The 1,066,008-nt window shown below is 45.3% G+C and overlaps 83 protein-coding genes and 2 long non-coding RNA genes across 179 annotated transcripts; 48 read left to right on the forward strand and 37 right to left on the reverse strand.

The window, feature by feature from the left end:
- Positions 1-4,538: 4,538 nt before the first annotated feature.
- Positions 4,539-29,545, forward strand: LOC143214959 (uncharacterized). Of its 10 annotated transcripts, none has more exons than XR_013010245.1 (19): positions 4,539-4,696; positions 4,895-5,199; positions 5,772-6,788; positions 7,500-7,595; positions 7,698-7,877; positions 7,946-8,155; positions 8,213-8,472; positions 8,564-8,753; positions 8,891-9,083; positions 10,397-10,491; positions 10,617-10,640; positions 11,106-11,150; positions 11,279-11,345; positions 11,485-11,652; positions 12,292-12,436; positions 12,518-12,625; positions 12,695-12,847; positions 13,515-17,010; positions 17,249-29,545. XR_013010245.1 is itself a non-coding variant. In XM_076436594.1 (19 exons), exons 3-18 carry the CDS (start codon positions 6,018-6,020, stop codon positions 12,987-12,989), a joined length of 2,733 nt encoding a protein of 910 aa, XP_076292709.1. In that variant the 5' UTR covers positions 4,540-4,696; positions 4,895-5,199; positions 5,772-6,017; the 3' UTR covers positions 12,990-12,994; positions 13,515-29,545. The 10 variants fall into 10 exon arrangements, 7 of the variants coding, with proteins under 7 accessions (XP_076292707.1, XP_076292708.1, XP_076292713.1 ...); XR_013010247.1 differs by having other exon boundaries at positions 13,515-16,723; positions 16,839-29,545; XR_013010248.1 differs by having other exon boundaries at positions 13,515-16,446; positions 16,839-29,545.
- LOC143214987 (uncharacterized) lies at positions 20,848-25,365 on the reverse strand. Its single transcript, XM_076436638.1, has one exon. The coding sequence runs from the start codon at positions 24,210-24,212 to the stop codon at positions 23,502-23,504; it is 711 nt and encodes a 236-aa protein (XP_076292753.1). The 5' UTR covers positions 24,213-25,365; the 3' UTR covers positions 20,848-23,501.
- On the reverse strand, positions 29,242-29,931 carry LOC143215010 (uncharacterized). Its single transcript, XM_076436681.1, has 2 exons — positions 29,771-29,931; positions 29,242-29,693 (listed from the first exon to the last, which is right to left on the reverse strand). The coding sequence occupies exons 1-2, from the start codon at positions 29,837-29,839 to the stop codon at positions 29,445-29,447; spliced, it is 318 nt and encodes a 105-aa protein (XP_076292796.1). The 5' UTR covers positions 29,840-29,931; the 3' UTR covers positions 29,242-29,444.
- A 2,907-nt stretch (positions 29,932-32,838) lies between these two features.
- On the forward strand, positions 32,839-42,999 carry LOC143215449 (uncharacterized). The gene is made up of 6 exons (XM_076437582.1): positions 32,839-32,997; positions 33,547-33,888; positions 40,236-40,345; positions 41,525-41,648; positions 41,718-41,855; positions 42,506-42,999. The coding sequence occupies exons 1-6, from the start codon at positions 32,983-32,985 to the stop codon at positions 42,770-42,772; spliced, it is 996 nt and encodes a 331-aa protein (XP_076293697.1). The 5' UTR covers positions 32,839-32,982; the 3' UTR covers positions 42,773-42,999.
- A 139-nt stretch (positions 43,000-43,138) lies between these two features.
- On the forward strand, positions 43,139-48,426 carry LOC143214979 (tubulin beta chain). Its single transcript, XM_076436627.1, has 5 exons — positions 43,139-44,267; positions 44,784-45,248; positions 46,108-46,412; positions 47,397-47,694; positions 48,061-48,426. The coding sequence occupies exons 1-5, from the start codon at positions 44,211-44,213 to the stop codon at positions 48,277-48,279; spliced, it is 1,344 nt and encodes a 447-aa protein (XP_076292742.1). The 5' UTR covers positions 43,139-44,210; the 3' UTR covers positions 48,280-48,426.
- A 5,716-nt stretch (positions 48,427-54,142) lies between these two features.
- LOC143215007 (uncharacterized) lies at positions 54,143-54,775 on the forward strand. The gene has a single exon (XM_076436675.1). It carries the CDS (start codon positions 54,245-54,247, stop codon positions 54,584-54,586), a length of 342 nt encoding a protein of 113 aa, XP_076292790.1. The 5' UTR covers positions 54,143-54,244; the 3' UTR covers positions 54,587-54,775.
- Positions 54,776-56,801: 2,026 nt separating this feature from the next.
- On the forward strand, positions 56,802-59,249 carry LOC143214999 (uncharacterized). 2 transcript variants are annotated; one of them, XR_013010250.1, is made up of 4 exons: positions 56,802-56,960; positions 57,042-57,416; positions 58,752-58,834; positions 58,920-59,249. XR_013010250.1 is itself a non-coding variant. In XM_076436668.1 (3 exons), the coding sequence occupies exons 1-3, from the start codon at positions 56,949-56,951 to the stop codon at positions 59,022-59,024; spliced, it is 492 nt and encodes a 163-aa protein (XP_076292783.1). In that variant the 5' UTR covers positions 56,802-56,948; the 3' UTR covers positions 59,025-59,249. The 2 variants fall into 2 exon arrangements, 1 of the variants encoding a protein (XP_076292783.1); XM_076436668.1 differs by lacking the exon at positions 58,752-58,834.
- A 2,492-nt stretch (positions 59,250-61,741) lies between these two features.
- On the forward strand, positions 61,742-69,140 carry LOC143214956 (uncharacterized). Its single transcript, XM_076436589.1, has 8 exons — positions 61,742-62,446; positions 62,929-63,157; positions 63,236-63,406; positions 63,852-65,063; positions 65,249-66,007; positions 66,160-66,331; positions 67,368-67,725; positions 68,496-69,140. Exons 1-8 carry the CDS (start codon positions 62,271-62,273, stop codon positions 68,854-68,856), a joined length of 3,438 nt encoding a protein of 1,145 aa, XP_076292704.1. The 5' UTR covers positions 61,742-62,270; the 3' UTR covers positions 68,857-69,140.
- A 2,382-nt stretch (positions 69,141-71,522) lies between these two features.
- Positions 71,523-72,416, forward strand: Rpb5 (DNA-directed RNA polymerases I, II, and III subunit Rpb5). Its single transcript, XM_076436653.1, has 2 exons — positions 71,523-71,979; positions 72,066-72,416. The coding sequence occupies exons 1-2, from the start codon at positions 71,678-71,680 to the stop codon at positions 72,394-72,396; spliced, it is 633 nt and encodes a 210-aa protein (XP_076292768.1). The 5' UTR covers positions 71,523-71,677; the 3' UTR covers positions 72,397-72,416.
- A 1,211-nt stretch (positions 72,417-73,627) lies between these two features.
- Drk (growth factor receptor-bound protein 2 drk) lies at positions 73,628-78,066 on the reverse strand. Its single transcript, XM_076436652.1, has 6 exons — positions 77,206-78,066; positions 76,363-76,460; positions 75,831-75,950; positions 75,579-75,744; positions 75,323-75,496; positions 73,628-75,239 (listed from the first exon to the last, which is right to left on the reverse strand). Exons 1-5 carry the CDS (start codon positions 77,281-77,283, stop codon positions 75,323-75,325), a joined length of 636 nt encoding a protein of 211 aa, XP_076292767.1. The 5' UTR covers positions 77,284-78,066; the 3' UTR covers positions 73,628-75,239.
- Positions 78,067-84,171: 6,105 nt separating this feature from the next.
- On the forward strand, positions 84,172-89,662 carry LOC143215002 (uncharacterized). The gene is made up of 3 exons (XM_076436671.1): positions 84,172-85,920; positions 86,352-86,396; positions 86,481-89,662. The coding sequence occupies exons 1-3, from the start codon at positions 85,887-85,889 to the stop codon at positions 86,798-86,800; spliced, it is 399 nt and encodes a 132-aa protein (XP_076292786.1). The 5' UTR covers positions 84,172-85,886; the 3' UTR covers positions 86,801-89,662.
- An 8,299-nt stretch (positions 89,663-97,961) lies between these two features.
- Positions 97,962-112,230, forward strand: Amun (protein amun). Its single transcript, XM_076436634.1, has 4 exons — positions 97,962-99,779; positions 106,181-106,277; positions 106,356-106,671; positions 107,576-112,230. The coding sequence occupies exons 1-4, from the start codon at positions 99,631-99,633 to the stop codon at positions 108,013-108,015; spliced, it is 1,002 nt and encodes a 333-aa protein (XP_076292749.1). The 5' UTR covers positions 97,962-99,630; the 3' UTR covers positions 108,016-112,230.
- Positions 112,231-112,369: 139 nt separating this feature from the next.
- Positions 112,370-120,794, forward strand: LOC143215011 (uncharacterized). 4 transcript variants are annotated; one of them, XM_076436683.1, is made up of 3 exons: positions 112,370-115,219; positions 118,772-118,887; positions 119,975-120,794. In XM_076436683.1, exons 1-3 carry the CDS (start codon positions 115,160-115,162, stop codon positions 120,033-120,035), a joined length of 237 nt encoding a protein of 78 aa, XP_076292798.1. In that variant the 5' UTR covers positions 112,370-115,159; the 3' UTR covers positions 120,036-120,794. The 4 variants fall into 4 exon arrangements, 3 of the variants coding, with proteins under 3 accessions (XP_076292798.1, XP_076292797.1, XP_076292799.1); XM_076436682.1 differs by having other exon boundaries at positions 118,772-118,879; XM_076436684.1 differs by lacking the exon at positions 112,370-115,219 and adding an exon at positions 115,468-118,683 and having other exon boundaries at positions 118,772-118,879.
- Positions 120,759-128,602, reverse strand: Asun (integrator complex subunit 13 asun). Its single transcript, XM_076436610.1, has 9 exons — positions 128,387-128,602; positions 128,227-128,301; positions 127,532-127,818; positions 127,367-127,457; positions 127,100-127,307; positions 126,430-126,809; positions 125,839-126,000; positions 125,085-125,416; positions 120,759-123,976 (listed from the first exon to the last, which is right to left on the reverse strand). The coding sequence occupies exons 1-9, from the start codon at positions 128,600-128,602 to the stop codon at positions 123,691-123,693; spliced, it is 2,037 nt and encodes a 678-aa protein (XP_076292725.1). The 3' UTR covers positions 120,759-123,690.
- Positions 128,603-129,619: 1,017 nt separating this feature from the next.
- LOC143214972 (uncharacterized) lies at positions 129,620-131,957 on the forward strand. Its single transcript, XM_076436616.1, has 2 exons — positions 129,620-130,105; positions 130,415-131,957. Exons 1-2 carry the CDS (start codon positions 129,791-129,793, stop codon positions 131,711-131,713), a joined length of 1,614 nt encoding a protein of 537 aa, XP_076292731.1. The 5' UTR covers positions 129,620-129,790; the 3' UTR covers positions 131,714-131,957.
- A 653-nt stretch (positions 131,958-132,610) lies between these two features.
- On the forward strand, positions 132,611-135,534 carry Sta (stubarista 40S ribosomal protein SA). The gene is made up of 6 exons (XM_076436636.1): positions 132,611-132,765; positions 133,266-133,427; positions 133,502-133,707; positions 134,505-134,792; positions 134,885-135,112; positions 135,392-135,534. The coding sequence occupies exons 2-6, from the start codon at positions 133,295-133,297 to the stop codon at positions 135,464-135,466; spliced, it is 930 nt and encodes a 309-aa protein (XP_076292751.1). The 5' UTR covers positions 132,611-132,765; positions 133,266-133,294; the 3' UTR covers positions 135,467-135,534.
- Positions 135,535-136,071: 537 nt separating this feature from the next.
- LOC143214978 (cyclin-dependent kinase-like 4) lies at positions 136,072-144,327 on the reverse strand. The gene is made up of 7 exons (XM_076436626.1): positions 144,027-144,327; positions 140,900-141,153; positions 139,933-140,127; positions 139,007-139,298; positions 137,753-138,143; positions 137,038-137,352; positions 136,072-136,950 (listed from the first exon to the last, which is right to left on the reverse strand). Exons 2-6 carry the CDS (start codon positions 141,065-141,067, stop codon positions 137,052-137,054), a joined length of 1,347 nt encoding a protein of 448 aa, XP_076292741.1. The 5' UTR covers positions 141,068-141,153; positions 144,027-144,327; the 3' UTR covers positions 136,072-136,950; positions 137,038-137,051.
- LOC143214986 (zinc finger CCHC domain-containing protein 24) lies at positions 144,256-149,596 on the forward strand. Its single transcript, XM_076436637.1, has 4 exons — positions 144,256-144,987; positions 145,118-145,390; positions 147,431-147,595; positions 148,814-149,596. The coding sequence occupies exons 1-4, from the start codon at positions 144,760-144,762 to the stop codon at positions 148,922-148,924; spliced, it is 777 nt and encodes a 258-aa protein (XP_076292752.1). The 5' UTR covers positions 144,256-144,759; the 3' UTR covers positions 148,925-149,596.
- Positions 149,597-150,080: 484 nt separating this feature from the next.
- On the reverse strand, positions 150,081-157,437 carry Garz (Sec7 domain-containing protein garz). The gene is made up of 12 exons (XM_076436572.1): positions 157,151-157,437; positions 156,718-156,916; positions 155,679-156,515; positions 155,206-155,597; positions 154,945-155,122; positions 154,760-154,875; positions 154,327-154,515; positions 153,924-154,259; positions 153,633-153,841; positions 153,303-153,548; positions 150,710-153,245; positions 150,081-150,233 (listed from the first exon to the last, which is right to left on the reverse strand). The coding sequence occupies exons 1-12, from the start codon at positions 157,268-157,270 to the stop codon at positions 150,132-150,134; spliced, it is 5,460 nt and encodes a 1,819-aa protein (XP_076292687.1). The 5' UTR covers positions 157,271-157,437; the 3' UTR covers positions 150,081-150,131.
- Positions 157,438-158,146: 709 nt separating this feature from the next.
- Positions 158,147-159,587, forward strand: LOC143215008 (uncharacterized). Of its 2 annotated transcripts, none has more exons than XM_076436676.1 (3): positions 158,147-158,456; positions 158,900-159,040; positions 159,275-159,587. In XM_076436676.1, the coding sequence occupies exons 2-3, from the start codon at positions 158,909-158,911 to the stop codon at positions 159,470-159,472; spliced, it is 330 nt and encodes a 109-aa protein (XP_076292791.1). In that variant the 5' UTR covers positions 158,147-158,456; positions 158,900-158,908; the 3' UTR covers positions 159,473-159,587. The 2 variants fall into 2 exon arrangements, with proteins under 2 accessions (XP_076292791.1, XP_076292792.1); XM_076436677.1 differs by having other exon boundaries at positions 158,155-158,456; positions 158,919-159,040; positions 159,275-159,586.
- A 111-nt stretch (positions 159,588-159,698) lies between these two features.
- Positions 159,699-162,157, forward strand: Gxivspla2 (phospholipase A2 group XII). Of its 2 annotated transcripts, XM_076436655.1 has the most exons (4): positions 159,699-159,862; positions 159,957-160,171; positions 161,320-161,387; positions 161,457-162,156. In XM_076436655.1, coding segments are annotated over exons 1-4 (603 nt in total). In that variant the 5' UTR covers positions 159,699-159,860; the 3' UTR covers positions 161,775-162,156. The 2 variants fall into 2 exon arrangements, with proteins under 2 accessions (XP_076292770.1, XP_076292769.1); XM_076436654.1 differs by having other exon boundaries at positions 159,699-160,171; positions 161,457-162,157.
- A 115-nt stretch (positions 162,158-162,272) lies between these two features.
- Positions 162,273-163,605, forward strand: LOC143215003 (uncharacterized). Its single transcript, XM_076436672.1, has 3 exons — positions 162,273-162,417; positions 162,520-162,807; positions 163,001-163,605. The coding sequence occupies exons 1-3, from the start codon at positions 162,353-162,355 to the stop codon at positions 163,014-163,016; spliced, it is 369 nt and encodes a 122-aa protein (XP_076292787.1). The 5' UTR covers positions 162,273-162,352; the 3' UTR covers positions 163,017-163,605.
- On the reverse strand, positions 163,133-198,867 carry Enok (histone acetyltransferase enoki mushroom). 9 transcript variants are annotated; one of them, XM_076436555.1, is made up of 7 exons: positions 198,158-198,867; positions 197,071-197,898; positions 188,865-189,716; positions 176,787-177,253; positions 175,191-175,279; positions 171,053-171,456; positions 163,133-170,440 (listed from the first exon to the last, which is right to left on the reverse strand). In XM_076436555.1, exons 3-7 carry the CDS (start codon positions 189,408-189,410, stop codon positions 165,908-165,910), a joined length of 6,039 nt encoding a protein of 2,012 aa, XP_076292670.1. In that variant the 5' UTR covers positions 189,411-189,716; positions 197,071-197,898; positions 198,158-198,867; the 3' UTR covers positions 163,133-165,907. The 9 variants fall into 9 exon arrangements, with proteins under 9 accessions (XP_076292670.1, XP_076292669.1, XP_076292668.1 ...); XM_076436554.1 differs by having other exon boundaries at positions 171,053-171,552; XM_076436553.1 differs by having other exon boundaries at positions 173,508-175,279.
- A 142-nt stretch (positions 198,868-199,009) lies between these two features.
- LOC143214983 (uncharacterized) lies at positions 199,010-217,839 on the reverse strand. Of its 3 annotated transcripts, XM_076436633.1 has the most exons (8): positions 217,681-217,839; positions 215,120-215,282; positions 214,418-214,963; positions 213,286-213,569; positions 200,247-200,454; positions 199,888-200,163; positions 199,405-199,813; positions 199,010-199,325 (listed from the first exon to the last, which is right to left on the reverse strand). In XM_076436633.1, exons 2-8 carry the CDS (start codon positions 215,261-215,263, stop codon positions 199,198-199,200), a joined length of 1,995 nt encoding a protein of 664 aa, XP_076292748.1. In that variant the 5' UTR covers positions 215,264-215,282; positions 217,681-217,839; the 3' UTR covers positions 199,010-199,197. The 3 variants fall into 3 exon arrangements, with proteins under 3 accessions (XP_076292748.1, XP_076292747.1, XP_076292746.1); XM_076436632.1 differs by lacking the exons at positions 213,286-213,569; positions 214,418-214,963; positions 215,120-215,282; positions 217,681-217,839 and adding exons at positions 200,889-201,158; positions 201,225-202,386; positions 202,633-202,789; XM_076436631.1 differs by lacking the exons at positions 213,286-213,569; positions 214,418-214,963; positions 215,120-215,282; positions 217,681-217,839 and adding exons at positions 200,889-202,386; positions 202,633-202,789.
- A 263-nt stretch (positions 217,840-218,102) lies between these two features.
- Tkv (serine/threonine receptor kinase thickveins) lies at positions 218,103-229,459 on the reverse strand. 5 transcript variants are annotated; one of them, XM_076436617.1, is made up of 4 exons: positions 229,298-229,459; positions 220,727-221,726; positions 220,337-220,652; positions 218,103-220,251 (listed from the first exon to the last, which is right to left on the reverse strand). In XM_076436617.1, exons 1-4 carry the CDS (start codon positions 229,386-229,388, stop codon positions 220,123-220,125), a joined length of 1,536 nt encoding a protein of 511 aa, XP_076292732.1. In that variant the 5' UTR covers positions 229,389-229,459; the 3' UTR covers positions 218,103-220,122. The 5 variants fall into 5 exon arrangements, with proteins under 5 accessions (XP_076292732.1, XP_076292733.1, XP_076292735.1 ...); XM_076436618.1 differs by lacking the exon at positions 229,298-229,459 and adding an exon at positions 222,201-224,555 and having other exon boundaries at positions 218,188-220,251; XM_076436620.1 differs by lacking the exon at positions 229,298-229,459 and adding an exon at positions 221,804-221,940 and having other exon boundaries at positions 218,191-220,251.
- LOC143215004 (uncharacterized) lies at positions 222,004-224,992 on the forward strand. Its single transcript, XM_076436673.1, has 3 exons — positions 222,004-222,144; positions 223,429-223,700; positions 224,773-224,992. The coding sequence occupies exons 2-3, from the start codon at positions 223,483-223,485 to the stop codon at positions 224,912-224,914; spliced, it is 360 nt and encodes a 119-aa protein (XP_076292788.1). The 5' UTR covers positions 222,004-222,144; positions 223,429-223,482; the 3' UTR covers positions 224,915-224,992.
- A 2,014-nt stretch (positions 229,460-231,473) lies between the features above and the next one.
- Positions 231,474-248,690, reverse strand: LOC143215012 (uncharacterized). The gene is made up of 3 exons (XR_013010252.1): positions 248,016-248,690; positions 239,516-239,656; positions 231,474-238,469 (listed from the first exon to the last, which is right to left on the reverse strand). It is a non-coding gene; the product is annotated as an uncharacterized LOC143215012 (long non-coding RNA).
- A 149-nt stretch (positions 248,691-248,839) lies between these two features.
- On the reverse strand, positions 248,840-250,018 carry LOC143215006 (large ribosomal subunit protein eL34). Its single transcript, XM_076436674.1, has 4 exons — positions 249,933-250,018; positions 249,700-249,771; positions 249,059-249,256; positions 248,840-248,968 (listed from the first exon to the last, which is right to left on the reverse strand). Exons 2-4 carry the CDS (start codon positions 249,762-249,764, stop codon positions 248,881-248,883), a joined length of 351 nt encoding a protein of 116 aa, XP_076292789.1. The 5' UTR covers positions 249,765-249,771; positions 249,933-250,018; the 3' UTR covers positions 248,840-248,880.
- A 1,082-nt stretch (positions 250,019-251,100) lies between these two features.
- Positions 251,101-257,318, reverse strand: Aub (aubergine). 2 transcript variants are annotated; one of them, XM_076436601.1, is made up of 11 exons: positions 256,938-257,318; positions 255,705-255,957; positions 255,009-255,041; positions 254,514-254,604; positions 254,334-254,450; positions 254,040-254,248; positions 253,782-253,967; positions 253,524-253,694; positions 253,180-253,459; positions 252,748-253,106; positions 251,101-252,668 (listed from the first exon to the last, which is right to left on the reverse strand). In XM_076436601.1, exons 2-11 carry the CDS (start codon positions 255,939-255,941, stop codon positions 251,622-251,624), a joined length of 2,730 nt encoding a protein of 909 aa, XP_076292716.1. In that variant the 5' UTR covers positions 255,942-255,957; positions 256,938-257,318; the 3' UTR covers positions 251,101-251,621. The 2 variants fall into 2 exon arrangements, with proteins under 2 accessions (XP_076292716.1, XP_076292717.1); XM_076436602.1 differs by lacking the exon at positions 255,009-255,041 and having other exon boundaries at positions 256,938-257,317.
- Positions 257,319-257,683: 365 nt separating this feature from the next.
- On the forward strand, positions 257,684-260,743 carry LOC143214969 (HEAT repeat-containing protein 3). The gene is made up of 7 exons (XM_076436611.1): positions 257,684-258,186; positions 258,312-258,572; positions 258,647-259,587; positions 259,675-259,960; positions 260,030-260,203; positions 260,275-260,369; positions 260,608-260,743. The coding sequence occupies exons 1-7, from the start codon at positions 258,043-258,045 to the stop codon at positions 260,651-260,653; spliced, it is 1,947 nt and encodes a 648-aa protein (XP_076292726.1). The 5' UTR covers positions 257,684-258,042; the 3' UTR covers positions 260,654-260,743.
- A 480-nt stretch (positions 260,744-261,223) lies between these two features.
- On the reverse strand, positions 261,224-278,023 carry LOC143214970 (uncharacterized). Of its 2 annotated transcripts, none has more exons than XM_076436612.1 (7): positions 277,762-278,023; positions 266,542-266,869; positions 264,202-264,278; positions 263,857-264,106; positions 263,650-263,781; positions 263,303-263,579; positions 261,224-262,230 (listed from the first exon to the last, which is right to left on the reverse strand). In XM_076436612.1, exons 2-7 carry the CDS (start codon positions 266,733-266,735, stop codon positions 261,247-261,249), a joined length of 1,914 nt encoding a protein of 637 aa, XP_076292727.1. In that variant the 5' UTR covers positions 266,736-266,869; positions 277,762-278,023; the 3' UTR covers positions 261,224-261,246. The 2 variants fall into 2 exon arrangements, with proteins under 2 accessions (XP_076292727.1, XP_076292728.1); XM_076436613.1 differs by lacking the exon at positions 277,762-278,023 and adding an exon at positions 267,502-269,122.
- Positions 278,024-282,908: 4,885 nt separating this feature from the next.
- Positions 282,909-285,365, forward strand: LOC143214976 (activating signal cointegrator 1). The gene is made up of 10 exons (XM_076436623.1): positions 282,909-283,117; positions 283,186-283,298; positions 283,366-283,481; positions 283,548-283,647; positions 283,737-284,004; positions 284,059-284,371; positions 284,443-284,606; positions 284,683-284,804; positions 284,930-285,121; positions 285,194-285,365. Exons 1-10 carry the CDS (start codon positions 283,050-283,052, stop codon positions 285,262-285,264), a joined length of 1,527 nt encoding a protein of 508 aa, XP_076292738.1. The 5' UTR covers positions 282,909-283,049; the 3' UTR covers positions 285,265-285,365.
- Positions 285,344-290,384, reverse strand: Tamo (PUB and ZnF_RBZ domain-containing protein tamozhennic). Of its 2 annotated transcripts, none has more exons than XM_076436614.1 (5): positions 289,835-290,384; positions 289,462-289,602; positions 289,201-289,400; positions 288,940-289,119; positions 285,344-288,841 (listed from the first exon to the last, which is right to left on the reverse strand). In XM_076436614.1, exons 2-5 carry the CDS (start codon positions 289,592-289,594, stop codon positions 287,504-287,506), a joined length of 1,851 nt encoding a protein of 616 aa, XP_076292729.1. In that variant the 5' UTR covers positions 289,595-289,602; positions 289,835-290,384; the 3' UTR covers positions 285,344-287,503. The 2 variants fall into 2 exon arrangements, with proteins under 2 accessions (XP_076292729.1, XP_076292730.1); XM_076436615.1 differs by lacking the exon at positions 289,835-290,384 and adding an exon at positions 289,680-289,823.
- A 1,266-nt stretch (positions 290,385-291,650) lies between these two features.
- On the reverse strand, positions 291,651-293,828 carry LOC143215009 (DET1- and DDB1-associated protein 1). Of its 2 annotated transcripts, none has more exons than XM_076436679.1 (4): positions 293,688-293,828; positions 292,969-293,107; positions 292,824-292,885; positions 291,651-292,744 (listed from the first exon to the last, which is right to left on the reverse strand). In XM_076436679.1, exons 1-4 carry the CDS (start codon positions 293,697-293,699, stop codon positions 292,634-292,636), a joined length of 324 nt encoding a protein of 107 aa, XP_076292794.1. In that variant the 5' UTR covers positions 293,700-293,828; the 3' UTR covers positions 291,651-292,633. The 2 variants fall into 2 exon arrangements, with proteins under 2 accessions (XP_076292794.1, XP_076292795.1); XM_076436680.1 differs by lacking the exon at positions 293,688-293,828 and adding an exon at positions 293,380-293,521 and having other exon boundaries at positions 291,654-292,744.
- Positions 293,476-297,760, forward strand: LOC143214966 (TBC1 domain family member 31). Its single transcript, XM_076436606.1, has 5 exons — positions 293,476-293,621; positions 293,708-295,616; positions 295,819-296,288; positions 296,350-296,579; positions 296,639-297,760. Exons 2-5 carry the CDS (start codon positions 294,234-294,236, stop codon positions 296,902-296,904), a joined length of 2,349 nt encoding a protein of 782 aa, XP_076292721.1. The 5' UTR covers positions 293,476-293,621; positions 293,708-294,233; the 3' UTR covers positions 296,905-297,760.
- Positions 297,173-298,100, reverse strand: Aprt (adenine phosphoribosyltransferase). The gene is made up of 4 exons (XM_076437583.1): positions 298,000-298,100; positions 297,539-297,770; positions 297,388-297,493; positions 297,173-297,312 (listed from the first exon to the last, which is right to left on the reverse strand). Exons 1-4 carry the CDS (start codon positions 298,098-298,100, stop codon positions 297,173-297,175), a joined length of 579 nt encoding a protein of 192 aa, XP_076293698.1.
- Positions 297,632-303,196, reverse strand: Lrt (Leucine-rich tendon-specific protein). Its single transcript, XM_076436686.1, has 6 exons — positions 302,816-303,196; positions 301,709-302,023; positions 301,225-301,557; positions 298,631-300,879; positions 298,000-298,369; positions 297,632-297,770 (listed from the first exon to the last, which is right to left on the reverse strand). The coding sequence occupies exons 1-4, from the start codon at positions 303,176-303,178 to the stop codon at positions 299,512-299,514; spliced, it is 2,379 nt and encodes a 792-aa protein (XP_076292801.1). The 5' UTR covers positions 303,179-303,196; the 3' UTR covers positions 297,632-297,770; positions 298,000-298,369; positions 298,631-299,511.
- On the forward strand, positions 301,426-310,917 carry LOC143215014 (IQ and AAA domain-containing protein 1-like). Its single transcript, XM_076436687.1, has 10 exons — positions 301,426-302,752; positions 302,822-304,125; positions 304,194-304,346; positions 304,474-304,607; positions 304,992-305,252; positions 305,327-305,628; positions 305,867-306,374; positions 306,510-306,859; positions 306,932-307,180; positions 308,085-310,917. Exons 2-10 carry the CDS (start codon positions 303,977-303,979, stop codon positions 308,529-308,531), a joined length of 2,553 nt encoding a protein of 850 aa, XP_076292802.1. The 5' UTR covers positions 301,426-302,752; positions 302,822-303,976; the 3' UTR covers positions 308,532-310,917.
- LOC143214952 (uncharacterized) lies at positions 309,840-320,088 on the reverse strand. Of its 10 annotated transcripts, none has more exons than XM_076436569.1 (13): positions 319,755-320,088; positions 319,488-319,696; positions 319,169-319,211; positions 318,898-319,028; positions 314,071-318,819; positions 313,836-313,999; positions 313,552-313,756; positions 313,355-313,477; positions 312,981-313,283; positions 312,651-312,880; positions 311,943-312,556; positions 311,563-311,688; positions 309,840-311,308 (listed from the first exon to the last, which is right to left on the reverse strand). In XM_076436569.1, coding segments are annotated over exons 2-9 (5,547 nt in total). In that variant the 5' UTR covers positions 319,490-319,696; positions 319,755-320,088; the 3' UTR covers positions 309,840-311,308; positions 311,563-311,688; positions 311,943-312,556; positions 312,651-312,880; positions 312,981-313,153. The 10 variants fall into 10 exon arrangements, with proteins under 10 accessions (XP_076292684.1, XP_076292683.1, XP_076292681.1 ...); XM_076436568.1 differs by lacking the exon at positions 311,563-311,688 and having other exon boundaries at positions 309,840-311,134; positions 311,219-311,308; positions 311,868-312,556; XM_076436566.1 differs by having other exon boundaries at positions 309,840-311,134; positions 311,219-311,308; positions 311,563-312,556.
- Positions 320,089-320,336: 248 nt separating this feature from the next.
- Positions 320,337-323,200, forward strand: Herp (Homocysteine-induced endoplasmic reticulum protein). Its single transcript, XM_076436630.1, has 4 exons — positions 320,337-320,471; positions 321,084-321,466; positions 321,543-321,878; positions 321,961-323,200. The coding sequence occupies exons 1-4, from the start codon at positions 320,337-320,339 to the stop codon at positions 322,244-322,246; spliced, it is 1,140 nt and encodes a 379-aa protein (XP_076292745.1). The 3' UTR covers positions 322,247-323,200.
- Positions 323,201-324,170: 970 nt separating this feature from the next.
- On the forward strand, positions 324,171-327,588 carry Coq8 (ubiquinone biosynthesis protein COQ8, mitochondrial). Of its 2 annotated transcripts, none has more exons than XM_076436607.1 (12): positions 324,171-324,311; positions 324,673-324,889; positions 325,021-325,548; positions 325,617-325,836; positions 325,909-326,033; positions 326,109-326,193; positions 326,274-326,389; positions 326,467-326,629; positions 326,689-326,891; positions 327,007-327,159; positions 327,241-327,341; positions 327,414-327,588. In XM_076436607.1, exons 2-12 carry the CDS (start codon positions 324,698-324,700, stop codon positions 327,586-327,588), a joined length of 2,061 nt encoding a protein of 686 aa, XP_076292722.1. In that variant the 5' UTR covers positions 324,171-324,311; positions 324,673-324,697. The 2 variants fall into 2 exon arrangements, with proteins under 2 accessions (XP_076292722.1, XP_076292723.1); XM_076436608.1 differs by lacking the exon at positions 324,171-324,311 and adding an exon at positions 324,421-324,599.
- A 382-nt stretch (positions 327,589-327,970) lies between these two features.
- Positions 327,971-329,150, forward strand: LOC143214998 (gamma-glutamylcyclotransferase). 2 transcript variants are annotated; one of them, XM_076436666.1, is made up of 4 exons: positions 327,971-328,111; positions 328,190-328,488; positions 328,614-328,718; positions 328,824-329,150. In XM_076436666.1, exons 1-4 carry the CDS (start codon positions 328,007-328,009, stop codon positions 328,840-328,842), a joined length of 528 nt encoding a protein of 175 aa, XP_076292781.1. In that variant the 5' UTR covers positions 327,971-328,006; the 3' UTR covers positions 328,843-329,150. The 2 variants fall into 2 exon arrangements, with proteins under 2 accessions (XP_076292781.1, XP_076292780.1); XM_076436665.1 differs by having other exon boundaries at positions 328,868-329,150.
- Positions 328,798-332,223, reverse strand: Leurs-m (Leucyl-tRNA synthetase, mitochondrial). Its single transcript, XM_076436603.1, has 8 exons — positions 332,006-332,223; positions 331,611-331,818; positions 331,157-331,550; positions 330,199-331,082; positions 329,775-330,131; positions 329,457-329,697; positions 329,144-329,381; positions 328,798-329,025 (listed from the first exon to the last, which is right to left on the reverse strand). The coding sequence occupies exons 1-8, from the start codon at positions 332,111-332,113 to the stop codon at positions 328,801-328,803; spliced, it is 2,655 nt and encodes an 884-aa protein (XP_076292718.1). The 5' UTR covers positions 332,114-332,223; the 3' UTR covers positions 328,798-328,800.
- Positions 332,224-332,615: 392 nt separating this feature from the next.
- Rpl13 (ribosomal protein L13) lies at positions 332,616-334,076 on the forward strand. Its single transcript, XM_076436642.1, has 4 exons — positions 332,616-332,767; positions 333,208-333,357; positions 333,427-333,676; positions 333,751-334,076. The coding sequence occupies exons 2-4, from the start codon at positions 333,215-333,217 to the stop codon at positions 334,015-334,017; spliced, it is 660 nt and encodes a 219-aa protein (XP_076292757.1). The 5' UTR covers positions 332,616-332,767; positions 333,208-333,214; the 3' UTR covers positions 334,018-334,076.
- Positions 334,077-334,311: 235 nt separating this feature from the next.
- LOC143214963 (kinesin-like protein KIF23) lies at positions 334,312-338,846 on the forward strand. The gene is made up of 14 exons (XM_076436604.1): positions 334,312-334,468; positions 334,914-335,489; positions 335,558-335,728; positions 335,815-336,013; positions 336,087-336,225; positions 336,301-336,500; positions 336,578-336,682; positions 336,747-336,832; positions 336,894-337,024; positions 337,089-337,297; positions 337,360-337,506; positions 337,567-337,716; positions 337,782-338,018; positions 338,135-338,846. Exons 1-14 carry the CDS (start codon positions 334,458-334,460, stop codon positions 338,324-338,326), a joined length of 2,553 nt encoding a protein of 850 aa, XP_076292719.1. The 5' UTR covers positions 334,312-334,457; the 3' UTR covers positions 338,327-338,846.
- On the reverse strand, positions 335,733-339,943 carry LOC143214992 (dual specificity protein phosphatase 3). 2 transcript variants are annotated; one of them, XM_076436651.1, is made up of 6 exons: positions 339,721-339,943; positions 339,427-339,614; positions 339,126-339,349; positions 338,947-339,053; positions 336,414-337,011; positions 335,733-336,338 (listed from the first exon to the last, which is right to left on the reverse strand). In XM_076436651.1, exons 1-5 carry the CDS (start codon positions 339,748-339,750, stop codon positions 336,997-336,999), a joined length of 564 nt encoding a protein of 187 aa, XP_076292766.1. In that variant the 5' UTR covers positions 339,751-339,943; the 3' UTR covers positions 335,733-336,338; positions 336,414-336,996. The 2 variants fall into 2 exon arrangements, with proteins under 2 accessions (XP_076292766.1, XP_076292765.1); XM_076436650.1 differs by having other exon boundaries at positions 338,812-339,053; positions 339,721-339,941.
- An 869-nt stretch (positions 339,944-340,812) lies between these two features.
- Shrb (charged multivesicular body protein shrub) lies at positions 340,813-346,222 on the forward strand. 2 transcript variants are annotated; one of them, XM_076436645.1, is made up of 5 exons: positions 340,957-341,137; positions 341,386-341,563; positions 341,661-341,905; positions 341,998-342,054; positions 346,083-346,222. In XM_076436645.1, exons 1-4 carry the CDS (start codon positions 340,957-340,959, stop codon positions 342,051-342,053), a joined length of 660 nt encoding a protein of 219 aa, XP_076292760.1. In that variant the 3' UTR covers position 342,054; positions 346,083-346,222. The 2 variants fall into 2 exon arrangements, with proteins under 2 accessions (XP_076292759.1, XP_076292760.1); XM_076436644.1 differs by lacking the exon at positions 346,083-346,222 and having other exon boundaries at positions 340,813-341,137; positions 341,998-342,512.
- LOC143214960 (pyruvate dehydrogenase phosphatase regulatory subunit, mitochondrial-like) lies at positions 342,655-346,385 on the reverse strand. The gene is made up of 11 exons (XM_076436600.1): positions 346,069-346,385; positions 345,764-345,995; positions 345,373-345,636; positions 344,862-345,306; positions 344,504-344,806; positions 344,291-344,430; positions 344,015-344,220; positions 343,815-343,956; positions 343,394-343,663; positions 343,149-343,321; positions 342,655-343,067 (listed from the first exon to the last, which is right to left on the reverse strand). Exons 1-11 carry the CDS (start codon positions 346,383-346,385, stop codon positions 342,803-342,805), a joined length of 2,757 nt encoding a protein of 918 aa, XP_076292715.1. The 3' UTR covers positions 342,655-342,802.
- A 283-nt stretch (positions 346,386-346,668) lies between these two features.
- LOC143214997 (uncharacterized) lies at positions 346,669-351,370 on the forward strand. Of its 7 annotated transcripts, none has more exons than XM_076436657.1 (9): positions 346,669-347,072; positions 347,162-347,194; positions 347,265-347,309; positions 347,399-347,473; positions 347,555-347,686; positions 347,966-348,037; positions 348,110-348,179; positions 348,284-349,586; positions 349,665-351,370. In XM_076436657.1, exons 1-8 carry the CDS (start codon positions 346,983-346,985, stop codon positions 348,337-348,339), a joined length of 573 nt encoding a protein of 190 aa, XP_076292772.1. In that variant the 5' UTR covers positions 346,669-346,982; the 3' UTR covers positions 348,340-349,586; positions 349,665-351,370. The 7 variants fall into 7 exon arrangements, with proteins under 7 accessions (XP_076292772.1, XP_076292773.1, XP_076292777.1 ...); XM_076436658.1 differs by having other exon boundaries at positions 347,414-347,473; XM_076436662.1 differs by lacking the exon at positions 347,265-347,309 and having other exon boundaries at positions 347,414-347,473.
- LOC143215001 (uncharacterized) lies at positions 348,400-349,897 on the reverse strand. Its single transcript, XM_076436670.1, has 2 exons — positions 349,695-349,897; positions 348,400-349,387 (listed from the first exon to the last, which is right to left on the reverse strand). The coding sequence occupies exons 1-2, from the start codon at positions 349,807-349,809 to the stop codon at positions 349,104-349,106; spliced, it is 399 nt and encodes a 132-aa protein (XP_076292785.1). The 5' UTR covers positions 349,810-349,897; the 3' UTR covers positions 348,400-349,103.
- Positions 350,750-403,252, forward strand: Liprin-alpha (PTPRF interacting protein alpha). 15 transcript variants are annotated; one of them, XM_076436573.1, is made up of 23 exons: positions 350,750-352,145; positions 352,249-352,544; positions 385,625-385,726; positions 385,840-386,004; positions 386,483-386,557; positions 388,137-388,232; positions 389,440-389,667; positions 390,949-391,236; positions 391,345-391,488; positions 392,376-392,535; positions 392,613-392,974; positions 393,046-393,288; positions 393,484-393,666; positions 393,741-393,833; positions 393,915-394,075; positions 394,424-394,468; positions 395,882-396,113; positions 396,295-396,440; positions 396,506-396,736; positions 396,936-397,199; positions 397,277-397,433; positions 397,635-397,751; positions 397,826-403,252. In XM_076436573.1, exons 2-23 carry the CDS (start codon positions 352,296-352,298, stop codon positions 397,913-397,915), a joined length of 3,831 nt encoding a protein of 1,276 aa, XP_076292688.1. In that variant the 5' UTR covers positions 350,750-352,145; positions 352,249-352,295; the 3' UTR covers positions 397,916-403,252. The 15 variants fall into 15 exon arrangements, with proteins under 15 accessions (XP_076292688.1, XP_076292692.1, XP_076292689.1 ...); XM_076436577.1 differs by having other exon boundaries at positions 350,750-352,544; positions 396,524-396,736; XM_076436574.1 differs by having other exon boundaries at positions 350,750-352,544; positions 395,885-396,113.
- Pldn (biogenesis of lysosomal organelles complex 1 subunit pallidin) lies at positions 402,713-407,116 on the reverse strand. The gene is made up of 6 exons (XM_076436669.1): positions 406,804-407,116; positions 406,547-406,638; positions 406,363-406,473; positions 406,189-406,276; positions 406,031-406,117; positions 402,713-405,820 (listed from the first exon to the last, which is right to left on the reverse strand). Exons 2-6 carry the CDS (start codon positions 406,609-406,611, stop codon positions 405,704-405,706), a joined length of 468 nt encoding a protein of 155 aa, XP_076292784.1. The 5' UTR covers positions 406,612-406,638; positions 406,804-407,116; the 3' UTR covers positions 402,713-405,703.
- O-fut2 (O-fucosyltransferase 2) lies at positions 403,505-405,660 on the forward strand. 2 transcript variants are annotated; one of them, XM_076436625.1, is made up of 8 exons: positions 403,505-403,789; positions 403,852-403,988; positions 404,066-404,191; positions 404,249-404,516; positions 404,577-404,769; positions 404,966-405,143; positions 405,222-405,351; positions 405,431-405,660. In XM_076436625.1, the coding sequence occupies exons 1-8, from the start codon at positions 403,635-403,637 to the stop codon at positions 405,579-405,581; spliced, it is 1,338 nt and encodes a 445-aa protein (XP_076292740.1). In that variant the 5' UTR covers positions 403,505-403,634; the 3' UTR covers positions 405,582-405,660. The 2 variants fall into 2 exon arrangements, with proteins under 2 accessions (XP_076292740.1, XP_076292739.1); XM_076436624.1 differs by having other exon boundaries at positions 404,066-404,516.
- A 1,591-nt stretch (positions 407,117-408,707) lies between the features above and the next one.
- Positions 408,708-409,741, reverse strand: Polz2 (DNA polymerase zeta subunit 2). Its single transcript, XM_076437531.1, has 3 exons — positions 409,532-409,741; positions 409,159-409,456; positions 408,708-409,095 (listed from the first exon to the last, which is right to left on the reverse strand). Exons 1-3 carry the CDS (start codon positions 409,548-409,550, stop codon positions 408,789-408,791), a joined length of 624 nt encoding a protein of 207 aa, XP_076293646.1. The 5' UTR covers positions 409,551-409,741; the 3' UTR covers positions 408,708-408,788.
- Positions 409,333-491,842, forward strand: LOC143215415 (ubiquitin carboxyl-terminal hydrolase 48). 8 transcript variants are annotated; one of them, XR_013010380.1, is made up of 18 exons: positions 409,333-409,471; positions 410,571-410,710; positions 410,797-411,000; positions 411,084-411,410; positions 411,591-411,827; positions 412,000-412,250; positions 412,508-412,986; positions 413,047-413,148; positions 413,222-413,625; positions 413,742-414,105; positions 414,232-414,416; positions 427,888-427,995; positions 430,403-430,509; positions 440,811-440,941; positions 441,288-441,407; positions 444,766-444,891; positions 449,308-450,296; positions 465,806-465,891. XR_013010380.1 is itself a non-coding variant. In XM_076437526.1 (18 exons), exons 2-18 carry the CDS (start codon positions 410,577-410,579, stop codon positions 491,707-491,709), a joined length of 3,375 nt encoding a protein of 1,124 aa, XP_076293641.1. In that variant the 5' UTR covers positions 409,879-410,067; positions 410,571-410,576; the 3' UTR covers positions 491,710-491,842. The 8 variants fall into 8 exon arrangements, 4 of the variants coding, with proteins under 4 accessions (XP_076293641.1, XP_076293640.1, XP_076293643.1 ...); XR_013010379.1 differs by lacking the exon at positions 409,333-409,471 and adding an exon at positions 409,879-410,067 and having other exon boundaries at positions 465,806-465,884; XM_076437526.1 differs by lacking the exons at positions 409,333-409,471; positions 449,308-450,296 and adding exons at positions 409,879-410,067; positions 491,699-491,842 and having other exon boundaries at positions 465,806-465,890.
- A 1,282-nt stretch (positions 491,843-493,124) lies between these two features.
- Positions 493,125-708,767, forward strand: LOC143215416 (zinc finger protein rotund). 2 transcript variants are annotated; one of them, XM_076437530.1, is made up of 6 exons: positions 493,125-495,087; positions 565,474-565,752; positions 603,978-604,046; positions 604,130-604,181; positions 625,657-625,832; positions 707,146-708,767. In XM_076437530.1, the coding sequence occupies exons 1-6, from the start codon at positions 494,911-494,913 to the stop codon at positions 708,292-708,294; spliced, it is 1,902 nt and encodes a 633-aa protein (XP_076293645.1). In that variant the 5' UTR covers positions 493,125-494,910; the 3' UTR covers positions 708,295-708,767. The 2 variants fall into 2 exon arrangements, with proteins under 2 accessions (XP_076293645.1, XP_076293644.1); XM_076437529.1 differs by lacking the exon at positions 493,125-495,087 and adding an exon at positions 555,881-558,953.
- A 10,774-nt stretch (positions 708,768-719,541) lies between these two features.
- On the forward strand, positions 719,542-724,728 carry Vps11 (vacuolar protein sorting 11). The gene is made up of 16 exons (XM_076436121.1): positions 719,542-719,714; positions 719,806-719,874; positions 720,251-720,424; positions 720,491-720,687; positions 720,749-721,007; positions 721,084-721,238; positions 721,311-721,544; positions 721,623-721,923; positions 722,181-722,369; positions 722,432-722,554; positions 722,618-722,745; positions 722,819-723,031; positions 723,100-723,272; positions 723,337-723,634; positions 723,712-724,034; positions 724,115-724,728. The coding sequence occupies exons 1-16, from the start codon at positions 719,700-719,702 to the stop codon at positions 724,516-724,518; spliced, it is 3,255 nt and encodes a 1,084-aa protein (XP_076292236.1). The 5' UTR covers positions 719,542-719,699; the 3' UTR covers positions 724,519-724,728.
- Positions 724,729-725,042: 314 nt separating this feature from the next.
- On the reverse strand, positions 725,043-726,608 carry LOC143214758 (uncharacterized). Its single transcript, XM_076436129.1, has 2 exons — positions 725,604-726,608; positions 725,043-725,543 (listed from the first exon to the last, which is right to left on the reverse strand). Exons 1-2 carry the CDS (start codon positions 726,606-726,608, stop codon positions 725,253-725,255), a joined length of 1,296 nt encoding a protein of 431 aa, XP_076292244.1. The 3' UTR covers positions 725,043-725,252.
- A 260-nt stretch (positions 726,609-726,868) lies between these two features.
- Positions 726,869-730,673, forward strand: LOC143214756 (activating signal cointegrator 1 complex subunit 2). Of its 2 annotated transcripts, none has more exons than XM_076436123.1 (14): positions 726,869-727,004; positions 727,120-727,197; positions 727,357-727,517; positions 727,912-728,296; positions 728,372-728,592; positions 728,666-728,851; positions 728,916-729,071; positions 729,158-729,251; positions 729,308-729,484; positions 729,547-729,678; positions 729,741-729,889; positions 729,999-730,122; positions 730,195-730,372; positions 730,465-730,673. In XM_076436123.1, exons 1-14 carry the CDS (start codon positions 726,963-726,965, stop codon positions 730,602-730,604), a joined length of 2,223 nt encoding a protein of 740 aa, XP_076292238.1. In that variant the 5' UTR covers positions 726,869-726,962; the 3' UTR covers positions 730,605-730,673. The 2 variants fall into 2 exon arrangements, with proteins under 2 accessions (XP_076292238.1, XP_076292239.1); XM_076436124.1 differs by having other exon boundaries at positions 729,744-729,889.
- Positions 730,674-730,735: 62 nt separating this feature from the next.
- LOC143214759 (bridging integrator 3 homolog) lies at positions 730,736-732,275 on the reverse strand. The gene is made up of 4 exons (XM_076436131.1): positions 731,984-732,275; positions 731,768-731,875; positions 731,516-731,690; positions 730,736-731,253 (listed from the first exon to the last, which is right to left on the reverse strand). Exons 1-4 carry the CDS (start codon positions 731,989-731,991, stop codon positions 730,744-730,746), a joined length of 801 nt encoding a protein of 266 aa, XP_076292246.1. The 5' UTR covers positions 731,992-732,275; the 3' UTR covers positions 730,736-730,743.
- A 100-nt stretch (positions 732,276-732,375) lies between these two features.
- Rpii18 (RNA polymerase II subunit RpII18) lies at positions 732,376-733,450 on the reverse strand. Its single transcript, XM_076436132.1, has 3 exons — positions 733,289-733,450; positions 732,939-733,091; positions 732,376-732,729 (listed from the first exon to the last, which is right to left on the reverse strand). Exons 1-3 carry the CDS (start codon positions 733,315-733,317, stop codon positions 732,519-732,521), a joined length of 393 nt encoding a protein of 130 aa, XP_076292247.1. The 5' UTR covers positions 733,318-733,450; the 3' UTR covers positions 732,376-732,518.
- A 257-nt stretch (positions 733,451-733,707) lies between these two features.
- LOC143214761 (uncharacterized) lies at positions 733,708-734,718 on the forward strand. Its single transcript, XR_013010207.1, has 2 exons — positions 733,708-734,116; positions 734,426-734,718. It is a non-coding gene; the product is annotated as an uncharacterized LOC143214761 (long non-coding RNA).
- A 1,677-nt stretch (positions 734,719-736,395) lies between these two features.
- LOC143214757 (uncharacterized) lies at positions 736,396-746,983 on the reverse strand. Of its 7 annotated transcripts, none has more exons than XR_013010204.1 (19): positions 746,771-746,982; positions 744,717-744,822; positions 743,972-744,137; positions 743,069-743,319; positions 742,590-742,621; positions 741,260-741,591; positions 740,899-741,184; positions 740,756-740,821; positions 740,225-740,287; positions 740,068-740,133; positions 739,899-739,964; positions 739,764-739,823; positions 739,624-739,686; positions 739,481-739,546; positions 739,338-739,403; positions 739,200-739,262; positions 738,485-738,559; positions 737,814-738,279; positions 736,396-737,721 (listed from the first exon to the last, which is right to left on the reverse strand). XR_013010204.1 is itself a non-coding variant. In XM_076436126.1 (18 exons), the coding sequence occupies exons 1-18, from the start codon at positions 746,789-746,791 to the stop codon at positions 738,229-738,231; spliced, it is 1,899 nt and encodes a 632-aa protein (XP_076292241.1). In that variant the 5' UTR covers positions 746,792-746,982; the 3' UTR covers positions 736,396-738,228. The 7 variants fall into 7 exon arrangements, 4 of the variants coding, with proteins under 4 accessions (XP_076292241.1, XP_076292240.1, XP_076292243.1 ...); XR_013010206.1 differs by having other exon boundaries at positions 736,396-736,684; positions 737,008-738,279; XR_013010205.1 differs by having other exon boundaries at positions 736,396-736,684; positions 737,001-738,279.
- Positions 746,984-754,508: 7,525 nt separating this feature from the next.
- LOC143215291 (trehalose transporter 1-like protein) lies at positions 754,509-767,921 on the forward strand. Its single transcript, XM_076437313.1, has 6 exons — positions 754,509-755,051; positions 755,757-756,268; positions 757,455-757,511; positions 761,178-761,313; positions 762,443-762,762; positions 764,141-767,921. The coding sequence occupies exons 2-6, from the start codon at positions 756,206-756,208 to the stop codon at positions 765,080-765,082; spliced, it is 1,518 nt and encodes a 505-aa protein (XP_076293428.1). The 5' UTR covers positions 754,509-755,051; positions 755,757-756,205; the 3' UTR covers positions 765,083-767,921.
- Positions 767,922-768,487: 566 nt separating this feature from the next.
- On the reverse strand, positions 768,488-827,073 carry LOC143215290 (cytochrome P450 307a1). 3 transcript variants are annotated; one of them, XM_076437311.1, is made up of 6 exons: positions 826,571-827,073; positions 817,134-817,247; positions 778,913-779,144; positions 771,893-777,193; positions 769,261-770,055; positions 768,488-769,163 (listed from the first exon to the last, which is right to left on the reverse strand). In XM_076437311.1, the coding sequence occupies exons 4-6, from the start codon at positions 772,290-772,292 to the stop codon at positions 768,835-768,837; spliced, it is 1,524 nt and encodes a 507-aa protein (XP_076293426.1). In that variant the 5' UTR covers positions 772,293-777,193; positions 778,913-779,144; positions 817,134-817,247; positions 826,571-827,073; the 3' UTR covers positions 768,488-768,834. The 3 variants fall into 3 exon arrangements, with proteins under 3 accessions (XP_076293426.1, XP_076293425.1, XP_076293427.1); XM_076437310.1 differs by having other exon boundaries at positions 771,893-778,682; XM_076437312.1 differs by lacking the exons at positions 817,134-817,247; positions 826,571-827,073 and having other exon boundaries at positions 771,893-783,381.
- LOC143215287 (uncharacterized) lies at positions 816,392-829,596 on the forward strand. The gene is made up of 13 exons (XM_076437306.1): positions 816,392-817,270; positions 817,707-819,319; positions 819,384-819,475; positions 819,894-820,115; positions 820,235-820,377; positions 820,857-821,020; positions 821,122-821,207; positions 821,606-821,733; positions 821,878-822,090; positions 822,602-822,944; positions 824,402-825,940; positions 826,007-826,500; positions 826,616-829,596. The coding sequence occupies exons 1-13, from the start codon at positions 817,160-817,162 to the stop codon at positions 826,856-826,858; spliced, it is 5,391 nt and encodes a 1,796-aa protein (XP_076293421.1). The 5' UTR covers positions 816,392-817,159; the 3' UTR covers positions 826,859-829,596.
- A 6,690-nt stretch (positions 829,597-836,286) lies between these two features.
- On the reverse strand, positions 836,287-855,021 carry Gbeta13f (guanine nucleotide-binding protein subunit beta-1). Of its 4 annotated transcripts, none has more exons than XM_076437320.1 (7): positions 854,480-855,021; positions 841,737-842,273; positions 838,944-839,089; positions 838,565-838,858; positions 837,833-838,034; positions 837,398-837,614; positions 836,287-836,427 (listed from the first exon to the last, which is right to left on the reverse strand). In XM_076437320.1, exons 2-7 carry the CDS (start codon positions 841,791-841,793, stop codon positions 836,321-836,323), a joined length of 1,023 nt encoding a protein of 340 aa, XP_076293435.1. In that variant the 5' UTR covers positions 841,794-842,273; positions 854,480-855,021; the 3' UTR covers positions 836,287-836,320. The 4 variants fall into 4 exon arrangements, with proteins under 4 accessions (XP_076293435.1, XP_076293432.1, XP_076293434.1 ...); XM_076437317.1 differs by having other exon boundaries at positions 838,565-838,861; XM_076437319.1 differs by lacking the exon at positions 854,480-855,021 and adding an exon at positions 844,161-851,293 and having other exon boundaries at positions 838,565-838,861.
- Positions 855,022-856,069: 1,048 nt separating this feature from the next.
- Mccc2 (methylcrotonyl-CoA carboxylase subunit 2) lies at positions 856,070-858,764 on the forward strand. The gene is made up of 9 exons (XM_076437309.1): positions 856,070-856,211; positions 856,487-856,740; positions 856,808-857,079; positions 857,178-857,325; positions 857,497-857,912; positions 857,979-858,113; positions 858,185-858,321; positions 858,380-858,465; positions 858,524-858,764. Exons 1-9 carry the CDS (start codon positions 856,098-856,100, stop codon positions 858,639-858,641), a joined length of 1,680 nt encoding a protein of 559 aa, XP_076293424.1. The 5' UTR covers positions 856,070-856,097; the 3' UTR covers positions 858,642-858,764.
- Qsm (Zona pelucida superfamily protein qsm) lies at positions 858,675-887,486 on the reverse strand. 2 transcript variants are annotated; one of them, XM_076437316.1, is made up of 8 exons: positions 887,104-887,486; positions 865,011-865,112; positions 864,789-864,898; positions 864,045-864,220; positions 860,436-860,663; positions 860,212-860,359; positions 860,000-860,144; positions 858,675-859,934 (listed from the first exon to the last, which is right to left on the reverse strand). In XM_076437316.1, the coding sequence occupies exons 1-8, from the start codon at positions 887,174-887,176 to the stop codon at positions 859,690-859,692; spliced, it is 1,227 nt and encodes a 408-aa protein (XP_076293431.1). In that variant the 5' UTR covers positions 887,177-887,486; the 3' UTR covers positions 858,675-859,689. The 2 variants fall into 2 exon arrangements, with proteins under 2 accessions (XP_076293431.1, XP_076293430.1); XM_076437315.1 differs by having other exon boundaries at positions 860,436-860,666; positions 887,104-887,485.
- Positions 887,487-888,399: 913 nt separating this feature from the next.
- Conv (insulin like growth factor binding protein acid labile subunit convoluted) lies at positions 888,400-903,909 on the reverse strand. 2 transcript variants are annotated; one of them, XM_076437308.1, is made up of 12 exons: positions 898,245-898,416; positions 896,888-897,143; positions 896,521-896,808; positions 896,216-896,453; positions 895,911-896,157; positions 895,430-895,684; positions 895,036-895,352; positions 894,662-894,959; positions 894,109-894,589; positions 893,763-894,029; positions 893,074-893,302; positions 888,400-892,998 (listed from the first exon to the last, which is right to left on the reverse strand). In XM_076437308.1, exons 2-12 carry the CDS (start codon positions 897,141-897,143, stop codon positions 892,662-892,664), a joined length of 3,213 nt encoding a protein of 1,070 aa, XP_076293423.1. In that variant the 5' UTR covers positions 898,245-898,416; the 3' UTR covers positions 888,400-892,661. The 2 variants fall into 2 exon arrangements, with proteins under 2 accessions (XP_076293423.1, XP_076293422.1); XM_076437307.1 differs by lacking the exon at positions 898,245-898,416 and adding an exon at positions 903,621-903,909 and having other exon boundaries at positions 891,466-892,998.
- Positions 901,809-907,308, forward strand: LOC143215295 (uncharacterized). The gene is made up of 4 exons (XM_076437321.1): positions 901,809-904,741; positions 904,797-904,840; positions 905,589-905,854; positions 905,930-907,308. Exons 1-4 carry the CDS (start codon positions 904,696-904,698, stop codon positions 906,036-906,038), a joined length of 465 nt encoding a protein of 154 aa, XP_076293436.1. The 5' UTR covers positions 901,809-904,695; the 3' UTR covers positions 906,039-907,308.
- An 805-nt stretch (positions 907,309-908,113) lies between these two features.
- Positions 908,114-916,616, reverse strand: LOC143214775 (uncharacterized). Its single transcript, XM_076436156.1, has 3 exons — positions 915,481-916,616; positions 912,129-914,988; positions 908,114-911,053 (listed from the first exon to the last, which is right to left on the reverse strand). Exons 1-3 carry the CDS (start codon positions 916,522-916,524, stop codon positions 909,288-909,290), a joined length of 5,670 nt encoding a protein of 1,889 aa, XP_076292271.1. The 5' UTR covers positions 916,525-916,616; the 3' UTR covers positions 908,114-909,287.
- Positions 916,617-921,112: 4,496 nt separating this feature from the next.
- On the forward strand, positions 921,113-926,551 carry LOC143214945 (uncharacterized). Its single transcript, XM_076436543.1, has 3 exons — positions 921,113-922,183; positions 922,929-923,063; positions 924,439-926,551. Exons 1-3 carry the CDS (start codon positions 921,970-921,972, stop codon positions 924,630-924,632), a joined length of 543 nt encoding a protein of 180 aa, XP_076292658.1. The 5' UTR covers positions 921,113-921,969; the 3' UTR covers positions 924,633-926,551.
- Positions 926,552-926,695: 144 nt separating this feature from the next.
- LOC143214946 (uncharacterized) lies at positions 926,696-929,965 on the forward strand. Its single transcript, XM_076436544.1, has 3 exons — positions 926,696-927,273; positions 928,295-928,392; positions 929,566-929,965. Exons 1-3 carry the CDS (start codon positions 927,078-927,080, stop codon positions 929,779-929,781), a joined length of 510 nt encoding a protein of 169 aa, XP_076292659.1. The 5' UTR covers positions 926,696-927,077; the 3' UTR covers positions 929,782-929,965.
- Positions 929,966-930,106: 141 nt separating this feature from the next.
- Positions 930,107-934,564, forward strand: LOC143214944 (uncharacterized). Its single transcript, XM_076436542.1, has 4 exons — positions 930,107-932,708; positions 933,294-933,425; positions 933,501-933,680; positions 933,771-934,564. Exons 1-4 carry the CDS (start codon positions 932,576-932,578, stop codon positions 934,163-934,165), a joined length of 840 nt encoding a protein of 279 aa, XP_076292657.1. The 5' UTR covers positions 930,107-932,575; the 3' UTR covers positions 934,166-934,564.
- A 2,650-nt stretch (positions 934,565-937,214) lies between these two features.
- On the forward strand, positions 937,215-942,883 carry LOC143214938 (uncharacterized). Its single transcript, XM_076436533.1, has 2 exons — positions 937,215-937,693; positions 942,022-942,883. Exons 1-2 carry the CDS (start codon positions 937,390-937,392, stop codon positions 942,378-942,380), a joined length of 663 nt encoding a protein of 220 aa, XP_076292648.1. The 5' UTR covers positions 937,215-937,389; the 3' UTR covers positions 942,381-942,883.
- A 2,291-nt stretch (positions 942,884-945,174) lies between these two features.
- On the forward strand, positions 945,175-948,915 carry LOC143214939 (uncharacterized). 2 transcript variants are annotated; one of them, XM_076436534.1, is made up of 3 exons: positions 945,175-945,385; positions 946,273-946,479; positions 946,882-948,915. In XM_076436534.1, the coding sequence occupies exons 1-3, from the start codon at positions 945,278-945,280 to the stop codon at positions 947,098-947,100; spliced, it is 534 nt and encodes a 177-aa protein (XP_076292649.1). In that variant the 5' UTR covers positions 945,175-945,277; the 3' UTR covers positions 947,101-948,915. The 2 variants fall into 2 exon arrangements, with proteins under 2 accessions (XP_076292649.1, XP_076292650.1); XM_076436535.1 differs by having other exon boundaries at positions 945,176-945,385; positions 946,276-946,479; positions 946,882-948,912.
- LOC143214936 (uncharacterized) lies at positions 947,338-958,923 on the reverse strand. 3 transcript variants are annotated; one of them, XM_076436527.1, is made up of 5 exons: positions 957,998-958,920; positions 952,330-952,454; positions 950,572-950,796; positions 950,240-950,386; positions 947,338-949,457 (listed from the first exon to the last, which is right to left on the reverse strand). In XM_076436527.1, exons 2-5 carry the CDS (start codon positions 952,432-952,434, stop codon positions 948,939-948,941), a joined length of 996 nt encoding a protein of 331 aa, XP_076292642.1. In that variant the 5' UTR covers positions 952,435-952,454; positions 957,998-958,920; the 3' UTR covers positions 947,338-948,938. The 3 variants fall into 3 exon arrangements, with proteins under 3 accessions (XP_076292642.1, XP_076292646.1, XP_076292643.1); XM_076436531.1 differs by lacking the exon at positions 952,330-952,454 and having other exon boundaries at positions 957,998-958,923; XM_076436528.1 differs by lacking the exon at positions 957,998-958,920 and having other exon boundaries at positions 952,330-957,974.
- Positions 958,924-963,607: 4,684 nt separating this feature from the next.
- LOC143214941 (U-scoloptoxin(01)-Er1a) lies at positions 963,608-968,726 on the forward strand. Its single transcript, XM_076436538.1, has 5 exons — positions 963,608-963,796; positions 964,198-964,269; positions 967,194-967,316; positions 968,022-968,123; positions 968,198-968,726. Exons 2-5 carry the CDS (start codon positions 964,198-964,200, stop codon positions 968,273-968,275), a joined length of 375 nt encoding a protein of 124 aa, XP_076292653.1. The 5' UTR covers positions 963,608-963,796; the 3' UTR covers positions 968,276-968,726.
- Positions 968,727-971,674: 2,948 nt separating this feature from the next.
- On the forward strand, positions 971,675-998,656 carry LOC143214930 (uncharacterized). Its single transcript, XM_076436518.1, has 8 exons — positions 971,675-972,019; positions 985,212-985,258; positions 988,843-988,967; positions 990,801-991,028; positions 994,603-995,267; positions 995,345-995,544; positions 995,665-995,833; positions 996,359-998,656. The coding sequence occupies exons 2-8, from the start codon at positions 985,222-985,224 to the stop codon at positions 997,917-997,919; spliced, it is 2,985 nt and encodes a 994-aa protein (XP_076292633.1). The 5' UTR covers positions 971,675-972,019; positions 985,212-985,221; the 3' UTR covers positions 997,920-998,656.
- A 196-nt stretch (positions 998,657-998,852) lies between these two features.
- LOC143214940 (uncharacterized) lies at positions 998,853-1,007,445 on the reverse strand. 2 transcript variants are annotated; one of them, XM_076436536.1, is made up of 4 exons: positions 1,007,309-1,007,445; positions 1,002,444-1,002,644; positions 1,001,880-1,002,060; positions 998,853-1,001,344 (listed from the first exon to the last, which is right to left on the reverse strand). In XM_076436536.1, the coding sequence occupies exons 1-4, from the start codon at positions 1,007,382-1,007,384 to the stop codon at positions 1,001,323-1,001,325; spliced, it is 480 nt and encodes a 159-aa protein (XP_076292651.1). In that variant the 5' UTR covers positions 1,007,385-1,007,445; the 3' UTR covers positions 998,853-1,001,322. The 2 variants fall into 2 exon arrangements, with proteins under 2 accessions (XP_076292651.1, XP_076292652.1); XM_076436537.1 differs by having other exon boundaries at positions 998,853-1,001,601.
- On the reverse strand, positions 1,002,821-1,006,930 carry LOC143214942 (uncharacterized). Its single transcript, XM_076436540.1, has 2 exons — positions 1,006,642-1,006,930; positions 1,002,821-1,006,337 (listed from the first exon to the last, which is right to left on the reverse strand). The coding sequence occupies exons 1-2, from the start codon at positions 1,006,928-1,006,930 to the stop codon at positions 1,006,252-1,006,254; spliced, it is 375 nt and encodes a 124-aa protein (XP_076292655.1). The 3' UTR covers positions 1,002,821-1,006,251.
- A 564-nt stretch (positions 1,007,446-1,008,009) lies between the features above and the next one.
- Positions 1,008,010-1,011,584, forward strand: LOC143214935 (tetratricopeptide repeat protein 12). The gene is made up of 6 exons (XM_076436526.1): positions 1,008,010-1,009,118; positions 1,010,145-1,010,157; positions 1,010,538-1,010,619; positions 1,010,678-1,010,872; positions 1,010,951-1,011,343; positions 1,011,418-1,011,584. The coding sequence occupies exons 1-6, from the start codon at positions 1,008,952-1,008,954 to the stop codon at positions 1,011,459-1,011,461; spliced, it is 894 nt and encodes a 297-aa protein (XP_076292641.1). The 5' UTR covers positions 1,008,010-1,008,951; the 3' UTR covers positions 1,011,462-1,011,584.
- LOC143214934 (UPF0415 protein C7orf25 homolog) lies at positions 1,011,320-1,013,293 on the reverse strand. The gene is made up of 4 exons (XM_076436525.1): positions 1,013,144-1,013,293; positions 1,012,532-1,012,970; positions 1,011,905-1,012,455; positions 1,011,320-1,011,843 (listed from the first exon to the last, which is right to left on the reverse strand). Exons 1-4 carry the CDS (start codon positions 1,013,291-1,013,293, stop codon positions 1,011,757-1,011,759), a joined length of 1,227 nt encoding a protein of 408 aa, XP_076292640.1. The 3' UTR covers positions 1,011,320-1,011,756.
- Positions 1,013,294-1,013,595: 302 nt separating this feature from the next.
- LOC143214932 (zinc finger protein 346) lies at positions 1,013,596-1,019,336 on the forward strand. 2 transcript variants are annotated; one of them, XR_013010241.1, is made up of 9 exons: positions 1,013,596-1,013,736; positions 1,016,024-1,016,458; positions 1,016,795-1,016,868; positions 1,016,999-1,017,148; positions 1,017,220-1,017,314; positions 1,017,701-1,018,011; positions 1,018,226-1,018,294; positions 1,018,420-1,018,545; positions 1,018,995-1,019,135. XR_013010241.1 is itself a non-coding variant. In XM_076436520.1 (8 exons), the coding sequence occupies exons 1-8, from the start codon at positions 1,013,697-1,013,699 to the stop codon at positions 1,019,147-1,019,149; spliced, it is 1,329 nt and encodes a 442-aa protein (XP_076292635.1). In that variant the 5' UTR covers positions 1,013,596-1,013,696; the 3' UTR covers positions 1,019,150-1,019,336. The 2 variants fall into 2 exon arrangements, 1 of the variants encoding a protein (XP_076292635.1); XM_076436520.1 differs by lacking the exon at positions 1,018,420-1,018,545 and having other exon boundaries at positions 1,018,995-1,019,336.
- The last annotated feature ends 46,672 nt before the right edge of the window (positions 1,019,337-1,066,008 follow it).

The raw sequence follows: 1,066,008 nt of genomic DNA on the forward strand, positions 1-1,066,008 counted from the left end.
TCGTCGAAGTATGCGCCGTGTTGTCGATGGACCGCGAAGCGTTGACCGCCGATCGCGTCTCGTCGCCGTTTCTCACGCAGGATTATACCTCGAACGACATCGAAACGAGAGACAGAGAAAATGGAACGAATCGTTCGGGAGCGTCGTCAAAACGAAAGCGAGACGCGGATGACGTTTTATAGGACCGATGCACACGAGCTATGCAATGCCGCAGCGATTCCCGAACACGTTCGGAACGGCTGGAACCGAGATAAGGAAAGTCGCGAGTACATATTCAAAAGTCAGTATTAATCGACCGGTATCGGTTCCTAATGCAACGCCTTTCTACAATTCATGCTTCACATTTTTACGACCGCTTTCGGCCGAACTTTTACTCACGGCTGGCCCGAACGTGTACGAACGCAGCTGTGCAATGTTCCGTTAATCCTTTCGTTACCAACGGCGACTCTGATTCGGTCTATTATTAAAATTTAGAACCTTTCAGTTTTATTTTTGAAGGTACTTCTCGCAGACTTGTTAGTAGATTGCGGATTTTATGCATTTCAAGAGATTCTTAAAACGATGGAAGAGAAATGGGAGAGACAATTTTGATTTTGCATAAAGATCCGCGCAGGCTACTCAGCAGTCCCTCCGACTGTCCCCAATGTAACTATACTTGAACTACCGGACGTTGAGCGATTCAATGTCGATTTTGATACTCTGGGTCGAAGTGTACGGAGGATTAATTTGAGATAGCTTGATCGGAGATCCTGTGATTCTCGCACGCGTTCGATGCGCATCGGAAGGTCCCATAACGAGAGGGTTAAAGATCGCGTGGCTCGAGTGCATCGGGATTGTATAGTCGCCGACTGTAAACAGATATACAGACGGGGGCGACTACACGCGCGGGACACAGCGTCGTCCAATTCGCATTCTTCGGATGGTTCGAATAGAGAATGCACGCCGACGTTTCGTTAATCCGCGCCGACCCGCTCCGTCGAGCCTCGAGCGACGAGAAGCGATCCGCCTCGCCGGATGGCATGATTTTTCGCCACCGGAAACCATCGTTGTCGCGTGCGGCTCGGATGCGCGCAGCTCGACAGAGGCGAGATCGTCGATCGGTGTCGGCGACGGATCTTTGTTCTCGAGCGAGACGACAACGACGGAACGGAAATGTATCCCGGACGCATCGAAGGGGAGCTCGACGAGGCACACCAGAACCGCGTAGCGTATTATTTTGCTAGTATTTTAAGTGATCGCGGGACCCGCGAGACAACAATTTGTACGAGAAAATACGTTTAGCAGCGTTCGTGCGCGCTGAAAGCGAGAACGAGCGAATGGGAGAGAGAGAAAGAGAAGTTTGAATCGATGCCGAGCACACTGTTTCTTAAGACGTATCTTGAAAATATTTGTATGTAAATTGAATGACGAAACAATAAAAAGTATACGCCGAACATACCTGCCTGTAACATCGCGCGCACGCATGGCCCCGGGAACCTGATTGCACCTGCGCTTATGCAACCGCTTCAAACTTTCTACTATATCAGAGGTAATCACCTACTTCCTTTTTCTTTAATGCGATTAGACTGCGGATCTTCCGGTTATTTCAACGGCGCGACGAATTTCTATACTTCCCATTCGATTTTTCTATCCTAGATACTCTTTTTCAGATTTTTATAAACTCTTCGAAGGAATTTACGCGCAAAGATTCGTGGTCCAGATACGACACGTGTCGTCATACTCGTTCACCGATTGCTCCAAAGGGCGCTCTTCTTCCTCCGCTCCGATGTCATTGGCCCCGGAGCAACGCGGACCGCTTGTTGCTCCTGTCCCTGATCGGGTCCGCCAAGACCCGCTGGAACGTACGGAAATACACGAAACTTCGACTTCCAGCAAGAAACTGGTAGAACTAGTTGTTGGACAGACTGAAAAATCTTGGGATTTGTTTCGAGCGGGAGTTGAGTCATCGACGAATGTACTCGCGCGTTGCTGCCTTCCACAGTGCATCGATCGACGAATGTACTGCTGGCCGAGCTAGTCAGATTCTGGTCTCTTCTTTATAAAAAAAATAAGAAAAAGGAGAAAATAATTTTTTAGGCATTATAGTGACTGTAAATAAAAGCGTGGAGCGCTAAACTATATTGACGTAATCTTCGTGGGTGCTCCACGCTTTTATTTACAGACACACTAATGCCTAAAAAATTATTTTCTACTTTTTAGTGTATTTTAATATAAGCGTGGTTTTCAAAAACGCAAGATATGGAAATACGCGAGATAGAATGAGTCCGAAATTGTTCAAAATGGAACTGAATGAACGAAACATCACAACCTCACTGAGCTCCTCCGGTGCGAAGTGAGCCAGTGGAGTGGGGATGAGTCGGAGCGGGAACGCGTAGCGGAGTAGGGAGCGCTGGCGAGCGGAGTGGGGATCGCTGAGCGCGATGACGTATTAAAATTTTTTTCTCCTAGACACACAGTGTTTTTTAAAATTTGTTTTTTTTTATATTGCATTGTCATCCAGTTCTGAGCTATGTTTAAAGTTTCAAGTCTCTAGCTCATCGGGAAGTGATTTAAAATTCGATGTTCAAGCTAATATAAGCGTGGTAAAAAGAATTTATTCAGAAAAGAAGTAGGTGCAATTTAGAACTGTAAAAACATTAGAAGAATTTAAAAACACTGCTATATTACTGCCAGCAACTATGTCGGTCACGGGCGCCATAGTGATCATTAGACTGCGGATCTTGATGTATTTAAAATCGAGCAGGTAAAATTCAAAATTGTTGAGAAATTGTTTAAATTTAAGATGACAATACACAAAAAGATCCGCAGTCTAGTCATCATTCTTTAAAGTGCACAAAAATATGATAAGCTCTTCGAATGTCACGCTGTGTGCTATGTTGATTTTCTCCAGACAAAAGATGAGATCACAGTTGTTGCACATATGTGACGCCGGTAGTGAACGCGCGGAGAGAGAAATAAAATGTTCCGTTCGCTCGAGCTCGTCGCGATTCAGGTAGAAAGTTTTTGCTTCGCATAAAAGTCTTCTCCGGATCGACTTCATTTTGACGTTCGATCGGAGCTTAATGCGACAGGTAGAAGAGGAATGTCTAGTTTAAAAATGCGCGCACGTGCGGTAAAAGATGACGGCAAGGCTAATTTCGTCTCGGCTAGGATCGCAATGGAAGCGTGCGTGATCGTCGTCGGCGATCTTTGACCGATCGTGGTTACATCGGTGATATTACACGTCGCCGGTCGTCCAGAGAGCATGACGCAAGGTAACGGAACGGCGGGTGGGAGTGGAACAGATGGGCGAGGAAGGCATGGGGGGAGAAATGAATGACGCGTGAAGTGGGATAGCGGGGAATCTAGTTTGGTCGATCGCGAGGCAGAGCGGTGTTTGTTGTTTCCGTTCGCAGGATCGGGAGAGGCCGCACCTTCCAGAGGCCGCGTGGCCGAGACACGCGCGCGCACGTTGCCATAAAGACAACCGGAGACAGAGAAAGAGAGAGAGGGAGAGTTAAAGGCCGCGTGCTGCAACGTGGTGCCACGGCTGGGTTCCGTGGGTGCGTCCTGCGGGTGTTTTCGCGACCGCGTCCGGATCGATACCGTCGTAGAATCTGGAGCGCGACGGCTAGTCTCGGCTGGTCCGCCTCTAGGTCGAAGGAATCATTGAAAGGGGTTGAAGGGGAAGAAGTTGGCGCCGACCAGGCGGCCGGCCGGCCGGTGTACGCGATCCTCAGGGACTACAGCGTAGGAAGTCGACGTCCTCGCGGGCCGGATCTGCCGGAAGTCGACGAGGACGCGACCGGTTGCAACCGTGAATCGCCTCGCCGGTCCCAGGGAAACCAGGTCAGCCGAGACGGCTCGTGCAGAATTCCGGAGGAACCAGCGACGAATCGAACGTTGTTAAGGTAAATCCGCAGCAACCCGTGGTGTGCCGAGCGCGCTTGCGCCCCTCGGAGCGACGGTCCAGCGTGTGCGACAACCGAGTGTCGGAGAACCGCAGAGTCGCGTCGAGCTCGACCGCAAAAACTAGCCCCGCTAGTTAGCAGGGTTAGAAGACCAGGGTGGCCTGGGATTCGGAGTTGGATCGATCGATCGGCAACACGGTGTGATGCGTCACGATACAATACGAGTGCTCGTGAGGTCGCAGATCCGAGGCCGAGATTATGCGTCGGCGACGCGCCACCCTCGCCGACTGCGTCACCGACCGAACGGTTTCGGGGGTTGGTCGCGTGGATAGACGATTGTGATAACTTCCACCTCGGACGATTCTGCTCGATTCTCGCGATCCTGTTGGTCAGTGGATCCGGCAACTCAACGGTTCGTGTTTCAGAAACGCCGTGAAAGCGGGGACACTGGATCGGAGCCGATCGGAGAGACCACCGGAGAGGGAGCGAGATAAATCAGCGATCGTGGATCGGAGGAGACTGACGAGAGGGAAAGTCGTGGAGAGGATTCCACGAATAGAAGATGACGCGACGCGCACAGTGACGGAGCATCGGTAAGATACAGCATCGTCGATCCGAGCACGAGGTCCGGTCGCGATCCACGCGGTCAGCGCGGCTGTTTGCGCGCGGTAGAACGAGCTTGAACACGAGCCGGTGATAAGTCGCCGTGGCTTATCGAGGCTTCATTGTCTGTCCGTCGCGAGCCGCGAACGGATCGCGTTCCGCGAGTACCATCGATTCATCGATCGGCGACGCTCTCCGGCTGGGTAACACAGCATTGTTTATATTGTCGGTTTTCTTCGTAATTCTCTTTGCCATGCATCTTCCATGCTACTCGATTATACATTATTCACACAGAAACGCGGAATAATCCGTAATCAGCGCCTTCGTTTGTTTGTCAACCGAACGAGGTGAAATGCAATTGTGTACGCGTTCATCGTCTGACAGTGCGACTCTGGTTTCAGCTCGAAGGGGCGATGAGGATCGTCGTCGACGTTGGAGCATCGCTGGACACCGTGGGAACGGCTCTGGATTCTTATCGACCCGATGACCTCATCGAGAAATCAAGATTGGATTTAGATCAGACTTACAAGCCACTGGAATTTTTCTCGGATGGAAGCGCTCGATGGTCGAGCCAGCCGTGAATAAGCGAGGGATCGGCGCGTAGGCGCGGCCGACGCGTTACGGAATCGACGGCTTTTCAACCTGCTAATCGTGAACGATTACACTTGTTTAAGAGATACAGATCGGTGCGATAATACCGAACAGAGTAAGAATCAGTGGACGAATTACTGATATACTATTTAGACTGTGCAAACATATAGTACAGTTCAAGGCCGCAAGATTGTATTATCCAAAAATAGCCAAAAAACAGTGTAGAGATAACAATGTTAACCCTTGCGCACTCTTCGGGAAATTACAGCATTCGTACAATCGATGGGATGAACCCATTTGCATCGTAAAGCCATGTCCGCACCGAAGCAACTATTTCTTATGTCTTGTTGCGTTCTTCTTTTTTATCGGAGGCGACAGAAAGTTACTCGATTTTGCTTTAGTGTAGACAACGTATCTTTAGGAAAAATGAAACCTAGTGCCATTGTCGATAACGATGACTATAATGTACGCTAATTGTTGCTTCGGATGTTAAGAAGGAAATTAGCTTTGGTAATGACGTGCAGAAAAGTTGAGCGTACATGTGCGCTCTAACGATTAGCTAGTCGCTAGAAAACAGCTTGTGCACGTTCGCTAACGATGCAAATAGGTTAAAGAAATGATAAGTTAACGTCGAGGAGAGAGAGAGAGAGGGGGAAAGAGTCAGCCAATTGTTTTTTCGGTTTGTAGATCGAGAAAGTAAGAGGATCGCTTGGGAAAGCAGTTCGAAGGGAGCGAAGAGGTTGGCGGATCGACGCGGCGGAGGAAAGAGTTTTCCGCGGTGGCCGTCCGTGGCCGACGCTGCACGAGTCAAAATCGAGACGTAGCCAGTGCCGTAGTCCTGGGGGCCCAGGGTATAGGTGCAGCGTATTAATAGCCCGCGATAGGTCGTTGGTGGGGGGCGTCGCGTTCGCTCGCGGGTGAAAATAGAAAAGAATGTTTTTGGAATCCAATTGGACTTGGTTGGTCGAACGATGGGGCAATATGGCCGACTTGGCCGAGCGGGTGGACGATCTGATATGCAGTTTCGACTCGGCTGGTGACACGACCATGGATACGTTATCGATGCTAATATTCGGCTGGATGTTGTTCGGGCTGGTGGTGTTGTGCGTCGGCAAATACGTTTACAATCGGTTCGTTTTAAATGAGGCCGCCTCCGGTACGATAATTGCCGCGAAGGACGGCCATATCGTTCACGGTGATAGCGTTGGTGTCGGTGGTGGTGGTGGCGGTGGTGGCGGTGGTGGCGGTATCTTCGGCAGCAGCAAGTTGCTCTCTTTAGGAAAACAGAAACCAGCATCATCCTCGGGATCGGGCGGATCGTCGGCCGGGAAGTCTTCCGCATCGGGTGGCGCAGGTGGTGGCGGTGTTACCGGTTCCGTTTCCGGAAGCGGACCCGCCATTAGCCACCCGTCTGCGAGTACCGGAAATGTCAGCATTCCCTCCGCGTCTCCCAGCTCTTATGTCCCGCCGACTCCACCTGTTCGGAAGCGTCTCACCGCCAGGAAGACATCCGGCGTTCTGGTCAGCCCCGCCAGGAGCTCCAGGAGCTTGAACCTGCCGACCGCGACCGGTGCCGACCCGGACGCAGTGCGCTGGGTCAACGAGATCATTGTCTGGCTCTACACCGACCCTGCGATCCTCGATGAAGTACTCTCGGTCTGGGTCGGCTCGCTGAACCAGTTTACCGTCAACTCCGTCGATGAGGTGAGCCAGCGGCTGCCAGTCGAGACGGCGATCGACTCGCCACCGTCTCGGAGACGACAAGCTAGTCGCGGGACTAGATAAGGGGCGAGGCGAATTTTTGGTCGTGCGTGGGTGGCCGCGGCACCAACGGAAACTCGACGAGTCTCGTCTCGTCTTGCCTCGTCGCAACCACTCGACGTCGGACAATTTTACTTTGCCTGACAGATGCGCGCACACCGTCGAGGCGCACTTTTACGACTGGAATACATTTAACGTGTCCCCGACCGTTTTTCCCACCTCTGTTTTTTCTCGGCCGCGCTCCGAGTCCGCGATCTATATGACGCGTCTCGTGTCCAAACGTGTTGAATTGTCTTGTTTATCGTCGTACAAAAGAAGCTTCTCGTATTCAAGTGATCCCATTTAACCGAGGCATTCCGCTGCATGAACGGGGAAAAAATGTTTGCGAACGGGTCACTGCCGTGCAAATCGGGTCTTTCTCGATCGAGTATTTCACAGGCATTTAACGCTTTACCTATCAACGATGACTCCATTGTCTCGACAATGAATCACTCGTCTCGACAGTCTATTAATTTGATTTAGGATCTTTACTTGGAAGGAGATGCCAGTAGGTAAAGCGTTGATGATTCCTTTTAACGTATCGTTAAGTTGCACTGGAATGATTTTCGCGAGCAAGCAAGTTCATGGATTTAATCTCGACCACTGGTTTTGCAGCATGGGGTTGGAGTTGAATTTGTCCGGGTTCTCCCTGAAACCTATCCACCCAATCTCTCCAATATATTTTGCGAATGCGACTCGAAGGACGACGTGGTACGTATGCGAGAATCCTTCGATCGACACAAGGGATAAGAGATCTATTCTCGAATCCGGTTAAGCCTGGATAAAGACCGGCCGTCTGCTGTTTCATTACAGACGATCACGTGCGACTGCGAAGCTACACCCGCGCTACAGATGAAAGCGTTCCGCCGCAAGGCGGACAAGCTGGAGGTCAGCCACTATCGCGTCAACGTGAACCGTTTTCGCGCTCGTTTGAACGTCATCTGCATCACCGAGAAGCTTCTTCTTGACCTGAAATGCGACGGGTGGCCGGAGGTTTGTTCATTTAAGTAGCGGATAATCGATCGAGCGATCCTTGACACTGTTCGGATTCGATTCGCCAGGTGAAAGTCTCGCTGGCGCCTGTTGGAACGATCAAGAAGGACCTCGACGAAAGCCACCTGCAGGAGGTCGTTACAGAGATCGTCGTCGGTGCTCTGAGAGGTACCAACGTCCACCTGAACCTGTTCCAGTACCCTAATTGCCCGCGACTATGGAGGGAACAAACATCCAGCCATCCCGGCTTCTCCGTGCCGGTGCATTACGACAGTATGGTAAGATTTCCTAGTCCTGTGCGATGACTCGATTCTAATTCGTTACTCCGTTTGCAGAGCGCGTCCAGCGGATCGTTGCAGGCTCAACAGATGCGTCAGCAGCAGATGCGGACTCGTACCCCGACCCCGAGCCAGAGTCAGTACGTGTTAGGAGAGAAGAGATTGTTAGTGAAAGTGGTGAGAGCGTCGGAGCTTGGCGGTGAGCATGGTGCCACGGAACCGTACTGTGTGGTCGAGCTAGACGAGCCACCGCAAAAGAATCAGACCTCGGTGAAAAAGGATACCCGGAACCCATTGTGGGACGAGGCGTTCTTGTTGTAAGTTCTCTTCAACTGTTTCTCTAATCTTTTCGAAAGGCAAAAGAGTAGACGAAACGAATACAGTTTGACGGTACTTTTTGAACCGCAGCGACGTCACCCGGAACACCACCGAAGTTCTGCTGGAAGTGTACGATCGCGCGAACAAGTCCCAGCGGTTCTTGGGTCTGGGAATCGTCGGGGTGGACGAACTGCTAGCGAATCCTAGTCAGAGACAAATCATACCTCTCCAGTGTCGGCCGTACGAGGAAGAGGACATCACCGGCACCTTGACCGTCGAGGTAAATAAGAATCGTAAACGCGAAACCGAAGAAGCCTCGTCGAACACCGCGTCGCCGGGATGTTGTTCTGTTCACCCGCTTTCTCTCCAGCTCCGTCACCCCCTGTCTCTCTCTCTTTTCTTTCTCTCTTTTCCCAGTTTCTGTTCATCGAGGGTGCAGAGGTGCCTCAAATTGGGAGCAAACCTTACAAGGTGAAGGAGACGCTAAAGCCGGTGTCACCGACTCCTCGTAGCTACAATACGACAAATCTCATCAGCGACAATAATCTAAATTACAACAATGGTAACAGCACACTTATCTTGTACGACTCTACCGTTCAGTCCGATGGGGGTAATTACCAATTACATTATCTGAAAGGCATTGCGTTCCTATTCACGAGTGTGGAATCATAGTGATTAGTGTCGCGTCCGTACACTTCCTCCCACACACCGACGCGTAAAACTGTTCGCTGTTTTTCCATTCGCGAACTACCGTTCTATTCGTTTCACGGCGCAGGGTACCGTTCTGTCAGTCACCTGCCCGTCAAACGAACCTGGTCCGCCGGACTTGCCCTCGTTTTCTTCGGCCAGAGTCGTCGAAACGCCGCTCAGTGTTCCGAAAGTTAGCGCTCCATGTCGTAGAGCAGCGATGAGCAACCGGCGAAAGTAAACATGCTTTAAAATCTAATAATTTGCAAGAAAATCCACTGACACTTTCCATCCGTACCTGCGTCTTAAAGCAATAAACTCGTTAAAGAGGCACTAGGCGGCCGTAGCGTAAACACAGACTTGAATTGGAGCTGGCGACGCAACAAAGTACATATTTAAGTTTCCACTTTTGGCCCACTGCAGTCAGCGGGTTGCTCATCACTGTCGTAGAGCCATGACAAATTATTTTCAAAATTCGCGGTACATAGCTACCGCATCCTTGGATGGCGGCGTCGAGGTTCGAATTTCGGCCAAATTCAATTCAGCAATTACCTTCGAAAATACGTTTCTAACTAAATTTGTAAAGCTGCTGCGAGTGGTACCGAGCTTCGCTATCCGAGGGTTAATAATTATAGAATAATTTTAGTTTCGTCGTAACACTGTGCGTCGTACTCGCATGTAGACATTCTCGTGTAGCGCGTAGATTCTTTGTCTATCCCCATACCTATTCTTTCTTTCCTTAAGCGGCCCATACGAGCGCTAAACATTGAAACAGACAATAACTCTCGAGAGAACAGTGTAACGCTTCGATCGGTCAGAAATCTGCAAAGCGAAGCGTGCCACAACGCGACGAATCGTAACACACGTTTATGGGCCCCTTAACGTTCGTGTTTAACGCCCAGCACGATTTTGAATGATTTTCACGCTCGCCTCCCGATCGGAATGTTTCCCGGTACGCAGTCCTTCAAAAGTTATTTCGGCTACCAGAGAACCGATCTTGACGAGCGACGGTGACAGTAAATCACGATTTACGTAACCGCCCGGGACTTAGCCAAACGCGAAAAATTATCTGGTAAACGAAATGGCCGATGCTTCGTAGAGAAACAATGGACAATGTTCAAGCGTCTCCCGTACACGATCGCGCGACCGATCACACGAGTGTATTTCTTCGCGCTTGGACCGCGAACCAACGAGGACACCGATCGAACTTGAAACGTGTTCTATGCTTTCTCGTAGATTATCTGACCAACGGGAACACTGTCGATTCGCCCTACAGGACCGGCCAGAGCAACGGGAATAAAGGCACTCTGATCGTCCACAGCCAGCAGAGGGTACGTGTCCCATAAAATCTCTGCTTCGATGGATCCGCAACTGCAGCCAATACTTTTTTCCTTTTTCTCGTCTAACTCGTACCTGACTAACTGTACCGTATCTTTTTCTCGATTTTCTTTTGCAGCAACCGGAGCGGCAAGTTGTTAAGGTAACCCGTTACACACTGCATGGCATCATCCAAGACGATAAACTCTCTGCACGCCCACATCACCTCGATTCGAATCGCCGAAAACTCTACACTTTGTTCGCTATCTTCTCCCGGGTCTTTTTTTCTGATTTTTCTTTACGTTTCCTTCGTATCAATCACACTGTCCGACGCATGTTTACCTTTTAGAGACAGATTCTTCACAGAAAGAATTCCTCTTTTAGCTGGGCACTAAACAGGTGTTCGACAGTGTATTTCGTGGTGCCCAAGCGTTGGGTAAAAGTGATTTATGCTTATTAGAATCACAGACCGCACTCGCGCGATACATTGACGTTCTAACTCGGCGGATTACGCGTGATTTGAACCCCGTAGATATAGTTGTACCCCCGTAGCTTTAAAAGCAACCCTCTGTATCACGAGTGCACTAATAATCGTCAGCTGCGTGGCGTGTGTTAACTAATTCGGCAGGTCGCCCTCACGGAACACGGCAGCTGGCAGGAGATATCTCCAGAGGTAATTATACTCGGTGCTCGAATGTCTACATGCTCAATGTTCGATGTCGATTAACTCCTACGTTGCAAAGTATCAATTACACGTGAATACAAGAGTATGGACGATAACGCGAACTGTGTCCGTTTTAGCATGGAACGAAAGACACCAGCGGAACGTCGGGACCAGAAAGCACGCCGAATTCCTCCAATTCCGAAGGTATTTTACCCATCGACCATTTTTGCAAACCTGCGCCATTTTCAATGAAAAAAAAAATGACGTGGGATCCTGCGGGATTGCAAGTCCTAGTTGTAAACGTTCATCCAGCCGAGTCTTTACGATGTTCACTTTCTTGCAGAACGGGGAAGGACCCGAAGAAAACGGCGAGACTTCTTCGGCACCATAAAGAAGCGACTGACGAGATCGAAAACGAGGAGCAGGTCCGTGGGGCCGGAGGGCGATCTAAATCACGAGGATCCTCATTCTAGATCCATATCCGCGGACAGAGCACGCGATCCTGGATCCGGTACGATTCTGCTTAACCCTTTCGCTGTTTCTGTAGAGTATCTTAGCACAGACAGGTGTACACTGTTCAAATTGAATCCAAATACAAAATCATCGCTTAATTCGAGTAGCGTAGAACTAGGTCCATCACTAGCTTAAGTTGAACTTGTCTGTTATGCGTACGAACTGCCTGTGGCACGGTGTGCGCGACGCTCGGTGAGTATTATCATCCGTATCGTTAGCGAGAATGCTATCGGTGTAGCGGGTGTCGATCCCAATCCCGCTGTCAATGGAATTTCGGGCGCACTCCTGCTAATAGGTCTTCTCGCGTCGGTGTAGCTGCCATTTTATTTCCAAGCTGTAGACGTAGGCGAAAGCTTGAGGGGTCTCCCTGCATTGCTAAGCAGCCCTAAGCGGTGCTAATTACCAGAGCGAAAGTTAACACTTTAGCTACTAGACGTATAGACTTTTTGCTATACGAGATGTTCACAGGCCAAATCGATTGTTCGTCTTTGGAGTTGTTAAACAATCTTGAATTACTTTCCTGATTGTAGCGTAAAGTGTTAACTCTATTGCTAGTGCTGGTTTCCTCCGCTATTACTTTCCATAGTACGACTAACGCAACAGAGTGCAAACGATAGTTTGGTTTGGGTTTTTATAGCTCGTTTATCGATACCAGGAAGGGAAGAGCACTCGAGGCGGTCCAGTCTGAGCGAGGCTTCCGGTATAAGCGGCGCGTCGACGAGGACGTACGTCAATGAAGCCTCCACGCTTGTTCTCGAGACCCTTGAGAACGGTATCAGAAAGTAAGGAGCACAATTAATCATTATTCGTCCAAAACCATTCGTATTCAACAGACGGTAAACTTTGTTGTTGGTCCGTTTCAGGCACTATCTGGTACCTCTGTCGCTTGCACAGAAGAGCAAGTGGAGGAAAAAGGGCACCAAGCTTCACATATTCAACGATCACACGTTCATAGCGAAACACATGCCAGGGTAAGCAGAGAAGTAGGTACGATAACCAAACGGAGAAACAGATTTCGAATAACAATCTTCGCGTTTCAGTGGAACGGTATGCGAAGTCTGCAAACGAACGCTGGCGAGACGGCTGGGCAAACAGGGCTATGAGTGCAGGGACTGTCAAATGAAGTGTCACAAGCATTGTCACGTCAAGGTGGACACTACCTGCCCCACATCCACCATACAGAATATCGAATTGTAAGTGAATTCGTTTCCCTGTTCCTCGCGAATGATCGAATTAATCTCCACGGATCAGATCTCTTTCTTTCGATCAGCTAATACTATTTTCTGTTGATTCGATTCTCGCGTAAGGTCCCTACTGCCAGTGCTCAGTGAATAGGATGGGTAAGTCGACGAGAAGTTCCCAGATAGCTGAGCATGATTTCTCGTTTTCTATGATTGACTCCCCTGCGTTGACGAGAGCTGTTTCTTTTCTTGCCTGTCCGACTAATCGTTCGGTTGCTTGAGTCACTACGTACAGCTAGTTACAGAGATATTCAGCATGCAGGGTGGTCCACCTAAACGTAACCACCCTGTATATCTGTCGTATTGACCATAGTTTGTGTCGAAAGATCAGGAACCTATTTAACTGACTGTACTACTTTCGCGATGTATGCAGATGTTCTTTGGTTTTATTTCCTTGTTAGAAACCGGAGTCCTGTTTGTATCCCTGGGCTGCTTGATTTTCGCAAGTAGAGTCGTTCCTGTTGTGGCTACTAATACCTAGACGAGATGCTCGCTCGCGCGTACACTGCGAATTTTTCTATAAAATTCGTGGTCTACTCGCGCGCACAGGCTTGTTGGGTATCGTCCCGCGTGATCGCCTTAGAGTGGCAGTCTCATGAAGCAGTTGTCTATTTTCTAGAACGTGTATAAAAGTTCCACGACTCGAACGGATACCATCCAGCCAGCTCTGCTGACCAGGACCGAGCCGAGCAGGTGCTCGACAGACGTCGGCCGCTTCGCTGGAGTTATCGCCCGTGTAACCAGCGTTGTCATTTTGCCCTGAAATTGTTGTTCGAATCGCTTCGTTGATGACCGTTCGTAATTTTGCAATGAGCAAACTCGCGCCGCGCTTTTGAATACCATGACTATATCGTTAATAGAATGATATGCTGTTGCTTGCCGGAGCAATGGGGATCGAGCCAGCCGCGCGCAAATCAAACAGATAAAGATCGCAGACGAGAGAGGCAGCGCAGCGTGTCTCGTTTGCTGCGCTTCCGAAACCGGCACGAACGAACGACGAAGAATTTATTGAAACGAAACACGCAGAAACAAAACGAACCGAAACGAAACGGAGCGAACAGAATGGAAGAGAATCACGCGGATAGGATCGATACGGCGGCACCTTAACTCTATCGACGAACGAGATAATCATATTTTTACATACCTCTTTCGCCGTGGTCCTCGGACCAAGGCAATCGAAAACGTAGTAACGGCGGACGGTCGACGATCACACCGCGCGGATCTTTACGCGAATACTCGAAAGGAGATTGAATTCTAGAGAGATCACTTGTGGTCGAAACGAGATGAAAATTATGATTGAAAAGCATAAACATCCGCCGGTCTATCGAGGATCGATCGTCCGCCCGTGATTCTAGATTGTCGCGTTCTTTCTCACTCGGATTTTTATGCAGTTTTTTACGCTTCGACGAACACGTATCCTTTTCCATTCTACGTTAAGGCTCGACTTTTCTAACGATATTTCAAGCTTCACGCTTACAAAAACGTCGTGTCTCGCGTGTACACTCTCTCCCATCCAGCCGTTTTCGTCGATCTCGTTTCTCACCTGGTTCTCGTTCGTGCTCGAGAAGCGGACGCGGGAAACGGGAAGGGTCGTCAAGCGATCGGGGAAACAAGATTCGCGAAGAACCGGAGTTCCGCGATAATCAAAACGTGTCGACGATACACAGTGCCTCTACGCGCGAAAGCTTCTAATATTTCGGCTGAAAATAACGTTATTACGATCTGTATGCTATTGCCTCGGCGATCGGATCGAGGATCGTGGATCGAGTGTCGCGGCACCGCGGCAACGATGGAGGAATAGAGACAGAGAAAGGAAAACTTGTTACGGTTTATGATAACGATAGCAATATTGTGTTATAATAAGAAGAATAATATATTACATTATGATTCTACGTTGGTGGATCTTCATTCTCGTCTCAGACTCCACACTGATTCCTGTCCTGCGTCCCTGTGACTCCAATTTACGATCAGTACATCGATAAGTGCAGCATTTATTTATTTGATTCTTATCTACTAGCGTTGCATGTGAAATGTCTGATTTGTAACAGTAACGTTAAACATTACATATTGGTTCGATGAGTTTAATGAACGAATACGATTAATGATCAATACGTTTAATTAATGCTTTGTATGTCTAACAAGCAGTTGCTATTGGCAACGGGACAGAGCAGGGACGGTGATGCTGTTTGCATAAAAGAGACGAATAAAACATTAAAATTGTTTTACGACGTAGAATGCGACAGCTGTAGATTCTCACGAAAAATACGAAGCAGCACCCATTAGAATAGTTTTTTCTTTTTTTGCGAAAGTATTTATTGACGTGATTGCGGATGTTATGACGTAGATTCTTTTTGTTGGTTTACTGTAGAAATATAGAAAATATGTTATTTATCTCGAGTCTTTTCAACGAGACGATTTTCATTATTTAATTTGAGCTAAGATGTCTCGATGACGTAGTTCGCACTGTGGTCGCATTCCGTTCTTCTCTTTGACCAACCCTTCGAATCGTTCGTGTGGGGCTGTTAATCGACGTGAATCTATAAAACGTATTCTACAAATTTCACTTCCCCAAACTTTTTCAATAGAAAATTAATTCTCATACCATAATGTTTACAAATAAATAAAACTCTTTATTATGTACGACGTGTCTATATTCGTAAATCTATTAACAAAATAAAAGGTAGGGAGACGTGTGGCGTTAAATCGCTGCATCAATGCATCTGCAGCCTCGATCAGTTTTTCTTCGAAATCATTACTCAGAGTCATCACTAAAAATTGCTGTACCATTATTCAAAATATTGTTTAGATTATTAAATATGCTGGTATCTCTAATCAATTACTAAACATTTTAGTATTGGAGGAGCTGTTACATCAATTTCATATCCATAAAATTAAAAAAATGATATAGAATGGAATTATTCCAGGTCGGAAGAAATGTTTAATTATCGAGTTAGCCACGTCGTACGTAAATCGACCTTTCCCGGCACTTCGGCCAAACACCCCGCTGTGCGCTGGTTTAAATTCGACCAGGAGCGTCATTTTATTCGGATCCCGAATGATTCGAAAGTACAGTCGAGAATGCTGAAATAAGTGTGACGAGGGGGTGGGACGAAGCGTGTAAAGTAGCTGGGACCGCAAAGGGTTGAAAATCTGTAAGATAGGCAATGTTGGCGGCGAGATATCGAGGTTGGACAGAGGGACGCGGGTCTCGAGTAGCGAAAAATCCCGAAACCGCGATTCGTCGAGCAGCGGAGATGTAGGTTGGCGCATCGCGGGGGGGAAGGAAGAAAGGAAGGAAAGCAGTTCCTCCTCTCATAGGTTGGAGGTTGGAGGTTGGGGCTCGGATTCGGCCCGCTCTCGTTCTCGTTCTCGCTCTTACGTTCGCGCTCTGCCCCAAAGTGGAGCAACGCGGCGACCTAATTCGCGGTCGAAGCCCCAATTTCCAGCGGGTTCGTCGAAGAACGGGCTGCTCGTCGACGACGGAACAACGGGGTATCCATGACGACGTGACGCAACGAGCACGTCATCGGGAAAGCGCAACGACCCGGCCCGTACGTTCTCGCAACGCGGCTACGCCAAGGGCTTGAATGGGCTGCTGCGACGAATTTTCCATTATCCTCGTCCCGATTGATTCGTTGCCCAGTTTACCCGGCTTCCCCCGGTTTCCCCGTTTTCCCCGGTCTCCTCGTTTTCGGGGCCGGAATCCCCATCCGAAACGCGTCCCCGTTTCCTCTTATCCGAACAGACCTACCGGTGACGCGATCCACGGTCGCCCGGAGTGATCCCTAGCCGCAATTTCATTTCTCATCTTTCACAACTAATTAAAAAGTAACAGAAACCATAAAAGTGTTAGCCACTTTCGATAATTAAGATATTCAAAGTGAAACGAATTATTCGAGGAGTTCATTGCACTTGTCAACAGGCATAATTTTATTATTTACAGGAAAGGAGTTCCCGCGAAGGACGCTTCCTCTCGCAAACAACTTTATCAAAATAGAAGAGGTACGCTGCTGAATCGCTGACAAACCAAGGAGAAAACATACGAGGGACTGCGTTACTATTGCTCGCGGAACCGGAGCGATTCTTGCTGGGCAGCTTGTGCGAGCTGTATTCATGTAAGCGAAATCCCTCTCATGATCGTTGAAGTATACAGATTTTCCGCGGCATGTACGGACTCTTAAAACACGAGGAAACGCGACTGTCAATGAATATTAGTAGACAGAAATTCATCCCCTATTTCGGTGTTTGTACAAGAAACAATGAAACGAAACGTCGAAAGTTCCTAGCGGATCTTATGGAACTTATGGAATCCGAGCGATCACACGGAATCCTGTATAAAATTGCATTGCGCAGGAGGGGAGGGGAGAGCCCGGCGCAGGATCCTGCATGAATCGGGATCGAAGGAGGAAGGAAGCGTCGGGGTCCCGGAGAGGCTCGTATGCGTGCGTACGTGCGCGCAATGACGCCGAGTGATCGAAGGATAGGGAGACCAGCTGGAACCGAGTTTATTCAATCGCGAGCTCGGAATTAGGGCGCGTTGTCGGCGGTCTCCTCAATGACGTCGATGACGTCACCTGTTTGAAAGGAAAACTAGGGCAAACGAGGAGAGAAAAAGAAACGCGTTCGAGGGGAGCGATCATCGGCCGACGCCGACGTTGCTGTATGCTCGCTATCTCTTGCCGATTCTTCGCGATCGGCTGACTTATCTTTTAACATTTTTCCAGGAATGTCGTGGCGACCCGATCCCATATCTTCCGCCAAAGCTCTGCGACTTAGAGGTTGTTCTAATACGTTCTGACTTTAGAATGAAATCCATTTTTCGTTGCAAAAGTAATTATTTCAGGGAGGCTAATTTTCGGAGGGAAAGGGTCCTCGACATTTTTTAACTGGCAGTGATAGTTCTTATCATATCGGATAATGTTTACCGGAAACATTTTTCTATTGTGCATCCTTTAGACCTCACTAATGTCTGTATCGATTAATGGGCACTTGACGATGGAAGTACCGAGCAGTTGAACCGATTGAATTCTCGTAGAAACAACCAGAACGTTTATTATGATTAGACTGCGTATCTTTACGCATTTATGAAACAATTGATATCAATTAAACATTAGATAAAATCAGTTCTTGTTTCACTTCTGCTTCCCATGATCAACGCAGAACGATTCGCAGACTAATTATGACCAACAATTGCTCGACAGCTTTCGATATAATTCACAGCTGAGAACTTGTTACCGAGCGTTTCGCATCCAAGCGATCCCCTGTGACATCAGTTTAGAATTTCTTCTAAGTTTATTTTTAGAAAGAAGATCGTTTCGATACGGCACGATCATCGAGGATCTATTAATAGGTTTCCGGTCAGTAGAGAAACTCGAGACGAGTGATTCGGAGAAGATCGGTTGGTTATTGCAGCGTTGAATCTGCGCGCAAGGTAGCCTCTAGGGAAAAGGGCGATAAGCGTAGCCGGTGGGAAATATAGAAACGATCCGATGACGTTTCTCCGACGCTCAGTGCGCTGGAATCGCCAGACGCTGGACTAAATTCTGCCCCTATTAATTATGGATTATTAATTGCTGATTTTATCTATTTGTGAAAACGAATTTAAAGATTATATCGTTCTCTTCAGTTTTTTTGAGTTAACACTAAACCTACCAACAGAGTTGTGCTAATTCAAATACACAATTGAATTACATTTTATTTCAATTATATAGTAATTCAACTACGTCGTAACTGAATTACATAATTCAAACCTTTCAATTAGTTCAAGTACTAAGTATTTTAATCAGATGTGTAATTGAAATACAATATAATTAAAATACAGCTCTCCAAATTATAGCTCAGAACTTTGAAGAAGCGCGATATACTTTTATGTTTTTCTTTCGTATACTTGTTTGTTGTCTATGCGGCGTTGTGTCTATTCCTCGTCCTCCTTCATAATACGTAACGCTATTTTATAGTTGTACTCGAATTGCAATTACGAATTACATTGTAATTTAATTACAAAGTATTTTATAATTGTACTCCAATTGCAATTACTAATTACATTGTAATTTAATTGAATGAAGATCTTAATTATAAATTACAATGTGACTGAATTACAATGTAATGCAATTATAATAATAAATAAACGATACGAACGTAATAAACGATCGAACCGTTGCGCCGAAAACATATAAAAATTTATTAATGTAATTCAATTACTTTGTAATTATAATTCCAGGAGTAATTCAACTGTAATTCTGCACATCTCTGCCTACCAAGCATTAAAAGTATCTGGTAAATGAATTGCTAAATTGATTAAGATCGTCTATAATTTTGCGATATAATAGAAGCTTGGACAAGGAAATTTATTCCATTATTTTCCATAAATGGATTTTTATAATTTCGATAATTGGAGAACATAAAATCGGTCATTTGTCCGTGGTAGGTTTAGTGTTAACTCCATCTGTTTTATATGTATTGCAGAAACGGCCGGTGCGACGCACAGTGCCTGCAATACTCGTTTCTATCACGCGATGTACGATCTTTTGTCAAAACTGCATATTAGGAAGAAATTGATTATTAATTGTATAACAATAATTTTTATGCATAAATTTAGTTAATTTTTTTTTAATTTTTGATTTTGAGTTTTGTCTTACTAGAAAAATTCAATATTCGCGTATATCGCGATATGAAATGCATTGCTTTCGCAAAAAATGCGTATTAGAATAGAAGATAAAGTTTGTTACTTTTTATAAGAAATGTTGTTAAATGTATTAATTGTATTTTTTAATTTAATTTCGTGTGAATAATTACCTATGTACATGTATACATTAGTATCAAAATGTAGAGAAATGCCGAATTTTGGCGATTTGTCCGCACCGTGTGACGTCGCGGCTCCCCAAGGAGACGGTACCTGCAATTGGGGGACGGCGATTCGCGGGATTGGTTAGGGGGTGGCGGTAGAAAGAGGAGGATCGACGAGGCCATGGATCCAACTATAGATCGGGCGCGTGCGGAAGAGTCGCGCCGACGTTTGGCAGACGGGATCTTTGAATGAACTATGGTATTTCATGGGGATGGGCCGAGCGTCGTCCGATCTAGGTCAAAGAAGGGTCGTGAATGGCGTCGCTTGGCTGTAGTGACGTCACGGGGTGTCGCGTGCAAACCCCTGCAAGTGGGTCACTCGTTGACGCTGTCATGGCCGTGGCTATAAACGGACCAGCGGCGTCCTTCCTCGTTTTCGCGTGTTCCTGCGGACCGTTTTCCGGAAGCCGTTTCCCGCGGATCGCCACGGTCCGTCACCTTGGACTTTTGCCGGCCGCAGCGCGTTCCCCCTCCACTTCCACCTACTTCAAAGAACACCGGAACGCAGAGGTGTTGTTCCCGTTGTCTGCGTAAAAATGCCATCGCACCGGCCTTTCGCCTATTCCTAATTAACCCCCGTCCATTTCCACTCGATTGGCCTTTGTTCTTGATTTTTCGAAAAGTCAAAGTTTGCGCTTTTGTCACGCGAAAATACTCGAAAGAGATGATTGCCGTAGGCTAGCAGCAGATTCGAACGACGTCGATCGGTAGACTGCGGATTTCTCTAAGCTCGCATAGATTCTAGAAAGAAGGAGAATGGTATTCAAATAAAGCGAAAGTACTAGTGGTTTTTGGTTAATACAGACGTTTATAAATGCATGGAAATCCACGGTCTAGTGGTGGGACCGTGGATCTTCGCGCCGAGTGAACATTTTCTGGAGTTAGATACAAATTGATAAAATAACATCGTTTCTAAAACAGTCCTATCCTTAAACGGCTATCCTCCCGCAACTCTGTATTCCGCAACATTCATTCATGAAGTAGTCCGCAGCCTAACAAACGTCGAGACAAGGGACGCTCATTCCGGCGTCGATCGAAAGGTAGACACCGCGGCCGCGTAATAACTTCCGGCAAAGACACTGGGGTGCTGTAAACGACGCTCGGGAGACGTTAGAATGAAAAATTCTTTATTTGATAAGTAAACTACGAGTATCGACATAGGTAATACTTAAATACAAAACATTCAGTCCTGAGATATTCTGCCATTCTCGCATTCGCCCCGACGACGACGGAGTCTGTGCTCCGTTTTCCTCGCCTTTTTCTCGAAGAGTAGAACGTCGCGCGTAACGTTCATCATGCCGATTGCTTCGCGACGTGTGTACCGTGCAATCACGTGGCAAATATTTACAAGGCACTGGAAGATCGCATATTAACGTGTGTTCCGCGTATACGCGTGTACACCCTTCGGCCACCGATTCTTCGGTCGAGCCTAACGTCCTCGAGAGCTCAAAATCGCCCCGGCGAGGCATAGGCCCGTTTCAAATTACAGCGAATCGTTGTCCCGCGAATCGCCGAATAGCAACAAAACGATAATTGCCGATCGATGGTCGAAGGGTCGAAGGGCTTGGCGGGCGTCGCGGTTTACTGATGGAACCGTCGAGCAAAATCATTGCAATCCCAGGCATGTGCACTGCCGGGGGGATTAAACGACGCTAAAACACGATCGAACAACGTCGCGCAACTCGTAGGATAAACGGCGACGCTCGCCCCGAGCCCTTTCACGCTCGTTTTCTCCGATCGAAGAGAATTCCCCCACGATAGGTCCGATGACGAGACAAGACAAAGGATGCTCTCGCCGCGTTTCGCCCGCATTCGCTCGCTGCAGCCGTCCGACTTGTCGCCTTCCGACGATGACGACGACGACTGAGAACATGAACGCTACGTCGCGCGAAACGCGCTACGATCTTCGAATCGTGATATGTTTTTAAAAGTACCCTTAACGAACGAGATATTATACTCCGCGGGAGGCTGCGACGATCGTGGTACAATCGGGAAGCTTCGTTTGATTGATCGCTCGCGAGACAAACCGCGGATCCACGCGCGGAGATATCGTTGAACTTTCCATGAACGTTTCACGAAGTCTCCGCGGTCAGCTCGCGCGAGCGGGACCTTTAGGCGCGGGATATAAGTAGAATTGGTAGGCAACGATCGGACGCGGAGGCCGATTTTGATTAATCACCCGGGCACGAAGCCTCGCGCGACAAAAGTTTGATTTTTACTGTTTCCAACTTGCTCCGTAATTTTTTTTTCGTCAGTTTCACGGTTGTTCCGGATCGTACCACCGGCAAATTGTCGCAGTCCCCGCGGTACGTGTAGCCGAGTACACACGATCGAAAGTCGCACTCGACAATGGACTCTCAATCGTTTCCACCCTGTTTGACAGAACGACGCGTCGCGTCTTGTACCGCGCGATCCCAACGTGTCCACATAATTGACTTATAAATATGTATGTATGTTACGTCCGCGCGGCTTACGTGTTCGTAAGCGGCGAGAATTGATTCCGATTCCGTCCCGCGAAGAATAACGATCCGCGCGAGAAGCGCGCGAGAGAGAAATTGGCCTCGTTTCGCGATCCGAGAATAAGAGAGTTTTGTTGCGCAAGTGGGGAAAAAGATCGTCGATTGGTCGCGGACGGCCGCGCGGCAGCTGCCGCCTCGTCCTCGGTTCACCCTTTTGTCCGGGGTGGATTCGCCGCGATTTAAAATAGACAATCTCCGATGCGCTCGTAGGGATGACGGTGCGCGGTTTGATTTAGACTTTACATTAGACGGTACGACGGTAGGTACACCGAACAGGGTACATTTTGACCAATCGCGAAGTCGCAGACAATCGGTAGCGTTGATCGTAGCAAATGAATCGGCCCGTAATCGACTACGACAGAAAATGAAGAGTCCGTGGAGAAGCGGTGACCGTGGAAATTGCGCCGCTTTAAGGTTGTCGACAAACAACGACTATCAAGCGACTTTGTCGGAGGGATTTAGCGCCTTTGGAAAGTATCTAGATATTAAAAGAGACCTATGATACGAGTAAAGATTCCTTGGTAAATTCGTTTCTCACGAAGATATGACTTAAAAGAAGATAGGCTTTCGGTAGAGAAGAGAGCGTGTCGCAGCTGCTCCTCCAGCGCAATTTCAACGTCCGCCGCGGTTCGGGTACTGGTCAGAACGGACCGGATCGTGTTCTGATTCTATCGGAATAACGATATATGTGTGTGTACGCGTCGCGACATTTAAAATCTGACGATCGATTCGTCGAGGTATCGGCTTGTCGTCTCTTCCATAGGCCGATATTCTCGCCGATGTACGCTCGAGATGGTTCGCGCGTGTACCATCTCCGTGTGTAAGTACTTGTGGTTGTACTAACCCATCCCTACAGAAGGTACATAAGTATGTATACGTGGTGGAACGACTATGTTTCTCTCTACGTGATTCTATCCTCGGTGTATTACGAATAGTAGCGAGTAATCTACGACGCTATCGTCTCCGCGCCGCCGATTTTCGAAAACTTCCCGCCTCGCGCTGTCCGGGAAGAAAAGAATCCTCCCGGTTCGCTATGCTCCGTGTTCCCGGTGCGGTTGGATGCCATTGGATTGGTCGTTGGTCTCCGAGATGGTGCTCCGTCTCGCTGGAAACGTGGTTTAGGCGGTGCGAGAGGAGATCTCGATCGCGAGATCCGATGGTCCCACGACGCGCACCGGCGTGGACACGAAACCCGTGCAGGAGGGAAGGCTTCGAGAGGAAGCGAAGAGTCCAACGATGCTCTATCGATAGTGGCCGACGTGTTCCTGGCAGGAGCAGGGCATGGAGAGCTGCTGGGCCACGCTCCTGGGGACCCTCTGGGTCGGCAAGCCGGACAGTCCTCTAACGTAGGTGTAGGTGACGGGGCTGCGCAGGATTCTCTTGGGACTCTTCTTCGCGTGCTTGTTCTCCTTGCCCTCCCACTTCGAGGTGATCTTCAGCGTTTGGAACGCTCTGCGAAGTGTGTCCGCGGTGAACGACTTCTTGAACGAGTCGCTATCGCTGCTGCTGCTTTGCACGTCCGACGGGCTGGGCGAGTAGCTGAGCGTGTCGCTGGTCCTGGCCATGCCTCGGACGTCGCCGGGGCTCCAGGAACGTGATGATTTCGCTCGCACCCGCTCCGTGCTTCTCTGCACGCTCGACAACCGCTCCTGCGAGCGCGTCGGTCTCCCCCGCAACCGGTCCAGATAGCAATGGGTCTTCGGCGATCTGGTAGCTCGGCAGAGCCGTTCGCTGGAACCGCGGCGAGATAGTCTCTCCGCGCTGCCGATGCTTCCGCCGCTGCTACACCCGCTATCCGTGCTACACTCGTCGTCGCCGAAGTCTCGACGACGCCTCGAGGACTCGACCGCGCTCGACGAACTGCTCCCACGTTTGTCTTTACTCTTCTCACTCGGACTACCCCGTCGGCGACGATCCTCCTCCGGATCGGTCAGTTTGGTCGCGTCCTCCATCGTTGTCGGCCCACCGGCGATCCAATCGAAATTGAAAGGCGATCGGCCTCGCGTTCTCGACGTCTCGAACGACGTGGCTTTAGTTTTCACCGCAATCGGTCGCACCACGCACGCTGATCTGACCAAACACTCGCACTCGTCACCGACCGTTAATCCAACTGGCTTGTCGGCACTCGTCGCATAACGTTCACAAGATCTCGTCGCAATAGCTACTTGCCGCGACAGAATTTCTCCGCTCACCCTCGTGTTGTACGCAAACTTCTCTCTCTCTCTCTCTCTCTCTCTCTCTCGCTCACCTTCAACTGTCCCTCTGCCCCTTGTTACGAAGACTTGCCCTCGTGGTATCGGGTTAGGCTCTTCGTAAACTTCCTTAGCTTCTCGCTAGATTGGAAGCCCGTTCGAAGGTCGGAGTCGCCGCTCTGTTCAAGGAGCGCGCGTTGTCAAACAATGCTTCTCTGGTTCGGGTCGGGGTTCGGGTTCGCTGTGGTGGAGCGCGTTTGCGAGGGTGGACTGAGACTCGGTGGTGCCCGCTCCTCTCTTTTATACCCTCGCGTCCCGTCGGAGGGTGCGCGCATGTCCTCTTCACCACGTGAGGGTTACGAATCCTCCGCGAGGACGCTGCACCGCCATCGACGCGCGTTCCACCCTCACGGTACCGACTGCAACTAACCGATCCGAGGACAAACCGTACACCACCGGTACGCTCCTCGCAACCCGCCGATTCAGGAAATTCGATTCCATTCACCAACCCTCCGCGATCCAAATCGAATATCCAGCAGGCTATACCTTTCCCGGATCGGTTGCAACCGGTGCCACGTTGCCGATATAATTTCTTTAGAACAGCGAGCATGTTTACCTGTTTTCGAACGGAACTGATCCTTCGAAAGCAATTGATATTTTCCGGGAAACCATCATTAAACTATATGCTGCCTCCGCTTTATGCATTTATATGTGTATTGTATTTTATTTCCGCTTCAGGGAAACCTTTCCGGTTTGACATTTCCCCATTGTTGCGTCGCATACTTCGATCCTCATCCCCTCAAAATTTTCTCTCGTGTTCATAGATTACAGTTTAGACACGCTTATACGACCGGTTTTATATTTTTAATTTTACAATTATTGAAATTATGATGTTGCTGACATAGAAATTGATTCGATTAATTTCTTTATTCAGCACATATTGTTATAAAAATTCGCATAGAATTTAAGTAAATAGAGTCCTGTTATTTTTGTAACTACGTAAGTAGCTACAGAGACATTTATTTCATTTCTTAATCGTTTCAGCGAGTTGGAAATAATTCATCGATACTTAACAATTTCCTGGAATGTCCTTTGATCCAGCGCGTCTTCCTACTTTCCTCTGCAATTAGCAAGAGAACTAAAAATACCGAGTCCATAATTGAATTTCATTTTGCTGTTTCTCTCTCCTCCTCGATCTTTTTCCGTTGTTCGTGGAACGTACGCGATAACGACGTCGCTATAATTAGTTTAAAAGACTGACATCCTGGACAGAGTCGAACAGAGGCGTTCGTCTACGACGTGTCTATAATAAGCGAGGAACGAGCAAATCAAGAGGAAACGTCCAATTGTTGCGGAGAGAGTTCGTCCCCAAATATAGGCGGATCGATATCCGCGCTCCACGGACACGGGTTCGTTAAATTTAACGATGCCCCGATTTAACGGAGGTACGGTTAAAAGTGTGGCGACGGACTGGGCCAACGATAGGGAAGCGGCCGGATATACTGGGGATGCACGGGGTGGAGCGGGTGCGGCGGGGCTGTGGAGTATTGCAACGTCGTTCGTAAGGAGAGAACCGTAGCGTAGGTCGGTGAACCCGACGCGGCGGTCGATGCCAAGGGGTGGATGCACCGGCCGGAGCTGATCGCATCGTGCGCTGCTGCATCCCGACGATCAATAATTTTATAGAATCATCGGGAGAGAGAAACATTAATCCCTTCTCTGCCTTTCCCGTCCTCTTCACGAGATCTTCAATCCCGATCCTACGGTGATTTATTCGAATCTCGGCCGTGTGCGATTTTCGTTGCAATCGTGCATTTATTTATTTGATATTAACACTATAATTACCGGATGAGTCAAAATCCTCCTGATTTGTTCTTTTAGAAATGTAAAAATTATGAGTATGTTTTTCTGAGACATTCTTTTAGTGGACCTCTAGTGAAATCTCAATGATGCGTACGGAGGCAGAGGCAACAATATACAGTTAGGAGCAAAACTGATCACTAGACTGCGGATTTTATGCATTTATGACGAAAATGGACACGTACAATTTAAAGCAGTGGACACGTTAAAAATATTTAGGGACATCAACGTATTAGTTTCAGCTTAATAGGATAATTGAAAGAAGAATACAATTTTTATTTGGCTCCTGTGTCCTGCAATCAATGCAAACATTTTTTATTTTGCACAAAGGTCTACTGATCACGCTCATTTAAATCAGAATAAGTAAGGCTAGAAGAATTAGTTTAGTAATAGTTACCTCAAAAAAAGGTGAAAAAATGCATTTGGTCGGAATCTTGAAAAACAATACTAAAAATTGATTTTTATGACTTTTTTAACTGGGCCAATAACGGAAATTTAATAGATGTGTTTGGTCAACTAGTATAAATTATATACGCTTCGAAAATTTAATTGAAATTGGTTAATTGGTTTACGAGTTATGATCGATCAAAAGTGGTAAAGGCTAAAAATCTTGAAAAATTGCAATTTTTACCACTTTTGATCGTTTATAACTCGTGAACCAATTAATAAATTTCAATAAAATTTTCGGAGAGTATACAATTCATACAAGTTGACCAAACACATCTTTCAAATTTTCATTATTGGCTCAGCTAAAAAGTCGTAAAAATCAATTTTTACTATTTTTTTTTTTTTAGACGTCATCTACTAAACTAATTCTTCTAGTCCTACAGAGAAATTCAAGTCGTTTGGTCCATTCATAAAAAAGTGATTCTGATTTAAAGTGTGTGTGATCACGTTGCTCTTTATATTGTATTAATAATAATAACCCATGAGTATTATCAATAATTTTATAGAATCATCGAGAGACATTAATCCCTTCACAAGATCTCAAATCCCGGTCCTCCGGCAATCTATTCGAATCTCGTTCAATTTTCGTTGCAACCGTGCATTTATTAATTTAACATTAACTGCAATTTACACGTTGAGTATGTACGATCGTCGCCCTATGCAAAGAATCGAGCGTACAGATACACGCTTCCAAAATCGAATGATTCACAGTCGAAGGCGTCAATCGAATCATACACCCATCAGATCCTATGAAATACGTGCGGAGACGGAAGCAGCATTATATGTTTTGCAGAGATTGCTCTTTATATTGTATTAATAACCCCTCAAGTATTATCAACCTGCACCGTTAAGGCCGTCATCAACCGTGTCCGAAATAGAAAGTCCGTGCTCGAGGATTGTATAAGTTAGTTTGATTTCGTGGTATTTTATGACAGGTGCGGTAGTTACGCGTTAATTGCGATGCGAATAGAAGTCTATGACGGATCGAGCAGCTGACAGAATCCTTGCGGCGAGTGGAAGGAGTGTCGTCACCGGACCGACGACGACGGCGCGTCGCGTCAGAATAGTTAAAAATACGATGACGAGCGTTGGTAGGCTGCAAAGAGCACGAACCCTATCCGAATAGAGGAATCTGTTTGCGAGGGTATGGGCATAAATTAATGAATGCATTGGACACGCGTCATTCATCCCGTTATCGTGGAAAATCAGCTGGTCAGCTCGGAGGGATCGATTCGCAATGAACCGCGAAAAATTGAGGCTGTCGGTCTCATCCACCGTCACCGCCCCTTTTCGTTCCCCAACGACGATGTCCACCTCTCGATGATCACAAAACTGACTGGACCTGACTATAATGCTGCAAAAAAACGCATCTGCTCCGCACCGTTCCCCATCCGTCGCGCACACAGCTGCGAGGACATTGCATGTACCTTTACGTAACCGTTCGGTATTGTTCCTGTTCGTTGCATAATTAAACTCGTCGAAACAAAAGCGCCCGTGGGGGAGCGCAGAGACGCGATCCGCTAAGCTGCGAGTCCCTAACCTTTCGACGGTATTTAATGTCGTTCCTGGATCGTGATTAGCCTTTTCGTTCAATCATCCGCGTGGAGAATGACATGGTATTAGAATTCGTTCGGTTCGTTCGGACGACGGATTTACCGGATCATCCGATTATCCAGGAGTGGTGCGCGAGGCATCCACGAGTCGAGATCCACGCTTCGAATGATAACGAAATCGCTTCCACTCGGGAAACTTTGCGCGGAGAGATCGAGGTAAATAGTCCTCTGCTTTGAGAAGGTTCAGGTCTTGTGCATCGAACAGGAACGCCGACGGTGTCCCACGAGGCGTCGTCCCGGCTTCGCTCGAGTCAAGAGCCACGTGGCCACGCCCACTCTTCGTGGAACCACGCCTACTCTAATCTGCTGGATCAAGAATCCCTTCTTTCATGGTTTACACGAAGCTATACTCTCGGACCTGTGCCAGAGTGCTTGTTGCCTTACCAGCGGACTCTTACGCAAACCTATCTAAACTCGACTCTTCGTTTTCAGCGGAATAAGGCGGCACAGGGACAAACGGGGTCCTCGCTTGCAGCCAATGGTTAGGCCGTGACGTTACACAATTTAGCCAATAATTCGGCTGGAACCGAAAGTGCCTGCGGAATGGCCCAATCAATTCCAGCCAGGAGACTTCTTGCGAGGAGAGTTGCAACTCGAGGGCCACCAGGCGCCAGATACAGTTCTTACTTGTGCACGTATGCACCGGTATGCGAGGGTGGATGTACAACGATCATTTGAAGTGTGATCACGCCCACGTCCGCTGTTGCGCAATCGGATTTATAAAGCGACGGCGAATCGCGTAACGAGTCTCCCCCGCGGCGACAGCCGCTCATTAACAAGCGGGCAATTGAGCGATCGGTTCTCGGACGGTCCGCGGTCATGCCCGAAATCGAATGGAAGGGTTGCGACGCAGAACGACAAAGAACGGCTGCTTTTAAGCGGTTTTATTCACACCGAATTATCGGAACAGAGAATTCCATGGAGCAGTCTGACAAGTAGGTGGAGATGAAAGGATGATTCATGTTCGGGGAATGAACAGAGGGGTCGATCGATCGGTTGGGGCTGTTCGGTAATGTGGTTCGGTACGGTTCGATTCGATATGATTCCGATGGGCCGCGGTCACGGGGCCACCTTAGTAGATCACGTTCTTGTAGATGAGAGACGAGGGCACGTAGCCGTAGTTCAGCGGCGGATAGTTAGCGTAGAACAATGGCGGGGCGATGTTCGGGATGAGAGACGGGGCCAGCGGAGCGATCAGAGGGCCACCGATCAGAGCGGCTGAGCTAGGAGCCGGTGCTGGAGCCGGGGCAGGAGCCGGGGCTGGAGCCGGAACCGGTGAAGGAGCGGCGATGGCCACCGCCAACAATCCAGCGAACAACAACTGTGCCGAGAAAATCACATTAACTCCTTAGTTCTATGTTGTTAGTCTAGCCGTTATTCTTATTGAATGCTACTCACCGTCTTGAACATGGTGGCTACGTGAAGGAGTGATACTTGAATGCACAACAGGCGAGTTGAAACGATCATACTCGAAATCGCGAGGATTCGCAGTTTATATAGGCGAACACCGCGACGAAGATTCTCATCTTTCCGCAACCCCCTCCCCGTCGCGACGGCTTCTCTCCCTCGGGATCGTTCTTTTTACCCGTTTTCATCGTTCCGCGAAGGGCAACAGCCAGTCCTCCGTGCAACCTACCTACGAACAGAGAGATACACTCGCCCCCTTCTCGTTGCTCCGGCAATTTTTTCCAGAGTCCGGCTCGACCAATCGACTCGTCCCTCCCCTCGCCCGGCTCGCCGAGAAAGGTTTTGCGCCCAAGAAACCGCGGATTTCTTCAAGGTCTCGAGAACGCCTCCCCCGGGTTAGCTGTCCGCCAGGCGTGGTCCAACAATGCGCTCGGTTTCCATTCGGTTTTTTCGCCGTTTTCTATTTCTCATTTCTCTCTCTCGCCGTCGCGGCGGCTACCGGCAACGCTCTTTCGGACGAGTTTTTTCCCGCGAAATATCGCAAACTGGTTTTCCCCTTTTCGCGATCCATCCGGCGCACCGGTGTCCTTGCGATTTCGAAAAAACGCCAACTCGCCGATCGAAAACTCGTCGAGGATCTCGTGCCGGATCTCGCCGAACGTTCAACCTCCCTTATCCTTCAGCCTTTGTCCTTTATCGATGCACCGCGCGCGCTCCTTACACAGAAAAACCTTGTCCTCGAGAGCTCGCCGATTTTTCCACGGCTTTTCCTCGCGACCTTACAAGGGCCGAGTTGCGCGAGCAACGATGCTCCCCCCTGTGCGGCCGCGAAATTACGGAACCTGTTTCATTTTTCACTCTTGATCGTTTCGATCCTCGTTTGGATCACGCATAGGGGCTCTCCTAATTGCTGAATCTCTCTAGGCTGGCTCTTATTTACGCTTGTCAAACATTTTTGACAACATTTTCTTTCACGGCAACCCCCAGAATTGTTCAAATAAAATCTGTGCGGAGTTTGAGCTCGATCGGAGTACAAAACGTGCCGCAAATGGATTAAACATTAGAATAATTAATTGGATGCTCATAAAATCATTTTCTTCGAATATTTTCAATTGAGGAAAAAGGCAGACCAGTAACAATACCAGGTCCATAAATATGAAACCGGAATTTGCCCATACATGGCGCTAGCTGTCAATGTAGTTACCGTCAAACCGTGTCATTGATGCCATTTTATGTTTTGACATCTGATAAAGATTTTCAACTCACAACCATACAAGTTTTATACAACAGCATAGTTTTTAATAGCGTTAAATATGTCGAATTTTGTGCCTGGAAACTACGATTTGCGGACAGTATTGATTTTCTGTTACGATTTGAAGAAAAATAAACTCTCTAAAATCTTCTCTCCCTAAACTCTTTAAAATAAACTGAAAATTCGCGTGATTCTATGTACATTTCTTTATATTTCTAAATGAATTGGAGGATAACCAAAAATTAGATCATCGACGAGCACTTCGCAACGGAATGAATGGTCTGATTAGATCCCACGCGATTTATCCACGTAACTCGTTCTAATCTCCTCGACGCCCACGCCGGGAAACAACGGCGTAAAATTTTCATTGAAGGGAGCAGTGCCTTCGACCAGGAAACGCAGGAATTCGCTGGACCAGCGAACAATACGTATATGGATGTCGGCAAGGCCGGAGAATTACCCCTCGGAAAAAGTCCGTGGCGCACCTATGGTGGAAGCAACAGGCGTTCTCCCGTTCTCGACTCGACGAACTTGAACTTGAGAAAAAACCGGGTGCTTCGCCTTGAAGTTGTCCGGCCTTGCGGAAGAGGAGAGAGACAGAGCGAAGACGTTGTTGCAGCGGCGAAGCGAGAGCGAGAGGTAGATCGAGAGAGAGAGAGAGAAGGGCGGCGATCAGCGACCGCGGGACCGAAACGAAACACTGGGAGCGAGCGAACGGATCGAAACTAAATCGCGGAACGGATTCGTTGGAATTGTCCACGGATCACTGGGAATCGCGAGGATAGCCAGCGAAAGAATTATGCAGCGACTGGAGTTAAACGACTGTTTAATATTCTGTCTCGATGCTGTCTCATGTCGTGGATCCTTTGCGATCCTGCTCGATGAAAATAAAAATGACGATGGGCTTTATTGTTGTCAACGAAGATTTTAAACAAAGTCAAACAATAATGAATGCTTTCTTTTTACCCCTCATTTGTGCCTCGTGTCAATCTGAGACACAGTTTTCCCGAAATAAGTTATGTTTATTCTTTTCTCTGTTACAACATTCTTGGAGATAAAGAAGTTTTAATCACCGTGACTGTAAAGAAAATGTTACGGCAAAGGATTGAGGCAACGTCTGTGGTTCTAAAGGCGCTTTTTTACCAGCGTGTCCACTTTTTCTGTTCAACACACTCGTGGAGTGCTGGAAATCTTTCCGAGAACGAAGGATCTACTCTCGACTCGATCGTTTGGTCGACTCTCATGACGTTTCGAATTCTGTGGATCGAAAGGGCGAGAAAGTGTGAACCGGGCTGGCTGAACGCGAGTCAAAGGTGCCGGAAAGTGAATTAAAAGTAATTGAAGCTGCGGATCGTGTGGGAGGCGAGACGCGGCCCGTGTAATCCGTTATAACCTTGTTACGCTTTTCAATCGGACGGACGGATGAACGGACGAATAGTCGAGGGTGTTATACAATTTCTCCGGCATAGTTGCTTACATAATTCGACCATACTGGCGCGGTGCGCGTCCGGTCGCGGCGTCCCTGTTCGGTGATCAAGGTCACCGAAATCGATCGACCGATCCTGCGAGCCGGCGAATGTAACGAGGGGATGAAACGAGGGGATGCGACACCCAGGCTCGTGCAACGAGAACACGGCGGCCACGGGCCTATGGCGGAATCGACGCAGGATCGCGGGCAGAAAGCGCGCACGGAAGCGCGCTCGGCATTTCAATTGCGAGCGCTACCAACGAAATCGATACAGGACGTGCCGTGGCCAGGTATACGTGCGGAGGTCGAGGCTTTCGCAAGTCGCGCCGATTCGCCCCGCTCCGCGCCGCGCGCCATACTTCGAAAATTTTCGTAAGTCCGGCGACGCGCGACAAGAGCGGTGGACATCGGTATAAAGTGAGGACGCCCCGACGATTCTTCACACTCGCCCCAGAGTAACCGAATCGATCGCCAAGCTTCAACATGATCAAGTCAGCGGTAAGTCAAACACGATCCTACACCCTGGATCCATCCACGGTTCGCTATTCTAACTGCATTAGGAGTTCGACCGATCCTCCAAGTATTTCGGTTGAGCTGCCAGTCGTTAGCAAGAATTTTCTTGGACTGGTACCCGGTTGCATTTATATTTTTAATTTGTTTCTACAATTCTGTTCATGTTATCCGACTTTGAGAAGTCATGAAAACTTGCTTGTACTTTTTGATTAATAGACTGCGGATCTTTATGCAAAATATAAATTGTCTGCTTTGATTGCAAGAAATAGAAACTAAATTAGATGTTATTTCTTCCCTTAATGATTTTAATAGAGGAGAAATCATATATTGACATCTTCAATTTTGAATTTCATCTCAATTCTGCTATAAATGCATAAAGATCCGCAGTCTATTGATAACTATTGTCTGAGTAAATTAGTGTTCTGATGGTTTTCTAAGACTGCGGTTTGCAAGTTAGATTCAACTCGAAAGAGCAACTCCGAATGGCGTCCAGTATCGTTTGAACTGCAATTGCATCTGCGTTTGATTTTCCAGTGCCTCATCCTCGCCATCGCCACCATGGCCTCCGCAGGTGTGCTCTCAGCCCCGTACATAGCGGCTCCAGCAGCCCCATTGGCAGCGGCTCCGCTCGCAGCTCTCCCAGCGCCGATAGTCACCGCAAGGAGTAGCCAAGTCGTCGCCAGGAACTACAACACTTTGGCCGCTGCACCGCTCGCTGCACCGCTCGCTGTACATGCTGCTCTACCTGCTGCACCGTACACTCTCCCAGCTGCACCGTACACTCTCCCAGCTGCACCGTACACTTTCGCAGCTGCACCAGCCGCCGCACCGCTGTCATACTCTCCGTTCGCCTACTCTGCGCCATACGTCCTCCCATGAACGACACTTGGCTCATCGAATTCGCCGATCTATTCTCTGTTTTCTGTTCTATTAAATAAACCACCTCTCTAAACACGTAATCAAAAGCGTTCTCGCACTTTGAAACTTGCGACCCTCGAATTCGACGTCCCACGATCCTCCGGCCCTTCACATTCCAAATTTGGACCCCATGCTCGCGAATAATTAACGCGTGTACGTGCTCGACTTTCCCTAATTATAAACCTCCTTGTTTATACTGGGTATATAATAACCGTGACACAACATTATTTCTGGAACACACGAATCGAATCGATACTGCGACGACGAACCAATTTATTTCGGAAATTGCATATAATTCTGTAACAACGATATCTCTTTTCCCGGAACTTCCGAAACGTTTCAGATAATAAAACTCTGTGGAAATGGAACGTGCGATATGGCGCGCGCAAGAACCTATTGCATTTACACGAGGTTTCGATATGAATTAAATCCGAACAATCAGACTTGCCTCGGGTTGACTTTCAATACGGACTTCAGAAATGCATTGATTCAGCGATCACATTTGATTCTCGTGCTTCTCAATATTCATTACACTCATGAATCTTCGAATAGTTACACCGACGACGCGTGGGTCGACAAACATTGAATAGCAATTACGAGGCGTGCTATGGCATTTCCACAGAAGCGTGTAGAAATTGTTTAAACAAACGGAGGAAAGATTAGGTGGTTGTCCGTAAGGGGATTAGAAGATGTTGCGAACAAATCTCCCACTTAACACTGGATTTGCGGGACGCGTTCTAACCTTCATAAACTGATAAACAGGATAAACGGAGAATGATAAATGGATTTGAAAACGTGAGGGGACCAAATATCATTACTAGACTGCGGATCTTTATGCAATTATGGCTTTCGAAAATTTTCAAAAAATGCTAGGATATAAAATATGTCAGATTTCAGTACGATTTTAATTTATTTCAGATCTAAAAAGGGTACTATGTACCATGGAAAATAAGATTCTATTTTATTCTACTTTCTTAAAATTTGTCTACAAAAATTGAAAATTGCATGAACCATCCGCAGTCTATAATCATTACTAAGTAAAGAATTAATGTTTTCTATATCTTAAACAAAAATTAGTTATTTTAATACTTTTTATTTATATAAGAAAAGGAAACATCAATTTTATTTTTAAAAATAAAGTAGTACTAGGTACTTCACATGCTATTTTTATTAACTTCTAGAAAGCAGGAACCAAAAATAACAATTATTCTAAAATTTTCTACGATAAAAATCATTAGTAAAAAGTTGATTTTATTATTGAAATTTAAGATAATGTACTCGAAATATAAAGACAAATTCGAAGAGCAAAATGATTTAAAAATCAAATCAAATCGATTTTTATACTTTTTGGTTATAACAGTTATGGTCCCTGCTAAAAAGCTTGTTTTGTGTCCGATAAAACCGGGTGGGTCACGGTAATCGGAGCCTTCACCCTATGTGGTCGGATAAAAAAATTAATCTAATGAATTTCCATGTAAACAACTTCATAATTTCAATAATTGTCATTTGACCGGCAGTGGTAGACGCTCGAAAGCTGTGAGGCGATTGAAAGCAGGGTGGTGTTGATTGTCTGTACAAGCTAACCGATTCTACTTATGTCTCCTGACGAATTGGTAATCCCGTTCTCTAATCCTCCTACGGTAAACACTGTTATACACCTTCAACGTATTTATGTACGTCCATAGAGACTTGCCCCCGTCACGATAATGTTACGATCGTGGCAACGATCCTTCGTATCTACTTGTGACGGATTGCGCCACGGATTGCACCACGCACGCAACAAAGCGACAAAGGGAAAAATTTGGTTATAAGCGTATATTATTCATAACTCCGCGTGATGCAAACAGGTTAATATAAGCATTCCAGTGTTGGTTACGTTGTGCGAACGTTACGCGTCTATCGACATCGACGGTGTACAACAATAACAGTGTGATCCGCTCTCCTGTTCCATTGCGTCACGTTGTCCAACAGCAGAATTTCGGAATTTCTCACGCGCCGGGTAGATCGTTAACGCGGTGAAACCGGTGTGACAGGGCGACGAAAACCGAATAGTTAATTATACTTAAAATTATATAAAATTAGAGATTCGGAGCGGTGTAACACGCTCTTGTCAACAGGCGCGTTACGTGACAAAATATTAATTAGAAATCAGATATAGATTAAGTTTGCGAGCATCCGCTTTGAGACTCGGTCCGAGAATACATGTTATTTCAATTATAGAATACAGTAGGCTCCCGTTTAACGCGACCAGAAACTTGTTTAAAAAAGCTGTTTACATGTGTGCCCATGATTATGAAAGCGGTCTAAGTGAAAATTAAAAAAAAAATGGGTTTATCAGTTATTTCACGTCACGTTATTTTAAACTAAATTAATTCAATGTAATTTCTACGATATTGTCCAAAATGAACCGCTTATAGTGCTTGTTATTTCAACATTATATGGAATTCATTTAGTGTTAATATCATTTTCCTTCAAATATCTCGAAACAAGAAATATACGGCAAGATCATTCAAAGACGCAGAAATTGCATTATCTTTTCGTCGAGGCCTAATAGTTTCCGAGATATTCAATAAAGTGGGGGTTTCCACCCCAACTTTGAAGGCTATTTTCACCCCCTTAACATGAATGTCGGCAACCATAAAAAAAATACGTTCCAAATATTTTTTTGAGTTCTGTATCACATAAAAATCCATTAAAATCGGCGCGTTATGATTGGGTAACCTCCCCTGCGAGACCATTTTCATAATTATGGGCACATACATGTAGTATGTATTGTATGTTGCAGTAAATGTACAGAACATTGCGTAAGACGACTGTACAGGCTGTATAAAGAGTAATCCGTCCTAGGGGTGAATCTACGCCTCTGGCTCGCTGGACATTTGTAAAAGAAATTTGCCGCAAAATTGTTTGTAACAAAGAAAATTGTTGGTAAAGTTTGTTTTTACATTAATGATCGTGTACGTGCCTCAAGCCAAACGAAATTTAAAGGGACATCCGTCGCTAGGCCCGTACCAAGTGATCGTCTCCCTGCCCATTCGGATCATAAATTGGAAGTTGCATAATATGGAATAATATACCTTATTTCCATTGTTTACATATAAGAATATTAATTCTACATTATAAAAATACTAGTTTCAAGTATAGGTACTTACAAATTTTTCAGAATCTTCTGTTCCTCCATTGGATCAAGTGGACACTGCCATTTGCGCGAATACGTCTTGTTAACGATGAAGCATAAAACACCGCACTTCTACACAATCACTGGACACTACACTACACACTTTCCGAAATCGTGACAGCGAACGTGAAGAATTTACTCCGACCACGGTCAAAATAGCACTGCGGTTGTCACCTCGGTTTCCCATGAATGGTTAAGGGTGGATTTAGGCGGGGAAATGTTGCGTTTGTTAATTGGACGGGGGTGGGTCGGAAGGACTCTAGGTTTAGAAGTGGGGAAACTATCAAAGAAATTCCTTTTGACATTGTTTACGGTCATCAATGACATGATTTATGAGGGTAGTCCGCTCATCGCTACGATGGGTCCGTCGCACGTGTTGTCGATCTGTCGGGGTGGAAGATTCGCATGCGTTTTTTGCTTGCTATAACGTCCTTTACAGGTATATCGCCTAATCCGCTGAAGGAACGGTGATGTACGGTAACATTTTACAATACAGGATTAATATTCTTATAACAATAGATACAAGGTATTCTTTCAGATCTTGCAACGTCGAAGTTGCGAATCTTCACCCTACGAGCGGACTACCCTCATAAACGTCATTGATGACCGTAAACAATGCCACAAGGAATTTCTTTGATAGTATCCCCACTTCTCAACCTGGAGTCGTTCCGACTCACCCCCGTCCAATTGACAAACACTACATTTCCCCGCCTAAATCCACCCTTAATCATTCATGGAAAACCGAGGTGACAACCGCAGTACTATTTTGACCGTGGTCGGAGTAAATTCTTCCCGTTCGCTGTTACGATTTCGGAAAGTGTGTTGTGTAGTGTCTAGTGATTGTGTAGAAGTGTGGTGTTTTGTGCTTCATCGTTAACAAGACGTATTCGCGCAAATGGCAGTGTCCACTTGATCCAACGGAGGAACAGAAGATTCTGAAAAATTTGTAAGTACCTATACTCGAAACTAGTATTTTAAAATGTAGAATTAATATTCTTATATGTAACAATGGATATAGGGTATAACTCCACACAATCAAATTTTGCAAAAACTTTAACAGCTTATATCTCAATAACTATTTGTTTGCGACTTCTTTCAAACTTTTTCTCTTCGGGATGAGTGGAAGGTGGTGGTGTAAAAAGCAATTTTAACAACAATTTTCTTTATTGTACACAATTTTGCGGCAAGCTTCTCTTACAAATGTCTTCCGATCCAGACGTGTAGATTCACCTCTAGCACGGATGACCATTACTTTACTACCACAGAAGATATAGATATTATTATATCATAGCATTATATACAGCGAGTGTAAAAAGTATTCGACGCCCTTTAAAATAAAATATCATTCTTATAATTGTACCAAACGACCTGATTTTTTTATAATCAATTAGAAGCATTAGTTTACGAAATTATATGCAAAATCGATTTTCCAAAAATCATAATTTAGTAGGTTACATGCAAAAATAAAAAAGGCATTTTTTAAAACTTTTTATTTGGGCCCTTAATGAAAACTTAAAATATGTGTTTTGTAGATCTACAAAGCATTCACATTAAGGGCCCAAATAAAAAAGTTTCAAAAAATGCCATTTTTATTTTTGCATGTAATCTTGTAAATTAAAAATCTTTTCAAACCAACGCTTCTAATTGATTATGAAAAATCAGGTCGTTTGGTACAATTTTAAAATAGTTATTTGATTTTAATGGGCGTACGAATACTTTTTGCACCAACTGTATGAGAGTCTACTGTAACTTCTCGTTATCACCGTAACAGAGTTCACGCGGAGGATCGCCTTGAAGCTGCCAAAGCGAAAACGCGCGTTACGCCGAGCAGCTTGAAAACCGGCCGCGGATTAAGACATCAAACTTACGCGACCAAATTAACAATTAAGTTCACAGAGAAAGTCTAGGAATGAAGCCATACCTAGCCGCGAAGGTCGTCGATGCAATTAACCAGAACCTTTCATCGAACCTTCCCCTCTGGCACGAAACACACGATCCACGACCAGAGTTGCGCAAAAATTTTATTTAAATAATCGGATAAAGTGTGTTTAACTCATTTTTGTCATAAACACATAAAATTCGCTGTCTATTGTATTATACCAATATATTTAATAATGTAGACAATATTGTGAACAATGGTGCAGCATTTTTTTACTCCGAGTCGCCCCTCGACGTAGCCGTGGACAGAGTTGGGCAAAAATTTTTATTCAAATATAATTTTTGTACAAAAAAATTGATGTACCATTGTCCAAAATATTGTTTACATTATTAAATCTATCGGTATCTAATTAACAGCGGATTTTATGTGTTTATGACAAAAATGAGTACAGTAGGCTCCCGTATAACACGACCAACAAATTGTTTAAAAAGATCGTACACTCTTTTACTCTCTCGTGGGATATACTTTAGGCGTAATTTAAAACAATGAAAATATCAGAAGAATTTTAAAATATATTACGAAAGAAAATAAATTTGTATTTCACTGCAGAGTATGCAAAATGAAAATTCTCCGCCCGAATTGCAACAAAGATCCGCTGTCTACTAATCAATTACTAAACATTTCAGTATTGTATGAGGTATTGAATCAATTTCATATCCATAAAATGAACAAAATCGTATACAATGGAACTATTCTAGGTCGGAAGAAATGTTTAATTTTCAAATTAAAATAGCTCCGACTGCAAAAGATTGATCGTGCTCGTCTGTGGCAATTTATCGAAATATGTAACAACTTTTCGAGCGAGAGGTCGAGAAATTTTTGCGACTGTTCTCGAGCCTGTTCGCTGCAATCCATCGCGGTTCATCGACACTGCACCTCGCCGGCGATCGTCGTCGCTCTTCCCTCGGGGCTCTCGTGACGCGCTCGGTCCTTGGCCATGAAGATAAATCGTCCGCTTTTTCTCGTCACCCAATTTACCGAAAAAGAACAGTTACGATTCGACACGTTTTTTCCGGGGCGGCGCGGCGGCACGGCGAACCGAGGGAAAGTCTTAGCGTCCGATGGGGAATCGTAGACGAGACGCCATTCCACTAGGAATTCGAGTCACGATCGTGGAACGATCTTCGAAACTCATGGTGTCACAACCTCGCGACGCAAAATATATGTACGCCCGTTTTTCGTATTTAGAACGTGAACGAGAGCCGCACCCAATCTGTATTACTGGTTCAAGTGAAACTGGCATACCTGCCGGCCAACGGTTATGTCATCCAAGGGTCGACGGATGACCCGGCCTCGCGGTGCCGATGACACCGTCCGTCTTCCGAGAAATCCTCGCGCCATTCTTAGAAACCCTTCGGGAAATACTTCTCGACGGGTACAGCATATCGATTCTTCTAATTAACCCTTTGCACTCGAAGATATGTATTTCAACTTGAAAATTAAACATTTCTTGAAACGTGTGAATATTTTGTACACCCACTGTACATGATTTTTTTTTATTTTATGGATATGAAATTGATGTAACACCTCGTACAATACTTAAATGTGTAGTAATTGCTTAGTAGACTGCAGATCTTCATGCATTTAGGCTTCTGACAATTTTCAAAACATGCTGGAACGTAAAATTCCACAGAATTTAGTACGATTTTGATTAATTTCAGAACTACAAAGACTGCTACCACTGAAAATGAGATTTTACATGGTTCCACTTTCTCACAATTTGCCTACAAAAATTTAAAATTGCATAAACATCCGCAGTTTATTGATTAGATACCAACATATTGAGCAATTAAACTGCGGATCTTTATGCAAAATAGAAATTGTCTGTATCGATTGCAAGAAATCGAAACTAAATCGAATGTTATTTCTTCTCTGAATGATTTTCATGAAGGGGAAATTATATATTGACATCATAAATTTTTTAAATATTTCAACAACTTTGAATTTCATCTACTCAATTTTACTATAAATGCGTAAAGATCCGCAGTCTATTAAAAATACAATATTGTGAACAATGGCACAGCAATTTTCTATGGTGACTTTGAGTCACTCCTACACTGCTAAGGGATTGACTTCCAACTTATTTACTTCCAAAGGAAACATTTTATTTCACTGGCAGCATCCAAATGAAATCAGAAAACATAAAGTGAAAGAAATAGAGACTTCTTTGCTGAAGGGACAAAGAGACCGCCTGACACACGGTATAATGAACCTTTCAAATTGAAAATGAAAATTGTCCAGGTACATTTGAGCAACCAAAGGGACAATTTAATTTTTCTACAAAAGGTAGAGCACACACACATCGGAGCAACATTCCAAGCATCACAAAGGACCCGACAAAAATGAATACGAGTCTCCTAAAGAGGAATACGTCGTAAACAAGATCGGGTCCATAGTCCACGATGACTTGAACCCGGATGAACGAGGAGTTAGATTCGATCGAAGATAACCGAGGAATCGATTGGTCCTGCAATTAGTCTATCCACGGGCCATCGATCTCCGGCTCGGAGCTCGGAAAAAACGTGTAGATTCGACCTTAGAGCTCGGCCGATGAAAGTAACGAACCCGGGCGACTTGGTACAAAACGAACAAAGCGATTTGGTATTCAGAAGCGTGTTCCTGGTCGCATCGTGCCTCGCAACCACCTTCCGTCGCCATTAGCACGCGTAGTGGGAGTATGTGTCTCGCGCGGAAACCACCTATAAAAGCGGTCCGCCTAATCGTTTTGGTATCACAGTTTCATTCAACGTTCCACTCGAAACACCCTCGAGATCTCCAACGAGCAAAATGAGTTCCGCACAATTCTTGGTAAGTCGAGTCGCCGGAAACGCGCAGGTCTTTCTGCGAACATTTTTCAAACCAAAAAAGTACAAGTCGTCGATATGTTATACATACATATATTAGAAGAATTATTCTGTGAACATTTTTCAATTCAAAAAGTACAAGAATTATTCTGTGAAGTATTGAGACGTTAACCTCTCGTACTCGAAGGATTTGCTTAGATCAATTGCCAGCAAGTATCGAATGACACTTCGAATAAAATATCGATAAAATGATAGAACGTTGAATATCATCATTTTATATACAGATTGTATCAAAAATTGTAGATCTTGCGAATATGAAGTGCGAAAGCTGTTAATCTAATCTCTACATCGCTATTTTATATTGTTCATTTTTCAAACCAAAAAGTACAAGTCGTCAATATGCTATACATATATCAGAAGAATTATTCTGTGAACATTTTTCAAACCAAAAAGTACAAGAATTATTCAGTGAGTTATTGAGACGTTAACTTTTTCATGCTCGGAGGGTTTCCTCCGATCAATTGCCAGCAAGTATCGAATGACACTTCGAATAAAATATTGATAAAATGATAGAACACGTTGACCATCATCATATCATAAAATATGAAGTGCAAGAGCTATTAATCTAATCGATCCATCGTTTCTCTTCCGCAGATCCTCTTCGCCGGCCTGATCGCCGTGTGCTCCGCCGGTTTGATCCCAGCTGCCGTTCCAGCGGCAGTAGCAGCCCCGATTCCAGCGGCTCTGACTGTTGGAACTTATGCTAGCAGCTACAACGCTCATGCGATCAATCACGCCTTCGCTGCACCCTACATCGCGAGCCCAGTGGTCGCTCATGCCGCTGCACCCTTCGCAGCTCCAGTCGCATCCTACGCCTACGCAGGCTACCCAACAGCGGCCCTGGTCGCAGGCAGACGCTAAGTCTTGTGCGAACTTTAACCCGTTACCTCGAGAAGATGAGGATCCTAGAACATCCGGCTGCAAACGCCATCTCCGCCGAGGAACCCATTCGTTTCCGGTCTTCGTTCTCCAACGACGCCGCAGGATGCTCCAGGAATCGTCTTCGCTAGTTTCCTTTCATCGAATTGGCCATTTCTACCATGTACATTCCACAACGCTTGAATAAACAATCTCTTTACCTCTCTTAATTTTATCTATTGTCTGCTGCGCGCTAAATGTACCCTATTCTTGCACGCTGTTAGGCGTTTTTTCTCAATTTTTTCGAAAACCGTTTGTAAAATAAAATACGCAGCCTGTCCAGATCTACAGGTTTCGTTTAACATATTTTTCGACGCAGTAAATAATTTATTAAGCTAATTGTTTTAATGTTTAATCGAGCTGAAACTTTGCACAGATTTGTTTCAACTATTTGGAACAACTCTGGGGGTGCTCTGGGGGTTGCTGAAGAAGAAGTTTTAGAAAAAATTTTCGACGCAGTAAATAGTTTATTAAGTTAATTGTTTTAATGTTTAATCGAGCTCAAACTTTGAGTAGATTTGTTTTAACTATTTGGAACAACTCTGGGGGGTTGCTGGCAAAGAAGTTTTGGAATAAATGTTGGTCGCAGTAAATTTAAGTTAATTGTTTTAATGTTTAATCGAGCTCAGACTTTGCACAGATTTGTTTCAACTATTTGGAACAACTCTGGGGGTTACTGGAAAAGAAGTTTTGGAAAAAATTTTGGTCGCAGTAAATTTAAGTTAATTGTTTTAATGTTTAATCGAGCTCAGACTTTGAGTAGATTTGTTTCAACTATTTGGAACAATTCTGGGGGTTGCCGTAAAAGGAATTTCGGCAAAAATTTTTGACGAGAGTAAATAATTAGATACACTATGTGGACTCCATTCTTGTTTTAAAAAAGATGTAAAAGTTCATGGCTTCCAGGCGTGTAAGTATAAAGCATAAACGGAGCCGAACAAGAAAAGAAGTTGCTCTCGGACTTTTTACGGAGCGATTCCCGCGGAGACAAAGTAGTTCCGACGAAGAGAACCATAACTTCGAGGCACCTCCGGGAGAGGCGATCCAGTTCGACGTTCCCTGTCGGAAACAAAAGATGCATGGTAACCGGCGAACAAACGACGACTCGTTGATCGTCGTTGCCGAGGTCGAACCTTTCCGTTTTGGTGCGTACGCTCGGGACAATCGCCTCGTTTCGGATTAACTGGTTCGGAAAAACTGGTTCGTATCTCGCTGGTGGGATCAAGCGGAGAAAAATCAGGCGAGTCGCCCTTACCTTTCGTCCAAATCTGTTACACCCGTTCCAAACGAGAGAAAGAGGGACTCCGTCGCGAGGAGAAGGAAACGAATCGTTCATCCCGGATAAAAATCGAAAGAACGCAGCAAAGGAACCGTTGCGAAAATGCGTGAGATCGCGCATCTCCAAGCGGGCCAATGCGGCAATCAAATAGGAGCCAAGGTGAGCCATAAGAACACCATAATTTCCCTTATTTTGAGGAATCGGGTGTGAATCTACTCTAGAGCACGAAAAACCAATCTTCATAATTTCTTACGGGCATCAGACGTCGAAGTGTGCACAAAAATTTGTACTTGATCATTAGACAGCGGATTTTTATGCAAAATAAACATTTTCTACCCGGATTGCAACATTTAAAATAAGGTTGAGTAATAACAATAAGAAGCAATGCCATCGCAATGCTAAATTTGTCTAATTCATTTACTGTTTTAAATTATACCTCCTCATTATTGTCATCAATCCATCAAATCAGCTGTCTAATCCCAGACTGCTCAAAGACGTCTCATTTCAGACATTGAAAAGACGTCGCGTGATCTCTGGAATAATCATCTTGTTACAAAATGACGGCGCTACAGCTTCGCTCTTCTCATTCTCGTGAAAAATTTTAAAAATTGGACTAGTTTTTGCCGTCTTAAACTTTATTCCCGAATTTAATAAATTAACTATGATCCCGAACAGTTCTGGGAGGTGATCTCCGACGAGCACGGCATCGATCCGACCGGAACCTACCACGGCGACTCGGATCTCCAGCTGGAACGCATAAACGTTTACTATAACGAGGCTTCCGGAGGAAAGTACGTGCCCAGAGCGATTCTCGTCGATCTGGAGCCGGGAACCATGGACGCGGTCCGATCCGGGCCGTTCGGACAAATCTTTCGACCAGACAATTTCGTGTTCGGTCAGAGCGGCGCCGGAAACAACTGGGCCAAAGGGCACTACACGGAGGGCGCGGAATTGGTGGACTCCGTCCTGGACGTTGTACGCAAGGAAGCGGAAAGCTGCGACTGTCTTCAAGGCTTCCAGCTGACCCATTCCCTCGGCGGTGGGACCGGAGCCGGTATGGGCACGCTGCTCATTTCGAAAATACGCGAGGAGTACCCGGATAGGATCATGATGACCTTCAGTGTAGTTCCGTCTCCCAAGGTATCCGATGATGACGCTCGTTCGTCTCCCTTTCATCCATTCCGACGCCTACAGTAATGGGCAAAAGTATCAGCGCGGAACTGCCTTTTCAACGAATATCGATAAACACTGAAATTCTCAGAATAAACGTGTTTAACGCACGCAAAAAATGTTGCTTTGAACAAAGTTTGTTTTCGGATATTTTGTCCGCCCACCAGAAATCTACAGGGTGTTGCTGTTGCTAACGGGTCGATCGGAAATTTGGTAATTGTGCGTGAAAGGTCTCACCTCGCCGATTTAGCTGATATTTTAAAATCTAAGATTTAATTTTTAGGGAATTTATATCTTTTGCATAACTACATTTTAATGCTTAAATATTGATTGCATGCGAATCAAATTTCATTTCGTCTAAAAAGAAAGGCGTAACCGGATTAATATTCGGACGCTCCAAAGAAGACGATAACTTTTTAAATATTGTAATGCAATTAACGAAATTTTCAGAATACGTTTAATTGACACAGATCTACAAAACGTATTTTTTAAATTTTTAATGAAGGCCCACATAAAAAATTTGTAAATGCAACTTTTAGCATTTTTTCTACAATCCCGATCAATTGCAATTTTTGAAAAAATTTCTTTTCACATCCTGTAGTAAACTAATTGTTCTAGCTTCCCAAAAAAGTTCAAATGGTATAGTACAATATTAAAAAAGTTATCGTTTTCTTTTTTGGAGCGTCCGAATATTAATCCGGCTCACTGTATGTTAGATTTTGTTAAAATCGTCATTACGACTCTGACTCGTTAAAATACGGCAAGTGGTTAAGATACGAAGCTGATTTTTGAAGTACTATTAACATAGTAATCTCCGATCGTTCCATAGGTGTCGGACACAGTGGTGGAGCCGTACAACTGCACCCTGTCGGTGCACCAACTGGTTGAAAACACGGACGAGTCTTACTGCATAGACAACGAGGCTCTCTACGACATATGCTTCCGCACGTTGAAGCTGACCACGCCGACTTATGGCGACTTGAACCACCTGGTGAGCGCGACGCTCAGCGGCGTCACCACGTGTCTCAGGTTCCCAGGACAACTGAACGCCGACCTGAGGAAACTCGCCGTGAACATGGTGCCCTTCCCGAGACTTCATTTCTTCATCCCTGGTTTCGCACCCCTAACTTCCAGGTGCGCTAACGAAATCGCCCGCTGTTTTGGACCAGAGTTTCTCCACGTGGACATTGTCGTCCTTTGATGGACTTCGAGGAAGCTAAACCTTCAGTTTCTATCATTTTATCTTCTCCCAAACGAACGTTTTAACATTCTGTAATCCAGAGATGGGCAAAACGTAATAATCCGATTAATAAACAATTTAATGATTTCGGCGCCAATGTTATATAACATTTGATCGAACCTGTGGCGCCGAAATCATTAAATTGTTTATTTGCACTATTTACGATCGACATAAAGGAAAATTAATCCGATTAATGATTGAAAATTACGATTAATATAAAATCGAATTATTAATCGTGGCTACCGGTTACTAAATAATCAGTAATTGCTTTATTTATTATTTATGATTTAACCTGCCCTTTTGCTATAATAACAACACTGTTTATAGTCCAGGATTCATGATTAATGATTACTAGACTGCGGATCTTTCTGCATTAATGACAAAAATGGATAGTTGCAATTTAAAACAGTGGACATATTAAAAAATTAAAAACATCACCGTTTTAACAGAAACAGAACATTATTAAAAAATGAAAGAAATTATTGCTTGGCCCTTATTCCGAAATTTAATTATTGCTTGGCCAAGTTCCGCAGTCTAATGATTACAGTTACTACGATTACATTAAACAATCTATTACAAAAGAATTAATTACTGCCCGACTCTGCTGTAATCCCGTACATCCACGAATGAAAGCTTTCATCGTACCGATTTCTAACAGAGAAAAGCGAGCAGAGAGCTCGAGGAAGTTGGGAAACTCTGTTCCACAGCATTGTTACAGGTATAGATGAGCGTAGGTAGAGTGATTACAATGAACGTCAAAGTGAATGGGCTATTCACTTCGCATCGCGTCGTGTTATTGTTTCTTTATCAAAATTTTCAAATTAAATAGTTGCTATTTGAATGAATCTCTGGAATGGTACTGAAACCATCTGTTTCAGAGGATCGCAGCAGTACAGGGCCCTGACGGTCCCTGAGTTGACGCAGCAAATGTTCGACGCGAAGAACATGATGGCCGCCTGCGACCCCCGTAATGGTCGCTATCTTACGGTGGCAGCGGTGTTCCGCGGCAGGATGTCGATGAAGGAGGTGGACGAGCAGATGCTGAACATACAAAACAAGAACAGCAGCTACTTCGTCGAGTGGATACCCAGCAACGTGAAGACTGCCGTCTGCGATATTCCTCCCCGCGGCTTGAAGATGTCGGCGACGTTCATCGGGAATTCGACGGCCATTCAGGTAAATCCTAGGAACATCGGTATCTTGGGAAATCTATGTAAATGCTGTTCGATTTCACTAATTATTTTAAAAAAATGTTCCTAATAATCCGAATAAGGTTTGTGGGGAAAGAAAAATTGGAAAAATTGCCCGGGAAAAATGAGAGTGCTTTTTTCTATGGGATTTTTGTATGAACTCAAGAGCATAACTCACGATTCGAACGACGGATATGCGTAATCCTTTTTTTGTTTTGTTCGTTATGGTCCTGGAAAAGTTTTCAAGAAAAAAATTCGAGGCAAAACCCGCCCGGAGGGCCTGGTTGCGGACTGTGCCGTATAGGCACTCTACGAGCAGTTAGTGATTGATAAAATAAAATGATCATTTTAGGAGCTGTTCAAGAGAGTGTCGGAGCAGTTCACGGCGATGTTCAGGCGGAAAGCGTTTCTGCATTGGTACACGGGAGAGGGCATGGACGAGATGGAGTTCACCGAAGCTGAGAGCAACATGAACGACCTGGTGTCGGAGTATCAGCAATACCAGGAAGCCACCACCGAGGAGGAGGGCGAGTTCGACGAGGAAGAGGAAGGCGAGGGTGAAAATCCGTGAAGTCGACCGTCCCGGCGGAAATTTCCACGCGAATCTCGCCCTGCCTGCAAACCGGCATCGCGACGATCGCGTTCAGATATATCTCTCTTTGCTACCTATCTCTCGCCTCTACTACAATCCGTTTCGTTTTTCTCACGGTACAGCTTCCACGGAATCAATCCCGCCGACTGTATGCACATGCGTGGGCGCGTGTACCCTATCGTACATACACACGCGCGCTCGCACGCATGCGAATGCAGATCGACGCCCTTCTGAATACCACCCCCTACTTGTAGTTGACCGTTTCAGCAGCGTTACACGCGCATCTATCGCGTTACAAACTTAATTCTTTGTTGTGTTCTTGTCACTCGAAACTTGTCGTAATACATCATGTGAAATATAATGACAGCTGTTTCTATCGTACCTGGCTAGCTCAATAAATGGCCCGCTGGTTTCCGGCTCGCTCTAATCGCGGGATCATTTGTCATCTCGACAATGTTCAATCATCCCTTAACACTAAACCTACCTTATTTAGAGTTTGTGTTGGTCCTATTGTAATTGTGCGTGCTCCGCTAAATAGATCCTAGATATCTTTACAATCATTTCTATTATTTCAATATTTGTAAAATAGAGAATCTGGAACTTAATTCCATTGGTGGTAGGTTTAGTGTTAACTAGTCCGCGGATCTTTATGCAAAATGAAAATCTTTTTTGCAACGATTGTGGGCAGCAGGAGTTAAATAAAAATTCAATATTAAAGTCAAAAACAATATTCTTAGATTTGGGTAAATTTTACTTTATCGGACTCAAAATTAGCACCTTTCTCCTACGAATTACGATGTATTTGGTATGTGATCCGGTAGATTTGTACCTGGCGCGGATGCAGATCGAAGTTTCGATCCTCTAGGATCAATAGTTGAGGAGCTATGGTCGAGGATTACATACCAAATGCATTATAATTTGTAGGAGAGAGGCACAAATTTCGAGTCCGGTAAAGTAAAGAGCAGCCTTAGATTTTTCGATAAATGCATCAAAATCCGCAGTCTAGCGTTAACTCTTCGACTGCGTACCATAGATACAATTATCTCGGCAAATGAATTTCGAGACTTCGTAACAAAAGCTGTGGATCGTCGTCACGGTAGACGTGGCTCGCGATTCCACTTCTAGCCGTGACACGTTCCACGTTCGAGGTCTCGACAGAGATAACTGGATGGGGCGTGAACTCGACGAGATCGCGGACACGCGAACAGCATCGATATCGACGGAAACGTGCGTCGGTGGATACGTTTCAAGGATCCCGCGGCGAACGCGCGGACCTTTCTCACGATAGAAACAATACTTTTATTCTCGACCAGCTATCGGGCTCGTTAGAAGTCCCGTGTTTTCAAGGTTCTCCCTGTGGTAGGCGTGTTTCAGGGAAACCGCCTGCGCAACGCCTCGAGTACCGTCAATGAAACGAGTACACGGTGACGACGTTAAAAGCCTCTCGAGATGGAAATGATTTCAATCACCATATTTCCCATGATCAACATTTACAAGTGTCCCTTACGTTGGACTTTATGCAATCGACAGGAAGTCGAGACGACTCGGAAAACTGTATTTCCTGCAACGATCACCGTCTCATCGGACTGTGGTTTTAAACGCCGTATATCACAATTTCAAACAATTTTATTTTACAGTAAAACCTCACGTGTAATTAAAAACGCTACATATTTATATACTTGGTAAATATTGACAGAAAGGAGACCCAGCTCGGATCGTTGACCTTTGAATATGTTGCCAGGTCAATATTTTCAACAACTTCTTCAATATTTGCAAAAAAGCTTTAAATAAATCGGGATTACGAGTACAGTTGTGATTCTGCATGATACTCAAAAATAAAAATAATTATTATGCATGGAGAAAAGTTCTTCGGAACGTTGACCTTGACAACATACGTGTAGATGAAGGTCATCGGAGCTGGATCGTCTTTTGCCAATATTTACCATGTATTTTTGATGTGACACAGTAAATTTGCATATACAAAAACTGTCTAAAAATACTACGCTTACAGACACAAGAGATACATACAGTTAAATCAGAATAACTTTTTTATGAATGGACAAAACGACTTCAATAACTCTGTATGGCTAGATGAATTTGTTTAGTAAATGACGTCTGAAAAATATGTTGAGAAAATGCATTTGGAATTGTGAAATACAATAGTAAAAATTGATTTTTACGCCTTTTTTGCTGGTCCAATAACGAAAATTTAAATGATGTGTTTGGTCAACTTGTATAAATTATATACGCTCCGGAAATTTCATTGAAATTGGTTTAAGAGTTATAAACGATCAAAAGTGGTAAAAATTGCAATTTTTTAAGATTTTTAGCCTTTACATACCACTTTTGATCGTTTATAACTCTTAAACCAATTTCAATGAAATTTTCGGAGCGTATATAATTTATACAAGTTAACCAAACACGTCTTTTAAATTGTCGCTATTACCCCAGCTAAAAAAGTCGTAAAAATCAATTTTTACTATCATTTTTCACAATTCCGACCAAATGCATTTTTTCAACATATTTTATACATGTCATGTACTAAACTAATTTATCCAGCCTTACAGAGAAATTGAAGTCGTTTGGTCCATTCGTAAAAAAGTTATTCTGATTTAAAGTGTGTGTGATCAGTTTTGCTCCTATGTATTATGTACTTTAAAATGCGTCCACTGTACGCATTAATCGAGCTTTAGAGTACAGGATTTACGTATACATTTACCAGAAAAGAAAGCCATGACAACAAATTCGAAAGCCACAGATTTCTGAACGAAGAAAATTTGTCCTAATCGACCAGTGGAAATCTCGAAACGTAGAAACGACTTCGAAAACCCTATTTACCGAGCGAGACTAGTTCGAATGGATCTGTCGGATCTCGGACGTGTTCGATCGTGAGCGAGGATCTAGGCTTGCGTTAGACCGGAAGGAAACCGTGCGCTCGATCGGAGAGTGCGTGCGCGAGGACGATATCGCGGCGCAGGATCAGGATCGTGTCCGAGGAGGCAACGTCCTGGAGCAGGGTTCGCGTAGAGCTTCGACGTCGATACTACTCGGTGCCCTAATAAACCTCCACTGATTCGCGACTCGAGGATGACGGGTTCTTTTATAGCCAGACGTAACGCCCGGTCTGAAAAGAAACTGGTTAACGTTGCTCGCGGCCCTCGTCTTGACAGGACAGGCCAAGGTCTTCCGGATTTGGGCGTAGTTATCGCGCGAGCCGGATCTTCAATCTTTTTTATTTATTTCTCTTGATCGATCAGCCGTCCGTCGACGCGTCAAAACAGCGGCGAATAAACGAGGTTAAAAAACCGGCGAATGAGAAAAAGAACAAACACGAAGAGAGCTGAAAGCACGAGTTTTATCGATAGATCGTTAGCGGTTTCTTCGGCGGGGAGAGCGGCGATTTACGAAATCGTCGACCTTGCTACGAAATCGTTCGGCAAGCGTGGTTGACAAACAGAAGAAAAGAGAGGAGAGACGGAACAACGGACCGGAGAGAGCTAGGAACGGCGACGGGCGCCAGCCAACGGCGAGGGGGAGGGTTACACCGGGTCGACAGGTTCTGAAAAGAACAATCGGGGATTGCTGAAATTACGATACATCGCTCCGGGTACGTAATGTCGGCAAAATTTCATGTTTAAAAAAAACCTCCGATTGATTCTGCAGATTGCAGCCGAGTCCATTGCAGAATCTTTCATGTTTGAATTTCTACTCGGGGTGCAGATATCCAGATATAAAATCAAACCAATGTAATTAACCCTTAGCAAAATTGTTGTACGATTATTCGCAATAATGGTTACGTTATTAAATATTTTGGTATCTAATTAACAGACCGCGGATCTTTATGCAAAATAAAAATTACCTGTATCGATTGCAAGGGATAGAAACCAAACAGAATGTTGTTTCTTCCCTCAATAATTTTAATAGATGAGAAATCATACATTAACATGTTCAATTTTTTTAATTATCCTACAATTTTCAATTTCGTCTACTCAATTTTGCTATAAATGCATAAAGATCCGCAGTCTACTAATCAATTACTAAACACATTTAAGAATTGTACGAAGTGTTATATCCATGAAATGAAAAAATTAAACCGACTTCGAAGAAACGCACTAAAAAAATGCACCAAAAAGTATGAAAAATTTTCCATTCAATTCATGTGAATATACACGCAAACTTAAATACAATACAATCTTTTCGGGGGCGGCAACTTTTAATTGTAATAATGTCGTTGGAATGATTAATTTACAAAAATCGTCCTTTACGGGACTAAAAGGACAAGAACCACCACCGATAAGCGCTAGATAATCTGCAGGAAGAAGTAACAAAAGAGAAATGAAATGCGCAAGACTGCATGCCGTTTCGATTTCGCAATCTTGCCGATCGATCGAGCGCATCGCTTCGCGTCCGCGTCCCTTGGATGCGTTCGGCAAGTCTTGCTTAGGCCCGAGGCTCGTCGGTATGCGCCTCGAAGTGGTGGCGGGTGGGCGTTGAAATGGTTCACTAATTGTTGCGCAATTGTGTTCTGCCGCTCGAAGTAAACACGATGTATAACGTAACGTCATCTGTATTGGCATTAGCATCAACGAGTCCGCGCGCCCGGAGAGAGAGATACTCGTTACGTTATCGTGGAAATAGGGAGACCGAACTAGCGGATGGGGATCGTGTTTATTAATCAACGCTCGGTCAATACGTTAATTAAGTGGAGTTATATCTAAATGCGAGGGTTGATCGCTCGTTATAGACTAGTCGACGGGGGACCGATCCGATGCGCTGCGCGTTATCTAAGAACAATGTTCTCCCGTCTAATAATGCGTCTAGCAGCAGTTTCGGCGTCCAGTCGACGAAATTCGTGTACAAGGCGAAGGGACCGTTGAATGAAAAATGGAAAGGATAGATAAATCGAACGATTAACAAGCTAACAATGCGAGGATCGGGAGGTTGCCAATCTAGCCAGCGTTTTTGAGCAGCGGTGGAGACGAACGACGCTAAAAAAATTCACGGGAGGACTTTTCCATGCGCTGCGCGTTATCTAAGAACAATGTTCTCCCGTCTAATAATGCGTCCAACAGCAGTTTGGACGTCCAGTCGACGAAATTCGTGTACAAGAGGAAGCGACTGTTGAATGAAAAAAGGAAAGGATAGATAAATCGAACGATTAACGAGTCAACAATGCGAGGATCGGGAACGACGCTAAAAAAATTCTCGGAAGGACTTTTTGGTACTTTCTTTAAACCTCGGATCAAAGTTGATAAATGTAAAACCCAAAAAATGAGGAAAATGCAGGGATTTTGATATTGAAGTTCGAGTCTCGATTTCAATAATAAATTGATGGTAGTTTTAGAAACAACGTTTTACAGTTTTACAGGGATCTCAGGCTTTGACGTTCTGATTTTTTTCCATCGGACGACACACTGTGCGGCGGAGCGAAGTTGCCGCGAAGGTGGCGACGGCGAAGAGAAGAAGGAGGAGGAGGAGGGGGAGGAAGGGGTCGAAGGGCCGTTCGAGTACGTTGCACGCGGATCCTGGCTCGCCTGGTCGATCGGTTCATCGTCCTTGACAATGTACTTCCACGGGCGAGGAACGAAACGAAAGGAATCGAAGGGAAGCGAGGCGTATCGGTCGGAGGAGACCCTGAACCGTACGTTGTACTTGTCGAAGAATAGGAGGGAAGTGGTAAAGAGCGTTGCGCAGGCAAGCAGACAACGAGCGTTGTCCCAGGACGAGGAGGAATCGGGGTCGGTGGTGGCGAAACCAAACGAAACGTACAACGATATACGGTGATCGCGTTTCGGGTGGGAGAGGTCAGTCTCGGGCTGGCGGAGGAATAAAAGGCGCTGCTAGTTCGACGGTAGAGCATCATTCGTCTCTCAGCGATCACAGCTGCCTAGTACGAAGCTTTTGTTCTCTCGTTTGAACCAACGTCAACCAACCAACCGCAACCATGTACAAATTCGTGGCTCTGTTCGCTCTGTTCGCTTGCGCTCTCAGCGCACCAGCTCCCGAGCCGGCACCTGGCATCCTGGCCGCTCCAGCGCTCCACGCCGCTCCGGTAATCGCCGCAGCACCACTTGCCGTCGCTCACAGCGTCCCGGTCGCCACCAGCTACGCCAACACCTACAAAGTCAGCGTGAAGAGCCCGCTGATCGCCACAGCCCCGTACTACGCCGCTGCTCCCTACGCCAGCGCTGCTGTCGTCAAGACTCATGCTCCTCTGGTCGCGGTAGCGCCGTCTCACACCGTCTACGCTCACGCCCCGGTCGTCGCCGCCGGATACACCCTCTGAGCAACGTCAACAACAACAACCGACCGGCCTACCGCTCCACCATGGACAACCAGCCGCTCTAGTCGACCCTGATCTGCTCTCCGAAAACACCTCGCGTCCATGCACGCTTCAGCGACCAATCACGAGCCTGTCGCGAGCGATCGCGCCGGCTAATCTACCACAATAAATTTTATCGATACTCAGCTGAAACGATCCGTCTCTTCTTTTCGTTCGTTCCTTCCCCGCTCTCTTCGAATGCCCATTCCTCGCGGCCATCCCTTCGTCCGCAAAAATCACATCGGTTTTAACCACCGGTCTCCTCATTTGCTATTTTAAGCGTCCGAAATACCGCGAATCCGTATGCCGAATTTCACTTTGAGACCGAACACCTCTCTTCGAATGCCCATTCCTCGCGGTCATTCCTTCGTCCGCAAAAATCACATCGGTTTTAACCACCGGTCTCCTCATTTGCTATTTTAAGCGTCCGAAATACCGCGAATCCGTATGCCGAATTTCACTTTGAGACCGAACACCTCTCTTCGAATGCCCATTCCTCGCGGTCATTCCTATGTCCGCAAAAATCACATCAGTTTTAACCACGATTCTCCTCATTTGCTATTTGAAGCGTCCGAAATACCGCGAATCAGTATACCGAATTTCACTTTGAGACCGAACACCTCTCTTCGATTGCCCATTCCACCGTCCGCAAAACTCGCAATCGGTTTTAACCATTCTCCTCATTTGCTGTTTGAAGCGTCCGAAATACCGCGAATCCGTATACCGAATTTCACCGTGTCTAATTCTCACGTGCGGCCTGCTTCAGACCGAACGCTATCAGAATCTGGCGATCGCAGTGATTAGAGTAACGGTAGTTGCATAGTATAGGTGCCACACGCATTTGTGGAAAAGGAGTTGGTCTGCTGCGATCATTTTTAGAGATATTAGAAAGAGGTAGCACTCTCTGTAAAGAGCCGATTTTACAATCTCATCGTAGAGGACGTCCACGTTGGAGCATTGCTCTCCTCGCTGCTTCCATCTAAGCACTCCCATCATTAAACGACACGGGATGTGTATTTTTATGCTCTGCTCTCGTCACCAACGCTTGTCGTTTTCTCACAGTACGTAATAGTCAGCCTGACGTAGCCTGACGATGAGGCTATCATTATGTAGAGATAAGGAGGATGGTACTCTCAGCTTGACAACAAGGTAGTGCCTGACAGAAATGAGAAGGTATTAGAAGATCTCTGTCGAGAAAATCAGGAAAAGAGGAGGATCACCGAGCGTTTTTCTGTGGCGACTTGTCGCTCGAGAAAACAAACACGCCGATTGTTTAGTAACCGAGGAACAGGTCGCCGCGAACTTATTCCATATCTACTGTACATGCATACAAATTGACATATACTCTGAAATCGGCTATGCGGAGCTTCTTTTCCTTGAAACTTATCTCTGCCCTGGAATAACCTCGGCGATACCTGTTGCGCCACTTATCTGTCGCGTTTCATTAAAACTTCCCGAGCGGCTAAAGTAGACCGATCGCGGACGCTTATCGGAAGAGGCAACGGTTCCCGCGAAACCAGTCGCCTACCGCGGAATCTTGCAGGAAACGGATTTTTAATTGATGAGACAGCTAGCTATCCCATTTTACGTAAATTTATACGGCTCTAGAAATCGAGATTCTGCCGGGAAATCTTCTGGAACGTTTGCTCGCGGACGACCGCGCACGGACGGAGTACTTAGCGGCTTCGGGAACCGGTTATAATCATCCCGCTCGATTTTTGTCGTCCGAACCGGTACGCCCTTACCTCCTCCTCGCGACGGGGCGAGTCCCCGAGGAAAAAATCAACGGGAGCGTGTTTCCTCGCTCGCGATTTATAACACGGAATCTGTGAAAAATAATCGGCTGCGTCCACCGTGAAATTTCACGGGTTGAAAAAAAGTATCGGCAAGAAAAAGAGCGTTCCCTCCCCGAAAACTCGCCCGACGCTGCTCGCGAGAGAACCGGCCTCTTCCGAGGTTACGGCCAGGGAGCACTGTCCGGGATGAACTTTTTTTTACGCCGCGGCGCCGGAACGATCGCCGAATCCTGTTTTTCGACGGCGGATAGGCCCGAGCTGGAGGAGACTCGACGCTATTTTCTGTCGCGTTCCGGCACACGGGGGGTTCAGGGTGGAGCGAAGTTATGGGACGATAAGTCCCGCCCCGCGGTTCTCCGGGGCGAACAGCGATGCGCAGGGACTGGTAGGTCCCGGGAACGAGGACGAGTTTCCTTTTTACGGCGCCGGCAGGATCTCTATAAGTACCGGCCTGCTCGCGATGATTCTGGACTCAGCAGTAGTCGTGCGATTTGAGAGGTACCCGCAGAATCCAGCGAAACGAAATCGTCATGTACGCTTACGTGAGTAGTCTTCGTGATAATATTACAAGTCCTCTTCGTAGAAGGAAACCTATCCGTTTCTCTGTTCTTCTGGTTTCGCAGATTCTTCTAGTTGCCGTCATCGGCTCGGCTACCGCCGCTCCGCTAACCACGAAGCCTAGCACGGCGACCAGCCCGGAGATCAAACCCCAAGAACCGCTGGCAACAGACCCGTTGCTGCTCAAGGATGCTAATGTCGCTGCCGCTGCTCCCTTGCTCTCCGAAGCTCCGATTTCCACATCCGCAGCCGACCCAGCCGCGCCTGCACTCGCTGCAGCCGGAGCTGTCGCTCCCGCTGCCGTAGCGGACGCTGCACCCCTTGCCCTCAAGGCTGGCGTCCCGTCTCCGAAGTCTCTCTCCCTCATCTCCGAGATCAGGAGCCCGCTGCTCACGCCACTAATCACGCCGCTCGCCACGCCGATTCTCTCCACTCGCCAGGTTCGTAATATTCTTCACTATTCTTCACTCGATCCTCTATCAGGGCCCGTTCTAGGGGCGGGCAACCCGGACATTTGTCCGAGGAGCTGAAATTTGAGGGTGCCATTTTGGCTGTAAGTGTGAGAAAAATATTGATGTGTTAAATACCCAATTAATAGAAAATTTGCTTTTATCAGAATTTAAATAAAATGATTTGATTTTTATTGAATATAGAAAATATGTTCCTTTATTTAAAATATATTTTCTTAAGGGGCGGTAATTTGTCTTTTTGTCCGGGGCGCCGTAACCGCTAGAGCGGGCGCTGCCTTTATTCACTCGGCAACCGATGCTAAGGTCTCTGGACACCTCAGAGCTGGGTAAAATAGTATTTGGAATACAGTAGGACCTCGATTAACCGGTTTAGGGCGCAATATGGTCTGAAAACCCGTTTTTTTGTGGCAGAAAGTCAATTTTTCAAGGCAAAATGTTCCTTGCAAGAGAGTAGGAACCCTTCGAAGCTTGCAAATCGAAATTATTATTCGTTTCAGAGTACTCTGTGCTCAGATATAACGCTCTGAAGACAAAATCGTAAAATTATCCTCGTTTTTCACACACACGCATCCCCTTTCTAACCAAAATATTAAATAGTATTTGAAATATTCGTTTCGCCAAATATTGCCCACGTCTGGGACACCTACCCGTTTCTCGAGTCGCGGGGTCAACCATTTTGTTCTTCGTTCTAGAATTTCATACCGTTGCAGAAACTTTCAATCGCATTAAACAACACAGTCTGTGGTATATACATTTTTATGAAACGTGAAACCAGAGTTGGGCAGAAATTTAATCAACGATTGACGAATAAATTTCTACTTCAATCGTTAATTGGGAATAACGGTTTCTCTACTTTAGTCGTTAATTCCTTTCAATTGTAATCGTCAATCGGATAATTGATTAATGATTAACTGCTGTAATTTCGAAATGAAATACGGAGTCAATATTATATGAATACTGAAAAAAAATGTAATACAAACTCTGTTTACGTGCTTTTATGCCTTTTTACGATGATTTCTTTTTTTAATCAACGATTGACGACTAACTTCATCAATCGATTGATCCAATCGTCGATTTTTCGATGATTTCTTCTTTTAATCAACGATTGACGATTAACTTCCTCAATCGATTGATCGAATCGTCGATTTTTCAATGATCACCTTTTTCAATCGTACACATTAACCGATCAATCTTGATTAAAATATTAATATCGATTAATACCCAACTCTGCATGAAACCTGTCTGTACAAATTGCAACAGGAGGCAACACTTTGAAATTCTGTAAATGTTTTCACCGTTTTTTAGTTCGTTTCCCCATTTTTGAAGAATGCGTAAAACCAGTGACCAAGAGTACAGACAGAAAAATGAGAATGAGTAGAATAGAAGAGGTACGACGAAGAGACTAATTGTGTACCGAGTATTCGAGTGTCGTAGCTGCGACTTGTCTGATCTATTGGATCACTTTGTTTTTAGATCTCGCCGTACATCTACACTGCTCCAGCGATCGCTTCTTTGGAACTGGCAGCGGCACCTTCCAGCTACTCCGTCGAACAACACGGCTATCGCATTACCTACTGACTTGGCGAATCGGCAGCGATCGGCATTCCCGTTCGCTCCGCGCGGTAACAACGCGTCCTCGCCCGCTGATCCAGCAGATCCAGAACCATCAGTGCATCAGCTACCAGACCCCGGCTTCTCCGCTCACCGGTGATCCTCTTGTACCTTGCATCGATAAATTCATTCGTCTACGCGTGCTCACGCGACCATCAAACTGAAATACATATTCCTTCTGTAAAACGAGAACCTTGTCGACGAGCAACCTTTCCCCTCCACCTCACCGATCGTCCATCGAAATGGAAAGTGACGATAGCTTTCTCCACGAGCGAGCCTTCTCTGAACGTCTCTAATTGTAACAATCGACATCACGTTCTCACCCATCTTCTAAATTTTCTATTCGCTCTCGTTTCGTAAAACGCGATTTCAGAGAAAGTTCGAATTAAATTACAAAGCCCGAGAAAATTAAGAGAAAATGAGCCGATTGCTCTTTCAACCTTGGCATCGTTTGACAACCGCTGCCCGTTAGATTTGCGAAATAGCAACTTGGAAGTTCTTCGAAAAGAATTTTAATGCAACGGGTCGAACGAGTTTCCGGAGAAAATGTGGATCGATAGTGATCTCGCGGATTGAACCGGGTCGAGCGCGAGCTGTTCCGCGTAAAACCCCAAGGGTTACGAGACAGGGTGGAAAACCCAGGTTACGCAACGGCGCGCTCGCCGCGCAGCGTCGGCTTCGATCGTTGAGCTGTTTGACCCGAAATCAAATCAAACGCCGGTTTATCGATCCGCGATCTTCGAGGAAGCTGCCGCTAACCCTGGAAGAGACAATAGCTATCCGAAGAGGACGATCTTCGGTCACGATCGCGAATAGATCCGAGTTTTCGTCAACGCGAGGAGCACTTTCTCCCGGAACTCGTGGGAGTGAGAAAGAGCAAGAGGTTTATGAAAAAGGCGATCGAACACCGCCATTTCGTTTCGGCATCTTAACCTTCGACGAAGCTTTCGTCCGCTGCTAAAATCGGAAAAAGGCTTCCGACTTGGAACAATCATCGGCTCACTTTCCCCGCGCGATGCCGCGAAACATCGCGGAGAAACTTTCTTAAAGCTGCGGCCGTCTCTATGCTAATCGGACTGCTCGTAAACGGAGGATTGCAGTCTTTATGCATTTAGGAAAATATTTTATATAATACCGTCAGGATTCCACGAGAATGCAATCCTCCCGTGGTTCTCGAAACAGTGAACGTTGCCGATTCGCGTGAAAAGAAATTTCTACATCGATCCAGGGTCCTGGAACAGGGTCCCATGGCCGACGCACCTGGGAAGAGTCCCGCTTTCTGGGAACCGGGTCTTCTCGGAGAAACACGCCCGTTCAACGCTTTACTATGCTTCTTAGCGCCCATTGCGTAACCCTATTATCGAAAAGCCCGCGTTACACAATTTGCTTGCGTACGTCGCACGCTCCTACGTAGCTGACGAGCGCGTCATCCATTTTTGGGTGTCCTAATCGCGAGACGCTCCTTCCACCAGCGAATTCAACTTGGACGATTCTTCGGTTCAGTTTTACCCTTTTGCAAATCAAATTTAATCTTCTGCAAATCAAATTCGCCCTTTTGCAAATCAAATTCAACCTTATGCAAATCGATTTCACATTTAAAATGGCTTTCATATTTAGAATTAATCAGAAAATGGCTACAATGAATATACAGAAGCCCACAATTGTACCAAACGACCTGATGTTTTGTAAGCAATTAGACGCATTGGTTTACTAAATTATGTGCAAAAGAATTTTCCAAAAATTATAATTTGCAACGTTACATGCAAAAATGAAAAAGGCATTTTTTAAAACTTTTTTGAGAACTTGGAGTGCAAGACCTGTACAGTGGAATTATTGTAGGTCGGAAGAAATGTTTAATTTTCAAGTTGAAATAGCCCCGACTGCAAAGGGTTAATAAAATTAATTTGACCTTGAAGTCAATTGCACAATCCTGAACATCGCATAGGTGTGACCGTATTAACACTAAAACAACCGAGCACTGAAAGCGATTAAAATGTTTTTAACCGACTTCGAAGAAGGAGGAGGTTACTCAATTCGATCTGTATGTGTCTCTTTTTCCTTTTTCGCTTTTTTTTCTATGTATGTTCACCGATTACGCCGAGATGGATGGACCAACCGGAACGAAACCTTTTGCATCTTGTAGAGTATGTCCCCGGGGTGGTTCCTTGGAAACAAATTCTGCATTTTTTCATTCTTTGCGGTTTTTATTGCAAATAGCCAATAAGACCGACAAACCGTTCTACGGTGTTCTATAAATTCTGCTCGTTCCACTAAAAAGTATGAAATAATTTCCATGTAATTTATGCGAATACACACGAACTTAAATACAATACAATCTTTTTGGAGGCGGCGCAAAATTGAAAATTGTCCAAATGACAGATGTTGCAGATTATGATTTCATTGGAATATGGTGAACTTGGAAATCAGTAGGTGGGAAGAGAAGATACATTAATATGTGAAAGCATGTAGGAGAATTTAAGGTTCTCGTAATTTCCAGTGTCGAAAATTTTCAATTTTTCGCCCCCTCCGAAAAGATCGTATTGTATTCAAGTTCGTGTGTATTCACATAAATTAAATGGAAATTATTTCATACTTTTTAGTGCATTTTTTTAGTGCGTTTTTAGCTGATAAAAATGACAACGCTCTACTTATTTAAATTTCGTGCAATTTTCACTGCAATATGGTCTTGGATGAAGAAATTTATCGAATCATTTTCCATGTAAGCAACGGCATAACTTCAATAATTATAAAATTAAAAATATAAGACCGTTCATTTGGCTAGAAATGCTAGGTTTAGTCTTAACAAAGATATGGTTCGCAGAAGTAAAATATGGATTAATGCGACTCGAGGAGCAACGTTCCCATAGAAATGTCCGCATTTCAACAAGGATGCAGTGGTTTAAGAATCGGAAATGTAGCGATCGAAATGCAGGAGCGATCGATCGGCGGGGTCGATCGAGCGGGGCGAGGCAAGTCGACGAAGTTTCTACTATTGCGATCGCGGGAACACGACCTGGGTGCAGAATAGATTCCAGACACGATCGCCGAGGATTTGGCAAGTGCGTACAGAACGACGAAAACAAGACACGATGCGGTTCGGGGAACCTATTCGAGACGGATGTCCGGCCGCTCGATGACTCACGAGCGTAACCCCACCGTAAGTTCGGCCACCCGTTCCAGCATCTCGAAAAGGGACGTCTATATAAGATAGGCATGGGACCGGGGAAGGCGCAGTGTAACCTCGTTCATGGAGAAAGTGTTTGGTTAAAGAGCGAAACTCCGACAACGCATCGCAGACGTTCGCCAACAGCGGTTCGTTACAGAGATCGTCCGCACGGAGAAATTTCGATCAGGACGCGAGTTAGCGCGAGACGCGTCCGAACTCTAAGGTGAGTTTCCCTCGCGCCTAGAAACCCGAAACTCTCTTTCTCTCGCGGTTCATCCCTTTCGATAAGAACCTTTTCTCTTCGCTTCGATAAGAAATTTTTATATTAAATTTCTGGAACCCGCGTTTCTACGTTCCATCTCGTCGGATAGTTGGGTCAGGGGAGCACAAAGAAAGGACCGGAAGAGATTTCGGTCGCCGTCGCTCGATCGTTACGCAACAACTTTCACCGGGTTCGAAAATTTTCGAAAGAACGGACGCGAAGAAAGAGCCGGGCGTGGGATGAACACAAGACGGAGGCCACGGCGAGGCCAGTTTACCAACTTTCTCCCGACATCCTCTCGCTTTCGTTGGTCGCTCGATTTCTCGGTCAAACCGGCCGGGGGCCGCGTTTAATGTTCTTCGATTCGAGCGACACTTTTCCTGCGGATCGCGTCATCGATTTTTCTTCGTTGACTATAGACACGTCTGACGGCTTGTTTGCAGGATGAAGCTGTGGGCGATTTTAGCCGTATACTGCGCGGCAGCGGCGGGCACCTTCGCGACGCAAGTGCCGATCGAACCGAGTCCTCAAGACTGGTCCTGGCAACCCACGGACAACCTGGAGACCGTGGATTCGGCGTTCGAATCGCAGGATGGTAGCACGGACGCGAAGTTGGCAACAGAATCTACCCCGAACAAATTCTTCGGCGACGATGCCAGGGAACAGAGATCGGTAAGGGATCTTTCGGATCAGCTGAAGAGGAACGTCTTCTCGGAGGAACAGGTGAAATGAAACATTTCTCTATCGCAGGTGGAAGCCGTTGTCGATGAAATCCTGGTGTCCAGTCGGCAGGGTCGCAACATCGAAGGCTACGATCAGGTTTACTCCGATCCGAACGTGAAGAACGCGCTCGAGCTCGGGAACGACACGGTCGCTCGATCCTACATCAGAGACAAGCTGTGCACGCTGGGATTGATGAACGTGAGTAGCTCCGGACTCTATCAACCCCTTGCCGAATTTTATCGAGTCGAACTCGTGACGACGATTTTAAACAAAGTCTAAGAAATATGAATAAATGTTACGCCTTTCTTTCTGGATGAAATCAAATTTGATTTTTTTGAAAGAATTTCCAAAAAATGCTGGATTGTATCAAATTCTTATTTTGGACCTACAAATGTTATTACCAATGAAAATAGGATTTTATTTGATTTGGTACCACTTTCTTAAAAACTTAGTAACCAACTAATAATGAATATTTAAGTATTAAAAAATAAGAGTATCCATACAGAAGATAGAAATTTTCTTTCCTCTTCTCCGACATTTTCCGGGACAACCCCGTTTTAATCGCTGCGACTGCGAAGAAAATGTTACGGGAGGGGTTAAGAGAAGTGATGCAAGCGCCGTATTAACTTTGATCTATTTACAGTGCGAGAACGTCGAAGGACGTCGGCCATATTACTCTCCGCATCGTGGGATATACCCTCAGGACATCATCTACGCGCAACCTGTGACGATAAAGCCAGTGGGTAGACCATTGCCCGCAATCCCCGTGAAGAGACCGTACGGTCCACCGAAAATACCCCCTGGTTTCTCAGGATCGAGCAGTTTCGCTTCTTCCGGCCTGACGTCGGACGTCGTTTACGGAGTCGGCGGTGGGCCGGTGCCTCCTCCATCAATCTCTCATTTCCCTGGAGGACCTGGAGGATTGATCGGTTCTTATCCGGGTGGTCTGAAGAAACCCGGACCTCCGTACCCGTCGTTCGGATCGTCGAAGCCGGTGTACGAGGGATCACTGGGCGGAAGCTTCGAGTACGAGGGCAACGATCGGTTCATCGACAAGAAGCAGATCGCGGTGCGGCCTGGTCTCGCCGGAGCCGATATCCAGCAGCACGTTCATCATCACTATCACCATGGCGAGGGAGGTCAATCCGGTGGGTTCGTCGGTAGCCCTTCGATCGGCCTGGGACCCGTCGGATCTAGCTACGATCCACCCGGCCAGTCGATCTACGCCGGCGGTTTCCAAGAGTCGGATGACTACAAGAAAGCGTTCAAGGTGAAAGCGCCTTCGAGCAGCGGAGGGAACGGACTCATCGGGTCCGACGGTTCCGCGTCGGCGAACAGCTACGCCAATCGGTATCCCGTCTACGAGAAACCGCCTCAAGATTTCACCTACGGGAAAACCGACGGCCAGAAGACCGGCAAATACTACGGAACCGGCAATTACGTCTCCTCGAACGCGGTTCAGGCCGGCTCCAACGATTACTCGTTCGGCTCCAGCAACGTCAACAACAATTACCACAATTACCAGAACGAGAACGAGGAATTCGGGAACGATTTCACCGGGAACTACGGTGGCGGCGCTGCGGACTGCGTGTGCGTGCCCTACGAGCAATGCCAGGCTTCCGAGCACGCCGGTCGCAAGGACGATCTCTTCCTAGCGATCGATCCGCGAAATCTGAACAAGAACATCGAAGCCGAGAGCGCCGACTCGTCGACCGAGACGTCGAACCTCGAAGGGAATGGAACCGCGACCGTCGATTCGACGATCTCTAGCGAAACAGAGGTCAGGACCAAGAGGGAAGCTGCCAAGGAGGAGGACCAGACGGTCGAGGGCAGAAAGAAGAATTCCGGAGAAGGGGTAAGATCGCTGATAAGCTTATTTCACTATTATTTATTTAGTCGCGACCCTTTTCGACGCGGAAACGGGTGCGTTCCCAAATCTGGCGTACTTTCGCCCGCGACTAGACCCGCGACCGATCGGCAACGATCTATCTCGGAGACTGTGGATCTCTATCTGCGTGTCCGTTCGACCCCTGGTTGCAGAGACTCGATGCTAGCGATCTGGACTCGTCGAAATTAAACTTGAAGCCGACCTGGGGGATCAGTTTCGGTCTACCGCAGACCGGCGGCGCCCAGTACCCGATCAATCCTTACGCCGGCAATCCCCTGGTAAACCCGTACGGCGGTTACGGATCCGGATTGGATCAGGGCCTTAATTTGGGCCTGGTCTCCGTGAACCCTCTGCTAGCCGTGCAATTCAGCAAAGACGAGTACGGCGACAAGGTGGTCAAGCCGTTCGTTAATTTCCACGTGACGCCGAATCGGCACATCGTCCAGAAACTCGGTGATCTTCTAGCTCACAAGAAACAGGCGATCTACGGGAACTACGGGCCTGGACCCGCGTACGGGCCCGGTTACGCGCCCCACTATCATCACCCTTCGAAGCCGAGCGTGTACTATGAGAAGCCTCACTACCCCTCGAAACCGATCTACCCGTCTCACGGTCCCGCGTACCATCACGAACATTCCCATCCGCCCCCGGACTATTACGATTATTATCGCGCCGGTGACGATTACGATTACGACTACGACGATCAGTCCTACGGGAGATCGAACGCGAAGCAACCGGCTACCGAGAAAGATCGATCCGAGCAGACCGAAGCAGCTCCGAGTAGAAGCAATTCCGGAAAGGTATCGTTCCCCGGCAGAAGAAAACGCGACGCGACTCAACTGCGAGTGTCGAACGGCACGCTCGAGGTAAGTATCAGCGATGGAGGGTCGTCGTCGGCGAGGATCCAAAAGGTACATGCTCTCGTCGCGAGTCCTCGGCGAGTCTCTCTCTCCGTCGAACATGCCGGCTCGAGCGACTCCCGTTCCTTTATTTTATCCGTAAGACACCGCGATCGCGTATCCAGCTCGTCGTCCAACGAGATCTTTGCTTGCTTTCTCTACAGAGACAGTTCCTCGCCGGACCTCCCAGATCCTGCAGCCCCGGCTTCGTCTGCTGCCGCAGAAGACTGCAACAGAGTTCGAGACCGCGACCAGGACAGTGCGGGACCAGGTACACTCAAGGCATCAACGGACGCATCAAGACCCCCGCCAACGTCGACGGCGACGCCGAGTTCGGTGAGTCTTCTCTTTAAAACAATAGTAATAATTGATTTTTACGACCTTTTTAGCTGAAGTAATAACGACAATTTAAGAGATGTGTTTGGTCAACTCGTGTAAATTATTTGCGTTCCGAAATTTCATTGAAATTGGTTCATTGATTTACGAGTTAAGTGGTAAAATTGCAATTTTTCAAGATGCTCGGTCTTTTACCATTTTTGATCGATTATAACTCGTGAACCTCGTGAAATTTTCGGAGCGTATATAATTTATACTAGTTGACCAAACGCATCTTTTAAATTTTCGTTATTGGCCCAGCTAAAAAGGTTGTACACAATTCCGACCAAATGCATTTTATTCCGACAATTCCAACCAATTGCATTTTTTCAACATATTTTTTAGACGTCATTTACTAAACTAATTCCTTCAGCCTTACAAAGAAATTGAAGTCGTTTGGTCCACATTCATAAAAAAGTTATTCTGATTTAAAGTGTGTGCGATCAGTTTTGCTCCTAACTGTTGTATACGAAATTTTGTGTGTGTACAACGGTGCCTTATCATTTTGTCTACCAGTGTAAGTCACTTCGTCTTGTTCCGAGTTCCAACTTGTAGCTCGCGAGTCATAAAAAAGGCACTTTCCCCGCTTAGGTTCTTCCCCCACTCTTAGACTTCATCGTTATATCGTCGGCCTCATATGAAAACTGCCTGGGTCCATTTTTTATGAAAATTAGGTTTCCAGCTTCGCCTTGTTAGGCACTTCAACTTCTACGGTTTCAGGGTAATAGTTCAGCGATAAATTGTTAGCTTTTTAATTGTTAAAAACTCCTTGTGAAGCAAAATAGTTTCGCTTCGAATCGTTCTTTTCGCCTCCTGTAAAATTTACTTTGTTGATCCTAGGCAATTTTCATATGAGGCCGACGATATGTATAGTAGAATACTGTCGCCCCACTCACTCAGTAACTCTAACCGAGAATCTGCTTAGATCGCAGGATTACTGAACCTATCTTCCTCAAAACTTTGGTGTCTATAATGCTGGATCATTTTATTATTTCAGGTGAGTACCCGTGGCAAGTGGCCCTGCTGAAGAAGGACCCGACGGAGAGCGTGTACGTCTGCGGTGGCACCTTGATCTCGTCCAAGCACATCCTGACTGCGGCGCATTGCGTCAAAACGTACGCTGCTCGCGATCTTCGAGCTCGTCTCGGAGAATGGGACGTGAACCACGACGTCGAGTTTTATCCTTACATCGAGAGGGACGTGGCGAGCATCGTCGTGCACCCTGAATTCTACGCGGGCACCCTCTACAACGACATCGCTATCCTCAGGATAGACCACGACGTCGACTTCGTCAAGAACCCGCACATCAGCCCCGCCTGTCTACCCGACAAACGCGACGACTTCGCAAAGAACAGGTAGCTCTTCTGGTTGATCCTAGTTCACGATAATAACAGGATTTAATTTATTTAGATTTTGTGCGACGCCTTAACCCCTTGCCCTACGATTTATCTTACGGTTTCAGTGCTTAAAACTTTTTTGTAGATCGTAATTTGCCTACATTTCTTGTGCCTACATGTTCTCCAACAGCTGTACATTAACAAAACCAAAATAGAATTTTATTGTGTTTTAAAGCAAATTATTCACATACATTTTTATCAGAATCTGTTCAGAATCTTCATCACGAGTCAGACACGATATTGTAGGACAAGGGGTTAAAGTTTTGGTATAGCTGAAGAAATTCAATTTCCCTCGATCAAACAGAGTAGCCGAACTAAATTTATTTATGAGTCCAAGGTCATCCGAAGGTCACAGTGTACCACATCATCGAACTCGTCTTGACATCAGCTACAACACTGTGAAGTTAAAAATATTCAGTACTATTTAAAAATCATTGTGACCTTCGAAAGACCTTGAAAACGACAACAATCAGAAGATATTTTGTATAGCCACATTTGCCTCATTGTCTCGTGAGGTGTTGACATTTCGATGATCTTGGATTAAAGGGATCGATTGGTTTAATAAAAAAATTGTGTTGTATTAAAGAATAAAGTGCAGTTGCATTTGATGCATCGATGTATCCACATGAAAAATAAGGTCATAGGAAGTTAGGACGTATTATGATATATACGATTCACACGTGTACAATTCGAAGGGGAGGGTTTGTAACAATGATCTGTTCGAGCAGGTGCTGGACCACTGGCTGGGGCAAGGACGCTTTCGGAGACTTTGGAAAGTACCAGAACATCCTGAAGGAAGTGGACGTGCCTGTGGTTAGCAATCAGATCTGCGAGCACCAGATGCGCAGGACCAGGCTGGGTCCAGGGTTCAACCTGCATCCAGGATTCATCTGCGCTGGAGGGGAGGAAGGAAAGGACGCCTGCAAAGGTGACGGAGGCGGTCCTATGGTCTGCGAACGACAAGGTCGCTGGCAATTGGCAGGAATCGTGTCATGGGGAATCGGATGCGGACAACCAGGTGTTCCAGGTGTCTACTCCCGTGTATCCCACTACCTCGACTGGATCCAACAGATCGTGAATCGATACTAAGTAATTTTGATTCGCTGCCAGACTGCTCCTCGGAGCTATTCCCTTTCGAAAATCATTCATGTATCTTTATGTATAATTTATAAAATGTAGAGGGTGTGTAATATACTTGTAAGAATGCGTTAGCGTAAGTCGGGAGAGATTCGATAAATTATGCAGTTCGCGTCGCGACGCGTTCCTGTCGAGGGTGTGATTCGAAATACTTTCGGATCGTTGAGTAATGCATTTTATTTGCAATTTCTTTGTTACGTAATTTTGTTCTAATACATTTAATGTAATATTGTCAACCTGCTCTTCTTTTCTTCCTATACCTACACCTACAGAGCTGGGTAACGTAGTATTTTTAAATAGTAAATAGTAAATAATCCGATTTATTTTTTAAAGAGTGCGTATTTTATTTGAGGCAGTGATTTTTGAAAATAATTAAATTCAGTAACTTTTGAAAACAGTATTTTATTTTAAAAGTATTGAGAATATTCGTATTTGTCTTCATTTGCAATCTTAAATATTATTATTGAATTGCTGTTTGAATTTCGTTCGCGTTGAGCTTGCATAGATATCTGTAAATAATTTCTAACCGGAACAATTTCAATTAATTCTGCAAGAAATTAATTGGTTATTATTCGTTCCCTGAGACATTATATTTATGTTTATTGATGAAAAATCAAAAGTATTGGATATTCATTACAGCAGCAAATGATTCGTGCCGCTTTTCCCATAAGACACAATGTTAATTCCGGCACGAATTATTTGCTCTTCCTAAACGTCCGTACAGCGCCATTTCATGCAGCGGCAAAACGCTCAAACTGTTAGCCAAATGTAGTTCCGAATCTCCCGCTAGATGGCGCTGCAACCAACTTCCTGAACTTCTCTGTCGGTAACATTTGGCTAACAGTTTGAGCGTTTTGCCGCTGCATGAAATGGCGCTGTACGGATGTTTAGGAAGAGCAAATAATTCGTGCCGGAATTAACATTGCGTCTTATGGGAAAAGCGGCACGAATCATTTGCTGTTTTAATGAATATCCAATACTCCTCATTTTGCATGAATAAATTATCTTTATTGTATAATACAGACACAGAGGACTCTCCAGAACACTTTCTGATTGGATTTTGTTAGTCTTTAAATAGTTATTAACAATTTTCCAGATCCCTGTTCAGAAATGAACTCAAAAATATTGACACCATCTTATAAATAAATTATTTTCTGACTCTCCAAACATTATTTGCGAAGATTTATGATCGAAGGAGCTAGAATAGACCTCTAACAACAACCCAGTAGCAATTTTGTATGACTCTGACTCATATTTGTTAGTTATTAACAATTTTTTCAGATGGTATTTGTTTCTCCTATGCCTGTAATGTGTAAGACAAGGACAGAAGAAGGCTCGTTCGTGTCACTTCCATTTTGCAGCGCTTCGAATCTCCTGGTATTACTAGGCGCGCATGCCAAGCAAGGAGGTATCCGGGTATCCGACAAGGACAGACTTATGCTATTGACGGAGAGCGCAAAGGACAGACATAGACCGCACTCACTCATCTGTCAATCAATTGATGATTCATTCATTATTCGACTTTCAGTAACAATTAATGAACTTTAGCGACTGGAAAACATGAGACGAACCTTCTGCTACTTTCACGTATCGTGTTTGATTGGATTTTGTTAGTTGTTAAATATTTATTAACACTCCAAACATAATTTGTGAAGATTTATGATCGAAGAAACTAGAATAGACCTCTAGTAACAATCTAGTTGCAATTTTGTATAGATCTGACTCGTATTTAATTAGTTATTAACAATTTTGCAAAGTGTACTTGCTTCTCCTATGCCCGTAATGTGTAAGACAAGGAGAGGTTGAGTGTGGAAAAGGACAGAGCGAGACTTGTGCCACCTACTTTCGAGGCGCTGCTAATCCCCTGGTCTTACTCCTGGTAGCATGAAACTGTCCGAAAATTCATTAATAACTCGCTTTCCGATAATAATTTATAGCAATTTATGGTCGGAGAATGTAGACTGGACCGTTAGCAACTTTCACGTATAGTTTTTGATCCGATTTTATTAGTTGTTAAAAAGTTATTAACAATTTTCCGGACCTGTGTCCAGAAGTGAACTAAAAAATATTGACACCATCTTAATAATAAATTATTTTCTCACTCTCCAGACATAATTTGTGAAGATTTATGATCGAAGAAACTCGAATAGACGTCTAGCAACCATTTAGTAGCAATTTTGTATAGATCTTACACGTATTTAATTAGTTATTAACAATTTTTGCAAAGGGTGCTTCTTTCTCCAATGCCCGTAATGTGTAAGACAAGGAAAGATTGAGTGCGGGAAAAGGACAGAGCGAGTCTCACTCGCGCCACTCGAGAGTTAGGAGCAGTTTATGTCTGTCCTTGTCGCTCTCCGTAAATCGCATAAGTCTGTCCTTGTCGGATACCTCCTTACTTTCATGTACTCCTACTACTACGCCCTGGTAAGTATCAGGAGATTAGAGCCTACGAAGAAGGAGGTGGCACGAGTTATCTGTCCTTGTCGCACACTATCGCCGTCCTTGTCTTACACATGGGAAGCATAGGGAAAATTAGTTCACAGCCCGCCACCACAGATGGCGACACTGTCGCGCCGCTGTTTCTCTATCTATCCTTGTCGCACACGGTGTGCGGCACACTCAACCTCTCCTTGTCTTACACATTACGAGCATTGGCAGATTAAACAAGCCTTTCCGAATATTGGTTTTTCGTGCATGTGCAGTCGTTTAAATAAAATAACAAATAAACAATAACTAGTTACATATAAGATTAGAGGTAATATTTATTAAAGAGATGGATGACGAAGCCGAGACGTATAAATTATGGCGAATAAGGAAAACAGTGATGCAGCTATGTCACGATCGAGGTTATCTCGTCACTCAGGACGAGTTGGATCAAACATTGGAGCAATTCAAAGAACAATTCGGTGATAAACCGAGCGAAAAAAGACCGGCACGCAGTGATTTAATTGTTCTAGTGGCTCACAACGATGATCCCACGGATCAGCTGTTTGTATTTTTCCCCGATGAGCCGAAGATTGGAATCCGAACAATCAAAACATACTGTCAGCGAATGCAGGAAGAGAAAATTCACAGGTAACGTCGTAATTAGCTTTTAAAACGAAGGGATCATCATATCTATTTACTATTTTACTATTTTATGCAATCGTTTGTCACAATAGGGCTATTATCGTTGTTCAACAAGGCATGACGCCATCCGCCAAACAATCTTTGGTAGACATGGCTCCGAAATACATATTAGAACAATTCTTGGAATCCGAGTTACTCATTAACATCACGGAACACGAATTGGTACCTGAACACATTGTACTTACACCAGACGAAAAGGAGGAACTACTTACCAGGTATAAGTTGAAAGAGAATCAATTGATGCGTATACAAGCCGGCGATCCCGTCGCTCGTTATTTCGGCTTAAAACGTGGACAAGTTGTGAAAATTATTAGGCCATCGGAAACTGCTGGAAGATACATCTCTTACAGACTTGTATGTTAAATAAATATTTTTATACGTAACGACTATGTGAAACATGTGTATTACCTGATAATGAAAGTACCAATGTATCGCATAAGTTTCATAAGTACGATGTAAGATAAAAAGAATGTATAAAATATATTGACAGTTATTTTGTAAATTGAGAAATGAACAACTGTCTTCATAGGTAGTAATTTATAAGAATCAGTTATTTAATATCAGGATTAAAACGGAAAGATTAATTTTGTTCAAACATGTAACTTTATTACATTCGATTATTATACAATTCTTGGTCCAGATACATCATGGTATACCGTTGTCTCGAGACAACTCAATTCCAAATTGGTTTCAAGCAATTTTACACAGATTGTGAGGAAACATTGCTTATAGCGAGTGAATGCGTACCATGCTTCCATATTTTGCGTTAACAATCAATATAAAATATTTAAGAATCTAGAGAGAGAGTGCAAAACATATTGAATGGCTAATGTCTAACGAGGAGAAATTAAAATGAAACTATAATGGAAAAAGTATACACTCTGAGCGTATGCTTGTCAATACGATGTAATCGTCGAATGCGAGATGCAAGTGGATCTACATATTTGTAAAGTCTAAGCTAAAGATTTGCCAAAGTTTTGTCAAATGCCTATTCTATATTTCCACAATTTCTAACTACAAAGATAGAATGAAATTCCTAACAATTTGCATGTTTCTTAAAACCTAATCAAACGATCGCCACTGTTTCAGGATCATTTCAATGTATTGTAATTTTTCTCCCGATTTGATCAGGATAACGCTTGCGTCAATAGGAACTCTATACAAAATACTATAAATTATTTCGGAAAGTATCGACAATATAAAGGGGATTATTAAATAACTATGTATATATGTATACTTTTTAATCTCTTATTCGTAAACGTCCATCGCTGTGGTATTGGATTCAATATTTGAAACCAAATGGTTTTGTATTCTGTAATTATTGCAGTCTTTGAATTAAAAAGAACTTATTATTATTTTAGAATAATTGCCACTTTTGTCGTTTCTTTTACTTATTTTACGTAAATGTAGTGCATGCACAAAAGAGTACCATGCAACTTTCAATTACTATATTATAATGCACTTGTAACACAGTTGTAGAGAAGTGAAATTATACCACTTGGTACGCAACAAGTATCAAAAAGTATCGTGGATTATGGGCGTAAGTAAACAAATCATGCAAGTGTAATTAATATAATATATTGTTATCAATAAAATGTAACATAACGAATAATAATAATAATAATAATTACAAAATAGGGCTACGTATTTTCACTGTTTACACGAAGATAAAAAAAGGTAAGGTGTGCCGAAACAATCTGTTAGAAAGAAAGTATTTAAAAAATATACACGAACCTCTGTTCATTGAAAGAAATTACATGTTTCACGTTATACAGACAAGTCTATTTCGCATGGCCGATTTGTGGAATTATATTTTTCTTTTGGCATGTGCCGAAAAATGCATTACGGAACACAAATTCATCTCGATTCTATGTTTTCCTTGGATCGCTAAATTTATTTCTAACGCGTTACAAAGAATAAATCAGTCGCTCGTTGTCGTCGAGTCCCATTAATATATTATGTGTATAACACGTACCATGATCGTGTAAAATTGGCATTTTGTTTTTTCGTTTGTCTCTCTGTGTCGTAATATATCTTAAAATGAAAAATCACCGTAACATTTCAAGAAGGAAAAGTTTCGTTTCCTTAGGACGATGATCGGTAATCAGAAAAATAAAATTCTCCGATCGAGAAAAATTTGAACCATGAGATGGCGTTACAGGAATTGCAAATGTATCTTCGCTAATACATTAAAAAAAAAAGATTTCCCTCGAATCTTGTCTGAACGATTACTCAACGTACAGTCTGAAAGTACAAGTCTATATTATATGATACACAGCAAGTATATCTGACACATCGGCATCAGATTTGTCTCAATCGTTTTGAGGAATATTACCTTCCTCATCTTACTTGTAAAAATATCCACAACATAGAGGCATAGTGTGCATTTTATGCCAAAAGGCGACGCGTTTTAATGCTATATCTATATAAAGTTCTTGTATCTCGCGTACTAGGCTCTTTATCACGAAGGTCACCCGTTCTTCGAACAGCGAATTCTCGTATGTCGAAAAATACAAATGTTTACGCCAAGTCTTCCGTTAAATCTCCGACTTTCGAAACAAGTATGTATTTTTCGTTTAATATGGCCGATACTCCTTGTTAACCGATGTACACACAAGGTCGATATTGTACCTTCGCGTTTGAACACTCCATTAATGGACTACCAAGAAATAGGAAACACCACTCCATGATTCGTTTGTCACACGTAAATGTTATGAATGTATTTTCAGAACTACTCTCTACTCGATTACTTGTGAAACTGAAATATGAGATGGTTACGGGGGGGGGGATGTGTCTATTTTACACGCATTATGACTATTCATAAATTCGAGTAGTAATATCAGTCTCAGTGAAAAGTTCTCCCGCCGCGCCGCGCCGATTCGATTCGATCGCGAACCTAACAAACAAACAAACAAACTTACTACTTTATCTCGTCGTCTGCTACACAATCAAACTCTACGTCTGTGCATCTGTGTGTTACTAAAGTAGGAGAAACTTTTTCATTGGGACCGATAAAGAGTACTAATGGTGTATCAAGCCAAGCTAAAATCTCGACATCTAGACCACCAATGCATCCTGGTAGCCCATTCGATAGGCGGAGTTTGCAAAATCTTCTTGATCAGTTCTGCTCCAACTCTGATCCTGTATGTAGTACTGGTGGGACGTGGCGGCCGATGCTCTTGGCCTCTGTGCGCGCGACATCAAGTCTACAATCAACAATCGTTTTATCGTTATATTGATCTCGATTGAAATAACAAGTTCAAGATGCGTACACCGTTCTTGTACTTACCTAGGAGTGATAAGGAGTGACGTACGTAGATGGGAAGAGGCCCCGTCTGTTGCCAATTTCTCCATGCCACCAATGTTGATCCGTACGGTCGGTTACAGTAATTACATCGCCTCGTTTGAACTCGAGTTCACCAGGTTCTTGTGGCATGAAATCGTATAATGCTTGTACTAGACACTGAAACGAGATACGGTCACGTGAAAAAATGTAATAATCCTTCTATATTGTATATATTTAATTAGCTTATGTATATAATTACTTCTTCCGGAACCATGTCTCGTAGTTTAACATCCTGCGAGCGAGACACGGACGCGGTACGGTGATATTCTACTAATTCGTTAAGACTGTTAAATTTGACCACCCACAAGAAGAATTTTCCTTGGGCATCCCTCAATACCTTGAAGTGTTGGACACCATCCGAACATCTGAAGAAAACCATTGAATGATTATTGCTCGACCAAAACATTCGGTGTTTAACACCTGCACCTCCTTTTAAAAACGTTTTACTAACTTAACAGACAAGGAGAAATCACCAGGCGAACTTTCACTAATTCTAATAAGAAAAGCGCCTTCTTGTTTGTTCATTAGTAGTCTCTCTGCGTCTGCTCTGGTTATCCTTCCGTAATACCAGCTGTAAAAGATGAACAGAACATGAGCAAACAATGAAACACAGAAGAATTCGATAGCAATTTACAGTAAATTAAGGAGTAGACTCGTTTCCAGAATAATGCAGTCTTTCAGTACTCAAAAGTCAGTTACCCTGGAAAGTCCTATTTTTACGTTTACAAGGCGTAATTTGCATTATTCGGCAGCACATGGCTGTCGTAGCTTTATGAAAATAGCTACATGCATAGCTTTGTGCTTTCAAATAATGCAAATTACTATTGTAAACGTAAAAATAGGGCTTTTGAAGGCGATTATAGCCTAGATTGATCTTTTATCTAGCACTTTTGACTACTGAGAAAGCCTATCTTTGCATTATCCTTGTAATCCTGGAAACAAAACTACCCCCTTAATGAGAATAAATTATATGGGACACCCACTCGTGGTTTTTCATTTCTATGTAGTTACTTGGAATGAGTCCTTCTCTGGAATCTAGTTCAGCTCTGTACCAGTTCATGTCATCCTCCATATTTAGAATCTGCAAGAATAACATAGCTGTTATGCTGTACGTGTTGCGGTAACAATGTTATTTGTTAAATCTATCAAGCCTGACAAGTATATTGCTCTAATACAAAGAAGAACAAAGTATTATTATATCGTGCACAATGGCAGAAGGTTATTGTAGTAAATAGTTTTATCTGGGAAAGTCTCTTTGCCACAAAATATTTCTTTCCCAATACACAACGAAAAATTCAATTGTAGAAAATTAAAAACAATGACTCTGGAAGATTGAACAAGATAAACATCATCTAATGGTACAATGTTATAATCGACTAGTGAATCTTTGAAATTATTCGAATAGTACGGATTGATATAACACGCTATTTTGACGAACCGCAAAAGGAAGAGGAAAAGGAAACGAAATTGTTATCTTCCCGTTAATTCGCGTGTAATTGTTCGACACGCGTTTCGAGCGGAAGCAGCATCGAAAACCAGTCGACGATTGGAAATCAACAAGTCAAGAGCAACAAACTGGCCAAACAACTAGAAGCTCGAGGAAAAAAGTTGAACGGGGTAGCATCGTTTTGCGTAGAACGCGACGCATTGTCGCGAGTATCCTGAAGCGACACGCGACATCCGTTTGCGCGATAGCGGTTCGTAAAGATCCAGGATTGGTGCACCATGTGCCGAAAACTATCAACGGTACACGGTTTTCCCATAATTTTCCGTATTCGATGCATAAACGATAGAGCATATGATCGAGTGTTGTAGATCGTACAAACCTTGAGGATCTGGCTCCTTCGAAAACTAAGCTCATCCTCGGCGGTAGCCGTGAAATCATGCTTTGCTATCGCCTCCATTCTGTTTCCTCGTCCCGCGAGAACAAGAACGACAGAGAGGGAAGGAGAGAGGCGATATTATATATCCCTGTGGTCGAAGGCAGCGCTAAAACTAGCCGCCTTTGTTTGTCAGTGGGAAAAAGTAATGACAGATACTGGCTGTTATTAGTTTCGTAGTTTCTCGTACGGAGGTAGAGGTATTTCTATGGTATCAGTCAAAGACACGTAGGTGGTCACGACAACGGAACGGAACGCGCGACACACACGAGCGAGCGAGCGAGCGAGTGAACGAACGAACGAACGAATGTACGAACGAACGACCACTTGTGCTTTTCTCTGTTGCCTGCGCTGCCTGCGATTATCTGAATCAGTCCTCCTTCGGTTCGCCCGGATCAATGGCACATTGACACGAACATATTAGGCGCAACACGACTGCTGCTCGCGGAACGGCCCGTTTAGCGAGTTCGAGTCACTTTTCAGGGAAGGTGAACTGTCAAAAGCAAAGGTAGGATCACGCGCTCGCACGGCTGTCCATCGCTCGTCTTATCAGACATTACACTCTCGACTCTCCCACTGATCTCGGGGTCTCCGTGTTTCGGTCCACCGATGCGCACTGGCCCACTGCGCCGACAAGCCCACCTCGACGTCCGGATTCGCCTCTAGACAACCAAATTCTAATGCCCTCGAGAGGCATTCGATCACGATACCGATACGTATCACCGATACGAACCCACTATCGGATTCCAACGAAACCAATTCGACGCGCAACGGACGCGGAACTTTTTCCCAACCACGGAGACAGAGAATGCAATTCTACCAGACGAAATCTCCAGCGTACTATTTTTCTGTGGCGCAGGCGCGCACATGCGCACTCTACGTGTACCGCGTCGACTGCTCTGCCACCATTTTGTACTTTATGATATCAGCCGTACGTGTACTATATACAATATACAACACAAATGTTGCGACTTTTCAAAGCTGTACAGTTTTAAATAGATCTCTCTACGCCACGGGAACCTCGTTTTCTATCTTTACCGTTCCGATATCTACCGTTTATGTACTAAGCGTCGTGTACGGGTTCGCGTTTTTCGGACAGATCAAAATCGAAAGCTCGGATATTACGAATCGATAAATCGATTTCGAACGAACTTTCAATTGGATAGAGATTCCTCTACGTGTTTTCCGGTTCATTCAACTTTTTCCATGCGATAGATATTTAGGGTTTGAATATATTCCATTGATAGGGGGGAATCAGAGACCATAGGTAATAAGGTACTGCGCATTTTCCGCTTTCCGTCATTTCCTGCTGTGTGGAATAAATTGCCATCGAGTAATTGGATACTGACCACGCGATAATAGCGAATGAAGTCCGTGTCCGTTGCGTAATTATTTCACTCATCATCGGAAGAAGCACGTTTGCGTTAAATGATGAAATTACGAAACAACGAACGGCTGAAAATTTGACTATGGTTGCGCAAGCGATATCCGAGACGCTGATTATTTTACGTTGGAAAGCGTCTTACGCCATGAAATATGCAGAAGAGAAATAGAAATAGAGAAACGTTCGAGCGCACCGCGAAATACTTGGACATTTCCCGCCGGCATCATTGTCGCCGATCACGTGAGGTTGTCAACAAACGTGCGGTGAAAGCAAGAGAGGTTATAGTATTTGCAGCGACTCCAAGTTCAAATTAGAACTTTCCTCCACGCACATACATACAGTGGGTGTACAGGGTGTATAAAAAGTAATGGTCATCCGTCCTAGGGGTGAATCTATTTACACCTCTGGATCGGTGGACATTTGCAAGAGAAACTTGCCGCAAAATTGTTTATGCCAAAGAAAATTGTTGTTAAAATTGCTTTCTACCACTCGTCGATGAGACAGAACATAATCGTGTGCGTGCTTCGAGACAAACGAAATTTAAAGGGACTCCCTGCCAATTCGGATCATAAATTTGAAGTTGTAAAATCTGAAAGAAAACCTTATATCCATTGTTATAAGAATATTAATCCTGTATTATAAAATTTACCGTCCTCACCGTTCCTCCAGCGGATTAGGCGATATACCTGTAAAGGTCGTTACAGAAAGCAATAAAGGCATGCGAATTTTCAACCCCGACAGATCGACAACACGTGCGACGGACCCATCGAAGCGACGAGCGGACTACCCTTATAAATCATGTTATTGATGACCATAAATAATCCCAAAAGGAATTTCTTTGACAGTTTTCCCACTTCTCAACCAAAAGTCCTTCCGACACCCCGTGCAATTAACAAACGCAATATTTCCCCACCAAAATCCACCCCGAAAAAACCGAAGTGACAACCGCAGTACCATTTTGACCGTGGTCGGAGCAATTTCTTCCCGTTCGCTGTCACGATTTCGGAAAGTGTGTTGTGTTGTGTCTTCATCGTTAATAATAAGACGAATTCGCGAAAATGACACGGTTCACTTGATCCGACGGAGGAACAGAAAATTCCTCAAATAAAAAAGTCATTTTTTATTAAACTTTTTTATTAGGGCCCTTAAAGAAAATTTAAAATATATGTTTTGTAGATCTATGTTAGTTATACACATGCTGAAAATTTCGTCAAGCTACAAGCGATTAAAAATGTTGAAAATCGTAGTTTTGCACGATTTTTGATCAGTTTCTGCTTAAAATCCACAAAATCGTACATCTTTCGATACGTGTCGTTTTTTCCTGCGTCAACCGATTTCGATGAAATTTTCAGCATGTGTATAACTAACATAGATCTACAAAACATATATTTTAAATTTTCATTAAGGGTCCTAATAAAAAAGTTTAAAAAATGCCTATTTTATTCTTGCATGTAACTTTGTAAATTATAATTTTTTGGAAAATCTTTTTTGCATATCATTTCATAAACCGGTGCTTCTAATTGATTATAAAAAATCAGGTCGTTTGTTACAATTATAAAAAAGTTATTCCGTTTTAAAGGGCGTTCGAATACTTTCGTGAGCCACTGTATAAATATACACAAATGTTAAAAATAGGAAAATTTATATTGACGTTGAGATGCGTGCGTTCGCCGTCCACACCTTTATCGCGGTAAACAAAACGATTACTCCTTGTGAAGATGTAGATAAACAATGTACATAGTATAGTAGTCTTTTTTTAATGTTCGTTAAAATTAAACCACTCTTTATTCAATGAAAAAACACAAAAACAAGGTCATCGCAATTAAAAAAAAACTATTGTTTTTCATTTACCAATCGATTCATCTTTGCATTTTATTACAGAAAGTATTAATAACACCAATATACTCGGCACTCTGTGCGACTTGTACGTACGACGGTATCACGGTAAAAATATTTCAAACAAATACACGATCGCGTCGTAGATATACGGGGGCAAAGGTACCCGCGTAATTTCCACGGCGATCTAGGTACCGGAAATTATCTTTCAGTTTACAAAGCGGTGACCGCTCGTTTTTCAACTCTATTTACAGTCGACCGGCGGGTTTCGAGAGACGGATCATCGATGCGTCAGCGTCGGCGTCAGGCTATTGTTACCGACGCACGGTTGTTTTTGAAGCAGAAAAAATCGGCACGATAAAGATACTCGATCGACCCCATCGTTGTTGCGCGATAAAATGCGGTTGAAACAGCGGCGGACACGATCAACAAAAGAATACCACCGCACCGTTGAGAGAGATTATTCTTATTATATTCGTACTTACAGCAGAATTGATAACAACGCAAAAATTAATTATTCCGAATATTAACGCTGTTTACTTCATATTTTTGTTCCAGCGAGAACCGTATTCGAGATCAATGCGCGCCGTCACGACGCGTGTCGCCCGCGAGTTTAATTGTTCGCGCGCGCCGATCGATAATTGTTCGACGTAAGTATGTAGGTGTCTTTAACGAATTAATAAAACGCGCATTCATCGAGCTCGATAAAAGTCCGTTATCGAGACACGCGGAATAATTCGCCGGTTTCTTTCAGCCGATCCTTTCAACGCGATTGAATTCACCAAACCGGAGGTGCGATATTTCGAAGAAATTCGAAAACTTGATTACGATTAGTTTCTCGAACCAATGGCTGGCGGTGCACCGTGTCGATCTGTTGTCTGAGGCTCCAGCGAACGCATTGTTTATTCGAGTTATTGTCTTGGACTGTTTGCTGAAGAACGAACGTTTCCAGAGGAGCGACGGGAGAGTACGGGGCGCCCGTGCGAGCTTGTTGCCGCGGAAATTGAATTACCTTTGTGCAACGGTAGCGTTGAAAGCGAGACTGGATTGCACCGCCTTGCGAACGAGCTTCCAATTAAACGCGGCAAAGTACTGCAATTTGTGCGACAAAGAATCGAGACAGTGACCTATCGTCGATTCTCACCTAACAGCGGCTTTTACAGTTCCGCTAGTTATTATCACCGAAATGATTTTGTGCGGAATAGATCAACGGGCTGCGAGCGAACGAATAAAGGTCGATTTATATTATCCGCATTTGAATAGTCAAATATAAAAACGCATGTCTCAATATTTTGTCGTGTCGGTTACGGTCTATGCCGTTGTACAGTGTAGATCGACCTTTACGCGCGCAATTCGCTTCCCGTTCGAGATTTACGGGCGTCGCAGATCCACGCTTCCGCCCACTTTCAATGAAAGTTCCCGAGAGATTCGCACGCCATTCGATCGTGCTAATTTCTGGCGACCAGAACAATTCCTCGTTCACGGTTGCGCATCAAACTGGTCGTAAAACGTACCAAGTTTATTACCACTTGGGAAGGTCAGACACAGGGGGTGTAATATGCTGATCGAAAAGCCCGCGTGCTATGCTGCCCGTTCGATTTTTGCGTTGCAAATGTCCGCGAGCAGATGGTTCGCGAAGCGTGAAGGTCAAAGAGCAAGGTCTCGGGCACAGGAAGGGTTTCGATTTGCGGGAAATATAAATCGCTATCCGTTCAAATCCGTTTAATTGAATTTAAATGGAATTCAGCAGCGGCCTTTGTTAGGGTTTCTCACGACTCCTACCTGACGCGCCGTTTTAGCGCCATCCTTTTCATTATCATAACCGTTACGTTATCGCGATCTGCCAAAGGACCACACTGTTACACGTTACACACACCCGGGGGGATTGTCATTAACAGGGAACAATTAAATTAACCGCGCGTGCGCGTTGCGTTCCTGTTGGATAACTAATGGCCTTGTTATTGGTCAGTTACTTAACCCAGACCGTAACCCTCTTTGCCATTTAATAATATAATCGACGGGTACGCGGGGAGCACGATATAAATAAACCACAATTTCGATCCCAAATAGTTTAGTCGTTTCTCGGTCGAATTCTAATCGAGCTGGTAAACTGTTGTAGGAACGGGCGGATTTCTATCGGCGAGAGGACACGGGTGTCGTTCCTAGGAATTCGCAGCTTAGACGATGGTCCAAGATTCGTTCGCAGCTTATCCTAAACGCAGGCTGGTTGCACGGTTAATCTCCGACGAGGAGAAACTGGGGTCAACAAACAAGACGCTGAAAGAGAAAAGAGAAAAAGGAACGGGGCATAGAGCGAGGCGAAGAAGAGCCGAGCCGTGCGACAGCGACAGCGACAGCAACAAACGACAACGACAACGACAGGACAGGATAGGGTGAGAGAAAGGAAGGAAGATGAAACGTAACGAGAGATGAAAAGTGGGCGGAGGAGGCAAAGAACGAGACAGGAAGGGGTCTCTCTTCGCGTCTGAGGGCGACCCTCGGTGGAAATGCAATTTCGGTTCTTGTCTGGTGGCGACGTCGCAACCGTGGCTCATATCTTCTACGAGGCGTAGCCCCTTCAAGATCGTTGAAGAAACAGCCTCTCCTGCAGCACACACAGAAGTCTCTCTTCTCTCTCTCTCTCTCTTTCTCTTTCTCTTTCTCTCTCCGGCTGGCGTGTCTCAGCAGATGAAAGACTCCCGTGGCTATCAAAGGGAAAGGGAAGAGGCAAAGGCCCCACCAGACAATAATGGCCCTGAGTTCCAAGGTTTTCAGCCTGCTTGTCCAGGGCTCGGTGGTCCAGTCGCGTGATCACTCGAACCGAACCTGTTCGCCGATTCTACGATTTTTTGCGAATTAGAACGATACATTAGCGCGTTCCTACGACGCACCTACGTCTACGCATAATCGAAAAGAAAGAAAGAGAGAGAGAGAGAGAGCACAGATTTTGATTCCGCGCGAACGAAGACGAGTTTGTGGATGTTTATTTTAAACTACGCGACCGAGCTAGCCAGCCAGCAAGCCGAGCTTCGACGAGGACAGCTTCCTACGCCGAGCGAAACGGAGGAAAAACGCTGCTCGAGGATTATTCACAGAGGAACGTTTCCCCTTTTAACCGATTACGAAACGAAGAAAGAAGGCGGTTCTAAATTTGTATCGGTTCATTTTGCATCCTCACACAAGAGGTGAACGCTCTTCTGGACTAGCGACGCTCTCAACTTCTTCTTCTTCAGCTTCAGGGCCGTCGAAAGCCGGAACAACGGTCCACGATGATTTCCCTACGACCCGTTCTTAGCATCTCTTCGCAATGATTCAGCGTTCTCGATCGATCGACGAGAAAGGGAAACGACTACGGGAAGACCGATGGTGCGCGTGTCTCCTATTACGTTACAAGCTTCATAGTAGGGGATTTTCAATGAAAGCTTTCGGTTTCGACAGACAGGAATCCGATTGGAAATATGACGAAACTCGTGCACACGCTGAAATAGCGAAACTCGAATCCAATCGATGGAAATGTTACCGTAAATCGGCGTTAAGATCGTTGCTGACGTCATCCTCCGAGAAGCAACGTCATCCGACTTCGCAATTCGCGTTATTTCGAGTTGTAATTTCCTCGTTCTATCGCACGACGGTTCTCTTATCGCTGTTAGTCCATCGAAAACTAACAGAACGGACGATTGCGTTCCGACGAATCTCGCCGGACGATTCCGATAATTCGTACAACTCATATCAGAGATATCTGGAGATATCCTTTACTGCCGAAGGGTGGTTCAACATTTCTAGAAATTACTGTAAGAACGGGAAAAATTTACATACACGTTCGAATATGTATCCTCAACTTCCCGCGATTCCTCATTCTGCACAAAGTAGCTTCACTTAATAAATTAAATTGAACAGCGTTGGAACACTTTTCTTTGTTTATGTTTTAATTGTAAGGTAAAAGCACGGGTAAGGTGTAAGATTAGATCGAACACCTTATGGATTTACATCTAACAGTTTACTACCTTACCGACTTGGAAATACCGATGTACACGCCATCTTCCGAGAGAGAGCAGATTTAGCAGAATTTAATTTTCTATCAGAGACAAGATGTAATGGTAGATTCAACATATTGTAAACTTTCGTAGCCTAATATGACTGCCTCGTCGATTTAGAAATTAAAAAACGATTACAAAGAGGAAATTTCACCTTCGCTTACATTGAAACTTCTAAGTTGGTAAAGCAGGCACGTTTGGTTACGAGACCCGTAAGACATTCACTCTATTGTTTCATCTTGTCTATGAAATCAAGATTGTAGGTAATTGCGCGCTCGATACGTGCTGCCATCTTCGACATTGGTGAAAGTATTCGATAAGGTAGAGCTCGGCTGTCACAGAGAAGGATGGCTCGATATGTACGAAAATAAACAGATCCGTCTCACGTTGCTTTGTAACAGGTGTTTTCGCTGTCTGGAGGGGAGTTTGGACCGCTGCTGTTCGTGTTTACATCGTTGATTTCTAGTTTGAGCGCTGTCTTCCTGCTGCAGGAATAAGATCAACAAATTGGTACCTGGATTTGTATTTTACAGAAAATGCGGATGTTTATGCAATTTGCAATCTTTGTAGACGAATTTTAAGAAAGTGGAATCAAAGAAAATTTTGTTTTCAGTGGTGGTAGCATTTGCAGGTCTGAAACAAACAAAATCGTACTAAACTCCGTCGAATTTTATATTCTAGCATTTTTTGAACATTCTCAGGAGCCATAAATGCATAAAGATCCGCGGTCTATCATCACAGATTCGGTGCAAGGAGACAGATAACGACGTTACGTGGAACGAATCTTTATTCCCATGTGTATTCTAAGGACGTTGCGAACAGCTAATTTCTCTTTAGTTTACTCTGCCCACTTTACCCGAAATAATATATGTAATATAAGTAGACTTCGGATCTTTATGCAAAATAGAAATGGTTTGCATTGATTTGTGGGAAGCAGAGTAATATAGCATAAAAATTTCAAACATTCTTGAATTTTGTTAATCTTCATAAATGCATAATGATCCGCAGTCTAGTAATAAGAATATCTTAGAAAACGATCGATGGGATAGATCGAGATTTCTTTTCGTTCAACATCGAGGTTCGAGCGAGGACAACGATTGTCTCGAGCAAACCTGTTGAGGACGTTTAAGAAGTTCATAGGGTGTAGAAATTTGTGGTTTCCAGAAATATTGAAGTCGAGGTAGCAGGTGTGCTTCACAAGGATATGCCAGTAATAAGAAGATAATATTCGAGCCTCGAGAAACAGCAGTGCTCGTGAGTATGAGAGTGTGAGAGACTGTGAGCGAACAGCGTCCTGCACTTTCCTAAGCACCTGCGGACCCAGAACGGATCCGGCAGGTGCAACAAGTGTACAAGGAACCCCGAAGAGTTTTATGGCAACCCTCGCCCTTCTACCGACGTTCGCAGGTAACACGATACAGCGTACGACTATAATGAGAAATTGCGTGCAATCGAAACTTATTCGCCCTGTCGCATTATTCTAGGGTAAATGTACCTATTACTGCGGGTTCACGTTCTGCTGCGATATATATTTCAATAAATATTTTGCCCTGAATAAAGTACAATGCAGTGAGATTGTATTCTCGTTGGCGAGGCAAACAAAATTGTCAATAATTTTTCTTTTCTTCCATGAAATGCTTACACATATTACATATTATATTTCATGATAAATTAGGAATAATATTAAAATAAAGTACGACTGGAGCATGATATGTACTGCAGTAATTGGTAGATACCCTGTAGGTCCCACGAGACATAATGAAATAAAAATAATTTATACGGTCTTGCAACGTTTTTATAGAAAATAATTCGATCATAATTTCTATCGTTCAATGCAGAGTTCGCAGAAAACGGAGTCCATCAGGATCCAGAGAGCCAAGAAGGTACAATTCACGTTATGCAAGGATTACTAACAAACGAATGCATATGAACAAACGTACATGATGTTCTACATATATTTTCTGAAGGCTGCAACAACGAGATTTGGGAACGTGTCTACATATGCAACAATCGCCGGCAGGTAATTAGCTACTACGGTGTCGAAGGGAACGGCTATAACGAGCGATGGCGATGGACGATCTTCCTGTCGTTTCTTGTTTCCTGTTTCCGGCTAAGTTTTGCTTTGGTCGGACTTTATCGTCGGGAAAAAAACTCGTTAGGTCGGCACAGCCCAGCTGGCCAGTTTCCAGATCCCACCGGCAGAGGTCCGTCGTTGCGACGGAGATCGAGCGAGGCCGACTGCGATGGATATCGTGACGTAAGATGCAACAGAATAAAACCACCGTAAAGGCTTGCCGGTTCATTAGCGGAAACCGCGAAGTACCGCGGAGTACCGTCGAGCATGACATGACATCCTTGCAGAAAGAGACAGGGAGAGAGAGAGAGAAAGAGAGGGAATGAGGTTATAATCCATAGTCTGATCCCGGCCTATCTACGATATGCCTTTGAAACGTAAGCTCCGCTGGCACGAAGCTCAACGACGCCGTTACTCGCCAGAGAATCCTGCTTCTCCGCTTACTCATTTTACGCCGGAGTCGTTGAGTCTTCGTAAATCGGAAGAGTTCCACGAAATAGCCACTAAGTAATCGGTAATCATTGATTAATGAATAAGAAAGGAGTCAGAAGTTCGATAAATTCGATAATTTCTACCATTAAATAATCGATTACAAAAGAATTAATAACTGCCCAACTCTGCTTACAACTAGCCTGCTGATTTTATGCATTTACAAACTGCATCGCGCATTAGTAAAAGCTACGCGAGGGGTTGAAGGAATTGAAGCCTGAACTTGTTTCGTAACTGTAGTCCTCGAATTTTTTCAGGTTCTTTTGTTAACCGCGCTATAGTTAAGCACAGCTTTTCTTTGCAAAAGTAGCGACCCTCTCGATATCGATAAGGAATCGATCGGCACCGTATCTCCCCGTCCATGAAAGGCCAATGGAGACACCAGGATCTTTAACGAGGTCGATCCGTTACTAGAACCCGATCGTCGAAGGATAAATCCGGGCACGTGTTCGGTCGGTGCGTGAATTTAAACGGCCCCTTCTTCCTCGTTTTCGTTTTCGTTTCTCGTGTTTTGCAGAAACGCGTTTCAGACCGTTAGAGACGGAATCAGGGGATCGTTCGTGGTGTGGTTCGCGTTCCATGCTGCAGCGAGACGCTGCATTAAGAGTTGTTCAGATGTAATGTGGTTGACTCGGGCTCGAGGAGGTCGGGTAGATAAGCGAGAAGCGAACCTGCGGAATTGACTTTCGCAATTACCGACCGAGACTGCATGGGTACACACATATGTATGTAGATCCGAATGGTAATTGCCGTAAATTATTCGGTTACGATCGGGGTTTTAAACGGTTTGAAAATAACTGTTTAAATCTGTTATACGAAGGCTCTGATTCGAACGATTATTAATATACTTTATTCCATTAGGTCGCATTAGTAGAGATGGGCAGGTACCCTACACGAAAAACGATATTACTTCCGAAAGGACCTAATAACTGTTAGGAAAAACCGAAATTCCCAATTGCTCAGATATCTGTTTCAACGAATTGTTTCAAGCCTTGGTTATACGACCAGGTTCGCAATTCCTGCGGCAGTAAAAACAGTTTCCCGGAACAGGCCCGACGTTATTTCGACGTCGATCGATCGCGATCCTTCTCTCTGCATCGGCAACGCGTGTTCATCTCTGTTCCTCCTGCTCGGATGTTGTCGCTCGGGATAACGTGCATCGCGTTATACATATACGTGCATACGCGTACATTGCGCGTAAAAAATCGATAGCGTGGAGCGTTGCGTAAAATCGGTAAACTGACGTTTTCTATAAAATGACGTCAATCCGTACGTAAGCGTTATCCTGCGAATCGCGACACGACTATAAACTACGCGCAACGTACACGCAGTAGATTTCGCGAACATCGTTTCACCGAACGGATTACAAAATTTGATTCGCTTTTGTATTTCGTAGGAGAATTGCTCGAGTACATTTTGCATTTTACATGGACCAGAAATTTGGGGAAAATTTTGTGGAGCTGAAGAAGGATCGCATATGGACCAGGAGAATTCTGGCAAGCAAGAAAGTACATATTTGATTTCTGCAATGGAAAAAATTCGAGGCTTCGAAAGAATGTAACGCAAGAAGCGCGCGCGTCGCCCCGAAACAGTTCAGTGTCAAGCGTCAGCGATTTGTTTTCGCGATGCACGAACGTTTCGTTGCACAACGGCGATTTATCGCTGACGAGGAGAAGAACGCGATTGCTGTGGCTCACGATCACCGAGCAGCGAACGCGTTATCTTCTCGGTTCTCTCGCAGTCGGTTTTCGAAATCGATTCGACCCCACGCGCCGAGAAACGTGATGCGAGCAACAATGGTAACTGCGTCTACCATGTATGAATCGAACGATTCAGAGGAATAGAAACATTTCAAATATCTTTTTCGCGTCGCGCTCAAAACTTTTCGTGTCTCCAGTAGAGAACTAGCCGGTCCGATTGGGAGCGCGTTATCTTATCAACGGGTAATAGCAACGACAATAGAACCAGCCCAAGTTTTCACCGTCGAAATGCGTGCCAGTGCCAGTGCTTGGCAGATAACATGTCGCCTCGTGGCGCGGCCAATGAGATTCTATTCGAGATCCCTCTCGGTCGATCTTGGAGAAACCAGAATCCGGAATACGAGATGCGGAATACGAGACACGAGATCTCGCGCTCATCTCGATTTCAATTCTCGCGATCGAACGGCTGCTTCTTGCTGCCTTCTAATCCTGTCGAACGAGTCCTTTAGTCGGTGACCTAGACATCCTCTGTACCGCGTCTGGCTAGTAGCATGTACACGACAGACTTTAAAGCTTCCGTGGCAGCGTTCCGATCCAGTTCGCTCCGAAAAAACAGACTTTCTCTTTGTTCCTCGGGCCTCTTCTTTTCGCTTTTCCGGTCCAACTGTGCACGCGGCATATACTTTAGCCCTTAGACCATATAAACCTTAGTTCAGATCTTATTGTTAGACCGAGTAATAAAATAAGATATATGTTACAGCTACAGTTTTCACATACTATATGAATTTATATTTACTTCGGCGTCGGTCTGCTGTGTCAGTCATTTTGAAATTATCTTGTTATTTGGCTTCTTGTTCATGTTCATTCCTGGTATATGGTCTAATTGTAAGAGATCGAAATAAACATTTGTCTTTTGTTTCGACCAGATTCAAACAATTTATTTTCGAACGTTTGATGCAAGAACAGCTCTTTCAATTCCTGGTAATCTATGCATCATTCAACGAGCGGTCTAGAGCACCGTGCTAGTTCTTGATCGATGGAAAACCCTGGGAAAAGTCGAGAGAACACCGAGTGATCCCGATGACGCTATCGTGCCGCGCAATTTACCGCGAACAACGTTCGGATTTCACAAGTATCGCGATGCTGACCTTTTCTTTGAAAAAACAGCATGGCGGCACGACGAAGCTGGCCGTGCACATCGGAATCGAGAGACTATGTTCGATGCGCAGTCCAGAAAGGGATTAAGTAACGATTACGTGAACGCTCGCATGGAGGTTCGAAGCCGCGATTAGATAATAGTCGGAACGATTGTTGCCCGCGAACAGAGCGATATTCTACAAAGAGAGGATGCCACACGCGGTTTGTGCGTTCTTTTTGTCGTCGATCGAGTCCCTTTAAATGTCGCTAGGGTAAATGTACCTATTGCTGCGGGTGTACGTTTTACTGTGGTATTTTTTCCCGATGAGAATACATTTGTACGATTCAGTGAGACTGTATTCTCATTGGCGAGGCAAACAAAATTGTCAATCATTTTTTTTTCTTCCATAAAACGCTTACACATATTAATATTTAATTACAAATTTATCATAAAATAAAGTACGATCGAAGCATGATACCGCAGTGATCGGTACAGTTACCCTATCGAATTCTCGAGGAGAAAACACTCGGAGAAAACACCCGGAGAATCCACTTGCCAGGCTTTATCAGCTCTCGACGAGACGATAGGCGGACGGTCTAATCTGGCGGTGATCCGAACGCTGCTCGGAGGTTTCGCGCCTCGTTGGCCGAATCGTACTCTATTTCCCGAGCGAAGGTCTGGGATCGTGTTTCCGTAGGTCAGTTACAGAGCCGCTCCACACTCCTGTCCGTAGCCGGATATGTAATTCGTTCCCGCCGATTTCCGTATTCGCTCGGTAATGGCATAGATTGCGCCGCGGATCGAGCGCGCTCCGTTTGTTTACAAACGAGACACGAGTTTGTCCTGGGTCAAGGCTGCTCGGTTTTATAATCCAATTCAGATAACGGTAACATAGATTCCTGGACCTTGAGACCGTGCCCCGCTAGAGAGCGAAGGAGGGACGGCCGAACGGAGAAAACAAACCACTCGGTGACTCGTATTCACCGAGTAGTTTGTCAAATCATCTGTGTACCCCTTCCCTCCCCCAAGACCCGCCCGACTCCCTCCCTTGCTCTCCCGATCCGTAGACGGAGCGAGAGAAGAGAGACAGCATGTTTATCGCAAGCAAAGTACGGCGGTATGGGTAACGCGCGCACGTGACATTTCGAGTATCTCGAATTAAACTGTAAACATCGTAGTACAACGCGACTACGGCCGAAGCGCGGCCACGCGGACGGTGTCAATGATCCTACTAATTTATTGGATCGTTGCTTACGCACGCCTCTCCGTTCGATGCTGCGTGTGCGCTCTCGTCCGTGTGTATGTACCTCCGCGTACGTGTATCAGCCGTCTGTATCGACGCCGATAGACGAGGCGCCGGTTCTCCTTCCTTGTCTGGCTTTTGTCAGTCGCGACCTCGAGGGTCGCTACTTCCGCGCGTCTGCCTCTCTGCGTGTGTCGTCCGAATCTCCTTCCGCGAGAGCCATACATTTATCGCGAGGGTTCTCGGGTGGTCGAGTCCTTTTGAAACGCGAGCTACCTTCGTCGGGGATCGGATGGCACGATATGGGCGTTCAGCTGATCAATTAACACTTTAAGTGATTTACAAATATATGTATGCATTGAGCTAGACACAACGTCTGAAGTGATACTCTGTTTCCAGGTGCTGCAATCACAGCTGAACAGACTTCAACAGCCAACGTCTGATTGACAACACATCAGCGGACGTCTGGTAAGTACGCTCCTATTAAAATACTACATGTGTAACGATTTGTATGTACTGACGTTATTGTCGAATGCCATTCAAGCGACAACTTTTGTTGAGTAGTATCGGTGCAGCGCGTGTCCGTCGAAGCCGTTCGAGATTGTCAATGATGGGGGCACGTGGAGCGAACCGTGTTTACTTTTGGCCTGTGTCACGTTCCGACTGGCAACTTTTCAGCTGCGGATGGTAGTACATAGTTTGATCTGGTTCTCGGACGATCTCTGCGCGACGTGTCGATCAGAATAGAAACACGGAGAACGTCTCGGTCCCGAGGATCAACTCGAAGTCGCGAATGTTGCACGATCGTTTGGGTCGACACACGGAGGTATAGGTAAAAGTGGGCACGTGCGTCTACCTCTGCGTTCGCGTGTCCGCAGTTTGTGTCGTTGACTGAGGGTGGTGGCGATGGCGGTAGCGACGGAAAGGGGGAAACGGGGTGGCAAAGGGGGAAAAGGGTGACGGAGAGAGGGAGCAGCCACGTGTGAGGACGTACTACGATTTACTCGCAGATCGGTGGAACGTCTTCCTCGTTCCCTCCCTCGCCTCCCCCCTTTCTCTTTCTCTTTCTCTTGGACGACTCTCTTTCTTTCTCTTCTACCCTTTTCCCCCTATCGCGTACTTCTCTTCCTCGTTCTCCTCCTCCTGTGTTCGCTTCTCCTCCTCCTCCTTCTCCTCCGCCACCTCTTCTCTCCTCCTACCACCGACATTATACTACTACTACGGGGTACTCCACTTTCATTCAGTCGCTTCTAAAAATAAAGTCCCTGATTCACAATGCATGAATGACAATCACACTGAAAGGAATACCGCACAGACTTGTAGCCTTTCTCTCTCCGTCCTGGTGGGCATCTTTGTCGCGCTTTCGATCTCTCGCTCTTGCTCTTACCGGCCCGTGTCCCATCTCGCTCCTCGTGTCTCCGCCGAGTCTCTCCCTCTCTCTCACTCTCTCTTACTCTATCACGTGTCGTTTCACCCGTCTCGCTCCCTTTTTCCAACTCGATCTCTCCCTCATTCCGTCGTCCACCCCCGCCCGCACCCACCGCTTCACCGCGCGCGTCGCTCTCTCTTGTAAGAGAGCGAAATCTCGATTCGCCTGTTGCGTCAAACTATTGGCTCCGTGTAAATAGATCCCGTGGAAATTCCAAGTGCCATTGCCGGCGGGTTGATCGATTCGAGCAGGAACAGGATCGATCGCGCGCGGGATACTTGTTGCTCTGCACGCCGGAATTTACGGGTCCGACGAACCGCAACCATTCCTACGTTCCGCCGTTTGTATATCTTCAGGATCGTGGAAGCTAACGGACGACTTTGCCGTCGCACGTCGCGTTCACGATTCCGTACCGCGCCGCTCTGAAAGAGTTCGTGTTGCGTTCGCGAACGTGTCCCGCAACTGTCGCAGTGCTAAATCGACTGTACGCTTTCCAGATTAACAACAAGGGATAGTCGTTTGCGCGGAGGTAGCAACGGCGAGCGTAATTTCGGAGCACCCGGTCGTTTCTTGCAACGCTCGAGAAATTCGAGGAAATCGGGCCGAGCAACCCGAACTACGGTCGTGTCTCGAGTTCTCTTCGTCCCCGAGCATCCAAGGAGAACTGGTTCCGTACTCATCATCATCGTCACCTAGCCGGCGCGATTCAACGTTCCAAAATAAAAAGCGGATAATCGAATGTCCCTGACTGCTACAAAACATCGGACCCGCTCAACTATTCGAGAAAGTCGACGCGCGAGCGTTGAAAAATGGAGAAACCAACCTTGACTCGTCGCCGACGAATTCTGAGAGCCGGTCGCCGCCGCACGGAATTCCCCGACTCGTTTAACATTAATTTTCGTCGGCTGCGAAAAGCGACAAGGATCGAAGGCGATGCTAAACAGCGAAGAGGGAAGCAACAGGGACGAGGAAACAATCTCTATCGAGAGGCAACAGATTTCTGTAGCGTAGAATTTCTGCGTGGGGGACGGTTTCCCTGCGATGATTATCCGTCGCCCCGAGCTTTTGCCTCTGCTCTAAAGAGACTCCGGTGCTCCGAGCATCAGGCAGAGTTAGGTAGCAGCAGCAGCACCTAACCAGCGGCTCGAGCTGCTCACAGCTAAATATATCTCTCTCTTTAGTACTACTCAAGGTCACAGCGCTCGGATTGGCCCACGATAAAGCCGAGCCTGGTGCCCGTCTCTCGGCCGACTGGCCTTATGCTCCATCCGCACACGTTTCGTGCCGTTGTTGCTGCCGCTCTGCCACTGTCGTGTCCCACATGTTGCCTCTCGACAATGTCGTGTGGCAGCCGCATCGTGAACACGTGTTCATATCGAACGCGGCTATAGCGCCCCACATCCGAGCTCCGTATTTCAAACGCGATACAGGATACAACCAGTCGCGACTACCGTTCGCCCTCTTTCCTATTTCTTCGCGCGCAGAGTTGCATCTTTTACTTTCATACAAATCTATTTATTCGAAATAATCGACGAAGCGCCCTAGCGCCGCGAATCTCTAGTTCGCTGATGTGCGAAGAAAGGAAAGAGGTAGAACGAATTCTCGTCTGGGAGAGACAATGCGGGCTCGAGCCAGAGGGGCCATATTCGAGAGTAGTTTTCGGAGCTTTTGAACGTTGGTCGATTCAATTTCGAGGGGGCTGTTCTGTGGTTCGTCGGCGCTGATAACAACCGAGCCGTGCTCGTTCTGCAGCTGAATTTGAGGTTAGGTTATTGTCCGGCTGTGCGGTGAGCATCGATAACGGCGCGTTGCAACAGCGCGCGCGTCCTGCTTCGGCGATCTGGCAACCGTGCAGCGGTCGACAGTGCCGGGGTTGAATTTCAAGCGCCCGAGGGACAGAGGGGGTCGGCCTCTCTCTTTTGTATAGGGGGCACGAGGGCTTCGCCGATGCTCGGGCTCGGCGCATAACGGTGAGTCGACGGCCGTGATGCGGGGCTTATAGTCGGCTGCCCGGTCGGTTTTCTTGCCTCTTGCCTGCTAAAGCGCTTCGGAAGAAAACCGGCCTTTCTCTTCGTCTTCCCCTTCTGTTCCTCGTAACATTATCCGCGACCCGCGCTCTAGGCCTACGGGGTTGAGTCACGGAGTAATCGCTCGTTTCTCACCACCGAATATTCACCCGCCTATTCGAATTACGTGACTGTCTATCCTCCCCTACCGCGGCGGACATTCGAATCCGATAAACGACCGCGACTCTCGAGCAATTCTTCGTCTTGTAATCGTTATCGAACGAAAACGGGGTCCCTCGCCAATTGCAGTCCTCGTCGCCGTAAAAAGCTTGAAATTCTAGTGGAAGCGGAATCGTAAAATTCACTGCAAAGTCAGCGAATACAAAATTTCTCGGAACGTCGCGACGGGTTCCGACAACGACACAAACGCTGCCGCAACCCCTGGTGGGCACTCGGTGTCCGACTACCTGCACCATTGTCCGCGCGCATACCTGCCGGAACTTGAAATTCCTCCTTCGCAGTTCGACCCTACGATTTCGAAAATTCTCGGGGTAAACACGAGTCCCTGTAATCCTGGTAGGCAACGTCGTAAATTGCCGGAGATACCGAGCGGAGACGTTCTGACCGCGCTAGTAATACGAAGGTCCGGTATCGTTTCAGGGAATAAGGGATGGTCGGTAAAGTGGTCGCGAACACCGCAACCGTTCTCGTGCATCGTTTAAAGGTCTTTGTAAATAGACGCGCCGAGGAAAAGGTTTAGGATACAGGATTACAGTCGAGACTTGGAATTTTGGCGGATTTTCAGGGGTGGCCCGGGAACGCCGACGATCCGAAGGTTTCGCAAAAGATTCCCGACGGGTTCGCTCCTGCGGAGCAACGACAATGGAAAGTTACCGAAGCGCAAGCGCTCGCTCGGCACTTTCCACGGCTATAGCCGACTGGCTAGCGGTTATAGGACGCATCGGTGGTAGTGCTGCTGACATTGGTAGTGAGGCGTTCGCTGTGCCATGGTACTCATGGGCATGGCTCGCTTGGCGAAGAGAGATCTCACGACGATACACAGCGTACATACACGAGAGCACACTGGTATCGCGTACCAGTACGACCGCGCGCGCGCGGCTGATTATATGCCAGCGCTGCTCTGCTGCCACCAGCGTGGCATGTGGTACTGATATGGTGGTGTATGGGCGTATAGCGTATGCTGCCGCTGCAAAGAACGCCCGTTCTCTCACGTATACGTACGCAACGCAACTGAACGAACCCTTCGCGCGAAATGCGTGTCGTTCCGAGGAGCGGTCGCAATTTTGCGCGACGGTCACGGACGCTGGGGGAGAGAGAAAAAGGGGCGTGCGAAACGGGGGACGGGACGAAAGATTTAAATCGATCCGACTCGGAATTCCGATAAGCAACGTGCTGCGGGACAGAACCGATAAAATGTCCAACGAACATCTGCGGGAACAATAGATTTCGTCCGAGACGACTAAGTTCCACGAAGCTCGTTAAGCTCGTGAGCAACTACGGCGGAGCGACAAAATTGCGAAATCATTCGCGTTTCGCAAGCATGCTCTCCGACATCGTGTTCGCCATGGAAAAAACCACAGCCCCTTCCCTTGGATCGCCGTTGTTCCCGGCGAGATACGAAGGCTCGGCAGACTTTTCGAAAATACGTTCGGGTTCGGCGCGAGGGTTGCTTGCCCGCCTCTTCCACAAATGCCCCGTTTCGCGCTTACGTACGTGTGCGTCTCTGTGTTCGAGCCACTTCTGCTGGCACGATCGTACACACAGCCAAACAAGAACGGCACGGCAGAATGCGCACGCGCAGAAACAGGGACACCCGCGCGGACGTATTCGCGGAGCGTGACGCGTCGCACACAAGCTTCGACCTCTTCGTATAGAACGAACCCCGGTCTCTACCCACACGGTTTAACCTTGCGGGGTATAGAGCGGCGGTGTTCGCGCGCATATAGAGGCTCCGGGCGCACACAAGGATCCGCGATCCGTGTGTGCCGGCCCGTGGTACGGCGTACGGCACCGCTGGCACTGGCGCGCCTCTACTCTACCCCGGCTTTAGCATCGATTTCCAGTCGGACGACCCAGCGCGATCGAGCGAACGGTACGCGCCTTCACGAGGACGTATCGAGCGGTTGCCTCGCTCCGAGCGAGCGAGCTGGGAGCTCACGGACGACGATACGCCGCGCGAGAAATCGTACCGCTCGAAACGACGGATACGTCGGCACGAAACGCGCATAATAAAGACACGGATCCATCGGGTTTCTTCGTCCTCGTCTCGCGTCCGACGAAGAGCCGTCAAATGCGCGCGGGGAGGGCGACGGGGAACGGATCAACGTGACAGACGAAGAGGGAATTATGTTTTCGATGGGAGAGGGGGTCACCCGAGTAGGAGCAAAGAGCACCGTCGGTGGGGAGATAGGGTCGGCGCTTTGCGCTGATAGAGTGTCCCGAGGGGCATGAGGGAAGGGGACGAGCCAGAAGGCAGCGAAGGCGCTGCCCCCAGTCGGTCGTCCGTTTCACTACAGTCAGCATACAGAATACTAAGGCATTGTGAGAGCATAGAGGAGAGCGAACGATTGACTATACGTGGTCTACGGCTAAGCGCGCAGTACTACTCTCCGTGTTCCCGTTTTTCGAGGGAAGGCTTCGAGCATCGTTCTGCCCGCTCTTTCGCTCGGTCTCGAGCGAGCGCGCGCGCATTCGACTCGGTTCGAGACTAGACTCACGTATGGTCGCTTCGAAATAGACGGTCGACCGCGAGAGAGAGAGAGAAAGAGAGGGGGAACGCTTGGGGAGAGAGAGAGAGATAGATAGCGAGAGTAAGAGAGAAAGAACAGGCGAGCGAGCGCGTACACAGCCATCGAACGCGGTGATTCGTACCGAGGCGAACGTGCGATAGAGCGTAACCGAGGCCGTTTCTCGCGAAGGAAAAAGACGGTACACGGCGAGACGAGGCGAGGCGAGGCAAGGCGAGGCAGCTCGACTCGAGGCGACCGTACATCGCGCTGTCCTCGTCGTGTTCTCTCGTGATCGTTGCGAGCTCGGTGTCGTCGATGAAATCGTCGGCGGGACTTAGCCGACGTTCGAGCGTTGACTGTTACCACCGAGAGACGACGAGAACGGAGGAAACGGTTTCATGGAATCAATCGGTAGAAGACCGTGTCCTGGCAGAACAGGGAGGACCGACGGAGACGTTCGTGAGTAAATAGAGCGAGAAAGGGGCGCGCGAGAGAGCAAGCAGCGCACGTACCCCGCTGCGGAACGTGAACTGTACGCGCGCGTACAGTCTCGCGACGGCCGATCGAAGCACGCGAGAGAGAGAGAGGGAGAGCGAGAGAGAGAGAGAAAGAGAGAGAGAGAGAGAGAGAAAGAGAGAGAGCAGAACCGTGTATATTCCGAGAGAGTTGATTCGGTAGATCGTCGGTGCTGCATACGTGCGACGAGCGACGTGCAACGTGCGTGTACGAGGGCCGAAAGCGGTGGGGGAAGACCGTCTTTGCTTCGCGGACATCCGGCGGGGAATCCGCACGCATTCGCATTCGTACGAGCCTCTCTCTTGTCGCGGACACCGCGAGAAAAAAGGAGAGGAAGGATCTGGCGCCGAGGGAAACACGGCGCTCTCGAGTTCTCGGGAGAACCGAGGCTGAGAAAGTGAGAGAGAGATCGAGTGGGAAAGAGAGACAGACGGGAGAGAGAAAGGAGGTTCCGAGCCGAGCGTTCCCGGCTCCCGTATCTTGCTTGTTCTCCTTTCCGTCGAGCCTGCGAGAGCTCGAACGGCGAACGACTCCGTCCTCTACGATAATAGAGAATCATCGTCGCCGTTGTTGTCCTCTATCCTGGTATTAACATTGAATTCGACGTGCGCGTGTGCATTCGCACGCCGCCGCTGCAACCGTTGAAATTTTCGGTAGAAATAATAAGGGTGGCGAGAAAGAGGTGGAAGGACGTGGCGAAGGTTGGACAGAGACGGAACGAGAAAGAGAACGATCGCGTCAGCGAGGGGGAACCGTCAGCGAGTAGGGTAGACCGTGAGTGGGTAGAGAGAAGGGGGAGGGAAGTAGAGAGAGGGAGAGGGAGATACACGCCGAGCGGTGCTGCTCCCTATTGGCGACGTCGAGTCGCGCTCCCCACCCGGGACAGTCGAACGAGGTCCGAAGGCGAGTTCTCGTTCTCGGCGTGTAACTACGGTGATTTTCCCTTACGAGAGTGTACGCACGAGACATCGTAGCCGAGCCAGCGTACCTCGCAGCGCGTAAACATTGCCACGGTGCGTTCGATACACACCGCGTTCGATTACCACCCGGTGAATATCGTTTCGGTGACGTAGTCGTTGGAACCGCCGACTGATACCCCATATATACGTGAGAAAATCGAAAAACTCCGAAAGGAAGAGAGACACACGACACGACACACCGAACGGAACGGAGAACGATCGTCGAGCCCATCGTCAGCTAGACAGAGAGCAAAACAGTGTGCCAGTGTGCGGTCTACTCGTCTCGTCGCGTCCCGTCGAGTCTTTTCGATTCGTGCACGCCGTCCAGAGACGTTCGTTGTGTGCGCACCGATCGTGAACGCGTCCCACGCGTGTGTCGCGTATCACCGCCGCCGGTGAAACCGAGAGAATTCGAACGAGGCAGAGGGTAAAATAGGATTTCTCGCGTGGTCGGTCCTCTCCCGAGGCACGCGCGGAGGGGGTGCACCCGTCGGTCCGCGAGAGAGGGAGAGCGCGCACCGACGACGGCGAGCGAGGACAGCCACACACCACCGGAACAGAGGCGAACGGCGAGAGAGAGCCGCTGAGAACGAGCGAACGTGAGAACGTGAGAATAAGAGAAGGAGAGACGATATCGCGCGGGGCGTGAGGGGAGCGGAGAGGAAAGAAAACCGTGTGTCCGAGTCCGCGAGATATATACCCCGCTTCGACGAAGATAGAAGAACCGCGAGCTAGAGGAACGGAGACGCGTATAACGTGCGGAGGCGCTGCTGCTGCGCCCCAACGGCCGTTCCGAGAAGCTCAGTTATCACAATGGCTTCCGTGAAAGACACAGCGACTTTCTTCGCGGAGGGTACCGCGAATCAGTTCGAACACGTCCTCAAGCTTTATCCGCAGGCGCTAAGGCTGAAGGCGGATCGCAAGACGAAAAAACCCGAGGAGCTGATCAAGCTGGACAACTGGTAAGTCGTTCGGTAAACGTTCGTTCTATACCGTGGACACATTACGCCCGACACTCGGGCCCTCCTTTTCAACGAGGGGCTTCCACCACGGGCACCACACGGGACAATGAACCCGTGCCGTGGCGCGCCAGTTGCCACCGCGTACCACCGCATGCCCGTCTACCTCGCGTATGCGTGTGCGTACGCGTACTGCTACTGCTACTGCTCTACGCGTATGTATATGCATACGTGTGTGTTCTGTCCCGTAGCTGCCTACCTCCCTGCGCTTCGTTGTGCCCGTGGCCTATGCTCCTCTCCCTCTCTCATCTATCTTTTTCTTTCTTTCTTTCTTTCTTTCTTCCCCTCTCATTCTTCCACTCTTTGCCTCTCTTTCTCTCTCAGTATACCTGTGTAATCGTACCGTTCCGTTCCGCGCTGTTCCGCGTACCCGTATGGTCCCCTCGCGAGACCAGCCACGATTTCAGATAACATATTTACCCTCTCTCACCGTCGCGATCGGCAACGATCGACACACTGCCGATCTCTTCGAATCACTCCGAGAGATACATGCTTCCACGATCCGTCACGTGTCCTCTACTCCCCGACTCGCGACCCCTACCTCTCCCCCCCCGACCATTGTTCCCCTCGTAATTTTCACGATCTCCACAGGTTTTTCCGAACTCGTCGGCCGATCCCATCGACTTGCCCGTAATCATTTTCTGCCAGCTCATCGAGGAAGTCCCGACGTTGCCGTTACCCAGTTCGCACCTCTCCATTACCTCGATCCTCGTCGCCGCCGTGTATTTAGCCAGGGAGGCACAGTGCTCGCAAAGTACACGCTTGAATATTGAAACGAAAGGGTACCGAGTTTTCGGCGGATTTTTCGAACGGTTTTGGTCGATAGCGGAGCAGATTCGGCCGCGTCGGTCGCGCTGGCAACGATGCCAGTGAAAGAGGCGACTCGCCGGCGTCGCTTTCACGGCGACGCTCGACGCTCGTCTACTCGGCTCCATCGGACACGTCCACGAAAATCTTTCTCCACTCGCGTTCTCGCGGTCCCTTTTTCTCGACACGCGAGACCCCATTCACCCTCCTCAGTGGCCCGTTCCTGTAAAATAGACGCAGCAACTCGCAGCTGTGCCGTCAGACAATTTTTTGCTCGAGGAAGTCGTTCAGCGGTAAACAGACGGCGGATCGTTATGCAAAATACGTGAAACTTGTTTACCTGAATCGTTACAAATTGGAGTAAAATAGAACTTTATTTTCTTTCTTAATGTGTGTCCATTATTATGGAAGCGGTGTAAGTACAACGGAAAAAGTAAAGTAATTTTTAGATTTTTCATCTGTGTCTGCAATGAAACTTTGAAACCTGTGAGTTATGTGCATCTACAAAGTTTCATTGAAATCGGTTGACGCATAAAAAAGCTATGGGCATTGCAAGATGTAAAAATCTCTGAATTTATGGAGTTCTAGTTGGCAGTTATTAAAACCGCTCTTCTTTGTAGCGAATAATGTATATAATTAACCGAGAGACATGTATTTTCGCCCAGTTTTTTGCCATTCTGGTCCACTTCGCGTCGACCCTGTTTCTCCAGCGAAAATAAATAACTCGGACAAAGAAGCGCCCGTCCGTAGATCTGCTCCGCCAGCGTTCTCTCGCTCCATTTCCAATTTCGAGCGATCGTGTTTGTACCGTCGAAAACGAAAGTGTGGTGCCGTCGGTTTCGACCGACCCATCCCGGTAGCTCGGCTCTATCGTTATCGCTGGCAGATAGCGCGCGATATTCGCACACGAACACCGAAATGTACGCCAGTACAGAAACGTCTTTAGAAATCGCGTAGCCGGCTACACGATACACCGTCGGAGAGCGTGCCGGAATTTCTGCCGAGCTTAATCCCTGCAGGCGCGTAAATCTCGGGCTCGCCGAGCCCGAGCCCGTGGTTGGAAGGTTCGCCGCGTCGCGGACCGGTAAGTAGAAAATTTACTGACAAGGGAGGCTTCTCGACTTCGATTTTAACGAGATTTTATACGATCCTACCACGCGGGCTCTCGGTGATAAAATATTGGCAGAGGTCACTCGATAGTTTCACAGATAAAGTTTCATAGCTCTTTCGCTGTTGAACCTGTGATTGAAATATTCAGGCTGTATACACTAAAAGCTATGTTAGTTATTAACCGACTTCGAAAAAGGAGGAGGTTACTCAATTCGGAACGAAATCTTTTGCATCTTGTAGAGTATGTCCTAGATTATTCCTTAGGACTTTATTTGCGAAAATGAATTATTTCACTGATTACTCCGAGATGGATGGACCAATCAGGACGGAACCTTCTGCATTTTGTAGGGTATGTCTCCCGATTGGTCCCTTGAAAACGAATTTTGCATTTTTTCATTCTTTTACCGAAAAACCATCCTATGTTGTTCTACAAATTCTGCTCGTTCCACTAAAAAGTGTGAAATAAAAAATTGTATGAAAAGAAAATTAAACCGACTTCGAAAAACGCACTAAAAAGTATGAAATATTATAATATTAAAATACAATCTTTTCGCAGACGGCGCAAAATTGAAAATTTCGACACCGGAAATTACGAAAATCCTTAAATTCAAACCCTATTTAAACCTTGAAAAAACGCAACTAGAAACTGTAAAAAAATACACTCAAAAACAAAAATATACTCGTGAATGGCTTGCATTGCCAATATATTGATGGATTTCGAATTTCTTGTACTTTCGTCTCCCATTGTACCTCCAGAACATGCTTAAGTCCGTGTGTATTCACACAAATCAAATGGAAATTATTTCATACTGTTTAGTGCATTTTTTAGTGCGTTTTTCGAAGTCGGTTTAATATTTCGTACTTCCAACGTTGTTTGACCAATTAAAGCGAGTATTCGCTAAGAATCCGAGAACCCGCGTATCCGGCGAGAACGTGCAAAATCAAAGTGGGGCAGTCGAGGTTTCTCCCTTTGTTAGGGGAATAGGATTTGGCTGGCCTCGGGCGAAATCCGAGCGTGAAACTTTGAGATTCGCGGCTGAATTTGTACCTGAAATCGTACCTGAAATGCAGAGATGGTTTTCGCGACGAGACGGGACGAGACGCCACGGCTTGCGAGCTTCAATTCCTCTGGCGTCGCGTCGCCTCGCCGTCGCACCGTGTCTGCCTCAATTAATTAAAGGCAGATTCGAGTCTCGTCGAATACCGCGTCGAGGCTTTTTAGTCTTTCTTCGTCGACGAGCCGGAATCGGGCAATGATAAATGGGATCTATTCCCCTGCCGATCGCGTTTTACCGTTCGATTGTTCGTTCCACGAGCATCATCCGCCACGGAGCCTGGAAAACTCATCGCGTCGCGCATTCAAATTTTCGTACGCTGAAAATTACAATGTTCCCGGGAACGACGAGGCTTCTCTCTTGGAAAAATCTCGGCGGTCGCTCCGAATCGATTTACATATTTAGCGCGCCTTTATAATTTTCTTTGTCGCGAGGACGAACGAGACTTCTTGCAAATTACGAGCGGCTTCGGTGCCGCAGTAAACAAAATTTTCTACGATGTATTCGATGATGTTCTTCTTTGTAGTTTAAACGCATATTTTTATTCCTTGAATGTCGAGTAGTCTACGATGATCGAAGAATATACAATCCACAATAATGATGATACTTATCAACAAAACCGTTAGAGATGGCTAACAACAAAAATGATCAATTAAATCATTCAGGACGATAATATAAAATTGCTGAAAATCCCGTTTCGCTTTGTCTCGTGTGCAAAATATTTTTTGGTACTGGATTTCTGAGGCTGATAAAATTTCTGAAGTTAAAACAGGGAGCTTCGAGACGTTAAAAATTCAGAGACTCGTTATTTTGCTCCATTCTCGCGACCAGCAACTTTTTTCGGTTTTTTACGCGATCGATACTTTACGATCGCTCTTTCCTCCGTTTATTTTCCCGATGCTGTAACGCCTGGTTGTGCAACGCGCCACGTGTTTTTCGTGGTCGACGATAGTCTCTCTCGCCTGGTAGTTTTTTCCGCTTCTGCGAAACTGGCGAGTAGGCTCGCGTTAGGAAAACGATTTCGGTTCGAGACCTGGTGTCCTCTGCGCCGTCCCGATAACAACAAATCTCGGTCGCGTTCCGCTTCTGCGACCGAGCCGAATTCAAGGCTCTACCCGGCTGGCGAAAACAGGAAATCGTAAACCGCGACAACCGTCCGGCGGATTTTGGAAAGCTGCGGTTGTTTCGATAGATTCTCCACGACTATGTGTCCGCGAAGGGAAAGTCACGGGTTTCTAGTTAGGTTTTCTCGAAAAGCTAGCGGGGATTCGAGAAACGAGAGCTCTCGAGCAATTCGCGAAGCAGGGAAAAAGCGAGCGACAAAGGAGCCCGGCGGAAAGCGTCGTGGAAAAACAAGCCTCGTCGAGTTCTCGCGAGACACAATCCTCTCGTTGAAGCGCGGCGATTGTGTCAAGGTTGTTTTTGCTTTGCGTTGCATCGCGCGCAGAGTGTACATTGGTACAGTGAAGTGCAAGAGCGCCCAAGGACTGAAAAGATTTCGCGTCGGAGCAACCACCCGTCGTGTTTGGACCACGGACTTCGAGAGGGAATAATCTTTTTCTGCGAATCGCATCGATCCGCGTCTACACGGGCTTCGTGAGAGAAACGAGCGTAGGCTTTCGGCCTCCAGGCAAATCGACTCCGAAGCAGCTTTATTTTCCCAAGTTACCAGAGATCTATCGCGAGCTTATCTTCCCCAAGCGGTGGCATCTTTATCGCAACGGGTAAAGCCACTCCGGAGTTTCGGCTTCCGGGACAAATCGATCGCCGCGAGTTTCTCGAGAACCGGACGAATTTTAACACTAAACCTGCTGGCCATCGAAAGTGACTGATGTGTATCAATGCGATGTTTATTACAGTACATACTGGAATACAGAAAATGTATTCAATCAATTCCCACGAAAAACTAGAAACAATGCATTCATATTTTGAAATTCAGGAGCCAAGTATAGACGCTTCCTTCTTTCTCTAATTACTTCAATCATCTAGAGACAATGCATTCTTATTTTTAAATTCAAGAGTCAAGTAGACGCTTCCTTCTTTCTCTAATTACTCCAATAATATCTAGGAGCAATACCTTCATATTTTTAAATTCAAGAGCCAAGCAGACGCTTCCTTCTTTCTCTAATTACTCCAACAATCTAGGAACAATGCCTTCACATTTCTAAAATTGCTTCTTTCCAATTTTGTCATAAATACACAAAGACCGCAGCCTACAAATTACCGTCGACCAAAGAATTCTGATCGCTCCAGCTGCGACGCAAATGGTATCACGGTTGCAGATCGAAGATTCGTAATCGTCTGCAACAAGAAATTCGTGAACGTTTGAGAAAAGATGGTTTGTTCGTGTGATTAGTATTGTGCCCGGGTACCGGAGGATTATATCGATGGTATTCGCCGGCTCGCGATCGCTTTCGAGCACGCAGTCCATTGATCGAAAAGGTCGCGGGACGCTATCTCGGGCTGGTAATTGTTTCGAGCGGCGTGCCTCGATAATCGTTCCGGCTGCGTACGAGTTAGCGTGGCCTCTTCCGAAGAGACAGGGTGAGAGAACGAGAGAATGCGAGAACACGAGAACACGCACGCGACTGCTCGTCATTCAGGGGAACACGTGTCCAAGTGTCGCATTATTGTGAATGAAATACAAACTATCCGTAACTAAGTTTAGCTCTTCGGCCGTACAGCTGATCGGGGCGACCTCCGAAAACTCTTACCCACAATAAAACCACGCGCAGAGAGAGAGAGAGAGCAAGCAAGCAAGCATGTTTCTCTGTTCGTTCCTCTCCTCTCGTCGTTCGTCTCGCTTCCGTGCACGGCTTGCGGAGCCCGTTGCTCTCCGGAGAAGAACAACGGCGAGGCGAAAACTTGCCCGTGTCGATGACCCGAATAATAGGGACAAAAAGAGGCCAGGGAAAAGGGAGGAGGAAGCGTTACCTGAATCTCGGCCGTGTTCTCTCTCTCTCTCTCTCTCTCTCTCTCTCGGGCACAGGAAACCAGATTTTCGAAAAAAGGGTGGACACTTAAACCCGATCGCGCGCGTTCTTCTGCCCTGCGTCAGCAAGCTGCAGGCCCCCCGGCTCTTTAAATCCTCCCGAGTGACTCCTGATCGTTTCCCAGTACCCGCCGATGAATAATCGGTGACATCACCGTTCGTTGAAGCACGCGGTGCCAAGTCGTTTCGAGAATGTCCGCGCGTCGATTCCCGATCTCCTTCCTCGTCCATTTCGAGAATTAACCGTATTCTTGTCGCACACGTGCGGCCGCCATCGCGATTCTCTTATATGGAGAATCCGGCCGTGAATTTACATTCCAACGCTGAGAAACGAATGGACCGATTAATTCAACTGTTTCGATGTCTGTTTCTGCTTCCAGGTATCAGAATGAGCTTCCGAAGAAGATCAAGTCGCGGGGCAAGGACGCGCATCTCATTCATGAGGAGCTGGTGCAGACGATGAAATGGAAGCAAACAGTGAGTACAGACAACTATAGAATTGTAGTTTTCAGGAGGCGAGATCTATACGATGTCGCATCGTTCGATTGTTCGCAGCGTGGCAAATTCTACCCCCAGCTGAACTACTTAGTCAAAGTGAACACGCCGCGCGCGGTCATGGCGGAGACGAAGAAGGCGTTCAAAAAGCTTCCGAACCTCGAACAGGCGATCACGGCTCTCTCGAATTTGAAAGGCGTCGGCACCACGATGGCGTCGGCCCTGTTGGCAGCCGCGTCGCCGGAGAACGCGCCGTTCATGGCGGACGAATGCCTGATGGCGATACCGGAAATCGAGGGCATCGATTACACCACCAAGGAGTACCTCAACTTCGTCCAGCACATTCAGAACACCGTCGAGAGGCTGAACAAACAGAGTGAGTGTCCCCGCCAGCAAACATGAATCCAGTATCGGGAGTCCGAGTAGATCCTGTATCGTTGGATTGCTAGATTTATTTTCACATAAATATTGCCATTGGGATCTGACATGAGGGCGTGGACAATACACAGCTTCTTTTTTTTTATTCTTTAAGGATGAGAGGAAAAATACCTTTATGTAAACCCTAGAGGGGGGTAGTGTGGGACTCTGAGGGAACAGATCCTCGGTTCCCCCAATACCCGCTAAAATACCTCTCATCCGGGACCTTTTTAGAACAGGCCCCATCCTCCCAGTCCGAACTATTTCGATAACGCAGCACAGGGCCCCGCTTTTTGCATTACTACCTGTGCGACCTTATGTATCGAACTCATGCCACTCGTGTTCTTGGCTGTCGGATAATATGCAGCCTGGTCCACCTAAATGTAGCTACCTGAATATCTCCTTTATTTGTTAATGGTATCACAAGGCGAATGCTTCGAAAATGTCATTCTCTTCTCAAGGTCTTTGTCCCTTAGTTTTCAAGTCATAAGTAACACAAGGTTATTTTTCATTAACACCGTAAGTTCATGAACCGCTCAAACTGTCAGATCCCACGAAGTAACGCACGAAGTGTACTTACATTGCACAATGCGCATACAACAGAAATATCCGGAACTAGAAAGACCGAACGATGGCCGTTGGGAGTGTTAATTGATTTGTAAACCGAGTTATCGCTGGGGGGATAGTGTTAGTCGCGATTGGATCGGAAATCGAAGTTAACCGGGGATTGGAGAGTGTTGTAAGTAATTGGGATCGCGGGGCGAAAGAGAGAGCGAGGTAACCGGGACACTTTGGGTCACAGAACGGGCAGGACAGGGTAGGGCGGCATAGATAAATGTTGGGTATGCATTGCTCGGTTTCAGCGTCGAACGGGAAGACTTGGAGTCCGCACAGGGTGGAGTTGGCGCTGTGGACACACTACGTGGCGTCCGAGCTGAAGCCGGAGCTGCTTGACGGTATTCCAGGATCGACGGAGAACGGGAACTCGCATCCGCCGAGCAACGGCGAGGCAACGGAGCCATCGGACGACAGCAATCAGGAAGTGGCGGTGAACGGCAAAGAGCCAGGCAGTATTGATCCAGCGGCCATCGACGAGAACAGCACGACCACGTCGTTCACCGAGGACTCGATGGACAAACCGGCGACTCCGATCACGGTCGCGGTCGCCAGCGAAGACACGAACGATTCCCTCGCCACGAACGACAACGAGGACAGCAACAACACGCCGCGACCGACCGACAGCGAGGACACCGAGGACTCGCAAGACGCGCAGGAGCCGCCCACCAAGAAGAGCAAGAAGTGACCCACCGCCAGCCAGGGAGCCACCAATGCGAGCAACAACGTCAGCACCCTCGTGTCGGCCGCCAATCTAACGCTGATCGCAGCGAGGCGCTTCTAAAAACCGCCAGGGTCACCGATCAGGGTCAAGGATAGTAGACCTTGTAGCTACCATCGCACCATCACGATCGTTTCTCGATGATTCTCCTTCGTTCCAGCTCTCTCTCTCTCTCTCTTCCTTTCTTTCACTCGTATATACACTCTCCCTCCCTTTCTTGTAGACTCCTCACACTTTGATTCTTCATCTATCTTTCCCCTTCTCGCATCATCGACCACCTACTTCTCGCCAATCGGTTCCACGTCTCCAAAAGCTGTCTCCGTTCATTTCTCCTCCTGCCGTTTTACTTTTATATGATTCTCACGCTTCACGTTCACCATTTAGCCCTGTCTCTTTGCCGACACACACGCACCCCCTTCTTTCTTGAGATTCATGTATAAAATAGAGCGCTCTCGTGCACACGATGGACTGTTACACCTGCGAAAGGGGCACCTTGCCGGTTTTTAGATCGATCGCGGGAGAGGCCTCTCTCGCGATCGAAGGCAGAAAGAAAAGAGGTAAAGCTCTCGGACCAACGTCTCGAAGATGACGCGCGAGTTTTGCTTTTTCCAGTAGCCGCCTCTGGTTCGTTTCGCTTTCTCTCGACGGTTCTCATCGACGGAGTATGTATATCGGTTCCGCTTGTTCCACCGGTGTTGGTGTGTATCGTTTGATCGCGAATCGACGGAGGAAAACACTAGATAAAGAAAGAAAGAGAGAGAGGGATTGAGAGACCGCGGAGCTTTTCCTGATTTTTCTGGTTTTCTGCCGCGGATATTATCCTCTGTTCTCGGTTCGTCCGAACGAGGCGATCTCGATGCTGCCTTTTCCAGCGGATCCGTTTTCCCTGCCTCAAACCGTTAACACCGTCTGCCCCCCACCACCCATTCATCCAGCCCTTTCTCAGCTTTCGCGTCACACGATAGCGAGACCGACCGTAGCCTTTTATCGACGAGAACGATAGTATCATTCCTTTGTACCATGATTTGTACCGCATGTTCAAGGCTGCCGATGAATTACGAGCGCGACTCGAATAGGTCGATAACACACGTTGACACGCTTTTTCGGGTATATACGTATACATATAGAGAAGCATATATCTTCGAGCGTATGTGCGTCGCGTGTTGCTGGAATGCGTGAATGTGCGTATGAGAGAGAGAGAGAGAGAGAGAGAGAGAGAGAGAGAGAGAGCAAACGTGTGTATGTGTGTGCGCGTGCGTGTGTATGCGTGGGCGAGACGGAGATAGAGACGCGTTCTAAAGAGAAGAAAGCGGGAACCGTTTAAGATTAGGTGTTAGAGAGAAAGAAAGATCGAGCAACTGATTCCGTGACCAGCAAAGAGAATTAAACGGGCGGTACACCGGACACACAATGATAATATTAATATTAATAATAATAATTATTATTATAATTATAATACAGAAATCATTACCATAATTTATATACCTAAACGAATCTGCATGTCAGAGCGATGCATGAAGCAAAACCAAATACCTTGTAAGTAAAAGAAACTTTAGAAGGAAATAAAAGTAACGCTTTTTTGAATCCACCAAGAACGAGAGAACGAGTGACAGAGAGTGGCGGCAGAAAAACCTAGAAAACTACAGAAAACGCATACACACAGGTCATACACATCCACAGGCACACACACATATACCCATCCACGCATACAAATGACACGTATATATATAATAAATATATAGATATATATATATAAATATAACATTGAGATACGAAAGCACCTCGGGTACACGCGCACGGCGCGGCGTTTCGACGTGAAACGCGACCACCAGAAACACCGTTTGGCGCGTCGAGGTTTTCGTGTACAGGGATTTAACTAGTATTTTTGCAATTAATTCACGGTTATCGTCGATCGGTTCGAGCGAGCACACGAAACAGATGAGACGACCGCTCGATCGACGAAAACGGGATACACCGGCGACGATGATTACGTCTCGACGATAATCGAGATAACAAAGAGACACGAACCAAGCGAAACGAGTACGCTATACGGGAACTACTTACGCGAAGAGATACTGCGACCGGCGACGAAACACGGAGAGATAGACGTCACGAGAGAAAGAGAGAGAGAGAGAGAAGAACGGAATGAATGTGACAATGCAAGAGTGAACAGTGGATTTGCGTGTGTCCGAATCGTGGAAACGAGAGAACGCGAGAGAGAGAGAGAGAGAGAACGAGCGAGCGATTACGGATAATACAAGAGGAAAAGAAAGAAAACCACTATAGCTTGATCGAAAACGTTCATTCAAATTTTATAAATATACATATTATATAAATATAAATATATATAAATATATATTTGCAATTTAGAACACTGCGCGGCCGAGGGGCTGCCCTTTAGTACCGACCCTATTATTATTTGATATACGCGGCCGCGCTTCTTTCGCTGCACGAAAGAAAACGGAACCGAGAAGATTTCAGAAGTTCCGGTGCATCGATTGTCGGTGTCGTCGCGTCCTCCTCTCCTTTTTAACACACGGAAACGTGACGGCGAAGCAAAGATAACGCGAAAAGAACGGCAAGAGGAAAACATGAACGCGAGGGAAAAAAGAGTACCGGTGACGCGGCTCTAGCGCCGATCAATCTATCCAATAATAAAAGAGAAACAACAACAACAAAACTGTAGCGAACAGTTCTATTTATTTAGCGCCTAATTCATTCCGCATCGATCGTTTCGTTCGCAAGGGATGATGTAGAAAAATATATATAGATAAATTATTTATATATATATATATATACATATATATGCATATACATAGTCGTGTGCGAGTTCGCGGAACGGTGTCGAGGATCCCACGTTTCCAGGATAACGACGACAGCGACCACTACGATCACGATGATCGATGAACGGACAACATTTATTCTAAGGACGATATGTCGAATAGAGAATAAAGCTAGCAATTTGCCCAAAAATCGATTGACGCGCGTCTGCGAGCCACCACGACGAGGGTGATTACGATTGCTATTATAATTACGATTATTATGATCATTATTATTATTATTACCATTATTATTATTATTATTGCTATTACCATTATTATTATTATTATTATTCCATCGTTGTTGCTACTGCTACTATACCGCCACTACTACGAATCATAGCGAGAGAGTATAGTCTTTAGCCGTCTCTTATAAACATAACGGACTTCAGTGTAGCGCAATTGTTCTTTTCTTTGCAAATGAATCTCGACGACCGGCAAAGAGGCAAATTGTTCTTCGCGCACTACATTCAAATACATTCCACGTTCACACACTCGTACGTACAAGCATTCTTCCATTTGTTTTTCCGTTTTTCTTTTTCTTTTTTTATGTTTCGTCGGAGAGACACGATAAAGTAAAATAAGAAGAGTCTCTCTCTCTCTCTCTCTCTCTCTCTATTTCCCTAGGAAAATGGTACTTCGTTTCTCAGTCTCTCGGCAGAGCGGAAATTCGGAGCGTGGTTACGCGACGATCGAGAAAACCGACGAGCTCCACCTCGTCGCGCCTAGGATATAAGCAGATCGGAGAAGCCTGTGGTTTCGCATAAGCTCCAGGAATCGATGGAAGAATCGTCCACCGTGAACGGAGACGGAGGTGTGTTTCCGGCGAGATCGGGGCCGATCGAAAATGTTCGCGTGTCAGGTCCAGAATCCGTTTAAAACGATCGATGATCGACGATCGATCGGGACCGCCTTTATTACTGCCATTTACCGTAACTAAGAAGCGATCGCAGAAAGGGCCGCAACTCCCTCTTTACTGTCCGATTCCCTGCGACCTACGGCCGCAGTCGCACAGAGGGAATCGCGATTTTGCCTTGCTTTCGACATGGACCTCGCGTCTGCGCGGCTTCCAATCGAATCGTTCCGTACACAGACATACATACATACATACAGAACGTCCTACCGACATTGCACATCCCTCGAATTCCTTTGGTCGCGGCACCTGACACCCAGACCCAGAACCCTCGCCCTCGGTGCACCCGATATTCTCTCTAACTTTGTATAGAGCGCTCCAGCGACCGAAAAATTAAAAAAAAAACCGTTTCGTTTCTCCTCGAAATAGCGACGTGTAACTCTTTGGATTCATTGTAAAGTAACGTGATGTCATTACGAAGTACGAGGTTAAATAAATTATTTGAAAACGTTACGAGCTGTGCTGTTATGCCTCCACCGAGCGGGCCCCAAGGGTAGGGCTTGCAATCCCGCAGGATGGACGCAGAATTTATTTCGAAATTAAATATATACGTGTACTATTTGAATAAATGTCGGAAAAAGGAGATTGAGAAATTGTGGGATGATTATGGACAGCTTTAGGCAGTGGCGGGTTTAACGGTAAGCGGACTAGCGGCCCCGGGATATTTTTCTTTTTTGTTAGTCAGTTTATGAGACTTTTCTTGCAACTTCTATTTCTAACTTGAGTTTGAGGGCTCCAAAATTTTTACCGCTTGGGGCTTCCTTGACTTGAGCCGCCACTGGCTCTAGGGGCTAAAATGGAAAGCAATGACCCCACATAAATTTCAAAAATTAGAAAATATAAGAATAAGGTGGAGTGCGGTAAGTTCGCCCGAGTTTTTACAAAGTTGGACTTTAAACTGATGTATTTCAGTCTGGTATGTAAAAACTTAACGTTCTTGGTATCAAACTCTTGCCACAGTTATTACTGATGAATTAGTATTATGTAGCATTCTAATTTTGCTTGAAAATTATCATTTTGATAGGATATTGTACAAAGTGTCAACTAGGACGCACTTGCCCTGAAAATGGGGCAAGTCTGTCTCTGAGAGTTAAAAATGCTTTCGAACCTTATTTCAAGTGCTACGGGGCAAGAAAAGAATTATTATCAAGCCTGCTACAAAATGCTTCTTGTTGCATTAAATTTATTGTTTAGTTAAATTTATAGTTATCCATACACTACGCTACCGAGCACTAAGAGCGACTGAAACGTCTTAGCTTTGCAAAAAGTACAAGGCTCCATTTATTTAGATTCTGTGCAATTTTTATTACAATATGTGCCCGAGTAAAAAAATCTATCGAATCAATTTTCATGCAATGAACTCCATAATTTTAATAATTGTGAAATAAAGAATATGAAACCGGTCATTTGATTGGCAGTGGTAGGTTTAGTGTTAAGAAATGCGTGGCCAAAAAATGACGCGGATCCTACGGGATTGCAAGCCCTAGCCAAGGGCACACGGTTTCGGGCGTTAGTCCAGCGTTGGCAGGTAGAGTTCCCGCAATTCTCTCCGAGAAAGTCGGTCGAGGGAAAATGGAGACCGCCCACACGGCGTGTTTACCCGTTGCTGCTCCCGACGCGATGAAAAACATCGCTATTTTCTTTCTACCGGAGCCTCGACTCGCATTTTTACAGCGAACGCGACCGTCGAGTTTTATCGGATGCGACGCGACAAGCGAGAGGCTGCAACGCGTGTTTTTACCTCGATCGATCCCCCTTTCCCGTCCGCCTTTTGTTAATTTTTAACACGCGCGAAAGTTCACTGGGCTGATTAATCGGTTCTCCGTCGAACGCTCCGTCAACATAGCGTCGATACTCGCTGCAGAGATCCTGTTCTTCATCGTTCGCTCCCCGCTCGACCGCGGACCTCCGGAGAGCTTCGACTCGCTAACCTTGGTCGGGCTTGGGTTTCATTAAATCCTGTCCAGAACCAAACGAAAACGTTCGGAGCTAACTCTCGCGAACCGTGCGTATTTTAGAACGCAAAACACGCGTAATAAATGGCACGGGAATGGTAATTATAAAATATCGATCGGCAAGGTCCACGAGAGTGGCCGAGTTAGCTCCCGCTGTTCGCTGTTGGAAACAGAATCGCGAATAGAGTCTGCAATCCCGCGGGATATTTTCATGTTCAGTCCCGCGGAACTAAGGATTTAGTTCGTCGATCTAATATGGGTGTCTCAGCTGAACGAGGTCACCTAAATATTTCCTTTATTTTTAATGGCACGTGGTTTAATTTAAATGGTATCTAAAGAGGAATATCATACAAGAACAATTTGTTTCGCCCGATTATTTTTTCATAGTTCTTTCAAGGTCATCGTTATTTTTTTATCGGGAATACTTATTTCTCTTTATTCCATCTTATAGCGGCTGAAAAAATACATTTGAATATGCTTAAGTCATTAACAAGATGGAATAAAAGAGAATAAGTTTTGCCGATAAAAAAGAACGATGACCTTGAAAAAATAACCGGACAAAAAAATTGTTCTTCTATGATATTCCTCCTTCGATACCATTTAAATTATGCCATAAATATTTTTTTTTGTGCCATTAATAATAAAGGAGATATTTAGGTGGCCCCCTTCAGCTGAGACACCCTGTAAATTTAATAAGGAAACAAATTGTATTTAATGAGATAATCATTTTTATTCACGGTAAGAAAAATCCATTAACAAAATACTGTGTCCTCATTCGTTCAGTTCTGAACACACGCAGGATTTCGCATCACCTGTTTAAAAAATGACGCGGGTTTCTGCGGGATTGCAAGCCCTAATCGCGAAAGACTCGACCTCCGATGGTTCCAGCGAACGCGACTATAAATCGCGGGCGGCCAAGTTTTCGGAAAAGTCACGGTTACCGCGTGTGTAATCGAGAAAAAGCGTTTACGGTTTTAGGGGGTAATGGTACCACGCGCGCGCTGCTGCAATTACGCGATCGTTAACCGGAGCCCACAACGAACGTTGCGGCGTGGCGCGCAGCCCAAACAAGCCGGCAATCGATTCGAAATTAATCGGACCTAAAAGGAGCTATTATGACCCGCGTTTTGGTGGGAACGGTCGTCTGACGATCTGGCCGATTCGACGGTAACGAATCGATCGGACCGATCGTGATTTAACTGTTAATTGGTCGGTTAATTGGAAACGGAACGGCTCCGATCAAACGCAGCGGCAGTGAAAGAGCTCCCTCGCGCGTATGCATCCAGGTACAATGTGCAAGCTGCAATCGGTGACGGACGAGCGCGCATCCGAATGCAAGGAAGAAGGATCGCGGTTTCGGGGATGACTTCAAACGTTGTTGTCCACGCTGAAGCAACATCGAGCAATTTTTCTTCGCCGAATAAATGAAGAAGAAGGCAACGAGAGGCGGCAAACTCTTACTTCAGCGTGTAACTAATGGAAAGGTATGGCACTTATTAAAAAGTTTATAAAATTAAGTATATACGGTGGGTGTACAAAGTATTCGTATACTTTTTAAAAACCAATAACTTTTTTATAACTGTACCAAACAACCTGATTATTTATAATCAATTAGAATCATTGGTTCACGAAATGATATGAAAAAAAGATTTTCCAAAAATTATAATTTACAAGGTTACGTACAAACGTAAAAAATGCTTTTTTTATTTTTGCATGTAATCTTGTAAATTATATTGTAATTTTTGGAAAATCTTTTTTCATATCATTCCGTAAACCAATTCTTCTAATTGATTATAAAAAATCGGGTCGATTGGTACAATTATAAAAAAGTTATTCGTTTTTAAAAAGTGTCCGAATACCTTGTACACCCACTGTATAGCGCAGTTAGTTGCAAACAAAACTATAAAATTCTTAAGCTACAACAAGTAACATATCCAAACGTGTAAGAATCTCAGGATATCTTTTGCGTCTTTATTATACGTTAATTTGAAGTTTTATATGCAAGTAACAAATAAAACCAGCGTTGAAAATTTATGGAAAAAAGAAAAAATCTACTTTTAGAATTACTATTTGAACGCTGCTCGACAATCAATGTAATGTTATTTGATTTTTGACACTCTAGCGCTGGCGAAATTCTGTACAAAAATCTAAAGGTTGCTTTATGCATAAAAATTATTGCTACACGATTAATAATAACAATGTCCTCCTATATGCAGTTTTTACGAAAGAAATTGATCATAAATCGTGATATATGTATAAACGAGTTGTATTGAGATGTGCCAGGTTCGTCCGCACCGTGCGGCGCGGCGAAAGTGAAAGCCGAACGCACTCCGATCTCTTCGACTTTCTCCGAGAACAGCTCCGGCGTAACGAGCGCGACGTTGTCTTCGACTCCAGCGTCGATCGCGTCGTTGCGACGCGTCGGGAACAGAAATAAAGCGAGCCGGCGAGCTACGTACGTCGCGGGTTATTATTTTCGTCGAGAGAAGCGCTTCCCGAGCGTCTAAAATTAAGGAGAGAAGGTTCGCCTCCGTGGTCCGTTGCCAGGAACGCGAGCCTCGCCGGAGAAACTTTCCTCCGTCGGGAATGCTGCTCGACCAGTGGGATCCTGGTCGGTACCGGCCGCTAATCATCCTGCACGGGAAGGGGTCGATCTTTTGGAGAATCCGATCTCCCTCCCTTTGCCTCGAGAGCCAACGAGATCTCGTAGGATCGCGGAGAGCAGACTCGGATCGAGCACCATAGGGATCCGGGAGAGAGAAGAACGATCCTTGGAGTCTGTCAATTGTCGTTAGAGCAGGATCGGAGCAAGAAATACAGTTGAGAGCAAAACTAATCACATACACTTTAAATCAGAATAACTTTTCTTTTAATGGACCAAACGACTTCAATTTCTCTGTAAGGCTAGATGAATTAGTTTAGTAAATGACGTCTAAAAATGTGTTGAAAAATGCATTTGGTCGGAATTGTGAAAAACAATAGTAAAAATTGATTTTTACGTCTTTTTTTAGCTGGGCCAATAACGAAAATTTAAAAGATGTGTTTGGTCAACTTGTATAAATTATATGTATATGCTCTGAAAGTTTCATTGAAATTGGTTTTATTGGTTTACGAGTTATAAACGATCAAAAGTGGTAAAAATAGCAATTTTTAAGATTCTCGGACTTTTTACCACTTTTACCACGGTATACTTATTAGGGGTGCCGGGTACCCGGAAATTAGGGTTCGGATCGGGGAAAATTCGTGATACGCAGGTACCCGAAGCTTAGAAAGGAAAGGAGAATCGTCGCCGTATCTAAATCTGTATAAATATTTATGGAAACTGTAACTCTAAAATATATTTTTTAATCTTTTAGACAGAGAGAGAGAGAGAGAGGTTGAGACCTGTGGTTTTATCTGGAGATTGTTGATTTAAAGTTTCCTTGAGCAATGTTGCTCCCCACACTTTGAAACGTATAATTAATTTTTCTTCATGAAGTTTGATTTTAGATGTCTTATTGCTTATTATACTATATATTTTATTTTATTATTCTAAGGTCCAATGTATAAGGTCCAAGCTTGGGACCCCGAGAGCCGGCATAATTCGCGATCGGTCCCAAATCCAAGTTCCTTACTAACCGAACGCGTGGACCAACAACCGACAAAGACACCGAGGGGATGAGTGTTTCGGGTCGGAAAATTCGGGGCGCAGAATTAGCTTGTTTATTTCTACACCGCCTCGGAGACAAGTTTTCGAGTTGCCGGCGATAGAAGAAGCCGGGTACGAAGGGACGCGGCGCGGGGTCATCGCGGCCGTTCCAGTGACCTAGTCGGCTCTGGCACGACCTTCGAGGCGATATGCGTTCACCCATTTAAACCATCCTGCCACCCTCTCTTTCTCTCTCGGCCGGCGTTCTCTCTCACTTTCACTCTCTTGCGTCACGAGGAGAGTAGTAGCACACGAGCGAGTCTATGTACGTAGTCAGCCGCGCGTACATATGGACGAACACGGAGAGTGCCGTGACGAGGAGGAGGAGGTGGTGGTGGTGCAGGAGGTGCAGGAGGCGGCGATGGAGGAGGAGGAGGAGGAGGATGATGATGAGGATGAGGAGGAGGGTGCTGGAAAGGGAATTCCAAACACGGTGCTCTCTCGCGAGACGAAGAGCCACCGGGAGCGAAACGGGAGCGAGAGGGAAGGTGACGAGTGTGTACACATCGACGGACAGAGAAGCGAAAAGAGACAGGGAAACTCGGCTAGATAAAGAGGTCAGCGAACATCGGGTACGACGAAGACCGAGTGAGAGAGGCTGTGACGGAGAAGGGGAGAGAGAGATAGGGATACGGGAGAGACAGAGATGAAACGCGCGGGAGTCGGAACAATCGAAAGAGAAGGAGGCCAACGACAGAGGAAGAAAGAACCTAGTCCACGGACGGGGTGAGAGGCTGTGTAGCCCGCGGGGCGGCGGAGGGGAGGGAACGAGCGGGACAGGATGCAACAAAGCACCGACAGGTCGTGTGATACCCCGTTACGTCACAGACGGAACAACTGGTTGCCTCATGGGGAGTTTGCCTCGCCCGCCTCGCCTAGTCGCCTCGACGCGGACGCTGAAAGGGAGAGGAGAGACGAGAGACGATACACACCGGATGGGGGTATTCCCGAGACCGCGGGACAGCGGGGGAATCCCGCGGGCGTCAGGAGGGAGGATGATATATACAAAACACAAGGTCACGAGTACGGCTATAGGTATCTCTCTGTAAACACGCGGTGACGTAGCGAGCACGTGCTACGACGTTACCATGGCGGGGACGATTCGAGGGACACCCTCCACCCTCTGCACCCGCGCCCATAGTCGCACCCGTACCCCGGCTCGTACACCGTTCCTCGTTCTCGTTCTACCTTCTACTTTCGATTTCGATTCCTCTTGCTGACACCACTCGACTCGGTGTCCCGTCGGATGAAACGTTCTATGTATGTATCTCTCTCTCTCTCTCGCTCGCTTCGGACATCTCCGGACTTCTGAATGCTTTCTCTGACATTTTGACTTTTGTCCTTGTAGATCCCGGAAGGAGAAACAAACTTGCCCTTCCCGATACTGCGTTCAAGATCCAGAGACTTGTTCTACGACCACCGTGGAGAGAACAGTCGCTCTTTGTTGCTTCCTCAGGTGAGCAGGTTTGTCTCAAGTGTTACGTTAAATTAATCAGTACTTTATTTATAAGATACCTCGGAACTTAGATGGAAATACGTCGACAATATATTGTAAGTTAGCGGAATATGCAGTAGTCGAAGACAGTCGAACGAAATGTGTATATGTACTCGCGAGAACAGAGAATCTACCCTGTGGAGGGAAAACGGGGTATATGCAGGCTGTGTGATTCTGGGAACTGGGACAGGTTACTGCTCTTTTTTGAAGTAAAAATAGAAAAACGTGATAGAGGAAAAAGTTATATGTCATAATACGTTTACCGATGCATTGTAACATTTGTTTTAAAGTCTGGAAGACGTTTCTCCGCATGTAGAAACGTTTAATATTCCACAATGTATTTTCAACCCTTTGGAGTCTACCGGGACATATGTGTCCCAGTGTTCCACCCATGTATTACGCCTAATGGGACAAATAGATCCCATTTTCCATTACACACGAATATACCAGTCTTAATAAATCGAAAAATAAATCAGATTCCAAAGGGTTAAGATTCAGGAAGGATAAGTAAAACTTAGAACAAACGCCGAGAGAAGTGGTTCTTAGTTTTTCCAACTATTGGGTTTGCAAGATAGTAATTTCAGTATTTTAAGGTGAAATAGAACCCAATTTTTTATTCAAGCAATGAACTTTTTAATGAATAAGATATTTTCCCTTTTGTTCGATGATCTTTTGCCAAAAAGAATAAATAAGAAAATATTTTATTGATCAAACTTCATCGCTTGAATAAAGAAATTCGGTTTTACTTCACCTTAATATATCGAAATTACTTTCTTGCCAACCCAATATGACGCACCGGACTCACAAATTTAAATCTGTAAGTGTGCTCCTTCAATTTCCATATTTTTCGGTCAGAGTTTTGAAGGTGACGCGGTCAGGCAAAGTTTCGAATATAATGCGGCAAGGACAGAGGTCGAGGACGAGTCAGGGATAAAATCATGAGTTTGTATAGTATTTTGCGTGAAAAACAGGAAGCCGGGTATCTGTGTAGAATGAAATGACGTTGGTGTGCAACACACAAGTTTAACAAAACTGTTTGCTTCCTGTTTCCCGGAGCCTGGCAACTGGACTATGGATGGAACGAGTACTACCATACAGAAGAGAATATTCGGAATAGAAGAGAAACTTGAACGTCATCGTTGTTGGATCGTGTGCAACCCTCCAAGTTCGCAGCTAGCCTATAAGGTAAAAGGGTTTTGATTTTTGATAAGGGTTTAAATCTGGCCTGGGCAACACGCGGCCCGCCGGGCGATTTTATATTTCTATTGAAATATTTGTTTTTCATTGTATGTATACAAAAATATTAAATAAATAAAGTGTCATTGTATAGTGCGCAAGTGCGACTACGAACTCCAGTTCCATATATCTGATATCTTTGATATAATCGAGTTACAGTGCAACAAAGAAATGAAACAAATTTTTTCGTCCACATCAAAAATTAATTTTTACAATACTTATATTGCATCCGAGAGATATTCCAAACTTAAGATATTTTGCACAACGAGTTGTAAGTGTTTCTGGATCCACATATGTTTGTGAAACATTTTTTTCGAAGATGAAATTTACAAAGAGTTCATCACTTCATTAACTGATGCCAATTTAGAAAACCAGCTAACAAAAGATGTGCAACGCCGAACATAAATATAGATTTACAAAAATTAAGTGAAAGAAAGGATAAACAAATATCTCATCAATTAAGACTCGAGAGTTAATTATATTGAATCATAGTAAAGTTTTATTCATTTTCTATTTGTATTACATTTTTTAAAAGCATGTATACCTAAAGTGAGGTCCGCGGAACCATTTGGGTTGAACAGGCCTGGTTTAAATAATACATCAATTATTATCTTTATTATTTCACTATATTTTGCTCTGTACTCTTATGAATATTTCCGGACTGTTCCGAACAGGAAGTATAATTGAATCGTACGACGTTACAGCAGGAAGGACTTGTTCGGACCTGAAAGGGTTACAAAATTATAATATAATCTGTTGTTGCGATAAGGTGGAGGGACAACTCCGGAAACGCCGTCCTCGAATTTCTCCGAAAGCTCGGTCTCTGAATATTTCAAGTCGCGAGTTAACGTATTCCATTGAGCCGGAGGAAAGCGTCCAGGACCCGCTTTCCCGCTGCGATCCCCGAGGGTCAGGGCTGTCCCTTTGTCGCCCCTTTTCAATTCTGCGTCTGCCTGCCTGCCTGCTCGCCCGTCCGCTTGCCTGGTTCGCCCGCTGCTCGCCAGCTGCTTCTCTCTCTGGAAGAGACGTTTTTCAAAGTCCCCTTCGTGCTAACGATCACCCGGTCTCTTCCTAGCCCCGATGCGAAACGCTTGGAGGGTCGAAAATCCCGCTGGGAGATTATTTTCCCTCGCTTCTCTCCGCTTCGCCCTGCCTCGCTTCGACCCGCCCGCTTCGTTCCGGCATCTAGCTTCCATCCCTGCCTCGTCTCTCCGACCTGGCCTCTCAACCGGCGAGTATACTCCGTGCGAAATATTACCAGCAGATATAGGGGGACTCTTCTCTGCGAAGACGAAACTTCTACCAGTACAGTATCCAGATTTTTGGATATGCTATTAATCGACTGCGGATCTTTGTGCATTTATAGCAAAATTGAGTAGATGAAATTCGAAATGGTCGGAAAATTTTGAAAATCCAAGAAGTCAATGCACGATTTCTCTATTAAAATCATTAAGGGATGAAATAGCATTCGAGTTAGCTTCTATTTCTTGCAATCGATGCAGACAATTTTTATTGTGCATGCAAGTCCGCAGTCTAGTTAATAATCTCAACGCTTCTAAGTTTTATACTGCGTTAGTACTGACTGTTTAGCTATGTCCAGAGAGTCCTCGCAAGAACAGGAGCGAACAGAAGCCATGGTAACGATGGTAGTTGCTCCGATCTGACTCTGATCTCGCGTTTGACTCTGTCCATCAGCGGGGATCGCGCAGACCAACGATTCCTCGAACGAATTCTGAGAAGCCGAGGCCGATTCCACGAGCGGAACTCGATACAGGGTGAAGCTTCGACCCTGCCCGGAAGGCACAAAGACCAGGAAGCGGAACGACGATGAATTATAGAGTATCTCGACTCTCCGCGCCAACCGTGGGTCGATATCCACTTCGCGGGGCTAGGCAATGCGTACCGCGAATCGATAACGCCATGCATTATCGATGCGTCTTCCTAACGGCCACGCCGACGTCGAAATTACACAGAGACGTCGATCACAATTTATCCATATCGATTCCAACCAGAGATCGTTTTCTATATACATATTTGAATTTGTTATTATAGAGAATGTTCTACGCGATCATCATGCGACGTTACCGATTATCCGGTGGACAGCGGCGGGGATGTTTCTCTTTTCGCTGGCACGTTCAATGACCCTTCGCCGGGATCGATATTTCGGCTAGATAGTCGAGCTAAATTATAAACGGCGGACTCTTCATCGCGGTACCGCCTGCACGTACCGCCGCGCATACCCACCGATCAATATTTCTAATTTACTTTTCCGGCTGCGACGCGACGGTCAATGTTCTCTGCGAAATTATATGAAAACGCGCGGTGACCGCAGCTTGTCCCATCCGACTCTCGCGGTTCACATTGTCTGAGAAATGATTCGATGATTCTGCTGATAGATGAACGCCGTTGTTGATGGTCGACGAGGAGCGAATTACCTCGGAAGAGGTGCCAGACAGTCTCGCGAGAATTTCGATCGGGAAGGAACCGCGAACGAAAATACACGAGCCGCAGCAATCTCGTTGCCTCGTGATCTCGTCACCTCGTCAGTGACCTAAGGCAAGTTGCGTGGACCAGAGGAAACTCGGAGGAGCGGAGGCACGGTGCAACTGGCCGAGGCGAGGCGAAGAACGAGCAAACCAAACAGAGCAATCGCGTGCACGTGTGCATCTCACGTGACACACAGCGATACGGGTTACACGGTTACACGTTGGCTCGCACCGTTGGTGCACACGAATACACGGACACGCGAATAGAAAGAGAGAGAGAGAAAGATCTGAGCGCGAGAGCGAACCGCGCGGCCCATGTATCGAGACCTGTACATAGCGGTGCGTGTGTCCGTGTATATGTACACCATTGACCGGGATATCGTCTGTCTCGGGATGAATGAACCATTACGTCACGCACTTGTACTCTCTGATCCCCTTCCGCCTCTCCTCCCTCTGTGCTTCTCCTCGTCCGTCGATTCTGTCTCGGTCTCTCTTTTCTACAGGCTCTCGTGTTCGCGTTATGTTATGTGCTCTGCACCGTGCCTGCCTGCCTGCCCGCCTTCCTTCCTTCCTCCTTCCTTCCGTACCTTCCTTCCTTCCATCGATTAGCAACGGAATTTCAAGCGGGTAGGGAGGCGGCGATAGAGCTATAGTTTCGATTGGAGGTCAACGTATCGCGGTGGCTCAGACACCCGGCAGACGTGTCTGCTCTGTAAAACCTAGTGGGACGCGGAGAGGGCGAGGAAAGGACGAGGAGAGACCGGAGCGAGTAACGTGTGGGGAACAAGGCCGGCGAATCGCTTTCGTTGCACCACTGATACACTTTCCTGCCTAACTGTGCACTCGTATCTGTGCGCGCCGCCGATCTCCCCATCCTCCCGATTCATTCCTTCGTTTCCCACTTCGCGATAAATCACGCGTTCCCTTCGGAATGGGATAGCAACGCACAATCGTTTCCGTAGGAAAAACGTTAAGTTAAAAAATTATCATTTATCGACAGACTCTCTAGGTATAATCGATCCTCATATCGGACAATACGGTACGAAATGTTCAGCCTTCTAAAATCGGCTCGCGAGGTTCTCGACCCGGTTCTTTCAGGTTTGGATACAACTTCGCCTTGTGACCGTCGCTGTTCACTCTCCCGTGGAAGTCCGGCTTCTTCTCTTTGGGCGCGCTACGCTGCAACCAAATGTCCAGCAAACTCTTCGGCGCGTAGAAACTACCCTTGTGCAGTTGCTTTCCTAAGGACATCGAGGTACTCGGCGGAGGCGACATCGGAGAATCGGTAGTCGCTCTTATCACGCTGGCACGGGCGGTCCCGTCCTCTTTCCCGAATCTGTGAAACACAAGACGAACACGTTCTAATAGTTTCTGTTTGCACAACCGTCAATAAGTCTCCGGACACTTTGTTCAAATTTGGATGCAGACGATTTTCTGAGATGCTAGTCAAAATTGCTGCACCAGTATTCAAAATATCGTTTACATTATTAAATATGTCGGTATCTAATCAATAGACTGCGGATCTTTATGGAAAATAAAAAATGTTTGCATTGTTTGCAAGACACAGGAGCCAAATAGAAATTTCTTTCTTCTTTTAATTGTCTTATTCAGCTGAAATTAATGCACTGATGTTTTTAAATCTTCTTAATTCGTCCACTGCTTTAAATTGGACGTGCCCATTCTGTCATAAATGCATAAAATCCGCAGTCTACTAATCAATTACTAAACATTTCGGTATATTGTGCGAGGTATTATACCAATTTAAAAAATCATTGGGAATGGAAATATTCTAGGTCGGAGAAAATGTTTAATATTCAAGTTAAAATTGCTCCGAGAGTAAATCGAATCTGACCAAAATATCCTACATTTTATAAATTTGAATTATGGTTACTGTAATATTTCTAATTCTTTTAATTTAAGTGGAATATTTGTTTTCCATTTGGCTTCTAGAGCTGTCCATGATCATCCCACAGTTTCTCAATCTCTTTCTCCCAACGTTTATTCAAATAGTATGAATGCCCGATCTTTCGGGCAATGTATAGAATACCTGGGTTAGATTTGGGTTACTTTACCAAATAAAAATAAAATAGGTCTGGGTTTTGAGTTCCATTAAAATGTGAAAGGAGGGCCCTAATCGACAAGTTTAGCGTTATAAATAAAACAATGTCAAGTATGTATTTAACACGCTGCCCAGCGAACCGAGAATATCATAAAATGTCCGGGCAATTTGTCAAATACCTGCCCATTATACACATTAGCCGAAAGACCGGGCATTCTAAGGAATGGCGTCTTTAGACACACAATGGCTACATCTAATAAAAATAAAACGATAAAATCAAGCCGTAAGCTTCTTTAATTACCATGTTGTTAAAGGTACTAAATGTCCGGTGATTTATAGACGGGAGTGTAATCTCTATTCGTGTTCGATCCTCGAGCTTACTTACCCATCCAATTCGCGCAACGCCTGGTCTAATTCGACCTTATCCTTGTCGTCCTTGCTCCGCACGTCCAGAAGGCAAGTTAAAACTTCGGAATGAGCGGCGGAATTGTTTGCATGATGCTTCAGGAACGTCTCCAGTTCTCCCCACAACAGTCTGTAATGTTCTTCTCTACGTACACCGCCTTTCCCACCGCGTCCGCCGCCTATGCTTGGCAATGGCAACGCCTCGTGTTTCGTTTCCAATTGTAACAAGCTAAAAATTACTTGTTTGCATTGTAACACCTCCTCCGCGGTAAGCTCCTCCTTCACCAACAAGTCTGGCAGCGGGTCTATCAACTGAAACACGCAAGTCACGTTAGTACTAGTGATAGTTGTTTTGAATGTGTATTAATAACACAAGTGTATACGTGTACACATGTATGTAAATGCACTTTAGTATGTGTCATTTTAAGCACACGGATAGACGTGTACTATTTCACGTGCATTTAGATACACGTGCATCAATGAATCCTCATTTTAATTCGCATAGTTTTTAGAACATTCATATTAATTCATGTCATTGATGTTATTTGTGATTAGATTTTCACCATACAATGCAAGCACGCTCAAATTTCCACGTACAACTGAATAACAAACTAAATAATAATGGAACTCAATGGTATCGCCGAATCTTTCAGCAGACATTTAAGATTTAATTAAACGAAAGACGCGTAAAACGAAACAAAGGATGAACTGCATTTGGTTGCAACAGAATCTACCTGTTTTAAATTATACATTAGTGTACTGGAAATGGTGATCGGCCAATATTTCGTATGCCTCTCCAATCTGGACCTCATTTTCTCTGCTGGACCTTCGCCATTGGTATTTGTACTTTGTTTCAAAGGTACCAATATGTTATTCCTCATGAGTCTTCCGAAATCCTGTGACAAACGCAGCTGTTATTTAGCGAAGAAACTTACACTCCCGTCCACAAGTCACTGGACACTTGTTCAAATTTGGATGCAGACGATTTTTGTTATTAAAGGACACATATTATGAGATACAAATGGGACTTAATAATTGTTTCTAATGTAGAGAACATGTAAATCAAATCTGACCAAAATATCCTATATTTTCCAAATTTTAATTATTATTCTTATATTTTAGAGCTGTTCATAATCAACCCACAATTTCTTAATCTCTTTTTTCCAACATTTATTCAATAATAAAGTATAATAGCTAAATCTAATCAAAATGAAACGATAAAATCAAGCTGGAAGCTTGTATCCTTTAATTACCATTTTGTTGAAGGCAAGTGTCCGGTGATTTATGGACGGGAGTGTATATTACATACCGTGCATGTTACTTACGGTTATTCTGTAGTCTGTCACCCGTCCACCGCAGCCTTCGCTGATAGACGGTGGATCCTCTAACACGCTTCTGGCAGTAGACAACGTGTGTATAAAGATTTCGCCACCGTGTGCAGCGAGCAAGTGCGATATAGTTTTACCTCCGCTTTTCCGAACCATTTCGAGCATCACGGACCGACCGTTCAACAAGAAATTGATCAAGCAAGACGACGGTCTACTGTTTACATCCACCGGTGTGATCCTATGCATCGCGGTGCAATTTTGCATTTCCGTCGAGCTGCATCCTCGCGGAGTACACCATTTCAAAGTGACCGTTTCGTACTCTGATCCCTCCTCGAATCTTCTGAACGTTTTAATCAAGGCCGAGTCTTGCGGATTTCCTGCAAAAGCCATTAAATTATACGTATTTAACCTTTTGCACTCGAACGGCGATTCTGAGGCGCCAGTAAAAATTGCTATACCATTATTCGAAACAGTTTTAATATGATTAAATTCGTCTGTATTCTATAAATTGTAAAAAGCTCTACTGTTGTGTGTGTGTGTACGAAAAAACAGGTTCAATTCGATGTGCACAATACATCGAATTAAAATGATCTGGGTTGAAAGAAATGTCTCGATTTTGGCAAAGGGTTTCTTACTGCCTTTGCATTTTCAATCAGCGTCAAAGTACCTTTCAGAATCGCGGAATGCGCTGCCGACGAGTGAAATATCTCGACATCGTAATTCGCAGAGGAGCTGGCATTTTGTTCTTCCTTCATGGGTATACCCGTGACTGTTGTACTCGCCAAATCATAGTGAGACAGGATTAAATGAGAAAGTTTCGAATGTAGAGCCGGTGCTTTGATCGAGTGTACTTCCACCATTAACAACGGCGAAACCTAAAGCAAAATACTCTGTAAAGTATGCAAAGAATTTGCAGAAACGCGGATAACAATACCTCTCTAGGTCCTTGGCTAGTAACTTGCGACTCTATATTGTTAGGAAAAATGTTCAGTATAACTAGGTGGCAATAATCCACAGGTATCAAACTGTAACAAACGAAAAACGATTGTAATATCGATATCTGTTAGCATCGAACAATGTTTCTGAAAAGAATACTAACTGATCCGAAGCTAGAGCAGCTTTATTTTCTTGAGCCAACTCGTTCAGGAATATGTTTTCTAAACTCTTCATATTGCTGTTGTCTCTCGCACTGGTGATACATATCACTCTGCCTCTGTTCACTAATTTGCTAGCACTCTCGTTCAAGGACGTTCTCTTCTCGTGCTGAATTTCTGAACATTCGTTCAGCGTTCCTATAGCCACCCTTAAACCGTGGATTACGGAATAATCTTCTCCAGGCTCTGGGGTTTTTGTCGGTACTCCCAGAATGGCAGTGCCATTCATGATCTAAGTTTCAACAGTTGCTTTCAGTCAGTTGCTTAGTCTAAATTCTAGATAATGCAAAGATGGGATTCTTCGGTAATCAAAAGCGCTAGATAAAAGACCAATCTAGGCCACAGTTGCTCTCAAAAGTCCCATTTTCACATTTACCAGGTGCAATTTGATTATTCTGATGCATAAAGCTGCGCAGTAGCTATTTCCATAAAGTTGCAACAGCTACATGCTGTCAAACAATGCAAATTACTACTAGTAAACATAAAAATAGGACTTTCTAGGGAGACAGCGGTCTAGATTGATCTTTTATCCAGTGCCTCTGTCTACTGAAAAATCCCTTCTTTGGATTATCCAGAAATGAGAGTCTACCACCTTAAGAGCAGTTTAAAAAACAAAAGTAAATAATCCACGATAGCTTACGTGATTCAAATTCTGCTGCGAAGGCTTCCATGAGTTCAGTACGTATGCTGCACGATCGGTTACGACAAATCTTATCTAAAATTTAATCGTAAGAATAAACAATTAGTTTTCGAGTTGTACGGATTTTTTAACAAAATTTTATATCACTGAAATGTTGTACCAATTTTCCAGTTGGAAAGAGATCCCACACTATTCTGCAATATTCTAAAGAGGCTTCCACACTGGTAGTCCACAGAGATTTGCAAACAGGTGCTAAAGGAATTAGATTTTGTCCGCGACTCTTTAGGAAATCGAATTCCAGTGGACATTCGGTGGATATACCAAAATACGGTGTATGGTCCAAAACAAAAATGGTCTTATGATTTGCCGGATACATTCTTCTATACCATTTTAAAAATTCGCCTCTTTTTCAAACATAATTCGTTGCAACCCTATTGTTTACACATTCGTTATAAGCAGATTCGTGCATCACGGACCTTCGGATATTATAGGTTAGAATACACGACACTATGAAATCATCATAGTTATTCCCATAGAATTATAACCGTAAAATTACGTTCGTAAAAGAAGAACGTTTAAAAATATCATACATTTGCATTCTTCTATAATTACGTGCCATTTCGTTCAGCTTAATCACTATATTAATGCCTCGATGTAACTGTTACGATTCTCTCCATGTAACAAAACAAACTATTGTTTTAAATTATTAACGTCACCAATATAAAAAAGTAATTATTCATTATCTACAAAGTGGAACATCATTATATGTATATACTGAACTAGAATCATAAATTCATATCTCATACAATTTATTTATGTACACTCGTCTGTTAGCGTTTCAAATTTCCCGGTATAACCTGAGTGTACTTCCGTTACTTTGTTAGTTCAAAGTTATTTATATATTTGATAATTTTCGGTCAACTAATTTTTACAATTCTAGACGTAGTATTTTAAAAATTGTTATTCTATTCTCAGCGCTCGCTGAAGTAAGTCTTTTTACAGTAGAACTAATTATTTTGTTCGTGTGTTGATCGAGTTGTACTTTTGGACGCGCATGCGCGAGAAGTTTGACGTCAGGACCAGTCAGGACCGTGCAAAGTTGGGCTAAAATGGGGACCTTGGTCACTTCGCTTAATTTCGCAAAATTTGTTATGATTTGATTTTGAAAATCAATCGAATATCAATAATAATTTGCCATAATATAATAATAATATAATTATAATAATATATCGCCGTCACAAGAGTCTAGACCAGGCTTGCCATATTCCGCGCGGTACCAGGCCCCACCCACCTCGCCACGCTACTACGCTGAGCCCGCCCCACTCTTCCCACTAACCTGACGCGTACCGTTAACTTAGCTTGCTCCACGCGGTACGCGTCAGTGTAGTGGGAAGAGTGGGGCGAGCTCAGCGTAGTAGCGTGGCGAGGGGCGCAGCGGTAAGGGGCCTGGCACGCGCGGAATATGGCAAGCCTGGTCTAGACCCGCGTAAATACCAATTTTCGTTCGTCTTTGCGCATCTTCGCCCTAATTGGCCAAACTTCTAATTCATACGCCCCCTTACCAATGCGCAACGCATGCGCGCAACTTCGCCAACGGCTAACCGGCCAACGCCAATCGCCTGCAAACTGCAACGGCTGCAACCGCCTCATTCGCATTTCACATTCGCAACCATTCGCATCCATTCGCAACCATTCGTTCGTAGCCATTTGTAGCCTTCCATCGGTTGTACGTACAATTTCCACAGTCTTGATCTTGATTATAGTTGCGCGAAAACTTATTTATGGTTTCAAAGTTCTTGCGATGACTAGTCAACATAAAATGAACAAGCAAGTTGCTGGCCGTTCGATATCTCCTCCTAGGAGAAATCCGTCAGGAAAGGTAAGCTCGTATTATAAATATTTATCATGCATTTCGATACCGTAATCGCGAAATCTTTCTTTTGTCTTTAATCAATTCATGTTAGGATATGGATACTTGAACACGTGTCGGTGTATTAACATTTGAATATAATACAGTAAGTTATATATTAATTTAACAATAATCTCGTGGTCTTTTCTCTATTACCGTTTCCCGCTCAAAGTCGCCAACGCCACCTTTACTTTTTTGTTCCAACAATTAAAAATCTGGATTTGAAATCATGGTTTTTGTGATGTACCTAACGTGTACAAACCTTTTTTCTGTTTCCAGTTCGTCGACTCTGGTCAGAAGGAGATTATGATTAATCTGTACAAATATACAGTTAAGGAAAAGCCGGACATGAAGTATAAGCAGCTCGTTGAGTATCTGTCAAAACAGACCGGGATTGGACGATCGACTGTAGTAAAAACCCTGTCAGAATACAGGTCGACCGGAATTGTCACGTCGCCAAACAAAAAAAGGGCACGTCCTAACATACTAGAGAAGATGTCGGACGAACATTTAGTTGCCATCAGAAAAAAAATTTACGAATTTTGGTTTAGACGCGAAATACCAAATCTGAAAAAAGTTCTGCAAGCTGTGAACAGTGATGACAGCCTACCATCGTTCAGCGAGTCGACGATGTACCGACTTCTAAAACGAATGGATTTTAAATTCTTTGTCAAGAAACGCATCAGTGCTTTAATAGAGGAACCAAATACTATTTGCTGGCGGCAAAGATACATTAGATCAATTAGAGATCTACGTTCGAAAGGGCGTCCGATTTATTTTCTGGATGAAATGTGTATTAATACCGGGGATGGCAGGAGAAAGTCACAGGTGGACACCAGCGACAGCAGCTCGAGCAGCGCTCCCTCTGGAAAGGATAAGAGACTAGTAGTAGCGCACGTTGGGTCATCAGATGGATTCATACCTGGGGCCCTACTCTGTATAGAGGCAAAGAAAAGTACTGGCGACTTTCATAATGAGATCGACGCGGACACATTCTTCGAGTGGTTCCGCAAAATTGTACCCATGCTGCGCGATGGGGCCGTCATTGTGATGGATGACGCTTCGTATCACAGTGTTAAAACAGAACAATATCCAACAAAGAATTCGAAAAGAAGCGATATCATCTCATGGCTGAAAGGTAAGGGGGAAAAGCCTGAACAATGGTACGTCAAGGTTCAATTGATGGATCTGGTTGAGAAATACAAGGCTCATGAGAGCAGTTACGTGATCGATGAATATGCAAAGGAACACGGATGTACAGTTTTACGAATACCCCCTCACCACTGTGAATTCAACCCCATCGAGCATGCATGGGCAAAAATGAAAGAATACATTAAAACGCGGAATACAACTCACAAGTTGGCCGATGTGCGCCAACTTGTGGTTGAAGCTGCCGAAAATGTGTCTGTGGAAAATTGGCAAGATTTCATTGCCACTGCAACAGAGGAGGAATCTAAGATCTACCAGCTCGACCACACAATTGATTCTGTCTTAGACGAAAATGGCGACTGGTTGAACGAGTCTGGTGACTCAGACGATGATACATCGTATGTAGATCTTTGTGAACATAGTTTATAAATACTTTGTAAATAGTCTATAAATAGTTGTAAGTAGTCTGTAAGTGTTGTAATTTTTGCAAGTATAGATATATAAATGTGAATAATATTATCTATATAATAATGTACAAAATTACATTGCAATCCGTTTTATATTATGATTATTAAATATATAATACATTATGTGTGCAAGTAGTCACTATTTCCTATAATTTCATGTTAATCCGTATTATTATTTTACCGTTTACATATAAAGGGTGCTGCGTGCCCGTAGCCGTATTCAGATTTCCTCTCTGCCGTATTCTATTGTAACATATTTGTAACGTGCAGTTTAGGAAAGAGACAGTGGTGCTACTAGCGCAGAATTTCGGAACCTCGAGGTGCTGTTTTTTTACCAATCCATTTTTCGTGTTAAATAATTAATTAATCAACTAGAAATACACATCACCGCCTTTGTACATATCCTAGCTATGTCGATGCAGAGCGATTTTTTCGATTCGAACGATAAATCTCTAAATATTTACGACAATCTGTCAGTGGCAGCCATCTTGTGATATCATGCTTGCGTCGGTTACCTCGTGATAGGCGATATCTGCCGAATGTTATAAATTATTCCTCGATAACGTAAAAATATGCATTTTGGGCTTTGGACAGACATAAATTGGACTTTTTTAGGAATCACAAATGACCGCTTCTGAACTCCTCATTGCGATGTTGAAGCGTCAGTTTGTATTGAAAAGAAACCTTGCACGGGCATCCGTATTATTATTTTACCGCGTATAGTAAAAAGTGGGGAGTTCGTAGTGGAGTGTGAGTTGACGGGTCGTTAGGTTCCCCCTCCACAACATCCAAGCTGCGCGAAACGGGTCTGGACTCTCGTGTTTATTCGTTCATTCCGACACTTTTCCGCCAATAATATATAATTTCTCCCAGTTCCCCACTACATACTTTCTCTACAAATATAGATACGTCCCTGGTTTGGCCGCGCATGCGCGTAGAAAGCACACAATATCCCATCACTGAAAACAACTTCCTTTCCTTTCCGCTTGGAAGTCTCCTAGTGGCATTGATAACGTAAGTGTTCCGTAATATTATAACAATTTACAACAATCATTTACATTTAAACAGTTCAAAGATGTTTTTCACAGAATAGTAAAAGTACGAGGATTAATACTTATATAAATATGAATACGAATATCGAGTACTTACAGTTTATACATAAATATTCAAAACGGTCAGTGCACATGGCATGGTTTCCTCATAATTTTAATAGTAACGATTGTATAACATAGAACCACGAGACTTGAAATTATGCGGTTCACAGTTTAAACTATTTATTTATTGTTGGTGATACACTAATTATATTTCAAACGGAGCACGCTGTTTAGTGGAGGTTAGAAAGTAAGGTTATCTTCCTATGAAAGTTGATCTTCAATTTTAAAAATTTTCCAACAATTTTGTATTTTACCTGCTCAGCTTTGCTTCAAATACATAAAGATCCGCAATCTATTTAGTAATAATGTAATAATTCACGATCTATACCACAATCATCTGTATATTTCTCTTTCGTTTAGGTTAATCGTAAGTTAACCATAACGTTAAGATGTCAGGAGGTCTAGACGTATTGTCTCTCAAAGAGGATGACGTTACTAAAATGCTGGGCGCATTCACCCATCTGGGTGCAGAAAATGTCAACTTCCAGATGGAGCAATATGTCTACAAGAAGAAGAACGACGGTAAATTCTATATTCAATCAAATTAGTAAATTATTAGTAATTATTCCTTGAAAGTATACATGCTCTTTCTTTAGGAGTTAGTATCATCAATCTCTGTCATACTTGGGAGAAGTTGCTGTTGGCTGCGCGAGCCATTGTCGCCATTGAACATCCCAGCGAAGTGTTTGTCATCAGTTGCAGACAAACCGGCCAGAGAGCAGTTCTGAAGTTTGCTCAACACACTGGAGCTACACCTATCGCCGGTCGTTTCACTCCTGGTGCTTTCACCAATCAGATTCAGGTTATTTATCTTTTTATTTCAGTTATTTCTACAAGATATTATTAGGGATGTGATCAACTACCTCGCAAACAGGTTCCAACTTTGATTGATTGTATTCGAACTCCCTACAAGTACTACGAACCTTTTACAGTACTTCGGTAAATGGAAGTAATACTTGCAAGCATATTCGAATCTTTGTCGAACAGATTCGAAACTTTTCTGAATATTGTACCAGAAATTCTCTGATTCCTTTTATGCAGTTCTAATTTACACGATTCGGGCATTATTTGTGAAAGATTCGATTCCTTTCAACATCAAAGCACTTGTAAGTATATTTCGAAAGTTTACTTTTCATTGAATACTTTTCAAGTATAATTATTAGACTGCGGATGTTCATGCAATTTGTAATTTTTGTAGGCAAATTTTAAGAAAGTGGGAACATTTAAAGTCTTATTTTCGGTGGTAGTAGCTTTTACAGATCTGAAACAAATAGAAATCGTATTAAATTCTGTAGAATTTTATAATCTAGCAGTTCTTCTCAAAATTTTTAGAACCTATAAATGCATAAAGATCCGCAGTCTAACAATCATTGAAATATTATTGCTTTGAAGTAGTAATCGAAACCCATCAAATATATTGAACTTGATCGCATCCCTAGTTATTACATCCTATATTCGCACAAATGATGAACAACATTTCCATACTTTTCAACATGTTGGTTTATTGGCTTAATCTTTTCTGACTGCAACCGATAAATCCGAAAAACCTAATTCCTATAGAAAATCGCTGTGTACATAACTTGTAATACTTGATTACAGTCCGCCTTCCGTGAGCCACGTTTGCTGATCGTTACCGATCCATCCAGCGACCACCAGCCCATCACAGAAGCCAGTTACGTGAACATTCCGGTGATTGCTTTCTGTAACACAGATTCCCCTCTTCGTTTCGTCGATATCGCTATTCCTTGCAACACGAAGAGTTTGCACTGCATTGGTCTTATGTGGTGGTTACTGGCAAGAGAAGTTCTTAGACTGAGGGGTTCTATCGCACGAGAAAGTAAATGGGATGTAGTCGTCGATCTGTTCTTCTACAGAGATCCGGAAGAGGTTTGTTCAATAGTTGTGAAGCAAGAAGAATAATTGTTCTGTATCAAATCAAAAGGTCTGATTAATAATAGAACTTTATTCTGTCATTTTAGGCTGAGAAGGAAGAACAAGCAGCTAAGGAGATTGCTCCACCTAAAGAATTTACAGGACCTGTTGAAGTTGCAGCTACTACTGAACCTGGTTGGGTAAATGACATTGAGACCACAGGTACAGTCCCAACAGAGAACTGGGCCGACGATGTTGCTGCACCAACCGCAGCTGCACTTCCAACTGCGGGTGCTGCACAAGCTCTCCCAGCCAGCGGAGATTGGGCTGCTCAGGTAAACAGAGAGCTCTTCATTTGATTAGTTATAAATAGACCGCGGATTTCTATGCAAAATAAAATTTCTCCAAGTCATGCATAAGAAATAGAAGCTAGATAACAATGTATTTCATCTTTCAATAATCTTAACAAGTCGAAAATAATGTAACAACATTCTAATGCATTTACAATTATGCTTTCCACTCATTCATTTTTACTATAAATGCATAAAATTCGCAGTGTAGTTATAAATTTTTAGCAGATGAAATTACTTATTATTCTTGTATTATTTATACAGCCTTCTGAAGAATGGACTACCGCAGCACCTGCCACAACTCAGAGCTGGGGAGGTGCCACACCTGAAAAATGGTAATTCCATTCTCTTTGAGAATTGAATGATACAATTTGTACAATCGACCAAATAAAGTGATTTACAATGTATTTTACTGCTTCTTTATTTTACCCACCCTGTGTATGAATAGTAGATAGTAGAATTGGTTTAATGTCGTCGAAAACTCAGCTTTGTATTAGGAGAACATGATATCGAAGGAGGTGGCACGAAATCCAGTAGTATAGGTCAACGACAAGTCAGACGGTCCAAAATTTTCGAAAATCTCGAAAATTTGAAAAGTATTAGGAGAACATGATGTCGCAGGAGGTGGCACGAAATTCAGTAGTATAAGTCAACGACAAGTCAGACGGTCGAAAATTTTCGAAAATCTCGAAAATTGGAAAAGTATTAGGAGAACATGATGTCGCAGGAGGTGGCACGAAATTCAGTAGTATAAGTCAACGACAAGTCAGACGGTTGAAAATTTTCGGAAATCTCGAAAAAGCGAACAAGTATTAGGAGAACATGATATCGAAGGAGGTGGCACGAAATCCAGTAGTATAAGTCAACGACAAGTCAGACGGTTGAAAATTTTCGGAAATCTCGAAAAAGCGAACAAGTATTAGGAGAACATGATATCGAAGGAGGTGGCACGAATTTCAGTCTTACAACTGAGCGATAAGTCAGACGTCTGAAAATGTTTGTTTTTCAAAGTTTCGATATTTTTGCAATTCCGAATCAGTAGTTTAACCCAATGACAAGTTAGACGGGCGAGCGTTTCTGCGGAAATCAGTAGTATAACGCTTGGAGAAGTAGGACGTTCGGGAAAAGTTGGTGGTTCAATAAATACACTCGCAGGTATATATCTTTTTATTACATTGTCTTTATTTGTTCATCGTAGATTCATACATAAACTGTATTGTACACATGTACATAACTTATATTCTAAACATTTCTAAGAAGAATGTCGACTGGTTGTAATATCTCCCTCAGACGTGATAAGAAGAGGCCCCGTATCACCTCGGTGTTGCGTCCAATGGTGATAGCTCGCGGATTTAGTATGGATTTATAGTGGAGCACGGAGGTGAGCTTTGCGGTGAAAAAAAGGAAAACAATGAAAATACATATGTACTTTTTCTTTAGTATGTGTCGAAATGTTGGATGCTCGCCGCTCCGCTATAAATGCACCCTTAGGCGTATTAGCAAGAACTGAATATTCTGTATACTTTATTGTTACTACAAATGTTGAAGTCTGCGGCTTACCTATGGCGTCCGTATCGCAAATTGAACCTTGTTGAATGGAGTACAAGTGAATATATTACAAAAATAGTTTGTCTCTCAAATTTAAAGCGTTGCCATAGCACATATTTAATAATAATGTATATAAATGTACACTTGCATTACGTGCCTTAATATATAATGTATATACAGACTCTTAAAATAAATTTCAATATGGACGTATCGAATTTCTTTAAGCTCGCTCCTCGAGGACTGTGAAGGGTACAGTTTCTTCTCGCAAATGATTCCTGTACAAGAGATAAATCAAAATAAGAATCTAATTGAATATTTCTATAACAACGAGCTTCGATTCATCAGCGGGGATAATACTCAACTCTGCAAAGATTCTCTAGCGGTCCACGCTAGGTAAATCGATCCTCTTTCTCTTCCCTGTGGTCTTGGCGGTAACGCGGTCTTTCGAAGCGAGGAAAGGCAACGTGCAGTCTTTGGACTCTGCGACGAGTAATCCTTTTTGTTGCAATCTCTTGATATACGTTGTGTTAGGCGCAACGGAGACGGATCCGAAGTAACAGACCTCCTTTGGCCGAGTGATAGATACCGGGGATCGTTTGTGCGACTCCTCTGGCTCTGTAGATCCTTGTTCTGCTTTCTCACTGGTTGGTCCGTCCTTCAGAGTGCTCATATGCCATCTGAAAACGACATACAATACTTAAATGTTCAGTAATTGATTAGATACCAGAATATTGGGTTGGCAAATAAGTTCGTACGGTTTTTTAGAGTGGAATAAATCACAAAAACCGAACGAACTTATTTGCCAACCCAATATTTAACAATATAAACAAAATTTTGAATGATGGTACAGCAATTTTCTATAGTGACTGAGTCACTACTGGAGTGCTGAAGGTTAACACACATTTTCAAAGTTAAATCGTTCTCTCTATATTCCCCATATTCTGCAATATTTCAGCTTTAATGTTTAAAAAACATTTCTATTGAAAGTTCTTCGATTTTGACCCAAACTTCATCACATTCGTGTTGGGCGGAAAAGAAAGGAGAAAACTGGAGTCGACTAGACTGCTGGAAAAATACCTGCCGGTGCTTTGGCGACAAACTCTGACCGGGGTCTCGGCCGAGAGGACGCTGAGCCTCCTCTCTTCGATCCTTTTGGCCATCAAAGGGTTCGCGGAGTTCTCCTTAGCTACGCAAGCTTGCAGCTCGACGAGGAACTTCCCCGCGAAGCCGTTTTGAGTGAACAACAAGTGCTGCAGCAATGCCGGACACTGGGGCCGGAGTTCTGGATCCATGTACAGGCACTGACACAGAAAATCCACCGCCACGTTCTCCCAATTTGGGAACATTCTTTGTAACGCCGAGGCTCCGGACATAGGAGGTCCCATGAGCTCGTCCGCACTCGTGTGCCGCAACAATCTGCCGGGAGCGGCGCGACCCAACAGCGCTACATGCTTTCTGCATAATCCTCCTGTGCAACAGAGTTGAACGGTAATTAGTTCTTTTGTAATCGATTATTTAATGTAATCATGATTACCGGACTGCGGATCTTTATGCATTTATGAAGGAGTTGGTTGGGTGACAAAATTCAAGTATGTTGTATCGTTGCTTTTAATATGACAAAGTCGTTAAGGAATGAAAACAAGTTTTATGTTATTCCCGATTGCCACAATCAATGCAAAACATTTTTATTTTGCATAAAGATCCGCAAATCAGTAATATTTAAATCATTCAATGATTAATTACAGTTTGTACAGACGTGTAATGTACATCTGTACGTTGAAAATCGTACAACTTGCCTTATATGTAGGTTTACAAAGTTTGAAATGCGAGTTGTATCAAAAGCAAATTACACTAAAAATAAATGAGTAACTTTGTTCGAAGGATTTTCTATGTAAAACTACTCGCAGTGTCGTTATCGTAGCAAAAGTACAGATTAAATCAGAATCAGTAATTTCATGATTAATAACTAATAAAGCAATCACGAACATTCATTACAACAACTCCTGATTCCTTCCTTATTCGTTAATCAATGATTACAGATTATTTAATACTCAGTAGTCACGATTAATAATTGGATATCACATTAATCGTAATTTCCCCAACTCTCTCACTCTGTCGTGCAACTACGATTTAGAATTAGATAAGGATTACTGTTATTCCAGCCTGCGTCGAGCGTGGGAACAAAGAATGACGCAATATTGTCGCTCGCGTTGCTTCTTTCCTGCATAATTGATCGCGCGGTTACCGATCAATGTTACTCGCAACAGCTAATTGTTGTACATCGTACATTCTTTATACAGTGCTAGAAAAATCGATCGGGTCGCAGCGTACCGAGGACTCTGGTGATACGATAGAGCTGATCGACGTCACTGTCTCCCGGGAACAAAGGATTTCCGGTGACCATCTCTGCGAACAAGCAGCCTGTTGCCCAGACATCCACCGCTTTCCCGTATCGCGGCTCGCCTAGAAGAAGTTCCGGCGACCGGTACCATCTGGTCGCCACGTAATCCGTGCAAGACTCGTTCGGCCCGGTGATAAGACGAGCGAACCCGAAATCGCATAACTTGATCACCCCGTTCGGCGACACAAGGATGTTCTCCGGTTTGATGTCGCGGTGCATGATCTACGAGAACGCAAACGAACATTAGAAATTCAATTGCAACCACTCTGTTCGCGGGGAAAGACGAAAATTTGGGAACCTCGACAATTGGGTTCTACAAGGTGTCTAAAAATTCCTTCAACATCCGGAAATGAGAGGTTCCTGAGATCATTTGAAGCGACAATATCATGCCACCTCCTTTACTATCGTCTTCTCCTATTAGAAACCCAAGAATTTCCGGAAATTTTCAATAACCTCAAAAATTGAGTTCTGTATTGGGAGAATATGATAACGAAGGAGGTGGTACGAAAATTAAGTAGTGCAACTCAACGACAAGCTAGACGGCCTAAAAATTCTCCGGTTCGATGTCGCGGTGCATGATCTACGAGAACGCAAACGAACATTAGAAATTCAATTAGAACCACTCTGTTCGCGGGGGGAAAGACGAAAATAATTATTCGGATCGATAATTATTCTGCCGTCGTTTCTTGCAATTATTATAGCCGTGCGTCGGTCACGCGATCCTCGACAGTTCCGGAACGTCTTCGAAAGTTGCTGTTAGAACTATATCTGGATCTTTACGAATAGTTGGCGACCGTTTTGCGGTAATGGATTGCGGTCTCCGAACGTTTTCTTTCGAACGGCCTTTTCCACTCACGTTGTTCGCGTGGCAGAAGTTCAAGCCCCGAAGAACTTGGTAGATGTGTCGTTTCGACATTTCCAAATCCAATCCGCCTCCCACGCGTTCCAGCTCCTGCAGCAGAGTGTGGTCCAGGTACTCGAACACCAGGTAGAATCGTTTTCTTCGACGGAACACCTCGATCATGTTCACCAGATTCTCGTGGCGTAGTTTCTGCGGGAAAGTACGCGCGTTGAAAAAGGTGCGCCTTCATATTTCTCGCTAACGTTGACTAATAAAAGATAATGAGAGCACACTTCAATTTTCAAATTTCAGAAACAATGTTTGGACTTTGATGTTTCTCTCAATTTTTTCGAGAACCGTTTGTTTTACGAGAAAAGGTAGTAGGACATAAAAGACGCAGCCTGTCCAGATCTGCAGGTTTTGTTCAACATATTTTTCGAAATTTAATTACAGATAAGAATGGCGACTATATAATTGATTAATAAAGCTATATCTTCTAAAAATATATAAAAAAAACTTATTAAAATGCATTAAAAAGGAGAAAATAATTTTTTTAGACATTAGTGACTATAAATAAAAGCGTGGAGCGCTAAACTATATTGACGTAATCTTCGTGGGCGCTAAGGATGCTCGTAGTTCTAAGGATTCTTACATCTTTCAATGCCTGTCGTTTTTTTCCCGCATCAACCGATTTCTATGAAACTTCCACAGTGCATATAATTTACACAGATCTACAAACCGTATTTCTTAAAATTTCAATATAGGCTTATACAAAAAAGTTGTCAAATGCAACTTTTAATATTTTCTCTACAATTCCGACCAAATGCAATTTTTGAAAAAATTCCTTTTCACATCCTGTAGTAATCTAATTGCTTTAGCTTCCCAAAAAAGTTAAAATCGCATAGTTTAATATTGAAAAGGTTATGGTGTTTTTAAAGTGTCCGAATATTAGTGGGAGTCACGGTACATACCCCCGACGTACCTTCAACATCCTAATCTCGCGAAACGCCATCTTCCGCACCTGCAGGTCCTCCTCAGTCTCCAGGAACCTCTTGATAGCTACCAGCTGGCCGGTATCCCGGTGTCTACACTTCATCACGACCCCGTAGCTACCTTTCCCCACGACTTCCATCATCTCGTACTTATCCATCCTTCAATCTTCTTCTTTTCTTCCTCGGAGAATCGCAGAGTCTTGCAACCGTTAACCTTCGGATTGCGGAGTGTTTCACGGTTCCCCTTTCGACAAGTTCAAGCACGTTCAGAGAGAGATTATCGAAGATGTCGAACAAGTAGATCACAGGGAAGCTTGTCCGCTGTTCGAGGAATACGCGACGAATGGCCGAGGTTCTGTTCAAGAATCCCCTCGTCCATCGTCGTGATTTCGAAGTTGGATCGAGGATCGAAGCTTCGGAAAGATTGTCGCGAATCAGAGAGTAAAGGTGAAGAGGAATACGACGCGACCACGTTCAAGCTGGAACTGTTCCTCGCGAGTCTGCGAGCGACGAGTAGCCCCGTAGACTGCGATGGCAGTCGCGCCGTGGTCGTCGTAGTCGATTATCGATCAACCGGTAATTACGACTGGGATCCCTGTTGGTCGGCCACGCACGACTCGACGGAGGACTGGATATTAAAAGAGGGTCGCAAGGGGTGAGGTTGATCGGGTTTCGAGGGTGACACGAGGAGTCACGACCCACCACTACACCCGACTCTCAATTTCTGGGGAGATACTCTTTTTCAAGCTAACGGGAAACTATGGAGATCAACGAGGACGTCCTAGAGAATTCGGATCGAGACGGAAGCACGCTTCACGGGCTTGTTCGATTCCCGTTTCGGTACTAAAATACACGAGATTTTTAATTTCTGTGGAAATCGTCGTTTCCAAGATAAGAGGAAGCTACGGAGATCGACGAGGTCTCGAACGTCCAAGGGACTTCTGATCGAAACGGTAGCACGTTTCACGGCCTGGTTCGATTTCTGTTCGGTACTAAAATACACGTGTACCTGACTTTCAATTTCTGTGGAAATCGTCGTTTCTAAGCTAACAGGAAGCTACGAAGATCGACAAGGTCCAGAACTCCAAGGGAACTGGAGATCGACGAGGACGTCCAAGGGACTTCTGATCGAGGCAATAGCACGTTTCACGGGCTGGCTCGGTTCCTGTTTCGGTACTAAAATACACGTGTACCTGATTTTCAATTTCTGGGGAAATCGTCGTTTCCAATGTAACAGGAAGCTACGGAGATCGACGAGAATGTCCAAGGGAATTCTAATCGAGACGACACCACGTTTCGCGACCTGGTTCGGTTCCTGTTTAGGTATTAAATACACGTGTACAGGTGTACCTGATTTTCAAATTCTGTGGAAATCTCGTCGTTTCCAAGATAATAAGAGGACGCTACGAAGATCGACAAGAACGTCCAAAGGAATTCTAATCGAGACAGCAGCACGTTTCACGGCCTGGTTCGATTCTTGAATCGGTTTCTGTTTCGATATGAAAATACACGTGTACACGCGGTATTTAGATGCACGGGAAATAGGGATCTCTGGTTGATTTGTAAAGGTGAGAGGGAACGAAATTACCGTGGCTGAACTTTGCGTGCCGAACTTCTCTCGCAGAGGCGAAAGGTCGCTGCGCGCGGTCAGACCGCCGAATGCCAGAAACTTTTCGAAGGTCTTCCGGCTCGAGCGAGGCCGATCGCGATGCCGAGGATCGCTTAAATGCCGGCCTTGTTCTCCGTCCACGAGGTTCGAAACCCGTGCGTTCGTAAGATAATTGTCTCTCGATTGGACGACCAACACGATCCAATTGGATCGAGCAGCGAACAAGAACTGGTGGCTGAGGGTACACGATACAGAATGTTCTCTTACGTCGAATTTACGGTGACGGTTATCCGAAAACGCTTCGCAGACTTTTCGACCGAAGGGATTCGCGATCCGTGACCGCGATGAAGTAATCGCTCTTTACGTTAACGGGTCGATTCGTCGAAACCACGGCGAATATCGCGTTCAATCGATATCGCGGTGTTATTTATAGAAAGGGTTCGCTGACATTTTATAAAATCGTGTGCGACGTCCGAGACAATTACCGTTTACTACGTTCGGTCTCCGCGAGACGTCGAAGAACAATTTCGTGAACGATCTACGGTATAGGTGTACGTATACAGTAAGTTGTCGGCTTACGCGGATTCATTGATACGAGGATCCTTAGGAGAGAATCAGGGAATCGTGAAATTCATTTTTTCACTGCTAGAACGGGAGCTTTGTCGATAAATGTGTGACAGTAGCGGAGATAAGTGTTTGCTTGGGGACAGCGTAGGCATTCAGCTATTTATGAGTGAGAAATTTTCCGTGATCATAGTTGGTTCAAGGCATCTATGTAGATCAAGTGCTCTAAATGAAGTCCATATGATGTTGAAATTACAAGCACTATCTAACGTCTCATATTTTTGACAATATCGTAAAAATCGTATGGAGTTCGATTAGTTTAAAATAATGTCATGTGAAATAACTGATAAACTCGTCTTTTTTTAAAGATTGACTTAGGCCACTTTCGTAATTATGGGCACATATAATGATTAAAAGTTGAATTTGAATTTAGATTTAAATTGGGTTGCTGAGAGCTGAATTAGAATCTAGATTTAAATTGGGTTGCTAAGAGTTGAATTTGAATTCCGATTTAAAATTGGGTTGCTGGGAATTGGAATTTGAATCTAAATTTAAATGTAATGCTTGAAAGTTGAATTTGAACTTCGATTTAAATTGAGTTGCTGAGAGTTGAATTTCAATTTCAATTTAAATTGGGTTGCTGAGAATTGAATTTCAATTTCGATTTAAATTAGTTTGTGCTGCGAGTTGAATTTGAACCTAGATTTAAATATGATGCTCGAAAGTTGAATTCGAATTTACATTTAATTATGTGCGCATAATTATGAACATAGTCGGTTTATTGGAATTTTCCTTTGAAATGAGTACATACACATAGTATGTACAAATCAGATCTTATTAAATAACCTTTCATCGATGGCGTCCATTCGCTATTGGACTTACGCAGTTTTTCCACTTTGGCGGAAATCGCTGGAACGAATGAACCGCGTAAATCGGGGACTTACTGTACAGTTGAACAAAATACACATGAGTTGAAGGAGAGAAAAATCGTAGGAGACACGTAGTAGATTGGGAAAACTCTGGTATGGCTGTTCCGTGGTATCGGGCAGGCTGCTGTGAGAGCAGGCTGTTGCCGTTCCGCGGACAGCAAGCACTGAAATAGCCGCACCACATGGCGGGGGTCTTTAACGCTGCCTAAGATTCGTCTGTATGCGTTTTTACGTATCCCCGCGCCGCGCCGGGCCGGGCCAGGCTGAACCGACACTGTGCAGGTTCAGATCCAAGTCAGTCCCTCCGAGGGAACGCGTCCGTCGTAATCCGGGAAACGCGTTCTTCTCCCGGTTCATCGTGTTCTTCCGATCGATAGATCCTCTCGACAACGAGTTAAAGTGATCTAGGATCAAACGTTCATCGAGGAGACTGCTGAAAAACGCGTCGTGTGCGTGAGACAGTGCGAAACCGTTGGTGCGATCCGAGAAGTTAAAGTCGGACGGGAATTATTCTTCTCGCGAAGTTGCCAGATCCGTTCGGGACGAACTGGCTCGCTTCGTCATCGTCGAGGAATGGTGTTTTCTCGACGAGGACCGGCCGCGACGCAGTAATCGTCTCGTCTTTGATGATGATACGGTAAGAGCGGTCTCCGAGAAATCGTCGGCGTCGAAGATGCGCGGATCTTTCACCGGGAGAACCTCGAAGGGGATGCGTCGACGTTGCGATCGGTGAGACTGATTGCGATCGATGATAGCCCGCGAGACTAAAGGTATGGCAGCCTGTCATCCGAGACCCGCGGTTCAGCAGCTGCGGCTGCAAGAGCCAGCTCAGATCAGCCTCGGACCGATCAACGGCATCAACGGCATCGGTAGCCAAGGACAGAAGCAGCTTCAACAGCCGCACTACTCGCCTCATCTGCTCAACTGGGTGTACCTAGCGATCGCTGATCAGAATCGCGCTCAGCCGTCGGATCAGGTATATCGATCGATCCCCAGAGATCTTAGAACCTGCTTTCCGATGCTCGTAAATGGAGAACAGGAAACAGATGGTCTCGCCGTTGGTCCCGCGACGCCTAATAACCAGAAACCGTCGGTTGTGTCTTCAGGGCAAGCTCATGCCGACGATCTGGAGCGGATTCCCGACGACAGCGTCGCAGCCATATTTGCATCGACCCCGGACAGGAGCTGGCGCGGGAGCAGCGGTCGGATTGAACCCTTCCGGCGCCCTAGGAGGCAACCTGACGGACAGCATCGGCGATCTCGCGGATCACTTCACGGAGCTCGGACTGCTCGATCGTAAACCGAACAAACGACCGCCGCCGAGCTACCTCTGCCACTTGTGCTTCAAGAAGGGCCACTACATCAAAGACTGTCCTCAGGTGTCCTATTACAGATCGTGGTTTCGAACGTGTACTAAGAATACACGTGTACACGTGGCACGTGAACCGCGTAGTAAGAAACTGAGGGGTGTTCTTCGTTCCAACGATTTTAACATCAATTTTATTTCATTCTCTTCAAGTGTAAGGGAACGCACATCGATACGATGTGTCGTGGCTTTATGAAAATGTATCGAGCGACAGCTACATGCTGCCGAATAATGAAAATTACGCCCTGTAAACGTAAATGTAGGACGTTTGAGGGAGAAAGCAACGGTCTAGACTGTAAAACTCCGTCTTCCAATCCCGGAAAGAAGAATACCCCCGTAAATAAAATTGATTTTTGGATTGTTCGAAAGGAGAACACCCGCTTGTAGTCCAGTCAACGAAAAATTGTAAAAGGAAATGAAAGGAACACAATTTTTAACTTTGGGACTTTGTTTGGACTAGTTAAGAGGTTAAGGTCCCCTGTTTCGGTTTTCCGCTTATATCTCGGAAACTATGCGTCCTAGCGATGAGACCATTCCATACAAAATTAAAGCTGACAAAATGTGCCATAAGATTGATTCGATTGAGTTTTCCGCTATCTCGCATAGTTTCCGAGATATCCGCGCTCAAAGTTCACTAATCAGTCGCCGGACTCGAACGTGCCGAGGGAAACTGATCCGCGAATCCGTGAGGACACGTTTCACGTGCCACGTGTACCCCGTAATTCGCGGGTATTAATCATTACACGGATTGAGATCCGAATTCGTTTGAAATTCGTGAAATAGGGATCTCTAGTCCCTTGTCTCGAACGACCCGCGCTGGTCGACGCAAAACACCGCGGTAGAATACGGTGCCCAATTGAACGCTAATTAATTGAAACAACAAACAGTACATCTCTCTGGCGAGCATGACGTCATACGATAGCCATCGGCCGACACGGTCGATGAGTTTGGCCCCATTAACGCCGCGTGCACGCGCTTCGCTTTTCAGAAACCGGAGATGTTCCGTGGGATAAACGCGTAGAGAGTATACAATGGATGTACACAAAGTATTCCTACGCCTTTTGAAAACGAATAACTTTTTCAAAATTCGACCGAACAGCTTGAGTTTTTTTTTGAGACGTTTTAGAAGGGTTAGTTTACTAACTTTTTAAAAGGTGTACGAATAGTTTATACACTAGACCGGATCGAGAAGACATTGTTGTCGGAATCGAGAACGTTCCACTCGGGAAATGTTGTGCTTCGACGCATTAATGACAGGATTAAAATTTTAAAGTTGTGCGACGATGACTTCAAGTTGCTCATTTTCCCTCGATTTTCAAATTTTGGACTCAACGCGCAAGCTGAAGGCATCGTCGCGCAACTTTGAGATTTTGTTTCTGTCATTATCGAGCCACAGCTTTTCTCGTGTGGGACGTTAGTAAACCAATTAACCAATTTCAATGAAATTTTCGGAGCGTATATACAATTTCTACGAGTTGACCAAACACAGCTTTCAAATTTTCGTTATTGGCCCAGCCTAAAAAAGTCGTGACGGTTTTCACAATTCCGACCAAATGCATTTTTTTCAACATATTTTTTAGACGTCATTTACTAAACTAATTTTTCTAGCCTTACAGAGAAATTCAAGTCGTTTGGTCCATTCATAAAAGAGTTATTCTGATTTAAAGTGTGTGGAATCAGTTATGCTCCTTACTGTATGTATTTGTTCATTTCCGAAAATATGTTATAAAATAAATGAGATTCGTAAGAATTGTCCTAGATTTAAATTTCTCGAGAAGTACTGTAATGTCTCAAGAAGTGAGAGATAACCAATTGTAAAATTTCTCGAGAAATTTTCGAGAAAGAATTCTTGATAAGGAACACTAGTTGTTCTGTTTTAAAGGGTGCACGAATGTGGGCCACTGTATGCCGGGAAAAATTGCCCGGCTTCGCGAACCTCTCGCAGGCCCAGACACGTCGGCTCTCCGACGTACATAAGAGGGTTAAAATACGCCGATGAGTAACGCGCTAATTAGAACGTTCCATTGTAAACGACCGTGCGTCCCGATTGCAGGCGCGGCCGAAGGGCGAGGGTCTGACGCCGTACCAAGGCAGCAAGAGATGTTTCGGCGAGTACAAGTGTCCCAAGTGCAAGCGCAAATGGATGTCGGGCAACAGCTGGGCGAATATGGGCCAAGAATGCATCAAATGCCACATAAACGTCTTCCCGCACAAGCAGGTAACTCTGCGTTCCCTTACGTGGCTATCGCTTACGTAAACGCTCGCAAATCGTTAACACCTGTTGCACCCGCTCTCTTTGCAGCGGAGAGTAGCGCGCGTGTTCGATAACGATCGGTGGGTCCGGTGGATGGATGGACGTCTTCGACGAGGAAACAAAACCGCGTAGAAATATCGCGGGAACCGGCGAAAACTAATTATAGTCGCGTAATCGCGCTCCCGTTGATCGCCCGCCGCTGCGCGCAGAATATATGCTCGGCATTGCTCGGACATTTTAAGGTGGAAACGCGGCTGGACGCAGCGTTTTGCGATCCGAAGTGCGTCTGGCTTAAGGATGGCGTGAACTACTTTTGGATCACGTTCGTTCAAATCACGGTGTTTTTTCACAGTGATTCGTGATTCTCGCGGTCGTTTCTGATTAGCAGGGAGCATAACTGTTCTTCAAGTCACAGATTTAACCCCCTGAAGGGGGTAGACTCGTTTCCAGGAATGCAAGGCTGCGGGATGTGCCTTCTCATTTCTCGATAATGCAAAGATGAAGGTTTTCAGTAGTCAAGAGCGCTGGATAAAAGATCAATCTAGGCCGCAGTCGCCTCAAAAGCCGTATTTTTACGTTTATTACCTTACGTTCAGCTATTTTCATAAAGCTGCGACAGCTACATGCTGCCGAATAATGGAAATCACGCCTCGTAAACGTAAAAATAGGACTTTTGAGGGCGACTGCGGCCTAGATTCAGTGGCGCACTCAGGGGGCCAAGTCCCCCCTCCCAAAAAAAATGTTTAGCTTCCGAAATTAAAATCGCGGAATAGCCCTGGGTACCGTTGACAGATATTTTGGCTAAAAAAAGGTCATCACGCAAAACCATAGCTGGGTTCAACTCGGCCCCCACAAGACTACATCCTGGGTGCGCCACTGCCTAGATTGACCTCTTATCTAGTGCTTTCAACTACTGAAAGCCCCCATCTTGCAGTCCTGTAACTCCGCGACCGGAAAACGCGTTGCCACTCGGTCGAGAGCAAACTACTTGGGACCTTCTACCCGACAAATGGTATTTTTAGTTTACGGCGTCGAGCGAATAAAACTTTCGGAATATAAATATCGTTTGGCCGAGTCGCGGGCGAGTCGGAGCGACGGAACCCAGTGTTCCGCTAACGGCTAGCAATTAGGATCGCACGTTTTCGCGCGGGTTACGCAACTGATGGTTCTCGATGGTTTCAGAGGCCCCTGGAGCAACCGGACGGTCTGGACGTGTCGGACCAGAGTAAGGTTCACCCGCAACACCTCTGCCAGAAGTGCAAGACCCTGGGCTACTATTGCCGAAGACGCTAACGAGCGACCGGCCGAAGGTTACCCGCCGCGATCGCGCTGCTCTGTGATAATACGAATCGGCTGGCTGATATATATTTTTCTACGAGACTACCGAAGGCTACCGAGCTCTTGACGCACGCAAAGAGTCTACTGTTTACTTGTCAAACCGGGAGACCGGAATACGATGTAGTCAGGGACGCGCTAAAACGATTCCGGCTCCACCGAGGGGCTAATTATAGTTGCTCCGAGCTTCTCATAGTCGCGCGCGCGTGCCCACGCGTCCGCCGAGAAGTCGCACAATCCTCGGGCCGAGGAATCCACGGACGCCAGACGCGTGGAAACGATGGTCGAAAGCGTCGCCGACGAATGGCCGCGTCGAACGAGTCGAACGAGCGCTGCGCGAATGCTCTCCTCCTCTCTTTTCGATTCTAGTCCAGTCGCCAGGCCGAAAAAAGGGCGTCTACCTGGAAAGTATTCCGAACTTCATTCTACATTCTACATTCTGAACTAGACTGGGAAGTCTAATCTGAGTTTTCGACCTCGAGGACCCTGTGCTAACTTGGGGAGGGGGAAAAAACCACGATTTTTGTTACCTGTTTTTGGTATTTCGTCTATAACTTAAAAACTATGGATCCTACGAACTTTTCCTTTTCATTTTTGAAAAGAGCATTAAATTTCCTTCAAATTTCACTGTTCCAACGTATTTTTGGTCGAAAACTCAGATTAGACTCCCCAGAGTACCCCCAAGAGACGTGCCAAAATTTCATTAAGCTCGGAATACTTTCCAGGTAAAAGTACCTGGCGACTGGACTGTTCGTCGATCGCTCGTTCATGGCGGTCCGTCCGCAGGTCAGCCACCGGTCACGAGACGCGAACGGTCCGTCACCGTCACGCTTGTACAAATTCTAGAACGATCGCGCGCGTCGTTATCGTTTAAAAATAAACACGACCGCGAAACCACCACGAAACACGATACCCGCAAAACACACCGAACTTTCCGTATTTATATATGTATGTATATGTTCTGTATAAGTATGTCTATGTAAATGATATGGATGTATATATTAATAATAATGTCGATTACACCGTGACATGTTATTATTAATATACGCGAGCCGAAGATATCTTTCCCGTTGATCGTACTCCCTCTTGCTTGGTGGGACCAGAGGGCCGTGTACTTCATAGAAATATTTTATATCATACAATATACATAACGAATGTACAGTGGTCAAGGATTGGTCACGGCGAATAGTCGATCCGCCGCGGGATCCTCGCTAAAATACGCCGCAGAATTAAAGATCGTCGCCACCGTAGAGCTTATAGCTGTTGTCTGCAAAGAAAATATTCCGGTTATTCTGGCTGTTGTCGCGCGGCGATTCTACGGCTATTTACTCGCGTTTAGCTACGGCACGATGGAAGCGTTCACTCTAGAGGATTTCGTGCGGATGAGAAGAAGAAGGAGAGGCTAGACGGTAACGAGACTCGGGGAGGGGACGTGTTGCAGGATCGCGCGTAGCGTAACGAAGCGAAACAATAAACGACGTTCATGGTCCAGAGCCTCTTCAGCCCCGGCGAGTCGAGCTCGGTGGTTGCGACATTCGAATTGAACGAGTTCCCGCAGGCGTTTCTCGCCGCTGTTCTCCTCGTGATCTACTCGACGTCGCGCGGCGGGCTGTAAGAGGTCGTGGATCAGCAATCGGAACGAAATAAAAGATGAAATAGCGGGACAGATGAAGGGGAGAACTAGCGCGGGACCAGCCGACGATCCACGGGACATTCCTGCTAAAATGCAAGACATTGATTCACCTCGGACGAGTTCGCGCGATGCGTGGAGTTCACCGTTCCAACGTGTTGCGGTTCCTGCTTATAGAGTAAATGCTGTACAGAGTGCTGTCGAGGCGAGCTCTGCTGTGATTGCCTCTGCTCCTCGTACTCGGCTGCGACCACGTGCTCCTGCTCGTTCTCGATCTTTGGTACTCGTTCGAGATCCTCCTGGCTGGCTATCATTGCCCGATGATCCTCGATAGTCGTCTGGCAGACCATCGACAACGGTTGACACACGTCGAAAACCTGTTGCGCGGCCGGCTGCACCGCGACCGGGCTCGACACGCTCGGGGGCTGTTGATTCACCAGCGTGATCACCTGTTGCGGCTCTCTGTCGTCGAACAACGGAACAGACATCGGAACAGAGACGGCGTTGTTCGTCGTCGTCGGATTCGTAGGTTCCGGTGCAACCTCGACGCTCGTATCCTGCTGCATAAGTTGAATCGGTTCGCCGATCGCGTTGTCCGGTTGCGGAGCTATCGATCCCGGAAACGACGGTTGCTGTTGCTCCACCAAGCTGATCACTTGCGAATTCTGTGACGCCTGCGACGCCGGTGGTGGCGGAGGTGGCTCGGGGAACAGTTCCTCTTTCAAATTCGGCAGGAACATGTCGATGGTCCTCCAGGTGGGCGCCCACAGATTCGAGTTGGACGCGAGAACATTCGTGGAAGACATCACGAGCAACATGTTCTTTAAAGACTCCGGTATAGCTTCGAACAGGAGCTCGCTGTTGTCGGCGTGCATGTAGGCGCGGAGGAGATCCAGGACGGTCAGCCATAGAGGTAGAAATCCGGGAAGAGTCAACAGAGGGGTTAAATGATGAAGAAAGACCTTGGATAACAACATCGCTGCTCTGACCCTCGTTTCCTCCACTCCGATCGGATCGTCCGCTGCTATTGGTTCCAGTAGTTGAGTGAGCAGGGGGAAGAGTACCTGTTCCAGACACTGGGACCACTCGACCGCTGATAATTGGGCTAAGTCGTGAGCCAGCAGCGTGCTTTGTAGATATGTAATGGCTGCCGTGCGAACCGGCCTACGAGCGTCACAGCATAATCTCGCGATACCTTGGAGTAGCGGCCTCCAAGCCTGCGGCCACAGAGAAACCGCTTGCTCGGCGTTGCCTTCTTCCGCCCACCATCGAAACACTTGAGCGGTTCGAGTGTGCAACGTATGCATCAGGTCCAGCAGCTGAATGGGACATTTTTGGTAGTCGGCCGGTTCCTCCGTGATGGTAGCGTGAACCCTGCTTCTCCTACCTGTACACTTGAGAACCGCTTCGGCGAAGGTTCTGACGCAACGGATGCACAGCTCGAAGTTGAAAGGGGTCACGTGCGCCACATCTCTGACTAGAAACGTTAAGCTGTCGCAGCACTTGATCAGCGCAGCCGGGTCGTGCTGCTGCAGGTCGCGATCTAAGATGATCGTGTCGGCGGCTATCGGCAAAGGCGCTTCCGTTCCCGTGGGCGACATCAACATCCATTCCGGCACGGGGCTAATGGGCCTGGGATCCAACACCGACGTTCTTGAGGAGTTCGTTGCCTCGTCCAACACCGTGTTCGATTGCTTCGGCGACAATGCACCGGCGCCGGAGCATTCTAATAGACTGAACACCACCTTCCAATCTTCCGTGTTGTGAATGTTGGCCGCGCCGATCTTTAACAGCTCGAACAATCCGTACGCGATCTGTCTTGCGAGGGGCGCGGTCGTCGCCGAAGGTAAATGGGTCAGCGGTAACAGAGGCGGCAGAACAGTCCACGCGCACTCCTCCCCTCTCAACAATCTAATAGCCAATCGCAACATTCCAACCGCTACTCTTTCCAGCAGGTAGGGATGGTTCTCTCTCGCGGCTGTCGTCAGCAGACTGTCCATATGTGCTTGCACTATCGGCCAAATGCACATCACTCTGTCGCGATTCTGAATGGTCACTTCCAATAGAAGTTCCAACAGAAATACCGACTCGTCCTCGTCCTGATGATTGGTGAAGACCAGAGCACCGACGAGAGACCGAAGCGATTCGATCTGCAAGAACTTGCTCTCCTCGATGATCTGTTTGAGGTAGCAGCCGGCCACGAACTCGATTGCTTTCTTTCTCGTCGACGCTCCCGCCGGTTGAGAGAGGCGGGACGAGTCTTGAGCTATGTACGAGTACAAGCTGGAGAATATTCCTTGATCCGGAGGCGGTTGCTTGGGCGTGGTCGGTTCTCGAAGCAGAGATATCTTCCCGGTCGGGTCTATGAAATCCTCCCCTTCGGTAAGGCTGTTTGGAAGCAATCTTGCTTTGTACAACGACTGCAGGCAGTCGACGATGTTCTTCCACGAGGCTCTCATCGCGTTCCCGTGCATGTGAGTGATTTTAAAGAGGGTTTTCGCGGCCAGCTGACACCTGCCGCTTCTGCCGAGATACGACACCACTTGTTCGGGCTCGCCACCGGTCGCTAATCCCGTGAACTTGCACAAACTGACCACGAGCGTGTCCAAATCGCTACTCATCCCGTAATGAGCGCTTATCGAGGCGCACCTGAAAAAAGAAGATTGCTAACATTTTGTTCGATCGTTCGATAGTGGATCTACGAACCGGAGGAACGTCTCGGCGACTCGACGCTGCAATGATTTATCGGGTGCTTTGTCGTACGCTCGGCAAAGCGCGCTAATGATCGAAGCCCAAGCCTGTTCGGCTAGTTCCTTGTCCACGAATTTACCGGCGTTTCCAACCTTCAGATAGATGCTTTCGGGTCCCGCGCCTCTACGCAGGAGACATTTCCACAAATAATTCTCCTTCACCAATCCCGTCTGCTCCGCTGGCATTACGATTTCCTCGCCCCTATAATGTCGCATATCGTTACACAGGACACCAAACCGCGAATTACTGTGGATTATTGTTTACGTAACGTAAAGAGGTTCGTACTTGATGGATGTATAAATCTCGTCGAGCATATCTTGATCGAAATCCGCGTCACCGTTCACCTTCTTCAAATTCTTTTTAAACGCGTCGGCGGTCATCGGGTTGTTCTGTCGTTTCACATTGTAATTGTGTTGATCGACGTTCAACATGATCACCGCGTATGCCAAAGTAAACGCAGCGTCAGCCGACGCGAATGGCCTGCCATTGCTATCCTGGGTAAACAGACGTCGAATCTTTACGCGTGTGCTCGTTGCGTCATCGTCGACGATAGAAATGTTTCGCTTTCAAACTTACGTGCCAATGTTCCGCGAACTTCTCGAGCAACAAAGAGATAAGTGGCGCTTCGCCAGGAAGCCGGAACGATTCCAAGTAGAGACGCAGAGCTTGATCGACCCGCGTGTTTCTCAGGTCGAAGTTGTGGACAAAACAGTTTAAAACGTTTTTGTTTTCCTTCTTGCTGATGTACTCTCCGATAGCTTTTTTCGCTAAACTGGGATTCTCTTTCAGAAATTTCGCTACTTGCTCCGGATCGGGATTACCCGGGCTACCACCCAATAGGCCGTATTCCGTCAGCTTGGCGATACCTTCGCGCGGGCTCTCGTTAAATTTTTCCGTTCCCATCACCAACCACTGTAAAATCCGTGAAACGGTTCAGCTCAAATGATTCGCGACAGAATCAACGAACGCCGACGCTTACCGACTTATTAGCCTTTATGGCGTGTAATTCTTCTCGCGTAGGCAGTTTCGGCGACGCGCTGTGTCGCGAAGGTTTGCACAATTCGTTGTACCCTGAACATCTCATTTCCATGCCAGATACCAGCATAATTATAGCGTCCAACGAGATGAACTGCATACTGTACATAGTGCCCATAAACGTGGAAGCATTCTATCGGGAAAAATTCTCCGTTTCAATCGTTTCGTATCCCAACACAAAGTATGTACGGGTCACTTTTTGACGTCACCATCGACGATTTTGTTCTAAATGAAATATGTTGTAATCCATGTGAAATTAGGGGGAGTTTAAGTTATAATTTTGCCTGTTTAGAATTTGTTTAGAAATTACAGGCCTTCGAAGTTTGCAATTTTTGACGTCAAAAAGTGATCAATGTGGCATGGAATGACCCGTATACCTTCGAAAGAAGCTTCATCAATTCGTCGTACAAGTTCGTGGAGTACAAGCCGCAATCGTAGTTCAGATATAGTTCTGCCGGTAATCCAGGTATCCTCCACAGCCTCACGATCGCTTCTAAAATGAAACAGAGGAGAGTTCGCGTAAGAACATTGAAATCGCTTGTATCACGCGGTTGGTTCATACCGAGCGCCAATTCTCGTTGATCGTAGGCTATTCTGTTCGAGTCGGAGCACACGATTTCCATCAATTTCGTTATGTAATGCTCCATTTGGAATTTCAAATGTTCCCTTTGCGATTCGAACAATAGGAAAGACACTTGCAAATCGGCTGCGAGGATCGACAATCGATCCGTGCCAAGAAGCTGACGGATCAAATTCAAACGATTAGATTGCTGGCTGAGAATTTCGTGTAAACGCGGGACAGAATGCTTGTCGTTTGCCTTACCAAGATCAGGTTCCTGCAAAGATCGTCTTTCACGAGAGCGAGCAACGACGGAAAGTTGGTGAGAACATCGGCAGCGATCTCCAACGCTACTTGTAACAAACTCAGACCAAGATGGGTCATTTCTCCGGTGTTCTGTTTGTCGAAAGGGTTACAGAGGGACACGAGAAATCGAAATAATTCACGAACGCATAGAGCACCGTACGGGACCAATTGTTGCAGCGGCGTGAAACGAACTCCTTGAGCGTTAATGTACTCCTCGACTTGTTCGATTTCTTTCATTTTCGACGCTTTGTATCCGCTGTTCGTGCTTTCATCTATCGATAAGTCTTCGACGCTTCCTGTCGGAGACTGTATCAATTCCGGGCTCTTCTCGTCGCTGATCGATTGGTTCTCTGCAAAACAACACGTACGAATCATTGTACATACCTTGCTAACTGAAAAAAAACAAAAACTACCGTAATCGTTTTAATTACCCTGGCTCTCTTGCTTCACCACGGAGGATTTTTCCGTTCGATTCTGCTTCTCCTTCTCGTTCTTCTCCTCATTTTTACACTCCTCCTGTTGGACCTGTTCCTTCTCTACAGAATTATTTGTACTTTCTACAGCTCCATCGCTGTTATCTTTACACATCGTTGCATCTTCCGCATCCTCTTCCTTTCCCTTCGCCTCCGAATCGTCTTCCTGTTTCGGACCGTCGCCTTTCCCGTTCGAATCTTTTCCACCGTTCTCCTTGTTTTCATCCTCCGTGTTCTCCGTGGTTCCTTGATCCATCGATCCCTGCATATCTACAATATTTCCTCCGGGAGCAACGGGCGTCGTCGCCAAATGACTCGGCTTCACCCTATCGACGGAGTTCAAGGGCTGAACTTCGCTGTCGTCCGTTTCCTCCGGATTTGGTTTAGGTTTCTGTTTGTAATGATTCTTGTTTCTCCTATTTTTGCTACGAGTATTTTCCATGCCGTCGGTTCTCATTTTCTTCATGTTCAACAATGCCCTCGTGTCGTCCGCGAACTGAGGCAACCGTGTGAACAAATGTTGCACCATGTCCCTCAAACAGTGCTCGGCCGTTTTCCTCAACAATTCGCTCAGATGCGTCCCGAAACATATCCTGAAACAACTGAGCATGATTTCGCAAATGCTTTCGTTCGACAGATAATCTCCGGCCGGCGACAACATGAGGGCTTTTAGAACCTGAAGTATTCTCATCAAAACAACCCCATCCCCGGTGGCATCGGTTCCGACGAACCTCGCGTGCGTTACGGCGTCCGCAACGGCCTCGACGCATTGCGCTACAGCCAGATGTTCTGGATCTGAAACATAGCAGTCTATATTAGTTATAAGTCGCCAGATACTTGTTCAAATTTGGACGCAGTTTACGCAATTTTCAATTTTTCTAGACAAACTTTAAGGGGATAGTCTCGTTTCCAAATACAGGGTTTTTCAGTGATTGTCCAGTGATTTATGGACAGGGGTATACCTTGATTAGGACTCAACAGGTTGAATAGCACTTACCGATCAAGCCATAGGAAATTATTTTATTAACTGCGGACAACGCGAGGCTGGTAACAGGTCCCGTTGTTTCTTCTGATCTTATAATTTCCAAGAATGGCGCTAAAAACACTCCAGGTTCCAACTGAGACAAATCTTTCGCTTCGTTCAGAGCCTCCTTTAAATTAGACAAGCCCTTCACGAGATTGTCCTGGTCTTCATCCTGAAAGACAATCGTAAAAATTTCAAATACACATCACCCTGAAAAAGAGCATGACCGCGTTCGGGTGTTACCATACTGACGGAGTGTTTGAAGGTGCTTGATTCGATAACGATAAAAATAAACGCACGTGATCGCGATAGTCAAACGAATCTACGTTCTACCAGCTACACATGTTTCATTGTTGAATAAAAGAAAAGATTTCAAAGAAGAGCAATTGACAACACGTTCTCTAACCTGATGAGAATGCGAAGACCATCGGGTGACCCGTCTCATAGACGTCACCAGGAGGCAGACCTCGCTCTCGACGACGTACAGACCACCTCCTGGACAGGCCATTTTCGCGATCCTGCTCATCGTCCCCAAGGCTTTGTTTCTTACACCATTTCTACTCCGAATGAAACCTTACAAACAGCTCGATAATTCGTAACGTCAAGTGTCAAAAGAACACTTCCAACGCGATAGTCATCGACTAGTCGGTTGGAAAGATGTTCGACTCTTCAGTCAGCGCTCCGTCCGCCATTTGTGCTGCCGTTTGCCGCGGGAACTTCAAATGAAGAAATCTACAAACTCCAAAAGACGCTGATTTGTGCTACTTAGACCATATATACTTATATCTGCTTATATATACTATATCTTACACCATATATACTTACTTCTATATACTATACATACATATACCATATATGTATATACTTATAGACCCGGCTTCAAATAACATGCCTTGTTCCTAGATTACATCATCTACCAGATGATGGATGCGGGCAAAGTACTAAAGTTTGTCAAAAAACCGAAGTACCGCGAAGCTAAAGCGTTAGAGGTGGTTAGAGGGGAAAGGGGAATCGTCGTCGTATCTCATTCTGTATTTATGCAAACTGTAACTGTATTATATATCTTATTTTAAGACTCGTTCAGTTTTACTTTACTAGTACTAACTCATATTTACTCATTTATAATTTGAAAAAAGTTAAATTCTAATGTAGATGTTGATAATCTAAAATCTGTATTTATTTCCTCACAACTTGCTTTATTAAAAAGAAAAGAATAGTAAGAACAATATAATATATATAAGCAAAATATAGTGAATATGCATTTTTAAAAAAACTAAAATCTTTACATTCTTCGCCTGAGAAAATAAAATATGCGGTATGTACTTCCTGTCTCCCAATCATATTCTCTGCTGTTCTCTGCCCATCTCTGCCTCAAATAGGATCCTGCGTAATTCATGGTCAGATAAAGATAATGTACGGCTGAAAATTAATAGCCTTGCAGAATTAATATACTTGCGACATCCATCGTAAATTAAATTAATATTCGCCGGAAACTAACGTTTTACCAGCCGTAACTTTTGCTTTGTAATCGATTATTGTTTATATACACGTACACGTACACCATTCGCTGGAGCGGGCACTCCCAGCTCACAGTTTCCTTCTGAGTAATTTTTCTCCAATGAATACCTCATAGCACAGATTATCGCATTCCATACGGTAGCCGATACTTTCCAGAGTTTCAACGTTTGTGAACATTTTTGAATAGCGTCAAGGTAAACCAAGTGTTTTACATGAAATTTCGGTAGTTTAGAATCTTTATTAACGCAATTGTCGCAGAAACAATTTAATCAGAGATACGGCGAACGCAACACTTGTCGAATTTATATTCGAATATCACGCGTTAGGCATTTGTTTTTATATCGCACTTTGCATCTTTTATTCGAGCACTAACCTAAAACGTATAAATTGACCCGAGTGGAAACCGTCGATCATGTTTACGTCTATCAAGCAATACCTCAAACTCAAAATGTATAACATATCGCCGAGTTTATTTACTGGCATGGCAAACATCATTTTTGCAACCCGTCCGGATCACGAATGCTGCAACAGCGATTGCAAGACGAGCGAAATAGACCTCTTAAGTTTCAAACAATCTAACGATCTCTTAATTACCATGCGAAAATTGCGTCATTTTTACGGGTAATCGTTTATTTAGACAAACGCAATGGGTTCAGTTTCCAGCACCAGAACATCAGACATGACGGTGACTAAAGAACAAGTTGGCCAGATCATTGCATCGGACAAGGTGGTCATATTCTCCAAGTCAACATGCCCTTATTGCAAAATGGCTAAAAAGGTATTATAGAATTTAGTATAGACTAATCTTTATGCAAAATAAAAATGTTTTACATCGATTGTGGAAAGCAGGAATAATATAAAGTAGATATCATCCCCCTTAACGACTTTGTTACATTAGAAACAGTTTTACATTTCACCCAACCAATTTCTTCATAAATGCATAAAGATCCGCAGTCTAATTCCGTAAGTTACACGTTCTTATCCAAGACTTACCATCCAACAACATTTACAGGTGTTCGATAGTTTAAAAGAAAAGTATACTGCTATCGAGCTGGATGAGAGAGACGATGGTGACGACATCCAAGACATACTTGGTGAAATGACATCCGCCAGGACAGTCCCTAGGGTATTTGTGAAGGGTGTTTGCCTTGGAGGTGGCACAGATGTGAAGAAACTGTACGACAACGGAGAACTCGTGAAGAAATTGTAATGTGTATCTATTGAACTTACATTGACACCACAACAATTATTTATACTGTATTAGTTGATCCTCTTTATTTAATGATTAATGTAATAAACACTGTTAAATACTTAAAGGAACTTGAAACGTTGCAATTTCTTCGAAAATCCCAATTTCAAGAATCTCTGACCAGCACCATGAGACCATGACTCATATCAACCAAAATATCGATTGGTTCGCAAATCCTACAATGAACGCCACAATTTTGGCTTATGAGTTTTTCTGTTTTAACGCGTTAAATCCACGTCAGATGACAGAGCGATTGATGTTATGTATGTACATATATATCGTGTGACGAAATTGAATCGTAAAAAGTACTTCGTCGTTTGCCACCACGTGTCCACGATCCGGAACACCTATGTGAGTTGATTCACCTAAAAATATCCACGGACCAGTGGAACAGTGAGTCGGTAGTGCATCGAGAACGCGTAACAATGGATTTTTCGCAATATAGGAAAGCGCTGATCTACGTATTGACTTTTATGGCGTACGCCTGGTCCGGTTATGGCAGTGGTTTGTTATCGAACCTAAGGGACGCTGTCTTATCCGCGGAATCGGTCTTCGAGGATCTATTCCAAAATGCGATTACCGTGGCTAGGAAAATCAAGGACATACACGAGGTGTTTGATGCCGCGGTCGAAGAACATTGTGTTTTCCAGTGTCCAGCGGGTACGTAATTAACCTATCGCCATTCCATCGTAGTTTATTGTGCCCATTCCCGCGTTAAACCTAGTCCACAGTCCGTCCACGGTCGGGCTGCCATTGGTCGGACCGGCCGACATGTTTGCGTGCGTTATCTTGCACGCGCGTATGAACGAACAGTTTCCAGACGATATCGAGACACATTATTTAACCCTTAGCACTCGAAATTAAATTTAATGAAATATTTGTTTTATGAAATTTAATGAAATAAAGATTGTTGAAATATCACCGTGAAAATTAATTTTTAAGTCTATAGACTTAATAGTCATTAGTTTATAAACTAATGAACCGGTTCCCCATTGTTTAGGAGACATTCACCCATTGTCAGGAGGTGAAAATATTGTTAACTAATCAATTACTAAATATTTAGGCATTGTACGAGGTATTATACCAATTTCATATCCATACAATTTAGAAAATCATAGGAAATGGAATATTCCAGATCGGAAGAAATTTTCCAGTTAAAAAATCAACGAGTGCAAAGGGTTAATATTGATAAGCAACAATGCTAAATGATTCGAGTGGAAGTGTAATGGTTGTCATTCAAAGAAAACGGAGTTTCGTAGAGATTGGCAGACGACGCGTGTTAGGTGATTTGGTCGAATTCGATTGGTCGCTATCAGGGCCGTGCGGTAGATTTTGATGCGAGCCTTCGAAAAATCTGTAAAACGTTTCTCAAACTATCATTTGCGTTTCCTATAATTGGTATTTTGTAAAACTGTATACATATGTTGGTATCTGCACTTTTATACTATTTGAATAAATATTACGATTTCGAAATCGAGGAGGAAGAATTAATTTGTTTCCTTTTTAAATACTGAAATAAGATGCGGCAAAGAAAATTTGAATATTTTTCATCGTTATCATTAAACGAAGTAAATTTACGTTATATGCAGATATTTTTAAGCAAGCTAATCGATGTATTTTTAATTACATTTTTTATAAAAAAAGAATACTAATCCAATCGAGATAAGGAATTAAGATGACAGTAATAAATCATGACGTGATCGTAATAAATCACGGTTAGCGAGTTTGCACGCCATCTCCAACCACTACACGGCACGGCCCTGGCTGCTATTTTCAAATGAAGTGGCGGGTATGCTTTCTGATTTCAGGCATTACGCCGAAACCGGATTGGAACCATAAACCGCAGAGCAACGGCTGCGGATCTTTAGGAATAGAGGTAAGAAGAACAAATTGATCCAATTTGAATTCGCTGCATACTGTAGATGGACAATTTAATTAATTACAGATTAATCAAGAGTACTTACCTTTGGCGGAGATGACCAAATGTTGCGACGCGCACGACATCTGCTACGACACCTGCAACATGGACAAGGAGAAGTGCGACCTGGAGTTTAAAAGATGTTTGTACAAATATTGCGAGGGCTACCAAACAGCGGCTGTGATAAACACGTGTAAGGCAGCTGCGAAGGTGCTTTTCACGGGGACCACAACTCTCGGCTGCAAGAGTTACATGGATGCGCAGAAGGAAGCCTGCTACTGCGGCGACAAATGGAGCAAGAATAAGAAACCGAAAAAGGCTGCACAGGCCGGCGGCGAACTGTAGAATCTCGAATGTGTAAACGCGGTTTCCGTTTGTTGTTCTCTTGTTCGATTAAGTGATAAGTAGACTGCGGAAGTTTATGCAACTTGCAATTTTTTATGCAGTGGTAGTAGCCTCTTTAGATAAATTTTCACTAAATTTTCAGAAGCCATAAATGCATAAAGATCCGCAGTCCAGCGATAAGCCTCCAGCGGAGGTCTCGAAACCTAGACGTTTTCCTCCGAGAATGAAATGTTGAAACCATCTTGATTCGAATTTCTTTCATCGATTTGCTTTTGCTAATTGAAATAAAAAAATAGTATTAGTGAGAGGAATGATGAATCTCGACGTCGATAGCGATAAGAATATGTTTTGTACTCGACCAATAAACATCATAATTTCGAAAACACATCTCCGACCATATTGAAATTCCCCTCGGTATCCTGCGCGGATTTTTAAACAGCGAATGTTTATCCCCGCTTTTGTTTCTGTCGGAAAACAATGTAAAGCAGCCTCCGTCGAGGCCATTTTGTCCACGGTTCTCTTCACAGATTTGAAAATTATCAAGTAATGTTTTTCACGCGATAGAGGGTCGCGATAAAATGGGAAACTCCAGATCCTCGCAGACCGGAAGAAAAGACCGGAAGAAAGACGATTTCGGTGACGGGTAAGACAATTTCAAGCTCGACCCGAGACGAGTCCTGACGTCCCGAGTTCCCGAAGCAATGATTTCACTGACTTACAAGTTACATGTCTTGATTTTGGGTAGCGTAGATGACCGTCCCGGAAGGAATGGAAAGAAGGGTGCTGCTAACCCTTGCGGGAAGGGCCGAAGGGAGACCACCAAGTACCGGGCCACGAATCCTTTCATTATTTTCTTTTTGAGGTTACGCAGCAAAAAGCCGAAGGAACACGTAACTGTGATCGCGCGTGCAGCAGGAAGATTGTGGACACAAATGACCCCGGAACAAAGAAAGAAGTACATAGATCTGGCGAACGCCGAGAAGAAGAGACGAGAAGGAAGGAGAAGAAAGATGAGAAAGTCGAGGAAGTCGAGGTGACTATTACACAGTCCAACAAAAAATGAAACTTTCTTCGTGTCCAACAATTACTGTTGTCTGATTCTAGAGTTTGTCATTCTAAAACCAAAATTGCTCTACCTATCAAATGAAGTGTTAGAGACAGTTCAGGTTTGGGGGAGGGGGTGGTTGTTCTTCGCGATTCTAGTCGAGTGAATTTCCTTTCCGCAGGAGAAGAAGAAGATAGCGCGGACGGGACGAGGAAACAAAATACGAAATTTTCCAAGTGACTGCAAATCGGATCATCCCCCTGCCGTTCTCCCGCCGTTCCCACCGTTCGAAGCTTTTTTGAATCCCAGTAGATATTTTTGATTTCTTTTTATTTGTTAGTAGTTTTTTTTTAGATCTATGTACAATAAATATTGATGTATTTTTACACTATTAATGACCTTTCTTATCCGTTTAAAGAGTTACGCTAAAAACCGGGCAGCGGATATCACTGCCGCTCTCTTTCTCATACAATTCTTATCGTGTCTCGTACTCCTCTGAAAAAATCGAATTCGTTAACGTACTATAAATATATTATTATTTTGTTCGCGACCGTTCCGCGAAGCGTCGCCGACGCGTGGGAGGGAAATTACAATTCAACGTACACGAACGAGCACCAGTTTTATGTATTTCCCCACAGACAGGTCGAAGGGAAACGAGTGGAGCCGCGCGTCTCCCTCTTTTTCACTCTTTCTCTCTCTCTCTCTCGCATCTCTATCACACTCTCTCGCTCGCAATCTCTCTTTCTCTCATCGCGATTCGATACAAAAAATAATTTCCGCATAAATTTTTTTCTCACGACGCTCCGTGGAAGAGTTTTTTTTCTGTGTTATATACGCAGTCATAATCCTTCTCGAATGTGGTATATATATAAATATATATATATATATATATAAATCGGTCCGTGTGAATGTGTGTCTGTCCTGCTCCTGTTTGTTTGATCCGTCTGTCCGTACGTTTGTTTGTTGTGTACGTATGTGCCCTTTCACTCCAAATACTAGCTAGAATAAAAACCATTATTACATACAATAGAGAGTAACGAACGAATGCAATTTGTCGTCTGCGTATGTGTGTGTATGTGTGTGAGCGTGTGTTGTGTGTCTCGATTTCGCTAATTTGTCTCCGCGTGTCCGTGTGTGACGGGCCGCTCGAACCGGATAAAACTATAACTGTATATTGGATTGGGTATCATGATGACGATAATAATAGTAATAATATTAATAATCATAGAAATAATAATATTAATAATGATAATAGTAATCGATAGAAATAATAATAACGACAATCACGATTAGGACGATATCGCGTCAAGAAGTGTGGCTGGTAGGGAGGTAGGGGTACAGAGGTGATATTGGTAGTGGTTGTGGTGGAGGTGATGGTAGCAGTGCCGATAACTGGAGAAAAACGTAGTGTTGATGCTGATGACGAACGATGATAACACGGTAAAATGAGCAACGAACGCGTTCACGATGATCCCGACTTTTTGACAATCGTAATAATTAATTCGCAATAATACAATTCGAATGATCGTAGCGGTAAGTATTTTTATGATACAGTAAAGTACAGTGTGCCTCGAAGAAAACGTAAACAACAACGTTCAACAATCGATAATATCAAACAGAATATTCTTTGTAAGTATTTATACATATATTATATATATATATATAGATAATATACATATTATATATGTAATATACGTATTATATATATACATATATATATAAATAAACATATATATAAATATATATATAACATAGGTATTTTTATATATACATATACGTATATCTGTATATGCACATATATATATATAAAAATACATACATACACATACATATATATATATGTATATTATTATACAGAAAACGTAACACCGTTGCGATTCAAAGAGGGAATGCCCTACTAAAAAATAGGTATTCGCTTTGTCGATCGTAGATCCCAAAACAGAGGGAGGAAGATGTATCTCTTCCGTGACCTCGACAGATCGACAGATCGATCCTCAAGGTACATAATGATTAATCGTTTTGTAAATGCACAGAGTTACCAAGAACCCATGCCACGCAATTTTCCTATCCGATACCGCGATTATATCCCGCACACATATTGTCCGTGTCTCGCAACGTGGTACTAGGAAGGAATGCGACAAGAATTCGCAAAGAAACCGTCCGACTGATCAGGCGCGCACTGAAGATTATCACTACTTCATAGTATCGCGTAATACCCTTCGTCCCTGTAGGGAACTACGTCCCTAGGGTACCACATTGCGAGAAACGTACAGTACACAAATATACGCGACGACAAGTTGCGAATCCCTTCGATGCGAGCTCTCCGCCGAATCCTTCGAGGAGCACGATCCGCGCGGACCTTCGGGGCTAGTTAACCCTTGTGTAGGCAACGAAAATGTATAGATAAACATTTCTTTCGATATTTTCACATTCGCCAATATTTAAAAAATTTTATGTATCTAAAATTGACATAAATACCTCATGCGACACCTAAATGTGTTTAGTAATTGATTAGATCCCGATATATTTAATAATCTAAACAATATTTCGAATACAGCAATTTTCAGTGGCGCCTTAGAGTCGCCATTCGACTGCTAAAGGTTAAAACCTTTCTGCATGTAACTTGCTAGCACAAATTCTCATTACACGGCTATAAATTAATAATTAGCGAGTAAAGAATGGACGTGCAGCGAAATGTCGTGATACTTTTTAGAGGAACATTAATAAGTTATTGAAAGAAATACAGTAAATAGGTACCCGGTTGACTACACAAGGATTAACTTGGTAAAAGAACGCGTCGATACGTTTCGAGAGCGTGGATAAAGAAAACAGGGGGAGTGGGGAAAGCTACGTGTTACCCTCGTCAGTGGTACTATAAAACGAAACGTATTTCATGTGGATTAAAAGAGGTCGCCGCGGTGGCGATCGCTCGAAGGATGATCGAGATCGCATCGCAGAGAATGCCTGCAGTCTTATCCCGGAGAGAAAACAATGGTCGTTGCTAAGCGGACGATGGCCCGCGGGCCTTGTCCGCATCGAAGCTTCGTCGTTGCGGGTGAAGGGGTGTGCGTTTAGGTGAATTTAGGGGCTAGCGGGGCCTCATCGAACTGTTTAGGGGCTGCATAAGGCCTCCGTTGATGTAGCCGTGGTAGGTCGTGTAGACCGCCGCTGGGTTCTGCTGATGTGGGTCCTGAGGATACGGCGCAGGTACGTTCACCACTCCCACGGGGAGTTGACTGGCTTGGTTCATGAAGCCGCCGAGTTGCGCCGCCTGGTTCATGTAGCCGGTGGTCGGCTGACCTACTCGGTAGCCGTACTGAGCCATGAGATTCGTGTTCAGCGCCACATTCGGACTGACCCGGCTGGCGGCGCTCTGCATCTGTGGACAGGTACTTCCGGGATCCAGGGTCTGTCTGTACAGGCTCTCGCTCGGATACGGTTGCGTCAGGGTCGTCATGTTCGCGTTCGCCGAAGACCTCGAGGTCGACCTACTAGGTGGGCCGGGCGTACCAGGCGGTGGCACCGTGTTCACGTTGTAATAGTTCTTCGGGTAGCCGAGCGGCACCTGGGGCGGGGTCGGCAACTGCCTCGACGTTTGAGGGGGCGTCATGGTGTGCGGGATCGGTGGCGGCGGTGTCAAGTTCATCGCCGGCGATGGCGTCGGCGGTATCATCTCCAGACCGTTGGTCAGCTGCTGAAGCTTCGCCAGGCTGCACGAATTGGTGGTCTGGTGGTTCCCGGAGGCCGACAGAGACGGTGCGGGCGTATGCGAGTGCGGTGGCATCGCGCTCGTCTGGATGTAGAAGTTTGTCGCGGTGGTGCAAGGCGTGGGCGCGCCGGATCTACTGCCTCGATGCTGTATCACGTACGTGTTCTGCGTAGGGAAGGTCGGCGAGGCGACTGCCATGTAGTTCCCTTGCGAGATCACGGCCATGTTGTGCGAGTGAGCGGCGTGTGTGTGAGACTGCAGATGAGGCACTGGTGGTACGCTCATTGACGAGGACTGTTGGTACTGAGGCGGTACGTGGCTCGTGTGCGCCACGGTCGTGTGGCTCGTGTGGGAACTCGCATGAGAACTGGTGTGGGAGCTGGTATGTTGAGAGGAGGCTTGAGTGTGTGGTGTTGGAGGCGTGGCTCGATGGGATCTGCTGCTCTGCTGCGCCGATCTTGATCTGTGGGTCGTCTGCGAGCCACTGGCTCTCTTATTGCTGTGAGATTGTGGTTGCTGCTGCTGTTGCTGCTGTTGTTGCTGCTGCTGCTGTTGTTGCTGTTGCTGATGCGTCGATTGTTGCTGTTGCGGTTGCGACTGCTGAGACTGACTATGCGTCATGTTCTGGCCCTGCGTTTGCTGTGCCAGTGACAGCTGCATCGGTTGGGGAGTGTGGGCCTGTGGCAGAGGCTGCGGACTCTGCGTGGGAATGCTCTGCGGCGTGTGAGACTGAGGCAAGGGCTGAGGCGTGTGGGACTGCGGCATTGGTTGCGGCGTGTGACTCTGTGGAAGCGGCTGAGGACTCTGCGTGGGTATGCTCTGAGGTGTGTGCGACTGCGGCGTCCTCGGCTGTTGAAGGGGCTGCGGCGTGTGGGGCTGATGCATCGGATGATGAATGCTGACATGAGCCGTCGGCGTGTGCTGGGGCATCGAGCAGTCAGCGTACTGAACCTGAGGCGATATGTTCACCGCTACGGACGTGGCAGGTGGCGCTATCTGCATCGATACGGAAATCGGAGCGGTGACCGACGCCGGCATCGACGGCAGCGCGCTTGGCGGCCTCTCCACACTGTTCTGAGACGCCAGGTCGCTGGATATCGAAGTCGGCGACTCCAATCCCAGCTGACTGACGTCCAGATCGCATTGGCCGTAGTGCAACGAGTGCACCGAGTTTGTGGTCGAGTCGGGTGTGTACACTCCCATAGAGGGTAGGTCCGGCTGCGAGGGCGGCGTTCGCTTCACCGAGCCCGGATTCTCCAGGTGAGGCGTCGTCTTCCCGCTCTCCGGAGAGTTCTGCTTCATCTCCTCCGGTTGCGTCTGATGCAGGTGCATCGTTTCCTGTTGCTCCATGATCGGCAGCGATTTCTCCTGTGGCGTGAGGGGTTCGGTTTCGGGCGAGGCTATGTTCGAGACGACGACGCTCGTCGGCTCCTTCTTCTCCGTGGGAGTCGCCGGAGAAACCTCGATCTTTGGCCGTGTCGACTCCTCTTTCGTTTCCTTGAGCGTCGTTATCCTCTCGGAAATCGTCTCTTCCTTAGGGCTATCTTTATCCTGAGTAATAGCTTCTAATTTTTCGCATTCTTCCCCCTTGGGCGAAGAAACTTCAGGTACCAATTTCGACGTTTCCGGGCTACGAGAAATCGTTTTCTCGGCCTCCGAATCCTTATCACATTCCTTCGGAGCTTCCGTCGTCTCGCTCTCGACGATCCTCGCTTCCAACTCGACTTTCGCTGGCAGGCTTTTCTCCGTGTCCTCCTCCACGGGTTCCTTCTCGATCTCTGCAATCTCGGTGATCGCGATCGCGTTCGCGTCCAAGGTCTTTTCGGGTTGTTCGATCGGTTCGGTCTCCGGGTTGCTTGAACTCTGAGTCACGGATTTCGGCCTTGGTGCAGGTACTTCTTCCTCCCCTTCGTCTTCGTCACCGCCCTCGTACTCGCCGGGACTCGCGGACGCCGTCTCCGTCTCTGGCGGCACGATCGCGCCATTTTCCTCAACAATCTCGTTTTTGCTCGTCTCGGGACTATTCTCCTTCGAGGAGTGCTGGGACACCAGCACCGGAACGGGTGATTCCTTGCGCTCGGGGGAGTCTGGTTTCTCAGACTCGGTTGACGGCGAACACGAAGTGGGAGGTATCACAGGACTTTGCGGTCGGTCGCCCGTGGACGTTTCCGGCTTCAACTGAGGCATCTTCAGAGATTCCTTCTCGGCTTTGGCTCGTCCTCGCCTCGACATCGGCGGAGTTTTCGTCTCCTTCGATTCCTCCTTGCCGTTGCACTGAGCCTCGTCCGCGTTCTTCTTCTCTTTCGCCTGTTTCGCCTGCAAATATTTGGTTTGCCTGCTCGTCACCTTCAACAAGATGTCGTCAACTTTGCACTGTTTCTTCGTCGGCTTCTGCACCGTCGACGACGGAGTCGACGTCGCCAGCTTCGGTGACGTCTTCTCCGGCTCTGGAGCGTGGTCCTTGTCCCTATCCTTGTCCTTCGGAGAGTCCTTCTCCTTCGTCTTTTCCTTCTCCTTTGGCTTCTCCCTCTCCTTTTCCTTCTCCCGATCCTTCTCCTTTTCCTTTTCTCTCAAAGACTCGCGAGTCCTCTTCCTCGAACTAACCTCCGACTTCTCCTCCTTCTCCTCGGGTTCAGTCTTTTCGGAATGTTTTCGTTTACGGAGAGGCGTCGTCGTGGTCGCCGCCGCCGCCATTGCGCTCTCTAGCGCCAGCGCCTTCGGCGTTCTGATCCTCCGTCTCGAGGATGACAGTATAGGTGTCACTTTCGTCGAGCTTGCTGCCGAGGAATTCGCGTTTTTTGCAGTCGCCACCGATCTCGAGTTCCTCGGTGTTGTCGGAACTGTCTTCGGCTCGACGTCCATCGGTTCTTTGGACGATTCGGACTTCGCGGAGGCGGTGGTCCGGGTCTCTTTCTCGGAGTCCTTGGTCCCCCTCGAGTCCCTCGCCTCCTTTGTTTCTTTCGTTTCCTTCGTTTCTTTCACTTCCCTCGACTCCTTGACCGACTTCGTTTCCTTGGTCGTTTCCTTCGTTTCCTTCGTCTCCTTCGTGTCCCTCGACTCTTTGGAGACCTCTTTCTGTACCGTGACGGCGGCGGACTTCTGCGGACTCTTCTGTTTCAACGGCGACGACCTCCTCTGGCCCAACCTTCTCCCCCTCGGTTTCTTCTTGATCTTCACCTTCTGAATCTTCTCGACGATCGCGGTCGCTTGCTTCGGCTCCGTCACAGGAGAAGTTTCAGAACTGGTGTCGGCGCTTTCCTCAGGGCTTTGGTAAGGGTTCGGGATCTGTGTGAGCAACGGGATCCATCGCAGACAGTCCGGGTCCAGTTTTATGCGGGAACTCTTCCGCACCTTCGCCATGTGTGAGTTCACCTTGCTCCAATCGACCACCACAGCTACTTTGGAGTTCCCCTCGCCAGGTAAATGGACCGATTTGATGAATCCCAACAGCTGCATAGCGGTCGCGATGTCGTGCGCCGACACGCCGGTCTCTTTCGTGATGTCGCCCAACCTGATGTCCGTGGAGTCACGATGGGCGTCAAGGTACTCGAGGACCACGCTTTTCCAGAACGAATGGTACGACACCCGACCAAGATCGGAGAGAGGTTTCTCCGGGGTGCCGGGTATACCCTCGACCTTGGACAACAGGTAACTGAATTCGATGAGAAACCTACCGAAGCCCTGTCTCTGGTATTGCGGCAGAGTCATGATACAGGAGACGTTGTATCTCTGCGCAGGACAGTGCTTCTCCTTGCTGAAGTAGCCGATCAGGTGGCAACCGTACTTGTCGTTCTTGGTCACCGCGTAAAACAGAAACGGCTCCACGTCGTAGTACAGCGTTTTGTGATCCAAGAACAATTTCGCTAGTAGACACAAGTTCTGACAGTAAATCTTGTTCACGTTACCGTCGATCTGAAAGCGAACACAAACACGCCAGATTAGAATAGGACAGCCGTCGTTGATTGTTGCGAGCAGGGCTTGAAACCGTGCATAATATGTTGACCTTCAAATGACCTTTCAAGGAGTTCTTCAAAAAGCATAACTGAAAGTTATGCAACTGTTTTCAAGCCCCGGTTGTACGATAAGAGTTAACACATTTAATCAACAGATTTTGGTTACGGAGAACTACAGAATGGCTATCGATGACCGGAATCTATCTTCGTTTATTCGTCATCGGTTTATTCGTGTACAAAGTGATGACTCGTCGTTCGCGAATAACGATTGAATTCAGTAGGACAGCAAAGTGTCTCTTAATTCTCAATTGTTAGCTAGATTAAAGGCGAGAGCCGAATACGCTCGAGAAACATAGTGGCTTTCAGTGTCGCTAATCAGCAGAATACAGGGTACCGAATGAAGAATTAATGAATAACGATTGAGAAACTGTGGTCGATTAATGAATGCAATTTTCAATGACCTGTGAACTAGGGGGTCTTGCGATGGCGTAACAAATTTAGAGAAACAGAGAAACAGAGAAACAGAGAGAGAGAGAGAGAGAGAGAGAGAGAGGGGGGGGGGATAACGCACCTCGAAAACGGACAGTCCGTTGCACCTATAGATCTCGGTGGCCGGTGGATGCCTCCACTGACACTTGTCCATGTGTCTGTCGAGTACCGCTCGACTCTTGGTGTACTTTAGGCAAAACTCGCAGAAGAATAGTTTCGGTAATCTCGCGTACTCCTGCGGGAATGGACTCGAGTACCACGTCTCCACTTCGTACCGACCGAAAACGATGGCCGCTGGGTTCCTCGCACCGTTTCCAGCCGCAGGATTCCCGGTGCCAGGACTAAGAGCCGAGGACACGGTTTCGTCGTCTTCTCCGTTCGCATTCGAAACGGTGAGTCTCGCCGCCCTGTCCCGGGCGTCCTTAAATAGATCGACATCCTTTTGCGTAACGCCGGGCGGCAAGGTCTGCGGTAGTATCGGCTCTTCTGTAAGCAGAGTTGAAAGGTTGGTTCTTCTAGTGATCGCACAGCTCCGCGGGACGAATAGAACGACGGAAGTAGAGCTCTTCGCTGGGAAGATCTCTATCGAGAGAAAGAAAAATAAAAGACGTTCGAGTAGAGAAATATGGTTCGTTATCGCGACGTTTCTTCCGACACGTCCAGTGTGAAGGAGAGGACCAAGACGAGGAAGTGTTACTACAATACTGTTCGACGTTGACGAGGGCCACGCGACACGGAACACGAAACGATTCGAGAAAAGCGCGGGATCGGTCGTTGGAGAACTCGTCGTCGACCGAGAAACAAAAGCAATGTTACTTTGATCGAACAAGCGTGACAAATATGTTATTCAACCAGTGCACAACCTCGACGTATATAATCGAAGAGTCATTCCATGCCGAATCGATCACTTTCCGACGTCACCATCGACGATTTCGTTCGGAATTAAATGTGTTGTAGTCTGTGTATAATTGGGGGGGTTTAATTCATCATTACATGCGACCTAGAATATTTTCATTCCCTTAAACCACTCTGGCCCATCATCAAACAAAAGAAAACACAGCTCAATCGGACAAACCCTGGGCAAAAATGGGCAAAACTTGCGAACTTCGAAGGCCTGTAATTTTTAAACGATTTCTAGACCGGCAAAATGACAACACAAATCCCCCTAATTTCACATGGACCAGAACATATTTCATTCAGAACAAACTCGTCGATGGTGACGTCGAAAAGTGATCGATTCGGCATGGAATGAGCTCAAAACGAGAACAAAAAAAAACAGTGAGTAATTCTGGCGCCGAATAGAGCTGTTAATAATTGTGAGTACGGTGGGGGGCATCGAGAGAAAAAGCAAAGCTGTGGGATATATCGGGTATTTGTGGAATGTGTTGGCAGAGTATATCGGTAGTCTGGCTCTTCGATGGCAAAAGGGCATTCTCGTATTGCGTTGCGAAGGGCGTCGAGTTTTATCAACAACAACGATGTTTGCCTGCTAAGTGTCAGCAGCAACAGGTAGACGCTCCAGTTTGGACTAATACGGGACCGGCTGAGTGTATCAATAGTATGCCACCCAGTGTCGTATTTCTTCGTCCTGGAAAACTGACCAGTGCGGTTACACGCTTCCGATTATTACGAGGTTAGGGGGGGAGATCAGAGGATACGTGGCTAAAACAACAATTTCTCGAGGAGGTTCGTGGGTGGTCCGCGACCAGGTCGCGAAGTGATGATCCATCATCTGCGAGAGGCGTTACTCGATGCCGAGATTGTTTCGCGTCGACCGGCAAACGCGAAAACGAGGAAGAGAGAAAGAAAGATACAGAGAAAGAGAGAGAGAGAACCGAAGATGAAGAAAAGCGTGTGCGAAACGTTTGCGTGTACGGTCGGGTGCATTGGCAAGCGTGCACTAATCATGTACCCTATAAATACATATATACGGCATGGATTAAAGGAGAGTTAAGTGTGCCAGAGCCAAGTAAGAAACATTATTAGTGACATGCAATAAAACCACGTAAATATTCGTAGCGTGAAACCGATGGAAATCCAAGGAAACGCGAATCCTGCAGCGGCAGCATCATCGTCGTCGATCCGTTTCGTTTCATTTGGAGAATATACGCGAGGCTACCGTGAGAGAGAGAGAGAGACAGATTTCCATCGGTTTTACACCGTGTGACCGATAAACATCCTATCGAGGAACCTGATTGTTCTGTGCTCGAACGCGCGACTCTGTTCCCTCGCGATCGAACGAGATAGAGCAACGAACATTCGTTAACGGTCCCGCGAGCATAGGAAACGCAAAAGATTTTCGATCGGGCGAGATTACACGCATGGTACGAGAGAACAATCACGTTGATCCTGGAAAAGAAGTTACGTGTCAGAGTCACATGTACACACACATATCATATACCACACCACACCGCCAACACATCCACGTGGTGGTGAGCGAGGATTAGATTAGAGGGGAATTCTTCTTTTTTGCGACTTTTTTTGGGTGCATCATCGAGGTTAAGGGACTCGTGAGCGGGTCGGGGATAGACTCTTACCCTTCCTGGTGGAGCAGGGTGTCGCGCGGGGTGTCGTGGTGGTGTTGGTGGTGGTGGCGCTAGTACAGGCTCGTGGATTGGACTTTAGGCTAGGATTTGATTTCACGGAATCGGAACACAGGCCGGACTTCGAAACAGCGGGCACAGGGTGGCGTGTCGTCTGACCGTTGCTGGTTTCCGTGACCGTGTTGTTGTTGTTGTTGCTATTACTGTTGTTGTTGTTATTGTTGTTGTTCCTCTTTCGTGGATAATGATCGTGCCTGTGCGACGACGGCGAAGACGACGGCGAGGACAGAGACTGGTCGTTCGCGGCGCACTTGACGAGCGACGAGGCGTCCTTCATCAACTTTCTCCTCTCGTGCTCGTGCCTCTTACTGTTCACCGCGGTTTTCACCAGGTTCGACGGCGTCATTTTCGGCAGTTTCTCGTTCAACGAGCCGACCACGAACAAACTCTCGTCGGAGGGCGTGAAGATCCCGGGCCTCGGCACCCTCGGCGCTTCCTCCGCCGTCGGTTTCTTCCTCTCCTTTGATTTTCCGCGGACGGGGACGGCGGGCGAAGTCACGTCCCTTTTATTCGCGCCGGTAGACGGCGGCTGAGCTCCTCGCGGAAATTTTGCAACGCTACCGCCGCCGCCGCCGCTGGTTTTCTCGTCCGCGTTAGGCCGTTTTCTCCTGTCCGGGGCGTAATTAGGCGCGGCCCCACCGGACCTCGCCCTACTGTTCGTAGGCACTGAAAAGAAGTGACTCAGACCGTCGAACAAGCCTTTCAGCTGACCAGCGCCGGGCTTCACTTTGTTGTCGATGCCGCCGGTGAAACCGGAAGATGCGACACCACCGACACCACCAACGACCTCGCCACCGACCCCGACCCCAGTCCCGACACCGACGACGTTCTTTTGCTTCTTTTTGCTGTCCGAGACGGTGGTGGCGGTCACTGCCGGTTGTATGTGCAAGCCGAACGTCGGCGTGCCGCCCACGTCGAGCTTTGGTAACGGAGCGCCGAAGGTGTTGTTGATGTTGCTGAAAAACGGCGACTCCGCGTTCAGCTTGGCGGCGGCCGCGGCGAAACCCCAAGGCTTGTCCTCGTTGAGATCACAGGAGAATGGACTCCTCGGTTTCGGGGATTCGATCCGAGAAGATGCAACCCGGTGACCACTCTCGGACGCGTCCTCCTCCTCCGACGACGAGTCGCTCGAATTGCTCGAGCTGTTACCCTCCTCATCGTCGTCATCGTCGTCGGTGGTGTCGCTACCATCCGAGGAATCGCTATCAGACGCGTCGCTGGCGCTGGCACTGGCGCTGGCACTGCTACTGCTACTGCTGCTAGACGCTAACGACGCCCTTTTATTACCCAGCTGTGCAGGTTGCTGTTGTTGTTGCGGCGATTGTTGTTGTTCCCGTTGTTGTTGCTGTTGCTGCTGCTTCTTCTGGTTCGCGTTACCCCGAGTCAACCTAGGACTAACGTTCTGCGAGGACTTAGACTTATCACCGCCCCCCACCCGCTTCAACTTATTGTGCTCCGCGTTAAATGCGCTCAGCCTAAAGAACTTTTGCTTCTCCTTCGAGATCCGGTCATTCTTTTCTTCGAGTAGCCTACCCTGGCCTGCGAGTTGGGCGGGGGGTTGTGGTATAGGAGAGGAAATTAAAGGTGGTTGACGAGGGGAGACAACACCCGCATTACCGTCCGAGCTGCTGTCCACCTGTGCCACTCCAGCAGCGCCTTTCTTTCCGGGAGTCGCGATCGTCAAGCTCTTTCTGGATACCGTCGATCTGAAACACATCCAACGCGACACCACCGTCGAATAAACCGTGTCGATCGATATACATATCGCTTCCACTGGGACGACTGAAGTCCGCAGCTGTATCTACACGCCGCACTGTGGTCGGAAATCGTGAATACGTGGCCAACAAAAAAAAACGTGCTCTGGCACTTTATAAATAAAGTACTACTACACAGATCTTTAAACTACGGAAAAAATTGTTTGCTTTTGGCCACTATTTCGGGCGAACTGACCACTGTACGCCGCATCGCGCCGCGAGGATATTGTTCGCTGCATTTCAATCTGTATTCAACAGCTCAACCGTTAAATCTGCTCGAATACAGTCTTCTATAGTGTTAATTTTTTATCCCTTCTAATACTTACTTAATAGTAGACTGCGCGTTTTTATGCAAAATAAAAAGTGTCTGCATCGATAGCAAGAAATAGAAACTAAATTGAATGTCACTTCTTCCCTTAATGATCTTAATAGAGGAGAAATTATAATATTGGCATCTTCAATTTTTTAAAAATTGTTCATCAATTTCGAATATGATATACTCAATTTTGCTATGAATGCATAAAGTCCGCAGTCTACTTATTAGTTTTTGTTATTTCGTTAGGAAACCTTTATCAACGGATTGGCCAAATTTTTCTGATTGAAACGAGACCAGACGTGAGAGTATTACGATTATAAATATTAGCGGAAATCATTGTATTTATGGATGCCAGATTGAAATTTGGTCGTGTCTACATTGGGCAACTTTAGTTTGAGCGATCGAGTCGATCAGCCTCAAGTTGCCTAATGCAAACGGGGTTTAATCGGTGGTCAGTAGACTGCGGGCCTTTGTAGCAAAATTAAATAGACGAAATTCAAAATTGTTGGAAAATTTTGAAGATTGAGGATGTCAATATACAGGGTGTCTCAGCTGAAGGAGGCCACCTAAATATCTCCTTTATTTTTAATGGCACAAAAAGAATATTTAGGGCATAATTTAAATGGTATCGAAGGAGGAATATCATAGAAGAACAATTCTTTTAGTCCGGTTATTTTGTCATAGTTTTCTCAAGATTGTCGTTATTTTTCATCTGGAAAACTTATTTTTTTTATTCCATCTTGTTAATGACTTTAGCATATTCAAATGTATTTTTCCAGCCGCTATAAGATGGAATAAAAAGAAAATAAGTTTTCCCGATAAAAAAGATAACGATGACCTTGAAAAAACTATGAAAAAATACCCAGGCGATAGAAATGGTTCTTCTCTATGATATTCCTCTTTCGATACCATATAAATTATGCCATAAATACTTCTTGTGCCATTAAAAATAAAGGATCTCTCTTCTATGAAAATCATTAATGGAAGAAATGACATCCAACTCAATTATTTTGCATAAAGATCCGCAGTCTAGTGATCGCGATTGCCTCGCGACGTGTGGACAAAGCGCGTGCAAAGGAAGGAAGGAAGGAAGGAAGGAAGGGCTGGGTTTCGTTCTCGCTTATGGATCGGTAGTGTGCTTACTTTCTATTCTCGCGTAACTTGCTGAATCTCTTCCTCGCGCTGGTCGGCGTGTCGTCGAGCGAGGCCGAGTCCTGCGGCTTGCTCTTCTTCCCGTCGTCCTTAGCGACCGGCGTGTGCGCCGTTTGACAGTGTCGACATCTCCACGGCGCCTTATTCTTCTTGTCGAGGGCGGGATCGAGACAGGTGGGATGGTAACACTTGACGCAGCCGGCGCACTTCACCAGATAGTTCTGCGACTCCTGTTCCAGCTGACAACCGGCGCAAGTCGGCGAACAGTCGTCGCAGGACCACGTAATCCCCCTGTCGACCAGGATCGAGAGCTCCTGCGGAGCGCACACGTTGTGCAGAGCAGCACCGCACACGCTACACCTGCTCAGCTTCTCCGCCGCGTTCCGCTTCGTGTTGTTGTTGTTCCCGGCTATCGTCGCTCCGAGACACTCTTTGCATATCGGCAGAGGAGCCGGCAGCTGCGACAGACAACACACGCCAACGATCAGTACGGTCAATCGGTACAAACAACTCGAGCAATTACCCTTGTCAATAGTTAGGTCTTTACTTTAATCACTTCAGTAATAGTTCAACACATCGATAACAGAGAAATAGAATTCTACTTCGCATTAAGACGGTAGACTCGTTTCCAGGATTCCAAGGGTGTGGGATTCGCCTTCTCATTTCTCGATAATACAGACACGGGGTTTTCAGTAGTCTAAAACGCTAGATACAAGATCAATCTAGGGCGCTATCTCTCCCAGAAGTTCTATTTTTTCGTTTACGAGGCGTAATTTGAATTATTCGGCAGGATGTAGCTATGAAATTAGCTACATGCGCAGTTGTATGCTTCCGAATAATGCAAATTACGAAAAAATAGGACTTTTGAGGGAGATAGCGCCCTAGATCGATCTTTTATCTATCGTTCTCGGCTACTGAAAAATCACAATTTTCTATTATCGAGAAATGAGAAGGCGAATCCCGCACCCTTGCAATCCTGGAAAACGGAGTCTACCTCTTAACCCAGACATGTCAAACACGCGGTCCGTCGACAAGTACTCTGCGGCCCGACCAAAAACTTTGAAACTGTTGCTGACAATTTACAACTGGAATTAATCGAAATGCAGTGTGTGATTCCGTATTGAACTATTTTCAACGATAAAAAATAATAACGAGACTGACACGATATTGTAGGGCAAGGTGTTAAAAACCTTCATCTCGTTAAAATACGGCAAGGGGTTAACAAAAACGAGCAGCATTTATTCTATCGACTCGGCTAATTTGATCAAGAGCCACGTTCTCTAATCGGCGATCGCCGTTACAACACGATCGTAATCGAGTAACTACAACGCGTGGTCGATAAACGTGAAACGCGAGTTTGCGATGGTCTTCCATCGGACACGAAGCAGTAATTAGCGTCGTCCTTCGCGCGAGAATAAATCGCCCCGTAGGATGCGATTATTAGGTAGTAATTAGTTGGTAATTCGCGAAAAGCGAATTTCAATATTCATCAGGATGTTCCAGCAAGTTGAACTTGGCAAGTAAACGGTCGATCCCACGGAAAAATATGAAAACGGAGGAGTAATCGGTGGTCCGTCATGGTTACACGGAATGGGGAAGATCGCGAAGACCGATAGAGTTCGCTCGGCGAAACTGTGAGTGCACGTTGTTGCCGGGAGAGCTGTTATCCCTTTGCACTCGAATGGTGACTCTGGGGCGCCGGTAAAAGTTGCCATACCATTATTCTTATGGGAAACATTGCTTTACATTACTTCTTATGGGAAAGGTAGGTTTGGTATACGTCCTATTCGGTATAAGTCCAAACATCAGGAACGGATTAAGGTCGTACACCGAAGTACCAATGTATAAATAGAATATAATAGAATAAAGAATAATAGAATAAAAATGACCTGGGTCGAAAGATATCTCCTGATTTGGAAGTTAAAATTTCTTCGAGTCCAAAGGGTTATTACGGCTCGATCGAGCTGGCTCTACGAATGTCGTTGGAAACCGACGCGATTCGCGGTGGTGCGCATCAATTTTTCTGTATTCGGTGCGTGTATAGTGTATGGTATCGCGCGCGTTGCATACGAAAGACGACCCACCGACCGACAGACCGACCACCGTAAAACGTAATTATTCATTCCGGTAATAATGCAGCCAGCAAGGTTCCGTATATCTCCGCATCAACGAGGGTGCATCTTATTAAAACCGTGGGCTCCGCCGCGCCACTCGCTCTCGCAGACCCGATCTTTCGCCTCGATACGCCGACTGCACGCGCGAAACGGCCGACCACCGCACCCAAACCTGCCAACAACTTTCGACGATGCCAAACAAATCAAAACTCTCGACGGTACCTGCTGTCTATCGTTGGTAGGTAGTTCGCTATTGATACTGAATATCGAGGAGTTACTGCAGTGGCGGATCTAACGGTAAGCGGACTAAGCGGCCGCGTGGGGCCTCGGGATACCATAGGGCCCCGAATTTTAAATAAAATGAATTTTTAAATAGATTTATTTAATGTGTACCGGTATGAAATTTTTTATTACTTTTCTGTTTTGTTCTCCTTCATTCAACTTCTATTTTTTTTAACTTGAGTTTGAGGGCCCCAAAATTTTTACCGCTCATAAGGGAAAGACCCTAAGTGTCTGACTTCGATTTTGATAATTTTTTGTGAGACCTTTGTATCCACCCCGAACATCTGAATCCCATGAGACTAGCGTGGAAACGCTGCTACAATCCGGTACGCAGTGCTCGTACAAGGTCCCTCAAGGTCACGTCGACAAAGAATGAAAAAAATTAATCGTGAACGGCTAGTTTTCCTTAGTGCGTTATCGGACCAAATGAGCTTCCGGTACTCCAGTGGTCGATAACACTGTACCCCATTCACACGCCGACGTGCGTAGAACGTTGGGGGCTGTCGTCATCAGCTACCATTTTTAGATTCGCGATAAGATCATCGGCCGGTTGAATCAACACAGTCTTTCCAGATCGCTGGTCGTTTACTCCATTAGCTTGTATAGTTTCGTATAGCCGAATTTCTCAGGAGAAAAATCATTGAAGAGAGAAATAAATTTCCATTTAGTTCCTATTCTATTTTATCGTTTCGTAGCCCAATTTCTAAAGAGAAAAATAAACTCCTATTTGGTTCCTATTTTATTTTTTCGTGCCCAACTTCTAAATTGAAAAATCTCTGAAGAGTGAAATAAACTCCTGTTTGGATCCTATTCTACATATTCTCTCCTTTCGTAGCCCAATTTCTGTAGAGAGAAATCTGTGAAGAGAGAAATAAACTCCTATTTGATTCCTATTCTATATTCTACCATTTCGTAGCCCAATTTCTAAAGAGAAAAATAAACTCCTATTTTGTTTCCTATTCTATTTTTTCGCATCCCAACTGCTAAGAGGAGAAAAATCTCTGAAGAGAAAAATAAACTCCTATTTGGTTCCCATTCTATCGTCCCGTGTCCAACTTCTAAACTGAAAAATCTCTGAACAGAGAAGTAAGCTCATATTGTTCGCTACGTCTTACAATGAATAAGGTAACCGCGGGACGTTGTATAATCAACGAGCACGCGCCGCAACGGGAATCTTATCGCGGTTACGCGAAACCGATACACAGTGCGAGCCTAACTATGTATTCGATTAGCGGGCGGGACCTGTTGCGGGCGGTCCGCGCGCAGCCAGCGGAATCGAATTGCGATCGGCCCGCCGATACCAATATCCCCGTTGGATCTATGAATCCATGGATCCAGCAGCAGCAAGGGGAGAATCGGTGAAGCGAACGGCTCTCTCGGATCGAGTTGTCTGTCACCGAGTGACATTTTCGTCGGGGCCTATCTCGGCTGCAGCGAGAGGAATTTCTTCGAACGGAACACGCGCGATCAAGCCTCCGCTTCTCGGACCAACGACCTGTTGCTCGACGACGAAGTACGGCCAATCGTCGAGTAACTGTTACGCGATTGGGCGCTCCGGTGAACCGCGTCCTTACGCTCGACGACGTTTCTCTCGTGCACCGTGCCGCACCGCTGCGGCTGCCCTCTCTTTCGTGTCTTGTCCGCGATTACTGACTCATCGCGCGCTTTCAGTCTCGTTTATCGCCGTGCTCTTCTCGTTAGCGCTGCTACTCGCCGAATCACTCAACCCCGGCGATCGAGATCCACTGATAACGTCCGACTTCTGGCCCACTTCCGGGCCCTGCTAAAACGGCCCGCAGACGACACGATTTATCGTACGACCAACGTCTAAGTTGCACAGACAGTTCGAAAGACAGTGTTCGCTTGTGCTCATAAACGAACGCGCAGTCGTACAGCAAATCGTACGAAATCGGAATCGCGTGCATCATACAGTAAGGGGCATAATTGATCACACACACTTTAAATCAGATAAGTTTTTTATGAATCGACCAAAGGACTTCAATTTCTCTGTAAGGCTAGAAGTATTAGTTTAGCAAATGATGAAAATCCTTACGACTTTTTTAGCTGGGACAATAACGAAAATGTAAAAGATGTGTTTGATCAACTTGTATAAATTATATACGCTTCGAAAATTTCATTGAAATTGGTTAATTGGTTCACGAGTTATAAACGATCAAAAGTGGTAAAAATTGCAATTTTACAAGATTTTTATCCCTCTTACCACTTTTTTTTACCAAATTTCAATGAAATTTTCGGAGTGTATATAATTTCTACGAGTTGACCAAACACATCTTTTAAATTTTCGTTATTCGCCCAGCTAAAAAAGTTGTAGAAATCCATTTTTACTATTGTTTTTCACAATTCCGACCAAATGCATTTTTCCAACTTATTTATTAGACGTCATTTACTAGACTAATTCTTCTAGCCTAACAGAGAAATTGAAGTCGTTCGGTTCATTCATATAAAAGTTATTCTGATTTAAAGTGTGTGGAATCAGTTATGCTCCTTACTGTGTATCTCGAATATTTGTAAACAAGCGTATTCACACCGTAAGCTACTTTCGAATCTGAGAATGTCCTTCGGTTTTGGACTGCACGATGAGTAGATAACGGATATGATGCATTTATTACGAGAATGAGTAGGTGTATTCCAAAACAGTAAAGATATTAACACTAAACCTGCCATTGCCGGTCAAATGACCTTTTTTTATATTTTTCGTTTTACAATTATTGAAATTACGAAGTTGCTTACAAAAAAAATTGATTCGACAAATTCCTTTATCCCAGCATATATTGTAATTAATAGATTTTATGCATTTATGACAAAAATGGGTAAGAACAATTTAAAGCAGTGGACATATTAAAAAGATTTAAAGACATCAGTGTATTGGTTTCAACTTAATCAGATAATTAAAAGAAGAAAGAAATTGTTATTTCGCTCCTCTGTCTTGCAATCAGTGCAAACATTTTTTATTTTGCATAAAGATCCGCAGTCTAGTAATTAAAGTTGATTAAATAGAGCCTCGTCATTTCTGCAAGCTAAAACATTTCGAATTTTCCTTTATGTCGATCGTAGATAGCGCAAATAAGCAATTTAATGATTTCGGCGCCACAGATTCGGTCAAATGTTACTCATTAAGCAATTTTGCAATTTAAATTGTTCTCGACCTTTCGATCCTAATGTGGACCATTTTCAAGAGAAATTTTGCGTCTGTGAAATACTGTAAGCTATAATAATTGTTCAACAAAACCGGGTAATACCAATAAATTATATAAATTCAAAGATGGAACTTTTGAGAAAACTAATTAACACCATACTAAAACATTTCAATCTCTTTTAGTACTCGGTAGATTTAGTGTTAGAAAAATGTACAAATACTATTATCTTATTTTCAACCCACCAAACATTGTATAAGAAAGAAAATAAATTTCTGTTTCACTACGGTCTGTTGCAAATCAGGTGGAACATTCTTATTTCGGATAAAGATCCTCCAATAATGAGATTGGGAAGATAGCAGTGTGATGCGGATGGATCAAGAAGAGACAAAGACGCACGTCGCTGCCGATGGACGGCGGGGAGTTTCGAGTCGAAGAGCGCGGAGGTCGGATCGGCCGAAGGACGGGGAACCGGTAGCCCTTGTTCGGCCAGCGGTCGATCGATGGAGAACGAGCAAGGTGTGTTGGTAGTGGTAGGGAAAGGGTCGGCTAAAAAACGCGGGAAACGCGCAGTGGCGGGAAACTGGCGGTAGCGACGCGACACGGTGAGCCTCTGAAGCAGCTGGAGACAGAGGGAACAGCCTGGTGGCCGTTCGGCCGGCGAAGAGAGGAGAGGAGAGAATTAGCAGAATCGCGTCGGCGCGGTCGTTCTATAACTTTCCGCGCGCGCTCTCTACCCTCTCTCTCTCTCTCTCTTGCTCGCTCACTCTGCGGTCTGACACGCATAAAACGCGGTCGTTAGGAACGCAGGGACACGCGGTGGGGAGAAAACAGCGAGAGAGAGAGAGAGAGAGGGCTCGACAGAGACGGACCGATTCCGTCGGAGTGATTCCGTGCGCGCGGAGGATCAATAAGAGAAGCGATATACAAACGAGTCGCCGGAAGTTGGCCGAGATAGCACATCGTCCCGAGCCTCTCCCCGCTGTTCCCCTCTGTCCCAGCTGGCCCTTCTCGCTCCCCTGGCTGCCCCGTTCCAGAACCTCTCGAAGGCGTGGGCACACGGCGTGACCCGCCAGCCCGCACGAAGAAAGGACCGTAACGACCACGTAATATTTCCCTCGTTGATTCGCGGGAGCCACGAGCCGGTCATGATCCAGCCCGAAGCCCGACCGCGACCATCTTTGCCAGCTTTTATATAATATTATGTCATCCGAGCCACGCCGCGCCGCCGCTCCAAATACCCACGCATCCAGTCTGTCGCTCATCGGAGCGTCCCACGCCTCTCCGACACCCAATTTCTCGCGAGAAACTCCTGCTCCTAACCCTTCGCCACTCAACAACCAAGTTTACTCTATGTAATTGCTCCAACGTGAATCCAGGACCGCAGTGGATCAACGTTTTATCAGCTTCGAAATGCATTTTTTGGGAGAGCAACTTGCAGACTTGTTTGCACATTGTTTCGGTCTTCGACAAGGGAAGATCCCGGATGGTCCTCTTCGATTTCAACCCTTTGCACTTCGAATTTCTCGATTTTGTTGCCAACAAGTCCCTACTATTTTTAAATGTGACTCGACATAAGAATTCCTGCGATAAAAACTGATGTCACAATCGACAAAAGAGTGCAAAGGGTTAATGTACCTTCGCACCGCGGTAACGTACGCTTAATTTATGTGAAATATTTGGTGCAGACGCTCGAAACCGTCGCAAGTGAGCTCAACTTGCCGGGTCGCTATTTTAGAGCCGCTGTAAATTGTTTGATCCTGACGAGAGAGTCCTGACTCGCCGATGGGCATCGAGAGCTAATTAGTCAGCGATTGGAGTGAAATTGGGACGACCGTGCGCCTAGCGAGCAAGCTGCGAATAGCCGCGAAGTGATCCGTTATTTTTCCGCGGCCTGTTTGCATTACGCCGATTACCCGTACCTTCTATGTATATATCTCCTCCATTGCGCCGTTACCGACACGAACACGCATACAACAACGCGTACGAATACGAACACGAGAGAGCTCGTGTGACTCATGCCCTGGAAACGCCACGCCACGCCATGCCGCGTCGATTCTTTTCCTCGTCGACTCACTCTTTCGATCCGGCCACGCGTCGCCTTTTCGACCGAATAAACTCCCTGCCGGCAAACATCGTCCCCGATCGCTCTTTTAAAACTAAACGACGTCGGAACGAAGGAAACCAAGCGGCAGACGAAATGATCTGATACTTCGGGGACGACGAGGAATTGTCAGTTTGCTTCTGTATATGATGCTACAATAATCTTTCGATGAGTCAGGCTTTTTCATATTTTCCCCAGCTGTCTCCGAATTCCAGAAAGCGAACGATAATGTTGGACATAATTAGGGCTGTGTAACATCACCCTTTGCAGTCGAGGGGTGGCTCAGAGTAACCCTAACAATTACTGTATCATTATTAGACTGCGGATCTTTATGCAAAATAAAAAAGAGTTGAGCAAAAATTTAACCAACGATTAACGACTAAATTTCTACTTCAATTGTTAATCGCAATTTACAATTAATCTCCTAGTTTAGTCGTTAATTGCGGTTAACGATTACATTCCTTTCAAATGTAATCGTCAGTCGGATAATTGATTAATGATTAACTGCTGAAACTTCGAAATGAAATACGGAATCAAAACTGTATAAATACTGAAAAAATGTAAACTGAATTTAAGTGTATTGTCATTTGGTCTATACATATAATACAAACTCTGTTTACGTGCTTTTATGTTTTTTTCCATGATTTCTTCTTTTAATCAACGATTGACGGTTCGTACACATTAATCAATCAATCATTATTAAAATTTTAAGCGATTAATGCCCAACTCTGTTGCAGGGCACAGGAGCAAAATAAAAATTGTATTCTTCTTTTAATTATGCTATTAAGCTAAACCTAATAACGTTATTGATGTCCTTAAATATTTTTAACATGTCCACTCTGCTTTAAATTCTACGTGTCCATTTTTGTCATAAATGCATAAAATCCGCAGTCTAACCATTATTCACAATATTGTTCACATTATTAAATATGTTGGTAACTAATCAAAAGACTGTGGCTGTTCTATCTACCCACGTTCAATTTCTTGTTCCTAAATTGAAAGAAATTATATACAATGGAATTATTCTTGGTCGGAAGAAATGTTTAATTTTCAAGTTAAAACAGCTCCGACTGTGCAAAGGCTTAAAATATTGCTCCATGTTGCTGATGTCGGAAAATGCAAGAGAAAAAATAAGGTTCCAATTGTCTTGAAACCGATCTGGAAGATGAAGCGAATCGACCAATAGGTATCGGATAGAGATAGCGAAGACAGGGCAGAGAGAAGAATAGAATGCCGTGCGCGATTTCTCTCGTGCGAACGGGACTCGAAGCTCCTCTCTCGAAAGAGCAGAGAAAGATGCGGCATACCGAACGAGCGGTTGCCGATCGGTTTGCCGAGATTAATGGATCGTTGCGAGCCGACCGGGAACTCGGCAACTTTTTGCTCCGCGACGGCTGACCCCGACTGAACCGCAGCAGTAGATGGAAAGCAAGAATCGAGACGCGGAGATGAGCCACTGGCCGCGGACCAGTTCCGCGAGGAAGCGTCCATTATCGTCGCTCGCGGAAGAGCCTAACTAAGATCAACCGCCGATGCCAGACTGCGGATCTTTATGCGAAATGAAAATGTTCTAAATCGATTACGAGAAGCAGGAATTAGAACTTCTTTGTCTTTACTAATTTCACCGATGAGTACAGAAAATTTGTATCTATTGTATACGTACATTTACTTTAACGCTGGAATATTGATTGCAAAATAATTAAATTGTATTTGCAACAGTCATATTTAGCAGATTACAGTTAGGAGCAAAACTGATCACACACAGTTTAAATCAGAATAAATTTTTGCTGAATGAACCAAAGGACTTCAATTTCTCTGTAAGGCTAGACGAATTAGTTTAGTAAATGACGTCTAATAAATAAGTTTTGAAAAAATGCATTTGGTCGGTATTGTGAGAAACAATAGCAGAAATTTATTTTTATTACGAGTTTTTTAGCTGGGCCAATAACGAAAATTTAAAACATGTGTTTGGTCAATTCGCAGAAATTATATACGCTCCGAAAATTTCATTGAAATTGGTTAATTGTTTCACGAGTTATAAACGATCAAAAGTGGTAAAAATTGCAATTTTTCCACATTTCCGGCCTTTTTCCACGTTTGATCGTTTATAACTGGTAAACCAATTAACCAATTTCAATGAAATTTTCGGAGCGTATGTAATTTATACAAGTTGACCAAACACATCTTTTAAATGTTCGTTATTAGCCCAGCTAAAAAACTCGTAACGATTTTCACAATTCACCACATGCATTTTTTCAACATATTTTTTAGACGTCATTTACTAAACTAATTCTTCTAGCCTTACAGAGAAATTGAAGTCGTTTGGTCCATTCATAAAAAAGTTATTCTGATTTAAAGTGTGTGTGACCAGTCTAGCTCCTAATAATACATTTCAAGTGATCGTCACGATTCCGACTCGTTATTATGCGGCAAGGGGTTAAAAGGTAATTTGGGGTTGAAAGAGCATTTTGGGGGGTGACCGTTCGCCAGTTCGAATGGACCATGTTAATCCCTCGGGAACGGAGGGTTCCACGTGGATCGGCATCAGTTGATGAGAATTTAATTTGGGATGTTGCTTATCGCAAGACTCGTGTTCATTGATACTGGAAGAGTATCGCGCGCAAATCTCACCGCGGTCTAGAAGAGGTCGGACGAGTTCCGGATACGCGTCGGCACGGTTCTAGCACCGCGAACGTGCACCGCCGAGTTCAAGGCCGTGAAAATTCTCGCGATATTCGCGCAACAGTTGCTCGGGGCTCTGCCGAGTACAGGTGGTTCCGAAACTCGTGGACGTCCGTCTTGAACGGTCGCGGTCTCGTCGAACAGGTGCGCTTGCGAACGTTTCCACGGTTAAAAATTTCAGCCAAGCCGAACGACCGTTCGCCTGCTTCGCTCGCTCGATTTGCATTCCCCGGAGAACACGAGTGCGCCAACTCTTCGCGGTTGTACCGAAGCCGCGACATTAACCGGGGCCGAAAGAATGGGGGAAAGGCTGTCCTGCCGTACGAAGGGTGTAACGGATACGCGGGGATTAACCCGGGCCGAGCCAGGTATTTTCCATTCCCGAAGAGACTGTTCGCCAAAAACGGTCCCGTACACTGTCCGACAAAAGTTTCGAACACCTCTGCGTGTGTGCCCCGACTCCGTACGAGAAATAAATCTTACGCTCGGACCAGCCATAACACCGGTTGTTGCGTAGCCGCGAATCGATTATCCCTGCGTTCTACACGCTACCTACTCGATTCACTTTTTTCTTCTGGCGAACGACGAACGCCGACTTAACCCTTTGGACTCGAAGCAATTTTCATCCCAATATGTGGTCGGATAACAAAAATTTAGCCGACCGATTTCCATATAAAGAACTTCACAATTTCAATAATTGCAAAATGAGGAATATAAAACCGGCCGTTTACGGATACAGTAAATCCTCTATCGACGCAAGAAGGTGCTACACGATGGAGGCGAAAAATATATCCCCTCCACTGTAGTATGTAATTTTATCTCGGCTCGGGTATATCGGTGTGAACCACTGCGAATACAGTTCAAAGGCCCGTGCGATTAATTGACGATGAACGTTTCGGACGCAAGGAGGGACAGCGTATGGGAAAGAAAAAGACGCGGAGAGTCGTTGTCCTTCTCTACGTTCGGCTTGGCCTTTGAAGCTCGAAAAAAATAGTATCTCTCTACGATCGACGCAAACGAACCTCCCCGAGGCTTTTGCGTCGATAGAGGATTTACTTCTCATGCGTTTCTACGTATAAGTAGGCAAGACGCATCCTGTGCAAAGGAACTCTGAATATTTGCACAATGTGTGTTTGCTTCATCGAGATATCGCTGCGCCGGAAGTATAATTTCGCATTTTCAGAAGAACAATGACGTATTTACATGGTGCTGGTTACTGTGAGGCTGGTATTTATTATTTTAAAAATTGAAATAACTTAAAAGTTGCAATAATAACCCACAATGTCTATAAACTACTCTCATAGAAGAATTAAACCGAATCTATAGGCCCCACATTCTATTAAAACAAATTGAAATTATTTTTCTTTTGCTTGTCCTGTAAAATTTGAATTTTTGCAGTTGTGTCATTATACTTCCGGAGCAGCGATAAGTCATCTTTTTTATTTTCGCTCGACTCGAACAGGATTTTATCATTTAACCGCGAGTTCTTTGGCCCATAGTTTAACCCGTTTTACGTGTAGACGACCGCTGATACGGTCGCGAAACGACCTCGAGTCGTGCCTCACTCGCGTTTAAACCTCTGCGGTCCTATGGCTAGCGCGACCGGACCGTATATTTCATTGCAACGGGGATAAGATTACCAGCATAACGTTGACCGGAAGGGGTTCAAAGCGAAAATTCTTGAACGGGCTGACCGAGAAACGAAAGGGTTGAAAGGTTCGAATGGACTCACCTTGGGGACAGGAGGCTCCGGCGGTGGAAGGTAAGCGTTGTCCCCAATCTTCTTGAGGTATGGCGGCCTGTCCGGTTGCCGGAAGAGCCTGCCATCCTGAATAACGATGCCCCGATCGACGGCCCTTTTCGCGGATAGCCTAAGCGCTGTCCTCAGATCGCCCTCGGCTTCTTCCTCGACCGTGTGGCTCTGCCTGATGTACTTCTCGATGGTCTTGAGAGTCGAGCCCTCCCTCTCGCCGAGCTCTCTGACCGCTTTACTGAGCACTTTGCTCAGGTCGGAACTTTTGCCGACCTTGAGCGGCTTCGACTGCAAACCGCCCGGATCCTTGTACGAGGACTGTCCCTTGTTGAAGATCTTGAGCACGTCGCCGCGCTTCACGGCGACCTCCAAGTGCTCCGCGATCTCCTCCTCGTGGAAATTGTGATGCTGGCGGATCGCGTGGCATATCCGTTCGACGCTCGGCCTCTGTTTCTGGCTGCGGATCTTCCGGATCGCGTCCAGGAACCAGGCCGACCACGTTTCCGCGGACTCCGGCTCGTCCATCTCGTTTCCGTCTCCGTCGGCCGTCTGCCGACGAGGGCGGCGCCGGCGGCGGCGTACCCACCCGCCACGTACCTGGCCAGGTTATACGCACCCGGTGGACAACGCGAGAGCGCCTCCGGGTCTGGGTCGGCTGTGTCACGGCCACGACATTCACATCCTGCGCCTGCCTGCTGCTTGCTCGCTTGGCTGCCTTCTTCCTCTTCTTCCTTCGTTCTCCCTGTCGAAGTCTCTGTCGCTACGTGTCCTCTACTTTACTTCGTTTACTTATCCAGCTTCTGCGACGCTCGGTCACTCGTTACTTCCAACCTGAAATCATCAACATCCACCACGTCAGTTGATTGGAAATCGACGATGGAACAAGTTCGCGATATCCACTACTCTATAATTCGCTGATAACATTCACCGGGGAAAACCTATGAATCCTAACGCGGCGCACCTTCGAAGTACCCTACGAAATTCCGTTCTATCGGTAGTCATGTTCCATTTGTTCCACTTTCACCTAGCTACCCTGGATTCAGCCGTTCTTCGGGCATTCCGGCGTTGTCACTTTCCTACGGAGCTCGAGCTAATGAAGTTTTCTCCCGAACGGGAGAAAGGTCGACGCCGACACAGAGACGGCAGAGATAGCCCGGCCTGGGGAAAACTCGAGCGCGAACGAGCAGGAATTCGGAGCGCGAGCCACGGATTCGGGAGAGCGCATTTTGTTGCGGTCGCGGAGCGTGCGACTCTGATTAGCACGGGAGAGGGTCGCGAGCGACATTTATCGATCGGTTTCCTCGGGCCGGCCAAGTATTGTTTTCCGTTACAACAACATGCGCGGGGGATTAATTGAAACGTATTCGAGCGTTCCGGCGCGAGCGCCGAGCGTAATACGAATATTATCTTTCCGATTTCTAGGATGGAGAGGATCGATCACCTATGGAGCGTACGCGCGAAAGGCGTTACGCAACCACAGTCGATGAGAAATTGTTCGCGCTCGAGTCCTCGGGAGAGAGAGAACGACCATTCCAATTTCCAGCTCGGTAGCGAACGATCATCGGCCGATTTTCCCCCGAGCGATGAACTTTCTCCTCGAGAGCCCGAGCTCCAGTTAGCTGTACACACGGCGGTCGTGTGGTAGGGAGCGAAATATTTAAAAATCACCGTGATCGCCGTATGGCATTGCGCAACCAGACGCGACCTATAAGCGCGTGGCTTTTCAAGTCAATCGTTCGTGCTCGGAACCATTCGAACTGGAGTCAAACTCGAACGAGAACCGAATCCCGGGAGCCACACGCTCTCCGACGTGTTCTCAAAGTCTTCGAGTATGTACCCGGATAAAAATTCCTCGAGATCGTTAGCTCTGATCGTAAATAGCTGCTGGATCGAGCGATCCGATGACGATAGTCGATCGTCTGACGCTAACCGCTAACCGTAGGAACAATCGAGATCGGCAAGAAACGGAAATAATCATTTATTTGAGGAGATAAAAAATCGCAACCGTTCTGGTGATCGATTCGAGGGTTCCAGGTGCGCGCCGTTCTTCCACGATGATAATTGTAAAATCGGATATTTACAAGAGAAACCTGCGACTCCCCCAGGTCGGTACGCGCTATGAATTAATTGCTCCGCGGGGAGAACGCGTCCCTAAACGCCGGCGATTACGCTCCACGCAGAGCCGAGGAGATGCAGCTGCGATACAAAGTTGACCTAGGCCAGTGTCGCTCTGCTGGTGCCGATGCTGGCTGCGACTCGCGAGAGTGCACGATAATAAATATCTCCGAGCTCGGCCAAAGAGAAGAAGTGTAAAACCGCGAGTTAAACCGGCTCCGGTTGATCCACCGGAAGAGACGCCACGACAGGTCGAGCCACGCCGCGCTCCGATCCCTCTTACGACCTCGTTTCCTCGCCACGTGCACGTTCTATTCTCGAAACCACGTTAGCTACCCCCGTGGCGACGCGGTCCGACAAGCTTCCCGCCAAAACTTCCTACCCTTCTCTCTTTGAAACTGCCTGCTCCGATCCACAAGTGTTACAACGTTTCACAGCTCCCGAAGTTGAGCTTCCCGAACGGATGAACTTGGAACCGTGTGACTAACTCTTCCGAATTCGACATAGCGGTTACTAGACGGCGGATCTTCACGCAAAATTAGAATTTTCGACCTGAATTGCAATCAACTGAAGTCAAATAAAACGTTGTTTTGTTTCTTAACCCTTAGCATACGAATGGTGACTCTGAAGCGCCATTAATAATTGCTGTTCTATGTATAATTTAAAGTATTGTTTGCATTATTAAATATATCCGTATTTAATCAATAGACTTCGGATCTTTATGCATTTATGGCTTCTAAGATGGTTCAATAAATGTTGGAATATAAAATTCCACAGAATTTAATACGACTTTTCCCTATTTCGAATCTGTAAAGGCTACTATCGCTAAAAATAAGATTTTATTTGTTCCCGCTTTCTCTCTTGAAATTGTCTGAAAAAATTAAAAATTGCATGAACATCCGCAGTCTACTAATCTAGCTCGGAATAAATGTTTAGGCAAAGGGTTAACACGTTTAACAGGTCGAAAATAATATGTATTTTGAAACTCTTGGAACGTTTGCACCGTTTTAAATTACGTAAACCCATTCTTTCCATAAACGTATAAAACCCGCTGTCGTAAACCCGAGCGTTCCTGCGATCGCACGCATGACTCACGATCGAACGACGACGATAGCCGAACCGTTTCTCGATCAACACGTGTGTCTCCGGCGCGTAGAAGGTCACGACGGAGCGATGGAGGACCGCCTTCTGCGATTAGGTCTCCCCGGAAAGAGACGCCGATTAGCGTGTATGTACTCTGTCCAACGAGACGAGGCAATAAACGTAAACATGGCCACTCGAGTGCGACAGAGTTGAAGTTAGTCGTGATAGTTAGCGAAGGATGCACAGTGGTACTTCATCGCCTCGTCACGTTGGACAGACGATTGATTCGAGCAACGAGGCCCGCACAGAAACGTCTCCATCGCGATCACCGCGTCCACACTGCTGTTTATCATTGGAGGAACCGCAGCAAACGCTCGCGCCCGTTGTCCGCGACAGGAACTCGCGGGCGGTTGAGCTCGCGAGCGCGGGCGCGGGCGCGCCGATCACGAGATAACATTAATACAATAAGCAAACGTGTAACCAGGGCTGCGCGGAGTGACGCTGTCCCGAGGGAGGATATTTTGACCTGCGCGATTTCGTTCGCGTTTTTTCATGTCGCTCCGTTCCCCGGCGCGTATGCCTGCGAGCTGCTGGCTACGAGCACTGACACTACCACCGCCGGTATTCCCCGCTAATTAGCCAGCGAATGATCGATCGGTGGAAACGTTAATTGAATCGAACGATGAACTGGGCGGTTCTATCCGGCCGAAACGGAACTGTTATTTAACCGCTCGAGTGTTCGATTGGTCGGTACCCCTCGCTATTAACGCTAAACCTACTACCACCGCCAGTCAAATCACCGGGTTCTGCTTTTTTAATCGACAATTATCGAAATTATAACGATGCTTTCACTCTGGAAATGGTTGTACACACACATTTTTGTGTCCAAGCACACTGGGTGGAGGTACCTGTTACCGTGCCCCACCCGGTTATCCGATACAAAACAAACTTTAGAAATTGATAAAAATAACGTGAGCTACCTAGTATTACTTTACTTTGTTTAAGATATAGAAAACAATAATTGAAAACCTTATTCCCCTTATTCTTATGCTAAGAAACTGTAATTCACCAGAGGATAATAAAATAATGTTAGTGCTTGCTATTTCTACATATCCTTTTCCTTTAAAAATGTCTCGAAACGAAATACATATGTGACTTCGACTACTTTCATAATTTTGGACACGAATGATAAATAATCACAGAGAATCTATCGGAGCAGAATTTCAAGACCTGTACATACAATGTTATACGGCACTGTCCAGTTTATGAGAACGAAAATAATACATTAGAAACAAAGTTTCTCAACGGCGAGTACTGTTCTCCTCTTTGTATTAGTTACTTTGTTATGTAAACCTGAGATATAGAAGGCCTGAAAACAATTTATAATTGTCTCAAACAATGTAACACCTATGTAATGTAAGCTACATCTAACAATACTGTAAATACTCTCTCTCTTGCTAAATAAATAAATAAATTCTATGGTGTCATTTTTATAAGGCAACGCATGCGAGCTATTCTTAGAGCTCGGTAGGTTTAGCGATGATATTGAACACCGGTTCCCTATTTTTCTACGAACCCGCGCCCCCGTTGTCCACGCATATCAATAACCTTCGGCGAACTTCTACGGTACACGCGACGCCATCTTTGACGGACGGACGCTCCGCAAAAATCATCGGGTTCGTCGGCGGATTAACCTTGCCGTGTTCCCTCTGGTGCCGGCCGTGAACGCGATTCCGGCGACCGGCGTTGTACTCGAAAAATCGACGAGGTAATTAAGTGGAACAGCAGCGGTAAACAAGGTTACGAATGACGGTGAAGCCGTCGTCAGTAGCTGCTTAATTAAAAAACGCGAAACTCGTCGCCGAGCCGCGGATGTTTGCGCAGATGTAAATTTTCGTCGATCGATTCGAGGGGACCGAGACTAAACAGAAGGAAAGCAAGAAAAAAACCGTTCGCCGGCGAATAAAATGAAAACCATCCGACGATCCAACCGTCGTTCGCCGAAAAATACCGGTCCGAAACGATTCGAAGACACCGTGTGCTAGAAATGCATAAAATTCCGCGCGGCCGGTTCGACATCCTCCGAGCTACGTCGAGGACAGTCATCGCCGATGAGGTCATTGTAAAAAAAGTGGGGGGAGGGGAGAGAGAGAGAGAGAAAACTCTCGATGATTCGGAACGTGGAAATTTTTAAGCTCCGAGCGAGAGAGCAGAGAATAAAAACTGTTGGTGATGCGTGGCTGGCTCGACGACGGTTTGGATTTCCGGCGACGGCTTAAACTTTAAACGTCAGCCTTGGCTCGAATTCATTAGCCGGCCAATTACCGGCACGCTTCCAACGCTCGCCGAGAACAGGAGCGGACGAGCCACCTGACAACTTTCTGTGTCTAACGTCGACAAGCGTTTTACGAGTCGAACGGGTCGTGCGAGAGAGGGAATTCTCGTTCCGTTCGACGGAATCAAATATAAACAGACCGTTCGATAACAATAATAGCGCTGCTACTTACGCAACGAACACACTCTCGCGCTGCTACCGTCGTGCATAACAATCGGGGCACGCCGACGAACACCACGAAAATTCGAGTGTATCTTCCCCCGTCCACAGACGGAAAACTATGTCAACGATTGCTAGATCGTTGAAAACTCGAAACAAAGATCTCGACGAACCACGGCACAGCTGTTCGAAGCGGATTCAGTGCCGCGTTTGCCAACCAGAGAGCACGAATAATTGCACGAACGAGCTGCATCGATTCGCGTTCTCCCGGCGTTGCAATTTTTCCGCGCAACAGTGTAATTCGGATGCTGGCGTGAACGCTAGACGTTAATGAACGCGTGCACGGTTACCGAGCCGCGTCGTATCGTTCCCTTTATCTTTGAGGTTATGTCAGATGATATCTTTGCACGTCACACCACCGTCGTAGTATGCGTTGTTTGACCTGCACTTCTCCGATGTAAATACTGCGCGACTAGCATCAGTTTACCAACAAGTCTTTTCCACTATATCTTGGAGGTTATGTCGAAACGATACACCATTCGCCTCTATGCAAATACTGCATCCACCGTAGCCGTGCAGAGGACTGTACACGTGAACCAATTTCACGGTTTTCGAGCGCGAAACGCAACGGAAACGCTGTCATTGAACCTAACCTAGAAGCTACGGCCCTTATGCTAACCGTAATTAAACGAGAAAAGGTTAAACGAGTAAGGGAGGTACGTATGAAAGAGCCTACGGAGTGGACAACGTTTGAAATGGAAAATATCATTTTGTAAATTAAAGAAACGTGAAGAGGAGCGGAGGAGCGTCGATCGCGACCGGAAATCGCCGGTAACCGGGCCGAACGAGTCGCCGTTTTACAGAGGATCGTTAACGTTCCGCGGAACAACGTAAAGAAAGGAGCGCAACGTTGTGCAATCGCGCGCGCTTCCATTTTCGACAATAGCCGCTCGAAGAAATGTCGAGGACGACGGAGAGAAACCTCGGGTCTCGAAGTGCGGAGTGGACGTTGAGGCGAGGCGAAGTGAGGCGAGACGGGACGAGACGAGACGAGACGAGACGAGGCGATGCGACGCGAGACAGAGAAAACTCGTGACAGCACGGTCGAAGCGTTAAACAGGGAAATCGCGATGGATCGAGAAAGAAGGAGCAGTATTTCTCCGTCGTGTTGCGACTTACGACTCACGACGGGGACGAGGGCGAAGGGAGGCCAGTGAGGCCAGGCCGGCTGGCTCTGTTTGCCGGGGCCCCTCTCACCCGACGGAGGGTCAAAGAGAGAGAGCAGCTGCCACCGAGAAAACGAACGAACACCAACGGCCTAACTGCTGCTGCCGCCCGTCGCTCGTTTCGTCTCCTTTCGTATCGTATCGTATCGTATCGTTCGTATGGTATGGTATGGTGCCCAACAGTATCGCAACGCATCATATGTCGTTTATCCGTCTCGTCTCGTTTCATTTTGGTCGTTCACGTTTTCTGTACGATTCCATATCGCCACGGAAACGTACACGTCGTAAGCGAAACGATACGCGGTCCGACGGCGGTCGATCGATGGAAAATGTCAAGAAGGATGAACGGAATTTGGAATCGCGGTCGCGGTACAAGTAGCGCGTACGTGGACTCGTTGGTTCACGAATGACCACCAGCCGCAAGCCAGAACTGGCTGCCGTCGGTAGCCATTTTAATTAACGTACTCGGACAAACGCGTATTCCACGATCGCCGTGACTGCTTTTACGATGTATCCGGCGGCAGGGCGGAAAAGGTTGTCGCGTCCCTCTCGGCCGAATCACACTTGCACCGTACTCTCGGTGTAACAGACACTGTACACGTTCGACGAACGTTAAGATCGCGACGGCCGTCGCCCACGAACACGTCCGTCGCCACGGTTATTTTCGATCCATCGGCTGTCCGATCGCGACGATACTGACAACGAGGCGTACGTTTCTTCCGTCGAGTCGTGGATAGGCAGGGCCGAGCGCGAGCAAACCGTACGGAACGATGCAATTACGACGTCGAAGCGAAAACACCGAGGACACAAGTTTCTCGAAGCCCGACGGGCAGCCATCTTGGCGGCTAGGCACGGCCAGTTGTCGACCGTTTTCGCACGATTTTTCGCGCGTTCGAACAACGATGCCGCTGAAATACGCCGGTGCCACCGTTCGGCAAGGTACGCATCGTTGTACCGACGCATCAGAATTTATGCCGGGTTCGGGTAACGTCGCTACAATATCGGAAGAAAAATGCAACGGAGTAACACCGCGTATATAGTTGAGAAGGCTGTCTGCGTCTTTCTCTCTCGTTCTATATGTATCTATCTCCCTTCCTCGCACGATCGTTCGGTCTCGCTCTGTCTTACTCCCGCGCTCTGTCCCTCTCTCTCCTACTCGTTCACGAACAGGCGGCAGCAGAACCGCTGCTGGCCCGTATGCATCGGGCGACGATTCGCGTGGTTCTCGGTTGCCGAGAATATAACGAAGAGACGAATTTGTCTTTACCTGGTCGCGGTTGTTCCATGTATAGATCCACAGGGGGACACGCGAGAGCACGAGTCACTCAGGTACCGACACACAGGGCTCGCGTGTAATCACGATCACCAATTATCTCGCGACAACGGCGTCACATTTCACACAAATCAACAAAGGTTACCCACTTGACAAAGATGGCGGTCGCGGGGGTTACACACTGCGCGCACGCGGTGGGGAGCGCACTGCGCACACCGCGCTCTCGGCCACGACGGAATCACGAAGAAACACAGTCGTAGCGGCACGCGTTCTCCTCGACCAATCAAACCTTCCACTTTGACTCGCACACTCTCGTTACCGGTCACACGTGCGTGCGTCGTGTTTCGTTGCCCCTCTCGTTGGCGGGCACGATCGTGCGCGCGCGCACACCCTTCGGGAATAGAGCGTGTTCCTTCTCTTACACAGCTACACACGCACCACACAATTGTACACTCGTAAACACTCCTAAAACACGTATCCACACGTATACCCGTTCGTGTTTATGTTAGTATTCGTGTTTGCACGATGCCCCGTGGGACAGTCTGGAGTAAGAGCTTTACAGCGCGGCCAAGCAGAAGCCGCGACGAATGCGAATACTGAAACCAGCACGATATCGCGGCCAAGACTGCCGTATCTCTCTATTCCTCTGTTCCTGTGCAACTACGCTTCTACCTCCACTATGGCCGCCCACTTCACGCTCGCTTTAACCATTCCCAATCGGCTTCTCGACGCGGCAGCGCGCGCGACTACTACACGACGATATGCCGGCAGCTTTGTCAACGAGCCTCCAGGGCTGTACCTACCCCTCGCCGAACCACGCATCTGCACATATTAAAAAGAAATGTGACCATAATTAAGAAAGTGGTCCAAGTCATACATGCATTTCTTGAATTTTAACACTAAACGAATTCCATATAATATTGAAATAACAAGCACTCTATTCAACGGTTCATTTTTGTCAATATCGTAAAAATTACATCGAATTAATTTCGTTTAAAATAATGTAATCTGAAGTAACTGATACTCATTTTTTAAAATTTTAACTTGGACCACTTTCATAATTACGGGCACAAATAATTACCGAATTGCTGTTGCGATGTATCCGGTATACTAATTCGATTAACGGAATGTTTGATCGTTGCTACTTTATCCTTCTTCTTTTACATACAAAATATACACACAACCCCGTTGCGTTATTTTTGTCATTCAAAATATTGATTGTTTTGCTTCGCACTATCCGGATAAAAACGACATGAAGTTTAGCAAAATTCGAAAAAATCTTCTCGATAAAGAAACGTAAGAAATGTTGTCAAATTTTTGTCATCGGAGATCGTAGTAATACTTTTTTTGAAAAATATCGATATCTAACGAATGTTTCGACGGTGTTTCGCCACGAATTTGATCGCGAACGGAATGCCGTTACTTCTGGTACGGTACAAGCAAAACACACACCATACCGTGTGCAATTTCGTAATGAGATTATTGATTTTTTTAAGGACTGCCTTTACCCCGTCCCACGGCGACCGCGTACGTCTTTATCGCTACATCACCATCCTACTCTATACACTGCATTTACGTAGTGAACGACGCAGGCGTGCCGCGCGATCGCGATAACTGTTTTTCGACTAACATTATTTCAACCAGTGCCCTTACCTTTTATGATACCTGTAAGTATACAACCCAATGGCCACGTTGCAGGTGATTGTATTGATCTTTCTAGTTCCGCATAAATTAAACAGTCATAAAAGGAACGCAACCTTTTTTTTTTTTGAGGACATTGTTTGGGATTTGTCGATGTTTGCGAAATAAAGCCAGATGTTATTTTTTTCATAGTACGAGTGATTAAATGATGTTTCATCAATTGTCGAAAAAACAAAAATACGCAAACGTTACGTACACTATAATGCATACACGCTAAAATAAAATAGATTCGCCTGTCTGCATTAATTTTTATTAGAATATATCGTTGACAAAAGTCGATCGTGTACAAGTAAAATATAAAAATAATAGCACTCCCAAATACATCTAATGAAACTGTTCAGTGATTAAGGAAATCAGGGTAAAAAGTGATAAACCATTTATTAAGTACGTAATTCACAATTACTAATAGATTAAGAATTATCAGGGAGTAAAATTGGGCTTCCCTTCGTAAGTACACCCAGATCTTTGTATGATTTGGGTTGCAGCCCATACTGCACATTTTATGCAGATATCTATGCTTTTACCTTGTATAAGTTGTGCCAAGAAACCTAAAATGCATAAATATTTGTTAACGCCATTGAGAGAATTTCCAGCTTAGTGTTAAATGTAAAGACAATGGAAATCTACCTCCTACAAAAGCATCTCCTGCACAATTGGTATCTACAATTTTTTCCAATGGTATCCTCGTAGTAGGATACTCTATTACACTATTTTCTTTGGCCAGCAACACTTTATCAGCACCTTGTGTTATCACAACAATTCTTGGCCTCTTCTCATTCACTTTCTCCATTTGACATAATTTTAATGCGATCTCTTTCCTATCTGTGGTTTGAAAATCATTGACTTTCGCGAAGGCCTCTGCCTCTGATTCGTTACCAAATAAAATATCAACATATGGGAGAGCCGCCAGCATGGGTTTTTGATAGAATTCGCACAAAAATGGTGCGCTAAGATTCATCATGAACATTTTATTATTTTCATTAGCGTGGTTAGCTACCGCTTGAATGGTCTCTGGACTCACAGTTAAGAAGAACCCCTACAATTTGAAGTTAAATAAATAACTTGATAATAGTAGTTCAAATATATGATTTGAAGTCTTTGCTAACGTACAGACACATAAATATATTCAGCTGCATTTATAAGATCTTTGTTTTCTACTTCCTCTATATGAGAGTATGAAAAGCAATTGGCAGCTGCTAAGTTGGCGCATAAAGATCTCTCGTTTCCAGTTATCAGAACTGCGCAGGTACCTGTGGATTCTTTATTGGTGTACTGGTAGCGTACGTTCAAGCCATCTGCCTGTGCTCTGTCTTCTAAAATTTTCGAATACTTGTCTGTTCCCACGCAACCCATGTATGTGGCCACTTTTGGCTTGTCCAGAAACCACTAAACAAGATTGCATAGATTTATTGGTGTACGAAACTTGGTACAACATTTATAAATAGTCCACTATATTTTAATGAATTTACTTGTGCCACCCTCATAGTGTTCTGCACAGAACCACCAGCAATAAAGTCTGCATTGTATTTTTCTATTAATTCATCGTACATGGGTTTGTGTTTCTCTTCAGCGAGAATTGCGTTGTTCGACTTCAAGTCGTACTTTTTTAAAAAATCGCTATCTACGATCGCTGAAATATCAAGAAGAGGATTGCCCATGCCCAGTAGGAGACCCTCTCTGAAATACATCGAAATTATTACAGCAATCGAACATGTAACTGTTACAGCAGATTATTTCATTAGCACGTAAACGAATTTCAAGAACTTTTGAGAAACGGGTTCCCTATTCTCCTGCTCCAATCCTGAGCGTTACATAACCCGCATCGTTTCTTCCATCATACAGTCAACATTTTGAAGGAAAGTGATAATTATTTAGAAGTAACGACTCGTACGTCATTGAAATTATAGACATTTTTACGAATTATACTTTCATGTCTAACCGCACGTCGCGAATACATTATTTTTAAAAAACGTAAAACATAACCAAATTTTTCGCACGTTCCTCCGAGCACATGATCACAGACGAACATAACCTCTAACATGCATCAAGATATCGTTAACTCGACTCGAAAACAAATGAACAACAATTATTCGTAATTGTAAAATGATTACCGTAAGTCCTGCGCCATTTTTACAGTTTTTTTCGTTACTGGAAATAAAAGAGTTCCACAGGTACTGTGCACGAATGGCGACGATTCACCACTGATATTTCACAGCAATACGGTTCCTTCCTTTACGACACAGGGTCAAGTGACATCACGTGGATTTTTCAGTGGTCTTTTACATCAGAATGTTATCGCTTCGATTGTTGCTAAATCCCACGGAATATTATCTCACGATAATGTACAGTGATGGACAAAAGTATCGGCACGCTACACAACCCTGAATATAAATGTTTTTTCAACGATCCTCTATATTTTGTATGAATGCCTGTTAACAATATCTTACCTGATTACGCACAAAAGCAGAACCATATTGTTTGCATAGTTTATTTTTGTCCAACACTGTATGCCGTAATGCACGGAGAGTCTTGCACCGAAGAACTTGCGCGTCTTCTTACGAACGTTTACCGATATTTGCACGGCTCAATAATAACTTGCAATTAATCGAACAGGTTTAATGCGATTCATCGTATCAACGAGGAAAAACCCAACTGGAATAAATTAACCTCGCGAGATTCGAGTCCTTGAAATAATAAAACGCAACGAACAACATCTTAATGGTATAAAAAAAAAGATAGGAATGACCTTTCGAGCGATATACTTTTAATAAAAAATACAGCACATCTCGTGTTTACTCGCAACATCAGTTTATTTACAAATCAGAATGTCGTCTCGTTCTCTCACAGTTTTTCGACCGACGTGAAAATGCTAAATTTCTTTCGTTGTAATATCCCAGAGCGAAAATCTCCGCATACACGACGCAAACTCTCCTCCGTGTAATACTTTACCTGACGGTTTTGCGCGCGTTACTTACCGCTGTACATCAACTATATGTACAGTCCGTCCGATTATTTCTTTTCGAGTCCGCGCGAAAAGAAAGCAGACAACGCGGAACATTCGAATAAGAGAAAAAAACCAAGAAAACTGTTCCGAACGACAGAAAGATCGACGGGCGTAAAAGCGCCGGAGCGATTCCCGCGCGAATTCGATTGGAACAGCGCGCGCATAATCCATCGAGGCGGCGCGCGCGCGCGCTTATTTCGGATCGATGAACTGGAGAGAGAGAAAAAAGAAATGCGACCGGAAACAGAGGAGAGAGAATATGGATGGATTTCTGCGTGGAGAAGAGACAGACAGACAGAAAGACAGACAAAGATAAAGAAAGAAGTATTCGTTTTTTCTTTTCTTTTTTACGATACCTTCCTTGTTTCTTTTTTTTTTTATCCCGACACAGCTGAGAAAGACATTAGAAAATCCCAATCGTTATAGGCGATATAGAGAAGAAGTATCGGGGAGTGTGAAATGTTGCGCAGCAGCGTCTCTCTCTCGCCATTGCCAATGTTAGAGGAAGCAGTTTAGTCTGGACGCACACCTATAATCGGCACATACGAACTTCCTCGCAATGCGGATGCGTGCGTGTGTGTGTGCGCGCGCTCTAGCCGCATCTCCTGGGAAAGAAAACATGGCTCTCAAAGCGCGTTCGCCGGCTCGTAGAAGAATAAACTGAGAATTGCGAGAGAGAAATGGTAATGCCCGTCAGTGTCAGAGTTATTAGGGAGAACACGTGTATTTTTTTTTTTCGTTTCTCGACTTGTTTTTCTTTTACACGCAGAGACAGAGAGAGAGAAGAGAGAGAGAGAGATATTTCAGAATTGACGATTGATTACTGAGAGGCTGTGATGTGATGGACTTGCCTTGGTACGACGTGGTCTTGCGCAGCTCGTACGTCTCTGCGTTGGCTGCAACAGCGTCTGTGCGTGTGTGTGTGTGTCGTGGCGCTTGTCGCCGTTGTGCCTTGTCAACGGAACACACAGAGAATCCCTCTGCTCTGCACCTGGCCGACAATATTACCTCTCGCCGTCATGACGGGTACGGGACGGGACCGGACACACAGTTGGACCTCTCTCAACCCTCTCACTCTGTTCTGCGTACTCGTGGAACATCATCAAGCCCAGAGCAGCTCCTTCCAAGATTGTCCAGAAGCACGCTTGTTGGGGGGTAGAGGTTATCGTGTCCTATATCATACATCACATTACAATACGCATTGTGTCTTTTTAGATTTCCATGTGGCGCGTGTCTCTCTATTTTTTTTTTTTTTTTGGTAATTGGCAACCGACGACGACCACCCGACGGCGCGAGAGGCAACGTTTTTCTCTATATCGTCGCGCAACGTTCTGAACAGGATTCAAACACACGTCCCGGTCCCGGTTCTGTGCAGAGACTATATACTTTGACTGTTTTTTTTGTTATATGCTCTATATCTCGGTGCTCACGCACGCATTTATACAGAGAGGATACACCGTGTCGTTGTCCCGGTCCCGATTGCGTGTCTACCGGTCGGTCTCTTTTATTATACTGTACTGTTTTTTTTTTTATATATATATACATATATATATACATTATTCCTGCGTTTCGTTTTTTTTCCGTTTCCGTGTTCTACGTTCGTTTTCCGCCGATACTCTTCCGGTTCGCTATGCGACCCGTGTTCTCGTCTCTCGAAAGTCGCGTATCTCATCCGTTTATCGGCCGTCGACCGATCCACGTTCCACGTTCCACGTTTTTCTATGATATCGGTGAGGAGAGACGGCTCTGTCCGAGGGACTCGTTCGTTCGTTAGTTCGTTCGTGCGTGCGTGCGTGAGTGCGTTCGTTTGTTTATACGACGTGCTTGCGGGGGTCCGGAGGAGGCGTGCGTCCCGATCTGCGAGCTAATAGTTCTCGTTCTCGTCGGCGTAGAAGCTTTTCTCGATACACATATGTATATATACACACACATACATATATTTTGAACGCTTTATGTACCATACATACGTATATATATATACATACATATATGTATATATATATAGATATGTGTATATGTATATATGAAAGCATGTCCCCACGTACAACCGACGACCACGCATTTGCACATGACCGGTTGGCAACGGCTTCGAAATATACATGTTCGGATCGAGAGTCTACCAAGAACTGGCTCTGCGTGTGTACTGTGCATATCACCGTGGATTTACGCACGCACATTTTTTTTTGTCCGGCAGTAACCGCAAGATCTTCGAAAGTAATCGGCGTACTCGTATACGATTAGCAGACGTAGTATCACGTCGCGAACCGTGGCGACGAACAATTCGGCGAACGAGGCGTGTGATGTGCGATCTCCATTCAACTCTCGCACCGCCTACAACACGTGTACGGCTCTATGCGTGCTCTAATCCCGTGGCTACAACAGTCCGTTCTCGGCCGTCTTTTCTCTCAAATTCATTCTCGTGCGGATTCCGTGTCCGGTTCTAGACGAGAGCAGCCCGTGTCACCGAAAATCTGCTTTGACGCGCTTCGGCCTCCTAATTACGTAACGCTGGGACGTATATAGACGCGCAACGCGCATCTACGTTACGACGAGCGAAACTATGTACTCGGCGCGTGTGTTGCCTATCGCCGGAACAGGGAACAAGAAAGCAGTGTCGAACAAGGAAAAAAAATATCCGTCAACTCCGTCCATCGACGACGTTACAGTTTCCGTTTCTTTTCTCACCCGCGTCTAGAGAACTCGCCCGCGGTTCGCGGTTTCCGTGCTCGCGAGGACCCAAAGCGTGTTTCCTCCGTTCTCCACACAGTTTTTTTTTTTGTTAACTCTTGTTCTTTACGGCCGGACCGCGGAAAAAAAGAGAATTTCTCGGATCGGAGTTCCTTCTTTTCCTCGGCCGGGGTGCGTCCACGCTCGCTCACTTGCAACATCGAAAACAGACAAGCCTAGCGAAGGACGCAACTGTCGAAATAAAGGTCAAGCGATTCCAGCGTCGATCGATCTATAGAGTTTTTTTTCGACATGTTATTAAATATCGTCGTCGCGCGCGCGTACACCCGCGCGCTGCTACAAATCACCCTCGAACTCTTGGACAGAGCGAAAAGCTTATTCTTAACTTCCTAGTCTAATTTTGAAGCGGACTCGCGCGAGATAGAGTAAGAGCCAATCCGACTCGTCTCGGTCTCTAACACCGGTGACAAAGGAGCAAGGTTTCAATGGCAAACAGAATACTCGTGTGGTTCTAAGCATTGTGTACGAAGTCTCCTTCGCTTCACCATTCCCCCACCCCTTGAAAGAAATTGCTTCGAATAAAAAAGGCGGGCCAAGCTCGATGGAGAGAACAGATCGGACGAGGAAGACATGTCGAGAGGTTTCCGAACGAACAGCGGTTCGGTTTGTTTCGAGTAGATAGAGAGAAATAAAATTAGAGAGATTGTGTGTAGGGACGGAAGAGAAGAAAGACTTTGATTTCGGGTGGATATATCGAGGATGCAGGGACGCGCGTTCATAGATCATCCGCGACACGCAGGAAGCCAGTGAAACGTGCGATCACGACTATCGCGCGAAACGTACACGCGATTCTTTTTTTTCTACTCGCGTGATTGGAATTTGACGGGTGTTTAAAGAGAGACAGACAGAGAGAGAGAGATAGACAGAAAAGGGGTGGACCGGATAGCGGCGAGAAAAGCGGTGACGGTGATGCATAGAATTAAAGAACACGCAAAACGCCGTATTTTTTGTTTTGTGAATTCCACAAGTACATTTGTTATTACATATTCGTTTGTCTTTAATCCATTATCATTACGATTACCATTATTAATATAATTATCATTTGAAAACGCGGGTGTGTCTTATCAACGAAACAAGTAGGAAAATCCATTTGCGGCGGGGGAAGAATAAAAAGGGAGTGTGTTTTGTGTGTGTGTACGTATCTCTGTGTGTGTGTGTGTGTGTGAAGTTCAGAAAAAGAGTGGTGACGAAAAACATGTTCGCGCGCCAAAGGTTTGATCGGAACGAAAAAAATCGGAAGGATAACGGCGATCCGTCGTTATCGATTACGGTACGTACAAGCTTAAACGGAACGCACTCTCTTTATCGGATCTACCGCAATTCGTTTCTCGGTAATTCCTTTTCTGCTTAAATCCTTCGTTTTTGTTGTTTTCTCTTTTACGTCAATTAATCCTAATGTGTTAATAAAACGGTATTGTTACGTGTACTACAGGCTAACGATATAATGTTCGCACGACCCGCTCAGGTTCCCATACAGAATCGACGCATCATCGTTCCTACGAGTATCTATAAGTATCTCGGGAGAGAGAAAAAAAAGACAAAAAAAAAAGAGAGAAGAAACTCTTTTCTCAAACCCTTAAGCATTACTTATTATTTTGTCTCAATTTTGTTGTTGTTCATGTGATTGGCGGAACGATTCGGACAGTCGAACCCGGTACGCTTTTCTCGTCTCGAATGAAAAAGATCTGCGAATTGCTGTGCACGATTCATGTCACTGTAAAGCTTTCTCTTTGACTTCTCGTTCACGCGTGGTTATAAATAAATCGCTAGAGTTCAGTCGCGGCGGCGATGACAGCGGCGGCGACGACGACGACGACACGATCGGTGAAACGACCAAGTTTTTTCGAGAAATATTTTTGTCCGACACACGACGGAGCGCGCGATTTTTGTTTTCTCGTGGTTCCGTGGCGTTCGCGGAAGGTGTCCGAAATCGGGATCAACAGGAAGAGCGAAAGAGGGTTGTTCTGCGGTCTCCACCGATCACGCGCGCAATCGACCGTCCCTGTTCTCATTGCTGCTTCGAAATCGTCGACGCCTTCGAAAAAAACACGCACATCTACACGTCCGAAACGAATCTCGTGTTACAATACTTTTAAAGACGGACGCATATATATCACGGTAGAGGTCCGTTGCTCGAGCAACAGACTGCTGCCTACGGAAATCTACTCTCTAACGCGAGACTCGAGTGTCAACGAAGGAGGTAAAGGGTAAGGGATTTTACTCTTCTTTTTGTTTTCTTTTTTTCACACGATGCTCCGCGGCTGCGACTACGAGTCCGATTTCACCGCGAAAACTCGCGACGATTCTCGCGTTACATTGGCGCGCACATCCGAGTGTCTCGGGCTCGCGACCGAATGGAAGCGGACGCGCGCGCGTATCGTCATCGTCACGTAGAAACGGCGTGTGAGGGGGAGAAACAGCAGAGCACAGAGTGTACATATTCATATATATGTATGTATATATATATATAGTCGCCAAAAGCATCGTCCTACCGAAGCATTCGTTCGAGCGTTGGCCTTCAAAAATTCACAGCGAGAAGATTCTCATTGATGCTTGTTGGCGGACGCGAGAACTGGTCGCGACGGGTGGTGGTCCGATCTCGAAAAGCGAACTCTCGAAGGATTCTCTCGGTAGGAGGATGCCGATGTAGATCGTGATCTCGTTATTACATCGAGAAGAAACGGCGCGTCTCGTCCTCGGCGATGCGGTAAGACTAATTGCGGCGATAATTCGTCTACGGGACGCGGTACAGGGAAACGAAGAGTTCGTGAGTAGATTCCGGAAAGGCTGGATCAGAGAGATAGAGAGACACCGGACCGCGGTCAAAGAAAGGAGCAGGCGAGGCGAGCGAATTCTCGATTAATTGTTTCTTTTTTTTTAAAAAAGCGTCTCGTCCGGCGTACGGCGGGTTTTCTGGGTTTCGATTTTTGCGGTTCGTCTACGGATCGAGGACGAACGTTAGAGGATCGTTACATGTGTGCTTATTTCCGATAGAACGATCGGGCGAGCGTATATGGTGGATCTTCGCGCGTGTAGATCGACAGACGGCCAAGAGTATCTCGGTCCCGAGGCTTCCTGCTAGCGATAGACAGACTCGACAGACTTCGACGACGACGACGACGACGAGGACGACGACGACGACGACGAGGAGGAGGACGACGACAGACAGACAGACCGACACAGACCGATCCCGACGCGACGATTTAGTATGGTGCGAACCGGCGCGACGGCGATGGCCCTCGTAATCCCGGTCTGGTAACCAAAATGAGAAGCAGCCACACGTCAGTTACACGAGATCGAAGGAGGTACACGAACGTGTGTTATATTGTCGTTCGTCTCTGCTTTCGTTCGTTTCATTTCTTTTTTTTTTTTGCTTTAAACACGGGCTAAGAAGTGGGGAGCAACTGGTGGTGAGATACTGAGGGGGCGGTAGGTGGTAGTAGGTAAGTAGACAGGGATGCCACTGTGAAAAGAAAGAAATCAAAAGTTACACTGTACCGATCAACGGAGGGAGAATGTATACCAAAATGGAGTGCGGAGAGTGTTGTGTATATAACAAAGAAAACACAAGCTGTGGATGAATATATCAAGGAAAAATTTGTCGTCGGGAGGATTCGTGAAAAGAGCAAACGGAGGTGTGGATCGAACTAACTTTCTTTCTTTCTTAAACACGGAGACAGAGAGAGAATGAAAGAGAGAGAGAGAGAGAGATAGAAAAGAGAAAAAGTGAGAGAGTAGTAGTGCTTCTTCCTCGTTTTTCTCGCTAACGATCGCGCGCGTAGGAGCCTCTCTCCCCTCGAAACGAGCGGTTCGACAACGGCGATGCGCAAACAACGAGCGACCGTGAGAGTTAAAGAGTTAGAATTTGAAAGAGAGAGAGAGATAGTAAGAGAGAAAGAGGGGCAGAGATAGACAGAGAAAAGAGATAGATAGGAGAGAAATAAAAGAGAGAATCGAACACGCGCAGTAAACGTTCAACGATTTGGGCTTGGTGCGTGAGAGACCCATCGGTACACGTCTACTTACCTACGCTCTTCGAATGAATCTCGGCTGAAGTCCTCGTACATGCCTCTACTATAAACAGCGATATAATAAATAATCGAGTCTACGGAATTGATCAGATCAACATATACCATGTACTTGCTCCCTTGTCCAAGGCTTAACTTTGTGAATTAGTCCCTGTATATTCAACGTGCAACTAATCATGGCCGCGTGCTGCCTAATATGACTGTCGAGGAAGCTGTGCGACACGAGCCGTCGACGTGCGTCGCGCACCTTTCAGCTCTTCAACTTTCCAATATACCCAACGCCCCGATTCCAATTTTTCTAATCGCGCGCGTGTTACGTTAAAAGCCGAGCGATACGAACCGAGCAGCGAATTACAGCGTCACACAGTTTCCCAACTTTCTTCGGCGCCGTTCTCAAATTATTCAAATTATCGTCGACCGCCTGTCGTAATCTGGAAAAGCGAGATTGAATCGTTGGGATACCGTGGTCCACGAGGGACATCGACGAACAGTACAACCCTTTGCACTCGAATAGAGACTCTGAGGCGTTGCGCGGATTGCTATAGTATTATTCAAAATATTCTCTACATTGCCAACCACGGTCCACCCAATTCTATAACACGATTAATTGTGCTCATAATTATGAAAGTGGTCTAACTCGTGTATTTCTATAATGTTGAAATAACAAGCACTATCTAACGGTTCATTCCTGGCAATATCGTTAAAATTAATTTTGTTTAAAAGAATGTGATGTGAAATAACTGATGAACTCGTTTTTTGTTTACTTGGACCACTTTCACAGTTACAAGAAACTCATAGGTAGACAGCGGATCCTTATGCAAAATAAAAATTTCCCACCTGAATTGCAACAAACCGGAGCGAAATTTCTTAACACATACAATAGGTTGAAAATAGTACAATATTTTAAAATTCCTCGAATGTTTTTTTGCTGTTCTAAATCGCACCTGTTCATGTTTTTGATACAAGCGTAAAATCCGCTGTCTACTTATAGAATTCGTACAAATCGGATCAGGAATGAAAATACTCCAGGCAGAAATGTTCAGCTCCGAGTGCAAAGAGTTGACACTTTCGTTGGACTCGACTTTGCCGGTGCTGCCGCACAAAGTGCTCGGGTATAGCTCTCGGTGCTCGATATTTCCGCGCGACACGCGCCTCGGCGTGCACACAACTTTGGAAAGGTGTCTGGAACGAAGTAGAAAGAGAAGCCATAAGCGTTTCCAATCGAGCGGTCAGAGTGCGCGCTCGAGAAGAAACGCCACGCAACGTATAGGCATTGAACACGTGGCAGGTGATTCGAGAGACGCTGGAAGACGTAACCAACCCAACCGACGCACGACTACTGGGGAAACGACCACATTCAACAGAGTGGCGAGCTTCGGAAGAAGACAGAACAACGTAGAACAACATCGGTGAATCTCGAGGAGTCCTAAGCACGCATGTTTTCACGGAGAGAACGGTTTCACTGAGGTTTGAAAAGCGCGTGTAGCCGTAGTCTGAACCGTAGAATACTTTCGAGGAGAACAGTTCGAGACACATCGATTTTCACGGAAGGTTTTTCCTCGAGAGGCCTTTTGCGAATGGAAAATCGTTCGGGAGTCCTTAACCGCGCGATCAAGGGCGGTTACTATCATCCTACACTTTCCTATTATCCTGCCTGACTGCCTATTCACTTACACGCCTAGGGAATTCGAGTGCAAAGCAGCGACGAGTGTTTCTGTCCGCTTTATTTCGGTGCGAGGTACAATCGCTAGAAACGAGTCGCGAATTAATAAATGCGCGCGCGTGTGTCATAGTACAACATATAATACGGTTTTCTTTCTCTTTTGTTTTTCTCAACTGATCTCATTTCGTTCAGTTCGTTTGTTGGCCCAGTCATATGAGGCAGGCAGCGTTAATCTGGATTCTTAACACATGCGACTTATTTCGAAGTGAAAAAGAGAGACAGACAGAGACGTATATATATATATATACATATATATATATGTTCATATACATATATATAATATATATATATCATAAATTCGTGATCAGAGCGTGAACGAGCCATTTGCAGCCCAGGCTGGGATCATGTAGGATAAATAAGGTAACGTGCAACAACAAATTCAAAGTATTCAGAACGATTGAGAAGTTCAATCAACTCTTGTTTCTCTATTTGAAAGTATTTTTGCGAATGGATTTACATACATGAAAAGCTTTGAACCTCGTGAGTAGAAATCAGCTTCAAGAACTATGGATCGTCGAATTTCTCCGGACATGTTTTTTAACACGATGATCGCGTGCCTCGCAACGCGTACGGTGTGTGTGCTCTGTGTTCAACGATATCAACTTCGCATCATCAAAAAATCGTTCTTCCTTTGTTTCTTTCTATATTTTTTCTCTATTTTCGTTTCGAATGATTTGGAGAGGGCCGGTTTCACGGAATATCTCTAGGATCGATCAAGTTCATCTTGGAATTCAAAGCGCGAGCGGCTCAACGGAATCTCGAGGTCGACATGATTTCTCGCTTGAGACGGCACCGGACGATGCCGAAATCTCGAGGCGTGTATAGCTAACGGAATCGATAAATACAATTGGCGCACAATTCGAAAGAGAAAACAACTATTGTTTTATATACTCCTATAGACCGAGAAAGCTCTTACACACGCGCTAATCGAATCGACAGTGATTTTTCTTCGACTTTCAACAGACACAATAATACTTGAAATGGTATGCACGCGTGTTTCGTTAACTCTCCTTCGTGTTTTTCTCTGGTGCACGACCGAAGAATGGTTTCTTAATGCAACGCGACGCTAAATCTATCATACGCTAGAAGAACGTAATCGTTTGTTTCACGACTTGACTAAAGGAAAAATAAACAGTACGCAAATAATCGTGATCGAGAATCGACGAGATATATATCATATATCGTCGTAGTTCAAACTTTACACATATATATACACACACATATTACGTGTATCTATATATACTTGTATATATATATATATTTCTAGAATACGATATAACATACGCGAGAAACGAATGGCGGGTCGTTCTTTAATTGATTCGTGTGAGAAAAAATAGCGTGTCTATGAAACTGGCCTTAACATCTACTTAGAAACGCCGGTATACAAAAAAAAAGACTTACTGTCCAATTCGTCTGGAGAGCTGGTTTCTACTTACGAGACGTTTCAAAGACAATCGATAGGCGCCGTTCCTGAAATTCGCGCCAGCCCTTTTGTTTTTCTCTGTTCTGTGTGTTTGCTTTTTTTTGTTTCTATCTACAGCGGTACCGAGAGTTCGTTTTAAATTGTAGATCGCATATCCTGGCTCGCGGTAGTGCGATCAAGAAATCTAGTTCGCATTCCTTAGGAACGTTTCTTCATCCCAGGCCTCCGCGCCACTCCCGGTCGAGTGATGTACGTAATAGGGAGCGCTTGAAACACAAAGGATTCATGAGAGACATACAGGCCAATCTCGCAGTTAACGCCATGGATCAAGAGAGTCTATGAACAGGGACATCCCTAGAAGAGCAGTCGACATGTTCAAGGCACGATCAGTCGAGACCCGAATCACACACGACGCGATAACTTTTGATCGTCGTGTGGTTTCTCTCTCTTCGAATGCGGTTCGAAAGATAGTCGAATTGGAAATTTATATTTTGTTGCTGCGTCTCTTTCGCAAACATTCTATCTCCGCCGTTGTCGAGACGACAATCGGTCGTTGCGTTCTGTTTTTTTATCGGCGGATTATTTCAAGAAACAAATATAGAACGGCCACCCGATGTACAAACGCGCCAGCGACAAGAACGAGGCATGACTACTCGCTAACAAAAGTGGTCAAAGACTTACTCTTGCACGACTTGTACGTTGGCCCGGGACTGTCTCTCTAGGGTTGCCCGCATTCATGGACAAAGATGGTACGCAGCCTGAGGTGCACTGAAATTTAGAATGTACAGAAACGTCCAAGCGTCATATAATAACATTTGTACTATGCAGACTCTGCACTCATGTGGGCATCGGGTCGACACTTGTACTCAAAAATTCGTTTTACCGAGAAAGAGAGACAGAGAGAAAAGGAGAAATTAGAACCAGTTACTGTAATTACACGTGTGCGCGCGTGTATACGCTTTCTTTTTCAACTAAGTAACGGAACAAAGAGAGAAAAACGATACTCGTATGGCAAAAATACTATATATCATGCTATGTACGCGTCTAAATTACGTATACCGTGCAATATGTAATCGTAGATGTAGATAGAACAAGGAGGGAGAGAAAGTAGTAGCAGCGTATGAACGTAATAACGGCTCAGACCAAAAATCAAATACAAGAGAGGCAGAGAGAAAGAGAAACGGAGAGAAAGATACGAGAGATAGACAGAGTGAAAGTGAAGAGACAAAAAGAAATTGAGAGAGTAAGGGCAAATGTCTGGTAAAATAAATTTTCCATCGCGAGCACGAAAGAGAGAACCCCGAATTGAAAGAAAAGATAATCGATCTCGAGAGAGAGAAGCAACGAGAGAAAATTAAAAAAACTATATAAAACAATAGATATGTATGACATATCGATCATCTGCGAGAAAGGAAGAATGTACGATTACAGAATAATATTGTCTATATGCATGTATGTAAAAGAGAAGTATTATGTCGACGAATCACCGAACCCCAATTCGCATGAGCTGTTAATCCAGCCTGGAACGTTCACAATGTTAAGTCGGACGAATGGGCAGTCGGTACACGATGACTCTACTCACCTGAACCGGCCGTTGTTGCCACTCGGAGGGGGTGATCGGCGGCTGAACATCCCGTACTCGTTGCCACGGGAGAAGCCAGTGTCGCGCATGGATCCCATACCTAGAGGAGGCATAGGAGGCATTGGGTCTCGTCTTGGGGGTAGTGGTGGCATTGTCATTGGTGGAAAGTCAAGCCCGCACATGGAACTTCCCATGTCACAGGGCCCTGTCATACCCGTAAACCGCCTCTCGTAGAGATCCCTCGTGTCCTCGAAGCCCCTCCTGTCGTAGTAGCTTTCGTAGTCCTGTTGACGGAAACAAAACCACGCGTCGCTATCAATCGTCTGACACCGAAACAACCACCCCTCTCCCGCATCATGGTATACATTTCTGAAAAACCCTCGAGAATCGTCAGCTTTAACGTTCACGCTTTTTTACCTACCGATCCTATAATTCTCCACGACTCCTTTCAACCAAAAAAAAAATAGCCTCTTCCATACCAATCCCGTAAAAAATTATTAATTTATCGCCCTCTGCCATCCGTACTCGTTATCAAGCTGATCGGCGTAAGGTGTTAAGGAATAAATCATCTTTCGGTTAGCTTACATCATTCGGTACAAATTAATCTTGGACAAGTACGTTAATACGGATCGGTGAAACAGAAGCGGACAAAAAGCGGAAGCGATCTGCGACTCGGTCGCAAAGTGCGCGCTTACCTTTCTGGTTAAAGTGCGGCGAACAAGCTTTCCGGGTGCAGGCGAAACACGATACTTTCGAATTGGTGTGGAATTAAGTGGTTAGACTCGTTTCCAGGATTGCAAGCATTCTCATTTCTCGATAATGCAAAGATGGGGTTTCTCAGTACTCCAAAGCGCTAGATAAAAGATGAATGTAGGCCGCGATCGCCCTCGGAAGTCCTAATTTTACGTTTACGAGCAGTAATTTTTATCTAGCGCTTTTGACTACTGAAAAACCACGTCTTTGCATTATCGAATGCATCGACGCAATCGGAAACCAGTCTCCCCTTTACATGAAGTTCAGCGTTACGAATTTGTGATGAAGTTAATGGAGGAAGACGCGTGAGAGAGTTATGTATACCATAGTTTGGGACAAAGAGGGAACATCTTGGGAGCGAACGAACGGAGGTACTTACTCCAAAGCGGCCACCACCCATTAGCCGGTCCCGAAGGAACGGTGGTGGCGGCGGTGGAGGATACGGGTCGCGTCCAAACATTCGTTCCCTGTATCCGTTCCTATCCGGTCCTCCTCCCATTCCTCCCTTGGGGCATTCCTTGGACCAGTGACCGCCGCGACCGCAGCGGTAGCATTGTTCAGGATCACCCATTCCTGGCCTCTGACGTACTCTGCTGGTGGAGATTTGAACCTTCATCGGTTGGCCGTCCACCATCTGTCCGTTCAACTCCTTGATGGCGTCATTGACGTCACCTGTTGCTTCTAGATGGACGAACCCGTAATTTCTCACGATATCGCACTCTACAACTGTGCCGTACTTGGCGAAAAGTTCGCGCACTTGCGGCGCCTTGGTGTTGTCTGTGAGATTGCCGACAAAGATTTTGGTCGTGGGAGTGTTCGGTCCCTTGCGACTCTTTGCGGCCTCGCATTTGATCGGCTGACCGTGAACCACGTGACCGTTCAGATTCTGAATTGCATTCCTACCTGCCTCTTCGTTCTCCATATGCTGTTCCGAGTAACACATGATTTCATTAAAACACAAGATATATCGAACAATTTCTCTGTACCTTACTCTCTAATCGGAATGGGAAGAAACACGGAACAAAATGAATGAACAAACGAAAAAAAAAAGAAGAGAAACATTGGAATAAAAGAAACTCACCACAAATCCATAGTTTTTGACCACGTCGCATTCTATGACCTTTCCGTATTTTTCAAACAACGGTTTAATGTCAGCGTTCGACGTCTTGTCGGCTAAATTACCGATGAAGATTTTAAACGTGCCAACGCTACTAAAACCCGGCATTTTCGGCTCGTTCTAGAACCTAATTTCAAGAAAGAAAACACATCGCATATTATTCATTATCGACTGACTCGTGTTTAATCGGATGCGAACAAAAAAACAAACATAAACAATGATACGAAACGGTGTTACGCTCGTTCATTTTTTCCCCGTTTACGTTTTACATATATTCAAATTTCTAGAGTCCGGTCAATCCGCAGGACAGGGAATGTGCTGAGACGCGCATTACTTCAATACTCCGTTTCATTGTAGCGCTAACTACGCCGCATCATGATACGTGGCTGATATGCGTACGAGCACGCGCCGACTAATCTTTATTTATTAGAAAATGTTTACTCCGAGAATGAAAGTCCAAGCGTTTCCGAGACGCGGATGAATTCGCGAAGGATGCTCGATGGCGACGCGGCGATTGTTTAGGTTCCCCCTCTAGCGCTTCCTTCCACCATTTTGCTAACGATCTAAATTTTCGAATTTCGAAGGTCGCCGGATTATTCCTGATTGCTCGACGCGTAAGGCGAAACGAATGCGAAAAATAGGAGCTCCGAATTCGTCTAGCTTTATGAATCCATTCTAAGGTTTTTATTCGCGCGAAACGAGGAAACGCGTAGTTGAACCGCGAATATTCGGTACGCCGTGAAAGCACGCAGTACGGAGAGCGTACCGACCTTGTCGAAATGGCGCACGAATTCTACCAAGCGTGTGGCGATCAAGTTTTCCCCGTGAACCGATGTGCGCACACTTCCCGTTCACACACCAGACTGTTTTCCGCGGCACTAGCCGAATATGATCGCACCGAACCAATTATTCCACCGAAAATCTACCAAAGATGCCGACGATACGCTCGCGAGATGCACACGAACAACTTTACACAAGAGAATGCAATCTAGCAATGGCGTCTTGCCGCGCAGCGTCCGCCTGCGCAGACTGTGGCGACAACAGTAGCCGCAGTAACTACGAACGCCGCCACACGACGACGCGACGCCGACGAGAATTAACTCGATCCAAATCCGATCCCGTACATACGTCTCCTTTTATTTCCCATGTAATCTGCCCGTAATTATGAAAGCAGTCTAACTCATATATTTCCTGTTTCCAGATATTTAAATATTTCCATTTTACACGATTTTCTTAATTTTATCGATGTAAAACTGATATCATATCTCGTACGATATAAGTATGAGTATTTAGTAGTTTGCGGATCTTTGTGCAAAATAAAAATTACCTGCATCGATCGCAAGAAGCAGAAACTAAATTGAATGTTGTTTCCCCGCTTAATGATTTCAATAGAGAAATCATATATTGACAATTTAATCTACAAAATTTTCCTATAAATGCATAAAGATCCGCAGTCTAACTATTCGATGTTATATACAAAGAAATCGTAATCGGATCGAACGTTTGAAATCTGTTCAACAAACTCGTGGCGCTTCGTACGCCATGAATACAATCGGGCGGGAATCCGTCTTTACATTTCCTGTTCCACATTTACCGTTCGTCGAACATCATCGATCACCGCAATACAAACATTTGTTTTGTTCTTTTTAAGTAAAACCTGCTTGCAGCTTGTATCCTATGGACGAATATCGTGACACGTATCAGACACGCTTGCTGTCGTCATGCTAGCCGGTTACCGGCACTTAGCGTTTTTGATCCTAACAAACGATGACGCTGGATATGAGAATGAACGATTTCGAACAATTTATCGATAAAATGCAGTTCTATACAAAATCCCGATCGTTGGCTAGAAAGTTGTAAATTAAAAAGTTTATTCGTCCGTAAGCGTGAATATCGGAGTAACATTTAAAATTTAGTTATCCCGACGAGAACTACATAGAAATAATTGGAAGGTTGCCGGTGCGTTGCAAAATTCTGTATTATTACAGGCCAAGAACAAGATACGCAATACAGGAATGCTACAAACAAGTACAAAGTTTATAGATATAGGCTGCACCCACAGCTGCAAGATAACGGTTTTTTCGAATCGTACACGTATATCGATGCATTTTTCGAAATATGTATAGCCAGAATTGCGAATAGCGAAACTAGCGTGGAAAATTAACAGGACGCTCGAAAATCAAGTTTTGCAGTTATCACTTACGTATGACGAAGAAAGATGTATATAGAACGACACAAAGTATGATCTAATTCGTGAATGATGTTAATCGTTTGAATATCGTTCGCTTCGTACGGACGAATGCCGATCGATTTTCATATATAGCTAGAAGCAGAACGAAATACCGAAAAAATGTTTCTTTCCGGAAAGCCGAGCGACGCGAAATGGCGTGCTCCGAATAGCCTGCATATCGACGCAGCAATGTCGTAACAAATTCTAGAATACGGACGCTTGTTTACTCGTGTGTATTACGTCGAAATGAGAACTCGTAGCATGAGAAATATTTTAGTAATGGTCGAGTACTTACCAAGTCAGTATTTCCGTAAAACAACGCGATAAAACACGACGCGAAATCACACGCTTCCCGAAGTAAAAAATGGCGGACCGAAACAGACTGGGTAGTGGAAAGCGGCGTCCCTTTCCGACTCCGACTTGAGAATCAGTTTCGCCAACCAGTAAAACAGAAACTTCCTACAATTCCCAGCTATCGATGCCGAGCTGAAAAATATCCATATAAATGATTTTTATGCATTTATATGGCTTCTAAAAATATTTTAAAAACGCCAAAATATAAAATTTCACAGAATTTAATACGATTTTTACTTATTTCAGATCTATAAAGTCTATTACCACTGGAAATAAGATTATATTTGTTCCCACTTTCTTGGAATTTTCCTGCAAAAATTAAAAATTGCATAAACAACCGTACTTTTCTTACAGTAAAAGAAAATATTCGTTTGAAATATCGACCTGTGATCTGTTTGGAATTCTAGCGACGCGTTTGGTAAAAATGGCCGACATTCCCCTTCTAGTTTTACCCATGACGCATTGCGCCGATATTCCACATTTTTGCAACGTATAAAAATTATTCAAACTACGAGCATATGAGTTTACTTGTACGAGAAATGTAAAATTTTTGAATTATTTCTTTTCACTCTTTTCTATGATAAATATATTTCATAATCTTCGATTTTAATCAAACGATTCAGAGCTCGTGATAATATTGCTTCCAATTTATAGAAAGTATCGATCTTCTTTGTGCGAAAGATTTCATTGGTTCCCAGCGATTAATGTATACCTCTTTCTTCGCACGAATCGTCTACTTACAATAAAACCTACGTAAGAAAAACTATATATATCCCTCGACGTATATATTGTTATATATTCGCAGTAATATTATACAAACAGCATTTATATACAGCGGATGTCCAGTCACTTTTAGGTAAAAGATAATTTGTTTCACAACACATGTAATAATAAATAAAAATATATCTAGAAAAAGATGATAATGTTTAATACTTGTTAAAAATATAACTTTCATTATTTTCAATCAACTAGCTATCAACTACAATTTTTTTTAATATAATTACAATCCATTTTGTCTAAAGAAGAACTACGATACTATTTAACAGTGACTTCTGTCGTATAATATTTATACAAAAGTCGTACGTAACATAACGATTTCGAGTCAATGTTCGAAAGTCTAGAGACATAATTTACTATTACAATAACAATGTTTGTTAAGACATTCAGATGTATATATCTGTATCGTTCGTAATCCTTATAAAATTTAAAGATATGCTTAACCATTACTTATCGAAAACAATAAGTATAAATAAATAATTTCTATAGAACAGAGTCAGTATTGTAGGGAGTGTTGTGACAAATATATAAATGATCTCGTAAACAAAGTCGTTTATAATCTGGACAATCGACAGTGTACTTAAAATCGTTTTAAAAGCTAGATAATTAAACGTATTCCATTTGTACAAATTAAAAACATAAATTACATACTGTACAGATAATACAGGGTCGTATATGAGACACAGTACTCGAGAGTCAATGATATAAAAAAAAGAAAAATAATTTTCTGCCTTTGAATTAATTTCGAAGCCAGCGTTAAAAATTTATGGGTGTAGGATGGAGTTTAAATGAATTGCATAAAAAAAAAATTCCAAGTAAATTTTATCCAGTATTCCGAACAACAGTAACAGCTAGAATATTCGGAATACCTGCATTCAAGAACATTCCTTTCGCGATAATCATTTCTATGCTATTGGATTTTTGAGAAGATATAGAAATTGTATATATCCTGCAAAATGTCTCGTAGCTCAAACTATATGCGTATTAAAATATCGCAGTTTTCGACGATAAACATTGTATAGAGACATATAAACGTAAATTAGCATGGATTCGTAGTAAAAGGACTTGAATGCGAATGAATATAAAAATCTCATAATATTAGTGTAGATTTAGTAAATGCTATTACCAAAGTGGCATTCACCCTTCCGAAAACATCTCTCGACGTTCGCTAAATTTACTTTAATGTCTCTTTTTCTTCAAGCTCACACGCGTCTAAGAACTCATGACACTTCTTTCCCAAACAATATTATCTTTTCTAAGTAGTAGCTATCGTCGATTATATATTCATCAAACTTCAACACAGTGAAGCGCGTCAAAACACATTGACGCTTCGCGTTTTGTCGCGTTTCACATAAAACAAAAAAAAAATATACATACACAACATGGACTCATTCATAATTACGTTCGTGGCTCGCAATTAATCACCCATTGATCACATCAATTTCTACATTCATACGTCCTCAAGTATATGTAAATCTTAGTACTCAGTCTTCAGGCTTCCAGTCTGTTAATAAACCTATTTACACCGGGATACTATTTACAAGGGGGTTGGGGGGGACAGTTTCTTTTTAACTATGAAAAGAGTTTGAACGAAAATCGTTTAACACTACACGATTTTGATGGTATTGTCAATATGTAGTTTCGACATTGTCTTTTTAACGCGTAACGCTGTCAAACGAACGGCAGGATTCGCGTGCCAGCACTCGGCCATAAGTTTGGTGAGAGCAACGAGGATCTGAAACAGGAAACAGACATCGAATATTTAACAATCTCCTTCTACCAAGAAATCGTTCGGCGTAAACAATCATTCTCCTGCTTACTGGATCATTCTCCCATCGCGCTGGTATCACCGGACGTAATCGTTTTACGCACACCGCTAACCGCATATCTTCAAAGTCTGGATCACTCTGAACAACGTCGTGATAAGGCAACGCGTACGGTTCCACCATTGAATTTTTACCACCGGTTACGCATCTCCTGCACGCTTCCCACAGCACAAGACCCACAGAATACATGTCTGCCATTTTAAAGGCATCGAACGAGGATGTGTTCAATGTTTCATCCAAGACTTCTGGAGCCATGTACCGGCGAGTACCTACTCGCGTGTTAGGAGCGATGTCGATTTCTCCGCTTTCGCTGTAAATCAAATATTACAATCACAATAACCGTTTACTCGTTTTCAATGAAATTGTTATTCCAACGATCCTCACCTTATATACCTGACTGCCAAGCCGAAATCGGCGATTGCACATTCACCGCTCCTCTTCACTAAAATATTCCTACTTTTGATATCCCTGTGCGCTATCGCGGGTTTCCCACGTGTGCCAAAGATTTCCGTGTGTAGATGAGCAATTCCAGATGCTATTGAATGACAAATTGCTAATAGACTAGGATGATCTAGGACCGTGGTTTGCAAGTAGTCGTGCAGCGATCCTCTCTCGTGGTAATCTGTGATCAACAACATCTGTGTCCAAGATCCTGTTCCCTTGATATCAGCAGCGATAAATCCTAAAATATTGTCGTGCCTCATCAACACTGTCTGGTAGATCTCGGTCTCTCTGAACCAAGATGCTTCCTCCAGTGTGAAGAATACTTTTACTGCGACTTTCTCTCCTCTCCATCTTGCTAGCCATACTTCGCCGTAACGTCCTTTCCCGACGCACTGAGATAAGGCCAATTGTTTAGCTATAGTTCGTTGTACTAACAGCGGTAACCCTGATCCAGAACCGCTGCTCTGGTCGATAAAGTCTTTGAGGGTGCCCTGAGAAGGCACCAAGCACGGACCTCTCTCTTTCCTTCTGTATCTATGGTATATAATCACCATAGCTATCGAAATAACCATTAGGCATACAGAAAGAACAGTGGCTAATATTATAAGCGGCGCGCCCGATGCAATGGCCATAGGATTCGGTGCTGCCGTCGGCCTGGGTTTATATTCAGGGAATATGTCTTTGTTGCACAACGCGCTCTTGTTGCAACATATTATACTCTTCCCTTGTAAGTGGGGCACCAAGGATCCCTTACATTGCATGAAGCCTTGTTCGTCCGGTGGTAAACAACCGAACGACCACTCCGGCACGTACTCCCCTGTGTCTGCGTCCCAAACTTCTTCCACCGCGCTGAAACAATGCCCTCCGGGCCTTCCTTCGCAGGTTCCATTCTGTCGATCATCCGGGCAGTGTCCTTCACAGTAGCATGTGATTCCCAGAGCTGAAAAAAGAAAGGTATAATTATCTATCCATCACTCGCCGATGAATTTCGTGTAAAACGATCGGAGCACGGACCACCTGCCGTCATTTCCAATCTCGTCTTTTCACGGTGTAACTGTTCGAACGGCAACGCGAGACGAGCGCATCTTTGAGGTTATATAAAAGTAAACAAAAACACTGAAGAATAACGGTGTATTTCTGGGTAGCGAGAGACGAGGACACGTCGGAGACAGGTTAGGCGAACGACAGCGAGGAAAATCTGCGCAAGATAAGCTACCGAACGATAATCGACGTCGAGTGGAAAGCTCAGTCGTACTGGGCGGATTCGGAAGGAGGTTGCTCGACGAGTTACGACGTGTCGCGTAGGCGGACGGCCATTGCGTCCTACGACACGAGCTGCTGCAACAAATAAGCGGAAGGTGCGCCCCTTGCAACCAACAGAAAATCTGTCATGTATACTAAAGCATATACGCACGCGTAAATCTCGAGCCAGTCATCTCTTTCTACGATTTTTTCGATACTCCGAATATTTTCCTTCGAGCCTAAATACTTTTATAAAGTCCGTATACTTTGAAGTCCCACTCGCGTATATTGTGGAGAGAAAAAGGAATTTTTCGAAGGTGCATCGATTGCGTGGAGCAATCAAGAATCAAGTTTATTAGAGAGGAGTCGATAACTCAATGCGTCACGATCGCAAAGTCGAATGTAACAGCGTAACAGCGATCGAGGTCGATGATATACAGATAGAATTTTTGAACTGCGTCTAGAAACTGGCGCGCAGTTCTATGCCACGGTTCTCTTCCACAGAAAGTGAGTTCTCCGAGCATATAGGTACATATAAGGGTGAACCACGGATCGTGACCAGTAGAGATTACTCTGTTATTAGCAGTCCGATCGAAGATGTTTTCATCACATATAGCATGGTCTCGAAAGAGCTTTCACGTGATTACAGCAATTTACACAAATCTTTTTTATGTTATGATACTTACCGAATTTGCCTTGAAAAACAGATAGTCAAAATTATTTGCAAAAAATTGAAGGTGACCTCGAAAAATCATGAAAAAAGAGTTGACGAAAAATTTGCTATAATCACGTGAAAGCTCTCTTGAAACCATACTATACCTGATAAAAACATTTTCGATCGGACTGCTAACTAAACTGCGGATCTTTATGTAAAATAAAAAGGTTTTGCATTGATTGTGGGAAGCAGGAATCACATAAAAATTGATTTCATCCCTTGACGACTTTGTTACATTAAAGGCAACGTTACAACATTCTTGAATTTTTTAAATCTTTTACTGTTTTAAAGATCCGCAGTCTACTAATTGTAACAGAGTAATCTCTACTGGTCACGATTCGTGGTTCACCCTGTATACATGCATACAAGTACGAGTAGATATGCAGCTGCGAGCGTTCATTCAGAAAACTGTTATTCGCGTCTCGATTTCTTTCTCGTCTTTTATCGGAGACGCGATGGAAGGGGAACGGAATAAGACCCGTAAATACAGATCTGATTACGGGTACGCTGCTCGCAGATGGAAGTGATCGATACGGGAAAGCACGATGGGGCGAGCAAATACGGTTTAAGGTTATCTACCATACGTAAAAATGACGAAGAAGAAGCACGTCGTGCCAGTAAACAAAGAGTGCAAAGTTTATGATGCGTGACTGGAGGGAGAGTTTGAATATGTGAAATGTTTCAGGAATCGTTCCGCCGCCATGTCATTCCTGGCTGTCGCAAACAACGGCGGAGGAGAATGACGTACGAGAAACGAAATGCTTCACGAAGAAATTCGAAAACGAAAGTGGTAAATGGTTGGTTCGTTGAGAGATCGAATTCTGTCTCGAACGCGGGACGAGAGGAATCTAAATCGAGACCGAATGGAGAAACAGGAAGAAAGGTGAAGCCTGGAAACGGCTGGGAGACGACCGCTTATCTTCTGTCGCGGAATTACTCCCTCGCGTCTATTTTACGGTGACCGCTCTATTTATATCACCGAATATCTGGATGACGGATCGATGCTCCATGCGTCCTGAACCCGTTCCACGTATCCTCTTCACCTTTCTACCATTCTATCTGTTTCTCTCTCTGTCCCTCTGTGACCCGAACGGCACAGAGTGTCACTTTCAATCTCCACCGTAGAAAGATACCATTCCACAACGACAGAAAAATACTTTGACAAACAGATACCGGGAGAGCGAGATAATTGTTTCGACCTTATACACTTATAGACCCGACATAGGTATAGGATATACATAGAACGCAATGTTACAAGATAATGCAGCATCTGATGCCTACAAGTGCCTAAGAGCGAGGTATACAAGTATATTTATGCATTATTTCGTATATTAGGTTGGAGGGAAAGTTCAATGATATAATTTACATTATTTGTAACAACTTGTTTTTCATTTACAAGCAAAATTACCTGCTTATTTCAAATACGACAGAACTTTCCCTCCAATCTAATACATTTGCAAACTCGTTGCATAAAGAATTGCAAGGAACGACAAAACCGTGATATGAATATATCTTCTCACAACTAAGTATTTTATACTTAATATCACATATATATTGTTCTTATTAATCCTTTCTTTAAATAAAGTCAGTTGCGAGGAAATAAATACACATTTCATATTGTCAACATCTATATTAAAATTTTGCTCTATCATTTCTTTTTCAGAATCATTCATATCGTTCAGATCATAATCCAGAATCACCCTGTACACGCTCTAAGGTTTTGACTCGGCCGATATGTTCCCGATTCCACGCGCATTTCAAGAATCAATGATCAGACCTTGAATCGGAGTTTTCCAAGAGCGTGCGCGCGGCTCCGCGAGTTTCCTACCAGCCAGTTTCTTGGCCCGAGGCGGCCACCCAACCGCCGTACAAGGAAATCGCCGGTTACACGATTGTCCATCCTTTTCCCAGAGAGGCGAACCGAGTCTCTCATGCCCGAGAACGATTCCCTTTTATTACTTCGCAAAGTGGAGGAGATCGTTCCGTCGCTGTAAGAGTTCGTGCTAAAATTTTCTTTCGCTTTCCACAGACTTGTTTCGACCGCGCGGACATGTTTGAACGAATACGAAGACTCTGATTTCTTGCAACGGAGGACCCTGATGTTCTGCCAGGCGATATCACGCGACATCAAACGAAAACGACGCGACCGGCGTGTACTTTTCCATCGATGATGTTCCGTCAATGAATTAAATTGTCCAACGCTGAGGCAGCACGTCGCGGAGGACTCACCCGCGGTCGCTAATAGAAATCTACAGCTGCACTCGGCGTGTAACGAAGGACACTACACGTTGTAACGGGAAAAAAGAGCCGAGAAAGAAGAAAAGGAATCTACTCTGTAGGAACGCGGGACGAGGCGAGACTGGATAGGACGAGACGAGACGATCACGTTTCTTTTTGCGAAAGAGAACGCGAAAGGAAGAGGATGCCCGAACGCCGAGCGTATATGTATATGCGCGTAATAGGGTGGCCGCGTCGAACCAGTAGTTTTTAGCGAAACAATCGCGTAGTCGGTTGTAATCTCGTGAGAAGGATTCAATGAATCGCGCGCGTCGCTGCGTTACAAACAGGCACTGTTTATCAGCGTGGCATGCAGCAATATCAGCGATAAGCTGCCGTTCCACACCTACAACCTCCAGGGAATCGGTACTGCGCGACTCGTTTTGTTAGAAAATCGAGCGAGCATCCTCCAGCGAGGAACTACTCAAATTTCAAAGCAAAATATTTTCCCTCGGATCCTTCGTCCGTTAGGTTGGTCGTTTCGGGTAAGCGCGAGCGATCGTTCGCAATTACCGAGATCGTTCTCGGTAGCCCGATGATTAAATCTAAATTTCACGATGACCGAGGGAGAACGGAGTGTTCGGATCTCGGGAAACAGGACGCGAACACCTGTTCTTAAACCGCGACGAGAATAAAACCACGAAGACAGGAAAGGAGAGAAGAGCGTGGTCCTTCGTGATCGGGGAAGCGCGTTCGCGCCAATTAACCGACCGCTTCGGAACGGCTTGCGGCGAACTGACTCGAGCGGGAGGGAGAGGCACTTGTTCCAAAGTGTTCGGGCATTTGTCAAGCGAGTCCGTTCAGTAATTCGGTGAATGAATATTTAGCGTATTTATTTGTGCCCCATAATTGCGAAAGTGGTCCAAGTCGAAATTTAGAAAGAATGAGTTTATCATTATTATTTAACAATCTCAGCACATTAAGTTTAGTGCTTCTAGCATACACAAAGGTGCCGTACACACTAGCAAATGTTTATTTTGCATTCAAGTAGTTATTTCACCGAATAAAAATTGATTTATGTTGAAGTCATCTAAAGCTCTAAAGTTAAACTAAATTAATTCAATGTAATTTTTACGATATTTTCAAAAATGAACCAATTTCAACATTATACGAAATTCATTCGTCTATTTTGAATAGGTACGTAATTATGTATAAAACAGTTTAATTATGTTAAAGTGCAATATAAACTATGTATTCTTTTTAAATTTTGCATCTTTTAGAGTTTGCGTGTCCCAATATTTTCGTGACCGACCGTATGTCGAGGGAACGAGCAGAGTGATCTAATTGCTAACCAATGAATGACTCAAGCGACTGGTTTACGTGTGTACTAGGTAAACACGTACAAACACAATTATGCGGTTCTTCCGGGAATAGAACTGTCGCAACTGGTACACATTGGAGATCTGAATGGGAATCGAAATTGAAACAGAGCACAAAAAAAAACAGCGCAGGGACGAGGAGAGAAAAAGTCAAAGCGGAATCGCGTGCGAATGGTAGTATTGACCAGCTAGTGACTGCGTAAACATCGAGTGGGTGGATTTCACGTGCTTTTTTGCCCATAAGGGCGCGTTGACACGTCATATATACCGGGTGCTGTACAGTTTTTCATTGATTCTATTTTTTAACATCGATATCGATTGCCGGTCGATCGGAAGAACGTAACATTTCGAATCTCGAAATGCGAGAACTGATTGTTCTGTAGTTCGGCAAGGGAAATTAGAGAGTACGGCGGCGGCTGTGGGACTGCAGAGAGCCAAAGCGTGAGCGTGGCTCGCGACGATATACGTTTTTGGCTGGCGCATACATCGAGCGTAATTGCAGGTTGCATTTGCGCGCGATGAATAACGCATCCGAGAACTGCGGTGAAAACGACTTTGCGTGTACGCGTAACAATATTACGAGTATAGTTTTCGTGGAAGGACAATCAGACGACGGTAATCCAATCCCACTGTCACTCGTTGGCGCGATTCTCTCGGGGAACTCGTTAGCCGGAAGAAGCAGGTCGTCAATAAAGTTGGAAGCTGCGAGGGGAACGATTCGCGTTCGGCGTCTTCTCTCACGGAAATCCGTCTTACCGAAATCAAATCTTTGGCGATAGCTACGCCAAAAAAGATTATCGAGAATTTCGACTACGAACGAGGTTCTAGACGTGTACCTATAACCGTAGGATAACTGTACCAATTACTGCGGCATCATGTTTCTATCGTACTTTTGTGCCGCGGTAATGAGCTGCTCCTTCACTTTCGTGTACGTAATGAGGGCTTGAATTTTTTATGAAAAAGGCAAGAGAGGTTTCTGTCTATATTCCTGCTGCATCGAAGTGAAGCCAAACTTTTTTGCAAATGTAAATTAATTGTCTGACCATCCAAGAATATAAAAGTGTACAATGATTGTGCTATTTGTGAACAAATAAGTTAAAGTAGTATTAAAAAGAAATTGTAAGTGGACACAGCAATATAAAGAATGCACAATCATGTGAATAACATGTCCTTTGGCGATCGAGACAGAATAAAAATGTTTTCTCAAATCCTGAGATTATAAAAATACGAGATGATTGACAATTCTGTCTGACTCGTCAACGAGAGTACATTCTCATTGAATTGTACGAATTTATTCAGGGCAAAATATTTACTGTTGCGTATTTCAATCTCAATGGGGAAAAATACCATGGTAGAACGTACACCCGCAGTAATAGGTGCATGTACCCTATGGAGTTTCGTATCGCACTATCTGGAATATCAGCATTGCGATAAAAATTAGTTGCGCAGTGAATACTGTGATATTCCTAACATCATAACGATATTTTCTAGGAACGGTTCGCGATGTTGGTTCCCATCGCTAACAGGATTGCATCCTAATGCCAGATCCAATGGATAAGCAGTACCAAAATGGCAACAATTGGTGTACTCGGATACCTCTGTTGTCTGAGCCGATCTCGTTGCGACGTATGGTACTCGTTACCGCGGTGGACCAATTGTTATCGTGAATCAGCGTCGGACAGCATTCCTCGCGAACCGAACCACGTGCGTGGTCTCGAACGGACTCGCTGTTCGTTCTGTTCGCTGTTTCATCGATCGGAGAGAAAAATGTGCCAGCGACGGAGGCGATACGCGCGATCTCGCGCGTCGGTTTCGCGAGAAGAAAGAGAGCGAGCGAGCTTTGCGATCGAGAGAGGGAATCGAGCGTGTTTAGGCGAGGCGGATCGCCGACTAGAAAAAGGAGAACCAAGCGAAACATAGCGAGAGAAAGAGAGCGACAGGCGAAATTCGTTTAGGGGAATTGCAGGGATTCGATCGGGCGAGAGATCGGTTGTTTTTGAGAAAGCAACTTTTAGCCGCGTGGCTAAATTTAATCCGTGGGGATGTTGGATTGGTAGCAGACAGAAGGGACACGCGGCTAGGATCGCGAAACACGAACGATGCCACGAGTCTCTTCGGGCTGGCAACGGTGGAAAAAGGAAGAAAAGCTGGAAAAAGGTTGAAACACCGGGAACGGAGGAGCCGCGGGCATCGGAAGCGGCGAGACTCTCGGCACCACTGGTATTTCAGTGCCTAACCTTAGCGCCTAACCTCTTCGTCTTTCTCTTTCGGTCGTTCTCGCTCTTCCCCACCCTCCGCAGTCCTCTCTTTCTCCCTCGCGAGAGAACGAACACGCTCTTTTCCTTCTGGCTCGTCCGCGAGTCGAGGGTAAAAGAAGAAAAAACAAGACGAAATAAGAAAACAGAGGAGACGTGCATGCCTTTAGCACTGGGATTCCATTCCGGAGAATGTACCGATCGTGCGGCAACAGATACGAGGAACGCGTCGATCTTCTCGTCGAGAAGACAAGCTTCGTGGAAAGTGTCACGTTAGAGGATCATCCGAGTCTCGCTCTTTGGATCCGTGGCGAACATTCAAAGATTCGAAGACGACGATCTCTCCGTTTCGTCGACGAGACTCTGGTGTCTCTATCGAGGAGGCGCGAGAAAGAGATCAGCGGGGGAACGGACATCTGTGCGGCAGAAGGCGGGCACTGGTCTTCGAGGAAGATCGGTCGAGAGGAACACCAGTTAGCATAACACCAGCAGACAGCGATCGTTGCTCGACGAATGAATCTGGCTCGAGAAAGAGAGTCCGCATCCGATCGATTCCGCTGGTCGTGCACCGCACAACACACACGTCCGTGCTCTCGCATTTGCTCGCACGACTCGGTTCTCGGCCACGAGGAAATCCATCGGGGTTACGAATCGGTGGTAACCAACCACACAGGCCACGGTCCACAGCCACGGATCTACTCACCACCGACGAGTCTCGCGATAAACACTCCCAAGCCGATCCACAGGCCGTATTTACATCCGCGCCGACCCGGGGTAGCGGAGAGCGCAGCCATTTTCTACACTCGAGAGCACATACTTCACTGTGACGTAGAGCAGTCAGCGTCGGCAGCAGAGCGCAGGCCGCTCGACTTCGTCGGTCTCCGGCTCGCCACGGGTGGGGATTCACCGTTTTCTGGGGGAACGGTTCGTGTCGGCTCGGCTCCCAGACAAGGAACACCGTCTCCACGTTTCAAGATAGACAGAGACAGGCTGATACGCCGCGGCACGTATCAACTCTGTATCTCTGATTCACGGTACCCCGATCGAACCACGATCGAGATGAACGCATACTCTCAACCGTTCCGAAGGATCGCGAGAGCGGAACCTTATCTACGTCCGAGTTCCTCGAAAACGGAAAGTCCCGCAATACAAACTCCAGCAATTTACAACAATTTACGACGCGACGCTGTCCAATTTCTAATCGCCTCCGCTCGAAACTCCAGTCTTTTCGAACTTGTTCTTCTGTTATACTGATCGATGTATCTTAGGGTGCGGATAAAGTGGAGCGGCGAGGATCGAGGATAGCGGCGAACATCGCGGCAAAATTAAGCCAATGTTATTAAACGCTGCTGTATGTACTGGAGCGGTACATATAGAAACAAAAATTACCGCACTGTTCTTCTCAACGCTATGCTCTCCCCGCTGCTCAACTATGTTCTTGTATTAAGGGGTTAACAAGTAAAACTTGTCGGCCGTCGCTTCGATCAGTCAGTATGTACTTTTATTCGCCTTATCGAGCAGTATCCCGTACGGTGGTGACCATCAGCTTATAGACTATAACGAGTTGACGGGTCAAGAAACCGTACGCGTGAGCAACAACAGGTGGTTCACCTGTCGACGAAAAAGAAAATGACTGGCGATAGGACAGGATGGACCGACGCGACGGGTTCTTCCGAATATCGAGCAACAACTCGCGCTAAATAAATCGAAAGTCGAGGAGCGAATAGTCGTTCGAACTGTTCTCGGCCCACTAGATTTTCCGCATAGCGTTCCCGCCCACCTAGTCGCACACATTTCTACGGCTACGCAGGTATCGGTGCAGGGGTGGTTACAGGTAGCGAGAACCAAGGGGCTGCGCATCGGGGTAGCGCTAGCCTATTGTATATGTAATTTAACGATGTGGTGTATGTACCGTGAATCTAATTGTAAGTACGAGAATATAGTCGAGCGGCGAGGTGAGCGTAGCGTTGAGGAGAGCGGTGCGGTGATTTTTGTTTCTGTGTGCACCGCTTTGCTCTCGTCATCGCTCCACTATTGTATACAGTCGCATTTAATCACATTGGTTTGATTGTGCCGCGATGTTCACCTCACCGCTATCCTCGATCTTCACCGCTCGTCTTCATCGCAGACTCGTGGTGAACATTTCGGACAGGTTCAACTAAATATGTGCGTTATTAATTCTTTTTAAATTTAAATACAATGGTATGTTGTTACAGGGTGACAAGAAATAACAGACTTAAACATTTCTTATTATAATTCTGTCAAATCGACGAATTTTGAAAAAACTTTAAGACCTTTAGTATTCATATATTTAAGAAGTTTCGAAGTGGCCACCCTTTGAGCCGATTTAGAGGCTCAAACGTGTTTTGAAATTTTCGGCTATGGGCCGCAGCTCTTCTGGCGTCATTCGGTCCCACACCCGGCGCAGAGATTTTTTCAGCGACTCGAAACTTTTATGGGGCTGAGCACAGGCCCCGGCCTCCAAAATCGACCGAACGCTGGAGTTCATAGAGTTGAGATCCGGTGAGTACGGCGGCCATTCCGTAGATGTGATGAAACCTGGAAAATGGGATTTGCTACGGTTTTCGTGGATCAAGGGATCAAAATCAACCAAGAAGTGTATCGATGGGACATTCTCGAAGCCGTCGTACTTCTGTGGGCCCAACAGCACCTCGGCGATCCGGAATGGACGTTACAGCAGGATTCCGCCGGCCCACGAAAACGACTCAGGAATGGTGCAAAGCCCATTTTCCAGGTTTCATCACATCTGTGGAATGGCCGCCGTACTCACCGAATCTCAACCGGATGGACTACAGCGTGTGGTCGATTTTGGAGGCCAGGGCCTGTGCTCGGCCCCAAAAAAATTTGGAGTCATTGAAAAAACCTCTGTACGGCCATTTCGAAACTTCTTAAATATATGATTACTAAAGGTCCATGTTATGGTTGTTATTATTTGATTTCTCAAAATTCGTCAATTTAACAGAATTATAATAAGAAATGATTAACTCCGTTATTTCTTGTCACCCTGTAGTCTGAAGCCGATACGTGTTTTTACTGGTACGACGCGATAGTGTGAACATCGCGAACAGGTTCAACTAAATATGTGCGTTACTAATTTCTTTTCAATCAAAATAAAATGGTATGCCGATACGCGTCTGCACTGATACGACACGCTACGTGTAAACACTTCTGTTCAAACGCGTTAAAGAATGTTTGTCCGATCGGTGGTGAACGAGTACGATCAGTGTCTGTGCGGATGGTATAAATCGACCTTAATACTATTAGTGGAAACGCGTCACCGAAGACGTAGACAATTGTATAACCAGAATTTTGACACCCGTAGCGTTGAATCGAACGGAATCGTGGCATGTACGGCTAATAAATAGCGCGCCGAATGGAAGACGCTATTGGAGATGTGCTCGAAAAATCTGTAGCTGGTTGGCGAAAAGAGCGAAGCGACGACACGGGTCGAGTAGAATCGACGAGATAACTCGTCGTCGACACTGGGTGAACCGGTCGAATCGGGGAGATATTTGGGAAAGGCTCGGCCTCGGTCCCTGTCCGCGGAAGCTCGGAATCGGTCCGAGGCTACATCCCTGGCCCGTCAGCGTTGCTAGCGGGGAGTGTGCGACGGCGCCCTACGGGCGCCACCGTGCCGCGACGCGACGACCACGGTCCCGGAGATTTTTCTTTCTTGCTCTCTCCCTCTTTCTCCTTCTCTCTCTTCGGTTCTCTGTTGTCGAGCACGCTCGCGAGCACAGTCGCAGTCGCACCGATGCTCCAGAGCGAACGGAGAGAAGCCACGGGGAGGGTCGGAGGAGAAGCGGCTCCTTGGAAAGGCGCGAATGTCTATGCGTGGCGCGTCACCGCGGAAACTAGAACCCTGCTAGAATCGTGAATCTTTTTCTTCGGAGAACCGGGTGAGCGAGGATAGCGGGCACGAGAAACCGCCGTGATCCTCGAAACGATCCAATCCTCCCTTTACTCTCGCTTGTAGTCGCTCGATTATCGAAACGGATAAGCACTAGGGTATAGCTCTGATTTACTCTTGTCAAAAATTTCTTTTACGCCACCCCTCAGAGTTGTTCCAAATAATTAAAAATCTGTGCAAAGTTTGAGCTCGATCGGATAACGGAAGAGCCTACCCCGAAAGATTAAACGTTAAAGTAATTCGTTTCAAAACCACACTTCTATTCTTGCAACTTGTTCGTTTTACGAAAAAGAGTTATACGACATAAACGTCGCGGCCTGTCCTGATCTACAGGTTTTGTCTAACATATTCATCGACGCGGCAAATAGTTTAGAAGATATCCAAAAAACCGATTTTACGAGCATTAAATACATTATTTTAATGTTTGATTGTGTTTTGTGGCTCAAACTTCGCACAGATTTTTGAATCATCACATTTTAATCATTTCGAACTACTACCTAATAAGCACGCAAACTCGTTTACACCGAGCGTACAAGCGGAAGAGATGGAACGCAACCTCGCGGTGCGTGCGTGTTTCTCGGTATCTGATAACGATCCGATCGGAATTAGAAAACAAGTCGCAGAGCTGTGTTGCAATTAACATTAAGATCGCCACGATGGCTTTGGGAGTCGTCGGTGTTTGAGCATCGCTTACGCCGCGGTGATTAATTGTGAGACAGCCAATCGGCGGAGACGTGGAGCGAGAGAGAGAGAGAGAGAGAGCGAGAACGTTACGAGTAGCAGAAAAAAGGAGAAGAATCGGAGAGAAAGGCGGTGCCGTGTGTTTCGAAAGTGGTGCATTCGCACTTGAACGGCGCCGTTTCGGCGATCGAGGCGACCGGCCCGGAGTACACGCACGCCACAGGGGCGCGCATCACGCTGCGCTTTCAAACATTAACACGCCGCGCGTGCATTTACGCGCGAGACTCCGCGCGACCGTTCCTAACTGGCTCTCGTATGCGTTGCCGGTTGCCGCGCTACGCTTAGCGGTACGCGTCGCGCTTCGTTACATTCTCCGCCGCTCCGGTACTGCTATCGATATCGAATTACCGGTTAATTGCTAACGCAGCGCGTTCCCGCCTCGGGAGATCGCTGCTCCCGGGTTTGCGCCGCGAAACCGTCGCCCACGACGCTCGTCGATCGTTCAACCCGTTCAGCGAACATCGCTATCTCTTTCGGTCGCTTTTGCCGAAGGACATTTTACCTTCGAGGTTATTGTTCGAGACATAATCGTTCCTTCGCCGCTCCTGCACTGTTATCGATATCGAATTACCGGTTAATTGCTAACGCAGCGCGTTCCCGTCTCGGAAGATCGCTGCTCCCGGGTTTGCGCCGCGAAACCGTCGGCCACGACGCTCTTTGATCGTTCAACCCGTCGAACGAACATCGCTAAACCTTCGATCGCTATTGCCGAAGGACATTTTACCTTCCACATTATTGTTCGAGACGTAATTGCTCCTCCGTCGCGGCTGTTCGTGAATCGGCCCGTTTATCGTCCAGTTTTTCAGCGGCCGTAAAAAGATATCCAGGGAAAGGTTGCGAGCAAACGATGCACCCGCGGAACGTAAAAAGTACGAGCCACAGAGCGACCACTGTGGATCGTAATCGAATGCCCATTAACGAAGCCTGTTCCCTTCCCTCAACAAAGGCATATTGTCCACGGGAAAGTCGCGCGCGAGCCTAAGACCGATTCCTTGCTCGGACGATCGCCGCGCTGGTACATTTCCAACACAACCATTTCCACGGAGAACCTGTCTGTCTCGACTGTCTCCCCTGTCCCCTGTCGGGCCGTTCTTTTCCATCCGCGAGATCCACCGATCCAGATCGATTCGCGGCAAGCCGGTCGGCTAGCTCGCGTAAGAACGTCGATCATTATATTTTTAGAGATGATTCTCGTCGCTTTTATGGAATCGCGGTGCCGCGGTGTTCAGCGCCGTCTTCTATATGCGGAACGCGGAGCGATCTCTCCTGTCCGGCGAGCCGTGTGTGCCCGATCGGTCGGATCGAGCGTCGCTCGACTTTCTACGAATCTATCGTCGCGTTGAATTCTCGATCGGTCGGAGTTGTTGCGACTTGATTCCCTTATTTATGTATCGCCGAATCCCGCGATTCGAGTCCCACAAAGGACACTCTGTTTCCCGATCTCCAGTTGTCCGTTTAGGCCCGCTACACACGTCCGTTTTTCTAACGCGCGGCGACCCTGCGGTACCGGAATTGCGGTATGGAATACTGTGGATTCAATTAGGCGCTGCGCATTCCTTTGAACCGTAGTTGCGGCGTCGCAATACAATATTTAACGCAATTCCGTTACCGCACGGTGTGTAGCGGGCCTAACATCGCCGATTCCGTCGCAATCTCGACGCAAGCATGGTTTTAATCTCGATTAGTTCGAGAATCTCGACGTAATCGAGAATCCTGAAATTTTCAAGAACCGGACCCGACTCATCTCGATGTCTTTCCCTACATTTTCGGGTTCTCGCACATCCCTATTTACATGAGCGTCTTCATATTCGTTCACATCTGTCCGCGCGGGCCCACAATCCGAATCGATCGAAAACGAGCAGTTTCCGCCGCGTCTGAATGGGGTCTTAATGTTTGCAGCCGGTCAGGGCCAGCGAACGTCGAGGGAAGCGAGAGAACCCGTCAACGGGTTAATTAACCTCTCTACTAGCCGGTAGAGCAGCAATTTTAGGTCAGATTTGCTTTCAACGGACGGACCTGTCTTCCTAGTATCCAACGTACATCCTCGACATCTCAGTTCCGACGTCGGGAATGATCGCGATTTCTCTCCGTGCGAACACGGATGGGCGGAGGCGAGGTGGACAAAGGAAGCTCGTTTCTCTCGCTGACTAACGGCCGATTGCTAATTGCTAGAAATAGTCGCCGCATCGTCTTGTTAATTGGTGGCGGGTCGAGTAATACGCGTACACTCCGCATACAGTATACGCGGAGGAGCGCGAACGCGACAGCGAGCGGGACTCAACGGTAACGCTCTTCGATCGTGCTCAATTAACATTAATTACCGTGATTATTCGTTGCACCGGATGCGATCCAGTTGAGAGCGGGTCAAATTTTCGCCGGGTAGTAAGCGAGCAAAATCATTCATCGTCAAAGGTCTCGCATGGCAAACTTGGTAATGCAAAGATGGAGTTTTTCTGTATTCAAAAGCCTCAAAAGTCCCATTTTTACGTTCACGAGACGTAATATGTATTATCCGGCAGCATGTAGCTGTTGCAGCTTTATGCTTGCGAATGATGCAAATTACGCTGGCAAAGAATGCATCTCTGCTAATCACGATTCGTGGTTCAGCCTGAATAGCGGTGCACGTAGAAACAAAAATCGCCGCACCGCTCTCCACGCCGCTGCACTATATTCCTGTACTTATCCGGCTCGTTCCGCGAAAGGTTTCACGCGCGAGGAAAAACGGACGGGAAGACCGTCGAATAATATTTACGAGCGCGAACGAGTCGGTAGGAAGCGTCGATGTTATCGCGACAACCGCTTATCGAGGTTGCTGCAAGCTTTCCAAACATGGGCGAGAGGCAAGGGTTGCGAAAAAGAAGAGATATAAATCGAGGAAGTGACGGAGAGAAATGTTTCTCGCGTTCCTCTCGATCGGCGTCTAATGCCTCCCATGCGCGGGGGGTTGATTATCGCAGGGGGACACGGAGACACGTTCCGCAGTGTTCGATAAAAAAACTGCGCTTCGGACAAAAGTGGAAAGTCGTCGCCTCTGAACGCCACGCGCGTTCGCCTCGTTATCGTCCGCGCGTACATGCAATTAGAGGCTCGATCGCGAGCGAGTCGTATTATCGCGAGCACACACACACACAGAGAGAGAGAAGAGAAAGAGAGAGAGAGAGAGAGAGAGAGAGAGAAAGAGAGAGAGCCTGAGTAGAGAGGACCGAGGCCGTTCGGACGCACGGCCACAGATCGCCATAAATGCGCTTACTCAAGGAGAACTATGGGGATAAGATAAAGAAGCCTGCATAATTATCGTAATACCGTATATCATGAACGGTGTCACGCCGCACTACGTCGCGCAGTGGAGAACACGGATTTAGGAGTGCAAAATTGAAAAAACCAATCCTACATTTAATCCTGCTTCTTACGTCAACACACTAGTCTGTAGAAGTTCAATCAATTATAGTTAAGCGTGGCAAAGGACATCCTTTTCGCCTGTTATTTGTGGTATAGAACGTTCATATTGAATCTAATTATAATAGCCGTGTTCAGAAGCATTATTATTGTTTTTCTTGTAAATTTCATCTCTGAAAACTTTTGTACAGAAATGAATTTCACGCAAGTTTCTCTTTCCTGCCATCGCAAATTAAAACTGGTATCCGAAATTGAAATACGTTGCTTTCTCTGCGCTATTCTAACTTATGCAACTCTATTAGCCTTCTTTACACTTAGTTAATGCGTACAGAATACATGTAACACAGAATTATCGGTTATTAGTAGCGTTCCGACTTTTTCACTTCTAAATCCGTTTTCCACACCGTGGATCGGTTGGCTCCGACCGCAGGAACCGCGGCGCGCCCACCACCGCCGGCTCTATTAATTTTACGGCTTCATCAAATCGGCCGGTCTCTTTCCACCGGTAATTTCGAGATCGCGGATCGTCTGGCGCGTCGATCGAGTACGGCGACGATCTCAAAAAGCATTTGAAAAGGTGTCCGCGTTGGGCCGTCGAATCTGAGGCCACCGGAGGCTGAGGCTCGAGGTTCGTGTTAACGAAAAAAGAAGACAGCGCGGCGGAGGACAATCCGACGTGCTCGAAACCGGATTTCGGGATTAGAATCGGTCGGTTCTTTTCTGCGAACCCTTATTCGTTTATGCAGTCGGTGGATGGCGGGTGGCGGGCGACGGAGATCTCGCCTCGCCCCGTCACGTCCCGACCAGGCACGGTTTTGCCGCTCGAGGATCCTACCTCGCGACAATGGCCAACAATGAAGCCGGGGATCAGTAGAGTGTAGTCCGGCGGGCCCCGAAATCACGATCCATTCGTTTCGTTTCGTTTCGCCTCGCATCGCCCCCTAGGGGGAGGAAGTATATTTCATCCGGAGACAGGCAGCGAGCTGACAAAAGAACAGGTCCTCTCTCGTGTCTCGTGTCTCGATGGGAAACATCGTTACCACGATCGAATTCGCGCGGTCCCTGTTTTTTTACCGGCGTGCTATTACCACCGCTCGCGCGCACAGGGCCGATGAAAAATGACCTCGCCTCCGCCGCGTTGTTGTCGTCTATCAAACGAAACAACGTTGTTCGCGCGAACTACGCCGATCGGTTCGCACCGCGCGTCGACTTCCATATCGCTTGCTCGCCGAGATTATTACGCTCTATGAATCCTGCTCGACCGTTCGGAGCGGAGCGACACGATGGTGTAAAAGAGCAACGAGAAATTCGAAAGGCGTTTCGAAGTTGGATCGGTGGATTAGGGGGACGGTAAGTCGATCGTAGGTCCGTCTCGGGGATCGTTTAACGCGTTCTCGCCTCGGCCGACGAACAGACCAACCAGAAAATAAATGCGAGCCGACTCGAGAACGGTTGGAGAGAATGAGATGTGTTGAGAGGGAGAGAAGCGGCGAGGCGCGTATGGTCGGCCCTGACGGGGCCGAAAATCTCGATCCGTTCGGCGCCAGTTACGAGGGCCGTACGAGCTGGAAGTATATTTCATTCGGCGCGGCAGCCCGACGTCGTACGGAGCCACAAAAGAGCGAAATCCATGTCTGGGGCCTAACGTGCCGTGGCGTCCGGAGCTTTGGGTCAGTCCTCGCCCCTTCGACTCCAACTCCGACTCCGACCGCATCAGCCCCGGTCCTATTCAACCGCAAGATCTGATCCAGGCTCGTGCATGTTCACTTTCGACACCCCGCGCTACGTCCCACACGATCCTCCGCGTCTGAAAACGAGTTATCTTTTAGATACGGTTTGCTACACGGATCGTGTTCGCTACCGGGAAGAGGAGAAGAGTACCATGAACCGCACAGTGGAGTAAAACGATGAATTTTCTGTCAAAATCAAAGAACTTTCGATAGGAATCAAATACAGCGATGATTTCTTGATTAAATTAAAGTTGAGATGTTGCAGAATGTTGGAAAATAGAGAGATTACGGTACGAACGTTCTTCAACTTTGAAAATCTGTATTGAACTTATAAAAATCAATATAATGAAGAACGTTTCGAGTTACTCACAAAGCATTCTTGTAATTCGCAAGTTTAACGGACATTTTCAATGTTAAAATACGTTCGTACCATAATCTCTCTATTTTTTCCTCTTTCTGCGATGTCGCAGCTTTAATTCAAGAAAAAGATCAGCGCTCTATCTCATTTCCATCGAAAGCTCTTTGATTTTGACACTGAGCGCCTGCATGGTATAATCCTAAACATCTGCACGGAAAGTTTGCGTCGCGTACACGTGTTTACCAGACCTGGACGCTTCCTCTTTCGAACAATACTTAGTCCGTTTCTGATTTATGGGACCCGGGACACGGTTGTCGTACACTTCGACGCGTCCGTCGAATAAATCTCAAGTTACCACGCTTTCGAATATAAGAACGCATACATTGCTCTCGTTGCGCAAGAATAACATGGAAGAGGAGTATTTTTCGGGAGTACGCTGCGCGCATTCGATCGAGCCATGTAGGTTGTTCGGACGTTCCTTGTTCGAGATTAGTCGGTAGGACGGCACATTGGATAATCGATCGTAATTGCGTCTATTTAACGAATGGGGACCGGTGCGTTCTCGGGCTGTTCCTCGTATTCGATCTGAACGCGGCGTGGTCGACGAACGTTCACCACGAGGTCGACGAGTAAGTAGCAACGGAAACCCGCATCACGAAATTACGACTATAAATCATGCTTCTCGGCTGTCACCGATCACCGAAATCGTCCGTTCTCCTCTCCCCGCTGCTGCAATCCGGCACGGGAGATTACGTCGCCGTTTACTTATGCAAATTTCAGATTCCATTGGCCGGACTCTCTTCAAGGATCCCGCCGGAATTCTCAAGAAACTTCTCTCTCCTTTGACCCTTGTAGTCAAGTGGCGCCTCCTCGCAATTAACTTTCCAGGCCGTTGTCCGCTCCATCCTGAAACAGGAAATAATCTCAGACGATTTCCCTGGGGGATCGATCCGTGCGAAACGAGCCGCGGGCTGGGCAACGTTTAACCCTTTGTAAGTGTTTCATTTGAAATTTACTTCAAAGGAGAGCTCCTTGACTGCGGCTCATTTTAAATAATTTTGTTTACTAATCATATTAAATATTATATTTGTTTTTAAATGTAGTAAAACCCGTTTCATTTACATTTCTCTTTCTCCGATGTCGAGTCACACTCAAAGGAGTGCGAATGTATGATTTTCTTCACAGTAACAGCGATTAAAATGTCGTAGAACGATAGAATCGAATTCTATTCCGTTTAAAAAGAATGGCGTAACACTCGTATCTGTCAGACTTTGTTCAAAATCTTCCTGACGAGTGCGAGACTCGTTAAAATACGGCAGGAGGTTAACAGCGTCGGAAAAAAAGAGGAGGCAAGGACACGGGACGAAATGAATTCGCTCGATTAAGCGCGTAAGAGCGGGCTACCTGCAGCGATAACCGTTTCCTTTCCTTCGGCCGAGCGTGGCTCGTGTGCTCGACCGGGATAACGATATCTTTAGAGCCGGCTTTTATCGCTAAAAGTCAGGTGTGAATTGAGGCCACTGGTGCTCGATCAAAGCGGTCCCGCCGACTGCGATTTGGAGCCCGAGTGAAACCGACCACGGCTATAGAGAAGGAAACCAGCCGAGAGACCGATGTCCCTCCTATCTGCCTACCGCGACAAATTGGAATATATTGAACTTTAACTCGACGACCACCGATTGCTCTCTCCTTTTCTCTCTTTCCCTCGACTAGATAGAAGGAAGTGTTTCATGAAGTTGCTCTGGGGCCCTCCAAGACTTTTCGTATCACTCGGAGCGAACCCAAACCTGCCCACACGCTACCGTACGCGACGGCCAGACTTACATCCGATTTTAATCGATCGTGATGCAACACCGAGCTTAATAAGTTAACGAACCGATGTCGCGCCGTATTTGGACCGGTTGCGGTTGCGACGCGCATCAACTCGAGCCCCGAGAGTTGGGAAAACCTGTTGAATTTTCGTCGCGACCGCACACGGTAAGACGAGTGAGTATATTCGATCTTTTTTGCGCGGTTTGTCGACCGGGCGCGCAGTGAAACCGTGAAAACGCGAGCTAAACTCGTAGCGTTGTTATTTACGCGTTATCTTTTTATGTACAGGATGTGTTTAGGGGTTTCTTGTGGTAGGTAGTTTATGACAACAATTATAAACTACCTTTTGATTGACTGTTTTACGTCGCTTCTTCAACTGCTATGGTTATTAAGCGACAGGAACTTTAAGGTGGGTTCCGAACCATAATTTTAATTATAAACTACCTTTATACAGGATAATCAGGGTTTTAAAGTGCCAAACTTTGTCGGTATATTCTACGGGCCTAATTAAGAAAAAAATGTTATATAGTTAAATGTTGTTTGACGCTTTATTAAAAAGTTATCAACTAAAATGGAGAATCGAGAACAAGATCTCGATGAGGTGTACGTAGGAGTAGACTCGTTTCCAGATAAAAGAAGAATGGAGTTTTTCAGTAGTCAAAAACGCTAGATAAAAGATCAATCTAGGCCGCAGTCGCCCTCAAAAGTCCTATTTTTACGTTTACGAGGCGTAATTTGCATTATTCGGCAGCGTGTAGCTGTCGCAGCTTTATGAAAATAGCTACAGTGACTCTCATTAATATTCGGACGCTCTAAAAAAAGCGATAACTTTTTTAAATGTTGGACTGTACGATTAAAATTTTTTTGGGAAGCTAGAACAATTGGTTTACGACAGGATGCGAAAAGAAATTTTTTCGAAAATTGCAATTTAAAATTTTTAACATAGGCCCACATAAAAAAGTTGTAGAATGCAACTTCTAGTATTTTCTCTGCAATTCCGGCCAATTGCAATTTTTGAAAAAATTTCTTTTCACATCCTGTAGTAAACTAATTGCTCTAGCTTCCCAAAAAAGCTCAAATTGTTTTGTCCAATATTGAAAAAGGTATCGGTATTTTGAGAGCGTCCGAATATTAGTGAGAGTCACTGTGCATGTAAACAAATTATTAATAATGCAAGCTGCCACCCACATGCATGTAAAAACTTACTTCAGACATATGTATAAGAGTTTATCAAAAAATTTCAACCCGAAAATTCGACTTTAGTTCGTGTTTTCACGGAAGAAAGGGACGATCGACGTCCGAAAAGAGGAAAGTGGCTGGATCCGTGGACGGGACGAGGGGTGAGCGTTCGCTAGCTACGATCCTGGCGCAGTTGGTCCTTATTCAGAGACGCGAGAGGCGAGCAAGCGAGGAGGCGTGCAGGCGAGAGAGGACGTGGGGGCCCCGGCATAACAAAGATCCATCGGGACCGGTTTCGTGTTCTGCCCTTTTTTACATTCCCCGAAGAGGCCCCGTCGAGCCGCGGGTGTGAAAACCGACACCCACCCACTTGTTATTTTGTCAAACACGAGCCCTGAAAATTATAGGAATCACGCGGTATCGCGGTTCTCCTCCTCGCTTCAAATTATTCTCGATTACACGCTCTCTCTCCCTCTCTCTCCGTTTCTCTCTTTCTTTCGATGCATTTTATAACCGTCAATTAAACGCGACGCGAACCGATCTCGTGACCCGCTACCGACACACCGCGGTTTCCTTGTCGTTTCGGAGTTCGGAGTCGCGCTCTCGAACCCCCCTTTCACTCGTCTCATTCTTATTCTCGTTCTCCTCGCGTGTACACCTCCGGACATTCGTGTTCCTCGCTGCTGCTGATATCGAACACGATAACAATTGATCCGACGAGTCCTCCGAGCCGCACACTGGGCTAAACCGATGAATTTTCTGTAAAAATCGATGAACTTTTGCTACGAACATTTTTTAAGTTTGAAAATCATGGACTTGCAGAATTACGAGAAAATTGTGGTTTATCCAATACCATGAACGGACAGTACTTTTCTTGACATGCTATACAGTAGTACACATCATTTCCCGTAGATTTTTTCACGCTGATTTCAAATCTGGTTTCAAAATTTTTCTACGACCCCAGGATATTGCAAAATCGATTTCTTGAAATTCTACATGTTTAACGAATTTTCTCAAGGTTATAAAACGTTCGTACCATAATCTCCCTATTTTTCCCATATTCTACAAAGTTTCAGCTTTAATTTAAAAAAAGATTCATCGCTCTACCTCATTTCTATCGAAAGTTCTTTGATTTTGTCTCCGATTTGGACGAAAGGTCCAACTGTGCGCTGTGCCGGATCAATCCTCGCGCTACCGTACGGACAACACTGTCCAACAAATTTCAACTTTTTTTGTGATTTCAATATACTGTTGGGTCCTTCTTATAGAGTTTTTTGCGCTGATTCCGAATCTGGTTTTAATTTTTTCCCTATACGTCCAGTTTTTGAAAATCATGGCTTTGAAAAAAAAACATATTTTTCAACTTTAAACAAATATTGTGATGTTATTATAAAAGATATTGAATTGTTGTTTACAGCAAACGATTCTGTAGACTTTCCCGAATACAGTGATATCCAATATTAATACATTATGATTGTGTAAACATGTTTAAACAATGATTAAAGACGGAGATGCACCACTTTTGCACCAATTTTTGCGGATATTTTCGAATTTATCTCAAAAAATAAGGGTCCAGCGAAAAATTGAACTATACCACGCGAAAGAGCAGACTTTTATCTTGAGAAACCCCCTTGTGAAGTTTGCATGGTCGACGTTTTTACCGAACCAGAAAGCAAAATATCTTCGCCCGACATGCGTTGACGCCAGTGGTGCTCTTCCACTAGCGCGGTCGTTCGTCGGGATACGGCGCGGCGCGCTGCGGTGAAACGGCGCGTGGCTATAAGCGCGCAATTATGTCAGCTTACTTAAATGTAATATTTTATTAAATGTGTTATACTATTGTTATTTATTATTTATTAGTATATTTATTCTGTATAAATTATTTTATGTATTTTTTAATGTTAGTCTCTCGTTTATAGTATATTTAATACAAAAAATACCTTTTGTAACAAAAAAATAATTCATTCACACACTACACTATTACACTATTTACAATGCTAAAATATATGTACACTATTAAGATATAATACACTACTAAAATACATATATTATATACATAACAACTAAAATACTATAAATAACTATAAATGTTTTTTATGAAGTTTTATACGTAGCAATGCAGATTTGAAATGCTTGACACGACTGATTTCAACAAACACAAAGCCGAAACTGAACTCTGGCATCAGTTTTCTTAAGAACCAACACGATATTTTGAAATAAATGACGGTCTAGGGACAACGGAATACATACAATGTAAGGAAAGTCTGCAATGCGGTGACTGAAAAATTTTATTTTCAGTAATTGTCGTCTTATCTATGTATTGTAATTATAGTGCCAATGAACACTCGTGATTCTTCCGAGTAAAATAAGTCCAAACACAATATAAACGGGACTATTTTTATTGACTTAAATACATAATTAAAATAGTTTGCTCCATATTAAATCGATATAGTGTATTATATCTGAATAGTGTACACATATATATTAGCATTGTAAATAGTGTAATAGTGTAGTGTGTGAATAAATTATTTTTTTGTTACAAAAGGTATTTTTTGTATTAAATATACTATAAACGAGAGACTAACATTAAAAAATGCATAAAATAATTTATACAGAATAAATATACTAATAAATAATAAATAACAATAATATAACATTTAATAAAATATTACATTTAAGTAAGCTGACATAATTGCGCTCTTATAGCCACTCGCCGTTTCACCGCAGCGCGCCGCGCCGTATCCCGACGAACGACCGCGCTAGTGGAAGAGCACCACTGGCGTCAACGCATGTCGGGCGAAGATATTTTGCTTTCTGGTTCGGTAAAAACGTCGACCATGCAAACTTCACAAGGGGGTTTCTCAAGATAAAAGTCTGCTCTTTCGCGTGGTATAGTTCAATTTTTCGCTGGACCCTTATTTTTTGAGATAAATTCGAAAATATCCGCAAAAATTGGTGCAAAAGTGGTGCATCTCCGTCTTTAATCATTGTTTAAACATGTTTAAACAATCATAATGTATTAATATTGGATATCACTGTATTCGGGAAAGTCTACAGAATCTTTTGCTGTAAACAACAATTCAATATCTTTTATAATAACATCGCAATATTTGTTTAAAGTTGAAAAATATGTCTTTTTTTAAAACTCCATTTTCTCAAAAACTGGACGTATAGGAAAAAAATTAAAACCAGATTCGGAATCAGCGCAAAAAACTCTATAAGAAGGACCCAACAGTATATTGAAATCAAATTTGGTGTTGGACAGTGTAATTATAGTCGTAAAGTAGCAATCTCGACGCTGGAAACGAGTCATCGAGTTTCAAACCTGGTCCCGTGATTATCGATACACTCTGAAACATGATCATTGTCTTTAATTAAAACTGTTCAACCCCCTTTCAAATTCTTTTCAATTGTCCGCGACTTCGTTGGTTGCATAATGAATTCCGCTGCGCGACCACGAAGCAGATCGAGTTCATCCTGCGGCGCTTTAGTGTAGCGTTAAATACGAGTTCCGGAAATTGATTACAAGCGGACCGGTGCCGTCTCTCGCACCAGATTACGGCGCGCTTGCATTTTCTAGCCGGGTCCGGCAATTAAACGCGACAGGGAGCAGCTACCTTTTGCTACCGACGAGAGGGGCGACGATCCGTGCGGCAACGCGGCTCCGAGCAAATTGGTTCGCCGTGCAATTTCGCGCGGAACACTCGCGAAATTGTATCCGTTTCGTAATTAGTAAACCTGTCCTCGGCAACGACTCGGTCTTCTTGTAGTTCGTTTCTCGTCGCAGCGATGGAAATTAATCGATCTCTTCGACGCCGACAGAAATTTAATTTCGTTTTCAACGAGATACATTAATCCGCGTAATCGAATCTACTCGAACAGCTATATTAGAGTCGCTATACTGTCTTCCCTCGCATAGTGTGACTTTCATTCTTTATTTCCAGAAGTTTCCAGATCTGTGAGATTTCCCTGGTTAAAAAGAGACCAAACTCGACAGAGTTTCAATCATGTTTACCTACAGTGACCCACGAAAGTGTTCGTACGCCCTTTAAAACAGAATAACTTTTTTATAATTGTACCAAACTACCTGCTGTTTTGTAAGCAATTAGAAGCATTGGTTTACTAAATGATGTGCAAAAGAAAATTTCCAAAAATTTATAATTTACAAGGTTACATGCAAAAATAAAAAAGGCATTTTTTAAACCTTTTTATTTAGGCCCTCAATAAAAATTTAAAATATATGGTTTGTAGATCTATGTTAGTTATACACATACTGAAAACTTCATCGAAATCGGTTGACGCAGGAAAAAACGACACGCATCGAAAGATGTACGATTCTGTGGATTTTAAGCAGGAACTGATTAAAATTCGTGAAAAAATTTCAATGAAATTTTCAGTTTATGTGTAACTAACATGGATGTACAAAACATATATTTTAAATTTTCATTAAGGGCCCAAATAAAAAAATTTTAAAAATGCCTTTTTTTATTTTTGCATGTAACCTTGTAATTTTTGGAAATTTTGTTTGCACATCATTTAGTACTCCAGTGATTCTTATTGCTTACAAAACAGCAGGTAGTTTGGTACAATTATAAAAAAGTTATTCTGTTTTAAAGGGCGTACAAACACTTTTGTGGGCCACTGTATATCGTAGTTAGCGAATTATGATCAAGACCTTAAATACATAAATATGGTTCAAGAGTTATATGCCGTATTTTAACTCATTTTAATTAGAAAAATCTCACAGATACGTTGGCAGAAGTTGCCTAAAAAAAGAACGAAAAATAAGAAACTTCCCTATTTGCATTGTAATTTCAATCGACACGCAGCTTTTTTAGCTGTGCCGGCTGCCTCGACCCTCTATGTTTTCCGAGCGTCCAGATCCCTGAGGTAGTAACACTATGCGAGGGAAGACACGTTTCCTGCCGGGAAGAAATCTCTCGGTGCATCGAAAGGAAAAGATATTTCGTGGCGATCGGAGCGAGACGAAAACGTGCCCTCGTCTCGCCTCGCGCGAACATCTCATCCTGCCGGCAACCGCACCGATTATTTTCGACACGGATGGTCGACCACGAGCAAGAAACGTTCCCTCGAAAATTCGAAATCGGCCGCGACTACCATCGGTATTCGGAGCGAGATGGTTTTTTGCTTGTCGACCGTCAGCACCCCTTGTATCCTTTGCTATTATTCTTGCGGCAACCGCCGCGGACGCCCCTTTCCCGTGTTCTTATTTTCGAGAGCAAAGCGAGACGACCGATGATCTGGAAGTAACACCAGTTTTCAGCTGAATTCACGAGAAACCGACCGAGATCGGAATTTGAATCTTCCTCTCGCGTTACTGCCTCTTGTACGAAAATCGATTCGAACGAATAAGAAATTATTGGGGCAACGGCAAATGCTCTGAAATACACGCGTTTTCGAACGACAGAATTCGCGATACGTTTTTCCCGTATCTATTCGAGGAAGATGCGACCGATTTCAGAGTTGCGATGAGCGATAATGTCTCGGAAGGTGAACGAGGCCGATAAAGAGCAGAGCCACGTCGATCATTCGCAATGCCAAAGCCGATAAGCGAGGCGTTATTGTGATCGAGGACAGACGATCGATACGGAGAAAGAGGTCGAAACACGATACCCGTTGCGGCTAAATAAATATTGGAGTTGAAGCGTCGCGCAGCGGTGCCAAATGGCCAAAAAGCGGCAAGAAGTCCGTAAAAATAACGAAACTATCTAACGAATTTGTTACACCGCTTGTTTGGCAAAAATAATTTTTCAATCGAGTTGTTTAACATATTCCACGGCACAAGAAATATGGGAATACTAATCGTCAAGAGAGTCCAATCATTTGTTTTTTAAATTCGAGTACTCCTTCCTATTTTACCGCGTTCCGGCGATTTCAGACCACTGTGCGTCGTTCACGCGAATGACCGATAGCCGTTAATAGCCGATCGAGCGTCTCCCGGAAGGATGGTCGCGCGCTCGAAATAGTCTCTGTCGTATTCAGAAAATATGTACAGCGAGGTATGAATGAATCGAACGTGGACCGAGCGCGATCGAGAAAGAAACGGGGGGAGAGAAAAAAGAGAGAAAGAGATAGAGAGGGTGGGAAATGGAGAGCTAGAACACGTTAAACTCCTACTCCGTGTCACGATAAGATCGAAAAGTTGGAACTGCGATAGGAGACAGCGAACGGAGGTTGTTTCACGAAACGAGAAAGTACTTAATAGCCGACACGCTGTCCGCATTCTCAGGTGACAAACTCGCACGGTTCTCACCTGGGCGATTTCTGCGCCGGCATGGAAACAGCACCGGTCCGGCGCGCATACACGCATACTCGTCGTTCAGCAAATAAGGCACTTGTTAAGTGCAACCGAGGTTGGCGAGTCACGCCGCCCTGGGACGGGTTTCGCGCACTCCTTGACCATAAGCGGAATACAATACTCGCCTCTTATTCCTATACCATGCAGGGAATCGTGTACTCGCTCTAACTATATTGGGAAAGTGAACAGTGCGCCTCTATCCCGTAACATCTACACGCTGTAACGCGTCTCGATTCGAAACGATCTCTCGCTCTCGAAATATTCGACTGGAAGCAGTAGGTTCCGTGTTAGGAAGTTGTGCGAGGTTGTGTCACGAAAAGGTGAGAGTTTCAAGGTAGGAGCACAGGATCCACGGTTCTAAGTTCGGTCCTGCAAATAGGAAAATCGACGGATCAACAAACACGAGTCGCGATCTACGCGGGCAAACGATATTAAAGAAATGCGCGGAAGGAACAAGTCGATGCGACATTCGGACTAGAGATCGCGGTTTTCAACGTGTACTGAAATACACGTGTACACGTGGTACCGCGAAACGTGTAGTACGAATTTAAGGATCGGTATTCGCAGATCTTTGAATTCTTACTACATACACGGTTTACGTACCACGCGTGTATTTACATACACGAGAAATAGGGATCTCTAATTCAGACCTGTTCGGAGAGAAAGCGTTTGCAGGAACTATACCATAACACTGTTGAACGATGGAGGACGTACGACGGACAAGGTTCGAGTTTGTGCGGTAATCCTACAGTTGTAAGGACGAGGAACCATGATGCGTATCGATTTTATGTATTTTATTTAGTTAATAAAAAGCAAAAGATTACTTCTCCGCCTTCGTTTTTGCATTACGCGCTTTCATATATTTAACAACGATCTTCTGTTCTTCGATTAGGAAAGCACGGACGATCCTGGAACAAAATAAAATACGTAGGTGAACGTTATGAGCTAATGAGCGACTCAACCCAGCACAAGCAGTGAAGTCAGAGACGCGAGCATACCTTTCCTTCACGCATTTGTGACACAGAACACCCCCGTAGACTCGTTTGACCGTCTTCTTACGCCTGCACATTCTGGACCTTTCCATTGGTCTGGCCGGCTGGATTCCTCTAAGCTTATCTTTGCATAATCCACATCTCGGGATCTTCTTGGGTTTCTTAAGGTACTGGTATACCAGCTTTCCACCAGGAGTGCGTACACTAGAATCGTCAACAAAATATAGAGCTCATCGGTATCAACTCTTCGCGCTCTGAGTTATTTTAACTGGAAAATTAAACATTTCTTCCGATTTGGATATGTAATTGATATAATACCTCGTACAATACTTAAACGTTTAGTAATTGACTAGGTACCAACATATCTAATAATGTAAACAATATTTCAAATAATGGTAAAGACATTTTTAGTGGTGATTCTGAGTCACGGTTCCCAGAGGTTTCACAGTTTACTATAGCAACCGTATCCTCTTGAACGATAAACCACGCATGGAAATTCGACAGAGAAACAACAACATAACCTCAAACAGTCAGGCACCAACAAACGTACACCTATCCTGATAAAACTAACACCTCGTAACGGATATAGCACGAACGAATAACGGTAATAAACTTTGTTTCTCAATTATGTTTGAAACAATACTTACACGCGTCTCCTGTTGCTTTTTGTGTTGTATGACAACCGTCGACGATAGGTTAACCGTTGCACCATTTTGATCCTGGAATATAAATTCTTCGTTACGAGAAAATATACGAGATATCGTTGGAAATAACATCGTGGAATACTGAAGATCGCGAAATTAATATAAGGATCTTCCTACACACCACGATTCTTTTAGATTATATGGATAACAATAAACTGAATAAAAACCGAACAAACCTATTTCAGATCCAAACGGAAAAGGAAGCTCGAAGGAGCACAAAAATTGAGTCGACGCAAGCGTGACAGGGGTCGACGAGAGCGTACAGACAGGCATCTAGCGGTGGACCAAACGAAGTAAAGGAATCATGAATTTGTAACACCACCGCCATAGACGAGACAGCCAATAGACCAATCACCATATGGGGTTTTGTGTCTCACGATCTGTAATACCGACAGTGCAACAAATCGTAATACAATATTGTACAATATTTTATTTACGCGATGTGTTGCTGAATATAAAATAATGCGGATGTTTCATATTATTTTCAGTGGTAGTAGCCTCAATATATACAGTGACTCCCACTAAATAACTTTTTTAATGTTGGAATATACGATTTGGAATTTTTTGAGAAGTTAGAACAATTGGTTTGCTACACGTGACAAAAATTTTTGAAAACAACTGCAAGTTGTTGGAATTGCAGAGCATTGCAGAGTAAATACTGAAAGTTGTATTTTCCAACTTTTTTATGTGTGGGGCTTACATGGAAAATTTAGGAAGCACGTTTCGCAGATCTGTATAAATTAAACATATTCTGAAAATTTCATCAAAATCGATCGACGTTCTAATGAGCTACAATCGTCTAAAAATGATATAAAATGCAGTTTTTCACGATTTTCGGCCTCCAACTGCAGTAATTCTAAGGTTTCTTACATCTTTCAATGCCTATCGTTTTTTCCCCGCATCAACCGATTTCTATGAAACTTTCACAGTGCATATAATTTACACAGATCTACAAAAATAAAAAAGTTGTAAAATGCAACTTTTAGTATTTTCTTTACAATTGTGACCAAATGCAATTTTTGAAAAAATTTCTTTTCACATTCTATAGTAAACTAATTGCTCTAGCTTCCCAAAAAAAGTTCAAATCGCATAGTCCAATATTAAAAAAGTTATGGTGTTTTTAAGAGTGTCCGAATATTAGTGGGAGTCACTGTATGTAGATCTGGAATATATGCCGATATAAGTAAAAATCGTACAAAATTCTATAGAGTTTAACATTCCAGAATTTCGGAAAATTTTCAGATGCCATAAAAAAATTTAGAAGCATACAAAAAATTGATACTTAAGGCATGTTCAAACTAAGTAAGGTAATCAGTCTTATAAAATAAGTCTAAATTTCCTACGTTTTTATAAAACATTTTAAGATATTTTATTTCATAATTCTTACAAAATACAACATTACAATGTCGATATAAAAACTATGCGATACACGATTGTATTTAATACGGTAACTTAGTATTTCTTTGTGTACTTATAATATTTTTAAAATGATTGGAACATTAGACATACATAGCTGAAATCAAATAAAAATCAAACGATGTCTTTATATGCTCAAATCCGAAATAATAATTGAGCATATATTTTGCATTTGGTATAACTTTGCCGTTTGACTTACGTAAGATTACGTAGGCAACTTGATATGCATATATTCCACTTTTCGAGAAAAGAAAAAAACTTAAAGATACCTGTCATATAAAAATAAAACATATATACTTCTATATTTATTTTATGCATATCGATAACTTCTCGTAAAATTATTATATTTTATCTATTCAAAAACAGATCAATTTCTTAATACTGTCCCTCAGTTGTACTGATCAGTCAGTCGTACAACGAAAGAGAAAACTATGACGTTGGTAGGAAAACTATAAATAATACAGAAGATCCTGCATTTGAGTACTCGGAGGACGACGTATGAACTGTGACACCAAAAATGCCAGTTTGTGAGCGTACTGACAAGGCGCAGGTACCTTGACCGTACCGCTCCAATTATAATACATATGTGTTAACTTATATGTGATCCTTTGAAGCTGGTCTGCTCTCCAGCCTGTCGTGTCCGCGATAACGTTGTACGCGCAAGGAGACACTGTACCTTGTCGTACGCTTTGAGATATAATAAAGAAATCGTATCTCATTGGGTTCGTCACAACGTCATCAACTACTGTACCCGGAGGAGGATTATTCCCATTATAGAAGAATCGGGTATTTATACGTTTCGTGACAATGATAAACGCCATTTTTACCGGAGCCTCGCCATAAATACCTTTCAATTTCGCTTTTATCTGTTCGACTTCGTGGTCGAACACGTGAGAAACCTGACCCTCTCCCACACCGTCGCGATATATTACAATATGCGACGGCAAACACTTGTTCAAATTCCTGTAACAATGCAGAGCTTTGGCCAAGCTAACAGAGAACTCATTCGACAGTTCTTCGCCGGAGGTATGCGCGCTTACAGCGCTGAAGTATCTCGTCAAACTTGTATCTAACGACGCGACCATAGCACCGTAGTCGCGACTCTTATCAGTCGGATCGTGACACACGTCGAAACCGACAACCATTAATTTAATCGGTGGCAATTCGACGCTCCATGGTGAACCGCCCAATTTACACGCCAACTGAATAGCCACCTTCGTAGCGATCGACCTGGCATTTTTGTTAAGATTCTTTGCCAGGAAAACTTGCGACGGGACTGGCCTGTCGATTATACATTTCTTCTTGATCGCGCTGTATCGATCCGCTCTGTTATTCGAAACTACACAATAGACCAGCTCTGGATTAGAGCTGCTCATTATCCTTTCCAAGACGTCCGAATAAGTGTTCGATCTATCGTCGTTGATGTCCCAGATTCTAGGGGGAGCAAATCTACAGCCCATCCCTTGGGCAACTTCTTGTAAGATGCTTATAAATCTCTGCACAGAAAATCGGTTAATAAGTTTCCGTTGCGGATTAACAATGTAGCTGCTTCGTAAAAATCTCACAACGTCTTACCTCGACATCGCGTCTCATGCGGTTAACGCAGATTACAACCCAATTATTTAATTGGACCGGATTGAACATGCTCTTGCTGTGCAGCTCACGGGTCCAATCTGCAAATTGTCCGGAAGAAACTTTCCTGCTACCACCGGCGAGCACTATCGCTTCCTGTGGTAATATACGCGATGGTATTTGCACAAGTTGTTGATCGAGTTTTAAATTCCAGTCATTAAGCTCTTGCACTATCGCGTTTTCAGACCGAAGTCTTCGATTGAACACCATCAATTTGTCTATACGAGATTTCGGAGCTACACGAGTATGCTCCGACAACGCTCGCATTAATTGGAAATTCTCTCTCATCGAGTCGGTCAGACCTGCAACCAAGTATTATTTCGTTATGGAATACAACAGTAATCCTGAGCCAGAAGTTCCGAGTAGAACACAGACCTGTTGCACGGCATAATTCAGGAACTAAATACACTAGTTCGGTTTGACCTGCACGCCGCTCTCTTGGTTTCACTCTCGAAACCAACATCGGCTGCGAATCGTTATGTATTTTGATTTGATATTTATTTTTATAATAATCTCTGTACGATATACTTTCCCCGTTTCGTAATTGGAACGTTGAACTGGGGTTAGTATCGAAATCTATATCGGTTACACGATACGTGTTATTGTTGTAATCCGTAAGAACAACTAGACCTATTACTCGTTCTTGGAACAGTTTCTAAAAATTAAAGCGATCTTATATTAGCACAAGACCATAGACATTATTTACGATTGACGTTTACCTTATACTCTCTACTATTCTCCTGGTAACATTCATTTAGAATATCTAGAAGCGTTTGTTGACGCATCACTTTATGGGTTATCTCAGCACACATAAGTATATGATCCTCGTGTTGCCTTATGGAGGTCGTGTAACCTGGCCAGAGTTCCAATCGATAATCACGGATTTCTACCTATATCGTGATTACATGTACATCGATTATAAAATTGTTTCATATATCGACGAATGAATATTAGAGTTACGTTCAGATTTTGCTTGCCTTGCTACGGGCGTCGAAGTAATCGCGTCCAACTAGTTGGAGGTTCAAAAGACCCAAACATTTCCGCATGATTATGTTGAAGAATTGGATATAGTGTTGATCTCCTTTGACCATGTCTCCGACAAGACGTATAGTAATTTGGATTTTTGTCTCGTCCGATTTTCGCTCAGACCATAGTTCCATGGTCTGTAATTAGAAAGTATTCGTAATTTTGGTGTTAAAAGACTATATAATGAGCTTCTTAGTGTAAACTCTTACGTCGGGCAATCGTCGGCTTGTATAAAGCACAGTTCCATCGAAAACGTATGCTCCGACAGTTTCTTTATGCAGTCTAAGAAGACCTTTACGCACGATTGTGCGATCTTCTTCTGGTGCAAAGTCAACTCTATACTGATAGAGACACCAGTCAGTTGTGGCCAGCAATTTAAAGTAATTCGCTTGCAGGTTTACAGCCTGGCCAGTCGTTCCTACAAGTAGCAATATTTTTCGTAATTAATTTGTAACATTTGTTGAATACAAAGGCAACATCCACTCAAACGGATATATGCTAACCTTTTTTCGTCACTAAACTTGGCGGCCTTGTGTGAATTTCAGCTGTTATCACTCTGCCTCCACGCAGTGCTCCTCTTCCCAGCGATGCTGCATCGCCACTTCCGCCTGCTCTTTCAACTGCAAACGCAGCAATATAAAATTATTGTTCTTACAAATTATTCGACCGATTTTTCAGCTTACCTTCCATTTTCTCAGGTCCAGTTTCCGATACATAGCCAGCCCCTCTATCGCCTCTAGGACCCATACGCTCTATTGCACGTCCAGTACTCTGCTGTATTAAAAAATAAATAATCGTCAAATTTCGTTGTAGACAGCAATATTCTGCGAGTACAGCAAATCCTCGACTTAAGGGGATTCTTAGAAGCGAATCAAAATAACAATTCCAATTTTTTTTAAAAAAAAAGTGTACAGCGTAGGCATTCAGCTATTTATGAGTGATAAATTTTTCCACGAACATAGCTGATTTATTTTAATTTTAGCATTGGCGCTCAGGGCACTATTCGACTTACGCGAAAAGCGCTGCAACTAATAACCGCGTAAAACGAGGACTTACTATATTACAAAAAATGAATTGTCAAGTAAATTTTCAACTTTATTTATAATTACCAGAAAACGCTAAAAAAACATAACTGGAGATTCAAAAAGTACTACCAAAACAATAATTCAAATACTAACCTTCACTCCTTTTAGTGCAGGATATACTTTACTCTAAGTAAAAAAAACATGAAAAAAAGGAAGAACATGAATTAATGACACAGCACCCAACTTATCACCTAGTAATTATTTTCAAGAAGCAGAGTGGATAAAAAAACCAACCCATACTCCATCTTCATAAAGACAAGCAGAACAACAAAGTTAATTTATTTAGAATCATTATAACACCTTATTTATCATTTTTTTAAAGAAAAGCATGCATGCTGTATGGATTTATGAGAGTAGTAGAATGTATCGTTTGTCCACGAAAAAGAAGGTGCACTATCTATTGTATTATATTTATTGTAAAGCAAAGTAAGGGTACCAGGTAGAAATCTTATACTCGTCTTCTTTTTGTGGTCGAACGATGCATGAAAAGTAAAAAGTAACAAGAACTAAAAACAAGCAATATTTAGAAATTTAGAGGAGTAGAGACATCATTGACGCACCAGAAAATAATAAAAAGAAAGAATAATAAATAAAATTTAGAAATTTAGAGAAGTAGAGACATCATTGACGTACCAGAAAATAATAAAAAGAAAGAATAATAGATAAAATTTAGAAATTTAGAGAAGTAGAGACATCATTGACGCACCAGAGAATAATAAAATTATATTTCAGATAACAAGCAGAGTGAATTTGTAAATAGTCTCCTGTGAATAGTCTTCTTTAAGGTACCTGAGTTGGTTGCGTTCTCGAGTAGGGTGTTTGCGCTGGAGGTTGTGTACTAGGTCCTGGTCTCCGACCCCAAGCACTTGTTGAGGGCTGTTGGGAACCACCGGGTGGGGCATCCTGTCGACCAGCAGATCCCTGCTGGTAAGGACCAGGTGTCTGATGTTGCGAACTGCCTTCCTGAGTTTGCCTACGGTCACCACGAGCACGCCCCATTGGCTTACCTCGACCACGGTCAGACATGGCTTATTGGATCCCCCTAAAATGATAAAAAATTCTTTGCTTTTACTTTATCTTTAACACTGGTTTCCCAATATTTTTAATTTATGATTATTGAGATTGCAAAGATACATCCACGAGATATTATTCGACAAATTTAGATTGGATAGATACATTCTCGTTATTTTTATAAAGTAATGTAAAATAATAATTTCTAGTGCCCCGTAGACCTTCTTCACTCTTTTACTTTATCTTTAACACCGGGTTTTCTAATATTTTTAATTTACGATTATTAAGATTGTAAAGATGCACGCACGAGAAATTATTCAACAAATTTATTGCTTTGTGGGAATGTATGTATTAAAATAAGTGACTAAATATTTGGATAGATACATTCTTGTTATTTTTACGAAGTATGATGTAAAACTTTGTTTGTATACGTACACTACCAACCGCACGTGCGTGTTTACGATGAAAAACAAGAACACACTATCGCCGGTTCCAAGGTTATACAGAGACAAATGAAAGTATAAACACGTGTTTGTTGGTCACGACTGTACGAAATATTGTTGCATCAACAAATAATTTCTTATTGATAAATCAAGACTTAATAAACGTGTTACTAAAAGAAATAGAAAAACACGTGCTAAATGAAAATGTAACAAAGTAGGCCACGTTATGCAATACCTTTGTTGCAGAGTACTATGTTTGTATCAAATTTGTAGAGAAGATTGTATGAATAAAAAATTGTTTATGTTTTCTTTCATAATTAAATCATAAGTGTAAGGTAAGCACCTGCGCGTGCATCAATAAGAAAAATGTGTTTATATCCTGGAGACGAAAGAAAAATAGTCGAACAAACGATTTGTGTAAAGAATCAGGTACTAAATAAACACGTAATGCAATGATTTTGTCTGTAAAATAATTTAAGAAAGCAATCTTTTTGTAAAGCAATTTTCGTATAGATAATAACAAGATGTAAAAATAATAATGTAATGTAGAATTTTGAAAAGTTCTTACAATGTCGGTCACGCTGTAGAATGAAAAAAGTCAACGGTACAATTCCTTTGGACTCCTCCACGATAAAACGACGGTTATAAAGTGGCGAGGACCAATTCTCTTGTGCTTTGCCTGCTACTGATCAGATGCTGATGCTTTGAAGATGGAAATCAACTGGTGTGCGTCGTTGGAAACACGAACCATAAAGCATGAATTTTCACAGTGCCGTATTCATATATTCTCAAATTACAATCTTTTTCACTGTTAAAATAGACAGTGATACGCGCACAACTGAAAGAATCTGAATAAAGGTGAAAAGAAGAACGAAATACAGAAATTTCATGAAAAATACGGTTGAAATTAGAAAATTTTATAATATTCCACTGTGTAAATAGGTACGGGGGTGGGTGCGAAGTGTTACTGCGTATGCGCAGTAAAAACACCGGTTGCATTATGGGTAATTTCTTGCAATGTTGACTTCGAACGGGGGTGGCTCTATGGCGCACAAGACGATGGCGCACAGCTCTTTGGCGCAGCTAGAAAGTTGGCGCGTATTTCGAATGCACAAATCATGACGATCGTGCAGAAAAGTCTGAAATTTATTAAGAACATAATTTTATACAATAATCAAATATCTTGAACGTACTAAATTATTTATCGAACTTTCGTGTAACGATATCATACGAGAAATCTCTGTCAGAATTGTGTAATAAATAAATATTAAAAAATCGAACAGAGGTGGCATCTTCTGGTGGAACCGGGAAATTGAAAAGTTCTTATTTTTCTGATTTCATAAAACATGGAAGAACTTGTTCCTAAATCTTCGTATTCATTATAAATACAAAAATTTTAGTACGAACATGTGCTGTTCGATATGTCGGCCATCGATAAATCTAATGTTTGAATGCTCGTAAAAAATTGTAATATTTTACCCAGAAAATGATTGAATTAGTAGAAATAAATTCAAAGCCCTCGTATCGATAACTGCGTATCAAAATATCGTAGACGTTGTTTCTACACAAAACAATTTTTTCTGCACGAAAAAAAGACAAAAGATGATCGAAGAAAGAGAAGATAAAGACAGAGATAACACGTGGATCGGGATCTAAGGACCTAACCTCTGAAAATGGGAAAACAAAGAAGAGAGAGAAGAAAACCTCACAAGAAAAATCCTACAGGACTTTCGTCCGTTAAAGATTTTCAGGAGGAGGAAGCCGCGAATGTTATTGATGAAGATCGGGAAACTGCTCTTCAAAGAGTATACGACGAAGTAAGCTTTGCATTTCAAAATATCACATTTTCTAACCCTAATTCATTTTTGTTCCTTATTGTTTTAATTTCTATTCCTTGCTTTAAATATTGAACAGCGAAATGATTATATTGTAACTGTTATAGATACAATCTGTTAATGTTGAAGAGAAACTATCAGGATTACAGACATTGGAATCAATGTCCTGTGATTCAGGATTAGCCATACAAATGGCACAGGATGGAATTGCTAAAATGGTAGGACCGCTGCTCGTTGATAGCAATGTACTTGTAAGAGCAGGGAGTGCTAGTGCTTTAAGGTACATTGCGGATAACGGAAAAGCTGATGCACATAAAAGCTTGCTGAAAGACGACATCATGACCCCGCTTTGTAGTTTACTGAAACAAGTAAAAGCCTCTTCTACACGAAAATTGAAATTGTATTGTTGCTACAATTAATTACGATTGATTTCTACTTGCAGCATTACGTGGACTGGCAGCCGACATTAAATCAGAGTGATAAAAGCAGAAGAAACGATGAGAAAGAAGCATTTATTCAAGCTGTTACATTATTATGGACACTATGTGAAAATAACGAACTTGCGGTAAAGTATTCCAACGAGGAGGATCTTGTGTCCATTTTAACAAAATTCTTCGATACTGCTATTTATGGTATGGATATTGCTACAGTCACTATGCAGTGTTTACTGTCTTTGTCAGAAGACAATTCTGCTGCTATTCAAAAGCTGCAAGATTGCGAAGATACGCTTCTACAACTGTTATGCTTGGAATCGAGCAATGCAAATTCCTCTGAAGTAATTTGCCTTAAAATTGCTGTAACGGGACTGTTAATTAACATGTCCAACTACATGGGTAGTAGTTCTATGAGTATAGTTTTGAAAGCAATAGCTGTCCTTTCTGAAACGCTTTCTATTAATTGTGAACAACTGTTGTCCAAGTTAACATCGATTTTACCTCATGAAAAGAACGCTTTCTCGAGCAGCCATAAAAAGACTGTACAGGAATGTAGGAAGTTGTTTGGCGCACAACAGCAAGCATTAGAAATTTTAGCTAATTTATGTTCGGATGATCTAGAAAATGAAAATGATTCTGATCTGGAAAATTCGGACTGCGAAATCGAGGGCGTAGATGATGTCTGTATGGATGATAAATTATGTAAAATGAATGTATCCCTGCCTCTAGAAATAATCGAGGCATTCAACAGTTGCGATATTGTTAAGAAAGTTCGGGAGAAAACCGTAGCAGTGGATAAAGACACGGTCGAAATATTGGAACAGAATGTTGAGGGAAAAGCTGTATTATACCAAATGCATACTTTGAGATGTCGAGCGTACCTGTGTTTAAATAATTTAGTATCGATCCTAGAGATCGATGCACTCGGCGGTTTGGAAGATATGTACAGGTGAAATATTATTTTAGTATTTATCTAGGAGTACAATCTGGGTGAAAACGATCGATTGATCCAGGATATTTCTGCATCTCTTTTTAGAATGTGGCTTAACATTGGAACAGTTGTATTCAAAGATGCAAATCCAAGTGACACCGAGCTGTTGGAATCTGCTACCGCAGCTATGAGGTCGATTCTTCAAAGATTGTCCAAAGTGAAAGCAAACTTCTTCAACCAGTTAACTTTAGACGATTTGCAGCCAATGTTAAATGGGGAACGTCAATGCACAAACGCTAATGTTCGAACAAATCTGATACGAATATTGGGAAACTTTGCGTTGATTTTGGTCAGCAAAGAGACGACTCCCGAATCTCGCGTATTAGTCAAAGTAAGATTCGTACTGAAATTCATACTAAAATGTGACCATGAACTTTTCTTCAAAAACATGTTATTCCAGCAAGTAACAGACTTTTTGTTGAACATTTGCACAACGGAATCCAAGGCTTGGGTGATGGCAGAATCTTTGGATGCTATAATGGATATATACGCGGAAGATGAAACTGACCAATTGGCAAACGAAATTGACATAGTAGGAAAGTTGCACGCTCTAGTACCGGCCTTTAAAAATAAGGTATAGTATTTTAAAAATGTGTATTCAAAGAAATCATCGATACCATATATTTGATACTACTTTGCAAACAGATGCGACAACAGAAGAAGACTCTAGGGGACAACGTAGCAATAGTGTCTACAGTAAATGCGAACATCACGAGATTTATCAGATACAAGGAAAAAAGGTTGAAAAATATTTGAAGAAATATGCACCATTAATTGGAACTTACTTCGCTTCGTGTTTTAATTACTATCTATATTCTGTCGAGAAATGTACTAGCGTACATTGTTAGACTGTAATGATATTTACATTTTAATTGCTATTAAAGTATATAGTAGTAATATTTTGAGAATAAATTTTGTAAATATTACAAATAAACGTAATTTGGGATTAATAGCTTTTTCTTCTCTCTTCGTTCGCAGGAAACTCTCGAATATGCACCCAGCTACTGACAGAGCACAAACATAATCGAATTTTCCGGCTTTATTCTATAACAATAAATAACGAAAAACTAAGTAAATGGGAGGACGTGCACAATCATATAATAATCTATGCCCGAAGTCGACGAAAACGATCGTTTCATCGTTGTATTAAGGCTCCAAGTACATAATACGCATACATATTACACTCGTTAACCCTTTGAAGTATCGCACTGCATGCCTCACGGTGTTTTAATTTTTATTGAAAATCATTCACCCTTGCAAAGAAGAGAGTATCTCAAGACCGGAGAGAACGCGAGTCGAGGAGGATGCTTCAACGGGTTAATCGGGGATCTGTAAGCTTAAATAAAGGCACATGTACACAGTGGTCTAGACTCTAGACAGTCTTTAAACAGTATTTCGACTAAGATCAACGGAGACGTCGCCTTTCCATTCAATTTTCAAAGCCGAAACAATTGCACAATGTTCTGTATACACTATACAGTCTGTCGTGAGAATCTTCGTTTAGGAATATTGGTTTAGCTGGAGCAATCTCGTTCCAGCAAGCTTAGGATATTTAAGATTTGCCAGATGCATGAAGACTTTCGTGACGAACTGTATTTATCATGATCGGTGACGGTTCTAAAATGATTTTCCTCTGGTATCGTCGCGGTTGATTCGTTCCTTGGTTGAAACGACGGAGCTGGATCGAGTATCGTTCAGACTCAGCGCGCTGTGTCTCCTCGGTTTCGGTATCGGGTTCACATCCTCGAGGATCTCCGCCTTCTGTCTGATCGGCTCGGATATGTGAAGCTCGATCACTTTCACCGGCTCCCTGGGTGCCGGCACTGGAACCGGTGAGTCGTTCAACCTCACCACGTGAATGTCCTTCTGCTCCCTGGGGAACTCCTTGATTTCTATCTTGATCGCGTCCTTCTCGGTATCGACCAGATTCTGGAAGAAGTGTCTGCGGTTCGCTTGAAGCGACAGTCTGGTGTTTCCGATGTGATCATCCTCCGTCTCCTTGACAGAGCTTCTCGCCTCGAGCGCCTTGATCTGTTTCTCGATCTTCTCGATCTCTTCCTTCACCGAGAAACTGTCGCTTCTTGACAACGAGTCCGAGGAGCTCTTTCTTCTCAAACAAACCTCCTCCGAAGGCGCCAGCTCCTCGACCTCCTTCACGATCTCCACGTTCTCCCGGGAGTTCCTGCGATACTCGACTTGAACGTCTTCCTCGACGTTCTCCGTGGCCTCTTCGAGGGCTTCAGTGTCCTTGTTCTCAGATTTCTCTTCGTCCTTCGTCGGAGAACTTCTTAACTCGGTCTCCAACTTTTCTTCCGTACACTCTGTTCCTTCGGATGGTGGTTTTTCTTCTGCTTTGACTTCCGCCGATTTAACAGGACTGTCTTTCGTCGTAGTTGCTTCCGTAGACGATGAAGCATCGGTAACAGACTCCACCGATTCTCCTGCCTTCCTCTCCTCCGAGACTCCTTCCTTCTCATCGGCGTCGATATCTTCTGCCAAATCTCTGCTCTTCTTCGTCATCTCGTCGATGTTCTCGGCGACTCTCGCTATGTCGCTCGGCTCCACTATTTGGAGCTCGACGCCGGGGGTTTCGGTGATCTTCTGCGGACAGTTGACAGATCAGTAATCGCTCCGGCGAAACTGCAGAACAGCTATCTACCCGCTGATTTCGATGATTCTTGGATATGTTAGAAGATCTCGACATTTTCAACGATTTTTTCTTTTTATTTCTACAACTCATCTAAAGATCATTGAAATCGGAGGGTGGGTAGCTATTTTGCAGGCTTCACCATCAGGGCCATCCTAACCACAGCGCTAAATGGGCTAAGCCCCGGGGCGCAAGCCTTTTGGGGGCGGCAATTTTTATTGGTGTTATATTTTTCTGTTATTAGTTTAGCAATTAGATAAACTTCTAGCAGAAGAACAAAAGAAAAAGTGTGCTTGTGATGACATTTACTGAAAATTTGGGTTTCTGGCCAATTTAAAAAATTTAAATGAAGACACAATTAGAAAGAATGCTGCAAAGTTGTGCGAAACGTATATGGACGATCTAGAAAATAATTTTATTGAAGAATGCCTTCATTTTAAACACGTATATATATTTATTGGAAAATAAAGAAAATATATCTACTGCGGAACTTAGTCGAAAATTGAGTCTACATTTCCTAACGTGGCCATAGCACTGCGCATTTTTTCAAGTATTTCTCAGCACTGAAACGGATAAAAAATTATTTACGGTCTTCTTTGGGACAGAGCAAATTAAATGCTTCGAGTATTTGATCCATAGAGAGTGACGTATGTAATAACTTAAAAATACGTGTGATATTATTAATCAATCTGCAAAAGAAAAAGCTAGGAAAATAAATATATATGTTACTTTTGTGTTTTGTTTACTATAAAGTTTGTTTTTGTTCATACAGGTTTTTTTTTTAATTTTGTATGAATTTTATGTTTTTGTTTAGTGTAATGGTAATAAATTGAGACTTTTCCTAGTTCTGACACTTTTTTATAACTTTGCCGGTCACCTCACTTCCGCTAGCCATCCCGTGTGTTTTCTTATGAAGATGGGCGCATTATTTTTAGTAGCCCACGGGCGCCAAATATCTTAGGACGGCCCTGTTCACCATTGCTTTAACTCTAACTATCAACAAGACTTTTAACATCTCGCAGTTACCTCACTGGTTTCCACTTTTGCGATAGGTCGTGGCGGCTGCGGCGCCCTCCGTTTTTTTCGACCGTACGTGCTCATCGTACTACCAACGGAGGTGCAGCTGTTTATGGAGAGATTGGACTTCCTGACGGCGTCCTGGGTGAACCTCTTGAACACGTAGTCATCGGGAACGTTCTCGTTCTCGTCGCAGTATGCCGCGTCCACAGGACGACCCGCCTCATCCTCCGGGTCCAGGGTACTCGCGTTCGCTCTCTGCGAGGCTCTGTTGCCAAATCTTCGCCTGGAACATCGAATCGTGTTTGTTGGACTTTCCGAATGGACTTTCTTAAATGAAAATTGTGATTCCTTACAGAGGGGGTACAGGAGTTCTTTCCTCATGCTTCTCGCGAAGCGTCACGCTTCCGTTCTCCGTCGGCGACGACTTGATTTCGTAGTCCAACGGTGGGATCGTGTCTGTAGGTTTGGGACTCACCTGGCCGAACCTGATCAAAAATTACGCCGATTAATAAGGAGATCCGGAGATCCGTTTGGCAGTTCAAAAGATCTAGATCACATACCTCCTCGCCGGTGGTTTAGGTGTGAGCTCGTCCATGATGGACGTGGTCGTGTCCTGCGGGCTGCCGTCGTACAGTTTCGCAGGATCATCGTTCACGGTTAAACTCGAGCTGTATCTCGACGAATTGTCCAACGTGTACTTTCTTCTTCTCGCCAGGGTACCGAGAGCCTCGTTGAACTCCTCCTGGTCCTTCGATGGTCGCTGAGGAGCTGTGGGCTTCGGGTAGGACTCCCTTTTGTAGGTCGACGAAACTGTGAAACAAAGGAAATTGTTGTGATATAACTAATTTGATTCTTTCCAGGGTTGACACGTTCATAAACTCGACGACAGTAATTAAATTAGCCACCTGTAGTGATCGTGGACCTCTTTTGCTGCGCCTCCTCCTTCTCCTTCTCGTCCTTCCGTTTCCCGAACAACCCGCTCCTGGAAGCAAACGGCTCGATTTTATACAGGGGAAAGAGAAATAAATTAACGGGCTCGTAACATAATTGTGCCGCTAGTCTGGCGTTCGAGCGTGTTAAGGGATCTGTGTCACATCTGTACGCTGACAAGATGATGAGACTCTGCTCGTCGCTATGCTCTTAACCCATATAGCCCATTCCGCAATTAACACCAGCCAGGCAGCGAGACGACGCTCGCCGACATCGAATTACAATACCGAATCCTACAATCCTCCAGCTGAAAACACAACTTTCCTTGAAACGTGCACCGTCCGACAGGCAAACGCTGTTATCTAGAGCCGGCGAACATTTCTACTTTTCATTCATGATTCACCGTTTATTTGCAGGGAAAACAGCGCGCAGTCGAAAGCGCAACACGCGGCTCTCAATGAACCTCGCCTCGCAGCCAAGAAAGTTAATAATCGCGAGAAGATCGTGAATTTATCGCCTGGTTACCATACCGCGCCGAATGAAATCAAATTATATCGAGTTACAGTGTGATCTTGGTCTGATGATAAAGAATTTTCTGCACTGATTGCGAGAGGCAGGAGCTGAATAGAAATTTCTTACTTCTTCGAAGCATTTCAACGATTCGTTTCACTGTTTCATAGTTCGCACCTCGTTCTCATAGTTTATTCACACGTCATACTTGTGCGACGATATTTGTTCGCGAGCCTCGGAAATTTTGTAGCGCGAGCGGGAGGTGTAAATAAACCTAGGGCCATCGAGCATCGCGTTGCAGCCCTGCTTCAGCCTCGCAAGCATAAGATACATCCGGTTGCAGTACAATGTACAATTGCTGGTGTGTCTCCAGCCTCTTTCAGCGAAATATAGCACATAACCGATTACAAAGCGAAAGATCTGTTGATCGTCGGTGCCCGATCCGATTTAATCTGCGTCTGTTGCGCATCGAACGCGATGGATGGAGATTTCCATGGAGAAACAACGTCGGTCCGCGTCTCCAGTATAGAGAGGAGCGAATAGGACACGAAACGGACGCGTACGTCGAGATCTGCCGACGTCAGGAATACCATTTTCTTATTTTATCCGCGCAACGCAGTGTCGCAATAGGGCGAAAGCGGATTCGTGACGAGAAGCGACCGTCGTCGCGACGATTCTTACACGGTCGAATTGTCATCGTCGCTCCGCTCGTTTTCAACGAGACCACCTCCCGGCGATCTCTAAGAGTCTCCTCGCGCGGGGAGCAAAGGGCAACAAACGGGAAACGGTTTAACAAATTATCAGGGACGTTCCGCCCGGGGACAATGGAACTTCACGGTTCGCTTCTGAAGATAAATCTGATTCACGATCGCCAGTATCTTCAGGACTTCTTTGTACTCGCTGTTCTTGTTGTCCTGGGATCAACTGAGCCTCTCATTTGTCCAACAGAAGCTAATCTACGGTATCGTCGACCGGGCAAGCTTTTCGACGTTCCCTGCGGTTCTTCGATATCTTCCAGCCCTGATAGTTCAGCTAATCTACATATACGATTGCCAGTTCCTCTGTCCTCTGTAATGGTAAAAAATATCTCGAAACACAGAAGCCTTAGAAAGCTGAACGTTGGTACACGGGTAGCCGTTTGCCCGGAGGGGTGCACGAATATGCTTTTACCCCGGAAATCCTACAGCCAGCCATTGATTTTTCAACGGGAATTATGCTACTAGGTTTATAAAAATGATATTAAGGTGAGGATCGCATCTTTTCTAGCCGATCAATTGTATCGGTACCTAGAAGATCGAGTATGGAAAGCGGAAGAATGAAATTCCGAACGGCCGCTCTTCTTTCCGATGATTCGGAGGTGGATTCCGATCGAAGAGCCAGACAAGACGTTTCCGAAGCGAAAGGAAGTCTATAATAAGCGCAGGAAAGCTGCCGGCTAATTTCCAAACGAGTGATTACGCCGGAGAGCAGCGCGAGCCGCGAGCGTTTCTGCAAATAGAAATCGCGGAGACCTTTTCGATGGAACTCGACCTGACGTCGATCGTCTGCTACGCGGCGATTCGTTATTTGTGTAGCTTGGACCACGGCCAGGCGCAGGTACCGGCGAGCTTCGCTCCTAGACCGGTAAGTTCAAGTTCAACAAACTCGCATCTTTCCGAATTTACCTTGGTCTCGATCGGGGAAAAAGCTCGCGCTACTCTGAAGTGCAAACTTCCTCTTGCGAATTATACATTCGTAAGATCTATATGAACTTTTCCCGAGCCGCTGGTCCGCATTTTTGAACGAACGGGACGAAGAGATCGTACCAGGTGGATTTGATGGAGAAGCTGTTGGATCTCTTCTTCCTGCTCCTGCCGAACGTCCAGAACTTGTGCTTCGAGTCCTTGCTTTTCGTATCCTGGTACGCGTGAGGCTGCACATTGTTGAGCTCTTCGTTAAACGGGTTCAAGTGCTCGGGATAGTCGTAGATGGAGACTTTGGTACGTCTCGGCTGCGTCATGATTCACCCTGGTCTCCTCTGGGAGAGCTGGCTGGTGGTGATTTGATCGCAGGAACCGCGTGAGATCGTCGCCGACGCCTCGTCAACCGAGTTCACCGATCTCTCGTCATGATCTTCTTGGCGGCCGCCTCGAGCTGAAAATAGAAAAACGATCTCGGTCATTCTTGTCATTCGAAAACAAACGCCCAAGATAAAAAGCACCCGCTCGCTTTTTGTTCCACGCGTCGAGAACGTCCGCGCGGAGAACGGATTCCTCGTGCACAACGCTGTTGCATTTCCTACGTCGTCGGGTCCCGTGGCGCCTAACTTAACGAGCCGCATTACAATTATAAGCGCCGCGGAGTGTGAGTAATTTCATCTAGTAACCGTGCCGAAAGCATCGAGCACCAGGAATAAAGTCCAGATTTATTTTTAACGGGTTATGTGGACGTGATTCCGTGGATGTCGACGCATGCAGGAAGTTCGACCCGGCTTGCGCGCGATGTTGTCACAAAACAATCGGTCATACAGCATTCCCTTTTTGCACCGATCACTCTTGAACTCTTCGTAGACCGACTCGCGAAGTGCGGACACGGTGGCGTAGTGTTTATCTTTGTCGATTTATCACATCGTAAATATACTAGAGCGCGCGTAAAACTGTATGTTAATTGCTCGACGGTGTTTAGAATCGTGCTCGAGGTCGGCGAAACTCTTTCTACAATTCTCGGAGGAGCGCTTATAAAATTATTAAAATATTTTTGCCGAGGGAATCGCCGAGTCAACTCGCCTGTCCCGATTAACGCGTCGAGTGTCGCGTGGGCCATCGTCCAGCCGACTTTCTGCTCGGTTTTAATGCCAACGGACGAGCTTGTCTCTCTGATTGCGTGTCCTTTATCGTGCTTTCCAACCCATTTTCCTCCGACGTCGCTTTTTCAGTGTGTTATTTAATACATTCTTGGCATTCTACTCGGTTTTTTATCGCTGTCGGCCACCGCAAGAGTTTGTGTGGTCCCTCGACAAGTTCTACACGTCTCACTAAAGATAGCGAGAGCGCAGCGACGCAACCCATTTGTGGCCCACGCAGCCCGAATGGAAAGTCACGTGAATCAAGCTCAGTGCACTAAGAGAGCGATGGCGAAGCAACTCAGTCGCGGAACTTCATTTCCTCTCGATCGATTCATCGACGGAAGTACTATCGCGGAGCGGAGATGGATCAGAAGGAAGCGATTCGGAGCTGCGATATAATTGCTGGCCGCGACTAGCTGCGGCCGTCTCGTTATGCCAATTGCCGTTTCGAATCGAACGAGTCGGCCAATTGGTCATCATTGTGGACCAATAATGGTTGCGAAACGAGGATGAAGCGGGTTAATCCGTTAAACTCGGAAGCGTAGATGCCCCCCGTCGACCCTCGATGAAACATGAAATCAAACGCGAAAACAGATCGTTCGATCTCCGTCAATTGCGCCGTTCCCGGTCGGCCAGAGAAACCGAGAGGAATTATAGACGACCGACGACAACGATGGTCTCGTGGAACTAATTAACCGTGAGCCTCGAGATTTCTCACACGACACGCGAAACGCTATGCCGACGCCGTTAACCCAGTTAACGAGCCATCTAATACTAGATTACGAAAATAGGGAACTCGGTGCGCATCGTTTGCGCAACACGCTGCTCGATGACGCGTCTTGATTACCGTACACACGTAATTCCGCGACGCAGCGGTTTTCGCTTTTCTCGTCCCGTTGCCCGAGGACGCATGCTTTTCCTTCCGCTGCTCGCTCGATCGCGTGTCATCGGGCTCCCGAACGATCTAATCGCAGATGCTTGTCCTTTTACGACGCGATCGAGCCTGCGAAACGATCCTATCGCGATTTTTAACAACTCACGGCCTTGCCTGGCTTCCTGCAACCCCTGCTTCAAATTGTTCTGTAATACCCTTTTAAGGTCCGCACGAGTTAGCCTCCGTGAAGCAGATGGAAATCTGATCGACGGCGAGATTGTAGCCGTTAGGCATAATAAAAATGAAAATGTTCCGATTGCGGGAAACACGAGTTAAATACACGTCGGCTTCGTCACACGATAGTTGCGATAACTTGGAAACTCTTTAAATCTCTCAAACGGACTCGCTTATTCGTTCTTGTCACCGGCGCAGAAAATCCGCAGTCCAGAATATCATGGACTTGGAAATCAGTAGGTGGGAAGAGAAGATACATTAATACGTGAAAGCATGTAGTAGAACTTAAGGATTTTCGTAATTTCCAGTGTCGAAAATTTTCAATTTTGCGCCGCCTCCGAAAAGATTGTGTTGTATTTAAGTTCGCGTGTATTCGCATCAGTTAAGTGGAAATTATTTCATACTTTTTAGTGCATTTTTTAGTGCGTTTTTTCGAAGTCGGTTTTTTTAATACAATTTTTTGATTTCAATTTTTGAATTTGTAGAACACCGTAGGATGGTTTTTAGATGGTTTTATTTGCAATGAAAAACGCAAAGAATGAAAAAATGCAAAATTTGTTTTCAAGAGACCAATCGGGAGACATAGCCCACAAGATACAGAAGGTTTCGTCCTGATTGGTCCATCCATTTCGGAGTAATCGGTGAACATACATGAAATAATTAATTTTTCGCAAATAAAATCGTAAGGAATAAAAAAATGCAAAATTTGTTTTCAAGGGACCAATCGGGAGACATACACTACAAGATGCAAAAGATTTCGTTCCGATTGGTCCATCCATCTCGGTGTAATCGGTGAATATATGTACATAGAAAAAAATCGAAAAAAGGCACATACAGATCGAATTGAGTAACCTCCTCCTTTTTCGAAGTCGGTTAAAAAATGCCATGCAACGAAGCGAGTGCGTTTTTGTGCGAACCCAGCAGCCGTGAATCAGCCGATAAAAGTTTCTATTTTCCAAAACATCCGCAGTCTATTTACGACCGCGTCGAGCATAGTGTGCAGTTGCGGCAACTGTATACAACACGTCTGCAGACGTACAGCGTAAACAATTGTAGCGACATTGAACGTCCAGCAAACCTTGACCGACCGTAATTACAATTTCACATCGGTTTGTATACAGAGCGCTGAATTTCTCTGGCGTCCGAATTTCGTGTTTGTAAAGCGAGGCACTTTCTAAAAATCGCCGGTTCCTCCGGACAGATGGCGGATTCTAAATCCGGATTCTCGTTTAGATCGTCGGACTGTTGCGCGTTCGAAAGAAGAAACGCTCGAGCATAATTATCCGTGCTACATGCTCGACAAACCGGGAACAGGAATGTTACGCGAATTAGTGTCGTCCCGGTGACGATGTTCGGCCGCGAAGACGGTCGTGGCGAGGATCTCGGTGGGGAACAGGAGGTACCTATCACGCGGTTACGAGAAACGCGACTAACGAACGCAATTAGCTCAATTAGCTCATTGCACTCGCAGTTCGCTTCTGATCCGGACCTCGTCGATGGACGAGCGGACGAACGATCCTCGGCAATTGCACTGTCCAACACTAATTTCGCGTTTCAATATCGTTTTTCCTGTGCTCAACAGGAATCCGGAAATCGTCTCCGAGAAATTCCATTTTGAAGAAAAATGTTCAGCTTCGTCCAGTTTAGAAATGAAATTTCGCGTTTCAATATAACTTTTCATATGCTCAACAGAAATTCAATTCTGGAGAGAAATGTTCAACTTTGTCCAGTTCAGAAGTGAAATCTCGCGTTTCAATTTAACCCTTTGCACTCGAAGCAATTTGAACTCCAAAATCAAGATATTTGTGTTTCAACCCAGATCATTTTTGTTCTATGTAATCTTTTTTACATTGCGCACATCAAATTGAACCTGTTTTCTGATATAACTGTTGAGATTTTTATAATTTATAGAATACAGACAAATTAAAGAATGTTAAAACTGTTTTGAATAATGGTATGGACAATTTTTAGTGGCGCCTCAGACTCGCCATTCGAGTGCAAAGGGATAATCCCAACAAAAATATCCTGTAAACAGGAGCCAAGTTCCTATGGCCGTAAAAAGTTGTGAAGATTAATGTTTTGTCAATATTGAGACATGATAGCATTTAACAAGTGTACGAAATTACATCTCTTCACTTGCCTCCAGTGCCGAGTTATAAGCCTCTAAAAAAGCACTACCGTGCACCTAGATCTTTCGTGAGCTCAACAGAAATTCAATTTTGAAGAGAAATGTTCAACTGTATCCAGTTTAGAAATGAAATGTCTCGGGCGAGATCTAAGTATGTACACCGGGCGATAGACACGCGAGATTAAAAAGCATTGGAGTCCCACAATGGTCGTGCTTCTTTGTGCTAGCGTAGTCGGTTTAGAGACAGCGACAATTATCTTGTCCCTCGGCTATCTCTGGTCGACTCGAGCACAATGAACGCTAGAACGGACAGAGGCTGATCGCCCGGAAAATCAATATTGAATTGCACTGTCAGCGCGATAAGATGGCCTGGATGTTTGCTTTTTTTCGTACGCACTAATTGCCGAGGTGGCCAGCACACGTCATTAATCGGCGGGAAACCGTTGCACGCGGTCAAGTGTGTTCGCGGAACCGCTTCTGCGCTGATAACTTCTGAATTTTCTGGGGTTACGGTCGTCGAACAATAGTGGAAAATTATTCACTTCGGTGACGTTGACTTCTTTGTTCATCTCAATAAAGTTGGTGGATTAAAAAGTCGGTAGATTCATAAATTATCGAAATCTACATGAATCGCGACAATAAATATGCTGTAGACAAAGTCGATTGTATTGCTATCGCGAGTGTTCGATATACATATAATGCATTGTCCTTCAGTCGCGAAACTTCTTTTCTGCTTTGAAGCGATAACACCAGTTTAAATCGTCAGCAGTATTATGCGATTACGTTTCTTGTAATTACTCGAATGTGTTGGTAATCCTCCGCAACCTCCGCACATGGCTCGCACGTTTGATAACGTGTCGCGCGAATAATGAGAATGCTAATGATCAACGGTATCCATTATTTCGGTGTTCAATTTAACCGCAGAGTCTCTTACTAAGCTATATCGATTTAAAAAAAGTATATATTACAAGGGAAACCGCCTTTTTATGACGAAACGGTAGAGAACCGGTCGTGATCATAGACACCGCGTTTTCCTCCAAGCTGTCCGAAGAAACGGGTGCCCCGATCATCTCGGAGGAATTCTCGGATCGGTTTCCTTTCGAGAAAGCAATCCCCATCGCCGGGTTTTCACCGAGAAAATTCGAAAAGACCGCGACTCGCCGGAGCCGATTCCACGGTGAGGAATGCTTCTCGCGGCCGTATTAATGGCCGTATCAGCTTAATTCGACGTCGTTTCGAGAGTTCCCCCCGTTTAAACGTAGGAAGGACAATTCTGACAAAGTCAAGTTAATTCGCAGCTAATCTACATCGAACCCTTAACACGTAACCGGCTTTCGCCACCTGACACTAGCGCGCGTCGCTAGCACCAGGAGCACACCGGAGGATCGCCTACGTTCCGCTCGAAATTCGGTCAGCAGGTTCTAGGACGAGATCCTTGCACGAAACCCACGTACACGACCCCGGAGACATTGACAGAAGGCTGTTCCAGTTGCGCGACACGCAAAACTGAAATTCTGGCCGACAAATCTTATCCGGGACGGTTAAAGTTCGCCGGACGGCCATTATAATCGCATTACGTCGTGATCTGATTATCGCAGTCGGTTCGATTACGCTAATTGTACACGGTTCAACTACTCAAAGTCGTGGACTTGTCGCAACAAGGTCACGACTCCGGTTTTGCTGATTTTCACGCCGCTCCTGCGGAAATAATACGGTTCTCGGGAATTCGTGACGCGGAGCGAGCGATTAATAGACTGTGGTTCTTCATGCACGATCAAAATTCTATAGAAAATCCTCGGTCTACGGTTCAGCTGCAATTATCTCAGTTTCGCAGCTCCGTGAAATGAATTTTTCGTTGTTTTTGCGGCAGCATGCGAGCGATTTATTCGCAGAGGCGCCTCGGATTTCGGGCAGGGCCGAGATTTATTGTGCAATCCCGTCCGATCGACCGAGATCCTAAAAATACTTTCGTAAATCCCGTAGTATCTGTGTTTCTGGGTGAAAGCCAGAGAACTGTCGCATCGTTCGCCGCCGGATAGTCTCTGTTGTCAACAGGCGGCCTTTTTCTCTCGGTTTCCCGCTCTTCTCGACTTTCGACTTTGTCCTGGCCGCGCATCGATCCCCAACAATTACGAATCATCCTTTGTGGAAGAAAGATCGCGATACGCGCGTCTGTATTCCTAAAACACGGAGAAAAAACTGAAGGTCGATATCGATCGTAAAGAAAATGATTCCGATGCACCGAGATCGTTGCATCGAGACGCATCTTGCGCTGTTGCAATCGTCGCGGATAGTCGCGAGACTCCGTTCTCTCGTTACGTCCGAGTCTTGTTTAGTATCTTTAGTATCTCCATGCTTCGCTTGTTTCCCAGGTGATGTGCATTGCTTCGGTTTTGTAAAGAACGCGGCGTGCTAACCAGAGTACAAAGACGGACTTCTTCCTAGGAAACGCGTGTCCTTTTCACACGCTTTGCGTCACCGTAGCCGCGATGTAATTATACCCTCTTCTTTTCCCGACTTATTTCCCTGTCGAAACACACGTCTCCCTCGATTGCAGACCATCAGCTGTTACGCTGTCTTAAGGAACTGTGTCGAGGAAGTCGCCGCGGTATCAATCGACTTCGACTTCGTTAATTTTACGGTCCCTTCGTGTTCGCCGGTAATTATGGCAGTATCGATTGGAACTTCCGTGCATTGCCTGGAAGTCGCAATCGTAAAATCTACGAACACACTTATCCCTAAGCGTGTTCCTTAGGCGGTGTGGCTATTTCGCGGCAACTCGTGCCACGAGCCCGAGTCACGGATGCCAGAGATTCTCAACTATGGAAACTGGTTTCTTATTATTCGTCGTGTCGTTGCTTCGAGCGTCACGTGCGCGGGCCCTCCTCCGTTCCCCTGTCGGTAAACAGATATCTAAGATGATTGCAACATCCGTATGTCTTGCTTCCTTCAACAAGTTATCGATTCCCGCGGAGCAGCGAGTTTCGAAGCGAATTTACCCTTTGCGGCAGTTTTCCTTCCAGCTGAATAATTTTGTTCGTAATCCAGTCACCGCACAGTGGGCCCGATTGAAGATGCACGCGACATGTTTGAATAACTCTTAAACCATTGAAGATATTGCAATGAAATTTGAACTGAATATATAAAAAAATAATTCCTTCTCAATGTAACTTAATATATTCCACATTTGTTTAACCGTTTTTATTAATTTCTTTAATCGAATTGTTCTAAAAACAGTTTTATAAATTGTTTATTCTATAATGCATTCAATATTTTCGCTATTTAACGCAAACAGATAAAATGTTCAAGTTTTACATTATTGAGACAAATTTGTTACTATTGGAAATTGTTTCGGAATTGAAATATAAACAGAAATAAAAAGTAGAATATAGGAAATCATTTTTGTCACATTACATAGAGGAAGATTCACTGAAAAGATCCTAACTTGTTAAAAAGTGGGCCCCTGCTGGGACCTGAAAGATAGCGCATGTCGAAGATACAAATTTTTAATGATTATTTTCATTTTGCTCAGTATTTTTTTTTAAATATGTTATATATCATAATTGTCAATGAAAAGTATGATTTCTTATCAATGAAGTGTGCATTTTGATGTAGAGAAAAATTCAGGGCAAGAAGTTGATAAATTATGAAGGGAAAATCGATATTCCTAAACTGTCTAACTTCATGCGTGTATGACAACTAGAACTTTTATCATTTTCGTGGTCGGTGGACATTTTTTTACAAAATGTCGCGTGCTTCTTCAGTCGAGCCCACAGTGCGCCGCGCCGGCGAGCTAGGACCGCGAAGCGTTCAAAGAAAACGGAGTCCCCCTGGAGTTTCCGTTCCTGACGGATGAGAACCGCCGTCACACGTAAAAATAGAAACTTTACAGTTCTCTTCGGCGGGGGTCCCGATCGAATGCCCAAACAATTCACCTCGTGAATGTACTCCATCCCGCGAAGTGGCTCCCCCCAGATATTCTCATCCCGAAAAGAAGGAGTTCGTCGAATTACACTTACGATAGTTCTTATCAACGATGAAGTGTAATAAATAAAGAAGGAAACGAGCGTCGCGGCGATCGTTCAGTATATTTCCTTGGCTATTGATAAGGGACGCACTTGGCTGTTTCCCTCTCACTTCGACTTGCTCGGATATTCTCATTCTCGCAATTGTTAAATACCCTGCCCTCTTACGTAACTAACTAAGTCACGACTAATCGTTCAATGGACAAATATAGACGAAGTGCTGGCTATTTATGATTTTACAAAAACAATGAATAGTGCATTACTCGTTGCGGCCCGACTGGCCCGTTTATTACCAAAGATAAGTTGTTCCGCAATCCGGCGACGATCGAAGACTTTTTTCACGGGCGCGACGCTTTTCCGGCAACGGGGCGCAATCGCGAAAAACGCGAATGGCTCCGATAAAAATTGCGATAATCTCGATAAAGCGTTACCGCGGTATCGAGTTGGAAGGTCATAGGCTCGAGAGGTGCCCGAAACATGTTCGGTTCAATTTATACGTGACATGTAGGTCACTGAATCGCAGCTCGAAATTATCGCGCATGAATTACGCTATGCCGTGACGGTCACGTATCGCTCGGCCACGAAAAAGAAACCGCTCTTCGTCTTCGTTTGTTCGATCGCTTTCCTAATTTACTCCCTACGTAAGGTCCTGATCATTTTCGTTGATCGTTTCTCCGATCATTCATTGATCCCGAATGTTTTTCCCGAGTTTACGTTGCTTCCGGCTCTACGCCGACTTGCTTCCGCTGTCTAATAAAGCGCAATGCGTAGCATGAAATCATCTACACCGTTATCCGCGAACATCAAACGCTTCTACGAGCAAATCGCAGTGGACAATCAACCTAACCGGTGCGTAAAAAGTACGCGACACACGCCACGGCCGGTCTGTCATTTTTTCTTTTGGCTAATTCGTTTGGAAGTTGGGTTTTATCTTTACGGAAACCGTTCCGTACGCATATACTCACATTGAAACACAAATATTTACCGGAAACATCATCGGAGCACACCTCTGCTAAATTTAAGCGATAAGAATGTACCTAGTTCTCATCGTTGGTTTCGTAGCGGTGGGGTAGGTATTACAACTGCGATCATATTGAATTTCGCACATTCATCCTTCCATGCAATGTGATTTAATTGTAGTCATTGGACTGCGGATCTTTATGCAAAATAAAAATGGTCTGCATCGATTGCAAGAAATAGAAACTAAATTGAATATTATTTCTTCTATTAATGATTTTAATAGAGGAGAAACCATATATTGACATCTTCAATTTTTAGTTTCATCTTCTCAATTGTGCTATAAATGCATAAACATCCGCAGTCTAGTCATCATTATTATGTCATCCGCTCAACATTATACGTGAAGTAACATCGGTATTATCACTACTAGACAGCGGATCTCCTGGCAAAATAAACATTTTCTACCTGAATTGCAACGAACTGCAGTGAAATAGAAATTGGCTTTCTTTCTCAATATTTGTTCAATAGGTTGGGTGAACTTGTCGAAACGTTAATTCACAACACTGCAGCGAATTCTGCTCTTTTTAATCGACGGAACACGTGTTTTCCAGTACAAAGCTAACCCAAAATTCGTTAATGTCGGAATTCGCTCGACGCTTTTATTTTTATAGTCACTAATGTCATGATTTTATTTAAATTTATATTATATTTTTCTATCTATTGCGACACTAATTTTATAACAGAAGAAATTTTGAACTAATTGCTTAAAATTATAGGGAAAAATTTAACTCGATTCGGTATTTCATGGAGAACCAGGAAAAAATGATATTCTCCTTTTTAGTGCATTTTAATATAAGCGTGGTTTTTAAAAAGTTTTTTTTATATATTTTATTTTCTACTTTTATTGTCATCGGAAGTATATACAAAATTTCAGCAAGATTGGACTATGGGAAGAGGTTTAAAATTCGAGATTTTACCCATACAACTACAACAACACAGCAAGTTAATATAAGCGTGGTAGGAAACTAGAAGAGACCGTCTGTTATTCGTACAGGAAAAAGTTGTTCAGGTGGTCGAGATTTATATAGGTTGAAAATAATATAACAGTATTTTTGAACTCCTCTAATGGTTCGCTGCCTAATAATTACGACGATTTGAAAAGCGCGCGCTTCCCTCCGCAATTGCGAAATCGATTTCGCGGCAGTTCTTTTTAAAATCAACACCCGCGAAGCAACAACGTAAACACTGTTATCGTTATTTAGCGAAGTAAGCTGGGCGTGTCAAGTTCTGAATGAGACGAACGGCAATTTGAAAAACGTGGGCTTACCTTCGCGATTGCGAAGTCCATTCCGCGGCAATGAAATCGTTACGGGGTTGTTTCGCGCTTGATCGATTCCCGGCAGCGTACATTCACGTCTTTACACTATCCCTTACATGCGATCACGGCCCTGCTTAGTGACAACTTCACGGCTCGCGACAGCTCAATTTGCGAGGAGAAAGAAATTGAGGGAATTCAGAGCGGGAACTATCGCGCCAAGTCCGTTTGATCGATCACGGGGTCGGTCGATCGAACTGCGGAGCCTCGAATATAATCGTGCGACATGCTCCTCGGTTATTTTCGTTATGCTACGCGAATCGTCTAACGATTTTCGGTTCGCGTGCATTTCGGTCTAGCACACTGCGGGCCTCTATGCAAATCGAGCTGTCCGCGGTCTGATTTTTGTGAACGGAAATCGCACGGCGATACAATGCCTATATCGAGAATGTCGTCACGCTAAAAATAAAAGTAATGCTTCGTCAATATTTCATAGATACTCTGTGCTCGTACAATCCCTGCGATTCGGCAATTCGATTATCGATACCGGTCGATCGGAGTTCCCCCGATTGTCGCAACAACGGAATCGTTAACCTAGCTGATAACCTGCTCGGATTATCTTGATAACAATTCACGGAAGATACTGTCAATGTTGTAAGACTTACGTAAGTGCTCCTGGATGACAAGTGACTCAGGTATGCGAGGCAGGTGAGAGGATTCGGGGCTGTCTCGATTGTAGAATTCAACGAGGTTATATCGGGAAGAACACGTTGTCGGTTGCACTGCGAACAACACTGCCTGTCAAAATTTACAAGGGAAAAACACCACCGACACGAGAGATCCAGCGTGTCACACTTGTAACGAGAAACACGAGTCACGTTGTCGCGACGATGTTCGCCGGTCGACTGTGCCGAGTCCTATCCTATACGCCGGAACCGATCGGACGATCTCGGCGAACTTCGTGTCCGTTCGAACGCCGCGGCGAACTTCGCGCCAGTCCCGCAACCCGCCTCGCGCCTGCGCAACTCGCTTAAATCTCCACAAGGCGCACTCTTTAAACACGTACGGGAGAGTTGCCTATATCCTAATTTCTCCACAATGCAAACTCATTGCGAACACGTCTATTAAAGTGTGTTCGTCAGCTTCTAAAATTGCGTTTGCTTAAATATAGTATATTCAAAGATAAATATAGCAATGTAACAGACTCTATATATAATTATGAAAGTGGTCCAAGACAAAATTAAAAAAAGAATGAGTTTATACTATAATAAATCAATTTTTACATTTGTTATTTCACTACTTAATGACTTACATATTTAAATAAATTTTTGTTCAATGAAATAAATACTTCATTGCGAAATAAATATTTTCCGGTATAGACGGCACCTTTATTTATGTTTGAAACACTAAAATATCTCGAAACAAGAATGACTTAGACCAATTTCATAATTGTGGGCAGATTCTAGGAGCTCGACAGTCTTCAGTTTTGTTGAACAGTCCCCGATAGGCGGGCTGAATGAAATCCGTGGATTGTTTAACAAAATAGATCTGCATGTTTACGCGGGCTGACTAATGCTAATTGAATGCGCACGCTGCAGATGCAGGTCTACTATTTACGTAGGTGTTAGTGGAACGTGCATAGAAAGTTGTAAAAGGAAAAATCCGGTATGTGGGTAAATAGTGGGATGGCTCACCTCGGACCAAACAACGATCGTCTCTGATCCATTTCTACGTTATCTTTCGTCTGTTCGATGGAAAGTCGACCGAGTCCGACGAACCATTTAATAGCGTGCATATTTAGCAAGGCCGGGGAATGAAATAAGTATCCAAATACAGCCGTGAATCATCGCGATTGTTTTCCAAGCGGGACGGCCGACTGAGAGCGATCAGATTTAAATGAAAGAGGCAACTCTCTTTGACGAGAACAGAAAGAAAAATCCTCGTCCATCCCTCGGTTTGCCGAATTTTGTTCTGTTATTTGTAGGTGAAGTTGAAAAACCTAAGATGTAAATGTTCAATCTTTTTCACCACTGTGTCAATTTGACAGCGAGGGACAGGTTCAGTTCGTGAAACGAGGAAATTTTCGGTAAACAAGGATCTTATATCCTGAAGAAACTAAAAATTTTATTCTGAACAACGATCATTGCTTTACAAGTAGAGTTGCAGCATAAAATTCAACATGACACAAGAGACCCATGACTCGGGGTTCGCGAATGTAGTTTACAAGCTAAATTAGTCCCTGAGAACCGGAAGCGAGCGGATTTTGTTATTCAATATATTCCGTGGTTAAATTAATCGCTGATTTCATTTGTCGAAGGACTTGATCGCGGATTGCAGTGTCAATATCGATGATCGTCGAGCCAAGGAGCGAGCTAATCTGTTCCAGTCGCCGGTTATCGCGCGAACGAACGAAAAAATGACGAAAAGAACAAGCATAACGAGCGACGTACGCGATATCGCGCTCCGATGGACGACTTGTATTTCGATCGATGACGGTGTCGTGACTCCGCGAATTTCGCATAACTAAATGCAAAGTTCGCGTTATCGGCTTTTCGAATTTCCAGGCGTTCGACGGTTTACCGGGAAAACGAGGTTCCGCGGCTGCTTTCTACAGGGTCGAAACAGTTTTAGAAAGTGACGGCGGCGCATCGTCGGCGATGACAACGGCGCCGTCAGAATTATTTTTAATCGCGGATTCAACGCCTAACGAACCGACAACGACTCGCGGATTCCCCGGCTGGTTAGGGTGTAACCTCCGGTTTTTTTCGTCTCGATCGAATTCTCCCGACGATCGTATCTACCAAAACTGATAAGATAGGTGTTATCGAGCTACGTTTGCTCGTGGCATAGTGTTTACGTTATATCCCGATTGCAGATAAATACTAACAAGTCGCGAAAAGTGGAGTATTACGCAATCCACTCGTTTACTTAACAATTTCGTAGATACCGCTGGATTGGGGAACGAAAATAGAACGATCGACTTCTCGACGGATAATAATCGCCATCGTCGCGATGAAAATCGGTGTAATGCTTTTACTTATTCGCTCCTTGGCTGGACGGTATCGTAAAACACTGAAACATGAATAATTCATTAGTACCTAAACATCGCGTTTCCATAAATTGGTTTTCATTCGAGCTGGGCATTATCCAATGGACGGCAATAATTGTTTGAACGATGTTCGAGCATCTGTGGCGCATAAATTGCTTCCCACAAGTTCGCACAATAGTAAATAAGTGGCAGTTATCGTGCCGAAGACTCCGGCGCTCCTCTGGCCGAATATCTAGCGCAGTGAAACGAATTTGCGCGCACCAATGGCGGATGGCCCTGAGCTACAGCCTCCAGAGGACGCTGGAGGAACCGTGAATCTGTTGAAATCGTTTAAGACGTTATTATGACATAATTCGGGCATTGTACGCGAAGCCTTTCATCGGTATCCGACCGAATGAAGCCCGGCCTGAAAGTCATTACGAAATGATCGCGATGCGGAATGATATAGAAAGTTCATTGGACAAAGACCCTTTATCGTCTAACACGGCAATCGACCCAATAACGTATTGATAAATATAATCAGTCTCGTTCGCATCGTCAACCAACCTACATTCATCGGACCCGCGGACGCGAAAGCCTCTTCAACTAGCATCAACACGCCCCCCGCGCGAACACACAAATATTGAACTTTCTGACTCCAGCCATTTTTACAAACGGCGATCGATTTCCACAGCTCGTCTAATAGAATCGCTTCCACTAATTAGATGCGGTTGCCCCAAGGTTGTTCTCAGTTTTTTTCTGCGTGAATGGCAGGAACATTGCAGTTACCATCAATCTTCCGGAACGTATTCATTGACCATTAATGATCATTTCGCTGTTCGATCCCGTTATTCAATGACTCTATCGTATTAAAACGAAGCTTGAATATTTTCATTGAAACGATCGTTTTGATGAATCGTACGAAACGATGTCTGTTCTGTCGTGGCGAAGGAACGTTTTCTCTCGTCAGGCCTCTTCGAAATCGAATTACGATGTATCGCGATCCATCTTAATGGAACAATTCGCGGAGCGACCTATTTGCATCGTCTTGACTTGAGCGCATACAGCTGCACCGATGCACAATTTCTCTGGTGGCACAGATCGTGTCAAGGCGAGTCGCAGAAAACGAAACCGAGTTTTCAGGCGACATTAAACCGTTCAACGAGGGGACTAACGTCGCTAATTAAATCGAGAACGGTGTGCCGCGAGAGACGAGCTGCAGATTTCGCTGCGATGCAACGGATAACGATTTGTTAATTCGAGCAGATAACGCTACAATCACTCGGATAATAATCGGCGCCGGTGATCATAAACGCAGCTCGAATCGCGTTTCATTGTTACGCATTATTGGACCGCGTATCGATGGAACCGAAATCCCGTTCAGACACGGCGGAAACCGCGCCTTTTCGATCGCTCGGATCTTATTTACATTAGCGTCTTCGTATTCGTTCGCACGAGTCTGCGAAAAGAAAAATCTATTCCATTCGTTTCACTTTTCCCGTTTTCATACTAAGAAAAATAGGAAGCAGAGCATTAACATTTGAAATATCCGAAAGGTGGTTTAATCGCTTTTGCCCGTGGATGGCTGAATCATCTGAATTACAAATTACATACAGAGATTAATAGAGCGCAATACTATTTCTGTTGTTTCGCTTCGCTCGCTTCCGTACTAACAAAAATAAAAACTGGAGTAGATACTAAAATTTGAAACATCCAAAAGGTGGTTAATAGCCTGGGCCTGTGAATGGCTCAATCTGAATTACAAATGTACAGAGATTAATAGAGCATTAATAAAAGAATCCATTCACGTAAGAGCGATGGTTTGTAGGAAGTGGAGAAGAAATAATCGCTTATCTCGGTTCTTTACCGCGTATAATAATCTCGTTTACATTATGGCTTGTACAGTGTATGCAGCACTTGGAAAGTACATATATACACACCAGCGATGAAGCAGGCTTACAGATTTCTAACATTTGCTCGCAGAGTGAAAATAGCGAACGCGTGGATAGATTCTAATGGACGCGTGAAAACGCGAAAATGATGCTGGTCGCAATGCAGTAATTGTTATATAACAACGGCAGAAATCGAGACCCAACTCGTGTATGCACGAATACGTGACTCGGTCGACACGTACCAACAACTCGGTATGCAAATTTAACTGCAGGAAGATCCGTTTGTTAAACGCTTCGAAGGCCTCGCGTTGGCCTACGCAAATTTTTCAACCAACGCGACTCATGAACCTGAAAAAAAGAATGCCACTTTTACTTGACGGTACTTGGATCACCGTAGAAAATTCGTAAGCAACAATTTACCCCCGATTAGCAAGTTACAAAATCGATTCCACTAACGCGATAATACTTACAATTTTAAAATCGTCTGAAAATCGAGTCGATCTTTTCGAAGATTTTTCCGTACGATATTTCGTCGTTCATTTTGGACCTAATTGCGTCTATTGTAAAGTGCCAACTTTCATCTTCAATACGAGCCAAAAATGTCCGAAAATTCCATCGGGAATAAATTCTAAAAATGAGAGAATCTCTCAAAATCGAGTCGATTTTCACCTAACTGACGCGATGGTCGGATTCAACCGATTTTTCAGTATGATTTCGTGATTATTTTTGGACCTACGTGCATTTATCAGAAAGCGCCATCCTCTGCCGTCAATTTAAACTCTCAAACGTTGAAAAATTCCCATCGGAATACATTTTAAAATTGATTCGAAAAATTCCCTCTACTTCGTTTGAATTTAAATTTCAGTACGCCATCTTCCTCCAGAGATCGCTACTGTCCACTAATCGAAATTCGATTGTTCAACGATGCTCATTTGTAAACCGACCGTCCCGTTTATCCTTCAAACTTTGCTGCTTTTCAATTGTCATTTTATTTAGTTCTCGTAAGGAGTATTATTTGAATAGCTCATCGAAAATGAAGAAATGGATAAACACGAATCTATCCCAAGTCTTGAATTTTCCCGTTACAGAAGATCTCGTATCGTAAGAAACTTAACCATAAAAAGTAAATACAGTAAATAAATCGGTATTATACGATCGTTCATTTCCAGATATATCATGTCAATGGAAAATGAGAGAGATTTGAACGAGTACTTGACATCTCTGCTGGATTGTAGTAATCCTAGACACCGGCAATTCATCGCAGAATTGAAAAAACAACAAAGTTCGTATCGTTCATTTCTGTAACATATTTTCCAAGCCAGGCATACATTCACGTTGGTTGTTTCTAGCATTGTACAAAGATCAGGGATACAAGAAAGCAAATAACGTTGACGACGAAAATACGAAGCAAAATGGAAAGAAAAAGGGAAAAGTAAAATCGAAGGAGAAGCAAGAAAACAAACAGGTACATACCCGAAAACATTTCTACGACACTTTGAAGTGGTAAAATGACCGGACATTATTTGTTTAGTTCCAAGAAAATGTAAAGATAGAGAAAGTAGAAAAGAAGAAAGTAAAGTATGTCAATTTATATTCGCAAGATGGCAAGTCTGAGACAGTTTTGTTAAAAGGTACTTTCTAAAAATACAGTAAATTGTTCGCTAAGACGAACAGACGAAAGTAGACTTAATACTCTCTTAATACAAAAACATTTTACTAGGCAGACATAAATGCGATTGCGAAGGGAAGAGACATGCGTTGATCAACAATTGTCTGGAGTGCGGCAGAATAGTTTGTTTGCAAGAGGGAGCTGGCCCCTGTTTTTTCTGTGGGAAGCTCGTATGTTCTCCCAAAGACCAAACGATCCTCTCTCACAGTACCAAACAATCTGATCAGCTATATAATACGTTAATAAATCAGAAACTTCCTAAGGAACTAGAGGACTCCATCAAACAAAGAGATAGACTTCTTGAATTCGATCGTTTCGGGTATGTACTGTATATCGCTTTCTTGAGAGAAAGAAATAACTTGATTTATTGTAGTACGCAGGGTACAAAGGTGATCGACGATGAATGCGATTACTATCAAACGAACAACATGTGGCTGTCAGCTGACAAAAGGGAACAGCTGAAAAAATTAGAGGAAGAAAAGAATGCAAAGAGACACATGTCCCGTCTGGATAGAAAAGTCAATGTAACATTTGATTTCATGGGTAGAGAAGTGGTCGAAGAAAAGCCTATCGATGAGTATGACGAGTTTGACGAAGATCAGCTTGTAGACATTTCTGATGCAAGGTTTTTGAATGAATTTGATGGTTCGAATGTATGCTTGGATGTAGAATGCAGTCGTCCAATTGTAAGAATATTAAAAACAAATTTATGCAATAACGTTTGTTATAGCGAAGGGTAATACAAATATTTTTACAGTATGTAGAATCGGATGAGCCTGAATCGCGTGTTATGAGAAGCAAGGTTTCATCCAAAATAAAAACCATTGTTCAAGATAAGGAATATTTAGAAATGTCTGATTTAGGAGTGTGTTTGAGCATGCATCAGCCGTACGCATCTCTATTGGTAGCTGGGATAAAAATGTAGGGAATCGTGTAATGTAATCATTAAGTCTATATGAAAATATAATAAGGCTCTCATAATCTACTGGATTTATAGGCACGAAGGACGAACTTGGTACAGTTCGCACAGAGGGAGATTATGGATAGCTGCAACAGCTAAACAACCAACTAGGGAAGATATTTCTAGTTTAGAACAGACTTATCGCATTCTAAAGAATGGTTGGCGCTTAATCACTAGACTACGGATTTTTATGGAAATTCAAGTGGTTAAAATAAAGATCCGCAGTCTATTAATTATCATAGTATCGCAATTATCTATTACTAACGATTACCTATTCCTTTAGAAAAGATTCGGTTTCCTGAAAGTTATCCGACTAGTTGTTTATTAGGCTGTGTAACAGTGACTAATGTTTTACCTCAGGAAGAGTATAGAAAAATTTATCCAAATGGAGAGAGCGAAAGTCCATACGTCTTTATATGTGAGAACTTCCAAACGTTGCCAATGAAATTTCCAATATCGGGGAAGCATAAGATTTGTAAGTAAGATTATCGAGGTGCGTTTATCATACCCGTTTTAAGAAGCTTATAATTGTTATCAATGCTTGCAGATAAGTTGGATACGAAAATACATCAAGCAGCTTCTAAAATGTTGGAAAAAGCTATGAAAAATATTAGCTAATAATGGAAGTAGTTCAAGTATTAACGAGTGCGCCGTCTTAAAATTTGATTGAAATTACAAACTAATAAAAAAAATGCAATTTTCTCGCAATATATAATAAATGTTATTTATTATTTGTACACAATAGAATATATATTACAACGTACACATAGTTTTGCAATATGTTACAGCAACCATTACAAGATTTATATTACACTAATCGCTTTTTTTGTATGCGATCAATGAAAAAATATTAGCAGTTTTTTTCTATTATATTTAAAATATCAGACTTCTGCAATATTAAAAGTAGATCTCGGTAAGGTCATCCTACGACAAAAGTCTATAAATTTGAAGTACAAAGGGAACATGTTTCTTTGAAGTGTGGCGTTAGAAATTTTATTGTTCTTTTAAATTTAGAGTACTATATAGTTATACGTATTTTAAAAACATATTGTAAAATCTATCCTTAGTAACAGAAGTCCCGGGGCACTTGAAAATAAAATTTGTACTCGTAAACTAATAAAAAAAAATACGTCTAAAAGCCTAGCGTACAATGTGAAAACACTCGAGCTTAATTGATCGAAACACGATTACATGATTATAATGTGATAAACAATATATTGCATCGCCTAAAATAAACGCCTAAGATAAATATAAATAGAAATAAATTTCGAACAAAAAATGGCTTAAACATTGTTAACAAATAACTCGATTAACTGGGAATGTATAAACGAATATGAAAATATTCTCTACGAATTTTCTCTACAGAATATACAATTATTTGTTGCAGTTTTAAATTCCGAACTTACATACCAACAGGTTGCTTAGTTTGAAATGATACAACTGTATTAATTTGGATATTGTGCAGTCTATCGATGATTATATTATTTAAATTTCTTATGCATAGGTACGCAGGTGTTGTGTTTCTATAATCATATTATTTAAACAATAAATACACAAATCAATTGAAGATAACAAGTTTTTGTATATCCGCGTCAATAACGCAACATTTAATTGAGCTGTTCAAGAATAATTATTTTACGATCAACATTCTATAGACTAGTATTTAGTATTCTTTTTTTTAATAAAATACATTTTTTGATATCAAAATGATTAAGCAAAAAAAGTGATAATATATATGTATAAATAAAGTCGCGTAAAATTTCACAAAAAGAAAAAAAAAGAGGAAACCATAAACGCCTATATGAACTTACAAAGTACATATATGATAACAGTACGGACTAATATGTTTCATTCTAAATAACATTCCAATATATCTCCAATACATATTTTCTCCTCTAAAATCGAATTTTTTTTATGACTCCATACTGTGAATAAAATACAGACGCTGTAGAATAAATAGTTTCCATATAACTTCCAGTATTCTAAAGTATTTAGGCTATCAAATATAATCAATAAATCTTGATTCATTCATAATCTTTAGGTAAACATGCGTATATGTTTAAATACTATATTGTCGAATCAAATCTGTAATTGAAACTTCGCCAACGAACCAGGCTGTAATTACATTCTGATTCTGTAGATACACCTGGATCCACTTTTCATTCGGTGAATGGATAGACATATTTGTTTAATAAACTTTGTTGCGCCTTATAAAATGTGGTTTATTAATATACCCATGTTCCAACAACTTTAAATCATTTGTACAATTTGATCCGACAAAACATGGTATCCGCACATGCCCATTCTTACCCTCTTTCAAACAAGTAATAGGCCACCACAATATTACCACAATACTAATACATCCATATCACAAATCTACTATATTCGAACGACTTTAAATAAATAATTTTTATATCTCCATTATATATTTTTTTCAGACATTGTAAATTCGATTAATATGGTAATACTCTTTCAATTTCCCCTACGCAAAGCGATCAGAAGTAATTGTTAGCACTTATTCGAAACAATCTCGGACATTGTAAGTGTCAACAGATTCTCCTCGAACACTTTACACATATTTGTATATCAGGACAGCTTAATGTATCCAGGCAATGTACTTACCATTTCTCTTTATTTTCAAGCACGTGAAATATTAACCCTAGAACGGATACGTTCATTTTCCATTTACAAATGCGTACATGGGATTTTGTTGCCACCTCACGCATAATTTTCTTTATAATACAAATTTGATACAATGTTACCTCCCAAAAGAAAATCAACAAAGGGAGCATCAATTTGAAAAATGTGCTGTATCCGTTCTAGAGTTAAACGAAGATGCTCGTTTCGAATAATTTCTCTATATGTAAGTAGGTGAATCCTTTAAACTGGTACCACAGGCTTCGCATATCGAGACATTCTGCTCGTTGACCAGGGTGCATTTCGGACATTCTTTTCCACCGCTGGCTAATGGTTTATCCTCGTTCCCTTTGCGTCTAGATTTCCCACACATTTCACAAATATCTCTGGACGAGCAATTAAGGTACGTACAAGTGGCACAGTTCCACTTGTTCTCCACCTGCGTGTCATCTTCCTTCTGCGAATGGGTCAGCTCAAAATTCTTCAATGTGTCCGCGATCTTCGCTATTTGATCCGAGGATCTATGGGACCGTTGAATCGGAAGCGTCTGACTGCCGTGTTTCTTATCTTTATTGTGCGAAGGTAGATGACTCTCAGACGATGCATCGGCACGATACCTATTCGAATCGGTCAAGTCGAAGGACGAGGACTTCTTCTTAAACGGTAACGTATCGTGATGATAATGTCGACCGTTGGTCACGGACAGGTTGGTACTATTCCCATCGGTTCTCGTACCTCTCTTTTTCTCGAATCGGTATCCGCTGTGCTTCTCGTCGTTGTGATTCTGCTTCAACGTTTTCTGTTTGTTCGTTCTAGAGTCGCAATCTCGTTTATGCAAGATGTCCTCTCGATCCCCGAGATCCTTCGAATAGCCTAGACTTTCTAAGTTTCTGTACACGAAGTCCCAAGAGTCGTAATTAATTCTGTCGATGATCGATTTCGCCTTCTTGTCCACTTTCCCGTATTCGTAATGATCTCCGTCGCTGGACTGCTTCCTATAATAATCTACTTCGTCCAAGTCGGGTGTCCGATGGGAGGACTTCCGGTTATGGAGTTTCTCGTAATTCGTGACAGAGACAGGCATGTCCACCTCGATCAATCTACCCGTAGGTACTCTCGAGTACGTCGGCATTGTAGTGTAATAAGAATTCGTGTGAACGTCGCTTAAATATTTGTTTCCGTGCGGCAAACAACCGTAAGCGCTGCACCGGTTCACGAAGCCATGCTCCAACGGCGGAAAGTATCTGGGCGTTGTGTTTGTGTCCTCAATGTATCTGTAATCCGTTTGACAGGCGGACACTGGCATGTTATAATTAGGAGGCATTATGTGATAAGGAACCGATGGTGACGCCGTGTCTATGCACGTAGGCTGGCCGTAATGATAGTCCCTGTAATTCTCTATTTTCGTGCGATTTTGGTGCATCTTCTCGAGGAAACGATAATTCAATGCTCTAATCGCCTGCTCCGGTGTACCAACATGATTTTCCCTGAACTCTAACACCTCCAGCCAGGAAATAGTACAGTTTTGCGAAACATTCTCCCAGATTTGTTTCAATATCTACATCGAAAATCATACAACATATCGGTAAAGATGAATTTTAACGGGTAAGGTAACACCTTTGCAATCCTGGAAACTGGATAGTTTACAGATATTACCTGACACTCAACAAAAGCTACTATCGCGTCTCTGCTCACACTGGATACCTTATCAGGGTCTATAGGACCTTCCAAAGTAAGAACACCCAACCCTGTATGTTTATATCCCATTTGTTCAAACATTAATTCTGCTCCTATTAAATTCGCCTCAACTTCATGTTTATAATATCCGCTATAGGTCTAACGAATTAAAAAGAAATAGATTAGTTACAGTTCTTTATAACTGTGTTTAGTGCAGAAAAATATGAATATAGTATTAACCCTTAACGTTCTATATTCTTTTCTCCAAGGCTGAGCCAAAAGATTGGCAGCGTACAATGAAATCGCACTCCAGGCAGTCACAGCTCTGTAACCACTAAAGGCTTGTAGATTGGCTGCTGATCTATGCAATATATCCGCAGTCTCTTGAAAAACATATTTATTCTCATTCGGGACAAGGCAAAGGTATTCTTTGATAAAACCTGAAACAAATACGAACAAAGGTCAACATCTCGCCGAGGAATTAAACTCTCTGTTAACTACCTTCTAGTTTGTGACGCTGTTGCAACTTTAAAGGACTATCGTCCGTTTGTAAATACACCAAATGGCTTTGCTCTAATTTCATACTAATTTCTTGCAGTCTATCTTTTCCTCTTGTTATTAAGTCATTTGCCATTGTTGTTGCTGAAAAGAACAACTGTCGTTCATTGTCGATACTTACAGGTATACTTACAGGAGTATTTGAAATATTTTATACGCACAAAACACTTGAGAATTATAATATTGCTACGTCGAGTGTAAGACACTGAAAGCTCAGCGAATCGCAAGGAAGTTTATGCAGGAATAACATAAGAATAAAATTGGTAAAAAGCTAATTGTAAGAAAAAGATGTGTATTAGTAGTTGATGTTTCGCACCTATTAGAAACTCCTAGGAATGCAGCTTTAAATCAGAATCTTGATTCAAACTATGGCTAGCTCCAACCTAAAAATAAATCCTATATTTAGAAGCACTGCTGCAGTGTTTATTCCAGAGGCTACCACAATATATTCTCTATTTGGAAGATGCTCCATCTCAGGTCGAACTGGCCGTCGAAGTTTTTATCACGCGTTAAGGACATTGTACATCACTTCATAAACAATAAATATTTTTCTTCGCAACTTTTTTTCTTGGTTATGTTGCAGTTATGTCACAACCACCGAGTATATATACGCTAGAGATCGATGCGTATCTTGGATCGGAGATGTCAGTTCTCCCACTATGCGTAAAAATAATATTATCTTGACATTGTTGCGTGGCCAATTAGGACCAGACCGATGCCCTTGAAATACCGAAACACTCTGCCAGTGACTGCGTAGTTGTAAATCGACAAAAATTTAATCTTTTTAAACAATTAAATTTTGATGCATCAACAAATTATGAACCGCAGCATTAGTCTCTACAGTTGTCTACAGTCTACAATATGTTCAATAAATATATATAGTTACTCTTCACTGGCAATAAACTATATATGACCTTTTTACAAGGAGCTTCGTAAGAATAACAAATTGAACTGTATGGTGTGTATTCGTTATACTTGCTGGCAACATATCTTTTTAATACAATGATGATGTTTTATTATATAATGATGGTACTTGAAAGGATTCGTGTGAATTCTTATGAAGATTGATGTGACTGATTCCGTATTCATATGTTTGTGGCTATTATTTTCGAGTGTTATTCACCTTCATAATATTTCTGTGCGTACCGATAAAAATAATGTTTATTGTATTGAATGATTATTGATTGTTATCAGTAACAAATTTATTTTTAAATGATTTTAATCATTTCTGTTTGTTGCTTCGGACACACGATACACAATTCATATTTGGCGCCATTCAAATTTGTACTACTAGAACTAGGACTATTTCGAAAAATTGTTTTGTGCAATTAGTGTACGAATAGAGAATAGATCCGACTTTTACTATATTTTTTATTAAATAAGTTCTACGCGAATATATAATATCAACATCTGCAAAATTCTATGTACAGCATTGCAGCGGAAGTATTTGAAATAATGGAACTCAAAATTGGTGGGTGCAAATTTTCCAAAAAATAAAATGACATTTATCAATTCTAAGTATAATAGTATTTTTTAAAATAACCACAATCATCGACGAAATAAAATAATAAAGAACATACTGGAGAAAATCCAAAGTTCTATCGCTTTTCTGTTTTCACGAAGTGCTTTACGTCAATAAGTCAATATCCCTTAGAATATTTTCGACGAAAATCAGTCTCATGTAATAGAGACACAGAATAATGGTAGAGGTATACTAGTAAGTTTATACCACCTACTTTTAAGAATGCCCATGCAATCCTAATACTTATTAGGAATGCAGAATAAACGAGAATAGTAGGGGTAAAATATTCGCGCCATCAACTTTTCGAAAATGCTTCTATATAGTTCCCTAATTCGCAACAGAAACGTAGAACAATCATAAAAGTATTAGATGAAGATTTATAATATAACTTAAGGTGCAGTTATAGTGGAGCGGCAAGCATCGATGATAGCGGCGCGGTGAAAACAAACCAACTTCGTGACAACATTTCAACACATACTAAAGAAAAAGTACATATATGTATTTTCTTTGTTTTTCTTTTTCTCACCGCACAGCTCACCTCGCTGCTCCACTATAACTTTACACTTAGAGATTTGTAATTTATTGGGATAGTAAATAACAGACGAACGCAAATAGAAGAAATTACATTACTTAATACTTTATTGTACTTTATACAGGATTTATTGCGATGCGTATTATAATACATTTTCATTTCGAAAACTAAACTTGTCTAATTTCTTTCTCCGTTGAACGATTTACAATTCAGCAAGTTTCTTCTCTTTAAATGTAAGGGAGTTGTTATAAAAAATACAAAATAATTTTCTTAGTAAAGTGTAATATTTGTTTTCATAAAATTAACATACATCTGAGATATTCTATTATTCCACAAATATAAATTTTTCTCGTAATGATTTGAAATTACAGTGTCTGTGGAGACAGTAAAAAATGTATACGTCATATCATGTACACGTCAAAATCATATGTGACACAGATGCGAAGGAATTTTATAAAATGTAGAATACCTTTATAAAATTACTTCTGGATAAATGCTATAACACGTCATTATTTTAAACTAATTCAATATTAATACTTACTTCCTACACAAGACGGTAATTATATCGCTATAATTACACTTTAGGTGTTCTCAGATCGTCAATGTTACACAAATGAACGAATGACGTAAAACGAAACAATAACGAAGGTATTTACTTATATGTATTGTGCATTCTAAGATAATGTATCATTCAATACGCTGCATACTGACTGATGAAATCGGTTTTTGGACATGCAGTACAGTACGAAAAGGAGCTCATGAATTCAACATAACAATTAGTCTTATTTTCATTGCAGTAATTTCACATATCTAAAGAAATATTATTTGAAAACGTTCTTTCCACAATCTTATAATCAATGTTTCATATAACATTTACTTTCAAATACAAATTATACACTTAAAATCTATGGGAAACGTTTTGCAATAATCTTTCTAATACACAGATATGTTCGTAACATTCGAGACTCAATTTGCCCTGTGTGATGTCGTTTTACAGTTGCTTTGATCACATAAAAAAAGTAATCCGTACCGTAATGGAAACCAAACTTTTGCGATATATTCTAAAGAATATTGTTCGCATCAAGACGTGGCCTTTTGCTACGAACTGTGGTTCCAGAATCGTCTTCAGAGTCACCATTGGCAGATAAAAAGTCGCGTTTCCTATCGGTGTTCTGAAATATTTGATTACAAGGTAAATAATCGGAAATAACGATATGGAAAATGTAATTACAAGAAATATATAAGTATTACTTTTTTGTCCCACTGTTGGTGGAGGTACCTTAATAATATAGTTGTTTTTTCAGTAACTATAACTGCAATATACATAGAAACAATAGTAAATAAACTATATTTGAAAATGATAGCTCATCTCGTTCATCATAAACTAAAAATTCACCTTGTTCGGAAGGATGATCTCTCGTTGGTAGATAAACTGAGGGTTTTTTTACACATGTTCTATTTCCATTGTCCGTGTGAAAATTGGCGAAATTATTTTCATTGTGCGAAGGTAAACCCTTCAGAAACTCGGCGACAGACTGCAAACGAAGAAATTTCGTTACGAACAGATAGGTTAACAAACACATCGGAGATCTTGACATTTTTAATGAAATGTACATATAATCAAGTCTAAAACTTCAAGATTCGTTCTTTAAACGTAACACTGTTCGAATGCGAAAAGGAAATCGTTTAATTCGCATGCATTCGTTTTCTTCCAAAATATTTTTCGGATAAACTGTGCATAACCTATAAGATTATTTTGTGTGTCGAGGAGAAATGTCAGAGGACGTGGACAAAGAACGAAGTTTACCATTTCGAAACGATCAAATCACTGCACAAGTTACAACTATAATAAAAAGTTAATTTAAAAAATCATATCCACATCAGAACTACACGTAATATTTGTATACACTCGAAAAATATGTTTAGAATGCTGTAGCTGTAATTAGTACGAAATCAACTACCATCCACACTACAGTCATTTCTTTTAACCACCGAATCGAAAATATCTAGACTCTATTCCACCCACTCCTACCGAGTACTCTTACAAAAGTAAGTCAAGTTCATTTTCTAGTATATATACTATCGTCAATTATTTTTAAATCGCAAACGATCTACCATAAAGTGCATTTTTTCAGCTTCAATTTCAGCTCTTAGAAATCAAAAAATATCAACAGGAATTTTTTATTTGAGTATGAATGATTCCTGCCGCTTTCCTATAGGACACTGTGCAAAATCCAGCAAGAATCATTTGTTTCATTTAAATGTCCGTACAGCGCCATTCCACGTAATGGCGAAACGCTCAAACTGTGACTCAAATTAGTCTCGGTTTCCTCCGATGGATGGCTTCGTACACTATTAAAATGGAGATTCATATTGCCGACATCTTGGTAATAGAGAAATTCTACATTATCGATAGACAGCAATCATTTCAGAAATCAATCGCAAGTTGCGATTGAAGAACTTCTGATTCATGCCACCACTGCTACACCGACGAGATACGTGGTAGTAGTTTGTAGTTTGATGGAAACGAACGGCGTAAACAAAGCCACGTTTGGCGTTCCCGAATGTAAACATAACCTCTACATGTAATTTGCAACTGGGAAATACACGACAAAAGTACAGAAACGAAATTGGTTTATTTATTGTTTGCAAGCCGATAAAATGTATAAAAAGAAGTGGAAGAATCTGCGAGAAATTGATGATGCGTTTGAACTCGAACCGGAAATTGTTCGCAGAACACAGTGTTCTGGCCGAGTTAATTTTGTACACTTGGCATTCGATTGCCATGCGGAGTACCTTGTTGCGATAGACGCAACAGGATACTTATATTATATCGATTTAAATAACACACCGTCGTATCAAAAGTTAGGTAATATTGGACAAGCAACATTAGCGGCATTTAATCCTGTTAATAAATTCGAGATATTAGTTGGCCTTACTACGGCTGATATAAAAATTCTAAGGGTGAATGCAAACGTTGCGCAGTTTTGTTTACTGATCGCTCACAAATTACCACCTACGCATATCTCCTTTTTCAAACAATATTGCTTAACTTGTTCGCGCAAAGAAGTTATAATCTGGTGCCTGCGTTCTTGTAGCAAGGTTCAACAGTTAAGAGTCAACACAAAGAACGTTATAATAAGGAAAGCAAGCTTCACGAGCTTAGGACATATTGTTGTGTTATACGACAATGACACCCTGCAGGCATGGAATTTCAATGAATTGGAAAACGATGTTAAAATCGATGCGAAAACATTTGGTATTAGAAATATTAAAAACTTCATTTTCACGCAAAACGGGAGAGCGATGATCATAGCTGGCGCTCAAAATAAGATGATTATTCTGAGCACAGGTGAATGGAATTTACTCAAGACTTTACTCTTGCCGGATAATATTATTGGCGTAAAGCAAATGGCGTTTATACCGTCACCTTTGGATGGTGGAGCGAATAATGTACTAGCTTGCATCTCATCCAGTTGCACTCTTCATTTTTTCGATCTGACTCGATCTTGTATCGTCCACGCTTTGCAGTTTAAGAAGCCTATTAAAAAGATTGCAGTCTCTGCGGATGGCAGATTTATAGCGATAATAGACATAGAGGGACATGTACAATTGACGATGACCGAGAAACTATACTCGGAAAAACGTAAGCCTACAGAAAAGTTAAGAGAATCGTGTAGACCGGTAGCCCATGGTGTACCGGATCACTTGCAATGTATTAGGCAGCTCATGAAACAAGAATTGCGTCTAGAAAGACTGATACCGATCTTGAAAGAATTCGGCGAATATTCCGAAAAATATCGACTACTAATATGGTCGACTATTTTAAAATTACCGGGCAATAAGAGCGCATATTGTACTTTGGCTAACGAAGCTGCGAACCTACATTTTTCAGCAGAGTCTCTAAAATGTTATCCGTTAGCGAGCAGAAGCAAACAGATACTGTTGACCACAACAATGAATTGCTTGATTCAATGGTCCTCTTTACTGTCGCAGTGCTCATTTTTGCCCAAACTTGTGTTTCCATTTCTTATGGTTTCCCAGGTGAGGGAGCTTGTTTCTGCGATGAAACAAATAATACAGAAAGTTCTATCGTATTTTAAACGAGCAGGTGTTTTTGCTTGTAAATCAAAAACAAGTTGTTACAAATAATGGAAATTATATTTCTTCTTTAAAATACGACAGAAGCTTTCCCTCCAACCTAACATGTATATTTTACATTACAACTTGTTCATTATTTTTGCAGAAGGATCCCCTTCGTGGATTCGAACTCATTGTCAGTATATTGTTAAATTATTGCCAAAAATGGTTTGAATATCACCCTCTGCCACCATTGAATGTGTTAGGCATAATAGAGAATATCCTTCTACAAGCAGATCCAGCTTTGTTAAATATATTTTGCGAGAGAGGAGTAACGTCCAGCGAATACGCGTGGCCACTTTTAATGACTGCGATGAGCGAAATTCTGTCTGGTCCCGAGTGGCTGATTTTATGGGATCATTTGATATCGTATAAAAAACCGTCGCTCCTTCTGATGAGCGTTGTCGCGTACAGCATTTGTTCACGAGACGTTATAATTTCCTCGTTACACACCCCAGAACAATTTAAGCGGTACTATACTAGTCAAGGCCATATCAGCGCGAAAGAGATAATCAAGCTTGCTCAAAGACTCGATAAAGACATACCGTTAAGAGCACATCCTAGTCGTTATCTCCGGTAAGAGAAACTAATTGCCGTTCTAAGTGTCACGTAAAGACTGCTTGTTCTTTTTTTACAGAAATGAATTAATCACATTATCCCCGAATGGTCCGTATTTACCATTCATGCTACACGACTTTCCAAAATTCTTGACCGATGAAATGTCTGTACTCGAGTTGGAGAAAATGAAGGAGAAAGAACGAATTGCACAGGAACATAATCGCAAAGCTGCAGAAATCGCGGAACAGAAAAGACTGAAACAAGAAACGAATGCGTTTATGGAACAAATTAATCGAGCAAGGCTTACCGGTGAGTGATTCTAAAACGATTAATGGTAATCATTTCTAAAATGACTTTGCAATTTTTAGAGGTGGAAAGATGCATCAAAGAACAGTTCTCTGATGAGGATTGGAGACTCGGAAGTATACCACACGTGCATAAATCAGAAATGCAATACAACATTCCAGAATTGGAGATAGCAGCGGTTTCGAGCGACGAGTGCGTTTTAGATTCCAGTAGTAACAAATCAAAACATCATGAACGACTGCAACAGGATGTAGAGAATTTGGAGTACGAAGTATACAGCCTTTTAAACTCTTTGAGATCACAGAAATCAAAATTGGAAGATACTTGATGCTTTCTGTGTTGCAATGTGACAAGCATCATCAGGTAGTATCATCTGTATAAATTGATTGCTAAATCTTTCTATGATATTTATGATTTGTAAATACTATATGAAGCGTCTTTTGTACAAGAGATTAAAACAGTCTCACATTTTTTTATGGATATATACAAAAATATTTGTCTGTATTTATAACTTGCCGCAGCAGTAAGAATAATAATGTGTACAATTTATCATTTTTAGATTGTAGATTGTGCTTCTCACATTACCCAAAAGGGGACTAGTCATACTGAATAAACGAATGGACTGGCGCTTTGAGTTTCTCCCTTCCTTTTAATCCAACCAACTCAATTATTACTAAACATTCTATCACTGTGGCTTCTGCGAATTCTAACAATTCTATAGCAGCAGCCATAGTACCTGAAATCGAATGGTTAAATAAATATTTGTATACTCAGTTTGTCTATACAATGCTCCCAGCAATAGTCTGCTCACCTCCTGTTGCCAGCAGATCATCCACGATCAACACGCGTGCTCCTTTCGGTATAAGATCCACTTGTACCTCAAACGTTTCCTGTACAAAGAAAATCTGTACACAATACTGCGAACAGCGTTAAGAATAAAGAGATCCAAATTCAGTCCTGACCTCTCCGTATTCAAGAGTGTAACTCTTCTGTCTAACGTTTCCTGGAAGTTTGCCCTTTTTTCGAATCGGTAAGAAAGGTTTCCCTAATTCCAGGGAAATTATAGGGCCGAAGAGAAAACCCCTGGAATCCAAACCTACGACCACGTCAACCTCGAGGAACATGATATGTTCCACTATCAAGTCTCTCATTGCTCTCAATGCTACCACATCGCTGAATGCGCCAAATATATCTCTGAAAATAATTGGTTTCTCAATGAGTGACAATTTGAATAAACTGTACAAACTTCCTCAGCAGCATTGATTTAACGCTAAGTTTACACAGCACCATTTCTTTTATAATATATAGCCAAAGATATAAATTTGTTAAACAATTCCTTGTGGATGCAGCTTCGCAATCTCAATAATCATAAATTATTTAGTAAACCTATTTAGTGTTAAAGAGAATTGTGCAGATTACTAACCGAAATATAAAATCTGGTTTAGGGAAATCAGGATAAGTTCGAATTGCGTTCCGGAGTACTTCGAGCTTTTGGCTCTTATCCATCCTGGGTATCGAAGTCATTATAGCTCAATTAACGGTAATGGTTTCCTACGTGCGACAAAGGAGGAACTGAATTGAAGCAATTTTGTATAATGAACGATTGAAACATGCCAGTTAGGAAGAATAAACGGAAGTAATATTTACATACGCGATTCAAGTTTTGATTCCGAAAACCACGTGTATACCAGTGTATACTGCGGTTGAAAATCACGATACAATGGACATCTCGCGTCAAGAATGTCAAGAATTGTAATCCATTAGATAGCTGAAGGTTATCTCGCTCAAATAACCTGCGATTAGATGATGAATAAGTATATATATTTATGTTGTTGAATATATCGAGTCAAAGTATGACTATAGATTATTCTAATCATTTAGAATCTATATAATCTATGTATCTACCAGATAGTTTGGTTTGGTTTGGTTGCCCAAATTGCCCCTTGCCCCTTGCGTAGGCAACCGATTATCCAAACAACGATTTACGATATTTATTTGAATCATTTATTATATATTCTAAAAGGATTAAAAAATAAAAGGAGAATATAACATACGGTGGAAATAAAACTCGATGGTCCACGTATTCAAGCTTGTAACAACCACCACTATGTATTTTACATCGAAGTTGTTAGCTATTTTTATACGCTGCGATTTTTAGAAAACTATGTACACGAATAATCCTATTTATATAGTATTAATAGTATAGTACAATAGGGGATATTCGTTAAAGCGAGTGTAATAAAGGTGAACGTTAATGAAAATATTTACAGGTTTTACGATATCGTTCGTGTATATAGTACGATTTAGGCACGAGACATTTTACTTAAATTGTAAAAATATATAAGTCAGCTTTCTTAATACGTTAGTAACAAGTTTCTAACTTTATACAATAACTAAAACATTATAAATATATAACTGCTTCGCTAACGATCGGCCGAAGTGTATACTTATTATTGTTAATAGTAGACGCGTATCTGGCACCACGAAATCTGATTTATAACAAATTATACTTTAATAATAAAACCAACGGATTATCTTCTCTTTCTTAGAGATATTACAACGGCAGTGTGGAAAGTGGTCACTTCATACATTAACAGATTACCATAACAATTTCTACCTGTCTCTTCTATATCAACTTCTCGCAAAATAATTCCGCGTAGAACGCAAATTCAGTCATGTTCGCCTTTATACTAGAATTCGCTGATACTTCTACATGGAATTATCGGCTCTGTGACTAGTAGCTCATGGGGTCGGTCCCTCGCAATATAATCAGATACACCTTCGTTCGAGAACTTTAAATAATCAACAAGAATAAGCTGTATTATTTACAAAGCGGTCTTGATCGAACGTCAACCACCATGGTCCAAAATCTAAGGCCATCGTACAATCAAATTCCTACAGTTCACCTGACGAATAAAAACCTGCTGACCATGGATCAGACTTTCGTCGTGGCGAGCAGTTTGATATAATGCGCTTTATGAGTGATCTCGAACTCCTGGGCAGGTAAGAAGCATTGCGTTTGTATTCTGGGATGTCTCACCCTCTTGACAACGCTTCTAGCGAGCAGTACCAGCGCTACCAGAAGCGCGCAGCCAGCCCCGATGATCACCAGAACAATGATCTCGGTGTTCTGTTTGAATCCTTGCACTTCGACGCAATGAAGCCGGTCTCGGTCCATGAAGTTCCTGATAACGTCTTCCTCGTTCACCTCATCAAGACTGGCGCAAACCTTATAGCGACCGGGTAGTAAAACCTCTAGGGTCACGAACGTTAAGCTGCAATTCAGCTTCTGTTTGCGAACCGCGGACTCCGCGTCGAAAACGACGATGGACAATTCGCATTCGGGTAGATTGAACTTTTTCGGTGTAGATAAACTAACGTCCACGTGAAGGAACCCCTGATCCGACACGTTCACGTGGACTCCGGTGATCCTGGTGTCCGTAGATTCTGTAACAGGCGTTTCTTGGTCCTTTTGCAGCTCACGTTTCGTCTCCTTGAGAGTTAGCACGTCGCTGCAACCGAGGCCCAAGGACACCTCGTCGTAGCTGCCTGGGACGAGGATCACCACGCAGTAGCGGTAGTTGTGACCCGGTTGCAGGTTCAGTGAAGCCGGGATAGCCACCGGCAGGGAACAGGGATCCCTCATCATCCGGGAGTCGCAGTGAAGAGAACTGGAGACGGTCTGGACCTCGCTGTCGCCTATGGTCTCGTAGACCATCAAGGTGTCGCAGGTGTAATGTTCGGCGCATATCTCCACGTGCCACAGAAGGTTCACGCCGGCCGATTTGTCGTAGTGGAACTCCTTCAGCGTTAATTGAGTGCCGGTGGGAGGCTCTCTGTTAGTGATGGGAGGCGTTGGCTCGCCGCACAACAGGCTACCGGGAGATACCTGCGTCAGGACACCGTTCTCCAAAGCCGGAGGCGTGGCGCAAACCGCGGAGGATTTGTCCTCCTCGTTTAAACTGGAATTGCTCAACCAGTTGGCGAATTCTAGAAGCGTACAATCGCAGTTTAGAGGATTGTCGGCTAGAGAAAGCTTCTTCAATCGAAGCTTCGACGTAGGCACGTCGCTAGCCACCATCGTGATGTCGTTGTCGTCTAACCGAAGGTCCTGCAGGCTCTTCAGCGGCACTACTAAGTCCGCGGTCAACGATCTGAGGAAGTTGTGGGTCAGGTCCAGTGTCGTCAATTTCTCCAGGTGAGCCAGAGAGGCGCTCGACACCGCGACGATCCGATTGTTCGCCAGATCGAGCCTGGTTAGGGTGGACAGGTACTTGAAGGAGTCATCCTCCAGCACGTCGATCTAAAAATAAGAATAGCAACTGTAATATGTGTATAACGAAGAAACGAGGAATAGCTATGATGTACATTAGTATACAGGGTGGTCCATCGAAATATCTCCTTTAACAAACGTTTTTAATGGTATCACAAGGCGAATGCTTTGCAAATGTTATTCTTTTCCTCAAGGTATTTTTTCAGAGTTTTCAAGGCCATCGATATTCTTTTTCTTATTGACATCAAAACGCGTTTAAACATATTAATAATATCACCAAGAACGTCAATATAGCAGAATATCGCAAAGGAGATATTTAGGTGGCTACATTTAGGTGGACCAGCCTGTATATGTACAGAACAGTTTCTAGAATACCTGATTGTGGCTCAGGCTGAGATACGTCAAGTTTCTCAAGCCTATCAGTGCTCCTTGCGTGATGTTAATCAGCTCGTTTTCCGATACGGTCAAGGTCCGCAATCGCGGCATCTTCGGCAGAAGGTTTGGACCCATTGGACCTAGCAACAGGTTGTTCGACAAGTCGAGTTCCTCCAGGTTCTTCAGACCCCTGAAAGCTGACAACGCCGAGATACTTAAGCGGTTGCCTCTCATCTTCAAGGATCGCAACGAGGGCAACGCGACGAAAGCTTGCGGAGATAGTTGAGACAGCAGATTGTCGCACAGATCCAAGTACGTCAGGTTCGACATCCCCTGGGATAAAGTATATCGTAGGTAGGTTCAAACGTGACTAGTTTCAAACATTTAACGAGAACATCAGAAACTGTCAGCGGTGGTTTATAGTGTCTGTAATTGTACACTAACACGCTTTGTTAGTAAAACAATACGAAAAACAACGGATTACCTTGAACGAGTCGGCTTCTAGGGTCTTCAGTTTGTTCTGAGATAGATCCAGTCGTTCCAGGCCGACTAGGTGCGACAAGGCGACCGTGGGCACGGAGTCTAAGAGATTGTTGGGCAGCCCAAGGGCTTGAAGAGGCCTTGTCAACGCTGTGAACGCGTTCTCGTGGACGCGTCTCAGTTCACCCGTGGAAACTACCAAACCATGAAGAGCGACGCCTTCAAGGAACCGTGCTGGTAGCAAGGAGATGCCCGACACGGTAACATCGAGGAGTGAAATAGTTCCCGGACGACTGGATCTCAGGTGTTTGCTGATGGTCTGCAACGAACAAAGTTTCGATCAGTCCACGCAATTTCGATCGTCGAGATGCTAAGCCTTACATAATAATAATGGACGCTTTAAATAATAATTAAAAATAACCCTCGTGTAATTGTAAGTACCGGGCTTCGCGGTATCAACGGATCGTCTAGGTTTCTCCGCTAATTCCAAGATTAATTAGTCATACCGGATTGCATAACGGGGATCATTTGATTCGCGGAGGTATCGCGAGGCAGGATATTCGACGGAGTAATTGGTAACGGGACATTCAACGCAAAGCAGCCAGCGTGCACGCGAGAGGAGAAAAACGGGCTTCGCACAATGGTCTCTCGGATAATACGAACGACTTGTATTTCATCGGCGGTCTATACGCCCACGCCCGCCTGGCGGGTGGCTAAAAAATCGCTGACCTCGATAGCGTGGCAAAATAATCATAATCGAAGACAAAACGGCCGATCAAACTTATTCACGAGTGCACGATCTACAACGATTAGTCGATATTACTTGTAACAAGGGAGGGTAGACAAACTTGCACCTCATAGACGAATATTTCTCTTCTTCGAGATATACATAACTAAAGCAAAGTATTTCTTTTCTTTTTCCAGATTATGTATCAGGAGTCGGAGGAAGTAGAGAGGATGGGTGCGGAACAAGCGTTCTTTGTCCTCGTTTCTCGATACACCCTGTACAATCCAGACGTGGTCGTTAATTTCATTTAAAGGAGCCCACGTGAGTCACCCGTGTGCATACATATATACATTCAGGACAAAGTGTACCACGTGTGAAAATTACCTGCAGCGTGGTTCTATCACCGGTGCATCGGAGCGTGTGTGGAAAGTCGCAGGAACACTCAACGCCCGCTTTTGTAATATTTGGACACTCCCAAACGGTGTCGGGCGAAGGCGAAGGCGAAGAGGAAGGCAAAGATGCGTGGGACGAGTCTTTAACATTCTCCTCGGCCAGGCTTTTTACAACGTTTGACGAATTATTCACCGGTGCCTCTTCAGCATCGTCTGGAACCAACGTGAGCGTCGGGACGCTCGTAGTCGTCCCGTCGAACGCCTTCTCGTCTTCCGTCGGATCCGTCGTCGCGTCCGTGCACGACGCCAGTGTTATCAACACCAAGGTCAACGAACATCGTGGCGTCCACAGCATCCTGTTGGATTCCAAAATGATCTTAGAATAAATATTCTCTTCTACCAACAGTAGAAGAAGATTCAACGATAATTAATACAGTTGTTCTACATAGATTCAACTATGTAGGATTCCAATATTTAGTCATTTTAGAAGAAGATTCAACAATAATTAATACAGTTGTTCTACATAGATTCAACTATGTAGGATTCCAATATTTAGCCATTTTGGAATGAAGATTCTCTTCTGCTAACAATAGAATAAGATTCAACAATAATTAATACAGTTGTCCTACATAGATTCAACAATGTAGGATTCCAATATTTAGCCATTTTAGAATAAAGATTCTCTTCTACTAACAATAGAAGAAGATTCAACAATAATTAATACTGTTGCCCTACATAGTTGAATTTACACTTATACATAGTTTCAGACATTGTAATAGCAATTCTCGAAAGCCACGAACTGAAGATTGTCCCGTTCAGTCTTGTCACTTTACCACCATCCACCCCACTAACCTAACTTTCGGCCCTTCTACATACCTAAAAATTCACCCGTTCATGGCCCCATAGAAGCAATTTCCCTTAACACATTAGCTACCGGCGATTATCTTCAATACTCTTCTACAAATCAGTTTTCCGTAACTAATCTATTAGTTCCTCGATCGATTCTTCCATAGTTCCAACAGTTCCGTTAACCGCGAAGACAAGAGATACTATCAGTGAACAGAAAATAATTAAAGTTCTTCTTGATGGAACATAATCATCGCAAAGCCGGTAGTTAAAGTGTTAAGAGGAAGAGGGAAACTGCTCGAAACCGATGTCGCATAATAATTACTACAACGAGTTATGGCTGGTCGCGAGGAACGACTTGGAGAAGTTGCTGACGCTCGACCGGAAGATACAAGCCCGGGAACGGACAGAGAAACGGGAAGATGGTTTGAACATGCTGCTTCCCACGTATTTGAGGTACACGATTTATACTTTACGCCTGCGATCGATGGTCACGAGTTAGAAGAATCGATCCGGTCTCGCAGGTATCGGAATCTCGTGAAGAGACTGATAGTCTGTCACGATCAAATGGTGCAAACGCAGAAACGGGACTTGATCAAACGAGTTCTGGACTGCGCGGTTGGTCGGATGCTCGACTACAAGAAACGGATCGTCGATCTGAACTACTCGGACTACCAGTACATAAAACAAAGCATTTCCACGAACCGTGAACACCCGATCCCCTAAGTTCTTCACGGGAAACAATGCAGATTTATATTCGCGAGGATCTTCTTCTTACGATAACCGAATGCGAAACCTGTTCAGGTGGCCCGATGACTTCATGAAGCAACTGAAATACACTCCGGACGATGTAGAGATCTTGGTGTCGGCCAGTGGGAAAGATTTAGTTCAACAGCGGAGAAAACGCTTGGAGGAGATGATGGAGAACGCTTACAAATGCACGTGGTGCACAAATTACGCCAAATTCATGACCAAAAGTAATGTTTTCTTTTTAGCCGTTTTGGGGGATAAAAACGCGAGGAACAAGTTCGCGCCTCCCTTTCAAACGACTAAAAACAAACCGTACGTCATTTTGAAGATGTTCAAAAGAGCTTTCAGTGACGAACAAAATTTTCGAAAGATTTTAGACATGCGAGACCTGATAAGGTACTGCTTCGAACATAATGTATCATACAACTAACAACAACTTCGAGTATTTTCGACACTTCGTGTCTTAAAATAAAGAAAACATTTTGTTAACTTTTGGCCGGGATTTCGGCGAAACTTGTCACTGTGAGGTTGCCGTGTATAGTGATATTTCGAACTAATCGGGTTTCTTGTAGTGCCTGAAAAGGCGCAGGAAGAGAAGACGTCGATAACGAGTAGCGAGGGTGACAGAACATCGGAAGGAGCTGTGCTGAGAGGCCGCAGACGTAGGGTGAAAACGGAGAGCTTGGATACGGTGCCGTCGATCCTCCAGATCTCACCGGAAGAGTTAGCAGCTCGGGAAGCTCGCCTCGCAGCAGAGGAGACCATGAGATCGGCAATCTTGCTCATACAGACCCATGAGAGGGCGAGAATCGCGAGAATGGCTGGAACCGAGCGTCGGCATTCTTTTAACGCGATTTACAGAAATCTACTTAACATTCTCACGCGTTACTTTCGATTAACTTTGCAGAGGAGCGAATGGGCGAGTACAGAAAAAGGTTAGCGCGCGGCGAGATCGTCCCGAAGAAGTTGCCTATGGAAATATTCGAGAGAGCAGCTAGGGTGATACAGAGAGCCTGGTGGAGATACTTGAGAAGGAAGAAACAGAAGAAGAGGATGAACCGATTGGAAGAGCTAATAGGGATGTCGATACCTAGCCGGAAGTCCGACCATATCCTGGCGAAGGATAGAGAGAACTTTCAGAAGAAGCTGGAGCATATACCAGCGTTCGCTAAACGCGTTGAAGAGACGACGCAGGAACACCGGACGAAAGTAATAATGCGGGTCTTTATGCAAAATAAAAATTGTCTGTATCGTTTGCAAGGAATAGAAACCAAACAGAATGTTATTTAATTTAATATACATCTTCAATCTTCAAAATTTTCCTACAATTTTGAATTTCATCTACTCAACTTCGCTATAAATGCATAAAGATCCGCAGTCTATGAAATAATCGTCGTGCGAACGAATACAGAGGAATCAATAACAAATATTATTGAATTCTCACAAGCTATGGAAGATCAGAGGTCCAGGTTTGATGGAGGACATCACGGAAGAGATTCGGGAGTGGTTCATCATCTGGTACAACGAATTAGGTCATTTCGACGCGTATCCCGCGGCCAACGTAGGAGGTACCGTACTTGTTATCACCGAAGAGACCATGACCCCTCAAGAATTCTTAGCCCAGAAGGGGAAGAAGTCCGACGAGAAGGAAAAGGAGCAAGCCAAGAAAACGAAAAAAAAGCAAGAGCCATGGATACGGGAAACGAAGGCATTCACTCTTTTGGACACAGCGAATCAGGACTTCATCGCGGATTGGAGCTTCCGCGACGAGTCGGACGATCCTCAGCAGAAGATTTACGAGGATCTGATCAAGAACAAGCTGTGTCACGAGCTACAGCTGGAGACGAGGAGAATAATCGACGAGCTGATGAGGCTCGAGCTGAAGAGACTGAACCAGGCGTTGAAGAGAGACTGTAAAGCCGATGACAGAGAGGCTGTGATACCTAAAACGAAGTGTGAGTTAATTCGATTTCCTATGTCTCGTTCAGACAGCTGTATTTGAAAAATCTGGGATCAGCCGCTAATTAAGAAGCGCGCGTGCCTCGTTGTCTAATCGCGAGAAATAATCAAATCGCGTTTCATTTAACAAGCGGGAAAGAAGGGCGGAAAATGGAAGAAGGGTAGGAAAGATAAGGGGGACAAGTTCACCGTGGAGGAGAGCTTCAACGAGCTGGTTCAAGCGGACATCATCGCGAAGTATCCGACGACTGCTTTGAAGGATTGGATAGGCGATCTGTCCTATCAGAATTACGAAGCAGCGAGGGAGTTTCGAGACTACGGGCACCGAATAGGCGAGATTAGGCAGGTGGTGATGGAGAATTGCGTTCTTCCGTTAAGCTCGAAAGAGATCCACGAAGTTGCGCCGTTGGTGCGATCGGTCAGCATCTGCGGACTGCCTCGACACGGGAAGACGTTCTTGGTGAACGCGATTTGCTCCGAGGTTAGCGTATCTTTGTATCTTCAATATCTTTATACACGTCTCGAAATTGTTGGAACGTTCTATATCGCACAGGTCGGAGCATTGTTGATTAACATGACGCCGACCGTGCTGGTGGACAAGTACATAGGGCGCAAGAACGAGCGGAAGCTGATGGACATGATCTCGAAAGTGGCTCGCGAGCTCGCTCCCTCCGTGATCTTCATCGACAACGCCGAGAAGGTTTGGGCGAAGAAAGTGCCCGCGGAGGAGCGGTTCATCAAACCGAAACGATTCGCGAAGTATTATTTGAAGTTCGTGAAGAGCATCAAGCGGGGCGATCAGGTATTCGACGAACAATATAATAAGCGTCGTTTGATCGTTAACGGTACCTACTCAGGCGATTGATCCCGGCAGGAGTGTCGTTCTTCTGCTAAATCCTCTCAATATTTTATAAAGGAGGAACGTTGCGTTTGATAAAACACGTTTCGATGATGAAGGCAAACATCGAACGACACGCTGCTAGTAATCGTCGACGTATCGATAATTAATTCGTCTCGATGAAAGCACGTCGATTTTTCGATTTGGTTGTCCGCGAGGAAAGCGGCCGGGTGTTGCAACCGATCGGTGTTGCATTGCCTCTCTCCTAAAGTGGCGAGGAATGTTAAAGTTGGTGATCTGGTAGCGCGCGCCCACTTTATGAAATTCTCGATAATCCTGTTTCGTCTCTTTCTCCGACATGAATGAACCACCTGAATAAGCAGCCGGGTCTGGGTGCCCCCACCTCGGGGCCCCAGCCTCTTTCTCATTCCCAAACGATCGTTCGTGCCTGGTCATCAATGAAACACCTCCTACCAAACGGCCGGGACACGTAGGTGGTAGCGAGTTAACGTAGGATTTAGAGTGTCGATGATTCCGGTCGGATACGGGCGACCATTGGCGTAGAGAGATTTCGACGTAACAATTAATATTCATCGTTGTTTGGCAATTGTCATTGAGAGCTCGGGAGGTGGCACGGTCTGCGATTGGTCCGAAATATTTAGTACGACCTTCTTGCATAGATAAATTATTGGTATCAGCGATGTCTCAGATCTGTGGATTATTAAAGGGTTGCGTGAAATATGTTTATAACGCCTCGTTAACTCCCAAGCACTTAACGATACATTGGATCGACCCGCTATAGGATATCGAAAGGCTCGATCGACGGTGAAACGCGTCCAATAAGAGCCCCCCACGTGATACTTTACAGATCCTATTTCTCACGACCTCCTCGGAGCCATATAAAGCATCAGGACCCTTCGTCAGGGTCCACGACAAGTTCATAATGATTCCTCTCACGGACTACAACACGCTGTACATGTTTTACAAAGATCTGTTGATGAGGTACCACGGCGTCGATCGCGAGATCGACGTCTCCTGCCTGGCCAAGATGTCCGCGGGCATTCCACTGGACGTCATAAAACAATCGGTGGAGAACGTGCTGAACGTTCGCCGTAGGATCACCCTCCGGTTCAACCCACTGAATCCGCGTGAAATCATCGAGGAGCTGATGAAGTACGAGCCGCCCGCGAAGAAGACGTTGGACCAGTTCGCGAAATTCGAGTCGCGAACCCCGCTCGGTAGGAGGAGAGCGAGACTGCTGAGGGCCGAGAAGGCGGTACGCGAGCGAGCCAAGCAGATCAAGCCCAAGAAATGATTCGTAGAAACGTATCGGCCGGTTTTTCACCGGGGCAGACCGTTCCGAAGGCTTTCTGTTCCCGCGAGAACCGTTCACCGAAACCGAGGGAACGGCAGCGACGGAAACTTGTCGGCGAAAACGTGGGACGTGAACGCATTCGGAGACAAGGCTGCGCTTTTCAATCGTGGGGAAAATGTTGAAAACGTGTCGCGCGTTCCCTCGCGTCACCTGTTTGCCAGCCGAGAAAAATCGGAACAGAAATTCAAAGGGAACGAGAACGAGCGGGAACCAGTGTCGAAGACGGCGACCTTTCTTGCAGAGAAAGAGAGAGAGAGAAAGAGAGAGAGATGTCCGTGGAAGAAGCGCGGTCATCGATTGAGCGATTCTTTCTTTCTTTCGTGTCGCGATTCGCCAACGTCCGCGTCCGGACGTGAAACTGGTTTTCGTCTTCGTAGGATGCTAAAAACGATCCACGAAAAAGCGGAGCCAGACGCAGCGAGGAACAGCGGTGAAAAAAACTGAACACGCTTAGATAGATCCTGACCGAATACTTGACTCCGCACTCGTTTCAACCTCCTCCAAATGCTCTGTAGAATTTTGTCGAAAACGATCTAACAAGCTGTAATCGTGGGTACACGAATGAAACTGAGAATAAAACTATGAATGGCTAACACGGTGAATTCATTAAGAAGCTATACGGGCAGCGTTGTGGGTGCTTCGATCTAGGTGAGACAACCCACTAGAATGACGCGATCTTTACGCACGTTCCACTTATTGTTAACGTCGCGCTGTGTTTCGAATGTTGCTAGCTGGGCAAAGTCTAAAAATGTATTTTCTCTTTATGCAAATTCTCATTTTCATCTCCAACTGTATGAAAACGAGGGAAATGTTTCTGTCGTCAAGATATTCGATTCTAACATTTTTAAGCATCAATTGCAGGCTACAGAAGCTAGGCACAAATTGATATTCTTCATTAATATATAATTCATTCTTGCATTCTTCCAATCTTTTTACGTGTTTAAATTGTACCTACGCTGTCCGAGGGTTAATTAAAACTATTAGAGATTGACGCATGGTCCAGAAGAACAACGTGGGAGCTGTTTGATCGCAAGACGGGGGTTTGTAAATCGCTAGAAAGGAGCAAGACAGCATTGGTCTCTAGCGGAGGAGGTGTATCCGGGCACACACGTACCTACGGCAATGTGTGTTCCTGCGGTCCGGGTGTTTGCGGCCCCTGCAGCTTCTCTTCACGCTTGGCACACGCACACGCGGTATGTGGTAGCACTGACGCAGGCGCGGCGACGGGCATTCACGCATCCAACCCACGTTGGTTGCGCGCGGGCACCGCTCGTGAGGGCCAATCGCTCGCTCGCCAAACCGAGAGAGCTGTCACTCGGCCATAGGCGCGGACGCTTGAACTTCTTGGTTCGGTTTAGACGAGAGTAGGCGGGCCGGAGCGTGAACCAACAAACGGAGACGTCGACACCGATGCAAGCAACGCGTTCGCCGGTTGCATCTTCCGGTTTGCTTCGGATCCACGTTCGCCGGTGCGAAAAGTTTCAAACGCGTTGTTCCTTCGCGTCGCACTCGCTCGATGACGATGAAGCTTCGATCGGGATAGTTACCCGTTGTAAACGCGACGAAGAACGACCGTACGACGACGTGGGACTAGCTGATACTGTGCACGAGGCACGCGGTGGGCACTCGTGTCGAGAAAACGTCGCCTCCGCCGTGTCCACGCGGTGGGGACTCCGCCGGTGCGTCCGTCTCTCTGTGTCTCTCGGTTTCCACATAGCATAGCCATGTATGGAACAGGGGACGACGTTCTCTCTCCCGGCCCTTACGCCCACTTGAACCGCGCTGCCATGCCGCTCGGTCTTGCTCCCGCTACCAGCCGTTTCGTTCTCATACTCGTACCTAGTCCCGGAGAGCAGGTATCGTCGCTACGACGCGACGTCACCGTTACAGGTTGCCCGACGACGGCTCGACGACATCGCCACCCGTCAACCCTGCTGTCTCCCCTAGACACGGACAGGGATTCCTCGAGTCGATTCCGGACCGGTCCCATCGCGCTCGTTTCGAATCTAGCGTGCCCCATCAGAAAAACATCGCTGGCGACGCGAGACTCGGAACGTTATACAAATTTTATTCAGTTTACGATACGGACCGTGACTTCTTCGCTATTTTTGAGAGGAAGCCTTTCCGTAAAGGGGCGGACTCGCTTTCAGGAATTACAAGGGTGCAGGATGCGCCTTCTCATTTCTCGATAATGTATGCGATGCGGTTTTTCAGTAGTCAAAAGCGCTAGATAAAAGATAAATCTAGACCGCTGTCTCCTTCAAAAGTCTTACGTTTATAATTTACATGTAGCTGTCGCAGCTTTATGGTTCTGAATAATGTAAATTACGCCTCGTAAATGTAAAAATAGCTTTGTCCAGCGCTTTTGGCTACTGAAAAACCCCATCGCATGCATTATCGAGAAATGAGAAGCTGCATCCAGCACCCTTGCAATCCCGGCAACGAGACTACCCCCGTTTAGTTCTTCATTGCCGTGTTCCAGTGCCAGGAAGACAGACTTGGATTTCGCGAAGTTCGATGAAAGAAATCGAGGATACGGCGTCCTGGAAATGCACACCGTTCAATTAAAAATATTTGTCAAGTCTGTTGCGTTGAATGGCTTGCTATTTCTTGTTTAAAAAATACACCTTATTTCCCACTCTGTGTTACTCTGCATAAACGTTTCACAAGCGGTCTCTGAACGTGGTCGGGGCCCCGTTCGTGTACACAAGGGCGTTCTGGAAGAAGGAGAAAGGATGAGAAAGACAGAGACAGACATCCGAAGGCCTTCGGGATCTTCATGAAACGCTTTTTGATACTGGAAATCGGTCTGTCGTCGTTACGAAATCACGTAAAACCGGGCCTTTACGCCCACGCGGGTACGACTTGGCGTAGCCACGGCGAAAGAAAGTTAAACTTCTTTAACGAGTTGAATGTTTACTACGCGTCGAGGCGAAAAGTAGGACTGGACGACGGGACGTGCTGATAATACCTGTCTCATTTCGCGGTGATTTATTGTTCGAAAAAAAGAAGCTCGAACGAAAAAGCTCGCGTTAATTGAGTCGGGTCGTAATACTTCCGCTACGGGTACTCGGGATGCTGGGAACCTAATTGTAAGCTGAAACGACGGAAGGGGACAGCTCGTTAGTTAGGTGAACAAACAAGAAACGAACGAAAAAAAGTAAACAAGCGTGCTTAAACATCGCAATTCCTTTTTATCGATAGACAGCAAATTCTAACAATTCTACGTGAACTGTAACAAACTGGAATGTTTTTACCGTTTTAAATTGCACCTACGCATTTTCTCAAATCTGCTATCTGTCGATAATTGTCTGTTGTTATTGCTGAGGCGCGTATATTGCAATAACGTACACGTCGAGGCAAACGCATGGTCTCCCGATGCATTTTTCTATCTACGTGCTCTAGCAATCTCCCCGTTTCTCCGCGTCCACCGGAAGTTTCGTAGATTCCAGTCCTCCGCCTCTATAATCGTTGTTCTTACTCAACGATTTACGCGGCTACGCGATTTCGAAAATATCTGAAAGATACGACGATGCTTTAAGATAGAAGGCAGGACGGATTATAGGCGGAAAGATAGATACTCTTTTACGGAAGCACCGATCGAAGATGAGGAATGCCGCTCTCGAATGATAACGATCCCACAAGCCATTGAACCAGGCGGCTTGCATCGACTGGAACAAAAGTAATTTTTGCGGGACGAGAAAGGCCAAGGAGAAGCGGCTCCCCGTGGTCCCCGTGACAGCTTGATCGAGAGGTTCATTGTATACAAATTTCCCGGGAATTTAGTCCGTAAATTCGCGGTTTATGTAACGACTTGAACAACGGTCGAAGATGATGTCTGCATCGATCGAACGCAGTAGTTACTTCAGGCTCTCCGGATGGCTCGATCCTGCTCCTTTTAAGGCTCAAAACAGTCCGGATCGAAAGAAAATGTTTACTCGCGCAGTTCTCAATGTTATTTATACCTGTACAATGTTTTATGAAATATTAAAAATTGAAGAACTCGGGGGCGCGAGGCTGTTTTACATAATATGTTGTAGGATGTTGTGGAATAATTACCAGGAAAGTTTGAAAGAACAAAGTAGAGACTGATACGATTCTGCGAACGGAGGCGGCTGTTCACACGATACTATCGAAAGGGCCGCAAATGCTGGAACAAAAAGCTGCTTCGTCTGAACCGGCTACCGGTCAGCTAGTTGATCGACCTTTACTTGTAACTTCAGGCCAGTAGCTCGCCTTTACGAGCGGATATTTAAAAGGCAAGGTGCACTTGTGATCCCTACAGTAATCTGCAAGGAAACATCCCTAATTGTAAGACAAATAACCCATATATCTCTTTTTATCCTAATGAATTTTCAGCATTTTTAAATACCGTACGTGGAACCCTACCTGAGTGAAAAAGTATTACACAAAATTCCGAACCATATATGGCCTCTTGACCACCATATAAAGTTCCGACAATATTTCTTCCGAAAAATATAAAATTCTTTATTATGCAGTTGAAATGCAGTAACAAAATAATATTAAAATAATATAGTATAATTATTCTAACTGGCATATTATTATGATACGTTAGTTGCGAATGCAGACTGCTCCATCAAGTATATATAATCTCGCACATCGTTCATAAACCTTCGCAAAAACTTGTGGTCCTTCTTTATATTCTGCATTAACTTTTTAATCTCCGCCTCCCTGTAAAACAGTAACGGTTATCCGGTGATCGAATTTTCGATACAGCTTAAAAACAGAATTTATTAACAGACCTCACGGAGCCTAATAAACAATGTACATTGATATCCTCAGAGTCAATCTTTGCGAATGGTTTAATGGCCACTGTTACCCGCAATAAAGTATCTACCTCTTTCGTATGAGAATAAAAGGATACACTGGAAAAAAGGAGAGATTACATGTATATTACATGTAACGTAGAACGCATCAATAAATTGTTTTTATTAATTACCTATCCCGAGCGATCTCCATTACATGTAAATCCTCCAATCGTTGCACTTCAAACATGAAACGTGCGGCTAGCTTTACTTCCTTTGATACATAATCCAACATTGACGTAATATCTTCAACACTCTTATACAAATCGATTAGTTTTATGACATCTATACTTTCTAAAATTATCCGGTGAACCATACTTATTAAATTATCTGCATCGTCTGGTGGAAATAATTTTTAATAGGATTTTGTTATTTGTTTTGTAAAACTATTTATCAAAACACTGTCCTACGAGCTCACCTGCCAGACGAGAAATTATCTTAATATTTTTAATAAATTGGCCACCCGAGATATCGTAATCATCCCCCAAGTATACTACTATCAATAACGAACAGGACATGAATCCTGCTATAAACATTTTCTTCTCAATATTTTCATGGTATATTTCCCAAATAATTTCATTACTAAAAATAAAACGTACAAGAATTATTATACACTTTTTAGAAGACTATTTCAACGTTTTCATTAAATATACCTTTCAGCGCAAGCGCGCAATTTCTTTACCAACGAAGAAAACGGATCCAGCTCAATCGAGACATCATTCTCTACAAGAGAAATCTGCGAATCAATTTCTTGCAGGTCTACTTTCATTGCATTACTCGATGTGACTTCGTCGCTCTGAAAATGTTTCTCTTCAGCAGAGTCATCTCTATCCAAGACAGACTGTTCCATAATTTGATTCTCTGTATTGGAATTATTCTGTATTTCCTTATCTCGAGGAGGACTGACGACATTATTTAAAAGAATGTTCTGGTTAATGTTTGTTGTCGACGAGGAGCCCTCAAACGCTTGAACTTCCGTGATAGCACTATCATTGAACGATAGTCGCAATCGATGCGCTTCTAGTCCCTTTTCTTTTCTGGACTCATCTACAACATTTTGCTGATCAAATTCCAGAGTTTTCTCAGATAAATCCTGAACAATTTTTATAAATGAATGGTCTTCCCGACTACAGTTCTTATTCACTGATACATCTTCAATAAAATCATTTAAGCAATGAAACGACGGTGGTGTAATCAACTGCAATTCCTCTACACCAATAAAAGCTTGCGCCTGGCAACTACTTGTATTTTGCACATCATTATTCGTTTTTGTACTTTGACTATATTTATTAATATTATTCGTGAATGAATGATCGGTGTCTAATGATTTTATAGTGTATGTTCTTCGAGGATGCGGTATAGTGTCTTTGCGTGGCAAGCATTCTCTTTGATTCGGATTTGGTGTTACGGTGTGCAAGATATCATTCGATGCAGAGTTAGGTGTAGCGCAAACTGCTCCCGTGTTATCTAAGTTTAAAGCTGAAGCAGAAATATCTTGCACCGGAGAATCATTCAAGGCCGTGTTAGCTTCGATATTTACTAGACTTGGAACTTCGCTCGAAGAAGGTTCGTCGACAATTTTAGCTTCCGAAATTTCTACATTACTCATTGTGCAGTTCTTTTCTTCCGAAGATTCGCTTGAATCTAACAAAGGGGCAACTACTACAGCAGTGATGTCTCTTAGGACATCATCAGGTATGGTAAATCGATTCAAGGAATCTGAGGAAGATCTGTTCTCAATATTCTCGGGTAGCCTCATTCGTGTAACCCCAGACATGTTCGTAATAGCATCTTCTAATTGAGGAATATTCTCGAATAGCGGTATAGCTTTAATCATTTCCATGGTATTGTTTGGAAGCAATACACTTTTGTCTTGAACAGTTACGTTAGATTCATGATTTTCCACCTTCCTTTCAGAGACGTCCATTTTATTTAGAGGAGGTACCACAGCTGTGATTGCCATTGAATTATCCTGAAATATCCTAGTTTTGTCAGTGTTATTTATACAAGACACCACAGCTGTAGTCGTCACCGAATCATTGTGGAAAATCCTAGTTCTGTCAGATTCAACATCCAAGTTACCCGACTGCATTTTAGGTATTATTGATATGGCTGCGGTAAATTCCATTCCTTTGTCATTATACATTACAGTTTTATCGAAACCTCCAGTCCTATGGGAATCTACAAGGCACGTCGCATTTTCAAAGATATTTCTCTTGGCTGATTTCGTTATCTCCATCATGTCATTCATACATGTGATATCATTCTCATTTTGTTCAATCGTTGTTTTTGATAATAATATATCATCGTGAATTTTGTCTCGTTGCACCCTATCTGCGTAGACATTTATTGGTACAGCTTCAGTTACATCCATAGATACATTATGGCAAATGCTAGTCATTTTATCATAGCTAAGTGTTTTTTCTTGCAAATCATGTGATTTAGTTGGTACTGCCGCAGTCATGTCCATCGAAAAATCTTTGAAATTATTAGTGCGTTCCGTGTATGTTTCCTTTTCTTGCAAATTGTATGATCTGGTAGGCACTGCAGCAGTCATTTCCATTGAAGCGTTATTGAAATTTTTCGTGTGCTCCGAGTATGTTTCCTTTTCCAGCACATTGTACCGTCTAGTAGGCACTGCAGCAGTCATTTCCATTGAAACGTTATTGAAATTTTTAGTGCGTTCCGTGTACGTTTCTTTGTCTAGCAAACTGTATGGTCTAGTAGGCACTGCAGCAGTCATTTCCATCGAAAAATCTTTGAAATTTTTAGTGCGTTCCGTGTATGTTTCTTTTTCTTGTAAGTTGTATGGTCTAGTAGACACTGTAGTAGTCATTTCCATTGAAGCGTTATTGAAATTTTCCGTGTGCTCCGAGTATGTTTCCTTTTCCAGCACATTGTAGGGTCTAGTAAGCACTGCAGCAGTCATTTCCATTGAAGCGTTATTGAAATATTTACTGCGTTCCGTGTATGTTTCTTTGTCTAGCAAACTGTATGGTCTAGTAGGCTCTGGAGCAGTCATTTCCATCGAAAAATCTTTGAAATTTTTAGTGCGTTCCGTGTATGTTTCTTTTTCTTGTAAGTTGTGTGGTCTAGTAGACACTGCAGTGGTCATTTCCATTGAAGCGTTATGGAAATTTTTCGTGTGCTCCGAGTATGTTTCCTTTTCCAGCACATTGTAGGGACTAGTAGGCACTGCAGCAGTCATTTCCATTGAAACGTTATTGAAATTTTTAGTGCGTTCCGTGTACGTTTCTTTTTCTAGCAAACTGTATGGTTTAGTATACACTGCAGCAGTCATTTCCATTGAAGCATCATTGAAATTTTTAGTGCGTTCCGTGTATGTTTCCTGTTCTTGCAAATTGTATGGTCTAGTAGACACTGCAGCAGTCATTTCCATTGAAGCGTTATTGAAATTTTTCGTGTGCTCCGAGTATGTTTCCTTTTCCAGCACATTGTAGCGTCTAGTAGGCACTGCAGCAGTCATTTCCATTGAAGCGTTATTGAAATTTTTAGTGCGTTCCGTGTACGTTTCTTTGTCTAGCAGACTGTATGGTCTAGTAGGCTCTGCAGCAGTCATTTCCATTGACGTATCATTGAAATTTTTAGTGCGTTCCGTGTACGTTTCTTTGTCTAGCAAACTGTATGGTCTAGTAGGCACTGCAGCAGTCATTTCCATCGAAAAATCTTTGAAATTTTTAGTGCGTTCCGTGTATGTTTCTTTTTCTTGCAAATTGTATGGTCTAGTATGCACTGCAGCAGTCATGTCCATTGAAGCGTTATTGAAATTTTTCATGTGCTCCGAGTATGTTTCCTTTTCCAGCACATTGTAAGGACTAGTAGGCACTGCAGCAGTCATTTCCATTGAAACGTTATTGAAATTTTTAGTGCGTTCCGTGTACGTTTCTTTTTCTAGCAAACTGTATGGTTTAGTAGACACTGCAGCAGTCATTTCCATTGAAGCATCATTGAAATTTTTAGTGCGTTCCGTGTATGTTTCCTTTTCTTGCAAATTGTATGGTCTAGTAGACACTGCAGCAGTCATTTCCATTGAAGCGTTATTGAAATTTTTCGGGTGCTCCGAGTATGTTTCCTTTTCCAGCACATTGTAGGGTCTAGTAGGCACTGCAGCAGTCATTTCCATTGAAGCGTTATTGAAATTTTTAGTGCGTTCCGTGTACGTTTCTTTGTCTAGCAAACTGTATGGTCTAGTAGGCTCTGCAGCAGTCATTTCCATTGAAGCATCATTGAAATTTTTAGTGCGTTCCGTGTATGTTTCCTTTTCTTGCAAATTGTATGGTCTAGTAGGTACTGCCGTAGTCATTTCCATCGATAAATCTTTGAAATTTTTGGTGCGTTCCGTGTATGTTTCTTTTTCTTGCAAATTGTATGGTCTAGTATGCACTGCAGCAGTCATGTCCATTGAAACGTTATTAAAATTTTTAGTGCGTTCCGTGTATGTTTCTTTTTCCAGCAAATTGTATGCTCTAGTAGACACTGCAGCAGTCATTTCCATCGAAAAATCTTTGAAATTTTTCGTGTGCTCCGAGTATGTTTCCTTTTCCAGCACATTGTACCATCTAGTAGGCACTGCAGCAGTCGTTTCCATTGAATCGTTACTAAAATGTCTAGTGCGTTCCGTGTATGTTTCTTTTTCTTGCAAATTGTATGGTATAGATGATACTGCCATAGTCATGTCCGTCGTGAGATTGTTGAAATTTCCAGGGCTCTCTGCGTGTGCATCTAATTCTACACTAATAGGAGATTTGTTCTTTAAGAGTTGGATCGAAGTATTATGAAGTGTCTCGGGTACTATCCTTTTTCCAGTATAATTTATGCTAGAATAGGTATTATGACTAATTGCTTCTGTAAAGTCCATTTGCGTACTCATAGTACAAGTAGCATTCAATTTGTTCGACTTAAAATTATTTCCATTTGAGTCTTGACCATTCACAACCTTGCTAGATATATTTACATCTGGATCGTGGAATGCAACAGAGCGTCTATGTACATAACTCTCACTATTCACTGGTAAATCAAATGCAAGTACAGATTCTTTTATCTCCCTTGCTGTACTACGAAAAATGTTTCCTGATGAACCTATTAATACCTCCTTCTCTGTCAGTTGTTTGTTTATCGATTCTGTTTCATCTGATGCAGTTCTACAAACTGCTTCATGATCTGTTGCAATCAGATTTGCCTTCACTATTTCATCACGGACAAAACATATGTTAGATTTCTTGGTGGCGCATGTATCAACAGTTTTAGGATTATCAGACACTAAGTCATTACGATGGCCTGTTCTAATTTTTACATTTTCCTTGTATGAACCTTCGTTACAATCATGTTCTTCGTATGTACTGTCCCAGACAGTCCCTTGCTCCAAGGAATTACAGAATTCTCTGCACAACGAATTAAATAATTATACTTCTAGGAAATTTCAGGGAACAAAGTTTTACAGACAAAAAAACGAAACTCACTTTACATGTTTCTTTTCTGCAAAGCTGACACGTCTCTTAAGCTTTGTCGTAGACACCGGACTACTTTCATTGAACGATTCAGTGAAATTTACATTCTGCAATGGCTGTCGTGGTTTAGGAGGCTTAAGAATCTATATACAATATAAAAATGAATAAATCAACAAAGCATGTTGTTAAATCCAAGCATATGCAGTGTACACAAAGCAAAACCAAAAATGACAAACATTCGTGTTAATTCATTGTACTATTGTATGTGTATAAACATACTTACAGAAGATCGCCTCGAGCTACTTGTAGCAGGTTTGGAGGGAACCCTATAAAACATTAAGTAATATAATTCAATTACAAATTCAAATGTATAAGAATCCCTTAACACTATTAAGTTCCATAATTAATACTTCATATACTAAATTTCTCCATAATTCAGTTCATAAACAATGTTATGTTATTGGAGTACATCGGGAATCAAAATTTTACAATTCCCCGTCAAATTCTCGATACTTCTTCGTACTTAACGTTTCCATTTATAATTGGGAACAATATGAATATGTTCAGATAAAATATAATGAAACAAATGACGTTTTACTTACATTTCATTATATCTTATGAACTCGATTCAAATTCAAACGGATTTTGGAAGGTGTCATCTTGACAAGAATCTCTACCAACCACTATTCGCGCTTTAATTGAAGCCATGCCTAGTTTTCATGAACATTTCATGAATTACGAAGTATATCAGAGGCGAAACTCTTGTTGGACTCTTTGATGTTTGTCTCCCTAATTTGGTGTCTTCGATATCCTATTTAAAATTTATATTTGTTTATATTTTTATCTATACAAAATTATTATCATCATACCTCGTACGTAATTGAATATTTTTGCACATTACAGACGAATTGCATTGTTGGAACATTCCCGTAAGCCGAACTTGCGGGCGCACGCGCACTGGGAGTTAGTCACAGAAGAATTATCGGAGTTTCGCTCCTACATATAAGAATTTTCTATTGACAATTTGTCATTGCGATAGCGGCTTAATTAGATCGAACAGAAGACACTGTACATGGAAACGGGGTTTTATCGGACCATAAATAAATCGTAATCTGCAACCAATGATAAGTCGCCAAATATGTGATTTCATTTAGTGACGCTTATAAAAATATATCAGCGATTAAATACTGGTTCCTGTTTTTGCATAGTTGCAGTGGTATATTATTGTCGACTCAGTCCTCCGTTTGAAGTTTAAATAAATGAATACATAGTGGTGCTGGTGGAAGTCAGCAGACGGATCTAACAAATAAAACAGACGCACCGTATAAAATCTTCGAAACCACAGTAATATCAATTTGCCTCGGTATCATCGTTAATTAACACTGTCCAAGTAATTGACAGTGGACGTCCAGCTGAGCGAGAGAAAACGTAGAAGTCAAAGTACCACAATAATGGAAGGTGCCGTGGTGAAACTAATCATAAAAACACCGAATCAGCAAATTAAAGATCAAGTTGTTAATTGTGATATCGAATGGACCATCGGTCGATTAAAAGAATATCTGTCCGAGGTTTATCCTAGCAAACCAGTGAGTCTCGTTTGCTTGCATTTCTGTATTTAATCGTACGAAATTTTTTGTGAAAGTCTATCTCGATCGACGGTGAAAGCATAATGTATATTTACTGTCGTCGTTCAAGAAACACGACAATGTCTAAAACTCTTCTGTTTTTTTTCTTTTTTGACATACCCGAATGGAAACATTTCTAACACTGTATCATTTATCAGATAACAATGTATCTTGTCAATAATAACGTCTGCTCCATATTTCTATTGCATTAACGCATTCGAGACTGGTAATGTAGTTAGTCCTATGTCGTTTAACCCACTGTAAAACTAATGACCATAGCAGCTGAAGAAGCAACATAAAATGATAAAAGAAACGAAAAGCTATCTTAACTCGAGAATTAAACATTTCTTCTTACCTACAATAATTCCATTCTGTATGATCTTTTTTCTTTTTATGGATATGAAATTGATGTAACGCCTCTTTCAATACTTAAATGTTTAGTGATTGATTATACCAACATATTTCGCCACGCGATTATAGACTTTGGTCAGCTAAGCTTCCCATCTGACAACCTCTGGTCACGAATGTTATTCGTACGTTATTTACCGGATTATAATTGATATCTGTTCACAGGAAAGAGCAAGTCAAAAACTAATATATTCTGGACAGTTGTTGAACGACTCCACATGCTTGAAGGATGTCCTAAGGCAATGCGACGGACAAGAAGATCAAGCTTACACCGTTCATTTAGTTTGTGCTTCTCAAAAAATGATGCCAGAACAGAATAAAGAAAGCACAAGTAGTATCGCTTCTTCTGCGAGAAGTACAGTGGAATACACAAGATTAAACGACACGAGCAATGTACAAAATTTGGCTCAGAATATTAATAACTTCACTATACAACATAGTCCTACCCAATTGTACTCTACACAGCAATATTTTGACCCACGGAACAGTCAGCAAATGGCTTGGATGCAACAGGCGTACACGCATTATTTTACACAGTACATGCAACTGTAAGTGAAGTCTCGCTACTCTCTTCTTATCAAATATTAAAAGTATGCAATAATAAATATTATTTCTGTTTTGTAGAATGGCGGCACAAGGAATCCCACTGCAAACTAGCATTCCATATGTACAACAAATGAATGTTAATACCAATGATAGTGTTCAAAATTCATATGGGAATAATACTAGTAATAATAACAATAATAACAATGTAGGTGATGAACAGCAGCAACCTGCTGTTCAAGATGCTGATATTAATGGTGGAAACAACGGTGCTGAAGAGGATGGAGCATTTAACATAGATTGGCTAGATTTCTCTTATACTTTGTCCAGAATAATTATTCTCTTCACTCTTTTATATTTCTACTCGTCTCCGCTGAGATTCCTAATTGTCATGTTTCTCGGCTTCACGATGTACCTGTAAGTTCGTATATTCACGATTCACGTGTAAGTAATCATGCACAATTTGGGGAAAAGATTGAATAGACTCGATATTTTGCAGATATCAAGGCGGTTTCTTCCGAGTACAACCTATTCTTTTGCCAGAGAATAATAACGGCCGAGTAGACAGAGTAGATAACAATAATCAAATATTGCAAAACGAGGCTGCTGGACCCCAGCCCGTAGCTCAGCAACAAAATGGTCAGACACCGACAGTGCACGCAGAACCTATGACAAACGCGAACGAAGAGCACGAAGAAGAAAGACCAGGAGCCCTCGCTTTCACTTGGACATTTTTCAGTACATTTTTCGCATCTATTATCCCAGATCAGCCGAATGCTATATAATGCGACGAGTGCTTACAGCTTCTTGCACTCGCTTCTCTTGTAAAGTTAATTTTCTTGTTGAAAACGTTTTCAGGGCATGACACTGAACCCGTAGCGGTGGTCTCTCTCAGTATAAAAATCGAATAAATATTAACACTTTACCTATTGGAGGTTTATTAACAGTATTTTCAATGAATGTGCTACATCACAAACAAATCTTGGAAATTCTTCAAAATCTTTTGATCGCTTCTTATCTTGTCTCTCTATATAACCATGGCAATCATGTTCGAGTCGCCGGCAATGTATAAGAATAATCCTGTTTCGGGAGTTTTTGTACGTAGCCGACGAGCTGAGATGCTTGAGCTCGGAAAAAACCGTTTGCCAGTCGTACTATTTCTTTTTTCACTCTCGCAGCACCGTCCGTTAGGGCATTGACGAACACGTTTGGTGCTGTCTTGTTCGTACAATTTCAAAATTCCCGAAACTTATTTTTTCTGTAGTTTCATGTATCCTACGTTCGTGGGCTTTTCAATTATACGCAGTTTCATTCTCATCCCGTTTACTTTCATCGTTCAATTCTTCTCATCCATTTCACTGATCATTAGATTTTCGCATTTCTTATACATACCATTTATGTATGATATAATTCTTGCACATCTACTCAGTCTCTTGCCATATTCTCATCTGTCTTCCTCTTCCTCCATTTACTACTTCGTATTCTCTTTCTACCTCCTCTCTTCGAGACATCGCATGCCAGGAAATATCGCTACATCACACTAATGGCAGGGATTTATTATTAGTAAAATGTCTATAAACAATCCTTAGCTGTGAATCATTGAACTTCAGAAAGCTATTAAACAATCACCAGTGGGTAATGTGTTAAGACGAAAATTAACATTGTTAGGAATTCCAAAAGTGACTTTTATACATATTATATATATGTATATATATATATGTATATATATATATATATATGCTTCAAGCAAACTGCATTTTTATATAGATATTTTCATTGGTATATATGTGAACCTTTAAGAGTTATGTCAAGACTACCCCAGGGTTTATACGAGATCAAACAATCGATGATTATATTCTGTAGCAGATGACTTTAGCTTCGAATTCAATGAAAGAGTTTTAATGATCGTCTCAAAATGTCTAGGATTTGTTGTATAATAAACTTTCTGTTTTTGTAGTTCTATAAAGGTACAACGACAAAAAGAGATATATACTGTGTATATAAATAAATTATTGTAGAGCTTGTAAGGTATACTTGATATAAAAATCAAAAAAGGGATGAATAGAAAAATTTCAAGCTGGCCAATTTTTTGTTTATAGATTATTACAGCAATAAGTACGTTGTGCAATGATTATTTCTGTGATTTTAAACGCGGGTGAATTTTCGGATGCACCTTGTACATTGTACAATGTATTATCTTTGAGCTCTGCTCGATATACATATATAAATATATATATATATATATACATGTACATACAGGGTGTCCCAAAAGTCGACCAATCGACAGTTTGCGCGCCGGGCCAACTGATTGGTCCGTGTTTTTCGTTAATAACTCCTAAACAAAGCCGCGGATAACATTTTTGCTAAGGAAAATGTCACTTCAAATGGTCTCAGGAACTTCCCATTTCCGGGATGTTCAGGAATTTTGGGACACCCTGTATATATATTTATATATATGTATACATATAATTACTATTATAAATAATAAGTTATACATACATATATATAAATAATATATTAACTAAAGATGTTCTTAAATTGTAGAATTTCTGTAATTTCTTAAATAGTGATATAAAACCATCATTAATAAATCGTACATAAATACAATACGATAGAAAATAAACGATTTGGAAAAAAATCAGTGAACCTTAATTATTCTTCGGCACTGTGAACATTCTATAAAATTAGCGGCTTTTAAATAAGCTGACCATATAACACAAGAACATGTATTTAATGTACTTGCGAAATTCTAAGAGATTACATTATACAGCCGTGGTATTATAGAGGTTGGTTGACGACACATGTTTCGGAAATGCATCAGTAATTTATAAGTTTCTATCGAATGACAAGGTAGGTATCATTCAGAGAATTGATTATTCCGCTAAAGATATATTAAACTAGAATATGAAATTGTTAAAATCACGAGAAATACCATTCCATTTGATTCTAACCTTATTTGTGATTTTCAAGGTCCGCATTTATTTTAGAGCTCATACATATTTACATACACATGTAGATACCGTCATTCATATTTACGTACTCGCGTATATAGTTTTCAGATTTGTAGCAATCCTTATAAGTAAATGAATAGAAATTACTCGGTACATTACCGAAAAGAAAAATAATGAAATGTTCGAGGTAGCATTAAGAAAATAACAAGCATATTTCATGAATAGTTTTAAAGTTGTATAACTAATTTTGAAATGTTTAGTTTGTAGTCGAATTAAATCACAAAGATGTCTCAACCTTGGATGTCTGATCTCATCGGTGTTCTGAGAGGAGCTAGGGCGGTAACTAATGCTATTATAAAACACCAAGAAGATGCGGTTAAACATTCGATACAGACGTCGAGCTTGAAAACTATGGCTGAGAACTGTACAACAGAGTGTATAACGAAATTAAAAAATATAGAACCAAGTAAGGTCCCTGTAAGTTTTCGCTATTTCTTTCTTAAGACATGGTCCTTACTTCAAGCACTATTAAATAATTGCCAGTAGGTCAGCTATTAAATTGGTACATGTAAAATATAATTTTCTCTTTATTTTATTTGTTTATACAGGGACAAGTGGCAGGGGAGCTGAAAGAAGTGACTGAACGATTGAACGTTGTTGAGAAAGGTTTAATGGCATTTTTTAAGATAAAGTCTAATAACATGATGGGTGTACCATTGGATCACAATGATCCTACACCACCCAAAGAAACTAAATTATATGTCTACAATATTGCAAAAGATCCTAAAGAAGTACCGATCAAGCCTGACATTATAAATGCACAGCAGAACGTTAAATCTGCCGGCATAGAAACAAACAAACCGCAAGATAAACAAGAAAGACCTACAGTAAGAAAATATATGACAGTAAAGGAAAAAATTGAAACGATAACAAAGTTAGAGAACGAAATACCTAAGATCGAACTTTCAGACAAAGATAAAGAAATTTTAAGAAGATTGGAATTGGAGCACGAACAGAGTAAAACGCATCAGACTGCACAGAAAAGCACTATAGAAGAAACTTATTTAAAACAGGATCCTGTGAAGATAGCTCCAGAGAAACCTCAAGTTAGACCATCTGTGAAACCGAAACAAACTGTAAGTATTTCCCAGACATAAGATATTTACATCAAATTTACACTGATCAATCAACTTTTATCCCATAGCTTTCGCCTAATGCGAAAGCTCAGAAAGTTCCATCTACTAGATTACAAAGAATGGTGAGCTTCGGTACATTAGGACTTGGTCTTGGTGTTGGTACAGTCGCCGAATATACACGTAGAACACTCGGGTTTAAAAAGCAAAGTCTCGGCGAGACATTTGATAGTATGTTTCTTACGAAGGCGAACGCTGAAAGAATAGTTTCGACTTTGTGTAAAGTGAGAGGTAAATATTGGCAGTAAGTTACCATATATTCTGGTGATCAACGATTTCATATTTTATGTGGGCCGACAATAGGTGCAGCATTAAAGATCGGACAGATTTTGAGTATTCAAGATGAAACCGTTATAAGTCCTGAACTGCAGAAGATTTTTGAAAGAGTTAGACAGAGTGCAGACTTTATGCCAGCATGGCAAGTCGAGGTACTTCGCTCGCTTCGATCACACTATCCAACATCAATTTTCATTTTTATAAGAATTGTCTAAAATTGCTTCTAGAAAGTATTGGGTGGCGAGCTCGGGCACGATTGGAGGAATAAATTAGCTACCTTCGAAGAGAAACCATTTGCCGCAGCATCCATTGGTAGAGTCTTTCTGCTGATACAGAAATAATATGAAATTACTATTTTATGAACACTTATTAATAACATCGAATAATTCCAGGTCAGGTTCATCATGGTACTTTATTGAACGGTCAAGATGTAGCGATTAAAATTCAATATCCTGGCGTAGCTATGGGAATCGAAAGCGACGTTGAAAACTTAGTAGGAGTGATGAAGGTAACACAAAAAATGTTCCGTTCTCGTTCGTATAATCAATTATAAACTGATCGTAAAAAGAAATAATTTTATTGTAGGTTTGGAACATTTTCCCGAAAGGCATGTTCATAGACAATTTGGTAGAAGTTGCGAATCGAGAACTTGCATGGGAAGTAGATTATGTACGCGAAGCAGAATGTACAAGAAGATACAAGAAATTCATGGAACCTTATATGGAGTATTGTGTTCCAGGAGTGATAGGTATGAATTCAGACGACTGATTCTTTAAGGATAAAATAACTGGCCATTTTCTTATGCAGACGAATTATCGACGAAACAAGTATTTACAACAGAATTGGTAGGAGGCATTCCAGTAGATAAATGCATAAATTTAGATATGGAAACGAGAGAACATATTTGCAGATTGATAATGCGCTTGTGCCTCAAAGAATTATTCGTATTTCGATATATGCAAACAGATCCAAACTGGTCGAATTTTTTCTACAATACTGACACCAGACAGGTGTGTAATGCGATATTCTGTGATCACTTTAAATTTTTATAAACCATAAATGCAGAACGATCCGCAGTCTAGTGATCACTTATAGAATTAACTAACTTTTTCATGTAATTTTCAGTTAGTATTACTAGATTTCGGAGCATGTAGAGAATACGACAAATCATTTATGGATAAATATATCAGAGTAATTTATGCAGCAAGCGAAGGCGATCGCAATACGATTTTAAATTTATCCAGAGAAATGGGATTCCTTACTGGATATGAATCTAAAGTAAACGTTTTCTAATACCGCTGACTCTGTATTCAGTAAAATGTATCGGATCGCATAAACTGTTTATTACATTAATTTTAGATCATGGAAGAAGCTCATGTAGACGCGGTAATGGTTCTGGGGCAAGTGTTCGATAAGAATCATAAGTATTACGATTTTGGAGGACAAGATGTGACTAATAAGTAAGAGTTACTAATCTTGATTATTTTTCTTCGATAAGAAATACTTCAACTAACTATGCTGATTGATTTCAGAATGCAATCTTTGGTTCCAACGATTTTGGATAACAGACTCTGCCCTCCACCCGAAGAAATATATAGTTTGCACAGAAAATTATCCGGAATTTTCTTGTTATGCGCCAAGCTTCAAGTTAAAATAAATTGTTGCGATATGTTCCGCGAAGTGTACGAAAACTACAAGTTCGGTTAATCTAATTACATTGTAAATAAGCAAATTTTAATTACGTATGTCATCGAGATTAATAAAATACTGTTTTTACGTTCACAACACAGAATTACTTAAATATCTATGCATGAACATAAAAATAATAGTTGAGCTTTGTAACATTGCTTTCTGGTGCATAACCTTGCTGATGCTTTAACCTTTTTGAAATTTGCTCTTGTGGTATCATTTGGTTTTATATTATCTTGTGCAATAAAATTTTCTCGAATGTCGACACAATGTTTATTTGATCAATACCTATATGTATGATTATCAGTATTGTCATCTGTAAAGTGTATTTATGTGGTAGGTAGATACACATTGATAAGCAAAGGAGTCTTAACCTCTTTATTAGGTTGCGCGCGTCATTTCTGGCAATTTTTGATCGTCGAAACCAACCGAAAAGATGGTCAAAAAATTTTTATATTTTGCATACGGAAGCAATATGTTAACGAAAAGAATACACATTAATAATCCAACGGCGGAGTGGAAAGATATTGGCCTTTTGAAGGTATTCTATTTAAATACAAGTATTTCAGTATTGTGTAGAAATCAAGTATAATTAGGATTTAATTCTGAATTATATCAGAATTTCAGACTGGACTTTCTAACCCATTCGAAAAGATGGGGTGGATGCTCTGCAACAATTGTCCCAACAGAAAATTACAGTGTGTGGGGTGTTGTTTGGGAATTGCATGAATGCAACATGACGACATTAGATTGCCAAGAAGGGGTTGCAGATAAACTGTATTTTCCTCTAATGGTTGACGTTGAAACACCCAGTGGCCAAATCATAAATTGCAGAGTATATCAGCAATGTAAAGATCCAGATGAACATGTAAAACTACGATTACTACCAAACCATAGGAGGCCTTCCCCGCTGTACATGTACGTTGCGTTTATGTAACTGTACAATTTTTATACAGGGTGGAGCATTTAAAACAGGCCACCTGAATATCAATAGCAAGCAAGAAATTCAGTATAATTAATATATTGTTTTTATTCCACTGCAGAGAAACAATATTGAAAGGTGCAAAAGAAAATAAGTTACCAACTGAATATATAAAGTTCCTAGAAACCATACCACATAACAAATATTCCGGGGAATATAATATCGGGTAAGAATAATCTATATTCTACATATATCATTAGCTTCGTTATGTACAAAATGTATTTACATTTACTTACTCTAGAGTAGTTTCATGTTGCTTCTTGTTTCACAGTCTTCTCTTTCTTCTTTAATATGAAACTCATTTCTGCATCGTAGCCTACCTTTGAACGAAATCTAGTATCAGCGATCGTTCGATCTTTCAAACGCCGTTTAACGTCCGGATCGTTCATGACCACATCGAAGGCTTCCTCGGCAGACATTTTATCCAGCTGGTATCTGGGTACTTTGATCTTTTTGCTGTATTTACCATTTACCTAATTGCAAAGAAATGATGCATTTATACAGTTAATCCTATAGTACACGTAAGATTTTGTATAACAACGAAATTGTAGCAATGTTCCCGAAATAATAAATACGTCCAACTTAACTTACATAGAAATGTATCAGCATATTGTAATCCATGTCGATTTCCGGCCAACTTTGCTCCATTACGTCCTTGTCTAATTTAACTTCGTCCTTATTTATAAGATGATGTTTAACCGAGCAGAATCCTGCCCACAATTCCGAAGCGAAGTGTGGTGCTATTGGCGCAAGCATTATAATTTGCACAGCCAACGCACGTTCGAATTCACGACTTTTCTTCATACAGTCTGTACATACCTTGCGTAAACTTGAAATTGATAATAAAAATGAATGAACAATTGTATATCGATTATATCTTGAAAACAATTAAAAAAATAACCACCTATTCGTAAGCCCTTGCATTCTTGATATCGCAACACTCAGTTGCTGGGAGTCAGTTATGCTAAATGTTGCAGATTTTAAGAAATAATTTCGACTGTCAAACATGTACGCATCGTCAGCTTCGTATTTCGGGTCGATAGATTTTTCTTGTAGTTCTTCTAAACTGACATTGTTACGATAATCCATGAAGGTTTTCATGGTTTTCCATAAACGACTTTGCCAATTAATTATTCCAGGAATAGCTAGAATACAGCAATACATTGTTAGACATTTCACTCAAATATTTTACACTCAATTATCTCTCAAACTATTCGCTTACTGTCATTGCTCCAAACTCTGGTTGACGTTGGTGCTACATCGGCTAATATTAACAATCTGGTTGTGTCGATTCCATATGTATTTAACAATTCAAGAGGGTCGACGCCATTGTGCTTCGACTTCGACATTTTCTCCACAGAAAAAATTACCGGTTCATTGGTACTTCTTTCTAGACATTCTCCTTCTTTTTCTATTACCTCATCTGGTTTTAAATACTTTAGCGTACTTTTTTGTTGGTAAGTTTTATTCATCACCACACCCTGAACAAGTAATTGTTTAAATGGTTCTGGACTAGGTAGTAATCCTTCCGAATGTAAGAAGTGACTCATAAATCTGGCATAGTACAAATGCAATACAGCTACAAGAATAAATATATTTATGATTGAAAGCATCCAATGAATTCGAAATTGCGTTAAATTACTTACCGTGTTCTTTCCCACCCACGTACAGATCAACAGGGAATATCTTTTTGACTTTATCGACAGAAAACATTTCTTTAGTATTTTTCGGATCGATATATCTCAAAAAGTACCATGAACTATCTATAAAAGTGTCCATTGTATCCGATTCCCTTCTCGCCTGTCCTTCACATTTTGGGCAAGAAGTGTTCAACCAATCTCCTGCATCCAACAGAGTGGACTTCTTATTCGAAAATGAAAATGTTATTTTTGGTAGAGCAACAGGAAGCTGATCATGTGGCACTGGTTGAGCACCGCAATGCGAGCAATGTATAATTGGGATTGGAGTACCCCAATACCTTTGTCTGGATACTAACCAATCCTGGAGTCTAGAGCTAACTGGGTATCCACCAATTTTCCATTTTCTCGCTTTAGTTAGCACTTCTGATAGTTTCTCTTGTTGTTGCTCATAATTTCTTATCGAATGTCGTAGAAATTCAATTCCAACTGCTTCGGAAAAGTGGTAATCGTCCATTGAAGCAGAGGGTATTCCGAGATAAGTCTCTCTGAAAGGTTGAAATTCAACTTTATCTGTTACATATACCAATAACTCTTTCCCATTGAATGGATTCAGCACTTTAGCATCCATTATCTTAATTCCCTCTTGCACATCTGAACAGTATTCGGGACAGTTTAATAAACTTTTCGGAGATATCGCGACGAACTTAGCATATTCAATAAATTCTGGATGTTCCGTCCAGACATTTATTGTCTTTGGGAAATTTGGAATATTTGATATCAATTGCAAATCGAAACTAACACCATTGCATTCACCAATCCAGTTCTGTTGCATTTTTATAATGTCTCTCCATTCTTTTAATGTTGGATCGTTTAAGCCCTCCAGTAATGATCTAATAAAAAAATATCCGATTAAATATTACCATATTAAGTATTACAATGTATTGTATAAGCTATGCGATCTTACTTAGCGAATGGTGTAGTTTTAATGAACCATTGATTTAGTAATTTCTTTTCCACTTGGGCTCCTGATCTCCAAGAACAATTATTCGCATCGACTTGTTCCTCAGCCAGCACAGTTTGATCAACAGGATCCCAATTAACAAATGCTTCTTTCTGATAAACTAAATCTTTTTCGAACAGTTTCAAGAACAATTCCTGAGTCCATCTGTAATATTCTGGATCACACGTTGCAAACTCTCTATCCCAATCGAACCCATAATTTAACAAGTTCAATTGACTTCGCATCTTAGTTATGTTATCGTGTGTCCATTCAGTAGGATCTACTTGTTTTTCGTATGCTGCGTTCTCAGCAGGCAAACCAAATGCATCCCAACCCATCGGATGAAGGACATTGTATCCTAAAACAAGTTGTAAGTGTAGTTAAGTATTCACTTGATCTTTAAGCATAGGAGATTTACCTTTCATTCTATAAAAACGAGCAACAGCATCGCTTATTGTATAAACTCTTACATGACCCATATGCAATAGTCCAGAGGGATAAGGGAACATTGATAGTGCATAAAACTTTTCTTTTTCATTGTTTGTTTCATCAAATTTATGCAAATTAATTTTGTCCCTCCAATATTTTTCTATATCTTTTCTAATTTCATGCGTTGCATCTGGATTCTAGAAACGTTTAATACTTTTAATAATATTTTTGTAAGTATGAAAAATTGTTAACACTTTAGCTACAGAAGTAATGATTCGAAATAATCTTTTTACGAACGGGATTACAATTGTTATTGACAAATTTACTAATATATCTTGAGCTATTGATGAAATATTATATTTGTTTACAACATAAACTGTGTACCGTAAATAAATTTACGCCGGTCGATGAATATCGAGTATTAACATGTTTAAAATGTAGATAATTCTTAAAATACGGTATCAAGTTTCGTCGAGACAAATTTGTAAACATAATTGTTAAGTTTTGATGCCTGTTTATTTATATAAATTCTGTTTCGAGCTATATACAAAGAACACGCTGCGATTGAAGTATGGAGGCTGCCATTATGAATTACCACTCTAAACGATATACATTCTGTTTATAAAATTATTTATTAAAAACAACCTTATGCTGAAATATTATTTTACAATAAATATTTTTATAAAATAGCTTAGAGATTAGGCAAAGTAATATCTTATTTGAACGAATCTACTTCAACTTCTTGAAAAGATGCAACTTCCGTTCAGTGTTGGAATATTACACGGGTTTCACGCGCATGCCCGACCAATTGCAGGAACGTATATGTTCGTCCTAAATTTGTGGGGAAAGTGGTGAGGAACTATCACCACTATTACTGGCAGGAAAGTACCGGAAGAGTTCAGAAGTTCATATATTATATGTTATATGTGCATACATATTAAATTTTAATGCAACACACACATGTTATACATTCATATTTCAAAATCAAAGCACAACAAATTTTGTGAAATTAGGCGAGGTGACCAAGGTACCCCATTTTAGCCCAACTTTCTACTTTACTGACGTCGCGCATGCCAACCAATGCCAACACTGCTTCCGTTTCGTTGAACTGATTCCTTTTCCGGTGTGCACCGTATAAACAACTTCGTGAGTAAAATTTCGGAAAAGAAATCCAATGAAATATTTCACATCATAAATTAATATTTCACGTAATAACGAGATATCGATATAGTTTGTGTTCGTGGCTGTGATTAAACAATATCATTGTTGTTATATAGTGTATTAAGTATAATAAGTTTTTTTGACATTCATTAAGAGGTTAAGTCCCAGTATGTATGTCACCGAATACATGAAAATTGATCCTCTTAATCGTAAAACAATATATAAAATGATTACCTTTGTAGAAAATAACATTGTTTTATAACGAACGAAAAGATTTGAGTGATATGTTTATTTACAGTTCATAGTAATAACATACTTTGAACCCTAACCTATCGTAATACTTAATTCAAAGCAACATTGTTACAAATATAAATAACATCGAAAGTTTTAAAAAGTATATTCTGTTATATTTATGTGTATTTCAGTTCAACCATGGGTAAGAGAAATAATATGATCCCTAATGGGCATTTCCATAAAGATTGGCAAAGGTTTGTGAAAACCTGGTTTAATCAGCCAGCCAGGAAATATCGTCGTAAACAAAGTCGTGTGAAGAAAGCTCGTTCAGTTGCACCAAGGTAATTTCGATTGTACAGTCCGCAGAATTGATTTATTTATATATTATTAATTTGTAATTATTTCTGTAGACCTGTCAAACTTCTGAGGCCCATTGTTCACTGCCCAACATTCCGTTATCACACAAAAGTTAGGGCAGGTAAAGGTTTCACCCTGGCAGAAATTAAGGCCAGCGGTTTGAACAAACGATTTGCCAAGACTATTGGCATTGCAGTGGATCCCAGGAGGAGAAACAAATCGGTCGAATCTTTGCAAGCAAATGCTCAAAGATTGAAGGAATACAAATCGAAATTGATTCTTTTCCCATTGAACGAAAAGAAAGTAAGTATTCCTGTGATTGTGTTACATATCTATATCCAATGAAACAAATTAATATATACTATTTGTGTCATTAGCCCAAGAAGGGTGATGCTACTGAGGAAGAAATGAAGACAGCAACCCAAGTTACGGGAGAAATCATGCCTGTAAGGCATCAAGCACCAGCAAAGGCTAAAGCTCTCGCAATAACAGAGGAAGAGAAGAAGTTCTCTGCGTACGTAACTCTGCGTAAGGCTAGAGCTGATGCTAGGTTAGTCGGAATTCGCGCTAAGCGTGTAAAGGAAGCCGCAGAAAATCCAGACGATGTTACAAAGGTTGCTAAGGACAAGAAACCCAAGAAGTAATTTTAAACATCGTATCTTTGTACAAATATAAAAAATAAATTCTCTACTGAGGAAACCAATACCATTCACGTATTTATTTATCTCGCCATTCTGTGTACAATTAAAGTTGTTCGTTCAACGCATTTTATGAACATTTTATCATTGCCAATGTATAATGATATATATTGAAAATCCACTGTTTCAACGTCCACCATGGTCCACCAGTGCACAAATCACGTCGTTTGTTGGCTAGTTTTTTAATACATAGAATCTTCGCGCGTTCGAATGTTGGCAGCACTAGCGTCACGCCATTTTCAATCTAGATTTGAATTTCGAATGTTGTGACAACCGTTCACGTTCACGGTTTGTGGTACCTGATGGTACTCATGTCTATCAAGGGAAGGAAAACAACACAAGTCTTGTGATATTTTCTATCAAGTTGTAAATATAATCACAGGAAAATGAAGTCCGCGTAAGTCTTCGATTTAACGTATAATTTATAAGGAAAAATTCCGATGGAATGTCTTAACGCTAATATCAAGTCAATGCAACAATTTTACGGTTCTCGACGCTTTAGACTTTCGAGTAAATTATTATTCGAATGTACCGATGTATCATATCATTTTAAGGGGGTAGTTTCGTTTTCAGGATTGCAAGGGTGCGGGACGCGCCTTCTCATTTCTCGATAATGCATGCAATGGGTTTTTCAGTAATCAAAAGTCCTATTTTTACGTTTACGTTAAGCATAAAGCTACGCATGCAGCTATTTTCATAAAACTGCTACAGTAAACGTAAAAATAGGACTTTTGAGGGCAATTGCATGCATTTTTTAAAACTAAGAAGGTGCGTCCTGCAACCTTGTAATCCTGGAAATGAGTCTACGTGTGGCTATGCATTGCTAATGTTGATTATTTTAGGCGTTCGAAGCCTCCAGGTTCAGCTAGGAAACCAGTAGGCCGTCCGAAAGGCAACAATATGCTATCCAAGGACCCTGTACAAGTTTACTGTCGTTTAAGGCCGATGCAATATCCCTCGGATATATCATGCATGAATGTTATATCGGATACAACTATAGCTATTACTCCACCAGAATCGGCAATTAATTTTCGTAACTCTAGCAACAAAGAAATTCAAACTACATTCAGTTCTGTATTCACACCAGTTGCTACGCAGAAAGAAATCTTTAATGTAGTGGCTCTTCCGTTAGTTGAAAATGTTATTCGTGGCAGGAATAGTCTTCTGTTCACTTACGGAGTAACGGGAAGTGGCAAAACGTACACAATGACTGGTGGATCGCAAGATGCTGGTATCATGCCACGGTGTCTCGATGTAATTTTTAACAGTATTGCTAATTACCAAACGAAAAAGTTTGTTTTTAAGCCAGACAAATTAAATGGCTTTGATGTACAAGGTGAAGCTGATGCAATGCTAGATAGACAGACCGAGCTTCACGCGGGGCTTATGTCTCATAGAAATGGAAAATCGAACAAGGCGTAAGTAGAACAGATACAAGACGAAGTCACCGATAATATCTTTACACTGATATAAAATATTTTATTAGGAAGAAAGCTGAAAGCGATGGAGATAGTAATCCAATGATAGGCCGTGAAGTTGATGAATCACAGGTGATATCTGTAGATCAGGACAATGCCTATGCAGTATTTGTTACATATGTTGAAATATATAATAACAGTGTGTACGATTTATTAGAGGATGAGGATATTAGAGCCAAGTACGTTTTGATGAATTTGGTATATTTAGAAAAACTTCATATATGCATTTGCAGACAGTATAATAATATCTTGAAATAATCTACAGGACATTACAGAGTAAAATAGTTAGGGAAGATGGTAACAAAAATATGTACGTGCATGCTGTAACAGAGATAGAAGTAAAAAGTTCTGAAGAAGCATTCGATGTGTTCAACCGTGGCCAACGAAGGAGAAGAGTAGCACACACTGCTCTCAATGCAGAATCAAGCAGATCGCACAGTGTCTTCACCATTCGTCTTGTACAAGTAATATCCTTAATTCTATACTTCTCTGTGTTGTTAATATTAATAAATAATACAGTGGTATACCTTCTTATAGGCACCCTTAGACTGCGAGGGTGAACAAGTCATACAAGATAAACGTGTAATATGTATTACACAGCTATCCTTAGTAGATTTGGCTGGTAGCGAACGAACAAATAGAACCAAGAATACAGGACAACGTTTAAGAGAAGCTGGTAATTTTCTTTCAATTATACGTATTGCAATTCTAACGTATTTCTTAAATGTAGCTAACAATTTCAATTAATTAGGTAACATTAACAATTCTTTGATGACTCTTCGATCCTGTCTGGAAATTTTAAGAGAGAATCAAATGCAAGGGACGAATAAAATAATACCCTATAGAGATTCAAAGCTGACTCACTTGTTTAAGAACTACTTCGATGGAGAAGGACAAGTGAGGATGATTGTCTGCGTTAATCCGAGGGCGAACGATTTTGATGAGACAATTGTACGTAAACATCCAATTGCACGAAAATATAAATGTACGATAGTGTACCAATTTTTACATGATCAATATATTTATAGCAAGTTATGAAGTTCGCGGAAATGACCCAAGAAGTTCAAGTTGCTCGACCAACGGTTACTAAAATAGACCTCGGTTTCACACCTGGAAGAAGGCAAGCAAACAAGGTAATACATGAATTGAAAGAGTGTGGAAAAATAAAGTTCTGTTTATAATAAAATGGTCGAATAGTTATTTAAGGAGGCGCGCTGTAAACTGGAAAAAGAAGGTCGTCCCGAAGCTGCTGATTTGGAAGTTGATATTGGTCTTGTATACAGGTGCGTATTTATTCTCCAATTTTTTCCTTTCCTGAATAACTGTAGACATGCTTCGTTACAGTTTGGGCGGTCCATTCCCCGAATTGGAAGTTACTTCTCCACTCAACGATCAGATAATTACTAATCTGATGCACTTTTTGGAGCAGCGTATAAGTAAACGAAACTTATTGCGCGCCGATCTGCAGCAGAAACGTAAGCATTTATCTTTTAATATGATCCAAGTATCATCCAGTATTCGAATGATTATTGCTTGCAGAAAACGATCTTAGGAAAACCTTAATGACAATGGAACAAGAACACATGAACTTAAAAATTGAAAATGCAACTTTGAAGGCGTCCACTTTGCAACAGAAAAAGAAGGTGTCTGCGTTAGAGGGTCATATGTGTAAAAGTGAAGAGCAAATAGATAGTTTGCTTCGGAAATTGAATCATGCGAATGATACGATTCGTAGCTTACAGCAAGAGGTAAATATTAAGTACACGCTAGCGTTAGTTCTTCTAAATCCTCCTGTTTAATACAATTACAGTTAAGGGATAGAGACATGACACTGAACCAACGATTAATAGATAAGCAGAGAGTAAAACAAAAGTATAACACTAAGATACAAGTGGAAACTGATAAAATGAACAGGGAATTGGAGATAAAATTACGTCAACAACGTGAACAGTTACAGGTAATAAAATAAAGCGTATGCTAATTAAAACCATGTATTTACAATCTTCTGTCTTTCTAGAATCAAATGAAGGAGAAAGATAATAAATTGAGGCTAGTGAAGCAGATTTTAGTAGACGACAAAGGCATTAATTCTATACCCGTTACTCCGAAAGCGACGACTACAAATTCCGAAGCGACTGCAAGAGGAATGGAAAGTCGATCGCGAAGGGTCAGTTCTCCTTACTTATTTCTATTTTGTTTAAAGATATAAGATGGAGGAAAGGTTCTTTACAGGATAAGATGACAGTCTCAAATCCAAGGCACAGGCGTTCACAAAGTGCTGATAGGTGGATTGATCACAGACCAGGAGCTCTCGTTCCCCTGGGAACGGTTCTGCAACCATTAATGCGAAGAAGACGCAGCGTTACGAGACTCACATCCCCGAAGGAGATCACAGATGGGGCATCGAGATACTGTCTCGTTGCACAAGAACACGATACGGACGGCGAGCTTGAAACCAAACTGTACAAGGTAATTTATTGTTCAATTAATTGAGTTTGAACCTGCAAAACAGTAGATAGCTGTTCTGCAGGTTTATCTAATTGAGAAAATAATCGAATGTATGATATTGTATAAAATTATGGTAGGGAGATATATTGCCAACTAGCGGAGGTGGAGCGCAAGTAGTATTCAATGACATGGAATGCTTGAAACAACAATCTCCGAAAGCGAGAAAACGCAGCGGTCCCGCAGACTTAGATATCAATGAAATAGGCACGCCCAATCATTCGTCTACGCTTCTGGAGACACACTCTAAAAGGCCACGAGTGATCAATTAACGAGCTTAGGAGTAATTTTTAATACTATGAAATTCAGAGATTTGTGTATCACACCAGCGATTTAATAATTTATTAAATAATACAATCCATTACGCAAAATAACGATATATAAGAAGGTACTTATATACTTCGCGCACAATATTTTAAACAGTGAAATTCAATCATATGACTATGTGAATAGAATCTCACGAAAGACGCATTTTCGCGAAATTTTTTAATATATATTCATATATCTTATGTATATTTTTTATAACTTTTAAGCTACTATTTTCTGTGATTTGTAAATAATTTGGAAAAAATGAGTAGCTACGTTCCCGATCTATTAACAAAGATTTTTTACAAATAGTAGAGTGTATGTATAAACAGTAACAGTATTAATTTAAGCTAACATTTCGAGTGTGTCTATTAAAGCTTTTTTATAAAATGTTTATATACAATACACGACTACAAAATATAATATATGATATAAGCTGTATAATTCTTACAAACTCCAGGAAGATTTTCAACAATTTTTTCAGTATCGGATTTAATTATAAACGTTGCCTCCTTAGTTGATTATCCAATTGTACTAATTGTTGGAGGAAGCCTTCGTTTGGCTGTATGAAGCGATTTTTACGGACCTGCCTAATAGCATCAGCAGCCAGCATTTCTTTCTTGATCATTAAATATGCTAATACGCAAGTTGCGCTTCGGGACATTCCCAACATGCAATGCACAAAAGCTTTACCTGTGAAATTTGCACACCGTTAGATGATACACAGTTCTCATTATTTATATAAAGATCAAACACGAGAATAACCTCCTGTAGAAATAGCCTCGTCGATGAAGTCTGCAGCAGTATAAAAGTATTTACTAATATCTGTAGTGAATAAATCCGCGAGAGGTAAACCGATATACTTGATCGTTGTATCTTTATAATAATTTGCATCGGTGTTCACAAATCCAAATCTCTTTCCTTCGGCGGAATTAAGTAAATGCGTTATACCCAACATTTGAAGATACTCTTTATTCTTTGCTGTGGCACTGTAGAGTATTAAATGTAAATTTTTTTTTCTCAATAAAGTACGACAGAAGTGAAATGTAACTTGGAAGATATTTACGCATCGCCGATGTATATCCCTGAATATACTTCATCGCAATCGATGTTCTGTTGAATACGATAATATTGAGTATCGTCTTTATGAGGATCGAATCCTGGTATGGGCTTGTTCTCTGGTTGTGTTTTATATATAGTCTCTACTAGGAGACGTAGGGTGGTTTCGCCTCCAGGTAATTCCTTCTGAAAATCCTGGTGATGAAAATGTTGTCAGATAACACAACACTATTTTATACATTTATAGAAATATTAAGCTTTGTGTTTATAATATGCGAGATACTTAAATTTGAAATATTACCCGGTCCCTGTCCCTCCACGTACTACGCATCGTGTATCGCGAATGAACTTAAAAAGAACCGGGGAAAGAAGACGGTATTGTTGGCCGCACATATTTATTTTTAAATGTTCTTACGAAATGTTACACACACGAAACGTGGTTTCTTGTATCGCGGAAACCTTCACGAAACGGTGGAAAGTTTCGAAACATTTCATAGTTCGATAATCATGCTCATATGATACACACTTACGGTTCCTTGCTTGTTCTCCATTGACAGAGGTTATTTACAGGGTACTTGCAAGTTGAATTTTATCGAACAATTGTGAAACAATTGTATGAAAAATATTTATATATCTCTGATAATACAATTCACATTATGACGCATCCATTACATCATATGTGTCAGTTAATTCAAAATCTCTGTTTATTTATATACGAATCGAGTCTCTCACACACATGCGTACAGATACAGATAAATAGTAAATACATATAGATTGGTTGTGATTCAAATGACGTTCCTATATAAATATAAAATATATGTAAGTGATTCATATCATGGAGCATTAGCGTATAAGAATTCTCTGTGTACATGCGTACACATACAGTATACACGCGTATACACAATTTTTAAAACACCAATAAAAGGAAACCTTTGAATGATGTTATAAAAATAAAAAGTATCTAACATGACATTATTAGCTATATTTATAGATATATGTATAAACTCGTCATGACAATAGTATGTACAAGATATTTTACTGAGAACTTCTTTCCGAAACTGTGTTTACAATTTTGGTAAATAAATACACTTTCATTCTGAAAATTGATCTGTTACGAACGCAATAATAATTGTCGAACACAGTCTTTATCAATAAAATAAGAGAAAAATAGAATTCAAAGATACAGAAATCTAAAGGATGATTGATCAAGATTGTTGATCGATTTTCGACCGGCTGTTTTCAGTTCCATGATTCATTTTGTGTTCTGATTAGAAAAAAAATCGGTGATTTTGGGGTTATATGTGACAAGCATCGTGATCCTTTTCTAACTCAATGAAATTCAAATGTTTAAAAATGATTCGGCGATGAGTCATGACGTCATGACGTATACGCGTGCGTATACTTCGATGCCAAAAAGAATATGGCGACGGTATACGGTCGGTGTGCAATCTTCTGTTGATTCTGTTCAAGGTGAATAGTGTTCATTGTGTTCATGAGTTTGTTACAATAGGAATTTGATGTACAATCCACTGGAACAATGAGTTTCTTTAGCAAAGTATTCGGTGGCAAAAAGGAGCCGGCTCCCTTGTCAACGGCTGAGGCGATACAAAAATTGCGCGAGACAGAGGATATGTTGATAAAGAAACAGGATTTTCTTGAGACGAAGATAAGCCTTGAAATTCAAATCGCCAAGAAAAATGGAACGAAAAACAAAAGAGGTACCCGAGAACGCAACATTTCTTTATCTAATTATCATTGTTCACGGTTAATTTTCAATGACTAAGATCATCGGGATTACTTGTCATTATGACGTTTTCCTATTATATAGGGTGATCATCAGAACTCGGATAAATCGCAATTTTGTTTTATATTTGTGTACGTTAAAAAGGAATTTGGATAAACAAATTAATTTTCCGCAGCTATTGTAAATGCAAACATATTCACAAACATTTCTGACACGTTGCAGCTGCGATACAAGCTCTCAAAAGAAAGAAACGATACGAGAAACAGTTACAGCAAATCGATGGCACATTATCTACTATTGAGATGCAAAGAGAAGCACTCGAAAGTGCGAACACGAACACAGCTGTCCTGACAACAATGAAGAATGCGGCGGATGCATTGAAATCTGTTCATCAACACATGTTAGTAATGGAATCTTGTCATTTTATTTTCAATGATTTTTTAACTATTTTTCCGCCTCAAATCAGAGTTCAAAGATTACTGATGTATTTTCTTTAGGGATGTTGATCAAGTTCATGACATGATGGACGATATTGCTGAGCAACAAGATGTAGCAAGAGAAATTTCTGATGCAATATCTAATCCTGTAGCGTTTGGTCAGGACATAGATGAAGACGAATTAGAGAAAGAATTAGAAGAGCTTGAACAAGAACAACTAGATAAAGAACTACTTGGTATTGAGCCTACCGACGAACTCCCAAATGTACCAGCTACTGCTATTCCAACTGCACCAGCTCGCACAAGTAATACAGCTAATTCTTTGTTCAGAATATTAGCATGTTATAGTAGGTGACAACTTTATGATTATTTTATAATTATTTTTTGTATTATTCAGAAGCCAAACCAGAAGAGGACGAAGACTTAAAAGAATTGGAAGCGTGGGCATCGTAAGGTGGTATCAAAATGCTTGTAAAAATAAATTATGTAAGGAATTAATAGCTAAAACGAAGTACACATTGCTGAAGAGCTCAACAATGATGCAAAGAATCTTTTAAGATTTTCTATCTTTCAATGATTACAGACTCAATACAGCAGTTTTTTCTGTGCACAGTATAAGAATTAATCAAAATAATAATGAAGCTTTGATAAATGATGTTGCTTTCTATCCGTAAACGAATATTAGCAAAAACATCTGTATTAACATATAAAGAAGCTATATAAATAATAATAAGCAACTATCCTATGTGTATATAAGCTAGACAACATATTTTGTAATTACACTGAAAGAACTGACTAAAACGAACGAATATAAATTCATCTATCCGGTAATCATTGCTGGAAAGATTATATATACAACTTCGCTGTGTAAAAAGTTTGATGAATTATAAATTACCGTTGTTGCTTTTTAAACTTGAATATTATGTTAACTGTTATGTTCTACACTTTGTATAAACGTGTCTGCCACGAAATACATTTCCTCAAATGTATATTGATTCTAGTGTAACTGCAAATAAAGCAGAGATCTTAACAAATTTGAAATATTTATGTATTTGTAGTAAATGTATAAGTACAACGTTTCACTCAAGACAGTAGAAGTATAATACTCAGTTGAAGTTGCAAAATTATAAATACATTTAAATAATTCAGACTATATACAACATTGTCGTCAAAAAAACTAAAAAAATGTTGGCTCTTCCTTTTTAGTGTCGGGAAGCTTCGTTATCGTATGCAATGACAGGAGTAGGGATATACTTTTCATTTAATTTAGTGCCCCATGCTGGTATCGGTAAAGGATAAATATGAGGTTTAATAGGAAATCTGGTACCAGCTATATCGATCTCGTAACGCGCTGTTGGATTCATTATAAAATCTGTTGTAACAATATTCTTATTTGGTTGCGCGTGCCACGATCCAGGTAAACTAATGAAACCAAGACAAATATGTTTCTCAGTAGCAAAACCGTACCTGCAAAACGAACTCATTTATGTCTGGACGTTATGATGAAAAATATATTTTAATATGCTAGAATTCATCGTGTACGCTTACCCAGTTGATGTCACAGTCCCTACAAATTCATTGTTTCGATAAATAGGTTCACCACCCCATGGCCACACATCTTTGTTTATATCCAGTCCATTCACAACGAATAATACTAATCGTTTCGTCACGCCTTGCTCTTTTTGGTATTGTAAAGCAAATTTTCCGATGAAATATTCCTTCTACAATATCAAATAATCTTGTTAACAAAACCATTACAATCTGAATAACTGAAACGTGCGTAACATACTTACATCTAATTTTACACTGTACCCGCTTCCAGCTTCGTACGGGGTAACAAATGGTGTTAACTCTTCAGCCCAAAAGGGAATAAATCGTTCTATTCGCATGAAACGTTGCGTGAGAACGCCCACGTCTCGTACACCATAATCTTTGCCTACTTCCATTAACGTCTGGTACACGTGAAGCGCGTACTCTGAAGGTATATATAAGCAGTAGCCAGATTCGCCAGTATTCGTGAATGACATTATCATAACGTCAGAGGCGTACGCTACGTTTGCAGTCTGTTGACACGATAATTCTTCTCTGAATCATGTTGTTAATTATACAGGTCGTCTCACCTAAATATCTGCCTTATTTATCGTTGTAGATGATTTCATTTAGCCGAGACGCCTTGTATATGTACTTCTTTTTAACCGACCAAGTTGTTTTTACCTTGTACGTGAATGGAGATAGATTGATGTTCGAATTGGAAAGTTCTGATAACAGGCCTGTAGCTTTAGGACCCACTAAATTGATTACTGTATACTTTGAAGTCACGTCATTTAAGCCGACCGAATGATCCGATGGTAAATGCCTACGATGGAAAGCAACAGATCCTATATTTGATTCAACGAATTATACATTTTTTCTACCTAGACATCCATTGATAAATGCGCGTTTGTTGAGACGTTGGTGAAACCATGAAGTAACTGTTCTCTGTCTGTCTTATTAAGAGACAGTCATTCTCGTATCCACCTCGTTCATTTTGCATCCCCGTATGAACTATACCACCAACCGGTATATTCGCATCGTTCGAACACAATTGCTGGAGGTACTCCACAACTTCCCAACGACTAGACTGTACAGAATATTATTGAAATGTAAATGTTCACATAAAAATCTGGCAAACATGTCTTTGGTGTACTTACCTTAATTTTAATCTTTGAGAACGAGCTCATATCTATAATTCCTACTCCTTCTTTGCACGCGAGAAATTCTTCCATCATAAAGTCGAAGAACTTTGGTTTGTAGAAGCTTCCTGGTGGCATGACTGGTTTCTTTTGTCCTCCTTTAATTAATCGATATTTTAATTAAATGTAATACGAGGCAGAAAAAAGATCAAATAATTATTTGTTTTTTACTTCTATAAGTGGAATCAAAGTAAAGCGGTCGTTCGTAGGCCATCTTCACTCCGAAAATTGCACCCCTTTCCTCGAGGACAGAATATAAGGGAGAACAACGCAATTTCCGAGCGTATTTGTACTCGCATTGATGAGGGTATAGAATCGCATAATTTCTACCGACTATTTCTCTCGTTCTTTGTTGTAAGTATCGTTTACTGCTGTGCAAATCGAGAAACCTTTGCACGCTAAAGGGAAGCAGCTCTTGAGTAGATTCGCCGTTTATAAGGCATTCGACTACTTCTTTGCCTATTCCTCCTGCCCCTGCAACAAGATGTTTTATAATTTCAATGCAGAATTTGTTTTACGATCTTTTTACCTTGCAGAGAATTCCCATTCATGCCTACGGCGACGTAGTAATTTTTAACTTCTGGGCTCTCTCCCAGTATCCATCTTCCATCCGGTGTGAAATTGTCGGGGCAGTTGTACACATTCGGTTGTGCTTCACTCAAAATTGGCAATCTGTGTATAACTTTATCCCATAAGGGCTTCCAATGGGAAGAATCAGTCTCAAGATAATTCTTCCAGTTTTGTATAGGGACACTACTGCTTTCAAACGCAGGTCTAGCTTCAGGTTCGAACCAACCAACCAACAAACTTCCTTGCCATTCTCTCACGTACGAATGCGAATCGAAATCTCTTATGCACGGTAGAGTGATATTCGAGTTAGACGGAAAAGGAGAAGCAATCGCATAAAAATGTTCTGCAGGATATGCTGGGATTCTGACTGGTGGACTGCAACGCAATCCTAATTCACGTGCCCACTATAAATCAATTAAGTTTATAAAAGATGATGATTTAAAAGATGATGCATAAAATATCGTCCTTACCATTCCTGCACAGTTAACAAAGTATTCGCAGAAGACTACACCGTATTCAGTCTTCACACTCTTCACAGCTCCGTTCTCAGTGTTAATATTTTCTATTCTACAATTCTCAATGTACCTTGCCCCTCCAGTTTTCGCCAGTTTAGCTAAAACTTCGCAAACTGCACTGGGGTTAGCTACTACATCTTCAGGTACCCAAATTGCACCCTCTATGTCATCGGTATTGACATAAGGATGCAGTCTCTGTAGTTCTTCTTTTCGTAGAACCTACAGAATTGATTACGCTTTAATAGCTTTTTATCTAGGTGTATTGGAATAAGTAGACTGCGGATCTTTATTAGACTGTCGATTTTCTAAATCCACAGTCTAGCGATAAGCGATTAATAAGTGTTACTTCGCAATGCAATCCTGTAGGTGCATTATAAGCCATCCTACGTTTTAAAGCTATCATTCTATCTTTGGTTTGAGCTAAGTTTATACTGCCGCATTGTTTCAATCCAATATCGTATCCCATTTCTTGTAACTGTTGGTATAACTTAATGCTATAGGAAATCAAATTTCTGTGCGATATCGGTTTGAAGAGTCCAAGGGTGCCTGATCCGAAGTGGGATGTGCCGCTTCCAATCCTAGAATAGATCCCAAAATGGTTTATCACATTTTTAGCTTGAACTTATTCTACCTGAAAAAATGAATGCATACCTATCTTGTTCTAGGACGAGCACATCTTTCCATCCATTAATAACAAGATGATAAGCAACAGAATTGGCAACTGTTCCTGCACCCGCAATAACAACTTGCGACTGAGAGGGTAACACAGCCGATCGTGGTGAAAAGTTCGAGTAACTGTTAATGTTTCTGTGATTTTCATTTTTGTTGTTGAGCAGACCGCACGCGAGCATTCCATCTTTATAGGTTATATTATGGAAACAATGTTTGTTAACTTTTAAAACTGTATTTCTCGATAACGACACACGAACGCATTTCGAGCACGCGCGACTTAACATTAAATTCTGCATAAAACAATGATTATCCTGTATTAATGAATCATTCAAAGGTTTACTTAGAAAATGCCTGGCCTCTGAACATATGTATGTTCTATTTCTAGAGTTTACAATAAAAGATATATATTGGTGCGCAACGATGATTGTTATTATTAACTAAACGCAGTATCAAATCCTCCAGATTTATTTTGATGTAGATTAGACATGAATTCCGAAGACTTGAATTATATACAGAGTCAATAAAACACATAATTTATTTAATCTACGTTCGACCTTGTAAAATAGTAACAATATCTGCATCTCGTAATCGCATAATACCTATAAATACTCAAAGCACCGACGAGATCAAAGTTCCTGGAAAATTAGTATATCACTGAAATATTTGAATTCCGCGCGTTTTCATAGAATCGATCGGCAACTCGAAACGTTCAAACAATTCAAAATCGTCGAGTTATCTCGATTCTTGAACTCGAACGATACGATCGGTCATTCCAAATGGGAACCGCGTCCAGAAAATTGTCTCAGTTACTCTTCCCATTCTTTCGTTAGTAAAATGAAGTTCGTTGTAAATTCTAGCTTGTGTAAATAGGATAAAAAAAAGAATCCTTCGTCATGTTGTTCATGTTGGCCATTTACATTTTCAAAATATTGTGTGTGTTCTTGTTTGTCGTGTACTGCGTCGTCACCTTCCTTATGGTAATGGTAAGGATACCTCTTCATTTTCTACTAACGAATATACATACTTGTTTTGTTTGTACTAACTAACAATTGTTGTCACTAATACAACCAAGTACAATGCTCGATTGGGGGAGCTGAAAGAATGCGTAAGTTTTTAACACAGCTTTTCCTTGTAACAAAGTCAAATCATACTAAAAACGATCTCAATCGTCTTAGATCACAGCCAAAGGCGAAATCCTGCAGTCGGATTACCCTCTTAAAGTTAGTTGTAGATATCATTTTTCAAACAATTCAATATACCTAAAGTGCGCGTCTCGTCACATTTATTGTTCCGTTTATCGATACAACAGAATCGACCGTTGCAGATTTACGTAGACGAGAAATTGGGTGTGTTAACCAAGAAGCTGTCGGAAACAGAACACCCGGTGAGCGATCGTGATTTCAGATTATCGTTTGTTTCGATCTTCAATTGTAAAATATAAACACATCTACGATTGTCATTGCAGCGGTCTCATTACGAAATAAGAAATGCGGACAAGGTTCTAACAGATCTGGAAAATAAAACATCGAATTATAGAGACCGATACAGGACGTTGATGTCAGAGTTGAAGAAGGACGTCCGGAAAATCGAGGGCGAGGTGAGTTCGTATTGTTCCCGCCAGATATCAGATTAATTTATGGTTATGTTATCTGTTTACATTGAGATTAGAGCAAAAATGCAACAAAACCGCGTGACACTGTAAAAAATGCGCTGCGAGGCTAAATAGATTATTCGCTGGACAAAGGGGGGCACATAAAATTTCGAATTATGTTGTTCATTTATTACAAGCCGGTAGTCACGTGATCGGTCGTTATTTTTGTATTTTCCGTCAATTTCGAATTGAAACGATAATAATGAAATTTTGTGCTTGTCGCAGGTTAAAACGTTGCAAAATCACATTTCGATTTTGTCGCTTCGAAGAGAGGCTCTTAGGAGTGAAGTAATAAAGGTAATCGGTTTCAATAAAAATAACTATAAATGAAATCAATATGATTTTATAAAGAATTTACTATAATTTCAGCAACAAGAAGACTACCAAATGATGCTGAGCAATTTTACCAAGGAGTTGGAGAGCAAGAAGTCTATGTTCTGTAGGTTCATGCAGTAATAAAGTTTTTCGTACTGTTTCTTTTTTTCGTAAAATTTTCTTTTCTTCACATTTTATTTGTTAAGAATAATTCTCTGATTATTGCAGCTCTGGTGTCTGTGAACTCGACAAAGCCTCGCATAAGTTGTCGTCCGATAAAATGAAACGTTACGTCGCATCTCTGCACGTGCGGTATAGTGATTTTTATTGACTGTTCCACGGTATTGTATAACGTCGATCGAGTCTTAACTTTATTTAGTATTCACAATATGTACAATTGAATAAAATCATCAATATGGAAAATTTTCCGCATTCGGTTTTCCGACGAACAACTACGAAGATGATAATGGAAGAGAAACTTGCAATTAGGTAGAAGAAGATGTCTTGTTTTCGTGTGCATCGTTATACTCGCACATGACCTACCGGCGACTATATTTAATAGTTTTTAAGGATCTGTGACGCGCAGCTGTCTTCATTCTTTTTTGTTTGTCTTTTTTGTTTGTCTCCAAACTTGAAAGAGTCAATGTAGGATCACATATGGTTCCTTTCTTGCGCACCTTTATGTACAGTTCAACAATTAATTCGATCACTAGGACGATCAGGAAACTTGTTTCTCAAGGCAAATGTAAGCGAAGCTACTCCGATCGGAACGGAAACGTTAAAAAATTTTCGTGGAACGCCCTGCTGTTTCTTCCTCTATCTTGTACGTATATAGTTGGAAGCATCCCGACAAGATTTCCTGACGAAACACTCGTTGCGGACTCATTCTTTTCACTTGATCTGATGAATTATTTATTGGTTTCAGTGGAGTTCGTTCGAAGAATTGATATTGCATGTTTCATTGCCTACGTCACAAGATATTTTGCCGCGACGGACAAACGGTTGTTCGCGTCGACATATCATGTCTTCAAAGATGAATACCGCCTGCTTAAAGTTCCGTGTGATGCGAAGGGAACTTCTTCAGGACCGCGTGGTACAGATTATAAAACGTGTAAAAACTGACGCTGAGGATGACGATCAACGCCGCGCCAAATATCCACGAGAGGAAGTTCCCGTCTATGAGATCCGAGTGCTCCTTCCTCTTCTTGGCGCTTATTTCGCCCAGGGTGCTGCCCTTCCGTTCCTCCATCAACCTCTTCATGTTCGCTAGTTTCTCGCGGAGCTCGTCCACCGATTCAGCGATGTCCACGATCGATTCGTTTCCAGCTAGCTCTGAAACTCAGACGAACACAGAATAATTTAAAATAATAGCCAAACTTCTCTGGGCATCGGCACGATGATCTCAAACTGATTGTCATACTTTCTTATCTCAATCGTAGCGATAAAAAGTAGACAGGATTACTTTTAATTTATTCTTTATTGTAGCGAGAACGATTCGGGAAAACCAAGAAGCGAATCATTCACGTTAGAGGTGAGAGGACATATTGTTCGCGAGATGAAATTGCAATCAAGGGTTCGACAATTAATACACGCTCCGTTTATGTTTAAGGGGATTCCGAATTGAAACTGGACCACTTACCGGCAGCTTCTGGTGTGCAAGTATGCGTCACTGTTTTCATGATGCTCGCTTCTGTCTGTCTCTCTCGAGTGCACTCCTCGGTCCAGAATCTGACACAGCGGCCGGTATTGATCATCCAGCATCTCACGTTTTGGCGCAGTCTCCGTCTTCCGGGAAGTTAAGCCTCTCCGATTTTTTCCCTCTCTTTCGTTCCGATCGAAATCGTCGCGATAGCCAGCCAGGAATTCGCACGAGAAATCTTTTCGTATCGAACGTTTCATGATTTTCAACGATACCAATCAGCTGCTAATATTCGTAAATTGCTATATGGTTATTGCAAATATTTTTTACGCTATCAAATTTGTTCATATTTGATAAATTACTCAGCATTTAAGTATATAGGAATGGAGTACTTTATATATTTCGAGACATTCTTTCTTAAAGCTTCGATAACAAAGTAAGAATAAATATGCAATAATACAAACAAAATATTTAAGTATTTTATTGCATCAGTTTCATATGCATAAAATGAAAGAAATTCTACAACATGGATATATTAGGTTGGAGGGAAAGTTCTGTCGTGCTTGAAATAAGCAGGTAATTTTGCTTGTAAATGAAAAACACACGTTGCTAACGAGTCATTTGGAAACAGGAATTGTCAGGCTATCTGAAAGACGGCAACAAGTTGTTACAAATAATGAAAATATTTTTATAAATTGATCGAAACGTTTTCTTTAAAATACGACAGAACTTTCCCTCCAGCTAGGTCGGAAGAAAGTTTGATTTTCGAGTTAGAATAGTTCCGAAAAGGTTTATAAATATTAGATTTGTCACAGTATTTTAGTAGTCAGTGATTAATTTTAATAATAATGAGTGCGTTGGTTTCAGTTGGTCGATCGTATCCTTCAATTCGAATGTCCCGCGTCCGGTCAGCTTTCGCGGTTCGATGCGAACGAGTCCTAAGGGATGATCGATCCCGGCGTTCGATTACAAACCGGACCATCGGTTCTGGTCGTGCGGCGCTCGGGCGGAGTCGGCTGCGCACCGTTCGGCTACAGAGGCTGACGTCACGACGCAAGATGGCCGCCGGTATTGGAAATGGAGAGTAGCGTAGAGGCTGGGCGGTAGGAACGAACCGTAGGTGTGTCAGTGCTCGGCTTCACCGCGATAATGCCATCGAAATGCCGATCGTTGAAGGCTGACCCGTGGCTCGCGCAGTGTTCGTACGCACGATCGGTATCGTTCCGTCGGCCGAGTCTCGGATGGTGAGATATGATAAATCGCGAATATCCCGGAGGAGGGCGAAATTGAGCGGATAGTGTGTGTGGTGTCGTTGAAAAGACCCGACTGTATATTACATATATAACAAGAGAAGAGAATAGAAGGGAATAGTTTCTCGGCGTGTACTGTCGCGGGTGTTCTCACGGAGCATACAGAGAGGCGGCGCGTTCCGATGAGTACGGTGAAATTGCGTCTGAATGAGATCGAAGTGGAAAGTAAACGTTGGCCTGTCGCGCGATCGCCCGGTGCTCGCACGATTCCCGACGATTGTCAGACCCGCTCGGCCGGCACCGTGAGGCAACCTTGTTCGGATCCCCGTTGATCCGTTCCGATTGAAAGTAACACCGCCGCCTTCGAGCTCCCGAGGAAAAGAGAGAAGAAAAAAAACCGAAACAGACACGAAATGGAAAGGGAAGGATTCGCGTGTCGACTGCTCGCGTAAATCGAACCGTGTTTCGCGGCGGTGCGGGTGTGCGCGTCCGGCGAGGTTCCCGTTTTATCGCGATCTGTCAAAAAGCCACCTCGGAACGTCGGCCGTCCGCGACCGAGTCCGTCGTCGTCTATCGATCTATCGGATCGCGTGTGTGTCCAGGCCCCTGAGTTTTCGAGCCCTGCACACCGACGACAATCGATTCGCTCCGAAAGGACTTGCTGCTCTGTGGTGCTCTCCGTTGCAATACATAACCACCGCCGGGAGTGCGAGAGAGAGAGAGAGAGAGAGATAGAGAGGGAGAGCCCGACAGACACACACATACATCGATTATTCCTGGGCCGTAAACAACGGTGCCACCAGTCTCGCGGCGAGAACATCGGAGAGGAAAAAAACAGAATGCTCGGAACCGTGCTGAAAATGAGACATGATTCCCGATCACGGTGAGTCGGCCGGCAGCCGACCAAACACGAGACACGGGAACACAGGCTCTCGAGCGATGATACCGGCCGCGTGTGCTAGTTAACGAAGGGAACGGAACGATTGTCGCGAATTCTCCTCTGATTTAGAGGTTAGGATCAGCCCCGTCCGGTGAACGTTAAGAGAACCGCTGAATCGAAAAATCCACGGAGGTACCGTGACGAAACTGCAGACAGACAGAGAAGTGCAAAGAAGAATAGAGAGCTAGAGAAGAAAAATGACTGATTGCTAAAGAGATCGGAAACAGACTAAAGGACAGGAAGAAAGAGAGAAAGAGAGAGGTTCGTGGTCGGTTGCTGTTTCTGGTTCACGATCTTTTGTTTTGTTTGTTGATTTGCCGTTCTTTGTTGCGTGTGTCGTTCTTCTCTAAGTGGAGTTTTTCAGTGTGGCCCGAAGGGTGATTGAGCACGGTCGGATTATTATCACTCAAAATGTGGAATGTAATGTGCGACGTGATGCCGACGATCGCGGAGGACAGTATCAGCCAGCGGAGCTCGCAGTTCTCCGGCGAGGAGGTGAACTTCGAGCAGCTGATGGTCTCCATGCTCGACGAGAGGGACAAGCTCGTCGAGTCACTAAGGGAGTCCCAGACGCGTCTTCAGGAAACGGAGGCGCGACGCCAGGAGACCGAGAAGGAACGGGACTCGTTGAACCGTCAGCTCAACGCAAACATCCCTCAGGTCAGTCATTGTATGCACAATATTCGTATTCTTTTCTTATGATTTTATTGGAGCCCTAGCAAACATGCACACCTTTGGGCATGCCCATCGCAATACACATCATTCGACTGTTCGCGGGACAGTCTCTCGCGGCGTTAGACGTCTCTTCTGCGTTCCTTACCGTTCGATCGTACGAACCCAACACGTTTCTCTCTGTCTATCGTTTATCCATTCGGCGAGATACTGCCGCGCCGGGACCATGAACAGGGCGCGACGTTTAAAGGGACAAAGACCGCCGACCTATTTGCTTCGGGATTAGCGACCCGAATTTGCTCCACTATTGTCCACAAACGAATTTTTAGAATTTCAATCATTCCGATTCCTAGAAGGAACAGAAAATGTATATCTTATAAATAGGTCTCGTTTGAAAACTCATCGCTATTCTGATTCTATGTTATAGGTACATATGGGGTTAACGCGAATAATGCGTATATGTTATTTTACTCTGATTCAGCATCGGACACATCCTCTAAAAAATTGTATTCTTGTAGGTCCTGACGCGCTGAACACGAATCCGAGAACAGCTCCCCTCTATCATCCTCGGTTTCCTGAGAAGTTTAATTTTAGAAGAAGAGACAAATTTTCAACTCGAAAATGTTCTTTGCACTGGACGATTCCAAGGAGAGCCCGTAGAACTCTCTCTTACAGGAAACCATTTCGAAAAATTGAATCGAACAAAGACTGAAGCTGATGATTCGTGTTCAGCGCATCATGCTCGACAAGCGACGATTTGCTAGCCTGTGCTATTGTCATGTATCGACCTTGGCACTTTTAGAACTCAAAAGAGACCATTGTATAATTGTTCTCTATTCGATTTGACGAACTGCTAAAGAGGAGGATGAAACCTAGAAATGGACGTTTTCGCCGGTTGAAACCGTAGAAAAAGACAATGTCGAGTCTCGGAAGGGTACACGGCGAATCGAATATTTAAGAGGATTGTTCTACGTTGCTAAACGAAACTGTTAAGGGTTCGAAGGTATCGATCAAAGGGACCGGCACTGCTGGCATCGCCGGCCGGAGTGGCTCAAGTCAATTCTGCGTGGGTTTTCGGCACCGAATACAATGAGATCCCCGCTAGATCACGGGGGGTAGTCGGCTGATCCGCATCAGCCTTTCGATGAGTAGGAAAAAAAACACGTGGCGGCTTGCGTCTTCAAGGCTATCGGTGTCCCTCTTGAACGTGTCCCAAGTATGCCACTGTATCCTCACACTGACTTTTGGCTGATCTTTGTCGGCACTTTTGATCTCGCGAAGTACGTCTCCACAAGTAGAGACTCGCTGCCAAAAATTTGCAACCTAAAGAATCGCTGAATCGGAGTCCATGGAGCTTAATCAATTTTTCTCCGCATTCGTGTCAATGCGATCTTACAAAGGAAGGTTTCTCGTTTGCGATCAGCTCTGGGAAGTTGATCTGCGATTTTTCGTCACGGTTTCATTGTACATTGGTTGACACAGTTTGGTACAGTTGCAAGGCATGGAGTTCACGCGTTTTGCAGCGGCGAACGTATTAGACAGAGAGTGAACGGCTCGAGGGAACAACCAGACCGCTTTGGAAGTTTCAGGGTTTGACTTGGAAGGCGTTATATTGCACTTGACTGCGCCGTCTTAGGTTGAAATTGTCCGGCGCGGCTCGACATTGTCCTTTTCGAGCGAAACCGTGTACAATGGCCACATGGTGGACTCGCCGATTAACGGGGAAACGCGGATCAATATTCGGCTCACGATAAAGGGTCAGCGAACAGGTTTCTTTTTATCGCCTAGCCATAAAAATGGCCCCCTCCCATCATTTTTTCGGAGCCTCTCGTTTGATACTTTATCGGGTTGCTTTAGGAGGCTTGCGAAATTTATAATAAAAATGTTAACCGATTCTCTAATGAAAAATTCTAGTGGAAACCCTTAAACAGCAACGACGTCCCGATTAACCCCGTGATGGGAAGCTGCTTCGGCGTTTCTTTTTTCTAATTGCACGATGCTCGGCCGGCTTTGGATCTCTAATTGCTAAAACGTTTACGTAACGATTACGGTGGAAACGATTCAGCCGACGCGTTATCTTCGCAGTGTCCCACTTTTTCGGCGGGGACGAAGAGAGAAAGAGGGACAGACAAAGAGCAGGAGAGCGAGAAAAGGACAGGAGACCGTGTGATCAAGCTCTTCTGCAAACAGAGCTTTGTTTTATTATTACCGACACGAGCGTCGTGTCACCGTGTAGCGATGTTTAGATTGTTCCGTCGCGGCGACAGAGAAAGACGGAGAGTTTGAAACGAACGAGAGATAGCGAAGTTTCGGAACAATTGCCAGGCGGACAACGCGTTAAGAGAATTTTCGAGAGGTTCTACGCGACCATTAAGTCCGCTCGAAATCGCCGAGTCGTGGAAGAAGAGTCACGAGGTCCCGTTAAACCGGCAAGATTCGAGAGGCGGTCTGATCCAGCGCGCACTTGAAAACTGCCTTGATCCGATCTAATCCGACGTGGCCGGTTTTCCCTCGCTAATAATTCTGTATTCAACAGCCAGGCACAAGCCCGCCGGGCTTAAACTTCCTCGAAGAGGCTCGCGATTACCCTCTGGAAGAATAACAGGAGTGGGTTCCGCTGTCTTCAATACCGCGAGAGCCGCCTCTTGCAGCGATACATTCGCTCCGGAGAGAATTTTCAGAAAAATCGCTGGACCGATCGGAGATACATTTTGCAATCTTCGCTGCTCGCTCGGAATAAATGGTGTTGACCGGCGTGTTGCAGTTCGCACTCGTACGCCGCGTAGACACATGCATAGGTATTGCGTCCTTAATCGGTTTCCGAGAAATGCAATGTCCCTCGTGCACTTAACCGTCTGATCTTTCAAAGCACCGTGTAACTAAATTAATGAATGTCAAAGAGAATTATACCGGATTATAGTCCAGATGTTGAATGAACTGTGCGTATTAAATTCTGTTCATTTCGAGCTGTGAATTTGAACGTCTGGCACGTGTTCAGAGCCTGCTTGCACCGCTTATCTCCGTGATAGACGCGTTTCAGATGTGATCGGCGACAAGGAATTTTTCTGTGCAGTTATCGCTGGTTTACGCAACGAAACTATGAAATTGGCAGTGGGATCTCGGCTGTTGCTAGACAGTCTAGCGGCGAATCACTGTGCGGCTTCGAACCGATCAAAATATTGGCAAGTTGACGAAGATTCGCGGTACCAACGGGATCCGCTCTGCGGATGACACCCGCGTAATCAAGATGAAGGAACAGGGGAAAAAAGAGAGTCGCACCGTACGGCATCGTCGGAATGGAAATGGCATGCAACGAACAAAAGCACGGCCCGGCTAAATCCGGCGATAAAAGCGGCGCATTTTCGAGGCTGGCATTGGCAAGATAAGACGCTGTCGAAGCCAATACGGCTTATAGATTTTCGTTGCATCTTGCCAAACCACCGCAAAAATACGCTCGCGGAAGCGTTGTCACGTTTCATCCGCAGGGAATCCTCGCCGCTAATTTTTCCCGACTTCGATCTTCCGTAACGCTTCTCATCGTTCGTCGAAACAACAATCGAGGAATTACTGGTGCCTCTGAATGTTCGACGACAACGAGCGAATAGAACAGATCAAAAATTTTGCCGCAATTCAATGTAAAAGACGAGGAGCGACGATTTCAATGGGGGAGTAACTTGGTTCGTCTAATTTGGGGTTGTTATTTTGAAGAAGATTCTTTGGCTTCCCGTGGATACATCACAGTCATTAAAGAGCCTGTTAACAGGCTTCGCTATTTTAATCATCGAAGCTACCCTGCTTCCCGGTGGACGGAAGAGGAGTAGAAATCTTTTAGAAACACAAGCTCGATGAAAAGCACTCGCTGTTGCGAATTCTCGGTCGACCATCGTTATTTCGGCAGGGAAATAAAGTAAAATACCGGATGCCGATCGTCGACAAGGATTATTGGTTTCGGGATACCATCGGCATTTCTCGAGCGAGATTGATCGAGGTCCCCGGATTTATTATATTCAGAGTAGGTCCGCTCCTCGGGAAGAAAATAGCGGCGAGATTTCAAGCCCTAAATTCATTCGTGGGGATATACGCGCGACTTCACACGGAGGGAAATGGGTGAATAAGACGCGGTGCGTTATGTGCGCCTATGTACGGCTCTATGTGGGCGCACGGGCCTGCACCAAGATCTATGTGCATTTCCGGCGGTTTGCCGTTATGTGCATTCATCGCTAGGAATTGGACCACAACGTGGGTAATATTGGTCCTGGAGACTGCGCGAGAGACCGATCTCACCAGCGAACTGTTCATTTTTCTCGACTATAAAGCATCGGCTACCCTCGATTACACCGTCCAACAAATTTCAACTTTTTTTTATGTTTCCAATATACTGTTGGGTGGATCATATAGAGTTTTTCGCGCTGATTCCGAATCTGTCCTTAATTTTTCTCTTTAAACATGTTTAAACAATCATTAAAGACGGAGAAACGCCACTTCTGCACCATTTCTTGAGGATATTTTTCCATTTATCTCAAAAAATAAGGGTCCAGCGGAAAATGGAACTATGTATACCACGCTTTTATCTTGAGGAACGCTCCGTATCCCGTGGAACGCTTGTTCTAGTGGTAAGCGCCACTGGCAGCAACTCATGTCGGGCGAACATATTTTGCTTTCTGGTTCGAAAAAAACGTCGACGTTCCAAACTTGAAAGGGTGGTTTCTCAAGATAAAAGTCTGCTCTATCGCGTGGTATAGTTTAAACATGTTTAAACAATCATAATGTATTAATATTGGGTATCACTGGATTCGGGAAAGTCTGTAGAATCTTTTGCTGTAAAGAACACTTCAATATCTTTTATAATAACATCACAATACATATTTGTTTAAAGTTGAAAAATACGTTTTTTTGCAAAGCCATGTTTCTCAAAAACTGTGCGTCTAGGAGAAAAATTAAGGGCAGATTCGGAATCAGCGGGAAAAACTCTATAAGATCCACTCAACAGTAATTGTGGAACAAATTTGGTGTTGGACAGTGTTATTCAACGGTGTCGCGTTGAAAAAAATACACAGACCTGTACAACGAAGCTCTGTTCCTTTTCCTTGAACATCGGCGGTTTTATAAGAGGAATAAGAGGTGGTTCGGCGGTGTGAAAATTGCTCAACGATTTTCAATAAGCGATAAACACCGACGAATTGCGACGGGCTCGGACAAATCGCCGAGCCGAGCGAACGTTCGCTCGCAGCGGCCGTTCTTTTTCCCGCGGGAGAATGACTCTCAATTACTGCAGTTAATTGCACGTAACACTCGTCATCCGTGCAGCCGCGAGGCCAGCGTCGCGTCGAGTCGAAGTCGATTAACGCGCGCGCGCGTTTCGATTTCCGAGATCGGGAGAGGAGCAAGCTCGTTAAGCCGGCGGTCAGGATTTCGTTGGTATGCAAATACAGGAGAAAGTTTTCGACGCCGGAGAAACAAGCTCGTCGTTATGCAACGATCGTTTCAGCGGGCCGAACAAGGCGGAGCTGTCGATCGCGTGTAAAAAGTGAAAAATGGAAAACGTTGGCGCCGGATCGCAGTCGATCTTTCGCCGTCGAGCTTTTCGATCGAACGATCCTAGCGAACGAATACTGCCGCTTGAGGTCGCGTGCTTCTCTTCCGGCGAAAAACGGACCGTAATAGCTCGGACGACATCTTTTGAACGGTCTATTAGCGGTTCACGGCCGATCACAATGGCTACTACTCCGGTCCGATCATGCCAATCTCACAATTCGGCGATATCCGAGCACTGAAACACATTTTTATTCAATTCCCATTTCCTGCGATCGACGAAGAAAGTTTTTCCGATTGAAAAACGCACAGTTTCCGATTGCTCCGCAATTTTCATGGGAGATTAGAAGCGGGATTCGGAAGATTTTTAATCCGCCTTTGCCGGGATCCGGTGGTCCCGCCTGAAAGGTTCGAGTATTTCGAGGCGAGCAAGTTTTCCGTCGGAAATTATCTTTTGCGCGGATGCACCGTCTATTAGAGGCATCCAGCAGAATAGTGGCGCGCGTGCATAAAAGCCAATCGGCCGCCGGATGAATCGATATGGCCGTCGGGTTTCTCTCCCTTATTCCACGGATATATCAATGCTGCACATTGTGCGGGCTCTGCGCGCGAGCCCTTCGGCCCTCGGATGGTCTACGACGACTTTCCAGTCTCGATTCGAGGAAAAGATAAACATGATTAGAGAAAGTCTCGCGCGCCACGTCCAAACACTCGTGGCGCTCCACTCTTTCTTTGCGTTCTCGCGGATCCTGCCCAGGGGAATCGTTAATTATCACCTGGGTATTCCTTTGCCGAGGTCTCCGGACCAGGAAACGAGATTCCACGACGAGAATTTCCCCCCTGGAATCCCGGAGATCATCCCCTAAAACGTGAAACTTAGCTTCGACAAATAATTGCACGTCTCCGATACGTTTTTCCGAATGAACACCGGCTTTAAAGCACGCCTTAACGAGTCGTTTCGTCAACATTCGTCGGATTACATTGCGCTCGAGTTCGAATTAACTGCGGAATTTAATTACACGTTCTTTGGTCCAAGCAGTTACAGAAGATCAAAGGTCGAAGGTAACTCGGGGCCGGATTCGGACGATTATACACGGAGAATTTTCATCCGGACCGCGGAATATTCTAGAACCTTCTTTCTTTTCCAAGACAAATTTCATTTCCTCCTACCGTTTTCGGACTCGGAACAGTTTCAGTCGCGGTCGTATTAATTTGGCAAGACCGCTCGACACGATCGTTAGTTATCGGATTAAGATCGTATTAAATTTTAATTACCCGCACGAGAGTCGGCTGCTGCAGCCTAGTAATAATTATTCGAACGTCGAACAACGATGCCGAACAATGAACGCCCTAATTCGAAGCTAATGATTACAACTGGATATCACGCAGAAGTTCCACGATTCCATTAACGGCGTTATCAGTTTCCGAGCCGGGATCGGCAAGCTTTAAGCCGTTGTGTTTTACCTGTTAATACTTTACCCGTGCTTGGGAAACCGTTGATAGACTTCGGCAAGGCTGCGCTTCGAGAAAGAGCTTCTCGGAAACTCTTCCTCATTGCAGAGAGACAAAGTTCATACACAAATTGCACAGATTTGAAATATAATTGAATTCTTCTATTTTAAACATTCTTGAATTTTCTAAATCTTTTACTGTTTTATATTTCTTCATAAATGTATAAAGATTCTCAGTCTGAATATGTATGACGTTGAAGCAAGCTCTAAACTGAAAGGTTAGTCATTATTTTTAGAACAAACGAACGAGTTTACCGATTCGGAGTAGAATCGTGGGTCCACGAACCCCGGGCGAGGTCTTCAACCTCTGACCCTATCTTTCCCGAATAGGAGCCACGGGTAACCGCGGAGCTTCCTCCGGCCAGGATTGAATAATCTCCTTGGCTAATTTACAATTCGCGATTGTCCATCTGAAAATCCACCGGGAGGGTTCTTCCTGGGGCAGGATCCCGCTTTCCTGACCCAGTGCCACGTATCCGCGCACGGAGACAAAAGGGTGGAAACGAGAGAGGGAGAAAGAGAGAGAGAGAGAGAGAGAGAGACTGGCTCGGATGATGAACGAACGTGCCAACCCCCAGCTTCGTTATACTTTCATTAATTAGCCCCGGCGTCCGCGAATAAATACGCGCTGCGAGGAAAAAAAAGAGGCCTCGAACGAGGGGAGATCGTTACGAGCCTGATGTAAACTGCTGAAAATTAACGAATCCTCTCGAATTTGTTTCAGACTATCTACGGAATCAATCTCTTCGATAGATATTCCTGCGCTATTGAAGTGACCAAGAAAATGTTCTCTTTCTGCCTCTTAACGCTGAACCTGAACCACTGACTTTTACAAGTTACTTTATAAAAATGACAAGATCGATTTCGGCTAGGATTTTGCTCGACTGTATTTATAAGTGTAGCGATGGCAAGATTAAAAGCATAAAACCGACCGTTAGACGGCGGTAGGTTTAGTGCTGATCAGACAGCAATGAAATCTCGCGGAAACGCGAGTAGTTTCCGATCGATCGCGATCGGGCGACGTTGAATCGGCGATACTACGCTCGCGAAACGACACCGTTCGCTCGTTGCGAGCCAGACCAATTCCGACGATTACGATTTATCGTAATTGAGCGATACGAAACGACGGCGATAACATCGGCCACCGCGATGCCTCTCCGGTAATTGCGGACCCGTGTTACTTCGACCTGACATATCTAATATAATTTGTCCGACTGCCGCGATAAGCTGCACCGAGCTACTGCAATTCAATGCTTAACACTTGGGTTACCTGTCCGGCGGGGACCTTGATTTTTAAATATTCTACCTACGAAACACGATCATGCACATGTCTGCAAAGGGTTGACGGTCTAATGGAGGCTGCAAGCGCAAGAATCTGTAGGAAGGTAAATTGAAGATCGCGGGGGCAATGAATAATTCGGTGCGAACGGAAAATCCGTAGTCGGTCCGAAGTCGCGTTTAATTTTTGAACGTCGATGTAAAAGTTGTAGAAGCGGCAAGCACGAGGCGGACGTAGAATTCGTGTTTCGTAGGTTCCGGCCGCGGCCACTGACTCGCCTCGTCATTAATTTCGCGTTAGGTGCTGCCGGCTCGGCTCGGCGTCTCTATCGAGTGCACGTTCGAGCGGAATATCGATTCCCGCAACCGCAAACGGCACCGAAACGTAAGCAAAAGCGTCCCACCGGCTGTGCAGTTTGCCTTTTACCCGCGATTAATGCGGTGCCACCCCGGTGCACGAACCTGGACACTCTCGCGAAGACTTTGTACACTTTTAGCACACGTGCGAGCAAATATTCAGTCGACTTTCGAACGTCCATTTCCATTCTTTAATCATTCTGAATTGATTGAGTACATATTGAGTCCTCCCTCGTAGTAATGACATCGTTCACGTGTGTCTAAAGAAATATATAATTTAATCGAAATAAATAAACAATTATCTTCAAATATTTTTTACCTACAACTTATAAATTGTCATCAACAGTTTCAAAATTTTTGGTCGGGCCGCAAAGTGCTTGTCGACGGGCCGCGTGTTTTGACATGCCTGGATTAGGGGAACGAAGAAATCGAGAAGTAGTTTGTTCTCTCGGTGTACAGAATTAATAAATCGCGGATGCGGAAGCGCCGCGAAGGAATCGGATTCCTCGCACTCGGGAACACCGGCGGAGTGGATATTGGATTTCCGGGGGTGGGATCGAACGCGAAATTCGGTCGCCGGATAAGAGATTTGGCTCGGTATCGCGAGTCGTGTGTCGTCGATCAAGATTCTACCGGCGACTCGTCGTCGAAGCTCGAACCCTCTGCCTTCGATCCCCGAAATAAAAAGAATCTCCGGTCTCGAAGCTCGATATCCGGCCGAGTCGTTACACGGAATCGGAGTCTGTGCGAACGATGCTCGGATCGGCGAGCGAAGGAGAACGAAGAGAAAGGTTCGAAGCCGAGGAAGATTGAAGAAACGCGTACCAGTCAATTAGCAACGGGATGTGCGGTGCGGTTGCAGCCGGAGGCGTTCGATTTTCTCTCGCTAATCGGCTCGGGGGCGACCGAGTCGAAGAATTCGAGTCGTTAGCATCCACTTAACGACCTGACACTCGATTTTCGATAGAAAAAAATATCAAGGGATCGAGAATTACCGGCTAGGAATTAGATAAATAGTTTCTCTGCGTTCTGCAGAATCCGAAACAGTTTCTTGGATGTTTGGCGACTCCGCCGGCCGCGGCGATTTATGGAAATTGGCAGGCTTTCCTCGCGGAAACAATAAGACGGCAATATCCGCGGGCAGGGCGAGGGGGCAGCGGTGATATTACTTTCTTTCCCCCTGCGACGACGCCGGACTGCTCACTCTCTCATTAAAAGTTCAATTTAATTCAATCGCTCTGATTCATATTAAGGAGCTGAATTAACTCAAATTGGTATTAAAATTGCTCGTCTTGAGTGATCTGGACTGGTGGCGGCCGGCCGAGGCGCGTCGCGTTCGCAAATACGACACATTTGCCGTACAATCGTAGACACGGATGAAAATTTGTGCAGTAAACTTCTCTCTTATCTATAAAAATCCTTTAGAACCTTGTCTAGGTGCACGGTAGTGCACCAGCCAAGTTCTCGCACTACCTCCTTTTATACGAGACAACTTAGTCGTTTTTTAGAGGCTTATAATTCGGCACTAGAGGCAGATGGAGAGATGTAATTTCGTACACTTGTTTAATGCTATCATGTCTCAATATTGACAAAACATTAATCTTCTAACGTTATTTTTTAAACCAACGGCCATAAAGGGTGTTAGTATGGATTTATAATGGAGCAGCGAGTTGAGCTGTGCAGTGAAAAAAAAAAGAAAAGCAAAGAAAATACATATGTACTTTTTCATTAGTATGTGTCGAAATGTTGTCACGAATGTTGGTTTCTTTTCACCGCGCCGCTATCATCGATGCTCGCAGCTGCACTATAAATCCACCCTTAGGTAGCGGCCAAGTTTGAATAGTTTTTCCCTGCATATAACTCTTTAAAAATTAAATAGCTTTCTTTTAAACTAATTTTTACAAACGCTTTTATCAGTATTGCAAGAGGTATTTCTAAGCTAACGAACTTGGCCGTATTTTGTTTGATCTCTCAACTTTGAACAGCCATAGGAACTTGGCTCCTGTTTACAGGATGTTTTTGTTGGGATTGAATTCAACGAGGAATAATTCGAGGATCTGTAGCTCCTTCTATCTCGCTAGACCTATAGAGGTGAGAAGATATTCATTATAACACGTGGTTAAATAAAGAAGTCGGAGAAATATTTTCCCGGGTGAAAATGGCGCGCCGCGGTAAACTGAAGAAGATATTATTCTTCGACTACGTGTAACAAGCTAAGCCGGCGCTGTTCGTTGCATCGTCGGCGAGTCTTCGCCCGGCGATATTTTCCATGAAAATAGAGCGCAAGCCGGAGAAGCTGGAGAAAAGCTGGGGATTTTTCTAGGAGGAGAGCGTGACGAGACGAGGCGTGTTTGCTCGCCGCAACCGATCCTTCGTCGCGCGTTTGCGTTCACGTTCCACGCGTGTGCAAGATCGGGTGTGGATATCGTGATGTAATTCGCGCCGGATTACAGACAGGCCTCGGAGCAATTGGAGTGCGAAGGGCAGAGTCACTCGAGCGGGGCTCGTGTTACGTGATTTCTGGCTCCCCCGCCCTTCCGCGATTTTCCGCCGGATTTTTATCCGGCCACTTTTAAAGCGGATCGTGCTTTCGATCCGCCGGTAACGAGTTTACACGATCTTCCGAGCTAGATCCCTTCCCTTCCGGATTCAACCTGGAAATCCGGGACTCAACACTGTTGGCCCTCCGATTTCCTTTCACGGGCTGCTATGATTGGATCCTCTTTGATCATTTCTTCGAAGCAGAAGACAATCTATACACATTTCCGTGCACGTACAATAATTATTATTGTGTGTCTACATTTATTTAAAAATTGATGTTTTCCCGTAATAGTTTGAATAGGTTGTAAATACTTCTTCGTGTTGAAGAGACGACAGAGATATTCTATCGATTCTTGCTAGCATCTCCGTAGAAATGCCTGAAGATCCCGGGCAGTCGGCCAACAATTTCTCCGATGACAAACTGCATTCTAGAGGCGGGTTGCGATTCTTTTTAAACGGAGCCTGTTGACGCTGCAGCAAACCGGGGGCAGTAAATCGACCGGTTGATAAGTGCTTCTGAACATTAAATTCGTAACAGGCAGCGTTAGGTGGCAGGTTTCCAGCACAGGTGGAGAAGTGTGCTGCGGATTAGTCGGTGTGAAACGTAGCGTCGCCCACGCGTCGGTACACGAGATTAGCGTTGTTTGCGCAGGTTTAGCAGCGCGTTATCTTTCTCTCTCTTTCTCTTTTTTTCGTCTGAACATGCAGTATAAAGTGGGCGTCCCAATTATCAGTGGCGTGTTCCCCGATAAATTCGCGACAGTTCCAGGCCGAATATTCGGGCAGCGCCGCACACGGGGGAGAACGATCCTGGCGGAATGTCGTCCCGGAAAAAAGGGTTCGCTGCCAAGAATGCTTGGAGCGATCTCCAGGCTGCGGTACGCGATACAAAGACCGTTCCGTTTGTAATACTGCGGAAAGTTTCGTCCTATCTGGCGCAAAAAGAGTAGGATGAGAGAGAGAGAGTGGAGAGAGGAACCATTTTCCTGTCTCTCTCTCTCGTTCTCTCCGGAGAATGGAAGGGAAAAACTCTTTTGTTTTTTTCTTTCTTTTATTTCTCCCTCCACGCGGGCCGGTTTTCCTGCTTCCAACCCGCTCAGCGATCGACCGATGAAAAACTGACCCGCTCGCAGTTTCGGCGCGTAACGCTGGCCGGAGGGCTGGAAAAAACTGCAGGCGGCGGCGGGTGCACCGGAAGTTCGCATTGAACGGAGAGGGAGAGAGAAACGCGTCGAGTACAGGGGTGGCGAGGCGAAAAAGGCGATTAGACCGCCTCGACCCTCCGACCGACCGACCGGAGCGCCGGCTGAAATTCAGATCGGGGTGAAATACTTTCGGCCTGTTTGGCAACTTGTTCGCATTGTTGCAACCGAAAATTTCGCTGCTTCTCGAGAGCTACGCGGGCTCTCTCCCTCTCTCTCCCCCTGCGCACACCCCCAAGGAGTTATAATTAAAAATGTTTCCATCCCCTTAACTATGCAGTGTTCCGTTCCGCGTTGCTGGCTTTCGAAACGATCCGCGGAACCCCAAAGTTAATTCGTTGCCTTTATTTAACACTTGGATGGCCGACCTTTTTTTACGATTGATTGACGATGCTCGGGTCCATTCGCGGCTTCATTTAGCAATTTTTTCGAGCGCATTTTTCAAGGCACTTCTTGCAGCACCGTTAGTCCTTCTGTTGTTCTTCATGTATAATTACTGTTCGTTTTTATTTCACTGCCAGAAACCGTGTAATTTGTAGGGGTGGGCGGGTACCTGGAAATTCGGGTTCGAGTCGGGTCTTCGAACAATATCCGAGGATTAAAAGGGACCAGAAATCGTGGATGTTAATGGGGATTTAAGTATTGTGAATTAAGCAAGAGAGACAATTGAACCTGCAGGTCCTAAGACTGCAAGAACTCGCGATAAAGGCTTCCGTTTGTTCTACAGAGCTCGTTCCTCGGTCGTTATTGCGGGCAGTATAGTCGAAAATTCGCTATCGAAGTGTCGGAGGGCTGCGTGAGAGGAGCCCGGGAAGTTTATCGATCTCTGGCGAGCATGGCTGATTATTCGGTCCAGGAAAAGGTAGCTGAACCGACGCCGACGTGACGATTCGGCTGAAAATTCGTGAAAGGACGAAACGGGACGCGCGCGGAACAGTGCGGAACAGGTTTTCCACGGAAGGGAATGGAAAGGGAACAGAGAACACGGAACAGAATCGGGGTGTAGAGGCAGTGGTGGCGCGGAAGTTTAGGGAGGAGGGTAAAAATTTCTAGGACGAAGCGCGAGCGGGTGCAATGCACCGGCATACGCGATATACGGTGTGCTGCGATCAATACCCACCCCACCTTACTCGGCCGGCGGCGCATGAATGAACCTCGCCTTTTACACACTACTCGCCGGTAGTAGCTCTGTCTACTCGCGCGCGGCTCTCTCGGTCTCTCGGTGCAGCCGTGCACCAGCGCCGGCTGCACCGCTCGCTGCACCGCTCTGCACCACTGCAACGCCGCCTAAAGGCTGAATGCAGCGGCTCTCATCGCGCCTCCTCCGATGCACCGTCTTCTACCCTCGCGATTCTTACAAATAAAATGGAAACAGTCGTAGCACACGGATCGTGGCTTCGATCGACCCTCCGACGCTAGAAATTGAATAAAATAGACAATATTCATTTAACGCTACTAAGTGTTTTAATATAAAATTAATATTGTACAATGAATGCAATTAACCCTCTATCCGCATCCTTATTTTTATCAACGTGTAAAGATCTAGATCGTTTATTATTATTATTATTATTTATTATGAACGGACCGAGGTCCATTTACGATAGAATAAAGACTTAACATAAATTACTAAGAAAGGACATGCACAAAAGAAAAAAAAACTATTGGTATAAAGGTACTGATATTATGAGTTAATCCTGCGTAATTTTTTTTTGAAAGTTTCTAACGACCCATTAAAATAGTCAATACTATTATATAGAGTGTTGGAGTTCGCAATAATTCGATTTATAGGATTTGTTAATCCATATGTGGATTTGCATTTAAGTGTTTGAAAACCTGCTCGAGATCTCAAAGCACGTTCAGGTGAGTAAAAATTGATTTGCATAAGGAGAGAGGTACAATCTATATGGTTATTAATTAAATTAAAAATAAAGCTCTGGTCGGATACTCTTCTGCGAGCAGACAATGTTTCCAGGTTGACTATGGTTAATATTGTGGAGTAATCGTCATCAAAGATTGACATAGGATTACTAATCTTATGAGAACAAAACCTGAGAAATTTATGCTGCACTCTGTCTAGCATGATTTCATAATTTATGTTATTGTTAAACAATTTATGTTTATGTTGACGATTAATTTTATTCTATCGAAAACATTAATCAATGAAATTCCGCTCCGAACATCACCGAGAATGATACATTTTTGTTGCCAGTTTTCCTCAGAAACTTTTTTCGGATAATTTTTTTTCCTCATTCTTGGTCTTTAGTCTTCTCGTCTCTCCTCTTCTCTTTTCTTTCTCCTCTGTTCGAAGTTTTCGCTCGCTGCGGTGGTTCCTTCTTCTTTGTTCGCCGTCCGCCGATCCCTAACCCACTCACGTCGACCAAGTATTTCTAACAAGGGCTGTTACCCAAGTGCCCCCCGCCCCGCGATTTCGATGAAAAATATTCGACGCGTGTTTCTCGCTTCTTTTTTTCCCCCCTCCAACGATCGTTATGCATATTCCGGGGGGCGAAAATAACCCTTCAACTGAGGGATGAATTTAATCTTTTAGCCGCTCGTAAACTGTCGTTTAAACGGTTTCCTGGAGCTTGTAGAAAACCAGCTTTATGCCTGCAGTTTACATTTGTCGTGCTGTTCGCCGGACGAAATTCCTGAAATTAGAAATTCTTCTCGTTCTCCCTTTCGAAATTCATTCGGATTTCGGCGGGGTGTCGGGTAAAGCGGTGTTTAGGATCGCGAATGGCACAAAAGTTCCGAGAACTCTTGAACATTCTTTCTAGTCCCGTCGCAGCTCGTTTTCCCGCAGGCTTTGAGCAAGCAATTTACACCCGGCGAGGACTCGGGACAGTTTTTAGCTCCTCCGGCAAGGACTCGGAATCCTTTCAGGCTGAGACACACTGCGAGACGGTCATGAATAGATGTCGGCAGCTCGTTTGTCCTGAGAGGGTCCTTAGGCATAAATGGCTCAAATCTCTGAGCACAGTTGTACGATTCTCCCAATGATGAATGCGCGGTATTCACTGGATTACGAACTTAGTTGCTCGGTAATAATGTGTGCCAGATACCTTTCGATTTTTCATCGAACCCGTTGCAACAGGAACTCGATCTCTCTGTGAGGACGTACAGGACAAAGGCTCTGAATTATCCTCTGGAAAAGTGGTTCGCGCTTTTTGCGAGCCGTCGAACAAAACGTGGCCCGATTTCGCGGATCTCCGATACCCTGTCCAACAAATTTTAACTTTTCAGCAAAAATCCGACGCGAAATATCGGCTCGAATATTTTTTCACGGAAGAAGGAGGTCCACTCTATCGCGCGTAGTTGGAGATTGCTTTAAATCTCCGATCTTTTAAATACATTTTAAAGAGTCACATCAAATCGAATACTTGGAGGCGTCTCTTTGCAACTACAGTCGAACCTGTTTTTGTACGGTCTTTTTTATGCGATTTGTTGTGCGATTTTTTGATATGAGTATCAGATTAGCAGGATATCTCGGAAGATGTTGTCGTTATCAAAAAAGTGTTCCTACAAAAGTCGTTTGGTATGACGGGCTACATTACGTAGTATTATTGTTTTCTTGTGGGTGGAGTGATGGAGGATATTTCAAGGTCACCTTGACATTTTTAAATGGAATGTCCTATTTTTTATATCATAGATCGATAGAGTATCAACTTCTGAGTATAAAAGTGTTGACCTTCATATGTCCTAAACCTAATAGTTAACGAGATATTATCCAAAGAAGAAAGAAAATTGTTTCGATAATAACTCGTTAACTATTGGGTTTAGGACATATGAAGATCAACACTTTTATACTCGCAATTCGATGCTCTATCGATGTATGGTATAAAAAGTAGGACATTCCATTTCAAAAAATCAAGGTGACCTTGGAATGTCCTTCACCACTCCACCCACAAGAAAACAATTAATACTAAATAATGTAGTCCGTCATACCAAACAACTTTTGTAGGAACACATTTTTGATAACGATATCAATATGTGTGTATTGAATTATGTACATTTTGAACATTTCTCCGTGTTTAAAATGAGAAATTAAAATCTTTTAAAATGTTTCCATGTGTAATTTAATTATTTATTTTGTTTCGAAAGCACTTTCTCGCTATTTCGTAAAGCTTTGACGTATTTTCTAAGTGAGCATTTTTTATGCGGTCCCTCTCCACTTTATAAAAAAAGATTTTCTTTAATATGTTGTGAAGAATTATTTGTTATAGCTATTTACGAAATTTGTGAATATTTCTTTTTTGCGGTTTTTTTCTGCGGTCCCTATCTACCGCACAAAAACAGGCTCGACTGTATGTATTGTTTAAAATTCGGCGGTCTAGTAGAACGTTGATTTGACTCGGGTTTGAGAACCACCTGTTTGGAGTGTGCTCGCGAGACACACGGAGAGCACCGTATATAGGCGGTTCGAGAACGTTAGCCTTCTATCCGCCCACTGCATTATTAGCGACGACTCCGGTTATGCGATTAATACGCGAGCTGAATTCATCCCGCGATCGTCGACTGTGAGCGCCGTCTTCTCTACGAAACTGTTCCAACTTGGAATTAGTATGTCTGGGTCTTGGCGGATTATCTCCAGTCTCCCATTGTGTCGAGGAACTTGCCCGATCTTCGAAAAATCCTCTACTACAGGACCGACGAAAATACGCCAATAACGTCGCGGGCTGTTGTTATCGCGTTTGCTTGCTCGGTAACGTATCCCCGAAAATTTCATCGATTCGCGGCCTCGTGCACCGACGACGACCCTCGGCAAACAGATTGCACCATCGGGATTATGCTATCAGGCTAATCAATTCGAATTCGAGCAAACAATGCTGCTCTAGGTCGCATAGCGTGTCGAACGCGACTCGACCAAAATCAGGAGATCTTTCGGGATTTTTTTCTGGAAAACTATCGAGCCGATTCTCCCGAAAGTTTTTGGGTACTTTGCTGTACCGTCGAAGTAGCTTCCGTAATTTTTTAATCTGCGGTTACCTGGGAAAAGACGTGGCAGAATGTATGTTGTTCGCAGCGCTATAATTGTGCAAGTTTAACGAATTTTTCGATGAAAATATTCATTTACAGGTCTACAGCAGAACGATTATGTCTTATGCTATCGGCGTCGAACACGGCCGTCGTTTTATCTCTAATTTTTGCTAACACGCTCGTTACCTATTTTCCGTGTAAAACGATAGACCGTATTCCGTGTCAGCGAGAACAGAAGTTTGCGCTATATCGATTTCCCCTCGTACAGCCGGGGCTCTTTCCATGTGTTGGTATTGATAATTCACGAGGTATCTGTTGCTCCGCTGTCTCTGTCGCTTCTAGGCGAACGACGAGGATTATTTCACCGTTGCGACTGCGATAAAACGTCTTCTGGATTCTTTGGAATTAGCTGGCCAATCGATCCCGATAAAATTCGCTGCTTTCGTCGTGCACTTCGAACGAAATTTCCTGAACGAATCTGATTTTAAATGATTCAATCTGATTTTGATTTTAAAAATGGCGAAACGTGGGATGTCGAAGTTGCGCAGGGAGTTGTAGAGGGTTAAAACGCGAGAATGAATGAATCGGACGGTAGAACCGGTAGAGAAACCGCGAGAGTCCGCGTATCTGGCCGTTCATTAGCCAGGTATGCGCGCGAGGTGTGGCGGAAAACGGTGTTTCGAGCCAGGTGCCATGCCGCGTGCCTCTGCGACGTCGTTCGCGCTATCGGCGACGGCCAGCTTGTTTAATGGCACCTACGAGAACGAAAGTGCTGCTCACCCACGCGTCCCATCTGACGGACATTTCGATGGCAGGTTACAAGCCGACCGCTGTGTATCCCGTGTTAACCGCTAATTAAACACGGCCGGATGTAAAACACGAAACAACGCAGATAAGGTATCCGTCAGCCTTGCGAAATCGCGTTCGAACGCGGGATCGGACGGAGGAATTGCATCTGTTTCAACTCGCCGCGCTACGCTGTTGAAACACTGCCTGTATGCAATCATTATACCGACCTGTTCAGCGACATCGAGTCGAATCGTTGGGAGCATTTGTTAATCGAAATGACGGGTTCTGGTATTTTTAATTTACGACCATTGAGATTGTCCAGATTATTCCTTTCTGCGCGAAAACGAGGCTGAAAACGCGGCGCGGATGCTTCGTGGGTTTAACGAGGCGAGCATTGAACCGTGCGAGACCTCGCACTTTTTATGGCAGCTGCAATAAGGCTAAAATCCTGCTTGCACGCTTTTGTATTTTGTTTAATCGTAACCGAGCTTGGAAATTGAGAACGCGCAGCTTCCTTTGTGGTCCTTTGTCGATGCTCTTTCGAGGGATAAAAATATTCGTTTGGGCACGGACGTTGTCGCTTGGTGATTAATTTCTGTTCCTCGTGGTTTCTTTTTCCGAACCGAGGACGCTGCAAAATTAGAAGCGTTTCCGCATCGATTCTGTGTTACGCTTCGATCAGGATGCTTGGAAGTGGTTTATTTACGATTCGTATTTTGTCCGCGAGACGACCGACGCCGGACGAGAGGAGAAATCGAAATCCACGAGACGAGTGTGTGGATGCATAGAGAGACAACGTTACGCAACTATGGAGATACGAACGCTGGGCCCTACATACTTGCGCGTAATTTGCATCCTTTTAACACTCGCGCGTGCCAATTATACCTGCGCCAACTGCATGCTCAAGCGATCGGACAACTCCTGTGCACTGTCGCGAGCTTCTTTCAAACACTCGGCGCGAACGATATTCACTTTATTTAACATGCAGATTGTCCTGCAATCAAAAGTATCCATTCCGCAATTACTCGTAATTGGAAACCTGGTAATCGCTCGCCTTACAATTTATTTATTTATTTTTATTGAGCCACTGTAACCTATTATGTATAGGTTTATTTCAGCTTTAACAATTATACAGTAGGCTTACAGTTAGTGTACAATGCAAGCCTTAATAATCGCTAGAGATGTAGATTGCAGTCGTTTAAAAACTGGAAGATATATTCGCAGGGTTTAACATTAGGTTTAGCAAAGAAAATGGCCGCTTTTAATTTTCCGCTTAATTTAATTTAAGTCTTTGGGAATCATAAAGACGACACTACCATAGAACATGATCTAAGTCCTCGGAGCTATAATTACACGTACAACTAGGATCACCAACAATATTTACTCGATACAGAGAGGCAGCGAGATTATAATGATTGGCCCTGATACGGTTTACTGTGGATATAAAACCCCTTTTAATGTAGTCATCAGAATTTTGAGCAAACCAGGGCGTTTGATTTGGGTTGTAGAATTTTTGGAAATAATGTATACCCTTGATGGTGCCTTGTCCAGTAATTGAGGATCGAGTGTTGAGAATGCCTTTTAATCTGAGGTTGATTTTGCAAGGGAGTCCGCATCTTCATTTTCATACACTCCTATGTGCGAAGGGATCCAGAAAAATTTTATGGAATGTGAGTTTTCCTGACAGAATTTCACATACTTCTTTTTAATTTCGAGAACGAAAGGATTTGTTCTGATTTTGAAGCTGATGGAATTTAGACTAAGCAAGGCACTTAGAGAACCAGTGAAAATAGCAAAAGAGCGATTACAACCAACATAATCAGCAATAGCGATTTCGCTACCACCGGTAAATACGGCCGTGGTGCCGTTGTCTATTAAGATCTTTTAAATTTGAGGGTTAGGATCAACTGGATCTCTAAGCTCTGAACCCAGAGTTGTGTTGTTTGGGATGGATGTTACCAATGTATTGAAATCATGGCAATATAAATTGTAATTATTATTAGAGATAATTTTATATTTTAGCTCAGGAAGACAATCGATGCATATGTCAAGAATCTTGTTTTTGAATCTAGAGTTTTTCCTTTTGCCTTACAATTTATCCTACCAGACTTGTAAAGCTACATTTATATTTTGCGGGATTATATTCGCCGCTTCAGGTTTCAATTCGATTTCGCCTCGTATTTCGAGGGACCGGAGTAATTTCTGTCGGTTTCATTATCCCCGAGCGAGTCACTGGGTCAGCAGTGTTTTTCGTCGATGCCCTCGCGGCTGAAGGGGTGGGCGGGACTCGGGGATGGTTTAAATCACGAGTTTTTCCAACAATGCACGATTGTGAGGACCGTCTCGAGTTCGAGCAGCATCTGCAACTGTGAAGCCGGAGACCTCAGGAACAGAAAGGAGATAGAGCTGGCTTTCTCTCTCTCTCTCGTCGGTCTCCGTGTAGACGGGCAAAAACAAATAGTCGGATAAAAGGCGCGAGTAAAACGAGGAAGAAATATGAAGAGGGTGCGACGAGATGGGGTGGAAGAACACACTTATGCACACCAGCCCTCCCGCGTCTGAATCATCACTGCACGCGAATGGCTTCATTCATACACGAATTTAAGGTCCGTTCGCGTGAACCACGGAGAGAGAGACTCGTGCCGATCGATCATGCTAACCGAGCATTCATCCCTCCGGTCGCGAACCAACAATTTAGCGAAAATATCAAGACCGATCGAACCGAGCCGTCTGGGAATTATTATTGCTGCGATTCACCGAAGCTTTTATTGCTCTTTTACTTGGCCAACGTCGAGAATAGAACACCGGCTCGCTTATAGTTGCCTTAACCCTCGCGCCTCGGTCAATACAACCCTGAGAAACATGCCTAGCTTCCACTATAGTCTTGTTAACGAATTACCATCTACTCAATTGATTATATTTAAAAGATAAGCATTTTACCAAAGCTGTATGAATTTCGAAATTGCGTGAACGCCGAGAGCCTCCAACGAAGAGACATTTCGTCATCGATTGAAGTGGGCGAGGCGCCATATAGTGATCTTGTCGCGAGTCGTTTTGTCCGGTTATTACGGGGCTGTGCCTCCGAGAGAATAGACGCTGCGAATTTTTACAGGAAGACACGTAATACGTTATCTCCATCGTGGCAGAGGAGCTCGGTGTTTGCACAGTAGCCAAGCCGCATCGTAAACATCTGCTGCATATTACGGACTCCTGGAAACTGTTCGTCATGAGTTAGAGTGCAAACAGAACTATGGTCTTTATGGGGAACAGTGATATACTCGCGAAGCAGCTTTGAAGGGGCGCGGGCGAAAGATGAGGCTTTCGATTAGTCATAATGAGCTACTGCTCCGGTGACTAATGAACTATTCTTCCGTACATGGTACTTTGAACCTTGCTCGGTTTGACAGACGATCATTCACGACGATATTAACTAGAAATCTTTTACGAGGAATTATTGTAGTTGGAACGCCATCAAGTATCTCAAGTGTTTTGTCATTCGTCGAATGCTTTGGCGACAAAATATACAAAATTGACAGTTACTCGCACTTCATTTTCTATATAACTGTTTAAATGGAACTTTATACGACTCCAACGTAGATAAACTTTTACTCAGTAAAATAACTATTTCAATGCTTCCATTGGTAATGCTTGAAACGCTAAATTTAATGTTTTGAGATTGGAATTATTCGATCTACGATCATAACTTCTGACTGAATTCGAATAACTTCCCTAATTGGAATAAATTTTGGTGCCATCTGAAAGAGCGTTCTTTTAGTTTTAATAGGAGTCGTGATGAGCGCTCTAAGAGTTTCCAGTTCTATGCAACAATTTCAAGCAATATGGCGTGCGAGAAGCATCATTTGCGTCACTGCTTACATTTCAGCTTAGGAAATCAGCTGTTGAAGCTAGTAAAATGGTTTGCGTGGCACTGAAGACAACGCTCTATCTTACAGAACATGTAAAAAGTAATATCAAAGATTTAAAGCCGGAAATTTTAATTCGGAAGACGACGATCATTATTCAGGTGCACCGAGAAATTAGAGGAATTGCTCAACGAAAATCCGACCCAGACGCAAGGAGAATTGTAGTCACCAGACAAGATTTTATTAGAGTAAACTTTACTTTACCGGACTCAAAATTAGTACTTTTCTCCAACGAATTATGATGTATTTGGTATGTATTACAGTAGATTTGTACCCGAGGCGGCTGCAGATCGAAGTTTCGATCCTCTAGGATCAATAGTTGATAAACTATGATCGCTTAAAGTTGAGCATTTTTGACAGGTTTGGCGCCGCCATATTGGTTTGTAGTGACGACCGTGAGCCACTTACCTTGCCGCCCCCTCGACCTAATCCTAACCAACTTAGTAAGCGGCGTGCGACCGTCACTGCAAACCAATATGGCGGCGCCCTGTCAAAAACACTGCAGATTGCTCAACTTTAAGCGAGCATAACTCCTGAACCATTGATCCTACAGGATCGAAACTTCTGGAAATCTACTGGATTACATACCAAATGCATCATAATTCGTAGGAGAAGGCACAAATTTTGAGTCCGGTAAACCGAAGGTACATTTTACGTACATAACACGTAATAAAATCTTGAGTTTCGGAAAAAAGGGGTAAGAACTTATTTGCACAGCTAATACAATACGCGATTAATGAAATGTTAATTGATTCGGCCCGTGGGCGGTTCGCATAATACCAAGCAGTGGCCGTCTCTCACCGTGGATGAATGGATATATTGGTGTCAACGGTCCACGAATGGGGACAATCGATAGAAAGTTGAAGATGATCGGCTCAATCTGGGCGTGATCAATAGGACTCGAAATTGTAAACGCGGCAATTATATCAGTCACAATGAAGCGCCCAGCGTTCATCTTCATTGGCGGAGAGGATCGGCGATACAATTCCTCCAGCGAGCACGTCGATCACGGATTCGCTGTCGAAGTTGTTGACGGGATGAATGCTCGCTCGGGGGGGGGGGGGGGGGGATAGTTAGGATACAGTTTGACGAGAAGACAGCGGCCGTTCAGTTTCTTCTTCGTGCGTTCCACCGATCCGATGAAAATAAACACAGAGTGGAATTCATTTAAATGCAAATTGACGCGGGTAACAGACGAGCGTGAGAGGGACCAGTGAACTGACCTATCCCTTGGTCGGGCCAGACACGATGCAGTAGAACCTGCAGACGCGTAAACAATTTTTTTACTAATTTTAATGCGCTGGAATCCTTGCACCGCTGGAAAAAACTCGTTCATCTTTTATTCATTGTTCTTCTGTCCGACGCCGTGGACCCAGCAATAATGTTAGGGAACGTGCAACTTTTATCGCTGTGGGACGTGGGAACGGCAAGGATATAAATATCGAAGGCTGTCGTAAATTCGGTCCTTCTCGAGATTGCGCCATTGGTCGTGCGGATCGACTGGTTCGCCGTTTTCATGCAGACGGTTTTCAGTCTTCGCTGCGAGTGTTTTTGACTGGTCTTAGAACTCGTCCAGAGATCCTAGAATTTTTCCAGAGGTCCTATGATTTTTCCACGTCGACACCGGCCCTGGCACATGGCAAGGCGAGGCCGCGAAGCAGGCCTCCTTGCCCCCGGGCACGTTGGATTACTGTTAAGTCACGTAATAAAGTGACGGTCATTATTATGCGGCTATTGCGCGTTGCATGCTTCCAACTCATACTATTAAAATAGTAATGAGACACGATACGACCGGAGGATTCCTTCGCCGCGCTAAATACCGCCGGGCGAATAGTATCCTCTTTCACGGTTTACGATCTGGACGCGCCGCTGCTCCGGTCCAGCAGATCCTGCCCGAGGGGAAGATCGTCGTGCGATGATCCATGCCGAAAGATTCGCCGGGACACGCTCCGGGGGGTCCCGCTGGATCCTCGGGAACGATGGAAATTAGGAAATGTAAATTGGAATTTCTCCCCGATACCCGGACCCAGCTCGATATTAAATTCCTCGGCTTTTATTATCGTTTCGAGGCATCCGCCCTCTGGAGAACATCCGTTTGACGTTAATCGGTGTCGGTTAATACGCTGCTGCCGGTTCCTTTGAACCAATTAATCGCTTACCTTTGGTGTAAGACGGTCCACGGAACTGTCCCTGAAAATTTGCTGTCGGTGGATCAGCAAGATTCTTTGTCTGATTCTTCATTTTCGTCTTATGTAAAGAGGACTCTGGACCTATCGCGTGCGAGTATCTCGCGATTTGTCCGAGAATTGCGAGAACGTTTCGAGAGGCAAAATCATGGTCTTCCAAAGAGGTGGAATCTTGTAGGGAACGTCTGGAGCAGGACAGATTTTACGAGGTAGCCGTGCCGCGGTAAAACTCGATCGAACGACAGCCCTCGTTACGATTATCGCTGGACCATTCGTATCAAACCGGGTTCTACAGCTCGTAAAGCGTGCACGGGATCCCTTCGACTCGTCTTCACGGCCCACTGGCCTACATTTCCCTTAATTTCATTCACGAGCGTAAGCGACATCTTGAAAATTCATCGGAATGGTCGGAATCGGGGTTTCAACCCCGTGCCCTCTTTCTCTCTCGAGCATTCTCGACGCGACAGGCACCATCCATGCTGCGTGTGTACGCATCCGACGCCACTATTTATAGAGTCCCATTACCTTGCGAATAATTGAGTTTGGCTTTCGTTCGCATCTGGCACATTCAGCCTGCTCCCGTTCCTCGCAATCAGTACTCGCCGACGTTTTTCCACGGCTAGTCCGCCGACACTTTGATCCTCTCTCTCACGGTTCCACCGCGATATGGGGATCCAGATCGCGAGAAGATCCTTTGCTGGAAAATAACGAGACTGTGGTGGACTGGACTCCAGCTGGAAATGGTCAGTGGCCCCGGAAATCAATCCGTTCAATTTTATTTCGCGATATTCCGTAGCATTCAGAGCTTATTCCCGTTTAAAAATGAGTAGGGAGCAGGAAGAGGTCGGAGAGGGAAGATATTCTTGGCTTTGAAAGGTCGACGACGGTGGCAACGGTGTGGAGTAGGCGTGGCTTGCACCGAATGGGCGTGGCCTCCTTGCTCTCGGTTTCCGTGGAACCCGACCACAGCCCCCCCTTCGATATCTCTAATCTGTTACTAACTAACCAAACATTTTAACATACAATGTCGAGGACAGAATTGGAAGAATAAACAAACAATAAAACGATAGTGCAAGAAAGATAGGATCGCTGGAAGCATGGATTTTGGCAAGGACAGAAAAAGAATGGATAAAAACGTGCGGAAGAAGTCTTGATACGGTTCCGCGACCTCGTTTTTGTTCGGGAGGCCAGTGGTTCGGCAAGAAAGAATATTTACTGGGTCGGGTCGGATTTCTCTCTTGAATTGATAACAATAATCGCGAGCCTAATGCGATCCCCTCGAAGTAGAGACGTCTTTCGCAAACGTTGTTCTCGTTCTGCGAGCGCGCAGCCGGTCGGCGGACGTTGAAAAACGGAACGATAGAGATAAATGAATGAACGGTGGCGAGTGATAAGCGGCGGACTCGGGCCGAAAATAGGACGTGCAACTAGACAACCGGTTAATTAGCGAGCCGGCACCCGGCCGGGTTCTAATTATTTTCCACGGTCGTGTGCTGGGGAATTAAACCGAAACGATCGGCCCGTGCCGCGGGAACCTCTCGCAGGCCGCAAGGCTAACTGGATAATCGCGTAATCGGTAAGAGTTTTCACGTCGGCCAATTGCTGATAATTGTTGACCCTCTTAGGAACAACTGCCAGACGAGACGACGCGGCGCAGAGGAAAAGCAACGTTCGCGATTCTAATAATCCCAAATCGGCTCGGTACTTTCTAATTAATAGAAAGAATCCGCTGGGACTGCTAATGAAATTTAAACTGCCGAGGTCGGGTATTGAATTCCAATCGCACGGATGTGGGAAAGAATTCTAATCGCTGGCCGGATTATGCTAACTTCGCCGGAAAGTATTAGCATCTATAAAAGTTGAATCGAACAAAATGGAGAACATACCGCGAAACTGAAGACCTATGAATAAAAGTGATCGTGTGCTTTCCTCGGTAGAAAATCGTTTTTAGGAAAAAGTGTGAGCACTTTTACAGCGAGATAACGTTTGAACGATAAACGCCTGACTGGTTTGACCGAACGCTCCTCGCCAGAGGTCTAGATAGAAGGCAGTTAATAAATTTAATTGGTTCCGCGATCGAGAGATACTGGGAAAGAAGTCTGCCGTGGAGAGAGTCGGTCTCCACAAATCTTTCGGATCGCAGCTGCAATTTGTTTTCCGGAAACAGAGGCTCGTCCGTTTCCACCGGCGAGAACGCGAATTTCAATATCTCAATCCACGCCGGCCAGGGGTCGTGCACTTCTAACGAACTGCAGCTGCATAACTCTCACAGTCCGTTGCACCGTAGGCGCAAACTGCATGTCCGCACGCGAGTTTAAATCCCATCTTACGTACGCATCGCGTTCGCCAGCGATCGATATCGCGTGGAAATTATCGCTTGTTCCGATGGCGTTTCGATGACATCGTGACTTCGCCCACGCAATCGATAGACCCCCTCCACGCGCCAGCAATTTACCATACTCGAACACCGTAAAAACTTCTCGCTAGAACCGAGTATCTTTACCGGCTTCTCTATTTTTATTCCGTTCCGAAAATTTCGAGAACTGGCAAACCGTGGTCGTAGATATTTAATGAGAAATGTTCAGCTAATCAAATTCTCGAAATCTAGCTGCACGGTAGTGCACCAGCCAAGTTCTCGCAGTACCTCCTTTTACACGAAACAACTTAGCCGTTTTTTAGAGGCTTGTAACTCGGCACTGGAGGCAGACGGAGAGATGTAATTTCGTACACTTGTTAAATACTAACATGTCTCAATATTGACAAAACATTAATCTTCCAACATTAGTAGGTTCCGAGATATAGGACCTCAAAAATCGCTAAATTTGTCACTGACTGACTGATTGACAGATCATCAAAATCTTTTGGGTACTTCCCATTGACCTACAAGCTTGAAATTTGGTACATAGGTCCACCATAACAAACACTCAAAGAAATAATTATCAAAGTTTGAAATTTTACACCTTAAAGGGGTGGTATTGAAAAAAAACATTACGAAATAGGTATAAATAGGTAGTAAAACGAACATGCATTTATTAATTTACTTAATGTCTACCTTAAAGATAAAAAATGTTTAGGATTTAATGAATCAGGGATAAGAATAATATCTACTTGATAATTGATGAAATTTCAACAAAAATGGATGAAATCCCAACAAAAACATCCTGTAAAAAGCGTTTGTAAAAATTAGTTTAAAAGAACGCTATTTACTTTTTAAAGAGTCGCATGGAGGGCTAAATTATTCAAACTTGGCCGTTACTTTTTAAACCAGTGGCCATAAAAGGTGTTAGGTAGCGGCCAAGTTTGAATAATTTAGCCCTCCATGTAACTCTTTAAAAATTAAATAGCGTTCTTTTAAACTAATTTTTACAAACGCTTTTGTCAGTATTGCGAGAGGTATTTCTAAGCTAACGAACTTGGTCGTGTTTTGTTTGATCTCACAACTTTTTACGGCCATAGGAACTTGGCTCCTGTTTACAGGATGTTTTTGTTGGGATAGATACATCTGCTCCACACATTCGCAGAATTTCCGGAACGAGAAACCTCATCGGTCTTTAAAAATTAATTAACCACTCCCGAAGGCAACGTTACAACGTTCTATATGCAGCGATTCTCGATTACGCTGCCATTAATTTTTATCACGTCAGTGTATCTATGTTAAACCACATCGCGCCGGCGTTTATCGCCGCATAATCTTCCCCGCGTTCATTTTATTCCACCCCGCGACGGCATTGCGTTACATAAAAATGATCCGGCTTAACGAGCAGATTGTATTATGAACGATTCATTTTATTGGCTGTCAATAACGATCGGCAAAAACATCGCGACACGCGCGTACACTTTTTCGTTCGCGATTCATTCGCGGAAACGTTAATTGAACGTGTCCGGGTCAATGGAAATGTTACGCTCCCGGCACGGTGATATTACTACAGAATAAATATTTAACTGCGGCGTTAATTACTTCCGATCCATTAACACGTATCACCACACGCCGGCACACTCTCGCGAATCAATTTGTTCGGTCGTGCACGCGGGGAGGGGAGAAACAAAGTTGTTTTTACCTGGAAAATTATTCGAACACCTGTGCTCGGATGTGATCGATTCGCGAGAGTCTATTGCCGAGGCCGGTTCCGAATCGAGTCAATAAACTACCGATTTTATCAGTATTTCGCGGAGGGGTTCGTCGACAACCCATTTCACCGACACTGTTTTCATCGACACGGTCAAATCGTCGACAAATTCATCGACACGATTTGACCGACACTATTCTATTTGTGGAATTATTGTACAGTTCTGTTATGTTTTGTAGTCTGTATATGTACATTCGTAGCATTCGTTCTGTCTATTCACATTTTTTAAATGTATTTACACAATTATGTTTGAAATTAAATGAAATATTATGATTTTTTATTCATTTGTGTATACCTATTAATAAAGTTTGTTTATTTGAAGAAATTCTGATTAATAAAGTAGCGATAAAAACTTTGATCTAAGTAACAATGCTTTGTAATTCTCTTTAGTATTTTTAAACAAGCAACTAAATGCGTCGAGAACATAACAATCATAATAACGATTAGTCTACATTAGCAAGTACGCGAATTTGGTGTCAGTGGAAATGAATGAACTGAAACTTATCGCTAAAAACGGACTGTCGATGAAAACATATGTCTACGATTTGACCGTGTCGATGAAAACAGTGTCGGCGAAATGGGTTTTCGACGAACCAAGGGTAACCCTTCGCGGAGATGATCACGAGAGCTCGACGTTGTTGGTTCGATCATTTCCTTCCTCGTGCAACAAGTAGCCGAAAGATACCGCGCCGGTAATTAAACGGAATTTTTCCCCGCGGCGGGAAATATCGTTCCCACGGCCGGACACGTATTTCCACCGGCGGAACAGCAATTAACGACGTCGCGTCGTTATCTGGAATCCTTCCGATCCCGTCGCGCACGTATCATCGCCATTAATTCGGCGCAGAATTAAAATTTCCCTCCCTTTACCCTCGCTTTTCCTACCGGGACTCGAGGATCGCCGCCTAGATTGCGCATCCCCTGCAAATTCATTTTAATTCGATTATCTTCGTCGTCCGACTGCAGATTCCACGTCAGGTACCATCGATAGCAACTCTCGAATTACCTTGAAATCGTTGGCGGTATTAACCCATTGCGTACTCTGATTTCCGTTTCGAATCGTGCACTAAGGAGTAGCATAAAAATATTTGCTCAAATTTAACCTCTGGCATGGAAAGATTAAGGGGGAAACCTGTGTAAATGGCCCGTTTTTCAAGGATTTTGTTTAAAAAATGTAATGCTTAGATCGATCTAAAATTTCAGGTATTATTTATTGGTTATAGTGTAACAAAAAGTATTTTTTGTAAGAATGAATTGTTAATAATAATTCTGCAATGACGGCTTCAAAATGGCATCCGGTAAATGCACCGTGCAGCGTACAGAGCACAAAAATGATCTGAAACAAAAAAATCCAAATGCAATCGTTAGTTTATGCAAAAACGCTCAGCATGACGTTTTTCTTTTTTAAAATTTGCAAAATTGCAGAAATGGCGACGTTTTGAAGAAAAACGTATTTTCTGATAGAAATAATTGGTAATAACAATATTTTAAATAAAAAATTAAAAAATCGGAGCTCGTCATGCTGAGGCCAATTGTTCATTGAACATATATACCAAGTTTCATAAAGATCGAGTAATTAGTTTTTGAGCTACATTGCACGGCGTGCGAAATTTTGCGTTTCGAGAAAAATGCGTTTAAAGTTTGATTAAAGTAATAGAAAAGCGGTGTTTTGCTAATCTGCGATTCCAGGGCCATAGAACAGATCTTCCTCTTTGTCAAAATGTTGCATTTCAGCCGTTAAGCTTAGCGGACTTCGAGCGAAGCGCTCGCTTCACTTTATTTTGAAAATAACGTACAAGAACATCTCTGATAGCTTTCTAACTTTTCTTATCGTATTCCCGAGGAAATTTCCTATCGATTTAAGCAAAAAAGAAATGCTCAAAAATTTCATTTTACACAGGTTTCCCCCCTTAAAAAATTTGGTACTTCATGGGCTGAGCAGTGTACAATTCGACGTGCTCCGGTAAGAAAGCTCACGAGGGGATATCGATTGAGAACCGGTTTTCCTATTGAGCGCATTTGACGAGCTTCATCGTGGCGGAAAGCTGGCGACGGAATAGTCGCTCGCAATTAGACAAAGTGAGTGGGAGAGTGCCGTGCGGGGCGTCGTTAATTTCCTCGAAATTGGACAATGGTGTATACCGTTGACACGGCTTTTGTTGCCCGTCCCTGCTGCTTCTCTCCTCTCTTTATTCGTGGAAACGCACCACGGGGTCCTCGACTAGATTACCATTCGAGAGGATTAGTTTCTCCTTACTAATCGGCGGCGATGAATGTTGAATGGGCCTATGCCTGCGCGCCTGCCTGCCTGTTCGACGTTCACCGGTGTACAATAACAAATCATTAATTCGTTACCGGGATCGAGTGTACACGCCGCGTCGTTGATCCGCCAGCAACGATTCTCACGCGTTCGCCCTCCGGCAAATTGATACGGCCGTGAGAAACTTTGTTACATGCAAATTAATCTTGCAAAATTGATCGGGGACCGATATTCGGCCAGATTGCTCGGGAATCGTTCGTTCGATCCCCGTGCGTACACAGAAGCACAGCAATCACCGAGACTCTCGCCCCGTGATCGTGTTCGAAGAGATCTCTCACGAGTCGCCGCCGAAATAATTAAGATTCGGGAACTTGTTATTTAAATCGGGACCCTCCTTCTTCGTGTAGCCCCGATCTCATCGGCCCTGCATTTCCCGATGATCTCGCTCGCAGCTCGCGCTGTCGATGGGTTAATAGGATTCCCCCGCCGTCTGTAATTAATCAGCCTCTTCCGGGATAATGAGTTCTTTGCGAGCGGCACATCGATATTCCTCCCCTCTCTCACTTACCCTCCTCCCGAGAGCGATATCCGGCGAAGGCTTAAGGAGACATTCTTCTTTTCGAGGCGGTTTTTCCGCGAATTTTTAGCGTTTTTTTGCCAGAAAAACCACCACACCTGTTGCATTGCCATTTTGCACACGTATTCATTCGTTCTTCAAGTGCACGTGTGAATTTTTTCAAGTGAAAGTAAGAAGAATTACACGAGTTATACAGGGTGTGTCCGTTAAGTTATGTCACCACTTTTTAGGCATTTCCAGTGGTGCAATTAAAAAATGTTTTAGACCAAAGTTTGTCAGTACTTGGTGAGCTACATGTTCGTATATTCTTAAATCTGAAAAAATGCTTTTTACGTAAAAAAGTGATGGTCACCTTGACTTTTTTAAATGGCACCATATGTTTTGGACATCATGGGATTGTTTTTGACGTCGAGACGAATTTGACAGTGTACTATACTATGACCTTTCGAATTGAAATCGAAGATCAAAAACCAGAAAACCCCCCGTTTTCCCTGTAAACGACGTTAATCGGTCAATTTTTAACCGGTTCGAGGTGTTTCCAGCTTTCCGTTCCAAGTCTCGCGGAAATTGGAGCTGCTCGAGTGCTACGGATAAACGGAAAAACAGGACAGAACCGTCTCTCTCTCTCTCTCTCTCTCTCTCTCTCTCTCTCTCTCTCTCTCTCTCTCTCTCTCTCTCTCTTCCGTCTCGTTCGGAGTAGTCGAGATTACTGAAGTTTGTATTACGGAGTAAAGTCGGCTGTTTCCTAATTGGGAGCCTGTCCGTTCAAAACTAGATACCTGCTCCGAAAATATCGGTTTAAAACGGTTACATCAAGCTTCTAATTAAAACAATTATGGCGGACTTTTATTCCGAACAATTGCGACCCGAGAACCGTTTCCAACCTGGTTCTGGTTTATTTTCTGCGATGTATTCCGAGCGTCCAGTCAATGATCTTGTATAAAACAACGCGAAAATTGGCGACAGAAAAGAATCGACAAAAATGTCCTCTTTTAAGCAGTCCCCAGAACTCGATGTTCGATAATCATATTTGTCAGGGTCCACAGGAGACCGTGTTATCCTTTAAAGAGAGCATCCAGCCGGTCCGCGTTGTTTTCCAACAGCGGAGCTCCGGTATCGATCAGCGGCATTTATAAATAAATATACAGCATTCAGCTAGAATGTCGAGCGGAAGTAACGTGTACGAAGATGAAAGTGCAGCCTCCCAGAGGGGCGAACTTTGTGTCGGAGCTCCCGGGTGAGCGGTACCCTAAAATATTTCAGTCTGCGACTTGCGAACTGCTGCTCGACGCAGAAGTAGAACTACTTGTCGAACCGATCTTCTTTGGTAGAAGCTGATTCCTTTCTAATGCTCCACTTCAGCATCGGTCCCGACGAAGACTAACTCGGCTCTTTGTGGTCTTTGCCTCGAAACGTTTTAAATGTAAGAAGATTTGTAGAAGCCTCTGAAGAAAGATCTATTGAATTACCAAAACTTCTTTCTGTTTCTCTGAATAATGCAAATGTATGAACGAATTTGAAACGTTAACCCATCTGCAGATCGTCCGTGAATATAAGAGAAGATTGGTTTGGTGATCGTTAGACAGCGGATTTTATGCATTTGTAACAAAAATGAGTATTAAGGTTGTTGGATAAGATCCGCGCTATCTAGCGATCATTTTCTGGTTTCCCTTGCGACGAAGTGGGTAATGCTGAAGCATTTTTCCACAAAATCGCCAGGGGAGAGAAGATAGAGGATGGTCGCAGAAGGGTTAATAGAGACGCATTTCCGTGGCACGTGGTGAAAGATGCTCCGTTTCTGATTTCAGGAGTTCTCTCAGCTAACAAAGGAGCTCGCAGCGGCCCGCGAGGGCATCCTCGCGAGGGATGAGGAGATATCGGAGCTGAAAGCGGAGCGGAGTAACACTCGCGTACGTAGAGAGCCTCGTTGTCGTCGTGTCTGCTCTAATACTTTTTAGAGTTTGAATGCGGCACTTGTTCCCGCGATATTGCTCATTGTCTGCTGTCTGTTTCGATTTTGCAGCTTCTGCTGGAACATCTAGAATGCCTGGTCTCGCGGCACGAACGGTCCATCAGGACCACTGTGATGAAGAGGCAGCAGGCCACTCAATCCGGAGTGTCGTCCGAAGCCGAGGTGCTTAAAGCGCTGAAAAGTCTGTTCGAGCACCACAAGGCTCTGGACGAGAAAGTAAGAACTTCGGATCTATTGTTTGACGACGTTCCCTCCAACCTTGCAGCCGGATCAACAACGATTCCGGTTTAACCCTGAACCTAGATTCGCGTAGACTCCAACCAACTGAAGGTCGAGCTGGCTAAAAAATCTTCTCTACTATTTCAAGTCGAAAAAAACTAACAAATCGAAAGAATTGGCCAGTAGATCACGGCTTCGCGGAAGAACTCCAGGACCCTCTTCTTTCTCGTAGAACTCTAATTTCGAGCGAGTTGATGGTCCCAAGATCCTCCCGAGATGACTCACGAGATCGCACTCCAGCATCTGGAGGACCTAGACGCTAATTGCAAGGGTAGACGAACGCGAAACAGAGGTTGAACAACGCGAATCCCGTGTTTTAGGGTTAAACGTGGAACGGTCTTGCGGCGGAGGCTGCTAAGATGCGAGATAATAGGTTCATTAAAATCCCCTTTAATAACCGGCAACCAATTTTCAGGTGCGGGACCGTCTGCGCATGGCACAGGAGAAGAACAAGAGCCTGGAGGAGGAACTAGCCATTACCAAACAGGAGGTACCGCTTTCCCTAAGTATTGTCGCTAGACTGCGGATTTTTATAGGCCATTCCGTGGAAACCGCTGAGGAGGGGCGAATTTATTTGATGATCGCGAGACACCCCCTTGCGTGAAAAGTAAAGCGAGAATATTCTTAAAAGCTCGCCGATTTTCTTTGCATCTGAAACGATCAGAACTTCTTTGTCTTTGATAATTCCCTAGAAATCCGCAGTGTAGTTTTATCGTTGGATCGCACAGTGGTCCAAACGGCCGATTTAGGAGTGCAAAAGTCAAAAAACCAAACATGAAGTAGGCATTTAATACTGTTTCTTGCATCAACACACATGTCTGTAGAAGCTAAAATCAACAATTTTGGCATAGGTTGAAAGTAGCAGTATGAAAAGTACATCGATACAAAGGACATCCTTTTCACCTATTATTTATTGTTTAGAACGTTAATATTGTTTCTAATTATAATAGCCGTGTTCAGAAGCATTAGAAAGATATGAAAAAGAAATGAAATAATTTTTCGGAAATGTTTAAATAATGTTCCTCAAGGAAGTATTAAGAAATTTATTTTTTAAGTTTGTTGTAGGAAATATTAATGAGATATTCGCCCGTATTCGCGTTAACTTTTGCATGAATATTAGGAATGGAATATGTAGTTTATGGTTTGATCAAATTTGTTTGCAGAAAATTGCAGATTAGCAAGTTATTTTGTTTTTTCCTGGTATTTTCGGCAATAAATCGTGAAAATCTGCAATTTTTACCATTTTTAAACGTTTGTAGCTTTTTGACGAAATGCAGATTTTGACGAAAGTTTCAGAATATGTTTAATTGACACAGATCTACAAAACGTGTTTTTTAAATTTTCAATATGGGCCCACATAAAAAAGTCAAACCATCAACTTTAGTATTTTTTCAACAATTCCGATCAATTGCAATTTTTGAAAAAATTTCTTTTCACATCGTTTAGTAAACTAATTGCTCTAGCTTCCTAAAAAGTTCAAATCGTATAGTACAATATTAAAAAAGTTATCGTCTTCTTTAGAGCGGTCTTAAACTTTCGTCCGCTACAGTATATAGACGATTAATAGACGTACTAGGCAATAATGGGTAAAGAATGCCTGGTGTTGTGGCATTGTTATTGGAGCGCCGATTGCAGTTATTTTCGCGAGTCGTAGAGAGCGTAAACAAAAAGAGATTGATTTTCTATTGTTATGGGCCACCCACACGAATGTTTCCCATTCTTATTTCATTTCTGAAAGTTATACTTTTGTAAAAAAAGAAGAATTGCGTACAAGTTCCTTTTTTTCTGTCGCTGTAAATTAAAACTGGCATTATAAATTGAAATACGTTGCTTCCTCTGCTATATTCTAAGAAAAAAGAATATTTCAATAAACTTAGGGAACTCCATTAGCCTTCTTTATACTTACCTAATGTGTATAGAATACATGTAACACAGAATTATCGATTATTAGAAGCGTTTAGACTTTTGCACTCCTAAATCGGCCGTATGGACCACTGTGGGCCGGTCCGTTTGAGGGACGGTGATCGAACGGCGGACGATATTGATCGTTTAAATGTCTTGAACCGCAGCTCCAGCAATACATAATGAGCGGGCACGCGCCTAAGGCCATCGAGGACAGGCCGAAGGAAAACGGGCAGGCGGAAGACAGCCAGCAACAGAACAAGGTAGCCGAGAAACGTGGATACGATATACCGCACACCACTACCACCCATGCATAATCGCACTCACAGAATATCTCACACACACTGCCCCCTCATACTTCACAATCATCATGGATACATGCGAAAAGGTGTTCCACGTGTATTGAGCGTCGTGAAAGCTGCATCCATGCGACCTCTTTTTAAGATTTTCATTTTTCGTTCACTGTGCATGCTCATGGGTTTTGATATGATCCAAGCGTTAATCTCACGCCGACGATAAAACTGTCGTTCGATGCGACCACTCGGGGTCCTATCGTACTCTATTTCTCTCTTTCTTTCTCTCACTCTCTGTCTCTCTTTCTGCGATGTAATACACGCTTCTAATCTCGCCGTTGGTTATCGATCGATCCAGTCATTGGTCACAGATTTTAGCTCTCTCGAGATCCTGGAAACCGTTCGATCATTCTCGCGTCACCAAATCCAATAGCGTCACAGAATTCATTCCATGAATCATCGAAGAAAAGCCTTCTTCCTTCTTTGATCCTCTATGCACACGCAGGCCAACAATATCAAAAATATGTAACCACGCGTACAGCTTGAAACATCGATCTCCTAATCGGAATTATACAATCGTTTATATAATCGTATGAGCATAGCGCCGTACCTTGTCGCAGAGAGGATCAAACTTTTATTAGGACTGCAGTCATGACGTATTTAGAATCATATAGCTCGAGAGGCCAAGGTATTCGTGCGGCCAGTTTCAAAAGATTAAGAGAACTGTATTTTGTGCTACAGTGGCAGACACAAGCGAGGAGTCACTGTTTATCCTTTACATTTCTGTTTTAAATCGTATACAATTGACCGTAGAAAATAAACAATGATTTCTCATGTTTGTCAGCCACTGTACTCGCACATTTTGGTTTCCTAGACCAACACTTGATGTGATTTTTACAAACAAACAAAGTTAGCGCGGATGCTACACGAGCACCTTCCTCGAACATGAAACGTCATCGCAGAGCGCGAATCTGTACCGATCGACATCAGAGCTCGGCTGCCACGTGTGCTCGTCAATCACCTCGATCGTTGCATCCATAAGAGTGCGTCTGCGTTAGTGCACGGTAGTGGCTTAGTCGCGTATAGTTGTCTAGCCGTAGTAGTTGGGAGATCGCGCGGCGATGCAGGACAGGCAATGCGAGCGAGGCATTCTGAATGTAGTGTTGTGATCGGGCAGAATGAGACTGAGCAGGCGGCGGGCCAGCAAGAACGCCAGCAACAACAACACCCGCAGCAGCAGCAACAGCAGCAGCAACAACAACAACCACAGCCGCAGTCGATACAAAAACTAGGTACCGAGAGGTCGACTGAAATTGGCAATAGGCTGAGCAATGGCAGTCTGGACCCGGCGGACCAGGACACCACGGCGAGAGTAATTGATTTGCAAGCTACCGTTGACAAGCAGGTATGACAACACGCGTCGATCCGAGCGAAATCGAACTTTGCGTACGTATGATCAGCCTTCTAGAGAGATCCAGGTAGATCTTCGATGAAACGCGGCTCTTTCGACCCCACGCTGCCCAGCTGGACTCGCAATTAGGTCGTCAGAAACATTACTTTCTTCCAAGTAAAACTTCTGAGGTTTCAATATGTTTTCATTCCAAAATCGGACATTTCACATGCGCCAGCGTAACACAATCGAAACTGTTGCTGCTACTGAGAAAAGTCCGAGACTTCAGCATGGCAGTGGAGGGTAGAAAACGTCGCAGACGCGAGTAGGGTGGAGTAACACCTTACGGGAGTGTGTCGCTTGACTGTTCCCGTAATCGTCTGTTGTCAATTCCCATAGCTGGTCCGTGTCAGTATTCCCTTGGTCTGCTGAGAGGCAGGAACGACTGCTCCATTTTCTGTTTCTCAACTGTGCGTCACCAGAGCGAGGGAATACAGCAACCGACTTTGGGAACAAACTTTCCCCGTCCCCCACCCTCTGCATGTGTTTTTGAAGACACAAGTTTGCCGAAGCGTTTTGATATCGAACAGAATAGAAACTTTCCTTGTGCGTTTTCCTTCCACTTATGGTGCATGGTCGAAGATACACTGGAAAGTGTTTCAAGGATACTTCGATAGTCTTGACTACTCTGTAACTCTCCGATAGAACCTTAACGAAATGCACTTGGCGAATCAACTGTTTTCTTCTTTTCCTTTCGAAAAAGAAATTAGTCGATAGAAACCACAACAGATTTTGTGACGTCGTGTATTTCTTTCTGCACAACTGTGGTCTCTTCTGTTGTGTTGCACCATAAGAAGTGACGCAGCCTATGGCATGTTGTGGAATGACTATGACGACGATGTTCGACGTGTTTCGCATGGTTTTTAGTGAACTAAGAATGGACCTTTCTGTCTTTCCCCCCCGTGCAGATATTTTTCTTATGAACAGCTTGGTTTATTACCGTAACAATTCGTAGACGAACACGATACAATACTGAAAACAACGTTAACACATATACAATCTACGACAGACATATACAGTGTATCTGTGACAGACGGTTTGTCGCATAACACCCCTCCCCACACGACTCAGGGACAAACGACAAAAGTTTCTTGTCTCCCGTCGCAGACTATGTATAGTAGCTGTGCCTTGTCCTCGATATGGATAACACCATACTCTTGTTACAAGCATACAACTATAGTCGGTGGTCGCGCGGATAAACAATCAATGATAACAGAGTGAAACCGTTTATTTTAGAGCTCAGAGTTGAGCACGTGGCAACGGCGGGTGGCAGAGTTAATTGGACATGTGGCAGAGTTGGAGGAAACCCTATCGAAAGCGCAGAAAGACTTGCTGAAGACCCAAGAGACGAACGTGAAATTGCAGAGAGATTTGCATGAGAATGTCGCACAGAAAGTGGATCAGGAGGAAAGGATAGCGACACTCGAGAAGCGGTACCTCCAGGCTCAACGAGAGTCCTCCAGTAGCCACGATCTCAACGAGAAATTGGAACAGGAGCTGCAGCACAAGAAGGCCCAATTAAAGGTACGTAACTGTGGCCGTTACTTTCCGACTTAAAAAACGGACACCCTGTTCACATCATTACTCGTTCATTTTTTAATAATCCGTCACTGATTTCCATACCTTCCTCAGCTCCAAGAAGAGAAGATAGCAGCTATACAGGAAAAACTGGAATTGGCAGAACAGAAATTGGCACAGTATTCCAAGCTTCCTGAAATGGAAGAGCAATTAAAGCAGAGGATGGAGGCTCTGACGCAGGTGAGGAGGCCCAACCAGGTACGCAGGGGAATTAAGTCGTTGCATCATCAATTTGTCCTTTTTTTATTCCTCTGCACTTCTGTCGACTCTCCCCAAATATATATTTACATATATATAAATATTACATATATATACAATATCTTTGTCTAGACTGCTTGCCACTCAGATATACGATTCTCTCTACTCTTCAATTCACATATTCGAATTCTCAGCGATGTGTTCTTCTTGTCGCAAATACGCAGAGTGGAGCATTTGAAACAGCTCAGCTGAATATTTCACTTGCTATCGATGGTAGAAGAAAATGCATTTGGTCCTATCAGAAAACCAGCGACACCAGATTGTTAATCAAGTGCATTTCGTCTCGTGCAGTTTTTCTCTGCCGTCAACAGCAAGATACATATTCGGATGATCTTCTTTTAAATGTTCCACCCCATATTATACCACTGTTCACGCAGTACCTGACTTTTGTCTGCCATGCAAACAACAAACACTACTCAGCCTTTTCTTACAGTTTATTATTAACATGATAACAGCTAAGGGCTCGTACAGAGAAGGTAATGTTGGAATTCGTACAATTCTCGTGTCCGAGGGATATCATAATCCGTCCAGTTTTCAATCTAACACTGAATATACCAAACAAACGCAATCGATGTGATTATTTTTTGGAGCTTGTTAGTACTTTATCGTTTCGTTTCTCTGGTCACGTTTCTTTAGAATACTGTGTACGAGGCACGTGTACATTGTTTCACTAAGTTAGACTATCTAGACTCGTCTCGTCTTTTGTCGCTCGGGACTTGAAATAGTTGATAAGTTTTCATGTAATTGTATATCGAAGGAAGGATCATTAAATCATCGTAGCTTCGCGTTTCGTACAGTAATATTAATTATGTGCATCGTTTAATAAGCAGGCTCAAGAAAGGCACGGCAGTGCGGAGGACAGGATACAGAGATTAGAAACGCAATTGGAGGAAAAGAACGCGGAAGTGATGCGTGTCAATCAACGACTTAAAATGAACGAGGAGCATAACACGCGGCTTAGTGCAACCGTTGATAAACTTTTATCCGGTAATTGCTGTACATTTCGCTTCGGTCACCCGTTAAGAAACTCTCGTAATCGATCACCGTTTCGTGTTCCCATTCAGAGTCGAACGAGAGATTGCAGGCGCATCTGGAGGAGAGAATGCAGGCGTTGAAAGAGAAGAATGCGCTGACGCAGGAGCTGGAGCAGACGAGGAAGCTGGCCGAAGACCTGCAGAACGAGAAGACAGAGATAGTGAAGGAGCTGGGAAAAGCTCGGCTCGAGATCGACAATGTGAAGCGACAAATGCTGCAACAAGAAATCGCGTTCAACATCCAACAGACAGACGCACTGACCAGAAGTTTGTCACCCAACGCAGTGGATCCTGGATCCTTCTCGAGGAGTGCGAGTCACAGTAGCTTCGACACGCACTCTCTGCCAAGGAGAACGGCGAAGCGATCTACCATCGACGAGGATACGACGAAAGTATGTATTGGATTGGCAGAGAAACCGACGGTCTCTGTGCAAAGTAAACATTTTCTGACTTCTTCTACCAGAATTACGTACCCCGTACGCTGGCAGAACAAGAATGGGAGAAGCTGCAGCAGGCGCATGTCCTCGCTAACGTGCAGCAGGCGTTTGACGTTTCCAGCGACGCCGAAGGCGACGGGGACAACGAGAGTCTCTTCAGCTGCGCGGCCGATGTAATTAGTCCGACAGATCGTTCGGAAGCTCGAACGTTAGCGGTAATGTTACAGGAACAATTAGATGCAATTAATAATGAAATTATGCTGATTCAGGTAAGCAAACGTCTATGTCTTTGTATCTATACGTACATAGATTATGCTGCCGTGTTAATTCGAATGGGCGTATCTGATGAAAAATTGATTCCGAGAAAGATCACGTGAAAGGAGACTTTCGGCAGATACGCCGATTCGAATTAAGACGCCAGCATAAACGTATCGTGTATTACAGCATGAACGTTTATGTTGCAGCAAGAGAAACAAAGTACTGAAGCACGCGCAGAAGAGTTGGAATCTCGCGTCGGTAGTCTTGAACATATGAACCTATTAGCGAGAGGACGAAGTCTTGAACGAGCATCGCCGCCGTTGAGCGGGCGATCCACGCCAAAATCTCATCATAGTCCTAATAAGGATTACTTGCATAAATATCATACTGTATGTATGCAACCAATCTACTTAATGCTTGTTTCGCAGAGTTGTTGTTTTAATATGTTGATAATTGTTTAAAGGCACCAGCATCGATGTCACCGGCGCACCTCCATCAATACGCCGCCTCATTAACTAGTCCAGGACAACTGTCGGAATCTCTTCCCGCGAGCCAGGTCAGCGACTGTTTTATTTTCCGCGTTAGCGTTAGCTAGTTAGGCGCATCAGAAGACGATATAGTATGTGTAAATTCGCAGTTACAGTTATCAGGTGAAGAATTACATTCGGTGAGCGAAAGAGACAGCACCGGTGGTGCAGGAAGTGGTGGAAGCGATGCGGCATCGCCGTTGACCGCTCGATCGATCAGGCTGGAACGCGTAGTACAGGCACTTGCTCATAGTCAAGAGGAGCTCAGAAGGTACGCACTCGATTTTCTGATTCGTTGCATTATCACCTTGGGGACGGCGTTCGCGAGTCTTATTATACCACTAGCGGGTCACCAAAGTAATTCCTACGATGCCTCCCGTCCCCAAAGTGTTAGCATCTGTAAACAACGTGAATACCTTTGAGAAAGAGACGGTGTAATTCTAAGCAGTACTTTAGCAACCACATCTCTGACCATTGAGGACATTTCGTAAAGTTTACAATTCTTGTGCGCTCGAATCTCAGCGCAATCGATCAAAGTCCTTGGCGTGCGTAGAGATGAGATTGCCAAAGGCAAATCGATAACGTTGTAAGTAGCATTGTACGTTGTTTATGCTGCCAGACGTACTGGACAAACTGGATTTCCCAGCAGTGGTCCTGTTCACAGGTTAATTAAAGATTGTAGTACTGCATGTAATCCGCAACACATGCCGCTGTGCGCGACATATTTGAGTGGTCCATGTGGGCATGAAATGAACAGCTTTGAGGTCGAGAGCTTTAGTGACGACACCGACGGTAACAGGACCCTTTTTGTACCTTTTGCTTGGCGACATGGAACTTGACTCGAGACGATCTCTCTCTTTCTCTCTTCCTTTCTCTCTATCTCTGTCTTTCTCATAGACGTTCCTGCTTCTGTTTTTGTTTTTTGTCCATCTGTCGTCTGATCCCCTAAAGCAACACCGCCTGATGGAATATAGTGTGCAAGGTGTTACATACATGCCCACAGCCCCAATTTTCGAGCACAGTGGTACGGACGAATCATCTGATAGATCTGATAGAAATGAGTCCCTGGAAGAAACTGATAGTAGCTTCTTCCACACATCGTACATTCAAGCCTGCCCAGTTCACGACAGACACCGCTGTCTCAGACAAACGAGGGAATTTAGGCAGCCAAGAGAATTGCATCGAGTTAACACCGCGTCTCGGTCTTCTGTGCGAATAAGGTTGTTTTCTACCAAATAGATTGCAAAGATATAGATCGACATAGCTCAATCAAACAATTGTACCATCCATTAAACGAAATAATAACGACTGTTCGAAACGAATATCGAAAGACCACCATCCTTCTATATCTTTGCCCCAACGAGTACACTTAAATACGACAATCTTATCTCATAAGCAGTGTTCAGCTATATTTCCAGGTTTTTATGCCTTGCCTGTAATACTGAGTAGGTATTACAAATTTCTTATTCTCTCTATTCGGTTCGGGATAGTATATATCGCTTTTTCGTTAGATCGATAGCGAAACAAGCTTGTAGCGATTCTGTCATGATTCAATTATTCAATTAGAATGTAGATAGGATCTCTTTCGCATGCAAACAAATCTATAATTATTGTTCATAATCGAATCCTTTCAAAAATATTGACAAAGGTGCTACAGTATCAATTTGTTAATGTCCCTTGTCGGTGAAAGAACCGTATTGTATACATTTCATCGTTTGAAGCTAAATTTCTGCTTATAGATTCACAAACTTCCCCAAGCGCATACACGACCATACCATCGCTAATATTTTTGACAGTAATGCAATTCACTTGGCTCAGTAAGTTCTTTGATTACACGTGGCCTCATGCAATAAGTAAAGTGCACTAAGAAGTTCAACAACGTATAGTAAAAAAGTTTTGTCCTTCGCATACATTACATGAAGTATTCTTGAGACAAAAGTCTGAAAATATTCTCTATAAATTGCATAGAATCTAGAACAGGCGATATATAAAAAGAAAAAAGCAATATAGTGTTCTTGCGTGGGCCAGAATGCATTGTTTAGAGTAGACATAGAAACTAGATTAGCGCTCCATGCAGCAGGCATGGGCAACATAACAACGGCGCACTCAATTCTGGGACTCCCCCTTCCCCATTGTCCTCACGCCACAGTAGCCAGGACAGTTTGCACAAAAACAACTTGTCCGGCGTTGGATTGCCAATTGGACAGCTATCTAGCCCGCACTTGCACATGCAGGCAGCGGTGGCTGCGGCTCAGAAGAAGAAGGGCATCAAGATCAGCCTTGGCAGATTCTTCAGTAAGAAGGAGAAGGTGAGCAACAAGTGTGTTAGCCATTTTAAATGAAACCTACAGTCTGTCACGGTAACATTGGGACACTATTAAAAGAAAAGTTGACTATCTGACGCGAAGACGTACATTGAAAATGTTCAAAATACGTTTTGTAGATTTCTTCGAATTATATGTATCCTGAAGCATCTTTGATTTTTAACAGATCAAGGGGAAAGACACGCCAATGCCAGGAAACATGTCAGGAATGGGAGGTGCGAGCACGCCTGCTGACCCTGATTATGGTGATAGCGTAGCCGTGGCGGGAACTATGGGCAGCAAGATCGACTTCGACCGTAGGAAAAAGAAGAGGTAAGGAGACAGGAGTCTCCCGTGAGTATACACAAAATAAGCGTAATCAATGTACTTGATTTCAGTCCTAGTATGTTTGGTAGCATGTTAGATTCGTCGCGCCATGAACTGTTGGCGGAGGCGATGAAGGCTGGAACACCATTCGCTTTGTGGAACGGACCGACTGTGGTAGCCTGGCTTGAATTATGGGTGGGCATGCCAACTTGGTACGTCGCAGCCTGCCGAGCCAACGTCAAAAGCGGCGCGATAATGAGTGCCCTAGGCGACAACGAGATACAACGCGAAATTGGTATAAGGTACGAGACTGAGTCTATTTATGAATATACCGTGTGTTTCATGGTCCAAATTAGGTCAGGTCGATCTATAGCTTGTTCTTCGTCTTATTTCCAGTCATAGGATTAACCTAACCTTCTAATTTGTACCATGATTTATGAAACACGACGAGTCGTAACCTTCTAGCAACAAATACTTGATCGGCTCTAATCCTGTCCGCAGTTGTCGTCTCCACCGGCTGAAGCTCCGGCTAGCTATCCAGGAAATGGTGTCGCTGACAAGTCCGTCAGCGCCGAAAACCTCTCGCACAACCTTAGCATTCGGAGATATGAACCACGAATGGATTGGTAACGTTTGGCTGCCAAGCCTTGGATTGCCTCAGTATCGATCCACTTTCATGGAGTGCCTTGTTGATGCTAGAATGCTGGATCATCTCACTAAAAAAGACCTGCGTATTCAACTGAAAATGGTTGATAGTTTTCACAGGTAACGTTAAAGAGTCTAGAGAAAGAGATAAAAGGTCAGAGATCCGGGATTTGATTGAGCTTAATCGATGTTCGCAGAACAAGTTTACAATACGGCATTTCCTGTTTGAAGCGGCTAAACTACGATAGGCAGCAATTAGAAGAAAGAAGACAAATGGCGGAGGACGCGAACGTCGACGTTCTTGTGTGGAGCAACGACCGCGTTATAAGATGGGTTCAATCGATCGGCCTGAGAGTAATTTCAAAAGTTTTTCATTGCATCCGAGAGTCTGATCTCTTATTTGAATCGTGTTTCATGCTACCACAGTTGTTCATATTCAAAGAGAAAATGTATAAACTGAATTATTCATTTTTCCATTGTGTCGATCGGACATCGGGGGACGAATTAAAGTGCGGAGATGAGGGGCCGCGATAAAACATGACTTTGTGTGTGCAGGAATATGGGAACAACCTTTTGGAGTCGGGGATGCACGGAGCGCTTATAGCCCTTGACGAAGGTTTCGATGCGAATAGTTTTGCCCTGGCGTTGCAGATCCCAACACAAAATACACAAGTAAGTTGTAGATCGAAGAATCAATATTTAGGGGTGTTATTAACTTGTGATATATTTTTGTTTGTTTGCAACAGGCTCGACAACTATTAGAAAGGGAATTTGCAAATTTATTAGCGGTAGGAACAGAGAGGCGACTCGATGAAGCGAATAGTATGACATCCTGATCCAACTTATCCAGCAGGCTGCCTCATCTTCAACCACATCACGTCTAGTCCAAACCCCAGCTATTACTACTCTCTGTGCGCAAGTGTGTTGTAAAAGTTGTAAGAGCTTTAAGTATCATTCTAAGGGTATCTTCATACTGTTAAGAATGTAACATGCGGTGGTATGGAGTATTTGTTTCTTCAGGGCATGAACTGTTAAAAAGTAAGAAGGGGGTGTGCGATCGCGCAAGCGTTTACGAAAGCGTTTTATCGATTTTTATATCGCGCGCGTTTCATAGGCCGCATGTTACGCGTTCCGATGAAGAATAACGATGGATTCTGAATCACAATTGCTCTCGTATAGATACCGAAATGTAGTGAGCGGTCGGGTACGTCGTCGTGTGCGATCTGTATACTTTTCTTTTCCTCGAAAGCCATAAGATCAGTTGATAGGTAATTACGACAATAATTCTAATTTATTCTGATTTGTTATAAGAACGGTGATTTTGTAGATTGAAAAACGTGACCGATAGTTTGTAAAAACATTTCCACGACGCGATTACATATTTCTTATACTATATTTGTCTACTTATACTCTATAACGAATAGTCGAAACGATATCTATTTTCATACCATTTACCGCACAAAGTGAAAGAGATCCTGAAATTATACATTAGTGCCATCGCTCTCGAGGAAACTATTTATGTACAAGGCAAAAAGACTGCGTTCTATATTTCTGCATCTATAAGACAGTGACCTAATACGCCATTGTATATGTGTGTATGTATATGTACATATATGTATACATACGCATATATAAATCTTTGTACAGAAGGAGGGTGAGAATTACTTGTTCTCCTCTGTTATTTCGATGAATTTTAAATGTTTGTAGATCACATATAAACACGTAATATATTTAAAACAAATACACCGAAGCAACTATCATAATTAGATTATCAAGAGAAAAAAGAGAAACGAACAAGGGAATACCAGTTGCATGGACGTGTTTGAAAGGCTCGCTTTTTATTTACCATGGACTAGAGACAGACATTTTATACCAAAATATTCGCGCAATATATAAGTACGTGTACGAAGCGTTAGTAGATGTTATAACGTTAAGGAACTTTGTAATTTTAATTGATAAACGGAACTATCGATATCGGTCGAGCATAACTATATATATATATATATATATATATATATATATATCGTTTCATCGTTTCTCATTTCTCGCGATCAGATAACGAAAGAAGTAAATAGGTTTCTCATTCCTCTCTCTAGCATTTCTAGCTCCAGTTTTTTTTATTTTTCTCGTTCGACGAACCCGTCATCGATAGATCATCCGTGATGTATTTGTAATTCTGTTGATTGAAAGTTCCAGAGTGATTGACTGCTACTAGAACTCGATCGGTAGCGAGTGAGTATTCGGCGCGAACGTTATTGTAAATGCGAACGAGAAGCTAACGAGAGACGATTTTGGCCATAGTAGGGAGGCGTCGACGACGCTGACAATGGCCATAAATAATTAACTAAATAACGGTAGTGACGAGTATGCTGAAGACAATGATTGCTATGATAATTAGAATTACCCATTACAAATGTTATCGAGCTGAAAGGTGTGGCAAAAGACTGAGACTTGACGACAGCGACTGTAATCGACGTAACAAAGAAAACAAAAAAGAGGAAAAAAACTGATCACGATTAAAGACGATCACAATAATGATGATAAGTTATAATGGGATGTTGTTAATGTTGTTGATACTTGAGGAATCATTGTTGTTGATGTTTGTTTCCCTGTGAACTACCTAAAACCCCCTGCAAGCTGTTCATTCGTTGTAACTTCATGGCTCTGCAAAGACCTTCCGAATGGGCGCATACGTACCAAATAGTTTCTACCAAAGACATCGCAATACAGTACGATGATTGTACAATCATACACACGTGTATGGGAATTCGAACGTCGGCACTCGAATTATTCGCGCGGTAGAGAGATAGAAAGAATGAGAGAGAGGGAGAGAAAGTGAGAGAGAGCGAGCGAGAGAGAGAGAGAAGATGAAAGATGAGAATATCTACGTGTAAAGATCATTACTGTACAGTTTCATCACATCCTTCGGCGTGTAATACTTTTCTCTCGAGTACCACCGATCAGTGGAAATATTTCTAGATAATCAGAAAAGACTCGCTAAGCCAAAGCAACGTTACGCTACCTCAATACTGAAACATGGTGGTACCCCCTTTTTTTCTCTGTATAAATCTTTATGGTATGATTAATTCATGGGCACCGACCTCTTTGCGTTCATCGTTGCAAATGGATGTTGCTTTCGACTTTCGACTTTGTTGGGAAGCCGGGTTAAAACGAAACGATAGAACAAAGACAAACACAAAACAAATTCACGCATTCGAGAAAAAGGTATAGAAACGTTTTTTTTTCTTTTTTAAGTTATTTAGCACAATACCGAATTTTTCTATACGCATAGAATTATTAGAGGAGAAACTACAATCGAAGTAGAGCATGCGTATCTACAATAGTACTGTATACATGCTCTTTTCACTAATATACATGCTAGACGATTGTACAGAACTAATTTGTACAAAATGAATAGAATTATACAAATGCTGAGGCACTTTGTGAAACAGAATGGCCGTCTCTCCCTTTCGGAAGTGTCCGCAGTGTGTGTAAATGACTGAACTTATTTTTAATGTACGCTAGTTAATAGTGTCCATGGACATTCCAAGGAAAGCAAATGAAAGGAAACCTTCCAAAATGATGCAGCCACGTTTATAATCACTCGAATATGTAAATCATAACTCGGTATATGTAGCAGCTTCGCCGCTTTCTATGTATTTAAGTATAAATAATATACATAGATACAGAGAATTCTCGCCTGAGTCCAGCCTCCGACTGCTCGGTATCGAATAGAGCTTGAGTAAGCAGAACTAATCGTATTTAACAGACGACGAACTTGTGCTATTCGACGCGTAATGTTTTTACCAAGAACATGAACAATTGTCGTATAAAACTTGATCTTGACTTCGGTTCACTTTCATTTCGTTCGTGTCTGCATAGAAGAAAAGCAAACCCGCCATATTTTTTATTCGTATCGACGTCGATGTATTAAATATTGTCTTCAGCAATGCTGGAAGAGTTTTCCTTTGTTGAATGCTTCTTATTGTTAAGCGTAAATAGTGCTTAAAGAAAGACATTTAACATCTAAGTTTCCGCCTATCATCGGTTGACACATATCATAAGATTGTAAAAAGTATTTCTAGGAAGATTTCTATTCGAAGCAAGTCTTTCTTTTCGCTAGGTTCCAATTATCGTTTTGTCCAGAACGAACAACACGAGCTAGCATATGGTAAAAACATACACGTAATATTGTATAATATTGTGATGTAACAATCCGTAGCATGTGTTTATTACTTGATAGCGTTTATTCGTTTCTTCAGATACACACACTTTCTTACGCTCAATTCGGCCGAACTGGACGGAAGAACAATTTCAACATTTATTCTGAATTTTTCGGTACGACATACGTTTGTGAGTGTTACTGCTATAATTATATTGTAAATAAATATGCGCGCTCTCACGCGCGCACACGTGTGAGTATGTGTGTGTGTATATATATATTTCTCTGTGTATATATGAATTATTTATTAACGATCTTGTAATTTTCGAAGGTTTTATTACGAGCCCAATGCAGTTAAATATACTTCGGTCTTGATATTAGTTTTGAGAACAATGAAATGGCTGCCGAGAATGTAAAATCGATTACAATGTCTGATTAATAACAAAAAGTCGCGAGAAGCAGCTTAAATTAACGCGCATTCAAAACTAAAAATGGAAAATAAGTCAATATTCTTTTTTATCGAGTTTATTAGCTGCAGAATGAAGCATAATATATAATTTATTGTACGCAATGATTCCACGTAACAAACTACGAAATTGACTAATATGTATGATTTTATTTTTAATCGACTACCTTACCTGGAGTGTCGGGTAACTGTGCCAGCATATAAAACTGCGATTGTGCTAGTAAGCGGGTAATTGTCAAATGTAATTCTCTGAATGTGAAGTAGTATCAAGCTATATAAATATAAATATATTTGTAACATATATAGTACAATACACAGTGCACCATAACTTTTCAAAGTGCTAGCTTAATAGTTCAATTGATTATCTTGCTGCGAACAATAGAGAAAAACTTGAAAAGACATTCGGTTCTAGATCTATATGGATTACACAAATCAATTTTATGATGTAATCTGTATTTATCTGTTAATAATTAATTTGAGTTTTCTTTGGTACAACAACGGCAATTTTCTGTTAGTATTTATTATTATAAACGATGAGCCAAAGAAGGCAGTTCGATATGGCATTAGGGTATGCGTGTATGCAGAAAACAAGGGGGAGAAGTATACATGGAGAGCGACAGTACGATGTGTAGTATAATTGAATGCGTGCACTGTGCAGTTTGTGCAGAATATTATATTTTGTTTGAAAGTTTACTAATATCGTGTACTACTTCACGTTTTTTGTAATGAATGTAAGATAGTGTGTTTCATGTTGAAATAAGGCACCCTTTTAGCTGTGATGTTAACAATAGAGAATTCATATAGACGGATGCAAAACAAGGAAGAGAATTAGTCTAATAGAAATGAATTTCATGTTATATTTATTATAACAACAATTCAGTATTACAGTATATACCAATGTTTGCTGACTACGAATTCTACTACCGGTTAACGTCATTGCTAATAAAATGTGAGGAAAACGAAGTATAACAAAACGGCACACATTTTGAAGAAATCACAACGAGGCACAAATTTTTGTAAGGGGACAGTTCGAACTTCTGTTACCCCCTTTGTGAAAAATGAAAAGAAAAAAAATGAAAAAAACACACTGGAATCTTGAGAAACCATAAGAATTGGACCTGAAGATTTCCATGCAAGTATACGTGTAGACAAAGTAAAATCAATGAAAGACAAGAATGGTAACAGGACATAGTTATTGGATAAATAATTATAACGATAATACTATTATCGCTATCACTACCGCTGCTAATACTACTACTATGACTATTACTATAACTACAAATACCATTAGTGCTACCACTATCATTACTATAACTACAACTACCGCTACTACCATTACCATTATAAATTGTCCTTGTAATTTTTATATGCCAAGTGTATACTTTAATAGGATAAATGGAAGAATATGGGAAACGAGTCGCAGTAAATGTAACATATAACAGCCCTGCTTTGGTATAAGCAGGACACAAACTATGTTAACTGAACTATGAATTATAAATATTGTATAAGACGATAAATAATAATTATTATTACCATTATTATAAACTATTATCGATTGAATTAGCAAATTGTAATCTACCCATCAACCATTTTTAAGTAAGGGAGATATGAGTCTGTAATTCGTGTGTAACAAAGATCAACCTGTACAATGTTGTTGCTACTGCTGTTGTTTTTTTACTGTCCTTTATCATCATTATTTAAGAAAAATATTACATTGAATAAACCGATTCATTCCAGTTCATTAATCCCAAACGAAACAGCTTCGAACACAAGTCGGAAAAATAGATTTATTTTATCCAAAAATATACAGCTTACACATATTTAGACCGATTGTATAGTGGCATTACAATATTATATTTTACATTGTTTAACATTGTTTTGTGGCAGATTCTTGTACAATATTATACATAACCAATATAACCTCAAAATGTTAAACTTGTTAAGCTTCAAGGCCTTATATTTTATATTGTTTTATATTAATTTTATACAATGTGCAACCGAAAGTACGTTCTGTAATCAAATAGATGAATACGAAGAGACCGATCAAAAATGCGATGTTCAAACACATTACTCGAACAACCGGTACCGAATAAATTTTTTCATTTATCAAAATTAACAATTTTCTGACATAAAATGTTTTTCAGTTACATTCTGTACGATGTTAATCCACCGGAGGGTGTCAATCTCAGACGAGACGTTTATGTGCGTGTAGCAGTTTTTCTAAAAAATTTAATCAAAGATGAAGAAAAATATATGTGGAAATTAGTGTTGCCACCATGGGGTAATTTTATCATTCAACTTTATTGTTATTCAATGTTTGTGAAGACACGTTCATTACATATTTTCATTTCTTTCTAGGTAATTTGTATCATTGGCAATCTAAAAATATAGGACCTCAAACACAACTGCCTTGGAGCCTGTTTTTTGATATTCCCAGTCTCCAAAAGTATATACCAGTCATTGAAATGCATCAATTTTTACAAGGTATAACACTAGCTATTTTACAATGGCTTATGGGATTGGTAATGTTTATATTTTCAGAGTACCCTTCCAAGAAAAAGCATACGCAACTCGATGTTGTCTATATACTGCAGAACGATGAAGAAATGTTTAAAACAGGGAAATTTGAAGACAAAAATGAATTAGTGGAATGCACTGGCGAATCTTTACAGTATAACAAACCAGGATCCGTAAGATATGGTAGATACTTTTGGGCATACCATAATGTAACTTCTGAAACCATTAAATGTATCAAATTCCATGGAATGATGTCAGAATTAAAACACAATCTGCAGCCTTCTAGTTACAGGTAAGAAAATACTTTATATTGTATGTACAAGTTTCGATGCAATTCAATTTATTAACGCAGATCTGTAATGTTCGATCACATGGAAATTGCATTACACGACTCTTATGGATCGCAAGAATATTGGAGAGCCAGACGCAGCATGAGATACAATCCTGAGTTATACAAAGTTGCTAACGAATACAGGAAACATTTTCTTAATTCGACAAATAAAGATGATAAGACTGATAGACCAACTGACTGGACTCAAGAAAAGGTATAAACATGTAATAACTAGACTGCGGATCTTTATGCATTTATGGTTTATAAAAATTTTCAAAAAATGCTGGTGTATCAAGTACGACAGAAGTTAGTACATTTTTATTGATTTTGGACCTACAAATGTTATTACCAACAAAAATTGAAAATTCCATAAACATCCGCAGTCTGGTAATAACGTTACTGAATTACAGAATAGAAGAAACGCTGTTGGAGGACCGTACCTAGCTACTCATTTAAGAAGAGGCGATTTTGTGGTCGGTCGTGCTTCCACAGTGCCAACAATCAAATCTGCTGCTTCTCAGTTGAGGAGACAATTGGATACGCTTGGATTGAATGTTCTGTTTGTTGCTACCGATGCCACAGAAGATGGTAAATTGTTTTTGATATACTACGTACGATTAAAAACAAATAAAAACTTAAAACATTGATTGAATAAATATTTTACAGAATTCAACGAACTTAAAGAATATTTGCCCGAGTATGCAGTACTTAGATACATTCCATCGGATTATATTCTAAATAAATTCAAGGACGGTGGAGTAGCGATTATCGATCAAATTATTTGTTCTTACGCAAGGTATACAAATTTATAACAGTCATATATTTCGTTTTCTTATTGCAAATAAAATAAAATATAGAAAAATATTCTCCTTTAGGTACTTCCTGGGAACACGTGAATCAACGTTCACTTTCAGGATACAAGAAGAGAGAGAGATTATCGGTTTTCCGTCGAAAACAACATTTAATGTTTTGTGTAAAGATCATAAAAAATGTAGCTCGAACGGACAATGGGAGATCGTTTGGTAATATATAAAAATATGAATCAAGTATTAGTTTTAATGTAAACAATGACTGTATAAATATATTGCTCTTGTGTACATTTAAACTGTTTTTCTGTCGTTAATCATCTTTCGTTTGGCTTAATTTTCTTAACTTATTACGGGTTTACCAATTAAATCTTGTTCACGACGAATTTCTTGTTCGCGCTGTTGTTCCCTATTCAAGGCTTCCTTTTGTTTCATTTGTTGTAATCTTAACGCTCGTTTCTGCATAAATAAAATAGCATATTAATAAGCTTTACTGTTCTGTTATTTGTAAGTAAATTTGCCCGAATCTTCGTGACTTTTATTAAGATGTAAATGTTAACTCATCAATTTGAATTAAAATTTGTTATTTCATCGATCTCTTACCACTGTGTCAATTTGACGAGGGTTAAAAATACATATAAATAAAGAATTAGTTATATTCACACTTACTTTTAATTTGAATGTACGTTCGTGGATCGAAGCCATCTCTTTCTTCATGATACTTAACTTCCCTTGATAAACTTTTACCGTTTGAAACTGCAATGTACAGCCGTTAAAGTAATGTACATTTAACAATCGGTGAAGTCATACGAAAGGTTCATTCATACCATTTTATTTAGGTCAACATCTTCGTAAGTTTCCTGAAGCTTTTTATTCTCTCCTTGCATCTGATTAAGTAAAGCCTGTTGTTTGCCTCTGAAAAGGAACAATATACCACGAAAATATAACAATTATAGTAAATGTAATGAATACAATAAAATCTAATAAATGATTTTACTTACGTTACTTCAGTCAGCTCTTTATGAACCTGTTCCAACGGTGATTTATAAATGCTCAAAAGTCCCTCGGCCAATTTCTTCGCCGCTTCCGAAAAATCCTGCTGCTCATCGTCGCTGTGGAACAACAAACAAAGTTATACGCACTGTTTGTAAACAAACAGATTGCATTAGAAAACAAGACGAGCACCCATCACGTGTTACAATCTTCGACTGAACTTTCTTCACCTCTGATTCTTCTAAATCAGTCATCATCTTCAATGATCCTTTATTAAATAGTCACTGCAACATATTAAAAAGACCGTGAGAATTTTAATTAAATAATAACCTGCATCGCCAGTTTGACAGCTGTTAAACACAAATAATAACTGTCATGTAATATGGATTTTTTAACATAATACACCGGATAGAAAATCGATATAATTCGTGAAGAAGATATATACTTACTTAAAAATAAAAAACAATTACTTTTAGACACCGCTGATCGTTTGATTAATATATACACAATCTTTCGGAATAAGTCAGCTGATTTCGACCTCGTGTATATAACACACGTATACACGTGCGCGCATTTGTGTGGTCATCATTCACTATATCAACGTGAAAAGCGTTAATTATTTATTCGGATAATAATCAATTTTAATTTCAATCGTCTGCCGTTTTCCTTAAACATTACGAAACTCGCATCGTACACGCTCGGTACCATTTTGCATTTTAAATGAATTTAAATTTTTATGACAATCGTACCGAAAGTGGCACGATGGTGACGCCACCTACGGCGGCGGGTTTGCGAACTAATTTCCCCTATCCTTCCCATGTGTAAGACAAGGACGGTGATAGCGTGCGACAAGGACAGAAGAGCGTGCCACCTCCTTTTTCGCGGCGCTTCGAATCCCCTGGTAAGTAACAGGCACACATGCTGAGCAAGGAGGTATTCGACAAGGGCAGACATAGACCGATCTCACAAATCTATCAAATCAATCAATGATTCATTGATTACACGCTTCACAGCAACAATTTGTAAACTTTAACGATTGGAGAATACGAGGCGGACCTCCTGCTACTTTCACGTATAGTTTTTGATTAGATGTTGTTAGTTGTTAAATAGTTATTAACAATTTTCCGGACCTCTGTCCAAAAGTAAGCTGGAAATTATTGACACCATCTTACAAATAAATTATTTTCTCACTCTCCGGACATAATTTGTGAAGATTTATGATCGAAGAAATTAGAATAGATCTCTAGCATCAATCCAGTAGTAAGTTTTTGTAGATCTGACTAGTATTTAATTAGTTATTAACAATTTTTGCAGATGGAATTCGTTTCTCCTATGCAAGTAATGTGTAAGACAAGGAGAGGTTGAATGTGCGACAAGGATAGAGAGAGTGGCGCGATAGTGTCGCCATCTCTGGGACGAGTTGTGAACTAATTTTCCCGATGTGTAAAACGCTTCTGCGGCGCTTAGAATCTCCTGGTATTACCAGGAGTACATGATATGCGAGGAGGTATCCGACAACGGCAGCAATGGCGAATCCCACTGAGCCATCAAATCAACCGATAATTTATTAATTACTCGCTTCACAGCAATAATTTATAAACTTTAGCGATTGGAGAATACAAGGTGGACCTCCTGCTACTTTCACATATAGTTTTTCAATGGGTGTTGTTAGTTGTTAAATAGTTATTAACAATTTTCTGGACCTCTGTCCAGAAGTGAGCTAGAAAAATATTGACCCCATCTTACAAATAAATTATTTTGTCACTCTCCGGACCTAATTTGTGAAGATTTATGATCGAAGAAACTAGAATAGATCTCTAGCAACAATCTAGTATCAATTTTGTATTACATATGTTGCATCACTCAATAGAAATCACGAGTATGTATCTCGTCGGTGGTATAGGACATAGGATATGCATAGGACGCAGTGTTCCAAGATAACTGAGTATCTCGTGCCCACAAGTCACGTCACAAAGATAATTCAAAATGATGGATAGCGATATAAAAGCGAGGTATGCTTGAGCCCAAGTATATACAAGTTTATTTACATACAATATACAATGTATTATATATTATAAATATAGATATATATGTATAGTCTATGCTATATAAGAGTTCCACAATATTAGTTTCGACCGATACGTTAGGATGTGATACAGAAATGGTAAGGAGGCTTTAGAGCCCCGCACACGAGAGACAAAAAAATATAATTGGGTGATTAGTCTACTCTTATACGTTATGTGTGGTTCTATTTTAAAAATCACGGAACACTGAACAACTTTGAACTATGTAGCAAGAAACGTTGAAGCTGAAAGATCTTATACTGAACTCTTGCAACTGCTTGCTAAGAAAGGTATAAAAATATGAAAATGCTTTCCACTAGGGTTTTTATTTTATCGTTTAATCTAAAATTGATTTATTTATAAATGTACAATTAGTTCGTTCTCTTATTCTGTTCACATTCGATTACATACATTTGCAAATTCATACAGTCTGTTTTAATAGTTTTCAGTGGTAATAAATTTGTATCGGGCATTTCAGATACTTCTTCATTGATGATCCATGGGAAATCTTCGCAGTTTGGGTTTTCGCTAAGACCAACATGAGCTGCTTCATAAGTTTGAATCTCGATAGAAAAAGTTGAGTCCTCTGGCAATGGTTTCAGATAAGATTCACACATGGACAATTTTAAACAAATTGTTCTGAGTGCCTCCTCTGTTTTTAAATAGTATGGATCCTTCCTGGAACAATGAACAAAACGTTTAGTAAGCCATAACTATCAATTTATTATCTAGTATACGTACTCTGTGTTTTTGGCTTGTAGTTTAACAATATCAAAAGTGAATTTCTCAACTGGTCGGTTGTCTACGCTGTAAATAACAAGATTTACCGCCTTCACACTGTTCTCGTCTTCTTTGATTAGCTCCCTAATAGCATTTAGAACGTGTTTCAGGTACTCGTTCAGCTCAGGATGTTCAGAAACATATACCACTGTACTGTAGATATTCTTTCTTCTGAAGATTTCCTTAGGATATAAATTTCTGAAGTACAATATGTGATTGAACGCCACCTCGAGAAATTCCAGCAAGATATCTACACCGACTACGAATAGTTTCAGTCAGTAATTCTATTTATTATTAAATTTATTAATTCCAACAGTCCAAGCTCTATATTTACCTATCTTATCTTGAGACATATCGAGCTCTGTTATTTTACCACTTAAATAATCACTACTTCGCGGAAGTTTATGAAAATGTATGTTTATAAAAATTTATATGAAAATAATAAAAAATAATTTTAAAAAAACCTATTTTCATGTGAGAATGTTGAATATCGAGATAGAAGCTAATAAAAATATTAAAATAAAATGCATTATCGAAATAGTGAGCTAGAGACGAACGGGTAAAATATGATTTTATATGAGTTTTTCGTATATTGTATTATTTAGAGATTAAAACTCGACGCGCGCATCGAGCAAAACCAATTGCATATGGCGGTCAGTGTACATCGGACGGTTAGAGTGTTTTTATGTGACTTTTTTTTACCTGTGAACAAAAAATATTGATAGATAATAGTGATAATTGGCTTGACGAGCGTGATAAGTGTTCCCTTACAATCAGATAATGTTGTAGGGGAAGAATATAATGTTGTAAAAATAAAAGCGGCGTTTCTCATAACCTCGAACATCAGCAACGAATTCTACCTTCGTGCAGGTATGCATCTTACGATATTTAGGCGTGTTTGATCGTTCGTATATTTTCAATTTCTTACCGATTAACTGTGCTGTCCGTCATTTCTTTTTTATTGTTATCCTCGAACGTAGAAATCTATTGGAATCAGTTGTATCGAGTGCCACTTTCGTTACGTTTTTATTTTACCAACGGAATCGTGATTCTCTCATGGCGCGAAATGAAACGCGTGCATTTTCACGTTGCACCGTTACACCACTGAGCTGCAAATATTTACGCAAAGTGTGATAATTGGTAGATTAATTCACAAAAATTCAATTTCGATCGAAAATTCGATACTTTATTACGGTTTTTATCGAATCAAAATAATATTTGATCTTTCGTTATGAAGTTAGAGCACATAAGTTACAGTAGTTCCGTGAATAAAAACGATCGAGAAGTTATTTAAAAATTAATAATTTCTAAATACAAGGAATTTTTTCATTATTTTATAAAACCAACTAACTAATGCAATTATTGTATTTCAGAGAAGAATGCCGCCAAGCAAGAAGATTGATTTAGATAAACTTGCATGGGCTTGGGTGGAAGGTGTTTTACCCGAAGAAATAGAGAAAGTGCATCTAGAGTCTGCCTACAGGATAGGTTTGAAAGCTTGTAAAAATTGCAAGTAAGTTGTACAATTCCTGAAAGATATTTCGTTAGCTCCATTCTGTTTTTTAAACGGTCCGTATAATTGTGTTTCTCTTTTTCCAGGCGTAACTGCACAAATAATCCGCAATGTCTAACAGGCATAGGCGAAGAAAAGTATATGAAGTCTCAACTGGTAGAAGTAGCATCCTTAGAAAGTTCTTTATCCGAATTACGCGACCCCACAGAGTACGTGGGCTTAAAGAATCTGGGTGCTACTTGCTATGTAAACAGTTTAATTCAAATGTGGTTTCACAACGAAGACATGAGGTATCTATACTTTCTTCAAAATTCGCTCTGCTGGTAAGAACGTTGGTGAAAACAACAAAATGAAAATTGTATATTTTTCGCAGGAGGATAATATACAAGTGGAACATCACAGAGGATCCGGAGGAAAAGGAGGCGGTGTGTCAAGCCGAGATGGCGGGACTACCATTTCATCCGGTGACAGCGGTCGGCCAGTTGCAATACATATTTGCTATGATGCAATTCGGAAACCGGCGTCTACTGGACCCAATGAATCTTGCGGTCGCGTTGTCTCTGGACACTAGAACTCAGCAGGATGCGCAGGAGTTCTCGAAGCTACTGCTGTGCCATATCGAAGGGAAACTGCAACAATACGCGGCACTGAGGCAGATGTTGCAGAGGCTGACACAAGGGAAATACAGCTATATCAATTGGTGGGTTTTCTGAAGTGGAAAACAAATGAGAATTGTCCTAAACGATGATGATGCTGATGATCTTGACGATGAGAACATGGTAGGACACGTTGCTCGCTACGGTGACTGGTGCGATCAACTGATCTGACCGATATGGAAGCTAATACCTCCTAAATAACCGAGGCTTTATGTCTGATGCAGCTGCTCCAAGTGCGGCACCGAATACCCGACCTCGACCACCTTCTACGAACTGGACTTGCAGCTCGCGGCTACCATCAAGGAGGCGATAGAGAAATACTTGTCGGTGGAACACCTAACCGGAGCGAATCAGTATCATTGCGTTACCTGCAACGATAAAAAGGACGCGCGCCGATTTATACGCTTGGAATCCCTGCCTGAAACCTTGAACATACAATTGATGCGTTTCGTCTTTCACAGGTATTTATCTACGCCTCGATATGTCTTAAACTTCCTAAGGGTACAAGTACATTGGAGCTGCGATACGAATGCTTCAATGTGAACGTTTCCTCTCTTTGTTAGTATCGTAGCTTAGATGTACTCGTATCCTAATACTCGTTACATTAATTTTACACGTTGGTCCGTTCGATAGAGATGCCGGTCAGAAAAGAAAGCTGAACTCTTTTATACAGTTCCCGGAGATCCTCGACATGTCCGAGTATGTCAGGTGTCCACCGCAAACACAAGTGTACGGCCTTGTCGCCGTTCTAAGCCACAAAGGGCCGTCCGCGCACTCGGGCCACTACATTGCCAATATATGTAATTCGAACGGAGAGTGGTACCAGTTTAGCGATGACAAAGTAGAGAAAATGCAGAACAAACGGATCGAGGACAGCGTGACTGGTAAGCATTAGAGGGATGCGTGAACACGAGGTCGATGCGGGCATCGGGAGGAGGCGAGTCGGATTCTCGATACATTCGAGAATAATCTCAATCCCGAATAAAATTCTCGACTCACTCGGACCCGACATTTTCGCGTTCTCGCACGCCTCTAGTATGGGTTTTAAGATCCCGTTCAGATGTGTATGAACGGGCTCTTATAGATTGTTGTCTTGACGAAAGGTCTCTGGTGCTCAGTCGACGATTTTCATCGATTTCAGAGACTACAACGAAAGTTGTAAAACGCGGTCGCGTCCCAAAGGGTTACCTGTCGTCCAACACGGCGTACATGTTGGTCTACAAAAAGGTGGCTATGGACGGGCGAATGAACAACGGGAAGAAGAGCAAATCGAGGAAAGTAGAAGCTGAAACAAATAGTCATAACACGGAGACTCATAACGATAAAGAGAAAGCAGACTCGTCGGACGAAGGGAAGCGCAAGAACGGGCCAGATTCTATTCTCCTGGATTCCGGCATTCCAAGCAAAATGCTAAAGCTGGATATAGATAAGAAGACTGAGCCCGAGAATGAATTGTCCCCTTCGGAGATTGTAGAATCCACATCTAATGGGAAACATTACGAACCCGACAACAAGGAGAATCATTGCGAAGTTAAGAGCAGTACAAAAGTCGACTATAAAAGGCTAAACGGTGCTGCGCACAGAGCCATGAGCTGCGGAGAGAGAGACATTTACGAAGAGGTAAGACAGCGTTGTTTTAACTTTACATTGAAAGTATTATACAGGGCTGATTGGTTGCAGATGGAGTTTGAGAGCTGGGAAGTCAGTTGCACGTTACGCGAGTTAGTGAGGCAGGAAAACGTGAAGCACGAATTAAGTTTGTTGGCTATCCAACAAGAAAAAGTATGTACCGGCGAATTATGTGATTTATTCACTTTCCAAAATCCTTCTGACGATCACTCGTATCTTATTCCAGCAAAAGGAAATCGAAGACCAGAACTTGAAGAGACAGCTCGTGATAGACATCTACAACATTATTGCCAACACAGTCTCTTGGGACAAGTATGAGTGGGTCCCGAGCGACTGGTTATCGAAATGGCTAAACGGCCACGCGTTTACCGAAGGTGTACCACCGATAGACAACTCCATGTTGTTGTGTCCACACTTTCGGCTCGATCCACTGAAAGTGAATCGCGCTAAGTGTCTACCTCTGACAGCTGCGACATTAATCTTCGACAAGTACCGCGGTGGACCGCGGTTAGATCAAGATTCTCTGTGCGAGGTTTGCGTGAGGCGGCGGTACAAGCTGCTACGTTTCAAGATCTCGCTGGAGCGCGACTACAAGGAGGTCAGCGAGCTTATTCGGACCTTCAAGGAGCCGTAAGTTGTTGGAATTCGAAGTAGCTTCATCAAGTATAACAGGGGCGACAAACTGGCGGCCTGTTCGTCAATCGTGGAATATAGCAATACGAGAAAAATTATTTTGTTCATCGTAGGACCGAGGAGAGTTATACCGTGGGTGCCGATTCGTGGAGGTCGTGGCGGAGATTAGCGATGGAGAAGTTCCTAGACGATTTGGAGCGTGAGATTCGAAACGAGGATGGTCAGTCATCGAACGGGCCTGAGGAGGATAGTAAAAGCAGCAGTAAAGAGAGCGAGGGGTCGAAAGACGTGGAGGAGAGCGAAGAGAACGAGGCAATACTTTACTTCAACGAGGATCTGCTCTGCGAGCACGGGTCCTTGAAGACACCCGTTTCGTCCAAGAAGGTGGTACCGAAGGAAGCTTGGGTCATCCTCCGGAAGTTCTTTCCAGAGGCGAAGGAGTACTCGAATACATCCCCGGCTTGTTCTATTTGCGCGGTACTGTCGCCATTCACGATATTCCCATTTTCAGCATTAATGAATTGATATTCGATGGCGTTGATTTTATAATCGTAAAATTCAAGTATGCAACTGCATGTACATGTAATCGTTGCGCTGTTACAGGAGAAAATGGAAAACGCACAGAAGGCTAAGAAGGACGACAAGATCAAGGCGAAACAGCAAAAGGATGAGCTGAACGATCTTTACCACGGGCGGAATAAGAACGAGATACAAAGATGCGAGGACCCCGAGAAGTTGTTCTACATCGTGGAGAAAGGCTTCCTGGACAGTTGGCGGTCCTTCGTCCGGTGAGTTTCTTCAAGTAATCGTTATACGGTGCATCTTAATGCGTTCACAGTATTTTTGATCTGCTATTTCATTGTAATTATTATATTCGGGATCGACAAGTGCTGCCGCCATTCTGCGATCGTGTGAACCCGTACGCCATTGCTGACGCTAGATGGCGCGACAATGCTCTCTGAGCAGTTAAACAATTTAAATGATTTAAATAAAGCATTATTTTTGCTAAATCACATCTTGACGAAATAAATTGCTAATGTTAAGTGATCATTAGTTTTTACGGGTTAAAAATGTTAATACATAAAATAACTACTAAAAAATAATGAAAAATCCATTGACTTTTCTGTATATCTCTGTTGTTGGTGGATCTTTCGACTGATTCAATTTTTCGAGCGATAGGAGGCCTCGAATTTAATGGTCTATGGAGCCAAGGGCTCGATGCACCCTCTTTGTTGGGGTGAAACGCCTCGGAGGCATCGAGAGACTCGAGAAAATTTCACTGCATCCGTTCTTCCGAGCGCTTAAACAACCGCGACGAAAGACAACGCGTGAAACGAGCCAGAAACGGCTATAAATCATTCCATCCGGTCGGGAAACGTCCTCGATCTTCGTTCGAGCGCGCAATTAGGCGACGAAAGACGCGGGTTCGGGTCCGAGCAAAGCAAACAGGGGTGGGGAAAAACGGTTCCGGGGACCGTGCGGAAAATCGGTCCTCGGACGGGGGTGGCAACGGGGCGAAATTGCGGCCGCGACGAGCCCCGAATAAGGCGAAACGGTATTAAGACGGCGGCGGATGGTGTTCCTCGAGGCTGATGTATCATTTGCCGGCGGGTCGTTAGGCGGTTTCAATTAGTTTTCCGTGCTGCTCCTGGCCCGGCATCCACACGAGGATGGGGGAGCCCACCGCAGCCCTTAATCGCGCGGTCCAGTTTTTTCTCATAATTAGGAAAAGCTCGTTAATGCGCCCCTGCTGTCCCCGCTCTGCCCTCCTCTTCTCTCTCTCTCTCTCTCTCTCGCCAAATTCTAGGCCCTACAAGATCTTCGTAGAAACTATTCTGCGTTCACTGATTCGCTTGGTTCGTTGATCTTGATCGTCCAGCAGAGGTCCATTGTCCAAGGGTGATATCCTGCGGAAATTATTAGACCTTTTCGATTAAACCTCGGATGGCGGACCGTTTTCGTATCTACGTAATTGATATTCATTGTTAAACTGCGGATCTTCATGTAAAATAAAGGTTCCAGCATTTTAGTCGGTACGTTTCCCGGAATCAATGAATCTTAGAACAATTTTTCTCCGCGCTATAAATCGCCACGAACGCGGGAAAGGGTGTCTGAAAAATTAATCACCGAGAGGCACGGGCGAAGACAATGGCATTGGAAAAATATTCTTCTTTTGAAACGGTTCTCATTCAACTGGCGAATTCCGGGAATCGCGGGGGTGGGATTCGCGGACGTTCCTCGCATTCTTCTAGATTTTTACGCGACAGGGTTGAATGGGTGACGCGCAAAATCGCATTCCCCGTGTCTATTTTCCAGATCCCGTACGAGTTTCGTAAAACGTTTTATGAAATGTTTCGCGTTAAGAAGAAAATAAGATTGCGCGAACCGGTTCGTCACGATCGTCTCGCAGGACCGTTTACCTCGTGTTCACCTAATTCTGCGGAGTGTCGGCCTCGTTAATCGGTCGGGGCCAATTAAAATTTAATCACCGCTCGTTTCATCCTTTTATACCGGGGCGATAAGGCTCGCCCCCTCGTTCGTTGGGGGATGGAACAACGGGCCACTTATTTCGGGTTTTCACGAGCCTTTGGCCGGCACCGAAATCAAGCGTGACATGACACACGCCGTAATCCGCGCAAAGGGTTGATCCCAGTTTAGCCGGCTGTCCGTAAACCGTGGAACCCGCGGGACTTAAGCCCCGGCAAATTTGAATCCGTCAATCTTGACCGTACAGGAGGAAGCGTATAATCAGCCCGCTTCTGCGCTCCCGTAATACCCTCGCCCGGGCATTAGGGGCTTTTTTCCGACGGTGTCAGAAAGATTTAACACCGGTGTTTCGGAGGCGGGCTTAATTTCGCGCCGGGCAACCGTTGCGACATCTTCGCCGATCGTTTTTCTTCGCCGCGAGTCCTCCGGGTCCCGGACGCGATCATCTTCCGTTCCGAACTTGGAGAATTCAATTTGCTACTGGGAATGGGAAGCAGAATGATCTTGGGTGTCTTCCCGCGTCGTTAGTTCAACCGCGTTTACGCATTTGCAGGGTGCGTGATCGTTCACGAGGCACACGGGAAGGTGTAGATTGACGATTTAGCTACCGGGAGGCTATTAGTAGGGATGGGATCAAGTACCTCGCAAACAGGTTCGAACCTTGATCGATGGAATTCGAACAAGTATACTCGAACCTTTGCCAGACAGTTTCGAATCCTTTACAAGTACTGTGGTAAACGTAAATAATACCTGCAAGTATACTCGAATCTTGGTCGAACAGTTTCGAAACTTTCGACATTTTTATGAATATCGTTACGAATTTTCGTATTCTTGCACGCTCCGTGGCAACGTAAGGCTGTTCCGGCGCGGCGTCTCTTTACTTTCTTTTTGTAAACACGCTGTGGAGATGAGAGAGGAAACGGGGTCTCAGAATTTGACATGCTTCTACCGATGATTGTAGTTTGGAATGTACTTTGCGACAAAAACTCTGATATATTATATCGAACATTATCTAGGCGATGTCGAGAACAATCATTTGTATATGTTAACTGCATTATTGGATCCACGATTCAAAACATTGGCTTTTTCTAAAGATAAGATAAGTATCTTTTCGAAACTTGTAAGTACTCATTCCGAGGTTCGATATCCTCGTGTATAAAATGAATACTTTTCAAATATAATCATTGGAACATTATTGCTTTTAAGTAGTAATCGAAACCCATGAAATGAAACTTGGTTATTGAACTTGATTCGGATTCATGAATACATATTGAATTTGATCCCATCCCTAGCTATTAAAGCAACGTTCTTTCGAATAATCCTGGCAGGGCAACCTAGAAGCTGACGTGGTTCATTCGAACGTCCAGGCTCGACTTCAATTTGTAAAGACGCGGTCTTTAGTCCCCGTTGAAACGACCGTCACCCGGTCTCCATTCCCTCGATCAGCAATTAACGAAGACCCGTTAATCGAAAGTCGTTCTCCCCAGAACCGGAGACCTCTTCGCAGCTTCGGGGAAACAAATGGTCCCGCGGATTGCAATCTGTTCGGGTCGCCTCCGAGCTAAAGTCCTCCGCCAATCCGTCAACGTCACCTGGATGGATCCGCGAAAGGATTACGTATTTGCATAGACGATCGCTCAACTTCTATCGGGAAGACCCCCCGTGTCTTTTTATTGCCCCCGATGCGTCGGGAACAGTTTGTTCGGCCGCGGCCGTCGTGCTCCGTTTCGCGGCCATTTTAGCAGAACGGATCCCTCTTAACATATGAAACCTGCGATCTTAAACTTTAAATTTCCATTTCCGCTCAACATCGGGAAGCTGTCTCTCGTAGGAAGATATCCTTTATAGATTTAGAATATTAGAATGGCGGTTTTGGGGGTTTTGGCGTTGTCCTGGTCGTCGGAGAGCTGCCAGGACGGTGGTAGAATAATTAGTCATTTATGAGGCCGTAAGTGGGGCCGCAAATCGCAGATCGGTCCCTCTCGAAGGGACAACGGCGTCGCAGGGACGCGGCGAGGACGGTAGCGGCGGCACTGGCGTTATCTCGAAATTATTAATCACATCGTAACGCGTCTCGCCGACGGAGAAAGAGAGCCGAGGCCCGGGCGAAAGGGAGAAAGAGCCACGAGCCACCGGCTCCATGGACTTATCTGACACCTTAATCAATTCCAAGTTATTAATTACGGCCCCGTGGCCCCGAACGTTGCCGTTCTGGTCCTCCATCAAGCCGGTGGCACACGCTTAGAAAGCCACCGGAGCATTGTCTGCGGCTCACAATGCAGTGTCAACACGATCGGAGTCACATTTTCGGCCGGGTCATTAATAATTATTTAGAGAACCACCCTTGAGGACCTTCGCCGACGATTCCTTCCGGTTCTCGCGTCTTTTTCAGTCTCTCCTCGAGTCTCGAACGTAATTCGCCAGATACTATATAGATTCCCTGTGGTTTTATAGTTTACGTATCTCGTGAAACGTTTTACGATATTTTTCATAAAATTTCGATTGCGACGGATTTGTCGGGCGACGTTAGAGGTTGTGCACCTTGTATAAAGGGAGATTGGGGGTTGGCCAGTGGGCAGTAACGCGCGAACTCGTTCCTTTTAAGTTCAAAGGTCCAGTTCGACCACCGCGCGGCACTCCTTTGAATATGAAACACTCGGGGGAAAAAAAAATTGAGAAACGCCCCGGAATGCAAAATTCTTTGAACGACAACACCTCGCGCGGGTCCATCGATCATTCGACAGTGTCGGCCGCCCATTCTTCTCGCCCTGTTATTAAATATCCAATCATCGACGATTCTCGAACGTCTTAATCGAGATGGAGAGAGAGAGAGAGAGGGAGTCGTTACTTCATATCCGCGGCACTCCATCTTCGTGCACCGGGATTTAAGTTGGCGAGGGGTTGGCTGCGAGCAAATTCCAACTATTTTGCGTACATTTGGCAGAGGGGTGCCGTGTTCGCCGAGGGGTGGGGCGAGGCAGGGGGCGGCAAGGTGGCTGGGTGGCCACGGAAGGAAAACTATAAATCATTCTGCGAGGCGTGCTGCGTCGGAGCTCCTAGGGGATGTAGGGGGTTGCGAGGGGTGGTTGTAGTCGGCGTGCATCGACTCGCGAAATCCAACTACCCTTAAATAAGTTGATTCATTGCAGCAGGCCCTGCAGCCAGCCCAGAGTCGAGACTCGATCCCCTTGTTTCTCTTATGGAAACACTCGACACCTCCCTCTCGTTCCCCTTCTCTTCACCCTTCGACCCCGTGAAAACTTGATATTTTTGCTAATTCTCGAAAGATTCGCGAGTTCACGGGGGTGTTTGTCTTACGGGATATGTTTTGGGAATTAAATATCGACGTTTTCGGTAGGAGATTCGCTTCCGTCCTCCTATAAACTGTCTGTCGTTCGATATCGGCCCTGGGGTGCGTCGCTTCCCGACCACTCTCACGGTAATTGACATCCTCGAGTTTATGAAGCTGTTCCAACTGACGGGGAATACAGAATTCGCAGCCGTTCCTTCGATCAGTTTAATTGAAACACTTGATCTTGCCTGCTTCGCGATCTTCCCGTTCACATTTTTCAATGCGCCAGTCTTTCTTGCTTCGCTGGCTGTTCTTTGTCTCCTATACCTCCGAACGAAACTCGCAAAGAGTTACGATACTGCTCGGACGTTTCACTCGGGCAATTACACCTCCCGTCGACTCCTCTTGCGTTATTTACGCCGTCCGCATCCCCTGCGTCGCGTATTCCTAAATCTGTATTGATTTTTCTTCGTAGTACTCTCAAGATTCGACCAAGTTACGAGACTGCTCGGACATTTCAATCATATTTCTTTTTTTCTCGATATTCCCGTATCACTTAAGGGGTTAATTTGCGTCTCGGCTGCAGCAAATATCCGCCCCTCTAACAGTTAAGCTCGTTTCTCTCGGTAAAAGGGTTTTTCCAGGGGAACAGAGACACAAACGAATCGAACTCGCATTACCATCGACAAATCCCATCCCGCCTGCAGAAATTCCGCACTAACGATCCGCCGCGCGCCGTTCGAGACACAAATGCCCGGTCGAATCGCGTACCGAACGAATTCTTCCGGAATCAGGATGTATCTCCCTCGTCCCGTCTCCGTCTCTCGTTCGCGCAGCTCCCAGCGGGGGTGGCCAGTGTCTCGGGGGCGGTCATATATCATCCACCCCCGGAGGGGTGGTCGCAAGGGGGTTGCGGGGAGCCTCGGCAAAAAATCTTCTGCCGAGCAAAAACTATCATCAGTGCTCGGGCAAAGCGAGCCGAACGCCTCCTCCGTCTACTTCGCTTCTCTCGCCCTTTCGCGGCTCCTTCCTTTTTTCCGTGTTCTCTCCCCGGTCTTTCAGAAGTTGCGGAAAGGGGTGGGGAAAGCGGAACCGAAACCGTGGACCAAGCAGACGAGCTTTCTCGGACCGACCGGGGTTCGTTAGGTTTCCAGCGTGCTCGCTTTTAATGAGAACAGTCTCCGACGGAAGTTGACTCACTCCAGCGGCTGTTTTCCGATTTTCAGGCTTCTCGATCGCTTCTCCTTCGATCCGTGCTCGAACCAACCCCTTCACGGGTCGATAGACTTCATGGAATTATTTAGAAAATATCTGTATCTTTTTATAAGTTGTGTGATGCTTCTTGGGTGATCGTGAAGAGGGTTTAACAGGGAGGATTCTGAGGATAGCAGGATTTTGAAGTAATTTTGTGGGACCACCGTGCTGTTGCCGATTGGTATTCGACAAGGGAGGAATCCGATTGTCGACGATGGCAGGCACGTCCGAGCAGGGTCGATCGTTCCCCGCAACGGTGTCCAATGTAAATAGACGTGAGCGACTGAGCATGGCGGGCGGCTGCGTTTTTCGTGGTGTATCGCGGTAGCCGATGGTCACGCCTGGCGTGCAAGGTACGCGTGTTGCTCCCTGATCGGGAACGGTCGATCGGTTTTGAGAAATCGAGCAAAAACGTAGCGCAGCCGGTGCGGTGCACACCGGTGCAACGCGGTGCAACGATTCGTCGGTTCCCTCAGCCTCTCGCCGCAGTCTCGTTTCGAGAAACGGCCGCATCGATATTTTCCCGGCCTTCCCCTTCGCTCTTCTGTGTCCCAAACTGAAGATCGAAACTCATAATTTTCTAAATTCTTCGAACTTTCCAGCGCGAGTTGAATCGTGACGGTCGCTATTCAATGAAATGTACAAATGTTCAAATTCTCTGGAATTGCCGGGGAGGAGTTTCGAAATTCGTTCAAGTTCGAAATCTCGATCGATCGAAGTCCAGTTTTCAGCTCGGCTGGTTTCATCGATCGCGCCAAGGTGAGCCGATTGACGCGAAGGTCGGATCGCTGCCTCGAATCGCTTCTAGCTCGAGGTCTCGGCGAAAGGCTGTTCGCTCTATTTGAATTTTTTTGCGAGACCGCGATTAATTGATCAACGATCGCGAAACGTGACTGGAGCGGCCGCGGCCGCGCGCCGCCGACTCTTTTCCGCAAGTGTCGGCCTCGAACCGTGTCGAAAATCTTGCACCGTTCTTTTATTCTTTCCTCTTTTTCTCCGGCAAACGGAATATCCTACGAGAACGACCAACAAAGAGAAAGAGAGAGAGAGAGATCCGCTCGCCAATAACTCGTGGAATGCGGGTTTGCTGCGACTCCAGCGATTATTGCCTCCCGTACCGTTAACGAAGCCTCGTTACAAGCGAACTTTGTAAATACCGGACGCCGGTCACGGGGCGGGGATCGGTTTTTCGAACAATGAACGCGAGGCGAACTTCGTCGGAATGCCCGTGCATTAAATCATTCCACGGCGGGGTTAAGCTGAAGTCATAATTAAGCCAACGTCGCATACCTCGGACGTGTTTTGTCATAGGTGATCGGCAATCTGTCGTCTTCCCTGCGGAATCGCTTGGTAATCGCGACTAGGATCCGCGTGCGACGTTCCACGTTCTTCCGGGACGCTTGCGACAGCTTCTTCGGCTACCTCCTCTCCGATTTCCGCGAAACTTGATGATGCTACCGATCTAGGTGCACGGTAGTGCACCGGCCAAGTTCTCGCACTACCTCCTTTTACACGAAACAACTTACAAGGAGAGTGCAAGGTCGATGAGTCTCAGATTTGACTGAAACTTTGTACAGTTATAGATCTCGTTCTTCTGTTAACATGTATACTCCATTATAGGCGCAGATACGCAATAGTTTTTAATATATTTATAATTAAAGGTTTTCATCACCATGAGTATACAGGGTGAACATTATAAAGTTTTCCGTTACTTTTAAAACCAATGGCCATAAAAGGCGTTAGGTAGCGGCCAAATTTGAATAATTTAGCCCTCCATGTAACTCTTTAAAAATTAAACAGCGTTCTTTTAAACTAATTTTTACAAACGCTTTTTTCAGTATTGCAAGAGGTATTTCTAAGCTAACGAACTCGGCCGTATTTTGTTTCATCTCACAACTTTTTACGGTCGTCGGAACTTGGCTCCTGTTTACAGGATGTTTTTGTTGGGATCACATTATCTCCTCGAGAAAGACAATTGATCTGGAGCGATATTATTAGAGGATCTTCACGCAAAATAAAAATGGCGCTTGTTAAGGGTGCCGTTCGAAGATGCGAGGGTCGCGGGCAGATAAGACGGATTTCGACGTACGAGTCCTTCGCGGAGTGACACTAGATAAATCTTTGGGAGCATTCGAGCGAGCCCGAGACACGGAGCGATCGTAAATCGGTACCAATCTCCGGTGGCAACCGATTCTGCCGGGATCGAGGGGATTCAAGGCGACCGGGGAGGACAATACGAGTTATTCCGGCTCGATTAAGCGGATCGAGAGCAATCTCTAAAACAAATCAGACGCAATGAACCGGCCGGAAAAAATGCAAACCGCACGGCGCGGCGCGGCGGCGAGGGAAACGCGCGGAGGATTTCACAATTTCCTCAGGTGGAACGGTATCGAGAGGACAGAGACAGAGAAAGAGAAGGAGAAAAGGAGGGCGCGGATCAAGGCGAGAGAGGCGACGCGCTGGAGTCGTTTGCGGAATCGTTGTCAGCCGGGCGGAAGCCATGCGCGCTAGAATAACGAAAGCTAATTATGCGTTCGGTTGCTGAAAAAGAGGAGGGGCCCGAGTGGAGGGGGCCTCGAGAGGCCCGCAAAAACCGTCGATAATCGACATCCTGCCGCAGTCCGTCGGTCAACTGCGCTACTCGCGGCGGCGTAAATTTAGTCCGGGGCGGCTATCTTCGCGACCGAGGGAGCACAGCCCCCTCGAGCAAACAAGAAGATCGGTCGCGCGGTAAAAACCGAATCCGTGGACGATGCTCTCCGGCGATCACGGTATGCAGCCTCTCCGGGTCCTGGAACCCAGTAGAACTCGGGAGAGAACCAGCCGCGTGCCCGACTCTCTCGAAATCGAAGAGAGACCCGATACCATCGATCCCTGTCCGCCGGAGATCGCCGAGAGGAATCGCGCGGACCGCGAATTCCATCGACCCGCGCCGGGGTTGATTTTTGCCGAGATTTCGGATGGATTTTTACTGGTGGCGAACCGCGAGGATTGCCTGTTAACGGTTTTTAGGAGGATCTACAAATTCGATCTTCCGAGTCCTGGCTCCCGCCGCAAGAAACCGATCTCACTTGTAGAATAAACGCGCGCGCCTTCTATTTATCCCGAGCTTCTCCTCCTCAGGACCGTGTCTCTCTCTCTCTCTCTCTCTGGGGCTTCTTTCTTTCCGTTTCGTTAATTTCGAATCGGTCCCTGTTTCGCCTTGTCCCCGACTACTCGTCTGGCTCGGCTCTTCTCCCTCTGTCTGCTTCTCCTCGTCGACCATCTTTCTCGCTCGCTCGCTGTCCATTGATTGGGTGCACGGGCGATTTCTTGCCGGTTCTCCTTTTCAGCAGAAATAAATCTTGTGTTTTCGCGTATAAGCGGCCTTTTAATATCACCGGGCTTGATTTACCGACCGCGAGGCCATGCATCTACGCGTGGAAGAGAGGCCAAGCCAACCCGCCACCGTACCACACCCGCACCCCCAACTCCCCGCTGACATTTGTCTTCCGGACCGGGAAGAAGGGAACACGACTGTCCCCAGGTTTTCCCTGATTTACCGCTCCCGGCGACGGTATTTGACTAAACGCTCTCTCGGATCGAGGAGATACGACGATCGAGCGATCCTTGGTCAACACGGTTCTTACACGGTATCCTCTTTCCCACGGAATAGCTTGAGACAATGTCCAAATTGTTTCGACAATCCTCTTTTAATCTTCATCGATCCGAGAGTATCCCGAATGATTTTCGAAGCAATTCTTCAAACAAACTCGAACGCCACCCGTGTCCTCGGTGGGTTGGCAAGAAGCCGCAGAAGGCTTCCGTGCGGCGAGACCGCCGCGCGGTAATAACGCGATAATAATTTATAACATAACAATCGAGAGAGAGAGAGACGGCCACCGCGATATGCGCGAGAAAAGGACGGCCGTGGTACACGGGAGATGCATCCTGCGGGTGATGCACTCACGGAGGCCGGGCGCATCGGAGCGTTGCGATCATTACGGTAGCTGGAGAAGGAGTGGAGAGGATGAGGATCAGGAGGAGAAGAAGAGAGAGGCACACCGGAGAGTGTACGTGTCCGTGGTAAAAGGTCCACCGGTGTCCGGCCGGCGAAAAAGGAATCCCAAAAAGCTCGTCCGCGGATCGACCGAGAGCGGGAACGACGGAGAGAGAAAAAGAGAGGGAGAGAGAGAGACGAGGAGGGAGAAAAACAATGTTGCGCCCGGTACCGCGGGACATTCAGAAAACAAGAAGAGAAACGAGGGCGGAGGGAGTCGAGGGGTTCGAGGGTGGAACGGGGGGCAACGGATGATGAGAAACAGACCCCTGGTCTCTCTCTCTCTCTCTTTCGTTCCCTCCCCCGCCCCCCGGTTCTCGGACGACCAGTTGCATCAACGAGAGCGAATTTAAAGCGATCACAGTTCTGCCGGTCCGTTCGTAAATGGAGGTGTAAGGATAAACTGTAAATCATCCGGCTCGTTATCCGAGCCGACGCGATCATACTCGCTTCTATTATTTTCTTGCACTACTTTTAGCCGAGGCCGGCCGGCCCGAGCCACGATAGCGTCCCCGAGTGTCGCTGAACGTCCCTGCCACTCTGTGCTCCACTCGCGATGGAGATGACGCTTCGTCGATACCCCTTCGATGCCCTGTCGTTCACCATTTTTCTCTGTCTCCGACTCTTTCCGATCCACCAGCCTCGGCCGATACGGATCCCACGATTTTTGCGGTCGGCTCCAAACGCGAGCCGTCGGTATCGGTAGATATTGACAATATTGCGATGCTGTCGATAATTAACGGAAAAGTCCCTAATTTTCGGATTACGGCTTGAATTAAAGATGGTACTTTCATGAATTCGGGACTTGGAAGGCTGGAAGCATTGTCTCGGAGGGTTACTTTCCTGCGAGTCGTTGGTTTCGTAGGTTGGAAGCATTAGGTGCAAACGGTTGGTCCGTGAAACAGAGGTGAGGGAGGGAAAAGCTAGGGGAGGTATACGTAACGTAAGGGATGGGGAAGGTTATCGGGGTGTTGGCGAGTGAAACGAAGAGGATTCACCCCTGTTTCGCTCGAATAATCGTGTCGTCCTCGTCGAAAGCGGTTTGCTCGGGCTAATATCGAGCCATCGGTCGCATTCAAAGGGATGTTCGGGGTAGGAATGGTATTGTTGTCCCCTTCGAGGCGATTCTTCTTCGCCGCGTGTCACTTTTGACGTCGCTAATGAAAAGATTGCCGTTCGCTCCTCCGGCTACCGCCAAGAAATTTATCTGTACACGTCCAAACCTTCTATCATCTTTTTCTCTCTGTTCAGCGTCCGGTTGTTCTCTCTATTCAAACCATTTCCCGTAGGAATTCTAATTAACTCGATCGCCGCAGATATTTTCGAAACGATACCGCAGGGATCGTTACGGGCTTCGCTGTTTGTTTTCGCTGGTAGAACAATGATCAGCGGTAACGACAATCGCTGGAAATAATTTGCGTTCGCTACCAGTGTTCGCGGCGCAGCCTCGCGATCAGCGTTCCTTTTTGCAACGAGGAAAATAAGCTATCATCGAAGGAAAAGCGATTTACCGGCGAGCACGGGGAGAGGGCGAGAGAGCTAATACGGCTGACAGCGTGAAATTGAAATCGTTCTGTGTCGTTGCTCGCCGAGAGCAAAGAACCGAGCCCTCCGCGCTCCTCGTTTTCTTCGTGATCTGCCTCGCGACTCCACTCGACTCGCTCTTGATTAAAGTCTCCTCGGTGGATCGCGTTGTCTCCAGGTTCGGTCGTGCATAGAGCAGGATATTGAGCACCGGTACCGAATAATGATATCTCGACCGCAGTGATCATATAAACCGCAATGATTACAAGCTGATCCAAGACGCATCGCGGCCGGTATGTGAATCATCCGACGAGCATCCGAGCTCGCACGGAAAACCCGTCTCGAACTTCCTTCGATTTCTTCTCCAGAAAAATCTAGTTTTCTATCGTTTGATTTTCGACGATTATGCGTGTCCCACGGTTATACGCTCGAATACTTCGAGGGGGTGGTTTCGAAATAATCGAGGCATTTCCAAACGATTTCCTCGGCCGTCGCGAGTGACCGTTTCCCACCCTCCTCGTCGGTCACAGAGAGTCCATCCCCTGCACACGAGTTCTCGACTCCTGTTTTCCTCCTTCTCCAGGGAGCAATAATCGCCGCGGACCGGAAAAATTTCGCGACAGACGTTAAACAAAGCCTCGAACGAGAAATAAAAAAAAATTAGAGAGAGGCGGATTCGTATGCAAGGAAACAGGGGTGGAGAGAAACAGAGCGAAACATAGTGAAACGGAGAGACACACAGAGAGAACGTGTCCCCGAGCCAACTGTAATAAGGGTGACCAATTTTCTCCTCCGCCCCGCGCTCAGCGGACCACCTACGTTCGACTGTGTTTGAACAAGCCTCATAATTAATACGCGTATTCGCTTCTGGAAAACCCGCCTGAGGCCAGCCGGCTGGGAGACATTTTTTTTTAATCCTCCGCCGCGGATATTTGCTCTTCCACGGCGTTCTCGCGGTTTCCGAACGCTTATCGCCTTCCTTTTCCATCCCCGTGGCCGTAGCTCCTCTGCTGTGGACACGTTTTTGCCAGAGTCGATTTCCGGGCTTTACACGTGGCTTCCGAACTCTCGTTCGAACTCTTCCTCCGCATGGCGGAGTCTTTAGAACGTTTTCTAATCATTTCTGTTCTACGCGAATACTTTTCTGATTCGGGGCTGAAAATGGTGAAACGACCGAGGCAGATTTCTGGAAGCTGCGTACCTGGCTCGTTCCGCGGGAGATATCTGTCTTTAAGAGCATTATCTGGATGGCGGACGGGTAGGGAGACGGCAAAAACCATCCGCCCCCTCGTGGTATGTGAAAAATGATGCACAACCCCAATCCCCCGACACATCTCCACCCCCGGAATGTCCCGAAGGAAGCGTTCCTCCTCGTCGTCTTTCTGGTCCACGACCCAGAAGACGTGTCACGGACGAGGTTGCATTATTCGAAACGATTAACTGGCTGACAGTCTCCCGTAAAAAATAATCCTGAAAATATATTTTTAATGCCCGGGGATTTATCACTCGTGTCTCGTTCCTTCGACATTTCTCTGCTGGGACTTTTGGAAAATTTGTTATTTTCAAGTGACTGGCCTTTAAAGAGGAACCACTATTTCCCTTCGAACGTTTATCGTTTATTCTGGCTCGGAGTTGATTTAATTTTGTTATTTTCATGTTGCAGATACGCCGAAGTGTTCTCGAAAGCACCGCCCATAGGAATTCGGAACGCTGTTTTGCTTTGCGTGCAGCACAAAGGGTTTCTCTATCAGCCGACGACCACCAACGAGATGTAAGTAAAACTTTCCTGTATCGAATAAAAATTCGTTTCTGAAATGAATAATATCATTTTTCAGAGTATAACACGATATTGGAAATAGTTCTGTTTCCGCTTTGACAGTGCGACGTCTCAGAGAATGTAGTTTGTGTCTCGGTTCGTTCGGTGAAAATGCCGGTGGAATGTAACGAACTACGGTGTCCATTCCACGGAGACATGTTTATTGAGACGTCTCTTTTTCCGAGAGCAGGGACAAGAGAAAAGATCTTCTCCGGGGGCCACGGTATTATAAAGCGAAAGTGCGTGACCTCCTGGCACTGGTTTCTTCCTTTTCCCCGTCCTCCGAGGCTGCGTGACGTGATGGATACGCGAAAATGTCACCGACACGGCCCCCGGGCGAAACCTTGGCATCCACCCTCTGACCATTATGCTAAACCATTGTCCACTATCTGCCTAAGATAGCCGACGGCTTAAGTCGGCTGTCTGCTCGCGACCCTCGAGCCCGTTAAAAAATCATTTTTCCCGACCTTTTCGCGACGCGCTCTCTATCGAGGGAAAATTGAATCTTGAAGAGTCACCCCTCAACCTTTCGAGTCATTAAAAAATTCATCCCCCCGAATCATTGATTCGAAGCAATTCTATTTCTAATTATGTAATCTTTTTTACATTGGGGCTTTTTGCAATTTGTAGAATACAGACGAATTTAGTAATACTCAAACTGTTTTAAATAATGCTATTATCACTGAAAAATGAGTAGCTGCAATTTAACACGGTGTAAGGATTGAAAGAATTGAATAGGCTATTTTTCCCGACCTTTCCGCGACGCGCTCTTTATCGAGGGAAAATTGAATCTAGAAGAGCACCCCTCAACCTTTCGAGTCATTAAAAAATTCATCCCCCCGAATCATTGACTCGAAGCAATTCTAATTCTAATTATGTAATCTCATTTACATTGGGGCTTTTTGCAATTTGTAGAATACAGACGAATTTAGTAATACTCAAACTGTTTTGAATAATGCTATTATTACTGAAAAATGAGTAGCTGCAATTTGACACGGTGTAAGGATTGAAAGAATTGAATAGCCTATTACGGAAGAATAATTCGACGACGAAATTAGAATTCATTCGGACGATACCCGATTTAGGATTTATCGACGGCGGTAATTATGCTCGATAAAAGCCAGCGATATCGTGTCCCATCGGCTCGTGCGGTTCTTTCTGTCCCCTCGACGATGATTTCTCTGATTCCCTCCCTTTTTCTCCGGTGCCTCCTCGATGCATCCACCATTATTCGGGCGTTAGGCAAATACACGAGGAGAGGCGACAAGCTCGTCCGCACGGTTTTTGCCTCGTGAAAATTCAAATGAGACCGCGGCGGCATATTGCGCTGAATCGAAATTAATGTCGCGCAACTAATTATCGGGCCGAGTCATCATCGTCCCGTATCAGCGCCGCCTCTCTGCTCTTTCTCTCTCTCTCTCGTGCCCCTTTCCCCATCGCGTTCTCCATAAATTCCCCAGCCCTCGGCCGCCGCGACCCGTATTCCCTAATTTTTATTACCCACCGCGATCACTTTCAATTAAATCGTTTAACGAGCCTCTCGCTACCTTTTTCCATCCCGTCCGGATCGCGTTCAATCTCTCTTCGAACGCCTAACTTCGCGAACATTGCCGTCCATTCAACCGTCACACAGCGGCTCCAAAATGAGAATTCCGATTTTTGGAAAATTGTTGTTCCACAGGATTCCTCCACTTACATTTCAGAACTTCTAACATCATTGGATCGTTCAATTATAATTTTAAAATTCGGGAAAATGGGATTTTCGGCTGAATCGATCGGCGAATTTTGGAGGAGGTTCTGCGGTCGGGGTTGGTACGTCGATTTTTCAAAGTGTTATCGATCAAAGGCGGCGCGAGATTCCGGGTTGGTGCGCGCGAGCTTCAGGAACCACGCCAGGATCGGGTGAACAATTGCGGGGCAAAAAGCTGGAGCCGGTGCGCGGCAAGAAATTTCTAATTTGCGGTATAATTAAGGGGGACGGGGCAAAAACCATCACGGATTCTACGCCGTTGTCGGAAAATCGTGAATTCCGGCTTGCGAATACGCCCCTGGCTCTGGCTCGATCGCGGCTAAAGCCACGCCGGTTCTCTCTCTCTCTCTCTCTGCTCCGTTCCTCTGTGTGTATGCGTTTCATCGTTGCACATTGTTCGGCAAACAATCGACCGAAGATCGCTTCACTGTTTCAAAGTGGAGGCAACGCGCGCGAGCGCGACGGGAAAATGAAACGAGAAAAATTGATTACTCTCTTTACACGTGCTCTGCGTTCTGGAAGCTTATTACGTTCGGCTCTGTGTATATTTGTCATCGTTTTCGACGCACGGTTTTTCCCACAGCTGATTGCTTTTTGTCTCACTGTTTGCAGGTACAGTATAGTCACCGCGGAGGAGTGGTCGAAACTGATACAGTTCTACGACGTCGACTACACGATCGCCATCAAGAAAAACGGCCTCGAGTTCTGCACCATTCCTGGTGAGTGCCATCTTCTTTTCCGTTTCGATCGCGATCGAGTACCACTTCGATTGATTGAATAGAGGTACACTGCTTTCGAGTCCTTTTCGAAGAGACACAAGATTACATTCGTTGGGACACAAAATCGATAGTTTCCTAACGATTAGTCCAACAATACATCCACAATCGTATGGTTTAAATCAGGCCTGGCCAACCCAAATGGTTTCACGGGCCACTTTTAGAAAATGTAATACAAATACAAAATGAATAAAACTTTATTGTTATACTATAATTCAATATAATTAACTGTCGAGTCTTAATTAATAAGAGATATTTGTTTATCCTTTCTTTCACTTAATTTTTGTAAATCTATATTTATGTTCGACGTTGCACATCTTTCGTTACCTGGTTCTCTAAATTGGCATCTGTTAATGAAGCACGTGATGAACTCTTCGTAAATTTCATCTTCAAAACAGACGTTTCACAAACATATGTGGATCCAAAAGTACTTACAACTCGTTGTGCAAAATATCTCAAGTTGGAATATTTCTCGGATGTAATATAAGTATTGTAAAAATTAATTTTTGATGTGGACGCAAAAATTGGATTCATTTCATCGTTGCACTGTAACTCAATTATATGAAAGATATCAAATATATAACAATGACACTTCATTTATTTAATATTTTTTGTATATATATACAACGAGAAACAAAAGTTTCAATAGAAATATAAAATCGCCTGGCGGGCCGCGTGTTGGCCAGGCCTGGTTTAAACGAAATAAATCGTGGACGGATTTATCGCGAGAAGGTGAAGCGTGTCAATAAAGGAATTGGCAGAGAGATTAGGGTGTCGAAGTCGCGTAAAAAGGAAAGTCGCGGGAGGATTGAAACGATCCTAACAGCGGGACGGTTATCGTTCGGCTACTGTGCGATAGCCGTATCAATTTCCTGGTGGACTGCGGGCCGAAGACCGATCGGCCGCAATTAACGGCTTTCTCTTTATTCCATCCTGGGACCGTTCGATCTTATCGGCAATTAATTTTCGTACGATTCCGGGGGGGTCATTATGTAAACGATCGTCCCTAGGCGGATCGTTACCGGCTACGGGCGCTCCCCCATGTGTCTCTCCTTCTTTTTCTCCCCGGTTCTGTGTACGTGCCCGGTCTAATTATCGGTACACAATCCAACGCACACCGTCGTCGCTGATTTTCCTTCTTTTTTCATACCGGCTGCTTTCGACCGGATCTCTCTGCGAGCGATGTGTCTAGAATATGTTCGCGGCCTAATCGCGTCGCGCGTCTCGTCATGTACCCAGTGGCTCGGCAGTACTCGACATTTTTTCATCAGGAAACTGAACGTTGAAAATGTGGCAAAATTTGTTTGAAGACTTATCAGTGTCGTTCTCTGATAACTAACTAAAATCTTTACATTTATTTTTATTCGCTGATCTATTCCCCATTGTCTTCTATCGCATTCAACAATGGACTTACCGATTCTGTTTTTAACACTATGCCTATCGAGTATTAAAAATGGCTAATATGTGTATTGCCTTATCAAAATGACAAGATTTCACTTGTCTAGATTTTGCGCGATTCTTATTATAATATGCGATTAGATTGCATGAGAATTTTATAAATGTGTAGATCGTGTTGTCTGTAGGATAGAGCGACACCACACGATTTTGATTTCCTTTCGTCCACGTGTTCGTTGCACAGGAGACACCGCGTATGTGCAACTGAATCCTTTTTCTAAGTCGCAAAGCTTCATTAGAATCGTGATAAATCGCGACCGGCTCTCTCAATATGTCTGGGGCTTATTTGTGGCTTAATCGAGCCGTGAACGTTTCTCGTAAATCGACCGGACTCGATAGCTCCTTTTAGCGGGAGCTTGACCAGAATATCGGATTAATTAGTCAAGTTTCGAAGGGCTTCGTGTTTTCCAGATCATGCTCGCAGATACAGTCCGCGGAACGACACGGGGAACATTTTTCGCGTGAAAGTGTGCGCGTGGTGAATAAGCGCTCGTAGTAGTCTCTCTACACCTGGAACCACCCCCTCGTATCGTTCTCTCTCTCTGCCATGTTCTACCCTCTTCGAAACCCGAAGGAATAATGCCAGAAGACATTAGCCGTCGATTTACATAAATCCCCCCTGCCACGTTTGTTTCGGATGCCTCTCCCTGGCGCTCGCAAAGTGTCTCATTATAATTAAGAAGTATCCTGAAAATTAACCGACAGAAAAACCGGCGCCGCGGTGGGAAGGGGGGACGAGTAGGTGGTGCCAGTCCAAATGGGGTTCTAAAAGTTTCTCACCCCTGGCCCTCGACTGCGGCCTCTTCTCGGTCCTTCGGATGCATTAAAGCCCGGTGTGCATTTACTGCTGCACAGTTCTTTATGCAGTTTAGAATCAATCCTTCATGTTATATTTCTCTGTTTCTATTTAATATCTTTATTAATACCATATTTGGGCACTTTACCCTATATTAAATATTAAATGTTAGAGAATTGAACACCTGGTTCTTGCACCTTAATGAGCTCCTACGAAAATCACCGGTGCCTGTCGAGTCTCTGGTGACTTGATCACCAACTGCAACGTAGTTATCGCTGTAATCAAGATGTAACAAAAATATTAGACGTTATATCTGTGGTTGTAAGGAAGAACGCCTTATGTCACATAATTTCACTTTCTAGATATTGCCGTTTAAAGTTTTGATCACTAATGCTTTGACATAGACATCGGTTAAATTGCATTATTTTGTTGAGCCTTTCGAATTTATTTTCATGACTTCTTCCTGGTAAATACGTAAATCCTATACTATGAAGCTCAAACAATGCATAAACTCCAATTTTTTGAAATTGTGACATGTGGCGTTTTTCCTGACAACCCGAGATATTAAATATTAAATCTTAGAGGATTAAACACCTGGTTCTCGCAGCTAGATCTTGAGAGTGGTGAGATTCGTTCGCAGTGGTTTCGCTCGAAAAAAGAAAGGATTGTAGTCGAATCTCGGTATCGAGGAGAGACAGAAGAGGAAGGAACGGGGACGAAGGAGGGCTTGAAAAGAATCGAGTGATAGCGTGTACGATTCAATTGGTGGTCGAGGGCCGTCCGATCAGATTTACGCGGGCGGGGTTGACTTGTTTGGGGCACGCGCGATCACGGGCACAGGCACAAGCGGCCACTTTGTCGAACGAGTGATCCTTGTCGTCGGGCTGGCAGGCAAATTGGCTCTCGGTTCACGGTAGCACCAGGGGGATCCGATGTTCGACGTCCTCTCCGTTCCTCGAGGAACCGGCGTTTCGAGAGTCCCGAGCCCTCTAAACATCCCATTGTCTTGTCCGTCTCTCGGTCGCGGATGGCGCGGCCTTTTTTCCCCGCGACATTTGTCAAGGCTCTGCCTTCTCTCCGAGGCCCCGGGGATCCTCCATTCGGAGTCATTTGAATTGCAAACTGGCCAACAACAGAGAGAGAGAAAGAGAGACTCGCTCGTCGAATGGCCGACGTCTTCGGGCACGGATGTCCAACCGGCGGATCACGGATCGCCCAGATGGAGATGTCGTTTAAGCTTAAAACCGTGATATCTTCTATCGTCTCGCCTGATCTACATCCTCCGCTTCTTCCCTCCAGTTTGCCGGTTTTATCCCAGAGGTGTTTCAGAAACCGATCAGCAGACAATCTTCACGCGAAATCGAAATTGTGTGAATCGTTTGATCCAATAACCAATCGAACCGTAACTTCGCTGGTCACTTTCTAAGGATCCTTAGATACTGCTAGAACAAACAGACAATTTAGCTGGTTTCGAGGACTATGCTGGACCACAAGGGGTGGTTGGCAAAAAAATCGGGGGTTGGTTTCGGTGACTGATACGGGCCTGACTAACGAGCAGGACTGGCGGCGGACGATCGTTCCACTCGTCCCACTCTTAGAGCCTCGAAGGGTGGTCCCTTGCTCTCTTTTCTCGTCCTTGTCCTTTCTCATTTCTTTCTCCGTCGTTCGCGAAGGCGCATTAGGCACCGTCCAACCTCGTATCAATCACTCGACAACCCTGATCGCTCTCTCGGCGCTGCTCCGTTCGGCTCCGCTCGGCTTCGTCGTCGTCTTCGACTATTCCGGTGCCTCCCGGTTGACAGAACCGGAGGTGACGCGATTGAATACCACCCTATACGTATATCCCTCCGACGATCGACGACGACGTAGCGATCACCGCTGGAAAACCGGGGAAGGAAATGTTTCTCGTTCGACTGCGCCCGGTTAATGGCCTGAGGACAGCCGAAAGATCCACGGGCTAACGATCTTCCTCGTTTTTCCTGATAGTCGGCAACTGCACCTGGTGCGTACGCAGTTTCGAAAACTTTGCACGCGATCTAGTAAATATCAGAAAGGTCTTTCCATCCAGAATGAAACAATTACAGTGGGATTGAAGAAGAAATTCGCAACGATGCATTTCTTATTAATTTCTTGGACCCGTACGAATAAATTTTTCCATTTTCCAGCGGTCTGTACGATTAGCTAGCTTCAGTCTAGACGGCGCACAGTGGGCCAAACCGACGAAATCTGTGTCAAAATCGAAAAGAACTTTCGATAGAAATGAGATAGAGCGATGAAATTTTTTAAAAATAAAAGCTGAAACTTTGCAGAATATGGGATAATTATGGAGATTGTGGTACGAACGTTTTTTAACGTTGAGAAAATTCGTTAAACTTGCACAATTTCGAGAAAATTGTGGTTTTTCCAATACCACGCGCGGTATTTTCCAATACCAAGCATTTTACAATACTTCATTGAGTTTCATTAGAAAGAAGTCCCAACATGTTTCGCGCTCTTCTGCGAAAATGTGATTTTTGATTTTTGTCCAGCTAGATTCGCGTTCGGCACCACTGTGCGGTGCTCGGCCGATGAAGACAGCAAAGTTAGGCAAGCTTGAAGAAGCAAGCCGGGACAGGAAATCGAATTAGTCGCGTCGTCGTTTTTACTCTCGCACTCGAAATCGGTTTCCGGGAAGGCAGGCTTTTCGACGCGATTAAAACCGACCGCGGCGTTTTCGATTCCGTGAACGCCGCTCGTAAATATCGCTTAGGCTGCCACAAATCAGAGCCTAGCTACGGGCACTGTCTCTGTATCGCAAAACCTAGGCGAAACCGTGGAAGCGTCGGGAGAAGAGAGAGAGAGGGAGAGAGAGAGACGTCTCGAAACTACAGCCGAGAGGGTCCGAGAAACAGAGACAGGACACCGGCAGCAGTCTCGAATTAATATTCGGTCGGCGATTTAGATTTAGAACACGAATTTGCTGATTAGTTTGGGCGCGCGCAGTCGCTGCCATGAACGACGGTTCTATGCTTGTATAGTCCCCCGTCCCCTTTGCCCTGGAGATTTAGTCTGCGGGGGTGGTCTTTGCCGGGGGTCAAACGCTTCAGGAGGGACATTTGTTAGAGCTGGCCGGGCTGCGACAAGTGCGCCGGACACGTCTTAATATATGCATTCGCCGACCAATGGACACGACTTTGCGACTTGTTCCCCGGACACCCCGAAATGGATCTCTGTTTGCTCGAGTTTCGCTCGCCCTGCGATCCTGTTCCGCTGTTTGGACACTCGTTCGGCCCTTCGCCCACCGGAAAAACTGGTCATTGCAACATTGACTGGATGTGCTTAATCCTGCGAAGAAGAAACGGCTGCATTACACTTCCTCTTTTTTACCACGCTTATATTAGCTTGCCGAGTTGTCGTTGTTGTTGTTGTATGCGTAAAATCTTGTAATCGAATTTTAAACCACTTCTCGATGAGCTAGAGACTTGAAACTTTAATAAACATAGCTCAGACCTGGATGACAATGCAATATTGTGCGTTCAGGAGAAAAAAGAAATGTTAATATTAACCGTCATACCTCGTCGCACGACGCTCGGTAGTACGTGATCGCGTTCAGCGCTCCCTACTCCACTACGCGTTCCCACTCCGACTCATCCCCACTCCACTGACCCATTTCGCACCGTAGCAGCTCAGTCAGCGTGGTGTTCCGTTCATTCGGTTCCATTTCGGACAATTTCGGACTCCATCAAGAGACGTCGTCTCTCGGAGTCATCCCCTCATTCTATCTCGCGTATTTCCATAACTTGCGTTTCTATATCTTACCATTTCATACCAGTATTACTATATCTTGCGTTCCATTTAAAAAAGACGAAAAAGTAGCATATATACAAATATTAAAGAAAACTTTTTAAAAGCCCGCGAGATTTATGCATTCATTAGAAAATTTCTGGAGATATGCCACTAATTTATTTTTAGCACTTGATCCTGAAGGATTTCCGGGATAAAAACATATTGCTGCATCCCTCTGGGCTAGCTGTGTACCAAATTTCAGCTTTCTACGTCTTCTGTGTTTCGAGATTTCTTACATTTATGAGAAAAATGAATAGGCGTAACTTGAAGAAGTAAAAACTTCAAATTAAATCGGTATCGCGATTATTTCTCAGCTGAAGATTAGGGTTAGGGTGAACCAGTGACATTATCCACGGACAATTAAGAGGACTCATCAGTCGCCACGGTAGATATCGTCGTAAATTCGAGCGGAAGTGGACGCGGAAAGTCGAGCAGGTCAAGTTAGCGAAGGGTCGAATTAGCGACGTCCCGCCGGTTTCTAGCTCTGGACCTGGTCCAGGTCCTGGTGTCCTCTCCCTTCGCGTGTCCTGCTCCTTATCCTGCTGGATATCCCCCACTTGTCTCCGCGCGACGGGGGTTCTTTTCCAACGGGATTAAATGGAGCGCCTAGATGACCGATGCTCGTCCGTTGCTCGCGAGGGGATCGCGGGGCGGTTGGAAAACAAGATAAAACGAGGATAAAGCTCACTTAGAACCTTCCTCTCCCTTCGCTGTCGACTACGGACCTGGGGTTCGCGGCACTGACAGCGACGAGCCTTCGTTAATCCAGAAGCCTAATCGTCCGGATCGCCGGCCTCCAGCCCCGGTGCTCCAGTTCGCTTTTTTCGGCCGGCGAATTTGAGGTTGCTCGAGCAAACGGGGACGCAAACGATGTGCTCTTTTCTTCGTTTTCGAAACGCGCGCGAGAGCCTCGAGATTAGGTTAACGTGACGAGGATGTGCTTCGTTTTAATATTCTGAAATATTCTGAAATTGTTCTACAGGATGTATTTCGGATTGTTGAAGTACTCTGCTTCGAAAAATTCACTAAAATACTTTCAAGTGTGTAGTTTAAGGCTGCGCGATTCATTTTTCCCTCCAGTTCAAAACGTCACTGTCGGTTTGAGCGCTCTGTTTGCCTGTAAATAGAATAGCGAAGGGGTTGTTCGGGGGGATGGAAACCACGGTTCCCGTTTAATTAACTGGTCGATCGGGGATCCATTAGCGGCGGCAGGTCCTACCGATTTCCTCGAGACACGGGAGTCCCGGCTGCGGATCCGGAAAGCCGCGTGTAATGCCCGCTTTTAAGCCCCGATTACACGCGCGACCCGCCCGGATCCGTAAGAGGATTATATCTCGACTTTGTTGTGGCGCTCGAAGACGTTCGTTAGCGAAATCATTGCTGCGACGATCTTCTCCTTCTTCGGCTGGCATTGTTAGCGCTTAAAACGGGAAACCGCGCTCTCTCCTTGGATTCGGTAAATTCCTTCTGTGCTCTCGCGTTCCTCCTCGAGTCGTGCTCCTTTGTTGCCATGTAAACCGACTTTTTACAACGTTGCTCCCGAGATTCGGCAAACAGTCGTCAACAAAATATCTCTTACATTGTCTCCGTTAAAAACTCGTCTTGGAAAACACGTAAGCCGAACGGGCCCGTTCTGATGTTCATTTTAGAGAGGTAGCGAAGGATCAATTTTTCGTTCACGAGGCAAATTCAGGATTTTAAATAAAAGTAGAACAGTTTCTATGCAAAATAAGCATTTTAGATAGAGATAAAAGTTTAAAAGTTTTAAAAGAAGATATGAATTTGTGATGATAACGAACTTGATGAGATCTTTCATAGTTAAAGAATCGAGTCAGCAGAGATTGCCAGTCAGCGAAATAGTCATTGATCTTTTTCGACGAATCGAACACGTTTCTCCTCGGTTTTTGGAGAAGCCATCGATCATCCAATTTCACGGATCGGTCACAATTTCCCCCGAGCGTTCTCTTCTTCCCCTTTCCAACGATTTTTACCCCGCGTATTCCTTTTTTCCGACTCGCTATTACGCTGATCCCCGGGCTTCCGTGTCGCTGCAGCTCCTGCGGGACGTCCGACACGGCTGTCCAACTGTTACTTTGATTTATCGATCTTAATTAGCTCCTATGAAAATCACCGGTGCCTGTCCAGTCTCAGGTGCGATCCGTAGAAATTGCAGGATTCGTTTGTGGGGACAGTGCGAAATATAATTGGGGACCTCGATCACCAACTGCAACGTAATTATCGCTGTAATCTGGAAGGGGATTGGTGTTGGTGATTGATTAGGGAAGTGTCTGATCGATTCTAGAATCTTCTGATTGGAAGAGCAATGGAAATCCTCGTTTCTGGAGGGATGTTTTGGACGAAATAGGGGTTTCACAAGGACGAGCATCGTCGCGTATAATTTGTAAGTGTGTTTGATAGAGAACCGCGGGAATTATGGTGTCTCGAACTCGAAGAAAAGTTCGATTGGGTGTCCCACGAGGGATTTCTGCGCGGGCCGTTTCCTCGCTCGCGATAAAATCCGAAGGAATCGGGGCTGGCCGCAGCCGGCAAACTTCTCCGCTCGATCCCGTCCAAGTTTTTGCCCCCCTCGCGGCGCCCGTTTATGGTTTGACTGCCCTCGGATGGCACTTTAGGGAAATACACGAGGAAATCCGCGCCGTTTCTCCACTCTATCGGGAACCGCTACAGCCTATTGTGTATTATTAGCCAATAAAACCCACTTGCTGTTTGTTCGAGACACGCATCGCTGCCTCCTGCGATTTCTCCTCGACTTTCGGGCTCCCCTCTTTCTTCTCGCGGTGCATCCTCTTAGCCGATTCTATCCTAGCTAGACTGTGGAGTTTCTGCATTTACGACGTGAAATTGAAAATTGAAAACGCGACTTCAAGAAGCTCCAAATCGAACTGATACTCGGGCATTTCGGAGTTAATTGAAACGGTGTCGTTGAAATTCCCGACTCGTTCTAATACGTTTGCTCAAGAAAGCACGGTCGAGCGATCCGAAGGGGATGATTTACAGCGATAGGGTTAAAAGACTTGGAAAAGGGGTTGCACACGGGGCAGCCGCTGATTCTCAGTCGTCCCCACGCGTCCCTGATTAGCCCAGGTTTCCTCGCATTTCCGATTAAACTCGATAGCGGACGATCCTATCGCGTGCAACCCTCCCGCCGGCGATGTAATTGGAGAGGATCCACTCGAAGGGTGGACATTTGAATTCATTTCGAGTATCTACCGGTTCCTACGACCTATCCCTTCGTGATTCCCGGAAACGTTCAGGCGTCGCGACTAAAATCCGATTGTTTCGCTTCTTGCTCGCGCTGCGGGATTCTCCTTTTCCACGAGCTGCAATTCTGCAATCTCGCCAGAAATTAATCCGGTATCATCGCCGAAGAAGTTCCTCGACGTAAATTTCCTTGTGTTCAGAAATTAAAACACAGGCCTTCCAAGAGGGAAATCGATGACTGGTCCCGTTGGTAGTGTGCAGCATCCCCTATTCAGGTCATCTCGAGATCAGGTAATCGTTGGAGAGTCTCTTCTTGCGGAGTGTCGGCGCGCGATACCGCGTAATTAGGCTCCCCCGGGCGCAGCTCGGTGGACATTCGAATTCATTCGGGGTCAGAGCGTTCTCCTCCGTGGGGGTTGGCCGACAGCCCCTTTACCAGGCAACTGTCTGAACATGACGTAACGCTCCTGAAAGCCGTTCAGCCCGGTTTTTGCGGTGTCCGGCCAGCAACAATGGCCGCTTCTTACGCCGCTCTGGTCACCGTATATTATTAATTACTGTATTAATCTCGCCGGCCGTAAGCAATCTATTATACACGGGATAAGAGCCGGCGGCCGAGCCCGGCGTCGGGCGTCGTCGTCGACGTCGCGGTCGTCGGCGTCGTCAAAACGCCCGCCCACGTTCTCCACTACCCTCTGCCCCGACACCCTTTCTCATTCGGTGACTTTGTAACTTCGCTGCTCGATGTAATCTGACCCCTAAGGGTGTTAACGAAGGGTGGCCAACCGGGGAGGGTGTTAAAGGAATCTTGAAATTGGCCGACAACGTTCGACGCCACCTCCCCCCCCCCGAGAGCCATTCGATCGATTTCGGGGGCGGTTTTTCGGAAATTCATGTATCCGATGTACATTTTGTTATCTGTGGAATATTTTCCTGCGTTTTCCAGGTCAGTGTGCAGCCTGCATGCTAGCCAGGGTCGAGCGAGAGCGTCTGGAGAGCCTGAAGTACGACAGAGCGACGATCTACGTGAAGTGTGTGGACGAACACGACGGATCGAAATCCGAAACAGACACCGAGGTGAGTGGAAGCGACGAAGAAACGAACGACGCAGCAACATTGTAGCGACAGGGGATTTTTGTTAATGGGCCAGGGTGCCGAGTCACCGCGTCTCCTGGAACCGGTCCAGATTGATGCCGGTCGATAAGGAGATTGGCCCCATCTCGTCCATTTCACGATAATAATCGTCATTACGTTTCCGTGGCGCGACCTCGGGCCCACCTGCCTCCTTCGTCGAGATCATCTTCCCCCGTTTTTTCGTTTTATTCTCGGGCCGGACCGAAAGTGTTCGCCTGCAACATACGTGGATGAAGACTTTACAGCGATTGCAGAGTGTGTAATGGTTGTGTTCTTTCGGTTCGCTCAGGTGGCTGCGAAGAGACCGAAGATGGACAGCTCCAGGCCTTCGAGGACCAGGAGGAACTTGAAGGGCTCCCACGAACTGAAAGTCTCGTCGGAGATCACCCTCAAGGAGCTGAAACTGATGGTGAGTGCTAACTAGCTATGAGTACCTCCAACTTGGCACAATTTTCGGTCATTTTCTAGATTTAATTCGTTTCTTCGCGACCAATTGTAAATTATCTCCATTCGTGTTGAAACGAGAGTCGATTAACCTAACCGCGAATGGGCATCGGCCCGTCCAAAGAATTGCTCGCAATAGTCTCGAATGTTTGACTTCCGGAGGACCAGTGTCTCGTATTGAATTACGGAGAGGGTTAACCGTGGCTCCACGATCGAGCGTAGTTGCTGACAATGACAGTGATCACGGGGTAATTGAAAGAGATTGCTGTAGCTGGAGAAAAGCATCGTTTTACGAGGGTTTCGGACGAAGACAGAGGTCCTCCTAAAGTCAGACACCCTGCGCAACAGAGAACGGGAGCAGAGGCAAGAGAGAGAGAGAGAGAGAGAGAGAGATGTTCGTCGGGTTCGTTCGATGGACGAAAGTAGTAAAGCCGTAGTTATGGCTGGTTAGCATATGCCCGGGCCCCGGCAGTGTGCTTAAACTATTAAGCGTATTTATATTGCGAGGCTGCGCCCGTCTCCTTCTCCTTCTTCGGGGCCAACGGCAAAAACCCGAAAGAGCATAAACCTCGCGCTAATAACAGGCCTCTCCGCTCTCAGACTTCTCCACTCCACTTCACTCCACTTCGTTCGTCTCTCTGGGCCTTCCTTCCTCTCGTACCGATCCCTCTTCAACGTGGTCCCCTTCTTCCCCTCTCTCTCTCTCTTCCTCTCCTCGGACCTTCATCGAGGTGTTGCTTCCGCTCGTGCTTCGACTTTCGCGAAGCCGTCTTCTTCGTCCTCGTCTCTGCTAGCATTCTCATGTTCATAAATGCGCGCAGTTCACAGCTGAACTATCACGAAACGGCGGATCTTTATGCAAAATAAAAATGGTTTGCTTTAGTCGCGGGACATTGTAACCGAATAGTTATTAAAAGTAAAACAAGTAAAACACAATGTACAACTATTATATAAATAGAAATATGATTTATAAATATTGTTGGGTAGTTTTCGAGGAAGGCTTTAAAAATGAAATCGAAGCGCCGCGATATGGGTTAGAAAGGGGGAAGCAGCGTGAATATTTAATAGCGAGGAACACGGTATTAATCCCCGTGTTCCGACGGTCCCCATTTACCGAATTTTTGTCGGCGGCCGGCCGGGTTTTTTTCATGTTTTTTAATATCCGCCCGCGAGAAAGGTTGCCGGCGTCAATGGGAGGACGAGCCTCCTCTCTTCTCATTCAGTGGCCCTCTCTTTATAGTTCCACTGACCGAGGCGACCTCCCTTTTTTCTCCCATTTTCGATCGAGCCTGTCAAGAGAGCTGACCATTCTAGCGGCGGCAGCCGCCACCATCCACTCTTCTCTTCCTCGTCGCATTTCCCTCCGTAGAAACAATCTACGCCGGAGATTCGTAACGAATTCTGGAACGCCTAATCGTCTCCAGCAACGGGTCAACGAATTTTCTGTCTTTCATTCCGCCGGCAGAAAAACGCGGAAAAATTGCGGTGCACAAAGTGACCGGCCCCGGCGGTTTCACCGCAATAATTGCCAGGTCTGGCCAGTAGTAAAACTGTGAAATTCGAGTCGGCGTTCGCGGAGAGCTCTCTCGGGGAAGACGTTGCCAGAGGAGAGGATCCGTCGTCGTTCCTGGAGCATGAAGACTAAACAGGCGGAGATTAGACGGCGATTCCCGCCACGGAAATACTCGCGGAGGGTCGCTCTCGCGGGTCGGGTCCTATCCGACAAAAATCGACAGAGCTCTCCCGATTGTTTTTTGCCGGTCGGCAAAAATCCGGCGAGTTTCATGGTCGAGCGCGCGACAAGTCGCGAGCAAGCGAGCAAATCGGGACAACGGCCGGTGGTGCGCTTCGACCGACGATCGCTTTACGTAATCGTCGTAACGCCGCGATCGCCGGTAAATATTACTTTCTACTCACATTCCGTGTCACCGCCGGTCGCGATCACGTTTTTTTCCCCACCGTCCGCTGTACTCTCTGTGTCCTCTGTTCGCCGATTTCTTTCTTCCGCTTTTTAATCTATCCGACGAGAACACGCTCGTTCGCTTTGGTTCGCTCGTTGTTTGGCTTGACGCTGCTGGTCTTTGGCTCGCCGAGCGACGGACGTTGTTAGGCCGAGAGAAACTGGCGGCGAGAATCGGCGCTCTCGTACACATGGAAATCGGTACGTCGGAACTAATTTCTGGAATTCGTGAAATCGATTTCTCACGCGGCCCTCTTTGCAGCGTCACCGTAGGCAATAGCTTCGATGTTTCTAGAAAAAAAAAACGATGGCGCGATCGCCGGACGCTTGAAACTCGTTCGATGCTTTTCGAAAGCCTGTGGACTGGATAAATAATGGAAAGTGAATTAGATAACAGTCCAAAGGCTTCTTGGACTAGAACTTGCAGAGGACTACTGCGAACGTAAAGAGCAACAGCATTAAGGGTCCTAGAGAAGTAGAAATTCTTGCCAGCCTTTAAGTTCGACGTTAATATTCTCGATGGCACGTCCAAATTTGGAGGGAATTATTATTGAGGATGGCGGGAACCAGGCCGAGGGAGAGGGTGAAAGAATAACAGATCCGCAAGGAGGTTCTGCCGACAGTTTAACTCGGTTTACGTCGGACACGGTCTAACCAGGGTGTTGGGTGCGCGAGCGCGCGCGCTCGCGAACCTCCTCCCGCTCTTCCAGCTTCTCTCGAGCTCCTCCCGCTCGTCTTCTGCGCGTCCCTGGCTCTTTTTCCCGGCGGTTACCCGCTCGTAAAACAGAAACCGACCCGTGCACGTTTACACCGGCAACGGGTAAGCTGCTGGTCTCCTGCCGGAGAGGAACCGGCCGATGGCGAACGCGAAACCGTTCTCTCGAGGCGGCTTCCACAAATTAAGCAATTACCCGGACGCATGCTCTTCTCGATTCCGACTTCGCGTTGTTGGCCCTTCGCTCGCTCCTTCTCTCTCGCTCTTCTCCTCGTCCGCGCCTCTCTGCTCAGAGTTCAACGGCTGCAGAGGCGCGATCTTCGAGTCCGCTGGAATTTTTAATTACCATCGCTGGCAAGTCCCAGAAGCTTCTTCCTCTCGCTTCTATTCGCGCGGCGAGCATTGTCATTTTTCCCAAGGGATCGTTCTCTCTTCAACACGCCTAACGCTCACGGGTCACTTCTCGCGAGTCGGAGCCGCTGGAATTTTACACCGACGATCGTCCCCGATGCTGCTGTCTTCTTTCGCGCGCGTAGAGCAACGATTGTAATTTTCCCCAGGGATTATTTTCTCTTTAACACGCCTAACACCTCCGGTCACTTTTCGTGAGCTGGCCTCTCCTAACATTTTAAACGTTTTTTGCTTCAGACCATGCGGATTTGTGGCGCCGGACCCTACGACCAACACCTGATGCTCGGCGAACACGAGCTCACCGATCACAGTCAGAGTCTCGCGGCGCTCGGCATTTTTCCCGGGGCGCTTCTCACCTTAAAGGTAGGCCTTAACTTCTCTCCCATTTCTTTTTTCATCACTTTCTTCGACCACATTTCTAGACGTACGCGCTCCGCTACCCTCCCCTCCCCGAAAATGGAAATTCCGACTCGTAGAGGGAACGTGATTAATTGAAGTTCGCCGGAATATTATCCGGGAGGCATTCGAACGAAAAGAAAACGCGAAATTTTGTGGCAATTAGGGGCAATTGCTCCGATAACGGTCGCACAATGGCCCCGCTAATAAGCCACGGAGCCGGCTTCCCTTCCCCGTTATCCCTGGCATCGCATTCCGAACCAGCAAACATTCGAGCAAGACCCTCAGGATCGTCCCCGAACGTTCAGAATGGTCCTCGGACGTGTCTCTCTGTCGCAAGAACGCGAGGATGCGAGCCGAACCACGCTTCCTGCTTTCAATTTTCAGACATTTTAACCGTTCGTTCGCCGGAATCCGGGCCAAAGCGGATACTGCACCTATGGTTGGATACACCAGTGAAACACCAGTCGCTATAATTCGCAAGACTCGCAGTGGTTGAAACTTTTGTCCCTTTAAAGACTCCGCGTTTGTGCGTTGTTAAATAGTTTCGATATTTCATGAATGTCTTGGAGAATTTTTATTTTGCATAAAGATCCGCGCAGTCTGATATTGGCTACCAGCCGGCAACGATTCAGTATCATGTCGAAACGGAGCGCAAGGTCTTCCGATGCAAGAGACAAGCGTGATGACTCCACCTGTAGAAAACCGCGCGCCTTTTTCTATCCTCCCTCGATCGTCTAGGATCTGCCGAGGCAGAAGAAGCGACAGATGGTTTAGTTAGGCTCGGAACCGGCGCGGCGGCGGCGTCGGGAGGCATCGCCGATCGATTTTTGCCAGGGTCTCTCGTTGCGTCGCCGGTAGTCGGAAATCAATTATCGCTGTTGAAACGGATCGCTACACCGGCGATTACCTGAAAAATCCGGCAAAGATACGATCGAGGCGAGTTCCACCGATCCGCGCTGCGCGCTGGAGGGAATAGAGAGGCAGCGGGGCGTGCCCGACAACTTCGATAAATAGTTGGCTACGTAAATGCCCGGTGCCGGGCATAACTCGCGGATTAGTCAGCCGCGTTCGCTACGGACAGACCGCGAGATCGGTTTCTGCTTTTTCACCGTGACTTTTTCTACGAGATCGATCGATCAACCGATCCGACCTCTGGACGCACGAACTTCGATCTTCGGAGTGGAAACAATCGACGGACAATGTCTCTCGGACAAAACATCTCCGGAAAAAATTCCCTTGTGCTTCGTATTTTTTTCAATACTTCCGCATTTTACCTTTAGCCACGGCGCGCAGTGGTGCCGATCGCGAATCTAGCTGGACAAAATTATTCTAACATTATTTTAAGACTTACGATCTAAGTAAGGAACACGATCTAGTAAATATCAGCAAGGTCTTTCCATCCAGAATGAAATAATTACGGTGGGATTGAAGAAGAAATTCGCAACGATGCATTTCTTCTTAATTTCTTGGACTCGTATGAATGAATTTTTCCATTTTCAGTTTTTTTCCGTTTCAGTCTAGACGGCGCACAGTGGTGCCGATCGCGAATCGCATTATTTTAAAGCCGTAGTTACGTAGGTCATTGGATTCTCTCTCTCGTCTTGACATCAGCTACAACAATATGTAATAAAAAATACTTAGTGACATCTGAAAAATTAACGTGATCATATTTTTTGATTAAAAACAAAAGGTTTTGTGAAATATTTTTATTGGGACTTATAGATGACTGAGTATCGATTAACTTTTGTCGGAAACATTTTCTTGCCAGATTATCCGAAATGTTCAAAACATCGTGGTGACAATTGGGCATTTGCAACAACCGTTTCATTAGAAGGAAGTCTTTGATCAAGATCTTTGATTTTGGTCCAGCTAGATTCGCAATCGTCACCACTGTGCGGCGTAGACTTTCCTGGATTTTCTTCGGACTGCCTCGGAGCTCACAGTTCTGGTAGTCCGATGTTTTACTCGTTTAAGGATCTTCTAGACTTTGTCAGTTTTCTTTTAGACTTCTTATTTGATCTCTCTCACATCCGAGTCCTCTATCAGGCCTTCCACATCGAATATTTCGATGTTTCGGACATCTTAGGACGTCGTAAGCATTTCTCACACTTTCCGGAAGATCGTCGGTGTTTCTAGTTTCCAGAAATGGTCGCGATCGTTCACCGGCAGCGAGTTAATCGTCGCTGGAACGATACATTTGTCGAGCACGCGGGAACGGCACGGCGGACAGTGACAAACAGGTGCAATTTAGATTTAAGATCTAGCTACCGTTTCCCTTAAGCCCGAGACAATGGATAAGTAACGTCGGCAATGGTCCAAGATAACGGCAAGACCGCCGATTTCGTCTTGGGATTAGCCGGAAACGTCGCCCACCGAGATTAGAAGTGTTAATTGGCCTAGCGCTGCTGGAAGATTAGCTCTCTCCGAGGCGAGATTCAGCTCCGGCCGATCTTCTTTATCTCGCGGACTCGCTGATAACAATCCTTTCGATCCTCTGGAGTCACTTGCGCCTCTTCGAACAAAGTAGGTACCCCCTAACAAATTTCTTGGCGCTTTTTACAAAGTACAAAAATTAAGTTGATTCGTTCTCTTCACGATCCTTTATTCTCTCTCTCTCTTATAAATGGCAATAAGACTCGACTCTTGATCGCTTCAGAAGTCATTCGAAATCTGCTGATCTGTTAGATGGAAGTGAGAGGGTTCGAGAGGAGGAGAGGGGTTCGGGAAGGCGGGCATATGCGATGTCCATTCGCGATTCAGCCGGCTGCATATCTGGCAGTTCGCGCGGGCCGCGAGGATCGAAGATTCAGCCAAAAATTCAGCGGACGTGCCTTGTTTTTGCCGGGTCAGAAGCTGTCGGCGGCGGCCGCCATGCCGTCGCCCCGACGCTGTCGCCGAGCCGGACCGCGCGCCGGCCGAAAGAAAAATTCTGTGGCCCGTCTCCGAAACCGCCGGAATAATTCCAGCATTCCAGCGCATTCCGGCGTTCACAGTCCACTGATTTTATGAAAGCGAACCGGCGGACAACGGGCGTTCGGATGTCAAAACCGTTAAACCCGACGAAGACGAGACCAGAGCCGATGATGGTCTCTCCTCTCCCCTCTCGCGGACTGGTTTTCGCTCTTCCAGCTGCGAATTCTAATTGCCAGTTGCGGTAGGATCGTACCGTTCCATCCTCGACGATCACTGCAGCTGGACAATAGCCCTGTCTGCAAAAATATTCTACACGTATTTCTTTATCGGCCAGCATCCAGGTTGAAGGGTGAAAAGAACTTTTGATGTTGGGCAATGGATAGGTGTAAAATATTTTTGCGAGAACTGTCTCTCACGTGAATTTCATCAAAATCGGCATGTCCAGGTTCGATGTGATCAACCTTTCGGTCGCGAGACGGTTTCGCATGATCGTAATGGAGTTTTACCGTCCTTTTCGCTGCCGAGCCGTTCGTAATTGCGTAGGTATAGAAATCCGATTAATCAACTCGATTAAGAAGCTGTCGGACAGCGGTAAGAACACACTCGACTCCCGTCGCGTTTCTAGAAAGGCCGGGAGGAGCTTCTCACCTTTTTCTCGGTCGAGCCGAGTATTAACGCCGCGCCACGAGGTGCTCGACCCGCTAAAAATGTTAAGAGTCGATTCCACCGTGATTATATCGCGATTTCATCTTTGTTTTCGAGTTGTTCGCAATTCAAGCGTATTTTTACGCTGCGGCGGTACTTAACGCCGCTCGAGAAGACGTAATAACTTGGAAATCACGGCGGGAAGGTGTAATTTGATCACGCCTGATTTTTATTCCGAGCCGTAGAACTAAGGAGCAGAAATTTCAAGTGAACATCTACTTTGTCGGACATCCACTTTGCTCCACGGACCAGCGATCGTGGATCGGCGCGAAACAATTAAAAAACCCCGGAGGGATTCTTGCTCGCATTCCCGATCGCATTGTTCCGCGATCGACAGCTTTCATGGCGCCAAACGAAAAACCGACAGGCCCCTCCCCGGGAATCTAAATTTAATCCGCGAAATAAATAATAGATCCAATGAACGGTCCGCTGGGTTTGCGGGCGCGTTCTTTCCTCGATCCCCGGGATTTTCGACGGGGTCCGACTGCATCGACGATCCGGGATAGATCGTTGATCCTCGACGAATTTCACGGCGCGATTTCGGTCCCGTTTTTACCGTGTTTGCACAGTCGACGGAGCACAGACCGTGCTCTAATCCGCCGATAAAACTGCGATTCGCGTCTAGAGGAATCCGGATTCATTCGTGCCGGTAATGACGGATCGGTTTTTTTATCGATGCATCGCCGATTTTCTTGCCGATCACGCTTTTCAGTTCATAGAGCGACGAATGAAAAATTATTTCTGGGTGTTTGGGAATTTCAGCTGAAACGTGGCTCTGGAAAACGCGCTGTTCGGAACTCAACGATCGACTGGAGCGCTGACAAAGCGTTCGGAACGGCCTCGTTCCGGGAAAATGGATTAATCGTTGGACAGAGCCGAGGGACACTAGCAATCTGTGCTGAACAACGGCTAAATTTCATAGGATTATGCGCCGGTGGTTGTTTTACGACAGAAGATTTCGCGAAACAATCCAGCGCGCGCGCGCGCGCCGCGGGAGCTTCTTGCCGCGGGATTGGTCCACGGTTATCCGCATAACTGCGAACAATTATCCGTCGGCCGTGGATTTTTCAGCCGCGTTACGGCCGCGATAGCGTGCAACGGCCGTTAAAGCCAGCTAGACGAACCTTAAAAGGATTTATCACTATCGTTACGTCGACCGTGAGGACCGATAGGCCGTGCCTCGAACTCGACACTGCCACTGAAATAATTACAGTCATCCGCCGGGGAAAGTTGCGAACCCCTTTTTTTTGCCCTGCCCTGTTTGCGAACGCTCACAGAAACGGGGGGATTTTACTTTTCGACTCGAGGCGGCAGAGAATTTTGCCGGGGAGGAACGAAAATATTCGGGCAAAAATCGGAAATGACGAGTCGTGTCGAGAGACGATCATCTTCTAGAATAGTTCCCAGGACGTTGTATATCGAACGAGCCAGCTACCGGCTCAGAATCCTGGAACATACAATGACTGGGATGACTTGCCGGCGGAATCAGCCGTGGAACGTCTTTCGATACATTAAATACCGCCGCGTCATCGCTCGCGCGATGATTCAAGGTCGCGATTACGAAGTCAGCGCACCAAGTCCCGGCTTCAGAGATCTGCATCCCCCGATATATCTCCGTGCTCGATTGTCCGCGAAAATGATCGCACGATTAATCCTCGAGGAGCGATCTGTTCTGCACAGCGAACACACGACGATCTACCGCAAGGACTCCACAGGACGACTATCAGGAGCCGTCTTCCAATCTTAAAATGGTAAATTGCTGAATTGTTCTAGATGATCCCGCTTCAAAAATAATTTTAGCTGGGGATTTTTAGCCAGTTTGGCGGACTAGAAGATCCCAGGAAGCACCGTGGGTCTATGGGGGCTCCAAAAATTGTCGGCCCCGGGGCAATTAGCCAATTAGCGACGCAATTCTCGCGGTCGGGCCGCGAGACGCGTTAAATTAATCGAGCGGGAATAACAAGGAAGGGAACATAGTTGCTTACAAAGTCTGTGGGCCCTCTCGCTCGTTTCCTCCTTCTACTCATTTTTCCCCGATTTTTTTGCAATTCCTCCTCACTGTGCGCCCTCTCTTCATGGCTGATCGACCGGAGTCTTTAGAGTCGGTCGGTCGAGCCTCGAACGGGCGGCAGCCGCGTTTGATGTCGTGTGACGAATGTCCGCGTTGGACGCGCTCTCCTCTCTCTTTTTCTTTCTCTCTCTCCCTTTCTCTCTAGCTCTCCTCTCTTCGCCCCTCTTGTCCCCTCTGTCTCCTCTCGCCGGACATTTCTCTCTTCTTTCCGTGTGTCTCGACGGCACAGTGCTCTCCGTTGGACTTTCGTAGGATTCCTCTCCACTCGATCCTCTCTCTTTCTTTCGACGTTCTCTAGCTCGTCTAATTCCGTTGCTTTCCTCCTCTCGCTCGCCTCATTCTTTCTCCCTTTTCCTCCTTTTTTACGCCATTCCATCGGGTGATCGATCGCGAATTTGATCGCTGCTACCGGTCCTCGAATCTTCGAGGAAACCCTCTCTCGGTTCGCCGGCTACCGATCTATCTCATCTCTGGATACATAGTCGCAGACAGCGGCAAATATATATTTCTATGTGTGTATGTATTGGGTAAGCACAGCATATTGTTTTCGTACGGGGATGAAGGCACTGTACAACGTGTAGCCTTGAAACTATCATTTTGATGTTCGAAGGAGTTCGAGTTTGTTCTTTCTTCGATTAATTTCCAACAATTTATATTTGCATAAAGATCCACGATCTAGATGTTTTATCCTCCCGCTCTGTTGGCTCCGATCAAACTCTTTGTTTCCCCGAGGCCTTATCCTGCGGCAACAACGCGTTCGATTGTTAGTTAATATCCTGGCCGGTGTTTCTTTTTGGCTTGCGGTCGTCTTTGGGAATAGGGCGCAAGCGTGGCCAGCCTTTTTTCTTTTTTTTTTCGCGGTGGATTCCAATATAGCTGGGCCCGACGCGACGCACGGTAGTCCCAAGCCGCGCGCCAACAGAAAATTGGAAACATCCGATAGGGCCCTTTATGCCTCGGATCCGAAGGCCCGGCAAAAAGGAACGCTTGACCGGCTCCGCTGCAAAATAACCATCGATCCATCGATCGGGCCCCGGCCCGAACCTGCCCATGATATCCCCCATGATATCCCTGTACAGCTGGATTTAATGTCGCGAGTGTCGCTTCGCCGATCGAGCCTCGATTTATGTGACGTTGATCGGGCCTAAATTCTTTCGTTTGAAAATTACATTAATTCACAGGTGGATGATGATCGGAAAAGATTTTTTCCCCCGTCGATCTTTCGCTCGTTTTCTCGACAAGGACCCCGGCTCGCGAAAGAAAGAATCCTGTTGTGTTCGTTCCTTCGGTAGTCTGTCCCGACCACGAAGCGGCGTTTAAGCTCGGAACGACCGTAATAAAATCCCATAATAAAATTCTATTTGCTCGTCCATTAATCACGTAATTGCAGCCCGTTGCACGCGGTTACGGTCTTTCCGTTCCTGCTCGTTTCGCTGCGATCGCGAATTCCGTGTAACCGTGGGACGTGTACTTTTCCTATTAACAGGATGCCGTTCCGATCACGGCGAATCTGTTAACATGCCCCGACCGACGACCAAGCGACCAGGCCTTGCTCCGCGATCGTCCGACGACACGCGGGTGTGATAAACGACCGGTGAAAACGATCCGACACAATCTACAGGCAATCTGCTGTTCCCTGTAATTTCGACGATCAATTACACGTTCGATTAATCGGTCCGCCGCCGACCGGCTTATATTTGTTACGATCGACCCGTGACATCTATTACAATATCATAATTATCGAGCGATGCTAAGAAACTTAGACGCCCACACTTTCGGAATTAAATTCGGACGTGGTCGACATTCAATTTTAAACAATTATCAAGCAACACCTGCCTCGCACTTCAAGTCTTCTTCAAGAAATTCGGACGTCCACATTCTCAGAATTAAACCGGGACATTGTCGACATTCAATTTTAAACAATTGTCGAGCAACGCCTGCCTCGCACTTCAACTCTTTTTCAAGAAATTCGGACGTCCACACTTTCGAAATTAAATTCGGACGTGGTCGACATTCAATTTTAAACAGTTATCGAGAAACGCCTGCCTCGCACTTCAACTCTTCTTCAAGAAATTCGGACGTCCACACTTTCGAAATTAAATTCGGACGTGGTCGACATTCAATTTTAAACAATTATCGAGCAACGCCTGCCTCGCACTTCAACTCTTTTTCAAGAAATTGGAACGCTTATATTTAGAGAACTAAATTGGAAAACGTAGTCGACATTTATATTTTGATCCCATAAAGTCTACAATAACACTGCTCGCTGAAAATAATTACACAGTCACGCTAATATTGAACAAACAAAAAGATGTATCGGAGAAGGCCCGAAGAACCCACGAAGGTTAAAGAAAAGACAGTTCCGGTCCAGTCAGCGAGCTGAGCAGGCCCATCTCGTCTTTCTCGGTTAACAAGTTAATATTCGTCGCGACGCGAGGGCAACCGTCGACGATTAATTAAGTGGCCATCAGGCTCGGCCCCCTCCCGTTCGATCCGGGGGCCAGGAAAGGGCCTGGTAGGGCCCCGAAACGCACAAGAATTCCACGAACGAGATTCCGCGTGGTTCGTCAGCGTCTCTCGTCCGAGAATTTCATTCCTTTGGCCCGCGGCGTCGTTGGTTCCGGATACGAGCAACAATAAACGATAAGCCGCGTTTCGGAATCAATAAAACCACCGTAAAAACCTGTAGCGGTGCCTCGATCGCGAGGCTCTGCAATTTCGACGGCGCGGAACAACCCTTGCCCCGGAGACTTCAACGAATGGAAATGTTAGGTTTGCGAGGTGAGTTAGCCATACTGTGTACACAAGTGTAAAAAGATTCTGCTTCCGGACCGTTCCCGTTGCACGTTTTGCATCCGGTTGAGAAACTGAATGATCAATTAACTCCTCTTTACTCTAGCAGAAATAATTTTATAAATAAAATCGGTAAATAGATGGTAGAGAGAATCGAACAAAAGGATCGAGAGCCGGTACCGTCGCCGGCGAGCGGGTTAAGGGAACGAGAAACTAAGTAGCAGTAAGAACCGGCAAGAGAAGCGCGAGCATTAACAAATTATCCGAAGTAAATACGCGGCAAGAAACGGAAATAAAACAGTAATAACGACAACCCCGATAAAAATGTACGATGTTAATTATACACGGCGAGGCCCGGGGCACCGGTCGATCGGTGGGGCTAAAAGTCGTTCTAATTACCGTGACATTAATCCACCGTTAATTATACAGAGTAATTCCATCAGCGGGGGCCGGCGCTGAAATCGTGCTAATTACACCCGGCCGTGAAAATCGAGCCACTATTAATTGCCCACTCTCTGTTGCCGCTATATATCGACATTGTAGTCGACGAGGGGGGGCACGCACCCGGTCTTTTCATCGTTTTTTCGGTGTCGGCTTTTTTCGTTTTCTCTTGCTTTTTTTCTCCTGCTTATTTTTCGATCTCTCTCTCTCTCTCCCTCTTTTTCGTTTCGCCAGTGGAAGACCGGTAGCCGGAGATCAGTAGCCGGAACACCGTAATTATTATCCTTAATTGTCGAGCCTTTCGAGGATAAGATCGAAGAAAGGGTGGAGAGAGAGAGAGAGAGGGAGAGGGAGCGAGAAAGAGAGAGGTCCTCCTACCGAGGCCGCGATCGTCCTGGCTGACACGGCCCTTCTTTGACCGGCCAATCAGCGGCCCCGGTTCCTTGACTCCCTGGACCCTCTCAGAAATAAATCAATTAAGCCGATGCAGGCTTCGAAAAGGGCACCGTCATCATCATCCTGCCGCTGCTGCTCGAGAGCCCGCTCGCTTCCAGCTGAAAATAATCGAGCGATAGGAGGCGGGCAACCGTTCCCCGATCTCACTCGATCCCGCTCCCTCACCTGAACCGCTTAAGAGGGCATCAATGTAGCCGCGAGGACAGGTGATATCGCCGAGGCGATCGGTTTAACCGAGAAAAACTCGCGAGAGAAACCCTGGCGGGGGTGGAGACAGAGAGATAGACCTCTCTCTCTTCTCCTCGGATCGGTTCGAGGAAGCTTCTACGCTCCTTGTGCAATTGCGCTACACTCAGCTCCGGAGAGTTCGCTGACTGAAGAAGGTTCAAGGAATCCCGCAAACTAGAGAATCGATTTTAATGGGTTCACCGTAACGAGGATAATAATCGTCATTATCCGCACGACAATGCCCGCGCAAACCTCTCTCTCTCCCTCTCTCTCTCTCTCGCCGCGCCCCACAGAATGGTAAACAAAGGAACTACAGAGAGAAAACCCCCTTCCCCTAGGGAGCGTCGTAAAAGTCGACCGGCGATCGTGAACGACGAGTTAACTCGTCAACCCCCGGCCAGCTGGCTAACGAAACATGAAATCGCGTTGACGCAAACAAAGGTGTCTCGTAAGGACTCGGACCGAGAAGAAACCTTCTTGCTGTCGATGCTGGCGATTTCGCTCGAAATGAATTTCTGTATTACATTTCTGAATTTTTATCTCGGTATCCCAGCGAATTGATTCTTCTCCCGTTTCCATCGAGAAGGTTTGCTCTATCCAGAGATGGGCATTATTTGGCGAAAAAGATATATGAAATACTATTTAATAGTTTAGATTTTATTTTGCTTAAAGAAAATAGTATTTTATTTGAACAATCTGAGCCTCGAAATAGAATATTTCTATTTTAATAATCTGAAACACAAAATAGAATATTTTATTTTTTGCATCGTTATACCTAATTGGATCGAACCAGTGCGCCGAGAGCATCATTAAATCTTTTATCAACAATTATACGGTCGATAAACAATGGAACATTTGTTGTACCTAATACTTTCAGAAATCGCATTACTTATTCAATATTTCTTATTTTAACAATAATTTAAAGAAGAAATGGTACTTAATGTAAGAAACTATATCATTTGCCACATTTTCGTTTTATTTTGAAATTGAAATTGAAAATAAAGACAAAGTCCAAATATTTTCAATATTCTTAAAATAAAATACTATTCAAAAATTACTACAACAAATAATATATTTTATTTTCAAAGTTGTACAGACACTGTAAAAGAAATGGGATTATTTACTATTTAAAATACTATTTTCCCCAGCTCTGGCTCTATCGCGACAAATTTTTCCGTCGCACAATATATTTTGTAACATCAGCAAATTTTTACCTTGTCCATTCACGACCGATTCCTTGCGCAAAGTTTCGAGTCCAGCGGACCATGAAAACGTCGCGGAAGGATCGAGATCGCAGGCTTTCTTCCTCCCGATCGATCGCGCGCGTTTTTTTTTTTAAGCGGCGTGCACGCGACACCACGGCTCCGTTTTGCATTTCACGCGTCCCGACCGCCATCGCGGTTTTCTTGCGCGCCGATCCAAGCGACGTGAAAGCGGACCGGGCGTCGGATCCGACGCAAGAAAGTGTGACTCGAAAGACGTGGAGGTATCGAGCGTCCCGAAGAAACGAGATTAGCAGACACGCGTCTTATTCCACGCTGGAAACAGTCCGCACCGCGATAATTCGAAAAAGTTCCGAGACAATTTGTCGGTACGTGTCCCGCAGATTGCAAGAGCGCGACAGTTGTCGATCGTCCGAAAGAAATAAGCCCCGGAAACAGCGTAACGACGAAACTAATATTCCGGGGCCGGCGATTCCGGTGGCGTGACGAGGGTGGTCTCCCCCCTCGAAATTCGGCTCACCATGAATTTTTCGATCGGCCAATTCCCAGCTGCGGCCAATATGAGATTCGTCCCCGGCATACGAGATCTTTTTTTCTTCCGTGGCAGGGCCACCCCCTGGCCCCGATTTTTTGCCAGGCCTCGTTTCGGTCACTCGCGATTCTCGGCTTCTAGCCTAGCCTAAGTTAATATTAATGGGGATATTTATGGGCGCGGGTCAACGGTGGTCACCGCCAGAGCGCCGCTGATAAAAGGAAATCTGAAAATGCCATGATTTATGGGGCTCTGCCATTCCTGCGTCCACCTATACGCCTCCACCCCCTGCTCAACCACCCTTAAACGCTGAATAAGTTATGGAGGGAGCTGTATTCTTGTTTCTGCCCCGTGTTTTCGGTTCGGGAAATTCGGAAACGCAAGGATCGTGCGTGAAATCGACGAACGCCGATTAAACGGCCATTTCCTTCGGATGATGCACGGCCGGGCTCGTTCTTCGCGATGATACTGGAACGATGACGATGAAATTATTCTTCTTGCGATTCTCCACGAAAAATATGATTGCGACCCGGGAAATTCGAAGAGAATTTTCGAACTTGTCCCAGAGGGAACTGTGTAACTGGAAGTATTTTAATTCAGCAATAAAACGGAGGCAGAACGTTCCGGAGGTGCTCCGATCAGCCGGCCTCTGGTTTCGATGTTTTGCGAGACCGCTGTAATTCGAACCACTTTGCTAGTTGTAAAGCAAATATGGTTCTTTCGTCGCTATTCGCCGGGCACAATTTACGGGCACCGGGCAGGAACTCTGTCGCGCGGGATTCTTAAAAGGATCGTAAATTCTTCGTTCCGAAGCGGCTCTTCCTGGTCGCTCGTTAAAACATAAATCGCGAGAGCTGCATAGCCGGTCGGGGGCGCAGTGGAAACGGATGCAACGAGACAGCCGATTTCATATTTCTCTCGGAAATCGCTTCCCGAGTCCTCGCTGTTCATACGATTCTCCAAAACGCTTCTCTAAACTGCCATTCGTTTTCCAATCTGAAAAAGGTAGATACTAAATTACCGCACTCCGGGTGCAAGCCAGTCATTATTGCGAGAGCGATGTGCAAACGTGTCCACATTTCGGTATAAATTACCGGAGAAAAATATCCTAGCTACTCAATAAAATAAGAAGTGTTTATGTACTCCGACTGGAACGCATTACATAATATTTTGTTCTAGAAACACGAGCAACTTTCGCCACATTTCGGTATAAATTTTCCGACAAAAAGGTGCCGCCTCTTCAAGGAAATAAAAAGGATTATACACGTGTTTTCGTCATCGAGCGAAAGGCATTAATACTTTATTGCAGAAACACGAGCAACTCTCGCCACATTTCGGTATAAATGTTCCGAGAAAAATATTCTAGCAACTCAATAAAATAAGAAGTGTTTAGGTACTCCGACTGAAACGCATTAGTATTTTATTGCACAAAACACGAGCAATTCTCGCCACATTTCGGTATAAATTTTCCGAGAAAAAATGCCGCTTTTCCAGGAGATAAAAAGGATTACATGTGTTTCCGCCATCGAGTGACCGGCATTACTACTTTATTGCTAGACAGCGGATCTTTATGCAAAATAAAAATGTTTTGCGTTGATTGTGGGAAGCAGGAATATCATACAAATTGATTTCACCCCTTAATGACTTACATTAAAAGCAACATTACAACATTCTCGAATTTTTGAAATCTTTCACTGTTTTATATTCCACCCAACCAATTCCTTCATAAATGCATAAAGATCCGCAGTCTATCTATTGCAGAAGCACGAGCAACTTCAACCACATTTCGGTATAAATTCTCTACGAAAAACGTTGTCCAATAAATGCCGAGTAAAATTCAAACCGGAGCGCAGCAACGATGTACGCGTTTCGAGTGCATGGCCATCTCGTTGCAGCGATGTGGCGATAGGTAAGAGCGCCGGATTCCCGAGGTGCCTTATTAGAAGTGTCCACGAGCTATTCTCCGCGGGGGTAATGGAAGAAACGGGGGCGCACTATAAAATCTTCGTGGAATCTTTCGAAGAGATTAACGAGATCCACGTGTCTGGTATTATCGGCACGCACCCAAGACCACTTGTTCGAGGGAGCAACCTGTAGAGACCGTCTACTGGCATACCGCACTGATCGCGCACAACAGTGTGTACGAGAAACCAAGCAGGAATTCAGGGTTAGCAGCGCGGCCAAATATAGATCGGAGTGTATGTGGGAACACGTGTACACGGCCATAAATATCTCGTTTACGTTTCGCCTGTGCAATGAGAGAACGATCCGGCCGGACCCGCGGATGCACCAGACATAATTGGTTCCTAGCAGCAGCCCGTTTAGCGCGTCGGCTATTTTTTCACGAAAATTTTTCATCCCGCGAATAACCACGTCCCGGCGAGCCATAAACCACGAAGATGTCGAAATCAACGAGTCGAATGGGCCTTCGAGACACCGAGGATCACCCTCGACCTTCAACCGATAGCATGAGGTCGTCTGCGAGTCTTTGAATTATCCCGAGAATTAAAAAATTCCTTTTAAAAGTTTTTAGAAATTGTTCTGACAATTTTTCTGAGGTGCTTCCAGATCCTATGAGAATTTTTTGGCGAGGTCACAGCGACCTTGGAATTGTCAGAAGTCTTTCGGAAACTTGCAGGATCTCTCGAAAGTCCTCAGAGGTTTGCCTAGGAGCTCTATAGTAGCGCAGAAGTCATTTATGGGTCTCCGTTTCAGACTCATTTCACCCTGAGACTTGTCGGTCGCAAGTAAGCGAACAAGAGCAACCGGCGAGTAACTAGGCAGACATTCGAACGAAGATTTACGAGTCGGTAATAGCGTTTTGAGTGGAAGCCGGAAATATAAAGTTCATTGGAAGGGTTAAACACGGTCGGACAGCCGTGTAAATATTCATTGGCTTCCACCGAACCTGAACGGTCCGTCTAAAATATGAAACTTCGCCTGTCTCCTCCGGCCTCGGCGAGTTTCTATTTGCTTCGCCATTGATCTACGGTACTAACCGGTGGTTCGAAGTACAGTAACAACGTCGAGAAATAATTACAGAGGATATTCGACGCGTGTAGACGGTTCTCAGAAGCGTGACAGAATTCGGCGACACTTCCTACTTGACAAAATAAAGCGTCCCCTTTCCGAAGACGCGCCAGATGTCTCGGCGTGGCGGACCAACTCTTTCTTGCGTCATCTGCCGACGAGAGAGACCGAGGGAGACAGGGGAACGGCCTGGTCCGTAGTCAGACACCGATAAACACGAGTTCATTTAAATAAAACAGGTAGCTCCTCGCCCCAGGCACCCTTGAGCAGGATTTAGTGGCTCGTTACGACGAGGGCTTCGAAGATAGCGTTCTGGACCAGGGCCCCTCAGAATTTAAAATCCAAGGAAAATCACTATAGTATGCGAAACATTGCTGATCAAAACAAAAAAAGAATCATCGCGATCCGACCAGTAGTTTTCGAGATAAAAATTGCTTAATACAAGCAGTTTCGTGGAGACTAATCTAATCTAAAAATTAGAAAATATAAGAATAATAATTAAAATCTCTTCTCAACGTTCAAAAAAATTATTAAGTACCATTTTTATCTCACGATGTAGGTCCTTTAATAACAAAATATCGTCTGTATCCAAATTTGAATACTCGCGACGAAGTTTGAACGAAATTGCTGGCTTCTACAGGTGTTTTCCTGGAGGATTTTTGATCCTGTGTTGAATTTTAAACTGAAAGAGATATTTATCGTGGTGCATGCGATTTGAAACAAGGGAGGAGTTCGTGAATCTTGTAATCTCTCATCAGTGGAGCAAACCAGCAGCGAACCAGCCCGGCAAAGTCTGTGTGTCGCGAGCCCATAAATCTGAGGGAAGGATTCACGCCTATCGGCGCAGCTCTGGTCCACGCGGGTACACGCGTCCTGCTCGTGGAAAGTGTCCAGTCTACGGTGGATAGAGGGGGTTGGAAGGGGGGTGACACTGGGAGAGCAACCCCCTTCGCTAGGTCGAATCCTGGCTGGGCCGAGCGCTCGAAGATTTGTCCCCTAATGTAGTCAGTGAGCCTCGGGGACGGCTCGACGATGGGGTTCGCAAGTAGGCGTCTAGAAAGTGAGTAATGCTCACGACAAACGCAGCCCCCGGGGGGCCGAGAGGGAGAGGGGTTGGACCAGGGAGAAGATCCCGGCAGATAGGGTGCTAAGCGACACGCTAAGACCGCTGACTATCTGCGTGTCTCCTCGAGGGTTGCGCTCCTCGCCCCTCTTTATCTCCCAGTCTTTTCCTGCTGTTGCTCTTTGTCGGGAAACCTCGGCCTGTGCTTTGTTAGCAATGTTTGCAATCTTCATTCGTTTCTAACATTTTGAAAGATGTAGGAAACTCTTCAATTAAATTGCCCTTTATTCCCTCCGTAAAATAAAGGCAATTAAAAGTTTTCCAAAGTTCACGCACTTTGGACTGCCTTGAGGAGGTAGACCTTTTAGGTGGGTCTTATACAAATCGCAAAAGTCACTTACAATTTTAAAAAAATAAATATAACATGAAATTCACTAATTAAACGAAAGCTTTTTAAGTTAATCTATTTTTTAAATGCAAAATGTACTCATGAATGGCTTTCATTGCTAATATATTGATGGATTTCGAATTTATTGTACTTTTGTCTACCATTGTATCTCTAGAACATCCTTAAACAAATAGGAGTCGCAAATAACGGAACAGTATAACTTATTTCAAGAAAACTTTGTCGAATTGACCTGAGGGACGGATGAGGGTTAAACGAATCGGACCACCCCGGGACGATCTAATGATTTCACGGTTTCTGCGGTCTGTGTCGAAGTGTCGGGGATCGATTCGGACAATCGGAATCCGTCTGCGAACGCAGAACAGACGCCGGGAGCGCGATGATAACAAGTCGACCGAGGGCTCGACGAAGCGAGGCAGGCTCGATTAGCTCGAGTCTTGGTCGTCAAAGAACGCGACGGCGAGCGCGACGAGAGGCGGAGAGAACGGTGCGTGGCATGAAGGCGGTCTTTGTGTTTTGCCGGAAGCATGGTTCGGCTCTTGATAGGCGACGTGTCTAAAGTGATTCTCGACATGCCGGTCCCTCTCTCGGTTTCCTCGGGTTCGCGCGTCAACTCGAATCCACGTGGTTGCTCGCCCGAGAATTCCGAGTCATCGAGAACACGGTCCCGAATCACTTTGGTCATCGATGATGGGGCCTCTGGGATTCTTTTAGCTGTTGAAAACCAAGTTGGTCTTTCGGGTGTTTACCAAGAAATCGTCCCTTTGAACGTGCTCGAAGACGGATAGAGAAAGGGGAACGGCGAAAGGGTGACGGGAAGCTAGAGATTAGACGGAGAATGTTTTTAGGCGATCACCGACACCCGTAGGTGTTGGCCACAGTGACTGATGAGTTTTCCGCTCGATTGGATGACGGCCTCGGCTAGCTCCAGCTCATTTTTCTGTCTTCCTTCGACGGCGCGCGGACGTCGACCGCGCTCGACCTAAATCTGACATGCTTCCAACTGCACTGCGGCTGCCGGCACATCGAACCCTCGATTCTTCCACTTAAAACTTGCTCGAAATAGTCGTTCACAGGCTCCCACGTTTGTCAATTATCAAGAGAAACGCCGGTATTAAAGCTAAAACATTTCTGCTCCCCGGAGTACAGACACAAAGGTACCAATTGTGGTTTCTCTCGAGGACCCCGGGACATAAGAGGGCCACTGTGCACTTCGCTCGCACCCGGTAGACGCGGGGGAGTATAAAGACGTCCACGGTCCGGACAGAAAACCGTGGCCCTTCTTGAAAATAATTTGAATAATCACCGGCCCGAGTTTTTCATCGGTGATGCTAAACAGCTGTTGTCTACGCTTTCTCTCCACTCTCCGCCGCGAGACGAGAGACAATGCAGGGGCTCCTTAATTTTCTTAAAAGACCGCCGTGTGGACCTGCCATCCCTCTACCTCGCCTTCTGACCGATTAGAATGACAATGCGAATTTTTTCGCCACGGGCAAAACGGTCTAGCAGATTATCTCGAAGAGAACACTTTTACCGCCTACTTGCCCGTGAATTTTCTTGGTCGAGGACTCTGCTTTAAATTTTAATCACTCGCGTATGAATATATGATGCTTACAGTCTCAAAACTTTAAATGTAGTGTATGCTATTCGATAAAAATTTATGTTGGAGTTATAATAAAGTTTCACATGTGAAAATTTATGTAGAAAGTGGAGCGCGAGTAGACCAAAGAAAATACCATCGAAAAATTAATGAAATTAAATGATAATGCAATGTATTGCAACAACACAATAAAATTCGGATTAGGATCTCGGTAGAAATTGTTCGCAGATACGAGATTATTCGATTGCGACCGGGTGCAAGAAAACAGTTTCGGTTGATCGCGAACGTTTCATTTAGCCGTCGGAATTCAGGACCAGCCAGGGTCCTAATATCCCAGGACACGTTCCCCGGGTGTCCTGCGGAGCACGTACGGCTTCTATTAACGACAGGGCGCCCCCCTTTTCGCAAAACACAGGACGGGGCTGACTCGGCGCAGCCCCGAGTAATAATTCGTCGGCCGAATTAGCGCCATAAGTTTTCCGCCGCGACAGCCGCGGGGACAATATTAATCTACTTTGAATTTATACACCGTGCGGTCTTCCGCCGCGTAACTTCCTCTTCGTATTAAGTCCTCCCGCTGCTTTTCGCTCTCTTTCCGCTCCGAAACCTTGATTCGAGATCCAATTCTCTACTGGAAGCAATTCGATCTCTCGATTGCTAATCGTTCGAGCTCCTTCAACGCGTTAAATTTATTCGAGAAAGAACATTTCTATTTTGTACGAAGATCTACGGTCCAGTTATATGTCTCCAGTGCTCGCAAATTACTCCATGTATCACGAACTCGCAGAAGATCGGATGACAAACGAGCGCGCGGACAGATAAATATTTATTCGCATGTTTCCACGGCTTTAATGGGACAATCGTGGAAGGGATTAATTTAATTTTCGAAGGACTCCGTCACGGGGACGGCGGTGCTCGCGTTTATTTACTCCTCGCCGCGTATTAAGACGCGGTCAGAGGAGAGGGTGAGATTCACCCCTTCGGTGTAGACAGATAAATAACTCGGGACAGCTTGGGAATAACTTGAGACGCTCATCGCGATGATATCTTGCGGATCTCGAGGAGCTTCTCATACGGGAACACTGTAGAATTCTTCACCCTCGAATTCCACCCCTCGTTGAACGTGGTCATCGACGACCGGTGCGATGGAATTACTTAAAAATCACTTTGAACCCTTAAGAAAGGGTTGCCGACAGGATTTATGTATTCTCGGAGATCGCGAAGGGTTAATATCAATGGAATAGTTGGCACAAACAATTTTTCCAGGTGATAAGGTATCGGGAGAGGCCAGAAATTCCCGGCGCAAAAACCGCGGCGCTGTTCAAACGGTGTTCGACGCCTCGCATGCACCACTTACATCGGCCGCTCTGGAAAAAAGTTTATGTTAAGTCGAGCAGCGCAAGTCTTCGCTCCGCTCACGGGGATTAAGACATTCCCGGGCTAATAATTTTCATCCTCGGCCCGTAGATATTTTGTCCGCGGTCTACCCGCTTTTCTTCCCGCTTCTCGAACCCCTTGGAGCCGTTCTAAATCGTTTCCGGAGGGAACAAACTCTGCGAACCACCCCTGGATCAAACACAAACCAACGCGAATGTTTGAACGACATAAATTTCGGTTGATTCCGGATAGTTTTCTACGGGGAACGAATTTTCCTATGGTCAATAGGTGTCAGGCCGAGGGAACGGCGTGCCCGAAGGTGCGCGGCTCGAAACCCAGCTCTACAATTATGAGCCATACCACGTCGGGGCGAGCCTCGTAACGAACTCACTATATTGCCCGGCATTTCAAAACTGGCCGAAGCGTAGACGCTCTTTACCTTGCCTTCTTGGGCCCCTCCTCCCACCGCCCCACCACCCCTCTCGCACGTTCAGAACGGACCCGCTGTTAGGCCTGAGAATAATGTTTCGCAGATGAAAGAAAGAAACTTCGGGGAACTCGAAACGCACTCTCTCGCGCATTCCCGATCCCGCTGGCGACCTCGATCGGCGAACTTGTCTTCTGCGAACACGGTTCAACCCCCTGGACTGCTACGGTTCAACCGAGATCGCAGATAGAATCTGTCGAACGATTCTCTCGCCCGTCCGTTAACCGGAGAATTTAGGGCGACCGGCAGATGCTGCGAATCGTAAGTCTCTCGGGTTTTACTCGTTGCGAGTTGATCGTATCCGAAACTAAAAATCGCTACGCGTTTAACCGTTGCACTCGGAGCTATTTCACCTCGAAAATTAAATATTTATTTCGAGCTAGAATAATTCCCTTCTATATGATTTTTTTTCATTGGTTGTGTTAAGGATTAGAATTGCTCAGTATTTAACGATGAGCTTGTAAAGAGGTTTTGGCTCCGACCGCGTGTTCGTGAAAAATGTGCAAAGTCGAGTGCAGCATCGTTCGGGACGCGTTCAGTGGTTCGGTACGGGTTCAGAATTTGAAATTCACGCGATAGTTCCGGCCGAAGAAGCTCGCCGGTGAATCTCTGGGATTCCTCGGCTCGAAAATAAATCATATCGCAGTAGCTAGCAGGAAACAGCGACCAGATGTGGCTCGGGAGCGCGGGACATGTGTGTCCATGCCATCGAATGACACTCGCTATATTTAGTTCTGTGGGAAAAAGGGGTTCCGCAGACATAATTACACCTACGCGAAACTTGCTCTGAGAATCTCGTCTCGATCCTCGATCCTCGATCGTTCTCCGGTGTCCTGGTGAGACTTCGCCGATTAGTATTCATCGATAAGCATTTCTATCCTCGTGGTTCGCACCAGTTCTTCTCGCGGAACTTATTGTGACGCGTTTTTCAAACTGTCCACGGTTTTTGCGAATTCTGCAAGAAGTCTGTGCGGTCAGGTGGAGGGGTCGCGATCGGGGTGGAACAAAGTGTAACAAAGTGTAAGGAAGCAGATATCGGTGTCATCTTTCCGTTCGAATGTTGTTTTTCAGAGCTCGTGGGAGAACGAGCGATCATTCGTCGAAGAAACGACTTCTTACGGGAAGGGTTGAAGGGTTAATTGGCCGTATGATCGTTGGATGCGAGGAAAATAAACAATTTCAGGCATTGTGAACATTTGGTGTGACCATAGGGAACGACACCAGCGATCGAGCGAGATCCACGTGGCTTCGGTTCCATGTGGAACGCCTCGAGATCCCACGTGTGATCCACGGAGACGCGTGGGAAGACGCTCTTCGCTTGCGGACGTCGCCAGCTGTTCACACGTGTCATTTATGCGCATCGCTGAGTATCGTCCACTCTTTTTCTTTCTCTCGATAACCGCCCCGGCTAACTTCAATTCGGATATTTCCTAATCCACTCGAACCTCTGGCGTAAACTGTAAACGTGCAGGCACACTGGCGACATTCAATACATTTTCCATAGCCATCAGGCGATTCTTGATTAACCTTGAACATCTCTATTCTGTTTCCAGATCGACGCACCGATAGAAAGCGAAGCGGACGTCGAGGCGGATGCGGACCACCTCGAGTCACCCGCCCCGGAAAAGGGTTTCAAGGGTGAGCGAAAGATACTTCAAAATTATACCGAATTATTCTATATAGATCACATTAGCATGCAGACAATCTTTCACCCTCCGTATACTCGCTTTCCACTCTCTGCATCGGGGTTCACCTGTGCGATTCCGCTTCACTCAACCACCCTAAAAAGCCAATGCATGAAATCCTGAAAATTCAACATTCGCAGAAGGGTACATTTCCAACCCTTCCTCTCACCCGAGAACTTACGACGCCTTCGACCGGATCTAACTCGTCGCGAACAGCTCCGACATCCGTATCGGGATGCAAATCAATTAGAAAACGAATTAGCAGTTTGCAGAGCGTCCGAAGAAATTGTTAAAAAAACCACCCCCCGGGAAGGAAAAGTCGCCGTTCGCGGATCGGAAGACGTGAGATTGTTTGCCGGGTGGTTTGTTCGAATTAAGTCGGTCGCGTTTTCAGTCGGGCTTGCCGATCTCCGACGAAACCAATCCACTTAACTCCCAACCCCCGCCCCTGAAGGGGGAAGGTCGTCGAGGTTTTGTTCCCGAACAAAAATCTGACAAATATGCCGCGATTTGCCGAAGAATGGAGGCGAAGTGCACCCGGCCACCCCGTTTCCCTCTATCTCGCCGCCATTCCGAGGATCCTTGTCCCTCGCAGAGCCACCCCCGCATCCTCTAGCAACCCGAGTTTCCTCCGCGAAGAGGGCGGCAGAGCAAAGGGTGACTCTTAAATTACTTAGACCGAACAAAACGTAACAAATGACGGCGAATCGGGCCACTTATGCGATATTGGCCCATCACCGGCACCCACGTATATTGATACCGAGCATTAGGGCTGCCAGACACCCCCTTGGACGTCTTCTTCCTCGAACGTGATCTCTCCGCGAAGACGAGTGGCCGCGTTTCTGCCGTTCTGATGGAACTCTGTCTCTCTTGACGAGCCCCGGGCCCTTTGGTTTTACGATTCTGCTGGTGAAAGGGTTTATTAATCTTCCGACGGTCCTGGATTTGTTGCTTCGAGGTTGCAGACAAATTCGTCTTTGGGTGAAATGATCACTTCATCATTGTTTAACTCTGCTGCTCTCTTTGATTGATTTATGTGTTTTATCAGAGTCATGATTATGCATATCAGGCATGTCAAACTGTTTTACCACCAAGGGCCTCATTAACACAGCTAGGCAAAATGTCATTTCAATTACAATTACAATTACTTACCAATTACTGTAATTTGAAACTGCAGAAATAGAATTACAATTACATATAATTGTAATTGGTAATTGCAATTATTTGACGAATCACTGTAATTGTAATTGTGGTCTGCAATTACAATTACCGGTTGAGCCAAAGTAATTGCAATTACTAATTACAATTGGTAATTGTAATTTTATTTCTGCAGTTACAAGTAATTGTAATTGGTAGTTGCAATTACTTAACGCCAAAATGGCTCTAAAGAAAGTAATTAGATAGCTGCACAATGGAAATGTCTAAAAAGAACAAACAAAAAGCATATATTGTCAATATTTCCCAAAATTTCTCTTATCATTAATTTCGGTTTGCTCGTTCCCACGGCAGATTCGACGATGTTTGAGGAATTTCGACTACCGGAAGAATTCTTTCTTCCTGGAGGGAAAGTATTTCGGTCGAGCACGCCGAGTGTTTCTCACGGGGTAGGAAGCAAGCCCGTCATCCCCCGCCGCGGCCCTCCACTTCCCGGTCTTGGCTTTCGGTTATTAATGGTTTTCGCGAAACTCGGTTCATTAAGGAGCTCGCGAAACTCCGCGGCACATTCATGAGAAAGCAGCCCCCGGCGCGGGGGCGGCGAGCGCGTCAGAAACGGTGGTCGTGTCGGAGATTAGCAACGTATATTATTTTCTCGAGCAGCGTTACAACACTCTCGACACTACTGCTGCTCCAAATTCTCCGAACTCCGCCTCCTATCCCCCGACAAAAATTAATGTTCAATACATTCGAATACAAATTTTCCAACCTCTCCGCAACCCTCTGGAAAAATTCACCAGAACTAAGATTCCGATCGAATCGCGGGATTGGAGGAGATAACAATGATCCGTTGAGCCGTTCGCGAATCACGATGCTCCCCATCGCCGTATCAATTTTCCCCCCGTTGGTGCGGGGAGCTTTTTACCAGCAGCTAGAATTACACGCGCTATTATCGCAAAAAAGCTGCGCGCAGATAAGAAGCGGGATCCGCGCGCGAGCAATCCGCCGCTCGCGGAAAGTAAGAGATGAAGACATTATCGTGATCATTGGCCGCGCGTTTAAGACTCGCAAGAACGCAAAGAAGACGCGGTCAGAACGGACGGAGAGCAAAAGAGAGAGAGTGCAGGACGACGCACCTGTCCATTGGTGCGCTAACAAGGGACGTCACCCGAGTGCGTGGAATCGAAACTCTCCTGGAAAAATCTGTTCCACAGCCATTATACTTTAACGAGTAGTTTCTTCGGTCTTTGAGGGAGGTGGGACGGGCATCGGACGCTCTATCGATTCGTTATCCCTGCCTCGATGCGTCGATAAAAGTCGGAACCCCGAGGCGGAGTCGACCTTGCCTTTCCTTCAGCTGAAATCCTCTCGATCCTCTCGAAAGTCAAATCTGCGATCTTCATCGCTCGTGGACGTTCTAAAAGGACAAAGCGAACATTTTTATTTTGCATAAATATCCTCGGTCTAGTAATAACAGTGCTGAGAAGAGGGGTGCAGGGTTGCGAGGGGGTGTCGCGCCGTTCCTGAATGTTAGAGCATCGTCGCAGTTAGGTCGGTCGTATAAATTCTGCGGCGAGTTCACGGGACGAGTGAGTTTCGAGGGCTTTTTCCCCGGTCTCGCGGCATTCTAGGCCAAAGGAGATAATGCAATAATAAGTATAAGTTAGGTAGAAAGGGGAGGGGGGGGCGGCGGCCGGAGTCTCGGGGAACCGGTGCTCCTCGCAATCTTCGGCTGCCGGCTGATTATTATGTCGTTCGGAACGGGCCCCGAGCATTTTCACGAGCGGCCCGAATGGCTTCGTTGCGTTTTCTCGCGGGACTAACTCTGTTCTGGTTGTTCTTGTTGCTCACGGGGGTTGCGGCTTTTTGAGCGGAGCTATCGAACGCGCTTCGAACAAACCGGAGACCGTAACCGCGTCCTTCGGGATCCACCGGATTCCACGAAATCCCGACCAACACCATTTCGCAATTAATTCAGGAAAAATCGAGACCAGTTCCAGCATCGAGGAAAGGCTGTTTTAAGTGGCCGAAGAGGGCACCGGAAGTAGGGAAACGAGGAACGAGAATGATAGCGACAAAATTGATGAGAACGTCTTAGCCGGAGGGCTCGAACTTTTCTCGCTCTCCCTCTCTCTTTAGCCCGCCTTTGTCTCCGCTTTCGTTTCAGCTGACTATGACAAATAATTGCCGAAGCTTAACATAAGCCAGAGGCGGTATACTTAGCTAATAGCAAAAAATAAGGGGGGGAGGAACGGAGGGGAAGTTTCACGCGTGCACGTCCACCGACGCGGAATCAGAGAAGAGATCCTTCCTAGTCCTGCAACCCGGCGTGTCCTCCGGCGACCAGCGCATCTGGCGCTTACCTCTAAAAACCGGAAACACACACGCCGCGGAAAATCTGCAAATTTTTTCCCGGAAGACCCAGGTGCGAGCCCGTGCCCACCTCTCGCGTCGTCGGTAGATGCAAGTTTTACCACTTCTGGGCTCGTAAACTGGAAATTCTGAACTCTGAAAAAATTGTTCAGACATGCATAGCTTCGCTCGAGCAACAAGCTGGAACCTCCGCGGCGACGGAAAAACCGTGTTTTTTGGCCGGCCGGTCAGAAAATCGTCGGGCGTCGTTCCGTTCGCTTTTGCCGATGAACAAAACCAATCGGCGTACGGTTTTTTCGGCGTAACGCGGCATATCGAGAAAGGATTCCGCGGTCGGAGACAAAAGAACGGGAGAATGGCGACCGGGTCCGGTTTCCTGCTGCCCGGAAAAACATTTCGGAAAAGTCAGTGGAGCGCGAAGCGCATTTCATTCGGCTCCGTCCACATAACGCGCCGCCGCCGCCGCCTGACCACTATGTCGTGAAAGGAGAGCCGCCGGACCCTTCATAAAACAATGGAAGTCAACTCTCGGGGAGCACCGTTTCTTGGGGAGCGGGGGCGAAGTCTGTTTCGGCCAAGAGAAAAGCTTCTGGAAGATTTCTGAGCTGTGTGTGTCTCTTCCTGGATCGGTTTTTGCCCGCGAAATTCTGCTCGAACGTCCCTTCGTTCGAATAAGAGCCGGGGGTTTTGTTTGTTGGAAAAAGATGGGCGTGGTCGGATTTTTGGAAGAGAAACCGCGCGGATTGACGGCCGAACAACGAAAGAAACTTTCCTGTGCTTTTCGAACTGGAACTTCGAATGAGCAATCGGCTTCTTGTCGCTGGTCTACGTCCCGCCTGTTCTACGTTTTCCGTCCTCTTCCTTCCAAGCACTGTATTGTCTCGCATGATCATCGCTTATCCGATTAAATCCGGCCACTCTCATAACATTGTAACCTCGTTTCTTTCACTCAGATTTCTTTCGAACCTGCCTTCCCGCGAGCGAGTAAGAGGAGAACGTCGATCGAGTTGATCGATTAATAATTGTCTGCTTCTTCCAGGAACCGAATTAGTGCCGAGCTGATCTGCGTCATCGAGGATCAGCGAGAAGCCCATCGTTTCGTGGCGGGATGTTCAGTGACGATAGCCGATTTAATATAAAATATTTTTGTACACGAGTCGATATGATATTGTATATCAAGCCTGACCAACTGACTGCTCGCGGGCTGTCCATGCTCGAGCAGCTACCCCCACCCACCGCTCTCCGACTCGCACGAGCCCGAGAAGGGGAATACGAGATCGCCTAGTAACTTGTTGGTAGACTGCGAATTTTATGCATTCGGAAGAGAAACTTGTTTCTGAAAATTATTGAACGTATCGAGCGTAGACAATTTTTATTTCGCATTAAGATCCGCAGTCTAGTTTATTACCTTTGTTGGCGAGCAACGGAGTTGCGCATTGTTCGAGTAAATTTTTATTCGAACAACGAATGACGATTGAAATATGTATTATTCGTTATTCCTTGCCTCGATCGTTATTCGTTGTTCATATTGTTCGCTACACTTCGGGATACCTCGTTGTTCTACTGGATTGGACAGGAAGGTAACGAATAAACCGATTTATTTATTTAACCCCCAAATAACGTGTGCCCAACTCTGTCGTTGCCGCTGCGAGTTGTTACTAGATTGCGGATTTTATGCATTCGCGCGAGAAATGGGCAAAATACCGTCGTATACGATTTTGGACTCATTAAAACGATCGAGAAGTAAATGTATATGTAGTTTCTGTACATAGTAAGAAGTACAGACAATCCCGCATCAAATTCCGCAGTCTACTCGTTAAATTTGTTGTGAAATAAGGCGAGCTAGTATTCCCGTCTCGCGTTTACGCGAGTTTGAGCGCGGTGGCGGAGGCAGGAACGTGCGCTACCAGTGGTCCCTGAGCAATCGGTTGCCCTGGCCTGTTTTATATATAGATATATAAATAATCTGTATATATATTATATGTATATGTTAAATCCATACAGATACATTAACGAGAGAGTACCGCGCTTCGTATCGTCTACGTCGAGAGAGAGAAAGGGAGAGAGAGATTGAGAGAGTGATAGTGAGAGTGAAAGAGAGTATTCATTTTTCGAACGATTAGCTTCCTGTGAGCATTCGCGAACGGTATCTCGCGAAGTCGGGGAACTTTTCGAGAGATCAATTGATCGAGACAATAATTGTCTATCGTCGATACACACCGTGGCTCCTGGAGACTCGGTATTATTTTTATTTATTCTTCGAACCCATGGGGAAACGTGTTCGTGGCATAGTGATCGCAAACCGGGTCTCCTCGAGCACACGGTGTACTGACGATCGTGGTTCAAAAGGATCGGACGATTCCTTGAAAAGGCGTGTCAGATTATTTCCATAAGTAGAATCGGTCGGTCGCGATCAGACCAACGAAAACATTTTTCCAATTAGACGATAAACGGGAAAGGGGATATTTATCTCTCGTTCAATTTTGTACATGATTTTTGGGACATCGTGTGCGTCCTTCCGCGATCGCAACGCACGTTCACCGGTTCTGTCTTTAACGAGGTGCTGATTAGGATTACGGGCGTAACTTTATATTCTATTCGAGAGAGAGAAGGCTCGCCGACGACGCGCGTCGGTCGTTTTTATAGTTGATCATTGTACGTCACCGAGGGGAGAATAAAAGAATGCGAGAGAGAGAGAGTATTTGATAGGCGGTTGATCAAGAATTGTACGACTGGTGTTTAGCGTGTTTTCCGGTCGGGATATGCGTGTTTCCACGGGATGGTGTGTCACTGTTATCGCGTGAAGAGTGGTTGGAAGGTGTGCAAGAACGATCCAAGAATCGTAGGAGTAATTTACTGTTCGTCGTAGATATTGGAAATAAAAGGCACAGTAGTACTGACCATGCACATTAATCCCTTGTCGGTGTTGCTCGATCCTTCGTTTTCAGACCTGCCTTCATGATGGCAACGCTGCTTCGTATACTCTCAGGTAACCAATGCGATTTCCAGTTGAGTTACCATCTCGCACTTCTTCGAAATCCAAGACAGTTTTATTCAGCGGCGAGTTTAAGACGTCTTCGTGTAGCAATGAGTTCAATTCGCGATTAGATAAGCAGTTATCAAATTGATTCCGACACGTGGGAGTCGATGTGGGGTCTGGATTTTGATTTTGCTATTTGAGACATTTTTATCTAGCAATAAATTTCGTTCGCGGTTGGGTAACTGTTGTAGTTATCACGTTGATTTCGACACGATGGAGCCCAAAGTGGCGTCTAGAAATTTATTTGGATATTTTGGTTGTAGATATTCTATTTTAGAAGTTTAATTGGCGATTACGTTATTTCCGATTTTGGTTAGAATCTATGGACTTTCGCTTAGTACGGGAGTATAGGGTAAAGTGCCCAAATATGAACCACTTTTTGTTGATGTCATTTTCTGATTATTTTAGAATGCTCTTTTTTCGACAAAAAGTTACTAGTTGTAGATGCATCTCCTCCCTATAAGATTCTGGGGTCAAGTTTATTAAAAAATTAATACAGCTCGGGAAAAATATTTTTTTTTGTTGTGTGTCATTTGCAGGTTCCAGCGCGAAAGGGGTTCTTAATATGGTACACATTGAGTCACATCAAGGATTCACACCAAGAATGTCAATATAATATATATAGCTATACCCATATTACGGAACCCTTAGTAGTGCCATATTGGGAACTCCATGTGGACTGATAATACTAGCTACTGACAAAGAGAAAACGAATTTCAGCCCAAACCAACGGTTGGCAAACATTAATATAAATAAACTGATGCTACAGATATGTTCAAACATTTCAAAATCACTTGCCTTCCTCGAAAAAGATACAATCGAAAATCTAACCACAAAAATATTCAACACGTGGAGACACAACTGGCGGAGGATCGATACTAAAATCTATAGAATGGTGCGATTGCACTGCACACTGTTGAGTGAACATGGTAAACTATTGTTTGAGGATTTTCTCACTAGAGTGCGACTTCTCCTTTACAAGATAATGCCATAATAGGCGACTATACCATATTTGGGCACTTTACCCTATATTAAACATTAAATGTTAGAGAATTAAACACCTGGTTCTTGCACCTTCATGGGCTCCTATGAAAATCACCGGTGCCTGTCGAGTCTCTGGTGACTTGATCACCAACTACAACGTAGTTATCGCTGTAATCTAGAAGTAACAAAATTATTAGACGTTATATCTGTGGTTGTAAGAAAGAATGCCTTATGTCACATAATTTCCCTTTCGAAATATTGCTGTTTAAAGTTTTGATCACTAAAGCTTTGACATAGGACTAATCGGTTAATTTGCATTATTTTTTTGAGCCTTTCGAATTTATTTTCATAACTTTTCATCGGGTAAATACGCAAATCCTATACTATGAAGCTCAAATAATGCATAAACTCGCGAGGCGAATTTTGTTTCTACGTGCACCGCTATTCTCTCGTCACCGCTGCACCATACACAGTCGCATTTAATTATATTGGTTTGATTTTGCGATGTTCACCTCGCCGGTATCCTCGATCTCCACCGCTCGACTATATCTGTAGCCCTTAGGCGTTCAAGTAGAATGATCGTTGGCGATTCTTCGCGGGATTATTGGCGGTGTTTATGGAGCACGGAGGTGTTCAACAAATAGCCGCGAAGTAGCGGGCCGCGTTCCGTCAAGATTAGGACTCGCATGATGCGGGTCCCCGGTGATACGAATTAGGGAAAAAGCTAGATTGCCGTGGCATTTGTAAGGATTAGACGCGGAAAATCAGTAGAAAAAGGGGCTTAGCCGTTGGTAAAGCTCGCCCTAATCCGTCTCGCGACTTCTCCGGTTTACCAGGCCCGTGAAACCACGAAACATTCGGGCTCGTAAAGAACACGGCTAAAAGGCCGAGTAGAAAAGGCACAGGCCACCGTCCGACGCGATTTCGAGCGTTTAGCTATTAATTCATTAATTAACGCACGCCAGGATAGGCCAACGAGAATTTCGACTTGATTTACAGGGAAGTTTAATTACGCGGTGGCAAAGTTTAATGCAGTTAGGCCTATTGAACTGCCGGCAAGATTGTTTTACAAAGTAAATGAGGCTATGATGACTCGAGGCTTCGGGACCACCTAGAAACCAGCTCAGAAGTCTTTCCGCGCTGCCTCTCTAAACTCCTCGACAACTAATTAACGCGCGACCGTCCACACACGACGCCCACTCGCCCCTTCGCGACCCTATTTCACGTCCTTTCAAGGGAAAAGGGCCAATTTTGCCGGAACTCGGATGCACCTGGATTATTCTGACGCTGTTCTGATTTGCAATCAGCTCTTCAGGGTCGGAACTTCGTTAATTTCGTTGTACAGTAAGTCCTCGACTTACACAGATTCGTTCCAAGCGGTTTCATAGGTGCACGGACTCTTAGAAACTGTGAAATTCATTTTTTGATTGCCAGAACGGGAGCTTTGTCGGTACATACGTGACAGAAGATTTTTTTCTACAATTAGAAATGAATGGTGTCTATACAACTCGTTTTTACACATCTATGAACATCGGGCACGAACTTATGCAATCATCTAATACTTGAAGAAAAACGTGACAAGAATGAATCGAATAGAAACGCGAACACCTTAACGAAAGTTCTTCGGGGTTGAAATCCTGAGGCAGGATCGATCTGAACGCACCCCGAGCGAGGGGTGGGTCCGCGACGTCCAGCAAAAAGCGTCTTCGCGAGTTCCACTCGCGGGAAAGAAAACAGAAACTCCTGGAGGAAGGAGTCTCGATGAAAAAAAAGGGGACAAGATCGCAGGGAAGAAAGAAAGCGGAGAAAGGGGGTGGCCGTCGAGGGGAGGAAGTGTTGACCGTCTCCTCGACCTTGCGGAACCTCCTGCTGATCTTAACAGCCAAGGTCAGTCGCGGCTATCCATCGCGACAATCCGAGAAAGCTGTTCGTGGACGGTTCTGCACGCGATCTTCAGGATCTGCGAGCATCGTTCCTCGATCTTCTTGCGAGGTTCACGGGGTGACGGACAAAACTATCCCTGCCACGGGAACAATGGGGAGAAACTGGCGAGTCAAACGCAAAGCTGAGATGACAAATGAAAGGAGATCTCTCGTCGCGAGGGAGGCCGAGAGAGAACTGTTTCATTTGTACCGGGATCTATCCTCCTCTCCGTTGGGTCGCAGCTTCCTCGGGGTTGTCCTTGTCCCGCGCCATATTTTCTATTAAAAAACACCCTCGATGCATCCATTCTAGAAGCTGCTGGTGCAGTGAGAAATTTTCCGGTTGCATTTCTTTCTGCAAAATTGAGGCTCACTCAGATCTTTATTTTCATCCCCTAAAAATTGGTGCCTCCATCCAGTTTTCCATTAAAAATTAACCCCCACTCTACCTAAACCGAAGGTCGCTACTGTACCAAAAGATTCCTTGTACAAAAATCGTGGAAAATATTATGATGCGAGGAAGAAACGTGGAAGAATGGTAAACCGCGATGGGCGAGGCAAAAAGTGAAGAAACGAAAGAATTATAACAATTGAATTTCCACCGACTCGGCTCGGGGAGGATTGCAATGTGGTTGGCCGTAAACGGCGCTGACTTCGACCGGCCAGGAACATGTTAATTAGCGGTAATTAAGGCGCGCTAGTCGGCCACTATCCGCCGTGGATCGGACGCTTCTGTGTTCCCTCCTTTCGACGTGGTTTACCTGTTACCTGGAATCTCTCGTTCGTTCCCGTCGTAGACACGCTCCTCCCGCAGGACACACGCGGGGGGGCATAATTAATTTAGCGGGGCTCGCGGCTCGTTCGCCGAACGATCCTCACGGATAATTAATAATAATAATAAACGTACGGCTGTACCGCGCACGCGCGTGCGAACTTGTTAACCCTCGACGGCAGGTTCGTGCCGAAGACTGTTTCCTCTCGGCGCTTCCGCTTTCGCCGAGAATCGCGAGTCTTCCACCGTGACGTTTCTTTCACTTAACCTACGAGAAAATTGGTAAACGAAAAAAATTCTAGTGATTTGATTGAGATATTTGTTCGTTGAGAAACGATCTGCATCGGGATGGAGCGTAGCTACGGTGGAAGAAGAAAGAGAGGAACGAATGTGTGTAAAGGAGACACAGTCGTTAACCGGAGGGTAACAGTGTGAGCGGCTCTGGAACAATAAGAAATGATAGGAGCCAGGGAACGGCCGGTGGCTAGGTATACAGGATCGGCTGCCATATTTCTTCCATTCCACGAATCCGGGGGACATTGATAACCGATCGATTAATTCGAGCGGAGTCCCACGTCCATCGCCTCGGCTTAGCTTGGCTCTCTCGATCGCCTCGATCAGCCTCGATCGCTTCGATCGCGTCCTGCGCCCGTTCCTTTTTTCCGCGGTGTTCGGGGGGCCTTCCTCCTTAAGTCAGATCGCAGCAAGATGGCCGCGGGCCCCGGTAAATAAGCGACTGTCATCTGACGCCCGCAAAAACCGGATACACCGCGCCAGACTGGTCTCCGTTCTTCCTCTTCTCCTTCTCCTAGCTCTCACTCTCTCTCGCTCTCTCCCTCCTTTGCTCTCCTATACACACTCTTTCTCTCTCTCTCTCACCCTTGCTTTTATTCCCTTTCGTTTCGTTCATTCCCTCCGCCTTTATCCCCTTCCACCGCGCCCCGCTCTCTTCGCTATCTGTTCTTCATTTTGTCTCCGTCCAGCTTCTCTTTTTCTTCCCCCCTCCGCAACCCTCCTCCTCCTCCTCCTCTTCTTCTTCGTCTTCTTCTTCTCCTCCTCTCACGGCGTGTTCCGTCGCGATGCACCGAGGATTAATTACAAAAAATCCGCGGCGACGCGAATTGGAAACGTCGTTCCACGAACCGGCGACGGAAAGAACCGGGGCTGAGAGGGACTTTTTGGGCACCCCGTGGAAGATGGCCCCAATAAGCGATCGATTATCGGACGCCGGCCGAGCCACAAACCGACAGATGTCCGCCAGATACTTTCTCCCGTCGATCCTGATTGAAATCGAAATCCTGAGGAATCGATGCTCTGCGGCGGGACGGACCCCGAAACCCGCTTCCTCCAGGACCCTGCCGTTAGAAATTCCTGCACAATTAGCGACCTCGGATTTAATCCTCGAAGAAAATTTTTAACCTTCCATTCGGTACAGCAGAATTATTGAACAGCCTATTCATTCAAATTCATCTATTCTGAAGTCTGAACGAATAACCCAGTCCCCCGTTGTTTAGAAGACACGACATCTAATCACTAGACTGCGAATCTTTATGCAAAATAAAAGTGTTCTGCATTGATTGTGAGAAACAGGAATAAAATAGAAATTGATTACAACATTCTTGAATTGTTCAAATCTTTTACTGATTTATATTTCGCCCAACCAATTTCTTCATAAATGCATAAAGATCTGCAGTATACTAATCACTCGCTAAACATTCAAGTATTGTGCGAGGTATCATGCCAATTTCATATCCATAACATTTGAAAACAATCATAGGAAATGGAAATATTCTAGGTCCGAAGGAATGTTTAATTTTCGAGTTGAAATAGCTCCGAGTACAAGGGTCGCTTCCGGTGGAAACTGTTCGAAAATGGTAAAAATGTTATTCGGTTCAAGAGCCGTGCAGCGAGCTAAGCATCTGTGATATTGTATTCGCGTGCCACCTGGTGATTTTTCGGTTGGTTTTCGCCACGCATTTGATTCAGAGTTTATGGATGTTGTATCTGGTTGGCAGATGGATCAGGGGTGCGATCGCGGATGTCCTCGGCCCCCGTCAAGGCCGGCCACGGTGTCTCGTTGACGATCGCAGTCGGAAACATTAGCCGGAAAGAAGAACGCCGCGAGAGTCTCGTTCCGAGGGAAGCTAGGATCCTTTATTTTTCGGCAATTTCGAGACAAATGGTCGGGTGTCTTGACGGGCCATTATAATGACATTAGCGGGGTCCCGGCGGGGCGCACGGCAAAGGGAAACGGCAGTCGATTTCGTCGGGGCTTCATAAATTTCGTCCCGCCGCGTTCCCGTTTTCGGCGTGCCGGCGTATTTATAATATTCCCAGATACACATCGTGGCCGATTTACTATGAACTCTCAATCGTTGTTGAATTATCCGATAATTCTGTTAGGCTTTTGCTACCTTGTAGAAACGTTGGATGGATAGAAAAAGGGCGGAGAGCATCTCCGAGGAGTTTTTGGTGGCGGCGGGCCGGGTCTTGACAGTGGAATTGGGAGGAATTAAAAACGAAGGGAAATAAAGGCAAAAGGCAGAGCGACGAGGAGACGCGCTTTGCCGGGTGCTTTGTGATGTTCCCAGAGACCGCTCCCTCCCACTTGTTTCACCCTCCCTCCCTCTCTCTCTCTCTCTCTCTCTCCTTTTCTCCCTTTCTCTCTAGTTGCTCTCTCTCCTTCTCAGGCTCTCGGTCTCCTGTCCCTTTTCGCCGTCGCGACCAGTCTCCGTCCCGCGTATACGTTCATGCAGCGAGGAACTAATTTGAGTCGAGTGCTAGCCGTCCCTCGCACGGCAAAAACTAATCACCCCCGTGCGCGTCCCCTCTTAACGTCGATTACCATTTCTAATTCGCCTATCGTGAATTAATACACCGATTCCGCGGGACTCGCCGCGCCCCTCGGCGTCCTCCTCGATTCCTGCTTTCCACCGGTTCATATCAATATGGAGGGATTCTTGGATCCCGATCTTAATTCCGGCCCTAATAGATCCCTTTTTTACCTGTCCGCTACCGTGCATCCTGTCGATCGGACGCTGCTTCTTCCCGACTGCCTCGGTCCCTCCGAACGATTGGTTTATAATGTGTCTATCGTATACACTGGGCCCCATTAAAACATTCAATCCTCGTGCGCATATTTTCTATTAACCCTTTGCACTCTGGGGCGCCAGTCCAAATTGCCATATCATTATTTGAAACAGTTTTTAAATGATTAAACTCGTTTGTATTCTAGCAATTGCTAAAAATTCAGGTATACGAGAAAACAGGTTCAATTTCTTTTTATCACATGGAATAAGAAGCTTCTAGATTGAAAGATATGTCTTCATTTCGGAATTCAAATTGCTTCAAAGTTGAAACGAACTTTTTCCTCCATCTTCATCCCCTAAAAATCGGAATCACGGAACATTAGATTATTATGAAGGCAGAGACAAGAAAAACTGTGATTAACGTTAATCAACGTAATATCTTTGGTTACATTGTCGTGGCCTATCGACAGAAAATTGTTCGAAGCAGCCAGGATTACCGAAGCGATACTTTACGACGGAAGAACCGCTGATGGACTGCGGTAGCAGCAAAGATTGAAGAACAGTTTACCGGGTTCCGAGCATTTATCGCAATTCCTCCGATCGAGCCGGACTAGAAATTCGTAGAATCCAAATGGTTCTCGAGGCAGGACCATTTCAACGCTTCACGGTCCGTTGATGATTGATGACGGATCTCGCGGAGCTACGCTGATTTACGGAGCTGAATGGGCGAAGACGCATCCCGTTTAAACCCGGCCGACGTAAAAACTAATAACCACCGGGCGATAAATTTTACTTCCGATATTTATGGAAGTTCGAAGCGCCTACCGAAGCTTCCAACGAACGTTGCTTTTTCCACCTGGAAAATGGTAGGTTTCGCGCAAAATGTCTACCCAGCGGACCTCGCGCAAAAAGCGGATATTCAAAAAGTAATTAAAATATATGCGCGCGAGGAATTTGAAAACGAAGCTGTTGCAAGTTGTTTAATTGATCGACGGCCTGGTTATGCACCGTTGGATAATTCGACGGTCAAACGGTGAACGGTTGGCGGAACGGTGTTCGATCATGGCGCAGCGTCAGAGGTGGGTGGAGAGGTCTGTCGGAGGGCCAGTATTAACGATAATTAGACAATTAATTCCTCGTCCCCGGGCGAACGGAGGAGATCGCTCGACCGGCGACCGAGACACAGCCGACTATAAATTCACCAATTATCGCTCTAACGCGTAATTGGGCCGATCTTCCGCTTGGAACTTTGTGGGAAAGCAGTCGACCGCGACATTGGCGCCAATTTACTGATTGCATTAACAGGCTAATTGGTCTTGCGTGGACGATCATCGCTCGACGATCGAGCCTGCGACCAATCGATCCCACATCCTGCTTCAAACTATTCTAATCTTCACCTTCCGTTTACTCTGCCGCGAGAGAATTACTTATGACAAAATGTTTCCACTACGATGATCGTGCAAATCGAGGATCGCTTCGAGGCTCTACAAAGTTCGAGATATCAAGGACCACCTTCGCTGGAACGCGAAGCCTCCTCCAGGACTTTCCAGGAAGCCTTTTACTCCCGCCGCGGCGAAACGTTTGTCCCCGAAATGCCGTGGATCTTTAAAGATCCCCGAGCCCATCCTAGACGACCGACCGATCGATGCATTCCACCGTCGATCCCGATGATCCCCGAATTCCTCGATCTGGTCCTACTAACGTCGCCGAGCCGCTCGTTCTGCTCCAGTGCAAATTCAATTAGCGGCCAAAGTATTTCCCTCTTGGTCCGCTGAGCCTCGATCCTTGCGAACTCGCTCTGAAAATGAATTTTCCGCCCCGCTGTACTCCACAAAAGAGAATACGCGATGTCCCATGAATTGTAATTAGCTCAAGCCGGCAGGACGCGGGCATACGATCAACGAGACTTTCAAGACGAAGGCTGTGAATCCTTGAAACTCTTGAGTACATTTTTTTATGAAATGTTTCATGAATCGGAAATCAGGTGGTTGGGGAGGGATCGTTACTCCACGGCCGATTACATTCAAATTAAAACAATTGTCCATCTAGGGTTGCCAGATCTTCTATATTTGATATGAGTCTTCTATATTTGAACTTGATCTCCTATATCATCAAAAAAAATCAACTTTGTTTGATTAAAAAAGTTTAAAATGTGCTGTGTACCTCTTTTACTTGAACTCGTATATTTTGAGCCTATCTCATATATTAATACATAATTGCAGTTTTCATTACTTCTTCTATATTTGGATAAAACATTTCTGGCAACCCTATGTCCACCACTCAAAAATAAAAAAGATCAAGTAATTTCCACACACCTCCGCATCGGACACTCACGCATTACACACATTTATACAAATTTTAAACGAACCCCCAACATTTTGTGAATGTGAGAATCACACTGCTATAAATTATGTCAGCTCCTCCGTTAGGGATAGGGTTGCCAGAAATGTTTTATCCAAATATAGAAGAAGTAGTGAAAACTGCAATGATGTATATATGAGATAGGCTCAAAATATAGGAGTTCAAGTAAAAGAGGTACACAGCACATGTTAAACTTTTTTATTCAAACAAAGATTTTTGAAAATTCCTATAGGTACGTAAAGATCAAGTTCAAATAAAGAAGACTCATCAAATATAGAAGATCTGGCAACCCTAGTTAGGGATGGCATCAAGTACCTCGCAAACAGGTTCGAACCTTGATTGATGGTATTCGTACTTCGAAAAAAAAAAAATAGTACTCCCAAGTATATACTCGAACCTTTGCCAGACAGTTTCGAACCCTTTACAAGTCTTGTGGTAAACGTAAATAATACTTGCAAGTATACTCGAATATTGGTCGAACAGTTTCGAAACTTCTACTTTTTTTGTAAACACGCTGTGGAGATGAGAGTGAAAACAGGGTCTCATAATTTTACATACTTCTATCGATGATTGTAGTTTGGAATGTACTTCGCGACAAAAACTGATATATTATATCGAAGATTATCTAGGTGATGCCGACTACAATCATTTGTATATGTTAACTGCATTATTGGATCCAAGATTTAACACATTAGCTTTTTCTAAAGATGAATCCATCCCTCGAGCACGGGATGCCTTGACTGATATAACCACTAATTATATTAAGAATGATAATTCATCTACAACATGTGATAGTTCACAGACGCAGATGTCCGAAAATCGGCACAATAGCGAATTATCAATTTGGTCATCCTTTGACAATGAAATAGCAATTACAAATAATACGATACCTATCAGAACGTCTGCTGTGTTAGAAGTGGAAAATTATCTAAAATCACAATATTTAGAACACAAACAAGACCAATTATTATTTTCGCGTGAAAATTCAATCAAGTACCCCATTTTATCAAAAATTGCACGTCACCATCTTTGTATAATGGCCACATTTGTATCTTCAGAAAGAGTTCTTTTCAAAAGCAGGAAATATCATGGATAAAAAAAGGAATAGGATAAAACCAAGTATCGTAAATGAAATATTATGCATTCTTAAATAGTTACGAATTTAATCAAGAAAGTGCTTAAAACCTACTATGCAGTTCTGATTTCCAAGATTCGAGTACTACTTGTGAAAGTTTCGATTACTTTCAACGTCGAAGTACTTATAAGTATCTTTTCGAAACTTGTAAGTACTCATTCCGAGGTTCGATATCAGTTTGTATACAATGAATACTTTTCAAGTATAATCATTAGACTGCGGATCTTTATGCAAAATAAAAACTGTTTGCATTGATTGCATTACACAGGAGCCAAATAAAAATTGTATTTTTGTTTCAATTATTCTACGAAGCTGAAACTAGTTTATGATGTCCTTAAATATTTTTAACATGTCCACTACTTTAAATTACATGTACCCATTTTTGCCATAAATGCATAAAATCCGCAGTCTAATAATCATTGAAACTTTCATTGCTTTCAAGTATAGTAATCGAAACCCATGAAATGAAACTTGGTTATTGAACTTGACTCGGATTCATGAGTACTCCGTGATCGCTAATGACCCAGTAGTCGACGCGACCTTAATAAATAGATAAATAAAAAAAGAAAAGTACGTTCCGAAGGGGTTCATCGACTGCGGGGCGTAACTCAGAAGCGGCGAGAAAAGGAAAGCGACAGAGACATCGGTTGCGCGGATGACTACGAAGACGAAAAAGAAAAAGTACGGAAATAGAGGCGCCTCGGCCTAGAGAGGAGAAAAGACGGAGCGGAGAAAGCAGGAGCGAAAGATTGAAACAAAACGAGTGGAGGGGAAGAAAAGAAAAAAGGAAACGGCCGAGAAGGAAAGACGAAATCGTTTCGCGGAGGCGAACAGTAGCAGGATCCTTTCAACCCGGAGGAACCGCCCTCTCTCCTTGTGCCCTCGGTGGCGCGGCTGCACCCCTCTTTTTTCCGCCGCGAAGCAAAGGCGAAGCAAAGGCGAAGCAAAGACCAAGTGAAGAGGAAGAAGGCGATGCGAGGCGGGTTCGGAGCGGAGCCGCTTCTTAAATTCAGCCTTGCCTCGGCCGGGGCTGTAAAAGCTCGCGCGCGGGTGCTTTACGAGTGTGAATAGACGGCCGTCCAATTATGCTGCTTAATTTAAATGGGATAATTGCGTCCAGAGAAGGCGGGAGAGAGAGAACGTAGCAGGAGAGAGCGAGAGAGAGAGAGAGAGAGAGGGGCCGGGGCTCCCGGACCGAGAGTCCGGCGTGTTCTCTTGCCTCGCGTGTATTCGGGTCGCTACGGTGTGGGGTGTGTTTTACACGACGATCAGCAAATGTACGTGTAATTGGATCGCTCTCGGGAAATATTCATTTGGTTTAACAGTCGGCCGCTCGCTCCCGTGTATTTATTTTAACGGGTTTCTTCCTCCCGCTCTATCATCCACCGGCAACCTTCCTCCCTCTCTGTTTCTTTCGCTTGCTCGACCATATTCTTTCGCTTTTATTGCTATTCAAATGATGAACACTCGGATGAATGATTTGCCGACCGAGCCAGTTTGTTTGGCTCGCGTTCTTCGACGTGCTCCTTTTGCTCGGATGGGCTGGAACTCGAAACACGATAGCGTCCAGGTAACGTAACGATTCGCAGTCACCGGTTCTTGTTTGAACGATCCGTCCAGCTGTCAGTTTCGCAGCCGGTGTCGATGGGCTACGCTTCGCTGTTTCACGAATGAAGAGCCGAAGCCTACCGATTCGACAAGTCCGACGGAAATCGAACGATTCGACCGCCAGAAGACGCAGGTGGGTCTGCAAAGCCATATTATTCAATTAAACGGTTCTTCCGACCTACAATAATGCCATTCTATATCACTTTCCTCATTTCGTGGATATGAAATTGATGTAACACCTCACACAATACTTAAATGTTTAGTAATTGATCGGATACCAACATTTCAGTGGTGAGTCTGAGTCACCACTCGAATGCTATGGTTTAGCATGTTGTTAGATTCTAATGCGGAATAGAAGTTGCTGTGTTCAGGATTGCTGGCAGGTTTCGATCGACCTGCTGGGACGTCGAAAGAGTTATTTCGTCAAGTGCTCGGGGTCGAGCGGATGCACTGGATTGGTTCGGTGTGAATGAAAGGCTGCCAGGTAGCGGCGGACTAGGTGTCAATAACACCTAACGGTATTGGCGGGCGCACGAGCCTCGGATTTAAAGTTGGTCATCGGTTTCTTGTTTTCGTCTCCGTCTCGTTCTATCTCGTAGAAGCGTAGGAGTCAGCGAGCCTGTGCTCTTCCCGTCTGGTTTTTGTCGGACCGCCGAGGAAACCCGAGCCACACGGATGTTACGAATTGAATTTTCACGCCGAGCCTCGATCGAACGGGCCCCGGTGCGGCGCGGCGCACCTTTCTCGACGCGGTTTTTCCCTAGGCTGTTTATTCGATAGACAAACTTGAACCTACATTTTAGCTCGATGGCTTCCAGAGGTCCGTGGATTCTCCGATCGATAACTCTCGAAAGAAACGGTGCTAAGAAACGGCGTCGGTCGGTCGGTCGGTCGAGAGAGAGAGAGAGAGAGAGAGAGAGGGTGGTCACGAGAAACCGTTTGAATGGCAGCGATAATTCTATCGAGGTTCCGTGTGCACCGCGGCGCTGCTGGGGGAAATTAAGCACAGTCATATTCGCAATTAGAACGCGCGCCAAGTTCGCTCGTTTGCGGATTGTGCCGTGTAATCTCGCTGTCCCTTCGCCCTCGCGACGGGGAATCCCCTTTTCCCCGTGACTCGCGATTTTTCGCGTCCTCGAGACGATCGTTAAGCGAGTTATCAACGTTAGCCCCGGGATTCCCCGCGCTTCTCGAATTATTCGGACATGATCGATGGGAGCCGCGTCGAAATTCGATCTTACCACAGCTACTTCGGAAGTCGTACACGCTAATTAATTAAAAAATTAAAGTAGGTTTTCTGAATTTGTAGAACTTTCCAAGCGCACCTGCGACTTCAGTAGAACCGCGAGCGATTATCCGAGGGTATTTTCCGAGGAAGGAATTAATTGATCCGCGGCGGTATTTAAGAGCGTCGTCGAGTGCCGCGGATCCATCGATCGACGTCGGAACGGTACTCGAACGGCTAGGAGAATCGAGTCCGTTGACTCCCGGCGTCTTTCCGGCCTCCAGGAAAGCCGACGACTTTGAACTCTGCGCGCCAAGGAAATTCCATTTCCCTCTATGGGAAACCCACTCGTCGAATCGCCGTGCAGTAATTAGCACCGGTGTATATGGGAATAGGAAAAGGTGCGGAGAGGCCGGAGATCGCCACGTCGATAGCCTCGGGAACGGTCGCCATCATCGACGAGAGCCATCTTCCGGCCTTAATCGCCCTCCGTTCGTTTCATTGAAAACCCCTGCGCTGGAAGCTCGCTCGTAAATCGATCGAGCAAGAGCGCTGCTGCACCGGATGCGATTTCCGATCGCACGAGACGACATGCTGGTCGTCGCAGTGCATTTTTAATGCGTCCGAATCGTTCTTGCGACGATCAGACGGCTCGAGACGCATTGAGACAAATGAGGGGTCGCTCGTGTTCGCTACCGTACGCAGGTTGGTTAATTCATTCTCGAAGTTTCGTGAAGCGACGAAACAACCTATCGAAAGTCGCATTCGGTACGAATGACACCCTAAGAAGTCCCGAAGGGAGGATCCATTGGATCCGAAAGAAGACGCATTTGCGCATCTGTCGTCGATTTCGAGAGGACGCGAGGAATTCCTGAAATTACGTCAACGGACATCATCGACGGCGTTTCTTTGGCCTGTTAATCGATCGTTTTTGATCGAGCGATCCTTCTCCGCCGAACGAGGAGGGGGTGGGGACAGATGGCCGAGGTCGATCCTCGCCTAAAATGCCACCGAGTTTTTTCATCCACCCTCCACGGACTTCTTTAGAATACTCTGACCGGGGCCCCGGGATTACTTAAGGGCTGGCCGAGGGAGACCGCGATTCCGCGCGTATCCTTTCAGAATTTTAGTTCCAATTCCAGTTGCCGCAAAAGGACGAGGAATGTGCGAGGGCAAACTCAATGTCTACCTGGAGACAGCCGCCCGGAACGCCGCGCGGCATCCTAATTTTATTTCGGACCGTTTTCAGCTCATTTCGGCCCGGGGAGCCGCGCGACTGTCCGGTCGTTAAGGGTCTCTTACGCGGCTGTCGCTAATTTCGCCTTCGAATTCGTCTCACGGTGCACCGTGGAGCCCCGGCCGCAGCCTTCACGATCCCATTTCGCCCGGCAATTACCGCCAGCACGCATTCGAAGATTATACTTTGGCTCGCGAAGTCGAGCGACACGAGTTCTAGTCGCTGTGACAGCAAGACGAATCGTGCAGCAACTCATTCTGGTCTTCGAAATCAATCGTGTAAAACAATTACATGAAAAATTTACTTGACCTCACGAGTACATAGAGATCCATTCGGGGATCTCGGTAGAAAAATTGCCGGTGCTACAGGGGGGGTGGGGTTTAAAATCACTCGGCAGCCAGTCAATTAGCCGTCAGAATTCAAAACAACGTTATCGGGGATCAAGCCGAGTCGTCGAGCAAAAAGCCTCGGCCGTCGAGCCATCCTGTCCGAAACGGCGTCCAAAAACGGGAAGAGAGAACGAGAGTAGGGAAAGAGAGAAAGAGAGAGAGTGGGGATCGGTGCAACGGCCGCCCCCAACCCTTTTAAAACATTCAAGCTCCTTCGGAAATGACGAAACCCTCCGGGGGCGGAGGAGCGCCGTGAAAAAAGGAAAAGAGCCGGATGAGATCCTGGATTCAGTGACACCCTGCCGAGGTCCTGGTAGATGGGGAACAGGGTGTCGGGGGGTGGTCGGCGAGGTTGCGAGTCGGTGATGGCGGCATTCGAGGGCTGGAGGGACCTGGAAGTCAACCCTCGGGCGGGGTTGCCCCTCGGCGCGGAGGACTAGCTGGCCTCTGGAGTCCCAAAGCGGCTCCTGTCTGGCTCCTTTTCGCTTGTCTCCTCTCTCGTCCACCTTCGTGGCTCCTTCCTCGGCTTGCTTTCCACCTCCTGGAGGGGGTCGGGATTTTTTCAAGCGTTGCGCCTGCGATGGGTGGGAACCGGGCAGCTCCGGTCTCGGCCAATCGAGACGTAGCTCCCGGTTACGCCTCTGAGTGCGCCGACCGAGCCAGGCTGCCTTCCTCATCGACCTCACCGCCGCCGGTCCTCTCTCTCCCGGTCTCCCTCGCTCCCACAGCCCCTCCGATAACTGCTTTTCCCTCCTATCGATCCTCTTCGTCGCACTCGGCCAGCCCAGCCGCTTCTTCGTCGCTCCTCCTCGACTCGATGCTCTTGCTTCGCTAGCCTCTCGTTCCGACGACTACGCCCGATAGACTCTCTTTTCCGCGACCCTTCTTCAAGATTCCCGACCCTTATGCTCTCGTATTCTGTATAGGGCTCTTCTCTCTCATCAGATTCTCTCCTTTTTGACCACCGATCAAATGTACAGAGATCGGAAGACCTCTGGCCAAGTGGATTCGATCGGTTATCGGGCACACGTATTTGCCTTATTCGTCGAAGCATCAACGAATAGCAATGAATAATGATATCAACGGATTGAATCATGTAACACACGGGATCGAGTAAAAAGGTCGCCGCATTCCTCTTTTTATCTTTGTGTCGTTCCGCCGGCTCTATCTCTCCATCTCTGTGCTATACTCGCCGCGACAAAGGACCGCTTCTCGCGTTGCTCCGAGTCTATGCGAGGCGTTCCCTTTGTCTTCTCCTGCCGAGAGGAATGTTGCCTCTCTTCCAGGCTGTCCTCTTCCCCGGTTTCTACCAGGGAACGTTCTCGATACGATAGAAGTCGAAATTACAAGATTAGAAATGACGAATTACCCAAGTCGTTCGTGCCTCCTTATCTCTCCTTCCGGAAACCTTTCGCTTTCCTGGTTCGGCGGATAATTCTTCGGAGACATCCATTATCGGGAAGTCGCCGGAAAAGGTTAACGATACAAGAAAAGCCCGAGAAGAACCCGGGATCGGGAACAGGTGACTGGGATTTCCCGGGGAAAAAATGTTATGTAAATCCCGTGTGTTCCTCGGCGCGTCCATTCCCCGCTTGGCCATTATTCAGCGTGGAAATCAACATCGGTGTCCGGGGCTGTGTCCCCTACCCCGGAGCCAGAGCAGCACCCCGAGCGACGAACTGCAGCTGCACAGGTGTGGCAGCATCGACCCTCCACCCCTGGCTAGAAGGGGGAGGGGGTAAAGGTTTCATGATGGCAGAGAGGTGCGCATGGCCGCTTTTCGTTCGCCGGCGGACCTGCAGGAGAACGGTTCCTCGGGAGAGGGCCAACCCCTTGTTCGAGGGGGTGCGGCCGCCCATAGCTGGTCCAAACGCGTAAGTCCAAGGCTCGCGTGTTCCCCGTCTTCCTCACGGCCGGAGTTCGCGGCACGAAACCCGCGGAAACGAGTTTTAATTAATCACGAGAGTCCTCTCCCGGCCCTCGCGCCATCTGCGAAGGATCCTCCGGCAAGCGACACCGCGAGACCCTCGCAAAAACCGATCCTCCAACGAGGACCGAATCTATGGCCCCGTTTTTAGCCGACAGTATTCCGAGAGAAAGAGGGAAAGACCAAACCGCCCTCAAAATACTCGAGAATTCCCCCGATTCGAAACCGATCGAGGTTATCTTCCTGGACCCCGAAAATGATTCAGAGGGTGCAGAATCTAACTACAGCTACAGAGTATCAAAAAACTGACGATTAGAATATTTAAGAACGAATGAGTGGTTGCACCGCGAAGCCCACTTGCGAATTAAATATGTCTAGAGTTTAGAAAGCCGGGACCATTACGGCGTGAAGAACGGGCGGATGGCGGCGAGCCTAAAAATGGCGTAGTCGGTAATTGCAGAGTGTCGCAGCATCCATTTCTCTGGTCGCGAGAGCTCGAGAGTCTAATTAACGATAGTAGTGCGCGAGCAAAATTCATCTGCAGGGCGGGTCATAAAATGGTAAGCACGTCGATGTACATCGGCGGCAAAAACGCCTCCATTTTCCTTGCGGCGCAGGGCACCGACGGAGGAAGGAAGGAAGGAAGGAAGGAAGAGAGGTACTCTCTGTAGGAGGATCGAACCCGGGTTGCTGGACCTCCGCGATACCTAGAGGGATGATGTAACGAGGTGCGCATGTTCCCGGGGAGGGTGCACGCCCTCTCGTGCAATTTCATTTTCTAAATGAGCAACCCAACCCTCCGGGAGGTTGTGGGGTGTGTACCGGCTTCCCCCCCGCCGGCATCGCCTGCAATCGAAACTGCATATCCATTTAATTAATTATGCATGAGGCTGCGGTTGCGGATCGGCGTTATCGGGTGGTTCGTGGCTGGATGCAGGAAAAAATACGAGGCGTGCGTGCGATGCGGAATTCTCGCGAAACAATTCGCGTGGAATTCTAATCGGGTAATCGGGGAACGCCCTTTTCCGCCGAAACGGGAATTCGACGAACATCGGGCGACCATGGGAGCGGCGCGAATCGAATAAAATCGGGTTGGTCCGGTTCTTAGGAGCGTTCTTTCGCCGGTGAAAACCGTACCGCGAGCAAAGAGAACCGAAAGAAGAAATAACTTCGCTGGAAAAGTTGACGGTCGTCTAACCCTGACCTGTGCCAACGCCACGGGAATGTCGTCTATTTCCCTTCCAACATGGCGAACCCTTTTCGAGGATCGGTTCAGATGGCTCCTCCGCGATCTTCCTTCCCGTCCTTCCTCTCTCTCTCTCTCTCTCCTTTCCTCTCTCCTCTCCTCTCGCCGGCTGGATTCGTTTCTCATTAATCTCCGTCTCCACCCTTTTGCTCTGTTTCAAGATTTCTTGCTACCCGGCCGGCCGCCTCTTTCGCCCTCCTCCCTGCCTCTTCCCCTCCCGACGGTGGCAACATGGCCGACCAGAACCGACCAACGAGCACCATCCGGACGATTCGTCCCGGGATTTTTCAAATTTCGCCCGGCAAAGTCCGGTCGATTGGTCGGTGAAAACCGGCGGCGGAAGATGGCCGCGAGATCCTGGACCAAACGCGGTCTCGATCAATGCCGCCGATGGTTTCCAGAGTCCGCGAGGCGGTTTCCTTTGCTACCCCGGGGATACACGACAGGAATATGAATCTCCGAGAGAGTGTCGGCGTCCTCCATCGCGAAATCTCCGTCTTTCTCTTTCCTCTAAATTCAACGGACTTCTATTCCATCTTCGGTGCTCTTATTCCATCTATTCCTTAACGATGTTCATCGAAACCGATTCTTTGTCAACGAGTCGAACATGGTTCTCGTCGGTCCAGACAGCAGCCCGCTCGCCTAATCGTTCGCGCGAGACAGGTCACCGTATCGGCCCCGAGTAGAACAGGTGTCGAAAAAATGGTCCGACGCGGAGTTAGACGCGTCGGCCAGCCGGGTCTGTCGGTTTGTCGGTCGTTCTCGTCGCGGAGCCAGCAGCAGAAAACAAAAAAGCTCCCCTCTCTTCTCTTTCTTCGAGGATGGCCTTGAACTTCGAGGGAGTCTCTCTCGCCGCCCGAAAAACCGTGTCGCAGTTTTTCCTCCGGGCAGCAACGACGCCGCCGGCAGCTCTACGAGCACGAATCACCGGGCGAAACGGCTCTTCTTACAGGCTACTTGTTAGGTAGCTCAGAAGGTGGGACAAACTCCCCCTTGAACCTAACCAGCCACCCCCCTCGCTCGCGTCTTCTTCTACTTGGTCCCGCGACTTGGCGATAAGATTTGTGGTTATAGCTTGTTTTTGGAGCTCGCTGCGGGGGTCACCGCGACCGTCGTTCGCCTAGGTTCTCGCCTAGGGTTCCGGGCTAGTCGGACAGGGGTGCGGTGGATTTTCCAAGGTCGTCACACTTGCAAAATTTTGGGATCTCGAAGACCAAGCGTCGTCCAAGGGCGAGCTTGTCATTGAATATTGATGCTGACAATTGTTTAAAGTACACACATGCTGATTCAATGTTCTTGCAGCTTTGTTTTTGACAGCGTGAAGCACATACTAACGTTATTTGTTTCACTCGTTGCAGGATGCTTCTAATGCAGAGAGACCACCCCCGAATTTTCCGTGGAGAAACTGACCTTTCAGACAGCTGGTAACTGCCGACATTTAAGAAAGTGGAGCATCTTTAGTCCAGTGACCCTGTAACCGTGACCATCAACCCCCTTCTGGTCTGACTCCACCCTTGGCGATAAGATTTGTGGTTATAGCTCTTTTCTGGACCACGCCGCGGGGGTCGATGACGTCGCTTCCTGCTGGATGTCTTTTTACAGACGCACCGCTCGAGGGATGTTTGGGGTTCAAGGGCGAAGGGGCTGCAAATCGAGTGAAAACAATTATTCAAGATCGTAGTTCTTACATCACCTTGTTACGTTTGTGCACGCCATTGTATTCCTGTTCCAGTGTACTTTTCGGCAACTGTGTTTTTCAAGTCGCTCGGTGGTCCTCGAAGCTGTGAATAATTGACGAACGACGAGTAGAAGACGAACGAGAAGGAGATTGGTTCAAGAGATATTTCTGTGCACGCGTCCATCGACCCCTCGTCTCGGTGGGGTGACTTTTTATCCTAGGGACCGTTTTTTCCCTTCCTACGAAGAAATTCCCCAGGAATTCGTGGACCGTTTCAGGGGCGGCTTTTTGCATGATGCCTCGCGATGCTCGTGACCTTTTCCAACCTATTCCTTGACGCGTCTGCCAGCGTGAAATTAAGTTGAACCGGGTCAGGGTTTAGTCTGTCTGGTCCGGGCCAAAGAATCTTTGCCTATCCGGAAACTGTTCCTACTTTATTTTGGCGATTGCTCCAGCAGTGCAGGGAGACGATCCTTTTTCTAGAAGATTCAGTCATCTCTGAACTAGACGTTCAAGATTATTTTATTAATTTAGGAAAAACAGAAACTTCCCCTTTCACTAATTTTTCTTGAATGTTTCTGTGACGATTCTGGTTTTCTTCCTCATCTTCAAAATTTAAATTCATATGAAACCTCATTTTTGAGACCACTTTCTACGTATACCCAGATAAAATATGTTTGGCATCGTTCTCTACGAAACAGCGGTTTAATTGGGTGTGAAAACAGGAGGAAATAAAGGGTTGAACAAAAGTTGTAGGTATATAAAACAGGGTAGTTAATTCGCGTCGATTATTGGACTTTTTCATCGGAGGTACACAATCAAACAGAACCGCGAATAATTACGCACAAGTATTACCAACAGGATTCTTCCATTTTCAATAACAACAACTTCTTCATTTGCTATATTTTCCACCATTTTCCTCTGTTAATTTCCATCTACCCTCGGTATTTATTCAATCGATTATCTATTCATTATAATAGAAATATTCGGACAACTCTCCATTCCCTATCCCTTCGTTTTCTCCTCTTCGTACAAGCTGAACACCAGACGAGCTCGTATATTATTCCATAATGAGGCGATAGTTATTGTTACTATTCCAGAGTTACAATAACATACACTAAGAGCGAGAGAATCTTCGGGAGAAGAGAAGGGGTCAACGAGCGAGAGCGAGTAAGAGAGAGAAGGAGAAGAAAACCCGCCCGCCTCCCCACCATCGTGGCCACCCCCTCCGCGAAGGCTCGTTACCCCCACCATAGATCTCCAGCCACGAGCAAGCCGCGGTGTATCGCGCGGAGGGTAGCCGACGGCAGCCGAGGAGGTCCGAGCACGGCCGAACGGTTGTTCGAATCGCGACTCCCGCGTCAGTGCTGAAACCGCGTCCGCGGTCCACGGTTCACGATTTCCGGACCCCGTCGGTTCTGTTTTTTCCCGATCCCTGGCCGCACCGAGCAAAAACAACGGAGGCGGAACGAAGAGGAACGTTTACCGGGCAGCGGAGAAGACGGTGGTGCTCGTTGGGCGTCGATCGAGCTCTCGATCGATCGAGGATCGTGCAGCGAGAGAAGGAAAAGAGGCCGCGTTTTCCGGGCGCTGCCGGTTTTCGCGCCACTTCTCGTCTCGCCGGTTAAAATGGCCGCGGTCGCGTCATCGTCGTCGTCGTCGTCGCCGCGGACCTGTTCGTCGGTGTCTCGCGAGTGAACAAGAAGAGAAACAAGAAAGAGAGAAGCAAGAAGTAGAAGAAGAAGAACGAAGAGGAGGAGAGAAGACAGTCAAGTGGCTCGGTGGTGTACAGGTTTATTATGCTGGTGTCTCGCGTCGCATGGCGCGTCCACACGGTGGAGGTTATCTCGTCGGTGACCCGGTAGACCGACCCAAGGATCCGACAGGCTGAACGAAAGGACTCGACGCAACGTTCCTCGGACGCAGGACGAAGAACGCGGTCATGGACCGTCCGCGGCGCATCTTCTGCCGTGGCGTCGAGTAGAGAAATAATAAATAGGGAGAGAGAGAAAGGAAGACAGAGAGAGAGAGAGTGACACGATCGAAGTCAACGAGGCGTGCGATGACAGTGAGGAGCGTGGTCGACAGGGACAGAGGACCGCGGGCTCGTGGATCATCGAAGTAAGTCTGGCGTGCAGTTTACCGAGTGCAATCACGCGTGTGCAATAGCAAAAATTTCTTAACGAAACTATATAAGAAAGAGGACATTTATATACATACATATATACTTATACAATACGTACATCTAGTGTATACAGATAGCTAGAGTCGGTTAGTGAGACAGGAGAAAGAGAGGGGGTTAGAGAATAATCTAGTCAAAAGAGAGAAACAGAAGTCGCGCGTGAAGAAGGAGAAGTGGTGGTATATTTTGAAGGTAGAGATACACTGTACTTTGATCGACTCGATCCGAGGTCACTCGGGGGAAACATAACAGAAGTGTGTTCATCCTTGTCTCCTGTGAGGACGCGGCTTGTTTACATAGCTCGTCGTCTATCTACCTTCGGTCGATTTGTATCCATGGTGTGTGGCGCGTGCCAGTGTACCGCGATAGTCGAACGTATGTGTATCGATTACGTTTCTATCTAGCGTTACAGCGGTGAGATCTTAGTGGTAGACTGATTGTGAAATGCGTTGAGACTTGCTTGTCCTCTGAGAAGTTTCTTCCGGGAGTATATAAAGACTGGGTTACTTTGAAAGAGAAGATATCCGACTGCAACGGAGAGAGAGAGAGAGAGAATAGACGCGACGGAAGTGATCCCAGTGACGTCACATGGACCCGTGTCATCCTGGGACCAATTCGAAACCGGTGGCTACGCTTATTTCGGTCGGTGCACAGTGATTTCTAGGGGGATTGATTTTTAGTGACTGCATCCACGGGTGTTTTAGTGTAATATGTACCCGTGGTACCGGGACAGCGTGGCGGCGGCGGCCGCCGCGGGACTCGGGGGCCCCGTCGGAGTCGTCGGTTCCGGGTTCTGCTCCACCGGACCAGGACAAGCCGGCACCACCATCAAGACCGAGAGCGGATATTCGGATTGCATGCTGGCCCTCGACTACGTCCAGAGCAAGGTGAGTCCGAATTCTACCCTTATGATTTACACTCTTTACTCCAAAAACCTTGCCAGAACTGAACGAAACGTATTCTCTTATTTGAGATATGCGTTCACGAAGCTGGTAGTTACGTAGTACACAATGTCTCAAGTAATATTGGATCCTCTTCTTTCATTGCTGGTTGTTTTCTATCATAAATATTCCTTTCTATCGATCGTATAATTGTTGATACAAGATGTATCGATGCTCTCGACGCACTGGTTCGATCCAATTTTACTTCATACTTTTTTCTTTCATGCTCCGAATGAATATATTGAGACCTATATTGTACTTGTTCTCTTCTTCTAAGGGAACTTATCGGGCGAGATTAATTTTTAGTTTGAACTGAACCTTAAAGGCTCCTCCAGAATCGCTCGTTGTTGTTAGTTCTTTGTCGCCCTTACCGTTCATGGTACACGTATGGTGTAAGGTTAAAATACGGACGTGACTTTGCTATTCTCAAGAAACGAAGAAGTAGAATATAATCAACTAGTAGTGTACAATGAACTTCAAGAAGAGACTACGTACAAAGCTAAATGTATTGTACATCCTTGTACCAATTTAGTCTTGTAATTTATCGTAGAAAAATATTATTTTCGGCCAGGATTTCGGTGAAATTTCTTGCCACTGCGGATCCAATCGCCCTTTGTGTACTCCAACCCTAACCCGGTACACCGCTTAACCCTTAACCCGAGAATTTGCTCTTTCCCGTGAAAGCAGACCAACAGAACGTGAACAGTACTTTCCAGAATTTGCTACAGATCGAAGGTAAACAGTCAGCTTTCTGTTGTCGATACCCCATCGCACCCGAGTTTGTTTGGAACCGTAGCCCTCGATACAAGCTTGCAAGTAGAACGGTCTTACAAGTGGCACAGTTTGTTTGTCGTCTACAATGACCCCGTTGCGAAACTGTGAACGTGTTTTATTAAATATTATAAAAGATTGTAGGGCGTTTTAACGATCCTTGTGACCATTCTAGGGTCACGTGGTAGTGACGCAATTTAGGAGATGGGGTGGTTCAATCTGCTCTTAATTAGAGGCAAGTTAGTGTACGGTTTTAAAATTGATCATACTCGGAAAGGTCGTGAAATGATTTGTGCATTGTCACGCGTGCGAATGCATCCAAGATTGTTTGTGCTTTGTTTGTATTCGGAGCAGAGCGATTACGATACAGATTGTGAATGAATCGTCTCCTTTTTCGGCGATCTTTTTGCCGGAGCAATTCACGCGTTCCGTTTTTACCGGGCATTTTTGGAGCACGGTTTTTCGCGGCGCAAAGAAGTCTCGCCGCTTTGTATTTCTTCGGGTTCCGTTCTGTTTTAAATGTGGTGCGGTTTATAATACCAGGATATTAGCGATCTGTGCGTCAATCGATTATCCATTTAATTTAATTTCTTCATTTAAAGAGAACGTTTAGCAAAGTTCAGTGCTATTTCAACGAAGGTGTTTCCAGAACAGAGACAGCTTCGCGTCAAGATAGAAAAAGACGTTGCTATTTATTATAGCGCTGTAATTTGACGTGTGAATAGATCACCAGCATTTACATCATCGCAGATCCATAAATATTGTATTGGCTCCAACGAGGCAGGTGTTTCTTTTTCTCACCGATCCATTCATCTTGACTTAATCGTTCCCCGGGCATCGCGTTTTCTAATTGCATCGAACAGCATTTTGCACTCGCGCGATTTACATTGTCTCCGAGCACGTTCGAACCGCCATTAAAAAGCGGTCTCTCCGTCATCGAAACCTTTGTTTATTTACGACGGTTTCTTCCTTCACCTTTGATAGACATTGGCCCGGCATACCTCGGCTCGTTCCCAAACAGCTTCACTCTTTCCGAACATAAATTCGCGCGATGGTTTCCGGGAAACCCTAGGCCGTTTGGAAGAAAAAAGAATAATACGGTGTTATACGATTCCAGTTGGAACAGCGACTCATTTTTCTCGCTATTCGTCAACGCGACGCGGTTTCTCGGTAGCGAATCCTCATACCAAAGCGCTGACATAATTGCCGAGAGACGAAGGGCAGCGGTTAGCTGCGAGACACATTTTTATGGAAAAAGGAAAATCCTTTCGTCGTCGATGCCACTAGAAAGTTTTCCACTGGTCTATATCAACCTTGACAACAATGCCTCGGCAACGAGATTTTTCCTTCGGAAATTATTCGCCACTTTCGGAAATTCATCGGCGATCTATTACTCTCTCGATCACGGCCGCGTTTCTTGCCGAATACAATTACAAAACGCAGAAAGCGCCGGGAACAGGAAGCCGGGAGATTAGCTTTTTCTCGCTCGATCGTAAAGGATCGCGTAATAAATCAAACATAATTAGGAAATCGTCAGGCATTCTCTAAATTGGAGTGCGAAGTCGCCTGCAAATCACCGAGCGAAAATTACGCCCTGCAATTTATTCGAGCAGAAATCATCGGTTCGATTAATTCGTTCGACTAATAGCTGGTCAAAAAATAGCATAATACTGGAAACTAGTACGGGATCGCGATGTTCCATCGGCGAAGCTTTGCGATTTTTTCAATGATCCTGGATGATGAATCTCTCGTGTCCATTTCAATTTATCGTCGCACAATTAGAAGATCGGCAAAAAGCGAATTGGAACGATCTTTTTATAGTGATCTCGCGAATTATCCTCCTGGAGACAATAACGGCGTTATGTGCTCTCGAAGACGAAGATTAATTTCGAGATTATCACACGCTAACAGGGGATCTGGCGCTTCGGAACCTAATCGCCGGACGTTCATCGCGTTGAACGGAGCTCCGCGTGTTATTTGCATCTCCGATGGGAATGAATTATCGCGGCGCTTCGGTAATTAATGTCTAACAATGTGGCTGGAAACTGGTTCGATCAGCATTGGCAGAGATCTGCTCGATTTGTAGATCGCTTTCTAAATTTGGTTTAGATTATTGACACTAGAACTACCAGATCAGTCAAAATGACTGGTTTTACAATTCCATTTTAAAATTCCTACTTCATGTTGCATTTCTTTCCCGCAATTTTGTAATGACTTTTACAGCGACAACTAAAGGAGTAATATAATGAATTTTATTTTTGTTTAGTTGATTCAGAATCAAAATATTTTTGTGTCATGGCTACTTATACCAATACCAGTCATTTTGACTGGTACTTTTCTAAGTAGAAAAGTATTCGATAATTTGTTTACCGGACCCGAAATCATTTATTAGATATTTAGATGGATTTATTGATGTTTTGCGCAACGTCTTATTTTAGCGCCACAACATAGTTATCGATGTTGTTTCACGCGGTCATTTTGTACACCATAGCCGTTGGAATAGGAACTAATTCTTTTTTATATAACAATATTTTACCAGCCCTGGAAATGGTAGAACGATTGAAAATCTCTGGATTGTTGCATAAAGTGAACAATATACCAATGGAATGCTCTGATATCGAGGATGGGGAATTGTGTGAGCACGAAGAAAATAAATCAGAAGAAAATGAAATTGAACTTTACGGCAATAATGGTAATAAATAGGGTAAATGAGTTTTGGGGAGACTAAATAGTGATAATGAGATTATAGAGACTAAGAGAATGTACATTAAAAAATATTTTGAATTTACGTAAAAGGACGTGTTTGTGTGCCTCAAGTTCTGAAGATGAGAATGAAAGTATGTATACAAGATCCAGTTGGGAAAAATAAAAGGAGAGTTTAAAGCTGTAAGATTACCACTACATAATATTTTCAGACATATTCGGCCCCATATTCCTTTTGTAAGATAGTGTAACACAAATCAATAAATATAAAAATATTCTATTATTACATATTTTTTAAAGACCAGTCAATTTTTACTGGTTTTGGTAGATCCTTCGTCTTAAACTCGGCAGTTCTAGTGTTAAATATGTTGGTATCTACTCGATTACTAAACATTCACTTATTGTACGAGGTATTATATCAATTTCACATCCATAAAACGGAAAAAACTATATCAAATGAAATTATTCTAGGTCGTAAGAAATGTTTAACTTTCAAGTTAAAGTAGCTTCGAGCTTTGAAATTATAAAAATGTATTTAGCCAGTATCGATTCCAAATCCAATTTCGTTGCAATAATGGTGCATTGCATTCGATTAGGTTGATAGAGGGACGTGGTTCTAGTAGTTTCCACCAAGTAGAAACGGTCAACCATGCACAGACACCCAGAGACGAAATTCAGTAGCCAGCCAAAAGCGGTGCAGCGTTCCGCAGGCTCACCAAACAGCTGCATGGTGAATTTCTCTGTGAGGTAACGCTGTTTGCGGAATGCAGGACCGCGGTTAATGGTCACGGACGTAATTAGGCTGTTTCAAAACACATTGTAACAATCGTTCGGACAGAGAAAAGAGCGAGACAAAAGAATTTCTACCGTGAAAACCGCCTGTGTCTATCAATTATCCGACTGACTTCCTCTACTGTTCCGTGAAATTCGTGACACAGTTGATGGAGGGGAGAGAACCGAAAAAAAGACTCTGGAAAAGAACAAGGACCGGATCGAGAGGCTCGTTCACGGCTGAGGTGGCTTTATCCGATCCGAGTGCTCGCGCTCTCGCGTTGTATCGTTCTCCGGCGACTTTGTAATTAATCGTTTCGCCGATCGGCTCGGTTTTTTCTGCTTGTCGCTGGCCACGTGGCGGGAAAAACCTTTGGAATCGGCTCGGCTCGGTTCCGCGCAAGAAAATAATCCGTAGTGTCAACCTGTGAAAATGATTTGCCGGTAAAAAGCCGCGAACGCTTCGCGACGCGATCCCGATCTCTTGCCGGCCGTGTACGCGCGGTCCTCTCTCTCCTCTCTCTCTTCTTTCTTTCTCCTTTCCCTCTCTCTTTCTGTGTGTGTGCGCTTGGGGAACGGTTTTTGAATCGCCGCCGAGCTAGAAAGCGGTATTTTTTCGCGATTTTTTGCCCGTCAGGAATGTAACGGTGCAGCGCGGCAGGATCGTGGAAATCGATTGGTAGCGGATCGATCGCCGATCCGGTATACACCTCCTCGGTTCGTTCTCGATCGATCGATAACGCGCGTTAACAGGGCAATCGTATAGCGGCCTCGACTTCTCTCCGCCTTTGCTTTTCTCTCGTTTCCCTTTTCTCGGCTTTTATTCGTCGGTTTCAATTTGTTGCCGGGATCGATGCCGCGCTCGATAAAAATCCTGGATTAATCGATTCGACGACGGTGAGAACGAGAGTCGATCGAGAGTCGATCGAGGTGTGGCGTGACGAGAGATATCGCGCGGTAATAGGTCTCTTCGACGCGGGAAGGCAGCGGGCTTTTATCTTAGCGCGAAATGATAATTAGCCACCGAGGCGTTAATGGCGGCGTAACGCGCGCGCGCGCACACACCGGTCTTTAACCGTTAACGAGCACGATCGAGCACGGTCGCAACCGCCGACGCGACTTTGTGGCCGGAGCAACGATTAAGATCCAGTATCGATCATAATAATTCCCGTCAATTAGTCACCGCGTTGGAATTAATCCCGTTGATCGACAGTTACGGCGTCCGCTCGTTTCGATGATTTTCACTCGCGTTCCTTTTTTATTTCCCTCGCTATCTCTCTCTGTCACTCGCTTTTCTTGCGATAGCGCGATCTAACAACGTTTCAATTAACCGATCGCGGAAAAAAAGGCCAGCAGCTTGCCGGTGTGCGAAGTTCCTTTTTTTTCTACGGAGTCGAATGCAGGAAACTATGAACAGGTGACAAAAACACGGACAATATGATAGCCGTAAACGATGGTTTTTCTGCCACAGGAAAAAAGAGGTTTAATAGAGCGTGTGTGTGTGTGTGTGCGTGTCGCTACTGCGGAGGAATTGTTTGTTGCCCGTGGCCAGGCTTTCGATGATTACAGCTTGCGCTAAGTCGTTAAGTGCCCCGGCCGCGTCGTTTGAAAGCGTCGGCGAGAATCATCGAGAATTTCTGGCTCGAGATTCCGCGCGGAGTACGAACGCCGTTTTCTTTCCGCTAGTTTTTCTCTGAATTTGCGGAGAAAAGGCGTCGGGGAAAATTGAGAAATCGATGGCGGATTCGATGATGGCATCGCTTCAATCAAATCCCTGTTGCGACACCGCCGTTTCGTGCATAGTCGCGATTACTTTGGTTCTCTCTCCCTCTTCCGACCGCAGTTGCGTGTCCAAATTGCGCACAATTTTCACGATTTGGCAATAGGCACTCTCTGCTCTTTCTGTTTATTCCAGCATATTATAATAACCCGAATAAATTCTATCGTTTTATTTCGGTAAAGGAGAACGAAAATTCTGATAATTTGTGATCGTTCGGATCAGCGACGAAGGGATTTTCGAATGTGTGGAGAACGAGGCGTAACGCGGAGAGCGAGGAAGCGAGGAAAGATAGGCGGGGCAAAAAATGGCAGAAGTTTACGGTGCACGGATTTGCCAAGCGCGGCGAGTAATTGAATAAAGGCGACGAGATGAACTCTCCTCTATCCTGGTTGCAACGTGTAATTGCCACGGTAGTTAGCGGGGCAGCACTTTTAATTATGTATATTATATATCCCGTGGCGGAGTTTTCTGCGCGCCTCTCTGTGTTTCGGGCTATCGTCCTCCCCCTGCTGTTCCACGGCCGGCGGAGCGATTACGCGAACCACGGAGATGAATATAATGCGGACGATTACCGGGAAAACGCGCGATGACAGAAGATTATGAGAATAATTGCGGAGCAACGTGCGCGCACGCGGGTCATAAGGCCGTGACTAATTGCCCGGCTTGCGGGCAATCGTTCCCTTGATCTGAGGTCAACCAGGGATTCCCATATTCTTATGCTAATCAAGGATATCGATAGCCGCGCCGCCTCGAGACTCTGTTTTTTATTAGTCACGCCCATTTTTCGTCGTCTGACCACCGACGCTACTTGCACTCTTGCGAAAGTCTTTCCCCGTAACGTTGTGAAAGAGTATCAACCCTTTGCACTCGGAGCTATTTTAATTCCTAAACCGAATTTTTCTTCCCGCCTGAAATATTTCCATTTTATTATTATTTATTATTATATACGGACCGAGGTCCTTTTGTACAAATGTTTACAGTTGTTTAGTAGAACTGATAAAAACAGAAAGAAAAATTCTTGACATAAAATTTCCATAAAAAGGGACAAACGAGAAACTAAAGAAATACAGGTACGATATTAACATATGATCTTGCGTAATTTTCTTTTGAATTCCTGTGACGTGCCATTAAATAAATCTATATTATTATATAGTGTGTGTTTGAGCTTGCAATAATGCGATTTAAAGGATTTATTACTCGATATGTGGATTTGGATTTCATTGTTTGAAATCCTCCTCTCGTTCTCAAAACACGTTCAGCTACGTAGAAATTGATTTGCCTCAGGAGTGCGGGACAATTTATGTATATTATGATTTTTCAAATTAAAATAAAGCTCTGGTCGGATATTCTTCGATCAGATAATGTTTCCCGGTTGACTATGTTTAATATTTTAGAGTGATCATGATCAAAGATTGACATTGGATTGTTTGTCTTATATAGTATCTTGAAACTGATATAATACCTCGTACAACACTTTCTGTAGTTTATTGAATACTAATTTAATAATGCAATAAACATTTTGAATAACGGTATAAGAATGATTAGTGGCGCTCCTGAGAGTCGCCGCTCGAGTGCAAAGGGTTAACGAATTAACTCCCATTTGAAGTTACCGTAGGTTCCAAAGTGAATGTACAAACTAGTTCGGTTCGTTTAATAACAGAGCGTACATTCTTCGGTGTCTGATTCCTGCTACCGATAGCTCATTCTACTTCCTGTCTCTCATTCCTCGAGATCTCGAAAAGGAAATTTTGTGGTCTTTTCTACCGTGTGCAACATTGGGAATAAAACATTGTTGTCTGAAGTGTAAGAAACTGCAAGATTGTTTCTCCTAAAGGCGCCGGAGCTTCGTAAAAAATGCATTTAATCTTGCCGCTGTAAAATTCACTCTTCCATGGTTGATTCTCGCTGTTGATGGCGCATTCTATTTCTGTTAAAGGAAATTTTATAGTCTCCTCGTTGTACAAAAATAGTCTGAAGTGTAAGGGCGCGTACTACCGCGAGTCCTTACTTCCATGTTCCATAAGACCTGCGGATCTTCGTGATTTCTTTAGCACAGAATTTTTTGATCACCGGAAAACATTATTTATTTTGGTAATCTAATTTTCTGGCATAATTCTCCCCATCTCGGTGAGGTGAGCCGAAGGTTTTAGAAGATGGAAGCCGAGAGGTCCGTCCATCGAACTGAGAAGAAGGTTGTAGTTGAAAGTTCGTCTCGAAATCGTCCTCGTTTCCTGTGCCCATTCGACCAATAGCGAATGTATTCTGCAGATATTCCCTCGTATTCTCGCAAGACGCATGGCGCGAATTCTGCCCGGGATTTCTTACCTGTCGGCGGGAACGTGGCCGGAGGGGAGGGCTCCATAACGACCGAACGAAAGAGAACTTCATTGGCTCCTCCGGAGGATTGACTGACAAAAAGTCCTCTGAAAGTGCAACGCGCAACCAATTTCCCCTTCGTCCTGTCTCACCACTTTTCCGCTCGGCGACCGTAAGCGTTGATCGTTGCCGGTACCACGGACCGGAAACCTCGACATTAGTTCGCGTTTTTGCAACGGTTTTCGTCTCCCATCGCAGTTCCCATTTTACCCAACTTCGGGTCCTAAATTTTAGTTTGAATAGCGACGGCAATTTTTTCATCTTCACGAGAGAGAACGCTCGCGTCGCAGTTGTTACGTCGAAAGGGTTAAACTACCTTCAACGTTGTCATTTTGTATTTTTTAATTCGAAGTGTTGGTACTAGACTTTCTTACCGCTTTTGCACCCCTCGCAAATTCCAAGATTGATGTTATTTCTCGAGGAACCGCGGTCTCTGGGGCCAAAGAATCTAAAAACCAAATGCAACCGGTTGATCGGAATAAAAATAAATTTTCAAGAAGAAGACGAAGAAGAAGAAGAAGAAGGATGTCGACGGCCTTTTTTCCGAAGGCAGAGGCGGTCTCGTGGGACCGCGGTCACGGCACGCCGCGAAAGGAAATTAAGGGACCGAGGCATGTTCATTAATTCTCATAAATCTGAATGAAATTAACTGGCCGTGTTGATTTTTCCGCTCGGGAAAGCTCCGCCGCGCCGGCTGCTCCTCTCCGCGGAGGACGAGGGAATGCGGCTCGTTTAACTAATTGTAAGAAAAACATTGTACCGCCGCGGAGTTACGAGCACGCGGAAGAGGATTCCGTTTCCCGAGCGAAAATCCGCCTCGCGTGTACCGCGATAAAATTCTGCGGGCTTTTTTTTCCGCGCGGGATTCAGCTCGTTTCTTTCGATCCTTCTGGGAACTGATTTTAATTTCATTGGGCGAACGGCGAGCGAGAGGGTGCCATTTTTCCGGTTTATCGAGACCACGGGTGCCCGGACTCGTTAACCCTTTATTTAACCCTTTTTGCACTCGGACCATTTCAACTGGAAAATGAAACATTTCTTCCGAACTAGACTATTTCCATTCTTTATGATTTTTTAAATAGGGTGTTTAGTAATCGATTAGATACCAATATATCTAATAATGTAAACAATATTCTAAATAATGGTAGAGCAATTTTTGGTGGCGTTAACACAGATATTGCTATTCAGGAAATTAATAAAAAATGTAGCGTCATGGTAGACATAGATCCCTTTCTTTTTCGTAGGAAATTTTGGATGACGAGAATGCTCCTACTGTACTTCTTCTCGCAGTGGACTTTGCATTCTTCGAATTCTAGCAGAACGAAGACATAGATATTTTTATTTGGATGGCGGGCTGGAGATTATTCGGACTGGAGGATCGCTTCTTTTTCGTAGGGGATAATAAGAATGGTCCTACTGTACTTCTTTTCGCAGTGGATTTTGCATTCTTCGAATTCTAGCAGAACAAAGACATAGATATTTTCATTCGGATGGCGGGCTGGATTATTCGGACTGGAGGATCTCGCGGACGGCAATATCGGTCTGAAAACGTGGGAAAGGTGGGGGACACGCGTCGAGTAAAAGGACAGACGTGTGTCGTAGGCGTTAAAACACGAGTCGGGCGTGCAGGCTGTTCGATTTTCAAGTTGAAGGCGGCCATTGGTGGCTGGGAGGCCGTAAAAGGCTGCTCCCAGGCCCAGCCGGCTTTCCAAATTTGGCGGCCACGAGGCCCTTTTTGTCAGCTCTGTCGCAAAAATGGCCGTGAGGCGACGCGACGATACGTACACGCTCCTCCCTCGTGCGAGAGCACGGTTAAGTTCAAGGCGCTGCGATTTTTATCCCTTTCCCGCTTCAGCGCGACTTTTCTAGCCGTTGGACACGGATATCGACACACCGGAATCGATTGATTTTCTCGGCTCCGTGTCCTTCGACTTCTTTCTCTTTTCCGAGGAATACAAAGTCTGCCTTCCACCTTCGAAATCGATAATGCCGTTGGAAACCTTCAAAAGAGAATTTTTTTGAAGAATCGAAGAGAGACACCACTTAAGAGCTTAGTAATCATCCCTTAACCATCAAGGGTGGAAAGAGGCGTCAATTTAAAACGCATCAAGGTCCAATGCATTCATAGACGTCGATGTTTCAACCACCCGATGGCGAATCTTCAGAAAGATACTGCTAGAAGGCCGCAAGGCTAAGCAGCCGGGTCGATGATGGGGAATGCAAAGCTATCGAAGTCTCCGTGCACAAAGAGCGATGGAGATCGCGTCGAGAACAAGAGAAACGGTACGACGACGATGAGGACGCGGAGGAGAGGGCTGCGCGGGGTTGTGGGAGGTGCGGGGGAGGTCGGAGGGTGGTCCGAGGGGGGAAAAAGGAAAAGGTGGACGGAAGGAAAGAGGAAAGTGAGGTCGGAGCGTGCGCGTCGTTGACTGGAGGACGTCTCCGTTCTGTTTCCCTCCCTCTCTTTGACTCGGTTGCGCCTCTCTCTGTTTCTCTCGCTCCCGGATCGACGGAGAGCTGGTTCACCGGCACAGGTAGCACGTCCTCCGATCGGTGGGCGTGAACGCAGGTGCGCGTGGGTGGGGGAGGCGTGGTGAACCGTTCCGATTGGCCAGCGTACCTCGCCGAGACCTAACCCAGACCGGAAGTGGGGCCGTGGCGAGCGAGGTAGGGAGGGCCAGAGGGGCAGACGCGGCTCCTCCACTCGGGCTCACGGGGCAAAAACGATATCGCATCTCGCGCGCAGCCCCGCAAAAAGCTGCCAGGTGGCATTTCGCCTTACCTTCAGGGTTACTGCCTCCTGCACGCGAACACACGACAGCGAAACGTGCACCGGATACCCCGGGTGCGCGACTCTCCCGTCCGCCGGACGCCGAGAGGGAGGATTCTTCGTTGTTTTTTTCGCCATTCCTTTTTCTTTTTTCTTTTCCTCGCCGAGAGGCCAGAGAGAGAGAGAGGAGAGAGGCGGCTGCCTCTCGAGATGATAGGGAGGGTTAGGGGTGGAGAAACACGTCAGGTGTAATGGAAAGGACAGTCCTGGCTGCTGGAGTGGGTGGGCCCTGGTAATTCGACGGACGAGGCTCTTGATCGACTTATTCCTCCTGCTGGAGTATTATTTTTCACGATTCATTATCCAGTAAACAAGCATCTCTTTCGAAATAAGCTTAGTGATCAAAGATGGTTTTCGATTTTCTCGCTCCTTTCGATCCAGAGCCTGTCTGACCCTGGCTGCCCGTAACCACTAGCTCGTCATGTTCGTCGACAGACTTTTAAATCCCATTCGACGCGAAGTTCTCGCACGCTATTGGACACGGGCCATTATCGTTTACCGCGAATGGCAATAAATCCTAACAATAGTTGGCCGCGAAACGCACGCGTAAATTTCTAATCGTCTTACATGGAAATCCGTTTTCTATTTCGAGAACCATTATCGAATGCAGGTTCGCGCGAAGAGATTGTGTTTCCACTAATTAATCCCCGTCGATTTAACCCGTTCGTTTTCCGGAACGATAGCTCATTTCCACCGGGCAAAAACCGTCGGAGATTGTAAATCTATTTATTAGAGAAAGGACGAGTCCTCGATTCCCCTTATTCGCCGGTAGAATGATCGAATGCAATTACGGTGTGTTGACTCCTCCGGTAATCTTGCTTGAAAATCAGCCGATCCCTGATAGAAAGCATGTAGATAATAGTGTGTTGATAATAATAACGGTTGAGATGGCTGGCTATACCGGAAGAATGACCCCGTCGCGCGATAAATTTACCTCGAAACGAACGAGGAGCGGCGAGAAGAGGAATCGAAGAAGACACCGCGGCGGAAAACCAGTTTAATGCACCCGCGACGAAACGAATCGACTAAATTTCCCAGCGAGGCAATAAATATCGCGCCGCGAACAATTCGAGAAACGTGTTTCCCTTATCCGCGGTCTCGTGCAAAGTTTTAATTGGATCGAACGAGCGAGAGAAACGAGCCAGTCGCGGGAGAAGGACGGCAACGGTAGTGGCAACAGCCAGCGCTCAGCGGTGGCAGTGGTAGCGAGGTTGCGTTCGCTCGTTATTACGAAAAAGAAACACACGACCGAGAGCCGTTCGTGTGGGTGAGATGAGGAGAGGCGATATTCTGCGTGCATTCCGGCGTCGACGCCGGAGTCTAGGATTGATGGACGGAAACGCGGGAAGAATGGCAGCGGAGTCGTCGTCGCTGTCGTCGTCGTCGCCGCCGTTGCCAGTCTTTTCTGGGGTCGTTGACAGTCGGACAGATGCGTGGATCACAGGGCCGTAGAAAGAATTTTAACTATTCCCGTGTTTCGCCACGATTTACCGTACGATCCCCGGCCTCGACCTGCAAAAAAAACTCGCTGACCGCTGCGAGAAGTCGCGGGCTGAACTAATTAACCGCAGGGGGTCGCAAGGGCGACATTTTTCAACCCCTTGTGCTATTCTATTAGTTCTGCCCTCGATAACAAGCCGGATCCCGAGGAATTCATTTCTTCAGATCTCCGATTAGGATTTTTATGCGTGATTTTATTAGGTTCGGCCTTTGCTGTGCGAGGGACTTTCGAGAATTTATTTGTTGACGTATGAGATTACAATTTCTCTGATGAATGTGATTAGAATTTTACAACCCTCTTGTGTGTGATAGTATTTACTACCTTCTATTTATTAGCGAGATGATTTTTGAATGTCGGAGCAAAGATCCACTTTAGGGATCATTTAGGAGAGACCTGCGTGATTTTGTTCGGTTCGGGCTTTGTAGTGCGAGGGACCTTCGAGAATTTATTTGTTGACGTATGAGATTACAATTTCTCTGATGAATGTGATTAGAATTTTACAACCCTCTTGTGTGTGATAGTATTTACTACCTTCTATTTATTAGCGAGATGATTTTTGAATGCTCGGGAACAGAGATCCAGTGTATGGATCATTTAGGAGAGACCTGGAGTAGAGTCGTTCGCGTAGTTCGGCGGCAGGATACGTTTAATTAGAAGTCGTCAGTCGGCGCAATTATCAGAGAGGCATCGCTTGATTCGTGGATAAATTTAATAATTGTGGCCTTGATGCAACGGTGTACAATGGCACCCTCGCGATACCCTCTCACGGCCGCGAATGAAAACCTGTCGTCACCGTGGTCGAGGTATGGTATAAGTTACAAGCGCGATAGATCGTGGGACCTCGAAGGCCCCGCACAATGGCGGGGGCGGAGGAACAAGGGGGCATGAATAAACATCGGAGCCGCGTGTTTGCACGGTGGCGATTCCGAAGACGGTGGTTTAATCGTTGCCAGACCTAACGTTCAAAGATTTCGCAATTAACCTTCTCGATGCCATTATGGCGACTCGTTAAAATTTTTCCGCTGGTTCGCAAATTGATGATCAATCGAAATTAGCAACAGTAGGTGGTAGCTTTGTGGCGAGAAGTAAAATGTCGAGGGTGAAACCTAGTAAGAAATGATAATTGATAGAGAAGCTTGAGATGTAGATCAGCGGGCATGTTGATCGCGTATCGAGGGATTAGTAGATCGTTCGGAGATGAAGGTGGAAAAAGGAGAGTGCAGAAACTGAAGGAAGGTGGTTTAATTACTGGGAAGAGCGTGTGTATCCACCTAGCGAGATCAATGGATCGGCGAGTCGCCGATGCAGAGGATCTAACGGGCAATCGACACGAGAGCCCGAAACACGTAACTCAATTAAACACCAGAGAGCGTTAATTATCCCCGGTTGAAGGGGGCCAGGGAGAAGAGAAGAGAGAGAGAGAGAGGGGGATGCTAGTCTCGGAGAATTTATCGTCGGCGGAGATTTTGACACGGTCTATTTAGCTGTGGGGGGATGGGCAGGATCGAGGGATCCAACGATCGAACGATCCGCGGCGGGCGAATTCGGCGACGGAACTCGGCCGCGGCCTCTCGCGCTCCCTTCGATATTAATTAATTAGATAATTAATCGTGTAATGGGTTTAATTGGGTCCTGTTAAGTGTCAGCGTGCTCCCTCGGGCGTAATCTTCCCCGTGGCATCTGGTTTATCCACGCGTGTATGTAGAAGGAACACGATGCGCCACCGTCCTCGTTCGCCAGGTAAAACAGCCTGGCTACCTGTAGCCCGGTGCTCCTGTGTACTGTTGAGGCCCGAGGCCCCACCGAGAAGTTGTTCAGATTACAGATAACGAATACGGAGATTTCGCAGATCCGATATCCGTTGATAAGCGAGCATGCACCGCTTGTAAACGGAGATACGATCCTCCTACTCGCTCCTCTCCTCTCCTCTCGCATCTCGTCTACGCTGGTTCTGCATACCGTTCGATTTTTTTCGACCATTTTTCGCGACTACCTCGATCCGATTTTATTCGAGGTCTTGGAAAAAATTCGCGATAAAATTCACCGGTGCAACAGTGTGTACCCGTGATTTGCTGTTATGGTCGGCGCGTGAGGTGGAAGTCGGCGTTTCGTGGGTCGATTCAGGAAGCGCTCGCCTTACTTTCTCGGCGATACGAGCGGGAAAAGCGCCGCGGCGAATAGCTCATTCGGGGTTAAAGAATCCCTCGTTTGCCAGAGGGTAATTACATAGGACGCGCGGGACGCATAGAATTTCCCTCGATCGTAACTTCCCTGGATCGTAACGTCCACTCGTCAAAACGGTTTACAACGTTCCCCGTGTCTGATTAGCGTTAACGATCGCGGGACGCAAGGAAACTCGACTTTATTGCTTGTAAAACGTTTCGATTTTTCACTCCGCGCGCCCATCTCTCCTCGAGAAACGCTCGCCTCCTCGCGATCGATGATCCAGAAAGCCTCGACCGCAAGAAGTCCCTTCCAATTCTGGATAAATTCGTTCTTATGCAATTTTATATTACCCGCGTTTCGTTCGTACGAAAAAAAAACACCAGCAATCTTTTCGCGATCTCTCTGCTAGATCACGATTTACAGCGGATAGAGGGTCGTTATTTTGTCGGAAATTTATTCGAGCAAGAGAGCAATTAACCCTTATTATTTCTTTCAACAATTTGTTAATGCTCCTCTAAAAATACGAAAATGTTTCTCTGAATGTCCATTCTTTACTCGCTAATCGTTAGAATCATTAGAGAATTTCTGCAAACATGTTAAATACAGACCGGTTCTAAATAATCTATACATTTTCGTTGAGGAAATCAACGACGAATTCTTCGAAACACAACGATTACATCAAGGCACTAAACAGATCAGGATATATAGTCAATGAAAAATTAAAAACGAATCGGTGATTGAGAAAGGTAACGAAGTAATAGGGAATGTATAAAAGCGAACAGATAGCCGATAATGTGACGACGTGCAGTATCTCGTTGGTCCGCCGTAAATCTGGCGATAGATTTGAATAATTGGCGGTGGGTTACTGGCAAGAACGTAACTCCGGTCGGTTATTAAACTAGATCTAATACTGTCCGTACACCTGGCCGGTGTGTATCAGGGTTTTACGGTTGACTAGTCGCTAGTCTAATAATTGGTTCAACGACGCCGGCTTTTCAGCCGCGTTATTTAATTTGCGCTGACAATGTATACACGAGTATTTCGAATCGAATCTTGCACTCGCGAGCAGGCTACCGGCGGCCGTCCGCGTGCATTTCGCCTCATATAATTAACGCGGCGGATTGATTGATGCCCAATTAGTACGCGGAACGCGTTTTCTTAATTGTTAAAAGGAAAACGTCGAACGATCGTGTACCGAGGGAGCCGCACAGCATCCATAATCGCTGTTGACTTAATGGGTCTAGCGTTCGATCGTAAATTACCCGGGTATTCCGGTGGCCGGTTTAGATCTTTAATATCCAGTTTATGTTATTTAATATCCAATTAACCGATCCAGTGTTGCTCGACGCCGCGCCTCCGGTCGCTTGCTTGCCCAACGCCGGGACAAAGATCCCGGGGAATCGAAAACTGTCTCTTAACCCATTGCACTCGAGTGGTGACTTAGAAGCGATATTCAATAAATTACTAAACCTGTTTAATACTTTAATAAACTATTAAAAGAATTGTATGAGGTATTATGTCAGTTTTATAGCGATGAAATAAGAAAATTATATAAAATAGAAATATTTCAGGTCGGAAGAGAAATTCGGGTTTCGAATTAGAATAGATTCGAGTACAAAGGATTAAGATTAAGAAGATTGAAACAAGAAGAATGTGTCTATCTCTCCAAGTTTTCAGATATTTTTTTTAATCTTCCGCGAAATTTTCTAAGAAATCAAGAGGAATTCTTATAACAAGTTTAGTTTCATAGAAAAATTAATTTAATTTTTGAATTGGGGAAAAAATTTGTCTGCGTTTGCAGGCTTCCAAAAAATCTGAAAAATTTCTTGGAACACGTGGGGAGGTTTCGGAAAAGGATCTCGAAACGTCAGAAGCACGTGGTCGTCGATGGATCGCTCGATCTTCAGCGCGAACGCGCGCGAGATTCGATTCAACCACCACGAACGTATCTCTCTCCTTCCACGATGCGAAGGCAGGAGAGAGAACCGGGAGAATCGCGAGAGAGGAAGCGAGAGAGAAGAACAGAGAGGCGAGCGTGTACCATCGAAGCTTCGCTCGAGAACGTCGAAACAGTTCTGCGTTCTGCCGCGGCGTGGCGTTAGCAGCCGCGCGATTATGAACGCCTCTTCGAACCACGATCTTTTTTTTATTATTTATTCGTCCGATCTTGCGCTTCCGCCCCTTTTCTTCTAATCCACAATAAGCTTTACCGTCGAAATTATCTAGAAAAAAATCCTGGACATTCTTTTACCGAATCTGGTCAATGAAACTTGACACGAAATAGATGTAAAAAGAAGTTAAGTTAAAAACTGATTTATCTGATAAAAAAATAATTTAAATCAAGAATATTGTATTGTATTTTTGGTTTAATCGTGTTTTAGTTGATGAAATCGCAGTCTCCGGGTTAAATTGAGTTGGTTCAGCAGCGCACTTTCAGTTTTCCGCGATAAATTCCAACGGGATCGCGCGGATGGTTTAACGATCCAGGACTTCTCTGATTCGGCGATCTCTATTTTTGGAAACGACCAGGCACTTCCTCGTCCACTCGACGGGCGAACTTAATGAGGCCCGGTCACGTCAGCCAATTATCTCTATCTCCTTTTCTCATTCTTGCGCCGATCGTCTGGATTTACGCAACGTTGATTAAATTTCGAGTGACTAGGTTCCTAGTTCGTCCTGGCTCGATTTAATTGGATCGGAAACGCGCACATCGAGCATGCCGATCTCGTTCTCTGATCGCATATTCCGTGAACACGTTGCACCTTTCCATAGCTCTTTGTCGAACATCTGAAAGGAACCTTAACCCTTTGCACTCGCAGCTATTTCGACTCGAAAATGAAACGTTTCTTCCGACCTAGAACAGTTCAATTTTCCATGATTTTTATCTTTTCGTATATATATTTTATCGTGCATTACATGTTTAGTAATTGACAAGATACCGACATACTTTTAATAATGTGAACAATATTTTGAATAATGGTACAGCAACTTTTAGTGGTGCCATGCAAACATTTTTTAATCTGGCATTGCCAGACTGCAAACTTTACAAAAATTGGAAGAAGGGAACAATGTCGATCCTTCTTAACCGAGGTTAATCCTCGTCCAAACGTTCACTATGCCAAGTTCCCTGCAGGATCTCCCAAATAAGGAAGTATGTTGGATCAACGTCGGATGATCGAGACGGTCGCGACAAAGCCGGGCCACACGCCGCTGAAGTTTGTTAGGCGTCTTGCCAGAAGTTACGACTCCATTAAGACAGAAGAGAGCCTGCTGATTTTTTCCCGGTTGATTTCGGCTCGCATAAAACAAGCTATTTAAAAGGCAAGGGCGTAGGACCTGCCCCTAGTCCCTCTACTACTCCCAACCTTAAAGGGAAGTTCGGAGAAGAACTTTCGATCGTTTCTCGTTCATCGGCGATCAATCTCTCTCGTTTAGTTTTCGTCTCCGGGAACTTCGTAGAGGTTCTCTGATTCTTCCGACTGGAATTCCACCCGCGGCCAACGTTCGTTCCGTTCGTACTCGGTCGGCTTTTTTTTCCACGGCGGAACGATTTGTGCTTCCCGGAGCAGTTCATATCACGGGATAGAAATGTCGCTAGTTCCCTGGGAAAAAGAAGAAACCGCGGCGCGCGGCGCGGGGCTCTCTCGCTCGGAAAAAGAGGAATTACTGTTAGCCCCGTACATGGAAGAAACAACGTCATTGCTCCGTGTGAATACGGTTTTTACGAAGATGACGACTCTATTCGCCTTTTAAGCAGCTATCCTCCGGGCCGATTACTCGCGGAAACCATTATTCCACGCCGCCCGGTTCCCGGCCTCCGGCTAACTCGACGCGGAAAATTCACTGGGACATTCTGCACGCTTGCCGGTTTCTTATGCATCGTTGAACGATCAATTAGCTTCATTGCGGCGTCCCATGCTCGTCCCTTCAACAGCCCAAGCCAGTGTTTTCCTCGAAAAAAGAATTATCTTCCCTTACAAATTCGTTTGGATCCTCTGGCCGAATTGTTCGAGTGACACGATTGTGGTCACAGTTGTTTTTTTCGAGGATGAGTATTAGTTTGTGACGTCCAGTATGGTAGATGCAGGAGTTTGGTGTTGGAGACCGCGGTGATCGCGGAGCGACGCTCGCGGTCGCGTCGCGAGCTCTGCCGACGGCACAAGCGAGCGTCGAACCGATCGGAGGATCTAATTTCTCAGCTCGGGATCGGAAGTTGGGCAAAGGTTATTAGTCGCAGCATGGTGTGCGAAGTTTAACGGGCGGGCCGCGTTTGTGCTCGGGAAAAGAATCCAACGGCGAGGCGTGCAGTGGCCCAGAACGGATGAAATTCCACGGACGTTTCCGGCGGACGCGCAACCGGAGTTCGCCGAATCGGACAGCGCGCCTCCGACGAGGGAGAGATACTGGGGATAAAGACAAACTGCATCCTCGATTCCACACCGGGACGCGCCGGAAATCTGTTCCGGCTGGTCTTCGACGAAATCGAATTTCTTCATGTTCCGACTATCGTAGAAATAGACCTGGTCAATCTGGCAACAGCAAAACTTCTGAATGTCAAAGACAATGTACGAACAATCGCGACGAGGAGGAAAGGGTCTGGCGAATCCTCTTGTTTCCAACTCGACCGAAGTTCCCGCGATGGTACCTGAAAAGTACGAAGTGTGAGCCCCGGAGGAAAGAGTCTCGGGCCAAAGAAGATTCGAGCGAGGACTATAGGACAAAGATAAGAAAGTTGGGCCAAGTGGCGCAAGGTTCGCCGCGAAGCAAGAAAGACGGGGAAGGGAAGGATCGATCGGGGCGGCCGAGTTTCCTCGCAAACAAGCCTCCTCGGTGTCCGGAACGGGAAGGGTAGGTCGCTTCCCTTCAGGAAATCCATCGAACAACACCGGGTCTGAAAGAAGAAGAGTGTACGAAACGCGAGTTAACGCTGACGATCTTTCGCAGAGTAGCCGGAGGAACGAGCACAGAAGCACAGGCGGCAGGAAGAAGCGCGAGTTGATGAAACTAGGGAGAAGTGACGCGAGAAGGAAAGAGAGGAAGAGCGAGGGCAAGAGAGAAAGAGAGATCGAGAGAAGAGTCTCGCTCGTATTTGCAGGACATCCGCGCCACTGGGCATCGAGACAGTTATGACTCTCCCCCTTCTCGAACTCGTCAGTTGTTTTGCGGCGGTCTCGTTGCTTTTGTTCTAGCGCCGGTGTGTCTCGTTGCTTTTGTTCGTCTCTCTCCTCTCCCGGTTGCTGTTGCGGTGCCAGCGCCCTGGTCTTTTGCTCCTGTTTCCACCGCAGGAATCAGCGAGCTCTCCTCGCTGATCGGCCTCACTCTCTCTTTCTCTCTCTCTCTGCTCTATCTATCGCTCGTCCCCGTCTCCTCCTTCTTCTTCTTCTTCTTGTGCAGGCCGCGCGGTCGGGCCCGCTTCTTCTTCTTTCTCGTACGCTCCGTCCAGTAGTCACGTTCTTCTGCTCTCTTTTTCGCGGGGTCGAGCTGATCTTTTTGCCGGCGCGCAGCCCGGCCGGGAGGATGAGGGCCAGCAGGGGTTGAGGATGAAAGGAGAGGACGGAGCTGCAGTCCTCTCCTCCTTCTCCCCTGGCTTGAAAGGAGCCGACGTTACGTACGGTAGCCGACCAGACTGTACCCAATTATTCCGGCGTGCTATACTAATGCCATGGACCCCCTCGGCTAACCACCCCCTTCTTCTTCTTCTTCGTCGACGTCCTCCACTTCTTCTTCTTCCTCGCCGTGGTCTTCTTCCACTTCTTCCAACGCTGCGCCTGCTTCGACTCGCTGCGTCTTCTGCGGCCTGCTGCGGCTGCTACTTCGTCCTCGTCCTCGTCTTCTTTATGACTGTCCCTCTAGCTTCGTCTCCCTCCGTAGGCCCCCGTCTCTGTCCCCATAATGCGATGGGGAGACCGAGAACTCCTCTCCTCGCTCGATGCTACCAGCCGACGCCGATGGATCTCTGGAATGACGGAGGGATTCTTGATCTCTGCCGGGCTACCGGCGTAGCCATTGATTTTTCGGAACGATGACGGGGCGCGACAACTGTTTTTCCAGCGCCCCGTTTTCACCTACTACGGATCCTACGGAATTTTTCCTACAGCGACCTGCTCAGTGTTACGAAAGTGTTCTATCGAATCAGTTGGTTTGCTTTTCTCCGGAACTTTTTACGTTGTTGCCTCGGTTTAAGCGTTGCCACGAAGACCGCGCGTCTTCGATCAAGCATTGCGATCCCGGCTGCCAACTTTCATCGATCCCGCGTAACCGAACGTGCCAATTCCGTTTGCTCGAAACTCGCCGCGGGTCCAACATTCGGGGGCAAAGATTTCAAGTAGAATATAGCATATCTGGAACGAGGAGCGATACAGAGGACAATGATTCACGCTCGCCAAGCTGTCCGTCAGGAGGCAAGGGTCGTTCCAGCGATAAAAGGAGGACCGTACATCAGGCTGATTCCCGAAGCGCGTTTTCTCATTCGACTTGGTCTCACTCCGCGCACCATCCCTTGCCTTTCGAAGGAGGAGAGGGGTGAAGGAAGAGATGAGAAGAGAGAGCGAGAGGACCGGTATTAAGGATTGTATTAATCAGAGGCTGTCAGTGTGATTCCTGGCTGCGAACGAGGGGTGGCTCGACGGGAGAGCGGAACCAGGAAGACAGACGAGAGACAGGCTCCCGAAGGAGAAGAGACACGGGACGAATTCTGGCTGCGGTTTCGGGGTGGATCTGCCGATGACGTCGAGAAATGACGCAAAAAAATAGCTGCCAGACTATCTGGCACCGTGTGGAGGCCGCAGCTCTCTCTCTCTCCGCCCTCTGTCCTCTTTCCCTTGTTCGCGATCGAGCGATCGCTTCGTGAAACTTTGGGGACAACCACAGGGCCCGGGTTGATCGTTAGCGGATTCTGCTGCCTTTTTTCGTCGGTGACTCTCTATGTTTGTGCCTTTGGGAAATAAACCCTCTTATGACACGAGGCAAAAATTGCGATTTGAGCTGATTTTTACTAATTCTGATTCGAGATCTTACGTTTTCGCATCTGAAGAAGGTGGAGGAGAGGAGAGCGGAAGAGGGCGGCTGCTGCGGAACGTAAATGATCAACGCGGCTATTAATCAAATCGGCCGCGGGATTAAACAGAGAGGATCGGATCTCCCCCGTCGGTCGAAATTGAAATCTCAGGTGGCCAATTAAAAGCAAAAAGTCGACGGAAACGCGGCGTTATTAACTCGCCTCTGTCTCTCTCTCTCTCTCTCTTGGTTTCTCGGCTCTCCGTCCTCGGGAAGTCCATCAGTGCGGCCTAGGGCTCTCCGGGAGCAGCGCGCAGGATCGTTTTATTGCGTATGCTTCGTGTCGAACTCGATTATAATAGTGGCGTGGCCCCTAAATGGCCCCGTGTTCAACAGCCCTCAAGTATTTCCAATATCCTGCAGGGAGATTCATCTTGCTTGGCCTCTTTCTCTCCGTCCTCTCGCCCTCTCCCACCTGTCGGTATCCTTGTCCCTCGAGCTTGTTCCTCTTCTCGTCGCTCCTCGGGGGCCGTGCTCTCGAGACTCTTTCCAGGGTTCATTCATGCCTCCTGGTGGCGAGGACCTCATTACCCGCGGTGAATGGATTCCTCTCTCGTCCTCGCCGCTCTGAATTTCTCTCCGCGCCGACCGATGCTCGATTTTTTCGAAAGTTGCCGTCTCACGGATACGCCGAGAGAGCCGAGCCGATTCGACGGAGACCCTTCCTTCCTGCCTTCCCAGGCAGCGGGCCCTTCCACGGAGCCCACGGGTCCTCGGGCCCTCGGGGACCGACCTCGGACCGCTTCCGTCTCGCTGTTTCAATTTCAACCCTTTTTCTGCGCTCGAGAGATCCTCACCGACTCCGTCGCACCTCTGATGACCCGACCACAACCAGGTGACCATATTCGCCTTTAGAACATCGCAGCTGTCCAAATTCGGATCACTGCGATTCGACTGGATTTCACTCGAGTTTCTTGCAATTCAGATCCCCCGTCTGGAAATAATCAAATTTAAGTGTAATCATTTTTTAAACTCTCTCGTCCCTGAAGGGTTACCATATGCCGGCCAATATGCATTGGAGATTTTCAGATGTTTGTACAGAAGTGGTATAAAGAGACAGCGAGTCGAATTGTCGGTGACTGTCGCAATCGTCGGTAACACACTCGTTCGTCTTGGTTTGTCCGAGGCCTCCGGGGACCGGCAATTTCGGCCGGCCGATATTTTTCTTCTCGCGCGAAAGGTTAATCGAGCAGCGAGCTTTATCTGGTCCGATCTGCACACCTGGAGGACCGAGCCTAATGTCTGCCTCTTCTGCTTTCGGGAGCCAATCATCACGTTCGCCACAGGCGCGTGCACCGATCTCCATCCCTTTTCGCCTGTCTCTCTCTCTCTCTCTCTCTCTCTCTCTCTCTCTCTCGTCGATTCTCCTTCGTTCCTCTCTCGCCACCTCTCTCGCTTTATCCTCGGGATTGTTTTCTTCCTCGGAGAATCGCGGAGAACTCCAGAAGCCGCGAGAGACGCCTCGATACTTTTCGCGTTGGTCGCGGTTTATTTCGCTTTCGTTCCGATTTTCTCTATTTTTGATGCCGGCCCCTTCGCACACAACCTTCGGGCGAATCGCGAGCCGATTACGCGTTATTGATGACGATTCGAACGCCATGATCGATTCGATACCAGTCTCGAATTAACAGGTATCGTGCGTGCCGCCAGCTGCCGTTGCGGGTCGTCGAATATTATAGAGATCTGTCTGAACGGTTTTGTTCGTCCGCCGAAATAAATTCTGCACGACGATCCACAAACCAGTCGATCAGTTGCACATCGAATGATCGCGTTATTTCGATGGTTCCTGGTGTTTCGACGATTTCTCGAGCGGAAACCGTTTCTCTCGAGATTCCTCGGCGTCGGTCGCGTTTTCCAAAGATTGCCTCCGCTTTCCCCGAAATTATTCGCCGGTCGATCGGTTTCTCGATCGGTCGTTATCTCGCGTTCACGTTTCTCGCGGCTTATTTTCCGCTCGAGTGATCCGCGACGCGTCGAGACCGCGTTTCGGTCGTTCGGCGCGGTGGTAAAAATCGTCGAAAAAGAATCGGCACGAAATTGCACGCGGAAGAAGACGTCGCTTGTTCACTCTCTCTCTCTCTCTCTCTCTCTCTCTCTCTCTCTTTCTTTCTCTCCCGGTTTGCTCTCGGGCAATTCGAGCACAGCTCGCTTGTTCGCCGCAGCCTCGACAGGGCCTTCAACCTGACCTTCCTCTAATTTCCTGCCCATAGAAAGCTCGATTAATTTCGAGCGGCGCTGGAAAGCCGGTTTCTTCGATTAGCCACGGAAAGGAATATTATTCTCGACACGGGCAGAACCGCAGAGACACCTATCTCTTCTCGGAAACCACCGGTGGATCTACAATTTTCAATAATTATTTCCAGTACTCCTCCCGGCCGTCCCTCGCCAGAATAATTTCCGCACGGAGGAAAAGAGCGAGAGAGTGAGAGAGATCTTTTACGGCGCTATGGTTGCCTCAGGCCTTATCGAATTATTTACAATCGCGATTCGTCGAAAGGGTTATTATTGGATCGATGCAAACGCTGAACGAGAACCGTCGCTCGCCATCGTCCAGTACTCTTTGTTAATCCTTCGACTTTGTCTCTGATACCTCAAATGCGAAGACAAAGGCCCGAATGAAATTTACAGGAATATCATCATTAAGTAATTCACCTTTTGAAATGGGAGTTACAGCGAGCAACAAATTCAAGCTTTGTAAATTTGAGTCCCATGCAAATCACCGACACAAACTTCCCCGACACGGTTTTTATCGACAACATTTCACCGACTCCAGATTTGGCCGACAACGAATTTGATCCACAACGAATTTGATCCACAACGACTTGAGACGACCACAGTATGATAATACTGTATGATAATACATATAATACATATCATAATACTATATGCAAAATAAAAAATGTTTGCATCGATTGCCAGACACAGGAGCCATATAAAAATTTCATTCTTCTTTTAAATATCTTATTACGGTGAAACTAATACACTGGGGGCCTTAAATCTTTGTAATACCTTCACTGTTTTAAATTGTACGTGCCCATTTTTGTCATGAATGCATAAAATCCGTAGTCTAACGATAATACATACTGCGGTCGTCTCAAGTCATTGTGGATCACATTCGTTGTCGATCAAAATCGTTTTCGTGTTGGGGAAATTTGTGTCGGTGATTTCCATGGGACCCTGTACATTTCACGAGGTGTAACATTACGTCCTTTGACCAGGATATTCAATTGTCATCCGCTCGATCGCCCGTCCTCTTGTTCGTTTAATTTCGGGAAGGGGGCAGCTTATTAGAATTTCCGCGTGAAGCCAGTAGTCGCGTTTCGACCGCCTCTGCTCTCTCTCTCTCACTCACTCCGGTCGGTCTCTCGTTGCTCCCTTTTTTGCAGCTCGCATGAAATGCGTTTTACTGCTTCGCCGTGGCAGCAAAAAGACGAGCCGCGAGCAGCCGAGGAGTCGGTAGATGATGGAGGTGATGAAGAAGTAAACGAAGAAGAAGTGGAAGGTGGCCGAGTAAGACATAAATGGTCCCCGGTTCTTTCGTCCTCGGTTTAGCTAGGTACACTTTCGGGCTGACGATACTCTTTATACTTCGCCGAGGAAGTCGAACGATCGTTATAATAGGCCCCGAACTGGTGCCCGGTCTATATACCGATCCCTTTATCGTGTTTGCTCTCGAATCAACGATCTCGAACCGATTTCACAGCGAGCTCAGCCTTGCGCTCGTCTTCTGGCCGGCCTTCGCCGTTGAACAGCCTTCGGAGAAACATTATACCATTGTTCGTTACACACGGTAATTCAGACGTCGATGTTTTCCTGTTTCGCTTCTGGCGCGGCTCTTCGTCGAAATTTCAACTAATTACTCGACGATTGAAATTTATTTCTTCGGATATTGAAATGGCTAAAAACATTCTCTTTACTTTTACTGTTAAGATAATTCGTGTCTGTAAAAGTTCTCTGTATATTTTCTATGTAATTTAAATATCGCTTTAGATCCTTCGGTGGATCTTGATCGAAGCGGCAAATTAATCTCGGAGCGTTCAGAGCGTCGACTTCGACTTCGATAGCGCCTCGAAGTCAGAAGTTTGCTGGACCCGGTGGAATCGTTGTTTTCCGAGTGTGTCTCGCAGCGGATTTGGTTCATGGACAGATGTAGAAATCGATATCTCGTGATATATTGCACAGTCACGGTTCCCTTCAAGGGCTTAGGTCGTAGTTCAGAGATCAGCGGCGATAAGGGGTCTCTGTGACGCGTTCGAAAAAATCCGGAGAGCCTCAGCGGACCCTCCGAAATCCAGAATTTTCTCTCTGGATCGGATAAAAAAAAAGTTGGCTCGTCACGATCGGATCGACGCGACATTTGCTACCCGATACCAGCTCGGCTAGTTCCGGACCGGAATCGTTCGCGATTGTTTTTCCTCGAGAGACGATCGCAAGATAAACAGGCCCGGAGATCTGGTTCCAGGCCACTGTTTACGCCGAGTGCCATTTAATTATCGTTTTTTTCTCCTCGGTCGGAGACGCGTTACGCAAACGCTGGCCGTGGTGTTGAAGACCTCGTGGAGCTCGCAGATACCGCTGCGCGATTTTTTCTCGTTTTGTTTCGCGCCGAGGCTCGATATCGAGCGGAATCGCGCGCGTGCCGGCGCCGTTTTTATTCCCGAAATCAAAGGTCACGGCATTCGCGTATTTCCTGCAATAAAAATTGCTCTTCTCCGCGCGATTTCCCCTCTCCAGTCTTCCTCTCTCTCTCTCTCTGTTTCTCTCGGAGTCTGTTTATCCGCTGGAAAAAGCGCGGGCAATTTCACGGAGCGTCTCTGCCGGCAAAAAACCGTCGACGAGAGCGGCTCTCGTTGTCGGAAACGTTTCGTTGTCCCGGTCTCGAATTTTTTCGCCGGGTTTTTGCGGGCCCGGGGCACGCGAGAGATTCAATTGGACCGAATGATAAACGCGATTAACGCGATTCCGTCTCCGCGCTCTCTCGCGCTCGCTCGCGCACGCTCGTCAATCTGCGATCGAGCGGATCACGCGACGCTCCGGAATAGAGTCACGATACCGTGGATCGTTTTTGCCCAACCGCGTGTAGATCTACGCCCGGAATTGAATCGCCAGTGAAAATTTGATCGGCGACATTCCACTCGCCGCGCGCGTGTCTTTTTCCTCCTGTGTTTTGCCGGATGAAATGACTCTTGATCGCGGATTACTCTTCTTTGACGATGTACACCGTGCCTCGACGATGCTAATTTCTTTTTATCTCTTCGATGCCACTTAACCCTTTGCACTCGAGGCTATTTTGCCTCCGGAATTCGGACGTTTTATCTGATACAGAATCGTTTGCGTTGCGCACCGCTGGACTGAGGATCTTTCTGCAAAATAGAAACCTTTCTGGAAGTGAAAAACAATTTTATTTTGATCCGCGTGTGTTACGAATTAATTAATTTTGTTTTTATTTAAGAAGTTAGTATACATTTCTGTATTCTACGAGTAAACTTCGCCAGTTTCGTATGCGTATCACGAGAAAAGCACATATAAAAAGAAATGTTTCGTTCTGGAATTAAACTAGCTTCGAGTGCAAAGGGTTAACAGTAAACACATTAACCGGAACTACTTCCCGTGATGCACAGACAGTTTTTATCCCGCGGAAAAATCCGTGTAGCGTATGATCTAATAGATTCTTATTTCACAGCGGGACGAATTTGATATTAAGTTTCTCGTGCGTGTCTCGCAGAACGGAGTTGCGGAGAAGCGGCGGACGTTTACGGCGTCGTTGAATTATTCGCTTTCCAGGTCCGTGCTATTTTTTAATTGGACGATGCGCGCGCGTCCGGGATGAAATTTATGATGGCCGGGTACGGCAATCTTCTCGGAAATTTATTGGATCTTTTCGTGATTTTCGAGAAACGGTTTCCACGACGGAAAAAATCCGGCGCAACCAACGAGATTGCCGGTGATCTTCCAGCCGGAGAAAAAGACGCGGAGTAGTAACAGCGTGGCGAGTTACGCGAGAGAAGGATCATTTGCATTCGTCTCGCGGCGCACCGTCATTTCGTTCGTGATTATGCATTCTCGGGTAATCGAGGGATTTAGTCGAACTGGATCGTCGTGAGTGCAATGGAGGTCGCGGTTAATTGCGTCGCGCGCTCTCGCGAGATCGAGAGCTGGCTGGCATGCCGCGATCGATCGACGATTTCGATCGTGTGTCTTGGCTCGAGCGCCGCCTGGCTCAAGGATTCGATTCCCAGGCGACAGATAATAAAACTAGCTCGCGCGATTTCGAGATCGTGTTTATTATAGCGGTGACCGACTCTGTTCGCGTTAATTGCCGCCGATGCATAATTAATTTATGGTAAACCGACAAGCTAGCCCGGGATATCTCGATTGGTCGGTCTAGCTTTCCGCGGAACGTGGAAAATGCAACAGGTGATCCGAGCATCCTCCGAGCATAACAAACGACCCAATTGTCTCCGTTCTATCGTTCCCTTCGCAGCAATTTAGTATTATTCAAATATGTTGCGAACTACAAAGAAGTCTGGCTACTCGTTCGCCGAGGAAACTTTGTTATTGTTAACCACAGACTTTGCCTCGCAAACTGGTCCGTCCAATAATGCTGTTGATCCCGCGGCTAATTCAAAGTTCGTCCGCTCGATAAACTCGTTGATCCCAATTTGGATCGATCGATAACTGGTTCCGCGTCTACGGCTTTTATTTGTCAGCTTTATCGGCGCCGTGTCCCTCGAAAATAAGTTGCAACTCTTGTAACGATACACTGTCGTGCTCTCGGAACAAAATTAACTGATTAATATTCCAATTAAACTGTCTTTCTGCAATCTGCGACCTACTGATCTACGCGTGCGGATCTTCTCGTTCGCAATCGTAAAAAATGATTCTCGAATCGAGGGACTGGTCAAGGAGACGCTCAGTTTTTGGGAAACACGAATCGACAGATTGTAGTTATCTGAAACATGGCAACAAGTTGTTACAAATAATGGAAATTATATCATTCAATAATATTGAACATATTCGCCGCCTGAATGTAAGAACTAGGCAACTTACAATTCCTTATTTTAGAGAAATTGATGAAACAGTATTTTAAGGTTTTAAGATTATGGTAGGGAGACACCGTTATTTTAAACATAATGCCAATATCTGCTTATATTTCTTTATTTTCAGTGGAACAATACAGGAAAAATACATCATTTCGGATTTAAAGAATTTTTAAAAAGTCGAGTTGCCCATTTATAACATGGATAGAAATCTGTATTTATTTTTTACCTACTTTGAACACTGCTCACTAGATGTCGTAGATTACTTTGATAGGTTACCCAGTTTTTACATTAAATTCTACTCGATTTTTTCTTTAATACGAAGTAGATAACTCGAAATGTCCAAATTTCAAGTTACCTAGCTCTTACATTCAGGCATATTTCCATAAATTCATTCAAACGTTTTCATTAAAATACGACAGAACTTTCCCAGCAATTCTTCGCGTATAAATTCCCTGCGATAAAACTCTGCGATTTCGATTACAATGATAATCACAATGATCATGTTTATTACGCTGATTACAATGATAAAATGAACCAATTAACTTCCTGGTGAAACAACCTTGCGGGCGAATCAGTGATCGATCAATCATCGAGGTGAAACCTTCGAACCTCCAGCAAGAAAGATGATTCGAGTTCGAGCGGAGGTTTAGAGAGTAAAAAGAGGTTGATCGGTTTGTAATAGCGATTTTCCGCTACCGGATCGAGACACCTTGCGGATCTGGATCGCGTTGCGACTCGTATCGATCGCGTATAGCTCTCTCGCCGTGAATACGTTGTCTCGTTGTGTTGCAATTCGACTTTCGACGACTAATCGGCGAAGGTCTTTCCGACGGTGAAACGCGCGGCCACCGGTCAGCACAGACGCGAGAAGGTAGCTGCGGACGCAAGTCAGAAGGCACAAGGTATGGCAGGGCAGGGCAGAGTAAGCAGGGCAGGTTAAGCAGGGATCGCGTGCACGCTCTGGGCGGGTACCGAACCCCAAGGCGACCCGTTTCGAACCCACTCCGGGGTCCAAGGACTTGGCCGTTACCGAGAAAATCTCGAGTCGACACGCCGCGGTCGGATAATCGGATATCGAGAGCAACATTGCACAGCCGATAATTCACCTAAACGGCCGCATCCGTGACTGAACGTGCACGGTAACTGGAGCGGAATTTTTCTCGGGGGCCCCCTCCCTCCCCCCTCGCCTTTTTTCCACCTCCTCGTCTCCTCCGCCGTCGTCGTCGTCGTCGTTCCGAGTCGCGGAGAGACATGCACAGTTGCATTCTGAACCGTGCTGATTTTCGGAACGATTAATCTCCGCGTTCCTGGAACTGCGGAACGAGGGAAACGCCTGGGAGATCGGTCTCTGTAATCGGATGGAGAAATTTTATGACCGGGAATTTCTGCTCTGGATCGATTACTAGACCGCGCACGGTCATACGGAGCCGCGATCTCGATCTGAAACCGCGTTTTACCTGGCTGCGAACTTTATTCAAATTCCTGCGCTCTAAACGAACGTTTCTTCTTTTTTTTTAATTTTCTTTTAAGCACTTTGAAACCTTCTGGGTTTAGTTCGCTTTGCAAGAATAAATCAGATCACGGTCTTTGAAGAAAGATCGAATACAAAGGCAAGCTTCAACATTTGAAGGCCCTGACTAATTGTAAGCGCATTTATTAGATCGATTGTTATTTACACTGGCTATCGAGAGCAACGTTTCATGTGCAATTCATTGTCATATAAAACGAAGTTCTCTTCCATGTTTAGAATTTAATCGTGTGAAACGTATTTTGAACGAGCTCGACGGACTCTGAACAGATGAATCTGGATTTCCGCGAACTTGCGACTTCAAGTACCAGTATTTTAATGTTTCGCCTGGATCGTAGGAAAACGATCTCCGCAGCTTCATGAATTTTTGATCCCCGCCTCCGGAATGAATTCCTCGGCGACACACGAGTTGCAAATTCGCAGAGCTAAGTGCTCCGTCATTTTTCTGAAAGAAATCGATACAGTGGACTTGGGCGGCGGCGATCGCACGAGACATTCTCCGCGAGTATGAAACGCAACACAGTCACCGCAAAAGTAGTTCGGCGACTCGAAACTCGAGCCACTATTTCTGTACCGGTTGAATCATCCTGTCTTTTTACGGTACAAGTTGATTACCGATAACGAACAGCACACAGCGCGCATCAGCGTTCCGGAAGCGTTTCAAAAATGCCTTCGAACTCGTAATTTCGAAATGGATTTTTTTTTGTTTTCATCCGAGAAAAACCCCGAAGCCTATAAATTCGTAATTACGAAATTGATGCTGCGGCAAGCACCGCGGACGTTCGAATAAACGAGGCCGTGTACGATCGCCGAGCGTAATCGGTGATAACGATAATTGAATATTGATAGTGGCGCATCAATGCTAGCACGAGAGGGACCGCGTTTTTTCCGTTGTCCATCGAGTAGCAATTTGCCTGGCCATCGGCGAGGAGTCGAGCGTATGAGCAAACATCGCGCGCCGGTTATTAATATTATTATTGTTGCAACTATGTGATATCGCCGCTGGTATACGGCTATTACCTCCGATCGTCATTATCACCATTATCGGTGGATTATTTTCCATGGACAGAGGCCTGTTATTTCCACCGATCTCTCTGTGTGCACACCATATACACCGTGTTCCACCTTCAATCTGCCAAATTTTATCAATGCATTCAGTGGAGGCAGATAAAAAAATAATGGTTGGCAAACGTGGGTTGCTTCTTCAAAAAATTACGCACAGAAAACGAGGAATTTGGAAACGACAATTCACGATTCTTACATATGATTTAAACTCGCAGATGCAGCTAAGATTTCCTCCATCCTTAACAATGCAAGATTGATAATTATAATCTACGGCTGCTTTATGAAAAGCCCTACAGAGTGCATTTCTTTTTTCGTTATCTTGTAATCGAATTTTAAACCTCTTCCCATAGTCCAATCTTGCTGAAATTTTGTATATTAAATTTTTCTATCTATTCCGACAATAATTTTATAGAAGAAGAAATTATGACCTAATTGCCTAAAATTTTGGGGAAAAATATGATTAATCATTTAACTGGATTCGGTATTTTATGGAGAACCAGGAATATAAAATTATTTCCTCCTTTTTAGTGCATTTTAACATAAGCGTGGTTTTTAAAAAAGTTTTGTTTTGTATATTGTTTTCTTTGTATGAATATAAAATTGATATAATACCTCATAGGACACTTAAATGTTTAAAAATTCTTAGATACCAAACATATTTAATAATCTAGTTTATGGAGAACCAGAAAAAAATTATTTTCTCCTTTTTAGTGCATTTTAACATAAGCGTGGTTTTTAAAAGTTGTTTTTATATATTGTTTTCTTTGTACGAATATAAAATTGATATAATACCTCATACAATACTTAAATGTTTAAAAATTCTTAGATACCAACATATTTAATAATCTAGTTTATGGAGAACCAGGAAAAAAATTATTTTCTCCTTTTTAGTACATTTCAATATAATTAATTTTTTTATATATTTTTATTCTGTCCTACCACTGTACATAAACCGTTGACTTCTCACATCACTTCATCATGCATCTTCATTCTTGTTTGACAAACAAATTCACTGTTCCTTTCGAACTGCTTGCCGTCGTGTATAATTTTCCGCTGAAGCATTAAACGGCCGCTTGTACGATGCGTGTTTGCGTTTCTTTTTTTCCGCAGACCCAAAAAATTGACGAAGTTGATCAGGTTGAAAAGCTGAGACACCCTGTGTGCACGTATACTAAACGCAGGAAGCTCGCGATTTTATGCCGGGAATTATTGAATTATTAGCGTCTTGTTAATATCCTCGTCGGCTTGTAACTCGCGGCCACAATGCTCGCCGTAATCGTCGAGCCGCCTTCTAAACCGTTCGCATCCGCGGTTAAACGTGCTTCTACGGGAAATTAAAATGCAACACGGGACCCCGTCCTCTTCCACGGTTCCGTAATACGGTTTCCTTAACCGCGAACCACCGGCCGGTTCACGGGTATCGGACTGTGCTTCCATTTCGAGGAACGTTTGTTGCTATCCGCGGTGATTTCATCGATGGAAATCGTCGCGAATAGGTATATCTCCATGCAAATTTATGAGACGTTTATTTATTTAGAGCGGAGTGCAGGAAGCATTCCTTGCTCGGAACGAATTCGATTAATGCTTGGAGGCGACGGGGAGCGTTTAGAATTTTCCAGAAGGATAGTCCGTGGAGCTATCAATTTATTGTTTTGCATACATGTTCTTCCAGGCACCATGCCGCAGCGTGAATTTCCTCGTACAGAACTATTCAATAATCACGGAGTTGTGATAACATTTAGCCGTCAAGATCGTAGAACAGCAGCCGTGATCGGCAGTTTCGTCCGAGGTCTCTAATTTATCGAATATTTCGCCTGTTCACGCGCGAGTGCATAAAATCCGCAGCCTAATTAATATAATCGCCGCGCGGTATGGAACATAGATCCAGATCGCGAGACAGTGGCCATTGTTTCAGGCCTTTACCCCGTCGAAAGCCATGGCTGCGCTCGTACGCACCACGCCCTTCAGCTTTTTTCCCCGTTTAATTAGGGGTACGAGCGGGAATTAAGCGAACCACACCTCCGTTAATCCATCCGCCGTCGCCACCTCTCTCCCCCTCTCTCTCTCTCTCTGTGTTGATTCGATGGATTCGGCGGGCTGCCGCGAATTCGTGGAGTCCAGTGGAAACGGCTGCGCGGTATCGTTCGATTTCCCAATCGAGATTTTATGCATCAAGCCTCGCCTCGGTTATTAATTACGATTTCGTCGGCGAAATTTACGCCAGGCCGCTTTCCCTCTCGCTGCGAGCGTTCCGACGCCGGAATTTCGACACGATATTCCCACGAGCCATCGATAGTTCAACTCTCGCGATTAAGTGACGTACGTTAAATAATAATCCCGAGATTTCGCCAGGACTACGCCTTTTTATCCTCGTTAGCTTCATTTTTTGCTACCCCTAACTCCTCACCGTTCGCCATGGCTGCTGATACATGGGACCTTTTAACCCTTAATTGGACCGCGGATCTCCCGGCAGATATAAACTTCGCTGAGCTAATTTATTGGAAATGGAAACGTTTCTTTATCCTGTTAGACGTTGCGTCATACTTCAGTGAAGATGAGTATCGTTTATTACATTATTCGGAACATTTTTTCCTTCGTCCAACGTGTTAAAAAGAAACCCCGTATGAAATCCGCAGGCTTGATTCTCGTTCGGCAATTCAGCGGGGCTCGAGTGAAATAAATGAATAGAGTGACTGCGCATTGGAGGTCCTCGTTGAAATGGCGCATTCACGTCCTCTTTCCAATCCAATTATAAATGGAATAAAAATAGAGAACGCGGAGTAGAGTCGCGTTTCGTGACCAATGAATTTCGAGGCTTCACCCCCCGTCGTTGTTATTAATAATTCAGGGGTAGAGGAGTCTAGAAGCCCGGCAAAAAGGCACGCATTAAATAGTTGGCCCCGGCCCTGGAAACACGTCACCGCCGTCTCTATCTCATTGGTTCGCTTTGATCCCGGGGGCCCGGGTTCATTTATCAGGTCCGAATAAATTCCGTGTGCTTGCGCGCGATAGTCGAGTTCTTTCGTGCCTAGCCGTCGGCGACGGTGTCGCTCGCTGCCATTGACTGCATCGCTGGCCTGCTGCCTGTCAGTGGCTGCCAGTGGTTGCCAGTGGTTGCCAGTGCGACACTGCCGACAGCACCCGCAAACCCGGTAATTATATTCTGCAAAACTGGCGAACCCTTCGTGCTTTGGCCGAGGGTGGCTAGCCGACCCGCAGACGCCACCCCCTGTCGCGGCCGGAAGTGACGCACATCTATCTTGTCCCTGCGTTTCTGCCCTGCACTTCCGTCTCGCGGCCTCCGCTAGGGAGCTTTCCCTTCGAACAACATTTTTCCTACGCGAGGAAAAGCTCCCACGAAAATCGCTTCTTCCACAAAAATCTTCCGTTTCGATCCTTCTCGCTTTCCCTAACCGAACGGTCCTCATTAGGTAGACTCGTTTCCAGGATTGGTGTTGTTGTTGAATATTAAACCTCCTCCCATTGTTCAATCTTGCTGAAATTTTGTATACACATACTTCATACTTGCTTCCGATGACAATAAAAGTCGAAAATAAAATATATAAAAATCACGCTTATATTAAAATGCACTAAAAAGGAGAACATAATTTTTTTCCTGGCTCTCCATAAAATAGCGAATCCAGTTAAATGATTAATAATATTTTTCCCCAAAATTTTAAGCAGTTAGTTTAAAATTTCTTCTGTTATAAAATTATTGTCGGAATAGATAGAAAAATTTAATATGAATTTAAATGAAATCATGACATTAGTGACTATAAAAATAAAAGCGTAGGCGTTGGCGTCCATCTTCGTGGGCGTTCCACGTTTTTATTTTTATTGTCATTAATGTCACGATTTTATTCCACTTTACATTAAATTTTTCTATCTATTTCGACACTGATTTTATAACGGAAGAAATTTTGATCCGATTGCTTAAAATTTTGGGGAAAAGTATTATTAATCATTTAACTGGATCCGACATTTTATGGAGAACCAGGAAAAAAATTATATTCTCCTTTTTAGCGCATTTTAATATAAGCGTGGTTTCCAGAAAGTTTTTTCTATATGTTTTATTACGTTTACGAGGTTAAGGAATTCTTAAAAGATTGTTCTTTTATTATATATTAAAAATCAAAATATTCTTAGACGTGAGCCCCTCAAATAATATTAGATAAATAAATTTTCATATTAATTTAATGATATTTTACATAATAAATTTAATGCCCCAATAATTTCTTTCTTTCTCTTAAATTTTATAATACATTTAATAATTTATACTATAATTTAAAATTTAATTTGCATTATACGGCAGCATGTAGCCGTCGCAGATTTATGAAAACAGCTACATGTGTCATAACCGTAAAAAATAGCCTAAATTGATCTTTTACCTAGCGCTTTTGACTACTGAAAACCCCCATCTCCGTGTCATCGTGAAATGAGAAGGTGCATTCCGCACCCTCGCAATCCTAGAAACGAGTTTACCCCCTTAAACTTAGCTTTGCAGCTTTCTTCGCGTAAAATTCCTTTAGAATTGATATTTTCGTGGTTAATTGATCAGAGATGTGTCTAAGGAGCCGCGGAACACGCCGCGAGACGCGGAGCAGAGCAGCGCTGGTTGTTGCCGTCGAAATAGGCCGTCGGTTTTATTTGCTCGCGCTGTTTTCCGGCGGACGATTCAATTAGGCCGTCGATAAAATCGTGTCCAGTTTGCTGGAAAAAGGAAAGAGTGGAGGGCACGGTAATTGGGCAAAACGCGCGTACCCCGAATTTCGGCAGCTAATGGAGATTTATTATGGCTATACGGTTGCCCTCTCAGGCCGGGCCGGACCGGGCCTGGGCCGAGCGTATACATACGAACCAACAGAAGCAGTCGAAGCAGCCGCGGCAAAAGCCAACGGCAGCTGCGTCCGAAAAAGACTTTCACGCTGGCCACGTTTCATTTTTGCTGGCACCGCTCCGCGAACACATTGTTACGCTTCGCGCGGAATTTACAACAATAGGACAGGTGGACGGATTGTACCTGTTCGACGTCGCGACGCTGACAACGAAGGGCGATCTAGTTCGAAATTCATTCGTGCGGCCTGCGTTTCGAGTTGATTGGACAGGGCCCTCGTCGAAACGTTAATTGGAGACCTTGCTGCAAAAACCCGGCAGGTCCAGATTTTTTGAAAATTGTCTGGTTCTTGCACCAATCGATCAACAATGAAATCGTTCCTTCACCCTTTGACTGCGCTGCTCTCTCCGGTTGAACGCCACAATTTGGATATTTATACCTCAGTCATTCTACGTGAGAAAGTGTTGATGTGATCACTATTATGCGGATCTTTATGCAAAATAAAAATCGCCCGCATCGATTGCAAGACGTAGAAACCGAATTGGATGTTATTTCTTTCTCAGAAGTCCTTTCGAACGCCTTTTAAAACAAAATAACTTTTTTATAATTGTACCAAACGACCTGATTTCTCATAATCAATTGGAAGCATTGGTTTACGAAAGTACATGCAAAAAAGTTGCTGCATGCAAAAATAAAAAAGGCATTTTTTAAAACTTTTTTATGTAGTTACACGCATGCTGAAAATTTAATCGAAATCGATTGACATGCACGCGAACTACAAGCGGTTAAAAATGGTGAAAATCGTAGTTTTACACAACTTTTCATCAATTTCTGCTTAAAATCCATAGAATCGTATATCTTCCGATGCGTGTCGTTTCATTTCCTGCGTCAACCGATTTCAATGAAATTTTCAGCACGTGTATAACCAACATAGATCTACGAAACATACATAATAAATTTTCATCGAGGGCCCAAATAAAAAAGTTCTAGAAAATGCCTTTTTTTGCGTGTAACCTTGTAAATTACAATTTTTAGAAAATCTTTTTTGCATACCATTTCATAAACCCATGCTTCTAATCGATTGGAAGAAGTCAGGTCGTTTGGTGCAATTATAAAAAAGTTATTCTGATTTAAAGGGCGTTCGAATACTTTCGTTACCCACTGTATCGACATCTTCAATTTGCAAAATTTTCCAACAAATTTCAATTTCATCTATTCAATTTTGCTATAAATGCACAAAGTTTAGTGCACACAGTCTAGTGATTACAGATGAAAATTTCTTGAGCGTATATTTATACATAAGGTGGAGTGGGGTAAGTCCGCGCCCTAGTTTTTGCAAAGTTGGACTTTAAACTGCTGTATTTTTCAGTCTGGTATGTAAAAACTTAACGTTCTTGGTGTCAAACTCTTGCCACAGTTATTACTGATGAATTAGTATTATGTAGGATTCTAATTTTGCTTGAAAATTATCATTTTCATAGGATATTGTACAAAGTGTCAACTAGAACGCACTTGCACCGACAATGTGGCAATATATTCTACATTAATAAATACAAGCTAGAGAAATTTCGTTCACATTATAATAAAAATAACCAATTAACGGACTTGCCTCGCATACGGACTTACCCCACTGCACCTTAATGTCTTTCACACATATCGATGTCTCATACAAAGAGTTCTCGGCAGCTGTGTCGCGAATACTGCGACGACGTTCAAGGTAAAATATTTCTAGAGCGATTTAACGCGCGGTTTTTGGGTTCGGACGGGTTCCACGAAGGTTTACGATTGTTCCAGCGAGGACCGTGGATCTTTCTCAATTTTCACGGTTTCCAGACGCCTCGAAATTTCTGCGCAGTGAGGAGAAACGTTTCTGAGGAGCCACGAAAGTTTCGCGGGGAGCTAATAGCTCTCGGTGAGCCACGGACACGCGTGTTTCCGTGTGCGTACGGGTCCGCCGTGTAACTCGGCGGGCTAATGATGATGACACTCTTATATCTCGGGGAGGACGCGGGTCATTTTTCAAAGGGCAGCCAGGGAGAAACGGAGAAGACGAGGAGAAATACAGAGAGAGGAAGAGAGAGAACGGGACAGCTTCTGAACGCGTAGAAGGTGGAGAGCAACGGCGAACAGGGAAAACAAGAAGAAGAGCTGCTGCTGTTCTCTCTACGCGCGCAGAAGCTAATGTCCGGAACGACTCCTAAACCATTAGACAGAGGGGGGCAAGAGGGGGTAGAGAGAGAGAAAGAGAGAGAGAGAGGGACATGGATTGCCCTCTTTCCTCATTTCAGCTCGCCAGTGTGTCTCTTCGCCTTTGCTCCGATGCGCTTCGAGTTGGATAGGAGACAGAGGTAATTTCAGGGAGCCGGATAGACGGAGGAGAATCTGCAACGAGTGTGTAGCCGAAGATGGGAACGGTAACGAGAAAATGATACGCCGTCTATGAAATCTTGATCCATCCTCGCGCGAAGGGAAACGTTAATTGACCGCCGCGAAACAAACGGGAATAAAATGCCGAGGAGGAACTATTAATTAAAAATATCACGGAAGAACATAAAACGCGAAGAAAAAAAACAGCGAAAAAGAAAAAACGAAAAGATGGACAAACGAATCAGCGATCGATAAAGAGCGTTAATCCACGCTCCGTCTAAAATTAACCATTTCCAAAAGGAAGAGAGTTGCTCTCGTGGATCCGGATCGTTTCGGTTAGTCATTCGGCCCGATATCAGCCGGAGCCAGATAATTTTTTCGAGGGGATTGCACCATTTTTTGTCGGCCCGGCAATGAATTGCCATCGATAAGACCGTGTTTCGTCTAAAGTGAAACGACTCGCGACGAACGATAACCGACGACGATACGTACAGCGAGAAGCGAAGCGTGTGTGTCCCTCGGCCCCGCTCTCGCAGTTTAAGTAACCGTCTTTCGATTAATTATTCACCATACGTCGCCGTTTAATTCGATTCCCCCTGTTACCGAGGCCCGGACCCCGGAACACCGGCAGCCGCCGTCCGTAAACATTGTCAATTATTTAAATAACTATCGCGTACGTACCCACTTCCGACCCTAATTGGATGTGTCTTCGTCCACTTTACGACTCCGTTACGCTCGTTTTGACTTCTTCCCTCTGGCCCGGCATTTCCAGCTTATAGACACAGAGGAACTAGTCGTTCTCTCCTAGCGGAGAACGTGGAATAATTAGCGATCCGTCGATCGAGAGGATCCGGAAGCGAATTGAATCTCTGAACGGGATTCGTCGAGGTCCGCGTTAAATTAGTGCTTACACCTGTGCCAGGCTGCTAGTAGAGACGTCCTACTTTCCGTTCGACACAATTGGACAGTCTTCTCTCATTCTCGAGGATCAAAGTTTGCGTTCGATTTGCGCGTACGCCTCGTGTTTATTTTCCGTGGACAATGGGACTGGTCCGCGCGTGTCCGAAGCGCCGTTATAATTTTCGGCCGTGAAAAGAGCTCGTGTGTGCCGGCCCCAGGAATCGTTTCTGGCGATTCCCGTTTGGCCGGCTCATTATCCTCTCGCCGACACGATCCCGCTTCACCACGGCAGCCGTTGGCTTTGTCCACCGCTTCCTGTTTCGCGTGCTCTCTTTGTCTCTCTCTGGGCTACCGTTTTACGTAACGTCCTCGTAACTCGTCCGCGTCTCGATTTTTCAGAAAATTGCAGAGTGTCGCGCACCGTGCAATTAGAAATGTTCGATCGACGTGTTCTACGAACAGCTCGCTCCGGCAACGAGGGAGCTTCGAGCTTCCCGAGCTTGGACGCGGCGGCGCGACCTCCCGGGATTCTTTGAAAGTGACGTGAAAATTATTGCGCGATTTCACGCTCACCCTGCGCTTGTCTTCCTCGTTGCGTCAGCCGCTTTCATAGTCTTTCGACATCGCCGTCGGGACTAGCTAAATCGCGAGCTGGCTGAAAGTATTTCTCCGATGGGCAAAAATCGTTTTCGAAGACACAGGATGTATCGGGTCGGTGTGAAAATTCGTTTCCTCGGTGTATTTCAAAATTCCTTCAACAGCCAGAAATGGGAGGTTCCTGAGATCATTTGAAGCAACATTTTCCTTTGCAAAAATGTTATCCGCAGCTTTGTTTAGAAGTTATTAACGAAAAACACGGACCAATCAGGGCGCGGTCTAGACGCGAGTTGGCACAGTCGGCCCGGCGCGCCAACTGTCTATTGGCCGACTGTGCCAACTCGCGTCTAGATCGCGCCCTGATTGGTCCGTGTTTTTCGTTAATAACTTCTAAACAAAGCCGCGGATAACATTTTTACAAAGGAAAATGTTGCTTCATATGATCTCAGGAACCTCCCATTTCCGGCTGTTGAAGGAATTTTGGGACACCCTGTATTATGGAGACGGATGTGGCACCGTCGCCGAGACGCACAGAGGAGTGTACGTCGGTTTAACGTGCTGTTCCGATCCCGAGCAGCGATTCATCGCCGCGGCTCGGCCGCTCTGTTCCCCAGAAAGAATCCCCGACGAAAGAATCCGGCGAGCGGTTCCGCGTGCCATCCCGCGCTCGTGCGTCGCAATTATCGCGAAATGTTCTCCCCTTTATTCGCAATCTCATAATTCGTCTGGAATACCGGGAGAGAGGTAACAGCGGCAGCATCGCGGTAGCAGGAGCAAGAGCGAAGAGTCGATTGGAATTTCCAAATTCCCAGACCCAGGACCTTCGGGCTTAGAAAACCCATCGAACGAGTGGATCCGCAGAACGGAAAGAGCAAGAAACGGAGAAATTCCGAGGGAGAGAGAGAGAGTGAGCGAGAGATGGTCGCGAAGAGACGCAGAAACGAGAAGGGGCATTGTGTCGGCATTTCTACGACTAGAGTCGAGAGGTTTGACGAGAGATTGATGCCCGGGACTCGATCTCAAGGCGAATCCGCGCGTGCTAGTCGATCGGCGAGAGACTGTTTGAAGAGAGAAAGAGGAGGCAAAACTCTGGAGGAGGAAACCGGGGACGAACGCGCGATGAACGACGAGGAGGAGAGAGAGAGAGAGAATTATTTTCTGGGCCCCTTGACTGCTAGGCGCTACCGCTTCTGCACAGAGCTTCTGTTGCTTCTCGTCTCGATCCGCTCTCTCCTCGTCATCTCGATGGCTGGCGACGGCCAAAGGCGAAGCAGAGGACGAGGAGGAAGACGAAGAAGAAAGGGCAGACCGCTCTCCTCCGGCGCTCGTCGTCTAACCGTAGCAAAAAGGGAGAAGGCGAGGCATCGCGGGGACAAAAGGCACCGCCGCGGAATTTTGAGCGTCGGCTCAGCTTCTCTCTCCGGCCCCCGCTCTACCCCCCCACGGGCCCCTATAGGCCCCCATCCGCTGCCCCTTTCGGCCCCTCCTAACGGGGACTCTCTCGCGAGACCACCGGACCCCCGTCACGTAAAAACAGAAAATATTTTCCTCGGCGGGACCGCGGGTGGACGGCACCGTTTGCGACCGGACGCGATTTCCGTTCGATCCACGGACGCGACAGGTTTTGCCGGACCCAGAACCTCTCCACGGGGGTTGCTCGCGTTCCTGCCTGCGTGCCTCGCATTTTTTCCAACGGTTCTCGGCTGCATCTCGCGCCGCTTTCGCGGATTTCCGACAGAATCATCTTCCGAATCATCTTATACATAGAATGAAGTACCATACATTTGATCTTATAAAAGTGTATTTTAGTAGTCAGTTGCAAAGTCTGACTGGATTAGGAAAGTGCGTTCTAGAATCGAATTGTGTCAACTATACTTTGCTGGATCCAAGAGGAGCAGGATCCTGTCGGTGGTCCAGAAATCCGGGTACAGATCGTATCAGCTGTTGGACGTTCGATCGCGAATTCGAGAGGAAAAGCCGCAGTCGTTTATGCCGCGGGGGATGCCATTAATCCACCGATCCTCCCCTAAATCTCTGGGCTGCGTGCACCCGGGGACACTGAACGCGTTTCCATCGGAGGGGTTTCCTGGAAAAGGTTCCCGGAGGAGGAGGCCTCGGTGGGAGCGGACAGAAAGGAGGCGCTTCTTCCGGAAACCGGAACTCGGCGCGACTTAAAGACGCGTGCACGCTCGACGGATCAAGCGATCGACGCCTCGATATCATTTTCCCTTTAAGCAGTCTCTGTCTTTAATAAAATGACGACTGAATTTATTCTCGACATATACTTGAATAAAGAAATGCACACAATAAAAAATCCAGAAGAAAATTTGGGCGGGATCGAAGCCGCGTGTTTATTTAAAGGGAGATTGAGAGGAAAAGTGAATTTTGGTTTGTTTTCACGGGGAATTCGGGGACGAGATTTGAAAGCAGTCTCTCTCCTTAAAACAATGACGACTGAATTTATTCTCGATATATACTTGAATAAAGAAATGCGCAAAATAAAAAATCTAGAAGAAAATTTGGGCGAGATCGAAGTCGCGTGTTAAATTAAAGGAAGATTGAGAGGTAAAGTGAATTTTGGTTGGTTTCATGGGGAATTCGGGGACGAGATTTGAAAGCAGTCCCTCTCCTTAAAACAATGACGACTGAATTTATTCTCGATATATACTTGAATAAAGAAATGCGCACAATAAAAAATCTGGATGAAAATTTGGACGAGATCGGAGCCGCGTGTTTATTTAAAGGAAGATTGAGAGGTAAAGTGAATTTTGGTTGGTTTTACGGGGAATTCGGGGACGAGATTTGAAGAGCGCGGTACCGGGGATCGCGCCGGAGCAATCTGCGATGCAAACGGAGGTTACAAGTTGCCAATCAATCACGATTCGGCATTGAATCACCGGTCGTAACCCCGGGGGCCAGTTTCCCGCCCTCTTCGGCGCCCCCTCGTATCCCCTCGGTGAAGCCGAGTTAATGACGACGTGCACCGGCCGCTACATTGTAGCAAAATTGCACTTAATGCACCGTCGTACCTGTCTTTAACGATCCATTACGCGGATTCGCTAGAAGAGGAGGCCCGGTAAAAAAGCCACCGGGTAATAAGCGAGCAGCTGATTGATCTCGAAATACATTCGAGACGACGTGCACGGATCCAGGCGTTAATTACCCCCTTCGGGCCGGAAAAAAGACGAGCCGTGATTTACATCGAACGATAAGCGATCGGCTGATAGAGAGGTTGCATTGATAATGACCGGACCTCGACGGAAGAATTTTTGACTGGTCGGTTAGTTGGTTGCTCCGATACTTTCGGGTTGTACGAGTAACTCGAATCCTGCTACTCCGGTTTCTCTCGAGCCACTGCTTCCCAGAATATCGATCATCGATCGGCCGACCAGTCGTCGGAAAGAAACGAAATTACGCTACAAATATCCAGCTCGGACCAATCTTCGAGCCTGTCAAATCAACATAGTCGCGAATCAGTATGGTTGAAATCGGAATGGAATTGTCGCTCGTTAACCTCTTGCACTTGTGCGATTTAGTATTTCTTTGTCCACTTTAATTCGCCAGCGGAAAAAGAATATTATGACATTTTTTTCTCAGGGACTGCATCGATTACGGAGAAAAATATTGTTCCTTTAGAATCGACGGATTAATGCCTAATGTCAGAGTTGAAAGCGTCGTTTAGATGAATTAGATCTAATGGCGGAATGAACTACTAGAATTATCGACTTGCGTCGATTCCTGGTAACGATTTGGTATTCTAAATAGGTAATAAGGTCTCTGTTCCGCGAGATGCATCGGCACGAGGCGGTAAAACAGCGTAAAAGTTTCCGTCATAGGTTCTGTATATTGAAGTTCCTCCGGCGGTTTAGTGGCGATGACCACCGTTTCGGAATCACCGTGTACATGTTAATGGGAATGCAAACGCGCGTACGACACCATGAGCAAGGGTCAACCGGTAAACGTCAGTCAGGTGCTGCGCGGCGTTGTTTCTTTCTCGAGTGGCACTCGATTCGAGTGGTCGGATGCGTTCGATGGGTCGAGGTGTTTGCGAAAAAAAATCCAACCACTTTCGAAACAAAAATTGCATCTTAATGGACCCTAAACAGCCTTCGTTTCTAGTCTGAAACAGTCTTTAATTCACCTCCCAGTGCAGCGTTCGAATCTTCAATTTTTTAATAGTCGTTCTTGGTCAGAGTTGGAAATTTTTTAAGCTTTTTAGACAGCAGATGTTTGTGCAATTTTGTATTTTAAGAAAGTGGAATAACATACAATCTTATTCTCAGTGGTAGTAGCCTTTGCAGATCTCAACGAAATAAAAATTCCACCCTCTTTTGAAAACCCATGAATGCATAGAGATCCACAGTCTAGAGATCAGGAATGGATCAAATCTAGAACGGTAAAAAGAATTTGAAGAATTGGACGCTGACAAGAATTGAAAATGATTTATTCCTCTATTGAATTTTAAGAAAGTGGAGTAACATACAATCTTATTCCCAGTGGTAGTAGTCTTCGCAGATCTCAAGGAAATAAAAGTTGTACTAAATTCTGTCGAATTTTATATTCCACCTTTTTTTAAAAATGTTCAGAACCCATAAATGCATAGAGATCCACAGTCTAGAGATCAGGAATGGATCAAATCTAGAACGGTAAAAAGAATTTGAAGAATTGGACGCTGACAAGAATTGAAAATGATTTATTCCTCTATTGAATTTTAAGAAAGTGGAATAACATACAATCTTATTCCGAGTGGTAGTAGCCTTTGCAGATCTCAAAAAAAAAAATTGTACTAAATTCTGTCGAATTTGATATTCCACCCTCTTTTAAAACTTTTAGAACCCATAAATGCATAGAGATCCACAGTCTAGAGATCAGAAATGGATCAAATCTAGAAAGGTAAAAAGAATTTGAAGAATTGGACGTTGACAAGAATTGAAAATGATTTATTCCTCTATTGAATTTTAAGAAAGTGGAATAACATACAATCTTATTCCGAGTGCTAGTAGCCTTTGCAGATCTCAACCAAATAAAAATTGCACTTAATTCTGTGGAATTTTATATTCCACCCTCTTTCAAAACTTTTAGAAGCCATAAGTGCATAGAGATCCGCATCTAGAGATCAGAAATGGATCAAATCTAGAAAGGTAAAAAGAATTTGAAGAATTGGACGTTGACAAGAATTGAATCAGATTTATTCCTCTAACGAAGCGTAGATTAATTAAACGAACGCGTTCCTTGGAGCGGCGGTTTGAAAACTGCGAATACAAACAGCGAGTATAGTGTTCGGCGTTTCCTAAGCGAATTCGAGTACGAGCGTTCGTCCCCGATGTGGCAACGGTTTCATACAGCCGTTGATAGTTTGGAGTACGAGCGAAGATTGGTCAACGTTACCGCAATCGTGGTGTTTAGGCGACGGAGAAAGCAGGACGGCTGATTATGTTCGGGGTCAACGCATGCCTTCCGAACAAAGGTTGCAAGAGTGGATGTATGTATACACGGGATTGTATACAAATGCCGCGGTGACGCAATCTTCGTCCGTGATTCGCGACGTACGCTGTCGTCCTCTCTTTCGCGACAACTATAAATAAAATTGACTTGGCGGGCCTCGTAAAAGGAATCGCAAGCACTCGCGACCGCTGCGATGAGTTTACCGAGAGCCTTTGTAATTTTTGTTTGGAACGGTCATTAGGATCTATGTGCGAACACGCCGCGGGAAATTCCTCTTCCGCTTGGATCTTGGCCCCGTTCTATGACAAAATGTATTAAGTTCAATATTTGCATAGATAGAACTATTCGTTACATCGGAAATGAAGAGTAGTTCTCGTGGAAGTGGCGTTTCGTTTGGAGTGAGAGATTCCCAAGTCAGAATTCCCGCGAATTATCGAGCGGAAATTTCGCCGATAATTTCGCAGGGGTTGCCGCACACCGGAAGTTACCACCATGCGATGCGGAAGAGCACAGTTACCCTTAAGAGCGCCACGGTTGCCCGACCGTACCCTCGGTGGATAAAACAGGGAGGTCTGCTGCAGCTTACCAACCCTTATTTTAGGGGTGGTCGCGCTAGGGTAACTCGACCGAGTCGATTATCATGAAAAGGAAACTGAACTTGCTTCGCGGATACTCGGATATGATGTCGCGAAGAATTTCGAACGGTCGCGTACACAACCGCGGAGATCTTCCTTTCCAATGAGAAATTATGAAAAAAGAATGGCGGTATCGCCGCCACCTTGGTTTTCCCTTGTTTACCAGACATACTTCGTTCAACTTCCGAAATAGTTTATCCTCCGCCTCGCGGCGAAAGTTCGACAGCCAAGAAAAGTTCGCAGTATTTTTCGAAAAAGCACGACAAACAGCGGAAACGCGAAACAAACGGCTGCTCCGAGCTGTTTTCCGAATTTGGCAATTTCAGCGTCGAAACGGGAACGGAAACAAACAACTTTTTTCCCGATCCCGACAAACACCGGTGTTGTTTCTGCAATTTTCGCATGTTCCGCAACAAGTTGCATCCGGCGACGCGGCCCGCGGTTTGCTTTTTGTTGCGGAAATGAAAATAACGTTCCTCCAGCAAAAATAATGCCTATCGCGGAGAGCCCGCGGAGTAATTAATCCGAATCTGAAGAGTAATTAAGCAAAGTATCGGGCGAAACAACCGCTCCGATTCCGGAGCGTGTGCGAGTGTCGCTGAAAACCCAGCCCCCTTTTAATCAATGCACCGGCCCGAATGCAAACACGCTTTCGGCGCAACACCAAGTGCATCCGCGTTGCTCTGTTTATGCAACAGGTGATTGTCGCCCCATGAATAAAACTATCAATAAAATTTCTGCTAACGAGACATTGACGTTTTCCCTCGTACTCCCTCTATCGCGAACGCTCTTCCCGCTTTTTTTCCGGCGAGCACGAGACTCGATTCAACTTGCACCCTTTCGATACGTTTCGTTGCAAACAACCCGGAAAGTTAACCCTCTACATTTGCAACTTTTCTATCGTAAATTCTACGGTTTTAACCCTCGAGCGAACTTTCCAAAGTGCACTTTAAAAGAGCAACAGCTCGCTCAATTTGCCTAATGTCGGTTCCCATCAAATCGCCAATCGAGAATCAATTTTGCCTCGCGTTATTAGACACGCTGCAATCGAGTATTAACCCTTTGAATTCGAATAGCGACTCCGAGGAGCCAGTAAAAATGACCATAGCATTATTCAAAACAGTTTTAACAATATTTAATTCGTCGGAATTCTTTGAATTGCAGAAAACTCCACCGTTGGAAAAAAGATTGCATAAAGTATTATCTAGATTTAAGAAATGTCTTGAATCTAGACCAAAGGGTTAATTCTATTTGTTAGAATTTATTAAGGACAATTTAATGTCTGTAATCAATTCGGAAGAAGTGTGTTAATGTTTTAAAGGGGCCAGCGAAAGGTACAGGTTCGTTAAAGGGTTGGAATCGGCCGGCGTCGGATGATTCGACGACAAACAATCGAATTGAAACGGCCCCTGGTCGCAACGGAATTTTTATTCGCCGGTGAAAGGAGCACGGTCAGGAAGTTCGGTCTCGGTTCGGGCCGGTGTTATCTTTTCGAAATTTGCAAAGCAGCCCGGCGATGGGGTAAAAGATACGGCGAAAAACGGCACCCGGGGAAAAAAGCACAGATCGACAGCCGCGAGCGAGCCGGGCCTGGTTCTATTTTTTCTGAAAACACCGACGCCACCTTGTCCCGCCATCGTCGTCCGCGAGAAGAATGGAAAAACAATATTTTCACGTCTCGCTCCCCGAGTTTTCCACCCCCCTTCTCGCCGCTGCCTGCACCGGTTCTCTTTTTTCGTGCGCTCATTCCTTTCCTCGTGATCGGCGTTTTTCCACCCCTGGGCGTTAACTAGGAACGATCGACGATCGCTTTGCAATTTTTACGAACTTCCATGCGCGCCGGCCACTTTTCGAATTATGTAGAGAATCGATCGGTTATAATTTCAGGTTCTATTCCGGGGGATGAAGGGTTTTCTTGGCAGGTGAAAATTAGTGTGTTCAAGATCTTCGTGAATAATTTCTGCGGTAGAAATGACAGGAGAGCGAGGATCGGAGAGGGGAGACCACCCCCGGGCGTTAATTAGAAAAAATTCGTGTGATAGCGTTAATAATAAATTTAGTGTTTCTCTCTCTCCCCTTTTTTCAACCTCTTTTTCTAACCTCTCTATCGAGCAGAGAACGCTCAACTAACAGAGAGAGAATAATTATTCGCTATTTTATTTTGTCTCGAGGGGATGAAGAGTTCCGCTGGCAGGTGGGAATGAGCAGGTTCAAGGTTTCCATGAATAATTCCCGCCGCTACAAATGACAGCAGGTTGAATGGGTGAAAAGAGCCACCCCCGCAGGCGTTCGCCGTTCCATCCCCTTTAACAATGTTTTCGAGTCGGTCCGCTTTAAGGGTTGGGCCTTTATTTAGGCTGGCGGTATGAGGGTGGCGGAGTACAGTTGCGTCTGTACGCCTCCACGATATTCTCTCCCGGGCTGTTCCAACCCCTCCTGGCTCCTCGCGCTGCCACTCTTTAGCCAGGGATCACTACCTCACCCTGTCCGCGCTCTTTGGAGGGTGTCGGTGGCCGGGGTATGAGGAGCGGGGCCGGGTTATCGATTAAAAAATGTCTGCCCTTCAAGACGGCCTAGGTCACGACCTGTCCGTCACCCACGCACACCGTTCGACGCCGAAACGCTGTCCGACCTGTCGTTACCTTCGTTTTTCGACGGGACTTTCCACCCCGTTGCAACTCCCTTGCACTCCTCCACTCGGTCAGTGTTTTAAAACATCTCCGCTTCCTTTTCTTTGAATTTACAATCAAATTAAACGAATGATATGCCAAGTGAATTGGTAATACAGTAGACAAAGCCTTACTTATTTTATAAAATTGAAGAGTGTCGCATTTCCTGAATCTACTTGCCTATTATTGACTGTACGACTTTGTCAGAAATATTAGAAGTTGATCTAAAATTGCAGGGGATCCTTTCACGTTAAGAATCAAAAGAAATCCGCGGATCTAGCGTTCGACGGCTAACGAGATAGTTTCGCTGGATCTCCGGCGGATGCTCCGGCGCGATTTCTATTTTCTGGAGGCACGGGAAAAGCGGACATTTGTCGCGGCGATGCAGAAACGCGTACAGAGCGGCAGACAATCGGTCGTTCGACAGTCTGCGCACGGAATTCCCGTCGAAACAATCGAACCGGAGGGTGGAGGTTTCTTTGTGGCCCCGTTTTAAAGCAACTGAAGGGGTTGCTCGCGTGCCGACTTTCTTCAGCGATGTCTCTCACTGGCATTTCGCTAAATATCCCAGCAAAGAACCGGCACTCTCTCTCTCTCTCTCTCCCTTTCGAACACGTCTTCGAGAATCTTTCGGCGAGAGCACAAACACGCGTTTCCGGGGCAGGTTTATTAGAACTCGTGGAAACACATTAATACCGCGGAGCGACCCAAAAGCGCAGAGAATTCATCCCCCCGAAGCACAAGAGCAAACGTTTCGAGTTCCATCGCGAGCTTCTTCACCCCTTCCATCCTCTGCAGAGATTCGGGCCTCTGATCGGTTAAATCGTGGGTGACAGCGAAGGTGGCTTCGTTCTGAATGGTAATTGTTCACCCTTTTCACCTCTGGAAATTTTCGAACAGAGTCTCTCGAAACTGCAAAGCTCTTTCTTTTTTTCAATGTGAAAATTAAACGTTGTCCACTGATTACAGTGCCCCGATCGAATTGTGGGGTTGCGATCAGAAAAGTTCGAAGTTGTTCGATGACAGGGGAATTATGGGATTAATTGCAGCTGTTTCATGAAAATGGCCCAGTGTGCGTAAGTGCGTAGATGGGCTTGCGACAGGTCAGGAGCGTGGGGGTGGACGAAGGTGGATCGAAACAGGGGCGAGAGGCAGAAGAGAGACATGGTGGTTCGGTGGTGGGGAGCGTGCAGGGGGTGGTAAGATCGGACGAGACAGACGAAGATGGAGGATAATCGATAGAGACGGCTAGACGCCGCCCCAGACAACCTTTTACCTTAGCTTAAGGACACCCCGACCCTTAAACAATTTACCCTGCACGGCCGAGCCGTGTTTTTACCCCCCGCGAACAAATCCGGGCCACTGGCGCCAAACGATCCATCGGCTTCGATCTGATTTCGCGGATCAATCTCGATCCTCTGCATCCAGCGTCTCCACAAACGATAACGGAAGTTGATACATTTTTTTTTATACCCTCGCACCCTTCATTTTTTAGTCGAATTCTTTTTTACGAGATAGTACCGAGATCCTCGCGCAGAAATATTTAACAACTGTTTTTGTAAATAGCTTGCATTTTTAAGCCGGAATATAATTAAGAGAAAAAGAGGATTGAAAGTCCGATAAACTATGCACCCGGATAGTGGAAAGTGGATATCTTTTTTCTCGACGGATTGCTCGAGCGAGCGAAAGCTCATCCTGTAATCGCGATCCTAAAGCACGGTCACCTTTAATTCGGCTTTGCCGAAACTTTGTCGCGGTTGTTGCAGTTGTTCGAACCCGTCCACCGTCGTTCCTCCGTCGTTCTCTATTGTTCATACGTCTCAAGTGGATCCATCTACGGATCGTTTTATGCAGCCACGTCGTTTCAAAATATTTTCCCAGTCCACTTTATTCAGCGTGGCAGCGCAACCGAGTTTCTCCGGTGAAAAAATCATTGACCGTCCAGTTTAAAAATAATTACACCGTTAACAAGTTAATTCCGTTAGTCCCGGTAATTGACTTACACCACTTTGCCTTAAGCGCAGCCGCTTAACAAGGATTTCGTGCTCTTTTTTATCCTGCTCCGCGTTTTCGAGGTCGTTCGGCGGACCTCGTTTCCCGTGTAACTTTGAAATTCGCGACCCGTCGACTCGACATTTTGAATAATCGCGATGCGACGCGTTTGCTTTCGTCGCCGCGGAATTTTTTCACAATTTACCAGCGTGCTAAAACTTGACGAATTTTACGCGTCGAGAAACCAAGCAACATCTTCTCTCGAGCTTCTCGGTTTTGCAAAGAGACTTCGTCAGGTTCTTAAAAAACAATCCACTCCGTCTCCTATCGATTCCATCGATTGCTCACCCCCATACACGGTTTACAACCCCGTCTCCTCATGCCGGAGTTAATTTACCAAATTGAATAACCTCGCGTTTCCGTTTCAAAATTCGCGTTCGAGGCGGGAAAATTGATCTGAACGCTTTTTTCCGGCCGACGTCAGAATCGCACACCCCTGCACGCGATTTACAACCTCCTCCCCTTATCCCGGCGCACGAGTTAATTTTCTAAATTGAATCACCTCGCATCCCTGTTTCAAAATTCGCGTTCCAGGCGGGAAAATTGATGCAGACTCTTCTTTTTCATACGCGGTTTACAACCCCTTCTCCTCACGCTGGAGTTAATTTTCTAAATTGATTCTCCTCGCATCTCCGTTACAGAATCGATCCGACGGGTTTTTCCGTCGCGTCGCGATCCCTGTCAAAAATTTCGACGTAAGTAATCGATCGAGGAATGAGGAGAGAGCCCAATTAAAGGGCGAAGCGGCAGGCAAATCGCGCGGAATTCCTCGACGCCGACTTAAAGCCGATGAGAGGAGACGCGATTTTTACGCGGGAACGATCTCGCGATCACGGCCGACGCGTAATCCGCGCGAATAAATCGCTGTAACAGCCTCGTTAATTCGTTAAAGAAAGAGCCAGCCTCTGTCTTCCCCCTTTTTTCCGGCGGTTTTTCTGCGACTCGAACCGGCAATCTAATAGAGCGATCTACAGTTGATTGACTGGAGCTAGACTCGCGTGTAATTTAGTGGGTTTTGATTACATCTTAATTAAGCGAGCTTCTTGCCACTCGGACAATTAGTTTTTGCCGGTCTTATAGCATGACGGTCCTTTTTTCCTTGGAGGAGACGGGACGGCGATACACCTGCGTTTTCTAATTGTTTGTCGATTTCGATTTTATTCGAATTTTTACGATCGATAGGTCCGGTCGACTCGTTCGCCGAGAGAAGCGACGACAAGTCGCAGGCCAGCCAGAGGCGTCGGGATTCAATTTTTTCTCATTCCATTATTTCCTATCCGACACTTATTTGCAATTCAAGATGGCCGGAATGCTCAGCCCCCATGTCTGCCGACGCGCGGCGCGGCGGAGAGATTCGTACGGCGCGATAAAAAAAAAACGAGGAGAAATAATAAAAGGGGCCCTCTCTCGGCGACGACCAATCGCGGCTCCGGCTGATCCTATCGTCCCGACTTAATTTATTATTTTATGCGTCGCGCACGTGTGCACCGGGCACACGCAACTATGGTGTCCCAGCAGACTTTGGCTTCGCGGACGAACCGGCTAACGATCGCGGATTAAGCCGAAATTTCCAATCTTGCCCTGCGGAAAACAATCGTCAACGCTTCTCGCGACGTTCGGGAAATAGAATAACTGTAGAAACCAATATCAACTTTTTACTAACGCAATGATACGCTGTAATGATACACTGACTTAGAAATTATTTTGATCTAACAATAAGTGCACGATAGTGCTCCAAGCCAAGTTTTCGCACTACCTCCTTTTACACGAAACAACTTAGCCGTTTTTTAGAGCCTTATAACTCGGCACTGGAGGCAGATGGAGAGATGTAATTTCGTAAATTTGTTAAATGCTATCGTGTCTCAATATTGACAAAACATTAATCTTCCAACATTAGTAGGTTCTGAGATATAGGACCTCAAAAATCGCTAAGTTTGTCACTGACTGACTGACTGACAGATCACCAAAACCTTTTGGGTACTTCCCATTGACCTACAAGCTTGAAATTTGGTACATAGGTCCGCCATAACGAACTCTCAAAGGAATAATTATCAAAGTTTGAAATTTTACATCTTAAAGGGGTTGTATTGAAAAAAAAACATTACGAAATAGGTACGTAGGATAGAACATAGCAGCATAACATACATAAGTACACGTTTTAGTAGCTTCGAAGTCGCAACAAATACTGATGAAAAAAACAATCGCTTTAACGTAAAACAAAGAAACTGCACCGAGCATCGTCTATGGCCGTTACTTTTTAAACCAATGGCCATAAAAGGTGTTAGGTAGCGGCCAAGTTTGAATAATTTAGCCCTTCACGTAACTCTTTAAAAATGAAATAGCGTTCTTTTAAACTAATTTTCACAAACGCTTTTTCAGCATTGCAAGAGGTATCTCTAAGCTAACGAACTTGGCTGTATTTTGTTTGATCTCTTAACTTTTTACGGCCATAGGAACTTATCTCCTGTTTGCAGGATGTTTTTGTTGGGTTTTATTTTCGAGATACGAGAATATGAATTCAAAAAATCGCGGGAGGGTTTGTTCTTGAAAAATTAAATTCGAGTGGAATCCTAAGCCAAAGTCCGGCGACCAGTTCGACGTACAATTGTTACAGCGGAGAAACCGGGACTATTTGCGCAGTTTCCGTTATTTGCAGCGCCGAAAGTGCCCCGACGGCTGAAAATCGCGAATCCGCGCGGGTCGAAGACCCTGCGGGTGGGGGGGAAAAAATAACGCAGGCGTTTTTCGTTCGGATCGAGGGGTGGAACAGGGGTGCAGTAACCAATGGGGGCGAACTGGGCCACCCAAGAAAAATCTTCGGGGCTCGCACGCCGCCGGGAAAGAAGTGCAAGAAAGGCTGGAAAAGCTGGCAAAGCTCATTCGATCTTTTCGCGTTTGTTCCCTCGCCGCGCGTTGCTCCGTGGGAGTTCTTATCAGCGTATGCAGCTGCGTTCCCCGGGTTTTTGCATGCGCGAAAATGCCGAGATATTGCCGTTCGATTCAGCGCTGACCTCGTAATTTCGAAATTTCATACGGGGACTGGAAATTACATTTTTCATCTTGTGGGCCCGTTCTTGGATCCTGGCCCAGTTCTGCTGCAAACCTTAAGTAGAGAGCATGCATTCGGTCCTGCAACTTTGTTAGCATTGCTTCCAAAACCGTTCCGGTTCGAAATGGATTCTATTTTGCTGCATAAATCCCTTCGCGTTGAAGCTGCGGCGTCCGTTTGTCTCCTCAGGACAGGATTCCGAACCATCGATTATCTTTATGTACAGTGGCCGAAATAATGATAGGTTCACTTCAATTTATTGACATAATGTTGTATTTAATGTAGTATTTCTGATTTTACTTATTATTATTTATTCGTTCTAATATAATTAACAAAATGCACAGTTCAATTGAATAACACAATGTTAATCAATGTCTATTACAACATTTGTTTAGTTGCGAAATAAACACAGGTTCATTATGTATTTTTACATAAAAAATTAAAAAATAAAAATAATTCAGTACTTAGTTGAACCTCCTTCGTGTTTTATAACTTCAAATGTTCTGCGTAGAATTGATTCAATTAATCTTTGTAATGTTTCTAATTTCATTTCAGAGCACGCCTCTGTAATCCCATTTTTCAATTCTGAAGCAGTGCTATACTGTTTCCCATTGTCGTGTACCTTTCGCGTGCTAATATTCCCCAAAGATTTTCGATTCGATTTAAGTCCGGACTCCTTGTTGGCCAGGGTAAAACTTCAACTTATACCCTCTCAAAATAGATTTTAATTGTTTTTGAACGATGTATTGCTGCATTATCATGTTGGAATATTAAATTAGGTCAACTGAATGAACGGAACACCACACTGATTGAACTCCTTCGTTGCGAAATGGTCCAGTGGAGTGGGGATGAGTCGGAGTGGGAACACGTACAGGAGTAGGGAGCGCTGGCGCGCGGAGTGGGGATCGCGGAACGCGATGACGTACTACCGAGCGTCACGCGACGAGGTGTAACGGTTAATATTTCTTTTTCTCTTGAACGCACAGTTTTTTTTGTAAATTTGTTTTTTAATATTGCATTGTTATCCAGTTCTGAGCTATGTTTAAAGTTTCACGTCTCTAGCTCATCGGGAAGTGGTTTAAAATTCGATTACAAGCTAATATAAGCGTGGTAATATCGAAAAATAATGTTATACCCACACACATACACAACACTGTGTCAATTTGACATCGAGGGATGGAAGAAAGTCAAGAAATTGTGAACTCGCCGTTACATTCAAATACTTTGCCGTTTCTACAATATTTCGCCGTGGAATGCGCGGAGAGGATGAATTATTATTACTTTCGAGGGAAACGAACCGTAATTTCGCAGGTGGGGGACAATGAAATGATTGAAGGCAGTGCAGATCGTCGATAAATCCACTGCGCAAAGTCGTCCATCCCCACCGCGGTCTGGCGAAAGAAAAAAAGAAATCTGGATCGCCCACCCTTAGCATTCGCAAACCACCACTCCACCACTATCCCCGTACGCAGAGGGTGAGACACGGGGATGGCTGCGGGGGAGGATGGTGGTCGCACACGTTGCCGTTGCGGTGTGTGTAACGTCTCCGGGGGTGGACCAGGGTGGAAAAACCTACCCCAACGGGGGTTGGAGAGTGCGCTCGCTCGCGATGGGTGGGCAAAAGGGAGAAATAAGAAAAGCCGGAGCCACGGAGGAGACGACATCGTCGACGACGACGACGACGACGACGACGACGACGGGATATCTGGGTCGAGACTCGTCGTCGCCGACGTCTCGGCGCCAGACGTCCTTTTCTTTGGCTTTTTTTCGGCAGCGCTACGCCGGGGAAAAACGTCGAAAGGGGGAAAAGTACTGCCGCGATCCGTTGTTTCGCGGTTTTCTACCTTTTTTCGCAGCAGCGGTGGCTCGCGCGAGCGCGATCAACTGGATGGGCCAAGGGGATGGGAACGGGAACAGCGCACGATGATAAGTCAAATTGTTCCTCGCCGGTGATTACGGCTCGTCCCAACCCCTGGAACGCTTTCAACGGAGACTCTGCCGGGGAGAAAACGGTTCTCGAATTTCTGCGTGTCTTTTTTCCTCCTCTCCGAACTACAGAGGAAGCTAAAGGTGCGAATACACTAGCGAGTAAAGGTACAGATACATTGCTATCGAAGCGTGTGTACACCTGTTCGCAAATATTATGAACACATTCTTTCTCTCTCGGAGAGCGACAAGTGAGTTCAACTTGTTGGTTCTCCACCTCAGAGGCGTTCACAAGTAACTGTCACGAGTTACTTGCTGGTGTGTAGTCGCACCTTTACGCGCGGCGGTGGGTTCTTCTCTTCGAGAACTTTGCAATCTTTCCGCACTCGAGACGTTATTATTTTCCAAGGGACGGGGATAGTCCATCGATCAATCGCGCGGCGATGCGTCTTCGGAAAACATTGAGAGAGAGAGAGAGAGAGAGAGAGAAAAGGAAAGAGAGAATGTACGCTCGTTTCGCGCTTCGCAGACAGGACTCGCGCTCGCGAAAAGTCTCTCGGGCTGTTCCGATTTAATTTTCCCGCGGGGGCGGGGGGAAAGTGGCGCGAAACCGACGGAAGCCCGCCGCTGGCCTTTACGCGAAAGTTAGAAGTTAGTTACACGGGGGTGGCCACCCCTCATCTGCATATCCGCACTCTACCGCCACCCCCGTCAACCAGCCCACACCCCCGCCACCTCGTCGTCTCCCGTGCTTTCCAACCCCTCCGGCCTCCCTCTAACCAACGTGCCGCCGCCGCCACAAGCTGCTCAACAAGTGGTTCTTCAGTTTAGCGCCCGACTTAGCGCTTCTTTAATTTTCACCTCGCACCCCGACAACCCCGACCCTTACACCCCCCCGTACCGTGCCACCCTCTCGAGCTGTTCTCGGATTTTGCGTCTTATCAGACGTCCTAGCCGTGGCGGCAAGCCGCGTGGCTCTCTGCCAGCGATAGGGCTGCGATTATTTCTATACCCTCTTCATCCTCGTCTTTGTCTCGGGCTAACTCTGCCTCTGAATGTTTCATTTCCATCAGCGAACTCACCTGTTCCCGGATGCGATTCACGCAGACTCCACTGTAAGACAAACATCCTAATTAAAAAAATAGGTTTCAAACCAGCAATCGATACACATCAATTTCTAAATGTTTAATTTGACATAGATAAAGTTATTATGGCAAAAGCAAATTTCCACCTTTGATAAAGGTTCGAAACAGAACCGAAACGTCAGGAAAGGAGTAAATCTTTTGCAACATTGCTATATTATATTAATTGATCGAAACGGTAGCGCCGAAAGGATTTTAAAATTAAAATCCTAATTAAAGATTTTCTGAAATGTACTATTTCTTGCGCCAGTGTACATAGTATTACTCTTCTGAAAGTAATCTGAATGCAAAGGCTCGTATAAACAGGTTTATATCAATTAATAATTCCACAGACGCTCGTTAAAGTCGGACAGTCGGGATCTTCCCTTTGCAAGACTTGTAGAAGCTGCATTGATTACGGGCTCCTTAATGTTCTCTTCTGAATATCTTCTTTTCGAATGCTCTTCTATTATTTCCAACAATTATGTGGAGGTAGCAGAAGCATCCAGTTTTACGCATCCGAATTTATAAGTCTCCGGGCGAGCTGTGATCGTCTGCTGGCTGGCAGCCGTTCAATGCCACTCCCAAGCGATTTTTTCACATGAAAACTTGCTCTCGCGTCTCGTGACCCAGATACCGGCGTCTCTGCGACCTCCTCGCAGCTCGAAATCCCACGAACCGTTAAAAAGGCATGATCCAAACAGCGAGAAGATACTGGAACTCGAGAGAGAGAGAGAGAGAAAGGAGCCCGTCAGAGGTTCGGTAGAAAGCGGAAGCGTAGCTTCGAGGGGGTGACTTCTCGCGGTGCAACGGTAAACCGTTCGCAATTCGAGTGGTGGAAAAGGAGAAGAATAGGAAACAAGTCTCTCTTTCTCGATACGGGTAATCGTAAACCGAGGAACACCTCTTCCGCTCCGCCCGAAAAACCAAAACACAAATAATCACGGCTGCTACCGTAGGGAGAGAGAGAGAGAGAGAGAGAGAGAGAGAGAGAGGGAGAAGAAGATAATACAGAGCGAGAGAGGGGAATGGGGGAGAAACGGTGGCTCGCGATGAAAGGAGAGGCTGGCTCCCATCGGGCTACTTACACGAGCAGAAAGGAAAAGGGGTGGGATCCAGGAGTGTGAAGCTATCTGCATGTGAATGGGACAATGGTAATTGGGGATGCACCGTTAGAGGATATTAGAGGTAACAGGCGACTCGATCCCCGATTCCCGTTGGACTTTTATGCAACCACGTGAAACAGCATCTCCGGAACGCCGGCGGAGTCACGTTCCTTCTGGCTACCGGGTTCTTCTCTCCCGTTCGTTCGTTGGTCCGTCCGTTTCCCTTTGTATGTACGTGCAGGTTCCACATCCGTGTGCGCAAACGGCGGATCCGTGGCAACCTCAAAAGCCTGATACCACTCGAGAGGAACTACGGTATTACCTGCTCATGTGACCCATCTGTTATTTGCCAGACTCGCTCCACTCCTGCCTGCGACGCACGCTCGCCAGAATGGAGACCTCCGGTTAGCGTACGGTACATCTATTATAGCCAGACCGCCTGATCCGAATGCTTTATAGCGATTGATAGCGATATGACAAGTGGAGGATCGCGATCCGGCCGCATCCCGACGGACCACCGATTGTTTCCCTTCCTCCGATTTATCTGCGAACCTCCTTTCCTATTCCTCTCCCGCAAAAATCACTATACAAGCTGTTCAAATACTTTAGAAGATGCTTCGACGAGTTCCACGAACAGTGAAAATTAATTTGAAGGATTAATCTAAATAGTGCCACCTGTTCATTCTCATTCTCTATGTGTAAGGAACAATATAGGTGAAATATCTTGGATTGTGTTCTACGAGTACTGAAAATTATTCTCTACCTGTGTGGAACAACGCTTGTTACTAGTCGATTGTGTTTGAAATCTTGCCGAGGCCGATTCGTTATTTCACGAAGAAGGATTCGATCGGAAAAATAAAATTTCCCGTGTTCCCGGGAAGACGTACGTCAGTCGCGAAGAGAGAAAGAAAGACCGGCAGTGCACCGAAATTTCGGTGCCGCCTCACCTCGCGTCCAATTCCCTAAAAAGCGACCGGGGAGTTTTCAATTCGCCGGGCGAGCCGGTGAACGGAAACGCATCCGTTCCGCGCTCGTCTCGCAACGACGCCATTTGTCACTTAAATCGTGCTCTCGAGGAGAAACGATGATTTCCGTCCTCGAAGGCGTATTACTTTAACATTCGGAGTAAGAGAGAGAGAGGAGAGTGCGCACAGGCCAGCCCCCATTATCGGGGGCCATCGCCTCGAATTGCGTCTCGTTACCGCCGCCAATAAAACATCCTCGGGCAAACAAACAAACAAACGATCGTTCGGAGCGCGAACGAGGAATGCGCCGGTTCGATCACCGTCGCGGAAAACTGGAACGAACTGCCCTGGAACTCGTTTTTCCGTTCTTCCTTGTCCCGCTTCTCTCTCCGTTTCTTTCTCCGCGAGCTAAATAAACGGAGCTTTTCGTTACGCAGCGGCGGTGACGCACTCCGACTCACCCGAGGGAGAGGAATCTCGTATTCGTTGGAATGATCGAACGACTCTGGACGAACGTTTGAAATCAGTTTCTAATTTTATACTCGCGACACAAGATCGCGAAGGATCACGAAGAGGATCGCGTTCGAGTGAATGGGAGGGGGTGAGAGGCCCTCGATAGGGTTGAGTGGGACGAACGAGTTTGCGGGTCCGTGCGCTCGCGCGGAGAAAGGAATTCAAAGTCGGACTTATACGGCCGTGGTCGTCCGAGGGTTAATTTATGCGCGGAACGCGGGAATATTTCGGGGAGAGCGGTGGCCATGTTGGTTTCGACGTGTCCGTCAAGGCATTCCCCCCTTCGCATCACGCGAGAGAGACTCTTTCTCGATCTTCCACCCCGAGCCCCACTTTCTTGCCCGCGGACACACGTGTGCGAGCCAAGCGGCCGCGCACTCGCACACACACGTACGAAAAACGACGTGTGCTTTCTACCCCGTCTCGCGAGGGCGCATGCTGCACTGCGCACAACCCCCACCATCCCCATCCCACCTATCCACCTACTCTACCCTCGGCTCTCTCTCTTTGCACCCCCCTGCAACCCCTTCGGCTGTTCGTGCAGCCCGCCATGCAACCCCCCCAGGAGGCGACTCTTATTATTTCCATTTTTCCAATTCGGTCTGGGGGGCGGGAAACGAGCGTACAACACCCTCCCTTCTGTTCTCTCGACCCCCCTCCCCCTACGCCCCCTTTTTCGCCCCCCATGAGAGAGTGAGCCGAGAGTCTCCTACCACCCACGAGCCGCGTTCTCCCTCCCAGCGATCCTCCTCACCCCTCTCTCTCTCCAGGTGGTCGACCAAAGGAAAAATATCTATATTTATCTGTTTCTTCGCGGGATACGTGGGGTACCCCTTCACCCCCCGATCCTCCGATCCACCGATCTCCGCCAACTCCTTGCCCCCGTTCCCCCTGCGTCAGCCCTCCGCCGCCGCTGCCGCCACTCTCGGCCAGCTTCGTTTTGTTCGTTTCGCCTCTCTCCACCTCCACCTTGGAGTTTCTCGGTCTCCTCCCACCACCCCGTTTCTCGGTCTCTCGCCACCTTTCCGTCTCTCTAGCGAAACGGCCCTGGTGTCTCCGTCCCGCTCGATGCCGCCGCCGCCGCCGCCGCGCCGCTTTCTTTCCTCGTTCCTTTCGGGCTTCTCCTTACCTCCACCCGACTTGCCGCCCGTACACCCCCGTTTTCCTCCGAACGGCGGGTTGCGGCCGTGAGAGACGGGTATACATGGTGTACGAGCGGGTGCGAGCGAGACCAGGAGGTTCGAGGGCGGAAACGGCGCGACCACGGTTGGATCTCGGGAGGAACGGAGAGAGACGCGAGAAAGGAAGTGGAAGACGGAGGGCACACCACGACCACGACGACGGGCTACGACGACGACGACGTCGACGACGACGCCGGCGGCCGCGGTGAAGCGTGCGCGCCTTTCCTTGGCCGGCGGCGCGACAAGGAGGAACGCCAGGAACGGAGGAGGACACCGCGAGCGGGTAGAAAACGGAGCGACCGAGAGAGAGAAGGAACGGCGAGCTTCCGCTTCCTTATGCTCCGCCGCGGACTGCATCAACCAGTCGCGCGGTCGCGCTCACATAAGAAACTGGGATTCGAGAGGCAACCCCCTTCTCGAACCGCGACGCGGTTTCCGTCAGCGGAAGGAACTCGGTGCCCGGGAAGAACGTCGTCGTCGTCGTTGTTCGTGTTCGTCGGGATTCGACGAGGGAACTCGTCTCGTCGCGCGCTTGTTCGTCCGTTCGTTCGTTCGGCATCGGCATCGGCATCAGTTGGCGCTGCTACGTTTTCTTGCCGCCACCCTCGGGAGTTAATTGACTCGGCGACGCTCGAAACGCGACTAACCGGCCGCTTGCCCCCACCACCCGCGGCGAAGAAGCGCCGCGAGGCTAGCCGAGGCCAGACGGAGACGCGCGAGCGGCCCAAAGGCCCGTCGGTTCGGGTCCTGTCGCTTTCCGTCGGGTCCCGCGCGGGCCCAAGCTCGACCAATCGCGTTCCACGACCCCCGCCGACGACCACAGACTTCTCGCCCCATGAAGAGGGGAGGCCGTAGGGCCTCCTGAACACCCGCTCTCCCGAGCCGCTCCCGTCCAAGAGGAGAGAAGAAGAGAGAGACACGCTCTCGCGGGACCGCGATCCCGATGGAGGCCTGAAGGGACATGTTCCTCGACGCGACCAGCCCAGGAGGATGTTCCTCTATCCGTATCGACTTCTTCCTCTCCTTTCGTTTCTTCTTCTCCTTCTCACCGCGCTTTCTCTTCTGCTACCTGGCGACGCCGACGGACGCGTCCGACCAGGCGGGGGAGGATCTACACGGGACCTGTCGACGGTGAGAACGGAATAATACCGCCCCGCGGTTGGATCATTTTATTCGATGTAGTCGCACACGCCGATGAGGAGGGGTACCAGAGAGAAGGAACGAGATAAGGAGAACACGATAATGTCGAACGCGAGAAGCTGCTGATAGAAAGAAAGAGAGAGGAGAGAGAGAGCAAAAGAGAGGAGAGTGGAGAAGCCAACAAGGGCCACGAGAGAAACGATCAACCAAAGTTCCTATTTTTCACGTGTTTTATGCGCAACTCGTCTCTAATCAAGTAGGATCTAAGAAGCGAGAGGATCTCGGAAGAGGTTCCCGGGGCTAGCTCGCGGGAAGTGGAGGGAAGAACGCGCGAGAATACGCGTGCGGCGGCGAGAGCACGCCGGAAACCTCGTGTCCGCGGCACCGGTGACACCCTCCCGCGCTAATTAGCCAGCCAATTAGAAAGGCCGCGGCCATGCGTAATGAGCTGCGCGCGCAAAAGTTCCTAAACGCCACGATGCGATGTTTTTTCCCGTGGACGACGACGAGCGACGCCTCGTCCCGCCACGCCGCTGGCGACCACCGATAATATTGATAAGCCTACCGATAAGCCGAGACAGAGAGTAGATAGAGTTAATGACTGAGAAGCGAGAGAGAGAGAGAGGGAGCCGCAGCAACGCAGACGTGCAGCCCGATTATTCCGATCGACGGGGAAACACCGCGTTTGTACCGAAAACGGAAGACGGACAGCTCCGACAGCAACGAAACAACGCACCGTGTCTTAGAATACGCGTTCAGGTTCGCAAGGCAATAAAATACCAAACGAATTTAAACCGAGGATAGAGATACTCGGCGTTGTTGATTTTCTCACGGGGTGGGCAGTGGTGCCGCAGAGAAACGGAGAGAGATAGATCGAGGGCCAGGGGGAGGAAACGAAGAGCGTGTATTTTGTCGGCGTTTTTGGCGTCGATCGCGAACCCGATTGCCTTTACGAGCGAGAATTTTGAATCGCGGATACGTCGTCGAGGGACCCCCCGGTCCCCTTCGAGAGCCGCCGCCGCCACGTGGCCGCCTCGACTCAAGCAATCCTTCGGTGGTGCGTCGACGGTGTTTTTAAACCTCCTGATATACCGATTCAGCCGCGTTAACTACTAACTATAGGAGTTTCAACGGAGAAGAACAGATCTATATACAATATAAATAAAAAATATATATATATACATACACACATCTATATTATATATATATATATACATAAAGAAAAGAAAAAAAAACCGATTGGAAAAGCGTATTTAATTCTATATTCCTATACACATGCAAGGAGCACATGTACAGGTATTTTAATAAGAGCGATTAGAGGAAGGGACAACAACGATTCGCGTGTCTGATATAAGAAATACCTAAAGCCGTGCAGTTCGAGTAAACATGTCCACGATGAGCGTCGTGTCGAACTCGTCGGTCGAGGTCGACTCGGACTCCTCGAACGACATCTCGAGCAAGGACGAAGGACCAGCCGAGCAGAAGTTCATCCTGCGGAACGAGCTGTACAACAGCCTTCTGGCGAGCGCTCTCGGCAAGACCGTGCTCAACAGGCACCTGAACTTCAAGGAGCAGGGGATTAATTTTAATCTGGCCAATCTGAAGGATAACCTGAACGCGCTCGGCGCCCTTAAGGAGCTGAAGGATCTCAAGGGATTGACCGTGAGCAGCGTGCCAGCCTTCCCGAGGAACCTCGCTCTGCATCGGGAAGATCACGATGAGGTCAGACCTCGCGACACCTCACCCACCCTCCCCTTTCAACCTCTCTGCATCCGCAACGATTAAAACTTCTCTCCTGCGTTTACAATCCTCCAAAGAAACTTTCTGTTTGTTTGCGTTTCCACGTTCTCGACGACGGTACAGACGGTAGCGGAGAGAAGTAGATTTTTATTATTATTTAACACTTTGACAGCTAGTTTGTTTGTGTTGCTCTGATTTGACGCAATTTTTAGAACTCGGGAACTAGGTTCTCCAGTCGCTAACAGGTTGTAGGCGCGAATCAAACGAAATTTTTCCAATTAACGTTCGTGAGAGGGCAAAGAGAGAGAGACGCGGCTGTGTTTCGAGTCGGAGACGGTTCCATTATTTTCAAGTTTTTCCCGTGGTCCAGAGTTATCGGGATCAGCCGGCGAGCCCCGAACAATGGTCGAGAAGCTGGGAGCTTTTCACGGGGAACGGCCTCCTGCTCGAAGCCGTTTCGAAACCGGAGCATCAAGATCAATAATCCCCAAAAGAATCCGCGTCTTCACTGACCTATCCTCTTCCGGACTTCCCCGGCGCGCGACCCTCTCGGAAGAGGAAGAAAACATATTCGTCGAATTTATGCCATCGCGGAACGATCGCGCGAGAACCACCCCCTCGAGCAAACAAGCCAATTTCCCCGGGAGTGGAAAAGGGCGCTGGTGGAAAATCGGAAAATAGAAAAAATTATTTATGACTCGTAGAATGGCGGAAATATTGTCCAGCACGGTGGATGGCGAAGATTTAGGGTGTGCGCGCGGTAGACTCGCGGAAAAACGTGGAAGATGGCGAAAATGATTGGAAAGTAATATTTACGAGTGATACAGAATAACGAAAATATTATCTGGATCGTGCGAGGAGCGCCGGGAAAATAGTTTCGGTGATGGAACGCGCGACTCTCGCACGGGCGGTCGCGATGAGACGGTCCGTGTGTAAGTTGTCGGTTAAAAAGTTAGCGGATACTTAAGTGCGACGAGTTTTCGCGTAATGGGAGCCCGGAACGGGGGTAAAGAGTCTGCGGGAGCGAACGGCGCAGGATCCCGGCCGGCTCCGAGGAAATCCTGTTTGCTTGACAATTACTTTTTGTTTCGCCGGTAAATCCAGTCTTCGACTTTCGAACTACTTTGTCCGTTCGTTCTCGCCTTTGTTTCTTCTTGTTCCTCGCCTCTGTTCCACGTCTGCCACCGCTCTCGACGTCGGTGTTCGTCGAATTTGAATGTAAATTGAAATGTAAATCTCGGTTTGCGTTCGAACGGGACCACCGCGGTAACGAAATCTTTTACCCTACAAGTACTTTCCCAACATTTATTAAATACTTTAGCCCCGAAACTTTCTGCATAGTTTTCGAGCCCCGGCTTTCTCCGTTTCCCTCTGCGTTGCTCTCTTTCTCTTCATCCATCTCGGTCGTTCTCTCTCTCGGAGCTCTCCACCCTCCATTCAAGTCGAGCGCAAACAAACGAGCCGCGTTTAAAATCCTTCGAGAGAACACCGCGGATTTTCTTGGCCGGCGCATTTTTCCGCGGCTTAATTCATTAATTTCTCGCAACGACGCCGCTCCGGCTCCTCGACTTCCTGTTGCTTCCTTTTGCTTCTGACCGAGTTATCGCCACGAGGCAACTTTTCTTGGCACGTTCGAGCTCGGCTCAGTTGATTCCGCGACATGGCTTGACCCGAATTCGTGACGCACTCTCTCCACAACCCTCCCGAAACCCTTCTTCGATCTCCCAATAATTCTCCACTCGTCTAATTTTCCTCCCCTAATTCCTCGTAGCTCTTCTATTTTCTGCTGCCTCGATTGTCTCGGAATCCCCCTGTAATTCTGTAATAGCCATTTAAACCTCTGCTGTTCTAATTTCCTTCAAAATCCCTCCTTCGAACTCCCAATATTTTTATCAATTTCCTCCCCACCCCTTCCACAATTCTCTAACCATTCCAATTCGCTTGTTTTAGAGCACGATCAAAGTGTATTTGTACCCGTGGATATAAAATCGAGACAGGATATGAATAAACGCGTCTATTGGCAATTTTCTAGAGTAGACTTTCATTAGCCCCGCATCGATCTTCCCGGAGGGGGAGAACCTCCGTGTTCTTCGCATGTTCCCGGCAGGCCCGCGAGAGACAGAGGAACGAATTAAAAGCTTCTGCAGTTAACAAAAATCGATCCCCTTTGAGCCGGAGCTCCGAGCTTTTGTTGCACCGCGAAAAGAACCGGAGAAGGGTGGTCGTGCAACGACACGCGGTAACACAGGCCCTGTCCGAGACCGTGTAATTAAGTGCGCGGCAATAATGAAACGCATCATCCCCACCCCTCTCGCGTTCAAGAAATAACAACCCTCCGAGCCTGTCAAGGGAGGGGATGATTCTTTGAGCCGCGCCGAGCAATCCGACCTGCAGCTTCTAACGAGCTTTCTCACGATGCGTGCTGCGAGATCAATTAACAGCCGTGCTCCGCTAATTACCAGCCGACGGGGTTGCTGCCCCGAGGAATCTCGGATTCGAGGGCTGCCGCGGAAATCCTCTTACTTCCGGCCCCTGGCCATCCTCTCGATCGCTAACCGCTCCTCTCAATCTCTCTTAACCGACGTCTACAATTTTTGAGCATTTGTTGAGCACTCAGAATTTCGATCTACGATGCTTTATATTTGCTGTACATTTTGTTTGAACATTGGGGGAAAGATTCGGAAGGTTTCTTGACAGTAAATTTTGATTTACAATTAAACGTTTTGCGTCTACAATTTTTCGGAACATTTATATCATATTTGTCTGAACATTGGGAAAAATATTTAGAAGCGTCCACAACGGTAAATTCCTATTTACGATTAAACATTCTCCAACCCCGAAGTATTTCGAAGCAGCTGCCCAGTTTCGCATCGATAATTTTCCAGTTCTTTCTCGGGAGTTGTTTAAACGGTGGACGAGGACTCGATAGAATATAGAAGCTACCGAGCAGCGAAGGGGTAAATTGACGCGGGACGTTTAATTATTCAAGGCGTGTTAATGAACGGTCCATCGCGGTGATCGTGGGGAACGTTTGAGACGAACCGGACAGGCGAATATCATTTTCGTTATTTTTATTCCGGCGCGGATAGGGGCCGGCGATGCCGTCTCGTGTTCGACGACGTATCGATTCGCCATCGGCTGACATTTCTCTTCTTTCTCCGTGGGCCATGAATTTCTTACGACGCCTCCGCGACCGATCGATACCGTCTGATACCGTGTCGCGCAATTATACACGAATTTGCCGATTTTATTCTCGAGCCTGCCTCTCGAACTGTCGCCCCCTATTCAGCCCCCTCGGCGATCTCTTCTCACCCCCAGTTTCACGGTTTACGTCGACGGCTCGTCACTCGAATCGACAGTTTTCTTTCATTCTAAATAAACTTTCCGCAGGAGAATCCATTGCCCTCTTCGTTCTCCCTCCTCGGAAGAACTTATTTCGGGTCGGACCGCGTCGATCTTTGTTTCAACCCTTGTGTTGTCTACCGGGTACCCATTTACTGTGTTTCTTTCAACGATTTGCTAATGTTCCTCTAAAAACTATTACAAAATTTAATTTACAGTCTTCTAATGAGAATTTCTGCAAACATGTTAAATTCCTAAAGGTTTTAAATAATCTATACATCTTGGTTGGCTGTGATGAATGAATGAATGTAATGAAAGAAATGAACAATCTAGTTACAAGTCTTTGTTATAAAGACTTTGGAGTGTGGAACAAAATGTTTTCATAAAAATTAGTCTTGTGTTTGGTGCTCTGCGGACCAAAATAGCCGATGATCGGCGTCCTGTGAATGATGGGCTGTCGTTCCGCAATTAAAAAGGTCGAGTAGTCTGATTTGCCTGAATTATGCGCGAGAAATCCTTAATCTGTTCGCATCGCCGCGCGCCGGACCCTGGAATTTATAGCCGATCGGACCGTGTCAGTTTTTAGTTTAATCGCGGCATCGCGACCGAAATGATAGACCGCGGGGTTCCGGTGAAAAACGCCATGGAAACGGGGCCGGGTTTGTAATTTCCCAGATTACACGTGCACCCGAGCAATCTCCTTCCGTTGAAATTGGCGTCTGCACGGCAACAATGTGTCTCAAATTGACGCTAGTCGCTGCCATGCGCGGCCGGTTAACACGGTAGCCGAGAGAGATTAAGAGTCGTGAACGGGGCTGGCTCGAGTCTTTTCGATTTTATAAGGCTTGCCAACTTACGGGGGTAATTTGCAAGATGCCGCGACTCCACCTGAAACTCAAAAACACAGCCTCGGGGTCCCGCGGCATCGAAGATTCCACGGATTCGTTCTCCCCGGTTGAAATACGATACGATAAATCGGTCTTAAGCTCCGATAGGCTATTAACACGCCCGGAAATTAATTCAATAATTGATTAAATCGCTACCGCGAATATCGAGATCTTGTCCCTCGACATTGTTGCTGCTTAAAGCTGGTTTGAAACGAATTCGTACCGGCTCGGATTTCGAGAACGGAAGAACGTGGAAACGGCTCGAGGATTGACACGCGTGTTCGTTCGGCGAACTAAATTTACCGATTTCGATCAATTTGTTTACCCGGGCTCGCTTTGATGTTGCTCATGCAACAAAGTCGCTCGCATTCCCGGGGACTAAGTGGCAGGCGTGAACGCGGCTTTAGCCGTTCAGGTGTTCAGGCGCCACGCTCGCTGATTTATCGATCAATTTATTAATGGGTCAGCTCTTCTCGTGCGTTCGATCATGAATATCGGATGAAGCAGCCCGGTCGGCCGAGAGCGAGCCTCATAATTACGGTGATTAATGCCCCGGGTCCGTATTAATCGCCGCCCGAGGCTTATTTTCGAAATTGTCCGCGCGCGGAAAAATCGAAAAGCCTGCCACTTGTTGTTGCTCGGCTGTGTAATTTCGTCCCGGACCGCTTTGTGCAACACTGTTGCCGGCGCGGCGGGACGCGCGATCTCCCGGAATTCGTTTAATCGACAGTTCGAAAACGGTCCTCTTCACTCACACACACATGCATACAGTCAGTGGAAATAATTATTCGAACTCGAAACCCCGAGTAACTACGATAAACGGAGATCCTCGACAGATCTCGTTAATTCTCCGACTTCGAAACAGCGAACTCCGATTATTCCCCGTATTATATTAACGCCCGGCATTTCGCGAACGACAATCTCGTGGTATCGTTTCATAAACGGCTGTTAATCGATGCTGACGCGGACGTGTTTAAGCGAAGTCGATTCTCGTTCACAATGTTACTAATTCTGAATTTTTCACTCGGCTGTCCCGCTGTTGGTTTCAATTGTGAACGGTGGTTATGATTAGTCTTCCTCTCGTTTAGGAGCAATTTGCTGGATTATTCTTCAATTTCACCAGACGTGGGGTGGAACAAGTTTAGTGATTTGTTTGTGCTCCGACGCTTCTTTTTTTACTTTAACGATTTTAACTGTTTGCACTCGGATGGTGAGTCCGTTTTGATCTTATTAACCCTGATCTGTCCCTCATTTCACGAACTGATTCTGTCCCTCGGTGTCAAATTGACACAGTGATAAAAAAGTCGATGATTTAACCAGGTAAACAGTTAGTTTTCGGTGTTTTTTTATTCAAACTGAAGAGTTAACGTTTAAATCTTAGGTTTTTCGGTTGTGTTTCGCATTGGAAAAATAAACGACGCGAAGTTTCGGGAAAATTTACCTATGAATAACAGAACAGTATAACTTATTTCGGGAAAACTGTGTCACATTGACAAGAGTCTGTCTGACGAGGGTTAACTTCGTCTGTTTCCTATAAATTGTGAAAAGCTCAACTGTTGTATGAGAAAACTGGTTCAATTTACATGTGAACCATATCAAAAATCGATGTGGGTGGAAAGAAATGTCTTGATTTTCGAATTAACACTGATTTATACAGGGTGGGTCACCTAACGTTGCCACCTCAAATAACTTTATTATTTTTAAAGCCAAAGGATGAAGTCTACAAATAAGGTTCGAAAATTAGTCTGTGATTAACGAGTAGACTGCGAATTTCTAATGGTTAATACAAAATAATAATGTTCCGTGTCTGTTATATGGACCAGGAGCTACTTGGAAAGTTTAAACGTGCATGGGTAATTATAGTCACTGAATTCCTAATGAAAGGGACTATCATTCTAAAAAATTCCAAGTCTCTAGCTCATTGGGAAGTTAGTTTAAAATCAATTGCAAAATTTGTACCTATCGAACAAACAAACAAACAAGAAAGCGAGCTAATAAAAACGTGGTAAACAAGTTTCTTCCATTCTAAAAAATAAAGGTGACCTTGATATCTCGATAAAAAATCACATAAAAACAAAAATATTTTTGGTATCATGCGAGCCCCACTGAACCATTCAACTTCGTCCTTTAGACATTTGACGTATCTTCAAAAACAACAAAGATATTTGAGGTGGCAACGTTAGGTGGCCCACCCTGTATATCGAGACGGTTAATTTTCTGTTTAGCAATGATTTGTGGGACTTAAGCTAATTTGTTGGATGTTTCTGTTACAGAAGGCCTCTTTCGCGTGGTCCGAGGGTGGCGAGGAGGGTGGCGGTGGAGGCGGTGGTGGTGGAGGAGGTGGAGGAGGCGGAGGAGGAGGAACCGGAGGTGCAGGAACGGGAGCCACGGGCCCAGCAGCCACCGGGGGTGGTGGACTGGCCCATTGGGTCAGCGTGATGGCAGAGCACATCCACAACCCTCATTCTGCGACTGGGGTTGGGGGTGTTCATCATCAACAACAATCGCCGCCTCAACCACCCTATCCGTGGAACAACGGGCTCTCCAGTGATGTGAGTCTCTACAACCCTTCCATATAACATTCGTTATCACTAGACTGCGGATTTTTATGCAAAATAAAAATGTTTTGCATTGATTGTAGGAAGCACGAATAACATAAAAATTGATTTCGTCCCTTAACGACTTTGTTACATTGAAGGCTACGTTACAACATTCTTGAATTTTTAATATCTTTCACTGTTTTATATTTCGTCCAACCAAGTTCTTCATAAATGCATAAAGATCCGCAGTCTGGTTATCACAGATCGCTGCGTGTCCCATCCAGAGAAACGTATAACAAAGGGGATGAAAAATGGGATAGGAATGTTTCGGTTAAAAACATTCACCAGCCCTGGAATTTATTCAGGCAATTTTTTGCTAGCCTAAAAATTAATAGGACTGTTAGGAAATGGTACTTTGAATATCAAACGATCACCAAAAAAAAAATCTCTCCCAACGGACGTCCTCTGAAGACGAGAAAAAAAAACCGACGGATGCTGCGTCAACGGAAGATGCCGTTAGCAGCGTCCCGAAATCCGCGAAAAAAAAGGATCCGTTTTTTCTCGCCGATGGAACGGGTTGTATCCCCGTTTCGATTTTGTTTTCCGCTTTCTACCCTACCCCCTCTCTAACTCACCCCTGTTGTCTCCGGGCGCGGGAATCCTGCATAATTTCGAGGCTGGATTAGAGGAGGAAGCGGTGAAAGTGAAAGGACTCGGAAGGAAGACAAAGAGACCGATGGGACCAGCGGAGAAAAAAATTACCGTGGACCAGTGGAGGGGCGAGAGAGCTGGAAAGGGTTGAAGATCCTCTTTGCATACTCCTCGCTCCGCCCCGAGCCGCGGGAAAAAACAGACGGAAGCGCGAAAAAAAATTTTCAGGACCTCTGGGTGGGGGTTGATTTGAATACCTCCTCCCTTATGGTGCAACGGCATCGTTTTTTTGGCGTGGTAGATTTTTTCGATAGGCTTTTTAACGGATCTCTCTTTCCTGTCGACGCCGGGAGTAACAACAATTCTGTAGGAAAAATTGTGGTGTGAATGTCTGAACCCCTCAAAAATCCAGAACGATCTACAAACTGAAAAATTTAATTTTAAATGAGAAAATGAAAAGAAAAGTGGGGTAGATTTCAAATCTTCGAAGCTTCTACTTAAACATTTTCCCTTCGCGATTTATTTCCAAAGGGGTGACTCGTAGATTCTCGCAATAATTCATTACCGCTCCGCGCAATATCAACAACCACCCCATTGTGCAACACGGAGATTCAGAGCCCTCTGTGAACGCCTGGAAAACAAACACCGTGGATTCACAACGGAAAGCAACATCATCCCTGTGTGGCTTGACAATCGCGACAATCAAAAACTACCCCCTCCATCGCGAGACAATGGTCTTGGAACAACGGTGCCTCTTGCCGTGACACGTCGCAAGGTGCTGCGACTCGCATCCTCGAATCCGAATGACCGCTCAGTGAGTCGGGGAAAGGGATGAAGGGACAGGGAAGACGCTTCCGTGGGCCCCGGAGGATCAGCCGGTTCCTTTTTTTGTCTAGGCCTGTCTAGGCGCCCGCAGGACTCTGTGGAGAGGCCTTCAGGAAAAAACAAGGAGCCACGACAATGAGGGGACGATTTAAATAATCCGCGGCATGCAAATGCCCGGTAGATTCTCACGGGACGGGCCCACGGTGCCCTGTGGCCCGTGGTCATGGGTGGGGGGTTCATCCACCGAGAGAAACAGGAAGACACCAACCGAAGACAATCGCTCAATCTGCATACGGGTGCCGGCAACCCTTTCAGACGCGTTCTAGGGATGATCGACGGCTTCGAGCAAGAATTTAATTGAGGGTTCAGACCGCGATCTTCTTTCGATCTAGACTCACTGGAAACGCAACCGTAACCGACCGGGCAACTGTCTCTGAAAGATGAGAATCTCGGGATCGAACGTTGCACCACCTAATTTTTGCATAAAAATTTATGCAATTTATTAAAATGAGAAATATGCACCTACAGATTTAATTTTTTGCTTTTATTTGAAAGCTTAAATGAAACTCCCCATTGGAGGTTGTAGAGGGTTGTAGGTGTGAAAGAGCAAGATGATAATGATCTGATCTACAACGATTGAACGTTGCAATAAATTCTCGTTTGAAATCTTGGTCACGAGTCTGCTCGACATTACAGAACTAGGGGGATGAAGTATGTCTTCATCATAGGCATCGACTAATCGTTTATCGAATCATGAATTTTTTCTTGCACGTACGAGGTACGCCACACGATTGCCCTCTCGACTTTTTCATGAAAAAGTCAGAAGGCTGAAAGCGACCCCGAATGTCAGAGATCAAACAACACGACCCTCGCAAAGAGCAGCAACCCTTATTGTGGCATCGAAAAATCTGAGCGTTGTAAAAAAAGATGATTTCGCTCGGTAAAAAGTATCTTCCCTGTACTAAAAAGTGTACAGGGTACAAGTGGGGCAAACCGAGAACCTCGAACTAGTCCAAGGCCGTTCACAGTGCCCCGAGCGAGTCTTCGGAGGGGGTTGGAAAGGAGTCGTACCCCTGTAAACACGTTTTCGGATGTTGTAATCTGTCGCCGGTTTCGCCCAGCGGGTGGTCAACCCTTTCTCCGTGCTTTTTTACGCCTGCCCGACCTTAATCCCTTAAAACGCTTAGAGCAGCTCTTTAGGGTAATTTCGCGACTGAGTAGGGGAGGGGGGGAAGGATGGATTTAGCCCGAAGGTGAAGATGCAAAACACCTTGGAAAACACCGGCCCCGAAGCGACTAACTGGAATCCGGTGTGCTGCGTGAGACTGCGGCGTAAAAGGAAACTACCCTTACGAAGATTATGCAAAGGAAGAGTTTTCCACCCCTTTGGCTCCGGTTCTCCTCTTCGTCCCCCCCTTTGTCACGGTGCCGGGACGAAAATTAAAATAATGGCCCTCCGTGCCGAACCCTGCTGCCAATTTTTTTTCTCTCTCACTCTTTCTCTCTGCGACGTCTTCAACCCCTCTCCGCTCGTTTCTCCACCGATCGAATTTTTTTTCCCCGGATTTTTTTTTGCTCACGGAGCAACGGATGCAAATCGTGCAACGGCATTTTTGTCTCTGCGCGACGTGAGACAAAAAAAAAAGCGAGCCCAGGGGAGAGACTCATTGTCTCGATGACGACGGGGACGAACCAGAGGGGATGATCGTCGGGCAACCCCTTCGTCCTCGATCTGGATCGGCTAATGAATTTTTCGGTCGTAACGTATCGCGCGCGGATCGCTATAGACCGGCCAACCGGTCGCGATTTTTTTCACGAATTTTTTTTCGAGCTTGTTACATTGTGCCAACGGGAGCTAACGGCTGTGTCCCGGTTATCCGTGCAACTTTTTCAACGCGTTTTTTTTCTAGGGGATCCGGGTTACGCAGTCAACTCCCGTTCGCCGGATTTCCCGCGAGGGGCCGGCTTATTACTCTCCTCTAATTTCGAGGCTCGGCCGTGAATAAACTCGTTTAATTTATCGGACATTATTTAATCGAATCCGAGGGGCGTAGCCGGCGAGGGTAGACACCAGCTATCGTTTTCATCGGTTTCTTTTTTTTGTCTCGACAGCTTTTTCCTGTCGGATAGAAATGTCGTAGACGAATCGAAAATGCTTTCCCCGAAGGAATTCCTCGCCTGGAAACGTCGCTGCCTGCAGCGTTTCGCGTCTCCCGCGATTCTAGCCGAGCGATTCTAGTCGAGGAAAAGAGAAAATGGCGGAGAGAAGGAACTGAAAGGGAAATCACCGAGAAATCGTTCCGCCCGGGTGGCCACCGAACGATCCGAGGACGAAATCGCGGGAAAAAGGGCCATAACTCTGTCCCGGGCCCAAATGTTGTGACACCGGCGCCGTAAAGGGGTTGCTCGATGCGACTTCGCCTTTGTCTCTGCTGCAACCCCCGATCGGACGACCTCTGATGGCTGGCCACGGGGGGTTGTCTCCGACGAAGGGGTCTTAACGTAGAAATTGCTGCCCGTGAAATTTCTTCGGCTGGGAATCGCAATTTTCAATGCTGATCTCGATCGAAAGCGAACGTTTCACACCGGTGAAGCTGAATGGGTGCAAATCCATCCGTTAATTTATATTAACACGCGGAAAATGAATTTTGTGTGTTCTGCGATTTCGAGCTGCTTGAAAATACCAGATGATTGCATTAGTTCGTGCCAGATTTGAAAATAAAATTCAATGGTTAAATTTTAAGGAATACAGCTTTGCTAATCAATTATTTTCTAATTGTAGAAAAGAATGGTGACTACATGTATACAGGGTGTTCATTTGAAAACTTTCCAGCTAAATATCTCGAAAAGTATGAAAGATATTAAAAAAGTGTAAAAGCACGTGTCCAAGGATTTCGAGGGGGCAAGAAGGGGACAGTATCAGTTTTTTATTTGGATGGCGTTTTCAAGGTCATTTGAAGGTCAACTTTGTTTTTTCAAATGGAAACCTACATTTTTTATTATGGGATCTTATTGTACGCAAAAAGACCAGCAATTTTCGTAGGATACTGTATTTTATCCGCAGGTGTCCATTTGAAGAAACAAACTTAACCATCAAATGATCTTGAAAACGCCACCCAAATAAAAAACTGATACTGCCCCCCTCTTTCCCCCTCGAATTGGTTTTACACTTTTTCAATATCTTTCATACTTCTCATAACACTCTGTATAACATTTTTACACTCCGCCGTGCAGTACAGTTAGGCAATCGTCTAATAAAAATATTTTTGACGTGGAACGACCCAGCACGCAGATGGAGAGTTAATATTCGTCGCGTACGGATGTCGGCTAACCACCGATACGGTCCGGGATCAGCCCCCATAAGAAAAAGAGTTCGTCATCGCGCGGAGATGAAAAAGCTTTCACCGTTATCCCCGAAGACGTGACCAGGAGTGCCGTTAGACGAGGAAAAAAATGTTAGCACCCATGAAAGACGTGGCACCGGAACGTTTCTTCCGGAGATTACATGTCCCGGCTCTCGAGGATCCGAGAGGAGTGTGGAGAGATGAGAGGAAAAAGTTGGCCGGTTGCTAGGGGTGCTTCGAGCGAGAAAGAAAGACAGAGAGAGAGGGGTGCGTATGCAGATCGTCGTGAAAGTGGAGTACAAAGGGTCCATAGTCTCACGCTATTGTGGCCCAGGTAAGATAAAGGTGTGCCGGCCCTCAGGCCGTCCCCACGAATACATACCCGGGGACCCAGTCCTCTCTCGATGTCTCTTTAATTTTTATTAATGACGGCGAATTTGAATTTCTGCATCGGTGATATGGGAACGTCGTCTCTCAGACGACGACGCGTACGTGACTCGGACGGATCTCTTCGCCGAACGATGATCATCGATCATAATTATCCGGGACGGGTTAACTGTGTCGTGCTCGATCGGGATCGAAGGGTTGCTTCGCCGGGAACACGGAGGAAACGAGGACGATAGGGGATTCTTCTAAATCGACGGTAATTGATCGGAGAAATTGGTCCCTGGGGTAGCTCGGGGGTGGTTTTAAAATGTCTAGTTGTTAACACCTTCCGGCAGCCGCTAAATATTTCGGAGGAAGAACAATCGAATTTAATTCCCAGTCGTTGATGGAAGGAATAAATGGGTGAATGTATGTTTTCTTTTTATTTAAGCACTTTAAACCCCACTGGATTTATTTCGCTTTACAAGAATCGCTACGAATATTGTAGTTAAGATAATAAAAGTAACGAAGTTTCAGAAAAATTGAATGAATTTCAGTCAAATAAAGACAGGAAGATAGATAGTGTATTTGAGATCGCTCGGAGCTTTCGTAATTTATGTCGGCAGCAAGATCGAGGGTAATTTAAACGTAGAGATTGAAGCTAGCCAGATTGCGAATCGCGTTGAATTTCGATTGTCGGCGTTGATGGACTGTTAAAAGAAAGGTTGTTGCTCTGCGGTCGCGCGGCTCGCCGCCGGAGTTCCAGCACGGCGAGAGGCAAGTCTGTTAGACGGGGGGAGAATCTAATTAATGCATTCCGTGTTGTCAGCTCGTTAAAGTGGCGCGTAGAAACGCGTGTCGCGAAGAAACAGTAGATTCAGTGTTTTAGACGGCCACGTGATTTTTAATGACGAGTAGCAGACGCCGTGGCATTTCGTGGCGGGTCGATCGAAGAGGGGGGGGGCCTAGTGTGTCTCCCATTGGTTTTTTTCGACGAACAAAGCGCCTCAGAGTCTCTCTCTCGGAGAAGAACGTTCTGGGAAAAAAATCCACGGTGTCGTCCCGGCTCCGTCGATTTAATTCCAGCCGATAAAAAAATCCCGGCGAAAAGTTTGGAAACTGTCCGGGGAAAGCAAACTGCGATCGAAGAGAAAGAAACTATGTTCGGTTCTTCTTTCTTCTTCCGCGGAGCGGAAAAAGTTGGTCAAAAAGCTCACGGAGCTTCACGCTACATTCCATTCCGATTCAATCGGATAACACATTCCTACGGAATCGTATGTTTTAAGACTTTCCCGGCGGAACGAGGGCGGGGGGGGGCTAGAAGCGATAAGAAAAAGTTACGCGGGAGGATGTCGAATTAAATTGAAAAGACTGTCCGCAGGGTAACAGAAACACCGGTCGCGAAACTGTCGAAAATTTTGTCGGGGGGACACCGGGGGGGAAGAAGACGAGCGTGCGCGCGCGCGCGTACGGAAAGTTACGCGATTAAACTTTCAACTACTTCCGCACGTCACAATCGAGATTCCCGGAAGTTCCGGTAAGACTTTCCGGGGAAGTTCGGGGCCGAAGGAAAATCCCGAAAGTTCGACTACTGAAAGGGATTTCCAGCGCGTCCGTTTCGTCTGTCTCTTTTCCTCTCTCTCTCTCTTTCCCTCTCTCTCTTTCGTTCGCCGTTTCCCTTGGTCCATTCCCGCGCCGATCGAATCGACGTGTCCCGAACGCAAGCGCTGCTTATTTCTGTCTCCTCGGTTTCGCGAATTCCTGGCCCGGGCAACGACAGCGAGGCTCGCAGCGAAATTGCGAATATCGGAATCGATGTTTAAGCCAGACGCACAAACGCATCGGGGAACGGCAACCGAGGGAAATTGGATAGGAACACGCGCCCCCAGGAAATATCGAATCCGAAACCCTCCGAGTGCTGCATCCCGAAAATTCGCCGGCTGCATCTTTCGTCAACGTTCCATTCGCGGACCCTCGAGTTTTCCGAAAACAATTCGCGATTTTAAACATTGCAAAGAGCATCGACATCGATACTCACAAAATAATTCAACCTTCTCCCGTCCTGTTTGTTACGAAAATTTAGGGAAAATAAATAATCTCTCTCGCAGACTGATTTAAAAAACGAGGAGCGGATCGTCGATTAAACCGTCGAAATTCGGGCCAGGAAACTTTCATCACTTGGATGATATTTGGTAAGTAGCCCCGCGGCCCACGGATTCGGTCGCGCCAATTAAAATGAAATAGAAGCAATTATGCGAGGAGAGCGACGTCGCGGCGGCGTCTAAGAGGGTCAAGAGCGAGCTGTTTGTCGCGAGGAAAAGGGAAATCGCGACGAAGGAGTCTCCTCGACAGAAATAACAGAGGGAGAATGTGTTGAGCACTTTCTCCGGAGAAATTTTCCCTCGTTTTTCCGTTCGCGTGTTCGCCGCTTAATGAAGAATACAGGGGACGGAACGTGGTAGGGTGGCGAATGGAATAGCGGCTGGAAGACGCGAGGAGCGAGAGCGGGTTTAGAAAGAATCGAGGAGACAGAGAGAGAAAGAGAGAGAAAAAACCTGTCCGTGGAAATATCGGAATCGATATTTGACCCCCGGCGGCGACGGAGGAAGACGGGAAATGGAAGAAAACTCAACCAGGCGCCGGACCGGCCTTTGAAGAGCCGTAGCTACCAATGTTGCCGCCATCTTTTCGATATTTGATGGATCTTGGGAGAGAAAGAGGACCGGCTTCTTCCATCTGTCGCGCGATATTGAAGATCCGACGAAAGGGGTAGAGAGCCGGTGTATGGGGGGATGAGAGATGAAGAGAGGGATGCGGATGTCTCCTCGGGATATTTACGTAATTAAATATGCGAGGAAACTGTTCTCTGCTCCACGGCCTCCATTGAAACTGCGAAAAATTTTCCGGAGCATTCTTCGTCGTTCCGTCATCTTATTTATTTATCTACGCGACGGAAGCATACAGAGAGTTACAAAAATTTCAGCGAGGATTGAAACTGGAAAGTATCGTGGAGAATCCTACACGCTGCGTTTGAGGGATTTTTAGACGACGCTATTTTCTGGAATAAAATCGCACGGGAAAATTAGATTTATTTCCGGGGAGAACTAATTGGATGTTTCCCGGTAGTTAAAAATGTAGGAGGCGTTATCTTATTGGAATGATTGACACGGCGCTCGATCCTTGTTGGTCGCAATTAATACGTTCAATTTGATCGGTTCCACTTCAAAGTTAGAGGACGAATGCATTTCGGACGAGAGACCGCCAGTCAAACTTCTTAATTCGATTACAGGGATTATTCCCGGTAGAGTGGAATTAGAAAACTCAATCCGGGACATTTATGCCCGTTCAGAGGAACGAGTGCCGATGGAAGAGTCGCGATCGACTGGGACGTTTTAAAACAGGCTCGCGGGGCTGACCACGGCGACGAACGAGATTAAAAGCGCCTTACGTTGGATCGAACTGATTTGCTATTTCCGGAAATGATCGAGAGAACTTCATCGGGATGCTCGATTCTCTAGAAAAATGTCTTCACGATTTCAACAATCGTGGGATACACAGGAAACAGTTGGATTTTCTTTATATTGAAATTGCGAGTATGATAGGTACCGATTGTCAAAATTAAAAGCGCCTTACGTTGGATCGAATCGATTTGCTATTTACGGAAATGAAGTGAAGAGTGAAAGAGTGAAGTGGCTTCGGTGGACTGGCATCATTCATAATTGCCGCCAAATATTGATTTCAGAAAATGGTCCACATTTGGATCGAAACGTAAGCAAAATTGCTTAGTGAGCAACATTTGATCGAACCTGTGGCGCCGAAATCATTAAACTGTATATTTGCACTATCTACGATCGACATAAAGGAAAATTCATGATCGGGACAACTTCATCGGGACGCTAGATTATCTAAAAAAATTTCTTCACGGTTTCAACAATCCTTGGACATACAGAAAACAGAAATTTTTTATCTTAAAATTGTCTAATAACGAGTGTGATAGATATCAGATAGATTATCAGTGTGTCTTCGACCCGCTGACAAAGCAACGGTTGCAAAGCGTTGCGAGAGTAATTCCACTGGAACGCGGTTCGCGCCCGAAGGCCTTAACAGCGAGAACTGTATAAAATAGTTGGTTTTAGGATTAAAACGTGGTTGGACCACGCGGCGAGCAAGGCGAGGGTAGTTCGTTGAACCGTTCGGAAGGGGTCCAGGTTGAATTTCTGGCGGCGCGGGGTGGGGGGGCGATCGACGGTCGCGTAATTCTGCGGCAGGAACCGCTCCATAAAACGCAGCCCGATGCGCCGGAAAAAATAATGTTTTCCCGGGGCGTCGAGTCGCCGGCGAAAAAAAGGCGGGCGAAAGAAAAAGGCGAAACCGAGGAGGAGGAGGAGAGGAGGCGGGTGGCGCGGTGGGGCTGGAACGACTGACGAAGATCGATATCTCGAAAAAAGAATGTCGGCGAGAGAAAAAAGGAGCTGCAATTTAGCGGCAGAATGAACCTCGGAGGGTCATAGTTACCCGTTGCCGGACTTTATGGATTAAACGAGGAGAACCGGTGGGAAAAGAGGGACGATAAAGAAAATCCGCGGCCGGCGAGAAACAACGGTGAAATCCTTGCCGACATTCGCATAAACGATCTTCGGATAAAAGGGGAACGATGAGAGAAAAAAAGAACTTGAAACACACTGGGAAGATTAAAAAACGTCGCCGTAAGATTGCGTTTCCATGGAGAAGAGGAGAAATTGTTTTTCCATCCGATCGTCGATGGCGATGTTAACGCGATAGTCGGTCAGTTTGGATTCCTCTCTCTCTCCCTCTCTATTCCGCTGGTTCTCTGTCGGTCTCTCTTCGGCAGCTACGGAGCCGGCGGATATTTTTATAAAATTATTCGAAGCCCGAGGCGTCCTCTATCTCGCCGCTAGTTTGATGGAAACAGGAAAAAGGGAGGAAAAGGGCGGCACTCGCGGAAATAGGGAAAAAGCGGGGGGCGAGGAAGGAAGCAAGAGGGGCCAGAGGGGATGGAAGAAAAAGAAAAACCGGCCACGGGATCGATATTGAACCCCCTCCCGGAAAAAAAGAAGGGCGGGAAAGAACGAAGGTACAAAGAGGAAGAAGCCGAGAGAGATGGGGCTTTGAGGAAGGACGGTGGCTCGCGATAAAAAGCAAGATTTTCAATATGTTGCGGAAATATCGACGAGAACCACGAGCTCTCGTGTCCGCCGTCTTCTTCGACCGAACCACGACTCGTCCGACGTGGCTTTTTCGCGTTTTATGCGATCGTTGCACCCGGCCTAAGCTCCCTCCAATCCGACGACACTTGTTCTCGAACCTGCAAACAATCTTGCAAACAGTTTCCCCGGCAGTATTCGCGGGAGAATCGCGTTGTTAATTACTCGACGGCGGTCTCGTTCGGAAAAATTGAAAATTCCAGTCGCAAGATTTCCCTTCGATTTTTCGCTTGTTCGCTTCAATGACGCAAATTTTTCTGCAAATTAGCCTGCCCGCTCGGAGCAGCGTTCCAGCGGGAAAATGTTGATTTTAACTTGGTTCAAGACGATCGTTTGCTCGGAGAATTCCTGCGACTCCGCACCTATTGAATACAAAGCGAGGGTGCGTACACTTTACCCCAGTTCGGCGGAAACCGTTCTCGTCGCACATTCTTGCGACCCGCAAGCAGATTTCCCTCAACTTTTCACCTGTCTACATCAACGGCAACGCTATTCCGCGGAGGATGTTACGCGAAAGACCGTCGGATCCCGAGGAAAAAATGTAGATTTTATCCGCGTTTTAGACGATCGTCTCCACGGTGTATTTCTTCGGCTAGGAGAGAACGCGAGGGATGGGGGTGGGTGTCGAAGAGATTTTTATTAAGGAACGTTTCGTCTGGGCCAACGAAACCGTACGGATAGATGGTGTGAGAGGGGGGAAGAGAGACGAGGAATAGGGTTGGAAAGGGGTTCGGTACGGGCAAAAAGCGGAATAAACGGCGAACGCGAAGGAATCGCGAGAAAATTCGTCGCTCACCCCCTCCGGGTGACCGATGAGCGCACCCCGGCACGCTAGATCGAGAAATATAACTTCTTTCGGTGGGAGGAACAGGGGTCGCGGGGGTAAGAGGGCCGGAGGAGGGTGGTGGCACGAGAATGGTACGGGGTAGACGGAGGGGATCGGGGGTGGGGGTGAAAGAAAGAACTCCTGGAAATGACGCTCGCACGGACGTTGAAAAAAAAGGACGAAGAAATATCAGGATCGATATTCGACCCGGAAAAAGGAGCAGCGCTCTGCGCCTGGAGGGGTGCGGGGGCGGTGAGCGAGCGAAAGGGGTGCTGAGGGGCGGTGGCGAGGGGGGCGGAAGAGAAAAGTGAGAAAAAGGAAGCGGCGTGTGCACCCGGAGAACCCCGGGCTGCACTTTGAAGGAACGTACAATGGCGAGGCGTTCTCTTTCCTAATATTTACAGGAACGGTCGAGTCGAGTACCGGCAATTCCACCCTCTTTCCGTGCCTCCTTCTGTCTCCTTCTTCCCCGATATCATAATAAATGCTACTGCCACTGTCGAACCGCCTCGCAGCCCCCCCTTTATTCATTTGTACATATCTTTTCAGCGAGACCGTTTCCTTTTAATTTTTCATCTTCGCTCGCCGATCCGCGACCGCGGCATAACAAAACAATCGGAATAATCGTGTGCGTCCTTATTCAAGGAGGAATTGATCGGGAAACGGGCCAGCTAAGGGGAACGTGCACTTTTTCGCAAATGGTATTGCGAATCGTCGTCTTCGCAGAAGGGTTCGCGATCGAGATCTTCGCAACGCTCCCCTGCAGAACGATCTATTTTTCATATCTCGTCGAGCCCGGTAATCGTTAGGAGTTATTACACGCTATTATCAGCGCCCCTCGGCAACGAACACTGTTTCTCGCCGGGGTAGCTCGCAGGTATCGGCGTGTCGAACCCCCCGAGCCGTCTAATATCGATTCGATGATCCACGATCGATCACCCGGTTCTACGAGCCTGTTTTTTAATGTTCGCCTCTTTCGCCGGGGCGACGATTCGCAAAAGAGTCCTGCGCGCCGTCCCCGGGGACAGATTGATCGGGGGAAGCCCGGCGAAAATGAGCGATCGACGAACCTCGAGGACGACCGTGATCGACGCATTAATCTTCGTTGATCTCTCTCGTTTCTCGACGCGGCTAAGTGTTCCAAATATTCCGACATCTGCGTCGAGAGATTTATCGTGACGCTGGCGCCGCGAACGGACAACTCGAACGAAAGGGAGCACAGACAAAAAAGCGAGAGACCTATCCGAGGGGATTAAGGGAACGCGCGTTTCTCCGAGTGATTCTCGAAGATTTTTCGGAATTTTTTCCGGGCCGGTAAAAAACGGAGAATTCTTGAATTGAACGATTTCGTCCGAGTTGCATCATGCGAGCTGGCACGGCAGGTGCGTAAACCGCGGCCGAGCAGGTGATCCAGTGGATCGCGAAAGAATCGACAATGGGGCCCTTCGAGGGAACCGACTGCCGGAAAACTAGCGAGACGAGACCCTTCGTTCGTTTTCTCCTGTTTCCCGAAACGAGAACGATAGATCGGAGGTAGCCGAACGAACGTCGGCAACGATCGCGGTTTTCGGGAACGGATTCGCAAACCCGTCGATCCCCGGGATACTTCGTTCCCTGGATAGCCTCGGCTCGTTCTTCTTTTTTTCCGCCGCCTCTGACGAACGTATCGATTCCCCGAATAATTTATTTGCACCATTAATTTCGAAACCTGAGAAAAGTTGCTCATTGTTCCGCGCGGGATTGTATTGTGGCCGGGATAACAATGTGATTTCAATATCCATTCTCTCGCATCACTATAATTCAATAATGAATGGAGAGACCCGTCGACGGCGCTCGAAGGAGCGGAAAAATTGTCGATCGCCGGAAATCGCGATGTAGACATTGTTCCAGGCCGGTGCGCGGATCGTCTAATTGTATTATCGTCTTCCGAGCGGAATCGATTTACCGCTGACACGCACGAAAAATGTGAACGCTCGTCAAAGAAAGTTTCGACGTGTTTCCCGAGTTGCAAACAAAGGGGATGAAATTAGCGTTCAGATCTTTTATTAGATGGAACACAGTTGAAACGAAAAATTGTCTCCCGGAGAAGCGATCTGGAAGGTGCACGAGGGTTGAAGAGAGGGAGAGAGAGAGATCGACCAGCCTTCAAACGGAAGCCACCCCTTTCAGGAGCCGTTCAACCCTTGTGTCCCATGGAAATTCGGACGTCGTCTCGCGGAGCAATTTACACACCGGGAACACGGTATTTACATGCTATAGACGAGCCATTATGCGCGAAGAGGAACATTCGAGCATTCGAGAGGATCTTCGGGGAAGACCGGGGCCGCGGAGCTACTTGAAAACGTCGATGGCCTCGTATCGCAAAGACGTCATCGCGAGCATTAGAAGGCTGGAATCAGCGTGTCGCACTCGAAGAGCCACCGCGATCCTCGAGGGCCCTCTCGAAGGGCCGGCTCTCTCTCTCTTTCTCTCTCTGGGAGAATTTCACGAAACAACCGGCCCTCTGTGCTCTCTCCGACGTCTCGCCCCCTTCCCTAGCTGCCGAGCAGGGGAAGAGGGCCACTTTTGTTGCTCGTTTCCTTGGTCGAGTGCTCGATTCACTTGTTGGGCCAATTCTCCGATTTTCGTCGCGCTCCTCATCTTCCTGCTCGACCTGCGACCGATTGGAATCGCCAATTTATTCGTCGAAACGCTGCCACGAGAATTTTCCCGACGTTCCAGCAAATTCCTGAAACCACGGTACCCAACCCCAAAATGAAAAGTCATCGTACAATGTTCCTTCCCAATAGTTTTAATGAAATTGGAGAATCGAGAGGGCATTGTGTTAGAAAAATAGGTTAAACAAAGCCTTGGCTATTACAGGAAATTCAGCAACGTTTAACACGCAGTCTAAACTTGGAAAATCGCAACGGGGAGGTTAGGCGAACAATAACAGGATCGAATCACGCAACGAGAGAATTATTTAGCGGACGAGGTTTATCTTGGGATCGAGTTGCCTGGATAAATATGATCGAAGGGAACGTTGCAGAGCGGTGCAATGTTAAAGTTACAGAACGGTTATGCGCCGAGAAGTTGGTGAAGTTCGCTAAACGAGGCCGGGTTCGGGGGTTTCTCTGTACGCCGCGTGTCCCCCATTTTCGGGGGTGTGTGTTTTTGTTGCCTTCTGTCGCTGAGTGCTCGCCGGTGCCAAGCACCACTTCCTAGCCAGGAAGAGTCCTCTCGAGATGTCTGCTCTCTTCTGGATACCTTAAATTAGGGAGAGTAATGGGCCTGGCGGTTGAGAGTTTCCGAAGCGAATCGTTCCCGCGACTCTCTTCGACGAAACTTGCGTCCCTGGGACACAGAGTCCCTTATCCGCCGCCATTCGGACGGAAAAACCTGCCGAGGCTGTAAATTCACTCGACAAATCGAGCGTTTATCCTATTCGCAATGTTGACGTTCGCAGAAAATTTTAATCTCAAGCGTGCTCTCTTCAACACGTTGCCTATGAAAGTCATACAAAATAGAAACTAGGCAGAGCTAAAATTTTGTATATTGTATCTCTTTATTGCTCCCCTCAGCGTTACAGTTCCTACAACTCACGCTATCTTATTTCTTAACGCTTATCTATCGCTTACATCTTTAAAATCAGAATAACTTTTATATGAATGGTCCAAACGACTTCAATTTCTCTGTAAGGCTAGAAGAATTATTTTAGTAAATGACGTCTAATAAATAAGCTGAAAAAATGCACTTGGTCGGAATTGTGAAAAACAATACTAAAAATTGATTTTTACAACCTTTTGAGCTGGCCCAATAACGAAATATATAATTATTAAATAATTAAGAAATAATTAGCCACAAACGTTTCCATCTCCATAGGTTGAGGGGTGCTTTCTACCCCTAAAAAGCGTATTTAGCCGAAACAAAAAAAACACGTATTTAATATTTTTCGGTGTTTAATAAGTACGTTAAATTTCATTCAAATCAGTGTGTATCAGTTGCGTAGTGTTACTTGTTAGTAGATGATAGTAGCGATTGATTTTTAAGTAAAAAATTGACACTCGAATTGTTAAGCAGCAATGGCAGGAGAAGTTGCTACCGAAGAACCGACTGGGAAGCTAAAGAATCGGTTGTTCCGCGTTGGAAGGCTGTAAAATGATTGTTGGCGATGAGAGTGTTAAGTTTATTGCGCGATCTGCAGTCTGAAATAGGAAAGTGGCCGATGAACGTCGAAAACGAAGCGTCGAATCAATCTCTCTTTGCGGAGGCAGCAGTAAACGTCGTCGGCTGAGCCAGCCCGTCATTCATCCCTCGAATTATAAACGGAATTATCTCGGCGAGACGAGCTCGATAGAGTAATTCCAGTCAGAAAGCGGGCCGGAGACTCGTATTTCTCCGTCACGTTCCGGAGGGGGTTGAAGCGCCGTGGGGTGAGATTCTCGCGGACGATTCCTCTCGTTTTACGTCTCTCCCACCCTCCCACGCTCGGTCCTGTTCTCGTAGCCGTTCTCGTTCCCGTTCCAGGCCGAGCATCGGCTCGTCTGGATGCACAGGATCCAGAGCCACGGGAAGGAAATAAAGGCGACCGTGGGTACGGGCGGTGCGCGGGGGTGAGCGGCACCGGCTGAGCCACCCCTTTCGAACAGGTCTCGCGCTGAGTGCGCCGGTAAAACAGCCCCTTAAAATGGTTTTACTGCCGTGCACGGGGCGCAACGACGTCTAGACGGCAGGGCCGTAAAGTTTGACCTACTCACCCCGACCACGGCCGGAAGAAGGGCGTCGGATGACTCCTCACCACCCCCGCAGCCGAGGGAATACGAGGGAATACCGTCCCTTAACCTGCGCGTCGCGGACCTTGAAAACTGGGCCAAAGGGCTCCGAGCTTCTTCGTCTCCCTTCATCCCTCCGCGTCGACTCCGTCGTTTAGGGTCGCGTTCACAGCGGCTTCCCTTACGCAGGGTGGTTTTCCTAATCTGCCTTAAGGAACGTAGTGCAATTTTAATTACCAGTTTTGTTCGGTTAATTGACGTTAATTGAAACACCTGAGACGCTTTCACCGTTTTCGGCAGGTTCCGCTCGCACAACCGAGCGGAACAAAAGGGCTCGGCTTTTTTTTGTCCGGCCGGCGCGGCTGCTGTTATCGTTCTTTCTTGTTTGTCTTGAAATTCGGTGTTTTCGCGATCGGCGAAATTTCGGGAACATTTGAAAAATTATTGACGCGATCGAACAACGGCCGCGCGCGTTGCAGTGTGCAAATTGTAATCAAACTTTTTCAATATCCTGGCCCCTGGATTGAACGATGGCATAACAAAAATTTCTTCCCAATATTCGCTCTCCTCGGCGTGTTACGGTGAAATAATATTTGCCGCGAACTGGTGCGCAATTTTCCTGTTATTTTCATTATTTTTGCATTATTCTTGATGTACCCGGGGAAACCGTGATACGAACGAAATACGAGAACGCGCGCGCGCGCTCGCGAATAACGAACAGAAGTAATTGTTGATTAGAATCGGTCCGATCGAGCGGAGAAAAAATTACAGGATTGCGAGGGTTTCTCGATTCAACTCGAATCCTGAGCAGCCCTCGATCGACGGTTCTCGGACCTTGAAAACTGGGGCAAAAGGTTGCACGGCAACTCCCGTCGGCTCCGCTCAAGGGTCGTAACATCGCGGGGGTGCTCGACCCTTCGAGGAATTCCACTTCCGCCACCGCCAGTATCTTTATCGGGAAATGGATTACGAGTGGTACCTTAAGCCCTCCGTTTTTCTCGTCCATTTTCCACGGGATTGTTATTAAAAAATTCAAACCCTTCGCAAACACTCGGGCTGCAGCCGCGCCGTTTGCCCGTGCCGCGCACCGGGCGTTCTCTGTTTTTCGCTGGAAAACAGCGATAGATTTACTAGTCGAAAACGAAAACAGGATTGTAATTTTTGCGAGAGTTTGTTGAACCAATGATTCCGATAACTGATTGATAAGGCAAACACCGGGCCGAAGGACTTACAAGGTAATTGAACGAATTTGTAATTCCCGGCGAACGTTTGCCCACCTCCGAAAATTATTCGATTACATTTTGTAATTTTTTGCTCGGCCCGTTTGTTATGCAGGAAACATTGTTTGCGCGCGTTCGGCGAGGTTGTGTTTGATCTTCCTTCATTTTTCGAATAAACTTTGCTGCATCGTCGATCTGCGGATTTTTAATGGAAAATCGTGTGGAAAATAACAACGAAACCCTAAGAGGAAGAAGAAGGTTCGCGAGAGACAGACTTGAGAAGGTTGAATGAATCTCCGTGAGTTCCTTAACCCGGCCGCCATTGACCTTCGAAACTGGGCTGAAGGGTTTCCTTTCCCTATCGCAGCTCTTGCGGAGGGTCGTAACGTCGAAGGGGTGTTCAACCCTTCGAGGAATGTCGCTCGAGACGTCTCGGGATATTTCTATCGGATTACGATTTAAAGGGAATCCTCGTTGAAATTCAAACGCGACAACTTCTAACCCCGAGGAATTTCCCTTTGATCCTGAACCGATTTATAAAACCGCGCGGTTCGCGGATTCCGCGACCGGAAGAATTAGAATGACGTTCCGCTAAACAGCATTTCGCCTAAGCTACAGATTAAATAGGTCGATGAGCATCTTTCTTTGCTCCGTCGATCAATGGAAAACGAAATTGGATTTACTATTGATGTAAATCTTAGAATTGATTAAAATGTAGAAATAGACCGTCCACCGTTTTAAAACAGGCATGTCAAACACGCGGCCCGTCGACAAATAGTCTACGACCCGACCAAAAACTTTGAAACTGTTAATGACAATTTACAGGTTTTATATACACTCCAAATTCACCCTTTTGCAAGTCAATTTCACCTTTCTGTAAATCAATTTCACCCTTCTGCAAAGTAATTTTACCCTTTTGCGAATCAAATTATTTTGAAAATTTGATTACTGAAAATCATTGCCAAGTTTCTTCGAAACAAAAATGAAATAGTTTTATTCAAATAAACTTTAAAAAAACTACTTTTCTACGTACGTTATTTTGTATGTGTAACAGCAATGTGTTAATAAAAAGCATGTGTTCCCTTTTTATTTCGAGTTTGCTGTTTTCTATTGCGGCCCTCGAATTAATTTATAATACTTAATGAGGTCCTTGATGGTAACAGAGTTTGACATGCCTGTTTTAAAATAAGATCGGTCGCAGACGCTGTTAAAGAATTCACACTGTCCAAAAACACAGAGGGCTTCTTCACAGTATAACGAACGTACTCGTTTCTTAATCGGTGGACAGAATTAACTTTGTCAGAGCGTATTCCAGTAATCAACAAAAAATAGATTCGTGCCAGAGATGCACCGCGCTGATAAACCACCGCGCTCGGAGACAGGATTACGCTCGAATATTAGAAAACATTCGAAGGTGGGGAATTTATATTCGACGCGGCGATTACATTTACGGTACAATAGATAACGATTTTAAAACGCTCGTAAGAACGTCGTCCGCTGTCGGTTCGGTGTTCCGCGTTGACTTTAATCCGCCCAGGATGTCCCTCGAATCTGGGGCGAAGGGTTGAATAGCCGGTGGGAGGCCAACCCTTCAGGAATTTCATTTCAATGCGTCTTCCTCGACTTCTTTTTGCTCTCTTGCCTCTCCCATTGAACGGCGGTATCAGGATCCGCCGCAGGAATCGATCGACCGTACATACATATCCGGGTCCCTTATTTTTTCGGCTGGCTCCTGGATCCGGAATTTCAATCCGCCCGGGAGAATCCAGAATCCCGGAAGAAAAAGGACACTCCATGAAAACTTCCAGGGAAACCGGCGGGCACGAGCTTTCGCGGACGGTTGAAATATTTCAAAAATCGCGGCGGCCACGTTTCTCCGCAATTAACCGGCGGCTAGTTTTTGGAAAAACGGTTTCGCGCCGCTGTTTCTCTCCCTTTTCAAGGGAGACTCGGTAAAAGGCGTGAAATAAAGCTCTCCGGTGCGCCGGAGATATTCGGAAAACACAGAGAGCAATTAAAAAGGACGATGACGCGGCGCAAGCTTTCGTCGAAGACACGCGATCTCTTTTTCTCGTAGCGAGGAATGGAGCAACGACAAATAGAACGTCGACCATATTAATAATCTCTTTAAATTAATTATGAAACAGCCTGGAAAGAGAGAGAGAGAGAGAGAGAGAGAGACAGAGAGAGAGAGAGACAGAGAGAGAGGGAGCGGGTGCTGAACGCCGTTTGCTGTAACGAGCCCCAACGGCTGGCGAAAATAGGGCCTGAAAAGGGCGGCGGCAGCTACACAGGGAAACGAAGCTCGAGAAGTTTCGCCCTTGAGAGGCACGCAAGCCGGAAAACTCGGTCAAACGGAAAGTTGGACCTAAAGGGAGTAGTAACGCGGCCCTTTTTTCAAAACCGTGGGTGTAGAGAAGGAGTCGGGGGTGGCACAGAGGCCGAGAGAGTGAGAGGGAAAGAGAGAAGGAGAGAGGGGGGAAGAGAGGAAACGCGCGCGCCCACGGGTCGCAGAATTTCCGAGAGAGTTTTGAAGTGTCCATGGACCTTTTAACGTTAATTGCGAACTCTCTCTATCTCGTTCTCCCTCCTTCCCTCTCTCTCCATCCTTTCCTCTCTTTTCCCCCGCGATATTTTTTTTCATTTGCTGACGTTGGAGCTCGCTAGCTCGCTCGCTCGCTACCCGGCCCGATGTAAACGAAAATTACGCCCTTAGCAGTTTTTCCGTGCACTCGACGCGCGGATTTCCATCCGGCGCGCGCTCGGAAAATTTAAACGAGCCACGGATCCCCTTTGAACGGCCTCGTCGTAATTACTACGGTTTGCCCCGCGATTCCGATCCTAAATCTAAGATCGGCCGCCCTCGCAACCGGGCATACGTTACCGGGGGTGGGAAAATAGGACTCCCGTTTCTCTCTCTCGCTCGCTCGGTCCTCTCATCTTTTTCCGCCGTTTAATTGCGCGAATTACGCCGCCGTGCCGTGGAATTTAGGCCCGCTGCGCTTTGCCGCCACTTATTACACCCATTCTTTCGCGTTCTAACCGCTTTTCCGCCAACCACCCCCAACAACCCACGCTGTTTGTCGAAGGCGTCGAGTTATCGCGGATCGCGTTACGCGAAAGTTTCTCCTGTTTCGGGCCGCTTTTCCGCCCCGGTGAACAACCTGCTGAACAACTACCTGCCCTCCGGTTTCGATGATTTTTGAATATGCTCAGTTTTCGGGACACTCGTGAAGATGTGGAGATTTTAAATATGTCCAAAAAATCGTCAAAATCTAAGGGTAGGTAGCTGTATCGCAGGCTCACCTCAGCCTCTATCGCCTGCTGCCGCCCCTTCGAATTTTTTGGGTCGGCGAATTTATGAGGGTGGCTTTTTCCGGATTACTGGGACGCCGGGTTTTCCCCGAAATAAAACGAAAACCCGACGTGCCGCCGCGAGCTCGCGGGAAACGAGACCCTCGTCGCGAATTGGTGCGCGAGCGGTTGTCAAAATCGTTGATCGCGCCCTGCCTTTCTAATCTCGACGCTTTAGCTCCGTTAGGGAACGGAACACGGCTCTCTGCAATTAAACTCCTTTGGTACCTCACGGAAATTCTTTGAAACAGCCTCACGACCCGGTAAACATCCACCACGTACGTGTGTCGCGAAGATCCATTTCCTCGCGGTTGTATTAGTCGCAGAATCCCAAAAGTGTATATTCAATTATCAGTCCATTAGTCAGCGATTCGTGAAAGCTTCCTGCAAATGTTAAATCTATTACATTTCAATTTTAGCACGCGTTCCAAACTCTTTGCTTCCTGTCTTAACTCGTACAGGAACAAATCCGGAAAATTACATTTCCTTGGATAATGAAGGTATCAGAAATACCTCCGCTTCGAAATGTCCTTAAAAGTCGATTAATTGTGTCAAATTTGGCGCAAAAATACTTGGCAAATATTCAAAATTTCCAGCGCCACAAATTTCATATATTTAAAACTTCAAGCGCCCCAGTTTTCGTGTATTCAGAATTTCTAGCGCCACAAAATCCCATGCAAAATACACAATGAAAGCTTTAATTGTCTAAAATATGGAGTACTTGATATTTATCATTTTTAAGTACTACCACCGTCACAAAGATGTGACATCCGTACTCTGACAGTTCACTTAAAAACAGTAAAATTAATTTTATGCACTCTTCGTCGTTCAAAGTCATTGTATTAGGTTATAAAGAAAGAAATGCAGGAATTAAACCTACGTTTTTAAAGTGTTATAACTAGACTGCGGATTTTATGCATTTATGACGAAAGTGGACACGTACAATTTAAAGCAGTGGACGAATTAAGAAGATTTAAGGACATCAGTGTATTAATTTCAGCTTGATAGGAGAATTGAAAGAACAATACAATTTTTATTTGGATTCTGCAGTCAATGCAAACATTTTTTAGTTTGCATAAAGATCCGCAGTCTAGTTATAACTCACATAAAAAGCAATTTCATGAAAATTGTTTTCATAAAAACAATAATATGAACATTAATTTTATAGAAAATTTTATATAGTTTATTAGTAACACACATTAAATTATTATGGGAATTGATTTTAATACTATGGAGGGGAATAGTATTAAAATTAATTTTGATACTTCGTTGATATTCGGCCTAGTTTGAACTCGTAGAAAAAAATAATACGACAATCGCGTTTTGATATGCCGAAATAAAAAGTCAAATAATTAAATAAAAATTTGAATAAAATGAAACATCAGAAGCATAATTAAATAGAGCGTAAAACAAGCTTTAAAATGACACATAACTCATTAAATTAAGGTAATTATTTATTGGTATAAAATTGCAATTAAAACAAAGGAACAAAAATCCTGCATTTCTTTCTTTACAACCAAATAGAACGCATAATTTTCAGAGGATCTGTGACATTCTTCTGCTAAACTGTTTCAATAATTCAAAATTGGGTACGTTGCATTTAATAAAACTCACGAACAAGGTAGGTAATCAACGAAACACAAATGCCGGTAGCGAACGTGTTAATACACGAGATATCTCGTCCATAGATCGTTTCATGGACATCGTGGAGTGGCGAGATATCTCGTCCACGGTAGTGAAAGGGTTAATAAAGCAGCTTTGGGACTAACTGGGAAAATTTGGAGTTCGCGAGTCTCCATTAATCCCGAAGGAGGTCGCGCGTTAAAGGGCCCCGGGATAAAAAGCTCGAAAAAGCGCAGACGCTGGAACCGACAGCGAACGGGGCAGGAGGAAGCGGTGTTCAAACAAAACGTTCATTTATATATCACTTGCAGCCGGGCAAACGCGCCGCTTCGGCACGGCCCGTATAAAAATGCCCGAACGGAACGAAGCGCGCGGTGTCTCAAAGGGGAACACATGGTTCCACTCGTCGGCTGGTCTGTTCTGGCCTGACTCTCCCTCCCTCTCCTCTCTCTCTCTCTCTCTCTCTCTCTCTCTCCTGGCTCTCTTCGTCGCCATTAAAATCGTACAAGTAGTTCCAGCGAGCTTGAAACGCGAAGTCGGGCTCGGTCCGGGCCTATCTGACGCACTTTGGCCCGGCTGTCGGCGTGTTGTAACTCTATCTTTCACACGTACGCCTTCCATCGCGCATCCGAACGCGTAAACACACCCGCGCGGGAAGCAAGCCGGTCACCACGTGTTGCCACGATTTGTCCCTGCCTTCGAAAAACGCCGGAGCAAACGAATCTCAAGCTATGTCCACACCGAAGCAACATGAATCTTATTAGGTTGAAGAGAAACGAAGAACCTTCTCGATTTTTAGCGTAATCTTCGTTCTCTTGGACGTTGCGCATGTTATTTCTTCCCTTGATGATTTTAAAACAGGAGGAATCGTGCATTGACGTCTTCAATTAAAATGTTTTAACAATGTCGAATTCCATCAATTTTCCTGTAAAACCATAAAGATCCGCAGTCCAGCTGTAACATAAATACACGAGGAATTACAGCCTGTATTTCTTTGTTAATTTTGCTGCATCGCCGCTGGACCGTCACAGGTAGTTTTTCTCAATGGTGGACATGGAGGACTGATCTTTGGGATGGAAAAGGATCAGAGACACAAGCTCGCGATGTAGTGGAATTATTTGACAAACGCAGGAACAGGGATCAGACGAGAGAACGCTGAACAATGTAGAATGTCATAGTTTTCAACCGTATTGTAGGATTATTTTATCGAAGAGGTGAAAGAGGTTGGTTCTCGAATAAAGGGAGACTGTTATCCTGGAAGGAACATCCCCTAATTTTTTTTTAAATAAGGAATAGAATTCCTAGCGAAGGGGGAGGAACGTTTTCGATTAACCGTACGATTAATCGAGGCTCGAGCTGGCAGGTTTTCGCAGTTTTCCTGGGCGCATCGTGAACCGGAAGGGACATCTCCTAAACCGGCGGCTCTCTCCCCGGAGAGCGTTGCGCCGGCAAGATAGGGGGCGGCAAAGAAAGAAAAGCGAGCGAAATCAATGAGAAGGCAGAAACAAAGAGTGGCGAGCAGGAGAACGCGCGATCGATAGAAATAAAGGCCGGGAGGGAAACACAGTAATACGTCCGTAGCGAGTAGCGAGAGACTGCACCTGCAGGAGGATGCGGCGCAGCGTTGGCGCCGAAGAGAGAGAGAGGGGGGTGGAGTGAAATAACATCGAAAGAGGGCGGGCTACGTCGAAAAAGACAGACAACAGGGCTAGGAAATAGAGATTGACCTAAACTGAAGCGCTCAAAGGGACGAGAGCACGGGGGTGGGACGGAGGGAAGCGAAGGAGGAGAACTTGGCAGCTATAAAGAACGAAAGAAAAACAGAAATAAAGGGCGAGGAAGAGGGAGTCTGGTTCTCCTGGCGCTCTCTGCTGCTGGGTTAAGAGACTGCCGTCGTTCTTTGAGCTGATTCTGTTCCGTTTTTGGACTTGGGCTTCTTTCGATGGCCGGGATCGACTTTCTGTCACTTGTGGTGTCACGAGACATTTGCTCTTCCCGATTAAATACAATACATACTTCAGTTTCAACCTAGTCCGTTCCTCCTGTCAATTTGACACGGTTTTCCCGAATTGAGTTATATTGTTCTGTTATGAAACATTCATCGATTTGAGGAAAGAAACATCGAAAAATTACTGTTTACCTTGGTATTTTATCGATCGTTTATCGCTGTGCCAATTCGACACCGAGGGACAGATTCAGTTCGTGAAATGAGGGACGGATGAGGGTTAACTCTTTGCACTCGAATGGGCGCCAGTAAAAATTGCCATACCATTATCCAAAACAGTTTTAATATTATTCGATTCGTCTGTATTCTATTCGGTTGTAAAGAAAGAAATGCAGGATTTTTCTTCCTTTCTCTCTCTTTAATTGCAATTTATACCAATAAATATGTACCTTAATTTAATGAGTTATATGTTATTTTAAAACTTGTTTTAAGCTCTATTTAATTATTCTTTTGATGTTTAATTTTATTCAAATTATTATTAAATTATTTGGCTTTTATTTCAGCATGTCAAAACGCGATTTTCGCATTATTTTTTTCTATGAGTTCAAACTAGGCCGAAGTGCCGCTCAAGCGGCTCGGAATATCAATGAATTGTCAAATTAATGTTAATACTATTCCCCTCAATAATATTAAAATCAATTCTCATTATAATTTAATGTTACCATTAAACAATATTAAATTTTCATGTTATATTGTTTTCTGATTAAAACAATCTTAATAAAATTGTTTTTTATGTGAGTTATAACTAGACTGCGGATCTTTATGCAAAATAAAAAATGTTTGCATTGACTGCAGGACACAGGAGCCAAATAAAAATTGTATTCTTCTTTGATGTCCTTAAATCTTCTTAATTCGTCCACTGCTTTAAATTGTACGTGTCCATTTTCGTCATAAATGCATCAAATCCGCAGTCTAGTCATACCACTTTGAAAACATAGGTTTGGATCCTGCATTTCTTTCTTTAGAACCTAATATAAATTGTAAAAAGCTTAACTGTTTTATGAGAAAACAGATTCACACCGATCTCCCCAATGCAAAAAATATTACATAGAATAAAACTGATCTGGGTTGAAAGAAACTCTCGAAAATCGAAGAATTAGAAAGAAGTACGGATTCCAGTGTATTTCAAAGAGTCTAAAATTGTTCATCGCGGCTTCAAGGGTGGTACCGAATCGCCGAAGTCGGTTCGTCAAAGATATTATGAGAGATACGGCTAAACCGAGCGGTCTTCATAAAATAGCTGCGGCGACGAATCCGAACGCGACGGAAAATCCGCAATATTTCAGTACGGAGTCGGCGTAAAACCGGCAACCCGTGGAAGCACCGGCTGTGTCGGTGGAATCTAACGAAAACCGTCGAAACAGCGACGTCGAGGACGCGCCGCGGTGGCCGCCGCGAAATTAAATGAATATCAAGCCGCCGCGCGCCGTTCTATCGTGACGCCGCTTTAGGAGGCGGCCGGAGATTGGAAGTTTTAGGTGCAGACGCGCGCAGTTTTACGGCTTTCCCGCGAACAGAGCGTGTCGCGGCCATTCCGCAGACTTCTCCTTATCCCCTTGGCCTCTCCGTCCTCCTCTGCTTCTGCATCGGTCAGACAGCTGTAAACTTGCCCGGGTAATAAAGCACCTGTGTACCTCGACGCGACGCCCGTGTCCATAGAAAATTCATTACCGTCGCCGGATATTTATAAGCGTTATGTCACCGTCGCGTTTAGCGGCCACGCGGTCTCTCCTCGCGCTTTGCGGTCTTCCAGACCCTCTGTTGAGTGGGTCTTTCCAAGCACAAAAGAGTGTTCCTAAAATTCGGGGAGTAAATCGTTTTTTAATACAAGTATTCGGAGATAGTCTCGCTCAAGCCCAGCCGTTATTAACCAAGTTCCCGATCGTATTTCGTCGACGAAGAAAGCAGTAAATCGAGCGCGGAGTCCATTCCCCGAAATGGACCACGTCAGGCCAGCCGAGCACTGTGAAAGCCGTGTAACGCGAGCCCGGGGATATTCTCATTAGGCTCGTTTCCCTACGCGATACTTCGTTATCACCGAGTGACTTGAGCCGAGCGACGCGAGGGTGGCTCCCGGCCCCCGTAATCTCATTTCGCTGCCAAATGAGCCGTGACAATCTACTCCGAACACACAAATCCGCTCGATCGATTCTTGATTAGTTAACACTAGCCGAGAAACAACCATCCAGATATTTCTGGGACATCAATCCTCTACGACTGGATCTGTATGCAAGATAAAAATTGTATACCGCGACTGTGTTTACGTGCGTTGCGGTGCTTCGTCGCGATTTAAGATCATTTGAGCCTCGTTAGGACGGGAATGGGAGGTTGGAGAAGCGGCCGCGGCAGTTTAAGCGGCCTCGTTCGAGACTAAATCTCAATAATCGCGATTCGTGACTTGTACAAGACGCTCGAGGGCAGTCGGTTTTAGTGCCCGGTGCTGGGAGCGTTAATTACCCGGCGGAGACCTTTTCCTTGAAGCGAGAAAGAGAGAAGGAGGATACACCGGCAACTTTCCATTTTAAGAGACAAAAGGCGGAGAGGAAGTGGAGCAACGGTCGCGGCCAGACGAGACGCTCGTAAAGCGGCGCTCAGACTCTAATAACCCCGGCCTCGAATCAATCCCGACGCGGAAATAAAGATAAAGTCCCGATCGCAGATAAACGTCGGGACGACGTAAAATATTTTCCCGGGACAGCGGAATAGCCGCGGACCCGGGGAAACACCGAGAGAAGCTGCCGCCGGAGAGATTGGAGGCCAGGGAGAGACGTATAGGTTTATGGGTTTCCGCGAGCAGGCCGCGGCCATTCCGCCATTCCGCGCGTCTGGAGCACACCGTACACCCCCGCGATCCCATCCCCTGTCGCTGCCCCTGCCCCTGGCTTCATCCCCCGTCTCCAGCGTCGGTACCGCTGTCGCGTCGGGGCTGGGGCCGGCTGTAAAAATTTTACTGCGAATTGTCTGCAGACCCGACCACCCCACCGCGCCCGACGTTACGACCGGGAAAAATAGGAAACCGCCGGCGGAAAAACTCGTCTGGGTCAGATCCCCTACCCGCACCCTCGCCGACACCTTGCATCCACCTTCCTCGAGTCATTTGGGTCAGGGATCCTGTCGCAACCTTCCTTGTCGATCCTCTTCGTTCCCGAATCAATGAGGGAATATTAATGAAACTTTTCGTGTGCTTATAACTCAGACGTATCATCCTTCAGAGCGTTCTTCAAAGAAGTTCCAAACGTGGTTTTCGAGACACGTCGCGAGCCCGTCCGTTTCCCGCGGGACGCCGGCGTTGTTTCGTTAGTGGGGCGAAGAGGGAAAGCGAAAGGGGCGGGAGGCGAAGGGTCAGAAGTCACGTAAAATTCCGAGCGATCGGTTATCGGGCCAACAGTGTCCCCCGAGCGAGGGAGACTGAGGCGACAAGGGAGAAGAACCGCCAATTCGGGACCAACTGTTGAATTTTATCACTGGCTGTTTCTCCCACCCCCGCGTTGCCCTTCGTGTTTCGTGTCTGCGGCGCGAGGGGAAGAGGGCAGGGTTTAACGTGACGCAGACCACATGTGTCCCGTTCGCCACCCTCTCCTCTCTCTCCCGCTGGATCTCCCTATACTCCTCTCTCCCTGTTCGTTTCGGCTTCTAGGCCTAGCCGAGACGAAAAAAAAGCCAACGAAAGCGATACTGACACCCTGTGGGAACACATGTGCGTTTCTTAGATAGCTGGAAAGCAGGAGGACCGGGAGAGAGAGAGAGAGAGGGTCTTCGAACCGAGATAATCCATTGAACCCCAGCTTCCTTGGGAGAGTTTCCCTGGGAAAAGCAGAGTAGTCGTCCCACTGATCTCAACCGTGGATGAAATTCCAGAGCGGCGAATTGATTAACTCGCCGCTCGGGGTGGCTCTTTCAATTATTTATCGCAACAGATTCAGACGTTCCGCTGGATTACGGTTCCGCGGCCGGCCGGTAATAAAAAGACACCCGATACTTTCTTTCTTTCGCCCAGGCATCCTCTTGATTTATCCGAGCACGGTAAGGACAATTTACTCCGGCCGATGCCTCATAGTTTCTATTACTCCCCCGCGCCGTTCGCTTGATTCATTCTCTTGGCAAACGCCACCCGCTCTATCAATCTCGCCGCCGTTCAACCGGGCATTATCTCCCGGCGCATAGGTCGCGGGACCGATCCGCAGTTTAACTGCGAACCGCGATTTTCCTCGATCGCCATCCGGCTCGCTCGATCATCCCCTCCGCGTTGCAATTTTACCACCACTCTCTCTCCTACCATCCCCTTCCCCCAGGGAAACACTCGTGTGAAGCTCTTGTTGTTTATTTTGTACGATTTACGCGGCTCGGGTCACGGTGTATCGATCCACCTTTGATGAAGAATCAAGATTATTCTAATCTAGATGAATTTTAAGAGGGAAGTGAGCAATTCGAGACTTCGGTAGAGAATGTCGTCCAGGTTCCTCATCCGTCTTTCCTCATCCATCTTCGATGAAGAATCGAGACGACTCTGTTCTCTTTGCGTAAAATTACACCGCATCTCTAATTCTTTAGATGAATTTTAGAGGGAAAGTGAGAAATTCGTGACTTCGGCAGAGAATGTCGTCCAAGTTCCTCATCCGTTCCATCTTTGATGAAGAATAGAGACGACTCTGTTCTCTTTGCGTAAAATTACACCGCATCTCTAATTCATTAGATGAATTTTAGAGGGAAAGTGAGAAATTCGTGACTTCGGCAGAGAATGTCGTCCAAGTTCCTCATCCGTTCCATCTTTGATGAAGAATAGAGACGACTCTATTCTCTTTGCGTAAAATTACACCGCATCTCTAATTCTTTAGATGAATTTTAGAGGGAAAGTGAGAAATTCGTGACTTCGGCAGAGAATGTTGTCCAAGTTCCTCATCCGTCTTTCCTCATCCATCTTCGATGAAGAATCGAGACGACTCTGTTCTCTTTGCGTAAAATTACACCGCATCTCTAATTCTTTAGATGAATTTTAGAGGGAAAGCGATAAATTCGAAACTTCGGCAGAGAATGTCGTCTCCAGGTTCGAGCCAGGGGGACAGGTTCCTCACCCGTTCGTTCTCCCGGCCACGTGTGCGCTGGTAACCCTTGAGGAGAGTCAGAGTTTTGCCAGCTGCCAGCAATTTATCAGAGGCCCTCGGAGTCGGGTCGAAGTCGAGGACCTTGGCTCGTCGATCGCAGTTTCGTTCTGTCACGACTTGGAAACCCGACGCTGTGCTATGGCGCGGCTCTCTCACTCTCGAACGTTTCACCCAGTTCGATCGCTCGTCTGTTCCCGGAATCGGGGCTTCGGGACCCACCGGGTCGTCATCCCGGGTTTCTGTCATTAGTGCTCCGCTTGCCCGCTATAAGTCATTAAGACGACGACGAACGAGAGACGATCAGGTTCTTCGGGGTTCCACGGCTCCTAATGCTGTCTCTGCCCGGTTCCGCCGCGGAATTCTCCGACGATCCGGCCCCCCTTGCTACAAAAATGGCGGCGTCGAGTTAAATAGACCAGGAAGTCTTCTTTAATCTATTTTTAATATCTTTCATCCTCTCTCCGCTCGAATTCCGCCGTGGCCTGCCTCCGTGGAGAAAAGAATCATTTCGAAACTGTATTTAGTACGCTTTCATCCTATTCGGGTACCATTACATTATATTTAACCCCTTGCACTCGGAGCTATTCTAATTCGGAGAGCGAATTTTTCTTCCGACTTGAAATATTTCCATTTTATATGATTTTTATAATTTTATGGATATAAATCTGATATAATACGTCGTACAATACTTTCAGTAGTTTATGAAACTATGAAATGCGTTTAATAATTTATTGAAAACAAATATTTAATAACTAGACTGCAGATCTTTATGCAAAATAAAAAATGATTGCGTTGATGGCAAGACACAGGAGTGAAATAAAAATTTATAGCTGGAACCAATACGCTGATGTTTTTAAATCTTTTCAATATGTCCACTGCTTTAGATTGTGCTTAACCATTTTTCTGATAAATGCATAAAATCCGCAGTCTATTAATACTGCAACAAATATTTTGAATAATGAAGTTTAATAGGAGTTATTAGCGCCTTTAGGCCACGTCTCCGAAAAATAGCAAACTATGAGCAATTGATCGCTGTTTCTCTCAGTCCAGTAAAGAAACCATGCTTCCCCGTCCACCCTAAAGGCGTCTGCGAGAATTTTTGTTTTGAGAACGAAGCTCCAACGCGCGGAAAATTTGTCTATTAATTGTTCATCGAGCCGCGACTCGATTCAAGCCGCAAACGAAGCGCATCGAGTCGCATGATCGACGGAGAATGCGTCGGATAGGGATCGAGGATCCAGTGGAACGTTGATCCCGGCGGATAGTCGAGCTACGAGAGGCCCTTCGGGGGCATTAAGAATTAAGTAGTCCTTTTCAAACACTGGATCGTCCCATCAGCCGGCAAGACACAACATCGACGCACTTTGCCAGCGATGAAACGGGGGTCGGAACGCTTTTTATGGGGCCGACGAGTTTTTTCGAGGAACCCTGTGGATCTCTTGACGACCGAACCTGCACACGGAAAGTTAAGCACATACTCTTGTTGACTCTCGATACGGTTTCTCTACGAACGGGGGCAATGGGTTGCCATAGCAATCGTTCTTTACTGTTCTCCGAAACGGACATATCTTTCTTACCCCATCTTTAATTAATCTGGTGTTTCATTAACCCTTCGGAGACGATATCGGGAGACCATTTTGTACAAAATTTCACCCCCGTCTTGTTCAGAGAAATGTGAATCCGAATGTAGGGTGTTTTACCCTTGTGCGAGGCTTGTCCCCGTTGGATGGGGGTGGGAATTCATCCGGAGTATCCCCTGCTTGTAAGCGGTGACTAAAAGGGGTCGACCGCCGATCTTTAATCTTGCCCGACCGAAAAGTGGTCGGCGACCACGAAAGAATTCTTCGCAAAATTTCCATGGGGGTGGAGATCGAGAGAGAGAGAGAGCCTCGAGGTATGGCTGTAGGAAGGGGTGGCGGAAGAACGTGACGTTAACCGTGAAAGATTGACAGGAATTGAGCGGTCTAGCCTACTTCGGCGTCGAATCGATGTCGGCCAGATCGTTGTGGGGTAGGAGAAGAGAGAGAGACAGAGAGAGAAGCTCGAGATAAAACTGTGGTAGGGTCGACGGCCGATTATTTATAATCCGAAGATCTGCCCTTCTATTATTTTTTCATTCGTCATATTTTTCCAGCGTTCAACCAATAATCTTGTCCCATCAACGAGCGACTCTTTTCTTCGTTTCTTGTCCGCTCGGCTTGGCTGAATTCGCGATCAAGAGAAACGGAGAGATGCGTCTTTTGTTTCGGGACAGTTAATAAGAGGATTTCGCGAAGGGCTTGCGAATGTTTTTCTCCGAGGTAGATTCTTACGGATTCGAAATGTCTCTTCCGTTGGTACGCTCGGCGTTCTCGGCGAAAAATTGAAGCATCGCGGATTAAACAGCTTCCCTTTAATCCGGCGACAGGCGGGGGCGGGGGCGGAACACAGGACGAAGCACTTGTTTTGCGTTAACGAAGGAAGCATCGCGGGCGGTACGCGGCCGGAAAAGCGACGAGAGACTGCGGACGTGAAACAAATAAATGAAAAGGCAACAGAAGCGCCGGCAGGATACGCTGGGACGAGCTATCATATTCCACGGCAAGTGTCTTTAGCGGAATTAAATCCGCGAGCGAATTCCGAAAGTTTCCCTCGCCGCCGCGAGACTTTTACGCGCCGCTTTCTCGCCCGGCCCGTAACGAAACAATAAAAATCGGAGGACCGACTCGACGAAGGGTGAGAAACCAAGGAAAACTCTCATCTCTCTTTGCTACATAATAATCTCTCACTGCTTCTCTGTGCATGGGGATATTAAGGTCATCGTGTCGTTTCTAATTCTTCTTCGCGCACATAAACGCCTGTGGTTTCCTTAAATATTTCGAACAATATTTTCTACTTACGAGAGAGAGAGAGAGAGAGAGAGAGAGTCAAACGACCGAATGTGAGCGGACTGCATTCTTGATATTCTGTATGCAGTGTGAGTTTAAAAATGCAATGGACATATAAGGATGCTGTAAAAAATATTTACGACTTATATGGAGTACATGTTTCGAATGGAAGAGAGTGACAAGGGTGGTTCTCCAAATCTCGAGGTAGAGTTTCTGGGGTCGGATGAATTTGAATTCGAAATCCTAGCAACTCTTCGAACATGCAATCAGGAAGTTGATTGCTCTAGAAATCTACAGTGTTGTCGATCTCATCTGAAGGATGGGCGCTTAAGAGTAGACGCAAGTACGAATGGAGAAGGATAGGACTCCTAGGTTGGCTGACCCAATATTTAACCCGCGGCGTAAACTTTCACCGGCGAGTCTCTCGCTGGAAATCTCCGTAATCTTGGATCATTGTTCGTGGATCCCTAACGAATTTGTCGGGGAAAGCCGCGGGGGAAGCGGGCGCGTTTTATCGAGTCGCGGAGAAGTTTCCGGCAAGCAGCCCCCGCAGGAACGTCGTCGAAAATTATAGGGAGCCGAGAAATCTCGCCGATTCTCGGGATACACAAAGGGATGGTTGCGTCCCCTCATAGAGGGAGCAGGGTGAGGGTGAGAAGGGTGGCAAATAACGACAGATAAAGAAAGAGGGGGTGACGTCACGACGGGCGTCCGTTGGGCTAGGTCGCGACGCGGCCTCCTGCCTCCTCTGCCTCCACCCCCCGCGTTTCTCGTTTCTCGCCGCGAACCGCCTAACACACCCCCTCCGGCCGCCCTCCCCGGCATCTAGCAGCTCCTCCACCCTCGGCCGTCGTGCCGAAAAAAGCAAGGCTCGCAGAAAGGACGCCCGGCGTCGTGGCGCTCTTTGGCTGATCAATACACGCCGCCTCGTACGCGGACGGACGGTCACGCATGTGCACGGTGTGGGCCCCTCTTTCTCTCTGTCTCTCTGTCTCGCTCCTCCCTCCGTCTCCTGCTGGCTTTCTCTCCTTGTCTCTCCTCTCTCTCTCTCATCTCCCTCTCCTTCTCTCCCCGTTTTTACTGTTGATTTTTCTCCTTTTTCCTCCGCCGACCACCCACTTTTCCCGCCGCGCGCGCGTCTCTCTGTCTTCGTCCGGTTTTCGCCGCGCGTACGCCTTCTCCCCTTTTCTTCCACGTCCCCGGCTTCTTCGTCTCCTTTCTTTTTTTTTTCTGCGCCGCTTCAACCCCCTTGCCAGATCCTTCGCCGACCCCCTCCTCTCTCCGCACCACCCGACACCCACCGGACACCGAGAACGCGTGACTCTTGGTTCGAGAGCTTCATTTGGGGACCGGAATTCCTAAGATCGCGGTTTAACCCGCTTACAAAGTCTCCGGGCGCCAGAGATCTCGTTGCGTTCCAGCGTCCGATACACATCGTCCCCGAAACTGTTAAATGTTTTTCTTGAGACGGATTGATTTTTCCAAAGGGGTTCTCCCCAGTTTCATGCCCCGCCACCGTCGCCACAGTGGCGTACGTTTTCCCCGTTCGAATCGGCGCAGTCTTCGACTCCGGGTTCTCCTCCGATGTATTTTTCATCCGTCCCGTTGGCCACCCCTCTTTCCTTCTCTTGCGCCCCCCATCGTTCGATCCTTCCACGATCCTCCCCCTCCGCGTCTATCTTTCCACCCCTCGTTCCCCGGCCGAGCTTCTCCTCCTCCACCTCCTCCTCCTCCTCCTTCCTCCGGAGAGACTGGCCGATTTTTTCCTCCCGTTTCCTCGGCTCCGATATTTTTTTTACACCTCTTTGCCCTCCTCCTCCTCCTCCTCCCTCGCCCCGGACCGACGGTTCGCCCGCCACCCCCGCGTGCCCCTCTCATCCCCTCTCGGCCCAGGTTCGCCTCGAGCGCGCCCTCCTTCCTCTCTGTCTCTTTTCTCTTCTTTTTCATCCCCCTTTCTTGCTCTCTCCTTCGATCCGTGCGCTTCTCTCCCTCTCTCTCTCTCTCTGCTCTCCTCCCGTTGCCTCCTACACCCTCTCGCCTCTTCGCCCGCCGGCCTCTCACTCCCTTTCCTTCCCCGTACACCCTACTATCCTTGTGATTTTTTTCCCCGGCCACCCTCCGACGCCGGGCGTAGGCGTCCTTTTGCTATCGGGACGCTCTCTCGACTATCGGCCCGACCACCTACACCGACGTACGGAACAGGAGGCGGCTGAGGGGGGTGGCGGCAGCGCAAGGGGGTGGGAGCGGAAGGAGAGGGTGGCTGCAGCGCCTGGATGCGAGCTAAAATGTATTTTTTTTTTCTTCCCTTCTTTATCTTCGCTTCGAGCTGCTCGTGGTAGGTTGGATTACCAATCCGGGGATCGTGGAGCACGTTTTTCCATTTTTTTCCCTCCTTTTCGCTTTTTCCACCTACCCCTTCTTGCACGCGGGCGCGCTCGCGCGTACACACTCGCCTCCACGTATGCATGTGTACGTGAACCATCTACTACACGTGTGTACACGCTCGCCTGGACGTAAGGGTTGGATCGGACAGCCCTCGCCGCGTTCCCTGTCTATATAGAAAATTATCGACTTGAATTTTTGAAGAACCCGGGGTGTCCACGTCGGGGGTGGATCCGGGTGAATTGATCGTCGACCAAGGGCCAGCAACGTCGAACAGACAGTCGCCATTCTTCGCGGCGAGATAGGTGCGAAAATCGTCTGTGTCTCGGGCCGCGAAACCCTTATCGCAAATGCCAGCGAAATGTCAGAGGCTGACATTAGGCGGTCGCCTGCGCGGAGAGAGCCTGTCCCCAGGATCGAAACGCTTCAATTATTCGTCTCGCTCGTTTGGGAAGCAATCCCGAGCGTCGCGTGACCGATCACGATACCATATGCCAGGGGACGAGCGGATTTAAGGGATGATCCGCTCTCTTCCTGCTCGAAAAACCATTTCCGCCTGCGAGATAGGTGTTGCACCTTGCTCCGACGTCGCCCTAATTTTAAAATAGACGAAGAGCGTCGACTTCCGGTGCCCGAGAGCTGTTCCCACCCTCCGAAAATCCCCCACTCTGATTTTTATTCCGACCGTTCCCAAAAAGACTGAAAATCGATGCCCTTATTACTCCTCTTATCGCGTCTAACCCCTTGCCCTATAATATCGAGTTCCAGCAGCTTTAGATTCGTGAAAATCGCGTAGAGCAAGGGGTGGTTCAGTTGGAAAATTTGAAGAAGTAAAAGGGAACTTCGTATTGCAGTGGCGTGTACGTATTTGTCGTGCGTAGTCGACTAATTGCTTGCACAAATAACTTACAACATCATCATCCGAGAAGGCAACGGCGCTTTGGTAACGGCGACCAGAAAAGTTGCGCGCGCGTGTTGTATGCGCTAACGATGCAAATGGGTTAAGCAATTACTCGAGCGGAGCCATTAAAACCCGAACGAGTAACGAGAATAAATGTTGCGGGGTTCGGCGACGTCTTCATCCTCTAGTTGGAAAGCGTTCACGAGTTAAGACTCCGGGGGCAGAACGGTGAGGGAGGTATCTCGGTCAGGTCTCGGTTTCCCCGAAATTACCCCCGAATACCGGGACGATAGCCAAAGGGATTCCCTCGGAGAAATGGTGGAGGGAGAGCTATCGTCGCGTTAGGGCTCGCTTGACCAGCCTCGCCCCCCAAAAATGCATATCCCTTCGCGTTCTTCGAGTTTCTCGCAGGAATCGGATCGTTTCACGAGCCACCTGTAGAGCGACAGACGAAAGTATCGCCCTTTCGACGCCTTATGGTGTCCCTTCGCTTCGGTTTCTGGGTCGGCCCTGCACCCTCGGATTTACGGGGGCGTAAAATTTGGCCCGCGGAACGACGGTAATATCGATTTCCTCGGCGAGAGTGAGAGAGAGAGAGTCTGGTCGATCGTTCCTCCGTCTCGAGAACCTCCCGGATAAATGAAAAGTCCCTTCGCTCGCAGCCAGCCCTTCGGCTTCTCGAATTTTATCGACCGTGCTCGCTATTCTCTCAGCGAAAACGATCCTACGAGCCGGTTAACGTTTCCCTTCGAACCGATATACCAGTTTACTTCTGTTCCCCGACGTTTTTTTATTCGGATAATAAATTCTCCAACCCCTCCGGCTCCGTGGCAGAAAATAAACCGCCCCCGCGTGTTCCTTTACATATCGCGTTCCAGTCCTTCGAGGAGAATACGTGACCACACGCAAGGTCCTTCGAGTTGGAGGGTTGCGGAGGGTCTGGTCTGTGGTTTAGGGGGTCATGAGAAGGGAAACGAGGTCATCCATAGGCGTCCTCGGCGTCCGACGTCTCCGCGCTTCGCCGTTTACACTAACCCCTCTGCGAGTTCCCGACTCTGGGAACACGGCTCGGGGGATAGAATTTTCTCCGGGCCAGCAATTAGTGGATCGCTGAATGATTTAGCGAGAACAAATTCGAAAGATTTCGGGAACTCCCTCGTGGGGCGTTCGCTGTCCAGCGCTCGGAATTAAGGGTTTTATTTGTGACGCCCTTCGGGCCGGGCGGATCGAATTTCCGACGTAAATCTAATTTTCTCCTGGCCGTACGCTAAATCTCCAGTTTTTCGGGTAAATACTTCGACGACCGTTTCGAAGGGCATTTATTAAATATTCCGACGATATTTGAGACTCTTTCCTCTCGACTCTCACCGTCACTCCCACGCAACTCTGCCGGAGACAAGTCCGCGCGTAACAAGTTACGCCGGGAAACACCGTTCGAGGGTCGGGATTGTTTATCTCCGCAGAAGGCCGAGTGATGCCCAAGGTCGGAGGCCAGGTTCGCCACCCTTGTCTCTGTTGTGTCTAGACAGTGTTCCGAACCGCCCCCGCCACCCCCGTTTTGCCAGCCGCGACCCTCTTCGCCGCCCACCACTTCGAATGCCTCCCCCGGCATATCACACTCCACCACCTTGCCAAGCCGTGGCGAGGCCTCTCACCTACAACCCTTGCCGCCACCACGCTTGCCAATTATCGAGCTACCCTCGCTGCTTTTCAAGGTGCCGGTGCCCTCCAACGAAAACCATCGATTCCCCACCGACCACACCGAGGATTCCAGAAATACGACTTCTCGGGGACAATCGGCAACCCTTCATGGACCTTCCTCCGCGAGATAGTAATTTATAGCGAATCGATGACGAAACATATTGCTGCGAATGTCGAGCGTCGTCTTGGTGACGACGATACAAAGGGGATAAGAGTGATCCCAACAAAAACATCCTGTAAACAGGAGCCAAGTTTCTATGACCGTAAAAAGTTGTGAGATCAAACAAAATACGGCCAAGTTAAAAATTAGTTTAAAAGAACGCTATTTAATTTTTAAAGAGTTACGTGGAGGGCTAAATTATTCAAACTTGGCCGCTACCTAACGCCTTTTATGGTCATTGATTTAAAAAGTAACGGCCAAGTTTGAGTAATTTAGCCCTCCATGTAACTCTTTAAAAATTAAATAGCGTTCTTTTAAAGTAATTTTTACAAACGCTTTTTTCAGTATTGCAAGAGGTATTTCTAAGCTAACGAACTTGGTCGTATTTTGTTTGATCTCGCAACTTTTTACAGCCATAGTACCTAATGACGCCAGAAGAGCTGCGGCCCATTGCCGAAAATTTCAAGACACACGTTTGAGCCTCTGCATCGGCTCAAAGGGTGGCCACTTCGAAACTTCTTAAATACATGAATACTAAAGGTCCATGTTATGGTTGTTATTATTTGCTTTTTCAAAATTCGTCAACTTGACAGAATTATAATAAGAAATGATTAACTCCGTTATTTCTTGTCACCCTGTAATACGCCTTGTTATTGAAGCTAGGATGCCTCTAACCTGCAACAATGTTACACTTCAATTTGTTAAATTTATCCACGGAGATCGAAAGGCGTACTTAAACGGCACCTAATTCAGCCTTTTATGAACGCCCGAATTCGCACCCCTATTTTCACCTAACGTTGCCAGAGTCCTACCCGAAAGAAATTTTAGTTAATTCGGCCACGCAGCGATCTAATGCCGGCGTAAAAAGATCGGACATAGTTTTTCAGCGAAATGTTCGGAGGATGTAACGGTGCCCCCATGGTTTCTGTTCCAGCAATGCAACCCCCACGACAAGGAGAGCGACTACTGGGGCGGCGGACGGGGCGCGAAACAAGGTTACGAGGTGAGCCAGCCGGTCGCACATATTTTAACCGAATCGCCGGAATTTTCGCGGGCCCCGTGCTAATTCTACTTAGTGAAGCGCAGCACTTTCTGTTGCAGGCGAAAATGAACGCGGACCACGGCCAGCTGCAGAAGGGTGAGTGCGGCACGGCCGCTCTGTCTCTTTGCTTAATTCCGTCCCCCGGCTTAATTGCTCGAAAATTCCCGCGCTTCGCGGAGAAGCCGCGTAATTATGCGCGTTTCCCTTCCCTAACCCTCCCCACCATCCCCCTCTCTCTCTCTCTCTCTCTTTGGCCCTCGACCTTTCTCTCCGGACGGCACGGGGGAGAGCCGTTTCGGCCGTTGAATAAACGTCGAGCGCCGCGCAAATATTTACACTCAATACTCGATAGCGCTGCCATTCGCGGATATTGAAATAACAGAGGCGAACGCCGAACGGTGGCCCCACTTTTTCTAGTTTTCACCGGGAGGGGTGTGAATTTCATTTCGGTCTATCCTGCGGCGGATAGGGTTCGCTAACCGCGATCTCTAAACAGATGGAACTGCTGCCAGTCCAGCCTCCTGCAATTAGAAGGAATTAATCATTCACGCTCGAAGCTGTTTTCACTCGAGACTCCAAACATACCGTTCCATCTAGAATATCTTCTATACACGCGACTCTTTTTCATTTTTCCCGTTATCAAATCAAACGTATTTGCTTGATTTATCGAACCTGCAAACATTTAGCCGTGCAAGAATTGTTTCGGCTGAAAGTACAGTCAGTTTTCGAAAAATACCTCGATTTTCGCGGTGATTCTTGTGCGCGGAAAAATCGATGGATCGCGTGCGATCGAGCGGAGATTCACCGAGCGATCTCGCCTCTCGTCTTGCGAGTTTATTATTAGATAACGCAGCACCGGAGAGACCTTTGGCTGTCCAGAATCCGAGGCGGAGACGGACGAGGAAACAGCGGCAGAGAGAGAAAGAGGGAGACCGGGCCCGAAGCTGACGCACGCTACGTGTAAACAGTTCGTAAGGCCCGTTCGCTGTCGGAAACCGGTTGTGACTTTGCATCCGTGACGTAAGATCGTCGATTAGGATCGAATCAGGTGGGGGCAGGTGGAGGCCGGGCAAAAAACACGTGTGAACGCGAATTTATCATTCCGCCGTGTCCCCGCGCGTCAGGGTTTTTTTTTATTATTTTATTTTTCAGTGTGCCGCGCGCGCCGCTCCGTGCCCGGTTACCGGTCCCGGGGCTCTTTGTCCTTCGTTTTATACTTTCCTTCTTCCGCGTGTCGGAGCTTTTTGTCCGCTTTCTTCCCTCTTTTTCTTCCTCGAGCTGAAATGGGTCAAGTTCGCGGGCCACTCGAGAAACCCGACCGACCCGACCCCCCCTTTCCTCTCTTATTAAAGTTCGCGCGGCTGATGAATCCGATAATAAGCGAACCCCTGCGTGTCTCGCGGATCCCTCCGTCTCTCTCCTTTGACCCCGGAAAAAAGACGAGTCACAACTCGTTGCTCGCCTCGCCGTACCTCCAGTGCACTTGTTTCACCAGACAGTTGCTTCGTTATTTTCTCCCAAGCCGAGTGGCCCGCGATACCGCAAACATTCATTAAAGGCATTCGTTTGAACGCCGAGATTACTTTTGGAAGACGGTTCGTTCAAGCATCACGATCATTTGCGTAGATTGAGATATTTTTTTGGAGTCTCGTGTGTCTAGGTAACTTCCAGTGGGTCAACGCACTTCAGAAAATTTGTACGAACTGCAAAGATCTCGGGTTTTCCTTTCACTCCGGCTGCCACCAAGTCAACCGCCTTTTGCGAGCGCTGTTGCGAAAGAAACAAGGCGAGGGTTAATCGAAACGTAGAATCGAATCAGCTTCCCGTTAAGGCGGTAGATTCGCTTCCAGGATTGCAAGGGTACGCGATTCGCCTTCTCTCAGTAGTCAAAAACGCTGGATAAGAGATCGATCTAGGGCGCTATCTCCTTCAAAAGTCCTAGTTTTTCGTTTACGAGGCGTAATTTGCATTATTCTGCGTGTATGCTTACGAATAATGCAAATTGCGCCTCGTGAACGAAAAAAATAGGACTTTTGAGGGCGATAGCGCCCTAGATCGATCTTTTATCTAGCGTTTTTGACTACTGATAAACGTTAATCTTTTTTTTTACTATTGAAAAAACGTGTTTGTGTTATCGAGAAATGAGAAGGCGAGTCCCGCACCCTTGCAAACCCGGAAAAACGAGTCCACCCCAATAAAATTCGAGTGAACGGGGATCTTCGATCGATAGGTATAGAATGCAAGCCGAGAAAAGAAAAAAATCATCGCGAGCGTGTTACGAATGAAACGCGTGAATGGAGAACCGCGCGTCCCGTTCGTTCATCATCGGGATCGGCTCGGGGGAAAAAATGATCCGGTGAATGAGCACACAGGCGACTTTTTGCCCCGGTTCTTTTCACTTATCGGGTGAATCGGCGCTCACGGAGTTTGCTCTGCGCGTAGAGCGCAGAGAGCGGCGCGGGGACGCGACGGGGGAAAGCGCGTGTGTCTCGTAAATGGCCGATCGACACGACACGTCGCGCGTGCCATTGGCAGTGAAAAACATTTATGGAAACGTGCTTCACCTTTTACGAGTGAAGCCACCGGATTACTTAATCCCTTCGGGGAGACCGCGACGGGGAAAAGAATGACGGGGCTAGGTCATTGCCGGCGAGAGCCTGCTCCGCCTCGGGAAACTGGGATCGATGATTCCGGACACAGAATCACGCTACGTCCTCCCTCGATCGTTCCCGACAGGAACATCATCCCTCCGACTGCGGTGGCCCAGTATATTCTTGACCCGTAGCTAGGGACGGGATCAAGTACCTCGCAAACAGGTTCAAAACTTGATTGATGGAATTCGAACTCTCTATAAGTACTTCGAAAAAAAAAAATAGTACTCCCAAGTATACTCGAACCTTTGCCACGGACAGTTTCGAACCCTTTACAAGTACTGTGGTAAACGTAAATAATACTTGCAAGTATACTCGAATCTTTTTTGGTGGAACAGTTTCGAAACTGTCGAAATTTTTATGAATATCGTTACGAATTTTCGTATTCTTGCACGTGGCAACGTAAGGCTGCTCCGGCGCGGCGCACAGTAGGCCAAACCGACGAAATCTGTGTCAAAATCAAAGAGCTTTCGATAGAAATGAGGTAGAGCGATGAAATTTTTTTAAAATTAAAGTTTAAACTTGGCAGAATATGGGAAAAATAGGGAGATTATGGTACGAACGTTTTTTAACGTTGAGAAAATTCGTTAAACTTGCACAATTTCGAGAAAAATTGTGGTTTTTCCAATACCACGCGCGGAAAAAATTGTTTTTGAACATGCTCTACTTCATTTCCCGTAGATTTTTTCACGCTGATTTCAAATCTGGTCTCAAAATTTTTCTACGACCTCAGGATTGATCAAATTTTCTACATGCTTAACGAATTTTCTCAAGGTTAAAAAAACGTTCAAAAAAACAATCAATCAAAGTTCGAACCTGTTTGCGAGCTAATTGATCCCATCCCTATTAAAAACAATGAGATGAAAATACGTAGACACAAATATTTCTCTCTCCGAATAAATTTATATAATTCAATGAGAATGTATTCTCGTTGGCGAGGCAAATAAAATTGTCAATAATTCTCATATTGGAAAGAGAAAAATAATCTTGTTCGCATGATTGTACATTCTTTATGTAGCTTTCAATTAAATAGGGAAAAGCTTTATTATTATTCAGATAGTCTTGCCTACCTACTAAAAAATTAAGTCCCCAGAATCACGTACATTAAAGCGAAGGATCAGCCCATTACTGCGGCACAGAAATCATTGGTAATGTCCCCAATACTGCGGTGTGAATTGCATTACGATGAGCAACGAGATTCGCTTTAACCTGACGTCTTAGGTAAGGTACATCATCTGGTAGACGATGTAATCTTGGAACGAGTCATGTTCTCTGAAGCAGGGCATGAAAACATGATTTCTTAAACTGATTAGAAAAAATTCTGGACGTTTACATGCCGGGACCTGTTGCCTAAATCATCGGGCATTATGTGGACTATGTTGTTGGGAATATTTCTGGGGGTAGTTTTCCGAGGAGAATCGTCTAGCAGAAAGCGAAACGAGCGAGGCGCGCGCACGTTCGAACGAGGCTGCTTAACATATTCATCATTCCCGGTTGGAAACACCGTGTTAACCACCTGTGGCGACACGGAGAGCCGAGAAAATAAAGCTCGGCCGGCTATCACGGCGAGCAAACAACAAGAGAGAGAGAGGGAGAGAAGAGTCTCGGCGAGAAGAGGATCTCTCCGCAGCTGCGGATCACGCATAGGTGAAAGTCGTTATCTGTTACGTTAACGAGCGGCCAGGGCGTCATGGGATCGGCAGAGGGCCGCGAAGGAATCGCTTCACGACCGGGAATTACCATGGTCGAAGCCAAAGGGTCATTAGAGTCGGCCGTTCGCCGCGATTACGTTTCGTGTAACGGAAGTCGTGACGAAACTTCTCTCGGGGAGAACGCACGGTGACATTAACCGTCGCGTATTGACACTGACAGCCTTTCGATAGCACACAGGCTGGCTTGCTTATTCTTCTGGAGTTGCGAAACGGTCCATGGAAAAAATAACAAAACAGTGAGTCGGTTGAAAAGGCAATCTACTGATTGAAAATTGTATAAATACAGCGTTCGAGTCCGTGTTTCATGAAGAAACGTGTTCGAGTTGCACAAGCCGATTTTGACGAGACTTCTGTGTGTGAGAGAGTCGGACTCCTTGGGGGGGGGGGGGGTCAGATCAGTAATTTTGCCTAAATCGTATTTTTAAACGAGGGATTGAGCGGCGTAAATGGTCGTTACAATTGCTCGTTAGCGGAACAGGGTCGATTCGATCCGGTAACGTCGCACCCGGAAGATCGAACGCGTTAAGTAATGACTCAATCGGCGGATCGGCCTCGACCCGTCATTATTATCGCCTCGCGTGTCTCGAATTCGAATCCCAGGAACATTTTCATTCCGGCCCGGCCGAGATCAGCCCTGGAGCGCTCGCGTAAACGTTCCCCGACTATTCCTTAATGCTCGGATCGCATGTCGCCGAAATTCCGGTCTCTCGAAAGAGGGCCTGATTCCGGCGAGAACGTTGCTCTCGCTCCCTCTCTCTCTCTCTCTCTCTCTCACTTTCGGTTTGCTTCGCGCGGCAAATCATGGGATCGCGAGAGAACAGCGGAAACGAGAGAACCACGACAGTTTCGATGAAGTAATTGGCCGCGAGGACCGACGCGCGACGCGACGCGTTTCGAAACACACTCACGCGCGTTTCTCTCTAATGAAGATAAATATCGAAGCGGGAAAGTGGACGAAGATCGACTTCGATCCACACGATCTACCGTTGATATCCCGCACTTTCGTTTCCGGCCGGGAATTGCAGGCTAATGAATCGCTTCGCAGCCTGTCAACGAAGTTAATGGCATTGATATGCGACGGTTTGAATGGCGAGAGAAGACATCTGCGGGGATCTCGAATTGATGGCGAGTTGTTCCGAAAGACGTGGTTGGTTCCACAATTTTTAGAGGACTTTGCGGAGATTGTGACAGGCTGTGCAATTTTTTGGAGGACTCTGGAAGGACTCTGGTGGGTTCAACAAATTTTTAGGAGGACCTCCGGAATACTCTGATAGGTCCCAGAATTTTTAGGGGAACTCTGAAAGACATTGAGGGGTTCTAGAATTTTTGGGAGGACCTTGAGAATACTCTGATAGGTCCCAGAATTTTTAGGAGGACTCTGGAAGACTTTGAGGGGTTCTAGAATTTTTGGGAAGACTTTGAGAAGACTAGTAAGTCCCAGAATTTTTGGAAGGACTCTGATAGGCCCCGTAAATATTTAGGTCACTTTGGAAAGTCTGGTAGGCTCCACATGTTCTTAAGGGCCGGTCGAGCAGAAGCGCAGCATAAAAGTGGCGTCCATCGTCGACTATTATTTAAAGCAAGCAGCGAGGATAGAACAGCACCGAGAGAGCAGATCGCTCGCGGTTCCTCGGGGGTCGTGGCGGCGAGTAAATTCCAAGGGAATTTACGGTGGAAAAAGGGCTCGTTTCCGCGGGCCATGTTTCCGTGAAGCGACGTGTAAATCGACTCGTTCTTCATCGGCGGAACGGGACGTCGTGATATAAAATCCAGGAACGACATCGTAAAACTTGGCGCCCGGACGGTAAAATCTCTGGAAAAGCCATCAAACCGAAACGGCGGCGGCGGCGGCGGCGGCGGCGGCTAGAAGGAAAAAAATAGCGCGTCGGGGGATACGATGAGGAGGTGGAGAGAAGGGGGTGGGGGAACCGTAAAAACACCTGAACTACCGATCATCGAAGCTAGACGATCGCCAGACGGTGTGTCTGCCGACCGAGAAAACCTTCTCTCAACTCCACGGAATTCCTGCTGTAAAAGACCAAGAAAAAGACCGAGCGAACACACCGCCCCGCGCCGCCGCCGCCGCCGCCGCCTGCCTCTTTCTCCCGTCAAGAATCTCGACTTTCTCCTCCCTTCGGACTCCGCGCGCTAATCCCGTGGCTCAGTTTTTCATTAAACGAGCCGAGGTAATCCCCTCGTCTCGGCCGTTTGATTTCCTAAGGATTCAAATTCTTCTGAATCCACGGCACGCCATATTGCACCGCGCGACGCCACGCCGCCGGGAACTTCGATCTTTGAACTTGGCTGCAGCAGCCGCCTCTCTAACCTGTCGAGCTCGATTCCTTATTCATAACCCTGCGGATCGAATTAAAAATTCAACAGTGCATTTACAAGGCTGATTCCACCTTGTAACGGGTGGCGCGGAAAAGTCAACGCGACGGAATTTTCGAGGAAACCACCTCTGAAAGTTTCTTTTTTTTATCGATCCCGATCAAGCCGACATCCACTCCACGAGTGGAGTCGGTGCGCCACGCACAGACACGGCGCGGCGGCGAGGCATTGTTGGCCATTAATCGATCAAAATTTTAATCATGATTGATTGATTAATGTATACGATTAAAAAAAGGAATCGTCGAATAATCGGCGATCGATTCAATCGATTGATGAAGTTAATCGTCAATCGTTGATTAAATGAAGGAATCGTCGAATAAATCGGCGATTGTTTCAATCGATTGATTTAATCGTCAATCGTTGTTTAAAAAAAGAAATCATCGAAAAAAAACAAAAGCACTTAAACAGAATTTGTATTATGGACCAAATGACAATACACCTAAACTCAGTTTACATTTTTTTCAGTATTCATACAGTTCTGATTACGTGTTTCATTTCGAAATTTCAGCAATAATCATTGATCAATTATCCAATTGACGATTGATAATCGTTAATCGCAATTAACGACTAAAGTAGAAATTTAATCGTTAACCGCAATTAACAACAATTCAAACTAGATTATAGGATTTACAGTGACTCCCACTAATATTCGGACACTCTTAAAAACCCCATAACATCTTTAATATTAGAATATATTACTTGCAATTTTTTGAGAAGTTAAAACAATTGGTTTGCTACACAACGTGACAACATTTTTTGAGAAAACTGCATGTTGTCGGAATCGCAGAGAAAATACTGAAAGTTGTATTTTTCTACATTTTTATGTGGGCTTATATGGAAAATTTAGAAAACACGTTTCGTAGATCTGTATCAATTAAACGTATTCTAAAAATTTCATCAATATCGGTCGACGTTGCAATGAGCAACAAACGTTTAAAGATGGTAAAAATTGCAGTTTTTCACGATTTTCGGCCTCCAACTGCAGTAATTCTAAGGATTCTTACATGTTTCAATGCCTGTCGTTATAAACAAGTTGTAAGATGCAACTTTTAGTATTTTCTCTACAATTCCGACCGAATGTAATTTTTGAAAAAATTTCTTTGCACATCCTGTAGTAAACTAGTTGCTCTAGCTTCCCAAAAAAGTTCAAATCACATAGTCCAATATATGTATAAGATGTTATGGTGTGTTTAAGAGTGTCCGAATATTAGTGGGAGTCACTGTACCTATTTACCAGGAAAAGGTCATGAAAGTAAATTCGAGTGGCTCAAAAAAATAATGCAATTTAATCGATGAAACTTTTAAAGGCGATATTTCTTACAACCACAGACATATTAGAATACTTTCTTTTACTTTGTTCGCTCCATTCCTGCAGAAATGAGAACGGTGCCGTTGTAATTATCGAGCAGCATGCAACGTTGCTGCAAGGTGAACGTGGCAGCTCCGAAACTTTCGATTTTCGACAATACGGGGAAAAATCTGCCGGAATCGCGAGGGAAAATCCGCTTCCGCGAAAATTCCATCGTGTCGCAGGATCGAAGGCAAGAAAAGGGAAGAATTTCCGCGGAGCACTCTCTCTAATGAAAATCCTTTTGAAATACCGAAGGAGTCCTCCTCTCTCGGCCCCCGTCGTTCTAGCCCCCACCTCGGGCCGCGCGGCCTTCGAAATCACGGTGGAACACGGTGAAAAATATTTTGGAGAGGAACCTGGCTCGACTAGTGGTCTAATAGTTGCCCGGTGACATAACGACCTTGCCAGCGATGCATCTCCTTTCTGCTTCGGACAATGGTCGCCCGAGGCGTTCGCTCATCGACCAAAATGTTTGCGTCGCGGAGAGAAAAAAAAAATGAAACATTAAAGGCCGACGAATACTCCGGCTCTTTCTTCTGGCTGATTTGTTTGTCCGGGAGAAGGTGAAAAGTACTCTGTTTTGTCACTCTGTCTCCGTCTTCGTCTCTGTCTCCGGCTTGAAAGTCTTTTGGCGGTGACCCTGACGCTGGAAATTAATAATAAGTAGACTGCGGTTCTTTATGTAAAATAAAAATGTTTTGCATTAATTGTGGGAAGCAGGAATAACATAAAAATTGATTTCATTCTCCTTAACGACTTTGATATATTAGAAGCAACATTTCCACATTCTTGAATTTTTAAAATCTTTTTTTGTTTTATATTTCGCCCAATCAATTTCCTCATAAAGAAATCCGACAGGATTTAGTACGATATTGATTTATTATCGATCTACAAAAGTTATTACTAGACTGCGGATTTTATGCATTTATGACAAAAATGCGTATTTGTAATTTAAAGTAGCGGCCATTTGAAAAATATTTAAGGTCGTCGACGTATTAGTTTCAGCTTAATAGAATAATTAAAAGAAGAATACAATTTTTATTTGGCTCACGTGTCCTGCAATCAATGTAAAATAAAAAATGTTTGCATTGATTGCGAGACACTGAGCCAAATAGCAATTTCTTTCCACATTTAATTGTCTTGCTAAGCCGAAATTAATACATCGATGTCCTTAAATCTTCGTAATTCGTCCACTGCTTTAAATCGCACGTGCTCAGTTTTCTCATAAATGCATAAAATCCGCAGTCTAGTTATTACCAATCAAAATAGGATAAACATTCTTAAAATTGCATAAACAACTGCAGTCTAACAATAAGAAAGTAAACCTTGTGACTTTTATTCAACGGAGATCGTACGTGTCTGAAATGTATGTCAACGTGTGTCGATATTTTTCAATAATTTATGGATCGGTAACGGTTGTGTAACTTTCTTCAACATTTTATTCCGTGCAACGTTATCCAACGGAGCAAACCACTCTGCTCGAACTTATGGGAAGCATGGAAACTCTGTTAGCAGGAACGACGAAGTCAATTCGACCGGCACGCTTTTAATTTTTATAGCTGTATTTACGTGACTTCTCGCCGTCGTTGAAAGACGTTTAATAGTGTCTCTTAATGCTTTCCTGAAAGCCTCGCAATTTTTCCGGTAAAGCGTCGCAAGAACCGTAATTAATAGTCGGCTCGGTGATCTCTGACACAAGTGTTGAGTACAGCGAGACCGTGACGAGCACGGCTGACAAGTTGAAACTTTGAATATTCATCCGAACCTGATGCAAAGATCGGCGAGTTCAATCGCGATCTATCGCCGAAGATCGCCGATCGATTCCGCGAGAGCCGTTCCAACACGATTGCCTCGTTGCTCGATCTTATTCCATACATACATCGTGGACAAAATTCAGTGTGAAAGAGAAACGAAGGTCGAAATCTTTATTTCTTATTGTTTAGGTGAATAGTAAGCCAGAAATTTCAAGCGAACCGACTTCGATCGTGCGATTTCGAGTAAGTTATTAGTGGTGTCCACTTAATTTTATCGCCGACTGTACGGTCCCCGATCCTCGAAATCATCGTTTCCGCACGTACGATTCTCTAATCGAGAACTCTCGATAAAATGCGTGTTCCTCGAATTACTGCCGGCCGGTTAGGCAATCGAATCGCGACGAGCGGGATCGTCCCTCGTAGTCGCGGGATATTTCCTGACTCTCCGTCTCGCTCTCGATATTAGCATAATTTCCTCCTCGGACCCAGGAACCGCTGTGTCGAAAGTCTGTCTCGTTCGTTCTCCTCCACGAAATTAGTCAAGGTTTTTGCCTGGTTCTTATCGCCGAAACAGCGATTCGGTCTCGACGATGCATCGGCGTGGCGCGGCGGCGCGTTGTGCCAGCCAGTCGAATGCAAAGTGGAGGCTGGATCCTTGATCCTTCCGACTCGGTGACGTCAGGATCGCTCGCGCGACAACAATCGATCGGAATATTCATGAATCCGTGGAGAGCAGTGCAGGCCACGGTGTCGCGTTCACCGCGATTACGACAGCGATCTTAATGGCCCGAATGAGAGTCGCGTAATGATAACAGGTGAACAGATTTTATTATTCCATTCTATCCAGAGGAGACGTTTTTTTGCCCTCTCTCTCTCTTCCCCCTCTCTCTTTCTCGCTTTTTTTTTAGACGCTGTCTATCTCGTTGAATATTTAACGAATGTACTCCGTGATCCTGCGAAACGTGCTTGTTTGCCGTCGGAAAATTGACCGTTTCGCGAGCGATTCAACTTTTAACCGCTAATTAATCTGATCCTTAACTACCGACGAGAGCATCGGAGTATTCTCATCTTTATTTTCATTGTTCAAGCATTTCGACACGTCGCACTTGCGCGACGATCACGATTTTGTGCATCAGTCGGAAAGAATGAAATTTTTGTACGCGTTTTTTTCGGATTTTTAGGTTATTTGAAGACCAAGGAGTCCTCGATTGCCGAGAGAATCTCCCCACGATAGTGGCGACAGCCTCGAATTCCGGCTCGTTTCGACGCAGCTGGTAAACAATTATAAACATGTGTCACAATGGAGACAATTGCCGCGCTCCCACGGCCATTAGCCGCGTTTCCCGCGGGTCCGAGTTCCGCAAAAGGGCCGTTTTCGCGATCTTGTTTAGTTAAATTTCACTCTCGGTATCATCCTCTTGCCCTCCCCTTTAAGTTTATTTCATCGGCGACAATTATAAATCTCGACCGAGCTTGAACACCTCGGACGGTAAAGAATATCAAACCGGGTTGAAATTGGGACACCTTCGTTCGTACCTTAATATTAGACTGCGGATGTTTATGCATTTATGAAGAAATTAGTTGGATGAAATATAAAACAGTAAAAGATTAGAAGAATTTAAGAATTCCGTAATGTTGTTTTCAATGTAACAAAGTCATTAAGAGATGAAATAAATTTTCATTTTATTCCTGAATCCCACAATCAATGTAGAACATTTTCATTTTGCATATTTAGTACGTTAAACTTTTTAAAAACCACGCTTATATTAAAATGCACTAAAAAGGAGAAAGTAATTTTTTTCCTGGATCTCCATAAAATAACGAATCCAGTTAAATGATAAATAATATTATTAAGCAATATTTTAAGCAATTAGTTCAAAATTTCTTCTGTTATAAAATCAGTGTCGGAATACATAGAAATATTTTATATAAATTTAAATAAAATTTTATGACATTAATGACTATAAAAATAAACACGTGGAGCGCTAAACTATATTGACGTAATCTTCGTGGGCGCTCCACGCTTTTATTTATAGTCACTAATGTCACGATTTTATTTAAATTTAGATTAAATTTTCCTATCTACTCCGACAGTAATTTTATAGCAGAAGAAATTTTGAACCAATTGCTTAAAATTTTGGGGAAAAATATTATTAATCATTTAACTGGATTCGCTATTTTATGGAGAACCAAGAAAAAAATTAGTTTCTCCTTTTTAGTGCATTTTAATATAAGCGTGGTTTTTAAACAGATATTTTTATATACTTTTTTCTTTGTATGAATATAAAATTGGTATAATACCTCGTGCAATACTTAAATGTTTAAAAATTCGTAGATACCAACATATTTAATAATCTAGTTTATGGAGAACCAGGAAAAAAATTATTTTCTCCTTTTTAGTGCATTTTAATATAAGCGTGTTTTTTAAAAAGTATTTTTTATATATTTCTTTTCTTCGTATGAGTATAAAATTGATATAATACCTCGTACAATACTTAAATGTTTAGTAATTCATAGTTACCAACATATTTAATAATCCAATCAATATTTTGAACAATGGCACAACAATTTTTAGGGCTGACTCTGAGTCACAAATCGATGTGTCTTTATCGGTAGGTCGCGCAGAAACGAATCCGTGTAAAACAGCGAACCGGGTCAAGATTATTATAGAAAACTGTGTAAACGAGAGTTACGTAATTGTGGCAACGAACTTCTAGGACCATAAAACGCGTGTACACGTCCCGGATCTTTTCGAATTCTTCGGGATCGTTCAGACAGGAAATCTACGCTAGAATGATTGGCGAAATCGTCGGAAATTAGCGGCACCACAATTTCGTGTTCGGTAATTCGAATTTTCTTCTCCTCCGTGTTCCCTAAGTGTCCATCTAGTGTTCGCGTAATTGCGAGTTCGCGGCATTGTTTGCCCGAGGACAACGCGCCGGTTTCGGAAGCTTCCGGTCTGCAAATTTTTCGGTTCTACCACGACGATCTTCTCGCAACTCGGTTACGAACGGGCAAACTTCATAGAAAATAACATTATCGATTCGCGTTAATTTACAATCGTTGTTCATCGATGCCCCTCGACAAACTCACCGTTTAGAACAATCGCAGATAGAATCGGCGCTCTTGTTCCCTGGCCTTTGTTGATTTATTTCGACGAAGTTTCCGGCCCGTTCTTCCTTCTTCTTCCTCTCTTGGCGAACTTTTTCCTATTTACTTCATCTTATCGGCCCGACTAGCAGACCAACTCCCATAAAACTTCCGCGGAGTTACAACCATCTTCCAAACAAAATAAAAACTTTCGGAGCCTGCGTTTGTCACAGACCTCTGGTACTTGTAACCTCCTTCAATCTCTCTGACGTTGACCATCGCGAGCGAGCGGGTTCGAATTTTCGTGAACTTTCGTTTAATTGCGCGTCGATGCACGTCCGACGGGCCGGACAAGTTTTTAATCCGCGTAACCTGTTTCGCGGAAGAAAGATGACATCGAAGCGCACCTAACAGTCCGTTATTCTTGCCCGATTTTTCGAGACTTCGTGAAATCAGATTCTTCTGCGGACCAATCGAATATTGATCTGTAAAAACAAACGCGGTAGAAATGCGCTCTCGCGACGAGAACAGGAAAACATTTAAACAAAATGACAGCGGCGAACGTGTCCCGATCTCGGTTCCAATAAATAGCGAACGAGCGAAATAAATAGCTGTCAAAGTGGCAGCGCCGAGAAAAGGAACCCGGTTCTCTCTTTTCAATGAGAGAAGAAATTGAACGAGCAGAAAAAGAGAAGACAATACAAACGCCGCGAGAGCTCGCCAAAAGTTTCTTTTTCGCGTAGCGAGAGAAGAAAGGGAAAGACGGTGGGCGTCGCGACTGAATGAGCCCGCGACAAAGGGGAACGCCGTCCAGAAAGAAGCGGAAAGAAAAGGACGGTTTTCGCGCGGTGGCGTCGTAAACGTGTGGGGAGAGGGGCGGTGCGGGGGCGAAGGCGCCGAAACGGTCTCTGCCGCGATAATTCCATTAAAGTTACACGTCGCGTAGAACGCCGCGGGCGCTGCCTGACGTCATGCCACTCGTTAATGATCCCGACGAGATGAAAACGCGCGACGGAATTAACGCGTGCAACGATCGTCACGAGCGACGCGATCCCGGACAAGACCTAGAATTTTTTGGAGCTCTTTGGGAGGACTCTGATAGGTTCTACAATTTTTTAGAAGTCTTTGGGAGGACTCTAATAGGCCCTGGAATTTTTTCGTGGTTCCTGAGAGACATTGTGAGGTTCCAGAATTTTTTAGATGTCTTTGGGAGGACTCTGATAGGTTCCACAATTTTTTAGAAATCTTTGGAAGAACTCTCATAGGTTCTACAATTTTTGAAAAGTCTTTAGGAGGACTCTGACAGGTCGCTGAATTTTTTGGTGGTCCTTGAGAGACATTGTGAGGTTCCAGAATTTTTGGGAAGTCTTTGGGAGCACTCTGGTAGGTCCTAGAATTTATTGGAAGCTTTTGGGAGGGGTCTGATAGGTCCTACAATTTTTTGGTGATCCCTGAGAGATATTGTGAGGTTCCAGAATTTTTTAGAAGTCTTTGGGACGACTCTGATAGGTTCTACAATTTTTGGAAAGTCTTTGTGAGCAGTCTGATAGGTCCTACAATTTTTTGGTGGTCCCTGAGAGACATTGTGAGGTTCCAGATTTTTGGGAGGACCTTGGGAAGACTGATAGGTCCTAGAATTTTTGGAATGACTGTAGAAGACTCTTTCAATTTCACCCTCGTTTCCGGACACTGCATATCAGCCTCTAAAAGGAGCGTGCTTCTAATGTTTCATAAAGGGGATTGCATTAAATGAAATATTGCAACTATGAAGCCTTATTACGGACACTGTTAGCGAAGCAAACGATGGTAGCGAACGTGTTAATGCACAACAGAGGGGCTCCCGTTGATGCGAGTGAAAAGGACGAATAAACCCCGGTGGATAGCGATTATTGCAAGGTAGAACTGCGAGATAGAACGGAATAAAAACAGTCGGGAACGATGCGGAGTCTCTCCGTTGATCGATGTAGATCGAAGGAGCAAAGTTTTAGGAAGATCTGAAGTCTAGATCGGCCGCTATTAATCTTTGAACCGGGCAAATTATTCTTTTATATCGTCACAGTAAATTACGCGAGTCCAATGTCTTTTTTCTATAGTTAATGGGTTAAGTGATATACCAGTTACTATACATATAGTGTGCATAATGCAGATTTGCGTAATGCACGTTTCACGCTTACGTGTGTAGTCGGTGTTAATACACTCTCGGTCGTTACGTTAACGTCGTCGTATTCCCTTTAAAATAATTCAGCGAAAAATACGAAATCGGAGAGACGACATAAATAAACTGCCCGTGAATTAGCATCGAGCCGGAACACTCGATCACAGAAATCTGTTGATCGTCCTCGAGTTTTCGGCTTGTAAACAGGTCCGGACAAATCTGCATGAGAGACAGAGGGGACAGGAAAAAATGAATATTATTCCGTGTTGGAACAAAACAATCGCTGAAAAAGGAATGCATGTCGCTTCGAGTGGATTACGGCGCGTCTAAACTTAGCAGTCCGTTTCATTATCATTTCGCTCCTCCATCCTCGTAACTACCATTTCCAAAAAAGTCCCCTCGACCTTCTTAAATTTTTTAGTTTGACACCCAGTTACGATAACGAGTTCTATCGGCGCTCCATTTCCCTGATTTTTGCGGTGAAGCTATAATTAACCGCGTTTATCGAAGCTGCTTAATATATTGTCAGGAAATTGCTATTTCGATCCTCGAGACGGCAAAAACCGGCTGCTATTGTTTCGCAAGCGTTTAATTGACAAGGGGATCGCTTCCGTCAAAGTTAACGCCGGGGAAGATTGGAGTAGGAAAAATTGCTGCGTCGGTATCATTTTAATAACGAAGAAGGGACGTATGGGAGGTAGAAAATTGTAGTCCAGGGAAAAACGCGACAGAGAGAGAGAGAGAGAGAGAGAGAGGGTAGGAGGGAGAGAAGGGAGAAGCTCTCGTCGCTACGACGAAAATTGTCCCGCCACGTTTGTCTCGAACGGTTTCCTTGGACGCGGAGAGGATCGCGTGCACGCCGTGACACAGAAAATTGCGATACTCGATTGAAGGTATCGACGCGAGTGCCAATATTTTTTCCCAGTCCGCTTCGCCGAGTCATAGTTCTCGGCACGATCGAAATTGCCGTTCCAGAATCGGCACAGTTACGAAATAGGACACGCGTGTCGTTGCGTCTTCTCGCGATTATTACCGTGAGGAGAGATATTCTTCTCTCTCGCTCGATCTCCCGAGAACGTATCGATCCAGCCGAACCGGAGTCGATCGAACACGTTCCCAACCGCGTGGATCGTGATCTTAAACATTTTCCACGGCAGTTCAGTCGAGCAACTTTTTCCTGTTGATTATAAACTTTACATATACATACTTTAACGAGTTTCACGTGGTTGATCGGATAAATGTTATTCCGGAGAGAGACGAATTAAAACGATTCCGTAAACTTATTAGTACATGTGCCGGCGACTGAATTAAATGCCGGAATCTCCGGATCAGATCGTCGAAGTAAATGATTTTCCGGGAAGTTTAATTCGAACGACCCGAGGGGATTACCAATATACAGTGGGTGTACGAAGTATCCGTACATTACAGGCACAGATAAAAAATTAAATAATCGTGACATTTACTTTTCCCTCCGCAGTTGCGACCAATAACAATTTAGCTAGTCAGCTAAATCCTTCTGACGTCTCAAAAAAGCTGAAGCTGTTGAGTTCAATTTTGAAAAAGTTATTAAAAGGTGTACGAACACTTTGTACACTGGTACTTCGTTTGGCGGTGTCTTTCGGTGGAATTGTTGGGATAAATGGATCGATTGAATCGTTGAGGTGTCGGTTAGAGTACGGAGATCGTCGACGCGCCAGAAATCGCGATCACGAAAGGTCGCGCGTTCGCGATCTCGCCGAGTTATGCAGATAAACAGCCTCGCAGGTTGCAGTTTTCCGCGGTTGCGATATTGCGTGCGGTAATTGCAGGCCGAAGGGGAACTTGCCCTGCCCCCTGTCTCCCTCTGCTGTCCCCCCTCCCTCTGTCGGTCCGCAACGATCGGAGCAGAGAGCGAGAAAGACGATCAGGACTCCCGGTGCACGAGATCACGTATGCTAATGATAATTATCGGGTTCAAGCGCGCTGGAAAGATCAATTAGTTGTGCCGCGAGGAGAATGTTACGTGGTCGCGTTTCTGCGACGACGGTTCGACGAAAAATATTGCGGATCGTCGAGACCGGTAACGGAATCGAGATCGAGACCGATATATATATATATATATCACGATCTCCCTGAAAAAGGAGCCAACGAAAGAGCACTTCTTCTCTCAATTAGTTTTCTTATTTGAAGGTTTCGATGCATTCCATAAAATCATTCAATTCTGTAATTGTGCCCGTAATTATATGTCTGTGAAAATCTAAAAAAAACTGAGTTTATCAGTTATTCTATTCAATGTAATTTTTACGATGCTATCGAAAATGACGAAATTTCTCATTCATCAAGACTAATAAAACTCTAAATTAAAATGTTACACAACATAAAAACATTTTTTAATGTATTCAAGTCCTTTGGGCACAATTCTAAAAATGATCAAGGTCTAGCGTGTGGAAGGAATTTCCGCTTTTGAAAATTGAGAATCTCCGAGAATATTCGCAGAAGGATCTGCAATCTTAACAGTTTAATCTCGCGGCTTCGTTTTCCGGAGATCCAGGAGACTTTAACCGACAGAACGCGAGCGGTCCCGAGCGCTCGGCTTTAAGTTACCAAATTATGAATGAAAAAGGGTGGTCCGAGGATCTTCTCTTTAAGAAAGTAAGAGTGAAGGTGGAAAAGCGCGAGTGAAACGACGAGGCCAGGAAAGAAGAAGAAACTGAAGGAGCTGAGAAGATTCCGAGAAGGAAGCGAAAGGTTGGATGCAAATTAGCTCGGGTTTGATTGGAAATGGCAGATGCTCGTTTGCCGAGGGGTTAAACTGTCGCGATTGCGTAGGTACGAGCAATTACACGACGCGGTCGGCCAATTAACCGAAGGTAATGCCGGATAATGCGACGGTAATAGATCTCGTCTGGCAAAAGACAGAGAACAGAGATAGAGAGAGACAGAGAGGGAGAGAGAGAGGGAGGGAGGAAGGAAGGAAAGAGGAAGCGTGTACCGTGAAACGGTGATTTGCAAAAATTTTTCAGCGTCGCGTTAACGCGGCGACGCTCGTCACACGGTTCGACACGAAGATTAATTAGCGTCGCGATTCGCTCCCGTCACCGCCATTGACACCGGTGTGTTTTGCTCGTTGTTCTTCCGTCCCGGTTCCGTTCCGATACAGAAAGAAGACGGTCTCCCCCGAGGTATTCAGTTTCTCTCTCGATTTTCCACGGCCGTGAAACTCTTCTTCTCCGTTTCTTCCTCGCCAGCCTCCGCTTCGAAACTCCTCGTTAAACGGTTGTTCAGATAGCGGAAACGTTCTTCGCGGAGCAGAAAAAGACAGATTGTCTCGGGCGGAAAATATTCGACGTTTGTAAATTCCGTTGCTCTTTTCTCTCGCTGGATCTCTTGTGTTCGTTTAATCACGCGATCGAACGAACTAGAATATAAAAAACGTGTTTCGCGCAACTATTTTTCCCGAAGAGGGTGCACGAGATTCCGTAAGTCGGTTTCCCTCGGTTCCGAGCAACGAACGATTAGTTAGGCGAGGAGAAAGGAACGTCGAAGAGGCGATTCGGTGGCCGGCCCCGTGCTGCTCCAGTAATTGAATCTGATTTTTTAAGATGTCCGACGGCTGGCAAGGCCGAACGATAGTTTTTCTCCGGCCGGCAGGAAACGGATCGGATACGTAATTCATTACGGCTTCCTCCGTTTAACGCTGCTAACGCTTCCGCCGGTTTTTTTTACGGGGCGAACCCCGACTTTCTTCGCGCGCTGAAATTCATCTTGCAGGAAAAAGAGGAGCACAGCACTCGGGGGCCCCGCGCGAAAAAGGGAGCAAGAATAAACAGCGGGGGGAGAATCGGGAGCGCTATAAACCGGGAACGCCAGCCAGAAACCAAAGGAGAACTGACTTTCGGCTTCTTAAGCCCTCGCACTGCCATTTTTTTCGGACGCCGCGCTCTCGTACTTCGCCTGCTGTAACAAGAACAAATTCCCTTTGGAATTTCCCGTCTATTCGAACGGCTAAACGCTGATGAAAGAAACGGAATATTTCCTCTCGGCTGAAAAAACATTTAATAATACTTAATGCAATTTCGTAAAGCAAACAGCCGTGATATCCAGTGCACGTCGCATCTATCGATTCCTCAGCCTCGAACTTCTCCGTCTCTCGATCCAATGATGCTTCATCATCCTCCGAAACGTCACAAATAATAATTATGAATCATCCGCGCCGCGTCCGACCTTCTCTTCCATTCCGCGAGACGTTATATCTGCTCTTGAAACGTTTACGCCGTCGCACAGTGATCTAAACGGGCCATTTAGCTGTACAAAATTGTTCTAGCATTATTTTAAGACTTCCATTAAGGATCATCAATTAAGGATTTCCATTTTTTTGGGTTTTGTTCAGCTAAATGGCTCGTTCAGACCATTGTGCGTCGTCCTGGCAGCGTCTGATTGTTTCCCGCGCATAAAAATGAATCGGTTTGATGTAGAATTTTCGCTATTTTGTAGCAACGGCAGATAAAAGTTGCAGAACCAAGCGCGACACGGTCTCGAGCACGCACACACGCAACGGATGCACCTGCTGGCTAGTGTGCACGAGCGCGCCGATCTCGATATCGAGAGCTCGAACGACAGCCACTCGTAACGCAGGACCGCTCGTCCTTGCAACCTGCCAGGATCCTTGCCCCTCGGTGTTGCGTCAATCGGTGTCCGCGTGCCTCTTTCTCTCCGCGATCGTGCAATCCTTCATATCACACGGATACCTTCCATTAATTATCCCCGCGGACATTTATCGCGGCCGTTCTGCGCGATTTTCGACGGACGATCGATAAAACCGTCCGTTTCAAGTCCAACTTTATCGCTTCCTCGTCCCCTCGATTTCGAAAGAAACTCGCCTGGTAAAATATCAATACCAATATTTAGCTCGAATCGCGGCGCAATATCATTGTACTCCAGGAAACCTTTTTTCTATGATTCCATGTTTCAGTCTTCTCGAATTTCCGCGGAGAGAAAAAAAGAAGACTCTGATCGATCCTAGAATTTTTTCGTGGTCTTTGAGAGACGTTGTGAGGTTCCAGAATTTTTGGGAAGTCTTTAGAAGAACTCTGGTGGGTCCTAGAATTTATGGGAAGTCTTTAGGAGGAGTCTGATAGGTCCTACAATTTTTTGGTGGTCCCTGAGAGTTATTGTGAGGTTCCAGAATTTTTTAGAAGTCTTTGGGAGGAGTCTGATAGGTCCTACAATTTTTTGATGGTCCCTGAAAGACATTGTGAGGTTCCAGAATTTTTTAGAAGTCTTTGGGAGAACTCTGATAGAGTTCCTACAATTTTTAAACCGTCCGTTTCGAGTCCAACTTTATCGCTTCCTCGTCCCCTCAATTTCGAAAGAGAAACTCTCCTGGTATTTAAAATATCAATACCAATATTTAACTCGAATCGCGGCGCAACATCATTGTACTCCGGGAAACCTTTTTTTCATGTTTCCGATCCAGAAGTCTCCTCCAATTTCCGCGGAGAGAAAAAAAAGAAGCACTATAGTTTCTTGCGGTCGTAATTCAGTCAACGTTTTAACAATGTTGAAACGACCGGCTCTATCCAGCCGCTCCATTTCCTTCGATCGCTCATTAACGACCGAAACCCAGATTTCAATCTCACAACAGAGTGAGTATTTAATACGACAGAGGCTGCAATAAGTCGTTCTATCTATCATCTGAAATAATATATCGCGATGCAACGGGCAGTAATAATCGAGCGACGACAAAAAGGAGTCCCGGTGTATATCGGCGACGATTTTTCTAGCTATTCCCGTAGCATCGCATAATGTTCTCTAATTATTACCCTTTTAATCCAGATCGGTCGCGGCGATATAAGCGCGCAGGCAGAATTCCGAGAATTTTGCAACATTTCTTTGTTATTATTAGTCGCCGGTTGCTTGCTCGATCGTTGCGTCGATCCATTAGCCATACATTTTTCCCCTCTTTCTCTCCATCCCGGTCTCTCGTTCCGTCTCTTTGCTCTCCTCTCCTTTCTCTCGCCGATATTTCAGCATTTCCTAATTGACGTATTATCTGGAGCTAATTGTCCCGGTGAGTGGCGAGCGCAAAGAGAATCTCTCGCCGCTTTTTACGATCTCCTATAGACACTGTCTCGTAAATAAATAAATATTATTCTGGCCGTGCGCTCTGATGCTGATACAGAGTCGCTTTCTAATTTAGCAGGCGACCATCGCCGATAGTCGTGTTCATTCCACGTGTGTTCCGGCTTTCGGTCGTTCGATGTCTCGAAAATAAAACTAACTCGTACACGGAGGAATCGTTCGCCGCCGTTCGAAACTGGATCGCGCTCGCGAACGAGAACGATCTATTTGCAACTCGTTAACGTGTCGGCATGCACCTTGACGATTGTTTACCGGAAATCGATGCAGAAAACCTGTCCGCGATTTATCGGATCAAGGCGAGACGGAGACCACTCGGAGACGATTCTAACGACGATCAATGATTCCAGGGGAGGATCAATACCGAGGCGCCGGAGGATCCAGCAGTGGAAGCCCGCCGGCGAGTTTGCTGGTGGTTCCTCAGCCTTTGACCGTCAAACCCTCGCATCCCTCGCATCTGAACCCTCACCTGGGTGGACCGCACTCGCATCCGCCGAGGAAGTACCAGTGCAAGATGTGCCCACAGGTGAGTCTGACAAATTATCCATTTTTATTATTCATTTAAATTATCCACCTGATGCGTTGGAAATATTCAAGCAGAAACTGGAGCGAGAGATCTTCCCTTCAAAAATAAATGTATATAATACCAGAAAGCTTAAAAAAAATGGAAATCGCTCGTGATTGATCCTCACTTTCGAATTCGAAGCGTTCGACGTGCCTCCACGGCGCCATTTTCGAAATATTTATCTACACTGATGATAACTTCCCTTCAAAAATTAATCTGCAGTCCTAGAAACTTAAAAAAATGAAAAAGACACATCGCACTCGATTGATCCTCGCTTTCGAACTCGAAGCATTCGACGCTTCCACGGCGCCATTTTTGAAATATTCATCTACACTGATGATAATCCCTTCAAAAATCAATCTACAGTTCTAGAAATTTAAAAAAATGAAAAGACACATCGCATTCGATTGATCCTCGCTTTCGAACTCGAAGCGTTCGACGCTTCCACGGCGCCATTTTAGAAATATTCACCTACGCTGATGATAACTTCCCTTCAAGAATCAATCTACAGTTCTACAAATTTAAAACAATGAAGACATCCCACTCGATTGATCCTCGCTTTCGAACTCGAAGCGTTCGAAGCTTCTACGGCGCCATTTTAGAAATATTTATCTACGCTGATGATAATCCTTCCCTTCAAAAATCAATCTACAGTTCTGGAAATTTAAAAAAATGAAGACACATCCCACTCGATTGATCCTCGCTTTCGAACTAGAGGCGTTCGAAGCTTCCACGGCGCCATTTTAGAAATATTCACCTACGCTGATGATAACTTCCCTTCAAGAATCAATCTACAGTTATACAAATTTAAAACAATGAAGACATCCCACGCGATTGATCCTCGCTTTCGAACTAGAAGCGTTCGACGCTTCCACGGCGCCATTTTAGAAATATTCAATCGGAAACTGTGGAGCGAGTGGTACCTAAAAAATCCATAGTAATAGAAAAGTTTAAAAAAATGAGAAGACACCTGCTCGAATGACGCTCGCTTCCTCGTGCAAGAAAATAGTCATAAAGTCAAAATACCGTTACCTAATTAGTGTCGAAACGGTTGAAGGGGTTGAAGGGTGCGAGAACGACGCAAATTCGTGGAGTCGAGGGTGGGAGAGGGTCGAGGTGCAATTAAATCGGTAAAGAAACGAGGCAGTCCGGTACGGGACGTAACTGCACATTCTTGAGCCGATAATGGCTCGTTTTACAGCTCTTCAACCCTTTGCGGGCCGTTCCGGGCCCAGCCTGAGGCTTCCTTCAGCACAGTAGTGGCTGATTTTTACCGCAGGTACATTCGTAAAGGCCGCGATTCAACAAAGCCACGAGGGTTATTCGGCTCTCGCCACTGTTGTAAAACACCGGCCATTCATGCCGGCAACCACTTTTCTCCGCTCCTGGTGTAATACACCGTCGGCCCGGCTATTGGGGGACGAACAGGGGCGAGAGAGAGAGAGTGACAGAGACTTTCTACTCTTTCTTCCTCCCTTACGGTTTCTCCCCCCTTTCTTTCTCGCTATCTGTCGCGCACTCGAGCCACCCTTCGACTCTCCGTGAGCTCAATCTTCGCGACTCGTAAAGCTTTGAGACGCTTTCTTGATCATTCTTGCTCTTTGTTTCGTCTCCTTCCACTCTCCCTCTTCTCGGGCAGCTTTGCTCGATGATTAATTTTCACCGGAGATGCCTCGGCTTATTTTTCCTGGGCTCTCTCCCGGAAAAATCCTCTGATTTCGAGAATACTCGGGCCCACTATTACGAAAACAATCTTCAAATATTTGTAGATGTTTAAATTCATCTTCCTGCGCAGAGTCTCGGTGTTCGTGAAATGAAGTCGACCCTTCGAACGACTATATAATTTACTTTTCTTGAAGAGCCAAAGAATACTTCAAATAAATGCATTCTTGCTCGACCGGAAGTCGAGTGTTTCAGACTCTTGAAAAAATAATATAAATTCCTCACTCAATATCCATTCCCCCAATCGCTATTCTCCCGAAGCATCCGGGAAAACGGTTATTACAGTATATTTGCACTGTTAGTTGCCACCGGTCGAATTAAATAAAACTTTCAAAGCAAACGGCTTCCAAGAAAGAAACGAAGTTGAAGCGAAAAATTACCTACAACCTTCCCTTCCGTTCGCAGCTCCATTTCCACAATATTTCAACTTCGAACTCACGTGCGCCGTCTCATCTTCTATTAACGAAGTATCAATCATACTTCGCTACTCAGAAGTACGGTGACTGGTTTCAAGAGTAAATTATACTTCTATCGGTTTACTTCAAAGAAAAACGTCACGAAGACAAAGAGAGCAGAAAACGGTTGCGATTACGGCCGATAAATAATTGAAGAGAGGGCTCCCACTCGTCTTTTTATAAACATACACCGTCGACGGAGGGTGACGCGATCCCTTACCGTGGTTCGTTCTAGGGGGATAGGGCTGTAGCTGGAAATCTCTCAATTTAGATTCGAACACACCCACATCGGCACACACCCCTTCTATAAATTGTTAACCATTCTGAATAAATGTATTCCACCCCAAACCACACCCTGACTTCATTCTCCGCAACTATTCAGTCTAATCTTCATTATTTTCCCTACAGAAGTATATTAAAATCAAGAGAGAAGTTGTCTGTGACGTAAGAGACAGCTTAAAAACGTGGCTAAAATAACAACTGTTTCTATAAATCTTTAGTGACTTGAAAAAATGTATGCCACCCTCCAACCACCCCTAAAAACTGCTGTCTACATGTTATCATTCTAATCAAGAGATAGACGGTAAATATTTGATTCTTCTTCAGGGAATTATGTAGGGGTTGAAGGTGCATCTCGAATGCACTTTTCAAGCTGATGACATGTCTCCACCTCGATAATACATTCCACCCCCAACCACACCCTGACTTCACTCTCCACAACTATTCCGTCTAATTCATTATTTTTCCATACAAAAGTATATTAAAATCATTTAACAAGTTGTCTTTGGTGTAACAGACAGCTTAACCCTTTCCCTACGATTTATGTTAAGGTTTCATTGATTAGAACTTTTTTGTAGATTAATGTAGATCGTAATTTCCTAAAAAAAGGAGAAAGTTCAGAATCTTCGCCACGAGTCTGACACGATATTATAGGGCAAGGGGTTAAGAACGTGGCTAAAATAACAACTGTTTCTGTGAATCTTTAGTGACTTGATAAAATGTATTCCACCCTTCAACCAACCCTCAAAACTACTGTCTACATGTGATTATTCTAATCAAGAGTTTGACAGTAAATATTTGATTCTTCTTCAGGGAATTGTGTAGGGGTTGAAGGTGCATCCCGAATGCACTTTTCAAGCTAATGCATACCCTGACATATCTCCACCTCGATAATGTATTCCACCCCCAACCACACCCTGACTTCACTCTCCGCAACTATTCAGTCTAATCTAGGGTTCTTCATTATTTTCCATACAGAAGTATATTAAAATCAATTAACGAGTTGTCTCTGATGTAACAGACAGCTTAGAAACGTGGCTAAAATAACAACTGTGTCTATGAATCTTTAGTGACTTGACAAAATGTATTCCACCCCCCAACCAACCCTCAAAACTACTGTCTACATGTGATTATTCTAATCAAGAGTTTGACAGTAAATATTTGATTCTTCTTGAGGGAATTGTGTAGGGGTTGAAGGTGCATTTCGAATGCACTTTCCAAGCTGATGCATAATATGTATCATGATAATAGAAGACGATAATGTCTTTACGCATTATGCAACACTTGGAGCTGTCTCATTTGTCGACTAACGTGCGAATAATGGGCACAGTTTAATCGCAGAAGTGCGATGCATTCGGCGATATACTTTGTAGAATACGTAACGAGAACGATAACGTATCTCGCACACGGCGGACGCGTATCGATTTTATTTCCATTTGAAGCGACGCAGAGTTTAGGGGTTTCGGCAGGTAGAGGGAACAGGATCGACTCTGTTTCTCGAAATCGAGGCGAGCACGCCGGGGCTCGTTTACGACAAGGACTTGCCGTTTACATCTTGTAATCCCACAACTCCGGCGCGGATTAGCGCCCAGAAAGCCCCGGATTATCGCGCTTTCGTGCCCGCTCAGCTCGTGAACGTCAAATATTAGACGCTCGATCCTCGATCTTCCAGCCTCGACAAGGAACGCCGACACATTCCCGCGTTGCGACGATCTCTAAGCGAGAGTGATCGTTCTGATAACGAGTACCTCCCCACGCCAGATTTACGTGACCATAGATTGTTAGCTGATCCACCGTTCGATTCCGAACGCTGTTAATGGCTCTAACTCCTCCTCAAACAGCCACCGATCCTTTTTAACAGTCCTCTTCCAAATTAATTTGCTGATCTACCTTCAATTTGCAATGTGAGACACTCTCTTCTTCATAACACAAGGTCCTTGGGCTTCCTGAATAAAATTGGCTTAAGACGTTTTCGATTTTCAATTAGACTTTAGGCCACTCTCATAGTTATGGGCACAAATATTTAAGCAAACGTAGAAGGTGACGAACATAGTTTAATAGACGAATTCACAATGAGTTTGTACAAATCAGAGGGGAAGCATCAATTTTATTTTTAAAAATAAAGTAATTGTAATATATAATATTTGTGTGTGTGTGTGTGTGTGTGTGTGTGTGTGTAAAAAGAAAGAAATGCAAGATTTTTGTTTCTTTGTTTATAATATAAACCAAGAAATATTTACCTTAATTTAATGAGTTACATGTAATTTTAAAGCTTGTTTTACGCTCTATTTAATTATGCTTTTGATGTTTAATTTTATTCAAATTTTTGGTAAATTATTTAGCTTTTATTTCAGCATGACAAAACGCGATTTTTGCATTATTTTTTTCTTTGAGTTCAAACTAGGCCGAAGTGCCGCTCAAGCGGCTGACAAGGAAGTGTTAACGAATGCACAGTTTTATATTTTTAAATAATATTAAATTCTCTGTAAAATTAATTTTAATACCAATAATATTAAATAATATTAAATAATATTAAAAATAATATTAAATGATATTAAAATCAATAATATTAAAATCAGTAATATTAAAATCAGTAATACTAAAATCAATAATATTAAAAACAATTCTCATAATAATTTAATGTTACTATTAACCAATATTGAATTTTCTATAAACTTAATTTTCATATTCACGTTTTCATCACAACAATTTTGGTAAAATTGTTTTTTATGTGAGTACACTTTAAAAACATAGGTTCAAATGCTGCATTTCTTTCTTTACAACCTAATAATAATATATGAAAGTAGAATAAAGTAATACTTCATGTTATTTTTATCAATTTCGAGAAGAAGAAGAAGAAAGAAAATGTTTGTATATTTTGAAGCTACAACTCTATTAGTCTAATTTGCGTAAACGGATCCAGGGAGTTTCCCTAACAGTTCCGGAACGGATTGAACGTTTGTTTCGAGCTTCCTGGTGGTTTGTTTGGCAAATTAGCAGAGGCAATCGGTTAATCCTCGAGAGGGTTGCATAAAGACGTCAAAGAACGTGGTCCCGGCTTTTTTCCCGATCCTCGGTTTGGAAAAGCGGTGTTTGGGTTGTCGCGGCAGGTAGCGGAAGGGTTGAAAGCTAGAAAGAGAGAGGCAATTTTCGAAAATTGAGCGGTCGCCGATGTTTCCCGGACGAGATGAGTGTTTACGACCGGATTTCACGGGTACCTTTCCTTGGCGAGCGCGTCACTCTAACCCTTTTTTTCGGTTTGTTTGCGGATTTGAAAAAGTCTTTTAATCCTTTAACTGCTGGATGGAACGAGCGTGAAAGCCGAGGTCCTTGTAATTTCTCTTTCTCTCGGGTCGCATCTTCCTTCGGCCATTTTATTTCCTTGTTATTACCTAATGGCACTCGCGATTATCCTAGCTTATTAATTAATCCAGTCGAACGGTCCGAGCTGTTTCCCCACTTTTATTTTAAAATTTTACACAGCCCCTTAACGATCTCTTTGAGTTCCAACGATCTTCTTGATCCCTCGGTTTCTCGTTCCAGCGATCTAGCAACGATCCGACGACCGTTGCGAAGACACTGGGCCCGGAAGTGGCCGGGGAATCCGTAATTACGCGGCGGACAGCAAGATTTATGTGCGCCGATGATGGATTTCGTGAAATTTCGCGGCGCACGGTTTTATGAATCGCGTTTCGCCCGACCGGGAAAGCATAAAGAAGAATCGAACGAGGAAACGTCCGAGCGTGCGGTTGACAGGGGGTTAAGAAGAGCGAAACACGCGAGTCGAAACGAAGACACGCAATTAAGGGGGGAACGCGGGGCGCGAGTATCGCGAGGATGTAAAGCGAGAAGTTAAAGAGAGGCGAGGTAACAAAGAAAAATCAACAGGGTGGTGGGCTGTGTAATAAATAAAAATGCTCGACACGGGGAACGGCGTGCACCGGTACGGTGTAAGGGATGGGCGAGGGGGGAGTTCGGGACACCGAAGGAGGAAGAAGAAATTTCGAAGAGAAAAAAAGGAGTACAAAGAAGAAGAAGAAGAAGATGAAGTGTAATGTAATTAATGACACGGGAAGCTGAAATCCGGGTGGCGAAGAAGGTGAACAGGGGAGGGTGCAGCAAGGAGAGAGAGAAAGAGAGAACGAGACGGCATGCAATAACCGACAAGGGAGGAGAGTTAAGATGTAGCAGAAGTCGAAGACGAGGTGGAGATAAAGTGGCGAAGTTCGCAATAAAAGAGGAAAGACGAGAACGAGGGGAAGAGTTTTGCCAGGGGAAAAATAAGAGGAGCGGGACGGGTGGGGAATTAACTCTTAAGAACCGGCGCGGCGCCTTGAAATGTGACGGAGTCGCGCGAATTTCGGATCACCGACCGGCGGCACTATCGGCTAGAAAGCGTAGAAAGTCTCATCGGCGACAATGATGCTGTGAGAAAATTAATAACATCTTTCCCCTTGATTTTATTGCAAGAAGTTTCAGTTGCATTATTATATATTTTTGCACCGCGATAAGTAAAATAAAAGTTCTCCGCATCTTCTGCAAGAAACTCTTCTGCAATGATGCCTCTTCTTTGAATCTTTTTACCGTTTTAAATTGTATCTATTTCTGTGGTGAATGCATGAAATCCGCAATGATAAGATAACCTGCCCGGCAATCTAATTACACGCAGGTGTGCTAATTGGATAACGCTCGATCGAATGAAATAAAGCTTTCTCTAGCGCTGGGAAGAAAACATTTTAGCCGGTCCTAAGAAAGGAGACCGTTGCGGTGAAAGCGATGCACACACGTTGACGCGAGCGGAGAAAGAAATGGAGGATTTGTAAGAGGATGAGAGGCTGGCGAAATAAGAAGTTGACAAGCTGGATGCCGGAGGAAGATGCAAGTGAGAGAGAAAGAGAGATCGGCGATCGAAGGACATTTGGCGCAGCGCGCGCCGCACGATGGATCGTTAAAATTTAATGATATTCACCGAACGGTTATAGAATAGGACGGATTATCATAGACCGGAGGCCAGTGAAACGCATCGCGGCTGATCTGACACATATACCTTGCCCGTTTCCGTTGAAAAACAGCAATTATTGCTTGGCCATTCAGCGTGTCGGCCTGGTGATCCATGGGATACGCGGAGATCGCGCGACGGATTTCGCTCGGCTCCACTCGGCTCCACTCGGCTTCGCGCCGGCAACGCTCTCGCGATTACACGCGCGATCGCATCGGCGCCGGATTAAAAACCGTTTCAGCTCTATAATAATTAAACCGCAAAAACCCACAGTCAGCCGCCGCCGCCGCCTTCGAAGCCAGATCCGTTCCATTTATACGGCTCGAATGAGTGGATATTAAACAAATCGAAAGAGGATGGAAACAATCGAGAATGCACTAAGTCGGAGGAAAACGAAGAAGAAGCGCGGTAGAAGAATTTATTAAGAAGTTTGGAAAAGAGATCAAGCTGAAATGTTGTTTAAGAATGACCATCGATGCTACCGATGATCGTATTTTAATTACGTACCGGTAAAACAATGTTAAAAAGCGGAGAGGGACTCCGTGTTTCGGTAATGTGTACGTATTTGTTCTACATATTGCAACGAAATTACGCTCCGGTGGTTGCGATCAGGCAAGTAGCGCGTAAATACACGCTAATGATGCAAATCGGTTAAGCCGACGCTATCCCAGCGGAGAAGGTACGCTCTTCAGCCTCGAGCAACAGACCAGAATCAATCCCGCCGACATTGTCTTCGTCTCGATCGATAAAATAGGCGGTCTCGGCCGATCTCTCAGGATCCAGCGCCGCTTCTTTCCCGTTTGCCAGAGCGAGAGAGGATGCAAAAATTCGCTCGGTACATGCGTGTACCGTTGCACAAGATCTATGTAATTTGCCTGGGCCGGCTTCTTTCTCTGCCTCCTCCCTCTCCTCCCCGGTTCTCTCGCAGCCCTCCCATCGCGACGATCTGTAATTTTCGTCGATTTAATCCTGGACGAGTGCGCACGGTATTTATTACACTGTAATATTGAAATAAGCGACTGACGAATAAGCGGGTCGACGCGGAGAGAGCAGCAGCGAGAACTGCCTCTGTGAGAAAGAGCGGGGCCCACCGTCGCTGATAAGGCCCGCGCAGCCATTAAACCATTCCCTTGATCGACGTTTAATGAACAAAATCATAATCGCGCACCGAGCTCCCCGCGCTCGCTTCCTCAATTATCGACGCCGAGGACGACTATCTCGGCCGGCCGCGAATTAGGGGTATCGGGACCAATGGAGACTGCATCCTCCTCTTCGATCATTCATCGGGCAGCTTTCCCACCATTTCTCTGCGATTTGTTTCGCTTGCTCTCCGGAGCCACGGGCCTCGCTCCGCTGCGAGTCGGGGCCACTGCGCCACGCCCTATTGGACCGGCCACGCCTACTCTAAGCACACATCCGATTAGCACATTCCAAAATTCAAATTTTGTCGGCGAGCAGTGGATGATTAGGAAAATTTCAATCACGTCATGCCTATAAAATAGAAAATAATGTAGCCAAGTAACATTTTAATTAATTGTGCCCATAATTATGAAAGGAAAGGGTTCATTTTTTGCAATATCGTATAAATTACATTGATTAATGTAGTTTAAAATAATGTGACGTTTTACAATTATGGGCGCAAATATCAATTTCCCCTTTCTTCTGGAAGTAGTAATAGCTGCGAAATGAATCATAGTGCAAATGCAATTCGGAGAGAGGAGCCGAGCCGGCCGAGAAAGAGGAACGATAGATTTCTCGGAGTCGGTATTACGAAACGTAGCGAATTAAAATGGCGGCGTGTCGAGGCGAGAGAGAGCATGAGCGAGATTAAATCACCGGGTAACGACGTAAACGAGAAAAAGAATGGGCCTTCGCGCCGCGGATGCTCGATCTCGAAGGAGAGATCCATTTCCTCTTCGAATCCGGCTCTTTCCGGCCCCCCTCCGAAGAACAAACCCGACAAAACAATGGCGTCGGACGCCGGCCATTACGGCCGATGCGCAATTAATATTACCACGGCTGCTCCCGTCCGTCTCCATAAACTCGAAATTTACGATTCCCGGGGCCGGGTCCGCTGCTGCCGCTTAATTACAATAAGAATCATCGTCCGGCTGTAAAATAATACGTAACGAACGTCGACCGACCGACACCGGCCACGCCGTTCCTCGTAACGCTAATTATTAACTATCGTCTCGAGGAGGAATCCGCGCGCGTCCTTACCCCCCGCTTTTTCCTTTTTTGCCGATCGAGATTTTCCTTTTCTACGGACCTCGACGTCCTCTCGCCTCTCGACAATTCGAGACCCTGATTAATTCCTGCTAACGCGCAACCTGGACAGATATCCATTTTTTCGGCTAATTTCGCGCTCGATTCTGCTCGAACTCGGTTCGTTTGACAACGTGTGCCGTCTAAATTGCGCATATAATTATGAAAGTGGCACGAGTGAAAATTTAAAAAGTTTATCAATTATTTCAACATTAAACATCCTTTTCCTTTAAATATCTCGAAACAAGAAATATTTGACCCAGACCACTTTCATAATTGCGGACACATTTATTGTCCGTTTGTATTTTCTCCAATCGTTGAACACTGATGACAGCGGATTTGATGGAATTGTAACAAAAATAAGTAGTTGTAATTTAAAATAGCATACACGTTAGAAGAATTTAAGAATACTGTTCAATTATTTTCAACCCGCTAAACAGATAAAGAAAGAATATTTTCCATTTCATTCTTGTTTGTTGCAATTCAGATAGAAAATTTTTATTTTGCGTAAAAATCCGCTGTCTACTGATGACAGAGAGAGAGATCGAATTTTATTCCGATTGAATTAATCCCGAAATCTTCGACAAAAGTAGGACAAGGGGTTATACGCGAGAGCGCCTCCGATAAATCTTGTCGCGCGCGCCGTCCATAATTGTTCATTCACCATTTTCAGCGATTGCTGCAGAGAGAAAGAGATATCGCGCGCGGACAAATATTCTAGAAAACGATCCGCTCTTCGGCAGCAGTATCGCGTGAACGTTACCCGGCTGAATTTCCAAACGAGGCTCGAACGTCTCGCATTACCCTCGACGTATCCCGAACATACCCGCGTAAATAATTTTTTTTTTTCGCTTCATTATATCGAACCGGGGGTTGCCCCGATCAAACGGGCCGCCCGTCAGAAGTATTATTTTACGCTTGTCGCGGCGATTTTTCAGCTGCCGCGGAATTGCAGTCGACGGAGGAACGCCTCCGACCGGTAATGAGAATCCTGTATTCTTTCCCTTCTGCAGTTCGTTCGTGTTTGCGAAGCCCCTCGCGCGATCCTCTTGCCGGTTATATCCACGGAAAACGTTGTCGCCGATCAGAGAACACTAAAAACAATGTCCCTATGCTTAGCACAGACTGCAAATTGCGAACGTCGGGAATTTTAGCGGTGCATTTAAATTCAACTATAAAGAGACAGACGTTCGTAGAAGTTACAGACTGCAAAACCTGATGCGTTTACGGCATGGGCAATCTTTCGAAATACAGAAGGACCTCGATTAACCGGGAGACAAACTATTAATCCAGGTACTACTGTACTGTGGGAAACTCGTCCGCTTCAATCTCATTTTATTGCAACCGGAAAGAAGCTCTTGTTAAGATTCTATTTGCATCTTGAAGGATTATTAAGAGCAGTAAAATTTTGTTGTATCTCGGCGATTGATCTTTGAATCGACGCACAGTGGAACAGAAATTAACCGATCTTTTTGGACAAATATCTGCCGACAACTCAGTTTTTCATTGATTCAATTGGATTTTTTTTGAAATGTTCGTGAAGGACTGTACTTTGATGGAAGCTGTGCGAAAATCGTTAACTGTCTCACAATTAAGAATTCTTATCCTTATTATAGATACTTCATCCGCCCATACCATAAATTTGCATGTCCCAGCTGAGTTGCCGACACTTCTTAACCGTAAACCCTAAACCGCAAAATCTTAAACTGTAAATCTGGCCCTGAGAATTACCAATTGAATAGAATTATGAATAGAATTATCGGATGATAATAACTAGACTGCGGGTTTTATGCATTTATAACAAAAATGTGCACGTACAATTTAAACCTGCGAACATGATAAAAATATTTAAGGACATCCATGTATTAATTTCAGCTTGATAGAATAATTAAAAGAAGAATGCAATTTTTATTTGGCTCCTGTGTCCTGCAATCAATGCAAACATTTTTTATTTTGCATAAAGATCCGCATATAATATCTATATTTGCGGCAACACATTCGGGAGTTTTCAGCTCGTGATTTCCTGAAGACTTTATTATTTGCCTCTTGTGGCTCTTCTGAATACAAACCAATTGACAGTTCAAATGTAGCAAGTAGGGTAACTGCACCAGTGAATAAACGGGCACCAGTAAATGAACGCTTTTGTATATTTCAACAAATTTTAAGCCGCACGGCATACTAGCGATAATGACTCTTGGGCCAATTGAATATATGTATGACTCTTTTTCGTAGCTGTATTCCTATTGGTACAATAGAAAGAATATAGTAAGAATATATTGGTACTAGAATATAGTGTTCATTGACTGGTATTTTTTATATTTTTTATTTAACGTTTAATAAAGAAAAATAATAACAATTTCATTTCATTTTATTTGTGTTCATTTATTTTTGACAAATCAAGTATAGGGAGCCATTTGGCATATATGAGATTCCTTTAATTCACATATTTTTTTTCAAATAAAATATTTTCCTGACCAATTTCTTAAATGTTCATTCACTGGTGCAGTTACCCTACTTTACGATTTTCGCGCAGCACGTCATCAAAGTATAGTCCTTCACGAACATTTAAAAGAAAATTCCAATTGAATCGATGAAAAACTGAGTCGTCGGCAGATTTTTGTGCAAAAAGATCGGTTTCTGGCCCACTGTGCGACGGCACGGTGAAATTTCGTTATCTCGTGGACGAATTGAGACGCTAGGATCTTGACAGCCGATGGCGCGAATACGCCGAGTGGAGTTTAGAAGTTGCCCGAGGCATTACGGGGAGGATCATGGACAGAATTTTGCGGGACAATAAGACTCGACAAATGAGAATAATGGAGGAATGAAGAAAGAAGAATAAATCGTTCCCGGAAGTGGCGGGGAACGGTGATTGTTCACCGCACGGAAGCGCGTTCACCTCGCCGCGCCGATTCGACCAAGGAGAACGAACCTAACCGAGGCGGGGCGAGGCGACTCGCGGCCGATATTATTCCGCGAATAATTTCCGCGGCGCGGTTAACTAGATCCGCGTTGCGGTTTTCCGGCGGGGCGCGGTTCTCTCTGCTCTCTCTCTCTCTCTCTTTCTCTTTTGTAGTGTGCCCCCGGTTTCAGGGGGCCCCCGATCGTTCGATCGATCGCTCGATGATGATGGCTCGAGGATGGAAAACGAGCAGAAGGAACGAGCAGAAGGAGAGTTGATCGAAAAGGTGGGCAAAAAGCGGCCCGATGGAAACGGAAAAGGCCGAGGGACGAAGAGTACCAGCGCGCCTGCGTCAAGGCTGCTATTGCAGCTACTGCTGCTACCGCGTCTGCTACTGGTGCCTCGTGGAACATGAATCGGGAGGTCGATGAATGAGAAACGGCCGGACGAGGATCCTGATCGAGAACCGCTGTCGCCGCGAGAAACATTCATAGAACCGAGAACTTCGTGCTGAAGGTTCGCCGAAAATCTACGAATTTTCTGTCCTGCTGTTTTAATTGGCTTGCACAGTCCCGACACGTTCGCCTGTTGGATACAAACCTCGTTATCCAATTCGTTCCAGTCGTTTGGTGGACACACCTCTGCGAAGTTGAAACCATTTAATGTAATGCAATTAACCAAAGCAAAACTGGAAAGATAAAATTGTTATTCCAACTGAGAACTGTGTATTAGCAAGCATAGCGTCTCTTCATGCTCCTCGATTTTCATCTCTCCAGTGGACAAAAGAAATCCGCTGGTTCCGAGGTTTCTGAAACAAGACTCATCGATGACAAATCTACGAAGCTCGTTTCTCTCTGATAAAACTGCGTGGCCTCAGAGAACACGTTCCGAGTTCCTCGGAACGAACGGAGAGCCTGGCGTTCCCAGAACTCCGATGATACGGTGCACCGAATCGACAGTTATTGTGGCGAATGAGAAGCTGAAGAGCGGACGAGGAGATATTATATATATATATAAATCGAAAGTATAAAGAACGAGAATAGTAGCCGAAGCATCAAAATGAAAAGCGAAGTCCGGAGTGGCTATAAAGAGAGTTGTCTAAGAAGAGGAGTATAGCTGAAGTCCGACGAAGATTAAAAAGGAAATGGAGGAAAGCGAGAGACAGCGGAGGAAACGTCGGAGAAACTGGAAGAGAATCGAGAAAGAGAGTTGGTAGCGAGAATGATCGGTGCGACAGAGAGGAGAAGAGAATCGACTGGAAGAGGACGCCGAGAGACCGAAGACCGAAGAACGATGGACAAGGAGGATGAGGCAGGATGCTGTGCTCGTCACGGTACACTAGCCCCCGGACTTGAATCCCGGGCCCCCCGGGCACGGAGGTGCATAGCTTCATTCACCAGCCAGCCACTTTTTTACCCTTTCTTTTTTCCTTCTTCTTCTTCTTCTTCTCTCCTCCTTATTGCTTCTTGTTCCCGTGCTCTCTGCGGCCGCTCTACTCTGCTCTGCTTTGCTCTCTGCTCTTCTTCGCTCCGATCCGCTCGGGTCCAGTGTGTGCGCCGCTTCTGGAAGGACGATGGGGAACCACGTCCGGGAGATTACAGTGTTGCGAAGTGACAGTCGGGTCGATTAGGCTCCCTCCACCGCATGCGAACCTTCCTCTCGTCCACTTTTCTTTCGGAATAAACTACTTTTCACCTGTCCCCGTTTGCCGTCCGATTTTTTCACCGCTCGATCAATTAAGTCTTCATCCTCGTGGACAATTTTTTGCAAATTTATGGACACCATTCTATAATAATTCTGTAATAATTTTGGTCATTATTTCACTGTTCGATCAATTAAAATTTTACAACGGCTGTTCTCCAATTTTTTGTTTGATCGTAGTGGAAGATCAGTCTTTAGATTCTATAATAATTTCTTCGGCGATTTTTTCACCGTTCGATCAATTAAGTCTTCATTTTCGTGGACAATTTTTCGCAAATTTATAGACACCATTCTATAATAATTCTGTAATAACCATGCTGTAATAATTTCGGTAATTTCCTCACCGTTCGATCAATTAAAAATTGATAACGGCTGTTCTCCAATTTTTTGTTTGATCGTAGTTGAAAATTAGTCTTCAGATTCTATAATAACTTCTTCGGCGATTTCTTCACCGTTCGATCGATCAACTCGTACTCCTCGTTGACATTTACAGTGGGTGTACAAATTATTCGTCAAAACATATATTTTAAAACTTCATTAAGGGCCCAAAGAAAAAAGGTTTAAAAAATGCCTTTTTCATTCAGCATGTAACCTCGTAAATTATAATTTTTGAAAAATCATATCATTTCGTAAACCAATGCTCCTAATTCATTACAAAAAATCAGGTCGCTCGGTACAATTATAAAAAGGTTATTAGTTTTTAAAAAGTGTACGAATTCTTTGTACGCCCACTGTATGTTAGAAAATAAGAACTATTTCGAAGATCGGAGTCCTAGGCAAACGGATCACGAGGCTGGGAGTTATTCAGGAATACAGGAGAGCATTAAATGACGAGTAAACTTGTCCTGTCAGGTTATCGGGTCAAGCAGGGAAACCAATCTTCTCGAGCCTTTGAAATTCTCGGTGCCCGTTCTACTCCAGTTTCTTTTATTTCCCCGTTAACTCCGTGTCCGTTCACAAAGGATTGAACTTCTTTAAAATCTTCGGAACTTCCTTGGAAGCTACAAGGTGGAATCTTTCTGAAATTATTTTGTCGAAGTACAGCCTTGAAATTAGTTGTTCGAAGTATCTAGCGTATCAGCCTGTGTCTCAGAAAAAAGATGAACTCCGAAATGACTTTGTCTCGAAACCTCGATTTTCCAGCAAGGTCGAATTTCCCCGATGGTTTTCGAGAAGAGGGGGGCCGATGGTCGATATTATTTGTCGAGCATCGCCGCGGGCAAAACGAGACGCAGAAGTTGCCGGGAGCAGCGGCGATCGGAGCGGTACAATTTTTCAAATTACACGTCTGCGAGGCGTCGTACGCTCGCTGGTAATACCTTGTCCTATACGTATCCTGGATATCGAGGTGCTAGTCACTCGTTGCCGGGGCTGCGTATTCCTTGCAACAGAGTGTGTCCCTTATATCTGGTACGTACAACGGTGTGCAACCTGCAACACGGAGAACCAGTCGGCTTGCGCGCGGCCACGTCGTCCAGTGGCAATTTATTCGAACGCGTTCGCCGATTTAAACGCGGACCGATGATTTCGCTGCGAGATGATCCGGATCGAGGGCTCCCGTTTCCACGAAGCGACACTTTCTTTTTGCTTCGGCGACGGCGGCGTCTGGCTAGAGAATTTAATGGGGACCGTCCAAGTGCTCTGAATACTTAGCTTCTCTCTCGCGAGAAGAGACTCAACTTCGTCTTTCTATTTTCCTCTCACCCGTCGATATATAGATCGCACTCCCGCTATTAAATCTCTGGCGGATTACCCTGAACTGCAGACTTTCATGCAAATTCGCTGGTTTTATTGATTAACTTATTACCTCGGAATTCAATTAGAGATACGTCCACTGCTTTTCGTATCGCCTCGGCGTTACTGTTATTATTTCCACGATAAGAAGAGTCGTAATAGATGAATATCTTGTTAGAGCTTTGCTTATCGATGATTTAATAGGCTTCGCAGGATCGAGGATTAACAATCGAGCACCGCCGAATAAATTAATGCCGGCTGATGTAATGTGTCTTACATGGTCTGAATAATCTTGTAATGTCGGGTGATAACTTCTCTCGGAAATAGTGTATTAACACTATTTATTAACAGCAGAAAATCAAACGTTTCTTCCGACTTGGAATAATTCTGTTCTACATGATTTTTCTCCGTTGATGAAATTGCTTAAATGTTCATTAATTGATTAGATAAATACCAACATATTTAATAATGTAAACAATACTTTAAATAATGGAACAGAGCATTTTTTAGTGGCGACTCCGAATCAACGCTCGTTGATAGGCTTGTTAATTAGGCGCGTGAGATATAGTAGACGAACACTTTACTGACCAGTAAAAATCAAATTCCACGAGGAGGTTAGAGAAAAGTAGGGTTGCCAGAAATGTTTTATCCAAAAATATATGAGATAGGCTCAAAATATAGGAGTTCGAGCAAAGAGGAACACAGCACATTGTAAACTTTTTTCTTCAAACAAAGATTTTTGAAAATTCAAATATGATATAGGAGATCAAGTTCAAATATAGAAGACTCATATCAAATATAGAAGACCTGGCAACCCTAGAGAAAAGAGACTTCGGGGGACCGGCGTCAAAAATCCCATAGCGCTAATTGATGACGCAGCCGCACAAAGAAATTACAGATTCTCGTGGCCGCGGGAGAGGGGGATCAGGGCGAGGGACACGGGTAGATTGAGGCTCACCTGATCACGCACCACGGTAGCGAGAGGCCCGTCATTTTTTCCACTCGATTCTTTTTTATCCCCCGCCGGAGAGCCCCCCGTTCCCCGATGCCAGGGAGAAGAAAGTGGCCGGTGGGGAACGCGAGGCCCCCGACCGTCTCAAAAACATCGGCTTAGATCTAATTTTAATCGAGTCTCTGCCGCGAGGCGTGCCCCAATGAAAATGGGGAACGACCGTAGGGCGAGAGGCAATCCTTTTCGGAGCCTTTTGTTACCTAGACTCGTTTCCTCGTTGCGTGACCGACGATTTTGTTGGGGCCGTTGGAGGTCTCGTTTGCTTCCAGGAAGTTGCTCTCTGCTCGGAGCACGATCGGGGATACTCAATGTTGCGATAATGACTCCAGTTTCTCGGTCGAGGATTCCCTGAACTACGGGGAAACGGATTGACAGGTTACAAAGAGCAGGAAAGGTCCATCCCCGAGAAGAGGACCGCAATTAATTCCCTGAGCAGGGATCAAAGAAATCGGCCTCGTTAAAAATTTCAACATTGTTCCAACGATAATAGTTTTCTAACGATTTTCGAGAGCCACATCGTTCGATGGCTGAAACCACCGGCACGAAATTTCGTGGGGCAAGGAACTCGAGGGTGGGGGGAGAACCTTGGAAAAAAAGAAGAGAACGAGAGCAACCGACACAATTTCCGTCGAGTCCCCTCCACCTTCGCGCGAAACACGAAATCGAACGAAGACGGAAAGCTGTGCGGAGAGGGCTGAATGGGTCAGGTTGTGGGCCCCGTCGTGTTCCCCTCCAACTCCACCACGGGTTGGGAAGGTCAGGTGGGGCCCAGAGCCCAGCGGGCAGTGCAGCAGCGAGCCTCCCACGCCAAACAAAAGTCCTTAAGCCTTAGACTGAACATGATACCCCATTTACCTCCACGTACTAAATTTCTAAGTCCGATCTGCCCCCCTGTATGCCTCTTATGTACATCGTCGGGGCACAATGCCGAGTCCCCTCGCGCCCCCTCTCGTCGCCCTGAGTCCATAGGAGTTATGTAACCGTCCGTCTGCGTCTGTCCGTTCGTGTACGTCTTGCCCAAGAAAAGCTTTTCTTTCGCCTCGAGATGCTGAATGGGCCCGGGATCGAGGCGCACGATAGCTTTCTCGATTCGGTGTGAACGCACTCGCCGACATTACTACGCGGAACCGAGATCCAGCTCGAGCGGAAAGGGACGATCTACGGCCGAGATCGCACGCATGATTTTTCACCCCGCGAGGGAAGCCAGACTCTTCGTTAGGCCAACATCTTAACGCGGTGTTTCGACGATCTATTCGGTTGGAGGGGAAGTTCTGTCGCGTATTTTAAATAAGCAGGTAATCTTGCTTGTAAATCGAAAACACGTGTTGCTAGCAAGTCATTGGGAAACTAGAATTAAACAACCTAATAGTCTCCTGTAAAAATCTAGTACAACTAGAGGAATACAATGCAGAAGATTTGGATCCACGAACCACCGGCGATTAATTGATCGGTGCAAAAGAAACGATGGAACCGCGTTGCTCGCGTTGCAGACACGCGTGAAACGGAGCGCACGCCACGCTGCAAGGTTAACAAAGCTCGTTCTTTTGTTGCCGGCCTAATAGTCCTCGGGATTGGTATAATCATCCGCGATTCCGGTTCTCGGAGAATAATCTGCGAACGTCGGGGATTTGCATAAATATCCGCGGTTCTAGTAATTATTGTCGAAGATTAGCCAGTCGATATACGCGTGTTCTCGACGCGCGATCGGAATACGAGAAACTCGTTTGCTGCCGTGTAACAATTCCCGAGACACCGTTGTTAGAATCCACCTGAAGCAGGCGAGCGAACGGGAGGCGTGTGTTCTCTCTGCGGTTTCCAGACTAGTTAAAGAGAACGCGACACCTGCGTCTGCGACGACTGAGACACGAAGGAGACCCCCAGGAAGCTATGGGGTTCGAGGAGGACACACGGAGGAAGAGCGCTTACACCGTGTTTTCACGGAACCATACGTCACCAGGCGAATCTCCCTCACGGAATTCCATTTTAAACAGCCGAATCCATTCCCACGCAGCCTGTCCAATAAATCCCGGGCCGAAAACAAAAAGCGACTTCCTGCAGCCCCCGTCGAGTCCTATTTTAAGACGTCAAGTGTCATCCCCGGGGAGCGCGCCGCTTCGACGCGACTATCGCTCGGAGCTCGATGGTTGGCACAGTCCTTGCGACAAGTCCCAAACATTAACAAGTTTTACTGCCACTGAACGAAGTGTACAGAATTAACCCGTTCACTGCCGTGGACGAGATGTCTCGCTTCCGCGGTGTCGAAGAAACAATGCTATGGACGAGATATCTAGTGTATCTTTATCTTTTCTTTGTAAGTTTGACATAAGTAATTGTTTTGTATGGGATTTCGTGGCGCTAGAAATTCGGAATATCTGAAAAATTATCTCGTCCACAGTTTCTTCGGCATCGTGGAAGCGAGATATCTTGTCCACGGTGGTGAAAGGATTAATTCAACTATCTTCGAATATCGAGATCGTGGACGTGACGTACCGGTGACGTTGGCAGCGAACGCGTTAAGCAGGTTTCCGTTGCCAAAAGACCACACGCATTCTCGATCGAGTGGCGAAGAAAACGAAGACCGCCTTCAGACATTGAAGCAAACGGGTACCGTCGTTCCATATATCGTTGCAGCGTTTCGTTTGAGAGCCGCTGTCGGGTTCAGACAACTCGAAGCCGCCGTGATAATGCGTGACAATTCGAATTTACTTGCAATTACCTATGGCCGGATGATCACGTGATGCCACGGCAAGACGATTAAACCCTCCGCCACGGTCCCTCCGCGCCCCTACACTCCTTGCTCGCTGCCAGAACTCATTCTCTCCGCACAGACACAGACAACGTCCCGTTCCGAGGAACGGTGCGCCGCGTATCGACCGTAACTAGTTGACTCCGATTCATCGTTTCCTTTTTTTCTCTCCCTTTCGTTCCTTGCTCTAGGCCCCCCCGGACGTGCCCCCTCTCACCTGTCGGCCGGCGTTTCGTCATTTCATCGGCCGCGATCTGTGACGAAAGCAGTCGCTGCACTCTCGACACGCTCTCCCAATCTCCCCCCTCTCTCTCTCTCTCTCTCCTTGGCGGCTATCCTCGTTGTTTGACGGATCATTTGCTTTTTTTCCCCCGCGCCGGACCCGACCAATCTTTCTGCGTTTCCCGACGCGGGCCGGGTCGAGCCGATCCGCAAATATTGCCTATTTCTGCGTCTAATTAATGAAAGAGACATCGCCGCGCCGTGTGACGCGATTTACACCGTTCCCCGGAGCTTCTCCACGTCCCCCGGCCGCCTGCGTTCCGTCCGTCGACTTTTTACTCGTTCCGACTCCCATACGATCCTCATCCGCTTCCTTGCCGACGAAAAAACGCGAGGTCTGTCGCGTGTCCAATTTTTTCGGGGATGAAAACACCCTCCTCGTGTTCTAACCAGGGTGTACACGCGACTCTAAGGGAGGTTCGATGCGTTTCCTTATGGGTCTATCTTCGTCGAGGGCTATTCATAGTCGGAGAAAGTACTCAATTAGGCAAACGGAACGTCTATCTTTTAAAGTGAACATTTTTACTTCAAATTAATAGTGGACGTAGTCGCGTGGCAGTTTTCGGCCCGGCCCGATCGCGTCCGGGATTCCGGACGTTAATGTACCGGGTGAACAAGTGGCAACGAGAAGAAAAGGAAGAAGCAGCGGCTGCTGCAGGTTCGGTAGCCGCGTAAACGGGGCGCGGAGGGGACTACGATGAAGAGAGAGAGAGGGGGAACCAGGGCGAAACAGAGGAAAGAGAATAAATAAGAAGTGGTGCTCTGCTCGCAGAGGCTGCCGATCGTAAATCTGTGGCTGGGGCCTCATCACCGACCGAATATTCTTTCTCCCCTCTCGACTCGGTCTTTCCCCCTGCGCGCATATGCATACCGTTCTCTCCCGTCTCTCTCCCTTGTTTAACTGCCTATTGCGCGCGTTTCGTGTGGCTCTCCTTCAACCCCTCTGTTTTCCTTCCCTTTTTTTCGGACTGTTTGCCGTCGATTTTTCCCTTCCGTGGAATCCTTGTGTGGACTTTATCTCTTTTCGACCGTGTTTTCCCTTCGAACAACAATAACACCTCGCTCGCCGGCGCACAGTCACCTTCGAGATTTATGGATCTTAAGAGTAGAAAGAAGCTCTGGGATATTTTGTAGAACACTTTAGATTATGTGCGATTTAGAAGCGAATCAGAAAACCAACTCCGAACTGTGAAATTCGTTTTTTCATTGCCAGAACGGGAGCTTTGACGGTGCGTGTGCGACAGAATCGAGAAGATAAGTGTTTGCTTAGTTGCTTAAGTTGGTTTTGTTGAATTTTCCTTTCAAATGAGCACATACATGCAGTATGTAGAATGCAGATCGTTTTAATAACCTTTACCCGCCGAGTTGTGCAGAATTACAGTTGAATTACTCCAGGAATTATACTTGCAAAGTAGTTGAATTACATCGTAATTCAGTCATATTGTAATTTATAATTCAGATCTTCGTTCAATTAAATTACAATGTAATTCAAACAAGTATATGAAAGAAAAACATAAAAATATATCGCACTTCTTCAATGCATCTCATTTTAATTATATTGTATTTCAATTACACGTCTGATTAAAATATACTTAGTAATTGAATTAATTGAAAGGTTTGAATGATGTAATTCAGTTACAACGTAGTTCAATTACTATATAATTGAAATACAATGTACATCAATTGTGTAATCGAATTACGATGTAATTGAATTAGCACAACTCCGGTATTAATCACCTTTCGACTCACAGGGAGAGCGCTGCAACAAATTAACCGCGTATAAGTCGAGAACTTACTGTACTTTAATATACTGTGCGTGAAAGGTGTGTCACTAATTTTTTCGAGATTCTGGCTGATTGTTTCAACTTGTAGGAGATTTCCTACGTCGAAATATTCTTCTTCGAAGCAGCACACCCCTCGGCTCTCTTTCTCTCTCCCTCTCCCAGAGAGCGGTGTCTCTTTTCCTCTCTGTGGATCCCCTCTCTGACCCGTAGCCGCGCGCAGGAGCCTTTATCTGCTTTTTTGCTGGACCGCGACTAACGAAAACGGGCCCCTGCGGCCCCCGGTAGCCGATTCCCTCGGAAATTGAGTAGCTATAAAATTAATTATCCATCGTACTTTATCGCCCGGCCGTGGTTGGCTTGCACGTCGACGTGCCCTCCCCCCTCTAAAACCTGCACCAGCCCCCCGGAAAGGCTTAACCGTCCAGAGAAGCAGGAAACACCGAGCCAGCCGGGCGCAGCCGTTGATCTCGTAATCTTTTTCGGGAATCGATCCCCGATAAGTTGCTCCTCGGGCCCCCTCGATCGACTCTCCCGACGATAGCGTATCATCGTTTCACCGTGGGGAAGACACGCCGAGATCCTTTATTCCTCCTCGACGACGAAGAATCGGACGGCGCGAAGATCGACGCCCGGAAGATCGATTTCTATCGGTGATCTTCGATTGACGTGGGTGGGACAACCTCGAGCTGTGAGAATCCTCGAAGTGTATGGCACACACGCTAAATCAGGATAATTTCAGTTTTTCCGAAAAATATAGTAACATTTCACGATTGTCGTAACGAGAATTTGAGAGAAATCTGTTTTCGTCTGGCTGTGTAAACTGTGTACGCGTGTTTGTCTCTCGTAGACATCCGTGTCCCCAATCCCCTGTGAAATCTCTTTTAATTTCTTCGGCAGACTATTCGACGGACGCTCAACTTTTTAACGTTTCAAATAAATTTCCTGAATAACTGGACTTCGGTTACAGGCCGCTTAAAGACAAAATTTTTAATCGATTCGCCGAGCGACAGGTTCTCTCGTCCGAAGTTAATTTCGGTGTCAGGTTTTCGGGGCTTTTCGTCTGTGGTGTTGCGCAGTGTTTCGGGACGATTCGAGCACAGGGTGCTTCTTCGGAACGGTGGCAGCAGGAAACGGATTAAAAAGGAATCCAGCGAGCGCGCGGACCCGGTCCCTGTGTCCCTGTATCCTTGGATAATGCAAAACGCGAGCGTCCCATTAATCCCGATTTTTGTTCCGGGACGGTCGCGCGCATTTTAATAAATCTGCGCGCCGGCATTAAAAACTTTTACGATCCAGTCTTTTCCCCTGTCCGACCGCCTCACCCCTCTTCTCTCTTTCTCTCTCTCTCTCTCTCTCTGTTTCTCCCCGCGTGCCGCGCAACCGATATTTTGTATTCGAGAAAGACTAATTACAACTAGTTCCCGGTAATAATTAACGTAAACCCGCGGTCGTAAACTTAAATGGGCCAGAGCGGCTCCCTAATTAATTCCGCAGCGTCGTCGTCCCGAGCCGCGGAAAGGAGCTTCATTAAGGACTGGTGAATTTTAGCGTGAGCGAACGAGAGCGAGTCACTGCTCTCTTCTCTCCTTTCTCTTTCCCCCTTTCTCTCTCTCTCTCTCTCTATCTTCATATTTCTACCTTTCTCTCTTTCGACGCTCGTATCCTGCGACAGGACCGAGAACGGATCCCGAAGCGCGATTCAATTTCTCTTCTCCGATCCGCCGAGTCAATAAAAGTTAAATAACTCCCGTTCAGGATCGAATTGCCTCGGACACAGAGGGTTACGAGGGTTAAATTAAACGCAAAGTGGTCGTGCCCGCTGAATCATACGAGCTTTCTGCTTTTTCTCTCCTCTATCCGTGGGCCGTGCCGCGCCGCTCCGAAAATCCCAACTCCACTCGACGGAAAAATTTCCAATAACGCGGGGATCCGAGCCGACCGACGCGTATCCTACGGAAATATTTATTTATTCATTTATCAAAACTAGATCGCCCGATTTACCTCTAAATCGTGCGCCGCGGTTTAGAGAATCGCATCGACGCTGCTCCGATGTTATATTTCCTCCGCACAATTGTATTCGGTGCGCAGTGCTCGGAACTTCGATTAAAGGAAGAATCAAAGCTACTTGTGAAGTACGGGTCACAACTGACCCGGTAGAAGTGATCCGACGGGTAACCCAATTCCGTGGAAACAGGAGCCACGGGGAGCGTCCTGTTTCGCGAGGAATCGTTGAATCCTGAGACTCGGAAGACACCGGCTCGGTTATTTAGGCTGGCCAGGACGATGAGTCCTGCGATTCAGAAAATCGAAAGACCGAGAGAACGATGTGTGTGTTTAAGTGCGTGCAGTGGTCGGCCCTCGTTTCTATCGGGGCCCCCTCTATTTCTCATTTTCTCTCCCCGTTGCCTATATCCCCGCGGTCGAAACGAGGAGAGGGGGATAGAGGGGGCCCCCTTGCTCACTTCCTAGGGATGCTGCCCCCGAAAGTCAGGTTCCCATGCCCTCTCGATCTCTCCGTCCCTGTCCGGCCCCTCTGGAACCGGATCGGTCTCTCTCTGGGCCACGAGGCCCAGTCTGCCACCTGTCCCTTGCGCCGCGTCTGGAAGGAGCAACGATGTCTTCCTACATGTTGAACATGCATCGTGCTCTCGCCCCATTGTCTCTTGTTCCGGCTTCTTCTCCTCCTGCTTCGTCGTCGTTCGTGCTCCGAGACTCTCCGCTTTTCTTCTTTCCCGGCTCCTACGTCGTCTCTCCACTCGTCTCCCGCGTTATCAGGACCCTTGTCCTGGGTCAGGGTCTACAACTCTTTCTTTATCCGTCTTATCCCCACCGTGTCTCTCGATTTTTTCATCCGAACTTTGTTATCTCGTTTTGGGGGGTTTTATCAGTCGATGAGATGCTCGAGAGGTTCTTATTCCACACTCTTTTCAAGTGTTTTCCAGAATGAATTTAGCTCCTCGAACTAGCCTTAAACAAACATGCATTTGTAGCAATAATGTAGGTGCGATTTGGAGAAGTATGGAAATTGAATGAATTTGGGAGCAGAGATTTCCTTTTTTAGATTTTTCGTGTTGCTAAAGAGGGAATAGCATTTCCCCGGACAAAAAGACAAATTGTGCCGCCCCTTAAGAATATATATGTATATATTTATTTCTATTTTCAATCAAAATAAAGTCATTTTATTTGAATTTTAATGAAAGCATTTTCTATTAATTGGGTATTTAACACATCAATATTTTTCTCACACTTATACAGCCAAAATGTCCGGGTTGCCCGCCCCTAGAGCGGGCCCTGTTCCAATTTCTTAGCATTCGTGAAATATTGTTCATGTTGAAACAAAACAGTTCCGGAAAGAACTCAAGATAAAATGAAGAAAAATGATATAGAAAGGAATTATTCCAGGTCGGAAGAAACGTTTGATGTTCGAGTTAAACTAGCTCCGAGTGCAAAGGGTTAAACAAGCAAGTGTAAAATAGTCATGGTCTCGTCGAACTTTGTTCCGATGTGGCCGGATAGGAAGTTCCGCTTTAAATTAATATTCATCATCGATTTTTCCTGCGGGCTTCAAGTTGAGCCTTGCGGGAAACAAACTAGCGAATTTGTTGTTTCTCGCAGCCGATCGAAGATCTTCCACGCAGCGAACGCGGAGTTTCAAAGGCTTGAAACTTGGCCGGAACAGCGTGTAACTAGTTGCCCGTGTAACCGGATAACAAAGTTGCGGAAAAATCGGGTCTGGCTCATTTTTCTTGGGCTTTGTTGCTCGCTCGCTCGCTCTCGCTCTCGCTCACCCGATACCCCCTAGGGTTTCGCTTCTTGATCTTCAGATTCCTCGGCGCGACTTTAATTAAACTTCCTCGAAGATGTTGTTCATGAAGGCATTAAGTTGAAATTGAATTCCTCTTTTTCTTCGGCGTCCGGCCCCCCCCTCTTCTCTTGTTCTTTGAATCTTTACAGTTTTTACCCTTCGCCTCCGCCGGTCTTGTAATTTTAGTTGAGCCGCGAGTTCGAGGAAGAGATCGTGTTCTCGCGCAGGGATTCGCATGATTTTTATTCCGCCTGGATGACAACAGATTGATCAAAGTAAAACAAGACGCAGCAGATTAATTAAAATTTTTATTTTAGATTCCACAGTCTGATGACAAGCGAATGAATGTGATTAAGGCGAGTGTAAAGAGCAGGGACCATAACTGTTATAATCAAAAAGAAAATAAGTGATGGAATAACAAGTATTTCATCGACTAAAATCGTATTGGTTGCAAATAAGGATTATAAGCAGACTGCGGATTTTATGCATTTATAACAAAAATGTGTACGTACAGTTTAAAGCAGTGGGCATGTTAAAAATATTTAAGGACATCGATGTATTGGTTTCAGCTTAATAGGATAATTAAAAGAAGAACACAATTTTTATTTGGCTCCTGTATCTTGCAATCAATGCAAACATTTTTTATTTTGCATAAAGATCCGCAGTCTAATCATAACAGTTATTGATGAAGGAAATTTGTAATAGTTATTATTAAATAGTACAACTTTCAAATGGTAGTCAATCAATTATTTCATAAATTATTTCTACAATCAAAATTTAATGTGACAAACAGAGTTCACAGGCTTGCTCCATCCGAAAAAGAGTAGACAACTCAATAATTAAATGAGCAGTCAAAATGAATTTTCTCATCAATAATTATTATGAACAAGTGAAAAGAAATTCGATCATCGATAACTGTTATGAATGAAGAAAGCATAAAATTCAATATTTTTTAATCATTTTGTTCTTCAAATTTTTGTCTTTACACTTTCTGTACATTATCTTAAATTTCAATAATAATCAACTTTTTATTAATGATTGTTATCGTGTAGAAAATTTTAGAATAACTGTTATTTTTGGTCCCTAAAGAGTTGACTAGCTAGAATAGGGTGTTTATAAATCGAAGACAGAAGTCAGGTCAAGTTAGGCGAGTCACTGTCGCCGATAGCTCTCTTGTAGACACAAGTTAGCGCGCGATTACGGGGAACGCAGCTCGATCGTGAAAGATCAAAGAGAACAGGAATCCCCATTAAAATTACAAGGGCAGAGAGCTAGGAAGGTAGTCGTAGAGTGACCGAGATACCTGATGTTCCAGTTGCAACCCTTTTGCTCTACCCAGAAGGGCTTCCCTATAAAAATGATCCCGTGAGCTCGGCGCGGGATTGATTTAGTGAGCTAATGACGAACCGAGCCAGCCTCCCACACGAATCGGGAGTGCTCGAACCGCTTCTCTGTCTCTCTCTCCGCTCCCAAAGGTATTTTTTTACCTGGCCCCTGCTCGTCGAAGGGGCCCCTCCGACATCTGGTCAGATTTTGTTTCACAAAAAAGTCCAGTAGGCCCTTATCAAACACGAACGAGAAGCGCTCTCGGGGGAGGGGCGAGGAACGGAGACCCTGTGGGAACTATTTCCGAGGCTTTCCCACTCGGCTGGCCCCTGATTGCCTTCTGGAATCATTTTCCGGTGATGTAACACGAGTTATTTATTCTTTGACTAACGCGTCGAGCGCTTAAACGACTCCCTTCGCTCCTCTTTCCAAAACACTCGGTCCTCCTGCTAATAATAACTCTCCCGAATAAGGAGCATTTAGTCTCCGTTCGTAATTGTCCCGAGCTGAGTAACTTCAGCATCAGCTGTCCTGTAAATCGGCATGTTTATTAGAACTTGTGGAATCTCGAAACGTTAAGGATGTAATCAGTGCACAGCGGATTTTATGAATTTAAAACAAAGTTATTTTGTTTTCAACCTATTAAACATATTAACCCCTTGCCCTACAATATCGTGTGAGACTCTTGGATGAAGATCCTAAACAAAGTCTCATAAGTATGTATGTTATTAATTTCCTTTAAACCGAAATGGAATTCTATTTTGGTTTTGTTAATGTACATAGTTATTGGAGAACATGTAGGAACACGATAGATATAAATTTTCTCCTTTTTCAGCAAACTACGAACTACAAAGAAAGTTCTAATCACTGAAACCGTAAAATAAATCGTAGGGCAAGGGGTTAAAGAAGAAACTAAATTTCTATATCACTCCAGTTAGTTGCAATTCATGTAGAACATTTTTATTTTGCATAGAGTAGTGAAAAAGGACTAACTCTGCAGTCGAGGACTCGTTGACTAAGTTATTTTGATTTTATGGGGGACCCTTTGGACCAGAGACGCAACAGTCAACACGCTTCCTTTTTATTTTAAACCACCTAAAAAGGTTGAAAAAAACCAGCCAAAAAATGAATGAAAGAAAAAACTGATTTGCAACAGTGTGCGGAGGGGAACCGATAACAATTTCGGCCCCCCTGGCGAAGGGGCACGACAATCCGTGGCACGCGCAAGTGGTTTTCTCGAAATTCCGCAGCGGTCTGGTTTTTTGGCGGCACGCGACACCCCTTTGTCTCGCGGTCGCGTGCCCCGGGGCTCTAACGAGGAAATTTTTTCGCAGAAAAAAACCAAAGAAAGGGGGGTTCACGAGAAGGTGGACGCGTGCAAACTGCGGGTCTCTCGCGTACCTCCTCTTTTTCTGGGGGGCGAGTCGACAGGGCACGCGCGCAGCCTGCGTGCTTTTTTGCGGCCGAAATTTATGGATTCTCGTCGGAAATTCGGAAATCCAGGGGTCTCTTCCCTTCCGGGGTCGCCTGCATCGTTTTTTCCCCGTTTTGTTCCGTTCCACCTTTCCCGGATCGATCTAAAAAAATCCACGCAGCTTCCTTCCACGCGCCACATGGTACGTTGCGTGTGTGTGTGTGTGTTTTTTTTATTCACCCCTCTGCGCGATGGACGTATCCTTATTTTCCACCCCTCGTTTTCGGACCCCTTTGTCCTGTTCCGGGCCCTGCCCAGCGTCCGGCAACGTTCGAAATCTCTCCTCTTTTTTTTTTTTTTTGCTTCTTTCTCTTTTTCGTAGGTCCGTTCACCCCTCCCGGGTCAGGGGCGAGAGAAAAAAAATTTCATTGAAAATTTGCCTAACCGTCTTTCGCCGGTCACAATGCTCGCTGCGCGGCTCCTCGAGGGGACGGAGAAAGTGGACGTTCCGCGGACGACGTGTGGCGTGAACGGTGGTTAGAGATCCCTTTTCAGGGAAATCAAGCTCGATCGGGCTTTGTGCCCGAGTCTCTCACCGCCTACGGATCCCCACTCGAACCGGCACAACGGACTGCAAACACGAGACAAGTGGTTCATAAATAATTTCCGAGATCGCGGACCTTGCTCCGTCGGCTCGCGATTTCGCCATAGTTCGCTGAAAATCACTCCCGGACTCGTTATCCCGCTGGTTAACCCCTTGCCGTACCATTTTCTTTAAAATTACAGTGAGCAAAACACGTCTTCATCCCCAAAAACGTCGTAGAAGGGGAAAGAAAATTTATATTTTTTGTACGGCTACATTTATTTTAATGCTTACACATTGATTAGAAACGAGAATCAAAGATTTCATCTAAAAAGAAACACACAACATTCATACTTGGTAGACTTTGTTAAAATCCTCACGACGAGTCTGACTCATTAAGGATTAACCTAATGTCTTTCATCACAATGGACGTGTCGCAGCGTTAGACCTCCCTTAGTGTTTTCCGGAAACGGCAGACGGAATTCATCCGTTCAATTTCTCCGCTAATATTTTCAACGTATCGAGGACGGAATCTCGACGCAATTGGGGCTGAAAAAAAAGAACGCTTCCCAGAAAATCCGCTTTCCGCAGACGCCGCGTTTCTCGAGGCTATTATGCATCCGATGACGAGCGAGAGGGGCCTAGACAGCGGTGGCGTGGATTTTTGACAGCAGGGGTAGCTTGTCAATGGGAAATTTGCACGGCTAAACGGATTACAGATGTTTTCGTGCCCGGACACACAATAGGAAGTCGACTCGAAGCGATTCCTTGATTCGAGGTGAATCGGGATCCTCCGGCTTCTCCGCAACTCCCAGGAGCGGACCTACCGCTCCCGTGCCCCTCAAAGCAGAAATTTTCAACTTCTCCTTTCATCTTCTTAGAATTCCTTGGTATTATAAGCAAAGATAATTTTCGAATATCTAATTCTGTCGTAGACGATGCCTTATTAACCTCCAGTTAACTCGCACTCCATTTTAAATCAATTTTTACTGAATAAAATAACTACTTCAATGCGAAATACATATTTGCTGGCGTAGCCGACACCTTTGTTTATGCTTGCAACTTAAATTCCATGTTTTGAGACCGTCAGTACTACATGCGAGAAATTAAAAGTTAAATAAACGGGCACTGTTTACTTTATGAGATTTATTTTCTACGTGGAGTGCAATATGTATTTTTGCTGGGTGGTTCTCGCTTAGAGGTTGCTCTGTGGATCCGTCACTGGTCTCGCGCGTCAGCCTTACCCGCGTCAAGACACATTCAGAACATTTCGCCGGGGTTTTGAATAATCCGTGGCCTAATGCCGCGTAAACGTCGACCGTTTCTTCCATTTCTCCCGGCGCGTTTTATTCTTCCCTTTCACCGACTGTCGGACAGCTTTCCTCGCACGTGGTACGCCGGGATCGATTCTGCGCGCACCGTTCCCATAATAGGGGCATCGGCTGTTTTGATTCCGGCCAGTTTGCCGAATATTAATCGTCCCGGCCACCCTCTGACGCTGCACTTTTCCATTTCATCGAATTAATTCACCGTGTAACAGGTGAGCGAGTTTCTAAGACAAAAATCCGAGGAGCTTGCACACCGCGCTCTCAACATCTGTAATTTTCGTCGTTTTCATTTCGGGGATAGTTGAATCGTGGTGGTAACACCGTGCTAAAGGGTCGACATTCCTCGTGAAAGGGCGAGGGCCAGGATATTCAAGAATTTTTCAGGCGTGGTCGGTTTCATTTTCGTTCGAATAAAGAAAGAAAGGGATTCGGTAAACGCTGCGGTACAGGCAGCTTCCCTTCCGTTGGATAATCTCGTTACGGAAATACTCGGCCACTTGCACCAGCCCCCATACACCCCCGTGCGCCCCAGCTAGCCCGATTTTCACGTAGCGACCGGCCTCTTGCTCTCGCGGAATCCCTTCCGCAAACATCTGCATTTCGAGCGGCCGTATCTTCGGATCCGTTTCCAAAGCCGGCCTCTTTAAACAAGGACCTGCGCTCCCGCGAAATCGAGCGCGGGGATGGCAAAACAGATCGACGAATACACAACTTAATCCTTCGAGTCAGCACGGAGGAATCGCGCGCACCCCTCGCGGGATAACTCGATTCCTCGACTCGGTGAATAGAAAGTTCCCGGACGAACAGAGAAGACAAAAGATCCTGACTACGGTGTCCACCCACGCACGCATACCGTTCACAGAATTTCGCTTTGTGTAATGAGCATCGGAGCGAATTATTATGCAAAAATTGTATCCCCCGTGACGTCGTTCGCTATCGACGGAAAAAAAGGGTTGAAAATCAGTCGGATTTTCCCCGTCGCGGAAATGTAACGCCTCGATATTACGTTACAGCGATATTGAATGTCGACGCATGATGCGGACAACAGAATCCCAAAAAAGGATATTCATAAAATCGACGACTCTTTGTCGACGCTTCGACGCGAGTCTCATAAATTTACGCGACAACGAATATCGCTGTGACCTAGCAGATTGAGTAGCGGCGCACAGCGATTTAGGAGTGCAAAAGTCAAAAAACCAAACATGAAGCAGGCATTTAATACTGTTCCTTACATCGACACACATGTCTGCAGAAGCTAAAATCGACAATTTTGGCATAGGATGAACGTAGCATTATGAAAAGTACATCGATATAAAGGATATCCTTTTCACCTATTATTTATTGTACAGAACGTTAATATTGATTCTAATTATAATAGCCGTGTTCAGAAGCATTAGGAAGATATGAAAAAGAAATGAAACAATTTTTCGGAAATGTTTAAATAATGTTTCTTAAGGAAGTATTAAGGAATTTATTTTTTAAGTCTGTTGTTGGAAATGTTAACGATATTCGCCCGTATCCGCGTTAACTTTTGCATGAATATTGGGAATGGAATATGTAGTTTATGGTTTCATCAAATTTATTTTATTTTTTCTGGTACAGTTCGATGATGAGTACGCGTGGGACGAAGAGGTTTTAAGAAATTCATTTCTTAACACTTTACCTACCGGAAGCCTATTATGTAATAGGATTTCCAATAATCGTGCTGTACCAAAAGAAAGCATAGAAATTTTCTTTTACATTGCAATATTAAATGAAACTATTAGATGACGTTATTGAGGGTGACTTATCAGTTCACAATGAAAATTGCTGTTGATATTAAAAATTCCATTAGTAAGTGTTTAGCCATGTACACCGTAGATTTTTCAAAATTATGCAATAGTCACCGGTCGGTAATGTGTTAAGTTGATAGGAAATATTAACGATACTCGTCCGTATTCGCGTTAACTTTTGCATGAATATTACAAATGAAATATGTAGTTTATGGTTTCATCAAATCTATTTCCAGAAAATTGCAGATTAGCAAGTTATTTAATTTTTTCGTGGCATTGTTGTTGGAGCGCTGATTGGCAGTTATTTTCGCGAGTCGTAGAGAGCGTAAACAAAAAGAGATTGATTTTCTATTGTTACGGGCCATGAACGTTTCCCATTCTTATTTCATTCCCGAAAATTATACTTTTGTAAAAAAAGAAGAATTGTGTGTGTGTATGTGTGTGTGTGTACAAGTTTCTCTTTTCTGTCACTGTAGATTAAAACTGGCATTATAAATTGAAATACGTTGCTTCCTCTGCTATATTCTAAGAAAAAAGAATATTTCAATAAACTTACGCAACTCTATTAGCCTTCTTTATATTTACCTAATGTGTATAGAATACATGTAACACAGAATTATCGTTTATTAGAAGCGTTTAGACTTTTGCACTCCTAAATCGGCCGTTTGGACCACTGTGCGGCGCGTGGCGAAATGGAAGGGAAACGACGAGCACGAAAATTTAAGCGATCCTCTATCCACTGATCACGAATACTTGAAGACTCTGGGTCGTTCGAAAACTGAACAGGAGTTTCGTGTATGAAGTCGTGTTCCATTTCACGAACGGCTGTGCACGCATAGCTCCAGAAAGGACGGAACGATCCTCGCGGCTGTTTTACCTCGACGAGGGGATCCTCGCAATTCTAGTGGGTCAGTTTCGGTGGCGGGACATCGACCAAACGACCGAGACAAAGTCGGAAAAAGGTATCTGTCTCGGAGAGAAGAGGAAGAGAGAGAACAGGTCAAGGAAAAAGGCGAAGTCGAAGAGAAGCCGCGTACACTTGCTCGTCGGTCGACCGGGGGGGCCCTATTTGGGCTCGTCCGTCGATCGGCCAGTCCCAACACGGTCCCCTGTTTCGGGGCCACCCCCGAAAATCCCCGACGAACGAGATCAAACGTGCCGTAGCCGGTGATTTTTTTTTCTCTCTCTCTTTCCCGGCGACCGCCTCCTTCGTGTTTGTTTGCTTGTTTGTTTGCTGACTCGGACGCGAGCTGATCATTTCGGGGCCCCTTTTACGGGACCACGGTGATTCTGCGCGCCGGGGAAAAAGGATCTTTGTCGGTGCTCGATGATCGCGAATCTTTCCCCCCAATTATCGTTTCGGCGCTTCACAGACTCGATCCCGCGGGTTGGAAATGTTCATCCCGGCCGTGACATTTCGTGATCGCGGAAATACCGGCGGCTTGATCAATTCAACATTGCGCGGGGGCGTGTCAAAACAACCGCCCACGGTTCTGTCCCACAACTTCCGCGCGGAACATCCTCGAAATCGATATATTATTCTCGTTACGGAACGATGCAACACTTTTATCTCGATTTTTCATTCCGCCCACTGGTTCGCCCACGAGGTTGCGTCGTTTTCAAAGAAGGGGTGAGTTGTCCAGGACTTTTAACACTTTTTCCGTTTAAATATAACAATAAGCCTGTGCATTGTTTACCGTCGTAGCGTTATCTACCGATTAGTTACCCGAAGTGTTGAAAAATCAATGAAGTCTGCGACAAAATGATTTGTTCCGGTGGTCGGGGCCAGAGGTTTCCAGTCCGCCCACGCAGCCCGAGCCACTTTGCGCCCCTTTCGGGCAAAAAGAGGCTTGTGTAGGACTTTTTTACCGGGCGATCCGGTTCTCTCTTTTTTTTCCGACGGGGGTCTCCCCCCGTTTGATAACAAAGAAGTCGGACAAAGGGAATTACGGGCGATCAGGAACGATCGACCGAGATTCCCTCGCCCCCGTGGCACGATATTCCTTTTGATATTTCCCGGTTCTGTAACACCTTCCGCGTGTGGCGTGTGCCCCCTCGTCCGCCGGCCGGAGAAAAAGGGGTTGTTTGCGGGCCGATTTTGCGGAGGGCCTGAACCTGGCATTGTCGCCCGGAATCAATTTGGGTATTGAACTGCAATCGAGGAAAAGGGGTTCCATCGGTTAAGCGCGCGTGTGTGCGTCTGTACGCCGGTGTGTGCGTGCACAGATCCACCGCCGATAGCATTGTCGACGGTATTGAGCCATCAAAATATTAAGGGTGGCGCGCGCTACGGTTCGCAGGTGCATCGATTCTCTCTCTTTCTCTCTCTCTCTCTGTTCAGTTCTCCTTCCTCTTCCTTTCACCCCTTTTTTTTCTTTTCTACTTTTCCATTGTGAGGACGCGTTTCTTCTTCGCGCCCGGGGAAAAAAGGGTTCGATTGATCGCGCCTCGTTATTTTCCTGATCGATTTCGTCCGTCCCCCATCAACCCCCTGTGTACTCCGGTAATTCTTTGTTGCGGCCGCCTCTCGTTTGTCGCGCGATTTGACTTTCCTTTGACGAGACCTGGAAATCGGTTCTTATCCGAGTCTTCTCGGTTGTTCTGAAGAAGCGGTTGGTAAGCAGGCTGGATCTCGAGGAAACAATGATTAACCCTGGACAACCCTAGACTTCTGAGAGTAACGAGAGAGGGTAATTGAATTCTCTTGTGAAGATGTATTCAGCGCTGTAGCTATTTGTTAATTGAAACAGTGGATTTGAATGTTTCCATTGTCATTTTTACGAGAGGTCGATTGTTCAGAGTTAAATAGAGTTTTTAAAATTAGCGGTGGCTTCTGAGATTTTTTTCTATGGCAGATGAAGAGGGTAGGAGGTATTGAAAAGTGTTAAAGTAGAACGTCAACGAGCCATGATGTCAAAAGATCGTGTCATAAAGAGACTCGTCCAACCCTTCGATCGCGAAGGAGGTCGAAGAAAGGCATAGAAAAGGGCAAAGTTAGGCAAATTGATCGATAAATAGGGGTTGCGATCAATGGGTCCGATGACTGGGCCCCCTCGAACCCTTTTCTCCGTCGGGAGGAAAAAAAGAAAACAGATCTGGGACGAGCCTGGTGAAACTGGTGCACTTGTCGGTGATGGATCGCGGTCTGATCAGGCTCGTTACAATGCTCGCGCCTGTCGGGGGTTCTGCTTATTTGCATGCGTTGCGATTCATATCTAGATCTAAGTCAGTCTTCTGACATTTAATACAATTTAGAAATTAATTTTACTTCTACATCAAAAACACATGTTGCCGGTGAGTCATTGGGAAACAGGAATTGACAGGTTATTAGAAATACAGCAACAATTATATCATTGTGAATGGTATTACACATATATTTTTATAAATTGATTCAAAGGATTTCTTTAAAATACGGCAGAACTTTCTCTCCAACCTAGTGAATTGAAAAGAAATCAATTTAATGGATCTAGCAGACTAAGAATGGTCCAGCGGCCACACCCACAATTTTTATTGATATTGTGTGGAAAACAATGATTTTAGGTTGAAAGATAACCCCTAAAATTTTAAGTCGCTAACCCTTCATATAAGGATGATATGAGGGTTAATTCCCGTAACTGTATAATTTTTTTCTCGGTTGTTAATTAAGATATTCAGATTTTAAAAACAACGAAAATACACGGACTTGTCCCTATCATATCATATATTTTTTTCACAATTGTTGAACCTACAGTTTTTATAAGGTCATCCTTATATGAAGGGTTAGCGACTTAAAATTTTAGGGGGTTATCTTTCAACCTAAAACCATTGTTTTATTAAAATCGTGGGTGGGGTCGCTGGACCATTCTTAGTCTGCTAGACCCAAATTTGCAGTGCAACTTAACCCTCTTGTAGATATAATAAAAATTGATCTGATTCCCGGAAAGATTTCCCACTTTCTCTGAAAACTTTCCAACGTAGGGGGTAGGTCCAGCATATTCTGAATGGAGCGAGGGCCTCAAGGATGACTTGATCAAACCCGTGGAAACCCTCTCGTTTGCCGAGAGAGTCCACTACAGTTCCGAGGGACGAGGTAGAAAGGTGGTTAGTCGGTCACCTGGCCGTCTCATCGGTGACGTCAGGAGAAAACACCCCGTCACTGGGCCAAGGTGCAGGGTCTCCCGGACCGGACCCCCATGGGTTCCCATGACCTGTGCTGACCTCGCGTCTAAGGTGCTTGTCGAGAGGGCTTTCCTCCGTGGTGACCTCTATCCGTAGGTCACGCATATGTTCAAAGTTTTGCGACTTCCTGGACGGTGCCCAGAGATTTTTCCCAAAAACTTGGCCCGCCCTCCCCGCTTTCACGATATCGAGATAATGCCAACGGCGTTGTTTGCCAGGGGGTTTGGCCAGGGGAGATGCAAAACAGTCGAGGAGACCAGCGAGTTCTCATGAGTTTCTCACAGTCGCTGAATCTTCTGGATCCTCGTCACGGTGATCGAGCGTTTTTGGGGAGAAAAAAAAAATTTGGTCAGTTTTCGGTTGGAGCCGAAAGACGGTTGCTGACACCGTCGGTGACCCCCATGACCGTTAAGGTTCCCGAAAACGTCTCTTTTTGGAGCCCGGGGCACGCTCCCAACGGCACGTGCGATTTTTTAGCGGCCTCCCTGAAAAATAGGGAAGACACAATGGAAGTCGTGAAATCTCTGAAGGGGGTGCAGAATTCTTAACATTTTTAAAGGCTGACTTTTGACACCTTCGGTGGAAATGGTGTCACCCAATTTTTGAAGAATGGGAGAGCGTTTTTCACGATGGTAATTTTCGATCTTCAGCTTCCCCTGAAAAATGGGGAAAACAGAATGAAAATCGTGAAATTCTCCATCGATTGCGTGCTGGACTTCCTGAAGGGGGTGCAGCGAGTCCTCGCAAAGATGTGTTCATTTTCTGAATTCCTAAAAATTGGTAGAAATAGTGTCACCCAATTTTTTTCACGATGGTTTCTTTCGGTATCTGGCCCCCCTGAAAAGTGGGGGAAAACAGAATGCAAATCGTGAAATATTCAGTGGCATTAATTTGATGACAATCATTTTTAAATAATTCCATGAATAAATTATCATTAATAAGTATATAGACTGCGGATTTTATATGCATTTGTGACAAAAATGGGTAGGTGCAATTGAAAACATTAAACCGATTCAAAGGATTGAAGAATGTCAACATATTAAAATTCTTAACGAGGAAAAATAGTATCACCCAATTTATAATTTTACATTTCCGTGAAAGCCTCACTCCTTTCGTGGAGAATCGGAATGCACCGGTGGTCACCGGCTGTCGTCAACGCGACGTCGCGCCTGGTCGAAAGTGCAGAGGGCCCAATAAAACTTTACCACTAGCGTTTCCGGGGCCAGGGAAAGGGGTAAACGTGGAAGGCCGTCGAATCCTTGCTTATAACAGCATAATCCGGTGGCAGTGGTCGGCTCGCGCGTCGTACCGGCCCCATAATGCCCATTTCCACCGGCCGGGGAAAGGATTAAACCAGGTCGAGATGAAAAAAAGGATGCCGGTTCTCCGCGCGCTCGTCGTAAAGCGAGAATTTCTGTCATAAAACGCAACCCTTTCTCGGTTACTCTCGCTGTTTCCAGTTTCTTCAGGCCCACGGTCAACCCTTTCGCCTCGGTCCGTTTGATTTTTTTTGTCCGGACTTTATTAACGTCTCTAGAAGCCCTGGACAATTTTTTCAAGCGTTTTTTCTCCCGCTCAGGACCCGTGTTTCTTAAATATTGCTGCTCCAACAGCAACGAGTTGTCGCTTTCCTCGCGTTGTCTCGTGTTGTTACACCCCCCGGATTTTTTGCTCGGTCCCCGTTCGAGCGTGGACGAGAGTCGGAAAGGGAACCACGGACATGCTTGATTTTCGGGAATCTCCGGGTTTCGCAAAAAATTTTCCCTACCTCGTCCATCGAGACTCTCTCTCTTCTCTCCGTTCGTAATGACTGGCCGAAAATGCACGAGACCGAGGCCGCACCCGGGGGCGGAAAAAAATTCCTGTCGAGAGGGTAATTTGTCGTGCGCCCCGTTACGAATAATATTTAAACGCGGAGCTGTTCAGCTCCGTCGTAAATTTCATCGACAACCCTTTGAGGCGTTCAGCATGCCGGAAATTTTGGAATAGCGGCTGGAACCGAGGCCATCCGGTTGAATTTTGCGAATTCTGAAAATGCTCGATGGCCGGCACTGGGCCTTTTTATTTTATTTCGCTCGGGAAATACCCCTAGAGTGCCCTGGATCGCCTGAGCAAGGGTTAATGAGCGTATTGCTCGTCAGCCATATGAATAAAGTCCGGAAAGAAAATGACAGAGAAATTTTTTCCCTCGATTTTAATTATAAAATTTCATCTATGGAAAACTAACAGTAATTAACTAATACCAAGCCAGGTGTGCACTACCCACGCGCAATCGAAGCACCGTTCAGAGAGGACGTATTTTTAGATCTCGCCGCGGAATAGAAAAACTGTTGTACGCGTCGCATCCGATCTGTCGCGGCGCGTTGCTCAATACCGGGTGTCACGAATTCGAAAGGAGCCGGGCCCTGGGGCCCCGGGGCACGGTTTGACGCGCGTTCCTAATTCGTCCGGGCGGGGGCCGGATCCGACCGAAAAAACCAGACGAAGTTGGCCTGACCTGGGCCCCTTCGTCTTTCGTGTCTAGTCGCCGAGCCGTGACCGTGTCTCGTGACAGAAAGCTTCTTTTCCTGAATGCGCCACTCTCGAGTCTCGACTTTCTGCCCCGTCTATCCGGTGACTGCTTAAATGCTGCGAACGTTGAACTAGAAGGACACTCTCAGGGCGGGTACATACATTCTGTGTGATCCTGTGTCCGTCGAAATCAGAATCCTCGAATCAGAGAGTTTCTACATGCTGCGAATGTTGAACACGAAGAACCCTTTCAGGACGAGTACTCAGAGTACATACATTCTGTGTGATTCTGCATTCTTCAAAATCAGACATTTCGCGTGACGATATGCGCAAGGTTGCTCGAATTAGAGAGTTTCTGAGTTTCTGAATGCTGCGAACACTTAACACGAGGAATCCTTTCCTGTGTGATCCCGCATTCGTCAAAATCAGACATTCCGCGTTACCGGTATGCGCAAGGTTGCTCGAATTAGAGAGTTCGCTGGGTCGGCAGGGAGGTACGAAGAAAAATCGCGAGACCGTAGAGCTGTGGCGGGTCGCTCCCACGGGGCCCGAGAAAAATCGAGAATTAAGTCTCCTCTATGGTGTCGTCAGCGGTCGTCAGCGTGACGAACCCGCGTCTAGGACCGGCCCGATCTCGCGGCTATCATTAATCTCCGCGGTTAAGTGGAGCCGCGCGTCGAAAATATTTGCATATCGGGTTGCAGGCAGCGGCGTTTTCATCTAGTTTGATCGATCGTCTCGGCGTCGAAGGAACGTGCGGAAAAATGGCACGGAGGCTAGAAAAGATTCGGGGACACCACCACCACCACCATCGAGAGTGTAGAGACAGAGAAAAAAAAAATAGAGACAGATCCCGGGCGCGGATCCAGCGCCGCAGTGGAAGTGGAAAATCGCCTTGAGGTCCCCGGCAGGGTCTGATCATTGTCATTCAAACGACTTTAAGTACGCCGAGGAGATCGGACGGTTGAAATTAGGGCGGCCCTCTCTCTCTTTCCGATTCCCCTTCTCTCTCTCTCTCTCTAACTCTCTGTGGAAACCTTCCGAGCCACCCTAGAACCGATATTCGGCTGGTTTTGCCCCTCAGACAAAAGTCCGGGGCCAGCTTCACGGAGTTAAACTCGATAGAGCCGCCGATCACGGGAGAAAAAGCTGAAGAAGCTCGAAGGGGATGCGCTTGGACCGTATATGCAGATCAGGGCACAGATGCAAGCTAACCGGCAGCGCGTAGCCGGTTTTCGAACACCGCCAGACATTTCCTTGTGGTCGCTGGACCCGATCCACCGTTCGAACCACCCTCTTTCGTTTGTCCTCTCCTCGCTAGCGAATTTACGCCAGTGTTCTCTCGAAGAATACGAATGAAGATATTTCCCAACGACGATTCGATCGACGAAACAGTTGGATGTTGGAATCGCGACGAGATCCCGGGGAACCGAGCGATAGATCGTACGGTTTCCTGCGGATATCGGCATTGTCGATTTCTCACGCACGAGCGCGGCGACGCGGCTCCCGTCCATGGCAAAAAGCAATGGCGGCCGATTCCATGGCAACTCCTCTCGTCGCCACCTCGCCGATTTCTCCGGTCATTATCCACGACCACGTGCACGCATCTGGTCGCGGGACGGCTTGTGGAAGACACGGGCTCGGAGACAATCCGCGGTGGCCATTATTGCCGGTCTCGGACTTTCGACGAGGACGAGAAAACGGTGCACGGTCCGCTGGTTTTCGGTATTGGAGGCGTGAGGTTAGGTGGATCGGTTGCCACGGTTGATCGCGCCTAATCGTAATAAAACGTGCCAAGGTGCCAAGCGCGCAGCTCTCCAAGCACAGATTTCTATCTGAGGCTCTCCGGTACGTTTCGCTGGGTTTTTGCGTTTTTCTTGGTTGCCAGTCGGGATCTCCGCTCGCCTATCGATCGATCGAGGATCCAGGGATCCTTTTGCCGAGCAGGACACGCGACGATACCTCGGAACAATCGGGCCTCCGGAGTATCCCGGTGCGAAAACGCGGACATATGGCAGCCGGTGAGAGCCGCGCGCGATTCCCTTACGCTCGGATCGCCACGGGAGAGAGAGCTCATTTCCGAAAATCGCTCTAGCCGCGATTCGTCACCGCTCGCGCTCCGATGCTCAGATAATTATCGCCGGCTACAACCTACAACACGTTTCGTCGGCCGCCCGTGAAAACAGCCTCGTGTCGTCCGCGACGCAGCCGCTCGACGTTCGAATTCTGCGAACAAATTCAATTACACTGCACTCCACGGATTGAAAACGATGGATCCGCTTTTTCTACCTCGCTCCCGCATAATGGAACCTGGGAAATGGGAATTCGGAGGTCCTCGGGACCTCTGCTAGCTGCGAAAAATGTTTTCGACTACAGCTGGACCCGTTGACGCTCGCGCGCCAAGCTCTTCCGGCTACGTTAGGAAAATCTTTACAGTATTTTTTTTTTTTATTAAGCATTTCAGATCTCAGTCGAGATCTATTTCTGCTGCACTGAAACAAATTACAGTGTACATATATACACATTCACACATTCACAGTCCACACTAAATCAATTCAAATTCGCAGTTTACATTTTTTCAAGAATTTGAAAATAAGAAAACAAGCCCCAATATTGACTGTAGGCTTTGCAGTGATGCTCACAATTTTTATTTTGAATATGTTAGGTCGTTCGGAAAGTCGTTTCGTGTTCTCAAGGGAGAATGATAGCCAATCTTTTTTGTTCTATCATCTTTCGCGATTCTTCTGGCAACTTAAAGATCCCATGCTCGCAGAATTTCGATTTTTTATTAGCAAAAGATTGAGTTCGAAGAAAACGAAACAAATTTTTTCTTTCGTGCACTGCATTTTTAACCTTGCGGTAATAATAAAGCAAAAAGCGGTGTAAATGCGTACGATGATTTTGCATGTTTGATGCGATGAATAAAAAAATACTGGAAATGTTAGAAAGTGCTACGAGGCAGGAAATGACGTCCGAAATGTCAGCTGTCAAGATGTACTAGGATTTTGCGATTAAAAATAAGTTTATGAAATGAGAGTAGGTTGAATTTGAAACAGTAAAAATATTTATACACTCCGCGACAAAACTATAAGACATCTGCGATTTTAGCTAATATTTTATTGATATTAATTTTTTCGTAAAAGTTTTCGTTATTAGTCCAAAGAATCAACTAAAGTACATACATTTCCATAGCGGCAATGTTGTTGAATTAGATTGAACAAAGTTTCATTAAAATTTCTAATTTTTTATAAAATAAGATTCGACAAAACTATAAGATAATGTATATTTTACGTAAGAAAAAGTCGGTGGAAGTTGATTAAAAATATTTTGTTCTATTTAGTAGTAATGCAGACTTCGATATTTCGTACAACTGTAGAATATACTTCTAAATAATGTAAACAATAACACTATGAATGAAGAAAGACAAAACTCAAGACTTACATAGAATTTTCATCGAATTTCGCACATGTCTTTTAGTTTTGTCGCGAAGTGTAGAATTTAGAAATACTGTTTGGTAAGACGGTTGTACCTGCGACTAATAATCCAGCGCGGCGCAGCATCTGTCGTGACTGGGGATCAATCGACAGAAATTACGCCAGATGTCATTCATCCGGGGTGAACGGTAAAAAACGAGCTCGCAAGGGAAAAAAAGTCACAACAAGCCGAAAAATCAAACAGCCGTGGCACCCCGCGACGATTCCGATCAGCCTCGTGAAGAACGGCGTGGCGGCGGTGGTCCGCTTGACCCCGGAATTGCGAGATAGAGAGAGAGATACTCGGGGGAAAAAGAAGCAGAAGGAAAAACTACGGAGGGCGAAGAGCAACAGCAACAACCGGAACATTGCAAAAAAGTCGGTCAACCGCAGATACGAAGGGAACGGAGAGAGAGGGAAAGAATTGAGTCGTCGCGGCGAGCTCGTCGGAACAAGAAAAAAGCAGCAACATTGTGAAAAAAAGTGGGGTGGAAGGCAGAGAGCACAGGGTAGTTTTTCTTGGTGGCGCCCTGCGTGGACCATCCCTCCGGAAAAAATCGAACTGTGCATTGTAACACAGATTTTTTAATATCACGATGCCTCGTTGTCGCTTTTTCTTCGTGGCGCTTAGGATCATCGTTCCTGCCGGTGCGATCCCTAAAAAAATGCAGGTTTTGTGGATAGTTTTTCCATGCCGCAAAAACCAGAACTGTTTGACCTGTTAACCTACATTTTTTCGATTGTGTACCTTTTTTTCTTGTTTGGCTAGACGGAGCGGTGTAATCGTTTTTCGACTTGCGCTCGTTAAAATCGAAATTTGCATAAAGACCGACGTGTTCTGCTCGCAAATACGGAAACTTTTGAGGGTCGACTTGCACCTGCTATTTGTCCGGTTTTTATTTTTCTTTAACCGTTCATTGAATCTGAACTCGTTTAAAAACCGGTAGTGCATCGGGAGATCCGAGAAGAGCGGTTCGGACGGGGAAGCTTTGAAGATCGAGGAGTTATAGGGTCTCTCTCTCGACAAATTTCGGCTTTTCACCCTGTTACGTCGTTCACTAAACCTCCCCTCTGAAGTCACGTGCTGGTCGGAGCCGCGAAAAGATTAGCCGCAGGCCGAATCGCTGGAAAACGATGCGTCACGATGCACCCGGGTGCATCCTTGTACGCCGAGAACAACGGAAGGTTCTCGGTGACGATGCGTTTCTGCTTCTGCGAAGGATCCGCTCCGAAATTCGTATTGTCTACGGTGCCGATCGTTTCCTGCGGCCGTTGGGCATCGACAAATTGAATTTCCAAGAAGGTAGCGACAATCTTAGACGCGTTAAAAAAATTGATTTAATGCTTAGATGCACTGAAGTGCGTCATTGAAGATCGTCGAAGAGTTAATCGAGCACCGAACAAAATTAACTGGATGTAAAGAAAGATTCCTCGGGTCTCGGTGAACAAGTTGGAAACCATCGGCCCGTTATCGTGGAAAGAAGGAAGGGTAGATAAGCCACACGCATGGAGCTCGTTAGATCCTCGGTGCATCGAAAATCTTGTAAACGAGCTGCCAGATTGCGCGAGGAGAGGAGTGTCGCTCTCTCCTATCTGAGACGTATCTTGAGACGGCTAAAAACGAGGGTTCCCGACCGACTGAGAGCCCGTCGAAACAAAAGTCTCGGAGAGAGCAGGAGAGGAAAGAAGCTGCGGAGAAAGATTCGTCGTGAATTCATATCGAACGTCCGGTTTTTGGCTGGACGAGGCAGCAAAGTGCTGTCCCTTCCGCCAACGAATAGAGCCAACCGAAATTATCTGATCCGCGAGCAAATTAATCTGGCCGGCTTCGTATTGGCTACTCGGCAGGTCGGTTCTCGGCGGAGGCTGCTAATTATACTTCTATTAATTGATACCGTCCGAGAAACGGGATGATATTATTTCTGGGGTTCTCTCGAAGCTGCGCGATGCATTTAAAATTTTGTCTTTTGAGGATACGTTATTATATCGGTTTTAAAATTGTTGGCAGGATGGAGGGGTTGAACAATGTTTGACAGGAGTGTTGCGTTTGAAATTATTTCAGCGAGCAAATTTTGACGATCTGGAAGATTTTTTGGTTAAATTGTGACAACCTATGACAAGCAAGCTTTCAGGATAAATTATTACATCGGTTTTAAAATTGTTGGCAGGATGGAGGGGTCGAAAACTGTTTGACAGGAGTGTTGCGTCTAAAATTATTTCAGTGAGCAGATTTTGACGATCTGGAAGATGTTTTGGTTAAATTGTGACAACCTACGACAAGCAACCTTTTAGGATAAATTATTACATCGGTTTTTTAAAATTGGAGAGGTCGAAAAATGATTGACAGGAGCGTTGCGTTTCAAATTATTTCAGCGAGTTAATTTTGTCTAGCTGGAAGATTGTTTGGTTAAATTGTTTGTTAGGCATTACTGCAATAATAGCGAGAGGGTGTGCAGCGATTTAGAGCAAAGCTTTGACGGCAAGCTAACGTGATCACGAGAAACAGGGAAATTTCGTGCCTCGATTTTCACGGTTGCGAGGGCGGTGAGGAGCGGGGAGAAGAAGGACAATCTTCGGGGGGGTTCGTTTGATAAAATAAACCATCGCCGGCGAAGGGCGAAAAAGGGTGGACGCTGGCGGCAGAAGAGACCAAGCGAAGCGAAGCGAAACGAAACGTAGGATAGAAGAGCAGCCGCCGCCGCCGTCGCAGTGCCCGCTTAATTAACCCCCCTCCTAGAGCCTTCCCTCTTATTTAAGCAATATCAATTTTACCACGACGGTCCTCCAAAGCCAATATTGACTAGAGTTTTCTCTCCCTCTCTATTCTCTGTTCTCTCATGTTGGCTGTATCGCCACTCGAAATCGGAGACGCCGAATTTTCCGGGGGGGAAGTAGCGGGATTTAAACTGTCCGCGCGACACGTTCGAGCCTCCTCGAGCTCGCCATCCGACTCTATCCTTCCGCGATAATATCGTATCTCCGTCAATTAACCGAACCAATTACCATGCTTCGCATCGGAACCGGCGGAAAAACGAGCGAAAAGAACAGTCAAGAAGCGCGCATCGAGAGAAAAAGATAGAGAGGGAGAGAGAGGAAAAAAACGAAACAGAGGCGAAAAAAGCGAATCGTCAGCTCTCCGAATCCTTTCACCGGGTCTCTCCCCGCGCGCGCGGCGTGTGTGCACACGCGGCTCGGACGATGAAGAGAAGAACGAACGTGAATAAAAAAGAAGAGAGCAGAAGGAGGAGGAGAGAGTACACTGTCAGAGAGAGAAAGAGAGAGAGGAAAGGGAAGAGAAGAGAGAGAAGAGGCGAGAGAAAAAAAGCACGTAGAGAGAAGGAGCAGATTTTTCGAGCAACAGAAGAACTCTGCACCCGGACGAAATAGACGCTCTGCGTGTCTCGGAGGCGAGGGTAAAAGAGACAGAGAGGAAAAAGGCCGACTAGAAGGGAACACGTTGCTAGAGAGAGGGGGTAACGGATCGGAGCATACGGAGGACGCGATATGCCCGCTTAATTATCCCTCCGTGCGCCTCTCACGTATGCGCCTAGTTCGTGTTCGCCTCCTTGTCTCTCCGTTTGCACGCTGGCTCGTTCCGTCTCAGTCCGTCTCGGTTCCTACGTCGCGAGTAGAGCGAGTAAACGCGCGTTCTGCTCCGCGTGGTGGGGACTCTCTGCGTGGAGACGCGCGACGAGGAGGAAGGGGACGAGCGAAAGAGAGAGGTGTTCTTTCGCTGGTCGGGTGAAAGAGAGAGAGAGAGAGAGCGAGCGGAGAGCGAGAAAGGGAGAGCGAGCAAAAGAGAGAGAGAGAGAGAGAGAGAGAGACGGCCCGGCACTCCGGCACTCCGGCACTCGGTCTCGGTCGGCACGGGGTGGGGGTAGTGCACGCTCCAGCCGCTCCGAGGGCCGCCACGGCGGCGCAAAACATTCAGTCGGCAAAAAGTAGCCAAGGGGTGAGCATCACCCTGAGGTACCGGAACCCGAGCCACGCATATCCTATCTGTCGGTGTAGAGTGCGCCCGAGACACACATATCTCTCTGTACAGAACCTGAGGAGGTGAGAGAGACCCGCTCGCGTTCGTTCGTGTGTCGTGTCTTGTCTTCTTTTCTCGCCTCTTTCGATTCTCTCCTCCCTCCGAAAAGTGGTTCCCGAGTGGTTTCAGGGACCAAACGAGAGAAAGAAGAAGAAGAAACAAGGAAACCGAAGCCGTCCGAATCGCGCGCGCACATACACGTACACACGTACGGAACCGCACACAAAAACGTTGATCCTTGCGGTGGTTCCTCCGTAGATCTCCGCACACGAGAGAGAGAGAGAGAGAGAGAGAGAGAGAGAGAGAGAGAGAGAGAGAGAGAGAGAGAGAGAGAGTACAATAGAAAAAGATAAAAAGTGATCCGTCCGGATGAAGTGAGAGACACCTCGTGCTGCACACACACATATGTATATACTCTATACGTATATACACACACAGACTCATTGGTGATTCGACTGGACTATATATATATAAAAACAAAACAAGTGTTCCCTGTGCGAGACTGTAAAACTTCCGGCTGGTATCTATAGTGAATCCCTGGAAGAGATTAGGGGAGGCTACGTCGTCGCGTCGCGTAACCACCGAAGGTGACCTAGGATACAGGGCGAAGAGAGTGTTATGAGATCGAGCGAGATCGCGCTCGATCCTCGCGTCCGGCAAGGTCGCAGCTGAGACTTTCGAGCCGGTCGTTGGAGACGGACAGCTCAAGGTCGCCGAAGAAGAAATCGGTACAGTGATCGAGAGGACCGGGGGACACGACGGGCACGGTGAGAACACCGGTCACGGTAGCGTCACGGCCGCCGTCAGGAACGTCGTCGACGACCGGAGCAGGTGCGGAACACCACCGTCACCTTCCTCGTTGTCAGGATAGATTGGTTACCGAGAGACTGCGGGATGGAAGTGCGCGCGATGGAGTATCGTCCCGTGGTGCCCACGGGGGTGATACCAACCGGGCTGCAGGACTATCACGCGGCCATACCCGATCTCAGCCCGCCAAGGAGCCAAGGATCATCCACCGGCGGAGCTTCCTCGATCGGAGACTACGCGCCTCGCATGTACACACCACCCACACCACCCACACCGCACGACGACGACAAGGTAAACGATATTTCGAAACTAAGACTCCCAGCTCGACCGTACGAACCGTGGAAACAACCACCGGCCGGTCTAAACGCGCGTAGGCGAATCTAACCAACTCCGGGAATCTCGAGGGATCCTCCGAGGGTTGATTTCTCGGGGATCTAAGCTCGCGTTAGAGGGAAACAGGAATTTCGAGGAAATTTTTAAGTATCTCGAGTATTTAACCAGTTTGGGGGTGGTTGAATGACGAGATTGTTGTCGTTATTATGCTGTTGGATAAAAAATAATCCTCCGTCTAATTTGAGAAGCGTTCGAACGAGTTTCCGGAGAGAGCGTTCTCGGGCGAAGTAGTTTCCAAGTGGTTTCGAACGACCACAGGTGGTGCGACACGCGTTTTCGCCCGTGCAGTGTGTCTTTGTGCGTCCGCGGGCGGAACACGTGTTTCCCAGAACGCCTTGAGACTCGAGAGAACCAGCAGCATTCCTAGAGATTCGAGCGGATATTGCATCGAACCGAAATGCCCGCGCTCAAACATTTGCCACGGAACACCGTTTCACAATTCGTGTATGTCCGGGGCTCTCTGCTAATATTCGTCACGCGAGAGGCGATTCTCGACGTGTCCTTCCACGCGGTCTCTTGTATTTGCTCGTGGATCTCCTCGTGGCCGGAAGGGACGGTATAATTTTCGACCGGGAACACGCCACGTGCGTAACAGACGCGCAACAAGCCCGTCGGTTTCGGAACACGCGTTTCGCATAGAATCGACGCAAAAACCCTCGCAACGTTGCTCCGGAACGCTGCCACGAGTGACAGCGCTCGATGTTGTACATCGATCGAAGCCTGTTGCCAACGCGAACGTCTCGTTAGCGAATTCTTTTCCTTATTTATTTGTTTATTATTTATTAGTCCGGCTGGAGAACGATTCTCGATCTTCGCGGATTCCGAGGAAATCGTTGCACAACCGTGAAGCTAGTGTCTCGCGTCTTCTACTTTCGTTCGACAAACTATTAATTATTACAACACAACTTTTACATTGATTTTATGCTCTGCAGGAGAGTTTAATTTGTTTGACTTGGTACGCCGAGCACATTCTTCCATGTCGATTAGAAAAATAATAAATCTTGGACACGCTTCGTAGAAAATTCTGTGATTATCTCTTGTCCTTCTCTTTCATGCTCCATTGATCTCGATCGAAAGGATCATTAATAAATCGCAAATTCTTGCGCGGTTACACTACGCGTAGTGTTCATCTATTTCCGCGAGCGAAACAAACTCGTCTACGTTAACGTTAGCATTTTGCATTGAAATTTCGCGAATGACCAGCCGATTTCTTCGACCCGAGATCTCCGCCAGGATCAAAGGGCTGATTTGTCGAGCGATCAGCGAGAGCTGAATATTCTCGAGAAGATCCACAGCGATTAATAAATCTTGCATTGTTTCGCGGCGATACATTCGACGGGATTTGCTCGATTCGAGCGTCGACGAGATCGTAAGCCGCGGGAAGCTCCCACTCGAGATTGCAGCGGAGATCAGGGTTTGGCGGGGGATTGAAAAATCGATCCTCGAAAGAATCGTCTCAGAGGCGCGAGCCTAAAGGGAGGAGAGAGAGAGAGAGCGAGTGGGGTTCCTCTCGGATTCCGCCACCGCGGTTTTAAGGGACAGAGATGATGCACTCCGGACTCGTTACGCGGGCAAACTTTCGAAATCCGTAATCGAGTTTCCGAGTTTCGAATCGAAGTGGCGCGGCGCGGCGGGCTGTGCCGCGAGGACCGCCTCTTCGATATTCCCCTTGAAACGACACGCGTTTCATCGGATTTCGGGCCGGCCGTACTAATCGCGTTGCATTATTTAAAATTCGTCTCCGTGGCGGCCGAGCCGCGATCGATCTCACCGTCTGGAGGCGACGAATCGATCTGTTGGTCAGTTTGATGAAATTTTCACCGACCTGCTTTGGAAAACAACCCTGAGGCCTTCCACCGACGTCTTCGTGCTGTGGATTTGCAATTATCGGTTGTCAACAGGGTCAGAGTCCGAAGAATTTTCATTTGCTCCGAGCAGCTCGTAGAATCCCCAACTAGTCGTGTTGATCGCGTCGGCCTTCATTCTGCAGAGTCTTCTTGATCATGTCCCTGGAATCTTTTTAATAGAATTAATTCTTCTCATAGAATATGCGAACTAATACAGGCTTCTATCCACCGCGGTCCGATCGAGAGATATTTACAGTAGATTATGGATCGCGCGGGCTGAAATCCGCGAGGGTGTCGTCGGATGAAGAAATTTCGTGCGATTGTGCTCGAAACGAGATCAAGGATCACCGGAGGCGCGATTGAATGAAGGGGGAGGAAAGTCCTGGCGGTGTTCGATGTCGCCGCTCCTTGGCGATCTTCTCACGGAGTCTCTGCATAAGGGACACCCGGGATCCCGAAGGATCAGAGAGAGAGAGAAAGAGAGCCGATCCACTGACCCCGGTAGAGATCTTAAAGGCGCATTCATGCCGCGCAATTTTCCAGAAGTGGACGACAATAAGACGCTGTCACAATAAAGGCTCGGGGAGGCACGGAGAAAAATAATCGACCGTCCTGGACGCAGGAATAAGCGATACAATCGAGTCCTGAATCTTTCCTTCCTTTCTCGTTACAGCGTCGTTTTCTTCGACTCGATCTCTCTCTCTCTCTTTTCTCCCCCACTCCTTCTCTCTCTCTCGCCCTGGCTGTCCCTCTTCCTCGACTCCCAGCTGTTTACTCGCTTTGTTCTCTCCGTTCTGTAGCTCGTTCTCTTTGTAGCAGATTTTTTCCCGCTTTATCTCGCGTTGCTGCCTCCGCGATTCAATCCTTTCAATATTTCCACCCCCGAGTGCCTGTGCAACTTGTGGCTTCCGCTAACTACCCCTCTTTATTCGATGGACTCCCATTTTTTTAAACCTACCGGTGCCCCGCGCTTTACTCGACGATTTTTCTACGCTCTCGCTCCAATTCGTTCTTTGACTTTGCGTCGGGGTTTGTTCGAATTTTAACCCTCTCCCGGACAACACTGTTAATTAGTGAAATTATATTTCCGAGCCACCCTCTACTGCGGGTGATATTTTTTAATTTCCCAGTTCGCCCACTCTTCGCGGCTAAACTATTTATCCGAAGGTCTCGTCGATCGGAACGATCAATGCAGTCGGGATTGGTCATTCGATTAGCCGGGTAAAGAGTTTCGATTAACGAACGATATCTGAACAAGTCGCAGCTAATTTCTCCCCGAACAAATAGGATCTCGATGATCGAGCGTCGCCTTTTTACACGTTTTTGTTCGTTCTTCACGATAGCGATTCCTTCGTTAGACTAGCGTTGAACCGGATAATTTTTCCGTGACTCGACCGACTAATTATTTGGGGCATGTCCTCTCGCCTCTTATTTCCCGAGGCTGGTCTTCTTCTTTTCGGCTCGCCCCTCGAACAGGGTGAATCCTGAATGTCTCCGGCATGGGGGCTTCAGGGGCTCAGACGATTGTGAAAAGCGACGGGGGCGGGCATTCTTCTGGCGGTGCTCTCGTCGTCGACGAGTAATTCCATTTGTGCGTCACCGAGAGATTCTGAAACTTGACCTGTTAAAAAAGTCCTTTGCCGGGGGTCTGTCTCGTGTTCCGCGGCGCTCGAGCGCCGGACCCAGTTCCCGCCGCTCTCCCAAAGCGAGAGAAAAAGAGAGAGAACTCCGCCGAGAGGAAAATTGCCGGAAAAGCCAGCGAGCTCCATTCGTCGTCGTACAATTAGAAGACTCTCCTTTCTCAACTCCGTCGATGTCTGCTGGAAAACGACGATCGCCGTTCGAGAAATCGATCAACCCCCTCTTCCTCTATTTTGACTCCACATTTCGGATATTTTATCTGATTTCGAATATTTCTCCAGTCCTCTAAAAATTGATTCTCGACAAAAGGAATCGTTAAACGTACCTAATCATTTTTCAAAACGAATCAACTCGGAGATTCGAAGTTTCGGACCATTTTGAACCGATGGCAAATTGCTCCCTCGCGTGAAAAGTGTGTCTGCGTTTCGTCGGACGCCGCGCGAGAGGAAATAATGATCGGGTTCGAGGTGAGAGCCGAAAATTCCGAACTGTGGGAAATTAGTCCGAGTCACCTGGGAAACGTGAAGGCGGAGCCCGAAGGTGTGGATCCTCTGGGAACATGCTTCGTCAGGTGGTTGCACCTTCGCGTAATCGAGGGAACGGTTGCCCGAGCCCACGAGATGATCGAACAACAATCGATCGTGGTTCCTCGTTGATATATTCGCTGTATCAATTAGAGTCGCGTTTAATATTCAAGCGATTACAAATTATCGCGGAAGAGGGGTGGGGGGGTGGAAGGCTCTCTCCGGCGCAAAGTGCGCGAAGATACCATTAATTCCCGGGAGTTTGTCATGCCGGGCAGATAGCACAATATCGTTCGTAGAGGGTGGACGGTGGGAGAATGGAGTGATAAAAGAAGTTCGAAAGTTATTCAATCTGTGCCGAGCAAATGGAAAAAGTTCCCGGACTGTCCGGGACGCGAAATTCGCGATACGCCAAAAAAATCGGCGGACGAGAGCCACCCCCTCTAATCGAACACGCTTCATTTCTCCTGTTATAGACTCTCTCTCGGTCTAGACAGTGCGACGAGCCATAAATATTAAATCGTTGAAACGTCGCACGAGGTGCGAGGAGCGGAGCGAAACGAGAAGTGCACAGACTGTGGACGGAGTGCAGGTCGAGTTGCGTCGACGATTATTCGAATCCCCCTTCGATTTAGAAACGATTCTTAACGCTGTTAACGTGTGTCGCTAACCTTTCCGCTTCTTTCGCTTTTTTTCAAATAAAAATAACAGCGAGAAGAGTATCGCTGCACGAAATAAAAATGTCCTGCGTTCAATCGCGAAATTCCATCTTGCCTTTTTCGTCGGGGAAGCGCGGAAATCCGGAAACAATTGATGCGGGCGTTGGGTAGCAAGGCGAGCGGAGGGTTTTCGAGTATTTCGCGGGAATACGGGTCGCGGCCGCAATTTCGCAAGAACGCATCGATTAAAAGATAAGAGGGTATCTCTTTTTGCCGGAGGCCTCGGTTTCGGGGATTTATCATCAGAGGGTTCCTAATATTTTCCAAGCTGGAAAACGGTGACCAGAGAGTAGTAGCGGCGTTCGCGATCGCACAAAGGGTGAGCGCGTTTCGTCGAGTTTCCCTCTGACAAACTTGCGGGGTTCCGCGAGATAAAAGAACTGTTTGCAGCAGAGCGCGCGACCAGTTACGCGATGCAGCACGTTGATGCACACCGGCCGGACCGACGGAGCAGCTGCGCCAGCCGCGAAGATTAACGGCCCCCATTTAGGGGGTCGGATAATCATTTAATTTACCGGCGAAGCCGCCGTTGTCTTTGATTCATCGAGTATTTTTCGCGTAAATATTTGCCCGCTCCTCCCCGGTCGAGTGTCTCTGCCGATTCTGCTTTCGTCGGAAAGCGCGCAGGGAAATCGTTTCGATCCTGCAGTTCCATCCTGTGCACACCATCCCTGTTCGACTATCTCGCGGGGACTTTCAATCTCATATCGCGAAACCGCTAATCATTTTCCCGGTCGGGAGAAGAACTGGGAATAAACGAGGGAAAAGCGAGTTTTTCGGTGTCCTCGCTTTGACGACGGCCGGGGAAACACGAGTCCGGCCACTTACTTTCGAATCACCCTGTACACATGCATACACGTACACATGCAGAGGGTGTAGAACGATGTAAAAGAATCCGGGCCGCTGACGAAACTCGAGGCGGCCCTCTGCTTCGGCTTTCATTAAGGAATCGTTAGCGCCGCCGTTCTCATCAGCATCATCCTCCTGCCTCCTACTCCTCATACTCCTGCTGTTGCTGCCCTCGGTTCCTCTCCGGGCTTTCTCCGTCTTTCTCCGTCTCGTTTCTCGACCTTCCTCCGGTTCGCACCCTCTCTCTACTTTGTCCTCCATCCCCAGGCTTGTTTCTCTCCGCCGGACCATGCTCTCGTGTTCGCCTTTTCTCCGGTTACTCGCCTCCTTCCGCCGCGCGCGCCATGCCTCGGCTGTGCCTCGCCGGCGTTATGCGCTTTTCCTGCTCCTTTTTCTAAAGTGATTTCACCCCGAGGCTCCCGCCAACTCACCCCCTTCGTTCGCTCGCTCCCGCATCTCGATAGTCTATCTCCCTTCGCCGGCCATCACCGACCCCTCGCCACCCCCGCGTAATTTCCTCCTGGATATCGAGGAGTCCCTTGGTTTTCGAGTTTTTCCAACGACCGGGGAGCAGCTTCCTTCCATATTTTTATTTCCGTTGAGCGGAACGCGGAGATTCTACGCGAGGCGACGACCGCCACCTCGGTTCCGCACCCTCCAAGGAATCGTCCGTTGCTCCTGCTTTTCTTTCTCCGAGATGATCAGCCGATAATACGCCCATTACCGTGGAGGCGTTAGAGTTTGTCGTAACCTAAGCGACCGTTGATGTGACTACGTCAATCAACCCTTAGAAAGTGGACACTTCGTATCGATCGGACAGTTGTCGACGATTCGGCACATTCGAACAGAAGCTGGTACTTTGGCGATTTTTTTCTCGGACGTAGCTAGACGTTAGATTTTTATTCCGAACGAGAGGAAATCGGTGGAAAAATGTTCCTTGACAGGTTTCCCCCTTTCTAACTTCCCTCCACTTCTTCAACCCCCTCCTTGTCCTCGCTTGCTGTATCCTCGTGGTTTTCAGCAGTTTTTGCCACTGCTCTCCTTTCACCGTTTACGCACGTGCCGTTCACCTGCCGTCGTTCGATTTCTTCAACAATCTTCTCCCTCTTCGACCCCCCTCGTCACCGCAGCTTGTCTCTCGTTCTGTGGAAAAAACCGCGGGTAGATCTCCTGGGGGTTGAAGAGATCGAGACTTTCGCACCTTCCGAATTAGAATTTTTTCGGGAAGAAAGATGAGGGTTGAGACGCGATGCGAGACCCACGAATGTGTCTCTAGAATTTGACACTGGATCACATAGAGTCCGACCACCCGGCAGAGGCTATAAATTAGTCGAAGAGTCGGAGGTTCTTGAGCCCGAAACGACTCGTTCGATTTTTTCTGCGATTTTCCGGCGCCATAATATTAACAATGTAAGACAGCATCTGGAGCTTCCTCCACCACCTCACCACAAATTTTGCATCCCTTAAGAAGCATCTTTCTGTTCTGGTACAAAATTCAGCCAATTTTTGCGTGAGCCACGCCGTTGTACCACAACACTTTATCAAAACTCATCAAAACAATTCACCCTTTACTAATTACTAGGCTATTGCAGTAAAAATAACATTGCAATATTCTTAAATTTTTCTAGTTTTATATATTTCACCCAGCCAATTCCTTCATAAATGCAGAAAAATCCGCAGTCTAGTCATTAATTTTACTCCTGCTTCCCACAATCAGTACAGAACATTTTTATTTTGCATAAAGATCAAGACAAGCAACCTTTTCTCTCTACTCACGAACAATCAGCATTAACACTAGAACTACCGAGGTTAAGACGGAGCTAGTTCTACCAAAACCAGTCAAAATGACTGGTCTTTAAAAAATATGTAATAATAGAATATTTTTATATTTATTGATTTGTATATTACTATCTTACGAAAGGAATAGGGGACCGAGTATGTGTTTGAAAATATTATGTAGTGGTAATCTTCCAGCTTTAGACCCTCCTCAACTGGATCTTGTATGCTTTCATCTTCGTCTTCAGAACTTGAAGCCACACACAAGCACGTCTTCTTTTACGTAAATTCAAAATATTTTTCAATGAACATTTTTCTCTTTGTTTCTATAATCTCATTATTACTATTTAGTCTCCCCTAAACTTAACATTTACAAAATTATCGACACAAAATTATTTTGATTCTGAATAAATTAAACGAAAATAAAATTCATTATACAGGGTGTCTCAGCTGAAGGAGGCCACCTAAATATCTCCTTTATTTTTAATGGCACAAAAGAGATATTTATAGCATAATTTAAATGGTATCGAAGGAGGAATATCATAGAAGAACAATTTTTATTTGTCCAGTTATTCTTTCATAGTTTTCTCAATATCATCGTTATTTTTTATCGAGAAAATGTAATTTTTCAGCCGCTATAAGATGGAATAAAAAAAAATAAGTTTACCCGACAAAAATATAACGATGACTTTGAAAAAACTATGAAAAAATAACCGGACAGAAGAAATTGTTCTTCTATTGATAATTCTCCTTCGATACCATTTAAATTATGTCATAAATATTTCTTTGTGCCATTAAAAATAAAGGAGATATTTAGGTGGCCTTCTTCAGCTGAGACACCCTGTATTACTCCTTCAGTTATCGCTGTAAAAGTCATTACATCACTGCGGGAGAAAAATGTAACACGCAGTGGGAATTTCAAAATGAAATTGTAAAACCAGTATTTCTAGTATTAGTCTATAAAGAAATTGTAGGTCGAAAAATATCCAAGAAGAAAATTGACAAGTAAGAGTTTCAACGAATCTAGAAATCTCGTGAAAAAGGCTCGATCCACATTGGTTCCTAATCGGGGCTATTCTCGCGCGTGCAGTAATTCCCGAAAATCCATTCTTTCGCGTAAACCGTTAGAAGTATCCTTCGCAGGGCGCAGATGGTCTCTGTCCCCTTTCCATAGTTTTTTGGGGTGTGCAACGCGCACGCACACGCGTGCACTATTCAGCGTGTCCTAGGTGGTCGATTAAAAAAAAAAAAATAGACGCGGGGAAAAAGATGGAAAAAAATCCTCCCCTAGGACCAGTCCAGATCCGCGTTAGCATAGCCAAGGGATACCACCCCGATCGAAACGTCCAACCCCCCCGATCTCTCTCTCTCTCTCCCTTTTCGTCACTCTTGTAGTCTTTCTCTCTCCAACCCCTAGTCTCGTGCGTCGATGCAAACTCGAGGAGGTGGATCCCTGCTTTGCACTTGGGGGTTGTAACACACCACCCCTAACCCCTCGACCGACGACGATGGCCTCCTGATTGAACCGGCTCGACATTCTGCTTCATTTTGTCGTACGCGTTCCATCCCCTCGCGTTGCTCGGAGAAAGTTTTCGAGCCGCGCGGAGAAAGTGCACCGAAATCACGCGGAGTCGTTAATCGGCGGCCGGAAAATGCGACGGGAAAATTCGGGGGTGGTTCTACGATCGGTCTGAAAGCTGTGAAAGTGCGCGCGGGAAAACTGCGATGGATATTCTCGAGAGTGTTCAACCCTTAAGTCAACGCGGGAACTGTTTATTCGGATAATTGATGTGCTTCGTTGTGACTACTTGAAGATTTACATAAATTTAGTGGACGATCATTTCTCTGGAATACAAAGGAATTGTTATTTTGCACACTCGAACGGCAGATAGACACAGTAAGTGAAGACACCCGAGAATGTTGAACGCCGTCTCCATTTTGCTCGGCTCCGCTCGATGGCGCGTCCACGTGAACGTCGCGCGTCGGCTGCGACGAAAGACGGCCGGCGAGTGACGTTTTAATTGCTATCACGAACAATTTGTTCGTTCTCGGAAGCAAACACTAATTATGTTCGTTTGAAGGAGCGCGAAAAGCGCGGAAATAATTAACAGAAGCGCGACGGGGTTTGGATCTCTCATCCCCGTCGGTGACGCGCGGTGACGTCCGGCTACGCGTTTCGGAACATCAAGGGCATACTTTTCTGTTTTGGCGTTTCGGACGCCAAGAGAAAATAGTCGAACACGTAATAAAATCCGTGAGCCGAGCCTTAAATATAATTAAAACGCGGGCGTGCGCATCCGTGCCATTGAAATTAATTAAATCACGGTGGAAGGAGTGGGAGAAAGAGTGTGCGTCGGGACACAGGGTTTTGTCGGCGAGCGTCACAGAAGCGCGCGACTTGACATTTTACATTTAATTAGGTATAAAATATTGTATATAATTAACTCGATCGCGTAGGTACGGTGTTACAAGGGGAACGTTTGCGAAACGGCCGTGGATTTATTTGTTCGAGCTGGCCGAGTAGAAATTATCCCGCGGAGGCCGCGTGGTCGATCGGGGATTCACAATTAGGAAATTGGTTAGAATCGTAATTGACTCTTTTGTCTCGGTATCGGGGGGTAATATGAAGTTCATGGGGGTTGGTCGGAACAACGGGTCGGCGACGACGGAGAATCGATATAGCGGCGGGGAGGAGAGAGAAGGTGGGAAAAAGGCAGCGAAAGCAGGTGAAAAATTGATGATGATGCGCCGGGACGAATAAAGGAGACCGCGGCGCGTTCGTTTCGTTACGTTTCGATCCGATTCCGTCGTCGGGGACGTGCAGGGAGTCCACGGCCCCGCGGAATATTTTAGCCTTTATTCCGATCGGTGGAATTGTTCCCATTGCGTCATACCGTTTGCGTAATCGTCGTGAACCGCGGAAAAGGGAAACGAAACGAGACGAAAACGGAATCGAGGCCAGACGACAGACGAGACGCGCGAGACGAAGGAGAAACACCGTGTACGTTTCCCACCGTCGCGTCGTCGTCGTCGTCGCGATATTTTCCATTTTAATGAATACAGGTAAACAAAACGGCGCGATTTCACTCTCCGCGGGCTCTCGTTCGCTTTCCGGGCGACTTCATTCCGGCGCTTCGCTTCGCTTCGGCAAAAGGCAATCTTTGCGAAAGAGAATTTGCATACTTTTTGTTTGCCTCGTCGCGCGTTTCAAGTCGTGCCGCTCTCTGGCCGACACGACGCGACGCGACGGAATAGAGACGCGGATTATCTTCCCGGACAGTTAGTCTCTCGGCATTTAACCCTTCCGACGACACCAGCCAACGGAATAGTAGATCCTTCGTTTCACTGCCGCGTCCCAGATATTTCGACTTGATTCACGGCTTTATTCATTTCCGCAACTTCCTTTCCCTCTCTTCTATGTCGCCGTTACTCCTGTACGCGAAATTCACTTATCCTAACAAACTCTCCGGGTTCTTCTGCGGATCCTCGCATCCATAACTAGCTTCTTAAAAATTGCCACGTTCGCTAGATCTCTCGACGCTTCGTTGATCGCTAATGGAACATTGTACGCGATAAAATCCGAGAGTGGAAAAGTATACTCCGGAATCTAATCGGCCGAGACCGGAAAATCGAAACCGAAGAGTTCGAGCTGGTCTGACAATAACGAAGACGTCTCTCGATCTCCGGATCGGTTCTCTTTCTCCCGTGACGAGCCGATCACGAGCAAAAGTGGAGCAGAAGGCGAGAGGAGCGCTGGCAGCTCGATAAATTTTCACTCGTTAAAGCCTCGATTAGCAGCGCAGCGTTTTTGCCCTCTCGAAAAAAAGCGGCGCGCTGCGCGGCTGGAGAAACAAAAGGGTGCGAGAAGGCGTCCGCGAGATACAGAGCGATTATTCTCGAAGAACGTTGCCGTTTCTCTCCGTGCCTCTCCATCCTCTTTTACAGTCTTTTTATTCATCGACGGCGGGGGAAGTTTTCCACGCCAATTACCGGCGCGAGAACTTTCGGTCTCTTTGCTCGCCCCGCTTTTCCCCCGAAAGTTTCGATGAACCGGTTCGCGTTTCATTATTAGGGGCATGTTGTAATTAGTTTTCAATTTTTCCCGGGCTTCCCCGCCTCGGGGAAAGTCGACCCTGTCCCCGGTCCGTTCACGATCGAAAGGAAACGGAAAGGGGGATTGTTCATTCTGAAATTTCTGTAACGTCGCTCTCGAACCCGAGCGACGGGCAAGTAGAATTTTCCTGGCCTTTTTGGCGGCACGCCGCCGCCGGTGCGTTTGAGAACGCCGGCCGTTTTTTCGTCGTTTAATCATTCCGGAGGAAACGGGAACGACGGTTCTACTCCTCCCCTGATACCTTCTATTTAGCGAGCTAGATTCGCGAGCGGAATTACAGCTCGGCCACGTTCCAATGTATCAAGCCGCGAATCGCCGACAGAGAACACAAATCATCCGAGAGCAAAAGGAAACGACCGTCGAGGAAACGAAAGTCCCCTGGTATCGCGGTCCCAGATAAACCGAGTATCCTTTCGAGCCTGTAATTCCGTGGAAATTACTCAGCAAGGCAAAAGGCTGCAGAATGGCAAATAAAAATGAGCCCGGCGACCGTGTAAACGCGACTGGCTCGGTCGAGACGAATCTTCGGGGTGCCCACCCTCTCTCTTCATCCGTTCGATCAAAACATTCGCAAAATAAAAATTTTCTGCGTCGATTGTAGCGAACAGGAGATGAATAAAAATGTATTTCTTCGTTTAAATGTAAAATACTCTCGCCTCTCGATATTTATCCATGTTTGCCATAAACGCACAAACTCCGCAGGCTACTGATAATCGACGGAGAAAATTTTTATTGCACATGAAGATCGACAGTCTAGATTGCGATCCGGAGGCAGAGGAGGATAGTGGTTGATCGTCTCCGCTCGTTCCTCACCCTCGAGCGTTTATTCCCGCTTCACGGGACCCAGAAACACCGAAGAACGCGGCGAAAGTAATGAATGGCGAGAATAGCCAGCCACGGTCGCTGAAGCTCGATCCACAGGTGCGGATTCTGCTCCCGTTTCCCTTCCCCGTCGCGACAGATCCTCGAATTCTGCGGCTTTCTATGTAAAAGGTGTCCTCTCACCGGCGATCCGCGACCGATCGCGTTTCACGAGCCTTCGCGAAATCGGTGTCACGGTTTTATCGTCGGAAACGGGACATTTCGGTGTTCCGAGCGAGCGTCCGGCATGCGGCATCCGTTCCCGAGAAGATGGGACACTTACGCCTTGGAAATTCCAAGGGCTGGTCTCTTGGAAGACTCGGAACGCTTAGGGGTTGCGATTCCTTGTGATCGCGACGCACTGTGGTCTAAAAGTCAGTTCTAGCGCGAATAAATTAACAATACCAACTCTAACGTAAATCTGTTAAAATTTATACTTGTATGATAGTTTGATATGTATACTACAATAGCAAAAGCAAAATTAGTGAATCACATCACCGTATTATTGTTGGCAAGACTGTCAACATTCCAGTCACCACATTTTGTTTTTCTGCGTTAGTCAATTGCTACAAATTGTAACCTCAAAATATCGAGTTCTTTCTTGAAGTGTGCATAAATTGTGTTAGTATCTTGTTATATATGATATTATCAGTATGGCTGTAACTGGAAATGGTAGGTTTACGTTTCCTTCACACACTTTATGATACATTTTATGAACTGATACTTTTTAAGAAGAATTAGTAGATTGTCGTAAGTTTTACAAAATTTGCACGCATTTGCACGCGTTGCGAAGTATTTAATTTGAAAGCTTACTTCATCTCCGTAAACGGCAAAGAGAAAACGCGATCCCCCGCAATCCCATTATCATTTTATTTTAATATTTTAGTAAACGTATCTACGATCGCCCGCTTAGAGTTGTTCGAAGAATGGTTCAAATTGAAGAATTTGAAACGAAAGGATTGCGTTAGTGGATAGTGGAGGCTATTTTTACCGGAAGGAATGTGAGCGGACGCAGTATTGAAGGAATTTTAGAGAACTTTATCAAAAATATTGAGAAACGTTGGAAAATAGGCAATAATTATAGAGATAGATTTCTGACAAAAAATAAGGTTAGAATCGACCATAGTATTCCCCTTTAATGAGATTGACATTCACGAACTTGAACCCGCAAGAGTTGGAAGGCCATTAAAAAATTTTAATGAATATAGTATTAGATTAATAATTATTATATTAACAAACAAGTAGTCAGTATTGTAAATTATATTTTATTTACTTTACTCAAATATTTCAAAGTAATTTTTACACAAAATGTCAATTTTTTCCTCGCAGGATAATTAATTCGCACTAGAACTGATTTCTAGACCATTGTGCGACGCTCGAATTGGAGTCTCCAAGTTGCAGTCTCAAAATCAATAGAATGGCATATTTTTCGATCACCCAGGGAGTTGGAATTTTGAGAATTTCCCAATCTTTGAAAGCAGTCCATTCCCAGAGTGTCCCCTAATGTTTTGAAGCCTTGGTAAAATTTGAATCTTCGTAATTTGTAGAAATATCTGCGAATCGACGAGATCTTCTGGTTTCGAGTGACTCCAGAATTTGTCGAGCCTGAGAGATTTCTGGTTCGAGGAATTTTGAGGATCTGTCTAAACGTAGAGAAAGTTCGTGGACCTTGAACTTTTGGCTCGGTCGCGGTTCGTTCACTCTCGCGGTTTTATTGTTCGACGCAGTATAATTCTTCACCCTCGTAAACCTACCATTTGCCGCGAGAGAAAGAGATGTACAGCTCGACCCGTTTTCCGACCCAGAAATTAGAATCCCCCGGATTAATCGGAAGACAAGGGGGGTTGCCGCGTTCCCGCGCAAACGATCCCGCGCGAGAGCCATAAAGGCGGAGCTACAAATTGCCGGGAACTTTTCGACGGATTGTAAACTGCTAGCAACTCTAATGTGATCTTCAATTATGAAGCCCGCGTATAAATGACTGGTTTACACAGAGCGGCGGTGAACGCGGCCGGCGTTTAATGAATGGCGGTTTCGCGGGCCGTCGGCTTTAAGCCTGTTTCACACCTACCCACGTGGCCGGAGTAAGCTTTCCTACCCCCTCCCGTTCCGTCGCGGCAAAGAGATCCAATTAATTAAAAAGTAGCACGTTTCAACGCGTTCTCCGCTCGACCAATTTCAAACATTATTTGACACCGAATAGGGAAGCCGGATCTCCCGTTCCACAAATAACTTCATGTTCACATTATAATTATATTTGCTCGCTAGTTTACTAAATGTTTAATTCGCAAATTGATTTAAACACATTCTTTTTAAATTCTGACTTGAACCACTTTCGTAATTATGCGCACAAACATCCATAAACTTTTGCTACTTAGCCGCAGATTTTGTACTTTAATTGCAAGCGCGTAAACGAGAGGCAATTAGCATGGGAAAAAATGAAAGCAGATCGATTACGAGCGAGAGAAGGAAGGAGAGTTTCTCAATCGAACAAGACAAAAGGGACTCGGCAGATCCTGCGGATCGATTAGGCGCGGACAGGATCCTCCACGGTGTGTCTCTTCGAGATTCTCTCCTGGGAAAGGATCGACGCGAGAGAGAGGAAGAGAATCGAACGGGAGTCGTCCCGCTGGCGTGAAAAATAATCCGCCAGGTCGGGTTTCGCTTTTCGTTAGGGTGGTCGAACGGCCGGCCAATTAGAAAGAGGATTGTATAATTGGGGAGATAAAGAATCAGCTGGATACTCGTCCGGGCACCTACCAGCTGCCGCGCCGCGCCGGGAACCGGCGATCTCATCGCCGGTACAACCGAAAGGATCGATTCATCCTGTTCCTTCGTCATCCTCCTTATTATCATCATTATTGTAATCGCCGATGATTTTGTCGTGGCTCCGGTCCACTCTCCCGGCTCCTTTGTGCTCCCGTTTCCGAATAGGGAATTTCAAACGCACACGCTGACTCACCGATTCCATTTCAAAATCCTGTTTGAACTATTCTCGATCTATTAAAATTCTCGAACCAAGGCAGCAGACCTTCGTTGCGCGATCGACGATGAAAATTGTTATTTTGCACGAGGACTTGTACGATCTGTTGGGTTGGCAAATAAGTTCGTTCGGTTTTTGTGATTTATTACAATGTAAAAAACCGAACGAACTTATTTGCCAACCCAATAGTAATCAAAATTGCTGTCTACTTGTTGCCGCTTTCCGAGAAGCATTTGATCGGCATTTTCATTCACCGTCGGAGAAATTCCGCGGACAAGTTAACATTTTCGACGACTTTGTGTCGCGAGGGAATTATCGGGCGTTAATCTGGGTGCCGTGTTAACAGTTTGTAGAGCAGGATCGGTTATTTTTCCCGGGCGAGCGTGTCTTCATTAGCATTATCATCGGCCGAGGATGCTGACAGGATCCACGGAAAGGTATCTTCGCCTAAGCTTCTCCCCGTCTCTTTTTTTTTCTGGTTGATTTTTCCCTCGTCGAGATACCGGGGCGATTGCATATCCTCTCTTACGGGAGAGCAAAGTAGTCGTCCGGCTTTCTAATTAAAGGTAGAAAACGCGTAGCCGGTGCCCGATTACAAGAGCATCTGTCTTGCGATTCCCGCCACGGGCCTCTTATCGTCCAATCTTTATGCTCGGCGTCATCATTCATGCGAGACCGGGTTTACATTGTCACCGTGCCCCGGCGGTGTACTCGTAATTTAAATTGAGGGAGGGAGAAAGATAGAGAGAGCGGTAGGAGGGGAAACGACGGTAATCGATAACGAGAACCACTGGCCCGGCTCGGCCCGACTATGTTTCCTTTTTCCAAGCGGGCCGTCGTCGTTCGGGGCGTCGTTATCATTAGCATCATAATCGTCATCGTGCACCATTAAAGAAAAGAACCAGTTTTCAAGAGCTCCACGAGAAATTGCGTGCAAGAGTCTCTCCTTTACTCGTGACTATACGCTCTTTGCCAATCACCGCATTGCGTAATCCAGATTTCTGGCGTTTAGGTTACCCGCAAACGTTCTTTTTTTTCGTCTAGAAGGATCAACTTCCTTCGAAGTGGAACGGTCTTACTCCACGGAACCGAGGCGATTTATCCCGCGAAACAAAAATTGAAAAAGTCCGTTCCGATGGAGAGGCTGCTCCTACGATCTCTCCTCGCGTCTCGGGAATCGCAAATTTTCTTGATCCTGTTGCAGGGAGATCATCGTTGAGCTCCGGGAACGGTAAATCCGAACGGAATGAGTCTTCTTTTCGATCCGCGCGATCGATGCAATTTATTTAATCTGGAATCGAGACACTCGGGAAGCGGCTGTTAACCCCTTTCACTGCCGTGGACGAGATATATCGAGACCACGATGTCGAAGAAATGGTGCTATGGTCGAGATATGTCGTCGTCGTGTGACGAAAGTCTTAAAGAAGTGACGAAAGACTTACAAAGTCGATTACGATATTATATCAATAATAAAGATACGCGAGGTATATCTCGTCCATCGCATCGTATTTTATTGATAATTGTCCCCAACACGGGTCTGCTCAGGGACAATTATCCGCCAGGGATACTATTCTTTGACTTTTGCCGAACGTAGAAAAGGACAGTGCAGATCGAGAGGCCTCGCTCGCCGAGAAGTGTAAACATAACTAATCCAATGACAAAACTTCTTTATTTTTCATTATTTAATGGTGGGACTTTGACCAGCATATTCGTGGTATTTTTATAACGAAAATTATATAATTCCAATTATATTTGCTTGTTTAATGAACGATGAAAGTTTTCGACGCGGAGAATCGCAGCGCGCCGGCACAGTTCAAAGAACTTCCCATACGCTGTTCTCTCTCATCCTTGTAAATATTCTTACATTCATTGTAAATATTATCGGAATTATATCATATTTGGTATCATTTCCATTTGAAAAATGCCCCGAATATGTTGGTCAAAATCCCATAAAAAAATAATGAAGAATAAAGAAGTTTTGTCATTGGATTCGTGTGTTCTCACCGATGTACCCGAGCCGTATGACGTCATACTTCTCGGCGACCGAGGCCTCTCGAGCTTCTCGGCCCCTCAAGGGGGTACACCCCGCAGGAGTGGGGATAATTCTGGGACAATTATCGGCCAGACAGACATTTGGGACATTTATCGATAAAATACACGGTATATGAAAATCGAAGTTGTTGAATAATTGTAAAAATTCAACATGTCAATGTATAATTTCTCCTCTATTAAGATCATTACGGGAAGAAGTAACATTCAATATAGTTTCTATGTCTTGCAGTCGGTGTAGAAAATTTTTATTTCGCATAAAGATCCGCAGTCTAATGATGACATTGAGCGCTAGAATTTTTAAATATTTGAACTGTGCACAGCATCGTTTCTTCGCCATCGTGGAAGCTAGATATCTCGTCGAGGGAAGTGAAAGGGTTAAAAGTATTTCGTGCAGAAAAATCGAGCAGTATGGAAACGAGTTACACGATGATCGAACTACAAACAGGAACAAATGGTCCGGTGATCGAAAGATCGATCCGATGAGCGATGGACGTGCCGACGCTCGGGAATGTCTGGCATTAAGTAGAGTCGAATTGGTCGCGTAAACAGTAGTAAACAGTAGCACAAAGCCATTCAGGTATCCCGTTGAATTCCGAGGGAACGCGAGTTCCTCCGTCACACGCGAACCTGTTATTCCGAATCGTTGCCGGTCCTGCGATCGTCCCGAGCGATAAAGCGTCCCGACGAAAGGCCCACAAAGCGTCACCGCAGAATCGTGCATCGGCGATCTCTATTTACACACTATCTCTCTTTCTCCTCTCGATGTTTGTTCTCCCCTGCGAACCGAAAAAAAAGAAGAGAAAAAAAGGTTAGAGCGAGAAGAAGAGGAAGAAGATAAAAAAAGAGTGAGAAAGAGAGACGTGGCACCCTTTCAGGATTTTCCGTGCACGTGGGTCCCAATGGGTCCCCGTAACACGGCAAGGGGTGAACCTCTGCCGGGAACAGAATGGGAAAGGTAGGATTTTTCCCGCGACACAATCGCATTCGCATAAATCGCATGGAAAATCAAGTAGTCCTCGTTGCGTGTGCTCGATTATCCTCGCGCGAACAATGTCTTCCGGGACGGAGGAGCCGAAGGGGGATTATCAGCGATTATCATAATACTGGGCGCATCGCGTGTGTTGGTTTACCGTCGGCATGATTGACGCGTAATTAGACCTTAAACGGAGAAGAATGTTCTTCAGCTTCTGGTTTTCACGTCTGCCCCTCTCTCTTATACTTCTCCGCTTGTTGTAGGTTTTCGTTCTTTTTCGCGCGATTACGACCGACGTGCTCTTCGCGCATTTATAGCCCGTAATAGCATCGGCAGAACCACAGCATATACGAAATTCAGACCGGAGCAGCTATTTCCGAGCGCCCTTAGATCATTCCGAGATTATCGACGCTCGAGATAATATTTCATTTATTCTCGCGTCTCCTAAATTTAACATTAAAACTCGATGGAACGCAATCGCGCCTCAATCGCACGCTAAAATTGAATATCCTCCGTGTCTTCGACAGGTCATTTATAATGTACGATCAATGCGTTATAAACGTCTTGGAAGTGTCCACGTCCCTTCTGGAAAGATCCACGATCTAAAGGGTGGGCCATTTAAGATTTGGAATTTGAATCGGCTATAAAAAAAAAACTAATGAATATTTTTTCAAAGTTATGAGTTTATTAGAAAGATTGAACCTTTACATTTAGGAATGGAAGACAACATCATTCAAATGACTGCCACGGGGCTAGCCTTACAATACCCCATTCGATCAGTCCAATTTTTCAGTACATTTTCGTTTGTTTGGTCCGCTATTTCGTCAATGGCAACTTCGATTTCGTGTTTCAAGTCGTCAATCGTCGCTAAATGGTTAGCGTAACACTTGTTTTTAACGGCTTCCCACAAAAAAAGAAGTCCAACGGAGTCAAATCGCAGCTTCGAGGTGGCCAATTGACGTCAGCATTTCGGCTGATTATCCGATTTTCGAAAACAATGCGCAAAAGATCGATTGTTACGTTGGCTGTGTGGCACGTTGCGCCGTCCTGTTGAAACCAAATGTCGTCTATGTCATCCTCTTCAATTTTGGGAAACAAAAAATCGCTTAGCATGGCGCGGTAGCGATCGCCATTCACTGTAACGGCGTTTCCTTGCTCATTTTCGAAGAAAAATGGCCCAATAATGCCGCCATACCAAAATCCGCACCAGACAGTCACTCGTTGTGGATGCATTGGTTTCTCCACGATGACGTGTGAATTTTCTGAGCTCCAGATAAAGACAATTTTGCTTATTGACGTATCCTCCGAGGTGGAAATGAGAGGCGCAAACAATCGAAAATGTACTGAAAAATTGGACTGATCGAATGGGGTATTGTAAGGCTAGCCCCGTGGCAGTCATTTGAATGATGTTGTCTTCCATTCCTAAATGGAAAGGTTCAATCTTTCTAATAAACTCATAACTCTGAAAAAATATTCATTAGTTTTTATTTTATAGCCGATTCTAATTCCAAACGTTAGATGGCCCACCCTGTACTTACGGTTTCCACGATTAAACCAAAAGTGAACGAGAATAACAAGTCGCGAGTGACGAGTATTTTTGTGATTACTGGCTCTCGGTATAGTCGACGCGTTGCGTCGGATAGCGCGGAAGAAGAGTTCGCGTTCGTGCTGGTCTTGGAGCCGTTGCAGAAACCGGGAGTAATTAATAATTCCCGGAATAATCGCGGCAAACGAGCCCTAGAACCCGTTTCGATTTCAGTATCGAGCAGTCTCCTCGTCCTCGTCATCGTCGTCGTCGTCGCCGTCGTGTATCATTACCGCGACGCTCGAGAAACGCTAACAACTGGTAATGGACGGGAGCACGATGCCTTGGAAACCTGTCAACCGAGACACGAGGCTTGCACAATACCGTTCCGGTAAATCGTGCTTCTGGCCGCAAGAATCCGCTTCGTCAGTCTCCCTTTATCCGGAATAAATGTTTCTCTCGAGAGAGATAGAGAGACAATCGCCGCCGCGGCTCTTGCGAAAACGAACGAATTTCAGGGGAGGAAACTTTCGAAAAATTCGATCGACAATTCGATCGCTTTTGCAACAGCGGCGTCGAGCTCCGCCGATCAAGCCTTCGAATCCGGCAGAAAAGATTTGCGAAATTCGCGGTGCCGAAATGTTGCGTGTTTGCTCATCTGTTATAGTTTCGATCGTGCTATTAATTTGTACGTGTTGTTTTAAAAAATGATTCTTCAAAATCGGAGATCACTGGATCCCGGAACAAGCTGTAGAAGAATTTTGAGAAAGGTCGACGAGAGAAGGCCCGATCATCCAGAACATTGAAACATCAGGCAGGTTTTTCGAGGACCGGTTGTTTGGGCGTAGGACAAATATTTTCCCTTCGTTGGACCTCGAGTTTGAACGTCAACTTGGAGAATGACGGATGGCCGTGGGGCCCAGCGGCTCGAATGGGCCTTGCGGGCGCGTGTAAGTGCCTTTTCGAATTTCTCGAGGATCGCGCGAGCGAGCATCCCGGTAATCTGTCGATTCTTCGCCGACTGGAGGGCTATTCTACGATATCTCCCCTCGTTCGATCCTGCACGGATGCAACGCGTTGCAACGCACGCCGCTGCGACGCGCCCCTCTCGAGATTTTTCGCCGGCGAAAGCCGGAAATTTATCAATGCCCGAGGAAACGAATGATCGATGGATCCCCGGACTATTTTCTCAGATGGTTCCGCGGCCGGAGTTTCACGCGTGTCTTCCGAAGGGTTGAAACAGAGTTTCGCCGGCGAATATTTATCCTAATTCCGCGCGGCGGATCGTTTCTCTGCTCAAAGCGTGCGCGGCCAATTTAATGGAACTGCTAAGCGACGGGACAATGGGCTTTCTGCGTTTTTGTTAACTCGGCAACCGAAAAGCGGAAAGAACGTCGGTATCGTTGCGCTTCTCGTTTTTCGCATTCAGAACCAGTGAATGAAACGAGGCGAACTCTCCCCGAAGTTTGAGTCGTAACTTTAATTACATCGCGCACAATAACTAGCCCCCTCGAAGACCGGCGACGCTGCTCGAAAGGATTACAATAATTAGACTGCGGGTTTTATGCGGTTGAGATCGTTTTTCCAATTCGGTGGATCATTAGGATACGATCTTTATCCAGATTACGTTCGACTAAATTGTTGACGCGCTGTGGGGAAAATAAAATATAATTTCGCCGAGGGATTTCGTTGGTTTATTTGCAGCCGCCTGGTGGAGCACGTTTGACGCGGATAAATCTAGCGGCGGTCCTCCTTTTTCTAAATGCATCGCGAATATTGTTTCGTTGCGGGCTCGAGGGAGCGGACCGGTGCGATTTCGAGCGTTTCAAAATTCGATCGCGCGAACAATAAAAATCTCTCGCCGGGCACAAAGCGGGGGCGGTCGGAAAGCGGAGCCAAAAAAAAAGCCCGAGGAAAATAGACTCGGTGGCCGGGAGAATTTCCGGCGTCGCGACGCCGATGCAATTATCGCGCGCGTCGACCGGGAGCAGCAACGCGCCGGTGTTCGTGTGACGCGTTTCGTTTTCACCGGACGAAAATTTCTATCAACAGGTTGTCACGGGGATGGTGACCGCGGTTTTCGACCTGTCCACGGGGAATCGCTTTCGTCCTCTCTCTCTCTCTCTCTCACACACCCCCCCGAATGGATCGGGGGGTTGGTTGAACGAGAACGCCACCACCCGCGCGCGCGAACCGATGGAAATTGATGCGTGGCGGATCGCTTTATTCGTTAAATAACCGTATCGATTCGAGCACCGCGAGAAAATCGGTTTTCGGCTCGACGAAGCCCCGGTAATTTCCAACCCCGACAGATTGAAAAACAACTCGGGGGACATTGACGGGGACATTCGTCGTTTCCCGTACTGCCACGTTTCACGATCCCCGGTTTTTCGCGGTCCCGCGACCCGACACGCAATCGACGCGTAATCTAACAGCGCGATACCAATCGCCTATTCCCCACCACTAATTTCGTTTGATTTTTATCGGCGATCTCCGCGAATAATTGCGACACGATTATTCCTATCGCTGTCGCTGATCTCCACAGACACAGTGCGTCGAAATGCCCCTTTTTTGGACAAAATTCCATATCGCCGACTGAATGTAAGAACTAGGTAACGTACAATTCCTTATTTTAGAGAAATTGATGGAACGGTATTTTAAGGTTTGAAGATTAGGGTAGGGAGACCGTTGTTTTAAACGTAATGCCAATATCTGCTCATATTTCTTTATTTTAAGTGGAACAATACATGAAAAAACATCATTTTGGATTTAAAAAAATTAAAAAATAGTCGAGTTGCCCATTTGTAATATAAATAGAAGTCTGTATTTATTTTCTATCTACTTTGAACACTGCTCACTAGATGTTAAATAAAACAATACATGAAAAAACATCATTTTGGATTTTAAAAAATTGAACAAAAGTCGAGTTGACCATTTCGAACATAAATAGAAATCTGTATCTATTTTTTATCTACTTTGAACACTGCTCACTAGATGTCGTAGATTATTTTGATAGGTTACCCAGTTTTTACATTAAATTCTACTAGAGTTCTTCTTTAATACGAAGTAGACGACTCAAAATGTCCAAATTTCAAGTTACCTAGTTCTTACATTCGTGCGGCCATATCTTAAAAATTATAAGTGGTATAAAAAAATGTTTCAAATAAAAGTTATAGGGTATAGGGAAGAGTATATGATGATTGTATTTGTTCGATATTATTGTAACCTTGAGAAGCTCTATGAAGGTCACTTTTAAAATTTCATACGGTAACGAAAGCAAAACAAGTCTGAAAAAATTGTTTAAAAATTTTCGGGCAGATACGGGCAGCGAAAATTCTAGTGTGATCCTTTGCAGGATACATGTATGCATATTTTCCAATCAAAATCATGGAGGAGTTTTAAGAAGTATTTTTTTAAACCTTCATTAAAGTTATGAAAAGCGTTGCAATTTCTGCTACCAAGTCCACTCCAAAAAAGTGAACACGAGAATCAAAACAGTGTAAAAATTAGAAGTACTTACTCTCAAAAACACGTTCCATTTCAAATAATACAAAATTTTAACTTTCATCACGTACGCACATTAGCTCGCTTAGATGATGAATTTCAACTGAAATTTTTGGCTCGCACGCAACGTGACAGGGCATCGCGAACGATTGTTTATTTCTTATTTTAGTAATGTATATTAACACATTACCGACCGGTGATTATTGCATAATTTTGAAAAATCTATGGTACATGCCTGAACACTTTTTACTGGAACGTTCAATAGCAACAGCAATTTTCATTTTGAACTAACAAGTCACCCTCAATAAAGTCATCTAATAGTTTCATTCAAGATTGCAATGTAGAAGAAAATTTCTATGCTTCCTTTCGGTACAGCACAATTATTGAAAATCCTATTAATAGGCTTCCGGTAGATAAAATGTTAAAGAACCCTCCAGAGACAATGTTGTATAATATCACGGAAGTTTATTATTTAATTTTTGTCCCATGACAACTGTGCGTCTTGGCGTTTATCGCGAGCCTCGAATTCGCAAACGCAAATGAATTCCGCGGAAAAAGCCGCCGGTTTTTTTGCCAGAAAATTTTCATCTCCCTCGAATAAAGTCTGTCCTAAGCAAGCAAATGATTGCAGCCTGGGTAAAAACGTCGTGCATCAGGTTTACGCGGCAGGGATATCGTTGGCCACGCGTCCCGCTCGAGTAATCTGTATTTACATTCAATTTCGAGTTAGAGCACGATAATGATTATCGTTCGCTCGGTAATTTTGGTTAATTACCGCGTTCCCGGAGACGATTCGATAGAGTTAGCTCGCCGGGAGAGAAGAGAGGTGAAAAGAGGGAAAGGAGAGGAGAGTAGGTGAAGGAAAGGGAAAACGGTGGTGGCGATGACTCGAGACGATCAGGATAATCGCGTTCGCCGGATAATTTTCTTTAATACAATAAAATAATCCAGAGTTGATCGCGGCGCCGATTAACCCGTAACGCAATCTCATCGAATCAATTTCACCTTTTATTTCTCGCATTAATGTCTCTCTCTCTCTTTCTCGCTGTTTCTCCTGGTGGCGCGCTCTCTCTCTCTCTCCCTTTGGTGGCTCTCGGATTCTCTGCGACGACGGTCACTCGTTAATCGCAATAAACAATTTCGTGCTTTCGCGGTTCCCTTTATTACTAATTAAACCGAGGGAAGTGTCTGGCCGGGAAACGAGCCAGAAAAAGAAGCGGAAAGGCGAGAGAGCGGAGACGCAAGAAGTTGATTGTTTCGGCCTCGCTCGATGTTTAATACAGCAATAAATAATTGCCGGGCTTCTCGGTCGCGTCGCTGATTGCTCGCAGACTCGCTTTCGGCAATCGGCTTCCGTTCTGCCGAAGAATCGGCGGAGCGATCTCCTCGAGAGATCTTGGAGGACGAGCAACAAGAGAGGAAATTCGACGGTGTGCTTCTTTTTATTTCTTTTTCTCTCTCTCTCTGCTTCGTGTTTTATCTTCGAGACGCGGCCCTGACGACTACCGAATAGTCTCTCGCGGCTGACGCGCACCGTCATTAAGGTCGAATATTTAAATTGAATTTACGAGTCCTGGCCCGAGGCTATACGCGTAGGCACCGGTCACGAGCTGACGATCGATGCGAGATCCGACGGCCGAAGGATCGACCATCCTCGCCGCTAATTTGTCCCACCGAATCGTTAGAACGCCTCGAAAAATATTGCCAGATCCTATCTGGCGAGCAACAGCCCGAAACTCGAATTCGTCGCATCGCATAGCAGAAATAAAAAAAAGAAATCGTAGAACGATCTGTAGGCGGCACTCGTTTTTCGCAATTATTTAAATTGTGGCACCGAAATGCATTCGCTCTACGAGAAATTCGACTATCACTGAAAGACAGCGTTAATTAGCAAGATCGAGAAGACGGAATTCTTGTCAGAGTTTGTCCCGAGATTAATTTTTTCGGGCCTGCATCGGGACCCGGGTTTCCAGAGGACTTCGAACGCGGCTCTCGGAATTTCGCGAGTCCCGGTTAATTTTAGACCAGCAGCATGCATTATTCATGATTATTTCAGATTTAAAAGTCCCGGCGAATATTGACGCGAGTGAGTGGTTTCGTCGATGCCGGCATGCGAGCCGAAATTAATTGGCCGCGTTAATTGAGCGTGGATCTTAATCGACAGGATCCGCAAACTTTGAACTTTCGAGGATCCCCCGGCGTATCCGGAAGAGGAGCAAAAGATCGATCCCGTGGAATAAATTGTGTACCGCGCGCACCAACGCGACGGCGGTGTAATTCGAAAAAAAAAGGCTGAAACTTTGTTGGCTCGATTAATCAGGATTCCTAGCAGTCATCAAGGGCCGGCGCGTTTCAAGAGATCACCGCAAGCGTGATTTCCTCGGGCCCGAGAGTAAATCGCGGCCAATTAATCAGGAGATCGCGGCAACGACGCCGAATCCGCCTCGGGCCTTCGCGCTCTGCTCCGCCGCCGTTCCGTAATTAAAAAAGCGTTAATTCCGGGTTCCTGGTAATTCGAGCCACCATCATCGTCGTCGTCGCCGCTGCCGCTCGTATCATCTTCTCTTCGAGATCCGATAACTCTCGATCGACTCGCTCTCGATATTAATCGAGAAATCCGGAGCGACTTTGTTCGACGATTAAACGAAATCCTCTCAGATCGGACGGACTTGCTCGTTTTTGACTATCAAACTTGATTGCCTCGTCGTCGACTTCTGGTTTGCTAATTCCTCGTGCCTCGCGCGCGTCTTCTCGAAATTCCGCAAACTGGAATCGAGACTTTTTCGCCAAACCGGAGGCGTTTCGTCGACGGGACACGGACGCCGAAATTCGTCAGGGTAATCGCCAGACTGTATTATTTCCAATCGAGAAGAATTGTTAAAAATTAGAGGGAACGGAATTAAGCACCGATCGTTTCTTGTTTGAGAATTGAAGGTGCTTCCTCGAGTAAACTGACTGGACCGGTAATAATTAGACAGCGGATTTTTATGCATTTATGAAGAAGTTGGTTGTGATAGATTCGAGAAATGTAAGAATATTGTTGTCCTGTTTTCATTGTAAAAAATCTATTAAGGGATGAAGTGAATTTTTATTTAACTCCTGCTGTCCACAATCGTTGCACAATACTTTTATTTTGCATAAAGATCCGCAGTCTAGTAATAATGTATCGGCATTCCGAGATAGTTTGAATAAACTATGGCCGGGGTGCAGGATTAATCGTTGCAAGTTTTATAGATCCTGACGAGAGCAGGATCGTCGAGTCCGAGCCACGTGGCGACTGAATTTTTCAGCCGGGAAAGGGGACCGATTAAATCGTTAAAGATGCAACGATTCGCAAAATTGTTATGACAGAGAGCGGAGAAAAAGAGAGAGAGAGAGGGGGGGGGGCAGTGTGTTTCTTTTCCGAAAGAGATCCATTTAATCCGCGGGTTGCCCCTTTAATCGAGTTACATCTCGAGCAATACCGAGCCAGATTCGACGACGTTCCGCCATTAAAGCGCAATTAAAAGCGTCCGAGCCGTGTCCACTCGCAATAAATAATTACTCGATGACCGTTCCGACCGTTTCGCAGCGAACGGACCGAGTTGTTTCTCGTTTGGAGAAAAGTCGAGCAATCGTTCCTCTCTTCGATCGCCGCTGGTTGCTCGTTAATTTCGATCCTTCGAGCTCCGGCTCTTTTCTTTCGCCTCTCTCCTTTCCTCGTTCTCTCTTTCTCTCTCCCTCTCGCGACGAAATTGGCCAGTAATCGATGTCGAATTATCACGAGAGGGAAGAGAGAGGCGTCGTCGCCGAGAGATTTCGTGAGGAGCCTCTTCAGGGTCGCGTTTCCCCAGTCTCCTATCAATTAAAAGCGTAAATTTGCAACCGGTGCCGCGTAATTTGCATCGATCGGTCCCCGGGATTATTTACGAGAAGAACCTTGGTGATCGCTCATCCTCGATCAGCCGTTCATAATTCGCCGCCGGGAAAAGTATTTCGTGCGACGGGGACGACGGAGACTGCCTCATCGGCAGATTTTATTCCGCCATAAATTACGCGTTTCTCGGGCTCCGCGCCTCCAATTTCTTCCTTAAAAGGATCCGCGCGACTCAAAAATGCTGCCTCCTCTCCTCCGCTTCGTCCGAGTAAAGATATTCCAAGAGAGCAACTAGAAAAATAACATTTACAGGGTCGAACGAAATCAGGAATAACGAAAGAAGCATTAAAATGTTTTCCCGCGCGGTTCGCCGCCGCTCGGGACGATACGAAGGAGCGTTTCTGTTACGACGGACGCGAGACTAGGTAAAATAATTAGGTGGGGCTCGTTACAGCCGGAGCATCCCGTACAAGCGGATAATTAAACAGGTGCAGTAGGAAGAAATACGACAAGTTAATTGGCCGAGCGAGCAGGTTGATCTTTCGAGGTGGTCGTGGAAAAAATCGAGGGAACTGTAACGCGTCGGAAAGGGGCCGTGCTATCGATTGACGGTTTTCGGGGAAGCATAAACCGTCTGTAGTCGGAAGATTGATCTTTCGTAAGAGCTGGCAGGCCAGGAGCAGCAGCGTGTTTCGCGCAGCCATTCCCTCGAGAGCTATAAAATTTTATTAACGAATAAACCCGATTGCTGTCGCGAGGCTCGCGACGTTTTCGATAACCGTGTAATTGCGCGTGGCATTAACCGCGCGGACGATTTTCGCGAAACGTTCGCCGAAGAGGGAACGAAGGAGAATCAGAAGAGAAAAAGAGAGAGAGAGAGAAGGGCTACGTAGGGCTGGGACGCGACGAAATTAGATCGGTAGTAAAGGTTCTATCGGTCGCGGGGAATCGGCGTTAATTGGCTAGTTTACGGTCCCCTTATCCGTGCTCGAATTTACGAGCGAACGGGATTTTTCATAATGGCGGGGCTTGTTCTAACAGCGCAATGCAACAAACTACTATCATTATTATCATTATCTTGTCTCTCCCCTGCGCGAACAATATACGTTCGACCAGGAACACGGCGAAACAAGCTACAAAATTACTAAAACCTCGTCGCGCTGCCAACGATTATCTCGCAGTTTCGAAAAGCCTGCAATCCGCTGGGATTTCGTAATGAATTTTTCAATTGCGCCAGCAACTTTATTTCCGTGGATCAACAACTCATGCTCGACGGTCAAACTCTGATAATTCCTCTATGAATTATTATTGTAAAAGATGTGTTTCGTTAACGCTGTTTTATCACGAAGCTCGTCCGAGGTCTCATAAATATCCGAGACGTTCGCGTTGACTTTGATCAATGCGGCGAAGTTTAATTTCTCTAATTCCCAACTAGTTAGATTATAGCCATCTTGGTGGATACAGGTGCGCGATCGACAGCTATAAATCAGTTATAGTAAATTAGCGAGGATCGCCGGAATCGTCAGCGTCCTCTGAAATCATCGGGCTATTTCTGATTGGGACTCGTTCTCCTCGAGCCACCAAATTCCATTCGCGATAAAGAACTCCTTTGCACCTCTAGGGACAGACATTGCGAAGCTTTCGAGAGAACACATTAAATCATTGATTCCGAATGTGATCTCTAGATCCATTAGAAGTTCACGTTGACTGCCACTGGAATATCAATTTGTCGATACTGCGACGGACTAGGTCGCGAAGGTGCAAAACTTCATGCAAAATTGTCCGCGGGAAAAATTTCTTGCACGGTTTTAGTGGGTCATTTGTTGCATTATTAAATTTGAAAATATTGTACGAGGTACGATATCAATTGTATCGATCAAATTAAGAAAATATTAAACGGTTTATACAAACGAGACATGAAATTTGACACTGAATGTGTTAAAAATCTGAAGAAGTCGTCGTTACTAAACGTATTTAATATTTCAATAAAACGGTGAAAATATTGTACGAGGTACGATATCAATCATATCGATCAAATTAGAAATAATTAAAGGATTTAGAAACGAGACATGAAATTACGATATCAATTATATCGATCAAATTAAGAAAATATTAAAAGATTTAGAAACGAGACATGAAATTTGACACTGAAAGTGTTAAAAATCTGAAGAAGAGTCCTCGTTACCGGAGAGGACGTCGACGATTACGAAAACGGAGAGAGGAAGCTGTACCGGAAGTGAAGGGTCCAAAAGATCGACTTTGGATAGAAACGTGTCCCAGACGAATTTCCTGTTCGATTCCTTAATCCTCTCCGATTAATTGCTGGCTGGTCTCGCGGGCCCCGAAAGAGAGAGGTAACGTTCCACGTACGGTGCCCAGTAGAGAGTGAGAACGGGGAAGGGAGGGAGGCCGAGAGAGCGATCGCGTTACGCGGGCCCCAAGTGCGAACTTGACACCGGCAAGGACGCGTTTCGAAAGGAGGAAATAAAAAATACACGGCTGGCCCCGGACCGTTAAAGGACGCGGCTCTCCTCTTGGCTGGCTCTCTCGAGTCAGCTGTTGAAGACGCACGCAAACCCGACCGGGGCCAGGAATAAATCACCGAGTAAAAGGATCCCGCGATCGATAGACTCGGCCTCGAGAGCTCCGCCGATCGCTGGATTTAACGAACGTCTTCGCGCGCGATTCGCGAAACCGGTAACGGGACAGACGAATTATTCCTGTCCGCCGACAGCTCTCGGACGCCTTTTGTTCCGACATTTTTATTTTTTCGACGCAGCATCCTTGGGGTTCAAGGACACCGTTGCGACAGGACTCGGAATTAACGCGTCGCACTGGATCGGAGATTTTAGCGACATTTCGCCGAGAAATGAACCTTCTCGTATCGATGTCTAATCAATAATGGAAGAATTAATAAAATTCGAACAGTTGAACATTTTAGGATCTACGTAATTTCTTTTGGGATTAAAATTGTCTACGATCAAACACTTAGTTAGTCCAAGGACTTCGGTGTTCGTTTCACGATCGAAGTACAAAATGCTCAAGATTCAACAGTCTTCTCTTCTTCGAGAGAAAATGGATTCAACGCAGAGAACTCCGTTGAAGGAAGAATCGCCAGGAGCGAGGATTAATTAGAAAACAAGCGAGACAGAACGGCGGAGAAGACAATTGCGTCTTGGTTGATCGTTACGCGAAATAACCGACGCGTTTCCGCTGGAGTCGGCCACGTGGCAGCGTTTCCTAGCGCGTTTCCGCACAGCCGCGCAATATGTCGTCGCGCAGATCTCTCGCGTTAATCCGTTCCGCTCGGTTCGTTCCGTTCCTCGATCGGTAGTGTGTATCAAGAGCCTCGCGTTCAATCCCGCCTCGATCTGGGAGTTTCGTCGAAATCTCTGGTTTCCGGTGTAGCGTTCCGTGGCCATAACGGTCCGATGATCCCGTCATCGATCATCCGTGGAACCGATCCAGTCCACCGGAGGATATTTCGCCCGGCGAGAAATTCGTTTGCCGATCCACAACCGGCGGACAACTAGCCCCCGAGCTTTGACTAAATTATTGCCATAACGGTTGTGAATTTGTAACGGTCTGGAACCGCATAGTTCCGCCTCGGGAGATTGCTGTCCAAATCACGCGGACATACAGTTTCCTCTCTCTCTCTCTCCTCTTTGTGTTTGTTGCCTCTCGCAGGACAATCCGCTCGAATTTCGTCTCGACTCCGCGATCCTGCTGCTACAACTTCGACCTAATTTGTAATCAGGTTTCTTTCGGACCCGGCTGGCACACACAGCTTCTGAAAAATAGAACTCTGCTGCGAGGAAACTTTTCACCCGGTTGCAATCGTAATCAATCTTCGGAGCGCCCGCTTCAAACATTCGAACATCTTCGAACTTGGAACTTTCATCGCGTTACCTGAAAATTGTCAATTTTATTTTCCACTGGAACCGATAGCCTCGAGAGCCGCAGTCTCTCCTTGTATCATGCTCGAGGATTTTGCAGTCTCTATATCTCTAGGAGATTTTCAATCTTAATCACCGATACCAACTTCTAAATATACTCGAAAAACATCCTCGAACTTCAGCACAATCCCGCGCGAACTTTTTCTCGTCTAAATGTGTTCACCTTATCGCGGAGCATTTTGTTCTCAATTTTCCTGCCCGAGTTTCTCGAGATCTCGATTCGTAGCGAACTTCCACGGTACTCGAGACAGTGGAGACAGTCTCGCAAGCATTATCCTGTTTGTTAAGACTGGTCGAAGCGTCGATAAATCGCGCGTCGAATGATTTTCGCAGGCCGTTTATCCCGCCAGCGTGTGTTTACGATCGAGGAATCGCCGGGTTAAGGCTCTTAGCGGGTTAAGAAGATGCAATGAAAGGAAATCCCTTCTTCGAGCGGCGTCTAAAGTAGGAAGACCCCTTAAAAGTGTCGAGTCGATCCGACGTGAACGCGAGCCGACGAATCGGATCATCGACATCCGTGTAAGAGCGCGTTATCCTTCGAAGGCCGTCGATCGTAGCTGTACGATCTGCGATCCTGGGGCGTGGCACGGACCGATCCGTCGCGTCGCGTTGATCCAAGAAAGGAGTCTGCCGTTTTACGTAACGATCTACAGACCAGCCAGGAAACCGACGCGACGCCTTCGCATCCTTCCTCCTGTGGTAACCATGCTCTCCTCGTGGTCCTTTCGTCCTATCCTTCGTCATTTTAACCATCGATCTTGAACTCTCTAACGTCGGAATTTCCAACGAATTACTTGTTGCATCGGCCCTTCTCTTCGTCTCTCTTTGTGTTCGTTAAGGAAGCTTTAGAGAACCGGAAGGATTACTAATGAATAGTGGATCTTTCCGTTGAATAAAAGTTGTCCGACACTGGCGGCAGCTGTGAGAAACAGAAGTTAAAGCAAAAAATACGTTTCTTCTTTCTTTCAATTTAAATCTGTATTAAAATAATTGAACATGTCTAATTTTGCGGCTTCGAGAAAAATATTTTGCAACGTCTTCCGAATTTTCCGTGCAATCATGGTTTTAATCATGGCGACAGGATTGATTCGAAGCTTGAGATGTTCTGGAAGGATTCAGGGAAGGATTCCGTTCCGTAGAGTCACGGTGAACTGGTCCAGCTCCGAGATCCTCCGGTGCAGTCGGTTTTCGCGGAATCGTCTAGTTTGTTGCCGACGCGGAATGCGTTTCCTTCTGGAGGTATCAATTAGAGATCGGACAAATTAGAGCGCCGGTACGGGAGAGTCGATATCGATAGCTCGGTTAATCGCGAGGAATCGTGGCCGATCGTAGAGCTCCTCTTCCGTCGTTGGTTCGCGTTCCCCGGCGAGGAAGAGGCGAGAGGATCGGGAGAGGACCGAGGGAAATAAAAGGAGGCATTTAAGGCTGCCTAGACCGAGAAGGAACGACCGACTACCGTACAAAGAGAGCCGAGAGACACGAGTGGAGCGAAAAAGGAGCGAGGAGAACGCGAGACGCGGAGGAACGATGGAGTAAAAAGAAGGGAAGGGGAATTAAGAGAGGAAGAGGGAACACAGAAGGAGACCGAGGAACAGAGAAAGAGAGAGAGAGAGATCTCTATGCGGTAGCTGAAGCCAGTCAGTCAGGTATGCCTGGAGGCTAGGCCATGATAGACAAGGTCATCCTCTCCCCGCCTCTACACGTACACGCTCCGGCTACCGCCAATCCTCGTTTACATTTTATTTATTTATAAATATACCGCGGCGCTCGGCTAATGCGCCGACGCACACGCACATGCACAACCTCGTCGCCGAGGAAAGAGGAAGCGGAGCACGCTCTGGAAGGAGAACCGAGACACGATGGAACCCCTTCACCTGTCGATCCGCCACGTTATTCGGCTGTTCGGCTGTTCAGGGCGCGAACTCGACCGTCCCTGGCGCCCTGTTTTTTCGCAATCGCTATACACGCTGCTGGCAAACCGTGCAGCAACCTTCGAACAGCGTGATTCGCGACCTGAAATATTTCAGAAAATTATCCGACCGATTAGGTCAGTGGAAAAGTTCGTCCCCGACTCCTTGCATTTCGATACGACATCGGGCACGATCTTTCGCGCCGACTACGAAACTGTTCCTTCGGGATCAAAGTCCATCCTTTCACCGAACAGAATCTAAACAGCAATTTAAATTAGTTGCTAAGATATTAGAGATCAGGCGAGATATACTCATTCGAAGACTAATAAGCACAATACTAGCATCATTGAACCTAGTACTCCGATGCTAGTATCTTTGAAGCGGTGCAAAGCAGAGTTCCTCCGGTACGAAACGAGTCTCCGTCACGAAACCTTCGATATTTAATTCCCTCCGCATCCTGCCCCTTTAAATTATTATCTCTCGGCAGCGCTGGCTGCCGGTCTACCTTCTGCATCCCCTAACAAGGCTACCAGCCGAGTATCTCGCTCCAGTTTCTGTGAAATTCGCGTGTAAAGCGGAATTTGAGCGAATAGGTGGTACACAATCTTTTTCTTATTAACACTTCTTATACAAATGAATTTTAACGTTGTATCGAATGGAAAAGCGTTTGACTGACCGAGTGCCGATTTCCGTTTTCCAGATCTTCGGTAGCAAGGCGGACCTGCAGCTCCACACGCAGATCCACATGCGCGAGGCGAAGCCGTACAAGTGCACCCAGTGCTCGAAGGCGTTCGCGAACTCCTCGTACCTGTCGCAGCACACCAGGATCCACCTGGGCATCAAGCCGTACCGCTGCGAGATTTGCCAGCGGAAGTTCACCCAACTGAGCCACCTACAGCAGCACATCCGCACGCACACCGGCGACAAACCGTACAAGTGCCGGCATCCAGGCTGCACGAAGGCGTTCAGCCAGCTGAGCAACCTACAGAGCCACTCCCGTTGCCACCAGACCGACAAGCCGTACAAGTGTAACTCCTGCTACAAGTGCTTCTCCGACGAGCCGAGTCTGCTCGAGCACATACCGAAGCACAAGGAATCGAAGCACCTGAAGACGCACATCTGCCAGTACTGCGGCAAGAGCTACACGCAGGAGACCTATCTGGCGAAGCACATGCAGAAGCACGCGGAGAGAACGGACAAGAGACCGCCGATCATCGGGACCGGTCTCAGGCCGTCGATACACGCGATGGCCGCCCACCATCAGGACCACTACTGGCCGAAAGTCAGCCCGGACTCGGTGATCTCGGATCTGCACGAACGACTGCCCCATCATCACACCGACTACCATCAGAACCAGAACCCGGAGATGCTTTTGCCGGGCCACGGTCATCGGGGCGACTCGATCGAGAACGACTCCAGGCAACAAACGCCCCAACCGGGCGGCAATCATCATCCGAACAGCAGCTCGGCGTTCACGCCGATCTCCTCGATCTCGATCAACTCGATCTCCTCGATGCAGCATCCGCTGAACCCGTTGAACCATCTACACTACCCGGGCAGCCATCATCCCGCCTCCAGGCCGTACCTCTACGAAGCGTTCAACACGACGCAGAAGTCCTCGCCGGCCTCCTCGTCGTCCGGCGTCACCTCCGGTACGACCAGCAACCAGAACGCCACCTCGTTCCCCAACCAGCTGATCAGCCTCCATCAGATCAGGAATTACGCCCATCAGCCGAATCTCGGTAACCTAGGGAACCTCGGGAACCTCGGGAACCTCAGCAACCTGAGCAACCTCAGCGCGACGATGGAGAGTCACGCTCTCCTCGGCGGACTCAAGGAGAAACAGTAACTCCGGCTGGTCTTGGAGATTAGGCGCAACAACCGAGCGCTGCTGTCTCTGCCCGGTTTCTTCTTCTGCGTTACACCTGTCCTACTTCCGGTCCCCCATCCTCTCCTCTCTGTCTCCTCCGCATCGCGGAGGAACGGACGACCTCTTTCTCGCAACCTCGTGCATCACATCTCGATCTCCCTAACCGCGGGGGTGGCTATTCGCTCCGAGGCTCGGTTTCAACACGCTCCGTCTTTTCGTTTCTTTTTTCCGTTTGACAGTCGCATATTACGATGGTGCTCTCTACCTCTAAGTGGAAGTCGACCGTTCGCGAAGAGGATACCATTTTTTTCTTTTACGTTTTTAAGGCTGCTGCTTTCTTTCGTCGCGTGAAAGCGAATCGTCCGGTTCGATGGGACAACATGTACGTACGAGAGAGAGGGAGAGAGAGAAAGAGAGAGAGAGAGAGAGAGAGAGAATGCAGATCGACCGAGCGACTTTTAATCGTTTCAACGCGACCGGGCGTCCATGCATAAACGGGCGAATATTAGAAAGGCTAGATCGCGCCGCCACGAATCGGCGGGATCGATCGAGCAGCTCGGCCGTTGATTAACTTTCACGCTCGAAGTTTGTTAGAAAGTAGTACCCGGGAATGATTACCGGGTAACCGCGTTTTCCCGGTAATCTTCGGAACGAAGTCCCGCGGCGAATAGTCACCCCGCAGTCGAGGATGATCCCGCCACCAGGCGAGAATCCTCTACCCTGGTCTACTTTCTTGGCTCCTCTCCTTTCATCCTCTTTTTCCCGTCCTGTCCCGCGCGATCGCGTTCTTCTTCGTCCTTTCTCAACCCAACCCCCCCAGCGACGATCTCCTTAGGTTAATTGTCGAGCCTCCTCCGACGCAGAGCCCACCTTTTCTCATGTTCGACGCTTAGCCGGTCCCAGCGATGATCGTAACAATCGTTTTCCTGTTTGTATTTTTTTAATCGTACTGTAAGCTCCCAGGAGAAAGAGGATCGAGCGGGACTCGGACCCGCGACTTCGGGGCTCGTCTGCCATCTTCGACGTGTAGCCAAGCTTCTCGCAGCCTCGGACATTCCTGAAGGGTCCAGGCGACGTCCTGCCGCTCCCTCCATTCTCTTGCTCGCCGTGTCCGCGTGTTTTAGGCTTCCTTCTTCTCTTCTCTGGACCCAGCGTCCTGTGAAACTGAACAACACGATCATTGAGAGTCGTTGACCGGCTACCGACGCTTTTTCTAATAGCTTCTCGGAGGAACCTCTCCTGATCTTTCAATTTATACATATATCTATATGTAACAATTATAACAATCTATCTCTTTGCATATTTCGTCCCTTCAACCGGAGAGGGTTTTATCGTTTTCTATCTGTAAGATTGACACGAATTGGATTTTTTTTGAGATTTCAATCTTTGATGCATTTGTTTTATGGTTTTCTACCAAAGTATTTTTATTATTTCGAAAGTAACGAATCGAAAGAGCTCTCGACGGGTTCGATATTAATCCTTTAAGTGGGCTTTTAACTTCGTGAACGATTAACGATTCTTGTCGAATAAGAATCACTTTGAAAAACGGTTTCGCTAAATGTTTAAACAGTCACGCACACGAAATAATCATCGGTTTAAAGCCCAGGTGCCAGCAGTCCACGTAAAGGGTTAAGAAGTTCCTTCGAGCGTTCACTTTTTTTTAAATTCCACAGTACTTTGTCTCTCCTGAGAAACTATGAACCGAGACCATGTTTATAAATTGATTTAAAGTTCCAAAGTGACACGTATATTTGAAAATATATGTGCTTTAGGTGTTTAATCCTCCGTCATCCCTTTTATTCTCGCGTTTTCCATTTTTCTGGCACTGCCCTAACTCCAGCTACCCCTTCTCTCATTCTCTTTCTCTCCCTCTGTTCTGGCGTATCGAGCACACACGCATTTTACGCGTGTGCTCGCGCGTAACTCCTATTTAAAAGGTGCGTGCGACGCTTATTCTCCTGTTACTCTTTCTCCGGTTCTTTCTCTCGCTCTTTCTCGCTCTCTTTCTCTCCGTCTCTCTTTGACACATACAGTGAGACACGTACACACAAATGTGCGCACACGTACACGGTCTCATGCTCTTCGTTAATTATCCCGTTGCGAGCGAAACGTCCACTCGACCCAGAAAGGTGTGCCTACTACCCCCTTCCGCCTTCGAGGGGGCGAGAGCTACCCCTTGGAAAATAGGTGTACTTCACGGCACGATTTCTCCTGGCTTTTGCTATTCCCTCTTACGAGCGGTGCTCCTGGGAGGCAGGAACGTGAAAAGAACGGAATTAACGCCGGCCCCATCGACTCCTCTCGTTCCGATTTCATTTTTTTTTCGACCCCCCTCCTACGTTTTCGCTCGCAGAACTACAAGGAGGCTGTCCGTCGCGCGAACACGATCGCGTTCGGTCCCCGTACGCGGTCTCATCTTTACATTTCCCGGAGAAATGTAAAACAATACGAAATTCACTCGACTTCAGAGTTCCTCCCCTTCCTTCTTTCGAGAATCGACGCCTCCCTGACCGGCAGGAAAATATGTACTTAGGGATCGATCCCGCGTCGATTCGAAGGCTGCAGTTTCGGCATCGAATCTGACGGGACGCTTGAAAAATTCACCGAGAAGTAATGCAGCTACTACGCTGCATCGCTCCGCACGGATAACGCATCGCTGAACATGCAAAAGGAGCGGCGGATCTTGAAAGAACGGCTCCCGATCAAAATTTCAACCCTCTCGCGCAGGCAATCCGGGTATCCTGTTACCCGTTTTCTATATTCCTTTTAACAATTTTCTACGGAAACACGAAATCGCTGTAAATGTACCTTTTATTTTCTCGAAGATTCGCAAATAGCGAACCTATGAAATTCATTGTTAATCTCTTGCGGTCCGGCAGTAGTTTTTTATTTTATCGATTCGCATTGTACTGTATGTAGCACTAGATCGTTCGGAAAGTAATCTCATTCTTTATGTAGAGATGGCACAACTTCCATTTGTTATTGCTAGACTGCGGATGTTTACGCAATTCGCAATTTTTGTAGACGAGTTTTAAGAAAGTCGAATTCAATGAAATCTTATTTTCCATGGTAGTGCCGTTCTCGGACTCCAGAATTTTTTGAAAATTTTTAGAAGCCGTAAAGATCCGCAGTCTAGTTATTGTTTAACCTTATTTTAAATCGCAAAATCTTTCTAAACTCTCAAGTATTTTTTTATCATATGCAAAATGGGATCTTTAAGTTGCCTAAGAAAACGCACAATGTCACAAAACTTATTCTAAATGGTAAAAAATTCGCTTTCATTTTCTCCTAAGAAAACGAAATGACTTTACGAGCGATCAGCATTTCCGAACAGAGCTAAATAAGTTAGTAGACCTCTGAAGTAAAGGGGAGGAAGCACGTTGTCACCGCAAGGGGTTAAATTTCGTTGCCGTCGCGCAAGGGTTGAATCTACCTGTTATAAAATTCGGGAGACTCAATGGTCGTAGTGTTTAAAGCGTTCATAGCCGGTCGACGAGAGTCTCGAAGTCGCAAATTCGAGTCTTACCCGCTGGATCCTTCCTTTCCCCTAGGATCCTATAATTTGGGTGGTCGCGGGGGGCGCGGGGACACCGATGACAGGGGTATACGACGTCGCGCAAGAGGGAGAACCGCTAGAGACTAGAGAAATTGCTGTAAGAGGCCGTGGAGAGGACGCTGTTCTCTCTCTCTCTCTCTCTCTCACTGGAGAAAGAGGCGAGATGTTTGAGCGAACGAAAAACACGAAACGACGACGCGAGCTGTGATTCTAGAGCAAGATGGCCGAATCGGAACCACCCCCTGACCATTTTCGGTAACAGAACGACAGGGGCGGCTAGAAAAATAATTCGGGGGGGAGACGCTAGTCGACGAGTCTCGAGCTCGCGGGTTCGTCCGGTCCTCTGCCCTCTTTTCCCTAGGATCCTACGATATATATGTAAATAAACGAATAAATAAATATTATATATTATTATTAATTGATTGATTAATTAATTGATCAATATTCGGTAGGTGCGTAAGCTAACGAGAGGATGGATAGAGACTCTCTACTGAAGATATTCTAAGTACCTTGTCTAACGAGTGCAAGAGAGAACGAGAGAATGAGAGCGAGCGAACGAGCGAGAGAGAGAGAGAGAGAGACAGATAGAGATACCAAGTGTGTGCGTGCGTGAGATAGCAAGAAGCAAGCAATCGTTGCCCAAAGTTATTTACGATAATTTCTTGTTTCGTAGGAGCGCGTTTCCGTTCCGAATCCGCGCGCCGTCTTCGATCGACTCCGACGAATTTTCACGCGTTGCCTACCGGAAAATTGTTAATGAAATTCTCAACGATCACCGCAGTGAAGAGAAACGATCGGATCGCGTTTTTACGCGGAAATTTGTTAAAAATATCTTCGGCTAGATTTTTGTTTGAAGACCGGTAGGTAACGCGTTGATCATTCTCCGCCCCCCGTTTATTCGTTGACTATTCGGTGCAATGTTCTAGCATCGAGCACTAGCGTCGGGGTGGATCGTGGCGGCCGAGGGAAGCGTAGAAAATTTTGTCGAGGCGTCGAGAGAGGAAGCACGCCGGCGAAGAGGGACAGAGAGAAGGGATAGAACACGTGTATACTGTAGATAATTTCTTGTTACGGCGTCGCACGTGTCCCGTCCCGAGGTTCCATTCTTCCCCGAAAAATCGCCGCGTTTTTCCTTTGATTTCCACAGCCCCTTCTCGTTCTCCCCTCCCATTCTTCTGCGAAAGACTCCTTTTGATTTTGCACCCCTTTCGTTTATTCTCCGTGCTCCATTTTCCGAAATTCAAAAGATTCACTCGAACGTCCCAAGACAGAGAGAGGAGAGAGAACGGACACTCTGGACGCGACGCGTCGACGCCCCACCTGTGCTCAAGTTGTTTAAAAAACTATTAGTTCGTTACTAAGACGATGAACGAATGGACCAACGCGTGCGTGTGAGAGAAAGAGAGACGAATCGGCGAGCAAATGGTCGGGGAGAATGTGTGTCTGCGCGAGGAGAGAAAGAGAAAAACGAAAGGGACAGAGGGGCGAGATCGAGAGATCTCTGTGCTCTCGAAGAAACACAGAGATCACGTTTTCGGGCTCCCTCCGGCGATTTCCAGGATTTTCGTAGAGAGGGGACGCGATCGAGGAACCGGGAAAACAAATTGGAAATGCGTGGGTGAACGGAACTGTGTGGTCAACGAATTTTCGGGGAAGAATTTGTCGTCGATCGCGTTTCCCCTTTTTCTCGTTGAACTTCAGCGAAATCGTTCCCGGGGGGAGTATAGGGGGCGGGGGGTAGTTTTTACGGGAAGAGACGGGGACCAGTATCGAGAGTTTAGTTTCCAATTGGGGGGGGGGGGATTATGGGTGGGCGGTTGTTACAGTGTCAGGTACCCCCGCGCTTTAATTGTGATCCTTTTTCTGTCTACCCTTTAGTTTCATTGATGATTATTTTATTAATATTATTATTATTAATATTATTATTATTAATTATTATTAATTATTATTATTATAATTATAATTTCGTTTAATAAACTATCACGTTACAAAGAACAGAAAGGCGTATGTGTTCGAGTGTGTGGAAGAGGAGAGAGACGCGCCCGGGACAGCGCGTGTTTCCTGTTCAAGAATTTTCTTATCCCCCCGACGAGAAGACATCACCATCTTCCTCCCACACCCACCTCCACCTCCAGCATCCACACAACCAGGCAACCTTCCCCAACCTTCTTCTTCACCGGTGAGAGTCCTTTACGCTATTGTTTTCGTCCCGTTCCGCGACGGAAAGGAGGGGGGAGAACGTTTTTGGCGTCGCGAATGAATATTTCTGTTTTCGTCGACGCGGACCGATCGTTACCGCGCAGACGGAGAATAAATTTCGAAAGAACGCTGTTTCGCAGATCCTCTTGAGAGAATCCCCTTTCGGTAATTGTGCATATGGGGTTACGCCTCACCGATTTTCATGAAATTTAAATACGTTGTAAAACTCAATAGTGGAGCGGTGAACATCGCGGCGAAATCAAACCAATTTAATTAACTGCGACTGTTTACAGTGGAGGAAATGATGATTAAGGAATGTAAACTTCCAGCTTGATTTGATGGTTTTATTTTGATTAGATGTAGCTATTACGCGATAATATTTGAATGCCCAATTAGATATATACATAATTTGAGTAAATGTTGGAAAAAAGAGGTCGAGAAATTGTGGTATGATTATGCACAGAAATTTTAAAGATTAGAAAATATGAGAACATTAATTAATCCCTTGCCTTACGATTTATTTTACGGTTTCAGTGATTAGAACTTTCTTTGCAGTTCGTAATTTCCTAGAGAAAGAGAAAATTTATATCTATTGTATGCCTACATGTTCTCCAACAACTTTGATACAAATTAACGCAACCAAAATAGAATTTCACCTCGGTTTAAAGGAAATTAATAATGTTGAATTTAAAAAACATCATCGAAATCGGTCATGTATAACCTTTCATACAGAGAATTACCCCCTTTCCTCCCTCTTCCCCTACGCGACCCTGTTTTCGCTCAGCTGTTCGATTCGCTCGTTCACGAGCAGAATTCGCGGGAAAGATGCCGTCCATTGTGCTTTCGGGAGAGAGGGGGACAGAGAGCGGCGAGGGGTGAAACGATGGTTCTTCGATCGCAGACGTGTCAATTGTTAGCGATTAATAACCGAGAATCCCCTCTTTGCTTTAATCCGCAAGACCTTCAACGACCGCGAGAGAAAGAGAGAGAACTTTTAATTTTCCGTCGATGTGCCAATTAGAGAAAGGTCGAAGATCGACAGATCCCTTCGCCGCTCGCGCGACATCCGGTGCGCACGTTTCCTTCGAGCGGAAATTGTTGCGTCGACGTTGGAGAGGACAAACAAAACAAAAAATACGAGGGATACGGCAAAAACAGTCGCAACGTGCTCGAGGTCTGTCGAAAGACAAAACGCAGGTCAACCTTTGTGACAATGCGCCGTTCTCGACCATTTTTTTCTTCGCACAGTGTGCCCTCTGTTCCGGGCCCATAAATCACCGCGGAGGACCCCGGGCACGGTTTCTCGGTCGAAATGGTTTTATTACAGCTCCATGTGTGCGTGTGCGTGGCGTGTGCGTGTGTCCCTTTCACAGCCTGAACATTTTAATTCTCCCATTTCAGTCAAACGTCGCCATCGCATCGCGACGCCTCGCGTTCGCGAGTTTCCGTGAAAATAACCGCGGTAACGGTGAGATCTATCGTCGATCGAGGCTCGAAATCGCGAGAAGAGATCGAATAAACGGGGAACGTGTGTACGTGCGTGTTGTGTGTGTGTGTGTGTATTGTGCGTGCGAGTGGACAGGAAATCGGCAAGCATCGAACGTCGGAGAGACTGAGAATGAGAGCGAGAGAGAGAGAAACATGGAGAGAATCGTGTAGGCATGGTAAGGAAAAAAAACAATATATTGATTATATTGCGTGGTACGAACAGAACTGTGATATTTTATTGTATAAATTTACGGTAACAAGAGAAAGAGAGAGAATGTGAGAGCGAAAGAGCAGGAAAGTGAGAGAGAATAGAGAACGTTCGAGACACGAGAGAGAAGAAACGTGTACGGAGAGGAGAGAAAAAAAAGAAATAACGAAGAACAAATCTCTAAACGGATATACTTACGCAGAGGCGGGATAATACTGTATTTTACAAAGAAGTGCATCCTTAAGCCATTTAAACGCAATCGCGCACGAGTATCCCTTTGAAGATTGAGTCGTTTTCGATTTTCGGGTGAGAGGGAGGGTGGGGGGAACAGAAAGAAAAATTTCGAGCCGACACGACACAGCGGGAAAAGAAGATAATCCTCCGTTCCGGTCCATTCTCAACCTGAAAAGGAATACTCGGCCGTTTTTCGGGCCGAACGCGAAGCCCTAGTGTCTAATCGTTTCCTGTTTGTAAAGTATATATATAGATATATAATATAGATATATTATATATGAATTAAATGTTTGATAAGCGAGAAAGAGAGAGAGAGAGAGAACGGAAGAGAGCGAGAGAGTGTGAGAAACGGTGCGAGTAAGCGTTGCGAGAGGAGACGATGAACAAACAAAAAAATGAAAAAAGGAGATCCCGAAGATCGCGCGACTCGAGTTCGCGATTTTTAAGCAGCACAGAGAGCCACACGTACACGCGCAGAAAGAGAGAGACACACACGGAGTACACATAGTCGATAGCTAGAGAAGTAAGTAATTACGCTAAAGTCTGTAAAGTTTCTGAAGGAAAGTCCCGAACACTTCTCTTCGCGCTACCGATCGTCCCTAGACCGAGCCCTCGTGAATAAAAACGGAGAGAACGAAGTCGAATCTCGTCGTGTTTCCTAATCCCTTGTACGAGACGGAGAGAAAGAGATAGAATGAGAGAGAGAGAATCGTTTAATATAGTGAAGAAACAACTGTCTGTCAATTCGCGACGAGCGCCTACCGTAAAACGTTGAAAGCGCCGTTTCCACCGTCGATCGACGTAATCGTCGATCGTTCCTCCGGGTCTGCAACACACCCGAAGATCATGAGACGCCAGGCAACGATTCCGCACCAGAGAAACATGCTAATACCGCTGACAGAGGATTTTCGTCAACGTTTCACGGTATCGCGCTCATTGAAATCCTAGATCGAGGATCTCGCTCTCGCAGTATTTTGTAACAGCACTCGCGCTCGGAACGAAGACTCCGCCGTCGGGTGTACTTAGCAATAACTTTCAAAATTCAATGCCGAGAGATCAATGAAATAAAGATGCTCGTGAGAAGAACCTTGATTCTGTCGACGCAGCGCGACGACGACGACGACGACGACGTTTACAGAGTATCGCGGAGAGGAACGAGAGAAGAAAACAGGCTGTCCGCACTCTCGAAAACTCTGCTGATCTCCGATCTAGTACTCCGACACCGCGTCTATTCGAAGAGGAACGATCCACGGCGAACGGAAACGCGTCCAGCTGATTGTTAATCGCACACCCCGAACGCGCTATACACTATACAACGAACGAAAGGGACGATGATCGTCGTGTTCCGCGCGCGTGCGCGTCGAGTTTAGAGGGAAGCGATCGCAGATTTAATCAAGAAACTTTTCTTTCCGATGCGAGCACGACCACGGTACAAAATATTCGGGCGTACGCTCTCGTTTCCGGGATTGCGAGGCTGTGGAGTGCGCGTTCTCATTTCTTCATAATGCGAAGATGGGTTTTTTCAAATTTTTTTGGTAAACATTGCGTAAAAGAATTGCATCAAGCGATTCATTGTTCCGGTCAACAGTATCTGTTTGCTTCTGCTTGCTAATGAATTACTTTTCAAAGAGTCCGGTGAAAAATGTACGTTTGCAACTTCGCTAACCAAAGTACAATATACGCTATTTCCCGGTAATTTTAAAATAGTCGATATTTTTCGGGATATTCGCCGAATTCTTTCAAAATTAGTATTTATCGGTCTTTCTAGACGCAATTTTTGTTTCCTCCGAATTTCCTATTTTTACGTTTACGAGAACATGTCGAAAAACCCCATTATCGAGAAATGAGGAGGCGCATCCCGCACCCTTGCAATCCTGGAAACGGAACTACCCCTTGAGGAGAGGAAAGAGCGGAACAACGAGGACGAGTAGCGAGGGAACGGGAAGCTCGCGCCCTCAAAGCGATCGAGATTCGCGCAGGAAGATCTAAGAGAACAATGAGATTATCCCAGAAAGTGCGGGAATCTTCTCGAAAATTTCGAGAGAAGGTTATTGCTGTTTCAACAACTGCAGTTGTTACATTTATTACTAGACTGCGGATCTCCATGCAAACTAAAAATTGTCTGCATCGATTGCAAGAAAGAGAAACTACTTTGAACGTCATCCCAACCCTTAATGATTTTAATGGACATCTTCAACTTCTTAAATTTTACAACTATGTTGAATTTCGTCTACTCAATTTTTCTATAAATGCGTAGAGATCCGCAGTCTATTTGCAATTTTCGAAAAGGATCAAGTCCTGCGCGAATTTCGTTCGGGTCTGAGGAGACCCAAGGTTGGAGGAATGATCCTCGAGCCTCCGATTCCGGCTGATATCAGAGAACAGAACAGAACAGAAGAGAACGGAGCTCGCGTTGTATTTATAATCGATTTCCCGAGTTTCTCGCGACCATTTCTTCTTGATGCCCCGCGTGACCCGCGAGGACAAGACAACGCAGACCTTGTAAAACACGTCCCGCGCCCCATCGTCGACACTAACTGTTCGTCCTTTTTAACAAATATAACAGAACTTACGTCTTACTAATTCTGAACAGCGATCCGGAAAGCTACCGCAATCCGTCCGGTCCAGTGTCGTATACTAATATACCGTAGATCGTCCAATGGGAACGACATAATCGAGCGCGCTCGAAAGCGTAAAACGGGATTGCCTTGGCATTCTGGGCTCGCGAAGTATTCTTGTCACTCCTCCTCGAGTTGTTGTTTTTCAGTTGCAACTTCCGGAGAGGCAATTTACTTTTTTCGAGAGGCGGTGAACGATTTTATACCTTTCCGTTTAGACGAAGCTTAATCCGTTAACCGGGTGATTCGATGTGTACATATTTAATAATTGTAAATATCTAAAAAAAAAAAATGAAAAAAAAGGAACATTAAACAGAAATGTCTAGTTATCCGCTCCTTATTCAAGCGTAGGGAATCCATATTTATTCCCACCAGAGCATGCTATAAGTAGCGCAGATATTAGTATCTATTATAAGCATTAAAGGAATTATCATTTCAGCGTAGAATTCAAATTTAGTTCCCGCGTAGATGGCACTCAAGTTTCGATTCTCCAACGACGCCATCCGTGGCAGTTGCCTGAACCCTGTGCTATATCTAGAATTTACAACTAATTTACAATTCCCGCTGATAGGCCAGATCTGGCCTAAAGCGTATTTAATTTTAAAAAAATTATCTACAATTAATCAATATTGTAATAGAGATTCGCGTTATCTATATCTGCCTACATTATCGACATCGCCAGAAGAAAACACAGTCTGCGACATCTACACAAGTTGCATAAACCCTGTGCAACTTCTAGCGCAGCCGGTACATCAGTGAACCTACTCTTACCGACTGCCAGAGCCTGCAGAGTCGGTATAGCAGGGAACAGTTCGAGTTCATTGCCGACGGTGTTGTACAGTACAGTACAGGAATATAACAGTCGATACAACAGGGAAGACGTCGCCCGCCAGAGCGCATGCGCAGAACTTGAGGTATGTCATAATCAGCTGATCAGATATGGTTGAAAAGATGGTGAACGTGTGGCCGATTAAATTCGTTGTCAGGTAACTGTCTAAGAGGACAGCGCGTACGTGCACTGTTCGTTCAAGGAGTCCACGGTGTTTGTTACTGATGTCTACATAAACAACCGGACCACGTCATGGCATTCCTTGAGGTTCGTTCATCATTCCTTTCGATCGTTCCCTGATATATATACATAACCTCACTATCGACGCCCTCACGGTGACAATCCGTTTGTTTTCCAGTGGAGACGCTTCAATTTCTTCGACCTGAAGAAAGAGGTCGACGAAGGAAATATCGCCAAGGCTCTCAGGGTGAGTTTCTCTCGGTTCGAATCGTATCCGGTGCAGGATCGTTTCTCGTAGGTTAATTCATTCCGTACCGAACCGTTTTTCCTCGACAACAAACTTATGTGCTTTGTTCTATTTGCAATGACAACTTTTTTCGGTGGAGATTTATTCCACAGTCTTAAACTTGTTATAAAGTATACGTTTCTAGCGCATACATGGTCTGTCTGGAAAGTAATGCGACCAAATATTTCCTGGCTCTCCTACTGATTGCGTGGTTGCATTACTTTTCGGACAGACCTTTATATGTCACCGTGGTACACGCAGCTTGAATGGATAGTTTAACGTGCACCATCGGTGGTACACATTGCATTGCATTGTATAACTGGACCATGTCGAACAGGACGGAGAAGTCACTGCAGCTACGAGTGGAAACGGCAACTTGATATTCGGAGACAACAAAGGGAACATCCATAAAGTTGACAGGAAGTACAATGTTATCACGTTCAGGGCGTACGAGGTTACTTTAACCTTAGCTCAGCAAGTTCAACATTCCGCTTTCCTGTTCACCATTGGTGTTAGTATCGTTATCAAATTCTCCAGTTCTTGTGAACGCATTTATCCAAAATATATATTCGTTTAGGAAGACGATCTTGGTTGTAATCCTACGATAAAAGTATGGAACTTGACTAAACTAGACAAACAGGGTAATCCGACATGCGTCCGCATAAGCAGAGCTATACCCAGCAACAAAGGAGTTCCTGCGACTGCACTGTATGTGCATACTAGTCTGACTTTAATGGCTATTGGGTTTGGAGATGGCTCTATTATGCTGTACAGGTAAATATACACAAAGAATGTTTTCCAAAACTTTCCGATTGATTATATTATTCGTTTGAAGGGGTGACCTGACCAGGGAGAGAAAGATCAAGATAAAGGTGTTGAAAAGCACAAATGTTCCTATCACCGGTCTTGCGATAAGGGCTATGAGCAAACAAACTCACCTATTCGTTGCTACAACGAACAGCATCTTTTTGTACAATATTACTGTAAAAGATAAGGAATTCAAGTCTCCGTTGGACAATATGGGTTGCAGCAGAAACTGCAGCGTCCTTGCGGAATCCATGCAAGACAGTCACTTTATGATCGGTCGTAACGATGTAATGAATTCATAAAAACATCGGATTTACAGTAGACTGTAAATACTCTGTTGTAATACGTTTCTTTCTCTATTAGGCAATATATTGTTACACGCCCGATGGTAGAGGTCCTTGTTACGCGGCAGGAGGCCAGAAAATAATGTTAGAGTGGTTCAGAAGTTACCTAGTGATTATATCGAAAGAAGCTGCTAATGTTCCAAGAAGGACCGCCACGATTTCTGCGAAACCAAGGCAAGAATTATCGGTGTATTCGAGTCAGTCGGTTGAATAAGAACATGATTAATTAACTCTAGGTGTTTACAGTACCATAGAGCCGATACCACAAGGCGCGGATAAACATATGATCACGGTACTAGATATAAAAAACAAATTGATCGTCTTCTACGCGCCGATGCTCTCCGTGCAAGCCGTGTTATCAGAATGGGGCGGATTTTTTATACTCAGCGGAGATAGCAAGCTGTACCACTTGGACGAGAAAGACTTGCAGTCGAAATTAGCCTTACTCTTTAAAAAGAGTTTATACGACGTATCTATAAGGTATTTAGTCGTCTAATTTCGATCGTCCGGTGCGATTATTTAATGATACGGGGTCCTCTAATCTCTCGGGGTTCTTAGGATAGCCAAAAATCAACAGTACGATGCCGAAAGTCTGGTGGAAATCTTCCGGCAGTACGGGGACCATTTGTACTTGAAAGGAGACCACAATGGTGCCATAGAACAGTATATAAAAACCATTGGGAAATTAGAACCTTCCTACGTGATCAGAAAATTTCTCGACTCTCAACACATAGATAATCTAATCACTTACTTGCAAGCACTGCATAAAAACGGTCAAGGAACTGAAGATCACACAACGTTGTTACTAAACTGCTACACGAAACTGAATCAAACGGATAAATTGAAAGAATTTATTATGGTAACTAGCTTGTGGTTCGATGCGACTGGTATCGATTCGGGCTGTTACTTTCCTTCGAGGGTCGAAGATTTTGAAGCATCAAAGCTTCGAATTAAAGCTTTTTACACATAAAACTCATTAGTTACAAGAAGGTTTCGAAGCTTCAATGCTTCGTACACTTCGAAGTTCCCTTCGAATCTTCGAAGAGTCGAAGCCTCGGGAAAAGTAACAGCCCTAGTATCGATCAGTGCTGCTTCCTAATATAATTACAATTTCAGACGAAAGATAGAGAAGTTGATTTCGACGTGGAAGTCGCGATAAAAGTGTGCCGTCAAGCATCTCCGGAAGACGCTTTGCTGCTCGCCCAGAAGCACGGCCACCACGAGTGGTATCTTCGCATTCAAATCGAGGACAAACACGAGTACAGGAAGGCGTTGGAGTACATCGCAACTTTGGAGTTCGAAGAAGTGCGTTCGTACGTACGTTTCTCGAACGTGTTTCAAGCAATTCATTCCGTCTACTTTTCCAGGCAGAATCTAACATGAAGAAGTACGGCAATATTCTGATAGAAAACGTCCCGGACGAGTCCACGCAATTTCTGAAGGCCTTGTGCACCAGCTATAGACCTTCTAACAAACCTTTGGTGGATCAGGTAAATCGATAGATTTAGGAGATGATCGTGGGCGTAACAGTAAAGTTAATGTATTTCATTCAGGAAGCTTTAGATGGCACCGTGGAACAAGAGATTGACAAAGCTACTCCCGAGGATTTCATTCACCTATTCCTCAACAATTCTGAACGTCTTGTAGAGTTCCTTGAACACTTGGTTAAAACGAACACCAAGTTAGTATATACGATTTAGATACGAAGAAACGAGCACTCTCTCTCATAATATAATCGATATACATTATTCTAGGTGGAGTACTTTGGTGTACAACACACTGGTAGAACATTACCTGCACGTGTGGTCGGCCTTGGACAACGACGTGTCGAAAGTGCAATACGAGCAGAAGATAGTCAGGCTTCTGCAGAGCTCGGAGGCGTGTTACGATAAGGATCAGATTTTGATTCTGTGCCATCAGCACAATTTCAGACGAGGGTTGCTGTTCCTTTACGAAGAAAGCAAACTGTACGTTGAACTATAAATCGAAAGTATCATACTCGAGAACACTGTTCAACCATTTCTATTGCCATTAGATACCAAGAGATCCTACGATTTCATTTGCGAGAGGGCGACAGCGAGCAAGTGCTAGCCACTTGCAAACGATTCGGCCATCAGGATCCGAATCTGTGGGTCCAAGCTCTGTGGAGTGTCGCCAGGAACAAGGATGCTCCGACGAAACTGCTCGCGGACATTTTAGCTTACATAGGTACAGTTGTGGATCATTGTGGATTATCTCTTTTCATTTTTCAAAAACGATCTATGATTCTTAGCTCAAGAAAGACTGTTATCACCGCTAATGGTGATCGACGCGATCTCAACCTCGCTCTCCTGCACGGTGGGAGACGTGAAGACTTATCTGAACAGTGTGCTGCGAACAGAGCAAGAACAGACACAAGCGGACATAGAGTTGACCGAGAAGTATCGAACGGACACACAGAAAATACGAGAACAAATCGAGTCGATTAAAAGCAGCACAATCATTTTCCAAGGTGCGCGTTGCAGTGCGTGTCAACATCAGCTGAAGCTACCATCGGTGCATTTCATGTGCCAACACTCGTATCATCAACAGTAAGTTTACATCCTCGTGCCAGACAACACGGATACTCTTTAGAAATCAGTCTGACTGTTTGTTCTGGTTGTTTCAGTTGTTTCCAACGATTCTCGGAGAACGAGAACGAATGTCCAGCTTGTTTGCCTGAAAATAAAAAGTTATTAGACATCATCAAAGCGCAGGAACAGTCGAAGGACCTTCACGAGACATTCCACAGTTTGCTTGACCGGGCTGAGGATCCGTTTTCATTGGTTGCCGACTATTTTGGTCGTGGGGTGTTCAAGAAGTTGATGGTGATCACTGACACGGACAAATTATTGCCGCCAACCGCTACCAAATTCGAGGAACCGAAACTAAACTATGGACCAGGGGCGGAAGCGAGGATCAGATTGACGGAGGGGAAGAATTCGACCTTGGGTAGAAATCAATTTTTTTCTTTTTTTTTAGAAAAATCGTGTTGAGCGTATGAAATAACGTTTACTTTGTGAAATACCTAGGAAAAGTCGAACCTCGGCGTATAGTCGAGAATTTTCCAGCAGTGGATGATCGTGCGCGATCGTTCCCGAAGGCGGATTCCAGCGTCTATTCCTCATCACTGGAAGCGAATATTTACAGTGGCGACATGTTAACCCCCCGTGGAAATTCGAGGAAAGAGTCGCCGGTACCTATAAGACATTTAGCTGTAACGAATAAGACCCCGCCAAAGTCGTCACCAAAGAATATGGAATACGACGAGTCGAAGAACCCATTCGCGGAGGACTCGAAGAACCCATTCGCGGTGGACTCGAAGAACCCATTCGCGGGGGACAAAGACGACGACGATGAGGAGGACGTCGTCAACGACGACAATGACGACGATGACAAAGACTATAACAAAAATTTGAATCCGTTCACCAGATAAACTGCAATTTCTTTCCTCTGGTGACCATAGATCCCACGAGTGATCCGTACGTGAACGAGATTTCGTAGACCAAGAACTGTTGAGGCTTCTAAGAAACTACATAACAAATATTAATTACACTGTCCAACAGGAATTTTGCATTTTTCCATTTCATTTAAAAGGAAAAGTAAAATGTTCAACATTTTTCCCAACTCCCGAAAAGAATTACAATTTGTTGGACAGTGTTATTATACTCGGTGTAAAGTAATATTCAATAGATTCAGTTTAGTTTTCCCTCGATCGGGGAAAACCCCGTGTCGATAGGCTGTGAAAGCCTAGAGTCCCATCCTAGCTTCGAATAGAGCTATTTTCCTCGAGAATGCAGCCGTAATTTTTTTCGTCTACATACATTACGTATTGTATTTTATATTATTTTTCCTCGTATACATCGTACCAAAACTGTATTTTCTGGTGCTTCACGTGATTTATAAAACAAGTATACTGTGCGTCGATCGGTAAGAGATTCGTATGAAACACATGAGACATTCATTGTATATTAAATGGTTTATTGTATATATTGCTTCGCGTCATATTTTAAAACTCAATCTCTATATTGGCAGAGCATCTTCTTAACGTAACTTATCCGTTCATGATTAGTATAAAAAATACGTCACGTTTTACGAAAAGATACACATCTACCAAAGTAAGTGTTTTCCAAATAATAAATAACTTATATATAAAAAGGTATTGCTACGTTATATATGGTCCAAACTGTGTTTCCATTCGAATATTTTATCGCTTATTCTAAAAGCACTCCAACTGTCTACAGCTTCTGCGGCCATCGTTTTTATAGAAACAGGTGTACAGTACTCTTCGGTGGACTCTGGCACGAAGAAGTTTGAAAGTACCGGTACAATATCTCGTTGACGTGGTTCTGGATCCTTGCTACGCTTTAATCGACTGGGCAGTTGTTTCTCATCTATGGACAAATCCACCAAGTTTTTGTAAATGGCTTCATCGAGGGGGAAGTCCAAGGCGCTAGCGATCTGTAAAAAGAAAAGAAGATATTTCCCGACACTGTATTGTAAGAAACCTCCTCTTAATACCTTTCCGTTTATCAGACTTTTATAAGTAGGTGGCAAATGCTCCAAGTCGACTGTGAATTTCTGCTTCTTTGTGTCGTTCAATTTATTAATTGTACACATAATAGAATTGTATTCTGGTCTCGCCAGTTTTTCGCCGGAAGTACATGAGTTCATACGAGCTTGGTCCTCGATCTTCGCAGTTTTTGGTGTATCTTGTTTTTTACGTGGTACTCCGGGACCAATATAAGGTTTTATTTTGGGACCTACCACGTCTCTCACCATAGTCTTCTTTACCGGAGAGATTTTGGTCTTTGATGCAACTTTGTTGTGCTTATAACAGGGCATAACAGTGACAACCGGCTGCTTTACTTTTTTGGAGGTAAGTGAGGCACAAGACGGCTTAGTCATGGTTACTTTCTTACTGCTAATGTTATTCTGAGAAGGTTTAAGCGTGGATTGCGATACTTTGGAATCCAAGCTCTTTCTACTGATACCGTTGGAGCCATTTTTAGCAGACAATGCATCGTTCTCCTTCCCTTTTTTATCTCTGGTGCAGTCCCTTCTTTTAGTATCAGTCTTAACTGTGTTCTGTGATTTAAGTACTTTGTCTAATCTTTTTTCTCGCGAAGCGGGCACATTATTGGACTTTTTGGGTTTGTCAGTCTCTTCGGTATATACTTCAGCTCTCTCTGTATTATCTACATCACTTACAGATCTCTGATTTCCAGTTTTACAAGATGCATCGGTTAAAGAAGTACTAGCCGTTTCTCCAACGCAGGAAAGAATTGCATTGTCGCATCCTGATAATTCAGACTTTGTCTCTTTACAATCAGTATTACTAAACGCCTTGTTCGGTTTTAATAGAATGACAGGCTTATCTAGAGTTATAATGCTCCTGATTCTCGGTTTATTCGATCGGCCAGAACTGTTTTGACTCGCACCATTTTTTAATTCGTTTTGTTTATCGACATCGGTTTGACAAAACCTAACTTTCGGTCTAAAAAATGATTCAGTGTTCGCAGACATTATAACAGAAAATACGACAGGAAATTTGGAAATGTCTTTTTTCAGGGTCTAGCTTGAGAGTTTGACAATGCGTATTTTAAAAATTTTGACAACATAACCTCGAAAGGTTTGTTGTGCTCGGAACCTGTCGAACAGTCGCAGGAAGTTTTTGACATAATACTGATTTCATAATGCAACCATAACACGTGCTTCACGGGGATTCCCAGATTCGCAATTTTTTCGTAATTTTTCTTTCGTAAACGTAGGTTAGTCAATCAAAAGACGATCGCATTTGCCGCGTGTTTCAGTCGTACTGCAACGGTTTCGGTGACCACTTTCGCAATTAGTGCTGTTCAGTACCGATCAGTGTTATTTATGACGGAAAATGCATCACACGATATCATGGAGCCATTCGAGGTAATTTTTTCATTAATCGTTGGTATATTCTCGCCTCTCGAAGAGCACCACCTTTCAAAAGGTTAGAATAATCGTACTTGCACAAAATTACAACACGTTTTCCTTTATTCCACAGAATCCTGAGTGCTTGCCCTTGGAACAATTAAAGCTGAAGATTAAAAGCGATGGTGTGGTCGAATACGATGATGCCTTGGTACGTTTCTTTGTAAAAAAACATTTGCTTTCGAAAATGTCAGCCAAGATTGCATAGTTATTCACTTTTCTTTGTCATCATTCTCTTCGTAGTCGATTGTTTTTCATTATTTAGAAAATGTTACTATACTGAATAGCTATTTTTGTCGATTCTATTTAGAGCAATAGGTGGGCGGATGATCGTTATTTTTTGCACTACGAAGCTCCTGACATTTACAACGAAGATGGATCAGAGATCATCGGGGCCAAAGAACGTTGGGTGAAAATCGTCGAATTCATGATCAACGATTTAAAATGGTTACTCAGTCTTCCATTTTTTAGGTGAGCGTATAAGAAATATTCAATGATTTCTCTACTGCAGGCCTGGGCAATGCTCGCGGAACAGACGTGGCTGCTTCTCCTCTTAGTCTACTCTGCGAGTCCCACGATGCTGCACCAGCTGTTTACTTACATTCAATTCATTGTTTCAACAATTCTTTCGGCTCTGCGAATTCTTTAAAAATTAAAGGATTTGGTAAATGTCGTTGGTGTCAATTCAAGCAAGACTTTTGTGCATTTGGGTTGGGACTAACTCGTCAAACAGGCAAAGAGGAGACGCAGCCACCTCTGTTCCACGAGCCAGCATTGCCCAGACCTACTTTACTAGCATAAAGAAGTTCCAATTTTTGAATAGTAGAATTCTTGTGTTGCTTAATAGAATTATTGTTTTTTCTAGATTCTGGTCGAACGTTGTATACAATAAGTCGATATTAGATGCATTGGTATCTGTATTACAAGAAGCACCACCATTTTACGCGTTGGAAAATTTTCCAAACTGTCCGCTAATGCAGGGACTCCTAGAAACAATCCGGTACTATGTACTCGTGTTTTTCACTCGCCTTATTACGAACAAAGAGAGTCCCGAGGAGTACATAAACCATGGATATCTTGGGAATTTACTCTACGAAAAGTACATGTTTACAGTACCCATTATCTTTGATCTCTGTCAACTGTATGGCAGGGAGAATGGGAAAGTGATGAAGAAGATTTTACAATGTTTGTTTGAATTAGAACCCCAATACAATAATGATTTGAAAAAAGCTGTTCCTTGCCTTATAGAGGTACGATATTCTCGTAATAATTACTATTGTGTGTGTGCGCGCCTCTATGAATGATCGTGAATATATTTATTTCAGGCACTTGAGAATGTTGAAAGGAAATTCGATCATTCTATAGGTCACAATAGCAATGAAGCAGTTTCACTGTCCCAAAAGAACACTGGTTACAAAAATCTAACGTTATTTAATTTAGAGGATTTGATATTGTATGTATTAGATATATCGTCAACGATTACTGTATTTTTAAATAATTATTCTCCTGCAGTGAGTCTATTTCATAGAGAGGATTTTGTTAAAAAGTAAGTATACACGAATCAAAAACTTAACTTGCTTGCGGTCGATTTTTAATGTGCTTTCCCTTGTCGCAACTAGAATCGTTTCTATATACGAGAACACAATACCTGAGATGTACAAAACCTTGCATCAATTCGGACATGACGACGAAAACATGTTGAAATTGCCGGAACTGAATCACCGATTGGACGTGACAAGGGTTGAAATAATAAACCTGTTTCGAATAATCTTATTTGACCCGATAGAAAGCATACAAAAAGAAAGGTAAGTGTAATGATAATCAGTCGTGTGTTAGAAACGAGAAATATAATTATGAAATTGTGCTTAGAAATACAATATCAGAAGCAGATATAAAGGAACACGTGGAAGAATATTTTAAGTTTTTAATGTTCGCCATTCCTGAGAAAGAGTTCATTACAGACTACAATCAGTTTTATTCAGTCGAGGAAGACCTGGTCATACTAGCCTCTATTTACGATGAACTGTATCCTTTGATTTTAATCCACGTAATTGCGTTGCTGCAATCTAGGCGTTATTGTGAATATCTCAATACTTAACATATATATTTAGCGATATGATACACTGCAGTTACATATTGAACCTGATACAATCGTGTACCAGAGAACACAATACTCCGTCCACTTCTTCGTTTAATCATATAAGTGTGAGTAGAGATAATAGGAAAGAAAATGTCATCTCTTGATATGTTTCTCTTCGTAGGAAGCTGTAGCAGGACCTAGCGGTGTCCAGAGTCAGCCATCGAGCCAGAGTGAACCTGTTACCAAACCGAGTACTTCAAATAACACGGAAACGCTACCGAAGGTATCAGTACACATGCCATCCCTCGTCTCCGCAGTAAAGGAGATTCTGGACGATCTAGAGGATCGTTTCGTCGAGGTAACAATTTCAACAAATAGGAGACAATGCAGGTGCAAACAAATGCAAACAAATTATTGCAGGTGTGTTTGGAACATTACGGCTACGACACCGAGGCTGTAATAAATGCCATACTCGAAGACACCTTGCCACCCAAATTGAACGACTTGAAAGAGTTGGGGCCTATAATAAACGACATACCAGATCGCTATACGGTAATCAAGCAACTTCCATGTTACGCGAATAAGAAATTACTTGTCTCATTTGCTTGTTTCAGCAGACCACAGTCAACGAAGCTATAGTTCCTAGTATAGAAGCTCTCGGTTTGTTTAATGCCGACGAGGACGAAGACGAGAAGGAACGTCAAAAGCTCTACGTGAGAAAGCCCGAGGAGATCGCTGTGCCTAAAGATTACATAAAGAGAAAGTGAGTGGCAAAAACTTGTAATATAAAATAGTGATTTATTTGCACGTAACAATCATGTACAATAACATCGATATAAATAACATTATTTCTAAACAAATCATTGTTACAGTTACAGCTTGGTCGCGGAGGATTGCGATTACGACGATGAGTATGACGACACGTATGATCATCGCGACGTACGGGGCACGGAGAACGACCGTGAACTTGAGTCCAGGCCTTTCACTACACCCAGGGTTCGAACTGTATTTACATTATCGATAGAAATATATTCGGAAGCGCGTTAAAAACATTTCATAAAATCGTAGATACTTCTTGGGAAGCAAAAGAGCGAAACGGTCGACGAATCGGAGTCGGAGGACGATGAGAAAGGGGCTGAACAAAATGGTAAAGATCATTTCATACAGAATCCGGCTGATTTACGTGCTAAAGCCGAACAGAGAAGGCAAGCTATGCGAGGTGGAAGAGGCGCATCCAACGTGACTGGTAAATTCTATTAATATTCTAATTGTAAGACCCATTACGGGGTTCGTACATTTCTCGTAAAATGTTCTAAACATCTATATCCTTTCGAGTAGGCAAACCGAAAGGTCACGGGCAAGAGAAGGATGTCTTACACAATAGACAACAGAAGAATACCCACAAATCGACGCGTGCCAATCACAATCGTCGTTCAGGCGCCCAGTGGAAACGAACTCAGGGAATGGTTCCATCTTAAGCGTACTTATACTTTTACAATACCAGTGTAAATACTGCTACGTGATAAATACATTCGTACCTACGCCAAGACCACAATATTCGGTTCCCTGTCCAGTAGTCTGTATATATAATATCATTGAGAGTTCGTCGTTGTTAGCTCACGGATTCTTCACGATAGTGAGTGATTTGATTCGGTTCATTTGAACGGCAATCGATTGCTGGTATTCCTGCTCGGGTATCATGGCACTGGATGGCGATCCCAAAACATTTGGAATTGGCATTAATTGTGTGAACAACTTGGTCGTGCTTCCGTAATAATCCAACTGTATCATTATCAAAGCGTGTACACTAGGCTTGATATAGTCTAATCTCTTGTCCAGAAACGAAGGTAGCTCGACGAGCAATTGAGCGTGGACGGTCTTCAACTCTTTCGCAGCGATTTCCTCTGCTCTGCGTTCCCTCTCTAACTTCGCGATGTGATTAGCAGTTCTGTCTTTCTTCTCCTGCAATTTCTTCACCCGGTTGTAAGAGTATTTCCAATTGTTCACCAGTTCTTCGCGCTTAGCTATCGCGGCAGCTATCAAAGCAAACTCGTCCCGTAATTTCTTCAAAGGTTCTATGAAAGTTCTCTGACAGAGGATTGCCATGTCCTGAACGGTCTTTCCTACCTGTTGATGCGGTGAAAGTTTTAGTAGTTTCTAAGTCATACACTCCTGTCCATAAATCACCAGATATTTATCGTCAACAAAATGGTAATTATGTTCTCTACCTTAGAAAAAATTAGTAAGTACCATTTTTATCTGACAATATAGGTACTTTATGGATGGGAGTGTATATTTCTTGTTTCAAGATATTTAAAGGAAAATGATATCAACTCTAAATGAATTCCATATTTGAATTTTCACTTCAAGACATACTGTACCGATCTACCTGTGTCGTAACAGAGTGATAGTCCTCCAAGACCTTCCTGAACTCATCGCTGAGGTGACCCAAGCCGCAGGTTGTCAGATTCAGTGTCAGTCTTTGATCTGCTCGGTCCAAGTTCGTAACAGCCTCTACGTATTTCTTCATTTCTTTTGTCAGTTTCCTAATAGTATCCTCAACACTTGACAAACATAACAGCTATGTAAGCGACAAGTATTCTTTCTATTTAGTAAAATAAGCAACGGTATTAATGCATACTAAATGAGTCTTTGAACAGCAACATCGAGGTCCCTGTCTTCTGTATGGGATAACAGAGGCTGCGCTGGAGTAGGTCTCTGAGTTAAATGATTCCTCTTCAAGGGATTCCTGTTTGTGTATATATTTACATATGTATGTGTTATGATAATATGTTTGAAGATAACTTCGCTAACCTCTTTTGCATAGTATGCTTGCGCATTAATAGTTTCTACTCACCACGTCATATTCTACATATATTTACAAACATTTGCATACTATTAAATTCCTTGGAACCTCTTCGTTTATGTTACTAAAGATTATCGAAATCGTCGATGAACTTGTTGCGCACCGACAGAATTCTTGTCACCGTTATCGACCATACAAATAATCCGATAAATCTTGTGATAAGATGATTCACACACCTCCTAGGATTATATTTGTCATTTCACTATTTCTTCGGGTACATAGTTCACGTATTTTTTAAATATTTTATTACACACGAAGACATAGCACTCCGAGGTTCAAGTAACATTTAACCTCAAAAGCTAATAGCAACGAAAGAAACTATCCGTTGATATAATCAATTCCATTCGGGCTGAGAATAAGAAGAGTTTGGAAAGGATACGATCTACGCAGAAAACATCGTTTATTATTCTTTCATTATTTTGTACAAATATTCGCTTACACAATAATTGAAATATTATTGATACAATAAATTCCAATGCCTCTTAAATTATCTTAAAATCGAAATGTAGAAGAGAATGCAGAGAGCTTAATGATCTATGATAATTAATTCGTCTATGCCCCAATCTTCGTAGCTATTGTCAGGCAAATATCGTCTGATAACTATTGGAATTTTCCTTTGTTTTAGCTCTTTCATTGCAATCTGTAGTGGATCCGTTTCTCCTTCTAATTCTACCATAACGGGAGCACACATGGCTATCTGTAATGCTCTTGTCCCTAACACCCTGGCCCGTTCATACCTGTAAATAAATAATTGTTACTTCTGTGTACGTTATATTCATACATATAAAGTACTGTGCGGAGCACAAAAGAATTGTAGCGGGAAGGGAACGGGGCAAGAAGTCTGACCACTCAGATGTCCTTTCCGTTCCTCTTGTCCCGTTCCCTTCCCGCTATAATTCTTTCGTGCTCTGCACAGCACATGTAAGTTACATATAAAGTAATTTACTTTGTCATGTATCTAGTTGTGATTCGTTTCGATCGTTGTACTCCACCAGTAGCTTCACCAGCTGCTAGCAATTCTATATTCTCTCCGTCTTCCTCTTGAGGCTCCAGTTCGATGTTGTCGTCGTCATCGACATCATCAAAATCATCTGCCACTCTGTACAAAATAAAAAACATAAAGCAAATGGTATAATATAAAAAAAAATAGTATTCATTCACGTCGTGCTGTCAAAATGATTCGTTCTTCCTATTAAATATTCTTAACTAAATAACAGCATAATGTGAACGAATATAGGTTATGTATTCCATAAACGCGTGAATTATTCGATTTTATAAAATTGTATAATAACTCACTCGTCCCCATCAAAATCATCATCTGCCATTTTTCACAATTAATTAATTAGTACAAATCTCTTCGTATTTACTTCCTGTATTCTTTGATAAAAAATTGTAACCGCCACACAACGTATTTAGAACGTGACAAACAAACACAGTAAGCGTGACAACATAATAAAATTGAAATATTTCATATGAATTATGTGGAATTATGTTATATTCATATGGATGGTCAGATATGGTATATATTTAGAGCATATTGAATAATTTAGTATTATTGTTAAGTTATGCGTTTTAAAAATTGTTTATATCTGTTCAATGTGAAATATTAAAAACCTCGTGAACGTTTTGCGCATTGCGTCAGCTGGATTGTTGGTCACACTGTGTTTCGAGACGGAATATATCTATCTCTTTCACACTCGCGTCAAATTGCTATACTCATTCTTGTCTAATACCTCCTTGTCCAACATGTGTTCCTAATATAAAACTGACTCTGAAGCTATTAGGAGCCGCATGAAATATTGTTTGAAAGTAGGTAGCTGACTGTTCCAGGAGATAGCAAAGCCATCCGTGGCGAAACACTGAAACTTGTAAACAAGCATTTCTATTGGTACATTAGTGGGACAATTCTCGGAACGTGGGGACAATTCTCGCCTCTCTTCTTCAATGAAAAATTCGCGAGGGTAGCCAACCCCACCATCGCACCGTACCTGCGACCCTCGCGGACCCAAGGGTTCGGCCTCAGTGTCATTAGTACAATGACAATGGAAGTAAACACACGAGTTTTATTACTTGGTTATTGCGTATCGTGTAATCGAGACACAGAAAGTGTACGAAAGTTACGTGGTGCGTTCCGCTTTCTTGTTTCATCCTCTTGATAGGGATCAAGATTATTTAATTGAATTTCCATTATTTTTGAAATTATTTCTGTGTTCAAGTACATTATTTATTTTTCAACAATTTAAATTTATTCTTGAATAGTGTACTTGCCTTCTCGCGATAATTTCATCTTGAAATGAAGTATATTTAATTCTCATTTAAATTAATTTTGATTTTACATTCAACTTGAATGATTAATTTTCTATTTTCTATTAACTCGGATTTATTATTTGATGGTTGATTGAATTTTAAACGAATTTGTTGTTTCTGTTACAGAGCCTAAGGGAAAAGAATTCATCCATCTATTAAAAGATAACATTGATAGTCTACGTCTGGGTTCTACTAGTCTCGTAATCTGCGACGGTCCACAGCTGTCCAGTAGAATCACGCAGTTTCCGTCAAGCAAGCGTATCTCGAGTTGTGGAATTGTGCTGCATTTTCTTAAGCGATGAATTAAGAATAGAAATTTATACGCAATGTTTCCTACACTATATGTATACATTTAAAATTGTAATGTTATGGTAGCATAAATAAAGAATATTTTTACTACAAGTTAAAGTGTTTTTATTTCCCACCCTGTAGAAATTATGGAAAAATCTAGAAGATGCTTACATACAAATCCCGAAACCCCCAAAATTTTTCGGAAACTTTGAAAATAGAACTCTCCTAGTATAAATACAAAAATTTTCGAATATTCTCGACCGTCCGACTTGTCGTTGACTTATACTACTGAATTTCGGATACCTCCTTGCACATCATGTTCTCCTAATACAAAGTTCAATTTTCGAGATTTTCGAAAATTTACATCAATTTTCGGCCGTCTGACTTGTCGTTGACTTATACTACTGAATTTCGGATACCTCCTTGCACATCATGTTCTCCTAATACAAAGTTCAATTTTCGAGATTTTCGAAAATTTTCACCAATTTTCGGCCGTCTGACTTGTCGTTGACTTATACTACTGAATTTCGAATACCTCCTTCGATATCATGTTCTCCTAATACAAAGTTCGATTTTTCGAAAAATTTTCGAAAACCTCTAAAATTGAAAAAGTATTAGGAGAACATGATATCGCAGGAGGTGGCACTAAATTCAGTAGTATAAGTCAACGATAAGTCAGACGGTCGAAAATTTTCGAAAATCTCGAAAATTGGAAAAGTATTAGGAGAACATGATGTCGCAGGAGGTGGCACGAAATTCAGTAGTATAAGTCAACGACAAGTCAGACGGTCGAAAATTGGCGAAAAATTTGGAAAATCTCGAAAATTGAACTTTGTATTAGGAGAACATGATGTCGCAGGAGGTGGCACGAAATTCAGTAGTATAAGTCAACGACAAGTCAGACGGTCGAAAATTTTCGAAAATCTCGAAAATTGGAAAAGTATTAGGAGAACATGATGTCGCAGGAGGTGGCACGAAATTCAGTAGTATAAGTCAACGACAAGTCAGACGGTCGAAAATTGGCGAAAACTTTGGAAAATCTCGAAAATTGAACTTTGTATTAGGAGAACATGATGTCGCAGGAGGTGGCACGAAATTCAGTAGTATAAGTCAACGACAAGTCAGACGGTCGAAAATCTCGAAAATTGGAAAAGTATTAGGAGAACATGATGTCGCAGGAGGTGGCACGAAATTCAGTAGTATAAGTCAACGACAAGTCAGACGGTCGAAAATTTTCGAAAATCTCGAAAATTGGAAAAGTATTAGGAGAACATGATGTCGCAGGAGGTGGCACGAAATTCAGTAGTATAAGTCAACGACAAGTCAGTCGGTCGAAAATTGGCGTAAATTTTCGAAAATCACGAAAATTGAAATTTGTATTAGGAGAACATGATATCGAAGGAGGTATCCGAAATTCAGTAGTATAAGTCAACGACAAGTCAGACGGTCGAAAATTTTCGAAAATCTCGAAAATTGGAAAAGTATTAGGAGAACATGATGTCGCAGGAGGTGGCACGAAATTCAGTAGTATAAGTCAACGACAAGTCAGACGGTCGAAAATTGGCGAAAATCTCGAAAATTGAGAAAGTATTAGGAGAACATGATGTCGCAAGAGGTGGCACGAAATTCAGTAGTATAAGTCAACGACAAGTCAGACGGTCGAAAATTGGCGAAAATTTTGGAAAATCTCGAAAATGGAAAAAGTATTAGGAGACCATGATGTCGCAGGAGGTGGCACGAAAAATTCAGTAGTACAACTGAACGACTAGGCGGACATTCGGGAAAAATTGGTGGTTTAATAAATATATACGCAGACACACGCTTCTTTGTTACATTGTCTTTATTTATTCATTGTAGATTGATACAGAAAATGTACATCGAAATGATACAATGTCTGTACTAATCTTGTGTGTTTAGAAACATCTTATACTACATGGAAGCTATACTACATGGATATAAGCTTATTCTACATGTGTGTGTGTGTGTGTATGTGGAATGGGTTTCTAGTCTCTGCTAATGTAGATAACTGGGTATAAGTCCATGCAAACGACGAACAGGTTAGTTACCGATCGATTTTGTGCAGCACTAGCGTTTCTGAAAAAATCAAAAGCAATTATTTTTCTTATTATCACCATTGTAATCATTGTTTTATAATATTTAGTTTTATATATAGATGAAGGAAAAATGAAAGTAATTACTACGTAATATTGTAGAAAAGTATCGGAATTTAAAAGTAATTTGAACATTCTCACATTGTGTATAAAATAATGTATAAAATTATGTATAAAAAAATTCTTAAAAAATATTCTGTTATGTTATGCAATAGCAAAATTCAATTGTTCTTATTGAGATCCTTAGCTGGGAACAGAAAATAATATATTCATTGTTCTATTTATTTATTCGATAATACCACTTGCAATGAACGACAGCATCGACGCAGCGACGCGATCTTCCCAGGACGAGTGAGGATCATCCTTCTTCCCACGACAACCCAGCCTGATTCGACCGCAGCCATCAACGAGCAACGGGAGCAGCTTACCTGAAGGAAGCTCATAAACATCCACCCCCGGGACGTTCAACAGGGACTACCAAGCATTTGATGCCCGGACCTATGATGAACTAAGTGCCTCCACTTTTCGTCTTGCTCCTCAGTTCTTCGTCCTTCGAGGCCCACTTCCACGCCTGTTCTTGTCTTTCAACCCGAAGGAAGCCTCCCCGTATTCACCGATCGCCATATTCTACTATCCGATAAGTTGCCAAGCATTTGCATGCGAGGATCCTCGCCGCCTCGATTATTTCCGTTGTCGTCCGCCGCTTCGGGCGAATCTACTTTATCTGTAAGCGTTAAGTAGTATACGCGTGTTCGCGAAAGTCGTGGCTTCCAGTCAGACGTCGGACGTATGTATGTGCCTTGTGAGCTCTCAGTAGTACGTGCCGCATGGACAAAAAAGGTTGTATCGTATTTGAGCGTCCAGTAAGGGGAATGGGTCTCGGAACGATAATTTCGCGCGAGTCAGACTCCGGGACAACAATTATTCACAAAACCGGAAAATAATGAAAAATTTCATACCGTTACGCATTAAATAAATTTATTTAAAATTCATAAATAACCGGCCAACGCTGACGACGATCTGTGAAAGAGACAGGTAAATTAAGAGCGTATAAATTAGTAACGGTTATTCTTCTTATTCGTCTTGGAATTAAATAGAAGAATGTACTTTACCTGATACTGCTCTCGTCGCAATTCAGCGCGGCCTAACAGGGATCGCGCCAATGTTGCCAGCGGGTGCAACTTTTCTCGCGCATGCGCGGCCAAAACAGTAACTTATCTATATTAAGATGATATGGTAGCAGAGCCCTGAGGCAGTTATATTGGCAGGAATGTACCGAAACAATCTGTTCCGGACAAAAAGACTCCGGGACGTCTGTCCTACGAGTTACAAAATATGCCGATGTACACTTGTCATACATTCGTTTTTCATAATCAAATTATGTCAATTTCTTAAAATTCTGCGGGCCGCCCGAGGTGCCATATTTTCTCGAGAATCGCACTTTACAGAGGCTAAAATCGCCGCACATGTGCGAGAAACGTTGCACCCGCTGGCATCACTGGATCGCGCCAGCCTTCTCCTTATTCCTCAGTTGCAGCAGCCGACGCAGTCACAGTCGCTGCCGCATCTAGCGCCGTTCTGAAATAACCGTATGAAGTAGTAAATATTCTTACATGAAATAGTCGTAAATTCATAGAAATGTCCTGCGTTATAAATGCACCCTTTCGCTTCGGCAGTTCAGTCCGCCGAAGTGCCGTCACTGAACGGAAGCTCGTACTCGCAAGTCGTCGCGCGGATGTCGGATATATTCGGCGCTCGAAGCGAAAGGGTTAACGGTACATACCTTTCTGCAGGTACAATGGTTTGTACTGCAATTACAGCGCTTACACCCACACCTAACAAATGACCGCGTTGCCATCTAAACAGAATAGAGTCTTACATGTACTTGTCTATTGAAATCAGCGTTAACACACAGCGACCGCGTAAGTAATAGTAAGAAGACTGACAATACGCGAGACATTGCGAAGTTTGTGCGTGCCGATGAGTGAAGTGGCAAATTGAAAGTGATCCAGTTGAAAGAACAACTCCGGAAGTTAAATCTGCGCATCAACGGATCAAAAGTGGAACTGATAGCCAAGATAATGGACGCGACAAAGAATTTGGAAACTTCCGTAAGCGGAACCAGTGGTACTCAGGCCGAACCAGCAATAACTGCGAGGGAATCTGTTGTGTACCAACGATAAGACTTTCTTTAGCATTAGAGCATGTTCCGACAGCGGAAAGCGTCCCGGAGGTTTTTCATATCGTCTCGTATGACTCTTCGGAAGTAAATACCTCGTACATTGTAAATCGCGAAGATCGTCGCGTAGTAGAAAAAATGATAAGCAACTATCAACCGCGTAGAAATCCGGAGCCCAGATAAGGTATTTACGTCTACAGAATTCAGAAATTATTGCACAGACGAAGGGATTGAACACCAACTAATAACAACGGGCACCCGACGAGCGAACGGCCAAGTGGAACGCGTAAATAGAATTTGAATACCAGTTAATACTCACTCGCGGAGGGGCACGTTGCATGCCCTCGTAGGGAGATGTTGAAACATTAAACCTTTGGGCCATCTGTAAATTCAAATTTGTATTAATAATATATATATTCTTATAATATCTATATCCTATAATATTTGTGTTCTTTACCTGACAAGAGGCCATTTGATATAAGGCTTGGTAGGCAGATGCTGGAAAATTCGACATTGAGGATCCCTGTAAATTAAAATTTCTATTAATAATATATATATATTCCTATAATATTTATATCCTACAATATTTGTGTTCTTTACCCCATAAGGGTCAAACGATTCGCCGGGCCACATGTTAGGTGCTCGAACATTCGGTCTTGGGGCTACCTGTAAATTCAAAAATTACTATTAATAACATATATATTCACATAATATTTGTATCCTATAATATTTCTGTTCTTTACCGCATGCCGGTCAGACGGATCGTCGTCCCACGCAGATCTTGGAACAATGGGCCCTAAGGATGCCTGTAAATTCAAAAATTTCTATTAATAATGTATATATTTTTATAATATTTGTATCCTATAATATTTGTGTTCTTTACCTCAGGCACCGGTTTGGCGTCCTGGTTGTTAGATGGTGGAACATACGAATCTGAGTATGTCTGTAAATTCAAATTTCCATTAATAATATATATACTCTTATAATATTTATATCCTCTAATATTTGTGTTCTTTACCGGACAACGGGTCAAACGTTTGGCGGGCTGCTTGGGAGATGCCGGAACATTCGAACTTGAGGATGCCTGTATGTATAAATTCACACACACAAATTTGTATTAATATAATATGTATATATTCTTATAATATATTTGTATCCTATACATATAGTATTTGTGTGCTCTTTACCTCAGAAGGGGCCGGTGGTTTGGCGGCCTGGGTGATAGGTGCTAGAACATTCGAACTTGAGGATACCTGTATATAAATTCACACACACAAATTTGTATTAATAATATATATATTCTTATAATATATTTGTATCCTATATAGTATTTGTGTTTTTTACCTCAGGAGGGGCCGGTGGTTTGGCGAGCTGGTTGGTAGATGCTGGAATGGTCTTTGAGGGTCCCTGTAAATTCAAATTTCTATTAATAATATACCGGGTGATTCACGACAAACAAGCCACCTAAATAACTCGTTTGCTTTTGAAGATAGAAAGAAATGCATCAGACCAAACTTACTTGATATCGAGGCGCTCGTAATCTGATGTCATTAATGTTTTTATAGGTGGAGACGTCAAGGAGATATGAAGGTCAACTCTGTTTTTTTCAATGAAATGAGGTACTTTTTGTGTAACGTCTCAGTACGACAGTAATGGTATCTTAGAGTTATTTAAATTGAAATATCTCTCCTGAATTATCAACTTTTCCACATACATAGGTTAGTACTTTTTTTATAACGAATGTCCAGCTGCATCGATTAATGTATTAAAATCTTCAAAAGCAAGCGAGTTATTTAGATGGCCTGTTTTTTTGTCGTGAATCACCCGGTATATATTCTTATAATATTTATATCCTATAATATTTGTGTTCTTTACCTTAGAAGGGGGCAACGGTTTGACGGCCTGCTTAGTAGGTGTTGGAACAATGGACTTTGAGGGTCCCTGTAAAAATTCAAAAATTTCTCTCTATTAATATATATATATTATATATATATTCTTATAATATTTGTGTTCTTTACCTGAGAAGACCCGGCCATTTCCTGCGGGTGCAAATTGTACAGAGATACTATACAGGACTGTGCATGCTTCTTGATGTCCAGATTATCGTCTCCGAGCAAAGAAGCCAGCGGCACCAGTGCCGCCCTCGCTGATTCTACTGGCAGGCATGGATCAACTGTTTCTATAATTTGTTGTATGAATTTCAGGACGGCTACCCTTCCGCCAATACTGGATGGTCGGCAGAGCGTTGGATCATTCAAACATCTCATTGCTACGAGTAGCAATTGGTCGCCTGGTAAACATTCTCTGCAAACAGACGTTAAATTATTATCTTGAATCGCACGTAAAGAATTGCTTGAACCGTAAATCACAAGATCTCACCTGATGACATCGAGAACTCCTTTAATTTTTTCCTCAATGGATTTCACGTTTTCTTTACAGAATTTACCGAACAGCCACGTACACACTGTATCGATCCAATCGTCGAGATCGTCGTGGTACGTGGTCACCAGTGCTTTTATCACATCGAGCAAACTCGTAAAAACCTGCTTACGTTGCTCTTCGAACAACTTGCTCAAATTTGATTTTAGCTTTCCCAGCTGCGTCTGGGTAAGTATGTGGCCTTCTATCAAGATTTTTTCCATTTCTTTCAAATTTTTTTTCCTTTCCCTCCATTCGGGATTAATGCAATTTTCGATAATCTCTTCAATATCCTGCAAAACAATGTGTCCGTATATGTAAAGTAATCACAACGTATAGATTGCGACAGCGACAACGACACGAGAATATCTTATTCGCGAAGTAGATGGATTTTTATTAATGGTCGAGTCGTAAACAACTTCCGTTGCAGGCGTTGAAACGAATCGAATGAATATGAGCTGACAGCAATAACGAGAATGGTTATATAAAATAGCAATTATTAGCTCGAAAGTGTTAGTTACGAGACGGAAATTGCTTCTGGTTCGAATATGAATAGTAAATTGAACAAACCGATAGACTGATCCCACACATCACGGTACAGTCTTTGCTGGAAGCCACTCCATGAGAACGACTAATGGGTGGATGGACGATGGACAGATATGGAGAACAGAACGGCGCAACAAATGTGGACTCTATGTGGACCCATAGAGATGTGTCTATGTCGCAAAGGTGTATTATAAAACAATATATTTATACAATGCGATTTCATATAAAACAAGCTAATATAAGCGTGGTAAATATGAAAATAAAACACTGTGCCCGAAGGCACGTACACGTTCAAAGCTGACAGCGTCCGATTGTAAGACCCCGTTCAGACACGGCGGAAACCGCGCGTTTTCGACCGCGCGATTTTTGTTTTTGATTGTTCGACCGCGCGGTTGCGTGTGAACGAATACATAAACGCTAATGTAAATAAGGTCCGCGCGGTTGAAATCGCGCGGATTCCGCCGTGACTGAACGGGGTCTAAATTATATTGCAGCCGCATAGTGCCGTGTACTTTTATCGCACACAAACATTAGAGAAGCGTTCATGAACTGACGTTGAAATAACAAGCACTCTCTAACGGTTCATTTTTGACAATATCGTAAAAATTATGTAAACTAACTGATAGAATCATTCTTTTCTTTAAGTTTGACTTAGACTACTTTCATAATTATGCGCACATACTGTATACATATTACGAAAGCACAATGTACAATAATTTTAAGGACTGATTGATGAAACACTTACCACTTTGTCCTCCTCGACCACGCTATGGTCAACTGAAATCAGAAAGATTGAGACGAGCATTAGTTTGGCAGAATGAGTAGTGCGCTTGAACGAAGCTGCGCGTACTAGGCGGCCGAGCCACGGCCAAGTTGCCACAAATCTCGAGCTACTATCATAAATCTGCTGTGGAGCCGTCAACCCGCTCGTGATTTGTGGCAACTTGGCCGTGGCTCGGCCGCCTAGTATACGCAGATCCTAATTCGTGAAGCATAATCTATTGTAATGTTCGATCCCGATGCCGGCACCTCTGGAAATATTCCATGTGCCATTTAAACTGTGGTGCCGAAGGTGGTTCGGAACCCACCTTATAAGAACTGTAGGTCCCGTCGCGAAAAAATCCTAACATGATTAAGTGCGACGTAAAATAACCGATAAAACAAAAAACTATTGTAATCAATGATACATTGTAACAGCCGATAAAGCATCTTCGTTCTACTCACCTGCCGAGGGCGTCGTTAAGGGCAGCGACGGTGTTGTTGCCTCCGGGTGGTCAACTTGGACATCCGGGTGGTCAACTTGGACCTCCGGATGATCTACTTGGACCTCCGGGTGGTCACCTTGGACCTCCGTTGACAAAAGACATTTTAATAATTTTCTTCCCGCCTCCTGTACGGATTCGGACGTGTTTGAAGAAATCACTTTAACAACTTCTGCAAGCAGGTCGGTTGAAATTGTTTTATCTGGATCAAACCTGAAATAGGATTTATCGTGGCAATTAAGGAATCAAATGTCTTTTCTTCACGCACGAAGCGTCTCCTCTGTTGCAATCGAATTACAACGGTAATTAAATAATTCCTGCAGAGATGAAGCTGATCAGATAAGGGGAAGACGTGCAACATTGGGGTGGAACAAGAAGAACGCGTTTAGTCATAATCAAAAGTCTTCTCTTAAAAAATTCCCATTCCTATAAAATATCGTTTTCCGTCTCGATGTCTCCTTATCCGATCAACTTCATCTTCTGCAGGAATTATTTTCTTATCTAATGGCACAATTTTAGCGGGGGGACGTAAAAAAATCTCGCAAAAAATATTACATCAGGTGTAGCTAAGGTCCACCCTAATGTGGCAGATCTTCCCGACTTTTAAAACTTCGGATATATCATTTTTTCATGAAATGGAACAATATTGAGGGGAGATGTGCCCAAAGTTTCATGGCCGAGAAATAAGGTCCATCCTAATGTAGAATCTTAACCGGTACACATCTTGTATTTATTTTTTCTATCAAATCCAGAATTCCCTTTTGACACAATACTATAAGGCAAGGTATCATTCAGGTCCCATTGTAAAATACGATCAGCTCAGAAGGGACACCCTTCATATGACCAGAATCCAAGTGATCCGTACTTTTTCACCGTTGCTGTCAGTAGGATCAGGGCTTCTTCTACGAGCTTCGCGTTCTCATCAACGAGAGCCGGTCGCAGTCTGTCCAAGAGCTGTTTGGGCGTCATCCAGCCCTTCTCCATGATTTTGAGCAGCAAAAGGTGTGCCATCATCGCATCTTTATTGTCTCCTGCGGGAATAAAGAATACCGTGTCACCTAATTACAGTGGTTACAGCAACATGCGCGCGCGCCCGCGGTCGCGTGTAGATCACGCAGCCGTGGACAAAGCTCAAAAGACCGGGTTTCGGGTTTAGGAAACGGCTGATATACGGTTTTCGCATGCAGGGTGTCTGCTTCCGACTTTATAGCCTCTCGCGAATTTTATTTCTTCAGTTTGTTTGTCAGCTGTTCGGAATTACTGCTGGACTGAGGATCTTTGGTAAATTCATGGCACACGCGGAGCTTTAGACATTTTATTATATTATTGCCGTAATCTACAGTCTAGCTGCCGGACTTGGTCTGCGATTCTACAGTCCAGGTTTTATCATAGTCTAAACCGGAGCTAGGTATCAACGGCGATAAAGTTACAGAGACACGCAAGTGTATAGTCATCGACAGTTTCGCAACTAGCTTCGGCGAGCAGCGAACTGAAGCAGAAGGATACCGGAGGTAGCGGGTCAGTTTGATTTATTAAGAATAATTTGCGAACAAACCGGAGACTAACGGACAAAACGGCTACAGGGAAAAGAAAAGTTTCGAGACACTTACCTAGTCTATCTATCGTCGGCTGGATTATGCTGGAGTCGGAGGGATTGAAGTCATGATCCAATCGATCCAACAGGGAAGTGAACGCCTCCAAAACGTTCGGAACATCCTGCAATAAGAACAAAACTTTTTTTCTTCTCTTTCTTTCTTTCTTCTTCTGTTTTATAAGTCGACCGTGTAACTGAACATCGAGCAACTTTTTATTGTTTTCTTCTTCTTTCTGAAACGTCTAAAAAAGAGTTGGATATACATACAACATCAACTGAAACTTGTTGCTTCAGTGTGGACGCAGCTTTATAGAGGAACTCTTCGTCACTCGTTTCACGAGGACGTTGTTTCTGAGTAGTTCATTTGTCACGTACGGTGGTTCAGCGCCATTGATAATAATTCATACATTCAGTCACGTACAAAATACATATTTTCTGTATTTCTTTTTATACTTGCTCTATTGACGTGGTACGGGAAATTAAATATGAACTACTGTAATTAATATACTGCGGATCTTTATGCATTTATAATTGAGTAGATAAAATACAAAATTGTTCGAAAATTTAAAAAATTCAAGATGTCAATATATGGTTTCTCCTTTATTAAAATCATTAACGGAAGAAATAACATTGAATTTAGTTTCGATTTCTTGCAACCGATGTAGACAATTTTTATTTTGCATAAAGATCCGCAGTCTAATAATTAATAATTAATATTGAACTATCATGTATCATACCACATTGCGAGCGATAGAATTAAAGAAAATCTATCGGATATTGTATACAGTAGAAAAGTATGTCTGTTTGTTCCGATCGATTACCGAGCAGAGCCGCTAGGTGACAGCACGAACACAAGGATAACAAAGATAAAATTGCGTATAAGCGAGATAATTATTGAAGGCGTGGTTGCGAGAGCGTGTCGAATGCACGTCACGAGCAGCTAGTAAGATATATTTCGAAGTTGACTACATGGAATTACCCACGTGATTCATTTCATCTGAAACACATCTTGAGTTTAAAATTTCATTGAACAAATCAAGAACACAGCGAAATGTATTTCATTAAACAAATAAGATAATCCGAAATGGAATACGCGAGCGAATAATTAGACGAAACAGCTGTTGAAAACTCTACTAATTGCTGAAGAATGTAAAAGATACTTCGGCTTATACGTTGTTGTCAAACGATGTTAATATTTAGTATTTAGAATAATGTCTACTGTTGTAGACTAAAGTCGTTGTCAAAACGAAAGACTTCGGGCCACTTGGATTTGTTATTTCTATAACCATTAAATCGCATTATTGCTAGCTCAAACATACTTTATAATAATATTGATTTTTTTAATGGCACGTTACAGGCATTCAAAGGAAACTACGCAAGACTATTTGTTAATCGTACCTGTATTTGTTTCGTTTCGCGCGTTTGTCCATTCTTATGTCAATTTTAGGTTAACACTTTTTTTTGCTATGTTTCTATTTGTTTTTATCAGTTATACTGTAGAAAACTGTGTATACTTGTACAAAAGGACCTCGGTCCGTATACAATAATGATAATAATAATGACAGGCGTCTCGGCTAGGAAGTATCGGGGAACCCCGCGTCCGGAAAAAATTTGCTAAAAGTTGTTTCGCGTTTTAGACCACTATCTCGAATCCTATCACTATCACTATCTCATATCGTAGACCGTATCTCGTCGCCGCGGCCGCGCGTCCCGCTTCCCATGGCGATCCTAGCGATGCGAAATTGCGAACGGCTAACATATGTCCAAACTTTCGCATCGCCGACGCTTACATTGCAACGCATTTTAGAAAATAAGCGCCTTCATTCGCGCAGATTCAACTTTTTCCGCCTCTTATCCGTTAACTGGAAACGAATCGAATGAATCGAAGCTTCGAAGTTTCGAATTACGAAGCTTCGAAGCTTCGAAATCTTCGACCTTCGAAGGAAAGTAACAACCCTATGTAGACTGTGACGGTTATGAGAACAGAAAGGAAACACACTCCGCGGCAAGATACGCACAAACAGTCAATTCCGAATTTCTAAATTCAATTGCGTGCGCTGCGTGACATACCTTGTTATCGCTGTCGCTCATCGTTGCTGGTCAATCCACGATGCACGGTACGATGAAACGGACGAAACGGATAAAACGTGGTGGCCCTAGCGATGCGATCTTCCGATAAGAAACGATTCTAATCCCGAGGCAGGTGGACTGTTCACGCGAACAACCGCCGACACTTTGAACATCGACTAATCGCCGTGATACAGTAATGCAATATGATGCAAGATTTTCCGCGCATGCGCGGGCAAAACAGTAACGTATCTATATTCAGATGATGAGGTAGCAGAGCCCTGAGACAGTTATATTGGCAGGAATGTACCGAAACAGTCTGCTCCGGACAAAAAGACTCCAGGATATGTCCTACGAGTTACAAAATATACAGAAATACACATGTAATACATTCATTTTTCAGAATCAAAGCATACCAATTTTTTTAAATTCTGCGGGGTGCCCCATTTACCGAGGATCTTACTTTACCGAGGCTGAAATCGCCACGCATGCGCGAGAAAAGATGCACCATATCGGAGCATTGGACGGACGTATGTAGGCAAGAATGAAAACCTGATTGGTTAGCTTGAAAGGAGCGCGATGGCGAACCTTTTTGAAGAAGCGTTTTGAAGAAAGCGGTTCCCGAAAATTCGGAATCGGCGAAACAATTTTCTTCCTCCTTAAATAAAATCGAAATTAAAGGATATTTCCATTTTCTGAAATATGTCCTTGACATTTTAAATAGATTCAATGCCTCCTTCCAAAGTAGCGAAATATTGGTGCAAGAGTTGCAGCCCTCTTCCGAAAGGCTGCTTCGCTTTTTCTTAAAAACATTTTTCAAAACCGATGCTCTTACAGCATTTTGATTTAATTCGTCAGGTAGATTTCTCTCTGAGAACGAACCAAGAGTCACTAAATCAAGTGGATCTTGAAGTTGAGATCAACTCCTTCCGGAAAAATTGTTTACGGTTTTATGTTACCGTCAGCAATGAGATTAGAAATCGTCTTCCCCATGACCATATTTTTCTCAAGTAATTGCCGGTTTTCAAACCGTGCAATGCACTTTATAATAACGTGACCGAGATTCAACTCTTCGCAATCTCTTAGCTGCCGTCGAATAAATTGGGCGATTTCAATGCCGCCGTAGCGTAGATTGTAGATCTACAGCAAGAGTGTCACTTTTTGTACTACGACACGTCCGAATTCCAAAAACATCAATGGTCGAAGTTGTCATTTGACAATATGAGGACAGACATCTGCAAGCAAGAAAACGCGGAACGAGCTCTTCGTTTCGCGAACTTGCGTTTGCTATGCAGCATTGTCACATGTTTACCGCATTCAAAAGCCGAGGTCGAAAGGATATTTTCATTGTTTCCCGATATCAAGACGAAAAAAAGGAATACAATAGGTATTAACCTATTCAATTCTAATCTAGTCGCACCATATCTATCGATAATAGACATTTGTCTCTAGCAATTGACTTTGCACGCGTTTACGAACTTGTAGGTCGTTTAGTCTATCACAGATGTGCATAGCTATTCTCTATAACTTTTCTCCGTGGCATTTTCATCGTTTTTTATACATATAATATTAGGGAGCTCCACCCTCTGTTCGCTTCACTCACTAACCCCCGCGGCGCCTCGCTCTCTCTCTCTCTCTCTCTCTCTCTCTCTCTCTCTCTCTCTCTCTCTCTCTCTCTCTCTCTCTCTCTCTCTCTCTCGCGATGTATCTCGTCGGTGGTTCGATGCAGAATATAACAATTCATGATAATCAATATGGTTCCGTGACGGATTTGCATTCTCACCGACGACACCGACGAGTATCTCGGACGTGAGCACTCTCATTTCCTCTCTGATAACAGTATAATGGGTTCTGTTTCCTGCTAAAGATGATATGCAGGAGCTGTTCCAGGCTAAACATGATGCGCAGGCAAAAGTGGCACGGCCAATCCCCGGGTATACAATACTCTCTGCCAGTAGCAATTTTGTATACACAGATCGGGCTAGGATTTAATTAGTTACTAACAAGTTTTGATGAAGGATGCTGAGGATGCTGCGGATACTTGTTTCTCCTATGCCTGTAATGTGTTAGACAAGAAGAGGTATAGCGTGCGACGAGGACTGTCATATGCGACATGCCACCAGCTCAGAAATCGCTAATAACTCAGTAATTAGGCAACAAATCTTCACAAAATTAGATTGGGAATGTAGTAAAGCCTTCATTCTAGATTCTTTCAGCGAAAACGTTCATAAATTATGTCCCTGGAATTGGAAAATTCCAGGAAAATTTGTGGTGTTCGGAATAAATTGAGATTATGTCAGGACAAGAGTTCGAACAATCGTTAATCACTGTTTAATTAGAAACAAATTAGAAACAAAAACGTACTGTGAAAGTTGCCAATGGTCCAGTTTACATTCTCCAACCATAAATTGTTATAAATTATTATCGAGAAGCTAGTTATTAACGAATTTTCTGACAGTTTCATGTAATAACATGAAGGAGTAAGTATCAGGGGATTAGCAGCACCTTGAAAGTAGGTAGCACGAGTACATCGCGCTCTGTCCTTGTCCCACTCTCAAGTTCTCCTTGTCTTGCGCATTACGGGCATAGGAGAAACAAGTACCCTCTGCAAAAATTGTTAATAACTAATTAAATACGAGCCAGATCTACACAAAATTGCTACGGAATTGTTGCTAAAGATCTATTATAGCTTCTTCGATCATAAATCTTCACAAATTATGTCTGGAAAGTCAGAAAATAATTTATTTGTAAGATGGTGTCAATATTTTTCAGCTCACTTCTGGACAGAGGTCCGGAAAATTGTTAATAACTATTTAACAACTAACAAAATCCAATCAAAAACTATACGTGAAAGTAGCTGAAGGTTCGTCTCGTATTCTCCAATCCCTAAAGTTCGTAAATTATTGCTGAGAAGCGAGTAATTAATAAATAATGGATTGATTTGATAGATGAGCGAGAGCGGTCTATTGTCTGTCCTCGTCGCTCTCCGTCAATTGCATAAGTCTGTCCTTGTCGGATACACGGATACCTCCTTGCTTAGCATGTGCGCCTACTACTACCAGGAGATTCGAAGCGCCGCAAAAAAGGTGGCACGAGCTTCTTCTATCCTTTTTGCACACTATCGCTGTTCTTGTCTTACACATACGGGAGATTCACAACCCGCCACCATAGATGGCGACACTGTAACAATTAATAACTAATTAATCAGACACAAAATCAATCCCTAAATGCAATAGGAACATTCGTTAAAGATCAGACTATTTTCTCCGACTGTAAATGTCAATATAATTGCTTGTAAATGAAATCAAATTGATAGAAAACTAAAATGAGCTCGTTATTAATGCTGTAATCTTTGTTTCGATGATTCTATAAATTCTTTCGCGTCTGTCTCGCTTTCAGCTGTAGCTTAGGGGATAGGCGTAAGAATGACAGCAATTTTCATATTGCATCGTGTTAGGTATATTATTTATTATATCTCACTCGTGCCACCAACTTTCATGGCGCTGCTGATCCCCTGATACTTACTCCTTCATGTTATTACATGAAACTGTCGGAAAATTCGTTAATAACTATCTCCTCGATAATAATTCATAACAATTTTTGATTGGAGAATGTAGACTGAACCGTTAGAAACTTTCACAGTACATTTTTGTTTTGAATTTGTTTATAGTTAAACAATTCTTTGAGCTCCTGATCAAAAGGACTTATTGTGAATTAAATAAACGCACACTTATTTGACATTTTCTTTACATTTGCATACGTCTACATGTCTACATGTGTGTACAAAACCATTTTTACGATACGTACATAGTCTCCTAAATAATGTAGTCTTTATAGAAACAAATATCAAGTACAACAAACGAAGAACAGAATGAAAACAGAACAATATCGTGCAGATCTCCGGTCGACGCTATTATCGGTGCAGGTTTACAAAGTAGGAAGTGCATAATCGTCGCATCTGCACTTGACGTTTCAAAATAGAATTTGATCGCGAACACCTACGATCGAGTCGATGGAACAACCTGCGTGCAAGACGCCAAGGGCACAGGTGTACCGTTCCGCTTTGTTTCACGATTAATTACAATTTTCAATCATTCATTGCAACAATCATTTAGTCTGATAGAAGCACATTCCATTTGATTCTCTACACTTTTGGAGGAATCGTTTCTGTTTTTCAGGTGTTCCCGTGGATCCTGCAGATCCAGAAAATCCTATGTGGCGTGCAGGTGTAAGGGTACCTAATTAAACCAATGTAATTGAGGAGTAGTCTTGTTTCTCGCCATCAAAGATGTGGGTTTTCAGTAGTCAAAAACGCTAGATGAAAGAGCAGTCTAAGCCGCAATCGCCCTCAAAAATTCTATTTTCACGTTTACGAGGCGTAATTTGCATTATTCGGAAGCATAAAGCTGCGACAACTACCTACATGTCGCAGTAAACGTAAAAATAGAATTTTTAGGGCAATTGCGGCCTAGATTGTCTTTTATCTAGCGCTTTTGACTACTGAGAAATGCATCCCGTACTCTTGCAATCCTGGAAACGAGTATATCCCCCTAAATGCGACTGTTTATGGTGGAGCGGTGACGAGAGAATAGGGGTTCACATAGAAAGAAAAATCACCTCATCCCTCTCCTCAACGCTACGCTCACTACTCCACTGTAACCGTACCGTAAGAGAAATGCAAGGAGAATGCTTTCGCTTACCTTCACGCCTTTCTCCGCGATTCCGTAACGGAGCGAAAGTAAAGCCGTGGGCTCGCGCGTTCTCTCTATGACGGCCAGCCAGCAATTATCGTTCCTCCTGGGCGGTTGGTTTTCATCTCCCGAAACACGTTCTCGTTTCAAGGCCAAGGACACACCCGAGTAGTAGAGGGAGGTCAGTGTTCGGCGCTGTCGATCTTCCTTCGCGTTGCCCGCATTGATACCCTAATGACAGCCACCGCAGAAATGAAATCCGACCATCGTGGGGTCCCATTCAATCACCTTCAACCCTCTGAACAACAAAACCTCGCCATCTACCGCATATACTCAACAATTGCGCATTCGCCTTCCTCTTCACACTAACACCCTCACCCGTTTCTTCTCTTTTCCTTAAAACACTTTTCTATATTTTTACAAATAAATTCGTTACCCTTTCTGACAATAATGTACAGCCGTGCTGGGCACGGTTGGGACTAGAGCTGTTGGTTTCCTTCGAAGGTCGAAGATTTTGAAGCTTCAGAGCTTCGAAGGCGGTGAGTAGACTGTGGATTTTTATGCAAAATAAAAATTGTCTGTGCCATTTGCAAGAGACTGGAGCCAGATAAACGTTTAATTCTTACTTTAATCGTTTTAACAAGCTGAAAACATTAGATTTGCATTATTAGGACATTGTAACTTTTTCACTGTTTTAAATGGCACCTACTCGTTTTTCCCATAAATGCATAAAATCCGCAGTCTAGTGATGAGAATCGAATTTTCGGAGCTTCGAAATACGAACCTCCGTAGTAAATTATCAGGGGATTAAAAGAAACGGAGTTATATTTGATACAATTAGAACACACACTCCTACATTTCGAAAAAAATACGCCAGCATAGCTAAAAGATTGATTAAGTTACAACTTCATACGATTCGAAGGCTTCGAAACTTCGTGCACTTCGAAGTTCCCTTCGTTCTTTCGAATCCTTCGAAGCTTCGGAAAAGTAACAGCCATAAACAGTGCCTCCTTTTCCCCTTCAACTATCCCATTCCAGCGCCATGAGCATAATTCAACATTCTACACTAAGACCGTAGATGATCACGTATTAGTATGATCATCAGAGAAAGGGTAAAATGTATTCCCCTCGATTTCCCCGATCTGGCGGCACTGGCCCTAGTTTGGGACCCCTCAAACGCTTGCTTCCCCCACCAACGTTTCTTCCGTGAAGAGCGCACTTTCCTGTTTCCTGTTTTCGTCGTCCCACCATTACAGCGCTTACTGGAAGGGGACAGTGAGTCCTCGCTACGGTGGTGGGGACGATTTTGTCTCAATTGAGACAAATATGCCCAGCATTGATGTACAGCAATTGGGATTATTACAGCAGAAACGTCCTCCTCTTCTTTAAATCCATCGATCAAATTACATGTCTAAATATATTACAAGCAAGTGTAAACCATGTAGTCGCTAATGATCTCGCTGTTAATGCGACCACTGAAATAAACTGCAAATATATAAATAAATAACTCAAGATCTAATTAAGGATCAATGCGAAATGACGTAGAACTTTCGTGGAAATAAACTGATTTATGCCGGCTGACTGTCACCGAGCAATTATTCAATTGGAGCCGAGCGTGGCTCTCGTTTTAGTTAATTAAACCGTATTGTTCCATCTGCCCCTGGACAAGATCGCAGAGTTGAAATCAAATTGCGAATTCAACGGAACGATGACCGATGCACGATCAAACAGTTTCATTAACAACATCTTGAGATCTTCTTTTTCAGTCAATGTATCATCTTCTTTTAACATTGTTTAACGTACGATTATTAAAATACGAAGGTGATCTCATACGGTGCAAGATCTACATTTTAATCTCGCCACTGTTTAATGCTAAATATATATTAATTATTTTCAAGGCTGCATAGAGGCTTGTTCAAATCGAAACGAATGGACAGTGTGCAGGAAGTTTCTAAAATAGCTCGTCACAGCTAAGAAAAGAAGTGATTCGAGAGATGATTAATGTATTTACATCTTCATCATTTTAATCCAACGCGATTCAACACACACACACACGTGCTACTGATCCCCAAAAGACACCGACCAGACACTATCCTATGACATATGACTCAAGGTCTGTTCGCATAAATACGATAATCCTCACTGATGCAACACTTGCTTCCGGTAGTGACGAGTCAGAGTGCATCGTCAGACAATTGTCCCTCAAAAAGTGGCTTAAACGTCTCGCAGGAACAAAGAACTCTTGAAAAATCGCAGAAACAATGAAAATGTCTGACAATGCAGTTGAATATTCTTATAAAATAAATAAAAAAAAATGTATACAGTAGCATCGACAATGAAAATATTTAGCATCCATTCCACCAAAGCCTCCTACGAAAATAGAAATCACTGCAGGACTCGTTTCCAAGATTGCAAGGGTGCGGGATTCGCCTTCTCATTTCTCGATAATTCAAACACGGGAGTTTTCACAAGTCAAAAACGCTAGATATAAGATCGATCTAGGGCGCTATCTGCCTCAAAAGTCCTATTTTTCCGTTTGCGGACTAGTGAAAAACCCCGTGTTTGTATTAGGCTACCTCAAAAGTAGTTTCGTTTACGGAGCGTAATTTGCATTATTCGGAAGCATACGACTGCGAATTTAGCTACGAAAATAGCTGAATAATGCAAATTACGCCTCGTAAACGAAAAAATAGGACTTTTGAGGCAGATAGCGCCCCAGATCGATCTTTCATCTAGCGCTTTTGACTAGTGAAAACCACCGTGTTTGAATTATCGAGAAATGAGAAGCCGAATGGCCCTTGCAATCCTGGAAACGTGTCTACCCCTAATTTCCTGGGATTTCCTAAAGGTGCGGTGCGAGCCTGGGTCTCGCGGGTATTCCCAATTTGGCAGCCATATTGAAAGGGACCTTTATTGTATAAATGCCCTGTAAATGTCTCTCTACCTTTCTAACCAGCGACTTGAAGACCAGTTAGTCGCTTTTACGCAGCAGTGTACGATCGACGTCTGCGAGGTTCCCCGAGCAAAACTATCAAAACATCCGAAAGCTTATGATCTCTCGCATAATCGCGAGATTAGATTCTCGAAAACGTCACCGGCGGCGTTGTCTGTCGACACAATTAGTCGAAACCTCGCGATTGGTCTCGATCCACGATCGATTCGCGTTTCCCGTGGATCTGCCGCGTTCGTCCGCGGAATATCGGATGCGAATGGTCCCCGATACGATCGGCAACAAGCGCCGGCCGTGGTAGATAAAACCGGACTTGCATTCAGTGAGTAACGAGTCTCCGAGTGGCAGTTCTGCCGGCTGCACAGCACACCGAGTGCACCTTTTACCGTCGAAACTGGACCAACCGGGAGATCGTTCGTCGACGGTGCACCTTAGAAAAACGAAACCCTGCTGAAACATATTGTTCTCGTTGTTACGAAACGATAATTGGGGAGTCGAAATTGTCGCGTGGATTTTTCGGTCAACGACTCCGCCAGTGGTTTTCACTTGCGAAATCGAAGGCGTCACGATCCATGGAGATTGATAGAGAGATCGTTGAGCTCAGACGAGTTCCAGAGGAACATTCGGAAGGAGTATATGGACCGTGAGTGATTCGTTTTCTAATTATTGAAAGAATTTTCGCAGTGAAGTGGCAAAGTAATTGGTGGAAGTTGAGAATTATGTAAAGTGATCGTTAGACTGCGGATGTTTATGCAATTATAGCTTTTGAACATTTTTAAGAAATGCTGGGATATGAAATATGACAGAATTTAGTACGATTTTAATTTATTTTAAAAAGGCTACTACCACGGGGAATAAGATACTATTCTGCTCCACTTTCTTCAAATTCGTCTACAAAAATTGTATAACACATCGTAAATGTTTCACTTATTCAATTTTTGCAACTGCATTAAACATAACTATAACTGAACTGTGGAACGAAAGAATTCAATGCTAGGTCAGAAACAATTTCAGCAATTATTCAGATCGGTACGATGAATTTCAACGCGGAATTTTATGCAAAATAAAAATTGTCCGCATCGATTGCAAAAAATCGAAACTAGATTGAATGTTATTTCTTCCCTTAATGATTTTAATAGAGGAGAAATATTGACATCTTCGATTAGTAAAGTTCTCCAACAATTCTGAATTTCATCTACTCCATTTTACTATAAATGCATAACAATTCGCTGTCTATTAGAAGTCATTATGATGATTTTCAGTGACTTCGTCCGGTTAGGAGATAGAAGTACGACTTGAAGGATGGATACGATGTATTGTACAGGATTCTAACGCATTCTTTTCGCAGATTCCTGGGAGACAGTGCTTCAGGAGTCTCCGTATCAGTTTGAGAGCAGTCTGGCCTTCATAAATGATCACTGGCCGATCTGGAAAAAGATTTTGTTCGGTCACTTCAGTGAATACATGCTGACCGTGTTCTTGTTCGGCTTGTGGGAGATACTGCAGTGGGAGGAACTCGATGCACTCTGAAAAGTGAAAGAAACATTTATCAAGCGAGTGGTATTAACGCCGGTGACAGGAAACAAAACGGGAAAAAATAACACGCTAGGCTGGATTAGGCCTTATCGCGGCGCGGGAAAAATTCGAGGAAAGGGCGAGACGCACGCCGTCGAGTACTCGATCGAAACTGGTGTTCAGACTATAAAAGAAACAGAGATAAAAGCTGGAGCGATAACTCGATCACCAATTGTCCGAATACTCTGACGCGTGCTCAGAAAATTCCACCGAGGATTTAAGATGAGCATCGTACAGGGAATGAACAAGGCGAACGGGCACGCGGAGAACCATCCCGACACCAAGGTAACTCATTATCAAATACTCCCACCTGTTGAAAAATCAGCGGCACTCGTGGCTTTATCATCGTAGCCCTAATCCGTTTATTATGGAATTTTGTGGCGCTGCGGACATGATCAACCATGAATGTGAACGATAAGTCGACTTGAAATGACAGTGATAAATTATTCTGCTTCTGCACTATTTAATGAGTAGACTGCGGATCTTTACGCAAAATAAATGTTCGTGTTGATTGCAGGACACAGGAGCTAAATAAAAATTGTATTTTTAATTATCCTATTAAGCCGAAACGAATACATTGATGTCCATGATTATTTTTAACATTTTTAACATTATGACAAAAATGGATACGTATAATTTAAAACAGTGGAGGTATTAAAAAGATTTACAGCCATAAAGTATTAGTTTCACAGTAACATGATAATCAAGAAAAGAATGAAATTTTTATTTGGCTCCTGTGTCTCGCAATCAATGCAAACATTTTTTATTTTGCATAAAGATCCGCAGTCTAGTCATGAATACTTCAAATCCGCAGTCTAGTCATAAATGCTTCAAATCCGCAGTCTATTAATGAAAGACAAACATGTTTGCAGAGACTGTTTGTGCAGATAATTATGAAAGTGGTCTAAGTGAAAATGTAGAATTCATTTCGTGTTAATATCAAACAAGAAATAATATATGACTTAGATCGCTTTCATAATTACGAGCATATTTGTGTTCTGCTAGACCCGGATTCATTAGAAATGTGTTAGTATCTTCTTCCGCGTGATAGATTTCTAGAAACTCGCACGACACGTCTAACAAGTTGACAGAAGCCACTGTAGATCGTTCTACGAGGACGGGGATTGGATGAGAACGTAGAACATGTTTTGTCAAGAGACAGTGACTCATTTCTCCGCGTATTTTGACATTCACATTCGGTTGCTTATCTCAGTTGTTTTCTGTTCTGAAATTCAGTCTCGAGACGACGGCGAAAAGGCTGTGCAATTGTTTTCTGCTTGGGTATCCGGGAGCACGTGGTCCAGCTATTAGGAAACCTCGTGGATCGTTATCGCGGTTTTTAACTCCGAACGCTAAAAAGACATCGCGCGGTTTCGCAAGAAGTTATCGTCGAGGAAATGAGAACGAACTCCCAGCGATACATAGTATTATCGATTAATTTCAACTGCGTTTTTTCAATGTTAATTCACAGATGGAGCTCGATGTGGAGGAGCGGAAGCGGCGCGAGAAGAAAGGAGTCACCTATCAGGTAAAAAGAAACGACAATTGTGCCCATAATTATGAAAGTGGTCTCAGTGAAAATTTTTAAAAAATGAGTTTATGAACAAACAAGAAATATATCATTTAGATCAGTTTCATAATTTTGACCACAATTATCAAAATGTGATCCCACGCGACTTCAAAGTCCCTATATTCTGGTTAGACACTTGTTCAAACGCTGCACTGTATTTTCGTTCGTCGTTAGCTGGTGAACGTTAACAGCTGTTAGATATTATGTATTAGGTGACAATGGGTTATCTATAACTTCGAGCACAAAACACTTGGTTGAAACGTTCATTTTTGCGAATGAGAACCCAATAAATTATGATTTCTCTGTCGTGGAAGCGATTGAATTAATATCGGCTCGCGATATTGTTACTGTAAATAGCTGTGAACTTTGACTGTTTCACAATTCGATGCTCGTAGAAATCTCGAGTCTCCAATTTGTTTCGAGGGAATCGTTATTTACATTCGTTAATGTAAAGAAACAAATGATTCAGTTAGCAGGTGCATAAATTCCGCACACGCTGTCCCACTTGCATGAGAAATCCGCGGAACGGTAATTCTGAATCCAGCGATAATCGGCCACCAGAGATACACTAACATGCATCACTGACTCAACACAATTTAAATCAGAATAACTTTTTTATGAATGGACCAAACGACTTCAATTTCTCTGTAAGGCTGGAAGAATTAGTTTAGTAAATGACGTCTAAGAAATATTAGGTTGGGGAAAAGAAATCCATTATTTTTACGTTATCTCAAGCGGAAAAATGATGGATTTCTTTTTCCCTAACCTAATATTTTGAAAAAATTTTACTGCTTTTTTAGCTGGGCCAATAACGAAAATTTAAAAGATCGTATAAATGATATACGCTCTGAAAATTTCATTGAAATTGGTTAATTGGTTTACGAGTTATAATCGATCGAAAATGGTAAAAATTGCAATTTCGCCAGGTTTTCAAGATTTACCACTTTTGATTGTTTATAACTCGTAAACCAGTCAACCAATTTCAATGAAATTTTCAGAGCCTATATTATTTATACGATCTTTTAAATTTTCGTTATTGGCTCAGCTAAAAAGGTAGTAAAAATCAATTTTTACAATTGTTTCCCGCAATTCCGATCAAATGCATTTTCTCAAAATATTTTTTGGACGTCATTTACTAAACTAATTCTTCTAGCCTGACAGAGAAATTGAAGTCGTTTGGTCCATACATAAAAAAGTTATTCTGATTTAAAGTGTGTTGAATCAGTTATGCTCGTTAGTGTAAATATTGTTCAAAGGATTCTCTCGGAGCCGACCGAAGAATCTCAAGCATTCTAATCGTACGATCATAGACTGTTCGAGTGGTGAGGGCGAGTTGTTTCAGACCATACTTAAGATAGCGTCACGATCTAGGTATTGTCGACGATCGGGAACGAGGATCGAGCTGTCTCTTACGTAAAAAAAACCAGAAGAAAGAATCTAATGACTGGTCGGTTATGTGGTCAATAAATTACACATACGAGACGCTTAATTCCTGCCACTAATCACGCGTAATGCTTCTTCCCTGCTCGTATCATTTGCATAATGACGGCGTTTGATCGCTGTCTTTGTTTCTCGAAAATCGTTGGCGGCGTCCTGGATCGATTCCCGATGTCGTGATAAACCGAGAGAAATGGAAGGGGGTAGACTCTCTCTTCATTAATTAATTAAATGAAATAATGTACCAGGTGTTGGGAGTTTCGAACAAAAGCCAAGAACTGAATATAGATAAATTATTCAAGGCTGAATTTCGATATGATGTTAGACAAAGGAATTCAGCTTCTTGTCTCCAGAGATTAATACGGATTCCCGAGGAGCGATAAAGAGGTATTAGTGGAAGATAACGAGAGAAATGTGCGGTGAATTGCAGAGATAGAGGCCGGTCACGGTCTTATTAGAAAGATTTGCGTAACTCGAAACACACCGTGTGATATTATCGAACGCTTAACGCAGCTTTACGTAAACCGCTCGGTGACACTTCAAGGCTTAATTTAATTATTCCTCGAGCGTGTTGCTCGTCTTCTCGGGCCGAGGATCGATCCTCCAAAACCGGTTTCGATATTGGTCAAAGAAGAGGAGGCCTAACGTTAGGCAGAGAGGGTTGTTCGGGGGAAAAAGTCACTTGGATTGATTGAACGCCAGTCCTTTCTATTCGTTCGTTTTTTTTCTCTACCGAAGTATCATTGAAGAATCCTGTGGTTCTTTCGCGTTCCTTGTACCTTGTTCTCTCGTAACTTGGAGGACAATTGTGCACGTAATTATGGAAGCGGTCTAAGTGTCGTACACATATTTCTTGTTTTGAGATATTTCAAGGAGAAGGATATCCATTTTTCCTATTTCAAGGAGAAGGATATTCATTTTTCCTATTTCAAGGAAAAGGATATTCATTTTTCCTATTTCAAGGAAAAGAATATTCGTTTTTCCTATTTCAAGGAGAAGGATATTCGTTTTTCCTATTTCAAGGAAAAGGATATCCAGTTTTCCTATTTCAAGGAAGAGGATATTCATATTTCCTATTTCAAGGAAAGGGATATTCATATTTTTCCTATTTCAGGAAAAGGATATTCATTTTTCCTATTTCAACGAAAAGGATATTCATTTTTCCTATTTCAAGGAAAAGGATATTTATTTTTCCTACTTCAAGGAAAAGGAATTCACTTAGTTTAAAATAATGTTTTCATAATTACGGGCGCAATTATCAACTGTAATAATTCGGAGTCGTTCAGCAGCTAAAAAACACGAACTCCAATGATCATTTTAATGATAATATCTGACCCATTAACGCTCGGTTACCGCAATCAGCAACATTGTTTAAAATCGAGATTGCTATCTGGTTCAACTTCACTCCGAGAGAAAATCGCGAGCGATCGAACTACAGATACGAATCGCACAGTGGATCGAAAGGTGTTCAAAAAAATTTCCGCTCGTAATTCATCGGATCCAGGATTCTCTCAATTTTTCTAGCACAAAAGACGACTCATCGAAGCTAAGTGCGCCCCTTTGTTCGTAATCGTCTCGCGAGCGCGTCTCTGTTGATTTCTCAACGGTCGATCGCTGATTAACAATTATAATGACGATAATTGCTGGTTCGGAGGCGGATTCTCGAGGGTTACGAGAGACCGAGGAGCTTTATGTAACATGGAAATGTCAACGCGTTGCGCGAGTACCTGAAGAGCTTACGACAACTTAACCTCAAGGTTCCCCATACGAATAAATTACTATAGAAGTTCGTTTCTGAATTCAAGCTCTTCCCGCGATCATCGTAAAAAATCGTCGTACAAAGTGACCGCACTCCGATGATTTATGCCATCGCATTGTTGACAGACCTTCGGCTGGTTATCGCCACAATCGAGGAACAACCAATGATTTTATCGCGTTAAGTAACTGACGTGATAAGAGATGATCATCTTAAGTAATGTTTCCAGAGGGAAATGGGTTGAGTCTTTTTCGCGTTGATTGCACAGTGTTTAAGCAGGCAATTAAGATTTACAGTGAATTTGCGTTTATAGACTGCGATTAGTGCAATTATCACTTTGTTTCGAGGAAGAATTTCGTTGTGAAGTGATTCGAGACTACGAACACGACATTATACAAAATTCGGAGAAATTAATATGTGCTTTCTTGCAGATACTCATGGCAATTTGCGTAAACACCTCCGTGCTGGGACCTTCTATGGCGTTCGGTTACAGTGCTGTGGCGCTTGGACCACTCCAAGAGTCCACGAGCGATGTGAAAGTGAATAGTGTACAAGCTAATTGGATAGGTGAGTGCTGTTTATTATTTTAAATCTTGAATTCATTCATGAAAGTGGAAATCCCACCTGCATTTTTACCGAGAAAATATTTTAAAATATTATTTCAGATTATTAAAACAGAAATATTTTATTTTGTGGATGAAATTGTTAAAATAGAAATATTTTATTTCGAGGTTCAGATTGTTCAAATAGAAGTATTTTATTTCGAGGTTCAGATTGTTCAAATAGAAATATTTCATTTCGAGGTTCAGATTGTTCAAATAAAATACTATTTTCTTCAAGGAAAATAAAATCTAAAATATTAAATAAATAGTATTTCAAATATTTTTTCGCCAAATAATGTCCACCTCTGGCTAGAATTTAAACCCTCGCCTGACAGTGCACTCTCGCGAATTCATGCAAGTGGAAATTCCACTGCATTCTTACCGAGAGTTTCAGAATTCTTGATTTCACCCTTGTGGTGCTGTTGGAAATCTGTTAAGAACTTGACTGTCAAGAATTATGAGATGATCGTAGATAATGATGAAAAACATACGCGTGGAAAACCACGCGCGACAGAAGTGAAACTTCTAGCAGTCTAGTAATGTTTAGAAGTAAATTAAGATTGGAAATGGTGAATAATCCTAATGAAGCGACAATAAGACCAGGAACAACTCTCGATGCAGTATTTGCAAGACGTTTAGACAAAATTGAGTCAAGAATATTTATATCATATTTTAGCTATCACAAGCCAATTGTTTCAATGATAGAATCATAGAAAATCATGCAACATGGAAGAAAATAATGAACGATCAAAATTTGCGACGCAAAGAAGGAGAGCGTATGGGGAATGCCATGAACTATGTCTCTTTCTTTGGAAAGGGAATGTAGCTAAGGCTTCATTATACATTCTACAATCTTAGAAGTTCACCAATGAAGTCTTTAAAGTTAGTAAATTAATTATGAAAATGTTGCTTGTCAAACTAATCGAGATTATTCGCGAAATTTCGTCACTTTCGTAACGCTAGAAAATTGTAGCCCCCTCAGCAAAGAAGTTTCACTTCAAAAAGATAAAAGAATGATATCTAGGCTATTGACATGGGAGATGACGGAGAGGACAATTTACCGTGCGACTGACAGTGCAATTATTCGTTCACAGCGACCGTGACAGCGCTGGGAATTCCTCTGGGCTGCATTCTCTCCAGTTACACGATGAGACGCGGAAGGAAACTGAGTCTGCTGATAACGTCCGTTCTCTCACTTGCCGGCTGGCTCGTCATATACTTCGCCGGAACGTACGAGCAGATCCTCGTTGGCAGAATAATTTCCGGTATCGCGACCGGTTCCGCCTCGGTACCGGCCACTGTCTACTGCGCGGAAGTCGCCTCGCCGGCTTGGAGACCCACCATGGTCACTTGGGCCAGCATATCTATCGCTATCGGGGTCCTCATTGTCTATGTCTTCGGCTATATCTTCAAGGTAAAGAGAACAAGCTGAGAACAAGCTGAGAACAAGCTGAGAACACTTCGAACACTCAAATTTAACCCTTAGCACTCGAATGGTGATTCCGAGGCGCAGCTACAAAATTTCTGGGGTAAACTTTACTTTACCGGACTCAAAATTTGTGCCTTTCTCCAATAAATTATAGTAGATGTGTTTGTGATTTGCAGCCGGGGCGGCAAATTTCGAAGTTTCGATCCTGTAGGATGAATGGTTCAAGAGTTATGCTTGCTTAAAGTTTAGCAATCTGCAGTGTTTTTGACAGGTAAGGCCGCCGCCATATTGGTTTGTAGTGACGGTCGCGCGCCGCTTATCGAGCAGAATAATTAGTTGATTGGTGATTAGGTCGGGGATGGGGCGGGAAGGACCGGCGGTTCTTCACTATAAACTAATATGGCGGCGCTCTTATTTGTCAAAAATACTGCAGATTGCTCAACTTTAAGCAAGCATAACTCCTGAACCATTGATCCTACAGGATTGAGACTTCGATCTGCAGTCGCCCCGGGTACAAAACAACTGGATTACATACCAAATACATAGTACTTTATAGGAGAAAGGCACAAATTTTGAGCCCGGCAAGTAAAGAGCAGCCAATTCCTGTACCATTATTTACAATATCCAATCAATTACTAAACATTTAGATATCGTATGAGGTATTACACCAATTTCATAACCAAAAGTTTCAAAAATCATAGGGAATGGAAATATTCTAGGTTGGCACTAGACTGTGGATCTTCATGCAAAATAAAAATGGTTTGCAACGATTGCGGGTAGTATGAGTTAAATAAGAATTGATTTCATCGCCTAATAAATTTTTTCCATTGAAAACATTATAACGATATTCGTAGATTTGTCTAATCTTTTACCGTTCTACATTTCACCCAATTCTTTGATAAACGCATAAAAATTCGCAGTCTACTCCGAAGAAATGTTTAATTACCAAGTTAAAATATATTTCAATTTCATAACCAAAAGTTTCAAAAATCATAGGGAATGGAAATATTCTAGGTCGGCACTAGATTGTGGATCTTCATTCAAAATAAAAATGGTTTGCAACGATTGCGGGTAGTAGGAGTTAAATAAGAATTGATTTCATCGCCTAATAGATTTTTTCCATTGAAAACATTATAACAATATTCCTAGATTTGTCTAATCTTTTACCGTTCTACATTTCACCCAATTCTTTGATAAACGCATAAAAATTCGCAGTCTACTCCGAAGAAATGTTTAATTCCCAAGTTAAAATATCTCCGAGTGCAAAGGGTTAAGGGGTCAGACTCGAAAATCCGTACCCACCGGGTTTAATTACGATCTGCGAACTAGCATGATTGACGATACTTTTTTTTCTGCGGCAAAGGACAACTGGCGACTGGTGGCTCTGATGTGCGCCCTGTTTCCTTTGGTCTCGGCGGCGGTGACCTTGGTCGTCGTCCCAGAAACCCCGATCTGGTTGCGGGACCGAGGTCGTCTAGACGAGGCGCTCGAGACCCTGAAGAGATTCCGCGGCATTCCAAAAAACGCGTCTCCCACGTCGGACCAACAGCAGGAGCTACGGCAACGTTCGCAGAACAAGAAGCAGAACCTGATGAAGCACCTGTTGAAAAGGAACGCGGTGGTGCCGTTCGCGATCATGCTCGCCTACTTCTTCTTCCAGCAGTTCTCCGGTATCTTCGTCGTGGTATACTACGCGGTGGACATCATAAAGAGTGCCGGGATCACGATAGATTCTTACTTAGGCGCGGTTCTGATAGGACTCACCAGATTGGTAGGCACTGTACTGGTCGCTGCAGTGTCTGGAAGGTTCGGACGAAGAATTCCTTCGATCATTTCCGGTTCCGCGATGACGATCTTCATGGCGATTCTCTCTATCTATTTGATACTTGAAGACAGAGGTTACGTCGTCAATGATAGAGGCCTGATCCCTGTCGTCTGTGTATTGGGATACATTTTTGCTAGCACTCTAGGCTTCTTGGTTGTCCCGTTCGCCATGTTAGGCGAGATTTACCCTGCCGAAGTCAAAGAAGTACTCACAGGACTCACGTCTTGCATCGGATACATCTTCAGCTCTATCACCGTGAAGACTTACCCGGATATGGTTGCCTGCATGGGTAGACACGGGGTTTTCGTGTTCTTCACCGTGATGTCCCTTGCTGGGACACTGTTTGTGCAATTCTTCCTGCCGGAAACCAAGGGAAAGACCTTGGCGGAGATCGAGGAGATGTACAGGAGGAAGAAGGAGCCTCCGACTGCTGAAGAGAAGCCGATGGTCGACCTCAAAGATGTTTCTTCGGGAGTTTAGCTTACGATTCACCTGGAAGAGAAAATTTAGGTGCTGTAAATACTGTTCCAAAGAGTTCGGAGTTGAGGATCTATGGATTTTGAGGTACCGAATTTTGGAGATTGTTCAGAGAGGCGAGACATTGAGTGACTGATTTTTCTTGTCTCCTCTCGTTGACGTTTCTGGACGGCCATCTGGAAAAACGAGCGACGCATTTTTAATTACTGCCGGTGTTCGATCTAGTCCGGGATTTATCGAGTGATCGATTATTTTTTCTTGTACATAGAGTTGCGAACAAAGGCGTCAGCGCAGTTACGATTCTGTGAATGTTTTTATTGTTTTGCATTTAATGTTCATTTTCTGTTCGTTTATGTACCTGTATAATCGAAAGCTGTGTACTTTAATGTGCTCACGCTTTTGTTCACGATTGTGCTAATGCTTGTGTTCATACATTGTTTTACTAGAGGTTATCGATTAGGATTTTTATACCGACGACGAAACGTTATGCCGGGCATGTTTGTAATATGTTTTCGTTTGTAAATAAATTATTGAGATTTATTTTGTTGACTGCCAGTAACTGTTAACGTAACATTCGCTCGTTCATCAGTACATTTTGTTCATGACAAAAATGATCCTGCTGCAATCTTGACCATTTTTGTACTCGTCTTTTGTCAATTAAAAATTGTCAGCTCCTTTTTATGTTTTGCTTTTGCACATCTCACTTTCTCATTCTTGTCATGAATGCATAAAATTCGCAGCACAGTTATCAGAGTGCATGTGTACAGTCTGAATGGCAGACGTTAAGCTGTTTGATAAGAAGGCGAGTGTACGATAAAAGTGTTGTAACGTTTATCAGAAGCGGGAATTTTTCCGCTTTTCCGTTAACTTCTGCGGGAACACTGACACAAATGTCTACGTTCAATTTCCCTTTAAAATAAAAATTCTTCTCGGTAAAAAACAATTCAAAGAATTATTCACTACAGCATCTTTCGACAATAGAAATAAGGAAACTCGTCGTGACATCGATCAGAAACACGATCGACAAAGAGAGACGGGAAAAAGAAGAAGGATTAAATCCTCGAGCGTAAAAGCGACGAGTGTTTCAGTGTTCACTTTTATTATTAAAATCTTAAATAATAAATTAACAAATGTCGTAACAATCACGATAATTAAATAACAAACATAAAATAACGTACATGGACATGAGAAGCGTGAAAATAAAAAGATGGGGGATGGAGAACGTGATGATACATCTAACTACCGATAATAGTGATGATAATAGTAGTAAGCGATAATAATGACAATAATAATAATAATAATATTAATAATAATATAATATAATAATAACATAAAAATAAGAACCGTTGCTCAATAGCAGAAATAAATTATAATCCGCGAGCGTGGCCCGCGAACAGACGATGTTTCTCTTTGAGAAAGATCGTTCAGTCGTGTAATAATCGATTATTACAGTATACATATAATATATATATATCCATTTCTCGTTTCACACGAACTCGTTCGTTCTCTGTGATTTTCTGCGATCGTTGGTGCGATCATTTTCAAACGATCATCGCACACAACGATGCAGAAGGAGAGCGAAAGAAAAGGAGGTGAAGGAGCAAAGGGAAACTCGAAGAAAACAATAAAAAGAGATAAAAAAGGTTAACGGAGGGGAAGAAAGAGAGAAAGAAGAAGGGAACGGCGTCGAGGGTGCCGTCGAGAAACGAGATTAACAAAAATTATTACGTTGTACGCTTCGGTGCGACGTTCCCGTTTTAAAACTGTTTCCAGCGATACGATGGACCGACGGTCGACCGTTCACCCAGCATTTCCCATAATCTCGTGGTCTGGTTACCGCGCGGGAACCGTGGACTGTTCACTTTCGATAGACGCATAAATCCTTAACAAATTCGGTCAACACTTTGGTCGTCGTTCGCGTTTCATTAACCCTTTGCACTCGGAGCTACTTTAACTGGAAAATTCAACATTTCTTCCTGGCTAGAATATTTCCCTATGATTTCTGAAATTTTACTCATACAATATTTAAATGTTTAGTAATTGACTAGATACCGATGTATTTATGTAAACAACATTTTAAATAATGGTGCAGCAATTTTGTAAAAGATGCAAGATATTGTAAATCGAATTAGCAACTCTAATGTCCCTTTTAAAAGGACACGAAAATGAGAATTAGGGATTTTATATGCATTTAAAATGTAAAAATTATCAACAGAAGAGCTGAATTCATATTTCATTCATAGAAATAGTCTAGCAATTATTCATTGTCAAGTGCAAAGGGTTAATACAAAATAGAGTGAAATTGAACTGGCCACGGTTCCCACAGAGATCATCGCGATTCGACAACAAAGTTCTCGATACAGATATCGCGGGGATCGATGCTGGATCAACGGGGGCGGCTGCTCGAGTATTCGAAATACACCGCGAATGATTCACACAACTCGACCACCTTTAATTTCTCGCGATCGATGTTCTTTGCCTCGTCTCTCTAGTTCTCACCTTACGAATCGTCGTCGAAGCCAGTCGGTACGTGATCTGGTCGTCAACTCAAGATTCGTCGGTCTCAGCGATCTCTAGATCCTGATAGAAACCGTGAATCATCGGTCTATTCAGTGTGCCTTTTCCCAACCAGTATAACAAGACCGAAATCTTACAAAATTATCGAATAACGAGTCAGACAAATAAAGTTTTCTGAAAAGAAGGAATACAATTTAACTTGCGTGTTCCTTGGAATCGATTAAAAGATTATTTTGCATAAAAATTCTGCAGTCTACTCGCGAGACCAGCTGATAAGACTACAAAGAAGAACAATAAAAAACGTCTGATCGCGCCAGATGCGAGGGAAGCGATAGTCCGAGGGGTTCGGGATCGTTCAAAACGTTTTCCACGGCGAACTCAACGTCCGTCTGCTTCCGTCGTGGGATTTGATCCGTTCCTCGAAGAGGAGCAAACGGACACGCTCGTCCGACTGGCCTGCGAGTCGAGTCGAAACAAGAAGAGACGAGACGAGACGAGACAGGATGAGACGAGACGAGTCGCGTCGAGTTTTCTCAGAAAAAACTTGCGGCAACTCGATCTTCCGCGGGAAAGAGGGCGAATAGAGAGAGATTAGCGATCGGCTATGGGGGGGCCCCGGTTTTACCTAAAGCGCTCGCTAGAACACGGCTGCTGCAGGGTCAGTCCTCTTCTTTATCAGTCCAAGTCTTCTCTCCTGATATATAAATCGTTGGCTGATCGTCTTCGATTCGCTCGTTTCGGAGGGGAAGTTCACGCGTCGAGGGACGATCAACAATTAGCTAGCTTAAACACCTAGTAATGTCAGTAAAGCTTTCGTTGCCGATGAAGATCGAATCCTCATCGTGTGTACGCGGCCCGTGGCACTCGACCTTCTCTAAAGCTTCGTCTAAACCAGGCATGGGCACGTTGCCGCGGCTCTCGGAGCGCGGAAGCCACGCCTCCCGAGCAAGCCACGCCTCACGGAGAGCCAGCCACGTCTACAATCGCGCTACACAGCGAAATAAACAGAATTCTTTCGTTTCTCCAACGTCAATTAGACTCTGAGGATTGTTCGTTGCCCATGCCTGGTCTGAAGAAAGCGAAATTAATAACGACAAGCCTCTCTTCAGCTCATCCATCGCTGCTCTCAGCTCCCGAAAGCTCCTCCGGAATCGAAGTTCGCCCTCGAAGCTGAGCAGTCGGGCTCGAGGAGTCGGCCCTTATTCTATTGGCCAACGTTCTTCGTCCTCTTCCAGACCCTACCGTCTGTCGAACCGGACGTTGAACGTCATCTCCGGCAAAGCTAGATTGCCGATTGGTATCGTGTAGTTTTCTTTCGACAGCGGTGTGATCATGTAGTTCTTCAGCAACGTTGCCAGGATAGCGAAGCTCAAGTATTGGACCAGTTTGTAGCCCATGCAGGACCTTCTGCCACCGCCGAAGGGCAGGAAGTGTTCGGGTTTCAGGAGTCGACCTTGCTGCACGAACCTGTCCGGAATGAACTCCTCCGGAGAGGTCCAAAGCTCTTTGGACATATTCAGCTCGTAGTTGTTGAGGAATATGAAGGTGTCCTTCTTGATCCTGTAACCTGGAAAGAGGGTAGACAAGTCCGGTTATTCAAGTGAGCCAGATCGATTGGATTGAATTGTTCCAAGATCGTCGAATAAGAAGATGAGGATGCTCACCGGCGATACTGCTGTCCTGATTGGCAACGTGCGGCACAATGGGGCTAGCGATTATCCTGATGGTCTCCAGGATGATGGCTTCAACGTAGGGCAGCGATCCCCTATTCTCCAGCCCGACATAGTGACCGTCGATTTCGAGCGCGTCGATCTCCTCCTGAGCTCTCTTTTGGACATCCGGCTTGGTAGCAAGGAATCCAAGGACCTTCACCAGAAGATTGCCAATTGCGGAGTGTCCTCCAAGGATATCCTCCATCACGAACAACGTAGCGTTCCAGGACATCCTCGGCTCAGCGTCCGTCTTCATATGATTCACCAGACAGTCCAGATAATCGCGTTCAGGCTCGACCAATCCGGTCCAACTGTCCATTCTCTCGTTGACAACGTTGCCGACGACGAATTCGCGGATCGCGTGGCTCCAGTGCGCCATTCTAGCCATGTTTCTGTGATGAAGCGGCATGAGGAACGGCAGGAAGTCCGCGGCGTAGCCTTGGTTCACCTCGAAGAACACCTTGTCGAAGTTCTCGACCATGTTACGGAATCCCGCGTGATCCAGCGGGAAGCTTTTCGAGCACAGGTAGGTCATGAAGATGTTGGCGCAGCTGTGGAGGATCAACGGCTTCGCGTGGACCTTGCAGTTTGCCAGGGAATCCAGGTGCGTAGTCAGAGCTTCCATCTCGCCGCCGATGATGCCGTTCAGGTCGTTGTAGCGCGCGGAGAACGCGCGGGGAAACGTGTGCGCGCGGAGCATCTCTCTGCGCGCTTTCTGCACCTCGGACCAGTTGCAGAAAGCGAGAGCTGAAACATTTGAAAGAGCTGTGCGTTAGGCTGGTGAGCTACCGAGATTGTAAGCTTGATGTGTGCCATTTTTGTGTAAAATTTGGGAAGTAATGAAATTATTATTGGAAGAGTAGTTCGTTGAGAATTGATAGCTTAGAAAATTGTACAATCAGAACTTTCAACGGATCTTTCGAATCGTTCAAGTGAATCTCCATCGAGAGAGTCTTTTGGAACAGTTATTACGAGGCGGACGGTAACGGAGATTCTCATTGATCCTGATCGAGCGACGATGATCCCATCGGCGCGTTAAACTTGACCTTCGAGCACGCGCACAACGCGTCGACGCGTAGCGAACGCATTTCGAAATAACTCGGTTGTCAGGCGAAAAAGGAAAAATTCGTCGACTCGCTCGGTTCGTTCTCCTCTCCTCTCCCTTTCCTTAGACCGGGAGTCCTCTCTTCCTCTTTCTCTTTCTTGGGGAACAAGCGACACGCGGAAATGCAAGCCGGCAGATGCCGATCGAGCGCACTCCGCAGAAAATCGATTCATCGGCGCGCGAGCCGGCTCGATTTGAAATCGAAGCGGCCGCGAGCAGAACAGGAAGTGACCTGGTTTCTCCGTGTAGGATACCATTGCTAGCTCTCTGTGCTGGGAGATCCACGATTCTGGGAAGTTACACGCGATTCTCGGATCTACATTCGATCCTCGAGCCGTGAATCGATGTTTACGGATCGAAACACTGAGGAACTAAATATTATTTAGTGAAAGAGATCGTGAAGATTGACACTGCCCTTCTGGAGGGTATAGTCTCATACTCAATTCATAAAAAAAATTGTTAACGGAAAACTAGAACGAATAATTTCCAAATTCGATGACGAGGCACTGCGAAAGTGCTCGTAGCGATTTACAGGGGACCGAATTCGGCAAAATATTGGACGGAAATGCGTTGAATAATTAGCGGAACGGGTGATGAGACGTTTGGAAAGTGATCGCGGCACGGTCTAATCGTGGGTGTGTAGAAAGAGAGAACGGAAAACGGTGGGGCGCGGGTCTCTCTCTCTCTCGAGTGTCGGAATCGCCTCCGGTGGATCAGCCTTGATCCTGTTTGCCGGCTGGCCAGGTGAGCCAGGAACGCGTGAAAGTGGTACCGTGACCTTTGCCGGGGCTGCACTTGGTACCGCTTCGCTCTGTTGACCTTAGCACGGGTTTCGGCTGATGTTGGCTGACCAAACTCGAACGAAAGCACGAGCCGCGCGAAAAATAAACGGGGCCGGGCCGCTCACGTGTAGCACACGATAGCAAGGTCGTTAGCATGGGGAACGAGTTTTCGCCAGCCTGTCCACCAATTTCAATTTTTCGCCTCGGAAACCCTTCGATCCGCCGATCGACGAACGAGCAATCAATTTATCAAACCCGTTTAATAACTTTGACACTAGATTCGCGTTCTGTAATTTTATTAACAAACATCGACGAGAAGAAATCAGCTGTCCCGAACACGATAACGTAACGATTACGGAAAGATCCGATCTTTAAATAGAATCAGCGGGTGAAACGAACTTGAAGAAGAAACCACCTGTCTCGAAGCACGCTAATCTCCGAGAACATCGTCTCCGATTCGCCAGGAATTCGTTCAGCGAGCGGTTACGCAACGGGCAGGACCATTCGAATAATCGGAATCCGGCGGTAGTTTACGGCACGTCTCGGCTGTCACGTCGCGGTGGGTCGTCTAATGAATTCCGCTCGTAAAATCGCGGTTCACAGTGATCGTTAATCGACTGTCAAGGCTACGCGGAAGGAAGAAGCAGAAGAAGAAGAAGAAGAGAACTCGAGAGAAAAAATAAAGTGGTATTCTTACAATTCTCCTTATTCCCGCCGAAGAGTAGATGATATCTGGCGAAGTTCGGTCTGGAGTCGAAATGGTGTCCCTTGATGGTCAGCACTTCCCGGATGTTCTCCAGCCCGTTGACGACCACGCACGGCATGGATCCCATTCGCAGCTTGATCACCTGACAGTCGTAGTCCCTGACAAGGTCGCCGAATGCTTTGTAGGGCACGTCGTATCTCCCGAGGATGTGTAGAGAGCCTAAGATCGGCCACGGTTTCGGTCCAGGTGGTTCCGGCATGGTGTCGTTCCATCCTCCGAGGATGTCCTCCTTGGACGGTTTCTTGGATCGTAGGTGATCCAGGAGGATCACAACGAGCGCGACGAACGTGACCGCGATCAGGAAGCACGTGGTGGCTGTCAGAGGGATCATCTTAGCCGGTGGTGGTCTGCGGTTGGTTTCACGGTGTTCTCTCTCTCTGTCACAAGCGTAGGGTATGCACAAGCGATCGGCGCTTGTTGACAGTGGATATCGGCGTCCGGTGGCAGTGGACAGCGGTCGATGGGACACCGATGACGGCCTCGTCGAAACCGAAAATCTCACTTTCTCCCGGTCGAGAGAGACTCGTTACTCTCTCTGTCACTCTTTCTCTCTCTCTCTCTCTCAGTTTCTCTCGAGGAGAGGATCTCGTGGATCTCTGTACGTGCGTGCGTGTGCGTGTGTGTGTGGAGCAACGCGATATCGCGATCAGTAGATGCTTACTACCGGTTCAGCGTTTGGATGACAGAGTCTCTCGGAGGGCTCTCTCTCTCTCTCTCTCTCTCTCTCTCTCTCTGTGTCAGTAGCGAAGAAAATTGGTTGTCAGACACAGTGTTGTGTTGTGTGCCGGTACGGTGTGCGGTGTGTCGCGGTGTCGTGTCGTGTCGTGTCGGTGGATAATATATCGGTGTCGGTTGGTCCCCGTCTGTGAACGGTCTGCCGATCTGGCTCGGTCTGTGGGGATAGGATGGTTGCCCGGCTATCTTATATAGCGGCGTAATGTAGTCAGCACATTTGCGTCGCCTGTGCGCCACAACCCCATACATATGGACGAGGGCAGAAGGGGGAGGTGGCGATAGAAGGTGCGCGCAAGGGGAAACGGAGGGGGAGATCCAGAAAGGTGAAGGGGGCTGGAGGAGCAAGGGATTCTCTACCAAGAGAGATATACACACCACACACACCACACACACCACGCCGACGAACGAGGTGTGTGCCGACTGACACGGGGAGGGGGTGGAGACGAGACCGGGGCGCAAGGAGTGGGGTCCAAGTAGGGCCCAAGCTGGGCCAGACTGGGTAACGAAGGGACGCTTCTTGCCCTTGACTTCTCTCCTTAAGGTGCCATCGGGTTTTCTGGCAGCGACCACGGTGGTGTGCGCCTCTTACAGTGTCCGGCAGCGAGCACAAACCAAGACCGGCTGCCGCTCTTCTGAAACGCATGCTCCGACACACGAACCGATTCGATCCTGCCGATTTCGAGACGATTTATTCCGGTTCGATTTGCGCGATGATCCCCTTCCTTCTCTGCCCGCAAACCAACGAATCGCTCTTCCAGCTGCACCACGACTGAGAAAACCAGACGTTTTTCCCGCGAGACCAGCCCTTCGAGCTGCTCCAGCTCTCTGATGGGCCATTTAGGGTCGGCGATGCTAGCAGCGGCATTGGGTGAGGAAAAACTGATGGCAATTGGCTTCGTGGGACTGTGGAGGGACTCGGACCTAGGGGACTGTCGCATCGCGCGTGGGAATCGCGATCCTGATTAAAAGGGAGGTCGTAATTGAACGATTTTGGTTTCGTGCTTTCTGCTGGCGTTTGGGAAGACAGCGATTGTTTTTATAGAAATTTTTTACCATTGAAGAAGGTCTGATGTAGTTGAAGATCGTTGAAAATATTTGTGACGCCTATGGAGAACGTGTTTGGGACTGGGACCTAGGGGAATCGCGATCGTGATTAAAAGGGAGGTGGTAATTGAACGATTTTGGTAGCATTTGGGAAGATAGCAATTATTTTTATAGAAATATTTTACCATTGAAGACGGTCTGATGTAGATGAAGATCGTTGAAAATTAGGTTTTTCATTGATCGATTTTGGTGTAATACTTTCTCGTAGCACACATTTTCACAGAAATTTCCTTCTATTAAGATGCACGACTTCTACATTCGATGTTTACCATTGAAAACGGTCCGATACAGTTGAAGACCGTTGAAAATATTCCTGGCGCCTATGGAGAACGTGTTTGAAGCCCAAGAAAGTATCAAAAGTGGTTCTCCAAGTTTAGAAATTGAGTTTTCCTCCTCTTCGACAAACCAGTCGACAACAACGTTCGATATCGATCAATTAAAAGCTGCAGGACAAGATTGTGAGCGTTTTAACTCTACCACTATTTTTCCTCAAGTAAACTGTCATAGAAACGATTTGTAAAACGACCTTGCATCCGGTATTGAATTATAGCACTGAAACATTTGATGACTGCAAGCATCGACCGCCAATTTTTGCGAAAGGTTAGTTGTCCGCTGTCAAGATCGAATTTCGTAGCTTCTGAAAGCTCAGCTGTAAGTCTTCTACTGTTTTTTGGGATGATTCTTTCTTTTTCAAGAGGTAATTTCCAGAGCTGATTATTAGCGTTCGTGTTCTCGTAGTCTATATTCTGCAAGTGATTATGCTCGCCCCTGGCCTTGAGAGATTCGAAAATTTAGCTCGGCCACCGACAAACACTCATGTCGAAAGTTTTGGCTCCATTTCTCGTAACGCGAGTCGCGAACCGGACACTTGATGCGCGTCCGCAACTTTTCTGAGTGTCATGAACGTGACGTTAATGCTGGCCACGGTCGCGGGATCGATCGATCGTCGCTGCACTTCCTTGGTGAATCGCGGTACTGTACCATAATCGAGATCGGAAAGGAAGAGCACACTTTCGCTGACATTTTACAGGTTCAACATTTACCTGGAGAATTCAGATCCGAAACTGTAAATCAAGTTTCTGACGACTGCACTTCGGATTTTGTGCGGCTGTTAGAAAAACGAGTGGAGAGAAGAACTTCCACACATTCTATTTTCATCGTATAGATCGCCGTAGTGAAAGAAAGGAAATAATGAAGATCAGATCACTTTCGCTAACATTTTCCAGGTTCAACAATTATCTGGAGAATTAATATCGAAGCTGTGAATGACGTTCCTGACGACTAGACTTTTGATTTTGTGCGCCTGCGACAAAAACGAGTGGAGAGAAGAATTTCCTAACATTCTATTTGTCAATCTACGGTCATCGTACAGATCGCAGTGATGAAAGAAAGGATCAACGCATCAAAACATTCGCATCAGACGCAGCAATGTCACGACGGAGATTCCCAAACGTTTCCCGATTTCCCATGACGGAGGCTATCGAATTCGATCTCCGGTCAGCCGAACGGTGCTAATTATGGCGGACGCTGGTACAATATCTCCGGATGCGTTGCGACAACTCTGTAACACGAACACTGAAATTTCTGATAAAGATAGCAACGAACCCGTCAGCTTATACCGATCTATTTTGAAACAACTGCGACACGAGATGGGTTGATTAAACTTGAAAAGAGCGACGCGCATCCTGGATCGATCGAGAATCGTCGAGACGTAGAAAATTAGGTTGCAAAGAGGTGATTCGAACCTCGTGCACGTAGTACCATGATGTTTCTAGCTGGTTCTAGCGTAAAAACAACGGGTCGTGCGTCAACATTGAGCGCAATGCGATCATAGTAGGTCACGCAGTAGAATCGAATTTAAGTCGGACGTAATTATTTCCGATGCTGAATCCACCTGATCCACTTCTACCGATCGAGAACGTTCCTCGGATATACCGCACACAGATTCGCAAGGCGAATCCCGCTTTTTTTCTCCGCCGATACCGTACGTTCCACGAAAACTACGATCCTATTATAATACATCACGTTCTGGGAACTCCGTAAACGTCGTCTGGAAGGCTGGATCCTTCCGACATAAATTTGCGTCTGTCCACGTATCATCGTAAAGAATTCTCGTGGATCGGACCCGTCACATTTTCATTTTAATTATCAATTAATTTTCAGTATCGAAAGCATCGAAGAAAAGAAGGAAATGAATTCGTCTAAATTCGCGTGCAAGCAAATTACGTTTCAGCGAGGGTCTTCAGGGTTCCGGAACCAAAATGGCGGCCGAGTAGAGTCGGATCCGACAAAATGGAGGGTCTCAGATTTTTAATTTGAATTATTAAAAGCATCGGAGAAAAGAAGGAAATGAATTCGTCTAAATTCGCGTGCAAGCAAATTATGTTTCAGCGAGGGTCTTCAGGGTTCCGGAACCAAAATGGCGGGCGAGTCGAAGGTCTCGGGGAAGGGACGGAGAACGGTGACCGTGAGGAAGCTTTCAGGTAAAAAGTTGCGAGACAAGAGCTGACGATTGTGAGAAATTGTGGGACAAGGGCTGGCGTGTTATCGTTTGTGACAATGAGGAAGCGCTCTGCCTCTCGGTGTACACTTCGAATTCGTTTAAATCGATGAATAAAACATGAGCGCTAGTGGTGTTGGTTATATGCGCGACTTCCCCCCACCTGGTCCCGTCCGTATTCCCCACCCTCTGTGCGTTTTTTCCCCTCTCGCGGCGGTGCGCGACAGTAGGAGATTGCTTCATCCGTATCGAGAGGCATTATCGAGCGTCGATTTCTGGGAAGCTAGCGGTACCGGCCTCTGGCCGGCAGCTCGAATTCAGCTTAGAGAGGAGGCGCATAACGGGAAAGCTCTCTCACTCTCTTGGAGGCTCTCCTGCCTTCTCCCGAGGAATCGAAGCTTCTTTTTATCCGGCCACTTCCCCTCCTTTCTCCCCTGGGATTTTTCATTTCGCTTTCGATACCGTTGAAATCGATCCTCGCGACGATCCGACGCGACCAAACATCGCGGCGATTCGCTCGAAGACCATAATTTTAAGATTCTCAGTTTTGTCGAGTACGCCGAAGAAAAATTCTGCTGCAATTTTTTATATAAAGCGTGGGACAAATGAGACGTTTGGAGGCTTCGGGAAATTCGTCAGAGTCTCGCGCATTAGCTTCGACGGGAAGTAGAATCGACAGTTCGTGATCAGACGCCTCGACCGAATTCTATCGAATAGCGCTCGTATTTCGTGAATCTCCAGATCCACTTTTCTCTCGAAAATACCGCCACGAACGCAATTTTGTTATTCTTGACTTTCGTTCTATTCTTAGCTGAACTACATCTTGGCCCACGTTGCACAGTACTTTTTTTCCCCGAGTTGATTACTGGTTTGGCAGCATCTATAGAGAACTTCTGAAAAATAAAAGAGACGAACGTGCTTGCATCGTGTCCCAGAAATTCTCAAATACCAGGCGAACAAACACCTGAGGTACCTTCGAAAACATGCGTAGCCCAGTTATACGTGAGGAACGGGTCTCCCGAGGAGGATCTAACGATCCCCAAAAAAGCGATCCACGGTGAAAAGAAACGAAATTCGCTGATCGGCCGCGAAGCAAGGTGACTGGAACAGGACGGGGGCTCGTCAGCTGCACGCGAAATAAAATTGCTTTCGCCAGCTATTATCTATTAAAATATCTCGAGTCACGCGAGGACCAAGTCGTCGTCGATTCCGTGCGAACGATTCGTGGCACCTCTCGAGGCTCATCTCGCGGATCTCTGCCAAAAATCCCATCTGAACGAGAAATCTTTTCGCAAATATCAATTTCCCGGCAATAATCAAGCGTAGAATCCTTCGACGAGAATCGATTTCCTGTTCGAATCTCCACAAAGAGATCAAGAAAGCTGAAACGGGAGAAGAAGATGAAGCAAGCAGGTGGAGGATCCCTCGAAAGAAAGAGAAGGAAAAGGAAGAGAAGCAACAAGCAAAGAAGGAGAATGGGTTTCTGGAAGCCAGTCGAGGATTAAGCGGAATCGGCTGCGGTGTTCGGCGAATCCGGCCGTGTTTTCTCTGGATCGCGGCTCGATCTTGATCCCACGCAGAGCGGAGCCGAGCCTTGGAGCCATGGAATTTCAAGATCGCGGCGCGTCCGCGAAAAGCGGAGCCTCGGCGAGACGAATCGATCCGATTCGATTCGATCCGATCCATTCTCAACAGATATCGCGAAACCGGCCAGACTTGACGAAGGTCCCGGCCAAAATCAAGGCTCTCCGCGAGTTCTTAACAATGCGACGAGATACCGGATGCAGCGGCTTCGTTCTTCCCGACGACGATTTATACAGCGACTGGTTCGGTTTCATTTTTAAGGGTTTTCGTGCCGATTTATCACCGAGTCCTTTCAGTCGCCGCCTTTTACGATCGCTGCCTTACCAGATCCGAACAACAGTCTTCTTTCAGAAACATTTATTCGGTGGATAAAATAATTCCCGCGTCTCGCAGTTAATCAATTATAACTGAATTCAATCGATTGTGTATCGATGCAAAAATAAATGCGCGAAAGTTCAAAGGAGCTTTTTGCAAATTCCCGAACCGCCACGCAGGGAAATGATTCTAGAAGGAGCTGTTATGCAATTGTCGAAGTCGGCGTTGGTCGGCGAACGAAACAGAAAGAGGTTTAATTGCAGCAGTGATTGAGCAGCGGCACGGAAAGTGTGTCACCGAGCCGCGTCGCGTCGGTTATCTCACTTTCTTCGTGAACGGTCAAGTTACTAGAACAATCGGCACCGATTTCGCGGCAGCCGCTTCCGCCATGCTCTACCTAGATCCACACGTGTATCCTCCTCAGCGAAAAAACCCGATTCCAACGGCTTTTTTCCGCGTGCGCTCGACAGCAACCCTCGCTTGCTGAACAGACAGAAAGAAGGAATGCTCGTGTAAAATGAAAAACGCAGACTTTTAAACATTCCCTACAAGCTCGGCCTTCGTCACAGGATCCACGAGGACAAATTCGAGTGGAGACACGAGGATGTCGCGACCAATGCGCAGGAATCGCTCGTACTTCGATCGATAATTTAGTCGAGTTCTGCATTAATTACAAATTCGGTTAGACTGTATTTCAACTTACAAAGACTTACCAAAGGAACCGCTGCGCGCCGGGCCAGAGGAAGTACACGCGTTTATTTTCGGCAGGTTCGAGTGATGGTCCAGCAGATAGATCGGCCAGATAAAGATGGCGTGGAACACGTTTGGTATTCGAATAGCTCCCGAAGGCGACCGCTGCCGAAAATCAAGGTTGCCCGGATTAGCGACGAATAAAATCGACAGGCTCTTCTGGTTTGGCTTGGTCCCCGTTTTCAAGGCTTCCAACTAGAAATTGTAATTGGCAGTGTCTCAAACACCGGAGCCCCTCTACCGATCAATTGGTATAAACTGTTTATATTGAACGGTTCAAACGTGCGGAAGGATCGGCCGAAAAGCTCCAGGGAATATTCCACTGTCCCAGAATCGCGAGAGCTTGGTTTTGGTTGTGGGATTACGAGTTATGTAAGTAATTATTGAAAATGTAACGGCTTGCCCCCTTCTAAAGAGCGACTTTATCCCTCCTCTACTGCATCGGGAAAGACCGCGTGTCCCGGTGACGTTGATCTGCATGTAGCGGTCGTGCATTACGCTCTAACGGTCAGAGACGGCTCATACATGACCGCATACGCTCGCAAACGGTCCGCCTATTTCGCCAACTCGCTCACATTATCGCCAGCACATCAGTGTCTCGCGTCATCTCATTAACCGGTCCCTCGGTCGCCATACTGAACCGAAAGACTCGCGAAATCCTCGAAATCCGTTGGAAATATTGCAACAGTACAGTTAGGAGCAAAACTGATCACATACACTACTTTAAGTCGAAATTACTTTTTTTGCAGAATAACAATTTCTCTGTAAGGCTAAATAAATTATTTTAGTAAATAAATTAGTTTAGTAAATAAATTAGTCTAAAATATATGTTGAAATATATGTGTTTGGTCGGAATTGTGAAAAACAATAGTAAAAATTGATTTTTACATTTTCAGTTGGCCAATAACGAAAATTTCAAAGATGTGTTTGGTCAGGTTGTATAAATTATACACGCTCCGAAAATTTCATTGGAATTGGTCAATTGGTTTACGAGTTATAAACAATCAAAAGTGGTAAATCTGGAAAATCTGGCGAAATTTAAAGAGTTTTGTAAGTACATGGGCCAGGCGTTTTCTAAGATTATATTTCTGTAAAGGTACAATATTTTAAAATTGATACTTTAAATTAAAAAACAGGGGTGACTGATTTTTAATCAATTTTTAGGAGAAATCGAAATTCTACTTCTTGCACGTTCCGTACATTTTTGTGCATTTTAAAGAAGGATCGAGTTTCTGCGGGATTTTTGGCGATCGTTGCAGACTTCTGACGTCATAGGACGCCGACAAGCGAAGCGGGAGCAGATTATTCGACGGTGGAAATGCTCGCTTGCAAAATTCGCGACGGATACATTTATGGACGCGAAACCCGATGGCCGATTCCATACGCACGGTGTGTATGCGTCGTCTTACGCGATCGACGACGGATCGATGGATCGTTACGGGCACGGGGACCGATGCTAATGCCGATCGAAGGTAAAAGTTTTTTCTGTCTCGCGACCGGGATACAGGAAGTCTTCCACGTTTCACGGTGTGTGGAATTGGGACGTTACGCAACACGGCGCCGCGTCGTGCTGCACCGCGATCGCGTTTGCACCGGTAAATCGATCATTAGGATCTATCGAGGTTGCCGGGCCCGTGATCGCCTCTCCCTTGAAATCCTCGCATCCAAACTTTTTCAAATAATACGAAATTAATAAATGTCGATTATTTTAATTCTGGTAATTTTCGGCGGTCCTATTGTGCACCTAATAGAATATTATAAACAAAAAATGGTCACGCTCAATTTAAAGCAGTGGACATGTTAAAAATATTTAAAAACATCAATATATTAGTTTCAGCTTAATAAGATAATTAACTCGCACACAACTTGCAGTATAATTGGTTACACGGAATTTACACGCCTCCGACATAAATAAATTTTGATTCAATAGAAAATAAATATTTGCTCGAGAAGCTTGGATTTAACCGTGTTGAAGACACGGATTACTCGAACCTCTTGTGATCTAAATTAATGATTCGCCGGAGTATCAAGATCGTTCGAGCAAAATTCCGTGAAATAGACGGATGCAAGGATATATCAGGTTCTAGATCGGAGATCGTCGGTAACGGGGACTCGGGCAGGTTGGCCAGCCGAGGAATCGGCAAAATTGGGAGCAAGAAAAAGCGACAACGGTAAAAAGTAGTCCACGCATCTCTGCTCGCATCCTGCGGGCCCTAACGAGCCTGCATCATCTTCCCTGCTTCGTTAGCGACTCTTCAAACGAGATCCTGGGCTCCTGGGACTCGATAATAAATCGCGAGTACCTGATTCTTTTTCAACACCAGAGGATCGAAGTGGAACGAGCGGTGATTACTAATTTGTTAAATGCTGCTTCAAACAGAATATCCGAAACTTCAGTGGAAACCTCGAATGAACAGCAACACATTTTAATTCTTTTCTTCCTTTTAAAAAAAGAATTTGTTTAAATTTTCCGACATTATAAAGTTGATTTTCGAGGTTGAAAAAATTATTTTGTAATAGCTCAATCCTTCTCGAATAAAACAAAAAAAAAATGTAGCTCAATGGGACAAACAGTTCCCGAGATAAAAATTCGTAAGCGAGGCCCGTTTTCGCCAAAATGGGCAAAAATTGAAAAATTTGAAGGCCTGCCATTTCTAAATAAATTCGAAACCGGCAAAATGATGACTTAAACCCCCCCCCCTAATTTCACATGGACTACAACATATTTCATTTAGAACAAAATCGACGATGGCGCCTGCAGAAAGTGATCGATTTGGCATGGAATAGTAACGCCTGGGTGTGGGATGGACGTAACCCATTTTAATTAATTTCTCCCTTTAATCTTATGCATTTACAGCAAAACTGAATACGTGAAATGTAAAACTATGAAGTTAGAAAATACATTGTCATCAAACATCCGCAGTCTAGTAGTGCATGATGGATGTGAGATGATTTAACCAATTTTAATTAATTTCTTCCTTTGATCTTATGCATTCATAGCAAAAATGAACAAACGGAATATAAAACTCTGAAGTTAGTTTCCGTTTCTCACGATTGACTTGCAAAATCTTCATTTCGCACGAACATCCGCAGTATAAGAATGCATGATGCACGTTGTAGATCGTTCGAGGATCATTTGTCACGGTGTGCACTTGTCCGAAATGAATCGGTTCACAGGAGCCGGACACTCGAGCTAGAATTCGCGATCTCGAGGCGAGCAGTTTGGCGAGCAAGAGTGAGGGGAAAGAAGAAGAAGAAGAAGAAGAAACGGAGGCAAGGAGAGAAAGAGAAAGGGGGAGAGAAAAGAAAGAGAGCATAGGCAGTGTGTGGTGCACCTGCGTCACCCACCACGTGGGGTACCACGGTACCCCGGCCCCGATTACGACACTCTTCCGTGTCGATTTATCTCGAGGAGCCGACCGGCCGGCTACCCAGAAGAGCGACAGAGCCAGCGACGACGAGCGCCGGCGGAACCGGTTTTCGGGGCCTCTTTCATTTGAATGTCGCGCCGTTTAATTTCACCCGGGGACGAACTTTCGCGACCAGCCGCGCGCGCGTCTTGATAACACGGTAAATTAGTTCGGGTCAGTTTTGGCAACGATCATGCCTCCGCCCGAAAATCGAAAGTACCCCGCAAACCTACCGATCTACGCCCTTAGTGGATGCAATGCATCATTGATCTTCGTTCGTCGTATTTCGGATAGCCACAATTTTTTTAAATTTATTTTCTGGGTATACGTGCTTTCTGTGATCTGCAATTTTCTTTGAGAGACTGATTTGCTGACGAGGTTCTTCGAGCTTGCAGTATTTATTTTTTGGTCATGGAAATTGAGAGGAAAAGTGGTTTTTTGGAGGTGCTCGGGGGTCCTTAATTTTCTGGAGGTCCCTTCATGATTTTTAGATGGATTTTACTTTGATTTTTTGTTAAAAGGTAACCCTGATAGATTCCTCAAAGATTTCCGGACTTCGAGCTTTTCCAGAACTGTTTCATTTCAACAATACAGAATTCTATTAACACATTTTCCAGTCGATAATATCCTCATTATATTTGAGACTGAAACTGTCTTTTGCATGTTCCACGCAGCGATCGTACTGAAAAAGAAAATCTCAAGAAAAAGAAAGAATCGATTTCGGAAAAATGGCAAAACCAGAATGCCCCTTCGAAGCGTCCAGTTTCTGGATCAGTGGTGAGTCCGAGGCCCTATCATAACAACTCGGTTTCTAAGCGAGTCGCTCATCGGCGCCGCGCAAGTTCACGTGGATTTGCGTCAAGGTAGTCAAGTCTGCCTCCGGAACCTAGGACAAGAAATCAGTACCCGGTGGCTCGTCTATCGACCAATCCGAGGTCACGACCAAGAAGGCGGTTGGGACCTAAGCTATCCCACTGGATGATATCCAGTGGACCGCGGGCAAGGCAGCGGGACTAGGGGGATTCGTTAGAGAGCGTTCTGGTTAAACTAGTCCCCCCGCCCGTGCCCCTTCCAGACCCCTCTCGAATCCCTACCCCCCGTTATAGGTCTCCTCATTACTCACCCCACCAGAATGGAATCGAGAGAAGCGTCGAAAACTCGTCGCGTCGCAGCAAAACCAGAACCCCGGAGGGAGAGTCCCTCGTTTGCTCTCTAGCACACGATGAGCATTTGATGGATAGCCGTGTGAGTCCCGTTTCAAGGTAATCCCGGCCCTTTTTGTAGACTCAAGGACGGGCAAAAATAGCGCGCGACCACTTAGCTCCGCTGTTAAGATAAATCGGCGACCGGTGTCGTAAGACGTGATTTTTCGACGCCCGAGGATACAGCAACGTAGTCGTACCAGCCTTATAGACAGACACATGCGCGTCGTTTCACCGTCCTTTTCGAGTCAAGGTGGCTCGCGGATCCATGGGGGACCTACGACAAAGTCGTATTCGCATCTCGTGGGCCCGCCAAGCTTTGTTCCGAAACAGATTTCGGAACATCTCCGAGGATTTTCGCCCGTCGTTCAAATCTAGGAATTATGGTCCGAGCTTCCTCTGAAGCAGCGGTTTCCAACCTGGCAGGCGCCAAAATTTTCTAACAAATAATTAATTTGTAGTTTTCACTTTTTCGTGATGAAGGTTGGGGACCACTGCTCTGAAGTCTACATCTCGCAAGGTTCCTCAGAAATTTTAGCCAATGCGAGCAGATTATTTTGTAATCATGAACCTGGGACCCAGGATTTTAGAACATGCTCGGTTAATTTCAGCTGAACGATTACGAGATGATTATGGGAATCTCGAAGGGCGTGGAAGGTGTCGATTCGACTTCCGACACCGGTAGCGAACGTTCTCGCCTCCGTTTAGGGTAATCGGGAGAGTAATGTGGAGGAGAAGGGGTCCAAAAACCATCGAGACACAGAGACAGAAAAATAAGGAGAGGGAGAGGGGATCGTGGTAAATTTATTCGCCAGCCGGGAACCGGTGATTTCGATGCAGCGACGCTAATTTGGCTTTCAAATCGGCCGACCGGGTGCATCTGCCTAACTTTCGGCACGGTCTAGCCGCGATGATCGCGACGTCGCGTCAACCTGGACCGCTGCATCCGAAAAATATTCGACTGGACGTGTCGCGGTTCTTTGTTTCCATCGGAATACATCGAACTTGCAAAACCTCGCCGAATCTAGAATCTTGTCTTGACGATTTTTCCCGAATATCGAATCCTACAGTGGCGGACCTTCTTTTCAGACAAAATTGTATTAAAAAGGTTCTTCGGATGCAGCTTCTGGAACTAGGCAGTCAACAATCCTGATTGGAAATAGTTGTATTGATTTATCAAGCTGTTAACCCTGCGATTTTTTAACATTTCTAGGAATATTTCTAGAAGACGAATAAAATGAAGCGAAAAACGCAGTTTATACCAGTATCGATGATACGGCTCGTTAAAGTGGAAGAATTATTAGTTGAATTAAGAAGAAAATGAAAAGCCACTGAAAAGCGACAGCGAACACGAATGACGAGTTGACTCGTCGTCCTCATACTACGTACTAACAGGTTAAAGCTAAGCCTCGGAATAGCTTACAGAAACACTGTAAAATATTATAACATCACAATATAAAACATTAGAACGCGGGCGAAAAACAGAAATGCAAAAGGGTAGAAAGCGACCTCGTTAAACACACCGATAACTGTTGTTCGGTGTTCTTTTTTTCGTGAAAAAGCCGAGGAGGCTCGGGACTCGTTTCTCCCGCGGAGAGCCGAGAGATCTAAACCTTCGCTGCTTAACCCGTATTCCAATTACATCTTGACGCGTAATCAGCCCCGGCGCGGCGCGGAGCAGCGTGGCGCGTTCTCTCGCAGTTCGAACCGCATCTCCCGTACGCGGCCTGCGAAACAAACAAAGAAAAACCAAACGAGAACCCACCCAGGCACCCAGATACCACGCCTTATTCGAGATCAAGTTAACGACGCCGTTCCTAAGTTATGCTATAATCGGGACCGTGGGCTTGTCGAACGGCATCGACTATACGGCTCCGACGATTAAATTATGGATTAGGTAAGTGTTACTCCGGAGAAAACTCAATTAAGCGTTCTCCCCGCATCGCTACGCTGTCACTTTTCCTCCGAAGAAAGCGATTTCGTTGCTCGCGATTACCACACCCCAAAAAACACACGAACCGCGCCGAGAGCAAAAATCCCACGAGTCGAAACACTTGGTCATCGGGTAACCAGGAATTAAATAGTCCTCCACCGGTCTTATGCGAACCACGTTATAACTATACTTAACTCGAGAAGTTTTTTGTGGTAGATAGTAATTCTACGTGAAGAAACAACTCGGAAATTTGATTGGAGGGAAAGTTTTGTCGTATTTTAAGGAAAACATTTTAATCAATTTATAAAAACGTATTGTTAGTATTTGTAACAACTTGTTGCCACCAAAATTACCTGGTTATTTAAAACGCGGCAGAACTTTCCCTCCAAAAGAGCTAATTCAAATGCAAATCATTCAACTGTTGTGCAAGTTTCGACTCAAATGATCTGGAATTATCTGGAAAAGAAACAAATTTTGTATCGTTTGCATCATGCAATTTTTATATTGCCGAAAAATCCGCAGTCTAATTATTATAATTATTCCGAGCACGGTGGAACGGATTCGCTGAATAACAGAAGGGAGCTAAATCGGATCCTACGCGATCGAGCGCTAGGATAGCGTGCTAGATCGAAGGACACTTTCGTCCCGGATCGATAGAAGTAATCGATATGCATCGAGCAAGTACGGGAGGACTTCGGTACACGTACGCCCACCGCTTGGCGATCTCGCACCCATCAAAATGCACATAAATCCATGGGATCCTGTTGCGCGGGCAGTTGTGCTCGAATCGCAGGATCAAATCGCATATCGCAGATTCTTACACGCGCGAGAACACCTCTCTCGAATTTTAACCGTGTCGATCTGACCTGGCCGCGCGACCCGCTAACTCAAAAAGAGATCAGACTCGTGCGGACGAATCCACTCGGTGATCCTGTGGCTTACTTTTCTGCCGAGAACTCGCCGATTCCGAAATGCAGACAGCTTGGGATTCAGCTGGACATTATATCATTGAATACTATTAAAGATATATTTTTATAAATTGATTCAGAATTCACGGAACTTTTCCTCTAACGTAATAGGGTGAAGTGCCCAAATATGGTACAGTCGCCTATTATGGCACTACCTTATATCTTGTGAAGGAGAAGTCGCACTGTAGTGAGAAAATCCTCAAACAATAGTTTATCATGTTTGTTTAGTTTATCATGTGCAATCGCACCATTTTATAGATTTTAGTATCGATCCTCCGATAGTTGTGTCTCCACGTGTTGAATATTTTTGAGGTTAGATTTTCGATTGTATCTTTTTCGAGGAAGGTAGGTGATTTTGAAATGTTTGAACACATCTGTAGTTGCAGTTTATTTATAGTAATGTTTGCCAACTGTTGGTTTGGGCTGAAATTCATTTTTTCTTTGTCAGTAGCTAGTATTATCAGTCCACGTGGAGTTCCCAATATGGAACTACCAAGGGTTCCATAATATGGGTATAGCTATATATTGACATTCTTGGTGTGGGTGCCGAATATGGCACTAGATGTCATATCAGGGACTCAATTAATAGGTACCATATTATGAACCTCTTTCGCTGGAACCTGCAAATGGCACACCACAAAAAAAATATTTTCCCCAAGAACTTGACCCCAGAATCATATAACTAGAAAATGCATCTAGAACTGGTAACTTTTTAGTCGAAAAATGGCGTTCTAAAATAATCAAAAAATGACATCAACAAAAAGTGGATCATATTTGGGCACTTTACCCTAATATGCAAAAATAAACTGAGGCGTACCTTGAAGAATAAATCCTGTAACCCAGCGGACGCGATGCTGACCGTGGCGGGAAATGGTTAAATAAATTCAAGGAAACGCGGTGTGTTAATTTTTATGGGATCCCGATAGAACCAGTCGCGACTATCAAGCGTTAGAAGATTATTTCGCCCGGAAAATCTAATGTGGATTCCGAGAAGTAGCGACTCGAGGAACGATCGTTCTAAGGCCGAGGAGAGAGATTAGTCGAGCGGTGGAATCGCCGATCTGAAATTGCTCTCTGGATAGAACGGACGCGTCGATCGCCTTAAGGAGGAGCTACTTTTATTTTCCCCGTTCTCGAGGGATTCCTGACGAAGAGCCGCGCGGCGCGCTTAGATGCCTCACAGCATCTATGTATACTGTAGGCTAGCTGAACGGGCTGACTAGGAAACCGGTCGCTAATCAACAGTGCTAGTGCCTAGATACGGCGTACTGAAACCTGTAAGCACAGGTACTAGGCATCTAGAATCCCTACGATAGCCCGTGTGTCCCGTCCGGGCACGAACACACGATATACTGGGTGATTCACTGGGTAGTGGAGCCAAAACCCACCTACCAAAACATTCCACTCTACGCCGGAATCGCGAGAAACTGGACAAATTTCGCGTCTCTGTTAATTACACATTATTAACCCTTTGCAATTCCGACCTGGAATATTTCCATTCTCTATGATTTTTTAAATTTTATGGATATGAAATTGGTATAATACCTAAATCTTTGGTAGTTGATCAAATACTTCAATATCTTGAATAATGGCACAGCAATTTTTATTAGCGCCTCAGAGTCACCGTTCGAGTGCTAAGGGTTAAATGCTAGATTGCAGATTTTATTCGTCTACGACAAAACTGGAGAGAAACAGCCAACCCTTAAGGGATCCGCGAGAATCAAGAAAGTGGCCCAAACATATTATCGGTAAATAATTTTCTGAAATATAAAATTCCCGCAAGTTGCTGCACGACCCGCTATGCATCGAACTAAAGTAGAAGCGGACAAGTGTCGGTGAAGAGGCCGACATCCGTCATTGGAAGCTCGACGACGATGACTATGTACTACGACAGTGATACAGCTGTGTGCGTGTATACATACGTGGTTTAATCAGGACAACCTGTTCACAGATCCACGCATACAGTCGTCTCCGCTAGTGATCGTCGCGAACCTCTCAAGTAAAAGCGATGTGGGCCCCTTCGTCGACACCCGAAAGAAAGCGTTCGATGTTTTGGTGGCGGCACTATGTGTTGCCTCCACTACCCATTGAATCACCCTGTATATCGGCCTTTTCCACGGACGCACACTCCAACGACCATTCCTAAGCAAACGATCATCGACAAGCTTAGTTTCTACGACGCGGATGATGGAATCCTGCTCGGGACAGTACCCTGCAAAATTCCGTGCACTCTCCGCAAGTCGCATCCTGTCGATTCCTTTTCGTTGCGGAACTTTTTGCCGATCGCGAAGGATTCGCGTGGAACTTCTTGGATATCGATAGGGGAGCGAATGGACCGCAGATCAGTGCTGTTACTTTTCCGAAGCTTAGGACTAGACTGCGGATGTTTATGCAATTGGCAATTTTTGTGGGCGAATCTGAAGAAACTCGAATCAATAAAATCTTACTTTCCGTGGTAGTGGTTTTTTTCAGAACTGACATTAATTAACCTGGCGTTAGTTAGGTGGGGTTTCACAGACCCCAGACATTTTAGATTGATTGTAACATTGTAAAGATGTTCCATTAGTTAAGTATTTTTGAATAATAAAAATTTAATTTCGTGGATCTGCGTTTTTACTCTGATAAATTGCAAGCCTCTTAAGCAATACCTAATCTTATAAATATGAAAAAGGTATTTATTTCTATAATACAATATATTATTTCGGGGGGTCTGTGAGACCCCACCTTACCACTTACGATACATTTTCCCACCTTACCAACGCCGGGTTAAAATCGTACTGAATTCTGTCATATTTTCCGTCGTAGCATTTTTGAAAATTTCCAAGTGCCATAATTGCATAAAGATCCGCAGTCTACTCGTCATCGTCGAAGGAAAGTAACAGCCCTATCGTAGATGTGGCATCTAAGGTGTTGGGATTCGTTGGGCCTTGAGTGTAGGCAAATTTTCAAGGTTCTTTTCTTAGAATTGAATTCACGACTAGTCTCTGCAGCTATCCAAATCTATTCTAATGATCAGTCTGTCTGAACCAATTAGTTCAAATCGGTCTGGGCCAGCCATCGGATCCGTATCAGACAGTTCTGAATTAAGCCTGTCCACTTTGCTTATCTATGAAGTTATGTCTGAATGAATCAACCTTGGTTACGTCTGACTTAATTACTCTGCATTACTCTGTTTCAGCTGATTTGCACAGGCAGGTTCTAGATTACATCTGGACCATTCGGTTCTTATCACTGACATCTACATTAAATAATTTTCGCTAATCATATTACGTTATAGGTTACTCGATCTAGATCCAGGGTAACGTATTTAGTCCGACCAAAGTTTAGTCACTTAGCATCCGGTTATCTCTGCGTCAGGTTTAAATACATTTACGATGCCTAGATCTACTCGAGACCTCAATCTCCGAATAGTGTAGACAATTTTCCGATGCACGAGTACCCGTTCATCTACATAATCGTCTCGTGTCCCATTGCACCTGCGGTTTTCTGATTCCCCGACGATTCGAGAGACTGTTACGCAACAACCCTGGCTGACGTGGATGCCCGAGGATCCTCTAAAACGAGGTTCAACGAACTGCAACTGGCTCGGTTCGCCTACGACCGAATGGTATGCCTATGACGTCGGTTGCCCGGGCACATGATGCATTTACCAAATCATTCCCACAGGGACTCGTTAACATTTTCGTGACGTGAGGTTAACGTCAGCCGACGACGATGTTCCGAATCCAAGAAGAAAGCATCTATGGGGTTCAACGGACCTGACTCGTGTTTTAACTACGAATCACCTCGGCAAACGATCAAAACAAATCCTGGCCTACGTGATCACCGATGATCTCACCTGGGCCGTGCCCGACTCTCACGACGTTCCATAACCAGCCGAAATCGCACAGTTCGACAAAATTTCGGGCCTTTATTAGCCCCTTGCCGTATTTTAACGGGTCAGACTCGCCCGGAAGATTTGAACAAAGTCTAACAAATGTTTGTAATCAATAGACTGTGTGGATCTTTGTGCAAATTAAAAATGTTGTTTACTGATTGTGCGCAGCAGGACTAAAATAAAAATTGATTTCATTCCTTAATGATTTTGTTGCGTTAAAAACGACGTTACAACATTCTTAAATTTTTCTAATATTTTATTGTTTTATATTTTACTGAACCAATTTCTTCATAAATGCATAAAGATCCGCAGTCTAGTAATCAATATTTAAGCATTCAAATGAATGTAGCCATACGAAAGATATAAATTTTCTTTTCCTTTCTACGACATTTTTCGGGATAAAAATATTTACTCTTAGCAGTCAAGTGGCGATTCTGGAAAGGACCCCAAGTGTCCGACTTCGATTTTGATCATCTTTTGTGAGACGATGGTGTATGGATCCCTAATGATGTCTGCAAAATATTAGGTGTAATTACTCAGTAGTTTTAAAGATATAAACAATTGAACTTTCAACCTGCTTACACGGATAATGAAACTCCGAAAATTTGAAAGTTTATTTGTTTATATCTTTAAAACTATTGAGTAACTACACTTAATATTTTGCAGACATCATTAGGGATCCTTATACCATCGTCTCACAAAAAATTATCAAAATCGAAGTGCTTCCCTTCTGAGAGGCGCCACTAAAAAAAAAAATTGCTGTACCATTTGATGGTGTTAATTATTTGCTAGAATTTTTTAGTTGAACTATTTGCAGTTTCTTTGCGTCATTGTCTGTATAGGTTCGCAAGAATTAGTTAGATATTTTAACTGAGCGGGACGAGTCGCGTCGACTGGAAAGGAATTCGATCTCATTCAGAAATGAAATGTTCAGATTCCGTCGAGTTCATGGAAATGACACGTAAACGGCAGCGCGAATTCGGCCAAACAACGTCGTAGAAAACCGCTTCATAAATTATTCCAGAACACTCTCTAGATGAAGTTTGTTTTTTTCTCCGCCTCTTCCGCCACTCCCCCGAAATCTTCTCTCTCTCGAATACCAACGGTCGCACGATTTCCGAGAATCCGGGAATACGATCACGAATCAACGCGTTCCCTACTTCCTGGTCTCGAGAAACGTCGATCGTATCGTTCGATGTGTATACGTGAACTCAACTCCGAAGGAGCCGGTAAAGTTTCCTCGAAACAGCCATAGAGAGTCCTCGTATCGAGTTCGTATTATCGTAATTGGTATCCACGGAAAAAAGTCGACCGCTGAAAAGATGTCGTTCCCCTTTTCGATTACCAGCGCGCGATGCGCGGGTGGAGTCTTTGATCCTACGTTGCCCCAATGTTGAAATGATTACCTGATCGGTGATGTAACAGTCATCTCACCTGGAGCAGCGATGATTCACTGCCGGGTTCCCTTTCTAGTCCAACGCACCTGCAATCTTTGGCCAATGTTACCGTAACGACCGATGCGAGATTCTGATCTCGGTCGATGTGTGCTCATCTTTAGAATATTTCCATTCTACTTTATTCTATTTCATTCTATTTTATGTATACTAATTTTTAGTTACTCGCATGGGGACTTGGTAATTTCTTTGTCTTCGTGAACGCGTAATTCCTGTCAAGCTTTCAGTCAAAAAATGTCAACAGAGAGCTAAGCACGTAAATAAATAATTAATTAGAACTAAAATAGTTCTTCGAATGGAAACATTATTATCAGACTGCGGATGTTTATGCAATTTCCAATTTTTATAGATAAATTTTACGAAACTGCAATTATATAAAGTCCTACTTTTAATGAGAACAATCTTTGTAGATCCAAAACAAATAAAAACAATACTGTATTCTATAGAATTTTATGTTTTAGCATTTTCTGAAAATTTCCATGAGACATAAATGCATAAAGATCCGCAGTCTAATTATTATATTGGGGTCTTACAAGACCCCAGCGAGCAAATTTGCTCAAATGCTTAGTAATTGATTTAATATAAAATAATTTTACTCGGCACTTGAGTGCCAAGGGTTAATATATCATTTTAGGAGAGAGTTCTTCTGTCACCAACAGTTCCAGAATAAAATTTGCATGAATTTTGTGGGAGGAAGTAAAAAGACTGAAGGGTCAAAGGTGGAATAGAAGTGATAGAAAAGAATGGGTTGTTTCCGAAGGTGAGGATTGATCGATTTGATGAATTTCTAGCAAGAGTTTCCACGTTGTTTCGACGAGGAAAACGTGCCGGCGTTATCAGAGATCATCGGAGTCCTCCGGGTATTTCTTTTTCGTCGGATGTGCGATCGGAGCCGAACCCACGAGAGCGCTTCCGGGGTAATGGCCGCCGGCCAATGGGAACGAGGATGCTGGCCTTGACATTCACCGGCTCTCCTGCACCAGCATCGGAGGAAACAAATTAACGACTACCCAGAACCGCCACGTCCCGGATTATTTATAGGGCAACGTTTTGCCGAGCGTAATTTTCCCCCCATTAACACAACTGACTCCATCAGCTACGTAAACGTTAAATCGTTCCCCTGAAATTCGAAAAAAATTCTCATTCTTCCTTAACCTTCGTAAACCTTCGTGTTAACGATAGAAGGGACATGGATATAAAATAATCAACCTTCACACGGTCCTCGGGTATCAAGTCGAAAACGCAACGACGATATTCGCGTTGGGATAAAAGTTGCTCGCGACTTTCGTTTCTTCCTTTCTCTTCCTTCTCGCAGGACCATGGTGTTCGCCGCGGATGGTCCTTGGATACCATAAACATTCCTTCTCCCTCTTCTCTGTAACTCTCTCCTTCTCCTCCTCCTCCTCCTCCTCTCGCTCTCTCTTTCTCCCTCTCTTTCGCTGTTTGTGTGTACGTGCCGGTGTGGTATGTACATTTAATGCGAACGTACACGCCCATATGTTTTTGCGCGATAAGTGAATGAAACTGAGCGCAAAAAGAACTAATGAGATGCGGGAGATGATGTTGGCCTTGACCGACCAGGAAGGAAGGGTAGGGATGAACGAGTCCCGATCGTCTGGGTCAGGTAGTACTTCAGAAACTTCCTTGCTCAAGTTTTACAAGGAGATCGCGGACGGAGCTACATTTTGTTTAGCCTGCTGCTCCGCCATTTGCATAACGATCCTCTTCGTTTTCTATTCGCAACGCCCCCACCCCTTCTCACCCTTTCTTTTCAAATTGTTTACGTCACTGAAAATCCCGATGTCCCTTCGCCCTTTGCACTCGGAACTATTCTAACGCGAAAACTGAACGTTTCTTCTGACCATTGAGAAATTGAAAATTTCTTTTGATTATTATCGAAAAACTCCATCATTATCGAGAAATAAGATCCTTGCAATCCTGGAAACGAGACTATAGCACATCTCGAGTAGTGATTTTATTTAGAAGTCCAATATAATTGCATATTGATTTATGATTAATTTTTAAACGTACCGTCAGAACTTGATTATAAATCAATATGTAATTATTAGAATGCAGTTATCTTGTAATGTTGCTTTTAATGGAACAAAGTCGTTAAGGGATGAAATCAATTTTTATGTTATTCCTGCTTCCCACAATCAATGCAAAACATTTTTATTTTGCATAAAGATCCGCGGTCTAATAATTATATTGGACTTCTAACTAAAATTACTCGAAGTATCTTCAGCTAATACCTCCGAACTATTATTAGTAGACTGCGGATCTTTATGCAAAATAAAAATATTTTGCATTGATTGTGGGAAACAGGAATAACATAAAAATTGATTTCATCCCTTAACGACTTTGTTACATTAAATGCAACATTACAACATTCTTGAATTTCTGAAATTTTTTACTGTTTTATATTTCACCCAAGCAATTTCCTCATCAATGCATAAAGATCCGCGGTCTAATTATTAGTTTGCGGTAGGCATAGAAGCGGTACAATGTTGGTAGCGGCGTTTCTTCTCTTGGTGGATGGTCGTGACAAGGTTTGTGGCTTTCAGGCCAACCGGTCTGCTAAATCTGCACCGCTAGACCATTCGATCCACAGTGACCTAATCGATCGGAGGGTCTGGCGAGCGCGTGATTAAAATATCGTAAAAATCAGTGATCTGGACGCCTGGTACGGGGCCGATTTCCACACAGTCCTGTCGGCTACGCGTAGGCCACGTTTCGAGGGTAAAAGAACTAGGTTAGGTCTCCGCGCGCCGGTGGATACGGGAGGTGAATCAATGGACACTTTCGAAAACCATAGTCAGATAGATCAACGATTGCACCGGAGTCGCCGCCATCGTTTCGCGGAATAAAACGGTAATCCGGCGCGGCGTGAAACGCACGCGAAACGTTTATCTTGCCTTCCGATAGCGACACCTAAGCGGCACACCTGAAAGAACACCCGATTGCAATTCTAAAATTGTTACAGGAATGAATTTGATTAAGTTATTGATCCTTCTCTGAACTTTTCAAGAGTCGAGCTCAATTTTCTACGAATCTAGATCGACGTAACAAACTCTGACCATTTTCTGCGAACTTTCCTTTCGTTAAAAGAATGTCTGCTGATCGTCTTTGGACGTCCAGCAAAGGGGACCGGGATTTTCGGGCCGACAGGTCGTTATTTTCTTCGATGAACGGAACGGAAAGTAGTAAAAGCCGAGGATCTGGGTTCGTTGGACCCCAGGTCGATCTGACGTAATTTGCTTCCAGGTCGTCCACGGGTGGATTTTCTCTCTGTTGAGCGCGCGTGTGTTGCCGGACGATCGGCGTGTCGGTGTGTTGGTACGAATTTCACCGAAACCTGTTATGCCACCGATGAAGACGGGTTTACGACTGCAATGGAATCCTCTGGATCTGGGTGTCGTCGACTTTTGCTGGCTTCGATTTGCATGGTGACACAGATGACCGCCCCTGTTCCCTCCGCTGTCAGCCTTCTACAACACTATCCTCTTCCGCGATTCCTCTCGAACGTTGCGAGATCATTCTACCGGCGACAAAATGGCCAAACAGTTCCAGGAAACATCTGGGGTCGACGGAGTCCGGATTCCTCTTGGACGTTGGACGATTATTGTACCGGCGATAGAATCTGAAGAATTGCTGGGGAGCATCAGAATCTTGCAAAGTGTACAACTAATTCCTTTTAATCCATGACGATCGTCCAATGACGATCATTTTCCACGCGACGAAATGGCCAAACAGTTCTAGGAAACATCAGGATTCGACGGAGTCCAGATTCCTCTTGGACATTGAACGATCATTCCATAGAATGCTGAAGAATTGCTAGGAAGCACCAGAATCTTGCAAAGTGTACAATTTATTCCTTTTAATCCATGACGATCATTTTCCACGCGACGAAATGGCCAAACAATTCCAGGAAACATCAGGATTCGGCGAAGTCCAGATTTATCTTGGACATTGAATGATCATTACATGGAATGCTGAAGAATTGCTGGGAAGCACCATAATCTTGCAAAGTGTACAACTTATTCCTTTTAATCCATGACGATCGTCCAATGACGATCATTTTCCACGCGTCAAAATGGCCAAACAGTTCCAAGAAACATCAGGATTCGACGGAGTCCAGATTCCTCTTGGACATTGAACGATCATTCCATGGAATGTTGAACAATTGCTGGGAAGCATCAGAATCTTGCAGTGTATAATTGATTCCTTTCGAATATTGGACAATCATTCTCCCAGCGACAAAATGGCCAACAATTTCCTGGATTTCGCAATGTGCAGAGTCGGAGAGAGGGACGAAAGATGAGATAATGGAATCTCTCTCCTCGTTCCACGCGAAACTTTCAACCGAGAATTTTCACCCGGGAGAAGGTGTCGCACTCTCCACCGATCGATGCCACCTGTGACGTGTTCGAGAGTGCAAACATTTCGATCACGTTCGACCGACTGCTGCTCTTACGTCAATCGACGTCACACGAGTACGTTTGTCGGACTCGTTTACACTCGTAGTAAACGATCGGGGAACAAGGTGGGTCCACAATACACACCATTTACTAATTAATCGTCGCGTCAGCTTGACACGTTTTTAGTCTGTCCTTCTAATTTTGTCTCGCTGTCCGATAAAGCCTCTGGGACATCGTCCATGAAAAATACATTTGGTTTCCCTTCTTTATGATCGACGCTTGGTAAAAATTGAGGAAGTTGAATAAGAGTGGTACAATCCGGAAGAAGCATTTTGCAAGGGGACGAATGCGAATGACGACGATGATTCGAAACTGCAAGGCACTGGTTCACCGAGGATACGATTCTGAAAAGGCAGACCCGTTTTGGAACGACATCCGTTCGATACGTTTTGTTCCTGGTTGAAGATCGACAGTATGGGCCGATCGACGATATTCGCATAATATAAGAACAGCTTCGGGCCCCCGGTAAGTATTATGCAGGCGCCATTCAGGACGAATGAAGAAGCCCTGCTAGCCCATTGACAGGCTTTTCCTGTCGCCGTTAACGCTCAATGGGTAATTCACGAGCGACTATAGCGACCTTACCCCACATATACTCTTCATCGATTCCCGTTTTATAAGACCGAGCCCACTAACAATTTCTAATCGTTATTACTCCACTCGAAATCGTTAAAAATGTCCAGAGAGACTCAATATTTTTCCTTGTGAAGTATACTGTGATTATTTTCTTAATGGGAACAGCCTTTGTAGATCCAAAGCGCATAAAAATCTTACTGAATTCTATCGAATTTTATATTCCAGAATTTTTCGAACACTTTTATAAGCATAAATATGTATAAAGATCCGCAGTCTAGTGATTAAAAGCATTTTTATACTAAATGTTCAGTCACCACGATTCCATCTGCATTTAATAGAATTAATGCAGAGAGAAACGAGTTAAAGAAACAATGTAAATATGTGAGCGTAGAGAATGGAAACGATTACGTGGACGAACAGTTATAGGAAGTAGCAGCATGATTAAGGGATGGCAGTGTGAACGCGACCCGGTTATGGTGACCATAGTGACCGAACAAAACGAAAGGAGTCATCCGAAAAGCCCCGATTCGATTTCAATCTATGCTGATGTCGTACTGGCGCATGATCTGGGGTCAATCCATGCATAATGAAATTCTGGCTTGCATACATATCGACGCAGCTAGTACAAAAGCTGATAGCTCGGGTAATAGTAATCGAGCAGGTTCACACGGGTCTGCTCCACAGAACTTAATTAGAAAAGCCCCTTCTGTCACCCTCTATTTATTGTCTGGAAATCTTCTGCATGAAAATAGTTCAGTTTGGATCAGTATTGGAACTAACAAGGAATATATTATACGCAAACCCTCTCGACCTAGATCATTTTTATTCTATGCAATCTATTTTTACATTTTGCACATCGAATTGAACCTGTTTTCTTACACAACAGTTGAGCTTTTACAATTTATAGACTACAGACGAATTTATATGATATTAAAACTGTTTTAAATAATGGTACGACAATTTTTCTGACTTGAAGACTTACTGTATTGTACATATTAGCTGTGCAAATAACTTCTTTCCCCTTTTTTTCTTGATCATAACTTCTGACTGAATTCGAATTACTTCCCGATTTTGGTGTCATCTGAAAGAGCGTTCTTTTAATTTCAAGAAGAGTCGTGATGAGCGCTCTAACAGTATCCAGTCTTATGCAACAATTGCAAGCATATGGCGTGCGAGAAGCATCATCTGCGTCACTCCTTACTCTTTGCATTCCAGCTTTGGAAATCAGCTGTTGAAGCTATTGAAATGGTTTGCGCGGCACTGGGAGAGAACGCTGTATCTTACAAAACATGGAAAAAAGTGGTACCAAAGATTTGAAGCTTGGAAATTCTAATTTGGAAGTCGACGATCGTTCAGGTGCAGCGAAAAAGTTCGATGACGATGAGTTAGAGGAATTGCTTAACGAAAATCCGACCCGGACGCAAGAAGAATCGGCAGAAAGATTGGCAGTCTGAATTGAATTTAGAAAAAAGGGGAAAGCAGTTATTCGCACACGTAATATAAATGAAATCAGGAGTACGCCAGTGAAATATTGGAAAATCGAGAAAAGGATTAAAGCTTGGAAATGTTAATTTGGAAGTCGACAATCGTTCAAGTGCACCGAGAAAGTTCGATGACGATGAGTTAGAGGAATTGCTTAACGAAAATCCGACCCGGACGCAAGAAGAATTGGCAGAAAGATTGGCAGTCTGAATTGAATTTAGAAAAAAGGGGAAAGAAGTTATTCGCACACGTAATATAAATGAAATCAGGAGTACGCCAGAGAAATATTGGAAAATCGAGAAAAAGATGACAATTACGTACGGAACGGGTTAAAATATGCTTACTCATAGTAACTGCTGACACCAGCAGGCTATACCAGCGACGAAACGACCGAGGGAGAATATATATCCTGTAGTTCCTTTGAATATTCAAACGCGTCTAGGTCAAGGGTGTGAGAAGAGACAAAAGAGTTCATGAATGAAACGAGCCGAGACGATCGTGCCTGTTCTCGAGCAAATGGCGTCGATCCGTACGATCGATCGATCGATCGATCGATCGACGAGACAGAGCAAAATGATCGGCGATCGTTGGTCGTCCCCCGTTCGAAACTCGAAATCCGTTGTCCGGGGACCACCTGATGCTCATAATATAGCGATTAAGGCTAATGCAGACGCATAAAAATGCAGCCGACCGAGAGACCGAGTCCCGAGATTGTTACAAAGCAAACAGTGCGCCCTTCCAAGGGCTCCCGGGGCCATTCCGTATTCAAGGACGCGGGATCGATCCACCCCGTTGCGTTGCGAAAGAAGCCACCTTCTTCGAGCGCATCCGACCGGCACAGAAAAGGAAGAGGAATCCCGGGACAGGCCGCGGGAGAGCTGATGCAGCTGCTAGAAAGAAAGAAACTGCATTCTTCTTTCTACGTAGACACACCAGCCAACAGAATGCCGGTTCTGCACGGACAGAGACAGAGAGACAGAGAGAGAGAGAGACAGAAAAGGGCTACTGTTTTGATCGCGAGCGCTTAGACACCTGACGCGCCTGCAAATGGGACACTGCCTTTTAGTTTTCGTCCGCCTGACTGACTTTGCGCGTCGGTAAAGAGAGCTGAGAAGCAGAGAAATTGTTGCAAAATTTAGCCTTTTCTCACAGTAGATCTCGCGAAGATTGAGGTCGATGGAGAAGAAAACAGAAAATTCGAATTTGTTAGAATTTAATCAGCGTCTGTGACTTGTTTGTCTAGGGTTACGCGCAGCTTCAAACTTGAAGTACGAAGAGTATACAGCCGCCACTGTATCTCATCTCTGTCCCCCCGAAGAAGCGCCACTGAAAAAACCTGTCGTGAAAATTAGCCCCGTCGTAACCCGACCACCGAATGGTCCTCTTTTTCCTCTTGTTCCGCCATAAAAATGCAGTCCCTGTCCCCGGCGTCTCGATTCGACGTTAGATAGACCCAGTCGTTGATTGAAGACGTTTATTCTCCGGCTAGTATTTGCGGCATATTTAATCGCTACGTTGTATAATCTGATCAGCTGCCAGATATGGTAAAATCCATTAGCATATTTTAGACGGGACAGCTCTCATAGGTGAACTACAGCCGGACACTGTTCGACTGTGCATCTCGATTCTAATATATGGAGATTTCGAAGTATAGTCGGTTTGATCAGACTATGATCGTCTACGATGTCCATGAGAAGCATACGAAAGTGTGTTCCATTTTAATTTAAACAGAGAATATTACAAATTGAGATTAATATTTCACCGAAATTCTTCCGATCAGAATTTTTGTGATAAGTGCATCAACATTCACACAGTCTAGTTAGGATCTAATCGGGGTCCAGACACGAGTAAGCATCTCGATCCTCGAAAATCAATAATAACGAAATTGCGTGGAAGGCTTCGTTTTCAAGAAAGTTAAATTTAAATATCAGTCGAGTACACGTGTACGAAAGTGCCTTGTGTTTCAATTTAAGCAGAGGATATCACGCATTGAAATAAATAATTTTAACGTTACAGAAATTCTTCTGATCCGAATTTCCAGTTAGGATCTAATGATCGTGGTCCGGACGCGAATAACGAGAAGGAGCAGCCTCCGTTAAACGGGGTCGCGGGAGAACGGTGTCAGCACGATCAAACAATTCCCGTTTTTGTTTTCCGCGGGAGACGACGCCGCGATCGGAGGATGCGAGATCGTCGGAGACCGATGCCTCGAATTGTGCGTCCAGTAAATCAGCGTGATCGAAACCAGGGCATTTCTTGCGGTGAAAAAAAAGAGTCACCGCTAATCCGGTCGCCTCGCGTGGCACAGAACAGGTGGCATGACCCCGATCGGCAATTTCGTGTTCTCTTGCAATCGACGCCGGGGCTCGCGCAACCACGATCGTTGTGCGATCGTTGCGGGAACGTTGCGGGAACGTTGTGCGACGGCACATTTTCCGCAGGCCGAGACTTTCACCCGGTCGAATGCGTTCTCCGGTGACGTCACCGCGGCTACCACCAGCATGACAGCGTGTTAGATCGGTCGGTTATGCGAGAAACCGAGACCCCGAGACTCGCCGCGACCCGACACGTTCTATTAATCTAATAATCGACTAGTGTCTGGGTGTATGCTCGACTCACGTTCGATCGAATCGCGTTCACTGCCACTGTGCACGTGGAATCGAGAAACTGGAGTGCACACGAGCTGCATGAACTTTATTCGATCCTACCTACCGCGAAAATTAGGCCACATCGTATCGACGAGATTTACAATCGCATTTTATCACTATCGAATCGCGTTCACTGCCACTGTCCACGTGGAATCGACAAACCCGAGTTCACACGAGCCACAGAAGTCGTATTCGATCTTATCTACACTGCAAAAATTAGGCTACCCTTAATCGATCGAATTACTGTATTTTGGGACAGACAAACTCGGACCTATTGTTATCAATTAGCTCTCCACGTACAATTGTCAAGGTGCTAGAAGCTTGTGCGTGAAGCATTTAACCTTCCTGCACTTTAATCAATAAAAACAAAAAGGATGCCGTCACAGGTTTGGTAATTGGACTGAGAGAGTTTAATAGGTGACTCCGTTCGCGTCTACGTGGATCAATGCTGCGTTCATAAACAGAGAGAACGAATATTACACGTTATTAAAAGATCGTAAAGAAATGAGACACCGAGTTTTCTTTTTATGTGGGTCACAGGTCGGCCGGGAAGAAAAAGTAAAATGTCCCGATCGATTTAAAGGGGGAGAAAAGTGGAACGTGCGTGATTAGATCGGGCCGTGACACTTTCTCCTTCAGCTTCTGGATTACGATCGACAATTCGCTTCCTTAGAAAGCCCGGCGTTCCATTGGACGACGCGCGAGAAACGTAACACGCCGACGCGACGCCGATCATTTTTCTCCCGGCGTTGACTGCCATTAAGCTTCGCTACACTTTGCACAATCATTGCGGCTGCGGAGGGACGCCCGGCGTGCGGTGTCACTTTCTCTTTCACCTCGCGATAGCGCGACGCGTCGCAGGGGTTGATGCATTTTTCATTGCTTCTCGGACTTCGGGAAAGAAATTCGTGAAGCTCCGTCGATCGTGAACGAAAATGACTCCGGAGGTCCGCTGGCGGTAAGCTTGCCCGGTATCCTCGGAAAAAGATGGCGAAGTTAGGTGAAAAAATGTTGTTCTAGGCTAGATCGATCGGAGGCTTTGCGGCTTCGATATTCCGTGATTTAGCATGCAACCCTGAACCAGCCGGGCATTTCTCGTGGGTCTACTGAATCGACAATACTCGCATATGCTATTCCCGTAGAGGACGCGCGAACGTGCGGATCACGGGAGGAGCACACGTTCACGGGCGCCCGTTTTACACAACGCGGCACCGTCAGTCGAGAGCACGTGGTTCGCGCACACACGTGCTGGGGACGGGCTCAACTTCTCGCTGATTCTAAATTTACCGCTCGTAGGCAGCGAGAGGCGATTCCAGTCACCCCGGTGGTGTCTCATTTCACCTGCCTCGTCCGCGATTTCGCAACGAAATCGCACGCGAGTCACCTGTAGCATTATCAGACGCATCGGCTGCCGATTTCTCACCCTCGCGCCGGAACCACCACTCGCTCCCCACATTTCCCTCGGCAATCTCAAACCTATGAACATATCAATTAGGTGTGCAAATTAATTCGTGGCTCTGATAATTGACAGTAACTTTATTTTAGATTTTCTATCCACTAAAGTGAAGATTTAGTAACCGTTAGGCTGCGGATTTTTATGCAAAAATTTAATCAACGATTGACGAATAAATTTCTACTTCAATCGTTAACCGCAATTAATAATTAATCTCCTAGTTTAGTCGTTAATTGCGGTTAACGATTACACTCCTTTCAATTGTAATCGTTAATGGGATAATTGATTAATGATTCCAAACTTCGAAGTGTGATATACGGAATCAAAACTGTATGAATACTGAAAAAAATGTAAACTGAGTTTTCGTTAATCGACCGTATGGCGATTAACTTCATCGATCGATTGAATCGGTTGACGATTAACTTCAACAATCGATTGAATCAATCCCCGATTTTTCGATGATAACTTTTTTAATCGTACACATTAATCAATCAATCCTGATGAAAATGTTAATCGATTAATGTCCAACTCTGCTTGAAAGTGTCTTTCCTTTCTCAATAAGTTAAAGACTTCCCGAGGCGCGGGCTTCCTGGGAAGAAAAAGAGGCGAGAACAAAGGTGAGTCGGAGATAAGAAACTGTACTGAAACGATCTCCCGGGCACGGAATTATGGCAGTGCGCGACAGGTCCGCCGTTGCAAAAATATCTCCGTTGACCGTGAAGCGGGAACGGAGCCGACGAGACTTGAAACTGTATTCTGCGTGATTTCACGAGATACCTGATGACAGAGAGATAGCTGAGCTTGTCAGCATCTCGGTCGGATGTTCGCGTTTTGTTAAGGTTCGCAGCTTTTTTTTCTCGAATTTGCATTGTGATCCATGAGCGAAATAATTTTGAAGTGTACAGGTGTACAGCAGTGAGTCCTAGATGTATAGTGAACGGTACTCCGGTTCAAGCGAATTAATTAAATTTACTCGGTGAGACGGTGATTATCGGTCGAACGTGCGATAGGTCCCGCGGCTGAAAGGGGGAAAGTTATGTCACCGAATGGCGTAATGAGACCGCGTTATGCCGAAAGGCCAGCATTTGCGTCTACTTAAATGCGCGATAGGTTGTCTGCGTTATGCCAATTTGAATTATCAGGTCGAAAAATCGGCTGACACGCTGCATGCAGATCTAAGGATCTGGGCCTCGAGAAGCTGGGATCAGCGGAGACACTGATTGCCCTGATCTTGCGCGATCTGGAGCAAAGCCTCGAGATCTAAATACTCCGGTTAATCTAAGTCCGGACAAATATTCTTCAATGCATTGAAAAAGTGGCTAATGAAATGGCTGCAGGGGTGAATCTACACCTCTGGATCGGTGAGCATTTGTAAGAGAATCTTGCCGCAAAATTGTCTGTGACAAAGGAAATTCAAGGAAGTTCATGTTTCTTTTATAATCAACATCTTCCACCCATCCAGAAGAGAGAAAGTTTGAAAGGAGCCACATGTCGCGAACAAATAGTTATTGACGTACAGCAAAGTTGTGCAGAATTACAATTGAATTACTGCAGGAATTATAATATTACACAGTAATTGAATTACATCGTAATTCAGTCATATTGTAATTTATAATTCAGATCTTCATTCAATTAAATTACAATGTAATTCGTAATTGCAATTGGAGTACAATTATAAAGTAGCGTTACGTATTATGAACGAGGTCGAGGAATAGAAACTACGCCACACAGACAGCAAACAAGTATAGAAAAATATATCGCACTTCTTCAATGCATCTTATTTTAATTATCAATATTGTATTTCAATTGCACATCTGATTTAAATACTTAGTAATTGAATTAATTGAAAGGTTTGAATTACGTAATTCATTTACGACGTAGTTGAATTACTATATAATTGAAATACAATGTAATTCATTTGTGTAATTAAATTACAATGTAATTGTGTAATTGAATTAGCACAGCTCTGACATACAGTGGGTGTACAAAGTATTCGTACACCTTTTAAAAACGAATGACTTTTTCAAAATTGGACCCAATGGCTCGAGTTGTTTTCAGACCTTGGAAGGATTAGTTTACTACCTAATATGTAAATAAATTTTTACAACTTGTTATTGGTCGCAATTGCGGAGGAAAAGTAAAGGTCACGATTTTTTAATTTTTTATCTGTGCCTGTAGTGAGAATTTAAAACATGTAATTATAATAAAAATGTATTTTGTAAATCTAAGTCAGTTCTATACATGTTCAAAGTTTCATCGCGAAATCGATCAAGGTTCTTATGAAATATAATTGATTGAAAATAGCAAAAATTGTAAGAATCTGCGAATTAAATGAATCGCAAACCCTAAATTCAATGATTTTTACATCTTACAATACCCATAGGTACTTAAGCATAGGTGCTTACAAATTTTTCAGAATCTTTTGTTCCTCCGTCGCGTCGGATCAAGTGGACACTGCCATTTTCACGAATACGTCTTATTAACGATGAAGCACAAAACACCGCACTTCTACACAATCACTGGACACTACACAACACACTTTCCGAAATCGTGACAGCGAACGGGAAGAATTTACTCCGACCACGGTCAAAATAGTACTGCGGTAGTCAACTCGGTTTTTTCGGGGTGGATTTAGGTGGGGAAATTGCGTTTGTTAATTGGACGGGGGTGTGTCGGAAGGACTTAAGGTTGAGAAGTGGGGAAACTGTCAAAGAAATTCCCTTTGGCATTGTCTACGGTCATAAATGACGTGATTTATAAGGGTAGTCCGCTCATCGCTTCGATGGGTCCGTCGCATGTGTTGTCGATCTGTCGGGGTTGAAGATTCGCATGCGTTTTTTGCTTGCTGTAACGTCCTTTACAGGTATATCGCCTAATCCACTGGAGGAACGGCAAGGTTCGGTAACATTTTATAATACAGGATTAATATTCTTATAACAATGGATATAAGGTATTCTTTCATATTTTGCAACTTCAAAATGATCCGAATGGGCAGGGGGACGATGGCGTTGTATGGGCCTAGTGACGAAAGTCCCTTTAAATTTCGTTTGTCTCGAGCAGAGTAGGGCAATAATCAACTAATATTTAAAAATGACCAATAGTCTTTTTGAAAGGAAAATTCAAATAAACCATGTTCACGGAAAATTTTACCACTCGTAAATAGCTGAATGCCTGCGCTGCAGACAAGCAAACACTTATCTTCGCTTCTGTCACACATGCAACGACAAAGCTCCCGTTCTACCAACCAGAAAACGAATTTCACAGTTCCGAATTGGTTTTCCGATTCGCTTCTATCAATCCGCGTAAATCGAGGACCTACTGTATCAGGGTCACCGCTGTTTGTGTTCCAAATTCGTAAACTCTAGTGGCGCTCCAATTTTCCCAGCAGCCATAGTTTTCAGTCCGAGGTAAAAAGACATTACCGATACAGGAGGAGCCGGTGATAAGGATCGGGAATCGGCCTAAGAATAGCGGTACTTTCTTTTTGCTCCAGAGACCGATATTTTGTTTTCCCGCTTGGAACTCGGCGGATGACGTGAATATTTTTCGAAGACAATCGGCCGAAGAGCAATCGAGCACGAAAATATCTTCTACGTTCGATGTATGGGAAATACTTTTTGCCAGGGCTAACAGAAATGGAATAAAGCAAAACGTGGGAAGGTGAGCGTTGATTGTCGTTTAGAGCTCGAAACCGCGAGTTTCAGCTTCCACTAACGAATCTCCTCTCTATCGTAAAATTCAAACGGCACCCGGCGATGAGCCCAGTCTTTGATCGGACAAAATAAAGGTTTCGTCCAGCCGCAAAAAGTAGTCGGCCTTACTCGGCGTACAGGTGTATTCAAAACCTTCTCCATACGAATTGTAGCTAATGCCGATATGAGTATGGAATGTTCAAGGCCGTGGTTCTGTGGCCAGCCTCGGGGAACACAGCCACGGATCCCCGTGGGGAACTCGAAACGAACGCCGTAGAACCTGCTTTACCTAATTTCCTCGATGCTGATTAGAATCCACCGGGAATTCGACACTTTCGTTGCCACCGAAACACGATTTCAAACGATCCTGTAGAAACAGGGAAGAGTGGTTTATCGAATTTGAATTTTTTCATTAGCATTTATGGCTTTTGTGGAGCAATGACTGCGTCTACATTGACGCAGCCCCAGTGCTGACTTACTCCATCTCACCCGTGTACGTTTAAAACATTTTTGTGCTTTTCAAATGCATAGATCGTGGGCTGAAGCACAGCGAGAACAGCAAACACAACAAGATACCGTAACGCCTCGAGGAGGCCAGGAAACATAACGGGAAATCTCCGTGACAATATTGCAAGTCGAACGTTTGGGGAAAAAACCAGAAGTGCCGATCGATTTCGCACGTATGCTAATTCTCTTCTGCGAATCGATCAATTTTATTTCGGTGACCTGGTTCCGTGTGATCTGGCTCGTGCCGGGATGAAGATCGCGGCGAGGGGATCTTCTTCAACATCCACCGTAGAACTTAACAATATTTCGGTAATAAAGTGACGTTGAGAAGATTAAAATTGATGAGGAACAAAATCTTGAGCATCTGGGATTGCGTCAGGATGAAGACCATAATTTATTCTCTGAGAAAATATACTTCCCTTAGAAATAATACTGGGTTGGGGAAAAAGTTTCTTCGTGTTCTCCCGATAGATGGTCTTACCATGTCATAACTCTGTTAATATTAATCGGATCTGGCATTACTAGAGTGCGTCTGAAAGAGGATATATCGTAGAGTAATTATAAACAAGAAATTGTGATATTTGTTTATTTAGTCAAAAGTTATTACGTCTTGAAAATAAGTGAAAACAAAGAAGAAATTCGATAGATTTTGAAATTTTATGACAAAAAAGGAAGAGTTGGACAAAATGTAATTTCAATTACAATTACAATTACTTACCAATTACTGTAGTTTGAAATTGCAGAAATAGAATTACAATTACATGTAATTGTAATTGGTAGTTGCAATTAATTGACGAACAAGTAACTGTAATTGATAGTTGCAATTACTTAACGCCAAAATGACTCTAAAAAAAGTAATTAGATACCTACGATCAAAACGGCACATACATGATGTAATAAACATCATTTACAATGTGGGAAAAGCTTGATTCATTTCTGCATTAAAATTCGAAGAAACTATTCCCCCAACCCAATATTTCACCTATAAAAATGATTTTTGTCATTTTTCTAGGAAGGGGGGCCCAATTTTGGCTCGAAACCAGTGTCAACAGTCGAAAGGAGGAGTCAGTAGTGTAGATATTTTTTTCCTGGTTGCAGGAGCTTGTATCTCAGAGGAAAGGTGCTTTAAGGGTGGGAACAAGGTGTCGTAGCTCAGAAAAAAATTCGAATGGACGAAAAATACTTGGGCATCAGACAGGCACCGATGGTTGATGCTTCAGGACGCAGTAATGCCGACGGGAATCGCGATTCCGGCACGTAAGTGATCCTTACTGGGAAAACAGGGATCTTGTTCGTCGCTGCGTAAGCTCCATAGGTGGCGAAGAAAGAGAAATGGCAGGAGAAAGGAGCGGAGGGGGAAAGCGGCTACCGGTGGAGGGACAGTAAAGGTGATTCACGTGTTTCCTTTTACATCTGATATTTAAATGCGAGACGTGCACCGTTGAAATCGTCCAGCCCTAAACTAGAACTCGTCTGCCGGTTTCCTGGCTGACTTTTCGCCAACATATTTCACTAAAAAGCTCCTCCACCCACGTCGCTCGAACCCACAACTTCAAACAGCCTGCCAAAAAATGACGACACCATCGCGGATCTTATCAGCTCGCAAACTACACAGGCTAGAAAGGAAATAATTATTCCTAGCTGATTTTCGGCAACGTTTTTCACTAAAAAATTCTACGAAGTATCTGCACATTTTAAAAAACAACTGCAGAGTCTTTGAAAGAATCGCTAGAAATGTTTCCAGCTCGCAAATCGCATGAATCAGACGGAAGAATAAATTCAAGAGGAACGCCTGGAGGTTGCAGAAACATTTCACCGAGATACTGGGATCTTCCATGATTAATTCTCGATCAAAACAAAAGCGGAGGATCAAGCAGTCAGTTCCCGATGCAGACGAGGTGTATTCTGCATAAACACGTAGGTCACGCAGAAAGAGAAATGGCGTGAGAAGCGAAGAGGAAGGGATCACCGAAGGAAGGGGTAGTCGTGGCAAAAGGTGATCCACGTGTTTCGCAGATTTTTCTCCGCCCGATCGACTTTCAAATTTGTCCGATGCGCCGCGCAGAATTTCGCCGGCTGTTCTCTTATTGGAATGCGACACTGGCCCGCTCGATATTATGATCGTTTCCGTGTGATTTCGTCGAGTCATGGAGTCATCGTGTTTTCCTGGAACCGTCGGAAGTCCGGTTGGAAGGAAAGAGATCGTTTTGCGAACGAGTCTCGATCGTGATTTCTCGTTTAATTCGATCGCGTTGCTGAGACGACGACGAGCTCCGCGGTTAGGCGATAATATCGTCACTCGATATTCCTTCGGTTTCCAAACAATTCGAGAAAGGGAAAACGAGCACGAGCAGGGATCAGCAATCTTTCGCTGATCGAGTACACGTTCGAGGAAGGTATTTATAAATAGGAAACGTTCTGGCGGATTGATATTCTGCCTCGGTGTCCTGTTAGCTCGGGCAACCTGGCCTAATCAGCTCCGAAGCAAGTCCACGATCCGGTTAATTAAACGAAATATTTTCTGTCAGAGCCAGTAATACATGTGCCAAGAGAATTGCATAAAAAATAAATACTGTGTATGTACAAGGATAATAGTATGCATGATTGGGTCGAATAAAATGCAGAATCCTTCCTGCTAAGGGCGAGGTCGCTGTGACGGACATATCGTCGCTTTATCGTCGTCTTTCATGGCATGACTGGTGGGGGTACACACGGTAGCACAGGAAGTGGCAATGTTATTCAAATTTATGGAAAAACCCTTATCCAATGCAATTTATGGTTGCCTATATCGCGGCGGAATCAGGGGAAATCTACCTATAAGCAACAAACAAATCGGAAGTCTGGGGAGCAGAAGCCGCAACTTCGTCGTAACTTCTCCTATCAATTATTTATGAATTTTCCGAGTCGACGGGCTTTTCTTCGCAGACAGGTATTCACTACAATTTTTCGATTCCTCTCGTATTTCTCCGAGACGACCATTTTCCTGCTGCAAAGATCCGCAGATCGTTTCGAATTTATGTCACTGATCGCATTAATATTTGCATTGAAATGTTACTCGACTTGAAAATCAATTTTTTTCAGAATCGATCAGGTGACTCAAATTTCATTAAGATCTACACGATGAGAAGATGCCACGAAAATTAAAAAAAATGGATAAGAAAGTTCTGTTTCGTCTGCATGTCGCAGCGAATCCGGAAACTCGATGCACCAAGGTGCATGGTGCATCTACCAGCCAGTCAGTTGTTCACATTGGCTGCGTTCTCGCTCTGCTCAGATGCATTCCGTTACAAAGTTGCTCAGCGTAGCGTAGACCTGAGAGCCATGGAAACAAAATAACCGGCAGTTAGCTGTGTCTCAACCAAAGCTGTTGCGAGAGTTGTTTCGTCTGCAGCGAATCCGGAAGCTCGATGCACCAAGGTGCATCTACCAGCCAGTCAGTTGTTCCCATTGGCTGCGTTCTCGCTCTGCCCAGTTGCATTCCGTTACAAAGTTGCTCAGCGTAGACTGCAGCGTAGACCTGAGAGCCATGGAAACCAAATTACCGACAGGTAGCTGTGTCTACCTCCCGTATCTGTAATCTACCTGTAATCTGAAGATTATCTAGGAATGTGAACCAAGATCCCACAAGGTTGCTCATTTAGATTTTCCCATCTTGGGATTTTGGATAGTTGGGTAGCAATTTCGACACGCTGGACTATACTTCCCCTTGGCCTACAAAATAGACGACTTTCGATATTGTATACGGATGACACGTTGTCATAGGTCGGCTTGTAGTATAGTGATTATACTTGCTGATCGATCCCGGGCCTGAGCGCGATCTATGGCGCGCGCGTGCACCGTCGATCCCCGATTTAATTTATACAAAATTGCGCCATGCCCTTAGAATGATGACAGGGCTACGTTGTCATAGGTCAGACGACGACGGCTTGATTATACTTGCTAAGCGACATTTTCCTCTCATTTTCGAAACGATCATCCACGTGACCGTGATATAGTTGTTCGCGGCGCACGTGGATCCACACGATTTCCCATCGAAATTCTCTGCGGGACACCATTGCACAAGGCGATGGTCGAATTCCCATTGGAATTGCTCGTCGACAGGATTGCAAGGGTGCGGGATACTAAAGAGGCATTCCTCTTCGATTTTGATGAAATTTAAATATGTTAAGCACAGCTACACATTTTGAACAACTTTTTCCTTTTCACGGACATCGGTCACAAAAATATTGGGACGCTCTTAAAAGGACGATCACTTTTCTAATATTGGACCATGCGATTTGAACTTTTTTGGAAGGGAAGAGCAATTAGTTTGCTACAGGATGTGAAAAGAAATTTTTTCAAAAATTGCAATAGATCGGAATTGTAGAGAAAATACTAAAAGTCGCATTTCCAACTTTTTTATGTGGGCCTGTATTGAAAATTTAAAAAGTACATTTTGTAGATCTGTGTCAATCATATGCACTGTGAGAGTTTCATCGAAATCGGTTGACGCGGGAAAAAACTACAGACACCGGAAGATGTAAGAATCCTTAGATTTATTGCGGTTGCAGGCCGAAAATCGTGAAAAACTGCCATTTTCACAATCTTTAAACGTTTGTAGCTCATCAAGACGTCGACCGATTTTGACGAAATTTTCAGAATATGTTTAATTGATACAGGATTATATCTACAAAACATTTATTTGGTATGGACATGATATTTGGTCCCCTCAGGGTTTCAAATTCATTTACCAATCCTCTCCTTTTTCCACTCTCACCATCGCCTTTTCAGCGGGACCTACTGTTTATGGTGGGTTCCGAACCACCTTTTGCCAACAACACGTGAAAAACACCCCGGGTGGGTCACTTTCCGGTTTTTGACCAGACGGTCACCCATCCTAGTGCCGGTCACGTTCCACGTTGTTTAACTTCGGTGATCTAACGAGAACCGGTGCTTTCAACGGGACTACGGTACAAAACATTTATTTTAATTTTCGATATAGACCCACATAAAAAAGTTGTGAAATGCAACTTTTAGTATTTTTTTCTACAATTCCGATCAATTACGATTTTCGAAAAAATTTCTTTTCACATCCTGTAGTAAACTAATTGCTCTAGCTTCCCAAAAAAGTTCAATTATCTTTTTTAGAGCGTCCGAATATTATTAATTCAGAGTCCTAAAATGAGAATTTGTGCACATATGTTAAACACAAAAGGTTTTAAGTAACCTATACATTTTGGTAGGCTACATAAGGGTTAAATCCCAAACGCTTATCGATCGTAGGAGGGATCTAGGGAGATGATGAATGCCGTGGACCATCAGCTGACCGATTACACTTTGTAATCGAACGCGATCCAGTGAATCTTCCGCGGCTCTTTAAATTTCGAGAAACGACCACCGATCGACCGATCGCGGATTCAAAGCGTATTCAAATAGGATTCCGCCTTCGACAGTTTACCGTGTGATCCTTAATTCTCAAGGAGATGATGCCGGCCACCCACGGCTACTTTGCGTTTCAAAAAGCTGCTCTGCGTGAAGAGCGACAGCGAGAGACAACCTCGAAGAGGACAGGGGAAGCCGGCAATTACATAATGCATTCGAATCCGTGATCCATGCGGGCTGCCGTCTCGATCGCTCGTGTGTACAGACACGGACGAGGTTTCTTCGTGTTCGTGACGGGAGATCCTCGAGGTCACGGTCACCTGGCGTCTCGCGGAGAATTCATCCGAAAATTTCGGTCCAGGCGCGTCCAGTCAAACGATTTTTCTTAATTTCTCCTCTGAAAACATTTTTCTTTAAGATTCTTCTTCTCTAACTTCTTCTAGTGCAACTTCTTCTTCTTTTTATTGCATTTTCATGCAATTTATCAACCCTCGTGCACTGGTAAATCGAAGACCTTGATGTAAAAATTGAGCAAGTTTATTTCTCAATCAAATTGTACTATTTTTATGCATTGGAGACTGTTTGGTGCAAGAAAGAAACATTGAGTGACTAAAGCGAATCAATGGCCCCAACACCGGTTGTTAGAAGTAATTAAAGCTTGCATTAAGAGTATTTATAGTTGGTAGAAATGGTCGAAGCAGCCGATTCCGTGATCCGGTACATATGCTTATTCCCGGTCCGAATTTCCGAGGGCCCATGGTCAGCAGATGATCTTCGCAATCAAGGTCGGGTAGATCTTTTATCTCGAGGTATAAATTCAGTCGCGGTTGAATATGTTTGCCTCTGTTCGTCTCTTGAAATTCTAATCCCTCTTCTATAGTGTTTTAATCCCATTACCGTCTACCTCGCGACCAGTTCAATAATTCAACAACGCGTGTTTACAATTTCGCGTCTATCATCTCGCGAGGAGAGACCAGAATGAAATTCCTATCGGTGGAATTGTGTTTTCCCGGATCCAGCTTAGGGGTTCTAGCTCTATTAACCGTTTTTGCAGGGGAGTGGACGGCGGACTGGAACCGACATGCTCGCCGAAGAAAAAACTGATTGAAAGCTAGGTGAACTCGGTTTAGAAGCGCGAGAGAGGCTGATCGTCGAGGTCATGGTCACTCGGCGGCTCCTGGAGACCGAGAGACGCGATACTAAATTGTTTTACAATTTTGCAGACGTCGTGTCGGTTTATTTCTCCAGCTATTTCGTCGATCATACTTTCAGCCATACTCTGGTACCTCTTTTGGCGTAAAAAACAAATTCGCAATAATTTTTTAACTGGTTACACGAACTGTTCGATAGCAGAGGATTCTATTTTATATTTAATTGTAGTTAATTCATCTTCATACTTTAATTCGTCTTTCAGCTATCCAAATTATCAGTACGAATTCGCGGGAATAATATAATCATTAGATTGCGGATCTTTATGCAAACTAAAAATTGTCTGCGTCGATTGCAAGAAATAGAAGCTAAATTAAATGTTATATATATCGACATCTTCAATTTGGAAAGTTTTCCAACAATTTTGTATATCATCTACTCACTTGTACTATAAACGCATAAAGATCCGCCGTCTATTTTTGAGCATTGAAATTTTTGATTCCAAAGAGGCAAGAACGTAAAGCTTTATCAATACTTCGAGAAGCTAACTACTTTTTTTGGGTGTCATTGCCGTGATTGAATACTTTTAGTAATTTTTGCGTTTGTGGAGGAGCGGTAATGATTTTTGAAAGCTCGTTATATGTGGAAACTGGCCGATCGATGGGTCATCGTAAGAGAAAAGTGTCGTGTTGCACAATACCGATGCGCCGAAGACCAGCTATCACTCACGTTGCTATCGCCAGAAGCAACGGTGTCCTATTCCACGGTGTCAAGATACGCTTGTAACTTCCTTGTAATCTTCTCGGTTTTCTGTGTCAGCAGACATCAAGCGTTCCACAAATATTATCCGATGGAAGTGCACTGTCACTAACGGTGATCGGAATTTAGTCACGCGTACCCGTATTTTCGGTAGGCCAACCGTAAACAGTAATACGAGCCGCGGATTCTGCCAAAAATGCATTTCCACGCAAAACTGTGTGTCGATCGTTTCTATCCACTGGCAAATATTACTTTCACCTGGAAGCCAGCCATAATAATACGTAACGGTTAGACTGCGGATCTTTATGCAAAATGAAAATTATCCGCATCGATCGCAAGAAATAGCAATCAAATTGTATTGATGAATCATGTATTGACATCTTCAATTTTTGAAATTTTTCAACAATTTTGAATTTCATGCGTTCTTGAATTATTGCATGTTTGAAACGTGTCACAAATTCTGCGAAAATTCACTGTCATACTGTCATTCTTTGTGGTGCGAAACCGATTACAAGAAAACAATTTGTATTTATCAAAATAATAATAATATCATCATTGTTTAAATTTTTGGGAAAGCTGAAATATTGTACTTAATACTGTGTATTTTGTTTTCTTTTTATTCTGTATGCAAACATTAAATAAAAATATATTTTTGTAAAAATATCGTTTGTCCACACACAGTTCACTTTTGCTCCTCACTGTACTTGGGGAAGTTTTCTTGTTATATTTCGGGCTAGAGTCAGTAAAAAAGAAATTAAAAGTAAAAGAAGATTTGCGACACAAAGGGACCATAATAAAAGGCGCGAAATTTAATAACATCGTCCTGACCAAGCTCCAATAATTTTTCACGTGTTACCAAAGAAGTGTGTGGCCCAGCGTTATCATGGTGGAACCCGTGAAAAATTATTGGAGCTTTTTTTGGAAGTGATGTTGCATCCACCATATCTTGTTCATAGCTTGAATAAAAAATTGGCTTTTATTTCGCCTTAAAATACCGAAATTACTTTCTCGCCACTCTTCTTTCTCGCGCGACTCTCCCCTAACGATTTAATTGAACCGATCGAAGTTTGGAGCATAGCGCGCCGGTTCGATCTCGCAAATGCACCGTCGAGCATCTGATTTCCACACGGTCCGAGATAGCGAGGTCTCACGGCGAAGAAAACTGCGCAGAAAGGCGCGTCTGCGAAAAAAAGATGGGACGACCGTGTTGTTCGAATATGGAGCTGTGGTGCAATTTCCCGTTTCCGTCGACCTGTGCATCTTCGTCTTGTCTCGCGGCGCGGCGCGGGGCTCGACGCGTCTTGGCGTGGCCAGAGTTGTCTACTTCTCCTGTTCTCTCCGCAAGAACGAAATCTCATATGCGGTAATACGGTCGTAATCTATTTTAATTCCGGCCACCTGATATTCTGCATCGTCCTCCCGATGAATAAAACAGCAGCGCGCGACACGAACAAAGGGAAACGTGCAAGATTGATATTTGATCTTTTGCTTCCTTTTTATCGGGTCCCGACGATCCTCTCTCCACCACGATCACCCTTGGAACCTTGGCTTGATTATCTCGACACCGTAACACAGAGAATCCTTGCCAGAGCCTCGAGGAGGGCACGGGAGCCCGTGGGACGGGAAGGGATTAACGCCTGAACGGGATTTATTTTCGATCACCATGGAAATTGGGACGAAAATGTTTGTTGTAAACACTGTTCTCATTGCACTCGATTTTTAAAGAGGCCCTTGTGGTGTTTTATTTTAGATCACCGTGGTAAATTTGTTTGGGACGAAAATGTTTCTTGTAAAACACTGTTCTCATTGTACTCGAAATTGTAGAAAATACTTGACAGGATTTTTCCAGAGGTTCTTGTGGGGTTTAGATCATTTTAGACCACCATGGTAAATTGGTTTGGGACGAAAATGTTTGTTGTAAAACACTGTTCTCATTGCACTCGGATTTAGAAAATAATTGACAGGATTTTTGAAGAGGTCCTTGTAGTGTTTAGAATTTCAAAGATGATGAACCACTATAAAAATGATGTAATTAAGAAAGCATAAAACAGAAGACGAATGGTTGACGAACCTCGTCGCAGAGGATGTGCTGCCCTTGACAGTGGTTCGACCGGGCATGCAAGCGGGCTGCAGAAGAAAAATGGAAAGCCGCGTGGAAAATTGAAGTCTGTTATCATCGGGGTGAAATACGGAGGGAGGGGATGCTGAAGAGGGTACAGCATTGGTAGACTAGCTGCGCAGAACGATGCGTCTTCGTGTGTCTAGACGACCGGGGTTCGCCTTGAAGGGCAAAAGAGAAGAGGAGAAAAAATGCGTGAAAAGAGAAGAAAAAATGTATAGAAGATGCGGGACAGTCTCGCTGAAAGACTCTCGCGACAGAAGAGGCCGATTTCCCGTTTCCAGTTCCGGTCCCGGTCAACGGGAAAAAACATCAATTTTTCAAAAAGTTTTTCGTGCCAAATAAGCGTTGTACTCGAGGCAATCTTTCCACAAATTTTCAATGAAATTCGATGGATAGTTTGGTCCTGACGAAGTTTTTCCCGCCTTTTTGACTAAATGGCACCGCTGCGCGACGCCGCGCTTCTCAAGCTTTTTCCTCGATGAATTATGTATGTTGATATCATTCATTCGCTGAAACATCATCGCCGAGGGCACCGTGTTGAAAAGCAAACAGACACACCACCACTAGGGGGGACACAGTCGAGACATTGGAAAATGTAAGCAAGAGCCGCGTCCGAGGAATATATATAGATACGAGACGAGATACCCTATAAACAAAGTGACAAAGTCTAGCCCCCTCTCCCTCGCAATCAGGTGTATTTTCATCATAGAACGTTCTGTCGGCGGCGAAGATGCGACACGTCGAGACACGGACTTCTGTTGTTCAGTTATCGGCTGGATAATTCAAGAAACCTGAATCCGAGGACTCAGCACTATCCACTTTCCGAGAGCTACGGAGTATTAGGATTAAATCAAATGAGATTGTTATTCCCTCCCGACAATTTTTGTTTAGTGATTAATCTATTATAATGTTCGGCTTTATAATGTTCAGTGATCGTGGATGGTTCGAAGCCAGGCTTCAAATAAATATCGATCAAACGAAAGCTGCGCGACGTAGGTTACCATGACGAGCTTCTTGTGTTTGCAGCCGGCGGCCATGATGAAACAGGTTTTCGCGAATTTCAAATAAACCGTGGATTCGTGGCAGATTTAACTTGGATATCAAACTATTTACCAAACTGGACGGATCTTCTTGCGAGGATGGAGGACGAGTGTATCTTTCAATCCAACTTCGTGGAGAAGAGGCTGTCGACTGGACTCGACGGTTCCGTCAGCGATGTGTCCATTCCTGAAACAGAAATTCATCGAATGGTTAGAACAATCAATGATATCGTTAATTTTTCCATGTGCACGATTCTGTCAAATGAACACGAATTCGGGAATTCAGTAATAACATTAATAAAAAGGATTAAGGCTTGCAGTCCCGCAAACTGGGATCCCATGTCACTTTTTGCTCCGGCAAGTTTTAAATAGGTGATGCGAAATTCCGCAAATCTTGCGGGACTATACACATATTTAATATATATGTATTTACTTCAATTATAGTTTGTTTTACAAGAAGAGTTTCATTTCAATCTAAGTTTATGTAGATTTAGATTTTGTTTGCATTTTGTTAATAAATTTTCATTACTATAATTCAAGATGATCATCTCATTCAGTTTCTTTATTAAGTACATGATTGCAAATGCCCTAATCGCTAAACCCAGTATAAAGATCAATGTTACTAGTCTTCTTTGTGTTTCCAAAGGCTCTGAAGGGTTCATTGGAGTTGTCTTCAGCATCGGAGGCTCTCACGAAGACACATTCGCCAGAGAAAAAGAAAGAGCCCGCCTCTGACAGTCAAGAGCCCACTGTCGAGCAAACTTCTGACCCAGCCCTCGAAGAAGACAACGAAGACACCTGGCTGTCATACTTCGACAGCGACACTGCCTTCGACGTCACTTGCGAGAATCTGTCCTACTTCAACTCGACGAAAGCAGAAAAAGACAGCGACAGTGACCTAGACGACACTTTGTTCTTCGAGGACGCTGAAGTCTGCGACACCACGTGTCACAACGAGAACCGAAGCTGTTGCGAGAGTTCGTACTGCGAGCAATTCGTCGACGATGTCTGTGAATCACCTGAGAATGGATCGATCGCGCCTGAAGTGTCCTTAGTAGAGATCAAGAACGACGAGAGTGATCCAAAGATTAATATGAAAAATCCTGTGAAACTAGAAGACACTATAGAAGCTAGAACTCATCAGTCTTGCGTGGAAAATGAAAATAGCGATGGTAAAGAGGAAGATTGCAGTGAAACGGATACAGGGGATCAATTGGAGGACTCCGAGAACCAGAAGCATAGTGAAACGATATCTGGCGATCCTGCTTCTTCCAGCGATACTGACGAAGACGCAAAGAAGCTGATCTACTCTCTATCGAACGTGAACGTGTCTTCTTACATCGAATTCAGGGAGACCATCATCGAACCAGAGATGGAAGCGAAGATACTGAACAATCGAGCATGCCTGAAAGATTTCGGTCCGGAATATAAAAATCTTTCTCCAGAAATTAAAGATCTTGATCCAGAATATAAAGATCTTCGTCCAATGATCATGGATAGCTGCTCAGAGGTAGAAAAGTGTGATTCCAATGAGAAAGAACAATCTTCAGAGGAGTATACAGAAAAGCTGGCAGAGATCACGAAGGCTTGTTATCCGGAAACTGAAGAAGAGGTGAAGGAGGTGCTGAAGAAGATCGCAGAGGAGAAAGCGGAGATAGAGAACAGGAAGAACGAGGCTTTGAAGAATTTGTCGATCGAGTTTAGCGAGGTTGAGAAGCTCGTGGCAGAGCAGAAAGCTTTCGAAGAGAAGAGTCCGTCTTCCGGTGAAGTGTCCAGCGAGTCTGACGAAAGTTTGACCGAAGTGGACAGGCACCTTGAGATGCCCTTGACGAAGGACGAGGTGGCAGAGAGCTTCAAGATGAAGAACATACTGAAGGACCTCGTCGAAGAGGAGCAGCACCGCAAGGAACTGCTGCAAGAATGTATCCAGATCATCTCGACGACAGAGAACAGTGAGAATCTTGAGGAGCAGACTGAAGATAAAGTAGAAGTCAAGGCTGAAGTAGATCTCGAAGAGGAGAAGAGCGAAGTCGAGAGAATCTTTACAGAAATAGCTAAAGAGAATGTAGATCGAGATCCTGTGAAAGAGGACACGAAAGAAGTTGATGTTTCTGAGACGGAGAAGGTTGTTAGCAACATTGTCGATGACATAATTGCCGACACAGAGGACGAACTCTTTTGGAGGCTGTGCAGGGAACCGGAGAGAACGTATATCAAGGGGAAGCAGTACGATTTTGATGCGAAACAGCATGGTGTCAGGTAGAATTTGATCGGTGGAGATCGTTTGATGATTTCGTGGTAAATTGTTGCGATTTCGTTGTAGAATGACCGAGGAGTGTATTCTGAAGCACTGCAAGCAGAACAAGCTTTATCAGACTCCTTATTTGAACGATGTGCTGTACCTGCATTACAAAGGTGAGTTTTATCCCTTGGCACTCGAACGGCGACTCTAAGCCGCCAATATAATCGTTGTACCATTATTCAAAATGTTCTCTACATTATTAAATATATTATCAAACATTTAGTTACTGTATGAGGTGTTATACCCATTTCATATCCATAAAACTTCAAAGATCATAGGAAATGAAAATATTCTAGGTCGGAAGAGATGTTTAATTATATCGAGTTAAAATAACTCCGAGCGCAAAGGGTTAAGAGTTTCGAATTAATATTTGTGAAATACGTAAGTTTCGAGCCAGTTTGTGAAATGTGGTAAATATTACAGAGAAAGGTTGGAAAAGTGAGAACTAGCCGAGACAAATCGTTTCGAAATTGAATAGCGAGCGATGGAGGGCATGAAAAGTGAAAATTGACGGCTCGCCTCGTTGTTCAGGTTTCTCCTTCATCGAGAACTTGGAGAAGTACGTGGGCCTGAAGTCGTTGTGGTTGGAGAACAACGGGATCCGTGAGATCGCGAATCTGGAGAATCAGAGCGAGCTGCGTTGCCTGTACCTTCAAAACAATCTGATCAACAAGATCGAGAATCTGGAATACCAGACGAGGCTCGACACTCTGAATCTTTCGCACAACACTATACGGAGGATCGAGAATCTCGGTAATCTCCGAGTCGGCCAGCGCCACAGCTCTCTCGTTTGCTGTGTGGTGGATCCCCGTGGGGTGGCGGGGGGGGGAGAGGTGACCTTGACCTTGAAGCTGCTTCTTATTTGCTTGCAGATAGCCTGAAGTTCCTGAATAGTCTGAACCTGTCGCACAACTACCTGCAACAGACCGCCGACATCGAGCATCTCCGGTTGCTCGAGAGGCTCTCGGTGCTGGATCTTTCTCACAACAGGATCGACACCGAAGACGTCGTTAACGTGAGTCCGTTATGTTCTCGTTAATCGTTCCGCCTCTGGCGTCGCGACGACCACCGCTCCCCTGTGATGTAACTTTTGCCAATCAGGATGTTACATTCTCCTGCCGGATCAGCTACCAACCAAACGATCCTTCCTACCGCTAGTTAGCTGCGCAAATTTATCGTATCTGGCTTGAACCATGTCTTAGTCAATATTCAATAGCATCGACGAATTTATCACTTGGCCAACGAGCTGATGGAATCTCATTATTTCTCTTGAAATTTCTAATTCAAAGAATTTCACGCGTTTGCCATTTCAACTTCGGTATTTCTCATGCACAAATTTGGATTCATACGATTTTTCGTTATTGCAGGACCTATATTACGGAATAAAAATGGTACTTACTAATTTTTTTGTGGCGCCTCGGAGCATGTGAAATGAAAGAATGTTAAAAATGTTTGACTCCGTACGAAATCTCAGGAGTAAAATATCGTGAACAGATTTTAGGTGATATGAAAGAGCTGAGGGTGGTGTATCTGATGGGCAACCCAGTGCTGAAGGCGATTAAGCTCTACCGAAAGACAATGATACTGAAATGCAAGAATCTGAAGTACTTGGACGACAAGCCGGTGTTCGAACGGGACCGCGCCTGTGCAGAAGCATGGTAGGTGCATCCGGTTTCGAAATCTGGCCCCAGTTTCGACTAGCACGTGAAGATGGTTTCGTGTTTGATGTTAAAAGCTAACAAAACTGTCACCGAGGTAGGATGCGAGGCGGACCTGACGAAGAGGAGGCCGAGAGGAGGCGTTGGATCCAGGCGGAGCAGAAGAAAATCAACGACAGCGTGCAAGGTGAATAAAAATCGAAAGCTTCGCCTTTATCTCCTCGGATGCTCTCCGGCCGAGGCTCCTTAACTCGAGAAAAGCATCGAACGTGATTTTCTGGAGAAACAAATTGTAATGATGCGATACTTTCTAGGACAAATTGTAACTAGTGAGCTAACCGGCCTCCATCACCTACTTTCTTCTTTTATTATATTCGAGTACTGGTCAGATCTTCGCGGAGAGGCTGAATCGGTTGTAGAAGCTCTTGAGAGCGAATCCTCTCGTGATTTTTTTGAGAAACAAATTGCCGTGTCCGCGAAGCTTCCCAGAGAGCGCGCGGGCAAACAGACTACTGAAATCTGCTGGTCTATTATTTTTAATTGGCCTCTGTTTACTCTGTGGTTCCATGGATCCGCCCTCGAAAGCCCTGATAAACAAAAGGAAGCTGTACAAACCGGTCGGGACGTCCGAAAAGGAGGCGGAGGATAAGAAGAAGACGAAGGAGGACGACGAAGAAGAAGTAGCCAAGCTTGTGTGCACGAGCAACCAACTGGTAAGAACTAGTTTTGTCAAGGTCTGGTACAGAATTCGTGCTTCGAATAATATCACCCATCGGCCCCATCGACTATTTGATCATTCACCACGTGAAACCCCACGCTCGCATCATGCTCTCTCTCACTCGCGATGAACCTTCAAGCTCCACCTGGAGAAGAAGAAGAACGAGTCGGCCGTCTCATCCTCCTCCGGCTCGTCCGCGTCCTCGTCATCGGACGAAGAAGAGGTGGAGAACGGACAGGAGGACGATCGGACGGGGCAAAAACGAGCCGAGAAAAGTGACGGAAGGAGGCCAATGGCGGAGGAAGAAGGGAAAGCCATCGGCGCGGAGCTTTTGTTGCCCTGGAGAACGGAGGTATTTTTTCGACCGGTCGAAACCCCTCCAAAAACACCTGCTTGAAACGTATCGCTGACTTTACCCTTTCGACTCGAAGCAATTTTCATTCGAAAATCAATTTCTTAAATCTAGATCACTTTTACTTTATGTCCTTTTAATCCTTTTTACATTGGACGCATGAAACTGAGCCTATTTTCTCATGTGGAGCTTTTTCTAATTCATGGAATACAGAATTCTCTACAATGTTCACTGCTGTTGCACTTTATCCAAATAGTATCTAATAATCTTGTTATTTGTTAAAAATACTGACCCAAAAGTGCCACTTTAAATGCTTAACTAGAAAAGGGAAAATTCGCCTAAACAACTAACAGCGGCGAACAAATAAAAATTCAATAATCTTGGTAACTCGGAAAGTATCCGCGTTGCATTCGCGTGCAGTGCGCGAGGAACGAGAGGATTTTAAAATGGTCAGTGCGTTTCATGCAATTCATGATCGTCCGACGTTTGAATGTTTCGTTTTTCGACGAAGGAGAGATCGGAGAAGAAGAACCCGACGAGGACACCTGCGAAATTGATAGAAGAGATAACAGAGGTACAGGAATACACGGCAGGGGACGCGGAACGGAAGAGGACGGCCAAACAAATTTTGGACGGTCGAAGAAGCCTGGAGGATCCGCCTGGCGGTCATGCTCTGGGAAGAGAACTGGCCCATTACGAGAAACTTGTCCTGGAGACGAGCAATGAGACCGAAATTACTGCTGGGTCTTGCGCGAACCACCCGAAGAGGGACGATAATAAATTACATACCGAATCCGAGCACGATCACCGCGACAAGAAGCAATTCGTCGCGACTCACGAAACTTGGACAACAGGTACGGGCTTCTTATACTGCCTTACTGCCTTTTCGGGGTCCTGTCAACTGGCAATGGTACTTCTAGACTCGCCATTTTGGACAGACTTGCGGACTGTTTCGGAGACTCTTCAAAATCCTCAACAATCTGATTGAATACTTTCAGATACGCAGCCTATGTTTATAAAGTCTGACACTTTACAGTCGGAGCTATTTTAACTCGAAAATTGAACATTCTTCCGGCCTAGAATAATATAAAATTCAAATTTGTAGTACGTGATTAGATACCAACGTCTTTAATGATGTAAACAATATTCATATTGTGAATAATGGTACAGCAATTGAACAAACTCAAGTGCTAAGGGCTAAATGTCCAGAAAAAGATTAATTTAGTATTTACAATTGTTTTGCAACGCTGATACGAAAATACGAAAAATGTACTTTCGGTTTAAGGCTATGACTTGAGGGCTTACGCCACCCTGAGCCGGCCGAAATGACATCAAAGTTCTCGAATTTTTTTCTACGAAACTATGAATGTGACAATTATTTTATCATTATATATGGTTAGGGCATACATTAAAGGATATATTGTGTAAATTTCATAAAAAAATATTAGAAAATGGCCGAGGTATCCGTTGTCCTGCAGTACTCCTTCGTCAGGACGCGCGCGAACGGTGTAACGGATTGTGATGTCCACGATTATCAGAAACTAAAAAACTCACGATTTTATAGTTCCATGATAAAATATCTATCGCGGTGCATAGGGATTTCGAGAAAAAACCATTTCTGTACGAATGCAAGGAAAGTTAAAATGAACATTCAATTTTTACCAAAAAAATCAAACTTTAAACGATTGTTATAAACAATTGGGATATCGTATTAAAAAGATCATATGCTTCGCGATAGACAATGTTATTAGAGTTATGCGTTCCCGAGATATTTGTTACACCAGTTGTAATAAACAAATTTTATTTATTCAAAAAAAAATTAAACCGACTTCGAAAAAACGCACTAAAAAGTATGAAATAATTTCCATTTAATTTATGCGAACACACACGAACTTAAATACAATACAATCTTTTCGGAGGCGGCGCAAAATTGAAAATAAAATAGAAAGAGGCACGTACAGATCGAATTGGGTAACCTCCTCCTTTTTCGAAGTCGGTTAAAAATGTAGTTTCGAGAAAAACGCAAACGAAGGAAAAGTGCGACTTGAAAACACGACCTACCTGCTGGAAAACGACGACTGCCGCACGAACTCCTAAGCATTGTAACTTCGCTATTTTCGGGAGCTGTTGTATCTGCATAAATTATTCCCTAAACTCTAAATTAAAGGAAAATTTTAAAAATATCCATTTTTTCAAAATCCCAGGGTGTCGTGACCCCTTTTTTGGTCCAGATTGAAACACGAATGTTTAAGAGACGGCGAAAGTTTGATTTTCCCAGAAGATGTTCATTCCAGCTTGTTCTTTCTTTCAGAGAGCGGAGAAGGGAAACTGTTCGCGAGCAGCGGCGTTTCCTGCGACAGAGGCTGCTCGGACAATGAAGGAAAGGAAACCAGCGCGGACAATGCGAACGCTTACAAAGATATTTCGGACGATTACCGAAGAAAAGGCGATCAACATCCATTGACCAGTCGGCTGACCAGCATACGGGAGGACATGAAAGAGTTCTGCGCCGGTATGGAGAAGTTCGTCGAAGACAATAAGATCGTGTACGAGAATGGCGATGTCAAAGGATTCTGGAGGGAGGAGGATGCTCGGCTGGCGATCAACATCGAGGATCACGATCGACAGGAAGAGGAGCAGCGATCAACAGTGGCGAAACGTGACGACGATTTCAGATGGTGGTGCACGAAGGAGAGGAAGCTGAAGATTACGGAGATTATGAGAAAAAGGGAAGAGTCGAGGGGGACAGCGACGGAAAAGGAGCAACAGGAGGAGGCACAGGGTACTTCGAGCGTCCGAAAAATTGACATCGTTGACGCCGCGCCAGAAAAAGATCGAAACGACGTGGTCCCGGAGAAAGGACAGGCCGAGGAAAAGAGGGAAGGAGTCTACGATCTGATGAACCTGAAGGAGTATCCTAAAGTCCTCGTGGAGCACGTGAAACCTTATCCCGACGACGAGAACGAATCATTTGTGGAATTGAAGAAAGAGGATAAAGAAGGGGGAGTGTTCAATTCATTGCTGAACGAGTTGGAGCTGAAGGATCAGAGGAACGCGAAACGCGGTTTGAAGTCTCACAGTTTTCACGAGCTGTTGACTATCGAGGAGTCCGAAGAGGCTGTCGAAGAGACAGCGAGAGTAGGCGGTGCGATTAGGCGAGTCTCTTCCACTTCGATTCCTTCAGGTTCCTCGAAGCTGGAAAGTTGTCAGACGTTACTGAAAAAGGAACCTGTTGTCGAAGCAAATAACGATCTTAGAACGACAAATTCGATAGAGGACGACGAATCGGATAACGAATCGGTGAAGACTGTGATCGATCTTTACGACGGATCCACGAATTCGAATCACAAGCGAGAAACTGCGAACTCCTCAAAGGATGATGTGTCTGAGAGATTCTGCGAGGTCTCGTTAGCATCAGAAAACTCTGTCAAAGAAGACTCTGATGACAAGTCGAACAATCAGGCTTCGAACGCGAGGAAAAGGATCCACGATTGCGAGTGTCTGAACATGGTCAGCAAGAAATCGCATTTGGTAGAGGAGGTGGATTCTGAGAGGGTTTCCGGCAGTCGGAAAAGCGGTCGAGAGATTGCCGAGAGGTGTAGAAGGCACGCCATGAAGGAAGCGAAGAAGTTCTTGCAGAAGGAGTCGCCTTTGATCGAGAGGTGTATCGAGAGTTTGATCAACGACAGGGAAAGGTACAGTTGGACGTTTGGGAATCGCGAGGACTTCTTCGAATCCACTGCTGCGGGATTGTCTTCAGCTAGGTCTTCAAGTGCGAAAGGATCTCAAGAAGCAGCTAAAATTGATTCTAAGAAGAATCGACCTCAAGAAGTACCGTCGAACGTCTGTGGTAAGTGAAAGCATCGACGGAAAATGATAGTTCTTAAAACAGTTATTAGAAACATTCTATTTGTAGATATTCAATCGATGGCCCAGCTGTTACAACAATCAGAAACCGCCAGGTCAGATAGTTCGACGGCGAAGAGCGAGCAGGATCTGTACAAAGATTTCTGCGAGCATCTAGAGCAGTTGAACGACAAAAGAAAGCTGCTGATCGAGCCGGATTTCATGAAGAAGCCTGGGATAGATGACGAGGAAAAGAAACACGACGATGAATCGTCAAGGGAGACGAAACAAGCGAGGGTGAAACAAACAAAACCATTGATCGAGGTGCTTTCGGAGAATCCGGGGAACGAGGACGAGATTAGCGAACCCGAACATCAGGTTGGAGAGTTTGAGGATCTCGATATGGATCCTGCCTTGAAGGAGAGGATATTGAAGAGCATAAAAGCGCCGAAAAGCGCCGAGGAGATCGAGAAGGGGAAGAAATCGGCGGAGAAACTGATGAAGGTTTCCAGGGATGCTATGGCTGCTGGGAAATCGGTTTTGAAGCAATCGTCGAATAGCAAAGTCAGTAATTAGGACATCAAATCGATCAATTACGCAAACTCGTTTTAGAATAACATTTTCAACTGCTTACCGAATTGTCTCTGCAACAAAGTGAAGGTTTCGTCTTCTTTTGCAGCAAGTCGACGGTAGCAGACAATTCTTCAGGGACCTGTTGAAAGAGGACGACGATCCGGAAGCAAAGGAAGGTTCTGAAAATGAAAAGGGAGATGATAGAGAAGGAAAAGAAACTTCGCAGGACGAAGCCGAGAAAAGAATTTTGATCGAGGAGATTAATGAACAGGAAAACGGAATCGCGGATCAAGAGAATTGTGGAGAAACGAGGAAAAGTTTAGAGATGCGGATCGCCCAGAGAAAGTGAACTCCTACGCACTCTTGATCGTTCGGTTAAACGATCGAGGACTTATATCGATCGCTGCGAGTCGCGATAAGAAACGATTCATGCGAACGAGCATAGGTTGTGTAAGTTAAAACGCATCTCTGTATTTCTTCTCCCTCTTGTATTGAAATAAAGAATATATTGCGTTCTCTCGCCTTTCGAACGAAACTACAAGCCGAGAAAAGTCTGTCGACCGTATAAAAAGATTTTGCTAGCAAAATGCTTCCGCGAGCTTCGTTAACCCTCCCGCGGTCGCGTTGTTATATGAAGTTGCAAACAAATTAGAGTACGAGCAACTTCAGAACAAAACGGCGAGGTGTTGAAAACCGCTGGCGACAGCCGGAGGGTTCGAAAAAGATGTTTCTCGATTAACCTAAACGACGGATGGCAAGGTAGACGGTGCTTCTACTACGTACACTTTATTTTGTTCATTTTTGTCCACACTCACATCAATTATATAATAATAATAACGATGATGGCGGTGATCCGGTGAACTGTATCTGAATAGTAAGAATAATTAATCCGTAATTATGTGTAATGACGATTTGCTTGCAAACGAAACAATATAGTCTTCCGACGTTCCTTGCGTTCGTCGTCGTCGTCGTTCCCGAGGACGTATTTTCTCGAGCCGTTCCTCTTCAGAATTCTCCCATTCAGCTCTCCCTGTGTCCTCGCGAATAAAGCTTGCGCGAAAAGCTCGTTTATGACACTTGATTACGTTTATATAGGATGATATCGGAACGAAACACTCCTCCCGTGTCGCGTCTATCGTCGAACACCGTTCACTCCCATCGTTTATCCAGCATTGTTTAAGTCGATTCGCGATTTTCTTTATTTTCCGTTCGGTTCGACCGGTGTCGCGAGAAACACGCCTAAACGCGAGAGACGTAACTCTTTGCTCGCGTGCATTTAAGAACTATACCTCGCTGCCTCTCTCTTCGCTCACTTGCAGGAAGTAAAGAAACGCACAGATACATTATACTCCACTGTCTCTCTATAATTATTACAATAGTAGATTTATAAATTGTCCACTCATCCTCTCTCATTCGCGCTGTCTTCCAGTCTCTCTTTATCGTTTGTTCTCTTTCTCTCTTGCAGAAATCAGGCAAAAATCGTCCACACACATCAGTCGTAGAATTCTTCGTACAGCGTTCTCTTGCTTTCGCACACGCACGCATTCGGTTGCTCCCTAATTGTAAGTTATTTCCTGGACTATACCGGGTGTCCGGAAACCGGCCATCGACGATCCTTTAGAGCAGGTGCACCTCGGATACCTGGATAACGATTCAACCCCTTAAGTCCTGATGATACATTTCAGCACGCGGAGTACGTGGAAACCCTTGCCGTTGGAATTTGCTATTATCAGCTTCTACGATTTCCCATAATATCGACTATATTTCTGTGGTTGCGAGGAGGAACGCCGCGTGTCACAATTTCAAAATCAATTTTAGTTCACTTTCGACAACAAATTCGAAAGGCTCCAAAGAATAACGCAATTTAACTTTGACTCAGCTAAAACTTTAAACAGCAATATCTCGAAAGTGAAAGTACGTGACGTGCGTCGTTCTTCCCAGCAGCCACAGATTTAACCATTGACTATTGTATCGATTCTTCCACCGTGCGGGGTGATCGGAAAACAACAATACAAAATAATACCTCGGTACAAAATATTCAAGTAAAAATCGCAGTAAAAAAATCGACCAGTTCGTCGCGAGCGAAACATTGGCATTTTGCTAAAAAGTGTCAATAAAAAACGGCCGCCGACAAAGCTGATTCGTCAAAGGGTGTTATAATCAGATCGTGGACGTCGGACTCGGTTCACCTCGGCGCGCGTCCCACCGGGCATTATCCCGCTTATTATCGTATTGTTATAGTGTCTGTCGCTGTGACTTCCGCCGCGGTTAATTAGTTATGTGATGCGTGACAGCTCTTAACACGTTTACGTTTACAGAGAGAGTTACCTTAAACGCCTACGCTTTTTCTTGTTTTATTCTGTTTAGTATTCAAGAGTGTTTCTCGTCGACTCTCGCATTGAAAAAAAGTAGTCTCGGGAAGCTCGCCGCTCGCGATCCAAATCGATCGATCGATCCTGCACCCGCTTCGGGGTTGAAAGATCGTTGTTCACTGTGTCATTGTTCAGTGATCCAGAAGCGTGACGCGGCGACTTCGATCGGAGGGGTAAACGAGAAAAATCCTGTTTTCCTCGATGGCCCGGAGAGTGTGCGGCGCGGTCGATTGAAGAGATTCGAAACGACGAATGAAAACGCGCTAGAATGTTCCTCGAATTTGCAATCATGCGAGACCAGAGGCGAACGGTGGCAAAAGATTGTTGACGACGGTGGTGATGCCAGGAGAATGAAGGAGGGAAGAGAGAGAGAGAGAGGAAGATTCTTGCGTTTTTTTTCGAACAGCCATTGTTCGAGCGCTTGTCAGTCTTCTTTTATTTCTAGTCCGAGAAAAATAACGCGTCGATTCTCGTTGATTCTTCGCGTACTTCTTGTTCCCTATTTTTAGACGAGCCTTCGCGCGCCCGTCGCGTCGGGGTCCGCCTTTTTATTGTGCAACGATAATGCAAGCGGCTCCGTGCACTTTTAACTCCTCCCGGCTCCAACTGCAACGCCTAGTGCAACGGAGAGGCTTCTTCTCACGGCTCCCCCCCCGTGAAAGTTTTGCTCGTCTTTGTACTCTCTACGATCGTGTCGCCGTATTTTTTTGTTCTATCTTCGTTTGCTTTGTTAAGGAGGATTGTCATCGTGCGTTTTTTTTTGTTTCTTAGTTTTTGGTGCGTCACCAAGGTCCAACCGAACGGAAACCATCGAGATAACGCGCAAGCGAATGCTTCCCGGAGATATGTCGACGGTGAGCGACTGCTTAGTGATAAGTATAGACGGCGGATTCTATGCAATAATTTAAAACAGTAAAAATATTAGGAGAATTTAAAAATACAGGTGTATTATCTTCAACCTATTAGACATATTAAGAAAGAGACTAAATTTCTGTTTCACACTCCGGTTGCTTGCAATTCATGAAGACAATTTTTATTTCGCGTAAAGATCCGCTGTCTAACGATAAGACAAAATTTACGAGCTGATGATAAATCATTCGGTAATTCCATCTTAAATATCGTCCCCGAAGATAAATGGTAATTGGCATTACGCTTCGTGACTTTGTGCGACAGATTTCGCCGGCATGATTGCAAATTCGAGCTAGTATAGCGAGGAAAGCGGACATTTCTTCTCGAACAAAGTTATTGTAATTCTCGATCTTCGTGGGATCGCTCATCTGTCGCGATCGGCGTTGAAATCTTAAGATAAATAACGTAGAGATTATCCCGCAACAGCGTCGATAAAAATTGTGGATCTGATGTGGCTTTCGCAGGGCGAGTTCCTCTCGAGAGCGTTTCGGCCGGGCCGAATGTACGGTGCGCGCGTACAATGCGTCGCTCGATCGATAGGGATGCAATGTGTGTCAGAGAGCTGTATGCGTTTTCCGTATGGGGATCTGGCGGAGATGGTTCGCGTGTATCGACGCGCGAGCCAAACGATAAATCAGAATCAGGGGTTGAGAAGGGCGTGGGGAAACGCAAAGGAAGAATAGAGTATTCGGTGACTTTTTTCCTTCTCGCATAAGCGGGTAGACTCGTTTCCAGGATTGGAAGCATCTCATTTCTCGATGATGCAAAGACGGGGTTTTTCTTTAGTCAAAAGCGCTAGATAAAAGATCAATCGAGGCCGCAATCGTCCTGAGAAGTCCTATATTTACGTTTATGATGCGAAATTTGCATTATTCGGCGTATACATGTTGCAGTCGCAGCTTTACGCTTCCGAATAATGCAGATTACGCCTCGTAAACCTAAAAATAAGACTTTTGAGAGCGACTGCGACCTAGAATGATCTTTTGACTACTGAAGAACCCCGTTTCTGCATTATCGAGAAATGAGAAGGCGCATCCCGCACCCTCGCCAACCTGGAAACGAGACCACCACCATAAAGATTAGTTTCGTCGGCCTGGACGCTCTGTGACCTTCTATGAACGAGGATAAGGGCACCCACGAGGTTCGAAACGCGTCACAATTAGGATCACTCTCCTAGAGTCCTTCCAAATCACACAGTCTTCCTCCAGGATTCCACGATCCACGTGTGTCCGCGGGAACAGTAAAAACGACTTTTCGTGTCTGCATTGTCCACGAAGAATCGCACTCGAACGAGCTATCTAACCGTCGACGATAATTTTATCATTATTATTGTTGTTATTATCCTTCTATATATGTATACATATATATTTAATTTTTTTATATATAAAAAAGTGATGAAATCCTTGTAGCTATCTACCGTATAACAGCGACGACGTGTTTCATTTTGTTGTCTTTTGTGGGTTGAAGATCTTCTTCGTCCTTTTCCGTGCAGTCTCGACTTTCGTGTCGTTTTGGCCACTCTTACAACAGCATAAATGTTTCTTTCTTTTTATTTATGTATATATATGTATATATACTATAATATATTCGCTCGTAACTTGAAAGAGGCAGTATTCCTTGATGGCTCGTCCATCGCGAAATCGAATCACCGAAAAATTACTCGTGTCGGCACCACGTGTTTCCTCTTTGTTCTGTTTGTTTCTTCCTCGGCTCGTTTCTCTCGCGTTCACACCGGGACAAAACGGTTCTCCACGAATGCGAAATAGGACCCAAGAGATCTAGGCGAGTTCAAATCGATAACCGAGCTCGAGAGATAGAAGAATGTGGGGGGGAAAACGGCGAGAATCACAACAACGGAAAAACGACGGTTTAAGTTAAAGAATAACTGAAACGCCAAACGTGTGATTTTTTTCCAAGTACTTTTTATTCACCTTTATACTCTTACGATTTCCAAAAAAAGGCTGATTCCTTCTGTGTTGCTTTCACGCCGTGGTTTTTGTTCTTTTTTTTTCTTATTTTTTTCTGTCGGCCGCTGAGATGCGTCGCAATTAATAATTTGTGTGTTCCCATGCGCTCGAACAAACGAAACGTTTTCTTAAAAAGAGAAACGAACGAAGAAAAGTAAATTCGAACGAAGAAGAGAAAAGAAAGCGGTTCCTCGCACACTTATGCTTGCCCCACGTGAACAAGAACAAATGTTTCGAAAGGAATCCGAGAACGGAAAGCGAACGAAACAAAACGACGAAACGTGCGTTTACCTGCATTCGCAAAAACTTTTAGCTAGTCTTCCGGTGTGTTAATCTCTCTCTCTCGCTCTCACTCTTTTTATTTATACTTTCTCTCTCTCTCTCTCTCTCTCTCTCTCTCATTTTGCATTCTCTCTTGCGCTATGACTAGAGACTTAATAAATCGTTAATTTTGCATGCTATTCGTCGACAGTAAATATATATGTGTATATATATATTTTTTTTCGTATTCGTACAAAGAATAAGAAACCATATTGCTTCTGTGGCTCGAGGCTTCGAAATACAAAAATGAGAAGCCTCCACCGAGAGGCCACGGAATCGCGAAATACAAAAAGCACAGATCTTCTGTTTCCATTTATCATTATTATTATTATTCCACTTTTTTTCTCGATTTTCATCTATCATCCCTCTTCCTTCGCGCGCGTCTTCGAATGTCCTTTCGTTTGTCGCAGAGGACATTTATATAATTCTTCCGCGAGCATATCCCGAAGGAAGATGGACGCTCTCCGTTTCTCGTTTGGCGCGGAGAGAAAAAAGATCGTGTATTCATTTTTTTCCTCTTTTTTATTTTCCCTTCGTTTGCCTAATTGGTCGCTAGAAGATATGGAGGCGTGTGACGTAAAGCGAGATTAGTCGAAAAAGAGTTATATCAAAAAACCGATTATAAACGTTTTCTTTTTTTGTTGTTGTTGTTGTTTACCGTTCAAGAAATTGAAGGTTCCCGTTGAGAGGCTCCTTGAGACGCCTTTAGAAACTTCTCAGAGATTTACTTGGTTCTATCCTTAACAGTTCTTAGTCAGATTACGTGCCTGTCCCCGTATTTTATTTTTTTTTGTTCTTTAGGAAAACAATTGCTGCTTGCTCGCGTTCCGGAAGCCACGCTTCACTCTCTCACACTCTCATTCTCACTATCTATCTCTCCCTCCCTTTCTCTCTCTCTTGCTCTCTGCCAAAGAACACGATACTCGAGAATGGAAACGATCGGAGAACACTCGGGAGAACGATCTACGCGAGGCACTGCTAACGATCGAAACGAAAAATTACCAAAAAAAAAACCAAAACAAATAGAACAGATTGAAACGAAAGCGAACGAAGCAACGGGCTACGTCATCTGATACAATGGAACCGAGAAACAAGTCCACAGAAAGAGTGAGAAAAACGCGCTGCTCTCGGGGGTCGAAGAGACGACTAAAAAGACACGGTTATGGCAGCGTGGTCGCCGGAAAGCGATCGGACCGTAATCCTGCGGTACTGAACAAGTGGATCCATCGTTATCTCCTTAGATACTTATATATTAAATATTAATAATTATAAATTACAATCATCGTTAATATTAATATTAAACAGTATCATTAATATTATTACTTTAAATGCATACACAGTTTAAACACCTATTTTTTTCCGACAAAAAGAGGACAGATGAGGGGGGACACGTGAGGGGGTAGAGACGATGACGATGAAAGATGACGATGACGCTGATGACGACGAATGAAGGATGACGAGACAGAGAGGAACAAAGATGAAGAAACTCGACTCGGGGAAGTAACAAAAATACGTACGAAACGAATGAATGAGAAATTAACGTAGTTTTACAATATGGGGGGAGGATGCGAGGGGGTTGGAGAGGGAAGCTGGGGATGAATGGGGAAAGATGAGAGACGAAAGAACGACGAGGGGGTGAGAGAGAGTTTTGGTCTCGCGGTCCGTAGCTTCGATCAGTGTGATTCTTTGGGTCCTATTTCAGAGGAACTTCTAGGACGACTTTTTCTCGTCGAGAACACGCGCCTTCCTCGTGCGTTCGAGGACATTTTGTTTTGTTTTGTACTCGGTGGTTGGACCGAGCCAAGGAAATCGTGTACTTCTTGTATGCGTGTACGTGTGCGTGTGAGAGAGAGAGAGTGTTCGTCGTGTATGTTTTCTGTGCGTGTATAAAAGGACGCCGCTTTGTCCGGCGAGAGTTAGGAGGAACTCTTCTCGGTCTCGCTGCTTTTCTATCTAGATTGGAGGATCGGGGAATAGAGGCTACAAACTAAACGATTACACGTTACATTAAATATCCCCTTTCTCTTCATGCTCCGACGCCGGCTCGTAATACTACACACGGGGGAGGGGGGGGTAGGGAATTACTCCCGGACACACTCTCTCCGATTCGACTTGTTCTGAACAACTCTCTGCTACTCTCCTGGGCTCTCGACGGTGTGTCTGTGTGCGTGATCCCCATATACGTGGATTTCCTCGAATACTTGGATGACAAGGTGCTTGCGTGGAGAGAATCGGTCGAACTTCTCCGGGAGGGCAGGGGGTGTAGTGTCGTACTGTGTCTCCGGTGGTTTTACTTTCTTTCTCTTTCTCTCGCGTTTTTTGATTGGCAATCGGGCCGCGCCTTCGAGACCTTTCGCTCATCCTCGCAATTATGAACACATCCGAAACACGTTCACTCTCTTGGAAAAGACTCGAACATTCATACTCAATGGGAGAAAAACAAAATAGGGGGGGGGGGAGAAATAGTAGTTGGAGGTAGACGAAGAATAAAGGTGCGAGTGTGGGATGGTCCGTGTAACACACACAGAGGTCTATACAAAATAAATAACGATACATCTATAAAAATCAAAGGTATCGATGTGTGCTCGACGATCATCGAAGCCGACGCTTCTTCTCTATCCTTTCTCCGGGTTGCATAGATCGTTGGATTACGACGAAACACACACACATACAGATCGAACGAAAAAAAAAGAAAGAAGAAAAGAAAAAAAGAGAATTGGGAGAAACGAGAGCGTTACAAGAAAATCATAAATGTTTGACATGATCGGAGGATACGTGTGTGCGCATGTATGTGCGTGAGACTCGCACGTCGTTACGTGCGTCGAGTCGGATGCCTTTTGCTTACGGTAGTCGCGCGTTCCTGTGCGAATGTATGTTTTATGTAGTTCCCTATGTACGTATCTTGAATACACGTGCGTACGATGTGCGTGTAGGTTTGAATGCAATATGCGAGATTATCGTAACCTTGGCTTGCTCGTCGTCGACATACGTCTTGTAGTGTTTGCGTGTTCATGTGTATGTGGAGAGTGTGTGCGCCACGCGTATGATGCATTGTACATACATATATGTATATGTATATATATATATAGAGTTCTCATGATCCGTGTTTGCTTTTGTGCCGGGCACGAGCGACCGTGTTTTCGTTCTTTCATCGTGTCTCGCCTGGTACGACTCTGGTTCGGTGCGTGTCAAGAAGAAACGTATGAAAATCATCAACCGCCGTGAGAGCAGCCTTGTTGTCGGCGCTTCGTCGGCAGTGAACACGCTCGGGACATCCGTTTATCATCCTCTTTTATTTATTCCCTGGTAATGAAAATGCCCTGACGAGCATCGAATAAGTGGCTGCTGGTGATATTGGGTTGATCGTCCGAGAGAAACCTTCGAGCGGGAAGATATCGTCTTCGTGGAGAAGAAGCTATCGGAGCGTATGCGTGTATGTACGGTGGTAACAGCACGTGCTCATCGAAGGCTCGCCAAGTTTGTAGTCGAGAAACGTGCGGGGGAGTAGGAGAAGAACGAAGTGTGCGATCGCGGCGTGTCAGGAGAGATTTTTGGCTTGTTGTGCCTTGGTGCTGCTCTCCTTTCCGCCGTGTTTGTTTTTCTTTTTTAGTCTCGCATTCACGCTTCTCTTACATTCAATCTTTCTCTCTCTCTCTCGCTCTCTCGCTTATCTTTCGCTCTATCTCTCACTCTCAATATCTCGATCGTCATTTGGATAAGAATAATTACGGTTTTTTTTCTCTTTCGAACGACAGTGTTCTCGTGCTAGAAGCGTTGATATTCACGAGTGATCTTATCGCCGACTTTGCCGCGTCGCCTGGTTAAATCGACGACGCTTCTCCGGTAGTCCTTTTTGACACCACAACCCAAAACGCTCTTGAACTCGCTGCTACCGTTGCTGCTGCTGTTACTGCTGGTGTTGGTGTTGTTCCCGCTGCCGCCACTGTTCCCGGCCTCGTAGCCTTTCTTATCGCTTTTGTTGGCTTTGCTCTTCGATTTGCCGCCGATCATGCTCTTACTCTTGCTCTTGATGCTGTTACTGCTACTGCTACTGCTGGTGTCTGTCGGTGGTCCAAACTTTCTGATCAACGTCAACTCCGGTGAACCGGGCGAGTAGCTCGCCTCCATCGAGGATACGGACACGCCGACTTCGGTGGTCAGGTGGTGGTACTTAATGCTTATACTGTATGCTGATTGGTTGCAGTTGGTTCTTTGGAGGAACGACTTGGGGTGAACCCCAAGTTAGTTCCAAATACGTAGGAACGAGTCCCAGGAGCCCGTCGCCACCGCCATGCCGTCCTCCGTTACGCCTAGGCAGGACACGCGATTGTCGTGGCCCGCCAGGATTCCTGTTCAACAGAAACCACAACTGTTCGAGTGTCTAACACCTTCTAACCTTACCTAGTTGACACACGTTAATCCCATCAACCCTTAATCAGTTTCTTAAACAGTCAGATAGTCTGCGATGTAACAGTTTAATATTCTTTTTTAATATCCACCGCTAAACTTGAACTCTAATACATCCCAGAAAGTCTAATACAAACTGTACATTTAGTGTTTAAATGGCAGATATTTCACAAATTTTCTATATAATATTCACGATTCCTTAGGCAATGTATTAAATCCATTCTTTTATGTTTATCTTTTAAACTTGTCGATTACGGTCCTCTCAGATTTAAAAGGAACTTCATCACAACTCGCAGAATGCCCATAGACAAATTGCCCGTAACACCTCTAAACATTAACCCTTTGCATTGGAAGCTATTGCAAAACTCGAAAATTAAACATTTCTTCCTAGAATAATTCCATTCTATATGATTTTTTCTTTCTGTCGATACGAAATTGATATAATACCTTGTACAATACTCAAGTGTTTCGTAATTGATTAGATACCAACATATTTAATAATGTCAACAATATTTTCAATAACGGTATAGCAATTTGTTAGTGGCTCCTCGGAGTCGCCGTTGGATGTAAAATTTTTCACAGTATCCCAGCTCAGACGGAGGGCAGGAATATACAAAACAAAGAGTTAACGTGAGAACGATAATGTCCCCTCGTCTCGGAGCGAGAGACGTTAATCGGAGAAGGCCTGTGTTGCTAATCTAATTAGCGAGCAATTCGAGCCGAGCATCTCGTGCGTTTTTCATGTACAAGTACAGCTTTCGCTTCTCTGTGTATGCCTTGAACTATTTTACCACGAACAAAGATCTTTTCTTTTTTGCAAGAGAACCGAGGATGAACACAGAGAGATGGGCTTGAAAATGAAATTTCTCTTCTCTCTGAACCGCCGTTAATAGAGAATCGAGGACAACGTACCGGCTCGTTCAACCTTCATCGAATCCCAAACGTTGCAGTTGAAGTCGTCGTAACCGGCCAGCAATAATCTACCGCTCTTGCTGAACGCTACGCTCGTGATTCCGCAGATAATACTGTCGTGGCTGTAGATAGACAGTTGTTGATCCGCCCTGATGTCGAACAGTCTGCAACTCGCGTCGTCCGAACCCGTCGCGAAAGCGTATCCATTCGGGAAGAACTGTTCATCAAATCAACGTTCGATTAACCGTTTAATTACACACATTCTGCGAGCAAACTTATTTTCTAGCCAGACTGCGAAACCTTTAGCAATGTCACATTTCTTTCTAGACGATGTTAAACTAACAGGAATTGAGATACAAGCTACTTTTCTTCGATGCTTTTGGTCTATCTCCCGCTTTAAATTTATTAGGCTGAGAAAAACCAAATGATCCTCACCGTAACAGCGTTGATGTCACTCTCGTGACCCGGGAAAGTCTGCTTGCAGCATCCCTCGCGGATGTCCCAGAGTTTTGCGCTGGCGTCGCACGCACCGGATACGAATGTGCGGGTGTCTGGTGCCAACGAGAGAGACATCACGTCTCCCGTGTGTCCGATAAACGAGGTACATTGTTGGCCAGTCTCGATGTCCCACAGGGCACTGGTTCAGCAAAAAGAAGAGTATCCGTTGCAAGCAAGTTCGAACAGTTCCACAGGTGACATAATTACCAATTGGAATGCGAGATACCGGGGGGACAAAGGGAATACATGGACCTCTAGCGACTTCTTTCACCGCAGCGGCGTAGGAACAAGGTTTGGCTTTGCAACCCCTTGCCTTAGCAAGCAAACTTTCATCAGGAAATTGTCGAAAGTTCGTTCTCGTTCGGGATAATCCAATATTCACATTGTGCCCATAATTACGAAAGTGGTCTAAATTAATTCAATACAATTGTTACGATATCAAAAATGAATTTAGATGCTGCCCGTTATTTCAACATTATATGGAACTCGTTTAGCGTTGATGTCCTTTCCCTTCAAGCATCTCGAAACAATAAATACATGACTTAGACCGTTTTCGTAATGATGAGCACATTAATTAGTGTCTAGCTCAATGCGACGAGGCAAAGAGTTGATCGGGACCAACAGAAGGGATGAGGATTGCGTTGTAGGATGATCGGAGAACAGCCTTACCAAGTCATGTCCCCGGAGCTAGTGACGATCTGGTTGTCGTCGTAGAATCGACAGCAGGACAGGTACCCGGTGTGTCCCGGCAGCTCTCTGCTGACTCTCACGTTTCCTTCTCTTGTTTTAAGACTATAGATGGAGCAAATGTTGTCCAGACCGCCGCAGGCCACGTAGCTGCCTGACGGCGCGTACGCACAGGTCATCACCCATGATGATCGCAAGGGAATCGCATGGACTTTGTTCGTGGTATAACTGTCCCATACGATTAGCTTGCCGTCCTGGGATGCCGACACTAGGTTTCTACTTAATCAGACGGTCAAGTTGTTTTGAAGAAGTCTTTGTAGCGTAAAAACTTCTAAGATTCTAATTATCGAACTAGCACTACCTCGAGTCACTGCCCCAATGCATCGCGTAGATCTTGGCTAAGTGACCGCGCAGCGTGCGTCTCGTGCGCATCTGTATCCGACCGATCGGCTCCATGCCCGACGTGGCCTGCACCAGCGTCGTGTCGCATGCTGCTTTCCGGGCATCCTGAACAGAAAACGTGCATTTACAAATGTTCATACATGCCTGGGATATTTCTTACATACAAAAGCATCGGATTCATCGTCTTCGCTGACGTAGAAACAGTTTTTCTACCTCCAAAACAAATCAAATGGGAAAACGAGGCTCGCGAGAGAACGTCGAAAGGTCAATCGTCGAGTTTCGCGGGCCTGCGAGCGCCAACAGTGTTATGAATCACTGCGGGATCACGGAAAAAGAGGATTTAGTATCTGGAAAAAAAAGAGAACAGAAGGTGGATAGACGACGTGGACGATCGCGTTGACCTTTCGCTGGGAATGCAACAGCGTGCTCATACTCGGAGAATGCAGTCATGATTCAGAGAGTCCTAATTAACGGTGCCGATAGGAGACATTGGCGTTTCGAGGAAAACGTTGATGAACAATAAACAGTTCCAGTTCAATCGCAAATCGTGTGTCGGGGAAATTCGAAATCGTAGAGACAGAGTGAAAGAGAGAAACGTGGCGAAGTTAAAAACGCTGATTCTATTTATCGCAGGCGGTGTGTATTAGCGTGCAGGGCCGACGACGCGTGTAATTTCACGCACGCTGGACGAAGGGAGAAAGAGAGAAACACGCGTCGGGAAGAAACAAGACCGAAAGCTAAAGAGAGAGAGAGAGAGAGAGGGTCGGTGGCGTATTGATCAGAGAGAAGCGACGGTTATGCCGCGCCCTACCACCACCACACACCACACCACTATACCATCTCCTGGCTTCCACGTTTTCACCATGCACAAGAGGGATCGGCATGGATGAGGATTTTCGACCGGAAACGGCTTCTAATTCGCCCGGAACACTTCCGACTGACATCGCACACCACCGACGACGACTACGACGACCACTGTTTAAACGATCGGGTTAAATGACCGAAGGGAATCGTTGCCGGATTTTCCCACAAACCCCCACGGACGTCGAAAACGTTTTTCCTCATTTTTCCCTGAACGCCGTGTGTCCCGGCACAAAGGCGACTCGCATTGTTCGGTCTTACATGCTTGAATGGGACGAGAGCCGTGTGGCCCAATTTCAAAGAGATTCGGAGATGATAGGGCAGGCGGTCTTCTAATACTATTTATAAAGGGATTCTATCGCGATATCGAGTATCGATTTTGCAAGAAAAAATGGCCACGCTCGCGTAGGCGTCTTCGCGATGAATGATCACCGATTCCGGTGGCTTTCACTCGTTCCCCGAATCGATTCACCCCGGAAAATAAAAGGGAAATTGGCGAAATGGTCCACAGTCGATTTTAAAAGTCCCTACAATTTTTTCCTATTCAGTAGTATTGCGTTCAAACATTAAAGAAATTTGTTCGAAAGGGTAGAATGTCAATCGAGTGGCTAATTTAATTCTTAGCCATCTTGCGTTGTCGGTTCTCCTATTGCAAATGATTACTAGACTGCAAATCTCGTGTAAAATAAAAATTTTCCTCGTCACTTACAAGACCCAGGAACCATATAAAAATTTCTTCCTATCTTCAGCAACTATGTCCCTAAATCGTCCTAATTGTTTCACTGTTTTAAATTACATCCACTCATTTTTGTCATAAATGCATAAAATCCGCAGGTCCTCGGCCAAAATTTTTTGTATCCGTATAAAAAGGTTTAAGCTAGGAAAAATGTATCCGACTGACAGCAGCAGAACGTTTCCAGGAAGGGGGGAACAGCTTGCTAAATAATGTTTGCGATTTTGTGTTTCCAGCCCTTAGGGTCGAGCACGACGGAAAATAAAAATCGCTGACTCGTTAGGGGTAGAATAGGGGTCGGTTGTTTAATCCCAAGTGCACTTCGGCCGTAGAGAGAGAGACGCCCTAGACTTTTTTCTTTTGAGACAATACGCCGCTGTTGCATGGAGAACTGTTGCTTTGTCCCCGATGTCTCCGAGACCGCCGGCGAACAATGAGAATGTGTGAAAGTGTCGGGCCAATTTCAGCGACGCACCTAGGCCCTTGTCTAGCGCGAAATAACCGCGCGATACATATATTATACATGTATACACACTGTCTCGAAATAATTCGTGTTGAAACATCGAACGATACACCTCGGCCATTGATAGCGCACCGCGCTATCGTTCACGGTTTCGAGATAATTCATTGGCAGGAAACTCCCGCGATAGGGAATTCCGCGTGGCGAACGATATAGAATCCAGTGCAACGTACACTGAAACAAATTCTGACTAAAACGAATCCCGATTAAAAGAAATCGTGAAACAAAAGTTCCTGGAAAAGTGTTCTACATGAAATTGAACCTGAACCACCCCTTCTTCGACGTAAATGTCGTGCAGAAAATACAAATTATCTGGACATCGGTTTACGCGAATGAAATAGTAAAATTTAAGGATTTATCTTTCAGTAATTATAAACAGGAGTTTGATTAATGTATTAACCCTTTGCACTCGAATGGTGACTCCGAAGCGCCAGTAAAAATGACCATAATTGCAAAATTTACACCGTTGTATGAGGAAACAGGTTCAACTTTACGTTCCCAATGTGAAAAAGATTACATAAAATAAAAGTGATCTAGGTTATTCTTGAAATGTCTTGATTTTCGAATTAAAATTGCTTCGAGTCCGAAGGGTTAACCCTTTGTACCGTCACGTTTCCGCGGGTTCGGGTTGAACTTACTCGAACAGCATTCTTGAGGGACTCCGCCTCCTGGCGAAGGTTCTCGAGCTCGCTCATGATGACTGTCTAGCGATACGTCGGTCTCGGGGACACCCGTCGAGGGTGGTAGAGGGTGTCTCACGAGGTGGTGGAGGTGGTTCAACCCCCGGCGAGCCTTAAAACGTGGTTATCGAGGGTGTCGCGGTTTCTATCTTGGTTCGCCTTCGAGCTGGAAGGTAGCTGGGGCCCAGTGTCACGCCGTCGACGCTTCTTTCGACGGGCAACGCAGGTCCTCGAGCTTTGTCCCACCGCCGGGAACAGGAACGGGTACAAGAAGAGCGAGAAAAAGAAGAAGAAGAAGACGATCGAGTTTCCCTCTCCTGCTGGCGCCGCCGGTCTCTCCTCTCGGGCCTGATTCCCTTGGATCTACTCCTGATGCTGCTGCTGCTTCTTGCACGGCTTCCGTTTCCGCTACCACCGGAACCAGAGTCAGGCCACCGCTGACTCTCCCGCCCCTCGCGCCAGCTCCGACACCTCCTAGCGAGACCGTTGCCACCCCTAAAAATAGAAAATTGGGTTTAACATCTTCCTTTTGGCTTGGGGAGGTAGGCGCTGATCAGTCGCGAAGCTAGGAGTTCATTTATGAGTTAGACAGTAAATAGACGACTAGCTTCAGGCTGATTCTCTCAGAGCCCCGAGATTCGAAGCGTGCTGCGGTGTCTCTTTAAGCTTGCAGGTTCCCGTTGCAATACTCAAAGACCATCTGGATAGCATCAGTCAATCGTACACCTCAACAAAGTAGAAACGAATGCGTCTGAGCTTGATAATCAACGGTGCAAGGTTTGGAGGTTAGTCAGACTCGAGGAAGCAGAAAAGAGTCCAGTTTAAACGCAGTGAGTCTTTAAGCTGACAGGTTACAAAGTTTGAGGACAGTTTCCAGGTTGATTAGACGGGACATTAGTTTATCGTCTGCACAAGGAACGCATTAATCGTTCTATTTTCGTCTTCGAACGCGGCGCATTCATGTCACGGACAGCACACTTTTTTCGTTAGCGCACTACTAGAGCGTCATTAATCTTCGAGCTAGATAAAGAAGACGTCCTGAGAGGCTGCTCCTTTCTATTCCCGGCTTGAATTCATGCGACCCACGGAAAAAGAAGAGTGTTCCTTGAAGCCGGACGTACAACCGAGGATTCTCCTCCGAACGTGCTATTTTTACTTGACGAACCGATCGCGTACGTGCCCGGCGTTATCTACGAATTTACCGGAATCCGTTCAAAAACGTTCGCGAGGAAACTCACGATCGCCCGATCGTGTCGTGATCATCGTGATCATTCGCCATTCCAACATTCGAACGGATACTACGCGTGTCGATTCGTGGGGAATTGTTAGGTGAATCTTTCAGGTTCCATCGGAATTCGGTGGCGACGAGCGTCCTTCACCTCCAAAAGGTCTCACAACCCGGGGAATCCGAGGGTTGTCGATCTAACGCAAGTTGTTCTCATTTTCCGGAACCGACGGAGTCGCTCGGCGCATGAGCAACCACGGCGAAACCGAGAATTGTACAGGGTGTTCCCGTGCGAGCTAACCCCGACACTCTCGAGACGAACTAAAATCCGAATTCGACTTTTCAACCCTTAGAACTGTTCCATAGATCTGCAGCGTTTCACCAAAAATTCACAGAATCACACTATGTACCATGCTAACCACTCGACATCAACTTTCAGTCTCTAGGACTGATTCGAACACCCCTGCCGAGGGTGCAACGGAGGGTGAGCTCCCTACTACTCACATTTCCAGGCGGTTCACTTCCTCACAAGTGCCAGAAAAATCCACACGAGCAAACTAAACCGAGCCAGATCGTCCTCGTCACTGATCTCAACCTCCAGGCTCCAACACCCTTGCCGAGGGTGTAACAGAGGGTGAGCTCCTCGCTACTCGCATTTCCAGGCAGTTTACCTCTCAACAAGTAGTAGAAAGATTCACGATTTGGATCGTTTTCGTCACTGGAGCTCAACCTGCTCCTTGAATCGCTTCAAACACCCTCGCCAAGGGTGCAACAGAGGGAGTACTCTCTCGCTACTAGCATTCCCGAGTAGTTCACCTCTCAACAAGTGCCAGAAAACTGCACGGAAGAGAACCGAAGGGAACTAGACCACATTCGTCACTGAAACTGAAATTCCAACCACCAGAGGAACTTCAATTACCTTCTAGAAAGGTGTAAGAGGGTGTTGAAGCAATACACTCCGCAACAAATTGCAGGAAAATTCACAGGAGCAACTTTCACACCCTAGAACATCTTCGAGCACCTTCATCAAGGATGCAAGAGGGTGTACACCCTTCCATCGCTATTCCCGAGCAGTTCTCAGCTCGGCAAACGGCGGAAAGTTCCGGAGAAGTGAATCTAGTTCTCGAAAGAGGTGTTCCAGGTTGACTTACACGCACCGTCCGTCTTCCCCCGTTGTCAGAGCGTCATGGATCCCTCGGTAACATAACCTCCCGACACGCACCGTTCCCGAGGAAGGCGAGGAGTAGCCTCCCTGTGCCGGTGTTCCACCGCCAGATTGCGCCCCCGCTGGAACGCCAGAAATTCCGGCGAGAGGTGTCTCAGGTAGAGAGATCTAGCACGGAAGAGGATCACTCACGCACACGTAGTACGAGGACCGGTGAGAACAGAGCGCCCATTGGTGCGAGCGGGACTCTTTTCATGTCGCGTTCACAGGAACCGTCGAAGCAAGGAATCGATGAACAGAGTCGTGGCTCGCCCCTCTCTTTCTCCGTCTCACCCTCTCTCTTCACGTTCTCGACGTTTGCTACCCTCTCTCCTCCTCGTCTGTTGCTCGCAGTCGGGCAGGGTGCACACGCGAACGAATACTATTCCCCGTGGGTTATCTTTCGTTCGATGCCGACACGCTTGAAGCCTCGGTTCCAGTCGTGGAAGAAAATGGAGATGATGTGGACGCGATCTCCGACGGGGTTTCGAGAACCACACCCAGGCAGGACGACGCCGTGGTTTCGAGAGAAGACCGCCTGGGCGGATGAAACCAGAGGGAAGGGATGAGCGACGCTGGCGCCGCGGCGCCCGACTACCGGCTGACTACCGGCGTCGCCAGGACGCCATTGTCGAGCGTGACAGGTTGCCGTTGGCGGTTCCCATTCTACGATAACCGTCCCTGCGAGATCCTGCCTCGGGGAACGGGGACTTTCGATCCGGCGAAATGAGTTTCGACGGTGCGGAGCACGGTGGTCGACTTTCGGTACGACCGGAAGAAAATGTAGACGATTGATCTGGCAGAAAAGCAGATCTCTATATCCCTAGACTAACTTCCTTCATAGTTGTAAATTAGATCCCAAAATCCTGAACTGAAGGCGCTCCGAAATTCCATTAATTTCTGAAGGATAATTCGCCATCGCTGCGAGACAAATCCAGAAGAATTGAACCGTCTCTCCCTGCGAAAGACACTTCTGAAAACGTTCGAGCAGTCTATCCGAGTCTGGACTCCCCAGAGGAATGTGTAATTAACGAGCCGGACCGCGTTTATGAGATTCATCGTAGAAAAACGTCCCCGCCCTAGAGCGTGTTCGACCTAGATTCCGTTTATCGCCCTTATCAAGGAAGAGGCGAGCGTAGTTGGAACATTTTTGTATACGTCTCCGTTGTTGATCTATTAGAAAATCCTCAGGCTTCATAGGGCTCCGAAAATAATAGAATTATCGCCGGTAGATAACGCGTGTTGGTGCGATTATGGGAGGCTGCGATGTACGGCAGATATCAGTGACTTGCTCTCCTCTATCATCGGGATCCCTAGGCCGTCCTACACGCGTTCCCGGATGCACGAATGGGAGCAACAGTTGAACCACGCGGGTCAACGTCCAATATGATCTCTCTCTCTCTATCTATCTATCTCTCCCAGTCTCCCCATCTGCTTCGAACCGACTGTATACAACCGCGAGGCTGCCAAGTACCTCACACCAAGTGTGCACTTCGACCAAGTCCCTGGCACGGCCCAACGGTCTTTAACAGCGGCGACAAAGGACGGCAGAGAAGCCACGAAAAGGCCAGGGGCCGATCCGCAACGTGCCGACGGGTTTATGTTCGGACGCCTGTTGGTGTCGCACCTGCCAACGTTCACCGTTCCAATCAGCAACTGCGCCCCGTGTTTACCTGGCCGGGCTCTACACCTTCCTCCTAGCAATAAAACTGTTCCTGAGGGTGGCGAAACGTGCGCCGCCACAGACGCACAAGTGTAGACAGTGGAAATGCAAATATTCAATGGGTTGAACGGAGGGATTGTTCTTTAGACGACACCGTGGGGAAGGTTGGTGCAGCAATTAGAACAGAGAGGCTAGCTATAGCTCTGCCATAGTGCATAATTGGGTTACACAAGTGTGCTAGGTTATTCACCGTGGGACTAGCACCTGCAGAAGTTAGCGTTGTTTTCTAGAACCACGATGACTGAAAGTTCGTCGCTGTTTTATTAATTGGAATAGCGACCGCATGACGAACATAGCAACCGCACGCAGAAGTTGTAATTGTGCTAACTGCTGTCTAGCTGTTAACTCTAGGTCCACCAGTCTGCGATTTATCACCTAGCAGATGGTTGCATTATTTTCCAGGAGCAGCAAAGTGGATCGCTACCCCGTCAGTCGCCAAAAGCAAGCTGCAGCAACAAACTAGCAGAAATTCCATCGCGTTAACTGTTCCCCAGTTAATATCCCACCCACTGCATCCGAGAATCTGGCATCTTGTAAACTTCGCGCGACTTCCGCGAACCGACAAAGTTGAAGAACCTAACATCCATTGGAAAAGCAAACTTCTGCCGGCAGTTCGCCGGCAACAAAGTGGCACGTCGGTGTTCTAACTGGTAGGCGTTATTCTTCGCCACCGTGGAAGCGATATTTCCTAGAACGCCGGTGCGATGCAGAAGTTCGAGTACGGCGGCGGCGGCGGTGGTTGAAGAATAATTGAATGTAAATGGCGATCAAACGGACCCTAACGACATTAATTACAAACTATCCGCAGGTAAAGCAGCTTCGTTATAGCGGCGCCGGTTGTTCCCTCGGAGGAGAAGAATGATAGAGCGGCATTACAGCTGATGACTGTAATTCGCATCGGCGCACGACCTACTTTCCAAACGCGTGGAATCGGAGAGGATCAGCTTCCAGCGGCGACAAGCGAAGTGTCTCTAGCCTCTTCGGCTGCTCCGGTTGATACACGCTCTATCGAACTTTCCTGAACGGTAACCGGAACCTCGGCGAACGCTATAGCTCACGAAACACCGCGAAAATTCATCGTTCCCTCCCTCCGGTGGAAAACACCGGCTCGACTTTCACGAGGACTCTGCGAAAGGGGAGTCTTCGGACTTTCGGACGCTCGCGGACACCGTCTCAGAATAGTACGAGAATAAAGAACGCGTCCGCTTAAAATAAGCCGTGACGCAAGCCGATCGATCTATCAATCAATCTGCGAACTGCACCGCAAAGAGAAACACTTGTTCGTTTTGTCCGACGCGTTCTCTCCCTGTGAAAGCATCGATCGCGAAGACAGACGTAAACTCCGCGAACCGACGAACCTACTCGAACGTCGCTGCTGGCGATTCTCACACTGGCCAATGAGCTGGCGATGTTTGCGTGAAGTTCGCGTGAAAACTTGCCACCTGGTACGTACGTTCTTTTCGCTCTTGTACTCCGACATAGGCGACTAAAAGTATCTACACTAATATTGGCTTGCTAGCTGAAATTATTCAAGGTCTAGATTAGATAAGTACATTTAAACGACGGAAAACTTTGTGGAAAGAGTGCAATCAAATTCCTTCACGCATTTCAAGATTAATCGACTCCGTGATAAATGCAGTACGTCATAAAAGGTCATACGTGTACTTCGAACATCAGTGCATACGTGTCCAAAATGCAAGGGGTTCAATGGTTTTTCCGAAAAAGATTCTCGAAAACCAGAATATCCCGTTAACTCGCTCGAAGCATGAGTCACACCGATCCAATGCAACTTTTGATGGTCGCCGGTTGCTATAGGAGGAGAAAGACGATGGTGTGGAACAAGTTCTACGGAAAATCAACCCCGAAACCAGTTCCCATTTGTCCCCGGGAGGTCCTGAGGGGCGAGGAAGTTTCACGGGGTCTTTCGATCGATACTTTCTCTCAAAGAAAACATTGTCTCGAGTCCGCGCGAGTATAGCTATCCCCCTCGGTGGAAGTTATGCGTGCGCTCTGGTTAATCAGCTATCCGGGAACTGGACAGAAGGTAATTAGCCAGTTGAGGATTCCTGTCTCCTGGTGGGCCTAAATTTTTAACGCGACCCGGCTCTATCAAACATTCGAGCAAAAAGGAGGACGCGGTTGCTGCTGGCTCGACGAATCCCAAGCGATCCCGAGAACGGGACGATACATTGCGGAGAGGTGACGGCAGGTGAATGACGTCAGAAGCCAGACCGTGACGTCAGAGACTAACCTGAATACGGGAGGCTCCGATGCCGGGCTGTTCCTTTCCAGAATTCTATTTCGACCGGGAGTTTGGCCCTTCCAGGTCCTGCATTATGTCTGATTCGACGTCAGATCTTATTTCTGGGCGGTCTACACTCGGAACAGTCTACGTGCACCCTTCGACACTCTGACGTCAGACTAGACTGCGGGTTTTATGGATTTATGGCGACAATGGTGCAATTTAAAACAGCGATCGAGTGATAAAACTCGCGCAAGGCTACCGTTCTTTGGAATTGATGCGTATCGTTTTTGTGAGACATTTTTTATGCAGACGATCGCAAAATAAAAATTGTTCTGTTATTTTATTATTGTGCTACAATTTTTAAGCCAAGCTCTTATGCGCGAATTAAAAAAAAAAATGCGAACGAGGGAAACGGGCAAAAGCAGCTAGGACCGCGAAGGGTGAACGTCTTCTCGAATCGATCCTCTATTTTTAACCGGCGATAAAGATATCAATTGATCCGATGGATGGCGAGAAACAGCGATTCGTGCTCGGTCGATTCCCGAAGCCGAAGAGAAGGATCCCGAGCCGCGTGAAGAAATTAAGCCGCGAATAGACCGTTTCGCTATTTTTACGGGCCACCGTGACGTCAGTGGAAGGGAGCGAGAAGCAGGCACTTGAATGTTTGGATTATCCAAGAATCCAGAAGGCTGGTGGACCGGCCTCGAGGAAATTAGACTCTCTCCGGAGGAGAGGTATCGCGAACGATCTCATCGATCTCGATCGGCAAAAAAATCGTGCAAGACTAAAATACTCCAGACAAAGGATTATCTGATTTCTGTCGAAAGGTGTAATTGTTGAGCAATGTCCACATCGAAGCGACATCGAGCTACTTTTTGTCGCCTCTTCTTGCTCTCTTCTTTTTTCACCGAACAAGGTGACAAAAAGTTGCTCGACGTTTCTTCGGTGCAAGCATAACATTAATTTAGCGGAGAACGTCACGCGAATCGTAGAAGAATACCATTTCGTTTTTTACATCTCGTCGCCTCTCGTTTGATATCCCGCAGAAAATACCGGCCACACGAAAAAGGTGTCGTTCCGTAAAACGATGTATAATTCGCACGCATAGTCATCGAGAAGAAACACGATACTTCTGCCGACATTCTGACGTGCCATTACGTATTACATCATGTTTTCGATCTTTCCGCGAGGATTTAAACGCGAAGGAGACTTAATTACAACGGTATTACGTACGCTTTATCATTCCTGATCCTCCCGCATCGACCAATCGTCGCGTCGAAACACAATTGTTAACCCCGGACAACGAAAGTCCATTTCCGAGAATGACGACGGCAATCGAAAACACGAATGCAACTCTTTTTACGTAACAAGAAAAAAAAGAATGAAAGATTAGATTGTAAATTGAAAATGTCTCTCCACGGTAGCGAAAGGGTGGAATTTCCAGCGGAGCAATCTGTACCGGTAGAAATTCGCCAGGTCAGAGGGACAAAGTGACCGAAAATTCTAAAGTTTCAGCGGAACCGGAGCAGTCGACTTTGCAGGGCTTCAGCTTTTAAATCAACAACCCTTTTTCTTCATGTAGCTAGCTCGTTGCCTCTCTCGACGGTGTACACTGGGATCATGCGACGGCAGAACGTCGAAGAAGGGATAACCCATGGCGTACGAGGGGGACTCGTAACAGGACGTGACCCCGCAATCGAGAGGAGGGTTGCAGGGTGACAGGAAGGAAGGGAGGAACAGGGGTTTGCCAGTGGAATACATCATTGGCATTGCTTTCGCACTCGCTGAGTAGCCGACGACCTACTAACCGTGCTGCGAAACGCGATCGTCATTAACCATCATCGTGCTCTATCGTTCGAGCCGCTCGCAGCCCCAGCAATCAACTGCCTTCCGGATTTCGAAAGTTTTCCGTCTCGACTTCTTCAACTGAACCATCGGGTCCGATGCGACCCAATAAAATCTTCCAAGATCTATGAAATTTCGGAGTTCTAAAGAGTGCAGTTCTTTTTCTTATTCAAATCTCTTTAATAATTTATTAAATACGAAAAAATTGTGTAATGGGAAGAACGTTTTTAATAGCGGTGTAGCATTTCTCAGTGGCGCCCCAGAGTCGCCATTCGAGTGCGAAGGGTTAAGATTGCATTAGTTGCGAGGGGTGTTTATTTATCGGTTGCTTGGTCCCGCGGATCAATTATTCTTATTACGAGTAGAGGACACGACAGCGCCGCGCGTCGCAGCCCTGTCGCAGTTATCGGCGAGGATTTCGACTGGCTCTCGAGCGCGCGGATGATAAGCAGTATTTGCAGATACTGGAATCTAGACTGCTCGCCGAGCGTTATCGCAATCGCGAGCCAATTCTGCGACGCTCGACGAATAGAGGCACACTTTATATTACACCGAGAAATCGAAGAGAGCTCGCCGGCTTAAGACGCGGTCTCGATCGATCCGGCTATCGTTTTTCGTCTATTGATCGACGTTATCACGCTACCACCAGCGAATTCCCCGCTATCAAGTCCCCGGTGAGTCACTGGACAGTCTAGCACACTCGTCCGGGCTTCGAACAAACGCCAGCGTAACTTCAAAACGATTCTAATTAAAACAGGAAACTTATTTCTTACCAAAACGGTAATGAATAGACTGCATGATAGATTAAATTACAGAAGAGTTTCGAATTGACTACCCTTTTTAAAAGGTAGAAATTTAAAAAAATAAACCAATATGGACAATAGTTGTATGTTTCGGTTGTTCATGGTGATTATTCGGCGTGGAGTATCTCCGTGAACGTTTTGGGAACCGATGTCGATGTTGGAACAGTTTGCGAGTCCTGGCAGCGATCGATTGGTAGCCGATCAAGGGTGCAGAACCGATAGCGGGGCAACACTGCTATCGGGGTCGCATCTCTCAAGTGGCACGCTGTCAATTGCTGCCGAAGAGACACCACTTGTCTTCGGGACTGCGACGACTTTATATTTCGTACCAATTAAAGGCGATTAAGACAGCTGCCGCAGCAATTGGCCGGCCAATCGCGCGCTTGCTACGGCTCACCGGCTTTCCTCGACGCGTTCGCCAAGAACCTCCAAGTTTCTCTCTCTTTCGCGACGAACCTAAACCCGAGCCCCCCTCCCCCCCCCCCGGTTTCCACGGGAGGAGAAACACGTCAAACGATGGACAAACAGATGGAGGCATCGGTGTTCGTTGATAAGAATGATAGGTTTCAACATTGGTGGGCAATTCCTCAAGGTCGAACGTGCACTCGGTTCCTCTGTTTCCTTTGACGTTCATATTCCCCGGGTGACTCATCGACGGAGCAAATAACTCGGTCACTTTTGTAAGAAACCAAGATAAGGAAGGAGTACATAGTTGTCGAAGGGTAAGAAAAGTGTCTTTTAATCTCGTCGCCGTTTCAAATTGCACCCGTTTTAGCGATAAATCGTAAAGGCAGATCTCCACTATAAATTCTCCACTATAAGTTTCATAGATTAATTTTGCCCATAATTATGGAAGTGGTCTGAGTGAAAATTAGAAAAAAAATGAGTTTATCAGTTACTCTTTCCATCACATTATTTTAAACTAATTTAAAAAATGAACCATTAGATCACTTTTATAATTGTGGGGAGAACTAAGCAATGAAGTTGAAATCAAAGAGAAATTCATTCGCTCCCGCGATTTCATCGATACAAGAAGATTCTTGAAGACGCACAATAATAGATATTCAAGAATAACATGCACTTGTGTAAATGCACACAACTGCATCATCGCACGTGCTCCTCGGTTCGTTTGAACAGACGCGCAGCTTGGAGTTGACATAAACGAAAGACAAAATCGAGCGAGAACGGAGTCAACACCCACTTAACCGGTCAACTATAAATTTCCGAGTTGTGTTCAGGATTGCCGATGCGACAAAGAGAGCGCGGTGGATTCGAGAGTTCGAGGATTGATCGTCTTTCCCCGGAGAGCGTCGAATGGTCGGGCCTCGGGCAGTAATTATGAAACGTGCACCACCGGGATGATGAAAGTGTCATATTTTCGGCGGGCGGGCACGTGTACCCGGTGCACAAAGCGGCGCCGCGTGTATTTTTATCCGGCGGGTTCACGTTTTCGCAAAAGTATCGCGTCCTCGGCGACGGGCCGGTTTGTTTTCGCGACGATTTCGGCATCTGTGTCCCCTTCCCCGCCATTATGCAACACCCCTTTTACTACGGTGGCCGCGAGATAACGCCCACGCAACCCCGAGAGTCGGCGAAAAAAGCGCACGCGAAAATTGCGCAAAGTGCACGCAACCTCCGACAATTTCCAGCGCGAAAAACAGTTTCGCGTAATTGCTCGGCTAGAAAAATACACGCATGGAAAGTTGCTTACATCCTTGCAACTTTTCAAACCCTCAGGTAACAACACTCGAATTATAGGCAATCAATTCTACACACAGCCCACGACGAAAAATATATTCTAATTAAATGACAACTCTAACAGTCCTGTAAGAAAGTAAACAAATGTAAATGTTTCTCTACAGTACTGTAACCCACAACAAAAATATTTGGGATAATGGATACAGTAACCTTGGTTCACCGTTCACGCACTACCCGTGTAAATACTAGCATTGTATTGCATAATGAAACCGGGTAATAATAATCGGAGCAATAATAATAAAACTGGGGCTTGAGGAAGCGGGCATTTTGCACGCATCGACCCAATAAATCCTAGACGCAGGCGTGAATTAACAGATAATGAAATACCTCTCGGCTCGCACCGTGAATTAATGGTTATTGATCCCCTATGTAAATTCGTAGTAATCTCGGAGTATCGTCGGCCAACCAGAGAAGTTCTGCTTGAAAAGTGCTCTCCCGGTTACACCCGGCGAGCATCGGGGAGAGTGCGGTCGGTAAATGCTCGTTAACCCTCTCTTTACAGAACAATTCTACAGAAATCTACACTTTTCCACAAATCAACCGGACCGTCAAGCATTCCTGACTATTTTTCAATTCCATTCAGATTACTACAAATTAATCTGCGACGTCGGAATAATCAAACTTGAATAATCAATCGAACTGTTAACCCCTTGGTGCATCGATATTGGGGGATGAAGATTCAACATCGTCTTTGATCAAGTCCTAGAAGAAAAAGAAAATTTATATTCACTGTATGCCTACGGTTTAACAGTTGAACATAAAAGTAAATGTCAACATACAATAAATATTGACTCTAGCTTCTTCTAAGATAATATTAAAAAGAACCAGATTCTAACAAAGGTAAAAGCGACAATTTAATGCGAAAAGCGTAATTAATTTTGTATCAACTTAATAGAAAGAAGAAAGGAACATTTTTTCAAGATATGTTGATTGTAAGCATCGTAGCCATGGTGGAGAGAAAATCGTCCATTAAGAGGATAATAAATACAGACTTTCTACTATAGTCACCTTTAGACAACGTTAACAATGCACGATTATAGTCACGTCTGAGGAAAAGGTTAACAGATTCCACCCCTTCACCAAACCGTTGTAACCACGAAGAAAATCACGCGTCAAGGGGTTAACAAATGCGGAATTCCTAGTGGCTATAGTCAGCTTCACACAATATTGAACGCAGCGTATTCATTGACTTCCCTAAATCGTAAGTAGCAGTCAGTCGAAATCAGTCACTTTTACGCAACGTTCAACAATACACGATTATAGTCGTATCTAAGAATCAACAGCTTCGCTGTCTCTCCTAAATGATAATCAACAGCAAGGGATTGAATCCCAAATTTTCCTTCGGCAACAGTCACCCTGAAGACCGGTCGACGTCGTGCTTTTCTAGTCGCGTCAAAAGTAAAGGGTTAACAGCTTCCGTGCGAGCAATGCCGTGGAAATTCTTGAACAAGGAAAGTTCAGCTTAAGCAGGAAGAATCTCATTACCGCCCGGAGCCGGCGGTCGGGCCGGGCACTGGCTCTCTCGGCTCGTCTCGATCTCGGCAGCTCGACGACGACGGAAAAAAAGGGGGAAAAAAAATCTATACGGTGGATCCTGTGTTTTATCCAGGCTGGCTGCGAGTGTTCTCCCGTGCGCCGTGTTTCTCGGTTGTGACAGAGAGAGAGCGGGGCGAGGTAATCGGGCGAAACACGGTCTCGGTGTTAAAATAACCGCGATGACGGAACGGGGAAAATTTGACAGCGTAGCCTAGGCGGCCGCCATGTTGGCTGCTCCGCGCGATCCAGTCGAAGGGCCGGCCTCGATTCTATTATAACGTTCACGATTGCAGAACTGTTATGGAGGAGAACGAACGAATCTCGGGACTTCGAGGATGGATAATAGTGTCTGTTTGTCCTACCTGGAGCTCCCTAACGGAGCGACGCTTGCCAAAATTCCCGGCTCTCTGTAACGTCCTCTCTGTCCCACGTACGGCTCTCCTCTCTCTCACTCTCTCGTTCTCTCTTTCTCGCTCTCTCCTGCAGCGGCGGGCCTTCTTCCCTATCCTCTCTCGGTCTGCTCACATCGATGACGATGCACTTTCCTTTTCACACCGTCTCCGTCCCGATTGCACCTCGTTCGAGAAAACGGAACGAACGTAAAACGCACTTCTCTATATCAAACCGACGACTTGACTATCGCGACACCACCGAGACCGCCACTTCTCCTTCTCTCTCTCTCTCTCTCGCTCGCTCTTTCGTTTTAAGGTTAACTCCCCGAGTCACTGGGACTGTGCGAACGCCGTTTACGATGTGGACGCGGGCACAACGTATTCCGCCGTTATCAGTTCTCCTCGGTCGAAACGACACCACGCTCAGGCGATTGTTTTCATTGATAAAAAACGAACGGTTTACTGGCACGAAGCAAGCGAAGCTGCTGTTGCTGCTACTGCTGCTCTGCTTCACGGCTCTGGCGGGCGGCAGGGCGGGGCTCCGTGATTCCAGTCCCGTGGACCCCGTGGACTCCGGCGGCGGCCGCCGCCACACGAAGATCCCCGAGCTCCGGTGGCGCCGTTCCCGCCCGCCGCCATTTTCGAAATTCAATTCCGCTATCTGCTCTGCAACTCTCCTATCAATTATCTAGCCAATGTAATGACTTCTGCGAATCTTTATGCAAAATAAACATTGTTCACGTATATTAAAAGACACGAGAGCCTTACTAAGCTGGAACTAATACACTGACGTCCTTAAATCTTTTGATATGTCCACTGCTTTATATTGTACGCATCCATTTTTGTTATAAATGCATAAATTCCGCTATCTAGTAATGACCATTCCCTTACTCAGCATAATTACTGACACTTTGTTTATCTGCGAATCATCGAGTTACCTGCAGATTATTATTATTATTGGAATTGTTGCTTGCCTCTAGAACTAGTAAACACTACATCTTAGACTTTTGAAATGTCGTATAAACATTGCTAGACTTTGAATCAATTTATTCTATAATTTGTCTATTCGATGCCAGATTACGTCGACTGCGATGGAACCAAAGCGACGTCTAATGGAAAATGATTGAACTTGAACAGATTAGAGATACCACAGATGATAAATTATCGCAATGGGTAATTAAGAAAAGTTTCTCATTCGTGGGTGCTACCATCTGTGCAGATTGTCGTAAACCCGACGGAACTGCGACAATTAATCCTAACCTAATTTAGCCCTACATTTAATAATTTTTATATTTGCAACTTACATACTACACTACTTCTAGTTGTAATTAATTTTTTCTGGAATTAATTTTGCTCATTCATTTAGTAGTGATACCAGATCGGAAGATCTAGATTTTCGGCGTTTCATTGTCCGGTCCTACGCTACAATGAATGGACACAGTGATTGGCTCTTTATTGGAAATTAAGTATCTTATTGAGCAATCGAAGCACGCGGACGTGCATGGAATATTGTTGCAAGTGTTGTAAGCGTATGGTGTGATACAATTAGTGAAAAGTGGATTGATAATAAGTTCCCAATAAATATATAATGTTAAGACAAGCCAGACAGTTGCCGAAGCACCTGCGTCTTTTCACGAGGTCATTTCACGATGATGCGGTCGTCATTGGAACCTCGCAGGACTACAGCTCGAAGGAGTATCAGGTTAGAGGAATTATTTAAATCATTATCAATTGTAAGTAGTCCAGTGTTCATCCTTGTTAAATTTTCGTTCGAATTTCTTACAATTTTTCCCATACTACTCCCAGCAGAAAATTATAAAAAATCTGCGTATCAGCCGGGTGACGTCCTCTATTATCACAGCTCGCGCGATAAGCTAGAGCTGTTATTGATACAGCTTACAGACGCGACCACGTGATTGCGCTTTATACACTCCCGTCGCGATTTATTCAAATTTTCATGAAGATACGTAATTTTAGGAGAACTACGTGCAAATGGAGAGTCTCGTGAAGGAAATGAAAAAGAAAGTCGAGAAGATAGTAGAAGGTGGAGGAGAGAAAGCGAAAGAAAGGCACAAGAAAAAGGGTAAACTGTTGCCGCGTGAAAGGATCGACACGCTGATCGATAAAACGTCCCCGTTCCTTGAATTCTCGCAACTGGCCGGCTACGAATTATACGGAAATGAGGAAGTACCTGCAGGTGGTATAATCACCGGCATCGGAAGAGTCTCGGGGTAACTAATCCTTTAACAAAAGCTACGAAAGAATGTACTCTCTTTTAAAAATACAATTGTCTATCAGGACCGAGTGCGTGATCATCGCCAACGATGCAACAGTAAAGGGTGGCACTTATTACCCCATCACAGCTAAGAAACAGTTGAGGGCGCAAGAGATCGCAGAGGAAAACAATTTACCTTGTATATATCTGGTAGATAGCGGGGGTGCTAATTTACCTAGACAGGCTGACGTGTTCCCTGACAAATGGCACTTCGGCAGGTGCTTTTACAATCAGGCGAACATGAGCGCGCAGGGCATCGCGCAGATCGCGGTTGTCATGGGCAGCTGCACTGCAGGTCTGATCATTGTCCGCATTTTTTTACTTTGAACGTTATTCAGGCAATGTCTCGTTTTGTCTCTTAATTCACTGTACAGCTACCGTAATTTTTTGTAGGCGGTGCATACGTGCCTTCGATGGCCGACGAAAACGTAATCGTGGGCAACCAGGGCACCATATTCCTAGCTGGCCCGCCTCTAGTCAAAGCTTCCACTGGCGAAGACGTCACCGCGGAGGATCTCGGCGGCGCAATGGTTCATTGCCGGTAATTAGCAAGTACGTTTAATCCTTATGTCAATGGCCAGAATTTTCTACAACATTCATTGACGTCCACAATAATTTTATTGTCGACAAAAATGTTGAGGAATGTTGACATAAGGATTAAAAGACATCTCGCACTTTACTCGACCAGCTTCAAAGTTACCATTCAATTTAGGAAATCGGGAGTGACCGATCACTATGCGGTAGACGACCATCACGCTCTTCACATCACCCGGCAGATCGTCGGCGATTTGAACCGGCAGAGACCGATGCACGTGAACGTCAGTAAACAAATCGATGTCCCGGATCACGCGGCAGATGAGATCTACGGGATCGTTGGTACTAATTTGAAGCGAACATTCGACGTGAGGGAAGTGATCGCTAGGGTCGTTGATGGATCCAAGTTCAGGGAGTTCAAGGCGCAGTATGGGGAGACGTTGATCACGGGGTTTGCTAGGATCTATGGCTATCCTGTAGGAATCGTGGCGAACAATGGGGTACTGTTCTCCGAGAGTGCTCTGAAGGGTGCGCATTTCGTGCAGCTCTGTGCGCAGAGGAAGATTCCTCTTATTTTCTTGCAGAACATCACAGGCCAGTATATTCTGCTTGATCTTATGTTTTGATCATATGTTTTCTTATAAGTTCGTGGGATTGTAGGGTTCATGGTGGGCAGGGAGGCAGAAGCAGGTGGCATAGCAAAGAACGGAGCAAAAATGGTAACCGCCGTCGCCTGTGCCAAAGTACCAAAGATCACTGTGTTGATTGGGGGAGCTTATGGTGCAGGGTACTACGGTAAAGATCGCTATCTACTATCTCGTTCCTCAAGGCCGCCAATTTCACTAATATCTAAGAGTTTTCGGCAGGAATGTGTGGCCGATCATATTCGCCGAGGTTCCTCTATCTCTGGCCGAACGCCAAGATCTGTGTAATGGGAGGAGAACAGGCTGCTGGTGTGATGGTTCAAATTACCAAGCAGCAGCGTGAACGGGAAGGGAAAACGGTAAGGATCTAGCAATTTGTGCGTTTAGGATTACTCTAAATCTTGATGAACTTAACAGTTGACTGCGGAAGAGGAGGAGGAGATCAAGAGACCGATCATAAACAAGTTCGAGCAGGAGAGCAGCCCGTACTATTCGAGTGCTAGGTAAAATTCAGGTATTACTAGATCGGAACCGGCAAAACATAATAAAATAAATTTCTAGATTATGGGACGACGGTGTGATCGATCCTGCAGACACCAGACTAGTCTTGGGGCTCAGCCTGTCAGCAGCGTTGAACGCCCCCATTCCCGACAGCAAGTTTGGTATATTCCGCATGTAAGTCATTGCGGTAGAATTACATAAGCCAAAGAAGTACATGTATATATATTTTTTATACGGGGTCGTCATGTATACATGAGTGTTAAACAAATCCAAGTAATATGCGTATTTTTGTATGTTTCAATGCGCGTTTTCATTAGCCTTCTTCTCTGCTCCTGGTCCCGGTGCGATATCGCGAACAAGCAAAGGGACACACGCGTTTTCCTCCGCGGGACCGAGGAACAACGGGGGAGCTCGGTACTCGACGCGTCGATTGGCTCCCTCTTTATTAATAGCTATTTTACACTAGGCGGCGTTCCGTTATAGCTACGCTCGTATATTGCAGCAGCGATTAATTACCTCTGTGATTGCCTACGGTCGCTCGAAGACGTGTACCGCGATGTTACAGCTGGTCGCGCGACTAGGTCGTCGGCATTCTCCGCTCGCAAAGGCCGATTTTCTTTTTCCGGGCTGCAGCCGTTTGCTATTGTCAGACGCGGTTACATGATTAAGTACACCTAAGAGGAGAGCTCCTGCGTGGAGGAGCACGAAGATCGGGGACAATTACTCAAAATCATTGGCCACCTGACGAATTTCCAACTCTTTCACACGTGTAGTCAACTATATTGACTTTGAATGACCTCGAAGAATCTTTCATCAGGCGTTATCCGGACCGCAAATCGTCATAACATGTAACAGAATCGACGATCCATTTGAAGAGAAGGTGGCCACGATTTCGACTAATTATTGGATCAAGTGGGTAGAGCATGCTGAACGAAAATCCGACGGTCGCAGAGCGGAGAACTGCCTTGAGCACGTTCCTCTCGAACCCGAAATCAAAGCATCGCGATCGTTCGCACAGTTAACTTCTACAGGGAGTCGATCGTTCCCGAAATCAGGGAGACATCATTCTACGTATGAAGGAAAAGAATTATGCTAACGTCCGGCTGGAGACCCGGTCCATTTTCCTCAACGATTCGCTTACGAACCCTGTGTAGGTTCACTAGCTTTCGCTCTCTATTTACAAACAGCGATCGTTCGTCGTCCCCGAATGTCGTTCCTTCCGAATTCTACAATAAGTTGCAGAGGGACAGGAGGACGAATGCTAGGCCTATAGCTATCGTTCTACACGAAGAGCCGCTGGTCTCCGTTTTCGTAACCTGGTACTCGAACTGCTCGTTCACTTGTTGCGCTATGAACGCTCGCTCCTCTGTCCTGATCGTAGTCGGAGCTACTTGCTCTCTGACCTCTGCCGCGACCACTGCTCGGGCTTTCGTCCGGTTCTTTCCCTTCCTGATGTACAGGTCCGACAAAGCTGCACATACAATGTTAATTAGTAATGGACGTTTAATAATAAATGGCACAGGAGGGTACACCAACCTTTGTCGACGACGGCGTCCTCCTCGAAGTCCACCTTGATGAACGTGGACATGGTCACCTCGAAGATCTTGTTCTTGTCGTTGTTCGACGCTTCGATGGCTCTCCTCTTCCTGCCGAATCCCACCTGGCCGTTTCCGCACTCGATCTACAGTCAGCAGACCAGTTAAATAACGCTCGACAACGTTGGCTCGCGTGTTCGAGTGTCAACTTACCCCCTGGCACTTGTCCAAACAGACGTTCACAGTTCCACGGAACTGCACGTAGTTGCTGTCGGCGAACTTGAAGGCCCGGAATTTCGCAGCCAGGAAGTCACCGTCGACGGTGTTGAAGTTGTCGAAGACGGATCGGTCGATGCAACAGCTGTCATCGTATAAATCTCGTGAAACGATCGTTCTAAAGGCGTAGCGACGTTATACACCATGAAGAATTTAATTACCCGTTGAGAATGATCGTTTCCTCTTGGAATTTCGTGTCGGTGACCAGCATATAGCTGACCAAGAGACCATAAACAGGAGCTGAGTCCTTATCCAAAAAGATCTCCATCTGAAGAGGCGTTCCGGGACTGACGCTCAGCTCACCGGTCACCAGAGTCCCACCTTGTCTGACCCCGACCCCTAAGATCGGCATGGGAGCTGACACCGAGATCTCGGCCTTGATCTCGACCCTGCTGTTCCATGAAACAACAGACAACAGATTCAATTTCCCCACGCAGATGCGCCTTCTGTCGTTCCTCGAAGATTCCTTCGCCAGCTGGCAACAAGTTGTAAAAACCACACGGAATCGCCAGGCAGCCATGATCTACATGTTTCTCGCGGAACAGTTAGGAGAGAATTAACCTATTTAACGGTTCGCAAAAACCACCGGGAAACGAACCGGGAGGTCGGGGTTATTTCCGAGAGTCATCGAGTCCTCGTCAACCTGAATCGAGTTTCTCCTTTTGCAGAATCATCCACCGTTTCAGTGGCACCCGAGAATCGAACGGCATCGGTTGCGAACGGGACTCGTCGGCCAACAAGAGGAAAAAAAGGGGGCAAACTGTCCACCGTTGATAATTGTCTATGTTGCGACAATTTCTAGTTTACTAGACGTTTTCCACTACCACTGGATATCGAATTGTTAACGTTTGAAAATGGGTATCAGCACAGATTGTCCTGAGAGACTCTGCTCTAGCTCCAAGAGAGCCGAGAGCCGTGTAGCCACGCCCACCGAGGCAGTCCACGCCCATTCTATGTCGAGCCCGCCCCTTCTGCGACGCTATTTACCCTGGAACGGCGCTGCAGGGAGCAATCTAGACAGTTCGTTGCAAATTACTGGTGTATGTATTACCGATCACCACATTGTGCGAGCTGAAGACAAAAATTTCTAACATTCAGCAACATAATAACCGGAACATATGAAGTTTAACAGTCGTTAAGATTCCTATTAATCCTCTGAAAGATGCGTAAAATGTTCGGTGTTCCTAATTCGACGGTATCACGAGGATCGAGAGGGCTGCGAAGGATTTTCCGGAGGATCGATCACCGGGCCATTGGCGCGTCGATCCCTAATCGCGATGGACGTGCGTGCAATTCCATCGGGTTCGTGGAGGCAGAAACAGTTATCAAGATCGAGAAAGAATTTTCGCTGACCCCGTGGATCGGCCTCCGCGCGAGATACCGCGTGATAATTCAACAATAAAGATTTTATAGCTTCCTGGTGCGGCGGAAGGAGACAGGCGACACCGGGCGATCCGGTGGAATCCACGTGGAACAGCGATCGTCGAGCTTACGATCGATTAGTGCCAATAAATTAGCTTAACCGCGGAACAGGAACGCTGGAAAAATTCCCTGCGAATCTCTCTTCCTCTCTCTCTCTTTAAACACGAGGAGCGTGCTGGAAGAATGTCGCCAGGACGAGGCTGACTTTCGTCGACGGGAAGCAGGAAGAGAGATCCTACGGCTGACAGCCGTCCACTCGTTGTGCCGAGTTAAAATTACATTACGGGTTTCCCAGCAGCTGTCCGTGGCCGGCCGGTATGCAAATACCCTTCCACTGTCGTTCGTAAATCACAATTTGGCAGCGTTCTCACCGCGAAAGCCGTGTCTCCCCCGTACACCGACGAGTTCAAGGGTTTCGCCGGATCGCCGTGTCGTTCAAAGTGATTTTTACCGATAGGCGAGTACAGCTAGGATTATGATCCCGCGTGGGACGTATGTGGCATCGATCGGCTTCGGTAAGAAGCGAGATGGAAGACTGACAGCCGGAAAATTCGCTGAAACACCAGACAAACCCTTGCGTCAACGCTACCTGGATATACAGCCAACCCTCCAGCGAGGCGATTAATTCGAAGAAACTCGAAGTTCGTACAAATCTGATTAACTCAAAGCAGTATTTACTCGTACCGCTGATATTATAATTTTCCGATTTACTCCTCGAGGACAGTGGTAGAAAAATTCCTCTGATTTACGGGTATGATAATTTCGCACCGAGAGTCGTCGTTCCAGAGAGAGAGAAAGAGAGTCAATCATGCTGGAACATCCATAAAATTATCGATGCTACCAAAAAACAGACGTAAGTCGATTGCTTGTCACGATGCCTCCGGCTTTTTCATCGATGTTTATATCTTCAGCTGATTAAAAAATTAACGTACATCTGATGTACACACACGAGCAAGCTGTTGGAACTATAAAGTCTAACGAACGCTTAGACATCGTCGCTCGGTAAAAACGGTCGCGTATCGACACAAGGGTTGATGTCCCCGGAATATTAGTCATGATTACGACTCTTCAGCGAGGTCGTTAGCGCACCTTGGACGACATTTACATGCTAGAACGAGCAAAAACCGCCGGACGGACGGCACCTGCTGGTTTTTACCGGTGGAATGGCAGGCGGTCTGCACGAATGACGACGCGGGACTCGAGTTTTATACATTAGGTAAGCGAGTTCGCGACCTTCGCATTTTCTCGAACAGAATTATTCATTATTACTAACAGAATCGATATCGGAAAGAGAGAAATGCAAGAGCACAGTTCCTTTTTACACCCGCAATGAATAACTTTACGCACAAACACAATGTCGCGAATTTCATTGTCCACCTAATACGCATCGAAGTAATACGGCCGAAGGAGAGGAGAGTCTTCTCTCGCTGGCGTAACGCGACGACGATCAAGGCTAAAATTACATTTCAGGTTTTCCAGCACCTGCTCGCCAGCGCCGTGCCACTCGACAAATAAATGGATCGCGGCGTCATGAATCAAGGTGATCGCCGGCCGATCAACGGAGCAAAAAAGCCAAGCTCTCTCTCTCTCTATGAAACTATTTCGCGGATCGAGGCTTCGGCGATCTTCTACGTGGAGCAGTGATGGGCAACGATTCCTGCCGATTCACCTGCGAGCTGTGCTTCGGGGCAAATGCGTCGGAAAAGGTTGTATCTCGAGCGATCGACGCTCTCGATCTCAAGGCCGTGCCCCACGGGGCTATGTCTGGGTCGGGTCTGGCTCCAGGTGCCGTGAAAACATGGCTCCTGGACCGGAATAATTTTTCTGCAATTTTACAAGCGAGACATACAACAGCGAAGAGTGCGATGTACAAGTTTAGCGCGTTGCCTAGTTACAAAACCACGAGTGGGCGTGGCTTATAGGCCCTGGCTCCGCCCCTTCGGGAGCCTGTCCGACTATTTTCACCGTCACAGTCGGTCAATCCGACGCGTTTACAAGGACGGGCTCGTTTCCCGTCCGACCCAGAAAATTCAAGGCATCTCGCTCGTTCAGCAGTCACAGTTGGCTGAAAGGAATCTTCGAGCAGAAGATGCTAACTGTTCAAGCTCGCAGCCGACGGCTTCTTGTCTATCCGAATCTATTAAAACGAGCCCGTCCTTGACGCGAAAACGAACGCAACTCGCGTGCAGTCACCGCACCGCGCCGCACCGCGGAGCAACAGGTGTTTCACTGTTCGCTCGGCTCGCTAGCTCGCGTGCCTGATCTTTCCTCGCGAGAGGCGGACTTACACTGTTACCAAGCTGAGCACTCTGAACACAGGCCTCGGCACAAGGCACTGGAAAACTTACTCGGGTTCTTGAAAGCCTGCTGGGAAGACGCTGCGCCTCACCGTCGTGTGATTCGACGCGATCGAGATCTCAGGCTTCACCAGAACCTCCGTGATGACACACTTGACGGTGAACGTGTGCTTGCTCGTGTCCGCCGGCTCCTCCACTATTATCCGATGAAAGTACACCTTCTGACCCTGTGTATCATTACCGGCCGTTAAATTAACCCCACGGGATCGCGCGTTAGAGCCTCCGCAACGATCGATCGATCCTCCTGCCTGCCATTCTTCTTTTATCAATCTCGAACCCACGCTCGGCCACCTTTCACCGGCGGTCATAGGGTCCGGATTGACCCTAGTCGCGAAGCCGAAAAGCTACACGATTCGCGGGATGATATTATCGTTGGCAAACGGTTAGGTCGTTCGGAAAGTAATTTATGCATTTATGGATTCTGAAAATCTTCAGGAAATGCTGCAACGTAAAATTTGATGGAATTTGGTAGGATTTTTATTCATACCAGATCTACAAGGGCTAACTACCGCTAAAAAGAAAGATTTTGTTTAATTCTGCTTTCTTAAAATTTACCTGGAAAAGTTGAGAATTGAAATGGCTGTCCGAACGACCTAATAAATCTGCGAGCTTGTACTTTTGCGTCCACGAAAATTATTCAGCGGAGATGTGTAACATTCTATTGTTTGTTTTGCGACGCGCGGGCGGGATCGTTCGATCGTTTTAATTATTCGCGAACGGCAATGGTCGTCCTACCGTGACTTTGTTAACGACTTTCGTGATGCCGCACCGCAGTATGTCCTCCTCGAGCAGGGACAACCGGAAGGTGGCGACGCCGTTGCTCAGCTGCGGCTTGCAAGCCTCGTCTGCAAAAGAGAGTATATACAGGTAGAGATTTCGAGGCGTGTAAACTGCTCGGCCACCGCTTCCCGTTTATATTTCACGATACCGGGGACAGGAACACGGATCGATCTTTACCTGGAAAATTCTTCAGCTGCTGCAGATATATACTGGCCCGCGGACTGCTCCTCACGATGTCAACCTCCATCCACTGCTCCGAGCATCTCACTTTGCTCTGAACTGGAACGAGACAAACCGTGCAGACGTTTTTCAAAAAAGAGTTCTTCTTTTGGTCTTTCAACAAGCGACATAACTTCCTCGGACATGCGGCAGCTACAAGCTACCAGCGACACACCAGGAAATTGTAATTCCAGTAGCGAAACAGAACATTCGAACCAGTTTCCAAGATAAATCGCCTGATACCACCGAGATTAGACGGTTCGGGGGAAAAAACGCAGATGGAAGAAGAGGAATGGAGTGGTTTCGAGAGGTCACCGCAGGACGATGCCGTGGTTTCCGGTTCGCTCCCTAACGGTAGGCTTCAAGGATGCTTCCTTCGGCTCAAGGACACTCGCCACTAGCCACCAGGAATCAAGGGAAAGCTGCTGGACCGTGTCCTTTTTCTACGAGACGGTAATCGTTCACTTTCCCCACACGAAAAACTGGGAACTTGAAAGATCTGATAGTTTGCCAACGGAGTTGCATAATTATCTTCGCTTTCTTTAAACTCACTTCTATAAACAATTCAGGTATTATACCAATTTCGAAGTACTCTAGGTCGAAAGATGTACATACAAAAATGTTCTGTCTCTAGGTCGGAAGAAAAAGGGTTAAACGATTTAATGTAAGCGTAGTGTTTCCTAAAGAATTGTCGACACGACACGGTCCATGAATTAGACGATTTGTCCAGAGAGAATATTGGCCATTTTCTCGGATGATCGAAGGCACCGGGTTCTTGTACCGTTTAGAGGCCGGAGTCGATTTCCGTGTAAGTGTAAAGTTCATTTGAAACAGCCGGCGCGATCCTCGACAACGACGACGCGGCCCGGAGACAGGGAGAAGAAGCCCGGCGGCCAGGCCGCAAACTAACTTGCAGTATACCAGGGTAATTGCCCCATAAAGTCGTAAACGTCTCTCGACCTTGAAAACCGAGCAGCTCGACGTCGCTGGGTTGGGCCCTGTTTATTCGCGGCGCTCGATGATAGATACTTTCACCGTTCGCCGAGTAATGTCCGGCCAAGCGGTGCGCACCGAAACCACTGGTTCGCATGATCGCGATCCTGAGGAAAGATCGGAGTGCCTACGGAGAATTGAATTCCTCGGCCGGGAGATGGTTGCGAGATCCACCATCGGCTAATTCGATCGACAACGTAGCTTTTGCGCTCGCTAGATCATGCTTAGCAGTCAAGCGATGACTCTGAGGGACCATTAATCGTTATTTACAATTTTATTGGTATCGAATCAATTACTAAACATTCCGATATTGTATGTGGTATTATATAAATTTAATATCCACCTAGAAAATCATAGAAAATAGAAATATTTTAGGTTCCGAATTTTTAGCAAATCCCAGAACATCTCCAAATTGTCTATTTTACGTCGTAGTGTAACGACCGAGTGGAGAACGGCCATCAAAGTCAATCTGATCGAAAGGATCGTTCCTTTCACGATTCCCGGGCGCTCATAGGAACATGCGAGCCTGCGTTCCCGCGCCGAGCAACACTTCAAGGTGAAGCCACGAGGAATGACACGATGTTGAACAGCCGCCGGAGAACGTTCAAGATCGAGGATACGATTTCAGGGTATCGAATGGAGCGAAACGGCTCGCCGTTTAATACGATTTCCTCGAGGTGAGATCTCGTAAGCGTCAGGCGATACCGAAGTCAGGTCTCCCTAAGATATTGGGTCCGGAGACCGATCCTCGGCGTCCATCAGCATCAGCGAGCGGGCAACGCGTAAATTGCGCGAACGTGCTGCGTGTCGCTTTCAAATAGCCCCGGGGGTTCGACGCGGTCTTTTCCATTAGCGAGTTTAAACGCTTTCCGAGGTAGCACCACCACCTGTGCGGCTTGGAGCCCGATCTCTCCGCGTAAGGTCCGTGACCTCAAACCTCTCCCCGCGCTTCTCTCGTCCTCGTGCCTCTCTCTGCTCGGTTCTTTCGCTCCTTTTCTCATTTTCGTCATCCGCCACGTTTTTACCCCTCGCGGAGCCTCCGGCTGCGGAGTCGAACGTCTCCGACAAGATGGACGCCCGAAACATCAGCTGTTCTCGCCATTTTCACGCTGGGATCGAAACATTTCTCATTCTTTTCATTTTAAAGTGTAACACAGATTAAAATGGAACATGAATTTATTCATGAACTTATTCGAGTCGCCATGCAATGAAAGTAGAATAATCCCTACCACGTTTATACCACTTTAATTTATAGTTGGCGAATCTTTAAAGTCGTTTTTCAAGAGAACGGTTGAATTGAGTACTATAGGATGCAATAAAAAGCAATTTGGACCAAAATCTCCGCCTATCTGGAGGTGCGGAATCACGCTACAGCGATCGCGACATATAATCTTGAAACACCCTGTACAAACATCCCAGTCTCGAGAGAATCGTCGTGTCTTCGCGTCTCTCCTCTCCTTTATCTCCCCAGTCACCGGCTCTTTGTGTTTTGATCAGCGGCGTCGTACGAAGTCGCCTCGCGAGAGATCCCGCACCTCCTCAGTCCCCCTCTTTAGTCTCTTCTTCTTCTGCTCCTTTTTCTCGCTTTCTTTCGCCGGTATAGTCGACGGTGTCCCCTTCTTGCGCGCACCGTCATTTATTTACCCCGCTGTCAGACGCACGGACGACTTCCTGTTTCGGTTTTTCATGCCCGTACAGGGGGACCAGGGCCCCTCACCAATCGCTGACAACACTTTTTATTCCTCTTCTCTCTTGGCCAGGGCCCATTGTCTTTGTAATTTATGCCCGCGATAGCCATCCCGACTTTCGTCCGAGACGGGCCACGTCTTTCGACCGTGAAACCTGCGAAACTTCCTCGTTTCTTCCGGGACCCATCCAGTGCCCCGTGATCCCTTTTTATTTCCAGTAAATATTGTCGAAAGGGGAGCCAGCTCTGATCGCGTTCTGTACTCATCTCCACAAATTGAACATTTCTTTCTTTTATCAGGTCATTAAGTATGAAACATGACAAGTTCCATACTTAACAACCTGATAATTCTTGTACAAATCCCCTGTAAGTCGAATTTCGTAGTGTAAACCTCTCTTCCTCGAAGACTTCGGCGGTTCTACTGCGTTCACCTTATTTCCGCTTCCCTATCTCACCTTTCCGCATGTTTCAAAGACCGGAAGAACCGTCCAGAAGATCGCGACAAGAAATTACTCGCAGCCGCGTCCGAAGCGAATTTATTTTCGCGAGACTTACCCGATGGGCAGGATCAAAGGAATTCCAAACGAAGGTTATGTGGAAAGTATTTAAAAGGGTTGGGATGTCAGGAATCTCTAGATAGCCCTAACCCAGACCTTCTTCTTGCGCCAACGCGTTGCAACGTCCCCCACGCGGCAATTATCCGGCGCTTTCCGTTTCAATCGGACAGACTTTCCTCGCGGTTTACGGCATCCATTCCATCCGGAGTAATTAAAGGCTGGGTATCGGTGCGACGTTCCTCCGTGCTACCTGTGATCCACCGACATCCTACACGTCGATCCCCCGTTTCGATCCAACGCGGATAACGTTTCCCCGTATGCATATTTCCGAACCCTCTTTCGAACGATCCGTGACCCTGAACCTTGAACCTCTCTCTTTCGTATTCCAGCTCTCGTGGTTTTTCATTTTCTCGCAGCACGCGACCGCGTGGAACGAGAGAACAGATCGGTTTCACTGTCGATCCACGAGTCTCGCTCTTCCGGTTGCTGTTTCTCTCTCTCCTGCAGAGGATCCGTCTCTTTTAAAGTTGCAGGGAACGAGGAAGAATAGATGGAAATTGCGGGAACATACGATCGCCGGGATTACAATAATTTGAGGCCATTACCGGCCGGGTGTTAAGAGCGGAGAGGAGGCCGCGTAATTATGCGATCATGCTCCTCGCGGTTCGAGGAAACTGCCTCCGTTCGGGATCCGGGGATGCCTGCGTCGATCATCCGCGGCGTCAGCCTCGTGCGAAACGGATTTTGGAAGGATTCATTCTAAAAATTAATCTAAAAAGTCTCGATTTGTAAATGTCCATTCTAAATGTTCAGAACGACCATTTCTTTCACTTTTTGAAAGAAACAGAAATCTTCTATGGGATCTTCAAGTTGCCTGGAAATGTCATAAAACTGATACTAAATGGTAAAAAATTGCCTTTCATTTTCCCTCGAGAAAACGAAATGACGTTCCGAATGACCTAACAGCTTATGTCGGCGTGGACTGCAGAAAGAGAGAGAGATCCGACCATTTTCTCTACACATCAGCTTGGACAGAGACTCCTTGAGCGGTGAAAATGATGCAACGTTTTGTATTTTATTTCCTTTGTCCTCGCAGCTAAGAGAAAACGATTGTGCAACGATAATCGATTCAGCGATCACAATGGTTGGAAGAATTACCCTTCAATAGCAGCCGGATTGATGGTACATCGAAGAAGTTGTATCTCGCGAAGAAACCGGGGGCTGCAGCAAGAAACTTTTGCGTCGGTTTGCAACGCACCTCGGTGCGCGATGTAGCAGGGTACAAGTCGACGAGAGGATCGAGAGGCGTTTCTTTCGGTGGAGGCACGTAAAAGGTGATCGACCGCGAGAAGAAGCGAGGAGGATAGGCGTGGATAATGAAACGGAGTCGCTGGAATAGGTTAAACCTGGCTGGGACACAATGCCGCGTGCGAAAACAGATATGAAAATGCGTTAAGAAAGAAATGAACAGTTACGACGACGGGAACACCATCGACTGGTAGAGACAGAAGAACAGCGACGATTAGCGAGGAAGGAATGCGTAAACAAGGGTGTGGCGAATTTGACGAGAGACGAGAGGCGCGGATGAACATATCAGATAGGTGGAAATTAAATGCGGTACATAATTGCTATGCAGCTCTTATTTGCCGTATCTTGGTTCTGGCACTTTTTAATATCGCCCCGTATGAATAATCAATTCGAGGTTTTGCACGGAGGCTGGAAAAAGGAGAGTGGACGGATGTGCCTCTTTATGTATCCGTAATCAGTCGTTACGGAACATTGATCAGCCAATTACGCGGCTTAATTGATCTGATTGATCGAATACAAGGTATGTACGCAAGAAGAGCAATTTCCTGACACGAGTTAGCATCGGTACTTATCCGAGGAATCCTGATGAAGCTGTCCGATCTTTCGGAATTCATTCGGGTGGCAGGGATGCAGGGTGGTTCGAAACTCACTGGACCGTTCAACACTATTTCCACTAAGGCTTTTCCGAACTTTCGACTTTTTAAAGATTCTGAAATCGAAGCTGCAAAATCTTCGACCTTAATTTCTACCACTATTCTCACGTCTAACAGAATTCCTGTCTGCGTCCAGCGATCAAGGGCCCCGGCAACGGATTTCAGTACGCCGAACGGTCAGTCTGGCCCCGTTTTCCGCGTAAGGCCCCTCTCGAGACGCGGAAGGGTGGAAATCCGGTGCGTGGACGTTGCGATTAGCATTCTGTCCGTGGTCGGTGCGTTCTGGCGTTAACTGTAAAAGCGAGCGCCGCCGCCGCATCGAACTGTTAATCCCGTCGTGGTCGTATCGGTAGTACATAGAGAAAGAGAGAGACAGAGAGGCGAAAAGCGAGCTTCTGGAGCTGAGCAATTATAAGCCGGCCCATGTGATAAACACAGAAACCCGAAGCAGGAAGCTGGAGAACGTGGGCGTGCCGTCCAGCGTTATCTTCCCGAGCGCTCGTCGATGTCCGCGTGAGAAATCGATCTCTCGCCGAGGCGGATCCCGTAATTAAAAACACTGTGCCATAAAACGAACGAGCTTGGCCCCGTTTCGTTCCGGCGACGACAAATCGCTCGATTTACGAGCGACGCGTAATAACGATCATTATCGCGGTTTCCGTTGCCTCTAACGGGCACGGGACCAACGCTGATCGAGTCCGCGGGGGTGCCGGCACCCTGCTGGCAGCACCGAAGATCGAGGGCTTAGATCGAAGACGCGTCGTGATCGCTGATGATCGCCTCGATCGCGAAACCCTCCGGCGATCTGGAATGAAAGCCGAAGATGCGACTTCTCTACGATTGCCGCGAGCTCCGACATTGTCTACTACACTCTGTCGGGGCATCTTGCCCCTGGGGGCGTTCCAGTTGCCCCTGGGCACCGCGGTTCCGATGGAAATCGCGTTAGAGGAGGAAGGGACTCTCGATCTTGTGTTTTTCTGTGGGTGCGTTGGCCTCTGTAGGCGTGGTTTCGAATCAAGTAGGCGTGGTTTCGTTGCTCCTGAGGCCTTACACCTATCCCAAGGAAAATGTCGACTCTCTATGTTCGGAGAATGTGTTGCGTGGGCGTTGCTCTCGATCCCAAAGAAGTTAGAACAACGTTCCGCGGGTCGATCCTCGCCCACGCACGTTCCGCGGCGATCTATAATGGAAAACGAGCGCGTGCTGGGAAGGATCGACAAATGAAACGGTACTACAATTCGATCAGTCTCGGTCGCGAGAAGAAGCGATACCTCTTTATCGTTACACGTTACGCTACATTGGTTCGCAATTAAGAACCGCGCTATTAATTGCCGCCGTTTTCCGATCCCGCCGGCTCTGTGGACAGAATAGAAGACGGTCATCGTCGGACGTGGTCGCGTTAATTAAACGGACTGCGTTTTCGCCGTCGCGCGAATAAATTCGCGGCTCGCAGTTCTAACCGGCGGCACCGCTAATTCAAACGTCGCGCTCCCTACATAATTCAATTACTCCTCGTCGCTGTCGCTGCGCGATCTACGCGGCGCGAGCTTGAGTTATTCCCGCTTGAACAATGTAACAGGTGCGCGCGAGGAATCCGAGAGAGATTTCCACCTGAGAATAATCCCTGGCGAGGGTCTACCTGTGCGTTCAGACCTGTGGGGCTCCTTTTGAGGAATCGGGGCCCCCCTCGGCCATCGCGCGCCGGGCCCCGCGTGGCTCAATTTTTATCTGCGGAGCTTGCGATCCCCTGTGCGCGTCCACTTGCTCCTCACAGGCTCCAGGTGATATTTTACATGGCTTTCATTTTCTACCTGCGAAATTGTTACTCTGTGGTCTACAATTTTGCTGAATAATTTTTCAGCCGCGATCACATATGTGTGGAAAGTGAAATGTGTTCCGTAGGCGAAGAACAATTTTCCACTGTTTCGGTCTAACAGCCTAAAATCTCTGGTGGCACTTGTGAAGCGTCAGGTGTTCGGGCAGAAGTCAGCCAGCGGCTCGATTCAGGTGGCGAGCAATCGACGGATTTCTAGATCGCGGATTCGTCCGTGAAGGATCCTCTCTGAATGGAAGACGGCTGCTGGATCTGGAATGGTCTCGCATGGCTGCGAGCGCACAAGCCGGCATGTAACAGCAACAGCAGCGGCTACACGACTGCGTAACAGGATCGAAAGTTCGTAATCGACGCGAGAGGCAGGTCGGCCGCGAGAGTGATAAAAGAGGAGCGGCTGGGACTCGGTAACGGTGATTTCATTCCGGTTCCTTTGGCAGCCGGCTGGTGGAGAGCGCCGCGGACTGAACCGAGGCGCGCGCGCGCGCTCGGTCCGATTACAACGAGTGCCAGCGGTAAATCACTGATCATCGGCGATCATTAGCGGCCCGCGATTCCGTGGATAGGCCAAGCGGGAAACTCGGACCGTGAGTCGTTGGACATGGAACCGCGGCTACACAAGGCTAAAAGCTTCCAGCGACGCGTACACGCCTCGATATCGCGTCCGGTATCTTCCTGATTCGATAATCTTATCCGTTCCTCTCCCGCGGAAAAGCAACAAGCCGATCCTGCCTGCGATCCCTGGAATCATTCGCGTGGGTAGCACGAACGCTCTGTTGCATATTCCTGTTGCTGAATTCGCGGAAAAATCGCTCGGGCAAGCGCTGGCGTTTCTTATTCGCTTCGTTTCTAGACAATGGGGCCATTCTTTCTAGTGTTCTCTTTAAAGGCGATCACTTAATGACTCGAACACTTATTCAAACCTGAGGGATGGAAGGAGAATGCAAGTTTTCATTCCTGGAAGTGCTATTGTCTAAAAAATCCTTGATGCAATGAGAGCAACGTCTCGAGGAGCGACTCAGCCACGCCTACTGGACGGGTCACGCCTCCTAAGAGCGTGGTCACGCCTACTCAAAGAGAACACGACAAATAGTGTTTTCAGTCGAATTATCCCCGGTTAAGCCCGTACATTTCGAACACGTGCATCCACATTGCAGGCGTTAAATCTGCGGCTACTGGAATGCAACAGCTTGACCAGGCTCGAGAGGAATAGTTAGGCGAGGAGGACGATCGGGAGGACGGGTGAATCGGTTGTCCGGCGGGTCGCGGCCAGTCACGAAACGCAACCGGCACAAAGAGCAAGGTGCATCGCCGCGTCGAATGCAGAATGAATAATTTATCGCGATCCGTGAGCGAATTATGCGCGGCATCCCGGCGACTACCGTTAACCGCGAGCATTTTCGGTAATCGCGAGACCCGATTAAATCGCGCGCGGTTATTTGAACTGCCTGGCGGCGGAAAGCACTTTGGTTCTCACAGCGAACGATCGATGCAACAATTTTATGCTTGGAACTGCGAATCTTTGTGCACAATCTTTGTAAAAGTGAGGAATGAATGACAATTCTGGTTTCGGGTATAGTCAAAACCTTATCGCGTCGTAAAAAACGAACGATTCCAATAAAAAGGTACATTACCGTCCAAATATTGGACTCGCCGTCTGCATACAATTCGTTTTTACCGAGCCGGCCGTGCTCGGGACATTAAACGTTCACACGCGTCGTTACGCGAATGTGTTTTTTCGGGCCGCATTCCGCGGCTGTATATCGCCGCGTTCATTTTTCAGCCGCAGGCATCTCGTCGGCGATGCGAGAAGCATTTCGTCGGAGGCGGCAGATTCTTTAATTACGCGTAACGGGACCAGGACGAAAGGGGCTCCCGCTGGATCGGTCTTCGTCAGTCGTGAAAACGCTGGTTTGCGCGTCGGCCCGCAAATAAAAGGGCAGTGAAATTTTAAGCGTTTTAATTATTGCCTTCTTTACGGCGTTCCGCTCGCTCGGTAGGTAAAAGATGCGACTCGCCGAGCGTGCAGCTGCGATTTATTTGGATCGCCGATGATTTTGTTAGCGCTCGCTCCTCCTTCTCGCTTAGATAATGCGGCTCACGGGTAATTGCTAGCTTTGGACGGCTTGAGGAATCACCTCGAGAAATTAAGAGCGAATTCCTGGGTGAGCAGAAACCACTCGGAACTTGTTTAGATCGATCTGGAACGGAAGAGGAAAGGAAACCGAAAATATCGAATGAAATGAGTAAAAACCTTTCTGTCCATTCGTTCAATCAGTTTGTCCACTCCAATTCTCTACATCTTTTTTCTTTCGAATACATTTTGTCCTCTTCCACATCTGCATTCCAATCATTCACCTGTAACCTGTTTACCTACGACGACGAACGAGTAAAAAGTGCCCGGTATCTGGATCTCCCCGAGAAGAATGAGTGCAGGAGCGAAGAGAAGAGAGTAGCCAGGCAATAAGTTGTCTGATAATCGCAATTTCGATATAAATTATGCGCGGCAGCCGCACAACGCATCGAAACTGGACCGTGGAGGTAGCCAAGGAAGATCCTCGCAGATAATTTACGAGGAAATTATTCGCCGGACGATAATCCGGCGCTGTTCAAAGGGAGACTTCCTCGTACTGTCGTCGAGATATCGAATCGGGCTGGATCTATCTCCGGGCGACTTCCGGCTCGCTTTATTATCCAGACTTGTGTGGCTCACGACCCGAGCACGGAATACATTTTCCAGAGGATACTCGCGCGGCTTATCTGATCACGGCGTTTAATTGTTTCCTCGAGTGCGTCCTTTCCTCGGCGATTCTCGGACGCCTCTCTCGCCCTGAAGGGAGAGTAACAGTCTCGGGCTCTCCTGGGTTTTCGCCCACGAGTTACGACCCTCGAGATCCGCGCGTCGCTTCTAATAAAACACACTGTTCTACCGTTCTTACACCAATTATCCCGTGTTTATTAGTTTCAAAGGACACCGCGTGTGAGAAAAAAGCCGCCGGAGAGATCAAATGCCGGAAGTTTCGACGGCCGTGTCCTCGCCGAGAGATCCTTGATCGCCGTGGATGATCTACGTGATCGTTTCGACCAGTTCAGACATTTTTTTCTTCGTTCGAGTTTGCTCGCACGCGTCGCGATAATCGAGACCGCTGTTTCGAACGCGATTCGATTCTAATTGGCCGGCCATCGGCCTGAGAATTCGCGCAAACACGGTCCGCTAACGACCGTTATAATCGCTCCCCGCGGATCCTCATACGATGCCGAAGATACGAAACGATCGGTCGCCGCGCCGGTCGTTTCGTTAACCGCGCGTTTCATTGCCGTTAGTTTACGGCCGGTGTCGCTGCTTTTTACTGTGGCTCCCCGCTGCCTATCTGATCGAGGAAATCCTCGTCGCAAGCATTTTTATACTGATTCTTCCCTTTTTTTCGAGTGCCCGTCCTGGCGAGGGGACTGCTTGCTCGCGGGACCTTCGTGTCTGGAATTATTCGGCTGCGGTGACACTCGTTTCGATGCGCTTCGAACACGCCCGAACCATTTAATTTTAAGGCGGCGCCTTTGCATTATCGAGAAATGAGAAGGCACATCTTTTCAGTATTTAAATCTCTAGGCTCTCCAATTTCCAAATATGCAAATTACGCCTCGTAAACGTAAATGGTTACTGAAAAGCCTGATCTTTGCATTCTCAAGAAATTAGAAGGCATCTCTTGCAATCCTGTCAACGAGCCTACTCCTCAAGATGCGTCCCCATTAAAATATGCATATTGAAGAGCACATTAAAATTCGCAACAATGCAGCTCCGTTTATCGAGACCTCGGGAATGCAACACTTGTCGCGACGCTTGTCGTACACGCCACGTAACAGCGTTTCCTGCGCGTTCTCTCTCCGAACGTACGTCCCCGGGCTCGTTTCCCGTTTCCGCGACAACGGGTGTCCGCTCGCTCGTTCCACACAAACGAGCAGACCACAAAGCGTGCTGGCCGGCGCGCCGTGGTGGCCGTTACAATCGAGGAAACATTAACGAATCGATCGGGACGAGTCGCCGCGATGAAACGGTGCTCGACTCGAGCAACGAACGTGATTTTCCAGGATCGTACGGAAGCCCGTTGTTTCTCAATTCCGCGAGGTTGATGGGAACAGTCTCCCCGTAATGAATTGGGGATGACTGGTGATTTTTCAGGCTGCGAGAATGATCGACGATCACGCGACCTGCTCGATGACGAAGCAGGCGCGCGGCCACACAGTGCTCTACCGATCATTATCGATCCTGAAAACGAGCGGTTCGGTTCGAACCGGCCGCTTCTGAAAAAAAATATCGACCGGAAGCGTTAACGTGCAGGTAGAAAAGATGAAAAATCTCGAGGGACGTCGCCCTGCGTGTCCCTGAGCTGGAAGCGAAATACAAAACGACTAGCTTTTAGCTAGATTGCGCGCCGTTCCACCGAGATTGCTACTTTGTAGGCGACGCGAGACCAACTGGAAATTACGTCCCACATGCGTAGATCCGGTAGGTGGGAATCCTTGGAGCTGAACTACCGAACTGGCCTAATGCGTTTCACTTTTGTAGCCGGCGGTGACAGAAATCGTTCCGACGATCGCCAACGAAATGCCCTAAAGCGGAGAAGATCACGGCGTTCCCGGTACGAACCGGGAAAAAATCTGATCGAAAGGAAAAATGATCGAACAGGCGGAGATAGAGGTCTCGACCAGTTTCGTTTACCTCGAACTCGAGGCGGAGACGCGTTATTTACGTGTCAATCGACGCGTACGGTTCGGGAAAGCAGATCTGGCAAGAAGAGACTACTTGCCGCCTAAAACGGAGGCGCGGTACCGGTGGGCGATTTTTACGGCGAGATACATCCTCGCCGAGGGAAGCTTATACGGCATCGAACCGATGGAATTCGCCCGTGGGTGCTGCTCCCGTCTGTTCTTCGTCTCCACACGCACAGGCACGCGTGCCCACGCAGGACCGGACGACGGTGACACGCGTGCAACCCGAGTGGTCCGACCGGTATCCGCCATATTTGGCTTTGGGAACAGTCCTGTGAACCACGGACACGCAGAAATCCACGGGGACGGGTCAAACAGAGCCTCGAACAGGATAACGCTCTTCACGGTCCGACAGGACATCTTGATAAACCCGATAAGCATTTTGTCCCAGGCTATTCTTCATCAATAACAGGATGTCGGGACATCTTGATATTCTGTCTTCACTTGCGGTGGCAAGTCATACTCGTAAGCAATTGTTCCCTTTACACATCAAGCAATTGGAGGTTGTGTCTTATAAATCAAATACTAATCAACGGAATGCAACAATGAGCATGTTGTCCCAAGCCTCCTATTCCTCATCAGTAACAGGACGACGAGACATCTTGATATTCTGACTGCAATTGTTCAATTTAACACATCAAGCAATTGAAGTGTAAGGTTGTATCTTATAAATCAAATACTAATCAACGCAGAATACAACAATGAGCATGTTGTCCCAAGCCTCCTATTCCTCATCAATAACAGGATGTCGGGACATCTTGATATTCTGTCTTCACTTGTGGCGGTAATTCATACTCGTAAGAAATTGTTCTCTTTACACATCCAGCAATTGAAGGTTGTACCTTATAAATGAAATACTAATCAACGGAATACAACAATAAGCATGTTGTCCCAATCCTCTTATTCCTCATCAATAACAGGATGTCGGGACATCTTGATATTGTGCCTGCACTTGCGGTGGTGAGTCATACTCGTAAGCAATTGTTTCATTTACACATCAAGCAATTTTACCAAACAGAAAATGAATAAAAGAAGCCGCACAAACGCAACGATCGACCCGAACGGTGTTCCACGAATCAAGCGAGGCAAGTCCAAGACACCTCGCCGAGGCATAAAACTCCGACAGCATCTCGGCCGCGTAATGAAGAAGATTTACTACCATTATTTATTCGGACGTCCGCAACCCGTTAGACGCGAAAAACATACAACCGAGCAAAGTTAGTAACGTCGGGAAAGATACGCGCATTACAGTTGTATTAACTTGTGGTCGGTTTGGAGAGAACAGTACCTCCCCGGTTAGGGACACACGCGGCGGTTTCACCGTTTAAGAAGCTGCCCCCTGTCTTCGGGGATTTTAACTGCGGCTTTTTATTGCAAAGCGTTCCCCCGGTGAACAAGTTTTACGAGGGAATAACTTAGGCAACGCGGCGCGGGATCGTTAAACAGGCGACGAAGAACAGCCACGGGAACGGCCGTGTTCGCGCGCGTGAAAACTTCTGTGTCAGAGAGCAAGACCTCTCGCGATGACAATTTTCTACAAAGATGATGCGGCGACTTATATTGCCCATCAACGCCGATGATTTTTCTAGCTGTTGGTCGTCAACCAGGGGAGAGGGGGGGTTAGAAAAACGCGTCATGGATCATCGAACGAGACCCAGTTACCTCGTCTAGGAAAAAGTGGGAAAAGACTAGATCGAGCGTATCTGGATCGATCAGTCTGGAAAAAGTAGATCCGTTACGTCAAACACGCGGGACGCCGTAATCTCTGTCTTTATCATCCGTTCGAACGCATCGCGACTTATTAATCATCGAACCGGGAGATTCCTGCCGGAGAAACCCGATTGCTATCGTTTTCACGACCAAATCAATGACTCCCGTGATCGATCGACCGGTAACTGGGCTTCCGTGCAGATCGAGCAACGATTCGCGCGATTTTCCCAGCTGGATTCAACGTGCTAATGCTCGGGCTGTAAACACGACTTTAACAAATTCCACGGAATCAAACTAATTTATTGAATACGATCAAAATCACAAAGTTAAATCTAGAAGCTCCATCCTCCACTTTGCAGCTCCTGAAACCCAAAATTGCTTCACTCAATGTGTGAATGCAGAAATTCAATTGCAGATTTCTCGGAGACGTATTGGAGTACTCGAGGTGTTAAAAAAGAAAAATCATTGAAAATTCGTGTTTCAAGCCTGGAGATCAGTGCCTCTCATTGATTTATAAAAATCAAAAAGTTGAATTCTAAAAACTACGCTCAATATGTTAATGCAGAAATTCAACTGCAGATTTCGCGGAGACGCGGCACTCAAGGTGTTAACCCCTTGCGGTATCATTTTCTTTACAGTTACAACGATTAAAACGTCTTTATCCCGAAAAATGTCGTAGAAGAGAAAAGAAAATTTATATTTTTGCGTGGCTACATTTATTTTAATGCTTAAATATTGATTAGGAACGAATCAAATTTGATTTCATTTAAAAAGAAAAGCGTAACATTAATATTGGTTAGATTTTGTTTAGGATCTTCATCACGAGTCTGACTCGTTAAAATACGGCAAGGGGTTAAAAAAGAAAAATCATTGCAGAAATCATTGAAAATTCGTGTTTCAAGCCTGGGGAGATCAGAGCCTCTCATTGATTTATAAAAATCAAAAAGTTCAATGCTAAAAACTACGTTCAACATGTTGATGCAGAAATTCAATCGCAGATTTCTCGGAGAAGCGGCACTCAAGGTGTGAAAAAAGAAAAACCATTATCGCATTAATGGTTTTGCGTGCGCTCCTGGCATAAATCGTCGGGCAAGAATATCCACGAAGTATTATCACCGGCACTAATTGCGATTCGTATGATTTCGCCAGAAAATTCGTGTTTTGCTTTGAAGCCTGGCGATCAGAGTCTGATTACAGTGGTTATTCGTTGGATGCAGAATAGGGGAGACCTCCCAGGCAAGGGTACGGTCTCAATTTCAGTGTCGATCGACGACAAGGATCGTTCGAATTTTTCCAGCAAGTCCACTCCTTGTTTAACGATCCTCGCGTACCTCTATTTTGCGCTCTGAATTTTCTCGGAGCTCGTCCGAGCGCTGCAACACGCCAATTACTTCTCCCCGTTGATTCCCGGTGTGGTCCCGAGCAAAAATCAATGAAAATGGGCCTGGGTGGATAGGTCTGGTTTAGGTTTGCTGAAAACCGGAGTGCCACTCTTTTTTGGCGTTTTCTCCTTCGTCTTTCTCTCTCTCTCTCTCTTTCTCTCGGCGATGTCCAACGTCCGCGCAGATTGGCAACCGGTTTTCCTATGGCCTCTCCCAGTCGATTCCTCACTCCCACTCTCACTCCCACCATCCGATTCCCATTCCTGCGGACACACTCGCATTCTCAGCGTCCTCCTTGCCCAGGGCCGACGCGTTACCCCGTCCCCTTTTCTCCTTTCCATCCCTTTTTTTCTTCACGAACGTGCTCGAGTGGAGACGTTTCGCTCGAAACAGACTCATCTTTTTATTTTTTCAATGCGGTCATACGAAGCCTCAGGTTTCACGGAGGAACGACTACGACACTGGTTAAGACACCCACTCGATTCACTTTTCCGCGAATGCTTGTTTTGCATACAAGAGTGGTCGGCGAGGCGATGCCTTGCAATTAAATGCCCGGCGACCTCCGCGTCCGAGAAAGCTGCTCGCTCGGTGACGCATCGGTCTCTCTACCTTTCGCATAAACGAACGACCCAGCCACTCCACCGGCCTGGGAAATCCAGAATTGCTACCAGTCGGTGGACTTTACACCCCTTAATCTGTGTACGTTTCCTCAGCTTCGTGCCGGCGGGAGAAATGCATTCGTACTGCATGTATGTTTTCAGGAGTTAGAACAAGTGGTTTGCTAGGATACTCATTAAAGTAACGTGTCCATCCGAGTTAAATTGATCAGTGTACACGAAGAGCGAACAGAAAGTTGAAAGTCATCAATGATCCCAAACGCAGTTCCAAGGTGGACGATGAAACTCTGAATCATGTTTTATGGCAATGTAATTTGTGTAATGATGGAAGAAATGTTAGGCTTCGCCTTTACATGGTGTCGTTCTTTAAGAGCTGCGGTCTCAGTAGTTTAAGCGTTCCTATAAGGGTTCTCATATGAGTATGAGTAGTTGAAACATCTACACTGTGCCCAGTATACATGCATTCGTATTAAGGGTTATGTATTTGTTCTCTTACATTGAATTCTTTACGCTGGCTGTTACAGGATTCCGAGACGAATTCGGTAAAACTGAGAATCTTTATGCATTTATAGCAAAATTGAGTAGATGACATTCAAAATTGCTGTAAAATTTAAAAAATTGAAGATATCAATATATGATTTTTCGTCCATTAAAATCATTACGGGAAGAAATTACATCCAATTTGGTTTCTATTTCTTGCAATCGATGCAGGCGATTTTTATTTTGCATAAAGATCCGCTTTTTGCTTTTTGAAACCGTGCTACATCTGATAAAAACATTTTCGATAGGACTGCTAATAACAGAGTACATAATCTCTATTGATCACGAATCGTGGTTCACCCTGTATAATCATTTTCTACAGAGACAAACCATTAGACCCGCTGGAATACAATCGTCGTAAAGACAGGCTAACTATTGAAGTAGTAAACATAATCACTTCCTAGATCCATCGGGATAAAATTGTTGTAAAAACAGTACTGGACCTGCTCGAATAAAATCGTTGCGGACCCGCCAGAATAAAATCCTCGTCCACGAAGATAATAAGAGGATAATCCAAGAGGTTAATAAATTAAGACTTGTTCCTTCCGCCTTCGATTGTTCGGAATTATCGGACCAGACGACCGTTGTCCGAGTACTCCGACGCTCACGCGAATCCTGTTGCATTTCTTTTTTTCTTCTTCGCGATGTCGAGAGCACGATCAGCGACCGGACAGGTTCGGGAGACCGTAAATCTCCGCGGCACGACTCGTAACGCCGAAATGATAGCGAGTTAATAACGCCCCGGGACAGTGAGACGCGTCACGCGAGCTACCCGACCATTCCATTCGCCATAATCGCTCGGTAGCGGCGAGAAGAGACGCGTGTGCACAACGTGCAGGGCCTCCAGCTCCTCGGATACGTCACTGACCGACCCTTGGTACTCTCGTTATTCCTCATTCCTAGCCACGTGTTTCTGCGGATCGCGAAACGCACGAGATAGGAGAGAGACTGCCGGCAAAGCTCTGCCGTGGATCCCCGACTCGTCGGAATATTATTGTTTTTCCTCTTGCTCGGGTCCATTATCATTAATTATTCCCAATTTTCACCACGCTCATATTAGCTTGTCGTGTATGCCTCAAATATTGCAATCGAATTTTAAATCTCTTCCCATAGTCCAATCTTGCTGAAATTTTGTATACACACTTGCTTCCGATCACGATAAAAGTAGCAAATAAAATACATAAAAAAACTTTTTAAAGACCACGCTTAAGTATATTAAAATGCACTAAAGGGGAGAAAATAATTTTTTTCCTGATTCTCCATAAAATACCGAATCTAGTTAAATGATAAATAATATTTTTAGGCAATATTTTAAGCAATTAGTTCAACATTTCTTCTGTTATGAAATTAGTGTCGGAATAGATAGAAAAATTTAACATAAATTTAAATAAAATCATGACACATTAGTGACTATAAAATCTTCGTGGGCACTCCGCGCTTTTATTTTTACAGTCACTAATGTCATGATTTTATTTAAATTTATGTTAAATTTTTCTATCTATTCCTACACCACTTTTATAAACGGAAGAAATTTTGAAGTGATTGCTTAAAATTTTGGGGAACAATATTATTAACCATTTAACTAGATTCGGTACTTTATGGAGAACCAGGAAAAAATAATTGTCTCCTTTTTAATGCAGCGAGTACACGTGCTATTGCATAGGAATCGTCTGACGCGTCTGACCATGATCAACCAATTCTACTTTGTCCATATTCTAAAGTCTAAATCACGCGACCTGGCTTAAACTCGATTTTCTCGAAAACGGAGCGACAAACGAAAAAATGTTATTCCTTTTTCTCGACTTATTTTTACACGTAGTATGGTAGAAGTGTAGGAAATGTCTTTATGTGGGTACGTTATTCTAATAAAGTACAATTTATACCGTATATACTTTATTTATCAGTATTTTAAAGCTGTTGATCTTATTAACGACACAGCGTTTCCGCGTATCCTGTATTTAATCTAGTAAACGATAAAAGTGAAAGCTGCACAGTTGTGCAGTGAGGTTAGTTACCTCACACCTAAGACGCTATGGTATCTCCGAATTCCAACAGGAGGCCTCAAAATATAGGAGTTCAAGTAAAAGAGGTACACAGCACATTTTAAACTTCTTTATTCAAAGATTTTTGAAAATTCAAATATGATATAGGAGATCAAGTTCAAATATAGAATACTCATATCAAATATAGAAGATCTGGCAACCCTAACAATATCCATACTTAATAAATTGATGCTCAATATTGCAGGGCAAGGAGCTAAGCAACACCTGAAAGCGTCTACTTGGAAGCCAGCTCCAGAAGCAAGACCTGAAATTCAATTACAGCATGATTCGCAGAGACGATGTTGAGGATTCCTTGGACACAAAGTGGCAGGTACGGACGCGTGCGTGTACAATCTGGCAGCGAGAAATGGGTACGAGCGAGGATCAAGCTCTCGAACGCAAGGAAGAACACCGGAGAGTATCATCTCTGATTCGCATTAACAAAATTGCGTTTCCAGCACGATAACTCAATTACGCAGTGGCATCTCCGTGCGTTGCAGAAAGAGAGGGTTTTCGCGTGAAACCGCGAGTTGCCCGAGCGTTTTATCTCCCGCCTTGGCCACGGAGTTCTGCGGGCCGGCCCCGGTTGATTTTAATCGGAGCCTTGGCTCGATTTATTCCGTGATTGAACGCGTTTCTTGCGTCACGCTCGATCTCCGGGCTTTTTCATTTCCCCCGGCGCGGCTTCGCTGTTGAACACAGGGTTTGTAACGAAGAAAGAGAGGAAGGAGGAGAAGATCCGTCGGATCGATGCGCGATTTTCTACAGTGTTGCGGACCGTGCACCCCGGCCATTCCAGTTTTGTTCGTCGTCGCCTGAAATCGACGACGAGGCTTGTATCTTTATCGAGGTAGCCGGCTGTCCGCAGCTCCACCCCCCTTTTAGTCCTCTCTCACGACCATAAGGAGGATCGCGCACACGTACACGTCGACGCGCGAACACATCGTCAAGGATGCACACGCGCAACGTGCATTCTGTGTCCCCACCCACCGGAGGAAATAAAAGTGCCCGTAGTCGGGCCTCTATAATTCCAGCTCTTAGAGCGTCCTAACAGTTACCTTCTCTCGTGGGTTCCGTAAGCGTTCCACGGCGAAGACGAAACACACGCGCGGCAACGAGAGTGAACAAGTTAGCTCGAATTTCACCTTCTCTTTCCTCGATTCTGCTGCCCACGTGCAAGGAATCCGAACCGAGGAACGCCGGGCAGGATCAACACGAAAACCAGCACCGCCTCTGGCTCCGAAGAACTCAGATCCGGGAAAACTCTGGTCCTAAAGACTCCAGAAGCTCCTGGTTGGTCAGGAATCAGCAAACTCGTAGCTTGTTCCAGGAGCAACGAACAACCAGTAATACGTAGGCCCCGGGGGCAACGATTCAGGGCCAATGTTGTCGGGGAGCGAAAAGATTCTCGATCTTTCATCGATGGTGACAGAAGATCGTATATCTTACTCTCTGTATGCGCGGAGTAGGCGTAGCCAGCCTTGAGTGGGCGTGGCGCCGATGCTCTCGATTTCCATATAGCCTGGCCAGTGCTCCGCCGCGCAATCTGCGACTGTATCTGTGTTTATTCGTTTTCATCCTGTTTCTGTTGCGATGGAGGGACTCGTTGCGATCGTGGGATGTTCTCAAGGCATCTTCGATTTTAATAAAATGTAAATATTAAGTTAGGTTCTACCAGAACGTCCGAACAAGTTTTTCTTAAAAATTGCAGACGGTTATTACGTTCATGCGTATTGTGAGTCCGCGTAGATCGATCGATCGTCCGAATTTCATTGAGATCGCGGGGGTCCAAGCTCCCAGCACCCCCCGCGAGTGCCCTCCTCCATTACACGGGCCCCTCGCAGCCAGGTAATCAATTTCCCCGCGAGTTCTCCGCGTCGGCCTCTCCGCGAAACGCAGGGAGAAAATCGATCGCGGTCGATCGCGCTCCGGTGGATCGCGGGGCCATTAAGCCGCGCCGAGGAATTAACTCGAAAAAGCGAATCGCTGCGAGGAAGCAATAAGGAACAATATGTCTTCCATTCGATTCCACAAAAACGACGCACGGCTTTGATCAAAGCGAGTCTTTCTCTTTCTTCTTCGTTCGTTCTCTCTCGTTTCTATCGGGCAACGAGAGACCGGCTTGTGACTAATTCCGCTCCGCAATCTACACGCTACCATTTTTGTCTCTCGAGCCCGAAAAGGATGCCATGTTCGGAGGGCACGATGACGCAATGGCCGCTGGAAGAACCGAGATACACGGGGATCGTGTGATTCATCTGACGGCGTTATTGTTCGCGATTAAATTGCACCGGTCTCGAGGCTTTCGCGCGGTATTATTAGACCCCTTACGCAATCCCTCCTTTTCCGTTTGCGAAAGCGCTGCGCAACGATTCCGCTCCCTGGCTCACCTCCGGTGTCAATCAGATGCACCTGGATCACGGAGCAACAACCGAAATATCTCCCTCCTCGATCGCGAGAGCACCCCGGTACGTTCAATTGTCAACATGTTTATTCATGTTGCTGCCAGAGTGTGGGCTCCTTGCTCTACAATTCGTTGAGCAGTCGTTGTTCAGGAATTTATGGTCATCAAAATTGCATTTAGTTCTCGGTGCACCCAATGGAAGAAATAGAACCTTTCTTAAAGGAGATTATGGAATTAGAACTTGTCGAAGAAAGCACTGACGACGGGGAGGTTTAAACATGGTCAATTAATTAAATGTAAACACTGTTTTAGTTCATCGATACACGAAAGAAGGAAAAATGTAATTTTTTAACAAAAAAACACCTGTGGACTTGCTTTATATTACAAAATGACTTCGGCAAGCTTTTTTGTCAAAATACTCCACTGTGCGACGGGTAGAGACATTCTATGAATACAACGTGAAGAAGAAATCTTCTTTTCCAGGATCCTATCCTAGGAGAACTAACAGCAGAACCAAAGACGCATGAAAGAACAATGTACTAATAGAACAATAGACTCAGAGAAGTCAGAGATCAATTATCTCTGTCCACGCCATCATCAAGCCAATGACGAGGACTAACGATTTACATATACACAGTAACTACTTTTCCAGGCCGCTACGAGAAGACAAAGGAGTGCTGACGGTTGCACCAGAGGCTAAAGAAAGGATTAACACGGAATGTGGCACCTCGCGAGTAATCGTCCGCGACCAAGCTAATTTCAGGGAGCTGGTGCAGAGCGTAGTTCCGTCAACCCGGCAACAAAAGAGCCCGCGATTACCCTAAGCGTCGCGAACGTAGAACAGCCGGCGATTCTAGCCGCGGTTCGCACGATTTTCCGGGAGCCGGGAGAGCAGGGATTCCGGGAAACAGGTAGAACGCGAGATCCGTGAGATCGGGAAGCGAGTCGCGGCGAGTTCTGGCGAGTGAACGTCTGTCGGCCTTGAGCCGCGCATCCGCGTCCACGTGATGCTTCGAGAACCTCGAAATTCAGACGACGAGGATATCTCCGGGACACAGGAAACAACCGCCAGGTTAACATATGGCGGACGAGTCGTTTTAATATTCACGTCGTCGCGGGCTGCGGGAAGGGAAAACGAAACACCTGAGCGACCAGAAACCAAATTGAAAGTCGGCGAACGTATCGTTCCACGTTTCCTCTTAACGGAGCTCTTCGCGCTCAACTTATCTCGATCCACGACGTGAACAGTGCTGCTGCGACTCCTAATTCGCTCCATAAGAAATTGATTCGCTGTTGCGTCTCTCGGAATTGTGGGAGCAGAAGATGGAGCATCCGAAGAACCATGAGCGACTCGTAATTCGCTCAATAAGAAATTGATTTGCTCTTCCGTCACTTGGAATTGCAGAAGATGGAGCATAAATAGACGAAGCTCTGTTTCGTACTGTGCGAAGGTTCAAAGGTGCAACGGCTGTTGCAGCAGAGTGTATTTTTGTCGGTCGAAGACGTTCCCGGTGTCTTCAAGACCGAGAATCATCGTAGGACCTGGTGGAAGGGACTCACCGTTCGCACGAGCCGCGGCGAGCGCACATATCCAGCAGAGCAGCAGTCTCCAGCATGATGATCCAGACTCCATGACCGATCCAATCGATCGCGATCACTCGACTGCGCCGGGAACCGAGACGAAAAATAAAGGAGAAGGATTAGGAAGGGAGAAGGGAGGAAGAGGAACGGAGATTTTTGGTTCAGCCGCGGAACAGTCTCATTTAGACGGTGTTGAACTGGCAACCTCCACGGAGGACCCTACTCGCGACGATGTGATCGTCCTTGCGCGGTTCTCACTGTACCGTGGTTTCTCTGTCTGTCCGCGATGGGAAACAGAGAGGCGAGGAACGAGCGACCGAGCCGAAGGTGTTCCCCGTACGAGAACCAGAGAGACACTGACGGGGCCCCGGCGGGAGAGTTCGAACCACACCGACGCACACCGGGCCCACGGGGCCGGACGTCGACGCGGAACGGGGCAATATCTTTTTAACGGCGCGCACGTGAGCGCCTGCCTCGATCCTTGTCTGCCGCATCAGGCTCCGTTCGGATCCTTGCAGATTCGGTGGTTCCTACGAACTCTTCAAGGGCTTTAAGACTTGCTGAATCGATTTAATCTCCGCTGAGGAGAAAGTTGAGAGAATTGATTTGAGTACAGTTAATCGGTGGACGATGAGGAATTCAGTAAGAGTTGAAATTATCAGGTCGATCGGAAAGTGATTTCGTTTATCGTGTAGAGATAGCGTTCCTTCCATTTGTAATTACTAGACTACGGATCAAATGCAAAATAAAAATTGTCTTCATCGATCGCAAGAAATACGAACCGAATTGAATGTTATTTCTTGCCTTAATGATTTTAATAATGGAGGAATCATATCCCGACATCTTCAATTTTTTAAATTCTCCAACCTTTTTTACCACGTTTTTATTAGCTCGCTTTCTTGTCTGTCTGTTTGTTCCGTACAAATTTTGCAATTGATTTTATACTAACTTCCCGATGAGCTAGAGACTTGAAATTTTAAACATAGCTCAGAACTGGATGACAATGCAATACTTTTTAAAAAATGTTTGAGAAAGCCTATGCGTTTACGAGATATAAATTATTAATAAATTTAACCGTTACACCCCCTGCGCGTGACGTAGTAAAAAAAAAGAAAAAAAATTCGCGATCACAAATTTTCAGGACTATCTGTACGGGGTTAGGAATCTGTATGGGGCCAGAAAAAATTATTTTATACGTTTTAGACCGTTTTGAAAACGTGGTATTTTTAAAAAATTAAATTTTATTTAAATAATTTGAATTTCATCTACTTAATTTTGCTATAAATGCATGAAGATCCGCAGTCTAGTAATTACTCAACATTATTTTAAATCGCAAAATCATGGTATATCTTGACACTTAAGTTGCCTAAAAAATTCACTTTCATTTTCGCTTGAAAGAACGAAACGACTCTCCGAACGACCCAATGAAATGATTTCATTTAATAACGATTAAACTCGAGATAAATATTGTGCACCACTTTAGCATTAAACAGCCGATTTGTGGTCGGTTCAGCTGCTAAACGGATCGATCCCGAAGATCGATGGGCGGGCCGTTTAGAAGGGTCCCCTCTGCTCCAGTTTAACAAGCCGCCGCGTTTTAGAGCCCCGATATTTCCCCACCGATTTACGATACCCGTGAAATCGATTACCCTTTGCGGATCCTTCTCGGGATCCTGTATCCCAGTGGACAACGGACAGAGAGAGAGTACGTGGGCGTGCGTGTTCGAGAGGAGGCCGGTTGTGAGTCAGAGTCCAAAGTGGACTGTGCAAACGCGTTCGGTAAACCTGGAGAACTGGTCGTCGCGTTGTCTGTTTACCAGGTGAAATCTTCCCTTGGAGATCTACCGGCGGAGTATAGTCACTCTTTTTACATCTATTTATAGCTTTCCGGTGTGCGTCGCCGATGCCGCTGCGGACGAGCCTCGAACCGGAATAAATAATTGGAAATCAATAGGTACGGCGAGCCAGAGGAGACCGATGATTTACGGCTGTTGGCGATCGATCGATAATTAATTATTGCATTATCCCGCGGAGCAGCCGGGTCAACGAAACCGAAGCGAGGCGAGGCCTCTGTCGGCGGAGGGGCACTCGCATAAATTTATTCGACCGATGGCTGAACAGCCTTGGGGGCCTTATGGGCTCAGACGAACGGATGTCTGCAGTCGCGGCGCACGCATCGTCGTCGAGCCTCCGCAAAAATCGGATGGCAATCGATAGATAAACAATTTAATGTTTTCGCCACAGGTTCGATCAAATGTTACTCGCTGAGCAACTTCGCAATTGAAATTGTTCTCGACGTTTCGATCCAAATGTGGACCAGTTTCAAGAGAAAATTTTACGTCTGTAAATACTGTAGGCTATAGTAATTGTTCAACAAAACCGGTTAATACCAATAAAACTTTGATATACTTGTTAAGTGTAAACGAATTATATAAATTTAGTGATGGAACTTTTGAGGAAACTAATTAACTCCATGCCGGTAGACAATAGACTGCGAATCTCTGTGCGGATTAGAAATGTTTAAAAATATTGAGAGCAGGAACGATTGAAAACAACGTTACAGCATTCTTGAATTGTTTAAATCTTTTTCCAATTTCTTCATGAATGCATAGAGATGCGGTAATTAATATTGCTCACAGTCCGAACTGGTTCAATAGACTGTGGATCTTTAAATAAAAAATGAGAGAACAGTCATTTTAGTTTCTTTGAACAAGAAGCAACACTTGCAGACCAAAAAAAAATTAACTATTTTTCTAGGATTGTCCCATTGATGAGAAAAATGGAGTACCATGCAGAGTGCCGTTCGTGTCGGTTCGTGAACGGTCGTGCAAGTTCGTACGGTACCTGGACGAGCGAAGGCATCGCCGCGGCGGGTCTCTCCAGGTGAAAGTGTCCATGGATTTCGTAACGAGCCGTACCGATACCGATTACGTTCGCGAACGAGAAATCGTTTCGCTTGGTAACGACCGTCGCGGTTACAGGCTAATTGGACTCGTTCCTCCGCGGCTGCCTCGCAAATATTCGATAATTAAAGCGATCGCACGGAACAACGTTTCCGGCAACGCTTTATCCGATGGATCCACGCCTATCTGTCGACTGGATCGTGACTAATACTCGTCGACGTAACCTGGATGAATCCCTGTCTGGTACTATACCTAGGATCCTTGTTCGATTTACTTGTCAATTAGGCTGCCATTGTGGCCGGGCTCCTCTTAAATCCCTCGAACTTCTCTCTCGCAGCGATATCTGAATAAAATCTCGTTCGATTCAGCGAGCATCGAGACGAGTACGCCATTAATTGCCTCATTTACTCCACAATTAGCCTGACGATGAACCGTGAGCCGACTTCGGTTAAGTTGAACCACGGTGAATTTGCCTGGCTCCTCATTTCCAATTCTAAACTCATAGGAGCAGAGCAGAGGGAGAGAGAGAGGTCGCTCGGTAAATAAATAAACTAGAAACCGGCAACGGAGAGAATCGCCCGATTAGGATTCGCGCGGGAGTAGGATGTGTCTAGAGGCTCGATTGTTTTTTTCCGTTTGTGTCGGGGCGATAACGATCGCGTACGCCGCTCGTTTACCGATCCAGAGTCCCGTTAAGCGCCGACGAAACCGACTCGTCTCGAAATCCTCGTTCGAACAAGTAAAACGTGTGTTTTAGGGCCAAAGATTCTGACCCGGTCGATATTGAAGTCGATCGTCGATTTCACGGATTCGGATCGTTTCACGGAAGCGACAACTTCCACCGGGGCCTCCCGGGCTCATTAGAAAGAACCCCGAGCCGTTCCTCTTCCTCCAGGATAACCGTGGATGCTAATTATAAACCGCGGCATAATGAAATCATCTCGGGCGCCTGCGCGCGCCTCGCGAGACCGCTGACTTCCTTGAGAACTTTTTCAGCCGGGCCTCGAGAGAAACACCTTTATTAACGGCGGGACAACAAGCCACACACCCGGGAATTAGGCTCGTGGGATTAGCTAGCTAGAGTGATTACGACAAATTGTCCGTTAATCGCCGCGACCTAGCGATCCGAGCCATTCATGCTCCCCTTGTTTATTTAGCTCCGGCGATCTCGATTCGTTTGTTCGATTGTTACAAGAATCTACGCGGGGGCTCCTAAATTTGTAATTGTTTTCTACAATTTAGAGGAAAGCGGTCCCTGAACTTGAACTGGAAAATTCTTCTAGTACATGGTGGTCAGAGGTGGGCATTATTTGGCGAAACAAATATTTCAAATACTATTTAATATTTTAGTATTAAATATATAGTATTTTAAATAAGTTATACTATTTCGAAAATAAAATATTTCTATTTGAACAATCTGAACCTCGAAATAAAATATTTCTATTTCAACACTTTGATCCACAGAATAAAATATTTCTATTTTACCAATCTGAAACACGAGAAAAAATATTTTACTTTTCGTATTGTTATATAATACTCTGAGAAACCGCATGAACGTAGTCCATCTTATCCTCAAGAAACGATTTACACTCGTGAATGTATATTGAAGTCGAACCATTATTTTCAGCAATAATATTTAAAATTGAAATTGAAAATACAGACAGAATACAAATTATCTCAATATTCTTCAAATAAAATACTATTTTCAAAAAAATTACTGCCTCGAATAAATGATTTTATTTTTAAAAATTACTGCATCAAATCAAATATTTTATCTTCAAAATGTTGTACTTAAAATACTATTTTCCCCAGCTCTGATGGTGGTCCACCTATGTAAATGTCTCCTTTATTGTTGAAGATATAACAAATGTGTTTAATGCAATGTAAATGGTATCACAATGATACCTAGGTTCAATTTTAGATGTCAGAGGTGAATTCAAGGCAGCGGTTTCCAACCTTAATGCTACTACACCCCTAAAAAACATTTTTTTTTCCGCGCCTCCCTATCTTTTAGTAGATATAATCATGTATACACGTTTTAAATAATCATAACTTTATTACAAAAATTTTCCGCGCCTCCCAGGTTGGAAACCGCTGCTTCAAGGTCATGTTATTCATCTAAATGAACAGTCTGAATGCGTTTTAATCACCTTGGACACTCCGGAAAAAATGACCTGGAGAGAAAATAAAATTTGCGAAGCATTCACCTAGTAATACCATTTACATTACATTAAAAACAATTGTTATGTCATCACTAGACTGCGGATCTTTATGCAAAATAAAAATATTCTGCATTGATTGTGGGAGGCAGGAAGAAAATAGAAATTTATTTCATCCCTTATTGACTTAATAAAGATCCGCAGTTTAGTCAACTCTACATGTAAGTGGACCACCCTGAAATTTAATCTCCACTGGACAGGATATTGAAACGGCCTTCAGGACCAGATCCGGGAGCTACGGGACAGCATATATTTTTACAAAAATAAATACACGACGTTCAACGCCCTCGCGGTTCCTACAGGTAACCATACAGCCTATGTACAAGCCACGATACAAGGTGAATCGTGGAACACACGAAACTCGAAAGGATTCGCATAGTGCTCTAGTGAAAACGAAGCTTCTTTCTACAACCGGTCACGCTAGAATACCGAGAGACAAGGCGATTATGATCAGCGGTAGGCTAATCGTGAATCTAATCGACGAATCGGACGCGTTCTGGTTTAAGGTCTGACACTGCGAGCTACGGAAGTGTTTCACGTTCCCTTCGGAGTCTCTGGCCAGGACGCAGAGCTCGTACTTTGTCCTGGAGTCTTGCAGATCCTGGATCTTAAAGGACCGCTCGCTGTAGACCAGGTCCTTCTCGATCGCCGACTTGCTGCTTCCGGTTTCGCGCACCACCACGTAGAAATCGCCGATGTCTTCTCTGGATGTGACGTACCAGGTCGCTTTCCAGCTTTTGTCGTCCTCGTTGCTGGAAATTCAGAGACAGAGACGTTAATTGTGTATGGTTACTTGTGTATAGTGTTTAAGGCGAATAGATACGCACTATTCGATGCCCCGGTACTTCACATCAGGAGTGATGTCGTATTCAGGATATCCTTTCACGTCTCTCTCTCCGCAGCCCATCAGATCCTCAGTGATCTCAGAAATCGGTTTACCAACGAGGAAGTTTGGACTCTGGCAAGTGACGTTCGTCCACTCTTCTGGGATTTCCGTGTGAGTGTTCAGCCACCTCTTCAGGGGCCTGGCGTAGCAGTCACAGTGCAGAGGGTTCCCTATAAAATATATTTTACTTCTGAAAATATTCAAAATATGCTAGAATATTCTCCTTTACAAGATATAAGGTAGTGCCATACTAGGGGACTATACCATATTTGGGCACTTCACCCTAAAATTCCACAGAATTTTTCAGAATTACAAATCTACTGCCACTGAAAATAACATTTCACGCGATCCCACTTTCTTAAGACTTCAATAATTTTACTGTGCCAAAAGAAAGCATAGAAATTTTATTTTACATTACAATCTTAAATGGAACTATTAGATGACACTATTAAGGGTGTCTTGTTAGTTCATAATGAAAATTGGTTCCATTAAAAAGTGTTTAGCCATGAACCATAGATTTTTCAAAATTAAGCAATAATCACCGGTCGGTAATGTGTTAAGACTTGCCTAAGAAAATTGAAAATTGCACAAACATCCGTAGTCGACTGTGAATTTCTCAAATGTTTTTACCTGCATATTCCAGTCTCGTCCCATTCTTTATAATCTTCATGTACGCATCGTTGAACACGCCGATCTCGTTGGACCTGACGTCGAGGACTTTCAAATTAGGCAGCGCCAGGATTTTATTCAGAGGTATATGACTCAGATGATTATGACTCAGATGCAGATTAGTCAGATTCGCAGGTGGGTTGAAGACGTTCGATTCCGAGGAAATATCATTGATCTCATTGTACGACAGGTCCAGCGTGTGTAGCGCCGTTAGATTCCCAATCACATCTAGCGTATCAGAAACTTGTATTAAAAACGCTCACGCAATCATTAAACAGCAGATCTTTATCAAAATCAAATAACTCACATCTTCTAATGTCGTTGATATTATTGTGACTGATGTTGAGAACTTGAACCTTCTTGGTTCCAGTAGTCAGCTCAAAAGTTAAGACGGGCATGGTATTGTACGATAGATCGATCTCCTTCAGCCTGTAAGGGATCCATGGATCGTGAGGGAAGGTTTTCTTGGTAACGAAGGAGATCTTGTTGTGACTGAGATTGACCCTCTCGAGGGACAAACAATCATCCAACAAACCATGAGTCTTGTTATCCAGGCTCTCCAATTTGTTATGCGAGAGATCGAGCGTTCTCAAGGACACGAGACCTTGGAAAGCTCCGTTCGGAATGCGATGAAGATGATTGTCCGTCAAGTTCAACGTGAGCAGCTGCAGCAAGCCTTCGAAAGCTCGAACACTCACGTTTTTGATCTGATTGTGGGCCAAGTTCAGTTCGAACACAATCGGCAGGCGTCCAAACGCCGCTTTTCCGAGCTCCGTTAGCTGATTATCCTGAAAACGAGACTCGCATTTAGTACACCGGTGGCTGACGCATTGTCAAGGGTTTCTGTCAGCGTCTCTCACCTGCAGATGAAGATATTGCAGACTGGTTAGAGTACTGAGCGCCTCCCACGGCGGCTTCGTGATGTTGTTCGATTGTAGATAGAGCGACCTCAGGGTCAGCAGGTTCTCGAAGCTGCCGTACTTCAAACTGTCCCCTAATCGGTTCTTCGAGATGTCCAGGGAGAGCAGAGCGTTCATCGAAGGCCATATTTCGGTGATCGGGATCTCCTCCAGCAAATTCTCCGAGAAGTCGAGGTAGCCCAGGGAAATTGGCAGCTGGAAGATCTTGGTCAGCCGGTTGCCCTTCACTGTCAAGGTCCTAGATCACCGTAAGTTTCAGTTAACTATTCCTCTAATTTTAATCTAGACGAAAATTTGTTGATTCCGTTGATCACCTGCAACTTGGTAGCCTGGTTAAGCTGCCTCTGGCGACGTCGTTCAGCTGATTGTAGCTCATGTCCAGCTCCAGAAGCGTAGGCAGCGGCCCGAACGTGGAAGGTTTGATCTTTTCCAAGGAGTTATGCGACAGGTTCAGGAACCGAAGGCTGAAGAGGGTCTGGAAGATGGCATTGTGGATCTCTGACAGGTTGTTGTGGGACAGATCGATCGTGTGCAGCTCGTACAGCTTCGGGAAGGTCTGACGAGGCACCGAGTGAATCAGATTGTGCGAGACATTGAGGACTTTCAGGCCTGTCATGTTGTGCAGCGGGACCTGCAATGATCAATAACAATATAGATGTCTTAATTACTTCAGACTTGATAATCTTCTCATTTGGCTCCAAACGATACCTGGTTCAGGGAGGTGAATTGATTGTAACTGAGTTGAAAGTCGGTAGCGTAGGTCGCGCTGTCGAACGAGAACTTGGAGATGTTCTCCAGCTTGTTGTGGCTCATGTCCAGGAACGTCATGTTCACGCAGTTCTCGAACGCGCCGGGTTCTATCTTCGAGATCTCGTTGTGAGATAGATTGACCTTTGCCAGGTAGAGGTCCTTGAAGGACAGCTTCTCTATCACTGTGACGAAGTTCTGCGAGACATCCAGCACCTGGAAACCAGCGAAATAGAGGATCCAATGGTAGAAACCTCTATCTAAACCAGGCAGTTCCAACGAGTAGCTCCGGAGCTATTCGAGGCACCTTCCCCGCTTAGGTTCTTCCCCCACTCTTAGACTTCATCGTTATAATGTATACTAGTGGGAAGCTCCCACCACTTGCAGTTGTTGGAGAGGAATAGGTTGGAACTGCCTGATCTAAACGATAAATAGTTCGCACCTCGGCGAACTGGAGCTGATTGAACATCTGAAAGTCGATCTTCTTGATGAAGTTCCTGGCTAGATCGATGGTGCCAATCCTGGTAACCGGGCCAAAGGTTCCTCTGCCCACATCGTTGATCTGATTATCGCTGAGGAACAGTCTGACCAAGAAACGCATTCCTCGGAAGGTGTTCGCGTCGAGTTTCCGGATTTTATTGTGGCTCAGGTTGAGCACTTTGAGCAGGGAGTTCCTCGCGAATGTTCCTCTGGCGATCAAGAAAACGGTTAAACATATTTTTAACGATCCAGGTTCGAAGTAGATACCTCTTCAAGTCCGAGATCGCGTTGTGGGACATATTGCACCAGCCCATCTTCGTCAGATCAGCCAAGTGAGAGCTGTCTAGTTTGTTGATCAGATTGTGGGACAGGTCCAAGTACTCGGTGTCCCTCAACCCCTTGAACTGATTCTTCTTCAGCTCTTTAATCTCGTTACCATGCAGATCCAGCCTCTTCAGCTTCTTTAAAGGCGTCAACGCCTCCACAGGCAATGAGGTCAGAGTCCCTGCAAAAAGCAAAATAGAAAGTCCCGGGGAAAACTGTCTGCGGTTACCTTTCGCGAAAATCAGTACCGTTACTAATCTCCAATTTCTCGATTTTTGCGGCCGCGGAGCTCTCGGCGAACGCATCGACAGGTAAGGTAGACATTCGGTGACCAGCGATGCTGAGAATGCTCAGATTTCCCAGGATCTGTAACGCTTCTCGTGGAAATTTCTCCAGGGTGCTGTTCCCGATGTACAGCTCCTGCAGCGTTCTGTTCACGCCGAGAAAACTGTGCTCCTCGATCAGTCTGAGCGGCGTGTCGATGAAGCTCAGCACTCGGACGTCCAGAGGGTACAGCGCTGGCCCGTAGAAGCGTCCTTGCGATCGGGAATGATGGTAAAATTAGTTTCCAGATCGAAGACAACAGGGTAGAAAGTGGTTCGGGTAGCAACTCACCTATGTTACATTTGTACAGGACGAGTTCCTCGATGGGAACTCCCTCGTTGCCCAGGTTCGAGAAGGCCAGGCTGAGGCTGGCCAAATTCGTGTTCTCGCAGCGAATGTAGAGGCCCCTGTCGCTGCCCCGAAGACACACGCATGGGTAAATGTACTCGATCTCCCGGGGACACCTGAACCGTGGCCCGGGCGGGATGTACACGCCCATGGTGGGCAGGACCAAGGTCCACAGCAGCAATGGGAACAGGAGGATCATCTGCGCGACAGACAATGGGTATCACAGACATGATCGCGTAGCGTTCTAATTTCTAATATTTTTTATTCACGAATATTGAGATCTTAAAGATGCATATGTATTTTGAAGACGTCACAAAAATGTTACATGTCGCAAAAAGAACTTCATTTGAAAAGAAGTCGTCTCGGACGCAACAGCGAGGACTATAATGGAGGTGCAGCTCCTGTAGAAGTCTTATTCCGTTCAGCGCTCACCCGCGCTGAAAACGGCAACGGTAATTAATCCGCGCGCTCCGGTATAAATTTGATTAGTCACCGCGGTCCTGTTGTAATCGCGCTATTTTGCGCGAAACGTGAGAAAGTTTTCTGCGAACATGCTCGCCGATTCGCATCAGGATAACGCGCTTATAGATCGCCGGGGCAATTAAAATTTTCCCCGATTCGAAACGAGACCCGCGGGATCGATCGAGTCGCGATTTCCTCGCCTGGGAACCGTGAAGAACGTTTTGAAACCGCTCGATCGAGTGAATGATTTTCGGTGTTGTCTTCCACGTTTGAGGACATTGGGGATAACGAAGGGTCACGCTAAAAATCATTACTGTGGCAAGTGTTCATCTGGCTTGGGAGCCACTGAGCCACGCCTACTGCCGGCAGGCCACGCCTATTTTGCATGGAAAGAGGAGAAGAACGTTTCTTAATAGAGCAACGGGGCGACGCCTATTTTGCATAGAAAGAGGAGAAGAACGTTTGTAATAAGAGCAACGGGGCCACGCCCACTGTGCAGGTCCTGCCTACTTTGCCCATAAGAATTGGATAATAAATTCTAGTTTATAACTTTTCTTTTTCCACGGAGATGGAACGCACTATAGACAACTTGTCTCATTCTCCGACGTTCTTTGCGCTGAAGTATGGCTCCTGGGGCAAACGTAGAGCGCTCCCAGCGTTGGTTGCGCAAGGCGGAGTTAAAAGGAGAATTTCGTGGGCGCGTCGTCGACGTCGAGGCGCGACTAATTCGTTCGCAGACCGACGATCATGGTCCGAGACGACCGGACGACGGGATGGAATGGGACGGGACGCAGCGCAGCGCGGTAGAAACAAAGAAAGTCATAAAGAGACGAATGACCTCGTTGGTAGTCGCTTCCTTGGGCCGTCCACGAGGAATCGCGTGCAACCACCCTGTTATCCTCCGCGTATCTTCTCCGAGAGGTGATCCCGGCTGACAATTCCGCCCACGAGGTCGCCGCGATGCAAGATAATCCGATGCACGGTTCCCCAACGGAGCAATTACCTCGATTAAGTATCGTACGAGCACCTACGATCGGAAGGGACGGCGATTTCAACGCGATTTCGACCCCCGAAGACAGATCCGCGAGGATCGAACAGGATCGAACCGGAGGAACACGACCGAGACTACTTGTTGACGCCGTTGGCAACGTTCACAAGCCCGTTCCACGATGCCGGGGCGAGCCAGCTCGACGGAAAGTGAAACGAGCAGCGGGCTCTCTCGCGCGATTCTCGCTCGAATGCAAATACTTTCCTCGGGATTAGCGGGTTCCACGCGGCACGGATCGACGTGGAAACGGCCCGGACTTGTTGCGTGTCTGCCGCGATTTGCCTAAACGAAACCGTTCGCCGTGCTCGGAAACCAGAGCTGTAATTGGAATATCAAAGCCCGGGATAATTGCAGTGGTTCGAACCGAGCCAGCGGGGAAAATGCATAATAGAGGCTCGATCCGCCAATGTGTGTCAAACTGAGCCGGAGCATGGCGACGCGCCACGCAGTCTCAAACGGTTGACACCGAACAATACTTCCAACTGCGACGTATCGATGCGACCGCTAAGCTTCGGGTACGAAACTTTACAAAACTGTTTTCCTTGATAGCTTGGAAGCTAGCGGAATTATTAGATTTAACGCTAAACTAAATTTTACGATTATTGACATAATAAAAATAATTTCATGAGAAATGATTGAATAGATATCTGCAGTGGAGCACAAAGGAGCTGCTCAACGTCGAAATAAAATCAATCTCGTGAATTTAACAAGGGAACACGTACCAGTTACTTTCAAGGCTCGGTAGGTTTAATTGATCTAATTAAACATCAATCCATTTTCTGAGAGAGATTCACGTCTGCCAACACAAGCTTTTCCATCCATCTATCGGAAAACAGGCCATTTCACTTCTAATTTTCTCCTCTCTTCAGCGCAGTGTGAAAATTAGCAACGCCTCGCAGCCCGACGCCACGTCCACTTCAGAACAAGATCATTATGTCTTAGTGGATCTGACTAGGGGCAAGAAGAGGCAGCCTCTTAGTGGTCAGACTGCACGGTACTTGCTCCACACCCATTACCATACGATTATCAAGTCATGCATCCGTAATAAATTCAAAATCTTCGTAGTACGCGATTTTTATCGCGTTTCTTCGCCGAATATGGAACTTTTCGCGGTCTAGAAACGTCGTAGTCATCGTGTGTAGACCGTTAGATCGTGGGCAAGCGTGAGGACGATGCGCAGGCCAGAGAGCGTGGGCCAACGACCATGATTAAGAGTCGGCGGATTCTTATTTCGAGGATCGGTGATGCGCGAAGGCGATCGTAAGCGGTGTCCTTGACGAGGCGTGTTTAAACGGGTCGATGAGTCGAGAGGAGCGGAGATGATCGAAAGAACGTCGACCGGGGACTACCGATTTGGTAATGACTATCGCAGAGAGGATAGCGCGGGCTGCGATTCGTCCCTGCTATTTCGTAAAGGCAAAAAGGTCGACTCATTTTTCTTCAACGATTTTTTCATTTTTTATCTGTGCCTTTGATGAAAATTTAGAAAGGTCCAAGTAAGTTATACAGGATGTCTTAGCTGAAGGCCACCTAAATATCTCCTTTATTTTTAATGGCACAAAAAAATATTTATGGTACAATTTAAATGTTATCGAAGAACGGATATCATAGAAGAACAATTTCTTTTTTCCGGTTATTTTTTCATAGCTTTTCCAAGGCCATTGTTATTTTTTATCGGGAAAACTTATTCTTTTTTATTTCATCTTGTTAATGACTTGAATAAAAAAAATAAGTTTTCTCGATAAAAAAATAACGATGACTTTGAAAAAACCATGAAAAAATAACCGGACGAAAGAAATTGTTCTTCCGTGATATTTCTCCTTCGATACCATTTAAATTGTGCCATAAATATTCTTTTTGTGCCATTAAAAATAACGGAGATATTTAGGTGGCCTCCTTCAACTGGTACACCCTGTATACATGTACAAAGTTTCATAAAAATCGATCAAGGATGTTCTGAAGTATAATTGATTGAAAGTAGCAAAAATTGTAAGAATCAATAAATTCAAAGATTTTTACATGTTATTTCGATTTCAATGAAACTTTGTACACGTATATAATTTATTTGGAGTTACAAAATAGATGTTTTAAATGTTCATTACAGGCACGGATGAGAGATTAGAAAATCGTAACCTTTACTTTTCCCTTCGCAGTTGCGTTCAATATCAATTTCAAGCTGTTTGGTCGAATTCCGAAAAGGTTATTCGTGTTTAGAAGGTGTTGGAACACTTCGTACAACTTTGCCACGGTAGATACTCGTTGTGAGTTTTTTGGGGACAGGCGATTTGGGACGCGGGACCGGTTTCTAGATTTCTGCACCGCCTCCGTGCCAGCTGCCCGATGATAGGCAGAATTCCTGGGCGAAATTGTCGAGTCCCAGTGACCTGCGACACGAATCGCGCCGGTTTATTACGGTTCCAGTAATCTAGTAATTCAGTGAGCGAGAAGGTAAAAAGAAAAGCCGCGGTGATCTAGTTTCTCGAGCCCGGGTTTATGCAACCCGTAACACGAGCGTGCTACGACACTCGGGCATAAACACGTCGCTTAGGCGGAGGAATCATTTCCTAGGAAGCTTCGAGGTATTTTTTGATCGTCTATTATGCAACCCTTTCGGTAAACAAATGTAGTGGAAAGCGATCGCGTTCTATGAAACGGTTACCGACGGAAAAATTGAAAAGGAAGCCCTCCTGTTGTAACAGGGCGACGCAACGTTTCCTCGATATCGCGATCGATGCGATGCCCGATATTGCACGCGGAACAGTACAGAAACACAGTCCTTTCACTTATTCGAAGTCGACCTTAGCAGTCGCGACAAGCAATGAACCGAATCACCGGCTTGTCCCTCGAGCTCCTATCGGTGGAGAAAAAATATCCCGCACCGGTTCTGTTGACGTAACGCAGCATTTGACACCCTGTATTTCTCGTTCCGCCACCGGAGAAATCCTGGTCGAAAGTAAAGTGGTCGATGCTCGAGGATCGTCGCGCAGAAAACGCTAAAAAATCTATGCAGAACTTCCACTGTTTTCCTAATTTATATCGGGCAACTTACAGATCCATGCTCGCAGAATTTCTGTCTTTTTACCAGCAAAAAATTGAGTTTCACGACTTTAAAAAAGCGAAGAAAATGATAATCCGATGGTATTATACTTCCCCTCCTTAAACAGCACACGACTTTTTCATTCCTGCGCTTATAATAAATTTACTAATTTATATTTTAATTTTAAATCCTCCTTTTAAATTCTATAATAAATTTACTAATTTATAGTCTAATTTAAAATTGTCCCTTAATTTTGGATCTCAAAATAAATTTACTAATTTATGCTCTAATATTAAATCCTCCCTTAAATTTCATAATAAAATTACTAATTTATGCTCTAATATTAAATCTTTTCCTTAAATTTTATAATACATTTACTAATTTATATTTTAATTTTAAATCCTCCTTTTAAATTCTACAAATAAATTTACTAATTTATGCTCTAATACTAAATCTTTCTCTCTTAAATTTCATAATAAAACTAATTAATTTAGCTTACAAGAATAACATGAATATTTTTTCCTACTTTACAATCTCAGCAAATCGATCCTTGATCGATGTCGGATCATTTGGTCTCGCTGCGCGTCGCGCCGATCGAGCGTAGAAGGCGCGAAGATCCCGCGCGAGAATAATTGCTCCCGAGAGATCGGAGGCTCGTGAGAAAGCCGGTTTCCGCTTCGCGATCGCGGAAGGAATAATTGATGCGCGAAGAAAATACAATAAACCGTGCTCCACTTTCCGGGAACGGCAATTAATGTTATTAGAAGAGCGAGAAGCGCGGGGAAAGCTCGAACGCTCCGGAATAATGTCAATTGTTACCTAGTCTCGGCTCTCGGTTCCGTTTAATTCATACAATAGGCGAGATGAATTTTATCCACACCAGGGGGGAGAAAAAAACATGGCATTGCGAGATAGAGATTGTGTGTGTTGCCTATGGTTCTTTTCTTCTGCGTCACCCAAGGATATTTTCGTTTCACCCGCTGGCCTTCGCACGCGCGCATACGAGCCGCGGTTTTAGGAAAAATGCTGCTTTTTCTCGGTGAAGTGACGCCTTCGCGTGAGATCGGGTTTCGATCGTTGACTCGTTTCTATTACTGTGGGGCTGTTGTGTAATTAGTAGATCTTTATGCGGTTATAGCAGAATTGAGTAGATGAAATTCAAATCTGTTGGAAATTCTAAAAATTGAAAATGTCAATATATGATTTCTCCTCTATCAAAATCATTAAGGGACGAAGTAACATACAATCTGATTTCTACTTCTTGAAATCGATGCAGACAATGTTTATTTTGCATAAAGATCCGCAGTCTAGTCATTAGTAGCCAATTTTCGTCGACAAATTTTAAGAAAGCGTTGATTTTCGTGCATTTACACCCATTTTTGAACAACAAGTCGATGAGACGTCAAAGTATAAAAGGAGAAGAAGATTTGTGAAGTATATACATGTGTATAGACTGTGGATTTTATCTGGCTGCAATAAAGATGAAATACGAGGCGATAGAAACGTCATAGTAATTTATGTTCGAGCTAATAAAATCGGAGGAGAAACGTTCCTCTACGTAGGTTCTATAGCTTATAAAGTTCTTCACTTTTGGGATCGGTCAACTACACAGGTTTACTGAATATTTTTTAAATCCGTACAACTTTTAATTGATCTATACGCGTCTGAGGAGATTGGGGAAGACAAAGAGATTGGAAAATTGCCAATAAAACGCTAGAATTGCGCGGAAACATCGCGAGCGGAGAATCTGAAGCGTTGTCCTGTCCACGCATCGAAATCACCACTCGGGAGAGCACGTGTTCGGTGACGCACGATATAAACTCGCCTCTTGTACCAATTGATCTCGCGACCATTGTGTAGAGACTTCAATGGACCGTCTATCGACCACTCTGATCCCCATTGAATTTATCGAACGATTAGCCCTTGGCACTCGAGTGGCGACTCAGAGTCACCACTAAAAAATTGCTGTACCATTCTCCAAGATATTGTACGAGGTGTTACATCAATTTCGTATCCTCCAAATTATTAAAAATCGCAGAGAATGGAAATACTTTAGGTCGGAATTAATGTTTAGTTTTCATTCTCATTGTTAAAATATCTATAATTATAGACATCGTCTCGCGGAATACCTTGTTGCACTTGGCTGACGGGGGACGGTTCCGAAAGCGCGACGACGATCGTTGGTTTTAGGACGACCTTGTCCTCGGGTCACATATTCGTCGTGTTGCACCAGTTTACGTGTTCCGGTGTGCGCGCTCGCTGCGACGGTAACGAGACAGAAGGAAAAAGAGGAGAGAAGAATCCACCGCGAGAACGTTTCACCGCATCTCTGTCTTCAAGACATTCCGCCAGTGGTTCCTGGATGAGGTTGCCGTGAAAACTGAGCTCACGGCTCGAGAGAAAGGCGGACCGAGGCAGCGTGGCCTCCCTCATTGGCAGTTGATACGCGCTGTCCTTTCGTGGACACGCGGCTCTCGAACTCGGAGCCGGGAACATTTCTGTCAGACTGAGACGCGTTAAAGTCGCGCTTGATTGGCTCTGGTCGCCTCCCAGTGCCGTAATAACCTCCTCTCACAATTTCATTTGCAATTTAATTCACTCCCCCAATTAATAATGGTCCTCATCAAAATGGTAACAGATTAGGCTGGCTAAAAATATATTTTCCTCGCTTCTTTCATCGAGTGGCATTTCGTAGCATTTTTCCATGGTACCATAAGGTGTTGAAAGGTGCCATTCCAGCGGAAGAAAGTTACCTGGAGAACCAGGAGCGCTATTGGTCCGCGCAGGTGAAAGTCAGAGCATCGCCAGGTCGTTCGTCAGCCAGTGACATCTGTTGGTACCTGGGGATAATCGTACCTGGAGATTCGATCGATAGTTGGCGTATAATGTTATGGATCGGCGGATTAATAATTTGATTAACGATTAAATAGAGGAAAAGGAGTTTCTCGAGTCGAATGATCTTCGTGGACGCGTGCACGTAAGATCCTTTAAAGGGCGAAACAATTTGCAGCATCGACGTCTCGCGAAACAACCGGACGTCCCGGTTAACCATCGTTTAGATCGCAACGAGGAATTACACGGTCATTAAGGCCGATAACTTCCCGGAGCAGCGCGGTTTACGAACCGACACTGTCAGTCGGATCGCTGCCGGATCAGCCGAGCACAGAACCGCGTTCCCCGGGATCGTTGGATCTGCCTTTGAAAATGGACGATAAAATCTCGACGCTCGTTAAGTGGATTCTACTGCTTCGTAAGTAAAAAGGCACCATTTTATCGGCGACTGTTTTTTAACGATTGCTCCGCAGGAACGGCGACGGCAGTCGTCGCTTTACCAACTCAGGGTTACATGGTGAGTGATGTAAGTGGACAGGGTGAGTCTCGTCACGATCTCAAATAAATCGTAAGTAGACTGCGGATGTTTATGCTATTTCCGAGCTTCGCAGACAAAATAAAATCCTATCTTCATTGCTAATAGCTTCCTTAGATCAATAATAAATAAAAATCGTTCTAAATTTTGTTGAAATTCATACTCGGTGTTTTTTGAACATTTTTATAAGCTATAAAACGATGTTTCAGTGCTTTTTACCACGTTTTTATTAGCTCATTTCCTTGTCTGTTTGTTTGTTTGTTCGGTACGAATTTTGCAATTGATTTTAAACTAACTTCCCGATGAGCTAGACAATGCAATATTTAAAAAACAATTTAAAAAAGCCTATGCGTTTAGGAAATATAAATTATTAATAAATTTTACCGTTACACCTCCCCGAAAGGAATCAGGAATCTGTATGGGGCTAGAAAAAATAATTTTATACTTTTTAGTCCGGTTTTTAAACGTGGTGTTTTTTAAAAACTTATGTTACACTTTTTAGTCCGTTTTAAAAACGTGGTATTTTTAACAAATTTATTTTTTATCGAGATATTAGGGTTACCTTCAGTTCCCCAAATGGAATGTCTAATATTCTTCTAAAATTCTTACATAATTTTTCGTACGACAAATAATTTAAGAGTTATTTGAGATCGTCACGTTGCGAGACTCGCCCTGTGTATTTAATTTGAACCTGCAAGAATCGCGTTAAGTGAAATATATTTTTAATCAGGATCGCCAACGATTGGAGACGTACGAGGATCTGTCGGAGGAGTCGCTCGATCTCGATCTGTTCCACAATCTGACGTTCCGATTCTCCTGCGAAGGCAGACCGATCGGCTTGTACGCAGATTCAGACTACGATTGCAGGATCTTCCATGTCTGCGATCACGATGGCAAAGGACTTCCAGTGATCTGTCCAAACAACACGGTGTTCGACCAAAGGGAACGCGTCTGCGCCGAGGAAGGGCCAACAGACTGCGAACACGCCGAAGAATGGTGCTAATATCCTCGCTCTCGTTAATCACTGTTGCGTTCGTCATGGTTCTTCATCGCGTTTATACGTTACTGCAGGTTCTATTTGAACGAGCTGCCCTACTCCGTAGAGGTATCCGCGGAAAATGGCACAACGTTCGACCAGCGAGAGGAGATTCCATCTGTCTTACCGCTTCTGCTATCGTGACACGCGTCAAGTTCAATTAGCCGGAGCCTCTGTATCTCAAATGGGACCAACGAAGAAACCAGTTTACTCTTCGAATTAATTCCCCGTCATGTATCCCGAGCATGTTAACACGATCCCGCGGGAATAAAACCTGCTCTTTGTTTCACCCTTTTCCGTGCGGATACTCGCGCGAAATTGTACATAAATCGTAAAGCTTTTCTTTCTTGTTATCGTCTTCTCAATCGTGTGTCCATAAAGCACTGTGATTTAAAAATTCTGATAACACGATTTTGTTCCTCAACGAATTCAGCTGTTAGTAATTTTTAATTTATTCGCATTAATTAAATAAATTTTTTGTCTCACACGAACAACGCGAAAATATTGATTATAATCAGAGTTGTGCTAATTCAATTACATTGTAATTCAGTTGCGCGATTGAATTACATTGTATTTCAATTATATAGTAATTCAACTACGTCGTAACTGAATTACACTAACAAGCATAACTGATTCAACACACTTTAAATCAGAATAATTGATTTTTATTATTTTTTTCTCGCGATTCCGACCAAATGCATTTTTTCAAAATATTTTTTAGACGTTATTTACTGAACTAATTCTTCTAGCCTTACAGAGAAATTGAAGTCGTTCCATTCATAAAAAAGTTATTCTGATTTAAAGTGTGTGCGATCAGTTATGCTCGTTAGTGTACATAATTCAAACCTTTCAATTAATTCAATTACTAAGTATTTTAATCAGATGTGTAATAGAACTTTGAAGAAGTGCGATAATTTTTATGTTTTTCTTTCATATACTTGTTTGCTGTCTGCCCGGCGTAGTTTCTATTCCTCGTCCTCGTTCATAATGCGTAACGCTATTTTATAATTGCACTCCAACTGCAATTACGAATTCCCTTGTAATTTCACTACAAAGTATTTTATAATTGTACTCCAACTGCAACTACGAATTACGTTGAAATTTAATTCTAAAGTATTTTATGATTGTACTCCAATTGCAATTACGAATTACATTGTAATTTGATAGAATGAAGATCTGAATTCTAATTACAATATGACTGAATTATAATGTAATTCAATTACTTTGTAATTATAATTCCTGGAGTAATTGAATTGCAATTCTGCACAACTCTGATTATAATCCGTAGTACTTGATTGATTACTAGCAACATACTTTACAATCCGATACGCTCCTCTGTGAGGACAGCTTTTGCACTCAAAACACCCATTTTAGTGAAAGCAGAAATCTCAAGCATTAAAATGGTTCTTTTTTATCTTTGGATTTTAAATAAAATCATAAATAAAAGCGTGGAGCGCTAAACTATATTGACGTTATCTTCATGGGCGCTCCACGCTTTTATTTATGATTTCATTTTTTATATTAAATTTTTCTATCTGTTCCGACACTAATTTTATAACTGAAGAAATATTGAACTAATTGCTTAAAATTTTGGGGAAAAATATTATTAATCATTTAACTGGATTCGTTATTTAATGGGGAACCAGGAAAAAAATTATTTTCTCCTTTTCAGTGCATTTTAATATAAGCGTGGTTTTTAAAAAGTTCTTTTTATATATTTTATTTTCTACGTTTATCGTGATCGGAAGCAAGTGTGTATACAACATTTGAGCAAGATTAAACAATGGGAAGAGTTTTAAAATTCGATTACAAGATTTTCCGCATACAACAACACGTCAAATTAATATAAGCGTGGTAATAAAGTGTTCGGAACGCGATCGAGCGATCAGAAGACGTCCGGTAAGAAGAAAAACAAGTTCGCTCGAAACGAATACAAGCTGTTCGCGAAAAGAGAATAATCTGTAGTTTATCTGAGCCCTGACCTTTACGAGGCGAGCCCTGCGGGTCCTCGAACACCGTCGGTTTCCGATTGCTGCGGGCCTTAGGATTCAATGAGGGTCCTTTCTTCTTCTCCGGTTCTTTTTCTCTTCCTGTTAACCGTACCAGCACGGGCAATTACGTTGCCTGGCATCTCGAGATGCTTATCTCTCGAGCAGCAAAGGCTCGCCGGACCGGGGACGAGGAATTGTTCGAGGCAGGAGAAGGAGAACGAGGGTGCGTGGATTCTCAGACGTTTATTTTTCGTAAACCGTAGAACCAGCCGCTGTCTTACAAGCTAAGGGTTTTATAATAATCCCGACCCATGGTCGGGGACTTATGGAGTGTATTATTGAGCGGATCGAGTATACATATACATATACATATATGTAAAGAGAGAGATCGATAAGATTCGAAATAATGAATAGCGTAATGGAGAAAATAGCTAGTAACCCGTCACCCGCGCGTTGCCGCGAAAACCCCGCAGGAACGAACCTAGTGAACAGGACCCCGAGGCGGTTCGTTCCTAATTAGTAATCGAGTGTCTGTGGTCCGTGCTTCTAACGAGTCTACGTAGAAATGTGTACACTGCCGCCCAGAAACATCTGATCTGTCGTAGAAGCAATACTGAATTTGTATTACCCTAATTATTAGTATTATTATTATTTGTATAATCCCAAATGTCCAACTGTGTGCCGAATGGTTTCGAAATGGTGACAAGAACACAGTTAGCATATTATTTGTATAACCCCAAATGTCCAGCTGTGTGCTTAAGTGACAAGACCACAGTTAAAGAGAACGCTAATTGAAGAATACGATAGTTGCTCGTCCCGCCAGGTGTTACTTGAGGCAGCGAAAGATTCGCATCGCTTCGCGACGAGTACGCTCGACATGAAAAGGGTTAAAAGACCGTAACAGATACTCGCGGGCGGCAGTGTGCGTCGAGGAGGATGGGAAACAATGGCAACGGCGATAATCACCGGCCACGTTCGGAAGAAAATTAAAGCTAGCCCAATAAAACGTTCACTGTATAACATCAGCCTTAACGATCGACGAACTCTGGAACGATCTACAGTCTCCTCTTAAATTCTAAGCGTTGCGCGCCAACTACGATCCTACGGGATGAGAGTGCTATCCTGATAACCCTAGAACCCTGATGCTAAGGAGAAACGCGTCTCGAAGGTACCGAAAAAGCGAACGCAAGTCCCCTGGTGCATAGAGAGGTGCGACTATCGATAAATGTATCAATAATATCGTTAAGAAAACTTTCAATCTTCGATCTTCAAGTATCGACAAGATCTTGCCAATCGATAGTCGCAGCTCCAGCTCGTACACCGCCCGCCGTGATCGCTATCAGAATTTGAACGCTGGACCTTCTACAGTGTACCCTGAAGCTGACAGTCTCGAGGCACCGGTCTAATGTCTGCGATAATGAGAACCAGAGCCGTAATTGGCGGGCCAGGTGATGCCCGGCCCGACCTTATGGTTGTCGTAAACGTACTTAATCTGCGGATGGCTGTTCGCCCCGAAGAAGGAGTCGCGGACCATTCCGATGATCGCCGAGCCCATCGCCATGTTGCTGATCATGCCAGCCATCGAGGCGGCCGCTTTCGCGTGCGCCACCGCCGTTTGCAGCAGGAACGAGAAGATCAAGCCCAGCCCAGGCATCATCTGCATCATCTTATCCTTCATAGCTCTGCCGAGGTGTATCACCGAGTTGGTCATCTTCTTCGGCAGGAATTCCTCGTCCAGCTTCGGCAGCTTCACCACCAGCCCCGATTCCGTCTCCTTCTCTTGCCGATCGTCGACGATCTTATTTGTCTCGATCTCTTCGAACAGCTGCTTCAGCTCATCCTTCGCGTGCTTGCTCGAATGCTTGTCCCAAAACGACTTGAAGAAACTCTTAGCTCTCTTCTGCCGTTGCCTCTGTTCTTGGTCTCGGGAGGATTCTTTCTCAAGATCGTACGTCACCTGGCTGCCCAAAGGCAACACCTTCAGCTCCTCCGAACTCTTCTGCGACTCCAACGAGAGGATGTCCACCCCTTTGCTACCTTCCTCCGAAGGCTCTTCCACGTTTCTCAATTTATCATTGACCCTCTGCAACTTGTGAGTCAGTCTCGGACCGAACAGCACCTCGAACGCTTTGTACGCGTCCTCGTAGCCGAAGAATTTCCCACCGTCCTCAAGGTCGGAGTCGTTGGTCCTGATCTTGTCCAGGAACATCGTGATGATCTCCTCGTCGTTCATCGACCTCATGATGTCCACGTACTCCTCGCTGTCCTTCAGAAATTGAATCTCGCCCTCTCTGGAGACGTCGATGCTCTTCTCCCGTTTCTCCTTGTCCCTCTTCGGCTTCTCGCCCTCGGGACGCTGGTCCAACACCTCCTCCATGATGTCGCTGATGATCGTTAATATACTCGGCAGGTTTTTGTTGTCCTTGAGCTTGGCGCCTCTGCCTTCCCTGAAGCCGGAGAAGCTGATGCCCAGCTCGCCGTTCCCGTAGCCCTTGATCTTCAGGCAGCCAAGGTTCGTTTGGAATTTGTCCTCGACGATCTTCTTGTACCAGTCGAGCAGATACTGCTCGATCGAGTCCCTTCGTTCTAGCATCTCTTTCTCGAAATCGGTGGTCGACATCCCGAAGAACTCCTGCACCTGGCTCTCCGTGTCCAAGGAGCGACCGAAGAACCCGAGCAAGGGAAACTGGCTGACGATCAACGGCCACACGAAGATCCCCACGCAACGGATGAAGCTGAAACCTGCGATACAGCTTACCACTTGCTGGGCTATACCTCTACCCTGCACTGGGTCCACCTCCTCCACGATTTTAATGATCTCGTACTGATCAGCTGTCAGAGATTTCCTAACCGTGGCGTTCAATGTGTCGGCGTAGTAACCCCTCGACTCCGAGGAAGCTTTCCCTCTCTCTCTCATCAAGATCAGTAGCCGGAGATACTCGGACTCGTTTATTTTGTTAGGGTACGCTGAAGAAGAGTCCGACGAGCCAGTCTCGTCAGTCTCGTAGTAAGTATTCGTCAAGTCCACAACGCTCCTGCGGTTTCTACGTTTGATTTCTGAGTCCTTCGTCAGCTGGGCGACGTCGCCGAGCTGCACCCTCTCCTGCGAGATGTCTAAGAGGATTCCTGGCGGCTGGCCTGCGTATCCTGGTACCGGTACTCTGTTATCTGAAAACAGAACACAGTCAGTGATCAGCTGGACTACTTGGCTCAGGGCTCGGAATTATTTACTCGTCATGAGACCGAATTTCGGAGGCTGCGTCCCACAGTGGGACGATTGCATCGGAATACTAAATTGGAATAATAAAATTTAAGAGTAGGAATACTAAATTGGAATAATAAAATTTAAGAGTAGGACTATTAAATTAAAATATGGATTAGTAAATTTATTGTAAAATTTAAAATTGAGAGGAAATTTTAAATTAAAATATAAATTAGTAAATTTATTATAAAATTTAAGGATAGGGTTATTAGATTAAAATATGGATTAGTAAATTCATTGTAAAATTTAAAATTGAGGGGAAATTTTAAATTAAAATATAAATTAGTAAATTTATCATAAAATTTAAGGATACGGTTATTAAATTAAAATGTGGATTAGTAAATTGATTGTAAAATTTAAAATTGAGGGGAAATTTTATAATAAACTAAAATATAAATTAGTAAATCTATTATAAAATTTAAGGATAGGGTTATTAATGTAAAATATGGATTAGTAAATTGATTGTAAAATTTAAAATTCAGGGGAAATTTTGAATTAAAGTATAAATTAGTAAATTTAATCGCGTTTAGTAACCCCTTCATTTTTTGTATCGCCTTGAGATTTTAAATTTCCATGTTTTCGGTAGTATACATAGAATACGAATCTGAAGTGAACAAATTTTCTTGACCAGCCAAACATTTTTTTGCCAAATTATCTGGAGAACAACTAAATAAGTAACGAGTAAAAAATTTCAAATATTGTTTCAAAACAATAAAATTTAAACAATCAATTATAAAATTGTTCCAACAAATATACAGGGTGGTCCGTTTAAATAAGCTCACGTAAATATCTCTTCAGGTTACGATAATTATCAGTAGATAGGAATAATTTTTTCATGAATTTTAGTGGACAGCCAGATGTTGTCACGAGAAGCGAGACGCGCGTCCGAATCGAAAGGACTTCTAAAATCGGCCGTCGCGAGTAAATAATTCCGAGCCGTGACTTAGCAAAATGTCGGCGTCGTGCCAACGATGGATTCACCTACTGACGGCGTAAACGCTGACGATGCCTGGTTCTGGAGCAGCTGGGCTTCGGAAGGAGCTTGCGAGGATTGTCCTGGAGCTTGTGAGATGAACGGCAGCTGAGAAATTCCCAGTGGAAGTCCCGTGGGTAGCTCTGAGACACCTGGAATAGTCTGAATGGGCAGATCTAGAGCAGGAAGAGGATCGAGCGGTATCGATGGAACATCCGGCAGCTGTGGCAGCAAAACACTGATCTCGGAGAAGTCTGGCAGCACTGGGAGGTACTGCTTCAGGGTTGGCCAGCTGATGTTCTGCGTGCAGCTGACGAAGTTGTTCCCCTTGGTGCAATCCTGTATTCTGTTGATGTACGTCGCCCTGGCTGCGTCCGGGATCCCTAGCTCAACAAGCTTAACGATATTCTGTTGACGTTTGGTCAGATGAGACAAAGAAGGATTGCTGATGTCCACGTAAGCTCGTTCCAGCTTACGGTCCCTGTTCAAAGAATGCAGAAGAATACTCTCTATCCTCTCCTCAGCCTGCTGCAACGCTAGACCATCAGCCTTCAAATTGTCTTCGGGAGTATCAAGCAGCATGTTGGGTTGTTTCCAGGTTCCGGACAGGATCATGTGCATCGTGACCCTGGGCGTGGTCTGATAACCTCCGAAATTAGGGAACTTCGGTAGCCACGGATAAACCTCACTGATCGTCGGCCAGGTGACGTCCCTGATGCACTGCAGGAAGACCTTGTCTTTCAGGCAGGAGTTCATCCTCTGGACGTAGCTGTCTCGGGCGGAGACGGGCAGCAGACCTTGAGCGACGTTTAAAATCTCGATCTGCTGATCTCTGAGCGTCTCGGGAAAGTACTGGGAGCTGACTCTGTCTTTGAGGTCGGGAACAGATAGCTCCACGGCCTTGAGAATTTTCAGAATCACAGATTCAGGGCCCTCGTTGAAGATCGGGACGAACCTGGTGTCCGTTATAGTCACTTTGGTGTCTCCGTGTTGTCCTGTTTTCACGTCTGTCTCCGACAAGGGTGGAGCGTTCGTGTTCGAGCTGACTTCTGTCAAGTTCATCCTAGTACCTCCGCTGGGAGCTGTCGTGTTGCTTGGAGGATTGCTTATGGCGCCGAAGTTAGGGAAACTGGGCAGCCAGGGGAAGTAGCTGGACAGGGTCGGCCAGATCACGTCCCTGCTGCACACGAGGAAGTTGTTCACGCGGAGACAGGCGATCAGCTTCGAGGTGAAGTTGGTGCGAATGCTCTCCGGCAGCAGGCTGTCCACGGTGTTGACGATGTTGATCTGCTGCTCGGTGATCAGGTCGAGGAACTGCTGGTTCTTGGTGGTCGAAGTGGTCGCCGCGGTGCCGCGATTCAGGTTCTGCGATTGTAGCTGCACCGAGCGGACGATGTTGAGGATCACGTTCTCGGGGTGCTCGGTGAAGATCGGTACGAACCTGGTCCCGGTCACGCTGATCACCGGCGCGTTCTGGACCTTGTTCCTGGACTCTTCGTCCTGGAAACGGTTCGCGATCACCTTCTCGCGGTCCGCTTCGGGGATCACTCGCTCCTGCATCTTCTCTCCGGGATTAACCGCAGGTTCCGACGAAGCGAACGACTCCTTGTTCTCCAGCGAAGGGAACTCGGGCAGATCGGAACAGTAACTGGCGACCGTCGGCCATATCACGTACCTGACGCAGTCGATGAAGTCGTCGCTTCTCTGCAGGTACACGATCACGTCGGAGATCAAGCCTGCTCTGGCCAAGTAAGGTATCAGGTATTCCGCCAGCTGTAGAATCTCGATCTGACATCTCGTGAACTTGCTCAACGACACCACGTTCCCGCTGAAGACGAACGGCGTGATCGCCGGAGTCCTGCGGGCAGCAACGTCCCGCAGGAGATTGTAGATCCTCGTCTCCAGCTCTTTGGAGGATCGCAAGGTGTCCGGTGGGTCCTTCAGCAGCACGAACGTCGGCGCTTCCGGCTGCTGCGGGGAGGAGCTTCCGAACGGCCAGTAGGATCCGAAATCTGGAACGCTTGGTATACCAGGTAACGACGGGATGTAATCACCGAGGTCCGGCCATCCCGGGATCTGGAAGTCGGGCAGGATTCCGGAGATGCTCGGGAAATTGGGGATGAACTGCCTGACGGTGGGCCAGGTCGAGTACTTGATGCAGGTCAGGTAGTTGTACTCCTTCATGCACTGCACGGTGTTCCTTACGAACTGCGGCCGGAGGGCGACCGGGATCAGTTGCTCGGCCATGTTGATGGCCAGCAGTTGGTCCTGGGGTATCAGAGCGACGTAGGAGTCCGTGGTTTGGTCGATGAAGGACGGCGTCGCGGACAATCGTGGCTGCTCCTTCATCGTGTTCCGGAGCACCTGGATGATGATCTCCTCGGGTCTGGGTCCTCTGGAGCGCGTCCCATCGGAGTCCACCACTTCCGGCAGCTCGCCGACATCTTCCGACAGAGGGGGGAACGGGACGATCGGGTACTGCGGGTAGAAGTCGAAGACCGGGTACCAGTTCTGATAGTCCGGGAAGACCGGCAGCGCCGGGAAGTACTGCTTGATCATCGGCCAGGCGAAGTACTTGACGCAGCTGAAGTACTCGAATCTCCTCAGGCAGGAGAACATCCTGTCGGAGTACTCCTGGCGCAGTGCTTGCGGCAGCAGCTTCTCCCCCATCAGCAGGATGTCCAGCTGGTTCGTGGTGAGCAGGTCCTTGAAGGTCTCGTTCTTCGGGTCGACGTACGACACCAGCGTCTGATCAGCGGGATACGACTCCAGAGCGTCCTGCAGGATGTTGTACACGACGGACTCCGGCGCGATCAGCCGGACTTGATGATGCAAGTTCTGAGCCCTTCCCGACTTCGGCCTGTTCCCCTGAAACAAGTCAAACACGTTTATCTCGATCGGCAGGTTGCCGAGGTTCTGGGTGACGGATTCGGGCAGATTGTCCACCACGATCGGCCACACGAAGATCCGAATGCAGTTGAACACGCTGAGACCCTGCACGCACTGCACCACGTTGCTCACGAACGACTGGCGTTCCCTAACGGCCAGCAACTGCTCCGCGCACCCGATGATCCGCAGCTGCACCTCGGTCAGCCCGAGATCCTTCAGGTTGCCCATGTAGGAGCTGTTCGAAGGGTCCACTCTCTTGGAAAGCGCGATCTGCTCCAGCGCGTCCAACAACTGATTCTCGGTGAACTTGGGTGCGTCCGGAAGCACCTCGGCAGCCTGCTCCCTCAGGCGGAGCAGGAATGTCTTGTCTCTTATCTGATCCTGAAGCGCTACCGCCTGTTCCTTCCACCTCCTCAAGGGCGCGAACGCACCTAAGATCTGTCTACCGCGAAATGGGTTAGTAGCCGTTACCTTGTTTCCCTGTTCGAGTCGAACGTTCTCCTGCGTGATCGCCGCCTCGTCCAGTCCGGCCTGCCGCTTCGAGGTCAGCACCTTTGCCTCGTCCAGGTTGTCCACCTTCTGCGCGTCTAGCGCGTCGTCGCGGATCGAGATCAGCTTCTTAATCTGCCCGTCGACGATCTCCGCTGCCTCTCCGTCGGAAGTTTTCTTCTCCTCGGCGTTCAAGTACACCGTGGAACTCTTGCGTCTCGATTTTCCCAGAGGTTCGTTCAGGTATCGGTCTCCTCTATGCGTGTTCTCGTCCCCGTCGTCAACGGTCTCTTTCTTCTGGTCAGGCTCAACCGCTCCCGACTTGATCAGCACGCTCGGTGATTGTTCTTTCGGTTCTTCGGGTTCTTGAGCCACTCGAGCGGAAGATTGTCCCTCCTCCTCCGGAACAGATCTGATCCAATCCTTCTTGACCTCTTCGGGGTCCACCGACAGGCGAGCACCGGCATCGTTGGTCACAACGTCGGGCACGTTGTCCTGATAAGGAACAGTTCCGTCGCCGTCCACCTGGCCATCGAACCTGCGGATACCTTCGTCCTTGACCTCTTCGATCCCCTCCGCAGTGACCTCCACGTTCTCGCGAACCTCCGACTTCGGGACCACGTCGTTCCGCCGTCTCTTCTTCATCACCTGTTCCTCGGCGAACTTGGCCAACGGCGAGTCGCTCTTCCTCGTCGATTCATCGGGGTTGTACACCAGGTCGAAACCCGGAAACTCCGAATAATCGGTTGCGGTACTTCCAGGTGAATTGAGAATTATCGTCGTCCTTTCAACGTCATCATTATTTTGGGCACTGTCTCCGGTCTTCGAAGTTAGGCTCGAACTGGGTTCACTGTCCCCTGCCGGAAGCTTAGCCCCGGAATCCAGCTGGGCAACAGCTTCTTGAAGATCATCGGGGATGAGAACGGTGCGCGCTCCACCACCGTCGACGACGAACAGCAGCAACAGGAGACAGAGCAAAGAACGAGTACTCGTTGGCTGTGGGCGGCGCGAGATGAGTGCTCTCATGGTCGCGGTCGAGAGGCGAATGTCTCGGCCACTGCTGAGCCGGTCTATGGTCAGCCATGGCGGAGAGGTATGGTAATACACATACCATCGTCCGGAGACGATGCCCGTGAGAGTGCACGCACTGGTTCAACCAACGAGACGCGGGGAACCGCGAGACTGTGTGGATAGGCAACGACGGAGCCGGGCATTTCCATTTTTACGCTGCAGAGCGATGCCGCTCTTGTCCTCCCCACCTCGTCGACAGTGTTCTCCGCAGGGTTGCCGGGAGGATCGGGTTCACGGTCTAACGGGTGTACGAGGGTCGTCTGAAAAGTTCTCAGCCCGACATGGAAACAAGGATTTTTCAAACGAAGTTTTAGTTTTCAACGTAGTCTCCTTTTTAAGTTGATACACTTTTCTCAGCGATGTTCTAGCCTTTCTAACCCTTCCAAATTACTGTTGTATAAAGCTTCTTAGAAAGTTCTTCTATAGAAAGTTAGTCTTTAAGACTGAGCTCTGGAGCTTCAAAGACTCGAGCTTTATACAACGCTGTTCCAAATAGTAGTTGGCGTCTTGCTTCGCAAAATAGGCGTCTACGTATGCGATGACCTCCTCGTTCTATGAAAATCTGTCCTCCAAGCGAAGCTTTCAGCTTGGGAAACAGGAGAATTCGTGCATTGTCTTGACGGTACAGCACTTTCTTTACAAAAACACTGACATTGCCCGACACAAACGACGGTCAAACAGCAACTGAATATTACAGTATAGTACCAGAAACGGTATCGACGAGTAACGTCATCTTCATGTTGAGGCTCAAGACTTTTCAGACGACCCTCGCGGATGCATTTAGCTCCTCGACGTATCCTACGGTGAACCCATCGGGAGAGATTCGCGGAACACGCGTCTGGTACGTTTCGCCCGAGGTCTCGTTTTATTCATCGGCTAATGACAGCTTCTTGCTCGTACACCGACGGCGAATTAGAGCCTGTCCTCCCGGAGAGAGGACCATTTGAATAATCGAAACGATGCCACAGCTACCAGCCAACCTCTAATGTCGCCCCTCGCGGCTAACACCGTAACGAGCCAATTAACCTTGGACAGCAACGCTGCGCTCCGAGGAAAATAACCTGGGCACTCCCCTTCGCGCGTTATTCAAACCACCCGGTCGTGTTTCTCCTTCGTTCTTCGGGTCTACGGTCTTCCAGGCTCGACATACATCGCCTGGAACGCGATCCCCGCGGAAAAACTGGTCCCCGATGTCGCGGAATACACGACGGCCATCCGGACGCCGTTATCGATACAAGGAATCGGGATTCTCGCGATTTCAACGATTGACCGATGCACCTTACTTCGACGTACCTGCTGCATTCTTCAGGGTTTCGATGCAATAGGAAACTCGGGCGACGATCTGCTCCAGCTACCGTTGCGGCAGCCGTGGGGATCTTGGAGAACGGACAGTTTCGGCTGGAGAACCGGAGAACGGATGATGGGCGCATTGTTCTGCCTGTGTCGAATACAGCTACGTACTTTCAAGATTGCTCCGTAATAACGTGTTCCTACCGAGCGGCGAACATAACTGGGTCAAACGTGACCCTGCATCTGTCCGACAAGGGTTAGGAGCTGTTGGAATCTCAGCTATGAATTCGTTTCACTTCCGAAGCCTCGAGTCTGAACGAAACACGGTGGCATGGACGTTTCTCCGTAATTCCTCGGTAATTGTGTGTTCTTGCAGAGCATTTAAAGGAAGAAGCGAGAAACGAACTGGATCGGAGGGAATCCTTTACCTTTAGAAAAGGGATAGGGACTGTTCGAACCTTCCCCTAAAAATTCTGTTCGTCACAAAATAGTTTTGTGATTTCCCTGAAATCATGTGTTCCAGCTGATAATTTTAAGCAAGAAGGGGAATCAGGTTCTAAACGTTTAATTCCAACCCTGAAGCGACGACGCCTTTCGCGATCATGGTTTTCTTGTGTTATATGTTACGACGTTCCCTTCGCGATTCCTCGGACGAGCCATTAAAACGTTGCGCCGCGTTTTGTACTCTCGTTGCATCGAAAAGTGAGCAAGAAGACATCGTTCGGGGAGGAAGGGGCAGGGGAAGAGGAAGCAGTTAGCGGAGAGAAGATGCAGCACGAACACAGCGCAGGAGGCCGGGTTTCAGGTTCGTCTTCGATACGGCTGGTTCTGGGCGCAAGGGGTTGTATTTTTAGTCCTTGAGGGAATCGAGACTAGAAGAACGACCAGAAAGAGAGAGAGAGAGCGAAGAGAGGAGCATACACTAACACGTCTCGCCGGCCAGGGTAAAGAATTTTTACGACGCGCATTATTTTCCAAGATGGCCACCGAGATGTTCGTTCTTCGTTTCCTCTTCGCTCATCTTCTCTCTTCGCGCACTGAGCAAAGCCGACGCAGTAAACCTGTACCGCGTTTCTTCCTTTTATCCGGTATGCGGCAGGCTCGTCCCTTTAAGCCGCGTTCACAACGACTCGGCAATGAATTGTAGCCATAACCACCATCGAAAGTGCGACTGCCTCGCGCGTTCAACCGAGGCTTTACGACGCTCTCGGTTTCGATGGGAAATTTCGTGCGGCCGAGACCTCGGACAACTGTTCGATCTTCGTGTGGATAATAAAAATTGTTTGCTATTACACGTTAAACATTTTGCACTCTTTAACCCCTTGCCGTACCATTTCCTTTACAGTTACGGCGATTAAACGACTTTATCCCGAAAAATGTCGCAGGAGAGAAAATTTATGTTTTTTGTATGGTTACATTCATCTTAATGCTTAAATATTGATTACAAACGAGTCGGATTTTATTTCATCTGAAAAGGAACACATAACATTCATATTTGTTAGACTTCATTAAGATCTTCATGATGAGCCTGACTCGCTAAAATACGGCAAGGGGTTAATGATGTCTATTTTATCCCGAAAAATGTCGTAGAAGAGAAAATTTCTATTTTTTGTATGGCTACATTCATTTTAATGCTTAAATATTGATTACAAACGAGTCGGATTTTATTTAATCTGAAAAGGAACACATAACATTCATATTTGTTAGACTTTATTAAAATCTTCACGACGAGTCTGACTCGCTAAAATACGGCAAGGGGTTAATGACGTCTATGAATTGATAGTGTGGTCCTCAGGGTTTGCAGAATCTGAGAGAGTGTACAAATTAAAAGACTCAGCTGCTGATTTTGTTAATTAAATCGGGAATTTGATGGGTGCCAGTTTGCCGATCGCCGCGTTAACGATCTTTAGAACGGCACGTTAAGAGGTCAGTCGGCGGTTGACTCGCTGGGAAAGTCATTAGTCGGCGCAATTATGTCGAGATTACGAGCCAGTCGCGTTACCCTCGTCGAGGAAGCGGATCGCTTCTAATTAACAGATCGAGGGCCGATTAAAAACGCATTTGGCCGAAGGAGCACACGATCGTCTCGCTATTATTCCAGGCTTTTTCATCTATCGCTCGCGTTGCGATGGATCATTCGTCGAGAGGATCCTGGAGCGATGAGTTACCGCGCCGTCGGGTTATTGCGATGATTGCGGGACAGTGACCGTGACAGTGATACCGAAAGTGGGACGCCGTGCAATCGTTGGATACACGAAACGACGCCGGAGAGTGGAACAGTCCTTTCGAACCATTTTCTGGGTCTGTATTTGTACGTGTAACCCTTTGCTGTTCGGATTTTGTACTCTGTGCTGTATCTCGGTTTATCTGGTGTGTCCATTGTCGAAATAGTTCTGGAAACAGTTCTGAAAAAGCTCAAAATTCAAGAATTGGTGCGGTGTCGTGTCTAGACTGCGGATTTTATGGATTTATGATAAAAATGGACACGTACAATTTAAAGCAGTGGACATGGTAAAAATATTTGAGGACATCAATCTATTAGCTTCAGCTTAATAGGATAATTAACAGAAGAATAGAATTTTTATTTGGCTTCTGTGTTCTGCAATCAGTGCGAACATTTTTTATTTTGCATAAAGATCCGCAGTCTACTGATCACACACACTTTAAATCAGAATAACTTTTTTATGAACGGACCAAATGACTTCAATTTCTCTGTAAGGTTAGAAGAATTAGTTTAGTAAATTACATCTAAAAATATGTTGAAAATATGCATTTGGTCGGAATTGTGAAAGACAATAGTAAAAATTGATTTTTACGACTTCTTTAGCAGGGCCAACAACGAAAATTTAAATGATGGTCGACTCGTATAAATTATATACGCTCTGAAAATTCCATTGAAATTGGCTAATTGGTTCACGAGTTATAAACGACCAAACTTGGTAAGAATGACAATTTTTCAAGATCTTCGGCCTTTTACCAATTTTGATCGTTCATAACTTGTGAACCAATTAACCAATTTCAATGAAATTTTCAGAGCGTATATAATTTATGCGAGTTGGCCAAACACATCTTTTAAATTTTCGTTATTGGCCCAGCTAAAAAAATCCTAAAAAGCAATTTTTACTATTGTCTTTCACAATAACGATGTCAATTACTAAACTAATTCTTCTAGCCTCACAGAAAAATTGAAGTCGTTCCATCCATAAAATAGTTATTCCGATTTAAATTGTGTGTGATCAGTAGACTGCGGATCTTTATGCATTTATAGCAAAATTGAGAAGATGAAATTCAAAATTGTGGAAAAATTTTAACAATTGAAGATGTCAATATATGATTTCTCCTGTATTAAAATCATTTAGAGAAGAAACAACATTCAAGTTGGTTTCTATTTCTTGCAATCGATGCAGACAATTTTCATTTTGCATAAAGATCCGCAGTCTAGTGATCAGTTTTGCTCCTAACTGTATAATTACCCGGTAAACTATTTTATTTGCCGTTTCCATTGACAATAAAGTTTAGTTTAAAGTTACCTATTTCAGGCTGTGTCTTTTAACTAAAAAAGAACTCCACCCGTATCCTTGAACATCTATCTATCTCGGTATATTTATTAATTAATTCGTAATTTCGGTGTATTACATGACGGTGCATTTTTAATGGCCTCACGGACGAGGAGCGGATTGTTGGGCGATCGCGTGAAAGAGGCGCGCGTGCCTCGAAAGTCAGCGAGGCGGTTATCGAGCTGCAGCGCCGTTCCATGGGCCAGTGCTCGAAAAGTGTTTCAAGCGTTGTTCCCGTCCCGCCAACGAAATTGCCGGGCAGGAGTGAATTCGAGGCGGCGCGGCGCGCAGATCTACCGCGCACACGTCTCTCGATCCTCTTTTGAGTCGGAACGGCGCCGTGGCCGCTCGTCCGAATCATACGACGACTCGTACGGCCCCGATTAACACGTCCCCGTGATTTCCGTGGTTCCTCCGCCGAAATTCAACAGTGAAATAACCAGTGTGCCCGTCGCCGTTGCATCCGCTGCATCAATTGCATCCTAGCCGAGTGCACCGGTGCCCGCTCCGTCGATGAGCACGGTCACGTGATCGAGAAGCAACCGGTTCGATAATGCGGCCGATTGGTTGCGCACTCGCGTGCTTGCTGCTCGCGGCCACTTTTTCGAAATGCGCCGAGACCGTTCGAGACGACACGCTGGACCACGGCCAACATCTGCCAGATAAAGTCACTAAGCTTCTGCCCATTTCCAAGGACGGCGTCGACCCTGATGTTCTAGTAGTGAGGGAGTTCTTGGACGGACTGATCGATCCGGGTGAAGATCAAGGTCAGTGCCAAATATTATTAGGACCGTCGGAAAGTCATTCCATTTTCTCGAGGGAAAATGAAAGCGAATTTCTTACCATTTGGAATAAGTTTCATGACACTTATCAGGCTAAAGATCCCATGCTCGTAGAATTTCTGTTTTCTATTAGCAGAAAAGTGTTTAAATTCTCTCCTTAAACGGCACACAATATTTTTCTGTCGTGAATTGTCAGCTGTCAAGATATATCAGGATTTTGCGATTTAAAATGAAATGTTGGGTTTAAGATAAATCCCTTTCACGAAGAACGAAATTACTTTCCGAACGATCTAATGTAATTAGAAGATGTACTAATGCTCTCGGCGCATTGTTTATGAATATAATTAATCTAATTTGAAATTAGATCGAACCAGTGCGCCGAGAGCATTAGTACATCTTTTATTAACAATTATACGATCGATATAAAAAGGAAGATCTAATGTAATGCTTGCTCTTGGCTTGTTGATTTTATCCTGCTGAAATCCATCGTAATCTCGATTACATTTTCCAAATGGAAGATCATAATTTGAATGTTGTAGGGTTGGATCTTCCCCAACAAATTGTTGATCGAAGATTTTACTATTCCAGACCCGAGGACATCAGCAGGCTTAAAATTACTAACGAAATTAGAGACAGAAATTGTTAGTTACTGAATAGCAACCAATTTCGAATAATCGATCGCACGATTGACAAGCTTGACAAGCATTAATGAATTCTTGTGATTATTCAGGGTCGTCCATACAAGCGAGAACATTCGGAGTGAAGCGCATACAATTCATGCTGATGCCGATGGTGTACAAAATGGGAGTGATGATGACGATGCTCACAGTGTTGACGGTGATCTCGCTGAAAGGACTGCTCATCGGTAAGCACGAATTATGGAGCATTGTTCCCTTGCACGAAGAGATAACGGTGCGAGTTTGGTATGTACACTAGGCGCATACACAATCAGGAGACATCGTCCTCATTTATCGATAATGTCTGTCCATGGTTCACTAGTTTGAAAACGTACTGCCAAATTTTACCGGTGGACCCACTTTCTTTCTGATTTGATTAGTATTGTCATCGCGTGTCCACTCGGCCGGAAACCTCTCCGTGCTCGGTAAACTGCACAGTATTAAATGGCCGCCCATTTGGCACGTCGATTATCTCCATTAACTAAACAGCAGAGAAGGTGTATGAAACTGTACACATTATATTGAGAATAATTATTCTATTCTTTTTAAGGTCGCAGTTGTAAATGTAATGTGCGAGATGTACTTGAAAATGATTGCTAATCGTTGTTCCATATTTAGGAGAATGCATAGGTTTAGGTCAGAGTTGGGCATTAGTCGATTAAAATTTTAATCAAGATTGATTGATTAATGTGTACGATTAAAAAAGTGATTAAAAAAGTCAGTGATTAAAATAAGAAATCAAGCAAAACTTGGAGACCGATTCAATTGATTGATGAATTTAATCGTCAATCGGTGATTAAAATAAGAAATCATCGAAAAAAACATAAAAGCACGTAAATTATAGAAATTATAAATTATAAATTAAATTATAAATTATAAGTTATAGTAATATTATAGACCATTTGGTTTATCATTACCATTGTCATTTACAATACACCTAAACTCAGTTTACATTTTTTTCAGTATTCATATAGTTTTGATTCCGTATTTCATTTCGAAATTTCAGCAGCTAATCATTTATCAATTATGCGATTGACGATTACAATTGAAAGCGACTAAACTACGACTAAAATAGGAGCTTAATTGTTAAGTGCGATTAACGGTTGAAGTAGAAATTTATTCGTCAAACGTTGATTAAATTTTTGCCCAACTCTGGTTTAGGTCGCAGCTGTTAAATAAGATGCACGAGATCTAATTGAGAAGAATTGCCAATCGCTGCTCAATATTTAGGAGACTGCATAGGTTTGAGGTCGCAGTTGTCAAATATGATGTAACAAAAGATCTAATTAAAGAGGATTGCCAATAGCTGCTCAATATTTAGGAGAATGAATAGGTTTGAGGTCGCAGTTGTCAAATATGATGTAACAAAAGATCTAATTAAAAAGGATTGCCAATCGCTGCTCAATATTTAGGAGAATGAATAGGTTTGAGGTCGCAGTTGTCAAATATGATGTAACAAAAGATCTAATTAAAAAGGATTGCCAATCGCTGCTCAATAGTTAGAAGAATGCATAGGTTTGAGGTCGTAGTGGTCAAACGCAATTAACACTAATTCTGTTGCAGGTGTGGCCCTGTTGGTGCTGAAGCTGAGTACCATAATAGCAAAGTTCACATCCGGCTGGCAGCAGAACCCATCACAGCAACCGATCCACGTGCACGTGCATAATTCTCCTCCTTTCGGGCAGAGTCACGTGTACAACGGCTGGATGCCGCACAGCGGTCCAGAAAACGACGATCATTATTATTACAGAGGATAATAATAAGGCTGCTCGTCCTACTGCAGATGAGAAACTGTTCCACCGACGACGACCACAAACGGAACCAGGCTATCGCATATCCTGGTAGTTCCTTTTCTTTATCGTCCGTTTTTTCCATCAAGAATGGACAGTGATGGGCTGACCACTGTGGTTTTCTTTCCGTGTACAACGATCAACGGAGGGACACGAGGACTTTCTCAGCCGCCGATGGCATTTATCGCGAACCAAAGGAACTGTAGAGACTCTAGCGACGATTTTAGACCAATTTAACATCGGCCCCATGTCCGGGGAATTGACCCTTTGAAAACTGTCTTAACCTTGGAATCTGGAAGTGTGCAGAAGTTGTAACTGATGCGGAACAGTTGCTGAAATTGTACGCAGCATCTCGGACCACACTTAAAGGGATAGTCTTGTTTCCAGGATTGCAACATTCTCATTTCTCGATGGTGTGCAAAGATGGGATTTTTCGCCCTCAAAAGTCCTATTTTTATGTTTACGAAGCGTAATCTGCATTATTCGGAAGCACAAAGCTGCGACAGCTGCGTGCTGACGAATATCACAAATTACGCCTCGTTACCGTAAAAATAGGTATCTTGAGAGATTGATCTTTCATCTCTCTCTAACGCTTTTAACTAGTGAAAAACCCCACGTTTGCATTATCGAGAAATGAGAAGTCTACCTCCTTAAGCCCATCCACTGTAAACTTCTAATTGCTGACCCTAAGCAGCTAATTTGGCAGAATTTTCGAAAAGACAGGAGTGCAAATTATTTCTCTTCGGCACCAATACCTGTGAACTCTGTCTGTCTGTCCGAAAAGTAATGCGACCACATTTAAAAAAAAATCATTTATTGAACATATGAGTAGTAACCTTTAAAATTCTTTGAAGTGGGACCCTCGGGCGTCGACACATTTTTTCCAGCGCGATTTCCATGCTTCGTATGCTCCCTGGAAGGCGTTCTCTAGAACCTCTCGTAAGTACCCTCTTCGCAGCCTCTTTAAGCGTTCCACGGTTTAAAAATGGCATCCTTTTAGCACATTTGTAATTTTTGGAAACAAAAAGAAGTCGACGGAAGACACGTCAGGACTGCACGGGGCTTGAGGAAGTGTTGTGACGTTATTTTTTGCCAGATATTCGCAGATCGCTGGCTGGGCGCGTTGTCGTGCGTTGACGTGTTTGTTTAAGTCTTTCGAACACTTCCAACTAAAAGGTACCGTTTACTGTTTTCCCCGTAGCCTACGGAAAAGTTTTAACCGTAAGTTCTCGACGAGGCTGCGACGAGAGTACTACGAAAAGTTCCAGAAAACGCCTTCCAGGGAGCATACGAAGCATTGAAATCGCGCTGGAAAAAATGTGTCGTCGCGCACGTGTCCTACTGTGAAGAATAAAAATGTTATCGCATTACTTTCCGGACAGATCCTGCATCAAGACAAATGTAGCAAAGTTATGACAATTTTCTATGACTCCCCACAGTCTCCATTGCAGCTCAGAGGAGCAACATGATTCCCGGACCGCTGGGTCGAAGCATAGAACCAAATTCGTAGATTTAAGTCGACTTAGTTCGATCCTTTCGATCCGACAGACGCGCGCCTACGTATCTTAAATAATAGCATTATTTTTATATGAGCAAGTATTGTAAGTGTCTCAGGAGCGAAAGGGTTAAAGAATAACCGTATACCTCAGTCTACCAGTAGCTCGTAAGAATCGACACCGAATTATTTATAGATCGATGTATACCGTAGTAAGTTATTTATTAAACCGATGAACCGATGACTTTGTTGTCCTGTCAGCGTCGTCCCGGACTTTCAGGCTGTTCAAAATCCTCCAAACTTGGATCCTGAGCTTTCTAGAGTTTTCGTAAGTGGCCGCAGAGGCTCGCAGCAGTTGATATTGAATTTTCCGCGCGTCAAGGTCCGCCGATCATGCAGACGCACGCAGCCAACCGCGTGTGCGCATTCTACGGTATGAATTGAATCGACAGACTGCACAGAGACCCAGTTTCCCGGCTTAGTGGGGTACGCTTAGAGCAAAAAGAGAAAAATTGTCTGCTCTCCGCTCGGCGGATACTCTAAGGTCAGTAGTCTGTAGTGCGGCAACCGACGAGCTTCCTGTTCCTAATATAGTTTCACTAATATACACCTAATCGATAATCCTGCAAGTGCATGGCAGCGTTGACACCGGGACAAATGGTCCCTCCGATCGCCGCGGATCTACACTGTCGCCGGAAGTGAGGCAGAAAAAAGCGATAAGTACATGGAATTACTCGTGACGCGTGATCCTGTCGGTAACGGTCCTTGATATTTAGATTAGGCGCTCGATAGGCGAGGGAAATTGATTTAAGTGCGATGGGAAACAAGGCGAACGGTCCAGAAGCTGCTCGGCTTTGATCGATTCAGCGAGTGCATCGATCTCGATCTCAGTTCGTAGATTTTCGAAACTCGAAGCTATGAACGGACCGGAAACGATAGTCTGGTGGCTCTGTTTCGTAATCGCGGTCAACGAATTTGTCGTGGCCGATCAGGATCAAAAGGATTTCGCCGAGTCGAACGAGACCCTGCAATTCGATATATCTCGAGGGATCAGGTTCCGCCTCGCGGACAACGAGACCACTATCGTCGTTCGAATGTCGAGTCTGTTAACAGGTGAGACACGTTTTGAGCTTCTCAATTCTTATTCAACCGGTGCGAGATTCCTTGTTCCGTTTAAAGAGTTTACGACACATCTCCATTATGAAATATTAAGACTCGTACAGGGTGATTCTGGGAACTGGGACAAGTTGCTGATTTTTTTGTAAGTTGAAATAGAAAAAATGATAGAGGAAAAATTCGTAATACGTCCTAACTTACTACGACCTTATTTTTTACGTGGATGCACCGATGCACCCGCCAGGTGAGATTGCATTTTACTCTTTAATGCAATCAAAAGATTTTTTGTTCGCCAATCGATCCCTTTTGTTATCCTACGTATGAAAGCAGAGTTGGGCATTAATCGATATTATAATGTTAATCGGGATTGATTGATTAATGTGTAAGATTAAAAAAGGTAATCATTGAATAATCGACGATTGATTCAATCGATTGAAAAAGAAATCATTGAAAATTCGACCGATTGATTCAATCGATTGATGAAGTTAATCGTCAATCGTTGATTAAATTTTTGCCCAAGTCTGTATGAAAGTACTAACCCAATTATTATATATTTTTATATTATAACTATTATTATATTTTAACGAATTTTTATATTGTTCCTACAATTCATATCGAGAGATTGAATACTTCTTATAGTAAATTATTATTAATATAATTATTAGACGGCGGATCTTTATGCAAAATAAAAGTTCTCTATGTGAATTGCGACAAACTGGAGTGACATAGAAATTGATTTTCATTCTTAATCATTATTAGACAGCGGATCTTTATGCAAAATAAAAGTTTTCTACGTGAATTACAACAAACTGAAGTGACACAGAAATTGATTTTCATTCTTAATATGTTTAATAAGTTGAAAATAATAAACCAGTATTTTTAAATTCGTCTAATGTTTTCACTGTCTTAAATTACACCTACTCATTTTTGTCATAAATGCATAAAATCCGCTGTAAAACAGAATCACCCTGTATACAATTGAGATGATGCTGTGACGATCTAGAGCCTTTTCTTTCAGAGAACGAGGCGGAGCAGAGAGGCGAAGGAAGATTGAAGTTCAAAGGTGTTTTAAGCAAGATCGGATCCGCGATGATGATGGCCCCCTTGCTCATGCAGGTGCGATGCCATTCTCAATTTAGTACCGGATGCAGTCAGCAGTCAGACTGGCCCTAATTCGTTAGAAAAACTGCAACAGTGAATTCTCGAGATATCCTCCCAAGAGGAATAATTGTCGTTTCGGTATTTGTGAAGTAGGAAATATAATCTGGGTCAATTTAATTGGTCTGGTAATTCTAGTGTTAATGCAGTCGTTGCGCTAACATCGAACGCTATACGGTGTGACGATCACGATATCGTAAATAGAAAGTCAATCTATGATTTTCATTAAATTCCTGTGTGCTTCGTAAAAGAAATATTTGTGGAACGGATTAACTAGAAACTGGGATATGGAAGTAATTGATTCCGCCAGCAGAGGAAGCTGTTCTCTGCTGTAAAAATTAAAAATATATGAGAAAACTTTTTGACAACCACGCTTATATTAAAATTCACTAAAAAGGAGAAAATAATTTTTCCCTGGTTCTCCGTAAAATACGGAATCCAGTTAAGTGATTCATATTTTTCCCCAAAATTTTAAGCAATTGGTTCGACATTTCTTCTGTTATAGAATTAGTGTTGGAATAGATAGAAAAATTTAATGTTACACGATACATGTCATGATTTTATTTAAATTTATATTAAATTTTGAAAACAGAAGAAATTTTGAACTGAATGCTTAAAATTTTGGGGAAAAATATTACTGATCATTTAACTGGATTCGCTATTTTATGGAGAACCAGAAAAAAATTATTTTCTCCTTTTTAGTGCATTTTAATATAAATGTGGTTTTTAAAAAGTATTTTATTGCCATCGAAAGCAACTGTGTATACAAAATTTCAGCAAGATCGGGCTATGGATAGAGGTTTAAAATTCGATTACAAAATTTGACGCATACAACACGACAAATTAATATAAACGTGGTAAAAAAATAGTAGACGGATGTTTAAGCAATATGCAATTTTGGTAGACGAATTTGCTGTGAAAGTGGAATCAAGGAAAATCTTATTTTCAGTAATTAGTAGCCTTTGTGGACCTGAAACAAATAAAAATTATAATAAATTCCGTCGAATTCGATATTCCAGCATTTTCTGAAAACTTTCACAAGCCATAAATATCTATAATAGTAATTAGTAAAACAATATGTATGAAATTAAAAGATCGATTAGCAAAACTAGCTAATTCGTCAACTTCCAGATAATGATGCTGCCGGCCACTCTCGCCTCGATAAAGTTCAGCCTGTTGCGCAGCCTCATCGTGGGAAAACTGGCGCTGCTGATTATCCTCTACAACATGTTGAAGAAGTCGCAAACGTCGGAGGTGGTCGTGGTCCATAAACCTGAATACCACGAGCACTATTATCACAGTTATCATCAGCCGGAAGACGACGACGAGGGTTTACTGGGAAGATGAAGAACGTCGATCCCGGAAACAAGCGTTCAACGAACTGATATCGTGTACATTATCCATAAGTTACAAAGTTTGTTGTTTAATTCGCCGGGGGAGGAACAGTGGCTGCGACACCGGACGATCGACGACGAATCTTTGTACGATTTGTAGCTGTGGCACGGAAATATACGGTTGATCAACAGTGTTACGATGCTCCACGTAATCATCGACGAAATGATACGTCTCCCGGAACGGAACGCGAGACGTAGATATTTCGTGACCCACTTAGGCTCCCGTGTAACGGCATTTCGGTCCAGATTCAGCGGCGATCGGCTCCACGTTCGTACCGGTTTCCCTTTTCTCGGCCGTTTAATTCAACGTCGAAATCGAAATTTCTACGATCCCCGCGTCGATTTCATTAGGCTAGCCTGCCGCAGAAAAAATCGCGCGCGTTTTCTCGCAAATTACGCGATCGAAAACGAAAAAATGTAGTTTTTCGAGGAAACGATCGAACCGAGAGCGCGATCGATACTGCCGCGTCTGGATCGTTAGACGCTTAGACACACGTGACAAACGTCCGCCCACGACGCGACGCTCTGATGTCCGAGACCTCGATATTCGCGATGCGTATACGTGCCAGAAACCCACCTACCGATTGTACTTACATACATTGTTGATCGAGTTAGTATGCCGACCGCCATCGATCCTGTATCGACAGCTCTCCCCTCGAGTCGTCACGCTGTACCGTTTTCTAAACTACAAAATGCACGATGCACGCCGCGTACCTGCCGAATCGAGCCTAATCTTTGTATGCCTTAGATCGCCACCAACGTGCAAGCATTCCGCTTTTACAGAAATCGATCAACCGCTGGCTTTCCAATTAGGGTAAACGCATGAATATTCATCTATGAATGAATAATAGTGACTGCCTATTGTCTTTTATTAAATAGGGAGACTCTGTGCGCGTGGAAATGCTGTTTGTGCTTCTTACGTTTTGTAAGAAAGTTGACTTTAAGAATAATTGTATTGTTTCAATTGTATAGACACTTTTGAAAGTGAGTTTTTGAAAGTGACTTCAGTCATTTGTTAGAAATTGATCATCCTTGAACACGAGAAAATCACGAAACGGGATTTCTGACCCCGCGAAATCTCGGACGCTTCATTTTCAATGTTACAAATCTAATCTCCCATCATAACCAAAAATTGTGATAGTAGATTAATTCTTCCTGATTCGAATAAAATGTATACAAAATTTTTTGTAAACCACGCTTATACAGTAAGGAGCATAACTGATTCAACACACTTTAAATCAGAATAACTTTTTTATGAATGGACCAAACGACTTCAATTTCTCTGTAAAGGCTATAAGAATTGCGAACAAAAATAGTAAAAATTGATTTTTACTGCTTTTCTAGCTGTAAAAATAATATTTTTCCTGGTTCTCCATAAAATACCGAATCCAGTTAAATGATTGATACTATTTTTCCCCAAAATTTTAACCAGGGAAAAAATTATTTTCTCCTTTTTAGTGCATTTTAATATATGCGTGGTTTCTACAAAGTTTTTTCTATGTATTTTATTTTCTACTTTTATTGTAATCGGAAGCAAGTGTGTATACAAAATTTCAACAAGATTGGACTATGGGAAGAGGTTTATAATTCGATTACAAGATTTTACGTATACTATAGCAACACGGCAAGTTAATATAAGCGTAGAAATAAAAAAAGAATCAATTTCATCGGACGATTAATTACGGGAAAACTGTGTCAAATTGACACGAGGCACGGATAAGGGTTAAGTCGCTGCTGGGAATCGTGCCAACGCTACTTTATCACCTCTTCTCTTCTGTTCCAAGTGCGATTCAATGTCGTCTCTGAATTATGTATGGAGTTTCCAAATTGGGCCGTGGCAACGAGTCGATTAAGTGCAATTAATTAAGAATCGTTTCTTCTCTTCTACGAAGCTGATCCTCGAGTTTTCTACGCGACGGAGACGTCACAGCCTTTAACGATATTAATTGGATGCATTTATTACTTCTGTCCGTTCTATCTCTCGTACGTGGGCACTCGGCCTCCCTTCACCGAGATTCATCTATTCCTTAGAAATAACGCTGACATTATGAACATCGATTCCCGTGTCAGATTACCTCAGACTTAGGAGTGACCCTCGATTTATTACGAGCCTCTGTCGCCGGAGAAAAATCTCTAGGACACGGTAAATCTAATAACTCAGTGGTTACAATAGACAGATCTCGCTGGAGGATCGTGATAATGATCATTCGATGGAACGCTTTCAAATCGTTCAAAAACGAACGTTCTCAGAAATAAAAGAAGACGAGACGAAGAAGAAGGTAAATTTTTCTCGGAAGTCTACCTTGGGATTCGAAGATGACGAGGGAACTTCGGCGCAGTTATGTTTCGTTGTCGATTATTTACAGCCTGTACGCGGACGTAGGGTTCATTTAAGACGAGCGATCCTCGAAGGAGGTTCAAACAAATGACCCAGGCTTTACGACGCCGTGAACAAGCCCTCGGCTGACCCACCGCGAGGATCCGCGATTTACGACTGTTCCGAGTCCCTGTTAAATTATTCGAAGTCGCGTGAAAGCGAGCGTCCGTAATCCTCTCGTCTGGCTCTGCAGATCTTTTTTCCCGCGATGCAGATTCCACGGTTTCCTCGCGTCTTCTCCTTCGCAGCGGGAAAATATTTTTATCGTTTACGTTGCGTCACCGTTCAACGATCGAAGATATCGAATCGTCCTCTTCATTCAGTATCGTGATTCTCGTTTGCGAACATCCACGTCGACTCGTTCTGCAAGATGATCGGCGAGGTTCTGTGTCTTTGCTGCGTTTTTTTGGGAAGTTTCGCGATTGGGGATGAGAATGTGGACGACCGGCCTTATCAGTTCTCGTTCAACATCACCGATTTTCAGCACCGGTTCGAGAAGAAAGGTGAGAGACGATAGAAAGATAGTTGAGGGATGGGTAGACTCGTTTCCAGGATTGCAAGGGTGCGGCAATCGCCTTCTCATTTCTCGATAATACGCGGGGGTTTTCACTCGCCGAAAACGCTAGATAAAAGATCGATCTAGGGCGCTATCTGCCTCAAAAGTCCTATTTCTTCGTTCACGAGACGTAATTTGCATTATTCGGCAGCATGGATATTCCTTTATGTCGATCGTAGATAGTGCAGATAAACGATTTAATGATTTCGGCGCCACAGGTTCGATTATTTTTTTAAAATAAATTTTGGTATTATATTGCGAGTTCTGCATTTTAAAAGAAATAATTTTCTGTTACTTATCTTAGCTATAGAACTTCTTATGTTAGACCAATCCTTGAGAACCCTCGTGATTTCAATTCCGAATAATCTTGACGTTGACGCACAGAAACTTTCGTTGTGTGTAAATTTTTCGCCATTCATGATGAATATTCCTTTATGTCGATCGTAGATAGTGCAGATAAACAATTTAATGATTTAATGACAGGTTTGCTCAACCTGTGATTGATAAATTTCGGGATTGTTTGTTTTACGAGATGCTGAGGGGCTCGTCACAGGGGAGTACGGATTCATAACGGCGGACGGTGTCTACCACGAGACAGCTTATGCTACTGATAAGGACGACAACTTCATTATCACCCGAATGAGGAACAGGAAGATCGCCTCCCGTGAGTCTACGAATCTTATCGCTCACCTACGTTCTCTTAACTTTCACTAATCTGTTTGAACGTTGACGTCACAAGTGAAGGATGCGCTGGAGATATTCAAGGACAGGCCGGAAGCTGCGAGGAAGCTGGTGGAGGCTGTGTCAAAGGCCTGCGGGGGATGCAAGATTCCTGAAATAGGAGAAAACGCGACCGACAGCGTAAAACCAAAAAAATTGGGACCTCTTCTGGAGAAGATGACTGCAGATGCAAAACGTGGTACATGTTGTTGCATTATCTTCGACTTCTTGAAATGATCGAAAGAGAACATTTTCATCCTGTCTCTATTTCATAATTTTGATTTTGCAGGTGGAGTACCATCGAAGGAGACACAGCTTCAAGAGAGGAACAAAATCCCAGAAGACCCGAAGGACTCTTCGAACCTGAGAAGAGGAAAAAGCCTCCTAGATGCATCCACAAGGAACAGCACAACTGCAACGAGCAAAATCCCTCGAAAGGAAGGTGGCGATGTTTTCTATCGTTTCAACTACAGCATCACGTCTCACGAGCACCACGAAGATGGATTCAGAAGTGGTGCGAAGGATGGCAGCTATCGAGCACAAAGTGAAAATGGTGTCGACACACAGGTGAAGTACCTGTCGAATGAATTCGGTCATCAACCGAACATTTCGTTCGTTCCTGGAGTTAATGGGACCGATGAGAGTCGGTTGAAAGGGTACTCTTTCCTGTGGTACTGGTCTTGAGAGACCTGTTCTACCATTCACCTATCAATTCACCTTCGCCCTTTTGGCCAAAGCTGACTCAAATGTTTGGCTGGACTAGGAACGGAAGAGTTACATGTCCGATGACATATTTTAGAGTAGACCAAAAATCCTTGTAAAGAATCTATATAATAAGGAACCCTCTCATTGAGTGGGGTTCACTTTCGAGTCGTCAGTTATTTTGTAAGGACGTATACTTCCTGTAAAGCGCGATTTCTTGTGAATAATCTGTTGGTGTGGCCTACCCAATAAACTTCAAGTTATAAAGAAGAAAAAGGATTATTTCTCGAGGGAACCCCATCCTTTCTTCACGGCAGAACAATGCGATTGTTAAAAGTACTTTATGCAAAATAAAAATGTTTCATCCCTTAATGACTTCGTTACATTAAACGCAACAGTTTCTCGTAAAAATTACTTTCCGAACGACCTAAGAATTGCGGCATGGTTTCCTTGTTCTCGGGCACTGTGCGTTTGATGAAATTGATAAGACCGAAGGAATGCGTGACGGTTCACGTGACACGTTTTCGGAGCTGATCGCTCTAACGTCGGTCCCGCGAGCACCGAGCGAAACTCGTTCTGCAAAAAATCTAGTTTGACCGGTGAAAAGACAAGGCAATTTTCGGAAACCGCAAACTCGAGAGAGAGGCCGAGCGAATTCGCGGAATAGCGTAAATATTAACCCTTAGCGCTCGAATGGCGACTCTGAAAATTGCTGTACCATTATTCGAAATATTGTTAGACACTTAGGTATTGTACGAGGTATTTTATCAATTTTATATCCATACAAAGAAAAACATTAATATAGAATGGAATTATTCTAGGAAGAGATGTTTAAGTCTTGAATTAAAATAGCTCCGAGTTTGAACATGTTTAAACAATCATAATGTATTAGTATTGGGTATCACTGGATTCGGGAAAGTCTGCAGAATCTTTTGCTGTAAAGAACAATTCAATATCTTCTATAATAACATCGCAATATTTGTTTAAAGTTGAAAAATACGTCTTTTTCAATGTCATGTTTCTCAAAAACTGTGCGTGTAGGAGAAAAATTACGAGCAGTTTCGGAATCAACCCAAAAGACTCTACAAGATCCACCCAACAGTATATTAGAAACATAAAAAAAGTCGAAATTTGTTGAACAGTGTATCTTTTGTTCGGAAGTACCTGTTGTAATCGAGTTACGCGAGAAGTTACCCCGGCAAATTCTGCAGATCCGCCAGAACAAGCGAAAGTCCTATTAATGAACAATCGGTGACGAAGCCGCCGAAAAAATGCCTGTATTATTTTTTATCTGGACGGTAGTTTCGAAAGCAACGATTTCACTACGATTCCGTGCCTCTTCGTTCCTTAAATAACGATAAAGATGTTCGGAATTAGGTTGTATTAGCATCCCGTGGTAGTTCCAAGCGGAATTTCTGTCGTCGGTCCACGTACGTGACCAACACGCGTGCCAAGTTAAACGCGCGCGATCCTAAATCCATTATTTTTTCCCTCTTTCGGCGTGGAAAAGATGTCTCGGACGCGCCATAAAAAATTCATTTCGAACGGATTCCCGATCGGTGCCTATCGATTCTCACGGCGACCCGTAATTAGCTGAAACTTGGTCTCAATCCGTCGCGAATTCACACACGGTGAATTTTCCGTGGGCGATGTGGCCCGTTAGGCTTAAGAATCGCTTATTATTGATCGTAATCGGGACCTTGACCGATTCTATGATTTTAGGGACTCTGGGCTATGGGGGAACCTATCGTTTCAGCTATGGGAAATGATTACCGAGCGGGATTAGGCAAATTTTTGGAGTGATGGAATTTTTGTACGTTCAAACGAGGAGATCAGACCAAAATTTTTCCTACATCGACCTCTTTTAAAAGATTTATTTCCTGCATCGATCCCCCTACATTTTTAACTAACAATTACACATAAAAAATGGCAAAGATTATTCTTGTACTATGTATTTCCATTTTTACTCTTTACTCAAATAAAAGCGACGGCGGCATTCGGCACGGACCACACCATATACAATTAAAACAGACATTATTATCCAATTATTACACTCCTTAAAGATTAAATAAAATTTCAAAACAATATTAATTAATCAAAACAATATTTTAAAAAATATTAAATTCTATATAAAATCTCTATAAATAATATCACTCCCTCAAATAATATTAGATACATAAATTTTCATATTAATTTAATGATATTTTAAAACAATACTAAATTCTATATAAATTTCTAAAAAATATCACTCCCCCAAATAATATCAGATACATAAATTTTCATATTAATTTAATGATATTTTAAAACAATACCAAATTCTATATAAAATTTCTATAAATAATATTACTCCCTCAAATAATATTCAATACATAAATTTTTATATTAATTTAATGATATTTTAAAGCAATCCTAAATTCTATATAAATTTGTATAGATCGACCCCCGTTGGGAACCCCTGTACTAGACAAACGAATAATTCTTATAATTCCATAGAGAAGCGAATTAATCTTTTACCAGGCGCGATTAGCTAAATATTAGGCTGGAAGGAAAGTTCCGTAATATTTTACCGAGTCATTGGAAATAGTAATCGTCAGGTTATCATGAAGTAATATTAAACGTATATTTCTACAAATTGATTAAAATGTTTTTTTTTTAAATACGACAGAACTTTGCGTCCAGCATAACACTTCGTTTTGCAGTTATGTTTCCTGAATGCGTCGGGTTAATCGGGTCAACGGTCAGTGGACTCACCTTGACATTGGGCCAGGTATTTTTGGAAGGCCGTGGTTCCTCCCCGGATGCAGAGGTGTCCGCTAGAATATCTGAGAGTGGTCCGCGCGGGCCCGACTAGCTACTCTAGTCCCCGAATAGGCGTACAGAATTCCTTAAGGAGAACCGTGTACGATGTGTGCTCACGAAAAGCATCGGCAGTGGGGGGATGCCGGTCGGTGCTCACTTGAAACAGGACTTACTTGATTGGCGGAAGTCCAGGAGGTAGGGGTTAGACTCTCATATATGTTCGACCAAGCTGCCTTCCACAAGCACTTTGCGCCCGTGACACGCGGTCCAAGGATATAAAAAGCGGAAGGCGGCGAACTCGAGGAAAACCGAGTCAAGGGTGGAGAACAGGAAGCCTAGAAGCCCGTGAATTCGCGTGGTGACAGTGATAGTAGTAGTCTCTCAGAGTTCGAACCTCGAGGAGGACCATGAGGATAACCGTGTCGATTTTACTGGCCCTGGGCCTGGCCGTCTGCGCCTATTGTGAACCGATCCAGAAGAAAGAGGACACGGACAGTGCCTTCAACTGCGTGTTCGAGGACAATACTCTGGATTGCTTGAAGACCCGATTGGCCAGGGACCTTGATCATGCTGAACTACAAGTGGCCGGCAAAATGAGCGACCCTCCGCTCAGCGCGGTCATCGAGCAGACCGGAAACTACGTCGCGGAGGTCGTCGACACCGTCCAGAACCCCGAGAAAGAGGACCCGGAAGACCAAGCTGCCGATCAAGGTGAGAATCTAGACTCAACCCTTATTAGTAGACTGCGGATTTGTATGCAAAATAAAAATGTTCTGCATTAATTGTGGGAAGCAAGAGGAAAATAAAAATTGACTTCATCCCTTAATGATTTCGTTACATTGCAAATCTTTTATCAATTTTTTTAAAAATGCATACAGATCTGCGATACATTTATTAGGAAATTTTTAAACTCTGCTCATACGAGCGTTATTTACTCGCATCTACATGGCCCGAGGAAAAATAAGGTTGAGCACGGCTGATTTAGACCGTGCGCGAAACGGGTGCGCGATTCCTCGAACCGCGACAGCTGATCGTCCGATTAATCGAGCGAGGCGCGTAGCAGATCGGATTTCTAATACCAGACACGTGGAGCGACCGTCAATCTCTCCCACAGCAGTGACATCAAAACCCTCGACTTTTACCGGCCTTGAACCTGTTCGGGCCTTATCGGAACCGGCCCCGATTGAGTTACGGGATTCTTCGAAGACCGTTCGACCACTTCGGCTCTTTTGTTTGACAAGTCTTGGAATGGAAAGTGCATCGGAAAGAGCACCGAATCGAACCGGTCGATGAATGAACCGGCAGCGTGCTGCGCGATTTTTATGAATGAGCAGCTCGCGGGAAGATTATGCGAGTAACGCAGGGAAAGAGGCAGAGGTTTGTCGGTCGTGAAGTTTGAAAGATTCCTCAAACGAACCGGTACGACGGTGTTTGAACACGTCGGACGTGTTTGCTTAGGAAAAGACAATTGGTTGTTTGTCGAATTGAGTGCGTTTTCCACGGGTGAGCAAATGCGTGTCTTTAGGTCACCGGTGATCGCTTGAAATTCAACATCCGATATGTCACCGACTTCTCCCATTTTGTACCTGTACGGATAGTCGGTGGTTTAATGCCGCGGGTTGGGCAAATCGACGTTAACGGTACCGAGGCTCGTTATGGTCGCTATCTTTCCGAGCAAACCGCCAGAAAATTGAACAATTCCCGAGCGCGCCGAGCTCTAGGTGGTTCACCCGATCGTTTATGATGCGTCGCTGAAACCACCGAAACGATCCCCACCTCTCCGTCTAGATAGATATCAGGGTCGCGAACGGTTATCGTCGAAACAATCGTGACTCATTTTTAAGAAAGTTGCGTACAATCGTGCCGAAAGAAATCACGAGGAATGGTTTCTGGGTCACGCGACTGGATCAGCTGAAGAATTGAATTAATTGCCTCGACGAATCGGGTGGCGGTGCCTTTTTCGTCGGGGACCTCTTCGGTCCGGTATTCATAGTTCTTCTGGCTAGGGCTGTCGATTTCCGAAGCTTCGACTCTTCGAGGATTCGAAGGATTCGAATCGTTCGAATCGAATTAGACAGCCGATCTTTATGCATTTGTGACAAGAATGAGTAGGTGTAATTGAAAACAGTGAAAACATTACAAGAATTAAAAAACTCTGTTATATTATTTTCAACCTTTTATCCGTGTTGACGAAGAAAATAAATTTCTACTTCACCCCAGTTTGTTAAAACTCAAGTAAAACATTTTTACTTTGCATGAAGGTCCGCTGTCTAGTCATGATTTTTGACAAATAAAAAATTTGACAGAATTATCACAGAACGTAGAATATAATTCTATAAACTTTGAGCTTCTAAGGAAAGTAACAGCCCTACTTCGACCCCGAGGTCAACGGTGTCCTTGACCCATTGCAGAGGCTTCCTCCTCGTTTTCTCCGGCAATCAAATGAAGTTTGCGTCAGCTTCTTCCAAAGAAGAAGCTCTTTTCTAAAGGTGTCGATAAGAACCTGCTGTCTACGTGTGTTCATGCTTTCGAGAATCGATAACGCTGTCAATAGTTAATGAAGATACGCGTAGAAATGTAGATAAGTTGCAATAGCTGACACGCTTTTCTTGATAAGCGTCCAAGTATTCGTGTGCTTGTTTGTCTTTTGATTAGTGATTCATTTGCCGAGACGGTAGTTCAACACACGTGCCCGCGATTGCAAATAAGAGAAATGAATGAAAGTGTACGAGGTTGCAGGAATCAGTGCTGTAAACATCCTGGTCACGCGTCATCATCAATTTCATGCGACTCTTCGGGTTCGGATATATTTAGAGGATCCTATATTCCTTTTAACACTTAACAGGCGCCACTAAAAATTGCTGTATCATTATTCAAAATAATACTCACAATTACTAAACATTTAGGTATTTTATGAGGTACACTGCGGTGCATAACTATAGCACCGTTTAAATTTTTACCCGTTTCAGAATTCAGACTGAAAGTGCGAAAAAATTAATTGTAAAAATCGAAAGGGTATGAAAAATATTGAAGTTTAAATTAATTTTAATTTAAATTCTCCTCTTGTACAAAACGATACAAACAATAGTATGAATTTCACTGTTGCGTAACAATAGCACCACATCAATAAAAACAATGATAAACGATTTTAATATCTTGTAGGACCACCTTTTTTTGAAATTAACTCGAAAACTCTATCTGGTACGCTATCAATAAGTTTCCGAAAAATGTCTCTGCTGATTTTTTTACTAATATCGATTATGGCGCTTTTTAATTCGGAAACGTTTCCGTATTGCCGATTTTCTGCATAAACGTTCCTGACAATTATGCCCCAGATATTTTCCATGGGATTTTGGTCGGGTGAACATGCTGGCCATTTAATATTGTTAATATCGTTTGCTTCGAACCATGCCATCACTTTTCGACTTGTGTGTATAGCCGCGTTATCTTGTTGAAACGTCCAATTTGTAGTACTATTTTCTTGTAGAAAGGGTAGCAAATTGTTTTCCAAGATACCAATATATTCATCACTATTCATTTTCTTCGATGGGAAAGCTAATTGTAACATGCCATCACTGTGAAAAGCCCCCCAAACCATAAGACTTCCTCCACCGAAATTTCTTTTCGTGAAATACCGTGGTTCCTTGCGGAGATCTCGCCAGTAGGAATTGTACCCATCAGGTCCATCAAGGTTGAATTTTTTTTCGTCCGAAAAGATAGTCTAATTGTCAATAAAAGAAATTACAATAAGCTGGGTTTAGAAGATTTTCAGAAATTAACTTACGTTATGCCAGTTCCGATGCATGTTTGCTCGAGCGTATTGAAGTCTTGCAATCTTATGGCGCGGTAGAAGTTTGGGTGCAGACTTTAATTTTTGTCTCACGATGTTTCCATTTGCTTGTAAAGCTCGATGTATAGTCCACCGTGAAACATCAAGATTAAGTTCTTTTTTAATTTGGTTACAACTTTTTAATGTGTTGCTGGCCGTTTTCACAATTATTCGTTCCGTACGTGGACTCAATTTCTTCTTTGGTCCACCCGTTTTATTCTTCCCATAGTTATCTTGGTCACGTAAAAAGTTTATAACAACTTTATGTGACCTTCCTAGCCTACGAGCAATTTCGCGCATGCTAAAATCTATTTCCTTCAGGGCTAAAATTTTACCCCTCTCTTCTTCCGTTAAATATGTACCACGCGGCATTTTCAAGATACAAATTTTTATATTTACTGTGGAAAATTCTTTTTTCAATTTCTATTTTCACGGATACTTCGTTATGATACTTTGTTTAGTGAAATTAGTAAATAACAACGACGGTGCTATAGTTACGCAACAGTTGAAAATCACATTTTCGATTATATCGTCTTGTATAAGAGGGCCATTTCAATATGATTTAGTCTACAGTCCATTTTTTTCATACTTTTACAATTTCTACAATAAATTTTTTTGCACTTTTCACTTAAAGTCTGGAACTGGTAAAAATTTAAACGGTGCTATAGTTATGCACCGCAGTGTATAATGCAAACAGACGTCGATAATGTAAATTTCTATTTAAATATTGATTAAAAACTGCGACGTTCTATTGAAATCTTGATTAAAAGCTACGACGTTCGTTTTTTTGTTGTATTGAAATATGATTCTAAAAGCACTTTTAGTTTTTCCCGAATTTTCCATTTTTCCGTGATACTTTTCCAATTTTTCTTATCCTATAACACCTAGTTCGGACTAATACGAACATTTTAAAAAAAGAATTAGCCAAATCGGTCCAGCCGTTCTCAAGTGATGCGCTTACCAACGAACAGCATTTGATTTTTATTTATATAGATTATACCAACTTCATTCCCATGAAATTTCAAAAATCATAGGGAGGAAATATTCAACCCTAGGAAGAAAAATAAATATTTCGTTATATCGATCGTAAAGTTCATAAAACCTATATTAATGCTAGGAAGAAATGTTTCATTGTCGCACACAAAATCTGGCACACAGATCTAACATAAATAACGTTATCTAGATAATAATTTTATCATTTGTGTTGCAGTGGAGGGACGGAGGAAGAAGATCGGCAAGAAGAAGCAGAAGCAACTGCAGAAGCTGCTCGGTTTGGCGATGCTGTTGAAAGCGAAGTTGGGTCTGCTGCTCCAGTTGCTCGGCGCTCACTTCCAAGTGAAGATAGTCACTCTTTCCTTCATCAGCTTCATCGCCAACATGGTCAGGCTGTGGCTGGACCTGAAAAAACAGCATCCACCGAAAGTGGTGTACTACGAGCACGCGCAACACCAGCACCACTACGAGCACGATGATCACGATCACGATCATGATCACAGCTACTGGGGACGATCCTCGGCTCCCTCTGCTCAGAATCTCGCTTACTCCGCCCACGTTCCCAAAACCAAATAGTCAATAACTTCGACGTGCTCCGACAGCAACGTCGGGAAAAGAAGCGACCGGACGCGTCTTGCTCAGGTTTCTAGTTAATTCTTCTACGCGTCGTTCTATTTATGTTGAATTATTTATTTGTTTTTATTTACGTCGCCCTCGTCGTTGTTAACGCGTCGCCGCCTGCCGGCAACAAAAGTGAAATTCTTTAAGAGACAACTTCCTTAATTTCAGTTCGTTAATTTTGTCAGATGCTAAATATTCTATTGAGACTTACGTAACTCTGTCAGAGATAGAGCATGAATTGTACCGAGCCTAATCGCGCGGCAGCGACCGCGTTAACAAATCGAAGCGTCCGTCCTCGCGTACCAAAGTCCACCTCGCGCGCCTATTTCCGCGCATTCCCCAACGCTGCATTCCTGCCAAATTTTGTTAATTTATTCGCCCCCGCTCGTTGTAATTTAATCGTTAATCTAATCGCCTGTAAGGAACGTACAAGTAATAAATTGTTTTGATAATATAAACCAGCCTACTCGATCGAGAAGCGAAGCGTATTCGGCATTCAGCGCGTGGAGACCGTAGATCGTCGATTTATCGACGGTGAATAAGAAACAGGCTTGATCGCGACGCCACCGCGAAAGTCAGCCGAATCAACCGTCGACCTTCTTTCTCCGTGGATCATGTGGACCAGCCCGAAGCGCGATCGAGAAACGTTTGTATTCCTCGTGGGCCGGCGACGCGCCGAGAAATGCGAATGGAATTTCCAACGAGCGCCGATACTTTCGGGCTGTTCACCTCGCCGGGAACGCGATCGAGCGATAAACGCACCAGAGATTTGTGCTCGTTGATCGCTCTCCCACGTTCCTCTCGCGCCTCGTTTTCCCTTGATACGATCCGTGGAAATCCTAGTAGCAGATCCATGAACCATCATGTTTATTACATCCCTATTTCTCGGAGATCAACGGCGCCGTTTCCGCCATTGCTGCGCTGCGAATGATGCACCGCATCCTCCGAACCCAAGGGTTCGTCTACAGCATGATCTACAACAAGAAATTAATCTACATGAATTTCATTTCATCAGAAAATCCCATTTTGTACTGTATGAGGTATTATACCAATTTCATATCCATAAAATTGAAAGATCGCAGGGAATGGAAATATTATAGGTCGGAAGAAATGTTTAATTTTCCCGGAAGGGTGCTGGACGCGCCTTCTCGTTTCTCGATAATGCAAAGATGGGGTTTTTTAGCAGTGAAAAAAGCGCTAGATGAAAGATCGATCTAGTCGCCCTTAAAAGTCCTACTTTTACGTTCGATGGATCCCAAGGAAAGTGGAGCATTTATTTAGGACGTAGGAAAAGGGAAGAAGTATAAATGGCAGCAGCGTAGCTGAATTCGGACGACCCGAGAGACATGAATCAATCTGTCGGACAGAAAGAGGCCGCAAGCCAGCGATTATTACTGATGCTCGAGGTGACGCGAGCGAGTATATCGCGATGGTGATTTTTCGTGAGACCCATGGTCAATGACCAGGAGGCGCAGGGAAAGGTTTCGTAACCCCATAGTAGAACTGTTAAGTATTCACCGGTCGAAGAATCGGCGATGACCGCGGCTCGGCCTTAAAACTCGACGCGATAGAGAGACGAGAGTTTGCCCTCGGTTTTACCGGGCCGAAACCTCTTTTCGTGGCTCGGATTGGACCAGGGCCAACCGGACCACCGTGTCTGGTCGTCAAGATCATCGGAATTCGTGGGAAGAAGCCGTCGAAATATCCTTCCGCCATGCTATGACTCGTTTATGGAGTTTGATCGCGGTGTGGCTGCTCGCGCGACTCCAGCTTTTTCTCGATCGGCTAACGAATTTCAATCACTCTGTGCGGTCCGGGGGTTTATTTCGATTTGCATCCGACCTTCGGCCAGCCGAGCACGTCCTCGGGTTATTCATAGACAGGACTCTCCGCCGCACCCGATTCCTTGAATTATTTCTCGCGCTCGATGGCGCGGCGGGGTGAAACTGCAGAGTAGCCCCTACGATGTAAGTGATGATTGGTTTTGTTGTTCATAGACTGCGGATGCATTTATGGCTGATGGAAATGGACGAAAAAGGCTAGAATATGAAAAACAATAGAAAATACGATTTTATTTCACTCCAATTTCTTAAAATTTGTCGACAGTTATTGGAAAATGAATAATCTCAATATTTTCAACAACTTCTTCCTGTTTGTAACCAAGGAATTGGAGGTAGGTAGCTATCCTGCAGTTTGACCAGATGCACTTACGGAAGATCAGGCGAAACTGCAGCATAGCTGCCTACCCTCCAATTAGCTTCCTTATAAATCGCAATATTTTCGACAACTTTTTCCTGTCTGTAGCAAAGGAATCAGAGGGTTGATAGCTGTTCTGCAGTTTGACCGGACGCACTTAAGGGCACGTTAATAGCCCTTTGTCTCGCTGAGCAAATGAATCCTCTTCGATGAAACCAACGAGCAAGTACTCGTCACCCGGGCCACCTGGCCAGATCCTCGGTTTGAATGGCGGTGCGCTGTACGATCGGTGAATGATCAAGTAATAAAGGTCGAGACCGAGCAGGGCGGCGTGGTATTCCATGGTAGGTGCACGGGGGAGAGACACACAGCGTATCATTCGGCACATCGGAATCGAGGAGAATTTGCATCGGGCCTTCGAGGATGATGTGGACGTCTGGATGGTCATTGGCAGAACAAACGTGATGAACTTACTAATATCTGCCTACCGAGAATCGGCCATTCATACAATATTCAAGATCCTTACGGCGCAGCCCGCTATATAACACCCTTCCGCGGATCGAATCATCAGTCTTCTCAGGACCCTCGACCGCGGAACTCGCTTTTTTTCCAAGTTTACCAGGTTTCGGAGAATCGCTCTAACACATCTCGGCAAAATGACGATTCCGAAATCAATCTTGATCGTGTCTGTTTTGGGCTTGTTCGCCGTCGTTATGGCGCTACCGCAGCCACCCAAGTCGAGACGACCCGCTCCGGATTTCAAGGTTTGTCTCAGCCTCGTTGGAATATGGGGCGAACGTAAAGGGTGTCTGCAAATCACCTGACATTTTAAATTGCGCGCCACTTTTTTGTGGCAAACAGAGTACTAATCTTTGACAATTGGCATCAGGAAGCATTGCGGTTTAGTCATGGAGAATAACACCATCGAGCGACGCATAGAAATCGTGAAAATTCACTACAAAAAGTCCGCAGGTCTTTTGGTCATCATAACGCACCATCTCGCAACACTTTCAAAAGACTTTTCGAACCGTCTCTGCAAAATTTTCACCATTTTTGTAGTGAATTTTCACAATTTCTATGCGTTGCTCGATCGTGTTATTCTCCACGACTAAACCTCAATACTTCCTGATGCCAATTGTCAAGGATTAGTACTCTATGTGCGCCACAAAAAAAAAATGGCGCGCGATTTAAGATGTCAGGTCATTTTCAGACCACCAGTGTATTAGTTTCACCTTAATAAGATAACTAAAAGAAGAATGAAATTGTTATTTGGATCCTGCGTCTTGCAATCAATGCAAACATTTTTTATTTTGCATAAAGATCCGCAGTCTACTAATAATTAGACAGCAGATCTTCATGCAAAAAAAAACATTTTCCACCTGGATTACAACAAACTGGAGTGAAATAGAAATTTACTTTCTTTCAAAATATGTTTAATAAGTTGAAAATGAAGATCATCTCTAAATTGTTCTAATATTCTTACTGTTTTAAATTACACCAATTACAACTGCAAATCTAGTCAGAAAATTAGGATAAATCTACCAGAGATCTTTGCATTCATTTTTTTTCAATAATACTTGGCTGGGTTCGGGTAGTAGACGACCTGGAAAAGCCTCCAGACGATTTAAATAACGTTCGAATCACTATAAAGCAGAACAAGACTGGAGGACTGGAGCTGCCGGACAACGCGACGTTGATCAGGGAGAACATCGTGGACAACTTCTCCTGCCAGGACAGAATCTACGGATACTATGCCGACATGGAAAACGAGTGCCAGGTTTTCCACGTGTGCATGCCTCAGGCTAGAGGCTCGAGTAGGTGGAGCTTCATCTGTCCCGCGGAAACGGTGTTCAACCAGGTAAGACAATTAACTACCGGAGATGAACGCCTGTCTAGCTGTAGAGTAGAAACAAATTGCTATGAGACGTCCGGATAAGTTAGGATCAAAAAGAACATGGCATGCAGCAACTAGCTTCTGTAGAAACGTTCTATGATGCAGCTGACTGGAATGAAGCCTGTGATTTTAAATGTTCCTCTTTATATCGATCGTATAATTGTTAATAAAAGATGTACTAATGCTCTCGGCGCACAGGTTCGATCTAATTTTACATCAAAGCAATTTTGCAAATTGAATTAGATTTTCGACGTTTCGATCCGTGTTTAGATCATTTTTAAGAACAATAATTAACTAATTTGGAACAACGGACCTGTGATTTTAAATAGATCTAAAATGGTTCACGATGAAATTTGGTTCCGTTAGGCGACGTTCGTGTGCACGCGAACGGAAAACTCGATACCCTGCGAGGAATCCGAGAGCTTCTACAATTTGAACGAGGCGATCGGCAAGGAGGTGGAGGAGGAGGAGAACGACACCGATCAGGCGACCAAGGAAGCGGATTCGGTGGAGCCAATCTCCAGCAAACCACCCTCCAGGACTTCCAGGATTCTGAACCGGAAGAAATCGGCGCGACGTCAGTGATCTCTCACACCGAATAAAAATGGTTCTCGATTTAGACTGTGTATCGCGAGAGACCCTGAAGAATCGAATCTGCTTGCCCGAAACTCGATCGAGCGCGCTGGCTCGCCTAGCATTTAAGTATTAATCTAAAAAATTGTGGATGAGAGCGTGTAAAAAGTGTGCAATATATATATTTTAAATGTAATATTATGTAAATCCGCCGAGATACGTAAGCTTTGGAGCGTTGCAATAAATGGGTTAAAGTGTCCGTAAAAAATTTATTGTACGTAGCGTGTCGATACAGCTCGCTAATACTGACAATTGGATCACTATGATAATAAGTAAGTAGCCTTAGAGCGCGATTAACAGCGTTACACAAGTGTCCCAAGCCTAGAACCGGTGAGAAGATAATCATTCGATATCATTTCGCGATTGAACTGAAGCGACTTAACGGCTAGAACGAAACTTCTGCTACTAATTAATGCACGAGGAAAACGTGGGCGGTCGAACATCGACGCGCATCGCTTCGACGTCTATTTACAACAACTGATATGTGTCGATATTGGTTTTGCAGACTTAAACGTTACGACGGAAATAAATAACAGAAGCAAAGAGAAAAGAGAACGGTCTACTGTACAAAAATCGAAGATAAAGAGCACACGCACACACACACACAAAGCGGCTAGAGATTATAATCCAATCTGATTTTCCTTTTGCAAACGCGAAAGTCACCGAGAACGGACGGCGATCTTCGGCTCCTTCCCCCTACCTGGTATCTTTGGATAACTAGCCATTATGTCGTGGATAGGCAGTGCCTATGCCTCCTCTAAATGCCGATAAAATAATTAACAATCAACAGTCATCAATCTTCCCTCCTGCCCACACACGATCTCACGGCAAGCCTCTTTCGAAACAGAATCATCTTTTTTTCTTTGTTTTAAGCACAACTCGTGATACGATTCGTGCCTGGCCGAACCCCTAACGATTGATCGCCTAAACTAAAACACTCAAACATTGAACAACGAACGTAACAGGAATAGTGTGTATCAGATTTCAACGAGTTCACGTTTATTTCCGTGGTGTATGCTATTTCGCTTTGTACAAGGGTGAATTCTATTTACAATCGTACGTGCACGCGATCTGATGATCGCTTGCTTCGTTAACAGCAGATTTAACCCTCATTCGTCCCATCAATTTGAATGGAAAACGTCGAAACGTAATTGTTTACCTCTATCTTTCACCACCGTGTCTATTTGACACCGAGCGACAGATTCAGGGACGAATGAGGATTAATCTGCCAGTCTAATTTCGCGAGGATTAACCCTCGAGTGGATTTAGCGGAGAGATAAACAGAGAGTTAATCGAACCTCTTGTTCTATGAATTCTTCCACAGTTGTGGCGATCAGAACTTCTTTTTCAAAACAGTCCACAATTCAAAAGAAACGCAGAATAATATCAGTGGACCAACTAATCCCTCAGATAACCGCATCAACATTAAACAATTATTATTACAAAGATAGTCTACTCTCTTGTTCTGTGATCTCTTTTGCAGCTGAACATTTTTGTCATGCACGATTTCACGAAAAGGAAAAAGTCCATAATTCAAAAGAAAGATTTCCCACAGCATTGTAATCACAGTACAATAACAGAGGACCAACTAAACATTAAACAATTATTATTATAAAATAGTCCACTCAAGTGTCAATGCTTCTCGCAAACTAATTAACTTAAACCTAGAAATATGCTCTGTACAGACATGAATGATCTCCCGCGGTACCCTGTGCGGTCCTCCGAGGTCCTTTCATGAAACAATTGAACTGAATCAACAAAGAAATAAAACTCGAATGACAAAAAAGTAACTAGGCCTCGGAGTCCATGGCCAAGTCAGCCTCCATCTCCTCGGGACTCCTCAAATCGATGGCGAACCTCTTCTTCGCGGCACTGCCAGCCATCTCTGCCATTTTATCCTGCGCTTTGACAGTCCTCGAGTAAATCTCGAAGGCAGTGGCCAGCGCGTAGGTCAGCTGTCTCGCGTGATGCTTCGACTCGCAGACGAACCCATGGCACTCGAATGGCGAGACTCTCCTGAAGTTCTCCGTTTCCCTGACCACGATCATGGAGAACACCCTGGTGTAGACGAGATCCTGAACACCGTAGGAGATTGTTTCTATGGCGTACATCCTGCTGAAGCTGCTCTCCTGTTTCCGTTTCTCGATAGGTAGGAGAGCTACGCCGTCTTGAGAGACGACCAGCTTGATCAGAGGCAGCATGGTGTTGGTCGGTAAGGCCTTCGCGGCAGCCACCATGTTATCGACGGGCCTCCTCGTGTGCTTGATGCCCCAGAGGCCCCTCGCATCATGCGAGCCCAAATATTTCACCTGAAAAGAACTCCCCTTTAGTCTCCCACGCGCGCCTTTGCTCAGGTAGATAATTAAGCCTATGCGGAGCCTTGGGCCCTTTATACACTGTATGGGAAAGGGTTTCAGTCGATCCCGACGGACCCACAGCGAGAGGAAGCATATTTCGTAAAGAAATTCGAAAACATCGGGCCCATTGTCATGAAAATTGCCGGGGATAAAGGACCCCACTTCTACTTTGATTTTAAGGAATTTCAATCTTGGTAATTTGTGTCGATTGTTCGTGGAGAGTTTAGGAATATTTCGAAGAGTAGTAGGGGTTCTACTGGGCCTTACGGGGCCGTAGGAGAGGCAGCTAGTAAAAAAGAAAAGTGTTTTGCGGAACCCATTCCATGGAGATTGTTGATGAAAAAGATATTAGTTCGAGAGATTGTCGGAGGTTTTTCGAATGGGCCTTAGAGGGACAGTAAAAAGTGTGGGGCATTTTATAAAGAAATTAAGAACCCATTGTTACAGTAATTACTAGTGAAAGGTATTAGAGGGGACGATAAAATTATCGCAGATCGCTGGAGATTACCAACGGAAGAATTCGAGCGGGCCTTAGGGGCCCCAGAGACCGGCAGAGTGGGAGGTAGAAATCGTAGCTGGTTTCGTAGAAAAGTGAGGAACCACAGGGTCCATTGTCCCGTTGAAGAGGACGTCAGTGTGCTCGGAGAGATGGCAAGAATGTCTATCCGGCGAACCTGCGGGCTTTAAACCGGCGAGCGCAAGCAGGTAAAAGGTAAACAACGAAATATATATACCTGGAACACCTGAGGCAAGTCGGTGGAACCCTCGAAGACGTTGTTGTCGATGGATAGCCGGGACAATCTCGACACGAGGTCCTTCTTTTTGTCGGTGGTGGACACGGGGCTCTTCTCTTTCTTCATCTCGTCCGTGGTCTGACCTCTCTGCGTTAGAAACACGTTTTCGTCTGATAGAATTCGGAGCCGAGTGAAGCTAGTTATTATCGCGGAACCTCGAAGACAGTCGAAGATGCGACGATGTTGATCGAATCGCGGAACGAACGTTGCTTTGAGAACCTCGGACGATCGGTTAATGGAATAATGGGCTCTCAAGGTTGATCGGTACTCACTGGACTGTTATCTAACTGGCAGGCTCTCCGCGTCTGTCCAGGCTTCACTTTCAGGTGATACTCGACCACGTTCGGTATGTTCGGCGGGTTGGAAACGACTGAAGAAGCCGGAGAGGACGAAGAGGCGGTCGCTGCCCGCTCAGGGACGGCGTTTCCGGCTTCGGTCGCCCCGGATAACGGCGCTGTCATCACCGATCCAGACCCACCAACCATCTCTCCTCCCGCCTAACGAATTTCAAAATTTACCCCTCTTTCACTCTGGCCGTTGACCGGCCCGCCCGTAACCACCGACATTTTTTTGTTCCCGTCGCTTTTTTTTCTACTGTTTACCGGTCACACTACTGACCATGCACAAAGACTAGCTGGCAATTGTTCCTCGACATTAAATATCAAAGTTACCAACAGGAAGCAATCCCCCCTCGATCTTTTCAGGGAAACAAAATTCCATTGAATTTAACACTGGAAGTACAACGCATTCGTGGTTGTCATTGTTCACGATGTTTCAATTTGTTTTCTTGTAGGATCAGGATGTTTGCGAGTCACGAGTCCGACTCGCTCTGCAATGTTTTGAAACGTACCGCGTAATGTTATCGAAGGATATTTATCGCGAGACAATATTTGGAAGAAATTAGCTTGGTCAGGAAAATTTTGTTTCGCTGAAAGGTACTTTATTTGTTCAAAAAAATGTATTGCTTCACGGACCTTCCTTCGTGTTCCATCTACATAGCCGATCCAAAACAGATGGTATAAGTCTGTTATTATCCTTGCAATTAATTTTCATTGATATTATTTATTGACACGTCCCATGCCACGTGTACCACCGTTGGTAAACATTGAACGAATATTATACAGTGAGGGACGAAAGTATTCGTACACTCTTTAAAACAGAATAGCTTTTTTATGATTGTACCAAACGACCCGATTTTTTATAATCAATTAGAAGCATTAGTTTACGAAATGATATGCGAAAAAGATTTTCGAATAATTATAATTTACAATATATGTTACATGCAAAAATAAAAAAGGCATTTTTTAAGACTTTTATATTTCGGTCCTTAATGAAAATTTGAAATATATGCATTTGATATTGAAATCGATTAACATACACGACTTTTGATCAGTTTCTGTTTAAAATCCACAGAATCGTAATCCACAGAAGCGTCAACCGATTTCGATGAAATTTTCAGCATGAGCATAACTAACATAGGTCTACAAAACATATATTTCAAATTTTCACACACCCATTAAGGGCCCAAATAAAAAAGTTTTAAAAACTGCCTTTTTAATTTTTTCAAAATCTTTATCGCATATCATTTCGTAAACCAATGCTTCTAATTGATTAATTAATTAATTATTTATTTATTGATGCCATAAACCTATTTTGGTTTATATAGCATACATTACTATAACACTGTGCAAAAGAATAGAGTTCTAATTGATTATAAAAAAACAGGTCGTTTGAAACAATTATAAAAGAGTTATTCTGTTTTAAAGGGTGTACGAATGCATTCATCCCCCACTGTATATCCATTCAGGCTGTCATATTTATTGAATGCGCTAAAAACATATATTTTATAACAAGTTTCCAATGCCTCGTTCTTTTATTGGAAATATATTCCACAGTATTAAACAATGCAGCACAGAACAAAGCACATAAGTTTGTTTAATTATCGAGCAAGAACGGCTCGGCACGGAACGTGTTGATTGCATTTATGTCGAAAAAACTGCGTGGAGAGCGGGAATTTTGGAAAAACGCACCGCGGTTGAGGAGGGGCCGTGCTCCGCTGTGACGTTCGAGGGGAACAGGAACTTGTCGAGGATAGCTTTGTCCCTCTTAGTGAAGCCGAAGTCCTCGTCCTCCATAGCCCTCAGAACTCTCGGCTCTGTCGCAAATAGAATCAATCCTTGTTATCGTTGCCGGGGATCACCTGCCTCATAACCCAAGGACAACGTTGAATATATTCGCTGGGAAGAAGGAGTGAAATTTATTCGTTGGAATTCCAGGGTGGAGCGAGCGAAACGACCGAGAAATTGCTGCCGCGGTTCGACCGGCTGTCTTAGGGGTACCGGTGAAAAAAGAAGAAAAGTGGGGAAACGTTGGGGTAGGGGAAAGGGGGAAGATTCACCCCTCGCGTCATTATCGTCATCGTTGAGCGTCCCGAAAACGCGTTCAGCCGGGGAATTAAAAACGGGCTTAACGTCTCGGCTTAAAACGGAAAACAGCTGTCGCGCGGCGAGGCGCAGCGTGGCACGCGTTGCACGCGTTGCACCTTGCGCGCTGCACTCGATCGTTTCTCTCGCTCTCTTTCCGTCTGGCCTTCGACCACCGTTTCGACTCGCTACAAAAACAACCGATCCTCGAATCATTATCGACAAGCCACGCGGATCGTTTCCCTATCATCGATAAGCATTAACCCTCATCCGTCCCTCGTTTCACGAACTCAGTTTGACCCTCGATGTAGAATTTACACGGTGATAAAACGTTGATAAGGTAAACAGCTATTTTTCGAGGTTTTTTTAGTCAAATTGTCGAGTAAACTGCGGATTTTATGCATTCATGACAAAAATGGGAACATCGATGTATTAGTCGTAGCCTATGAACGTTATTGAAATGTAATTTGCAATAATTAGACTGCGGATTTTATGCATTTATGAAAAAAATGGGTACACACAATTTAAAGCCGTGGACATGTTAACAATATTTTGAGGGCATCAATGTACCAGTTTCAGCTTAATAGGATAATTAAAAGAATGCAATTTTTATTTGGCTCCTACGTCCTGCAACCAATGCAAATATTCTTTATTTAGCATAAAGATCCGCAGTCTAGTAATAATAATTATTATATACAAATAACAGAAGCGTATTTAAACTTATTTCGAGAAAACTGTGTGAAATTGGCATAAGGGTTAACGTCCAACCGAACAGAAAATAATTTTCTGAATGAAATAGAAACTGTAGCTGGTTCGTATCAGTGTTTTCCCATGTTTTATAGATTTGTACAATTATACACGTTCACAAGAATTCCAGTTGTCATTGTAACACTATCTTCGTAGAAGCTAGTACACGTTTGAGGAAGTTTTATGTTAAAATGAAAGGATAATGCGAGACGGTAGAATGTCAAAGAGCAAGGTAAGGGAGATAAGCCGGTGTTATAGAAGACTTTTGCACACAATCGTGCAAGATCGAATGTGAGAGCCCCTGGGTATGCAATCTGTCAGTAATACACGACTACATGCGCGCGAACGACACTGTTTACCTTAATCGCTTATGAGAAAGAATGTGTAAAATGCGGGCAACAGATACGTGAATTAATTTTCCAGTAGTGAGCACTCGCGTTTCAGAGTAACAATTACGATCGAATAAATGTTATTAAAATGCTGGAGGAATAAACGAGTGAACGAGAGTGACGGGGCAGGATAGGGAACGATCTCTGTGTGATCTCGGTGAACAGGTTAATCGGACGAAACGGATGTGAGAAGGTAAAACCGCGATGGTATCGGGGTTTGGGTGAGCGTACACGGGGGGCTTGGCTGTTTAACGGGCCGGAAATGAGTCAGGTGACCGATAGTCAGGTGGAAAAGGGATTCGTTAATGTATTCCGGCCGTTGTTGGTCAGGTGTGGGCATTCTGTTGTGCGGCCCGTTGTTCAACGCCCGGTGAATCTCGTGCGCAGTTACCGTTTCGGAAATGCGCGGGCGCGCTGCTTTTTGCGACCGAGCGACGCAGAAATTCAAGAACGAAGGTCGAAGCTGGCCTACTCGACGACGCATTCGTGAAATATTATGCCGCGAAACCCGATAACGTAAAAGAGAACGAAGAGACGGGAGCAGCGAATTAACGAGAAAGCGATTCTCGATCGAACTGCTCCGATGAAAGTTGTTCGATTCGCCTCGATTTCGCGGACACCGTGTAGGTCGCCGGCGTTCGTACACCTGTCGTCCAATTACACCCGCGTACAATGCTAGAACTTTGTTAACGCGCGTGTCCATGTACCGGGTGCTCGGGAAGTACGCGACTTTCGCAAATTTTTGGAGAATTCGTTGGACGAACGGATCGAAGCTGTTCGTACGATGTCTGCCGGCGAAAAGAAAAAGATACGTCGTCGGTGGTAACGGTACCGATCCAGGATGAAATGGAGCAATAGACAGTCACTGGCTCGTTATTACGGTTTTCCGAGATTTCCGTTACACCTCGAGATATCGGACTTCTTCGAGTTCCAACGACAAAACCGATCGCGATCTTCCGTGTTCCACTTACACATTTTTGACCGGTGCGTCACCTTCTTTGTTCCAGATCCGCGCTCGTATTGTTATAGATATCGAGGTAAGCGACCCTTGATAACTAATCTCTTGGAAACACGACGATCAGATGATCGTCACCTTGTGATGATTCATAATTGTAGAGTAATTCAATTTCAATGTATTTAAAGCAACACAACTTTGCCTTGTAAGATCCGATAGTCTCTGTTTGGTTTCACGTTGATAAGGTAAAAAAATGTTTATTATAAAATACGAAGGGATCATTTGTATTCGGTACACTGCGGATTTTATGCATTGAAGAGGACTGCGACGTAACGTGTCCGTTCAAAGAGTAAAACTCGCTTCAATAAAGAAACGATTGAATAAATTAGCCGGGAACAGCACAATAACGTATTACAGGCGGAGTTTGATGAACGATAGAAACTATACACGGGAAGTGGAGAACAAGAGCGATTCCCTTTTCGTTTCGAGCCCACGGGAGGGTAACAGCGATACCGGAAGCGGCGGTGGATGGGTGTCTGACCGGAAACAGTTACACTGGTGTCACGATCGAGCCGCAACGACGCGCGTCTCCCGTTGTCGCCGGTTTAAAACCGTACCAGGCTGCCTCGCGTTTGCTCGAATTGATCGCAGCACTCGAGCCCCTTCGAGTCGTAACACATAACCGACCGGTGATTATTGCATAATTTTGAAAAATCTATGGTACAATGCTAAACACTTTTCAATGTAACCTTCAATAGCAACAGCAATTTTTATTGTGAACTAACAAGTCACCCTCAATAACGTCATCTAATAGTTTCATTTAAGATTGTAATGTAAAAGAAAATTTCTGTGCTTTCTTTTGGATCAGCACAATTATTGAAAGTCCTATTAATAGGCTTTCGGTAGGTAAAGTGTTAAATACGTTTATGTGATTTTCATGAAGCAATGTTAAAGGAAGAGAGAAATATCTATATTTAGTTTCGCATAAAAAACCGCAGTCTAATTAGAACCTTTGCACAATTACGACTAGACAGCGGATCTTCACGCAAAATAAAAATGTTGTACCCTGAAGTGGAAGTTTATTTTTTGTAATGGTTTTACTTTTTTTAATTACATGCTCTTGTTTTTGTAATAAACGCATCAAACCCGCTAATTATAACTAGACGGATTATGCATTTATGAAGAAATTAACTAGATGAAATATAAAACGGTGAAAGATTAGAAAAATCCAGGAATATTCTCATGATCTTTTCAATGTGAAAAATCTATTAAGGGATGAAGTGAATTTTTATTTAAGTCCTGCTGACCAAAATCATTGCAAAATATATTTATTTTACGTTGAGTAAAACTGTGAATAGCGTAGTATGAGTATGGCACAGATGGCACGAACCTAACCGAAAATTGGCCGGGCACGTAGCGCGCGTTTAATCACCGGTTCGCAGAACGACGAGACCCGTAATTAATTAATACGAGCGTGAATGAACGAACACGGTTTCCCGATGACCGAATCGCTGGGACGAAATGAGATAATTCACCGGCGTTCCCTGGCGAGGGTTCTCACGGTATCGCGATACACCACCTCGCCGATGTAAAACGCGGAAGGAGGAACTTTCCGAGGATCGAAGAAAACCAGACCGCATTCCCTAGGCGTAATAACGATACCCATTTCCATTCGAAGTATCAGGTAGAAGAGCGGCTCCGGAGTATTGTTCGTTCTCTTATCTACGGCAAATAACGTCGTCGGGGAGATAACGAGATTTTATTGGCGTCGCGGTGGGATTCGGTCGCTTCACCGGACAGGTGATAAACAAGTCGCAGATGTGGCGACAAGTGAGAGAAATAGTAAACAGCCACACCTGGACCTCGGTTATAATTTACCTGTAATCATTTGCAATTCGTAGACAACCAGTGTTGGGCAATAAATAATTATTTAAATAAAAATTTCAATAACAAGTTATTTGTTATTATTTGGATATTCAAATAAAAAGCAAAAATAATTTATATTTATTATTTGAGCAAGAGTCTAAATGAATAATTAAAAATAATAAAGTTAATTGTTATTTACAAATACAATTTCAGTTATCATTTGTATTGACAAATAATAAATTAAATTGTATTTTTTTATAGGCAGCTAGACCCTCCGAACGGGCCCGACCACTGGCGGTATGCCTGAAAAGGTTGCTATAGCAGACAAAAAACGCGCACGTGTTTATTGTATACATATACAAAATACAAGAAATAAGAGAACACCAAAAACTATTTATTTGATTTCCACCTCGATCCAAATAATAAATAATCTTTTATTTGCAAAGAAGAAATAATAAATGGATCACTTTTGGAATTATTTAAATAAAAAGTTTAGTTATTATTTGCAATTAAAATCACACGTTCATTTATTATTTAAAATAAAATTCGCCCAACACTGTAGACAACTAGTACCACTTCGTGATGCTGTAGATATTTAGCGAATATGAAATATGAATATGATTCATACCAACCGGCTAATGCCCTTGATGACGATCAAGTATTGTTCTTCCTCGAGATATACGATTCAACATACTCTCGATAGAAAATGCAATGCAGCTATTTTAACCCTTAGCGCTCGAGTGGTGACTCAGAGTCGCCACTAAAAATTGCTGTAGCATTATTGAAATATTGCTATCTACTCGATTACTAAACATTTAAATATTGTATGAGGAATTATATCAATTTTATATTCATACAAAGAGATAAATTAATATAGAATGGAATTATTCTAGGTCGGAAGAAACGTTTAATTTTCGAGTTAAAATAGCTCCGAGTACAAAGTGTTAACCAATAATGTGTGTATTTGAGTAATAATTGGTCGAACTAATGTGATTACAATAATGTGCGTGTGTATTCGAGTAATAATTGTTCTATAGTCGTTCTAGAACACATTATATTTATAATTGTTTGAATTATGCACCGTTAATATTAGTTGTAAGTGTTTGTTGCTAGTATTAAGACGTTCGAGATAAGGCATGTTAACAAACAGAAGACAGTACCTCGCTGTAAACCGAGCAACGCGCAAATTTAATAAACAACATTCATAAAAAAAAACCCTACAATTTCAAGAAGACAATCAATTAAATGTTCCCCGACCGGTTAGCGATTTGTTTAGGCCTGTTACCCGAAAATGGGACAGGTAACTAAAGACGTTTACCTGGCCAGCGGCTGTTGCAACGGCAATTGACATCACGACGTGGCCGATGCGCTCGATGCACGCGGCGCCTCGGCCACAGGTGCAATCTCAGGTGATCTCGATGCGAATGCAGCTGCGGCACGCGTCCTACGTGTTGCTCCTGGTATCCGGAAACATGCTCTTCCCTCGTCGACTGTTCGAATCCACAAGACTCACGATCGATCCGCGCTCGATCGACCGCGAAACCGTTCTGAGGATCGACCGATCTAGGATCTAGGATCGGCGAACGATCGACAGCCCCGAGAACCAGCCAGCCAGCACAGCGGTACGCGCGCACTGTCGCGAGTACGCGCGACTGAAAATCTGGGACAGGCCGCGGCTCGAGTTCGACCCGCGTCGACTGATAATACTGAACTGCCAACCATAAGCCCGCTGCCACGACGCACGCGTGCGTACTGATCCCATCCAGATCCGACGCTCTATCATATCGATAATCGAACCGCTCGATCCGTTCAATCGGAACAACCAGATCTTGATCTCCTTCTTACAGAATTGCGATTATCCCTTTGATCGCTGAATTTGCGGACTCACTGTAATTAGTACTTATTGGAATAGTTGAAATTTTCAATCTTGCGAGTATCATAATTTCGAACTATCTCTTCTGAGAGGATTCTGATCCTCTCGAAGAGGATATCCGAGTTACTGATTAAATTGAACATGTTTCCTTCGGGAGACAGTCGAATGCAAAGTGTTAATAGGTTCTGTTTAACTTTTAATTACTCGCATATGATACTTGCAGTCTCAAAACTTTAAATTTAGTGTTTCAAGCATAAACGAAGGTGTCGACTGCACTTGCAAATATTTATTTTGCATTGAAGAATCAGGTCGATCGGAAAGTAATTTCGTTTATCATGTAGAGATGGCATTCCTTCCATTTGTAATTACTAGACTGCGGATCTTTATGCAAAATAAAAATTGAAGAATGTTATTTCTTCCCTTAATGATTTTAATTTTTACAATAATAAGGGAGAAATCATACCTCGACATGTTGAATTTTCTAAATTTTCTAATCTTTTTGAATTTCATCTACTTAAGTTTGCTGTAAACGCATAAAGATCCGCAGTCTAGTAATTTAAAAGTAGAAGTAATTTCGTTTATCATACAGAGATGGCAATCCTTCCATTTGTAATTATTAGACGTTGGATCTCTATGCAAAATAAAAATTATAAGAATGTTATTTCTTCCCTTAATGATTTTAATTTTTACAATAATAAGGGAGAAATCATAGCTCGACATGTTCAATTTTCTAAATTTTCCAATCTTTTTGAATTTCATCTACTTAAGTTTGCTATAAACGCATAAAGATCCGCAGTCTAGTAATCACACATTACTTTAAATCGCAAAATCATGGTACATCTTGACAGCTGACATTTAAGTTTTCATTTTCGCTTGAAAAAACGGAACGACCTATCAAAATTTATGTAACCTTAAGCTTCCCTGATTAAACGTTCCTCAATTTCGAATTTGAATTTCGAACGTCGGTTTGTCAGATAACGATTTTTCCTCTCCGACGAAAATTGCGTCCCCTAAAAGCCAGTTTCCTCTGAAATCTCAGGTATTACGGCATGTGCCAGTTTCCACCGGTCCCGGCGGAGTCACGAACCTTGCAATTATATCTAACGATTCCTCTTTCGATCGAGAAGAGATTACGAAAGTCGGCGGTTCGGTTGATTGTGCGTGCACCGTCGAAACGCTGACGCGCGCGGTTCGCCGCGCCGACCTCGGCCAAAAAATCTGCCTCGCCGACAAACATTTTCGCGTTCTCTCGCGAACTATTACACAACACGCAGGCTGACACCCACCGGTGAAAATGCGAGACAAAATAGTGTTCAGCTCGGTTCGACGTGCTCCGAGACGATTCCCGAACGATAAAGGCCGCTTCGAGACAAAGCCTCGGGAAAAAGTGTGATCCCGAAACAATATTCGTCCCATATATTTATGCGTCTGGCTGCCGAGCCAGCGAAACGAGACGCGCTTCCTAGGATTCGTTATAATTGATGTTCTATTGCTTACGTAACCCTGGACAGAATAAGCGAGCTCTGTCTTCTTACGCAACGGAGATAACGCTTGATCGCGGCGGACGTTTCGCGGATAAAAATCGAGGGTATAAATTAAAGTAATTGGGGAATCGACGGAAGCGACGGCGGCGGATCGATAAGACACCTATGGGAGACTCCTTGGGAGATCGATCGATCCGCAGATGTAATTAACGGGATTCGTCGCTGCGGTTCCAGTCGGGCGAAATTCGGAATAATGAAATTTTAGTGCCGCGATTACGAGGTCGGTTGTGAGAGACACCGTTATGCGTCTTCGGCTCTTATCTTTCCCAGTTCCCACTTATCATTCAATCTTAATCGCTGTAATTCCTAGACAACAAATTATTTAATTATTTCGCAAGACACTGGCTTTTTTCCCACCTCCAGGATACGTTACAGTGACATTAAAAAATTTCATTGAGAAAAGTGAAATGGAGGGCTGTTCAAAAATGGTTTTTTTCCATTTTATATTCCATTTTTTATATTATGGCACAACAAGTGGGGGGCTAACTTCTAGGAGGCTGTTTCGAATCGCTCGCGGGGCGGACAGTCGCGCGAGACGCTCGAATTCTCGAGAGTGTAGTGAAACATTTAATCGGCCGGCAGAGCAGCAGAAACGTGAGAAAGACTTTCGTACATCGCTTTTGTATCGCGACAGGAAAGATGCCTCGGAAGTCGACTCGTTATGAAATTACGAAAGCTTATAGCGGCCCGAGCATCGCCGAGCGTGTGAAGATTCGGGACGCAGAGGTAACCCGTCGTCGTGACGAAAGTGTCCATTAAAACGAATGGTCTCTCCCTCGGGCTGGCTTCCCGAACCACGGAGGAAGAGCCAACCGGGAGACGATGGGAAGACTGCCAGCCAGTCTTTCCGAAAGCGATATCGCACCTGACTATGACAGAAGCTTGCAGGGAAAATGGCCGCGCTCGCAAATGACCGCAAAGAAAATTACTCAGAATTGAATACACACGCAATAATGTTTGTTGTGGTTTAATGATATGTGTTACATTATTTTAGAATAGGTTAATTTTAATTGAACCGATTTTTAATGTCGCCAATTTTGAGCGCAAGTAATTATCAGGTGTATTTCGATGCGAGCGATTGTCATCAAGGGAAACTAGCACTCAGCGTATTTTTGCAGCGCAATTAGATGACCGCGCAAGTACTTTTCTGCGCTTTTGTCTATTCACCGCGCGCAACAGCGACCGCGTTTTTATCTCCACTGGGAAACAGTCGGAACGGGGACGTTAGGATACACGGTGTGATAAGCCACCTGTATCGGGCTCGTGTCGAATTAGCTGACGAGCACCCGGGGGGAGGGGGGCACTTTCTAACGCGACCATAATATTCCTAATAACGGGTTTCTTAACAAGAAGAGGAGTTTTTCCTCTCCATCAACGTCGCGTCGTTTTCTTCGCCGGCATCAAGATGACTCCGCACGCAAACGCTTCCCACGAATGTTACACAGATTTTGTAATCGTCCCAATATGTAATTAACGATAATTTAATTCAGAGCAGCCGCGCGCTTACCTTATCTACTGCTTTCTGCCCCTCGGTGTCTTTCTCATGGTTCTCGATGATTTTGTTTGCGGTGTTAACACGAGAACTGTTGTCAAACCGCTGAAGAATGGATGCGAGAATACGTAGGAGCTTGGAAAAATCTTGAGCACATTGTTATCTAATTCGAGGTGGATCTCGAGAGTGCTGGAATTAGCAGGTTCTCGTAGAGTTTGCACGCCGATCCGGAAAACCTCCCGGCAATTATGCCCGGCTAATTGGCAGTGAACGTGCCTTGGAAATTGACTGTCTGCCGGAAGATAGGACTGTCTGCCCGGAATGCTAACGAACCGTTCAATCTCGTGACAAATTCCTGTTCTCCAGGTAGCTCGATCCTGCTGTAGATCTTCCGTTTTATTAAATTCCTCGGGCAACTATTCGATTTTTCCCAAAATAACTGAATACAAGCCGGTCAGTATTCAGATAAACTCCGCGCAATTAAGCTTGCGGATCTTCTAGCGAATCTCGACGGATAAGCCGTAATGAACGGCTGGATATGTTAATTCCCGGCAGGAACCTTGGATATTCATTGCAGGATTACGCCGACTGATTTCGGGGCTCGTGACGAGCGTCTTCCGCTCGAAGAACAGAATCCCACGAAAAAAAGAACAACTCCTGCAGCGTATCAGATCGTCGCGATCGGTGAATTTCGAGCACCGTCCTCGAGGAGTACACACAGAAGCGTAAGTACTCGGCGAATCTGCGAAAGGTATCGGGATTTCGACGATTAAACAACCAGTTCAAGGGATCGACGATACAGGAAACGGTTTCGCAACGGGCATGCAGGATATATTCTCCCTTTGGTCCTTGCAGCGCGATCGTTTTCACGGTTGCTAAAGCACGAGCGTTGCGCAAAACCTTCGACCAACGTCCACTTAGCGGTGAAAAAATAACGAGATTAGTAGGTCAGAACTGTCGGGCCCGCTTCCTGTTATCATCGTGTCCGGCTGCAGGACTTTCGAGGACAATGATGGCGCTTCAGAGGGGAAAGGACCGCTGGAACCTTGTGTTCCGCGGCCTCTGCGATTCTAGATCCTTTGGGACGATGATCAAGACGCATGAAGCCTCAATTAGCTGGATGAATTTTTGAGTTGTTCATGATTGTCCTGTTTCTTGGTCGAGAGACTCTGTGTCCTCTCTGCGTGGCTCGTTTGATAATTAAATTGAATACAATCCACTCATCTGTTCAAGTGTTGAACCTTATTTTCTGCGGCCTCTGCGATTCTAGATCCTTTGGGACGATGATTGAGTCGCATGAAGCCTCAATTAGCTGGATGAATTTTTGAGTTGTTCGTGATTGTCCTGTTTCTTCTAAGCCTCAGTTAGCAGGATGAGTTGTTGAGATGTTTATAAATGTCCTATATCTTGGTCCAGAGGCTTTGTGTCTTCTCTGCGTGGCTCGTTTGATAATTAAATTGAATACGAAGAAGTGCTACATAATTAGAGTGGCAAGCTTGTACTTTATTACACAAATTGCAAGGATGTACTGAAACAGTACGATCGTTATCGCGGTCTGATCATGAATGACTTAATCCACTCAATGGAAAACTACCTCTGCACGCTTTCAACTTTCTTAAGAGGAAACTATTATTCGAAACGTTTCGAGTGCAGATTTTCAATAAAGTATAAACGATTGAAATGAATTTTGTGGATCATTTTGGGCCAGAGAATGAATTTAGTGAGAAGATGGAAGCCAAGGGAGGCTCGCGATAGCAGGTGCCGATGGTTTCCGTCGGATTGTATAGAAAACGTCGCAACCCTGGTTCAAGTACGATCGTTACGACTGTTTTCACGGGTGTAAGAGCACGAAGGGATTGCGTAAGAGAAGAATCTGCGGCATCGCAGAAGTGGATCCCTCCCCTACCTCCCTGGGATCTTCTCTTTCTCCGTTCGTCCGGTGTGGGAGCCCCGGTAAAGAGGGGCTCTCAAGAACCCCCCCTAGGTGTTGCTCGATCTCTAAAGCCATATATATACCACCACTTCGTGGTAGCATCCTTCGAGAAAGAAACATTGCCGGTAACACCGTGGAGACCGAGACTTTGTGCAGGCGGAGGTCCATCGAGCCAGGACCGGTCAGTGCGTTGTGACAAGGACTCCATCCGGAGATAAATGTACACCACGCGGAAAGACACTAAGGATTAAGGTGATAGGATTCTGTACGATAAGGTGAGTCCGTCCTGTCCGCCCTGCTGCGACAACCTCGATTTTTCGAGGGCCTCTTCGGAGAGTAACTTCAGCTCCTCTCGGTCAATTTGGTAGCAAAGGTTCATATCTGAGCAAAATTTTTTAGTGGGCTTCTTGAGAGTTTTTTCGACTCTCGAGGGATTTTTTATTTGGTGGCGAAAGCTCGCCTGTTCACTCGAAGCACTGTGCAAATTTTTAGTGGTCTTCTTCGAAGATTTTTGGACTCGCTCGACGTACTTTGCAAAATTATCTCTTAGCTCCCCGAATTTAATTTAAAACCAAGAGTTTAGTCATTTGACGGAGATTAAATTGGAAAGGCTCATTGCCCCAATGTTGCAAAATTGTTTTAGAGAAGGGATTGTCAATTTGTCCTTGTTTTTTAGATGATTTCGCGGTACCAAATTCTGTGCGCGATCCTGGCATACAGCGCGGTCTTGTTGTACCAGGCGATGGCGGTAAGTAGAATCCGCGTAGCGACGAGGGACGGTTCGGTCGAAAAAAAGTCGAGCGTGGTTGCGCAATCCCAACACCTAACCAACCGAGGTATCATTTCGCAGGCACAATACCTTTTACGAAACTCGCGTAGGAATCAAAGCACGAAATTATTATATTCACGGCGTTTTCTCACGTGCAACAATGACAGAGGGAGGTACGGTATCTGCTCGCGTCATCTCCTCCAGATGGCAGCGTGAAGTAATTCATTAATTAACCCCTGTTGCGTGAACGCGAGCGTGCTTTCCCGCGAGCTGCCGCCGCTCCGTTAAACAAACTCGTCCGTCGAAAGAACGAACTCGGAGTTATTCAATCCTCCGATTCGCGCGAATCGAAAAGACTCGACGAATAAAAGAGAAGACGATCGACGAGTAATTGCAAAAGAGCCGCAGGCTAATTCGTCTCGGCGTACGCGTTGCCAATAACGCCATTGTCCGCGATCTCATCGTGTTCATTTTCATTTTCACCGGAAACGGTGACCGTGAACGCGCCTCGAAACGGAAGACGGAGCCGAATTTTCAATGCCGGCTGCTAGCCAGCGGCCAGAAAAATGAAAATGATTAATGAATCTCTCGATCCCAATCTCGGTTAACATTCACGGTACGCGACTCTGGAAATTCTCCTTTAGTCGCGAGATCAACGCAATCGAAAACCGCGCGTTTCCAACGTCCAATCGTCCCGATCCGTTCTTGGTGTTACGAAAAAGTCACGCTTTCAAGGAATAATCACTGTAAAACTATCGGACCGTGCTGCGTGATCGAAAAATTGATTGTCTAACCCTTCGGACTCGGAGCAATTTTCATTCTAAAGTCAACGCATTTCTTTCAACCCAGGTAATTATTATTCTATTTGAATTGAACCTGCTTTCTCATACAACGGTTGAGCTTTTCACAATTTATAGAATACAGACGAATTTAAGAATATTAACCCTTTGTTCTTCGTGATGAAGATGCAGAACAGAGTCTAATGAATATGTATGTTATTAATTTCCTTTCAACCGAGATGAAATTCTATTTTGGTTTCGTTAATGTATATTAAAGTTATTGGAGAACATGTAGGCATACAATAGATATAAATTTTCTCCTTTTATACGAAATTCCGAACTACAAAAAAAGTTCTAATCATTGAAACCATAAAATAAATCGTAGGGCAAGGAGTTAAAACTGTTTTGAATAATGGTATGGCAATTTTTACAATAACCCTTCGGTTAAAAGTGCATGATAATTTTTGGAAAAATTCAAGATTCGAAGATAGGCGCGAGAAGAACCCTGACCTAGCCGAATCTCCTCTCGAGCGTTCTTAACCAAGCGTCGAAATCACCGGTCGCGTCGTGAAGGGTGGAGGCCGTGTTTTGCGGTTGCGAGCGCGCGCGTGCGCTCGCGTACACACGCCTACCATGCCGAACAGGAGAGAGATCGAATACAAAGGCACGGAGATGCGCATCCGCTTGCGGGGAACAATGTAACCCGACTTCCGGTCAGACACCGGCACGGCACGTGCACGCACTGGACTGGCTCGATCCGGCGTTTCGTGTGTCGCAACGGCCTCCTTTTTTCCTCTCATCTCGGCCGATAGCCAATTGCGAAAAAGATCCCGCGGATAGATCCTCCCCGGAGTTCGAACACCGATCTAGACGCTGATCGGACGTCGCTTGGATCATTAACCGCTGTTCCGGGGGCTCAATCCCCCTCCTCGTTTTTCGAACCCTTTCTTACCACCGGAAGTGCATCTGTTTATCCTGCGATCGGGCCGGGCTCGAAAGCTTGCTTGCTAATTCTAAAGACAGTAAGTCCGAACACCAATTTCGAACTGTGAAATTCGTTTTTTGATAGGCAGAACGAAACCTTTTTATGAGTGATCAATAGACTGCAGATCTTTATGCATTTATAGAAAAATTGAGCAGATGAAATTCAAAATTGTCGGAAAATTTTAGAAATTGAAGATGTCGAGATATGATTTCTCTTCTATTAAAATCATTAAGGGAAGAAATAACATTCAACTCAGTTTCTATTCCTCACAATCCATGCAGACAATTTTTATTTTGCATAAAGATCTGCAGAACATAGTTGGTTCATTCGAATTTTCCTTTCAAATGAGTATATACATATAGCATGCACAAAGCAGATCGTATTAATAACCTTTCTGGAACCAGGATTTAATTTTTACTTACTCGCATATGATACTTACAGTCTCAAAACTTTCAATTTAGTGTTTCAAGCATAAACAAAGCTGTCGACTACACTAGCAAGTGTGTATTTTGCATTGAAGTAGTTATTTTATTCAATCAAAATTTACGTAAGATTCAAATAAAGTTCAATGTACACAGTTATGTAGAAAGTGTAGAGCGAGTAACTGAAGGTAAAGATCGCTTAAAAATTGTCTGGAGCGCGTCAGACGCAAGAGGGTTGAAACATGATTTAATCAAACAAAATCGCGATCGCCAGGTGCAGGCATGCGTTCGAAAGAGAAGCAGTGCCCGTCTAACGGATGCAAATGAATGCAATTTAACGGACACCCGATGCAGAGAATGCGCAACGCGCGAGACGCGTTAACGCCGAGAGGAAGTATGAATCGCGGCGTGCATCCTCGCTCTCGGTCCACATTCCATTGTGAACGACGATACATGACGAAAGTCCACTGTTTCGACAGAGGTTCTCGCGCGGCAAGCCGCGAAGGTGCAAACGGTGCTCCCGTTAATTGCATCTCGCGAAAGAGATCGCCTTTGTTCCGACGGAAACCGCGAGATGCAACGGTGTTGCGAGTCGCGCAACCCGCCGCGCTCGTTTGAATTTCAAACAGCGAAACGCTCGGCCAAATAATGAATGTTAATTAAGATCGTATCTGTTACGGAGCGCCTCACGAATCAATGTTTCACGCGCCTTTCCAGCAAGTAGACGGTTACACACCTGGCGTGGACTACCCGATCTACGACACCGTACCTTTCGGCCTCACGTTTACCTGCGGAGGCAAGCTGCCCGGCTACTATGCCGATCCTGAAGCCAGATGTCAGGTAAATCGGCATCTATACTTCTGCCGCATAATTTGAACGGTCTGCGAATTTTTTTCTAGAAAATCGGTCAACTTTTCGAAAGAGTATAGCTTAAAGCAATTCTTTGAATTTTTTTGTTGGAATGTGTACATAAGGAATTGTTGAAAGTGTTATTATTAGACTGCGGATCTTTGTGCATTTATGGCTTCCAAAAATGTTAAAACACACACAATGCTAGAAAATAAAATTCCACAGAATTTCGAACGATTTTTATTCATTTCGGATCTACAAAGGCTACTCTACCATTGAAAATAAGATCTTATTTAATTCCACTTTCTTAAAATTTACCTAGAAAAATTGAAAATTGCATAAACATCCGCAGTGTAGTTATTACCAATGAAAATAGGATTTTATTTGGAAGCACTTTCTTCAAATTTACCTGGAAAATTGAAAATTGCATAAACATCCGCATTCTACTTATAGTGTGAATGTAACGTTTCCATTTTTCCGTAATATCAAAAATAATGAAGATTACTGATGAGACTAAGTAAGTGAACACCTTTTCATAGAAGAAGTATTTGCTTATACCGATATATTGAACAAAATTCAGGGACTCAATGCAGACAAATCAAAAGGGATGTAAAGAAATGTTGATGCAGAGGATGTTCCTAGCAATAATGTCCACTAGATATCTCTAAGCAAGGTGTGCAACAATTGGTTCTTTAGGTCTGGCATTGGTGTCTGCCGAGCGGGCGCATGTTCAGCTTCCTCTGTCCGAACGGGACCGTTTTCAGCCAGTCGGCTCGCGTCTGTGATTGGTGGTTCAAGGTAGGCATTCAGCTAATTTGTTTATGAAAAACTGATGTAGACGTTCGATCGAGATATGTACTGCGTTATCGTAGGTCGATTGCAACGACTCGCCGAGACTGTACGGGATCAACGACGACCTGTACAGGGACGTGAACGGGAACAAGATCTAACGACGACCGTGCTCCTGTGAACGGATGAGAACGCGGGCGAACGATGCGACGATTCTGTAACACAACAGTCTCTACTTTGGGTAGGGGTAGGAGAACGATGGGACGAGATAACAGGAATAAAGAAGAGGAGATTCGTCCAGCGAGTTGTGAGTTCCTAGCTTGCCGGCGGAGGAAGCGCTTACGCGAACAGAAAACAGGCCGCTGCAGTACTCTCGGACGCTAAATTCCACGCGATGGCAACCGACTGTCCCGAAAGCTGTTCGAACTTGTAGATACATACACTTTCAACCCACAAACACCACCACACCACATACTGTCCGTTTTCCCCCTTCAATATAGAACCGTCGAAAATTCTCTACCGCACACAGATTTACTCCGACAAGACCGATCCTGCAAAATAGCTGTTATAACGAACCTACGACTATTCAATAAAACAAAACTGATGCATCAACCACCCGACTAAATCAAGTAACCAAGCCAGACACCGTATCAAGAAACCGTGACCACCATGCCACGGTTTAATCCGATCCGATCCAACACGTCCTCGTTTTTCTATTCGCGCCGAAGCGAAAACGAATTCGGTGCAACGATCTCGAGACCGGGAAAAACGGCTCGATCTCGCGCAAAAGTCGAAATCGCGGCTGACAATTTCTTGGCATGATTGGACAATAGAAAGTGAGTGGCCGTCGCTAGCCGGCCGATTCGTTCCCGGCCTTTTCCCCGTTGATGAAACGAGCCTCGACGCGACGACGATGCTTTTCCGTCGACGTATTCGGCATGCTCGTCTCGTCGCGTTTTGCTCATTCATCCGCGACACGAAGTTTGAAAGGTGTCCTCGAAGCCTCCCAGCCGTGCCTCCCTTGCGCATCAATAATTACTATGTGGAATTTCATTCGTCGCTGCGTCGTTACGTAAACGAATAGAAATTTTGGCGCACCCAACTTACGACACACGGCTGCTTCCGCGTTCGGAAATCAATTTTTTCGATCGGCAAGGCCAAAGTCACCGTGCCAAGCCGTTATTCCGATGACGTGCCCGTTCGTTGCGCGACGACGCGATTCAAATGAGAAAACAACCGATCCTCGTCGCGTTCAGTTCCGTCAGATCCGTGTGATTAACTGTTAGAACGCGACTAACGCAACCGGCTAATGGCAGCCGTCACGAGCTATTATTAACGCCGAAGATGTTGCGAATGATCGAAGGGGTTATTCAGATTTGCATGTCTTCGGTTGATATTCCGCGGGCGTGAAAAACAAAGCGACGCTCCTCGAAAGGACCTCGAACGCAAATACCACGGATCCAACGCCCCGGTCGCGAATTCTTCGAGATCCACTTGCAAAGATCACCGGGCGTGTCGATCGAAGATATGTGGCTTTTGGAGAACAAAGAATCTGGGACTGTCCTCTCTCCTTTTAAATATATTTTAGTCGAACAATACTTGAAATGCCGCGGCTCGAAGGACTTTCAGGCTCTTCCATTTTCTTTTAGAATTTGTATTCGTGACACACCTCCCCTGGAACATTCTTAACACCACTCGGAATAGAAAAGACATCCTGTACGCTAATCCTTCAACGTTATCACTAGACTGCGGATCTTTATGCGAAGTAAAAACTGTTTCTTTCTTCTTTTAATTGTCTGATTGAGCTGAAACCACTGCCGGTCAAATGGCTGGTCTTACATTCTTAATTTTATAATTATTGAAATTATGACGTTGCTTAGATGGAAAATAATTCGATAAATTTCTTTATCCAAGCACATATTGTAATAAAAATTGCATGAAATCTAAATAAATAAAGCTTGTCATTTTTATCAGCTGAAACATTTTAATCGCTCTCAGTGCTCGGTAGTTTCAGTGTTAAATCTTTTTAATATGCCCACTGCTTTAAATTGTGCCATTTTTGCCATAAACCTCCGACAGGAATCGAGAGAGTCCCCCTCGACTGAAAAAGTCCTGCAGTCTTGTTTCTGCAAGAAGATGAAAAAATGGAGAGAGAGAGGAGCTGGACGCATTTGAACCTGCAGGAAGAAAGGACCTTCAGAGAAAGCAGATAGCTCACCGATCGCGTTTGTTCTTTTGGTTTCGAAAGTAGGATCCACCGCGTTATAGGATCCTTTTAAAGCCGGTTCGGTATAGGACAGCTAACCGTTTAAAATCCCCGAGCGTAGTTAAACGACGCTCTATTCGGTATCAACGACTCAATTCGCTCGGCGCGGCGGCGTCGACCCTGAACGTAATTTATTGAAAAGCCGATCTCGGTGAGAGTCGATCACTTTTTTCAAGCACGACGCCCCGCGCCGTTCGATTACGAAAGGAATCGTCGCGCAAGCGTCACGGGAAACCGAACTTCCTATTTCTAAACAACTATGCACGACCATCGCCCGAAGAGAAAGACAGAGGAGAGAAGGCGGGAAAGAGACGGACGAACCGCTCGCGATTCTTATCGATTAATAGGATCCCCTTTTGCGAAGCGCGATGCACACGTTCGTCCGCGGACGCCGCTTTTGTCCTCGTCGATGTCCTTTGTCAGCGGAGCAGCGCGTTCCACTTTCACTTCGTTTCTTCGATCGATCTTTCGAAAACTTTCAACGACCCCGGAGAATTCGATGGGCTCGGTCGAAAGAAAAACCCGGGAATCAAGAATCCCCCTGAAGGCGCCGCGAGACCTTTCGATCTGGATCCACCCTTGCGATCCGTCCTGGTTCCTGCGCGAGATCCTCTGCCTCGTTCTGAGCTCATTCTGTTCCACGAAATCTTGCGATTCTTTGAGTTGTAACTCATTGGACGATTTTCTAGAAGGATCCCCCGACTTCCGTATTAAAGTGGTCCAAGCGAAAGTTTTAAAAAAGGAATTTAAAATGATTTTAAACTAAATTAATTCCATGTAATTTTTACGATATTGTCAAAAATGAATCGTTAGCCAGCGCTTGTTATTTCAACATTATATGGAATTCATTTAGTGTTGATATCCTTCTCCATTAAATATCTCGAAACAAGAAGTATGCGACTTAGACCGCTTTCATAATTACGGGCGCAAATTCGTTCTTGTGTAATTGCACGAGTGCTTTTTGGCTGTATCGCGGCGCGTCCATCCGTGAAACGGTGCAAGGGTGTTTGGAAAAGTCCTGGTAAAAGTAAGGACACCAGGGTACGATGGAAAATGGCCTTCTAGCTGTTTGCGAGCGAGTCAAGTTTGAAAGGCCTCGTAGGACAGTGGATTTGATTCGAGCGGCTCGATCGCGACTCGATCAGGTGGCGACGCAGGTGCCGCTCTCGGTTCAGCTCGCCTTTCCCTTCCCTCGGTTGGGCCAGGTCTTCGAGATGGTCTACGCCAATGCGGGGCCTGTGTTCTACGCCCGTGGGCCTCCGGACCCCCTCCTCGACCTTATCCTCGGTCGTAGAAAGCTCGACCAGACGACGCTGGCCGGAGCACAACGCTCCTGCTGCTGGCTTTTCCACTTCCATCGCGCAGTCTTGTTGCCGGACCGGACGCGGTCTTGCGCGGTGGTACCTCACGAAAAATCCCGATTACGAAGAGACGTTCCGTGAAATCAACCCCTGTTCGATCGCCACCAGTTCCAGTCGCCGATTCACAGTGTTTACCGATCGAGATCGCCTGCAACGAGAGAGCAATCCGCCCGCGGTGTACCAGTGTGAGAAAATTGTATTTCCAGTGCGCCTCGATGTGAGGACGGTGCTTTCATGAGGGATTAAAAGAAGAGACAATCAACGGAGCCGAGAGACAGGTCTGTAATTTTCTATCCTAACGTCCGAACGTTGTTATCATCTCCCTCGTCCCGGTAGACGTTCTCGCCAGGAGCGAGAGCAATTTTTCGCCAGAGACTGCTGTCGTTTCATCCATATCTTGGTTTAATTAGCTTCCACTGCTCGATAGACATTCTCGCGGAGATCGAGAACAATTTTTCGCCAGAAACTGCTGTCCTATCGAAACAGGAGTGTGTAGATCTCGATCGTTTCATCTGTACGTTGGTTTAATTAACTTTTACTACCGGATCGAAGTTCTTGCGAACTTCAACTGCTGTCTTATTGATACAGGAGTGTGTAAATCTAGATCGTTTCGAATCGAGAGACAAGTCGGTGCTTTTCGGGGAGGTTAACGAAGATCGGGAGGATTTTTCGGCAGAAACCGTTGGCTGGTGGAAACCAGTGTGTATAGATCGGCGATCTCGATCGTGTCGATTGCCCTAGGTCTGGCGCGTGACGGTGCCGCGGCGAAAGTCGGCGGCCGGGCAGACAGCGTAGCTCAGGCCGAGTCCGAATGAAATTTGGATTACCTAAACGCGCCGGTAATCACAGTGTTTCGCGTCTGACGGAGAAGAAGCGGCGCACGGCTTCCATCTATCCATACCGCGGGCGGAATGTCAGCGTTTTCTTGCGACAGTCCCTCCACCACGTGAGCCGAGAGCTTGGAAACCCGTACGCCTCGCGGCTAGTAGTGAAACCGTCTCGCCTCGCCTCGTCTAGTCCTAGCCACGGCCCCGCTCCGCCCGATATAGTCGAAAAAAGAGCAGATTGGAAGCGTAACGCAACGCTCTGGTATTTAGACGCGCGAAATTTTCGTAAGAAGAGAAAACAGCGGAGACCGCGACCGCTCTCTGTTGCCAGCCGTCGACAACGCTTTTCTCCCGGTTTCGCGACGCTGTTTCACTCGCGGGCTCGAACGCGCTAGATCGAGCGCTTGTGAAACGTCGAAAACTCGATTTTTTTTCGAAGACCGAACGACCCGTGGGAGAGCAAGGGGATCGCGCGAGAGGATCGTCGAGTGGCTCTCGAGATAAAAGCGTCAGGACTTTCGCTCCCGACTGTCGCATCCTCCGGACGTTTTTACACCTCCGGATGACAACGAAAGCGAACTGGTTCTATCCACGAATTCGCCGGCCGCCCAACTTTCCACTCGTTCCTTTTCCTCAACGCGAGAGAGAGAAAGAGAGAGAGAGAGAGGAAGAGGGAGAGAGAGAAGAAAAGTAAAGGAGCGCGACTCCTACGCCCGGCGTGTGCCCGGCGATATTTAATAAGGTGAAAGGAAAAAAATATCGGTGGTAGGTAGGTTTGCACCGCAAGGCACAAGCTCGCGCTCGCGTTTTCGCGCGATCGCTGGAAGAGAGTCGAGGAACGTAGCCTAGGCTCGACGAATCGCGAATTTCTATTCGGGGATCGAATCGCTAACGAGCAAGAGCGCCGCGGTCGAGAGTTTCGTTTTAGGAAACGGGTGTTGCACGTGTCGAGGGACCAGCCCGGCGCGGCGCACGCAACGGAGCCACACTCTACCAGGAAAACAGCGAACAATTTTTTCCCGGCCGTGTTCCCGTTGACCCAACAGTCGTACGGAACGATAGACGCACGAGGAAATGAAATCCTCGACGGGCGCATCCTGCGAGATCATCGCCGAGATACACACGCAATCCCGATCCCGTTCTCACGCACTCGATCGTTCGGAACAAGCCGTAAACGCGATTTATGCTTCCCGCCGATCGTTCCATTGTCGAATCACCCGTTTCCCGCGTTACAACACTTGCGGAACGAGCAGGGAGAAGCGAGAGTAATGAAGCCGATAATCGATCCTGTTGAAGCATATGATCGAAGTTCTTTTCCAATTAAAAAAGACACAGCCTAGTGGTAGACTCGTTTCCAGTAGAGTTGTAGCAATAAACAAACCCTGACATCTTCTAATTAATTGTGTAGTGCCATGATTTTTGTCCTCGATCTATGGAAATCAACGGAACGAGAGACAGACCAGTTTGACGATCGATCCCTTGCGTTTTCCGTAACCTCGACAGTGTGACCAACGCCACTCACACACGCATTTTCTCTCTCTCTCTCTTTCTCTTTTTCTCTCCGTCTGTCCCTTTCGTTCTCTCCTTCCTCCTTATCGCATTCTAACGCGTCCACGTTCACTTTCGATCGACGGATTCCGCGGCCGATTGTATGTACACAGGCTTGAAAGTGAATTTATTTGCCCCCGCTGCCCGTTGGACACGCCTAGTCGGCCTAATTACTCCAGGACCACGAAATCATCGAAAGAATGCAATTTGTGATCGCTGGACTGCGGATCTTGGCGCAAAATAGAAATTTCTTCATAAATGCATAAAAATCTGCACGTATTCATTGGTTGGAAAACGATTTGTTTATCACTTTACTTCGTTTTTAATCCGCATGTCCCGAATTATATCATTCCCAACTCTCGCGCTGCTTTATTTGTTGTACACGCTTGCCTCAAGAATGTTCGAACAACACGTGGGTTAATTGCGTCCATTCTTCAGAATTATTAGAGCGCGACCGTGCGAGTGTACTGGTTAAACGGAATTAAATGTTAGCGCTATATCCTGTAGAGTTACAATTTAAAATTACGAAAAAACCGCAACATATTGAATCAATCTACGAGAGAGAAATGATTCGCGAGTACCGCAAATATCGTTTGCACAATTGGCTCTAAGTAGCGTGTAGAGATCAACGTTCGAAAATAAATGGGAAATAAATTGAGGAAGGAGAAAATCGATCAAGAAAGATAAACGTATGGTCTGTTTGGGAGATACTGAGCAATCTCCACGAAATTGTAAGTGAATAACAGCGAACGTTTCCTGAAGGAATAGCGGACATTCGCGCGTCTATGGCGATTTTGTCAAATCCGTTTCGATAAACAATATAACAGTATAACAGGCAGCGTTACGACACGAGAACGCGCTCGTTCGCTTACCCGCTTGCTCGCTCGCGAACGCTTGCTCTGCTTTCTCCCGCTCTACGCCGCCGGAAAAATAAACGAGCGACTTCGCCGTAATCGCGCCGCCGGAATAGGCTTAATGGACGATCGCGATTCGCTGCGAAAACCGAGCGAATTTCTGCCTCTGAGGCTGGATTCCGATCGAGTGAATAAACGGCGACGCGCGACCGACGGATAATTGCGCGTAATGGCCGCACACGCTCTTTGACGGACGTGTAATTGGATGGCGAAGACGAGTTTCGTCACATGTTCGCTCGTCGCGTTCGAATTCATCCTACTCGCAGCTATCGAAAGGTTAACGCTAGCCGCCGGTACGCCATCAAGTTCAATCCGTGAATCACACTAGCAGAATCCCGGATAATGTACTGGGTAGCGAGGATTAGAGAATAAGATGTACCACAATTTTGCGATGTGAAACAAGGTTAATTAATAACGAGTGGAAGCGAAATTACTTTCCGAACAAGAAGTTCATGCATTTTAGAATGTATTAGGTTGGCAACTAAATTCACGACCTTTTGTTTCGTAATTCTTTTATTGTATCGTTACAACCTCATTCAGTGACCATTCCTTTTGAACTTTATATCATTGGGAAGCTCTGAATTTTGCGATTAATTTGATATTAAATACTCGTGCTTAAAAAATATATATAAGTGGCTTTGTTTGAGAAAATGTGGAGGTCGCGAACTTAGTTGAGCAACCTAATATATACAAATAGAGAAAAGTCACATAAACTCTATCATTAGAATTCTTACTCTTTCATTCTTGCTTCAATGTGTTCTTTACAAGACAGGGTTCATTAGAGTTCTTGCTTATTGTGTTCTTTAAAAGACAGGATGCATTAAAATTCTTGCTTTTTCATTCTTGCTGTAATGTGTTCTTTACAAGACAGGGTTAAATAGAATTCTTGCTTTTTCATTCTTGCCTTAATGTGCCCTTTACAAGACAGGGTTCACTAGAGTCCTTATATTTTCATATCTTCACTACTCTCCTATAAATGTTAACTTTCAGCATCGAAGTAGAAGATTGCCACCTACACGGGGCTGTTAAAAGTGTGTCCGGACAGGGTTGATACCCTGTAAAGGACGCATTGAAGCAAGAATGAAGCAGTAAGAGCTCTAATGAACCCTGTCTTGCAGAGAACACACTCAATCAAGAAAATGAAACGCAGCTCCAGCACAGTATTTTGTGGATTGAATTACACTCTGGCCTCCCGAGCAGTTAATGTAAATTATAGTGTACTTTAGCACAACGAAGCGTTGTTATTCCATTTACGTGGCTCGCACGCCTCATCAGCAGTCTTAGTTTGAACTGCGGTGTACCAGAGTTTCTGGGTCAGGTTTTAAAACATCTTGCTGCACCCTGCTTGCATATTGCCAGGCACCGTGTTTACATCGAATAATTGCCGACCAAAGAAGACACGCTAATAACGTTAGATCCCGCCGCAGTTTCACGGCATTTCCACTTAAGAGTGCGGTAATCGAAGGGTTCCGCTTTGTACGGTGGTGTTGGAGGTCGGCGAAGCCACGCAGGTAGTCCTTTTAAAGAGTCTGAAATCGAAGGGGAATATCATGAACCTCGTCAACGTTCGCCGGGTTGAAAATTTATCGCCTCTCTATAGATTCTTGTCGCGATGAGTCGGACAACGCTATGTCGAAACTCTTCTTCTCTTAAATTACGTCGCTGGTCGATTCTGGTATTACTGGCTCGATGTCACGGGTCCTCGGGACAACATTCCCCAAATATATTTGAAACTGCTACGAGGAATTAGCTGTGAACGATAGGCTTCCGGGAAATAAATAGTGGAAGAACACGGAGAAAGAGCGGATTATTCCGTGGACGCCTTAGGATAAAGCGAAATTTGAGCATCGCTTTCGAAACGGGGCTCGAAGTGTGTCAGGCTGCTCTACGAGACACGCGTGAATATTGCGCGATTGTCCGCTTTCGATGACACCAGCCACATTCTGCCTATTATCAGATTGAGGAGGACCTCTGCGCAAGAAATTAGCTGCAAGACACGTAGACCTCTATTTCCTGTCTGTCCAAATCCCGCAAATTTAAAACCTTAGACCCGCGGGATTAAATTAATGGTGCGGGACTGAAAACGCTAACTCTGTCTCAATAATTTTATCGAGTTGTAAAGAATACAGCAATTTTCCTAAATGTGACTTCTGTGCGGTGCGAGAGACGCAGACGATTTTAATTTTGCATAAAGTCTTTGCAGTCCACTCGGAGATAACCGGATCGACAAGGACGCAAATTAATAAGCGAACTGTTTCATCGGATGTTCCATAAGAAATCAGCAAGGTGCAAAAGATATTTTTGAGCGGCCACCAGCTGAATCTGCAAGACGAAGGCACGGTTGCGCAATTCAAGTAATACGCGCAATCGCTCGGACGTATCGCAATCATCTCGGAGATAATTGCGCCGAGGACAGGCGAGAGAGAAAGAATTCGGTGGCGGAGAAAACGATCGACAACGAAGATTTTCACCCACAGGCAATACCCCTTCGGCTGTTCGGTAATCGCTCGACGCCGATGAACCGTGTTGTCCCGATACTCCGTGCAATCTACGGACGCGGCTGTAATTTCTAAGGCGACAGGAAGCGCCGGCGAAATATCTCTTGTACGATTCAGCATCAGCCTCGTTATGCTCTCTCGAGGAACGATTGTTGCTCCTACACCTCGGAGAAAGAGCTAGACTTCACGACACATTAATTGCGCTAATTATACGGGGGAGACTCTACGCCTTTCTCTCTGTTCCTCTCAGGGAAGAAGTTTCTTATTTGTATGGGGGTTTTCCCGCTGGGATGACTGGTCTGCTATTTGGGAATCACCGGTTGCGAAATTCCTGTTTGTGGCTGGTGAGAATTTCGGTTGAAATATTATTTTTATTGCCTGAACTCGTGGACGAATTATTACCGTGAATAGACTGCGGATCTTTATGCAAAATAAAAATTGTCTGTATCGATTGCAAGGAATAGAAACCAAACAGAATGTTATTTCTTCCCTCAATAATTTTGATAGATGAGAAATCATATATTGCCATCTTCAATTTTAAAAATTTCCTACAGTTTTCAATTTCATCTACTCAATTTTGCTATAAATGCATAAAGATCCGCAGTCTAGTCATGGGAAATGATTAGGTCGCCGGGAAAGTAGTTTCGTTTTATTGCTAGACAAATTTTAAGAAACTCGAATCAAATAAAATCTTACTTTCCGTGCTAGTAGCCTTTGTAGATCTGAGATAAATGAAAATCGTACTAAATTCTGTCGTATTTTATATACCAGCATTTTTCGAAAATGTTCAAAATTGCAGAAAGATGATTGAGAAAACGAAACGAAGGATTCGCAGACGCTCGTATCAAGACAATTATGCTTGCAATTAAAAATGCGAAAGAATTTGCGGAGCCTCGATCGGTTGGTCTTTAAATCGTAAAAAATTATGCGCGTTCGTAAACTTCGGGTTTTCTGGTGTTTCGCGAACCCGAGCTCGCCGCGAAGACATAAGACCGGCTTATTATAAGCGTAATTAGCGGCAGAAATGCCGGGATGACGTTCCCAGCGTGAAAACTCGTAAAATCGGCGCTGAACAAGACAGGATCCGTCGAAACTTGCTGGACCCCTCCCGTCCAGGAGCCGTAACGTTGCCAGTTTGCACAATGTGCCGACAAAACGACGCGAACGCCGCTTTACGGTCGAATAAATTTTATTCGCCGCCGGAGAGTGAAATCATTTATTCCCGAAGCCGGTTCTCGAACACGAACACCACCATTACACGGTACGAGCGTCGCCACGATCGGCATCGCAAAAATTCGGCGCTTTTCAATTAGACCGTGTTCTCTGCTGGATTCCTGGTTGAACGAACCGAACCGGACCGGAAGACCCGCAAATTTAGAAATCCACGGCGCGATGATCGCGTTCTACCGCTCCGGGAACGATTACCGATCAATGGACAACCGATTACGTAAGACAGATCGCTCTTACCGAACCACGGAGAATGATCGTGGCCGATGCTCGGTCCTGGAAGCGTGCATTTCAGTTCGCGACCCGAGCGAGAAATCATCGTGTCCGTAAAACTCCGATAAATCACCGGTTTCAAAATGCTAACGCGACGAGTGTCGAGTAGAAAAGGTTCCCGCGAGATCTGGCAATTTAATCAATGAAAGCGAACCTGGAAAGTCGGAACTGGTCGTAGCAGATACTGCTTTAATCTTTCTTGGAATATACGGGGCGAGTTCAAAAAGCAACGGGTATTTTGTAATTTCGCGGGTTGTATTAGTCCGATTCACGCCATTTTGTTGTTGTTGTGTTGGTAAACATGCCTGGAAAATGTCTTCTTTCGAGAATGTTACATGTGTTTTGGTACGATCTGCGATTGTTTGTGGCGAAACAATTCGCGGCTTTTTCACTACACGATCAAAGCGAGTTCAAATGAATCCAGGATGAACGGAAACTGCAATTTTCGCGCGTAATGCAACAGATGCAGCTGTGCCGAGTCACCGGTGGCCCCGAATTGAAAAGAAACGGATTCCTGAACCTGGTGAAAGATAATCGTCGCCGTTTTCGGTGAAGAAATTATTCCGGAATCAGTTGTTCGACTCTTATTGGAATTGATGAGGCTGTTTAGGAAAAGTTGACGAGCAAAATGGACGATTCCTCGCGCGTTGAGATCGCTAGTTTGCGAGCTGTGTCCGATCCGGTCGATTCCGGCGCCTTGACACGAAAAGCCAGCGAGCATTAAGGCGCACCTTCCCCGCAACGATGCTCGATTTTCATGTCTCGAAGGCGGACAGGACTCACCTTTCCCGAGGACTCAAGGTCTGGTTTTTTTCAGGGGAAACTGCTTGAAATCGGTACAACGATCGGCGATCTATCCCGCCGTGCTTCAATTTCGACGGGTTACGACAGACCGGTCGAACACCTGAGCAAAATCGATCGCAATACGGTCGCGCTTGTTCCATATTCTACGAACGAACCGGCCGGGCACGTTCGCCTGCACAATCGAACACTTTCTACATACAAAGTGGCGATTCCCTCTGTTAAACGACGCAAAACGCCGACGACGCAAAGGAAAACCGCATTCGCGGCGTAACGTCACCCCGGCCTTTCGAACGGACTCGCTGCCGGTCACTGTAAACACTATGCTAATGCTTTGAACCTGTTTTATTAATAATCTAGTGTCACGGCGGCAGCAGACGCCAGGCCTGGCCGAGGACAAACATCCGGAGAATGTCACGGGTTTCAGACAATTGAAATGTACATCGTGTAACTCTTCTGAAATAAATTCAAAACGTAAATTCGGGCGTTTAATTCGAAACAGGAACAATTGCAATACCATTATTCAAAATACTGTTCACATTATGACCATTTCAGTACTGCACGAGGTATTCTACCAGTTTCATATGCACGCAATGAAAATATTCTAGGGCAGAAGAAATGTTTGCGAGTGCAAATAGTTAGACTCCGAAGAATGCATTCGCCGATTGTTGTTACGTAGCCCGCAGTCGATGTGCAACGAAATGAAGTGCTCCTAACTATAGATCAGCCGTGTTACAAAACTACTGCCTTCAATTAATTTTGTTTTGAATAAAACACCGTGTAGAAAGTACACGGGCGGATTGGTTATGTAAATAGCACCTACGTGCGCACCGGCGTACATGCTTTTGCTAATACAATATCAAGAGACCATCACGGTTTACGTAATATCGATGAAATATCACCTGGTTTTACGAAGTCGCGTGTGTCTCAATGTGCCGATACACGCGGGAGTGAATCGCGCTACGTCTGACCAGATACGTCTCGATCTACTGTGCAGTCTGCGAGCCGAATGCTGACGTTCCCCTAACGACGATCAACGGCTGCACGAATTCTACATTAGCAAGGCGATTGCTCGGATGAGACACTTTCTATCCGCGACGCCGTAATCCGTGCTACGGCGAACACGATACGCCGACTGTTTCATTATTACCGACACCCGTAACTCAACTCAATCCTTTTGTCCCCGATTCTTGCAATACACGTTTCTCCATACGGTTCGATCAAAGTTTATTCAATTCCGAACGCTGGAGGTACACTTTATCTTTTAAATATATATTTTAAAAAACTTGAAAAACCATGATTATGTTAAAATGCACTAACTTTTCTCCAAAATTTTAAGCAATTAGTTCAAGATTTCTTTTGTTATAAAATGTGTGTCGTAACAGATAGAAAAATTTAATAATTTATTAATTTTCGACGTAATCTTTGTGGGCTCTCCACGCTTTTATTTTTATAGCCACTAATCCCATGATTTCATTTAAAATATTAAATTTTTCTACCTATTCCGACACTAATTTTATAACAGAAGAAATTTGAACTAATTGCTCAAAATTTTGGGGAATATTATTATTAATCATTTAACTGGATTCGGTATTTTATGGAGGGCCAGGGTAAAAATTATTTTCTCCTTTTTTAGTGCATGTTAATACAAGCGTGGCTTTTAAAAAGGTTTTTTTATATATTTTATTTTCTACTTTTATTGACATCGGCAGCAAATGTGTATACAAAATTTCAGCAAGATTGGACTATGGGAAGAGGTTTAAAATTGGATTACAAGATTTGACGCACAAAGACAACAACAGCGCGACAAGTTAAACTAACACGTTGTAATAAAAGACCACTGTACCAGGAAAAATAGCTCTTCTCAGGATCTAAGAATGTAAGATTTATGAAATGTTTTATGACGGGTCCTGATACAGCACTGAAGACACTGGTTATTTTAGTTTCAAAATCAAGAGATTTATTTCAACCCACATCATTTTTATTCTATGTAATCTTTTCTATATTGTGCACATCGAATTGAACCAGTTGAGCTTCTTACAATTTATCTTATCGAATACAAACAATGTTTACTGGCGCCTCTTTTCCTCATCTTTTTCTTCGAGTACCTTAAAGAAAATGCAACGGTGAAGTTCAGCAATTTTCCGGATGCAGATCGCGTTCGCCTTAAGTAATGCGGAGTTATCGCCCGACATTAGCATTCCAGAACGGAGCATTAATTGTCCAGTGCCTTGACCTCGCGCGATTCGTTGCGTGTCGCGGAAACAGCGTCGATTTGCCGTTCGAACGTAGCCGGGATCGAAACGATGCCAATAAGGTTACCTAACGATCATCTGAATCCACGGGATTGGCCTCGGGAAATTCTACTCCCGCGAGAAAGTAAATGGCCTCGCTGGGAAAAACGTTTCGATGGAATGTCCGATCGAGACGATCGGAATCCACTGTACGCCGGTGTCGCTTATTGATAAGCGGACGGCTGACTTCAGTCGGCCGATTCTACTGTCGACGCACGGATTCGCTTTTCCGGTGTACGCTCCATTTCTTCGCTCTTTCCGCACTCGCGCACCGAACTGCAATAACGGCAACACGCATCCGATTCTCACGCCCTCGTTCGAACTAATTATGTTTCCCGTGGAAAACACGAGACGCCGAACGTGGAAGACAAAACCTCTTGCGTCAATGATCCGGCCGTAATCACGCGTGATTTAGTATAGAAATCGTGAAAAATGCCACTTCTTTGTTCCCGTGCAATTCTGTTTGACTCCACGACGCCGCGCAGTAGGGTGAACCCATGAATTTTGTGTCGGAATCAAAGAACTTTCGATTAAAATGAGATAGAACGATGATTTTTAAAGAATTCAAGTTCTTTCACTTTGAAAACCTGTGTTAAACTTGCAGAATTACAAGGAAATTGTGGTTTATTTGATATCATGTACGGATAGATCTTTTTCGCGTAGATTTTCTGCTAAAATATTTTTGTGAAAAGAAAACTAATGAAATGATTTTTTCGTTGAAATGATTTGATAACCCACTGTGCGCCGGTGCTCGAGTCTATTTTGACGCAGAGCGTTAACGAAAGTGAAAGAAAATTGGAATTGAAACTAGTAATTATTCTGCAGGACTCATCGCAACGATTTTCCGGATAATGGAACGTCGCCTGGCGTTCGAGCGGCAAACATAAGGAAATGAAAGCCTGCCGAGCGGCGGCCTGTTCTGCTTTTGAAGGCTATCGGGTTTTGCAACCACGCCTCCGTGCATTGTCGATCTGAAAAATCGCGGCGGCCAGTCTCGCAGCAGAAAAACAAGGGGAAGCAATGCGGCCGAGACAATTTCCCCGATCCGAATTCGATATCGACACAAAAGAATTCCGTATCGAGAGATCGACTCTCGGTTTTTCTCGTGAATCTGTATGGAAGCTTGCAGTTCGTGGAAAGAGGGAAAACGGTGGCCGAGAAAATCGTGTCGATGACGACGATGACACCAGAGGAGTCGAGTCGATTCGACGCGTGCAACTGGTCGTGCCAGCCGTCGTTGTTTCCGGTGACCTTTAGCGGCCGCGGGATGACCGTTACGTGTGTCGTAACGTAACGTAATTTACCGTAAGGTAACGTAGCGAGTGTCTCGTTCCACGAGCCTTAAACCGGGAATCCTCTCGAACCGGGGAATTAAATTTAAGGAAACGGTACAACCCGCTTCGTAGCTATTCATTCCGCGCGGTGTAATTCACGATCGTAAGGAAACGACGCCGCGAGCTCTCGCTGCTCGATAAAATCCCGGAGAGGAATCGAACCGAAGGAAACGGTACGCTCGAATCGCAGCCATTTATTTCGCAGTCGAACGCGCAGAGGATCGCACATATTTCGCCGCCGGAATGCCGACCGCCTGCGATTTCCGGATACGGAGATCCGACAGAATTTCCCAGCGGCTCTTCTCGGTTCTCATCCGCGACACCGACGGAAGAAAGCAACAAAACGAAACTTGTGTAACCGCGCGGAGATTTTCCATCTCCAGCGGCCCTCTTTTCCTGCCGCTTTTACGCGAACGATAACGAGCCGTCTGCGAAGTGGAGCGCGATAGACCACTTAATTAATGCGAAAATATGCCGCGCCGTCGAAAGCGATCGAGTGGTCTACATTTTTCACGCGGGAACGTCGGCCTGGAGGGTGAATTTTCAGACTAAAACAATGTTAGATTTTGAAAGATACTTCATCGTAAATATTTCTGAGGAAACGTTTTTGTTGAGGCTGTTGTAGATGGAAAAGATCGGTGATCTCGACATATCTCGTTTTAAGCAGAACGACTGTACAATTTTATGGCTCATGCGAGAACTGGCTGAAGACTGAAGACTAGAATGGAAAGATGTGTTTTAAGGGATGTGAAAATCGTGGCGGAGGTGGTAAAGAATAGCGGGAGCTGTAGAAATGGTCCAGACGCTGTCTTAAATTGTTATTGTCGGGTGGTCGAAGTCTTTGGGACTTGGTGTGAAGTTCTAGAGACACAGTCTCGACAGTAGTGTTAAAGTTATCATTAGACTGCGGATCTTCATGCAAGATAAAAATTGTCTGCATCGATTGCGAGAAGTTCCCTTAATGAATGCGACATCTAGAATTCTTCAAATTTTTCAACAATTTTGAATCTCACGCGTTCAATTTTGCTATTGTACAAACGCATAAGGATCCTAGCAATCACTAATAAGAGATCGAGGTTTTCTCCTCGCTAGTATCGAAGCTGTGAACTGGGCCTCGGGCACTCGGCTTGCGCTGGGAGGCTCGAAGAAATCTCTAGCTGTCGTAGTCAAAATCGTGAGGCCGCAAGGTCGCTTTCACCAGATTCTCTTTCGTCGAGGATCACGAGAGATCGAACACCGAAGGCCGTCGGGTAGGTTCATCGGAACACGAGCGGACGAAATGTTTGCCCGACACGATACTCTGTTTGCTCGCGCAAGGACGGATTGCGGCACCCGATGGATTTCTTCTTCTTTCGATAATGATCACCAAGAAGGATCGCTGTATTATGCACAGCGAACAGCGAAGTCTCTGTAGTTGGTTTTAATAATTAATAGAAGCGACTGCCGGTGACGACAAAGTCACACCCGGTATTACGTGATCGTGCATTTATATAACACCCACATTATCCTTGCATTATATGGTTAGCAGTGGTGACAGCACAGAGAAAGTTCCTATTCGTTCCCATATGCTCGAGTGGCTGCACGGTCTACGACGGCTGGAACTACGTGTCTCGATTATGCTCGGCACAACTCAATATCGCGGCACCTAGATACGCAACGATTTGCGCAAATTTCGTTATTGACAAACCGAACCCCACCCGGAATACAGATCGGAAAATATCAGATTGAAAGGCTTTCTCGTTTGTCTGTTGCAGTTGCACCAACATGCGGGAGAAAAGGTGGCTTCTGCTCGCTCTGTACGGTAAGTTGCAACTTAGCTACCTTGTGGACCAGCCTCGGCAGGCATACGAATCGTTTACCTACTCGCTATTGCATCTTCCTGGCGATTTATGGCTCCTGCATACGTTGCATACGATGCGCTTTTATGTTCACCAAGACGTAAAGTAAGGTTTACAGCAATGTAAACACGAGAACTATAAATTCAGTAAATTATTCGCCGGATAAAGAAGAAACTTTACCTTCGAGAGTAAACTCATTGCCCCGGTTAAAAGGTCCAAAACGTGCCGTGTGTTTCGTTCGGAGGATAAATCCCGAGGAAATTACCGGGGATCGCCGGTAATGGGTTCGGTTCGTGGTCCGAGGACTTTGTCGATAACGCGATCGACTTGGAGTCCTCGGGCGGCTTTCTACGCGAGTAAAAGTCCTGCTCGAAGCGGACCGGCGCCGTCTCGATAAACAGTCCCTTGTATTTTTGGACTTTCCATATCCGGAAAGGAATGGCGAAGACAGGTCGACCTTCCACCCATTCCTTCCACTCGAGTTTTGCATCGGCTCGCTCAAGGTTCGTTCACACCAATCGGTTTCGGGCCTCAGGCTGCACCGACGAGGCGCGCCAGATCCTGCGTTTCGTATGCAGGATGCACGACCGGGACGCGTGACGCGCGAAACAGCTTTTACGACGAAGATTCCACGAAAGAAGAGACGTTGGCGTCGGGAATACCAACGAGGCCGGGTTCCTTTGTCCTGAGGGAGACGGTTCCGAATCCCTCGATCGGGAAAACAAACTGTCCGGGACGCACGGTATTCGTGTCAGCTTCGACGTTTTGGTTAGACTGCGGATTTTTATGCATTTATGAGAAATATAAAATAGCTGAGAATATATTGTCATGTTGTTTTCAACGTAAAAAGACTATTAAGGGGTGGAATGAATTTTTATTTAACTACTTCTTCCTCCAATCGATGCAGGGAATAAAAATTTATTGTTTTCATCCCTTGATGACTTTGTTACATTAAACACAACGTTATAGTGTTCTTAAATTCTTCTAATCTATATATATATATATATTGCAGTTTTATATTTCACCCAATCAATTTCTTCATATAAATGCATAAAGGTCTGCCAATTATAAAATGAAGAATATATTTTAATATCTAAAAAGGTCAGAGCGACCTCCATTTTTTTGTCGCTAGTATAATGCAAGAATTTGCAGGATTCTCTGAAAACACGTAAAAATCACTAATAAGCGAATGACGTATCAGAAAGTGGTTAAGAATGAAAGGCGTCTCATTAAATCTCGTAACTTTCACGATTCCCTGTGTGTTCAACTATCACGGATACGAAAAATTGGACGTCCCGCGGAAAGATTGTTGAATCGGCTTATTGCTGGCTTTTCGGGCGAGAAACCCGACCGCGGGACGGTCAAACTCGTTCGGACAGCTGGCCCGATCGCGCAACAACCATGTCCAGCGGAACGCTTTGAGCCACGTAACCCGGTGTTAACATTTAAAGCGGATTCTGACATTTTCACCCGTTCGACGACTGCGTCGAGCACTATACCGCTCGCGCAGAGACAGTCGAGGCCTTCGAAAACTCGTTTGAAAGCGACTCGCTGAAAGAATCGGTAGCTGCCACGACCACCGCCTCCCGGGGACCACAAAAATCTCCGTCTACCACGCCGCGAGCTACTCCCGAACGATCCTGACCTTCGTGATCCCTATCCCGAGAGTCTATGCTCCAGGGCCAACTGTTCGTGCAGTCCTTTGAACCGATCCTCGCCCCTAGCACGCGATAAATTACAATCGCTCTCCTTCCATTTGTTTGGCGCTCGTAAAAGCTCCTCTGGCGCGAGATAAACGATCGCTCCACCGATACATATGCAAATCCCGCGGATTCTTTTCCGTTCTGCATCGCGCCGGGTACTGTACTTTCTACCACTCGATATCTGCAAACTTATATGCAGATTCGTTGCACACATTGTCTCGGGATAAATCTTTTAATTGTTGTCTTGCCGTGGTTCTCCGAGCATGCGCTATAAATCTGCGTCGGTATCTGCGATCATTAGCCGTGTGTTCGCTCCAGTCACAGGGGTGCTGTTTGTACTGTAATTTACTGAAGGCGTTACGAAAAATTCATTGCACGCATCGTTGTTTCTGATTATTAATTACGATGATTAGTTTTTATCGTATTGCTGCTTCCCACAATCAATGCAGAAGACTTTTAAGTCTAACGAGTATAACAACAATGGAGTCGTGCTTCGAGCTCCAGAATCGGTAATCGGAACCGACGACGCCCATCGCCGCAATCCGGGTAGCAATGTCGTCACGCCCTTTTTATCGAAAATGTCAAGACATTCCCATTCGAGTGGGAAAATCGGATCGTAGACAATCGTCGAGCGGCGATACGGGATCGAGGTGAGGCAATGATTTGTTTATAACCACGACGCCATGTGTTTCGTCACGAAAATCCGTTTCGCCGTTACGTTTCCCGTAGCCGGGGCGTGCCCACGCGAGCGTTTCCCACAAACGGAATGCGAGCGCGTTCCCATAATTCCTTTTTATGCAACGCGGCCGATGCCGCTCGTTGCCGATCCCGTTACCAGCCGTGTTTTTCAGACGCCCACTTGGACACCATAACCAATTTCGGCAACCACCATTCTTTGCCAAAAAGTTAACTCTTTCGCAGGATTTCTAACGATCTATTTTCTTTTCATTCTCCTTATAATAAAAATTTCCTAATAAAAACAAAAAGTCAGCCCTTCCCGCTCGAAGCGATTTCTTTACGTTCTAAATGATTTCTCGCTTATATCGCCCATGTTTCCCATGAAAATAAGACGGGGAAAATTAATAACCGTCGCGGGGCGCCATGGGACCTATTCGCGGGCTGGTTTATCGGTACCGGTTTTTCCCGCAGATGCGCCAAATTAATTAAGAGCCCGAGACATTTCACCCCGCGGACCAGTGTTCCCTAGAAAGCTGGGTGCGGCGAAAGTATTTCGTTCTTTCCCGGCGGACGACAGGTTGTTCCGTCTGGTTCGATCCATTCCTGTCGATCCGTCGACCTTGAACCGGTTCGGATTAATTAGGCTGAGCTCGCGGGCAAAGATTCTGCGGTAATGAACACCAGCCGAGCGGAGCAGACGATAATGGTTCGCGGGTAGGTATTATAATAGGATCGCGCGCGCGCGATCGCGAATCAACCTGGCGCATAGATCAACGAAAGCCTCCGGAGGGAGAGAAATGATCGATCGACAGCCTTGATCCGCTTGAAAACAATTACCCAACCGAATGAACGAACGCGTTCACCAACGCCACGCGAAAAATTGCGACACACAACTCTTCTCCGCCGCGGTTCTTTCGCAACGGCGACGCTTCTTCGCGATTTACGCAAGATCTCGCGGACGCGTGTACCGCTGTTTGATTGTCTTTCGAGGCGACGAGCTTCGCTGCATCCCGTTCCAGTATTTAAACGAATACGAACCTGTCCCGTTGCCTTTAACCGACTGGTAGGGAACGCGTCCACCGAAACGGATGGATCGATGGGATCAACAGTGTGAACCTCGATCCACGTTCGCGACCGGTTTCGCTGATCATTCCTCCGAATTCCAGGACTCGTTCTGGCCAATGTAGTTTCGGCTGCGCTCAAGGGGACCAGGCCGAAATTCAAGATCGCGACTACCTCCACCACAACCACCACCGAGGAGAGCACTGCGAACGAGAACGAAGATGACGAGGTAAATCCTCTAGACTTACTATTCAAATAAAACTAATAGCTGCCCAGCTATTAAAATTGTAGAACCTGTGTCACTCGAGAGAAAGGATTGGACGTACCGTCGAATTAAACTATTTGCACAACACCGCAGCGAAGTCTCAACTTCCTCGGAGTGTCCATGTTTCGTTGGACAGTGAATTATAGTTTGAAGAACGCTGCTCCAACTGTTCGCGTATACTCGATTGCTTCGCTGGTAGATAGTTAGGAGCGATAGCATCACGGTTAACATCATCGATTGCATTATTTACGTGTACCGGAATAGACCAGGCAGATCGTTTATCTTCCGATGATGCAAATCGTGCCGACTGCAGTCACGACACCCGACGCATCTATTTCTGCTGGCCAGGTGCATCTTCGAGTAGCTGACGGGAGAACTTAAAACACAGCATACAATTATCTTCGGTTATTTTCTTTCTTTCTGGAATGTCTTTCAATCTGGCCGACGCGGTTCTATAATTGGACCACGGTGACGCGAAATCAATTAACTCGCAGCTAATCCCATCGTCTCGGTGACGAGCTAGACAGGTTCACCTTCGTCAGGGAACGTGACATCATCAAAGAGCGCCAGCGGCTCATCGAAGTCACGCTCGCGATGCGGATAACTTCTAGGTCTGTTGCTTTTCCGAAGAATCGACTCCTCGATGATTCGAAGGAGCGAAGGGAACTTCGAAGTGTGCGGAGTTTCGATGGCTTCGAGTCGTATGAAGTTGTAACTTGCGAGTTCATGTTGTGTCAAAATAAAAAATATTTGCATTGATTGCAAGACACAGGAGCCAGATAACAATTTCATTCTTCTTTTAATTATCTTATTAAGGTGAAACTAGTACACTGGCGGCCTTAAATCTTTTTAATACCGCCACTGTTTTAGATTGTACGTACCCATTTTTTGTCATAAATGCATAAAATCCGCGGTCTGGTCGTGATATATGAATAAAAAATTTGACAGGATTTTCACAGAATATAAAAATACAACAAAATTTTAATTCGAGGCCTCGAAACTTCGATTCTCATCATTAGACTGCGGATTTTATGCAGTTATGAGTAAAATGAGTAGGTGTAATTTAAAATAGCAAAAATATTACGAAAATTTAAGCACTCTATTATATTATTTTCAACCTACTAACGAGCATAACTGATTCAACACACTTTAAATCCGAATAACTTTTTTATGAATGGACCAAACGACTTCAATTTCTCTGTAAGGCCAGAAGAATTAGTTTAGTAAATGACGTCTAAAAAATATTTTGAAAAAATGCATTTGGTCGGAATTGTAAAAGACGATAGTAAAAGTCAATTTTGACTATACTGGACAATAGTAAAAATCAATCTTTACTATTTTATTCGCAATTCCGACCAAATTCATTCAAAATATTTTTTAAACGTCATTTACTAAACTAATTCTTCCAGCCTTATAGAGAAATTGAAATCATTTGGTCCATTCATGAAAAAGTTATTCTGATTTAAAGTGTGTTCAATCAGTTATGCTTCTTACTGTAATAGAAAAGAAAATAAAGTTCTATTTCGCTCCAGTTTGTTGCAATTCAGGTAAGAAATTTTTAACTTGCATAAAGATCCGCAGCCTACTCATCACCTTCGAAGTTTCAGGAATCGAAGCTTCAAAATCTTCGAAGGAAAGTAACAGCTCTACTGCCTATTTCTATAATTTCTGGATATCTCGTGGAAATCAACGTCTTCTTATTGGCCTAGCTTAGTTTCTAGAGAGCTGCATTGTGGTACCGAGTACATAGCAGAACGATTAAACCCGTGATGGAACGATTCCTTTAATTTGTTGCAGCCGACCACGACCACCACGTCGGCGACCACCGAGGCGAACGCGACCACCGGCCACGTTCTCACCGGCATCCCTCAGATAGACTATATCTGGGACCCTAATCTGCCCCGCGAACTGAACGGCTACAATCTCAGCGATTACCCGTTCTACAACAGCATACCCGAGGACATCGACTTCAAATGCGACGGACTGCACGACGGATTCTACGCCAGCGTTCCTCACAAATGTCAGGTGAGAGACGCGCCGCACTGCGTAATTGCACCAGACGACGCGACACCGATACTCCACACCGAAGAATAGGCTATTATTAGCGACGCAAACGGAAAATCTGTCATCGACTTATTACGATGATTTGTCTCTCCTTTCGCCGGACGCAAAAAATTTGAAGCGGCTCGGCCACATGGGTGAATAAACCTTCAGCCGGCAACTCAGATATCTCTTTCAATTACAGTACTTAAAAATGTCCTGTCTCGATAAAATTTCATGGTCAGATTCCACTTAAACGGAGTAATTACTTCCGTAAATAATAAAGTTCGAGCGCCCGGTAAATGATTCGAGAAAGTGTAATTAAACCTCTAACGCTCAGCAAAGACCAACAATATTGGTCGTTAGATTCCGATTCGAATGGACTATCCAGCTGATGGTCGCACAAACATTGCCAAGAACAAAGACATCGAAATTCATGTCTTTGCTCACTTCAGCCCCGGTTTTAAGACCTTCGGCTCGAGTCCTGATCCCAGAAATTCAAGGATCTACTGCAGCCAGCGGTTCGCCCTCCATCTTTCTGTTTTATTATTCGGCATGGGGGCCGCCTTCGTAATTGAGCAAAGATTATTCGCTCGCTGTCCCGAAGACCTCGAAACGAAAATCTGTGGCGTGAGTCGCGTTGAAAATCGCGGGACGAAGGACGCGCGAATCTGTGTGGGAAAGCAGTTCTTCTGGGTTAGACGGGTTCCACGCTGCGATCGGGAACGAGCCTTTTTTGACTCGAAGTAATAAGGTACGCTGGATCATGATCTATATCGTAACGGTTCTCACATCTTCTCGCCCACCACGGTGAATCCCACTCTCGCATTTGCTTAACCCTCGTCCGTCGGTGTCGAATTGACACAGTGATCATTTTATTCAAATTGACGTGTTTCAAAATAAAAGTCACGAAGTTCCGTGACTTCACCTGCAAATAACAGAACAGTGCAACTTCTTTCGGGAGAACTGTGTCAAATTGTCACGAGTGACAGATGAGGGTTGATACGCGACACCGTTCGAGAGTTGCAATGAAGATTGACAGAAAACGAGAGAACGAATTTCGAAGTGGACAGGAATAGAGATCCCGAAGAACTTCTTCGTCCAGCTCGATCGCAGGCCGGGAGTAAAAGCGGGTATCGTGACCGCTCTAGTGAAAAGGAAAGTCAGTGTCATCTGGACGAGCGCCGGAGAAAGATTTTCTGACAAGGTGTGTCGTCCACTCGCGTAATGAACGGATGTCAACGATCCGTGACGTCGGCGCGCCTCCCTTCCAGCCGGCCATTTGCGATTCGCGATCCCAATCGCGATATCGTATAGCAGACGAAACGTGCGACGGCCTTTCAGATTTCTACCGCGATGCCCCGTGACTTCGGAAAACCGTGAACGAAAGCGAGTCCTCGAGCAAGATGCGGATGCAAAAAACTGCAACGCTCTACGCCGGCGGATCGTTTCACTTGGCAGCTAGATCGCGGCGGAGGCGTAGTCCGCGCGAGAAACCGTCGATCCTCGATCACCAAGATGTATGCACGATCGTCGCTAGTTCAAAGTGGTTCTGCGATTTTCAATCGAGCTTTTCTCAAATAGTTCCTCGAAACTTAACACATGCAATATAGATCACGTTTCTGAAATCGTCTAATATTCTCACCTTTTCATATTTCATAAAATCCGCAGTCGCGTAATCACCGTGTCGGAATACTGGGATCCGATCCAGGAGACTTTGATGATGAAGTAACCATCACGGAATGATCAAGTAACCGACGAAGATGTAATTGGAACGTCAACCGATATGGCTGTGCCGGATCCCCTTATATTGTTCAATAGAGAAACTACGTCAGCCAATGTACGAGAAGTGAATTGGCAGCGAGGATTGACGTGTAGAATAATGCAAGTATTTGAAGCGATCATCGCGGGAACGATTTGGACGCATTCAAATCGCATCGGACCGAATGCAGCGACCATGATGCGGTCAAAAGTCGCGGCTACCATAACCGCAGCTTAGCCAGCGGACAAAGGAGTCTGTCGACGGTTCAAGAAGCCGCGGAACGACGCGAAGAGGAGCTTCGCGGTCCGATACGCTTCCCGTCCCTGACCGTTCCGAGATTCGCGCTCCTCGATCCCGCGATTGTGAAAGCGATTGCACGGCGTACCCCTTTTCCGTCGTTCCTTATCGATTGTTTTGCCCGGGCTACCAAGCGAACGGTCCATTGTCATGCAAATGTTCACAGTTCTCGCTTCCTTCCCCTCCGAGCTAACCGGATACCGATCGAAAAAGATCCAGTTCCGCGCGACTTCAACAAACACGTTCCGATAGACTCTGTTCTCTAACGATCTCTCGGTTTTCAAGGAGGGATCTTGAAACTGGGCGATCTCGTTGCAGCAAAAGCCTGGGTTTTGACATTTAACGAGGCGGCGCGCTCGTTGGGCAACGCGATCCGTCATCGCGAAATCGCTCGAGCGACCAGGCCACGCCGAGATGCTTACCGACCAGAGTTCCGAGTCGTTTTGAGCAGAGTGCATTCTCGCTATGCAAATGCGCAACCGACTGCTCCCTGTAATCCGGAAGACGACTTTCCACAGAATTGGAGTCGCGCACCGATGAGCAAATTACTTGATTTGCTTGGCAAAAAGAAAAATGTCTGCACGAAAGTAAATACGTGGAGAAGTTCCTGAAAAGATGAAGATCTACGCAGAAATAGTTATGCATTCTCTTCAAACATCTACCAGGCACTCGGCGATATTGTCGCTGGATTATCTAACTCGGCGATTTGCTAATCACACTAATTTCTATTGCTTCCTCCGAGTGACGCGGAGAGATTTCTATTTACCGAGACTCTTAAACTCCTGTTGCGTTCGAGGAAAGAAAGGAAAAAGAAATAGTGAAGCGTGCGATAGACAGGGTAGACAGATTAGATAATTATTAATTAGTTTCCCTTCGACTGCTTCGAAAAACTGTGCTCGAGTATTTGTATAAAAAAGGAGGTTATCCCGTTAAGGAGAGTGAATAAATGGATTGACGAGGAGGGAAAAAACCGAGGCAATTAGAAGGAAGAAGGATGCGGGTCTCGATTGGAGCGCATCGTTGCGATTGATTCGTCGAGGAGCTCGTTTTCGAGAAACGAAACCGAGCGCCGAGCGAGGACGTGCTCTGAATGATTCCAGATGATTCCTGAAGATAATCCGGCGTGGCGATACGTGTCGGACAATCGCGGATCTCCTTACAGAGACAAGTCACTCGTGCACTCCACATTGCGCGATGCACACTCGTGCGCCTCGAAGCAATTACCTGCGCGCACGTATTCTCGGTGTGAAAGCTGCGACCACTGTCTAGCAGCGTCTGTGAAAAGTGTGTTAACACTGTCGCTGCAGCTGGCCCAGTCTTCCAGCTAGACGCCGTGTTCCCCAATTTTCACTTCCTCTTTTCAACCCTCGGCAATCGGCGCTATTTTAACTCGAAAATGACACATTTCTTCCGACCTAGAATGATTCCATAGGATTTTTGTGATCGTAAGCTTATTCAAAAATCTCCAATAAGCACTGACACTGTACTTTTCTCTTCAAGGTGTACCATCACTGCCTGTACGGCACGCGCTACGACTTCCTCTGCGCGAACTTCACCGCCTTCGACCAGAAGACGTTCATCTGCCACTTCGTCTCGGAGGTGGACTGCCCGAACTCGAAGAACTACTGGCACAGGAACGACGCCCTGTACAAAGCCGCGACGACGTCCACGACGTCCACGTCGACGACAACGACGACGCCAGCTCCTGTGACTCCTGCCGCACGTCCCTCCTCTAGAGACAGAGATCCTCCCAGGAGAAGAAGACCACAAAGAAGGCGACCGGTTTACGAATACTACGACGAGTACGACGACGATTACAGTCGGCCGAGGGGTTACAGTAGAGACGATTACGACGACTACGACGACGGAAAATACGTGAGGAACCGAGATCGAGAGTTCCGGGATCGGGATCGTGACTTCAGGGACAGGGATGCGCCTAGAACTAGAGACGGGGTCGTCAGAGACGATCGAGATCGAGATATCAGTGCCAGGGACAGATACCCGAGCAGGAACAATAGGAGAGACTCGAGCAGAACGAGAGATCCTCTCGATGAAGATGCCAGGGTCAGGCCGAGGGACCCTGATCAAGGATCAAGGTCCAGGGAAGTCGATGACATCGAGCTGGAGGATCGACGGACTGAGGATCGTCGCTATTCCGACAAAAGGTGGTTTGATAGAGAACTCTTCTTGATAAATACTTTAGTTTTTGATCGATCTTGTACTCAAGGTGATTTGTTAACAGATACAGGGACGAATACGATGATAAAGAGGCTGCGTCGACTTCTGCAGCGTCCGTTGCAAGCGCCGACGGACTGGTGAAGCCTGCTGCGCCTGCAGCTTCGGTTTATGCCAGGCCTAGAGCTCCTCCCAAGATCAGGAGACCCGTGCCGCTGTCTGAGCAAGACAAATACGCTTACAAAGCTACTACCGTCCCATCGACAGGTACTTTGTCTTTCTTTAGTGCCTCGTCTCGTTCGACATAGTTTAAAGTATCGACAATTTAAAAATATTTGTGCGATGTTTGATTGGATGATTGTTCACGTTGTACCACTCGATTTAAAGCCGAGAAGCCCTGGAGACGACCGATAGACGCCGAGGACGAGTACGAATACGAAGATGACATCAGACCGATGAGAAGACCGCTAAGAAGGAGACCGCCATATCCGCCATATCGAGATAGGGACAGAGATTTCTACGACATGAGGGCCAGGGACAGAGATCGACCCTTCAGGTAGGGTGACGTACGTACACAACACAGATACAATTATATTCTGTCGTGATTAATCAGATTATACGATATCATGACGACAGATATCGCCGCACTCACGTTAGGCACGTTCACGTTGCGACTGCAATAAAACTCGACAAACTGTCTATCGCCACGGCGATGAAAGTTAACTTGTTGCATTTATAGTCCCAGTTTTGTTCCTTTATTAATTTGTCTGCATCAACAGTAAGCTTCGGAGTCAATGATAAAATCAGCGATAATAACAACGCGGAAGTAACGTTGAATTCTCGACGCTTGCGTCCCTGGTCATTTAGCAATCATTGCCCCGACACGTCCACTATAAAACAATAGAATGATTCCTACGTCGTTATCGTCGGTACGATCGTTCAGCTCCCCGTCGTGAACGTGCCCTAACACACGCTCCTAACAACGATACAAGAACGTAATCACACTGTACCATTGTCGATACCCATACAGAACGAAGCACCTTGATCCTTGGTAGAACCATTAAAGGATTGGTGGTTTCAGACCGCGTTACCGGGACGAGGAGGAGGACCTGCGGCCATGGAAGCACTCCGATCGCTCGAGAGATCGCTACTACGATCGAGACAGGGATCGAGGAGCTGACCGCGGCAGAGACCGATCCCTGGATCGTGGGAAGGATCGAGCAACGGACAGGCCCGTGGATCGCGACAGAGGACGAACGCAGGAAACCGAGAAGCAGGAGAGACCGTACTCCGCGCGACCCACGGACAGGGATCGAGAGGATCGTCCTAGAACAGGCTCGAGATCGAAGGATCTACAGGATCCCACGGACGCTCCACCTAGAAGGGGCAACGGTTACGAGAGACCAACCACTGTTGCGACTACCACCACCTGTCTGCCGGAACAACTGGTCCACAAAGTAGAATCGGACGCCAAGGAGTCGGACAGGTCAGAGAGACCTTTAGAAAGACCTCCTGAAAGATCTCAGAGACCGGGTACAACGACTCGAGCGCCGTTAGACGACGATGAACCTCGTAGAGCTCAGCACGACTATCAGGAGAGGGAGCAAGAGGACAGGCGAGACCAAAGCCAATACCAACCTCTAGCGGACGAGTACTCGCAAGAGTACTACGATGAACCCGAAGATCCACCGGCTCCTTCACCGAGGACCCCGGTTCGCATAGTGAAGCGACCGTTCTTGCCGTCCAGAGGCGGAAACTCGAACCCTAGAGGCTTGTCACCGGTTGGGTCGAAGGCAACCACGCCTAGACGAGAGGAAGAAAGAGTGACTGATAGGCCGACGAGTTATTACGCGCACGAGGAGACCCAGGATCGTCCCCCAGAGCATACTCAACAATCGAAACCGCGGCAGGAGGAGAAGGAGACTTACGACGCGTACAAGGCGGTCCTGAACAATCAGGATAGTCAACGCGATCATAGGCCGGAAGAGTACGACTCTTCTATCGTCAGACCCGCTGTTCGCAGACCAGGTGACAGACAGAGAGAGGAAGAGAAGCACGAAGAGCCACGTCGACAGAGTTACGAGGAGGGACTGCCTAAATGGCCCGCCGAGGACTATTCCACCGCCCAAAATAGCGAGGGTAGCGCACCCTCTCGAACTAAGGGGAGAGTGAACGAGAATCCTAATGTTTATGGTCCTACGGTGAAGAACGAGGAGACTCAGGAACATCCGACCGGGCCAGGGAACTTGAGGTTCAAGCAGAGAATTAACGAGGTGACCCATCGGCTGCAGGACATCCCAGAGAGCGAGTACGATGTCACCCTGAACGACGCTCTGACTCCCACGTTGAATCAGGAAGCCAACTTGCCGAGCGGGTTCGTTCTGCCTCTTCACAGGCAACAGCTGGGAAGGGACACGGTCCTCCAGCCCTCCGAGAACAACTACAAGGTCTCGAGACCCGTGAATCAGCAACAGTCGCAGCCGCAGCAGAAGCCTTTCGTTGCCAGTCCTCAATTTCTGCCCTCTGTCTCCAGCAACGACAGGCTGAGGACCGTCTACTACAGACCCGCCGAGACCATTCAGCTCAGCAGTGCTCAGTACAGACCGCAAAGAGGACCGTGGCACGATTACACCGGTTACTGAAAGGGTTCAACGTCGTTTAACGCTAAAAAGCTACCGAGCTGTAACCGCGAAATCGAGTCGACCTTGGAACACTAGAAAGCGTCTCTCGTTCGCTCGTTCTTGAGGGTAACGGTTGATATGATCGATTCTCTTCAGGTACGAGCGAAATCGGCGAGAGTCCTCGGTCGGTCTTTCTCTCGATGTCTTTCAATGCGAGGCTCCGGGACAACGGATCGCTTCGTTGCTCCGGATCTTCGGTAGAAAAAGAATATAATAAAGTAATCAAATAATCGCCGTGATGTTGACAAGCATCGAGCATAGCAACACGATCGATATAAAAATGCGATGCCTAATCGTGCTCTCCGCGTCTTCTTCTTCTTCTTCTTCGAGATTCGAGATGATCAAACAGCCGAGAACTGTCTCTAGAAGTTAGTCGAATTCGTTCTTTCTTTTTCTTCTCGGCGGCGCTTCTTCGCAATCTGTGTTGTCACGCCTAAACGATCCCAATTATTTCTACTTTCGGCCGAGCTTGTAAATATTCGCACGATTACCGCCGCGTAATTTTATGAGATTGTAATCTCGCGTTAAATTATTAACATGCAAGAACACGTGTACACGGTTTTCAACGAAAGCACATTCGTCGTCTCGATTTTCTCTCTTTCGATATTAGTAGCGAGTAAGCGTTCTCGAGTATATACACGGAATGTCTTGTAAATTATATCAACATGTGACGTACGATATTAAAAACTGACTAAATACGTCGATTCTTTCTTCTCCTCTTGTCAATCTAGCTTGTATTAGGCTGGAAGGAAAGTTCTGCCGTACTTGAAATAATTAATTATATTAAACATATATTTTTATACATTCATTAAAATGTTTTCTTTAAAATACGACAGAACTTTCCCTCCAACCTAATCGACGCACGCCGGTTTTGTAGAGAGTTATTGGCAGCAATGCTGTGCGACTGTTATTTTCTTTATTTTCGATTCCATATTTTATCGATATGCATATATTTACAAATTTTTCGTTGCGGTCGGTCTCGACCTGGTTTCGCCGATTCGATTTTCGATTCTCGCGGATCTTGCGAACGCCGGAACAGTGTTTCGTTGTCGGGCAGACAGACGGCAGAATTTCGTCCAGACTGTAACGCGTGCTTGTCGAACAGAGCCGAAGAATAATAGGTTTTAACAGATTGTGCCAAGTGCGTGCGACTTAATCGATGACGGGTGATCTGTCGTGGATAACGTAAAATACATCACAGAATCAGATTCGTATCTGAACGGAGCGCTGCTTGGTTCAATCAATTTTTCGCAAAATTTCAGCATTCAACAATTTCACTAATCTCATCGGTAAGCTGCGGATTCGATACCAATTTAAAATTTGGAACAGTCAAAAGATAAAATGGATTTAAAGATATCAACTTTGCAGTAACACTTCATATACCACACTTAAATTTTAGAAGTTGATTCGATACCAACATATTTAATAATCTAAACAATATTTTGAATAATGGTATAGTAATTTTTCGTGGTGACTCTGAGTCGCCACTCGAGTGCTAAGGGTTTTACATTTTTAGCTGGTCGCGCCGTTCAAATTCGTCCCTGCGAACTATAAAAATATGGAGTCTCGTCGTCTCGCTATACCGAGCGGCCTAACGAATCCGGGATCGATCTCGAGCACCGACTACAATTACTATGGTTAGCTTCTAGTGCGAATAAAGTACTGTACAAAAATGATAGAGTACAAGAATAGGTTAAATATCTAATATATATAATATATATATTTATATTTATATTTATATAAATCTCGCATTATGTACGTCTCGACAATCATCCGCGAGCCTTTATGAATATAAATATAGACAATGCGATCTCTTGTTCCGGTAATCACGTTTAACTCGAATTACAAACTATAGGAGAGAGAATGATTGGCTGGCAAGAATACGCGGCCCCGGAGACGGGCCTGGGTTATTTACAAGATCCCTTATATATTACAAGACGACGAAATCGAGCACGGTTACAGGTGCATTCTTCTTTTGGTGTGGACGCAGCTGCTTCTAGACGTCTTGCAGTTCGCCGGAGTCGTCGGTTGTTCCCGTCAAATTCCATTACTCCTCCATCCAATTCGATCTTAATTAATTATACACTCTAAGGACTGACTCATCGATTAGTTAGACTACGATTTCACAGTTTGGCTCAGAAATAGACTGCAGATTTCGCGTGGATTTGAGGATGTTGTTACGTTCTGTAACTCATTCAAATTATCAGGACGAGGAATCTGTTCGTTTTAACTGCTTCAGAGAATTTTTATCTTGCACAAAGATCTGCAGTCCACTCGTCGTAAACATGAGACCTATAGATTACGAAACGTCTCGCAATAATATAATAGTACGTGCAATTTTATGTTTCACGGTTATTGAAATCGACGAGGCTGTCCGCAACGAGCATAGTCACCAAATTTTCCGTTTCTCGCCGCAAGAATGTTCAATTGCCATTTCGGACGAGCGATTCTCCTTTGGAACTACGCGACGGTAGAATTTAGGTCCTGGAATCCTTGGTCTTTGGTCATGTGACGTCATTGTACCGTTTCACATTCGGAGAGAACGAGGAAACTTTCCGAGCGCGAGACGTTCACGGATATTCCCCGCATTCCCTCGACTCGCAGTTTCAGAGGTACACTAACAGGAATTAATTAGCGTGTGTGTTTAAAAAAATATTGGCTCGGGAAATATCCATGGAATATCCGTGACGAAGCTCGTGCTCGAGGCTCCTCGTACCAGAATTACTACAGAGAGCAGACAACGTTTTCGTCCTGACAGGATTCTCGAAAATATCGCGCAATGTTCCGATGATCCAGCGGTCACCGCGTTCTATACGCACGCGAGTCACGTGAGTTGAAATTTACTGACCAGCTTCTTAATATTACGTCGTAAAAAATTATGTTTCCCGTGGGCTCTTACAAAGCTATCGAAAAACGCAGTCGATTATTCCCCGTGTTACAACCATTCGTCTTTAAACGTGTGTGAGCAGCGATCGTGTAAGTAGTAGCACCTTCATGCGCGCAGATAAACGATATGCAAGGAAAACAGTCGGTCATTGTTGATATGAATATCGATGCGGCAGAGAAATTTCTATAAGATCACTCGTTGAAAATCAATCAGATTCGTCTTACGTCTAACAATCGTCGTTTTATAAAATTATGCAGAAGCGTCGATGATCGGGAACCGATTAAAGGAAAAAGGACGCTCTCGCGGGTCCGCATAAAAACACGTCTACTTACACTAACACCTCTTTACAATGTAGCCTCTTAAATCAGTTCGACGATGTATCCCCTTGTACGTACCTTCTATCTAAACTCCTGCTCGATATGTACACAAAGTTACACAACATTGTTCCCTAAGCGCGGGCAAGCTTCGAGGAGACTTTCACACGGGTGCGCAACGTGTCCTGTGGAATATAATTAGTGTCATCGACGGAGAATCCCTTTCGTGCAAATGATTACTACCCAAGTGGTCCCATTCCGGTACAGGCAAATCGGGGATCGAGTTGCTAAACTTTTCCAGAGATTCCGGTTAAGGGTCTCGTTTCCAAGATTGCGGAAGCGTGCATTTCTCGATAATGCAAACATGGGGTTTTTCAGAAACCCTCTTTAGCCCTCCGGGGGATGATGATGTTACAATAATTCACCTATCTATCTTCAAATCCTAGAAAGCGAACGATAAGAGTCAGTGCGAGCAAAGAGTCTCGCGGAGGACCACCCGGGTAGCAAAGCTGGTTAGACGTTAGCGTTCCGTGGAAAGTTAAGTGTTAAGAGGAAAGAGAGATCTGCGAGGAATGCTTCCCGCGAGCTGTCTCAAAGCTTGCCGCTGTTCAATCCGCAGCGTGTAACCGAGCGTGCACCATCGGTATGACTATTTAATCCGCGAGATTTATGGTTGTTCGCACGGTACGCAGAGAGTCTGTCGGTACACCGGCGGCTTACCCGATCGGCGGGTCATCATCGTCGTCGTCGTCGTCCCTCGTGACTAGGATATCGCCGTGACGATTCGAACGGAGCAGTCGGAATCGTTGTAGCCATTTGTATCGCCTCGCCCCGAGATACAGCAGCACGCCGGCTACTATGAGGAAGGTCGGTATTAGCAAACCGGCGGCTACAGAACCACCTAGAAAGAGATTCACAAAGGAAGAAGAGCGTGTGTGTTAGCGGTGTCCATGCGTGCAGCTGTTGCCTCGATTCTATCCTATCAACGTCAACCACTAACAAATCAATGCGACCGGACTCTTATCGGACCGAGAAAACGCTCAGGGGAGAACAGATCAATTTATCTATCGTGGAAAGCTCTCCGAGGCGGTCGAGCTCATTTATTATACATAGGCCTGCCATCCGTAAAATCATCAATCTAGGACAGAGAGCGTTAACTCGGCTCTGAACAGAGTCGACGACACAATCGCAATATTTTGCTATGGTTCACGTAGGTTCGGCTGAGACACAATTCTAAACTGTGTCTATGCACAATCCTATGTCCAATCTTCGATCGGACTTTACCTGCGGACTCGAGCTGCTGAGCGGTGGTCGCGTTAGTGACCGGAGGCGGTGTGTGTTGAAAACACTGGCCATTCGACAGCGAGTATTCCCTCAAGCACTGGCAGAACGGTTTCTCGTCCTTCGACCTCTTTACGCATCTTTGGTTGGGTCCGCACTGGTCTTGCCCCACGTCCACTAAGCACAGTCGCACCTTGCTCTCGGCTGAAAATAAAAATCAACTTGTCAGAGTCGGCCGTATTGAATATTTTCTCGTATTCGAAAGTAGCTTCTCGTTAATCATGGATTCGAGCGGTCGCAACGAGTCATGCTCAACTTCTCGGCGTCGTCGCAGCATGTTTCTACAACCGAACTTATTTATGTTGCTACCTAATAGATACGGATGCGTGGGTATCGGTGAGGACGGTCGGACAGCTCGAGACGCACGATAACACGCTCGTAAGCGTGCCGTGAGCGATTACCAGGGTTACAAAGGAAACAAAGAGACCATTCAATCTTCCGGTTAGCTCTGTCGATCGTTATCGCTCGACACATACCGTCACAATTTTTCCCGCGAATTTTCATTTCTTGATCGGCGATCACGCGACGCGAGCATTATCTACTCGTTCTCGGTTGTTCTTTTTTTGTCGGACAAAGGAACGCGACGCGTCTCGGACGCGCGCGGTGTTTTCGCGAGCGTATCGAGTCCGCGCGCGCCGAGATTGGCTGAATCAGTTAATTGAGACGAATTAATTTTATCAGACGGAATACAGGGGTTAGCGTAAGGGGTTAAACCAAGGTTCAGCCAAGCAAATTAGGCAGGCTGCTTTTGATACGCATTAATCCGATAAACAACCGCGACGATCCTCGATTCGGTCACCAATCACTGATCAGTAGTCTGCGGTTCTCAATGGAAAATAAATATGATCTTCGTGAATCGCAATCTCTGTGTTGCAAACCATACAAGTTTTCTTTTTCATCCAGATAATTACGAACGACAAAGAAATTCTAATCGGTGTGGACGCAGAGAAGTCGTAATGCAACAGATTAATTAGATCGTTATTAAAACGAACAAACAACACTCGACTCCGTAAATAATAATCTGCGCGCAAGTTCTCTGTCCACCGATCGCAATATGCTATCGAACGCACAAGCATTTGCATAGTAAAATAAAGTGGCGATAACAGCGCGACGCGAAAATCGAACCGTCGAATAATCAGCCAGCCTCGAGGTCAAAATTCCGGCAAAGCTTTTCGCGTAGCTGCGATCGATTCGCAGGGTCGATGCGGGCCGATGAACTTACGCGCGATAACGCCGTGGATTTCACGGATCAATCGGACAATGGATCGTTTGATCCATGAGCCCCGTGATGCTTCTCCGTCCTTCTGTTGGATTCTTGGTTTCCCTAACGAGACCGGATCGGGACGAAAGAAATTACGTAACGATATCGTCTGCGAGTAGAATGTCCCGTCGCGGTTTGGCGCCGAAATTACGCAACCGAGAGAAATGGGATATGTACAATGTTCGTACGCGAGCCTGTTCCGCCGAGTAGAATTACGAGGACGATCAACCCGTTCGCATCGCAAGGTAGAACGGAAAATAATGATCGTTAATGAGATCCTCTCCGTTTTTGTGCGAGACTCGTTAATCTCATTGGGATTTTCCTGCTATTACATTTTTTCTCACAGCATTCTGTTTTTGTATCACTTAATAAAATACTCGCTCGACATATTTATCGATAATGACGGCTGCAACGTTGACTCATCCTTTTTCTAAGTCCGTGCCAACTCAATGCCTTCCGCGAAGGCAATGCACTTTCTTAATCCAGTAAATTTCCATATCACGCGGTCAAGAAGTTGTTTAAAGTGTGTATGTTTCTCTTCCAATAATTCTTTCTACTAGATAAAATACGTATAAGCCGTTTTATGCGAAAGTCTAGGCGTAATAAAAATTGAGCGTCCGCGTAGGCGACTTGAGCGCGGCTAGTTTGCAGGAAAATCGCGGGAATATGCACGATTCGATGCAAAAAGGTTAACGGAATCGTGGGAAATTATTCTGTTGGATGCGTGGTATCGATGGCACACGTATCGCGAAAAAATCGCCTTCGCGGCGCGACGTGACTTTTGGCAAGGCGACATGCGCTTACGTACTCGCGTTTATCGCTTGCACACGAATGAAACAGATACGTGTGACTTTGTTATCGGGTTGAGTCATCTGGTTAATTGCGGGCAAAACGCTCGGCGTCCTTGTCGAACTCGCCGAGCGAAAATGTCGAACTCGAGGCTGCTTTCTCGCAAATTGAGCAACGGCCGAATCTTCTCACAATCTTTTATTTCGCTTACGAAAATAAGTTGCCTAATTTTTCGAGAAAAGAGAATCCAGCTTCTGCTTCCCACAGGTCCTCGCGTTTCTCACGAATCATGGATGCAGCGAGAGATCATCATCCCGAGGACCATTCTCTATACGCGTGATCGTAATTCTCCGTGCAGCACGTAATTTATTGTAATTTGTTCGACCGGTCCGGTACGCGTTGCACCTTCGCTTTTTTTTGCGCCGTTCATTAACCATTATCGAGCGAGATTTATGGAGCCGATAACAAGCGTTTCTCTGTGGATTTCCTTGTGACTTTTATTTTTTGCGATAATCAATCAGGCTTAAGCGTTTGATTAACGAGCGGTCTCTTTCGCGAGTGTCGGGTGTCCCCGCAATAAAAATATTGTGTTATTATTTTATGTCTCCGGTGAATACCCAGCGTACTCGATGAGATCTTATCGCGACACCGTAGATACGAAGCAGTAGCCGCATGCTTATATCATTTATCTTTGTTGCTAATTTGACCGATGCGTATCTTTTCCCAGAAATGACGTCTACGGTGCCAGAGAACCCGAGAGATCGACTCGAAATATTCTGATAAGTTATTGGCAACTCGAAACAGGAAAAGCCTCGTTCCCTATCTGCTCTCATTAGCGGTTGCTCTCCACGATTAAATGAACCGTTGCGTTTCTCGTTGCATCGCGATCCCGCTCGTCGGCTCCCGTTCGATCGACGATTGTTCCCTTCTGTCGAGATGCATCTCGCTCTCGTGGCATCACAGCCGTCCTGCGGTCCCGTCAACCCGATTATCAGCTGTTTCCTTTGCGAACGATTCCATGCACACACTCGTGGGATCCGCTTTCACAGATTGAACGATTAATTCGACTTCTGCGTCGGCCATTGATAATTCCGGCTCTCGACGACGCTTCTCTCAACCGTTCCTGCCACCACTCGGTTATTCAGACCCGTGGTTTTTCCACGGAGTAATCGCTGCGACTCGGATCTTCGTCGAGAACAATACTGTTCTCGGGAATCCCTATGCGGCAGAGTCCGAGGAGATAAACCACGATGAGGATTTTAACCCTCGCTGTGTCTTGGCGAAGTCTTTATTTCCGAATCCTCTCAAAATCCGCTCAAGTAGCATGACACAATATGATGAAAAATTCGTTTTTGATGGTCTTATAAATTCATATTCTTGCAAATTCATATGTGCGGCAGAAACATCTATTTTAAAGGAAAAGTTCTTCAAAATGTTGAGTTTTATAACATATTTCAACGTCATCGAAATCGACGAGGACCCACATGATCGGCAACGTTACCAAATTCCAAGTCAGAGGCGCACGAGAAGTGCACGTGAAAGGCAGACGGACTAAGCTTACAAACAGGCTTTTGTTACAAAGAGAACGTCACAAAGTTACTTCCTCACATGTTAATAAAAGAGTGTATCGTGCATTGAGCGCCTTTAGACGCCGTTCGCACCAGGGAAGCGTCTTTCACTGGACTGTTCGCAGTCAAAAGGTTAATAGAATATAACGAGATTGTATTGGGGCTTCCAGCTCGGTAGAGGAACCACGTTTTCGTTCGATTCTTCGCCAAATATCTCTCCTGTGTGGCAAAGCAAAATTCAATAACTGAACTAAACATTCTAAATATGCGTCTATGGAAAATATTGAAAAGAATTGAACAGTGAAATTTCCTCGCTATCAACCTCAATAAACCGCTATCAAATTCAATAACTGAACTAAACATTCTAAATATGCGTCTATGGAAAATATTGAAAAGAATTGAACAGCGAAATTTCCTCGCTATCAACCTGTATTTTCCTGAACATTAGCATCCAAAACAGTCTCGCGATACAATCAGCATATAATTGCTATCAATGTGCAAATCGAATTACATTCTGCCCAACCTTGTTGCACAATCTTCGCCAAGTCCCTCGGGCAACGATTGTGTCTCGAGCATGCACAGGGTGCTCCGAAAGCTATCGTCATCGATGTAAACATCAACCGGTCGCGACTAGTTTTCAGGCATCGTTGGCGGATCCTCGATAACGAGAACGAGGCTTCGGTTGTGCGACGGCCCGCGATAATCGTGAAATTTGGAGGACGATAATCGCGTGCGAGAATCGATCGCACGGTATCCGCGTGAAATCGTAGCTGTGTAGGAGAAGCAACGTGTGCGTGATGCGTGAGGCGCATATTGGCGACGTAGTATACCGAGAAACACAGAGGACCGGAGGGGACTTAATTTCTGGACCAAAAGAAGACCGGGAGGAGAAGAGACACGCGACGGGTATGGTCTGTAGCGAGGGAGAAAGAGAGAGGTAGATACAAAGATAGGCAGAGAAAAAGGGAGAGAACGAGCGACGGTAGAGAAAGAGAGGAAAGGATCGAGTGAGAGTCGTGAGCAAGAGTGGCGAGGGGAAGAGAGACGGAGAAAAAGCGGAAGAAGACTATTGTGGCCTTAGCAGGGGTGACCCCAAATGGTTTCGACGAGCAATTTCGGTATACGGAATTTACTGGCGAGCAGAGATATCGGAGTATGTATAAATATTTCGAATCATTCTCGGTGCTTACCTGCATGACTGAACGGCGCTAGAAAAAGAACCGCCACGATGAGATAGCAGAACACATCGGCCCGGACGTGTCGCATTTTCCCGACTGACTTGCCCTGTCTGTTTGCCTTTGTTCGTTCCTTCGTTCCGTGTGTCCCGGTGCTGGCTATCAGTCAAGGTACAGTTCACGATCACATAATAAACAATAACGCGGCCGATCCGTCTCTCGGCGAGAACTGTTTTGCCACTTACTCGGGCCGGGTCCCCGGCTGTTCACGCCGCCTAGCCTCGCCGCGAGCCGAGAACACAGAGAGAGAGAGAGAGAAAACAAACGAAACAAAAAACAGAGAACCACGTATATACTTCGGTCGGTCGCCGTGTGTTTCTGATCCTATGCGAACGGGGGAAACCTGGACAATGTGCGCGTCTTCTCTCACGGCAGCAACGCGTGCTCTCGTCTCTCGTCTCGATCAACCACGCAGTCGATTCGCGAGCTGGGATGATCAACAGGCGACCGTGAACCGGCTCATCGCCGATCGGCCCGGCCGTCACCACTTTTGACAGATAAATGCTAGGCCGCGCCGTCGAACGCGTTCAATCATCTGTTATTAAACGACCATTTGCTATTATCGAAACCAATTGCCAAGTCGACCCCTCGAAACACTCGTACCACCTCCTCTCGAGCCATCGAAATATCTCGACCTCCGTCGACATTCGTGCCCCTTTCTATGGCGCCAAGATTCAAACTCTCTGGAAGATGCAGCGTCTGTTCTTTCCGAAACTGAAAGCTCCCGCAATTTTTAGACAGTCTTTTTAATAGAACAATACTGTCGTTATAGTGTGTACTCTTGATTGGAATTGGTTCTATAAAGCTCGAGGTCCCGGTTTGGACAGGATGTAATTAAATTTTGTACGATACATAAAGATAATCGAGGCAATTTTATGTGTGTCCTTATTTAAAATTGTAATGTATAGCATAAGCAGGAGAATACATTGAATTCAATGGAATAATGTAACCGTGAAGGTTGGTGCTGAAATAAATTCTGGCAGCGGAAATCAATTTTTATTTTGTTCCAGTTTCTTGCAATTTGGGTAGAGAATTTTTATCTTGCATAAACGATTGAATGAGTGCTTAAAGAATGTACATAACCACGAAATAAATGTACAAAATAATAGAACGAAACGAAGTGTCCTATCGAATAAAATGAACTTATTGTTTCCTGGATGGCTCCCCAGGGGCTCCTAAAATTTTCCCCGGATTTTTCGGCAGGGTCTCGGAGTAGGTGGTTTTATTTTTGGAGCACGTATCCGAGCCTGTAGTTTGCCGGCTACCTGGTAGATAACGCTAGCAGCTGTCTGGCGGAAATCGATTGCTATACAGAGTATTTTTAAAAAGCGGGACCCCCACTCGGCCAACTAACTTTTCTCGAAAAGCGTCCGGGGACTCGTTTCGACTTCCTCCTCGAAGACTGTGCTTCCTGAGAAGTAAAGACCGCGGTGAAAATTACGCGGGAGTGTCGGTGTCAGATTACAGATCCTTGAAACCGAATCCGTGATGACAGCAGCACGTGTCATGGCGAGTAGCGTTGTCATAAGCGAAAGTCGCGTAGCCTGAGTCTGTTCGCAGCGTAATCAGAAAGCCGTTTATTAATTAGAATCGTCGCGATGAGGGAAGAGACGGTACTCAGCCTGAAGTGGCAAAGTTTCCCGTCTCATTTGGCGGTTTCGTTGGACACATGCTACGAGAAGCAACAGTTTGTAGACCTATCGCTCGTGTGCAAAGACGGGACGATCCTGAAGTGTCACAAGATGGTGTTGGCCAATTCGAGCTCGTTCTTCCGCCGGCTATTGGTCGCCAACGATCATCCTCACCCTATGATTATTTTGCACGATATCGAAGCGGACGATCTGAAAACCATCGTCAACTTCATGTACTGCGGCGAGATACAAGTGGTCCAGAGTGAGGTTAGACGGTTGCTGAAGCTCGCGGAGATCCTCGAGGTTACCGGGCTTAGACATATTCAGACCAAGGTCCTTGGCGGAGAGACCAACAGCAATGCTTCCCACGATCCGACCCGGAAGACCGCCACGGTTTCGCGACCAAAAATCGACGAAACCAAAGGACTGCCAAAAACCATACCTGAACACGAGCCTAGCACTGCTAGACCCCAGACCAAGACCTGTCCTACCACCAGGTCCGTCTCTGCTGTCCTCAAATCTGGACTCAAGCCTCAGGAAATTGGCAAGAAGAGCGAAGAGGGAATCAATTTATTGAGTCAACGGTTGGAGACTGGTAAGTCTGGGATCAGTATTTTGGATGCTAACGATATGCCTAGCACCAGTAGGGGCATCCCCAACCCACAGCCTCAGAAAAGGAAGGAGCTTCCCGAGCCTGTTATCACCTGGCCTAGAATACTTTCCGCTATATCCAAGGACCAGCCCCTGCCGTTGAAAAAGCTATGCATCATGGACGAGGTCGAGATCACAGCAGGGAAACCTATTAACGTTACTCAGGATTCTATGTGGAACAACCCTCTGGACAGGAGAAAACAAGGGACCAGTTCAGAACCCATTCAGACCATGAAATGCGCAGTATTCATAAAAGACGAAGTAGATATATCTCCCGAGCAAGATGAAGACGATTATATGGACCCCCTGGAAGTGGAAGAGGTGGAGAACGAAACTCCTGATGATATTGCAGGCTCCTCCCAAAGGTTTTCTTACACGAACATCGATCAGATTTTTAACACAGGCTCCCTTCCTGAATTCCCACCGAGAAAGGGTTCGAACGGTTAGCAGAGAAAGTAATCTGCGACCAAATACTAAAAAAGAATCACGTGTTGGAGAATAATGCTTAGATCGAATAAAGTTGTTTCCTTGATTGCGAATCTTTTCTTTCGCCGAGCAAACTCTGCAAAGATTTCGACATGTACATGTTAAGCGTAATCTACCGTCTTGTTCATTACCTTGTTACACAGCCCTGTTTGTTTTTCTAATAAACCAGTTCAACCTGAATACATTATATACCGTTTTTCCCGATATAACAAATGATTCACCGTCGTGCGAGTAGTATTGTACAGATCTCTTTCTACCACTACACACAATTGTAACACTATATCACATACGTCTCTATGGAAACCTGTATCAATTAGTCTCGAATGTAATCGACACATTGCTGATTCTTCGCGGCAAGAGTTACAAGGTACACGAACTTGCCAAACGAGATGGAGGAGAAATTCATCGAAGGCCAGAAAATTATCGATGATTCGATGGTTGATAAACGAGTAACGGAGGAGGAGTTCCAAAATTTCATGCATCGCGCTACCGAAATCGGTGAGTATTAGTCTTCCTGGATCCCGAACACGATTATTCATTTTTGCTAATGTTGAAGAGAAAATCGTGAAGAAGCTGGCCTCGGAGGACCCTGAGGAACAGAAGCACGGTCAAATCTTAGCGGATGAAATTTTGGAGAGGAAATACGAGACCGTAATCGACGAGGGCTGCGAGCTCAAAGTTAAAACCAACCGCACGTTGATCAATAAATACGCCAAAAATGAACCCGCTAGCAAGGAAGAAATGTCGCGAGGTACTTCATTAATTTTCTATTTTCCTCAAATTGCATAAAATCCGCAGTCTATTAATTATTTGAATTTCCATGGAACAGAGGCGTTTATGAGAAGCGTGGAAAAAGACGCAAAAGAGAGGTCAGAGAATCGGAAGGCGAGGAACGAGAGAGCAGATACAATGAAGAGGATCGGAAACGGAGCGTTCAGAGAGCAAAACTATGAGAAAGCGGTGACTTATTACTCGAAAGCGATAGAGCAGCGGAAAGACTCGTCCGTTTTGTGGAACAACAGAGCTCTAGCTTACATCAATCTCGGATTGTACGAGAAAGCTCTGCAGGACTGCGAGTGGGCTTTGAAAATTCACGACGCGAGCATCAAGGCCCTTTTGAACAGCGCGAAGTGTTACAAACTCCTTGGAGACGAGGTCAAGTACACGGAGTACATTCAATTAGCCAGAGAGAGAAATCCACGCTTCAACAAATTTATTGACGGTAATATCGATGTTCTTTAACACTCGGCGCATGTCTATCTTAATCAGATTGTACTCGGGCTCTTCTTCTTGCAGAGTTCGAAGAGAACATGGATGCGGACATCGATCACGAGGTGTGACTCGGTGATCACAGCTTGAACGTATATTTGGCCATCGAAATAGAAATGTTAGATCGTACCATAAATCGTGTCGTTTTATAATGGTAACTTTAAGTGTAAAATAAAAGTACATTTGAATATCGACGAGTGGGCATCGTTTTCACTGACGTCCTTCGATTTTTTAATTTTTTAAAGTTTTTAATTTAACGGCAAACGCCGAAGAGCGAGAAGCGACACTATTTATAGCACACCTTAGTATTTCCCACTTGCTGTGTATATTCCATTTTGTAGCTATCTAAAATGCATTGATTCGATATCAAGATGAGCTTATTTTTGTTGCGAAACCCTCCTTGATCTCCGACAGAGATCTAGGCTCGTGCAGGAAAACTGTGCACTCAATGTCCTGAAAAAATCATTGATCAAATTAATCAGTCTTTTTTGGTCTGAAAGAAATCGATTTGTACCTGCATGCGTGCTGCTCTGACGAAACCCTCATTTGCAGACACAGTGATGCTTTTCATGTTCTCACCACTGGCAAAAACCAATCGAGACCTGTCTTTAATTTTCCCACCCAGGCTCAATTTCTCCATGATCCTACCTGTGGGTAGATCATCAACGATTCGAACCCTGCTCAATAATTCTTTCGCCCTGAGAGACTCTTTGGGACCGCCGATCACTTCTATGATGTTCATAAAATTATCGTAAGCAGTCTGGCAGACGATCAGCTCTTTGCTATTAAATAATTTCTCTAGAATTGGTTTGACTGGACGCTTTCGCTCCATTTCGGCTTGCTGGGTGAGCAGAGGCTCTCGGTAAACGAAATGATCGTACCCGTTCGTCATGTTCGTCACATAAGCCAATAATGTCGACACGTCTAAATTAAGTATGTTTATTTCTGTGGCCAGAGAAGAAGTGTTTAAAGTCTCTAAATCCGAGCTTATGCTCTCTTTGCAGTCATCCGGAGGTTCTTCCAAGGGATCCGATGCGATCAAGGTGGAAAATTTATCGTCCATTTCTGTATCGTGATAGATAAAACGATGAATATTTTTTCTAGATGTACAGTAAGTCATATTTCGCTGGAACAAAGTTACCTTGTACACTTGTGCTTTTATCATCACAGTCTATGCGATCTCCTTCCACGACCACCCCCATTCCCTCCAAATGTGTAGCTAAGGGTACCTCTATGCCATAAGCAAAATGAAACACAACATCTGGCGGTCTGTACAAGTGTGGATAGCTCTTGGCGCACTGCAGGAAGCAGGTCGCTTGATCCAACACGGATTTCTGCCCATACTCCCCGTTACCCATGGAAATCAAAGTGAGAGCTTTGGCATTCCTAGCAATGACTTTCACCCAGGACGCGCCTCCGTTGCACACAATGTCAACCTCAAGCCTGGACTTCTGGTACTTGAACGGTTTCATGACATTGGTGGGCTCGCTGGCACGGAACAGCCGTGCCACGATGGCATTCAGATGAATCAGATTCGTGCTCTGTAGATGCTCCTTCTTTACGTTTCCTGTAGATTGTACCTTTGTGAGAACAGCGTACAGTTACAATTCTGTTGCTATGGATTCAGACGCGTGTGAAACTCTTGCTAACCCATATGGCATCTGATATTCGTACTCGAAATTACGTGCACGCGTGTTCTAAAAACAGCACGTGGCGATACGTAATTTTTTTGAAGCCAGAGAGACGAACGTACCTTTTCCAAAAATCGGATTTCCTGCTGAAACTTTCGCATGAGCTTCTCAACACCATCGATCTTACCGAGGAGTTTCAGTCGATCTATGGTGGCTCTGCCATTCTTGATTTTCTCCTCAAGGCATTTGAATAGCTCGGCCCTGTCCTCCATCGTTCACGTGCGAACGGGACCCAGCCGATTCGCCATGGGAGATCCCGTTTTCCCTCGGCTATCCGAATAATTTCGGATAGACCACGGCCGACGAGCGTAGTGTCCGCGGCCATCTTGCATCTCGGTTCAATATCGCGTAATGTCGTCCGGTCGCTTGTCAAACTCGCCTATTAACCTCACTAACTTTTCTATTTCGCCGAATAATTGACAGTCGTGGACGACGGAGAAATGGTAACGGTACCGTGCCTCAGCGAAACGTAACAGCCGCAGAACTATACCGGCGAAACCTATTCGCGCGTGCGAGGGAAATCGAAAACAAGGAATATTATCGTGCCGTAATTATCGCGCACTGTCAACATTCTTCGGACAATAACAGAGAACATCATCGTGTTCGGGCCGGAAAATGTCCAGCACGAAAATCATCGAGAATCCAGAGATACCTGGTGAGTTTGGCCTTCTTTACACAACCTAAACTATTCGATCCCGTTCATTGATTCACGTTGTTCGAATCAGACCCCGAATATTCTCCTAAGTTCTACATGAACAAGCGAGGCGAACTTTTTCGGTTCACGGTGCGAATCGATCGTGGAAACAAATAGAATATTCTTTGTTATTCATTGCTCGAGGAATTTGATGATTTCGAAGGGCACATCGCGTGAGCGTGGTCAGAGAGCCGCCCACGTCCCATCGACCGGATGCGACTTGTAGCATGTCTACGTGAACCAATTATCGAAACAATTACTGCCAGAACCGACTATCGCGACCCACGTCGACCCTACGGAAAATGTCGTCCAGAGATCGTCCCTAACCAGCATGCATTCACTGTCGAATTTCAATGAATACTTCGCCGTCGAAATCAGCTGACTTCTTAAAATATCGAAGTGCATCGGTCACGTGCGTGCAAAGACAGTGTCGTCTTTCGACCGCCTTTCCCGCTTCCGATTAAACCCGCGAACACATGCACGTAATGCTGAATTAATTGCCCGATCAGGTAAACTCATTAACATGTTTACTGCAGTGGACCGGCACTGAACTTTTCTATGACGTCGTGGAGATCATAAATAGTTGACCGGCGCAACCGAACTTGAAAATGCGTAAAATCCAACCAATATTAGAACAGCGAAAGCAATGGATACGAGAAGATTGTTCGAAAATTTCTATAATCTTCTTTTTTAGAAATTAGTGAAATTTTAATTTGAATCGCATGCTGAATATTGGATTAATTTTGTGCACGCGTGCTCGTTATCCGTCCTCGTTAAAAAATGTTACGAGCATCGCATCGTTTGAGACTACAACTTTTCTACGGCTGTGATCGAAAAAAGGATTAATCTGATTCGTTAACGGAAATCTTCGCCTCGGTGCGTCTCGAAAGTACGTTCGCCTGTAAATGCTCGACCGTCTGCGGTATAATTAGTCCGATCGATTTTACTCGATTCGCGTAATGTTAATTTCTCTGCGAATCCGCTCGATAAGTTTCTCTGTTTATCTCGATCGTGGCCGCCGATGCAGCTTGCACATGCTGAAGTGCACCGTACAGTCAATAAGTAGCGATGGGAGCGTGCTGCGAGCGATTTCGAAATCTGATCACCTCGAAAACCTATAAACACGATCATTCTAAATCCACTGATCTCATTAAAAGATAGTTAAATTAATTTTATACGCCCAATTCTTCTACTAAAATGCTACAATATTTCGTAGAGGAAGTACGTATGTTGTATTCGACAAAATATTTGAACAAGATAAGGTAATCAGCGAAATAGGTGTGTCAGACCGGGAAATCGATCAAAGCCGTCATGAATGCAACGCGTCCGGCAATTCGTATAAAAAAGCACAAGTCAGCGACGTTGAGTGGCCGGTGCTTCTAGCGCAAATAATTAAAAATTTCTAGCGAGTCACCGCGATCGAGGGGGTATGAAAAACGGTGGCAGAGCGGTTGGCAAACAGTTTGCAATTTTGTTGAGGACACGAGCAATAAAACGAAGGGCCAAACATGATCCTCGGTTGGGGCTATCGATGAGTGCGGCTTCGGCCCCGCAGGATGTATCTTCCGCGTTCCCGATAAAAATGGCGGGCATTACGGGCAGAGTCGCTCGAAATTAGGGAAATCAGTATTAGCTTGGTGGGGCAATTAAATCGGATCCGAGGGCAAATTGCGTCGATACGCATCTCGTCTTGCGGATATTTACGCCGGCACTTTATCGCCGGCCGTTTCCGATATTTTATCTGGTATGCATTTTCATGCATAGCTCGGGGCGTGCTTAAACTGTCCGTGGTTTTTATCGCCATCATAAATCGGACGCGTAACGCAGCCACTCGCCATTCATCGGTCTCTCGGTATCGGTTCTGCGACGCTTCTCAAATCTGCGTTCTTATTATATTATTATCATCGGTTACTATCGTTCGGTATCGGACTCGCGATACTAGGCGAGTCAAAAATCATTTCTTATCGTCGTTTTTTAAGCGGCGAAGGATTCCGCGAATAGCCAACAAAGATCTTTACGATCTATCGTTCCCCCGATCCATAACTCTCTCTTAGGAGCGCAGATAGCAATAATAATCGATGCTCGTAAACCATTCAATTCCCGATGTCCTCCGAAAGGGTTCTTTCCTGTCGATTTTTCCGGGTTCCGTTCCCGGAACATCGTCTCTAACTCGGTACACTAAACTATTGAACACTGTACAAAAGATTAATAAGAGGGGGTCTACTTAGAATCACTGTACTCGTTCCAGGATTAGAATGCTTCCTGCCGCCGCCACCGCCACCGCCTCCACCGGTTGCATCGCCGAAGAGCAACAATGTTCAGAGCTCCACGGACCAACTACAGCCGGAAGCAAACTCGACCGAGACTGCATCCAGCACTTGCCCCAACGAAACGCCACCTATGACGGTATCAGCTTCCGTTGTACCGTTCCCGAATATCCCTGTACCTACCCCGTACATGATGCACCCCGCGATGCAGCCTCAAACACCTGGACAACCAGCCACTCCATGGTGGCTACCCACTGACGCAGACACCTCGGATCTCTACGCTCGATGGTACGACACGACCTACAAAGCTGCAGCTGCGGCTGCAGCGGTGGTTGCACCTGCGATCCAGGTCGGCAAGACGAAGACCAAGCATCACAAACGCAAGAACGAGTTCATCGATCCCGCGCAAGATGCAGGTAACCGCGATCATGCTACTGGCCTACCGCACTGTACAGCATTTGAGTGAAAAGTCCTACCGAAGTTATTTCTTCCGATATAATATCTCATATAATACCTAAATGTTTAGTGATCGATTATAATATTCTGACTAAGGGTTAAAGATGGTTAATTGGACATTTCGAAGAAAACTTCTCGCGTTTGGAACACAAATGCCCCACAGTGTGGCTCGGAGCTCTCTTTCGCTATTCGTTAGCTGCCGGTTGTGCATCGAATTATCGTTGGGCAATCGGAGTCCAGATTCCTATGGCAGCTGTTAGCTAATTAAAGATTGATTTATGTTTTCGTTTTCGCAGAGAAAGTCGCGAGCGCCCAGAGGGAACTGTCAGCGCTAATGAAACCGCTGAAATGCGATCTGTGCAACGCAGTTGTAAGGCTCGATTACTTTATCCGATAAAAATCGCGAGCGGAGACCCTCTACGGGAATAGGGTCTCTGGGCGTCTAACGCGATGAACGACGCGCGAATCAGCATGATTTTTTACGGGCGAATGGTTTCCAGATGAACTCGACGCTACAGGCGAAGCTACACTACGATGGCAAGCCGCATCAGAAGAAGGTGTCTATGTTCTTGAACCAGAGCGTTAAGAAGCAAAAGACGGATGACGGACAGGTTACGAGCACGACCAACGACTGGCAGAACTACTGCGACGTGAGGAACAATAAAAATCATTTGCAATGGAACTTTCAGGTCATCATCTTGATCTTTTGATTCTTTCGTAGATTTGTAAGACGTGGTTCACGTCGCAAACGGACGCGACGCAGCATTATGCCGGCAAAAAGCACATTAGAGCAGCGAACGGAGGGCGTCGAGCGAGGTATAAAGACCTGTACGTATTAGGAGCCGAAAAGATGGCAGTCAGCTGTGATTCGCTCTAATTCAGTAGGACAATCTTCGTCGACAGATGCATAGAGTTTAAGCACTATGTCAAATCGCTTAGATCCAAGAAGAGAGCAGGTGGATCTGACAACTACCGCTCACAGTGTCCTGACTGCTAACTTTTCGGCTTCCTATAGTGCTTGTCTGCGATTACATTGGGTTGAGTAGGAAGTCCTTCAAATCACAAAGATTTGATGAAAAATGTTGAAATCCGAACGGACTTACTGCTCAATTTGATAATTAACCGTGTCGACCGAGTTCGTCGGATTTCACACGAGTTCACACGGAGTATGCACGAGTTCACCACAGCGTTCACTTGTGCAGGCCGTCGAAGAAGTCACAAAGTCAAAGTCAGTACAATCAAATAGATCCCACTGGACGGTTCGGGATAGGAACAGGCTTCCAACCGGAGGTGCAGCCCCCTGCACCGCCGCAACCCGTTGTACCTGACGGTGCTGCAGCTCTACCGACGCCAGGAGCGGCAACCTTATACACACCACCGCCATATCCGACGCCTTTGCGTTGCGATCTGTGCGGAGTCTCGGCTAATCGCCAGGACCAGCTGGAAACGCACAAGCGCGGTGCTAGACACCTGCGAATGCTCAGGTTGAACGGGCTACCTGTCCCCGAGCCTGGTAAGCATTCACTTTTCACTTTTAATTACTCGCATATGATGCTTATAGTCTCAACACTTCAAATTAAGTGTTTCAAGCATAAACAAACGTGTCGACTACACTAGCAATTATTTATTTTGCGAGGATTTTGAAGCTTTAAAGGGTTATCAAAAAAATTCAACTTTTGCCGCGAAAGACGGTTGCGAGAATCGATTGTACCTTTCGAATTTTTCAGCCATCGAGAACGAGACCAGCCCCACAACCCCTGGACCCATAGACTACTCGATCTATCGGACCCCTTCGGGTAAGGACACCCTCTGAACAACTGCCGAGTGGGAGAGAGTCGAATTTGGACCTGAATTGGTCCTAGATTGGACCGGCAGTCGCATAATGTCGCCAATAATAGTGCAAATGTTTTTCTTGTTCAAGATACATGGTGATTCAATCTAGCAGCTGGTTTAAATTTGGCGACTCTCCCCAATCGTACGAGAGAATCGATCGTACGACGGCTGAGATGGATCATTGATCAATCGATGGCATTGTCTGCGAAGAAAAGTACTTTTAGTGAAGCCCAAGTCTCTTCCTCTGAAGCACAGGCTGTAGTTTCTAGTGTCTATATCGGGCATGAGCAATTGTTGCTTTGTAGGACACTGTGCGAGCTCTATTTAGACCGTGAGCCACAAAACCACGCCTACGTACGACAGGCCACACCCACTTTAGACAAACAGGACAGAATAGATGGTCTTTTGTCACCATTAACATTAAAGTCACATGTCACAAGCTTTACAGTTAACTTTTTAGAGGACATAGAGTCTAGACCAAGCGTAAAGATTTATCTCTCGCCCGCAGGGGCAATTCAAGGCGTTCCTAAGGCAACCAACGCTCGTTGCTCATGCTTGATGTAGACAATACGCATTCTAGTCGATCGAAAATACCGAAGCTTAAGCTTTTGCGATTGTAATGCCGTCTAGGAATATGTGATTGAAAATTCGTTTCGTTTTCAGGCCAATACTACTGTGCGCCGTGCAACCTGTCTCTAAACTCGGAGAGCATGTTCGCCCAGCACGTGGAGAGCAAGAAACACAAAAACCAATCGAACCCGAAGTCGCCGTCGAACGCGGCGGTGGTGTCGAAGAAAGCACGATTCAAGAAGAAATAAGACCAGGAGAAAGGGGAGGAGGAGGAGGAGGAGAAGAAGGAGCGTCGGACGCTAAATCTCATCGCCTGTACTTCATGTTCACCGAGCACTTGTCTCTCATTTTGCCGGTTACGCGGGCGTATTGTCGTCGCGTCGAAGCGACGCGCAACGGTCTATCTGGAGAAACGAAATAAATCTCTTGTTCGATACGAACGCGTATCAATGTTAACTCTTGTCAACCATGCAACGAACACGATCAGCTCACGAGCAGCCGTGAGGCAAGTCAGCAACCTCTCGTGCGACCGATCGACTCGAGACGTTCTCCGCGACCGCCGGGGATTATGAATTACTGCGAAGATAGATGCGATCGTCGCGCGACTGATGGGAAAGATAAATCTGTTAAACCCTTGAGCAGCGTATTTAAATTAAATGCCGATTAACTCTAAATTCGATTTGCAGTAAACCGAACGGTTATTTCGACGGTAGCTCGTTAAACGTCTCTCGGAGGCTACGCGACTAATCGGCCACATTTATTCAATTACGAAACCATTAGCTCGAACGCTCTCCGCGCGTGACGATGCGCGTCTCGTCGCAACTCAACTCGACTCGTCTCGTGTCTTGTTTGGTCGTAGTCGTCGGTTGGTCTCCCGCGCGAGCGCGCCATAATACTCGATTTCGCGAAATCGTACACGAGCGTGTATACGAGCACGCGTTTATCGCGTCCACGTGAAATTTATGCGTCGTTCAGTCTCTCGGCCTTCCGCTAAATTTATGGCCGAGCGAACACGCCACGCCACACCGTGGCTCTCTCCGGCTCTCCTCTATTAATTACCTTCCTAAGACGCGTATGACGGATCAACGTTCCCAGCCTGTTTTTACTGTCACTTCCCGCGCGATGAATATCACAAATCTTTCGACAGCGCTGGCGACCAAATAAAAATGTCGCTGTTGTAAAGCATGAATCAACCCGACGGGAACGAACCGAGGAGCCCGGTTCATGGATACTGCCAAAAACGGGCAGCAGCGGTGTGTTCCTCGAAGAGGAGTCCGGACGAACCACGCACGTCAAACTTTCGTCGTATCTCGGAATTAAAGAATTAGTCGTCGTTAGGACCAAACGGAATTCTTCGTAAAAAAAACGTCAAGAGCACTTCAAGGGCTATTAAAAGAGGACCAAGGAGTCTAGGTGGTCATAGGTCTCGTGTCCAGAAAATTCCTATGTAATAGTGGAGTTCCTCTCCACCACCCCCTTGTCACCGGTGCCTGCATTCCGCCGATTTTCTAACAAACTCGCGCCGCGGCAATTTAGCGGGCCAACTGTTTTCTTCGGCCGGTTCTTTTTAGCTTTCCGTTCTCCGGTGCTTCAACTCCCGCTAGCCCGGCAGCAGGCTAGAGATTAGGATCGTCCTCGCCACGGACTTGTAGATCGTTGGTTTATACCTGCGCTTCGGATTTTTATGACCCCTGGTTCCACGTTTAACGTGTCCCCTTCTTTTTATTCCTCGCATCGTCTGCTCTCCTCTCCTCGTTTACTCCTCCTGCTTCTCATCTCCTCCTCCACCTCCGCCGTCACGACATCACCGAAATCCCTTTTCCATCTTGTCCCCGTCTCCTCTCGTGTACACGCATACCTACGCGCTACTATTCCTTTCCGCTGTTAGTTTTTACGCCCGGCAATCGCCCGAGGACTGTCCATTTTGCGCAACATTAACCGGAAAAGGTGAGTACCACTTGCGCCGGGATGAGAAGCTGTGCCTAGGTAATGGAACGCCGTTCTGATTGGCTATTGCTCGCTCCTACTACTACTGTAGGCAAAAAGGATGTAATCGGACCGAGCCGTCGTCTGGCATAAGGGTTATTCATGTACAGAAAATCTTTTAATTATTACGTTCGTGTTAATGCGTTTCTCATTAAGGTTTATTACATATCCTCCTCAATTTCTTAAGAGCCAGCTGTCCAGTCGTTATCAGTGAGCCACGCGAACGATGTCATTCTAACTTTATCTTATCGATTCTCATATCCTGTTGTATTAATTTTTCAGTGTTAATGGAGATTACAGTAAAAATCGTTTAAAACATTCCTCCTCTAGATGACAAATTGTATCGGAGTGTAAAGACAATGTTTTAGTGCAAATAAACGTATTTTGTCGATCGTACAGACTTCAGTCCTGTCTATGTGGTACATCCTTAGACTGTTACAACAAATTTCCGCAGGCACCACTGAGCGCTGTCAAAGTTCGCAGCGCTATCAACGCTCGTGTGACCGAATACATAAATAGGGGTGCTCTGCCAAAAAGTTCTGTTGGAGCTACCGAGCAGGACGAACTCCTGGGTGGCGGAGGTCCTTCCCCGTGGTTTTTCTCCTCTTCACCTCGTCCTTTTCCTCGCCTCTCGTCCTTCTAGGAGAACGACCTGCAAGTAAGAGAAATCGATTGGTTACGCGGTCAGGTGTAATGCGCGTAAAAACTGATTAATCACCGGCGAGCATCCGCTCTCCGAAATTCGGTGGAATTCCTTCGGATGACTCGGAAGAATTTCTGGGAACATCTAGCGGTCACGGCGAGGAAGCGGACGATCTACCACGATTCGTCGGGTGCGTAGCCGGGCTGCACGGTGAAACGAAGCAGATCATCAAGGGATTCGATCGATACACCGGCGATCGAGACGCAGCATAGCCACGAAAATTCAGACCGACGTCGATTCACGGGGAGGCTCTTAACTAGTTACGAAACGAGCTCTACGTAGACGATACTTGAGCTTTTTTCCTGCCCGCACGGAATCGCTCGCCGGACTACGGGTACTATAATAAATTTCTCTGCGGCGGAGTAAATAACCGGTAGGAACGTATAAAAGCGCACGTCGACGTGTAATGCTTACGAGCGCCGGTTATGAAGTTATTCGCGCAGAAATCCTCTTCCGCGGTCGCGTGGATCCACTTTATTAGCGGAACGTATCGATCGGCGTATCGTCTCGCACAGTGGCCACGCTCCGCAGAGCTATAAGATACCGATCGATCGGGTATAGGCCGTGCCGGTAGCCAGCTTTTGCTCTCTCTTTCTCTCTCTCCGACGGTTTTCTCTTCGAAAAAAACTACTAGCAAACAACCGAGGGAGAAGACGATCGTTTTATAGTTCCGCGTGCTTAGTTATTCAAAACACGCCGGGGCAACGACGAAAGAATGCCCCGCAGCGAACGCCGCTAATTAAATGTTCTATTTAACAATTCCCCCAAGAATCGGGCCGACTCGAAACGGAAAGAGAGCACGTCGAATGTCTCTCTCGCTCTCTCTTTCTCTCTTGGGCCTGCCCGCGAATTTTCTTTTCGCGCGCGGACCTTCATTTCTAATTCCGCTAACGAACGGCTAACCGAGTTAGCGCGAGGAACGGTACCTCCGTCGAGCAAGAGCAGCCGCTCCTTTGTCTCGCCGAATCCATTGTTCCACCTGAGAGTATGAATTGGTAAAAAACAGCCTCCGGGTGGCAGTGGCCGAGCCAACGTGGAACAACAAGGATCTTCTCTCCTCTCTTTCTCTCTGTCCCGTTCGCCAGGTCTCGGACAAATTCGTACAATTATTTCTCGATTAGGAGAGATCGGCTTGGACCGGCTTAGCTACCAAGGCATCCCCGGGTCGCGTTACAGGGAGCCGAACAGAAGAATATCTCGAGAGAAAGAGAGAGAGAGAGAGAGAGAAGGGATGTGTGGGCATCGCGGTCCGTTTAATCGCGGAAATTTCGCGGCAACCCGGTTTAATAAGACGTTTTTGCGAATTTCGCCGGTGTGTGGAAAAAGAGTAACAGTCGGCCGGAGCGCAGACCGGACCCGGGACGAAGAGACGAATAAAACAACGGGGAATAAAAAGCGATCAGGGGGACCGGGGGCGCATCTCGGTGGGGCTGACCTTGCAGGTCTTCACGGGCCACCAATGTAGACCGACAAGAAAATAGAAAATCGTGCTCCGCTCCTAAATGCGGGCGGTGTGATGTCATGCGGAAATAGCCATCCGTCCGTCCGTCCGGCCGTCCGACTATGCTTATAGAGCTGCCGCCGCGAGACAGAGAAAGGGGAACCAACCTTTGGGGATCTTGATCGCTCGGCCGATTACCTCGTTACTGGGCTTCCAAAGAGCCGATAGATCAACGCTGCCAACGCAAAAATCTTGCGCCCTGTTCTCGACTCAACGGCCACGCTATTGCACCAGCCACGGCGGATTTGCATTTTTCTTACGGTTTTTGCTATTGCATCAATGAATCGATTTTCGTCCATGATTGGAGAGTATTCTCGTTACTCGGTCTTCAAAGAGCCAATAGATCAACGCTGCCAATGCGACAGCGTCTCGCTTTCGAATCGGAATCGAGCAAACTGCAGAGTACAAGCTGCCGAGTACAGCGAATCAACAGTTCTATTTTGATTCGCGATATTTCATCGATGAATCAGTTGTTATCCGCGATTGATAGTATTATCGTTGCTCGAGTTCCAAGGATCCGATACATAAACCTTATCAACGCAACAACGTTGCCCCGTGCTTTCGAAATCGACACGATTACACCAAGAATAATGGACTTGCAATTTTGCTGTACCGTTTATTGTTGCAGAGAATCAGTTTTTCTCCACGACTGTATTATCGTTCTCGCTAGAGAAGATCTCAACGATCTCGCGTTCTGATGTCGGATTGAAATCGAGACGATTTGCATTTTGTTTTTGATTTTTGTTCCGGCATCGATGAATCGGTTTTTTGTCCGTGACTGAGAATCTGTTCTCGGATGCAGCTCGAGTTACCGAACCGATCGGAGCAGCAGCCCGCGATTATTCTTTAATTTTAAACGGGCCCGTCTGGCGCCGCCGCCGACAAGGCGACCATCTGGTATCTATAAGATAGACTGCGGTCCCTACGAGCTCCGAAGATGATCGAAAAACATTATGATTCCGAATACTGGCCCGGCGAAACGTGGAATCCCTTCGGCTAATTTATGGCGCGGTTTTGTTTAACAACAACTGGCAACGCGATTCGCGGTTTTAGCAACTAAACTAGCCTCGGTTTACGGCCGGCTTGGAATTACAGGCTGTTCGCGCGAGTGGCGTTTTCCTCGTAAATGAAAAGTAAACGGAAAATGCGGAGGGGATGAAAGTGGTGCTGTTTCTTGCGATCGGTAACGGCGTTGTACTTTATGGCGCAAACCCTGGCTAATCCTTAGGACCATTTATGTTAGACCAAAATTTGTATCGTACTCTTTCGCCTGGCTACTGGAGATTAAGTTGACGCGTTTATTACATTTAGTAGTAATATTGTAAGGTCTATTGTGTATTGGCCAGTTTCAGTAGTTTTGGTTAAGCTTCCAAAGATCCCATCGAGCCGTGAAACCACCGACAAGTCCTTGATAAAATGCAATGGACCCTGAACGGGCCCAACGATTCGGAGTATCCGCGGGGGACTATATTGGCAAATGAGAGCCACTGGGACCCGTCTAGGGCCCCAGGGTTTCTGGGTACGTACTAAAAGCTTTTCAGCGGCTGTTTATGCGACATGCAACAGGACTACAGAGTCATGCGCGCTAAAAATAATCGTTCTTTGAACTATTTCCAGAACGATTCTACGGAGTTCGATCATCCTCCTTCCGTGCTCTTCGTAACCTATTAACCCCACTACGGTCCTTGATCTGGATGGACCAACTAAAAATCTTTGGAAACCAGTGTCGTAACCTAACAATCTACGCAGTGTTGATGGAAATGGAAAATTCCTGAAGAATGAACAATCTTTGTCCGTTTAACAATGTTAATCACAGGTTAAGAAAGACCGATTGACCACTTTTTTTATCTGCGAAACGATTTGCGATAACAGGTAACGGACCGGTATAGCACTGTTATCAGTAGACTGCGGATCTTCATGCAAAATAAAAAATGCTTGCATTGTTTGCAAGACACAGGAGCCAAATAGAAATTACTTTCTTCTTTTAATTGTCTTATTCAGCTGAAATTAATACACTGATGTGCTTAAATCTACTTAATTCGTCCACTGCTTTAAATTGTACGTGCCCATTTTTGTCATAAATGCATAAAATCCGCAGTCTAGTTATCAGTGTCCATTGTTAACATGCAAGAGGAATTGAAAGAGAGAAATGGCCGGTAATAGCCGGCACTTGAAAGAATACTTACATCGGAAAAAGATCATGGCGAGACTTTATAGCCGTGCGTGGAAGCAGGAACCACCATGGAGAAGAAGCAACAAGCGGCTCAGCCAGTCGATGTCCGGATGATAGAGTTACGTTGAATTCGCCTCCAGTTGCCTTTTAATTCCAGTCCCACGATCGATGAGATAAAAATGTTTGCAGGTTCGCGATAACGATTGTTCTGGAACTGGGCTCCCCCTTCGAAGACCGTCTTTCTCCCCTTTGATGCACCGACACTTTGTCACTCGGCACATTGTTAACCTGTTAACCGGGCGGACGACGCTTCGAATATCTCGCGCAGATCGTTCTCTTGTTTATTCAACTAATCGCGGCTTGCATTCTATCGTATCGTCGTTACTGTAAACTATACTCGCGATTCTTATTCCGTTGCGTCAGACTAACTACGAAACGTACGATCGAAAATTAACCCAGTTAACAGGTTGATCTGTATTTCAACGCGTTCCCCGTCGATACAAATCGTTCGCGAGGTCGCATAATTCCCGAACGGGATCGTTTAGCAAACTGTCAATGAAAAAAGACGTTGTCACGGATCGCCGAGCACGACGAACGATTTCGCACGGTAAAACGTTCCGAAACAACGCTAAAACAGCCGATCTCGTTCGCCGAGGTTACGCACAGCCATTGATCATAAGCAGACTGCGGATCTTTATGCATTTAACGCAAAATTGTGTAGATGAAATTCGAAATTGTTGAAAAACTTTCAAACTTGAATATATGATTTCTCCTCGATTTAGTTTGTGTTTCTTGCAATCGACGCAGACGATATTTATTTTGCATAAAGATCCGCAGTCTAATCATGAGTACCGTACCGCGACATTAATTTCCCGTTTGATATTGTTAAACAATCAAAAGTGTCACAATTTCAATAAATCATAAACCTCGGAGCACTAATCACGTGACCGTTGAATAGACAAATCAGAGGCAAGTATTTACGGATGTAGGGTCACGTGATTGAAGTTTCAAGATATTTCCCGACATGCAATCGAAGTTCGACGTCACGTGACGCGGTGTACTTCGCGTTTAAAGAAGTGTTCCCGCGTGTGTCCCTTTCTCTCGAGATTGAGAGAAGTTAAAAAGAAAGAGAAAAGTGAAACGTGCGTGCAACCGCCAAAAACGTTCAAACGATTCCGTATCGTCGCATGATCCTGTGGGAATACGTCGCATTCGAATCCGCATATTTCGGAACCCGGGGCTAGGACTACTAGCGACGTCACGTCGCCGGTGAAGGTGACTCGTAAGAAGAAGACAGGTGTGGAGAGGGGGAAGCTCCTTAGAAAACCGGAGCCGATTTCAAACAATATTTCGCCGGTTGCGCCGGCGGCGCGGCGAAAGTCACCAGAAATTCAAGTCCGGAACATCGGCGGACGAGTATGAGAACGGCCGATGTCACGCCGGTGGCGCGATCGCGCATGCGCGCGGCTTACACTTGACGGGCTCAAAAAATCAATGACCCCGCTCTCTGTCGTGGGCTCCGGTGTTTCGCGTCATTATTATTTACAGGCCGATAAAGTTTCGTTGCAGCCGATCTTTTCAGCGATCGTTCGCTAGAGTAGGATCGAGGAACCGCGGTGGCGATCAGCGTGCACGAGAGATCCGTGGAACGAAAAATCTCAAGCGGACAAGGAGCGAGGAGGACAGGATCGAGGAAAATGGACGGTGAGGGTGCAGCCCCGGTGGCGGCGCTGGTGTAACACGGCCGAATAGCGGTACGGTGAAACCAGCCGAGCAAGCTGCTCGGCTCGGCTCGCCTCGGCTTCGGCTCGCCGCTTCAGTTCGTGTCCTCTCGCTGCACACGACGGACGTGGTTCGAGCTCGGTGTCGCGCGTCTCGCGTTCTCTGTTACCGAAAGGGAGAGAGAGATAGACGGACAGAGAGAACAACATAGAGAAGAGAGGAGGTAGAGGAGAACTATCGCAAAGCTCGGTGGTCGAACTAGCACACACGAGCCTTGCCTCTCGATTACGGTGGTTCCCGCGTGCGCGAAACGCGACGGACTCTACTGTGCCGCGTCGAATTCGAACAGCAAGAAAGAAAGAGAGCCGAGTTTTCAAACCGAATAAAACCGAGAACCCGTATTATAACCGGAGGGACGCGTGTCTCGCGATAACGACGCACGAGGTCGTAGTGTTCCCCGGCGGCCGGTCTGCGATCGAGTTTCGTTTCAGTGACTTGTGTGTTACAACGAGAGAAAGAGATATATAGCACGTAAGAGGCGAGCGAAAGAGAGCTAGATAGAAAGAAAGAAAGAGTATATACATATATATACACACATATATATATATATATAAAGCGTATAGTAAAAGTACAAGTGGGGTGAACAGAGTGCGGGAATCTGCATCGTGCGACGATCCACGGCCGCGGCGCGTTACCGTTCCCGTTCCCGATAATCGAGCGATCGATTCGGAGAGGAACGCTCTCTCTGCCACGGTGAATCTTCGGCACGGCGAGAAAGGGACCGAGGACGACCACGGTGGGAACGAGATATATACCGTGCGAGGGAAAAAGAGAGATACACACGAGAACGGCGGGAGGGAGATACACACGAATACACAGACGAAAGAGAGAAAGCGTACATCGGTATAGCCGTCGCAGCCCCGCGGTGCACCGTCCTCTCCGTCCACCTTTCGCGTTGCCGCGAGTGCACGGGATAAAATGGCGCTTGCTTTCCTCCGTGTGCCTCTATCGACCGTGACAAACAATCCGACGACGAATTCGCGTCGACGCCACTCGCCGCGACGTTTTTAAGCGGCTGAACATTTTTCGCGGCACCGTTTTTCCCCCCTTTTTCACACACCGACACCCTCCTCTCCTTTCCCTCCTCCCCACCCCCTCTATCTCTATCCCCCCGTCTCCCACCACCAACACCCCTCGACGGTGTGTTTGCTACCCGTTGTTTCTATCGTTTGCTGCGTTCTTTTTGTCCGCGAATCGAAGCATCGCGATATACACGCACACATACACTACATACATACGAAACGACGTGGATACGTGCAACATATACACACGGGGGTTATAGGTACCCTGGAAGAAACAAGATTTTGTGTGATCTCGCCCCCTTCGCGCAGTGGAGTGGAATTTTCGAAGCTGGAAACGGATTGGAGTTCTGCGACCGAATCGGATTCGAGTTCCCGGAAGGCGGACCCGCTACCAGACAGGTAAATACGATACACCTACCTTTCGATCTTCCGTCGAGAATCGTTTCTCGCACGGGTAATTAGAAACACCGAGAACCGGGTGATCGGGATGGGCGTATTAATGTATTAATCGAATCGCTGTTAGTTTTGGTATTTGCTGTGTTCTCAATCTTCTGGAGGAAATCCACGGAATTGTACACCGAGCGGCGAGTCGAATCCAGTTAGGTTTTATGCTCGGAATACGGTGCACCTAGTTTTCCATCATCTACGATACGTTCGTAGAACACGTAATTGTATGCACGCAGCTGTACTAACTGCGCGCGGGTAATCTAGAGGGTGGTTACTGTAGGATACCGAGTGAAATTTAGTTACCCTTGATCAACGGTCTCTTGGTCGCGATATTCTCCAGTCTCGATCTTTGATGTTAAATCGTTCCTCGAACACGAAATTATTCTCCGGTGACCGTTGATTTGCCAACGGGTACAGCAAATCCAGTTATTTTTTTCAGTTCGAGGTACGATGCACCTAGTTTTCAATCTTCCATAGAGAATCGTTCCTAGAACACGTAATTATACGCACGCAGGGTACAGCGTGCTAGCGAGTACTAAGTGCACGGGGGTAATTTAGAGGGTGGTTACCATGGCGTATTGAGAATAGCGAGTGAAATTTCGCTACTTTTGATCAATGGTTTGTGGTACACGTACGTATGTACGCGCGCGGGCCTCGATCTTTTATGGAGAATTGTTTCTCGAACGAGTAATTACACACACGCAGCTGACTTATACTAGCGGGTAATCAAGAGAGGGTGGTTGACTGGTTGCGGCGAGTCCGGCTAGTAGCGAATAAAATCACTCTTCTTTTGATTAACGATCCACGATACGATGCACCGACGTTTGCAGTCTTTCGTTGAGGATAATTCCTCGAAAACGTAATTATGTACACGCAGCTAGTTTACCCGCGGGTATTAACCTCGTCACAAATGATTTGTCCGCTTAAGTATGTCTGCAAATGATTCGACGTGATTCACTGGTACAATATAGCAGCGTATAATTTGATCCACGACCGGTACGAATATAATCCCGATGCCGCTGCTAAAATCGACAGAAGTTCATATTCGACATGCGAGAGAAAGAGAGAGAGAGGTAAAACCGAAGCGAGAATAAAGACTAGGACTCGACAGCTAGGATCTAGTTACGTTTAATTGACGGTTAATAGTACGGTACACCTAGTTTTCGATCTTTTATAGAGGACTGTTCCTCGAACACCGTAATTATACACACGCAGCTAGCACGCTCGCCGAGTACATACCGGGTACGCGCGGGTTAATTAAGAGGGGTTGATTTCGCTAGCACGTCTGGGCGAATAGCGAACAAAATCTAGCTCCTTGTGATCGACGATTTGCGCCACCGTTTCTCGGGGTAGATCGCGGTCCGTCGACCCCGGGGCTTATTGTTTACAAGGGGTTGTTTCCACCGTGTATTATTGAGGCTCGGCAGGGTTTTCGCGGCTGCTCGAAAACGCCAACACAAGCTGGTTCACTCGCGGGTATTAACCCTTTAGCCACCACCGTTGTGGCAAGTCGACGAATGAATTTTCGGCGCACCATATTTTCGATGAAGCTGCAACTCCTCGGCTACCTCGCGTTGTTGGTTGTTCTTTTATTTTATAAAGGACTGCTTATATATATTATCTTTTCTTTCTCTCTTTCTTCTTCACGCCCAAATTTCAATACAAGCGGGATGGGTCCGCGTACCTGTAGCATTAGTTTTTGTTGTTTCTACGAGGACGACCGTCCTCGGTCAGTAAATACGCGCAAATTCTTCGTCTACGACTGCAGTGTGTCATTCGACAAGTAAAGACGTGCCTTCCTTGTTCAAATAATGTATATCAAAGTGAAATATATTGTGTATGTTTGTTTCAAATGCCCTAAACTAATACGCATATCCTTTTGTTAATCCTCCCGAGGTGATAGACGCAATACTCTGCAACCTTCGTACCGCTGTAGACCATTATAAAACCATTACTAGCTTCTCGACACTGTATAAATCAGCAGTGTATTGTATTTATATCCCCCGGCATTAGATTCTTCTATTCGTCCATTCTCAAGGTTTGGCTGTTTCCAGTAATCCAATTAGGCACAATACCGTTTGCCATAAACGCATAAAATACCCGGACAGTTCCCGTAAAAGGGATTGTTCGGTCGCGGGCCAATTTGGGAGTGCAATAACCCTAAGTCGAGGTACACTAGCATCGTTAGCCGGGTACATCGGCGCGCATCTGCGTCGAGTCGAGCCGTGTCGAAAGGGTTGGCTACGCTCGGCGTAATCAAGAGGGATGATAAACCTGCCAGCGAATAACCAAAGCGATTATCGCGGGGCAACGGGTAAAAACGAGCTGCGCGTAATCAACGATTTGCGCCACCGTTCCTCGGGTTGGTGTTGCCCCCGACCAGCGGCAGGGGGTTATTGTTTACGCGGGGTGGTTTTTACGATCGCGCGGCGAATCGCGGCTTTTTCATAGCCGGGGTAACAGCAGCGCACCGTCTTGATCACGATAAATCTGCTACGCCGGGTATCCGCGCGAGGCAGCGACGGAGAAAATGTTCGTTTTCCGTTCGTTATCCGGCGGCTTACGACACCGGAGATATTAACGATCCCAGTGAAAGGCATTGATTCGTCGAACCTCAGACTGCGCCGTGTCAGGAGCGTGGATTCCGTCCGAACAGGTTTGCCGTTTTACCCGCGTTACCTTCCCCGTCCCCGTAACACAACGCTCTTCTCGCCGTCGAATATTCGCAATCTGCGCGTTCTTTCGAGTCTCTCGCGACTCTTGGGCCGCGCGCTGTGCTACGCGAGAGCGAGCGTGCATGCATGCGAAATCCCCCCCGGTTCTTTTTCCAGCTGTATTGAATTTTTGCGAAACGATATTACGACTCGTCGATTCTCCCTCTCTCTCTCTCTCTCACACTCTACTCTTCGCGAGACGGGGTTCCGTGCTCTTGAGAAACATTCCCAGGTCCCCGTTGTCGTTGTCGTCGAGCGTGTTCCCCGCTCCGAACGAGTCCCCGTCCATCTACGACACTGAATAGAGTAATTAATGGAGGCGAGGGTACACGCTGGAATTTATCGTTGAAAACAGCGTAAATTGAAACGGGAATCGCCGCGGAATCTACCCGAACGCCGCGCCGGCCGGCTAGCAGTTAACTGGCCTGTTAATAAAATATATTCCGCGAAACGCGATACGCATCGATTACATACACTGCGCGCTCCTTTTTATTGGATAATAAAGCTGGACGCGGATCAAAGCGCGCGAGAACGGTGATCGAGCGCGCTCGTTTGATCACCGATTCGTTCCGGGGGACGAAAAAAACACCGAAATTCCTGCTCGCCCGGAACAGAGAAGGGACTTTTCGATTTGCTCTCGGACCTTGGACGGTTTTTTTCATTGCGGCGCGGTAAGCGACGATTCCGTAATCATGCAAATAAATTCCGGGCTTCACCGAGAGACGGGGGGTCGCGGGATATATATATTTGAAAGTCCGGATGACGAACACACACGTATACAGACGCGGCAACGCTAAGCCGGCCGATGCGATGTGTACACAGGTAACGCGTGTATGCACAGTCGGCTGAGAGAGCACACACGCGCTTTCGCACGCGCCTAAACGTGCCAAACGCGCGGTGCGCCGAGCCGGTGCGGTTCGAGGACTATGGCAGCCGAGTCTCGCTCGATCACCGACGAGAGAACCTCCCCTCCCCTCCCGGATAGCTTGCATACGTGTACTACTCGGAAAATGACAGGCCATCGGCGGAGAGCCGGCGTGTTTGAGCTCGCCTCTTCGTGCAAATATTTTGCACCGGCAAACACTAGCCACGAACGATCTAGCCCTCCTAGAAGAACCCGGGAAGACGTTAGCGTCCCGTCATGAACGGGATTTCCTCGTGGATCCTGGGATCATCCTGATCCCCCTTACTATCTCCATTCGTTAACCTTCTGACAAGGGGACCGATATTTTTGCTGCTCGATCGCGTACCACCTGCTGAGCCTTCGTCTCTCGGGCGCAGAAGTTTGCTCTTGTTAACAACAGGCTGCCGTCACGGATTATCTGCGGTCACTTTCATTTTTTTTTGTGACGTTAGCAGGTCCTTGTGTATCTTAAATTGTTCTTACATTACGAGATAAATGCAGAAGCGCTGCCGGGAGATGAAGGTCGATCGCGTCGCAATTTTCTGGATCATTGCAAAAGCCCTTGAATCAACCGCGCCATGGGAAACGGTTCGGCGAAGGTTTGTCGTCTCCTGTAGACGCAATCCGTTGCCATTGTCGGCGGGAACAAGATACCTTTAGGAAACGTTTCCCGGGTCTCGAAAGGGAATAGTTGATCGGCCTGGGCAGGATAGAGGACACAGGTTAGGCTAGGGGAATGAATTTTCCGAGGGCCGGTCGTCACGAATGGCAGTTTCGAGGTAGTCGATCGGTATCGCGGTTGCAGTGTCGTGGCCAGGTAGAATGGTAACTTTACGACGGGCAGCGGCGGTCGGGTGAAAAAAAGGCAGCAACCCTGGCGCCTTTCTACCTGTTGGCACACAGGTAGCTTCTGGTCCGCGGCTCGCCTAAGCCCCGGTTTATCGAGTCTCTTCTCGGACGTGACGGAAATTGGAGAAATCCTGGTTTTCCGGCCATCTCGGGGGATAGAAAGACAACACCGGTTGTCGTACGAATGGTCTAATTAACGATTCCGAGAGACTTTCGTCGATGCTCGTGGGATTTCGGGATTGTCGCAGCGATGGTGTCTCGGAGCTAGGTTCTCTCTCGGAGCTCGGCTCGCATAATCTGGGAATGGAGCGTTCGAGTGGAGAGGAACGCCGGAGAGCGCGAGTAATTTAATACTGGGATCGATGAGTCTTCGTCGTTAGAGCTTAATTTCATTTTCCAGCGTGCGAGCGCTCGCCGGAGACATTCATAGCGATTAGCCTCGATTCGGAGTTCCGTCTGAAAGCCGCTGATTCGTGCTATAGAATTTCTCTCGCCGTCTTCGTCTTTCTTTCTACCTGCCGTCATTGTTCCTTCTTTCGCATGCTAGTCGCGAGGAAACGGATCTCCGGCGTTTGTCTCCGAGACACCTCTTTCTCCGTCTTTCGTCAGATCTGTCCGATAATCGGCGAACCGTTACACACCAGGCTCTCATGTATATGCTCTGGGAGCGCTTCGCGTTTGCTTCGAGAGCCACTCTTCACGGTAAATGATGTTAGAGACGGAAACAGACGAGAACTCGGTATCCTTGTTGCCACTCTCGGGTGGCCCGAGCAGGTGGTATTTCGTTGTTCTCCGTTTTAACGGATCTAAGATAGTTACCTCGAACGATAATCTCTGCCCACGTTTGCCTCGATACAGATCGTAATCGTTCGTTAAATTTTTCCTGAATCCCGTTTATCGTCAAAGATTATCTATCCCGTTCGCTGTCTCGGAGTCTTTAGGCGTGGTTTAATTGCTCCTGATGCTAAAGCAGCTCTGGAATAGTGCCCGGAGGAGCAATCTCTGTCCACATTTAGCCTCGTTCTCCGAGAACGTACAGCTGTAAAGATCGTAATGATTCACGGAGATCAACGCCACGGACCGCAATAAAATTTTGGTGCGGAGTGTTTTCGGTAGGCGTGGTCTGGCAGCTCTCGCTTTCGACGGAGCCAGGACAGTGCCCCAGAGGGCAACGAGCCCTGTCCGGGGCGGGTCGAGCGGGGCGTTTCTCGAGGATAGCAATCTGCTGCCGGTATCGAGAGGATTCGAGCGATTAATTATGATCGGCGGTGTTATTAGAGGCGCGGGTAGAGCCGGCGCGGCTCGGTGCGCTTATCGATTGGCGCGCGTGTGTGCACGCGTGTCGAGCCCGTCGTTAGATACGCCGCGATTCAGAGACCGTGGCGTTCTGCGCATACTGGCGCGTAATTGCATCGTGAAAGTGTTACAAAGCGATTCACGTCGGCCCTGTGGAAACGCGTCGCTCGATCGACCGGCCTCGCCGCGCGCTCCGCTCCTCGTAGCCAGACCCGTGGAAATAGTGAAAGTAGTGCAACCACCTGGCTCGTCCTTTGAAAACCACTTGTACCCTGCGTCGTACCCACCTTTGCTCTCTCTTCTTCTTTTCTCTCTCTCTCTCTCTCTCTTTCTTGTAGCGACGCGGTGATTTTCTTTGGCCGGCCGTGATCGAGTTACGCTTACAAAGCGATCCAACTCTTTACATTCCCGTGCTCTCCGCCAAGCTGTGCTCGCCTTCTCGTCTTCTCGGCGTGTATGCTCTTCCGATCATGTGTACACCGTGTTGCCTTTTTGTTCTGCCTGGGAACTGTTAACGGGACGCGGCTCTCCTCCTGCTCTCTCCCTCTTTCTTTCTCTCTCTCTGCCGAGGTTTCCCCCAAATTGGAGCGGAAACCCGAGGGGTACACCCATCGTGTTCCGCGACCCTAGACAGACCGGCGCACCTTCTGAAACTTTAGGAAACAACAACGACCCGACCCGTCCATCGTCGACAGGTCGATTCGAATCTCGTTCCACGTTTCCAACGACGCGACGCGACGGGGGCGACAGGTCCCCTTCCTCGCTAATCTCCGGCGTCGATCTAGGATCTAGACTTACCTGTGGGTCCCATGCGCGCACTTACCGGACCCCCGTTGTACACGCTCATCTTCTTCCTCTTCTCGGGATATTATTATACTATTCGCAAGGTCGCGTTTTGACCCGGACCGGCACGACCCGGGCTGCACCGGAGATACCAAGACAGATATCGCCGATAAGATCGCCATTTCCGCGCTCCGTGGAAATTCAATTTGAAGCCGCCCGAAGGGGCCTGTCCTTCCTCCTTCAACCTTCCCCCGCCTCTCCTACGTTCGTTTTTCCCGAACTTATCTATTCGGCCTCGTCCGGCTCTCTCGCGTGGAATCGATATCGCATCTGTATTCAAAAGTTTCGCGATTGGCTCGCGAGCGACGCCGACGGTTGCCCTATTCCCCGTCTATTCACTCGAGCAGATTACAGCCGTGCAGAGCTCTCCGGCACACGTGTAAGCGCCTCTCGCTACCGGAATCCTTAATGAAGCCCCGCTGATTTCCATACCCGCGAGAAGATTCGGATCGGGCCGGTCGCGCGCTCGCGAAGGCGGCCCCGGGAATTAATAATTCCGCAACGCGGTGAATTAATAAACCGTTGATTACGCTCCCCGGGCCGTAACCGCGGCAGATAGACTTTCATTTGTCGCCGCGAACATATTAGTCACGATACCATCTCGCAGGATTCGAATGTAATACCGTTCGAGATTCCCGCGCGCGAGGAAAGGTGCTCGTTCCGCGAAGACGTTTCTCCTTTGGCCGATGCGTATCAAATTTCACTTGGCGCGAGCGAGCGTTGCTCGGGAAAAAGCGACGTGGGCCCGTGGCATTATTAATTCCGTCCCGAACGAGAGAAAAAAGAAAATAATACGCGAACCGGCAAAGTACCCGCGCCGCAAATCGCGAGAAACGGTCTTGCGCAATTTCATTTACATAGGGATTTTTATTTCACCGGTTAGCCGGGTGAGAGGAGGCTGCGTGAATCTTTATTGGCCCGTACGACCTGTCGCTCGTGCTATCCTCTCTCCTCTCCTCTCCTCTCCTCTCTCTGTCTCGACTGTGAGAAAATCCGAGGCGACGACGGTCTCCGCGAACGTGAAACCGAATCGAGCCGGGGCTCGAATAGGCGCGAGTTGCCGGAAGAACAAACAGCCAACGATAACAATTAACGAGCGGAGTGCAACGCGTTGCGAAACGCCTGCTGCCGGTGCTATATGCATGCTGCGGATACTCCGGGTATCGCCTGGTTTCAGGGTGAAAGGTCTCCCGACCCAGTTATCTAGCAGACGTTCCCGACATAGAAGAGGATTTTATCGGTCGGTTAAATTTAGAGAGACGGACAGGATCGTTGGGAATTTATGAGAAGCTTATCGAGGCCACTCGTCGTTGATCTTTATTCGCAAGGCATCGAAAGTCGTTCCGATCGATTATCGAGTCGACGAGTCCACTTTTGCTCCAGTTACGACGGGCTTTTTTGCCCGCGGAAAAACTTATCGGCGACGACGACGACAGCCTCGCATAAATTGGTGAACGCAGACGCATCCGGGGAATTTATTACGATGCTATCGGACGGCGATGATAGCGTCTCTCTCTCTCTCTGCTCTCTATTTAGTCGATAACGAGATTGATTAAAATCTCTCCACGGTCGATTAACATCGTCGTTTTCGTCATTGTCGACGGCGCAGTGAGAATTATCCTAGTCTCTCTCGCCTCGCCTCATGAATTTTCCGGCCCCGAGGATAAACGACGATTCATTGTGTCCACGTGGCGGCGAACCGGGACACGTCGATCGTCCACGTGTCGCTTTGATAGCCGATCAAAGATGTCGCTCAGACGCCGGATTACCGATTATAGGGATCCGCTCTTCCTTGGAAACGGGACGATGGATCCTGTTAAATCGGTTTGCTTAACCCTCGCGCGCTCCCAGGAAATCGTTCCACAAAAGATCCTCAGGTGATGTTTCACTGAAAATGAATAATGCATCGCATGGGGATGCATTCCTTCGTTTCTGATTTATTTGTTGTACTAATACCACGCAGTAGGCATCAACAGAATCGGAGAAATATCCCACAGTGTCGTAGGATCTCCATTATTCGATCACGTTTCCCATATAACCGTGGGGGCCCAACAATTAAAAATACATATCTCTTCACTATAAGCGTGGGCGACTCTAATACAAGTCGCGTCGCCGAAAACACCTTCGAAACTATCAGATAACTATGTCTTTCATAAACCTCGACCTGCAGCGATCACAAAAGCTCGTCGGAATGAAAGCGGTACAATCGAGCTGACTCCCTCGTAAGTGTTCGGATACGCGAGGCTCCAGAAACAGAAACGTGTACATACGAGAATTAAGTCCTTCCTGCCGGAGGCACCGCCGATTATGCACCGCATTATTATTATAATGCAGCGCAGGAAAGGGGAAGCGGCCAGCAGCAGGTAAGGGACGTTTTTGTGTCGGCTGAAAAAGCGTTCGACTCGGAGACTCTTTTCCCTGTCCTTTTGTTCGACGGAGTCCTCGATCTTCCCGATGATAGTTGCAAATCGATTTTTCCCGTAGAAAACAACCCTCTCGTTAGTATCGTACTTCGTACTCTCGACGTTCGTTCTTTTTTCGTTGGTTGCAACCTCTCGGCTGCGAATCGCGGAGAGGCACCAGCTGCTAATTCGGAATTTAAAGTATAATGTTCGCGATGTTCATTGTTTCGGGTGGATGGCTTGGCGCACACGTCGGCGAATCGGCGGAACAATGCCAGTAATTGCCAGGATTTCGGTCGGCCGCGATTATGCTCCGGTACAGAGAGCACACGGGAGATGGAAAGAGAGAGAGGAAGAGAGTAGAGAGAGAGCAGAGCAGAGAGGAGGGCAAGGCAGGGCAGGCAGGCGGCCGAGTCGGTCGCTCGATGGATTCGAGTTTATTTTCTCGTTGACAGGGCGAGCGTGAATGGAGATTCGCCTTATATTCGGTGCTCGAGTTTCATGGGAATCTGGCCAATGGCCGTGCCCCTCTCCCCCCCGCGCCTTTCTTGCACAGGCGTGCAGTTAGCGATGTACATATGGCTGCGTTTTTTCGTTTTCATTCGAGGGACCATTTTTTTGGGAAGTGGGCGTACCTCTTTCCGGTTTTCGGACCATTGTGTTCCGCCCTGTTTGATTCTTCTTCTTCGTCCTGCTGCTCCTCCTCTTCTTCTTTTCCTCTTTTTCCATCTCCTTCATCGTAGTCGTCCTCTTCTTCTTCTGCTCCATCGTCGTCTTCTTCTTGCACTCGCCAAGAATGTACCCGAACTGGTATGCGTGGCTGCGTGTGTGCTCTGCGGGCTCGCGCGTGCACGCTCGCTCTCTCTCCGCAGCGCACACGTGTGCTACGAGAAGAGCGGAGCTCGGTTTCTTGTAAATCGGTTCCGCGGCTCGCCTCGTCCGCCAGCTAGTTAGAATAATTGATAATTAATATCTCGGTGGCCGAGCCCCCGTATCTTACTCGCGTTTCAAACCGTGTTCTCCCGAGACATGCGACCGTCGATACGCGTTCACGATCCAGCCGACGCGTGCTCGTCGACGATCCACCGTAACGACCTGCGTCCGCTTATGCTACGCGAGGACCAGATAACGGTCGAGCAAGCTGGGAACAAGGCTTCAACCTTTGCGCTCGACTGTCTCAGCTAAGGCACCGCTGAGAATTCCTGCGTTACTGAATGTCTTTAATAGATTGCTACATGTTCGAGTGTTAATTTCTTGCAAAATATTGCACGGAAACCGAACGTAGAACAGCAAAGGGCCATGATAGAGGCACCATCAGCGGCAAGGGCCATTAGGAGAGCTGGACGGAAGCTCGAAGGGACGGTCGCCGGCCATCGTTTCGCTCGTCACCTGGGAGAGTGGCTCGAGATACGTAGGAGATTCGTCGACGCCAACGACGACGAGAGAGAGAGAGCGTAGCCCCGCGCGCTCTCTGGTCGGCCAATTTCATTCGAAAAAGCCGTAAAGTACAGGTTAGGTTGGCCCGGTCGAAAGAAAGGCTCGCTCGCATTGTGGCTCGAGACAAAGGGACATTTTTTGTGCGCGATCAAAGGAACGACGAAAGAGAGAGGGAGAGAAAGAGGAAAGACCCTTTTACGTGGTCTGTATCGAGCGAGTTCTCTCTACTTGGCTTCGACACGCTCGAATTAATGATTTCCTCATCCGCGAGCATTACTTTTTCCCCCCGCCCGACCACCCCCGGGCACCACCAAGCCGAGAACCGATGCGGCCTCCGAGAGCGGTACACAGTACGCCTAATTATTTTTCCGTGCCTCTGTTCCACGAGGTTCGTCGGGACGCTTCGGGTTCCGCCACTCCAAGCCGTTTCGAAACCGACGAAAAATATATCTGTGAACCTCGAAATTACACGCGGAGCCTTCGTTCAATTGGCCTTTGCGTGGAAAAGCTGGCGGTGCTGGTCCGGCATGCTCTTTCTTATCGAACTTCGTGCACGGAAACGTTCAGATTTTTGTAGAGACTTGGAAAATATAAAAGCATATTCAACTCGTTTTAATCGTTAAAAGGAGAATTGTTTTATTACGCATAAAATCCGCGGTCTAGTAATCGCGTAATAACTTATTAGCTAGGAGGAAATAAATCCTGGTTGCGTGGGGAATAACGCGGACTTTGCGAAGAGTTGAATTGAATGAACTTGATCCTCGCATGCGAGCGCTTTTGCGTGCCACTGTACACGGTCCGATGTACCTGTACAGTCTCGGCCAGAGATAAAAATGGTTTCGCGAGCGACGCAGGTTCCGGAGCCGGTGGTTTTGCGAAAAGCTCCGGCAATGGTGGATAAGAGAGGCTCCGGTTGGGTTCGCTCGCGTCATCGCATCGGGCGAAACGCGTTTTCAGGAAGAATTCCGCACGAGAGCGGAGAGAAGAGAAGAGAAGAGAAGGGAAGGGAAGAGAAGAGAGAAGGGCGCACGGTGTGCCGCGCGGAGGCAGGGAGAATGAACCGTTAGAACTGGTGCTTCCATGCCTCTCTTTCCTCGGTCTCTCGCGAACGGTTATCTCACGGAGAGGATCAAAAGATTCGGGTCGAGGTTAATCTCTACCTCGTCGTCCAAGGCACCTGCGATTAATTTCGTGCCTTTTCCTCCAATTCCGCGATATCTTTTTTCCACTCGTGGCCCACTCTGTCTCTCACTGGGCCAGCTCCCTGGTGGCGGATTTAATTTTTGCGAAATATTTTAATCGAATCTCTCTCGGCCGAGGAGAGGATAAAGAGAAAGAGAGGGAAGCCGGTGAGGATTTACCTTGGCCATTTACCTCGAGGTTCGATCGATTCGACGGCAGGATAAACGAGCGTATCCGCGCATCCGTTCTTACGGCGACATCCTTTATTTGCACTTTGCCAACAACGAGCGAGATCCGTTGGCTTTCCAATTTCCTCGTTTTTCTCGGAGCCGAGCGGCGCGCGGGCTCGTTAGACCGTGGCGAGAGAGAAGACCGAGGGAACTTTGAAAATTCACGGATCGAGCCGCGCGTTAATCGAAAGCCGAGATGCCATCGAGCAGAAAAACCGAACGATCGGCGGCTGCGACCGTTCTCCGAACGTTGTTTGCTCACCGGGATCCTTCGGTCCCAGACGTTCCTCTTCTCCTTTCGCCCTTACCAAGAAAAATCCAGGAAGAATCGAAAGGTAGCTTCTCTCGGTTGGTTCTTTTATTGTAGCTCGCGGCTCCTCTGCTTGCCGAGCAAACCGTCGCGTCGTGAATCTTCGAATAAATATTTGACGCGGGGAACAGCTGCGACTCCGAGATTCTCGGCGTCCGCGTGACGCATGGCGAGATTTCGATCGTTACGAAATCACTGTACCGCCGGTCCTCGTTTTCTTTTTTCCTCTTCTTCTCTCCTCTCGCTCCGAAGAGAGAAGGAGAGCGCCAGGGCCCCGGGTACGAGATTAACGAGGACTCGATACGAATTCGATTCGCCAGGCTCGATTTACGAGGAGCTCGCGCGGCGAACCGCGAGTCGGCCTGGCCTGGCTAACTTTTGTTCCCGCGAAACAGCGACCAAATTAATTTCGCCGGAGCACGCGATCATTCGCACCGTGAAAACTGCATACACGCGAAACCGTCGAAGCAATTTGCAGCTGACCAAGAAGCGGCCGCGCGGAATGAATCCCCGATACACACATCCGAGGCCGAGGCAATTGAAATTACCGGCTTTATTATTGCCCCCGGAGGGAGGGCTTGATCAAATAAAAGTTCCACGGAGTGAGAGAGGATCTTTTCAGACCGAGATATAGGTACCTAGCCAGCTTCCGCTGGAAATCGGGCGACCGTCCACAGATTTATCTCGCTTTTCGCCGCGCGTCGATTTCATTACTCTGTTTTCACGGTCGACTCCCCGTAGATCGGAGAGCCATCCTCGGAACGTAATGGAGTTTCGGGTACGACGACTAGCTATACCCGCCAATACTACCGGCCGTCTGCTCTCTGTACCAAACCTGTTACCAGCCGATATCCATTAAAGCCGTCCAGATGATTCTCTTCCCAATTTCCTCCTCGTATGAATAGAAAAATAGTGGCCGATTTTTCGAAAGAAATTCGAGACAACGTTTCGCGTGGACAGTGCTTCTGAAACCAAGCAATTATTAGATGTTTTTAGAAATGCATAGAGTTTTAGCCTGATGCAAGATTCCAAAAAATCCTCGTCGCGAACCGTCTATGCAACCGTCTTTCGGCCATGGGGAGGAACGGGCGAATCGGTCAATTTCACCGAAATTTCACGGTGTTTAACGGGGAACGAGCGACCGATCGTTTGGTCGTCGGCGAGGTGTGAGAAACGGCCGGCCCCGGTGCAAATAGCCGAGCCGGTTGCGCTTTTGTCATGATGTTCGTTTACCGCGCGCGGAAATTCCTGAATCGGCTCCGGCGTTGCGAGAACCGATTTTCCGGCGGTTACGAGAGCGTGCCCGCGCTTAGGTGTTTTTCGGAACGGCGCGCACAGAGGTTGGCTTTCCTTCACGGGCCTTTTGTTCGGTCTCGTTCACTTTTGTGGCACGGTTTGCGCTTGTGAACGGTGCCGCGGGACACCTGGGGTCCCTCGGACGATTTTCTCCAATCGACACCACCCTTGGCCGACCGACGACGAGGATTCAATGCCGTCCGCTCGTGTAAAAGCCGAGCGGAAAATGGGAGAGGGGCGCGCGCCCGTGCCGAGGATCCTCCTGCCTCCGCAGGTCAATTTGTCCGCACGATTTCGAAACGCAGGGCTGATCCTATTGTCCACGCGTTTTACGCGCACAAAGTTTCCACCGATCCATTTCCCTCTTTCATCTCGCACCCCCGTTCTCTCTCTCTTGCCTTGCCTCCATTCCTCGTTTAATTCGATACACGCCCGTGTCCATGTACTACACCCTCGAGCGCTAGCGTTAAGCTATGTCCACACTGAGGCAGCATCGCACAACCTTTTGTCGTCGCTTGCTTCTTCTTTTATTCGATCCTGCAGCAGTGCGGACAAATTTGTCTGCCGTTACGAACGAACGTGAACTAAATTGAAAATTGTAACACAATGAAGCATTAACAAGCTGATTTTCCAACGAAGGCAGCCAGCTACGCGAGAAAGATGAAACACAATCCGTTTATAGAACCATTGGATGTCCCAATGGTCGTGAAGGGGTTGTGCACGTGTACAGGCACGGAGGCGAGGCTGTCGAGCTGCGATCGTTATCGGCGATGCTCATTTCACTGTTCTTAGAAGCGATGATTCAATTCTTGTTTTTTCCTTTATCCGACACGGAGAGCAGATAGCGTATTAATAATACCGAAAAACGCTATTACAAGGCAGCCGGTGGCTCTTATCTATATTCATTATCAACGTCGCGGGAGATAAGGGATGAGAGGAGGAGGAGGAGGAGGCTCGTAAGGCGCAATTGGATTCAGCGGGATCAATCCCATATTCCGTTTCCGTTCCGTCTTTGTCCCCGGTATTTTCCCCCTCGTCATTTTTCTTTCTCTTCTCCTCGGCTTTTTTTGTTCGTCCCTCGACACAGCCGCCCCCGCGCGCTCGCTCGCGTTCCGAGGGAAGTGGGTTAAGTCAATGCTCGAAAAGAAGACGATTTAAAAAGGTCTATTACCGGGGCAGGCTCCTACGGACTGTGTTCGGAGATCTCCTCTCTCCCGGCTTCATTCTTCTCCGTTCCCACTCGCTCTCCTCCTCTCTTTCTCTCTCGACGAGCGAAGTCGAGGAGCTGATAAGGTCGAGCGAGGCTCCGATGATTGCGATACCCATCCGCGAGCGAGCGAGCGAGACTCTCGAAAGGTTAATGATTCCGAGCTCTCCGACGATGGCCGAAGAAAAGATGAAAGGAAATATAGCGAGGCGAGCGTATTTATACGCAGCAACGGTAGCTCGCTCGCTCGCTCGCTCGCTCGCTCTCGCCTCCCCGTGCTATTTATACAGGGCATAACGCGAAGAAAGTTTCGGAACCATGTACTACTCATTAAAACAAACAGCGAACACTCGATAAACAGGGGGCGGCCCCGGCGTCGATCGTTTATTTCGGATTTATGAAGCGAGGAGCAGTCCCCGAACCGCTGCCGCGCACGCCCCGGCAAACGGAATAACCTTCTCATATCATTATCAGAAATTTATTGATCACACACTTATCGGTCGCCGCAAAGTCAGCACAATTGTCGCGCGCAACCGGCCCGTTGGCACGTACCGGTTCACAGTCGCCGCAACAATCACGCAACTCAAATTACTCCATTTTATGCCGCTCCGAATTTCGTCGAAACAACGGCTTCGAATCGATGGAACAGTTCCTGCACCCTTTTAATTCGAAATCCGAGATAAATCCTCCGAGTTAAAATAGTTTTTCTCATATCTTTCATTCGCAAGAAGCGCATTTTTCCCGATCAATCGGAAAAAGCACAGTTAGCGCCAACTTGTCTGCTAAATTGGTCGCCGAAGGAATCGAGTGGCGCATTACGCGAGTAGGAGGAGCAAAGTGGAAACCCGTCTCTCCTTTTCCCTGAAAGGGTATACACCCTTTGGATTTGCGTTTTGCCGAGGTTTTTCTGTTTGCTCTCGAGCGCAGCACGCGTCTCTGAATTTGTCCAACACTAGGTGTACAGTGCTGACGGGGCTGTCTCCGTCGACTAACGGTCCCCCCCGGCTTGCCTATTTGTTTATAATTATCCAGCTGCTAGGTTTTGCATCGTAGGCAAGGGACGTCGCTTCGTTAGGCGTGATTTACGCTCCTTTTTACAGTATCGCCGGTGGTTCGCCTGGGAATTCGTGGACAGGCGTAAACGTCGACGGTCGGATCGACGGCTATAAAAATCGGAATAGTTGGCTGTGATTTACACCTTGTAAATTATATCCCATCGAAACGGGTCCTGCGGACGACTCCTACGAACTTGGGAGAATGCTTAGGCGAGGCGGAGCTCTTCGGGGACGACGCCCGATTCACCGATGATACGCGGATATTGCCATGGTCTGTCGATGATTCAGACTTTTTGTTATCGTTCCGCGGTGTTTCCGATTCTGGAACATAATCGACGGGGAAGTGTATCGTACTCGAGAAATGATTATCAGCGATACGCTCTGATTGCGCGCAGACTTTGTTCATTCATTTTGTAATTCGTGAACCTGCAATTCCACATGAATTGGAAGAATACAATGTAGACTATCACGAAGCCGAGGGGTGGTTCTAAACTGCGCAAATAGATGGGGTATGTTTGATCAAGTTTGAAACTATTATCATATCCCCGGTATCATGGCGAGAGCGCGTGCTCTGCGGAGAACGTGTGAATCGAGTAGGGCGTCTTCAATGGAATTTCTCGAATTCTGTGCGGATACTGCGAAAAGGGAAAAAATCGTTGGCCATTTCGCGTGTTGAACCTCTGCCAGAGGATCGCGGAAGAAGCTCGAGGGAACGGGCCGGGGTCTTGCTCGTTTCTCGACCCGCGAATGAAATTCCGTCCACGAACGAGCGAGATTTCCACGCGACCGCTCCGATTACGTTCCCTGGACGTTCTCGAGGAGCGTACGCGGGGGGGAGAAGTCCGAGAGGATAACGCGCGGGCGATCTTTAAATGGAATTTCTCGGAGTCCCGGGCCGACGAGGACGGTGACACGATTCGTGTCCGAGTAACGCGACACCCCTCCTCGAAAAAGAAGTTGTCTCCTTGAGGAGGCAGCGGTTATTACCGGTCGGCTCGTGACGAGGAACCGCTTGCACGTACCACTCCGCTGATATCCGGTTGATCCGCTGGCATTGGCAGGCCTGGAAATATCCAGGGGCACTTAGCGCTATCTACAAAGGCTAATGTAGCCGCCCGATAGTAAGGTAGACGTGCCCTCTGTATATATATCCTGCCGGTGGAACGAGAAGAAGAACCAGAAGGCAACAGGGAACACGGGGTCCGAGGAGCGGACGGACGGGGGCCAGCGCACACGCACGATGCACACACGCACCGATCCACGCTCCTGATTTCTCAATCTTCGGGACCCTGTGGATCCCGACCTCCGCCGACGCGACCTTTTACTCCACGATCATTCACCAGCCGGGAAACCGCCGTTCAACCCAACATCGACGATTATAATTGGACCAGCTAGGACACGTTGCTTCCTAATAAGGGTTGCCCTACAAGCGCAGTGTTGCTAAAAAGTTCTCGTCGCTGATTGAAACCTGTGCTGCGAGGACTATCATCAGAGTTTCGCAACCATAGAGTTCCACTTCACCCGATGTCATTCCAAAAGCGATTTCCACATCCTGGCCCGGCGAGATCTGTGTCGGATCTGCAGAACGGCAGGAGTCCGCGAAGCATGATCTCGCGGCGGAACGGTTGTCCGTCGAGACGTGTTCGCGCGTCGATTATCTCCCCGGCGAGGGTACTAATTATCCTCGACAGGGAAACGAGAAGAACATATGGCTGCCGCCGAGACGAGTTGGGATTTTTGTCGATTTCCAATTAGACACGCGACTCATTGGACGTCAGCGGTCCCGATAGAGCGGAATAAAACGTCCGATCGGCGGCTAGGGAGGAGTATGTTAGCAAAAGAGAAAGATAGAGGGAGGGGAGATAGAGGGAGTTAATAGCTATCGCGCGGTTTAGCAAAAAGATCTTTAACACGGACCTACTTCTTACAATGTCCAAGAGGATACGGGGCTCGGCCGGTTGTCGGTGCCGAGTGCGAAGTAATAATTTGTACGCGTACCGTGCCCTGGCAAAACGAGCGGAACCTAATAAACGTAATGACAATGTCGTGCATAGAGAAATATACGTGTCACGCGTTGCACTGTAATTTCGTATGTAAAGTAGCGCGCCATTGTAGCCGGTGTCCCCGTAGTTACGTGTCTACGAACCCTCTTCCTGTCCCGAGGCGACCGCGATTCCACGACGCCCTGGACGCGATAATGTGCAGAGAAAGAGAGAAAGAGAGGAGCGAGGCGTCGTTGCTTGTCGTACATCGAGCTTCTGTCTTTCCGCAGCTTTTCCAGCCCTTCTCAATCTGCGATTTTCTACTCGCGATTTTCCACCGCTGCTCGCGTGCGTCCAACTCGCACGTGTGCACGCATATCCTCAATTTACTTATATCCTCTCATTTTACTATTTCTTCCTCCTCTCTCAGCGAAAGTAGCTTTGACTTCACACTTTTTATACTCGGATGAACAGTAACGCAAGAAACACGCGTCTTTTACGAGGGTCCACCTACCCCCCGGGTTTCCGAGGAGTTATGCGAAATGCCCGGACCGCGTCGGTGATCATCCTCGAGCGTTCCCGCTGTCGAACTCTGGAAACGTGTCCCATCCGACACCTAACGAGCTCGCCGGTAAAAAGTATACCGTGACCGCGAAAGCACTCGATAAACTGGCTCACGCGAGACACTCTCCGCGGCAAAAATGTTTGTCCTGTTAAGGGGTGTGCATACATTATGCGAAACGGTCACTGCTCGAGTGTAACGCTATTTTGGAGAAAGCGCTCGGCGATCGTCGAAGCATTCCGTTTCTTGCTGGCTCGAATTATGGGGGATTTTCTGAAATTCGATCGAGGTGCAATTGGTTCGTTACGCCTGGCAAGAGGAGCTCCGCTTATCCGAATACTAGCCGGATCTTTTTGCAAATTGGAATTTTCACACAGACAATACGTGATAAATTTCGAATTTTTCATATCTTCATCCAGGGATAGCCATCGACAGACAGGAGATTACTGTTTCGCGGAACGCTTCGATAGAACCGCGCAGTTTTTAATAAATGTATCGACGATTGATCGAGCTGTTTGCGTTCGGGAAACGAACCGATCGTTCAACTAAAAGGCCGTGTCAGCCTGGAGCGCGGGACGATTCGCGAAAATGGGGGCGAGCGGCGTCGGTGTTTCGCGGGGGATTGTTTGCCGAGGAATTATTGAATTATACGTAAACGGCGAGATACCCCCGGCTGAATAAATAATGAAACCGGTTCCCACCGGTGTGATATTTTTCTGCGGTGAAACTGGTCCACGGTTATTCGCGATATTTATGTAACCGGCGCCTGCCGAGACACCCCATTGCCCTAATGTCGCCGGATAAACCAACAAACATGCAAATATTATTTCACGCGTGTCCGCGTGCTCCGCGCGAGAGCATATACTAGATTGCCCCGGAAATTCTCCAAACATTTCGCTTCGGTTCCCCCATTGTCGCTGGAGAATCGGGCCGGCAGGGGTGAGTGGGTTTGTCGTTTAAATAAATAAACCTGCAAGCAAGTTCCCAATGTAAACGCCATTCACATTAACGAGCATGCTACTCTCTGGCTCTCGGCACTCGCGCGCTTTCTCTCTCTCTTTTTCGCGGGTAGCACGGGCTCTCGCAAACTTCCGAGCGCGTCGAGGGGGTTGGTTCAAACGGGACAGAGAAAGAGAGATAGAGGGATGTGACGGTAGAGGTATGGGGATAGCCGGTTTCATAGAAAATCCCGAGGAAAAGCTCCGCGAACCGTTTATCCGGCGCCTTTTTTTGCGGCTATTTTAACCGGTGATATATCCTTTCGCCAAACGCGAGAGCGGTCCACGAGGCACCGCTCAATATTTACAACGCGCGGCCCGGAGATTTCCCCGGTTTAATCCTCTTAAAATAAGATCGTCGGCATCCTTCGGAATAATCTGTAACTATTCATAATGAATTTATGGCGCCAATTACGGTGCGGCGGCGTATAAGTCCTTTTTATGTCAGCCCGGCACCGGTATAATTCCGGCATCTATTATTAGAGCTCTCGTCGTAAACGAGCGCGAGCCGGTCCTGCGACACGAACGTTCCTTCGGTTCGATACGAAATAAAAGGGCGGCGGCGCGAATGAATAAAATAAAACGCCCACCTCGATCGCCACGGACACACGGATGTACCAACGCGCGTTTCGAGATTTCGGGGCGTTTTGTTTCTCGCTCTCTCGCTCTCTCGCTCGCTCGCGAAATGCTGCTTCTCTCCGTTCTGTCTCTGCTCCGCAACGAAAACAAACGGCGGGTGGTGCGCGCGAGCTGAAAAATCGAGGAGGGTACGGGCCTCGTAAAAGTCTCGGTGAAGTCGTAAAAACTGCAGCCCGAGCGAACCGCGCGCGCCGGTGAAGCCGTAACGCGACGCAACGACGAGCTACGAGTTACGACTTCGACGTTATACGCGCGAGCGAGCCGACCAGGCTGAGCGAGCGACAGAGAAGACGACCAACCGTTGTACGCTCGCGGCCTTTCCGACCAGTTTCGTCTTCACTTTCACTCTCGGTCTAATGAAAGAAAGAGGAGATTTCGTGGAAGCGAAAACGATCAAACCGATACACCGTCTCTTCGTTTTCCGTCTTGCCCGCAGCCGCGTCGCGTCGCGACGAAGCCACAGCTCGCGGAACTTTAACCTTTCCTCGAGGACGTCCAGAGACCAGCTGCTTCGAGCTCGTCGCATTTGTCCCATCCACAGCTCCACGAAATTGTTCAATTTGCTCGGTACGTGGCTGGCCACCGATTCACAGTCCTCCGAGACTTTTACAGCAGCTTCTCAGAGAAATTCTTTGTCCCCGTGGTTACCTTGTTCGAGACAAATTGCCTTTTCTGAAAATTACGATGGAAATAGAGACGTGGTGTTTGCCGGTGATTTAGGGGGACATGATTTGATTAGGAAGGAGCTTGAAGAGAGCGAGTATGTGTCAGCTGGATCGCGCAAACACCCCGTCGGGCGTCGTCGCCTAAATGGCGACTGGCCGGTGAAAAACACAGAGAGGACGTCGCGTTTCAAAGTTGTCGAGTCACGAGAAAGCCAGAGAGCCGAGGAAAGAAACCAGTTTCGCGGCACCGTGCTCCTCCCGGTCGGGTGGGTCCCATCGTTTCGAATTTTCTGCTCGTTCGACCGGAAAGTTTTTCTCCTGTCCCCGGTCGCTTTTGTGCTCTCGGGGTCTCGGCGTTCTCCTCGGTGATCTCTTCGTGCGCGTGGACCACGTACCGCCAGCTGTTTTCCAGATACGCGTTAAAAGTCACTTTTACAGCGCTCCTGGGAGCATGAGCTCGGCTGCTGCTGCTGCGAGAGCGTTGCGCGCTCTCCGTGCACTCGTGTCCAACGTCCCTCTCCTGCTCGTTCGCCGTCGGTGCATGTATTTGTGACCAGAGGCAATTCAGACCACGTATACGCGCGATCACTCCCCGGCGACCCGGTCTATTTTCGAAATTCCATCCCCTCAACCAACCCCAAAGTGCACTCTCGTGTAGCGCGACGCGTTACAATTACTTTCCTTTTTCGCCGCTTTGCTTCTTCCTTAAACCGCGCTGCCACCGCGCCTCCAAATAATCAAGGAACACGGCAACCGCGTTCTTCGCCGCAACCTGGTTCCGGTCGACCCGCGATTCTCGTCCCGATCATTCTCGGAAACCGCCGAGACCTCTCCTCGCAACACGTTGCGAACAGCGATCTAAACATTCCGCCTCCCAAATTGCATAAAAATTAATCAATCCCGGTGCGAGTGTGATTTGGAAGGGAAATCGGAGAACGAGGCTCTTTCGCTAGTTGATTTTTGTTTGGTCTGTTGCGAAGACCGCCAGAATCCATTACCACCGGCGACGGTGTCCAGCGCGCGTCCGAAAACACGGAGAATCTCTTCGCCGCAAATATTTGCGATTTAGCGACTTTTTGTTCTAGGGTTTCGACCGCTAAATATTTTACAAGGCCCGGGGGGCCGAGCGTCGCGAGACTTCGAGACGCGTTCCTCGCGGACGCCGACGAGCCGCGCGCATTTTTAATTTATCCGCAAACATCGGCCGATGCTACAATGCTCGGTCCTTGGAAATGTACTTCCCTCCTCCTCCTACAGTCTCTCTCTCTCTCTCTGTCTCTTTCCGTGGTTCTCGGTAAAAAAGAAAAGGAGCGTCTCAATTTATATTCTCGTTCTCTCGCTCTCGGTCTCCGGGCGAGAGTCCGACTGTTTCCCGGCGGAACACAAGCCGACGAAATGAAAACGAGTTTGGTCCTTTGCGAGTCCGCTACTTCGGGTGTCTCGTAGGAATTTTAAAAGGGCCGATTTGTCATAGTTTCCGGCATCCCGCGCGAGAGCGAACAACGTCGAGCGGCACACACAGTCCTTAATTGGGGAGAGACGCTAGAGAAGGAACCGAGAGAGAGAGAGATAGAGAGCACCCGCGCTCGAGAACTCTCCTTCGAGAGAAAGGGCACCCGGTTTATTTTTCCAGTAATTAAAAATTCGAACATCTCGCGCCAGCAGCAGGCTCGGTCTCCCGGGCTCGTTCGGCGGCTACTATTCCCAGAGCTCGATTAATTATCGCCCGGAGTGGCTTTCATTGTCGGGATCATTCATTCGTGGAGGCCCCATTACGCGCTGGAACCGAAAAAGGGAAGGAAAGGGGGGACGGAGCGGGCTCGTTGTAAAAAAGGCGACTCGAAAGGTCTTCTCTCGCACCTTCTTCTACTTGTCGTAAGCCACCGCCACGGCGTGACCGTACCACGCGAAATCTCCTGACCGAAAAAACCTCGCGCCGCTGTATTTAATTTCCTCCGCAGCCTGTGTCCGATCGTCCTTCCGAACCCGTGCAGCCACGATCAACGCGGTATGTACCGTTAATTCCTTCGATTCCTTGCTACCGGGACAACAATTAATAATTATCGAGGACCACGAGGTCGGTCCCTCCTCCACCTTGCTGCTTTCCTCAATTATCCTGCATACTTTGCGGTTCGGGTTACTGTGACTCGACCTACAAAATCTAGAGAATCGCCCGAAGCAGAAATAAAGTAAAAGCTCCATTAATTTTTCGTAGCGGACGCATTGTCCTGAATTTCACGTATTCACACACGCCATAAATGCTTAAAGATCCGCAGTCGAATTACGCTGAATACTTTAACGCGGTCTGCAATATTAATCTCCAATTTTAGAGGGAAAGGCGGGAGCGAGTGTGCGCTGGTAACCGTGATCTAGCAAAGCGCGCGAGAAATTCGTCGAGTCTCTCGGGATCGATTTTCCGGGGGCGCTTTCTGTTCTATCCGGTCGTCGATGTCTCCGTTCGACGCGATCGTGATCCTCGGGAGAGTTGTTCGATCGGTCTGGTTCGAACTGCGCGCCGAATTACGAAGAGTTCTCTGCTCGGCTTGGCGTTGAGCAGAGCCGAGCGGAGCCTGAGCAGAAGAGAGCACACACGACTCTCAGCGACGCATTATCGGCCGGTGTCGGCAGAAAACGAGAGGAGAGCGCGAAGAGAAAAGCCATCGGTCGTGGAAGGAGAGAAAAGGGGCTGGCATATTGTAGTGTCCGTGCATTAGCGGGACTCTGGCACGCTGGAGTATATCATTAAATATGAGAGCCGCTGAGTCGGGAGCAGCTCGATCGTTCCTTTTTTCGTTTCCTCGTCCTCCGACCCTCCTCGGCCCACCTTTCTTCTTTATCCTCCCTCCTTCCACCTTCTCTGCCTTCCACCTTTCTTGCTCTCTCGGCCGTGTATTCTCTTGCCCGCTCGGTTCCGTGGCCCGGCGCGGAGCGTCTCGGTGAAGCTCAGCGTTCCAGCATCTCTCGGAACAGCACTCTCGAGCTTCTCCGTCTCTCCGCCAGCCTCCATCTCATTCTCCCTTACTCTCTTCTGCTCTCTTGTTCGTCTTCTCGCTCGAACCGACTTAGGTGTACCTGAGTATCCGTGGCCTCCTCTCTCTCTCTCTCTCTGTTCCCCACAACCCGACCTCCTCTATCCCTTGAAACTTCTTTCTTTCTTTCTTGCGCGGTGCGGACCTCTCCTCCTCCCCTTCTCCGCCTCTCCTTCTTCCTCCATCGGCGTCTCTCGTAATTGGCGTGACATGCTCTCTCGGTCCTTCGTTCTACGGCCGGCTCCTCGGAGAAACGGAGCGTGCAGACTCGATGGACTCGCTCGCCGCGTTACGTCCTTCGTCCTCGAGGCCTTCTCGCGATGCTCCCGCAGCAAGGTTGCCGCTGCTTCCGTCGATCCTGGATTATGGATTTCCGACCAATCCATCCCTCTCTCCACTCGATTTCGAAAAATCCTCGGATCTGGAACCGGAGCTGCCGAATCCAGAAGAGCGCGCGAAATTAACGAGGAAACGACCGCGGGCCGAGCAGAAGCTTTTGTACGAAGCGTAGGTTGTTGCTCTCTTCCCTAAAACACCGAAACTGTATTCCAGTCTCGTGCAGCGTGGAGGAACTCGTTACTACGCGTTCTCGTCTGCTCCGTTCTCTCCCTCCGTCCTGTTCGCCGGCGCGGCGTTGAATGGCGTATTTTACTGTCCCAGTTAACCGAAAGCATAGGTGACTTTTTCATCAGCGTTGTTCCCCGCCGCGCGTAACCACTTCTTAAGCTTTTCGTTCGCGCGTATAGAGACGCGGCGCGGCGAGTCTCGGCTGCTTTTGCATAGAAACGCTTATTGCCGATTGTCTCGGGTTACCGACGACTTTCCTCGGCTCGTTATTTTCATCCCTCGAAAGCCGCATTCATTGAATTTAAGGGTTCTTCCTCGAGAACCGCGCCGGACGGGTTGTCTTAAGGCGTCGGCGACCATTCCGGCCGCAATTTACCTAAAGATCGGACCTTTCTCTCTCTCTCTCTCTTTCGCCCATTCCGCCTCAAAGATCTTCCAATTCTCCCCCGACCAAGATTCTCTCTCGCCGTCTTAATCCCCGAGTCTCGGTAGGCGTTGATTATTTAAATACCGCGCTGGCCCGGGTGTTTCGATCGTTCCCAATCAGTCTCGCAGAACGCTGGGAACGAAGTAAAAAGACATTCACCGTCGGAGAAATGATTGGAAATATCCCGCGGTCTCTCGAATTCAGCTTCTCCGGGGATCGGCACTCGGGTAACCCTTCAAGGCCTCAATTACGTTATCGTTACTTTTCAACCGCTGTTTCTATCCCGGACACTTGAAAACTGTTCGAATAACTGCAGTGGCCCGTGAGAGAGTGCCGATCAGATTCGATTCAGCCTCGACGGCCTCGGTGCCGTTGAAATAAAGTTCTCAGTCAACAAATTTCTATGATTGAGAACTTCGCTCAACCGTACCGGGATCAATAAGATTCAATCGAATAAATTCGGTTCTTTAATCGCTTATTGTAGAGTCCTCTTTATACCGAAAAACTTTGGTCGATGAAGTTTTTTCAGATTCTCGAAAACAGTGAAAGACAATAAAGTGCCGGGCCACCCTGTATATTTGGGTGGAATGTTGCAAGGGGTGAAGAAACGGTTTTGGTAGGAAAGCATCGGTTATCGAGCGTGTCGGCTCGCTCGAGCGAGTTGTTGAACCGGACTCGAGACGGTCGCGACCTCGTTTCGCGACTTGTAAATTATAACTCGCGGGTTCGCATTATTCCCGAGGCCCGACGAGGCGGCGTTCTCGGCCGCGTTACGTGTCCACGCGATTCCCGGATTTTAAGGACGCGCACGAAATCCACGAGCGAACCGAGCAAGCGGGCAAGTCGTCCGCGAGTAATCCGCGCGCGGGTTGCTTTTCCCAGACGCGACGAGGCTCGTCGATGCGTTCCGGCTGGTTGCCGAAGAGCGCCAGCCAACGATCGCTGCATTTCCGATAATTGCGTGATCGATCCTCCACGGATTCGCCCACCCCTGCCCCCTCAACCATCCCTGCCACCCGTTCGCAACCCCCCGGTTGCACCCTTTCGGTCCGGGGTGGTTCCTCGTCCTTTTTTTCGGCTCCTCGACGAGGGAAATATCGGAGCCGATAGCTCATCCGACGTGAATTACGCCTCGTTGGTCGCTCGACATTATTTAAGCGGCTGAGTTGCGCGGTTATAACCGCACACGTTCTCTCTCCCTCCCTCACTCTCTGTCTCCCGGTTGTCTCTCTCTCCTCCAATTTTCCTGCTCCCTTTTTTATCGTTCGCGAACACCGTACAACCGATGGTCGCCTATATACGGTTGGGAGAGGCAAATCGATGCCAATCGAGGGAAAAAAAGGAATCAGACGCCTCGATAAACTCGGGAAAACCTCCTCTGCTCCCCCTTGGAACCGAGATACTCGCGTGTTCCCCTCGTTTTCACGTTCCCTCTCTTTCGCTCTTTCCACCCTCCAATCGTTTTACTCCGGAAAAATGCTTTCGAAGCTCGCGTAGACCTTTTAAATTGCACGGGAGACGAATAGAGCGAGTCGAGGGGGGGCACGAGATAGCCTCGGTTCGCTCGAAATTCGTCGTGAAAAATTTATTACGATAGCTGTGCTCTGTTCGATGCAAGACACGAGGTGAAAGAGAGAAAGAGAGCGAGATACAGAACCGGGCATTTCTCATCCGGGGCGACGAGAAAAGGATTACGTGGGAATTCCGTCGATCTTCATTATCGTCTTAAGTGGGATCGTTCGGGGGCCGAAGAACCGCCCGGGATATGGTGGTTGAAGGGTTGAGATCTCTGGGTACGCGCGCGCAAAGTAGACGGTAATCTCTCTTCCGGCCTCCCGAGATTATAACGAATGTCCTCCGCGTCGAATGACAGCTTTATCCCGATAAAATATCGCCCCATTAGAATTAATACCGAGTTTTTCTGGCTTCAGAGTAGAGTCGCACTCCTCTCTCTCTCTCTCTCTCTCTCTCTCGCTCTCTCCGGGAAAAAGAGGGGGAGGAAACACCTCTCTCGTTAATCGTTTTTTTTTTTACACCGCGGACCGGGCCAATTGCTGTTCTTGTTTCTGCGCGCGCGAAACGGACCGTTCACCGGCGAGGAAAAACGCGCTCCGCTCCGAAGATTAAGGCGGAATTTGCCACGCCGCGTTCTGCGTGTCCCGGGACTCGCACGGTCGTTCGAAATCGAGCGTGAAGCGCTCAGAACCGTGGCCCTTCGTCCCTGACGAGCCGGTAATCGCCATCGTCATCAGTCGTGCGACGGACGCGCACACACAACCAGAAGAGGACGAAACAGCTTCGGTTGTGGCAGCAGTAGAGACGCACATGTTGCACAACGGCCGAAACCTGGCCAAAACTTTTTTTACCAATTTTATTCGCTCTTCTCCTATTTATCTTTTCGAATCGCAATGTGCTTCATGCTTTCCAGGTATTCGAATGTCTTAGCATACGAGAGAGTCTCGTATCAGACGAACATTTTAAAATGATATCTTGGCCAGTTTGTCGGGGCGAACAGTGTGCGTCGTCTGCAGGCTGCGTGCCGCTGTATCAGCTGTTGCTCTCTCCACTCCCGGCGCGTCTGCTGCTCGTCGTTCGAGTGCATCCATCGCGCGAGCGCGGACCCGCTTCCAGGTCATTAAGAATCCATTAAGAGTTTTCCAAACTCGGGAAACTAAATATAAACTAGGAGCCGCGGGGCTGGCAGGTGGCGTCGTCTCGAGCCATACGGTTCACCGAATGGAGACGGAACACAAGGGGGGTTAAGGGGAACGAGAGGAGGGGGTCGTGCGCGTGCTCCCGCGAACGTCGTCGCGACGACGAAGACGGTCCGGCGTCTCGACGATGATGGAAGGATCGTAATTCCGGGCACGTATGCCCCGTGCCCCCGTCCAGGTCCTCGCTGTCGGCGTGTTTTTCGAGAAAATGACATAACGTGCCGCGATGCTATAGTTAGATCCGGACGAATATACGCGGAAACGGCCGCGATGAAATTACGTGCCCCCGAATACAACGGAGAAAATTATATCTACGTCCGGGGTATATATCAAGCCGTTTCAGCGCGCGGGCCTGGCTTCTCTCCGCTCTGTGTCCCGGCATACAAAAAGGTATGCAGTTTGCGTGGTAATCGGCGTGGACTCGACTCGAATAACGATTGTTAGCCGGCAATGTTCCTCGGCGGAGCCCGAGTAGCCGTGTTCGGTGCGGGCGCAATAAAAGAACCCATTACTCCGAGAGAGTCCAGATACGAGTCGGCTCGGCGGTAGCTAACGTCTTTTGACGTCTTCTTCTTCGTCTTCGTGTTCGTCGACGTTGTTGTCTTCCTCGGTGAAGAAGCGAATCGATGACGAGTGAAAGTTTCGGCTCCATCTGGTCGTGATCGACGCCGCGATCCTGCCTCTAACGGAGTCTTATCTAGCCGAGGTGAAAGTCTTCCGCAGCGCGCGCGCCGGCTGGCCAAGCTGGATAGCCCCGGATAACTGGTCGCGGCCGGTCCTCGGCTGGTTTAATTGAAAACAGAAAGGCCTTCGAAAGCCACCGGCACGCGAGATCCCACTACGATCGCGCTCCGCGGACGTGTATTCTCGTGAGCGGGAGAAGAGCCTCGTCTTCGTCGTCGTCGTTCGTCCCTCTTTCTCATTCCCGGAGGATTAATCATCTGTTCGCGCGCACCACCGCTCTGCACCGCTCTGCCACCACAGAGCCCGAGCGGCTTTTGTCCTTCGGCCTGACGAAGTCTTGCCTGTATTCTCATAATACTCGACCCAGAAACATCCAGCGTTGCGTGGTGTCGCGAGAAAACTCGTCTGCCAAGAGTTCCAGCAGCTCGCGGTGGTTTTTTCGCTCTTGTTCTTTTCCTTTTCCTCGGTTGCTATTTCCCATCCTCTCTCTCTCTTTCTCTCTCTCTCCGGTTCTTCTCTCAATTTTCCACGGTTCGCGCGGCGCGCTGGAATCGCGGTCGCGAGCGGGTTCATTGATCCTCGAGAGGCGAGCACACCGCTCTGCGGCGGGTACGATCGCGCAGACACACCGGAAGTCGGTCCCTCGATCGAGCGATCGTTCCCGACGACAGAGAGATGGCTATCCGGATCGCCGACGATTCCAGATGGACGGTAAAAAAAAAGGAAGAATATCAGTTCCGAGCGAACGCCTTCTTGGCGAAGGTCGACCGGCAGAGTTGGCAACGTCGTTAGTCGCGACGAGCCACGGTGTCCATCAAAATGGGACTCTCTGTGCTCGCTCGCTCTCTTACGGACTCTCCCAATGCCAGCCGGCAATAATGTTGTCACCGAAGCTCGCGGCAAGTTCTCGGTCGTCTCCTTTCCGAGGGAATTGCCAAGCCGAGAGCCAAGAACCGAGCCGGAGAGCCGAGCTCGCAGAAACTGGTTGCACGCGAACGAACCCCGTTCGACGCTCTGCGCCACTCGCTCTCTCGCGTAGGTGCCCCCACCCCTCCCCCTCTCGTTCCGTTCCTTCGACGCCGGAAACGCGTGTCGTTAGCTTTCACGGTCGTTCGAAGAATGCGCCGGTGAAACGCAGAAATTCAGAAGACAGTCGGTGCCCGCGGTTTTTCCTACCGTCCGACCGGGTGAACCTGTTCGGAGTTCGAAGAAATTATGCCGACTCCGACTCCGTGTTAGTAATTCGTACGAAAAATCAGAAATGTGCTCATAATAATTAAAAGTGAGTTTTTCGTTTTGGAAATATTTCCAATGCAGTCTTCTCATTGGGCAAGATTCCACGTGATATCAAAAACTGTGTTGCCCAAAGCGGCTCGGAACCCACTTTCATAAAACTACAGTTCCCGTCGCTAATGATTACAGCAGTTGATGCGACGTAAAACGAATAAATAGTAAAAATAGATAGAAATCATCGAGATTGGGGGTAGGTAACTGTCCGGGAGGTTCACCCCCGAGAATTCAACGAGGCAGAATCTCGGAGAGGACGTCAGGTGCGGAGCCACGTAGAGAATCGCCAGGCCAACTTGACCTCGACGCGAGCATCGTCGGAGCGAGTGCACGGCTAATGAACGGTGGCTCGTTAATGGAACGATTCCCCCATTGTGGATCGGTGGCCGAGCCCGGCCGGGTATGGGGCTGCGGGCGGAAACCCCATGCTGCCTTTGCTTCCTCTGGGATCAGCCTGACGCACCGATCGTCCGTGGGAGACCCCCTTTACGACTCACCAATCTCCGCGTTCCCTCCACCGTTCCATTCTGTTCTGTTCCGTTCCGTGGACACTTGGGTGTCGTTTGCGGGAAACGTCATCCCCGCGATCTCGTCGCACTCATCGAGGAGATTGGCTAGCCCGTATATATTTTTTTTCTCCGGCCGCAGAAAGGGAGGGAATCGTTACGAATCATCGACCAAAACGCGCCGTCTGTTGCTCCCCGCACAGATAAATCTGAAACTGCATTCGAATGAATCTCCGGAAACCCTTGACCCGCGAAGTTGATACTCTCTCCGTTGAAGTTGAGCGCAGATGCTTGCGAACGAAACTTTTTAAAAAGATTCATTCCTCGATTGCTGATCTGAAGACTTCGATAATTGAATATCTAAACGTTTCTCGAACTCTATAAATACAGCGGATATCAATTTAACTCTCTGCGGTTGAGTGGTGAATCTGAGGAGCCATGGAACCATTTTCGCAATGATAAAATTTAACAGTGAAATCATCTGCGAAGTTAGATTTTTGGGGAACGTAGGCGCCAGTCCAGTTGATGGTGTTTGAGCGATTAAGACAGCCAGTTTCCAGTTGTCAGTCGTTTATCCCCGGGAAAAATCGCTGGGCGCCACCGTCATTAACCGATGCGCCCGGTCTTTTGTTTCTCGCGGGCCTGGTGCAATTTCGCGGTGCATATTCGACCGAGCTGATGGCAGCCACCGCGACCGGGTTCGCAACTCGGATCGGGGATTTCGGTGGTATTCGAAATGAATTTTTATCGGGCAACCGGACTACCGAGCGGGAATTTGCATCGGCCGTACACCGCCGGCGGCCGTATTAAAATTCAACGATTCGAACTGGTTCGGTCCCTTTGTCAATGGCGGGGATTTATCGCGCGGAAAATTCATCCGGCACAACCGGGAAATATTCCGGTTTTCGCTCCGTGCCGGTGGAATTTTCGAGCGGGGTCTCCGCGGCCTTGTCCCCGAGTCCAGACGTTCGTCGCTCGAGTTTAAGGAAACAGAGATTATCCGGACGATCCCCGATTCTCCTTTGGACAAATCCCTCCGGTCTTTTCATAATTCTCTCTCGTCTGGGCCGCGCTGCCTAGGTCCGTCGTCGATCTTCTCCGAAAGAGAGAGAGAGAGAGAGAGAGAGCAAGAGCAAGAAAAAACATCGGGGAAGAATATATCCGGGCAGTCTGGAGGAGTGGAAGGTCGAGTTCCCTTGTCGTAGGGAACGGGAGCAAAGTTGTGTATCTGTTCGGTCAGCGAGATACATCCCGAATCCCCGAGGGATCCGGGGAAAACACGACGTTCAGGGACCCTCCATATGTCACGGGATGATGCTACCCTAACGTCGGAACGCCGCTCGGTTGTCTGATCTGCGCAAAAATGCGGGGCGAAACGGCCGTGGGAGTCGAGCGTACATTCACGCACGAGCCTTCCGCCGCCAGCAACTGAAAAAAGAAACAGGGTGGCTGGAAGGAGAAAGAGAGCAGAAGAGAGACGAAGAGAGGGAGAAAGATAATCCGGAAGCGACGACTAGAATTCCACGACGAATCGTTTCCTGCCGCGAGCACTCCTGTTCCAGCAGTTTTCAGCGACAAAAGAAAGGAAGACGGGACGCGGGCGGGGATGTGGGCGACAAATTTGATCGTTTCCACGGGAAGAAGAAATAATTTGGAGAGGATACGCATTGTGCCCCGACCGTTACGCCAGACAAGCCTGATAATGCTCGAGAAAGAGAGAGAGGGGGGTGGAAAACAGTAAACGGGGTCCTTTGAGAAATAATTTCGTTTCGAGGAACTCCGGCCGGGAGAGAGAGACGAGACCGACAAAAGCTTCAAACTTTCCAGTCGAGAACTTTCGTTTGCCTGTATTTATTGGATAAAGTAAGCGTACGCGTCGTCATCCTGGTCGTCGTCGTCGTCGTTGTCGTCGGCTCAAGGGGTAGAGACAAGGAGACGACCCCTGAAACACTCTTTTACCCTCCTCGTCCTTCGTTAGACGCAATTTAACTTTAAACATTAATATTCTCGGTAATTAAAAAGCCTGGGACGGCCCCGCTTTATCGACGAGACGTCGGATTACAAAGTCTCGGGGAATCTCGCGGACGGAATTCAATTTTCGCAACGTGTCGCCCGCGCCCGGAACTATGGCGGGATGATCCGGCGAGCTTCCGCGAAATTACTAGCCTCGACAAAGGATAGATAAGGGGGTCAGGAAGACTCCTGAACCGAATAGAACTTTGATTGAACCAAGCTTGAATCGTACGTCTCCGGATACACAGGGAAAAATCGGATGATCGATTCTCTTGGTCCATTTTCCCCTTCTTATTTGCATGCGAACCTTGCGAAAAGTATTCGACACGTAGATAGATCTTCGAGATACAGATTTTATCCCCATATTTTAGTTGGCCATTCTGCTTGCAGACTATGTATGATTGAAACATGGTACAATATGTCTTTTAGTGGCTACGTTACTTCTCAATCTTACAGATGACAAAGTTTATATGAGATTTCGATTTTGTTGAGTCGCAAAAACGTGAAGAAACTCCCAGCAGCCGGTCAAGGGTTAACTAGATCTTATCCAAGCCTTATGTCCACGAATCGCAGCGTGGAGATTGGCAAACTTTGCAATTACTCGGGCAGCAGTTTCGCGGAGGCGACGTAAATGCAGCAATTAGCGGTGTACAATAGAAGGGTTAATGGGTGCGATTGACGGCGGAAATGGCGCAGTGGTAGGCGGCCTCGATCGTCTCGGGGTCCGAGTAAGAAAAATTGATCGACTCGATTTGCATCTCGATGACGGGGTAGGAAACGAGCCGAGGAAAGATACGCGGTAAGCTTCGTAAGTTATTACACTGTTATAAATTCGAATCGCGCGCGCGGACGGGGGCGCGGGCCGTTTAAGATTCTAAGAGGATTAAAATTCGATCTCCCGGCGAACGATGGAACGGGGGGGAAGGAACTCGGCTTGGAGGTGGTGGGCGAGGGGTTAGCCGGGCGCCGCGGACCGCGCATTATTAATGTTAGTCGTTAAAAAAACATCCGACCGGCAATAAACAGCGGTAACGACGTGCTGCGAACTGCTCAGGGTGGTCCGTCGGCGGGCCAGCGCGGTATTCGAGGAAGTTATCCGCCTCGGTTCCAAATATAGAGCAAAAGAAGATCCGCGAGGTGGATGCCGCGGGCGAGAAAAAGACCGAGGAAGAAGATAACTCGGCCGAGAGGAAACGAGAGCCATATGGCCCTCTCTCGAGCCGGAGCGTGTGCCCACGCCCGAAAGAAACGAGAATTTCTCGAAGGAATAGCGCGGTTCTAGAACCGGAGGGGATGGGGAGAGGGCCGAGGAAGTTTGGGCAGAGAGCAACCCTCGGTGAAATATAGGGCTACTAGGCCTCGCGCCGCGCCGCCGCGCCGAAAGTTACGAGGCACGCGAGACTCTCGAGGCCGGAGAGCGTTATTGCCGCAAAAGACACGAGTATATCACCCACGCACTCGTACTTTCTTCTCCCGCTCTCCCTCTCGACGTCTTCGACCCGGCTCGAACGGAAAAACGCGTTCCTGGCATTTAACGGAGCCCCGAGGCGCGAACGACGAGCAGCTTATCGTCCAGATTAGAGCCGTATAAATTACGAGGCGGCCCCGCTACAACAAGCCAGTCCCACGCTCCCTCTTCCCTATTTTCCCCTGTTTCCCTCGTTTTCCGGCATGCGCGACGATCCCCGATACCCGGCGAAACCACGCCGGAGACCACTAATGGTCGAACTATTTTGACGCATGCGATCGGCCGTACAAGACGTTTGTCACCGCTGCCGGATAAGGAGAGGAACGCGGATTACCATTAGCCTATCACCTGCAGCGGTACGCTCTTCCTTCTGCTCGCTCTCTTCTCCCTTCTTCTGCTATTTCTTTCGCTCTACCCCTCCCTCTTCTCCTGCTCCTTTCGCTTCTTCCCTCTTCGGAACGCTGCTCTCTTCTTTTTCCACGTCGTTCGGTCACCTGGCGCAGTGGCGAAAACCCGATAACGGCTTGTTCCGTTGCACCGAGCACAAGAGCGAACGCGCGCACCGCTCCTCTTTCTCTCTCTCCTCTCCACTCGACTCCTCTCTGCTCTCGCTACCGAGCGCAGAAAACGAACAGGACCGAACCGAACGGGACAGCCAGGAGCCACGAGGCTCCTCGGGATCGCGTGACTGATCACTGATGGACTTGACGGGGGCGGAGAAGGATGCCATTAGCTTTATCATCGGACCCGCGACTCGCGCACCGGACAATACCCGATAGCAAGCCTGGAATTTCGCTTTCTTTCTGTCCGGAGCTCGTTTTTTACCTTCCCCCCCCCCGGCTGCAACGCTGCCCATAAATACCGAGACACTTACCACGATTTTTCGAAAATTCTCTGAAAGCCATGCCCGATACCTCCTCGACGTAAACTAAATTCGTTATACAGTTCCTTCACAATGTTAGAGAGGGCTCGTTACCATTGCGAACCAAGCATACCTACCCTTGCGATTTTTCTAAAGTATCGCAAACAGTGCTCGATAATCCTATTTACAAGTTTAGAAACCAGAAGCGTTCCTCGAGGCTACAGCTTATACCCGGAAGCGAGTGGGGAACTTTAGCTGTTTCTTACGGAACGCTGTCCCGCGGCTTATGGTCGGGGGTGTAGAGATTTCGAGGAGGTGGATCGAAAGGGGGAGGGCCTTGTGCGAGGCGCGAGAAAAATACGTTTAGAGACCGGGGCCGTTATTGCGGAAGCGAGTCGGTGATTATAGAGGAACGTGGATATCTGGTTTGGTTGTTTTGCTCTCGGTGCGGGCTGCTAAACGTTCGCTTCCCTTGCGTGGATGCGGAGCGGTTGCGTTACAGCTTCATTCCGTTCTCGCACACCGATCATTAGCGCCGATGCTCTCGTAATCGACGGTCAGAAAATCGAAAAACGGGCTGTAGGTAAGGGAACCGGAAATCAAGCGCTAATTTTCCCGTGTGAAAGGGCGCGATGCCGCCGTTCGTGTTCGCGACGGCCGAGCCCCGGGTCCAGTGAAAGCGAGACAAAAGAGATACAACCGCGGTTGGTTAATTATTCGTTTTACGCTTGCCGCGATTTGCGTACAGAGTTCGAACTTATAATTATCGCGCGCGGTCTCTCGATATAACGCTCGGCCGGCTCTAATGACTCGTACGTTCTTAATTAAGCTCGAAGGCGGGGATCGATCCTTCGGGTCTCTCCGAGGCACCGAGGCTCGCGGAGCGCAGCCCGCCGCGACTTACTTTCACTCGCTTGGAAACGGGCGCGTGTTCTGCGCGCGGTCGGTTGCGAAATCGTCGCGGTTCTCTGCATCGATAGCGAGCCTCTACTTCCAGACTACCGCTGCTGCGAACGAGAGGAAAGGTGCGCGCCGCGACCTCGGATAACGCGGAATTATTGCGCGAATAAAACGTCACGGCTGCGCCGTTTCATGGGAAGAATTTTCACTCCTTCTTGCCCGGATAGAAAGCGTCGGGGACACGTTATGTCATTGTTATGCGCCGTTCCTTTCCGCGTGCCCACCAAAAATCGCCCATTGTTCGGCTCGCGCTCGGATTCTTTGCTTGTCGAACACCCTACGCTGCGTGCCGATGGAAAACTCCATTTAAGCGACTTGGCGTAATTCAGGAAAGCTTGTAGAACATACAGAGTGGACCTATAACGATTGTTTACCGGTGTAATTCGCTTTTCACTGGGCTGGTGCAACATAGCGGATATGTTATTGCTCCATCCTGTGCGAGTTAGTGGCCGGTCGATTTCGCGGGTCTCGATCGTCGATTGGGAGGAAGCGAGCCATTAGGAATTGTGCTCCGCGCCTTGAAACAACATCGTAACTCGCGGCAGTACACCGGACGCTATAAAACGCGACTCCGCTATTCTGCGAGACACACGAAACCCATGGAATTGGATCGGGAAAAATATCATTCGAGAGGGTTTTGATTTATTTTTGTTCGAGAGGTATCTCTCTTTCTCTCTCTCGAGCATGCTGGGCGTGTGTCCGCGTATTTTAGGACACCGGTCGTGCAAATGTTTGTTCCGGGATCAACCGGCTAGCCGGATCCCGGAGAGCTGGACACGCGTGCACCGCGTAAACAGGATAAACGTTACAAATATTGTAGGCGACGCGCGAGTGATTTACGGGCTTCGTTAATCGAAACGACAGTCGAACGAGGTTGAAAGGCCGTGTTTTCGAGAGCCATCGAGAGCCGGTCGCCTAGCTATCGTCCCGTCCCTCCTGTGTACCAGCACACACACACACGCGTACACGCGTGTTTTCGTAACGTTCGATTGCCAGGGTCGGGGACGCGGACGTGTTTTCGCGGGGGAAACGAAAATACCGATGCTCGGCGTCGCACGGTCCCGACGTTATTGTTTTTAATTAGAAGCGTCGCGAAAAACCGGCGAGCCGCGTATCGCGCGGTGCACTCGCGTCGAGACGTCGAAAAAATTCTATTATTCTCGCGTCCTCTCCAACTCGCTCCTCTCCTTGGCGAGCTCAGGAGCGAAAGGGCGGGAGAACGTTCGAAATTCAAAGGGCTGTTTTTTAAATCCGCCAAGCCTGCCGGAACACGACGCGAGGCGGGGTCGGCGGACAGAATTCTGGGAAAATGCGTTTTTTACGCTGACGACGCGTATTTGACATCCGGGATTATCGCGACAGTGGTCTCGATTTTATTACGAGCCGCTAAAAACAGTTTGGAACCGTGTTTATCTTTCGCACGGTCTTACGATCTCGCGTGAATCGTTTCTGTCTCAAAATAGGGCTCCGGTTAATTCGCCTCGTAAATCCGAGTACGGATTCCTTCGTTCTTCATGGTTGTTGCGCTTGAATTCATTGGGTGTACCTTGTTTATTTTTTTAGGATTTCTGAAATGAAAGAAATGCATTGAAATATTGTTTCCTGTAAATTTTACAGTACAGGCAACATTTCTCGAACCAACTTTTTGCCAGCGTTTAGATAGAAATACTTCAGAGTGTAGCGGTTTGTTCGGTTCTCGGTGGTTATTCCGCATCCGTTGACGATCGCCTCGGGTTCATCGGAAAGGGAATTTGTCCCGCAGACGTCTTTTGCGGTCCGTGTCTCGCGACATCGAGCCCCGATAGACAAAGAAAGGGATTCGAGCGGAGAAAAGTACGGGGCTGGGACGAGAAGAGAAGCGACGCGGCGCGGCGCCCGGAGAGTTTCGGGAAAATAAAAGTGAGCGTCCTCGTCGAGAGTGGCGATCGTCCGAGGTATAATAATTTCGGGGAACTTTCCGGCCCCCGGTCCCCTCGGCAGCAGCAGCAGCTCTTCTACCCGGTCCTCTATCCCCCAGTCTCGCTCTATATATTTTTTCTTCCTCGTCTCCGGAGTGTACGTCTTCCCTTTGTTACGTTTACGAGCCTCCTCGGATCCGGAGTAAAAACCTCCACCCTCTGCCACGCTTCCACCCACCCACACCCCTGTTCTCCTGCTTCGGCTGGTTTTTTCTCTGTCGGTTCGTCCCTCTCGTTTTCTAGCGAGCGAGCGGAGAGCACAGCCGTGAAATAAATCCGTATATTCCGGAGGGTCTTAAATTCAACCGGAAATAGAATTTGTCCCGAGGCGGTCACGGAAGGCAATGGCGCGAGGCGAGAAACGAAAGAAGAAGAAGCTTCGCACGGAGGAAAAAGCTCGGGACGCATCGAGAGAATCCGTAATGTCGCGGCGAACCAACGTGCACA

Source organism: Lasioglossum baleicum, chromosome 13 (genome assembly GCF_051020765.1).
Source record: "Lasioglossum baleicum chromosome 13, iyLasBale1, whole genome shotgun sequence".
NCBI classification, from domain to species: Eukaryota; Metazoa; Arthropoda; class Insecta; order Hymenoptera; family Halictidae; genus Lasioglossum; species Lasioglossum baleicum.

Coding starts and splice junctions, on each gene's coding strand:
- LOC143214959 (XM_076436592.1), top strand. CDS start 6,018: ATGTTTTTGGAATCCAATTGGACTTGGTTGGTCGAACGATGGGGCAAT. Junction 8,754..8,890: donor CCGGCACCTTGACCGTCGAG/GTAAATAAGAAT, acceptor CTCTTTTCCCAG/TTTCTGTTCATCGAGGGTGC. Junction 10,492..10,616: donor TCGTCCACAGCCAGCAGAGG/GTACGTGTCCCA, acceptor TTTCTTTTGCAG/CAACCGGAGCGGCAAGTTGT.
- LOC143214987 (XM_076436638.1), bottom strand. CDS start 24,212: ATGGAGGACGCGACCAAACTGACCGATCCGGAGGAGGATCGTCGCCGA.
- LOC143215010 (XM_076436681.1), bottom strand. CDS start 29,839: ATGATCGTTTCAACTCGCCTGTTGTGCATTCAAGTATCACTCCTTCAC. Junction 29,694..29,770: donor TAGCCACCATGTTCAAGACG/GTGAGTAGCATT, acceptor TTCTCGGCACAG/TTGTTGTTCGCTGGATTGTT.
- LOC143215449 (XM_076437582.1), top strand. Junction 41,649..41,717: donor AAAACGAACAAAGCGATTTG/GTATTCAGAAGC, acceptor TAGCACGCGTAG/TGGGAGTATGTGTCTCGCGC. Junction 41,856..42,505: donor TGAGTTCCGCACAATTCTTG/GTAAGTCGAGTC, acceptor TCTCTTCCGCAG/ATCCTCTTCGCCGGCCTGAT.
- LOC143214979 (XM_076436627.1), top strand. CDS start 44,211: ATGCGTGAGATCGCGCATCTCCAAGCGGGCCAATGCGGCAATCAAATA. Junction 44,268..44,783: donor GCAATCAAATAGGAGCCAAG/GTGAGCCATAAG, acceptor GATCCCGAACAG/TTCTGGGAGGTGATCTCCGA. Junction 46,413..47,396: donor TTCGCACCCCTAACTTCCAG/GTGCGCTAACGA, acceptor CATCTGTTTCAG/AGGATCGCAGCAGTACAGGG.
- LOC143215007 (XM_076436675.1), top strand. CDS start 54,245: ATGTACAAATTCGTGGCTCTGTTCGCTCTGTTCGCTTGCGCTCTCAGC.
- LOC143214999 (XM_076436668.1), top strand. Junction 57,417..58,919: donor CGATTCTCTCCACTCGCCAG/GTTCGTAATATT, acceptor CTTTGTTTTTAG/ATCTCGCCGTACATCTACAC.
- LOC143214956 (XM_076436589.1), top strand. CDS start 62,271: ATGGGACCGGGGAAGGCGCAGTGTAACCTCGTTCATGGAGAAAGTGTT. Junction 65,064..65,248: donor AGAAGAATTCCGGAGAAGGG/GTAAGATCGCTG, acceptor CCCTGGTTGCAG/AGACTCGATGCTAGCGATCT. Junction 67,726..68,495: donor GACGACTTCGCAAAGAACAG/GTAGCTCTTCTG, acceptor CTGTTCGAGCAG/GTGCTGGACCACTGGCTGGG.
- Rpb5 (XM_076436653.1), top strand. CDS start 71,678: ATGGATGACGAAGCCGAGACGTATAAATTATGGCGAATAAGGAAAACA. Junction 71,980..72,065: donor CAGGAAGAGAAAATTCACAG/GTAACGTCGTAA, acceptor TTGTCACAATAG/GGCTATTATCGTTGTTCAAC.
- Drk (XM_076436652.1), bottom strand. CDS start 77,283: ATGGAGGCGATAGCAAAGCATGATTTCACGGCTACCGCCGAGGATGAG. Junction 75,951..76,362: donor ATAGAAATGAAAAACCACGA/GTGGGTGTCCCA, acceptor CATCTTTTACAG/CTGGTATTACGGAAGGATAA. Junction 75,497..75,578: donor GAGACATGGTTCCGGAAGAA/GTAATTATATAC, acceptor ATCTCGTTTCAG/TGTCTAGTACAAGCATTATA.
- LOC143215002 (XM_076436671.1), top strand. CDS start 85,887: ATGGCAACCCTCGCCCTTCTACCGACGTTCGCAG. Junction 85,921..86,351: donor CCTTCTACCGACGTTCGCAG/GTAACACGATAC, acceptor CGTTCAATGCAG/AGTTCGCAGAAAACGGAGTC. Junction 86,397..86,480: donor GGATCCAGAGAGCCAAGAAG/GTACAATTCACG, acceptor TATTTTCTGAAG/GCTGCAACAACGAGATTTGG.
- Amun (XM_076436634.1), top strand. CDS start 99,631: ATGGCTTCCGTGAAAGACACAGCGACTTTCTTCGCGGAGGGTACCGCG. Junction 99,780..106,180: donor CTGATCAAGCTGGACAACTG/GTAAGTCGTTCG, acceptor TTCTGCTTCCAG/GTATCAGAATGAGCTTCCGA. Junction 106,672..107,575: donor CGAGAGGCTGAACAAACAGA/GTGAGTGTCCCC, acceptor GCTCGGTTTCAG/CGTCGAACGGGAAGACTTGG.
- LOC143215011 (XM_076436682.1), top strand. CDS start 115,160: ATGAAGAAGAAGGCAACGAGAGGCGGCAAACTCTTACTTCAGCGTGTA. Junction 115,220..118,771: donor AGCGTGTAACTAATGGAAAG/GTATGGCACTTA, acceptor TTGTCCTTGTAG/ATCCCGGAAGGAGAAACAAA. Junction 118,880..119,974: donor GCTCTTTGTTGCTTCCTCAG/GTGAGCAGGTTT, acceptor TGTTTCCCGGAG/CCTGGCAACTGGACTATGGA.
- Asun (XM_076436610.1), bottom strand. CDS start 128,602: ATGTATCCGGCAAATCATAAGACCATTTTTGTTTTGGACCATACACCG. Junction 127,308..127,366: donor CTAGCCAAGGACCTAGAGAG/GTATTGTTATCC, acceptor ATTTTGCTTTAG/GTTTCGCCGTTGTTAATGGT. Junction 126,810..127,099: donor GCATTCCGCGATTCTGAAAG/GTACTTTGACGC, acceptor TGGCTTTTGCAG/GAAATCCGCAAGACTCGGCC.
- LOC143214972 (XM_076436616.1), top strand. CDS start 129,791: ATGCGCAACGCATGCGCGCAACTTCGCCAACGGCTAACCGGCCAACGC. Junction 130,106..130,414: donor GGAGAAATCCGTCAGGAAAG/GTAAGCTCGTAT, acceptor TTCTGTTTCCAG/TTCGTCGACTCTGGTCAGAA.
- Sta (XM_076436636.1), top strand. CDS start 133,295: ATGTCAGGAGGTCTAGACGTATTGTCTCTCAAAGAGGATGACGTTACT. Junction 134,793..134,884: donor TCTACAGAGATCCGGAAGAG/GTTTGTTCAATA, acceptor CTGTCATTTTAG/GCTGAGAAGGAAGAACAAGC. Junction 135,113..135,391: donor GCGGAGATTGGGCTGCTCAG/GTAAACAGAGAG, acceptor TTATTTATACAG/CCTTCTGAAGAATGGACTAC.
- LOC143214978 (XM_076436626.1), bottom strand. CDS start 141,067: ATGGATAAGTACGAGATGATGGAAGTCGTGGGGAAAGGTAGCTACGGG. Junction 140,128..140,899: donor GCGAGATTAGGATGTTGAAG/GTACGTCGGGGG, acceptor ACTTTCCCGCAG/AAACTACGCCACGAGAATCT. Junction 137,353..137,752: donor TGTCGCCAAAGCACCGGCAG/GTATTTTTCCAG, acceptor TGTCGTTTTCAG/ATGGCATATGAGCACTCTGA.
- LOC143214986 (XM_076436637.1), top strand. CDS start 144,760: ATGATAGCCCGCGAGACTAAAGGTATGGCAGCCTGTCATCCGAGACCC. Junction 144,988..145,117: donor GCGCTCAGCCGTCGGATCAG/GTATATCGATCG, acceptor TTGTGTCTTCAG/GGCAAGCTCATGCCGACGAT. Junction 147,596..148,813: donor ACGTCTTCCCGCACAAGCAG/GTAACTCTGCGT, acceptor CGATGGTTTCAG/AGGCCCCTGGAGCAACCGGA.
- Garz (XM_076436572.1), bottom strand. CDS start 157,270: ATGAGCAGGATCGCGAAAATGGCCTGTCCAGGAGGTGGTCTGTACGTC. Junction 156,516..156,717: donor AATTTCCTATGGCTTGATCG/GTAAGTGCTATT, acceptor GCTATGTTTCAG/ATCCAGAACATCTGGCTGTA. Junction 154,260..154,326: donor CCATAAAGGCTAATAAGTCG/GTAAGCGTCGGC, acceptor CGGATTTTACAG/TGGTTGGTGATGGGAACGGA.
- LOC143215008 (XM_076436676.1), top strand. CDS start 158,909: ATGGGTTCAGTTTCCAGCACCAGAACATCAGACATGACGGTGACTAAA. Junction 159,041..159,274: donor ATTGCAAAATGGCTAAAAAG/GTATTATAGAAT, acceptor CAACATTTACAG/GTGTTCGATAGTTTAAAAGA.
- Gxivspla2 (XM_076436654.1), top strand. CDS start 159,937: ATGGATTTTTCGCAATATAGGAAAGCGCTGATCTACGTATTGACTTTT. Junction 160,172..161,319: donor TGTTTTCCAGTGTCCAGCGG/GTACGTAATTAA, acceptor TTCTGATTTCAG/GCATTACGCCGAAACCGGAT. Junction 161,388..161,456: donor GCGGATCTTTAGGAATAGAG/GTAAGAAGAACA, acceptor AATTAATTACAG/ATTAATCAAGAGTACTTACC.
- LOC143215003 (XM_076436672.1), top strand. CDS start 162,353: ATGGGAAACTCCAGATCCTCGCAGACCGGAAGAAAAGACCGGAAGAAA. Junction 162,418..162,519: donor AAAGACGATTTCGGTGACGG/GTAAGACAATTT, acceptor GATTTTGGGTAG/CGTAGATGACCGTCCCGGAA.
- Enok (XM_076436552.1), bottom strand. CDS start 189,410: ATGGACGAGCCGGAGTCCGCGGAAACGTGGTCGGCCTGGTTCCTGGAC. Junction 177,254..188,864: donor CGGAGCCTCCTGTCCCCAAG/GTGAGTCCATTC, acceptor TGTCTGTCGCAG/CTGCCGGCTCCTCTGCCGAT. Junction 175,280..176,786: donor AAGTTACGCGAGAATAGAAA/GTAAGCACACTA, acceptor GATGTGTTTCAG/ATCGACGGTATCCAGAAAGA.
- LOC143214983 (XM_076436633.1), bottom strand. CDS start 215,263: ATGCCGGGTTTTAGTAGCGTTGGCACGTTTAAAATCTTCATCGGTAAT. Junction 199,814..199,887: donor CTGAATATATTTATGTGTCT/GTACGTTAGCAA, acceptor TTCAAATTGTAG/GGGTTCTTCTTAACTGTGAG. Junction 199,326..199,404: donor AGGAGATGCTTTTGTAGGAG/GTAGATTTCCAT, acceptor TATGCATTTTAG/GTTTCTTGGCACAACTTATA.
- LOC143215004 (XM_076436673.1), top strand. CDS start 223,483: ATGACGTACGAGAAACGAAATGCTTCACGAAGAAATTCGAAAACGAAA. Junction 223,701..224,772: donor TCCCTCGCGTCTATTTTACG/GTGACCGCTCTA, acceptor CGCTTTCCACAG/ACTTGTTTCGACCGCGCGGA.
- Tkv (XM_076436617.1), bottom strand. CDS start 229,388: ATGGCTGCGCTCTCCGCTACCCCGGGTCGGCGCGGATGTAAATACGGC. Junction 221,727..229,297: donor TATCGCGAGACTCGTCGGTG/GTGAGTAGATCC, acceptor TTCTTTTTTCAG/CTCTGGGAATCACATGCTAC. Junction 220,653..220,726: donor TTGGCAGTCAGGTATATAAG/GTGAGGATCGTT, acceptor TTTGATTTACAG/CGAAAGCGGAGAAATCGACA.
- LOC143215006 (XM_076436674.1), bottom strand. CDS start 249,764: ATGGTGCAACGGTTAACCTATCGTCGACGGTTGTCATACAACACAAAA. Junction 249,257..249,699: donor AAAAGCAACAGGAGACGCGT/GTAAGTATTGTT, acceptor TGACGATTCTAG/TGTACGCACTCCTGGTGGAA. Junction 248,969..249,058: donor CACAAATGCGTGAAGGAAAG/GTATGCTCGCGT, acceptor ATTTTGTTCCAG/GATCGTCCGTGCTTTCCTAA.
- Aub (XM_076436601.1), bottom strand. CDS start 255,941: ATGTCTGACCGTGGTCGAGGTAAGCCAATGGGGCGTGCTCGTGGTGAC. Junction 254,451..254,513: donor TGGACCTGAGAAAATGGAAG/GTAAGCTGAAAA, acceptor CTGCGTTTGCAG/TTGAAAGAGCAGGCGGAAGT. Junction 254,249..254,333: donor AAGTTTAGTGACGAAAAAAG/GTTAGCATATAT, acceptor TGCTACTTGTAG/GAACGACTGGCCAGGCTGTA.
- LOC143214969 (XM_076436611.1), top strand. CDS start 258,043: ATGGGAAAACAAAGAAGAGAGAGAAGAAAACCTCACAAGAAAAATCCT. Junction 260,204..260,274: donor TACCGGCCTTTAAAAATAAG/GTATAGTATTTT, acceptor CTTTGCAAACAG/ATGCGACAACAGAAGAAGAC. Junction 260,370..260,607: donor ATCAGATACAAGGAAAAAAG/GTTGAAAAATAT, acceptor CTTCGTTCGCAG/GAAACTCTCGAATATGCACC.
- LOC143214970 (XM_076436612.1), bottom strand. CDS start 266,735: ATGACGCAGCCGAGACGTACCAAAGTCTCCATCTACGACTATCCCGAG. Junction 263,580..263,649: donor AGAACTCCTGTACCCCCTCT/GTAAGGAATCAC, acceptor TCGATGTTCCAG/GCGAAGATTTGGCAACAGAG. Junction 262,231..263,302: donor CAAAAGTGGAAACCAGTGAG/GTAACTGCGAGA, acceptor AACTGTCCGCAG/AAGATCACCGAAACCCCCGG.
- LOC143214976 (XM_076436623.1), top strand. CDS start 283,050: ATGAAGAAATGGATAAACACGAATCTATCCCAAGTCTTGAATTTTCCC. Junction 284,607..284,682: donor TTGGTAGCTGGGATAAAAAT/GTAGGGAATCGT, acceptor CTGGATTTATAG/GCACGAAGGACGAACTTGGT. Junction 284,805..284,929: donor TTATCGCATTCTAAAGAATG/GTTGGCGCTTAA, acceptor CTATTCCTTTAG/AAAAGATTCGGTTTCCTGAA.
- Tamo (XM_076436614.1), bottom strand. CDS start 289,594: ATGGCAAATGACTTAATAACAAGAGGAAAAGATAGACTGCAAGAAATT. Junction 289,401..289,461: donor ACAGCGTCACAAACTAGAAG/GTAGTTAACAGA, acceptor TATTTGTTTCAG/GTTTTATCAAAGAATACCTT. Junction 289,120..289,200: donor AAGAATATAGAACGTTAAGG/GTTAATACTATA, acceptor TTAATTCGTTAG/ACCTATAGCGGATATTATAA.
- LOC143215009 (XM_076436679.1), bottom strand. Junction 292,886..292,968: donor AGATCATCCTTCCGAACAAG/GTGAATTTTTAG, acceptor TGTATATTGCAG/TTATAGTTACTGAAAAAACA. Junction 292,745..292,823: donor ACCAACAGTGGGACAAAAAA/GTAATACTTATA, acceptor CAAATATTTCAG/AACACCGATAGGAAACGCGA.
- LOC143214966 (XM_076436606.1), top strand. CDS start 294,234: ATGTATAAAAAGAAGTGGAAGAATCTGCGAGAAATTGATGATGCGTTT. Junction 296,289..296,349: donor CATCCTAGTCGTTATCTCCG/GTAAGAGAAACT, acceptor CTTTTTTTACAG/AAATGAATTAATCACATTAT. Junction 296,580..296,638: donor TAATCGAGCAAGGCTTACCG/GTGAGTGATTCT, acceptor TGCAATTTTTAG/AGGTGGAAAGATGCATCAAA.
- Aprt (XM_076437583.1), bottom strand. CDS start 298,100: ATGACTTCGATACCCAGGATGGATAAGAGCCAAAAGCTCGAAGTACTC. Junction 297,771..297,999: donor AAACCAGATTTTATATTTCG/GTTAGTAATCTG, acceptor AATTATTTTCAG/AGATATATTTGGCGCATTCA. Junction 297,494..297,538: donor ACACTCTTGAATACGGAGAG/GTCAGGACTGAA, acceptor CGCTGTTCGCAG/TATTGTGTACAGATTTTCTT.
- Lrt (XM_076436686.1), bottom strand. CDS start 303,178: ATGCTGTGGACGCCACGATGTTCGTTGACCTTGGTGTTGATAACACTG. Junction 301,558..301,708: donor TAGAAGCCGACTCGTTCAAG/GTAATCCGTTGT, acceptor ACTTTATCCCAG/GGGATGTCGAACCTGACGTA. Junction 300,880..301,224: donor TCAGCCTGAGCCACAATCAG/GTATTCTAGAAA, acceptor TCTTATTTTTAG/ATCGACGTGCTGGAGGATGA.
- LOC143215014 (XM_076436687.1), top strand. CDS start 303,977: ATGTCGCATAATAATTACTACAACGAGTTATGGCTGGTCGCGAGGAAC. Junction 304,347..304,473: donor CTGAACTACTCGGACTACCA/GTACATAAAACA, acceptor AAACCTGTTCAG/GTGGCCCGATGACTTCATGA. Junction 307,181..308,084: donor GCATCAAGCGGGGCGATCAG/GTATTCGACGAA, acceptor GATACTTTACAG/ATCCTATTTCTCACGACCTC.
- LOC143214952 (XM_076436564.1), bottom strand. Junction 318,820..318,897: donor GCAGAAAAGAAACATGTAAA/GTGAGTTTCGTT, acceptor TTCGTTGTGCAG/AGAATTCTGTAATTCCTTGG. Junction 313,478..313,551: donor ATGGAGATCGCTCGGGATAG/GTAATTAATAAA, acceptor CCTTTTTTCCAG/TGTATCCTTTTATTCTCATA.
- Herp (XM_076436630.1), top strand. CDS start 320,337: ATGGAAGGTGCCGTGGTGAAACTAATCATAAAAACACCGAATCAGCAA. Junction 320,472..321,083: donor AGGTTTATCCTAGCAAACCA/GTGAGTCTCGTT, acceptor ATCTGTTCACAG/GAAAGAGCAAGTCAAAAACT. Junction 321,879..321,960: donor CTCGGCTTCACGATGTACCT/GTAAGTTCGTAT, acceptor GATATTTTGCAG/ATATCAAGGCGGTTTCTTCC.
- Coq8 (XM_076436607.1), top strand. CDS start 324,698: ATGTCTCAACCTTGGATGTCTGATCTCATCGGTGTTCTGAGAGGAGCT. Junction 326,034..326,108: donor TGCCAGCATGGCAAGTCGAG/GTACTTCGCTCG, acceptor AATTGCTTCTAG/AAAGTATTGGGTGGCGAGCT. Junction 327,160..327,240: donor TTACTGGATATGAATCTAAA/GTAAACGTTTTC, acceptor CATTAATTTTAG/ATCATGGAAGAAGCTCATGT.
- LOC143214998 (XM_076436665.1), top strand. CDS start 328,007: ATGGTCAAAAAATTTTTATATTTTGCATACGGAAGCAATATGTTAACG. Junction 328,112..328,189: donor AAGATATTGGCCTTTTGAAG/GTATTCTATTTA, acceptor GAATTATATCAG/AATTTCAGACTGGACTTTCT. Junction 328,489..328,613: donor AGGCCTTCCCCGCTGTACAT/GTACGTTGCGTT, acceptor ATTCCACTGCAG/AGAAACAATATTGAAAGGTG.
- Leurs-m (XM_076436603.1), bottom strand. CDS start 332,113: ATGTTTACAAATTTGTCTCGACGAAACTTGATACCGTATTTTAAGAAT. Junction 331,083..331,156: donor AAAACTACACCATTCGCTAA/GTAAGATCGCAT, acceptor TTTTTTTATTAG/ATCATTACTGGAGGGCTTAA. Junction 329,698..329,774: donor CAGAGTTTGGAGCAATGACA/GTAAGCGAATAG, acceptor GCTGTATTCTAG/CTATTCCTGGAATAATTAAT.
- Rpl13 (XM_076436642.1), top strand. CDS start 333,215: ATGGGTAAGAGAAATAATATGATCCCTAATGGGCATTTCCATAAAGAT. Junction 333,358..333,426: donor GCTCGTTCAGTTGCACCAAG/GTAATTTCGATT, acceptor TTATTTCTGTAG/ACCTGTCAAACTTCTGAGGC. Junction 333,677..333,750: donor TCCCATTGAACGAAAAGAAA/GTAAGTATTCCT, acceptor TTGTGTCATTAG/CCCAAGAAGGGTGATGCTAC.
- LOC143214963 (XM_076436604.1), top strand. Junction 335,490..335,557: donor AATGGAAAATCGAACAAGGC/GTAAGTAGAACA, acceptor ATATTTTATTAG/GAAGAAAGCTGAAAGCGATG. Junction 337,717..337,781: donor TGGAAAGTCGATCGCGAAGG/GTCAGTTCTCCT, acceptor GGTTCTTTACAG/GATAAGATGACAGTCTCAAA.
- LOC143214992 (XM_076436650.1), bottom strand. CDS start 339,750: ATGCGTAGTACGTGGAGGGACAGGGACCGG. Junction 339,615..339,720: donor CGTGGAGGGACAGGGACCGG/GTAATATTTCAA, acceptor TTTCATCACCAG/GATTTTCAGAAGGAATTACC. Junction 339,350..339,426: donor GGGATATACATCGGCGATGC/GTAAATATCTTC, acceptor AATACTCTACAG/TGCCACAGCAAAGAATAAAG.
- Shrb (XM_076436644.1), top strand. CDS start 340,957: ATGAGTTTCTTTAGCAAAGTATTCGGTGGCAAAAAGGAGCCGGCTCCC. Junction 341,138..341,385: donor TGGAACGAAAAACAAAAGAG/GTACCCGAGAAC, acceptor GACACGTTGCAG/CTGCGATACAAGCTCTCAAA. Junction 341,906..341,997: donor AACTGCACCAGCTCGCACAA/GTAATACAGCTA, acceptor TGTATTATTCAG/AAGCCAAACCAGAAGAGGAC.
- LOC143214960 (XM_076436600.1), bottom strand. CDS start 346,385: ATGCAGAATTTAATGTTAAGTCGCGCGTGCTCGAAATGCGTTCGTGTG. Junction 344,807..344,861: donor GAATGGGAATTCTCTGCAAG/GTAAAAAGATCG, acceptor ATCTTGTTGCAG/GGGCAGGAGGAATAGGCAAA. Junction 343,664..343,814: donor TATCTCCATTCACGTACAAG/GTAAAAACAACT, acceptor TCGTGTCAACAG/ACTGCAAACGTAGCGTACGC.
- LOC143214997 (XM_076436657.1), top strand. CDS start 346,983: ATGTTGTTCATGTTGGCCATTTACATTTTCAAAATATTGTGTGTGTTC. Junction 347,310..347,398: donor AGTCGGATTACCCTCTTAAA/GTTAGTTGTAGA, acceptor TCGATACAACAG/AATCGACCGTTGCAGATTTA. Junction 348,038..348,109: donor TTAGGAGTGAAGTAATAAAG/GTAATCGGTTTC, acceptor CTATAATTTCAG/CAACAAGAAGACTACCAAAT.
- LOC143215001 (XM_076436670.1), bottom strand. CDS start 349,809: ATGATCAATACCGGCCGCTGTGTCAGATTCTGGACCGAGGAGTGCACT. Junction 349,388..349,694: donor TTGCACACCAGAAGCTGCCG/GTAAGTGGTCCA, acceptor TCTGAGTTTCAG/AGCTAGCTGGAAACGAATCG.
- Liprin-alpha (XM_076436573.1), top strand. CDS start 352,296: ATGTGGAATGTAATGTGCGACGTGATGCCGACGATCGCGGAGGACAGT. Junction 385,727..385,839: donor CGGAGCGGAGTAACACTCGC/GTACGTAGAGAG, acceptor TCGATTTTGCAG/CTTCTGCTGGAACATCTAGA. Junction 397,200..397,276: donor ATGGTTGATAGTTTTCACAG/GTAACGTTAAAG, acceptor CGATGTTCGCAG/AACAAGTTTACAATACGGCA.
- O-fut2 (XM_076436624.1), top strand. CDS start 403,635: ATGTTAAACTTGTTAAGCTTCAAGGCCTTATATTTTATATTGTTTTAT. Junction 403,989..404,065: donor ATTAGTGTTGCCACCATGGG/GTAATTTTATCA, acceptor ATTTCTTTCTAG/GTAATTTGTATCATTGGCAA. Junction 404,770..404,965: donor CTGACTGGACTCAAGAAAAG/GTATAAACATGT, acceptor ACTGAATTACAG/AATAGAAGAAACGCTGTTGG.
- Pldn (XM_076436669.1), bottom strand. CDS start 406,611: ATGATGACTGATTTAGAAGAATCAGAGGTGAAGAAAGTTCAGTCGAAG. Junction 406,474..406,546: donor AAGATTGTAACACGTGATGG/GTGCTCGTCTTG, acceptor GTTGTTCCACAG/CGACGATGAGCAGCAGGATT. Junction 406,118..406,188: donor ATGTTGACCTAAATAAAATG/GTATGAATGAAC, acceptor TGTACATTGCAG/TTTCAAACGGTAAAAGTTTA.
- Polz2 (XM_076437531.1), bottom strand. Junction 409,096..409,158: donor CTACAAGCCAAAAACACAGA/GTACGTATACTA, acceptor TCATTGTTCCAG/GAAGGATCCATACTATTTAA.
- LOC143215415 (XM_076437525.1), top strand. CDS start 410,577: ATGCCGCCAAGCAAGAAGATTGATTTAGATAAACTTGCATGGGCTTGG. Junction 410,711..410,796: donor AAAGCTTGTAAAAATTGCAA/GTAAGTTGTACA, acceptor CTCTTTTTCCAG/GCGTAACTGCACAAATAATC. Junction 427,996..430,402: donor CCGACGACCACCAACGAGAT/GTAAGTAAAACT, acceptor CACTGTTTGCAG/GTACAGTATAGTCACCGCGG.
- LOC143215416 (XM_076437529.1), top strand. CDS start 558,618: ATGTCCACGATGAGCGTCGTGTCGAACTCGTCGGTCGAGGTCGACTCG. Junction 558,954..565,473: donor ATCGGGAAGATCACGATGAG/GTCAGACCTCGC, acceptor TTTCTGTTACAG/AAGGCCTCTTTCGCGTGGTC. Junction 604,047..604,129: donor GCGCGAAACAAGGTTACGAG/GTGAGCCAGCCG, acceptor AGTGAAGCGCAG/CACTTTCTGTTGCAGGCGAA.
- Vps11 (XM_076436121.1), top strand. Junction 719,875..720,250: donor ATATCGCCAAGGCTCTCAGG/GTGAGTTTCTCT, acceptor CATGTCGAACAG/GACGGAGAAGTCACTGCAGC. Junction 721,239..721,310: donor ACGATTTCTGCGAAACCAAG/GCAAGAATTATC, acceptor AGGTGTTTACAG/TACCATAGAGCCGATACCAC.
- LOC143214758 (XM_076436129.1), bottom strand. CDS start 726,608: ATGTCTGCGAACACTGAATCATTTTTTAGACCGAAAGTTAGGTTTTGT. Junction 725,544..725,603: donor AAAGTCTGATAAACGGAAAG/GTATTAAGAGGA, acceptor TTCTTTTTACAG/ATCGCTAGCGCCTTGGACTT.
- LOC143214756 (XM_076436123.1), top strand. CDS start 726,963: ATGACGGAAAATGCATCACACGATATCATGGAGCCATTCGAG. Junction 727,518..727,911: donor CTCAGTCTTCCATTTTTTAG/GTGAGCGTATAA, acceptor TGTTTTTTCTAG/ATTCTGGTCGAACGTTGTAT. Junction 729,072..729,157: donor GCCTCTATTTACGATGAACT/GTATCCTTTGAT, acceptor ATATATATTTAG/CGATATGATACACTGCAGTT.
- LOC143214759 (XM_076436131.1), bottom strand. Junction 731,691..731,767: donor GCTGTTCAAAGACTCATTTA/GTATGCATTAAT, acceptor ATGTTTGTCAAG/TGTTGAGGATACTATTAGGA. Junction 731,254..731,515: donor ATCACTCTGTTACGACACAG/GTAGATCGGTAC, acceptor CCGCATCAACAG/GTAGGAAAGACCGTTCAGGA.
- Rpii18 (XM_076436132.1), bottom strand. CDS start 733,317: ATGGCAGATGATGATTTTGATGGGGACGA. Junction 733,092..733,288: donor GATGATTTTGATGGGGACGA/GTGAGTTATTAT, acceptor TATTTTGTACAG/AGTGGCAGATGATTTTGATG. Junction 732,730..732,938: donor ACAACTAGATACATGACAAA/GTAAATTACTTT, acceptor ATTTATTTACAG/GTATGAACGGGCCAGGGTGT.
- LOC143214757 (XM_076436125.1), bottom strand. CDS start 746,791: ATGAGCGACAGCGATAACAAG. Junction 739,824..739,898: donor AACGTTTGACCCGTTGTCCG/GTAAAGAACACA, acceptor TTGAATTTACAG/ACATACTCAGATTCGTATGT. Junction 738,560..739,199: donor TGCAACGTGCCCCTCCGCGA/GTGAGTATTAAC, acceptor TATTCTGTTTAG/ATGGCAACGCGGTCATTTGT.
- LOC143215291 (XM_076437313.1), top strand. CDS start 756,206: ATGAGCATCGTACAGGGAATGAACAAGGCGAACGGGCACGCGGAGAAC. Junction 757,512..761,177: donor AGAAAGGAGTCACCTATCAG/GTAAAAAGAAAC, acceptor GCTTTCTTGCAG/ATACTCATGGCAATTTGCGT. Junction 762,763..764,140: donor TCTTCGGCTATATCTTCAAG/GTAAAGAGAACA, acceptor TCTGCGGCAAAG/GACAACTGGCGACTGGTGGC.
- LOC143215290 (XM_076437311.1), bottom strand. CDS start 772,292: ATGATCCCTCTGACAGCCACCACGTGCTTCCTGATCGCGGTCACGTTC. Junction 770,056..771,892: donor CGGCGGGAATAAGGAGAATT/GTAAGAATACCA, acceptor CAAATGTTTCAG/CTCTCGCTTTCTGCAACTGG. Junction 769,164..769,260: donor TCAGGACAGCAGTATCGCCG/GTGAGCATCCTC, acceptor CCCTCTTTCCAG/GTTACAGGATCAAGAAGGAC.
- LOC143215287 (XM_076437306.1), top strand. CDS start 817,160: ATGGAGGACGAGTGTATCTTTCAATCCAACTTCGTGGAGAAGAGGCTG. Junction 821,021..821,121: donor CGCGCCTGTGCAGAAGCATG/GTAGGTGCATCC, acceptor TCACCGAGGTAG/GATGCGAGGCGGACCTGACG. Junction 821,734..821,877: donor TGTGCACGAGCAACCAACTG/GTAAGAACTAGT, acceptor TGAACCTTCAAG/CTCCACCTGGAGAAGAAGAA.
- Gbeta13f (XM_076437317.1), bottom strand. CDS start 841,793: ATGAGCGAGCTCGAGAACCTTCGCCAGGAGGCGGAGTCCCTCAAGAAT. Junction 839,090..841,736: donor CCCTCAAGAATGCTGTTCGA/GTAAGTTCAACC, acceptor TTTTCTGTTCAG/GATGCCCGGAAAGCAGCATG. Junction 836,428..837,397: donor GATGAAGGTTGAACGAGCCG/GTACGTTGTCCT, acceptor TCTGTTGAACAG/GAATCCTGGCGGGCCACGAC.
- Mccc2 (XM_076437309.1), top strand. CDS start 856,098: ATGTTAAGACAAGCCAGACAGTTGCCGAAGCACCTGCGTCTTTTCACG. Junction 856,741..856,807: donor GGCATCGGAAGAGTCTCGGG/GTAACTAATCCT, acceptor ATTGTCTATCAG/GACCGAGTGCGTGATCATCG. Junction 858,322..858,379: donor GTGAACGGGAAGGGAAAACG/GTAAGGATCTAG, acceptor TGAACTTAACAG/TTGACTGCGGAAGAGGAGGA.
- Qsm (XM_076437315.1), bottom strand. CDS start 887,176: ATGGAGTCTGGATCATCATGCTGGAGACTGCTGCTCTGCTGGATATGT. Junction 865,113..887,103: donor CGCCGCGGCTCGTGCGAACG/GTGAGTCCCTTC, acceptor GTCTCGTTCCAG/TTCAGAGCAAAGTGAGATGC. Junction 864,221..864,788: donor AAGTCGTTAACAAAGTCACG/GTAGGACGACCA, acceptor AATGATACACAG/GGTCAGAAGGTGTACTTTCA.
- Conv (XM_076437308.1), bottom strand. CDS start 897,143: ATGATCCTCCTGTTCCCATTGCTGCTGTGGACCTTGGTCCTGCCCACC. Junction 896,809..896,887: donor CCTGTACAAATGTAACATAG/GTGAGTTGCTAC, acceptor CCCGATCGCAAG/GACGCTTCTACGGGCCAGCG. Junction 894,960..895,035: donor ACCAGGCTACCAAGTTGCAG/GTGATCAACGGA, acceptor ACGGTGATCTAG/GACCTTGACAGTGAAGGGCA.
- LOC143215295 (XM_076437321.1), top strand. CDS start 904,696: ATGGACGATAAAATCTCGACGCTCGTTAAGTGGATTCTACTGCTTC. Junction 904,742..904,796: donor TAAGTGGATTCTACTGCTTC/GTAAGTAAAAAG, acceptor ATTGCTCCGCAG/GAACGGCGACGGCAGTCGTC. Junction 904,841..905,588: donor TACCAACTCAGGGTTACATG/GTGAGTGATGTA, acceptor ATTTTTAATCAG/GATCGCCAACGATTGGAGAC.
- LOC143214775 (XM_076436156.1), bottom strand. CDS start 916,524: ATGAGAGCACTCATCTCGCGCCGCCCACAGCCAACGAGTACTCGTTCT. Junction 914,989..915,480: donor GACTCGAACAGGGAAACAAG/GTAACGGCTACT, acceptor GACTTGTTTCAG/GGGAACAGGCCGAAGTCGGG. Junction 911,054..912,128: donor AGCGTTTACGCCGTCAGTAG/GTGAATCCATCG, acceptor TTCTGTTTTCAG/ATAACAGAGTACCGGTACCA.
- LOC143214945 (XM_076436543.1), top strand. CDS start 921,970: ATGCGGCCGATTGGTTGCGCACTCGCGTGCTTGCTGCTCGCGGCCACT. Junction 922,184..922,928: donor CGATCCGGGTGAAGATCAAG/GTCAGTGCCAAA, acceptor GTGATTATTCAG/GGTCGTCCATACAAGCGAGA. Junction 923,064..924,438: donor GCTGAAAGGACTGCTCATCG/GTAAGCACGAAT, acceptor ATTCTGTTGCAG/GTGTGGCCCTGTTGGTGCTG.
- LOC143214946 (XM_076436544.1), top strand. CDS start 927,078: ATGAACGGACCGGAAACGATAGTCTGGTGGCTCTGTTTCGTAATCGCG. Junction 927,274..928,294: donor AATGTCGAGTCTGTTAACAG/GTGAGACACGTT, acceptor CTTTTCTTTCAG/AGAACGAGGCGGAGCAGAGA. Junction 928,393..929,565: donor TGGCCCCCTTGCTCATGCAG/GTGCGATGCCAT, acceptor GTCAACTTCCAG/ATAATGATGCTGCCGGCCAC.
- LOC143214944 (XM_076436542.1), top strand. CDS start 932,576: ATGATCGGCGAGGTTCTGTGTCTTTGCTGCGTTTTTTTGGGAAGTTTC. Junction 932,709..933,293: donor GCACCGGTTCGAGAAGAAAG/GTGAGAGACGAT, acceptor TTGTTTTACGAG/ATGCTGAGGGGCTCGTCACA. Junction 933,426..933,500: donor GAACAGGAAGATCGCCTCCC/GTGAGTCTACGA, acceptor TGACGTCACAAG/TGAAGGATGCGCTGGAGATA.
- LOC143214938 (XM_076436533.1), top strand. CDS start 937,390: ATGAGGATAACCGTGTCGATTTTACTGGCCCTGGGCCTGGCCGTCTGC. Junction 937,694..942,021: donor AGACCAAGCTGCCGATCAAG/GTGAGAATCTAG, acceptor TTTGTGTTGCAG/TGGAGGGACGGAGGAAGAAG.
- LOC143214939 (XM_076436534.1), top strand. CDS start 945,278: ATGACGATTCCGAAATCAATCTTGATCGTGTCTGTTTTGGGCTTGTTC. Junction 945,386..946,272: donor GACCCGCTCCGGATTTCAAG/GTTTGTCTCAGC, acceptor ATCACTATAAAG/CAGAACAAGACTGGAGGACT. Junction 946,480..946,881: donor CGGAAACGGTGTTCAACCAG/GTAAGACAATTA, acceptor TGGTTCCGTTAG/GCGACGTTCGTGTGCACGCG.
- LOC143214936 (XM_076436527.1), bottom strand. CDS start 952,434: ATGGAGGACGAGGACTTCGGCTTCACTAAGAGGGACAAAGCTATCCTC. Junction 950,387..950,571: donor GCCAGTTAGATAACAGTCCA/GTGAGTACCGAT, acceptor TTTCTAACGCAG/AGAGGTCAGACCACGGACGA. Junction 949,458..950,239: donor ACTTGCCTCAGGTGTTCCAG/GTATATATATTT, acceptor AGTTCTTTTCAG/GTGAAATATTTGGGCTCGCA.
- LOC143214941 (XM_076436538.1), top strand. CDS start 964,198: ATGATTTCGCGGTACCAAATTCTGTGCGCGATCCTGGCATACAGCGCG. Junction 964,270..967,193: donor TGTTGTACCAGGCGATGGCG/GTAAGTAGAATC, acceptor GCGCCTTTCCAG/CAAGTAGACGGTTACACACC. Junction 967,317..968,021: donor ATCCTGAAGCCAGATGTCAG/GTAAATCGGCAT, acceptor TTGGTTCTTTAG/GTCTGGCATTGGTGTCTGCC.
- LOC143214930 (XM_076436518.1), top strand. CDS start 985,222: ATGCGGGAGAAAAGGTGGCTTCTGCTCGCTCTGTACG. Junction 985,259..988,842: donor GCTTCTGCTCGCTCTGTACG/GTAAGTTGCAAC, acceptor TCCGAATTCCAG/GACTCGTTCTGGCCAATGTA. Junction 995,545..995,664: donor TACTACCGTCCCATCGACAG/GTACTTTGTCTT, acceptor CTCGATTTAAAG/CCGAGAAGCCCTGGAGACGA.
- LOC143214942 (XM_076436540.1), bottom strand. CDS start 1,006,930: ATGCGCCTCACGCATCACGCACACGTTGCTTCTCCTACACAGCTACGA. Junction 1,006,338..1,006,641: donor GGCGAAGATTGTGCAACAAG/GTTGGGCAGAAT, acceptor TTTGCCACACAG/GAGAGATATTTGGCGAAGAA.
- LOC143214940 (XM_076436536.1), bottom strand. CDS start 1,007,384: ATGCGACACGTCCGGGCCGATGTGTTCTGCTATCTCATCGTGGCGGTT. Junction 1,002,645..1,007,308: donor AGCGCCGTTCAGTCATGCAG/GTAAGCACCGAG, acceptor TTTTATTTTCAG/CCGAGAGCAAGGTGCGACTG. Junction 1,001,345..1,001,879: donor GATGATGACCCGCCGATCGG/GTAAGCCGCCGG, acceptor TATATTCCACAG/GACACGTTGCGCACCCGTGT.
- LOC143214935 (XM_076436526.1), top strand. CDS start 1,008,952: ATGAGGGAAGAGACGGTACTCAGCCTGAAGTGGCAAAGTTTCCCGTCT. Junction 1,010,620..1,010,677: donor GCATCGCGCTACCGAAATCG/GTGAGTATTAGT, acceptor CTAATGTTGAAG/AGAAAATCGTGAAGAAGCTG. Junction 1,011,344..1,011,417: donor CTTCAACAAATTTATTGACG/GTAATATCGATG, acceptor TTCTTCTTGCAG/AGTTCGAAGAGAACATGGAT.
- LOC143214934 (XM_076436525.1), bottom strand. CDS start 1,013,293: ATGGAGGACAGGGCCGAGCTATTCAAATGCCTTGAGGAGAAAATCAAG. Junction 1,012,971..1,013,143: donor AAATCCGATTTTTGGAAAAG/GTACGTTCGTCT, acceptor GTTCTCACAAAG/GTACAATCTACAGGAAACGT. Junction 1,011,844..1,011,904: donor TCAGAGCAGCACGCATGCAG/GTACAAATCGAT, acceptor TGATTTTTTCAG/GACATTGAGTGCACAGTTTT.
- LOC143214932 (XM_076436520.1), top strand. CDS start 1,013,697: ATGTCCAGCACGAAAATCATCGAGAATCCAGAGATACCTG. Junction 1,016,869..1,016,998: donor GCGATCTGTGCAACGCAGTT/GTAAGGCTCGAT, acceptor AATGGTTTCCAG/ATGAACTCGACGCTACAGGC. Junction 1,017,315..1,017,700: donor AACGGAGGGCGTCGAGCGAG/GTATAAAGACCT, acceptor TCACTTGTGCAG/GCCGTCGAAGAAGTCACAAA.